General features: G+C 31.8%; 5 protein-coding genes, 1 long non-coding RNA gene and 1 pseudogene across 7 annotated transcripts; 3 read left to right on the forward strand and 4 right to left on the reverse strand.

The window, feature by feature from the left end:
• Positions 1-11,736: 11,736 nt before the first annotated feature.
• Positions 11,737-12,249, forward strand: LOC142320043 (uncharacterized; the record flags this gene model as incomplete). Its single annotated transcript, XM_075357722.1, has 1 exon — positions 11,737-12,249. A coding segment is annotated over one exon (513 nt), but the record flags the coding sequence as incomplete, so codon positions are not given.
• Positions 12,250-12,343: 94 nt separating this feature from the next.
• On the reverse strand, positions 12,344-12,958 carry LOC142320044 (uncharacterized; annotated as a pseudogene).
• A 14,478-nt stretch (positions 12,959-27,436) lies between these two features.
• PCID2 (PCI domain-containing protein 2) lies at positions 27,437-61,443 on the reverse strand. 2 transcript variants are annotated; one of them, XM_075358060.1, is made up of 8 exons: positions 61,379-61,443; positions 59,519-59,560; positions 49,031-49,152; positions 38,731-39,000; positions 34,596-34,813; positions 32,711-32,811; positions 29,600-29,799; positions 27,437-27,747 (listed from the first exon to the last, which is right to left on the reverse strand). In XM_075358060.1, exons 3-8 carry the CDS (start codon positions 49,075-49,077, stop codon positions 27,534-27,536), a joined length of 1,050 nt encoding a protein of 349 aa, XP_075214175.1. In that variant the 5' UTR covers positions 49,078-49,152; positions 59,519-59,560; positions 61,379-61,443; the 3' UTR covers positions 27,437-27,533. The 2 variants fall into 2 exon arrangements, with proteins under 2 accessions (XP_075214175.1, XP_075214174.1); XM_075358059.1 differs by lacking the exon at positions 61,379-61,443 and adding an exon at positions 61,168-61,371.
• A 9,472-nt stretch (positions 61,444-70,915) lies between these two features.
• On the reverse strand, positions 70,916-72,346 carry LOC142320045 (uncharacterized). The gene has a single exon (XM_075357723.1). It carries the CDS (start codon positions 72,344-72,346, stop codon positions 70,916-70,918), a length of 1,431 nt encoding a protein of 476 aa, XP_075213838.1.
• A 4,827-nt stretch (positions 72,347-77,173) lies between these two features.
• Positions 77,174-153,425, forward strand: GCS2alpha (glucosidase 2 subunit alpha). The gene is made up of 17 exons (XM_075357097.1): positions 77,174-77,293; positions 78,814-78,918; positions 80,722-80,961; positions 96,285-96,455; positions 99,874-100,080; positions 103,785-103,886; positions 108,398-108,647; positions 119,027-119,166; positions 120,795-120,982; positions 125,138-125,373; positions 127,992-128,264; positions 134,669-134,918; positions 138,161-138,312; positions 139,423-139,536; positions 143,303-143,415; positions 146,108-146,211; positions 148,428-153,425. The coding sequence occupies exons 1-17, from the start codon at positions 77,283-77,285 to the stop codon at positions 148,538-148,540; spliced, it is 2,769 nt and encodes a 922-aa protein (XP_075213212.1). The 5' UTR covers positions 77,174-77,282; the 3' UTR covers positions 148,541-153,425.
• A 92,971-nt stretch (positions 153,426-246,396) lies between these two features.
• LOC142320046 (kin of IRRE-like protein 3) lies at positions 246,397-968,765 on the reverse strand. Its single transcript, XM_075357724.1, has 8 exons — positions 968,687-968,765; positions 645,179-645,439; positions 603,652-603,963; positions 488,838-488,960; positions 369,146-369,292; positions 323,265-323,546; positions 263,261-263,436; positions 246,397-246,645 (listed from the first exon to the last, which is right to left on the reverse strand). The coding sequence occupies exons 1-8, from the start codon at positions 968,754-968,756 to the stop codon at positions 246,397-246,399; spliced, it is 1,620 nt and encodes a 539-aa protein (XP_075213839.1). The 5' UTR covers positions 968,757-968,765.
• LOC142320353 (uncharacterized) lies at positions 753,395-758,133 on the forward strand. Its single transcript, XR_012755353.1, has 3 exons — positions 753,395-753,464; positions 754,948-755,135; positions 758,104-758,133. It is a non-coding gene; the product is annotated as an uncharacterized LOC142320353 (long non-coding RNA).
• Positions 968,766-1,122,182: the final 153,417 nt, after the last annotated feature.

The raw sequence follows: 1,122,182 nt of genomic DNA on the forward strand, positions 1-1,122,182 counted from the left end.
GATAAATGGTTAAAGAAAAAGAAAATATGTCCATCATGTACAAACCAATTCAGTCAATTTTAAAAATTGACCTTAGTAGTAGAGATATGGATTCAGAGATTATCAATAATAAGATCCGAAGAGTAAAAGAGATAAATAAGAAATTTGAAGGTAAAAGAATTACGGGCAGAATGTAAATACAAATTTAAAAGTAAAAGGGATGTAAAAAAACAAAAAAAAAACAGAGATACTAGAGAATTTTTTGAGTGCTTTGGTAATAGAAATTTATAACTTGATTGTATTTTATTAGAAACTGTAGTATTAAAATCAATTCTGGTTCAAAATATTTCCTTATAAGTTTCTATTTAATTTATGTATTTATTCACAAATCTAGAATCATGTAAATTTATTTTTCTTTATTTTCTAAATTTTGTTGTCTAAAAACCGAATAAAATGTTGATGTTGAGTTTCGTGTTTTCTTTCATACACCAATAACTTATAAAAATGGGAAGTAACTACTCTACGAATTTATTAGTTAAAATACCGGAATTCATTAGTTCTTAATAATAGCTCTTTTTTATGAAAATTTATTTGATTTTAGTCCATTCATGAAAGTCACCTTTCATGAAGGTGCGTAAAAACACCCAAGCACGATCCAAATCGTCCGAAGACAAAGCCGATAATAAATAAACGACAATGCACATTCATCCTTCAATATTGCAGATTACACTTAAGATTCGTCGCAGGTTGAGATAAATATAATAACAAACCAATCACGGTAAAGTATTTTCCTAACAAATCAAAATTACTATAGGATTGCCCAATCAGAAACTCACTACTTACACCAATCGCTATTGTAAAAGAAACTGATCAATTATTAGGCAGTAAATTCCATGTTTTTTAAACAATCAGAAGGTGGGAATAAAACTTACCAATTAGAATTCTATAACAAATTTGGCCCATAAAATACGTACTGACCATGAATTCTATTAACACTACAACATACTCAATCACTAAACTTCACATTTTATCAGACACAAAGAATGAGAATCATCCAGACAAATAATTATGACCAAACACAAGAAAGACAATTTTCATCATCATTATTTTGTTCGATAAGGATAAAAAACATACGTGTTAATCAGTCTTAATCAGGGTATATTTCAATATTTATTTGTGCATAAACAGCACAATGTATATATACAATACGATTACAAATTATTATATGAAATGATGTACTTTTATAGATCTTGTATTCTTTGATGGAAGCAAACTGAATCTGTTAGTAGGCGATAAATTAAAATATAAGCAGTTTATGTTTGTGTACTATTAAAAACACAGCGATATCATTAGCAGTAGAGAGAATAGGAAATATGTTTACTCGTAATTTACAGTTAAATTTACAATTTATATTTCATTTCAAATATTTGTATTACGAGTCGAATAAAAGTAACGGCATAAAGCAGTGTTTAATTTGTTTTATTCACCGGAGTGGGAAGTTATCCTATACACGGAGTCATGTAAAAAAAGTAAATATTGCAGATTTTAGTCGATGATACAACGGAATATTGAAATTTTACTAAAGAATACTGGGAGTTAGGTACTGGACCTTGGAAATTTTGCATTCACGCAGTCTACGTGACCACTATTCTCTTGGGTTTATAAAACAGGACAATAAGGATTGACGTATGTACTCTTACTTGGTGATTGGACGGAAACAATTCAAATAAAATAACGAAACAGATTATCTTATTGCAAATCGTGTTTTATAACATTTTCAAAATGGTATCGGACTTTAGTTTTCCAAGTATTTGAAATTTTAATATATGAATTTAATTAGAAATATGTGTATACAGTATCGGTTTTAGGATATTAGTTAACGTTTCTCCAGTGACTACTAGGAACTTATAATGTATCTTTATTAGGTAAATTGTCGACATTCTAGTGAATAAATGATTAATGTTTACATTTTTTCACGGTAAAAGATTTATGTTAAATATCAATTTCTATAATTATCGAACTTAGTAAAATCAATATTTTTATTTGTAACCACACTTTTTTACTAAATCGAAATAATGGTTTAATATAAGTTTCATTCTCTGTTTATGTTTTACTGAATCCTAATTAGAGCAGATATCTAAATAATAATTTAATGGCTAAAGGCATCAGAAAAGTTTAATGTAATATTTCCAGGAAATAATTAATCACATCGCAGCAGATTTAAGCCTACATTTCTGTACGCACTTAAGACAAGCATACCCAAAAACGGGTATCTTATTTACATATTAGTACAGAAAATATTATTGTTTTATTATTTAACACACATGGACATCTTTGTAAATACACAAAAACCGGCTCATAGATTTCCATTTAAAAGTAATTAAATCATTTTTACAAATTAATGAAATTCCACAGTAAATTTCATCCTCTAAAAGTTTCGAACCAGATGTGGTTTTAACTGTTATATCATTTTAAATTTCAAATGCAAGTATATTTTAACAGGTAATCGTAAAAATACATGCGTATATAGTTAATTTTTTTATGAAATTTTATGATGGCAGAGGGTTATGAAAAAAATTTTTAATGATTAAGGAAGCCGGTCTCCGTGGCGCGAGTGGTAGCGTCTCGGCCTTTCACCCGGAGATCCCGGGTTCAAATCCCGGTCGGGCATGGCATTTTCACACACGCTACAAATCATTCATCTCATCCTCTGAAGTAATACCTAACCGTGGAGGTTAAAAAAAAAAAAAATGATTAAGGATACTAAAATTCTTTATTACTAGTCCTCCCTTCTTTACTATAATTAAAACTGAGAATTAAGGTAATAGAATTGAATATTTATAATAAAATAGAAACACTTTGGAAAATGAAAAAGTTGATTTGGAATTTAAAAAAAAAAATCTATGGAATAAAAGATATGGATCGAAATATCGTGAACATTGTACAGCAAAAACATTAGCTACAAATATTAGTTTCATCACATCAAAACGAAAAAGCATCAAGGAGTTGCGCAAACAGTGCCAATTGAATGTAAACTCATGAGTCGTAGGGCTCTTGCAAAGAAATGCAGTTTAACAGGAATTTCAAAATGTAATAGATTTGAATTGATTTCAAATATTAATCGTGTAGTTCAAGAACCGTTTGACAGAGTTAAACTTCAGAAAGTTAAAAAACATCAACTAAAGAAGTTTGGGCTGCTATTAATAAGATAAGCTAAGCTAATCTATCTACTTCCTCGTTGATATCTCTTTGTTGGGCAAGCACATAAATGTGACTGCCGGTAGCGAATTATGAGCAGCCGGAGGCCTGATTGTCCTCCTGTCACTCTTCGCATCTCTTAGTCGCTGCTGGATCGCTTTCGCAAGTACAAGCAATTACGAAAACACTGATTTCGGCCCCCGCTTTAAAAAGAGCACAAGCAGGCCTAGGGCGAACCCAAACTGGGCGTAACCTTGCTTGTTACAGTGTACTTACACTGGCAGTCGTTACCATTTCGTTGCCACGTGTCTTGTAGAATAAAAACTCTATCGCTTTACAAGGTCATATAAGGCAGATGCACATCTAAATCAGACACCACCCACCGAGTTGGATCTCGTCGAAAACGGGCAAATTATGAGCGCTCTAACGTATAATTTATTAAACAACTACGTAAAATTAGTTAAAAAGAGAATCTTTTTTTGTATATTTTTATGAACTCATATTTTCCACTATAAATTTATACTGATTGCTTATGCATAAAATAAAATATCTTTTACAATAAAAATTCTATAGTTATTTAAGAATCATTTAAAAAAGAAGAATGCATCTTTTTTTTAATTTAAAGGAATTTAAAAAACCACTGATACCGTTTTTATTTTAAAAACACTGTTAAAATTACTCGCTTTATAGTATTTCGTAAGTATTGCTTACTTAATTAATTAATGCTCAATTAATTCTTATTTTCTTTTCATGTTATTTCTTCTTTTTTAATTAATTAATTTATTCATTTTTTCAAATACGAACTTTTCCTCAGTGTTCAGTGACGATTCCTTAAAAGTCGAAACGGCCATCTAATTTTAGATTTTAAGAAAACTCTTCATAAATACGTTTTTCATTATCTTCAAATTTATTTCAAAAAAGGTTTTCTACAGTCTTCCTTATGACTGACATTCCAATGAACGATGTACGCTACAAGAGATAATACGATGTAATATGCTGTATAAAAGACAATAGTCAATGATTGTTTCTTTGACAGTAGTAGTAATATCTGTTTAAAAGTTTAATCTCTGTTTAAAGAAGTAAAGGTTTCACTTTTGTAGGACTCAAGTCCACCTGCTTTGAGTAAAATCGCCGTTCTATGTAAAAATGTATTCGGCTCAATGAAAAAGAAAAATGAGAAATCACTTCATTCCCAATTTTTCAAATTAAGTCTAATATGAGATATGATACTGTTAGGAATTATAATGTCATTTTTAGGAGTGAATTTATCTTAGGTCAGATCATCTACAACTAGTCCAAGCAAACTTAAACCGCGTCCATACGGCTATCTCACTATGGGTATGCTGTGGATACAGAACCATCTCGAGCGATGCCGCCGGGGTAATAGCCAGCCTTGAACCCGTGGACCTCCTCATTCGTAAGATGGAGGCGATATACCAGAGACATCTGTCCTTTGCAGTCGGTATGAGAAATGGGATTCAGTCGACCGAGGATAGATGGAGCCATAGACTGACCCCTGACCTCCAGAGATGGCTCTACCGTAATCGTGGGAAATTGGGTTGCGAGTTGACCCAGTTTCTCATCGGTTACCGTGACTTCAAAGCACACCTGTGCACGCGGGTATTGAGACCCTCCGCTAAACGTGGAATGGAGGACATCACAAAACCACACCGTATGTAATAGGTTTGTGTAGCATAGGAAAGCATGCCTGAGAGAATTCAGGATGCTAACATCTCATAACATCACAGGGACTATGTTGTAGAACAAACTAGCGTGGTTTTACGTTGTCGAGAATGATGGTCTCAATTATCCGAGCAAAGGTGGAGAAAAAGGTTCGAGGATGAGCATCTCCTTAATTTTCCTTTAGCCATGCATTCGTAATTAAAGCTGGTCCGATCTCAAGGAGAAGTAACAAAAAAAAGAAGAGGAAAAAAGTCACCTACAACTATTAAGATTATGGCAAAAACATGTATAATTAATTAAATAACTACACAAAATTTTCATATTTTCCACTATAAATTTACACTAAAATTAATATGGTTTGTGAATAAAATCTTTTTTACTGTAAAAAATCTGATTTTAAGAATCTCTTAAAAAAAGGATGCTCCTTTTTTAATTTAAAAATATTTAAAAAACCGCTCAAAAAATTTAATAACGAGGGTTATTTTTTCAAGGTCCGATCGGTCATGAAATTAAAACCAAAGTGAAAATAAAAAATTTTTTATTTGTAACAAGTGCTTACATAGTTACGCTATTTCTCTACATAGTCACCATTCCGATTTAGACATTTGACGTAGCGTGGTACCAACTTTCCAATATCCTCGTCATAGAACGGAGACGCCTGTGATTTCAGCCATGTTTCTACGCTGGTCTGCAGCTCGATGTCTGTGCCAAAATGTTGTCCTCCTAGCAGCGTTTCATGTGAGAAAAGAGGTGAAAATCGGATGGAGCCAAGTCCGGGCTGTATGGTGGATGATCAAACACTTCCCAACGAAAACGCTGCAGGAGCTTCTTTGTTACAGCTGCAGTGTGCGGCCGAGCATTGTCATGGAGAAAGACAATGCTTGATGACAACATTCCTCTTTGCTTATTCTGAATTGCCCTTCGTAGACGTTGAAGTCACGCAGTATGAGGCTGCAGTGATAGTCGTGCCAGGTTCCATGAATTCCACTAAGAGAACTCCATTCCGGACCCAGAACACAGTAGCCATACACACTTTCTGTTGGAGAAGGTTCGCTTGAACTCCTTTGGTTTACTGGGAGAATGAGAATGCATCCACTGTTTGGATTGTTCTTTAGTTTCTTCAGTTTCGAAATGGACCCATCTCGCGGCCCCTGTGACAATTATGTTCAAAAAATCTTCTCCTGCATTGTGGTAGCGCTGGAGAAACGTTAGAGAGGCGTCCATTCTCATTGTTTTGTGATGGTCGACAGCATCTTAGGAATCCATCTCGCACACAGTTTGCGGTACTGAAGTCTCTCACTCACAATGGTGTATAGAGCTGACCTTGAAATTTCAGGAAAGAATCACTCAATACAGAATTTGTGAACCGATGATTTTCTGGAATTGCCTCATCCAATCGCTCAACGAGATCATCGGCTGACACTCGCTTCCTTCCCTGACCGCCTGCATCATGAAAATCTGCACGTCCTGCTTTAAAGTTCCTGCACCATTGTCGGACTTTGCTGTCACTCATTGAAGTTTCACCGAACACATTACTTAATCGTCGGTGAATTTCAGCTGCATTACACCCCTCAGCCCAAAGAAATCGAATTACCGCACGCACTTCACACTTGGCAAGAGATGCTATTGTTGAACACATGTTTACGTGCTAGCTACGTGTTCAGAACTAAACGAAAAGACGCGGCGTGATTGAAGGCCATACTACAGACGCTGCGCAACACATATGCGCAAAGTTTCATCCGATTTTGGTCGGGTTTTTATTTCGCGACCGATAGGACCATGAAAAAAATAACCCTCGTAATAAATTCAATTTTCGTTTGGAAGAAAGGAACGAATTAATTTCTATAATATGAATATTTTCAAATTTCATCCGTCTTTTAACGAGTCGTCTTGGAGGAGGGCTATAAACTACTGACCACGTTTTTCATAACCATTGAAATCAATATAAACCGAAAAAAGAACATTATTGTAATTTACGCTTTTAGAATATTTATTTGATATTTGCACGTGTTGGAATGATAAAAACAATTTTGTTTCGTTTAACGTTAACACAGCTATCCCAAATATTAGGTTTTTCATTTGAACACGAGTAAAATATTGTACACTGTATGTAAAAATAATCAGAGAATTTGAAGGTACAAAGTTAACAATAAAGTAACAATAAAATTACAGTAAATTCTGTTTCATAGCAATTATTCAAAAATTACAATAAAAAATAAACATTCATATTCATTATAAAATTTTGAAAGTAGAAGACATGAATACGTAATTTGGAGAAATACTAGAAATAAACTGAAAGACATTATAAACACAATGAGTAACAGTGGATAGAGTTGTATACTTATTTTATATAGTAACATTTTATATTTTGGATACTGAATTCAAAATAGTAAGTTTGAAAATCTAGTTTTTATCTTCATAAATTTACAAAAAAAATTATCTTTTCTCTTTATATATATATATATATATATATATATATATATATATATACTAGCAGATGCGGCAATGTTTCACTATTGCTAGATTTTAGTATATATATTTTAATATGGAAGACAAATTTTTTTTTTAAATGGAATAATTTGCCAAATTTAAAAAAAAAATTAAAAGGGATGCCATGAAAATAATTATTAGGAGGAATGGTAAAATATTACAATGCTACTAAATAACTTTATTATTACTATTATATTTTCCAGGGTTATGATATCGACTGCTGTGGTCATTATCTCTTTTCTCAAACAATAAGGAAAAAAATACTTTTCCCTCCCTTTAAAATAACTACTGACCTAGACAGAATAGTAATTTTGTCAGACTGATCATTCAGAAATAAACTTAAACCCCAGAATAATACAAGATGACAAGACCCTTGCCACTTAAAAGCAATACGTTGCATTATTTAAGTTATGAGTGATTTTTTAAATTATTAAGAAAAATGTTATCAAATCTATCAAAATGGCTTAACGACTTCTTTTTTCTTTCTTTTCTTTTTCTCTTCCCAAAATTTCATCTGTTCTGATTTCACCTTTTCTATCACTGGGCATTTTCTGTTCCACAGTTATGTCAGATTGCACATGAACTTTCAAAATTCATCTCTGTTTAAAAAACTTTCCTGAGTTAGACTGAATTTCTGCATTTCTATTTTCATTTGTTTGATGTAACCCTGTTCATTTCTGTTTCAAAGTTTTATCAGATTTGTTTGTTCACCCTAGATTCATTCATCCTCATATGTACTAGAAATCTTAATCTTCTTTTTCTACAGGTGCTTCTAATGTGTGGATATGTTGATATATCTCTTTGTTTGATTTAAACTTATGAGTAATTTGGTCTTTTTTAGATTCGTATATTTTTCTGAGTATTCTATTTTTTTACTTTTAATTTTTTTTTCTATACTGGTAAAGCAAATTGTTTCATACCATAAAGAATGACAGATTTAATTATGTTGTAGTTATAGTTCCCTCTAAGCCGTGCTGGTGCACAGCCACGCAATGATTTTAGAATATTGCAGTAAACTGGACAGAGAAATTTATTTCTCGCATATTTACAATCAGCTGTTGTAAATATGTAAGGTATTAATGACGTGTTTAACTGTTTAAGGAGTAACATACACCATGACTTTGTTACGGGAGTTTATAACTACTGTTTACTATAAAAACATTCTATTCAGTTATCGATACATCATACAAAAAACTGTAATGTTTACACATGATGGAGTTGGTGTTATGCTTGAAAGGAAAAATGGAGTAAGCAATACTCAACAGAGAAACATCACATTTAACTGAACAATACTGTGTAGCACATAGGAAAGATTTAGGATTAGATGATGCATGGAAAAATGTATACGGTATATTATGCAGGATATAGAACATTTTATTAGAATGGTGTACACAGTGTTTCATCCATTATCAAAATGAAAAAAATTTGAAGAATTAGCTCAAGTGTTAGAGCATAATGTATCAGGGTAACTTTTATTTATTAATAATCATAGTTTTAATTTCAGTTATAGAATATTCTGTATTATTTTAATGTTTTTAATTTTTTTTCAGATGAAAAATATATAAATGACATTCAGTTAAAAAAGATATATTATTAAACATATTTTTTCAATTAATAATGGAATTACCAATTTTATTGCTAATATAAAGAATATTTAATATATGTATGGAAAAAAGAATATTGCCATTTTTTAACAGATTGTCTGTAGGAGTGGTAATGTATTAACCTGTAATGTATGTTTGTTCCCTTCTGTAGCTTCGCAGATCCAACCAATACAACCAAATTTGGTTAGTAACAGGTCTTTGGTTTAAAATAACAAAGGTTATTTATTTCCAAAAGTTTTTTATTGTCTTATAAAAGGAGGGGACATAATTTCAAAATTTTCTATTTTCAAATTGTTATGACGATATTCCATAAAATGACAAAAACTTTCTGCTTCTTGTGATTTTTTTAAAAAATTCATCGTTTTTTAGATATAAGAGAAAAGTATGCTCAGAAAAAGGAAGCAGGTTATTGTACACATCTACCTAGAATAATTTAAGAAATCGGACAAAAAAACAGTTAAATAAGTTTTTCATTCTTTTTTACAAGTGGTTTTTCAGGATACAGTAAGTGTGCAATTTAATATTACTTCTACATTTTATGTTGTGTTCAAAAAACTTGTTTAAGTATTTTTTGTTCGTTTTTCATAATTATTCTAGGTAGATACGTACAATTAGTAGTTATCAAGTTTTTTGTTTTTTACTAATCATTTTTTACTTGTAAGTTAGTTTCTTGCGGTGTAAAAACTAATTATATATTTTGGGGTAATGTTTTATATTTTTAAGGTTTGCTTTTAACATTTACATATTTCATTAAGTATAAAAGTTTTCTGATATTAACATTTTTTTTTTTTTTCAGGCTATAATTTTTTATTTTCATAATGTGTATGTTGCAGTCATATGCGATCATATACATTTGATATGTAAATGTATATGAGGTGCAGTCTTGCACAGATTCAGGCCCTCTATTCCTGAGACGACTGATTAATTGAACCCCAAGCACCAAAATACACAGTTATCACTGTCTACTATTCAAATTCTAATAAAACCGACTAACCTTTACCAAGATTTTTTTTTTTCTGTTAAGCCTCTGGAACCACTGTAATGTATAACTTCAGAAGATGAGTGAGGATGATATATATGAATGTAAATGAAGTGTAGTCTTGTACAGTCTCAGGTCAACCACTCCTGATATGTGTGGTTAATTAAAACCCAACCGCCAAAGAACACCGGTATCCACGCTCTAGGATTTCAGAAAGAAATCTTTACTAGGATATGAAACTCAGAACTTTCGCCTTCGAAAATGACAAACTTTAGTATAAACTGATAATGGAATACATTGCATTCATGTTTTAATGTGATTTATTTACAGCCGTCATCGCCGCCGTCACCATAGTCACCGTCGCTGCCGCCGTCAACGCCGTCTTCACCGCCGTCGCCGTCACCGTCGTAGCCGTCGCCGCCGTCGTCGTCACCGTCGTCGCCGTCGCCGTCGCCGTCGTCGTTGTCGCCGCCGTCGTAGTCGTCGTTGTCGTCGTCGTCGTCGTCGTTGTCGTTGCCGTCGTAGTCGTCGTTGTCGTCGCCGTCGTCGTCGTCGTTGTCGTCGCCGCCGTCGTCGTTGTTGTCGTCACCGCCGTCGTCGTTGTCGTCGCCGCCGTCGTCTTCGTCGTCGTTGTCGTCGCCGCCGTCGTCTTCGTCGTCGTCGTCGTCGCCGTCGCCGTCGTCGTTGTCGTCGCCGTCGTCGACGTTGTCGTCACCGCCGTCGTCGTCGTTGTCGCCGCCGTCGTCGTCGTTGTCGTCGCCGTCGTCGTCGTTGTCATCGTCGCCGCCGCCGCCGTTGTCGTCGTCGTCGCCGCCGCCGTTGTCGTCGTCGCCGCCGTCGTCGTCGCCGCCGTCGTCGTCGCCGCCGTTGTCGTCGTCGCCGCCGCCGTCGTCGCCGCCGCCGCCGTCGTCGTCGTCGTCGTCGTCGCCGCCGTCGTCGTTGTTGTCGTCACCGCCGTCGTCGTTGTCGTCGCCGCCGTCGTCTTCGTCGTCGTTGTCGTCGCCGCCGTCGTCTTCGTCGTCGTCGTCGTCGTCGTCGCCGTCGCCGTCGCCGTCGTCGTTGTCGTCGCCGTCGTCGACGTTGTCGTCACCGCCGTCGTCGTCGTTGTCGCCGCCGTCGTCGTCGTTGTCGTCGCCGTCGTCGTCGTTGTCATCGTCGCCGCCGCCGCCGTTGTCGTCGTCGTCGCCGCCGCCGTTGTCGTCGTCGCCGCCGTCGTCGTCGCCGCCGTTGTCGTCGTCGCCGCCGCCGTCGTCGTCGCCGCCGCCGCCGTCGCCGCCGTCGTCGTCGCCGCCGCCACCGTCGCCGCCGCCACCGTCGTCGTCGCCGCCGTCGTCGTCGCCGTCGTCGTCGCCGCCGTCGTCGTCGTCGTCGCCGTCGCCGTCGTCGTTGTCGCTGTCGTTGTCGTTGTCGTTGTCGTTGTCGTTGTCGTTGTCGTCGCCGTCGTCGTTGTCGTTGTCGTTGTCGTCGCCGTCGTCGTTGTCGTTGTCGTTGTCGTCGCCGTCGTCGTTGTCGTTGTCGTCGCCGTCGTCGTTGTCGTTGTCGTTGTCGTCGCCGTCGCCGTCGCCGTCGCCGTCGCCGTCGTCGTCATCGCCGCAGCCGCCGTCATCGTCGCTGTCGCCGTCGTCGTTGTCGTCGCCGTCCTCGTTGTCGTCGCCGTCCTCGTTGTCGTTGTCGTCGCCGTCCTCGTTGTCGTTGTCGTCGCCGTCGTCGTCGTCGCCGTCGCCGTCATCGCCGTCGTCGCCGCCGCCGTCGCCGTCGCCACCGTCGTCGTCGCCGCCGCCGTCGCCGTCGCCGCCATCGTCGTCGCCGTCGCCGTCATCGCCGTCGTCGCCGCCGCCGTCGCTGTCGCCGCCATCGTCGTCGCCGTCGCCGTCATCGCCGTCGTCGCCGCCGCCGTCGCCGTCGCCGCCATCGTCGTCGCCGTCGCCGTCATCGCCGTCGTCGCCGCCGCCGTCGCTGTCGCCGCCATCGTCGTCGCCGTCGCCGTCATCGCCGTCGTCGCCGCCGCCGTCGCCGTCGCCGCCGTCGTCGTCGCCGTCGCCATCATCGCCGTCGTCGCCGCCGCCGTCGCCGTCGCCGCCGTCGTCGTCGCCGTCGCCGTCATCGCCGTCGTCGCCGCCGCCGTCGCCGTCGCCGCCGGCGTCGTCGCCGTCGCCGTCATCGCCGTCGTCGCCGCCGCCGTCGCCGTCGCCGCCGTCGTCGTCGCCGTCGCCGTCATCGCCGTCGTCGCCGCCGCCGTCGCCGTCGCCACCGTCGTCGTCGCCGTCGCCGTCATCGCTGTCGTCGCCGCCGCCGTCGTCTCCGCCGCCGTCGTCGTCGCCGCCGCCGTCGTCGTCACCGTCCTCAGGGGCGGCGACGGCGGTGGCGGCGGCGACGGCGGCGGCGGCGCCGACGACGGCGGCGGCGACGACGGCGATGACGGCGACGGCGACGACGACGGCGGCGACGGCGACGGCGGCGTCGACGACGGCGATGACGGCGACGGCGACGACGACGGCGGCGACGGCGACAGCGGCGTCGACGACGGCGATGACGGCGACGGCGACGACGACGGCGGCGACGGCGACAGCGGCGTCGACGACGGCGATGACGGCGACGGCGACGACGACGGCGGCGACGGCGACGGCGGCGTCGACGACGGCGATGACGGCGACGGCGACGACGACGGCGGCGACGGCGACGGCGGCGTCGACGACGGCGATGACGGCGACGGCGACGACGACGGCGGCGACGGCGACGGCGGCGTCGACGACGGCGATGACGGCGACGGCGACGACGACGGCGGCGACGGCGACAGCGGCGTCGACGACGGCGATGACGGCGACGGCGACGACGACGGCGGCGACGGCGACAGCGGCGTCGACGACGGCGATGACGGCGACGGCGACGACGACGGCGGCGACGGCGACAGCGGCGTCGACGACGGCGACGACGGCGACGGCGACGACGACGGCGGCGACGGCGACGGCGACGACGACGGCGGCGACGGCGACAGCGGCGTCGACGACGGCGACGACGACGGCGGCGACGGCGACAGCGGCGTCGACGACGGCGACGACGGCGACGGCGACGACGACGGCGGCGGCGACGACGGCGACGACGGCGACGGCGACGACGACGGCGGCGACGACGACGGCGGCGGCGACGACGACGGCGACGGCGACGACGACGGCGGCGACGACGACGGCGGCGGCGACGGCGACGACGACGGCGGCGACGACGACGGCGGCGGCGACGACGACGACGACGACGACGGCGGCGGCGGCGGTCGTCGGTCGTCGGTCGTCGGTCGTCGGTCGTCGGTCGTCGGTCACCGGTCACCGGTCATCGGTCATCGGTCATCGGTCATCGGTCATCGGTCATCGGTCATCGGTCATCGTTCATCGTCATGGTCATCGTCGCCGCCACCGTCGCCGACCTCGTCCCCGCTGTCGTCGCCGCTGTCGTCGTAGTCGTCACCGTCGTCGCCGTCGCCGCCGTCGCCATCCCCGTCGTCGTAGTCGCCGTCGTCGTCGTCATCGTGGTCATCGGTCATGGTCGTCGTCGTTATCGTCATCGTGGTCATCGGTCATGGTCGTCGTCGTCATCGTCATCGTGGTCATCGGTCATCGTCATCTTCATCGTCATCGTCGCCGCCACCGTCGCCGACCTCGTCCCCGCTGCCGTCGCCGCTGTCGTCGTAGTCGTCACCGTCGTCACCGTCCTCGTCGTCATAGTCGCCGTCGTCGTCGTCGCCGTCGTCGTCGTCATAGTGGTCGTCATAGTGGTCGTCATCGTCGTCGTCATAGTGGTCGTCATCGTGGTCATCGTGGTCGTCATCGTGGTCATCGTGGTCATCGGTCATCGGTCATCGGTCATCGGTCATCGGTCATCGGTCATCGGTCATGGTCGTCGTCGTCATCGGTCATGGTCGTCGTCGTCATCGTCATCGTCATCGTCATCGTCGTCATCGTCATCTTCATCGTCGCCGCCGTCACCGCTGTCGTCGTAGTCGCCGTCCCCGTCACCGTCCTCGTCGTCGTAGTTGTCGTCGTCGTCGTCGTCGTCGTCGTCGCCGCCGCCGCCGTCGCCTGTTAGTATACTTTTTTTATTTATTTTAAAGTTTTCTCTTTCCATTTTTAGTTTTGCTGAAAATCTTACAAATATTTTTTGAAAATCTCTAGGGTATTCTTTGCCCGGGTCTTAGTATAACCCGACAACCACTAGGTGACCATACGTTATTTCTAATTTTTCTCTAAAATATTCTTGGCCCAGGTTTTAGCATTACTCGACAAATATTTATCTGAAAAAATTTCCAAAGTCCAAATCGAGTGAATATCCCGTTAGTATAGTTAGAAATGGAGAAAACTTTTCAGTATTTTTTTCCCCGCGTTGATTAAGTATTTCAGTACATATTATATAATACATATTAAAAATTACACCATTCGACACGATTGGATCACTTCATTCGAGCACTTTTCTCCAGTCAAAAATCAAAATAATTCTATGTTTAATCCGTATCAGACACCACAATAACCTAATTGTAACAAAAACTATAATCCAAAAAATCCAAATATTCAAATGTTTACAGAAATCCCAATTCCTTTATAATTACCCACAATTTAATTATTCATAACCAAATTTTTATCAACGTCCAGACTTTCAAAACCCTAACCAAAGACCTCAATTCAAAAGCACACAAGAAACGTCAATGAGCATTAAAAAAAAAAATTCAGTATAACCTCCAAATAAATACCTCAAATTATATCAGATATCAGGAAATAAAGCTAAAGACGAACATAGGAACAGTTTCTCAATTACGAATTTGTATACAGAAATAAAAACTGCATAATCTCCCTTAAGAAATAAAAAATTAGTATGTAATAAACCAATCCATCGGGTTGGTCTAGTGGTTAAACTTGTCATGCAAATCAGCTGATTTCGAAATCGAGAGTTCTAAGGTTCAATCCTAGTATGTTACTTTTATACGGATTTCAATGCTATTCAATACTAGATCGTGGATACCGGTGTTCTTTTGTGGTTGTTTCATTTATTTTGTGGTTGGGTTTCAATTAATCACGCATTTCAGGAGTGGTCGACCTGCGACTGTACAAGACTACACTTCATTTACATTCATACATATCATTCTCGCTCATCCTCTGAAGTAATACCTCTGGGTTGTTCCGGAGGTTAAACAGAAAAAGAGTAGAGTATGTACTAAACCAGTTTGCATAAACCCGAAAAATAATATTAACAATAAAAAATGTAATACATTGCCAAATAAAAATGATAATAACAAATAAATATAAGAAGAAATATAGAAATGAGAGGAGTTAATAATAAGAATAATATTAACAGAAATATGTTGTTAAATATAAGTGATAATTAAAGTCGGAAGAAAATTAATAACTATAATGAGAAGAAATATAGTAGTCGTAATAAGAAAAGTAATTGTGTTAATGGTAACACTATACTCCCGAATAAAAATTATGAAAATAAAAATAAGAAGAAAAATTGTAGTAATATTAATAATTATAAGAAAAATATTGACAGAAACAAGTTGCCGAATATAATGAAAAATAATGTTATGAAGATGGTAAACCCTGATACAGTAATAAACAAAACGCAAAAATATTAGCTAAATCGTTCAAAAAACGACTAAATTGTGAAGAACCCACAGAACTTTTCCAGATTGACACACACACTTATCAAATCAAACCAAAACTAAATAACCCACCTACACTAAAAGAACTAAACTAAGCATTAAAAGAAATGAAAAATCAAAAAAGCAAGCGGGGAAGGCCAGACAGTGGTAGAACTTTGGAAATACTCCTCCAAGGAGACCTAGAAAATCTTAAAAAAATCTGGAAAGAAAAATTACCTAAACACTGGACTACTGCACTCATACACCCACTAAGCAAGAAAGGGGACAAAACCAACCCCGAAAACTAGAATTTCACTATTAGATTGCACATATAAAATACTCTCAGACTTATAGACCATCAATGTTGAAAATAATAAGAAACCTAGGATTACACCAGAAATATCAGAACCATTCCTAATCAAAACAGGTTTAAGACAAGGAGATGGACTATCCCCACTGATCTTCAACTGCGCCCCAAAATATGTAATGAGAGAGTGGTACAAAAAGACTCACCACATGTAACAATTGAAGCAAGGAAACATGTAAACCATATCAAAGTAAACTGTCTAGGATTTGCAGATGACCTAACGTTTCTAACCAATAACATCGCAGAAGATAGAACCCAAGTAACTTAATTGGAAGAACTATCAGGAAAAATAGGCCTAAGAATATCATATGAAAAGAATAAAATAATGGTCATAAATCCCCTGGTATTGAACCACGTAATCATAAACGGACATAAAGTCGAGCTAGTTGAACGGTTTAAATACTTAAAAAAAAATCACATGACCTCAAAGAAAAAATAAAGATCACAAAAACACAATTACGCACAATACCACCAAAACAACATATAATAAAAGATGTAGCTCAATAAATACCAAACTCAGGCCTATAATATCATATGGACGCGAAACACTCTTCAAACTAAAACCAACATTTCCTACTCAGCAGAGATGCAAAGAATATAAAGAAGAATTCTAAGAACATGCATAAATAAAAGACGACTTACTGATGGGGGAGAATGAATATTCATACCAAATCAAGAGGTATATAAAGACGTAGAATCAGCTCTGTACTATTTTAGGCTCTTCAGGAAACTGGTCGAGAAATACTGGAAAATGTCCAAAACACCGACCTGAATAACTGAAATTAAACAAGATATGCAAGAACTAGAAATCACAATAGAAGATTTATGAAACAAAACTGACAATTTAAAAATGTTAAAAGAAGCAAACTACAGATTTAAAATTAAAGAAAAGAAAACAACTAGGGTTTGTTCAAAAGAAATCAAAAAAGCGAAATCTCTCAGAATGAAGTATTGGGAAGCAATCAAGAAAAAAAATAAAGACGAACCAGAATTGACTAAAGTGGTCCACTGTGACCTCAAAATCCTCAATTAAAAAAAATGTTGATGGTAACAATAAACTAATAGTAGTAAGAGGAATACTGGTGTTAGCAATAATTTTAATATAATTAAACGAAGAATTTACGAGTAAATTTATGAAATATTAGGACCAATCAAATGAACTGGGAGAAAAGGAAGAAATAATTAAATTAAAAATATCGGGTGCTAAAGAGTACAAAGGAAATAAAAATAATTTAATATTTACAAGTCAAAGAAAAACAAAATTATTCTAAATTCTAATTAATAATTATAGAATTTAATTGATGTTTAGATTTATTAACATATTATGAAAATATATTAAGAATTGACTAACGTTATAAAATAATTAAATAAATATCGAAGAATTTTTTATAAACAAGAAGAAAAAAATGAAGAAAAAGGAAATAATTTTGAAATAAAATAAGTAATGCATAGTAAATTATTAATAATAATGAAATAATAAAATAATCACAGTATTTAGTAAAACATAATATATTAGAGAATCATTTTAATACAGTCATAAATGAAGATATATACACAAGCTACTCATTCAATATTCTTTAAAAAATGTTTTCTATATTAGTTATTGCAGCAATTTTAAAGCAAAATATAAAATATATTATTACTGAAGGTGCATTGTATTTATTTAGAAGGATTCTCCGTATAATTTAATTTTAAGGTTAAGAAAAAATGTAGTTGAACCAAATTCAGACCATATTAAATGTTTTGAATTATTTTAAAATATTTTGCTAAATAATATTTTAATAACTGGATTTTAATAAAAATTGTAAATATTGTTTTAAGTCCCGAAGCACAGAAGTGAAATAAAAACAATAATTAATAAGAAATAAATTTTGGAAATAAAATTAGAAGAATGTGATTATAAAATTGTGTATAAAAAAAGGAAAGGAGAATCAAATTGCCATAACTTACTGGTTCATCAGTTATTGTCAGTTACGGTAAATTTTGGAAAGAATCAAATTATATTAAAATTAGTAAAAAATAATCCACGTAAAGATACAAAAATTATTTGAAAATAGTAAAACTAGAATGTGTAGAAATATCTGAAAATAATTTTGTTAATGATGTAATTATTTTATTAAATATAATATTTAGTTCCAAACATAAATTAGCTTATTTTTGAAAGTGACCTTTACGAAAGATTTACGACAGTAGTAGCACACTATTTTAAAATGTCAATTATAGTTGTAAAATGTGACGGTAAAGAATTAGATATTGTCAATAATAAAGAATTACAAGTAATAATTGATAATTATCATATAAGTAAAACAAATCACAGATACAAGAAACATATCTCAAATTAAAAATTAGACATACGCCAAAAAAAAAAACAAACGCAAAATTAAATTAATAAATGTGAAATATGTTTAGAAACAAAATATGAAAGAATTCCACTAAATTTAGAAATGAGTTAAATTAAACACCTACTAACCCACTACAAATAATATACGTAGTATTTCTTTAGAAAAACAGAAATTTTTGACAACTGCATAGATAGCTTTTTAAAATACCCACAGGTATATTTAATTGTAGGGCAACAGACAACTGAAATAGTTAAGTTATTAAATTATTTTACGCATCACAGAGTACCCGAAATAATTGTTTCAGATTAAAATTAAAATAGAAACTTCATAAAATTAAAATAGACTTTACAAGTACACAACACCCTCAGTCTAACGGAATTTGTGAAAAGTTTCATTCCACCTTAATAGAGCTTATAAGAATATTTAATAGATAAGAATTTAAAAATTAAAGTTTAGAAATTAAAATAAAATATGCAATTATCGCATACAGTAGAAGCATTCATTCGGTTACAAAATTAACCCCGTTTGAAATATTGTATGGACATGTTAATCCTAAGTCTTTATTAGAAGCTGATAAACGTGCAATAACTACAAGTAATAAACGACTATATTAATAATAAAAAAGAAAAAGTTAAAAAATTATAAAAATGTGTTAAGGAAATGAATGAAAAAATAAAACAACGAATACAGAAATAAATAAATAAAACAAATTCCATCAGAAGTATCTGTTAAAACGGCCCTAAAACAAAATAAAACTAAAATCAAATATAAAAGGATATTTAGTTTTGTAGGCCTACAAAATACGTAAGCGCAAATAGCGTACGTACGATTAGAAATAATTTTCGTAAATAACTACGCCACGTCAAAGAAAATCATCGTTTACTTAGTATTCTTATTTTTTATTTTTTTTATTGAGTCGCATCATTTTTAACTCTACGGTTGGCATATTCCACTGTACATTGTAAAATGTGGCCAATTCTCCCAAATGGACCACAGAAGCAAACCCACCCTACTTTGCCCATCTCATGACCTTGCTGGGATCGACGTACATGGCAGAGGCCACCATCCGGTCCCCCGCCCCCGAGTCAATTACAGTGGCGTAGCCTATACGCCCAAGATCTCGGATACGGATAGACGACTGTTCTACTAATACCTGTTCCGCCTTCAACTTGCCCGCACAGACCAAGTCCCGGATCCAAGGGCCTTCCGGAACATCTGCAGTTCATACGGATTATCAGTCCCGGCTCCGAAAGTACTTTTAAAATTGTTGGTAAGTGAAACTTTAATTTATACAATTATGTTAATACCAACGATGCCAAACGCTTAGTAAATTAAATATAAATAATTTTATTTGTAATATCAAATTACCAGAACATGTTTCGTTACTATAACAGTGTCGTCATAATTAGATACGGTACAAGTCATTGCAAATTAATTGATGTGAGTTTTGGAATACACTAATTTGATTGCTGGTGGGTGGAGAAGTGATGTTAAGAACAGCGGAGGGGATGCCATAGCGCACTACTGACCCACCTTCAGATATTACATACATTGTAGTCCATCTGCCGTTAACTTAGATTCACGCCATTCCTAATGCAGAATCGCCGCCAATTAAAGGTGAGCTTGGAGTGGCGACTATTACTATCCAACGTAAAAACATGTTCTTAGTAACACCCTTACCAAATAATTGTTCTATTTTTAACTAGTGATTGTAGAAATTTTGTAATGAAATACAGTCGGCCAATTCTGTACTGTACATTGTAAAATGTACTAACGGATCAAAAAATATTATCTATTACTAATTATACGTTAAATATTGCGATAGATGGTTATTATTGTAGCTTTAATTACTTACTGGAAAATGAACTGTTTATTTCCTCAGCTAGAACGCTCTCCTCGCTGTCGTCACTACCTTAAGTGTAATTGCCATTATTATCACTGTCATTACATAAAGGGACAATGAAAGATTCTGTCAGAGAATCTATTAACGATTCTTGGTCCAATATTCACCTTCAACTTTTTTAACCTTTTCACAGTAAGGTTAATTCGTTCATCGAATTTATTTTATTTTCTGCACTTCTGATATCTTAAACGTTGTAAGATAACGTTTAAGATATCTTAAACGTTAACATGTTGTCAACATGTTGTTTTACCTTTGACCATATCATCTCGATTGGATTTTTTTTCTTGATGTTATCACCACATAATAAAGACCATGCCTGACCGGGATTTGAACCCGGGACCTCCGGATAAAAGGACGAGACGCTGCCACTCGCACCACGGAGGCCGAATTTAAATCAAGATGGCAAGGCGGAAGTCGCAAAATTTGATGCCCACTTCTTTTCAACAATTATTCAAATTGGTATCATTTTCTCTTTTTGTTCTACCTAATTAGTTCATACAATTTTGGTTTAAGCATTTTTTGGTTTAAACAGTCATGTCTTGTTTCTTGCTTAATGATACTGGAAGCTGTTCAGAAAATATATTATGATATGGAGTATTGCATTATAACCTACTACAGATTCAGGAGAAAGGTTAAGAATTAATTTTTCTTCAGCCCATTTCAAATAATTTTTAGTATTCATGCTATCGTGGGAATCGCCATTTTTGATTTGGCTGTCCAAATTAACATTGCGTTTGGAATAAAGCTTATAAATTAGATATGCGTAATAGCAGTGGCGGCTAGTAGCTAAAATTAGTGATGGGGCGGCTGCAGAAATTTTTTCCTGGTCCTTTTCAAGGCCATGGTTTATCTGTAAGATAAATGAACCGAAAAAAAATGAATCGAATAGAATAGCTGAAAGCAGGATAATAATCTAATTTTAAAACGCAATGTGCTTAAAAACCGTATTCGGTTTAACCGAATAAATAATAAAATGTCAATACAGATAATAGTTTTTAGTTTTATTAGATAATAACTTAAAATGTTTGCGTAAAAACACTATAGTCCAATGGTGCTTAATTTAAATTTATATGTACACAGAAAAAAAAATAGTTTTTACTAATTGCCTTCTCTATCGCCCTTCCAGCGTGTTTTTGGACAGATTTGGCGATCAAAGAGACCTTGCTTTCCGCCATCTTCTGATCACTACTGAAAAAAACAACTAAACCACTTTCATATTCTCTCCACCGAGAAAAGGGAATGAACAAGGAACGTTTCCACACACACGCAGAGTAAAAAAAAAAACTACCTTCCACCAACACACGAGGGAGGGGGCACGTCTCTCTCCCTCGCAGCCTCCTATGTGCGCATGCGCAACAACAGTCAAACACCACACCGCTGGAACTGTGAAGCGCACAATTCCATACAAAGATTTTTGTAACTTTTTCATATACTGGGAGATGACTACTGACATTAAGTTAAAGTATATATTGTACTAGTATAAAGAAAGAATTAACAGAAAAAAGGACTCCTTGCATTAAATGTTATCGATAATATCAAGTGGAAATAGGAAGCTGCAGTTCCACAGTGCCTATACACTGCATATTAGTAAGAATAATAAATCAATAACGTATACTTTATATGTGTAAACAATTATGCGATTCAATGACTGAATGTTATCAGCATAAATTATCGCACAACTTGGATTATATATGGTAAGAAAATGATTTATTCTATCATTCGTAAATGTTTGATATGCTTTCGATATAATGCAAAATCCAAAACTGTCTGTAGTAGTGATAAAAATGTTGATATTTCACACAGTAAAAATAAATTTTACAATAGCAGTATAAAAAGGAATAAAAAGTCTTTCAGTGATATTGATTAAACTGGAAATAGTGATTATAGCAAAACAAATATGACACCGTTCAATCAGAAATTGAATTGCAACATTTTGATAATGTTGAAACAATTGATAATAAATCGTTAAACTTATAATAAAGTTAAACTCTAAAGAACAAGCTGTTGTACCTGGCACTGTTAACTGCTTTACAGAGTTCATCATTAGCTCTTTTGCACATAATACGTTTTTCTATGTTATTACATTCTAATGCCTTATATCCATGTCTAGAACATTTTCTCCACACAAAGTGTTTACATTTATTTGCGTTTTGGTTAAATCTCCAGCAATCGAAACATCGATGAATTTATACCGAAGTTGATAACTCTCTCGTTCATATAAGTCTTGAAAAGCTTTTACCGTCAATCTTATTACAATTCATTCTATTATACATTTATTTTTTCTCTTCTTAGCATAAAGTTTCATTTTAGCGTCTTCAAAATTCTAAAACATCATTCTGTATTTTTAAATTCTCGAATAACAACTGTTCAATTTCACTATAGTTTTCATATACACCCTAAATGTTTATTATCGGCTCCTTCATATCTATATCATTTACTTCATCACTATTATATCATTACTTATTCTTTCTTTTTCTCTTTATTATCCTTCGATTTACAACCTATGAGAATTCTACCTTTACCAGCATTTATCATATTCTGAACAGATATATCCGATGGATTAATTTTTTCCTTTATTGTTGATTTCATTTCTATATTCCTCTTCTTTTCTGCTTTAACTACAATTAGTTTCTGATTTCTTCCGTTTATCTCTTTCAGTTTAACGGCATATGAACTTTCTTATTTACATTTGTTACATTATGCATTTTATTACGCTGGTTTTGAATATCAATTTTATTCATCAGTCTGTCAAATTCTATTACAACAAATCTCTTCTTTGATTCAATCGGTTTCTCACAACGATTACAGTTATCATCTTACTTCGTTTACCGTTAACAGCGATTGCTACTAATAAACAACGCAAAAGTTAAATTTATAATTTATAAAATCTACGGTCAGTAACAAAGTATTTCCATCACCCCGCGCTGTTATCAACCACTTATCTTAGCTACTCTTAAAAGATAAGCCAATACTGCTTTAGCATTTTGCTTGACCGATAGCCTTATCTTACAAGATAAGCCGAGTAAAAAATTTTTAATTGGAAAATAAAATAGAATTATCACCGGGATAAGGTAGGAACAGAATATCTGTTTAGAACTAGTAACACCCCCAAGGTAACCAGTCCCCACCGTTAGGCAAAACAGTCACCTCAGGGTGTCGTGGCAGCAGTCTGTGCCCTCCCAACTTATCCCTTTTCAAGTGGCTTTCCCAACGGGGTCTCACCAGCCTCATAGGAACACGCCGACTTCCTCTTCTGGACAGCCGACACGCCCTCCGCAGGAGAGCTACCCTCCCAGGCCCTACGCTACAAGCTCCAAACGTGCGTTGCACACGTCCTTTGCTATCCCCGACCCTCTCACACCTCAAGAATCCTCTATATCATCATCGGGGAGCTCCAACCATCCCCCACTCCTGCGTCTGGGCGGGCCAAAAACATCCTAGTCATAGAGGCTATCTTCCTGGCCTTACACGTCGCCACGCTTTAATACCACTCTCTAAGAACACTCAATCTCAACTGGTGATGATAAACAAGAAAAATTAATACAATGTATGAATGAAAGGTGGATAGATAAATCCACCTTTAATACTAACCCACCGGGTTGGTCTAGTGGTGAACGTGTCATTCCAAATCAGCTGATTTGGAAGTCAAGAGTTCCAGCGTTCAAGTCCTAATAAAGCCATTTATTTTTACACGGATTTGAATACTAGATCGTGGATACCGTGTTCTTTGGTGGTTGGGTTTTAATTAACCACACATCTCAGGAATAGTCGAACTGAGAATGTACAAGACTACACTTCATTTACAGTCATACATATCATCCTCATTCATCCTCTGAAGAATTATCTAAACGGTAGTTACCGGAGGCTAAACAGGAAAAAGGAAGACCTTTAATACTGTTTAAAGGAGTATTAGATTATATATCTTAAAAATACTACACGAATTTTTAGTTCTTAACAATTTTGTTTTTGTGGAAAATGAATTTGACATTTTCTGCACATTGCATGCGCAGAATATAGTTTTATCCAAGGAACAAAAGGTTTTCACAATACTGACTACCATGTTGAATTTAGTAGAAACTTACTATTAAAACACAAGCAAAATGTTGTAAAAATTAATTTAATTTTTTGTTTGCAAATGGTATCCGTACAATTTAAACATAAAATTCATTTTTTATTTGTCCTCGAAAATCTTAAAATCTACTTAAATTTTGTTATAAAAATCATAATTTAGATAATAATACATTATGTTAAGAAAAAAACACTTCAATTTTTTAAGCATCATCTTTACTCTAAAATGTAATTAATTATTATGACAACATTGCGTGATCACCAGAGAAAGAGCGACATGAGAGGTGTATAAGTAAAAAGTAAACTCTTGCATGTTAATTTTAATTTTATTGGGTTATACTTCAGCACATGCCGGTTAAAAGTTAAAGGCAAATTTCTTGGTTCTATTTTTGCATGAAATATTGATTTGGTTGAAACTAAAAAAACTAATAACATTCATCCGATTCTTACTTATACTTTCAGCGCTTAGCGTGTTATTTTTCCAATTTTTTTTCAACAATTACATTAGTTTTTTTAATAACTTTATTAAAATTAAGTATTCGTAAGCTGCTAAGCTATACAGTAAATAAAAGTACTTTTTATATATTTTTTAATAGTTATTATGGATAACGACTTCGAAGATAATTAATTCTTTTGAAATTGATTAAAAATAAAATAAAATAACCAGTAGATGCTAATTTCATTGCAGTGATTCTGCATTTATTATTGCCTACTTCTTGTAATTAGTTAATAAATATTACAAGAAATTTAGTCATTCCTTTTGATAGGTGGTAATTCCAGTGATTCTGTATTTATTTCCTACAAGTATTTTCTTATCAAGTGTCAAAATAAATTATTTATTAATTTCTCCTAATGCTTCAAGCTGGAAGTATTCTTTTTTCCAATGTGGATCAGGGAGCCATAAAAGAAATTAATTTAATCATTTAGCGACAAAAAAAAAATCGTAGATATAAACATAAAGTTGTAATAAAATAAGATATTAATAGAGAGTTAGAACGGTATAAGATCACAAAACATATTTAAAAGTAACAAGGAATATTAATATCCTAAAAAAAATAATTGGTGATTCACTGAAAAACCTAGAATTACCTATTAATTTTCTTTCATGGCACAGAATATAAAATATTTATTATGTAAAAATGTGTTAAAATATAACACATTAAAACCAAGCTTTATCAGAACGTTTCAATTCCTTCTCGGTGTTGTCATCAATCCGTAGACCGTACATTTTCTGTCCTGTGCCTTCCTCTTGATCCGTTTGTGTCTCAGTAGATGTCTAATTAACAAATCTCTTTTTTTTAAATTCTTTCTAGGGATCTACAGAATGACCAGTTTAAAAGTACACCGTTATTAATAAAATTAATTTTATTCATGTGTTAGATTTAGGCTGACTTTTTACCAATTCATCTACAGTAAATGCTGAAAGTGGTTACCATTTTGTTCCAAACACTTATCCACACGTTTAACCATTGACCTAGATACGTTTCTTAACATCCCAGGTGTAATTGTTTGTATTGTTGCAGTAATGTTCGTCTTAAGTTCTTCTAGGGTATGAGGATTGTTTTGATAAACCTTTTCTTTTAGAAAACCCCATAGAAAGAAACCCAAACTGGAAAGGTCTGGGGATCGTGGTGGCCACAGACCTCTAGAAATCAGCCTATCCCCGAAAAACTCATGAAGAAACTCTGTTGTAGAGTGAGCAGTATGGCTGGCTGCATTATTCTGTTGTAACAAATAGTACCTTTCCTCCTCTTCTAACAGTGCGATAAACTGCATAACAATCTCTTGTTAGCGTTCAGAATTTATAGTTTGATCAAAAAATATTGGTCCAACTACTCTTTTTATTGACACAGCGCACTACACAACTAATTTTTGCACATGAAGAGATGACTACAAAAACATATGGATTATCTGCATGCCATACACAATAGTTTTCACTATTTATGTATCCATTAAGATGAAACCAACAGAAAAAAAATGTGTAAAATTGATATCTTACCATGGAAAAAGGTTTTGAACCGCTGACAATAATAATCCTATTTTGATAGTTAGCCTCATGGAGTTCACGGAAAACTTGAATATGATATGGATAAAACTTCAAAATTTTGTTGACTGTTGTATAAGCCGAACCGTACAAAGTATTCATTTCTTGTCTTAACGTACTAATAGATCTATGTGAGGATGCAACCATTTTCTCTTTAATTGTATTCATTATCTTTTCTGTTAAAATTATCCTCTTCCTGATTTGTGTTTTGTCTGTGACAAAAGAGAACCCGTATTATGTAATTATTTTTTATCAATTTCTCAATAGCTTTTTTTGTTGGTGCCACCTTGTTGAATTTTTCAGTAAATTCGATCATGCATTGAATATAAGAACGCGTGGCGAAATACGTTCGACAATGAACACTTTTTCTTCTGTTGATAAACGCGTATTGACACAACACTGTTCAAACAACTAACCATGTATCGATAGATGTAACCAGCTACTGAGTCAGTTAGGATCCAGTTTAACGGTCTTTCCCTCACATACAAACTTATACGCACTAAATTTCCCTCATTCAAATGAATTATTCCTGCTACGACAAATTCTGATGTAAACATTTACAAAAAAAGTAGGCGGTGTACATTTAAATGAATCATTCTGTATTTTCATTTGTTTATTTAAGAATCTCCTCAACGGTTACTTTATCTGTTCAAGTTATTTTTAACAATCGCCTGAAGTACCGCATTACAACTGATTCTAATTCTTTCTTTCAGGTATTCCAACTTTCACTCCCGTACAGTGAAACTCTCTAGACATAATAGGTTTAGAGTAACCACTTCCGTACTTCCATACTAACGGTATTAGAATTCAGTAGATCCTTATTTTTATTAAATGCAATTTTAGTCATATCTATTCGTCTTTTCATGTATCTTTTGCTTATTACACTGCCTAGGTATTGGACTCATCCAGGAAAATGCTGGGGCACCCTTTTTATTTAATGGTGTAGAATACTTATCTGATGCTGACAAAGATCTATTTAATGAATCATTATAGACTGATCAAAATAAATGATTTATATGTTATAAAGTTGTTACCATGAATGTGTAAAAGTATGAGGTACAAAGGACAGAAATCCGTAGAAGTTCACTGTATTCTAGATTAAAAAAAAAATCAACCTATAACTTTGTGTTGAACAGAGTAAAATTGATTGAAAGGATTAAAACATATCATTTTTTTATTTATTATCATGACAAGTATTACAAAATCTAGAAAAAAAATAAAAATAAATATGTACACACAAGTAAAAACACAACCTAAATTAGAGTGCTTAATTTCGGGAAAGCATCTGTTTTGCTCAGTACAACTTTTTGATGTCCAAAAGAAATGTATCCTTTCACTTTACCTTCATGTATAAGATTTGCTAAAATACAATGTGCCTCTTCTAATTCAGTGTCTGGATTATCCAGAAAACGAAGTGCTAGTAATAGATGATCCATTGGAATTACTGGATTTTTACTTAATAAGTAACTGAAACATCACATAAAGTAAGAATATAAATGTTTGAAAATAGTAACACTTATTTATTCAAAATTTACCTTAGTGGAATGTAACTCAACTGTACTGCTAAGGCATACTTAATAGTAGAAAATTTTATTTTCCAAGTCCAGTTTCTACTTCTAATCAATAAGATATAGAAAGAGAGTTTCATTTTCCCTAAATTATATGGGTGCCTTTATCCAGCAGAGGGTAGCCCAAAATACTAATCTTCTTATTTTAATATCTAATAAAAGTGTGATCACTCCGAAGTACTGGAAGATAGTCAAGTTTTTAAAAAAGAAAGCTGTAGGACCTATTCTTCACCAGAATGGAATGTTTAATTTCCAGTTCACATATAAATAATATCTATTATCTGAGTAAAAGGCGTATAATGATTTAAGTTAAAATATGTATTCTTATGTATTTTATATTGTTTTACTATCGACAGTTTGTTTGAAAATTAAATGATTAATAGAAATGTACTGCCACCAGACAAAAAGACTATTATGAAAAATAGATTTCTTGCAATTTTCTAATAATTTAGTGAAATAGATTTCCACATAAAAAAACTAACTGTAGAACATTAATAAAATGTGTAATAATGAAAAAAAAAACCAAATTAAGAAAGAAATGTAAGAGTAAAAAATAATTATTTTTTGATTATTTAAATTTGGAAGTCTATGACAGATTAAAAGTAATAACAAAGAACTTATTAACCCTTAATGTGTCACTGATTTCAAACGGCAACAATTAAAACCATCAAAAAGTATTATTTTTTTTTACCTTGAGGTGGCTATTTTTTAAATTAATTTAATTTTTTTTTTTTAATGTTTGTTTTATGTTTATTAGTCTTATTTTTATTTACAATGTGGACAGGCATAAAAAAACTGCCCCATAATAAAAAAATTGTTCACAAAAATCCAATTAGAAATGTACCTCAATAAAAATAATGCATTGATTTTTTTGGATCAAATTACTGCTTTCTGGAATGTAGCAAATGCATATTATTTTTGTATTCTATATTATTTGTCATTTCATGTGAAAATGCTTAATACCAAAACACCATGAGATAATACATCATTAAGCTATAAAACAAAATAACATTAAGCAATGATATTAAAAAAAAATCTGTATAAGTTATCTGGAACAATCTTTCAATGCAACCACAAAAGGAACATCCTCTATTAATTATATTACTGAAATTGGTGAAGAGCAAAACTTGAATATAAAAAACCATACAGGTCTGAATAAAGATCTTTTTCTATAATTTACTGAAACAACCATGTAACAAACTAGAATATATTTCAAATAATATTATCCCCTGTGTTTTTTTATCGTGAAACCTCTGAAAATGTTTTATTGTTTCCTGCCATTATATTAAGACTTAAGTTGATACTAACACATTTTAAGGATTCAAAGCGAACAATTTGAAAATTTAATTTAAAGGGACAATGAGGCAGACTAAAATAAAAACTAAAGGCAACAATTAAAGAAGTTTTTCTGAAGAAGATTATTCTTTTTAAAAATTGTTCTCTTGAATAAAAAGTAAAATATTACGACATATTTGATAAATTAAATATGCATTTACAAATTGGCAAAAAATCTTTTGTTGAAAAAATAAGATTTCAGTACTTATAATACATTACCTAAATATTTAAGATATTATTTTACATAGTTGTAAAGAAAGGAATGTGTACATGAGCTTCATTGTTTATTAATACTTGATTCTAATCTTTGGAAATTTTAAGATTTTTTCTGTCTTATATTATACACATTTATGTTAGTCATAAAATTTAAGTAACAGAAAGAGTGATTTAGGATATTACATCTGAGTTATACTTACACTTTTTTGAAAAGATTTCTATATGTTATAATTTTAAGTTTTTCAAGGATCAGATAAATTCCACATTTTATAAAAAATGTTTGATGTTTTTGCATAGCATCACTTAATTGGTAAACTTTTCCACATTTTACTGCTTCTACTACTTCCCATAACTGTAATAAATCATACTTTTCAAGAACTGCTTTTGTCGGCATATATCCCTGTCAAACAAAAAGAATAGCTCACCATTAATGGAACAGGTTAATTAAAGAATAATATTTAAAAATGTAATGAAAGTGTATTGTTTTTTAAGGTATACTAGCCGATCACCCTTCCCATGTATTTCAGGGGGTGGGGTGAAAATTTAAAGCAATCAGACGGTTGGTTCTTGCATGATGCTCTGATACCCTCCTCAATTACTTTGACAAATTTGATGCAGAGTGCTAATTGATGTCAGTAGGTAATTTTTGATTCTTTATTAAAATATTTGTTTTATTTGATTTTGTGTCAGTATTACGTACACACATACTAAACTTTTTTAATATAGATTTTGATACAGCTGAAGGATCAACTGGTTGAAAATGAAAATTTTACAAGTAAACTCCATAAAGGGTCTGGCCCTTAAAGCCTCACTGACCACACTCTGTAGAAGTCTATAATTACATAAATGATAAATAAACAATAATTTCATAACTTTATTTAATGTGAATAAGGAAACATTTAGTTACCAGTTATGACAAGTTAATTGGAATGAACATTAAGTTAATTTGGAAAAAGCATTGGTCTTGTAAACCAAAATTTGAATAAATTCATCAAAATAATAATCAGTAAAGAAAAAATTATCTTTACTATCCAAAACTACAATTTAATTTTTAAAATACTTTAATTTCAATTAAATAGATAATCTTAACAATATTATAATTTCAATACAACAATTACCAATAGAACAGAGATACAACAATACAACATAACATTATCAATACAACACTTTGAAACATAAACTCAAATTTTACTTAACAGTTAAAATTATTTACTTAATAAACAAAATAAAGATCAATTTTTAACAGACTGTAATATGATTAAGTTATAATTTCTTAACAGAAATCCATTAATTTGTTTTAATTAGATTTCTTGGTATAATAAATTTACAAGGGTCATTCAAATATAAACTGGAGTTTTACCATGTGGACTGAGGAAGAGCAGTGAATGTGGTGGAGCGCTGTGGGTAGTTAGTTGGACATGTGTGGAGGAGAGCAACCAGCCAGCCATGCTCCTATGTCAGTTGCAGAATGTCTGAGCAGGAGGTACATTGTCTGTTGCGCAATGAATTTTTATTTGATTTCTCACAAAGGTGTCAAATCCTCTAAAATTCTGACTTGACTCCAGGCACAGTTCAGAGATGCTAACCTGTCAAAAACACAAGTTTGATTGGACCAAAAAATTTAGAACTGGCCATGATGCACGAAAGCAACAAACATTGTTGGGGGACCAGCATCAATGATGACAACATTTAAGCTATTCATGACCTTGTAGAAGGTCATGAATTTAAACAATCATTGAAATTTTAACAGAGTGGCCATAAGTGCTGGAAGTGTGCATACAATGTTGTCACTCTTGTATACAACACAGAGGTGGGTTCCATATCTTCTCACTGAAAAATGTCTGGAAAAACATCTGTCAGTGGCTTACGAATCGCTTTGAGGAAGGAGAGGCATTTTTGGATCACATTGTGACCTGCGGCAAAACCCGGTTCTCACCACTACATTCTGGAAAGCAAGAGAACAAGTACGGTATAGAGGAAAAGTGGCGAGGGGACACCAAACAAGGCCAAGAAACCCTTGTCAGCTACAAAAATTATGGAAACTGTGTTTTAGGATTCAAAAGATGTGTGCTAATTTATTTCCTGTATGAACAAAGGGCAGTAAATGCCTTACTGGCATACTACTGCCAGTTGTTGGATGATGTCAGGGCTGCTTATCTCAACAAATGACGATGGCAACAAAGTTACAGCGTCCTCCTTTTCCACGACAATGTATGGCCGTTACAGCAGCTAAGCCTTGCAATGAACTCATTAAAATTCATTGAACACTTCTTGAACACCACCATACAGTCCGGATTTGTTACCATGTAATTTCCACATGTTTGCTTTGAAAAGAAGTTTTAGGAGGGGAACTATTCAAATATGATGCCACAGTTGAAAATTATGTGGCCAATTGGTTGTTGGAGTAGCCATCTTATTTTTTTGATTAGCAGATCAGGACCTATACGATGGAGAAAATGTATTTCTGTTGAAGTGTATTCTGTTGACACTATGTAGAAAAATAAGGTAATTTACTTGTAATTTTATCTAATATGAAAATAATTCCAGTTTATATTGGAATTAGCCTTGTAAATAAATAACAGCATAATCATAATGAATTTCAAAATTTCTGATAAAAATTCCAGTACTGTTTTATATGTCATTGGAAAAACCTCTCCAGTAAAAAATTTATTTTCTTGCAAAAAGGGTTATTAAATTATAATTAATCTTATGACAGACACTATTCTGAACGTTTAATCCAGTTGAAAGTGAATTTATTGCGTTCATAATAAACTCTTTCAATGCATGGTAATAAAATTCTGAAAAATTGTAATGGAACAAACATACACCAAACATTTTGTCTCAAGATCTTATTCTTCTGGACCTTAATATCATTATCGTCAATTCTAATCCAAACTTTGTCATGCTGGACCTACCTATACTGCCTTCTACCACTCTTGATATAAGAAAAAATTCCTCCACTGCTCTCATCACATAACCTATCCTGCAGTTCTCTTCTTGGTTACTCCCACAACAAAGTTTATTAATTTCAAGCTTCCTCACTTAAAAAACATTTTGGAAAACTCTCCTTTTTTCATTCTAATTATAGTCAGTAAAACAAGGTTTCAACAGAGGTTTGATCAACTAATCCAATCACAGACTATTCTTTCATTACATCATTCTTTACTCAATATCTTTTTATGTTTCCTAAAATATCTCCTTTAAACTTTATATCTACAGACTGCTCAATACTTTAAATTCTTTTTCCTCCTCCCAGAGTCTCTACACTGTAATTTATAATTAAAAAAAAAAATTGAATTATACAAACTTACCAGTAGCATCTTAACAGGAACCAAATAAATCAATATCAGTCTCTTATTTTTCTTTGATGATTTATGACATCTTTCAAATGCAAATGACAGATACTCATTAGCTGAAACACATTTATAATACTTTTATTTAATCAAAAGATTAAAAAATGTAGATTAATAAGAAACATTATTATCAGTTTTAATGAAAAATCAATTTTTTTAAAAATCTTTTCAACAATCCTTCTTCACTGACAATAATTTTTTTTATTTTCATAAATCATACTTCCTGAACTGAATAAGATATTATATAACTACATTAATATGCATCCTGACCCCCCAAATGAGAAGCCTTGTGATGATACCAGTCATCACCGCACCCACCGTTCCTAAGCCCTGATGGGCTTTACTGGAGTTTTTTTTTAGAGCCTCTAAACTTGATAACATTGTCATCAGTTCTCCACAACCACTACCATAACTTATAACCCTTAACTATCAAATTAACCAATTCACAGAAGCGCAATCCCCAGGACTTCCTCTACCACCGAAGTTTTCATATAAAAACTCCTCCTATATCTTAACTTCAATTAAACTATGCTCTCAGATCATTACTTGACTGATCTTTAAAAACCAAAAATACTATCCTCATACCAACAAAACATTTGTTGATTGCAACAAAGACAATTTTGTCCTGCAATTCAATTTACTCAAGTCCTCTTCATTTACTTAAAAATCAAGAAACAGATTCACAAATTTAATAAGCCTCTAATGAAAATATACTATATTTCTCTCTGCTCTAGTCCGCTTTTGGGAGCAAGGTCAATGACTACACCCTCTCACACCATAGCTCCATCACAAAGAACTCCACACATCCATTTTCATCTTAACAGCGAATATCTCAGCTAACCGGGGCTCAATGCTGAAATGCCTATCTTGGTGAAGTAAGCTTCCAAGTGGGCCCCTAGTCACCTGGGTTGCTATTCTCTCTATACATCTATAATGGCATCAGTACATTAAAATGCAGTACGAACTGCTTCATACACAAAAAACTATTTGGCTATTATCATATTTGATGCTTATAACTTTTTTCAACAATTGTGATAATTAGCCAAGACCAGAATTTTGACCAATCTAATAGGTAGTAAACTGAATTCAGCAAACCTAGCTACATGATTAATCTTACATAAGATGAGGCATGTAACTTTCTAAGAGTCCTGGTTCACGAAAGAAAAAAATTATTTTAGATATTCTAGACTTCCAGGATATTAATGTCAGATTATCAATCTCATAATAAAGAAAATTACATCACAACAAATATCCAAGCCTTCGCATAAACCAAGCTGTAACTTCTATTAGTTCTAAAAAAAACACATTACTTATAAAGCTAGATTATTATTTAAAATAAAAAAAGAAGATAGTGTCATTTTCATCACATACACTGTTTGTGCTTTTGGCAGCAATATTAACTGAAATACAGGAAGTCCTGGATTTAATTCCTTACTTATGCGTGTTTTTCAGCTTATTAAAATTATTGTGTGTTTATGTTTCTGAGTCTGTTAAAATAAAATTCTAAATTACTAACAAAAAGGCATTCTGTTTATGCCATGAACAGAATACTGCATAGAGTTATCTTTGAAACTATTTTAAGTCTGTAAATAAAATATAGTAAATAAACTAATAGACTACAGTAAATATAATATCAAAATACTTTAATATTTTTGATGATTGACTTTATTTTAAATCTGTTTCTATTTTATTTACATTAAAACATATTTCTAACTTTTAACATATTTATTTAGTTATATATAACCTGCTGTAACTACTGAACTTTCTCAACTTAAATTTTCTAAACATCAGTGTGTTGAAGTGATATTTCAATAGTGAAAAGCAGAATATAATATAAACATACCAGATTTATAATCGCTATCAAACATTGCTTTTCTGCCAACAAAATATTTATATGTTATCTGTTGACTTATTAGAAATCTATCCTTCAGTGGTGAAGATTCAATTGCTCTAATAAGAGGTTTCATTAAATGAAGTTTATTTATTCTAAAGTAAACTTTGAAAAGTTGATTTACTAAAGGCAACATTCCCCATTTTTTTGTGTGTTTATCAGATGAACGGCTGGAATTAAAAGAAAACATAATTAATAATAACTCTATATTTAATCTATCACTATCAATGTATCAGTAAATGATGTTAAGTTTATAACCAGGGGTATAACTAGTTTTTCTCTTGAAGGAATTCAATTTTTTTTCTGAAAGGACAGTATGTACAGAAAAACCAGATTTGGATCTTCTTGTTAAAGGAGATGAAGTTTAAGAACCTCTGGCTAATTAAACAGAAGTTATTTTTCTTATCTTAAGGTAAATTTTTTGTTAGTGAAACCTTACTGATGACAACAGCTTATTGCTATGGGTTAAGCCACAGACAGCAACATTATCACATTATTTTCACAGCTGTGAATCTTAAATCACAAAATTTTGTTAGCAAAAGATTTTGTAATCTACAACTTGAGTTGCTCATTTCCAAAATGTCTCTTATCCAAATAAGATTGTCAGCAACTGACAAAAAATATATATTAAGTCTTTAAAATTTAGTTTACTCACAGAATTTCCCCCCCCCCCCCCATAATAATTCCCAGGATAGAAGAGTATTCTGATCAAAAATCTTCTTCAGAAATTTAGCCACTTTTTAATAATTAATGAAATAAGTCTGGATAAGAGATGTTTTGGAAATAAAGTCTGGATTAAAGACAATTTGAAAATAAAAATATTGGATATGGGACACTGATTAAAAATAATGTAGCCCAGCATTAACAATTTACATTTTTATTCTGAAGGAGATACCAAAAATTATATTCTAATTAAAGTAGTTGGCTGAATACATAAATGAGTATAAAAAATGTAAAATCATTATAAAAGTAAATCAAATATCAAAAAATAAAACTAGCATATATAAAAAAAGACTGTCTGTACTTCCTACAAGAACAGATTCATTAACACTATCACTCGCATTAGAAGGCTACATCATTTTGCTATGCCATATTTAAAAAATATATAAAAAATATCAAATTTTAAATACTTTAAAAATTGGCTGACTTTAAACACAATTGACATCTCCCATTTGCCCACCCTCAATCTCATCTTCAGATTCATCAGCATCTGTCATTGCATGGCCAAAAAAAAATTATAGTAAAATGTGAGTTGAGGATCATTCTCCCACTGTTCACCAAAATGCTGAAAGAGCAGCTTCTTCAGATCATTTACTTTTGCCGTTTTCAGTGGAACACCACATTGCAACAATGGCAATTCAAATATTTCAAATTTGACAAATTTTTTCATGGCTGTTTTGTTTCTTCTTTCATGAATGCTTGACTGCCTAGAACTTTACTACGATTAATAATGAATCTCTTCACGGTAGAAAACTTGAAGTGAAAATATTGAAGTTTTTCATATAATTATGGGAAACTACTTTCAGTCAAAGATATTACAAACTTCAGACATCTTGATAACAGTTTCACAGTTGGGAAAAATTCCAAAGTATTGATCAGGGTAGATTATTGTATCCATCTTTGAAGTTTCCTTCTCAATTCTGCTGAAGACACGATCAGGTGGCATGAATGAATGCCACCTCTAGCCAGGTACTGGGAAAATCAAAATAATTGTCTTTATTTGGGATGTGGCTTCAGACCAACCAGTACTGCAACATGCAAATCATGACACTATTATGGTTTTGTCCACAACTATCTGCAAAAAGCTTTATTATAGAAATACCTTCAAAATTAGTGTTCTTCAAATGGTGGAAAACAGATGAGGTAAATTCATTTGTCTTTCTTAAATTCTGCTTTGTTCCAAGTGTATATGAATACCTGATTTTTTGGTTGTTTGTCTTTTGAAGCTCCTTGACAAACAGTAAAATTATTTAATAAAACTGCTGTAGTAGCAGGCCTGATCTGGTACTTTTGGTAGAACTTTGTTCTTCAGGCAGTCTAAAAACATCACCTTTTTCTTCTTCTTGTAATAAAGGGTGAAAAGTATCTGCCCTTTTCTTAAGAAGGAATTCGTTCTTAATTGAATTGTTGTTTGCTTCTAATTTCAGTTCAAATTGGATACATTTCAAGTATTAGTTTATAGCTGGTGAACCAAACCTGAGATTATAATCTTTTACAAAGGTGTTGTAAAAATATGAATATGGTAATTTGAATTTTTTCCCTACAGTACTTTTGTATGTTTCATGAAACTTGGCTATTGAGAGGTAACTTGGGAAATACTGCCTCATAATATTTGCTGACCTGCAGTAGTATTTTTTTAGGGTGCAATGGTGCTCAATGAATGACTTCACAGCAGACCTTTTACTTGCAAACAAGTATGACTTCTGGTCCCCTCCTCTGTTCTCTGAGGCAAGTTTACTTGATTTAAAATGCCATTTACAAATTTGTTGTGCCCTTTTTTTTGGTAATGCTTAATATGTTACAGAAAGTCTTTTTGCAAACTTGAACCAATGATGTCTTCCCAAATTGTTTGGGATGAAGAAGTGATTCCAGTTTTCAGTGGAATGTCTCCGTTCTGCTTTGTTCCTTTTTCTTACAGGAGATTCGCTCATTGTATATTTCAGTACATAATTGTTCTGCATTATTTTATCTTTTGTAGAATAAAAACATGCACAAAATTTATGAATGTCTTGCATAGATATAGATAAACAACTGCATTTAAAAACACTGTTGACATGCCTGCCTGTACTCTGTATGTTTACATAAAGTTTGTAAAGCATATAAATGTCTCTTTTTTGCAGTCTTTTTCCACTTTTCAACATCTCTTGGACCTTTTCTGTCCTTATTTTTAAGACAAGGAGTAATTTTCATACCTTGCATTAGCTGTTGATATTCCTGGGACTTAGGTTGAACCCCTTTCATAATAGGCTTACAGTGCACCACAATTTTCAGCACAAATTTCACTTCAAAAGGAATAGACCTACATACTAAAAACTAATTAATCAAATATAACTAGAAAACTGTAAAATAATGCATTTTTATAATGTACCTTATAAACAAAATGGGACTGAATCAACAAAAAAATATTAAATAGAATGTAATTTCAACTAACTTCTTTACATACAAAAATAACCATTAAATAATAATTAAATAACCATCATTACACAAAACTGTTTTATGTCAGCTGTTCTGAAGTGATGCCACAACACATTTCTGATTAATAACAAGAATAATGATAGTTTTTAAATATTGTTTTACTGTTTATTCTCTATGTTTAGATTGTAGATAAGACATTTTTGAAAAAAAAAATGGCTGCTCATTTAAACTTCCACTCTGGATAGAGGATTTTAAATTTCTGTCATTTGCAGTGCCTGCCATCTTTTGTAGATAAGAAACTTTGGAATCAGGCAGTCACTTGTGAACACTAACTTTTAATGGTATATAGGCAATTTTGAAACAAAAGGAGAGTATATTTAAATAGAGAAAAATATTAGGAATATCATACAACCAAAAACTCAATTTTAACAGTTTTTGGATAAAGGTTGTTTTGGAAAGGAACGACTCACTTATTTTTAAGCCGTTAGAACATATTATCCTTACAATATAAGTTAATATTATGAGAATTTTTAATGCATAAGCAAAGACAAATACAATATGTGTTTATATCATATATTTCTTGTTATTTATTTTAACATTAATATCTATAACCTTTTAACTAATTATTAACATTATAAAAAGTGCACAAATAAGTTTCCTATTATTTATTGTTTTAAATATTTCAATATTCTTATACTTTCTTTTCATTTCTTGAACCTCATAAGTTTTTCTTTGTCCAAGAGGTAAGCTTCAATTACGAGATGCGTTAAATAATTAAACAGACAATATACAATGGTGAAAAAAACTATTTAATAAAATAAACTGAAATCATCTGATGATTAGTTTTAAAATTTACTTAAATTTACGATTATCAATGCAGTAACTTACTTAAGTAACTTAACTTATTGCAGTTACTTACAAAGTAACTTAACAATGCAGTAACTTAACTTACTTATCAGCAGTACAAATTCTGAAACAAGCCATTAAAACTTCAGCAGCCTTTTCAAGAGCTTCTCGAGGTTTGCCAGCGCCTCCTCTTCCAGAACCAACACTATCAGCTTTAATAGCCAATAAACGAAGATCTAAACAAACTGTATTCATGACTGGTAATAACCAATTATCATCTTTTAATGATTGAAAACATTTTATTAGAACCTGGACAACCAATGTCTGGCATGTATATGCTTGATTGAATTTTTTTTCACCTACTGCCCAGATACATCTGTAAAAATGAAATAAAATACATAATATCAATCTAATAGATTATAGGTTGATTCAAAAACTGGTTGAAAGTAATGATAAATTAATCTAAGAATAATTTTTCAATTACTACCATTATTTTTTAATTCTTCTCCATGTTAAGCATTTATGCAAATAGCATAGTTAAAATCTTCACTTCAAAGCATCTTAAAAACATTTAAAATATACAGAGGTATGTGTACCACAGGCCACTGATATAAATTTATCCACGGATGCATATACTTAATAAGAATACTATACTTACTACACTAATACTACTATATACTATACCTATACTACTATAATATTACATACACTAACATACGAGGTAAGTAATGAGACTGACTTTTTACTTACTAAACATTGTTTATTTTTTTCAAACTATATTATCCCCTTTAAAGTAGTTCCCTTGGGCAGCTATACACTGGCAGAGTCGTTGTTCCCACTCCTGGTAGCAGCGCTGGAAGGCTTCAACTGGTAGGGCTTTTAACTGGTCGGTTACAGTCTTATGAATGTTCTCCAGAATTCCAAAATGACGTCCTTTTAGACATGTTTCAATTTCAGTAAAAGGAAAAAGTCATAAGGACTTAAATCAGGTGAATAAGGGAGTTGAACTGTAGGAATGCGTTTTGAGATCAAAAATTCCGTGATGGAAATAGCCGTGTGACACGAGGCATTGTCATGATGTCACTTGTCTGCAGTGTCTGGTCTCACGTGAATCACTCTTTTCCTGAGCCTTTTAAGGACACCTTTGTAAAACACTTGGTTGACAGTTTGTCCTGGAGGACAAATTCTTTATGCGAGATACCCCTCCTATCAAAAAAGCAAATCAGCATGGTTTTGATCTTTGATTTGCTCATTCTACATTTTTTCGATCGAGGAGATGACGGAGTGTGCCACTCTTTGCTTTGCTGCTTTGTTTCAGGATCGTACTCAAATATCCAGGATTCATCACCTGTGATCACACGATTGAAGAATTCTTGGTCATTGTCAATCCTCTCAAGAAGATCAACACACACGTTTCTTCGATTGCCCTTCTGTTCTGTTGTGTGGTTTTTCAGCACCAATTTCGCACAAACCTTACCTTTCGCATATCCAAATTGTCTGTCAAAATTTAATGTACGCTGAAAGTGTTTAAATTTAACTCTTCACACATCATCCTTATTGTTAAACGACGGTCTGATCTCATAAGAACCCTCACATGCTCAACGTTTTTGTCAGATTTTGAAGTTGAAGGTCTCCCTGAGCGAGATTGATCTTCATGTTCTCGGCCTTCCAAAAATGATTTGTGCCAGCGGAAAACTTGGTAAGCAATGTTTGCTCCTGATAAGCAATGTTCCCTATAGGACTGTTTCAACTTTTCAAAGGTCACACTCGCGGATTCCCCAAGTTTAACACAAAACTTGATTGCACAACGTTGCTCTATATTCTGATGCTCCATTTTCATAACACAACAAAAACATAGCTTCACTGATGGCGCTGTCAAAAATAATGTGTTGACTGAATGGAGTTGAAACATGTACTGAGCATGTGGAAGGGATGAACAAACTGGTCTAGCACAGACCGGTAGACACCAGTTGCCAGATCGCTCACAGTGTTACCAATCTCATTACTTTTCTCATACACCTCGTATACTTTTACAGAATACTTTGTTAAGTATCTATAGCAGATTTAAGAATTTTTTTTACTTGTATCATAATTTGAATAATTTTTAAAGTATTTCTGCTAAAATAAATAGGTAAATATTGTTGTTAGTTTTTATTTTTTTTAATAAATGTAGTAGTATCAGTTTTTAATAATACTCCAATTAATTCAGACTCTATTTATTTAATCTGGTTTAGGAGGTTTATGCACTTTATGTACTATGTAAAAAGTTTAGTACATTATATCATTAACAAGAATAGTATACAATATGAACAAATAACATAATATTTGTAATTAAAGAAAGAAGTTTGTTTTCAGGTTACATCTTATAAACTATGTGAAACAAAAAATTGGGTTTTATGCAACTTTAAACCGTGTACAGCTTTACATTTTTCTTGAGAGTTATCTGAAGAAACATTTTAGGAATTAAAGCTAAAAAAATAAACTGAAACTGAAGTAAATTAAATACTTAATATTTTGTGCAAACAAAATATAAACAAATATTAAATTTTAATTTATTAATGAAGGATGTAATAAATGTATAATAAAATAATTTTTGAAGAAATAAATATTATAAAACAAATCTAAATAATTAAAACATAAGTAATTTATTACTAAAAAGAAAAAGAGAAAAGTAATTCATAACAAGTGGTTGGGTGATAGAGTAATCTATCAATTCAGAGGGACATATTTTCCTCTCTCTCGCTCTCTCTCTCTTGCTACCTCTTCCTTTCAATCTTTCTCAGGTTATGTGAATTGACAGAACTCAAGCCCCTTTAATATAAATGGGCATTTACTATTTTTGCACAGTGTGAATGATCTAACATTTGGTTTTGTTACAAAATAAATATTTATTTGAATTACAATACAGAAAAATAAAATACAACGTGTTTACTATATATCTGGAAATTATGTTCTGCTTACCATGTGTTCAATATGACCACCATCATGTCTAGTAACTTCTTCCACATAACTCTTATATTGTTAATACTGTTAATAACTTATATTGTTAATAACTATTGTTAATAACATATATCCTTGGTTATCTTGTTGCATGCCTTAATGATCAGCTCTCGCAATTCCATCACTATACAAGGATGTTTAGGGAAAATTTTTTCCTTTAGAAATCCCCAAAGAAAATAATCACACAAATTTAAATCAGGATTGTTCGGGGGCCAGTTCTGTCCATGCGCAAAACGATTAGGAAATCGGTTTGAAATGACATTTCATTAAAAGTTTCATGCAGAAAGTCTAAAACAATATTAGCTGTGAACAGTCTGGCTCCATCCTGCATGAACCACTCGTTTTCTAATCGAAACCCTTTTGCAAGAAGCTAAGGAGCAAAATTATTACACAGCATGTTTAGATAACTTCACCGTTCACTGTCCAAAAAAGAATGGCCCTATTACACCATGACTTAAGATAGCAGCCGTACCGTAATTCTTGGAACATGATGCACCTTTTCATGAAGCATATGTGGATTTTCAGAAGCCCAAAAATGTACACTCTGTTTATTAACAACCTAGTCTAGGTGAAAATGTGCCTCATCTGAAAAACCAAACACTGTACAACAATATGTCTTGGTACACAGCCTGTTCAGCAAATGCCATTTTTTGATGTTTGCTGTCAACCGTTAATTTAGGCAAAACTGTTTTTTTTTACGGATACAACAAAAGCAAATCAGTTTTTAAAATTTGCTACACAGATCGCCTAGAAATCCCAAGTTGTGCTGCTGCTTTTCTTGTTGATTTGCCCAAGCGAGCTTGTCAGCAACGCTATTCTGAGAGCTTTGACATTCTGTGGAGAACAAACATCGGCGGCAGGCCATTCGCGCTTACTCTCAAATACTGAACCATCACTATTAAATTTTTCATAAAATCGACATATTGTTTTAAATGAGGGTGACCACCAAGTTTGAAAAGGGGAACGAAACTGTCTTTGAGTAAGCACCACTCTTTTCATTTCATTTAAAAGCAACACAATCTTTAACAGCATACTCAGACACAGAAGAAACTAATATTCATGAACTGCTATCACTTCCGCCAACATAATACATATTAATAATTATTAACCTAAATAATTATTGCCAAAACAAATGTTGGTCATTTCATGCGCCAGTCTGAATGAACTTTTGGCATTAAATGCTCTTTTAAACTTTGACCCCCTTTGGAGGACCCCCTGATGTTTCAATCAAAATTTCCTAAGACATCCTTTCTAATTTTTTATTAAGAAACCAAATCAGGTCTTAAAACCCAGGAGGCAAATAGTCTGGGTTTCACCTGAACTGAATTGGGAGATTGCTTGGCATTTACATAAGAGAATGAAACTGTAAATTCTTGAAATTCAATAAGTTACATGCACAAAATAATAAACAATGCATGTAAACAAACAAGATTCCATTAATTTATACTACATTATATTACAATAAATAGTCAAAATAAAAAATGAAGCCTTTTAACTAAGAATGTAAAAATGAAAATTCATAATAGAAGAAAGTCAGCAACTTTGTACAACTTTCCCAGATTTGTTAATGACAGATTTTTATTTCAAATACACCACAGAATTTTGAAATATGAATGACTTAATTTGCAGTATATAAAGTACAATTGTGAAAAAGATTAAAATGCTTATTAAAAAAAAGCTGGGTTCAATTTGACATCCTTGATCAAATGATATTTTTACCTTAAAAATTGTGCAGTATTAAAAGTATAACTGAGAAAAAATCAAAATTATAAAAAATTGTTGGGTATCTGTTACTGATCCCACTCGACTATAAATGATGGTTTTATTTTTTATCTTTAATACATTAAAAAAATTGTTTTTATTCTTAATTTGGATTTCATGAGAACCCTGTTTAAAGAGTTCCCACATCTACATTAAAATAGTAGATACAGTTGGATTTTAAATTTAAAAAAAAATTCATTTTTTAAGTAAAGATAACAATCAGTCCCATTGGTTTTTGGGGCTTAAAAGTTTATTTATTGGAAAAATTACCTATTTCAATATTGATATTTTAAGTAGGAATGTCATTCAGTCCCCTTGTGTTTTGGAGCTTAAAAGTTCATTTACTGGAGTAATTATTTATTTCAATAAGTTAACCCCATTTTGATGCAATATTATTCAAAAAGGCTAAATAATATTATAGTTTACTATAACAAAGATGGAGGCTAGTCCCCCGTTCGGATCTCCGGGTGTGGGCTATAAAGGAAGGGGTCACCAGAAAATTGAAAAATAACATTCTACGAGTCGGAGCATGGAATGTTAGAAGTTTTAAAAGATTGGTAGGTTAGAAAATTTAAAGAGGGAAATGGATAGGATAAATGTAGATATAGTAGGAATTAGCTAGGTTTGGTGGGAAGAGGAAAATGATTTTTGGTCACGTGATTTTAGAATAATTGACTCAGCTTTAAAGAATACACAGGCAGGAGTACATTTTGTAATGAACAAGAAGATAAGGAAGAGAGTAGAGTATTCAAAATGCATAGCAATAGAATTATTGTAATAAGAATAAAATCAAAATGAGTATTCAAAATGCATAGCAATAGAATTATTGTAATAAGAATAAAATCAAAATCTAAACCGACAAAGTTTGTTAACGTCTATATGCCTACAAGCGCCCATGATAATGATGAGGTAGTGTGTATATGAAGAAATTGACAAAGCAATTAAACACTTATAACAGGATGAAAATTTAATAACAGTTAGAGATTGGAATGTAAGCATTTGAAAAGGCAAGGAAGGAAATATAGTGGGTGAATACAGGCTGAGCAAAAGGAATGAAAAAGGGGACTGACTTATAGAGTTTTGCACGAACTATAATTTAGTAACTGCCAATACCCAGTTTAAATATCATGCACATTTAAAAGAATGTGTATAGAAGAATATACACATGGAAAAAGCCAGGTGATACTGCAAGGTATTAGATAACAAAGATGGAGGCGCTATCCTTGGTAAAGTATTCTGGAGGTAAACTAGTCCCTCGTTTGGATCTCCGGGTGTAGGCTACAAAGGAAGGGGGTCACCAGAAAATTGAAAAATAACATTCTACGAGTCGGAGCATGGAATGTTAGAAGTCTTAAAAAGGTTGTTAGGTTAGAAAATTTAAAGAGGGAAATGAACACTTTTCATTTAAAAGAATGTGTATAGAAGAATATACACATGGAAAAAGCCAGGTGATACTGCAAGGTATTAGATAGATTATATCACGGTTAAGCAAAGATTTAGAAATCAACATGTCGACTGCAAAGTTTACCCTGGAGCAGACATTGATAGCAACCATAATTTAGTAATAATGAAATGTAGATTGGGGTTTAAAATCCTGAAGAAAAGGTGTTGGTGGAATTTAGAGAAGTTTGAGAAAGAGAAGGTAAAGAAGATTTTTGAGGAGGAAATCGCAAGAAGTCTGAGTAAAAAAGATAAGGTACAAAATTAAGAAGAATGGGAGAATGTTAAAAAGGAAATTCTTAAATCAGCAGAAGCAAACTTAGGTGGAACAAAGAGAACTGGTAGAAAACCTTGGATTTCAAAGGATATATTGCAGCTGATGGATGAACGTAAAAAATAAAAGAATGCTAGCGATGAAGAAAGTAGAAGAAACTATTTACAATTAAGAAATACTGTAAACAGGAAGTGCAAACTAGTGAAAGAAGGGTGGATAAAAGAAAAGTGTTCAGAAGTGGAAAAGGAAATGAACATTGGTAAAATAGACAGAGCATACAGGAAAGTTAAGGAAAAGTTTGGGGTACATAAATTAAAATCCAGTAATGTGTTAAACAAAGATGGTACACCGATTTATAATACAAAAGGAAAAGTCGATAGGTGGGTGGAATATATTGAAGAGTTATACGGAGGAAATAAATTAGAAAATGGTGTTATAAAGGATGAAGAGGATGTCAAAGAGGGTGGAAAGGGAGATACAATACTGAGATCTGAATTTAAGAAAGCATTAAAAAATCTGAATGGCAGAAAGGCTCCTGGAATAGACAGGATACCTGCAGAATTATTGTGCAGTGCAGGTGAGGAAGCAATTGATAGATTATACAAACTGGTGTATAATATTTACGAAAAAGGCGAAGTTCCGTCAGACTTCAAAAAGTGTTATAATCATGATACCAAAGAAAGCAGGAGCAGATAAATGTGAAGAATACAGAACAATTAGCTTAACTAGTCATGCATCAAAAACCTTAACAAGAATTTTATGCAGAAGTATTGAGAGGAGAGTAGAAGAAGTGTTAGGAAAAGACCAATTTGGATTCAGGAAAAGTATAGTGACAAGGGAAGTAATTTTAGCACTCAGATTAATAGTATAAGGAAGATTAGAGAAAAACAAACCAACATACTACTTGGCATTTATTGACCTGGAAAAGGCATTCAATAACGTAGACTGGAATAAAATGTTCAGCATTTAAAAAAAAAAATTAGGGTTCAAATACAGAGATAAAAGAACAATCGCTAAAATTTACAAGAACCAAACAGCAACAGTAATAATTGAATAACATAAGAAAGAAGCCGTAATAAAAAAGGGAGTCCAACAAGGATGTTCCCTATCCCTGTTACTTTTTAATATTTACATAGAACTAGCAGTTAATGATGTTAAAGAACAGTTTAGATCTGGATTAACAGTACAAGGTGAAAAGATAAAGATGCTACGATTTGCTGATGATATAGTAATTCTGGCCAAGAGTAAAAAAGATTTAGAAGAAACAATGAATGGCATGGATGAAGTCCTATGCAAGAACTACTGCATGAAAATAAACAAGAACAAAACGAAAGTAATGAAATGTAGCAGAAATAACGAAGATGGACCACTGAATGTAAAAATATGAAGAGAAAATATTATGGAGGTGGAAGAATTTTGCTAGTTGGGAAGTAGAATTAATAAAGATGGACAAAGCAGAGCAATATAAAATGCCGAATAGCACAAGCAAAACGAGCTTTCAGTCAGAACTATAATTTGTTTACATCAAAAATTAATTTAAATGTCAGGAAAAGATTTTTGAAAGTATATGTTTGAAGCGCAGCTTTATATGGAAGTGAAACTTGGTCGATCAAAGTACCTAAGAAGAAAAGATTAGAAGCTTTTGATATACGGTGCTACAGGAGAATGTTAAAAATTAGATGGGTGAATAAAGTGACGAAGAGGTGTTGCAGAAAATCGATGATGAAAGAAACTATATTGGAAAAATATAGTTAAAAGAAGAGACAGACTTATAGGCCATATATTAAGGCAACCTGGAATAGTCACTTTAATATTGGAGGGACAGGTAGAAGGAAAAAATTGTGCAGCAGGCAATGCTTGGAATATGTAAAACAAATAGTTAGGGATGTAGGATGTAGAGGGTGTACTGAAATGAAATGATTAGCACTAGATAGGGAATTTTGGAGAGCTGCATCAAACCAGTCAAATGACAGAACACAATAAATAAAAGATAAAAAAATATGGGTTCTGTAATACCACCTTTTCAATACTGCCTTTGAACAATGACAGTACTGAACAAATTTAAATTTATATAAATATAAATTTAAACTCTTTAATCAAGTTTTCAACATACAAGACAAAAACTGTTTAGAAATAATGTTGGATACTCCGCCATCCCTAAATTCAATTGCCATAAAACTTTGGAATTTAAGTATAACTTAAGTACTTTCAGTATATTAAAGTTTAATTTTCTTCAACCACAATACAAAAAAATCAAAAATTAAATATTGCAAAACTAACCTTCTCTTTTTTTTAATTTTGTTCAAAATTGAATGCTATCAATGCAACATACACATAGACAAAGTGATTCATGAAGAATTTAACAAACTTTCACGTCATGTTCTACTAGTGAAAATGAAAAAGAAACTTCTGATAAACATAAGTTCAGAAACATTTTATTAGCAAGTCAGACTGTAAATTAAATTAAAAATTAAGCCAAATTAATTAAATTAATTAAAAATTAAGCCAGACTGTAATTCCTAAGACCCAAATTAAGGGGTAAATTTAAAAAATCTGACAGGAAAAATTGAAAAAAAGTAGTTTCCAAAACTGTATTTTTAGTAGTTTTCGAGAAATCTGTGAAAAAGAAAGAATTGGGGTCAAAAAATGCATAATTTTATGTTTGGTGTAAAATAACTTTGTTTAATAGGTAATAAACACACAAACATTTTAAAAATCTCTTGTAGAGAATTTGATTCTAAGCAAACATATTATGAATGAAGCCCACAGAAATTAAATAGAAATGTAAAATATCCAAATCAGCACATTTTAACTAGACATTAAACAAAATGGAATTTTCTGTATTACCAAACAAAAGAATTAAATGTTTTAGAAAAATATATCAAAATTAAATAAAAAAATTTATTACATATCTTCAAAGATAATTAAAAATGAATTTTATCTAAATTTGTTTGAAATAATTTATTTCATAAGTTGGCAATACTAACAGTTGATTCAAACAACTAAGTTTTGGTAATAGATTTGTACAGCAATAAATATTTAAATAAATAAATGGGATAGTGTGTAATGTCAATATCTAACAATGCCTAATAAATTTTCCAATGAAGAATACTTAGACATCACTTTTGCTTTTGTTTCTGTATTGTAAACACACAAGTTGTACAGCAAATATACCATCAAACATTTCCGAGTAGAAGGATTTCAGGCCAAAGAACCTTTCCTTCATTATTTCGGTGCTTACATACCATTGGATCACTGCTGGCTTCTTCACATACTGATAAACAGGAAGAAAAACATCTTGTCAAGGGTAGAGAAAGTGTAATTCAGCACACTGAATGTAGTGAAAAATTCAAAGAATATTAATTTATGATATTAAATAAACATTTGCCAATTTGCAACTTATGTCCATTTTTCTATAAACAATTTATTACCATCATAAGTTAAATTTTCTATCCACTCGTACAACGTACAAAAAAAACTCTTGTGCGATTATTTGTTTAGAAAATACAGCTATTTTCTCAACAAAAAAAACAACAATTTTATGTAAAATTTTAATACGAGTAAAAGTTTTTATATGTAGTTTTACCATCTGCAGAAGTTTCTCATGAAAATATTGAAAAAAAGTCACTTCTTCAATTTAAACACTTTGTATTATTACTTGCCATTTCAGGTTTACTGCTAATGCTGAATTCAATTTAAACTAGTATAAGCTATACAATAACAATCCATATTACAAAAAGTTAAGAAATTTACTTTAAATAATTGCCTTATCAAAATTATTCTTTGCAGTTTGTCAAACAAAAGATGCAGGAATACCAAAACTACTTTTTTTTTTCTTTGAAAATTTATATTTTAAATCCCTACTTTTACAAGCCCCTAAAACAAAGCAATTTTCTTACCAGCAGGCAGTAGTAAAGGAAAAACAAATCACCTTATATGTGCAGCTATGATTTCATCTACTGGTGGATCTAAATACATTTCTACTTCTGACTCTGGATTTGCAATCTGCAGCTGACTAGATTTAACATGGTGGTTCTGAAATGACACAAAATCCTGTAACAAAAACAAGTTTATGTAAAAAAACTGGTTTTTTCTTTTGCTGAGTTGAATTAGTATATACAGTACTTCAGTAGTTCCTGTTAAATATTTATAGGTGTAATTTGGAATTCAGGAAAGAAATGATCATGAACAAATGGTTTCTTTGATAGAGTGAATGTTGGGTAAAGTTAAAAAAACCAAAAAAACACACAGCTAGTATTTGCCAAAAGAAATTGGACTTTAATGAAAACCAATTAATATAAGTTAATTATTATAACCTTAAAAACTACTTAATACGTCAGCTGAAATCAGCGTCTGAACAATGATAGTTAAATGAAAAAATACATGAGTACACGCTTCTAAATACAGATTTTGACAATATACGTTTTTGACAAAGCCTGAAGGAGAACATGAAACACCTTAGTTTTAATTATAACTTTAGAAAAATATGACATCAATAAACATAGTATGTCTGAAAACTATTGCATTGCTGACAAATGTTGTAATATTGAAAAATTAGGAATGAACAAATGTCATTAACTTAGAAAAACAAATTACCGTAAATCTTAATTGGCATTGGCCTTTCCTGATTTATGAACCACAAACTTAACGTTAAATAATGTAAAAATGTAATTCTAGTTTGACGTAGAAAAAGACACAATAATATTACAGTACAAAACAGTTAATTACAATATAATCACACTGAACTTAATTGAGCACATGAAATAGGTTGCAGCTGAACAATGACAGCCTTCTGTAAGTGACCTGTCGTGACTGTACTAAAGTGAAATTGAAACTTGAACGGCATAGGTATGATGAACGGAATGTTCCACAAATTTGAATGATACCATAGTGGTTTAACGTAATAAGTAATGAAAAACTGAACTTGCCTGTAGCACACAAATATTATCCAGAGATGAACTCGCAACAGCAAGTACAGAAGAATACCTATGTAATCCTGGGCGTAGTCCGCACGGTGAATCAGGAAAACGGAGGTGTGATGTGGTTTGGTGGTAGCATGAGGCGTAGAATCTCAGATGTGTAGTGATGAGTTTGAGATTCCGCCTGAGTGAGGAATGTTACCACAAAGTTTGCAGGAGAGTATTGCCCTAGGCGACTGCAGTGGTGAGATGTTGGATTTACTCTGCCGAAAAGATGGCGAAAGAAAGCGGGGGTAACCAGATCCAGGTAGCGGACAGGAGAGTGTGTGTATGTATTAGAAAGGGGACGAAAAAATAACGGGTGTATGAAAAGGGTAGTCAGAAATAACTCGATAGAATAATGGGCGCGGTCGCTAAGGATGACAGTGGGAGGGTCGAACACAAGAACAATAATAGAAACAGGTGGACTTTACAGACCCAGCAATACGAAACCAAGTGGGATTTAAACATTCCTTGTAACAAAACAACGGTACCCACCCTAGCTTGGAATTTGTAGAAAATAACGGAAAACTTTATGCCAGAATGGCGTAAACAGTGAAGTCAAATTATAGTATATTAAGATTATCTGCACATTAACAAATCCCACATATTAAACATCTATAAATGAAAAAATCACATAATGATGGTCTGTATCAATAACAACAACCAGTTCATTCTGAAGAAGATGATTTGGTACATACAACAGTGGTTGTATATAATGGATGTCCCAAATGTAAATGTACACCTAAACAAAAGCATCTGCCTCAAGCCATAAAAAAACCTAAAAAACCACTAATATTTACAATAATAATTAACATAAATTCATAAAATAAAACATGAACTTGAAGTATGATTTAGCTAGGTTTTTGTGATTGTCAGCAGTGAAAAACTGGCTTTGTTCATAGCATGTTCCATTTTTTGACTATATTTTTATTTCCATAATCATTGAAGCTTTTGTTTCCAATGTGTGATTAGTTTTAATACTGAGGTTCACATTGTTTTGGTTAAAAATGTGATTCATTGTGGTAGTGATACACCAGACAAAATAAAGGAAATGTTTCATCAAGTTTCCAAATATTGATGTTCCACAAAACAATGCTGTGTGAAACTTGAACTATCAAACACAGGTCCGAATCTAAAAGACCACCTATCCCGACAGAGGAAAAGTAGAATGATATTTCTGATTGCATAACCAAACTCCAAAAAAATCTATCACAAAATTGGTACAACGAGCAGAAATCTCAAGAAGTATACACAGAGCATTGACTGACATTTAAAATGACACCTGTACAAAATAACTGCAGTGGAATGGTTACCATGATAGTAATTTTCACAAAAATGGTGAATATTGCTGGTGGTTTTTAAATTTTATAAATGAAAAAAGAGCAAATTCTTGATGTATTATTTTTTCAAGTTAAACATAGGTTCATTTATCAGGCTGTGTCAAATTTGACATGGTCTGTGAATAATCCTCACAAAATCTTGAAATGGCCATTATGTGACAAAAAAAATGGCAGTTTGGTGTGCTATATCACATAACCAGATATTCATTCAGTTTTTCCAGAGCATAGCAAACTTAGAACATCATTGCAATGAATCATTTATCCTTTTGTCTGTTGACAGATAAAATAAGAAGTTACTGGAGCATACTTCCAACTAATGGAGGAATGGTAAACACTGCCGATGTTTTGCTAATTTGCAGCATTAAATTTTTAAATAGAATTTTTTGAAAATGCAGGCTACCAATTCCTAAGATCTTATTTCTACAAATTTTTATTTATGGGAAACAGTAAAATGATATGTTACAAGAACAATCCTCATACCCTGAATGGACTGAAAATGAAATAACTGAATTTGTAAATGCGCTTTATAAAATTGCTCCTTTGGTGCTTCAGCATTTATTTTCAAATGTTGAAGTGTTCATTCATGCCTACAGATAAATGGTAGGTATATTGATAATCTCCTTTAAATAAAGATTTATTGCATTAAGTATTATTCCTGCTTCTAATATTGTTATCTGAATATAATAAATTAAATGTTTCTAAATACTGACACACAGTTTCATTTGGGAACCAACCACAAATTAAAAAGTACACATTTATTGAATAATAGCAATCCTCAATAAAAAACCGCTGGAGCTATATAATAGTCTATGTTCTTACCAGAACATACTTTCAATCGTAGCTCCACAGAAAATAAAATTACCAAAACTTTGTTTAAAATTATTTAAAATTTTATAGTTTGTCCCACTAAACACACAAAAACATGTGCACTATAATAGTGAGCAACATCTTATTTTTATCGTTTGTTATTCAACATCTTCCCAATCAGTAGATTAGCTGATGTGGACTACATGCATGGCCAGACATATATCTGATAAGAATACTTCCAATTTCTTTTACACACATATGAAATCTTTAGAATAAGCCCAAGTCAGAAAATATGAATTTTTATACAAAAAAAAAATCATGTTTACCACTGAAGAAATCAACACCAAGCTAAGAATGATGGAAGAAGCTGAAATGGACTCAGGTTGTTTGTAAACAATTTAAACAGTTTATGAAAAATAATTTTTTTTATATCAATTAATTTATGTAAGAGTAATGCAGTTTACTTGAACTTATTTTGATATAAATAGCAGTGTCTGATTTTGGTTCAACTTAGCATAATTCATTCAGCATAAAATTTTTATAATATTGTTTTAATTGAAAAAGCTGACTACAAAGTTGTTATAATAGTTGACAAGGCAAGGTACATTTTCTGAGAGTTAACGGATTACTGCTGGGTACAGTCATGTTCCATTGGTACTATTAAAATAATTGTGACTTCTGCCGTGAGATTAGATTGCTGTTTTAAACATTACTACCTGTGTGTATTTACGCAGATGCATATCATAATAGTGTTATATAACATTATACTATTTATATTAATGAATTAATTGATGTCATTTTAATTTCAATGTTTAATAATAAAACATCAGTTTTTCTTCTGCTTAATTATTGCTATTTTTGTAAAAATAATGAATTTTATCTTTTGCCGTATTATTTTGTAATAAGAGCAATTGTTTTCTTAGTCAATATACTTAAAAACACAAGAATGATGAAAATATATTGTACTAAAAAAAGTATGTACAAATAAATATCTTATAAATTTCTTACACCAATTGTTTTGGTTTAAGTAATGATAATAATACTCCTCATAATAAATATGAAATAGATTATTTCAATAGGTGTGGCACCAACAGGTGTGTTGACTTCAACAGGAGGATTTTTTAAATATTCTGAATTCTATAAGGAAATACCTACAAAGGAAAACTACACAATTTTTATTGCGAGGAACTGAATGTTACTAGTAGGAAATGTTGCTAGTAGGGAAACACTAAGGAAAATTATAAAATCTATGGGTTTTCAATTCAGGACGTGTAAAAAACAATAGACTAATTTTGTGTGAACAAGATGATGTAATCGCAAAATGTGCATCTTTCTTAGATATCTAAGAGAAAATGCAAATTCTGAGCAAAATAGACCAGTCACATAATTAGATCAAACTTGGGTGTACACAAATTATATGGTAAAAAGTGCTGGCAAAGTGACGATGAACCAGTTGTTTTTGTTAATAGTAGTGCTGTGGTGACCACTTAACTGTGGCTCACGGAATTCATAGATGGTGCTATCTTAATGTACGATTCCAAGAGCATAACAGAAGATTATCATAAAAAGATGAACAATGAAAATTTTTTGAAATATTGAAAAGCAAGTTATACCGGGGCTAGCAACAAATTGTATTTTAGTCATAGATAACGCATCTTACCATAGTAAACAAAAAAATAAACCTCTGTCATCCAATTCACTGGAAAGAGATATTCAAGAATGGTTCCAAAGAATAAAATTAACTACGACCCAGATCTAACAAAAAAAAAGAACTTTTAGAAATGGTCAAACTACACTGCAGAATATGAATTATACAAATAGACAAAATATGAATGAGACAAGATACTAAATAACACAATGTGTCATCAACAGAACTGAGCCGTTATATTAGATGCAATTTTGTTAATTACTAGAAAACATCATTGTCAAAAGTTCAGGAGATAATGGATTCTTACTGGAAAGCAGAAGCATTAATGGGAGATGCCACTGAAAGCATAATTATACTTATAGATACGGACGATGATGAGACATCATGTAGTGAAGATAAATTGGAAATTAATTCTGGTGGAAGTGAAACCAAGTCAAGTTGTTGGCCTACACAGAAGATAGTTTTACGGAAACTGCAGATGAAATTGGTAAGGACTGTATTGAGGAAGTATTGATCATTTAGTAAATTAATATTAATATTTCATTTTTTATTCTGCAGCTGTATCAAACTTGTTGCGATTCCGTATGCTTATTATGTCCAAATTATTACTATCAGCTTTGAAAATGATGCTGTGAACTACAGTACCATTTTAATGAAAACATTTACTAAATTAAATTATTGTAATTAATAGCACATTAAATTTATTTAATTTATGAATACAGTAATGTAAATTAATATTTTTAATTGTGTTATTACCATAATCAGACAGAAATTACAGGTGCCAAAAAATAGTTAACCTATTTTAAACAGGCAACATTTCTTGTTTACAATGAATTGACAAGTATATCACTTTCAGTAGGACTAAGTCCAGACTGTACTGTTGCTATATCTCCATCTTCGTCTACAGCCAAACAAAATAACATTGCTGCTGTCCACAAATATGAACTTTGCCTTGTCGACTTGTACTTTTCTGACATTGATTATTTATTTTTACATAGTGGAAAAATTATGATACATGGAAAAATTTTTTGAAGTTTTCGGTTAATTCAATTTAAAATATAAAAAAAAAAAATATTATTAATTTTGAATTGATAATTCAAAAAATTCAGTTAAAAAATATGCACTAAATAAACAAATAATGGTACTTTTCAAGAAGATGCCCGCAGAAGAAAGGCAATCTGTAGTTAGTTGTTAGATGTCGCCAATGAAAGGAGAAAATAAATTAAAATTATAATCTAACTTTATATAATAAATAAAAATAATTATAAATATAATCTAACCAAACTTAACCTACTCTCGCTAACCTTGACTGGCGAGGGAAGGGTAGCAAAGCGTAGGTTAAGTTTGGTTAGATTATATTTATGGTTTTAGATTTATGTATCACACATGCACGCTTGCACACACATTGCTCAGTTTCATGTCCTCCTTATTAATGGTAAATAAACTATGTAACTAAATAAACTAAATATAAATAAAATATATATTGATCACTCTAACAAGGATTTTATCTAAAGATATTAATGATCCAGCAGCATATGTTCTGAATAATGGAAGTTGCACTTAGGCACAGTTATTTGAACCATTTTTTTTTGTCCTCCAGGCAGAATTATTGAAGAAATATTACAGCTTGATATATATATATATTTAGTTAGTTATATAAACTTTATATAAAGTTAATTATAATTTTTATTTATTTATTTTCTCCTTTCATTGTTCCATCTAACTAACTGAATAACTACAGATCGCCTGCGGGCATCTTCTTGATTAGTACCTAGACAGCTATTTAGATTGTAGGGAAAACGAATTTTTTTTTAAATGGTAAGATAAGCATGCACTAAGCTTAATATAAAGTGAGGTTATGTTAGGAAAATTTTTGATAGATTGACCCCAAAGTCAATCTATCCAAACTATCTATCTCATCCTCTCACCCCCTGGAGATACTGACCCAAACCTTTACTAACAAACATGTTGTTTATCAGGCTTACAAGCCTGATAAACAACACGAGTCTCTGTGCCAAATTCATCAAAATTGGGTTATCCAGTCAAGATATTAAGCTTCAAAATACACCAATGCACAAACATTGCCCCCAAATTTTTGTTTTTGTTTTTGGGGTCCCTGGATCATGAAACATCAAGAAATTTAAAAAAAACCATATCCCATTTTTTGAGTGATTATCATAATTTCCTTCTTGCAGCATAGGAGTAGAGCTATGATGCCAGTAATATAAATGACATATCTCTTGTGACATTTTTAGAATTGAAATTTTTTCTTTTTTACACAAATTGGTTTAAAATTTAATACTAACAAGATTTTTGACAAAACATTTTTTATATTTGGGCAATTTTTTTAATGGGAAGATAACCTTTTGCTATTTTTTTGTTTCACATGGATTTTCCAAAAAATTATTCCAGACGTGGGGGAGAAAATTTTTTGAATGTTTTTCTGAACCTATGTTAATATGAACTATTTAAATTATTTTAATCGAGAGGAATACATTTTTTAACTGCAGCAGTATCTTCCTAAAACATTCTGTACAATGCTTTGTTTCACTGTAGAAAAAAGACCACAAAAACTGATTGCTTTACACTAACTGTCCCAACCTTTCTTATGGCTTAGATATAAAAAAAAAAGCAGCTAAGTATAAGAAATACCACACTCTGAGTTGCTTTTTTTTTAAGAATAATGATGCTCACTAATCAGCTACGCCTAATCCTATGGTGAGAAGAGTGTGGTATCATGAGTAATAATAATAATATATATATTTATGTTCAACTTTCAGTGGTGCCATCCAACAACTGACTAACTACAGTGAATAACTACACATTGCCTGCAGGAACAGGGAACCACTTTACTCCGCACTTTTCTTAGAAAGCCTGAAATGGGATTCATTAATCTTGAGGGTGTATATGTCATTTTTGGTGACTTGTGAAACAGCCAGGTTGCCTATAAAATTTGGTTTTACCACTCAACATAAGAGATGTGATAAAAAAATACAATTTATGTTTATATTTAAAAAAATTAAAATTAGTTTCCTCACTTCAAAAACACTTATCTCATTATTGTGGCCACTTTCTGATGCAATTCTGTAACTTCTTTTTGGTGAGTGACTTTAGTTTTTCTGAAGTGGCTGCCTAGATGTCCTGATGATTCAAGATGTTTTCATTTCACGATCATTTTGACTTTGTAACGACCCAAAAGTAGCACAGTACAGATACAGTGAATAAGATGGATTGTAATGTTAATAATGAACATTGTAATGTTTTTATTTGACAAACTACCATACCAGAAACAATGTGTCATTATGGAGGATGAAACCATTTTCCCATTTCTTAGGTCGTTTAATTTACACATTATTTTTAAATGATCTAATGGACCATTAAAATATTCAGAGTTCATCATAGGTACTCCTGGATACAAACTCATTTTGCACAATTCCATAGAAATCGAAAAACACAATCAGCATCAATTTCAATTGGATCTTAACTGACACATTTTTGGCATGAGAACCCAAGAAGTTTCCAGTGAGAATTCTGAGCCTTGGTCTTAGGAACAAACCATATGCTTAAGTTTCCCTTGAAGACATTCCTTAGAAAGTTAGAATTTAAAGCAGCACAATTGTGCCCAGACACCAATGGGTGTCCATACCCGAAGATTAATCTTTCTTTTACATTTTGACCCATCTTCCATTTTCCCAACCTATCCCTGTACACATCCACCATGGATACACAACCCCATTAATCTTAATTATGACCTCACCGTATATAATAAAAAATTAACAACTCCTTTTGTATTTCAGCAAACATTTCACCATTTTTATCAGACATTCCAGAAGGAGTAGTATAAACAGATGGTCAAAACAGAATGATACCGTTGGATATGCTTTTATTGTAAATGACACAACTTATGTGTTTGGTCTACCTGGTATTACAAGTGTCAACAGCATTGAACTAAACACCATCAAATGGCCTTGAATATCATTAAATCAAAATATTGTCACATCCTTATCAGTAATGATTCAAATAGTGCCCTTCAAGCTTCAGAGGTTTAGCAATTTCAGACAAACTATTGCCACTGAAATACATAATGCAATCGCTCAGTTAAATTGTCAAAACATACAGGTGAATTTCTACTGGATCCCTAGCCATATGGGAATCCTGGGTAATGAATGTGCGGATTCTGCTGCTAAAAATGCATATAGTCAACCATATTTCTCCACTCTAGTTACAACTATCAATATCATTATTTCCATTAAACAGGAAAATTCACAGAGAGGAAGTGGTCTGCCTTGCCTGTCGATTGCAATTAGGACATACTAGGGCTATTCATGAACATCTTATTTTAGCAGAGAGCGCACAACTGTGCATCTGATGTGACTGCTGCTTGACTGTGCACCACATCCTTGTGGACTGCATACGCTATGTGGTCTTACATCACAAATTTAAAATGCCAAGGGAAATACAGCGCATCCTTGGAAATGACAAGAATGTACTAGATCGGGTATTATTACTTTAAAAGGATTAATTTACTTAATAAGATCTAACCCATCAAAATATTGATATTACTTTGTTGTTCACATTTCATGTATTATTCTAATTGTTACGTTTCTTTTACTATTTCAATTTTATTCCTGTTATTATCTTAGTTGTCATCATAGTTATAACCCTGTTTTACTAATGTTTTATTGAGAAGAAGCCTCTTGTTATTATTTTTGCATGGATGATGATAATGTGAAAGGGTTTTTCGCTCCCAAAAATAAAGTACAATAGTGAAACTCCAATGAAATTTACTAACACTTTTGTTTTTTTTCACTGTCAAAACATAGAACAAATTTTGCACACACCTGATGTACAAATGCAGTTAAAATGTTATGAGTGAAACCATAAATTACATCGAGACCTTCAGAAATTTCCATAATAGTCAAGAGACATTCTGATGGAATAATTTTGCTTACTCTTTGGGTTTTTTAAATTGAAGAGTGTTCTGATCTCTCCTTGTTTTCAACAGATTCACAATCACTGTGGTATTTTTCAAACCATTCTTAAAGCATTTTCAAGTTCACTGCACACAAAGACATGAACTAATTGTAACATTTTTTGTTTCTTTAGCCCTTTTTGGCAGTAAGAAAGAAAATTCATGTTAATGGATTGTTTGCAATCCATGATTTATAACACATTTTAAAACACATCTTTCAACTGTGGCTCACAACCAACTGATTTTACTGTTTATGTAACAAGCAGAAAGTTATCGTACACTGTTACTAAAGTTCAACATGCCATACCAAGTTGCTTCCTGTATTGCCATACCATGGATGGTATTCACAGCAACATTCATCACATTTTTTATTATACCTCCCACAATATTTGTTTACTTCTTACATTAAGAGAATTGAAAGAGAAAAATAACTACTGAAGCAATTTCTTTAATTGTCAAACAGACAACAATACATGGCAGATTATAAATACTTTAATAAAATGGAAAGAGACAAGGCGAGAAAAGATATATGACGGCAAATATAAATATTTGACTAAATCATGAAATTTAAATTAGTAATAAATTGAATTCACATATATGTATGCATCAAAACAATATATGAATATACAAATACACAATACAACCAAAATTAAAAATAAATAACGATAAAACCTTTTAAAAATACACTTACTGATAGTTTTGGACCATCTTTCTCTCTCCAAGCATTTGAAACCTAAAACAACACATACATTTCAACATTAGGATAAATAAGTATCGAAATGTTTGCCAGTCTAAATGTCAAATAAAATTAAACTACAAAAATGGTAACAGCAACAGGATACTAGACCATGAACTCTTAATTATGAATGTGGCTGAATATGAACATAATCCATATGTTTGGATTTCTTTATATTTTGTTCATATTTTCTGTAAAGAAAATATTACATTATGCTCATAGTCTTTACGTTCAATACTTTTTTTTTTTGTCTTCAGTCGTTTGACTGGTTTGATGCAGCTCTCCAAGATTCCCTATCTAGTGCTAGTCGTTTCATTTCAGTATACCCTCTACATCCTACATCCCCAACAATTTGTTTTACATACTCCAAACGTGGTCTGCCTACACAATTTTTCCCTTCTACCTCCAATACTTATGTTCATAGATTTCAATATAAAAAATAAACATTTATTCACAATATCTTAAATCACCCAACCTCACACAAACTCAGTAGTCTAAACCATGTTTTATAAACTATACAATATAACCATGCTAATTATTCTTAGAACAATGTAATAATAAAATATGCAGAACTCTCATATATACAACCACAATTACTGACTAACTTCTACACAAAATAAACAGCAAGACACAACAGAAACAGATTCAGACATAAACCTTAATATGATAAATAGACAAAATCCTCAATATAACCAATTTGGACCTTACTGCACAGCTTTTAGAACAAAAACAAAATAAACTATGGTTATAATGATAGAATAATGAAATTTACATCCTTAGAAATATGGAAACCGACTTAAAACCATTTAGATTAATAATTGGATTTCCACAACTCAACTGGATCACAGTGTAAAATATCAATTCTATTACTGTCACTGTGGATTACCATAAAATTAATTAAAAAACATTTATTCAAAATTGGGGGAAGTCTGTCGAATTTATATTTGGTTGTATATCAGAAAAAATGAATAATTTTGAAATTGTAGTGCCGACAACATGGAGGAAAAATACTGTCAAACATGCATTACGAAGAAGATATGCTGTTTGCTTATCCTCCTAGTATTTAAATTAACAGTTTTTATCTAATCAATAGGTCTACAAAATACACAAACCCTTCTTAATTACGCTGGTATAACTGTTTATAATCATAACTTCAAAACACATTCACATCTCAGAATTATATCTTCTCAAAAGTAAAATTTCCAGGCAAGTAACATAATTCAGGCAATGATTGCACCAAATTTAACATGACGCCAGTTTTACTAAAAAATGTAAACAATAAAATTCATCACAAATTCTAAGGTAAAAGAAACTTTTCAAATTCTGATAAATAACTAAAAATAGAACGTACGTAACGATAAATTCAATTTACAAACTCAGATTGTGACAGATTTGCTAATGCATAAATAACAATCTCGGTAATCCTTCTCAAAAATACATACGTAAAATCGTATGTACTTAAATAAATAAAAACTGACAGTGAATTGAAAGTCGAAATAAAGTGTGAAAACTGTATTTCTGAAAGGAAGGACAGCAAATAACTTATATAGCCAATAAATTTCGATTGGTTAAAAGAATTTTTTAATAAAACTTCGTTAACGTACCTGCTGTAAATAAGAATTCAAACTTATAGACATGCTGTACTCTTTATCTTCTACAACTTTTACAGAAATTAAAACTCTAAAGTTAAGATTATTAAATGCTAATGACAAAATGCCTAACAAAACTGTAATTTAAGTAACATTTTGAGAAACAAGTTTGTATCTCACATACACAATTACAAATCTTCCTAAACATAAATTAGGTTATGTTTACCTACGTACACAGCGACAACAATTCTTAGTTCATAGAGAATTAGGCTGCGAAAATCACTAGCTTAATTCTGCGGTCAGGTAGAAACAAAAACATCAGTATTTTGCAACACCATCAGTGGTGAAAATAAGTGTGTCTATTTTAGTTAATAAATTAAGTTAAATTTATTAATATTTTAAGTTGTATATTATAATTTTAAAAAAATACTTTTTTGGGAAACATATTAATTTGAACTAAACGTAGTAGTGCAATAAAATATTATTTTCAAAAGACTGCGATCTAATTAAAAATGCCGAGGTACAAATGTTGAGGTATATATATATATTACACACACACAAAACATATTTCTAAAATGGTGGGCTGACTATACGTTTTCGGATTCTACTTGTAAAACCAAACAAAATATATCCTTACGAAAAATGGCAATTTCTCCTTCGTTCTCCCGCTGTCCGCCATTTTATAATTTTTTTATACAAATTTATAACTCAGGTTCAGATTGACGAATCACATTAATACGTCTGGGTAATAAAGTTTTAAAATTAGCAAAAAATAGGAATTAAATACCTTCTCAAATTACAATATGGCGGCCATGTTTATTTCTCAATCTGTTATATCTCCGTAAATATTAGTTTTATCAAAATGTATGTTATTTGCTAATATATTAACTTTTTTATTTTGAACAAAATGACATTTTATTTTATTTAAATCGGTTAACAAATAGTCGAGTTATTGGAGAAAATTGATGTAATTTTGTGCCTGTTTTCATGTTCTCCACTTTAAGTTCAATTCTACTAAATATTTATTGTAATTGTAGTACTGTAAATTAGTATCAGATTAAGTAATAATTTTTTCATATAAGATTTAATATTAAATAATAATAAAACAATTGATATTAATTTTTCACTTTTGAATAATTTTACACAGCGACTATTACTGTTGATCATCTTAACAATGTAAAAACGAAGCTTCTTTCAACAGGAATGGTGTTCCAAATTATCACAACCGGCGTGTCTGGAGCGACAAAAATCCTCATGGCACTTTCCAAAGTAGCAATCAACAAAGATTTTCCCTAAACATATGAACAGGTATTTTTAATGACTATCTTTTGAGTTCTGTCATTCTGCCAAATCGTTTAAATGGAAAAAACTATCTCAATCATTTAACCGAAAATCTTTCACATTTTATTAGAAGACTTACCTGTACAGTTAAGAGGAATATGTGGTTTCACCATGACAGAGCTCCAGCACATTTCAGTCATTTGGTATCAGATTTCCTGCAAGAAACTTTTCATGAAAAATGGTTAGGCCGCGGTGGGCCAGTACCCTGGCCTGCTCGAACAACTGACTTAACCTTCTTGAATTCTACCTGTGGGGCCCTTTGAAACATATTATTGTTTATTGAACTCAACATTGAGGAACTTCAACAAAGGATCCAAAATGAATTTCAAGAAATTAGGAATACTACCGGAATTTTTGAACGGTTAAGACAATCTCCCAAAAAAAGACTTAAATATTCACGCAGTAGATTTATACAGAATCATGGATAAATCTTTATGTGGATGTAAGCTAGCATTAGACGATAGTGAAGCATCAACAAATGCACAGACGAGCGTGGTTCTGAAAATAGAATCAAGAAAATATTCTCAAGAATACTTACATTTTAGGTTTACCATTACTGAAAGAAATGAAGAAGAAAGGCTCCTGAGTGTAATTTGATCAAAACTTTTGGCAGCAGACAGCATGAAACCTAATAAACATAAACGACATTTGGAAACGCTTCATAATGGGTACGTTAACAAACCCCGAGAATTCTTCGAATTAAAATTAAAATCATATGAAAAGCAATCATTTTTTAAAAAAATACTTTGTAAATGAAAAAGCTTTACTTGCCTCTGACAAAGTTTCATATAAAATAGCCAGATGTAGGAAGTCTCACATCATTGGTGAAGAGCTCATTTTTCCAGCTGCAATTGAGATTGTAGAAACAATGTTTGGAGATAGTTTTGTCAAACAATTGAAGTCCATAGACCTATCAGGTGATACTGTTGCCCGTCGAATTGGTGATATAGCTGAAGATGTACAGCATCAGCTTTTCGGAAAGTTGAGTGACAAATTGTTTTCAATGAGATTATATTTATAATTTCTCTACAAATACCTCCAAATACCCGCTGATTTGGAAGAAAAAAGTGGTGCTCGATTACCAAAAGAGGTCCCAAAGATTTTGTTACAAACACATACAATTTTAAAATAAACTTTTAGAGAATTTAATTCTGAACAAAATGGTGCAAGATAAGTTGAATACAACAAAGTTAGAAAAATTCTAATTTTATTTACACAGTACATTACTACATTTGTTACAAAAGTACTTATTTAATGTAAACAAAAACCAAATTCTTTTTTGTTGATGTGAAAAATTTGTAAAACGAGATTACTGTTAAAAATTTTTGTTAAAAAATATTTTTAAAAAACCGGAAATTACACAATAATTGTAAAATAAAAGTAAATAAATTTATAAAAATTACTTGGTAATAAATTTTTTTATTAATGATAGAAATACAATAAATTATTTAGAAAATTGTTTTTTCGAAGTTGGCTATATGGTACCAATAGCTGCTCAACAATGACCAATATTGTATTAGTGTTTAAATCACTGTGTAAATCGTAAAATTACCCCGTCTAAAATGAGGAGTACGCATGCGTTTTCACCAAGGACAAAAACTCAATCAGCTACAGAGACGGTACAATCATAATCAGAATTATTGAAAAGAGCTTCACCAGTTGCATGATTTTTTAGGAGGCATCTTTACTGTTTGATATAAACAGAATATATTTATGTTATAAAATATACAATATAAATACCCACTATATACACATAGCCCAGATATATAATGTTAGTGGGCATAGCCCACTATAACCTAACCTGGCCCGCTATACCTTTTCTCACCCTACCTTGTTGCAGCTATGCGCGCGCAAACTTGAACATGTTTGAACCTGTTGAAATCAGCTACACATACTCGCACATTAGCTGATTGTAATCCTCTGCTACGACGTCACAGGTGAGCGGGAGAATTAAATAATATTTCCATTACCGCACTCCTTTCACCGTAACCTATCCTAATCTCATCCGTGGGAGGTGATCTGGAAAGATTAAAGAATAAGTAGATTATTGAAACGATCTAAATGAACTGGAACTGTGAAATAAATGAAATGTGAGCAGGGTTTGAACTGTGAACTAAATGAATTGCAAGCTGGGCTTTAATTATATTAATCAATCGAATGAATAATAAATATCCTCTGGGACTCGTGTGAGCCTAGGTGCGAGCATCCGATGCAAGGCTAGATCATGAGATTTCTTTTTGGATCCGACTTAACCTATATCTCGGCAACTGATAGTTATAGTAAGGGGTATGCTTGTGTGTTTAAAAAACATTTATTTTATTCGTTTGCATTAAGCTTAATGTTACGATATAACAATCGGACCAGCTGGAACTAGCCTATCATCGTTCACGTACGCATTCGGTTAACCTTGATCATGTTTACCCCAACCCAATCTTCTAAAAAACGTAATCGGAAACTACTTACCTGGTATTGCACTAAATACAATGGTGTTCGACAAATTAATTTCAAAATCGTCAGTAAATGAACATTAAACGTAAATGAAATAAACATTCTGACCGCAAGTCCGTCATCATGAAAATTCCCTCGGGATTTTGCCATCAAAATTATTTTCTTAAATTTTAATGTATTACTTCAAAGGTTGATAGCACATCAGCCGTTGTAGCTGTCTACTTGTGCACAAAGTGGAAAGTCTAATTTAAATGTGTTAAACACTCTCCTCCCCATTGGTAACATAATTTGACATTGGACGGATCCAGTATCAGATTATATCACAGGTCCTGGAACCTTTTCTCCAGCAATGCAAGTAACTATTATTAAAAAAAAACAGTTGTACATTACTGTATGAAGGGGTTTAGTGTATGTATGTGGAAATTTGTGTTGTAGTCCTGAAAAGGACTATTTAAACCATTTTTTTACATCTTGTTGATCCTTCTCTCTCTCTCTCTCTCTCTCTCTCTCTTCTAAATTTTAATTAAAAATTCCTTTTAGATGAAATTGAAAAGGTTTCACGTTCGAAATAGTTCATGTACATTATAAGATAAAGAGATACGATCGGCCATCCCCTTTCATATTGATCAATTTCACAATAATTGATATTCGAGTTTTGATTTGTATCGTATGCTTCAAGTAGTGGTTCACATGTAACACAATCGGAAACGTAGTCAGTCTCATTGCAAGTTCTATATCCATCGGTCGCAACACGAGTGTTGGTGAATTTCCTTTCTTTTGCAGTATGTACGTCTACAGTGAGTACATTATTTTTTATACAATACGAAGTAAGTCTGTTTAAAGTCACCGTATTCAACGAGTCGATTAATTTAATGGCTTCACCTTTTGATCATCACCACCCTGGAAACGCGAAAATACTATTTTTCTTTCACCAATAAGTCCAATACTATTACCGCCAAATTTGAAATCACAATAGAATTTTTGATTGATTGTCGAATCAAAGGTCATTTTTATAATTAAATTATTGCCGTCTTTATCAAACGTATGTACGATGAGATCAACAATGTGCACGTAACTTTATTTCAACTTAAAACATAACGGTGACAAATATCGACTACCGACTTGAACATCAACTTGTTTAATTAGCTCCATAACAACGATGATGTCGACCACTATGATTGCGATGCAACGTTATCTCACAGAATGAACTCCTATATTCTGTTATATCACCTTTATTCCTCCCCCCCAACCGCCACCACCAAGCGCAACCGGTCGACTTTGAACATGTTTATTGTTCACTTATGAAAGAAATGAAATCGGAAACGAATCAATAGATATAAAATAAATTACGCTAAATACAACGGTATCATCAAATAAATTTATCTTATGATAGCTCTGATTTGTTGGTGGATGGAGGGGGAAAGAGTGTCGCTTAAAAGGATAAAAATAGAAGGGCGGTTACCTGGTGGGAGGTGGTACTGGTAAGGAATGAGGAGGAAAGGATGGTGTATGTGTGACGAAGAGAGGTGTATGGTGTATGTGTGAGAGTGAAAGGGGGATCGGGGTGACGTCATCATGGCGGACCGGAAGTGCGGCAGTACCGGAATTTACACACAACTAACAGGCAGAGGGGAAGGGAGGTTGTAGGGTTGTGTTGTCGTAGTACAAGGGAGAAGGGAAATTCCCACAGGGAAAACGTGAATTTTTCAAAGTGTATGAAGTAACTCGTTTACATGTTTTTGATCTTTTTATATCTATTTGTTTTTGTCTCATTGTTTAGCAATGGGCAAAAAAAACGTGTGTTTACTGTTAACCTGCAACAGGAATAAAAATGTTTGAAATTGTGTAATTACAGTAACAATGAATGTGTTTATTGCACATTATGTACTGGAGAATTTTCTGTTGCACATAAAGGAAAGGGTGATATTGAAGACCACATTAAAACAGCTAAATAGAGGAGTGCTATTAATGATACTGCTTTAGCAAACATAAGAGATTTTTTTTTAAAGCCAAAGATGAGAACAGTAACAGTGATCTGGAATGTGCTGCTAAAGAGCTACATTTTCACACCACTCTGCAAGACATGAACTCAGTTTCAAAACATCAGATTGTACATCTCAACTGGTTAAAAGGTTTATGACCCAAAATTTTCATCTGCTAGAACGAAAACTGAGGCAATTATTGTTAATTTTATTTCATTATTTATATTTGATAATGTGTTGCATTCTTTGGAAAACATTAATTATGTAACAGTATTGATGGATAGCTCAAACAGAAGTGAAGTAAAAATTGTTCCGATTGTAAAATACTTCAGTCTGGAGGAGGGAATTCAAGTTAAACTTATAAATCTTGATGAATTGTCAGATGACACTGCTCAAATTTTGACTCAGTATCTATGGCAGTGTGTAAAAAATACAAACTTGAAGAAAAGTTGGCTTGTTATACTGCTGATAACACTAACAGTAATTTTGGTGGTATGACGAGAAAGGGGAATGAAATATATTCAAAAAAGTTCAAAGTGATTTTTAGATAGACGTCTTTTAGGAATTGGTTGTTCAGCCCACATTTTACACAGTTCAGTATAAACAGTATGTGATTCTCCATTCCTGGACATAGAAGTTATTGTTATAAAAATTTATAAATATGTTCACATATTTACAGTAAGAGTAATAAAACTTAGAGTTTTTTGAATTTGTGGAAACAGATACAACAAAAGTATCTCATAAAATAAGTAATAGGAACAAAAAAGGATTATCTCATGGCAGCACAAGATTCCTTAGTTTGTTACCTCCAATTGAAAGAATCCTTTCTATTTTTGATGGCCTAAAATGATACTTACCTTGTGAAAAAAGCCCAAGATTATTGTTCAATTGTTTTGAAAATCTAGAAAGTAAACTGTTTTTGAAATTTTTATATGGTACTATTTGAACGATCTTAACTCAAATGTCTAAGTGGACTGTAAGGTGTGGTAAATGATCACTGGATGCGTGAACTAGTTATGTTTTATTTACAACAACAATACATTATTAATATGCATTAAACAGAAAACTAATTATAAATATGCATTACGACAATTTTGATGTGATCCGTGAAAGGAGCTGAGCCGACGTCCTTCTGATCCGTACCCTATGACCTCCTCTTGTCGAGTGTTTAACTTGCCAGCCGCTCGCAATAGAACGCGCTGAACCCAATGCCAGGCAGAACATCAACCATACCACCCGTCAAAATACATCGTATTTTTACAGAAAGCAAATAAAAAAGAAAAATTAATTGCTACACACTAAATATGAATTACAAAGACAAGTTAAAAGTATGAAAAACATAAATACAAAATCAACAAATATCATAAACAATTTTAAATTGAATAAAAATTGAAAACTTTCTAACTCTATCAAATTCTTATAAACAAAACATGTTAATTAGTTCTGACTAACCTTTAACCTTAATAATTCAAATTTGATAAACACAAACAAAATAACAACCAATATTTCTAAAAAAATACTACGGCATCAATGTTGCAAGATGCCCAAATGAATTTCACAAATAACGCAATAGAATACATGAATTCCAGAAGCTTTACCTTAATGCCACTATTATAACTTACTTAATTAATAAAAACAAAACAACAATGTTACTATTTTACTTAAAATAATATAATAGAGCAATCTTCACATCATCAATCCAACGTAAAAAAATTTCACTGCATCACAAAAGTCTGCTCCTTGACAATACTTTAATATATTGTAATAAAACTTCTAAACAGTTCGAAGCAAATATGACAAGAAAACAAAAAAGACCAGTAAAAGGGTAAGTAAAATACACAAAATGGTAATAACAACAATTTCAAAGGCACTAGTCATTTTGCTTCCTTACAAGAAGCGGACATATTATGACAATAGGTCGTTTAAACGTTGCACCTTGAGCCGTTCGAACTGAAACCATTCTTACATGGCCATCAGCACCTGGGTGAAGGTCTTCAATTACCGTTAATCTCCATTTTAAAGGTGGGAGTTGATCGTCTTTGAGAGAACGACTTCACCCTTTTGCAGATTTGGGTTGGATGATGAACATTTTCCTCGCTGCTGCAAAGATGTCAAGTATTCATTCGGTAGACCATTTTCGCCACAGTTGTCCAGTGAGTTGCTGGACCAGTTGCCATCTACTTAGTCTATTCACATGCATATCACTCAGGTCAGGGTCTGGGAAAATGGTGAGAGGTTCTCTAACCAGGAAACGGCCAGGAGTAAGGTAGGAATGATCTGTAGGATCGTCTGATAATTTGGACAATGGCCTAGAATTTAAACAAGCTTCTACTTGCGTAAGTAGTGTCATCATTTCTTCAAACGTTAGACAATTATTACCAGCAATGTGACGGAGATGGTATTTCATTGCCTTGACTGCACTTTCCCACATGCCGCCAAAATGGGGTGCGCTAGGAGGGTTAAAATGCCATTGACAACAATCCACTGATAGATTCTCCGAAATGGCTGTATTATTATTTTTTAGCATGGTATATATTTCATGAAGCTCGTTAGAGGCACCGACGAAATTTGAGCCTTGTCACTATAGATATTTGCACAGATTCCTCGGCGTGACATGAATCGACGAAGAGCTGCTAGGAAAGCATCAGAAGTTAAGTCACTTACGAGTTCTAAGTGAACGGCGTGGGTAACAAGGCAAGGCAAACAAATACTGAAACGTAACATTTAACGCGACCTTTGCTGCGACGTGTGCCAGATTTTATGAATAATGGGCCAGCAAATTCCACGCCCGTGTTAAGGAAGGGCCGTGCAGGAACAACTCGCTTGCTAGGTAGACTTCCCATGAGCTGGTTATGTGGTTTTGCTGATAACCGAAAACAACGTGTACATTTATGTAGAATGTTTCTTATAATCCTTCTCGCCGAAGGTATCCAATAGTTGGATCGAAGTGAGCTGATCAATAACTGTGGATCAGCATGCATAAGTCGTTTATGCTCTTGCTCAATTAGTAGTCGCGTAAGATGATGACGCGGTGATAAGATGATTTGATGTTGTGTTTGAAATGGAAGCTCGGAATTTTGTAGCCTTCCTCCAACTCTAAGAAGACCAGCGTTATCAATTAATGGTACAAGTCACGTATAATTGATTTAGTAGCTAATTCCCGTCGACTTTCCAAATTCGTGAGTTCTTGGGAATAACAGACGCGTTGAGCTAATTTTAAGCAAGTGTTTAAGGATGTTTTTAATTCCTTAGTAGTGAGTGGCCCAAGATTTCGTGAATTCTTTGAATCTTTACAATTTTTTATAAAACGAAGACAATATGCAATTTTTTGCTGGACTCGTGGAAGAGAAAATGATTCCTTCAAAATGTCGTCTGAGCAGGTGGATGCGACAAAACTTACGGTAGGACGCATTTCAGGAATATCACTAATTAAGGTTGCAGCAAATGTAAGTGACGGCCATTGTGATGGGGTTTCTGTCAACCAAGACAGACCATGCCACCATAACTCGTTATTTATGAGTTCTTGAGGAGTGACTCCGCGTGATACCATATCCGCAGGATTGGATGCTGATGAAACATGATGCCAGGTGCATTCCTTTGTTAAATCTTGCACTTCACTGACGCGATTTGCAACGAACGTCTTCCATGTAGATGGAGACCCTTTCAACCATGCAAGTAGAATGCTAGAGTCTGTCCGTAGATGTGTCATTTATATTTAAATCAATACTAGCCTTGACCTTAACAATCAAACGAGCCAACAAAACAGCACCTAAGAGCTCAAGACAAGGTAAGGAAACTTGCTTGAGTGTTGCCACTCTAGATTTCGCACAAAGTAAATTAACGACAACATTTCCATCAGAATTGCAGGATCTGAAGTAAACACAAGCACCGTAGGCTACCTCAGAGGCATCTGAGAAGCCGTGCAATTGTATGTGAACAGGATTCTTTATCATAACCAATCTATCAATATGAATTTCATTGAGCCGTTCAAGCTAATTATAAATGAGTTCCCAGTCTTGCTGTAAGTTCGAAGGGAGGATATCATCCCAATTAAGATTTTGTTTCCATAACCTTTGCATCAATATTTTGCAACGAATTACTGTAGGAGTCAATAGACCAAGTGGATCAAATATGGACGAAATGGTAGCAAGGACATTTCTTTTTGTAAAATTAGTTGGCCGAAATTGTTGATGTGATGAGGTAATTCTACTAACAAGTTGGAGGTGATCCTGTGCAGGTTGCCATCGAAGGCCCAACACCTTTACTGTAGCATTGCCATTGACTTCAATGCTGAACTGATTTTCTTGAAATTCACGAGGAATTGTTTCCAGAAGTTGAGCACTATTGGAAGCCCATTTACGAAGCTGAAAGCCACCACTGGTGAGGAGAGATTGTAGTTCAGAGACTAATTTGACAGCCGAATCTAAATCGCTTGATCCTGAGATGCAGTTATCAACATAAAAGTCATGTTTTAAAATACTTATTGCACCCTTGGAATAGTTAGATTGTTCATCATCCGCCAATTTCTGTAGACATCTGGTTGCAAGATATCGGGCTGACGAAGTACCATTAGTAACTGTGTTGACTTGGTACTCTTGTATTGGATCCGCTGGAGAATCGAGCCACAATATCCGCTGGCAATCATAATTGCTAAGATGTATTCTAACTTGTCGATACATTTTATTTATGTCTGCGATAAATGCTATCTCACAATTGCGGAAACGCAATACGATTGTACAAAGATCCTGTTGAACAACGAGACCGACTCTTAAAATATCATTTAATGAGATGTTATTAGATGTTTTACACGATGCATCAAATACTACTCTAGTTTTAGTAGTAGTACTGTCTTGTTTAAAGACTGCATGATGTGGCAGAAAATATGTGGGTTGACCAGTTGATGGAATGGGTTGCATGTGCCCTAGTTTACGGTATTCATCGAGAAAATGATGATATTCATCATGTAGTTGCTTGTCTGAAGAGAGACGACGATCAAGTCTTTGGAGGCGACGAAGAGCAGCTGATTCCATGAGAGTTGAAAGTTCCTGCTTTAGGGGTAATTTGACCACAAAATGCCCTTGGTTGTTTCTTGACATATTAGCAATGAAATGTTCTTCACATTCCCTTTCTTCAGTTGACCAAGCTGGAGTATTGATTTCCTCAAGTTCCCAAAACATTTGGAGCTGATCATTGATTGAGTTGCACTGTCGAGTGAAAAAACCGTGCTGTGGGAATGAAGTTGCCTTCTCATCTTGATTACAAAATTCACCACTGACAATCCAGCCGAGTTGTGTTTTTTGTAAAACAGGGTATAAACCCGGACGTGTTTGTTGTTCCATTAACAATATTTTCATAAAAACCTGTGCCCCAAGCAGCAAGTCGATACGCTGTGGTACATAAAATCCTGGGTCTGCAAGTTCCATGTCTGGATGTTCCAAGAATCGAATTTAATTTTACTGGGAGATCCGTGGTAACCTTTGCAAGTACATTGCAGTTTATCTTCATAGAAAAATGTGATTTTAAAGAACGGATTTGTACATTAACATTATATTTGGACTCATATGCCAAATTATTGAATGATTCTATTGGGACAGGATTCTTGAATCGTCAAAGTTGCAATTTCTGTACTATATCTTCAGTTACGAAGTTTACCTGTGACCCATTATCCAAAATAGCGCAACACGTAACGTAATTGCCCTTTTTATCTTGCACATTAATCAAGGCAGTTGCAAGCAACACTTGTGTTTGATTACAGGACTAGCATAACAACTTTTTTTTGACTGATCCGATTGATTAGGTGATTTATTTTCAGGGGTTTGTTTACTAGAGCCAGAAGCCTGATGTACCTTTGAGTTGTCAATCCTTTGCCAATGAAGGGATGTATGATGACCCTTGTTACATTTGAAACATAAGGTGGACAATGGACTCATCTTTAGACATATGACCTGTATTGAGACAATTCAAACATAAACGGAACCTTTTGACTTGATTCAGTCTCTCTGACCGGCTGAGTGAGGTATACTTATGGCATTTGTGTAATTTATGAAAACCCTTACATAAATTACAAAGGAATGAACTAGTAGCTGTCATTGAATTTGTCTTATTTGATTTGTTATAAGAGTTTTTTGAACTGAATTGGTTTACTGTAGAAGGAGATCCCTGTATGTTTCATTATGAAGTATCTGCTCTGTTTGGCATTTATGTTCTAAAAAGGTTATGAGAGAATTTAACGTAGCGATCTGCTCTATTTTAAGGGACGATTCGAATTTAGTACGCGTTGATATATCAGCCTTGCTTAATATTAATTGAACCAATAGTAATTCGTCTAAGCTTACCTCTAAATTAAGCGCCTTAATAGATCACAATTCGTTATAACTTCATTAATTAATTTACGCAATTGATTAGGATTACTCTTGTTAGCTGAAGGTAAATTCAATAGCGATTTAACGTGACTTGTGACTATAATTCTTTTGTTATTGTATCTGTCACAAATGACCCGATAGGCGTTTTTAAAATTTGCATCAGTAATAGGAATGTTTTTTATTAACCCATGCGCTTCCCCACGAAGTGCAGACAACAAATAGTGAAATTTTTGAATGTCAGATAATCCCTCACTTTTACTACTAATGATTCGAAGATGTCTCGAAAATGATACCAGTCCTTAAAGTCACCTTGGAATGATGGAATATTTATTGTAGGTAATTTTATCGGTTCGATTTTCCCATCTGAGCTGGATTTGGAACTACCGGAATTAAAAAGAGAAACCTTTTTTGATCAATCCAATCTAAAAGTTTCACAGATAATTGATTGACCTTGTTTTCAAAATCTTCACGGTAATCGAGCTCGCTTTCAATAGACTCTGAAAGTAATTCGATTTTATTTTGAATTTCACCAAATTCTTGGGAGATTGTAAGCAACCTAGTTTGTTTGAAAGTAACTCTACCTTTTGTGCGCCAGCCTTTAACGCATCTACACTTGCAGTAAGTTTGGTTAGCCTTGACTTTAAAATGCCCCTTTGACGAACGAGGGTTTTTAGTTCAAAGTTATCACTATCATCCTCACCGGCCATTGTAAGAATAGGTAACGACATCGTGCTAATACATGATATGACAAATAAGGAACAAGGTAACAACTAATAATGGATATGTAATTACAAAATAGGAAGTATGAAAAATATACAGGACAAAATAACAACATAGGACGACGTAAGTATAAAGAGATAATTATGGAAAACAATGTATAAATGACATGTGAATAATATGGAACAAAGAATAAAGAAAAATCTAGGCAAGTAAATAACGAAACTGAGCGATAGCAGCTAATAGACTAAATACCAAATTAAATTACTTTTTTACTACTTATCTTGCTACGTAGACGAATGATGTCATCGGTGATAACCATTCCCAGACGATGATGTCATGCTCGCCGAATAGGCCGCTCGCCGTTATCGATAATACTGTATTGAATTGTAACAAGACGACGGTACGTAATATGCGAAAGCACACATATATTGAACGAACGTAACTAAAAGAAAATATTATTTCATCAAAAAACTGTACTTAGAAACGTCTCACGCACATTGTATATTGTAAAAACACAACGAATATGCACGCGAAAAGGACCAATATGAACGATCACAACTCAAACGTCTAAGTGGACTGTACGGTGTGGTAAATGTTCACTGGATTTGTTAACTAGTTATATTTTATTTACAACAACAATACCCTATTATTATGCATTAAACAGAAAGCTAATGAAAACAGAAAACTAATTATAAATATGCATTACGACAATTTTGATGTGACCCGTGAAAGGAGCTGAGCCGACGTCCATCTGATGCGTACACTATATGATCCGTACCCTATGACCTCCTCTTGCCGAGTGTTTAACTTGTCAGCCGCTCGCAATAGAGGGTGCTGAACCTAGTGACAGGCAGAACATCAACCACTATTTAATAATTTAGTTCTAAAATTAAAAGTTAATTCTATCTCAGCAACAGAAGCATTTCACACATATTCTGATTTAATTTGTCAGCTTCAGGAAAGAAAACCCACAAATTTATACCATCTTCTGCCAAAGAATTGCTATGTACTCTAAAAGAAAATAATGATGTTCAGGAATGAAAATTCTTCTTGAGAATGGACAATTTTTATAATTCTAATATCCAATACTTGAGTTATAGAGAATCAGTTTTGATAAAGTTAGTAAGTTTCAGTAGATAAATTTACAAACTGAAATTGCCTGGTCTGATTTAGAAGAGAGTGTACAAGTTGTTAATGAAATTATAAAAGATTCCATAAATATTGATGACCTATTTGATGAACATACATTGTTGAACAAGGTAATTCAAAACCAAAGGGTAGGTTGTGGTTCAAGTTCTGAAAAAGTGCCAGATACTATTGAAGAGAAGTGGAAAGCAATTTTTAAGGTGTTTCAAAAAACTGATATTTCATGTTCCAATATTTCTAAAATGGTTGAGTTTGCGATGTCTTTGCTTGGGACATTTGCTCCAGTTGAGAGAGTATATTTAGTTGTGGGGAACATTTGGTCTACAGGAAGGGGTAGACTTTCAGTATCTACTGTTAAACATCTGCTAAATGTTAAAATTAATTCAGAACTTTTTTGTTATGAATTTTATAATGTAATTAAAACAAACCATTTCTGAAAAAAGTCATGTCTAGTGAAAAATACAACTGAATAAATAAAGTTTAATGTTTCAGTAAACTGTTAAGACTTTTAATTATTTTTAAAATATATCCTGGGTTGGACCCAAAAGAGTATGGTAAGCCTACCTGTAACAAATCTTTGAAAAGCTGTTTAGGCTGAATTTGAATCAGGGGTGGCCTATGAGTTTCATTAAAAATTAATAAGTTGTACAAGAGTGATCAATGAACCGTTGGATATGCAGCTAGATTTTCTTTTACAAAAATACCCCCTACACACAGACACACACACACACACACACACACATATATATATATATATATATATTGAGAGAGAGAGAGAGGAGAGAGAGAATGACATTTTATTTTATTAAAATTGTAAAAATAATGGTGTAGTTTTTGTTAATGCAGGTTTTATTTTCTCCTTTTTTATTAAAAGTAGGTACTTTAAATTTTGTTAAAGGAGGACTTTTAAATTTTAAAATAAAAATTCTCACTTTTTTACTCTTATTAATTGAATTGGCCTAATGCCCTATTTTTAGTCAGTTCCATCCTCCAAAGACTCAACTTGTGTTTGTTACAAATGTATAATTAATTGATATAATAATGATATATACATGAGTTACAAGTTCAAAATATAGTAAAAATAATTTATATTATAAATGAAATAAAGACTTTTATTTATTTGATTGAACCAGCGAATAATAAATATTTAGAATAATTAAACTTAACTGAGGTATTGAACCAAGATGGCATATTATTTGACAGTTTTAATTATCAGAAAGGTTGATTAGAGGTGAAGGAGAGATATATACCACAAAGATAAAACATACAAGTACAAATTTTCATTTGATATCTTTATTGCCTCACAGAAATGACTGCAGAAATAGATAAGCTTTTTACACATTCCTAATTATTTTTAATCATTTTAAATTGTATGTATAGTACATAGTAGTTTAAATGGTAACATTTCTAGTTGTCCAAGAGTAAGAAAGTATACTAACTAGTCCTCTGCTCAAGACAAAGAGAACCTAAATCTGGGATTGTAATTTCCAGAGTTCAGTAAAAATGAATAAGCTTGGGTAAAATTTTAATTTATCCACCAATATAATTATAATTATTATGTATTAATTGATGTGTCAGTCAAAAACATATTCTTTACATTTGATAAAGAAAATGTGTAAAGAACTTAAAGTAGAAGTATTATAGCTATTAATTAAAAGACATACTTAATTTAAAGATAAAATATTTACTGAAACATATTTCTACCAAGCATGTAGTCAGTCATTGATACAAGATGAACAAATGCTTGTTTTAATTGGTATGATGATATGAATAACAATAATTGTCTCTAATAGTTAATTATCACTGTATTTAAAATATATTATAAACAGTAATGAATTGTAACATCAAACAAACGTTTTCACTCCAGTACTTCATGGAGTGATATGATAAATGAATCTTTTTTTGGGTCGTTCGATGAAAGTCGCAGATTATGTGAACTGCAATTTTCTGTTTAAAAAACGCGGTTTGAAGACTATCGGCTGATTTGTAAATTAAAATAAGTTGTGTTCAATGATCATTCGTTCATGCACGCATGATCCCGGTCACAACTGGCAATAGTACCGTCTCTTATGTGTTAACGTTGTTCAGCGTTTGTATTTGGTAGTGTCGGTAGGTTATACGATTTATTTCGATGCATTTTAAGTAAGTATTCTTTCGTTGAAATAAATCATTTATTTAAACTTACATTTATAATTAACATATATGTATATATTAATTTCTGAATAATTTAGACTTTGGTTAGTGTTCGATGGAAATGGAGGTTATGATAATGAAACTAATTCTGTGTAACATTTACCTACCGGTAAAGAAACCTAGGTTAATCTTTTATATATTTTTTGTTCATTTTTGTTTAAAAAGCAGTCGCTCTTTCATAACGATTGAAATTTATTCGTATCCAACATGATCTGTAACTTTTAGCCATACTATTACTTTTAATTAATAATATTAATATTTTCATTAATTGGTAGCAGTTATTAACTTATTACCTACTGTAGTTAAAAAAGTGCTTATTTTTCTGTAAGCTACATTAAGTGCCCTTACTTTGTAAATTGCCCTGATATTGGGCAGTTTAATGGTAAATGATTTTGTTATCTTAGTTTGTTTATTTCATGATTTTTGTTACTTAGCACTGAACTGTTTTAGGTAATGTAGCTTCTTCTGTATTATTGTAGAATTTGTATTCCCTAAATGCTTGAAGTAAAACTATAAATTTTTATTTGAATTTCAAGGGATCAGATTTTGTTTCTGTTTTAGAATTTAGTAAACTGTTATTGATTTTGAAATTTAGTTGTTATTTATATATTTTTATTGTACAAACATTTCTGCATTTGCTTTTAAAACAACTTTTGATATGTCCCATCATTCAGAGCCTTTCTCTTTGTAAAGAAAAAAAAGAAGTTGTTCAAAATGTGTATTTCTTTTTAAATATCTGAACTTTTACAAAACTATAATTTGGTTTTAGGCATTTATTCTGTTATCAGTTTGTCACAGTTCTCATTTTTCACCTATCTAATTAGGAGGGGGGGGGGGGAGCAACACTGATTCTATTTGATTGTTGTCTTGTGAATAGAAGTGCCATTTTTGGCTGCAACTAAAATAGGTATTTAGCCACCAACGATTTGGTACTATGATCAGCATTCTTCCTTATTTAATGTTTGATTTTCATGAAAATATGAGAACTGACTTGTGTAATTTTAATTTCTCGTAGTATGGTGTTAGTAATTGTGTGAGGTTTAATTGCCACTTTTATGATCTTAATTACATCTGTACTTAAATGGGCTGAGCCTTTTATTTGTTATTTGGTGTAATTTGTTGGTTCATGCTTTTTTGTTTTGATGTAAAATCAGAACCATAAAATATGCTACTGATATTTTAGTAAATTTCATGTAATTGAAATTGTTTAAAAAAATGAAATGAAAGGTTTTGAGGAAAAAAAAACTTTAATTGTAAAGTTGTAATCATAACTTCCTTATTTTAAAACATAAGTTTCTATAAAAAAAAAGATACTTTAAAGATTAAAAACTTTCTTGTGTTCTGTTTAGAAAACAGGGGTTTGATTTCTTAAGTATTAATTGTGATGTATGCTTGTAAGTTTTTTCTGCTTTTAATTTTTTTGTTAATGTTGTTTTGATGTAAAACTGCTTTTTATTTGTTTTTTTTAGGTACAGGGTTTCCTTTTGTTTACTTTATTTATCTATACTCTTTTACAACATAGAGGGTGTTTCTCATGATACGTTTAAAACATGTGAACAGAGCAGCTTTTGTAGGTAAGTGTGTGTTTTCACTATGAATGTTAGTAAGTTACTTTTAAAACTTATACTTATCTAAATGAAACTATTTTTTGTATTGATAAACATTTTCCTTATTAGTAGTCAGATTGGCTTGTTTAGTATGTTGGTTATTTGTATTGTTGCATTGTTATAATTTTTCTTGTTTTCTATTTTTCAACATTAGTTTCTATTTGATAAAAATACTTGATGTGGCTCAATTACTAGTTTTTTTGGTATACTGGTTACTGATAAATTTAAACTTTCCTGTGTGGGATGAGTGATATATTCTTCTACTTGTTATGAATATATGATTAGTTTATTTATATAATGGGATATAACAACTACTATATTGATGATATTTAATTATGTAACCAAGCAGGAAGCTAACAACAAGAGTTTTAAGAGAATCCATCCATATTAGAGTGATTAAAGTCTTAGTCATAATAATTATTTTAATATATGTATAGCATGAAATAATGCTATACATAGAATACCAATCTAAAATGTAATTATAAAATAATTTTCACCTCAGATGGTATTAATAAAAATTACTTAAGCACATATTTATTTTTCTCACGTCTGAAGACTACCAGAGCAAAGGACTATTCAAAAGTATCTAATCTGTCTTCCGGCAGCATATATATAAAAGTAACAAAAGATACATAAAACAATATAAGAAGAAAATCAGAAACACTTATATTAGCCAACAAATAAGTAATAAAAATGCTCTCAAGTAAATAGTAAATACTTATTGGCTACCTAGTCTCACTACATTTCTCTAAGAATTCTTCTACAGAATAAAAACACTTTTCAATTAAGAATTTCTTCAATTTATATTTAAAGGTCACTTTTTAATACTTTCAGGTAACGCTGCCAGTAATTTGTTTTCCGTGTACTTGGGTTTTTTCTCAAATAGACTGAGCCTTTGTTATTCTGAAATAACGATTCCTATTTCTAGTATTATACTGGTGATTGATTTTTACATTAATTTACACATTTATGTACACATTAAATGGGGTGGAAAAAATTTGGGATTTAAAAACATTTTTTTATTAGTATTTCAAAGTTGATTGACTGAGCAATATTGTTAAAGTGAAAGAAAGTTTTTAGATTTAATTTAAATAAATTGTTGGTAAGCATAACAAGACCCTTCTTCTAAGCTGAAGTATTGTGTTGATTCTAGCAAAAAGTGTAAACTGTTAACTGTTGAGGATAAAATGGCATCAAACTTAGCTCGTTAATCATTATTTTAGGGTATAAAATTAAATTATTTGTTTGTTACATACCCCCAAGTTTTGGGAAAAAATGAAAAAAATATTGCTTGTTATATATGCAAATATATGTTTTATTGTTGTATGAATTACCTTGAGGGTTGTTCTCTAAATATTTTTTGCATACTTAGTATATTCTGATATTTCAAAATTATACATCATAATATACAAAAACAGATACTTTGTTTTTATTCTGTGCTGTGTAACAAAATATTTTATTACTTTAAGAGGCGATAAATAGATTGATGTTAAAAAAAAATTAAATGTTTTTTCCACTGTTTAAAAAATTTATTTTTAGAGATATTTAACATATTTCTAATGAACAGGAAAACAGTTCTTTGATTATTATGATTAAATTAATATTGTTCAGGTTTAACAAATAAAAGAATTTCCTAATCTGAAAGTTCAGATAAGTTGCTTTAACATTTTTTTATTTGTGTAACAGTTATATTCACTTACTTTTATAATTTTTAATATTTATTAATATTTATAATCTCATTTTAATTTATTGTTTATTGGTATATTGCAGACGATGTAGGCGTGTACAGCCTGGCCGGTCTAGCTATGAGTTACAGTTAGATACATTGTCACTTGTTGGTGACTCCAGTGTTACTGCAGAATTAATAAATGCTGATAATAATGTTCGTTTTCAAGTTTTATTGGTTGCACTTAAAGATAGCACTTTTCGTCTTCAAATAGATGAAGTAATGCCATTGAGACCACGATATAGAGATGTGTATTCATTGGAAAAAGAACCAGAAAAAGAAAGGTGTGTATTGCTAATTTTGATTAGAAATTAAAAGAAAAGCATGTCGTATAGGCTTCATTTTGTTTAAAGACTCATATTTTTAATTCATATTTTATCTTAAATTTTTTTATAAACTCTGCTAAAGGCTGGAGCTTTAGTTCCTAGTGAGAAATCATGATGAATAGTTTCTAGTTATTAGCATTTTTCCAATTTTGATTATGAAATATATTTTGCATGAAATATATTTTTATGTATTTATTATTTTTTATGTTACTTGTGAATATTTTTTTCTGAAAAAATAGGACAAAATTATTTTATTGATCGCATTAGATAAGGAAATATAAACGTTCTCTTTCAAGACATTTTTGCTAGAATTGCTGAGTTATGTTTTGATGTTACATATTGACTTGTGCCATAATGCTATCCTTAGTAAAAATGATAATCTCTTTCAAAAGATGGGAAAATTCTTTTCTTTTTTTAATCAAATTCATCATAAGGATTCGCCAGTCTTTTCATTTAGAACTTTAGGTTATTAAAGTACATTCATGGTCATATCTATCTAATACATACATAAGCTTCTTTTTATTTATAACTCCACCTTTAATATGAATACAGCTCCAAGGAGCATTAGGGGGAAAATTATTTTCACCCTTGCACTTCTTCAGCATTTCTATACAGATGTTTTTGACCAACAGCGTGTGCCACACCTGTTTGGTCTGCAGCATAGTTCCTGTGATGTTGTCTGGGGTAAGCACGCTGAATTTTCTCTGGCATGTTTTCCTCCTATGGAGCAGGAATTGATCGCATATGAACACTGTGTATACTGGTGGTATCCACCTCCTAACATTAGTCATATCCTCAGATGATCTCAACATGAAACTAAGGCCTTATCAATTCTGCCACCCATCTGGTCTAGTGGTTAACTCGTCATCGCATAATCAGCTGATTTAGAAGTCAAGAGTTCTAAAGTTCAAATGTTAGTAAAGGTAGTTAGTTACTTTTATATAGATTTGAATACTAGATTGTGGATACTAGTGTTCTTTGATGGTTGGTTTTCAATTAACCAGAAATCTCAGGAATGATTGGTCTGAGAGACTACAAGACTATATTTCATTTACATTCATACATATCTTTCTCATTCATCCTCTGAAGTAATACTTTACAGTGGTTCTGTGGGCTAAGCAGAAAAAGGGAGATGATTTCAACATCCTTACTCACAGGAATGCTTCAAAATACCTGTAATCAGTAAGGAGCTGAGTCAACATTTCCCTCTGAATGAAGAGAATGAGGGGTAAAAGTCCGGCCACTGTGCTGGTGACATTGCCCAAGATGGTCCTGCAGCATATCTGAAGGGAGACAGCCCTTCAATTCTCCAATTCTTCTTCTTTTTGTAATGGACCAGATCAGTCAATTACAATTTTTTTTGAGAGCACCCTTCTACATAAGTTATTCAAATTTTTAAAATAATCTAAATATAACTGCCTAATTAGAATAATAAAGCATAATTTCTGTTGGAAAGACTTCTTGTATGAGGCATCTGTGATCAAATGCAACAAAGTTTTTATATTTACTTATTTTTATGTTAGTTTATACTGCATTGATAATAATAATAATTAGAAGTCAGAATGATTTGTTGCTTTTTTAAAATAACGTTTCAAATGTAGATTGTTTAAGACTATCCAATGGTGTAGGTCTGGAAAGATGGACCTTTACCATTCTAAAAGTTTATTAGTATCACTTCACCAGCTGATGGTTGGCTCTTGAATTTTCTCATTACTAAAGAACTGAAGTTATTTCAAAATACACTTTACTCTTTGAATTCTAGCTTATAATGGTGAACGAGGGGTCATCACAAGTCACTGTTCTTTTCAATTATTCATATCCTTCTGTCATTGTTGTTTAAGTTTCCAACAAATATAATCTGGTTTCTTTATGATTGCTAGTTAGCTATGGGAACCTATTTTGTTCTTGTTTTATGATTTTTCAGTTTGTGTGACTAATTAAAAAAATTAAAATGAAATAAAATAATTAAAATTAAATTAATCTTAATTATTTAAAATTAATTTAATTATTTTATTTAAAATTAAATAATATAATTAAAATTAAATTAAAGTGCAATTGGACCAGTTGCTTATATAATAATTTTTGGCAATTCCTTTTACTTTAACTAACCTGTTCCTTTAGTAAGTTAAATGTAAAATTACAGAACTAGAATTGAAATATTAATTGGTCTCTCTCTTATGAATTTTTAGTAATACCTAGTTATTTGATCATTTTTAAATCTATTTGTAAAGAATCTGAATGACACATACGCATTTCTGATGGTTATATATCCTTTAAAACAGAAATTTTATCATTGAATGTTTTAGAAACATGTGCTTTGTAAGAAGTATCCTTGTAATTGTTGAGAGGTTAATGGTAAGAAATACCTTAATATTGTCAATTGGCTAGTTTTAAGTTGATCAGGATGTGAACTTATTACACCAAAAAATGTTGTTTTATAGATTTTTTTCAGCTACAGGTCTTTGTTTTTTTATTTATTAGGGGGCTCTTCGTAACAGTATTATGCTAGTTTGTTTGGTGCATAATCAGACATTTATGGGAACCAACTGATCTGAGACAATCATTCCTAAAAATGGCATAGGTATTCTTAAGAATAACAGGCAGCCCATACCCGGTTTCTAGCAAAACATTAGGACTGAAGTGGTTTCCTCACTGAGGCTTTCTTCACTGAGCCTAATATTCTGTTGAATATTAATATACTAAGCCCACCAAAATTGCAGATGATAATCAGCTAACTAAATAATCCCTTTTTTATTTATCTTGGAACTGGTTGTATAAAGAAAATCGTTACTTTAAGAGAAAGTAACTCTGACTAATGCAATTTTGTTTATTCTAACCGTTTTGTTTCGTAGAGGTGGTGAAGTGTTAGTTGGTACTTTTTCTTTTCTTTTTCCTGTTTAGCCTCCAGTAATTACCTTTCAGATAATACTTCAGAGGATGAATGAGAATGATATGTATGAGTGTAAATGAAGTGTAGTCCTATACGGTCTCAGTTCAACCATTCCTGAGATGTGTGGTTAATTGAAACTCAACCACCAAAGAACACCGGTATCCACAATCTAGTATTCAAATCCATTTGTTGGTACTTATCACAACGTATCTGTATGAGCAGTGTTTCCTGGGTTGGTGTTTTTAAAAAACTACTTGGATATTTTGGGAACAAGTAATTACAGAATTAGATATTGTGTCAAACCACACTTCAGACTTAACGCTATTTATTGACTCCAAATGTAGCAGTGTTAGCAAAATGGAAACATCATCCTAGTCATTAGTTATGTTATTTATCTGTATTCTTTCTTTTATATTTTTCATATTAAAATATAAAAAAAATTTAGGTAATTGTTGTCAAAATAATAATTGAAATCTTAATAGGGATTAGGAATTAGAAGATCAGTATAAATTTATGAGTTATTATAAAAAATGTAAGTGTAAGTTTTTAGTGGATCGCAGAAATTTTAAGTTTGAGAACGATTACTTTATACATGCTTCAGCATTCAGCAAGAAACAAGTATTGAAGAAAGAATTAAATATAATTATATAAATAAGTTTATCAGTAAATTTTATCATTTGAAATATTGTGTACAGAAATACCAATATTAGTTTAGCTGTTAGTATAGTCATATGTAAATAATAAATCTAGTAAAGTTAAATATTTTTTTATAGAACTCTTAAATTTTAAGTAAACAATAAAAAAAAGACTAATGGATTAGAGTGTGTGTGTATATATATATATATGTGTGTGTGTGTGTGTATATTCCATGTCAGGTGGTTCAGTTTTGAAAATTGTCCCCAGTTGACCCTCCAAATATCATCAAATTTTTGGTGGTGGATCCCCATGGTCTGAAATAACATTTTACATATTGCAGCTCTTTATCTGCTATACCTGATTTTTTGTGGCCTCTTGAAAAAGGGGTACTTACTTATAGTTTGTGGACACATGTAAAAATTGTTATATTTGACTAACAATTTTGTCGGCAATAATAAAGATACAGATTCAAATTTTGATACTGTTGGTTAACTTTTTATGCTATATCGGAATTTGTTAGTCACAAGTGTCTTTTTGCCACAATATTTTGAAAGTCAAAGTTTGAACTTATGTATTTACTTATCTTATTTTTTTCAGTTGAAAAAGGGAATAATTATATGTAGGATCCTACAGTTTCAAAGCAATTAGAATCTAATGTCAGGAGAAATCCATCACCAAATTTGGTCAACAATTTTTTATCATGATTTTTGGTTCATCTTTGAAGGCTTATGTCTCAGGTATGCCTTCCCAGATTTTGTTAGTTTTATAATAGGTGGGAAAAGGGCAGCTTTTAAACAACATAATCCATGCATTTTGTTTTATGACCCGTAAATTATATTAGGCAAGAAAGTTTTTCAAAGATAATTAATCTTTTGCATGTGACAGATTTTTAATCTGTGGACATTTGTAGTTAATTAAAACAGCTGTTAATGGAAAAACATTCAGTGTTTTAGAATATTATTAGATTTTTAAAAAATGTTTTAAAATTTACGATATCATGAAAAATATTTGGAGTGTTTCAGACAATTTTGGACTATTGTAGAAGTTTCTAGGCCGATCTGAAAAAATCAATTTTTTAAAATGTTCTGGAAAACTCCATTCTACAGAACATTCTAGAAATTTCTGGAAAATTCCATTCTTTCTAGAAATTTCTGGAAAATTCCATTCTTTCTAGAAATTTTTGTGAATTAGCATAATTGTTAGTGAATAACTTCTATAATCAGTTGTGACATTTATTAATTCCAACTGTGTTTTGAATTGTTTTAAAATGAGTGAAGTTCTTGGCCTCCCTGTCATTTTGGCAAGCCGGATGGCTCTGAGTGCCAAAATTCTTTAATGTTTAGTTATGAAAAACGTTTTTGTTGCTTGTGAAAGAACTGTTAGCAGTGGACAAGGAACTTTTACAGCGGCAATCTGGGAGCTTTAATGAAGATGCTGACATAGGTTCCTATCATAAAGCTGTTTTGTCGACGAAGTCTGAATTCTTACAGGACTGCTGTAATCCATTTGGAAAAGTCACACAAAGCCAGAAAAGGATTGTGGCCTCTTGATATTGATTCTGCTGACCGATTAAAAGCTTTCACAAATTATGACTTCAAGCCAAGTCAAAATTTATGCCCACGATGTACGCAAGAATTGGCTAAAAGCGCGTTCAGCCAAAGAATGATCAACCAGAATCAGAATGTAGTGATGTGGAAATGACAAGTCCAGATTTTGACATTGGCACCCAGTAGCTGGAGTATTGAGAAAACAGCTGATGAATTCCATGTTTCAATGTGAATGGTGAAGCAGGCCAGGAAGCTCAAATCTGATGTTGGCATTTTGGTGACACCAGAAAAAAAGCAGGAACCAATTGAAGGCTAATATTAGACAACAGGTCCTGAAGATGAATTTTCCCAAATCTGTCCAGGAAAGGAAGATTTCGTTTCAGCTAGGATCAATGTTAAAAAGCCCACATGCAGAAACATCTACTTCTGTGCAATTTAAAAGAGATGTTCATAGTTTACTTTGGCCATGAAGTTGGCTTCTAAAAATTTTGTCAACAGGTCAAAGTGGTGCATTACAGTTAGTGCTGCTGGCACACATTCAGTTTGTGTTTGTACCATTCACCAAAATGTTAAGCTCATGTGGTAGCTGCAATATCCTTTAAGGATGACTACAAGGTATTGATTGAGAAAACTGTCTGCAGCTTAGAATCTAAGGATTGCATGCTACAACGTTGTGAACAGTGTCCTGGAAAAACTGGATTGGAGTCCTATTTATTAGATGAGTTTAAAGATTAGAATATAAGCAGTGGATTCATACAGACAAGAGACACAATAGGCGACTATGGAAAATTTTATTGAAGAGCTATCCTTAAAGGTTTTTTGCCTGACTAGCCACCATTTTGTTTCAAAATATCAAAGTTCTTATTTAAAACAATTGAAGGAAAATTTAAATGATAATCATACCCATTATCTTGATGGATTTTGCTGAGAACTATTCATTTGTTGTGCAAGATGCTGTACAGGGATTCCATTGGAAAAACAGCCAAGCTACATTGCATCCATTCATAGTTTATTATAATAAAAATGAGCTTTAGAATCTTAGCATTTGTATGATCAGTGATTGCCTGTGCCATAATATCATCGCTCTTCATTTATTTTTGATTGAACTGATCAAATACTTGAAGACAGTGACTAAAATAATGCATATACACTAACTACTTAAGTGATGGTTCAGCTGCTCAATATAACGATTTCAAGAATTTTATCAATTTGTGCCATCATGAAAAAGACTTTGGGATAACAGCTAAATGGAACTTCTTTAATATTAGCCACGGAAAATCACCTTGTGACGGAATTGGAAGTACTACAAAATGATTAACAGCATGTGATCGTCTTCAGCGACCTATGGAAAACCAGATATTCACACCAAAAGACTTATTTAAATTTTGTAAAGAAAATATACCAGGAATCAGGTTCTTTTTCATTCATTCCAAGAGAAGAAGTTGAGAGAATCCGACCTGAACAGGAAAGCCGGTTTAATAGTGGTCATACAATTGATGGAACAAGAGAAAACCATCAGTTCAAGCCACTTAGCAAAGTTAAAAATCTAAGTTAGCAGAGTCTCAAATGATACTTCAGTATTTTAAGCTGATGTTTATGAAACTAATAAACCTACTCAAGGCATATCACTTACCAGCTTGCAACCAGGCCAACATGTGGCTTGCATTTATGATAATACTTGGTTGATTGGAAATATATGTGATATACCTTTTGAAGAACATGACGCCCTCATTAGTTTTATGCATCCTCATGGTGCAGCTTGTTCTTATCATTGCCCCCCCCCCCCCTAGAAAGGACACTTGCTGGATTACAGAACAGCACATTTTTCCTACTCTTTAAGCACCGTCAATGATATCATCAGGATGGCAATTATATACTAACATTAGATGGCAATTATAATACTAACATTAGAAGTGTTTTCTCTTCTATTAGATTCTCTAATTAGATTCTCTATTAGATATTGAGTACATGATTGAGAAACAATTTAAGCTGAAGTAGAATTAAAAGTATTGTGCTAAAACGTTTCTGATTACTTCAGATATTTTTATTTTATTTTGAAGCTACAGTGTTTTATAATATTGTAATACTTTATTGCACTCTGTTATTACTACTATGACAATATTTCATTTTGTTTATGATTTTAGTATTTTTGTGCATGTGTAATAAATATTTAAAAAACTGTGCTTGCCATAACAGATATAATTAGTTAAAACTGTCTCCTCTGCATTCAATTGGAGATAAGGTACAGCTAATACAATTAACAATTTTGTATTGTTTAAGATGGATTATCTTTCAACTGTTTTTTTTTTGCCACTTAATAACTACGGGTCAAAAAACAAACTGCATGGATTTTGTAGTTTAAAAGTTTCTCTTTTTAACTGTTATAAAACTAACAAAATCTAATACTGTATACCTGTGATATAAGCTTTCAAAGGTAAGTCAAAAATTGAGCTAAAAACTTTTTGACCAAATTTGATGATGTATATCTCTAGATATAAGCCTTCAGTTGCCTTGAAACTTTAGGATGTTACACACAATTATGCCCTTTTTTAGGTTACAAAGCCTCGTTTTGGTTAGGAACAAGACTACTGGATAAGGAATTATATAAGGTCAAACTTTGACTTACAAAATGTTGCAACAACATTTTAGCTGAATTTCAGCTGCTACATCTCAAAACCAGGTGCTAAAAGAAACCTGTGAATAATGTATTTGAATTCAGCATAAAATTGTAACCAAAAGTATTAAAACTCAAACTTGTAGCTTTATTGTTGCCTTCAAAATTATAAGTCAAAGTTAGAATTTTTTGCATGTATGTGCAAACTACCAGTTCTACAATTTGGTAAAATGGGATTTAAGACCACAGCTAATGTCCACGCAAAATTTGATGAGTTTGGAGATGGTCGACTGGGGACCTCTGGTCCAATTGATATAGAATGACCACCTATGTATAAATTTATATTTATATATTTTGTTGTGCATGTACATACACATACACGCACACACACACACACACTCTTGCTCTCTCTCTATATATATATATTTTTTTTTTAGTAACATGTAGTGCTAGACCTATTTGCTGAACAGAATGGTGAGTAACCTTGAAGAAAGTCAAACAAAAAATAAACAACCATAAATCTTAATTTTTAAAATTGTATTATCTAAAATAATTAAATGTCTGTTCTGTTACTAAAGTAATCAAATAGTATTTTTACTACCTTTAATACTAATTTTTGTACTAAGTAACAATAAATTTTGGGTGATAAAAAAATATATATTAGCTAATAAAAACTCCCAAGCACTGAAGTCTATTATATTACTTTCTGAAAATTCCCAACTTACTGGCATAATCTAAATAAAACTTAAACAAAACCACTGATTGTTTGTTTGAAATTTCAGTTTTGTAGTTCTGTAATATCAGATAAGATAATATAACAGTATTGGACTATTCATTTTGTGTAGTTTTCCATGTTTTGTAGTTCACTTGATCATATTGTTAAATTGATATTAGATAAAACTGGCAGCCTAAAAAGTGGTATCTACGAAATTTTTGACAAAAATATGTCTGTTTTTAAAGAAGTGGTTTTTTTCTTTGATAGTGCCCCAGGGATTTAAGGTTTTTAAATTTTTATATTTTTTTAAACAAATAATTTTTTATGAGATTGCATCGTGTATTTATTTATGTTAAATCTAAAAAGTGGCTGTGATGATGAAATTTTCTGGTATTGCTGAAGCCTTTTCTATAATTAATTTATTACCTAATATGTTATTCTGCTACTTTGTAGAATGGTATTATAGCGTATATAATGTATTGTTTCACAACATTAATGAATCAGTTTATACTGTTCTTCTTTACTGTTACTGCAGTGCACATAATGCATCTTAGATTGGTAGACACAATCAAAGCTAATTTGTCAGAAAATAATGATATTCACAATATGTGTTGAACATTCATTCTGTGTCGAACAAAATGTTCTCCCTTAAGGATAGAATATCATTTGTATTTTGTCAGATTTGGCATGCTGATTTGTATTCAGTACTTTTGGTCCAATAAGGAACTATTCTTCATTTTCCACAGTAAGCCGGGTGTGAGTTCTGGTTATTCTTCAGAATGGCTATGCTATTTTCAGGTGCAATTTGAAAGGTACAATAGTACCTTTCTGCAAAGGTATTTATCTACGTCCAAAGATACTTTTGTAGTTTAAAAATGAGAATGTCTTCATTAATTTTTCACTTTAATTGTCATGCTGTTTTTTCAACATTAGTGTCTTAGATTTGGGTTCCTATTTATTTGAGTATGACGACGAAGGATGAATATAAATCGATCTCTACAGAGATGCCATGATTAGTGAATATCTTTTTTACTGATATTTTTACTAGTAATTTATATTATAATAATTGCTTATGTTTCGAAGAACAGGTAAGATCGTGTCACTTTAAAATCGAGGTGTTTCTTACATATGCACATTGGTACTTTTTGTTTTTAAAACTACTTTTGCTTGGTTAGTTTATTGTTTTTAATAATAATTCGCCCTTTTAAAGTAAAGAAAACATAAATATTAAAACTGTATGTGGTTTCTTTTAAAATTTATTTATATTTCTCTGAGAATTAATATGTGTTTCTCCCAGAGAAAACTATAATTGTGAATTTTGAATCATGTAGCAGGCCTGTAGCATGTATTCATACAATCTTTGTCTTATGAAGCTTGTCTAAGTCCTGATACAGCTGAAATATGAACTAAATATTCAATTAAGCTAGTATTCTAATTTGCATAATTTTTTAATAGTATACAAGTTTTTATGAGACTTTAATATGCATATTTGCATAGTATTTGTCAAGAATAAATTTTAATTTTACTTTATTAAGTAGTTGAATAAAAAAAGTCAATTACTTTAAATATTTTATTAAAAGACCAAAAATAACTATTTATCCTAGTATTGATACAAATTTATGATAATCCCCACCCATCCACCCACTCACTCACTCACTCACCTCTCCATTACTAATATTATGGCCTATATTTATATTTTTATGTTTTTTCTTCTTTTTCAGATAAGATTACCTTTATTTAATTTGTTACCTATTTTTTGCTATAATTTTGTCAAGTGTTAGTAATTCCTTTTTTTATATTTTTATAAACTAAGTAAATCTTATTTATAATTTTTTATTATTTGGTTTTCCCTTCCTACAAAGGTTTCTTTGTGTGCAGCATAGTTATTTTTTGCTTGATCTGTGTATTTAAGAATTTTTTTTTTGGTGTCTATAAAGTTTTTATTCCTTTATTCAGCATCTGGTTTATGCTCTTTTAAATACTATTTAAAAAATCATTTGTACTTACAAACTGTTCTTTTTTTGTAGATTTAGTCTGCAGACTCTAGGTACAAATGTTATTATTAATTTCATTTTTTTTTATAATTAAATTTTATTTATTTTTTTTATCATTCATTTTCTTGGCCAAAAAAAGTATTCCACTTTTCTAATATTGGTTTTGTTTTTTTTTTCAGTAGTTCTGATATTTGTTGTTCCTTGTACTTTGTTTCTTTTTTTAACTGTCTTTAAAAAAAAGAATCCTTCTTACCTTCAGTCATCTATAAATTAGTGTTTTCTTCCTTTGATTAATATATTTCTGAAAATCTTTGAGTAGACTTTAACATTTATACTAGTCTGTTTTAATTTTTTCTTATTTGTGTTTTTTCTTCTCTTTATTTAATCAGTGAACTCTTTTTCATCTTCTTAATGTCTCTTGATAAATTTAGTTAATTTGTTAGATTTTCTTCACTTAAATAAGTTGCTATTAAATATCACACTTTTTATTCACTTGATAGAAATTAATATCTGGTATTTATTGTTAAGATTGAATGTCTTAAAATTCAAACCTGGAGTAAAATTTAGAATATATACTCCTACTGGAATTTCTGATCGAAGTAATTTAAAACTTTAATATTAGTTGCTAAATTACTGATTAGATATTCTTAAAAAAAAAGTTAAGTTTTACTTGTAGATTATATTATTTTATTTTAACTTAATCCTTCATTACGAGGATTGTTTAGTAGTCAAAGAGACAAGAAAAATTATTCTTTTTTTAAAAATTAGTGATAATGAAACCAAAGCCTCTTTTGAACACAATTCCCAACTACATGCCATTTGTCCCATCTTTTTGTGAGCTGTTTTTATTCCAGTAGTAAAGAATTGTTTACCTCAGTGTCTGAGCCATTCTTATGCTACATTTTTGATTTGATAAAGGTGTTGCCATATAAAAACTGAGGGGAGAAAAAATCTGATAGTGCGAGATTGAGACTATAAAGTAGATGTGGCAATACCTACTGACCGGTTTTGAATAACTTCTGCTGTCTTTTGAACTTTATGGGGGGAGGGGGAGAAGGTATTATCATGCAGAAGAATTATGCCTTTAAGAGAGAATTACATTGCCCCTGTTTTCAATTCTCCCTGTAAGTTGAGATTCTGTGAGCAAAAATAAAAAAAAAAAAATTTTACTAGCAATGTTGAAATTTTGTATCGATATACAGTATAGATTTACCAGAGTGTTAGTGTAAATCTTGTAAGAGAGTTGCTTGTCATTGCTCTCCTCTATCTTCATCTTTTTTCTTTTGCATTAAATTGCCAAAAAAATTCAATTAAAACCAAGAAAAAGGAGATCCAACTTCTAAATGAAGGTCCTCACCTAGAAACACCAACATTTTTTTGTGTGCACAATTTTGCAGTATTATATTTTTGTACATTCTGATATTATATTGGAAAATTTAATTTGCAGCTATCATGTGTTGGTTTAATAGCAGTAAAATTAATAGTATGAAAATTTAATTAATAACACATGTGTGTTGTCTGCAGGTAGTGACTGTGTACATAGTCACACTTTTATCATCGATGAGTATAAAACCATTTAAATTTATGTATACTATACTGTCCTTGTCATTATGAGATATTTATTTCGATGAACTTATAATCATTTGAAAGATTAGAAATTATTGTATGCAAACGAGAAAACAGTTTTAAAAAAAACTGATTTATGATTTAACTTGCTTATTTTTTAACCAATAAGTGTTAGTGGTAGAATATATGTTTTTTAATATCTTATAATTATTTAAAATTTATTATCTTCATATTTATTTTTTTTGTTATTTTATTTCTTAATTTTTATTTAAAAAAAAACATTTTTTTTCCAAACTTTTATGTCAGTTTATAAAATGTTAATATAAATGTAAATTAGCTGTACTGATGTATATTTTACTAATTTTTCTAGTTATGATAGGCGAACTGATAAAACAGATAGTTTTTAATAATTTATATATTAAATAAAGACTTTTAATATAATTTAAATTTATTAACACTACTTCATAAGGTGCTCATGTGTTACACATTCTTCAAGCTGAGTTTTTGTGTTTTCCATCACATGCTTCTCATAAATCTATGAATATTGTGAAACGTTTTTTTTCTTTTAGTTCTACATTTTGTAGAGGTAGAAAACACAATATGTTATTCTTCAAATACCTCACAAGAAAAAAATTATCTGTTGTGAGATTTGGCTACTGCATGGACCAAGGAATATTATTACTGTATGTGGAAATAATTTGGTCTGGAAATAATAATTTAACTGCATTCATTTTACCTATCTGTGCGACTGGTTGCCCCATTCTCTTGAAACCTTTGGATGGATTGATTTAAGTTTGTCTACTATTTTAGGAGACAAAAATTCATCAGTTGTTCAGATATATCATTTTTTTTGTTAGTAACAGCATTTCCATCATTATACTCAAAGAAATATGAACTGGTTATTCCAGAGAGTACTATTGTATACCACATAGTGACTGCACAATGGTTTATGATTCATCTTGGGTTGTTTTGTCATTTAATAGTGGAAGCTTTGTTTATTCATAACTCCATATTAGTGGAAATGTTCACCATTCGTTAGCATGTTGCAAATAATATTTTCATTGAAATTTATTAGGTTTAAAAGTTAGAGTTAAAAAGTCATATGATTAATTCAATCGGTCCCATCTAGTGTTAGCACTATTTGAATATTGTGTGGATGTACAGGTCATTCATGGGAACTGGATGTTTTTGAAGTGGGTTGTACTCGGGCGTTCGTGGTGGGAGGGGCACGTGGCTGGTGTCTGACGTTTCCTTTGTTCATAGCATTTACATTTTAGTTGTTGAGATGAAGCCGTGGATGCTAGACCAACGCCTGTACGCGTATGACAGTTTTGTGCGAAATGATGAATCCGTAACTGCTGTTCAGCGAGATTTCTGCCGTCAGTTTAATATCCATCGTAATGCAAGTGTCCCTTCTTATAACACAATATTGCGATGGGTAAACAACCTTTGAACAAGTGGTTCAATATTGAAGAAAAAACCACCGGGTCCCCGACAAACTGCTAGCACTCTGGAGAACATCGAACGGGTAAGGAAAGCCATTTTCAGAAGCCCACGCCACTCTATTCAGAGGCATTCAGCGGCATTCAGCAGCGCTTCAAATGAGCACAAGTACGGTAAGACGAATTCTGTATACAGACCTGCATTTTCAGTCTTACAAGATAGCTGTCATGCAGCAGTTAAACGAGCAAGATTTCACACAGCGATTACAACTTTGTCGACAAATGCTTACCACTTTTGAAGAAAATGAAAATTTGTTATAGTTAATGAGTGACGAAGCCCATTTTCATCTGAATGGCTTCGTCAACAAACAGAATTGCCGGTATTGGGCAGAAAGAAACCCACATCAGCTTCACGAGAGACCACTTCATAGCCCAAAGGTGACTGTCTGTGTGCAATAGGAAAGGTCGGTGTTATTGGACCATATTTTTTTGAAGAAAATGACGCTGCCGTAACTGTAACAGCTGATCGTTACATTGCGATGTTGAATACGTTTTTCATCCCTGAGTTACGAAACCGGGGAATCAGTTTTCAAAATGTGTTATTCCAGCAGGATGGAGCTACAGCGCACACAGCGAGGACAACAACGGCTGTTCTCCGTAACTTGTTTCCGGGATGGATCGTTTCCAGATTCGGCGACATTCCTTGGCCCCCTCGGTCCCCCGACTTGAGTAGTTGTGATTTTTTTCTGAAATCGCGTATGTACGGCAATAAACTGCGTACATTGAAGGACCTAAAGATCGCAATTCATCATCACGTCACCCAGATTGATGTAGACATGCTGCAAAGAATTGAGGCCAGTTACTGTGAAAGGCTACAACAATGTATTGCGCAAAATGGACATCACTTGCCGGACATAATTTTTCGTTCATGAGCAAGTAACAAATGCTTTGATTTAACACGTGTTTCAGTACCAATAAAACTTTTTTAAAGTAAATATTCAATTTTTTATGATTATTTTAAAAACATCCGGTTCCCGTGAATGACCCTGTATATGTAAATCCTTAAGGAAAATTCTTTTAACATTGGTGTTCGACAAGCAAAGCAAAAGTGAATGATGGCTAGCTAAACTGTTCAGGTATTTAGATACATTAGGTAGATACATTCCGTTGTTACTAGGTAGGGGGCTTTTTTAGTGTTAAACAAGTTTATTCCAAATTTTATACTTGTGCTTTAATGATATGGGGTTGATGGCATTGCGTCATTCTAATATTAAAAAGTAGCTTTGAAACAACAAGCTTTACACAGCTTTTAAGTTTTTTTTGCCATTTCTGAAGAATGCTTTAATTGCAAACTTATGCTTTTCACTCCAATCATTATGTTCCATCATAATTGAATGCTAAAGAAAGAAGAATTTACTATTACAGAATATAAGAACAAATATCTTATTGTTACAGAAATGAAATTGTGTTTATAATTTGTCATTCCAGTGATTCACCTGTTACGTAAATTGATTGTATTATTTTATATTCTTAATTTGTCCCATTGTGATGTAAAATTTAATTGAAGAAATTTGGTTTGGTTGTTTAAGTACACCATTGGAAGGTTTTATTTTATTTATGGCAGTGTAATTGTTAGTAATATTATTAATTTTTAATGGTTGAGCTTTGTATTTATATGAAAGACATTTTCTTATTGCATGTAAACTACTTTAGTTAATAATATAAATTTAATCAATATCATTATTATATTATATTACAGTTTTGTTTTTCAAACTATTAGGGATCTGACATGTATTATGTGATTGGTAAACAATTGAATGTATAAAATAAGTAATTATATGTAAATAAACAAATTTTTTCTTTGTTCCTGATTTTAGTATAAGAGTAGAAAGAGATGCTAATTTTGCCACCATTATATCTGGAAATAATAAAGCTGTAATACAAGGTGCTCCGTTTAAAATTGATTTCTATAATGGCAACTACTTAGTAATTTCTGCCAATCAGCGAGGCTTGTTACGATTTGAGCATCAACGAACAAAACCACAACCGTAAGTGCATTTAAGTAAAATTATTATTATTTGCACATTCTTTTTAAATTGATTTAGATGTAGTATTAAGGCAATTTTTCTCGTATTTAAGAAATATAGATTGAGTTTAGAAGCTAAATGTCAATTTTTTTAATAAATATACACTGTTTTAGATTAAGCAGAAAATTAAGTGTTTATACTTGTGCTTTAATGATATGGGGTTGATGGCATTGCGTCATTCTAATATTAAAAAGTAGCTTTGAAACAACAAGCTTTACACAGCTTTTAAGTTTTTTTGCCATTTCTGAAGAATGCTTTAATTGCAAACTTATGCTTTTCACTCCAATCATTATGTTCCATCATAATTGAATGCTAAAGAAAGAAGAATTTAGTTTTCTAAAACTTAGAAAATGTTTTTCATTGTTTTGTTTATTATATGAACAATTTATTTAAATTAACATAAGAATGTCAAAGGTTAGTCTTCTCTCTTTCCTAGTAACTAATTATTCAAAAGAAAAATGGTGGTATAATGTATTTATTTTAATGAGTTATTTTTTCATGCAGCCTTGGGAAGCTGCAAAAATTAAATTCAAATGAGAGAATTGTGTTTATTTTTTTATTATAATGACGTAATTAACGAAGGCAGTGTCTAGCAATTACAATTAAGGTAAATATTTATTGATAAAATTTAATGAAGAACTGTGTTTTCTTTTTTGTTTAGTATTATTCCTCCTTATACAAAACATGTTTTTCTGTTTTCACCTAATAAATTGTAATTTTATGATACTTCTACTCCATGTTTTGAAGAGATATTATTCTAGTATTGATTCTTAGAAGATAACAATTATTATGCTATTTTAGCTGTCTAGTTAGCAATAACCTGTATTTTTATCTTTAATGATTAAATATTCCTGGCCAGTTGAAATATGTGGGAATCTGTCTTTTTATGTGTATGTGACATTAGTTATCAGTATTTGTTGTGAAGGACAATTTTATCTAATGCTTTATAATCTTTACAAAAATTATTATTTGAAGTAGAGATAGTGTTTAATAATTTTATAAATTAAAGTATAAATTTATTTTGTAAATAAAGTACTCTAAAAACGTTTTTGTAGGTTTTTTTAATACCTTTACATTGCATGATTAATGTTCATTTTTAAACTTTTCTATAATAGATTTTACATTAACATTTTCTATCTTTATTCTTTTAATCTTTATTATTTTTATCATTAATTATGGATTAATGTGATAATACCATTGTCATTTATCGCTGCCTGGAATTGGATATTATATTTAATCTTTTTTCTTACAATAATATATAAATAGATAATTAAAATAAATAGTAAGTTACTCTTCTAATGTTGCTTAATTTTATTCATGTAAAAAAATGTTAAAGAAAATATAAAGATTATTTAATTTTGTCAAAATCTTTATTTTGTTTGTTACATTTGGTAGTAGTTAAATTGTGAAAATTTTTTTTGGTTATTCAAGGCTAATGTTTATAAAAAAAATAATTAGAATAAAAATATAAGAAACATTTTTTGTCATTAGTGATCTTTATATTCTTAAATACTTGAGATAGCTATTATTATTATCAAGTTGCTTCTTTAATTTCAATTTACTAAAGTTAAAACAATATGTGGAATTACAGAATTATCTTCTTTTTTTAAATATATTCTTGATGAATATAAACAATTAAATCAGTAAAAATTATTATGATGTATAATCAAATAATAATTATACAACTAAATATTAACAAAAATGTCAAGAATAATTTGTTAGTTTTGCTGGCTAAACTGATATTTGAATTGTTTTGTGTTAAATTTTTATAATTTATAGTACAATAAACATGTCTGTCCATTTTCCTGCTGATAACTTGGATCAGTTTATTCTGCCACTAACTCCTATGGGAAATATTTGTTAAATGTTAAATAAAAATAATTCCATTTAGTTAAATTTTGTAGATGTCCTATATATGACAGACATTTATTAAAAAATTAATGTTGTTTTAAACTGTTAATAAAGCATTGATATTGCAAATACACGGTATCCCTTGTAAAATGTAACTGATCAATCAAAATTTGAATTAATGTCTCTACTCTCTCACTTTTTATTGGAGTGGATTCATCTGATTATCGTACCAGATTTTCAATAGACAACTATAGTCTATTGCTCTGTGGTAGTCTTAACAAAGCAATTAAAATGCATTGTTACGGAGAAGATTATTTTTTTACAAGAGGAACATGTTTTTATTATTAAGTGATACTTTATTCCCCTATCAGTGACTGCAGCGTAGTGCAAGAATCTTTTTGCTATAAGTATCGAAGTCTACTAGTTCTTAATAAGACATCAGAATTGAGGTTAGCGACTAAAGTATATTTCAGAGAAACAGGTAGGTTCAGTTAATGACAAGGAATAAAAAAAGATTGAGGACAGTGTTGTATGCAGACACATTCATAAAAATAAATGACTCAGTCCCTTGCCACAAAAATCAATTAAATGATTGTCAGTTAAAATAAATTTGCTGAAATGAACTATTTATTGGGCAAGAAAACATTTGAACCTACGTTCATATCGTTTTCAAATGGTTTATCCTTGTGTTGTTCCTAATAAAGAAAACTAGCCATTGGTTTGTCAATTTTTGTGAGGTAATTCATGTTAAAGATATATTGATTTTAAGCATAATCCTGGGGACAGTTACATCATGCCATTCCTCATCTTAAATATTGGTGCAAGATAACACAAATCCATGTGATGGCTTTAGTGGCTTCTGTGCCAGATAATTTGGATTGATATGTTGGAATGATTTCACTTTTGATTTGAATGGTGAATTCAGGTATGTTGGGTTAGCTTTTGTAAAAGTAGAATATATAATGTATAATAATAATAATAAAACCAACATATTCTTATCTGTACAGAAATGTTCTAATTCCTTATGTATATAAGATGGAAAGTGATGTGGCTTATTGCACGAGTCTTAATGCATGACATAGTTGGTGGTTGTTTACTAAATTATCTTTAAACCTATTACTGTTAATGTTATATACAATATAAATCAATTAATTTGTTCTGATTTTAAATTAAAATACTTTCATAAAGCACAGTTTCTTATAGGAAGTGAATTCTGATGTAAACATGATATACAATATTTCAGTGAATGAATAATGCAAACCTGATTTTTATTTCAGTTTGGGACATCCCAGATTGAAGGTTGAGATGATGCTACTATGCCAATGTGGTTATCAGGAACTGTGTGGGCCAAATTTTTTGAATACATATATACAGTTGCTGCATTATGAGAATTAACACCGTACACTTTTATTGTAAACCTGTGGACACATTTCTCCATGATGTTATTTACAAAATTCATTTAATGTGTATTTTGTTCTGCTTTATAATTATTGTATTTGTTTATTCTCATTTCCTTTTTGGATTGCAGAGTAGAGCATGAAGAACATAATAACAATATTCCTAGAGATCAACAAATTGATGAAGATCCAGGTGCTTGGGAGGAAAACTTCAAGTCACATCATGATACAAAACCTTATGGTCCAAATGCTGTTGCTCTTGATTTTTCTTTCCCTGGTGCAGAACAAGTTTATGGCTTGCCAGAACATGCTGATTCTGTTGCTCTTAAATCTACTAAGTATGTAATTAACAGGAGAGATGTTTTTCTATTTTCTGTGTTATTATCAGAGAGTATATGTATGTTGTGCATGATATTTCTTGTTGAGATTGCCTGCTTAAATTTATCTTTTCGGTGAGGTAGTATGGTTTGCAGTAGGATTGTTGTTTTTATTTTAGTGTTGTGTGCAGCACTAAAATTTCATCCTCTGTAATATAGCTTATCATTTCATCTTCTTCCTCTTAACTTGTCAGAAATGTCAGAAAACTTGTAAGACATTTATTCTTGTACTCTTGTGAGCATCTGTGCTCACATATTTTTTGATTATTAAAATCATATGTGACATTTTTGTGCACTTATTACATTTCCATCATACACTTCACAAATGAAAACGTTTGTGAATTTTGAAAAAAAAAAATGAATCTGATCTGATATTGTACAAGTGCATAGCACACGCAGTAGTGCTTAAAAATATAAATTGACTAAAAATCTAAATTCTGTTGTGCACAGTAATTAAAATACTATTTTGAAATTTTTGTAGCGTAATCATATGTTCCTTGTGTGTAAGGAATAATAATAGTGGTGTTTTCGGAATAATAAAACACTGAATTGGAAAATCTACATGAAGAATGTTTTTCCTGGAGTGAACTGGAGTACATCTCTTGTTTCTCATACTGCATACAAATGATTTTGCCTTTGATTGTGACTAACTTTTCATGTTGTAGGGTGCCTATATCACTTTATGAATTATGGAAGATACATTATAACACTTATCTTCCATAATTCAGAGAAATGATTCAGGCATTCAAATTTTATGAGATGAGTATGATATGTAATACCTCTGATTATTGTGTTTAAGTAAGTTTGCTAGTGAACACCACTGGCATAAACACTACCATAACATAAACACTATGTGTAACACTGTTAGATCATTTCAATAGCAAAAGGTTATGTAAACTAAAGATGGGATATGGTTGAAATGGAATTATGTATAGAGATGTAAAAGTTATTAGTTGTAAATTTCTTAATTATCTCTTTAAATTTCTTATGCTTTCCCTCCAAAAACGTTTGCAACATTCCAAAACTTTGATAGTGCTAATGTATGTTTTATTTTTAATAAAATTCAAAATTCTTTTGTTTTTATTTAGTTTATGAACTTTATTTATATCATTTTACTAATAATCAAATGCTCTATAAGTTGTTGAAAACTGTTGTGTGTTTATATTACTTGTTAAACAAAGTTATTTTAAGCCAAACATAGAATAGTGTGTCTTTCGACCCCCAGCTGGTGTCTTTTATCTCAGATTACTTGAAAATTATAAAATACAGTTCTGGGATCTTTTTTTATCAATTTTTCAGGTCAGATTTAAAAAATTAGTGCTTTTATATGAAAGCACTACATTTACTACTTAATTTGGGTACCAAGAATTACAGTTTGGCTTAATTTTACCAAAGATGGGGAAATCAGGATGAAATTTTTCTCCAGCTGACTCTCTCTAATGAAGCATTCTGAACATATGTTTTGTATGAACTTTCTTCTCTATTTTCACCAGAAGGATTGTCCTTAAAGTTTGTTATATTCTTCATGAATTTCTCTCTCTCTCTCTCTCTCTCTCTCTCTCTCTCTCTATATATATATATATATATATATATATATATATAGAGAGAGAGAGAGAGAGAGAGAGAGGGGGGGAGTTAATAACAACAAAACAACCACCAAACACAGTAACAGAACCTAAAAAACTAATACCAAAGTCGATTTTCACGGGATCTCAGATCATCTGTCTGTAAAAAATTTGTAAATTATACCAAACAAAAATAAAAACTAAAAATTAGAAAACAAACTCCAATAACCACAGCACCCGAACAATATAACTCAATGCCAACTCATTTATACAGTATTATGTAGTACACTTACAGTGTACTAGTGTTATACAGTATATTATATTTTATATACTATATTTTGATAGTATATGTAGATCATAGTATTGAGTATGCACAAAGTGTTGTTATGGATGAGATATGTTGATTATATTTTGGTTATATATGATCCAATTATAAATAATGTAAATTTGATCATTTTGAATAAACTTAATAATTATAATGACAATTTAAAATTTATGTGTGATTTAGAAAAGAACAGAAAAATACATTTTTTAGATATTGAGATTGAAATAAATGTAATAGAAACATTAGTTTATAGAAACCCTATAGTGAAGGGCATTACAATACGTACAAATTCTTATCACCCATGCTGATAAAAAATTGGTACATATGAAAACCTGATTTTTAGAGCTTTACATTGGAACAGTGATAACAAACTTAAGAAGGAAACAGATATAATAAAACAAATAGCAGTATTTGATGGTTTTGATGTTGGGGTTATAGAAAAGATATACAGAAAGGATTAAGTACCATGATAATTTTACACAATTGCAACAAGAAAATAACAGAGATTATTAATAGTTTTTTCTACAAATAAAATAATAGAAAAAATTACTGATGTTTATGATAAAAATAAATATAAAAAAGCTTACAAACCAAATAACATATTTTATAAAATTAAATATAATGAATGGAATAAAATTTATGTGAAAACTAACAGATCTTTTAGTTTTTTAAAAAGTGATTTATGGACGATTACAAAGCTTAGAGAAGTGGAAAGAGAGGTGTGTCTAGGCCGATTGTTGTATAGCCATACTATTGCTGACAACACTTCACTAGTGATTTGTCATTACACCCATCAACTTAGCAACATTTTTGGATGTAAAGACAAATCACTAGTGAAGTGATTAAGATGCAAAAAGAAAAAACCCAGAACAAAGTATAAGATGACTAACTGTACCAGTGAAGGATTGTGGTAGATAAATATGCATTAATATGCTTGGGTTCAAGTTGGACTCCAGGCTTTTAAATGGGTAAAGAGAAATTGTAATTTTCTTGATCCTGAAGAAACTTGGAGGAAGAGTGTGATTAAGAGATTGATATTAATTTAATATAAAATTTTTGTAATTTTATCTTTCATTTTGATTGTTTGCTGTTAAATGCAACTCCTGACTCTTCTGCCACTTCCCTTTATGTTTTCTCACAATTTGTAATAGTATCATTATTTAGTTATTTAAATCTGTACTATTATTGTTATATTTCTTCTGAATTATTTTGTCATATTGCATTAAAATGTTGCATTTATTTAATAATTTCAAGGGTATTTACATATTAACGCCACCACAGCTACAGCTTTATTTAAAAACAAAGTAGTCAATCGGATTTCGGTGGAAAATGGGCCAATATATAGTTTAACATAAATAAATAAATATTTATTTTATAAATATAATTTAACCAAACATAACCTTCGCTCGCTAACCTTGACTAATTAACACTGTAATATTTTGAGTATTTATTTAATAAATTAAATAATCAAATTGCAATAATTACTGAATTTATTAAATAAATACTCAAAAAATTACGGTGTTAATTAGTCAAGGTTAGCGAGCGAAGCGAGCGTAGGTAAAGTTTGGTTAAATTATATTTATAAAATAAATAAATATAAATAACCATTTATATTCTGTTTTGAATCTGTTTCGGCCTATTTTCCACCGAAATCCGATTGACTTCTTTGTTTTTAAATAAAGCTGTAGCTGCAGTGGCGTTAATACGTAAGTACCATTTCAAGTAATTATTTAATGTATTAAGGAAATTTGATTATAGTTATATTTTTGTTTTAGGAAATCAGATCCTTATCGTTTGTACAATCTTGATGTATTTGAGTATGAATTAAATAGTCCTATGGCGTTATATGCTGCTATACCTTTCATGGTTGCACACAGGTAATTAATTCTTTCTTTTTTATTTTGTTCCGAATTATTATTTATCAGATACGTTAAGTCTGTGAGTAATTTGTTTTTTAAGCATATATGTCTTTTTTAAAACAATTCAAATATGGTATTTATTGCATATTTAATTGATTAATGTACCATCTAAATAGAGTAATGAAACTGACCGATTGATAGATGTTTTTAGTTTTTGGGATCTTCAATAGTTATTACAAATGCAGTCTCAATCTGGCCAATTCTGAGCACTGTTAATTAATTAAATCCCAAAGATAATCATTTTTATGAGTTATGGTATTAATTATTGTGTACATTAAAGAAAAATTGTAGTTAGAGTTTTCTCTTATACCTGTGAAAATGTGTAGTGTGGTAATATTTATAATTTATTTTAATAAGTTAATGAACATACAAATTTGTAATAAATTCTTACAGAAAAAATAATTTTGTCATTTATACTTCTGTTCACAATCAATCAATCATGTTGTTGTGCATATTTTGCTAAGGGGGAGAAATCAGTCTATAGCTCTTTATATTATGTATTGTACCTCTACTATTCATTATTAATTAATGATAATATTGGAACTGTTTGAAAGCAAATTATTTGAACTTGTAATACCCAGAATTGTTCAGTATTCATTTTTCAGTGAACTACAACTCCATTAAAAAATGACTTATAAAAATTATAACATCATTTGTTTGTTGGTTTATGTAAGGCACAGATGTAATACTTTTAAAAAAAATGTGAAAAAACATTCTGACATGTACTGTGCATCATAAAACTGAATTGTATTAAAGAAAGGTGCATATACTCAGTAATTATAATAAAGCTATTGTATTTCAAACTAAATAACATTAATCAAATATTTCTGTTACCCAGATAACACTTGTATAACAGTTTATTTTTTAAAATTATTTTTTTTCTTCAGTCATTTGACTGGTTTGATGCAGCTCTCCAATATTCCCTATCTAGTGCTAGTCGTTTCATTTCAGTATACCCTCTACATCCTACATCCCTAACAATTTGTTTTACATATTCCAAACGTGCCCTGCCTACACAATTTTTTCCTTCTACCTGTCCTTCCAATATCAAAGCGACTATTCCAGGATGCCTTAATATGTGGCCTATAAGTCTGTCTCTTCTTTTAACTATATTTTTCCAAATGCTTCTTTCTTCATCTATTTGCCGCAATACCTCTTCATTTGTCACTTTATCCACCCATCTGATTTTTAACATTCCCATAGCACCACATTTCAAAAGCTTCTAATCTTTTCTTCTCAGGTACTCCGATTGTCCAAGTTTCACTTCCATATAAAGCGACACTCCAAACATACACTTTCAAAATTCTTTTCCTGACATTTAAATTAATTTTTGATGTAAACAAATTATATTTCTTACTGAAGGCTCGTTTAGCATGTGCTATTCGGCATTTTATATCGCTCCTGCTTCGTCCATCTTTAGTAATTCTACTTCCCAAATAACAAAATTATTCTACCTCCATAATCTTTTCTCCTCCTATTTTCACATTCAGTGGTCCATCTTTGTTATTTCTACTACATTTCATTACTTTTGTTTTGTTCTTGTTTATTTTCATGCGATAGTTCTTGCGTAGGACTTCATCTATTCCGTTCATTGTTTCTTCTAAATCCTTTTTACTCTCGGCTAGAATTACTATATAGTTTATAGGGTATTATAATTTATTAGGAAAATTGAAGTTAATAATAAATTTAATAGAATTAACTAAATTCTAAGTAACTATACAGTAAAAACTGTTTAAAACTGATTGTAGCTGATTAACAAGAGGTAGAAGATGTTTGTCTTCCTTTTGATGGAATAGATTTTTGTATGAGGTATCAAAAAAAAAAGGTTTTGGGGTGGGGGTACATAATTTCTTATGTAGTGCATAACATCATTGCTAGATAACTGGATTGTACTAGCATCTGTTATCAATTGCTGGTGTGAAGCTTAGGCTGGTTAAAGCAAAGAGTTAAGCTTTCCCTTAACGAGCTTAGTTTTAATAAGAGAACTGATATTAAAACTCATTTGCTTGCTAATTGCACATGATGAGTAATGATTTTGAAGAAAGTTATACAAAAGAAAAGCGGTGGGTTTGCATAAAAGTTTTGTGTAGTTGTTTTAGAGGTAAGCATAGGTCTTGTAGTATCAAATTTGATTCATTATCAGTCCAACGTTGTTGATTATCATTACCCATAATTGTGTACGAGGTCTGCTGATAGTACTTCATATAAAACATGGTGAGACCATGAACTGCCCCATGGCAGTTCATGGTGAGAATTAACATGAATGATTAATAATGCACATGGGGTAGAAGTTGCTTTTAGAACATGGTAGAGTAGCATTCTGATTAAAAAATTAGGTAAACATTATATGACACCCAGATTTATTCCTAGTTTCCAGATATCAATTTTACATGTTTGAAGCATTGTTCTGAGATACGTTACCTGGCCTCAAAATATGCAAACTCTCTAATAGGGGTCATACAGATAATAAAAAAAGGTTTTTGTTAATGTCTATGAAACAGCAATTACCATTGATTAGGACTCTCACCAGGACAAGTACAAATGCGTGAAATATAATTAAGAGTAAGTTAAATATTTGTTTTTAATAGTTTTGGAAAATTTAAAAGAAAATTGTTGTATGTTGTGAAATTGTTGGTTTTGATTGTTGCCACATTTTGGAGATAAATGAGAGATTATCACTTTTAGAATTGTCTAAAGAAAAAAAATTTGCACATCTAATTTTTTGCTTGAAAATAATACAGATACATCTTTTTTCTTTTTCACTAAGTTTATCGTATGTGATTCTTAAAAAAAAGGATTAAGTTTAAACGAGAGTATTTTGTTATGCAGAGGTAATTTCAGGAGTACTGTTACTCTTAGAATCAGACTTCCTGAAAGAGTTTAGCAGTGGAGGAAATAATGACATTATATAATGCAAAGGAATAATTGAAGGGTGCTAGTGGCCAATAGGATTTACATTGAATTTTAAGTTTTATATATCAGCTGCCTAGGATATTTTGAGTACCTGCTTGTAGATGAAATTCTTATGGTTATTTTTAGATTGACTTTTGAATAAAATTCAAATCTTTAGAAATTATCATATGTTCGTGGTTTCACAAAGATATTGAGAATTATCACAAGTAGAAATTTCTTATAAATTTATAAACAGTTCATTTAATGCAAGAATTATTCATTTTTAGTATTTTTGAAAAGAACTACCTTACACTTTATAAATGATTGTCACTTTCACTTCTCTTCACAAAGAACTCACCCAACAGCTTCTTGTTTTTTACTACTGTCTAAAATTGAATACTAATGATGCACTCTTCACTTGTTTGTTGCTGCACACTCACTCCAAATGCTCTTGCATACTTGATCACATTTATTCCAAACTGTACTTGTGTTTATCAAACATTGTGTTGAACTTGTCACTCTGCTGATCCTTGGCAGTATTTATATCTCTGGGCCTAGGACCTGACCTGCAGTAGTACTACCCAACCTGTCCTTTTGTTTGGTCAACTGTAATAATTTCCATTGTCCGCACCTTCTACGCTTTCCTTTAAATCCTTTTCTAGAAAGAATTTCTTTGTTTCTTCTAAATTTTTCTTTCTTCATTTTTCTGGAAGCTTCTGTGTCTATACAATGTTAAATTATTCTCCATTGAACTGTTTGCAAGAAAATTTTATATTTGTTAGAAAAGTTTTATTGAATGTAAATTTTTGGCAGGAAATTACAGAGAAAGTATTATGAAAAATTATTTCCTGCATAATATTACACATTCATGCCCTCTTCTGTTACTATTTTTTCATCTGGTTTACTAAAACTTAGAAATGTACTGCAATATGAGCAGTAAACGAATTTGTTTGGAGTCTTAAAAAATTTAGTCAATAAAAATTCTTTAAAATATTTTTAGTAAAATACAAGTTTTACTATAAAAGAATAATTTTCTCATTGTTATGAATAACATTTGTATGGGTCTACAGAAAACTTTTAAGGTATTAGTCAATGATTTTGGTAAAAAGTGTGCACCTAACGGGATTAAAAAATACTCATACTGCTATGTGGAATTTAAAATCAGTTCCAAAATATTAGGTAATAATAGAGGTTTTTTAGGTTAATAAGGAATTTATTCCCTATTATTTTAAACTTATTTATAAAAAAAATAACTGTACTTTTTTTTTATTTAACCTTCGGATTCACCGTTAGGCATTCTTCAGAGGATGAAGATGAATGATTTGTAACGTGTGTGAAAATGCCATACCTGACTGGGATTTGAACCCGGGACCTCTGGATGAAAGGCCAAGATGCTACCTCTCGCGCCACAGAGGCCGGCCAACTATGTACATTTAAATTATAAAAACTCTACCATTTGAAATTCTTATGGGAATATTTGACTTCATTAATTATAAATAAAATATTATTTCTTAATAAAAATTTTATTATCGATTAATATTTAAGCTAATTATTTTGTTTATTATTTATGTTTGTAGTGTAAGCAAGACAGCTGGTATATTTTGGTTGAATCCTTCAGAGACATGGATTGATATTGCTGGCAATTCTGATGAAAATGTTGTTTCCTCAATTGTTAATTTTGTTTCTGGTGGAGCAAAACCAGCACAAGTAGATGCTCACTTCATGTCTGAAACTGGTATTATTGATGTTTTCTTTATGCTTGGTCCTAAACCAATGGATGTTTTTAAACAGTACACTAGACTTACTGGTACCGGACCTCTGCCACCGGTATGTACAATATAATGTTGTGCTTTGTTATAGTAATTATATGTGCTATTCTGTAGTTTAAATTCTCTCCAAGTGACTTCCATTCAGTAGTGCAGTTAATGGGCTGAATCTTATATGGGAAACATGCTGTTATTATACATTGTAATTGTTTGAAATGTGCTGTTGAATTTGAAAGATTGTTTGTAGTATTAAATGAATACTCTTTGTAAAGGTGATGAAGAAGTGGTATTTTAAAGTATATTATTTAATTTTACTTGTATTAATTGTAATTTAATTTTACTATTATTTAATAATTATTTGTCACTTAGAAAATTATTGAATTTTTATCTGTATGTAATTTTAGTAACAACTGTTTATTATTAAATTACTAGCCGGTTGGGTCAGCAAAGCGAGCCTTTCCAATCTAGCCAGATGGACCCCAATGTGTTCATTATCCTCATGCTTGTGAGAATAATACTGATAAATAACAGTAAAGCCTGTTCAATAAAAACAACCAGTGTATTGTAATTTCTTGAGAGCAGCAGTTTGGTCAGCACTGAACTTGAAACTTTGAAGTATGCAGGTTTCAAAATAGTTGGCCCCATCTTAAAAATAGTAGTTATAGCTTGTTACCTATCTTTCGTATGGATAAAAAAGTATTTTGCAGAGTTCTTAGCATTACTTGACAAATACCAGGAGGAGATGACTGTACTTGGTTTCTCATTTTTTTTAAATGTATTTTAGTCAAGTATATAGTTTTGCATCAGAAGCAGGTGCAGCCAGTCATGTTAAATACACAGTAATGGTGGCAGTGGCAGTGCAGGTTGATCCGTTATGTCGTATGCCATTGCACATTTAAAGCTACTTTTCTTGATAACCAAAAAGAGATATTTAAAAGACAGAGACCTTTTTTGAAGAAAATTTAATTTCACATATTGCAAGTGGTCTCCAAATTCGATATATATATATATATATATATATATGTATATATGATTATTAACATGACAGTATATTTTTATTTATTTATTTATTCATTCTTTTCCCCTTCTCTATTTTATATAACTTAATAGCTACATTATATTTTCATTAAAAAAATTTCTTATATCAACTTAATTGTTAATAGTTCTTAAAAACTAGTAGTATTATTAAAGATTGTAATATATCTAGTTCTGACACGTTTAGTGGTTACAGTTTCTTTTAAAGATGAAAAGAAATTAGGTACTCCCGCGAAAAAACCTGTATGAGAGTTACCCTCAGATTATTTTAATTGCATTAAATGAAAAAAAAAAAAAAAAAATGTAAAGGCACTGTGCTGCCTATGACAAAAGTAAATGAAATAATACTCATGCTTATTAATTACAATAAGAATTAACATCCAGCCTATGCCAATAAACCTTGATACCACCAGAATTGCATAACAATAGAAGTTTTAACATATTAGAGCACATATAGAGCATTTTAACATATCAAGATACCATCATAAATTTCATTTATTTTATTTGTTCAAGAGGTATTCCATTTAAATTCAACAAATGATCACTGCATCACTATTTTTTATTTTGGTATATGATAACTATCCATCTTGTAGTGGGCAAAAAATATTTTTTAAATATTTAAAAAAAGTGTTTTTCTTGAGTAATAGACTATTTTCCAAATCGCCAATGGGTAAAAACAGCTATTTTCATAACTTTTTCCATGATCTGTGTAGCATTCTTAATAATCATGCAGAGGACAAAAAGGGCTTTTTGGAAAGAGTACAGATGGAACTTCATCTTTAAAACCACGTGAAATTTATTTTGTTACTCAAAGGGGAAGTATTGAAGCCAATAAAATCACTAAAAACACCATTCCTTCTAACTGAAAACATTGTATCCAAAAGTACTGATGTTATGCATTTTTTTCACATTATAAAAATTACAACCAAATTCATTAGAATGAATAAATTGTTAATTAATAAATAGTTAATTACGGAATGATAAATAATACTTACAAAATGATAAACAATTCAAATACATTAACAAGTTATTAGATTCATGTTTATCTTATTTTACTCCTGCTGATGGAAGTTATGAATAAATCTTGCACTTTTTGATAACAAATTTAACTAACATAACTTAGTGCTCCTGCTATTTTTTTATTGAATAGAACTGATAAGTCCTCATTCATCTTTGGTGTAATGTTGTGTCTTCTTCCAGTAGTTGATAAAAAAAAACTCTGAAGGGGTGAGAATTATTAAAATATTTTTCAGTTGAACCCCTGTTTGATTATCTCTTAATGATTTCTTGAATGAAGTACCAGGACCCTGCGGATATAAACAGCATATTCGATATTTCTCTTCATTTTCATGTATTTTTACCTCAATGACTTCACCTAACCACCACTTGCTGTTGTATATGCAGCAGACATAATTTTTACATTTTGGCTTTGGTAAACCTATAAAGCAATCAGAAACACTAATGTCCTTGTGTACCGATACTAACATAAATGTTTCTGATTCAGAGGTCGCCTGGACTTTCAGAATACATATCTGACTTGTTGGAACATAACTGTGAAAGGTTCTTGTTTTTGGGACTATTGTGATTACCTGATAACGAGAACTGAGTTATTATTCAGTCACTTGAACATCTTTATTAGAGCAGAAAATAAATGTTATATTTTTAATATTATCTTTGCAATAATTGTACATTTCAGTAGGTGTAACAAATTGATTATTGATTGTCCTTTGAGGACTTGCTTTAGTCACAGTCCTTTTTACAGTTCCACCAATACCATCACAAGGTTCTTTTCCATGGTATGAGGCAAACAAATGCCATTCAGCTGCGATTTCAAAATCTTGATGGTAGCACAAATTTATGAACTTTTTTTTGTTTTTATACTGGATTATTATGGACCCATCAGAAAAATAAAAAAATTGTTTAACTTGTGGTAACAGTGTTTTTATTACTTTATTTATAACTTGCTTTTGGAAGCAGAAGAACGATGATGTAGTATTGTGCTTCAAGTACTCACTAATCATACAGAGTTTTTTTGGCTTGTAATTTTCCTTCTTTTTCAAAATATATGGGAAATGACTGTACTGTGGCATAAGTTTTTGACCAGTGATATGACTGAACTTCATCCTGTTTCAGAAAAGCAAAATTTTGAGAGAAGGTTCCCATTACTCTCCAACAAGTTTTCCTTTTTAATGTTGAGGAAATTTGTTTGTTTTTTTTGCAACCAAGTGATGCCCTTTTAGATTATTTAAATTTTCAGTAAGTTTAATTAAGAAGAAGAAGAGAAAGTTGAAGCGGATGAAAGGGGAGAAAAAATAATGAGATCTGAATTTAAGAGAGCATTAAAAAATTTGAATGGCAGAAAGGCTCCTGGAATAGACAGAATACCTGTAGAATTACTGCGCAAGCTGAGGAAGCGGTAGATACATTATACAAATTGATGTGTAATATTTATGAAAAAGGGAAAGTTCCGTCAGACTTCAAAAAGAGTGTTATAGTCATGATACCAAAGGAAGCAGAAGCAGATAACTGTGAAGAATACAGAACAATTAGCTTGCATCAAAAATCTTAACTAGAATTCTGTACAGAAGAATTAAGAGGAGAGTGGAAGAAGTGTTAGGAGAAGACCAATTTGGTTTCAGAAAAAGTACAGGGATAAGGGAAGCAATTTTAGGCCTCAGATTAATAGTAGAAGGAAGATTAAAGAAAAACAAACCAACATACTTGGCATTTATAGACCTAGAAAAGGCATTTGATAACGTAGACTGGTATAAAATGTTCAGAACTTTAAAAAAATTAGGTTTCAAATACAGAGATAAAAGAATGATTGCTAACGTTTACAGGAACCAAACAGCAACAGTAATAATTGAACATAAGAAATAAGCCGTAATAAGAAAGGGAGTCCAACAAGGATATTCCCTATCTCTGTTTCTTTTTAATCTTTTCATAGAATTAGCAGTTAATGAAGTTAAAGAACAATTTAGATCCGGAGTAACAGTACAAGGTGAAAAGATAAAGATGCTATGATTTGCTGATGATACAGTAATTCTAGCTGAGAGTAAAAAGGATTTAGAAGGAACAATGAACAGCATGGATGAACTCCTACACAAGAAGTACCGCATGAAAATAAACAAGGACAAAACGAAAGTAATGAAATGTAGTAGAAATAACGAAGATGGGCCACTGAATGTGAAAATAGGAGGAGAAATGATTATGGAGGTAGAAGAATTTTGTTATTTTGAAAGTAGAATTACTAAAGACGGACGAAGCAGGAGTGATATAAAATGTCGAATAGCACAGGCGAAACGAGGCTTCAGTCAGAAATATAATTTGTTTACATCAAAAATTAATTTAAGTGTCAGGAAAAGATTTTTGAAAGTATTTGTTTGGAGTGTCGCTTTATATCGAAGTAAAACTTGGACGACTGGAGTACCTGAGAAGAAAAGATTAGAAGTTTTTGAAATGTGGTGCTATAGGATAATGTTAAAAATCAGTTGGGTGGATAAAGTGACAAATGAAGAGGTGTTGCGGCAAATCGATGAAGAAAGAATCATTTGGAAAAATATAGTAAAAAGAAGAGATAGACTTATAGGCAACATATTAATGCATCCTGTTATAGTCGCTTTAATATTGGAGGGACAGGCAGAAGGAAAACATTGTGCAGGCAGGCAACATTTGGAATATGTAAAACAAATTGTTAGGGATGTAGGATGTACGGGGTATACCGAAATGAAATGACTAGCACTAGATAGGGAATCTTGGAGAGCCGTATCAAACCAGTCAAATAACTGAAGACAAAAAAATGTTAAGTATTCTTGAAATGGAAGAATTTGAGTTGTTAGTACACAACGGTCAACAGAAAACTACTGTTTAAAGATAATTTCAGAATCAAAATCATCCCAACTCTCTTGCAATAATCTGAGCACTTCATTAGTGCCTGGACATTTTTCTCACTGTTTCATGTTCTATATCACATACCATGGTTGAAAGGAGAATTTTATAATCAAATTTTGTTTTTAGACCAGATAACATGAGTTTTACATTTTGGTGGGTGACACACAAATAGAGTGAGTACCTGACCCACCAGCCCGAACCAAAATTTAGGTCTTAAATCAGAAAATTTTGAAAACAAAGTTTTAAATTATGTTTTTCTTTGAAGGATGTATACAATTCTTTTAAGTTATATAAGATATTTTTTTCTTATAATATTAATTTTATATAATATTAATTTTCTTCCTGTCAGCTTGTTTTACAAAGACACAAACCTTCTTGCTTGAAATCATTTGGGTGTGGCTCATCATTCTGGTAATAATCTTGGACACATTTAATAACATTTTCAATTAGATGACTGGGTTTCTTTTTGCCAAATTGTTGCAAAATTCTACTTGTTTTAAGTAATTGTTTGGATTGATGGTGTAAATACTGACTAACACTAAACTCGTTTTGAATTTTTTGAATGCTCCGGCTGCTTGGTAATAAACTTAAAATATTAATTTTTTCATGGGTTGATGTAACTGTTTTCATTTTATCCTTTATTTTAATGGTTAATTCTTCATATTTCCTACCTAAATCAGCATAATTTTGTGATACTAAACTGGTTTCTTCTGTACAAACATATAAATCAAAGGAATCATTTAATTTACTGGTAACTGACTTGGCTAATTTTGCAACTTTATTTTTAAAATTGGTTCCTTTGTGCTGCTCGATAATTTTTGAACCTTAATGGGGGAAATGCCAAGTACTGAACAAGCTTTATTCACCGACTTAACTATAATACATTGAGGCTCAAATATATCATGACATTTTGATTTCCTTTCTGTATCATCTTGTGGTTTTTTATTTTGTTTAAGCATTTTGTATACAGTGCTGTATGTGGAATTAATTTTAAATTTGGATTGCTTGTTGTGTCAAAGATATTGAAGAAATTTCTTAACCGCTTTAGTGACTGCTAAGTGGGTCAGAGCAAATTTTCCCATTAATATGAAAATATTTATTTAAATATTTGGTTTTATGAAAAGTACTGATATTTTTTATTTCAGTATATACATTTCTTAAAGACGTCAATATTATTCACTGTTTAGTTAACTCTAAAATATTTTACAGTACTGAAGATCTATTATAAGTTGATTTGTGACATACTGTTTCAGTATGAATGTCGGTTGAACACTCCAAATCTATTTTTATAAAATGCAAGGGTTCTTACAATAACAATACAGTTAGTATAAATTATAAAACTACAAATTGCACCCACTTTGTGTTACCCCAGTTTCTCTACAGCTAAAATAAAAATTTCTGTAATTAATAAAATAAAAAAGAAAAGATATCACATAAATGAGAAGTTCACTGCTAATAAAATTACTTTGTAAATAAGAGTACATTACCTAACCACAGTATTAACAAAATAGCAGTAGCAACAATACAACATACCACATTGAATTCAAAACGGTAACTGAGCCTTCTACAATGTTTATATTTAGGGTTATGTAAACATTCATGTCCATGCATGTCTATTCACTTTCGTGTTCAAACATGTGTTTGTGTGTATGAGTCATACTTTAAGTAACAAGCTATCTAGAATATAAGCTATCTCATTATAGATATATCAAAATATGTATAATAGGCCTATATTATTATCTGAAAAAATACATGCTGTGAATTTTTGGATACCATTTTTCAAAAAAAGTTAGAAGGAACAGTGTTTTTAGCTGTTTTGATGGCTTCCTTACTCGTCAACCCCTTTGAGTAACAAAATAAGTGTCATGTGGTTTTAAAGTACATAAAAATGACTTACTGCTCTAAACATTTCAGATTTTATGCCACTTGACCCACGTGTGGTTTTTGGGCCCCAAAAATGAGATATCCAAAATCTTATTATTTGACCACCATTTTTTTTTAATGAAGTAGACTCTGTATCAGTCCAATTTTTATTTTATAAGTATTACTAGTACCTAAGAGTTAAAAGGTAAAAAAACAGGCCTGTTACTCTAAGCCCTCTACTATTTATATTGGGCCCAAAATTTGAAAAAAAAATTTGTAAATATAATTTCGGTAAACATTACAAGATTTTTTTTTTTTTTTTTTTTTTTTTTATGTAACAAAATGAATTTTGAGTACACTAAGATGAAGTTCCATCTTTACTCTTGCCAAATTGCCCTTTTTGACCTCTGTACGATGTAAAATAAGAATGCTACAAGATCATGGAATAAGTGATGAAAATGGCTGTTTTTACCTGTTGGCGAATTGGAAAATAGAAAAACACTTTTCTTTAGAGCTTTATTTTTAATTAAAGCTTTCAGGAACTTTATTGGGATTTACAACACCAAAAATTAAGGGTAGGGGGTCAGTTTTCATCCAGTCAGCAGTTTAGGTAAAAAAAAAAAAAAATTATGATTTGTGTTGATATTGAAATAAGGCAGGTGAAAATGTAAAAGTATTAAAAATGATTGTAAAATTAAGAAAACAGTACAGTACAGTTGAAGACTAAACAAGTACAAAATAAAGACGAGTCATTTTTTTCTTGATAACCAAACTTTTTTTGTTAAAGAAATAAAGAAAAATGAGATAATACATAGAAGAAAGAGAGGTGGAGAGAGAATGATGAGAAAATATATGAAACAGATAAGCATATTAATGCACTGTATATAGAAAATTAAGTGTTTTTAGTATGTGTATGCATAAATAATTGATCTTTTTGGTTACTCTTCTTGGTTTTATGTTTTATTTTTCTCAAACAGGTCTGTTGGGCTTCTATGCAATTATGCAAAATTTTATTTTCATTGTTTATTCAACTACATTTTATTGTTGTAATTTATTCACTCTGTCGATTATATCATTTTCCAAGTTAAAGATTGACAAAGCTTTGCAATGAAAGCATATTGATAGAGATAGAAATCAGTAAATTTTTACATTGATTGTTTTCAGAACCAAGTATATTGGCACCTTCACAGTCATTAACTTCTATGCTTTCTGTTTTACCATGTTGTCAGATTCTCGTGAATGGTAATAACAGAGCTGTTACATTTACATCAACAGTTTCCCTGTTTTAAAATGTACAATTAAACAGCTTTGTAAAAGTCAGAAAAAATTATTATTTTTTATTAATTAGTAAGATGTCATTATCAATTAGAACCACAGTAAAATTTTGTGACTTAAATATATTTCATGTTATTTAATTTTTATATTAAATTCTTTTGAATATTATTTCAAGATTGCATTGTGTTATTTGATTTTGATATTATGGGAAGATGATTTTGATTGATGTTTTCTTTATTAAAAATTCAAAATGATTATTGTTTGAATGGAGTCTGAATGCCTTAAAAAAATAGTTTCAGAATTTAATTACAGAATTTTAAAGAAACTTATAAACAAAGGAAATAAAAATTAATTGTATTTGTTTAGAAAGTAAGGCATCAGTGGAAATGGCTGTATTAACTTTCCTTTTATTTTTTTAACTTGAAAATATATGTCTGTTTACTTCTTTTATTTTGGTAGCCTTTTCTAGTTGGATATCAGCTGAGTGAATGTCTAATTTTTATTTATACTTGTTGATGTCATGTAATATTATTTGCCTAATTTGCTTTGTGTTTTCTGGCAAAATTATTGCAACCAATTTTATCATTTTCTTTTGTTGGAAAGATGCTACAGTATAGTCTTTTTAAAAATTACGTATTTGTTCTAGTATAGTTGAAGAGTAGTATAACCTTAACTCTAAAAATGTGTCTGAGGTCTTTTTTACTTATAATTATTATTATATATAAAAATTATTATTTTAAGTGTAACTTACAGTAAAATTAAGTACAGGGTCTGGCATATAAATCTGACTATTTTATAGTAATTGTTATGTTGGCACCACTGTCAATGAGAAGGCGGGAGTGTTGTACATCGACAGGTTTATTCATGCTATTTCAGTAGCCAGTATGTCGTGGCCGGTGAACAACGAGCGTTTGTGATTGAAGCCTATTTTAAAAATAATGACTTGGTTATTGTAACACAGTGTTTATTTTGCAGACATTTCAATTTAAATCGACACGCGTCTGTTCCTAGTAGGAATACGATATTGTTGTGGGTAAAGACTTTTAGGAACACATCATCTGCTTTAAAAATGAAATCAACAGGACGAAAACGAACTGTAAGAACGCTTGAAAACATTAACGCTGTAAAGTTAGCTGTTATGCGGTCTCCACGACGTTCAGCAGCAAGACATGCTCCTGCGCTAGCCATTTCTGATCGAAGTGTATGACGAATTCTTCATGCTGACCTGAAATTCCATCCGTATAAGATGATGTTAGTGCAGCAACTTAATGCAAATGATTGGGCGTCTCGTAAAGCAGCTTGCGAGGTCATCCTCGAAAATGCCCACCAGGATGCCATTATTCTTTTAAGTGACGAGGCACATTTTCATCTGTCAGGATTTGTGAATAAACAAAATTATTATTAATTATTGGGCTTCGCATAATCCACGGCAAATTCTTGAAAAACCACTTCACAGTCAATATGTTACAGTGCGGTGTGCGGTTTTAAAGTTTGGCATAATTGGCCTATATTTTTTTGGGGAGTTAAATCGCAGAGTAACAGTAACATCTCATCGTTACATAAACATGTTGAATGAATTTCTGTGACCGAAACTGAATGACTTTGAAGGACATGAAATTTGATTTCAACAGGATGGTGCCACCGCCCATACAGCGAGAATTGCAATGGGTGCTCTGTGAGAAACCTTTTCTGGACGTTTGATTTCCCGATTTGATGACATTCCTTGGCCAGCGCATTCACCTGATCTGGCTGTTTGTGATTTTTTTCTATAGGGGTATCTCAAACATAAAGTCTTCAGTAATCGACCACAGTCAATTGCAGAACTCAAGGAGGCCATTCAACGAGAAATTGAAGCAGTTCCACAAGTGATGATTGAGTGAGCAATATCAAATTTTAGAATGAGGTTAAGTGAGTGTGTGAGGAGTAATGGAAAACATTTGGATGACTTAATATTCAAATAAAAAAAATCTATGTAAGTAATTCACTATAAATTGCAAAAATTGATCTTTAATTTGATATATTAAATGTTTTAATAGTACGAAACACAGTTTAATTATTATCCCTCAAAAATCGTCAGGTTTATATGCCAGACCCTGTATATCATTTGGATTAAAACTTTGTTTTTCCAGCACTCCTAATTAATTCTATAAATTCTATAATTTTATAAATTAAAAATTGTAAGAGCCATAATGTAATATTTTTGTAATTTTTTGTAAAATCATTATGGCATACTGATCGTTATTACTAGTGATTTTGCATGATTGACATTCTGTCTAACCATAAAATCAATCTTCATTTTTTTTAATATGAATTGTTCTAATTTGTGTAGTATATCTTTTTTTTGTAATTTTTTATTTTTATTTTTTACTGTTGCAGCTCTTTTCACTTGCTTACCACCAGTGTCGTTGGAATTATGTTAGTCAGGATGATGTACAGTCGGTGAATGATGGTTTTGATCATTATGATATACCTATGGATGTTATATGGTTGGATATTGAACATACTGATAACAAAAAGTAATATTTTATTATATACTACATTATTTTATTGTATTGATAATTTGTAGTGTTATAATATGGTTTACATGATGTAGAAGGTGAAATGTGTAATATAGTAAAATGTTTTATTATTAACTGTAAATAGTCGGATAATTTTTTTTAATGAGCTATTAAGCAAAATAAAAATTTGAGCTAAAATTTTGAAGTAAATATCTTCTTCAGTTTGCAGTATTTTGTTATTTGGATACATTTACTATATTTTTACTGCATTATCATGTATTTTACTAGGAGAATAAAATAATGATGAATAGTCAAGTAAAATAAATATCATATTCTGTTATTGTATGGAAGTTTGGCATGATTGCAAGGGCGTGTTGAACTAGGTATACTTTTATGCAGTGATAATTTTTCTGGAACAATGATTCCCCAGTGGTGCTGAATGGAAACTTTCTTTGTGGTAAATAATAGATTGTAAAAAATCTAGTATGTGTATTGATTTTAAGTCTACTGATTCACTCATTCTTAGGGGATGGGTAATTGGAAGAATGGCATAGACATTCTTAGGAATAATAAGCATTTCTTGGTTACAAAGGAAAGTAAGGATTGAAAAATGGTTTTCTACTTTTCACTTCTTATCTTCTTCAATGAGATTATGTTGCTGATGGCATTCTTAATTTTGAAAGAATTTCACTGCATGCTAAAATTGTGATTGTTATTCATAAAAACCATCATAACATTAGCCATCAAAGAAATTCACATTTTTGGGTTTGTAAAACATGTGTTCATGATTATTTTGCTAACTACTTAACGCTTGAATTTTTTTTTTTGTTTAAAGTGAACTTGAATAATACAAATGCATGGTTTTTTTTGATTATTTTGATAGAAGAAATCTGTTCTTTTATTACCAGGCATGAGATGAAAAAACAACGGTCTTGCTCTGTCTCTCTCACAAAGAATCTATCTACAGAAAACATCTTTTGATTTTTTGTTTTTCAGTCAGCATTTTTAGTACTATAATGCCTGTCAATTTATGATAGTTCAGTTATTTTAATCTTATTTACATTGATTTTTTTTATAGCATGTACTCTCTCAAATAACTAGAGACATAACAAAAACTGTGATCATGAAGTATTGGGTTTTTAAAACTAGACCTCCCATTCTTCTTGTTATTATTATCTTTTACAATTTTGTTTAAAATCACGATACCTCTTCTTTATCTTATTGTTTATCATTATTTCATGCGATTCGTGGTGAAATTCAGCATCATTAAGATCTTTTGCGTTAAAATTGAATTGGATACTAGTCATCACTACTTTCAAGGCTGTCATAGCATTCTTTACTTTTGTAATGGCCGAGAAAACAAGCAAGAAAAAACTGCTAACGAAACAGCTAATGATTAATTAATGAATCAATTTAATATTTATGCATGAGTGAACCGATTTATTGTTAATTGCTTTTTATTAGCAAAAGGCTCTTAATTCTGATATATGATTTGTAGATAATATTTTTTATTGTAATTTGTTTTAGTACTGCACTTAAACATGAAGTGAGATTATTTCTGGTAGTTTTATTTTTGAATGTGTTATAGAATTAGATCTATTAATTTTATTTCTCAGTTGGTATCTAGAAATGTGTAATTTTTTCAGGTATTTTACATGGGATAAAGACAAATTCTCAAAACCTGTAGAAATGGTTAACAACTTGACATATTTTGGTAGAAAATTGGTTACTATTGTTGATCCTCATATTAAACGTGATAGTGGATATTTTTTGCATAATGATGCAGAAGCAAATGGATATTATGTCAAAAATAAAGATGGAAGTGTTTATGAAGGTTTGTTGCATAGCCATTTTACTGTTTTAGTTTTTAATTTTCTTTTATTGAGATTGTGAAGTGATTTTTTTCTTAAGTAAAAAGTACCTTATTGAGACAGAGAAAATCTGTAAATTTCCCAAATTTGTTATGTTGACTATTATTATTTATCTTCAGAAGATCAACTCTTTTTAATTTGACTCTTTAGGATATCACACTTTTTTTTATAAAAAAATTGAAAATAGAACTTGCTAACATCATTCTTTTTATTCTTTTTTTTTTGTATAACCTCCGGGATCATTATTAGGTATTGCTTCAGAGGATGAGATGAATGATTTGTAGCATGTGTAAAAAGGCTCTGCCATGCTAACATCTTTGTAAAAGTACCTATATCACCAGTGTTATTAAATGTAGCTGTCTTTTCTAACTCATTATATTTGAGTTACATATTTTAATTAAGATTAGCTAGGTACTAGTTAAAATTATATGCATTTGTTTTTCATACAGTAATGTATATTGACTGACCAGTTACAGATTAAGTAATATCATAAATGCAATATTTTGTGTTATTTTTCTTAGAGCAATTTCAAATTTTAAGTTAGTAAAGATTTTAGAGATATTTGTTTATTAGTAATTTCTTAAAATTAATGAATAAAACCTCTCTTGTATTAATTTATGTGTATTTAGTTACACATGATTTATTAAAATTTATTTACACATTTTTGAAATGTGTTTGAAGTGGTCTTTGCTCTTGAGCCATCTTCTGAAGTTATTATATTAAATGTCAATGAATGTGATAACATCTGAACCCAATTGTTCAAGATTGAACAAAATGAAATAAAAAGTATATAAATAAAAGGAAATTATTTCAATTTCCTTAAAATCGTTGATATTCGTAAAATACAATGAAACCATTGTTTTAATAATTAAGCAAGGATTCATCAAAGTAAGAAAGCAGGTATATACTGTGACTGATACTAATCGTAGTCACCATTACCTTTTTTTTTTAATCTGTAATATGATGCACTTGACATTATCAAAGTAATAGATAGATTAAGAAGCAGAAATTTTTTTATTATTTAAGTATATGTATGACTTTCTCCTTAAATAAACCATTATTTTTTAATCCATAATAATTTATGATTGAAGTGCTATGTTAATGATTATTTCTTCTTGTTCTTTTTTTCCTGGGCGCAAAACAAAGTGTTGTCGTTAGTGCCTGAACATGATATTTATATAATAAAAAATTAGATATGAAAGATTAACCTAAAAATTACTGAAAAGTAATATATAAACACAGTATAGATGGAATGTATGCATGACATATGCTAAAAGCGAATTAAAACTGAAATTAAATACATAAATTAAAATTTAACTTAAATGAACAAAAATAGTATCTGGTATATGCCAAATGTTATAAACAGATGAAAAAGATTGTATGAGTAATCAAATTTTTGAATCCCAAAAGTATCTTAAGAAATCATAAGACATTCGATAAAACTATTTTTGGTGTTAGCCCCAAATTTAAATTTCTGATGCAATACCGCATAACAGATAGTCCACAAGTATGTGGTGTACCGTCTGTTGGCAGTTGCAGCGAATACAAACGGTGTATCAGTCTGAGTCATCAGATATCCGTGAGTGGGCCTAGTATGCCCTATTCACAAACTGCAAATAATAACCTCCTTATGACAGTTATTCCTACATGAAGAGCTCCAGAGTGACACAGTGTTCTTAGCTGGATGAAATTTATTGTTGATGGTAGGATTCCATTCACTCTGCCACTCATCATGAACCAAACTCTTCAGGAAACAGATTAGATCATTCGAAACAACATGATTAGTGAAAGAGGCAGCAAACAAGCCTCTTTTGCTGAACTATCAGTGCGCTCATTGCCTGAAATTGAAATATGGCTGTGGATCCAGCAAAAGCTCACAGTTGTATTACGTTGTCATTTCAGAGATGATATCTGTATATTACAGACAACAGGATGACTGGAATTCATATCACTAATGGCTTGCAAGGCATTCATTGAATCTGAACAGATAAGTAAATGTCGGCATGTTAGGCAAGGCCTTGTTAATCGCAAACATTACCACAATGAAAACACTGGTGATACTGGGAAGGCCAAACATGTATGTCCTATTGCCAACCACAAAAGCACAACCAGCAGAATTATTATGTCTAGAGCCATCTTTATAAGCCATAGCATCTGGATTCACACTATTTACAATATTAAAAAATTTGTTTTGTGAGGTAACCAGATACTTGTCCTTTTTTTGATATTGACCAAGACTAAAGCAATAATTCACAAGAGAAGGCTGCCATTGGGAGGGGGGTAATAATGTTGAGTAACAGGAGGTACTGGAGGTAACTGTATGTTTAGAGTCAAGAATATGTATGTTTAGTGGAGCAGTAGTTCTTGGCTGTTCCTTATGTCGATTTTGGTTGGAGAAACCACATCAAAGTTAGGATGATTTGGTTGCGCTTTAAAGCGAGCTACTTAGGAGCAGATCATTTGGTTTCATGTATTCCAAAGAGATGGGTCACCACTGTCCACTAGTAGACTTACCACAGGGCTTAAACAGAACGCACTTGTAGCCAGAGAGATATATGAATGGTGGACTGCATTGAGTGGTGGCCTGTGCTGATGAATAAGCCACGCAGCCGTGGTCTAAATGGGAATGGACCAGAGCTCACTAGAAGCACAACATGCATACATGATTAGCTCCCCAACAAAGCCTACCGGGCTGGTCTAGTGGTCAACTCATTGTGAATCAGCTAATTTCGAAGTCGAGAGTTCTAAGATTCAAATACTAGCAAAGGCAGTTACTTTTGTACGGATTTGAATGCTAGATCATGGGTACCAGTGTTATTTGGTGATTGGGTTTCAATTAATTAACCACACATCTCAGGAATGGTCGATCTGAGACTGAACAAGACTACACTTCATTTGGATTCATACATATCCTCATTCACTCTCTAAAGTAATACCTTATGGTGGTTCTGGAGGCTAAACAGAAAAAAGAAAATTCCCCAATGAGTATTTGCTATAACTCTCAGCATGTCAACCATTTTTAGACATTTTACCCTCAGCTCCTTTAGATGTATTACCCATATTAGTCGGTGGTCAAACCACAATCCAAGATATCTAACCCATACATGTTTTAACTGGTTCACCTTTTAGAAACAATTGAGGGTCAAAATGTTCCCTCAAGTGGGAAAAGCAAATATATTTTGTTTTCACAGGAGAAAGTGTGGATCCAATTGATTTACACCTCAATTCTAAATGGGTTATTGTGTTTTGGAGCAGTCTCAGTTCAGTGTCAGATATCATGAGATGTCATGAGTTCGATGTCTCATGAGTTCAATGTCATGTCATGAGTTCAAAGGGCAAAAGATCACACCCTTGCTGGAATTTAGTGTGTTATGTGGCTCCACTATTACTTCGTCCTTCCCTATGAATCTAAGGGCTAAGAACTTTTGACTCTGTTCGTCTTTTACTTTGATTAACAGGACACCACTCCTAAGTTTTTTAATAGACTTCGGAGAGCCACAAGCTGTTATGACTCACTTGTTTATTAGGAACAGAGAAACCTTCAACAAGGATTTACCATCTTGGTTACAGTTCACTCTAAGGAGACTATTAAATGACTTGGCAATCTCTGTTATATCTCATTTCCTTATCTCACAGTACGTCTTTGGCTGACATTGATCCACCCATCAATCAGCTCGATAGTTTCCACCTTGGTTACAGTTTTGTTTTGTAAGGTGTCACAACATCGCTTAGTGTAAGTATAAGAAGAGAGTGTAAAATGTTGTTCTGTTTCTGTATTAGTATATATGTTGTAATTTGAGTAGTGTTTGTGTTGTAGTGTGTATGAGTATAATGTAAACATTTAGCAGATCAGTGTCTACTAGGAAGTAAAGTTGTTGAGACTAGGACTGTGGGGACCTCAACCCCAAAATCTTAAAAGAATAAGACTCAATGTCGGGATTTTCTTGATCTGGAGCAATAAATAAGTTGCTGGGTTATTAGACTTATACTGTATCTGTTATTTGTAATAAATATTTTTTGTGAACAAAATGAGTTTTTTTTTTTTAAGATTGTAATATAATACTATAATATTATTTTTTAAATTGTTAATAAACTTTTATGAAATTGTGATATTACAGGTTGGTGTTGGCCAGGATCTTCTAGTTACCTGGATGTTTTTGATCCTACTGTCAGAGATTATTATGCTAATCTTTATAAATTCAGTTCCTATCCTTCGACAGAAGATCTTTTTATTTGGAACGATATGAATGAACCATCAGTATTTAATGGTCCTGAAATAACTATGCCAAAAGATTGTCTACATCATGGTGGCTGGGAACATCGGGATGTACATAATTTGTATGGGATGATGTTTGTAAGTAATTTATAGTTTATAGTGCATTTATTTGTTATGGGCTGATGACAAGGTGGAAGGTTAGGGGGAGCATCTTTAAAGAGTATGATTTTATGAATTACTGTTCTATTACAGAAATATTGATTTAATTTTAATTTCAAATAAGTTTGATTTATTTCCCTTACATTCATAGTTAAAAAGAAAAATTTTCACATTTTAATTTTTTTCATGCAAAGGAATGTTTTGACTTATTGAATGACCCAGATGAGTTTCTTTGTCGTGTAATTGTCAAAGCTGAAATTTGGTTGTGGCTGGGAAATCTAATCGCTCACAATAATAGAAGGAACTTGTGTTGAAGGCTAAGATGTGAGATCCCTGCGACCAACAAAAAGCTGTAAACATTTGAAACAGCTTCTAAGAATATGCTGTTTTAGAGAACTTATCTTTCAAAATTATGCTTTCTTCTAGATCCTAGATGACTTAGTATTTCTACAAAATGTTAGTAGTGTTGTCTTACAGAAAAGAGAGGTAGAGTTTGGTCTATCCATTGGTTCAAACCATAGAAGAAGGTGTTCTGGTGGTGGTGATGATGCCTTGAGTAATAGTTATTATTTCTTTATTTTTAAATTAGAACTATTACATAGTTAATTAATAATAAAAAACAGTAACTTTAAAGGATTACTTTTTATATTGATTTATGATTGATTGTGTGGTGATACTTTTTCTGATATTTTAATTTCTTTATAAGCTGGTTTTTAATGACCCTACATTGGGTCTTCCCACTTCTAATTTGTTAGCCTAGCCGCTTACATAGTAATTTCAATAACCCTGAGGTACTTCTGAAAAATTTGTGAAATTTATTTATTGAAAAATCTTTTAAGTACAGATAATTGATTTTATCACATTTTTATGCGTGAATGGTTTGTTTGTTTGCTTTATTTGATAATTTACTGGTGGACACAAATTATGCTGCAATGTAACGCACTCCAAAGTTAAATTCATAAAATTAACATAGAAGTCATAAATGATAAATCAAAAGCTTCATAAAATATATAAGCTTCATAAATATTGAAAATGTTTGTCAATAATCTTCATGAATTTTTAATTGACCTTTGACACGGTTTACGTCATAGGTGTCGATTGAAAAACACCCAGAATATTAGAATATTCATCATTTCTGACAGGTGTTTTTATGTTTTAGAGATACTTAAAGCATTCATAGGTTTAGGGTCTATTGCATAGCTTCATCAGCAGTAGCATCATTAATGCAGCATTAGTGGTAAAAATTACTGAGGTTCTTTAGCATCACACTAAAAAATCACACTAGTTTAATTTGGAAGAGGTACCTAGTGACACAGTTCTGTACTTAACTTCTGAATTGGACATTCAGTATTTGGAGTTATTTAAAGTTTAATAGAACTTTAGTGTATTAAGTATATTTAAAGCAGCCAATTTCTGATATTTTTGTATAGAAAAACATAATTTTTTATTGTACTTTATAAAATATTTATTTTTAAACAGCTATTTAGAAAATGGCAGCTATATTTTTTTATTTGCTAATATTAATAGAAATCTTCTTTCTAATTTTTATTATTATTTTTTAATTAGTCATGTGTAGACCATTAAAGCATAAATTCAATTAAATTGAATTATTCACTAAATTGCCATGCTCTCTTTATATTGATGTAAAACATTTGTAAATATTTTATAAACTATTTCACTCTGTTTAGATTTTGTCAGTTTTTATGTGATTTTTTGGGGGGGGGGGACAGAAGAGGAATTAGTTATTCTGTTTTCTCTTTTTAGATTTACATAATTGTAAAACTGTAATCTAATTTCTTAAAATTTTATATGTGAAAATTAGAGAAGAGGCATGCATGGAAAGTGAGTTAACATCAGCAGGGTTTCCTATTGATTTCTTTAAGTATGTAAATGTAAGATGTTACCAAAGGTTACAATTTGGTTGCAAAAGGTTTAACGGTTTTAAAATTTTGTTTACTCATTCGTTCTCTCTAGTTAATTTTTTTTCTTAGTTAATTATGTATAAATATTTAAAAAATTTTGAAAGATTTAAAACTGAATATTCTTTCCTCTGGTTATCATAAATAACATCTATTTTTTAATTGTATGTAATGTCTCAATTTTTTAGCCTTTAGTTAAAAAATAATTTTCAACATTACTTTCTTTTAATTAATTTATCATTATTTTTTATAAGTAAATATTTAAAAAATATGTCTATACTTATTATTCACGCTTTGTGCACAAATTCCCACGTTTACCTATGCTTAAAATATGTCACTTCTGTAATATAACCAGAATTTAGATCTTATAAGGGTTATCAAACATACTTATTAATCGAATTGTCATGTTAAGGTTTTTGATCAGTCATTTTTTATTTGGCAGCTGACAATGGGCAGATTCCATCCATCTAAATGATATTTTTTTGTTAACTACTTTATAATTTGGCAATTTTTATTTTGTAGAGATTATTTATTTATGTTATTAGTCATCATATTCTGCATCATCAGTAAAACAGTTTAATAAAAGGGGAAGGTCAATGTTAATTCTTTTCTATGTGATCAGATTTAACTTTATTCTGATATTTTTATTTACTTAACAATGTTAAAAAAATGTTTTAGGTGATGTCAACGTACAAAGGTTTGTTGGAAAGGTACGGGGAAATAGATAAAGCTACTGTTAAGAGGCCTTTTATATTAAGTCGATCTGGTTTTGCTGGCTCACAACGATTTTCAGCAATATGGACCGGCGATAATGCTGCAGAATGGTCACATTTAGCAATTTCCATCCCGATGTGCCTTTCACTTGCAATAAGCGGTGTCTCTTTTGTTGGTGCTGATGTTGGTGGTTTTTTTAAGAACCCTGATAGTGAACTTTTTACAAGGTGGTACCAAGTAAGTAATTAACTTTGTTCTATATGTTAATAAATTAAAATCTAAAATTAACTTTTTTCTAATTTCAAATGACATTTTTATGTTTTATTTATTTTTTGTATTATTTAAATTTTTTGTTACTAGAAAAAAAATTTCATTATTAGCATCTGAAGTAATTTGATTTACTAAATGCTATAAATAGTAAACCACAGATCAGATAACACTGGGGAACAAAAAAACATTTTTCTTTGTCTGGAAGAAAAATTATGTGATTCTGATAGTAATTTTTCACCTGAATTCAAATATGTTATCGGTTTTTCACCATCATGCAAGGTTTCCGAGAGACAGGCATTTTTAATTTCAAACATTTTAATACTTTCTGCATTCATAACTACACAATATTCAAACATTTGACTCACCTAGAAAATAAGAAATGATGATTTTCTGCTATATTTCACCTGTGGAGAATCCCTCTTGATGGTCTAACAATAATCAGCCAGCATACTAGGATTCCATTTGCCGTGATATCTCTTTTCCATAGCTGAAATCTTCTGATGAAAGTATTCCCCATGCTCATCGTTCACTGCTCCAAGATTTCTTGGAAGAAATCTAGGTGCGAGTGCAGGAAGTGTACTTTTAAGGACATATTACAACCCGAATTTTTGTAAGATGTTATAAGATCGTTGACAATATCATGGTAATTTTCCGCCTTTCGATTTCCCAAAAAACTCTGAGTAACATTTTTGAATGTTTGCCAAGCTGCTTGCTCCAGTCGATTCAATAGTTCCTCAAACTTTTCATCATGCATTAGTGATTGTATTTGTGGACCCACAAATATTCCTTCTTTAATTTTTGTATCACTAATTTTAGAAACTTCTGTTTTAAGTACACGAAACCAGGAGTGTACTCTTGGAGGAGTGTACCTTGACAAAATTCTTCATTAATCCTGGTCTGATGTGTAATGGAGGTAGATACACATTTTTAGGATTACACAATGGGTCATGTTTCACATTTTTCTGTTCAGGAATGAGTGATTTGCATTTAAGCCATTCTTTTCTAATGAAATGGTTTTTTCTGTCCCTATTCCATTCATAAAAAAAATAGCAGTACTTTGTGCAACCAAGCTGCAGACCAAGAATAAGTGCAATTACCTTCAAATTACCACAAATATTCCATTCGTACACTGCATATTGAAGCTTTTTCAATATAAATTTTTCATATGTTTCTTTCATACTAGTAGAGAGCCACAGGTGCTGATGGGGATTTATTGCCATTATGCAGAAGCACAGCTTTTAAACTAACTTTAGAGGAATCAGTGATCAAGTGCCATTCTGTTGGGTAATGTTCATTACAAAGTGTCTTTGCAAGAGAAGAAATGTCATTACAAAACACTAAGCCATTTCCTTCAGGAAAATAGTCTTTAAATTCAGAATGACGATTACGATAAGTACATATCTTTTGTATTCTTTTGAAGAAGATTCCATCCTTTTAGACAGGAAGCAAGCATTTCAGACTGTTTTTTGGATAACTTTAAATCTCATATGAGATCATTAAGATTTTCTTGAGTCAGTAAATGAGATTCAGATGAACTGGTTTGTTCAAAAGTTGTATGACCAGAATCTGTTTCTTTTTCTTCCTTACTTCCATCAGACTCTGAGCTCTCCATCAAATGTCACATGTTCTGAAACCTTTGGTATCGGCAATTCTTCGCAGTGTAGAACTCGTCTCACTGCAGATTGCAATTTGAGGTACACCACTGATTTTGACGACTGTTAAACGCTTTGTTAAGCCGACATTGTTTGTTAAGCAGAAATAACTGTCTTATGGGTTACCTCCAAATCATAGGTATAGCAAATGGCATGTGGCGTGTGCCATTTTTCCATGCAGTGAGAAGCCTAGAACAGCCCCTTGTTTGGTCCCTGACTTTACACCCAAAATAAAGTTCATAACTTTTTTTACTAATAGAGTAAGGTTTCGCCTTTGGAACTTGAGTGTTACTTCACCACATACATAAAAATTATTAGGATGATTTAAACAAACTCTAGGCATTTTGTAGCTAACGACTAATTAAAAGAAATAAAGTTGTAAATGTGTAATATACAATAATTGGGATACAAAGCACTCAATGTTTACTGGTTCACTACTGTTTCACAACTGACATCGTTCTGATGAATGTGTGCTACACTAGATCACATTTGTACATGTCTATACACATCTGGACCTGCACAACAGTAGCAATGCTATCCTTTGAGTTAGCTCATTTGGTTCCATTATATTTACAATGCTCTAGGAGCTTTTAGTTGACAGTGGACAAATGGATGAAAAAACTACATTAGTACACCTATTTGGTACACATGAGACAAAAATAATGTTGACCAGTGTAATTTGCAGTCTTTTACATTAGAAACTCTAATGTAATACTGTTTGTTAATATTATTTTTCACGCTCTACATTTTATTAGAATTTGTGTTAATAGCTGTTAATTATTAAATTGTTATTGTGTGTCAGTGCTATACATTTTTTATTGTTATTATGCCAGAAAGTTATCTAAATATTAGTTAAATCAGTAAAGTTATCTTTAACAGCACCTGATATTTGTTTTTCATTTATACAAATAATAGCTTCGCGTCACAGCTTCACCCGTGCTAATATGGTTACTTGCGTTTCATAGTGGTCAATCATTTAATTTTATGTTTTTTATTTAAGTAACCGGAGGCAGGTGCAGCCAGTCACACATACAGTAACGATGGCAGTGGCTGTGTTGGTTGAGCCACAACATTGCTATACCTTCGCACCCTTTAAAAAATTGGAATTTAAAAAACTTGAAAATGGTTTTTATTTAAATATTTATCTGAAGAGTATTTGCAAACCCAAAAATACTGAATATCTTGTTTAGTGTAATTGGGATTGGAAAGATTTACAATTGTTAACATTTTTTTTTACCTTTCGTCACAGATTCTTTCAAGGTCAAATTTAAAAAAAATTAGAAACTGGTTATTCTGTTCAAGCTTACATTTTTATTGGTACATATACACTTACATTGCAGCGATTTTAAGCCTGGCAAGCCGGTAGCAGTAATTGCATATGCCTATGCACACACACACACACGCGTGCGCGCGCGCGCACACACACACACAAAACCTTGTAGTGCTGGAAAACTGGTTGAAGAAAATAAATAACAAATATTGGGAAGCTTGAAATGTTGGGAAGTCTGTTTAGAAGTTCAAAAGTAAGATAAATTGTGTAGAAATTGTTGGTTTATTTCATCTTCTGAATAAATTTCAATATATATGTCTCTTTTTGTATTAATAATGTAATGTAATGTAAGTGAACTGTAACTTTTTTTTCTTTGTTTTATCTATGACTTTCTTTTTGGAAAAACAGTATTTAGCATTATTTAATTACAAAAAATTTTATTATCTTTTAATGTTTAAAAGTTGTTCTGAACATTTATTTAAAAAACATTTTTGTATTCTGTCTGGGAAAAATTTTATAGCATTTGTTTCTTTTGAAATTTTTTAGCTGTAATATAATAATGGTTTTGTAGAACTGTTGTAAAAATAACTATATCTGCATGTTATTTTTACACATACCTGGGAAATGAGGTCTCTGAAGAAATGAAGATGAAGTTTCAAAATAATTACAGTAAGAAAGTAACTCTTATTCTAAGCAATCAGACATTTTATATGGAACTAAAACTTGGCTACAAAGTATAGTGGAGTAGAAATCGTGCAATTTACAAACAGAATTGCATGATTTCTGTTTGCAATTTACAATTTGCGATCAGAAGAAATGAAATTCCTCAAAACAATGAAAGGAAAAACAAGAACTACTGTGTGAAAAATACATCGTACAGTAATGTGCAGATTAATCCAAACAGTGAATTTTTAGTTCATTACTATGTTGTGGTTACACTGTTTGACCACACCTATTCTTTGAGTTTGTGAAGTTATTGTTCTTTGCTTATTTAGCAATTTTCATGTTTAGTGTTTTGTGAAAGTTAATTTAATTTTTTATTACAATACCATATTTTCATCTTTTTAATTCTGTATTTCTTGTGTATATAATAATGGGCATAACTCCAAGAAAGCTTTTGAAAATTGTTTTTTTTGGAAGAGAAAATTTTCAAAAGCATTAGAAAATTATTTCCCTTTCACACAATGACAAATAGCTTCTGAATTTGCTGTTAGACTTGGGACAGGGAAAGCTGTTTTAAAAGTGTTGAAAAAACTGCTTCAAAAAGGAAAGGCAAAGTGGCTGTAAAAGAAAAAAACCACACAGGATCATTTATTAGTGAGGAAAAGTAAATTTGATGCAAAATTATCTGCTGTGGAGTTAAATCAAGAATTAGCACCCAGTGGAACAGCTTTACTTTACGCATGATAATTGATAGACGCTGACTTCTTGTAGCTGGACGAAATGCATGTTGGCCAACTAAAAAGCTTGTTGCACAAAAAAGCTCCTATGGAAAAAACCACATGCTAACTGAATCAAAGAAAACTGGAAAAATGTTATGTTTTCAAAGTCATATTTTTATGTTCAGAGACAAAGGGTTTCTGAAATTAGGAAAGCATCAGATGAAAATACATCACCGCCTAATTTCCAACATCCCCAGAGAAAAATGTTTTGGGTTGTTTCACATTTGAAGGCCCTTGTTTGTTACTTCCAGTAGGTGGTATGTTGAAAAGAGATGTATATATAAAAATTCTGAAAGAATGGGTTATAACAATTTCAAAACAAATTCCCACAAGGCAACTGAGTGTACCAACAAGATTTGGCACTATGCCATATTGTCAAAAAAGTGGAAAAATTCTTTGAGGAATGAAACATTAAACTGTTCCTGTGGTCAGACAACTCTCCAGATTTAAATTCAATTGAAAATCTTAGAAAAAATGATTCTGAAAAATAAATTTTACCACAGAAATTGACCTCATTAAAGCAGTAACATCAGTATGGTTTCACGATAAAGAAATAAAAAAAAAATGTGGTGAATTCATTTATTGAATCGAAGCCAAATCGTGTATATGAATTAATTAAGAATAAAGGAGGACATATTAATTACTAATATTTACAAATTATATAGGTACAATTTTTTTCTAAATAAAGTCACTTTCTATTAAATAACATTTGTGTAAATAATAATTTGCACACTTCTGTACATATGAGACACCCCAAGACTACCCCAAGAATATGCAGTGGACTTGAAAGGACTATAATGAAAGGACTTAGGTAGATAGATCAAGACCAGAGGATGCCTAAGGGGAAGTTTGAAATTCTTACTGCAAGTGTTAATAGAATTATCCACTGGGTTGGTCTAGTGGTGAATGCTCCTGTGCAAATCAGCCGATTTCGAAGTTGAGAGTTCCAGCGTTTAAGTCCTAGTAAAGGCAGTTACTTTTATATGGATTTGAATACTAGATCATGGATACCAGTGTTCTTTGGTGGTTGGGTTTCAGCTAACCACATGTCTCAGAAATGGTCGATCTGAGACTACAAGACTACACTTCACTTACACTCATACATATCATTCTCATTCATCCTCTGAAGTAATACCTGACAGTGATTCCCAGAGGCTAAGCAGGAAAAAGGAAGTGTTAATTGGATAGCTTGTGGAATGAGGATAGCTTATAGTGAAAATATAGAAGATAAAAAGGACTTGTATGAAGTATTTCCTAATATGGAAAGAATTGCAGTTAGGAAATCAACCATCCCCAATATTTTTTCATTTTTGTAATCTTTAAATATTGTAAGATTTAATTTTTTTTTGTAAAATAAGCTGTGTTTTTATAAGTTTTTTTCTACATAAAGTTGCTAATTAGCAGTTGATGTGGTTGATTCTCCTTATTTACTTTACATAAGACATTTTATGTTATAAAATAACATTATTTACCAAAGTGTTATTGTATTACTTTTGAACTTAACACTTTTATGTGTGATGTTAGTAAACTGAAAAAATTGCTAAAATTATGCTTCATATGATTTACATTAATATCCCTCATTTACAGAATGAATTTGTCAGCATACATGATTTTCTGAAAATTAATATATAGTTATTTTAAAAGAAAATTTCACTACTAGATTGCAAGGATTCATAGAAGTAGATTGGTAATATTTTGTAGGTTTAGTTTTTTGTTAATATATTTTGTTCCCTTTTAGAAATTAAAATTTGTCCATGGCACAATATTTATTTCTGATATGCATTAATGATCGATCATTGATTTGTTATTCTATATTGATTTTAAAAAAATTCTTTAATTTTATATTGTTTTTAAGATCAAAATTAATAAAAAAACAAATTAGCCATTTTCTTTCGGTCAGATAAGTGTTGTCAAAAGTAGAGGATTTAGTGTTAATTTCTTAATAAATTCATAATTTGTTGATTTCTTAATAAATTCATAATTTGTTGATTTGATCTGAATTTATAGGCTGGAGCTTTTCTTCCATTTTTTAGAGCGCATTCTCACATAGATACAAGGAGAAGAGAGCCGTGGGTATTTGGCCCAGAGACAACAAGATTAGTGCGTGAAGCTATTATAAAGCGTTACTCTTTACTACCATTTTGGTATACACAGTTTTATATCCATAATCAAACCGGTGAGCCCGTTATTAGACCATTATGGGTTGAGTTCACTTCAGAAAGGGCGACATTTAATATTGATAATGAATTTCTTATTGGTGAGTGTAATTGCTGTATATTCATGTTTTCTTTCTATTTTCTTTAGGTAGCTTTTGATATCAATTTTTGTCACATAGCATGTTGTGTTTGAGTGTCAAAGTACAGAATTTAGTTAAAGATTATGTTATTTATTTTTGCTATATTTTGCTAGGTCTTTTTACCTATTGTAGTGAAACATTAAAATGCAATACTAATTAGTATATACGTAAGTTAAATTATTCTAGTCATGAGGACATTGAGTAGTTATGAAAGTATCTCCTGGTGACACTGTTAAAAAAGGTAATGTAAATTGAAGCTCAATAAAATAAGAAGGTTGAACAAATTAATATTGTATATATACTTTATAGTATTGAAACTAAAAGAAAAAAGAAATTATGGAATATAAATTACTAACAGAAAAATAATCTTAATCCGTTTGATTTTTCTTCTGTAGTTATTGTATATATGTAATGCTTAATGGTTGTTAATTTTTTAATAGCTTTTTTGGGTGTCTAATTATTTTAATGTCATGACTGCCATGACTGGTCCAGGAGTAGTGTTACTCCTGTGTTTCAACTGTGCCTGGCATGATGTAGGTATGTCTTTTCTATTAACTACAGTTGGGTCTAGAATGTTTGGAAATTGGTTAATGTTGTCCAGAATGGTTTGTTAATTTAGTTTGAAATTCAGAAATGGTAAGTTTATCCTCATTATAGTTATTGTATACTTTTTGAGAAAAAATTGACAGTTTATTATATAGATTATATTATCTATTGTTTTATTAACATTTATACGTTCAGTATCCTTTTTTAATTGAATGTTCTGCAAAATTTTATTTTCCTGGTGAATATAGCTAGAATTAAAGGGGAAAGTATGTTGACCATGTCAAAAATGAAGTATTGAGTTTTTTGCAGATCTTTATGTTTTAGGGTCCAACTAGTTTATTTAGACTAAAAAAAATATGTATATTTGTATGTGCTTACATATGTTTGCTACACTGCTTTTGGCCTTTATCTCAGAATTAACTAAACCAATTTTCTTCAATTTGGCTCAAATATTTCTATATAAGGGACATTGATCATATTAATTCTTTGTAAAACTTCTTTAAGGGAGGGAGGGATATTGCGAAAAAACAAATTTCAGTTCTCTTCAGAGGCATTTTAGAGAAAATTTTATTACAGTAAATTTGTTACCTACTATGCATATATAAACAATCCCAAAAAGATTTTCAGAATATCAACCTCGCTTCTTAAAATTGAAATGTATGTTTTTGTTTGTTCTACTTTCCTTCAGTTCAAATATTTTTCAACAAATCTTTGAATGTTTATATATATATTTTACATACTATCAAGAAATGTCTACAATTTAAAAAAAATTATGGACCCAGATCTAAAATACAGAAAAGTTTTTTGAAAAATTACTTTTTCCTATTTTAGCCCTCTATTGGGGGTGAGATTAAGAGAAAACTTTATCGAAGAAAATTTGTTAACGTTAACCTATATATAAATATTTTTAGAATAAATTCTCTTGAAATTTATTCAGTATTAATGTAGTAGGTGATCTACCTCCGTAGTTATTTAGTTATTAGTTGGTACCATTGAAATAAGAAAATAAATATAAAAATGAATGAATGAATAAATGGAATTATTTTTATTTAATTAATACTGAAATTATAAATATAATCTAACCAAACTTGACCTGCGCCTGCTTCGCTCACTAGTCAAGGTTCGTGAGTGAAGCAAGGATAGGTTAAGTTTGGTTAGATTATATTTATAATTTCAGTAATAATTTAACAAAAATAATTTCATTTATTCTTAAATTAGTCCGTTATTTATTCTTAATTAGCCCATTTATTCATTCTCAATTAGCCGTAGGATGTTGAAATTTTGGATTTTGGACTGCTGTAACATCTAGTTGTGCCAGCCCTTTTGACTGCAATTGACTAAACCAAGTTATAGCCAAATAAAATTTTAATTAATGAGATATTTGGATCTTACAAGGGAAAAGCACATTGGTTCGAATCATACTTCATTTCCTTTGTTTTTAAATTTTTTTATTTAAATGTATTGATTTATTAATAATTATTAAATTCTGATTGTAACAATTTTTTATGATAAATAATTCAATAACAACAATAAAAAAAAATTCAGACGCTATTAATAAAATAAAATTGTATATACTTTTCATTAAAAAAAAAAAAGTGTATATGTAATTTAATAGGCTTACAATGAAGTTATGTGGTGTACACATCAGATTTTTTTGTATTATATATTTTAATATATTTTTTTCTTTATTTCTAGATTATGAATTTATGTATTTTATTTTATTTGATTTCATTGTAAATTTAAATAATTTTACATCTGGCGCGCTCTGTATCTTTTTTTTAAGTCTATTTTATTTAACTTAATTTTTTAATTTTTATGTATCATGTTACAAAAATCATATATTTTTGTTTAGTTAAATATTGTATTTTTAATTCTTTTATTAATTATACTGTTATTGTGATCTGAACTTGCAGCTAGCACTAAGTTTCTTTTGCTACCTATGTCAAGGATAAACATGTTGAATAAAATGTTATATGTTATTTCAGTTGACAGTAAATAGATAATTTATTTTCTTGATGTACATTTCAGTATAGCATTTCAATGGTACCATCTAAGAACTAACTACAGAGGTAGATCGCCTGCTACATAAATACCATTTATTTCCCTCGTCTAACAAATTTTGTTTTTTGGCTCTAGGTCTTTTAATTTTTAATATTAAAATTATCTTTTTTGTTTTTATCTTCATCACCTAAATGGCTATTCAAATTAATGTAGATTTGGCACCTATGTTGTATTCAGGAACAAAAATGAAGAACAAATTTTTTCATTACTTTCATAAAAGTTATACTTATTTTTTCAATATTTTTAAACAGTTATCTTTTAAATTAATCTTTTTATGTTAGGGGTCACTTACTTATAAATACATTTTTACCAAAATTTTTCTGCAAAATAAGGAAGCCCCTAAAAACATAAATTATTTTTATTCAAAATTTGTAAATGTTTTTTATTCAAAAAACTTTTGTCTGGTGTTTAGTAAAAATAAAATAAAAATATACATAATGTAGACAAAGTCTTTTGTTTGACATAGCTCAAATGTAACGCTGACTACTGTTTGCTGCTGATGTGAGATTAGCAGTCAAACCAGTTAAATAATACATTTTTTTTTGCTTTTAAGTGAAATGTGATCTCACTGAAACAGTTTTATTTTTTGGAAACAGGTAATTCGACATTGGTTCATCCTGTGACGGAACCTGGAGTGAGTGAGGTACCTGTCTATTTCCCTGGTCACTCAGAGATATGGTATGATTTTGATACTTACCAACCATTTACGATTAATGGAGTTCTGAATATACCTGTTAATCTTCAGAAGGTAATAATAATTAAAATATGTATTATTTTTATTAAGATATTTAAATTTCTAAAAAGTTGATTATTTACAAGCTCGTAATATTTGTAATTAATGTATGATTTATTTAGAAATAGTTTGAGACTTAACTTTGATTTTTACATAATTGATACAAGATTATTGAAACACTGATGATTCTGTTTTTATTACATTTTGTTGCTCAATTTTGAAGTGTAAGGTAAACTGAGAGATCAAGTAGTCATGTTTATGTTTTTATCTAGAGCAATTATTATTTAATTGAAAATTTTATCCAAACTTTGTTATTTTTTGAAAACTTTGTAAATGTTGTTTATGTTAAAACAGAAATATAAGCTCTTTTTGAAGGCTTACGACTATAACTTAGTTAAAATAATTTAAAATATCTTTGGTGAGTTAGTGTCGACTAAGTAAGGAAGTTTCACTTTAGAAAACTCTTACACGCTGTGTGTTTAGTAGTGTTTCTGTAATTTGATGAGATGCTGCTGAGGCACATTAATTTATGTAGCTGTATTTTTGGTATACATTTTACTTGTTGATTGATATGTTTCTCCATTAAGTTGTTATCTGTTAGGTTACATTATTCATCTGTTTTCTGCTTGTTTCTAAATTATTCATAAATTTCTTTGCTTGTTAACTTGCATTTTTTTGTTATTAATAATTTTGTTTGAATGTTATCTGAATTCGTCTCATTATTCAACAATTAAAGTAATGCAAATGTTACACTAAGAAAAAGGTAGACTTTATACATTAAGTGTGGATCACATCCTAACACAGCTGGATAAATTAAGTGGTAAAATGAAACAACCAGCTAATTTCTAGTACTCATTAGAAATTACAGTATTTATAATTCCCGGAATAGAGGAAATTGATTTTACAGATATTGTGAACACTAGTCTTAGCTTTATTTTGTTATTATTATTATTACTACCAAATTTTTTATTTTTATTTTTTGTAAGTTAAATATAATTGCTAAAAATGACGTTTTAGTTAAACCTTTAAATCATTAATCTGCGTTTTTATTACCCTTTTGTTAATAAACATTTTTATTTTTGTTTTAGCTATTATTCAGCTTTGTTTCTTCTTGATTGTTTGTAGATACCGTTCTATATAAGAGGTGGCTCAATTATTCCATTAAAAATGAGAATCCGAAGATCATCTGTATTAATGCATGATGATCCTTACACGTTATTAGTTGCATTACAACATAATGTAAGTTATCAAATTAATACACATATATACTTTTTTTTATTGTTTATTATTTATAAGGGTGATCTGTAGAAATAAAAACAGGCTAGTATCTCCATATAAAATATCAGCTGCTAACTTCAGTGTAATTGGATAAATAAAAATTATTTAATGTTTTTGTTTTGCGGTGGAAAAATGGTTTTAATGTTGAACATAGATGATGCAGGATTAGTTTATAACTCCTCTTAGGCTTGTTATAATCAATAATCTTACAAACATTGTAAATGATGGATAACTGCTTACATGTGACATTTGGTGTATTTATTGACTTGCTTTCTTGTTTTATTATCGTCTTCTTTTTTCTTTTCTTAATATTTTTTCTAATCTCTTAATCTTAAGCATCCTTATTCCCTTCCCTTTATTCTAGGGGAAGGGAAAGTTGCATTTTCTTTTCTCTTTATTCAACTCTCATCGCATATGGTCCTTAGAAGCTAGCTATCTTAACTTGTCTCTATCAGTCGCTAACTTTTTCAGGTCATTTTTCTCTGTCTTCTTTTGCTTTGTTTATCCACGTTTTTCAGTCTTCCTCTTGACCTTCTTACTTCTCCGGTTTTAATAATTTATTAGCGATTCTCATTCTTAGTTATTAGATGCCTAAACCGGATTATTAGATGTCTGAATACTTTGTTGAAAGTTTCAGTCTGGTTTCCCATTCTGCAGCTAATCTGACATTCTCTGTATTTTTCATTCTACCTTTCATCTTATCAATGATAATTGTACAGATTTCATTTCTGCAGAAAAACCTTTTTACTTGTAGTACTCCATATCCTTGCTTTATCAGTCAAGATCAACATTTAATATGACTTATTCAGAACCTTTATACATATTTTATGACATTGCTACTCCACAAAATATCCCTCAAACCAAAAAATACTTTAAAAAACAAACTAAATCTTAAAAAAAAAAAAAAAAATTGGGAAAATTCTTCTGCAGACTTCTAAATTTAGACCTCTGTTTTCTTGTATCTTACTGCCTAAATGTTTTAGCTGCAGCTCTTTACTACATCTGACTCGTGTTCCCATAATTTATGTTGTTTCTTATCTCAAATCAGAACTGTCAGGTTCTTTGTACTTATCCTTATTGTAGTCCTTGCATTCATATATTTATTTGTTTTTGCACTTCCTCCTTACTTTCAGAAGTATTGCAATATTGTTTTTCTGACTTTCAGCTTTTTTTTTTTACTCTTTTATTAACCTCATCAATATTGTAAGGTTCGGGAGAGATACAAAAATCAAGAGAAACAGAAGAAATCCCTGCTTCAAGTACTTGTCATATGCAACACTTCGCTAAACTAAGTATTGTCATTGCCTCTTAATTAATTCCTTTTGAATAACCTTTATTTTGAAGTACTCTCATTGTTTATTCATCCATAAGTTGTCATTTTTCATTCTTATTTATGTAATTGAAAATTTCAAAAATTGTTTTTCATAAACTTTTGCTTAAATTTTTTATTTTATTGTTTCATTATCCGAGTCGATCATTAATGTTTGGCTAGAAATAATCAAGGTTATATTTGTAAATATCGGGATCATTACTCGGTCTGTAAATGGCATCAAGAATCATTCAGTTTTAAAAAAAGGATTTAGACTCAAGTTCATTTTCAATGAATGTTTGAATTTTCTTTAATTGATTTATTGACTAAACTGTTTAGTGATAATAGAAGGAAAATACTTCATAATATGTTTCTATTGTCTGATTTTAAAAATCTTTCACTTGGATTAGTTTGACATAGTTTCATAGTTTTACATTACAATTTAAATATTTTTGTTGTAGTATAAACTGCTTTTAGAATTGGCCTGCAAAAAATCTATTCATCAATGCCTATTTTTAAGATCAGCAAGTTTGCACTGGTTGTTAAACAAAGTTGGAGTTTTCACTGTACTAATCATAATCGCTTCAAACTTACTATTTACTGAAAGCATTACAGCTCTTGTTACACATGGATTGTTTTTTGTTTTGAAATTCTAATGTTCTAATTTCTAAAAGTAGCCTGTTTCAAAATGAAACAGGCCGATGAACTATATTTAATGTTCATTTGCCAGGTCTTTCTGTTGATGAATTTTATTAATTCCATACATAATTTTTCTGGTTCCCACTGAATTTTCCTCCTTCGATGAAGATATCTTAATTTTTTTTCATTGCCTTTACTGTTTGTTGTAACTTCTTATTCTTTTTTTCTTTTATTGTTAGAGAAGTTTACATTCTCTGAAACTAGTATGATTCATTATTAAATGCTAATTTTATTGTTATGTTTTGTAATTAAGGTTTACTCTTAAAAAACTAAAATGAAAGTATGAGAGATTTGTTGAAAAATTTAATGAATTTATTTACGCTAATATTCAGTTAAATAAAGTTGAAATAATTAATTTATAAACTTTCCTTTTTGACCTCTTCAAACAAAACCCTGAGTCAGCTGAAATAAGTTGAGTACACGAACGATTGAAATTTACATGTAGGCTAAATCCCTATGTAGGGATTTACATGTAGGGAGTGTGTCTACACAAGATTGCATGTGCGCATGTGTGTGCATTTGTTAGGAATGTTTTTGTCTGATAGACAAAAACGGGTGTTTTAGACAAAAAGTGTTTCTAGCTTCAGAATTGAAGCTAGAAACACCTATCATTTTTATTATATATTATATATTATATATAATAATTACCTGATATTACCATATCAGGTAAGGCTGCGTAAGTTAATTGCACTGTTTGATTCTACATTAAATTCATTCTGTGTATTCACATTATTTTTGGCTGTTTAAAATTGCCTATTAGTTCATTTTGTTGAAGAAGATTTCTGTTAGTTTCTAGTGGATTAAATGTTTGTTGGATTTTATTAATAAAACAAAGTGGGAGCTATATAGTCATTCAAGTAAGAGTGTATTTTTTACATTTTGGGTGCATTTCTGGTATTAGTTTGTGTTATTCATATCTATTAAACTGTGTTCTATTAAAAATAAACAGGTTTATTTATTTTTGTTTTTTTTGGGGAAAAATGTTGTATTCAATATTGTCATTCACTAAAATGATTTATCATCTTTTTTTCTGTTACTATTGTCACAATTTCAATATTTTATTGGTAATTAAAATAAATATGTTAAATTAGTTTATTTGTACTTTTTTCAGGTAAGGTAATCTGAAAAAAGAAAAATTCAGTACAATTTTTAAAAACTTCCTTCAACAATCTTCAAACCTATTATTACATGAAGCTATGTTTCAAAGCAATACTGAGTCTTTAAAATACAGCTAGTATACTTTAGTTTTAAAAAATAACTCTAAAAAATAAATGCTCACCTTTTGTTGTTAACTTATGTGGGATTTACTGTTTGAATATTTTTTAGTGGACTAGCTTTGTAAAAATAATGTTAAAAATTTTTAAATATTCTTTAGTTAAACTAATGAATATTGAAAATAATAAAAACTAACTTTAATAAACTAAAGTTAAAAAAATATTTCAGTGGTAACTGTTAAGTGTCTTGGGATGAGAAATTGATTATAAAAAAAAAATATATAAAATTTATTTTATAAAATTGTTTAATTTGTTAAAAATGTTCTTTTTCATTAAAATCATTATTAGTAAGTTAAGCTTTTGGTCAGAATAATTGGTCATTTTTAATTTATAATTTGTATATAATTAAACATATTCTATAGCATTAATTTGGCAGCTTTCTTATTTAGTCGAGTGGATCATTTAAATATTTCATTTTATCATGTGTTTTTGTTTGTTGTTTTAGGGTACTGCTAGTGGTAATCTTTACATTGATGATGGCACAACTTTTCAGCATCTTTATAATAAAAAATCCATTTTCACGTATTTTGAATTTGCCAATAATCAGCTAACATCAAAGTGAGTATTCATATTTGGTTTTGTTTATTGAAATATTTCTGTTATTTTTATATCAGTGTTAATGTGGTGTATTTTTGTTTTATAGCAGTTAATGTTTTAGCCAATCTTTAATAAAGGAAATCTTGTATTTTAACACAATTTTCATCAATAATTTCATTTCATATAAACACAGGATATACAAATTATTTTGGGTTCATATAGTTTTATTTTGTCCATGTTTTTTAGGCTTTTAATAATTGGATTGTATTTGCTGCTGACAATTTTATAATAAAGAATAATATAATGTATTCTACTTGCTTGTTACTTTCAGTTTCACGCTTAAGCATATGCATTATTTATTTTCATTTAGACTGAAGCTACATGTTCATTTGATTGGTTATTGTAAATTATGGTTGGCTCCTAATTTAATTTTGATTTTTGTTAGATATATTGCATTTCTAAATAAAACAAGCAAATTTGGCTCATTGCGATGTTGTTTAATAATGAAACCCTTGTGGGAACAGTAGATAATGATTGAATCTCATTTACAAAGAGTTAATGATTGTATTTTCAATATAATTATTTGAAATAAAAATATTTTTAACTTGTATCCATTATTAAATTAATAAATAGTAATTACAATCTAAACTGTTCTTTAAAATTTTATTTTTTTGGGGAAAAATACACTTTTCTTTATCTAAACGCACATTAAAGATTAATTAAAAATCTTTCTTTAGTTTGAGTGAAATGGGCAGTAATATTAATTTGAACTGGTATGCTATTATTTGATATTTCTGAGAAGCAGTAATCTTGTTTAAAATATAGTGATTATTATTATTAATTGTGTTTTTTGCAGATTAAGTACTTGATCTAAAAGGAGGGATCAGTATATGTAAAATGTACTGATTTATTGCAAGTATTGCAGCAAGATAAATTTATGATAATTATTTTAAGTTGATTAGAATTGATTGATTGTTTAATAAAAGGACAATAATTAATGAGAAACTTATGCCATGTGCTAGCGAACCCAAGTTTATTATAAATTAAGTTTTTAAATGTAGTCTGGTTATAATTATTTTGAAAGAAAGAAAGAATCCTGAAACTGTAGCTGTTGCCATAAATAGATTTAAACATAGTAAGAACCATTTGTTAATAATACAAAAGTCTTTTATTAATCTGGACTGGTCCAGAAAGGTTACATTAAAATTTTAAACAATAATTTTAAGGATTATATGATAACAGAAATATAAAATAACCCCTTGAATGCTATATTCTCAAATCAGTTTCTTAAAACCAGTGTTTTTGTATGCTGTAACATAATATCAAGGAGTAAAAATGCACTCTGTAAAATGAGAAAAAAGTGTGTTTACTTCTAGGTAAACTTTTCACTATTGTATTGGAATCAAATTATTTAGAGTGAGATGATATAAATTAACCATTTTACTTAAACGTTTTTAAATTAGTTAATAAATAAATCAATCAGATTAAAAGTTAGAGTGTTCTTATTAAAACCAAAATCTAAATATTAAGTCTAATTTCTAATTGATTGGACTTTGGTCCTCGAAATCTTGTAATTGTGTCAGTTGTGGATTATTGTTTACAATTATATGGGTTATGATTTATAATTATGTGGATTATGATTATGTGATGATGGATGGATTATGATTATGTTTATAATTATGTGGATTATTGATTATAATTGTATTTTTTAACTGGCATAAAAAATAATAGTCAGATCACAGGTATAGAATTCTGTAAAAGTATTAGACCAGAAAGTTTTAATTCCAGTTATATAATTAAAGACAATTAACTCATTCAATGTAGATATAATTAGAAATACGCATCAGTGATGTATGAGAAGCATGTGAATGAGGTATTTTCTAACTGTTATGATATAAATCCTTCAGTTATACTCCATAATGGGTCTCATTGCATTCTGTTTAAAATTACGTATTTGTAAAATTTGTTTTACACAATAGCACAAACTAGGGAAAATAATTAATCGGACCTACAAGTGAGAAAACTATCGATTTAGTTCAGAAGTTACGATAAAGTAATGTAACATTACAATATTATTAACATTTTTAATAATTTATTTGATATATTTTCACTTTACTGCTTATAAACATATTTTTTGCAATATTTTTATCATAAATTTGCAAAAGTTTTTATCATTTTGCAAAATTTTTTATCATAAATATTTTATAAATTCTACTCCCATAACATTATTTTGTTCTAGTTTATTTTCGCATTTCTTAAAAAGCTCAATCATTATTTCATGCGATTCTGTATCTGATTGTAAATCACTCTTAGATTTTATTTCATTCTCAAAAACTTATGCGTATGTGCTTTATGAATTTTTGTCAGTATTTCTATTATAGACATAAAGGTTAGGTTAGATCTACCAAAACATATGGTAAATAAATGACTACCAGCATGTGAAGGCAAACCAGTAAAACATGACCTGTGGCTACAGATGTGTAAAATAAAGATCAGTATTTTTCTGTTGCATAGAAATTAAAGGTAAAATAGTCAATGAAAACAACTGATATCTGAGGAGAGTTATTAAAGTATAATGTTGTAAATAGGTGACATGTTATTATGTGTGTGATGTCTGTTTATCGATGTTGAGTTTGTATTTGATGTTGAGTTTATGCATGTCATCTTTCATGAACAGGTTAATGATAATGTCACTTATCATTTTTCATTTCAGGTTTTTAAATAATAATCATTATGACACTAAATCATGGCTTGAAAAAGTTATAATTATTGGAATTAAGCCTGGAATTAATAAAGCCAAAGCTATCAGGACCAAAAGTAAGTACTATGTTTATTTTAACACTTTTTATTTTTAATTCTTACTTGCTTTTCTCATCTAATGATTTTTTTTATTAGGTAAATAGTTTCTTTTTAATCTTTAATTTCAGTAAAAATTCATTGAAATATCATGTACTGAAGTAAATTGTCAATATTCATGATGAGTGATTAGTACTCTCTTAAAATGAAAGTTATTATGTTTTAACAATATTCAATGTATTTTATGCCAATAAACATCTTAAAGATAACTTCACTTACAAGTTAATTTGAACATCAAATTATTTTAATATAATATACCATACTTGTTCATTTAAAAGTTTTGGAATTTGTAATTAGCAACACAATTGCCAATATCTAGTTCTATTTAACTTAGTTGAACTTAATTCTAAGAATTGATCTAAATTCATATTTCACATTTATGTTTATGCTGCGTATATATTTCTGCTTGACCACAAGATCAGGTGCCTTAAATATGACCTGAAATAAATTTTGAAAACTATCAAGTTTGGTCAACTTCCTGTACAAAGATGTAAGGGATTTATTTTGAAGTCATAATTTTTTCAGTTACTAGTTTTTAATTACTTATTACTAATTTCTTGTTCCTAAAATCTGCATTATTTCTTCTTATTACATTATTCCATTTTTTAATTATTTGGAATATTCATTGCCAAACATTACGAGAATGGTTCTCTTTCATTAGTTCCTTATAACCTAAATTAAATCAGTTCGTTATTATTCAATAATTATATTAACATATTGTCAACTCAAATTCCGCACTTAACTAACTTAATATTTATATGTCTGTATATGTTTGTTTTAAATCTCCACTTATGAACATTACATTTGTAACAATTGGCATCCAAATCCTTAGATAGGTTTTTGAAGTAACTATAATTCAACTTCATCTAACATAAAAATTATGTTCTTACGTTTGATCTATCTAGGAGTGCATCTTTCTGTCTTATGCAGAATGACTACTTAAATATTTACTGGAAGCAAATATTAATTATTAACTCATTAATCCGTGTGTGTATGTATTGTATTGTATTTAACACACCATTAAAATTATGTTGCGTTACTGTTAAATTAACATTTCATTATATAACCAAGTAATTGTACTAGAGATGATAAAATATTAAATAACTGTAAATTAATATTTTATTATTTTATATGTATATTATAATGTGAGCGCGCGCGTGCACCCACACATAAATATATATATATATATATATATATATACTATGTTACTCTAATATCTTATTACAAAATTTACTGGTAGTAAATGCACTATTTAAAAAGAAAACTAAGATTAGAAATACACACTTAGATGCCGTTGTTAACAATTGTTAGATATTCATGCAGTCTATTAAAGCACTGATATTAAATTGAATATATTTCACTACACCTGGTATGTTTCCAGACTTCATTACAGTCATTAGATGTATAGTAAAAATATGGACATAAGAAATCTGTAATCGGCTTAATTGTAGGCTTTGATCTGAATGTAAGCTATCTTAACAGAGAGACAAAGTTAATGGAGAAATTTACTATATGATGTTACTAGAGTGATAAAGAAAATTTAAACAAAAAAAAAGATTGAAGCAGCACTTTTGAATTGAATTGTTTTTGTTTTATTGAAAAGTTTTTCCCTCCCAATCATCAGTAAGTGCAGTTGCTGGTTTAGAATTTGATTTAATTCAAGTTTTGGGTAGCCCTTGACTTGAGTATATAGTAGGGGATGAATTAAAAAAAAATAAATGCATAAATAAATAGTTTAAAATGTTTCCATTTCTATTTGTAAGAAAGAAAAGATAAACCATGTTAAATGGTAGAAGTCATTTAGAAGAACCTTACTGATTGTTTTGTCCTTTTTATTAGTTAATAAATAACTACTAACTAGTAGGGGTTTTAGAGAGTTTGCAACAATACAGAGGTAATAATTTACCAATAATGAAATAAATTTACTAGTTATATACATACATTAAAGAAAAAAAATAATAAAAGCTTTAAAAAATCATCTTTTTTAAATTATGCTTTAGGGTTGTAAACATAAATATAGTTAAGCGTTGGTCTATGTCCGATAACACTAGCATTTAAAATTATCTGTATTTGTAAATTAATTTCAAACACATTGAGATCAAATAACAGAATTAGTTTCAAAAACTGTGAATTCAACAATTGCTTGAACTTGCATAATTATGATTCCTTTTTTTTAGGTGGTGAATCATTTGACCTTGAAACATCGTATGATAGCAGTAAAGGTGCGCTTACTATAAGGAAACCAGAATTGAGCATGGCTGAAGAATGGAAAATATCATTGTTAACATAAAGTATGTTTATAACAATGCTCAATAATTACATTTATTAAAGATTGAAAACTAGTAGAATTTATTCATAAGTTAAGTATTAAATAAGCAGGTATTTTTAATTATGTTTATTTCTTTTTTAGCAGTTAAAACTGTTTAATTTTAATTAATTTATGATTCTGAATCCGGTTATATAATCTAAATCTTTTAAAGAAGAAAGGTTTCATTTTTTTTGTTGAAATTATTATTATTAGAGCTTGGTAAGTTAATTATAAACATGACATCAGTCTATACTCAACCTAATGTACTGGAGTAACCTTCACTGTAAGAAATAACGACTGTGTTGTTCAATATTTTTTAATCTTATTATTACTTAATTTCAATAATTTTATTTTACTTTTTATTTATCAGTTTTATAATAATACTTCTTACAAATGCTTTGTTAATTAAATCTGTGACAGGTGTATGATGAATTTGTAATTTTTAGGTGTACATTGAACAAAATCAGATATAAATTTGTGGAAAAAAGTGTGTTAAGTGTGCATGGTATTTAAATGGTTGTAACTAAAACAGATTTAGAATAATATATTTGTTTTTTGTCAATATGTTGTATGTGTAACTGTTTTATGACTGTTATTTTTATTTGTATTAAACATTTGGTATATGATATTTAAGGTTTGTATTACATCATGCTTGAGATTAACTAACTTCTTAAAGTTCCTGGAATGATATAATAAAAAAAAAATCTTAAATTCATTAATTATATAAAAATTTGTTATTTAATAAAAGACTTTGTAATTTTTATTATTGTAATTTTTTGTCTTTATTTCTTATTTTAGGTCTTACTTTCATTTATATTTTCATGAGATTAGATTTTTATTAATAATGGTAAACGTAAAATAAAAACTATTGTGTTTATAGACAGTAATAGTTTGACCTGACTATGAAGTTTTAAGACATTACTTTAAAGGGAGTTAACTTTGTTAGTCTTTTACTGTGTATTGTTTTACAATACACATTCCTGATGTTCCATAATTTTATAATATTTTGAAGAGTATGTAGATATTTGAAAATTACATTGATAAAATCCTGAACTATATTCAGCTTTTTTTTTTATTTTGCTTTAATAATGTAGCTGAAAATATTTTTTGTCATTTTTTTACAACAGATTTGTATATAAGATATAAAAAATTGTACTCATCAATAAATTTGATGAAATTTTAATTATCAGAACTATGTATTTTAATGATTTTCAAAATATTTTGTTTGGAAAAATGATTATTCAAGATCTTAAACAGGTTGACTGCCACACTGAAAAATGCAACATTTCCAAGGCTGCTATACTTATCTTGCTAAAAATATCCACCAGTGCTACCACTTTTTTTTTTTCAGTTTCAATAAAAGTTTTGTTGTCATATTACTAATCTTTCATACCAAAAATATACTTTTTGAAATATTCAAAAATAAAGTTGAGACATCAATTCGTGTCTCATAGCAACCATAGATAATGAGACACCAATTGATGTCTCAGAATGTTTCATATTTTAATTGAATTGTAATATCTTTTACTTATTAACAACTGATTGTATTTATTTTTAATGCTATAACTCCAGAATTGTTTGTATACTGTTTTTATTAATTGCTATACTTTTCTTTTAACATAAATTACTAAAAGTCACTCTCTTCTGTAATAAAAGCACATCTTAATGATAATTATATTTTGAATTGAGATTTTTAAAGTAAAATTTGATTTTTTAAAATCAAGAGTTCTTGATATTAAAATCTAACTAAACTTTGTCAGTAAACAATTAAAATTAATTCACATTTTATTACACTCTTCAATTATGTTTTCTTAGCTTTTATTTGGTGATTTAAAAAAAAACATTCTTTAATTTCAAATTAAAGAATTAATGTTTTTAAAAAAAACTGTGCTACCTACAACACAAAAATATACAGAACTATATCTTTAAAATAATGTGTAATTCGATACAAAAAAAATTTAAATAAACAATAATTGCGACATAAGTGTGACATTACAATAAGACATCATTTGATGTCTCTGAAAAGTATTGGATTATGAAACTGAGACATCAAATGATGTCTCATAGCAATAATGGATTACTGTCTGTGATATCATTTGATGTCTCATAACAGTTAACCTATTAAAAGTTTCGGTTTAAAGGGTTATAATCTCTTAAGCATGATTCATGAATTTTTATACATGCAAATAAAAATTAAAAAAACACCCTGATATTCTGAATAAATAATTTTTAACTTTCTATATAATTATTGCTATAAAATAATTATTATTTCTATAAAGTAATAATTTTCAACATTATAAATAATTTTCAACTTTGTCAATTATTCTATTTTCTAGTGCTTTACATAAAGTTTTGTAAAGAACTGGTAAAAGTGATATTCCTCTGTAGTTGTTTTGGTCTGTTTTACTTTATTTTTGTGAAGCTGGTATATTATTGAATTTTTCCATTACTCTGGGATTGTTTTCATTAGGCATATTTCTTCACAAACAGTTTTAATTTTGTTAGTTAACGTGGGGAAATTAATTTTTAAAATTTCTGATGTTATGTTATCTTCTCCAAAACCTTTATTATTTTTTAATTGTTATGTTAGCTCTTGGATTTCATTTTCATTTGGAGTAGGTTTTCTATTTTAATTTGATAAGGTTTTACAAAATAAATAATTCTTTGGATTCAGAGCAGTTGAATGGTTCTCAAAGCATTTTAAAGTGTTTTAACATTTTCTTGGTTGTATATTTGTATGTACCATTTTCATTTTTTTAAAAATTGTTGTACAATTCATTACCTTTAAATTTACTTTTAAATGTTCTCTAAAAATCTCTTGGTTTTTTTTTCAGGATGTCCACTTTCAATTGTTTTTACCTGTTCTTTTTCAAAATTTTACTTTTGTTTGTCTGAAGATTTTTGGGAGTTTTTAAAGTTTATTCAAGTTTCTTTATTTGGAATCGCTCCTAATTTTTTCCAAAGAGTATTTCTGTTTTCCAGAACTTTTTCACAACTTTCATTTCACCATGCATGTTTTTCCTTTATAATTTTGCCAATTACTTTAAAAGTTATCTCTTATTTTTGATGTTTCATTCCATTCTTTAGCTTCGAGTTTTTGAAATTCTTCCAGTTCCTTCTCTGTTTTGTTGAATTTTAACATCTGAATGTTGAATTTAAGGAGGGGTTTTATAGTTTTCTTTTAGAATTAGGGAAGAATTTTATTTAATTTCTGAAAGGTAGTGATCCGAGTCAAAGTATGTTTTTCTTATTTTAATGTTTTGAATTTTTGTTAACTGTTTCAAAGAGATTTCCACATGATGTATCTGAAATTTCCCTAGCATGTAATTTGATTGTTTCCAAGGTTATAGTTTTTTGGATGTTTTTAAATCTGGTTGTCGTTATTTTCAGGCCGTGTTTTTACAGAGTTGTATTAGTCTTTTTCTATTTTTATTAGTATTGTTATCTACTGAGAATCTTCCACCTGTTTCCCAGTTTTTTCTTCTTTGCCTATTTGAGAGTTAAAATCTCCCTCTATTATTTGAATGTATTTTTTATTTAGTCGTTTGGAATTGTGTTTTCTAATTCATTCCAAAACTTTTTCTTTATTGTTAATGTTGTCTTGGTTAATCAGGCCATGATAGGTGAAAATTAGGTCATAGTGTTCATTTTTAATCTTCAGTGTTAGAGTGGAGGATATATTGTTAGGGGAGGTAAAATCAATTATGTTATCTTGTATTTTTTATTTATTTTGTAGGTGATTCCTAAACCACCTTGGCTGGTTTTCCTTTTAGAATTTTAAAATTCCGATAGTCCAAAGGATTTCCATTCGTGAATCTTGTTTCTTGTAAAGAATAGTTGTCAGTTTTAAACTGATTTAAAATTTTTTCTTGTTCTTTAAATTTTCCCACTTTTAATATGAATTTACATTTAGTGTTGCTAAAAATTACTTTTTTTTTAATTTTAATGATTCCAAACCTCTCCAATTTGGCTTAAGAAATGTATCCTGCTCCTTGGAATCTATAGCAAGTTGTGAAGGTAATTTTTCTTTTGAGAGATTAAAACTCCCTGGGGTAATTTGGTTAGTTTACCATCTCAATCTTAGAAAGTTGAAATGTTTAGCATAGAATACCTTCTGAGGAATTTATTCCATCACAAATTAAATTAAATTTTTAGAGGTCTACACTTCAGTTCAGTTTAGACAGATTTTTTTTTTACAAAACTTACTATTGCAAAATACAATATTAAGATTTTTGGATATATTTTTATATTTTTTTGTAGATTATGTTGAAATTAACTGACTACTGTTAATGCCTACATGCTTTGTGTAGATTGTAGAATCTGTAAAATATTTCTCTATCCATTTTGTTTTTTACATTCATACATGATTTTCTCAGCTTAAACTAATAAAATGAAACTTTGTTTCATAGTTCTTAGTTTTATTACACATGTGTCTTTTTACACAACACAGAGATTTTAGTATCAGAGTGAAGTACTTGTAAGGAAATGAAATTCTATTGAAATGAATATTTGATTTTATTGATTCTGTATTTTTTATACCATTTTGTATATTATTATATTTATATGAAGGAACTTTTTGAAGTTATATTGTATGTGAAAACATGATTATGGTGATTACCAGCTTGTTAAATGTGCAATCACTTTTGTAGTCATTGCTTGTACTTTGTCATTATGATTGATGGGATAATACCGGTGTTTGCAATATGTATTTTAATATATTGGTGTCAAGGTATCTTTTATTTATTATTATTATTATTACTCTTAATATTTTAGCTGTTACTAATTTTTCTTGCTTATTACTGTAATTGTGACTTAATTTTTATTTTCTTACTGTGATTTTCAATTAAAGTGTAAGTTTTCATATCTATTGTATGATTAGTCAAGTTCTTTTTTCTCTAAAACTCATCATTTGTGATCTAAAGTTGCAATATTTAATTTAATTTGATATCAAGCAGTTGATTGTAAGAGTGAAATGGATCTGTTTAGGGATGAAATAATTAAAAATTTTTGGTTTTAGCATAAATTTTTACATCTAAAATTGTGAAATACCTAAATTTGAATGATAGTAGGTATTTGATTTCATCATTCATTATATTATGCTGCCAGTATCAGTCATTATATTTTTGACTGTTTCTTGTAGATTTATATGGTTAACAAATGTTTTTATATTTTACTATAGTCTATTTGAAAAGAATTAGTGGGTGAATTGATACTTCTTTACTGCCATTTCTCTCAACTGGTTTTAATACAACTAATTGCAATTTTCATCATATAGTAAGTATTTTTTTATAATAACAATTTATAAAAAAAATCTTATGACATTAAAATACAGTTTTACTTTATTATACAATTGATTCAGACTTTCTTTAAACTTATTTCCTATTTAAAGATGTTTAAAACCGTAAAAAATTTCAATATAAAAGAATTTTTACTAGTACGTTTCTGTTTTTAGTGATGATAATATAATAGTAAAAACCTTTTTTAAGTTAGAAGAGAAAAACTAGGTAACTATTAAAATAGATAATGTGTTATTTTAATAGCTAAAGTAAATGCAGAACATTTAATAAAGTAGCACTATAAACATTGGCAAAATAGTAAGTAAAAAATTTAACTTCTGTTAACCTGTATATAAAAAAAATAAATACACATTTTTAAGCAAAAACTTTTCTTAAAACTGTAATACAAAAAGTACAGAACAAGCTGGATTGATTTAAATTAGAAATTACAACACAGTCATTTTATTAACTAGTTAATAAAAGTAAGTAACTTACATATATTAATATCATTGTGGCATCATAATATATAGTGATAAATAATTTGATCAAACTGTGTGTATCTTACTACATGATAAATGATTAACAAGCAACTTAAAATGCTATAGCAAACCATCACCGTAGATTTATCTATTGCTTTATTATGTTTTTTTATGGTAAACATGTCTTTCAAATAGACTAGCGTTAAAAAAACACATTGCATTTTATCTGCTGTTAGCAAAATAACAAAGTTATGATATTGAATATGTTAAAAATTTCATATCTTTAAAATGCTCAGATTTTATTAACTACATGATTAACAATGTGGGATTTGGATTGATCACTTTTAACATCTGTTGTCAGAATTAGACATAATTTATTTGTATGTGAATGACTAAAATTTTGGAATATAAGGTTAAGTAATAAATCATAAGATAGACTGTCTGTAATGTTGAGCATAAGGAGAGGAATAACAAGGATTGGCAAAATGTTGAAGAAGGAGCCTTTAACGATGATTGATTTCAAAAGTACTGTAGTTTTTATATGAATACCAATTATTTACATTTATAGTACAGTAGGTGATTTCTTACTTAGTTGTGTCATTGTTTTATGTCATATCATAACTAATTTTTGATATTCCCAGCTATATTTATTACTTATTGATTATTAAGAAGATACAAAAAATGTTGCTATAATATGTATAATTTTGATATTTTTAAATATTTGTCTTTTTAATCTGGTACTATTTATATAGAATAGAAGGAAAAATGGTTGGAATTAAGTATTTTATTTTCATATCTGCATTTGTGCCATTAATAAATAGTTTTAAAAATATCAAAATATAGTATATTGCGATGAAAACTGGCTTTTGATTGCTGACATGAGGGTTGGTAAGTGTAGAGGTATGTAAATTAATTATTTATATTTGATTATCCTGTCCCCTTACCCATTTTAATTTTCGTACATTTCGTGATTTATTAACTTTGATTTCATTTAAAGCCTTCTCTAGACAGGAAAATCACTACGATTAGAGTTTTTATGCTGTAAAGTGGATACCATGTTAGAAGCTTAAAATTAAAATGCCTATATAATTTTATAGGAGAAAGTACATATTAACATTTTGGTATTACAGATTTACCCATTTACAAAATTCATAAGTAATTTTGTATTTATAAGGATTAAATTTTGTAGTAGTTTCAATATTAATATAAGTTTAAAGAGGTAAGGGTGTTGTAATATTTTAGGATATTAAAGCATTATAGGTAAATTATTAAGAAAAGATTTAAATTCTCTACAAAAGAGCAGTTGGGGCAAGCTTTCGTTATAGAGGGAACCGGGATGATGACTTCCTCACCACAAGTAGAATTGGAAGCAGCCAATTCCTTGTAATTTCAGTTTCATCAGTTGAAAATTGTTATTTTATAAAATGAAGTTTATCAGTGTGGGGGAGAAGAGCTTTTTTCTTTCAGTTAAGTATTATTTAACATTTCACTTTTATTTTACTAATCCTGTAAAGAAATACTCTTCTGTGATTGAAACAAATATGCCATAAAAGTACATTTTATTTGCTGCACAAACTTAAAATTTATTTTTCTAGATAGTTATCATTTACGGGTACACATTTTACCTAACAATAAATTGGTTTTCTCATTTGACAGAGAAAAATGCTGGTAGTCTTTCTTTGATTTATGATCTTATTGCATCCTTTAGTTCATTATATATGGTGAATGAGTATCCTTAATGTCTCTGTTTTATTGTGGAAAGAAGTGAAAATTGCAGGCCACCAAATCTTTTTAGTCTGGAGGGTGTGGAATAGGTTTAAATTTTCAACTTCATGTGAGCCCTGGTGGTTGTGTGTGATGCATGTGGCTGAGCATTATTGTGTTACAGAATTATCTATCAGCTTTGTATCGTTGAACATGACACGTCTCCTAAGTTGTTTTAATGTCTATATGTATAGCACACAATTTGAGTCATACCCAGCTTCCAGGTATTTAGTTATGCACATATGTTTCGAATCCCAGAACACTTTCAAGAGAATTTTTTTGCAGAGTGTTATGTTTTGAATTTAAGATTGTGGTGATCATAGCGCTGGTATTCCATGTTTTTCTTCTTGATGAGCCCAAATTTCTTCTTTCATCTTTCTTGTCATGATAATATTTCAAAATCTGTTGACAATATTGTCATTGCTGGCTGACTTGAGTCTGTATTAATCGGACTGACAGAAAATGAGAAGGTAGGTCGATGAGGTTGGTTTTGAAATATTAGGGGACTGAAACTACAAGGTGGCAGTACCTGTCGCTTTGTGCAACATTTTGTTCTCCCATTATGTTCCAGTATGCTTTACATTTCAGATGCCCCTCATACTAAGGATTTTAACATTTTCATCCTGTAGTATGAATAGAAATAGACATAAAGGATGATCAGCACGACGAAAATATTCAATATTCTTAAGGTTAATTAGAAATTAACAGTAAATTTATCAAGTATTGAAGTGCATTGGATTGTTGTTAGTTTTTATTGGTTTTAAAAATTAAACATTTGATCGATGGTAATCATGTTTCTAGTAATAAAATCTTATTACTGTTAAAATTTATGGCTTACATTTGTAGCATCAGTTCTTTCAACTTAAGACACTGACAGTTCATCAATATGCAAAGAATGCTGAGTATAATTATGAATTTTAAATTTAAATAATGCAGGTTTTAAAAACGTATATTTAGTAACAGACGCTGACTTATTTATTTACTGTAAATATATTTAAAAATTAATCCAGCAATCTAGAAATTCAGTTCTGGTCAGTAAATGCAAGAGACACAGGTAATAAGTATTAATGTTGTCAGTTAACAAATGAATTTGGAATAAGGATGAGCAATTAGTCAATACTGATCATTGAACTTGGTCACTACGAGCAGTTGAGTGTTAATATTTGAATATTTTTTTGGGTTTGTATGAAAAAATTTGGAGATTGATTTTTTTTACATGTAAAATATTTTCCCTAAATTTCTCTTATGATTTATATATATAAAATTGTATATTATTATTTATGATATGAAGTGAATGATTTTTGTTTAATACTGAATATAATAAATTAATTTTGTATGTTATTATGAGCCAGGTTTTATTCCCTGTTTCATTTTCTTTTGTGAATTACAAAATTTACCTTTATTTTTTAAGCAGGTAAGCGATTCTTGATTTATCAATAATCATAAATTATCTGTGATATGCTGTTTCAATTATTTCAGTTATTTTTATTTGAATTTATTGCAATCTTTATATAACTGTTAGTTGAAAGGCTAAATTTAGTAATTGTGTAATCAGAAAGTGTAATTCTTTGAGAGCATTTTAATTATGTGGTAGAAATAGAATTTTTAGATAAGTAGCAGAGTAGTGACTTCTCTCTCTTGTAGGAGCAGTTATCTGGGGAAGATTTTTATGTTTTTATTAGTTATGTAGTTTTGGGAATTTAAAGTATAAAAGAAAAATTGTACTGTTGAGAATGACAGAATACCAATACTCTTATGCATATATTTCTTTATCATGGTGCATATTATTAATTGTTTTTTGGTATTAAGTGCTGTTTATTAAACATGCTTGATAAAGATTTGCTGTATTTTTGGTTATAATTGTGGTTAAAGATAAAATTATACTTCTGCCAAGCCTATGCTTGGCATAGGTTTTCCTATGCTGATTGTGTCATACTTTCTATTGATGTGAGTTGCTTTTTATGCTCAGAAAGAGGAACAGTTGTCAAACCCTTTCTTGGAATTATGTCCATTATTATATATTAAAGTCACACAGAACAAAAAATATGTTTTTGTAATAAAATGAAATTAACTTTCACAAAACACTATTTTTAACATGAAAATCGTTATGTAACCAAAGAACAATAACCTCACATTACACAGACGACTTAAAGAATGGTGTGCTCAAGCAGTGTAACACAGAAATGAGCAAAAAATTTTATGTGTTCGGATTAATTTTATGTTACTGTATATGTATGTATATGCACATGGTGGAACTGTGATTATTTGTATTGACTTTTTTAAGGGCAAAAACTTATAATCAAAAATCCGGATAATTGGATATAATGGTTCATTATGTGTATTGGGGAATCAATCTAATGTTTAAGGGGTATCTTGCTTAGTAAAAATATGAAAATATAAAAAATAAATGAATTTCAGTAAAATTAAAAAGATACTCATGTATACAATATAATAAAAAAAAAAAATAAAAAAATATAGTAAGAGGTTAGGAAAAATCCAAAAAGTAGAAATTTTTTTATAAAAATTATCTGAAAGAAATTATTCTATAATCAAAAACATAATTCTAAAAATAGTATTTCTTTTTAAAGAAATCTGTAATCTGTACTTGCTTTAATATGATCTTTGAGTTGCAAGGGGACATAACAATTTTAAACAAAGAATCTGTGTTGTTGCATTCTTTTTTTTGGTTTCAATCAGTTCAAAATGATAGACAAACATTTATGAGCTTTGCTGTAGAGGGCTCTGGATGCTAGTCATTACATCTTCATGCTTGATCAATTAATGTATTTCTGTCTTTATTTTTTATCTTTAGTTAACTCTGCTTAAGTTTATGTATGTAGAAGAAATTAATTAAAAACCCAGTAAAAACAAAGATCAGTAAAAATACTTTTCCTTTTAAAGCAAAGCTTTATTTGAATAATATTTTAGTTTTTTTTTGTAATGTAATACTTTTTTAAAATTGCCTAGTATTGATGTAATTGGTCCAAGATAGTTTTACATCCAGTATATCAGTATTCACTGAATTCTGATTCACATCAGATAATCACTGTCCAATTGTATATTGTCACTGAATGGCTTTGATGGCATATGGCTCTTACTAACCTTATGGTAGCCCTGAGAAGGACTGTTGTAGAATGGCTTTGATGGCTTGTAATTCATAACCTTGTGGTGACCCTGAAAAGGGCCGTTTTTGCATTAGCTCTGAGAAGAGCTGTTGGGTCAAGAAGCTGGTCTCCAGTGAAGTTGGGGAAATTGTGGCTCATCCATTGAAGTCCGATTGGGCTTTCCCTCAGTGGCAGTTGAGTCCCTACTACAGCGTGGCAGTGGTGGCCCCCAGAGCCCTGCAGTGTCAGGTTGGCGTCGGTTGTCCCTTGCCAAGGTGGTTCTCCAGAGTGATCCTGTGCTGGGCTGACTCCTGCTGCTGAGTCCGCCGGCCAGGACAATTGAAGCCCAGTGCGTTAGCGCTGAAGCGGGAAGGTAGCCAGTCCTGCTGCTTCGGCAGGGATGTTGGCATCCGCCAGGAGGTCCCACGTTGAGCCTGCCAGGGAACTTCTTCTTTCTTCTTCTTCTTCTTCTTGGTGTTCTCCAGGTGGTGGTCAACGATGAATTGAAAATTCACTCTCAAGCATGCTCTTTTATTGGAGCCTGAGAGTTATGGGGTGCAGTGTCGCTATGGTGGGAGAACTGCACGGTGGGAATGATGCTTGTATCAGCGCCTCTGTATACTCTGCGTCAGCTCACATCATTGCTATAGTGTTCGCCCGTCATTATTAAATTAGGCATATATGTGGTAACAATATGTATCTTTTAATGAGTTTGTTTAGCAACAATTTATTTGATGATTTTTTGCTCATATTCACAATTTGATTGTTTTTGCTTGGGTTTTATTTTTTATTCATGTAGATAGATTTTTTGTAACTTTTGGTAAAATAATTTTTTAATAAACAGATTTTATATACTATTGGATTGAACTATTTTATTATGATTTTAGAAACTTAAACATTCATTTAGAGTATTATTGGGTTTAAATATCATAAAGTTATGATATCTATCTTTAGAAATAGTGAAATTTGTAATAATTAGCAGGTTGGTATTATATCGTATAAATATTAAGTTATAGAGTAAGAAAAAAATTTTCAGTTTTATTCAGTTCTTGTGAGATTTGTTTATTAAGAGTGGTGCAGATTATAATACTAGCCTTTCCAAGTATGAAATATTTCAGTGTCTCGCTAAACTCATTATATTTTAATAGTATTACAAAGTAATACTGTCCCTGGTCACTTTTCTTTTGTTGATTTTAATTAACAATGCATCCTGGCCTGGCAGTCTATGAATGCAGCTGAGTGTAACAAACTGTGGTGTATATTCATTAAATGAATAAAGGACACAGCTCACTACGTATTCTGAATCAAGAAAGCTGCTCAAGATATTTTGAGAGTTATAAAATTTATGGGATAATCAATCAGTTTGGGAAATTAAGTTGTTACTTGATCAGTTTTGATTGAAAAAGTTTCAGTTTTCAGGGAATTTGTATACTCCTGAAGAACAAAATTTTTCTGTAACATTTACACAAATTTCAGAATTAAAACATTGTCAAAATGTGTAAATAAAATAAGATTTGACTGCATAAGAAAAAACAATCAAGTTTTATTGTTTATAAATAATGAACAGGTCTTAGTTTACAGTATATATGTTATATTATAAATTTGTCACAGTTAAACTTGTCTTAACATTCTAAAATTCAGTCAATCGATACTTAAAAAAATGAAGTACACTAAACTCTGGTTTATCTGGCCTCATTTTATCCAGCACTGGGTTGTCAGCCAAGCAGAAACAATTAAAAAGTGACCACAAAAAGTCTTGTTGTACTTGTTTGGCATCTGCAATGTCTCAGTGGTAACCTCAGTACTTTCTTGTATGTGTGTAGTATCATAAAAATTATTACAGATGTTAGGTCATACAGTATTGTACAAGCCTATTGTAACTCATTCTCTTGGGGTCTACGAGCAGCACTAGCATACGATCTGCATTTCACGCACTTTCTTCTGTTTACGTCATTTCAGTTGTCATTGTGCTACTATGTTCTAACTGAGGTTATGTTTGTGTATTTAATGATTTAAGACCGAGTGTGTTAGTGTTGTTTATTGTGCAGGTTAAACATATTGCATTGAATTTTGTAAGTGAAGATGAAGAATGGTGACAAGAAAAAAATTCATGGTAACGATTGAACAGAAACTTAATGCTATTAACAGATTTGATGCGTACAGTTGGCCAAGAAAATAGCTTGAGAATTGGGAATATATAAGAGTCCTGCAGAGTTGGTTAGAACCCTGGAAGAAGAGTTATGATATATTATTAGAAAATGTAAATAGTAAATAAACTATTATGGTCCTGCACTTAATCATTCGACTCGCTAGGTCGCTAGGTGACAAACTGTTAAATTTCATGCTCCTTTTTTTGTGGCATGCTGCTTCTAAGATATTTTTCAATAGAGATCTTTTCAGTAGAGATCTTATTATTGGAGTTGAAGACAACATATCGTGAGTGATTCATAATTAACACCAAGCAAAAACTACTGAAGATAAATTGATGAAAATTTGTTTGTATACATGTTCTTCTTATGGTGTAAGTGCACACTAACAAAGGATTTTTTGAAATTCAGAGTTTAAAGGGGTAAAATGTAGTAACAATGAAATTTACTATTTTTTTAATTTCTCGGTAACAAATGAAGTTATCAACCAGATTTTTGGTGAGTATAATCTTTATAATCTTCATGTGAATAAACCAATTTGTAGTTTTTTTTTTAAATTCAACCTTGAAAGAGGGTGAAGAAGGTAAAAAAAAGTATTGAACAAGGATTGCAAATTTTCCTAATCTTGACTTACTAAACGAGATATTCAGTAGATTTGGACTTCCAAATACTCTTCAGATAAAATCTAAAAACCATTTTTTGATTTTTTGAATTCTGATGTTTTAAGGGTTGTAACAATGTATGGCGCTGTGGCTCAACCAACACAACCATTGCCACTGTCACTGTTACTGAATGTGTGAGGTGACTGGCTACACCTGCCCCCGGTTACTTGACTAAAAAACATTAAAAAAATGAAAAATAAAAAAAATTGATCACAACACGAAACACAAGTAACCATATAGCGCAGGCGAAGCTGTGATGGGGAGCTAGCTGTATATATTTAGAAACATGCATTCTTAGTCTTTTATTTAAATTAACATATACAGAAGATTATTTATAGATATTGTTTCATTATCCTCAGTTATATTATGAACTAAAGTGATAAAAGTAAACGTGACATTACAGTCCCTGATCATACAAATTATCTTAGTTATTAAAATATGAAATGTTAAAATCTTATGCTTTAATCATTTGTTATTAGTTAGGTATTTACTGTTATATTACTTATTTTTAAAATAGTTTTTATTTCTGTGTAGAATTCTTTCCTTTCTTTCATGAATTAAATTTGATAATGTACTTGAAATAATCAAATTTAAAAGAAATTATGTTACAGTTTGTTTTAATAGTAAATGCTCTTATGTAAATGAAAGTACTGAAGGTGAAACAATTTTTTTAATTCCCATCACTTAATTAAAAAAAAATAAAATTATTAGTTTACAAGAGATTATAGCTGCTAATAAAACACAAAAAAAACCATTAACAGTAGGAAAGTGTTGCAAATGTGGCAACAAAGACTTTGTTACATAAAACAGAAATAAATTCGATCGGTAAAATTTATATTCTACAGTTAGTATTATTTTTTTAAGTTTATATGTAATATGATTGAACCTTATATGTAATGTTACGTTGAGTCCTTGGAGGAAGACTGAATGAATGTAGTCTCTAATTTTTTTGCTTTCCTCTTAATACATTAGTTTATACCTTTAATGGTGCCTGCATCTGTATTCTGTTTTAGTTTAAACGTCACCCTAACGAATCCATGGAGTCCCCGGCCGCTCATTGGAACCGACACACCTAGGTATTAGGTATGCCGGCCCTCAATATGTGCTGAACCAAGTTATCAGTATTCAAACCAGACAAACCGTCTGTATTCCGAAGACCATTCCATGCAGCACACGCAAAAATAGTATGTTCCGTTGTGTCAATCACAGAGCGAAACATACATTGGGAAATGACACGTCTACCAAATCTGAATAAATACTCCTGAAAAGCGCCATGGCCAGTGAGCATCTGTGTGGTATAAAAACCCACCTCGCCGTGGCAACTTTAACACCCTAAATTGATTAAAATACTAATTCGTTAAAAAATTCTTTATTTTGATGAAATCAAATAAATAAGCACAAAGTACTCGGATCGACCCATAAAAATCTTTTATCTACATTCAAGCCATACTTTATCAGATCTACAAACTATAAATTTACCAAAAGACACAAACCTTAGGATATATGTAGCTTCTGGATGAAGATTTATTTTAAATGATGAAGTCAAAGCTTAGACGACGGTTCTTTTGTAGAGTCTGTCAAATCGCATTATACTGAAATTATTAAAAATTTTAAAATTTCTTGGTCGATATGTATTTAATTGCAAGGCAATTGTGTTGAAAAGGATCTAAAAAATTTGTGTTTTCTTTGTCAGGCCCAGAATTTTTCGAACAATTATTTTATAAAGAATTAGGACAGATGTAAAAAAAGATACGGATGGGGCGCGTCGGATTGAGAACCTGTTTTTTTTTTTTAATTTAATAATAAAATGAATTCGTTTAAAAATTAAATTTAATAATACTTAGCCGGTTAGCGGCCGCGTAGCCAGGTTTTCATTACGGAATATCCGTGGAACGTGGCAAAATTAAAGTCGTCGTAGGAATTATAACGATAAGTAACGATTATATAATATTATACCGAATTAACAAGGTTAAATTCTAAATTTTCAAATAGAAAATTAAACGTTTCACGTTTTTATGCTTAAAAAGATACCATTTACACACCACAAAATTCGATACATTTTCTCGATATACGATGCGCACTATTGTATAGAACAAAAAATAGAAATAACTATACTTTCTTTTTTAAAGAGGGTTGGAAATTACTAATACCTGCTAAAAGTATTGGAAATACCTTTTCTCTCCCTGTATCAAATTACTTTAACGTCGGATACGACGTTGGCGTTTCAGATTCTGGAATTCCTCTCGACAAAGTTTTGACTCTTTTTCGATCGAGAGAACCTAAATAAGTAGAATAGTTTCCGGCTGTTTTAATCGAGTAGCGAATTGCGTACATTATATTCTGATTTAAAATTTTAAACTGCACCTACAGAATAAAATCTACTCGTTAATGTCGTTTGTATTATGAGTTAATATGATCATCGATCATAATGTTATTAGGAATCGGAATTTTTATATTAAACTTTTTCAAAGAGAAAAGTTTAGTAAGATATCTCATTCATTTTGTTGGTTGCCCGGACAGCTCGTGGATACCGATCCTATGATTAACATAGCTGGGTTCAGGAACAGTGTGGTACAGTGACTTATATACGAGGTAGGTGAAAAAAAGTAATGGGACTGACTTTTTACTTACCAAAGTTTTAATTTTTTCAAACAATATTATCCCTTTTAAAGTAGTTCCCTTGGGCAGCTACACACCGGCGGAGTCGTTCCCACTCCTGGTAGCAGCGCTGGAAGGTTTCAACTGGTAGGGCTTTTAACTGGTCGGTCACAGTCTTTTGAATGTTCTCCAGAGTTCCAAAATGACTTCCTTTTAAACATGTTTCAATTTCGGGAAAAGAAAAAAGGTCATAAGGACTCAAATCAGGCGAATAGGGTGGGGGTGGGGGGGGTTGAGGAACCGTAGGAATGCGTTTTGAGGTCAAAAATTCCCTGATGGAAATGGCCGTGTGACACGGGGCAGTGTCATGATGAAGCATCCACTTGTCTGCAATGTCGGGTCTCACGCGAATCACTCTTTTCCTGAGCCTTTCAAGGACACCTTTGTAAAACACTTGGTTAACAGTTTTTCCTGGAGGAACAAATTCTTTATGCACGATACACCTACTGTCAAAAAAGCAAATCAGCATGGTTTTGATTTGCTTATTCGACATTTTTTCGGTCGAGGAAATGACGGAGTGTGCCACTCTTCGCTTTGTTTCAAGATCGTACTCAAATATCCAGGATTCATCACCTGTGATCATACGATTGAAGAATTCTTGGTCATTGTCAGTCCTGTCAAGAAGATCTACGTGCACGTTTCTTCGATTGTCCTTCTGTTCCGTTGTGAGGTTTTTCGGCACCAATTTCGCACAAACCTTTTGCATATCCAAATCGTCTGTCAAAATTTGATGTACGATGAAATTGTTTAAATTTAACTGTTCACTCATCATCCTTATTGTTAAATGACGGTCTGATCTCACAAGAATCCTCACATGCTCAACGTTTTCGTCAGATTTTGAAGTTGAAGTTCTCCCTGAGCGAGGTTGATCTTCAACGTGTTATCGGACTTCCAAAAATGATTTGTGTCTGCGGAAAACTTGTGCTTTTGATAAGCAATGCTCCTTGTAGGCCTGTTTCAACTTTTCAAAGGTCAAACGCGGATTCCCCAAGTTTAACACAAAACTTGATTGCTCAACGTCGCTCTAAATTCCGATTCTCCATTTTCGTGCACAACAAAAACACAACTTCACTGATGGCGCTGTCAAAAATAATGTGTTGGCTGAACGGAGTTGGAACTCGTACTGAGCATGTGGAAGGGATGAACAAACCGGTCTAGCACAGACCGGTAGACACAGCGTTGCCAGATCGCTTGCAGTGTTACCAATCTCATTACTTTTCTCACCCACCTCGTATGTTTGTATATAATAGCGAGTCAAATTTACTGTTATTATTGTCGCATTCTTTAATAAGCGATACCAGTACTATTTTTTCCCGATGCATTTTTTCTGTTTAATCTTTTTAAACTGTTTGGGGGGTTATGCAACAGAATGATTTTTAATGAGTAAAATATTCGCTAAAATTGATTTAAATAAATTAAAATCGAAATAAAAAAATATGATTTTTGTAAAATATTTGAAGCTCCCCCATCAGAGGAGGGGTATTAAAGTCATTTTAGTTACTTTATTATTTATAACAGAATGTGAAATTTATATTTCACATTTATAAAATGTGAAATTCTGATTTTTTTTCATTTTGTTTTCTATATTCAATGGGAAGCATTTGGGTAAAATTAATTTTTAAGAAATTAATCCGTAATGGTTAAATAAATTAAAAAATAACTTTTTAAAAAATACAAAGATACTAAATATAAAATACTATAATTATAAATAAAATTGTAATTATTTAGGCAGTGGATGAAAAGTTTTGGCTAATTTTTTTTTTCCAAGAAATATAATATCGAGGGCTATCAAAAGATTAACATTTTAAAATTTTTAAATGCAATCGGTAACTTACGAGATGGATTTAAATTTAAAATAAATTTAAAAAAAAATTTTTTAAATTAATTAAAAAATATTTTTTGTTAGTATATATGAGAAAAAAAGATTTGTAGAGGTTTGAAGGCCTATCGTTGTAGAAAATATAGATGCAAAAAACTCCCATTACCTCCTTTTCTGAAGTAAGATATAAGTAAAAAAGAATACTATATAAAGCCAGTTTTTGTGGAGGGAATGAATAGTAAATAAAACTCTTTGCTAATATGCGATTTTGATAAAAAATTTTCAACTTTAATAAGAGAATTTTCTTACTAAAGTGCGCCAGTAAGGATTTGAAGTTTTATTTCGGCCAAAACACAACTATTCCTTTTAAAATTTTTGCAAAAATTTAATATATTATTTTCCCGCGAAGTTAGTATCTGCCCACCAAGTTTGAAAAAAATCTTTCAAAATGGTCCAGATTTATAAGAATAAATACTTCCAGTATACTGTCGCATGTTCCGCGGCTCGATCAGGATATTGAGAGGTGGTTGACAATTTAGAATGTTTATTTAATTACAGTTTATTGGTTTAAAATGTTCAAATTACAACCAGGCAAATCAATGATAATAACAACGGTAATAAATACAATAATAGTAATAATAATAAGTGACAATAATAAAACAATTAATGAACGCAAATATTAATATAGTAATTACAACCACAATAATAGTAGTAAACGATAATTACACGACGTAAAACATGACTAAAAACAGAGAAAAATACATAACGTAATAAACAAAGAATACAATCAAAATATTACACGTCAGATAGTGATAGTAATGTCAGTATAAGTTATAAATACAGATTACACATACAAAGTTCAGAAAACTAGAATTCAGACCCATTAACAAAAGCAATCGCTAGTTTTACCCTTCTTTAACCACTAGTTTTATTTTAACAAACAATCTTATAAAATTCACTTGAATTATACGTCATACAAAGGTCAACGGTTCACAATCGCCAGCTCAAGTTAAGATATATATTTTGGTTTGTTTTTAATGCAATTTTACGAACATTTATGTTTTAGATTTATTTCATCAATCTTATGCATTTCATTTTATTATTGACGCGGTACACGTTTACGTTTTCAGTTGTCTACTGATTAACTAAATTAAATTACATATTTGACATCCGTGAAATTCATTAAGGAGGCGCGATTATGTAATATTATGTATTATTTTATAAAAAAAAAAAAAATCATAGTAATTGTATGTAACCGCAAAATTTCGGCTGTCTAGGAATCGGGTCATTTGTAGCTTTGTGACCGATGCATTGGAGTACGTAGTATTATTTAAAAAAGTACGATTGTAGAGTAGGAGAAAAAATTAATTTACAACAGATAGGGGCGGTTACAGGGTCAAATAGGTGCACGTTTAATTTTTTTTTGAAATAATGAGTAGTTTTAAATAATAATGTAGTTTTAAATAATGATTTAGCGGAAAACTTGCAAAAAAATTATTAAACATTTTTTTAGGGTTAAGGGAATTACCTCTGTCAAGGGTAGAAAGTTTTCCCACTCTAGTAACCCTCATTTAGAGAAACTAATTAAAAATTTGAGCCGTAGGATAAAACTAACGGTTTAATGTTAAACAATTTTATAAAATTAATTTTTCTTTTGGAGGCGGGGTGAGTTTGAAAATTTCCAAATGATATTAGCCGCGCCGGCTTCCGTGACTCGAGTAGTAGCGTCTAGGCCTTTCATCCGGAGGTCCCGGGTTCGAATCCCGGTCAGGCATGACATTTTCACACACGCTACAAATAATTCATCTCATCCTCTGAAGCAATATCTAACGATGGACCCGGAGGTTTAAAAAAAAGAAAGAAAGATATTAAACTAAGAACCTAGTACGAATAAAATTTTCAAATTAAACCCATTTCGAAATAGTAAGGTAGTCAATGTTACATCCCATAAACGTGTCGAGTTTTTTTTAAAAAAAGGTAATTGTATCAGTTTATCTTAGATATAAGTTATTGGAATAACTTATAACTTATTAAACTTATTAAAATAACTTGGACGAATGTCGTCGTTTGGTAGTAAGATATAAAATCAAGAGGTATAAAACCAGTAGAAACTGTCACAGCTACATATACGCAAGTACGCTTGCAAACGTGTATAAGTTTGTAACATATATTTTACAGTTTTAGATACACGACCTTTAAGAGTTGAATAATTCAGAGATCATAGGGGTAGACCATTTTTTAGTCGATATTTCCTTAGTTCTGAGAGGGGAACGTAAAAAGAGTTCTTGTAGAGTTAAAATTTAACAAATCTTTCGTATAAAATTTATACCGATGTGCAGTGGCGGCTCGTAGCTAAAATTAGTGGGGGTGCTGCTCCAGAAACTTTTTTCTGGGCCTTTTCAAGGCCACGGTTAAAGTTTTCTGTAAAATACAAGAACCGAAAAGAAAATGAATCAAATAGAACAACTGGAAGCAGGATAATAATTTAATTCTACACTTTATCACATTCAAGAATACGGTACACATATGGTTTTTAAGTACATTGTGCTTAAAAATCGTATTCGGTTTAACCTAATAAAAAATAAAATGCCAATAGAGATATTATTTTTTAGTTTTATTAGATAATAACTTAATAAAATGACCTTTTAAAAATACTATAGTCTACTGGTGCTTATACTAAATTTCTATGTACACAGAAACAAATACATAATTAGTTTTTACTAATTATCTTCTCTTTCGCCCATCCAGCTTGTTTTTGGACAGATTTGGCAATCAAAGAGCCCTTGCTTTGCGTCATCTTCTGATCTCTACTGAAAAAACAACTAAACCGCTTTCATATTCCTTCCGCCGCATGAGCACAACAGCCTAACACTACGCTGCTGGAACTGTGAAGCGCACAGTTCCGTACAATGATTTTTGTATCTTTTTCATAAAATGGGGGATGGCTATTGACATTAAGCTTAAGGATTTTATATTGTACAAGTATAAAGAAATAATTAAAGAAAAAAGGAATTCATTACATTAAATGTTGTCGATAATGTCAAGTGGAAATAGGGGTTGCTGCAGTTCCACAGTATAGGCGAGCCGGCACTGCCGATGTGCAAACTTTGAACTTGAGTAGATGTACGTTATTTTGTTCTAATGCCGGTTCCAGTACGATTCGTTTATTTTAAATGAATTTACTTCATATTTAATATATTTATGTTTATATTATATTTATATAATAATTCTTTTCAAGGGTTTCGTAAATTTAAAAAAATAATAATTTTTTATGTACGGCATGAGTTAAGAAGCGAATTTTTTAGTGCGATGTGGAGTACGTACGATTCAGATAAGTACATCATTGTGTGGTATAACAAAGTTTCGACCGTATATAACGTTGTGGATGAGGTGTCACAAAAAGGAGGGTGTCACGTGTGAGTGCTAACAAGTGGATTGTATTGTCCTGGTTGGAGTGCAGTCTTTCAGTTGTACACTCTTCTGGTAGAATTGAAAAGAAAGAAAGGTAAAAAGAGAAAGAATGATGAAAAAGTACGTGTATATGTGAGAGCGTGTGTAAAAGTGTTTTACAGCCGGGTACAGTACTTTTCCACTTGACCGACCGACTATACCTGTTTCCCCCGCTCACGGGTCATCATCTTTTCTTTTCCTTTCCACCTTAACTTTGGTTCATTTTTTCTTATTCATCCACATACTCGCTTGGTCGTGTCATTAGATATATTTCAATGAAAGAAAATGTTCAGGCTATTATTAAAGTCAACGTGAACATCAAGAAAACTTTTAAAATCTATGATTACTCACTAACACTCACTGGTAAATGACCGACAGAAATTACTACATTCGGTATGGAAATTAAATTACAAATATACATAAAAAGAGGGTAATTGTGAAACTGAACGCCCTCAACCTTAATCTTTTTCAAATTGAAATATGTTGAAAAATATGTTATATAATAATTAATAAAAATACAAGTTTCAAAAGTCGGAAGAATGAAATTACTTCCTCAGAATCTGTAATGGCAGTAGCGTTATCAGCTGTTTTGGGTAATTCCATCATATAGTCAGGGTACAGTGAAGCAAGACTGAACCATAAATTATGTACTCGGATCTTGTAGTCCCAGTATTTTCTTTTGAAAAAGAACTCTGCGAGATGCTCTTGCAAGTGGTACTTACAATTTCCTACCGAGAAACGTTTGAACGCACTTCTCGTCACGCACGCTCGATTGTCTGTGTATGAGCTCCCGTTCTGGATGTATGAAATTATATTTGTGGTTCATCGCTAAATGTTGGTAGACATTTATAATGTCTACAAACAGTTATCTGTCTTCCAATTATTGTACCGGAAAATATATACTTTTGTATGATAGGCAATAAGGTAGCGTGTGTGATAGCTGATGTAGCTAACTCTACAAGATATTATATTGTTAAATTTATTTCAGATAAATGATCTGAAACAGCAATTTGGATTTACAGGTGTACAAAAAAAGAATATCGGTACTTATCGGTTATACGGGACCCTACTGAAATCCAATTGTTTGCGTATATAAAAATAAAATCACCTAAACGTATAACTTATAATTTTTATTTTTAACGTTAATCAGACGAGGTTAGCGAGTGAAGCGAGCGAGGTTACGTTTGATTAGATTATGTTGATTCCGTGTAATGACATATCGCGCACTATATCAATATAACTTTTATTTTTCCTGTTTAGCTTCCGGTAATTACCTTTCAGATATTACTTAACAGGATGAAAGAGGATGATCTTTATGTGTGTAAATGAAGTGTAGTCTTGTACAGTCTCAGTTCGACCATTCCTAACATGTGTGATTAATTGAAACTCAACCACTAAAGAACACCGGTATCCACGATCTAGTATTCAAATCCGTGTAAAAATAACTGATTTTATTAGGACTTGAACGCTGGAACTCTAGACTTCTAGATCAGCTGATTTGGGAAGACGCGTTCACCACTAGACCAACCCGGTGGGTATATCAATATAACCTAACCAAACATAACCTACTCTCGCTAACTTCGTCTAATTAACTATATGATGCAGTTTTCCAACAGCGCTACTGCCATAATAGATTCTGAGGAAGAATACTAAGGTAATTTCATTCTTCCGACTTTTGAAACTTTTATTTTTATATAACATATTTTTCAACGTACTTGAAAAAGATTAAAGTTGAGAACGTTTTCAGTTACAATTATCAAAAGGAGTTCTAATATCGAATACGCGTGGTATGTATCGTTTCTTTCGATTTTATGAAGTGATCTTAAAGTAAAGTCGTGTCCTTTAAACGATGTTGCTCAGAAAGGGAGCTTTGGGGAAAAACTTAAAGCTTTGGGTTTAAAACTTTGTAATACGCATAATGTTTACGTTTTTTTAGTTTTAACAGAATCATTTGGATACTTTTTTACGTAACTGTAATTTACAGTTACATATTTTGGACTAACGTGTGCACCAAATTGTATTATCGCAAATAAAAATTGTTTTTCATTGATTATGATTACTGTATTCGTGTGCGATTACGTATCTAGTGCGATTAAAGAAAACAAGTCACGTAAATAGATTTAGAGATCTAAAGATTTGAACGAAATTTTAAACGTTTCAGAAGATAGTCTTTTTAATTTTTTTACATTTTTTTCTTAGGTTTTAACAAATTTAATTAATATAAGTATGAATAACTAAAATAATTACATAAAATTACTTATAAATAACTCTTACATACACATTTTCTTATTAATATTATACGATATGTGCTACTGCGTATTTTGAAGTTTTTCTACTAAAATACAAAAGTATACGCCATTACCGAAGAACCGAAAGCCTATTGTAACAAACTGCTGAAAACAGCAGATTAGGCCGGTTACCTAATCGACTTGTAATGCTATTGTATCGTCGGGTTATGTAATTTATTCAATCCCCGTTTAGGTTCTAAGATTCTGAAAGGAATATCCTCTCGCAGGCGCGTGCGCGTGTGTTTGTAAACGCGCGCGCGTAGAAGTGAGCGTTACGGGAGGGTTAATGACTGAACGTAAAACGTAGACTAGAGATTCAAGAAGCAAGGGGGTGAAACCTGCTTTGAAAGAAGGGGTGGTAGGCAGTATGAGGATAAAGTGACGGTCTCTAAAGGAGGGAGAGTTGTTACATGATACTGTTCCATTAGCAGAACACTGTCTGTAAGTAAACACATATTTCCAATTACTCTTTACAGTTCCTTCAACATAGATATGGTCTTCTTAAAAAAAAAAAAATAAAATAATAAAACACACAATTTTTATAAAATTTATTTTGCAAGAAGGTAAACAAAAATAATTAAGCGGTTTCATTGCGTTATGTCCTTACCGTAAAAAAAAAACGAAATAATAGTACGTTTTATTTCATAAGAATATGAAATGTTTACTAGTTTACCCACACATTTTAATTAATGGGGCGTTGAAAAAACCGGAATACCAGCTAGAATTACAGTAAACAAGTTACTATCTTTAGGTTGCTTTTTTCCATCACCTGAATTTTAATAAGTAGCTGTCTACAATCTGGACAAGTCAAATGGTGTTTTCTGAAATCCTTTTTTCAAAAGACCGCATGCCCTTGATGTGTTGAGTGCTAGCGCCCGTAGTAGGATCAAACGAATTTTCTAAACAATCAACTATTTCAAGAGTGTAATGCATACTAGAATTTTTGATCCGATTACATGAACGATATTCATCTGAAATAATTTTGTACCGGATGTAATTCTTTCAATAATTATTGATTTAAAAGTTTCAGCCGTTCTGTTATCGATCTCAAAAGGAAATTTTTTTCTATACTTGTAACAAATTCCATCTAACACCCGTTGTTGACGTCACGTCTTCCCGCATCGAATTTACGACGAGCGAAGAATTCATCGATTTAATTTTTATGTGTTAGATGTTTGGATATCGGTGGCCAGATGTGCTTTAAAATGAGCCCGTTCCATAAAATTTAAATTTGCAAATTTGGCTAATCATCGGCGGTGTGCACATTGCTCCGTCTTGTTGGAAGTACGCATCAGCAGTTTTTTCCTAATTTAATTTTTCCTACGAAAGGATAAATGATTTTATTGCATTGACGTTCTGGAACGATCTAATGAATTTCAGTTTTCATAATATGACACGTCGAACTCCAGCTTCTTCTTCATTTAATGGTCATTCTGAGTTCTCACGAGTATTATTCACAGATCACGGTCGAGAGTTCCGGCTGTTGACATGACTCGTTAATTAAACCCGCATTTCATATGAAAAAAATGGTAATTTGAGAATGTCTTCTCCTTTTTCATTTAAAAATCAAAAACTAATATTAAATACCGGACGAGGCCTACAGCGAAGGCAAAAGCTGAGTTTTGAAATCACCGATGTAAATGTCTACCGAAACATTTACATCTGTGGCATTCCAACTAGGCTTGGCTTATTACTGTGAGATGTAAAATGTTAGACGGCGAAAGACGACTCCTGTTAAAGATCATCAGTGCTAGGAACGGGGGAGGGGGGTGACCGGAAGTTTCACAAGGCGAGTGTCTTCCCCTACGCGGTTAGGATGGCAATATTAAATACATTTAGGAAAATTATTATCATGTAACTGATGTACTGCAGTTTATTTGTACGATGTAATTTTAAACTTTCAGTCAATGCTTTGTGTGTACTACCGCTTGAGATTTCCGATTGTTATGCCGATTTTTTGATAGATTTGTTTTTTGAACTTGGGCTCAGAAATAACACCCAAAGTTTCCTCTGTTACGGTAGATGGTATTCCGGATTCGGGTGTGTTTTTAAAAATTCTAATTTCTTAAAACTTATCGATCAAGTTTCGCACAGCATACATGTCTGGAAACGTTTGATTAAAACTCTTCTTCACGTATTATGTACACTCACAATCACAACGAAACATATTTTCATCCAAAAAAAAATGCGGGCTTCAACTGTTAAAATAATTGTCATTCACTAAAATTAAAAGTTATAGTGCTTTTTGAAATAAAAAAATTGTAAACAATAAAACTTGTAAATGAACTACAAAAAAAATTTCGAGATCCAAACGCTTTTATTTAAGTGCACAGTTATATTTGAGACATCAAGTAATACACAATTTGTTCATTTCAAGACAGATAACTAACGTTCATACAGATAACTTTCGTTTATACACACATAGAATGGCTCTGACAGCCATGAGTCCATGAGTTCACTCCAGGTTAACTCCATTGAGCCTCAGACGGGCATTTATTCAGTCCTGAAATGACACGGTGATAATACAAATTGTCACAAAAGAGGTTTGTGATATCGATTCCGGGACTTTCTAATTACAAAACTGACGATATCCGGTGCGCGCATAAAATGTGCCTCCTTATATTTTGTTATCCCCGAAAATTAATTTTCGAATGAATGTCGGGACTCACCCGACTAGGTCAGAAATATCCGACTAAATTTAAATGTATTTAAATTTCATCTAAAATTACTATGAAATTATTGCATTATTAAATATTTTTAATGTACTAAAAAAAGGTTCAATTGTACTTTTGAAAAGTGTGATTAATCAATTTAAAAACAAAATATTTGGTTTATTATACAGATTGTCCTTTAAAGGTGAGGCCAAATTCTAGGAAGTGATTCTACTTAACATCCTGAAGAAAAAATGTCCATTGAACATAGGTCCGAAAACGTATATTTTTCTGTCTGTTCCCCATTTTGTGTTTTTTAGGAAAAAAAAATTATTTTTCGAGAATGATTGGATATAACGGAATAAAATTTAGTACTTTATTTTAAATTAACCTTTTTTTAATAGGAAAAAAAAACTATACTATTCGTCGACAAACTTAAAAATGGTTGTTTCAATTTTTCAATCTTAAATATCTTAGGAATTATTAGATTTATAATTGTGTTGTATTATTTTATAATTTTTTTTTAGCCTTTGTAATCAAAGGCTAATTACAATCAGAGGTTAATTAATAAATTTATATATTTGAATTAAAAAAAAGTTGAAAAAAAAAGAAAAGGAGATGAAATCGGATTTGAACCGATGTGCCTTCCCCTAGACCCAAATACTTCATTAATTAGAATTTTATTTGGCTCTAACTCTGGAACCGATGAAAATAAGTACCACTTATGATATACCTTTGAAAACCTCTCAATGAGAGCTTATTACTGCAGTTAAGAAAAAGTCCAAAATCCAGTTTTTTTTTATTTTGGACTTTTTTGGACACTTTTGGTCCAATCGATTGCAATCAAAAAGGGAGGTGCGCAATTAGATGTTACAACAGTTGTAAATCCAAAATTTCAACATCCTACGGCTAATCGTTCTTAAGTTATGCGTGATACATACACCCATACAGACGTCACACCGAAACTAGTCAAAATAAATTCAGGGACGGTCAAAGTGGGTATTCCGTTGAAATCTGAAAACCGAAATTTTTCGCGATCACAATACTTCCTATACTTCCAGTTCATATCTTTAATAAAGTTCAAAATACTCTTAATCGTAATTGTATGTTACGATTAAGAGTATTTCTAAATTAATCAAAATCCTTTTTTTTTCTTTCTATATATCGTAGCTTTTCAAAGATATATCATGTGGTACTTATTTTCATTGGTTTCAGATTTAGAACCAAATAAAATTTTAATTAATGAAATGCTGGATCTTACAAGGGGAAGGCACATCGATTAAAATCCGACTTTTTTAGTCTCCTTTTTTTTAATTTATACTGATTTCTTATTAATTATTAACCTACTATTGTAAAAAAAATTACGATAAATAATAATTTTATAACAATAAAAATAAAAAAAAAATCATGTTAGTAATGAAATAAAATTTTATCTACCTTTCATTAAAAAAAATATGTATATATAATTTAATAGGCATACAAGGAGGTCATGTGGTGTCCACATCAAATGAGTTTCTTAAAATTTGTATGTTTCAGTGCCATTTAAAATTATGTGTTAAAATCCTATTCTTTTCAGTTAAATATGTTTGTTTTTACCACCATTTGTATGATGGTCTTATACAAATAAATAAATCGTTTTGGGGTAGGAATAATCTATACATTTTTTTATTAGGATTTCATCGATGAGCATTTATCTAATAAATACTGTAGACTATAAATACATTAAAAGGTTAACTTCAGGAAGAGCATTAGACCATATAAATCAAGTCTTTTCTGGTAAAAACAGCAAAAAAACTAGATAAAAAACGGTGTTCTAAAATCAGTATTTTACATAAAAACACACATTAACGTTATAAAGTAAATTCTGGATGTGAAAGCAACGAATTGTATATTCACGGGATCAGTTCTTTACAGTTTAAATTAGTTTTTGATAATGATTTAATTAAATTTAGTTACTTTTTGTGTAGATCAATCCTTAAATTCGACAGTGATATCGATCAATTATTTTTAAAGTCTTTTGTTTAGAAAATTTCGCAAAATAAAACACAGTACACGTATCAAATATAACGAAATTATAAATTGTACATTACGATTATTTCTAAGTTAATCTAAAATATTTTTTTTTACTTTCTATAAAATCAATTTACGAGTACAGTTAAAGATATAAATATCGACGACTATTACAAGGATAAAAACAATTTAAAATCGGCTGGTACCGTTTTTAACGGGATAAGTTAAAAGATCCCCAACGGAACACAGAAAGATGGAAGAAGGTTAGTAACATAACAGAGAGTATATGTACAGCAGCGCTGATGCTAAGGCCCAGTAAAGACAAACCCCGTTTATAAAGACCTCTAGGCGGGTCGGTAGAGTTTACGTTACGTCTTCCCATGGGAGATTTTCTCTCAAGATTGCGGAGACCGAGAATTCCTTGCGATATGACTCAAGGCACCGACCGAAACCGACCGAGCAACCAGTAATCGATCCTTAACTTAAACATTCCTTCCTTATATAGTCTCGGCTCAAACCCTCCTTCGCTTTGAACCGACCGATAATATTCAGCGTACAATAATGTTCTCCGTCGCGTCGTCCAGTGGTACGCAACTAATTTCGTTAATGAAAATCGTTTATGAAATCATATCAGAGATTACTGCTGCTATGACTGAAATTTACAATATAAGATGTAATCTAAGATGTCTTAGCATTAGACGATAAAAATATTATTAAGAATTTCTATATTCTATACAAAAACGCTGATTCATTTCAAATATGAAGAATATTTCATTCAAATGTGTTCAGTAAAGTATAAATTTATTTAAAATTCCGTTTTTAATTAAAATTTTATCACTTCAATAATTGAAATTTTAACTTCAAAATCAACGCAAAAATTACATATTTTAAACGATAGCTTTTCTACATACGACGTTACGGGGAAGACTGTTAATTATTATATCAAAAAAGTATACTAATTACTTTTATTTTAGTCATACCACATTCATCGATCTCCATGGCGGAGCGTTTCTGTTTTTCATCTGGAACTTCCGAGTTCGAGTCCCGGTCAGGCATTGGATTTTTCATAAGTTTCAAAAGTTTTTTATCATTCTCCAGTTATTGTTATTGGACACCGACCTGTTGTCTATAAAAATAAATAAATTTATTTTGCCGAGTAGTTCATCCAGTACATTATTACGTTTAGTGTCGTCAGTATACTACTCATATCTAAACAAATTTTAGGTTCTATTTCTGGTAAAGACATTTTCAATTGTCATTACAATTATTTTGATTGTCAGATTTTCAATTATCTTTGTTCAAATCATCCGTCTAAAAAGTAATTTCAGTTATTATTTGTCATTATATCCTTCAGAATAAATTATAAACAAATTAATACTTAATAATAATAATTAATAAACAAATTTAATATTTACTTAATTTTCATATTTAATACTTAACACTCGCTGAATGAAACGTTCACTCATCAGTAAAGATTACATTGTCTAAAAATATATCGTTGTCTCCAATTTTAACCATCGTTTCTATACAAAACTGCAGCCAAATGACTTTATCGTCATCTGTAATGTGTTGAACCACGGTTTTTGTACGGCTTCAAGTGCGATCGTTAATGAAATACGCGCCAAACAGTCGTTTGTGGATGTCAGTCTCATGTGACGCTCGTCGAGACGATTTCTTTGAACTAGTGAAAAGCTATCTCTGAGTTGTTCCACAGCAGCTTCAGAGACGCGTGGGCACATCCTGATGATTTTGTTTGTTTAACAGATCAATTTGTCTTGACAAAGGTTTGGTGCTGAGAGTAAACTACATGCCTACTAGGAGGCTCCTACCATATACTCTATGAAAAATTACGTTGAACTACAGTCGCTGACAGCAAATCGTGAAACCAAAACACACAGCGAACACGTTCCGCACCAGTAAATGTATCCATTTTTAACAACACTGGTGGCCAAATTCGGTACTAATGAACTACGTGAGTCAAAACTTGATTTGTTTTGTTATGAAATGAGACCTCAACCGAGTCTGTAAGTTATCTAAATAAATGATTTTATAGTTGTGAAGTCTTTTTGAATCGCCCTTACTCAACAAACATTTCAAACCGCTTGCTTGATCTTGGTAGGTAAATTTTAGAAGGTATATTATTTTTATAACGTGGGCACCCACTAAGTAAGACTCCGTCTGTAACAGTGTGAAAAGTGAGGCAAATATTTTAATGAAAATGTAGTGTCTCAGGAACTGAAGGGGTTATAATCGCGAAAATTGGTTTTAAGATATTCCTTTGAAAGCAAAATTGTACGTTTTTCACCATTTTCCAAAACCCATCTTGGGACTGGCAAAGGATGGGGGGCAAATTTGTTCATGAGCTATATAAAACCGAAGGTGAAGACCAAAATCTTCACCAAAATAAATAAGCTTATTTAACAATATTCCTAATAAAACATTAACACACACACACACACACACACACACACACACACACACACACACACACACACACACACACACACACACACACACACACACACACACACACACACACGTATATATAAATATATACATATATATCAGTTTCTTTAAGATGTATACTTTCTGTACTGACAAAGTGCTTTTTCGCTATTATCTTTTGTAACATTAACCTTTCTATGCCGATATCCGCGGGGGAGTGGTAGCATCTTTGTCTTTCATCCGGAGGTTCTAGGTTCGACTCCAGGTCAGCCATGGCATTTTTTCACACGCTACAAAAAAAGCCATTTATCATTGTCATCAACGGCAGCCGTTACAGGGTGATGGCCAAAATAAACAAAATGTAGAGGAGTTAATTGCTATTCGGATTTTTCCCTTTCAAGAGAAAGATTGTCATTTTGCATTTTCTGCACATGATGTTCAGAAATCGAATCTTCTTTTTACTTTCTGAATGTATCCAAGTATTATAAGTTTATATAAATCTTATATTCATTTTAAAGATACCTTTATTTCATTAAAACCTCTATAAATATAATAAAAAACTGTATGAATCGAATTTTTTTTTTGGTTCACGCTAATCAAAAAATCTAAAATGCCTAAATACAACATTAAAGTAACTTTTTAGTCTCATACGCTAAACCGTAAGTTATCGGATGAGGATGAAATTTAATTGTTCTGCCAGTAAGGGTATATTAATACCTGAGGGACTGTACACCCCCTTTTTTTTAAAGAGGTGAAGAAACCTCATTTACGGGCGCCTAAGCAGTATCGGGCTTGCTAACAAGTACGCCAGTTATAACCAAGCGCGTATGTATACCTGCGCACTACCGACTAAGCCTCCATCCCTGGCTTCCCCCTTTCTGGGATTGCTTATAAAAACATTTCATCAGAAGAAGGGGGAATCTCCCACACACACACACACACAGTCATAACAATCCAACAATGTCACACACCACAAAAAACAACAATACTGGAAGCAACACATACAGCACGTCAAATACATACACCGACAACAACACACAAGAACCTGCAGAAAACAGGACAAGCTACTAACATCCACAACACCCACACAGCCGTCAAGATAGAAATCTTAAATAGTCACACCACTTACCAGTAGCCACCATCAGACGCACGAGCAGAGTGCCCCCAGGCGACTCCCACACGCCGGGGACCCCCTAGGCACTCAGCCGAGGACCTGTCCGCCCCCGCGCCCTCCGGCGCCATTCTCCTCTGCGGGACTCCTCATATAATTGGAGCTTCCTCATGACCGTCCTGGCGAATCTTTCCACAGTCTTCCACTGTGCCTCACCCTGTAATAGGAATCGTAGGATATCTTTAGGGCGAAACATGCTCTCAGGTTGCCGAGCATCTCTCTACGCTCTATGGCGAATCGCGGACACAAAATGAAAACATTAGGGGGGTCTCTTCCACTTCGCACTTCGGACAATTTTCAGATTGATCGAGCCCGATCAATCGTTTGATCGATCAATGCTTTATTTATACAAATAAAATCTGATTCCTCCATGACCCGCCAGGAATTGCGTTAAACCCAAAACTCAGCGTGCCATGGGTACTCCGGAAAGGGACTCTACATCCCAGAATATCTTCTTTTTTTATATGGACAGCCGACTGGAAAAAATCTCAGGTGAAGAAATAATAAATATTTATTAGATCTTAATTTTGTAAATTACTGTTTCTACCTGGCAATAATTTATTTTAGGGATTTTTTCAAAACGGAATTTCTTAACACACACACACACACACATACATACACACACACACACACACACACACACACACACACAAATTGGGTAATTCAGAAATTCAGCTTCAATTTTTATAGAATAGTGGTTGGCCTTTAAAAAGTAGTAGGTTTCGAATTCATCCTAGCTTAAATTTCTAGCTTCAAGTTTAAATTCACAGGTTAAAGAAAAGAATGGATTAATTTATAATTTATTAATTTATTTACGATTTAAAAAGAAATGTGTTGCGTAAGTTTTCTACTACTTGTCTCATTTAAAAGCTACGATCAGTGTTGTCCATAAAATATTAAGTTTTTTTAAGTTATAAACTTTACGAATTTAATAAGAAATGAAAGCACGATTAAACATAAATATATTCAAAGAACTGTGTTGACTAGTCAAATTTTGTTATTTACTATAAACGATAAACATAATTTAGTGACGGATAACGATAACTGAATAAAAAAAATCTAGTCTGTCTCTTGGGTGACGCAATTGTAAAATGTGTTGACAAGTGCGTGACATAAAAATTAAATTTTTGTATGTTATGTCTATATCAGTACAATACTTGATTTAATGTACAAAAATCTAATTTTTGCTTGTTGCTTCATGCATAGGCCAACTTAGATTATTTCTACTGTAAACAACTTTTACAAACAGTACTTTTAAAGATCTATGGAAAAGAAAATGAGGAAAGAGGTTTCTATTTTCACCGTACTGAATTCACTGTTTGCAAATCAGAATACCAAACGACAACCGAAATGCGGTAAGTGCAGGTGATAGTCAACATTACTCTTAATATTGTACTACTATATTTATTGCATGGGTTTGTTGTATATCATTTATGTTGTTAGCATAATAGGATTATTGTTTGTGTGTCGGAAAAAGCAACTCCTCTTGAACCAAAGTCAGCTTACGCGTGACATGGTCATAATAAGGTCCGGAAAACAACGATGTAGTCCTTTCCTTTAGAATAATGAAACTAATATTTTTACATCCTTAAAATAAGAGAAGATAAAATAAACTTTTGTGTTACGATTATTATCTTAAAAATGTTTGATAATGATGTTCTAAGAGCTTTATAGAAATTTATTATGTTCAATGAATTTTACAAATTTATATAGATTGTGAGTGTGAGTTTGTGCGTAGTATTTCATTAATTTTACCCCGAAAAAGGAAAAAAATAGCAAATAGAATTAATTACAAAGAACCAGGAAATAGACAGAAAAAATTCAGAACACATCTTCAACCAAAGACGAAGGTATGGTTATAGTTTGGGCACAATTGTTACTATCCAGGAACTAGAAAATTAAATTCAGTAATGTATATTTATTTAATGATAATTTTTAAATATAATGTTTTGTATTTGTAATAAAAAAAATTAATAACGAATTGTTTGTTATAAATAAACCTACAAAGAATATCGTTACCAAAACTGTGTCGTTTAAAGACGATTTACGGAAAAATGTACCGATAGATTACGTCGGACCAAATCGAATTTTTTTTTTAATTACAATACAAAATAATGTTACTGATTTTTGTTGTAATCTCTGGGCTAAATAACAGAATGAGTGTTCTAATGTTTAAGACCAGAAAGAAGGGAGAGTGTAGAGTTAGGATTTTAACTAGTACGTAGCGGGGTTATAGTACACGAGACAAGAGTCGACCGAGTAGCGAGTGGACGGGCGGAAAGAGAGGGCATCAGCCTGTCCAAATTAGATTTCGGTCCGCGTAGGACCGAACGCTTCCAGCATACCGATCTGAATATTGACTGCGGCTGTCGAGGGGGGAGAAGAGTAAAAGAGAGGAGATGCTCTCGGTACAAGATTTTCAAAACTCATCTCGACTCGTGTCGTGTCGCGTTGTGTTTTATCTCCGCATTTTTGTCCGCAGTCAAACCCTTTTACTAAAGCCTTTCTCTGCTCCTTTCTCCTTCTATCTCTCTTACTTCATTCTTGTAACAATGAAAAGCTTTTGTCCACAATAATTGTTACTATTTCTAGGCACGTATTCGTCCCTTTTTCTTTTACTTTCTTCTTCTGCTTCTTTTATTGACATAATCGAATTTTAAGGAAATCCTGGAAAACAACTCTCTACACCTCAGTCGTATTAAAAAGGTATTTATCAGGTAGTCGATTCACTTCTAGGAAGCGAATGATAAATTTATATAAATCATATGTACGCTTCGCTAAAACTTACCGATTAGCCTCAAACACGAACCTAAGAAAATAATAGTGTTTTAGTATATAATTACCTATAATAGATATCATCTTTACTACGATTACTGAAGTCGCTTTCTTCTCCAAATAAATTAAAAGATAATTGTAAAGTACTGATACAAGAGTCTTGAAGATACTTTTTTCACGAATTACGACTTCGTAGTACATCCGTTGCCTGTTTTTTGATATACGAATGTTTACCTCCCTTTTCAGTTTTTACAGTCCATACAACCTATTATCATCAAATTACTATTTGATATTGTTGTAGATATAATCTTAATATTTACTTTGGATGTCTTATATGGTCCACCGACCTAGATCGTCTCTTTACAAAATTCTGCCACAAAATTATCTCCTTAATTCATTTTAAAATTTTCTCATACGATTTTCCAACAATCTGCATTTAATTTTCAACATCCGTCCATAAATTAAATTACAAAGGCCTTTATTCTTTTCATTTCTATTTTTTCTATGGTCAGTATTTCATTACCAAAGATATACATTCAAGATGAACATTGTCAAGAATTTTTTTTCCTAATTCTTGTTGGTAGATTTTTGAGCGAGTATGGACTATAGATGATGTTGATAATAATAAAAAAATAAAAACAACTCCTTGTTGACTTTGATGAGTTGTTGCGTTTAATTTCTCTTTATACATTATAATACTTGAAGATTATCAAGACTTGAACAACATATACTTGAATATTATCAAGAATATAACTAATCTAAGCGTCCATCCGGACTGAAACGAAACGTGACCGCTCTGGTCGTGATTCTAACTTCGAATGCTAGTACGGCTTAACTCTCAGGTGAGCGCTAGCACCTATTAGATCGCAGCACCGGACGGCTTGACGTGGAACGGAACACTTGTATATTTGATACGAATTTTGAATGAAAACTCTTCATGTTTGATGTGCCGTTCTGCTTTTACTTTTTGTCCGTTCTTTGTAATTTTACCACATAAATAATAAAATTTACAGTTTTTCTATATTACTTACACCTGTTCCTTCTATCAATCTTTCTGTCATATTTTCTTTATCTCTGTTTTAGTATTATTTTGATTTCAATATAAATTTATCTATTAACAATAAATAAATTTTGTTCCAAAATTAATAAATCTATTAAGTGTTCATTTTAATTCACCTTTGGGTTTTGTGAAAAGAATAATTTCATAACCAAATCTTCAAATATTTTTTTTCTGTTCTTGGATAGTTACTTCACCTAAATTTTATGAAATCTAATTACGTAATAGTAAGAAAAAACACTTTATTTGCAATAATACAGATCGTTCGAAAAGTTGCTGTGGACTGGAATTATGGAAGTGTAATGACGAAATTGCTTTAATTATTACTTTTTATTGTAACAAGACCGGTTATTACAATGCCTCGTTCGTTTTCTGAGGCATTTACAATCACGAACGGTGCTGTCAAACCTGGATTAGGCGCAGGTTCGCGCTTCCGCATTTTCGATCAGTTAGTTTGAGAGAATCATCATCGTAGAATCGTTTGAGATAATCGTAGGCCTCAAACGGACATCCGTTTGAGGCCTACGTAAAGGCGAAATTTGATATGTATTTACTGATGCAAATGTCTGCCGAGGCATTTACATCGGTGGCATTCCGGTCGAGGCCTGGCTGATAACTGTGAGATGTAATCAACTAGAGGGTTTAAAGACAACTTCCGGTAAAGCCCCTCAGGGCTCGGAACGGAGGTGGTGGTGTGGCGACCGGTAACGTCACAAGGTGGGTGTCTTCCTTCTACGGGGTTGGGATGAGTAACGGATTCCTATCAATTATTGTGAAATAAAGTATAATAATTACAAGAATCCAGAAAGGGACCCAAAGAACAACCCTTTTGTGAAGTATAGATCCATTTAACAATCGTCCTTTGTTATACTGCCCGCTAACACAAAATGAACACCTGTTATACGGCGAAAAGAGACCAGATTTCGAATTAATGGGAACAAAAGCCTCGGTCGACTGTTCTCATATTTCGACTTGAGTCCGGTCCGGCAGGTAAAAAGGGTAGAAATATAAATAGCTCCAGTGAGACCAACCAAAAGAGAGTTCTATTAGAACCAGTCTGCGATACGTTAGGCGTCGGTCCTGCAAGGGTACTTCTGCGGAGAGTTATATTATGGAATGGAATGGAATGCAAAGTTGGCGGGAGTTTATAGATTCTCCCTACGGATCGCAGAACCTGGACAGAGTCCCTTGCTGCTGGATAATTCTATCGAGCGTGTTTTTTTAAAGGTTTATTTAATATGACGGATCTAATTTTTCATATTTTGTCTTTTTTAATATTTAGTGTTTTTAAGGACGGATTTAATTGCATTCCAATCCGTTGTTAAACCAGCGTTATCAAACCCATTTTATGGGCCGACCGCGGAAGGCTAGGCTTATGAAACCTGTCCTCCCGACGTAATTCCCCTTCAGATCGTCCACTGAAGTCCTTTCGGTGCTAACGCTTCATAGGCTAGCAGGAATACGCCACAACGGGGCACTAACTATATGGAGGGAGCAATGCGCCCCCTTCTCCGGAGGAGTCGCAATTGCTGGTTTAAGTTAATTTAATTTACATGTAAGTTTTAAAAGGGGGATTAGGTAGAAGTTCTTCATCCACTTCTGTTATGGCTGCCTTTCAGAACGCATCTCTGCTGGGCTCTTTTCCGAACTCCTGTCCGTGATCTAGAGACGAGTAGAGGGTCTTCCTTCTTCTTCATCTTCTTCTTATTCCTCTTCTTCTTTCGATGAACTCTTCACAGAGTTATATTAAAATCAGTCTGTGAGGCATTACGGTGTCGGTCCCGTAAAGGCAGTTCTGCGAGGAATTCAGCAAGGAGAGGCTGCGAGTTGTGTGGAGTCGTGTGGTTTCGGCGGAGTTCCGCGAATCAGTCCAGCGAGACATACGACGACGGTCCAGCGAGGAGAGTCATAGGTGTGAATCTGCGAGACGTCAGTCCAGCCAGGAGTGCCTTGAATTCAGTTCGATACGAATAAGATAACGCTACGAGTAATTCCAATAAACCAGAAATACTATCGGTGAGTCACAGTAAAACTATTAAGTGTATAATTGCAAGAAATAATGCAAATAGACTGTTAAGGTAAATAATTCATAAACTGTTAAGGTAAATAGCAAAGGTATTTACAAATGAACACTATACGATTGTTTAGTAATACAAGACTAGTGGTTAAAAAGGGTTACGACTAGCGGTTTCTTTTGTTAATGGGTTTAGTTTTCTATTTGTCTACCTGGAATAAAATCCGAACGATTATTTTCTTTGGACTCTGTCTTGTGTGTAATCTGTATTTATTATTTATTAATGGCATTTATCACTATTTGACGTGTAATATTTTGTTGTTATTCTTTGTTGATTAAGTTCTGTTCTATGCAATACTTACTGTTTTGAGTACGTATATAACATGTACTTTGTTATGTATTTTTATGTTTGATGTGTTATTATTGACATGCAATATTAATATCGTTTATTATTAGTACTATTATTCTGATTATTGTTGTGGTTATAATTAGTATATTAATATTTGTGTTTATTAATTGTTTTATTACTGTCACTTATTGTAATTATAATTATCATTATTGTATTTATCACCATTATTATTAATATTGATTTATCTGTTTGTAGTTTTGAAGATTTTAAACCAATAAACTGTGATTATATAAACATTCTAAATTCAACCTCTCAACATCCTGATCGAGCCACATAACAGGTGACAGTATTTTTATTTAATTATTTTGTAGAAAAGGATATTACAATAACTGGAATAGTTTGTAAAAGGTGTTGAAAATTACCTCCTCCAACGTCAATACAATTTTGTACACATCAGCTGTTAAAATGTTTGAAAACACTTTAACAACTGATGTACTTGAATGTGTCGTATGTAAGCCGTTATTTCGATTTCTAGTTCGTCAGTCGTTTTTGGTCTGTTGCGATACACTGCTTGTTTCTCTGTCTCTCATAGAAAGTAATCTGAGGGAGTCGGATCGGGCGATCGTGCAGGCCACAGCTTGTCGAAATGATTCGTTCCCCAAAGAGATTACGTAAAAACGTCATTGACCTGTTAGCTGTGTGCGATGCTCGCCATCTTGTTGGAACCACCGTGATTAATTTCCACTCGTTAATTAACTGATGAAGTTTGTTAAAACAGCACAGTAAGATCACTGTTGACTAACTGTATTTAAAAAAAATGTTGGACCCACAATGCACGTTATACACACACCGATCCACACCCGCTTCGTGTAAAAATCGTTCGTGTAATCCACGGGTGTTAGTTGTCTACCACAGTCGTGTATTTTCTGAAATAATATACCCTCCTGGATGAAACCACGTTTCATTTCAAACTTAATGTCGAGGATGCCTACGGTATTTTGGTCAATAAAACGTTTTAAACCGTCGACAGTAATTTAGTATTTTGCCATAATCTGTATAGGTTCATTTCTTGAACTCGCATTACTTTGCAGAGAAAAGTTTCGGTTCTTTTCTTACAGCTTTACGTGCGGTAGCGAGTCCGATATCTTGCTATTGTGCTAACTTACGCATCGACTTTAATGGACTTTTGGCCATAGCATCCGAAATATCAAGCAGTTTCTGTTCGTTTGGTTTAGGCGATCTTCCACTTTTATCAGCATTTTCAACAGAGCCTGTTGCTTAAATTTTTTTGATAAGAATTCGAACCGAATTGCGATGAGGAACAGTAGTATTTTGAAACCTTTTAGAAATTTCAGAAAATTTGTGCTTCACTAACTCAGTATACTTGTCGTCCTCACGATAGACGTGAATTCGTTCCTCTCCTGAAAGAACCGGTATGTTTCTCGCAACTATTGATTCCGATAAATGAAAAAAACTCGAAACGAACAGAAGCGCATTCAGTCACAACTCAACAACTGACGTCTTGGTTTATTAATGATCAGTGCCCAACAGTGCCACAGGACGACCAAACTAACGCCGCACGGCAAACACTACGCCGAAAGAACAGATTGCGCCACATAATTCTAAAGCATACTGCACGGCGAATTTTTGATCTCGCTGTATAATTTTGAAATTTTATAGATATGGTAATTTTTAAAAATATAAATTGTGGGAAAGATTTTCTAAAACCTGACTTTGGAAGTCAAACTATCATTTGGAAAAAAAATGTTCAAAAACAGTTTACTTGCTCAAAAAAATCACAGTACTGTATAAACAAAAATCAGCGTAACTATTATGAAGAGTTTCACTTAAAAATTACTAAAATCTATCATATTTTTTTTATAGTGCCAAAGTACCTTGGAGTTATATTAGACAGATCACTTACGTATAGGGCTCACTGTCAAAGCACAATGTTGAAAGTAAATACGAGGAACAATCTCCTGAGGAAAATCCGAAGCAGTAACTGGGGTGCTAAGCCAACCGTCCTGTCGACGACAGCTAGAGCTTTGTGCTGTTCAACAGGCGAATATGCATGTCCTGTATGGAACAGATCAACACACACCAAAAAGGTTGATATAGCACTGAACGAGACCTGTCGTTTAATAACGGGATGTATGAAACCCACTCCTATTGAAAAGTTGCACCGAGCGGCGGGCATGGAGGAACCTGAAATACGTCGAGATGAAGCCGCGTACATTGAACGGTTCAGACAATCTTTCGATACGCGACATACAATGTACCAGATTGAGCGACCATCCCCTCCGAGACTGAAATCGAGAAAGGGATTTTTGAACTCTACATCTATCGAGCCTCCTCCATGGTTCCCAAAAAGAGCCCCAACACCTCCAGGACATGACCTGGACTGGCAAACGTGGGTGACTTTAAACCGGCTTCGAACTGAGGTTGCACCAACCCAGTTAACCGCGCTAGATGGCGTCAAATAGAGCCTAACGACCTGAACTGCGAGTGCGGTGAGATTCAAGACTCTGAACATCTCCTAAAGTGCACCCTCTGCCCGACTAATTGCACACCAGAAGATCTGTGGCAAGGAAATGCTTCTGGTGTTTCGGTGGCATAATACTGGTCGCAAAGGTTTTAATGTCCCATCACTCGGGCACGAAAAAGCAAGTAAAGTAAAGTAAGCTTATCATCAAAAGAATTGTATTCATAAAAAAGCAATTTAAAACCTCCGTACTTTTGTTTTCTAGAAAAAACTGCTTAATCGTTTCGAAAAACAAGAACTGGTTTTTATTAAAAATGTAAAGAGAAGGGATTGTTTTTAACGTGTAAGTTACGGATATACCGGAATATTATAGGATGAAAGTTGAAAGGTGAAAAATTTTAATGAAAAATATGATTCAATAAATAAAAATAATGACGTTTTATTAAGAAAATAAAAATTAATTTTTCATAGAACTCTATGATTAATAATAATTACAGTTATAAAATTGTGTTATAAATTCTTATTCTTTATTATAATTTGTTACAAAAAAAGCTTTTATTTTCATTATTTAAAAATACTAGGTTCATGAGGTAGACTTAGATTTACGGAGAAGGCTGATCGCAAATATTGAATTTTTTAAATTTATTAATTTCGAAATAAAAATGCATTAAAAATCGTATTTTTATTCTTAGTAAACATTTGAATAAGTGACAAAAAAAATGTCCGAATTAAAAAAAAAATTGGGGCCCATTATCAATTGAGCTTTTTTTAAATTGATTTTAATGATTATCAAAATAATAGTTAAGCATCTAAATTTCCGAATTTCAAATATAAAAATTTGAAATTCGGGGACAATTTAGTAAAATATTTTTTATAAAGAAATGACCCTTAACAAAAAAAAAAAACCTTATACTAAATAATATTTTTATTTATTTAATTTTATTAAAAAATATTGAAAAAATAAAGTATATCTTTTATGATAATGAAAAAGACTGGGTTTTTATTTTGCATCCGGAGTATATTATAGGGACCAAAACTACTTTGGTCCTTTAAAAGTGACAAAAAAATACAGTCTTTTTTTTAAATAAAGAATTAAAAGAATCTGAGCAAAAAAAAATATTTTTTTAGAAGTGAGGAACAAATTAAAAAAAAAAAATAGTTAAAAATGTTTATCTATAGAATGTAAAACAAATTTTTAGGGATGTAGGATGGATGTAGGGGTATACCGAAATGAAACGACTGGCACTAGAAATGGAATTTTGGAAAGCTGCATGAAACCAGTCAAGTGACTGAAGACAAAAAAAAATATGTAGGTTTAAGATTAAGATATTCGCTTATGTAACGGTTTCTGTAAATCTAACCAAGAAAGTGAAATATATATAGAAACGCGAAGATATGTCGAAATTTTCCGGAAGTCGAATCATGGTACCCATTACAATAGGTAACTTTCTTATGAAATCTACCTAAAAACATGTGTATGTACGTCGTGTAGCACTGCTTTTGACCTTATGTCTCAGGTTTGACCGAATCTATTCTCTTCAAATTTGGCTCATTGATGGCTATATGAGGCATTGATAGTCTTAATATTTTTTTTTAATTCGTTCAGGGGATGGGACATATCTTCGCGTTTATATATATATTTCACTTTCCTGTAGACACGGTAAGTGCCGTAATTTTGCACCAATCGCTTTCAAATTGTTCCAGAAAAATAACTCGTCCCAAAATCTCGGTCAAGTTCGCTAACGGCCAAAATCGAACCACGGGGTTGAAAATGGGGGGCTATTTCGAAAAAAAATAACACAACTTTCTTATTAAATAAAATATAGAATTCATTTAAAGTTCCTACTATTTTTTGGATAAGGGCCTTAAACTTATGTAAGTAAAGTTTTTTTGATATCAGCAACCATTGGCCCAGAGGGTTGAAAAAATGGGGTTTTGAAGACAAAAAATTCATAATTCCCTTAATAGGTAGAGTATCGAATCGGTTTAAAGAGGTCGTTAGTCCTCTAAACATTATCTAAAACTTCTGTGTGAAACAATTTTTTAAATGACCAACCCTCACGGCAAAGGATGACCAAAATATTGCTGGATTTGTAAGAAAATGGGGCTTGTACGTTAAAGATGTGAAATTTTTTTCACATGCAACTATTGTCAGATTAAGTAAATTTTAAGTATTTTTTAACTTTAGGGTGGAAATCTTTTTTATCCCGTACTTAGCAAAAAAAAAATTCACTTGAGTAAAAAATATTTTGTATGAAATTAAAATATTTTCTTTCTTTTAAATTATTTTAAATAAAATTGAACGTAAAAAAGTAAATATGCAGTACTGAGTATGTATTGTACATTAGTTAAATTTTTGTAGCTGAATTTCATTTTCACATTGTTTTTTCGGATAGCCTTTTAAGCGCTTTTCCTTATCTCTTAATCGAATATATAGTAATGTCGTAACCGATTTGGCTTCAAAATATCGTAATGTACGGTACTACTTTATTAGAACACAATACTACATTAATTCAACACATCTGAAGATAAGGGAAAAAATTAAGCCAAAATAAATTTTTGATATCGTTATTTATGTTTTGCCTACCTGTTTACGTGTAATTTCACGGAGCTAAATGTATTAGCATATTTATTTAATCAGTTGAAATTTTTAGTAAGTACATATATGAAGTTAAATTGATCGTAAAAACTTGCTAAAAAGTACACATTTTTTTATGTCCGATAACAGTTATTTTTTTGGTGAACATCCTTCTATCCGCGATATTTTTTTTTTGTTTTCCGTAAGGGGAGGGGAAAGCTCTACCAGCCGCCGTCAGGCCCTCTACCAACCGCCGTATGGCAGTGCGGGGCTCATACCCGCTAAAAAACCTTCCCTTTCTTCCTACAGGAACTGGACCTGGCCGCAACGCATGAACGCGGTTCCTATGTGACAGGTGCGGGATACACGTACTGTAAATTAATCATCAAAATAAAAAATCATGGCGTATATAGAAACAAGTTAAAATGGAAACATAATTACATCAAATTTTATCCAAAAAGAAAGGCTAAGGTAAGAAAGGTTGCGGGTGCGCGGGATACACGTATCCGCGGCTTCTGAACATCAGGATCTGACATTCACTGGGAGTCATCGGCATTCGATGACCCGGGTGGGTCCCCGCTGCCCACTTCCGGAAACTGGCCGTCATTCATTACCCATCCGCCAGTACCCTTGGTGATGTCTGTGATCATGCATTCTACCACAGTCCAGCTACTCCTGGATCTGAGCATGTAGCCCATAACGTTATCAGGATCTAGATGTCTCAGAATCAGATAACATTCTACCCGCGATTGCTCCCAGTGGTGGCAGTTGAAGACGGTATGTTCAACGGAGTCAAACTGAGACATAGGTCTGACTCCGTCCGTCTGAACCTCTTGAGGTACGAGTGAAAACACCCATGTCCCGTAAGGAACTGCGATAGCTCATACCCCACCCCACCCCGGTTCTCACCTCCAAAGGTTTAATCGTAGGGAGAAAGCGGCGTGTCCAAGCGCTGTTCCTAAATTCCTCATATCTTGCGTGCCACCTGTTCATCAGCAGTTCCTGTACGTGCTCCTTCTCCATGCCTCCACCTCTCTCTTCCCGCTGTCGAGCGAGAGGGTCAATCGGTAGGATAGCCGACATCACCAACACAACATCCGTGAGGACAGCCCGATATCCTTGACAAACTCTCAATGCAAGACGCCTCGTACAACATGGAGCGTGCACACCTCGCCGCCATTCCTCTTGTTCAAACAGGGACCGCATAGAGGATGACGGTGTGTACTACGTGCGCGTATAACCGCCTCTTCTCATAACTTGGCTCATGGACGTTAGCCATAATCCTGGAGACAGCTTTAACTACTCTCTTCGCATTCTGTGTCGTCCTCTGAATATGTACCTGAAACGATATTCTTGAATCCAGCCACACACCCAGATACTTGACTGCGACAGATGGGAGGATATCTTGGTCGTCAGGGAAAAGGAGATGCCTCCAACGCTCTTCCTACACGCCATCACCACCGCAGTCGTCTTTTCACCGCGATGCACAATCCCTTGTCCACATACACCTCTTGACGATGTTAAGCGAGGGGTTGCCGGCGTCCAACCTTCCGTCTTCCTGCAGTTGACTAGTGCCAGGTCATCTGCGAAAGCGATTGGGTGTACCCCCTCGAGGAACCGTTGTCCCAGGACCCCATCGTAAACAACGTTCCACAGGAGGGGAATGTTCAGATAACCGCGATATTTTGGACCGCGTTATACTTTATCTGGTTTACTTTTATTTTTTATATTACTATCTAATTTTATGTAGCACTTATACTTCTAACAGTCAGATGACCCAGGGTATTATCGTTAATATTTTCTATTTTATTCTAAACTGATGTTTATAAAGTACTTTTAAAAAAAAAACATGCGTTTTCAAACTATTACACTTAAACTGCTTTGATGTATTCTATAAATAATTTCTGAATAAAAATATTTAAGTATTACTACATACGTTAAAATATATTTACTCTCATCGAATCTTACTTGAGTCTTTCTTCTATATATATATTTTTTTGTAAATCAAATACATCAAAGAAGCATAATTATAGGAAAAAAATTTAAGATTGAAAACGGATACCAAAAAATATAAAGTATTATGCAATTGCATAATTTTCTTTTTTCACTAATTTTTCCGCTTCTTTTTCTGAGGTTTGGTGATTGAATCTTGGGGAATATTTTTCGAACAGTTGTCTTTTTTGATGCCACCCTATTAGAGAAATTGATATATATATATATATATATATATATATAAACTTTTAGTGTTGATAAATTCAATAACTGACTAGAATCCGAACCCGGAATCTTTCGATGAAAGACACTAACGCCCCGTTATTCCGGATGATTAATTATTCGGTTACTACTGAGCAAACCTTAATGCCATAAAACAGTACTCGTAGTCGAAGAAAATCAATCGTCCGTTGTTACAAATGCCCTAACGATGAAAGAATTATTTCACGATTTCTAAAAATATTGTTTTGTATCGTTTCGTAATACCATTAGAAAAATAATTAGTCTCCCTGTCCTCAGGTATTACATATAAACGGTCGTTTTAAACAGCAATAAACAGTTTTACAATAGAAATATAAAATTGTAGCAGTTTATAAATTTAAGCAGGTGGTTGAAGAGAACGAGAAAAAATAATGACAAAATAAATTCATTTAAAAACGTTTTATCAATTACCGATTGAATTACAGCATAGCGCCTTCTGTTAGGTATAGCCACTGCCCGATGATAAAAACATTGATAATTGTTTTTTAAACGTACGTTAGTCTTTCGTAAGAGGGTTTTATCGCAATGTTTTTCCGGACGCAATTTTTACTACAGTCTCTTTTACTTGCATATAAACAACCTGTTTTAAAAATCATAAAATTGTGATTTTAATTTTCTTTATAAATATGATTCCATTTTACAGATAACACAATTTTTAATTTTTTTCTAATTATTATTATTTCGTGAAAAAAATTGTTTCTACACTAAACTAGGTATATTGTACCTCTCCGACCGAAGAATAAAAATTCGTACATCACCTGCAAAATTGTTTTTGAAATCATTCTATAGAAATTATGAAGCGTAAAATCCCATGTACAAGTTTTTCTGCGTTTTATAAAAAAACACGTTTTTCATTATTTAGATACAAATTAGATTTTTCCTTTCCCGGTTGTTTAGTTATATTGTATATCTAAACAGTACATTGTGTAAGGAAAAGTATGATGATCGAATCAAATTTTGCATATCGGGGCTTTTGTAGATCTTGACGTTTCATGACCCCTTTATACAAATTAATTCTGAAAAATTTTGGATAAACGTATGTTCATGTACGTGATGTATGTTATGTATACTTGACGTATGTTCACGTATATTTTTTCCTGATTTTTGTTTGTTATCTCCATAGTGGTTTGGATGAAACTTGGGATTATTTTTGTTTATCGGAAATCAATGCAGTTTAATTTTGTTTATTTTTAAGGGGAGGATTACAGTTACGGGACAAGGAACCTTGTCTAAAACACTTCTACCTAAAGGCTAGGTAAATTTTTTCACATAATTCTAATAACACCTGAACGGTAATTCCTGAAGGCAAAACAGGAAAAAGAAAGAATAGGTACAATTAACTCCACATCTTGGTAATGGTCTGCCTGAATCTGTTCAAGACTATATATTATTGTAAAATCTAAAAAAGGTATTAAAAAAAAGGTAATATATCTAAAAGGTAATCTAAAAAAGGTGAAAGGTATTACAAAAAAAAGGTAATCTAAAAAGGTAATTAAATCTAAAAAAAGGTATTTTCAAAGTAACTTACAATACGTGAGCTGAAAGTTTGCCCCTCGCCAACTGCTTTGTCTAGTATATTATAGTAAACAACTCGTAGTATATTATAGGAACGACTCGTCACGATAGGGAAGAATCGTGACGAGTCGTTCCTTCGATTTGATTCTTTATACTCAACGAAAGAATCGAGAATCGGTTTGCGGGAGAAACCGATTCTGTTTATGATTATCAACAATGAATTGAATGGGCGATAGGAAACCAAATCTTTCTCAGTTACGATTCGATTCATAGCAATCTTTCTTAAGGAGTCGAATAAGAGTTGAAAAGAGAAGAATCGAAGATATTTAGTATGAAGATATTTAGTAGGTATGTATCAGTTGAATCGAACAGGTGTATGAAGAGAGATGAACCGCCAATCATGGGTAAAGAAGAGAAAGAGAGAATGCGCATTAGAGCTTATATTACTAGTAGTGGTGGCAAGGAAAAGAATCGTTGAATCGGACGAACGATTCTTTTTTACGAATCCTCTCTGAAAATCGAATCGAAAGAATAGTTTATCCCACTACTAGTGTACATTAGGCTGTTGTGTTTGCATTTTATACATAAATGTGTCGTGTTATTATTAGTAATTGGATGATGACATCTAACCAGATGTCATCATGTAACATCATAACAAGACATAACATAACATCATCATATCTAACCAGATGTTATCTAATCAGATAATATATAACAAAACCTGTTCGCCCGTCCCGTCAAAGCCAGACAGTTTTGTTAACAGAGACAAGGGCAAACGTTCAGCTCTCTTAGTGTAAGAAGTTCCTTTATCGGCTAAATCATTGATTCTCCAATTTTTTTTGCCAACCGCCCATATTGAGAATCAAAAATTTTCTAGCGCACCCCAAAATCTTTAAAATTAACATCTGTTAAAAATAATAATTGCACTTGCAGTTTTTAAGATGCGTTCTTAAAAACAGCAATTGAAATTATTGTTTTTAAACGTCGCATATCCTATTTCTTTGTTGATATACACATTTTAAACGACAGCAATTAAAATGCGTATTTAATCATATTTTCGAATATTTTAACCATAATTTTTCATATTTTTTTATTTATTTGTTTCTCTAAGCCTCTTGGTTGCAAAGTTAAAATAGTTTGATTACGATCATTTTTTATCGTAAAATATAGGTGTCCCTTTAATTTTTCGTACTAGTGTAGTAGGTATTTCATTTTAGTTTGAAATATCAGGAAAAGATCATTTTTGCCTATTTACTTCCTTGTACGAAATAAAGGAAGTATCAACGGAAATATCCACTTTGACCATCCCTGAATCCAGTTTGACTAGTTTCGGCGTGACGTCACTACGTACGTACGTATGTATCTCGTATAACTAAAAAAACGATTAGCCGTAGGATGTTGAAATTTTGGATTTTGGACTGTTGTAACATCTAGTTGTGCACCTCCCCTTTTGATTACAATCGACTCCACCAAAAGTGTCCAGAAAAGCCCAATATTCAAAATATTTGAACTTTTTCTTAACTGTAGTAATAAGCCCTTACTGAGAGCTTTTCAAGGATATATCATAAGTGGTACTTAGTTTCATCGGTTCCAATTATAGCCAAATAAAATTTTAATTAATGAAATACTGGATTTTACAAGGGGAAGGCATATCGGTTAAAAATCGACTTCATCTCCTTTTTTTTTAAATTTAAATATATTGATTTATTAATCATTATTAACATCTGATTGCAAAAAAAAAATACGATAAATAATTCAATAATAACAATAAAAACAAATTAGGAAAAAATATCAGAAGTTATTAACGACAAATTTTGTTTTATAAGTGAAGACACATACATCGGTTCGAATCAGACTTCATATCAGTTTTCTTAACTTTTTTTTTAATTTAGATATATTGATATGTACTTATATTTTATGTACTTTTCATTTTAAAAAAAATGTCTACATGTAATTTAATAGGCAAGGAAGTAATGTGGTGTCTACATCAGATTATTTTTTAATCGGTCATCGATTTCCTAGACCGCCTGAACGCCCCCAGTTTTCTGTGGGCCTTCTTCCGCCCCCCCCTGAGGGCCTCCAGCGCCCAAAAGGAGGTATTATCACCCACTTGGAAAACGAATGGGTTAGTAACCGTTTCAACTTTTTATTCGTATTTTAAAAAAAGTTATATTATTAGTGATAATAACAACAACAAATAATAATAATTTTTTCTTGGTTTGCTAATTTTAGTCTTATAAAAATTTGTAATAAAAAAAATTAAACTAGGCAGCAGCTTGTAACAATTCTTTCTTTATTTTTATGTACTTTTTTATTACTGTGTAAAAAATTATGTGAAGCTAGTACGAGATGCTATAAGGTAAAACCACACCCGGTAGTGTAACTCCTATGGAGAAAAACATTCATTTTTAATGTAGATTTATTTAAATTTCATTGTTTGCTTTTGCATTACATGTTAAATTTCTGCATGAATTAGAGAATTGTTCCATGCATCCTCGTTATTTTTATTTTTTCATAAACATATGTATCCAATACTCTTTGCATTTCGTTAATTGAGAAAAAAAATAACACAAAAAAATTTATATTATTGATCATAGTTTGCTGTTCAGTGCAAAATTTAAAGAAGTAATAAAATTCCGCTGTCCTAGTTTTAATCGTGTGCCTTGACTATTTAGAAGAACAGTTTATGTGTTTATTTACAGCTTGTAATATCAGATTTGATATTGTAATTGCTGACCACAGACGATCGTATACAATCATTCATCAGCGGCTGCGATTACTCACATGAATGCTATTCTATCATTCTGAAAATAAAATTAAATAGCGAGAGAAAAATACAGAGAATAATTCACAAAGAATGTAATAAAGTTTCATTACGTTTTAGTGGTGAAAATAAAGAAGAAAGTTCACATTCACTGGAAACTTGAAAGTTCAAATTCACATTGGTTCGGAAACGCTTCTTTAGCGAGTGTCGGCTGGCGAAAGATTTTCGCCTGATTTCTGCGCCTTCGAGGTAGAATTAAACAGGTTAAAGACAAAAAATTGAAATCGAAAAACAGACTATATTATGTTTGACGTAAAATAACTGATGAGTTATAAAAACGTAAACGTTTTAAACAAATCTTGTAAAAAATTTAATTATGAATAAAATGATACTATTAAAGTCTACAGAAACTAAACACAAACGTAAGAATTTCAGTGTATTAAAAAAAAAACATATCAAGATATGACAGGTATTAAAAAGAAATGTTGAATATTACAAAACAAAAAAAATAAATAAATAAATATTTAAGGAAAATAAATACAAATAAAAAAATTGAAATTTTTTTTTTTAGGAAGAAAATTGTGTTTTTAAAGTTATGTTTTGATTATTGATAGTGTTTTATTATTCTATTGAACGTTCTGTAATTTTTAGGAAATGATATTTTTGTAATGCTTAGTAACTTGTTTTAATATCTTGGTCGCGTTTTTTGCATATGTTTTCTTATACATTTTTAAAACGAGATTTTTTATACAACAGTAGGATAGTCAATTTTAATTTCTTTCAGATAATTTTATCAGAAAAGTTTTATTCATCGGGATATTTGTAACCTATTAATGTATCTGTTTTAGATAAATTTCATAAGAAAGCTACCTATTGTAATGGGTACCATAATTATACTTCCGGAAAATTTCGACATATCTTCGCATTCACATCCTCCAGACCCCAAAACCACCGTCAGTTCAAAAGTTTATATACGTATACATTTATACAGGAAGTTTCATAATGTTCTTAGGAGTTACAAAAATTCAGTACAAAAAAAGTATTTCATTTACCTAAATGAAAGTTGTACGAGGTGATGCAGGGACTCACAGTTTTTGTTAAAATCTATAAATGTTCAATATGTGCTCCTCTGGTGACACGGCACACATCAACACGAAAGTCTAGCTCTTGCCAAACTCGTTCTAACATGTCATTTTCGATAGAGTTGATTGCATTGATTATTTGATCCTTTAGCTCAGCGACATCGTGCGGCATTGGTGGGATAAACACCATATCTTTCACGTAACCCCAGAGAAAAAAATCACATGGCGTGAGGTCTGGGGATCTTTGTATATATTTCACTTTCTTGTGAACGCGATAACTGCCGTAATTTATTGCCAATCAGTTTCAAATTGATACATAAAATATAATGACCCAAACTCTCGGTCGAGTTCGTTAATGGGCAAAATCGGACCATGGAAGTGGAAATGGGGAAGGGCTTTTTGAAAAAACAAAATATCGCTACAACTTTCCTATTAAGCAAAATGTCGAATTCGTTTAAAGTTCCTACTAATCTTTGGATAAGGGCCTTAAAGTTATCTAAGTAATGTTTTTTGATATCACCAACCATTGGTCCAAGGGGTGAAAAAAATGGGGTTTCGAAGACAAAAAAAATCATACCTCCCTTATTAGGCACAGTATCGAATCGGTTTGAGTGGTTGTCAGTCCTCTAAACATTATCTAAAACTTTTGTGTGAAACAATTTTTGATATGACCAACCCTTAGGGTAAGGGACGGCCAAAAAGTTACTGGAATTGTAAGAAGATGGGACATGACGTATGCTAGATATGTGAAGCTTTTTTTCACATGCAACCATTGTCGTATTGAGTAAATTTGAAGTTTTTCTTAACTTTAAGTGGAGATCTTTTTTATCCCCTCCTTAGCACCGGTGAAATGTATCTCCGCTTTCCGGCGTGCCGAAAGAGATTTTTTTGTTAAGTTAAATAGTCTTTATTACTTAGTAGTCTTTATTAACTTTTGAATGTAGTTTGGTGGATAAGTTATGTCTTGTGGCCTTTTCTTTTAAATAAAAATATAATTCTGTAATATTAAAAAACCTGATAATGTATTCGAAATAAAAAATCTGCCAAACTCGAAAACAGGAAAGTTTTTCTTGCTAATTTTTAAAAAGATAATAGAAAATATATAAAAAATTAGTCTTCACTGTACAATTTATATTAATGTTTTTGTATATTTGTTATCTAAGAAAAAGAAATGAAATAGAAGATAAGTTCATACAAATGTATAATGTAAATTCATGTCGCTTGTCGTCTTTTTTTATAAAGAAAAATACAAATCGAGAGCTAGTGTAAGAAAAAAAAGTTGAAAAAAGGAATGAAAATATATGAGAAAAGAAGAGATGGGGGGCATGAAGCAAAAAAAAGTCTGAGCTGGCGAAGTATACTAGTACCAATTGACACTACGGTTGTCTACAAAATGAATTAGTGCCAAGAATAAGAAAAAAAAGTGATTTCTTTTGTTAAAGAAAAAGCTGGTGAGAGAGGTAGAACGGAGGTTATTCACTGTTTCAAGAAGACTGGGAAACAAAACTGCCCTATTTTTGACATTTAGAGGAACTGCTGGGTTAGACATTTTTTGTATTTTTTTCCTCTTATCTCATGATTGTCAGATGTGTCAGCAGATATATCTTTCATTTCACTTTTATTTAATTTACTATTATGACCGTTATTTTACTTTTTTATAATAATAGAAAACTCTGTTTTGAAATTTTAATTTCTATTATAGTTAAGTAAAACAGTGACAGGAATTTAAAAAAAAAGTTACCACCTCTGATAATTTGAAAGTTTTTATAAGATAATGAATGAATTGGAATTATCAAGAACACGCACATATACACACACACACACACACACACACACACACACACACACACACACACACACACACAAACACACACTTATCTTACTGAACAATAAATAGACGTGTTGAATGTTTTATATTTTTGATTGAGAAGATTTCTCAAATTTAATTTTTTAGTAGTATTTTAATTTTTAAATAAATCTGAAGGTTGAAGTAATTTCAGAATTCCATGTTTTACTGTTCCAGAAAGATTTATTGATTCTAAATTTTCATGATTTTTAAATTTCTTTCACATACGCGTATAATACTTTCTGATTTGTAGTAGTATTTACATCTCAGTATACATTTACAGCTCCGGATATATATTGGGGTATGAGTATAAGATGACTCGATGTATTTTTAATTAGAATCTCTACAACTATATAAAACAATTAAATCAACCTACCAGTTGAATTAAATTCCTAAGTTATTTGAACAATACCTTGGGCCACAGTTGGGTAAAAACGTATTTAATGACATTTTTTAATTGGTAACTTTTTAATGATAATTGTGATTTTTACTTTCCAGGCTATGACGATGTATGCTGCTATAGAATATAGCGTTATAGCTGCTGAAGCTATAATGGAAAAATATATACATCAATAAAAAAAAATCTAAAAACATTGGTCTCTTTTTAAATTTTGTGTCTTAAGGAGATTAAGGATATTTTTTAAGTAAAAAAAAAGATTTAAATAAATTGTAAATAATCTGAGAAAAAAGGTTTTTTGCAATGCTTTCAGATCAAAAAAATCTATTTTTGTCAGACGGGCCTTTGTTTGTACGTACGTAATACAGAGTGGTCTGTATTTGGTCTTATAACTCTGGACCCCGATTTTTTTCAACCTCAGTAGACAGGTACTACAATCTGGGGTAAAGAATATATTAAATTTTTGAAAAACATTGGGGAAATGAGTGGCGGGATGGTTTAACCTTTACATAAAATTGAGTGAAGTAAACTGGAAGTAACAGATTTAAATTTTAAATATATTTTTCAATTATACACTTTTTTCGGTTCATACATGCGAGAAGCAAATTCTGAAGTTGGAACCACATTCACATCTAGTTACCAATTTTATTTTTACTTCCTTGTACAAAATAAAGGAAGTATTGTGATCGCGAAACATTTCGGTTTTCATTTCAACAGAAATATCCTTTTTGACCATCCCTGAATCCATCTTGACTAGTTTCGGCGTGACGTCTGTACGTACGTAAGTATGTATCTCGTATAATTAAAAAACTATTAGCCGTAGGATGTAAAATTTTGAATTTAGCACTTTTGTAACATCTAGTTGTGCATCTCCCTTTTTATTGCAATCAAAATTAAAATAAAAATGTTAATTATTGAAATATTTGGATCTCAAAGGGAAGACATCGAATCGAAAGGTTCGAATCTCCTTTTGTTTTTTTATTTTTTATTTTTATTATTTTTTTAAATTTTCTTCTTTTTTACTTTAAATATATTGATTTAATAATCATAAATCCGTGGTTGTAAAAAAAGTTTTACAGTAAATAATTCAATGATAATAGAAAATGAAAAAAATTTAGTGATTTAATTTTATGTACTTTTAAAAATGTGTAAAATTTAGTAGACATTACAATACGGTGTATGTGTAATAAATTTGGTGAAACATCTGATTATTTAATATTAATTGAAAATTTAATTTAGAATCTATTATTTTTGGATTTTCTGAGCAAATGCTTATAAAAACTTTATATTTATTTTTAAAAAAAATCATTTTAATTATTTCACAGAAGAGCAAAATACATCTTTGAATTATATTCAATTTAAAGTGATTGTTAAACATTTTTTTTCACTGTGCGTAATATACACAAGATTTGTAGTGAGTATTTCAGATTTCTGGTGTGTCGTGTAAATAAAAGTTAATAATAATTAAACTATTCTATTTAGTCAACTCCTGTGTACTGGTTACAAATATTAATTTTGACCTTTCGGTGTAGAATAATCAGTTTTTATTATTGGATTATTTGGAAAACAATTTTTTATTTAAAGAGTAATCAAGGAGCTTTTACTCTAATTTAATATTTCAGGTAAGATTGTTGAATTAATAATTGTATAAATATTTGATGTTAATAAAAAATAATATTTTAGCAATTATGTAACCGTCCACCTTTATTAAAGAATTGGAGGATCGTATTTCACTTTCAAATGAAATAAGTTTAAATGAAGTACAGCAAAAATTTATATATATATGTAATTTAATAGATGTACAAGGAAGTCATATGATGTCTACATCGGTTTTTTTTATACTTATACAAATAAAATACTTTATGCTGAAATTAGTTTTCATTAAAGCGTTAAAACATAGTATAATTTCATTTATGTATATAGAATAATAGGATCTGCTCATATTTATATTATCTGTACGTATATATAAATACATATCTCTGTGTGTGTGTGTGTGTGTGTGTGTGTGATTTTTTAATAAAAAAGACTGTTATAACGTTTTTCCTCTCTGCTAAAAATTGGCTTACGAAAATCTGACAGAATAAATCGGCTTAGTTTCCTCCCCTTAGCGGAAAATACGCGTATCATTCCCCGTTTACCTGAATGATTATCATATTTCTGGCTAAAAAACGTGTAAAATAATTTATTTACATTTCTTGGATTTTGAAAATCTTATATATGCATTTCCAAATATTACACACACAAACATTTACGCAAATGGCCACATATGGACACAAATATATGTATAGGTAATTTTCTGGCGTCGTCCCAATTTATTTTTAAATAATATATAGAAAAGAAAACACGGTTATGAAATATATAAGGATAAAGATTATAAAACTTTTTTAAGAAAATACATTGTTTATCGTTTAATAAGATAATTATTGAGTTTTCAAGAGCGGTTATCGGGGTTGCGAATTTCTATTCGTATATTTCTCATATCTTATAATCTTTATAGCTAATAATTTTATTTGGTGTACGCACGTAAATAAGATATATGTAAAAAGATTACTAGCGTAAATAAATAAATAAATATATAAACATAAATAAATAAGTAAACGAACGAAAATTCTTTTTTTTTGTTTTTTGGGGAGCACAACGAAGGTTCGTTATTAGCGCTCGGAAAAAATTCTTCTACAAAAAAAAAATTAATTCTATAACAAAAAATGCTAAAAATTACTGATATGTAAACGAAATAACAGTAATATAAAAAATAAAATTGACAAACAAAACGCACAGTAAAGCAGAAAAAATAATAAAAAAATTAATACACAAAAATCTTAAAAAAAAATATTACAGTTATTATTAAATATTCTCATTCAGATGAACGGCCTTAAAACCAACGAGATATTCGATAACATCGTCATACTGTCTCCTGGAATGTCTCGGTTGTTAGTTGCTAATTTAAATTTCCGACACAATGACGCATAGCACACATGTAGTCCACAAGGATGTGATATATCGTTAGTCTGCAGTCGCAGCGAACACAAACGGGTGCGTCGGTATGATTCATTATTTGTTCACGAGTAATTTTAGTGTGCCCTATTCACAAATGGCAAACAATAATCTCCTCTTGAAGGTTATTCCTGCATAAGGAACTCCACGGTGATACAGTTTCCTTAACTGAACGAAGTTTATTATTGATGGTAGAATTCCATTCAATCTCCCACTCATCACAACCACCCTCTTCAGAAAACAGAAAAAATCGTTTGAAGCAAGGCGATTGGTGAAAGGGGACTGCAAACAAGCCTCTTTTGCCGGCGGACGAAGAACCAGCCAGCTGACAGACTAAAAAATAAATACATATGTTTTGTGTATGTGTGTGCGCGCGCGCGTATTATTACAGCAAAAATAGGAAAATCATCATATACTAGTCGTTTTTCGGTTATACTCAAAAACGAGGAAACCGTTTACAGTTATTTTCGCTCTACTTTTATGGAATACTGGAGCCACTTGTTTACTTCTAATCCGGTAGCTTTTTCGAAAAAATTTTTTATTGTTCGAATAAATGGGTAATTTACGGGCTACTGCATTATTTAAATTTAAAAATCACAGAAAATTTGCTTACTGACTCCTACATGGCTACTTTTGGAGCCAGCTGTCATTGCACCGAGTACCTTCTGGAACGATTCTCATCCCCTACAATGCGACATCAAATGAAATCGGTGAAGTAGGATTCCATGTAGTGCCTGGCAGTTATCTTGTGCTTTTTATTGGGCCATTTTAGCGATCCCCAAAAGCAGTCAATGGTTTGAGTATAATTACTGCTATGAAGATCAGCTAAATGGTACCGATGATTCACAGTATAGTGGCGGGACCCTTTCATTTCCATTGTATCGGTTTGATACGCATGCCAGGAATCCGAGTTCAATGTGGTTCTGTCATTAATCTTTTATTTGATAGCACTTAAAGTTTGAATCGATCTTTCACAACGAAACACTCGCCGTTTTCATGAAAAATACCGCCGAAAATTCATTGTTGTGGGTAGACGCAACTGGCATGATTTTTGTGTTTCGAGAATAGTGTTTCATCGATTTTGACGATCATATAGTTTCCTCTAATTTTACCTTGCCCGTGCTGTTCAATATAGTCCAAACACACTTGACATTTTTCCAAAATGGAATTATTCCAGTCAACTACTGTATTCGGACCCGTACTCAATTCACGGTGGCATCAAGCAACACAGGGTTTTTTTTAAACTAATTTGTTTGCTTGGCATTTCTCCCGCCACCACCCTATTCGGTCGCATATGACCGAATGTCTGTACGGTACCGAAGCGAGATATCGTACACCACTCGCTTGCATGTCCCACTGCCCACTTGTCATGTATCACTAAAATGGTTAGGCGCACCCCGTCAACTACTAAAACATACATGACTACCAATAATTACATTTAGCTAGTCAAAGACAGCAATTCTCTGCCACGCCTAGACCGCTGAATGTCAGCAAGTATTTGTCCACGATTAAAGCGCTTGGAGCTTAATCTGGCTGGTAGCCAGCCATATCTCTCGGTTAGCTTCCTACAGCAGCGCGGTAGGAGTCTTTTCCCTTAGGTAAACTATTGATGTCGGTTGAACAAAGCAACCGCATCAAGGAACTCCCACCTGGTCCTACAATGCGGCTCTCGCCACATTGACTCGCCGCTTGTGAGTGGCCAATTTTCCTCTTGACCTCTAAGTTCCAGGGTGGCCTGAGTTTTGGCCCCCTCAAGAACTGGGCAGTCGAACATCATGTGTTCGTTCTACTAGATCTCCCCGCAGATGCACAGCGCAGCTGCCAGGTGGAACCGAAAGAAATATTGGTTTAAATTTACATGGTTGGAGAGCACTCGGGTTCCCGTCGTCCTTTGAAACGAAGGAGAGGCATACCATCCCCCAGATCCTGTATAAATCTATACAAGGATCTTAAGCAACACTTGATAGTTTCAAACCCAACCATTTAGAAAACCTGTGAGGTTTTTACTGTTCGAATTTTTCAGCCACTTACCGACACGCATATTGACTTTTGACCAGCGAGTACGTTTATTGCAATGTTATAAAACACCGTTATTTTGGTAAAAATGTGTATCGTGTCCGTTGCAACATGTCTAAATTTCCGGTAGAATGCCATGCAGTTACAGGAACTCAATGGCATCATGTTCGTTAATCGTCAGATTCCAAACATTCATGTTAATCGTATGTAACGAAATTAAACTGCTTTTACCTCAAATGCACGAATAAACTTTAGGTAACCGGGTGAAAAACATTAGATACTCGAGTTAGAGATACTCGAGTTGAATTTATGGGATTTTAGTAATGAGATTTATTCTTATCTTCTCATTTCCGTTCGAGTTATTTAATAAAATAGCATTCCTGAATTGTTAAAAAGAAATAAATTGACTATTAAAACAAATAATTAGTGAACGCCGTTATTTAACAATGTACCATTTGCATTAACATCTAATTAACCTATATAATAACTTTTTCGTTTTTTTTTCTTTCTCCTGTTTAGCCTCCGGGAATTACCGTTCAGGTATTACTTCAGAGAATGAATGAGGATGGTATGTATGAGTGTAAATGAAGTGTAGTCTTGTACAGTTTCAGTTCGACCATTCCTGAGATGTGTGGTTAATTGAAACCCAACCACCAGAGAACACCGGTATCCGCGATCTAGTATTCAAATCCGTGTAAGAATAGCTGACTTTTCTAGGACTAGAACGCTGGAACTCTGGACTTCCAAATCAGCTGATTTGGGAAGACGCGTTCACTACTAGACCAACCCGGTAGGTTAAAGCCTCGAACAGTTTAGCGACCAGTATCCTAACATGGCTCCTACAGTTTACCTAACAGTGTGAGCGGACTAAGCGTGCTGCCATACACCATCGGCTTACGTATAGTAACCGGTCACTTGTCATAAATTTACTAAAATGGGTAGGCGCACCTCGTCAACTACTAAAAATATATGACTTTAATAAATAAATTTATTTCGTCAAGATATAGTGTGTATATATATATATATATTTTTTTTTTCTTTATTAAGCTTGTATACCTTTTGTTTAAAAGTAAAAATACAGAAACTATTCCTAATTTCAACAGCATATTGAAATCAGTGTCCAAATTACAGTGAGAAAAGTTGTATATCTTGTTAGATACAACTTCTAGTTGAAGTTTGTGTTTAGTGTTATGTAGATTTTGAAACTTTTAGTATTTGTATCAAAGTAGGAACGATTGTAAATCTGTTTTATGAAATTATTTATAATAAGTTTACATTAATTAAAAATTGCGATCATCCGATTCAAATTTTAGTAGTGTTTTATTATCTCGGTTATTGGAACTCCGGGTTAAAGTTCGTACCTAGTGATCATAGCATTATGGTTACCCACTTTAGCGGATTTAATAAACGGAACGTATGTTTTACTTGTTCAGTTCCCGCCTTCCTTGTTTTATTAATACAAAGAAAATATTTACAAGACACTCGTGTAAATGAAATATACCGTTACTTTCGAAGTACGAAGTTTCATGTTCAATTATTAATTTATGGGGATAGATACTAGATCTTTGATACCGGTGTTCTTTGGTGGTTGGGTTTCAATTAACCACACATCTCAGGAATGGTTGAACTGAGAATGTACAAGACTACACTTCATTTACACTCATACATATCATCCTCATTCATCCTCTGAAGAATTATCTAAACGGTAGTTACCGGAGGCTAAACAGGAAAATGAAAGGGGATAGATACTACTTTTCATTGTAGAATATTGAAATTTGAGAAAAATATTATATTTTTCTGTAAAACAAGTACTTGGTTAATTTTTTAATATTAGGAAATGTTTAAAATATCCTAAAAATATCATCTTTTCTTCCGATAGGTAATATTAAGTTGTTGCTACATTCTTAATATAGGCAGTTTAATAATTAAAAAAAAAAAAAAAAAAATGTTTTAGATTGTACTTGAGCGAATATTGGATTCATAAGGTGTAAGTAAAGTTTTTAGTGTTTCTGATGTGTGTTTGTGTATGCGCGTGTGTATTTGATTAAAAGTTCCTGATGCAACAAATAATGCTAATGTATTCGGAATTGTTCTTTACACGAGGATAGAGTTGACGAAAGAAAATTATTTGAATAGTTGGCAAACACGAGATTAAGTATTGTTATTTGGTTGGAAACTAGTTTAAGTATAGTATAACAAAGAGAAGCACTAGATTCATCCGTAAAAGGAAAAAGTAATTAGAAGTTTGTGAATTCTGAGTAGTTTGAAAGAAGTGAGGGAGAGAAACGGAAAGCTCTTTAGATGAAAGGACTAGCCAATATGAAATGTAGTAAATAAAATATATGTAGACTATTGGAAAGAATTGTCAAGAATAAATCTAAACTCGTGGAAAAAGGAGAAGGAGGGTGGAATGAAGAAATCCGTTAGGGTTTAAGCGTATTTGCAGTGTCGGTTCATTTGTTACAACATGCTTAGAATCGCTCACTTATTGTTAATTCAACGCTTAAAATTATTTCTTTAGATTCGTAGAAGTACGCCATAATTTCCTTGCTATCAAATTTATTAATCTAAATATCGATATATCAAATCGCACACTATCAACCAGTTTTTCTCTACGGGTTTTCTACCTTATCAATTAAATTGTACCTATTTATTTGTTTGATGAGTCTAAAAAATCTATTAGAAATTCTAAAAAAATGCCTTTCATAGTGGGTAAATCCTGACAGATTGTTTTAATCTAAGTTTTCAACACTACTTAATTGGCTACTCTCGTTTGTTTTTAAATTATATTTTTTTTATTTCCAGCATCAGACTTGAATATCGATCTTTTTTGATCAATCATCATCTTTAAACTTATTTCGATCCAAATCTAGGGTATCCAACATGCTTCCCCCATTTTATCTTTGGACTTCCGTGACTTCTACAACCTTCTGATCTTTCTTCAAAGACACGCTTTAATCTATTTTCACAATCTCTCCTTATTACATATCCAAATTATTCAAAGTGTACTCTTTTTCATTACCTCCACTAGTGGGGTCGATCTCACTTCCCTTTGATATTAACATTTGTAACTCGATTCTTTCTAGTTTTATCCACTATTCCTCTTCTGAACTTCGTTAACGCTATTATTCTGCTGACCTGTTCATCCTTTAAACTCCGTGTTTTAGCTTTTTACAATACAGCTGGAAGGGTACACTTTAATTTGGTATACCTTAATACGTTTCTCTTCAATATAAAAGTCTTTCTATTAGATTTGATTCTCTTTCCAAATATTTTGTGAATCTTCTCATCTGTTCTGCTAACTTCATTATAACTATTACCAAATATTCGTAACTTGAAATCTGTTCTAGTGTTATTCCTTTGCACTATATATTTAACTTGTAATTTTCACCTCCAGTCTTCATTACTTTACTTTTCCCAAGAATCATTTTCAATCCAACATACTAATCCACTCCAGTAATATCCCCTAAAGATCGTCTGGGTTGCCTGATTATCCATTTGTCCTGATTATTTGCCGTTTGAATCCCTAACCCCAAACATAAATATTTGTTGCACGAGTATTTAATTTTTGTATTATATTGGAATATCTCATTAATGCTATACCCCTTACGCAGTTTTGTAAAATTATTTCACAGCATTATTTTGTGTTGTTGAGTTTATTATTTTAATGAACCAAATTCTAATCCATACATATTTTTCTTCTATAATTTCTAAATAACTTAAGTTTTTCCACTGCCATTACCATAGAAAAATATTAAATCTAATGTTAAGGAAATATTAGGTTAGATTGTAAAATTACTATACATTATACAATGATTTTATTACTTATTTGTTTATTACGCATTCCAATTTCTCAGTGACCTGTGTAATTTTTCAATGACCTGTGTAGCACTGTTTTATGCATTAAATGTATTTTTAAGATAATTTTATGGACCTATAAAAAAACGTTATTTATTGAACACGAAATTAAGGGAATAACAGTAAAATTATTGAGCTTCAGTAGTCTAATTTTGAGGCATAATATCAGAAAATACCAAACATCAACTGGGAGAGAATTTTATCAGCGAAGGAATTTGTAAAAAAAGGAATGGTTTTAAGAAACACACATACGCCAACAAATACGTATATTTTCCTTAAAAAAAAGTATAAAAGATTAAATATTTAACATTATTAACACACACCACACACACACACACACACACACACACACACACACACACACACACACACACACATATATATATATATATTCTCATAATGTATATTGTATACTGACCCTTCCGAGCTGTGGGACATCAAGAATTCTTCTGGAATATCTACCGCTTGTCGTAAAAGGCGACTAAAGGGACAGCTGCCCGTTGACCATCCAACCGGTTAATCCTTCTATTCCTAATTTTGGCTATTATCCTTAGCACTCCTTTTTTTTTAAAGAGGTGGAGGAACCCCATTTACGGACGCCTAAGCAGTGTCGGGCTCGCTAACAGGTTCCGCCTGTTATAACCTAGGGTCTATGCATACCTGCGCACAACCGACTAAACCTCCACCCCTGGCTTCCTCCTTCCTGGGACTGCTTATAAAAACATTTCATCAGAAGAAGGGGGAATCGCCTACACACACAGACCATCACAACAGACCAAAAAATGTCACACACCACACAAACAACACCACTGGAAGCAACACAACAGCACATCAAAAACAAACACAGACAACATCACACAAGAATCCTGTAGAAAACAGGGCAAAGCTTCTAACATCCACAATATCCACGCGTTACACACCCACACAGCAGTCAAGATAAAAATCTTAAATAATCACACCACTTACCGGTAGCCACCATCAGACGGACGAGCAGAGTGTCCCCGGCCTTATCGCACCCAGGCGACTCCCACACGTACGGGGGTCCCCTAGGCACTCAGCCGAGGACCTGTCCGCCCCCGGCGCCATTCTCCTCTGCGGGACTCCTCATATAATTGGAGCTTCCTCATAAACGTTCTGACGAATCTTTCCACAGTTTCTTATACCCAAACCGTTTTGTGCAAGCATGGCGATTATGCTCAAACCTTCAGTTATTGTTAATCATGATGGATATTACTGAAGTAAAATGTTCCGGGTTAGACTCGCATTCGGATCTCCGAGTGAGTCTTACTGTAGTATTAGCCAACAGTAAAAGGAAAAGAAACAGGAAACTGTGGATCCGTACTTACAACTACCGCTCGTTAAGCAAGGGAAACGGCATTGAAGGAACTAGAATAAGAGTGGGAGAAATGTTAAATGGGACGTTGTTGGACTGAATGAAGTTCGACGGCGAGATGAAAATTACTTGCAATTATAGTCTTGTAATACGCTTTACCACATAGGAAATTCTAATGTAAACCGAAATGGTATTGTTTTTCTGATCAATATGAAGATTAAAAATAGAGTCAATATGATGAGTCAACATGATTATAAAGTAGTAGGCAAATTTTGTTTGGGATTAAGAAATGAAAGAGAAAGGATTAACAAATTTCTTCAGAACAACGCGATAAGCTCTTTCGTCTTAACTCGTAAACCTTACTTTAACCGGCTTATCTTCTTGCATACATTAACGTTATTCGAGATCACATCCAGTTGCTTAAGGCTAATTACTTTTATACTGTAGTCACGTTTACTATCCACCGTTTCTAACAATTCATAAAGCCGCATAGCATCGGTAAGGCCGTATACAACTATCGATTTGGGCCTAACGGTGTTCTTTTGAGAAGCGCACCGCTATCATCCTTCATCGGAAGATCTTGGTAACAATTTGATAAAGGTAATTCAGTAGCAATATCACCGGAAGATCGCGACTCTTTCAGCGTACGCGATTGGCACAGTCTGCTACGGTATAGGAGTCGTCTGTGAATCTGCGATTTCAGTATCAATCTCGCTTCCAGAGACTTCATCCAGATTGAATAAAATGTTGTCTCTAATTAGTTTACGACGAGGTGTTTCCTGGGACCTGTGTTCGGCGGCGCCAAGGGACTAAATTTTCTGGAAGACAGCAAGCAAGAGACATTCATTTCGATCTCAGTATTTGGAACAGCTGGTAACTTTTTTACTATTAGAAACAGCTACCTTTTTCATTTGAAAAATTATCATCCTTTAGATATTAATAGAACAAAATGATTTTAACCGGTTAACATTTTGAGATTTTGTATAAGTTACGTGTGAAGGGCTTAATTATTATTCGAAGATATATTCATGTAATTCCCTTCTGTAAAAAAAATGTAAAATTTTTCGTTGATTTCAAAGGATAATTTTAAGGGTTGAAGATTTGTTAATACATAACTAGAAGAAAATATTTTTGAAAAGGTTTTAAGATGATATTGACGCGTGTTCGCGGCTCGATCTCCTGATCGAGCCGCGAGATTGACAATTGAAAATGTTTATATAATTACAATTTATTAGTTTAAGAAAATAAATAAAATAAGACAAATCAATAATAACAGTGACAATAAGACTAATAACCGTCACAATAATAATCAGAATAATGATAATGACAACAAACAATAATAATAATAATAATATTTTTTTTGTCTTCAGTCATTTGACTGGTGTGATGCAGCTCTCAAAGATTCCCTGTCTAGTTTATCTCCGGAATATTTTACCAAGGAAGGCGCCTCCATCATTGCTATATGAAAATGCAGAGAGCTACATTTTCTTGGAAAAAAAGCAGCTGTAGTTTTCCATTGCTTTCAGCTGCGCAGTACTCAGAGAACTGAGTGATGTTGATATGGCCGTTTAAGTCGTCCTGACCTACGCCCTTAACAACTACTGAAAGAGCTGCTGCCGTCTTTTAGGAATCATTCCTTAGTCTGGGTCTCAACAGATACCTCTCCGTTACGGTTGCACCTTCGGTCCAGTTAGTCTGTATCACTGAGCACTCAAGGGCCCCTCACCAACTGAAGGTCTCATGATTCATAGAGGGATTAATAATAATAATAATAATCAGTGATTACGTACAAAACAGAATTTAAAGTAATCGTCAGGATTTATTTACAGGTAGTTAAATAGAATCCAGTCCCATTGACAAAAGACATTAGCATGACCAGACCGCTAGTCAAGACATTTAACCAATAGTCTTGTATTAACAACAATAATACAATAGATAAGACAGATATAAAGTCCTTTCACTGCAAATACCCATGCTGTTCACAAATAAGACTACCCTAACACTTTATGATTGAAACTTAGTACATCTCTTTCACTTATAGTCTAACAGTGACTCACCGAACCATTTCTTGTTTTCATGTACTGGAATTACTTGTGACGCCATTTAATCGTTTTCACAAGAAATTCACTCTTTCACTGATCTCATCGCAGAATAATCTAGCTTCAAACTCGCATAATAACTCCTCTATCGTAGCACTCTCTCGCAGACTCACAGCTCGCAGAATTGACATCATAGAGTCTCGCTTAGACTGATTTCAACTGGTCTTCCCCGGAATATTTATACTCCTATCCTCTTTACCTGCCGAAAAAGACCAAAGTTGAGCGTGAGAACGATCGAGCGAGCCCTTTCATTCCAATGCATTCTTTACCTCTTGAGTTCGGTAACTCTTCTCACGGAACAGCATCTGTTTAGTGTGTCTGCGGGCAGTATTACAAAGGACGTTTGTTAAACGGATCTGTTACCTTTATTAAAAGGGTTTCTTTGTATTGTATGTATTTATCCTCTTATTATATTTTCTATTACTTGCTTTTTAATTGGCAGGAATCCGTTTCTCAGGTCCATTATACCGCTCTTGTTACAATATAGTATTGCATAAAATATTTTACGTGACAGTATTAAATTGTCATCGGTTTTTAACGTTTCTTGTATTCCTGGCTATAAAAAGGGGAGGGGAAAAATACATATGCTTTTAATATATTGTAATTTACATTCATCTAATCTATTTAAATTTCAATTAATATTACTGAATTAACCACAAAATGTTCAACAACAGTAATTGCAAAATCGTGTGCATTTGAATTTAGTTTAGACTTACATAATTGCTCTTGCTTCACTAATGTTTAAACCATTCGAATTCAATTGTATAGATGAAATTTAACTACTTTACCGGTAAATTAATTTGTAAAATAATCGAGTGTCATTCATTTTGGTTTACGTATCGTAAAATATTTACCTGCTTTTATAATTGATAAATATCGAATGAGGTTACCAACTCTTATATTTTTTATTTTAAAATTAATTGAGGTTTTTTCTATAATACAGTGTAAAAAACGAACATTCAATTTTGAAGAATATTCGGTATTTAAACTAGAATTAATAAAATCAACTTTATCAGAGTACGTTATATATGATAATTTTTAGGGAGTTTATGAACGTTAATATTAAATCATTTGATTTTATTATTTTATCAGACGTTTGTTGGCGTATGTTCTTGGATATTTTATTTATTTTTTTTCATTGCTTTTATAAGATCTAAGTTTATTGATTTCTTCCTTTTTTAAATTAATTTCGTAATCTGTACATATATATATATATATATATATATATATATATGTACAGATTACGGATTATTATATATATATATATATATATAATTAAAATGATAACTAGGGTCGCCCCTGTGCGCGCATCACGCAAAAACTACTGGACAGATTTTAATAAAACTTTGTAGATTTATATCCTGGAGGATTGATCATTACCTCCTATTAGAATTATCACGATATTCCTAATCGGGTTAATATTTTAAAGATATTTATTAAAGGAAAAAAATGAATCCTTTTACTTCATTATATTTCTGTTACCATGGTAAAAAAAGATCTGCGAGTTCAAACTTATGTACTAATCGTATAACCTAATCTTAAAATATTTAATATCTTATTACTATTATTTTTTTAATTAATCTAAATTAGCACATTTAGCGAAATTTTATGGGTTTTGATTGAATTGTCAAAAGTTAAAAAAATATGTCTTCAAGAAAGAATGGTAACTTTTCTTATTATTCAAAATCTGCTAAAAGAACGAGAGTATCTCGGTCTTTTGGAATATCTGAAGTATCTCAATTAGCTGCTGACCGAGAATGCTACGCTCAGACTCGAGCTGCAATAAATTTGCACGTGAGTTCCAGTTAGGGTAAGCGTGACTACCTTAACCACGGGTTGGTCTAGTGGTAAACGCGTCTTCCCAAATCAGCTGATTTCGAAGTCAAGAGTTCCAACGTTCAAATCCTAGTAAAGACAGTTACTTTTATACGAATTTGAATACTAGATCGTTGATACCGGCGTTCTTTGGTTGATGGGTTTCAATTAACCACGCATCTCAGAAATGGTCGACCTCAGACTGTACAAGACTACACTTCACTTACACTCATACTCATCCTCATTCGTCCTCTGAAGTAATACCTGACGGTGATTCTCGGAGGCTAAACAGGATAAACAAAAGCGTGACTACCTTATGCCTGTAATGTTAAATTGGTAATACTTATGTTTCTTTTTCTCCTAAACGGTTAGACCGATTTCCCTGAAATTTTTACCACTGAATCTATATAGTTTTATATCAATTCCCTACCAAATTTAGTAAGTTTGGAGGAATATTTACAGATTTAATTTTTTTTTTAAAGTTCCACGAACATTTTAATTTTTTAAATGATAAATAATTTTTAATTTTTTTTTAATGAAGATATGTTTATGAATTTACTACTAGACAAGACAAGTTATATATATATATATATATATATATATAACTTTTGAAAAAATAAAAAAAGGGAGAGAGGTAGTATTCGCAATTTTGAATTAGTGACTTTCGTACTGTGGTCGTAGGAAATTGAACTAATATAATGAAATATTATTTTATTCAACATTTTAAAGTTTTGATTCGATTATTCAACATTGTTTCCTAAACAGTTTTTACCCCATATTTCTAAAACCCATTGACCAAAGAGGTTAAAATTTGGTAAAAATATTTGGCTATATATATTCCAGCTTCGGCCTGATTTTCGATCCCATTAGATAAGGGTAGATCATGGTTCCAATACTTTAATTTTTGTGTTGGAAAAACTTAATAAAAAATCATGTAGGTAAATATCTTATCTTGCTGCTTCTCAGCTTTCCGTAACTTTTTTTTTCAATAAAAATTTATATCTTAAGAACGAATTGAGATATTTTAATGAAATTTTGTGTATGTATATGTAACCAACAAAACAAAAATTCAAGCAAAATAAATGTTTGAAAATTTTACCGGTGGAAATAAAAAAATGGCGGCCATTAAAATTTTTAAATCAGTATTAAAAAATAATGGTACACAATGAATGGAAATAACAGTGGCGTGAGGGACCTGCCGCCGGGCAGAATATCAGATAATGTACTCACCAACATCTAGAAAATGGAGCGCTCCCATGAACAATAAACCTCAACCAATTAAGAACACTGTGTCACCCACGACTAAGAGAGTAGGTCCTTGCATAGATTTATACAGGACGTGAGGGCGGATAGTACGCCTCTAGTTCGTTTTTAAGAGCAACGGGAGCCCAAGTGCTCTCCAACCACGCGAATTTGAACCAATATTTGTTTCGGTTCTACCTGGCAGCTGATGAGCAGTGCGTCTGCGGGGAGGTCCAGTCGAACGAACACATGGTGTTCGACTGCCCAGCTCGAACATCGAGCTTGGGGGGGGGGGGGCAAGAACTCAGGCCACCCTGGAACTTAGAGGTCAAGGGTAAAATTGGCCATTCATAAGCGGCGAGTCAATGTGGCGTGAGCCGCATTGTCGGACCGTGCCGTTGCTTTGTTCAACCGGCATCAGTTGTTTAAGAGATGTAAGACTCCTACCGCTTGCTGTAGGAAGCTACCCTCGAGAAATGGCTGGCCACCGGTCAAATATAACTCCAAACGCTAAAATATGGTGGACAGGTACTTGCTGGCATTCAGCGACCTAGGTGTGATAGCAAATTGCTGTCCTTGACGGAATAAATTTTAATTTATTGAAAAGTTATATATTTTAGTATGTAGACGGGGTGCGCCTACCCATTTTAGTAATATATGACAAGTAAGCGGTGGGACACGCAAGCGAGTGGTGTAGGGCACCATACTTATTCCGCAGATAGGTAAGCTCTAGGAGCTGATTAGGATATTGGTCGCTAAACCGGTTTGAGGCACAGCAGCCGTTTGTGGTACGGACATTCGCTTTAGGGCGACCGAATGGTGGTGGTGCGAGAAATGCCTGAAAAACCAAACATTATGTCACTGTGGAGCCCTCATGCAGAAATAATCGTCGAGAGGCGGTTGCTGTCTGACGTTTACGAATAGGACATACTAGGCTCACTACTCATGGAAATCTGATGACGCAAACAGATGCACCCATTTGTGTTCGCTGCAAACTGCCAACTTACAGTGCACCACATCCTTGTGGATTGTATCTATTATGGGGCATTGCGCCGCAAATTTAACCTAGTGGCTGACATGCGAACTATTTTCGGGGATGATGAAATGTTATCTTCTGTATTACGATTTCGTAGGGCCGTCCGTCCGTTTATAATCAAGTACCTGAATTATTGGACTGTATTTCAGTTATTCATGCCATTTGCCGTAAAGCAGATGGTAATTTTATTATTTTAATTTACATATATAATGTGATGTATTACATCACATTTACAACAAATATATTTTATTACAGCAAATATATCGTATCTGGCGATGATAACGCGACAGAAAAACCAAAAAGAAAATAAAATTCTGGAAAATAGTTTCGTAAATATTTGTTTTATTGAATTATGTTTTTATTTTATTGTATTATTTTAAAATTACTATTAGATAAAACTTTAATCCTTTTAATGGGAACAAAATTACACCTCATTTATAAGTCGATAAACAGTAAGATATGAATGAAATAATTAAAGGGAATCGCGAAAATTACGTAGTTTGACAATTTTGTGTCCATTTTCACTTCCTATAGTAACTTAATTAGAATTAATTAATGATAATTATTTAATTAATAGCAATTATTTCTATTGTTAGCCAATAATACGAGTAGAAAAGCAAAAAAATTGTCACTTAACAATTTAAGCCGTGTCTCATTGTTAATCAACCCATTTGATTAAATTAAATTTAATTTTGTTCACAACATAAGAATTGATATTTTATTAATAAAATATAATTCGATAAAACTTATATTTACAAAGCAATTAATGATTAAGAAATTTAAGTGGCCACAACAGAGGTAAAACATTTTCAAACTTTATATTTTTATAAAAAAAAAAAAAAAATATCAACATAGAGGGGAAAATTTAGCGAGATAAATCATCTGTACACGTGAACGTTTTTGTTTATTTTGATGATTCGGCCATCATATCCCGGCACTGTTATATCTTTTTTTAAATTTATTTGTTTTATCTGTTAATATGAACTAGGAAAAAGGCGGGCCTAAGACCCGCTACGAAAATTTTACATGGTTTATGTTTCATTACACATGATTTTGTTCAATGTTTTTACCGATTGTAACTAAAAACATTCATGAATTTAGCGTTAACAAGAAAAACCTTTACAACGAAAAGCTTCAAAATTCTGAACATTTTTAACTGTTAAGAGTTGTGATTTTTTAATACAACTCTAACCCCAATGTTTTCCCTTTTTATCCCTAAAACACAAGTATAATTTTAGATAAATCGTTTGTATAAAGAAGTATAAATCATTCGAAGGAATGAATCTTTCGTGCACTGCGCGCAGATTCCCGGCGCACCGCGTGGTCCGCTCTACGCCAATAGCAGCTAAAATAAAAGTGTGAGCACATACATCAGACAAAAAAACCCACGTATGATCCTTTTTTATGGAAAAGATATTTCTTATCGGTGTTGTTCTCGATTTCTTGCAAAACCAAAACTCTGTTAGTGATCCTATTCTTCGGTTGTTATAGTATAGACTGCTTCTCGTATGCTATTTAAATCGGTGATGTAATTAGGCTTACAATTACTTTGTATTCGGTCGGCGGTTGATTCTTTAAAAGAAAATAGAATAAAGGAAAAAGGATTGTTAATATAAAATTATAATAATAAATATATATATATCCATCTTGTACAAATTTTTATTGACATATTTCATATATTTTTTATTTGTTTTGCGTAATTTCTACATCTATATAACAATCAATACATGAACAGCTACCAACATATTAATAAATAAACTAACAGTACTATTCACAGCCATTAATTTAACTTTATGCAAAATATTTTCTCCAACAGTTTTATTTTTTATTAAATTGACAACAATTTATAAGAATCAAAAAAAATCTTTTCACAATGAATTTATGTATTTTATGTGCGTATAAAACATTGTATATGAGTAAAAGAAAAAATCTAATTATCCGTAGATATTTTCCTAAAGAGAAAAAAAAAGAATAGCAATTAATTATATTGAATACTTTGAAATATAAATAACAATTTTTATTATTTATTTATTAAAAGGATTCAGATTAACTTGAATCGATGTATTAAGTGATATTACATTCTTTTGAAGTTATATTTTAATTTATTTTGTTTAATTAGTTAACAGTAATATTTCATGTTACTTAGTAAATGAAAGTTTTACCTGATTTAACTTACAAAGTTTTAGATTTAATTATAATCGGAAACGATTAAGATTAAAATTCTAGTTTATATTTATAATAAAACTTCCCGAGTTGTGCGATTTGAATTCATATTTATTCAAATTATCTGTAGCAAGCAAATATTTAAAACCAATTTTCAGCTATAGATATCTCTTTTCATACTATAAATTGAATGTATAATTTAAATTTCAAAGAATATATTACGGTATAATGTTTGTTTTCTTAATTTTCATTTTCATTTAATTAATTTTGTTTATAAAAAACTCTGTTTTTTCTAATCTTATTGATAGTTATGGAAATCTAATAGAAGAAGCTATCCAGGTTTTTCTTATTTATAAGTTACCGATAATCATTTATTAGTACTCGTAGTTAGTGTATAACACAATTCTATGGAATCATTATAGTAAAAAAAATTTTTTTTTATTCTTTCTCTTTTGTATATTGTTTTCATACTTTTTACTTTCCCGGCGAATGTAGCTGCAATAATAATAATTAAAGAGGAAAGTACGGTGACCACGTCAAAAGATTTTTACATTTTATTGTTCAACTGGATCATTTAGACCTAAACAACATATATATGTATATGTATGGCACTTTAGCCTTTATATCTCAGGATTTTTCAAACCGATTTTCTTAAAATTTGGCTGAAATATTTGTATGTAGGAACATTTTCATTTTACTTCCTGAACGAATTCCAGTCGAACCAGTCTGCTAGTTTGTGATGTTTATTATTTTTGTAAACAACTATATCATTTTAAGGAATTATATTATATTTGCGAAAAACATTCAGAAATGAGATGTTATGTTTTATTTAACAATTTTTTTTTAAAGCTACATTGCATTTAATTACAATTACTTAATTACAATTAATTATAAATCAATCGTAGTAATGAAGAGAATAGCGTCTCGGTCTTTCATCCGGAGGCCGCGGGTTCGAATCCCGGTCAGGCATGATATTTTTCACGCTACAAATTCATTATCATATGTCAGGAATTATAAGTGGGCGTAGGTCTGTTGTTGCCGAATAAATATTATATTAATCTCTTATTTAAAATAATTTAATTTTTTTTCTGAATTTAGATAAATTACGATCAGTTACTCGTATTAAAAAAAAATACGTAATTCATTTATGATTTTTATTTTTCACCTGTGCATTAGGGATAATAAATTATTTTTATTTATCTAATGATAAAAAAATTGTTTTATTTATTTAATTTTTAAAAAGACATATATCATTCATTTATTTTAACATGATCGGTTTGATGGTTTATAAAAGGGTAAAGCTTAGTGTGTCTTTTAAGAGTTTTATCTTAAAGATAAATTATAAAAAAGTATTTAGTTTTACGCAGTATTAAATTCCCCTACTGAATTGAAAACAGTGGATATATGTATGTATGTATGTATGTATATATATATATTTAAATCTTTATTTTTGATATAAAGTAGCTAATCCATCTGAAATACTAGAAGCATAGTCAAAGTTCCTTTTTCTCAAATTAATGATCTTAGTGATAACCGCCAATCCATGCGGTGAAGAAATCGAAACGGTAATTTTTAATGCTAAATATAATCTTCATTTTAGTAGATCTGGTGAGCTTATATGTGACAATACTTTCATTTCAGTGAAGAAGGAAACGGTCAACAATTCACTCCTCTCTTTTCTTGGTAAGCCTCCCGGTTTGTGATGTTTATTATTTTTGAAAATAATACTTTTTTAAGGAATTACTTTTCTTGTGTCAAGCCGACCGCAACCATTACGTTTGAGGCAGATTAAATTTTTTTTGGCGTTATAATTTATTTTAAAAAGACCTTTAAGTATTATGAAACGTTACGTATATTGGAGAACTCTTTTTTGTGTTGTTTTCACAGAATAATTTTAATTTTCTTCCTTAGAAGAATTCGACCGTAACTCGAATTCTTCTAATCTTACGTCGGCCTGCCACTACTACGAGTTGTGTTTTTTTGCGGAGCGAGTCGTAGTCTCCTTGTCGCCAGCCACATGTTTATTATCTGTCTTATGGCCCTATTTGCCTTTTCCTCCACTTCATCTTCTGTGGAGACATCAACGAGCATCGCCAAATCGTCGGTGTATGCAACTAGTGTCATCCCCTCCGGGAACTCCAATCTCAAGACCCCGTCAAAAACTAGGTTTTACAAGAGGGGGCTTTGCATAGATCCTTGGCCCCCCCCCCCCATACATCCGGATACTTATTTCTCCTCCTTCTGCTGGTGTCAGCAGCTCTCTCTACCCTGTATGTAATTACTTATTAAGGCTCTCAGGTATGAATTTATATTCCTTCTCCGCATTTGCTTCAAGAAGTGTCTCCACGGAATGCTATTAAAAGCATTGCGAACATCCAGGAGGATCATCAATGGTATCTTTCTGGATTTCCGGGTGCTCGCCCTACTTGCCTCTATTCATCTCACTATCTTGGTGTGGGCATCTACCGTGGATTTTTCTCTTGGTGAACCCAAATTGCAGTGGCGCCAATCCTCCAGATGCCTCTAACTCAGACTGAACTCGTCCCGCCAAAAGCCTCTCGTATAACTTGCCGATCGTCGGCAACAGACATATCGGTCTGTATATGTCTGGTTTGCTTTCACCTGTTTCAGGATCAAGAGCAATTTACCCACTTTCCATGTTGTAGGAAAACTCCCTGTAGTCAACGCCTTGTTGATTACCTCCAATAAAAGCCATGGTTGTGATTTTGCTAACGCCTTTAGTAAGGTGCCCGAGACCTCGTCTGGACCCGCGCTCTTCTTTGTGTATATTCTACCAACTGCTTGGTGTATTCTGCTATTGTGAATCTTCTCTCTTCCTATGTTGTGACAATCACGCGGGGCACTTCTGTGGTTTGAAATAATTCTGTAATCGCTTTTTTTGAGCTTGATCTCTGGATAGTGTGTACAACGGCAAAAGCAATTTAGAAAACAATGATTTTGTTTTTAATTTTCATACTGAAATCTCTTGTTAGGAAATGTTACAAAATACATAGATGGTAAATAAATCATCTTTTGAAAATATATAAATATATTTTTTTATTCTTAATTTTTTATATAGTTCCTTTAAGAATTTCTGGTATGTACAATTGGACTGTCGATAGAATAAACAGGCAAATAAATGGAGAACTCTTTGTAAGTAAATTTTCGTAATTTTTATGGGATTGTCTCAAATAAATAGTACCTAACAAAAGTAACGGGAAACTTTTTTTTTAGTAAGGTATAAAACTACTTTTCATGAAATTGTTCTAGTTTTCTAGAAGGTAATCTCTTTTTTCGTACCGAAGAATCAAATTTTTTTTAGATAAATCATTGAAATGAAGTAGACCATCAGTCAAAGGGAATAGAATTATTATTTACGAGTAGTAATATTTCCCGTTTGCTATTACATTTATTATTTACGATACTTTAGTTTTTTTTTGTTTAATATTTAACTGTTTAGCTACCGTATTTTAAGAATGAAATGCAGTTAAATGAACGAAATGAGAATAAATAATTTAATAGTAGTATTAATTCTTTATTAAAACATTTTAACATAAAATAATCTTACTAATCGCTCAGTTAATTATGAACGTAATTTAGAAAACTCATACTCCAATTTACCGTACTTTACCGACTGATTACCGTACTTTCCTTCTTATAGCATAACTCTAGAGCTATGTTTGATGCTATGAAATTAAAAAATTATATATATATTCATTTTATTACAAAAATGAATATATATATATATATATATATATATATATATATATATATATCGTAATTAGCAGTGTGATGTAACTTACTTAGATTAAAATTTTAAGTCTGAACCCTGGTGTTATAAAATTTAAATCTATTATCAGCCGGGCGGATAATATCTTAAAGTTTTATCGCATCCAAAAATACTTATTTTACCATAACTATTCTCAATTTTGTATAATAAAAATTAAACTACATTCCTTAAATTTATTTTTACTTTTTAAAATATGAATTTAAAGATTTTTTTCAAAATATTTGTTATAATTTTTATTTTTAAATTTAATATTGTACATAAATTATAAATTTCAGAGATTATTAATTCATTATTTTCTTGTAAATTTTTCTCGCAGTACTTGACAATTATTAATATAAATATTTATTTCTTATATGTTACAGCATAATATTTATACATTTACAATTTACCATTCACAACATTGTATTACAATATAATATATACTAATTAATTTTCATTTGGAGTTATAACTTAGGCCAATAAAACATATTCATTTTACCCTTTTATATTAATACATATATATATATTTATTATAACTTATACTAGATTTTGTTATATAGTTCTTCAACAAGAGAGAATCGTATTTAAATATTAGTCTGTTAAAAAGAAATTGTGTTCATTTTGTAGATTTCAATACGATAATATTATATTAAAATTCGATGTTAAATGTAACGAGATGAATTTTTAAACGAAATTATATACCTATAAAAAAAAACCTGTCCAAAATTATTTTTGTTGCAGAATTAACGCGAATTAGTTAAGGATTATGGTGATAAATAATCGCTGTTTTAAACGTTTTATGACTAAATATTTTATATGATTGTATAAATTATATGAAGATATAATTTTGCATAAGTTATATCAAATATTAATGTAAGAAAAAATTTAAAGATGCAGATTTATGATGATTAAAATTCTGAAAAAATATTTATAATTTTATTTTTTAAATGGATATTCTTTTTATTGTCGTAGGTAGTGCTAGGAAAGGATGATGCTGATGGATGGAATTTTCTACGCTAAGAGAAAGATAGACAGAAAAGAGTCTTTGTTGAAGTACGATGGCACTCTTCCTTGAGATCTATTGTACATGAAGAAATGCCTTTTGTAGATGAAATTGATAAATTTTACATTATCTCTTTTACAAAAATTGGTGTTGCTCATCGCACGGTTATTATTTGAAATACACGGCTAACATTAGATGTTTAAGGGATTTGTTTCGACGACCCCTGGAGTTACAGGTAGCCTTTCTTACTCCTAAATAGGGTGAGGGTTTTGATTAAAAAGTTATGTAATACTAGTTTCAATTTTAGAAAATGCGTCTTTCAGAAATTCCTTTCATAACAAAAAGGCAAAGTTTAATTTGCATTATAACAATCTTTTATTATATTCAGTGGGGGCTCGTAGCTAAAATTAGTGGGGTTGCTGCTTCAGAAAATCTTTTTCTGGACCTTCTCCAGGCCATGATTAAAGTTTTCTATAAAATAAAAAAAAAAAACAAATAAAAATGAATCAAATAGAAAAGCTGGAAGCAGGATAGTAACCTAATTCTACACTTTATCACATTTAAGAATATGGTACACGGTTCTTAAGCACATTCTGCTTAAAACCGTATTCAGTTTAACCCAATAAGTAATAAAATGTTATTATAGATAATATTTTTTAATATAATTAGATAACTTAATAAAATGTCCACTTAAAAACACTATAGTAGAATGGTGCTTAATTTCTATGCACACAGAAACAAATACATTAGTTTTTCTAATTACCATCTCTTTCGCCCTTCCAGCGTGTTTTTGGATAAATTTAACAATCAAAGAGCCCTTGCTTTCCGCCATCTTCTGATAGCTAATAAAAAACACCTAAACCGCATCCATATTCCTTTCACCGACTAAACTAGAAAAGGAAACGAACAAGAAACGTTCCATACACACGCGGAGTAAAAAAAAAACTACCTTCCAACAACACGCCAGGGTCGGCACTGCGGGAGCGACAATGCTCTCTCTGCCTCGCAGCTTGCGCATAACTGCCAAACACCACGCCGTTGGAACTGTGAAGAGCACAGTTCCATAAAATTTTTTGTATCTTTTTCATAAAGTGGGGGATGGCTACTGTCATTAAGCTTAAGGATTATATATTGTACAAGTATAAAGAAAGAATTAAAGAAAAAAGGACTCATTATATTAAATATTATTAATAATATCGAGTGGAAATAGGTCGTACTGCAGTTCCAGTTCTATAAGCGAGCCGCCACTGATTATATGTATTTACAGCATTCACTCTTTAAGAGAGGGAGGGCTACCTTAAAAAAGCGACTTTCGGCTTACTTCGGGCAAAATGGGTTTGCACACGGTTAGATGAATGAAATAAGCGCATGCTGCAGTCAGGATACTGACCGTCGAAGATTTTTAACCTCTTTAAAAAAGCAGAACACAATCCTATTGTTTACATTTCACGAATACCATTCATTTTATTAGAATCACTCGGCAGTAAAGGACGAAAGTCCTTATGCTCGATTCGTAGAAGGAGGGTTATTCACCTCCTACATTCTTGTATCTTATTCCGTTCCGACCTCAAATTATCAAAAGGAAAACGGAAAATGTCGAGACAAATTTAAGAAACGAGATTTTATTCACTATGTACCTACCTAAGTTCTCTTGAATTATAAATGTAAGATGAATTGTTAAAAAAAATAAAATTTAAAGTATTACGCAATAATTATAAACTTATTTTATAGACGGATTAAAGTAACATAATAATAATTAGAAAAAAATTGCATAGAGTGAAGGAAATTTATGATAAAATTTATAGATTTTGTAAATCACTAAGATTTTCGTTTATATTATGGTGGAAGTTGTAATTCCGTTACTACAATTTCATGTATTACTTTAAATAGTTTATTACTATAATTACTGATTAATATAGTATTACGTAACCCTCTTGCGCAGTTTTACTGAATCGGGAAATTTATCCCTTTTTCTTATAAATAATTAGTATATCTACAGCTTATTTGATATTCTTGGATCGTCAAAACTTTCATGTTATTAATTAGAACTTAATAACAAATTGTCGGACGGGTGTCATGCCATGATAGCAATAAAGAACACGTTTAACTAACTTAAATAACTAATCCGGTCTAATCTTGAATTGTTGCCATTCCGCATGGGAAGGCAAGCGCAGATCTTCTATTCCAACTCGAAACTCATCAATATTATTGGGATTTTGAAAATATAATTTTATTATTATTATTTTACGTAGTAAAATATATAATTACGTATACTTTACAGTAATTTATTTGATAATAATAAACAAAGTTGACTAAATGAGTAATTATACTTAAATAAATAATATAATTAACAAAATATGCCTGTAACAGAGGTTATATTATTGTTAAATGTATTATTATTGTTATCTTAAACAAGACCGAACAGACATAATTAGAAAACGTACAAGATACATATTAAATGTGTATATTAAGGATTAGTGAGTGGATAGCTGGGGTAGGACTAGAGTTGGCTCCTGAAAAGACGGAGATGATGGTGATCTCTGCCGCCAGGAGGAAGCCAACTTTACGTCTGATCCTTGATAGCAGAGAAATTGTGTCACAGGTGGCCATAAAATACTTGGGAATCTGGGTTGACTCCAGACTAAGATTTAGTACTCACGTACTCTGGGCTTGTGAGAAGGCGGAGAAAACGAGGAGGCTTATTGCTAGCCTATTCCCGAATACAAGAGGGCCCTCCCAACATAGGAGGTAATTGCTTACTGGTGTGGTCTATTCAGCCCTACTATGGCGCCGAGTTGTGGGCGGGCGTTGTTAGATTTGCCAAGTTGAGGGGTAAATTGGAATCCATCCATAGGAGGTGTTGGATCAGAGTAGCGGCCGCCTATAGGACGGTGTCCAGGGAGGCGGTTGAGGTGATTGCTGGATTCCCGCCTGTAGACTTGATTATAATGCGACGTAGCAGAATTAGTGAACTGAGAACACTCCCATTACAGGAAAGGAAGCGTTATATTGAAGAACTAGAAGAAGAGATCGCACAAACATGGAAGGAACGGTGGGATCGGGTCACAAAGGGTAGGTGGACCCACCGTCATATTGGCGACATCAGGGGGTGATACCGGAGGACCCGGTGGAACGCTGAGTTTTGAGTTAACACAATTCCTGGCAGGTCATGTGGAATTCAGGTCTTATTTGTATAGATTCGGGCTCGATCAATGTTAAAATTGTCCGGTGTGTGAGGTGGAAGAGACCCCCAACATGTTTGCTTTTTGTGTCCTCGATTCGCCGTATAGCATAGAGAGATGCTCGGCAACCTGAGACGTGAGCGCATGTTTTGCCCTGAAGATACTCTACGAGTCCTATTACAAGGTGAGGCACAGTGGAAGACTGTGGAAAGATTCGTGAGGACGGTCATGAGGAAGCTCCAATTATATGAGGAGTCCCGCAGAGGAGAATGGCACAGGAGGGCGCGGGGGCGGACAGGTCCTCGGCTGAGTGACTAGGGGGTCCCCCGTACGAGTGGGAGTCGCCTGGGTGCGATGAGACTGGGGAAACTCTGCTCGTGCAGAGACGGTGGCTACTGGTAAGTGGTGTGACTATTTAAGGTTCTGTCTTGACTGCTGTGTGGGTGTTGTGGATGTTAGTAGCGTGTCCTGTTTTCTGCAGGTTCTTGTGTGTTGTTGTTGTCGATGTATGTATTTGACGTGCTGTATGTGTTGCTTCCAGTACAGTTGTTTGTGTGGTGTGTGTGACATTGTTGGATTTTTATGACTGTATGTGTGGGTGATTCCCCCTTCTTCTGATGAAATGTTTTTATAAGCAGTCCCCGGAAAGTGCAAGACAGGAGTGGAGATTTAGTCGGTAGTGCGCAGGTATACATAAGCCCTTGGTTATACATGGCGGAACCTGTTAGTGAGCCCGACACTGCTTAGGTGCCCGTAAATGGGGTTTCTCCACCTCTTTAAAAAAAGAAAGATAAATATTAAATGGGTGGAACTGTATGAAATAGGAATCATAAAACCATAAATGTGAATATGAGTTTAAAAAAACATACATTTGAAAGTATGGAAATAGCTTCATATTTCAAACTGAGGGTTACTAGGATTAGAGACAAGTGCCGATCTACATAATTACTAAATTAATACTTTACGGTGTGTGTTAGAAATTTTAGTCAAACATAATGAATCAAATTTGTTTTGCTTTAAATAGGAAAGTAGAGATGTGATAATGATTTTAATGTCATATCTTAAAAAAGAAAGGATGAAGAAAATTGTTTCTCGATAAATTCCTTCATTTTCGAGTTAAAAGAAATCTAATTCGCAAAAGCGAAAAAATCGCTTTAGTAATAAAACGGGGTAAAACGCCCCGTATTAAATGTTTTATTTCTTAATACCTTCAGAATTATATTCGATAACAGATTTTAACAATTAATTTTGGAATTATTGTCCTAAACACTAACAATAACAGTCTTGATAATAATAAATAGAAAAGAAATTATAATAATTCACAATAAATAATAATTTGCTAAATGGTTAGGCCAACTAAATATTATTTACTTTATCATAATATTTAATTTTAAAATTCTGTAAAATGTTTTCGGTCCCAAAATACTTAATAAAATAAATTTTGAAAGCACACCATCCTATAAGAAACGTTCAAAATGGTTCTCTGTACATCTTGGCAGTGCGCTAACCTTAAGTAATTTCTATTTATAATTTGTTATATCATGTTTGGTGGTATACGTGCAGATTCGTCAAATATAAGCCTTTTCAAATCGTCGATGTTTGCAGGTGTTGTTTTATATACAATAGGTTTTAAGGAACCCAAAAAATAATAATTTAAAGGAGACAAATCTGTCGATCTGGCAGGCTATTCTATGACTCCTGTACGACCTATTCGATGATCTGAAAAGGTTTCATTTAAAATTTGCCCTGCCGTTAGATAACAACGAGGTGAGTCCCCGTCTTGTTGAAACCCTGTTATGTAACTGTCTCCAAAATTTGGAAAAATTATCGGCTAATAGGTTGCAGTAAGCCTCCTGGAAGATTAGGTAATACAAAATAAAAAGGTTACTACGGGGCGTTTTACCTCGTTTTAATACTACCGCGATTTTTAAATTTTTGTAACTTGATTACTTATTACGTGCAAACGAAGATATTTATCGAGATACGGTTTAGCCCATCGTTTCTATCGTAAAATGTTACATTAAATTCATATCACATGTCCACCGCTTTTCTATTTAAAAAAAGGTTAATTCAATAAGACGGATCCAAGATTTTGGAAACAGATTTCAAACGCATCATAAAGTAGTAATTTTATAGATCTGCACGTTTTCTACCTCCTTGTATCTCTCACTTTTGAAATATGAAGTCGTTTTCATACTTTAATATCGATCTTTATATGTATTATTAATAAATGTTTTGCGTTAATTAATTGATTAAAAAGTATTCATTCCGGTTCTTTTTCGGAATCCGACAGCCCTTTTTTTTCAAAGTTTTTAAAGTACGCCTACGTAATTTTCATTTTTTGGCAGAGAAATTATAAATATAATCTAACCAAACTTAACCTACGTTCACTAGTCACGGGTAACGAGCGAAGTGAGCGTAGGTTAAGTTTGGTTAGATTATATTTCATTCGGAGGTCCCGGGTTCGAATCCCGGTTATGCATGGCATTTTCACACGCTAAAAAATTCATTCATTTCATCCTCTGAAGTTATACCTAGCGGTGGTCTCAGAGGCTAAAAAAAAGTTATATTTATCATTATAAGCAATAATGCTTATAATTTATATCTCTTATAATTATTGTTATTTATGTTTACATAATGGAAATTTCTTGGTACATCGATCGGATCCTAACAAGTCTGAACAGTGAACAATTTTAGGCTGTTATAATAATTTTACTATCCCATCGCGAAATATCAAGATTCTCAGACAATATATTATTACAAAATTGTATCTTTAGTTGCACGTCGACACCCTTAAATTTATTTATCGTTTAAAAGTAAACAGTAGTAATTTTAAATTACGATTATTCTGTTTTCGAAGACGCTATATAATAAAAATTAACATTAATTGACGTCATCAACGTAGTAACAGACGTGCCGAAAATTACGCCGATGTATATTAGTAATGTAACATAAATATATTTATATACAAATACATTATACATGTAGACATAAATATAATGCAATAATCTTGGTATAATACAATTTTTTTCTTTCATTAATGTAAAGCTATGTTTATGTAAACTTTTTAAATATTGTATGCAAATTATTTACAAAAATTATTTCAGTTGCACATAATATTTTGAAAAATTAATTTCTTGTATTCTTAAAAAAAAAGTATTACAAATTTTACTGCTTTATATTATAGTGTATTATTATTAGAATAAACAAAATTCTGTTAGCACATGATTATTTAGAGGATCAAAAATTTACCTGTTTTTTTTTTACCCAGTTCTATATTTAATTTATGAAAAATTCAAAGGTAATTTGCATTTTATCCTTACGTAATCCATCTTTTATTATTAGAATTATATTTATGGTTTTTTTTTTATATGACAGAACCTGTAAGATATGTGTTTTAGGGGAGAATTTCAGTTCTTCAAGGGGTAAAAGTCAGTAAATACAATAAGGGTTTGTATGTACGTAGTAGTTAGCCTCAACCGTAGTGTTTGACGCATAAAAATTTTAAGGGTTGCTGCGCTTATAAGGTAAATACAGAATTAACTAGTCGGTCATTAATACTCCTTTTTATAACTTCTCCACCATTTGTAAAAAAAAAGACAAACATATTATCGAATTATTTACGTTGAAAATGACTGTAATGTGTTCTCTTTTTTTTCTTTTCCCAGCTGCAGCTCGATTGTTGCTGCTACAGTATACAGCGATCGGCCAAAATCTTCGGTGTAAGGTTTTGCAAACGTCAACTTTTCAATATTCCGTTAACCCAAAAAAACACAAAAGAAAATTTATAAAAATTTCCGACCTCTATTTTGTTTAATTGGCCTTTATTTTGATAAATATCTCAGGAATGGATTAAAATATTTTTCGGAAATGGCTCAAAATATATTTATATTTGGAACATTGATGGCACTAATTTTTGAACAAAATTAATTAAGGAAGAGAGGTAGTTTTGTCATTTTGAATTGTTAACCTTTTGTAGAGCGATCATAGAAAATTGAGTGCTAGTATATGATGTAAAATACTTATTAATTTATTTAAAATTCCAAAGTTTTAAGTCTATCGGTTTTACAGAGAGATGATGTATTCATCATTATTTCTAACCAGTTTTCATCACATATCTCGAAAACTGATCGTCCAAAAAGTAAAATTTTGACAGTATTATTTGGTTTATATATCTAAACTTTAACCTAATTTTGCCCTCATCGAAAGGGAACATCACGGTACCCGTTATTTTTTTAAAAATAAATTATAATTTTTTTGGACTTGTTGAATAACATCGGGCTACGAATTTTAGTAAACGATTACTCCAGGAAATAAACTTTTAACCACCCCCGCAAAAAAAAAAACAAGTAGGCTAAATAGGACCCATTCTTAAAATATCAACTTTCTTAACTTTACTTTTCAAGACTGAAAATTCATCTATATCTAGTATTAATGAAATAAACAACTTCTTTTAAAAAAGATCGGAAGGGCCTTAAGAATTTATAATTTTTTTATGATTTCTGAAACTTTATCTGTTTTTCAAGTTACGGCAAGTTGTGGTTATTAAAAATGTTATTTGGGACAACTCTCCAACAAGGCTGTCAACTGGGGTTCTACACTTTTTTACTAAATATTTTGATTTTTTTTAACAATTATATCCTAAATACAGTATGCAATTCGATCATAAAAATCTCATTTGGTCAAAATAATCAACAGGACCAAGTCTTTTACTAAGAATTTTTAATTTTTTCTCACTTACACTGGATAATTTTTAAAGTAAAAATGTCACTTGAACAAGCGGGTCAAATAGGACCCAGTTTTTTTTTTGCTGAACATTTTCATTTTTTTCTTAATTGTACTCTAAATTTATCCAAAAAGATAACAGGAATTTTAGCGGACAAAAACTTGAGATGGCCAAAGAGTGAAGGGGTATTGCTAATAATTTAGGATTAGATATGGTGTTTGGTACAAATTCTAGAGATAAATAAAAAGATCAATTTAGTATTATTTTAGAGAAATGGATAAGAAATGCAAAATACTTTAGAATGAGAGTGTTTCTCGGGCGCGGTAACACGATATACATATATACGAGGTCTGTAAATAACATAGTGACACTAGATTTTTGGCAGCCAAAGTGACAACACTTTAAGTTACTAGTAAATATATAATAACAGTTGATTTATATAAAGTATTAATATTTTTATTGTATTGTTGCCACGTAAGACGTAAACAAACTTTTCGTGAAACGATTTTTCGTTGTGCGTTACAAAAATGAGTGATACTAATTATTAGCAACGTTGTGCAATCAAATTTTATATTAAACTCGGTGAGAATGCTAATGAAACTTTTAAAAATTGAAAAGGGCGTATGGAAATGACGCTCTGTCACGAGTTCAAATTTTTAGGATGTTTAAAGTATTTTCTGATGGCCGGGAATCAGTTGCAGACGATTCACGCTCTGGACGACGGTTAACTTCGAAAAGTGACAAAAATGTTGAGCGAATTAGAAACTTGATACGGTACGACCGGCGATTAACTGTCAGAATGACTGCAGAACAATTGAATTTAAACCATACCACAGTTCATCAAATTTTGACGAACGAATTTTACATTAAAAACGTTTGTGCAAATGGTCCCAAAAAACCTCACTGTCGAACAGAAAAACAACAGGGTGGAAGTGTGCCACGATTTTCTAGGGTGAATTGAAACTGATTCTGATTTTTAAGAAATTTTATTGCTGGTCATGAATCTCGGATATTTGAGTACGATCCAGAAACAAAACGCCAGAGCAAGGAGTGGCACACTTCAAACTCACCACGTCCCAAAAAAGCAGAAATGAGCAAATCGAAAATCAAAACCATGATAATTTGTTTCTTCGATAGTAATGCCACTATCCATTAAGAGTTTTTGCCAACTGGACAGACTATAAATCAATATGTTTACCGAGAAATTCTTGAAAGACTGCAGAAAAGAGCTGCCCGCATGAAACCAGCCATCAAAGACAACTGGATGCTGCATCATGACGGTGCATCTTGTCACACTGCACTCTCAGTTATGCGTTTTTGGCAAAGAAAAACATTCATGTAGTTCCTCAACCACCTTATTCACCTGACTTGAGTTCCTGCGACTTTTTCCTGTTCCAAATTTAAACACCTCAAAGGACACCATTTTGGAACAGTAGAAAACATTTAAAAAATGTAAACGACCATCTGAAGATATTTCGGTTTCTGAGTTCCAACACCGCTATGAAGAGTGGGAAAACCGTTTGAAGCGTTGCGTGGCTTCCCAAGGGAACTATTTCAAAGGGGATGGAGTACATGTATAATTGGATTGTATACCAAACTTTTTTCTGAACCAGTCTCATTATTTTATTTACAGACCTCGTGTATATATATAATAACTTCAATTTAAATTGGGTGAAAGGATTACATAAATAATTTAAATAACAAAACTTTTCGTAGTAAGGTGTTCAGCGCAAGGTGGGCTACTACCTTGAACAGTGTGCCATATAGGGAGATCGAAAGACTCATTTGCTCTCAAAAGGTGAAAACCATTTTACATTTTCCAGTTTCATTTCGGATTCTCGGGAACATTAGGTTCTTCTGCTTCAGAAGAAATTAATTTGTATATTTAATAGAAAGGACTGGACTAAAGAGATTAATTATGTCCGAATAACATTAAAATTTAGAGGGCGGTAGTCAATGACTTTAATTTTAAATTAGGAAAAATCAGTACTTTTAGTCTATTGTTATTCTGCTTAACTAATATTGAACATTATTAAAAATGAACTGCTTTTCTTTTTTATTTGCATTTTTGAAGCCAGCTAACAGATGGCGGTCATGACAAAAATCTGGTTGTATTATTTGTGTCAATCTTTCTATCTTAATTTTGTTTTTTATTTATTTTTTAACGGTTTCATTTTGTTATAATTCTATTTTACGTCGATAAACACCATATGGATTATTATTGCATAATTAAGTCATTAACACTTTAATTTATATATAATATTTGAAACAAAAATCGGTCACGGGGAAAGCCGGGTTATAAAATTTTTCCTGGTTTTTTTTATAAAAAATTGTTATGATAACCATTTTAAATTTAAAAAAAAAACGAGAGATTTTCGTCAGACAATAAAATATAATCGGTTTAAGTTGGTATGAACAGAATGCTTGCGTGAAACTCCTGTGAATATCGGCAGTGAATAACCAATATCGATATTTACGAAGAGGTTGGTCAGAATTAGATATTTCAAATTAAAAACATGAATTTTTAACTGCGATTAAAATTAATTTTTTTCAATAATATTACATCGCAACTCTTATCGATTTGTTTTTTATTGACTGAAACGATCTTTTAATGTTTTACATCATTATAAACATTACTCTTTTTTTAATTATTGATTTAATTCATCAGTTGTTATCCCTGATAGACCGACCGATTAGTAGATTAGAATCGGAAACCTTTGTATTGTGTGTTATTATTCAACGTTTTAATAAAAATTTAAGTATCCGCATCTATCGTAGAACAATTTCATTACGACTGATCGACAATGATGCCGTTAACTGTGGACAATTAACCATTCGTTTGGCCAGTTTTGAAGCTAATATTTTATTGCTGTATCGCTATTACGTAATGTTAAAAAATTATTTATTTTTAAATCCTGTGTAAGCTAAGGATTCATAGATTGTTTTTTTCGCACAGAAAAACATTTGGAAACAAAGATATGCGATTCTATATATTTTTACCGGTAGACTGTCGAAAAATATCTTTTTCTAATCCATAATTGAAGTTTTTAGTTGCTACATTTAAGGGAACCGGTATAAACGGAACGGTATACCCATATTTCCTCTAGTTTGTTATCTCTTGCCTTTTGTTTGATTTGTAGGTTATCCACGTATTTTGACGTCGTTGATTAATTACTTAGCTTTGCACCGCTACTGTAGCTAACCCACCGATTTATAATCTCTCTACCTTGTAATGTTCTCGCTATCTTCTTTGGATTTAATCGATAAACTCCTGAACTAAGTTTGTACAATCGAGTCGCTTAAATTTTCGTTATTAGAATTTCTATAAGCGATTCTTTTCCCGTTAATTACATTTGGAATGTTTAACTTTGGAATAAGATAAATCTACGGTAACTATTGATATTTAATGTTAATAATTTAATTAAATAGTTCCGAGATTTTTCTGTATGTTTTGAATATATATTAAATCTTTGATAGTTAATATTTTTATTTAAGAACTAAAAAATGTTCTTTAATTACCGATCTGTATTATACGCTGAGATATTTTATAAAGAAATAAAGATATATGAATTGCGGTTTTATTTCTAGAGCAAAAATATTTCTTTTGCTTCACTTGACAGTAGCGGTGACGAAAATTCATTTTTCTCTTTTAAATTTCCTATATACTCTTTTTATTTCTCTGCAGAGAATGTCAATAATCTACAATGACTGATGACTTTTGAAACATTTACCGATTTTTTTAAATATTATCTATATAGATTTATTATATCTTGAACAATAGTACAAAAATTTTCAAAAATTAATAGAATTAGTTGAAAATTATGATTAATTTGCTGTAGGTATACGTCAGTCGTAATAAAATACCTTCGTCAGTTTACTTTTTAATGACTATGTTAATTACAAAAATAAGATCTAATCATCAAAATTGCCACATTAAAATTTTTTTTTTAATATTGAAAAAATAACGTATAATTTTTATGAAAGTAATGAAAGAAATTGCTTAACATTTTGACCCCGGAATATAATATAGGCCAAAGTTTCAATAAAATTTAGATTTCACTGCCCTTTAAATGATGAAGGAAAACGATTTTTGTAACAGTAAAAATTAACAGAGTTAAAACCCGAAAAAACCAAAAAAGACACAAAAAAACAGAATATTTATTTTTAGAGTTGGGGAATAAATTTTAAGAAAGATTTTTCTAAAAAATATTATTAATATATAGGTTAAGTTTAACAAATTTGCGTAAATAAAGTTTTCTCTAAATCTTCACAGTTTTCTCTAAACACTTCTGCAAAGGTTAAAATAAAGAAAGTAAAATTTTCAAAACAGTTTTCTACTTTTTAGGTTCGAGATCTGTCATTTAAAAAACTTGTAGACATTTCTTGATAACTCTATATATGAAGCGTAAACTTTCAAAAAATTTTTGAAAAATATTTAGAAAAAGAACAGAAATGTATATCTCAATTTTAAGAGGCGGGGTTGTTGTTTTGAAAAAAACCTTTTTTGGATTACTTACGTATGCATTATAAGTTGTAAATTTGCTTTAATAAAGTTTTCTCTAAAATATTTAAAATTAAAATCGGTTTTATCGCGATATCCCCCACCCCCTTAACTAATTTTGGAAAGAGATTAATATGATCAATGTCCCATATAAAGAAATATTTAAGAAACATTTGAAAACAATCGGTATGGTCATTGCTAGGATATAAGACCAAAAGCAGTGCGATCGCATTCGTACAAACGGGCACACATACATACATAGCTATATTTTTTGGTCTACATGAACTAGTTGGAACCTAAAATAGAATTTTTTAAAAAAACCCGATACTCCATTTATAACATCATCACCATAATTTCCCCTTCAATTATAGTTCTTCCAAATACATTCACCGGGAAAGTAAAAACCTCCAAAAAATTGTAACAATTTAAATATATTCGCTACCACTCCGCCGACCTCCATGAAGAAGTGGTAGCGTTTCGGTCGTTCATCCGGGGGTCCCGGGTTCGAAGTCACGTCAGGCATGTCATTTTTCATTCGCTACAAAATTCAGTTTCCTTATTTCGACGTGCAAGTTTCAAAAGCTTCTATGATAAATTAATTCATCAAGCAAAAAACCTTTCCGATCATTGTATTACATTAAATTTCATTTTACAGTGATTGCTGCAATCAAGTAATAGGTTTAATTAAACGCATATTATTAATTTAATATATTACTATTAATTGTAAAAACAATTTTTGTAATAAAATAACGAAAGTTATCAAATCGTAGTCGTGTTTCTGTGAAACGTATAGAAAAATTAACTTATATCGTTATTATAGTATAAACTCCGTAAATACTTACAATTAGGTTTGGTTGAGGGTTGAATTAAATAATTGATTATACGAAAGAAATTTTGATGAAAATGATAAAAAAAGATGAGAGCAGTTACAATGCGGGAATGAGGAGGGGTAGTTAGGAAAAAACTACACCCTAACCTACTGTAATTCCCGTTCTACGATACAACCTTAAACTTAGTCCTACGGGTGCAATAATTTATAACGTATAAACATTTAATTTTTCTTGCCATAATTATTGTATTTTAGAGGTATATGCTGCTATCGTGTAACTTATCCGATTAAGAAGCCATTCGTTATCAACTGTGAACTAAAAATAGTTATATCTGCATTATAAATTTAAAATATAAAAAAACTTAAAAAATGTAATACTTAGAAGAAAATTTAAGAACATTTAAATATGTTAGTATAGATGCAAAGAATTGTGAAAAAATTTTGTTCTACTCTGATTAATTTTTTGTGATAGGGTAATCGTATCACCTCACTCCTTTCACCAGTGTTACTAAAATTAAGCGGTATCAATGACCTACGTTCAGAAGTCGCAGCACAAAATTTCATAAAACTTGATTTACCCCGACTGAAGATATCATGAAAGATGATAAAATATAAAAAAATAACAAAGAAAAAAGGCTATTATCTCCCATCCCTAAATGGAATCGCCCAAATAAAAAACTAAAGTTACCTACTACTGATGTAGTGGTAGTGAAATCATTTAATTAGTACAAGACTATGATATCCCAACCTCGTAGGGGGAAGACACCCACCCACCTTGTGACGTTACCGGTCGCCACACCACCCCTTCCGCTCCGAGCCCTGAGCGGCTTTACCGGAAATCGTTTTTAGACCCTCTAACTGATTACATCTCACAGTTATCAGTCAAGCCTCGGCAGACATTTGAATCAGTAAATTGCAAATCAAATTCTGCCTTCACATAGGCCTCAAACGGACATCTTTACATCAAACCTAACATGATTCCCTCAAACTAACTGACCGAAACCGTGGAAGCGCAAACCACGCGCCTAGTCCAGATTTGACAGCACACTGTCACAGGACTGTAACAGTCTTGAAAGGGATCTATCTGTCCCCTTGACCAACTGTAGTCAAAATTAAATGACACTTTCCTTATATACTGAAATCATCGCGCCAGATTTCATCTTAATCGGTCCATCCAATCTTGAGATACCATAACAAATAACTGTTCAACATATATAATCGTACATACGTATGTACACACGTTTCTGGAATATTTTAATGCAAAAATTTTGTTTTTATTTTAGAAAGGGGTCATGAAACGTGATATCTGCAAAAACTGCGAAATCCAAAATTTGACCCGATTAATGTACTTTTCCCTAGTCATAGTATAATATATTATATTATACAATCTTTCGAAGTGTACTTCTTCAGATTTCTCGAAATTATTGAGTTGCGTTGGCATTCAATTTTTCAATGGTGTGTGGATTATTTTCGGTGTGTGGATTATTTTCGAATACACAACCTTTTAGATATCTTCAGAGAAAAAAAAACAATTTGCAGGAAAAAATAAGGTGTCCTAGCTGGCCATAAGCCAGTCGATATTACTCTTTCACCAAAGAAATTTCTTAAAAAGTCCATTGTTGCTCTTGCCGTGTAATATGTTGAAATCACGAATTTCTCTCATTAAGAGTGTTTTTAAAGAATATGTGGCCAATTATTCTTCGCCTGGAAATTGCACACCACACACCAATTTTCTGTGGGTGTAGAGATCGTGAACGGACGATGTGAGGATTTTTGGAGCTACAGTAGCGACCATTTCGACAGTTTACGTAACCGCTCTGAATCCAAACCTCATCTGTAAAAAATACATTATCCGATACTTTAATGCTCTACCGAAAAAACCGATTAAACCGTCGACAGTAGTGAAGCCTAACGACATATTCAGCCGGGTGTAATTCATTTGATATATGAATTCGTTATGGCTTTAAGCTAAGTAGCCGGATAGCTTTAAAGACATTTTACAGAGATATTCTTTCTTTACGTAAGTTTTCGTAATGATTTTTTAGGTGAAGTTTAAAAGTTTACTTTAACATCTTACAATGTTGCGTCATTAAGTACTGAACGTTTACCGGTATGTCTCTGATCGCAAACAGAACCAGCCCCTCTATATGTCTTTATCAAATGACGAATTGAAGATTTATTCGGTACACTCTTTGCCGGAACCTGCAAAAAGCTTCTTGGCACAAAACAAAAGATTTAGAAGTTAAATAATTTTCTAAAATAAAAATCCTTTCTTCCTCAAAACCGTTTCTTCTTAATAGAAAACACAGATAACCAAAGATAACTAACCGTTCACAAAAAAAGGGTAAAAATTATATAAGCAGATTATAAAAAAAAATAGGTAGTGTTGGCAACCTTTTAACCGAAATTGTATTGTATTAACTTTTCTAAAAAGTATTTTAAAAACACACCCGGTAGAATGATAGTTTGATTATGTTTCCTTGGCTCATTACTTCATCATCATCCACTAAAGGCTACGCCTTGTCGGTTTAGGCAGTCACTCTCATCTCCGCTTCTCTCTTCAAGTCATTATATGAACCAAGGCCTATCTTTTCTTTAACATTATTAATGGTTGCTTTCGGTCTACCTCTAGGTTTTTTACCCAAAACCTTGTCCTCAACTATATTCGTCATGAATGGTCATGTCGTAGTACATGTCCTATCAATTTCGCTCTTCTTCTTCTTCTTCTTATAACATTTAGCAAGGACCTCCTGTCACTCACTTCTGCTAACACTTGATCATTTCTTTTCCTATCCACTCAGCTTCTTCTTGTTGTTCTCCTCCAAATCCACATTTTCATTGCTTCCAGTCTTCTTCTTTCTGCTTTCCCAAGCGTCCATGTTTCACACCCGTAAGTTAGAACACTCCAGACATACCGTTTTAGCAAACTGTTTCCTTATTTGCATACTCATGTGGTTATCAGTCAGTAAATTCTTTTTATCCTGAAAAGCTCGTTTTGCCAGCGCTATTCTTCTTTTTACTTCTGAGGCACATTTATTATTGCTAGTGACGGTGTTTCCCAAATAACAAAAACTGTCAACCTTGTCTACAACAGTACCGTCTAATTTAATATCAATCTTTTACCTTCCAACAATCATAATCTTTGTCTTCTCCTTATTAATTTAGTACTTTAGATAACGTTTCTAACATAATCTCCAATCCCCTTGCTGATTCCGCCAGTAACACATCATCTGTAAAGCGGATACAATTTATGGATTTTCAATTAATTCTGATTCCTTTTGTTTTTTCTTTCATTTCTACGATAGCTTTTTCAATAAACAAATTAAACGGAAACGGTGACAGTGGGCAACCTTGCCTGACTCACCTTATTTTGGCCCATTACTAAGTTTCAAATTTTGTGGCGATATCTGTGGAAGGGTTTATTAATTGGAAAAGGATGACTTTTTAATGTACGATTCAAACGTAAATCAATGATTTTCGTGATTTAAATCGTAGGATTAGGTATTTGGTAATTTTTTGTTAAAGGAATATTTTTTATATACTCTTAATCCTTTATGTAATGTTTTTAATTTATATGTTTATCTGTGTACTTATGATCTACAATTGTTATAAAATGCATCTTTAATTTGTTTATGGTAGATTGCAATAATATTAACGTAGTTGTACGCATTAAGATTAGTAAATCCCTTTTTGCATGTTGTTTTAAACAAGTACGCAATAAGTAAAAGATGCAGCATTAGTTCTTACTGTTAATTCTATAAACTTCTGTATTTAATGAAACCTGGTTCTGGGATTAAAATTAAGTTACCGGGAGGAAATTTTAGCTATTCGTAAGCAATCATAGTTAAATCAAGTTACTATATACTGTAATAATAATTTAGTATATGTAATAACATCAGCTTTTATTTTTTAGCTCAAATTTTTTTGATAATGCTATCTTAAAAATTCTGAAACTTTTACGCATAATCATTATTATAGCATTTCTAGAATATCTGTTTCGTTGGGTACTGAATTTACGATTTTTTTAAACGTTTATCAAAGAAGAAATACCTTTACGATATCCTTTAACGCGTTAAAAATTATTTTAAATTTAAAAACTTAAAATTTTAGACATATTAAAAACTCATAATTATCGATAGAAAAATTTAACAAAATGTCGGTAAGAAAATAATATAAATAGCCTACTGCAATTTCATTGGAGGATTTCTGCAATAAAATGCGAATGTTCTTGTTATAGAACGGTTTGAATGTTTAAGCGTGTTGCGAAGTACTTTACGCAAGATTAACTTCATTAATTCCTATTTTGGCAAAACGTTTTCCTTAGATAATAAAATATTACCTAGTCTTAATTTCGTACAGGTAATTTAATTTCATAGGTGTTTGGGTATAATATTTACTGTAATACCAGCTAATACAATCACTGTCGTTGGATGTATAAAATATATTTATATAAATAAATGTTTATGAAATCACAGGTTTGATTCCAAAAGAAATTTTTTATTTTTTCCTTTTTTTTATTAGATACAGATGGATTACGGTGAATAGGAAAGCAGGTAATCTGCTGTGGATTGCCGATGAGGCAATTTCATTTTGGTTACGATTAAAAATTTTTCGCAAATGTTTCTACTGCTTGTACAGAATTTTTGTTTAATCCACTTTTATTTCGATATTTCTTTTTATTCTTTATCGATTTATTTTGGACTAATTTAAATGAATATAATCCATTAATTAATATTTTTATTAAATGTTGAAATTCATTAATACGACTTTATTTTAAATTCAAAACATTTTATAATGAATTCGTTTCTTATTATTTGATAACTTATTTTAATTACACAAAAATATGGCGATTTCCAAATTGGCAGCGGTGAAAACAAGGAACCGTACAAAATAATAACAATCTAAATACCTTCTAACAAATAATCTAAAATCTAATGAATAACAGTTATCGATAACAATCATTTCAATAAATTAATTAGTTTTCCGTCATATTTTATTAATAATTCTTCATTAGGTTTTTACAAAAAATAAATTTTGATAAAAAGCTTAATAAATAATATTTATGTATTGAAAATATTCTTTTACGAGCTGTTTAATATTTTTATAAAAAAACCGGTATTATTTCTTTATGAGCCTATAAATACACATATATTATATATTTTTATTTTAAATATAGGTTTCATGATTTAAAGAAATATTTCATATAGAATATGTTTTTACAGAAATTTCGATTAAAAAAAAAAAATACTATAAAAACGTTACTTAAAAAAATATAAGGTTACTTTATTCATTTTTTTAAAATAATTTTTCTCCCATTTTAGCGATTTAAAAAGATTAGTAAAGTAAGAAAAAGAATAGCTTGAGGTGCATAAAAGTTTTATTCAGGACGAAAATGAAATCACTGTTTGAAAATATTGGTAATATATTAAGTTATGGAAATTTGAGATGTCAGTTAAAAATAATAGATCGCTTACAGTAATCTTTCAGTAGTAATAAGGGAAAACTAAGATTTTAAGCGACATCGTATTAAGTAGCTTTTTAAAAAATGAGGAAAGGAAAATATTTCACATATATTTTTCAAATGTACCTTGTATAATACTTAAGATACCGGAACTGTTACCAGGTGGATGTGACATTTGAATCGGTTGGACTACTCCTGATTTATCTAAAACGTCTGGAATTATAAATTTAATTCATGTTACCAATAAAAAATTATCATCTTAAATACCGAGCTCAAGTAGTTAGAAGATAGATTTAATATAAAATTTAACGACACACTCACACACACACACACACACACACACACACACACACACACACACACACACACACACACACACAGAGAGAGAGAGAGAGAGAGAGAGAGAGAGAGAGAGACATGTTAACAAATAAATTTCTTAATCATAATAATCATTTTTCAAAGGGGAGATTAATTGATTTATAATAGAATGTAAAATTATGACTCCGGCATAAAGGAAAAACTTTGAAGATTTTATTATATTATAAACTCTATATAGACTATATACATGATGAGAAAAAAAACATAAGTTCGAGTTAAGGGAATTATTTGAAATGATGCTGACGTATTCGGTGTTATACGAGATCTGTAAATAAAGTAATGAGACTGGTTCAGAAAATCTTTTTACTTACAATTCAATTATACATGGACTCTCACCTTCGAAATAGTTCCCTTGGGAAGCTATTCAACGCTTCAAACTATTTTCCCACTCTTCATAACAGTGTTAGAACTCAGAAACCGGAATACCCTTCAGATGGTCGGTTACATTTTTTAAAAAATGTTTTCTACTGTTCCAAAATGATGTCCTTTCAGGTGGTTTTTTTTTTTAATCGGGAACAGGAAAAAGTGTCAGAGACTCAAGTCAGGTGAATAAGGTGGTTGAGGAACTACATTAATTGAGAGTACAGTGTGACAAGGTGCATTGTCTTGATGCAACATCCAGTTGTCTTTGATGGCTGGTCTCATGCGGGTAATTCCTTTCCACAGTCTTTCAAGAACTTCTTCTCCACAGTTCAATTTCAATTGTTCTGCTATCACACTGAAAGTTAGTCGCCGGTCCTACCGTATCAAGTCTCTGGTTCACTCAACATTGTCGTCACTTTTGACGTTAACGATCTTTTAGAGCATGGATCGTCCGCAACTGATACCCGGTCATCAGAAATTGCTTTAAACCACCTAACCACTTGACCTCCTGACAGAGCGTCATCTCCATTCGCCCTTTTCAATTTTTAAAAAGTTTTAGCATTCTCACAGAGTTTAATACAAAACCTAATTGCACAACATTGCTCATAATTAGTATTACTAATTTTTGTAACGCACAACAAAAACTGGTTTCACAAAAAGTTTGTTTACATCTCACGTGGCAACAATAGACTAAAAATATTAATACCTAATATAAATCAGCTTTTCATATAACCATTTATTTACCAGTAACTTTACAGTGTTTTCACTTTGGCTTCTAAAAAAATACTAGTCTCATTACTTTATTTACAGATCTCGTAAGGTAGAAGAAGGTGAGATACACGGGAAATATTGTTGACTTTAAAGACATTACGTTTTGCAATCGATTTATTAGGGCCGGACAGTACAGGATATGAACTACCGACACGCAATACGGAGAACGACATTCGATGCTGATAATTCAGTCGGCCGTAAAGAGAAATTACAGTATAAGCCTACCGAAAGTTCTCCTTACAGTACAGAAAATATGATTTATGACTTATCGGCTGCTTTACCGACAGATAAGGGCAATTATCAGTACAAAAGTTACTCTGCCTGGTTAGAAGCAAAACGAAAAAATATAGAAGCCATCAAGGAAATTTTATTCTGATACTCTTCCGTTCTGTATAGTAAAAAGTAAGTCAATTTTTTCATACGATTGTCGTAACTCAAAAGTAATCTGTCTCCCTGGTAGTTCTGCCAGCTGTACATTAGAGACTGAGTTTTTGTGGGTGGAATGTTTTAAATATAATTTTTTTTTCGTGTTAGTTTATTAAAATATTTTAAATAATTCAATGAATTTGCTATTTTTTTTTATTCGTAGAAAAACTACGAAATAGTTTTATAAAGTTAATTATTTTTCCTTAATCGTTAATAAATGTTTACAAAAGGTACGGTTCCTTTTGAAATGTGAAAATTCCACGATTTTCTTCGTACATAGTTTTGATAAATTTATTTATTTGAGAAGATCGATAAGCGTAAGTTAGTAAGTAGTAATGCGTACCTAGAAATTATTCGGTTGAAGAAAAAAAATAAGGAATGTGATACTGCATAAATTTTTTTTCAGATGTTAAGGCAAAACCTAGAAAATCTACTTCAGATTTTTGTATCAAAATTTTCGTCTCTTAATTTTTATATGTTTATATTGAATATCTGTTGTTTAGAATGTAACAATAATCTATATTTAAATAAATTTGGCGATGAGTTTTTAAAAAAATATATTTGCTTATCATGAAACCTATATTGTAATACGTTTATTTTAACGTATTAATAAATACACAACGTTATATATTAATAATATAAACTGTACAAAATACACTTTGTAAAAGACACTTTTTATTTACCGTTCGTTCATATTTTTATAAAAACATTCATTATAAATACTTTTATTATTGATTTTAAGCCGGTTAAAACCAAGTTGTTACTGATTTTACCGGTTACTGATGTTATCGAGTCAAAATGCTTATACAAACTTATCTTTGTTCTTAAATTTTTCGGTCAAAGATTATTAAGTAATAAAAGATGCATTATTATAACACTGTATACCGGTAACGATAAAAATAACAATGCCGAAGACGATGACGTCGTATCTAGAGGTGGGATGTAGTCCCCCGTCACTTCCAGCTGAAGTACTGACTCGGCTACTCCCTTAGGAGTACGAACGAGAAGAGCGATCTCTCCTTTGTCTTGCGGTCTTACCTCGGAAACTGATAACACAGCGAGTTGACACCATTTTGAATTTCCTTCCTAGAAAAAAAAAATTAAACGATTATTATAATAATGTTTACTAAGACGATCAAGATTTGAATGCCGTTACTTCTTAACGGAAATAAGTTAGACAGTTTATATTTAAATTAATAATTAAAATTTTAATGAAAATTCAAATATTAAAAATAATATTGTGTTAAGAAATAATATCAAATAGAACGTAGTTTCTTGTAAAATCTATATCTGTGTAAAATAAAGGCATCAGGTAAATCTAATATAAAACATGAAGCGTTTTTTTCCAGAATACGAATTTCTAATATCTGGTTTCCTCAGTTTTTGCAAATAATCACATCGGTAAGAAATAATCAATAAAACCATTTAAATAAAACGTTTTTTGTTATTAAATGTTTAATTTTTTGAACACTTCCTTTCATGAAAGGAAGTGTTCAAAAAATTGATGTCAGAACGAAATCTTTCTGTCTTCATGTACTCGTGACACCGTTTAACCATGAACTATACACTTTTTTAAATAATTATTTGTCCCGATTGATGAAAATTATGAACAATTTGCGACAGTTCAGGTAATTTGGATTTATGGGATTAGTCGACAGAGGGAAGACAGATCCACACGCTGATCCCGGATCTCTTAGAGATGGCTGGAGCGCACGCACGGGAAGTACAGTAGATCCAGTTTCTTACCGGTAAACCCACCAGGTTGGTCTAGTGGTGACCGCGTACAAATCAGATAATTTGGAACTCGAGAGTTCCATTGTTCCAGTCCTAGTAAAGTCAGTTATTTTTACACTGATTTGAATACTAGATCGTGGATACCGTGGGACTAGATACTAGATCCATCCACCGTGGGTGGTTGGATTTCAATTAACCACACATCTCAGGAATGGTCGAACTGAGAATGTACAAGACTACACTTCATTTACACTCATACATATCATCCTCATTCATCCTTTGAAGTATTGTTTGAACGGTAATTACCGGAGGATAAACAGGAAAAAGAAAAAAAAGAAAGTTCCTTACCGGTTACAGGTACTTCAAAGAATACATGTGCGCGCGGACGTTGAGATCCTCTGTGGAAAACGATTATTGCGGGGAAGAAGACACCGGAGAATACACACGGTGTTCGTATCGATCGGTTCCTAAAACATAAGGAAGTATGCCGAAGGGAATTTGGCGTGCTTTCTCCAGGTAACATCATGGGGTCTATGCTGTTGATCGAACGGACGTGGCACCACGATGACGGTGTCCGCGATTTTAGTATGAAGATGTCGGAAGAAGCGCACGGATGAATAATTTCCCCTGAATGTCCCAGCCTGCGGCCAGCAACGAGGGTATGAAGTGACACAAGATAGATGGAATGGTTTGATAAATTCGGGCCTACTCAACTCATGTTGTAGAAGGAGAGGGATTTTCGTGAGTCGGCTCGCAAGGGAAAGTTCCGCACTCCTTCGGGATTGCGCCTATAAAAGACTTCCCCTCTTCCAACGAAAAAAGGTAATCTGGATTTGAAGAAAATACCACGTTTTTTACGATTATCAATAGTAAAAAAATCATTTGGATGCTTCTTAGCGTCCTGTTTGTTAAGGAAAAGTTGTATTAACCTCTAACAAGAGGATTGAGAAGCTCCTCCATCTTGCTGCAAAATTTCAGAACTCTCAATTTCTAACACAGATGTGTTTAATGGGTCAGAAATAACATCAAAATATGAATCGCCCGTTATACTTCCATCGAAGAAAGACGTTCTCAACATTGATTTTTTATGTTTTCTCACATCAAACATGAACTACCGGTACATTAATTTCTCTCTCCATCATTAAGGGAAAATTTTCATCACACCATTAAACACAGGTTTACCATGGGACAAACAAGAATAAATAATTATAAATATCCTTGATATTACAAAAAAAGATAAATTATTAAAAAATTGTAATCAGCTTTTTACCTGAAAAAAACGAAAATATGAAATAAAAAACAATTTTTTTATATATGTTTACGTAATAGACTAATAAATACAGTAAAAAGTTTGTTAAAAATAATAACTATTTTGTTAATAAAAATAATATTAATAAAATAAGAATAATAAAAAACCATAAGAAATAATTAATTCTGTCACTTAGTTAACAATCTAAAAATTTCAGTACGACCTCATTTCATCCAAGTAACTGAAATCCGAGCGAAATCTTTCACTACCTGTAACTCGCAAACGAGCATTTAAGGACGTGATAAAGTGAAGGTAGTTGTCAAGACTGGGCGCCGAAGATTGTGTCCTCTTCGGTTCCGGGTAGGTGAAACGTTTGTGTACCCCAGCCCGGCGGCGAAGTATCTGGGGATTTGGATGGGAAAACACAGTTCTTTTTCCATACATGTTGAGGAAGCGTCAGAAAGGGGGGCGAGCAGGTTATCCAAGCTCTGACTAGGTTGATGAGCAATATGGGTGGCCCCAGGACAGCGAAGAGGAGGTTACTGTCCAGTGTATACTCTTCAGTAGTACTCTATGGGGCATCTGTTAGGGTTGGTGTTCTTGACAGGGCACGCAACAGAAGGAGGTTGTTGAGCCAACAACGACGGCTCAATCTGCAGGTTATCGCAGGGTACCGGACGATAGGTACAGAAGCGACACAGTCATAGCTGGTGTGCACCGATTGATCTGCAGGTCGGGATGAAACATTCCATTGCTTCGGGGAGTGGAAAGTGGCTGTCGATGAGATGTTCAGAGCTTGGAACGACAGGTGGAATGCGACGGTGGACATACCGGCTCATCAGTGACTGCGGTGTCAGCCATAATTAGAAACAAGTCAGCAGTGGAGAGGGGCAGGCAGACTGGAAGACTGCAGTTGACCAGAGGCGGAGAGACCGATGTCGGACGGCCAGTTTTAGGCGGAGGGCGGCGTGGGCTCCTTGGATTCGTCGTTCGCCGATGATCACTTGGGAACATCGCTCTGGTTATTCTAATTCGGTGACAAGAGCGCCCGTGTGATTGCGCAGGGGCTGTGCACATACGATGTGGATTAGGTCTGTCCCCTGCGTGACTAGAGGGGAAGGTTTTTTAGCGGGTGAGATCCGCGCTTGCCGTTAGGGCGGGCTGGCAGAGCTTTTTCCTCTTCCTATGGAAAACAAAAAAAAAAAAAAAAAAAAAAATATTTTCACGAGTAGAATAGTTTATGAAAGTCCCGGGAGAAATTCGTTATACACTCTGTAGATGTCTAAATTTTATTTTTCCGAAAATTCTCTGATATCCGTGTAGTTCTTCTCCTTTCTATTTTTACATCAATTAAAAAAAAAAACATCGGAAAACGATACTTATTGTTATTTCATTGATGGCTCTACTGTTGCAATGAAATTCTTTACGATACTATAACACGGTAAAGTTTTATTTCTAAGATTTTATCATAAACTTTTTTTTCTACAATTTATTTAAAAATATCTTATAAAAAATTAATTTAATACGTTACCTTGCAAAACACGTTTGAAAACTTTTATTATTTGTTGTCTCTGGCTTTATTTTATGTTTTACTTGTATGAAATTCTATACTTTACAGGATAGTTTTCATGAGCTGTCATTTTGTTTCTAAATCTATGTTTGAATCTAGCAAATTTATTTTTACGTGAGATCATTTCTGATTTGTATATATTTTTCTGTATTTTATTTTCTCGTTCATGTTATAACATTTTAATTCCGAATAATGAATTCTTCAAATTCTGATTTTTTAAACCGTGTTTAATATTCAAATAATTATTTTTTTATTTTCTCTCATTTTATTATTTTTGTTTTGTATTCATTTATTTTCGGGATCAATTTCTTCTTATTTTTTGTTTAGATATATAACTCAGATGTGTTCTGAAATTCCAATTTTCACTTAAAAGTGAGTCTCTGCCGTCCAGTATTTCTTTCGATAATTTTAGTTAAACGTAGAATAGCAATGTCAGCTATATTTAACATCTTCATTCTACTATCTCCCGGGATTGGTACTCCATTTTAAAATTTTTCCTTGAGTTCCTTTACTGTTACTTCTTTTTCCTTGTACCCGATGTTGAGAAACGAAGATAACCTACATCCTTGTCCCCTTACTCTTTTCTATATTAGAGTTTTTCTTTTTATGGTTTTATTCTTTATCATAGCTACATATCGTTTGTTCAGATAATAAATAATTCTTATTTCTCTATACTTTCTTTAAATCGATTTCCTTAAAACTTTAAACGATTTATTTCATCTTCTTATCATACAGTGTCTTCTCAAGGTCCAAAAGCATCACTTAGATAACTTTATTTTTCTTTAGTCTGGTTCTTATTATTAAGTCTTTTGGCTAAATTTACCTCCTTCTTCCGATGCCAATTCTGAAATCGATTCGCGTATCTACACATTCTACCCTACTAAGTATTATAACAAAGATTAATAGAAATATATTTAATTGTAATAAACTTTTGAACAGTTATTATCTAAAATATTTTTCTGTTTATTGAAATTTTTGTGGTGATATACAAGTATGTTACTAAGAATAGAAGCTTCATCTTTTGTGATATAACATCGACAATATCACAGTAATTTCATAAAATCTACAGAAAAAAGCGATAAAATATTTTTCTCCAAATAAAAAAGTAACCTATATAGTCTTGAATAAGATTTTTTTTATATAGTTTACCTTATTTAAAACGTATTTCATGTATTATTTAAACCATTTTAATTTTTTTTATTCCTGTTTAGCCTCCGGGAATCAACGCCAGGTTTTATTTCAGAGAATGATTGAGGATGATATGTATGAGTGTAAGTGAAGTGTAGTCTTGCATAGTCTCAGCTCGACCATTTCTGAAATGTGTGGTTAACTCAACCACCAAAGAACACCGACAACCACGATCTAGTATTCAAATCCATATAAAAGTAACTGCATTTAGTAGGATTTGAACGCTGGAATTCTCGACTTCGAAATTAGCTGATTTGCGAAGATGCGTTCACCACTAGACCAACCCGGTGGGTATCTTAACGTTTTGGTTTTAAAATACTATACAGGATCATCGAAGAACAATAATAATAAAAAAATCATGTCTCTCTATGTAATCTAGATAAAGTATTAATTGGAAGTAAAAAATAATCGGGATTTCATCAAGTTTTTTTAGAAGTGACCGGCCATGACTCTGAGCCGATGCATACAAAGGCACAAAGCCACAATGCTTTTGCGCCACTGTCAGTCAGTGGAATGGCAACATTCATCAGTAATCATAATTCATTTTGTAGTTAGCGGAGTAAAAATCAGTTTTAACTATCTAACGGACTTTCCGACGTATTTATAGTAATGATCCCCTCATGCAAATTGCGTTAGACGATGGTAAGAGTAGATTAAGAAATCTGGCAACGGAAAAATAAAAACGTCCCCCGAACGGCCTTAAACGCGTGACAAAGGAGTTAAATGTATACGCCAAAGTTGTTTAAGAATCTCTAAAAAATCAAAATGAACAAGAAAGTAAAGTTGCTGTATTGTTTCAACAAGATGGTGCGGCCCCCACAATTTAGCCTAGACGTTCGATACGCTTTCATTGAAAGATTCCTTAATCGTTGGATCGATAAGTGTTGGACCGGTCCTGTGTTTTGGCCTCCGAGAAGCCCAGAATTGACAACCCTAGACTTTTTTCTGTGGGGATACTTTAAAAACATTGTCTACATTGAAAAAAGTGAGGGATGTACAACATTTAAGACAACGGATTACCGCTATTATTCGTCTGCAATGATCCAACGGACCTAGGCAGAAGTCGATTATCGGCTGGATGTTTGCAGAACGGCTAGCAGAGATCATATTTAAACATTTGATATATAAAAAAACATTTTGAGTTGGTTAATTTGAAAAAAATAATATTCGTTTGATTATCTCTAGTAGTTTGCGAGACACGATATTTTTAAATTGCGGCAACCTTTTTCGATGACTTTATATTACCAATTATAAATTCAATATTATACATATGTTTCTAGTTACTTTTGGCAACACTTTCGCAGAGGTAAGAAGTTAGGGCTTAAATATAGTTCAAATTTTTCTTTTGTACTTGATGAATTCACACAGAAACTATGAAGCTTGTGAGTGAGAATATGGAAATGATTTTTTTTTGTAGCGTATGAAAATGCCACACTTGTTTGGATTCGAAACCGGGAATCCCGGATGAAAGGCCGAAACGTTACTACTCCGCCACCGAAATCAGCTTCTAGAATTGACGTTTTGTATCTTGTATAAACGTAATTTTCTTTAAGTCTGTATATTGATGTATTCTGGTTTAAAATTAAGTGGGATATCTGATTGTAAGATTTTGTTTATAAGTTATAATGTACTAAAAATTCTTTTTTTTTTTTTTTAACTGAATTTTTACGGGCATCGACTGCTAAGGTCATTAGCCCTCGTCACATTCTTTAAAAGAAATTATTATCTCCATCAGGATCGTCATATGTAAGGGTGTAAAGGGCCTTTACATTTTATTTAAAAACACAAACTTCACAATAAACATTAAAACATAAAAGACAAGGACAAGCACAAACACTTACAGTGTAAAGGGCCCCAATATTAAAATTTGAGATAGGTTCTCAAAAGACCATGAAATTAAAATTAAAATTAAACTTATCAATACCATATCTTTCTTTCTTTCTTCTACGAAGTCTCATTTATAGTTTGTTTAAGCACCCTCGAGGCGACCAGAACCGCCGTTGAGCAGTATATCAGTCGTGCCAGGGTGCCGTGGCAGTTGAATCCTTCTTATATCAGGCCATAGGCATGCACGGCGTACACCCATAGCCTCGCGCCCTCAATCCACCCTTGACGGTCCCCCATGCCATCATCGGACACACCCCGACTCACTGCTCTTGAATGCAGGTGAGCCAAAATGGCCTAGGCAAGAGGGCTACCTCCCGTCACTATACGTGCCACGCTTCGAGACTCCCTTATATGTATATATAAAACTACCGCTAGAGTATCTTTTACCACAGCTTTAAACTTCCATTTTATAGACTTTTAAGAAGTCCAGTGGCGTGTAAAAATGCAACTACATTTTCTTCATTTCCATTATCCAGATCAGCACTAATATTATTTGTAAGACGGAACCTCTTTCTGAGGTCCTCATATATGGTACACTCTTCTATTAGATGCTTGATTGTCAGTGTTTTATTACAAACACCGCACATTGGTCTCACTTCGCCGGTTAACAAATATAAATTTGTTAATCGCGTGTGACCGATTCTAAGTCTGGTCACCGCTACTTGTTCACGGCGAGTCAACTTAAAGTCGCTTTTCCATTTATAAGGAGAAGTTTTAACTGAGTTTAATTTTGTATTTAAACTCCTCCATTCAGCGTTCCACTTGTTTCTTACTATGTTTGTTAGACGGTTTTTAACATCTGCCACTCTTACAGGAAATGCATCCAAGTCATCGCAGACTGTTGCCTTTCTGGCAGCTTCGTCTGCGATTTCATTACCTGTAATACCAGCATGCCCTAGAGTCCATACAAATACGCATCGCTATCCTCGTTGTTTTAGTACGTATAAAATGGACAGGATGTTTGCAATTAGAACATCCTTAATGTTCTTGTTCCGAATTGCGACGAGTGCACTTAATGAATCGGAACATATTAGCACTCTCTCTTCGCAATAGTGTTCAGTGTAGCGAAGAGCTTGCTGAATTGCAGTGAGTTCTGCCGTGTAGACACTGGCCACATCTGGCAGTCTCCAAAAGTGGGCTTCTTCATTTACATATATCGAGCATCCAACACCATGTTCGGTTTTAGAACCGTCAGTATAAATTCTAATATGTTCTTCGTAACTACTGACGATTGCTAAAAATTCCTGCTGGATGATCACTGCTGGTTTCTTTTTTATTTCTCCTTGAGAGAGATCCAAACTTGTATTTACCGCTGGCAAGAGCCATGGCGGTATTTCTCTAGTAGAAATTGGTAGTGTCTCTGGTATAGCAATTTCATATTTTCTTCTTAATTCGTGGTACCTAATTCCGGTTGGTCTGGAATAGGTAGCACGATGTTCATATACTGCAGCCATAGGATGATTCGTAAATAATTTATTATTTATATGAGCAGGGAAAGCCCATACATTACTAAAAATTCTTTTGTGAAATAGTATTTGTCCAAGTTGTACCCAACTACTGCAGAGCCGAAAGGAAGGTAGTATATTTTGCGTGTCTTACGTATCTATATTGGTATTCAGTAATTCTATTTTAGAGCCCAAAACGACTGAACCGATTTTGACAAATGAGGTAAGTTTGGATCTGTGTTGACACTGCGTATGACATAGGATAAGTGACTTCATGAAATGAAAAATGTGGTGGACATAATGTCTAACTCAAATATTTTTTAACTCAAACTCCAACAATATGAGTTTCAAATGAAAGCTCTTTGCAAAAGGATTTTAATAATAATAATTTTTTTACAGGGTTCCTACTCTTCCCTACATCCTGTCGTTTCCTCCCACAAGTATGCCCGAACAACCAGGTTAGAACATATAATGAAAAATTAAATAAAAATACAGATTTAAAGATAAACGAATTTACTCACATCAGTCCTCTATATAGAACCCTTCTCTAGTTATACACTCGTTGCAGCGCCGGTAGTGCCCGTCAAATGCTCTGGAGAAATCTTTTTACGGGATTGTCTTCAACTGCTCGGTGGAAGCCCTTAGGATGGCCGGAATGTTATCGAAAAACCGGCCGTTAATCTTCAACTTGAGTTTCGGAAACAAAAAATAGTCTGCTGGAGCCAAGTTGGGTGAGTAGGACGGGTGGATAAGACGCTGATTTGATTTGCGATGTAATATCGTGTTATTGCCATTTATTCCAAGGCATTGTCGTGCAAGTGAGTCCAACTGTTCGGATCCCGGTTCTCGGACCGGATTCGATGAATGTGACGCATCAGGCGTTTCATTACTTCCAAATAGAATTTAGAATTTACGGTTTGACCAGTTGGGACAGTTTGACTAGTTGCGCACGGACTTTCGCAACGTTTTCGTCGTGAACAGCTGTTGACGGCCTTCCGCTTCGTTTGTCGTCATCCAACGATTCTTTACCGTCTTTAAACCTCTTCCACCATGTGTATGTTGTACGAGATGCGGCTTCATCGTCGAATGCTTGCTGTATCATAGAATAAGTTTCAACGAAAGATTTTTGAAGTCGAATACAAAATTTTATCTCTGTTCTATGTTCCGAGCACGCACAAGGTTACAAGAACACAACTTACGCGATCGAATGTAATTTGAGAATCGAGTGACGAAACGTGATGAAATTTTGTACATACACTCGTCAGACATCTTACTACATAGTTTCTTGGTTGTCCGAGAGATGATGAAACTTGTATCGATTACAGAAATTTAGTTCGGGAACTTTTCAGATATACTGTGTTTGTGTACAGTTTTTAATGTATGTTTTTGGCACTGTAATTCTAAAACTACGGCACCAATCTGTGTGATGCTTAAGAGTGACATTGGGTAAATTCAGATTTTAAAATAATTTTGGAACGTAGACAAGAAAGTTTTTCATCAGTTTTTTCTTTTTATTACCCACATCTTTTATAAGATTTCCAGATGGGTTTATAATTATAAAAAAAAACATAATATTTTATGAAGTTTTTCATTAGAATGAAAGAAATGTGACAGAAAAACAAGTTTTCTGCCGTAATTGATTAAATAACCATAACACGTGGGAAAATAAAAAGAAAAGTGATTAATTAATTTTTAATTTCCTTTTTTTATCAAATTAATTTTAAACTTTTGTTATATTTAGAAAAATTATTTACCGTAATAAGTGTATATAAATATTTAATAATAAACTAATTATACGATTCAATGAGTTTGAAAACATCGAACAACTAATTCGGTGATTCATCATTTGTTTAGTTTTATAAAACTTATAAGTTTAGTGTAACTTGAAGTTTCCTAAGCAAACGAATTGAAGAGGATCGAAGAAAAGTTCTTCTTTAGTCATTAATACAACTTTCAATTAAAGACGAATTAACATTTTGATCTCGGAGAAGCTTTCGTTCTATTTTAAATTACAAATGAAGAGATGGTAAAAAACAAGTCGAGGGGTTTAGTGGAACGAGCGGACGGGTGGAAAGAGGTCGTGAAAGAGAGTGAATGGGTGTTCTCGGCTGGACGAGGAAGAGGGAAGTAAGGAGGAGATCTGTCCGCTAGTCTTTAATAAAGACCTCCGATCAATCTTACTGTTAGGAACGGAAGAGTAGAAGGCTGAATAAATCCCTACTACCCCCTTCCCATCTATTTTACCCAAGGCAACCCATCTTAACATATATTTTTACTTATTTTTCAAAATGAGTACTGAAGTTTCGGCGAAAATAAAGAAGCAATTTATTACAATTTTTTTCCTTCCAGTTATTGTCGCTTCACATTTTTAAGAAAATTGCGAGATTATATATATCATTTTAAAAAAAAATAAAAATAATAAATAACATAAAATGCAATAAATTACCGACATTAGAATTCCCAGTATTTGTTCGAATTTTACATCAAAATATTGTTTATTCTATTAGTTTTTATGCTTGTTTTGAGTAAAATCCAGTAATTTAGGATAATGAAAGAAAGGTATATTAATAAAAAAAAAAGTATTGTGTAGATAATAAAAAATATTAAAAACATTTTAACTACCTTACCAGAAAAAATAAATATTTTCTCAAGATCTTTCGGGTTTTTAACCATCATCAGGAGATTAAAAATATATAAGTTTATAAGTAGAAAATTAAAATGCGTACACAGTCATGATTATTTGAATTTTAACAGTACGATTTCAGCGGAAATCATGTTTAAGGAATTTATTGTATAGATATTTTTCCAACTGTGATTATAATTGTACAGATTAGATAAATGATGTAAAAAAACTCCAAACTCAACATAAAACGCGTGGAAATAACATAATATACTAATATAGGTAAATATATGTAAAATTATAATTACGAGTCTGAAATTAATCGTGGAAATTTTACGAAAATTAAAGTATTTAAATGTGATTTTTAAATGAATGTCCAAGAAAATGTTTTTTTATATAGACTGATTCAAGAGGAATGGAGATAATTTGGGAACTGATTCTAGAGTTTGAAATATGGACAAACGCTCATACAAACATATGTTTCGAAAACGCTTTGTTATCGAGTTATGGTTAGCGAAAAAGTTCGCCCGGATTCAGTTCCCCCGATGAAATGAGGTCGTACTGATATTTTTAAGGCGTAATATTAAGAGTATACTTAATGGTTTTTTGTTTTTTGACCTAAAGAATCGAATAAAACAGATCCCAGAACTGTATCTCTCGTAGCTTTCATGATATCCAATGTAAAACATAAAATTTCGATTACGAAAAGCATTGTTTTAGGTTTGAAGTTCAATAACTTTGTTAAATGATTAATAAACGTGAACATTTTATTATCAAAACCAGTAGAGATTTAAATTCTGAGAAAATTTATGTAATAACTCGTACAAAAAACTAAAAAAAAAAACAAATTGCATTATTAGAAACAAAACAAAATGAAACTTAAGAGAGAAATGTTATGAATTTGTAAAAATGAAAAACAGTTGTTTTTGTACAATAAACGTACCTCTTTAAAAAATTAAAATACTTTTAATCTACTTTGAAAAAAAAGTACTCATGTGCCTTATACTACAATAAATAAATGTTAGAAAATTTCACCATTGATATCTATTTACTTTTCAACTCGTTTCCTTCCATTTTGCTGTTACCAACCTAATGATATCTTTGCGTTCCTTGATGAGGGCAGCAGCAACGAGAATGCGCACGATCAGTTAATCACATGTGTCTACTTTTTGCTTTATTACGTCGTATTTCGTCCATCCCCATAAACATTAATCTAAGAAAGTAAGGTCCGGTGATCTAGGTGGCCGATTTACCGGTCGGCCCAATCCTCTTATCTAAGAGTTGTCTTACTTCGTTCAAAAAATGTTTTGGTACTCTATCATGTTAATAAATACATTTCAATTCCTTTCGCCAGTGAGAAATTTTCAAGCGCTGTAAGAGATTCATTGTTTAAAAATTCCAGATAATTTCTCCCTGTGACACGTTGTTCTAGTATGAAAATGACTATTAATTACAGTTGTTTTTATTTTTTACCAATCCATAATATTTTTCTCTTAAGTTTTGTTGTGTTCTATTTCTAATAATAAAAGTTTCTTTTTTTTGTTTTTAATAGAATTTATTTTTTTTTTCACAGAATTTAATTCCCTAGAAGCTTTGATAATAAAATTTACGCATTTATCAGTCATTTAACAAAGTTATTGTACTTCAAACTTATAGAAACGTGTCTTTCGCCACCAAATTTGTCTGTTTTACATTGAATATCATAAAAATTACAGGAGAAACAGGTCTGAAACCTGTTTTATTCGATTCTTCAGGTCGAAAAACATAAAGCATCATATAATTTATCCTTATATAACGTCTTTAAAAGTTCAGTATGACCTCATTCTATTGGGTAACTGAAATCCATGTGAAATTTTTCGCTTGTCGTAACTCGATAACAAAGTGTTATCGGAAATATATTGGATTTTACCTTATTTAAAGCTCTAGAATGAGTTCTCAAATTATTTCCCTTTCCTCTTGAATCAGTTCGTAAAATAAAAAAAAAATATTAATAAAACTTCAATCTCAATTATCATTATTGCTTTCAACCTTCCGAACATAATTTTTAAACATGCTAATTAAAATATATATATTGTTTTATTTAATTAATTCAAACTTCTACTTATCATAAATAACTTATTTTACATCTTATACATAGGATACCAATTAACATTTTTATTGGAAATGTATTAATTGTTACTAAAAATCTTGTTCTTTCATCACAAAAGAGCGATGAATTTTGACAAAAAGATATACGTTCTTTTTAAACATTTTCAAAATTAATTTAATATAATCTATTGAAGATGCTTTTTTAAAAGATGAAACGAATCGTGTTTTATAATTGGATATTTAATTGTGTTTTATAAGTGCATATAAATAAATATTGTGGCAGTTGTCAATTTTTAGATATAGGTTATGTTTTTAGGTATTACCACCATTAGGTATCGCTTCAGAGGATGAGATGAAATGACAATTTTGTAGCGTATGTGAAAATGCCATGCCTGACCGGGATTCGAATTAAAGACCTCCGAACGAAAGGCCGAGTCGCACCACGGAGGCCGCCATTTTTTCAGAAATATACAAAATATTAAATATTATAAATAAATATATAAATATTAACATTAATAAATGTTAATATACTGTATGAATATATTAATATAAATATAATATTATATTTTATATAAATATTATAATTTTTTTACTTATATAATTTTAAAAGGTTTGTTACCTATTCATTACGGTTTTTTTGTTGTTGAAAAATTAGAATTGTAACAGCAAGCGTAATATTCGTAAATTTATTTATTATACATGAAGTAAAATCCAGATTTTAAGTATTATTTAACATTTTTTGACATATCTTATAAACTGCTCATGAGAAAGAGAAAATGTGCTGTCAGATACAAAGGTGTCCTCAGTTCTTTCGTAAAAAACTCTATTAAAAGATTAGAAAAACAGTTGTTACAATCTGATTTAAGAATACAGAAAAGTGTGAAACTTCTTCTTCAGTTAAATATTTAATTATTATTAGTGAAATTACTCTATTTGTATCCGTTTTCAATTATTAACCAATAAAAAAAGACTTAAATATATCTGTCCTCTGTCCCACTTCTCCACTAGCTGATGCTCAATAATTAGGTTATTATTTATAATGCGTAATAACATTATTATACTTTATAGTTTAGACCCTTCCGTCATGTCTAATCTCAACTTTGGACGATCAGGTGATTTTTAATACAAGTTTTCTTTTCCTAGTCTTTAGAGGACCAAATTCTAGCCGTCAGGCAGCAGTGTCACTTTTGGTCCAGTCCTGATACCCGTATATTTGGTGAGCATTCCCCAGTCGGCCACCTGAGGAGGCGACCGACGAAGTACTAGGAACACCATACGAGTAACATAGTTTAACCGAACTCATGATTTTCTAATGACATTTTTTTAACCATTGTAAGGAAGAAATTATAACAATTTTTAGGTTACAATTTGATTTTGTATGTTTGAATATGTTATATAATGAGGTATATAATATAGTGTTTGATAAATATTTAGAATTGACATGAGTATTCATATGTATTGCTATGTAATAACATATTATATGAAATATATTTGATATTGATACGCGTATTTGCTACTGATATGCGTATTATACGCCTATACTTACTATACCTATTTCGCCGGACCTCCCAGCCAGGCCTCGCTTCGCTCGGCGCTTTGGTTTTCAGGTTTCCAAAGTTCTTTTTTCAACTGGAAAAATTTTGACGTTATCAACTTTACTCCAAGTTAAGAGCTTAATATTTTTAGAAAAAATTTCATGAGATTTAGATACTTATCTGATAACAGAAAATCCAATTTTTTTAATTTACCGAAATGGGGGCTGAGCCCCCAAACCCCCCTCAAAAAATAGCTCCCATATAACAACTGTGAAAACATTTTCGGTAGATAATTCGGAAAAAACAACGTGATTTTTAATTTTTTTTTAACTGAGGGAGGAAACCCCATCAACCCCCACCTTCTAATGTTTGCATACAGTCTGGAAAAATAACTTCAAATTTTTTACACGAATCACTTTTAAATAAATACAATATTTTTCTTAGTTAGGGTTCATTTTTACTCAGCTATTCTTTGTAATAAAATTTCAGCCTAAATTTTGTAACTGAAAACTTTGGGACTCAATTTAAACGCTTTTATAGTTTTACATTTAATTTGAATAACCTAATTTGAAAAAATGATGGATTAGAGACTACGAATTCTAAATTTTTCAACGCTACACGGATACTTTTCATGGAGATTTATAAAAATTACAAAAAACATAATCAAGAATAACTTGGATTCCATAATAATACTTAAGGATTATAATTAAGAAAATTATTAATTAGGCAATTAAATATTGCTTAACTATTGTAGTACTTTCAAATACACAACATTTTTCGTTTTTCCTTCCGGCGCGTACACAAAAAGTTCCGTGGGGTTACCAACTCGCGAGCAAGCCATATACAGTTGCCCGTGTGAAAAGCATGGATTTTGCAAATGGGCACCACACACTTGAAGCGATTGCCCTTGAGATTTGTTAATTTTCATAGCAAAAGCAATCCGTGCACTAAATAATATAATTGAAACTTAGGAATAACTGTACGTTAAAACTTCAGCCCTTTTCAAAATTAATCAATTCAATGTTGAAAAAAAATGTTAGCTAAATCTTAAATTTTTCTTGAAACTCAAAGTCATTTTGAAAATTAAATAAGCTTTAAGGAAGAAATAAAGTGTTTTAAGTTTCTTTGTCAAAATTGGAACTCGAATCCGCATCGAATTGAAAAAACAAACTAAAATCACATGAAATTTAACTTTTAAAGCATGCGAACAAATGAATCCGATGTTGTTTAAATGGAAAAACGGAACTTTAACGCCGATAAGTCGTTATGTCGGAGCTCCAAAAAAATTAGCCTGTGTTCACCGCAGGGCTTCAAAGTGTAGGTGTGCAAAATTTTAGACAAATCTGTCCGGTAGATCTCGAGTTAAGTTGGAACAGACAGACAAACAAACAAACATTGATTTTTATATATATAGATGTATAAAATGTTTTACATAAATGCTTTTCTAATCTTTTAATAGAGTTTGTTATGAAAGAACTGAAGACACCGGAGAGCTTTGTATCTGGTGGTCAGCACATTTTCACTTTCTCATGAGCAGTTTACAAGATATGTCAAAAAAATCTTAAATAATACTTAAAATCTGGATTTTCTGTCGTGTAATAAATACATTTACGATTATATATATTAAGTATTATTGTATTAAAAATGTATTAATGTACTTGTAGTACGATGCGGCGTATGATTGTGTGTATGGGCGATCTCCACCTACCTGAAGGAATGTTTCATTAGCCAGAAGGGTGGATAGCCCCAGGGGTATAGGTTTAGTCGGTAGTGCGCAGGTACACATACGCTCTTAATAAATGTTAATATATTTATTTTTTATACATAAAACCTAGCGGGACCTGTTACCTACCACGACACTGCTTCGGCGTTTGTAAAATGGATTCCTCTACTCTACAAAAAAAAGTTACAAAATGATTAACATCAGTGTTAATTTACGAACACGTTATCGATGTGTCTATTAAGGGATTCATCTTAAATTAGTAAATAAAAAATTAAATTTTTACAATGACTTTATTTTCACTATTTGACTGACTACAACTAAATCTTAGATGCACTTTTCTACGTGTATATATATATATATATATATGTATTAGTGAATATTTTCTATTATCTGTGTGTGTGTGTGTGTGTGTGTGTGTGTGTGATAAGTTTTCATTGAGTAATTTTTTCCTAACAAGTAACGCAATCTGCTTGTTGTAAAAAAATAATATATTTAAATTTATGTTTATAATTTTTTCTTTTTTTTTTAGATGAGTCTGAGAAATGCCATTTACGCACCCCTCATTTATGGGGGAGTGTCGGACTTGCATAAGTTACAGTACATTACAGTAATAATTTATTTTCACATTTATGTTTAGCCAATATTATTTTATTTTAACTTACAGTTAGATGATGAGCAAGTATTCGACCCATAGAATGGCCAGGATGAAGAATACGTGATTCCGCTAACCAGAATACTTTGATAGGAGGTGGATTTGCGCATAGCTCAACTGTTAGCGTCGCTCTTTGACCGGCTTGAACTCTTATCGTTTTGTTACTCGGGTATACCATCGGCCTCCCTGAAAAGAAAAGGTAATGTGTAGAAGAAAATAAAATTAATTTAGTTTTTAAAATTTATAATTAATTAGTTTTGTTAATTTAACTTAGATAACGATGCGATATTTCCTTGAGATTTATCCGTATTGGAATTTCACGTGTATGTATGTACACGTGTTTGACGATTGACTTTTTGAATACCGGATCAATTTGAAAGAAGAAATTGTAGGATTTTATCATATATTTTGAGAGGATTTATTTCTAGGAAAATTGTGGTCAATAGCTGTTTCGCTATTAATCGTCGTCTAAATTCTTCAGGGATTAGTAATTTAACAAAAAGAACTTTTATCAAATATTCAACATCTATGATACAGTTAGAATTAAATATATACAAAAATACATCAAACATTGTTTAAACGTCAAATAACTTTATTAAAAAATAAAAAAAAAAACATATATTGTTTATCTCTTCCGAATCGTATGATCATGTAAAACGATGAATAAAAAAATACATGTATACATTTCCAGAAAATCATTTTTACAGGATGACTATCATGCTGATCCACTCATCCCTTTATTTATTTCTCCTCATATAAGGCGATATTATTCCACCGCTCCAGCAAATTGAAAAAAATATATGTATATCCGAAAGGTTTAGTAAGCAGACAACCCATAAATAACTTTTTAACCTTGTACATAAAAAAAAATTTACAGAATGATCTATAATTGGTATAAGACCGCTACTTGGAATGTAATATTGGTTACTTTTGAGATTAATTGCGACAAATATTAGGTGGCCATTAGTTAGAATTGCTATAGTTTATGTTTAGAGTAAAAACTCAACTCTATACTTCTCATTATGCAGTTTAATATAGAATGATGTTTCACAATCTAGTAATAGTAAAAAAAAACTAGTGGTAAAATATTTTAATATTTTCAGAGGGATTAATTGTAAGGTAGTCTAATACCGAAAAATATATCATTTTGAGAGGTGAACATTTTGTGAATTTTATCTCCTTCTGATTAACAATTGAAAAGTTATTTTAAATATTCTATTCTTTGTTAACTTTAAGATTATCTTTATTTATTTAGCTATTCTATTTTATTTATCTATTAATTTATTATTATATTATATATATTTTTTGTCTTCAGTGATTTGACTGGTTTGATGCAGCTCTCCAAGATTCCCTAACTAGTGTTAGTCGTTTCATTTCGGTATACCCCCTACACCCTACATCCCTAACAATTTCTTTTACATATTTCAAACGTGACCTACTTGCACAATTCTTTCCTTCTACCTGTCCCTCCAATATTAAAGCGACTATGCCAGGATGCCTTAATATGTGGCCTATAAGTCTGATTCTTCTTTTAACTATATTTTTCCAAATGCTTCTTTCTTCATCTATTTGCCGCAACACCTTTTCATTTGTTACTTTATCCACCCACTTGATTTTAACATTCTCCTATAGCATCACATTTCAAAAGCTTTTCTTCTCAGGTACTCCGATCGTCCAAGTTTCAGTTCCATATAAAGCTATGCTCGAAACATATACTTTCAGAAATCTTTTCCTGACGTTTAAATTAATTTTTGATGTAAACAAAATATATTTCTGACTGAAGGCTCGTTTCGCCTGTGCTATTCGGCATTTTATGTCGCTCCTGCTTCGTCCAACTTTAGTAATTCTACTTCCCAAATGACAAAATTCTTCTACCTCCATAATCTTTTCTCCTCCTATTTTCACAATCAGTGGTCCATCTTCCTTATTTTTACTACATTTCATTACTTTCTTTCGTTCTTGTTTATTTTCATGCGGTAGTTCTTGCGTAGGACCTCACCCATGCATTCATTGTTTCTTCTAAATCCTTTTTACTCTCGGCTAGAATTACAATATCATCACCAAATCATAGCATCTGTATCTTTTCACCTTGTACTGTTACTCCGGATCTAAATTGTTCTTTAACATCATTAACTGCTAGTTCTATGTAAATATTAAAAAGTAACGGGGATAGGGAACATCCTTGTCGGACTCCCTTTTTATTACGGCTTCTTTCTTATGTTCCTCAATTACAGTTTGTTTCCTGTAAATGTTAGCGACTGTTCTTCTATCTCTGTATTTGAACCCTAATTTTTAAAAAAATATATATATTATAATTATAATATATTATATACATATTATATTTTATTTATCTATTAGCTGTTTTATTATATAAGTCATAAGTCGGAGATCGATAAGAATAGTTTAAGACAATGAAGGAGAGGAGCAGTTTAGATTCAGGAAAGGGAAAGGAACTAGAGGTGGCAACGGACTAATAAGGATGGTTGAGGAAAGTTGTTTAGGGAATAGAAAATGATTGAGTTTCATAGATTTAGAAAAGCAGTTAAGTAGAGCCAGTAGGAAAAAAATATGTATACTCTTAAAGAAAAAAGTAAAATGGAAAGACAAAATTAAAGAACTATACGTGAAACAAACAAACAATGAAAGTAAATAAGAGTACGACTGCACGGGTCTAAGTCGAGGGGTTAGACAAGGATTCTTCCCCCTAACTGACACATTCAATATTTACATTAAAGATATAAAAATGAGTTTATTAAAAGAAAGAAAAGAAGGGATAGATGTAGGAGGAAGAAACGTTAGCCGCATCAGTTATGCTAATAATATGATAATTCTAGCCGATAACATATTCACTTTAAAGATTGTTAACAGCCCTGGAGGAAGGAATGAAAGCGTATGTAATTAAAATAATTACATAGAAAAACTTAACTAATGGAAGTAAACAACAAACAAAATTTAGCGGTAAGGACAAGTGAAGGAAGAAGAATAAAAAATTAAGAAGTTACAGATATTTAGTGACAATGATGACAGAGAAATGGAAGAGCGCAACGGAAAATAAAGAAAGGAGAACGATGGAAAAAGAAGCCTTCAGTAAGAAGAGGAAATTACTTTAGACTAAAAGTTTGTCAAGAAAAGAGTCAAGAAAAAAATGTGTTAGGCGTTCAAATGCTTTGTACAGAGTGTCTTTGTTGTGCGGAAGTGAAGCTTAGCTGTGAAAAAGGAAATGGGACTAGAGTGAGACTTTTGAGGGGAGACTCCATATTCTCCCCTCAAAATCTTTCCTTAAGCATGGAAAGATTAAAATGATGTGATAAAATAAAGCGAGGAAGTAATAAACAAAAAGAAAGAATACTTATGGGGAAAGTACATTAAAGAAAAAGAAACCGGTTAGGATACGTGATTAGAAGAGTTGGAATATTGACAATTGCACGGGAAAGGTAAGTAGAAGGAGAAAGGAAGAAGAAGGACGAAGTCTATAGTTGAGGTGAAGGCTGGAAATTACAAGGGAATAAAGGAAAAGGCTAGGTACAGAAATAAATGGAGACAACAACGGTGTAAGGGACCTGTTTCCAGGCAGAACACCAGATGATAACCCACCGGGTTGGTCTAGTCGTGAACGCGTCTTCTCAAATCAGCTGATTTGGAAGTCGAGAGTTCCAACGTTCAAGTCCTAGTAAAGTCAGTTACTTTTATACGGATTTGAATACTAGATCGTAGATATCGGTGTTCTTTGGTAGTTGGGTTTCAATTAACCACACATCTCAGGAACGGTCGAACTGAGACTGTACAAGATTACACTTCATTTACACTCATACATATCATCCTCATCCGTCCTCTGAAGTATTATCTGAAAGGTAATTACCGGAGGCTGAACAGGAAAAAGAAAGAACACCAGATGATGGTGATGGTGATACTTTATTAAATTTATACTTTTTAAAAGTATTAAAATTGTGGAATCTCTCTTTTTTAGCTTTTGAGGAAAGTATTGGGTCACATGTCAAGGATTGGTTTCTTCTTTAATTTTATATTGGTTTAGAAGAGGAAAACTTAATTCAGCTTTTTCAAGACAGCTGTTCGGTTTTCATTTTTGTATGATTGTTTTTTTTTTTTTTTAATATGTCAAACCTAAGTTCGTAGAGTTTAGAGAGACATATTATGTAGATGTGATTATTATATTTTTTTTTAATTTAAAATTTTCTAATTTGTTCGTAACGTAAGTTGAAACTAATAACATGAACGTGGGAAATAATTATTAAATAATAAATATTTATGTAGATCAATTCCGAAGATTAAACAGCAGTTTTATTGAATACTTATTATCCAAAAAAATACAATGAAATTGTATTTTTAAACCGTACGGCAAGAGTCTCGCAGATATCATTTCTTCAGCTCAAAAAACAAAAATTTCTGTAATACTAACAAAACTGGTTTTAACAAAACGATACTGATATCAAAAAAGGTAAGACACTACTACATTTCTATTATCAAAATCTGTTATTAATTTAGAATTAAAAAAAAAAAAATAGATGTTAAATATATGTAATAGACAATAGATATACAATAATAGATAATAAACAATGTTTAAGCGTTCCATATAATAAGCAAAAAAAGTAAAAATTTGTACAAAACTCTTACCGGCCCGATTTCATTTATTAAACAACGAATAATCATAAGAATTGATTATTTTTGTAAATGTGATATGTATTTCCTAATAGCATTTACTATTAAACACCTTTCTTTTCTATTTCCTGTTTAGCGTCCGGTAACTACCGTTAAGATAATTCTTCAGAAGATGAATGAGGATGATATGTATGAGCGTAAATGAAGTGTAGTCTTGTAGAGTCTCAGTTGGAACATTTCTGAGATGTGTGGTTAATTGAAACCCAACTACCAAAGAATACCGGTATCCACGAATTAGTATTCAAATCCGTATAAAAATTACTGACTTTACCAGGACTTGAACGCTGGAATTCTCAACTTTCCAAATCAGCTGATTTCGGAAGACGCGTTCACCATTAGACCAACCTGGTCGGTATTTACTATTAAACAAGCTGTAGTATATTTCTTTTAAATTTCATTATTTCAAGTACATTATTAAGTTTTTGTACGCTACCTAGTACTATCAAGTACTGCTGTCTAGCGGCGAGATTAGTAAAGGTACATTAAAAAAATGAATAAAATGACATATTAGACTCCCGCGGGAGTTCATCAAATGGGGAAAAAACCGTTGTCTTACAAAATTCGAGATATCTTTTGAAAATATTCTTTATTACTAACCCAATTGAGTTGAAATATTTTGTTTTCACGCTTATTTTTTCCCCCATTTTCATTTCAGTGTTTAGGTCATGTTTAGAATTGTAAACGAAATTCGTTGACTTCGTGCCTCTTACCGACGAAGTTCTGAAGAACTTCGTGATATATGTACAATGCAGTATGATACAGAATTTGTTTGAATAAATATTACTTTGTAAAATAAGTAAATTATATGTTTAAATACAACGTAAAATAACAATAGTCAATGTAATAATAATAATAATTATATTCTGATTAATTTTTTTTCTAAATCCGATTTTGTCAAAGTAAAGTGTTTAATGATTTGCGTATTTACTGTAATATATTTTATTTATTTTTATTAAACATGAGTAGTTTAGTTTAAATTATTTTATTTGATTATTTAAAAAAACATTTACAAACCATCTTCTACTGCAACATTATACGTTTTTCTGCGAAATATTAAACTGTTTTAAAATTATTAAGTGTATTTTTATTACAATTTATTACATATAAACGTTTAATTTATCTCTATTACTATAATATAAAAATATTATTTTTAATTCTCTTAGAGAAAATGTTTTAGAATATTTTACACATATACCCGCGCGCGCGCACACACACCCGCGAAATGTTGTTAACTTTATGATTTATTTTATAGTTTTTGATAAAAAAACAAACACAATTTTTAATAAAAAATTCCTAGTCTTTTGATTTAAAGTGAATTTAAAAAAAAAAGGTTGTTGATGCGAAATTTTATAGTTATACAGTTTTTATATTCTAATTTTTGCGATTAATTTCATTTATTTCCGAGTTAAAAAAAAAAAACATTTCTAAAAAAGCTCATTTCTATTGAGTTTATTTGAATATAGCCCCAGCAGTAGTCGGTTACAGATAGAAGGTGATTGTGTGGTGTGAACAAACAGTGCTATAGATCTTTTAGGTGGTTCTAGCCGGTATCAGAATAGAGGATACAGCCCCCAGCGCGAGCTGGCGAAGTTTTATTACGACAGACATTTCCCTTGTCACACACTCCTGCGCTGATTAACGCAACCAACCCGTCAAGGACACACAAACACAATAACATACAAATACGTTTATATATATATATATTTTTTTTTTCAACACAAAGATACATTTACGATAGCTTTGGTCCATTGAAATGCTTTTCGTTCGTTTAGATTTCGAATTACATAGCTATATTTTATTCGCTTTAAATCACTTCAGTTAGAGTTTTATTCTACTATTCTTAATGTTTTGTTGTTATATGCAATTATATATTTATTATCTTTCTATAATTTTTTTTTATCTGGTTTAATATTATAGTTTAATTTTATAATCCTTATACTAGCTATCGCCAAAATATTTTTTTTTTTTGCTGTTGGTTACATTTTGCATTTAAGAAAAACACGTTTATTTATCAGTTACAGCCATTTTTATTATAATTTTGTCAATATGAAATAAAATAAAATGAATAATTTGGTTAAATCTACAGATAACGAAATTGCTTACCTGAAAATAGTCTAACTTTATTGTTTTGAAGCACGTCATGCCTAATTAGGTATGGCTTTACAAAATTTAGATAGGAATTTCCTTAATTTTAATCAAATGTTAAAAAAACGAACATTTTCTGAAATGGAAAAAAAATTACTATTTCAGAAATAGTATCAGATAGTATTATACCATTTGTTTTAGAATGAATATCGCAGTTTGAAAGTTATGTAATATTTATTAAGTTTTATTTGCATTGATAAATTATACATGAAATGAAAGAGAAACTAAAACCGTTTTTCCTAAAAGTGCTAAATGTGATCACTATTTGTCACACGACACTCTCAGCCGATAGGAAAGTTCATCCCAAACTTTAATCAGCATATCTGGAGTAATTGATGCGACAGCTGCTTCAATCCCGTATCTCAAGTCCGGTAGGTCAGCCGGTAACGGCAGCACGTACACTTGATCCTTTATAAGCCCCCAAAGAAAAAAATCGCACGGGGTCAGATCGGGTGAACGTGGAGGCCACGGCAAACACAAGCCGTGTCACCTCTTCCCCGGCGACCGATCCAGCGGTCGGGGAAAATTTCATTCAACCGAACGCGTACAGTGTTATGCCAGTGAGGAAACGCACCAACTTGTTGCGAAATTCCGTGGTTTGTATTTCAGTTGAGGAAAGAGCCACAGTTGTAGCATATCGAGGTTGTTTATTCCAGACACACTTGCTTCCGCGAAAAAGAACGGCCTGTAAATTTGTCGTCGGGATTCGGTACAAAAAAACATTCAGTTTTGGGAAACTGGTAAGTCTCGTTCGCACTGCCATATTTTGTGAGGATTTTTTGATCCCCAGATACGCACATTATAACCGTTTACTTTTTCATTAACGTAAAATTTTGATTCGTAAATGAATACGAAACGCTAAAGAAAGTTTTCATTGTCACGGTTCATCATTTCATTGCCAAAGCTAGCAAGCAAACCCTATCTGTAGGCTTTACAGCTTGGATTAGCTGTGATTTGGACGCGGTTGTAAACGTTTCTTAAAACCCTCCACACAGACTTCACTGGAATCGCTAATTCGCGGCTAGCCTTCCTAACGGATTTCCTAAGACTGCGAACAAAAGACTCTGTTACACGTTCAACATTGTCTTCGGACACACTTGATCGTCCTGTACGCTTCCATTTACAAATAACGCTGGCGATATTCAAGTATAAACAATTTGAGTGTTATTATCACTCGGGGATCACAACCGAACTTCAAAAGGAATGTACCTTGAAAGGTAATTAAATAGTCACACTTTGCAAACTGCAAAACACAGAATGCTTTTTGTGATAATGAAAGCGCTAGCATCTTTGCTGCTAGCGCTATCAAGCGGAAGATAAAAAATAATAGTTTATGAGCTTGCGTACAGCTAAAACTGTTTGAGTTGCCCTTCCGTTTCACGTATAACGTGAAAATTGAGAAATAGTAGCTTTAAAACCCCGATATTGATTTTGAAACACTCCGTACTATATCGAATGGTTTTATTGCTTGTTTCAGATAATTTTGTATTTATACATTTGCAACCTTTTACGTAGAACTCTTATGAACGGTTCTTTTTGGATTTCGTAACTTGAAGATATGAAGAACGATGATTTTATTAGAGTTTCTGAATGCAGATCGTCTAATTTATTTAACACTTTTTTCTGTTGCTGGTGGCCTTACAGGTAATTTCTATTTAAGAAAAAAGATCTCGTTTTTTTGAACCGATTCAGAGTTGTAAATTATTTTCATGCGTTGGCTCCTTTTCATATGTACATCGAAATGCTTTCGGAACTAAAATTATTAAGTTCAGTTCGGAATGCCGCAAAAAACATCATGGTTTTTCTTGACAAGAAAACATAGTAAACAAAAAAAACACATTTTGGCAACGATATACACACCGATGCAATGGTTATAAGTACTTTCCAAATACTTGGTCACATCTACTAAAATTCCACTAGGTACTTTTTGATGACATATATATATATATATAAAACCTAAAATCATGACGTCCGTGTGATAAAAGTAAGCTTGAATTTATATTCTCGTAAAACTGAAGAATGAGTAGATCTATATAATTTCTTTAAAATTAAAAAAAAATTAATTTGAGGATGGTCTAAAGCATAAATTTATTATCTAAATAAATAAATGTTTTATTCTGATTGATAGATAATAATTTATTAAATAGGTAACGCCGAAAATGTCACAATTATTTATAAGATAAAAAATATGCGTTATTATAGTCCATATTAATTAGTTATAATATAACATATGAAATAATGTGGGTAAGGTATATACATTAAATACATGAAGATAATAAATATTTAAAAAAATAGTCACAAAATAATTCACAGTTCTAAGGTGTTATTGAGAATATACAGATATTATTTGAGGATATATTTATGTTCACGTTGAACGGGAATTTTTTTTAATGTTAAATTGGTATTATTTGAAAATTCATCAACAGAGTAATATTGAAGAGTATTATAACAGAGTAAAGAAAATCTTTAATTGTATTTTAAATAAATTGTTAGATATATAGTTTGGTGATTTATTAAAAATACAACGGATGCATAATAAGGCCTTTTCTCATAAGCCAAAGTACTGTGCCGTTATTCGTAAATAGTTCTGTTGTCTGATGTGATAAAGGTTCATACTGTTATTTTTTACTTCCTTGTACGAAGTAAGGGAAGTATTGTGATCGCGAAAAATTTCGGTTTTCAGATCTCAATGGAAATATGCATTTTGACCATCCCAGAATCCATTTTGACTAGTTTCGGTGTGACTTCTGTACGTATGAACATATCTCACATAACTCTATAACGATTAGCCGTAGGATGTCGAAATTTTGGATTTAGGATTCTTATAACATCTAGTTGTGCATCTACTCTTCTGTTTGCAATCGACTGGACTAAAAGTGTCCAAAAAAGCACAAAATCCAAAAATACTTGAATTTTGGACTTTTTCTTAACTGCACTAATAAGCTTTTCAACGGTATATCATAAGTGGTATTTATTTTCATTGGTTCTAGAGTTATAGCCAAATAGAATTTTAATTAATGAAATATTTGGATCTTACATGGGAAAGGCATATCGGTTCAAATCCGACTTCATATCCTTTTTTTTAATTTAAATATATAGATTTATTAATAAATCTTTATTAACCTCTGATAGTAAAAATTTTTTACGATAAATAATAATTCAATAACAATATAAAAAGTAAAAATATCAGAAGTTATGGTAATTATTTAGTTGAAGTGCCTCATCCTGAGATCACAAAATAAAAACATATAAACATCATTCAAAATTAATATTTATTCATTTAATGATGTATTTTGGGTATCGGAAAATAGAAAATTAGTAAAAATTTACATACATATAAACATGAAAATAAGTAATATAATCTAACCAAATTTAACCTACGTTCGCTTCGCTCGCTAACCATGATTAATCAACATTAACGTATTGATTATTTAAGAAATAAATAATTAATTAGGTTAGGTTCAGCTCTTGATGGTTGCGGTTGCGTTTTTCTTGCTCCTAGTGTTCGTGATTATTATTGCAGTTTTCGTTAATAGTTCCCTTACTTTATCGTTTTGTTGTTCGTTTTTAGTTGTCTAGTGATGGTTTTAGTAGTTCTTTTGCGTTTTTGTTGAGTTTTCGTTTTTTTTTACTTGTATCACTATGTAAATTTTTACTAATTTTCTATTTTCCGACACCCAAAATATATCATTAAATGAATAAATATTAATATTGAATGAATTCGAAATGTTTCTTTTTTTGTGATTTCGAGTTGAGACATCTCAACTATATAATTACCGAAATGATTAATGAAATAAAATTTTATGTATTTTTCATTTGAAAAAAAAAGTGTATATGTAATTTAATAGGCGTACAAGGAAGTCATGTGATGTCCAAATCAGATTTTTTTTATGCATTCTTGCAATTGTCGCTAACCTATGATTGTAACAGTATACGTAACGCCGAAACTAATCAAAATGGATTCAAGAATGATAAAAATGGATATTTCCGTTGAAATGTGAAAATCGAAATTTTTCACAATACTTCCTTGTAAAGAACAAGGAAGTAAAACGGCTTCCTTTGCCATTGCAATTCTCCTCTTTACTTCTCCAGAATTCTTACTATTGTCCCAAGATATCTGCGACTCTTTACCGGTTAAATTTTTCCTTTTGTTATTTCAACATCCGTATCTTCCCTCATTCATCTTCATAACTTTTATGAAGAGCCTCAAGTACAAAAAGGGCCTTAAAATCAATTTTGAATTAGTACCTTCAAAGATACTAATTCAAAATAGTCATATATGAAATTACAGGTAGAATAACGCATAAAAACTGGAGTACATTAAGCAAATTTCTTTGTTTATGTACCTTTTATGTGCAAAAATATGCATTTTTCTTCGAAACGCCCAAATATTTTTGTCTGCTTAACGTTGTTATAAATCTAAATCAAATGTTAAAAGTTACTTGTACATATTATATAAAACTAATATTTACGGGTGCTTAATGATTAAAATATTTTTTAAAATGTCATTGGAATTTGCAAAAGTAAAATTAACAATCTTACTTATTTTGGGTACATAAACACCAAATTTCATTAAAATATTTCAATACAGTCTCAAGACATAAATTTTTATTGAAAAAGAACAAATTAAAAAAAAAGGGAAAATGAAACAGGGTAGGATATTTTTCCAAACACACACACACACACACACACGTACGCACGCGCGCGCACGTACACAAGATTACAATAGTATATATAATAAATTCTAATCTATCTAAATTAAATCTATAATAAATTCGTCTAATGTTAAAACGGAAAAAAGTTTTCTGGAATAAATTGACAGTCTTCTGCAATGATGATCATAATGAGTCGATTCCATAATCTGATAATTAATCTCTGTCAAGATTTTTGTTAAGAATTAGACACATGGCTGAAGATAGAGTTAATACACATAAATCCTTTTAGCCCGCATTTTACAATTTATTTGTTTTCTTACTCTCCTAATTTAAAATCAATAAAATTATAACGGTGGTCCCGGAGGATAAAAAAAGTCTTGTCTTTTAACGTATTTTATATTAATGCGTCGTTTTATTGTTTTGGCCAATGTAGGCAATTTTCACAAAATTATTTAAAAAGTCTATTTTTTAATTTAAAGCATTTCTTATTATATTGATATCTAATTTATAATTACGAGTAAAAGGGTATTTATACTGATTCAATTATCGATTAGTGACAATTACAAGAATGCATAAAAAAATCTGATGTGGACACCACCTAACTTCCTAGTACGCTTATTAAAGTACATACACACAATTTTTTTAAATAAAAAGTACATAGAATTTTATTTCATAAATAACTTCTGATATTTTTTTCAAATTCTTTTTTTTTATTATTATTATCGTAAATTTATTTTACAAAAAAGTTAATTAATAAATCAATAGATTTAAATTTAAAAAAAAGTTCAAAAAAAAGATGAAGTCTGATTCGAACCGTCTTCCTCTTGTAAGAGTCAAATATTTCATTTCTTAGAATGTTATTTTGATATAACTTTGGAACCAATGAAAATAAGTACCACTTATGACGTCATTGGAAAGCTCCGAATGAGAGCTTATTAATGCAGTTAAGAAAAAGTCTAAAATCCAATTTTTTGGATTTTGGACTTTTTTAGTGCAGTCGATTACAATCAAAAGGGGAGATGTACAATTACATATTACATCTCAGGGGAGATGTTACATTTGGATTTACTAAATCCAAATTTTAACATCTTATGGTTAATCGTTTTTGAGTTGTGGGAGATACATACGTACGTAGAGACGTCACGCCGAAACTAATCAAAATGGATTCAGGGATGATCAAAATGGATATTTCCGCTGAAATCTGAAATTTTTCGCGATCACAATATTTCCTTTACTTCGTACACGAAAGTAAAAATAGTAAAACAATCTATGTAATTTTTTTTTTTTTTTGTAATGAAAGATCGGGCATCAACAGCTACAGTCATTAGCCCCATGAAAATCGGTAGCGTATGAAAAGATGCCAAGCCACCACTCCTCACTCACTTTTATGAGCGTTAACGCAGACAGATCCATCGACTTACCGTTTTGTACGCAAAAAAAAGTACCGAATTACCCGTGTATGTTCTAAATTTTTTTTTATAATTAAGTAATTCTAGTTTCATACTTATCTTTCGAGTGGAAAAAAGAAACACTTTCAAATTCGGCCAAGTTGTCGATCGTAACCCTTAAAATTTGGATTTAGTAAATCCAAATGTAACATCTCCCCTGAGATGTAATATGTAATTGTACATCTCCCCTTTTGATTGTAATCGACTGCACTAAAAAAGTCCAAAATCCAAAAAATTGGATTTTAGACTTTTTCTTAACTGCATTAATAAGCTCTCATTCGGAGCTTTCCAATGACGTCATAAGTGGTACTTATTTTCATTGGTTCCAAAGTTATATCAAAATAACATTCTAAGAAATGAAATATTTGACTCTTACAAGAGGAAGACGGTTCGAATCAGACTTCATCTTTTTTTTGAACTTTTTTTTAAATTTAAATCTATTGATTTATTAATTAACTTTTTTGTAAAATAAATTTACGATAATAATAATAAAAAAAAAGAATTTGAAAAAAATATCAGAAGTTATTTATGAAATAAAATTCTATGTACTTTTTATTTAAAAAAATTGTGTGTATGTACTTTAATAAGCGTACTAGGAAGTTAGGTGGTGTCCACATCAGATTTTTTTATGCATTCTTGTAATTGTCACTAATCGATAATTGAATCAGTATAAATACCCTTTTACTCGTAATTATAAATTAGATATCAATATAATAAGAAATGCTTTAAATTAAAAAATAGACTTTTTAAATAATTTTGTGAAAATTGCCTACATTGGCCAAAACAATAAAACGACGCATTAATATAAAATACGTTAAAAGACAAGACTTTTTTTATCCTCCGGGACCACCGTTAGGTATTGCTTGAGAGAATGAAATGAATGATTTGTAGCGCGTTTGAAAATGCCATACCTGACCGGGATTCGAACCCGGGACCTCCTGGTGAAAGGCCGAGACGCTACCACTCGCGCCAAGGAAGCCGGCACGTTAAAATACCTGTATTCTGTAAAAAAATTCAACACGTTAACTTTTTAAACGGTTTTTTGGATATTACGCTTTGAAATATAGAAAAACAGCGATCGTATCTGTCATAAATAAGCTTTTATCTAAGACTGCTTACGTTATGAAAATAAACCCGCGAAGTTTTAACAGAAAAGATTAAATGAAATAAACCAATTAATTTATTTTTTGTTCATTTCATTGTAGATTCTTAGATTTTTTTGTCAGATTTTTATTGCAGATTGTAAGAATTTTTTCATCAAGAAGAGTGTTGTAAGATTTTTTTTGTAATAGAGTAGTACTCTTTCTTTAGCGATTCGTTCACTTTTAGTCAAAGTCTTGTTTTGAAAAGATCGTGGTACCTCTAACCGCTATTAGGTTGTCTTCTCTTTTTTTTTATTTCAGCAATTTTCGCCTTGGCGTTCCTTTTCTCTGTTATCACACTCTCTTTTCTCTCTTAAGTCTTCTATCTTTCTCGATCGGTTTTCTTCGTTTTGTTTCTTTCCATTTTTTTTCTTCACTTTTCTTTTATTTTTCTGGTTTTAATACCATTCTTATCTGCTTTGGCGCATTCTTCGCTTTTTCCATTTACAAAAGATATGTAATTTATTTTGTTGTCATATATCGACACGTTTTGAAACGGTTAAGTATCATCGTTTACGGTGATAAATAGTTTTAATTTTATTTCGCTCTATCGTAAATTTCTTTTGATTATGAAAAAAGTTTTAAAATGTTTAAAATATTTCATAAATCACACTGTATTTTATTTGAATCACCGTTCGTTACCTAAACTAAAGAATTAATAATAAATAACTGGAGTGAAAGAATAGAATAAATTTATTAATTAAAAAGAATAAAAGTCTTGATTTGTGCATTACATGAACTATTGCCAATAAAAAAGTTTACTTTTTCATTCCACATACAAAATATAATATTTTAATATTTTTTTCTATTTTTAAATGTTCAAATAGCGTTAATACTAGATTCGTAGACACATTATAATTTATGATTCTTTCCAATTTTTTTTAATTCATAACATAAAATAATTTTATCGAAAGTAATAAAGTATTATAATTTTTAAATGCAAATTGATTTGCTGTTTAAATATGGTAATTTTTTTTAGTATTATTAAATTAATATAAGGGTCGTTTAAAAAGTAAAGAGACAAATGGCAACAGAGAAAAAACTATGTAATAGAACAGAATAAAACTGTCTTACGTTTGATTTAACACCGTTGACAGAAAACATCAGTTTGAAAAAATTTCCACCATTATAACATCTTTTGATTATTTCAAAATATCGGCTCCGCTTAGACTAGTATCATGGAAGAACAGGGCGGTTGGGATATAATTTTTATTTTCTGAATGTATAAAATCAGCCGAAATTCATTTGCGTTTGTTAAAACAGAGTGGCAAAAAGTGTATTTAAACGCAAAAATTTTTATGAGCGGATCGAACAATTTAAATCGAGTATGACAAATATCACAGATTTTCATCGTAGCGTAAGATATGTGAAAGTTTCGACTGACGCTTTGAAAAATCGTATTAATGATCTTATTCACAAGGTAGACGTATAAAAATTTGGGAAATTGATGAACTTTGTAGTGCGACTATCGGCGTTGTTCATTCCATTATCCATGTATGATAACCTGAATTACCAAAAAGTGAATTCAAGGTGAGATAGTCGAAAATCAGAAAGACATCCGAATTCACATATGGTAGCAATTTAAAGAAGAGGTTTTAGCGGAAGGTTTTTTTTAGACTGGATCGTAACTTGTGATGAAACTTCGGTTTATCATTTTGATCCGGAATCCAAAGGTCAGACTATGAAATGGAAACATCCGAGTTTGTCCGTCAAAAGAAATTTAAAATCTACGCATCAGTCGGTAAAACGATGCTAAGTGTGTTTTGAGATTATAAAGGCCCAATTTATGACGATTATTTTGAAGAACGATAAAAGGAAATCAATTCTTGTGACATGCTAGAAAAGTAAAACCTGCAGTGACGAAACATGCTGGTACTCTTTCAATAAGCATATTTGTTCTGCATGATTCGCCCTCCCCATTCAGTCAGAAGAAAAGAAAACGAGAAGCTATTCAAAAGTTTGATTGGGATATGTCCAACTAGCAGCTCAACGGCTGAACCGATTTAGATGTATGACCCCGCAATCGAATCCTTATGTTACCGGGAGTGTCAAGGGCTACACATAAATGTATGTTTTAAAAAATTAGAAAAAATTATACTATATTTAAAACTGTCACCCGCACGTTCTTTAATTAATTATCCTATATTAAACAACAGTGTTTACTTTGGCAGTCTTTTCTTTAATTTTTAATATTTATATCTTGTTGTAATTATTGAAATATTTCATATTTCAATACAAGAACTAATGTATATTTTTCCTATATTGTCAGTTAATCCTTCAGTTTTTAGACATTAGTACACTTGATTGAATTTTGCTAGGGGGTATTTACAATGTCCTAAATTTAAAAAATTGTCACGAGAGTAGGGTTGCTACTGAACATTCCTAATTGTTTATTAAATTTATTTCTATCGCTTCCGCGCAAAATTTATCACGAGTATAAATTTGTATATCCTTTTAATAAATTGAAATTTAATTCGTTTTATTTAGATTGGAAAAATTATTTTGATATTTTTATTCGCCTAATTTTTGAAATCAGTCAGCGCTTCCTTTTAAACAAAAGACAGATATCTTATGCATTAACATGTTTCCATTATAAATTTTACTACTTACTCTTATATTTTTTTATATGTAGTTTAAAATAAATGTAGCAAAATAGTTATGAAAACGTACTTAAGAGTAGTTTCACATTGTTTACAGGAATCATATTGTTTGCATTTATATTTCACATCCTACTGTCTCTGTAAACAAATAATCGGGTGGGGCTGTGTCGGGGCGCACGGCCGTTGGTTTAACGTGAAACGTTACAGACCTGGGATGAATTTCCTCCGAGCTACAGACCGACCAACTTATCTGTACAGTTAAATGGGAGAGCCATCATCTTAGTTTTTTGAACAGAACTGAAAGACTCCAATGGAAAATTCTAGTTCTTCATTTGGCCAACTCTACAGATAAATTGGTCGGTCTGTATGTCAGCGAGTCGCTTTTAGTGTATCGGATTGAAATAAAAACGAAACATTGACTGCGTACTAAATTTAATTTTCACATAAAACAGACGCTAAATGGTACTTGATATTTATTTCGACGTTAAGCGTTTGTCCGCTGCACGCCAATGGTCCTGCATCGTATCAGTTCACTTGATTTTAAGTACAGGTAATTTGTCATAAAAATAGGCTGTATTTGAAAATCCTTACCTACCGATTGATCTTTTGTCCATGCGTTAGGGGTGATGAGGGAAGCTTAACTCCAGATTTTTAACATCCCCCTCACATAGATTTTTGAAAAACTCGAAATACTCAAAAAGTTTTTGAAATGCGTTTTTCTTTGAATCTATACATTTTAAAGAAAAGTTTTTCAAACAAAAAATGTAGAGGACATTTTCCTATACAATCAATGTTTGTAAAGTTATGCCGTATAATTTGAAATTTAAATACTAGGTGGCGCTGAAGTTGTAAAAAATGTTGTAAACGACTAGACCGGTTTCGAACACGTGCCCAATTCACAACATTTTCACACTTTCACAAGCTACAGCTCCAAAACGGTAAGTCGTACAAGAAAATTGTTTAAATAAAAGTTGTCTGTTTTTTGAGATTAACAACTTTTTCAAATGCAATACAGATGAAAAACAATTTTTTCCGGTGAAAAAAACACGTTTTTTACAACTAGAATACACGAAGGGTAAAAAGAAAATAAATAAGAACGAAAAGATAGTCATCGAAGTCAATAAGTTTAGTTTGTACATGTTATAATACTATATATATATTATACAAACATATATATGTAATATAAATATATTTTTTATTATTTAAAGCATCATGCTACAAGGGATGAGAACTTCAGAGTGAAGCTGTGAGGGTGTTACCATAGCAACAGAACCAAGCTGCTGTAATGTTGTACCCCCTTTACCGCCGTCCCTGACACTGCCACAGCAGTATCACCATCCTTCTCTCTTTACTACACCATCGCTCATGATATTAGTGTCCGCCAACCGGTAGCCGTGGTGAACGGATGGTTACATTTCATTTCAAACTAATTAAAGTGGAATACAAGTATAACGCTGTTATGAATGAGTCGATATGTTAACAAGCGAATCTGTTTTTAATAAATTTTGTTATAGATATTACTTGTTATAAAACTGTTGACGAAATTTAAAAAAGATATTTAAAGATAGAAAGTAACCGGTTCTTTTTTATATAACAACTTTCTAAAAAAAATTATATATTATTACAGTTCGAAGTAGAAATTCTAAGACTTGGACTACGGCACAAGTTTTATATTTTATAAATATACAAATTTTCTATGTGATTTAGGCTCAAATCCAAGTGTCAAAATGTTAGTACATACAATTCCAATGGAGAATTTATCTATAGATTATGGTTAAAAAAATAATCGATAAAAAATTCTTCTTTTTCTTATAAAATCGATTAATTTCTGCAATGAAGAAAGCTTGTAATAGAAATTTATGAAGTCGGAGGTTTTCTAGGGTACTCGCAGTACAAAAATGTTATTATTTGTTAATTTGTTCATGAATAAATAATAAATTCTGTGCTCTAATGTAAAATTCATTAAATCTAGTTGCAATATAATTTTTAATTCTAATTAAATTAATATTAGCAATCATTCAAGTAAAGAAACTAGGTTCCTAATTTAAATCCTCTTGAATGTACGAAGTATAGGGAAAGAGAAGCATAAAACAGTACTCAATTCCCGCTCTTTTTTTTTTTTCAAAATTTCGTTATAAATAAAATATGTTATTACAGTTTCATAGAAATTAATCTGATCTCTACGTAAATCTGAATTGAAGTATAATGTAATTAATTAACCGAGTTCAAAAAGAACTATTTTCACCAAGTACACCGAATTGGATGAACGTTTCTTAAATATTACAGGATGATCTCTCGGTGATCTCCCCACCATTAGAGTGGTGTACTGTATCTTTAAAAAATTAACGGGGGACGAAAAACTCCGAGCTAGGAAATTATCTAGGAAGGTTTTTTTATTACTTAGACGTCGTTGTCATTTTACGTGTTGAAGTTCTTCAACACTCTATACAAGGTACGTTTGCAAATGTATTTATTGCTTTACTTAAGGCTTCTGCATTAAAAGAGTGACTTAGATTACTCAAAACTTGCGCATTCTCTGAATATGAGTATGACTTTCATCGGCATTTTCGTTTCGCAGTTTTTTATATCAATTCAAAAAAAAAATATTTCACAAATTTTATTGAAAGGGTACCGAAAAAATTATTTTTTTCCTTTTCAGTGCAATATTAAAAAAACAATTAATTTTAATTAACTACTTTTTGAAGCGGTTCAGTTTTTGTTTGTTTTACTTTTTGACTGTTCTAAGATTACTTAATATTCTAGCAGATTATTTTTTTTTATTCCGTCTTACAATTAAGTGAAATAAATGAAAAATCAAAAAACACAATATTTATTTACTTAGAATATCAAATATTTTACTTATATCCAATCGGCCGGACAGCTAAGAAAAATTCATATACTTAATTGTTGGAAAAATCACTCGTAAATTAAAAAGTTTAATCTCATAACCTAATATTATGTCACATATTACATAAACGTAAGTTGCAGGATCACAACTGAAGTTACAATACAGTTACCAAATGTAACATTTGCAAGATTTAATCGTTTACTAGTTGTTAATTAAACATTTAAGTTATATATTATCAAAACTTTCTTTTTTGAATAATTTAAACAAGTTAATTTATTTAAATTAAATAGATTAAATTAAACATTAATATTACCTGAATAATTAATAATAATTAAAATAAGCGAAGCTGCTAAGGTACATACTGTTATTAATTTAACCAATTAATAGTTTAGTTTAAGTACTTTTTTGCTGTAACTCTAAAAAATTAAGACCCGATTGACTTTTATTCAGAAAATAACGAATCTCGTATCAAACAGAGATTTAGAAACTTTATGGAGGGAGAAATTAATGAAATTTATTAACGAAGTGTGGTAAAAAATAAAACCAACACTAAAAAGGACATCGAGTGAATTAAAAATATTATATCAATTGATAAATTAGAAAATTGAATAAATTTTAAGAAATTTTACTGAAAAAAGTAATTGTAACGTGATTTAAATACAAGTTTGCAAATCATACAATAAGACAACAATATGTTTTTTATCAGTACAGTAAATGCGTAGAAGAAAATGAAATTTCACATGTAGGTATTGATATAAGATGTTATTTTGAAGAAAAAGAAAAGATGATTAGAAATACATTGTAAGAATGGAGGAGAAATTCATTCAACTTGAAGATTAATTAACGAAATAAAAAAAAAATACAAAAAAACAAAAAAAAAAAATTACAAATATATTTGATTACATAAAAATTTTTTTTTTAAAAAAGCTTTTATTTAACTGATATTAATATTAACATTAATAAATTAGAAAAACCCTCTAAAAAGTAAAAATAAGAATTAAATCAAATTGAAAATTTTAAACAAAAAAATATAATATATTAACAAATATAAAAATGCACTGAAAAGTAAAAAATAAATTATATAAATATAAATAAATGTAAAAAGTAAATAAATTATAAAAAGTAAATAAATGTAATAATTATTAAATTTTAAAATTAAAAGTAATGAAAATATTTGTTTTTTTGTATTTTTTTAAGACTAAAAAAAAGTAAAAATATTTATTTTTACACATCAAAGTTACATACGTGTACCAAATTTCAAACATTTTCATACGATAGTTCATGAGAAATGAAAATTTTCAACTAAATGGATGAAAGGCATCAGGTTCGTGTTTCGATGGTAGACCAGCGTATAAAATACGTTCAGGCTCAAAAGTACCTCCGGGTGTTTCTCGATGAGAAAATGCAATTCAAGAAACACTTTCAATATGTCGCAGAGAAGGCCTGTAATGCCTTCTTTGGTATTTCGCGTGTGGTCAAGCCTGACTGGCGTCTTGATTTTGAGTATTCTATATAAGGGCGTCTGCGAGGCAATTAGACTACATGTGTCGCCTGCTTGGGCGGATAGCCTAAATTTCAAAGCTATCGGGACATATTACCTTATACTTTTAACGGTAGCGGGTGGCTACCTACGATTTTAGGGTAGGCGACCTTGGTGATTGCGGGCGTGAAACCGATAGACTTGACTGCGTCAGAGCGGCAACAGCGTTATGTCGCCAACAAGTTAGGTTAATTAACTTCTGACAAAGTTCGCGAAATTGAACAACATAGTAATGCTTTGTGGCAGGCCAGCAGGGATGAGGCAAAGGGCGGACGTTATACTCATTGTTTCTTTGGGCCTCTTGGGTACACCTAATTAAGTACGTGACGCAATATATTTCTGAGCATGGCGCTTTCCGGGACAGGCTGCAAAGGTTCGGCCTGGTGTACTCAGGAATGTGTCCGTAATGCGGACAACTGGAGGATGTACATCATGTTCTGTACGTTTATTCAAAGTATGAGTTGATATAGACGGAGACTATCTGTCGGCTCAATATTATCGGGTCGGCGCTGGATCTCCGTGTCAATTGGAGAAACTAGGCCAAATGGATGACAGTTGACAATTTCATACACTATTTGGCAAAAGAAAGGGTTGCCGAAGGCATTTAGCGTGCCGCCTGGGCTTTCCTCCGTTCTTCTTTTGTTTTTTTTTTTGTAGTTGCTAAGTTTTTGTTATGGGTTTGTTTTATTCAAATTGCCTGTTGAACTCACTTCTTTTACTTTCGGGTAGGAAGTGGCTTTCAGTTCCTTTCCTTATTTTGTCTACTCAGTCTTGTTTGAGACTAACGTAAGATGTGTTTTGTTTTTAGTTTTGTTGTTTTTTTAAGGAGAGTAGTACAACGATGGGAATGTCACATATGACATTCGTATCGGTGGCATCCTGACCAAGGCAAGAACAAGGCTGTGAGATGCCCTTTGCCGAGGTTTTGAAGATAACCTCCAGCAAAGCCCGTAAGAGCTATGTACGGATAGGTGGCGTGGCGACCCCAACTGTCACATGGTGAGTATCTTCCCCTACGAGGTAAGGATATGTATGAATGTAAATGAAGTGAGTCTTGTACAGTCTCAAGTCGACTATTCCTGAGATGTGTGGTTAATTTAAACCCAACCATCAAAGAACACCGGTATCCATAATGTAGAATACGAATCCGTATGAAAGTAACTGCCTTTACTTGGATTTGAACCTTAGAACTCTCGACTTCGAAATCAATTGATTTGCGATGATGATTTCACCACTAGATCAACCCGGTGGGTTCGGTTAAGTGGTACTAAGTGGTACTACTATTCCTGTATATTTCTATATATATATATATAGATAGATAATTTCAACTAGCCAAAAAATGAAACAAGAATGGTCTATTTACGATTTTTTTTAACCTCTGTAACTACCGTTAGGTATTGCTTTATTATTGCTTCAAAGGATGAGGTATGAGATGAAATAACCATGCCTGACCGCGATTTGAACCCGGAACTTCCAGATGAAAAACTGAGACGCACTACTCCCGCCATGGAGGCCGGCACATAAGTCTTAGTCGATTAAAATTTTTAAACTGAATTCTAATTCGTGTTATTTTAAGGTTATCGTAATCTATTAAAAAAATAGTTTTTAAACTTTGTTGTAAAGTTATCAAACTGGTTTCATGAAATTGATATAGGTGATTTTTTTCTACATTCTTGGAAAATTATTTTGCTTACTGAATTTTTAATTCATCATGTTTTTAAAGCTACATAAATTATAACTTTCCTAAAAGATTAACTTTCCTTGACTTAAAATTATATTAAGTTCAGTCATTAAAAAATTCTTAATAGCAGTATAAAATTAGTTTACATAACAAAAAAAAAAAAACCTAGTTTTAATTAAACTAAATATCTATGATTGTCAATATTAAGGTAACAGCTGTAGATGCAACTGAAACGGGATATAGTGACTCATGAATACGGCGCAGCCAGTCCAAAGAATAAAAAGCTTCTATGCTAGAAAACTAAGAATTGTTAGGAACTGAATTATTTTTTCACTTGCTGAAAGACACGGTTGCATATAAACTGATCAAACTTTCCAAAATGCAGATGATATTCAGCCCAAAAAGACCTCCACTCACTTTCACCGCAGGGATTGGTTGCATAATAATTCTGTACTCTTGGAGAAAGCAGAAGAAAAACTGTGACTAATGACGCGTGTACTTTAGATGTCTTTCATGATTACAGTCATAAGAAAGACAGGGGAGGTAGTGTAAAGTTACAAATTGATGTAATTTTTCTACGGGAAATTGAGCATAGTATGGTGGGCCAAAAGTAATTTCTCAACTTTTTTTTTAATAAAACATTACAAAGTAACTTAAACTAATCTTTTTTATCTTTAAATTAAATTTCAGTCAGAAAATCATTTACTGAATTATATTTTGAAAATAATATCTTTTAAATGTTGACATCTGAAGCGTTCACATTTAGACTGTTTTTAACACATTTTATGTTGTTAAAAGCGATGATTTTTCCGGTAATATTGCCGCTTTTTCGTCTGGAATGTTGTTTTTTAGCTTTTCTAACTTTTTTGGTTTATTTTCATAAACCTTTTTTTTCAAACAGCCCCCAAAAAAAAATCAGGTGCCGTTAAATCCGGTGGTAGGCCAACTCCTAGGAGGCCAAATCCAAATCCTAGGAGGCCAACGAAAATTTAAATTTCTAAAATTATTCGATTTCAAAATTTTAATCTAAGGAACTCCATTGTAACTCTTCTGAAACCAGGCCTCTTTGACGCCATCTCCAAGATTCGGAATGAAAAATTCCTCAAGCATTCGCCGATTCAGTGTCACTGAAACACAATTTTCTTTAAAAAAATATGGCCTGATGATTCTTTGTTGAGAAACATCATACCACACTGTACCGTTTTGTTTCTGTAAAGGATGTATATAATATATATATATTTCTTTATACATATATATATATATATATATATATATATATGAAATTTTAATTATTTGCTTAAACATTTTTATTGTGTTTGAACTGTCATAACTGTAAGGGTTGTAGGATGCCTTAAATTAATTACAGGTTATTTCTAAAAGCAAGCCATTACGAAAAAAACGATCGCTTTTATTGTCATGTTTACGAATTAAAGTGAGGAATGGCGTAGATTCCCATTATTAGGTTTAATAATTTGAATATACTATTTTATATCAGCATGCCAAGCACATCGAAATAAAATTATATATATTGCCTTCATTGTGAGTGAATGGAAACTGTTTACTACAGGAACGGGCGATGTAATAAGCAACATTACTTTCACAGAAAGCAAGAAACTCTTGTGCATTGCAAACGTCTCATCCGTAATTAAACTGACACAAATAGTGTTAAATAACAAATCAGTCCACCCTTTTTTATCGAATCAATGCGTTACGCAGTGCTTCAACTAAGTAGTATATATACATATATATATATTTTTCTTTCTTGGGATCCAGGGACCCTAAAAACAAAAAAAAAAGAGCGGAATAATGTACGTACGTTCGCATGTACGTGTGTTGGCATTTTTGAAGCTTTAAAACTTTTGAACTTTGTGTTTGAAACTTTTGAATGGATAAACTGAGTATGATGAAATTTTGACACTGTTGTATATGGGACAATTTGTTGGTAAAATTTTGGGGTCAATATTCTCAAAATTTTGCAAACATAATCCCATCACTTTATATTAAGCTCAGTAAGTGCCTGCATGCTTATTTTTCCATTTTTAAAACAGTTTTGCCCCAAAATTCCCCCTTCCCAAAAAATCGAAAAATCTTTTTATTTATTGCGTATTTTCAACCGAAATTTTTTTATAGTCTTCCTAGGCAAAATAGTAGTGCAAGAACCCCTCAAAAAATACTTTCGAAACAATATTGTCTACATTTTATTTCACTAATAACTTCCGATTTTTTTCATATTTTTTTCTTTTTTATTGGATTATTATTTATTGTAAAACAATAAATATAAATATTATTTATAAATAAATAAATAATTATTATTTATTTATTAACAAAATCAATATATATAAATTAAAAAAAAATAGTTAAAAAAAGGAGGTGGATTCGAACCTATGAGCCCTTCCCCTTGTAAGATCCAAATATTTCATTAATTATAATTTTATTTGGCTATAACTCTGCAACCGATGAAAATAAGTACCACTTATGATATATCGTTGAAAAGCTCTCAAAGAGGGCTTATTACTGCAGTTAATAAAAACTCCAAAATCCAAATTGTTTTGGATTTTGGGCTCTTTATAGACACTTTTGGTCCAGTCGATTGAAATCAAAAGGGGAGGTGTACAACGAGATTTACAACAGTCCTAAATCCAAAATTTCAACAATCTACGGCTAATCATTTTTGAGTTATGCGAGATAAATACGTACGTACGTACAGACGTCACGCCGAACTAGTCAAAATGATTCAGGGATGGTCAAAATGGATATTTCCGTTGAAATCTGAAAACCGAAGTTTTTCGCGATCACAATACTTCCTTTACTTCGTCCAAGGACGTAAAAATACAAAAACTGTACCTTAAAAGTTGGAATTTCATAAAATTTAAAAATAAGGAACAAAGAAAATGAAAGTAAAGACACGATCGTTCTGCTTAAAATTGAAATTACGTTTACTGTCAAATCAACAGAACAATTTTATCTTTTAGTTTTCGATAAATCTTCCAAAATTTGTGTTCGTGTATTCCAATGAAACTTTTTAGTTCATATTACTGCGATATTTATAAAGATTAACAGTTATAATTGTCCACTTGTTGATTTAAATTGTATGGCCCTCAATTTGTAACTCATAATTTTTTATAGAGCTTCGTTGAAACTCTAACAACGTTATCTGTCTGATTTTCTATTCGATTATTAAAACTGCAGCCAAACCGTTTAACCTAGTTGGCGAATAGTTTACTATTTGGCATAAATACAAGAAGAATTTATTGAAAAACTATTAATAAAAAAAAACTCATGTAAAATATTGAAAATTAATAAAAATGAAAAAGAAAACAATAATTTTGTTTTAAAGATTTAAATAAAGATGCTTTTAAAAAAAAATATCTTAGTTTACTATTACACGCTATTTAACAAAATAGTAGAGTTATTTGACCTTTCGTGCCGTCAAACCCATTAAAGTCTAAAAAAAAACAAAAAACAAATCCCTGGTTTTGCTTGTTATTAATTAATATGAACTCATATCACCCATTAGCAAGGTGATAAGTTTAAATGCTTGGTTTTGTTATATTTTTTTCTTTAGATTCATCAATGAGACTCATTATTGTGTTATCTTTCTCGCTTTGGTAATTTTGGATGCGTTAAGGTTAGCTTTCTGCTTAATTTATTTTTCATAATTAATATATATCTTAATTGTAGGTTTTGTGTAGTTTATTTTTTTTTTATTATTTTATTTTATTCTTTTTTTTCTTTCGAAACGCCTGCATTATTACTTTTCCTCACCTTATCGATATCATCCCTACATCGAATTGCTGTAATGAAATCTTGGGTTTTCTTTTGGTTCAAAGTATTAAGAAAATAGAAGGAGGTAATACAGATAGGATTTCTTTCATCCGGAAGGATACAGATTTGAATCCTGTTCAGGCTTAACATTTTTTATACACGAAAAAAATTGTCATTAATAAACTGTTAACCGGGTGTCAGTTTATTGTCTTTTCTTTTTTTTTGATAAAGTAAATAAATAAATATGCAATACTGTTGTAATTTTTTTTTAATGATTAATTCTCCACTTATGTTCGAAGTTTGTGTCGTAGGATTATGAAACTGAATTTTATAGCGTATGAAAAATGCCACGCTTAACCGGATGAAAGTCCGAGACGCTACCCTTTTCGTCACGGAGATCGGCTTGTTTATATTTTACCCGAAGCAACTATTAATTGAATAAAAAAAATCAGATTTTACTTATAAAGTATAAATACTACAGAAAGTAATGTATACTCTTGAATTTTTAAGAAGATTTTTAGAAATTTTTTAGGTAATTGAGATGTACGGTTTTACATTCTAGTATACTTTAAAAGGCGCTTTGTATAATTTCTACTTAAAATATGTAATATTTGTTAAAAAATTATAGGAGATTTAAAAATATTTTTATCACTTATGTCGATTTAAAAATCAATAGAATTTGTGAATTTCTACGATAAAAATTAAATAAAACAATCTCTTTAAATAAGGATTACAGCTGAACGTGTAAGTTTCGTAAGTTCATTTGCGTACGTGTATTTTAAACCAAACGGATGGATCTCAAAATCAAGCGATTATATTGTTCGAAGTCGTGCAAAGTTGTGGGAATCGATTCTGAGAAAATCTCAATCGTACAAAACACGATAGGGATTACAAGTAGAAAATTTAAGCAAATTTACATAGATGGATACAGTCGAAAGATTTTATGTAAGTACAAGAAACAGAATAACAGAACGCTATTCTTGAATAAATTAAGATATAAGGGGATTTTCTCCGAACTCGGAATATATTAAAATATCAGCGGAAAATTTTGGAGTGTTACACGAACATATTAACTTACATAGGAAATATAATTATAATTTAATAGTTTGAAGTTAAATGCTAATACCTTGTAAGGATTAGTATCTGTGTAGGCAGCGGAAGAGAATGAATCAATGTTTTATGAAATTAATAACTGCATTGATTATTGGTAATATAGGTTAAATAATGTTGGAGAAAAGCTTATGTGATTATAATAAACGTAAATAAGGACATAGTTAAAAAAAGTGATAAATGACTAAAATATTATAATGTTTTTTTTTCTTATTTTAAAAGGGTTAGATAATTTATTGTAAATTTAAAATTAGGCTTATTGAAATGAGTTTCTAGAGAACACTACAATCATTTTTAAATTTTTTTCCTGTAACTCTATACAATACTTCGCTTTATAAGAAAAGGCCTTAGTTTGCTTTTTTGCCATTAAAAAATTCCAGACCTATTAAAAAGATTTACTCAACAATACATCTAAAATATAATTAATTGATTTTCTTTTACAGATATAATATTACTCTTTCGATGAATTTAAAAAAAATATTAATTAAATATTAAAAAAGTTGTAGGAATTTCCAGTCATGCGGCTAAAGCCGTGTTCCGGGAAAGCCCTACAACTGTGGGTTGTTTCTGTTGCAAGGTTGATGCAAGCATACACACACAACTTAATTTAAAATATTTATCATTTGTGTTAAATATAATATTTTTTCGTTTATTTAATTTAATGATTCTAACCAAAGCGCCGCGCATATCGTATTTAATTCGCGCTGGTGTGGCGGTACTAGCGGCGACCAGTGTCGGATGTACCTTGGACGAGGCCCCAAGCAAATCGATATTTTTGAGTTAACTAATTAATATTAACTAAAATAAATAACTAATATTTTAAATTGTAAAAAATAATTTGGTTGGCAACTCTGTGAAATTAAAAATTTCCCGGTCCATGAGGGCAAGGGAAAAGGGAATTTCCCACAGGGAAATACGGGAATTCCAATATGGCGGTATACGACACTAGCGCTCCTTGTGGTGACGGGGATACCATTGGCGCAGTATGCCCACTTAGCCACTGGTTTTTGAGCATTTTTTTGGATGGGGATGCGATTTTACAGAAAATTTTTTTTTTTTAATATTGGTTGTTAACAAATGTGCTTAAGAAAAATATGACCTTAATTAGGAGAAATCTCGATATACTGAGGGTGACCTTGCTCTACAGCCTTACCTCCTTGACCGTTTAAGTTACAATTAAAATACGTGAAGGAATATTTGTCCGTATGAAAGAAATAATTTATTCGTACAGTTTCACTGCTCGATGCGAAACGAGCAACGGCGTTTTAACTCAATCCTGTTGACCCGTATTGTGCTTATTTAATAATTTGCAACTACGAGTCATTTAACAAATATTTTGCAAACAATATATCACGAACTTGTATTGTATTTGCTAAAAACATAGAATCATAGGATAGAGACTGTTTTACGAAAAGAAACGAATTTATTTAGTTTCACGTCGTTATAAAATCTGAATTGATAAATCTTCCTTTATGAAAAAAAAATCCCCAAATAAAATTTGAAATAAGAGGCTTAACTCTTTCTACATGCAATAAATGTGAAATGAAATAAATCAGAAATTCCAAAAATAAAGAAAAAGGGATGAAAAATTATTATTAAAATAAAATTGCAAACAAGATTACGTTCAAAATCCAATAAAAATAGCTGATAACACAGTTGTAGGACTTTCCCGCGGCTTTTTTCTGAAACAGAGCTTACACAAACAGAAACACACAAGTTATTTAAATTATTTATCATTTTATTTAAATATAATATTTTTTGTTTATTTAATTCAATGATTCTACCTAAAGCGCGCGCACACATGTATTTCGTTCGCGCGGGTACTAGCGGCCACTTAAAATTTTTTTTTGCACCGGAAATATTATTCATATATTTAATTGTACCGCTCACCTGTGACGTCACAACATAACGTACGACTACAACAGCTGTACGTCAGTGCTACACTAGCGCTGCTTGTGGTGAGAGTGGGTACTGATGACGCAGTGTATCCACTTGGCCAAACTAGTTTATTTAGAATATTTTTTGGGGTGGAGGCGCAATTTTGAAAAAAAAATTGCAAATATTAATATTTTCTTATTGTTAACAAATGTGCTTAAGAAAAATATGACCTTACTTAAGGGAAATCTCAACATACTAAGGATTACCTTGCTTTACAGGCTCACCCTGTTGACCTTTAAGTTGAAAATTTAATGGCATTAATGCTCCATATATAGAAGTAATCTGACCAAGTTTTATCAATATCGGTCCAGCAGTTTTGGAGATATAAGGTTATTTAGAGGCAAACACCGAAGACGCAGACCCACATACGATTATTAACATCTGGAAAATTTTCATCCCGTTTTTTGGGTTCCTTAGGGGTCAAAACGTAAAGATCCGGTGTAAACCCCATATGCCAAAATTGGACCGATTACAATACTTTCCCTTTTACAGCTGTAGCCCCGCTATACGCTATCTAGACGGGAACGTAAATACGTTTTTGCAGTCGTTCAACATTTACATAAATATAGTTGAAATAATTTTTATTAATGCGTTCTGAATTTTGAATTATTTTTTGGTTATTTTTTATACTTAATATTTTCATGTATTTAACCTTAACATTTAAAAAATTAATATGAACTTAAATCGCATCAAATTTTTATCATGTAAATAAGAATACATATTGCTGACGTGATCTGTGTATTGAACGCGTATTTTTTATGTACCGATCAGAATAAAAGATTTATTTATTTACGTATGCAGTATAGTGGTAAAAAAAAACCTCTTGCATTAGGTAATAACAACTCTTATCTAAATTTTTCTTTATACCTGACTCAAATTTTGCTATGGTTCAACAATTTTTTTAAATTTAATTTTGATCTATATATTTTTGATCTATTAATTTATTAAATATTTTTTCTGCAAGTAAAAAAAAAGTAATGTATTAAAATTAATTATAATATTAATAAATTATATTAAAAAAACATATATTAATGGATTTCATCAAATGGCATTACCACACGATTTTAATTTAAAAAAAAATGTATATATGTATACACGAAAGTTTGTACATAAAGTAATGAGATTAGTTTTTTTTGGAAGCCAAAGTGGTAATACTGTAAAGTTACTAGTAAACATATGGTTGTATGAACAGCTGATTTATATTAGGTGTTAATATTTTTAGTCTACTGTTGCCAAGTGAGACGTAAACAAACTTTTTGTAAATCGAGTTTATGTTGTACTACAAAAATAAGTGATATTAATTAATTACGAGAAAAGTTTTACAATCAACTTTTATGTTAAACTCAATGAAAATGCTACTGAAACTTTTCCAGAATTGAAAAGGGCGTATGGAGATGATGCTCTGTCACGAGCCCAAGTTTTTAGGTTGTTTAAAGCACTTTCAGATGGCCGGGAATCAATTGCGGACGATCCACGCTCTGGAAGACCGTTAACGTCAAAAAGTGACGACAATGTTGAGCGAATCAGAGACTTGATACGGTATGACCGGCGATTAACTGTCAGAATGTTTGCAAAACAATTGAATTTGAACTGTACCACAGTCCATCAAATGTTGACAAATGAACTGGACATGGAAAAAATTTGTGCAAAATTAGTCCCAAGAAACTTCACTGTTGAACAGAAAAACAACAGGGTGGAAGTGTACCGTGATCTTCTAGGGCGAATTTTAACTGATCCTGATTTTTAAGAAATGTTATTGCTGGTGATGAATCTCGGATATTTGAATACCACCCAAAAACAAAACGCTAGAGCAAATAGTGGCACCACGTCCCAAAAAAGCAAAAATGAGCAAATAAAAATCGAAACCATGCTAGTTTGTTTCTTCGATAGTAATTGCATTGTCCATAAAGATTTTTTGCCTACAGGACAGACTGCAAATCAATATGTTTACCGGGAAATTCTTGAAAGACTGCGGAAAAAAATTGCCCGCGTGAGACCAGCCATCAAAGACAACTGGATGTTGTATTATCATGTTTATGCACCTTGTCACACTACGCAATCAATTAATGAGTTTTTGACAAAGAAACATATTCCTGTAGTTCCTTAACCACCTTATTCACCTGACTTCAGTCCCTGACATTTTTTCCTGTTCCCGTCTTTCAAAAAACACCTCAAAGGATACAATTTGGAATAGTAGAAAACATAAAAAAAACATATAACCGACTAGATGAAGGATATACCGGTTTCTGAGTTCCAACACTGCTATGAAGAGTGGGAACATTTTTGAAACGTTGCATGGCTTCCCAAGGGAACTATTTCGAAGGTGATAAGAGTCGATGGATAGAGTTCATTGAATTGTAAATAGAAGGTTTTTCTGAACCAATCTCATTACTTTATTTACAGACCTCGTATATATGTAGCTTTTATTCTGATTATTGTGGTTGAGATTTAACTATTTGTTAACTATTTAACATTTAACTATTTGTAGGTACGTGTTTGTGTGTGTGCGCGCGCGCGCTCGCATGACTATGTCTGTGATAGAAACAAAGAAGATATCGAAAAAATTTATTCCTGTGTACATGTGTATGTTCTAGTATGTGTGTTTGTATATATTTATATATATGAGGATTAAAATTTTAATAGATATTTTAATTTGTTTACTGAATACGTTTTATGAAGTAGAAGTATTAAAAAATTTCACCGAGGAGTGGATTCAGTTTAGACTTCAATGCAAACTCTCCGCTCCATCTGAGCCGGAATTTTCCGATATCGCTCTCAAAAAGTTCTCTCAGCCACCATCGGTGGTATTGATGATAGTTGAAGAAACCATCTCTGTGCCCTCAGAAGCCCTATCTTCAGAGGTGGAGGCCGTCGGGGGAATAGAAAAAACAAATAAAAAAGATTGACCCAAGGGAAAACTAGGCGATAAATGTAATACGTTTAATGTTAAGAGGAATGATTATTATTATTATTGATGTTTTGTTTGTTTAAGCTACTGAGGAATTTGTTTTAAGGATTTCTTTTTTAATATTGCGGTTCCTTTGCACCCATTTTGATAGTTTTGATATTATTTCTTTAGAAATGGATTGTATGTTTTTAAGCGGCAAGAATCCTATGCATTCTTGTCTTGTGTTATTTTGGAGTTTTACTGTTCTATGACGAGTATGATTTTAGGATAATCTGCTTGAAAAGAGAAGTCGTTTGACTTGTTTGCTATTTTTTGATGAGGGTGGGAAATTTTTTAGCTTCGGACAACTGCTAATGACCATAATAGTCGATGCCCGCTAACCACCCCCGAAAAAAAATCATGTTTATGAATGGTTGCTGTACAATTCTTCATTATTATTATTATTATTCTACATTACTCGGTATTGAAGAATTACAGTAAACTGTAAAATGGTTTTCTCGTTTAATAATTGTGTTTCTTTTAAGGTTACAATTTTTCATATTATTAATAATACTACTTGCCTCTTTCCTTCATTATAATTCACCGACAATCGACAGTTCTGTTAATGATAATACAACATTCAGAAATAAAGTTATATCTTTGAGAGCTTAACTATTAAATCTATTTTACTTTGATGTTAGCTCTTTTGAGTGGAAATTTCGAAATAATGAAGTAGACTCTCTTTACGTCACGTCTGTGATGTGGAAATAATGAATGCGTTTAACATAGATGTATTTTAATACAAACTATTTAGGAAACTATTATTTGTTGAAATAGATGAATATAAATGTGTAGTTACGTTAGATGTGAAAATATTCAAACGAATAGATTGATTTCAAATTACTCGATCAAAGGTTTTTAATTAGATTTAATAAATTTTTCTTTGTACGAAGTAAGGTAAGTATTGTGATCGCGAAAAATTTCTGTTTTCAGATTTGAACGGAAATTTTCACCATCCCTGAATTCATTTTGACTAGTTTCGGTATGACGTCTGTACGTACGTATATATCTCCATAACTCAAAAATTATTAGCCGTAGGATGTTGAAATTTTGGATTTAGGACAGTTGTAATATCTAGTTGTTCACCTCCCCTTTTGATTGCGGTACCTTTACTCTGTTCATAAAAGAGTCTGGCTAAACGTTGAATATTATTACTTACAATGAAAGCGACAATAAATTGCGCCATTGCACTTCAGATGATGTGCAGGCGTAAAATGCCGATGATGACAGGTATAAGAAAGATTTGGAGAGGTAGTTAAAAGGAAGAAATTATTAGTACCATCTCTATCGGAAACAGTGATTGTAGAACAATTTTTTTCCATTCTATAAATGAATTGAATTTAAAAAGGAATATAATTTTGTTTAAAATGTCGAGAAAATATATAGGTTAACAGAAGTTTAAGTAAATGTAGAAAACTTATTTCTTATGCCGATGCCACTTCAAAATTAAGTAAAATCATTATATCGGGGCTTTTCATCTGGTGGTTCTTGGTTCGAATCACGATTAGGCATAGCATTTTTCTACGCTATAAAATTTACATTTCATATACCCATGTACTAGCTTCCTCCTTCTATGCTAAATTAATCATCCAAAAAAGAGTTATTTATAACATATTTTAATATTATTAAATGCAAAATAATGTTAACTGTGAGTTATTAAGTTAAAATAGGCGAGGATAACATAATCTGAAAACTAAATATGAGAATCGGTGAGGTTATTTGAAAGGTTGATTAATAGAGAAAAATGATAGATACAGATTTGATATCAAATAATAACTACAAATTAAATTTTAAATGTGCGTCAAGTTTGAAAGAAACTGAAAATATCAAGAGTCGTTTGGAAAACGCTCGTCCTGAGACAGAGATGCTACAAGTATGGCAAAATCTATACAATTAAAGAGGAAGAGGGTTTTTGTTAGTTCGGGATAAACAAAACCCTACCCGATCAATCCCAACCAAATTTTTACCCATGTGTCTTAGCATATCTGAGAAGGCTTTTAGATATCTTTCATCTCAAAAAATCTCGAAAAAAAAAGTAGTAAAATGAAGCACAAATTTTAATAAATTGAATTAATTAATGAACTGTGAACTGTGAGTCTCTGTGTGTCACTGTATGAGATGGGTTTTAACTGAATGATTATAATATCTAAACAGTAATTTCTAGATTTTTGAAATTTCGAGTTTCAAGGGTTAAAATGAATCTTTTAATTTTTTTTGAAACCCTGCTATTTTTTTAATTTCTCGGTAATAAATGAAGAATTCATACTGATCTTTGGTGAGTGTAATCTTCATGTCGATAAACCAGTTTCTAGATTTTTGAAATTCGACCTTACTGGCGATGAAGAAAGGTAAAAAAAAAATTTGAACAATGATTGTAAATTTTTCCAATCCGAATATAATAAATGAGATACTCAGTAGATTTGAGGTTGCAAAAACTCTTCAGATACATATTTAAAAAAAACATTTTCGGTTTTTTTCTTTTAAATTCCGTTTTTTGAAGGGTTGTTAAGGTATACGGCGTATATAGCATGGGAGGAGTCACGAAACAATAGGCGGTGTTGGTGGTTGTGGGGGCAGACACGTTTGCGGATGAGCGACTAGGGGGTCCCTTGTGCATGCGAGGGTCGCCTTGACGTGAAGAGGCCGCAGATAATCCGCTCCCGTATCTGATGGCGTCCACAGGTAGTAAGTGTAAGGGATATGTATGTGTACCGGATTAGTTTACGATATAAATTTGCTGTGCTGATATTATAATGTAATGTTTTTTTACGTATATATTTGAGTATTTTGCTTTTGATGTATTTTGTATCTTTCTGATCTTGGGCTAATTCCTGCTTCTTGGGGCCTTATTGTAGTATGTAGTATTTCGTATTTACTGCATTCCGTGAGGATTAGATGTTTGGCTGCAGATTTTTACTGCTGTCCGATGTATGCATTTTTAGTGTTGTGTTGTTGCATTGAACGTGTAATATTAATGAATGTCTCTTTTCAGGCGTAATTTTATGTTCTTCCTGTATTGGTTTGGATGATTTCTTTTATGTGGTGTTTATATTGTTGTGAGACTTGTTGTTTTCTTGAGTTTTTCTTCTTTTATATTTGTATATATTGTGTGACTTATTTCTTTGTATGTAGTTTCATAATCTGTTTTCTGTATCTTGATTTATGGTGATGTATCTTGTTTGCTGTGACTGATGTGTTTTTGTTAATATTCCTATTATGATGCGATCTTACTATGACGTATGAGTGTGTGCGTAACCCTCCTTCCAGAAGGAATCCTTCGCTAGCGGTTCCAGGAAGGGTGGTAGCCAGGGGTGGCGGTTTAGTCGGTAGTGCGCAGGTTTAAATACGCATACTAATAATATCTTGCAGCACCTGTTAGCGTTATTATACTGCTTAGGCGCCCGTAAATGGGATTCCCCAACTCTTTGAAAAAAAAAAGTATACGGTGCTGTGGCCCAATCACCAGAGCCAACGTTACTGTATGTGCGACTGGCTGTACCTGCCTGCGGTTACACGACTAAAAAACATAAAATAAAAAGATTGACCGCTACGGGAAACACAAGTAACCATATAGCAGCCACCGGGTTGGTCTAGTGGTGAACGCGTCTTCCCAAATCAGCTGATTTAGAAGTCGAGTGTTCCGGCGTTCATGTCCTTGTAAAGTCAGTTATTTTTATACGGATTTGAACAGTAGATCGTGAATACCGATGTTCTATGGTGGTTGGGTTTCAATTAACCATACATCTGAGGAATGGTCGAACTGAGACTGTTCTAGACTACACTGCATTTACACTCATACATGTCATCCTCATTCATCCTCGGCAGTATTATCAGAACGGTAATTCCCGGAGTAAGTAATATAGCGTGGACAAAGCTGCGATGGGGAGCTAGTAATATGATATTTGTTAAGCATAATTCTTTAGATGAAGTTACAGTCGTTAGGATGCTTTTTTGTGTCGGTCGAGTACAGCAAACAGGTTTTGACATTAAAAAAAAAAAAAAAAATAGATAAAACTAAAGTTCCAACTCTTGTAAACTACTTTTTTTTACACAGACGGGTGTACAAAAAGAGTTGTATTCTACTTTAAGGATTCTTCCCCGTCGTTTTTGACGCTAAAAAATTAAGCCGGTGGATTTAAACACGATCGTTGATCCATTCAAAGTAATTAACTTTGGGAACCACCAAAAACCGCTTTTTGGTGGTTTATGGAGGTTTTTACCAAAGTCGTTACAAAACCTACAATGTCGTATTAAATGATCATCGACTGATCAGCGAGTTTACTGACATCAAAAATATCTCCAGAGACCGTGAGCTCTAAATTTTACATGAGGTTTAGGTATAAAAAGCTTTTTGCTCGATAGCTGCCGCGTTTTTTACCAGTCGACAAAAAAGGATTTGACTGAACATTTCTAAAGGTTGTTTAGACATGTTTAAATACAATTCTGCTGAGTTTTTTCGACGTTTTATAACTGTAGATGGACTCACCGTTACACGCCAGAAACCGAATAGTAGTCGTCCAAAAGGTGTATGGAAGCAGATGAAAATAGATCAAGAAACCTAAACAGTTCCATTTTCAAGAAAAATCACTGCGGCTACGGTCTCTTTTTTTAGATTTCAGTGGATTAGTGCTTACACACTACCTGGAAAAAGGCAGTTTCACCTCCGGAACGTATTACGCTTCACTACTGGATCGATTGAAGGACTTTTGTCAGGCTAAACGTTCACATCTAGCCAAAAAGAAAGTAGTCTTTCAGTTAATGCTCCTGGATATACATCCTGATGTTTTGCTGCAAAACTCTGAGCTGCTCTTTGAACTGTTTTCACGTGATCCAAATTCGATGAATTCGGCTACCAGCGATTACTTCTTTTCAATCATGAAGAAATAGCTCGATGGACAAAGATTCACTTCAAAGGATGAGATAAAAGCTGAGACGACTACTTATTTTGCATAGTTGGACAATCAGCATTGACTAAAAAAAAATCAGTTTAAAATTATAATATAGTTCGGTAGTAAATTATCAATAGTATCCAAGATATAAAAATAGTAATTATAACATTTGTAAAAATTTAATTCAGGTCGCCACCCCTCCCCCCGTTCCTAGCACTGATGGGCTTTAACGGGAGCACGGGAATTGCACAGTGAACATTTAGCCTCCGTTGGACAGTCTTTACGGAGATGCCCTTCAACCCCCCAATCAAAACAATGTCCCCTTTTGTCGGGGCCGCGCAGTACCCTGCTTGGTGCCCTATGCCCTACAACTGTATCTTAATATCAAAATATTATACTGCTGAAGGTCCATGTGGTAATAAATAATTAAATAAACATGCTTTATAGACATATATCAATGAAGAATGAAATCTAATATGCTAATTTTCCAATTTATTTTAGGTTAGATCAGTGACATTTTACATTTTCACACACACACACACACACACACACACACACACACACACACACACTAACCTACATACATATATATATATATATATATATATATATATATATATACATACACCCACATTAAAATTTAATTCACTAGTGTTTATAAGTATTAATAATTAATTTTGCTTAATCTAACTTAACCACTTCCACTTTTAAATAATTGATTTTATTGTACAGTATTACAGAATACCTACAATATTCTATATGTATTACAGAAAAAAAAACACATTTTAAGTTGGGATACTTTCAAACAAATAATTTCCTTTTCATTATATTTATTCTTAAGATTAATTCTACGAAAACAAAAAAATATTTTATTCAAAAAATAATTTCCTTTTATAAATAAAATAACACTGAGCATCTTAATTTATAGGAACAATAAACGAACAAAATGTAGGCAGATTATCAATAAGAGCGATCAGGATGTATTATTTCTCAAATCAGTACCAACTATAACTCATTATTATTGAGTGTATTTAATATGAATTTTACATACACACACACACGCGCGCGTAGATATTAGAAAATAATGTGTATATTTGACGTAGACGATTCGCTTTATTTACGTATCAAGATATAAGAACATAAAGTTACAAAAGTAAGTCGTATGCAGGTGAAGCATAGAAGCTCGCAATTTCGCTTTAAACAGAGCTAAGTCAGCATATATATATATGCACACACACACACGCGCGCGCGCACAAAAGCTTTCGTATATGTGTGTATTAACTAATTTAGTTTACTGTACTGGAGAGAACACCGTAACTGCAAAATTTAGTTCTAGGTGAGAACAGAAGGCGTATCATTGTCTTTGTTATAAAGCCTTTAGCCTTCTACCGCTGCAGTTCGCTCGCAAACTTCCTTTAAGATAAAGACTTCCTGCTTCTCTCAACGACTTCTTTTCTATTCTGAACTCTTCTTCTACTTCTGTTTTATTCTGTTTATCATCTTGTTTAAAATATTTGCAGTATGTTGTAGAAAAATAATTAAAAAAAGAAAAATTAAAATGGCCACTACGAAAATGTATGATACTTAAAAATTATTATGCAGAAATCTTTTTTAATTCTTTTAAAAAGATCTTAAAACTTAAATACTTAAATAAACATCCCGAATCAAATATATATGTAATTATTTTAATTGATTTGATATATATTAAATTTCATTTTATTTTACACATGAACTAATTTATATATATATATATATATATATATATATATATATATATATTTAAAAAAATAATATTAATGAATGTGTAAAAAATAAAATAATTTATATCAGTCAAATTAGACAAATTTACTATAAATACTAGTGGTAGATTTTAGAGCGAGTATGGATTGTAGATGATGATGAAATAAAACAAATCCTTGTTGCCTTTAAATTGTTAACATAACTATACTTAATTTTTTTTCCTGTTTAGCTTCCGGTAACTACCGTTCAGATAATACTTCAGAGGATGAATGAGGATGATATGTATGAATGTATATGAAGTGTAGTCTTGTAACATTCTCAGCGACCATTCCTGAGATGTGTGGTTAATTGAAACCCAACCACGAAAGAACACCGGTATCCACGATCTAGTACTCAAATGCGTGTAAAAATAACTGCCTTTACTAGGATTTGAACGCTGGAATTCTTGACTTCCAAATCAGCTGATTTGGGAAGAGGCGTTCACCACTACACCAACCTGGTGGGTTACATACCTAGACTTGAACATCATCAAGTATACTACTAGTAACTCATTGTCCATCCGAACGAAATGAAAAATACGACTCCTTCTCGCAGGATTCGGGCGTCGAATGAATACAAGTTTTTTATACGATCATGACCGCTCCTTGCGGTATCATGACGTAAGACATCGTATGATCAGAGCTTGCCGGGAAGCTCTAGCTCTCACTAGGTAGCAGCACCAGACCGCTAAAAGTGGAACGTAACAACTAGTTTCAAAAAAATATGTGAAAAAACTCATTTCACAATTCAACAATCATACAACAGATAAATACGAAATCAAAACGAAAAAAATTAACACATTATAACTGATCAAATTAAGCGTTTCCTTAATTAATTTATTTTGACATTGTATACTTGAATTCTTTCCTTGATGACTACCCAAAATTCCTACTCGTTTTATATTAAATTGTTATCAAATTGTTTCTGCCTAGACAAGAAAAAACTGACTAGATATATGGATACAATCATTAAAAATCAAACAAAAATATTCTGACGTATACAAATAAAAAAAATGACTGAATGATAAATGATAAATGAGTGAGCGAGTGCGTGAGTGAGTGAATGAAATTAATTAATATATAAAACAAGTTAAAATAGAATGTTAACAAATGTTACAACTCATATTCTCCCATGAAATAAATTAAAAATATATCTGTTTTAAAAACTTTTCATTTTTTAAAAGTAAACTCGTATACAACATAGAACTAGAAGAAATTTCATAAAAGTATATTAAACAAAACATACAAAGAAGGCGATAGTTTTATTGTAAATTTTCAAATTTTCACAAAAATACTGGCAACATTAAACTTTGAACATCATTTTATCTGACTTCCTTCTCGGCTTTACGGGATATATTAGTTTGTTTTACTGAGGTATAATTCTGAAAACCATTTTTTTTTTTTATTCCGGGCCAACCAAAGCGTGTGAAAGGCAAAATTAATGTTAAATAAAGATTTGGTATCTTATTTACAATAAATAATCTCAACCGATTTTTGGAGAACGTGTTAAACAAAAATTCGAAACATGTGACAGTAAAAATGTTTTAAATAAAATACATCAGAGAACAAAATTTTCAGAAATAAAAACAAATCAAAAGTTGTTCAAAACCTTGAAGTTAACGTATATTACTGGCACGAGTAATATTTATCTTCGGTATGAGTATTTTGGTTTCTTTCCGTCAGAGTGCAACGCGTAACTGGAGTTTGTCTGTTTGAAAATTAATGTAACGATTTTACGGTTTCAATTAAACTTTTATTCCGTTTAAGTAGCTTTATCTAGCAATCCATCTTTGCAGCGATAATTGTGGAAAATTAATAACACCCATCCTAGTAATTATGATGAAACTGAATTTATCGGCTTTGTTACGCCGCGTCTGTAAAATATGAATAAATAATGTAAGTGAGATACTTTATAATTATTTTAATTTATTATTTGTATTAGCGATTTTTGAATAATTGTACTTATTATACTCATTTAATGCCGTAATAGGGCTTACACATCCAAATTTGTAATATTATAAAATTAGCGGTCGGAGCTTCTGAATAATTTGATTGGTTTTACCTCAAGTGGTGTGAGGTACGCTTTCGACGACGAGTACAGAAATAATTATTTCTACATTCAGTAATACTCCGATCCCGCAAACCCATCATTATAATAAACTACGGTCTAATGCAACGAAATACTGCAACGTTGTTAAAAATATTTGTACATTTACATGTGCAGTCACTAAATACATGTTAACAAGCGCCCGCTTACCCCAATACACATATACAATCACACAGTTATGTGTATGAATACATATTTATGCATTTATGCTCATATATATTTTACTTATTGTTGAATTATAAGCTACGCGTTTATAAAAAAAAAAAAGCTACAACTCAGCTGTAGGCCTTTCCCACCACGCAGCTTTTTTCTAATGCACGGTTTACACACACATACTAACAAACTTAATTTGAAATATTTATCATTTTATTTAAATATAACATTTTTTAAAATTTAATTCAATGATTCTAACTGAAGCGCGCGCGCATACCGTATTTTATTCGCGCGGATATGGCGGTACTAGCGGCTTCTTTAAATACTTTTTTACACTTTAAACATGATTCATTTATTTAATTCTACCGTTCACCTATCACGTTACAACATAGCAGATCATCCTCATTTATCCTCTGAAGTAATACCTTATGGTGGTTCTGGAGGCTCAACAAAAAAAAGAAAGAAGGACGACTACAGCAACTGTTCATCAGTTCTACACAAGCGCTCCTTGTGGTGAGAGGGAGTACTAAAGACACAATATATCCAGTAAGCCACTAGTATATCTGGAACATTTTTTGTGGGTGGGGGTTTGATTTTACAAAAAACGTTTCGTGAAAATATTATTTTTTAATTATTAATAAATGCGCTTAAGAAAAATAAGACTTTAATAGACGGAATCTCGAGATAATGAGAATGATTTAGCTCTACAGCCTCACCCCCTTGATCTTTAAAGTTGAAAATCTAATGGAATCAATGCTCTATATATACACCTAGAAATAATCTGACCAAGTTTGGTTAAAATCAGTCGAGTAGTTCTGGAGCTATAAGGTGATTTAGAGTGCGAAATCAAACACACACACACGTACATACGAACATCCGGAAAATTTCCATTCGGTTTTTTGGGTTCCTTAGATGTCAAAATGTAAAGATTTGATGAAAACTGCATATGTATTGGACCGATTAGAATACTTTCCTTCTAAAACTATAGCTCTGTTACAGGGTAGGAAAGTAAAAGTTTTAAGAAATTTAAGAAAAAGTTTTAATTTATTTGTAACGTCACTAGTAGATATGCATGTCTTAAATTGAAAAAAAAAAAAATCAGTTTTCTATGCTGACTCTAACATCAGTTTAAAAAGTTTACAAATATTTGGTATAAAAAGTGTTCAAAAAGTGATGCAACCTTATGGGAAAAGTAGTAAGTTAAAATAGTTGCTGAAAGTGGTCTCCAATATGCGATTCACGTAATTAAATACGATGTTGCATGCTCTTAAACACATCTTGTAATGTTTGTTGAGGAATTACAGTGACACATCGTTCAATTTCGCTTTGAAATTCGGGAACGATTTGGTGATGAAATTTGTAAGCAGCATCCTTAAGGTATCCCCACAAGAAAAATTCAGGAGGGAATAAATCACGAGACCGAGGGGGCCACAATCCTTTCGAAATCACTTTTCCATGTATACTGATCCAAGAAAGTCATAGTGTTGTTGGTATGAGCCGCAGAATTGTCCTGCGGAAACCACGTCTACTCTAGCCGGTAAGCAAGTATAGTGTTTACAAGTTGTTACACCCTTTGTATGTAGCTCTCTCTGTTCACTGTGCCGTGCAAAACGTCATGAAGATTCGCCTACGTGAAATTGCACATCAAACACCCGCATTTTGTCTGTACAACGGAGACTCTACAGCTGATGTGGATTGTCCGTACACCAAATGCGTGAAATCTGTGCATTCACGTATCAATCAACATGGAACCGTGCCTCGTCAGACCGAAACTTATTTTTGAGTTCTTTTTCTTCTGGCATTACACATGACTTGAACTGCTGACAAAAGAACCACGGACACGTTTCCCAGAGTCTGCAGGTAACAACTCGTGAACAACACGAATTCTGTACGGATTCATCTTTAAACAGTTGCGCAATGCCGTGTGGCCACTACCAACAGACCCCAAACTGGCTAGATAGGCGTTGCACAGACTTCTTGGGACTAAAGTATATCCAGCTAGCACTTCGATCAACTCTTCTGGTGTTAGCACTTTTCGACCACTTTTGGCTGCATCTGCCGCATTCTCTATTTCTTGAAACTCGTCGTACAGTTGCTTCGTGGAGGACTTTGGTGTATCCACACCATACCTTTCTGTGAAGGCATTCTGGGGCTGGGCATAACTGAAATATCTAATTTATAGAGAGACAATGAATATTCTGTACTGCATTGTGCAACCCATTTTTCTCAATTAAACCGACAACAAAAGAAGGAAATATTCTTCCATAAAGTTTCGTCACTTTTTGAACACTGTATTACTGACTCATTTACTTGTATTATATTTAAAATTGATGGTATGATGGTAACGTTGAAAACGTTTTATTTTTAATTTAATAAAAGTAAAGTATTTTATTTAATTTAACATACCTATTTCTGCCAAAGATATCACAAAAAGGTAAAAACTTAAAACGTATATATATATATATATATATATGTTCAGACATTATTCTTAAATAATCTTTCTATAGTTAAATATAAAAAATAATGTTTAGCAAATTGTTCTAGAAACGATATTTATTTAGACATAGACCATTATCCCCCTAGCTATCCACGAAGTCCCCATGAAACTACTAAAACGGTTTGAGTAGAAAGGGAACAGTTACAATAAAATATTTGAAACAGCATTAAAAAAATTGACTTAAAACTATTTGGGCTACAAAAAGTCTAATAATAATTCCGGGCACTAAAGTTTTTTTTCACAGCTAGATCCAAAAACGGTCAACAGAACCTCTTAGTTACTGCTTCAGTGAAACATTGTGAAACACAAAAAAAAAAACAAAAAACAGCAAATGTATTATATCAAAACGATCTAATTTTCGATATAAGATACCAAACCCTCAAGCCCTTTATTATAGTAATAACTCAAAAAATCTAAATGGAAATACTAGGGTTGTGACACATCATTTTAAAGACAATTGAGAAAAAAACCACTGACGGGCTAAAACACCACAACAAAAATGGTTGCCTTTCAATATTTTTATGGTTAATTCCAAATGTTGTCTACAGTACATACCAATTAGTGGATTCATTTCCAAATATAAACCGCTCTAAGATTAAAACTTTTAAAATATTTTATTTTTTTACTGTTGAATAGTTAATTTAAGTGATACTGTAAACCATTTTTGAAAATATCTGTGAAAAATGTTAAACGCTGCCATTTCGGTTAGAGTTTTTAATTATTTTTTCGTTTTCAATGAACTTAATAATGATATTTGATGATTCTATCCTTTTCATTTAAAATTTATGAATTGTCCCCTCATAGGGAATTCGGGGTTTTTGGTCTCAAAAACGAAAAAAAAAAGATTATTTCAAGGTAGTAGCATCTGCTATATTTATTTCATATTTCGATTGTTTTGATTGTTTGAGATGTTAAATTATATTATTTAGGGGTTAAGATGCTACGATTTGCTGATGATATAGTCATTCTAGCTGAGAGTAAAAGAGATTTAGAAGAAACAATGAACGGCTTGGATGAAGTCCTACGCAAGAACTATCGCATGAAAATAAACAAGAACTAAACGAAAGTAATGAAATGTAGTAGAAATAACGAAGTTGAGCACGGAATGTATAAATAGGAAGAGAAAAGATTATGGAGGAAGAAGAATTTTGTTATTTGGGATGTAGAATTACTAAAGATGGAGGAAGCAGGAGAGATGTAAAATGCCGAATAGCACAGGCGAAACGAGCCTTCAGTCAGAAATATAATTTGTTTATATAAAAAATTAATTTAAACGGCAGGAAAACATTTTTGAAAGTATATGTGTGAAGCGTAGCTTTATAAGGAAGTGAAACCTGGACGATCGGAGTACCTGAGAAGAAAAGATTTGAAGCTTTTGAAATGTGGTAATTTTTTTAAAAATCAGGAGGTTGGATAGTAACAAATGAGGAGGTGTTGCGGCAAATCGAAGAAGAAAGAAGAATTTGGAAAAATATAGTTAAAAGAAGAGACAGACTTATAGGCCATATATTAAGGCATCCTGGAATAGTCGCTTTAATATTGGAGGGACAGGTAGATGAAAAAAATTGTGCAGGCACGTAACGTTTGGAATATTTAAAATAAATTGTTAGGATTGTAGGATGTAGGGGGTATACCGAAATGAAACGACTAGCACTAAATAGGAAATCTTGGAGAGCTGCATCAAACCAGTCAAATGACTGAAGACAAAAAAAAAAGAAAAAAGTAAAATAGGCGGGTACTGCATTATGACTAAGATTATTAAGTATTTAAATTCAAGGACAAATATATAGATCTACAATACGTGGAAGGATATTATGGCATAAAATCCCGAAAACAAGAAGTGTAAAGAAAAAAACAAGGAAAAACGGTCTAAAATATACTTAATAAACCGGTTTCCATCACTTATCACTAATTAAACACCAGATCTAGTTTCCCTGCGTAATGTAAACATTCAACAGCGGTCGATGGCCTTTAGTTAGTTTTGGAGAGCTGCATCAAACCAGTCAAATAACTGAAGACAAAAAAAAAAATTCTAGTAAGTAATAATGCCAATATACATGCTATTGACAATATTTTATATAAATTCTCTTATTTAGGAATAAAATTACGAAGAATGCAAGAAGTAATTATGACACAAAAACAGATTGGCCCGTGTAAATAGAATTTTCAAGCGGTAAATAAATTTGCTTATATTAAATATAGATCTAAAAATAAAAAGAATTTCTTGAAAATATTTTTACGGCATATAGCGATGTATTTTAATGAAGTATGGACGACAGGTAAAGAAAAAAGGAAAAGAGTAGGATGCCTTTGAAATGTATATATGTAAAAGGACGTTGAAAATAACGTGGGCCGATAAAATTCGAAATAAATATGATCTTATAACGATTATCTTATGAGAGATATTTACAAAAAAATTCTCGAAAAGAGACTAACTAGGTCAGAGGCGTTGTATTAAAATACATAAAAGAAAGTGTATGATATCCAGTAAAAAGCACTTAAACTTAAACTTTATAGACAATTTCTTTCAATGTCCGATAATCGCGAAAAACTACAGAACATATCATTACAAAATTTTAACTTTATTGTAAATTGTAACTGTTCTTATAAACCTCTCAATGTTTACCGCAGTTCAAGATTACCTCACCAAACTCACTAATAAATAAATCATTAAAAAAAATATACATTCATAACCTGGAACTTATTTTTCTAAATTTAATGTCGTAGTTTATATCGATTGTCATTGTCTAACTCGATCATTATCTATGTCACTGTCGAACTTATCAGACAGTTATGCGATTTACTAAATTTAATGTCATCTGACTACCTATAAAGCAACTTATTCCGAATGAGAAAGTATTTATTGAAATTCCTAGTTTAAGGGGTTAAAATGGAGTAATAATGAAATTTACTTTTATTTTATTTATCGGTAAAAGATTGATTTTTGGTGGATGTAATTTTCATGCAAATAACTAAAAACCAATTTCTATATTTTTTGAAATTCGATCTTGAAAAAGGGTGAAGAGAAGTAAAAAATGTTGAACAATGATTGCAAATTTCCCCCATTTCCTACTCTACTAAACGAGATATTCACTAGATTGGGGCTTGGCATTTGACATTTTTCCGCCATTACCTCATTCGGTCGCCCTAAAGCATATCGAATTTCTATGTCACAAACGGTAACTGAGTCTCGAACAGTTTAGCGACAGTTTCTAAATAGAGCTTACCTAACAGCGTGAGCAGACTAAGCGCGGTGCCATACACCATCGGCTTACGTTCCCTACCTCTCACTTTTCATATATTTGCTACAAAGGGTAGGCGCAATAGTGGCCTCGAAGCAGGTTGTTTTAAAAATACCAGTGCATATAATTAAGGATCTGCCCTGGGCACTCCCTACATTTTGAAAACGTGCTCTGTTCATATACAACCTATGCGTTCAAAGGGGTGCCGTGTAAGAGGTCATACTTTCAAAGACACCTCAGTACGTCATGTACATTTTACGGCTCGATACATTCTTTCCGACCAATCCTCCTAAGTTTGTGTATCACTGAGACGGTGTCCGCCGCCACTTGCTTAATGTGGTTACTAAACAGCAACTTATCATCAAACAAAATACAAAGGTACTTATGAACTCTCACTCGACTGATTACACAGCCTTTATACTTAATGTGGGGGTTCCGACTGTACGATAATTTTTCTGCACGTTGAGAAGCATTTACTTCGTCTTGGGAACAGAAATCTTTAAATTTTGCATGTCCATCCAACTCTCTGCGGTTGAAAAAGCCGCCTGCGCTCGATCTTCTAGCTGCCGTCGTGAGTTACCACGGACCAATAGGAGACAGTCATCGGCGAAAGCCTGGGCCTTGACCACTTCTGGGAATATCTGACTCAAAAATCCGTCAAGACCAGATTCCACAGCAAGGGACCGAGAACGGAACCCTGAGGGCTTCCCCTGGTCACGGATTTTTCCACAACAAGGTGCGCATCTTTAAACAGAGCCGTGCGGTTAGGCAAGTTGTTAGTACTACAGCCTGTATGGCTACAGGAACATTGTGGCGTTCCAACTAATAGAAGACAGAACTTCAACAGAAGGAAGGAAATACTGCCTCTATGTCAATAAAAATTGTCAAAAAATATTTACAATCGGCGCTTTCCACCTTGGCAAGAGCATTTAAGATGCCCAACCTCTTTCATGAAGCCATACTCGATTTAGAAAACAGTTCATATCGATGTTTTCCCAGAGCCGTTCCATAACTAACCTTTCCAGCAACTTACCGATATCCGGAAAGAGGCTGGTGGGTCGATAACTACCGACCTCACTAGGATCCTTTCCTGATTTTAAGAGCACTCTCACCAAAGCCACCTTCCAGCAAGCCGGTTACTTGACTAGAAAACGTAAAAACCAAAGTAATTAAAAAATTAAATAAAAAAGAGAAACGAAGTAGGGTCATCTAATGGTGTTTGTCAGGTAACGTTAAGAAATCGGGAAAAACTCTTGCCCGTACTTCGTACGGGTAACCAGTTAATATTTTTTAAGATGGAGTTTTAACTTTTTTAAGTAATAATGTATGGTGCAGAGAGGACTTAGTGAGGTAGGTTTCTATATCACGTAGCTCCTTTCTGGATATGGCGAGTTTAAAGCCTACCTGCATCGATTTGGCAGGAGAGCGTCTCCTCTATGCAGGTACTGCGATCTTGAAGATACCGTTAAGCTCACCATCTACCAATGCCAGCAGTGAGATGTGGTTAGACAAGATGTCGGGTTAAGTTGACTTTCTCCGAAAAAAACAGTTTCATACATGTTGATAGGAAGAGCGGAATGGGACAAGATAGTACACCTGGCAATAAGTATCCTGAAAACTAAAGCGAAAGAAGTTAGAGAATGGGATAGAGCCTGATTTAGAACCCAGATCAGTGAGAGGACTGAAGATCACCCGGCAAGGAATCAGAGTTGCGTATAAAAGACCTGAGACTCAGGCAAAAAAAGTGACCTGATAGTGAAGGGGTGAAGGACAGCCCTCTGTGGAGTCATCGAGCGTCTGAGCGGATGGGCGACGTTGATGAAGCACGGGGACTCTGGACCCATGCACCCTAAAAGCATCTCCTGGGGTCGCGCAATGCTTAACTGCAGGATCGGCCCCGGAGGGCGAGAAACGGTGAGATAGGAGTTTTGGTTGGTAGGGTGCGGTTACACATAGGCTCTTAATAACATCTAGCCGAACCCTTGCGGGTCCGACACGGCAAGGAATCAGAGTTGCGTATAAAAGACCTGAGACTCAGGCAAAAAAAGTGACCTGATAGTGAAGGGGTGAAGGACAGCCCCCTGTGGAGTCATCGAGTGTCTGAGCGGATGGGCGACGTTGATGAAGCACGGGGACTCTGGACCCATGCACCCTAAAAGCATCTCCTGGGGTCGCGCAATGCTTAACTGCAGGATCGGCCCCGGAGGGCGAGAAACGGTGAGATAGGAGTTTTGGTTGGTAGGGTGCGGTTACACATAGGCTCTTAATAACATCTAGCCGAACCCGTGCGGGTCCGACACTCCCCCCATTTATAGGGGGTACGTAAGTGGCATTTCTCAGACTCATCTATAAAATAAAAACTTTAATTTTCAAGGTTGAAAATCAAATGTTTCAAGTATTAATGTAGATAATATGGGAACGTTTTTAGAAAAAGAGGTTGCCTTGTTACCCTACTTAGGAACTAAAAATTAAAATGATGTTTTTGTAGTTTCTGACGATACTATTTCTTTTTATGTTGTGGTAGTTATTAAAAATGTTATACGAGGTAGTTGTCGAGCAAGGGATCAGATAGAACCCAAATTCTTTAGTAAAAATTTTAGATTTTTTCTAACAATTATGCTCTCAGTATAATTTTGTTGACAAAAACATTATTTGGTCAAGGGGCCTCACGAGGACCAAAAATATTTTTATTGAATATTTTCTTATTTTTCGTAATTGTAGACCAAATCTGTTTCTAAACAGACACCAATAAAAACACTTATTTTATTATTAATAATAATAATAATAATAAAATATATTTAATTAGTTACTAATCAACTTAATAACTTTATTTTCATTATTCTATTTAATAAAATTATTAAGTTCATGGCACTAAACATTGATTTATTTTTGAACTAGTAAAATATTAATTTAATTAAATTTTAATAATCAACTTAATTCTTTTGTATTATTTCTATTTTACAATTTTCTGTAACAAGAAATAGTACCAAGAAAATCTTGCAATCTATTGAAAATTATTTTCTTTATATTCTAACTTAAAATATTTCTGTAAAATTTAAAATATTTAAGAAGATATGTTTTTCATCGGTAGACTGTGAAGTTTAAATAAAAAACTGTATTGCAAATAGTTTTTGTACGATTAACTATGAAAAGAGATATGAAGACCGAGTCCTGTATTTATAAAAATTCCATTTTACGCTAGCATCAGGAATGCTGAATGATATTTTGCATATTATTATTCTGAATATTTTCCCAGTTCATCTCAACACTTGGCGATTTAGCTTCTCATATGTTAATTATTTATTGAGAAATTTTAATACTTCTAGATTTATGAACATGTGGAATTACTGTTATTTAATTTTAAGGTCAAAATTATTATTTTTTTCCGAATAGAAAATAAGATTAGAAATTATTTATATTCAATAACAGATATTTTTCTCTATGTAATTTATATTTAACTGTTATAAATAACGGATAAAACTATTTCATGCATTCTCATCTTTTATCGGATTTGCTTGTTTTTCATAAATCTTAGTATTAAAATATTTGAAAATAAAATGAAATGAAATATTTTGAAAGAGTTTTATAAAGAAAAAAAAAATTGATATGTATTATACATAAAAAAACCTATTATCTTTAGTTCTTAAGAATATTTTTTGTTATTTGACAGAAATTAACGATCACCGTTACAGATTGTTTACGTAGTTCTCAAGGAAAAATTTAGATTTTATCTTTATATCAAAACGTGAGATTATTTTTTTATTATCGGTGGTAAATTGAGGTTAACAGCATATTTATTGAGCTCTGTTACATTCAATACAGATTAATACAATCGGTGAAGAAATAAACGTTTTGTTTGTGTTACTGTAAATTTCTGTGTTGGTGTCCATTGCTAATAAATTACAGTTCATTTAATTTAATTATTTCTGTTTTTATTTATTTACTAAGACGATTGCAGCTCGTCTCAGTACATTATAAATTTCCTGATGAAATCCTGCAACTCGAAGACCGTTAATCGTAAGCAGCTGTAATTACGTATATTTAAATAAAATAACAGTTAAACGTGCCGGATTACAATAAACAATGATAAAAAGTCATCTTTTGTCTTCAAACAACAAACACAACGTTATAATCTAGACTACACATTTAATTAATTTAACTGCTAGTTGTTTTTAAAATCAAAAGAGATTTAAACACCATTTCCTATCCGATTCTTGAATGGTACTGAATATAAATAATTTTATAACAAACAATTTTTTAAACAGAATGATGTTTTTTTTTACGTGATTCTGATTTTATAAAATTTTTTTTTTGTAAAATAGATCATCTTAACCGAAATAATGAACTTAAACTAACACATTATCATCATAATCGGTGGCGTAAGAGGTAAATGGATCTTAACAATTTTTTACTTAAATTTTTTTTCTTTTTGTATCCAAATTGTAAAACTAAACGTAATTATAACTGTACATTATAAACAAGAGATAAGTAATATTAAAAATTAAAAAACACGACTGATAAGAAAACCATTGCTCTTTAATATAGGATAATTAAAGAGCGTGCGTACGGGTGACAATTTTGTATATAGTATTTTTATATAATATATATTTTTTCAAATTTTTAAAATTTATAGCCTATAACACTGCCGGTAACGTAAGGAGTCCAATACGGGGTCATACATCTAATTCGGTTCAGCAATTGAGCAGTTACGGTGGAACAAACATACATATATACACCCTAAATATATTACATTTTTTTTAGACAGTCGGGTAAAAATGAATATAAAATACAATTATTTTCTAAAAATTTTCTTACATACAACATAAAGAACTGTATCACAAAGCGCGGTACCATACACTTGCATGTCCCACCAACCCCCTTGTCATATATCAATAAAATGGGTAGGCACACCCCGTCAACTACTAAAACATAAATGACTATCAATAATTAATTTATCTCGTCAAAGACAGCAATTCGCTGCCACGCCTGTGCCGCTGAATGCCAGCAAGTATCTGTCAACCATTAAAGCGCTTGGAGCCTTAATTGGCTAGTAGCCAACCATATCTCTCGGTTACCTTCCTACAGCAGCGCGGTAGGACTCTTTTCCCTTAGGTATTCTACTGATATCGGTTGAACAAAGCAACCGCATCAAGCAACTCCCACATGGTCCGGCAATGCGGCTCTCACGTCATTGACTCGCCGCTTGTGAGTGGCCAATTTTCCCCTTGACATCTAAGTTCCAGGGTGGCCTGAGTTCTGGCCATCCCAAGAGCTGGGCAGTCGAACATCATGTGTTTGTTCGACTGGACCTCCCCGCAGACGCACAGCTCATCAGCTGCCAGGTGGAACCGAAACATGTATTGGTTTAAATTTACATTGCTGGAGAGCACTCGGGCTCCCGTTGCCCTTAAAAACGAAGGAGAGGCATACCATCACCCCAGATCCTGTATAAATCTATACAAGGATTTTCCTTAGTTCATAACGAAAGGTTAATAAAAATAAACTTTCTTTTTAATTCTAAAACAAAATTATTGATACCACTTATGTTCAAAGACAGAAGTCCAGCAAATGCATATTTTTACTTTACGAGTTGTAACTCTATTGATCCTGGAGTAGCGTAGCTATAAAGGGAAAGCTACGTAGCGATCGGCCAAGATTTTGGGTATTATGGTTTTTACAGAAGTAGACGTTTCAAGACCTCGTTAAAAAATACACAAAAAAAGTTATAGAAATTTTCGGAAGATAAATTTTACATAAATTTGTTGGCCTGTATTTTGATAGTTGAAAATTGAGCTTTAGTAGGAAGAAAGGACTTATTAAATTATCTAAAATTTCGAAATTTAAGCCGATCAGATTTGGAGGAGGGGGTATTTAACATTGTTTCTAAACAGTTTCTGCCAAAACAATTAAAAAATTTCCGTTAACCAAAAAGGTTGAGATTCGGCATAAATACTTGGCTTTGTATATACCAGCTTTAGCCGGATTTTCCCATCGATTTTTGACCCATTTGACAAGGGTGCATCACGTTACTATATATTTATTTTTTTAACAGACAATAATTTATTTTGTCTTCGTTGAATAGCCGACCTCCATGGCGCGAGTGGTAACGTATCGATCTTTCATCCGGAGGTCCCGGGTTCGAATCCCTGTCAGGCATGGTATTTTCACACACGCTACAAACTCATCTGTGAAGTATCTCATCCTGTGAATCAATACCTAACGATGATCCCAGAGGTTAAACAAAAAAAAAAAAGCTAAATTGAATTATTTAGCACCAAATCGGGCCAAATTATTGAAGAAAATAATTAAACGAGTAAATAAACGTTAAATCCCCAAAAATCAGCGTGTGGCTTAATGGGACCTATACTTAAAGTAGCAGTTTTTTTAAACTTTAATATCAGGATTCAGAATTCAACTGTATTTACTATTAAAGTAGATGAAATGGGAACTTTTTAAAAGGGAGGTCCTATGGAACAGTACAAAAATTTAAAAAAATTGTTGAATAATTTCTGATTTTTTATCTGTTTTTCATTTTATGGCTGTAATTAAAAATGTTATATGACATAGCTGTCGATGAAGGCGGTCAAATGAGACCAAAATATTTTTACTAAAAGTTTTGATTGTTTTTTTATCAATTATACTCTCTCTCTCTCTTTATGTTTAGCCTCCGGAACCAACGCAAGAGACCACCTTCAGAGGATGAGTGAGGATGATATGTATGAATGTGAAAGAAGCGTAGTCTTGTACAGTCTCAGGTCGACCACCGGTATCTACGATCTATTACTCAAATCCATATAAAAGTATAATTGATCCTTTTCTAGGATCAATTATACTCAAAATACAGTGTAATTTTGATGCTAAGTACGTTATTCCGTGAAGTCAACCGGTACCCAGAATGTTTTATTCAATATTTTGATCATTTTCATAATCGTAATCTAAACATTTTAGTGATTATTACTTAAAACCTTTATGACGCATTTGAAATAAAAATCTATTAAGAGTAGTGCTGGGAAAGTTATAACATCCTTTGCCCGTTGTGTTGTTTGTTTTTGCTTAGTTTAAAAAGAAAATTCCTTTCAGCACGCCGGAAGGTGGAGGTTGATTTCACCGGTGCTTAGTAGGGGATAAAAAATCCACCGGGTTGGTCTAGTGGTGAACGCGTCTTTCCAAATCAGCTGATTTAGAAGTCGAGAGTTCCAGCATTCAAGTCCTAGTAAAGTCAGTTATTTTTACACCGATTTGAATACTAGATCGTGGATACAGTTGTTCTTTGGTTGTTGGGTTTCAATTAACCACACGTCTCAGGAATCGTCGAACTGAGACTGTACAAGAGTACATTTCATTTACACTCATATATATCATCCTCTGAAGTATTATCTAAACGGTAATTACCGGAGGCTAAACAGGGGATAAAAAAATTTCCACCTTAAAGTTAAGAAAAACTTCAAAGTTACTCAGTACAACGGTTCCATGTGAAAAAGTGTTTCAGACGTTTAGCATACGACAAGCCCCATCTTCTTACAATTCCACATTAAAAAGTTGGTCACATTAAAAATTATTTCAGACGAAATTTTTAGGTAATGTTCAGAGAACTAACGACCACTTTAAACCGATTCGATACTGTGCCTATTAAGAGAGGAATGATTATTTTATATTCGAACCCCCATTTTTCTACCCCCTGGGTCAATGGTTGGTGATATCAAAAATCTTTATGTAGATAAGTTTTAGGTCCTTATCCAAAGAGTAGTAGGATCTTTAAAAAAAATTGGTATTTTACTTAATATGCAAGTTATAGCGATATTTTTTTGATAAAGCTCCCCGATTTCCATCCACATGGTCCGATTTTTCCCGTTAACGAACTCGACCGAGATTTTGGATTGTTATATTTTACGTAACAATTTTAAAGTGATTGGCGCAACATTACGGCAGTTAACGTGTCCACAAGAAAGTGAAATAAATAAATAAATATATATATATATTATAACTTTTGAACTGACGGTGGTTTTGGGGATCTGGGGGTTGTGAAACTCAAAGATATGCCGAAATTTTCTGGAAGTCGAATCATGGTACCCATTACAATGGGGGTAGCATTTTAGATCTACTTAATATAAGCCCAATAATATCATGAAAATACTGTATTACTGAACTAGAATAAATTTATTTAAGTTTCGTTATTCTACTGTTCCTGATAAAGACACTTACTACAATCATTTGATCACCACAGTTTAAATTTGTAAATTCTTACTGCCAACGCAAACATAATGAAATTATAAAATTGTGTTTAATTATAAAGCTACAAAAAATCTGATGTGAACAACACATGACCTCCTTGTACGCCTATTAAATTACATTTACACATTTTTTTAAAACGAAAAGTATATAAAATTTTATTTCATTAAAAACTTTTTTTTCATATTTTTTTGTTGTTATTACTGCATTTTTTTGCAATGCGAAGTTAATAATTATTAATAAATCAATATATTTATACTAAAAAAATAAGTTAAAAAAAGAGATGAAGTCTGTTCGAACCGATGTGCCTTTCCCTAAGATGCAAATATTTCATTATTAAAGATTTATTTAGCTACAGTATAATTGTGGAATCAATGAAAATAACTACCACTTATGATCTATCGTCGATAAGACGTCAATGAGGGCTTTTACTGCAATTAAGAAAAAATCAAAAATCTAAATTTTTGGGATTTTGGGCTTTTTTAAACACTTTTGATTAGTCGTTTGCAATCAAAAGGGGAGGTGCACAACTAGATGTTACAACAGTCCTACATCCAGAATTTCAACATCCTACGGCTAACCGTTTTTATATTATGCGAGATACATACGTACGTACTTATAGACATCACGCCGAAACTAGTCAAAATAAATTCAGGGATGGTTAAAATGGATATTTCCGTTGAAATCTGGAAACCGAAATTTTTCACGATCACAATACTTCCTTTACTTCGTACAAGGAAGTAAAAAAGCGTCATAATTACTCTTTTGGATATTTGAATCTAAAATAAAGCACGATTCAATTTTTTCTTGGTTAAACTTAATTACATTTCAATGAATTACGAATTTTAACGTAAATTATTATTTTTAGAAAAATTACTTTTACAAATACCAATTATAAAAGATTGTTTTACTTTTTTAGTTAAAAAGAAAGTTCATTTTTTAACGTTCCTTTTCTTTTCTTATACAGAGCGTAATAATCATAGTTCTCTCAAAGCTCAAAATTAATAGTTTTAATTTTGTTCTCATATTTATTTGGAATCAATTGTTTGACTATTATGATAATACGTTTAAATATTATAAAATAAAAATAAAAAGGTTTTTAGACAAATAAGCATTATTATGAAATGAAAAGGTGATAGTTTTTTTTTTTTCACTCATTACTTGTACATAAATCTAGTCACATTGTTACCCTGGGTGAAAAGTTTAAAAGAAAATTAATTTTTTCGTTTTTTTTTAATAATTCCAATAAACTTCACTTATGTGATTATAACTGAAAAGTAAAGAAAGAAAAAAAAATTAAGAATAATAAAAAAGAAAGGAAATAGAAGGATAAAACATAGTAAAGAGGAAAAATTTAGAAGAGAAAACGAAGAAAAAGTGTAAAAGTTTACAATAGTTTTAGGAAACAAAGCGTCAATATGATGACGTAACATAGAAACATAGTGTTTCACGGTAAAGAAATTTTTAAAGAGAAAAAACTGCTGACATCACAAACTGAAATCATTCAGAATCTGTCCAAACTTTATGTTCTCTTCTACAAAGAACGAAACGAAAAAGTTTGATAACCTTCGCAGAAAAAAGAGGATAATAAAGAGAAAAAATATCATAGCAAAAAGAATTTTATACGCTGCAGATAAATTGGATTTCACTGCCAAAGTTATTCGTATTTTCCAATGTTTTCAAATTTTATCTATCAATTATTTTTTGGTTAATTATACGGTTGCATTGATTTTGTTAAAATTTATCTATAATATATAAAAATAATGATAATTTATTTGCCTAGAAAAAAATCCTACTCATATTTTATAATTTATATTTTTACTCTGTAATATGTTCTTAATTAATTCCAATGTTGTAGTAATTCATAGAATTTGAAATAATGGCCTAGAATCACAAACAATTGATGGTTAAGGGAAAAAAAAATTTCACAAAATATTTTTTTCATTTCCACAATAAGCTAACGTCTATTCAGTCTTCAAAAGGATCATATTTTTATAACAATTTCTTCTATGAAAGATCTATCTTTTCCCATAAGAATTGAAATGTAAAACTTGTATTACAAAATACTTTCCATTGTGGAAATGCATATTTTCGAATTTTCTTTATTATACGGTATTTCAGGATTTCTAAAATAAATCTGTATCCCGATTTTCAGATTTATACGAATTCAATTTATTAGACACACTTCAATTCATTTAAATACAGAGTAATCTTATTTCAGCTATTAGATGTTTTCATTTGATTCTATACGACAAACATATTCAATCATCTATATTATAAGTAAACTGAGAAGTTAGTGATAAAAGCAACGCATACGCAGGCAAGGAGATAAGCACGTATAACGATTGCATAAATTTTTATGTACTCTACTTTCTTTCTATTTTTCTGTTTAGCCTCCGGGAATTACCGTTTAGGTATTACTTCAGTGTAAATGAAGTAAATGTAAGTACACTGAAGTAAATTACTTCAGTGTATGAGTGTAAATGAAGTGTAGTCTTCTACAGTCTCAGTTTGACCATTCCTGAGATGTGTGGTTAATTGAAACCCAACTACCAAAGAACACCGGTATCTACGATCTAGTATTCAAATCCGTATAAAAGTAACGGACTTTACTAGGACTTGAACGCTAGGACTTCCAAGTCAGCTGATTTGGGAAGACGCGTTCACCACTAGACCAACCCGGTTGATGATACACCCTACTAATTCTGTGTAAAGCACAATGCTACTATGCGTCGTAAATTATTCTCACTGTTGCTTTCAAAATATACATATTCTTAATTTATTAAGTTTTTAAATAAATATTTAATGATAAACGCAGATAAAAATTTACGTAGGATGTTTTGAGGTTAATTTTTCAAACAATTTTTATTTTATTTTGTATTCGTAATGTGTACGCTGCAGTTTATTCCAATTTGTGAACGATAAGCAACCCCCCAGGGCCCAATGAGATGAGATTGATACGCACAATACGTAAATAAGGTATAATCTTGTAAAGATTCACACCGATCATTCCTGAGACGTGTATTTAATGAAACCCCAACAACCAAATTGTTGCAGCATATTATTCAAATCCGTATAAAAGTAACTTATCTCTACTAGGATTTAAACCTCAGAATCTTCGAAATTGAAAATTATTTCTTAAACAGCTGATTTGCGACCATGATTTTACTACTAGACCGATTCGGTGGGCGGAAGCGATTAACCTTCAACTTTGCAAAAGTAATACTCTCATTTTAGAATAGATTACCCAAAACTAAATGGTTGCCTTCATATGTGGTCATGGTCGGAATAGGCTGTACGAAGGCGACAGTAGGTTGTATAAATACACTGATGGAAATGTCTGCCGAGGCTGTTTGCATCAGTGGTATCCTTAGAGAGGCCAAATTGATGACTGTGATGTGTCATCAAGTTTAGTGGGTCTAAAAGTTGACCATCGGTAAAATCCATCAGGGCTATGATCGGAGGGGGTGGTGTGGTGACCGGGATAGTCATAAGGCGGGTGTCTCCCCCTACGGGGTCAGGATATATGGAACTTTTATATCTCTTTATGATTAACATGTCTCATTGGTAATTAATTTTAGATCTATTATATTTTATTTTTATGTAACTTACAGATATCATATGGAATGAACAATAAGAAGTATCTATTTCTTCAACTGATTATTGAAAGATAGATAAAAGAGGAAAATGAAAGATTCATTGAAAATTTACCCTTAGTATCAATCTATTGTCCTGCAGAAGACTGATTTGATAACCAAAAGTGGCGAGAATAAATGAGAGGACATGGAAATTTACGATACTTATTATCGATATAAACTCTCGTGATAACAGAAAAATTAATTTATAACTGAATTCGTCTTGGAAATATTACTTCTGAAAGATGGATTCACTTAATTAAAACTTGAATAGTGTGTCAAATTAAATTTTTTAAAAGAATGATACATTGAAATTTTTCTATCAAATATTAAAAGAAAAGCGTGTTCAATTCGAAATTTATATGCAAAAATATTTATTAATAGAATTCAGATTTTTTTCTATCTGCCGACAAGAGTTTTAATAATAAATCATCTTTTATTAACTGGACGTTCGACTTGTTAAAATCTTTATATTTTTCTCTCATTAAACTGGTTGAAAGCTAATATTCTGTACGATATATTCGTACGTCTGTTCAAAATAAGCGATATTTTTTATGTAAAAAAAAACTTTCGTTTAATGGAATTGAAATTCCACAGTGAGCTTCCATAGGATATCGCATCCGACTGCGGAAGAATATTTTTAAAATACACCTTTCATGTTCATCAATTCCCAATCAAGTTTTTATTTAAGGTCACCGTATAAATAAGAAGCAGGAACAGTTTATTAGACCACTTAATCAGGGTTTAGGAAAAAATTTGGATTATTAAACTCTATGTTGCTTATCCTAATAAGTTTTCCTGATCACTCTTCATTCAGAAAGACGAGTGGTGGATGCGATCTTTGATAACGAAGCGATTATTTTGGTTTTTAGTTCGTTATAATTTTATTGAGTATTAAAAAACTAAAATACAAGTACAGTAGTTACGCATTAAAATATACATATTTAGAAGTTATTATATATAATAATAATAATAAAAAAAAAAATACCTGTGACTGAGACTTGTACGTTATGCGCTCTCCAGTGTTGTAACGCAGGACTTGGAGGTCCAGGATCCAAACATCGATATTGTCCGGCTTCTTGATATAATACGTGCTCCAAATGTAAAGACGGACCTGCTCCTAGAGGTTCCATTCGACCTCCAGATCCAACTCGACCCCAACATCCCGCTGCACCGGCTGGACATTGAAGTTGTACAGCTCCACCGAGCGCGACTTCGACTAAAGCACCTTGGCTCTCTGTTGTTTCTAACTCTACTTCTGGTATCTCTTCTGGAATTATGGAAAAAAAAATTAATTTTTACTTATTGATTAGACTATATTAAAATTCATCCGAGAAAATATACACATATATAAACCATGTTATCTAATAACTTTTGGAAATTAAGAGTAAGATAAATTCAACGTCAAGATATCAGTAGGAAAAATTGTGCCATCGGTAGGCTGTATTAAATGTATACAGTTTTTGTAATTTGTTTAAAACAACACAACATTTATTTTTACAACAATTAATCTTCATTTTCATTTTCAATAACGACGCGAGGAGGCGGAAAGGTCTGCTGGAACTTCCCCAGTTGAGACTGACTAGCTAGTAGTAAAAATCTGGGAAAATGCACCCACTCGCTTTCTTACGTACGTGTTCTCACATAATTGAAGTTCATCCTCGAATTCTGCTTGTAATCTAAGCCAAATTGTACGCACTCTTTCTGCTATAAGTTTCATTTTAATTAATTATGAATTTTTATTTAATGAATTCATAATTACGATTGCAATTATAATAATGATAATAATTAATAATTTTTCAGATTACCGTCAAAATGTAATAACTTTGTGCAAGATTTTTAAATTTAATTTTTATTTTTAATCTTATTAACCCTTAAAGGTCATCTCGGTGCAAATTTGACCATCAAAGAATTAAAACTTGAGTTATTTTATTACAGATAAATAAAGTATATACATATACTAAACAACCTCATTAAACAAAAAATATATTTTAATAACAGCAAATGCTTATATATACTTTTTCGAAAAGATTGTTATAAAAACTGTGCCACGCTTTTATTTAACTAAATATTTTCATTACTTTTAATTTTAAAATTTAATAATTATTATATTTATTTATTTTTTATTTATTAGATATTTATATAATTTATTTCTTACTTTTCAGTGCATTTTTATATTTGTTGTATTTTTGTATAATATTTTTTTGTTTAAATTTCTCAATTTGATTTAATTCTTATTTTCTACTTTTTAGAGAGTGTTTCTAATTTGTTTCCTTTTTTTGTAAATGTTAATATTAGTTAAATAAAAGCTTTTTCAAAAAATAATTTTTTATATGTAATCAAATATATTTTTTTAAATTTTTTGGTTTTTTTGTAATTTTTTTTTAATACTAAAAAAAAGTAAAAATATTTATTTTTACAAATCGAAGTTACATACGTGTACCAAATTTCAATTATTTTTACGCGATAGTTCATGGGAAATGAAAATTTTCAACTAAATGCATGAATTTAGCGTAGGGGTAGCGCATGGGGGCGTGGGGGTGGGTCATATCAAATTCCAAAACCGTAGTGCTGTATTGTCATCGAAGTTACATACGTGTACCAAATTTCATTGATTTTCATACGATAGATCAAAAAATATAGCGGTTGCAAGATTTGATTATTCCTAAAGCGAGTTAAATAAAAGCTTTAAAAAAAAAACATGTCTTACATGATTTTTTATTTATTACAAATTTTTTAATGTATTTTTATAAAAACATTTAGTTTACAAAGAATTGTTAAATTATACATTTACTTATATTACTGATCACAATATTTTTGAACATAAAAAAATTCGTGAGAAGAATAGTGTTGGCTGCGTGCTTGAAACAAGTGAACAGATACCGAATTCAGTTGAACTTAATTTAAGCGAAAATTTTGATTAAGGTTCAGTTTGTTATAAAAATCTATTTTTCCTGTCACCGTACTAGAAAATGCAGTTTCACAAGAATACGTGGTAGAAAATGGAATTAACAATAAGGATAATTATTTTAGTATGAAAAAAGTATGCTCATCCATACGTTAATTTATATTTTATGTCAACTAAATTAAATTAATTTAATCAAAGTACGAAAATAAGTATGTATATAAGAAAAACTTCCCTTTCAAGATACGTATGACAACACTAGCATTTCGATTTTATCAAATGAATAACTAATACAATAAAGATGTTTTCATATCAGATTATCACAGGATTTGTAAAACACCGGAAGCGACTGCATCCGTCTGTCTGAAAGATAATCACGACCGAGTCGCTTAACTGCTGGAGGAAAGAACGGATACTTTTATAGCGGTCATTAAGAAATTAGTTCGTACATGTGCGACGCGGTGCATGCGTGGACAAAGTCGCTACATGGGTCCGTGGCGTGTAAGAACCCGTCGGCGTTGCGCATAAGTGCTTGCAAGCCAAATAACTGATATTGTTAACGAATAGTTCCTTAAATTGAGGGAAAAGGATATGAATGATAAAATATTTGGTAATTGTAAGCCTGAACGTTCTCAACCTTAATCTTTTTTAAATTGAAGTATGTTGAAAAATATGTTATATAATAATTAATAAAAATACAAGTTTCAAAAGTCGGAAGAATGAAATTACTTCCTCAGAATCTGTAATGGCAGTAGCGTTGTTATCAATTCCATCATATAGTCAGGATACAGAGAAGCAAGACTGGACCATAAATTATGTGCTCGGGTCTTGTAGTCCTTATATCTTCTTTTGAAAAAAACTCCGCGAGATGCTCGTACAAGTGGTGCTAACAATTTCCTACCGAGGAACGTTTGAACGCACTTCACGCCACGCACGCTCGGTTGTCTGTGTATGAGCTCCCGTGTCCGGATGTATGAAATTATATTTGTGGTTCATCGCTAAATGTTGGTAGCCCTCGTGCTGCAAACAATTATATGTCTTCCAGCAATTAACAGTTATTATACCAGGAAGAATATACTTTTGTATGATAGGCGATAAGCTGGCATGTGCGATAGCTGTAACTAACTCTACAAGATATTATATTGTTAAAATTTATTTCGGAAAAAAGATCGGAAACAGTAATTTGGATTTACAGGGTGAACAAAAAAAAAAATCGGTACTATCGGTTATACGGGACCGCTACTGAAATCCAATTGTTTGCGTATATAAAAATAAAATCACCTATACTTATAACTTATTGTATATAATTTTTATTTTTAACGTTAATCAGACGAGGTTAGCAAGCGAAGCGAGCGTAGGTTATGTTTGATTAGATTATGTTGATTCTGCGTAATGACGTATCGCGTACTATATATCAATACAACATAACCTAAGCTCGCTTCGCTCGCTAACTTCGTCTAATTAACGTTAAATGTACATATTTTACCTATTTAGATGGCCAGTAAACAGCTTCATTGAATCCTGACTATATGATGGAGTTGTCAAACAACGCTACTGTCAATTACAGATTCTCAGGAAGAATAATGAGGTAATTTCACTCTTCCGACTTTTGGAACTTTTATTTTTATTAATTATGTAACATATTTTTCAACGTACTGCAATTTGAAAAAAAGATTAAGGTTGAGGAAGTTCAGGCTCACAATTACCAAATATTTTTGTATCATATCAGAAAGGTTTGTGAGCCGTTGATCCACTGTTTTATAATAAATAAATTCTAATAAAAATAAATTTCTGTTGTACTAAATGATTTTAATAATTATAGAACAAATGTTTTGTATTTTTTATATTATAATAGGTTTTTTATTGCTGTATCTGTTTGCGTACTACCAGCGATAAGCGTACTATAGTTTTGAGATCCGCTGTTTTATACTGTAAAATTCGTTTTAAAGGTAGTGTAAAAAAAGTATCATTTTTAAATAAAATAAATATATCTTTGTGCCCTAAATAAATGATCGGGAAATGTTAATAAAATCAAAAGAGCAGTTAGTCAAATATTCTTTATAATTTATTAAATTATTCTGTGTAATTAATATCTATCTAGTTGTGTAATGATCAAACAGTAAATGTAATTTATACTTTCAGTAATACTGATATTATTAAGTTTTATTTACACAAAACTTTTGTACTCGCTATAATGTTTATTATTGTAATATTAAATGTAACGGTCAGGCATTCAATTTGTAATAATTCTGCGCTTAATATTTACATGCGGTTTAGAAGTTGAATTTATATAAACGGTACGTGACGTGATGTATTTGTACTCTGTACCGCTTTGCTTTTCGGATTATTAGTTCTCCTAAGGTCCGTACAACGTTTGCGCTCATACATTGTGTTTTATCCATTTAGAGTTTATTAAATAATTTTGATACGTTCACACTAAATCTAGTGTCAATTTATATAACGAACTTAAGTAAATTTAAATCGGCTTTAAATATTTAACTTCTGTCTGGATGAAAATTAAAAATTTAGTTTATATTTGTTTTCACAAATATACAGAGAATTTATCTCAGAAATCACGAATGAGAATGTTTATGAACTGAATAAATTAAAGAATTAAGGGAGAAGTTCGCGAAATAATAATTTTCTACAAGATTGTCCAAAACCATAATAGATATATGAAAATTTGATAAAAAAAGTATTTTATTCATGAAAAATATCATAATGGTCCAGGAGATGTTCTAATTGTGAAAATAAAGCAGAAGTTTATATAAAAATAGATTCGCAAACGCTAGGTCAGCGAGTCTCAGCCGGCGAAAGATTTCGCCCTAATTTCTGCGCCAAGAAATAACTAGTGTTTAACTAGGTATTAAAGATTAATTTTTAATTAGCTTTAAGGATGTCTGATAAGTTGTTTGATTTATGTTTTATTTGATTTTTTATTTTTTTAAATTGTTTTTTCTTCTAAAATATTTAATTCTTTTGTGTTGTAATATTGAAAACGTTCTTTCGTTTAATAATCAATTAGTTAAAATCTGCCACGTTTTGATATACGTACTTTGATTTTAATAATCTTCAAAATTCTTACGTTCGTATTTAATTTCTATGGACTTTATTCATACCACTTTATTAAAAATCAAACTCTCTAAAAATTTTGCTTAAAAGTTACATTTGTTTATTACCTATTTAACAAAATTATTTTATGCCAAACATTAAATAGCGTATTTTTCGACCCCCAATTCTTCTCAGATTTCTTGAAACTTACTAGAAATAACGTCCTGGGCTTATTTTTCTTCAAATTTTTAGAAGAGATTTCATATAGAAACCAATAAAATTACCCTTTAATTTGGGTTCCAATAATTACAGTACGGCTTACTCTTACTGAAAAAGAGAGAGGACGAAATATTTCACCAGCCGATATTTTTTAACAAAGCGTTTCCAAACGTATGCTTATGTATTATTTTTCTTTTTTTCACCAATACAATATGTTCTGAAAATTTATTTCGTTCTTCGTAAATCATTCTGTAGAAAAAAAATTCATACACATACTTCACAACGACTATTTTACATAGTATTTCGAGCTTAAAACTAATTAAAATGTGGTTTTTTAATTCTAGCAATCTAGCTTATTATTGATACTTATATAGGCTAAACTATTAATAACAGAACAAACGTTTTGAATATTATACATTTTCGTTTTAATAAGTTTTTAAAATTTTTGGATCAGTGACCTGATCCAAAAGACGGCAAAAGGAAAACTTAACTGAAGTAATAATGTACGCCTAGGTGATAATAGCGATTCCACTAAAATGAATTCCATGATAACGATGAAATATAAATTACTAATTTCTAGTGATCCCATTGTAGGCACATTCAATCAGTCATGTAACATAAACAAAGTATAAAAAGTTGGTAAAAAACATTTGAAAAATGTTGGAAACTAAAATTTTGAATGAATATCATCCCCTAAGTTTATTATCAAATTAGAATAACGTTGAAAATAAAGTAGAGTTAGAATAAAGTTTTAGAGAATTAAATAGCGCTAGAATTTTCTTTATACGGAAACAATATAATATGAAATGAATTTTACACAAATATTTTAAACAAATTAGTTAAGAACACCGATTAAAAAACTGTTTTATAATACATGTTGAGAGATATAACTTATAAAAATCCGCTTCTAACGTTAATAAATTATGTTCTTTGTTTTTTACTTCCTTGTACGAAGTAAAGCAAGTATTGTGATAGCGAAAAACCTCGGTTTCTAGTATTCAACGGAAATATCCATTTTGACCACCCCTGAATACGTTTTGACTAGTTACGACGTGACGCCTGTACGTACGTACATATCTACCTCGCATAACTCGAAAACGATTAGCCGTAGGATGTTGAAATTCTGGATTTAGAACTGTTGTAACATCTAGTTGAGCACCTCCCCGTATTATTGCAATCGACTGGACCAAAACTGTCTAAAAAAGCCCAGAATCCAAATATTTGGATTTTGGACTTTTCTTTAACTGAAATAATAAGCCCTCATTGAGAGCTTTTCAAGGATATATGATTAGTGGTACTTATTTTCATTGGTTCCACAGTTATAGACAAATAAAATTTAATTAATGAAATATTTGAAATAGAAGGGGAAAAGCACATCGGTTCAACACCGGCTTCATTTCCTTTTTTTTTTTAACTTTTTCTTTTAATTTAAATATATTGATTTATTAATTGTAAAAAAATTACAATAAATAATAATTCAATAATAACAAAAAAATATCAGAAGTTATTAATGAAATAAAATTTTATGTACTTTTCATTTAAAAAAATGTATATATATATAATTTAATAGGTGTACAAGGAAGTCATGTAGTGTCCACATCAAATTATTTTATACAACTTGATGATAAAGCATTAATTAATGCTTTATTAATGATAAAGCATACAATATCTTGAAATGTTAGTACTGGAATCGAACACGCATCAGGTAGTTTGTACTTTACTCGTTAATAAATCGTACTTTTATTCACTGCAACATGATTTAAAAAAAAAAAAAAATTAAGAGCTCACTAACTTGATGTCAAGGTGACACTGCTTCCATTACTCGACACAGAAAATAATTATCAAAAGTTTACCCTGAATTTACTGTTTGTAAAATATAAGTATTTTAAAATTTTAATATAAATGTAATTGTAATTACATTTACATTTGATAAGTAATAAAAACATTTTGTAAAAATTACTTATCAACATAATTTACTATTATATATTTATTCAACTAAGTAATCTTTAGTTACCTTTAAAGATGTCTAATAAATTTTTTTATTTTATTTTTCATTTTTTAAAGTGAAAACTTCTTTAGGTGCACCGCCCACAGACATTGGTAGTCTGATCTTTCAGGCTGTACGTGAAACGCTCATTCGTCGGGCTAGCCGACTTTAGCGGAGAGTAGGGAACAGCTACAAAGGGTAGCCGTAGCTGCCCACGGTAGGGAATAAGTATGATTTGGAAGGCTTTGTTGCGATACGTTTATTCGGTTAAATTCGGTGGAGCCGAGTTTGTACGAACGAAAGAGTGTCTGTCTACTGTACGTGGCTTCTGTACGCAGCTGTGTTTCGTTTTACATTAAGTACAATTTATGTGGATTGTTGTTAGGTGTACGTGTTTTTATTATTTGTGCAACTACTATACTTAGCTTTCAGTATATACTTTTATCGCTTCATCATTCTAATACGGCAGATATTATTGAAAAGTAATCCAGTCATTGTGTATGTAAGTAAATTTGTTTATTTAATACATATATATATAAAATATACACATACATACAATTCGTGTAAGTAGTATACCTATTTTACAGTGTATACATTTATTACATCGTTCTAATAATGAAAAATATTATTGAAGAATAATCTAGTCATTGCTTATGTTCAGTAGAAAATTTTAACCTACTGCGTAGTAGCAGAAGCTATGGAAAACACGTTCTAGATTGTTCCATGTATGCTATATAATTTCGGGTATTATACTTAACCTTAAAAGTTTCTTAAGCATGTCCATTTTCTTTTTTAAGTCTTCTGTTTCCTCCAAGTAATGTATTTCATAATATTAAGATCATTAATATATACTCATATATTATTTTGAATTTGCTAGACAACAGCAAGGACGTTAAACTAAAATGGCTTCATATACTTGATCTTATTAATGGCCCGTTGTGATGAGTAGTTTGGCGGCTTGTTGCTTACGTTTATTGTTTCTTGGCACATTCAAAGTTACTGTTTTATTTATTGTTCTATTTAAAGTTAAGATTTATTTTGTTGTTTTAATGTTAGTGTGTTGATTGGACATTCAAGGGGAACTATCAAATATTAGTTACGTTATATTATTGTTTGTTTGTTTGTTATTTTATTGTTTTTATATTGCTTGAGGATTATCATTGTTGGGTAATCCTCTTTCATGTGACAGTCAGTCATACGCCTTACTTATAACTACATTGTAGAAGTGGATTGTAAGTAAATAAAGAAATTCAGGTAAAAAAAAATATATTACTTTGAAACAATTACGGTCGCCATAGACGATTTTATTTCGGCAATGCGGTTTTAAACATACAAATTTATTTAAACATTTTTATTTTTATTTTTCAAAAATATTTTTATAATTTTTTTTTTTTTAATATTAAATACTTTGTTTCATTTAAAACCTATTTAAAATGTGACATATTTTGATATTTTGATTTTAATAAATTTGAAATTTTTACGTTTGTATTTAGTTTCTGTGGACTTTATACATCAAATTTTACTCAAAATCAAATTCTCCAAAAGTTTTGTTTAAAACTTTTTTGTGTTTATTACAAATTTAACAAAATTATTTTACGACAAACATGAAATCATGTGTTTTCGACCCCAATCTTTTATCTTCTACCTCAGATTTCTTAAAAACTACTCAAAATATCGTTCTGGGGTTATTTTTTTCGATTTTTCAGATCAGATTTCAAATAAAAATCAATAAATTTACACTCTTATTTAGGTTTGAAGAATTACAGTGCGGCGTAATTTTATTGAAGGCTCAGAAATGCGGGCGAAATAATTCACTAGCCGATACTTATCAATAAAGCGTTTTCGAACGTCTGTTTATATGAACTTTCTTTTCTATTTTTCAGTATAATGTGTCCAGAAAGTTTGTTACGTTTTTCGCGAATTATGCTGAATAACTACAACTTTGGTTAAGCGCACAGCTAATTTATACTCGCACTTATAAATTGCCGAAACTGAATTGCTCGTTTATTTCATATATGAAAGGATATTTAAAAGTTTTGAACTGTAGTAAATGTGTTTTTGAATCGTTATTATATGTACAAAAAGTATTTGATACTTCACTAATTAGTCTTTAATAAAATAAAATAGCGTAAATGAAAAATTGGTAAATATTTTATTAGTTTTTTTTTTAATGTAGGGAATTTTTTGCTCTTTGTATTCTAAATTTTAAGATTTACTTTAATTTAAAGATCTCTATATTTATATTTTAACTCGTGATATTCTAAGCTATGCCACCTATCTTGAAATCCGTCAGTAGATAATCTGTTTACAAAATATTGTTGCAGAAATAAAATTATTTACTTAGTTCAGATACATGAGTACAATTGATTGTTTGAAGGTTTAAAAGAAAAAATTCTATTACATGTTAGATTTTCACAACTAAAATATTACAATATTACAAAATATTACAATTAATGTAAAATATTAATTGTAATATTTTCAGGCTAAACTGATATCAAATTATTGTAAATCTGATTTATTCAAAAAAATTATAACATAAATGTATTATTGTTATTTTTAACTTACATGTCATTATTCATTTGCAGTTTAATTTGAGAGCTTTAAAAGTTATTCAGGTTACTTCGCAATCATCACAAAGCAATAAACATGATACATTAGTTATATATGTTATTAACAATAATAGTGACTGACAGAGTGGCACACGAAGATAATTTATTCCATGTATTATCGTCCCTACACATTACGTGCTTTGTGTTAAACTCTGTGCAATAACTATTAGACATTAGTTCATCTTACGTTTAAAGATGTCATTGGTAAAATGCCGACAAAGAGTTACTTTGATTTTCCGGCTTTGATCTTTACAGAATTTTATTTCAAATACATAATAGGGTTTTTATATATTAAAGATTTAATTATTGAATATTTAGAATGAGTTTGTGGAATAGATTACCATGGTAAATAAAAAAAATTACGTCCAATTTAACCACTTTGATGTTATTTTAAAAATTATGTATGCAGTATTAAAAATATAATTGAGAGAAAATCATAATTCTTAGTAAAGACCTTTGGATTCCAGCTGATTCCCTTAACCAAAAACGGTTTTTAACACTTCGTTGTACAAAGTAAAGGAAGTATTGTGATCGTGAAAAATGTCGGTTTTCAGATTTCAACGGAAATATCCATTTTGACCATCCCCGAATCCATTTTGACTAGTTTCGGCGTGACGTCTGTACGTACATATGTATGTATGTATGTATCGCACATAACTCAAAAACGATTAGCCGTTGGATGTTGACATTTCGGATTTAGGACTGTTGTAACATCTAGTTTTGCATCTTTCTTTTTGATTACAATTAACTGGACCACATGTATCCAAAAAAGCCCAAAATCCCCCCAAAAAAGTGGTTTTTGGACTTTTTCATAACTGCAGTAATATGCCCTAATTGAGAGTTTTTCAACAATATATCATTGTTGATATATATATATTGTTGAATATATATATATATTAAATAAGTGGTACTTATTTTCATTGGTTCCAGAGTTACAGCCAAATAAAATTTTAACTAACGAAATATTTGGATCTTACAAGGGAAAGAGGCACATCGGTTCAAATCCGACTTCACTCCTTTTTTCTAACTTTTTTTTATTTTAAATATATTGATTTTTTAATAATTATTAACCTCTGATTGTAAAAAAAATGTTTCGATAAATAATAATTCAATAATAACAAAAGAATATCAGAAGTTATTAATGAAATAAAATTTTATGTACTTTTCATTTTAAAAAATCTGTTTATGTAATTTAATAGACGTACAAGGAAGTCATGTGGTATCCAAATCAGATTTTTTATCGACAAATTATTTTGTATTTACAGTATAAATACTGCAAAAGAATAAAAATTTTAGTAACCAAATTTAGGTTCCATTGCATCTTGCGTGACATCTATCTCATGTATATATTTTTTAATTTAATAACAGCCACAACTTGAAAAATAGGTAAAATACCAGAAATTATAAAAAAAAATAAATCCTTAATTCCAGGTAAGGTGGGAAGCGGGTTTTTTTAAAGTTATCATGTCGTGAATATTAATACTAGATGCAGTTGAATTTTCAGTCTTGAGAATTAAAGTTAAAAAAAAATTGAAATTTTTAAGTACGGGTCTCATTCAACCTCTTTTTTTGAGGGAGACTTAAAAGTTAAAGTTAAAGTTAATAAAATTTATTGGAGTAACTATTTACTTTAGTAATTTGGGACGATGTGGTGCGGTGTTATTCATCAGGCTTAAAAAAATTGTATGTTATTGAAAAAAAAACGATGCTTCCTTCAAATTAAAAGAACCATTTAAAATATTTCACTGAATAACACTATTTTATATTGTTACGATAAACATTTGATGGAAAAAGGAGGCAATTACAATATTTTAATCATTTCTTTTAATTTAATTTTATTATGATTTTATAATTACCACGAGAATATTTTTAGAAAAATAATTGATTTAATCATGAGGGACGAAAATAAATGCGATTCTATGTGAAACATGTGTTGATTTAGAAAATTAAATCGGTTGGATTAATGTAGAGCGATTAAGGATCGGATTTCGGTTAGCTAGTAAGAGAGAGGTAATTCTGAGTAATTATGTCCAGCGGGACTAAATTAACGTTTAGAACTTCTGGAAGTTTAGGTTATCGTTTACCTTTGGGTGTAAAATAACGATACCTGACCGATATTAATATTAAATTCAGGATATTAATTGTACACTTATGCGCAGATTCTACTACAACTTGTGTTAATAAAGACGAATATCATACATCTCCCGTACACGTACGTTCTAAATGAAATAAATTCACCTCTTTCTGATTTTTCTCGAAAGAATTAATTCTAATTAATAAAACAACTGTAAAATTATTTTTTCAATTATTTATTGCAGTAAAAATTTCCATTTTTTAAAGGGTCTACAGATGAATATTTTAAATGTAGACGAGGGTTTAAACTTAACTGTGTTCCCAAAATTATCTACATAAAGTACCTCATGTTCATTGTTTTAGATGTTAGCAATCATTAAAAAAAATTCCCTCTCGGTCACTCTTTGGGGGTGTTCCTTCAAGTAATAAGAAAATTATTTTCTTAAAAAAAAAATATATACAGACGGGTGAATCATGCAAAGGTCCTATTGTAATGGATACCATGATTAGACTTCCGGAAAATTTCGATAAATCTTGGAGTTTCACATCCCCCAGATCTCAAAACCACTGTCAGCTCAAACGTTTATATGTACATATTTGTATATATATATATATTTCGCTTTCTTGAGGACACAATAACTACCGTAATTTTGCTCCAGTCACTTTCAAATTGTTCCTTAAAAATAACTCGTCCCAAAATCTCGGTCGAGTTTGTTAACGGCCAAAATTGGATGATTTTGGTTGGGAATTGACTTTTTCGAAAAAATAAAATATTGCTTTAACTTTTTTATTAAGTAAAATATCGAATTCGTTTCAAGTTCCTACTATTTTTTTGGATAAGGGCCTAAAACTTAATAAGTAAAATTTTTTGATATCACCAACCATTGGCCTAGTGGGTGGAAAAAATGAGGTTTTAAGGATAAAAAATCATACCTCCCTTAATAGGCACAGTATCGAATCGGTTTAAAGTGTTGTTAGTCCTCTAAACATTACATGAAACTTTTGTCTGAAATAATTTTTTATATAACGAACCGTACGGCAAGGGATGACCAAAATATTGCTGGAATTGTAAGAAGATGGGACTTGTCGTATGCTAAAACTATGTGAAACTTTTTCACATGTAACCATTGTCGTATTGAGTAAATTTGAATTTTTTCTTAACTTTAAGGTGGAAATCTTTTTTATCTCCAACTTAGCACCGGTGAAATCTACCTTCGCCTTCCGGCGTGCCGAAAGGGATTTTGTAGCTCTTCTTTTCTAAGCGGTAGTCAATCCAAAACGAATTCTTTTCTTTCGCTTAATTATATTATTTTAGGTAATTAATAATTCATAAAGTTAAATTATTTTATATAAAAACAGATGAAAAAATTATTTATAACCTCTAAAATGATTCGCGGCTCTTTTAGAAAAGCGGTTATTATGAACATAGTTTATTCTATTTAACTCATTTGTATGAAACAAAAAAATTTGACCGATGACACGTAGATGGTTTTTCTATTTTTTAAGATTATTTCTGATAAAATCTAAATAAATAAAAAATTAAAAATAACTTGTGACTCCCATTTAATTTTTTTAGTTGTTTAAAGAATTTCAGTGTATCTCCTTGAGCGTTATAGAAAAATATTTTAAAGTTTACAGAAAAAATTCAAAACGATATTTTGAAAATGGAAGTAAAGTTATAATATTTCCTAAAACGTTTCGAAAAAGAAAGATAAATGGATATTCGTTCTCTTACTATGAAGATTTCTTTTATAATTACTCAACACCATATCATTCTCCCTCTTTCGGTTTCTTCTCATGATTTTACCCAAAAATTTTTATTTCGTTCTTGAAACAGTTGCATTTTTGAAACCAGTATACTTCCTTTTCTTCTTTAATTCTTTCATCTTTTTAAACGAATTTTCTCCTGTTTCATGCCATAAAAGATTTTTTCTGTTATTCTCCAAAAATTAAACTCGTTGGGGACTATTCCAGAATGCCTTAATATGTGGCCTATAATTCTGTCTCTTCTTTTAATTATATTTATCCACATGCTTCTTTGTTCATCAATTTGCCGCAACACCTCTTCATTTGTCACTTTATCCACCCATCTGATTTCTAACATTCTCCTATAGCACCACATTTCAAAAGCTTCTAATCTTTTCTTGTCAGGTACTCCGATCGTCGAAGTTTCACTTCCATATAAAGCTACGCTCCAAACTATATATATATATATATGTGTGTTTTTAAAAAATTTTTTTACTTTCTAATTTCTCAATTTACAAGCTTTCAGTGGGGTCTTTACTTTTTCAGAAAAAAGTTTTTTTAAAAAATTAGACTAATAAAAAAAATTTGAAAGTTTTTTTACTGTTTTTAACAATTCATAATGTTTTTAAAACATCTCTGTTAGTTCGAAATGGTTTTTAATTATACATACACTATCATAAAAATCTGCCCTGAAGAAATATAATTTTTTTACGAAAATGCTTAAGGAAGTTAATTAAAAAGGTGTAAATAAAAAAAAAATTTAATAAAATAATTCTCTTTTGATGTTAAGATACAATTTGCTAAGCTATTTCCGTTTTGTTATTTGTGTACGCTGTGAAAAATTATAGTCTCACTCGTTTTCTGTTTGGGATTTTATAAAACGCATCTTGATTGTTTCCTTTTGATTATATGTAACCGATTGATAAATCTGATTCATAATTTTTTATGCTTATTTCTTCATCAGTTTTTCAGAGAACCATTCGGTAGTTTTTATAATTTACAAGTACTTTAGGATTTTTTCTTGTGTTTTTTGGTCAATTATAACCTTCTTAGATGTTAAAGAAATAAGCTATAAGAATCTAAATATCAGGTGGTTAATTCTTAGGTAAAGAAAGGTAAAGAAGACATACGCTAATGCGTTTGGCAAAAAAAAGAAATAAAGCAAAAATCTTCTAAACTGTGACAGGTAAACTTTCTGGTCGGTTCCTTTTGCCGTCAATTTTACTTTCCTTTTTAAACACTTAAAAGCTGAAATTTCACAACCACCATTTTGAAATCATAAAATAACAACAGACAGTGGGAAATCTGATACGTTGAACCTTTTACGGAGATGTTCAGTTATTAACAAAGCAATAATAATAAAAAAAAAATTTAACTCTAAAGCAATTAATTCCAGGAAATGTAATAAGTGGAGATAATTCTGCCGTATAACATAATTCAGAATAGTTTTTTCTAGTTTTTATCTTTCACTATCAGATCTATCGAGCTACTTAATTTATAAGTCATATCGTATAGCTTATTTATCCTTTATTTTGTCTAGATATTTTCAACAATGTAATACAATTTATAAAAGATGAAAAAGCTGTTTTACTTTTTTTACGGTTGAAATAACCGAGTATAAAATTGATTTTGAAGGACATGGAGTTTTGAATCGCTACTTATTTTACGGATATGAACAAACTCAATCTCTTCATGTCGTAAAAAATGTTTTACTTTGCCTGTTCGAAGCGTAAGAAATTGGACGTAAAACTGTTTGCGAAAGAAGAAGGTAAAAACAAGAATAGAGTAGGGGTGAACAACGGGGTAGGGTTTCGGAAAAGGTGTTCCCATGGGAGCTGTTTCTTTCTTCTCGTCCCACTTTTTTCCCTTACACCCTCCGCGCTTCATAGATTGAATGCGACTAACTCTTAACGAAGACGTTGTATAAAAGAAACAAGTCAACACCTCTCACAAGCTCCCTAAACGTTCATTAAATTATATAAGAAATGCGATGTAACCTATAAATAACAGACTTTGATGCGTCTAATTTCATATCTGTTTTGACATCTATAAGGATAAATATATTGTAACAACATTTAATTCACGAAAAGGAAAATTTAAAATAAATGTATTCAAGTTTAATCCAATCATTGTATACTTTATCGTAGGCATCCCGAAAATTGGCTATTATTTTTGCAGTACACAGTATGCCTCTTTAATCCAAAGAGAAAATATCTCGTACAACTAGGTTGTTGTTTTTTGGTTAATAGCACTGTTTTAAGAAAACTAGTATCGTTGGAAAAGTTGTCTTTCTGACACAGAGATGCCTGAAGTATGATATTTGCCAACCATGATCGTTTAGATGGCGTGCTGCAAAGTTTTAGATGCATGCGTTCAGTTGCTTGCTTGTGGCGATCGAGTAAAGCAAACAAGTTTTGATATTTTTTGAAAAAAGTATAAAATTGAACTTCGAGCTGTTTTAAAAGATATAACCCCGGCCGAGATATAAAAAATGTTAGATTATATATTAATCTTCTTTGAATACCATACCTTCTATGAATGTCCTCAGAGGGATGGGGCCAAGTTAACTTGTAATCTCGAATGGGTGACACCTGAAACTGCTGTCCCGTACATGTTGAAAGGTTTGAAGGAATGACTAAACATGGAGAAGCTGATTGCAGACATCCTAAAGAAGAAGGAAAAGGATTACAGTGAATGGGGGGCAGACTGAAGCCCGGGTGAAAGCTCTGGGAGAGAAGGACAGACCCCTGCTGAGCTACCGTTGTTAACGAATCGAATCTGTGCTAGCGTTCTAATCTTATGTACAGATGTTAACGGCGATTTATTCTTTATCTAAATCCGATGTACTGATGCTGAAAATGTAGACCCATGAGAACAATGAATACATATTTCTACAGTTAAACTAAACCAATGGTTTTTAATTTTTTTTTTTTTTTTTGAGGATTTTGAGGTCACAGTGGACCACTTTATTCAACTCTGGTTCGTCTTTTCTTTTTCTTTTTTTCTTGATTGCTTCCCAATACTTCATTCTGTCAGATCTTGCTTTTTTGAGTTCTTCTGATCAAACCCTTGTTGTTTTTTTTTCTTTAATTTTAAATCTGGACTTTACTTCTTTTAGTATTTTTATATTGTCAGTTTTGTTTCGTAAATCTTCTATTGTGATTTCTTGCATATCTTGTTTAAAAAGTTTCGGTTATCCAGGTCGGTGTTTTGGACATTTTCCAGTATTTCCTTTAATTTATTTTATTATTACGGATTTACTCTTACGTAAGTCTAAGCACGTTTGTTTTTAAATGCGAAGAGTCGAGTTTTTACTTGTCGGATTGGCAAAGCGCGCTAGCAATTTTTATTCCCTTTCAGATTCTTTATGAGTACATATAAAAATTGATTAAACGAAAAATTCCTTACTCGAATCGGCAAAATTATATGATAAACCTAATATACGTTCGATTATTTCTTGTTAATATTTTGTCGTAATTATTGATGTAATGTAAAAACGTTGCGGTATTACTATTTTATTTTAATATCATTATTAAAAAAAAAAAAATAAGAAAAATATTTTAAATATTTTAAGCAAATACCAAAATGTATTGACCACAGTTGATTATTAATGATAATTGGTTGCAAATTAAACGTATCCTTTTTTTGGAATGTTGTTTTAATAAAAATATATTTTTGACATTTAACTTACCCTCTTACACGTATTTATATTTACGCTTAAGTCACGGTTTGTATTCACGATTATTTTGTTATTTTGAGACGTATTCCTTCAACTGGGCATAGAAGAAAGGAAGGAGCTTACATGCTAAAACTATTTTTCAATCAGTGTGTGCTTATATATACGGCTGTATAAATAAATATATTTTTAGAAATTATAATGCTTCATATCAGGAAATTAGCAGCTTATACTAACCGGTATCATATAATAGTCGTTTAAGCAGTATTTCTTGGGTTAATTTCAAATGAAATTTTAAACTTGATTTAATTTCAGATGAATATAAAGTTATTACCAAGTGAAATTTCAGGTATTTACAGTATTTAATTATTATTAAAAGTAACTGTACATTCATCTGAAATTAAATCAAATTCCTATAGAACAACTGTAGTGACAATGCTTGCTATATGTAACAGATTATCGGCAATGCTAATCGGTTTTTTATTAAAAAAAAAATACGGCAAACGAACTGTTCTGCTTATTTTAAATTTATGAAAATAAATGTTATCTCTTTTTAGAATTAAATAGCATAATTAAATTATTATGTTGTGAAGTATTATCAGCTAAATTCTGGAAATTTTGAGAATTTACTGATCGCAACAAATAGTGCAATTTTATAAATAGTTAAATATATAACATATAATTAAATATATAACATATAAATATATAACAATTTATAATATAACATTTTATAAATAGTTTGTATGGATAGTTTCATGAATTCTAGCATTGACTGCATTCATGTATTGTACTAGGCATTTTATGTTTCTAATTTAAAAAAAAAATATCTGATTTGGACGCTACATGACGCCTATAAAATTCTTTGACGCCTATAAAATTACATTTACACTTTTTTGCTGCACTTCATTTAAACTTATCTCATTTTAAGTGAGGTACAATCCTCCAATTCTTTAATAAAGTGGACAGTTATAGCGGACAGCGTATTGCTGTGCACATAGACTGACGGCTGGTTTACCGCACTACTAACTATCCTGAACAACTCTGACAATGCACTGTACACTATTTGGTTTATACGGCATTCTCCCACCACCCTCCCGTTCGGTCGCGCTAAAGCATAAGACAGAATATCCGTGCTACAAAAGGCTACTGTGCCTCAAAACGGTTTAGCGACCATTTTCCTAATTAGCTCCTAGAACTTACCTAACTGCGTGAGAGGAATAAGCGTGGCGCCCTACACCACTCGCTTGCGTGTTCCACCGCTCACTTTTCATATATTACTAAAATGGGTAGGCGCATAGCTACATATTAAAATATATGACTTGCCAATAAATTAAAATTTATTTCGTCAAGGACAACAATTTGCTGCCACGCCTAGGTTTCTGAATGCCAGCAAGTGCCTTTCCAACATATTATAGCGATTGGAGCTACTACATTTGACCGATGGCCAGCCATTTCTCGAGGGTAGCTTCCTACATTAAGCGGTAGGAGTTTTATATCCCTTAAACTACTGATGCCGGTTGAACAAAGCAGCGGCATCTAGGAACTCCAACGCGGTTCGACAATGCGGCTCACACCACATTGACTAGCCGCTTATGAATGGCCAATTTTCCCCTTGACTTCTAAGTTCCAGGGTGGCCTGAGCTTCCCAAGAGGTGGAGAGTGTGGACAATCATGTGTTCGTTCGACTGGATCTCCCCGCTCATCCGCTGCCAGGTGGAACCGAAACAAAAATTGGTTCAAATTCGCGTGGTTGGAGAGCACTTGGGCTCTCGTTGCCCTTAAAAATGAACTAGAGGCATACCATCCCCCCAACGCCTGTACTAATTTATAAAAGGACCTACCCTTAGTCGTGGCGTGCCATTCTTGCTGTTATGCTTCCATCGCGAGGCTGTAAAGCCTCCTCCACAGACGGCAGATGGGTAACTGTTGGAAATTTGGAACTGGTGCATTGCGATCACTGTTCCGCTCCGGAATAGGCCCGGCTTGAAACCGTATCCCAAATACCTCGGCCTCCCTACCTCTTCGCAATTCCTACATGACCACCCGAACTTTCACCACTAAATCGATTGGAAGAACTTTTCCCAATACGGTGGTAGCTTCGTAGGAGGTTGTTTTTAAATACACCAGTGCATACGATTAAGGATCTGCGCTTGGCACTCCTTAAATTTTAAATAAGTGCTCGATTTCTTTCCAACCTATGCGCCCAAACGGACGCAGCGTAAGAGGTTATACTTTCGAAGACAACTCGATACACCATGTACAAGTGACGGCCCGATAGCCCGTACAGCATACTATATAAGTATAAGGAGCTATACGACATATTTTCGTTCAGGAATGACTATTTAACTGTTCTATTCGTCCTATGATTCTATGTATCTCGCAAGCAATGAACGCCGCCTGCTATACACAATTGAATTGTGGTGGAGATGTAGCACAATGCATCATTAAAATCACATGAATCCATTTTTTTGTGGTGTCCGTATCAGCATTTTATATTAGTTCATTAATTTTGTTTCACGTCGCTCAAGTAGTTATGTAGAGTAGGTGAGAACTTGTCGGAATCGTAACCATGCACACATCGGTTCGAATCCGACTTCATATTCATATATTTTTCACTTTTTTTTAAATTTAAATATATTGGTCTTATCAAACATGGCCCGTTGGTATGATTATATAATTAATAATTAAAAAACCCACTTACCAACAATTCTGTTATATATGTATTCAAGCGATTTTAAAATAAAATTCCATCAGGAATTTAAAAAAATGTGTATTTTAATTTTAACAAAACTAAAACTTCTTCGATATGTAAATTTGTTTATATAACGTAATATAATATAACAGCGGTCGTCATATGTTTAAAATTATGTCGACTTAACGTCCTGAATTATGAATGTCTCTACCATTGTAAAGGCGGTAAAACATACATATATATAAACGTTTAACGTACATATAAAAGAATTGTTGGTAAGCGGGTTTTTTAATTATTAATTCAATGTATTGATTTATTAATAATTATTAACCTCTGTAAAAATTTTTGAATTAAAATGAAAAGTACATAAAATTTTATTTCACTAATAACGTTGATTTTTTTTTCATTCAGAGGTTAATAATTATTAAGAAATCAATATATTTAAATAACAAAAAGATGTTAAAAATAAGAAAGGAAATGAAGTCGCGTTCGAACCGACTAAATGAGGATTCATTGAGGACTTATTACTGCAGTTAATACCAGTTGATTGCAATCAAAAGGTGAGGTTAACAACTAAATGTTATAACGGTCCTAAATCCAAAATTTCAACATTCTCCGACTAATCATTTTCGAGTTATGTGAGATACGTACGTACGCCGAAACTAGTTAAATTGGATTCAGGGATTTTCAAAATGGATATTTCTGTTAAAATCTGAAAACCAAAATTATTCGCGATTACAATACTTCCTTGTACTTCGTTCAAGGAAGTAAAAATAAAAAAGTAACATTTATTGTTCCTTAGATGTGTGTGTACTAGTACGAGAGTGTAAAATTTTTTCGACATTTTCATCGGTTCGAAAAGATGCCCAAATTGCTGATTAGGACGCTAAAATCGCTGATTTTCCTCGTCTAAAGCGTGAAAACTATTTGTAAATATGTGTTTTACTCATCAGAGATTCTCTGTAGACTTTTTGGATCATTTCAAATGTTTCGGCTCGCATTTTTATGTAAAAGGAAATTAAACTTAACAGCTTTTGTTCGCGATTTTCAGCCATCACGTTTAATTAACTGCATGTGGCTAATCAAATATAATTTTATAATTAAACTTACAGTAATTAATTAGATGTAACTTTTTTGTCAATTATATTCCAAATCTCGACTTATTTAATTTAAAAATACAGTACATTTTTACTGTATTAACTATAAACAATGTAGTTCGTAGGTAAATACAGAATCAGAATTTGAATTCAGTTGTATAATTTGCTTTTAGAAACATATGAAAATGTCTGTAATACAAAGAAGAATAAATTAAAATTATTACCGAAACCATATGGAAAATAATTTTAAATAATTTCACTATATTTTTAATGTAACTATTATTATTGAACTGACTTTAAACCTAATTTCGATGGTTTACACAGATGAGTTTCGCGCGCATGTTTTTACAACTTGATTTTCTTTATGATGTCAACCTACTCGAGAGTGTTTCAATAGTAAAACATAAAAATAAAACTGACAACTGATGTATGGATTACACACAGACACCTTAATTGAAAGTATTTATCATTTTATTCAAATAAAATATTTTTCCGTTTGTTTAATTCAATTATTCTAACTATAGCGCGCGCGCGCACATATCATATTTAATTCGGGCGGGTGGGGTAATATTAGCGGCGACGCTCCGCACTAACTAAACTATAGTAATTTCACAACTTACATAAAACAAATTTAGCCTGTATGGTCAACCCGCCCGGTTGGTCTAGTGGTGAATACGTCTTCCCAAATCAGCTGATTTGGAAGTCAACAATTCCAGCGTTCAAGTCCTAGTAAAGGTTGTTATTTTTATACGGATTTGAATACTAGATCATGGATACCGGTGTTCTTTGGTGGTTGGGTTTCAATAAACCACACATTTCAGGAATGGTCGAACTGAGACTGTACAAGACTTCATTTACACTCATACATATATCATCCTCTGAAGTAATACCTGAACGGTAATCCCCGGAGACTAAACAGGAAAAAGAAAAAGCTAGTACGGTCGGCAGATTGGTGCAGCCGGGAGGCTTAACGCACCAGGTATCGAGTCAACTGGGGCAATTCGAGACCCGGCCTGACCGAGTTACTTTTTTACACTTTAAATATTATTCATTTATTTAATTCTACCGTTTACCTTTGACGTCACAAGAAAGCGGCCTTTTTTGGGGTGAGTGTGTGATTTTACAAATATTGTTATTTTTTAATTGTAAAGAAATGTGCCTAAGAGAAATATGACCTTAATTAGGCGAAATCTGGAGTTACTGAGAGTGACCTTACTCTATAAACTCATCCCCTTGACCTTTTAAATTGGAAATTTAATTGCGTTAGTGTCGTATATATAGTAGTAATCTGATCAAGTTTGGTCAAAATCGGTTTAGTAGTTATGGATATATATAATGTGATTTAGAGGCCAACATCGAATACACACAATTACATACAAACATTCTGGGAAATTTCCATTCAGTTTTTTGGTCTTTGGTTTCCTTAGGTATCAAAACGGTAAGATCCGGTGAAAACCGTATATGATCAAATTGGATCGATTACAATACTTTCCCTTGTATTTCTCTAGCTCTGCTATAGCGCTAGACGGAAAAGTAAAAATGATGTTTATGAAAGTCCAATTATTTTTCACAATCAGTGTCATTTGATTTGATCGTTTATTTTTAAAAATAGTGCTATTTAGTTAATGTTACTTACTTCTGGGTTATTCACTGTTGCTGAGTAACTAACTTGAATATTATAAATTCCTAATAACGAACAGAAAAAAAGTTTCTTGTCGGATATTTTTTGCTTAAGTACGAGTATAAACTTTCTTCGTGCGATGTTAACGAAGCGCTCAAACACTCGGGCGCTGGTAATAAGTTTTGCTTGTTTAAATTAATATGTTTTGCAGCTAATCAAAATTGTATGAAATGTTAATTCGTTTAGTTGACTTGATGCTGTGCGGTTTTGGGGATTTTTATATTTCATACCGAAGAAATAAAACATTAATTTTTCATTTAAAATTATATTTATCAGTCTTTCTTAATAGCTATGAAGCGTGTAAAACATCTAATATGAAGACTGAACTACATACTCTCATTTAGAGTAATGATGTTTATTGCACAGTCATTTCCTACATTGTACAGATCGGTATTCCTTATAAGGTTGAATATCACTTGCATTTCCGTACGTTGTAAGCTAAATTTTTAAAACTCTTTAAGTCTGGATTTCATGGGACTACCTTTTTTTTGAAGTTCTCGTTCGTCTACATTATTAGCTGTAATTAGATTTTCAATACTGAAAATTACATTTTAAAAAACTTATATTTTAAAAACAAATCCCTTTTAGCCCCTTTGTTTTTTGGGTCTTAAAAATTTATTTATTAAAGTAATTATTTACTCTTTGCAATTTTCTTCAACAAAGATAAAACAATTATATTTAAAAAAAAAAAAATGGAGTCCGATGGAGTCGAAAATCAAGCCAAAGCTGTGATACATATATTTATATATTGGGTGGTCCAACCTTTTTACAAATGAGATAACTGGATGCGGTTTTCTGCATTTTTCTTTGTACGAGGGGATTCTTCAATGAACATATATTTCACTTTTTGTGTTGGCACGGCGGTGGGGGGCAACTCAAAAACTTCAATTGGGAAAACTGGTAATTTGATATAACATTTTAAAGAGCTTGATCAGACGAGAAAAATGATACAATTAAAATTACATTCTGATCGCCCAATCCAAAATGGCGGCCAATAATTTGTTTCAAGATAGCTTGCACTACGATTACATGCTTCCTTTTAATTTTTTTTTTTATTTGAGGTATCCCTCCCTCTCTTTGGAAATTTTCTCCGATAAGAGAGGCAAATTAAATTTAGAGTATTCGGCTTTCTGTGATGAAGGAGGGATGGCAGGGGCTGCCCAAAAACGGGACTTATGGTCGTTTTTGATAAGTTGTTTTAAAGGTCTTTGCGAGACAAGAAAAAGGATGTCATAAATATTAAATTTTGATAATCTAAACCAAAATGGCGATCATAAATGTCATTACGTTAAATAATGGTATACCTTTCTTTTTCCTGTTTAGCCTCCAGATATTACCGTTCATATATTACTTCAGAGGATGAATGAGGATGATATGTTTGAATGTAAATGAAATGCAGTCTTGTACAGTCCCAGTTCGACCATTCCGGAGATGTGTGGTTAATTGAAACCCGACCACCGGTATCCACGATCTAGTACTCAAATCCGTATAAAAGTAACTGCCTTCACTAGGACTTGAACGCTGGAACTCTCGACTTCCAAATTAGTTGATTTGGGAAGACGCGTTCACTAGACCAACCTGGTGGGTCATGGATGGTATACCTGGATGGTTTGTATGTTTTTTAATAATTTTTGCGCTGATCATCTAGATAAATTATTACTTTGTACAATCATTCTTGCCGATTGGTGATTATTAACAGAAATTTCTGTTAATTACTTTTTTAATAACTTCTGCTGTACTTGGTCGGCCAAGCTTTTTATCAATTAAAACGCTACGAGGATTTGTGACTTCAATCCTAGAAATTGTACGATTAGGATTCCGCGGATTAAATGTATTAGCAGTTACTTTGTATATCTTTATTTCTCTAAATAAACATACTATTCCTATAGTCACCGCCAAGTATGCAAATGACGGTTTAATGTTATTTTCAGTGTTAGCCGATTGGTAACGTTGTAAAAAATTGTTTAGTTTTCATACAGTTTATAAACAAAGAGTAAAAATTAATTAAGTAAATATTACTTTTCTCATCTAACGCCATAGCTTTAGAAAGGAAAGTATTGTAATCGGTCCAATTTAGACATACACGGTTTTCACCGGATATTGACGTTTTGACACCTAAGGAACCCAAAAAACAAACAAAAAAAAATACCGGATTGAAATTTTCCGGAAGTTCGTATTTAAATGTGTGTTCGTTGTCGCACTCTAAATCTGCTTATATCTTCCAAACTATTTGACCGATTTAGACCAAACTTGGTTAGATTGCGTTTGTACATATGCAGCATTGATGCCATTAAATTTTCAACTTTAAAGGTCAAGGGGATGAGGCTGTAGAGCAAGTTCACCCTCAGTATCATGAGATCTCACCTAAGATCTTATTTTTCTTAGGCAGATTTGTTAATAATAAAAAAATAATATTTGCAAAAAGATATTTTTTAAAAATCGCGCCAAAACTGCTCTAAAAAAACTAAGAGGGTATACTGCGTCATTAGTACCCCCTTTCACCATAAGGAGCGCTAGTGTAGAACTGACGTACAGTTGTTGTAGTTATCTGCTACGTTGTGACGTCATACGTGAGCGGGTAAAATTAAAGAAATGAATATCTAATGTGTAAAAAAGTATTTAGTGGCCGCTATTATCGCCACACCCGCGCGAATAAAATACGGTATGCACGCGTCCTTTAGGTAGAATCATTGAATTAAAGGAAAAATATTATATTTAAATAAAATGATAAATATTTTAAATCGTGTTTGTAAGCCGTGCATCAGGAAAAGGCTGCGTGATTGTAAACCCTACTAGTGTGTTTATCTTTTTTTTTATTGAGATCTTTGAACGTAATCTTCTTTTCTGTTTTATTTTAGTAACCATTTCTCATTACTATTCCTTTGTTTGTAATTTCTCATTTAATTTCCCAGTTATTTTTGGTAGGAAGATTAAGTTTTTTATTTAAAATTTTATTTGGTGATATCTTAATGTAAAGAGCGATTCATCAATTTAAATTTTATAATGATGAGAAACTAAATTTATTTCTTTTCGTAAAACTGTAGTTTATCCTTCGATTCCATGTCCTTAACTAATACATTACGTATTCTCTTGATTTATTGTTTGCAAAATATTTGCTTCATTATTTATAATCCTAAAATTAAAAGTAGTTTCCAAATTAATAAACACAATACGGGTCAGCTGGCTTGTTAAAATCCTATTGTTAATTGGCATCGAGCAGTCTAGAAAGTATTATGAATAAATTATTTCTTCGATGCGGTCGAATATTCCTTCGCGTATTTTAATTACGTAATGCATCTAGTAATCCTACTGTAGAAATTATACGTATATTTTTATTCCGTAGATCTACTTTACTGCGTGAAATGTCTAGTGTGTGCATTGTACAAGAGGGGAGACTCGACTCTTGTAACCTCTTATTTCCCTAGTTGAAACTTATTTATGTTTCTTCATTCTCTTTCCGCTCATTCAACTTCGAGTACCGTCTTAACCTCTTCATCATTTCTATTAACATTCGTCTAACCGACGCGTTCCCCTCTCAACAGACATACCGTAATATTTCCTTTTGTTTTATACATATATTCATCAATAAGCCGTTCTTTTCTGAAAACTTCCTAAAAAATAATAAATGAAAAACGTTATGCGCGTTGTAACACGCATAACTTTTTAATTTAAAGTATACAGACAACTGAGTGTATTTCTTCTGTATGGATTTATGAATATATATAAAAAATTACTGTCTTGAAAATAAAGAAAACTGCTGTCTTCTTTTCTATACATTCAAAATATTTTCTATTAAAATATTACAGTACACAGTTCAACGTTATAAACAAAATCGGTAATGGAGAGGGATTCTTTCTTTTTCCTGTCTAGCCTTCGGGAATTATCGTTCAGGTATTACTTCAGAGGATGATATGTATTGAGTGTAAATAAAGTGTAGTCTTGTACAGTCTAAGTTCGATCATTCCTGAGATACGTGGTTAATTGAAACTCAACCACCAAAGAACACCAGTATCCACGATCTAGTATATAAATCCGTATAAAAGCAACTGCCTTTACTAGGACTTGAAGGATGGAACTCTCGACTTCCAAATCAGCTGTTTTGGGAAGACGCGTTCATCACTGGACCAACCCGGTTAACAACGGAGAGGGGTTACAATGAAGTTATTTTCATTATTATAAATTTATATACGTTTCCTCCTCTATCCTTGTTTAATTTTATTAAGTTTTCCCGATTTAAATTTTAATTCTGTACATTAAGAAAAAATTATTTTACATACGGTGCTACTCGATTCGCTCATCCATCAAAAAAATTGTGTGGGGCTGTGTCGGGGCGCACGGCTGTTGGTTTAAGTGAAACGTTACAGACCTTGGATGAAGTTCCCCGACCAGCTTATCTGTAAAGTTAAGTGAGGGAGATCCACCATCGTATTTTGTTTTGAACAAAACGGAAAGTCTCCAATGGAAAATTTTAGTTCTTTTAGTTGGCTAACTCTAACAGATAGATTGGTCGGTCTGTACGATGTCAGCAAGTCGCTTTTAGTGTATTGGATTGAATTAAAAACGAGACATTGACTAAATTTAATTTTAACATAAAAAATACTAAATAGTACATGATATTTATTTCGACAAATATTCGACGACAATTTTTTTCAACATCGGTCTGTGATATGAGAGACATAAGGCATATGCAGCGGTAGAGGTGTTCGCGCTGTCAGCGTCGTTTACTGAGCGCGCTGTGCCAGCTTTGCGAGGCTCCCGAAACAGTCTCGCTCGCTCGCTCGGCACCGGACACTGAGATATCTGTGCGTGGTCCATAACCTTCTCTTTTCAATGATATGCGTGGTTTATATTTCCGGCTGGCTTTTGCGTGATCTGAGGCTGACATAAATTGTCCACAGTAAAATACATAAATATTGCTATGGATATAAATATTGTCCAAAATGCACTTATATTTAAATCGATATATCACGAATCGTCGCGCTGTCATGTCTTTAAGTTGTGTGCTACACTGAATGGAAATGTGCGAGAGCACCAGTTATGGCCGATCTGCGCTATGCCCCCCCCCCCTAACAACTCTCAATTCACGTAAACTCAAAGTCGTATTGGCAATATAAATTATGAATGACACCGCATTTACGTCTCTGAGACTAATAGTTAGGGAGTTATTAAGGAAGGACGCTTTAGACCTTTTCGTTACGATATAAATTTCTGTTCTGGTACCCATATGTTTCGATGTGATTTTAAAGACGTTTCACGTCAAAATATTTTAATTTTATCTGTTTCACAATTGCTGCAATTATTATTTTTTTTGTATAAAAAATCTCATTTCAGGTAAAATATCTGATTTGAGTGAGGTATCGTAGTCGCTACAGACGCATAAATATGGAACATAAAGTATCCTCTCATCATTTAATAAAAAATAACGATCGATTAAATATACTTTACCTGAAGAAGGGATTGAAAAAGTTTGAATTGGATATCATCAGTAGTTAGAACACAAACCCGCGCGAGCGCGTGCATACATCTATATGTATATCACTTTACTACTAATTAATATTTGAATCGGTAAAAAAGATGCAAATAACTTTTTTTTTTATTATTTTTTTTTTTAAGCGAACTCTAGTATGATTTAAATGTTACTGAATACTTTATGAAGTGCTTATTTTCATTTAAAATCCAATTTAATTAGAGTCCAACATATAAGGGCACACAAATCCAATTACCTTTGTGACGGTTTGCATAGCTTGCAGACATGAATTTTAAGTGTCTTTTCATGCTGATATTTTTTATTAATAAATTGCTCAGTCAGATATTTCTGTAATCCTATTTATTTTTGTCGATAAATTAATAAGTTTATAGAATACTTGCTTGTTTCATTAATTCAGTATATTTTTGATACGTTCGTTTCATTCTATTTATTATATTTATTTTTTTGTAGATATAGATAAATTTTTTGTTGAATATGAATAAATTATGTTTGTTAAATTCTGTTGGAGTTAGTTTTTTAGATGTCTGCTTTTATAATCATTCAGATTAATTTTTGAATAAAATTCAAAATGATACAGTATCTTTATCAAAATCGTAATCCCAGACGAATGACGACTTCACAGGAGGCTGTCCATCATCCCTCACTACGTCGCCGTCCCTGCCTTTGTGCCGTAGTATCCTTGTTATATGTTCTGACACAGCCCTGAGGTCTGAGTAGGCAGACGCGATCCTTAGGATTATTCTTCTTTGAACTCCTTCTAGGATGCGCCTGTTCGAGTAGGCAGACGCGATCCTAAAGGCTATTCTCCTTTGGACCCCTTCCAGGATGCGCCTGTTCGAGTCTTTCTCCAGCGCAGTTTATTTTTAATATCTTAATCTTCAAGGGAGCTTGGGAGCTAGGGTCTCGGTCGATGACTTAAAATGTTTCCTGGATATTCTTGGGATAACACAAAAGTATCCGGCAAATTTTAAAGTAATCGGTCGGCCGGCTTTCGCGTGATGCCATAACAAATAGAAAAACTTGTGTGTGTGTGTACGTACGCGCGCGTGCGTATACACATTTCCGAACAGCTGTGATGTGTTAGATGGACAGTACACCTGATGCATGCAAAGGTTTGTCTTCAACCTACTAACAAATACCCCGTTTGAATTTAAAATCGGCCGATTTGTTTGCAGAGATATTATAAGAGGGTGCCCCAGGGGCACCCTCTTTGTTACCAGTTTATGGTGATGCTCGGTCTAGCCTTCCACGAGGTGCTCTCATATCTCTCCACTCTAGCCTCACACGCAGTCCCCACTGGAAACTCATTACTGTTAAATAGAAATTTTTTAAAATCTATTTAATATTATTTAATTTAATGTAAATGTAATTCTAATATCTTTTTTAATATTATTGATTCGAATCATTGAGTTTAAACCCATCTCGCACAGTGATATAGACTCACAGTTCACAGTTTATTAATTCAGTTCATTAAAGATTGTATTTCAACCGGCAAATCTTCACTAATACATATATATTTTTTCCCCAGATTTTTCGTGGTGAAATGTATCTAAAAGTGGTCTCAGTTATGCCAAGAAAGTTGGGTAAAAATTTGGTTGCGATTTTAGAGTTGTTTTTTTGTTTATCTCTATGAAATCTACTTTTTTATCTTATGTTATGTTTTTTATCTTTTTTTATGTTTTCATATTTATAATTTATCTTATAATGACGGGATTCTATACAAAATATTATTATATGCCGATTAATAAAAGATTTATTTATTTATGTTTTCACAATTTATCTTTCTTTTTCCTGTTTAGCACCCGGGAATTATCGTTCAGAGGATCAATGAGGATCTGTATGAGTGTAAATGAAATGTAGTCTTGTACAGTCTCAGTTCGACCGTTCCTGAGATGTGTGGTTAATTGAAACTCAACCACCAAAGAACACCGGTATCCACGATCTAGTATTCTTCCTAGTAATCCTTATAAAAGCCGTTACTAGAACTTGAACGCTGGAACTGTGAATTTCCAAATCAGCCGATTTGGAAAGACGCGTTCACCACTAGACCAATCTGAGGGGTTTTCACAATTCATCTATCTATTTATGTTGTTGCTTTTAATGTATGATAAATAATTAATCAGTGTTACTTGTTTTAAACGTTTTTTTAGTTTGTTTAAATTTGTTTTAGTCATGTTATAGAATTTAAAGTATGTCTAGTCTCAGATTTCTTCTATTCGAGTTGTGTTTGTCATGAATATTTTCTGAAATAACCGAAGATCTGTACACTGATGTACTCGTAATTCTACTCTTGAAAATATTTATAGAAGGTTTAGATTATATTTTTTGGATGGGATAATCTTTTGCATTTAGAAAACGATTTTTGATATACATATATTGTGTTGCAAAAAGACCGGTATAACGGACCTGAGTAACGAATTCCTACCAATTAAGAAGAAAGTAGTAGACAATTTAGTAAATGGAGAAATCCAGAAAGGTGCTAAAAGAAACCCTTTTAGTAAATCTAAGAGATCCGATTAACAATCGTCTTTTGTAATACTGTCCACTGACACAAATAAACAGATGTTCTGGTGTGAGTGTGCGAGATCAGTCTACGAGACGTGAGTTCTGCGAGAGTGTTACCATAGACGAGTGATTATGCGAGTTCGACGCGATTAAGGTGACGTCACAAGTAATTTCAGTACACAAAAACAAGAAACGGTTCGGTGAATTACTACGAGTTACGGTAAGTTTATACGTGAAAGAGATAAGGTACTAAATTTCATTCATAAATTGTTGGGGTATATTTATTTGTGAGCAGCAAAGGTGTTTTCAGTTAAACAACTTTGCACTTCTCTTATCTGTTGTACTATTGTTGTTAATACAAGACTAGCGGTTGAAAATGTTAAGGCTAACCGTCAATGCTAATCTCTTTTGTCACTGGGACTGAATTCTGCATTTCATTATTTATTTATCTGTGAATAAATCCTGACGATTACTTTAAATTCTGTTTTGTATATTATCACTGATTATTATTGTTATTATTGACATTTATAATTATTGTTGTGGTTGTAATTACTATGATTATTGACATTTACTATTTTTATTATTTGTTTTATTATTGTCGTTTACAGTCTTATTACTATTGTCATTATTATTATTGATTTGTCTTGTTTTACTTATGTTCTTAAACCAATAAATTGCAATTATATAAACATTTTCAATTGTCAGTTTCAAATATAATATATATACAAATATATTGTCGCGTTGTTCGCGACAATATATTTCTTTTTGAAGAAGAAAAATTGAAAATTTTACCGAAATAGAAGGAAACTAAAGTAACAGTTTTAAATTTTGTTCTTTATTAAATAAAGCAACAAATATTATTTAACAACTATTTCAGTATTACTTTTTTAGGCTTTTAGAAAAATGAAAGATGTTTCCTACTTTCTTTAACTTGTAGTTTTTGCTCTTCTTAATGTTTTCTGTTAAGTTTTTATTAAAAGAACTGCTTCCAAACTTTTCATGTTAGTGTTCACCATTTGGTGCGTGCCAAACAGTGTTGCCAATTTTAACCTTGCGTATCTTCCGATTACTTTAATAAAACTGTTCGGGATTGAATTATAAAATTAAAAATATTATAATTTTGTTAATTTATTATGAAATATCTTTTAGCAATCTTCGGTAGTATGTTTGTTATTATATGCATTAAAATTTCTTTATACTAATAAATTAAAAATGTTTTTTATGTAGCTTAGTAGAAAAATGGAGTTTAATTTTAAAAAAATCATTTTTAGATTGTTTATCGATCATTTCATTTTAAGGTTTCCAGTTGAGATTGTATTATTAGGAAGAAAATTAAAATAGTTTGCGTAAAACTAATGAAAAATTATTTTAGGATTTCCATACTTTACTAACACTGTATTATGAAATACCGTAAGATATTTGAATTAGAATCGAAGAAATTTTAAAGGATGAATGTTTTGTTTCAACTCATAACGTCTTACCCTTACCTACTTTCCTTCTTTTTCCTGTTTAGCCTCCGGTAACTACCGTTTAGATAATACATCAGAGGATGAATGAGGATGATATTGTATGAGTGTAAATTAAGTGTAGTCTTGTACATTCTCAGTTCGACTAATCCTGAGATGTGTGGTTAATTGAAACCCAACCACCAAAGAACACCGGTATCCACGATCTAGCATTCAAATCCATGTAAAAATAACTGGCTTTACTAGGACTTGAACGCTGGAACTCTCGGCTTCCAAATCAGCTGATTTGGGAAGACGCGTTCACCACTAGACCAACCCGGTGGGTTTACCCTTACCTACTGGACATTTAAAACATGTTTGGAGCGATATCTGGATAACCTTTAAGTCATTAACTTTACCGGAGTTCTAGTTTTTGTACCCAAAAACGATCTCAAAGTAAAATATAAAATTTTATAAGAACATTTATTATAATTTTCTGCAATGTACCAATTTTTTTTTTTGCTTTCTCTTTTTATTTATCTTGATATTTCTGCTGGCCTAATTGTATTATGATTGTCATTGCTGGATACTTACTATACAGTGGGTGAATGAAAAATTAACTCTACAAGTGTCATATTCTACCGGTTGACCGATTCATTTCGCCCGTTGCACTATTGAAATTAGATAAAAAAAATTGATTCCAGATATCGCCCCAAATATAATGTTTTCAATGTCCAATAGATGTGGAAGACATTATGAATTGAAACAAAAGATTCATCCTTTCAAATATTTTGAACTCTAATTCGGATGTGTTAAGGTAATTCGTAATATAGTGTTCGTGAAATGTGGGAATCCTAAAGTAACGTTTCAATTCGACAAATGCCTCTATCTTAAAAAGATCTATTTTTCAATATGCAATCACCACAAACCCCCAAGCGTCGCAATGCGAGATGTAATTAAAACATTTTCAATAGAAAGATTAGGGTTGTGGCACCATTTTAAAGAAAATTGAAGAAAAAAATGACGTAAGAAATTTTAGGCTAGGACAGTCCTAAGCAAATGGAAGGCATTAAAGGTTTTCACAGCTATTTTCTTAAGGGACCTGTAGTACACCTATACGTAGTGGTTTCTTACTGAAAAATAGATCATTTTTAAGGTAAGAGCATTTGTGAATTTTTTTTTTTTTAGATCGGTCGTCCTTTACGACCTAATAGTTGTAAGGAAACACTTTGTCCTTCTACTTTGACTAAATAATTCATCATTTTTTATTCATACGACTGCGATATTTTTCGAATTTTCACCTGTTATAATTTTCTTTTTCTTTTTTTAGGAAAATACTACGGTAGAGTAATTTTATTATCGATATCTTTTTCTTTTTATAAATTACTATATTTAAAAAAAAAAAAAAATAAATAAATAAATTTGTTAAAATTCATGAAAACGTTATGCTTCTAAAGTCATCTTCATCGTTCATCGGAATAGTATTTATCAGGTCTTTATGGAGATATCGGTGGTATAACGGATTGCATAAATTAAGTTACATCCTAGAGAAGCAGGGTATAACTGTTACAATATAATTATGAAAGAGATCTGTACGATTCAGTATGAAAATATAATATACCGGAAATCGGTGATAATTTTATAGGAATACGAAGTAAGCGGGTGGGGTTTAGCCGTTTATTACGCCGGTATATGTCTGCTATTACTTGGGATTAGCAAATTTGATTGGAAATCACGCAGCACGAATTGCTTTATGAAAATTAACAGAGCGTACATCTAGATGTTTAACTCAGAAATCTACACATTCGTCTAGTCAAGCACTGTTACCAGTCTGTAGTAATGTTCTATTTATTCATTTTGTCAGCGTTTCATCCTCTATACGTATTGATTATTATTACAGCATTACATGCGGTTTAATGTTGTGTGTATTGCATCACTTATAGGACGATTGTATACCGCGCGGTAGGTACGGTTGTGCGATTCACAAAACAATTCAGCGGACTAACTTCGTATATTACTTCGGCTACCGCGTTTTACCATTCGGTTTGAATTTATGCCCTGTTTGTTTTCTCTACTAATGTATTTTGTTTAGGTATTTTATAATACGCTGAATGCGATAAGCAATTATGCAACGTTTTACCTGGATTAATTTTTCACTATTACGTTGTTACAATTTAACCTCATTTATACCAAATCGGACAAATTATATATAATCGAAATTTGTGGCAACAAATGGACTGAATATTCATTGTTTATTTCTATTAAAAAAAGAAAATGAAATAAGAATCGATATAAAACGAATTTATTATTAAAAATGAACGATTCTGAAAATCCAGTTAGATTAAAAAAAAATTAAAAAAAGATTGACTTTTTGGATTTTTACTTTCGTAAACCCCCTTGATAATTTTTACATATAGTTGAAAAACTGTACAAATATATAGCTATACAGTTTTAAGGGAGTATTAATATTAACGGGATCAGACTTTTCATGTTGAGTATTTCTTTTCTTCAGATGTTGTAGATTGATGATCCCGGTAACAAAAAAACACAATTTTACAGCTGATTAAAGGGTAGGGGGTTTAGGATTTTAGAGTTGTGTATCTCAAAATTTTACTTAAAGGGTAGGTGAATTTTTTCACAATGTTGGTTTCCTAAGAAATTAATTAAAGTAATTCATTAGAATAATAGTCATATAGCAAAATAGTATATATTAAAAAGTAAATAAAAAAAATTCTTATCGATCTCCTATAAAACAAAATTATTTATTCGTTTATAAAAATCTGATAAACAATCTGTTCAACACAATTATTTATTAATGTATGTAAGCAGCAGTAGGGTAACACCCGACTAAGCTACTTAGAATTCATATGAGAAATTTTATAAATGTGAAGAATACAGAACAATTAGCTTAACAAATTGTTAGGGATCTAGGATGCAGGGGGTATAGCGAAATGAAACGACTGGCACTAGATTGGTAATCTTGGAGAGCTGCATCAAACCAGTCAAATGATTGAAAATAAAAATAAAAAAATTTATTACATATGAAAAAAATTAAATTTATAATACATATGAAAATATTATTAAATTAAAAATTAATAAATATTACTGTATTACTAAGTTAAATATTACTACTTATTTAATATTTATTACATGTGAAAAATGCCAAGTTTCGATAATCTAACCTTCTTGAATAAAGATAGATGTTTTGAGGTTTTTCCGGGCGGAGACGCTATCACTCACTCCATTACTGAGGTCGGATAATAATCATACTCGTAATACCTGGTAATAATTTTCCTTATTTCTATAATGCTAATTAATTAAATCCCATATTATAAGTAAATAAATATCCAAAATTTTATTTCAAATAATTAATAATTAAAGATTAGAATATATATGTTTTTTTAATTGTAATGCAAAAATTATAATATGAATTTCAAGTTAAGTTGGTAACTTAACTCCATCCAGACTTGAAATTGAACCCACCGGGTTGATATCGTGGTGAACGCTTCTTCCCAGATCAGTTGATTTAGAAGTCGAGAGTTCCAGCGTTCAAATCCTAACAGTCAGTTATTTTTATACGGATTTGAATACTAGATCGTGGATACCGGTGTTCTTTGGTGGTTGGGTTTCAATTAACCACACATCTCAGGTACGGTCGACCTGAGACTTTACACTTCATCTACATTCATACATATCATCCTCCGAAGTAATACCTTACGGTGGTTCCAGAGACTAAACAGAAAAAGCAAGAAAGAACTAGATTAAACAATTCTACCAGTTTTCTCTTCCTGTTTAGGACAAATATCCCACTCACTAACTCTGTAAGATTCTTCAACCTCTTACTTCTGATCTAGACTGAACTAAATCGAATAAGAATAACAGTTAGGATGGTACTTGCGCCTACAATACCTGTTCTTGTTAATGCATTAAAACCTATTATTATCGGGTTTTCTGGTAGCGAAAACTAGCTAAGGGTAGAAAAACTGCCCGGTGTGCGAGGAGGAGAAAACGCCATACCAGGTGTTCTTTCACTGTCCGAGATACAGAGGACCTAGGACAGAGCTACTTGATGTACTAGGCAGGGAAGTGATGTTCCAGCCTGAGGAGCTGATGGACATAATGATAGAAAAGAAAGAAAACTGGAAGGCGATCACTGGGTATGTGAAAATCATGATAAGAAATCTCTAGGCATGGGAGGAGTCACGAAACGATAGGCGGCGGTGCGGGGGCGGACAGGTTCGTGAGTGAACGACTAGGGGGTCCCCCGTGCATGCTGGGGTCGCCTTGACGTGAAGAGGCCGCGGATACTTCAATCCCGTATCTGATGGCGTCCGCAGGCATTAAGTATAAGGGGTATGTATATGTGCTTGGTTAGTTTATGATGTAAATTTGGCGTGCTGATATTATAATGTAATTTTTTTTTTTTTTACATATATATTTGAGTATTTTGCTTTTGATGTATTTTATTTCTTTATGATGTTGGGCTAATTACTGTTTCTTGGGGCCTTATTATAGTATGTAGTATTTTGTATTTACTGCATTCCGTAAGGATTAGCCGTTTGGCTGCAGATTTTTACTGCTGTCCGATGTATGCATTTTTAGTGTTGTGTTGTTGCATTGAACATGTAATATTAATGAATGTCTCCTTTCAGGCGTAATTATATGTTCTTCCTGTACTGGTTTGGATGATTTCTTTTATGTGGTGTTTATATTGTTGTGAGACTTGTTGTTTTCTTGAGTTTTTCTTCTTTTATATTTGTGTATATTGTGTGACTTTTCTCATTATATGTAGTTTCATAACCTGTTTTCTGTATCTTAAAGTATGGTGATGTATCTTGTTTGCTGTGACTGATGTGTTTTTGTTGATTGCTATTATGATGCGATTGCACTATGACGTATGAGTGTGTGAGTGGGCGTGTAACCCCCCTTCCAGAAGGAATGCTTCGCAAGCGGTTCCAGAAAGGGTGGTAGCCAGGGGTGGCGGTTTAGTCGGTAGTGCGCAGGTTTACATACGCATATTAACATCTTGCGGCACCTGTTAGCGAGCTGGACACTGCTTAGGCATCCGTAAATGGGGTGAGAATGATCATAAACGAAAAAATACGTGCTTATTACCACCCAAATACATATTAAAATGACACTATTGTAACGATATCATGTAATTAGTACAATAATGTAACTTTGAGTCTGAAGCGATAAAAAAATAAAAAGGATATTTTGTGCACCCCCTTTACGGATGATTTGGGTATGATAAAACACCATCAGAAAATATTTTAACTTGTACAGAATAAATTAATAAATAATTGTGTTGAACAGATTAATGCAGATTTTTATAAACTAATAAATTATTTAAAATGATTTCGTTCTATAGGAGGTCGGATAAGTAATTTTTTTGTTTATTTATTACTATATACTACTATTCTATATGATTGTTCTAAACAATTATTTTAATTAATTTTTTCTTGTGATTCGGTTACACTGGTCGGAGTACGTTTTTAGAAATCACACTTGTATTTTCTAAAAACGTAAAGATGAGTGTTTATGAATGTACACATATATACTTAAGTACGCATAAATCCTTTGTGCTGAAACAAAGTTCACTGAGAAAACAAACCTGGGTTAACAATATAAAAAATTCTACTCTGGAAAGGTATAGAATACGTCAACTGTAAAACGCCTTCGTTGCCTTAAGAAGCCTGTGTTTTACTTCTAAATTACATTATTTTTTTAAACTAAAAACTGCAAAAATATATGTAGTTATGGCTAATTTTTGAATCAAATTCTTTGTATTATTATAAACCTCTTTGCTTAAATTTAAAATGTAGTTTCTGTAGACTCCTCATATTATTTTAATTCTCTACATGTTTGTTAAAATATTTGTGTATTTACTGTTATTTAACAAAGCTATTTTCCGCCAAACATAATATATTGTTTTTCAATCCCGATATTTTATTTTTTTTTTACCCTTGAGTTCTCAAAAAAATTAAAAATATAGTTATAGTTAAACCTAAGGTGCAGAAATCAAGGTGAAATCATTCGCCAGTTGACACTGTGACGAAACGTTTCCAAACCTATATTTATTCGAAATTTAGAAGTGTCTTTATTTTCACCAATAGACGTTCTGAAAGTTTGTTACATTCTACGTGAATCACTCACACTCCCTCTCTCTCTCTCTCTATGGACTGTATTTTGAAATCATGGTTGAGATGATGAAATAAGCTAAAACATATTCTTCTTGAATCGTTAAAATTTTATTTATCACATTAGTCATTTTTTGAATATCGAAAATACAAGTCACATTAGACTGATGAATAAATGACACATTAGTCAAAATTATACAATTGAACATTATCAATAAACAATATAAGCTACATTAGACTTTAGACTACAAAATAAAACTATTGCATTGGAATGAAATGTTACATTAAACAAATCATGACCGCTCCAAGCGGGATCCGACTCTCGAATGGTCGTACGAAACTAACTCGCCGGCCAGCGGTAGTAGATGCTAGAGTGCAGCACCAACCGGCTTGACATATATATGTGTGTGTGTGTATATATATATAAAACAGAAATATAAAAATATTCTATACCGCAAAGGTATAGGATACGTCAATTATAAAAAGCCTTGGTATGGTATATATTGTCGTCGAATGGCTTCAACTGCACATGGCACTTAATAACCTTGCAGTAGCCCTGAGAAGGGCTGTTTTTTGTGTTAGCTCTGAGAAGAGCTGTTGGGTCCGGAAGCTGGTCTCCGGCGAAGTCGGAGAGTTGCGGCTCGTCTATTAAAATCAGACCGAGCTTTCCCTTAGTGACAGTTGAGTCCTCACTACAGCGTGGCAGTGGTGGCCCCCAGGGCCCCGCAGTGTCGGTCGTCTTTTGCCGGCACGGTCGAGGCGGTTCTTCCCAAATGATCTCACGCTGGGCCGGCTCCTGCTGCTGAGTCCGCCGACCAGAGCGGAAGGTAGCGTCCGCGTCCAGCTGGTCACTCGGTAGGCCGGCCAGGCCTGCTGCTCCGGCGGGGATGTGGCATCCGCTGGGAGGTCCCACGTTGAGGCGGCCAGGGAACTTCTTCTGTCTTCTTGGTCTTGGACCAGGTTGACCAGGTGATGAATTAAAAATTCACTCTCGTGCACGCTCTTTTATTGGAGCCTGAGGATGGTGGGGCCGCAGCAATGCTATGGTGGGAGAACTACGCGGTCATCTGCACGGCGGGAGTGACGCTTGTAGCAGGGCGTACGTATACGTGATTCAGGTAACTTCTGAGCTGCTTCCGTGTTCGTCCGCCGATATTAAATTAGGCATATATGTAATAATATATATATATATATATATATATATATATATATATATATATATATAATGAGTGATTCAGGAGGAAAGGGAGATAATTTGGGAACTGATTCTAGGTCTTGAAATAAGGAAAAAATTCATATAAACTTATATTCGAAACCTCTTTGCTAAAGAAAAATCTACGGCTAGCGAAAAATTTTGCCCGGATTTCAGTTCCCCCAATGACATGTGGTCTTAATGAAATTTTTAAGACGTTGTATAAGGAATAAAGTTTATTATTTATGTTTACTGACCTGAAAAATCGAATAAAAGTGATTACAGAACTGTACATTTCTTAGTTTTCATGATATAAAATATAAACGGAAAAGTTCAGTGACAAAAAACACATTTTTTTTAGGTTTGACGTACAATAACTTGTAGAGAATTTAACAAAACTTGTAGAGAATTATATACAAACAGTAAGCAGTAAAAACTACACGAAAGAGATGTAGTTTACAGATTTAGTTAGGATCTTTATTTGTATTTTTACTCTTATTTTTAATAAAAATTGCTTTTTTTATTGATAATCTTCCGGGTTTGTCTAACGGTAAAATTTTCATCACAATTCAGCTGTCTTACAGCCGATTTTTGAAGTCGAAGATTCGGAGATTAAAACCTAGTAGAGGTAATTTATTTTTATACCGATTTGAATATACTTTTTTTTGTGTTTAACCTGCGGGACCACCGTTGCTTCAGAGGATGAGATGAATGATTTGTTGCACGTGTGAAAATGCCATGACTGACCGGGATTCGAAGCCGGGAGCTCCGGATGAGAGGCCGAGACGCTACCACTTGCGCCACGGAGGCCGGCAGATTTGAATATACTATACAGTAGATACCGGTGTACTTTCTTGGTTGGGGTTCAAACACATCTCAGGAATGGTTGGCCTGAATTTATACAAGATTGGACCTCATTTGCACATCATGCATATCTTCTTCTCATTGAGCCAAGGGGGTTTCTTTATTGTTCATAAATTGAACAGATTGCAACGTACATTAGGAATAAAAATAAAAAAAATTATCGATATGTTAGTGTAATCAGATCTTTGATTATAAAATACTTAATAATTCGGTTTCCCATAATTTTGTCACATTTTATGAAATTAAGGTTCAGTAATTTAATAATTTCAAATATGAAAGTTAACGATTACAGTGACAGTAAATTGATAAAACATCAAAACATTTTTGATAATATAAGGTTAGAAAAAAACGTTTCCGATTTATGTTGAAATACTTTATTAAGTTGTAGTGTCTTCTATCAGTAAATTGTGTGTAAGGGAGCTAGTTATTTTACGTAGAATTGCACAGAAATTGTTACATTTTGTTGTAAGTTGACAGATAATATAGATAGGATTCGAGGACCATTGGGATACGCAGAGACAACTAACAAGTAACTAGAAAAATGGAATAAGGGGAAACAGACGGAATTGGAATAAGTAACTCGCCGTAAACGTCAAGGGACATACAAAACTAGAGGGTGTAATAATTGAGATAGGTTCAGGAGTGTCAAATCCAGTTAGTATGTGACAACGGGAACATAATACTATGTCTTATATTACTTTGCAACGTAAATCATTTCACGTAATATATTCAGGTTTTATTTAGATATAAATTTTATGTGAATATTTTATTTTTATGTGAACTCAAATGACCAATAGAAAAATCCTTGAGATATATCCTTTAAGTAAATAAAAATTATAAAGGAACGAGTAAAATAAATATACTCATCCAGTATAGGTAGAGTTTACGTAGGTAACTTTTTTATAAGTTAACATTTTCTTCCAACTTGAACTGCTCTCAGCGACCATGCTTTAATTGACAGTTTCTTTTTTATTTAAAAAAATGTCAACATTTTGTTATTGTAGTGTTTCACATTAGTGGTGTTTTTTTTTAAATGTATGTATTACTTAATTTTAGCAAACATTTTTTAGTTACATTCCAATATTTGTAATTGTTTTACTAATTTCTTTTTTTCTACTGACGGTAATTGTTCAACAATAAAAATGTTAACATCTGACAATATTTTTTTTTATAATAACAATTTCAGAGCGTTTCTCTGTGTTTTACTTTCCCGGCCAAATAGTTATACTGTTCAGCTATATAGTATACACTGTGCTGGGGTTAATTTTTGCATGTCGGGTTTTACAGGTCTTGATGTTTTACGATCCTCTACAACAAAAACACAATATTATCACTGAAGAATTAATTTGTGTGTATTTATATTTTTGGGTAGTTTTGTCTAATGTATCCAGACAGAATAGACTGGTTCAGATGAAATTCTTTATGATGATTTCTGTATTTGAGGTATTGATGCCATTCAACGTCGGTTGCAACAATATCAATCAAAAAGAAAAAAAAGAAATATTTTTCTGTTAGAGGTTGTTAAAATGCTAACTAATGTTTTCCTTCTGTAATATCTCTGTTTATTACTTCTTCTTCTTCTTCTTCTTCTTCTTTTTCCTGTTTAGCCTCCGGTAACTACCGTTTAGATAATTCTTCAGAGGATGAATGAGGATGATATGTATGAGTGTAAATGAAGTGTTAGTCTTGTACATTCTCAGTTCGACCATTCCTGAGATGTGTGGTTAATTGAAACCCAACCACCAAAGAACACCGGTATCCACGATCTAGTATTCAAAATCCATGTAAAAATATCTGGCTTTACTAGGACTTGAGAACGCTGTAACTTTCGACTTCCAAATCAGCTGATTTGGGAAGACGCGTTAACCACTAGACCAACCCGGTGGGTTGTGTTTATTACTTAAATCCGGTAATCCTAACTATGAAACGAGTAAAAATTAAAAAATGGATATTAAAAGAAAACTATCTTCGTTTCGCTATTGTCTACGTATGCAAGATAAAAAAATAACCCTTTTTATTTTATTTTATTTTAACCCTTTTTATTTTAAAGTTTATTCAATAAAAATAAACACCGCTGTTTTTGATGTTTGACTTTGTTAAATAGGTGATAAACTCAAAAAAATTTAAACAAAATTTGTAGATATTTTAATTCTGAACAAACTGTTTTAAGATAAGTTGAATAAAACAAAGAAAAGTTAGAAAAATTCGAATTTTATGTAAGTAGTTTTTTTCTAAATCTAACATCCCCTTCGATGGAGGATATAAAGAGAAAAGAGAGTTTTCAAAAAAGCTATCCTGTATTTTATGTCCATGGTCTATAATTAAAAAAAAAAAAATTATAGACATGTATTGATAGCTTTATATATGGAAAATAAATTTCAAAAAGATATTTTAAATATTGTTAAACCGAAGGGAGACAAGGGCAAAAGAAGTAAAAACGTGTACTTACTTCAATTTTAAGGATGATTGATTGTGAGGATTGATTTTTAGTCATTTTTTTTAGATTATTATTTTAAATAACAAATTTACTGTAATAAACGTTTTTCTAAATTGCCTTTGAAGAAAATCGAAATTTTTTTTCGCAATAATTTTAAGGAATTAATTTTTTTTTTTGCTCAGAATTAAATTATCTACAAATTTTTTTAAACATTTTTATGAGTTTATCACCCATTTAACAACGTCAAACATAAAAAACAGGGGTTTTTATCCAAATTTATTGGTTTTCAACCCATATTTTTTCAAAAACTACTACAGGTACGGTTCCGGGATCTAGTTTATTTGATTTTTTTCAGGTCAAAAACTGTAAGGAACCACTAATTCTGTCCTTTAATTAACATCCAAAAAATATTTACTAATGAAAATTATTAGGACACTAATGAATTGGACACTAATAGGCACTTTAGGACACTAATTGCGACCTCATTTCTCTGGGGTAGTTGAAATCCGAGCGAAATCTTTTATTAGTCGTAATTCGCAAAAAAAGCATTTTAGGATATTTATTTATATGAACTTTTTCCATTATTTTCGCGTATGGAATTAGTTATGAAAAACCCGGTAGAATTTCGTGATACTATATATATATTAATATTTTAAAAAGTTTATCTTAAAATTTATTCCCCGACGTCTAAAGTATATACGAGGTCTGTAAATAAAATAATGAGACTGGGTTCAGAAAAACCTTTCATGTACAATCCAATTACACATGGACTCTATCATCTTCAAAATAGTTCCCTTGGGAAGCCACGCAACGCTTCAAGCGGTTTTCCCACTCTTCATAGCAGTGCTGGACTCAGAAACCGGAATATCCTTCACATGGTCGGTTACATGTTTTTATGTTTTCTACTCTTCCAAAATGGTGTCCTTTGAGGTGTTTTATTAATGTGGGACACAGGAAAATGTCGCAGGGACTCAGATCAGTTGAATAAGATGTTTGAGGAACTACAGGAATGTTTTTCTTTGCCAAAAACTTAACTGAGAGTGCAGTGTGATAAGGGGTCATTGTCATGATGCAGCATCTAGTTATCTTTAATGGCTGGTCTCACGCGGGTAACTTTTTTCCGCAGTCTTTCAAGAATTTCTCGGTAAACATATGGATAAAATTAGGAAAAAATAGGAAAAAATATAGGAAAAAACATAGGAAAAAATTCCTTATGGACAATTCCATTACTATCGAAGAAACAAATTAGCATGGTTTCGATTTTTGATTTGCTCATTTTTGCTTTTTTGGGATGTGTTGAGGTTAAAGTGTGCCACTCCTTGCTCCGGCGTTTTGTTTTTGGGTCGTACTCAAATATCCAAGATTCATCATCAGTAATAACATTTTGTTAGAAAATCATGATCAATTTCAATTCGCCCTAGAAGATCGCGGCACACTTCCACCCTGTTGTTTTCTGTTCAACAGTGAGATTTTTTGGGACCAATTTTGTACAAACTTTTTTCATGTCTAATTCGTTTTTAAAAATTTGATGGACTGTGGTATGGTTCAGATTCAGATGTTCTGAAATCATTATTACAGTTATCGCCGATAGTACCGTATCAAGTCTCTGATTCGCTCAACATTACTTAACTTACTACTTACTTGACGTTAACGGTCTTCCAGACCGTTAATGTCACTTTGTGACGTTAACGGTCTTCCAGAACGTTGATCGTCCGCAACTAATTCCCAGCCATCTGAAAATATTTTAAGCCACCTAAAAACTTCGGTTCGTGACAGACCGTCATCTCTATACGCCCTTTTCAATTTTGAAAAAATTTCAGTATCATTCACACCGAATTTAACAGAAAACTTGGTTGGATAACGTTGCTCATAATCGGTATCACTCATTTTTGTAACGCACAACAAAAACTTCGTTTCACGAAAGGTTTGTTTACGTTTCACGTGGCAACAATAGACTAAAGTTAATACTTAATATAAATCAGCTGTTTATATAACCACATGAACAGCTGATAACTTTACAGCTATATAACAGCTAGTAACTTTACAGTGTTACCACTTTGGATGCCAAAAAATAAAAAATAAAATAGTCTCATTACTAAATTTTCAGACCTCTTGTTAGGATTTTTGTTTTTTTTTTTGTTCAAATTATTTTAATTTTTATTATTAAAAAAATTTTTTTTTTGTATTCTTTTCATCACTTAAAGAGGTATTAAAATTAAAGTAAATTTGGCCCCATATTATATTCCGGCCCAAAAATGACAACCATCATTTTTTATTACTTCTATAAAAGTTATACTTTATTTTATTCAATAAATTCTCTTTAAAATGATAATTTTTTTGTTAGGGTTTATTTTTCTATATATTAATTTTTTATAAATTTTCCCCACAGAGTAAGGAAACCCCTAAAATCAATAATTTTTTATTCGAAATTTGGGAATCTTGATGCTTAAATTTTACTTTAGTTATCATATATTGACCGGCGTAGCCGGGAAATTCACACAATACTTTACCAGTTTTTTTTTTTTTAATCAAGTGCAACGTAGAATATAATACATTTTTATAACAAACTGAATCACAATTAATTCTAAAAAAAAAATTTTTAAGGTTTAAGTACAGTACTCGTAATTAAAGAAATTATTTCTTTTAATAATTTTTTATAAATAATCGCATCAACAATTAAAGTCATTAGCGACTTATCGGTGTAATGTAGCTGTAACGGTTAATGTGTAGTCTTGAACAAACTCAGGCCGACCATTCCTGAGACCTGTGTTTAATTGAAACCCAACCAAAAGAACACCGGTAACCACGATCTAGTATTCAAATCCGAATAAAAGAAACTACCTTAATTAGGATTTGAACCGAGACCTTCGACTTCGAAATCAGTCGATTTTTTACAACGACTAGTTTATCATTAGTCCAACCGCTGGATTCAAAAATTATTCTTAATTATTCCATTCACAATTCACAATTAACATTTCTTTTGTAATAATAATATAATATTAATAATAATAATAATGTAGTAAGTTAAAATAATGAATTTAATATGGTTGTCATTTTCGTACCTCTTACACTAAGGTAGTATCCTATTGATGAGAATTCTCCCAGAAGATGTCGTGCTGTACATTTATACCACCCACTATGTTCTCTTCTGATAACTGAGAAATTAAGATAACCATCTTCCGATTGAGGCACTGGTGGCAAACCCTCATCTAAGAAATAACACAAAAAAAATCAAATTAAAGATTTAGTTACTATACCTTTATAGATTTTTTTGTGTAAATTAATAATAATGATAATGATAAAATATATCACATAGAAATAACACATAATAAAAATAATACAATATCACAAACAACAATAATAATAGTACAACATACAACATACTATAGTGTATATAATACAACATATAACAGTATATAATATAATAACAGTATAACATACAACAATAATAATCAGATAATAATAACACTGTCAGCAGCAACATTAACGATAGTATGCCTTTATTTAAACAGAAAATCTTCTTTGGCACTAAATCTTATGCTTAAAAAAATTCTAGGTATTTTTGTTTTGTTTAGCGTATTAGTGAATCCCGTCTCATTCGTTTCGTTATCAAAAACCCATTCTGTGTGGTTTATGTTTGAGATTCTGTATTTCATTCCCTATAGCAACTGCATGATATCAAGGACATTTGGCTGTTCTAATGACGCAAAAAATATTAATGAAAGACTATGTTTTTAAATTTAATATAAATTAATTTTACATAATAGTAAAATGTAACTTTTTTTCTTGTAACTTATGTTTTACTGATAAAAATTTAATAAATATCTTTTATTAAAAATATATTTTATCTTTTAATGAAAGTTTTAGATTTATTTGAATTTTTAGGTAGATAAAATGAATTCAATAACTGAATTTTAAATTTAAATAGAATACCTTTAATTTTACACTATCTTAATCTTTTAGTCTTCAGACTCACGATTTCACTTGTAATTTTTTACGAATCAAATTTGAGAAATAATTCACTTCATGAGAAAACTTATGGGTAAAATTAATTATTTACCTTTTAGTTTTGTAATATTCTCATCTAATTTTGTACTTAAATACTTAAATTATTAGCAATTTAAAATAAAGATTTTCTAATAAGGATTTAATATTTTTTTTATGAATTAACAAATTTCTCTGTAATAGTGTCACTTCTAAATAAAATTATTTTATTAAAACGAATTTTTATTTAAAAATATAAGTACTAATTAAATTTTTTATTTTAGTAATGACAAGATTTTTTTCTGATGAAATTATGTAAACCTTTTTTAAGACATCAAATTATATTTTAAAAACTCCCTTTCGGCATGCTGAAAGAGGTAGATTTCACCGGTGCTAAGTAGGAGACAAAAAAGATTTCCACATTAAAGTTAAGAAAAACTTCAAATTTACCCAATACGACAACGGTTGCATGTGAAAAACGTTTTTTACATGTTTAGCATACGACGCCCCCATCTTTTTACAATTCGAGCAATATTTTGGTTATCCCTTGCCGTAAGGATTGGTCATATCAAAAATATTCAGACAAATATTTTAGGCAATGTTTAGATGACTAATGACCACTTTAAACCGATTCGATACTGTGCCTATGGAGGTATGATTTTTTTGTCTTTGAAACCCTTTTTTTCACCCCTTGGGTCAATGGTTGGTGATATCAAAATCCTTTACTTTGATAGGTTTTAGTCCCTTATCCAAAGAATAGTAGGAAATTTAAACGAATTCGACATTTTACTTAATAGGAAATTTATTGCGATATTTTGTTTTTTCGAAAAGCCCCCATTTCCACCCTCCAAAGTCCGATTTTCCTTATTAACGAACTCGACCGAGATTTTCGATTGTTATATTTTATGTATCAATTTGAAAGTGATTGCGCAAAATTACGGCAGTTATCGTGTCCACAAGAAAGTCAAATATATATACATATATAATATATATTTATATATAAATGTAATATAAACTTTTGAACTGACGATGGTTTTGGGGGTCTGCGGGATGTAAAACGGGAAGATATGTTGAAATTTTCCAGAAGTTGAATCATTGTACCCATTACAATAGGTAGCTTTCTTATGAAATCTATCTAAAAAGTAAAATTAAGTAGAATCTTGTAAGATAAATTGGCTGTTTATAGGTTTTTTCAGAATTTAATTGAGACTTAAGTACGCATATCATTAATTTTTTTTTCTTAATGAATTTGGTATTACCTGTATAATTTTTACTTGTTATAAATTTAAAAAAATTAGATCTGGTAATATTTTTGTTATCGATGATTATAATTTTGTTATCCACTTACGTACAAAATTCTTTTATTTAACATTGTGTAATAATAATTTTCATTAATTTTTTAAATTCTAAAATACCAACGTCTTTCATGTAATTAGATACCGCAAATCTAAAACATAGCAATCATGGTTCTGTTTTTTCACTATAAATATGTTTTGTTGTGAAGGGAAAATGATGTTGAAGATATACTTTTGACGGTGAGATGTACAGTATCGAAAAGTATTTTGATAGAATGTAATGACCATTATAAAAATCAAATATACTGTCATTTTTATGTAATCATTTGTGTTACTAAATGATGATGAAAAATAGATTGCAAATGTAATTTAAGTTAACATGGTACGTATCAAGTTAAGTATAAAGGGTTTAAGAGCTATGTAAAAAGTAACTTTTATTTTTATTACAGTTATAGATTTATTCAGAAAGTTTGATTTTGTTGTAGTGTCAGTCAAATATATTTATTTATATAATTATATATTTTTATATAATAGAAACTACATATATCGTGTCTAAAACATGTATGTACACTCTTTAAATGGTTATAGCTAGAAAACGTTTAGAAAAAAAAAACGACAAAACCATATAAACTTATATTTCAAAATCTGTTTTTCATTGTTGTCACTCATTGGTAGATTCTATGTAATTTCTTTCGTGCGCATAGAACACGGCTAAAATTTAGTTTCTTTACATAGCAACTAAATTTTTCTTGTTGTTATTGGAAAACTGAAAATGTTAAAGAAGTTCAAAGACGTTAGGCAATGGAATTTATATCTCCACCGCCAACGAGAATATCAATTGAAAGAACTGGTGATAAGTTCGAGGCTAATGGAACAGTAGAAAATATAAACAAGAGGTGTTCAGGACAAAGAAAGATCTTTAGGGGGTAATGAAAATGCCGCTTTAGTGATGCAAACCGTTACACGATCCCGAAAGAAATCTCTGGGACAATGCTTTCATGAGACCGATAGTAAAAAAGACAGTATTCTTAGAATTTCAAAAGTAATAAGCGGAGATCATATGTATCAAAACTTCTGCATTTATTAAATGAAGATGATCTAGACAGGCGAGTAGTTTTGTGAATTTTATCGGGGCAAGTGTGAAACAAATGAAGGGTTGAAGCCACTTTAAACTTTCTGGAACAATTAATAGGCATAACAGTATTTATTGGAGTAATACAAATCCAAAAATAATCCCGTTAATTTACCAGATGCGGTTTATCTTCTGAAGGAACTGTTGGGCAATTCTAATTCGAGGGACACCTTGTTGATGAAAAGGTCTACTGCTTTAATCAAGATGGGACCCCACAGGTGATGCAATTTCTTGACGATACCTTTCCTGAGCGATGGATGGAGAGTAAGCTTCGGTGTTCCCTGATTCGATCTCCAGACTTAACACCCATGGATGTTTACCGTTCGGGTATTTTAAAAGACAATGTGTATGTTAAAAAACCCAGGACACTCCACAAGGAGGCAGCAAATTGAAAGTGGAGTTAACAATACTTTTAAGTACACAACAATCAGCATGTCTGTGTGTGGTAAACCGTTGTCGTAGATGTATTAATGTTAACGGTGATTAGTTCGAACTATATGCTGAATATTGAATTTGAATTTATATGCTGAATTTTTATTTATATATAATTTTATTTATCAAACGTAGTATTTGAAATATCATAGAATTTAAATATTTATGACATGAAAATATCATTAAACCGCCCAATTTGTCGAATAAAATATAAAGAGGTGCATTGATACCGGAACGCCGTTCCAGTACTGCTTTTTGGGGAAAATAAAAAAAATTGTCCTTTCATATAAAATTTCTTTTAAGTTGAAGCCGATAAAAATACAGCTTACATAATAAAAATCTGACCGCACGAAACAGACCTTGATTTTGGATATCCTTAAGCAAACGGCCACAAAATAAGTCAATAAAAATCTAATTCAAGAAAAAAAAATTTAAATACTGGATATGGAAAAAATAAGTTTTGCTTCTTATCAATGTAAATATCAAAATGAATGTGCATTTTTCATTATATTGTCATGTAGCCAGCCGCCTATAGCTGTGGACTACATTCTTCCGGCCTGCTATAATACAAATTCAAACGTTCCGATACTGTAAAATTTACGAGTACACCGCTGATAAATAATTAAAAAAACTATAATTGACACAATTATATTATATATATACGCGCGCACACACATATCTTTCAGTATATTTAGAAGTAGTACTATAATAATAGTCCAAAGTCAAGCAACCTGGAATTTCAAGGTGTTATATCTTTAAATTTGAAATTGTTTTAAAATCTAAATGTCATCTCTAACAATTGAAAAATTTACATAATAAAATAAATCCATAAAAATATAATTAATAAAGAAGTAAAATTTGAACATGATGATTGAATAAAAAAAACTAACAACACATTTGTAGGACTTTGCCGTCACGCGGCTGAAGCCGCGTTCCGGGAAAGGCCTACACTATGGAGTTGTTTCTGTTGCATGACTTACAAATACACACACAACTTAAAGTAAAATATTTATCATTTTATTTAAATATAATATTTTTTCGTTTATTTAATTAAATGAGTCTAACAAAAGCGCGCGCGCATACCGTATGTAATTCGCGTGGGTGTGGTGGTACTATCGGCGACGGTTGGCACTAACTAAACTAATGTAATTTCGCAACTTACATAGAACAAATTTCGCTTGTACGGTCGGCAGACCAGTGTAGCCGCGAGGCTTAACGTATCAAGTATCGAGTCAACCGGGTGATCGATACTTGATACCCAGCCAGATTGATTTTTCCTTTTTTACACTTTAAATATTTATTTAATTCTATGGCTCACCTGTGACATCACAACATAGCAGACAACAGCATTTTATATGGGGTGGGGGTGCAATTTTGAAAAACTTTTTTTTGCATATATTGTTATTTTTTAATCGTTAACAAATATGCATACAATAATGTGACCTTAATTAGGCGACATCACCTCAGATACTGAGGTGACCTAGCTCTACAGTCTCACTCCCTTGGCTTTATAAGATGAAAATTTAACGGATCAATGTCTCTTACGTATAAGCAATCCGACCAAGTTTGGTAAAAATCGGTCCAGTAGTTCTGGAGATATAAAGTGATTTAGAAGCCTACACTGAACACACGCACGTACATACGAACATTAACATCCGGAAAATTTCCATCCATTAGGGTTCCTTAGGTATCAAAACGTCAAGATCCGGTGAAAATCTCATATACCCAAATTGGACCTATTACAGCAATTTACCTTCTAGATGGGAAAGTAAAAAAAATTAATTTTAAATTATGCGAAGGTCGTTACATTTAAGAATCTATTTAAATATAGCACCAAAATAACAGCATCATTATTTGTCACTAAATAGTTGTAATAGCAGCAGAAGAACAATTAATTTTATTTCAGTGATTAAGGTAGAAATATCTGTTTGTACCATTTAGTGTTAAATAAAAATAAATAAAAAATTAAGTGTTAAATATGTGTGTTTTAATTAGTTTATTTACTGTACGAAATATTTCAGCAGAGATATTTGCGAAATTACGAAACGGAATCTGAAAAACAAAAAATAGAGTATATGAAACAATGTTTTAAATTAATTTTAACTTAATTATTATGCTCTAGAATGCATTTTCTAACTCGGCACATTATTTGAATTTATTTCATTTATTTCTTTGTTGTAAATACTTATGAATTGTAGAAAATATTTTTTACCTGAAACTATTTTTGCATTGTATTTATTTATTTTTAGTTTTTTATCATGACCATTACAATAAATTCTCTAAAATACTCTGCCGGTAGGTTTGAAATTCATTATTTTTTTGTTTTTTCTAGAGTAATAGTAACCTGTTTGGTTGTTAATGTTTAAAAAAAGAATTCTTCTGTTTTTCTGTTGTACAGTCAGCAAATTTAACAGTGCAGTACTGCTTTGTTGGACGTCTGATTGAAAAAAGTATTTGGGAGTTATTTTTGATTAGAGAAAATGTTCACAAAACCAGAATGTTAAAACATCAACTAATGGTAATACCACAAAAACCACAAATTTTATTTATATGTATGTGCGGTTTACAGTCCAACCGGTCTAAAATGCTGTAAAATAACACTCCGTGGCTTGATAATATGAAATTTAAATGCATAATCGACGTTTCCAAATAATTGATCGTTTCACCACTTTCGCACTTGCGTTATCCAAAATATACGTTTGATTTAATTTGATAATTTTAATTATTTTTTATTTGTAATCATTTATGTGTGCTTGCGTGTGCGTGCAAGTATATATATATATTTTCGAGGGTCATTCATAATAAAAAACACAAATTTCTCTGTAGTAAAAACGTATTATTTAATCAATGTTACACTTATTTCACTTTAATCTTCAGCGCCATTAAACTTGTCCCATTTTTAAATCAGCTTATTTATGATGCCTGCTGAAAAAAAATTTCGTCTTGACGTCGCGTCGGTCCCAATTTAGCAAATTTTCTTTGACTTCGTCAGTACCTTAATCTTATCATGTAGCGCCTCCTTGAGTGGACCAAACAACTGGAAATTGATGGGGCCATTTTAGACTGTATGGGGAAAGATTTAAAAAAGTCATTAGTTTAATTTCCCTATGCGATTTATCGATAGTTTACCTGAGCTGTTTGAAGCCGAGCGTTATCGTGAAGCATAATGACGCCTTTGCGCTGGGATGCGGGGAGGGTTTTTTCAACACTGCCGGCTTCACTTTGTTGATAAGCGTGACACAATAGTATTTGCTGATTTTTGTTCGCAGATTTTCTAGAACATCGAAATAATCGATTTTTCCTGCTGAAACTTTTTTTGACAAATGAACTCGTGCGCTTCCATTCCATGTTCCGTCCTTTTGATTTTGGAACATAATCCACATTTCATCACAGGTTAGAATACTGTTGCAATAAAGCATCACATTCCTGCTGATATCGTTGTTTCAGCTCCGTGCACGTGCGAAGTCTTTTCTCTTTATGGTGATCTGTCAGTTCTCTTAGAACCCATCTTGCGTGTGTTTTACGGTACTTAAGCTTGATGGTGATAATGCTATGGACACTTCTAGTTTTTCTGTTGTAATCTCGACTATAATCTATCGACCTTCTTGAATGAGGGAGTCTATGCGAATTTCAAGCGCTGGAGTTGAAACGGACATCCACAAATATGCTCGTCAGTCACTGAAGTTCGACCGTCTCTAGATTTTTCTACCCGTTAGTAAAAATGTCTGCGGTTCATACAACTTTGTCCTTATTGTTTGGTCACATAATAAATTTTTTTCATCTTCGGAAAACAAAGAACAGATCACTGCACACTGTTCAACCAATTAGCAAACTTCAAGAGCTCTCGCCATCGTAAAATGGGATTTTGAAGTTATAAACAAAACAATTTTACTCAAACAGCCGATCACAAATCATCACAAGTTACCAAATAACTGTTCTGAAAGCAGTGGCGGCTCGTAGCTAAATTTAGCGGGGTTGCTACTCCAGAAAAAAATTTCTTTTGGGCCTTTTCAAGGTTGTTTTCTGTAAAATAAAAGAACCGATAAAACTGAATCAAATAGAACAGCTGGAAGCAGTATAATAATCTAATTCTACAGTTTATCACATTCAAGAATATGGTGCACGGTCTTTAAGCACATTCTGCTTAAAACCCGTATTTGGTTTAACTGAATAAATAATAAAATGTCAATACTGATAATAGTTTTTGGTATTATTAGATAAAACTTAATAAAATGTCCGCTTAAAAACACTGTAGTCCAATGGTGCTTAATTAAATTTTTTTTTATACAGAAACAAATAAATAACTAGTTTTTACTAATCACCTTCTCTTTCGCCCGTCCAGCATGTTTTTGGACAGATTTGACAATCAAAAGAGCCCTTGCTTTCCGCAATCTTCTGTTCACAACTTAAAAAAAAACCGCTTTCATATTCCTTCCATCGATTAAACTAGAAAAGGGAACGAACAAGGAACGTTCCACACACACGTGGATTAAAAATAAAACTACCTTCCACCAGAACGCCAGGGTCGGCACTGCGGAAGCGATAGTGCCCTCTCTCTTCCGCAGCCTCAGATGTAGCTTCCTATGAGCTCATGCGCACAACAGCCAATCACCACGCCGCTAGAACTGTGAAACGAACAGTTCCGTACAAAGACTTTTGTATCTTTTTCATAAACTGGGAGATGGTTACTGACATTAAGATTAAGGATTATATATTGAACAAGTTTAAAGAAAGAAATAAAGAAAAAAGGTATCGTTATATTAAATTTGATTGATTATATCATATGAAAATAGGGGGTGTTTCAGTTCTACAGTGCCTATACATGAGCTGCCACTGCCTGAAAATATCATAACCTTTTTACTAACTGTTTGGCCTAAACAGCTCTTTGTGTTTTTAGTTATTGAATGATGTCCTCACTGGAGGATATTTACTGAGGAATGATATCCTGATTGTATATACTTTAACGTGATCAAATTCCTTTTTAAACTCTTAGCAGTCATTTTAAAATACTGCTTTTTATTTTTACTAATTATCATTTGACTATTAGCAGAATGCTAGCAGCTTATTACGTTGACAAATGAAAATTATAAACTCCTAGAATACTCGTACATCACTCAAAATTAAGAAAGTAAAATAATAGTTCAAAAAAACTAGTTTCAACATTTAAAATTATTCTGTTTAAGAAGTAGGTGAATTGGAGAACAAGTAGATCGGTTTAACTTCCATTTTCACTTCCGATGTTGAATGTTTTATAACGATTTATAAGAGGGTTCTTGGAATAAAGTGGAGTTCTCATTAATAATTTAAATTTCTTATTAAGAAGAGGATTCGGTAGAAACTGTGATAAGTGAATGATTCTCAAAAGATATATAAGCTATATATATATAGACTTATAGAGCCAATATAGCCTCTTTTCTTTCTCCCATTATATAATTGACCGATCCCTTAATATAGTGTCAATTATTTTTTGTAAGTTACTCATTCATTTATTTCTTTGAATTGAGTATAAGAAAGTTTAATTTCAATTTTTTGAACACCATTCTCACTCTTCCTTTAACCATCATTAAATCATAAATTCTCTTAAATAATCGTATTTCAAGCATCTTTAGTGAAATTAATGTCTATTTATTAATTTTTCTTTGATTTCATGAAATTATTTTAATTTCAAAAAACCTTTTACTTTTTGATAATTTTCGTTGTTAACTTTCAAAAATTAATATTTTGCTACCGTTCTATTTTTCTTATACTTTCTTTATTAAAATTTTATTAGTTTTATTATACATTATCTATACGTATAATTTTTATTCTAGCACATTATAATCTTTGTTCCAAAGAAATTAAAATTTTTTTCTAAATGTTTATTAATTTCATAGAAAAAACTATCGGGTAATCTTGGTTTTATTTCTTTCTTTCTTTCTTGAACTGTAACTGCGGTCTGAGATTTTCTTTATTGTTCCTTCCATGTTTCAGTTAAAAAGAAATGGGATTACACTTCCCGTACTACTTCCGTATCTCATTTCTTTTCATGCTGTAGCCGTTAAATGTCTTTTTATTCTACTCTTCTTGTAAATATGCTTGATTTTTGTGTTGATTGTATGTATTTTTTTTTATCTGTAGCAATATGATCTGTATTAAAAATAAAAATAAACTTATTAAAATATCATTTTTAGTAATTTATCATCAAATTATACATGTATTCTAGTTTGTTGAATATATTTTTTTTTGTGGTGGGGAGGGAGATGTGTTTACCATAAACAAAAACTGTTTGTTAAAAAAGTTTTTTTTTAATTTTATAAACAAAAAATATTATAAATAAAATTTATAAATATTAGTGTTTTAGACTTATGTTTAAATTAAAGGAATAAATGTTTTTAATTTTTTGATAATTTCCAATTGTAATATTTTGCTTTCTTTTACATTTTATTGAATTAATTAAAGCATTTTTAATTCAAATGAACTTTAATTAACAAGGTATAAATTAAAAAAATAACGCAACCGATCATCACCGGGTGTTGAGTTTGTAATTATTCGTTAAAAAAACCGTTTTATTTGTTTACTTTAACTATACAGAGTGAAACGAAATTACAATTACTTTTTTTAATTTTTTTATGGTATAATGATATATTATTAGTTATGTATGAAGTAATTTTTGTTTCGTTTTTCTTTTATTATAAAAAGATAAATAAGGTTAAAATTGCTTTGAAGTATTCTACTTTTTGATTACATAATAACATATGAAATATTTTAATCGGTAGGGATAAACTGTTTCATAATAAAGTACTTTATCGATCATATTTCAAGAAAAAACAGTGTTTATAATTATAATTGGTAAGCGGAATGTAATTAAAATACCATTACAAAAATACTGGTAGATTTTTATGAATTAAAAAAGTAAAAAAAGCTTTGAAATAAAAGCTTTACACCTTGTGTTAATTCATATTTTGTCCTTCACTTTAATTACCTTGATTTATTTTCAAATATCTGGTTGATTTCGTAGGGGTGTTTTTTATAAAGAATGATTTATGAAGAATGTAACAGACTTTCAGGACATGTTCGACTTGAGAGAATAAAGAAGAAAGTTTATATAAAATTAGATTCGAAAAATCTATTTTTGTTAAAAAATGTCGGCTGACGAAAGATTTTGTCCTTATTTCTGCGTTATCGGCAAGATTATTCAGACGGATGTCTTAATATGTGGGTCTCTTCTTTTAACTATATTTTTCCAAATGCTTCTTTCTTCATCGATTTTCTGTAACACCTCTTCATCTGTCACTTTATCCATCCATCTGATTTTTAACATTCTCCTATAGTACCATATTTCAAAAGCTTCTAATTTTTTCTTCTCAGGTATTCCGATCGTCCAAGTTTTACTTCCATATAAAGCTACGCTCCAAAGATATACTTTCAAAAATGTTTTCCTGATGTTTAAATTAATTATTGATCTAAGCAAATTGTATTTATGACTGAAAGATCGTTTCGCCTGTGCTATTCGGCATTTTATATCGCTCCTTCTTCGTCCATCTTTAGTAATTCTACTTTCCAAATAACAAAATTCTTCGACCTCCGTAGTCTTTTCTCTTCCTATTTTTATATTCAGCGGTCCATCTACTTTATTTCTACTAAATTTCATTACTTTTGTTACGTTCTTGTTTATTTTCTTGCGGTAGTTCTTGCGTAGGACATCATCCACTTCATGTTACAGTTTGGTTACTGTAATGTTAGCAATTGTTTATCTACCTCTATACTTGAACTCTACATTTTTTAACATGCTGAATATTTTATCAAATGCCTTTTCTAGATCTATAAATGCCATTATATTGGTTTGTTTTTCTTTAATCTTTTTTTTTCCCCTCTACTCCCCTGTGCCGGACCGACTTGATGGTATTACGCCACCCAGGGGAGTGTCCGTTACTCTAATTAGCCCTCTCCACCTACCGACAATATACCGGCATGGCAGGTCGGGCTAACCGGTGGCTCTTTTGAGGTTTCTTTCATTTTTGTCCTTTATGGCACCACACCATACCTCAATGCCGTGGTGTGGCCCATGGATCTTTTGATATTTTTTTATTCCTACCAAACACACCCAAGGAGTCCTCAGCAGATCATTGAAACCAGCACACCTCAGCATGCTGGCTCTCACTGTTGAGGCTGTCCACCCCACCTAACAAACTAGTACCCCATATTTCTTTCATCTATGTTCTTTTGCTTTAAAACTGTTCTTATGCAATCAGCAACCTTTTTCCATTTTACCTCACTAACAAGCATAGTCAACTGTTTCCTTCGGCGTTTTCCCTCTAATACCTGCATACTGCCTTAACTCTTGCCATTTGTGGAACCTCAAAATGGTATGCTCAATATCATCTTGTTCTACACAGTACATACACACAGGCTGATCTCTTTTGGCAATTTTATGAAGATATGCATTGAAACAACCATGCCCTGTTAAAAATTGTGTAACATAATAATCCATTTCCCCGTGACGCCTACTTGCCCATATTAATAATCTAGTCCAATTAGCTACCCCTGCATCCAGCCATCTTTGCTGCCATAAGTTATATATCTCTTCTTTTACTTCATTATCTGTTCTGCCTATGTATTTCTCGACTCTGTATTTAGCGATAAGATCTATAGGGAAAACTCCAGAAAGGACACAGAGGGCCTCATAAGAGACCGTTCTGTAGGCCGATACAACTCCTAAGAGTACCCCTCTGTGTATCTTCATTCTATCTCTATTCCTTCCAATATTGAATGCTGACCACCATGCCGGAACGGCATACAACATTGCAGAAGTCACTGTTGACGCAAGAAGTCTTCTCTTCTTTAATCTTACTATTACTATTAGTCTGTATTATTAATCTCTACTAATCAAAAAGTCATAAAGAATTTATGAGATAAAAATGGACTGTCAAATAATTACCTAGCATGCCTTGTGTATCGAAATCTAGAAAACTTTTTTAATTTACCAGTAATAAAAAAAATATGTTAATATAAGAAATATTAATTAATCTTAAGATTTCTAAATTTTAAAGATTTTAAGGATTTTTGAAATTGTCTATATAATAAAAAATCTTAATAAAAAATTATTAACATTAATTAACTCTTATGTTTGTATTTTAAAATGTAACACATCTTTACTAAAAAAAAGTAATATTTGTTATTAAAATGTATCAGTAATCCACCTCTACCAAACTAGGCAAGGGAACTATTTTCATATAATTCAATACTACATTTCGGATTACGAAAAATAACCTTATTATGCATCCATTGCCATTTTTAATAAATAACTGAAACGTTAGAAAAACTTCGCATCTATTTATTTAGAATAAAATTTTAAGATATTCTTTTCGGAAACAATATTACTCTGTCAATGACATTTTAAATAACACAGAACGTTCGAAAAGTCACTGTGCACTATGTTTTAGAATTACGTGGTGCATTCTGTTCTTTCGGCATTCGGTTGGGTTCATTGGATGTTGCTCAGTCATAAACCAAGACGTCAGTTATTGAGTTGTGATTGTACGTTCCGACAACAATTCGCTGACACGCCTAGGTCGCTGAAGTACCTGTCCACATATTAAAGCGCTTGGAGCCTTAATTGGCTGGTGGTCAAACATATACATCTAGGTTAGCTTATCACAGCAGTGCGGTAGAAGTCTTTCCCTTAAGTAAACTACTGATGTCGGTTGAACATAGCAACCGCGTCAAGGAACTCCCATACGTTCCGACCATGCGTCTCTCGCCCCAGTGACTCGCCGCTTGTGAGTGGCCAATTTTCCCCTTGACCACTAAGTTCGAGAGTGGCCCGGTCTCTGCCTTCCCCCCCAAGAGCAGGACAGTCAAACATCAGGTTTTTATTTGAGTGGACCTCAGACGCATAGCTCAACAGCTGCCAGGCGGAACCGAAACAGATACTGGTTTAAGTTAACGTGGTTTGTGAGCACCTGGGCACCCGTTGCCCTTAAAAACGAACTTGTGGCATAACATCCCCCAGATTTCGTATAAATTTGTACAGTGATCTTCCCTTAGTCGTGGTGTCCCATTCCAGCTACCATGCTCTCAGCACGAGGCTCTACAGTCTCTTCCGCATGCGGGAGATGGGCAACTGAACGAAATTTAGATTCGTGCATTATGATCACCGTTCCGGTACTGGCCCGGCCATCCGGGAGGATATTAGTTTTCTTGGCATTTCTCCTGCCACCATCCCATTTGCTCGCTCTAAAACATAAGACCGAATGTCTGTGCCGCAAACTGCTACTGAGCCACAAAACAGTTTAGCGACTAGTGTCCTAACTAGCTCCTAAAGCTAGCCTAAAACCGTGAGCGGAATAAGCGTGGTACCATGGCGTTTGCGTGTCCCACCGCCCACTTGTCATATATTACTAAAATGGGTAGGCGCACCCCGTCAAAAACATATATAAAACATATATGACTAGCAATAATTAATTTATCCCGTCAAAATCCGGGAGGAAATATTAATTCACAAAATACAGGACTGTGTTCCACCACTAACCCCCATGAATTACATGAACCGAAAATTGGGGGATGGTCGGAAAATTGGGGGATGGTGAGCAGAAAGCGCGTTATGGGTCCAATATTTTTTGAAAATACAGTCAATAGTGATCGTTATTGTGCTGTTTTAACAGGTTTCATTAATCATTTAACAGAAGTAGAAATCAATCATACTAGGTTCTAACAACATGCCACCAGAACGCACATTAAGAAGTCAACGACTTTTTTATGAAATATCTTTGGTGAACGAATTATTTCGAATGGTTTGTAGACTGCACGATCACCCGATATGACTTTCCCCGATTACTTCCTGTGGGGGTTAGCGAAACAAGGAGTGTATCGCTAACCCGGTTTTTAGTTCGTCAGTTCTGCGTAATGACGAACTGACGCAAAACTGACGAACTAAAAACCGCAATAACTGCATACGTACGAGGCATTCCGTTCCAGTACATCACACGGTTAAAAGTAATTGAAAACAAATTTAAACGTGTACAGTGTCGTTTTAATGTTGGAGGAGCTCATTTTCAACACCTTTTATAAATTATTTCGGTTATTTTAATATCCGTTTCTATAAAAAATGAAATAAAAATACAAAGTAATAATAATAATTAGTTTTGTCATTAAAATTCCTTAATTCCAGTGCACAGCAACTTTCCAAACGTATTGTATTAATTAAAATACCTGATTTTTATGAATCCCGTTCAACTTGTACATAAATATGTGCTAAAGATAATTTTTAATAGCGCCTTAAGCACTGTGATTTTTTTGTAGTAATTTTTTATTTTTAAAGTGTTTACTTTAACATCATTTAATTTTTTCTACTTATAATTTATATTATAGTAAGGTTTTTATATATGTACTATTATGTATCGATCAGATTAAAAAGTTTATTTATTTTGTTTATTATATTTTGAACAAAACAATAAATTGTAAATATGACGTAAGCCTTTATATTATTATATTATATTCAATGGAAAATGATTGCGTAATTTAGGTTATTCCATTTTTGGTTATAACGTGTGTCATATTTTCGTAGATTTTCAGATGGAAATTTTTACATAAAATACTTTCTTGATTTACCTACAAATTTTGATATCAGTATTTCAGAATCACAATAAACTAAGTTTATATCCGTATGACAGGTACAAGGATTTCATATACATACAGTGTGCGCGCGCGCGCCCACACACACACACACCACTCTCATAGATAATATCTCACAATATAGTTTACATATATATATATATATATATATATATATATATATACATATATCTAATTTAGTTTTATCTGCCTTGAGGCAGGTCTGTTATACCAGGTCCGTCAGTATTCTCCTTATATTTATCTAACTTTTGATTTCCTGTTAGCTACCATTTGCTTTAATCAATTCTTCTCCATCATGGTACGTCCCAGCCGGTTAGTTTTTCTACTTTGAATTTTCCTGATTCAACTTCTATTCCCTATTACAAGCCGCTTCCTTTAGTCTAACTGTATAATAAATATTTATTTTTATTAAATTCTTTTTGTACCACTTTATTCTATTTTTTTTTTTGTAATCTTTTGTTAATATGTTACGTATGTATCTGTACTATTTTATTTATCCAATTTTTCTTTTTTTTCTCAGCAGACATTCAGAGGCTTTTTCTTTCCTATTTTCATTAGTTTAGATTTTACAATGATTTTCTCGCAATAGTTTTAAGATCATTCATTGAATATCCTGTGTTTCATCTCTAAGAACTTTATTTAATTTTTTTTTCTTTCTTTCTACACTGATCTCTACATCTTTATCTAGTTTTTTATCGTATCTTCAACCTACACACTGAACAAGATTGATATGCAATACCCTTACTTCTCTTATTCATCTTGTCAGGTCAAACCATTCACTTTGAAGATCCTCTATTATTTTTATAATTGTTTTCTGTTTCATGTATAATTCTTTCATAATTAATCTTCTGCTACCTTTGCAATCTACTCTTATCTTTTTAATATTTCTATAATTTTATTCTTCATCGAATACTTTTTCTATGTTTAAAACATTTTACGTATATTAAAAAAAATTATTTCTCTGGTCATGACGCAAGCATCGAAAACACGTAACATTTTTATTAAATTAAAAAAAAATTAAAATTAAAAAAATATATGGTTTTACCAAATAAGTTATTAAATAAAGCTATTTCATTTCGTGTAGTTTAATAGGTGGATATATATATATATATATATATATATATATATATATATATATATATATATGAAAAAGTAATAATAGAAATTAATTAATTATGTAAATAACAAGTTTTAAATTGTTTAATAAGTATTTAAAAATAGTTCGAATGAATATTTACTTTTTATGGCTATTTTAGTATATTAATTAGCTTATTTTCAACTAATTTTCTTTTTAAACTAAAAAAATTATCGTTTGCTGTTTGTTTTTTATAAAGACTACTATATATTTCGAATGGCTTATATAAATTGTATAATGTAACATATTTATATAACCTATATAAGAGGCTTATGTAACAGATTTAAAAATATATTTTCTCACTCATTTATTTAGACGTAATAATTAAAATCATTCATTATTTAAATGAATTATGAAGAAAGTAATTAATTTAACAGAAAGTTTTGCATTATTTTATAAAACAAATATCTTCAAAGGATTGCATAAGATAGCCAGTTTTGTTCTTGACAGATTTAGGTAGATTTCATAAGAAAGCTACCTATTGTAATGGGTACCATGATTTGACTTCCGGAAAATTTCGACATAAATTCGCGTTTCACATCCTCCCACAGACCCAAAACCACCGTCAGCTCAAAAGTTTATATAGGTATATAAATTCCTATATATATATATATATATATACTAGCATCTCCGTCGCGGCATCGCTCGCTAAATATATTTGCTTGCCTTTCCCGTCGCAGTCAATTGTTTTTTTATTTTATGTTTTTTAGTTAAGTAACCCAGAGGTTGGTGCAGCCAGTCGTGTCACATATACAGTAATAATGGCAGGGGTTGTGTTGGTAGCGTCATTGTCACACTTCTTAAACGATTAAAACCCAGTAAACCCCGAAGACGGTTTTTAGACATTTTGTCGCAGACGTTCATCACGCTGTTCTCGAGATTCTTGTCTACGAATTTCTGCTGTTCTGATTCGTTGAGCTGCGTTTCTTGCTGCGATTTGTTCTTCCGATTCATGAGCTTTTTTAACATGCATGCGTCGTGCATCTTTGCTACACGCATTGTTAAGGTTAGATTTTTTCCGCAGCATTATACTGAAATTGAAAAAAATAATTGATAATATTTATTATTTAAATAAATAAATTAGATCAAAATGAATGAATGAATTAATTAACAATTAACAGATTAAAAAATCAGAATAAAATACAAAATAAATAAAATAAAAAACAAGCTAGAAATACTTACTCGTTTTTGAGGTGGTATGAAGATTAATAGACAAAAAGGTTATGTATAAAGTTTTATGTTATTATTATTTTTCTGTTAAAAATTATAATAATATCCAAACTATAAACTGCACAATTATAACACAATACACAGTATAATTATAAAAATCATTCACGAAAAATTAAAATAGTACGGTTATGTCATGAACATAAATAAATATGACGTAGAATAGAAAGTACAATCAAAAAATCGAAACAACACCATCTACCGGATGTCTACGCAACCTAGATGTCAAACGATGTTAGAGAGTTGTATCGATGAATTAACTTACACCGCCATCTATTAGGAATTCATAGAACTAACCAATAAATACACCCTATTGTCGTATAATAAACATTTAATTTGCAGTAACATATATTGAGGTCAATAATTGAGATAAAAAGTATCCTGTCTTTTAAGTTGGACCAAATTACAGATAGTTACGAAATTTGATCAGAATCGGTTCAGTAGTTTCGGAGTTTATCCCCAACATACATCGTGACACCAGATTTTTATATATATAAGATATACACATTTCACTTTCTTGTAGACACAACTGCCGTAATTTTGCGCTATCACTTTCAAACTGTTCCTTAAAAATAACTAGTCCCAAAATCTAGTCGAGTTTGTTAACGGGCAAAATCGGACCATGGGGAGCCTTTTTCGAAAAAAACAAAATATCGCTATAACTTTCTTATTAAGTAAAATATCAGTATACAAGTGTCAATATCAATATAAGTGTCAGTAACTGACTTTGTGACACGGATACTCCAGCACACAGCCAGGGAGGAATGATGGGTGAGGGTTTGAGGAACAGCCCCTGCGGAGCTACTGTTCGTCTGTGCTTGCACGGATGAGCGACAATGATGAGACACTGGGACTCTCTCATCCCTTTGCGAAAAAGACCGAGACCCGGTGTGGGTTCTCTGCACAGGGTGCTCTCACTAGAGGCATTGGCGTTAAGACCGAGTCACGGCTTCTGTGGTGGAGTCCAGGAACGACATAATCGGGCTTGGATGCTTCGCCCTAGGGGTTAGAGGCAGGCAATGAAAAGATCTAACCGGCGGGCTGACCTGTCGGACAACACGTATGGCCGGCGGACGGGGAGGTCTGTTCGAGTAGACAAACCCTTGGTCTATGCTTTGCTTTGTTGTGGATCCGGTCCGGTGGTAGGGTGAAATAAAAGATAAAGTATCGAATTCGTTTAAAGTTCCTACTATTCATTGAATAAGGGCCTAAAAGCTATGTAAGTAAAGTTTTTTGATTTCACCAACCATTTGCCCAGGGGGTGGAAAAAATTGGGTTTTTTATACAAACAAATCATACCTTCCTTAATAGGGACAGTATCGAATCGGTTTAAAGTGGTCGTTAGTACTCTAAACATTACCTAAAACATTTGTCTGAACAATTTTTTATATGATCAACCATTACGACAAGGGATGGCCAAAATTTTTCTGGAATTGTAAGAACATACGGCTTGTCGTATGCTAAACATGTGAATCTTTTTCACATGTAACCATTGTCGTATTGAGTAAATTTGAATTTTTTCTTAACTTAAGGTGGAAATCTCTTTTATCTCCTACTTAGCACCGGTGAAATCTACTTCTGCCTTCCGGCGTGCCGAAAAGGATTTTTTAGCTCTTCTTTTTTAAACGGTAGTTAATCCAAAACAAATTATTTTCTTTCGCTTAATTGTATTATTTTAAATAGTTAATTATTCATAAAGATAAATTATTTTATATAAAAACAGATGAAAAAATGGTTTATAACCTTTAAAAGATTCACGGCTCTTTTAGAAAAGCGGTTGTTTAAACACAGTTTAGTCTATTTAGCCCATTTCAATGTTATATGAAACAAAAAAATTTAACCTATGACATATAGATGTTTATTTTTGAAGTTTATTTCTAATGAACAAAAATAAAATCTAAATAAAAAAAAAAAAATAACTTGTGACCCCCATTTAATTCTTTTAGTTGATTAAAGAATCTCATGTGTATCTTCCTGAACGTAATAGAAAAATATTTTAAATTTTACAGAAAAAATCCAACAAGATATTTTGAATGGAAGTCAATTTATAGTATTTCCTAAAACTTTTCGAAAAAACTAAGTTTTTTTATGAAAGTTTTTTTATAATTACTCTACACCACATCATTCTCCCTCTTTATCTATTTTCTTTCGGTTTCTTCTCATGATTCTACCCGAAATTTTTATTTCGTTATTGAAACAGTTAAATTTTTGAAACATGTATACCAGTATACCGTGCCGAAAGGGATTTTTTTATTTTAAATATGCCACAAGATTTTTAAATAATAATGATTTAATTATTCCTTATTTAGAATACAATCGCGTGAAAGATCAAAATGTTCAATGAAAAAAAAAAATGGGTCTCATTTGACTACTTGACCAAATGACGTTTTATCATCAAAGTTTTACAGGAATCTTGAAGTTTTATTATTACAAATGCTAAAAGAAAAGAAAAATCCTAGTAAAAAATCTGTATTCCATTTGAACCCCTTACTCAACAGCTATCTCATAATATTTTTAATAACAGCCCCATCTTGAAAAATAGGTAGTATCAAAATAAAAAATAAAAAAAAAATGTTTAAATTCGCAATCGGGTCTTATAGAACCCTCCCATTTTTTTTTTTTTTTATAAAAAAATTTCCATGTCTATATGAATGTTATATATATATAGTTGGATATTCAACCTTGAAAATTAAATTTAAAAAAAATTGGTATTTTAAGTCTCATTTACTTCCCTTATTTTTTTGTACTTGAAAGTTTTTATATTGGAATAATTTAGTTCAATTCAGTGAACGATATTAAACGAATCTAAAAAATTACAGTTTACTAATATATATACATATATACACACACACACATACATATATATATATATATATATATATATATATATATAGAGGGCTTGGGCTTCATGATGCTTGCTCCGTTGTCCAGTGGAGTCAAAAAAATCAAACCAAAGTTATATGTATATATTTCGCTACTATTTAGACAGCAGCATCTTTTTTGTTTGTTCGCAAATCAACTGAACGAATAATTACTAAAATTTTAACTGTAGTATCCTTACGATTCCAGGAATGTTTAATACAGTTTAAACTTCACCGATCTCACTACTATGTAACTCGTAAAATAGAACAAATAAATAACTAGAACTTATTTTAATAAATTAAATATCATTGACTATATATATCGATATATATTATCTATGTTGATCATCGTCAATTTGAAATTGATCGACTTCTTCAGACAGTAATTGTGTGATTTACTAAATTCAATGACATTGGCTACCAAAAATCAATTTGTATAATTATCATAATATAGCTAAAAACAAATTAGTTTGATAAAAAAAATTAAAGATAATGTCTGTCATTTTACATTTTTAACAAGTGAAAAGTTATTATTCGTTTGATAATCTATTTTATCCGTTACGTTGTTTTATAGCGAAACCCCGTAGAGCAACTGCCCATATGTAATTACTAAAATTTTGAAGTTCTATACGAATATAGCGCGGGCGAAACCACAACGGAAGATGCTAGTAAAAATATAGCCAAATATTTCGGTCAAATTTGAGTTTTGGAGATGCAAGGTAAAAACTGTTTACAAAAAATGTTGAATATTACATTCCTAAATCCAATCAACTTATAGATTTGGAAATGAAAATTATCTATTAAGTAATTTCATCGTACCAAGGCTCAATTTTCTACGATCGCTATACAGAAACTAAAATAAAATTTTGAAAATTATCTCTTCTCTTTTTTATTTTTGCCCGAAATTTACTACCATCAATGTTAAGAAATTTTTTAGGCATTTTCGAATAATTTATGTTTAGCAAGTTCATTTGTTTGGAAAATTGAAAGAATTTTTGAGCGGTAAGCGATTTGCGGGTGACTATGAACTTAAAAATGATGTTAATCAGTGGATAAATGGACTGGCGGCAGAAGAATACGACAAGGGTATATTGAAACCGGTATATCGTTACGATAAATGTCTTAATTCCTGTGGCGACTATGTAGAGTAGTATAAGGTATGCACTTTAAAAAAAAAAAACATTGTAATAAAAACTGCGCCACGCTTTTATTTAACTAAATATTTTCATTACTTTTAATATTAAAATTTAATAATTATTACATTTATTTTTTATTTATTGATTATTTATTAGATATATATATATAAGTTATTTTTTACTTTTCAGTGCATTTTTATATTTAACATATATTTTTTTGTTTAAAATTCTCAATTTTATTTAATTCTTATTTTTTACTTTTTAGAGGGTTTTTATAATTTGTTTCCTTTTTTTATTAATGTTAATATTAATATTAGTTAAGTAAAAACATTTTTAAAAATATTTTTTTATATGTAATCAAATATATTTTTGTAATTTTTGTTGTTATTTTATATTTCTTTTTAAAACTAAAAAAAGTAAAAATATTTATTTTTACACATCAAAGTTATACATACGTGTACCAAATTTCATTGATTTTCATACGATACATCAAAAAATATAGCGCTTGCAAGATTTGATTATTCCTAAAGCGAGTTAAATAAAAGCTTAAAAAAATAAAAATAAAAATCTATAAAGTTTTCAGAACAAATCTTTTTACAGTGAAACGGTCTTTATAGATAAGCTCTCGTAATTTATATTTATTTTCATAGTATTTTGAATGATACAATATTAATTCTATTAACTTGTTCTAAACGAGAACTGTAACAAAACGCTAAATTGAAATTAATTTCAATTTCTGTTGAAATTTATGATCGATATCAAATTTCGTTATTTACCAAGAGAATTCATCCTAAAAGTGTAAACCTTAATAAGATTTGGTTTTAAATATAAATTATCGGATTTATTTTGTAATTAAAGGATTATAATAAGAAGCTATCCTCAGTCGTCCCTAACTGTGGTATATAATTCATTTAACTGTTTGTGTGATTAACTGTTATATAGAAACTTCCATATTAATTCTGTAATATTCTTAAAAAATAATTAAACCGATCATTATTATTTATTTTTAATTACTTTTAATGATGATAAATTTTTCGATAAAATTAGTAATTTGATTGAGGCCTCATAAATAAAATGCACACAGACTGATTAATGTGCGGACCACAAATTTAATCACGGGAAATTTATGTGTTAATTTATAGTGGTATGCGGTAAATAAAAGTGAGAAATATCCTGATACCATACTAGCAGGTAATTGTTTCTCGTTTTGATTTGGACTATAATTCTCAGAATTAATAGATATTGAAGTTAAAATGAAAATACATTTCTCATCATTTCCAGTTGATTTGAAATTTTATTGTATTCCCCTATAAAATAGGTTAAAGTCAGTTGTTTTGCTTGATTTTTTCAACTTTAATAATGATGATTTAAATACGTGACCTAGATGAATCTAAACGTATTAATATTAATTTATTCAACTTATTTTTAATTACATAAAATAATTAAGATAAAATTTAAAATACAAAATAATGGGAAAAATGGAATCATAAATAATCTACTCGCATAACATATCATTTCGTAGCTAAAAATCATTTAACTTGAGTAAAGAACTTTAATTATACACAAATAATAATAAATGTACAGGATGTACAATAAAGTATGTCAAGGTTTTAAAGCTGTTTAATATCTCTTAAATTTTACTTATAGTAATGAATTACAAATAAAATGAAAGATTAACTCTTACAGTTTTTCCCTAGACGTGTTCAATGTAAGTACCTTTCGTCACGCGGCACGTATCCAATTTATAGGAGACTTAGTCCTTAACCAGCATGACTGGAGTAATGGAAGTGATAGCAGCATCAATCCTGCACCTCAAATAAGGTAGATTTATAGGTAACGGAGGGATTTATAAAACTCCAAAGGAAAATATCAGATAGGGTCAGACCGGGTGATTTAGAGGCCACCGCAAACAAGCTCTGTCACTGGGTTCATACCGACCGTTTTAGCGATCGGGGAAAATGTCATTCAACCGATTCAGTAGAGTTATTCTAGAGAAAAATCGAACCACCTTATTGGCAAACAAAATTCTGTGGTACATAACATATCCAAATAAAAAAACCCTGCTTCAGCTTGTTACGCTTTTTTTCTATCTATCCCTTCCCCCTAGCCAAGATCTACAGTACAAGCATAACTCGGAACTAAGGATGCCTTGGCCTCTAACCTACCGGGTGACCATGCCGGATCCTGCTATGCAGTTCCCGACATGGAGTCCCATCCGTTCGGCCGGGACTCTGGGTCCTCACTTTTATTGTATGCCATTTATTGGAAGTGTCTTGTAGGTAACTTCCAAACGGGATCTTGTTAAGCTTGCTTCAGCAAAACAAAACGGCCCGTAAACCTATGATCGGGATTTATTTTACAGAAAAGATTCATTTTGGGGGAGTCCCTTTCGCATTGTACGAATTCTTGGGTATTTTATGATCCTCTGATACTGACATTAGGTTTATTAATTTTACCGTTGAGATGAAATTTTGACTCGTCACTCAATACAATACGATCAAGAAAATCCTTATCTTCATACCGCAAAAGTTCGATTGCGAAGCCGGCATGCGTAGTGTAGACGGTAGACTTGAAAGCTTGTAACAACTGTTAACGGTATGAACCTATGTGTAAGCAATTTCTTTAAACGTACCTTATATATATATATATATAATATTTTTCAAGGTATTTTTTTATGAATCGTCAGTTTTTATTATTCTATGGATCAGAAAAATTATTTCGATGGGTCAGATCTGACATTATAGGAATATTTTCCCTTTATTATATTTATACTAATGAGAAAAGTAAAATCTAAGAAACCCTATATCACCCCTACATCCGGAGATCCCGGGTTCGAATCCCGGTCAGGCATGGAATTTTCACACAAGCTACAACTCATTCATCTTATCCTCTGAAGCAGTACCTAACGGTGGTCCTGAAGGTTAAACAAGAATAAAATGAAACCCTATATATTTTAACTGATAGTTTATTTGTTATTAAATTAATTCTGAAAATTGATTCCGTGAAAAGTTAGTTACGTATTTTTATTATGAGATTACTATGTTTTAACTGTTAGTCTATATATATAAAGTTATAATTTTTGTATTCTTTTTTTCTGCTTGTTTTTTTTTTACTCAGCATAGTTGGTTTTCTTGTGATTTAATATTAATTAGTTCTTGGTGTGTTCTTGATTATTTTATTTTGTTTCTTCATTGTTGTTTTATTATTTTTTTAATTATGTTTGTTTTATTATTATTTTTTTTTTATTGTTTGTTTAAAATTTTGATTTGTGATATCAAAGATCTTAAACTTTTTATCCAGAGTGTGTCACGAAGTTCTTCCAAGACTTTAATACTGTATTCTGCTCGTAAAAATAATGGCAAATTTCAGCAAACCCGGTAAGATGAAATCGTACTGATATTTTTAGGAAGTAAATTAAGGAGCAGAATTAGTGATTTACTAAGGTCTTCGATCTGAAAAATCGAATAAAATAGGTCTGAGAACCGTATCTGCAGTAGTTTTTGAGAAATCTACCGGGTGAAAATCAATAAATTGGAATAAAAATCCGGTTTTTTTATGTTTGATGTACAATAACTTTATTAAACGAGTGATAAACACATAAAACATTTAAACAAAACTTGTAGAGAATTTAATACTGAAAAAATGGTGTAAGATAAGTTGAATAAAATAAAAGTTAGAAAAAATCCGAATTTTAATGCAAATACGGTTCTAGGACATGTTATATTCGATTTTTCAGGTCAAATATCATAAGGCATCACTAATTCTGCTCCTTAAGTAACGTCCTAAAAATTTCAGTACGACCTCATTTCACCGGTTTAGCTGAAATCCAAGCATAATCTTTCACTAGCTGAAATTCTCAGACGAAGCATTTTAGGGTAAATTATATGCACTCTTTATTATTTTCACAAGTAGAATAGGTTATAAAAATCCCTTAAGAACTTCGTGATACACCTGTATATGTGTTGATTTATAATCAAGAGATATATTTAATAAAAGTAGAATAAATTAATTACAATAAAATACAAAAAAAAAAACAATAAAAAATTAAAACAAAAAATAAGATAAGAGTCAAAATAATAAAATATACAAACAATAAAAATTCAAATTTAGAAATAAAATAGATTAAAAAAAAATATTGGTCTTGTATAGAAAAATTTTAATTAATTCAATAAAAAAAAAAAAAAAAATCCCCAAAGAATGTGAATTCGTAATCTTTCCATTTCTGTTTTTATATTTCATTATTTGATTCTTTATGTTATTTTTATTTTTTGTTTTAATTTTTTATTTTGAATTGTAGTTAATGTTTTCTATTTTTATTTTATATACTAACAATCCCGTCACGGTTTCGCCCGCGCTTCTTGGTTTCCCGATGCGGTTAATTTTTTTAATTTTGTTTTTTAGTCAAATAACCGGAGGCAGGTGCAGCTAGTCGCGTCGCACATACAGTAATAGTTGTGTCGAACATCGCGCACCACTTAATAAATAAAAAAAACCAGTGATGGTTTTCAGATATTTATCTAAGAGTATTTTCATGCAAAATCTATTGAATATGTAATTTAGCATAGTCGTAAATGGGAAAAATTTACAATCATTATTTAAAATTTTTTTACCTTTCCTCATAATTTTTCAAAGTCGAATTTAAAAAAAAAATAGAAAATGGTTTTTACATATTTAAACGAAGATTACACGTACCAAAGATTAAGTTGATATCTTCATTTGTTAGCGAGAAAATAAATGAATCGTAAATTTTACTCTATTTTAACCCTTTAAACTTGGAATTTCAAAACATTCTTAGCGTGCACTTACACCGCAAGAACTTTTACGCAAATTTCCATCAATTTATCTTGACTAGTTTTCTGAGCGTAGATAAATCGGTCAGGACAAGTTGTTATATACATTAAAAATATACGTATATATAAATTTTGTTGAAGTATAAATTAAGTCAACTTTCATCTTTATTCTACAGTATTAATCATAATAATAGAATCATATCCTTTTATAAGTGGTTATGAAAGTTACGCAGGAGGATTAGGTTTATGAAGCGTTGATATGGAATTATTTTTATGACTCAGAGTTTTACTTGTTTTTGGTATTCAGTCGTTTTCATTTTTATTGTTGTCAATGTGTGTGACCCTTGCACGAATAAATCTTTTAACATATACTTGAGTAAATCCAAGCACTCAAATAGCGTGCATAAATGCATTTATTTAGCTATTGTAATTTAGTATATTTATTTGGTTCGGTTCATTCTCGATAGTAGATACAGGGTAAAAATTAAATATATAGTATAGGGTCGAGAAAATTTATATACAGAGATAGAAATGATGATTTGGCAAAATTTGTTGACTGTATGGTCAATCATAACACAAGAGAGATCTGATTAGCTGTTGCTCCCCGTTCACATTCTGCCTGTCTCAAAATATCTTCTATTCCACCCTTTATACGAGTGTTCTATGCAGCTTACTAATCGGAAAGGGAAGGACTGAAAGGTTGTTGAAATAGAATTTATAGGGGAATTTCACTGCGGTAGGGTAGTATCCCTTCGAACTGTGTTCCCTTCTGCAAGACTCTGATGAAATACCTATTTCTCTTTTTGCCTGTTATTACTACTGATTTTATACTTCCTACCGGGTTTTATACACTATGTAATAAAATTCAAATAAAATTTATGGAGTGAAAGAAAGGATACATATACATTTTATTGTTGGGAGTTTTATAACTTTTGCTACTCATCTTTTTGTAAATGTTTTACTCGGCAGTCTTATTTAAAATAACGTAACTTTTAAAAAGTTTTTTTGTTCTTTTAATCTGATGATATACAAAGCGTTAGGCAGCTTATTATAACTCGGTGGCAAAAAGATAAGGTTGTTAAGAGTAACTTGTACTTCAATCAATATTTTTAGAAAAATTATACTCTTCACAATTTTTGTTTTCTAAATATCCTGCATGATAATCAGCATTTTTGACATATTTATTAGGGTTTCACCCAAATATGTTACTTCATGCTAAATAAATTTGATGTCATTCAAACTTAACAGAAATATAGTTAACGTAAATATCTTAACCGCAGTTTCTAAATATAAAATATCACGATATAAAAAAAAGAATAAATATGTGAGGGTAAAGATGTTAATGTCCAGAAATATTTCATAATAACCTTCACAGAGAACTAGTTCACGTTGAACTAGTTCAATTTCCAGAGTCAAACAGAGACTTTTTTTTTTAAAGAAATTACATTATATTTTTGAATAGAACTTTAATTAAAGGCATTTTTTGGCAGCATATATTAAGGTTGATAACGCCCTCAAATCATAATATGTGCTCCTATTTCGGACGAAAATTCAGTAATTACAATACAAAAAATAACCTAAAACAAAAGTTACTCAGATCGGAGGGGGACACTCATGGTGACCTTGAACTTGATCTTGACTGTTATTTCAAGGTTAACAAGATTTTTTTAAATGGAATGAGCTATTTTTGATCCCACCAATGAAAAGAGCGGAACATTTTATTTTGAAATATATATGTACGTTATGTTTGTACATTATTAAATAAAACTGATGTGTTGGAAACTAAACTGTAATTTAAATACCATGTAAATAATTAAAAAAAAAATCAATATTGAAAGTAAGAGAGAGAGAGAAAGAGAGAGAGAGAGAGAGAGCGTGTGTGAGGGGAAGTGCAAGAGAAGCCGTTCTATTCAAAATCATATAAGGTTTATTCACTAATAAAAAATGTAAACTTTTTAAACAAAGTAATAAAAAATACATCTAATAGTCGAACTCATTAACTAGTAGTCGTATAAGTACTTTAACGTAGCTCAAAAATAGTGCATTTGACGAGCGCAATTCCCTCCGTTTAATTAAAAAAGGTCCCCTTTTCTTATTTTGCAAAATATATACAGAGTGTTTCTAATATGGTGGACTGGCTATAATTTTTAGGATTCTCCTTGTAAAACTAAACAAAAAATATCGTTAGGAAAATGCCATTTCTCCTTCGTTCTTCCACTTCCGCCATTTTGTTATTTTTATATAAAAAATTTATCTCAAGTTCGGATAGACAAATAATATTAATATTTGGTAAGCGTCTTGGTAATAAAGTTTTAAAATTAGAAAAAAAATCAGGACTTAAATACCTTAGCAAATTACACAGTGGCGGCCATGTTTATTTTTCAATCCGTTATATCTACATAAATATTAGTTGTATCAAAATTTATGCTATTGATAAAATATTACGCCTTTTATTTTGAACAAAATGACATTTTATTTTTTTAATTTGGTTAACAAATAGTTAATGGAAGAAAATTAATGTAATTTTATGTCATAGTTATTAAGTATATTAATGTGAGAAAATTATTCCTTAATTTGATACTAATTTACAATATTATAATTAACAGTAAATAAAAAAAAAGTAATTTTTTATGGAATTGAATATAAATTGGAGGTCATGAAAACAGACACACAATTTTCAAAATCAATTTTCTGCCATAACTCGACTACTTGTTAACCAATTTAAAGAAATGAAATGTAATTTTGTTTAAAATAGAATGCTTAATATTTTAGCAAAAACATACATTTTGATAAAACTAATATTTATGAAGATATAACGGATTGTAAAATAAACACAGCCGCCATTTTGTAACTTGAGAAGATGCTTAAGTCAAACTTTATTACTAACACGCTTACCAAATATTAATGTGATTCCTCCTCTATCGGAACTTGAGATATAAATTTTTATATAAAAATAACAAAATGGCGGAAAGTGGAAGAACGAAGGAGAAGTTGGCATTATTCCTAAGGATATTTTTTGTTTAGTTTTACAAGTAGAATCCGAAAAAGTACAGCCAGCCCACTATTTTAGAAACGCTCTGTATAACACCTACTCAAACAGTGCAAAATACATTCCATCTATTTAAATTGTAGGAGCATTGTCTTGAGACTTCTTCTTTGTTTATAATATTACGTTACACAGCCTTTTTGGTTTAAATATTTTATTAATAAAACTACATTTATATTTGTTATTTCTCAACCACAGTTTTAAAAATTAGATTTAACAAATAGTAAAATAAAAACCATTATATTTAATGTACCTTACAACTACCAATATAAAGGATTCATTATTCAAGATAAATAATAAATGCTTCATAAAACGAACAAGAAACTTAATTTATTTTGGCGTAAAAAAAATATCGTATTCTTATTTATTCTTTCAATAATTTTTCAATGAAAAATTGAATTAGTGAATTTCTTAATTAAAAATTATATTATTAAAATATATGAACGCTTTTGATCCTTTTAATTTTGTACATTAAAATCGAGTGTTAGAACATTAGTACCTTATTTAATGAATGAAATAAAGTTAATTTCAAACGGGCACTACCTTAGCGTCATGTATACAGTAATCGTTGCTTATTTCTGAACCTTTATTCGTAATGGAGAGCTAATTACTGCACGTTAATTGTATCGCTCCACAGCTTTGTACTCGTTTTTAACTTGGTAATTGCGTAGTTTTGTTTAAGAACAGAAACGTAGTACTAAAAAAATATACGAATAAAAAAAATAACAGCAATAAAAACGGTTAAGAAGCCCGCAGAATATATTACAGTGCTTGACCTCTTCCTTGTAGTAACCTAATAGCAAACTTCTCTTTCTATCTGAGACCATCATTTCCCTCGTCTCTTTATAACGAGAATTTTGTTGTACCTTGTTTTTAAAATATATGAATTAATTTAATATGAAACCATGAAATGAATTCGGTTTTTTAACTTTCATTACCATTATTTTATTAATTTAATTTTTTTTAATTTTTACACTTTTTATCAATGATTTGCTTTTTAAGTTTTCTTTCTTTTCGAATAATCCTTAATGAGTAATAATAAACCAACTTTTCCTGTGTTTCCTTGTCTAAAATTTTCTTTTTGTCTACATTTCTTTCATCCTTCGGAAGGGTTATGTCCACTTTCTTCCAGCAGTTGATTTTTTTCAGGTTGATATTTTTCACTGAAAATCTGATTTTTGAGTCGCTTCTTTAAAAAATAACTGTCCCTTAGTATATCGGTGGCGATTCCGTAATTCAATACAAATTTAATTTTTTCATCCATCCGCACACGTTGCGTTTCTCTTTATATTCCTCCCCATTCTTTCAGATCTAATATTTTTATCATTTTATTCGAATAAATAAATTATTTAGTAGAGTAGTAGTAATAAGGCATTTATAATATTAGTTTAGTAGCATATGAGGAGCGTTCAGTATCAAATTCGTGTGATAAATCACGATTAAAGTTATTGTTATTTTGTTTAGATTTTTTTATTCACCCTACTCTCCGGGCTCGATCCACAACAAAGCAAAGCACAGGGGATTGTCTACTCAAACGAGCCTCCCCGTCTGCCAGCCATAAGTCTAGTTCGACAGGTCAGTCCGCCGGTTAGATCTTTTCATTACCAGCGTCTAACCCCTAGAGCGGGATATTCAAGCCAACTATGTCGTTCCCGGACTCCACCCCAGAAGCCGGGACTCGGTGTTGACGCCAATGCCTCTAGTGAGAGCACTCTGTGTAGGGAACTCACATCGGGTTTCGGTCTTTTTCGTGAAGGGATGAGAGAGTCCCAGCGCCTCATCACTGCAAGTACAGACAAACGGCAGCTCCGCAGGGGGCTGTCCCTCAATCCCTCGCTGCCTCATTCTTACTCGCTTTGTTCTGGAGTTTTTGTGTCACAAAGTCAGTTACCGGACGAAACCTTTAAAACATACAATCGGTCCCTGATAACATACAATCTATGATTGTGTCTACTGTAAGGAGCCCAGTCATCAACTCACAGGAGCGAAGTTCAAAATCCCACGTCTGGCAGTCGAACACGACCTGTACCGGTGTATCGAGCTCTCCGCAAGAAAGGCAAAACGGTTGTCAGCTCTCTTTTTGGCATGTAAGTACACCCGAAACACGCCGTGGAAAGATAAAAATTGGGTCAACCATGGAATGGAATAGAATGCAAAGTTGGCAGGAGTCTATTACTCCCTACTCCATCGCAGAACCTGGACAGAGTCCCTTGCTGCTGGATCATTCTAATCGGGCTTGTTTTTTTAAAGGGTTAATTTTAAATAGCGGGTCTAATTTTTACAAGTTTTGTTTATTATTATTTAGTGTTTTAAGGACGGATTTAATTGCATTCCAATTCCGTTGTTTAACCAGCGTTATCGAACCCATTTTACGGGCCGACCGCGGAAGGCTAGGCTTATAAAGCCTGTCCTCCCGACGTAATTCCCCTTCAGACCGTCCACTGAAGTCCTTTCGGTGCTAACTCTTTAATAGGCTAGCAGGAATACGCCACAACGGGGCACTACCTGTAAGGAGGGAGCAATGCGTCCCCTTTTCCGGAGGAGTCGCAATTGCTGGGTTATTTTATCTTATTGTAAGTTTTGAAAAGGAGAGGATGTTTAGAAGCTCTTCATCCGCTTCTGGTATGGCTGCCCTTCAGGACGCATCTCTGCTGGGCTCTGTTCCGGACTCCAGTCCGTGATGTTGAGACGAGTGGCTGGTCTTCCTTCTTCTTCATCTTCTCCCTCTTCTTCTTCCGAAGACCTCTTCGTTCTTCTTTGGCCTGCACTTTCCAAGAATTGGTAGTAACCGAAGTTACATACCATTAACCTTGTAATTCCCGAAGCCCCGAAGGGCTGAACGGGGGAAAGTGCAGGTTTCTTCGTTCTTCTGTGCTGTCAGTGGCTGCTGGGCAGGTGACTGCTGGGCAGGTGGCTGCTGGGCTTGTGACTGCTGGGCTGATGGCTGCTGGGCTCGTTCCCTCTTTCTTCTTTCTTGAAAGGAAAGGAGGGTCAACCAGTAGGTGACTTCACCAAAGCTGCGATTGACCCAAGGTTAAACCTGCCTGATCTGACGATGTGTCCATCGCCCCGTGAAGGACAGGTCCCAGCGGACCTGCCATTCTCTCAATCGCCTGTGCATATCACTCAGCTCCTCCAATAATCCCAATCCTCATCCCGGCTAGTTTTTTAAATGGAGGGATGCCCGCAATGACTAACACTGCCTCAGTCGCAACTGAAGAGTATACTGAAACGGTGCGGAGGACAATCCGCACACCTTCCAGTACCCGTGGATTTTAATCGCATCCTAGAGCTTTCGATAAAAAAATGTACAGCAGAACAGAATTGATCACATGGCCGTACAACTTCCTTTTGGATGAACAACCGGGGTCCGGCCACGTTGCCTAGGAGCCTACCAGTGCACGCACCATCTCTCCTGCACGATCTTTCGCATGTGTTCGTAAAACGTACGCCGTCGGTCCAGCCATACCCCCAAATACTTCATAAACTCCACCTAGGGTACTAAGGCTCCGTCTACCGTGATCCGGATCAGAGAAAAAGGATGCCTGCCAGCCAGACAGATGAATGCTGTTTTCTCAGGAGAAAAGGTTGTTTCGATTTCAAAGGGCTTATCGTCACTAAGCGATAAACGACTGTTATAACTAAAACAAAAAATCATCACTCTTGTCTTATAGTAATGCTTATTGTATCCACTCAAGAGTAAATGGAGAAGTTGGTACTTTGATCCCTATAAATCGGCGTGTTTGTACGATAATTCGGAGTTTAAATTATTAAAATTAGCTTCTATTAGAACTAGAAAATCAGCCAAAAATGTTACTACTAAAAGAAAAAAGATTTTTAATGGAATTTTCTAACATTTTTAGCTATTGAAAAAGTTATTTTGTAATAAGAAAGTTGTTATTAATATTTTGTTATGTTTAAACGGTAATCAATAAATTCTACAGACCGAATCTATGAGTTATCAAAATAAATTTTTATACGCTTTTAAATTTGTGCTTTTTGAATGTCCAGTTTTTCTATGTAGAGACTTGATCCTTTTATATGTTTAATATTATTGTAATTAAGATGTCGGATTAAATAATGCAGTGCGACGGAAACAAGTACTTAGGTATAACAACCATGTCTTTATTGAACGTTTAGCCTTAAGGATATACTATTATTTATAGAGAATTATATTCCTTCTATTTCAAATTTTTCAATAAGATGATAAATAACTATCCTATTTTTAAAAAATAATTCCCTTGTACGCCTATTAAATTGCATATACATATTTTTTTTAAATGTGCAGTGCATAGAATTTTATTTCATAATAACTTCTCATATTTTTTCATATATATATATATATATATATATTTTTTTATTGTTGAATTATTATTTATCTTAAAACTTTTTTTACAATCTGAGGTAAATAATTATTAATAAATCAATGTATTTAAATTTAAAAAAAGAAAGAAGAAAAAAGGAGATTCCGATTCGAACCAATGTACCCCCTGTAAGATCGAAATATTTTTGTTAATAAAAATTTTATTTGGCTATAACTCTGAAACCAATGAAAATAAGTACCACTTGTGATATATCGTTGAAAAGCTCTGAATGAGGGCTTATTACTGCAGATAAGAACAAGTCAAAAATCCAATTTTGTTTGGATTTTGGGTTTTATTGGATACTTTTGGTCTAGTCTATTGCAATCAAAAGGGGGGTGGTGCACAACTAGGTGTTACAACAGTTCTAAATCCAAAATTTCTGTATTCTACGGCTAATCGTTATTGAGTTATACAAGATAAGTACCTACGTACAGATGTCACGCCGAAACTAGTCAAAGTGGATATTTCCGTTAAAATCTGAAAACCAACAATTTTCCCGATCACAATACTTCCTCTATTTCGTACAAAGAAGTAAAAAAGAAGAACTGATCAAGTAAAACCGTGAATATATTTTGGAACAATTCTAACAGTGATTGCTGATATGAAAAAGAAACAAAAAACAGAATAAAAATCGAGAAGAAGTTAAGTAGACATTGTGGTGTAAAATAAATAAAGACAAATATTTTTTAAAGTACTTCGTCCACTAGTTTACTCTTGAAAATATATGGTACATGATTACAAAGAGAAAGGGACAAAGAGCGGTTGAAGTGCAGGCACAGAGAGGATTGCAAAAAAATTAAAAGGAATAAAATAAAAATGAAATATTAAGGAAAGCGAATGAGAATAAAGCTTAGTTTGAACGATTTAGATTAGGAAAGCTAATCGAATGAATGGAAAGAAAAGAGACGAGAAGCGAGTAAATATTGTTGATGATAAGACATAAAATCGGAGCTATCATGAACCCTCGTAGTAAAAATTTGATTGCAATTAGAAGAGAATGGAGACGGAAATTATACAAGGGATCTAACACCGTGCAGATAACTATATGATAATTTTAAAATCTACACGCTACATCATCTGTGAAACCATTTCTCTCGTTTTCTGCAATTTTTGAAATAAATATATTCTTCTCCAAATAATATTCTTCCTGTTCATAAATAAATTTGCTACTTCTATTTTATCATTAAAAAGCATTTTAATTGAAAATAAAAATTTATAATTTAATAAAAAATCAATTTTAATTAATTAAAATTAATAATAAAATTTATCTAATCGGGATCATCGATAGGATAAAAAATGTAATAATTATTAAAAAGCAAAATAAAATTTTAATTTATCTGATTACGGCATAGATATATTCAATAATTTTATAATGTTTATTTAAAAATATAAAGTTTTTTTTTGTTTTAAAAAAGAATAATTGTTTGAATTGGTGTTTCTGTCGGTTTCACATCTTCACAACGGATTGAGTATTTTAGTGAAGTTTGTTTTAAACGATAGCTGTGTAAGAAAGAAAGTTCTTAGAGGAACAGTCTGTGTATCCCCCACCAAATCGGATCCACAAAGTGAAATAAGGTAGTTAGGAAGAAGGATTGCCGGTCTAGTTCTAATTCAGTTTATTTTAAACGAATAGGCTGGCGCGGAAAAGTTTTCAAAATACAAAAAAATAAAATCTACATTTTCACTTGTAGTATATTGATGCGTTCAATTAATAGTACTTTCGTTGTATTCTTTTCGTTTCTTTTAATTATTATTATTACTGGTAATATTATTTATGATTATATATAATTTAAAAAAAAAAAACAATAAAAAATACATAGTGTTGTAATTATAATCAATCGTTCCTTAATAATTTTATTTTATGAAGAATACAATTTTTTAAATGTTTCATGGCTGATTCAATCGAATAAATGACGTCACCATGAGAAATAAAGTAAGTAAAAGTATATTGTACGTCTACACGTATATTTGTTTAGGTCCCTGTTCGACAGGTAAATGGAAGTACAATTACTTTTCTTCTATTTGTTTGATCAGTAAAAAGCATTGTTACATTGCCTCTTCAAACATTTTATATTAAAATTTAATGGTATATTTTGTAGCCGGTCTTGCTTACGTGAACGTTTTCACCGACTGAATTGTTTTATATTTGCTTTAAAAGATGAAAACTCAGCGATTCAATAGTTAAAATACATTATTTATTAAAAGGTTCTTTATGTTACGTGTTTTATTCGACAAAAATTAATTAATTTTTTTTGTGTAATTTTGCAAGAAGATATATAAGCTTAACGGTTGTACTTATACGATGTAAAATTGTAGTAAACGAATTACTTATGTAAAAATGTAAGCAAATATTTTCTTTGCCATTTTATAAAGATTGAGATATACGTCTTTATTTTATCCCTAGAAATATAATAAATATAAAATACTACTTTATAATAAGAAACACGACGCTAATATTTCAGGATAATATGCTTTAAAAACTAACGTTGGAAGATACGTTCTCTGTTACGAATAGGGTTTTGGAATTAACAGACTTTAAATTGTATTTATTTACGAATGTTCTGGTGCAAAATAATAACGGATAAAAACCATTGTCTATCCTTTAACCGTGTAAATAACAAAATATATCTGGTAATAATTTAATAATTTTAAATTTACGACAAACATTATGCATATTTTATAACATTATTTAATAAAACATTTTCTTGAAAAATAAAATAATTATTACCGTTTACGTTTTTATCTCTAATAAATTTTTATGTATATACAGAGTGTATCAAAAGTTCTTCCGGAACCTTTATAACCTATTCTACACGTGAAAATAATGGAAAAAGTTCTATAAACATATGTCCCAAAATGTTTCTTTTGCGAGTTACGACTAGCGAAAAATCTCGCTTGGATTTCAGCTACCCCGATGAAAAACGAGGTCAAACTGAAATTTTTAGGACGTTAATTAAGAAGCAGAATTAGTGAATTTTTTTTTTGCTTTTTCACCTGAAAAATCGAATCAAAAACCTCAAAAATCGAATCCCGGCAATGTAACAAATCGAATCAAAAAATCGAATTTTTGCTTTTTCACCGGAAAATCTGAAAAAAACAGTATCATATCTGCAGAAGTTTTTGAGAAATCTGGGGTGTAAACTAATAAAATAAGGTAATAACCCTATTTTTTTATGTTTGACGTACAATAACTTTGTTAAATGGGTAATAAGCATATAAAATATTTTAAAAAATACTTGCAGAATATCTGATTTTTAACAAAATTGTGTAAGATAAGTTAAATAGAACAAAGAAGTTAGAAAAATTTGGATTTTATTGCAGATACGGTTCTACGACCTGTTGAATTCGATTTTTCAGGTCAAATATCATAAGAAATCACTAATTCTACTCCTAAATTAACGTCCTAAAAATTTCAGTACGACTTCATTTCACCGGCTTAGTTGAAATCCAAGCATAATCTTTCACTACCCGCAACTCGCAAACGAAGGATTTTAGAACATATGCTTATATGAACTTTTTCCAGTATTTTCACGAGTAGAATAGGTCAGGAAAACCCGGGAGACTTCGAGATACATCCTTTGTACGTAAACATTTATAGGTAGAATGCTAATAAAGCATGGAAATTGTTAATAAATTTTTCTACTGTTAAAAACAGAAAAAATTGATTTAGAAAATGCATTTACCGTGAAACGAACTATTTAAAAAAAATGACACCACCACTAATACTCCTAAACTTCATTGGAGGGGGCGAGGCAAAAAAGTTTTACATGGAACTTAGAGTTGTGACACATAATTAAGAACGGTATTGAAAAAAAATTTGACTTAAAAAATTTTCCGCTATGATAACCCTAACCAAAATGGCGGTTAAGGTTTTTTCTAATGTTTTATTCACAGCTAGTTTTAAAAGTAACCTACATTACACATCTAGTAGTTAGTGGTGTCGTACCGAAAAATAGACTGTTTTGAGGTAGGAGCATTTCCTAAATTACATTTTTCTTCGTTTAACAGTTGAAAAGTTATTTAAAGGATCCATACTTTATTAAATACAATCTATATATACCACCTATTTATATACACCTATATAAATCTTAATTATACGATTTTTAAATATTAAAGAGTTGTGATTTATCAGCAGTGATCCTTTAAAATATTATATATGTTAATTAAATAAAAAACGCTATGATATCGTTAAAAACCATCATTTAATGTGAAATTGAACTAGTTATATAATTTTTTCATCTTGACACTTCACTTCAAGTTCATTTACAAATAATGTTAACATAAAGAATTAAAATGATTCTTTTGGTTTTGTTAATCGATGAAAAAGTGGTAAAAATTTTATTTCTCGTTTGAAGTCTAATCGACTCATTGTTTTATTAATTAATGTAGGATAAATATAAATAAATATAGCTAAATTTTCCAGAGCTTCTTTGTATGACTTTTAAAGTGGGTTCTTGAGTAAAAAAAAAAATTATCTTTTTTAATAATTTTATTAAACACCTCTAAATAATATATTTATATTTTTAATTTACAAGTTTTAGTAAACTTGTTTCTTTAGAATAAAAATAAATCTTAGAACTTTTGGAACAAAAAACCATTTCTTTGTAATCATTATTTAATTACGTGTTACTTTCTTTCATAATTTATTCTCTTTGTTACAAATAATTCTTTTCCTATTGACTGAACCGCATCGAATTAGATCTCTTTGAAAGAATCAATGTATAGCGCTTTTTAAGAACTTTTATTTCTGAACTCTGCTGCGATACGAAACTTTATTTATTTTACCTGCTATACAAGGAGTGAAATCTAACTCTTTTTATCTGTTTCTTACTTTAATATGCAATTTGATACTTTTAAAAATTAATTAATCACTATTTTTTAAATACGTATTATTATTATTGTTATTCAAATTACAAAGATAAAATAATTTAGTATTCTTTTACACTGAAATTTGTTTTTTTTTGTCTTCAGTCATTTGACTGGACACAATTTTTTCCTTCTACTTGTGCCTCCAATATTAAAGGGACTATTCCAGAATGCCTTAATATGTGGCCTGTAAGTCTGTCTCTTCTTTTAACTATATTTTTCCAAATGCTTCTTTCTTCATCTATTTGCCTCAATACCTCTTCATTTGTTACTTTATCCACCCATCTGATTTTTAAAATTCTCCTATAGCACCACATTTCAAATGCTTCTAATCTTTTCTTCTCAGATACTCCGATTGTCCAAGTTTCACTTGCATATAAAGCGACACTCCAAACATACACTTTCAAAAATCTTTTCCTGAAATTTAAATTAATTTTTGATGTAAACAAATAATATTTCTTACTGAAGGCTCGTTTAGCTTGTGCTATTCGGCATTTTATATCGCTCCTGCTTCGTCCATCTTTAGTAATTCTACCTCCCAAATAACAAAATTCTTCTACCTCCATAATCTTTTCTCCTCCTATTTTCACATTAAATCTTTGTTATTTCTACTACATTTCATTACTTTTGTTTTGTTCTTGTTTATTTTCATGCGATAGTTCTTGCGTAGGACTTCATCTATGCCGTTCATTGTTTCTTCTAAATCCTTTTTACTCTCGGCTAGAATTACTATATCATCAGCAAATCGTAGCATCGTTATCTTTTCATCTTGTACTGTTACTCCGAATCTAAATTGTTCTTTAACATCATTAAATGCTAGTTCCATGTAAAGATTAAAAAGTAACGGAGATAGGGAACATCCTTGTCGGACTCCCTTTCTTATTACGGCTTCTTTCTTATGTTCATCAATTGTTACTGTTGTTGTTTGGTTCCTGTACATGTTAGCAATTGTTCTTCCATCTCTGTATTTGAACCCTAATTTTTTTAAAATGCTGAACATTTTATTCCAGTCTACGTTATCGAATTCTAGGTCTATAAACGCCAAGTATGTTAATTGTTTTTCTTTATTCTTCCTTCTACTATTAATCTGAGGCCTAAAATTGCTTCCCTTGTCCCTATACTTTTCCTGAAACCAAATTGGTCTTCTCCTAACACTTCCTCCACTCTCCTCTCAATACTTCTGTATAGAATTCTAGTTAAGATTTTTGATGCATGACTAGTTAAACTAATTATTCTGTATTCTTCACATTTATCTGCCCCTGTTTTCTTTCGTATCATTACTATAACACTTTTTTTGAAGTCTGACGGAAATTCCCCTTTTTCATAAATATTACGCACCAGTTTGTATAATCCATCAATCGCTTCCTCACCTGCACTGCGCAGTAATTCTACAGGTATTCCGTTTATTCCAGGAGCTTTTCTGCCATTTAAATCTTTTAATGCTCTCTTAAATTCAGATCTCAGTATTGTTTCTCCCATTTCATCCTCCTCAACTTCCTCTTCTTCCTCTATAACACCATTTTCTAATTCATTTCCTCCGTATAACTCTTCAATATATTCCACCCATCTATCGACTTTACCTTTCGTATTATATATTGGTGTACCATCTTTGTTTAACACATTATTAGATTTTAATTTATGTACCCTAAAATTTTCCTTAACTTTCCTGTATGCTCCGTCTATTTTACCAATGTTCATTTCTCTTTCCACTTCTGAACACTTTTCTTTAATCCACTCTTCTTTCGCCAGTTTGCACTTCCTGTTTATAGCATTTCTTAATTGCCGATAGTTCCTTTTACTTTCTTCATCACTAGCATTCTTATATTTTCTACGTTCATCCATCAGCTGCAATTTATCGTCTGAAACCCAAGGTTTTCTACCAGTTTTCTTTATTCCGCCTAAGTTTGCTTCTGCTGATTTAAGAATTTCTTTTTTAACATTCTCCCATTCTTCTTCTACATTTTCTACCTTATCTTTTTTACTCAGACATCTTGCGATGTCCTCCTCAAAAATCTTCTTTACCTCCTCTTCCTCAAGCTTCTCTAAATTCCACCGATTCATCTGACACCTTTTCTTCAGGTTTTTAAACCCCAATCTACATTTCATTATCACCAAATTATGGTCGCTATCAATGTCTGCTCCAGGGTAAGTTTTGCAGTCAACGAGTTGATTTCTAAATCTTTGCTTAACCATGATATAATCTATCTGATACCTTGCAGTATCGCCTGGCTTTTTCCAAGTGTATATTCTTCTATTATGATTTTTAAATTGGGTGTTGGCAATTACTAAATTATACTTGCAAAACTCTATAAGTCGGTCCCCTCTTTCATTCCTTTTGCCCAGTCCGTATTCACCCACTATATTTCCTTCCTTGCCTTTTCCAGTGCTTGCATTCCAATCTCCAACTATTATTAAATTTTCATCTCCTTTTACGTGTTTAATTGCTGAAACTGAAATTTGTATAAATCTGAATTTTTTTTTTAACCTCCGGGACCACCGTTAGGTATTGCTTCAGAGGATGAGATTAATGATTTGCAGCCTGTGTGAAAATGCCATGTCTGACCGGGATAATCTGAATTAAAAATATTTATCTGTTTTAATTATTTTTCCCAATATTAAGATCAAATATATTTAATTAGTAATTTTAGCTAGTTAAATTGTATAAATGCATTAAAAATTTTTAACAAATTTTACTGTGAAATAGAATGAGAGATGTTATATCAATTGAAGATCAAATCATTAATCTCCAGTTTAATTTTAGTTTCCATAGTAGTAACCTCTTATCGGCTGCACAATCTTACCTACACGATATTTTGTTGATGTTGAAAAAAATCTTGATAGTATTAAGAAATCGGTTTGCTTGGCATTTCTACCGCCACCACCCCATTTTGTCGCCCTAAAGCATAAGACCGAATGTCTGTGCCGCAAACGGTACTGAGCCACGAAACAGTTTAGTGACCATTGTCCTAAATATCTCCTAGAGCTTAACTAACAGCGTGAGCGGACTAAGCGCGATGCTGTACACCACCGGTTTACGTGTCCCAACCGTTCACTTGTCATATATTTACTAAAATGGGTAGGCGCACCCCATCAACTCTTCTTTTTTCCTGTTTAGCCTCCAGTATTTACCGCTCAGATAATGCTTCAGAGGATGAATGAGGATGATATATATGAGTGTAAATGAAGTGTAGTCTTGTAAAGTCTCTGTTCGACCATTCCTGAGATGTGTAGTTAATTGAAACCCAACCACCAAAGAACACCGGTATCCACGATCTAGTATTCAAATCGGTGTAAAAATAACTGACTTTACTAGGACTTGAACGCTGGAACTCTCGACTTCCAAATTAGCTGATTTGGGAAGACGCGTTCAGCACTAGACCAACCCGGTTGGTATCCCATCAACTGCTAAAAATATGTTTGACATCCATAAATTAAAATTTACTTCATTTAGACAGCAATTCGCTGCCACGTCTAGTAATAGTATTACGAAAGAAAACTTTTTAATTAATTTCTCAAACATGGTATCGCTGATATATTAAATAAATAAATTAACAATTAATATAATCCACCTTACCGGCACGTTTATACGTTCTCTAGAACTTTCGGCTTACTTCGATGGCATCATCAGGATTTAAAACTAATGTATTAAAGTCAAAGTTTAAAAATCATAGTTAAAATTTAAAAACAGTCATGACTGTCCCGGTCTATAGTGAAGGAATATACGTTACTCTGGTGGATTAAAATGAAATTAAACGGAAATACATGATAATATCATGATATTAATATAACTTTTTAACATTGAAAAAAAAAATTAAAATTCATATAATAGAAAGATTTATTTACAATTTTTATTACTGTTACGTAAACGAGAAGAAAATGAACAACTTTCTCTAAGAAAACCGCAAAGATAAGAAGAAAACCACGAGATAAGGATTGAGTATTTGTCAATTGCGAGTTAATCGGTAAAATATTAAAGCTATAGAAAATGTAATATACTAAATTTAGAAATGAGCCCTGATTAACAGTCCGAAAATAAAAAATTAGAAAACTAAACTTCTCATATAATCTCATTTTAAGTAATAATACGATTGAGAAAAAGTACTGAACGTCATAAATAATTTTTTAAAGTAAACGTCCAATTTTAAAGTAAACAGGTGTTAAACAAGGAGTGTTAGATTTAAGAAGGTAAATTAAGAGAATGGAGATACTAAGTAAAAAATCACTTAATACCAGAAGCTAAAAAAATTATCCGCAAATTTTTAATTTTGTTATTGACAATACAAATAACGATAAAGTAAAGAATATCCGTTCATTAATTTCTCGTAATATGTAATTTCAAACATTTTTGATGTATATAAAATGTAAATTTTATAGACCATAAAAGCTTTCATCTACAGTACGTTCGGAAATTGCTGAGCACTGTAATTAAGGAAGTGTAATGACGAAACATTCTTCATTATTATTTTGTATTTTTATATCATTATTTTAGAGAAACGGATATTACAATAATTGGAATTTTTTATAAAAAGTGTTGAAGATGACCTCCTCCGACATCAATGCAAAACTGTATACGTAACAATTTAACTAGCTGATGAACTGCAATGTCTCGTACGTATGTCTTTTCTCCGGTTTTAATTCATTAGTCGTGTTATACACTGCTAGTTTCGCTGCCCCATATAGAAAGTAATCTGAGGGAATCAGATTGGGCGATTGTGCAGGCCACAAACCTCACGAAATGATTCGGTTACCAAAGATATTTCGAAAAAACAGGTCATTGAACTGCTAGCCGTTTGCGCTGTCACGACATCTTATTGAAACCGACCGTGATTAATTTCCATTGCTGTTAACTGACTAATGAAGTTTGTTAAAATAGCACGATAACGATCACTATTGACTGTATTTTCAAAAAAGATTAGATCCACAGTGCGCGTTCTGCTCGCACTGTCCCAGACTCCAATTTTCGCTTCGTGTAAAGATCATACGTGTAATTCATGGGGTTTAGTTGTAGACCACATTCGTGTACTTTGTGAATTAATATACCCTCCCTGATGAAACAATACTTCATCTGTAGAAAACGTAATGTCAAGGTTACCTCGACAATTTTGGTTAAAAAATATTTAAACCATTGACAATAATTTAGTCTTTTGGCATGATGAGAAGGTTTCAGTTTTTGAACACACATTAATTGGAAGAGGAAAAGATTCAGTTCTTTTCTTATAGCTTTATATGCATCCCAACCCCGTAGGGGGAAGACACCCACCTTATGATGTTACCGGTCGCCACACCACCCCCTCCGTTCTGAGCCGTGAGGGATTGTTTTTAGACCCTCTAACCGATTACATCTCACAGTCATCAGTCAGACCTCGGTCGGGATGCCACAGATGTAAATGACTGTACAGACATTTGCATCAGTAAAATACAAATCAAATTTTGCCTTCACGTAGGCCTCAAACGGACATATTCACATAAAACCTAACAGAATTCCCTCAAACTAACTGACCGAAACCGCGGAAGTGCGAACCCGCGCCTAGTCCAGATTTGACAGCACCATTCGTGACTGTGAATGCCTCAAAAAATGAACGAGTTGAAATGTAGATCAGTGCTACATTCATACCAATCAATATTATGTCTTACGCAACATAGAAATTCAGATCTACACCCAGATAAGTCGACCAATTTCGGTCACCTAACAAGGGGAACGTAACCTCATTCCGGTCCGCGCAGGAGCCTGGGACATACCCCGCACTCTTCACCTGGTCACATTATGGAGTTTCGCGCGGCATTACCAACCCAAAATCAAAACCGCCACCGGCGGAACGAAGCCACGCCACCGGTCACACGGGCACCGGGTTTACCCCGGCAACGCGGACACCCCCACCAGCGGGAGCCCCAATCGAATCACAAATAACAGCAATATAAGCTTTATGTGTAGCATCAAGTCCGATATCTTGCTTCTTTTTTAACTTCCGCGTCGACTCTGATGGACTTTCGGGCATAACATCCGAAATATCAAGCAGCATCTGTTCATTCCATTTAGGTGGTCTTCCGCTTCGATCAGCGTCTTCAATAGAGCCTGTTGCCGGCAATTTTGAGATAATGGTTCAAACTGCATGAGAATCAGGGACAGGAGTAATAATTTTTCAAAAAACTTGTGTTTAATAAATCGGTATACCTATCACCTTCGCAAAAGACGTGTTCAACAAGAAACATGCGTTCTTCTAACGAAAGAACCATTACGTTTCTCGCTAATACTGATTCCCATAAACAAAACGAAGCAGGTTCAATCACAACTCAACAACTGACGTCTTGGTTTATTACTGAGCAACGCCCAACGAACCCACAGGGCAACCAACCTAACGCCGAAAAAACAGAATGCATCACATAATTCTAAAGCAGCAGCACAGTGACTTTCCAAACGCGCTGTATAATCAATGAAATTTGCTGTTATAAACCATAAAATTTTGAATAAAAGAAAAAAAAAATTTAAAGCATTTTTAGGAAGCGTAAATACTTGTGGTGACAATGAAACGGAAAACCAGAAAATAAAGATATAAAACTTAATATATAACAAAAAAAAAATTTCTATAAATTTAGATAGATCTGACTTAAGATGTATAAATCTACATAACAGAATCTTGTAAGAAAAAGAAAATATTTCTTATAGGAGATATAGTGCTATAAAATCTTACATTATAATCTAACTATATAAAAAAAAAATTAAAAAAACCGTTAGTTACGTATGTAGGTAATGCGGTAATTATTGTGGCATGTTAAAATTAAATGATTAACACAAAAATTATAATAGAAATGTGGATTAAATCAAATTACTAAACAAAAACTTGATTTTTACTGACGTTGATCTTAGTTTTTACATGACAAATTTAGTAAATATATGCATACGGGTCTTCAATAATTAAAGAAAAAAATTACAACAGCGGAAAAACTATTTATTAGAATAAAGGGAAACCGCTTGACGTTCAAAACGGAAAAAGCAAATATCAGCCCTTTGAAAAAAAAAATTATTATTATAATCTCTTTTGTTTGTTTAATAATATCAGCCCTATTTGAAGTGTGTACCTTGGAGAAATAGCGTGATATGATAAGAATTTTATTTTCTGAAAATGTAAAATCGGCAGCAATACAATCGCAGATGTTAAAACGGAATGACAAAAGTGTATTAATCGTGGAAATTTTTGTAAGCGGATCGAAAAAACCAAATCAGGCAGAACAAGTGACATATATTTTCTCGTGGCGAAAGTCCGGTAAAAGTTCCGACTGACGCTTTGGAAAATCGTATTAATGATCTTATTTGCGAGGAAAAACGTTAAATATTTGGGAAATCCCTGAAATTTGTAGTGCGAGTATCGATACTGTTCATTCCATTTTCCACGATAAGCTGCATTACTGTAAAAGTGTATTCAAGGTGGGTTCGAAGATAATCGATTCAAAATCACAAAGACACACGAATTCACATTGGTACGGAACATAAATCTAGATTTTTATCAGAAGGCTTTGCTTTTTATATCTCATTGTAACTTGTGATAACACTTGATTCATAATTTTGAACCGGAATCAAAAAATCACAGTACGAATAGAAACATCGAGTTCGCCCGCCTGGAAAAAAAAATTCAACGCCTATAGGTCACCCGGTAAAATTATGCTAATGGAATTTTGGAAAAATATAAGGCCCATTTTAGTGAAATTACTGAACTAAGAACGACGTACAGTTAACAGCGAGTACTATGGTGACGTGCTAGAAAATAAAGTACACATTTGCAATCACAAGGAAACTTTGCGATTCACTCAAATAAGGCGTAGTATTTTTGCACTATAATTTCCTCCCCCACTCGCGTCGTTTGATCACGTACATTGAGCTGTGGGCCGGGAGGAAGTTTGGCGAACTGGGATTGTGGCTGATACAATTCCTGATCGGCCATGGAGTCTTTCGTTCATTCCTGTGTGGATGAAGAAGATCTGAAGATCCCTTCTGCCCCTAATGTCGGGAGTTAGACACACCGGAACACGTGATATTCAAGTGCCCGTGGTGGGACGAGGAACGCCGCGACTGTACTGCCGTAACTGGACATCTCGAGATGGGGACCATCGTTGGAACGATGTTACGAAGTTCGGTGGACTTCGACACTGTGGCGGGTTTTGTGTCGGGAATACTGCAAATGAAATATCGGGAAGCCAGGGGGTGAGGGACATACGGAGCTGCCGTTCTCCCGTGCTTGCACGGATGAGCGGTGGTGATGAAGTTCGGGGATTCTCGAGCCTCTGAGCTAAAAGACTGAGTCCCGGTGGGGCTGTCCCTTTGGGGGTGTCCCTGTTAGAGGCGAAGGACAAGGGACAGAGTCCCGGTTGCTGGGTGATGGAGGCCGATAATTTTTTTTTGGCAGAGCCGGGCCTGGCGTTTCCCTCATCTAGCGGCTAGATGCAATAGAACCTCCCGGAACCGTGTTCTTGCTTAATTGGGCTTCTGGTTCCGGGAGGCAGGGATAAAAAAAAACCTCCGACCCCATATCCCTCAAAAGATACGAGAAATTAAAAGTTTACAAGTTGGGCTTACAGGTTTTACTACATCCATCCACCTTAGGAATTTTTACAATTAGATCTTTTTTCTTGTTTAGTAATGTAAGTTCGACGACAATGAGCGGTCGATAATGCAGTACAAAATGCCTCAGACACCATCATAGTTGACAGTTTTTTAGTTTTTTACTATTGAAATAAAAAAGATCACAGAAAAATGGGACGACTGGCTAAATGTAGATTGAAGTTACGTTGAATAACCCAGCCGGTTGGTCGTGGTGAACATATCATCGAAAATCATTTCGAAGTCGAGAGTTCTAAGGTTCAGATCCTAGTAAAGGCAGTTACTTTTATACCGATTTGAATGCTAGATCGTGGATACCGGTGTTCAATTAACACCGGTAGTTGGGTTTCAAGAACGGTCGAGCTGAGACTGTACAAGACTATACATCTTTTATATTTATACACATCATACTCAGTCATTCTGTGAAGTAATGGTGGTTCGGGAAGCTAAACGGAAAAAGAGAGAGGTTCGTTGAAAAGTAGAGATAGTTTCATTTTCAATGAATAAATAATTTTGCTACGTTGGTTTCTTTTATTTATCGAAGGACCTTCTTGCATATATTTTGCAATATAACTTCAATTTGTTTTTTAATAATTTTAAAACATTATTGTTTACATTTTTCAATATTGTTTAAATATTTAAAAGTATTACATAATTATTTTTCTTTTTTTTCTTATATATATATATATATATATATATATATTATATTTGTGGTGGGTCGTTTATTTTTTGTGCCTTGATTATAACATAGGATATCTTGTTATACTTTTTAAATTCATTATACATAAAAAAAAGATAAACTGTGGAAATGGGAGAAAACGACTGAATTGCTCCAGGTTTTTCAGTTGTCCATGTTTCTTTGTGAGCATTCTTTCTCTTTTTCAAGTTATTTAATATTACCTTTATATTTCTCTTGTTTATATTAAAATAAAAATGTATTATATATTTAAAATTATACAGCTGAGGAAATTTTTTGTTTTTTTGTAACACTAGAGCTGTATTTGATAATTTAGGTTACGTAACGCGTAGCAATATTACGTTGTTCTTTTTTTCATTCACTTAATTAAGGGATTTTATTGTACGAGTACATTTTTCACTTACTTTTTCTCGTATTTTTTGTGCTTTTATAAAGATTATTAATTTTGGGTTTTTTCCTTTAGCTTCAATGAAATTTATCACGCTGTTTTAACAAAAAAAAGCTAGCAAAGCAATTCATCTACGCAAGAAATACTTCCTACTTACAACCACCTTTAATATTAATTACGAAACGTTGATCGGTTTATGTCCTTCTTTAAATATCACTAATTAGATTATTTAACAGTTTAAAATAAAATAATTATTTTATTATTTTAAAACTAAAGCTTAAACTTTGAAAACTCATTGTTTAGAAAATGATAAATGAGGAAGAAGGAAGACGAAAATAAAATACTCCAGGGATATTGTAAAAATGAGTTGTGAAAGTATCAATATTTAGATGTGTATACTTTTAAACAAAAATACTGACTGCAGAATAATTAATTGATGAACAATAATAAAAATTAGTTCTGCTTATAAAATTATATTATTTTTAGACTCTCCCTTTTCTGTTCCAATAAATTAACTTTGTAAAGTAGTATTAATGTGTAAAAGTGTACATAAAATTAGATCGGTAAAAAAAAAACATAGACATATTAAAAAAAATGTGTATATATTTTTCTTTAAAGTAATTATTCATTCCACAGTGGGACTGGTATCTCTAAAATATGTTTGACAGATAAAAAAATTCTTTGGTCAGAACCTTATGAGTTAAATCTAATCTGAAGTTTCTTTAATTTTATTAATGTGATATTAAATTTCATATTCGATTAGTCGTACGTAAAATTAGCGGTGTGGTGAAATAGTTTATACTAGTTTCATTACCTCAAACAGTATAAAAAAAAAATACTCGAACACAATCTTTAGTACTGTTTAAATTGATAAAAGCAGTTAAAACTGTTTTGTAGAAATCTCTACAGCATCTAAAATCATTGATTTTGTTTAAATTTAACTTTTAAATCGCAAGAAAGTCTTAAATCACAAAATATTTGATCCATTAACAACCTTAACACGAACTTAGGTCTGCTATTTCAATATATCGTGGATTTTAGGAAAATGATGGTACGGAATAATAAATGGTTTCAATATAATCTATCGTACAAATAAAACTTCATGTCGAAGTTTTTTTAAAATTTTTTCTATTATTTGATATGATACCTTGATTTAAATATGTAAAGGAGTTTATTTTTGATATGAGAATCTCGAAAATGGTAACGATATTTTTAAAATGCGTAAATATATTATTTTGAATTGTACATAATAATAGATTCTACATTTGATATTAGGACTGTTGCTGTGGTAAAAATTTGATAGTCAAAAATTTGGGATTAATCATAAAATAAGTAAATAAAAAAAAAGAAGCTAAATACGTGAAATAAATTTGTGACGAAACATAATATATAATAATTTGTAAAATTTTAATGAAAATTATTCACATATATTATTATTATTTAAAAACGTGTTACAGAGTAATATATTGTTTCTATAAAATCAGTTTTTGTAAACTTTATTTTAAATAAACAAATATAAGTGGGAAAATGTTTTAAAACGTGTCAGAAATTAAAGTGATAACGAGAACAGCAAAATAAGGCTCTTTCTTTTGGCTCTAAGTATCGCGTTTAGTTATTATTATTTATTGGAGGAAATAAGTGACTATAAAATGAATAAGAAAATAACAATTTTGTTTATTTAAAAAAAAAGATATTTAATTAATATTATGTGAAGAAATCCATGTTTAGTGGTATCTGTGAAACCCACCGGGTTGGTCTACTGGTAAACGCGTCTTCCCAAATCAGCTGATTTGGAAGTCGAGAGTTCCAGCGTTCAAGTCCTAGTAAAGGCAGTTATTTTTACACGGATTTGAATACTGTATATATCGTGGATACCGATGTTGTTTGGTGGTTGGATTTCAATTAACCACACATCTCAGGAATGATCGAACTGAGACTGTACAAGACTTACACTTCATTTACACTCATACATATCATCCTCATTCATCCTCTGAAGTATTATCTGAAAGAAAAATAGCAAAGGCAATTACCGGAGGCTAAACAGGAAAAAGAAAGAAAGTTACTATTTGTGAAGAGTGAAAAAACAATATCCCTGATTACAGGACTATCATTATGTTACGATAGTGAAAGGCAAAGAAAAAATTACCATAAGCTTATATATATAAAACTGTAAATTTTGTAGTTTGTAACGATTATAACATTTAAAAATATTTTTAACGTTCGGTAATTAGATATGAATTATCGTCAGTAACCAATTTTCGCACTGGTGGTTATCAAGTTTTGTTCAGCGATTTGACTGACCTTTTAGTAGGTTTGAGTTGTTTTATCAAGAAGGTCTACATGTTGTTTTTGTATTGAATAAATATAGTTTGTCTCTGAACTGTCAATTACCTTCATTAGTTTCAAGATGCATCACCTTTATTCAAGAAACGAATACTATGAAAGTAATTTTACAAAACTTGAAAGATAGTTAGACTCTTGTTTATTATGCGATAGCATACAACAAGATAAAATACAATCGACATATACAAAGCAATTAGAGAATAGTTTATCTATGAAAGTGCTTTAGGTTAAGGAAGCAGATAAGTTATGTAAAATAGACTTAAGGGAATTGTTAGGGAAGAAGTAACCGATTAACATAATTGTAACATATACTGCATGGTCTCCAGTATGAAATTTTGAATATTTACTTTTTCAAGACGAGTAAACAAAATGTCTACCCCAAGTTCAAATATAAATGATGCTCCCAAAAAATAATTCTGTTCTAAAATTAGAAGACAACGTAAATCATTACTTTTATAAAGCGGTAAATGGAAAGTACGCCAGGTTGGAACGGGCATCGGTGGACACTGGGAGATAATAAATATTATTATTTCGTGCCTGCATGAGATTGAGCTTCAGCTTTCGTCGGAGAAGACCCAAGCGGTCGTAGTCTCAGGCAGGCGTATTTATTAATTATTTAGCGTATGGCACCAAGACACAACACCAATTACAGTAAAAAATTACAAAAAAATTAATATAAGATACTGATATTGGAGTCGCCATCAGGAAATCTTCAGGAGTTCCTTCATAAGCTGTCCTATGGCAAACTTCTGTGATGTGTTTAACGATTTGATTTTCACCACACTCCCGAAGGGGCGTCGGTGTTTTACCCCATTTATACAGGAAATAGGCGCACCTACCATGCTGAGTTCGTATTGTGTTTAACGTTGACCATGTCTTACGTGGCAACTCAAAACCCGGCTGCTTTTGAGTAATACGTGGAATTTAGTTATTCTGCTATGTGGTCCATTCTTGATGCCAGGCGTCAGTCAGGTTGAATTCTTCCTCTGTGGCAGAAGTTGCTGTTTTGATAGGTGGCTTTCTAGATCGAAGGCGACCATGATTGGCGTCCTCAATGTTCTCATTTATTGGTAGGTTTCGATTGTCCATAATCTTCTTGTACTCTCTTTATAAGACCGCTCACACGGCGCAGATTTGGGGGTAGTATGTGGCTCAATACTGGGAGGCATTCCACAGGAGTAGACCTGATAACCCCGGCAATCATTCTTATTGTGTTATTAAGTTGAGTATCTATTCTATGAACATAAGGACTGTTAGCCACACTGGTGCATAATATTCCGCAACCGAGAAAACGAGGTTCAGAGTCGATATGCGCAAAATGGAAGCCGATGCTACCCATGTTGTTCCACAGAGCTTATGTATAATGTTGTTTCTGGTTCTTAATTTCTCTGCAGTTTTCATTAGGTGCTCCTTAAATGAAAGCGTGCTATCAAGTGTCACGCTTAGGTATTTCGGTGTCTTTTTGTGAAAAAGCCATGTGTTCTCGAATAGAATTTTAAGTTTCCTATCGGAAAACTTGTCACTTAGATGGAAACATGACACTTCTGTTTTACTAGCATTTGGTTGGAGGTGCCATCTTCGGAAGTTGTCTCCGATTTCGTTTTGTATTTGTACCGACTAGACGGAGGCAAAAATACCGCTTGTCCGCAGATGACAAAAGAAATGGGATCAGTCAACGAAGGACAGCCGGACCCGCAGATTGATCCGGACCTCCAGAGATGACTGGCCCGAAAATACGGGAAACTGGGATATGAGCAGACCCAGTTCCTTATCGGTTCGATATCAGTTCCTTATCTGTGCGATCGGTTCCGGTATGCCAGAGAAAATTTAGCGTGCTTACCCCAGAAAATAATATTATAATTATGCTACAGATCGAGCGTTCGTGTTACGCGGTGTCCACGATGTTTGTCGGGTAAGGTTATCAAGACAAAAATGGCGTCTAGAAGTGAGTTAATCTTCCTGAATCTCCCTTAGGCCTGTGTTGATATCAAGGCAGATCCGGTCCAAGGTGAAGAAACCAAAAAAAAAAAATGGAAAGTACGAAAAAACGGCATCTAGAAATATTACTAATACGAGTAGGATTTTAAAATATTTTATCTATAATAATTACACCACAAATAGAATAATTTATTTTAAGTTACTTAAATGACAAGTGTTTTACAAAATTGAGTATTCTAGAATCAAACATCACATGTTCCAAAAAATTCAAAAATTTAGATGGCAGTACTTTCCTTTAGTATTTATATCGTAGAATTCGATTTTGTTATTTATAAGAAACAAAACTTGCTATTTCGTAAGAAAAATAGAGCCTAAAATTGACTAGTGCCAAAACTAACATGTTCCTCCGGAGTCTTAAATCAAAATTCTTTGAACTCGTTTTCACTCGAGGTAGGAGCATTTACTAAATTTGTTTTTGTGTTTCACTGCTAAAACAATCTGAAATTAGTTACGAAAACACATTAATCTCAGTTTTGTTAAAGTCATAGTTAACAGGTATTTTACGTTAGATTTTTTCAATACTCTTTAAAATGACTTTTTTTCCTGTGTAGCTTCCGGGAATCACCGTCAGGTATTACTTTAGAGGATGAATGAGGATGATATGTATGAATGTAAGTGAAGTGTAAGTCTTGTACAGTCTCAGGTCTACCATTTCTGAGATGTGTGGTTAATTGAAACCCGACCACCAACGAACATCGGTGTCCGCGATCTAGTATTCAAATCCATATAAAAATAACTCTGCCTTTACTAGGATTTGAACGTTGGAATTCTCAACTTTGAAATCAGCTGATTTACGAAGATGCGTTCACCGCTAGACCAACCCGGTGAGTCTTTAAAATGACTTGTAAGAATCCTAACTTTTGTATTTAAAATGTTTTAGTTGCCCTCAAGGGGACTCCCAAGAAGCTTTATGTGGAGATCATCTCGTATCAAGGAAGCTTGTTTTGACATACGAGCATTTACTTATTCATTTTTTCACGTTTAACTGTTGAAACGTTATTTAAAATTTGCCATACTCTATTAACATTTTGTCTTTTAAAACACTCAATTGGCCATATTTGTTTCGATTTTTTTTATATTTGTGTTATTTTAACTTATAAAATGTGTGTTATTTAATACAAGTTCTCTATTACACATAATCTGTGGAAAAATCATTGTAAATTAACTCAATTTTATAGAAATAATTAATGAAATACATATTTTGAATTCACTTTGTTTATAAAAATTAATTATTTCAATCAATTTCTGCGGAATTTTATGGTGTAAGAGAGATACTTCTCTATTACCGTTTCACCGGAACTAGGTAATATTTACAGCATTCTCTTTAGTTGTTAAATAAATATTTCTTTTTTTTGTAAATCAAGGTACGATATTGAATTTTTTCAATTTTTGGGACATTTTTACCTTTTTTTTTGTTTCATAATATATTAAAGGTTTCAAAAAAAGGTCAAATAAATTTGATTTCTAGCGTGATTTGGTATTTTTTTCATAATTTCCAAATTACCTTATTATGTAGAACATTATGTAGAAAGCACAGGTATGTAGGAATCATTATTAAAACATACAGAGAGATATTTTTTTTTTACTTTTAAGGTTCTTTACAAATAACTGGAACAATTTGACGAATTTTATAGTATTTTTTTTTTTTAATAATAATATATTATATTGTTGTTATTAAATAATTTAAACAGCAAAAGACATTAAAAATACTGCTCTTTTACTTGGAATAAAAATATCATTAATTTTTTTTTTTGTTGAATCACTCGATTTATTTATTTTTGTAAAGTGTATAGAATTTATGATTTCGTTATAGTCTTAATACGTAGATTAGAAAATTCGACAAAAGCCAGTTTCTTACGAAGAACAATGGATAATGACAAACTTAGTGGAACGTTTCAAGGTTTATACGATCGATAGCTATCAATCAAGAGTGTAAGAATTATAATAAATAAATAACCACCTCATTTTTAAAAGAATTTATGTAAAATTGATTCATACGATGTTAAAATTAAACATTTTTAATATCCATATCGAATATTCATTTCTGTAAAATATTCAACCTGAAAGATTCATTGTACGGACGTTTTCAAACTGAGAAATTAAATTTTACTTTTATATTTGAATCTATTCTCTTCTATTTATAATTATTTTCAATTAAAATGTGTAAGAAAATTAATTACTGGTTCTTAATTAATTTCTTATATAAAATTTTTAAGCTTGAATAAATTACAATATTTTCTTAGGCGTATAAAGTATGATAACTCTAACGTTTATGAGCTACACAGAATCACAAGTTGCTAATTAAAACTAATTAGCCATTCTTAAGAGTAACTAGTATTTCATACACATCTTTTAACGAAAAGTAATATGTAAATTCGTTTCTCGTTGTCTTCTTCAATGATCCGATGTATTCTTGTTTATAAGTATACCCAGTTAGCTGAAATGCAGGTGATATTCAACATAAAATTAAAACCAAACTCCACACTGCAGGAATTGTCTGTTTAATGAACATTATTAATTTCAGAGAAAGCAATTCTGATTTATCAGTTTTTTCCATGACGGTCGGTGATGAAGGTTAAATATAATTCTTTGAAACAACAAACCAAATAAACCTTTTTAATTAAATTACTTTAAAAAGTTATTATTAGTTCTTGCAACTATTTTCAGTGATTGACTGTTTCTAAATTTTTTAACTGGTTTTTAAAAGGTTACTTACTGTAAACATTTTTTTTTCTTTAAACAGATACGTACTTTGAATATGGTTTTGTTCCATTCCTCTGCGCTTAGTTTATTTTTTTAATTTTTCCCTATGTATTGTGTAATGTTATTCTTAAGATGTGTTTCTTTTCAAAATATTAAGGTTTCCAACGTTGATTTCAGGTGAATATAGAAGCATTATTTACTGAAGATATTCGCAAAGTAAATTAAAAACGTTTTGATATAACTTAGTAAAAAATTTTATTATAAAATTTGGTTCCATTGTTGTTTCAAAAAAGCTCAATTTTAATTCGCTCTGATTATTGTTATTCTTGTAACAAGATGCTCTAAACGCATTATAACCACCGGAAAATTTATGTTCTGTACAAAATTTGGGTCTAGTATCTATTTATTTACTTTTTCTTTATTTTCTTCTTTGCTATAACCTATAATTCTCGTTAAATATTCGTATTTATCAATATATTATCGGTAACTTAATTTACTAAGCAAAATTAACTACGGAAAATATGAAATTAAGCAGTATACGAGTATATCTGGTGTTGTTTTATATTCCATTAGGATGGGAAAGTATTTTGGAGAGAACACGAGAATATATCGATACACAGTCTAGATAGATAGAAATAAAGTAAAGCTTCAGAATTTAAGGAAGGAAGGGTCAGCAGGCCAACAGTGAACGAGTGAGTCGGTGAGTGTGTAAGTAAGTGCGTGAGTGACTGAGCGAGTGTCCAAAAGAGATTTCTTTTTATTGATTTCCTATCCGGCCTGACCAAGTACTACCCACTGCCTATAGTATCTTCCGTTTTGTTCGCTTCTTTGAAAGCATTCTCCCACGCGCACTAGTATGCACGAGTACGCACAGGGGCAGATCTAAACACATGTATTCCATATGCTTTTTTTTATTTTTGACTTCTTAACTCATTTTATTATTGAACATGCATTTGAAAATTATTTTACTTTAATATGAGTTCATCAGAATTAGGATAAATTATACTACAATTGTTTCTTATGTATGTGCGAAAACTGCATTTGAGGTGGCCATATTTATTAAATGTACAGGGCACGTGAGCACTATATGTAGGTCGCAGTTAAATCCTACTCAAATGATAAAACTGATGGATTTCTCTGCCGTTCTGCGTGATATCACAGATTGTGGGTTTAATTTCAATTTTTTTTTTTTTTAATTAAAATAATAATTTTCTTTATTAAAATCGAAAGTTACACTGATTTTTTATTTAAAAAAATATTTTTTTAGCGTAAAAGTAAAAAAAAAAAAAAACTAGGTTTTTATTAATTACGTTTTGTGATCTGTTATACATATTTTAACATATTTAAAAAAAATGTGCTATTTTTGATAGATGTTTAATTTCCCATTCATCAGGCTATATATATATATATATATATATATATATATATATATATATATATATAGAGAGAGAGAGAGAGAGAGAGAGAGAAAGAGAGAGATATTGATGAGAAGAATTTCTTTGTATATCTTGTTTTCAATGTTCAATAATTCTTTGCCATAATGGTATCATTATCATCACTTGTAAAAGTGTGAAAATATCGTATGCACTATATGTATTAATAATTTAAATCTTCCTATGTAAAATAGAAAATCTTCTATAAAATTGTAAAAAATTCAATGTTTTAGAGTCTAGAAAAATGTAAAAGTTTAACTGAAGAATAAATAGTGGGTAAAGTGGATTAAATGATTGACGAATTTGGCTAGGGAAATGATAAAAAATACTTTATCCTATATAACTGCTGAGAAAGAGGGGAAAAAATCACCTACTTAAACTAAAATAAGGTATATTTCATAAACTTATACTTTATTTACCGAGTAGGCGGGAAGTTCCTTTACGTTAGTTATGAAATTATTAGGATAGCTGCTGAAGCTCTGTGTAGACCAATAAAAATACCAGTGCTTGGATAGCGTTTAAAGATACTAGCGAGGAATTTCTGGGCGTCCATAAATAAAAAAATTACCAAAATATTGAAGATAAACTGATAAAGTCATAAAGAGCTATGGGATGTAATACATCACTAAAATTCAATTTCCTGCATTCACATCAGAATTTCTTCTCAGCAAACATTGGGGCAGTAAATGATTAACACGGTGAACGTTGTCACAAAGATATTTCAGTATTGGAAAACTGTTTCAAAGGCAAATGGTGTGTTATATCCTAGTTGGTAACTAGAGACCGGATTACATGCACAAAAAAAAAAGAAATATTTATGCAAATATGCATGAAAAATGCTTAAAATATGCATTAGAAGTATCAAAATATGCAACTTAAAATAATAAAAAAATATAAATTTTTAGTTTTTTATTTCAAAATCAGCATACAATTAGTAAGTGGTTGAATAACATATCGATAAATTAAATAATTAACAATTATTTAATATTTTGGTACTTTTGTAAACTTAAGCAATCAGGTACTGTTCCAAATGTTCGGGAGTAAGATTGTGTCTTCGATCACTCAAAATATTTTTATAAGTGGTAAAGGATCGTTCCGCATCCACTGAGGTAACTGGGCAGTATTTGAATTTGGGTGCTATGTTAGCACTTATTGTTTCTGGAAAAAGTTCACTTATCCCATTAATAAAACTATCAATTTGATACAAAGGTTCAAAGGCTGGGTTATTGTTCAAATTTTTCTTTTCCAAGTCTACATGGGGATACATCAAGCAATGCGGAGTTCATTTGGCGGATTTTATTCATTAACTGAATAGATTCAGTCAACGCCAAACCTTTAGTTTCGAGCTTTTTAATTCTCACAGGTATATGGGAAAAATGAATGCTAATCACAGCTATGTTTTTGTTTTATACTAGAATCATTAAATGCTTCCTTGGACTGACAAACTGTCATAGGCTCTGCACTATCGAAGTCATTTACTACACCTTTGATACCCTCGAAATGTTTATTGTAAAAAATGATAACTTCAATCCACGTTCCCCATCGAGTTACCACTGGTTCGGGATGTAAAGGCACATTTAGTAGGTTTTCTTTATAGCCTTATTGCGAGCAGGTGTCTTAAGAAATAATTTCTTTGTTGATGAAATTAGTTTATTTACATTCCCAAACGTGGATCGTACGTCTTCAGCAATCCGATGTACTCCATGAGCAAAGCACGTCACATGAATCAAATTGGGATAAAATACTTGGAGGGCTTTGGCTACCTTGATCGTATAGGGAGCAGCATCTGAGAGAAATATAAACACTCTTTCATCTGCAGAAGATTCATGAAAAAATTTTAATACACTTGTTCACAAATGTGGCGGTCGTAGAATGATTTGTCTTTTCAAGGTCTTTAGGCCACCAAATAGAAATAAGAAGGCTCTAGTTCTAATTAACCGACAATTAAATTCTTAATGTAACGGCCACAACTGTCGGTAGTTTCGTCAGATAAAATCCAAATAATGCTATCCTTTAGTTCATTGCGTATTTCTTCCAGAACAGGTACTAGATTGTCGGTATGTAATTTTTACGCAATGTTGATTCATCTGGTATGTTTTGATACAAGCAATATTTTCACAGAAAATCGTTGAAAGTAGGATTTGTAAGTTTGTGAAGAGGAATATCACTTGTAACCAATACTTCACATAAATCCATGCTTGTGGTTTTTTGTTTACCTTTGGAAGTGAAATCACTGTTACTTGCCGCTGTTATAAGTTGTTGTTGTCCAATCCTGCGATATAAAACTTATCTTGACATGCTGGTCTATTTGAAACTTTTTTGTACACGAAATATTGTTCTCGCAAACGTGACAATATAAAATATTTCCGTCGTATGTAAATGTTCTAGGATAGTCATCCACGAAGAGACACGTTTTTTTCGGGAGGCATGGTACACATTAAACTTTGTACAAATAAATAAAAATAATAAACTGTTGCAATGAGCGCATCAAAAACAACATGCGTAATTTAATTGCTTAGTGGGAGAAGTGATGCAGTAGGCGTGCACGACGTGCCCTTGTCTCGCGTGAGTCTGTGTTTTATTTGGCCTCATAATAATATTATCTTACTAAAAGAATAGACATGCGGCTGCTAAGTGCGCTCTAAGAGCCGTGCGGCTAATAGGTTTGGCCGGTTACGTTGTAACCGGCCATATCATTTATTAATTAGATACCCTACCGAAAAATATTGTAAATTAGCGAAAATATGCATCATCACTAAATTTTAAGAAAAATGTGGAATAACTGGTGAGAATAGGCTTACTATGCAAATGCATGTAACCCGGTTTTTATTGATAAAACGGTTGGACTTTAATTCGAGACGTACCTGAGGTTGCTAAGAAGTTTTAAAATTATGACATCCCGTAACGTTAGTTATATTAAACTTTTATAGACTTTAATATGCCTTTTTTTTAAAACTGAGATTGAAAGAAAGATTCTGTTTATAGATATGTAATTTACGCAAAATTCAATGCAGTGAAAGGTGTCACACTAAGAGAAACATTAAAAAAAAAAATATTTTATATATCGGTGTAATTGGGAAAAAATGGGTTTTCTTAATTTTATTACTTGTAATTTTTAGAATTCTCAAAAAATATATATTATATTGATTCTACTGTAATTGTTGAGTACTTGGTGAATGTTTTATTATTTTTTTTACGTTACTACCAACAGCATTTGAGTTTTATTTGTTTAAAAAATATATATTAGATTACTTTAAAAATATTCGGTTTTTAATATTTTATTTTATAATAAAAAATTACGAAATAAAATTTTAACAAGGAGGAATTAAAAGGACGTAAAAAAAATCAATAAAAGGAAAAAAGAGGTATTTATATTTCATAAGAGCTGCAATAATACATTATCAAACGAAAAATATGTCCAATTAAAAACTGTTATAAATAAATTATTATTAAATAATCAAAACGACGTCAAATGCAATTTAAATTACTGATCTTTTTATTACCGAAGTCGAATTTGAACACTGATAAATGTTTCTTTCAAGACTGAGCGACACAGATATCAACAGTTGATGGATTTTCAATTATATAAGGTTTATCTTACCGGTTTGATTAAAATCCTTCTTACTGCTATCTGTACGAACAAATTAATGCCCTAAAGTAATTAAGATTTTAAAAACATATCAGATAGTGTGTTTATTCTACTTTACATTGTTAAGTTTGCCGGCCACCGTGGCGCGAAGGTCTCGGTCTTTCATCTGGAGGTCCCGGGTTCGAATCCCGACCAAGTATGGCATTTTCACACACGCTAAAAATCATTCGTCTCATCCTATGAAGCATACCTAACGGTAGTCCTGGAGGTTAAAAATAAAGAAAAAAAATTATTAAGTTTGATTCCCTGGCTAGAGAATCGGTCGACTATTTATTAAAAAAACGTTTTAATAACTTGCGGTAAATTTTTTTAAAATTTATGATAATTCTCCAACATTTACGAATGTCGATGTTGATCCATTTATTTTTTTACTTTTTAATGGTATTTAAACTTAGTTCCTCAGCAAAGGGTTGAATGTATGCTAACAATTAGAATTACTGGTTTAACAATTAATTGAAGAATTTGTTTAAAAAAACTATTTTTCTTTTATTTAAAGAATAAGTAAAAGTAGTAACCGGCTAATAAATTTGTAATTTATTACTTGCAAAAGGTATTAAATTTAAATTCTATGCCTGTACCAGGAATATCATTCATTATTAGGTAATTTATTTTTAATGAGGCACGTGGTTGTAATATAACCGGGTCATTACTCCAGTATAGAGTGATTTAAAATACAGTCGTCTTGTTGTTGTACTCTAATGCTTAATATTGTAATACAAGCAAGACGCAAAATATTCTAATATTTCTGTCAACTCATAAATATTGTACAGAATAACTATATATAAATATCCTGAATGATCAAAATATACAAAATAAATGATCATAAATTATGTTATAATGGAAATGTCTATGCTAAACATATTACACACACACGCCCAAGAGGGGGGGGGGGGGACCATCGTATTCACTTCAGAAACAATGGAGTAGCTAGCAATAGATAAATTAGTTTTGAATCAAAAGAGATGCATTAGATTTATTGATATTTAGTACTCAGTCTGATTTGCCTTCATAAAATTTTAATGTTACTGGTTTTTTATGATTGATTATTCTGAATATTGAGTATATTTCTTGTTTTATTATCAATTGAACTGTATTAAATAAATAAGAGAATTGAATTGACAAAGAGTAGTGATTTGTTATGTATGTTTTATAAGTAAAAGTTTATAAATATATTTTATATTTAAGAATTAACAACTATTTGTTATTGCAATGCGTATATTTTTTCCCCGTCGATTTCCCCGTCCCTTGGAGCCGGATTCGCGACTAAGCATAACCTCATCTCCAAGAGGTGCCATCGCTTCAAACTACCTTGGAAGGGCACAAGACTCAGCTCAAAGGGTTCGCCTCACCGGTACTCCGGCCTTAACGCCTCGCCTCAACGAGGAATCCCAAAGGGATCCCCCGCTGGGTCTACGGTCTTACTTTCTCCCCAACGGCACAGCAAGAGAGTCCCCACCCGATCGTCGAAGATGAGACGCCGGAGCCTCCCACCATTCTCGGATGAGGCTGTCCCTTGCAGATACTGTGTACATATTCATGTTGCTGGTGCAGGTGGGGCCAGATTACATCCTCGACCTTCGGGTGCATATCCGTGCGATCTACTTGATAGACAGCGAGGTTCTAGTGTGCAGTCCCTCCTCGCGTGGCCGGCCATACCGCAGGCAAAACAATGACCACTTCGGTCTGGACCATGAGAAGACTTGGCCCTATATACCACACCCCAACACCGAATGCAAAGGTAATAATTCAAATTGCTGATTTATAATATCTGTCCCAGTTTTTGTTATGACTGAAACACTTGTAAATCTTATGATATGCAAGAGGCACAAACCAGAGTTCCTTTCACTGAGAAAGAGTACGTTCAGTATACTGCCTGTCCTGGTTGTGTCCATCAGTAAGATGGTATCAATCGTAGGGTTGAATATCACTTTTATTTAAACAATGTATTCAATTTAGTAAAGAAGAAGAAACCACTTTAGCTGCAATCTTTCTGTAGTTAGCCTGGCACAGGATATTTTTTACTTTTGAAAGTATCTGTATTTTATTTGATAATTTTTTTAATATTAATTTTACGTTGTTCCTAAAAGACACGATTATAATATTTTATACAAATCAATTTTTTACTTTATGCTCACAATTTGAAATTTTTACATAAGAAATTATTTATTTTCTTATATATCTTTTTTGTATTTAAATCCAAATCAAATAGTTTTTATAATGAATCCTTTAAAAAATTTATAAAATCTGATGTGGACATTGCATGACTTTCTTGTACGCCTGCGCTTCATTTAAACTTATTTTATTTGAAAGCGAAATACGATTCTTCAATTCTTTAATGAAGTGGACACTTACACGATTGCTGAAATATTAGTTTTTATTAACATCAAATATTTATATAATTATTAATTCAACAATCTTACATGAAATATTAGGATAGAGTAAAAGTCTCTTTATTACTAGATTGCTATATTATTCGATTGCTGATTAACAAAAGTTTCAGATCTCTGGTGTGTCGTATAAATAAAAGTCAATAATTATCCGTCTAGTGAACTCCTGTATACTGGTTACAAATGTTAATTTCGGTCTAACGGTGAAAAATATTCAGTTTTTATTATTGGATTATTTGGTGAATAGTCAAAAATGAAAAAGAAACAATGATACAAGACAAAGAAATATAACATAAAAAAATATATCTCAAAAAAAACGACAAGAAGGTGAATATGAAGTGGAAGATAATGTTAAGAACAAGAACAAAGAAATTAAGAGAAAAGATGATAAATATGAAGAAGAAAATGTTAAAACAAAAAAATAATAATAAAAAGACTAAGAGAAGATGATGAATATAAAGAGAGAGAAAATTTGAAAACTAGAGAACGTGTCTACAAATGAGGATCAGAAGAATTACGTCAAACCAAACAGCGATTAAGTGATTGGCAACAAAAAACAAATACACGAAATGATGATTAACTCTGACTTGGGAGAATATTGTCCGAAGATATCAGAGAAGTTGTAAACTAAAAGATAAGAATTTTTTGCAATTTATTAAAGATCGGGAATGTATAATTCAGCGTATATGTTGTTGTTGAGAGGGTCTATTTTTCAGTCACTCTGTAGTCAACTTTAATGTAGATAAAATTAAACAGAAATTAAACTAGAAAATCAGAAATAATATGGTTCTAAATTATAATTTTCAATTAATATTAAATAACCAGATGTTTCACCAATTCTATTACGTATACATATGTAATAATGCCTATTAAATTACATATATACATTTTTAAAAGTACATAAAGTTTTATTTTACTAATAATTTATGATTTTTTTAAAAATGTTTCTTTTTATTGTTATTATTGAATTATTATTATTATTATAAAACTTTTTTTATCACGGGATTAATAATTATTAATAAATCAATACATTTAGATTAAATAAAAGAAAGTTAAAAAAGTCCGATTCGAACCTATGTACCTTTCCTTGTAAGATCCAAATATTTTATTAATTAAAATTTCATTTGGCTATAACTCTGGAATCAATGAAAATAAACACCACTTACTATATATCCATGAAGAGCTCTCATGAGGGCTTATTACCACAGTTAAGAAAAATCAAAATTTTTGGGGATTTTTGACTTTTTAGGACGCATTCGGTTCAGTTAATTGCAATCAAAAGGGAAGGTGCAAAACTAGACATTACAACAGTTTTAAATCCAAAATTTCAACATGTACGGCTAATCGTTTTTGAGTTACGTACATATATCACGCCGAAAATAGTTAAAATGGATTCAGGGATGAAAAAAAGGGATATTTCCGTTGAAATCCTAAAACCGAAGTTTTTCGCGATCACAATACTTTCTTTACTTCGTACAAGGAAGTAAAAACGTTTTTGAAACTGTTTACTTCTGTATGAATAATGTTTCACAAAAAAGTTATAGACCTACACATCGTAAAAGAAAAAACAAGTTTTAATTTTTCAAATATTTTAATCAGATAATTGTAAAGAACTGAAGTGTATTATGAAGTCACAAATAAAAAGAATATTTAAAATGTTTGTAGATAAATTATACATTTTAACCATAAACTGGGATACAATTCGCCGGCCTCCGTGGCGCGAGTGGTAGCGTCTCGGCCTTTCACCCGGAGGTCCTGGGTTCGAATCCCGGTAGGGATGGCATTTTTCATACGCTACATTTCCATATCCCACGCACAGGCTTCAAGCTTACTGTGGTGATGTCATCAAACAAAAAAAAAAAAAAAATTAACCGCACGTCTCAGGAGTGGTCGACCTGAGCGTGTTCCAGATTACTTGTTTACCGGTATATTTACATTTTCATTTGCAGCTACGTCAGGTCTAGTAAGCAGGTAGCGGTAATTGCATTTCCACACACACACACGCGCGCACGCACGCACCCAGAATCGGCAGTAGCTGGAAAACTGGTTGGAGAAAACAACAAACGATCATAAATAAATGTTTGTAGTCTCGGCCTTTCATCCGGGGGGTCCGGGTTCGAATTCCAGTCGGGCATGGCAATTTTTATACGTTATAAAATTCCATTTCCATATTCTCACTTACAAGCTTTTCTATAAAGTTTCTGTGGTGAATTAATTCATTAAAATAAAAAAAATAATTTTATTTTTTAAAACTATGTTATTTATTATTATTATTCATTTAAATTTATAAAGTGTAAAACTTGATTAATTAATGTTTTCTACGAAAAAACAATTATAATTTTAAATTCATTGTTCTTACTAAAAGGTTTGTTATGTGATTAGGTCTTAATAAGATTTCTGGAGTAGGAGTGCATTAATGACCCAGACTTAGAACTGTATATATGTTGTTGAATATATATATATATATACACCAGAATAAATGGCAAATAATTCTCATTTATCAGTGAATTGGTATAATGATAAAATACTATAAAACCATTTTATTCTAAAATAAGTTTCCTGAGATCAGATAGTAATTGATTACTGAGGTCTCAATTCCTTTCTTATGAATGCTTTTTAGGAGTCGTACAATCTGATGACGAATGAAAACTAGAAAAACCACGGGTCAGTCCATTAGTCAATCTAAGGAGCTCACTTTGCAATCTTAGATTGATATTACTTTTATTAAAAAAAATCCGATGAAAAAATAAGATTAATATTATATTTTCACAATACGTACAAAGAAAATTAATCGTAATATAAATTAAAAATCACTGTATGAATGCATGCGGTTATGTGGATATATATGTATTACATACATGCATATATCCTCAGCATCGTTCTAATCGCTAATTTTCATTTTACATTATATTTTCAAGGGTGCTGAATATGAACATGAAGTTTATTTTGATCTAGAATGGGGGGAACATTACCAAAATTGACATTTTAACTAAAAAATATTTTTTCATGATTGTGTTTAACTCACTGTATCACAGCCGGATATAAATATTTCTTAACGATATTTTATCGGTATAATATTCAAGCGATTCTTCGAAAAACAAGACCAGAGCGAATTTTCCGAAGGATTTTTCGACTGAGATATAATTTTTTTTTTGAATTTACCTGAATTTTCACAAGTTAACAAATTCAATTGCAAATGTTGCGCGGGCGGCGGACGCACGAGCGCGCGCGAGCTGCCTGTTGAACAAGAACATTCGGTTGAACAGATCAACGGTCAAGGGGATGTCCTTTTCAAGAACCTCAATTTATTGAAAACAGGAAATAGATAAATAAAATTAAAAAGTATGTATAACCATTATTAATAATAAATAAACAAGAAGACGAGATAAAGTATGACGTCAGATATAGGGAGGGGCGTTCACTAAACGCTATATAAAGATTAACAGACATTTAAAAGTACCAGTACAATAAGATTTGACAATAGTGTGGTCCTGAAATGCATCAACATTTAATTAAAAAATGAATCTAAGAAAGGTGAACCGTACTAAATATGAAAACTATAGTGATCGTAGCAGAAAAGATAACGGTAATTATTATTATTATCTTAATAATAATATATAATAGCCCAATTTATTACGACTATTTTAGAAGAACCATGTTGGATCAACAGTGAGTACTGTTGAAAATGCTAAAAAATAAAGTTGAAACTACGATAAGGAAGGAAGGGTTCTGGTTCTCTCCCAAAAAAGCGTGTTTTTTTAGTTCAACCCATGTCGTTCAAAGAACATTACATTCCCGATCCGTTTTATCGAATTTTTATTTTGTTAATTTTTTCAAATAGTTTTTATGTGCCACCGAGTTCGGCAACAATGACCAGGTAAAGAGAATGCGGTACAGAAGTGGCTCAGACACCGAGGTGAACAATGGAACAAGTACTTAATTGGAACGGGATATTATACGTATTAAAAGTGGTGTTAATTTCATTGTCATAGAGTAAATAATTTTTCTACAGGCCCAAGGAGAGTCGATCAAGTAGTATAGTGTTAACCTAGAATCCCCGTGTTTTTCTCACGGTCAGCTTTATTTGGCACGTTCCAGGCTCGGCTCACTAAAACATCGCTTTTTCCGAGCTCCAGTAGGAAAGCATTGGATTAGTGTTAAGTCGTTACAGATTTGTACTGTGTTGTGTGCAGTTTGAAAGCTGTGATTATTTGAATTTATATTTAAAAATTTCTATAGTCGCATTACTTGTTTGTATATTATACATTTGTTGTGTACATATGGGTTTCTTCGTATACAACTTATGGCTGTCTACAGCAGTTTCTCAACCGGTGGTTCGCCAAAAATTTTTGTAGTCCGTGAACTTCTTTATATTTATTACATAGTTTTATAACCTTTAAATCCATTATTACTCTTTTTTTTTATGCAATAATAATGCACACAACTGAGAAAACCGAATACTTGCTTACCATAAAACTGCGAGTTTACAGTACTGTCTGAACTTTTTAGGTAATTAGTCTGTAACCCACCGGGTTTGTCTAGTGGTGAACGCGTCTTCCCAAATCAGCTGATTTGGGTGATTTGAGAGTTCCAGCGTTCAAGTCCTAGTAAAGCCAGCTATTTTTACACGGACTTGAATACTAGATCGTGGATACCGGTGTTCTTTGGTGGTTGGGTTTCAATCAACCACACATCTCAGGTATGGTCGAACTGAGAATGTACAAGACTACACTTCATTGACATTCATACATATCATCCTCATTCATCCTCTGAAGTATTATCTAAACGGTAGTTACCGGAGGCTAAACAGGAAAAAGAATGGTATTTAGTCCGCGAATTACTAAAAATAAAATATGCACTTTCTTCAATTTGGTATGTAATTTGTTGTGTGGCCCGTAAAAACAAGCTTAACATTTTTATTGGGCCACAGTATTAGTTGTGCAGAGAAACACTGGTCTGTAGCATCTTTCTCGATGCCCAAGGCATCGAGTGCCCCGTGGCGCGAGTGGTAGCGTGTTTCGGCCTTTTATCCGAAGGTCGCGGGTTCGAATCCTGGTGAGATATGGCATTTTCATACGCTAAAAATTTTCATTTCCATATTCCAAGCACAAGCTTCATGCTCATTTGGCGATATTAAGCAAAAAAAAAAAAAAAAAAAAAAATGACTGATATGTATAGTTGCATAAGTTAGTTGCTAAGTTATTGTTTGTATAGTTGCTTAGTTGTTTTGCTGTATAAGGTTCGAAAATTTACGAGAGATTATTTCTAAAGTAAACCGTTTCACTGTAAACATGTTTATTCTGAAAACTTTATAAATATTTTATATTTTCGTTAAATTACATACCTTTTACACTTCTATGGGTAATCGCCACATGAATTAAGACATTTATATCAGACATTTATTTATTATTTATATTTCTTTTAAACTTCTTATTACTATTTCTTTTACTTCTATTAAACCTTATACTACTTTATATAATCGCTACATGAATAAAGACATTTATGGTAGCGATCAGCTTTAATATACCCTCGTCGTATTCTTCTGCCGTCAGCCCAATTAGACACAGGTTAACAGCATTTTTAGTTCATCGTCCCCACGAATTGCTTACCGATCAAACATTTTTCAAACAAATGGTAATCAGAAAGTGCTAAATCCAGAATATATGTTGGGTTATCCTAAATTTCCCATCTATATGTTCTCAGTAAATCACGTGTCGGATCCGCAATTTGTAGATGTGCATTATCGTACTGCAGGACGACGCCGTCGGTCAACCGCCCACGTCGCCGATTTTAAATGGCACGCCGTTACTTAAGTAGAGTTTTGCAGTAGGCTTCTGCATTTATCGTCGTTCCACGTCGCACGAAATCAATCAGCAGTATGCCAAACCGATCGGAAAAGATTGTGGCCATCAGTTTGCGTACAAATGGCTGTGACTTGACGTTTGTTGGACTGGTTGGTGATTGCGGATGACGCCATTCATTTGACTGCCGTTTCTCTTTGGTATGTAAAACGAAATCCATGTTTCATCGCCGGTGACAATTGAATTAAGGAACTCATAACCTTTTTCTGTGTAGCGAATCAAAAATTGCAAAGCAGATCCCATTCTTTTTTTTTTGTGACGTTCTATTAAGACGTGTGACATACAACTTGCACAAACTTTTCTGAAGCCAAAATGGTCATGAACAATGCGACCAATAACAGCTCTTGAAACATTAGGGAAAATAAGGACCAGGTCGGAAATCGTTGAGTGACGATATTTTCTGATTTCATCATTGACATGTTTCAACAAGTTCTCGGTTATTATCGAGGGCCTTCCTGAACGTTCTCATCATGCACATTATTTTTGTTATTTCTAATTCTTTCACACCATTTTAGGACGTTTACTACTGCAATTATTACATTATCACTGTACACAGTAACCAACTGCCTATAAATTGCAGCTGCCGTAACATTTTGGTGGTTTAAAAAACGTATTACTCCACGACTTTCACGTCGGCAGTAACATCGATTTTCCTATTGATTTTATAACATAATAACTAACTCGTAATCAAAGATACACCGACGCGACAACTTACAGACAAAATGCAGTGTGTATATTATTAGCGGGGCCATGAACGACACAGTTTCGCCAACGTTAAGGAGTGAAATTTCCCAGCGGTCTTTACTTTAGAATTATCCCTCGTAAAATACCTGTTTTTTTTACACCCCCTGCGTTTTCATTTAAATCGTACTATTGTAGGGTAATAATTAGGTTCGATTTGAAAGTTTAATTTCAACAAGAATGGATGCGAATGAAATTTATCTTTTTGTAGAAAGTTAGTGACAATTTTTGTAAAAAAAAAAAAAAATGCTGTATACGTCAGTTAGTATGCAGTATATAAATTAATGAAAGTTGAAATATTTTGTAAAATTGTTGTAAGTTTTTATGAATATAACTAAACGATTGAGTTTAATACATGCTAAATGTAAAAATCTATACTTACAACTCTTAATTTCAGTCACAATCTAGCTTGAAATAAATATTTATTATAAAATATAAGATCTAGGTTTATGTTATAAGTCTAGTAATAAAAAGAATTTTTATAATCATAATATATATGTAATACAATTTTTCCATGAATAAATTTTTTCTTGTAGTAATGTTACATAGAAAGAAAAACTCTTGTTTTTCACATTTATCGAGAAATCGGTGGATTTAAGATTTCTTTTTTAGTTGTCTCGACATTTTATGTATATATTGAAGTATCGTAATATTTGATTTATATTTTTTTTCAGAAAAATAATAAAAGCATTCTTTTTTGATCAAATATTTTATTCCCCCGTATAAAGATGAATGGTTGCATTTACAGCTTTAAATGAAATAAAATATTCTTGTCGTTATTATCTATTTTATTTTCTATATTTTAGAGTTTCTAACAGTGATTATTTAAGTGATAGAGGTCATAACGTTTTATCGATAAATACGAATAATTATAATTCCACTATCATAAGTATTATTTTATTATTATTTTCACTTGTAATTCCATTTATTTATTTTCTGTTTATCAGTATTACACGTGTATCTTATTCATATACACCGAGTATAGGTAAGAAGTCGACGTCATATTTATTGCAGTTAATTTTCTTTTGAACGGCATAGTACCGTATTTATAAGGAATTCCTTCCTAAGCTCTGGAGTAAAATTCGGGCGCTACTATTATTAATTATTACATTGGTGGCAAGCTAATATTCAGTATAGAAAATTAATTTTAACGAGTTTCATATTATTTACAGCTTGTGTATTCCTGGAATTAAAGCAAAGTTTTTTCTTTGAACGTGTTAAATTTTCAGAAAAATTTTGTTTTGAATTAAGTTCTGGAAAAGGAATCACAATACATTTTCTTGTAACAGTATTCATTTAATTTGATTTTAATAATAAAAAAGAGAGGTCCGTCTTGTTGCGCTGTTAAAGCTTTCGTCCTATTTATATAAAACACCTCTCTTTTCATCTAAACATAAAAAAGAAACAAAATATAAAAACTATAGATTTTGAAAAGCGATTTTTGTTGCGGCTTACAAATATTTTAACATATTATTAATACGGGTGATTCAAAAAGGACTTCACAAATTTAAAAGCATATAAAAATTTATTTAGATAACTTACAGATTCGGTTGAGGTCTCATTTCTTAGAAAAAAAAAAACAAGTTTGTCACCCGACATTCACTTTGGTTCGATATGGCTTCCATTTGTATTGCGATATATATCCAATTCCAGACTGTAGCCAGCAAGTCGAGCGTTATTTCAGCGGCTGCGGCGTTAATTCGAAGTCGGCAGGTAAAGGCTGTACATAAACCCGATCTTTTATGTAATTCCACAAGAAAAAATCTGGGGAGCTAGGTTCCACACGATTGGATCTTTATGACCGATCACCGACCTGGGAATGGAGAATCAAAAAAATCTCAGACTTCTATGAAGTAGTGAGGTGGTACCCCGTCTTGTTGATAGTAACAGTATCTATTTTTTTTGGTCGGCATCCTCTAACTGATGAATTAGAAAATTTTGAAGCATTTCAAGATAAACGGTACCGTTTACAGTTAGATGAAAGAACGAGCCGTATAGTAGATGAAGAACGGGCCGTAGTTTTGGTTTACTTAGTGCACAAAAACATTATTGACCTTAGGGCAACTATAAATGTGCTGCAAATTTTCATGAGGGTTTTCGCTACCACATATTCGGAAGGTATGGGTGTTCACCTTGCCGCTCGTATGTTACGTTGAATTATCACTAAAAATTACATCGTCTAAAAATAAATGTATCAATTCAATCCATCATTTCTACACAAAACTGCAGCCAAGCAACTTTCTCGTCTTTGGTTTGCTTGACATCTCTCAGCCACCACCCCATTCGGTCGCCCTAAAGCATACGACCAAATGTCTGTGCCACAAACGGCTACTGAGCCTCGAAACAGTTTAGCAACCAGTATCCTAAACAGTTCCTTGAACTTACCTAACAGCGTGAGCGGACTAAGCGCGGTGCGATACACATCCGGCTTACGTGTCCCAACCCCTCACTTGACATATGTTTATTAAAATGGGTAGGCGCATCCCGTCAACTACTACAAATATATATGACATCCATAAATTAAAATTTATTTTGTCTAGACAACCACGTCTAGGTCGCTGAATGCCAGGAAGTACCTGTCCACCATATTAAAACGCTTGGAGCCGTAATTGGCTGGTGGTCAGCCATATATATATATCTCTAGGTTAGCTTCCCACATCAGTGCGGTAGGAGTCTTTTCTCTCAGGTAAACTACTGATTTCGGTTGAACAAAGCAACTGCATCAAGGAACTCCCACACGGTCCGACAATGCGGCTCTCGCCACATTACTCGCCGCTTGTGAGTGGCCAATTTTCCCCTAAGTTCCAGGGTGGCTCGGTCTCTGGCTCCCCAAGAGCAGGACAGTCAAACATCAACTGTTCATTTGATTGGACCTCCCCATAGACGCACAGCTCATCAGTTGCTAAGCGGAACCAAAACAACTTTTCATCATGTTTAAAGCGTTGAACCACGGTTAATTTGTACGGCTTCAAATGCATTCGTTTACGCAATACGCTCCAAACAGTCGTTTGTGGAATGCCAGTCTCACGTGACGCACAACGAGTCGGTTTCTTCGGACTGCGTGCAAAGCTTTCTCCAAGTTGTTCCACAGCAGTTACAGAAACGCGTGGGCGTCCTGCGATTTTGCATGTTTAACAGAACTACCTGTTTCGACGAAGGTTTGGTGCCAATAATAAATTGTTCGCCTATTAGGAGGCTCCCTACCGTACTCTACGAAAATTACGTTGAACTGCAGTTGCCGACTGCAAATCGTTAAACCAAAACATACAACGAGCACGTTCCGCACGACTTAATTTATCCATTTTTTAAAAAAATCTGGTGACAGCGCGTTAGCTGAATTTGGTACTAATGATCTACGTGAGTAAAGTTTTGATGTGTTTTGCTATGAAATGAGACCTCAACTGAATCTGTACGTTATGTAGATAAATTTTTCTATGCTTTTAAAGTTGTATAGCACTTTCTGAATCATCCGTGTAATAAAATCGTTTGGTAAATTTCACAAAATTGGTTATTCCATTTTTATGACGGTAAACGAAGGCAAACAACTAATCTGAAGGTAATTTTTTATGAATAATAATATTTATTGTATCTTATTATTTGGATTTGTTTAATGTAAATTGTATAATAAAATTAGGCGATGCAGACTGCTCGTTCTGTGAGATGTTTCTTCGTAAGTATAGACTTCGGATTAATATTATCTACATTAATATTATTACTATCTAGTGCCTACATTATTCGTATGAATGCGTAGGATAATATTTGATAGGTTATAGAGAATTCTACGTTTTAACATATTATTTTATAAAAGAAAAGATGTTATATACATTCTATTGTAAAGAACAATACAGTGTCAGCATCTTCATTTATTTAAATAATATTATTTTTTATTTTAAATTAAAGACTTCATTTTCCTCCCAAGATAAGACATTTCACGTCTTATCTTATTAAATAATTACATTTAAATAAATAAGTAAATTACATTACATAATTCCTTTTTCCAATAAATAAAAATTTTTCTCTCAATAAGTTTTAAAAATAATTAATTTTACATAACCGAAATTAAAGAATAAATACCAATAATCAAGAATACTTATTAAAGTTGTTTACTTATTTTATTAATATTTAGATTCCAGAAGAATTGCATAATATAGCCATAAAAAATGGTGAATAAAACAAATCCAAAGAGAAAAGATTATTAAGATAATTAACGTCACTAGAGCGGCGTATTTTCATGAAAATATACGGCCCAGCTTAAAGGATGGCGCCTAGAATAGAGCATAGACGCCTTAACGTCATCTAATAACTCTTTAATTACTATATTCCGTCATTTATTTGGATAAAATTATCACTGCAGAGTATTTATTATTAATATCTTGTACAGTAATAATTTTATCAGATAGTAATTATGTTTAGATTTATATTTGCTTCCTAAATAGTCGATATAGAGTTAAGCATTTATAAAGAATAATGTTTACGAATTTATATTTTAATATAAATGTTTATTATTATATTTATTGATTTTTTTTCTCCTTGTTTTTAACAAAGGAAGAAAATAAAAACCAGTTTTAGGTCGTAGAATGGATCAATTTCTTCTCATACTTGATGAGCATTTGTAGAAATTTATTTTTTAGAAGACACATCAGTAATATTTCTTTTATTGACCAGAAAAAATTCTTTTCCTTCTGGTTTTTAATTAATAAAACCAATATTTAATGCTATCTCTTCCTGCATTATTGATTAATAAAACCATCTCAATGAAGAAACTCTTTCAGAAATCTTTTCTTGTTTATTGTTTATTGTTTTCTATTTTCTTTTTACACGATACTTCTTGTTTCTTTTACCTGTTAATTATTTTAATGTTCTTTTCATTAACGAGGGTTTTCATTCTTTTCTTTTAGTTTAAGATAAAAATCTACGTCTGTATTTTTTAGGTCCTAACTACAAATTACTTGAAATCTTTCACAATCTTCTATAATTGTTTTTTATTTTAAAAATCTTACTAATTTCTTATACTTTTTAATTACGTGTACATTAGTATTTCTCATTTTTTAAATGTTATCTTAGGAATCTTAATTTGAATGATATCATACTTCTTGGGAAGAACTGTGAAAGAAATAAATCTGGTTAAAATGATGTTCAAAATGTAACCTTTTAGAATTTATAATACAGTTGTCAGAACTGGCGATGACAAGATTGATATAGTCTACAAAAATTCAAATAACTGGTTTTATGTAAATATTTTCTAAACTAAATTTTTCATTTTTTCTTTAAACGCTTAAATAAGAACTTAAATAACGACTACATTTTATTATAAAAAAAATATTTACATAGTTTAATAAATATCTTTCATGTATCATTTATTTATAAAATAATATGCTGGAATGCGTTTTTTATAGCTTAGTAGATCTTAAAGAAAGGAAAATACTCTAATATGATTTTTTCATAATAATTAATTAATTCTTACAAAATAGACACGCCTTCACCCACCCAAATATAAATCCATACATTCGCACAGACTACAGGGTAATTATATGAAGTTGTATACTATCAAACCATTGTTTCCGTAAAATATGTTGAAAATATCATATAGCAACAATATACACGATTCAAAACTAAAGGTAATTAAATTTTCCTCAATTTATTATTGAATTGCCTTATTAAGGCTGTTTCTCGCGTGCTGCTGTTACAAACAGAAAAATTTATATGCAAATATGTGTGTGTGCGCGCGCGTGCAAACGTTAGATTATTTAATTTTTAAATAACCCCTAATTTTTAAATATTGTTGGTCTTAACAGTACGACCACTAATGAATTTACAGATTGTACACCTGTTATAGAAAAAGTGTACAAAGAATATTATTCAATATTTGGAATCCGGAGCTTATATACTTATGATTTTGAAAAAAGTAATGTGGACTATTTTATACTATATATGTATATATACATCCCAACTCCGTAGGGGGAAGACACCCACCTTGTGACGTTACCGGTCGCCATACTACACCCTCCGTTCCAAGCCCTGAGGGGCTTTATCGGAGGTCATCTTTAGACCCTCTGATTACATCTCACAGTCAGGCTTCGGTCGGGTTTCCACCGATGTAAATGCCTCGGCAGACATTTGCATCAGTAAAATACAAATCAAATTTTGCCTTCACATAGGCCTCAAAAGGACATCTTCACATAAAACCTAACACAATTCCCTCAAAGTAACTGACCGAAACCGCAGAAACGCGAACCCCGAGCCTAGTCCAGATTTGACAGCACCGTTCGTGACTGTGAATGCCTCAGAAAATGAACGAGTTGAAATGGAGATCAGTGCTACACTCATACCAATCAAAATTTTGTCACGCAACATAGAAATTTAGACCTACGCCCAAATAAGTCGACCAGTTTAGGTCACCTAATAAGGGGAACGTAACCTCATTCCGGTCCGCGCAGGAGCCGGGTACAAACCCCGCATCACCACACACTCCCATCATGGAGTCTCGCGTGACATTATTTGTGTTTATATGCACACAAACACACACACACACACACACACAAACAAACAGAGAGAATGTTTCTAAATTGGTGGGCTGGCTTTAGGTCTTGTCATTTTACCAAATTGTTTAAATGGAAAAAATTATCTTGCTCAATTAACCGAAAATCTTCAACATTTTTTGGAAGACCTACCTCATTTTATGACCTACATCATTTTAGTATAAAAAAAAATAATTACATAGTTTAATAAATATCTTTCATGTATCATTTATTTATAAAATAATATGCTGGAATGCGTTTTTTTGTAGCTTAGTAGATATTAAAGAAAGGAAAATTCTCTAATATGAATCTTTCATAATAATTAATTAATTCTTACAAAATAGAGGAAATACCTCCTCTACAATTAAGAGGAAATATGTGATTTCACCTCGATGGAGCTCCGGCACATTTCAGCCAGTTGGTTATCAGATTTCCTGCATGAAACTTTCCTTGAAAAATGCATAGGCCGCGAAGAGCCAGTGCCCTGGCTTGCCCGATCACCTGACAAGTCCTCTTGACTTCTACCTGTGGGGTCATTTGAAACATATTATTGTTTATTCAATTCAATATTGAGGATGTTCAACAATCTAAAATGAATTTCAGAAACTTAGGAATACTCCCGGAATTTTTGAACAGTTAAGACAGTTTCTCTCAGAAAAAGACTGAAAGACTTGTGCAACTTCTAATGGTGGACACTTAGAACATCTCTGATAACTTTTAACAATTGTTAACTGTTTAATTACACCTAACGTTCTAGCATAATTAATGTATGATTATCACAGACAGTTGTTTTATTTTTTTAATTATTAGGTCTATTATTGTGAAAAATTATTATTTAATTTGATACTAATTTACAACACTGGAATTAACAATAAATAAAAATAATTAATATTTAATCGAACTCAACGTAAAGTGGAGGACATGAAAACAGACATCAATTTTCTGGCATAACATATTAATCGATTTTAAAAAATAAAATGTCATTCTGTTCAAAATAAAAGGCTTAATATCTTATCAAACATACATTTTGATAGAACCAATAGTAGATATAGATGGTTCCTTCTAGCGCAGCAGCCAATCAGCGAGTAGCATTTTTACTATACATTAAAGAATGGCCAATCAGAGAGCAGCAGGCGACTTAGTCCAATTCTAGAGAAAAGTTACGTATTGTGCAGCCTTTTACAGACAAATTCACACATTTCGCACTCTTTTGCGAGCATCTTTTTTCAAGTTAATGATTCTTTATTGTGTATATTACTGAACATTTGCAAAAAACAATTTCATATTCGTGGAATGTAAAAAAAAAAAATATATTCAATGTTAAAATAAATAAACATTATATTCAGTATATGTAAATAAAGATTTTCAAACAGCTGGCTTGATGGTAAATGTATCTATTCATACGAATAGTCATTCATACGAATTGAATCACATAATATTAATATACTTTATTATAACATACTATAGCGTGTGCATGACATGGGGATTCCCCCAGCTGTAGCATTGACTGTAATGCAAATTACAGTTTTGTTCGTACATGCGCAATAGCATATTTCATAACATGAATACAATATTATACAATACTTTCCTCATTTAGTACATAGACGCCATGGATTGTAAACCTGTATGTTTAGACAATGATTGCGCAACCGCTAAAAATCGAATCAGATTAGTCATCTGTGACGCGAATTCTTTCATAATTTTAGAAAAGGCATTTAAAAAAAATTTAATCACATATAAAAATGAAGACGAAACATAAAAAGATATATATTTATTTTTCAAGAGTATAAGAAATAAGAAATTGCATTTCTAACATTTTAAAATCACACGTAACAACGGATGCCGTAAAATTTAATCTATTATTGGAATGTACATATGAAAAAAGTCGGGGTGACCAATTCGATAACCAGGACATTGCTTTTAAAATTAAAAATACTCCCATATATAATTGTAATGATTTAGATCAAGTTGTAGACGAAGCGTTTGAATAACTATTAGCTGAAGAATCCGAATTTCAAGGTAAAGACAGCGGTTGGTCTCTCGTCAGTATCGACGGCTTTTTGTTGCTTATAAATAAATTTAAACTCTACGCGGTTCTTCATACTTAGATTTACCCGATAAAATAAAACAAAGAAAGACTGTCATTAATTCTAAAAATGATGATGTTTTCTGTGTTAAAAGGGCCATTTTATCGAAACGTGCTTGTAAATGAGTGCGAAATATGTGAATTTGTGAGTTGCATAATATGCAACTTTCCTCTAGATCACCCCTAAATCACGTGCTGCTATCTGATTGGCCATTCTTTAATGCATAGTAAAAATGCTGCTCGCTGATTGCCTGCTGTGCTAGAAGGAACTATCTACATCTACTACCAATATCTACGGAGATATAACGAATTGAAAAATAAATATGGCCGCTATTTTGTAATTTGCGAAGGTATTTAATTCCTGATTTTTTGCTAATTTTAAAACCTTATTATCAAGACGCTTACCAAATATTAATGTGATTCGTCTATCCGAACTCGAGATATACATTTTTATATAAAAATAACAAAATGGCGGACAGGGTAAAAACGAAGGAGAAATCACCATTTTTCCTAAGGATATTTTTTGTTTAGTTTTACAAGTAGGATCCGAAAAAGTATTGCCAGCTCACCATTTTAGAAACACTCCATATATATATATATATATATATATATCTGTGTGCGTGTGTGTGTGTATGTGTATTTATAAAATTATTTCGTCTATTTCAACCCCAAGTATTTCAAACTGGCGTATAAGGTTACGATGCAGTCTGGGCTGATTAAATGAATAAACTGGGATAATCTTTATACCCTCGGCAACTTGAAGTAAACGCAACTGAAGTAAGGTATCTGTAAGTCTTCTGTCCCTAATCGGATGTAAATTTAATTTTTTTAATAACACCGTTTAATCCATCGGATAAATAAGAGTTTACACAATTACATATTTCAAATCCAAATAGGTGGGAAAAATTATTTGTATAGGAATAATTTTGAGGTTAAAGGTTACTTATCTACTGGATATATAAATCGAAGTGGTTTTAATCAAAGTGGTTGCTTTGAAGTTGCGACTACAGTCAACGTTGTAGCAAAGGAATGACAGACAGACAGTTTTTTTTTTAGAGTAATTGTAAAATGTTAGTGATTGATTGATTTTTAATATTATGTCACTTTATAAACCTTTTTAACCGGAGTAGAGAAGTTTATCGAGGTGAGAATAAAGTTTGATTGAATTTTATGACCTTTAAAGTATTTCTGTATTGAAATGCGGTTGATAGGTAAAAACAAAAGAAAGAAATCTGAAAGTTATACAATTGGAGGTAAATTTTCTTATAATAAATATGTCAAAATAGAAGAGTTGTAAGGTCGCAATAAACTTTGTCTTATAACGAAGAACTTTTTAAGGATGAACTATTTAAAACGTATTTAAATGTTTAAGTTTAAATTAATTTTAGTAATTTTAATTTATTTTGACTATTGAAAATTCTTTTAAAAGACTTGCTCGTGATTCGCTTGCGTGGTTTTTGGATTTCTCCCTAGAATAAATTTTCAAAAGAAACATTCAATTTTTGTTAAAATTCGTGTGCGTATGGCAAATTGGTCTAATTACGTTTAGATTATTTTAAATATTAATAGAACGAAAAAAGTAACAATATTTCCCCATCGAATTTGAACGATAAATCAACGAGAAAGTAAACCACAATTTCTCCTAAAATACATCATTATCCATTTTATAATGTGGAGATTTCGAAATTTTATACAAAATTTTAATTCTCTATCTTGCCGTCCCAAATTTAATTTTTGAAAAATTGTGAAACATGAGCATTTTTCTTTTTAAATCTGTAAAGAAAAATCTAATTACCAATTTTCATTACTGTATCGCATTCGGTTTCATATAGTTTTATAAATACTTTTTCCTCCCTCTTTGCGACCACAATATTGGAGTTTTGAAAAAGGTGAAATACGTGTCAATATTTTTCTTTAGAAGAAGAGTTTAAATATCAATTATCATGACTTTAACGTCCTTGATTTTTGAGAGTTAGTATTTTCACGAAATAATTTTTCCTCCTTTTTATTCACTTATAGAGCTTTTCGAAAACGCTTCTTTTGTAGGATGTGCCTCTGTTATAAACAAAACAATATACCCTGCAATGTATCTATCTAGATAAGCGGTTTGAGTTGTGCTTGATGAGCAAACACGACGGTTTGTTTTATGTACGAACTCGTAGATAAACAAAATCATCGTAATTATTTTAACTAAGTGTTATTAAAAAAACAAGACATTCTGTGGTAGGTAAGTGATATATATTAATCGATAAATTTTATAGTGAGTAATAAATGTTGCTATGAAATGACATTAATAAAAATATAAATGGCATCGAAGGGTTTTATTTGATATTTTAAAATTTAGTATATTTATTTACGTATCAAGAAGTTCTGTAGAAGAAAAGGGCGTTGCCTTAAGACTGAAAATTAATTAAACAGTAAATTTAATTTAGTTACCCTAATATCGATTCACGCTTATCCGTATTTTAATTACCTGAATGGGTTTCCGAAGCACTATTAGCGTAATAGAAGCGTGTTGTTATGTTTTCAGTAAAACTAGAATTCTTTCCGATAATTATAAAACTAATGATTACTACTAAACATTATATTTTAATATTTGATTCATAAAACCATATTAGTACGCTTTCTTTGACTACGATTAGAATTATACGTTGAGAATTAATAATATTAATTTAAAAATTTATGTGATTATTCATTAACTATCAGTTGGTAGTTTATATTTCTTAAAAGAATCGGCATTTTTGAATTTATTTTACACTGAATAAAATAAATAAAACAATAAATAAAATAAAAAAGAACGAGTAATATTAAAGAGGCAAAAAATAAAATTTGCGGATGACAACGTTTTTGTTGTTGACGTAGAAATTAGTGAAAAAAGGTGATGAATTATATATAATAACTACTTGTGAATAAATTCAGTTCGAAAATAAACAAGAGCAAAAAAAAGGAAATGAAAAGTGACAGAAAGAATTATAGTGAGGGGTTTTATTAGGCTGAACACAATATATTGGAAATTGTAGAATTTTTATTATTTAATTAAAATTATGAAAGAATGCCACATTTATATCATCTGATTTGATTTTGTCTACGTTTATCAAATTTGTAAGCCACTTTTTTTATTTACATCTTTTTTATAATTTTTTTTTGTTTTACTGAATTAATTTTTTCTTTGCTACCTGGTTACATTATTATCAACATGTCACTTAGTGAACAGGAAAAGGTTATACGCTTATTGATGAGGGGCTTTGTTGATAGAGTAGGTCGTATAATGAAGTTTGTGAATTGTTCAAGGTAAGTTTTTTAATCGTACCCGTATTTGAAAAGATACAGTGCCAAAAACAATCAAACGTGAAAAACAGGGAGCATTAATAATAGCGGCAAACCAAGGAGACCTAAATCTGCAACAAATAATAACAATTCGTTAGAGATTACGTAAGAATTTATTAAGAATTCTCATTCCTCGACTCGATCAGCAACACGAGAATATAACTTTAACCAAAGTTCAGTTATTCTAACATAAAAAAGGAAATATTTTAAACCTCTTCAAAATTCGTCTGGTGCAGAAAGTTAATGAAGATGACTACGATCAAGGTTTGAGTTCTGAGAAATTATGATGAACAATATTTGTGCGGATCTTAATTTATTAAACAACATTTTTTTAGTGATGAGGCCACATTTATCTTTAAATGTCAATGTATATCGCCATAATTGTCGATATTCGACTGATATTAATCCACAATGGTATTTTGAGGCACATACAAAGTATCCAGTCAAAATAAATGTACGGGCAGGTATTGTTTGTGAACGATTAATAGGACCAATATTTGTTGTTGGAAATTTTAACGCTGTGAAATATGAGGCTTTGCTTAGTGATCGTACTTTTCCAAACATTCAAAATATTGTTGGCTCCAACTTCCAAAATATTTGATTTTCAACAAGATGGTGCCAGCCTCATTTTGGTCACCAGAAACGTGAAGTTTTAAATACCTAAATTTACGTTTACATAAATTGGATTACTTTCTAAAGGGGCCATTTAAAAAGTGTTGTTTATCATAAGCCCCAAGATATTGATAACATATAAAATAGAATTCGAGAATCAGCGCGAAATATCATTAGGGAATCGTCGAATAATGCAGTATCATCCTTTTAAAATCGACTGGCACGCTGTCAAACAACAGAAGGAGGGACTTTCGAACATTTATTTGAATGAAATGTAAATAAATAAGCAAACGTTTGCTTAATAAATATATATATATATATTTTTAAATAAATTTATTCGATAATATTCATTTCATCAATTTTTTATAAATTTATTTATTTGCGACAACTATTCCTTAAATTATTATCAATATAATTTTTTCCAAAATCCTAATTTTATCTCGCCCTAATTTGAGTATAGACTCGTACCAACTTTTTATTTATACAATTATTCTTGGTTAAAGAGACCTTTAAAATGATGTATAACACAACGGGTGTTACTATTTAATATATTTGAGTTACAACTCCTTGGCCATCCCCCCCCCCACCACAGCAAGACGGGATTGAAATTATAATTAAACATCAATATTTTTTTTCGTAAATATTTTCTTAACAAAGTTTGGAAAGTTGAAATTGCACTATCGAGTAAACAGACGAAAATAGGACAATTTTATCCGTAATTTACTACAGTTCCTTTTTTTCACTTAAATATATTGGAAATCATAATATTGGAATAGTTTACTCGCAATAATGCGGTGTAAAGTCATCCTACCATTTTCCAACGGTTGGTTTGTGTAAAAAACAAACAAAGCGTATTTATCTTTTTCGAGGGGAATACCAAATTTGATTATTTAAGTTAAAGATTAGGTACAGCGATGTAATAATTTAATGTAAATGTATTTCCACTGACATTATTTAACAGGATGTTTTGTTATGTAATGTAACAGGAAATTTACATTAACAAATTTCCCACCGTTTTCTCTAACCCGTCATTCGGTCTTTGTAATTATTTAAGTGAAGAATTGTTTGTACGGTTAATTTAATTTTTTTTTTTAATTAATATTTAAGGGTTGAATTACAAAAAAAAGATAAGCTTGATAAGCTACTATTTTAATTAAAATAATATCACAATAACTGTAACTTTAGAAATGAAAACTTAACGCATAATTCCTATAAGGAATTCTGCGTTAATGAACTATATAGCTATAGGAATTATGTTAAAGAACGATAGCTTTATAATTCAGACATTTATCTTTATAAATTATTCACTGTGGGGAAATAAAAAACATGGAATCACAAAGGCTGTTCACCCTAATAATATTCTTAAAGGATATTGACGATATAATTCCGGAAAATTGTCTTTGATAGTAAACGGTTGTGAAACAAAATAAAGATAAATACGCGTAATAATAGTTCAATTTCTTTTATAATGCTTTTCATCCGGTTGTTTTTTGAATGGATCTCATTTTTTTTATTATTGATAATGCTATTTTGAAAATGAATTAAGAACGATCAATATCGGTTTTATCATTCTTTTTATTTAGGTTTAAAATAAAATATTTACTTCCTTTTCAGCTTATAAGACGCACGAAGATTAATTTTTTTATTTTAGATTAAAGCCTTTTTGTTTTCTCTTCGTAACGTACAGATTTTATTTAATTATTCAAATTTTTGTATTACTGAAATATAAGCGGGTTTTTTGGTTAATTCACCGGAGTGTACGCTTAAAAATTTTTTTGTATTGTTTATAAGTATTGATGTGAAATTTCATTCATGTTCATTATAAGAATTTGTATAGTAAGTATTTAAATAATTTTTTTAGAATATTTCTTCTGCAGCTTTATTAGAATGCCTGAATATAGATAAAAATAATCTTTTTCTCGGTATAATAATTTTGTTTTTAATTTATTTATTTTTAGGCAAATATTTCATCGACAAAATACATAATTTTGACCTAAACTAATTCAATTAGTAGAAAAGTATTTGACGGTAAATACATTCTATTATGTAAAATACATTTACATAATACAGTAATAATTCAGATTAAACGTGTTCGTTTCATATAATCGCATATATATATATACAACTCTATTAGGGATACATTAACGTTAGTAAGTGAATTAGTGGCAAAACAAAGTGGTTATCAAACTATGACTCACACTTGTACTATATTAGTCTGATAGCAGTCGGTAACCCTGCCGTCCTGTTTGGAAGCATCAGTGTGGGAGCAGCGGTATAGTCGGTTCTACTAAGCCTGATAAATATCCCGGATTAATCAAGTGTATAGCCTGCAATAAACACTAGGCTTACAAGTCTGCTTGATTCATAGTACTGTATAAAGGCCGTACTTGTGGGTTGTGTGTGGTGTACGCGTATGCGTGAGTGCGCGCGCAATAGTATGTGTACGAATGTAGTTTTGTGTTCGCTAGAATATCTATGAGACTAAATTTATCCTTTAAACATTTCATTGTTTCTTTCATTTTATCGTTTAAAAAAAGATGAACTTTTTTTTTCATATATACACTTAAAAGTTTACGGTACGATTGAGATAATGGAATGTGTAAATACCCTTTTTTGTATTTAATTTGATCAATAGGTTTTTCATGATGATGTAATGAAGTTACAGGGAGAAGAATAAATAAATTAAAATAATAGACAATGTTCGTCTTCTGGACAAAACACCACTCCAGGATGGAAAGATGAAGTTGGAAAACCATTAAAAACAGTCAGAAATTTGTACAACAAAAAAAAACCTTTCAAGAAAAGCCAAACTGAAGCACTACACTACAATCATCAGACCGATAATACTCTGTAGATCAGAAACACTCGCGCTAAATACAGAGCCAAAAAACCTTCAGGAAATAGAAAAGAAGATAAAATGAATAATCTGTGGGCTATTGAAAACAGAAGTATGCCCACACAAAAAATATACAAACACATACAAGACATTTACTCGACTATCATCAGAAAAAAACTCAGAAAAAGGATGGAAGACAGAGAATCTTTGCAAGCGAAAGAAGAAAACTCTAAGGAGCTTAGTGGTCGGATAAAAGAAAAAAAGGACTTCTCAGAACAGATGAAAGTCTACTGGCAAAAACCAGTAAAGAAAAATGAAAACCCAAAAATCGTCCAATTCATATTTGCGTAGTCCGTCTAGAAGGCTAGATCACGACAAAAAACATATTGATAAGAATTAAGTAGGTTTTTCTTGTTAACTTCAAAATGATGCATTAAAATAAATTTTCTTTGGGATTGAAAACGTTTCTCATTATTACAAAACTGCCAAAAAAGAAGGGTAATGATTTAGGGTGTATGTATTTTTCTTCTACTGTAGTAGCTCAACAGCTGAACCGATTTAGATGCATGACCCCGCGTTGGATTCGTTACGTTACCGGGAGTGTCATAGGCTCACACTCATTCTCTCTCTCTACATATATATATATATATATATATATATATATATATATCTACATATATATATATATATATATATATATATATATATATTTAAATAAATTTATAATATTTGAAAAAAATTATACTACGTATATACAAAATTGTCAACCCGTATACTATTTAATTATTCAATAATAGTAATTATCGTATATGAAAGAACAATGTTTGACAGCATGAATTTTTTTGGCAGTTGTGGTTTTTAATTTTTATATATTTCTCTCTTGTACTTAACTTGCAATATTACGGTTATACCAATTCAGTAAATAAGCTGAATACACATCATATATATGTGTAAACACATCATATATATATATATTTTTTTTTTTGTTTTCAGTCATTTGACTGGTTTGATGCAGCTCTCCAAGATTCCCTATCTAGTGCTAGTCGTTTCATTTCGGTATATCCCCAACATCCTACATCCCTAACAATTTGTTTTACATACTCCAAACTTTGCCTGCCTGCACAATTTTTTCCTTCTACCTGGCCCTCCAATATTAAAGCGACTATTCCAAGATGCCTTAATATGTGGGCTATAAAAGTCTGTCTCTTCTTTTAACTATATTTTTCCAAATGCTTCTTTCTTCATCTATTTGTCGCAACACCTCTTCATTTGTCACTTTATCCACCAATCTGATTTGTAACATTCTCCTGTAGCACCACATTTTAAAAGCTTCTAATCTTTTCTTCTCAAGTACTCCGATCGTCCAAGTTTCACTTCCATATAAAGCTACGCTCCAAATATATACTTTCAAAAATCTTTTCCTGAAGTTTAAATTCATTTTTGATGTAAAAAAATTATATTTCTGACCGAAGGCTCGTTTTATTTCAGTCTACGTTATCGAATGCCTTTTCTAGGTCTACAAATGGCAAGTATGTTGGTTTGTTTTTCTTTAATCTTCCTTCTACTATTAATCTGAGTGCTAAAATTGCTTCCCTTTTCACTATAAATCTCCTGAAACCAAATTGGTCTTCTCCTAACACTTCTTCCATTCTCCTCTCAATTCTTCTGTACAGAATTCTAGTTAAGATTTTTTATTCATGGCTGGTTAAGCTAATTGTTCTACATTCGTCTCATTTATCTGCTCCTGCTTTCTTTGGTATTATGACTATAACAGTCTTTTTGAAGTCTGACGGAACTTCCTCTTTTTCATTAATATTACACACCAGTTTGTATAATCTATCAATCGCTTCTTCACCTGCACTGCACAGTAATTCTACAGGTATTCCGTCTATTCCAGGAGCCTTTCTGCTATTCAAATCTTTTAATGCTCTCTTAAATTCAGATCTCAGTATTGTTTCTCCCCTTTCATCCTTTCGACTTCCTCTTCTTCCTCTATAACACCATTTTTTAAATCATTTCCTCAATATTTTTTTTTATAATTCTTCAATATATTCCACCCACCTATCGACTTTGCCTTTCGTATTATATATATATAATATAGGAGGGATATCTCTAAAGTAAAGACCGCTGGGAATTTCTCTCCTTAAGGTTTGCGAACCTGTGTCGTTCATGGCAACGCTGGTAATGTACACATTGCATTGTTGTCTGTATGTTGTCTCGTTGTAGTATCTTTGATTTAGTGTGAGTTATTACGTTATAAAATTAATAGGAAAATCGATGTTTCCGTCGATTGTGAAATACATGGTGTCATTAAAACCGTTAAACCATCAAAACGTTAAGCCGGCTGAAATACGTAGGCAGTTGGTTGCTGTGTGGTGATAATGTAAAGAATGAAGGAAACGTCCGAAAACGGTGTCATTCTCAATCACCAACCAGACTGACAAAAGTCAAGCCACAGCCATTTGAACGCAAACTGATGGCCGCAGTTTTTTGGGATCGGTTTGGCATACTGGTGATCGATTCCATGCCACATGGAACGACTATAAATGGAGAAGACTACTACGAAATTCTACTTCAGTTACGGAACGGAACGGAACACAAAAGTTGCGGGAGTATCACAATTCTCCCTTCGAATCGCAGAGCCTGGATATTGTCCCTTGCTACTGTATGATTCTATAATCGGGCGTGTTTCAGGGGTTTCCTTTTAGTGTCGGTTATAGGTTCTAATTTTTGTTATATTTATGGACGGATTTGTGTTTTGCGTTCGTATCCTTTTTGGACCAGCGTTCTCAACCCAATACTGGGTCCGACCGTCTCCCGCGGTCGGACCCTCAAAAAGTTTGGGAGACCTAGCTTTTTGAGCCTGGTGCTCCCAACGTGATTCCCCTTCAGACCGTCCGTTGACGGTCCTTTCGGTGCTAGCACTTTATGGGCTAGCAGAAATACGCCACAACGGGGCCCTAGTTGTTTGGAGGGAGCAATGCGCCCCCTATTCCAGAGGGAGTCGCAATTGCTGATTTAATTAATTGTAGGTAGTTTTAAGGTGGGGATAAAGGATTAAAGAATTAAAAATCGTCATCTTCTTCTTCGGTGGCTGCCCTTCACGTTGCGTCTGTGCTGGGCTCTTCTTCGGGACTCCGGTTCGTGACGGCGGGTCGCGTAGTGGGTCTTCTTTCTTCTTCCGATGACCTCTTCATTCTTCTTTGGCCTACACTTTCCGTGATTCGGCAGTAATCGAAATTGCATGCCAGTAACCTGGAATTCCCGTGGCCCTGAATGGCTGAACGGGGGGAAAGTAGTGCAGGTTTCTTCCTTTTTCGTTCTTCGATGTTCTACTGGTAGCTACTTGGCTGGTGACTGCTTGGCTCGTTCCCTCTTATTCTTTCTTAAAAGGAAAAGTGATAAGGAACATACAATGGGGTAAGATTTTCGCGATGGCGGTTTGGGAACGGCGATCGCCTGTTGTCGAATTTGCAAGAACGGATTACTCAAATACATAATAATTAATCTTCCAGACACACGTGTGTCCGGGAAGGGGTTGGGGGGACCGCGTAGCCACAGTGAAGAAACCAGTGTTGGCTTTAAGTTACGGCGCGCCATTTAAAATCGGCGACGTGAGCGGCTGACCGACGGCGTCTTCATATAAGGTATGTAGTTTAAGAGAAATAAAAAATATTTATAAATTATTTTACAATGAAACAGTCTTTACTTTAGAGATAATCTCTAGTATTATATATTGGGAATATTTTGATGTTTCCAGTCTAAATATCTGGTTTTAAAAAACTATCTTTTTTGACAGATTACTTCATATTAAAACAGTAAACAATATTAAGAGTTGCGTGTTTTATAGATTTTATGTTACAATTGAACGCTATTTGATTCTGTACAAAAACAAAAATTGTTTTAAAAAAAATCATCCATTCAATTTTGTTTTAACTACTTGAAATGACGATACTACTGTATAATATACTATTTTTAGATATAAGGTTACAAACTAGCCAGAAAAAATTCAAGCGGTTCAGCTTATATATTGGGAAAATATATTATATTGACGTGTTTTATAATTTTCTGCCTAAAAGTACGTTTTTGGAGTTGATTTTATACGTTCGAAATACTTTAAAGTTGTATTTCAAAATACAGGAACGCAAAGGATATAGAAAAAATTGATAAGCTCTTTTTGTTTGATAAATTTAATCATACATAAATATAAAAGTTTTTTGTCGTTAATTAATCTTCGGGTTGAACGAATTTCTCCATTCTTACAATGTATTTGTAATCATCTCTTCTTTTTCTCCAAAATAATATCTTGTTTCAATACATACATGTGAAATTTCATTTTCCTCTACGCATTTACTGTACTGATATAAAACCTATTGTTGTCTTAATGTATAATCTGCAAACTTATATTTATTTATTAAATCACGTTACAACTATTTTCTTTAGTAAAATTTCTTAAAATTTATTCAATTTTCTAATTTATCAACCGTTATAATATTTTTAATTCTCTCGACGTCATTTTTCGTTTTGTTTTTATTTACTACCATATTTTTTTTAATAAATATCATTAATTTTTTCCTCCTTAAAATGTTTTTAAATCTGTGTTTGTTACGCAATTTCATTATTTTTTGAATAAAAGTCTTCTTGACTTGTGCCAATTTTCTTTTAATGTTTTATTTTTACTTTTTCCATGCTTAAATTTTATTTTATAATTTAATCGATAAAAAACTTGTATTTTTGTATCAATATCTATTAAAGTCAGTACTTCTTACTCCCACTTTGTGATGAAAAAAAAAAGAAAGTATTCAGCTTCATTAACTTACTGCACCTTGAACTTTCTTGGATTTCTGCTCATATTATACTAGTTAAATTTAAAAAATAAAATAAAAATTTCTTTGTTTACTTCATACTCGTTACCTTGTAATCCAAAATAATCAATTCCATTTTTAAGTGTTTTAAAGATCTTTTTCAAAGCTGTATAACTCGCTTTTTTATTCTACATGCTTTTTAAAATTAATGATGGGAATTAAAATTGCTTTTTTATATGTTTACTTTCTCTTATCCAAATATACCTTTAACTCCCACTTCTTAATAAACAATAAATAAAACAAAGCAACGCTGTTCAGACATAAGTAAAGAATAAATAATTCAAAGTAAAATTTCTTTTCAAAAAAAAAAAAGAAAAAAAAGGGTAATAATACCTTTTTATTTTTATGTTCGTTACAGCAATTCTTTTTTTTAGAAGGAAACCACTTCTAAAATATTTTCCTTTGATGACATTTCAAAATTTGTGGTACCGAAATTAAATATATTATATTATTAAGTACGAGTTGAGACGCTATCATTCTTTCAAGTGGAAGCGTGTTTTTATCATTATTTGAAAGTTTCTGGGTTTGATCTTTTTATACACAGATAAATTGATATAATAACTCTAAACTTGCTATAATTTGGCTTGCAAATAAATTAATGTTGTACTTAAATTTTCAATAGCTTATTAAATTCTTTATTTTTATAAAAAAATAAAATATTGATCAGATTAGATTTCATTTGTACCTATATTTAATTATTTATTTTTATTATGTTGACATCTATACAGACAAAAATAAACAGAAAGACACAGCTACACAAAGATAAAAACACACACACCCACTCACATATTATGTGTTTTATATAGTTTTATATATTTCATTTCAACCCCTGTATCTGTTGTTTTAACAGCAATAATTGCGTGAGTGTTTGCAATATATCCTTGTTACAGACGTTTCCGTTAAGGCGAAAACAATGGTGAGCAACGAGAAGCAATTCTAACAGATTTATAGTATACGAAACTTTATATCTTACATTTACCAGCTACCTTGTATAATCTAAGTGTATCTGTAACGCGTGTAAATATATATTAAATAAGTTTGTTTATTTATATATAATGTAATAAAATAAGTACTTTCATGTTCAAAATATATACAGCATTTAAATATATATGTCATGAGTGTGAGAGTTCCGAGAAAATCTCATCATTCGACGATAAATTTCTATTATTCAACCAAATAAGGAAGAAGCAGCAAAAACTGTTTTGTTCTATTCTGGAAGAATTAATTTAGAATGTAGACTAAAGTTAGAGGACGGGAAAGAAGGATTGCTGTCGTAAACTTAGTTGTATTCAATAAACTCTGTCAACAATACATGAATTATTGTCACAAGTCTGTTTAATACATCTGTCTCTGATTATATGAACGACTTCATTTATCTTTTACGTGTGCGTTTGAAGGTATGACACAGTTTGTATTTATGAGTATTTTCGTCCTTTGTATTAATCTGTGAAATAAAATTGAGTTTTAAGAATTTTATTAATATTATATAATACTATATACATAATATATTGTATTTATATACTGTTCCATTTTAATTGTAATTTATCACTTGCGATAATTTTAAATTAATTATTTATTAATCTACTTAGTATTTTGACTGATTAGCTAAGATTATACGTTTATACGTTAAAAAATATAAGACCATTTACAGAAAGATTTTTGATAACCATGAACTTTAGAAATACTGTAAAAAAATACAATAATCTGGAAATACTATTAATATATGTATTAGTTTACATTCTTTTCTTTTCTTGATAATATCGTCGCAAAAGATTGAAGCTTGTGCGTGGGATATGAAAATGGAATTTTATAGCGTATGAGAAATGCCATGCCTGACGGAGATTCGAACCCAGGATCTCTGGATGAAAGGACAAAACACTATCATTCCGCTACGGAGAGCGGCAAAATCTTTTCATTAAATAGTAAAAATAATGAATTATTATAAAATAAACAACTGTATTCGTTTTTGTCATAGTTATGTAGAAAGTGAATCCATTGTTTTGCTTTCTATAAAAAATATTTTGAATGTCATATTTACTTTAATCTGGGAATATCTCTATTGTCGTTTAATATATAAACTAAACAGTAACCCAAAATTATCAAAAGTTTTATTTTTAGCATTTTAAAATGATCATTGATGTCATTTTTCTTTTAACTCTCTTACTCTCTCTTTCTTTATGTGTATGTTTTAACTTTTCCTGTATAATTTAAGTTGTAATCGTACTTTAAAAATACTGATTAATACATTTATAAAGTTTGGGTTGTAGGTTTTATTTAATTTTACATTCATTTCTTCTTTAATTGTTTGTTTGACTCGTAATAAATTTAGTAAATTTGGAACAATGTATATGAAATTGTTTCCAACAATACTTTTTATCCAGGATGGAAAAACAAAAGGGCTTCTAATAAATTTTCCATTTCGTTACCGCTTGAAAAATTGTCATTTACATAAAAAAATTATATCGACTTTAGAATAAAGAAAAGAAAAATTAGCTAATCTTTAGCTAAAAGAAAAATCAAAAGAGTATGTTTAAAAAAAAAATAAATCAAGTCCTTAAAATATATTGGCTTAATTAATTTAGCTAACAATTTAATTATTACTACTACTTAACCGTTAATTTTTAAAGCGCTATTTCTATAAACAAATGTTTTTTAGTGTTTCTTGTCTTGTTTTCATCTTCAAACCAAGTTTGAAGCTATCTAAACAAAAATAAACATAGAGCTTAGTTAATATGGTACTGGTCATAAAAGATTTTATTGAATTTCAAATCCATTTTATAAAAAATAAATTAGCTAAGTTATAGGAAAATGTTCTCTTAAAGTATAATATAATGATGATTCATCAACAAGTAAAACAGTATTAAAAATAAATCCGTGAGTCAAACTGAATTATATAAGCATTTCTATTTCATATGATACGTAATAAATTTGGAATTCCGTTTATGTAATGTAAAAATCACTATACAGTGCAAATATTTCGTATAAATTTAAAACTCCCTTTTTGAACTGCTACAGTAGTGTATTTATAAATCGAAATTTAACATTTTTGGTTTCTGTTAAATTTATTTCTTATTTTCGATATTTAATCATTTATTATTTAATGTAATAAAATAATACATAAAATAATAAGATGGAAAGAGGTTTAACGAAAAGTATTTGGAGAAAATCAAAATCTACATTACCTTTCCAAAAGATTCATCATCATTTGAATAGTAATTTCTTTTTTCAGCACAATCCCATACCGATCCATTAATTTATTCAAAATCGGGTAACCCTATACGACACACAATATAACTAGTAAAACATATTATTCAATGTAAAACGTTTTATCTATTATTAATAAGAGTTGAAATAGATTCATTTAAAGAAAGAAATTACTGTCGTTTTTGAAAAAAAAAATTAAATAATAGAAACAGTAAAACTTTACTTTCATATATAACTAAGCAAGAAATTTCTGTGTTCTCTACATAAAAGGAAAACTTGGTTTCACTTTAACTAATAAATATTCTAAAACTAGAGTTAGAGTTATTTTTACAAATTATCATTAAATTCATACGTGTATATACGAGGGTAAGTAAATTATTATCCGCAATGTAGTTATAAATTTTATTACAGTTCAAAAAGGAAACTTATATGTACATCATTTTTCAACATAGTCCCCTTGCATTTCAACCCATTTGGTCCATCGTTGCACAATCTTCCTGATGCCCTCATAAAAGAAGGTTTTCGGTTGAGCTGTGATCCAGGAATTCACCGCTTTTTTGACTGTTTCGTCCGAAGTAAATCGACGGCCCCTTAATGCAACTTTGAGTGGACCAAACAAGTAGTCAGAAGGGGCAAGATCAGGACTATACGGAGAATGAGCCAGTACTTTAGAGTTGAGTTTCTGGAGCGTTTCAGCAGTGTAGGCAGCAGTATGTGAACGGGCATTGTCGTGCAACAACACAACACCTTTCGGCAGCAGTCCTTGGTGCTTGCTTCGAATTGCAGGCTTTAGCTTGGCAGTAATCATCACACTGTAACTCGCACTGTTTATTGTCGTGCTCCTCTCCACATAATGTTTCAGTACTGGGTCTTGTGAGTCCCAAAAAACCGTAAGCATCAGTTTTCCTGCGGACGGTTAGGTCTTGAACTTTTTTTTGCAGGGCGAATATGGATATTTCTATTTCATAATCTGCCGTTTACTCTTCGGCTTATAATGATGGATCCATATTTCGTCACCAGTGATGATTCTGTCTAAGAAGATGTCCCGTTCGTTACCATAGCGTTAGGTATGTTTTTGGCAGATGTCCAAGCGCGTTTGTTTATGCAACTGTGTGAGTTGTTTTGGGACCCATCTTGCACAGACTTTATGAAACCCAAATCTATTGTGGATGATTTTGTAGGCAGAACCGTAACTAATTTGCAGACGATGTGCCACTTCATTAATAGTTGCTCGTCTGTCTAAGAAAGACATGTCACGTGCACGCTCAATGTTTTCCTCATTTGTGGCGGTAAACGGTCGTCTGGCTCTTTTTTCGTGCGCAACACTTGTGCGACCGTTTTTGAATTTTTCAATCCATTCGTAGACACTCCGTTTCGGCAACACACTGTTCCCGTACTGTACCGAAAATCTTCGATGAATTTCTGCCCCTGATACACCTTTCGACCACAAAAAACGGATCGCTGAACGTTGCTCTTCTTTGGTGCAAACAGAAAGCGGAGCAGCCATGGTTAACAGCAGGGCAGTGATAATGGAACTAACCTAGCAGCATCAAACCTGCACAGATATAACAACAATTAAACCACTCATGCGTCATCTACGCAACACGACAGTACTACCAACATAAACAAAAACATAACTAAATTCCGGATAATAACTGACTTATCCTCGTATATATATATATTCTATTTCAATTCAAAAGTATCAGTGCAGAAAAGAAGAAGCTCCAATCTGTTAATAAGATAAAAAATTTCATATATTGGTATGTAAAAATAATACTTCAAAACGGAAATGTTTTTTTCGTTATACGAACTACCACTATGCAATTAGAAATGAAATTGAGCGACTTAAAATTATTTATATTTACTAAAAATCTGACTTCATTTTTTAATTTTTTTAATTTTAATTTTAATTAACTTTATTAACTGAAGAGCCTTAAGTGCTAGATAAGGACGATTTTGTTTTAATAGGGGTTGAAGGATCAATATATGTTTTTTTTTGTAAATTCCTCAAAAACTATAAACATTTAGTAACTTACATTTTATTTCTGCAAACTAGATTAAGTTTATGATATAACCTTATCGGAGCGACCTTCTACGACCAAAATTAACCGAGTGTTCCTTGAATTATTACACCCCTTTTTAATCTTATGAAAAAATTCATGTTTTTCCAAATAAATTTTTAACAAAGTTTTGGTTAAAAATATCATTTAAAAAATTTCAAATAAAAGTTACAGTGGTTTTTTGCATTTTCGTTTTACTATGTTTGACCGAGAAATGAAGTGAAAATCGAAAAATGTTGACCTATTTTTCAAGATATCATTTTCTGAGTTTATCACTTTAATATGTTTTATAAAAGATATTTATTGAAACAAGCACGAGAATATATACATACAATTTCAGTTTTATGCATACATACGCGTACATACATATTTGAAAAACTCAATTTTTATAAAAAACCTTTTTTTATTAAAATGCTATTAGGGAAAATAAGCGCAAAAAATTCGACTTTTGAAGATAATACTTCAAAGAGCTATAACTGTGTTAATTTTGGTTGTAGAAAATCGCTTCAAAAAAGGTTTCATCGGATATTTGATCTAGGTTTTAGAAAAAAAGTACACATGGATTATATATGATTTATAGTTTTTGAGAAATTCACGAAATCCTTCAACTCTTAATAAATACAAACAGTCACTTTTTGGTATTCTGGTCTTATAAAATTTGTTAAACTCCATGCCAAGAAAAAAAATTTCCAAAGATTATTGTGTTCTAATTAGTTCCTTATTATACTTACTATGCTACTTTTACTGTTCTTTGATAAGTAATAAATCGAAAACATTTATCTAAAAGTTAGAACTGTTTGATAATTAAAAGTTGAGAAATTGTAATATTCCCAAGTACGGTAGTTTAAAAAAAAAAATTATTATATGTTTTTATTTTAAAATAATAAATAGGTATATTAAAGGGAAAAGTATAGAGAGCATGTCAAAAATGGGGTATCAAGTTTTTTTTTGCAAATCTTTGTGTTTTAGGGTCTCACTAGTTTATCTAGCCAAAATAAAACTTATTCAGGTACAACGAAAATCGAGGCGTACAACATTTTGTTAGAGCGATGGCAGGTCCGTTGGAGTGAAGCGTCCACCAGTGCGTGGACTAGACGCTTGATCAATGAGGTTAAGCAAATTGGTTCTGAGGGGATTTGGTGAGCTCGGTTACGAGCTCACACAGTTCTGAGGGGCCACGGCTGTATGCTCCAATATCTTCACAAGTTCAAGAGAGTGGATGATAACGCGTGTCCATATTGCGGAAATCTGGATGACGTGGAACGCTGTTTACGTTGAGAACTCTTGAGGGTGATTGCAGACATCAGGGTCCTCTCATACCAGAGAATATTATAGAGAAGATGCTTTACAACGTGGAAACAAGGGATCTTTCGTTTGGTCATACGTATTATTAGGAGTAAGGAGTCAGATGCCTGAGAAAGTCCTTAATATTCCAGCTGCTAGGTGAAGAATTATATCGGAAAGCGAGGGGGGGATGGACAGCTTCCTGCCGAGCCGTAGTTCGTTCGCGCTTGCGTGGATGATGTACGAGGACTCTCGAACCCCTGAGCTTGAAGGCACACCCCGGGGCTGAAAGTGCATCATTGTGGTCCGACCCCGGTGGAGTGAAGTGCTGAGATAGAAGTTTTAGTCCGTAGGGTGCAGATATACATACGCTGTTAACATCTAGCGGAAACTTTGCGAGTTCGACGCAACCTCATTTGTGGGGAGTGCGTAAATGGCATTTCTGCGACTCATCAATGACAAAAAAAAAAAAAAAATTAAAACAGCTATGTACGTAAATACGTATGTAATGCGTGTGTGTCGCACTGCTTTTGACCTTATAATTGTATCTCAAGATTAACCACACCGATTTGCTTCAAATTTGGCTCAAATATTTCTACCTTTGAGGCATTAATCAATTTTTTTTTTTTTTCATAATTCGTTAATTTGTTGAGGGAATACGCGATAAAAAGCAATTTCAATTTTATTCAGAAGCGTTTTAGGAAAAAAATTGTTACTTACAATGCGCATATAATTAAAAAAAATAAAAATAATTCCAAAATTCAACCCCCACCTTTTAAAATTAAAGTTGTATGTTTTCTGTTTGTTTTTTTGCCTCCTTTCGTTTTAAATACTTTTCAAAAATCTTTTGAAAATAAAATCTTTAGTTAATATAAAGAGCTATCGAAAAATTGACCAGAGTATTTTTAAATTATAGACCCTCGGATCTAAAATTATTTAAGAAGGTGTTAGATTTATAAAAAAAATTCCTTAAGCAAATGTGTTAAGCATAACCTATTATATTAATATTTTTAGAAAAGTGTTTCTTAAAATTTTTTATCCACCTCTAAAAAAATATATATTCCGTTTTCTTGTTTTGATTTTGGTTCTAACTTTTTTTAATTGTTATTATTAATTGAACCAGGAAATTCATGCAATCTTACTAGCTTTTTACTAATCTTTTTTCATTTTATTTTTAAGTTTTGAGCATTGACAGTTTTCAGAATCCATTTAATTATAGATTTTATTTTTGTAAACGTTTTTTGGACTTTTCTATCAGCTATTTAATTTATTTTTAACCTTCTTAATACCTGTTATTATTATTATTATTGTTATTTTTAACTTTTTTTGAGCTAATGGTGAAGATATTAGACGGAATGTTTTTTTTTGCTATAACTGAAGTTGTTCTTTAATATTAACCAACTTGAGAATTGTAATATCTCATAACATAAATTAAATATGCAATATTTCCTTATCATTTTATATTATCATCTCATACTATTTAAATTTAACAGGTCTCTTATTTATACTGTACTATATTATTTTATTTGTTCTCTTCTTTCCCATTAACATTTTTATTTTATTTGATATACGTGCAGTTTATTCAGTGTAAAACTTGCGTTAAGTTAAAAAGATAAATTACTATTATAACCAGTTTACTGCTTCAATTTGCTTTACGTTAAGTGCACTGTATGAACACTACATTGTCTAGGCCTGTATATACAGTATACCACACTCAGTATTATGTTACATGAGGGATTAATTAGTTGGATGTTAATTGGATGAAGCTGTTTCTCTTATGGTACACACACATTCAACCCGACACAATCAACCTATCTCTACAAACACACACACACACACACACAAATATATATATATATATATATATATATATATATATATATATATACATATATACACACACACAACTACTTTATAGAACAGCTTATACAACATGTTTTTCTTTACTAACTGTATGTTAGTTAAGTAAAATATTTTATTGTATGTAATTAAGAATGCGTTTCAATGAATTAAAATAAATAAATAAAAGAGATAAAAATAAATAAAAAACGTAGAAAAAAGAATGTTAAATCAACGGCCTGTACAACGACTCATCCACAAAACCAGTATTTGGGAATGAACGGTTGTCATTCATTAATATAAGTTTAATTTTCTATATAGTAAGCGGAAATCTAGAAGGTGACATAAAAACATTCCAATAAAGCTTAAATTCTTTGGAAATCAAAAATAAAACAAATAAGAAACTATATATATATATATGTGTGTGTATGTAAGTAGCAATACGTAATACATAAACGGTTAGCAGTATTGTCGTTATTAATACGTTAAACACATTTGTAATTTCGTGCATAAGATCTACTAAAAAATTTGACAATTATTTATAAAACCGGAGTGGAATAATAAAAAAACTACAGAAATTTTTAAATATATTTAAGGGGTTCATTTTTAGATCAATTATTTTCACTTAAAATAGATTTATATTGATTATTTTTTAGTTTTATAATAGGGGATCGCATAATTAATATATCAGAGGATTTAAATCTTATCAACATTCTCTTCTCTTCGATTTACACATTTATACATACATATATATATATATGTAGGTGAGATCAATAAAGATTTTTTTATTATATTCCAACACACTAATGTTAATTATACTATGTAATCTTTTAACATAGTACTAACCCTACGAAAAGAATATTTCAAAATTAAATTTCTAATAAAAAAAAAATTCCGTATTTTTCAAATTAAACAAAAATTGAACTCGGCAATATAAAATACGTTGGAGTATAAGTAATTTGAGTACCAATATGGTGCTACACATCAGTTGAGCCAATAACTATATTCGTAACATCTGTTTCTCTTTTCCACTTATTGGAAAATTATAGACATATTTCCACGTTCAATGTTTGTTATTAGATCTACTCGGTAACTGTAAATAAATAGGAAATGAAATGTGTATATATTTTGTTTAGTGGATTTAGAAAGTTTCCTGATGCAAAAATGATTTATGTGTTACGATTATTTTATGTGTATTATTATTATAATTTAATGTATTTTGATTTTATAGTAAATAAAGTAAAGAGGATTATTTTCCAATATATAATGAATATCCATTTTGGGTAGTAATATTGTAAATTAAATTTTACATTATAAAAGAACGTTTCTCTACTAATTGAAAATTTTTATAATAATTATTGTATACATTGCATTAACCCGTCATAATCTTATTTGAAAGCAATACTCATGAAACATTGTAGATTAGTTAGTTGTGTGACTTGAAAGTTTATGAATATATACTAAACATTTTTTTTTTAAATTACATATAAAGTTGTTTACACCAAAAAGAGTTTGAAATATCGTTCAGATTTTAATTGATAAAATTTGTTTTTTATTAAAAAAGAAAAAAGTATTGTTTTTTCTTTTCTAGTACACCTAGATAAACATCATAAATAGTAAATAACTTGCTTATTAAAAATTACACAAATATATATATATTTCTTGATGTGTATACAAAAAATAAAGACAAATTGTTTCTTAAAAAATATATATACTTTATTACTAGACACCGGATTATATGCAACATAAAAAGTTTGAAATATGCATGAAAAATGCTTAAAATAAACATGAAAAGTGTCAAAATAATAAATACAAAATTAAATAATAAAAAAATAGTAATTTTAGTTATTTTTTATTTCAAAATCAGCATAAAATTAGTAAGCAGTTGAATATGATAAATTCTATAATTAACAATTATTTAATATTTTGCTACTTTTGTAATTGTTTCGCGGTTGCTAAGTGCACTCTAAGAGCCGTGCAGCTAATAGGTTTGGTCGGCTACAACGTAAGATTTCATTTATTAACAAGGTACCCTACCGAAAATTATTGTAAATATAGCAAAAATATACATCATCACTAGATTTTAACGAAAATGTGCGATAACCGGTGAAAATGGGCTTAATATGCAAGTGCATATAATCCGGTCTCTATTCATTAGATACATATCTAAGTTCAAGATAAAAAATTTGTTTACAAAATGAAACATTTCAACTTTTCATTCAGTCTGAAATGTTTTTATTTATATTTAACCTCTATAGTATTGATAATTAGAACATTATGAACAATTGTAATGAAACATAATCAGTATCGTCATGTCATACGGTCTACTAGTATGCATGTATTTTAAATAACAATTAATTTTAAAACTGATAAATAATTATGATAATATTAAATAATACGGTAAACTTTATTATAAATAAAATGTTATATATCAGTTTTTAAAAAAGTCTGAGAAATATGTTACGAAATATAATTTAGTCAATTATTAACACTCTTGCTGCATTTACAATATTTACTTTTCGTAATAACATAATCAAATGCTTGACAACAGAGAAAGTTTTAAAGGGGTTTTCAGGTTTGTTTTCTCAAACCAGATTTACTGCCGGATCTGGGTGTGTATGGGTTTAAATGAGGTTGTAATAAATAACGTGAACTAATTAATTTCTTTCAATATTTATTATTATTATTATTATTATTATTATTATTATTATTATTATTATTATTATTATGTTATTAAATGGCTTATTGTATAATGGCTGGTTTATGGATGGTCAAAGTGAGTTGTATCGCTTCACTACTGTTAAAGTTTTATTTGATTATTTTTTTAATTGATTGATTGATGAACTGGTTTTTTTTTAATTTTTATATTGGGTAATAACTGATTTGCTGGATGATCATTGTATAATGTAGATCCCAGGTATTATTATAAGTTTAATTTTTTAAATTTATTGATTCTTTTATTCCTTATAGTTGTTTTTTATATGATATTAAATTCGTTCTAGGTTTAATAGGTTAAAACCTTATTTTTGCCGTAATGTTTGATTTGAAAGTGTATTTTATATTTTTTAAAATTGGCGGTATTATTTATAGATTTAATTTATGAATTAAAATCTGCTCCTACTCTCAATACAAGTATATCTTTTGAAAACAGGTTCGATTGTAATTTTTCAATTAATTTGTTTTTATGTGTAGTTCTGTTTAATTTTATGAATTATTCTTTGAAGTGAAAACTTCTTTAGGCGCACCACGCGCCAAATTTATCTTATTTACTTATTGTTCTATGAACAGAATGTAAAGTGGCTGTCATTATAAAAAAAAAAAAAAAAATTACTCCTACATAGGATCACTGATAATTTTTTCGCTATTACATGAATGTAGATCAAAATCTTTCTTCCCGTTTAATTCTGTTGAAAATTTAAATTATCTTTTTGGGGCAGTTATAGTTTCTACGTCAACACAAAACAAAAATATTTTTATTCTCTATTTTTCCAAAAAAAAAAAAATTATATATAAAAAGAAACTGATATATACAAGACAGTTCAAAAATATTATCCGGTTTAAAAAAAAAAAAAATATAAAGTATTTTTATTGGTTTCAAATATTAAAGACTGCTGTCAGATTGATGCTAGTAACAGTATTCAATATTCTTGATTATACAACCATGTATTTTATCCTCGTTCGTTACCTTATAATAAGCCTAACTTCAATACGGAGAGGGTCACAAGGAATAAGAGGAAAATCATTACGGTGACTAATGACCACTGTAGTATTGTAGTATGTAAATTAATTACAAGGCAACTCTATACTGATTCTGCTTAATTTTGCATAATTTATAGGTATTTGTGTACGACCAAATCTTTCCATATACGTATAAAAAAGAAATTTTTTAATATTATTACAATATCCACCGAAATTAAACGATTTTAGATTATAATTACGTATAATCCAAATCAGGATTATCAGTTTTGGTATGCTACAAAGTTTCATATCGTATTCTCTTGCTCGAGCATATAAGCCTTGGTGGCGGATTAATATTAAAAAAAAAATCTTGTGATATCCTTTTTATCTGTCTTCATAAATTTACTCTTTTCTTAAATAAATATTTTATTAACTGAGAATGTGATTAAAAAAACATGGAGTAAATTAAAAAAAATTTGCGTATCTGGTAATCTACATTTTAGACATATCTTACAAAATATTAAAATTATTTACGTATTTTTGAAATTGTATAAAATGCTTAATATTTTTCTACAAAAGTGAAAGTTGTGCGACCAAATGTTTTATTGATGTTAAATAAAATTGTTTTATTAAGGGAAACCGTAAGGTAGAAAGAAATATTTATTAAGATAGTCAGGTTTCTGTTGTCTTTGCATGTCCTTAGTACATTGAAGCCGTGGCAAAGTTTGTGTGCCGCGATCCAACAACACATCTAACAGCCGTCCACCTGATAAAGAAACAGTAAAACTGTATTATCTATGCAAATACTGCAAAAAGACTTTAAAAGATTATAAAAACCATTCGTAAATTAAAGAAACGTAACTTTTTTTTTAAAAAGATTTATTACAAAAAAAAGGAATCTAAAAATGCTGATAACGACGTAAAAAAAGAAAAATTTGTTATATGAAACAAAACTAATTATGTAGATAGGTTTTATCTATTTAACAATTTTACCTACAAATAATTAAATGATTTTCAAAGCTTTAAAATAGTATATAAGGAGCATTTATTTATTTAAATTAAAAAAAGAAAAAAGGCACCTTATAATTTATGTAACTTAATAATCATACTTTAATAATAATAGTAACAATAAAAAAAATCAGTAATTACTTTTAGGAAATTTCAAAAAAAATTTAAACAAATTTTTTCATATAGGGGTGGTTTTTATGGGCATTCCTTTATGTAAAATTTAAAAAATAATAAATCTAAAATAAATTTTAAAATCCAGCAAAGTGTTTCATAAGTTTCTCGATTTTGACCTGGACAGATATTTATTTCAAATACGCTAGGTTTTTAAATATTAATGAACTAATTATACAATATTTAGTGTACAATTGTGATACAGGTCAAAATGTCGAGTAAATGATTTGAGTTCATTTGATACCTGTTCTAAAACTGCCTCATATAATATTTTTAAGAACAGCTACATATTGAACAACAAAGTATTAGAAATTGTAAAAAAATTAAAAATCTTTAGAAGTTGGGCTCCTTTTTACTTCCTTGTACGAATTAAACGAAGCATTGTGATCGCGAAAAATTTCGGTTTCCAGATTTCAACGGAAATATCCATTTTGACTAGTTTTGGGGTAACATCTGCACTTACGTACGTGTGTATGTATGTATGTACGTACGTACGTACGTACGTAAGTATTTAAGTATGTACGATTAGCCGTAGGATGTTGAAATTTTGTATTTAGGATTGTTGTAACATCTAGTTGTGCACCTCTCCTTTTGATTGTAATCGACCGGACCAAAAGTGCCAAAAAAGCCCAAAATCCAAAAAATTGGATTTTCGACTTTTTCTTAACTGCAGTAATAAATAAGCTCTTATTGAGAGCTTTTCAACGATATATCATAATTTTATTTTCATTGGTTCCAGAGTTATAGCAAAATAACATTTTAAATATTTGGATCTCAGGGGAAGGCACTTCGGTTCGAATTAGACTTCATCCCCTTTTCTAATTTTTTTAAAATTAAAATATATCTATTTATTAATATTTTTTTAACCTCTGTAAAAAAACATTTACGATAATAAAAAAAAATTATGAAAAAATATCAGAAGTTTTTAATGAAATAAAATTTTATGTACCTTTCATTATAAAAAAAATTGTAAATATAATTTGATAGGCGTACAAGGAAGTTATGTGTTGTCCACATCAAATCTTTTAAAAAAGTTCTCACTTCGTGTACATTATGCTAAATACAGTTGGATTTTCAATCTTCAAAATTAAAAGTAAAGAAAACTGATATTTTAAGTTCAGCCTTCTTCTTTTTTTTTTACTGGAATAATTCTTTACTTAACGAATCTATACAGTTTAGTGCAATATTATTACCGGGATGGCTTCTTGCCGGATGGGGTAAAAAATCATGCCAAATTTGGGTTTTATTAATTTAAATATACATATATAATCAAAATTTATGATCGACATAAAACTTTGGAATTTTAAATTACTTAATTTAACTTACTTAATTTTTTAACTATAAGAGTCTACTTTAAAATTTCTTTGGTGAATTAATTTATCAAGCCATAAGAGACGAAAAAGTACTTTTTCATCGTTAAAAACTCTATGTTCTACGACTTCTATAACTGTATAGAATTCAAAATGGCTACAAACTTCTACTGCCCCTTTTCTAATTTTGCCCAAACTTTAATATAATCAATATGCCATTGTAGAAATTTTTTGAATCGTTTTCGAAGAATTTTTATTGATCTAGTCCAGAGATATTAACCAAGAAATAGGCCAAAATATGTGCGTACTTACATTTAATGAATTATCTATAATTTCTTTTGTGTTTTTCAACAACAACAACGTCTTAAAACGTGGACTATTGGAAAAACCCCGATATTCAAAATTTTTTCGATCTCTATACATTTTCCTTCAGCGCAATAGAACTGCAGCTACGAAACTAAAAATAAGTTAATAAAAAAAATTTGTTTTAAAATTCTCAATTTTAAAGTAACATTTAAAATGTTAATTTCAAAAAGTCATGGTAAAATTAAAAAAAAAAAGCATTACCAATTACTCACCCTTACGTTATTTTATTTTTTAATTCTGTTAATTATTTTTTCCTGAAATCTATTTTAATTTAGTGCACACACACACACACACACATATATATATATATATATATATAGAGAGAGAGAGAGAGCGAGAGAGAGATAAATATTGATGAAAGGCAGATGATATCCTAACATACAGATAATGATGAAGTTTTGAATTCTACTGATGGCGGGTTAAAATGTCTCTTGAAAGAAAGAAATTTTTAAAATTTTAATTGATAATTTTGAAAAGTAGAAATTTATAAATATTTATTATTAAATTCTACCAAGATGCTGTTTCGGAGATTTTTGATTATATAGAAAATAATTTAGTAATGATAATAAAAACAATAATAATGTTTTGTTAAATAACAATAATAATGGCCACTATTTTACATGTGGTAAGGCTGGCCATTTACGCAAGGACTGCCAGCAGGACCCTAGGTGCTTATCTTGTAAGTCACATGGTCATGCACCTGTGGGTAGGGAATAAGATAACTCCAACGGCAATTAGAACTGCTTCTTCGTAGAAACATCATGGTGTCTCTGAGGGCTAGTCCCATCCGGGAGGGGTTGGGAGGCCTCGGTCTCCCGCTTACGATAATCGGGTGGACTCCTTTTAGTACCGTTGGGGCGAAAGTAAGACCTAGTCCCGGTGGATCCTTTCGGGGGTTCCCCATTAAGGCTCGACATAAAGACCGAGTCCCGGTGGGGGGATTCTTTGGGGCCCCTCATTGGAGACATGGCGCCTAAACGACCGAGTCCCGGCTATCTGGCGGGAACTTTGTTCCCGACGGGATAGTTACAGGTTATGGGACCCTCGGAGAAGAGTTTATGTTTAGTTGCGGATCTAGTTCCGGAGGGGAGGCGGGAGAAACACGTAGTATATTCTATGTTAAGCTGAAATAAGATTATTGCTTTTCTAAACTGTTTTGGATTGGATTTTTATATTCACTATCGGAAATCGATTATCCTTGGCAAGATTTCATAATTAATATACGAAGATAAATTGTTTCTGAATTGATTCAAATGGTTTTAATATTAGCGTAAGCACAAGTTTCTGAGTTTAAAATTATACTACAGTAGAATTTTTATTCAATGAATCGATCAAAATTTACCATAAAGTGATAAAGTTGTAAAGCTCATTCACTCCAAACGTCGAAGAACCTCACAGATCCAATATGTGTCGCCGCTTAAGGCGCTTAATGTTCTCGTTATTATCCGCAATGTTAAGTCTGTTCAATCTCATTTTGTATTTAGTACGCTCGGCACTCTTAGATCTCAATTTAGCACCAATCATGTATCTCAGTAGTTTTTGCAAACCACGACGCTACTGTTATATTTCTCAATAATTAGTTCTGATATCACTGTTCGATGTCAATATTACTTCATGCTTGTTGTGCTCCACAGCTGGATTCCGTCGGTCCAAATCGATTTCAGGATCGTTGTGTTCAACTGCTTGTTGGATAACAACATTTACGACCCCCTGTCTAGCAACCAGTACACCTCCCTGAACTTTGTTAAGCTGTTTCCGTTTCTCTGTAGCACAGATGGCTCATACAGACGGCGATCCAGATTGCGGGCGCTGTATGCATACGGGATGAAAACGTCATTCACTTGAACTTGCGGACAGTCATCCCTCTTAAACGTAAACGTAACAAGGGTAGACTTTGGCGGATTAACCTTTGTCTTCAATTTAGATAGCCATTCGTTAATTACATCCAATACAGTTTGCAGGTTAATAGGTGCTACGATAGGGTCAGCATCCTGAGCCAGGATCCGCAAATCATGCAACTGTTATGGCCTCTGGCAACAGGTCTATCACGAATATTAAGATTAAAACAGGTCCTAGAACTGATTATTGAGGAACACCCGACTCAAAATCAAAGAATACCGGCAAATCCTGATCGTACCTCGCTTGGGAGAAATATCCGGCCATGAAACCGTGCACCATCAAGTAATACGGCTGAGGAGGTTCCTTTTCCGTAACTAGAATGTATAAATATACAAAATTGTATGAGGTATATTCTTAAACTTGATAAAATAATTGATGTATTTTTAACTCCTATAGAGATAAATTACTGTACATACATCTGGCTAAGAATAACTAGAACAAATATGTAACTGGTAAAATAAGACGATAAGGTACATCGATTTTCAAAAGAAAGGAGAAATACGTTTAAAAATACCGTAATCTTAAAATATAGCTTATATACGGTATGAAAACGCCTCTTTCGATACTTTCTTATAACATGATAGAATCTTCACTCTATTGAAGTGTTTCATGGCTAAATATCTGCTACATCTATAAAAATTAAATTTACTGCTTTTTGTCAGAATTAATTCTTTACTCCTAGTTCAGATATTAAATTATATAAATAAGGATAACTTATAAAAATGACAGAAAGTTTACCTCAATCGAATCATTCACTTTAAATGAAGTGGCGGACAGTTTGCTTAATAGAAGACTTTAAATATAATTTATTTTCTACAGCTGTCTGAGGTTTAATTACATTATCAAACCTACCCACCCGTCGTACGATTATGCCATAATCCACTACGCATTGGAATAAGACGTAATAAATTATATTTGAAGTTTTAGTACGTTTAAACGTTTAATAAGTAAGTTTAGTAAGTTTTAAACGTTTAATTTATAGAAAGTAAACAATTAGTATATAATCTTTTTTTCGCAGTTTATTACTTCATAAAATAAATCATGTGTATACAAAGATGCAAAGATACAAGATGCAAATTGTTCTATTTTCATATTATAAATTAACAACCAAAAGTTGTTAATTAAGTTGTTAATTATCATTAACAACCAAAAGTCATATAAACAATATTATCCATATTTAACGTGATTAGTCACCTACTATAGATTAATTCGCTCAGATAATCACACGTTAATTTTCGTACAAATGGCCGAGATCTTGCTAAACAAAGAACCACGATGTCATTTACGTATCTTGTAATAATATTTACCGTTAATAAGTTGAATTAACCGATTATATAATGAAATTTATGTATATATTATAATGCTGTAATCTCTTTTATTTTTGTATGAAATATTTTATAGAATATGATTAATATTTGAAGTTTATGTTACTATATAAAATTGAACATCTTTCAGAAGCATATATATATGCTTACACAAGACACATACAAGCTAACTTAAAAAATGAGATTCTTTTGAAAATAAGAAAAATAATTGATGATACATCATTAATTCATGAATCTTTTGAACATTAATCTTAATAGTAAAGAACAACCGATATGATAGCTTCTTTGGTGGCATTGATTTACTTTGTTTGAATTTCTCTTATTGGTCAATACAATTCCATTGCGTGATCAAAAGACCCATTCATTATTTACAGCTAACGTTAAGGGTAGCTTACTGACTAATGAACGGGTTTTCTTTTATAATGATGAATTTTTGAACAAATAAATCTATCCTTTAATCTTTTTTTTTTTCATTTTAATATTTTTTGTGTTCGTGTGATCGGTATAATATACCGATTGATTGATGTATATATATATGTAATATTACAGCCAATCAATAATTCAATATAAATAAGTTAAAAAAAAAAAAAATTCCCATCAATTTTAAAATACAGAGTATCTCACGAACAAACGTAAAGTATTTGAGAACATGTTCTACAAAAGAATAAATTTCATATAAACATGGCTCCGTAAACGCTTCTTGTAGTATTATAGCTTGCGAAAATTTTCGGCTTGATTTCTTCTTCTTAAGTGGCATCTTCTTTCAGGAGGTTTGCAATTATCATCGCTACTTTGACCTTTGAGTAGGCAGCTCGGAATAGTTCATTGAACATTGCGCTGAACTATTCCCTCAGACTGCACAACCATAAACTTCTACGCCTCCCAACGTTACGCTTGCCCACTATCTTATCCTGCGTGATCAACTGGAGCAACTCGAACTCCCCTCTACTCTTTTTGTGACCTAGATACTGTGATTTCCTTATTTGTACTGTAATCGTAATCTTAAGTTCTTTATTCATACTCTCTAGTACCTTGATGTTTGACACCTTAACCTTCCAAGATATCCTTATCATGCGTTTATAGCACCACATTTCAAAGGCCGTCAGCTTATTCACGTGTAGTTTTTTCAAATTCAATGCCTCCATTCCATATAGCAGCACAGGAAACACATAACATTTTTCCATTCTATCCCGCAGATATAATCTGACCTGCCTATCACTCAAGAAAGTACGCATTTTGAGAAATGCGCTTCTAGCCATTTCTATCCGGGTTTTAATTTCCAGTGTTTGGTCCATGTTGTTGGTTATCCAAGTAACATGTTGTATTTGTACTTAGTTGTACTTTCAATTACCGCATTGTTGATGTATAACTCTGGGCCCGCCTTTTGTAATTTAGTTATCACTATGTCATTCGTCTTCTTGAGGTTCATTCTAAGGCCGTACTGTATACTATCATCTATAATATTTGGAACTGCTCTCTGTAGATCACTCAAAGTCCCCGTTATGATTAGAGTGTCGTCCGCGTACCTCAAATTACTAATTGACCGACCATTGACTATAACTCCAGTCTCATCTTCATTTAGAGCCTCCTTGAATATCGCTTCGAAATACAGATTAAATACCGTGGGGGACAAAATGGATCCTTGCCTTACTCTCCTTTGTATTTGTATTTCCTCTGTAACGTCATTATCTACTTGAACGGTAGCTGTTTGATACAGTATAACGATTCGATAATCTGTATATCTCCTGAGTCGATATTCCGCTGTCTAAGTAAGCTTATTAGAGTATCGTGGTGAACTTTATTAAAAGCCTTCTCGTAATCTATGAAACAGACGTGTACATCCTGGTTCATATCTAGGGACCTCTGAGCTAATACATTAAAATTAAATAGTGCTTCTCTTGTACAGAAACCTTTCCTAAATCCAAACTAGATGTTACTAATATCTTCTTCCTGTTTATTGTATATTCTTTTGTGGATGATTTTCAAGAATGCTTTTAGTATAGTACTCATCAAGCTAATAGTTCGGTAATCGCTGCATTCTCTCGCATTTGGTTTCTTCGGTAACATTATAAAAGTCGATTTTATCCATTGCTTCGGTTTTATTCCAGTTCTGTACAACTCTTTAAAAAAGTCTACAACAACGTCGAGCTGCTCTTCATCTATTAGTTTTAGGAGTTCACATGGAATTTTGTCTGGCCCGATTGCTTTTCTGCGTTTCAATAAAGAACTTCTTCTTTCATGATTTCTTCTGCTAGAGTAGTAATATGAAGCCATTTTTTAATTTTTTTAACAACGAGTAAATTTTATGGTTTACCCTGAAATGATATTTAATGGTTCATGATTTTTAATGATATTCTTACATAGCATAAAAATCGGGTGGGGCTGTGTCAGGCGCAGGGCCGTTGGTTTAATGTGAAATGTTACAGACCTTGGATGAATCTCCTCCGAGCTTCAGACCGACCAACTAATCTGTCGAGTTAAATGGGAGAGCCACCATCGTATTTTTTTTAAACAAATCTGAAAGTCTCCAATGGAAAATTTTAGTTCCTACATTTGGCCAACTCTACGAATAAATTGGTTGGTCTGTATGTCAGCGAGTCGCTTTTACTGTATCGGATTGAAATAAAAACGAGACACTGACTGCATACTAAAATTAATATTAACATAAAGTAGATACTGAATGGTACATGATATTTATTTCGACTAATATTCGACGACAATTTTGTTCAAAATCGGTGTGCGATATGAGAAATAAGGTATAATAAGCAGCAGTAGAAGTGCTTGCGCCGTCGGCGTCGTTCACTGAGCGCGCCGTGGCATCTTTTTCACGCTCCCGAAAGTCTCGCTCGCTCGGCACCGGAAATTGAGGTACCTGTGCGTGGCCCATAACCTCCCCTTTCCAACGATAAGCGTAATTTATATTTCTGGCTGGCTTTTGCGCGAGCTGAGACTGACATATTGAAGAATTTTTGTACTTTTTTACATGTTTACTTTAATTTTTTACACGTAAATATTGTCCAAAATATATTTATTATTACTTAAATCAATCTATCTCGACAAACTCTAAACACAAACACACGAATCACCACGCTGTCATGACTAAGTCATGACATCAGCTACATAGTCCATTCAGCTACACTGAATGGAAATGAGCGAGAGCGCCAGTTTTAGCCCCTCCTCCCAGCCAGCTCCCATGACCAAATACAGACAAACACATACGTACATACGCACAAACAACCGTCTGACGAAAATAATTTTTTTTTTGGATTTAGGAGCATAGGAATAACATTTTTTTCATACATTATTTTCATTGTATTTACATCAATTTTTAGTGTTAAATTTTTTTTAAAATCTCTCTTTTCTTAAAAGGCACAAAACTTATAAAAGAGTAAATTTTTAACGATATACGTTACTTTCTATAGATACCGTGTAGAAGTCTACAGCACACAGCGATATATCGCTGTAGCCGGGAAAGTGAAAGTTTAACTAAAAAAATATGTGTGGATATCACATGATTTCCTTGTACGTCAATTAAATTACATATACACATGTGTTAATATGAAAAGTACATATAAAAATTTATTTCATTAATAACTTTTTTTTTTATTGTTATTATTGAATATTATTTATAATTGTTAATAAATCAATATACTTAAATTAAAATAAAAAGTTAAAAAAAAAAGGAGATGAAGTCTGAATTGAACCGATGTGTCTTCGCCTTGTAAGATCCAAAAATTTCATTAATTAAAATTTTATTTCGCTATAACTCTGGAACCAATGAAAATAAGTACAACTTATCATATATCGTTGGAAAGCTCTCAATCAGGGCTTATTAGTGTTAAGGAATAGCCCAAAATCCAAATTTTTAAATTTGGATTTTTTTGGACACATTTGGTCCAGTCAAATGCAATCAAAAGAAGAGGTGCACAACTAGATGTTACAAGAGTCTTAAATTCAAAATTTCAACATTCAATGGCTAATCGTTTTTGAGTTATGCGGGATACATTCGTACGTATAGAGGTCACGCCAAAAGTAGTCAAAATGAATTCAAGGATGATCAAAATGGATATTTCCGTTGAAATCTAAAACTGAAATTTTTTTCGATCGCAATACTTTCTTTACTTCGTACAAGGAAGTAAACTACATCTGATTACATTTTTATGCTATAAATAACTATCTTATAGTACGAATTATTCTTGTGAACACAAAGGTGTATAAATTTACAGAACTTTTTATATAAAACAATATCGGAAATTTTTGATGTAGATTGTCTTCTGCAGTTAGTGATACAAGATTTTTTTTTAATCTATTAATGAAAGTTTATATTAAAAGTAAAAAATTTAATAACTTTATACAAAAGAAATTCCCTCATTTCAAAAGATTCCAATCTAGAATTTTTAATATAAATTTTTAATCTTGAATTTTTAATATGAGAATGGTTTGAACTTTTTGTAAGAAATTTCTTTTGGAATCAGTTTTTTCCTTATTATTTTAAATACATATAAAGTTACGAAAAAATATATTCAGAATTTAACCGGTCCATATACGCTAATATAATACAGTTCCGAAAGAAGGTACTTTTAAATTATTATTTTTGCTGTTTTAGTCAATATGTAATCAATTTTACAATAATTGATTTACTTATGCTTTGAAAACTGCGTAATTTAATGAAAATTTGTTGTATTATTTTATCTAAAAGATGAAACTTTTTACATTTAAAATTTTAAATGCCAAACATATTTGCAGAATAAAATAAAATTACGTTTATTTGGCGAATATCTGCTTTTATTAATATTCTAAGGTTGTCGATAAAGAAGGAAATGGTTATTTAATTTCTTTCTAATGCAATTAAATATAATTGCCAGTGCCGTTTTAAGCGGTTAATAATTTCATTTTTCCTAATCCGATTTAAATAATGTCTTTATTATTTTTTTAGATGAGATGTTGCTATCTTAAAATTGTTCTGTAACTATATATATATATATTTATATATATATTTATTAAAATGAAGTACTACTCAGTTCATTATATGTTAAAGATATTATCTTTAGAAAACATAATAAATGGCTAAGAAAGTTATAAAAATGGAAGATGTGATTTTTTTTTACTTTAGAATTCATATTTGCTAATTTTGTTTCACATGAAATAATATTTATAAAATGAGTATACATTTTTACATTCCCGTCTACCGCTATAGCAAAGCTACAGATTTAGAAGTGAAAGAATTGTAATCGGTTCAATTTGGGCATATGCGGTTTTCACCGGATCTTGACGTTATGACAACTAAGAAACCCATAAAACCGGGTGGAAATTTTCCGGATGTTCGTATGTACGTGTGTGTGTGTGTGTTCGGTGTCGCACTTCCTATATGTCCTGAACTACTGAACCGAGTTTGACCAAACTTGGTCAGATTACTTCCGTTTATGGAGTATTGATGCCAATAAATTTTCAACTTAAAAGTTTAAGGGGTGAGGCTGTACAGCAAGGTTTTCTTAGCTACATTTTTTAACAATTCAAAAATAATAATATTTGCAAAATCGACCTCCACTCCAAAAAATGCTTTAAATAAACTAGTGGCTAAGTAGGTATACTGCTTCAAGTATCCCATCTCACCACAAGGAGCGGTAGTGTAGAACTGACGTAGGGTTTTGTAGACGTCTGCTATATTGTGTTGTCTGTCACATGTGAGCGGGAGAATTACGTAAATAAATGAATAATATTTAAAGAGTAAAAAAGTATTTATAGTAGCCGCTAGTACCACCACACACACGCGAATGAAATACGGTATGCGTGCGCGCTTTCATTGAATTAAACAAAAATATTATATTTAAATTAAAATGAAAAATATTTTAAATTAAAGTGTGTGTAAGCCGTGCATCAAAAAAAGCTTCGTGATGGAAAAATTCTACAACTGTGGTGTTAGATATTTTATTTTGGTATTGGTCTGATTTTTTATTTTTTCCAAGACACGTGGGTAAAACTGAATTCAGTTAGCATTGCTTTTTTGAGAGTAATGATGAATTAATCTTTTCAAATTGTTGAATTTACGTAGTGTTGAAATTGTTATTAATGCATAAAATAATAAGAAAGATTAGGTAAATTAATAAAATAAGAAATACCTAATTATAAATATTAATTAATAAACAATACTTTTTTTTTTACTTTTGAGACCGGAATGGACCACTTTAATCATCCATATTTCAGTTCTTGAATTTTTGTTTTAGTCCGGCCTTTCGATTTTCCCAGTATTTCTTCATTCTATCGGATCATTGCTTCCTGACTTCATCTGTGACCTCCACTTTGTATGCCTTTTTAATTTTTTAACGCTGAATCAATCGTTTTGAAGTGCGTAGTTAATTTTCATTTTATCACAGGCGTCCTCAACCCTCAAGCCAATTTCTTGAAGATCTCTTTGGGTTCTCCAACATATTTTCCACAGGTTTTTTATTAATATTCCTTGTGACAAGTTGTTTTAGAATTTGATTCTCAGACATTCTTAATACGTGGAAAAAATGAGAAATCCTTCGTTTTTTCATTGTACTGAGAATCGGGTAGACTGTCTCATTTGCGGTAATTCGCCAGACTCCATACTTTTGATAACTTTTAATTAAACAAGTTCTGATAATTCGCCTTTCTGTTTTAAGAAATTGGTCCGTTTTAGTTTCATTCTTAATCTGAAAGATAGTTTCACAAGCATAAAGCGCCACTGGAAGGTTTACTGTGTTATAATGGTGAATTTTGGATTTTATTGAGAGAAATCTTTTAATGTATATCTGCCAAGTTAGATTATTTACTCTTTTAATTTTAGTTATTCTGTTTTGCCATGCTTGTTTTTCCTTCAGTCTGCAGTGAATGATTTCACCTAAGTATTTAAATTGTTCAACTATTTTTATTTTTTTATCGTTAACTTTGATTTTGCTTATATAGAGGGAATCCATGGCCATTATTTCTGTCTTTTCATAAGAAAGTTTCAGGTCAATTGTTCGGGAAATTTTTTCCAGGCTTGTGATTTGTTTTGTTACCTGTTCCAAGTCCTAATAACTGGAACAAGTAGATTTTTTATATTTATAAAGTAAATTTGTTACTGGCCAAATCATCAGCAAATCCTAATATATTAGTGTTTATTGAATTTTTACTTGTTCCTATTTTTTTTTAACGGGATTTTCCTTTCGCAAAATCTTAATTATGTAGTTCAGTGTAAAACTGAATAACAATGGGGAAAATCCATCACCTTGTCTCCATCCGGTCTTTACCGGGAAAGGTTCAAACATCTTCCCTCTAAATTTAACCTTGAACTGTGTGTTTATTAATATTAATTCTATCATTTTTGTGCGTTGATGAGTCAGTCAGTCAGGACCCTGTGTAACACACACACACACACACACACACACACACACACACACACACACACACACACACACACACACACACACACACACACACACACACACACACACACACACACACACACATATATATATATATACATAATGGGTACCATGATTCGACTTCCGGAAAATTTCGACATGTCTTCGCGGTTCACATTATCCAGACCCCAAAACCACTGTCAGTTTAAAAGTTTATATATATATTTCACTTTCTTGTGTACACGATAACTGCCGTAATTTTCCACCAATCACTTTCAAATTGATACAAAAAATATAACAACCAAAAATCTCAGTTGAGTTTGTTAATGGGCAAAATCGGACCATGGGGATGGAAATGGGAGGGCTTTTTCGAAAAAAAAACAAAATATCGCTATAACTTTCAAATTAAGCAAAATATCGAATTCGTTTAAAGTTCCTACTATTCTTTGAATAAGGGCCTAAAACTTACGTAAGTAAAGTGTTTTGATATCACCAATTCTTGGCCCAGGGGGTGAAAAAAATGGGGTTTTTGAAGACAAAAAATAAATCATACTTCCCTTAATACAGACAGTATCGAATCGGTTTAAAGTGGTCATTAATCCTCTAAACATTACTTAAAACTTTTATCTGAAAAAGTTTTTGATACGGTCAACCCTTACGGCAAGGGATGACCAAACTTTTGCTGGAATTTTAAGAAGTTGGGGCTTGTCGTATGCTAAACATGTGAACCTTTTTTTCACATGCAACCATTGTATTTAGTAAATTTCAAATTTTTCTTAACTTTAAAATGGAAATCTTTTTTATCCTCTATTTAGCACTGGTGAATCTACCTCCGCCTTCTTGCGTGCCGAAAGGATTTTTTTTTTAATTTTGTATTTATTTACTTTTTAAATATTTCCTTTGTATCTACTAGTGATGATTAGTTAACAATCGAAATATTAAATATTTTAATTAATGTTTTTATGATCGGTTTGTTAACAGTTAACAGTTTTATGATCGGTTAAGTAAACAGTCTTATTGAAAAATCAGTAGTAAATGAAATGTCAATTACAGAATATCAAACCAGATTTATAGACAGCACTATTCCATAATGGGGCTCCTTTAGCTTATCTACAAAACTTGTTCTTCGGAAGTGACGAAGCGCTCTAAGGAAAACAAGATCCTTAATCAGTTTACGTAATCTATAAAGAGCTTTACTTGGGAAATCTGTAGATAAATATTATTAAATTTGATTTATCTTTAAGATAAATGAATAGGAGGAAGGTAACAATTTAATAAAATACGAAATAAGAGGACACCCTCGCTTGAAAAATTTGGAGGTTAAAATTTTTTACCCACATACGTCTAATCAATCGGCTTGAAAAATGTACTTTCTAATAAAAATAATATTGCGCTATGAATAGCTAATGAGACATAGGTTTCCGGATATTTATTATCTCTTAGAGAAGATAATTTATTATTCTCTTAGAGAATTAGAAACATTTCTAATTCTGTTCCTATTGATTTATTTTAGTAACTTTAATGTTTAAAATTGAATAAGTCATACAATGAAGGAAATTTCTCGTTTTAACATGATAGAATACAATAAGCCTATCGACATAAAATTAGCTATACACTAAGAATAATATTGTAGTCTTATATTTTCCGACAATATTATATTATCGTTTATTTGATCAATTAATGATTTATTCAATTTAACTGAATGAATTCAATCAGCTATTATTCTGAGGCAAAGACTTGTTAACCGAGAACTCTTATAATATTTATAAATTAAGTCAAATAAAATATTGTGTTGATTTAAGACCTTCAGTGAGTATTATATTACAGATACATTTTTTTTCTGTTTTTTTCCTCTTTTCTATTAAGACTTTTGTTAATACTTTAATCAGTATCAATTTGTGAAGTTAAACTATATAAGCTAATTTTTAACACGGTGTTATGGATCAGCTGCTAGCTGTTATTAGTAGCAAAAGGGATACGACGTATCAAAATACTGGTTTACAGACTAACAGAAATCGAAGACATCTTATGTCTTGTGCAGAAATTTCCGAAAAATGACACCTCCTAGACTAATTAGGGATGATATTGTCGACAATATAAGTGACGCCTCGAAGGGTGAGGCTGATGCTGATATCGCGGATTCGCAAACAGATAAACTATCGTGGCGACTACTCCGATACTTATACACCGAACGTGTCGCAAACTGCTTTTGGGAATTATTTACCATTATCTAATCAGTACAAACACCTACCGATTGAAGAGACTAGCTAGCAAATTAATCAGAAGGAAAGTAGGATATTAACCATCCGCTAATAGTTCTCTACGGTATTCGCTGACATAATAAAATTTTATTAAAATCAATTATGACTATATCCGACTTTATTGTACGAGTAATTAATAATCATCAGTTGCGAATAGTATCAAAGAATATCGACGCTTTCAAAATAGTTATTATCTAACGGAGTCCGGGGGAACAACCTTATAGAACACATTTTAATGAGAAAAGATGAGAAGATATTTCGGGTAATGCTGAAAAATTTGAATTAATTCCAATTGACATGATTAAGTACATTGAAAGTCAAGGGCACAAGGTTTGGAGTATAGTTATCGGGTAGCGAAGGAACCTTTACCAACTTTCTTTGTTACAATTAGAAGATTTTCAATTAGAAAAACGTTGCCGACTGCAGTTTTAACTTTAAAACACCTAGGAAATTTCCTGGGATAGTTTAATGTATGGGTTGCCAACAATATAGACACAGCAAAAACAACTGTATGCGCCATGTAGTTGCGTGAGATGCGCGGATAGCCATAGAACAGATGAGCTCTTTGCCCAGAAAATTATAGAAATACTCCGACTATTTCTGCGCTATGCCATATTAGAATATCCCTCAAACTATAAAGGGTGTAGGGCGTACAAAGAACCAGTAGAAAAATATGAAAAACAGAGGATGAATTATGCAAAAATTCCACAGCGAATGAGTACTACTTTTTTCTAAAGTGATTACTTTTTTCTAAAGAAATTACAAGAGCAAAAATTGGAATTACAAGAGCGAATTACAGGGTCTCGAGCTAGGAAGGACAGGTCTTTTGATTTAGGTAATAATAATTTTCCCTCTTTGAGTCGAAGAGCACCTGGGAATTTGAGTGTTCATTCCAAAAATCTTCTCCGGTCGTATGCTAAGGCTATGGAGCGTACAAATTATGATGATTCTATTACTGAAGAAGAAGAAGAACAACAACAACAACAATGATTCTAAATATTCCCAATTCCGACTATAGTAAACGATCAACGGGAGCTCAAGTGCTCTCCAACCACGTGAATTTAAACCAATATTTGTTTCGGTTCTGCCTGGCAGCTGATGAGCTGTGCGTCTACGGGGAGGTCCATTCGAACGAACGCATAATGTTCGACCGCTCAGCTCTTGGGGAGACTAGAATTCAGGCCACCCTGGAACTTAAAGGTGAAGGGGAAAATCGGCCACTCACAAGCGGCAAGAGCCGCACTATCGGACCGTGTGGGCCTTCCTTGTTGCCATTCCTTTGTTCAACCGGCATCAGTAGTTTATCTAAGGGAAAAACTCCTATCCCGATGCTGTGGGAAACTACCTGAGAATTATGGCTGGCCACCAGCCAACTAAAGCTCCAAGCGCTTTAAAATGGTGGATAGGTACTTACTGGCATTCAGCGATCTAATCATGGCAGCGAATTGCTGTCTTGACTATATAAATTTATTTATTAAAGTCATATATTTTTTGTAGTTGCGAGGTGCGCCTACCCATTTTAGTTATATGTGACAAGTGAGAGGTTGGGACACGTAAGCCGGTGGTGTATGGCGACGAGCTTAGTTACCTCATGCCGTTAGGAAAGCTCTAGGAGCTATTAAGACACTGGTCCCTAAACTGTTTGAAGGCAGAATAGTTTGAGGCACAGACATTCGTTCTTATGCTTTAGGGCGACCGAATGGGATGATGGCGATAGAAATTCCAAACAAACCAATGTAAAGTATAATAAATGAGATATTCAGTAGATTGGGGCTTAATAATATTCTTCAGATAAATATTTAAAACCATTTGCGGGTTTTTTTAAATTTCGATTTTTTAAGGTGTGCGAAGGTATACGGCGTTGTAGCTCAACCACCACAGCCATTGCTATCGTTACTTTACGTGTAACTAGCTGCACCTGCCTCCGGTTACTTGACTAATAAACATAAAATAAAAAGATTGACCAATACGGGAAACGCAAGTAACCATACAGCGCGGGCGAAGCTGCGTCTGGGAGGTAATATTTCATATGCATTTCACATAATAAGTTATAAAATTTCTTACCTTTTTTCCATATTGGTTTTGCTGGTGGATTTGCATCTACATCACATTTTAACGATACTGGAATTCCTTCTCTTAAAGGAGTACCGAATCCTGGTACTCTAGTAATACCAAACGATGGCGCATCTGAAAAAAAAGTATATATGAGTTGCTAAAATTTGGTGATTAAAAAACTATTATTAAAAAAAACGTTTTTTTGTTGTTCACATTTCCCAGTGGATTTCTTATTTAGGCTAATCCCGACATTTTTCCAAGTATTCATGCATCCCATTTTATACATTTCTGGGTATAGCTGTTGTATACTGCACTCCCGGATATATACCGCTATAGGCAACGGTAAAATATATAGAAAGTCAACAAAAAATTAAAAAAAATTGTCCTATTTTAAGTATTGGCTTTAAAGGGACATTAAAAAAAACTTTTTGCAAAAAAAAGAAAAAGTTAAACTGTAAATAATCTACGAAAAAACTTTCATTCCAACGCTCTCTGTCGGACGTTTATGTGCGTATGTGTGTTGGCGTGAATTTTATCGTATAACTTTGAACCCCTTTTACCGATTTTCTTCAAAGTTGGTAGACAGGTATTACGTTCGAGGGGAAAGAACGTATTAAATTTTTGCAAAAATTTGAAAAAGAAGAAGGATTTAAATATATATATATATATATATATATATATATATATATATGTATGCATGTATATTTATAATACGTTTATTATGAAAAAAAATTTCATCTACCGATATTAAACCTTAAATTTTTTCAAGGCAATTTTTATAAATATTCTAGTAGTAGGGGCCTGATTCTCATCATGACACGATATAAGTAATATATGTAATTAGAAGACGAGAGAATGATGTGTAAGTGAATGAATAAATATGCATTACTATAAATTAGTGTTTTTATATAATGTATGTTGTTCTACGAGTTTACTGAATTAAATTTAATAATAAACTTGACTTTTATATGAATGATAAACTTTTTTTTAATGAAAAAATGCTTTTAACATAGTAAATATCTTCTTTTTTTATGGAAAATTATTTTTTTAATCGAATTCATTATAAGGTGTGTGTGTGTTTCTGCGCGCGCGCGCGTACGCATGCATTGCAGATTTTTATAAGATAAAACTGCTTCTAGATAGATTTTACTACACCTGCACGAACTTGGCGTAACTAATATGTAGATTACGAGAAATTCTGAAATGTATTTTTTTACAGTAAAAGAGAATCGAGAATATTTTTTTAAAAAATAATTTTTTACGTACTTTAAGAGACATTTCTAAAAATAACAAATTTAATTACTTTATAAAAGTGTAGTAGCACTTAAAGTAATTTAAAAACTTGAATCAAACAAAATGAAATATAATTATACTGCATTTAATCTAGTTTTCAAAGTATGTTTTTATAAAACGAGTGTATATATAATAGTATATATATATATATATATATATATATATATATATATATATATATCTTGTTTTATGATGCCGTACATATATATATACATACAGAATAGATATGCAGTATACAATAAATATATTGTTAAATGTCGTGAATTATTTAGCAACGTTGTTCAGGATTCATCCTTGTATAATTATTCGATAAATCTTAGATGAAGTGCTATCAGCGTCTTATCTGAATTTAATTTTATTGTAAATTTACTTATATATAATGAACCTGAAAATAAACAAAACAGCATTTCTAATTTTATTCTATAGAAACACTATTTTAAATTAATTATAATTTACAAAAAAGCTATTTGATTATTGTATTTAGTAAATTACGGTTTAATCAGTTACTATAAAAACCACGAAAGTACTATGAAAACACATTCTAAAAAAATTTCTTTTCGCATTTCTAGATAGTATTTATTAGTTAGTTATTGGGTTTCATTATCTTAGAATTTTTTACCTATTTTTATATGTTTACTCATGTTTTTTTACCCACTTTTATACCTCTCTATTGATTAATTAATTAATAAAAATAACTTTATTTCTTTTCCTGTTTAGACTCGGGAATTACCGTTCAGGTATTACTTCAGAATATGAATTAGGGTAATATGTATGAGTGTAAATGAAGTGTAGTCTTGTACAGTGTCTCAGTTCGACCATTCCTAAGCTGTGTGGTTAATTGAAACCCGGTATGTGGTTGAAAGAACACCGGTATTCACGGTCGAGTATTCAAATCTGTATAAAAGTAACTGCCTTTACTAGGACTTGAACACAGGAACTCTCGACTTCCAAACAAGCTGATTTGGGAAGACGTGTTCACCGCTAGACCAACCCAGTGGGTTAATAAAATTGACCTTTTTTTTTAAAAACCGCACAGAGCCAATCGGTAACTGCTTAGAAGAAATTGCGTCTAGCCACCACCCTTCAGCATTTTCCGTCCATTGGACCTTCCCAACGGAGTCCCTCCTGGTTTATTGAAGCAACACGACCTCCGCTTCTGGAAGCCGTGAGGTCTCTCATCATGAGGGGGCTACCCTCCCTGTCCGTACTTCTAGTCGGGGTCCGACTATGCCTCCATGCATACCCTAACAAAATTAACTTACCATACTCTTACACTACTCATTTTATTCGATTTTACAAAAAAGGAGCAATAAGGTGCATAACTTTTTGCTACCTCAAAAAGGGCAAAATTGTCATCGCAGCTTTGCCCTTTTTATCTCAAAGACGTAAAAGGGTTTTTAAATATTAATTTATGCAATATTTAATATGGGAAAAAAATGAAACTTTTAAGTAGAAACATACAAGTCCGATTTGACCCAAATATTTTTTTTTGATCAATTGGTCAAATAGTTTTTGTTATACAAATTATGCAGTACTAAAAGTATAACTGAGAGGAAAAAATCAAAATTCTTAATAAACAAACATTGGATCTTGACTTCCTTGATCAAATGAAGTTTTTTTCATCATAATTACGAGTATGTTATAATTAGAGTAAAATTTCTAAAAAAAATTCAAAATTTTTAATAAAAATTTCTAGGTCCCCTCTGGTCCCTGTACTCCATAGCTATCTTATATAACATTTTTAATAATCGCCACAAATTGAAAAAGAAAAAACAGACAATGTATCAGAAATTATAAACATTTCAAAATTTTTTAAAATACTCAATTCGAGTCTCATGGAACCCTCTTCTTTTTATAAAAGATCTCATGTTGTGAATTGTCAATCTTAAAAATTAAAATTTTAAAAATTGATATTATTAAGTTCGAGTCCCATCGAACATTTGGTTCAATGTTTTTCAATAAGCCAAAAAAGAATTATAGTTTACTGAGAAAAAATACGGTTACATCTTGGAAATAATGGCTGTATCTTGGTATTATATATATATATATATATATATATTTTTTTTTTATGAGTTAATTCACTACAAAGAAGCTTGTACCTGGAAATGTGAAAATGAAAATTTTTAGCTTATGTAAATGCCATACCTGACCTTGATTCGAACCCGGGACGTACGGATGAAAGGCCAAGATGTTACCATTTCGCTACGGAGATTGACATTATTTTTAAACAATTTTAAAAACTTCGTTTTTAAATTTATTATCATCACATAGGAATTATTTTTTTCTTAAAAATGGATTTTACTTGAATGATTCCCCTTTAGTATGGGATACCAGAAAATGAAAAAAAAAATTAACAATTTCAAATTTTTAATACTCAAAAATTCATTTTGTTAAACAATAAAGTCATTAAAATGGCTTAATATCCTTTCCCGGACAGGAGAAATTTTCTTTGTAAAAGAAAAATTTTCCTTTTTCAAGAGAAATAAACATTTTTTAAAACTTTCTTTAAAATCAATTAATCATTAAAAAAAACCCCCTAATGTAGGAGCTCTCAAATTTTCAAAAAGTCGAAAATATATTTATTGAAAGTGTGACTCTAATGTATTAATATTAGAATATTAAACTTTTAATTGTTGCTTTATTTTGTTAAGCAAGGATGAAAAATAAAAATTAATAGATTTAAATATAATCAAAATAATAATTTTAAATTTAATTTAAAAAAAAAAATGTTTAAAATCAATAACACTAAAGTTTATTACGATACATGTTTCTTAATATGGTGAAGGGTTAAAAGAAATAAATAGAACTTAAAATTGAATTGACATTTTTTTGGCAGCCAAAAGGCTTTTTCAAAAATGAATTTCACAACTTTCCCGTCTACGCCGGTCAAATTATGCAATTTATTGCCGGATTTTTTTTAACTGATACCATCGATTTTTAAGTCATTTTATACAATAAGATTTTTATTATATATTTTTATAAGATATATAATAAGATTTTTAAGTCATTTTAGAAGAATTTATATTAAGTCAGTCCGGTGATATTAATAAAAATACAATTAAATACACGTACACACATACATACACCTTCTTTAAGTTTCTAAACGTTTTTTGTGTTTTTTTGTAAGGGGATCTTAAAATATCAATATTTGCGAAGACCCCCAATACCCATTACTTTGTATTTTCCCTTTATAGTTATGCTCTATAGAAGCAATAGAAATGTAGCCGTAAAATTAGAAGGGTTAAATTCGTAACTATGTCATGAAAAGTATTAAAACGAGCGCTTGGAAAGTCGCTGTCGATATGCTTTAGAATTATGTGGTACATTCGGTTCTTTCGACGTCTGGTTGATTGTCTTGTGGGTTTGTTTGGCTTGCTCAGTAATAAACCAAGAGTCAGTTGTTGAATTGAGATTGAACCAGCTTCGTTTCGTGTTGTTTCATTTATCGGAATCGATAGTTACGAGAAAGGTAACGCTTCTTTCGGTAGAGGAACGCACTTTTCTCGTTAAATATGTCTTCGTGAAGGTGAAAAATATACTGATTTAGTTCAGCACAAATTTTCTGAAAAGTTTCCAAATACTCTGTTCCTCACCGCAATGCAGTTCGAACTCTTATAGAAATATTTCCGGCAACAGGCTCTGTTGAAGACGCTTGTCGAAGTTAAAGACTACTGAAATAAACGAACAGAAGCTGCTTCATATTTCGGATGATATGGCCGAAAGTCAATCAAAGTCAATGTGTAAGTTAGCACAGCCGCAAGATATAGACTTGCTACTGCATATAAAGCTGTAAGAAAAGAATTCAAACTTTTCTTCAATAAAGTAATGTGTGATCAAAAACTGAAACCTAAAGATTGAATTATTATCAGTGATTTATACGTTTTATTGACCAAAATTTCGTAGGTAGTTTCGACATTACGTTTTTTTATACAGATGAAGCGTGGGTTCATCGCGGAGAGTATATTAATTTACAAAATGCACGACTGTGATCGACAAATAACCCCCATGACTTCGAAAATTGGTGTTTGGGTGTTAAGTAGAACACGCATTATGGGTCAAATCCTTTTTAAAAATACAGTTTATAGTGGTAGTCATTGTACTGTTTTAACAAACTGGATTAGTCGGTAAACAGTAGTGGAAATCAATCACGGTTGGTTCCGACAAGATGGCACCCGAGCCCACACTGCTTGAGATCAATGACTTTTCTACTAAATGTTTATGGTGAACGAACCATCTCGAGGAGTTTGTGACCTGTACGATCGCTCAACTGACTCCCCATGATTACGTTCTACTTGGGCAGCAAAACAAGCAATGTATCGCAACAAACCACGCGCGATTGACGAACTAAAAACTGAAATAATGGCATAGGTACGAGACATTACAGTACATTAGTTGGTTAAAGTGTTTGAAAATAAACTGAAATGTGTGGAGTGCTGTGTTGATGTTGGAGGAGGTCATTTTTAACACCTTTTGCAAAGTATCTTAGGGAACTTGTTTTACTAAGTTATTCACCAGAATAATAACGTCGATGCCGATGAGGTTTAAGTGCCGTTATTCGTCACATTATCGGCGGTGACATCTCAACGGTGGGTGTGTATCATGTAATGTCAGTTTCTAAAAAATAAAAAAATAAAAATACAACGTAATAATTAAGAAATTTTTGTCGTTTCACTTCCATAATTCCAGTTCACAGCAACTTTCCGAACGCTTTGTAAATTTAAAAATGTGGATTTGCGTTCATATCTCGTTTATTAAATCTTGGCGTAAAAGTGTTTAAAATGTTTAAGAAAAACTTGAAAAAACTGTAAAAATAAGTGAAAAAAGATTTTGCAGTCTAAGAATCTTTTGACAGAATACTTGCACTATTATTTGTGTTTGTCACTATTTTCAGAAATATCAATCCACTAGGCAAAGGGTTTTTTTGGTGGAGGAAAAAGGTGGAGGAACCCCATTTACGGGCGCCTAAGCAGTGTCAAACTCGCTAGCAGTTTTCTCCAGTTATAACCAAGAGCGTATGTATACCTGCGCACTACCGACTAAACCTCCACCCCTGGCTTCCCCCTTCATGGGACTGCTTATAAAAACATTTCATCAGGAGAAGGTGGAATCGCCTGCACACACAGCCATAACAAACCAACAAATGTCACACATCACACAAACACTACTGGAAGCAACACGTACAGCATGTCGAATTCAAACACCGACAACAACATCGCACGAGAATCCTACAGAAAACAGGACAAATCTTCTAACATCTACAACACCCATGCAATATACAACATCCATACACATCCACACAGCAGTCAAGACAGAAATCTCAAATAGTCACACCACTTACCAGTGGCCACCAGCAGACGCACGAACAGAGTATACCCGGCCTCATCGCACCCAGGCGACCCCCACACGTACGGGGGACCCCTACGCACTCAGCCGAGAACCTGTCCGTCCACACGCCCTACGGCGCCATTCTCCTCTGGGGGACTCCTCATATAAATGCAGCTTCCTTATGACTGTCCTGACGAATCTTTTCACAGTCTTTCACTGTGCCTCACCTTGTAATAGGATTTGTAGGGTATCTTCAGGGCGAAACATGTGTTCACATCTCAGGTTGTGGAGTATTTCTCTACGCTCTATGGTGAATCGCGGGCACAGACAGAATACATATTGAGAGGTCTCTTCCACCTCGCACTCCGGACAATTTTCAGATAGGTAGAGCCCGAATCTATACAAATAAGACCTGAATCCCCATGACCAGCCAGGAATTGTGTTAACTCAAAACTCAGTGTGCCATGGGTCCTCCGGCACCACCCACTGATAACTAGGCAATGGTTAGACCAGATCTGAAATAATGTGTTTTAGTATAGAATTACAAGTACGGACTTAATCTCTGGTCAAGTTTAAGCCACTCGAAGTCATCTTTAGTTATTGAAATATGAAAGGTTTTGTAGCTGCGTTATTATTTTTATTTTATTTCCATTTTTAAACATAACAAGGAGCGAACGGTAGCCGCCTGAAAAACGTTACCTCAGCCGCACCCGTGTGTCGTGGCATAGAAACACCTCCATATCTTTGGACTCTTCCTTGTCCACCCATCGGGTTTCCTCCTGGCTCATCAGAACATCCCGACCTTTCCGCGGCAGTCCAGGGCATCCCCGGACCGCCGCGATGCCCTTTCCCGGAAGGGCTACCCTTCCCTGTCCTATCCTACCCAGGGTCCGGGTATTCACCTCACGCATACACCCCGCAGCTGCGTTATCTAACTACGACTATACTAGTGCTATTTTTTTGGGTTTCATTTCTTTTAATCTTTAGCTGTCTATAAAGTATTATTATTTGTAATAATTTGTCATTGAAGTATTTAATTTTTTCACTAGGTGTCAAATATTAATTTAATAATTGTCTTAATTTAAGATAAGGGAAATTAATTATTTCAGTGGCTGGAGCAGTCTTCTTCTTTGAGGTTATTAGTGTGGTTTTGGAGGAAATGAAATCTTTTCTTCCTGATATTCTATTTTTAATGTTAATAATTATTAAGAAAACATATTATTCAGTAATAACAGTATTATGTCCAATTTTAATCTTTGCAGCTGGATTTTGACAATAATTTTTTATTTTAATTTTTACTTCCTTGTAAATTTTTAAATTTTAATTAATGAATATTTTGTATTTTACAAGGGGAAGGCACATCGCGGTATCGGTTCGAATTAGACTTCACCTCCTTTCTTTTTTTTTAACTTTTTTTTCTTAAATTTAAATATATTGATTTATTAATAATTATTAACCTTTGTAAACAATTTTTACGGTAAATAATAATTCAATTATAGCAATAAAAAAAAGTATGAAAAAATATCAGAAGTTATTAATGAAATAAAATTTTATATACTTTTCATTTAAAAAAAAAAGTGTAAATGTAATTTAATAGGTGAACAAGGAAGTCATGTGGTGTATACATTAGATTTTTTAATTTATATTTATTAACGGTGACAAATAGGATATCTTATATTTTGCAATACCAATGTAATTACCATGCAGTAAATTAATGTTAATTTAGCTGTTTCAGCATTTTTTTTTCACAATTTGGCCGTTCCAGTTTTCGAGAGGTATTCCTGCCTGATTTAAGGGGAGATATAATAACCATCAAACTGTTATTAATTCTTCAATGAAATTTCAACCAATTTATTTATTCCTTTATTTTCCAATTTAATCGTTACTACTATAGATTGAATTTTGAATTCACCGAGTATTATATTGTACACTGTATTCATCATTGTTGTAATTGAGTTAATGTTCGTATAAGAAACTTGAATGAGATTTTATTTTATTTTAATCTATTTACTAATTTATTATTATTAATTCACTTTTACGGCGTAACAGCACTAATTTCTTTAAATAAAGCTTGTTTTATTTTTTAATTAAAAAATAAATTATACTTTCCATCATTTTTGTTAATCAGTAAGTCACATTAGATTTTTCCATGGAGATCGCATAAGAAAGGTTTTAACGACACAGCGACTACAAATTGTTCATAGAACAATAAGTAAATAGGATGTATTTGAATTAATACTGAGTTGCCACAGACCCAGCGGCTTGTGACCGAATAATGGAATAGATGAGCACTCCGTACGGCCAGACCATAAAGTCACCTAATTGAAGAGATAAGGCAAACCAAGAATATTGTTTCTCAGCAATTATGAAAAATCACTGATCGTGCTATCTAACAAATTGACCACCAAATAATTCGGGTGCCGTTCCGAACGATTTTGATACCGTAGGCTGACCACAAAGATTTCCTGCCAAACGGATCGCAACTTAAGATCATTATATATAAGGCTATGTACCTGGGTATGTTGAGCATTTTCCGCAGTTTTTCTTTGGTAGCTTTCATGTCAATACTGCAGTTGGACGGTGTACCTCACAATTCAAGCCCGTAAGTCCAAACAGGCTTCAAAACGAATTTATAAGTCAATAATTTACTTTCTGCTAAAAGCTGAAATCTATGTTCTACCAGCCAGTACATGTGTTTAAACTTAAGATCCAACTGTTTCCGCTTAAAAGTGATACATTTCGCTCAAGTAAGTCGTCAATCAAGATGAAAGCCCAAATATTTACAGTCTTGAGTTCTGGGAATCGATCATTGAAGATAGAAACAGGAGGACAGTGTTCCTTACGAAGGGTGCACGTGACGTGCTTTGATTTTGTTTGGTTTATTTTTATTTTCCAACATGTAAGCCACGATTCGAGGAGAGTGATATAATCTTGAATAAAACGAGATGCAGTAGTCGGATTTTCGTGGACAGCAAGAATTACAGTATCATCAGCAAACGTTGTAACTGTAGTATCTGCCGTAATTGGCAAGTCAGCCGTAAAAAGAACATACAAGATGGGTCCGAGTACGCTTCTTTGAGGTACTCCTGATTGTATAAGGAACAAATCCGTCAAAACCTACCTTTTTCAGTTTATATAGCAGTTAGAAATTCAATTTGATAATAAAAACTATTAAGAAATAAGGCGTTAACGATTTTTTTGTTGAATTTATTATTAAAACAAAAAAAATATTTGTGCGTATATGTTATGTGCGCGCGCAAGTGTTTGTCTCGTTTTTTTGTAAAAGCAGTGTTTCTATCTTATACTCAAAGAAGGATAATAAACGCATTGGGTTTCTATCGGCATTCATATATTCGAAATTAGCTGTTCTTTGCTTATATATTTCTAAAATAAATGTGTAATTTAAACAAAATAATTAGATTTACTGTTGAACTTTTAACATACACTTATAGAAAAGTTCTTTTTTCACTTCATTAACGTTCGTAGTTCATTTTTATTTTTAATAAATCTCAATAATGATTTTAAAACTTAGAACATTAATAATATTACGAAAATTCTTTATGTTATAAAGTTTTGTAAAAAGTATTTTTTTTCTTTTGCAGCTCTACCTTTTAAAATGTTCTTATCGAGTCTTTATTTCTCGGTATTCTTTTTCACAAATTCTTTTCCTCTGTTTTTACTCCTATAGTCACTACATCACCTTTTCTGATTGCCTTTTATCCTATCTTCAATTTCAACTTCCTTTATTATCGAGTTACATACTTTCTTTTTCTTCACAACATGCCCGCACAACATGAAATTTTCTTTCATTTATTTAAAATTCTTCGGTTCCGTCACGTAAAATGATTTTAATTTTTTTTTTCAATCAAAGAATGATTATTAATTTTATATCCTACTCAAACAATGTATTGCCAAAATAGTTTTATAGTCGTTCATTACTTTGCTATAATTAAGAAAAATTCATGTTGCTTTTCCTTCAATTAAATGCTGAATTTAACATCCACATGTACATTGTATAACAAGCGATAAAAAAATAATAAATAATAATGTGTATTATAGAATACAAAATGTTATAAAATTATTATTTGCTCTATTAGCAATGTTTATGAATCGTTTTTAAGTGCAAAAATATGTCTTTTATTTACTTTTTTTTTATTTGATGTAATTAAATGCTGCCAGGAGGTTAATTAAAATCGTTTAACTCCAATAAATACTAACTACTTAAAAGTGGTGTATGCTTATGGTTCGTATAACAGAACGAACTTGTATTATTTTATTTCTAAAAATGTTTTGATTTAAAAAAATAAAAAAAACGAGTTCTCAAATATATATATTTATCAGTTCACTTTTTCTTTGAATTTTCTTATTAAAACTCTAAACTTTTCATCATTATTAAATATTTATTATGCTAATATAAATTCCGGTCAGAAATATATCATCTCTTCGGGTACCTCAAAAAGTCTGATTCTGTTAATATTTATGAATATGCAATCTTTGATAAAAATATTACATACTTATTTTTGAAAATATAACAATACCCCCACCCACTATCAAACCGGAATTCAGAATTATTTTCGATGTAAGATATTTTAAATATCACTGAAGGTATTTAACGTAATATCTTAATTCAGCTTACGAGAAAGGGCCATATTATGGATCTATTGCCTTTTTTTAAATAACGAATCATTTTTATATTTTTTAATTTTTTACACCTCCAAGGCAACCGGACCCCGCCGGGGTCTATTCGGTTGCCTCAGGGTGCCGTAGCAGCAGCCTGCCCCCTAGCTTGGCCCAACCCAGAGGCCACCCGCCGGGATTCCCCCTGGATTGCAAGGAACCTCTTCTCCCCGACTCCGGCTCCCTCTTCTGAGCAGCCAAGACGGCCCTCTTCAGGAGGACTACCCGTCCCCGTTCCTACCCTACTAGGATCCAGGCATGCATTACGCATGCCCTTCTCCTTACTCGCAGCTTCTCACATCGCAAGGGTCTCCCATGACATCATTAGAAGCACCTCGATTCCCGCTCTCTAGTAGGCAGGCGAGCCAGTATGTCCTAAGCATGGAGGCTGCCTACCTGGCCCTACACGTCGCCACGTTTCGGATGTTTCTTTTTTTTCTTTTCTGCAACCCTAGCAGCAGACGCCTCCCACAGGAGATCGTGAGCCAATCCGCTCCTTTTCGCAGTGAAGTAGAGCATCTTCATGAAGTAGCTGTGACCCCATCGCACACCAAGCTCCCAAATCTGTGTCCCTGTAGGTCAAACTTCACACATTTAGCCACTTCCTTACAGGTAGCCCGAAAGTGGCTCTCTCCCTCGCCTTTACAGATACCGGCCATATGGCTCTGCTCCTATTAGCAAAAACACCTAGATACCTCCTCTTTATGAGTACTTGGCAGGACTGCCATTCCACCAGGAGTCAATACCGAATCATTTAAAAAACCTTTCCGTCATCTTATTTAAATTACAGTTAAAACATTTTCTTTTTCAGAAAAATATTTTTATCTGTCAGTAATACTGTTTTAAAAAATAAAGAACCCTGAATTTTCTGTGTCTCCGTGCAAATTTTACGTAAATATAGTTTCAACTAGGTCTCATTAATGGTTGCTGAATTGCGAATTATTTTTTATTCATGTATATATCTGAATAATATTTAATTTCTTTAGATTTTAAATAACTTATATGGTTTTTTTAACGACGTATATTTTTAACTACATAATTTATTTTTAATGCTGCTCTGATCAAAGTTGTATCAGGGTTTACCTTGATCCAAACAACCCCTGTTTTTTTAATTCGTAAACTAGCATGTATTTTTTTCCTTATGTGATTTACATAATGAATTTTTAAGTATCGATCAGAATAAAAAAAAAATATTGTTCGATTTATTTTATGCAAAAAGGTCTGCTTAGGACTATGCAAATATCACTTCTTTTTAGCCTTTTTACTCTTCTGTCTTGTCTTATTTTTTCGGCTTTGTTTTTGTTCGTTTGTCTACTTTTTTCCTGCCTTTTTTTTTCTAAAAGAATTTCTACATTGTAAATTATTCTTCGGAAGTTATTTCTACCGCAAAAATTCTCTTCTTTCAAACATATCCTTCAGAGGTTCTCTTCGATCTGTTTCAGGTAATTCGATTTGTTTTTGATGATTCACAGCTTGCCGTATTTTAGGTCCATCCTGAGTGTATGTTCTAAGAAATTTAACCTTTTTTCCTTATCGTTGTTTCCAGGTCTTCTTGATTTTAGTAGATCTCCTTGTTAGATTTCAGTGTGTATCCTTTCTATTTTACCTTTGGACTATGGTTTTTTATTAATAAGCTTTATTCAATCTTGAGGAATTTTTCAAATCGCTTAGATCTAATGTTTCAGTGTCATATAAGATTATTCGTCTTACTATACTTATAAAATATCTTAATTTCGCGATCTTGGAAAGATTTTTCTTATTGTAGTAGATCCTTCTTAAAGATAAATATTATCAAGAACGCCAGCTAACCTCTACAAAACATTCCAACAATTATGTAAGTAGTGTCCGAGTAGAGCTTATTTATGTATTACGTTTGCGTATTAATTGGTGCGGTCATATTACCCTGTAAAGCATGCAGCTTAGATTAATGATTCCCAAACTTTCTGTAAATTGACACTTTCTCTTTAGGCCATGTATTTAATATAAGGTCCTGCCATAAACATAATCAGAAAACTTACACTTATTTATAAAATATAAACTTTTTTAATTTTTCTGTAAGTAATACCTTCTCTAGATTACAGGTCTGTAAATAAAATTGTTACATCGCCCTAAGTTACTAGAAGTGGCATAGTAAAGGTCTGTAACAGTTAATATAACTAATGACACGGGATGTTATATGCTTACATTAAAACTTGTTAGCAGATGTTGTCCTTTTGTGGGTAGCCTCAGTACAACAAGTCAACTACCATACTATCATTTCACACTCAATTTTCCTTTGAAACGGTTTTTGATCATCAAAATTCCTCGATGGAAACTAACACCGTGTTCATCGATTATTACTCCAGGGTTTAGCGAGAAGAAATACAGATGTGAATACAGGAAATACACTTTTAAAGACACATTACATCCGTAGCTCTGTATGAATTGATACATTTTTATACAATATCCTGGTAATTTTGTGATTAATAGCCACCCAGAAATGTTTTGTAAGTGACTTTAGACGCTATCAAAGTAGTGAGTTCTACATCGGTTCACACGGAATTTAAACATTTCATCTTTGACCGGTTCCCTTATTTGCCGGCCAACAAAAATTCCTTCTTTAATTTCTGCTTCGCTTACTTTTGATAATTTGTGCTTTACGTATTAAAATCCTTCGTCATAGATATTACAAACGTTTTTATTAATCCCCAGTTTGATGTGAAGGGCATTAAAAATATTTTTTCTGATTAAACGGTTATGAATTGTGTTTTTAACTAGGAGTTAAGCTGTCACATTACTTCCACTGTTTTATTACGTAATGTTGACCCAATTCACAAATAAACCAACAGTATCTTGTATTTACTAACTATGCGCCTAACAAAAGAGCTATTAATTTTAGATCTCCTTACATGTTCCGACAATGCTTTTTATAATTTACTTTTTCAATAACAGTTTTCGTAAAATCATAAGTTTCTTTTATATTAACTCTTTAACAGATCGGAACAAAAGGATATTTATTACTATTGTGAAGCAGAACTACTTTTAAGCTATACCTGGAGGAATCAATGAAAAGGCGACGTTCCTCAGGTTCAAGAACTCGCTCTAATTGTAACATAAGCTCATCAATATTTTTTCAGTAAACTAAATAATTTTCTTTTGTAACAGTGTTTGAGAAAAATCTTCTGTCGGCTTCAACAGCCCGATACTTAATATAAATTCCAACATTACAATTTTGAGCCTAAAAATTTAGCTTGATTTTTTTATAAGTTTAAATCTCTTACCAAAACACTTAGCTGACCTTGTGATATAAGATATAACTCACTATATTGTAAATCAAAATCGTGATTTCCTTTTTCTATGATGTCCGCTTCTTCATCGCTGTTTGCAAGAAACAAGTTTTCAGGAACTTCGGAAACCGAAATGGATATATTTTGAGGTACAAGTCTGAGTGCAGTTTGCAATGAAGAATAAAGTCCAAACTTCTTAAAAATTCCGGACGCATTAGTTAAACAGAAATAACAATCGGTTGAGACAAACGGTTCGGTTTAAGTCAAACGTAGACACTAAATGACAAGTTTTTCTTGTACCTTTTAGCCGTTTTCTTAAATCGACCGGTTACTACGTATTCTCATCTCATGTCTTATCCTAATCACCGATTTTATAGCCAAACTACAAAAAGTATTTTTAATTAAAAGTGTAGTGTTTTTCTTATGTGATTTTATAGTGAACTCACCATGTACGTAACAAAAACTGCCCGAATCGTTTACCAAGTTATGGGGTATCATGAAACTTCATTGTTCATTCACTTAGTACAGCTAATTAGATTGACTGAATAGATTATATTATTAAAAGCAGTAGGCCAACAAAGTCATCAGATCTGTCGTATTTTAAACTGCAGACGTGAAGAATCTCACTCATGTATGCTTCAATATAGAGGCAATAACATCATGATATATGATATTTGTGTTATGACTTAAGTTATTGTCTCATGATTAACGACTGATTAACGCAATAAATGTATAATGAACACGTAAATATAAAGTAATCATGTAATATAAAAATCGTAGTGTTTAATCGTGCATCATATAATATCAACGATTTTCAAAATTTAAATTTGGGAATTTTTCAAAAACATATGGCGATGGAAAAGTTCTGATTTCGGACTGGTATTCAGCATTAAAAAAAAGATTTGTTTCATCTATCACATATTAAGAAACAAAAATTGTGTTTATTAGTGTTATAAATTAAAATTTTATTATTTAACAAAGGTAATATAGTTGTTTGCCCAAAAAGTAAGGAGAGATAGATACATTATGATTTATGTTATATCTTTAAGTAATATATATATATATAATCATAATTATATTATTTATATATACCATTAAACTGTTTAAACAGAAAAAAAAATATATATATCTAATGCACGTAATAAATACGAACGTTAAAATAAACGCATGCTATTTAATGCACGTTATTTATATATATATATATATATTTTTTTTTTTTTTTTTTTTTTTATTTAAACAGCTTAACGGTAAGTAAGTGTTTGGAATGTACCAATTAAACATTTTTCTGAAAAACATACTTTGCTGAAGGGCTTTTTAAAAATCAAGTACTTATTAATTAAATTATTTTTTATCCGATTAATAGAATTATTCAAATATTAAATTAAAAATAATGAATTTTCTACATTCATTTTTGAAATATTAAAATGCATTATACGTTTATATTATATATTAAAGTAAAATTATGAATTACCACAGCTCTACTGCTTTATCCTTTCTGTTTCAATCAGAGTGGTTTCACCTGGTCATAACATCTATTTTCGGTATCACTGACGTACATTACGCCAATCATTATGTCTACAGTAAGTGACGGGCAACACATTTGAGTAAAAATTTACCTTTTGGAAATTAACCCTTCCGTCAGTTATTAATGGATGCATTTATTAAGGACAAAAGACATATTTTTCATACAAAAGCCCACAACCGAATTTGTAAAATCAATATTCTTTTAATCAAATCTATTTTAAGGTTTTGATTTTAAATTAAGTTGTATTTTCATTTGATATATACACGTAGTTTATTAAATATTCATGTACCGAAATTTATTATACGATCATTATATACAAAAAATGTAAGAAGGTTGAAATATTATGAGGGTAAAAGTGATTTTAGTGATTTTAAAATCATTTGATATTAGGTTTATTTTACTTTAAAAATTGTTCTGATTTTTAATGAAGATATAACGGGTGATCGTAAAGTCGCGCAACTCAAATGGACAAATTGTTTTTAGAAAGCCTTTTTATTAATTTACAAAATAATATTATCGTTTACAAAAGTATTATTTAAAAGTTTATAATAAGTCCTGGAAATGTCCACCATAATTTTTAATGCTTGCATCAACGCGTTTTCTTACATTGTATGCGACCTTTTCCAGTGTACCAGCAGTGATATTTGATGTACAGTCCTCAACATTTTGTTTAAGTTCATCAAGTATATGCGGGTCGTTTAATTACATATTATCTTTCAAAAAGCTCTAAAAATCAAAATCGGGAGGACTCAGGTCCGGTGAACGAGGAGACTGTAGTCAATAAGAAATTATCTTGTCATCGAAAAAATTGCATACTATTGTTCGCCGTGTGTGCAGTTGCTCCGTCTCGTTGTAGCCAGCAATCACGTTCATCAGCATGTAGCAAAGCTATAAACTGCATGATTATTTTTTGATACTGTTCATCTGTGTTGGTCTCCGAAAAAAGATAGGCCCGACAATTCTCCAACAAGTTACCCATATCACACCCAATTTTTTGCGAATGTAATGCTGTTCATGGAATACATGCGGGTTCTCTGAAGACCATATTCTGTAATTTTGACCGTTAACACATCCGCTAAGATGAAACCAAGCTTTATCTCTGAAAAAAACCTTGTCCAGAACAAATATATCATTTCGAGTGAAAATTCTAAACCACCGAAAATACTGCATTTGTTTCTCCTTATCTGGTTCTTGGAGCTGATGACTTACATTAATCCGGTACAGATGTAATTTTAGAACTTTAGTAGCCGTATAAACACTTCCGTAAGATAGCTCAGTCTGGTTAGAAAGTTTTCGAAGAGACCTTTTTGGAGAACGGAGTGTTTCATTTATCGTCTCCAGACTGTTATCAGTTAAAACACTTTACGGCCGTCCAAGTGGCGGCATGATCTAGCATTGCTACTATATACTATTCTGTAACACAAAAAATTCCCCTAATTAAAATATCTTTTACAAATTTACTTGTCATTTCTACAAAGCAGTAAAATTTGGGTTGCGCGACTTTACGATTACTCTTTACATAAAATTAACAAAATATTATGTTGAAAAAACAACAGAAACTGGAGGCGGTAAAAAAATCTTCGTAAACAACGGGAATGAGTAATAATATATATTGGAGTATACATTGCGATTCAGGAGGAAAGGAAATAATTTGAGAACTGATAAAATTCTTTTAAAATTCTGATTTTAAAAGTAATATAAAATCTATAAAACAATATTTTAGCTGTGTATATTCAATAATTTACATAGGTAAAACGTAATCATCACTTAAAAAACTAAATTGAAATGTATATTACTTTAGAAATATTTAAAAAAAATTACTGTGTTTATTGCTCAAACTATATAAGAAACCATCAACTTTACTCAGAATTTTTTAAATACGAATTACATGGGGAAAAAAAAATCGCTGTCTAGTAATCAAAATCTGTAACGTATCGCAAGACGCTAAGCATATGTATATATGAAAAAGAAAAAGGCATAGAGCGAGAATATATATATATATATATATATGCATATGTGAGTGTATAGTATAATGTAGTAGCAGAGGATGGGAGGTGGGAGAAAAAACTGCCGGTGATTCACAGTAATTCTCTATCTCTATTACTCCCTTTTTTTAATTACAGTTACCAACTATACTATAGTTTAATTATAGTACCACGTTGTTTCTTGGGTGTGCTTGTATCCTTATATATATATTTCTTGTGTGCGTATGTATGTCACTGAACTCCTCCTAAACGGCTGGACCGATTTTGATGAAATTTTTTGTGTGTGTTCAAAGGGATTCGAGAATGGTTTAGATTCACAATTTGATCCACTGGAAAATGTTTTTTTTAAATTAATTTATTTATTTGTTGTTGTTGACCTTAGGATGGTTACGATTCACAATTGGATCCGGTAAGCAGCGCTGCGATCGCGTTTTAGAAATTTTTTTTTAATTTTTGGCGTATTAGTCAGACCCGGTAGTTGGTGTTGCGATCAGGTTCTAGGAATTTTTTTTATTTTGGTGCTTTTTCGCATATCACTTGTGTCGTAGTTTAGTGTTGTATTACATTAAAATTCGCATTTTTAACGGACTACGGTGTTTAGAGAGCAGTTTGAATTAAATCCGATAGGTAGTGCTGTTCTGACAATTACATTTATTTACATTCTGACTTTTATAAAGTGAAAGGTTAAATTTTATGAAGTTCTGTAATGTTTTATAAGTTTCTTAATGTTCAGTATTAATTGTAATGATTTTGCAGCCACAACGTTTTTCGTTAAAAAAATTATATTTCACCGAATACTGTGAATTAAATCTGATAGGTAGTGCTGTTGTTTTGGCTTTTGGATTTATTTACATTCTGACTTTTATAAAGTGGAGGGTTAAATTTTATGAAGTTGCTAATGTTAATTTTTTTAAGGTTTTTATGAAACTTTCAATTGCGTTCATTTAATCTGTATGTATACTCAAATCTAGCAATAGCGAAGCATTGCCGAGTCTGCTAGAATTGCGCGCGTATTGAGAATATTATATTATATTATTATTTATTGAAATAACGTTTTAAAGTGTAATTAAAAAATATATATCGTGCAAATTTGTAAGGTGCAGTATTGAAGTGAGTATTTTACATAAATTTTAATGATGTATACACGTGGATTCAGTAACAGTCAACTTAACCTACAAATTTAACTTGTAGGTTCTACTAGTTGACTTATGAAATTGAACGGCTCTTTGAAAATAAAAATGTAAGTTTGTTAAATAAATTATAACATTTATAAAATTAAAATATAAGTTGCTTATAATAATTATAGTTTAAAGTATATTTAAAAAATTGAAGTTATAATTTTTGTAGCTGATTAATTTTATAAAAAAAATTTTCTACTTAGTTAAAAATTTTCTTTAATAGTTTTTAATTTACAATTATCTACAATTTGGTAAAATAGATGTTAAAATAAAGAATGAGAAAAATGATAAAAATTTTAACTACGTTGCTTTTTTTTAGTGCTTTAATTTTGTTTATTAATTGTTTATTTAAACCATGTTTATCACATGGTTATGAAACTTCAAAATTATTAAATAAAAATAAAAAAATGTAGGGGGTATTTTTTAGAATGATCTTAAGTGAAAATTAGCAGTAATGTGGATGAAAATTTATTAATTACATTAATTATTAATTTTACGACGTTTCGATTTTTTAATTCAATTTTCATCAGACATCTCAATATTTTGTGAAAATAAATATTAACCATACTACACATAATTAATCAATAAACCCATTACAATAATATAACAATCACAATCTGATAATAGTCATATTAATGAAATTTTGTCCACATTCCTGCTAATTTTAACTTAAATAAGTTACTTATATTTATGTATTGTGCATTTATTACAGAACAGTGCCACATCAGGACAATGTCGGTCGGGTCTGCTAGTATATACACTGAAATGTTTATTTTTTATATATGTTTAATTATATGAAATATTTCAATACGTACTCATATAATAATAATAATAAAAAAAAAAAATAGTTGTTTTAATTCAGTGTAAGTGTAACATATTATAATGTTTGTGAAGAATACTGGATAAAAAAGTAAGTACATCAAAAATGTATTTCATGTTTATATTCTATATTTTTTATTATAACGTGTACACGTGACACTTACATTCAAAAAGCATATACGGCATAATATTATGTATTATGCATGTATATGTATTATATATATATAATTATATAACAATGTCAAACGATAAAAATATAAGTACTACAAGATATGGCGCAACAATAGCCACAGTATTTACAAGATATTTGGATAATTTTCGAGAGTATTTATTTCATACTTCAGTTAACGCATTTTATTTATTCCCTAGTACTAAAATATAAATTAATGTTAATTGGATGCTCTACAAAAAATTATTTACTAAATATTAATTATTCAGGTGTATAATCTACATAGAAAGTATAAAATGTCAGTATAGCTTTTTCGAACTTACGTTGTAAATTAGTTACAAGCTTATTACGTAAGGATCAAATTGCACAATTAAAGACTTCATATGATATAATCACGTTAAAAATTTATTACGTATCATCGTTTACACGTGTATGATGGTAAATCTCTACATTGTCCCCCATACTGTGATTAAAATTGCATGCGATTCTTCTTCATTTAAGTAGTATCAAGGGGAGAGCGTTAAAGAAGAGCTGATAGTATCTCAAGATCCCTTTTAACAAAGTAATGAAAGACCAGTAAACGACCCTTACTTCAGTTTGATGCAATTACAAGCCGGTTTTCTTTGATTTTTCATAAGGGTAAATAAGCCGACTCATTGCAATCGCGTTTATAAAAGAGTGTAGGCTATATATATATATATATATATATATATATATATATTGAAACGAGGGATAGAAAGGATAGTGGCATCAGGACGGTAGACAAAGATACAGACGTTCCGAAGCGTAAACGTATCGGTTAAAAGGGCGTTCAGTTTCGATTAAAACCACGACCCAATTAGAAAATGTTAGGGGAGTGTTGTCGGAGTTTATCAGAAACTCGAATAGCGGTGGGTAAGGTTGGTCATGTGACGTCATCAATTTTCCAAAGCGGTTTGCAAATTAAGTTTAAGGTCAATTTGACTTTATAATGACCTGTTTGAGTCGGCTTTTACCGTTTGTTATGCCGGGGTTTATACTTTAAACTTACAAGTGTATTTTCACTATTATCGTAGACTACGTACACACTCGTCTGTGATCCTATCTTGTATATTTTTTCTGTTACCGATATTCATCTCTTAAAGTGTTCCGTACGCAATTTTATTCTCTTTTGTAAAATATTTCTCTCTTTTAACGTATGCAAATATTATCATCGTCATCCATAAAACATTATGTATTTTGCCTTTAGGGTTTTACAACTCAGGAAGTCTTTTTAGATTTAACGATGTACTCAAAAGTATTAAAATTGTATCTTAATTTGTTATATTAGAATAATTTTTTATTACTTCGGTTATATTTTATCGATAAAAAATCTTATAAATGATTAAACTAAGGTACGGTTTGAATAAATTTATTTCCTGAAGTTTAAGTGTTTTTAAAACAGTAACAGATGTCCTTATATAAAGGAAGATACGGATGAATTCAATAGAAATTAAGGACGATGTAAAAAGTTTAACAGTATTAGATTTTAATTGCATTCACTTTTCTTTTTTAATAAAATAAGCCACAAAAAGACATTTTTAACCATCGGGTCTACTTACAAAAGATACATGAATGTTTATTTTATATATTTAACTAATATTTACTTTTTTTTAAAAAACAATTCTTTTTTGAATAATTTAATTTATTTATACCGTATATTTAAATAAATAATGTTTAAGTAAGTCAATTTTTTAACAGAAATAACATATTGCATTCAGTTAATCTATAAAAATAACTTTTAGCTAATGAGATAAATGTTAGATTTTTCGAACAAAAACATCCTCGAAGTTTACTCTGAGATCACGTGTGTAATTTATTCATAACTCATTCAGAAACTCAGACGAGTTGAGTAAACAATTTATAATTATTTAGTATATATTTTTTTTGTAATTAAATTAAGATGATATTCATCTTTAGCTAATTCCTATAGAAGGCTGTAGCGGAGCTCATATATAAGCCGGTTACAACTTACAGTAATTTAAAAAAGCTATTACTACAGATACATCATTTTTTCCCAAACCATTTTTTGATAATTTTACGTATAGTTGGAAATGAACTCTTCCGAATAATCTGTGCTTGTTTTTATCACTGTGCGGACGTATACAAAAGGGAATTCTTTCACAGTATGATCACGTCAAGGGAGATAATTTCTACTTACAATTATAAATAAAAGTTATTTCTTTTTTAAAAACGAGATTTGAAGTGGTCTGTAACATAAATTAATACCCAAAAAATCCATTCTTCAGACAAAAAGAATTTAAAAAAATTATCTATCATTTTAATGAATTAATACAATCTCCTCTTACATTACTGAACTGGTAACCGATGTATTAATACTATTTATTTTCAAATATGGGATTATTATCGAAAGAAATTACATTTTATTTTATTTTTAAAATTAAAATAAATGAATAATGGTACATAGATTAAAAGATAGGCCAATATTCATGGCGATGTGGAAGCATCTCGGCCTTTCATCCAGGATTCCTGGGTTCTCACAAGGATTTTCAAAGGTTCCCCTGAACCTTGGAAAAGCCGTGACCAGGATATTCAAAGGTTCTGTAGTGAATTAATTCATCCAGCAAAAAAATGTTAAATGCCCATTAAGGTAGGCCACCCTCCTATTTTTCAAAAATATTTTCTACAAAAAAGTGTTTAGCAGAAATTTCTTCCCCTTTTATAAAATCTTGTGCCAAATAAAACAAAGCAACCTAATCTAGTGTCTTGTTAGGTTTAATGATTTTGGTAAGAATAATTTACGGTAACTAGGCTCATATAGAAATGGATGATTTACAGAGTATCTCGCATCAAAAAACGGTAAGGATTTCAGGAAATGTTCTCAAAGTGAAAATAAAGATAAAAGTTAATACAAGCACGGATTTAGAAACTCTTCGTTTTCGATTATAGTGGTAAAAAATGTTGCTTTAATTTCTGGTTTAAGGGTAATATAAAGCCATTGTGTAGTTATTGTAATTTAAATTAAGGTGTAAATTTGATAGTTTGAATTAAAAAATCGAATAAAACAGATCCCAGAACTGTGTCGCAAGTAATTTTTGAAAAAAATTACGGTAAAACACATAAAATTGGAAACTGAAAACACAATTTTTTACCTTTGACGCAGAATAACTTTGTTAAATTGCCAGTAAATAAATAATATTTTTCAAACAAATTTATAGAGAATTTAATCTTATGAAAATTTAATTTCAGTAACATCAATCAAACGTGAAGAGTTAAAGAAATTTTACTTCACCTCTAGAACATGTTTTATTTCATTTTTCTGGGCTGATCGTCAAATTTAAATTCAAAAAAATTTAATAAGTCTTTATTTCATTCTTGGAGCAGAAATCAGGGCAAAATTATTGTGACACAAAGTTATTGTAAACACAGTTTGAACTTTTTTCTTTATTGAACATCTGAAACTTTCTTTTGATTAGACATTCCGTTTAATTTTTGGTATAATCTTTCTTTACTTATCTGCACATTATAATCGACTAGTTGGAAATATTGACGGAAAAAATCGATTAATAAATCTATAATTATGGAGTTTAATTCATTATAGGTTATTTTAAAAATTATATACCGTATATAAAAATACTAATTTTTTGTAATGGTGAAATAAATAAATAAATAGAAAAATAAATTTGGCGAAACCAGAAATTATTTCATCGTTTTAGGGATATTATAAGAGGTTTCGTTACCCATATGTTTATTTTAGGTTTAAATGGTGCGAACTACTCGTATAACATTCATATAATTTAGCTAGATTAAAATACCATTTTTTAAAGGACACGGATTTTTTAAATTTGGATGCAGAATTTCTTCAGGATAGAATTTTCCGACTAAAATATTTTTTAATACAAATTTGGTGGAAGATATTTTCGGAAATATTTATTTCTAGGTTATGAAACATTTAGGTGAACCTAATAGTTATTTGTATCTAACAAGTATTTGTGTGTAAAAGTATGCGTCCTTTCTGCGTTTACTACGATGATTTACAAGATCTGGTTCTGAAATGATTCGCTCAGTAGTGTCAAAGTTAAAAAAGAATAAGTATAGTAAATTAAAATCGATAACTTTAAATTGGAGTGTAATGATTTTATAAATTTTATATTATTTTAATTTTTTTAATATTTATAAAAATTAAAAAAAATCTGATGTGAACTTCCTTCAAATTAAAAAATTTAATTACATATAAATATTATTAAATTACATATGCATATATTTTTTTTTTTAAATGAAAAGTATATAAAATTTTCATTTCATTAATAACTTCGATATTTTTTTTATTGTTATTATTGAATTATGATATATTGTACATTTTTTTTTTACATCAGTTAATATATTAAGTCAATATATTTAAATTAAAAAAAAGTTAAAAAAAAAGAGATGAAGTTGGATTCAAACCGATGTGCCTTCCCCTTGTAAGATCCAAATATTTCATTAATTTTTCATTAGTTCCAGAGTTATAGCCAAATAAAATTTTAATAAATGAAAGAAAAATTTTATTTGGCTGTAAATTAAAATTATAATTTTAATTATAAATTAAGTTTATTATTTATAATTAAAATTATAAATTAACATTTTATTTGGTTATAATAAATTGAACAATTTTATTTGGCTATAACTCTGGAACCACTGAAAATAAGTACCACTTATGATATGTTATTAAAAAGCTCTCAGTGAGGATTTATTGCTACAGTTAAGTAAAACCTAAAATCCAAATGTTTTAAATTTTGGGCTTTTTTTAGACACTTTTGGTCCAGTCGATTGCAATTAAAAGAGGATGGGTACAACTAGATGTTACAACAGTCCTAAATCCAAAATTTCAACATCCTACGGCTAATCTTTTTTTTATGCGAGATACATACGTAGTACGTACGTACAGTCGTCACGCCAAAACTAGTCAAAATGGACTCAGCGATGATAAAAATGGATATTTCCATTAAAATTTGAAAATCGAAATTTTTCGCGATCACAATACTTACTTTACTTCGTACAAGGAAGTAATAATACTCATTTCATAATATTATAAAATGTAGTCCAGCTTTTCAGAAAAACGTTTTTGTTAGCCACTTTCTTTTTATGTGTTCTGATAAAAAAATTGTAATTAGCAGCTTTAGCAAGAAAATTCTTAATGTGTATAAGAAGGATTCTCAAGATAAATTTCGTCAAGACTAAAAATGAAATAATTTGACTGAAAAATTCAGTAATTTCATAAATTTTCTTGTAATCATCGGACGACGTATTTTTAAACTAGGGGGTTTAAAAAAAATATCGTACATTTCCTCTGTGTTGAAATTCATTTTAGTACCAATATAGGTTTTGGGTACATTGTCTTTTTATTTACTACGCAGAAGTAATTTTCAAAATGACAACTTCTTTTATTCAACTAAAACGTTTAAATGAAAAGTTATTACATAAATTTTACTTCATTTACTTCTCTCGTCAATGTTAGAAAAAATGTATCAACTTATATATGAGTATAATTTAACAAATCCAATTTTTAATTTTTCATGTATTAAAAATATTTGAAGTAAAATTATAAAGCCAGAATTATTCAAAAATGATATATTACATAATATCTTTTACTAGCAAAATTACTTTATCAAAATATGTTTTCTCCTCAAAAGTATTATACGAATAGTATAAGGTTGCGTTTGTATGATATACGCGAGCGATAGCTCTCATCCGGAGGTCCCGGGTTCGAATCCGGGTCAGGCATGGCATTTTCACACACGCTACAAACCATTCATCTCATCCTCTGAAGCGAATACGTAACGGCGGTTCCGGAGGTTAAAAAAAAGAAAAAAAACTCCCAGAAGCTATGCTAATGTGTATTTTGGTTTGCATTTTGATTATAATTAGCAAAAATTACTTTTTTTTAAATTTTATTTAAAAATTATTTTGTACATCCGAATGTCATTTTAGATTAATATTTAAAATTTCAGCATTCTAGGTTTTTTATAATTTGTGAGTTTAGAATGTAAAAAATGATGCATTGTAGTAAGAATCCGCTCTTCTCATTACAGCAGTTTGTCATTTTTGATTCGTTTCACGGTTTAATTAAATTTTTTGAATTGTTCACAAGATTAATCATATTTCGTAATTAAATTTCGCTGTTATTTCTAAAAATAGAGGAAATATAAATTTATAATTTTAATTACGAACCTAACATTAATTGAATACTTAATGAACTTGAATAAAAAAAGATTATTGATTTAATAAAGATAACTAGGTCTACTAAATATTTAAAAATGGTTAATAGTAAAATTTCTCTTTTTTAAATAAATAAATTAATTAATTTAACTCCTTTAATGAAAAAGTTGTATTCCTATAAAAAGTTATCATTAAATTAAGAAAATATTATGTAAATTCTATCGCATTAATAAAATTCGGCTTGAGTTTTTTTTTTATTAGACGGCTAAACAAAGAAGGTAAATAAAAATTCTCGCTAAAAATGTTTATAAAAGCGGAAAGCGGATGATTAAAATATCTTCTATCAAGCGAAAAATATGACATATATTTTTTCATCAAATAAAAGATGTATGATATGAAAATTTGATTTAATTATATTTTAATGTATGCAAGAAATACATACATATAGAATATTTTTTTTATTTTCCTTAAGTGTACATTGCAATATCTGTTCAACTAGTGAACAATAAACAACCTATTGAGTTGAGGATAATATGTACGACATTTAAATAAGGTGTAATCTTGTATAGGCTCAGGCCGACCATTCCTGAGAAGTGTGTGGTTAATTAAACCGCAACCACCAAAGTATACCGGTTACCAGTCTCTAGTATTCAAATTCGCATAAATTCAACTAGCTTTAACTAGGATTCAAATCTAGAAACTTTGACTTCGAAAATCAGTTGTTAAACAACTAATTTCTGACGTCGAATTAATCACTAGACCAGCCCGGTATATATAAAATATGTAGACAAAAATCTCATATAATTATATATATATATATATATATATATATATATACACTTTATATTCTGAATAACAAAAATACATTTTTGACATAAACAAAATAAATTACTAACAATATAATTATAATATATAATTATAATTATATATAATTATAATATAATTATCGAAACTTGTATTATGTGTCATCCATCATGCATATCGTACGTACATATCACTGTAATATATATATGTGCACACGCGTGCACGTGTGTGTACACACATGTACATACACATATATATATATACGTATATAGGGATGATTCAGAGCTTTGGGATTAGTATGGACAGAGAAGGAACTGCTGTTAAAGACAAGGGGTGTACCTCGGGGAGGGGTTGAGAGGAAGAGTTTGAGGCTAAGTCAATCTGATTGCGTCTCCTCTCATCTGATCAATACGCCCAACGGCTCACATAAACACCCCCTAACCCCTTACTCTTTCTTATATCCTATTTCCTAAAACCCCCATCTAACACATCTGTCTCCTTGTTTCTAATATACCGATTGATTTGTAACAAGATGTAGTGTCGAGATAGCTCTACAATTATTTATATTAATCAAACCTTTTATAAAGGATAAAAATGCAGGAAGTTACTAGTAAAATTAAGACTAGGGATTTATATAATCATTTTTTTTTTATTTCTCTGCTTAAGTTTGGGAAAGAGAAATACTTTTGATGTACAGTAAAATCTTGATTATCCGACATATACGGAAAAACGTCGGATAAGCGAAAATGCCGGATAATAGGTAGATGTTAAGAAAAAGCCTATTAAACGTTAAATTATGTTATAATTTTACACATTACGAAACTTATTATTCATATTTTACAACAAAATAGGAAAAATTAACTAAAAAAATGAACTTTCAAAATCGTCTGAAGTTTAATACAATATACTTACAGTAGTTCGAAAGTTCAGAACTGTGATGATTGAAAGAAATTTTTGAGTGTAGTCTGCTTTCCTGACGAGTGCCGTTTCTTCGCTGCCAAGTCTTGGGCATCTTTGCAGCATCATTATGTCGATTCCTATGGCTTCTGCTTGTTGCTCAATGTATTTAATTGTAGTTTCTAGAGCTTAACTCCGTCGTTATGTGAAATTCTGCGAGGTACAACAGTCGGTGCTTGATCTTGATTTTCGATTTCGTTGTCATTGCGATTGACAAGAGCAACAATTTCTTCATAATTTATTTCATACTGATCACCATCCTTTATCCGACTATCGATTTCTTGCAAAGATGCATCCTACAACCAGGGATATGGTGCACTAAAGGTAGAATGATTTCTTTGTACTTTCATCATCGCCTAGCAGGTTCTTCCATGACTTGGCAATTATTGTAGCCCTTATGTCAGTCCAGGCCCATACAATCCAATAAGTAAAATCCTTTGCATTAATGCGTTTAAATTTTTCAATCTTGTCTTGTCCTTCTTCAGTTTCTTCTAACACTGTGAGAAACAGCTTTCTGCAAGAGTTCATTTTTACCGTTCCAAAACATCCTGATCTATAGAATGGCATACGGTGACATGGGGGGGGGGGGGACAGAAACATCGCCTTAATGTCACCACCTTGAAGCTTCTCTACATCAGGGTGCGTTGGAGCATTATGTAGGAAAAAACAGCTTTTTCGGGTAAATTATTTTCTTTCTAAAACTTCTATGTTGAAGGAATGATTTCCTTAAAGAACCCGTCTGAAAATTTCACTGCTCATCCATGCTCTTTTCTGACTATATTATTTTACAGGAAGAGCATCTTTTGAAACGTTTTTAAGGGTTCTAGGGTTTTGTTCCATCTAGACAATAACATTCTTTCTTTTCGTTGCCATTATTTCTGTGTTTGCGTAAATTTCAACTTTTAAACACAATGTCAAATTAGACGCACCACACAAGTAGTAAGGGTGGTTTTATTTTCTGACTTTGAATTAAAGTAATTCTTGCTTAACATTATCTTAAAATAATTTTGAATTTCTATTCTCTAAAAATTGTAATTTTTTTTTTAATAAGGAAGTTTTTAACGTCGAACAAAAAATTCTGCCGATAGTTATGATTTACTAGGCTGATGAATCAACATTACTATCTATAGCTCAGAAACTAAAAATTTCCAAATATATGTGAATTTTCTTTAAATTTCCTTACATTTTACTTAAGTATGTATATATATATATATATATATATATTAAATTTACTTTATTTTTGATAAAAATAAACATTTAAAAAAAATTAAATATATACGAATAGATATATTTATTTATTTAATTTTATAATATTAATAGCGAGATATCCCGCTAATAAAAAAGTTGTACTGTTACCGTAAAAAAATTATCATATACATAAGGCACTCCAGAAATTTTGTTTTTTCATTTACTATTATTTTCCTTTTCTTGAATACCCAATTGTGGACTCAATATTGACTCATGCACACTGAATCGTGTTTAAAAAGATTTATTACTATTTACGAGAGGTTATCTATAGTGAAGACCATTTCATTGTAAAAAATATTTATTCTGAAAACTTTATAAATATTCATTATTTCTCTCAAACTACATACCTTATACTTCTTATCTATATCATCGCCACATGAATTAAGAAATTTATCGTAGTGATACATCAGCTTTAATATACCCTCGTCGTATTCTTTTGCCGCCAGTCCATTTAGCCACTGATTAACAGCATTTTTAAGTTAGTCATTTCCCATGAATTGCTTACCATTCAAAAATTATTTCAATTTCCCAAACAAATGATAGTCAGAAGGAGCTAAGTTCGGACTGTATGGTGGGTGATTTTTCTATTCATTTTAACTCGTAATAACTCACACGTAATCAAAAAATACTATAACGCGAATACTTACAGACAACAATGCAGTGTGTACATTACTAGCGTGGCTACGAACGACACAGGTTCGCCAACCTTAAGGAGAGAAATTTCCCAGCGGTCTTTACTTTCAAAGATATCCCCGTAATATATGAAAAAATAAACTTAGAATATTCATCGAGTTTGTAATAAAGATTAGTAAATACATTAAATTTAATATCTCAAGTATCGATATCTTAAAAATTCTAAAATGCAATATGATTATACATGTCAATGAAAGTGACGAAGGATTAAAATCAGCCGATTTATTTAACTTCATATTTTCAACATTATGTTATATTAATTGCAAAGCAAATTTTTAATTGTCTGGTCTAAGTAAAGATTTGTTCAGCTTGAAAACGTTTCGATGAATTAAATACTACAATTTTGTAAAAGGAGTATTGGTTTTCAAAGATGGTTTCTGATAAAATTAAGCTAAAAAAATAAAATTTTAATTAAACTAGTTATCTATTAAAAACGTTTAGAAGATCCTACTATAGCGATGTATGTTTTAGAATCCTGCAAAGTAATCAAATTATAAACCGGTCTGATCTCAGAAGTAACAGTCCGACCACTACTAAAACGTTACACAGGCTAATATTTAAGAATTTTCGTAAAATTAAAATTTTAAATTCAGTTATTATTAAAACAACTACAAATTTATTTTAACGTAAAAGTTGGATTAAATGTAATACTGTTTTTGTTTTTCCAAAAACAGTATTACATTTAATCAAATAACATATAAAACGAACACTTGAAAATATAAAACAAATTACAGTTAAAAAGGGGAAAAAACACCGGATAGCCGGCTTTCCCTTACTAGACGATGAATTATGAAATAAAAACAGAGAATAAGAAGTAAATGAGAGTTACTAGCGTAATGTGTAGACGTTACGTAACTTTAATTACAAAAAAAAGATTTTCAATTTTCGTTTTAATAAATTAAAAAAAAAATGTATATATATATATATAATGGATCATCTCAGAAGCACAGACCTTAGTATGCACTACACCTACGATTTCTTTGTAAAATGATAAGTTTTTATTTAATTAAAGTTAATAAGTGAGAAATAAACTAAGATTAAAACAAATATTTAGATAAAGCTGTTCACTGTAGGACGTGTAGGTTTTGAAAAGAATGTAATCTCTTTTTATTAAATAAATCTTCGATGATACTTTGCATTTTAAGAAAATCTCTAAAAAAATAAGTTAAACTAAAAGGAAGATAATTTTTAAATTTAATTATAAAATAATTACCGGATAATTTAAGCGTTACAATTAGTCTTCCGTAATAAATGAATTTCATACAAGTACGTTATGATATCTCGTATTCTTCTTGTTATTTCTCTCTTTATCTTCGATTCTTATATCATCTCTTTGTCTAATCCCCTTTTGTATAATAACCTGCAGCGATAGTAGGGCACGTTTTTCTCTCCAGCGATTCGCCCCGTTTACGAAATCCTTCTCTAGTCGTTATAGAGAACGAGTGATCGGTAAGCGAGGTATAGAATATATTTTCTGATTCAATAACGAAACAAGTAACGTTAAATTTTACTATTATTTTACATTTTATTTTAAGTAATCGTAAAATAATAATTGTAAGCTTCAAATAATTTTATAGATACAACCTATAAGTATATAGAAACAAATAAAAGGCACATTTGGTAAAATATAATATACATAATCCTAATAATATTCATCGATCAACAATCATAAAAAGTTGACATTATTTTTAGGAAAAAAATGTTATCTTTCGTTTTCAAAACTACATACAAAACACACAAGATCAAATAAATAATATAATTTTATGTTAAAATTAACATATACTGATAAATACAGGGATTTAGAATTGTAAATTAAACTGCAATAATTAAAATAATTATATTACATAGGACAGACTGGTCGTTCATTAACGAACATATATAAAAAAATATATAGATATAACATGCCACAACACAATCAACTTTTACTAATCATTTCGTAGAAATAAATCATATAAAGATATCAACTGCAGCATAAAATCTTACTCGTAATACAATAAATGTAAGATCTTAACTCGACTAAATGATCTGAAAATTTCAAACTTACTAAAAAATTTCCTAAAAAGAATATTAAATGAACAAACACAACTAAACTTGAAAAATTTTCACGTAATCTGAAATTAAGGCCGTTTATGACTAAATAAAAAAAAAAATATTAAAAACATATATACTTACTAATAAAAGTGTAATCTAATAAAAGAGTATGAGGTTTTTACTCATCCGTTTTATTAATCTTCATACTATTTTCTTTGCCATTGTTTATCAAAAGTTAATTCAAATCACATGAAGTCACTTTAATTAAATTTTTCTAAAGAATTTTCGATCGAAGGTGAAAACATATTAAGGTGGCAGGATATGAAATTATCCTTAAGTTTTTTATCATTTAGATACTCATTTATTAAATAATTTGTTTGATTTTTAAATTAAATTATAACCCTAATAACCAGATGTTTGGAGGAGAAGAAGCACTGCTTAACAGCGTTTTACTACTTCAGCAACGGTTTTGGATATTAAGCAGCCTTTTGATAAGTTTTGGCTTCCTGGCCTGTTGTATAAGCTAAAACAGACCCTCCTTCGACTGTTTTACTTAGTCCTGAGGAATTACCTTGATGGGCGCTTTTTTCAAGTTAAGTTCAATCAGGAATTATGTGGGTTCTTCGATACGAAGTTGGGAGTTTCTCAGGGCTCTTTTGTGGGACCTTTTCGTTATTCGATTTTCACATCCTTCCATCTCCGGAATACGTTACTGCCCCATCGTTTGCAGTAAACACGGAAATCCTAGCTGATGATGAAGATCAGAATCGAGCCTCTGCTAAGCTACAATCAGACTTAGATGAGATCGGCACGTGGCTGACAAAATGGAAAATTAGGGTGAATCAGAATAAATCAAGTCTTGCGGCATTTAAGATGAAAAGGGGTGATTGTTCCTTGTTCCGAGTGACAACGACCTTGATCGATGTGTTTACGCATGTCAGTTATTTCTTGAACGCTTTTCAAGAGCAAACTATAAAAAGAACGTCATGTTCTCAGACGAGTGTGTGATTTATCGAATTTCGGTTACTGTCGCCTGGGTGATTACTTCTTGGGTGATTAGCTCGCGATTATAAACAGAGGTTACATAAACATGTAAATTATTTGGCAGTAAATTTATTGGACAATACCGATGAAATCAGGCGACTAAAACGTATTCATGTGCTGGATTTGGGAGATGTAACCAGAGGAGTGTCCGGGAGAAGGAACGTGGGAGTGGGAATGCAGGATGAGTCTGCCACTGTAGTGAACGTCACTTTGATAGTGTACAAGTTACAGCTATTTCTATTAAACGAACAAATATTCACTTTATGTAATGGTACTTCATATATAGGTATTGATAGCATATTTTTATTCTTTTCTATCTATGATTTATTTGTTGTACTATGTTAAGTATTGAACCACTTATAAAAATAATTTTCCTATATTTGAGGTCTTCAACCTCTGCATGCTTTAATGACGGATTTCGTTGAGGAGCTCTCCTTAAGTGATTATCATTAATCAAATTTACTTATGGTCCCCTATAAGGTACATATTGTAAATGCTAACAGACAGACAAAATAAAAGGAGAAATTTGTGCAATTTAAATCATCATTTTGATAAACTCAATTTCTACGTTCTGAAATAACTTTGTAACTAAAAATAAATAATAACAGGTCAACATAAATTTACTGAGAATGAGTGATATTTTTCAAAATTCTAAATTCAGAGTCAAATACATCTTTTAAAGGTCTTAATTTTTTTTAAAATAAAGTTCTTTTATTGATAATTTAATTTTCATTAAATATGAGAATTAATGAACCCATTTAAAATATTAATTTGGTCATACTAATCAATGGAGTATTTCAATTCATATTTATTTTGAATTTTAATTTTTTCGATTGACATTACAGTTGTGTCAGAAGATTTGATACAAATATTTAAGTGAAATTTCATATATTTTATTGTTCATATCGCTGAAGTATTTATGTACCTATACCACTCAAAATAATAATATAAGTATAAAACTTTGTTAATTTTAAAAAAAAATTATTTATATTTTTCCATTTTCAAACTGCGATGAAGATAAGTTAGGTAATTATCTTGAAAAATACGCATTTAAGGTTACATCTTCAGTAGAAGACTAGCTATAGAAAAGAAATGCTGTTAGTTTGACCGTTCATCTTTCGTATACTTAATTACTGAAGGTGAGTTTTTACTGAAATTCTAAGGAGTTATAAAAAGACTCTGATTTTATTTGATAAAATGTAGCTTCCTAAATGATAAGTGTATAAAACAAAATTAACTGTGTGAGATAAAAATCTCAGTAAGTAAAATTTAAACCACGGGTTGGTCTAGTGGTGAAGGCGTCTTCCCTAATCAGCTGATTTGAAAGTCGAGAGTTCCAGCGTTCAAGTCCTAGTAAAGTCAGTTATTTTTACACGGATTTGAATAGTAGGTCGTGGATACCGGTGTTCTTTGGTGGTTGGGTTTCAATTAACCACATTGTTTGAACTGAGACTGTAAAAGATTACACTTCATTTACACTCATACATATGATCCTCTGAAGTATTATCTGAACGGTAATTTCCGGAGGCTAAACAGGAAAAAGAAAGAAGTAAGTAAGATTTAAATGTGTGTAAGATGTCTTAATTTCAAGTAAGAATTTGTACAATACAAATTCTACGTGATATTAAAATCTGATTTGGCGCGTACGTCTAACCGGACATTTTCTACGAAATAAATACATTTTTAATATTAAAACTGTATTAGAATTAATTCTTTAATCATCAATATCCCGAAAACGTTTTTTGTTGTCGGTAAAATTATATTAACTGAATACTACTTTTTTTTGTCAAACTTATTAAAACTTGACATATAAAAACGAGTTAAGTCGAAAATAATTTTTACAGTTAGAATTTCAAAAATTTCGTAACGAAAAACAGCCTTTTTTTACTATTCAATAAATAAAAAATTTACTTTTCTTTATTCATAGTTTTAATATAAGAACAGTTTTTTTAAGTTACATTAATTTTTTCTTGTTAAATAATAAGCATTAAAAACTACAATAAATAATTGGAAAAGGGAAAAAAGGGAAATTTTTTTTGATTAATTTTGAAGTCAATAGAAATTTATCTTTTGATTATCACGCCTTCTAGTCAAGTCGGCGGTAGTTTGATAAACTGACGGCTTTTTCACTTATCATGACCTGAACTGTCAGTAAGCCAAGCGAAACGAAAAGTGACATAAATTAACGAGCCATCATACTACTACTGTTACTACTACACTACATCTATTACACACACAACGTCGCTTGTAACACCTCCCTACCGTAAATTCTTGCATATCCCGTCGCGCGTCAATATCTTTGATTCAGTATATTTCCTTCGCTAAGCCTATATTCTGCTACATCGATTTACTTTCATTTTCGTGTCATAAAACTTTTACGAAAGAAAATTGATAAGTAAGTTCTTATGCTATGCGGTTAAGTTAGTTTATTCAATAAACTCGTATATAAGTTACCTTATAACTAACGAGATAAGTTCTCGTTAGTGAATTACACTTTAGTTCAGAAAGAATAGAATTTAATTGCACATTAAAAATTCGTATTAAAAATTATACAAAGGTTGTTTATTTTTGTAACCGATCCAGTAAAAATTGTTCATTTTTATTTCCATTGTTTTTTTAGTTAATTTCATTTATAACAAATAAAATATTTTATTCTAAGGGGTACATGTTAATATATATTATATAGATCGCGTCTGGAATGCGTATATATGCTACTCCATAGATAAAAAATAAATTTCTCTAGTTTTAAATTTATCTGATGGATCTAAGGAAAACCTGGTAAAACTTTGTTTTCAAAATTAAGTTTGTTCGAGGGTTGTTCGAAAAGACCTGACAGAAAGAAAACAAATGATTTTTTTAGAAATTTTGCTTGTATTTTTCACTCTGCAAAATAAGAGGTTGTCACAGTTGTGATTTCGTCATTTGAATCTTCGTCCGGTGAACCATTTCTTCTTCCGGTCGGGATAGCTAAGTAATCGCAGGGAGTGAAAGCCAAATCCGGCGAACACGGTACATATGTAAGAACATCAATACGCAAGTCGTGGAGTTTTGGAGCCACAGCCCGAGACCACGACAATGCAACTGAGTTATTTTAACAACACTTTCTTTTCAGTTAGATGGGGACGTTTATTAATCAGAAGCCTGTAATTTCTGGTGTTATTTATATTTTTTTCAGGTGGTCCGCAATACGAGAATCTAAAATAAATCGTAGCCATGACTTTTCCTAAAAATGGAACCGTTTCCGCTTTCTCTGGCGCATTTTCACCTGATCCCACCGCCTGTTTGAACTGTTACTAATGTCCCCGATTGTAATGGAGAATGATTGAGATAACGTTCCCCAAGTTAGGTGGCCTAATTTGGCCGACTTATTTGGGTGTAGGTCTGAATTGTTGAGAAAAACATAATTTTGATTGGTATGAGTGTAGCACTGATCTCATTTCAACTCGTTTGCTTTCTGTGGCATTCACAGTCACTAACGGTGTTGTCAAATTTGGACTAGGCGCGGGGTCCGCGGTCTCGGTTAGTAGTTTGAGGGAATCTTGCTGGGTTGAATGTGAAAATGTCCGTTTGAGGCCTACGTGAAGATAAAATTACATTTTTGCGAATTTCTGCCGAGGCATTTACATCGGAGGCATCCCGATCGAGGCCTGGCTGATGACTGAGATATATTCAGTTAGAGGTCTAAAGACGACCTCTGGTAAAGCCCCGCAGGGATCGAAACGGGTGGTGTGGCGACCGGTAACGTCACAAGGTGGGTGTACGGGGTTGGGATATCCCTGATTGTAATGGAGAATCCATGTTTGATGTACCGTTATAAAACCTCGAATAAAATTAGGGATGTCGACTACTTCAAGACTACTTGAAGTAATCTAAATACCCTTGAGAACTGTTCAGTCGAATTCGTTTGGTCTATTGATAACGAATGCGGCACGCATGGAGCGAAAGCTCTTGTGTACTCAAAATACGGTGAAAAAATTAATGAACACTCTGTATTCAGATGGATACGTAGAGGAAAAAAGAGAAAACTATAGAAGTGGTTAATATCTATATTAATAATTAAATGTAATAATGATATAAAATATTAATAAAAAACATACATATTAAGATTCAAAATAAACGCAAAAATTAACAAATTAGAAGGCGTTAATGAAAATTATTTCAGCACGTAGATTTATTAATAGTTAATGAAGATGCAAAAAATTCAGGTTTGTTTGGTTAAGTATAATTAGAAAAAAAAAACCAACCATCAACAGAGAAATATTAGTCGTGTAAAATAAAGAGTTTTATTTTTAATAAATCTGTTTGAAGATCTTTTAAATGAGTCGGTAATCTATTAATGGCATGAGAAGCGTAAGTCTTTTTTGCGTCCTCAGATTCATATTGCATTTCTCTAAGAATTTCTACAAGTTTTATTCTAAAAAAACACAAAACACAATTATCAATGTTCTTTATGAGGCAGATGGGGATTTAATAATAATCATCTTTACTTCCAATCTTTACTTATATCCTTGATTACTTATAAAGTTGTATTAAAATAGAGAACGTAAGTACTATATCCATTCCCCCGTATATTATATTTTTAAAAGTTTGAAGGTTTCTGAGTTGGAAACTGTAAAAACCGTTGTACGCACAATTTTTCAAACAACTCTTTAATTTTGCATTCTAGTAACTTTTATGATACATCTACTAACTAATGTATTATCAAAATAGGAATATTCTTCCCAACTTTATCATAGACTTAAAATGAATTTAAAAGTTAAAAGATGTACATTTTTTTAATTATATTTCTACACGTTTTGAAATAATTTTATGATACTTTAATAGAAATTATCGTAATGTAAGACTGAATTTATGCAAATTTTTATACCTTTCACTGACTTCATAAATTAAGTAAAGACATTATATTTTTTTTTATGGAAGTGAAGTAGTAAGAGTAAAATTATTTTAATTTATAAACTAATATTAAAGACTTATTTGATATTAACGACTTACAGATATTAAAAACTCCTTAGAGAGCCCAGCGCCAGTTAGTTTATGTGGAAGTGAAACTTTGACGATATACATGAAAAGAAAAGATTAGAAGCTTTTGAAATGTGGCGCTATAGGAGATAGTTAAAAATCAGATGGGTGGATAAAGTGACAAATGAAGAGGTATTGCGGCAAACAGATGAAGAAAGAAGCATTTGGAAAAATATATTTAAAAGAAGAGATAGACTTATAAGCCACATATTACATCCTGGAATAATCGCTTTAATATTGGAGGGATAGGTAGAAGGGAAAAATTGTGCAGTATGGAATATGTAAAACAAATTGTTCGGGATGTAGGATGTAGGGGGTATACCGAAATGAAACGACTGGCACTAGATAGCTGCATCAAACCAGTCAAATGACTGAAGACAAAAAAAAAAGGTTCCTTGCCTATTATGATGCTAAGTATCTATAAATATCTCCCGTTTCAAAATACCGGTTTTATTTTTTTTTTAGATGTGATAAGATGAGCTGAAGAGGAAGTTTCTAATGTCAAGCCAACCACACGTCGCCTTCCTTTCACTCTTCGAAGGAACCTTTTCCGCACCGTCGTCGCATTTCCAGTCTACCTTTAAGGGCTACCGCATTAGGTATTTAATACTTTACTCTAAGCCTATTATTTTTCTCTGAGGTTGTTTCCTATTAATGTAAAACATGGTATTTTTTTTCAGTGGACTCTTTAATATTAAATCTTACTTTGATTTTTTAAAAATATGCTTTGTACTTATCTTTTTCCACCTTGAAAACCTATTTACAAAATATAATTTAAAAAAAGAAATAAATAAAATCTCTTTCCAATAATCTTCTCGTACTAGAGCATATTGCTAACAAGGTAGATTATTTGGCAATGATTTTATCTTCCTTATAAATTATGATGAAAAATTCTTTTTATGTGTTTTATTATTTTATTTTAATTTTTGGTTTATTAATTGAATTTTGTTGCAGAGAACAATTTTTATAAATTCAAAAGAATATGAGAAAATTCAACTAACTGTACGCAGCTTTAGTATTATGATAACAAATGTGTTTATTCTTTTTAAATTAAAATTAATCCACAGAAAAATTATTTTGAACAATTTTTATAAAATAATATTTTTTTAAAAAAGATGATGATGGTATACCCACAAATATATTTTAATGTGGTACAGTGGTTAGTTATATTCTTTTTTTTTTTTGTCTAGAAATTATTATCTCTGAATATTTTTACCCAAATATTTTGTTTTGAATTTAGAAAAAAAAATCCCGATTAAGTTCGGGAAAATCTTTTTTTTTTAGCAAATGCAAAAATTCGATTTGTTTCGATTTTAAAAAAAAATAATGTCAGACAATTTAAATCTATCTAAGTTGAACTTTGCTATTTTCGTGAAAAATGGAATTTTTTTTTCAAGCTTTTTTTGAACTCTTTTATAACAGTTTAAAAAATAAAAAAAAGGACTTAATGAATGTTACGATTTATTGAAAGTATTCTGCTGAATAAAAAAATAAAAAAGAGTTGAAACGGAATTCATTAGAGTCTACATTATATTACGGTACGTTCCACTAGAAAGTGTGGTTTTGGTATGCAGTGGAACCTTGGCAAAAGTATATTTATTTGGTTTAATTTTCAACTTTACAAAAAAAAGAACTAAATAAAAAACTACGGTAGTTTACTTTTTCTTGTTTCGGCTTTAATACGATGAATAAATCAGTCTTATAAATTCCAAATACTCATACGTGTTTATTGTACAAGTAGGATTACTTTCATGTTCTTAGTTTACTAGAATGATGTATTCAGTATTCATATTTACCCCACGAACGCACGCACGCACAACACACACACACACACACACACACACACACACACACACATGTATATATATACGTAATTTGTTACTTTAATTTCTCGTAAAATTAACCTAATTGGGAGTTGAACAAAACGGTGGCAAGAATTGAGCATGTTAGTTGATAGCCTGGAAATACAGAATGGAGGTTTACATCTAAGAGAACTTTGTTCCCCGTTCTTTCTCACTGTTTCTCTTTCATTGTGATTTATGGTTTCAACATCAAATATATTTTCGAGAGATAAAAAGTTAATACGAAGAACTTTTCTTAGCTTGCTTTCTTTGTTCAAATTATAATTATCTTATATGTCTTTAACTTTTAGCTATAAAAGTTACAAATAAACGTTTATAAAGTTGTTTCATCCGGTTGATAGTGAATCTTTTTTTAAATATATAATCATAAATAATTTTATAATCTCCTTAAATTCATTAACAGTTTTTCTATAAAATGCAGTATGTACTAATAAAAAGTATCGTATATCATAATGATTTATGCTAGATTAAACTTTAGATAAATTGTAACTTTTATTATTAGGTTAGTTCAATTATAAAAACTAAATTTTATTTAGCGGCTCAGAACATACTACAACCATAAACCGCTAAAAACGTCAAAACTAGTTTTTTTTTTTGACTGTAAGCTCTTTACTATAAAAATAATGCGTTCTGAAAATAATTTGCAGGATGGATGGAAAACTTGTAGGCTACACTGGGAATATTTTATGTTTTTTTGCTTATTGACAGCTTGTTACGATGTAAAAATATTTATATATCATCCGAGTTTTACATGAAGTTTGCTAGTCATCACTTTCTTCACTACTAGTCTCCTTCATATTATAAATAATATATATTTAAGTTAAATTTATATATTTAACTTAAATTTATCTTTAGTAGAATTACTAAAGATGGACGAAGCAGGAGCGATATAAAATGCCGAATAGCACAAGCGAAACGAGCCTTCAGTAAGAAATATAATTTGTTTACATCAAAAATTAATTTAAATGTCAGGAAAAGATTTTTGAAAGTGTATGTTTGGAGTGTCGCTTTATATGGAAGTGAAACTTGGACAATCGGAGTATCTGAGAAGAAAAGATTAGAAGCTTTTGAAATGCGGTGCTATAGGAGAATGTTAAAAATCAGATGGGTGGATAAAGTGACAAATGAAGAGGTATTGCGACAAATAGATGAAGAAAGAAGCATTTGGAAAAATATAGTTAAAAGAAGAGACAGACTTATAGGCCACCTACTAAGGCATCCTGGAATAGTCGCTGTAATATTGGAAGGACAGGTAGAAGAGAAAAATTGTGTAGGCAGGCCACGTTTGGAATATGTAAAACAAATTGTTAGGGATGTAGGATGTAGAGGGTATACTGAAATGAAACGACTAGCATTAGATAGGGAATCTTGGAGAGCTGCATCAAACCAGTCAAATGACTGAAGACAAAAAAAAATATATATATTTTATTGGATTCAGATTTGACCTAACTGTGATTCCCTTGTCATAAGAGATTAAATTATAAAAAAAGTCTGATTCACAGAAAACCTTCACTAACAGCAAAGTTCGCAGTACCTTTTTTTTCTTTTTCTGTTTCACCTTCGGAAGGACTGTCAGGTATTACTTCAAAGGATGAAAGAGGATGATATGTATGAGTGTAAATGAAATGTAGTCTTGTACAGTCTCAGTTCGAAATTTCTGAGATGTGTGGTTAATTGAAACTCAACCACACCGGTATTCACGATCTAGTATTCAAATCCGTATAAAAGTTAACTGCTTTTACTAGGATTTGAACGTTGGAACTCTCGACTTCGAAATTAGTTGATTTGCGAAGACGCGTTCACCACTAGACAAACCCGGTCGGTATAGTTCTCAGTACCACTGACATATTATACACAATGATTTACACAACTTTACAAGATGATTTAAATACTAATACAGTATATCACATTGCTGATCACCTGTTATTTTATGGCCGACTTTGAAATAATAATTTTCCAAATAATTATTATATTTCTATCAGTAATAAAAACGTTATGGTCCAAGTAATTTTTATTTTAGGATTGTTGAGTAATTTATTTTTTTTTAAATTTTCTAACAACAATTTTTAACAGAAAATCTTGTTTTTACAAATTTTTAACAAAACCAAGAAAATTTTTTTTTTTTTACATTAAATAACCACTTTTCTAAAAAATGTAGTCACGTACTGTTTCTAAATAAAATTCAAATTTTTCTAACTTTTCTTCGTTTAGACCATTTTGTTTAGAATTAAATTCTCTACAAATTTTGTTTAAAATTTTTATGTGTTTGTTACCCATTTAATATAGGACGTATAATAACGTTCAACATAAAGAACAAGGGATTTTATCCCAATTTATTGAGTTTCACCCCATATTTCTAAAAAAAACTACTGCAGATACGGTTCTGGATTCTATTTTTTTAGATTTTTCAAGTCAAAAACCATAAGGAATCACTAATTCTGCCCGTTAATTAGCATCCTAAAAATTTCAATACGACGTTTATTTCACCGGGGTAGCTAAAGCCGAGTGAAATCTTTCACTAGCCGTAACTCGTAAACCAAGAATTTTAGGACATAATTTTGTATGACTTTTTCATTATTTTCACGATATTTTAAGAGTCCAGGAAGAACTCCGTGATACACTCTGTATCACGGATAATCCAAATTATCTATCGATTGCTGAACAACCATCATCAGTAGACATATACTAAGTAATTAGTAGAAAAAAATCCAGCAATTATAGTGATAATTGATAAATATTTAAAATAACCATTTAAATGTTTGGTATTATTACTTGCTAAAGTGATAATGATAATTAATATCTAACTACATAATATTTAAAAAACGAAAAGATTATTCATACGCCTGTCATTAAAATTAAAAAATAATTTGTTAAAAACAGGAAGTTAAATAAAAAAAGGCCATTTCTCCGAGCGAACTGATTTGGGAGTCTTATTTTAGTTTTTATTATTTTAAGCGAATTTCCGCTTTCGACTTGGATTATCAAAAACTAGATTTATATTTCATATTCAAAGGTAGAATAGATTTTCCTGTAGTGCTTTTTAGTTATTAATTCCTTTAGTATCATTGTCAACGTTTTTTATTTCTATTTACATTTTAATTGTGTTTGTCTTTTCTTCTAATATTTTCTCAGTGTCTATTGACGACAAAGATATGAAAATTGAAGAATAGGAAATTATATTTAAATCTTTATTAATTTTAAATATATTATAAAGAAATAAAGCTATTTTTCAATATTATTTCTGAAGAAAGTTATGACACATGAAAACCTTTATTATTAAACGTATTAGGTTTACAAGAGCTGTTCTTTACACTACGATTTATTATCTGGATTATTGCCGATCTGGATGGAATTGTCCATAGAGTTGCATATAGATAAAATCATATTTGCTCCGAAATAATTTTTTTTCTTTTTTTATATCTTGTTAAACACCCCCAATATCGCTGGCCTCCGCTGTTAGGCTATGTACAGCGATGTCGGAGTGTCGTGGCGTATGTACTATCCCCCTCTCTTGCCCTGTCCCGTCGGGGTCCCTCCAGCTTCATTGAAGAATACTGACTTCCCTTCTGGATAGCAAACGGACCCCTCTGCTGGATAGATGCTATTTCCGTCCCTATTCTATCCAGCGCCAGGTGTGCGTTTCGCACATTCTGTGCTCTCCCCGCGTCCCTCCAAATTTTGAGGGTCCCTAATGCCATCATCGGGTAGTTCCGACCCTCCAACTTTTAAATGCAAGCAAGCTAGAGCGTCCTAGACATCATTGCTGCCTCCCTGATCCTACACCGCGACCACGATTCGCCCCTAGATGCCTTGTTTTTTGCATCACTTTTTTTTTTGTAATATTTTTTGTAAAAAAAAAAAATGATCACTGATTTTTAAAAGAAATTAGGAGGCAAATTTTTGTTTTGAAAAAACGTAATTATATGCGTGATTATAAGTATTTAATAAAAATATTAAACAAATCATGAAAAATACTTGCAAACTATTACATCATTTTCATTGCAATTTAGGTATGCATGTTAAAATTTGATGTAAATTGGTTGAGTCGTTTCTAATCGATAAGTATCGGCTGATATCGGTTGGACCGCCTTCTGAAGTCTGAATATTTTTAGAATAATTGCAGTCGAATTTTAATGTGCTCCAATAAAAAAAAAACAAGAACGCTAATCGATAAACTGATTTGCGCGTAAGATTATATTTCTATTCAGGATTCTTAAAATCAATCACTCATAAATACATCGTTATTATGTATTTAATAAATGAATTTTCAGGCATGGGAGGTGTTGAAAAACCTTATTTTAAAGATTATGGAGGTAGCGTAGCCGCTTCTCTTGTCATACTTTGCAGAGGGGGCGCTAGGGACGCCTCTGGATGAATCTTCAAAATAAATTTTTTAAGGCATACTATATCACGACTGAGTTATTTTTATTTATTTATTTTTTTGTTATTATTACTTTTTTATTATAATGACACAGCGACTTTACAATCTGTTCATAGAACAACAACTAAATAAGTTGTATTTGAATTAATATTGAGTTGCCAAGAACCCAGCGCCTTGTGAATTAATAATGGAATAGATGAGCACTCCGTACGGCCAGACCATAAAGTCACCTAATTGAAACGATAAGGCAAACCAAGAATATTGTTCCTCAGCAATCTTGAAAAATCACTGATCGTGTTGTCTAACAAACTGACCGCTAGATAATTCGGGTGCCGCTCCAAACGATTTTGATACTGTACGCTGATCAGAGAAATTTCCTGCCGAACGGTTCGCAACTTAAGGTCATTATATATAAGGTTATTACTTACGTACCAGGGTATGTTGAGCATTTTCCGCAGTGTTTTTCTTTGGAAGCGTTCAAGTATGTCAGCACTGCAGTTGCATGCTGTACCCCACAATTCAAGCCCGTAAGTTCAAACAGGCTTCAAAACAGAATTGCAAATCAATAATTTACTTTCTGCTAAAAGCCGAGATCTATGTCCTATCAGCCAGTACATGTGTTTAAACTTGAGATCCAAATGTGTCCGTTTAGAAGTGACGTGTTTTGCCCAAGTAAGTCGTCGACCAAGATGGAAAGCCCGAATATTTAAAGTCTTGAGTTCTCGAAATCAGAACATTGAAGATAGAAACAGGAGGACAATGTTCCTTACGAAGGGTGAACGTGACGTGCTTTCATTTTGTTTCGTTTATTTTTATTTTCCAACGTGTAAACCACGATTTGAGGACAGTGATATAATAATGAAGAAAAAGAAACGCAGTAGTCGGATTTTCGTGGACAGTAGGAATTGCAGTATCGTCAGCAAACGTTGCAACTGCGGTACCTTACGTAATTGGCAAGTCAGTCGTAAACCGAACATACAAGATGGGTCCGAGAACGCTTCCTTGAGGTACTGCTGATTGTATAAGGAATAAATCCGTCAAAACCTCTTCATGTTTTACTTGAAACCACCTGTATTCTAGATAAGATTTTAGTACCACATAGAAAACATGCGGTAAAACCTTTTTATTGTTATTTTAATAGGAAATTGCAATCTTAATTTACATTTTCTTTTTAACAGATTTTTATAAAGCGTAATTTTTTACTATAAATTTCGTTCTAACTGTATTATTTCCTTTGGTCACTGTAGCTGTATTTAAATATTAAAAGATAAAATGTCATATTTTAAATACGATTGCCGAATTGAAATTAAAAAATTCCTGTTATGCGATAGGAAATTTTAAACGTTTTTCCTATAAACGGTGACAAAAATTTCTGTGATATGTATTACATTATCCTTTTACTGAAATTGCAATTCAGCAAATTCATATTTATTTCCCTTTTAATACGGTTCACTGAACTGAAAACTATCGAATTTCATTAGTTACTGAAAAGAGAATTTAACTGGTTATTATAATAAGAATAACTGAAATGGTTTAACTCTCAAATACGTTGGAAAATTACAAGCATTTTCAACACTTCTTTTATTTACTTTTATATCAAAATAAAATAAAATTATTTTATATAGAAAGATAAAATTTTTATTTTTATCTTTTTTATATAAAACTGTGGAAAATAGTTCTTTACTTTTAGTAGTTTACATTTAGTAAAATTATTTAATAAAATTTATTGTTAATATAAATTTAATAAAAAATTATTAGTTGTACATTTGTGAAGGATAATTGTTTTATGAATTACACGTGAGAAAAATTAGTTATATGTGAAAGTTAACTGATTGATACTTTTCTTCTTTCTTAATAATTTTGTACTTCCCGAAAGTAACTTAAGAAAATCTCGTTTGATTGTCGGGAAGGAAGATTTAGAATTTGAAATTTGATGTAGGAAATGTAATTAGTTGAACGCAACTTTTTTCCTTGTTTCACTTCACAAAAGTTGTGAAGAACTTTAAATTTCTAGAAATTAATATTATTTGTGTCATTTTTTTTATTTCTCATATTATTTGCACAAGTATGTGTGTTTTTTTTAAAAATAATTTTCATTAAATTTTTTATTTATTGGCAACCCGGAGTATCTAATCTATTTTTTACTATCCCGGCTATAGCGATGTATGCTGCTGTAGAAGTTTTAGCTGTATTGCTTCTTTTTTTTTGTAAGTTTTGTGCAAGTTTTTGTAAGGAGACGTTTAAAAAAAATATGGATTTAAATACCGTTTTTCGATGTATAATTCGCACATTTTTACCTTAAAAATTCATCTTAAAAATGAGGTACATCTCATACAATGTAGGTAAAGACTGTTTTCTCTTTGCAAAGTTATACGAACATTTTATGTTCCAAGATCTTTGTAGCGGGTGAATGTCGCGACCGAGTTGATGGGTGACCTTCACGTGACTTCTAGCACGTCATTGGCTCAGAACAGGGAGTCCCAATTTAAGTTGCGTAATCTCTTACCCGAGTAATCAATTACAGACGTTTGAGTTGACTTGTTGCGATAGTTTGTGTTAGTTTGATAGTGATGGAAAAAAGTAGGCGACATTCAAGTTACAAGTTGCAGGTTGTAAAATATGCGGAAGAACAAGGAAATAGGGAAGCTGAAAGACATTTTGAACCTCCGCCTAAAAAACAAAATTATTAGAACTTGGCGTGGTCAGAAGGAGATGTTCAATTTGCATAAAGAAAAGCGCGCAGAACGTGGTAAAGTTGCGAAATGGCCAGAATTCGAGACCTAAGTTTTAAAATGGGTGCAAGAAAATCGGCAAAATGGCATTGCCATTCCAACAAAAATTTATAATATATAATTTTTTCTTGGATCTATTGAAATGAAAGAAGTTGTTTTTTGTGTTAAATTTAACTTATGAATTGTGTATTGTATGCCTTTTTTTCAAAGTAGAAAATATTTTATGATAATTAATTTTTATTCTTATCCAGTATAATATGATATTCTTTAACGGTTAAGATTTTTGTAAGCGCATGATATAGTTATGCCAGGTTTCAAGGCGGCTGTTGTTTTACATTCTAAAAGTACACGTGCTGTCAGAAAAACCAGTTAAATCAGATATAATTTTTTTGAGAATATCAAAATAAACTTCAAAATAATGAGGAGATAATTTTTTTTATCACCTGAATTTAGCCTTTTGGAAAAAATTATATAAAAACTACCAACAAATTACTAACCAATAATTTAGAGCCAATTAAACAAAAAAAAAAAAAAAAAAAAAAAAAAAATGAAAGAAGAATTTAGTTAAATAAAACGTCGTAGTTTAAACTTATTTTTATGTGTGGTTTTTTTACATCCTTGTACGAAGTAAAGGATTGCGCTCACAAAAAACTTCGGTTTTCAGATTTCAACGGAAATATCGATTTTGACCATCCCTAAATACATTTTGTCTAGTTTCGGCGTGACGTCTGTACGTACGTATGTATGTATGTGCGTATGTGCAATAACTCAAAAACGATTAGCCGTAGAATGTTGAAATTTTGGATTTAAGGGTTTTGTAACATCTAGTGTGCGCACTCCGTCCCCTTTAAATTGCAATGGACTGGACCAAAAGTGTCCAAAGAAGCTCAAAATAAAAATAAAATATATTTTGGAGTTTTTCTTAACTGCAGTAATAAGCTCTCATTGAGAGCTTTTCAACTATATATGATAACTGGTTTCGAAATTTATAGCCAAATAAAATTTTAATTAATAAAATATTTTGATCTTACAAGGGGGAAGGCATATCGATTCGAATCCGACTTATTTTTATTTTTTTTATTTCAATATATTGATTTATTAATAGTTATTAACTTGTGATTGTAAAAAAAATTACAATAAATAATTCAATAACAAAAAAAAATATGAAAAAAAAAATTCTTAAAAAAAATTGGAAGATCGTATCTCACTTTCAAATGAATTTGCAGCATAAATGAATTGCAGCAAAAAAATGTGTATATGTAATTTAATAGGTTTACAAGGAAGTCATGTGGTGTCCACATCAGATTTTTTAGATTTATAAAAATTTGATTAACAATTTAAAAATATAAAAAACCTGCCCGTCTGAAATAAATCGCTCGTAAGACAAGAAAAGGCAAGAAATCTCCATCTTTATAAAAGGTGAGACAAAGAAGGGAGAAAATTGACTTAATTGAATCGCTCAACAGGTTCAATTCAGGTCGTTCCCGATGCGAGTATATATTTTTTTTGCGAAAGTTTTACAATTTATCATCTTGAATTCGGGCGTGAATATACATTAGATATCAGATTGACATCGTAATATGCGAGGGTTGTTCATAAAATTCCTCGTCCTGACAAATAAAATTTTTATTTTTATAATTCAAGGTTGTCACCTTGCATTTCGACCGATTTAGACCGACTCTCCAACTTTTTAATACTCTCTATATAATGCGATTTTTCAAATTTTATAAACTACAGCATGGTAAGTATAGCATATACGGAAGACTTTGTAGCTTAGGTCTTGGTGTTTTGCAGCAAAAACCTGAGACGAATGTGCAGGCGGATTATGCTGATTATTTTCGGTCAGATGGGGACTATAGCCCAAATAGTACCTTTTATCGGTCCAGTTGTAAAGCGTAATACTCTCCGGTGTTGATCCCACCTTTTTACAGGTATTCTATCACGAAAGTCCCAAAAAATTCATGGCCATGACTTTTGCTGCTGATGAAATATTTTTACTTTTTTGGGGGAACTTTCACGTGCTCCCACCCATTCTTTAGTCTCTGAAACGTTGTAGAATCCTGTTTAATTTCCTGTCATAAAGCGTCTAAGAAACAGAGCAAGAATTTAAAAAATTCTTGAGAAGTGGTTTCTTTTTTTTTGTTTTGCACAAATGCGGTTTTGTTCGACTGTTAACAAACGTAGCGCCTAACGAGCGGAAAACTTTTTTCTGTCCAAAATATCGTGTAAAGTGCATTAGATACAATCTATCGAGATGTTTACCATGTCACCGAGCTCCCATACATTTAGTCGGCGATGATTTATACGGCATTGTGAATTTTTGTGACGATTTCTTCTGTCTTATCGGTTTTGGAAGTCCCAAGCGTTTATCATTTTGAATATACGTACGACCACCTTTAAATTCAGCTGCTCACTTTTTTTACCATCAAAAACGAAGGGGAAGAATCCTTTACAGCGGAATCTAAATGTTTTTCTATATCCGGATTATACCTTTTAAAAGAAAGTATAACAGCTTAAACTTCAATTTTATCCATTTTCAGGAAATGTTAAAACTTGCGTGATTTACTCGATCATCAGAAACAAGCGACTAACCGCAAACGTCTGAAACTTAAGAGCCATAATCTATAGGATCATATTTTACTAATATCGTAATTATTTGGTCATACTTCCACCATCTGTGTATCAGGTTAACAACTTTCTGAGCGGCCTTAATATATCAGTACGTATTTAAACTACCTAATTCATTAAGTATGATGATAAAAAAAAGAAAACTATTTCCAGATTTTTCTATGTAGACAATGTACAGAGTGACTTACGGGAAATGGACGGTTTTTAAATGAGCAGAACAAAGTTAATTAACAAAATAATATTATTTTATTGTAACAGGAAATAAATGTCCAAACACTCTATTTGATTAAAAATAGTCATTTTTTGAAAATTACGTCACTCATTTGGTGGCCATCCATTTGAATGCAGGTTTCCAGCCTGTTTAGAAAATCATCCTCAACTCGGGTCAACATGTCTTGTTCAATCAAATGCACCTCTTCTGTAATTGCATCTTTCAAGTCTATTAAATTACGGGGGTTTGTGAGAATAAACACGTTCTTTCAAATATTCCCTCAGGAAATAGTCACAGGAGGACAAATCCGGTGACCTTGGCGGCCACTGTACGTCACCAAAACGCGAAATCAGCTAGCCAGGAAACATGTTCTCACAAATGCCATCGAAGTGCTGGTAGTGTGCGCCCTGGTACCATCCTGTTGGAAATAAACGTTTCTTATGTTTAATCCTCGCCTCTGAAGTTCTGGTCTGAGAAATGCATTCAACATGTGAAGATAGCGTTGTAAGTTCACTGTCACCGTAACGCCATTTTCCACGAAAAAATATGGCCCGATTACCCCAAAATGTGCAACCACACGCCAAACAGTAACTTTTGGAGAGTGGAAAGTTTTTTCATCAACGTTACAGGGATTTTGAGGGGCCCAGTAACGAAATTTTTGTGTGTTTACTGAGCCGTTTAGGTGAAATTGAGCTTCGTCGCTCATTTACAGTATTGCATTAGGATAAACATTAAACAGCCCTTGAATACGCACTGCGAATTCTTTTCTTTGTTCATAGTCTCCATTGTGAGTTGCAGAACCACCTGCGTTTTATACGAATGAAATTTTAAATCAACTCGTAAAATCTTCCTCACACAATCACGGCTCATGTTTAGTTCTCGTGCATATATGCGTGCAGATCGACTCGGGCTCCTGATTAATGCCGCTCTCGCTCTGGCGATGTTTTTGGGCGTCCTTACGGTTCTTGCAGGCCCTGTTGGCTTTTTCTTTGTTATTGTTCCTGTTGTTCTGAACGCCTCAGCCGATCTCAACAACGTGTTTCGGCTTGGAACTATGCCATTCCGACCGATTTTGAAGTGGCGACGAAAGAGCCGCTGTGTTGTGACAATTGACTAATTTTTTTGAATAAAATTATAGTGCGCGAAAACACGATACTGTATTGTCCACTGCACCATTGTGACTAAAATGGTAGGCCGCACTCAAGTGAATTACCTAACCTCAATCTCCCCATCACCAGTAACAAAAGTCCGCTAACTGTTCAAAAAATATCTGTTTCCCGTAAGTCACTCTGTATTTTCCTTTAAAATAAATTTAACTGAAGCTATATAAAAACGTGTTTACGACAAACCACCGTAGAAAGGTTTTATACAAAATGAAAATATCATTTTGAATTTTTTTTTTAGTCAAGGGGAAAACGAAACTACATATTAAAAAAATGGTGCGAAATGGTAGCTTTGGAAGGTCCTGGGTTCGAATCCCGGTTAGGAATTAGCAGTTTTCGTACATGCGGATTTTTTTCATACCACCGCACATAAGCTTGTGTTGATGAATTAATTACCGATCCAAAATTAAAAGAAAATATTAGGATCTTTAGAAAATTTCTTTTAAAACGCCAGTTAAAGTGCTATTTCTTAACATCAAATCAGGTGTTCTATTTTTTACTTCATCGAATAAATTAAAATTCTTAAGGCTTTTTTTCTAGATTTAATTTTGTTTTATTTAGTATAGTTCTTAATTTTAAAAAATTATTACCTATTACGTATTACATTATTAAGTTATTACAGTGAAAATCAATTGTACTAAATTTTAGTCTTTTAAAATTGAAATTATCATTTTTATTGTTAATTTAGTTACATTTTCATAATTATTAGTACTTAAGAATAGGCGTAAGTCAATAGAAAGCTAGTGTTTGCTTAGAGGTTTATCACTTTTCTGTAATTTCAACTACTGGGAGAACGCAAACTCTCTCTCGTACGATGAGATCATTATTGTTCTAGCTTGGGAACGAATGAAGAGGGGAAACGAGACACTTAACGTCATGTTATCTCAAACTATACACAAGAGAATTTAAATAGGGGAGTTCAAAGTAATCCACACAATTCCATCTTCCTCTATATACAATGATCTTCTGTCACATATTCCATATTGCAGTTTTTATTGAAATAAGTTTAATTTCTTAATAAAAAGTAGATTAAAAATGTATAAAATTTGTAAGTTTTATTCTTTTAAATGTACGAATATATAGAATATTTAAATCAAATTTGGTATTTTGATTGAAGACTTCTTTAAGAAAATACTTTGACAAGTCAAATTACTTTTAGTTTGAAGGAAATATACAAATAAAATATTCAAGAAGTTTCTATTATGCTGTACAATCATATTCTCTAATCAAAATGATGAAAAAAGTTCATATAAACATAAGTGAGGAGATATTTTGTTTCGGGTAACTAAAACATTTACCAAGATTTCTGTTAACGGCTATACTAAAACACTACGGACAAAAATAATTGAGATAAATTACTATTTCTTTACGTAATATTATATTAAAATTGAAAAAATACGCCACAGAACTACAACTCTAGTAGTTTCTGAGTAAACAGTTGTAAAACTCGAAAAATTGTTTGAAAACCACGCCTTTTATTTTCTTGTACGAAGATACGGTTCTGGATTCTATTTTTTTAGATTTTTCAAGTCAAAAACCATAAGGAATCACTAATTCTGCCCGTTAATTAACATCCTAAAAATTTCAATACGATGTTTATTTCACCGGGGTAGCTAAAGCCGAGTGAAATCTTTCACTAGCCGTAACTCGTAAACCAAGAATTTTAGGACATAATTTTGTATGACTTTTTCATTATTTTCACGATATTTTAAGAGTCCAGGAAGAACTCCGTGATACACTCTGTATCACGGATAATCCAAATTATCTATCGATTGCTGAACAACCATCATCAGTAGACAGATACTAAGTAATTAGTAGAAAAAAATCCAGCAATTATAGTGATAATTGATAAATATTTAAAATAACCATTTAAATGTTTGGTATTATTACTTGCTAAAGTGATAATGATAATTAATATCTAACTACATAATATTTAAAAAAACGAAAAGATTATTCATACGCCTGTCATTAAAATTAAAAAATAATTTGTTAAAAACAGGAAGTTAAATTAAAAAAAGGCCATTTCTCCGAGCGAACTGATTTGGGAGTCTTATTTTAGTTTAAATTATTTTAAGCGAATTTCTTCCGCCTTCGACTTGGATTATCAAAAACTAGATTTATATTTCATATTCAAAGGTAGAATAGATTTTTCAGTAGTGCTTTTTAGTTATTAATTCCTATAGTATCATTGTCAACGTTTTTTATTTCTATTTACATTTTAATTGTGTTTGTCTTTTCTTCTAATATTTTCTCAGTGTCTATTGACGACAAAGATATGAAAATTGAAGAATAGGAAATTATATTTAAATCTTTATTAATTTTAAATATATTATAAAGAAATAAAGCTATTTTTCAATATTATTTCTGAAGAAAGTTATGACACATGAAAACCTTTATTATTAAAAGTATTAGGTTTACAAGAGCTGTTCTTTACACTACGATTTATTATCTGGATTATTGCCGATCTGGATGGAATTGTCCATAGAGTTGCATACAGATAAAGTCATATTTGCTCCGAAATATTTTTTTTTCTTTTTTTATATCTTGTTAAACACCCCCAATATCGCTGGCCTCCGCTGTTAGACTATGTACAGCGATGTCGGAGTGTCGTGGCGTATGTACTATCCCCCTCTCTTGCCCAGTCCCGTCGGGGTCCCTCCAGCTTCATTGAAGAATACTGACTTCCCTTCTGGATAGCAAACGGACCCCTCTGCTCTAAAACTCGAAAAATTGTTTGAAAACCACGCCTTTTATTTTCTTGTACGAAGTAAAGGAAGTATTGTAATCGCAAAAACTTTCGGTTTTCTGATTTCAACGGAAATATTCATTTTGACCATCTCTGAATTAATTTTGACTGTTTCGGCGTGACGTATGTATTCATCTCGCATAACTTAAAAACGATTAGTTGTAGGTAGTAAATTTTGGATTTAGGAAGCTGTAACATTTAGTTGTGCACCTCATTTTTTTTATTGTAATAGACTGAACCAAAAGTGTCCAAAAAAGCCCAAAATCCAATCAATTTGGATTTTGAACTTTTTCTTAATTGCATTTGTAAGTCCTCATTGGGAGCTTTTCAACGATGTGTCGTAAGTGGTACTTATTTTCAATGATTCCAGAGTTGTAGCCAAATAAGATTTTTTTCACTATTTTTATAATTTAAATATATTGATTAATTAATAGTTAGTAATATCTGATCCTAAAAAAAGTTTAATAATAAATACTAATAATTCAGTAATAACAATTTAAAAAAAAATATATGTAAAAAATCAGAAGTTTTTAATGAAATATAATTTTATGAACTTTCATTTAAAAAAAAATGTGTATATGTAATTTAATAGGCGTACAAGGAAGTCCACAACAGATGATTTAGGTTTGGTGGAAATTACCTTTGTTAAATGGCCAAAAACAAATGATATTTAAAAATAAAATTTGTAGACAATTTAATTCTGAGAAAATTGGTGTAATCTATATAGAGATGTAAATTTTGAGTAACTTTTTTTTGAGGTGGAGGAACCCCATTTACGGGCGCTAAAGCATTGTCGGACTCGCTTCCAGGTTCCGCAAGTTGTTACAAAAAATGCGTATTTATTCCTGCGTACTACCGACTAAACCCTTCCCCTGGTGACCCCACCACCTGGGAAATTGCTAATATAGCATTACTTCAGGAGGGGAGTAAGTGCCCTTACATCATTCTTACCAGACCATTACAGGCACACACTGCAAACCACTAATAAAATTTTGAGTAGCTAGTGTAACATTATCGCTGTAAGTTACGTAATGAAAATTTGGTTTTGTTATAAAATAATTTTGAGATAAGTAGGCCTATCTTTTAATTGATCAGTTTTAGTGCAAGATTTTAAAGACTTAATTTATTCTATTGGTTAAAATAATGAATCAAACATTTTTTTTTTTCAGTTTTTGTTGACTTTAATTACATGAATTTTGTAGGAAATTACTGCAGATACAGCTCTGAAAGCCAGTTATGAAAGATTGCATATAACGCCATTAATTTTGTTTGTCAATTTATGATCGTATAGTTTTAGTATATCATATTTTGACCTTAAGAGAAGGATTCTGCTCTAAATCTTTTGCTCGCCACAACTGCAAAACAAAGCGGTTCTACTAGAATAATATTTACATAGACATTTATCATTATTTTGATGACAGCAGTATGCTAATAATGTACGGCAAAATCTGCATGAAATACTGTGGTAAAATATTTGTAAAATATATGTATTTAAATGTATAAAAACTTATACTACAAAATAAAAATATTCGATATACGACAAAAATTAAAAAAAATATGAAAGAAAATAAATATTTAATAGGAATGAAAATAAATCATTTTAATTTTTCAAAGATATTTCGAAAAATAAATCGAACAGATTTTTATTTTAACGGTACTGTACATGAACATTTAGACTAAAGAATAGAAATATAATAATTTTTATTTTCCTAATGTGTACATTATAATCTGTTCAACTAGCAAACAGTAAGCGACCTCTCTACGGGCCAATGAAGTGAAAATGATATGAATGACATGTAAATGAGTTTTAGCCTTGTATAACAGGCCGACACAGGCCTTGTGACACAGGCCGACCGTTCCTAACACATGTGGTTAATTGAACCCCAACCACCAAAATACACCGATGTTCACTGTCTATTATTTAAATCCGTCTAAGAGAAATTACTAACTTTTACTGGGATTTGAATCTCAGAAATTTTGACTTCGAAAATCAGCTTTAAACAACTGATTAGCGACTAGTTACCACCACTAGCCCAGTCGATGGGCTATATATATATATATAATTAATTCATAAAAATTTATTTAAAAAAATGTTCAATGAACAGTTTTATCGCAAAAAAATAGCAGCTTTTAAATTAATACGAGTACAATTTAATTAAAATGATTTCAAGGAAAAATAAAATATGAATTAAATATTAATAAATCTTCCTAAGTAATTTTTGAAAACGGTTCATCTTTCAGGAGAATTCCATTCATAATTTCAATGTTATACATTTTCATATCGTATCTGAAAACCTTCATTAATACTTTTAACTAGTTACATATAGAAAATAAATAATTAATAATGAAAAATAATTAATAAAAAATTAATAATGTTATTTTTTTCATAATTTAATAATGTTCTTTTATTTTTTTGGTCTAACATACAGTATTTTAATTTTAAATTATAATATCTGGTCGATCCAATATCAAAAGCTACCCGTTTAAAATCTGAGTTATCCTGAAAGTTTTTATTTATAATTTTTAATACCGAATTATTTCTCTTTCGATTCCTCATTCGATTCATACGAATTATGAGGAGATTAACTGAAAATCACTCATTCAGTTGGTCTCATAGTCAAAAAGTGAAAGTTGCCTCCAACCGTTCCATAATTGTCTCCCCTACCACGTCTAAGTTGCAGATAGTAAAAGTTGTTTGTTGAACAAAATATCTGTTTTGTTTGGCACATAAGCACGCCTAAACGCCTACATCAGCACACCTATATATGTCTAAGGAGCTGAAAGAAGAATACAGAAAGTAGAGTATAGAAATAAACGTGATTAAGATTGGGGTCGGAGGACAAGGGAGGAACCTCTGCAAGTGGGAAAAGATATGAATCAATGTGTAAAAGAATTTAAATATCTGGAGGTTACTCTGACGTCACAGGAAGAAGTGAGATTGATATTCTAAATAAAACCAAGAAAGGAAAATTTGGCAACTGAATTCTTTTTCTGAAACTCTAGCATATGTAGAAAAACGAAAGTACAGACATTTGCTTCATTTATAGAAAATAGAGTAACGTACGGTGCACAGGTTTGGATATCGAATAAAAATCTGAAAAGACGAACCGCAGCGACGGATATGATGTTTTGAAGGAGATGTCAGACGACTCTAATAGATCATTTAAGTAATCGAAATACTGGAGAAGATATGGGAATAGAAATGGGTATTAGGAGAAATGGGAAATGGTAAGAATTAGAGAAGAAATGGGAATATTCATCGTCAGAACACATGATTGTAATAAAAACGATTTGAATGGTTCGAGTACATGCGTAGAATGTACGATGGTCGAGCGCTATTGAAGTTGAACCCCGCATTGCAGAAGGACAAGAGGAAAGCTAAGAAGGAAGTGGCAAGGGGAAGTGGATGAAGCGATACAGAGCAGATAGTAAAATTATAGGACTTTTTGATAAAGGAAAATGGAAATCAGGATGCGGTAAATGGCTGCACTATATATCACTTTTATCACTACTGGAAAATAAAGAATGAATGTGTGTTAAATTTATCGAGTTCGCTATTTTTTTTTATATTACGGTATTTTACACGCGATTTCATTCGGTCATTTTATTAATTGAAATAAAGGTATTTGTAAAGAACCCTAAATTTAAATATTTCTATTTTAACAAGACATCCAGTAGCTCTTACTGTAAATATCGTTAGATAGATACCTTAGCTCGATGAAATTCATTGACAAAAGTGATAAGAACAGAACCAAACGGATCTGATTCTTAACGGATTAAGGGCATCATCAATAGAACGTTTAATCTCTGTCTGTTTTAATTTCAAGAAAACAGTGAATCCATAATATTACAAAATTTATAATTACAACCAGTCCTCCATTGTATTTAGACGTTGAATAACTGTAGACCTAAAGCGATCTTAAATAGTTACCAAAATTCTGTAGTAAAACCATATTTCAGGCACCTATATTTTGTCTTTATTTCCAAAAGTATGATTTATCATCTTAAAAATTTTCATCCAAGCATTTTAATACATTTTTCAATAATTCGTAACTGTTATTAAAGGGTTTATATTTCTTACCTAAAAAAAAAATTGTAGAAACTCAGTTAAATATATATATTGTCGCCGAATGGCTTTGACGGCACGTGGCATTTACAAATCTTATGGTATGAAAAGGGTTTTCATACCGTTTTTATTGTCGATTGGTTTCGACAGCACGTTATAATTGCTAACCGTATGGTAACCCTGAGAAGGACTGTTGTCGTCGAATGGCTTCGACAGTTCGTATTTCATAACCTTGTGGTGGCCCTGAAAAGGACCGTATTTACCTTAGCTCTGAGAGCTGTTGGGTGCGGAAGCTGGTCTCCGGCGTAGTCAGGGAGTTGCGGCTCGTCCATTGAAGTCCGACCGGGCTTTCCCTCAGCGGCAGTTGGGTCTCCACTACAGCGTGGCAGTGGTGGCCCCCAGACCTTGAGTTCTTGCGTACGGTTTGCCGTGTGAGGTCGGGCATTGTCACGCAAAAGCAAAATTTTGGATGACAATTTTCCTCGGCTCTTATTTTGGACAGCTCTCCTAAGGTTTTGCAATGTTAGGCAGTACCGCTCAGAGTTTATTGTTGCACCACGCTCGAGAAAATCAATAAGAAGAACACCTTGCCTGTCCCAGAACACTGTTGCCATGATCTTCCTTGCCGACAAAGTTTGCAGACATTTCCTTGGTTTTTAGGGGAACTTGTGTGCCCCCACTCCATGGACTGTAATTTTGTTTCACAATTAACATGTTTCACCCAAGTTTCGTCTCCTGTTACGATTCGATCCAGTAGTGCATCTCCATGACTGTGGTAGGCCTCCAAAAACGTCAAAGCTGCCCCCATTCGTTGTTCTTTATGGTGATCTGTAAGCATTTTTGGCACCCATCTTGCACAAAATTTGTAGTAGCCTAGCTTCTGTGAAACAATTTCAAACAATAAAGCCCGTGAAACTTGTGGGAAACATAGAGAAAGCTCAGTTATTGTGAAACGGCGGTTTTCACGAATCTTTTCGTCAACTTTGGAGACCAGATCGTCAGTCACAATGCTCGGACGTCCATTCATCTCTTTATCGTGAACGTTTGTTCGGCCATTTTTAAACTAAATGCACTACTTCCTGACAGAACTTTCACTCATTACGTTGTTCCCGTTCACTTCACACAGTTCCCGATGAATTTCTATCGGTTTTAAGATTTTTGCCGAAAAAACGAATCACAGACCGCACCTCACAACTGGCTGGATTTTCGATTGCAGCACACATTTCAAATTTGTATATAAAAAAAAAACGGGCAGTGTGGAGATGTTCCCGTTGTCACGGCTGGACGCTGACTGAGGTGCCGAGCACGAGCACACCAATATATACGCAATTGGCGTGCGTTTGGCGGTGTCAGGTGGAAACGTTCCTTACTTTCTGAATAGCCCTCGTATATGTACTATTTTATTCAACATATTTATCCTTGACGCATGTAGCAAAAAAAACCTTGATTTGCGAGTTCATATCATTATAATAGGATGATTAATGAAAGAACTGATTAAAAACACATGATTTTTGTAGCATGATACATAAAAATAAAAAAAATGAAAAATTTAAACTGAAAAATTAAGTTAAAAAAAGTACATAGAAAACTAGATTGTAAAATTATTTAAGTTTACAGTTAAAAAAAATAAAATATAATAAATTCATAATCTAAAAAAAAGAGAAAAAAATAATTTCATTTTATATAAAATTTTGAACTGATGCTGGTTTTGGGGTCTGGGGTATGTGAAACGCGAAGATATGTCAAAATTTTCCGGAAGTCGAATCATGGTATCCGTTACAATAGGTAGCTTTCTTATGAAATATTCTTAAAAACTACCTGCGACGGGAAACGCAAGTAACCGTATAGATTGGGCAAAGCCCCGACGGGGATTCTATATATATATATATATATACATATACGCGCGCGCGCGCGCGCGCACACGCACACACACACACACACACACACACACACACACACACACATGACAGTATTTCTAATATTAATCTATATTTTATATATAAAATCAGTTTTGATAATATTTTGCAAGATGCAGTTACTCATTTATGAGGATAGTTTGAGAAAACATTTAGTTAATTAACTGGTTGCAAATGATTATGGATATCGGGAAAATAAAAAAAACTTTTTACCAACATTGTTGAATTTAGTGACGTTCAAATCTCCAGTTCCATTTTATTCGTTTTTTTTTTACATTTTTTTGCTTATGATCTTAGAGAAAATAAAATATAAGTTATTGCGGAAAAAATTTGTAATATATAAAAGAAGGCTGTTACGTTGTTAGAATAAGGCGTTTGAAACCTTTCTAAACAAGCTTACAGATGACAAGCGTAAAGAAGTGAGAATGTACGAAATGGTTTTCCATTACAGTGCCCTGTGAATAATTCACTAGGATTTGATTTCAAAACAAGGGCTTCCGGTAATAATGAGATGGTACATTCCCTCTAAACGGAGCGACGGCACGGGTCGAACGACAACACGATGCGGCGTGCTCTCTGACGCCTCGTTTGGTTTCTATAAAACCCTGTTAGTCCCTGTTCTATACCCCCGTGTCTCCATCCACTTACCGCCTGACACAAGGGGTGAAACTGAGTTAACATCCCTTGCGGGTAATAACAAAATGTGTTATGTTTACTGTTAAACATGTTACACGTGTGCGTGTTTGTTTCCCCAAAATCTTTAAATAATTCAACGAGATAAAATTAACAAAAAAATAAATAAAATTAAGTTTTGAAATTGAATCAAAGGATGGGAACGGGATAAATACAATTTTAAAAAGAAGGGTTGAATAATCGTTAAACTGTTTCAACTGATCAAGTTAAACGTTTTTATTATTTATTTCTTCTTTATGAGACAGATGTTATATGAATGGGAGTTTATTTACTCGTTTTTCTGTCGTAGGAATTGGAAGTAAATAATTTTTTTTTTCGAAGTAGTCGAAAATACTATATTGCGTTTGAGATATTTTTAGTTACTATATATTATACTTTAGAAAAGACTTAGGAAAAATATGTTGCAGATATAGAAATTTTATGTTTTACTTGTGTAAAATATCAATCAAGAAATATTTTAATAAAACATTATTCTATTAATAAAAAATATCTAAAAGATCTGATGTGGACCCCACATGACTTCCTTGTACGCTTTTAAATTACATGAACACATTTTTTTTTTAAATGAAAAGTACATAAAATTATATTTCACTAATAACTTTTGAGTTTTTTCATTTTTTTATTATTATTGAATTATTATTTATCGTAATTTTTTTTTACAATCGGAGGTTAATAATTATTAATAAATCAATATATGTAAATTAGAAAAAAAAAGTTTAGAAAACAAAATGAAGTCTGATTCGAATCGATGTGCCCTTGTAAAATCCAGATTTCATTAATTTAACTTTGGCTACAACTCTGGAACCAATGACAATAAGTACCACTTATAATATATCGTTGAAAAACTCTCATGATGACTTATTACTGTAGTTGAGAAAAAGTTCAAAATCCAAATTTTTTTGGACTTTGGACTTTCTTGGACACTACTGATTTAGTCAATTGCAATCAAAAGGGAAGGTGCACAACTAGATGTTATAACCGAAAATTTCAAAATCCTACGGCTAATCGTTTTTGAGTTATGCGAGATACATACGTCCGTACGTACGTAAGTACAGAAATCACGCCGAAACTAGTCAAAATGGTTTCAGGAATGATTAAAATAGATATTTCCGTTGAAATCTGAAAACCGAAATTTTTTTATCATGGTACTTCCTTTACTTCGTACAAGAAAGAAATAATTAAGAAAAAAAGAATCATAAAGATAAAATTTGTTTTTCGCTTATTTTTCTCACTGATAAAAGGGTTTATTTATTTATACCACCCTCTCTGTAAACAGAGGGAATTTTTTTAAAAATAGAAACGTAATTCATTTCATGGTAATTTAGCCAAATCCAACAAAAATGTTTTTTATAATGTTATATCGTATGAAATAAATCGTAATATAGATTAATTTTGAAATTATTTTGAAAGAATTAGAACTTTTAAAGGAATTAAGTAAATAACACTCTAGGGTATTCTGTGAATACCGCTTTATTCCGAAAAGTAAGTCTCTGAGCCAATAAGCCAAAAAGCGGTGAAATAAAAATACTGTACATATAAAAACTTTACCAAATGAGGTATTTTCAGGATAGCAGTAGTTAATACTGACCTAAAATACTCGGATTATTCTGTACAGATACCAGATAAGAACAGATATTCGGTTGTATACACAGACAAAACTATTATTATTACAAACCCCAAAAATATTAGGTTTATAAATCGGCGTCTGGCCAGAACTTACAAAAACGTCCTGGGAAGAAGGTATCAGAAAAATGTAAAGAGTTAAGCACTCTCAAAATGGTCACAAAAAGAAATAAAAATCCAACGAAATTAGATGGTTTACGAGCGAATAAAGGTCTACGGATCACTTAACGAGTGCCTACAAAAAACGTACTACCGTCAAGGGTAATTGCAGCGAAATATTACCAAAAGTTTTCATCCTATAATTAGAATTATTTTAAAAGTTTCATATATTTGAATGACATTTAACTAACAGCCGTCAAGTACTTCGTAACTTGTTTTATTGAGTATGTACGATTTTCTTTATCCTTTTTGGTTCACTGTCATTATTCAAATATAAACAATTTATTTCTTATCTAAAAAAAAGATTTTCGTTTGATAAGGTGTTCTAGAATGTTCTAGAATAATATTGCTCGAAATGGCCTGCAGAAAAATATATTAGAGGATGGATAAAATAAGCAAGGATATTCAAAATAAATGAATAATTAGAATATGTCAGTTAAATCCACGGGTTACATGAAATTTTGAACAAAATTTAACGCTGAAGGAATATTCAAAGAGTAGTAATGAAAAGTATTGGTGCTATTTTTACGGCTCTGGATTCATTACGTCCACATCAGATTTTTCTGATGTGGACACCACGTAACTAACTTCCTTGTATCCCTATTAAATTACGTATATTTTTTATTACATATTTTTTAATTTTTTATTCTTATTTCTTTTTGTTATTAATTTTTGTAAATATTTTTTTTATAATCAGAGGTTATATTTATTAATAAATCAATACATTTAAATTAAAAAAAAAAAGGTTAAAAAAAATATATATATGAAATGAAAACGAATTCGAACCGATGTGTCTTCCCTTGTAAGATCCAAATATTTCATTAATTAAAATTACATTTGGCTATGACTCTGGAACCAATGAAAATAAGTACCACTTGTGATATACCGTTGTAAAGCTTTCAATGACCGCTGATTACTGCATTTAAGAAAAAGTTAAAAATAAAATTTGTTTTTGACTTTTTGACTTTTTTGGACACTTCTGGTCGAGTCGAATGCAATGAGAAGGGGAGGTGCACAACTACATGTTACAACAGTTCTAAATTCAAAATTTCAACATCCTAATAGTTTTTGAGTTATGCGAGATATATACGTACGTACGTACGTACAAACGTCACGCCGAAACTAGTCAAAGTGGATTCAGGGATGATCAAAATGGATATTTTTTCCTTGAAATCTGAAAGCCGAAATTTTTCGCCATTATAGTATTTCCTTGTACTTAAAAATGTGAAAGATATGAAATTTTAACTTTTTTAACCGTACATAAACACACAATTGTAAAATGTAAAAGCTAAACTTAAGTGTAAAGTTAAATATTACAGTTTGTTTAAGTATAGTGTACGTTTCAGGAAGTCAAAGTTGAGTAATTTTGGTAGTGTTTAAAAGGGGTATCCGGTTTTACATATTTCGTTATTCCGTCAACTAGTCCTCTGGAGATTGAGGAACCGTTACCCAAAGCGTGGGAAAAAATTATAGATCGATGATTTTGTGTTGATCAGCTTTATATTATTTAAGAATAAATGGATTTTTATTTCAGTTGCTAGAATTATCTAACGCGCTCAGATTTTCTTAACGAAAAACTTCTAGCTAAATTATGAAAGTATCTAGCTAAACAATAAAAATATATTAACCGGTTTTCTGTTACAGGGAAGAGGAATAATAATTATCTAATTTCTTTTTATTTTTTAATTATTAACATAATTTGAACGTCTTGACCGTTTTATTTTCTTACATATACAACTAAAGTAAGAACGTTATCTTACCCACCTACACCGGCTGTAGTATAAATGCTTCGTACAACGAACGTCATAAATATCTCTTTCTGCTCTAATTATTCTTTATTATCATATTTTTAATTATTACATCATAATAATCGCTGAGATACTCTTTGCGACTAGGTTTTTTCATATGTAAATAATAATATTCGGCTATTATTTTTTAGTTTCTATATATAAAATTACCAGTCGTCATTTTTTCTTACATTGACCTAAAAAGGAGTCGTTTAAAAGTAATGTAAAGAAATGTCAGACTATTTTAAACATTCTTCTTGAGGAACAATTTCATATTTTCATCGTTCACATTTTCATTAGGTAATGAGGAGTATAAATAATTCTCTTCGAAAAAAAGCGATAGATTAAGATTTTATTTTATTATAAATTACTTATTTAATTAATTCTTGAAACCGTTGTAAAATCCCCTCACTCTTTCAAAAGGGTTAGTTTATTTATGAATAATTTATTTACGATTCAAAATATACAACTATAATATATACTATTCGTAATATACAACTGCTACCTCCCCCGTCTTATATGGTTATTTGCATTTCCAGTAGCGTTCAATCTATTTATTTTATGTTTTTTAGTCAATTAAGCGGAGACAGGAGCAACCAGTTACACATACAGTAGGGTAGCAGTGACTGTATTGGTTGAACAACAGCACCGTCTACCTTCGCACCCCCTAAAAAATCGGAATTTAAAACACCCGAAAATGGTTTTAAAATATTTATCTGAAGGGTATTTACATGCCCAGATCTACTAAAAATCTCGTTTATATTGTCGGGATTGGGAAAATTTACAATAACTGTTCAGATCTACTAAAAGTCTCGTTTATATTGTCGGGATTGGGAAAATTTACAATAACTGTTCAAATATTTTTACCTTTTTTCACCCCCTTTCAAGGTCGTATTTAGAAATCTGAAAATTTGGTTTATTCACATGAAGTTTACACTTACCAAAAATTAGATTGATTTCTTAACAAGAAATTTATAAAAAAGGGTCTCAAAAAAATAAAAAATTCATTTTAACCATTGAAACTCGGAATTTAAAAAATAGAGAAACTGTTTTTTTTTTTTGTTATTCATTTGAAGAATATACACACAAAAAAATCATGCTGCTAAATAACAAATTTTATTGTTACCCCATTCTACCCCTTTGAATTCGGAATTTCAAAAAATCATTACTTAGTGTGCAGTTACACCGTAAGATGTACACGTATACAAATTTTCATCAATTTATTTTCAGTAATTTTTGCTTGGCGTTGATTATGAATCATTCACAATAATGTCAATAAGACCTCTATTTAAAATATTTCTATTCAAAAATATCTCGGGTCTGGCTCACTGTAAGTAAGGACCATAAGAATTTAGCGGCTCGCCACCTAACTGTCCAAATGAGCAGTACAGCACAGTAACGGATTATTAATTATTTACACGTTTTAATAAATAGTTTTTCTTTTTTAGATAACATTTCCGAATCGTGATCTGTTAGATCGAAAGTGTACCTGATGCATGCAAAAGTTAGTCTTCAATCTACTAACAAATACCTCGGTTGAATTTTGAAAATCGACGATTGTTTGCATAGCTATTATAAGTGCACCTCCTAAAACAGCGCCCCAGGGTGACCCCGTTTGTTACCGGTTAATGGTGATGATTGGAAATCTTTCACTAGCCGTATATCGCTAACAAAGTGTTTTCGGGCATGTGTTTATATAAACTATTTTTCCTATTTTTAGATATAGAATCAGCTCTCAAGAGATAGCTGTCTAGTTTTGAATTACCTATATATATATACTAGCGGACCCGACAGACGTTGTCCTGACGCAGCATTATTCTGTAATAAATGCACAACACATAAATATAAGTAACTTATTTAAGTTAAAATTAGCAGGAATTGTTCGAAATTTCATTAAAATGACTATTAGTATGATATTATCAGTTTGTGATTGTTGTATTATTGTTATGGGTTTATTGATTAATTATGTGTAGTATGGTTAATATTTATTTTCACTAAACATTGAGATGTCCGATGAAAATTGAATTAAAAATTTTCATCCACATTACTACTAATTTTTAATTAACTTCATTCTACAAAGGAAGCTTCTACCTATTTTTTTTTTTTATTTAATAATTTTGATGTTTCATAACCATGTAACAGTTTAATTAATCAATTAATAAAAAAAAAAAACTAAACACCTTAAAAAAGCAACGTAGTTAAAATTTTAGTAGAAATTTTTATCATTTTTCTCATTCTTTATTTTAACATCTATTTTACCAAATTTTAGATAATTGTAAATAAAAATAATTTTAGAAAACTTTTTATAAAATTAATCAGCTAAAACATTATAAATTCAATTTTTTAAATATACTTTAAACTATAATTATTATAAGTAACTTATATTTTAATTTTATAAATGTTATAATTTATTTTACAAACTTAAATTTTTATTTTCAAAGTGCCGTTCAATACGTCATAAGTTGCATAGAATCAAATGAGAACTGACAATTTAAATTTGTAGGTTAAGTTGATTGTTATTGAATGCAAGTGTATACATCATTAAAATTCATGAAAAATCATGTAAAATACTCACTTCAATACTGCACCTTACAAATTTGCACAATGTACATTTTTAATTAAACTTTAAAACGTTATTTCAATAAATAATAATATAATATAATATTCTCAATAAGCGCGCAATTCTAGCAGACTCGGCAATGCTTCGCTATTGTTAGATTTGAGTATACATACAGATTAAATGAACACAATTGAAAGTTTCATAGTTTCATAAAATCTTAAAAACTGAACATTAGTAATTTAACAAAATTTAACCTTTCACTTTATAAAAGTCAGAATGTAAATAAATCCAAATGGTAAAACAACAGCACAACCTATCGGATTTAATTCACACCACTCTAATCACTGTATTCGGTGGAAAATAATTTTTTAACGAAAAGTGTTGTGGCTGCAAAATCATTGCAATTAATTCTAAACATTAACAAACTTACAAAACTTTACGGAACTTCATAAAATTTAACCTTTCACTATATAAAAGTCAGAATGTAAATGAATCCAAATGAGAAAACAACAGGACTACCTATCGGATTTAATTCAAACTATTCTCTAAACACAGTAGCCCATTAAAAGTACGAATTTTAATGTAAGAACAACACTAAGCTACGACGCAAGTAACTGATATGCGAAAAAGCAACAAAATAAAAAAAAATTCCTAGAATCCGATCGCAGCACCAACTACCGGGTTTGACTGATAAGCCAAAAATTAAAAAAAAAAAAAACTTCTAAAACGCGATCGCAGCGCTGCCTACCGGACCCAATTGTGAACCTTAACCATCCCAAGATCAACAACACAAAAATAAATTTAAAAAACATTTTCACTTCAATACTGCACCTTACAAATTTTACACAATGTATATTTTTTAATTACACTTTAAAAGTTATTTCAATAAATAATAATATAATATAATATTTCTCAATACGCGCACAATTCTAAACGCGATCGCAGTGCTGCCTACTGGATCCAATTGTGAACCTTACCATCTCAAGATCAACAACAACACATAAATAAATAAATTTAAAAGAAACATTTTTTATCGGTTCAAATTGTGAATCTAAACCATTCTGGAATCTCCTTGAACACACAAAAAATTTCATCAAAATCGAAGCAGCCGTTTAGGAGGAGTTCAGTTTCGTACACACGCACACAAGAAATATATATATATATATATATATATAAAGATATAGTCGCGTATTCGCGGCTCAATCAGGATATTGAAAGATTGACAATTGAAAATGTCTGTATAATTACAATTTATTAGTTTAAGAACATAACTAAAATAAGATAAATCAATAATAATAATAACAATAATGATAACAGTAAACAATAATATTAGTAATAAAATGTCAATAATAAACAATTAAATATTGAAAACCAGAATTCAGTCCCATCGACAAAAGACATTAGTATGATCGCTAATCTTAACACTTTTAACAATTACTCTTGCATTAACAATAGTACAATAGATAAGACAAGTTTTACAATTCTTTCACTCAGATACCTTTCTTTGCTGTGTACAAATAAAACTACTGAAACAAAAGTTATGAATGAAACTTAGTACCTTATCCATTTTTCACTATTTGTCTAACAGTAACACATTGAGCCATTTTTTGTTTTTATGTACTGTCCACACTGGAATTATTTGTGAGTCACCTTAATCGTGTCGAACTTGTACGAACTAGAAATTCTCTTCTTCTCTGACGCTGACCTCTTCACATGATACTTTCGCTACAAATTCACATAACTCTTCGGTTAGAATTCTCTCGCAGAACTGATTTCAACTCTTCTTTCCGGGAGTATTTATATTCCTGTTCTCTTGACCTGCAGAACCAGACCCCCAGATGTGCGTGAGAACGATCGACTGAGCCTTCTTTTTCCCATGCATTCCTACTCTGGGTTCGGTAACTCTTCTCACGGATCAACATTGTTTAGGCGTGTCAGCGCGCAGTATTACAAAGGACTATTGTTAAACGAACCTGTTAGCTTTACTAAAAGGGTTCCTTTAAGTCCCTTTCTGGATTCCTCCCATTATTATATTTTTTTAATTGGTAGGAATCTGTTACTCAGGTCCGTTATATCGGTCTTGTTACAATATATATATATATATATATATTTTTTTTTTTCGAGATGAAATATATATAAAAACCTTCTAGTTATTCCAATAAACATAGGTAAAAATTTGGTTGCGATTGATCAAGTAGTTTTTTTACTTATCTCGAACAAACAAAATTCCTTTCCTTTTTATATTGTAGTATAGATTACGATAATATATCTTTGTATTAGGATGCAACATTTGAAAAGGTTTAATTCCTGACCAGTTATAACTATTAAATGTTTACGATTTCATAATAATTTCTGTCGTTGATTGAATGTATAACTACCAGTAACTACTAAGTATTATTGTTTCACATTTTATTTTCTTAGCAAATCTATAAAACTTTATTTTCTATCAAAATCTATCTATTATATATGTAAAAATCTACTGGTTTCTGCGTGTCCGTTGTTTTTTTACGCAAGTACTACTCAACCGATTGAGTTGAAATTTTGCAAGAACATAATCTTTATACTTGGAAAGAACATAGGGCTGTTGCCGTACGAAATGTTTCGCCGTTTCAAGATCGTCGTAACAGTTAGGATCTGCGTAACAGTTTGGAATCTAACATCGTCAAGTCTAGTGGTGTATCTAATTTCTTTGTTATTACTTTTTATTTTTATTTTTTGTTATTGATGTTTTTTTTGTGGACTATGTGGTGCTGCAATTAATATTTTGTGATTTATGACTGAGCTTGAAATTTCATATTGGATTTTAAGTTTACTTGGAACTATTTATTTTGTATTACTTCTTTTGGGAGTTCCTTAAGGACCCCCTTATAAGGTGCTTTTTTCAGGAAACTTACGTTATGGCTCCACAGGAGAGCCGATTGAAATTATAATTGTTATTTAGCAAAAAAAAAACCTTTTTTTTGTGTAGACATTAAATTACATTATAAAATAATATAGAATATTTTTATATATTTTTAATGCTGATTTAATGCACTCTTTAGATGTTTTAAAAATTTATTGACCAAATTATTTTTGGTTTTCTAATAAATAAACAAAGATTTATTATATATCTTTTTTTTAAATACGATAGCTTCCCGTAAATTAAAATAGACAGTACAGTCAAAAATGTTTATTTTTATTTTAGATCAAGTGAAGCAGGATTTTATTTTTTATATACATAAGCGATTTAGTGATGTATGCTTTCATCCGTTCACACCTTTACAAGAGTACATTAAGAACTGACATTTATGTTAAAGTAAGGGTGAAAATAAGTGTTTGGTGCAGTGTAATATAGTGGAATTACAAAAGGAAATTACTTTGTTGAAGCTTAAAGAGAAATGTGTTTAGGGTGTAAAAGAACATCTCCGAATTTTGCAAGTAAAGGAAGTACGGTTGGAGTCCGAATAATGTGAATACATAAAAAGCTTCAGCGTGAATTTTGGATTTCTATGGATCTTAAACTCATAATTTAATAAAGCAGCTATGAAAATATCTGAATAAAAGTAATTAAATTGCGGTAATAATGATATTGTCATTATACATTTATCTTAATAAACAGTGATTATCTATGTTTCTTCTAAACATCATCTTTTATGTTAGTTGTAACAAAATGAGAGATTTTAATACGTGGAAGCAGTAAAACATTGAAACGTTGCGTATAAAGATAATGTACGCGGTAACTAATTATATACTGTCGTAACAGGCTTCATATCGTTGTAATAATGTCACAGCCTAAGTTACTTATAAAGATTATACGAGCTATAGAGATGGATTAGGTAAAAGATTACTATGGTAATAACAGAACAAAAATTAATGCCGAGTCAAGATGCTTTGTTTTACCAAGAGTGAGTGTAAAAACATCAACAAACCGACTTAAAAAGGAATTTAGTGAATTGGTTTTGTCGGGTAGAAGTTTGAACACGGGAGGGGGGGACGGGATGAAAGGTCATTTTGACAGGTAGACGGGGTACAAATAGATGTAGCCAGGATCCGAGATAGAGATTGAGTGTAGGGCAGTACTGGTGAAAGGATTAAGTGAACTGGGAATTGGCTTTACCGCTCCAGGCAGGAGGAAGAAGAGAAGAGATGCCTTCCCCTGACAATGCGACACTGCTGCTACTTTATTGCCACCCCTAATCGGCTTCCCTGCACTCAATCAGACTCCCTTGATCCTTTCCTTACCTGCATTTACATCCCGTTTATAATTTATAAGTGAAGCGACTAAAAGTCCCTTCAAAGCCCTTCAAGTAAGAAAGAGCTCCCCTAGCACCCCTTCGTTATAATTTAATCAAGTGAAATCATCGGGATTAAAACGAAAATGTAAACAATACGAAAATAAATTAAAATCCTTACGCTTAATATACACTAAATACTTGTATTTAATTACTGCTAGATTTAATTAAACGTTTCAAATCAATTATAGGATAGTTAAAATTATTTGTCAATTAAAAATTCTCCTTCAATGAGAGGTACATATGGTTACTAAGTTAATAATGATAATTTATCGAGCATTTAAATATATTTTATAAATATAAAAAAATAAAATAATATAATGACGAATGAGCTTATACAGATGATTCACGAAGAATGTAACAAACTATCAGGACATGTTGTCCTGTTGAAACTGATGTGAATACCACATGACTTCCTTGTACGCCTATTAAGTTACATATACCCATTTTTTTACAATCAGAGGTTAATAATTATTAATAAACCAATATATTTAAATTAAAAAAAAAAAAGTTAAAAAAGGAGATGAAATCCGATTTGAACTGATGTGCTATCCCCTAATATCCAAATATTTCATTAATTAAAATTTTATTTGGCTATAACTCTGGAACCAATGAAATTAAATTCCACTTTTTATATATCACTGAAAAGATCTCAATGAGGGCTTATTACTGTAGATAAAAAAAAAAAAAATCCGGATTTTTTTTTTTTTATTTTGGGCTTTTCTGGACACTTCTGTTTCAGTCGATTGCAGCCAAAAGGGGAGATACACAACTAGATGTTACAAAAGTCCTACATCAAAATTTCAACATCCTACGACTAAACGTTTTTGAGTTGTGCGAGTTACGTACGTACGTACAGACTTCACGCCGAAACTAGTCAAAATGGATTCTAGGATAATCAAACTGGATATTTCTGTTGAAATCTGAAAACCAAAATTTTCGCAATTACAGTACTTCATCGTACTTCGTACAAGGAAGTAATAAATAAATAAATATAAAAATAATTCTTTGCTTATCTTTCACACTTTTTACTTTATAATTTTAAATATTCATTGGTATACGTATTTGAATATAATTAAATACTGCTACATAAGTAAACTTCGTATTTTATATTTGCATTTTCTAGTACAAACATATCTTCATTTAACCGAAATCTTGTTAAACAATAAATAAAACAAAATTAATATGGTAATAGAGAAGTTAAAAATGTCATTAAAGATGAAATTTCATTAAAGAAAAAATATTAAAATAAAAAAAAAATATATATATATAATATATAAAACTGGTGTCCGAAAAAGAAATAAGAGAATTCAATAACGAATAAAGTTTTTATTTTGCACCACTCCTTAATGCTTTATGTGTAATCTCGAAGCGACAATAATTAAGTTTTAGTTTACACATTCTCCGTCAGACAGCAGATTCGGTAAATTGTTGCGCAGGCCAAGTTGTTATGACCTCGGGGTTCAGTATAATGGCGTCGACAAGAGAAAGCACAGTGCGTCTATTGGTTCGGAAAAATAGAATTAGTAATAGTACACAGAAATTATATACCAGTTTATCGTAGAAATTCTTAGGGTGACAGAAGTATACTTGAGTGATGTGAGCAGTTTTTGGAAATCGGAAGGGTTTCCACTTACCAGATAGGCCTGAAAGAAGTGCCGAAAACTCAGAAATAATTTAAGTTCTTTTCATTGATATCCTATTTTTTTTCCATGAATAGGGCACTTGTGTACTCGAACAAGTTACAGAACCTTTTTTTCCACACACTGAAAGTAATGGAGGGCTAAGTTTTTAAAGGATGGTACCCTTTTACACCATGCTGAAGTGGTGCGGCGCACAACATTTCCCCAGAAGGCTGGAGAGACAGAGAAGCTCCCTCCCATCGCTTGTTCACAGTGAAATCCGGTTTGGTGCCGATTGATTTTTACTTTTGGGGTTACTTAAAAGACATAATGCCTTTTACGTCTTTTACCGAAAAAAAAGTCCAGTCATTTTTTTGGTGTTTTGTTTCATGTTTTATTGTTCTTAGACGTTTAATTACTTATTGTTTTTCATTAATTACTGTTCAAAAGTTTATTAAACTTTAATCCTAGCCTACGGTTGCCAGGCGTTGTTTGTTTTGGTTACCGGCTGTTAAATTTAATCGGAGGGAAATTTTAAATAAAAAATTCCCTTCTGCAGGGGTAGCCTTTTCTACTGACTATCACAGTGTTTTCCGATTTTTTCTTGTCAGGCATGGTTTGTATAATCGTTTTACTCTACATTTAGCTGAGAATGTCCGGTTCCAGTGGTAAATCGGAGTCTTTAGCGGTGAATCGTAAGGGCTATGTTGTGCACGGAGAAGTTGTGAGACAAGCTTCTCGTGATACCTTGCAAAAATACGAGACGTGGAATGATGATTTCTGCCTGCCCCTATCCGTTTCTTCGAGTGAGAGTGTAGAAGGAGGAGAATATGGATCGAATTATCCGCTTAGACCAAGGAGGGATCTGTGCTGCAGGGAGCTGTCTTGCCCTCATTCGGAGTCAAGTCTGTGTCTGATTCTTCAACCAAGAAGACTAAATCTAGTGGAGAATGTCGACCGAGGTGGCAGCGGGCCAATGCAATTTTGAGGAGAGTGTCTTGTCTTGTGATCCTATTGGATCTGTTTGTTTGTTGGATGGTGAATTGTCTGACTCGATTTTGGGCCCTTGTCAAAATCCATAACAATTTGGATTTTGGACTGTTTCCTAACTGCAGTAATAAGTTCTCATTGAGAGCTTATAAACGATATATTGTAAGTGGTACGTATTTTCATTGGTACTACATTTTCATTGGTTCCACAGTTATAGGCAAATAAGTTTTCAATTAATGAAATATTTGGATCGTACAGGGGGAAGGCACATCGGTTCGAACCCAAACTTATTTCCTTTTTTTTATAATAATAATTATTAACCTCTGATTACAAAAACAAAAAAAAATACGATAAATAATAATTCAATAATAAATAAATAAAAATTTAAAAAAAATCAAGTCAGTGAAATAAAATTTTATGTATTTTTAATTTTAAAAAAACGTGTATAGGTAATTTAATAGGCTTACAAGGAAGTCATGTGGTGCCCACATCAGATTTTTTTTAATTATAATCAAAATAAAACGTTAACAAAATGTATTTTAATAATGTAAATGTAAAAAGAACAATTATAAAGTTAAATAGGTGATTAATTGTATAAAACTGATTTTTTAAATAAATTTCTTTTAGTTAAATAAGTAGATCTACTTTGTTCAGTATGAATTACTGTATTTGAAAAGGTCTTTTAAGTTAGATAAATAAAGAACAGAACAGACTATACTATTGAAAAGTGGACAGGAAATGTTGCAACGACAGTACATTATGTTACAAAGCAAAGTAAATGTTGCTAAAAGCACTTTTAATGGACAATGTAGTTTTGTTACTTAATCGGTTTTAAAAAAAAAAAAAAATATTAAACCTTACCTAAAAGAACTCAATTACACTGACTAAATACCTTTCCGTTAATGTCATTTTACAAGAAAATGAATGAAAAAACATTGTATTTTGTTGTAAAGAACATTTTTTTGGGGATTAACATTTTAATTTATTTTTATTTTTAAATACCTTCCTCCGTGCTTTTGAAGCGTATAATAAAATTCTCATTTAAAACTGAAGAATGAAGTCAGTGAATTATTCTATACATTTTTTTGTTTTTTTAATTTAGTTTCGTTTTAAATGAATTTGAATCTAACAGAGTGGTATATTTTCCTTTGTGAAAACTAAGTTTTTTTTATAACAAGCGGTTACATTTTAAAGTTTAAGCTATAGATATAAAATTTATATTTTACGTCGTCTAATATCTTTTGAAATGGTTCAACGTGTTTGAGAAATAACCTTTTTTTTATACCGAGGAACATAGTTATGATAAAAAAAAGATGTACGACTTTTATAGCCAATGGAAGGAAACAGAGTCAGTAAAGGGAACACAACGCGTGACAACAATCGAAAAACAAAGAATGTATAGAAAACATAATCAAAACCAAGTAAAATACAAATAACGGCGTATCAGAAAGTGAATAGTGGTACAAAACTTGACAAAAATCATACATCCCAAAGGAAGATGTTCTAGAACATATAAGGACCTGTCAAAGGAAATTAAAACGATTACTGACGGAAGTGTATATTAAATACACAAACACATATACAAAACACGAAGGCGCGCGCAAAAACTTAGTACCCTTCATTGTAGACAAATCCTTATTATTTCTCGATACATAGGATATTTGCTACTGCATATTTCTGTCTGTTTCTCTTATCTGTTAGCACTACAGAATTTCAGTTTATGGACTTTCTGCTTATTTCATTCCAACTATCGTCTCCCAGTTGTTTATTATTGTGAATTAATGGTTAAAACTTAAGTTACTTTAAATGTTATTTATTAAAATTAAAAATTTTGGATTAAAAGTTGTATTTAAATAACAAAATAGAAAACAATTAACTAGAAATTTTTTAAATTCATTTTTGTATCGATGCTATTCATACGCCGTTAGTTTTTTTTTTTTATTTAGCAATTTTAAATTTCTTTATGTAATAAATATTTTTTTACATCTGTTAAGTTTATTCTTTTATATTTTTATATAATTATTTGAAATATTTTATAAAGCTTTAATATTTTCTTATTCCACAGAGTACTTAAGTAATTAATTTGTGTTAATTTCAACGGTTAATATTTTCAAACTTTTTAATAATTATTACAGTAAACTGCTACTGACATTCGTTCAGTAATTTGAGACAAACGGCAACAGTGTAAAAACTATTTTACAGCATAAACTAAAACTGACTAAGATTCAAGTAGGTATCCCTGACAGAAAATATTAGCCGTTCGAAACGAATTTTTATTATTATAAACTCTTGTTTATTTCAAAACATCGGGTTCATTTAAAACATATATCGTAGAAGAACGGAATCTGTGATAAAATTTTTATTTTTTGACGCTGTAAAACTGGCCGAAATTCAATTTTGAATATTAAAATAGAATGGTAAAATGTGTATTAACCGTGGGAATTTTTTGAAGTGGGTCAAGCAATTTAAATCGGGCAGAAAAGGTGTTACCGATTTTCATTGTAGCGTACGACCAGCGAAGGTTTTGATGGATGCTTTGTAGAATCGCATTAATGATATTACTTGCAAGTAATATTTTTTTTTCGCAAGTATAACCACTGTCCACTCGATTATCCATGTTGAGCTTAATTGCTGAAAAACACCCCGACTCGTGTTCAAACAGAAATTAAATTTTGGTTTTAAGCGGAAAAATGCTACGGAAAAAGTGCTAAGCGGTTTTATGCTACTATTATTAGATTGCTTTTGATTAAACTTGGATTCATCATTTTTAGCCGTAATGAATGTCAAAGTAAAGAATAGAAAGCGTGCTTAAAAAAAATTAACTTGATAATTTAAACATATAATATGAAATGAATTTATTTAACTATTTTTTTTTTATTTTTAGAAATTTATCGGATTTTGTGCAGATTTTGAATAAGAATTTATTTTAAGATAGAAAACAGAAAAAATAATCTTAGCAGAAAAGATAATAGTAATTATTATCTTAATAAGATGGATAATAATAATAATAATGTTTTGTCACTATAAATTTCGCCAGGGAAGAAATTTAAAACCTACTCGACAGGCGGTAAGGAGATGCTAACAATTTCTATGTTGAGTATGGCGTACCTTTCTTAGCTTCATTCTTTTATTATATTTTGACGCGTTTCGGAAGCACTCCACTGTTAAAACTTGTTTTACTGGTACTTTTAAATTTCTGTTCAAGTCAACGCCCCTCTCTATATGTGACGTCATGCTTATCTAGCCTTCTTATTGGTTATTTGTTATATTTATATAATAATTTTATTTATCTTTTTCTTGTTTACAATAAATTGAGGCTCTTGAAAAGGATACTCGCTTGATTGTTGATCTGTTCAAACGGGGGAAACAGGAACAACATAGTCGGGCCTGGTAATCCTGCTGTGGGAATTATAGGCAGGCATTAGTAGATCAAACCCACTGGGTTGGTATAGTGGTGAACTCGTCTTCCCAAATAAGGTGATATGGAAGTGGAGAGTTTCAGCGTTCAAGTGCTAGTAAAGTCAGTTATTTTTACACGGATCTGAATACTAGATCGTGGATACCGGTGTTCTTTGGTGGTTGGGTTTCAATTAACTATAGATCTCAGGAATGGTCGAACTGAGAATGTACAAGACTACACTTCATTTACACTCATACATATCATCCTCATTCATCCTCTGAAGTAATACCTGAACGGTAATTCCCGAAGGCTAAAAAGGAAAAAGAAAGGCATTAGTAGAGAAGATCCAGCCGGCTTATAAAAGGATAGTCCCCCGGATTGTGTTCTGCTTCACTGTGGAATCCGGTTCGGGGGAGAGGGAAAAAATGGATTAACAGAAATTTAAAAGTATCAGTATAATCTGTTATGACAATGGTGTATTTCCGAAACGCGTTAATATTTAATAGGAAAATGAAGAAGAAAGGATTTTTTTTTGTTTTCAGTTATTTGACTGGTTTGATGCAGCTCTCCAAGATTCCCTATCTAGTGCCAATTGTTCCATTTCGGTATACCCCTTACATCCTACATCCCTAACAATTTGTTTTACATATACCATACGTTGCCTGCCTGCACCAGTTTTCCCTTATAACTGTCCCTCCAGTATTAAAGCGACTATTCCAGGGTGCCTTAATAATATGTGGTCTATAAGTCTGTCTCTTCTTTTAACTATATTTTTTCAAATGCTTCTTTCTTCATCGATTTGCGGCAACATCTCTTCATTTGTCACTTTATCCACCCATCTGATTTTTAACGTTCTTCTATAGCACCACATTTCAAAAGCTTTTCTTCTCAGGTACTCCGATCGTCCAAGTTTCACTTCCATATAAAGCTATGCTCGAAACATATACTTTCAGAAATCTTTTCCTGACGTTTAAATTAATTTTTTATGCAAGCAAATTATATTTCTGACTGAAAGCTCTTTCGCCTGTGCTATTCGACATTTTATATCGCTCCTGCTTCGTCCATCTTTAATAATGCTATTTCCCAAATAACAATATTTTCTACCTCAGTAATTTTTTCTCTTCCTATTTTTGTATTCAGTGGTATAACTACATTATTTTTACTACACTTCATTACTTTCGTTTTGTTCTTGTTTATTTTCATGCGGTAGTTCTTGCGTAGGACTTCATCTATGCCGTTCATTGTTCCTTCTAAATCCTTTTTTACTCTCGGCTAGAATTACTATATCATCAGCAAATCGTAGCATCTTTATCTTTTCACCTTGTACTGTTACTCCGAATCTAAATTGTTCTTTAACATCATTAACTGCTAGTTCCATGTAAAGATTAAAAAGTAACGGCGATAGGGAACATCCTTGTCGGACTCCCTTTCTTATTAGGGCTTCTTTCTTATGTTCTTCAATTGTTATTGTTGCTGTTTGGTTCCTGTACATGTTAGCAATTGTTCTTCTATCTCTGTATTTGAACCCTAATTTTTTTAAAATGCTGAACATTTTATTCCAGTCTACGTTATCGAAAGCCTTTTCTAGGTCTATAAACGCCAAGTATGTTGGTTTGTTTTTCTTTAATCTTCCTTCTACTATTAATCTGAGGCCTAAAATTGCTTCCCTTGTCCCTATACTTTTCCTGAAACCAAATTGGTCTTCTCCTAACACTTCTTCCACTCTCCTCTCAATTCTTCTGTATAAAATTCTAGTTAAGATTTTTGATGCATGACTAGTTAAACTAATTGTTCTGTATTCTTCACATTTATCTGCCCCTGCTTTCTTTGGTATCATAACTATAACACTTTTTTTGAAGTCTGATGGAAATTCCCCATTTTCATAAATATTACACACCAGTTTGTATAATCTATCAATCGCTTCCTCACCTGCACTGCGCAGTAATTCTACAGGTATTCCGTCTATTCCAGGAGCCTTTCTGCCATTTAAATCTTTTAATGCTCTCTTAAATTCAGATCTCAGTATTGTTTCTCCCATTTCATCCTCCTCAACTTCCTCTTCTTCCTCTATAACACCATTTTCTAATTCATTTCCTCCGTATTACTCTTCAATATATTCCACCCATCTATCGACTTTACCTTTCGTATTATATATTGGTATACCATCTTTGTTTAACACATTATTAGATTTTAATTTATGTACCCCAAAATTTTCCTTAATTTTCCTGTATGCTCCGTCTATTTTACCAATGTTCATTTCTCTTTCCACTTCTGAACACTTTTCTTTAATCCACTCTTCTTTCACCAGTTTGCACTTCCTGTTTATATCATTTCTTAATTTCCGATAGTTCCTTTTACTTTCTTCATCACTAGCATTCTTATATTTTCTACGTTCATCCATCAGCTGCAATATATCGTCTGAAACCCAAGGTTTTCTACCGGTTCTCTTTATTCCGCCTAAGTTTGCTTCTGCTGATTTAAGAATTTCCTTTTTAACATTCTCCCATTCTTCTTCTACATTTTCTACCTTATCTTTTTTACTCAGACCTCTTGCGATGTCCTCCTCAAAAATCTTCTTTACCTCCTCTTCGTCAACTTCTCTAAATTCCACCGATTCATCTGACACCTTTTCTTCAGGTTTTTAAAGCCCAATCTACATTTCATTATCACCAAATTATGGTCGCTATCAATGTCTGCTCCAGGGTAAGTTTTGCAGTCAACGAGTTGATTTCTAAATCTTTGCTTAACCATGATATAATCTATCTGATACCTTCCAGTATCGCCTGGCTTTTTCCAAGTGTATATTCTTCTATTATGATTTTTAAATTGGGTGTTGGCAATTACTAAATTATACTTCGTGCAAAATTCTATAAGTCGGTCCCCTCTTTCATTCCTTTTGCCCAGCCCGTATTCACCCACTATATTTCCTTCCTTGCCTTTTCCAATGCTTGCATTCCAATCTCCAACTATTATTAAATTTTCATCTCCTTTTACGTGTTTAATTGCTTCATCAATCTCTTCGTATACACACTCTACCTCATCATCATCATGGGCGCTTGTAGGCATATAGACGTTAACAATCGTTGTCGGTTTAGGTTTTGATTTTATCCTTATTACAATGATTCTATCGCTATGCGTTTTGAAATACTCCACTCTCCTCCCTATCTTCTTGTTCATCACGAAACCTACTCCTGCCTGCCCATTATTTGACGCTGAGTTAATTACTCTAAAATCACCTGACCAAAAGTCGCCTTCCTCTTCCCACCGAACCTCACTAATTCCTACTATATCCACATTTCTCCTACCCATTTCCCTTTTTAAATTTTCTAGCCTACCAACCTTTTTCAAGCTTCTAACATTCCACGCTCCGACTCGTAGAATGTTATTTTTTAATTTTCTGGTGACCCCTTCCTTAGTAGTCCCCACCCGGAGATCCGAACGGGGGACTATTTTACCTCCGGAATATTTTACCAAGGAAGGCGCCTCCATTATTGCTATGTGAAAATGCAGAGAGCCACATTTTCTTGGAAAAAAAGCAGCTGGAGTTTTCCATTGCTTTCAGCTGCGCAGTACTCAGAGGACTGAGTAATGTTGATACAGCCGTTTAAGTCGTCCTGACTCACGCCCCTAACAACTACTGAAAGAGCTGCTGCCCTCTTTCAGGAATCATTCCTTAGTGTGGCTCTCAACAGATACCTCTCCGATATGGTTGCACCTTCGGTCCAGCTACTCTGTATCCCTGAGCACTCAACCCCCCTCACCAACGGCAAGGTCTCATGATTCATAGAGGAGGGTAACATAACTATAAAGGGAAAAATATAGCGAATGACCAAAATCTTGGGTACCGCGGTTTGTAAGACTGAAAAACTTAATCCACTTTAAAAAACAAAAAAAATAATTATAGAAATTTCAGGAATATATATCCTACGTATGTAAAGTGTATGTATGTAAATGTGTTGGCTTGTATTTTGATTAATATCCGTGGAATATCTCGAGATATATTCATTTATAAACAGTTAAAAATTTGTGGGGAATTGATGGCATTAAATTTTGGAAAAAATTGAGAAAGTGAGAGAGGTTTTAGCCATTTTTAGTTTTTACTTCCTTGTTCGAAGTAAAGGAAGTATTGTAATCGCAAAAAATTTCTGTTTTCAGATTTTAACGGAAATATACATTTTGATTATCCCTGAGTCTATTTTGACTAGTTTCGGCGTGAAGCCTGTACATTCGTATGCATCTCGCATAACTCAAAAACGATTAGCCGTGGGATATTGAAATTTTGGATTTAGGACTGTTGTAACATCTAATTATGCAGCTCTCATTTTGATTGCAATCGACAGGACCAAAAGAGCTCAAAATCGAAAAAAACTGGATTTCATACTTTTTCTTAACTGCAGTAATAAGCCGTCATTGAGAGCTTTTCAACGATATGTCATAAGTGATACTTATTATCATTGGTTTCAGAGCTAAGCCAAATAAAATATTAATAAATGAAATATTTGAATCTTACAAGAAGGCATTTGTTTCGAATCCGACTTCATATTCATATATATATATATCAAAATTTAATTTACATATACTGATTTATTAATAATTATTGTAAAAAAAATACAATAAATAATAATTCAATAATAACAAAAGTTATGAATAAACTTTTATGTACTTTTCATTTTAATTCAAAAAGTTTTACAGAAAAAAATATTTTTACAGATAAATAGTATAATTTAAGCCATAAATTATCCTCTGTACAAAAATATATTGATTTTATTAATAAATCAGTATATTTAATTAAAGAAAATATATGTATAGGAAGTTGGATTCGAATCGATGTGTCCATGGTTACGGATTCAATACGTTCTCACTTACACCACATACTACTTGAGCGACGTGAAACAAAATTAATATATAAATTAATATAAAATGCTGATATGGATACTACCAAAAAATGTGATGAAATTTGGTGCCCACCGTAATGCAAATGTGTAACTCTCCACTTTATTAAAGAATTGGAGGATTGTGTCTCACTTTGAAATGAATTAGGTTTATAAGACCTCCAGAAAAAATATGTATATGTAGTTTAATAGACGTACAAGGAAGTTATGTGGTGTGCACATCAGATTTTTGTTTATTGTGTATTGGTCGTAGAAAATTGAGCTTCAATACGATGAAAGTTTTTATATGTTATTAAAATTCCAAAGTTTTATCAACGGATTAAATATACATTATTTTAAACAGTATTTCTCTGTCAATTTTTGATCCCATCAAACAAGGGGGAATTTACCGATTAAGAAAAGCAGGAAAATTATAACAAGAAACAGAAATTATTGAAAAAACAATGAGTAAAAGAAGGATAATTTCTATGGGCATCTATATAAAATGAAGAATAAGATAATAACAGATTGATAAAGATCATTTTTAATTCTATTAATGAAAAAAAAAGACAAAAACAGATTGTACAAACAGTGAGAATAAGATCTCGAAGAACTAAAGATTAATAAAAGTTTTATATATGACAGAGACGATTTAGAAAATTTGCTGATGAATTTAAGATTCAAGAAAAAATCTAAAAGAAATTTTAAGTAGAGCGAAGAAAGAAGAAAAGAAGAAGCAGATATAATGAGGATGTTTTGGTAAAAGAAAAAACTAAATTATGTAAATTAGTCCAAAGAGGGTCGGAACGAAAAAAAAAGTAATATAATTGACCCAATACTTTTACTATTAATTTTGATTTTTTCTCAATTGAGGTTTTAATACTGTCTAATTTTTAAGGTAAAAACATCATTTGATCAAGGGATCCCAAAAATTTTTATTGAAAAATTTGGTTTTTCCCCAATTGTACTTTTAAATATTCATGGTTTTACTTTTTAAGTTCTGTTTATTTCATACTTGCAAAAATCTACCTTTATTGTTTTTTAGATGTCGTTTAAAAAAATAATTGCCGATTAATTTTTTTTAAAAGTTTCTCTTCATTTAATTTGTATGTTTCGTTTTATGAACTTATAGTTATTTTTATAATCGGTTGCGCTGTGGAGTTCATAGTTAAGGTTGATATGTACAATAACTTTTGATATTTTGTTAATTTTAGTGATTCTATTGATTTTTTTGTGGGTTATTTTACTCAGTCAGTTCAGCGAGTCACTGTGAATAATTTGAGATTATGAACTGTGATATATTTGATAAATTATAGAAGTTTAATAGGAATAGTTTTTTTTTAAGGTTATGTAACTTTGTAAATTTTATTTATTTGTCCGATCTTACTATATGATTTATCCAATTTTTATTTGTTCTGCAAGCAGCATAAATGTTACGTTAAGCGTTGTGCCACTCCAATTTATCTGCTAAATCTTATCGGATGACTGGGTTATTTAGTTTATAAATTCTTTTCAGCTTTATTATTATAACTGTTATTGTTTTTATTACTTTTTACATCAACAACTTTGTGTAGTGTCTATTTCTGTTATTTTTTAAATTCTAACATCTACTTTTATATTAATAATTTCGAATAATTGTAATTTAATATTTTCAATCAGATTTATTATTATTATTTAAAAATCTATTCAGTAATTACAAAGAGTATGGATAAAACGACTAATTTGTCAGGACAACCTTTTCCTTTATTAAACAATCGATTGATGAAGCCGTTACCCGATGAAAATCAGTTATAATAAAAAAAATAACATGTTACTTCATTTTCACAAAATTTATTTAAAAAATCACATAGCTGTTTGGTATTCTGTTTGTAACATCTTTGGAAGGTACTGTATACCGAAACAGTTGTCGTGATTTTTTTATATACTATACTTACAATCAGTTTCCTGAGTAATGAAATTTTAAGTAAACAGTACAGTAAAAGGGAGGCATCCAGTGATACCTTCCGAGACATTATAAAGGTTTAAACAAAGTACAGTACAATAAAAACAAACATAAAAATAACAAATAAAAATTTAAGTAAATGTAAAAAAGTACACGCAATCCGACAATTAACTATAAAGAACAACAAAGTTAAATGGCAACGTAACATAGCATAACTATAGAGAACAATAGAGTTAAATGGTTACCAAAACGGAGCAAGCGATTGATTGTAACAAATTGCCACGAGTCATACATGAGAAACAAATAAGACATATAACAAATTAACACTGGTCTCATATAAGAAACAAAGTCAAAACCAGGAAAATTAAACAATTCATAAACAACAAAACAAAACACTTTATATTATTACTAAATTAAAGTAGTTCATAAATTTTATCAACAAAATTTCAGTAAGAAAACGATGATATTCAACGCAGATCTTCTTAATTCAATATATCTTTTTCGTGCGCGTTAATCTTAAGCGTATACTTTGAGCTTAACCGATGAATTTCCTCGCGAATAGATGGTATCCTTAGGTAATCACGGATCTCCTTGTTCTTTGCAAACCATGGCAACTCTTAATATGTTTCTCAACAATTTGGATGATGTCAATAGCCGTACCCCAAAGTTGTATCTCATAGGCCCATATAGACTTTAAAAACGCCTTATACAACAACAGTTTGTTATTTAACGATAACACAGACCTAGCAATAACCTAGAACCTAGGACCTAGGTTCCTAGTAACCTAGGCTTGATAGTCAATCACTTTCTCTTTTCTTTCACTGATTTTTCCGTGTTAGACGGCAATCCATATGAAGTCCTAAGTACGTTATCCAAATGAGAGGTATGAATTCAACTAAGCAGACTCGGGACCAGACTCCTCTTCTCATCGCAAACGTCACATGACTCGACTTTGGAGAACTAACTAAATGAATGTACCATTCATTTAGTTAGCCGTTCTCTGAACTGAGAAGGACTAACTCCGATTGCTGTTTCTCCGACGCTACTGTTGGGTTAACGTCAACTGCCATAATCGCCGTGTCATCGGTAAAAGACGAAAGAGTGTTATTATCCGTGCTAGGAAGATTACCAGAGTAGATTAAATACAAAACCGGGCTCAAGACTGAACCCTGCGAAAACCCCGATTTCGTATCAAAAATCCTGATAACAGTTGGCTATATTTAACCTGTGAAAACCATCCATCAAGGTAGTTTCGTATTTTTTTAAATTAAATTTTATGAAATTCAAGTAACATATCTTTTATATTTTCTTTTTGTTTTTCTTCTTTTATTGGAACAGCGAAAAAATTATCTTAAAATTGAACACCAACAAGTTATTATTTTGCAATTAAAATTTTTGTTTCTGTAATTGAAGATTAAAACCAAAAAATTGCTAACCTGGAAGCCGAAAATCGCAAACTTCCAGAATGGTTTAGCAGATTTAAGAAAAATTATGGATAGAAGTCAAAGGACGAAAAGGTTGGTTTTTTTGGTGTTACAGACGAAACTTTGGTGTTTTCTGGACGAGATTCCTGGGCGATTAAGTAATAAACGATTGAATTTATTTAACAAGAGCATATCAATAAAGTTAATACCATCTCATTTAAATTTTGTAAAAAGATTGGATTCTAAGTTTATTTGGAACTCGTTAGAGAAAAAAAAAATTAGTTTTTTTCAGAATGGAATTATGTTTAAAGGGATTGATATCTACTTAAACCTGGATTGATATTATGAAGCTGAGTTAAGTATGAAGATTTACTCGAGATGATGACATAACTAAATGGAGACGAGCACATTAAAAAAATACAAGATAATGGATTGTTGATTGATAATTTTATCCGTATGAAGAATTGATTTAAGAATATAAACCGGAAGTTGAAGTTATAAAGACAGATCAGGACTAAAGGAAAAAAAATAGAACTGTACAGGCACACATAAAGGGAAATATTCCCAATTTTTATCGTTCCCGGAGGGAGTCCCAGTTTTCCGTTAAATCATCCAAGATGTGAGCAGAATTTAAATTTGGACTACAACAAATACGATTATGTAAATATCGTAACGTATAATATTTGTGATATAAAATCTAAAATATGTAATTTTATTTTACTAGTTTTTTAAAAAAGATTTGAAATATGTATACTATCTTATACTTTTCTAGATAATGAATCCGGTTTCGTTGTTATAAAAGATAAGTTAGAAGATTACAATTTGCTGCGGACACCGGTAGTAAAGTGATCCAATTCTGGATGAGCTAGAGGAGGATTTGTTTTTGGATTAAAAAAGGTGAAAATTCATGGATATACATAAAAATTTTTTAAATTATCACAAATTGATTTTATACAGGATTGATTTTATTAATTCAAGACTATCGTATCTTTCCATTTTATTTGAATTGTCAATGTTGGAATTAGGACTTTAATTGTATAGTTTAACAATGAGTATTCGGTGAGAAATTTTATGGTAATCAGTGGTATGAATGCACGAATTGGTGGAAACCAAATTTTACCAGCGGATTCAATACTCAACGTCAATTTTCTCACTTACCTCAACATTTCAGAAACTCTAAAGATTTGATGTTAAATAAGAATGGAAAGGAGTAATCCATTGATTTTTTGGATTACGGACTTGAAGATTTAATTTATTTTGATGAACGGTCATACAAAGGATAATAATAATGACGAATACACTTTTATCAGCCAGCGTGGTTCTTTTGTAATTGATCTTTATGCTACATCAGAGCGGTTTTAACCTATCGTGGATGTGTTTGAGGTACTTCCTATCAATTCTTCTGTTTATCTTCCGGTAGTTAAGAGACTTTGAATTAATCATGATAATATGCGGTTAGATAAGATACTTCCGTTGCTTCCGAAGTTAAAAACGCAAAGGTTGTAGTAGTAATAGTATAAGCGAATTGTAAGAAAGCGAATGGAGGAATATACGTGGACTGATGACAGTATAATAAGTGTGAATTTGTTAAATGTAATTATAAAAAATAGTGTGCAAAATCAATGGAAAAAAAAAGATTTTTCTTATAAACAAGTACGGTTTGATTCAGAATGTTTGAAACTTCGAAAGCGTCTATTTACATTTAAAAAAGGGGAATAGAGAATTATGTTCCCAGAAATAGAAAAAAAGAATACTGGGAAAATATATCGTTTCATTCAAGGATGTAAAAGACTACAGACTTTAAAAGGCCAGGTCGTCGCCTCGAGTAGTAAAGCATCTTTCCCATGGGTGGATTCCGACTTCAGGATGTAACGGATTTTCAAAATTTGCATAATCCAGACATGACGACAAGTAAAATAAATTACGCCGAGACATAAGTGGTAAATGATTAATTTACCACTTAATGTATAAATTTATACAGGATTTGGGGGATGGTATGCCTGGAGCTCGTTTTTAAGGACAATGGGTGCCCAGATGCTCACCAACCATGTAATTTAAAACAATATCTGTTTCGGTTCCGCCTGGCAGCTTATGAACTGTGCGTCTGCGGGGAGGTCCAGTCAAATAAAAACCTGATGTTTGACTGCCCTGCTCTTGGGGGGGGGGGGGGGGGGAGCAGAGACAGAGGCACCCTGGAACTTAGAGGTCAAAGGGTAAATTGGCAACTCACAAGCGGCGGGTCAATGTTGCGAGAGTCGCATTGTCGGACCGTGTGGGAGTTCCTTGGTGCGGTTGCTTTGTTCAACCGACATCAGTAGTTTACGTAAGGAAAAATACTCTTACCGCGCTGCTGTAGGAAGCTATCCGAGAGATATGGCTGGCTACCAGCCAGATTAAGGCTCCAAGCGCTTTAATGGTGGACAGGTACTTGCTGGCATTCAGCGGCCTAGGCGTGGCAGCGAATTGCTCTTTAGACGAAATAAATTTTAATTTATAGATGTTATAGATATTTTTAGCAGTTGACGGGGTGCGCCTTCCCATTTTAGCAAATATATGACAAGTGAGCGGTTAGGACACGTAAACCGGTGGTGTACGGCACCGCGCTTATTCCGGTAACGCTGTTAGATAAGCTCTAGGAGTTATTTAGGATAGTGGTCGCTAAACTGTTCGAGGCTCAGTAGCTGTTTGTGGCAGAGACATTTGGAAGTATACTTTAGGGCGGCCGAATGGGGTGGTGGCGGAAGAAATGCCAAGTAAATCAAATGGTAAATGATGGTTTGATTGCACCTTTTCGTATCGAATAGTTAAAACTTATTTTGAAGAAGACTGATTTTAATAGAATTCCAGTAGATAAAGGCATAACCTAAAATTTCTTTAAAGGTGCGCGATTTAAATTTATTGATAAATTATTGCATATTTCTAACGGAATTTATCAATCGGGAATAGTTCCGGAAAGTTTTAAGCGGTGGGTTATTTTCCTGTTCCATAAAAAAGGAGATATCAGCAATGTATCAAATTATAGATGCATTTGTTTCGTCTAAATTTTATTGTTTTTTTTATTTTTCATATGTTATGGATTCGCTTGATATCTTATCCGATAAATATGAACAAAAAGGAAATATTTTTTTATTGAATTTGTTTTAATATATAGTTTAATGTCATATTCCAAACGTAGGCAGGCCACGTTTGGAATATGTAAAACAAATTGTTAGGGATGTAGGATGTAGAGGGTATACTGAAATGAAACCACTAGCACTAGATAGGGAATCTTGGAGAGCTGCATCAAACCAGTCAAATGACTGAAGACAAAAAAAAAAATAGTTTAATGACTTATAAACATACATCACTGATGCCATTCAATTTTGATTATAATTGGTCAAGTGGGTGGGGAGGTACGATTACCATATCACAAAATTTTAATCAGAGTAGAATTTTTTTACATATTTTATAACTTGCATATTTACATACTATAATGTTCCTTCTCAGCCGTAATGTTTTTTCCTCCTCGTTAACTAAAATTGCCGGGTCTCTTCCCACTTCATTTTAGAACAAAATTCACATATTTTGGTCTGATTTAATATACTCGTCAACATATGGATCAATTGCGGATTCATTTAATTTCTATCATTTCATTTTACAAGATACTTCCATCACACCTTTTCCATTCAAATTTGTCTTTTACCGGCCTTTGTGGTGCGAGTGGTAGCGTCTCGGCCTTTCATCCGAAGATCCCGGAATTCGAATCCCGGTCAGGCATGGCATTTTCACGCGCTAAAAAATTTCATCCTCAGAAACAATACCTAATGGTAGTCCCGCAGACTAAAAACAAAAAAAAAATTGTCTTTTACCTCTTCTTCTGATACTTATCGACCAACCTAGTTTTTAACGATCCATATTAACAGCGCACCTCAAAAAATTATTCTTTGGTTTTCTGACTTCTCTATTACATAAATTTTACTGTAATTAAGTTTTCCTGTGCTGCAACTGTAGATAAGGGGAAAAAGGAAGCGGCTGAACATTTTTTTCCTTATTGTTTACACCCCCTAAGGCAACGGGTTCCGGCCCTTTAGACATTACTCGATCGTCTCAGGGTGCCGTGGCAGCAGTCTCTGCCCTCCCTATCTTACCCTCGTCAGAGGGTTTTCCCAACAGGGCTCCCCCGAGCCTCATAGGAACACGTCGACCTCCTCTTCCGGACAGCCGCGATGTGCCGCTTCGCTGGAGGGCTGTCCTCCCCGGCCCTAAAGTACACACTCCAGACATGCCTTACAGATATCCTTCGCGATTCACACACCTTGAGGGTCTCCATGTCATCATCAGGGAACTCCGACCCACCCATTCTTGCATGTGAGCAAGCCAAAGCACCCTAGACATAGAGGCTGCCTCCCTGGCCCTGAATTTTCCCACGTTTCGTATCCCGTATCTTTTACTTTTTACACACAACCTATATAAAATACGGCGTCTTTTATCCCCTTGCTTTTCCCGTCATTTCGAGGCATGTCTCCACCAAACCCATACGTAATACAATTTTATGATACAATATTACGCTATTACAATATTACACGGTACATAAAAATTAGAACAGTGCCGTACAGGATAATACCAAGATACCATGTACCAATAGTACAAAACAATGCAACATTGTACATGCTAAGAAATACATGCCCTTACTGTAGCCCTCGGTAGTACTCTCGTTCCGAGTATGACAGTGGCCTTGCCCCCACCGACTCATACAAAATATATATCCATTTTGTAATATTACAAAATTACACAGCACATAATTATGAACAGGACAATATAGTACAACATGTTAACATAATTTACAAGAGCGGCTGAACATTAGGTGTAAATAAGGTTTAAATATCCAGCTTTGGAGAACGACAAGTAAAAGCGACGTTGGAATTATCCAGCGGTTTCATAATAAATTGTATAAGGAAGAGCGAGGTCAATGAATATTCGGAGTTGTATGTTCATGAAGAAATTCAACCATTTAATTCGAAATATTAATTACGGCTTAACAACCATGTAACTGTCTTTCTGTGAACTTGCTGGATAATAGTGAGAATATGACACTTGGAACGTCTCCATAACTTGGATCTAGGAGATATTGTGTGATGTGTAATGTAAGAGTTTTTTCCCTTAAGTATTGTTGCCTTTTGCTTCATCATATATTTTCAGAATTGTTGATCATGTTTTGTTTGTTTTGTGCTCTTTTATGTCCTTGTGTATTCTATTATTTGTTGTGTTCTTTTCGTAGAGTACTATTTTTTATTTTTTCTCAGTGTATGATATATTTTACGTACACATAATGTATATCTTTGGTTACATGGAAAAGTAATCAAAATTTATGTAAGTTTTTTTGAAAAGGTTTACTGGAAATTTTCTCATTCAAACCATTTCATTTACTCATAATTTTTGTAAATAAACTGATTGTAAATAAAATTTTCTACCAAAAAAAAGAATATATATATACGTAGGATATCTTTTACATCTTATTTATTTTTTGGTATAATTTAAAAATTATTTTAATCAGCTTATTAGTAAAATTAAATTGATTTTATATCAAATTTATTTTAAAATAAATTTTTATTAATGAAAAAACTATACATGCAAGCACGTTTTTCTTTACTTCTGATACGTTGTTAATAAATAACTGGAGTAAATGTTATTACATCCAGGAAATATCTATAAACGAATAAATGTTCGGCACCTCCACATGTCGTGTAATGTAATATAGTCTTTATAAAGCATTATTATAATACTGTAAGTAATGGAGAAAAATAACGTACATTTTCCAATTTACTTACAATAAAACACAATTTTATCATAACATAAAAGAGCAAAAAGTAAACATAAGTACTTTTATAAATGCGATATGAGTTTGAATAAAGGTTACCTTTATTGAAAATGGAAATATAAAAATAAAATATTACGAGAAAATAAGTATTATATTTTTATAAATATTTTACCACCTGATCTCTTTAACTGGAAAAATTAAGTCCTGACAATTATCAGGACTCAATATTCAGCAAGTCACTGAACCGTCTTTCGTAACTGTTTTATTTTTAATAACCGATTAATAAATAAAATAAAAAAATAAGTAACTACAAATTATTATTATTCTTAATTGCGCTGGTAATATAATAAATCATAAAAATTTTATTGTATAAATGAAAATATGTTAACTGTATTCTACAACCCACAATAAGATCATAAATTTACAGTAATATTAAAGTAATTGTGTCAGATATTCGTATGCATTAAGATAAGTTAAACTTAGTTAAACAAAATCTTCAAGAATATTACAAATTTATGAAGTCAAGTAATAAATTTTTAATCAGAAAGTTTTGTTAAAAGATTTAAGACTTAAGTTACAAATAAAGTTCTATGAATTCAGAATAGAAAGCTTACTAATAGATTATTTTTTAATGATAATTGGTATAATATCCTGAATGCGTCGTGCTAAAGAAAATAATATCTGTTGAGTGCGTTTTTTGTGTGGTTACATAAAAGTTTTTTTCTGCTTGAAGCTAAAACAGGACTTTTCGAGATCGTAGGTAACTATTTACGATTCTTATAAAGTATAGAACGAATTAATATATCATCTTTTATTTAGTAGATGCTAGGACTTAATTAAGTCTTAATAAAAACTAAATAAAATTTTTAATTAAATTTGAGTTAAGAATACAAAGAAAGTAATTAAATATTAACATATATTTAGAAATCTGCAATAAAAATTATTTTACCATTTAAAAATAAAAAAGTGTTTATTATATTATTAAAATTTGAATGTTGAGGATGGTATAACTGGAAACTCAAGCAGCATGGACACTTAGAACGAATTTTAAAACAAGTTTCAATTTAAAATCTTACAAATAATAATAGTAAGTATTAATAATATAATTCAGAAAAAATGATAAAAGATTATACATTTTTTGATATGTTTTAAAGCAATTAGGTCTGTCTGTAGCAAAATGTCTCATGCTAACTTTTTGCAAAACACAATCCTCTTGGCAACTGCGAGTCTAATAAATACTATTTTCATATATATTTTTTTTTTTAAATGTGTGCCAGTTGATTCCAAGTTGCACGGCAATCTCTCAGAAGATGATTCTGTAGCCAGAAATAAGAATAACGTTCAATATAAATATAGGTCAGAAAACTGTTTGTTAGCGAGTTTCGGCTCGCAAAACATAAGCACGACTCTCTTTGGTGAAAGTCAGTAAAATGATGAAAGAATTATTGGAGGAAACCAGAAAGTTCGACCTTTTGACGAACTTATCGAAAACAAAAATTATGCATTGTATAGTATAAAAGTTAGTGTGAAAGGAATAAGTAAAGTTTTACTTCTTGGCATCGATTCTTGTCTTCCCTTCAAACTTCTTTTCGAGTTTTGCCTAATTAGAGAAAGAGAATTGAGAGCGATGGACAAATATTAAAAAAAACGATAGAAGGAGTTTGATGGAATGAACAACATTTAGCAGTATAGGCGTATATTTAAAATAAATATAGGGATTACTTCTTCGATGAATTAATTCATCAGAAAAAAAAAAATTGAAATTGAAAAATTGAAAATTAAACAACATATTTCAGTAGATATAAGTATGAAACGAAAGGCAAAGTCGATAGGAGGGTGGATTATATTGAAGTGTTATACGGAGGAAATGAATTAGAAAATGGTGTTATAGAGGAAGAAGAGGAAGTCGAACAGGATAAAAGGGGAAACACAATACTGAGATCTGAATTTAAGAGAGCGTTAAAAGATTTGAACGGCAGAAAAGTTCCTAGAATAGACGGAATATCTGTAGAATTACTGTGCAATGCAGGTGAGGAAGCGATTGATAGATTATACAAACTAGTATGTAATATTTATGAAAAAGGGGAAGTTCCGTCAGACTTCAAAAAGAGTTCAATGATACCAAAGAAAGCAGGAGCAGATAAATGTGAAGAATACAGAACAATTAGCTTAACTAGCAGTGCATCAAAAATTTTAACTTGAATTCTGTACAGAAGAATTAAGAGGAGAGTGGAAGAAGTGTTAGGGGAAGACTAATTTGGTTTCAAGAAAAGTATAGGGACAATGGTAGCCATTTTAGCGCTAATATTAATAGTAGAAGTAAGATTAAAGAAAAAAAAACCATCATAGATAGCATTTATAGACTTAGAAAAGGCATTTGATAACGTAGTCTAGAATAAAATGTTCAGCATTTAAAAAAAATTAGGGTTCAAGTACAGAGATAGAAGCACAATCGCTAATATTTACAGGAACCAAACAGCAAAAGTAATAATTGAAGAACATAAGAAAGAAGCCGTAACAAGAAAGGGAGTCCGACAAGCATATTCCCTATCCTCGTTACTTTTTAATCTTTACATAGAACTAGAAGTTAATGATGTTAAAGAACAATTTAGATGCGGAGTAACAGTACAAGGTGAAAAGATAAAGATGCTACGATCTGCTGATGATATAGTAATTCTAGCTGAGAGTAAAAAGGATTTAGAAGAAACAATGAACGGCATGGATGAAGTCCTACGCAAGAACTACCACATGAAAATAAACAAGAACAAAACGAAAGTAATGAAAGGTAGTAGAAATAAAGAAGATGGACTACTGAATGTTAAAATAGGAAGAGAAAAGATTATGGAGGTAGAAGAATTTTGTTATTTGGGAAGTAGAATTACTAAAGATGGACTCCGCAGGAGAGATATAAAATGCCGAATAGCACAGGCGAAACGAGCTTTCAGTTAGAAACATAATTTGCTTACATCAAAAATTAATTTAAACGTCAGGAAAACATTTTTGAAAGTATATGTTTGGAGCGTAGCTTTATACGAATGTGAAACTTGGATGATGGGAGTACCTGAAAAGAAAAGATTAGAAGATTTTGAAATGTGGTGCTACAGGAGAATGTTAAAAATCAGATGGGTGGATAAAGTGACAAACGAAGAGCTGTAGTGGAAATCGATGAAGTAAGCATTTGGAAAAATATAGTTAAAAGAAGAGACAGACTTTAGGCCACATATTAAGGCATCCTGGAATAATCGCTTTAATATTGGAGGGACAAGTAGAAGGAAAAAATTGTGTAGGCAGGTAACTTTTGGAATATGTAAAACAAATTTTTAGGGATGTAGGAATTAGGGGGTATATTGAAATGAAACAACTTGCACTAGATAGGGAATCTTGGAGAGCTGCATCAAACCAGTCACATGACTGAAGAAAAAAAAAGTATGAGCTGCCAGTTATGATTTATGGTTTTATACCTTGAACGATGTCAACAGAAAATAATCCATAAATAATTAAGAAAACGTACGATCAATGAACAAAAGTATATCATAGAAGTTCATAGACGAGATAAAAAAATTAAGACATGAATTGCGGAAGAAACAAAATTGGAAGACAACTAAAGTAATACTCGAGGGAAAATGGAATCGGGCTGAATATACTCCTATAATAAAAGCCAAAGGTGATAGATGGATGCTAAATGTACTAAATTGGCGTCAGAGGTGGCTGAAAAGAAATACAGGAAGACCGTCATGTAGACGGGATGAAGAATTTCGGAGAGAATGCGGAAGGAGTGAATTGGCAGAGTTGTAAGAGAAAGGAGAGAATATGAAAGAAATAAAAGGAATGTATATCAGGAAACAGATGTGTCAGGATCGGAAGGTACAGATACAGTGTTAAAAATAAAAATTGGACAGAATAAAAATAATTTTGATTTATTAATTATTTTACTTTTTTAATTCGCATTATTACTCTTTAACCTCACAAGATTACAATTATGCTTTTAAAGAAGTTGCTGTGTAAAATTTCATTTATTAAGTTGTAAAACATTATACAATAATATAAAAAAATAAACTTGTTTATTTTTATTTAAACTTAGAGAGCAAAAAAGTGGGCGATAATGATGTCATAGATGTGGTGTATACAACTACACCCTACTAGTTTTTATTAAAATAAAAGGTACAGTATTAACCATAAATCTTAAAAAGGTTTTACAATTTAATTGATGTGGTTCTGCAAATTACAGACTTTCCTGGATGGCAACTGCGCTCCTGTTCCATTAGAGCTGTCAGTAACATTCAAATTTCAGTTGTGTTGTAGATATTATATAATTCAATTTATTAATTAATTTAGTTAAAAGTACTACTTTTTTTCATGGAAAAGCAATATAATTCTTGTTTTAAATATAGATAAACGAATTGTAATGATGTATTATAATTAAAATTACATTAAAAATATATTTATCGGTGCATAGAATGAGTAATCTACATGAATAAAAGACAAAATTCGTCTTGTGTGTGCCCTAAAAATCAAAAACTACTTAACCGATTTCACTGAAAATTTCACAATTTATTATTTCTCCCGGAAGTGTTTTCATGTTATTAGTTTCATAATATTTAATAATAAAATAACATAATATTTAATCACATAACTGTCTGAGGAAGTATATATTGACGTAGACAACGATCGATATAGACAATGAAAATCGATATAGACGATATATCTCGATATATACAATGACATTAAATTTAGCAAGGGTTTTTATACGTTTGGTGAATTTTGAACTACGGTAAAAATTTTGGCAATAGTGAAGCGTTGCTGGGTCCAGTAGTTATTAATAAAGTGAATATTTTATTTTATTTTTTGTCTTCAGTCATTTGACTGATTTGATCTAGCTCTTCAAGATTCCCTATCTAGTGCCAGTTGTTTCATTTCGGTATACCCCCTACATCCTACATCCCTAACAATTTGTGTTACATATTCCAAACGTTACCTGCCAGCACAATTTTTCTCTTTTACCTGTCCCTCCAATATTAAAGCGACTATTCCAGGATGCCTTAATATGTGGCCTATAAGTCTGTAGCTTCTTTTAACTATATTTTTCCACATGATACTTTCTTCATCAATTTGCCGCAACAATTCTTCATTTGTCACTTTATCCAACTATCTCATTTTTAACATTTTCATATAGCATCACATTTCAAAAGATTCTAATCTTTTCTTCTAAGGTACTCCGATCTTCAAAGTTTCACTTTCATATAAAGTTACGCTCCAAACATATACTTTCAAAAATGTTTTTTGACGTTTAAATTAATGTTTGGTCAAAGAAAATTATATTTCTAACTGAAAGCTCATTTCGCCTATGCTATTCGACATTTTATATCGCTCCTGTTTCGTTCATCTTTAATTTTCATTTCGAAATAACAAAATTCTTCTACCTCCAAAGTTTTTTCTCTTCCTATTTTTATATTCAGTGGTCCATCTACATTATTTCCACTACATTTCATTACTTTCGTTTTGTTTTTGTTTAATTTCATGCGGTAGTTCTTGCATAGGACTTCATCCATGCCGTTCATTGTTATCTCTAAATCTTTTTTAGAAAATTTCATCAGCAAATCGTAGCATCTTTATCTTTTCACCTTGCACTGTTACTCCGGATCTAAATTGTTCTTTAACATCATTAACTGCTAGTTCTATGTTAAGATTAAAAAGTAACGGTGATAAGGAACATCCTTTTCGTACTCCCTTTTTTATTCGGCTTCTTTCTTCTGTTTTTCGATCATTACTGTTTTATTACGACGGGATGAATGACTTTGCTTATTAAATTGATATATTTTATCCTTCCCCTTGCTTTGGTAAATACAAATCATGGTTAGTCACGTACGACAACAAACGAAGAACGTAACGCAATGTTATGGCAAAATTAAGAAAGTAATTTTCTTATCCTTCTCGTTAAGTTTTTGTAGAATGAGATGTTCCAGAGGACGAGTCGACTTTTCATAATGTATTAGCAAACATTTTTACAATTATTTATATTGAACTGAGTTATCGTAAAATTTATCTAGACGAATAACGTCGTACTTAATGTTAATAAATATTCGGTTTAAGATGTAAATTTTTTTGGAATGAATATTAACCTTTACGACATCTGCGATGACAAGAGTGTGCTAGCAAGATAAATTATTTCAAATAACAAGTAAACAAATTTATGAATATTGTAAGAAACTAGTTAGAGCTTTGGACAGTTTCAGGTACTGAAACTCTCCGATCCGATGCTTCAATTTCGTATTTTATAATTTATCAAAAACCATTTGTTTTATTGATATTTGATGAATCAATAATGCTGAAGGCTGATAATCGATCGTCCACTGGATAGAGGATGTATCGGTCACCTCAAACGATTAAGTGAAAAGAATCGAAATATTTATTTTATTTATAAAATTATTTATTTTGTAGAAGTACTTCTAACAGTTAAGAATCATTACGAAAAAGTCTTTATTATCAACCGGGTAATCATTCCAATTGATATTAGGGATGGAATTTATTATAGCAGGTTTTCGTAACGAAGGAAAAATTTTACTCAAGGAAAATTCCACCTCGTCGTCGTATTGAAAATATAAGAAACGCATGATATATTTATTATTTTAAAAACATTTTTCACTGATGCTATCAGTGATATTGAAAAAAAAATGTAATACGGGAATGAAATTTTAAAATATCAAAATTTCTTCTTAAATTAAAAAAAAAAATAATTACATAATGTAGGATTTTGGACAAGAAAAAAATTTTTCTTAAATTTTATCAGATATTATTTTTTAATCATGTTAAATCATTCGGTTATTTTAGTGAAATGTTTAATCTTAGACATTTCATACTTATTATTTATTAAAAAGAAAAACAATAACAATCAAGTTTTTTTTTTAAATCCGGGTTTTATTAAAGCATATTCTATAATCCTGTTTATATTCAAATGTTGTCAAATTGACTTAACTATTTTCTAATGAAAACCCTGGTCTTAAAAGTAAACCAGAGGCAGGCATCTTCTTTTTCTTCTAAAAGTAAAGTGTAAACCTGTCAAAAACTATCGTTTCATTAAACTGGTCCTTTCATCGTTTTCTCAGCCGTCTCAAACTCCTTATATTTATTGTGAATTATTCACAACCATACAGGGAATTCATACCGGATCCATACGTTGTGTACGGAATTATATACAACTTTTTCTTGTATTTCTGAATTCTACCGTCCACAGGTTGGGGCTTCATTTCACTTCTCAAATCTACATTAAATCACTGTGCAGTTGTTTATATTTTAAGATACTCTTTTTCTTATTACTTTAACAACTTATTGCTACATCAACACCCTTCTTTTTCATGATCTTGATAAATTCTTAATTCCTTTCCTCACCCGCTGATCTCACGTTCCATGTACAAATGTTTCATTTTTCCTAACTCACAATCAGTTTTCTTTTTAAGACATTTCTTATTTATATCCTTAACTCTTTTCCTTTTGGATAATAATTAAAAGGAAGGGACCTAAACGGCTTTTTATCGGGTTAAACTGTCTATACAAATTGGAGCATATTTTTTATAAAAATCAGTAAGCCTTTTATTAAACGATTTGTTTTTATTATTTGTAGACTTATATAAAAGATCCCAAGGAATATCTTGAAACATCATTAAAAGTTGTCTACTTTTAGAATAAAGTAAATTTTATTTAAAATAAAAATATTAAAAATCTTGATATTTTTTACTTCCTTGTATGAAGTAAAGGAAGTGTTTTTTTTCGCGAAAAATTTCGGTTTTCAGATTTCAACGGAAATATAAGTTTTGACTATCACTTAATCCATTTCAACTAGTTTCGGCGTGACGACTGTACGTACGTATGTATCTCTCATAACTCAAAAAAAATTAGCCGTAGGATGTTAAAATTTTGGATTTAAGAATTTTGTTACATCTAGTTGTGCACCTCCCCTTTTGATTGTAATCAACTGAACCAAAAGTATCCAAAAAAGCTCATAATGAAAGAAAAGGATGGATTTTGGATTTTTTCTTAACTGCAGTTACGTTCCACTTGTGCAGTCGGGTGCTACTACCTAGCACACGCCCGCACGCATACTAACACACACACACACACATACACACACACACACACACACACAAACACACACACACACACACACATACACACAACGTAATTACAATATTTATCATTTTATTTATATAAAATATTTTTTTCGTTTATTTAATTCAATCTAACTAAAGCGCGAGCGCATACCGTATTTAATTCAATTTTGGTCAAAATCGGTCCAGTAGTTCTGGAAATATGATTTAGAGGCCGACACTGTACACACACACACACACACATACATAAACAATAACATCCGGAAATTTCCATCCAGTTTTTTAGTTCGGCTCCTTAGGTGTCAAAACGTCAAGATCCGGTGAAAACCGCATATGCCCAAATTGTACAGATTAAAATACTTTCCCTTCTAAAGCTATGGCTCTGTTGTAGCGCTATCTAGACGGGAAAGTAAAATTTACATAATTTTTTAAATTGGGAAGCTTGAATTAACACCGATCTAGAAAATTTAAATTTAGAAATAGAAATAAAATTATTCCTTTATTCTTTTCTTTCATAATACATTTTTCTCTTTTGTAATTAATTTTAGTAAAGTTATGTAACTTTTTTTCTTTATTTAATTTAATTTCTTTAGTTTTCTAATTATTTAATTTAGTAAAATATGTTTATAGTTTTAGCTTAATTATTTTTTTCTTTTATTACAAATAAAATTTATGTTGAAAAGGTGGAACGTTTTATTTATAATTCATATTTTTTTTTATATTTATGATTAGAAGAATAAATTAAAAAAAGTTTTCATAAATGCCCTGACGCATACTTGTCTGATTCTGAAATCATTTTACGGTTCTTATATTAGTAAAACAAATAATAAAGGGTTTAATTTTGTACTGATTCAGAAAGGGAGAATCGGTTCTTATATAGGTACAAAAAGATAGCAAGAGAATTCTGCTGCTGTTGCAAAGTCGATACCGTTCTTTGAAGAGCTGGAAGAAAGATCATAAAAACTGGTGAAAACATTGAACTGGTAAATGAATGGAGTTGTTGGGCGTGTAAAAACGAGTCACAAAAGATAAATAGTCCAGTTTCAGTAAGAGCAGTCTGACTGCTGAAAGATAAACATCTCCCTGGTGTTGAAAACATCCAAATATATAGAAAAAATCCTGACATTCACACAACAATTTTTTTTTGTGAGTAACTTTTTCTTTTGACAATTTAAATTTCATAAAAATATTTTTTATGAAGTACCTTAACAAAAAAATGTAATTCAATAAAAATACTATAAATAATGAGAACATAAAGAAGGTGAATAAAATAAATATTTATAAAACAGCTATATAAATAAACACGACTTAAAAATTTCATTTTGAAAAAAAATTTCACCTTCAAATATTTTAAATAGAATATAAGTGGAATTTATAAAACATTTTTTATAAAATAATTTTTCAATACATTTCATTATAATGGTTTATTTTCTCGTATAAATATCATAAAAGAACTATTTCTCTGCCCTTTTAAAGTTTAATGTAGAGTTACTAATTATTTTTCGTATTTAATTAACTGTAAAAATTAAATTAATTTCTAAAAATGTTTCATTTTTCTCTTGTAATAATACAAACATAATTATAGGAAAACTATCCAGGTTAATTGATTTATTAAAAAAAAAGTTCTATTCAGTTCTATTTTTTTTTTTTTTTTTTTTTTTTTATTATATTACATTACTAGCCAGTCAGGGCCCGCTTCGCTCGCCCGGATAGGGCAAGCCAGGCGGCTCCGCCCTCTGGACACCCGACGCGTTCGTTATCCTCACGGTTATGAAAAACTTTCGCATTTATATATTCTTTCAACCTCTGGGCGCTGATCTCTTTCCTCTTTGAGTTCTTGTTCTCGTAAAATTCATCTACGCTTAACGGGTCTTGATGATTGTCCTCGATTCATCTTCTCTTTAAAAGGATAATGAAAAAGATTGAAAAAACTACAAGGAAGAAGGAAAATTAATAATGAAAGGGAGACGTTACGTACAAAAAAAAAAAGAAAAGAGAACAGAAACGACGAAGCACGAAGTACACAGACTTTCCAAATACTTGAAAAAAAGAAAAATTCCCAAAGACATAATGTATGTAACTACGGCAGAGTAAATATTAAATATTTTTCAGATATTCATTAAAGAAAAATTAATTTATCATTACTTTATTACATTTCTATTGCCATGATGGCAGAAATATAATGGAGTAACAGGATTAATTATTGTTTCTTTAATGAACATCTTTAATTCACAACTTCACCCCCAAGGAGGTTAGGGCCTCGATCTATAGCTTAAAATCTTTCCTGAGACAACACAAATATATCCTGAAAATTTTAAAGCAATCGGTCGGTTGGTTCTCGCGAGATGCTGTTACAAACAAACAAGTAAACTTTCGTATCTATATATAAAAACAAATAAATATTAATTGATGAATCGGATAATATAATTAATTTAGCGGAGACTCAAAAAGCACTTGTAACGTTGATATACACTGCAAGGTGTCTCACGTTAGTAATGAAATTTTTATAATGATAATTCATGCATATAATTATATTGTAAAGTGTATTCATGTATAGCGACGTTCGTCTGCTTGAAAATCATTATCTTATTTATCATTCATTAATTTCAGACAATAATTCATAATACTGCAGAGAATCTATGTATTATATCAGATCAATTTTTTTTTATCATAGCTTAGGCGTTCGTTGAATAATTATAGGGTGTATAAACAATAATGTCGCGTTTTAGTTTGTTATAATGTTTCTTGAAAGGTGTACAGTATTGATTTAAGGCTAGTCATACATTCTAGAAATTTAGCCTTTTAATTTTAGAATCAAAGAGCAAAAGGAGCAGTTTTAAATGCGCATATGGTCGTAGATTGATTCGGTATCTTTCCGCCTGTAAGCGCCACTAGCAAAGCTGGCGACTCCTGAATAAAAACGTTCTATGTTTTGCAATTCGATAGAAGAGAATCTATAGTTACAGTTCAATGTGCGTTTCGTAAAAAGTTTAAATGTGGTCCGTAAAGTGACAATAACATTCGTAGATGGCATAATAAGTTTGAAACGACCGGATTACTGTGTCAAGGGAAGAGTACAGGAAGACCAAGCGTGACTGAAGAAAGTGTTGAACGTGTCAGAAGGTCTTTCTTGCGTAGTCCTAATGAATCTGTTAAGAAGGCCAGCTGTGAATTAGAGGTAATGACTGCCTTACATATGCGTCCCTATTCCATTAATAGCTGCTGCAGGCTTTGAAGCCTACCGATTATGCTACGCATACCGATTTCGCGATCGAAATGTTGCGGCACAAAGATGACAAATTTCTTGACCGTATTACATTTAATGATGAGTCGACATTTTATCTTAGTTAAAAAGTTAACAGGCGCAGTGTCCGAGCGTGGCGGTCAAAAAATCATTATGAACACTTTCATTATGAAAGGGACTCCCCAAAATTAAATGTTTTCTGGGCAGTATCCGGACGGAAAGTTTACGGGCAATTATTTTTCGCGGAAGCAAGTGTAACAGGAGTTGCGTATTTGGATATGCACGTACATGACACTTTCCTTAACTGCAAGATGGACTACAGAATCCTTCTCATTCGCATAATTCTGTACGGGATCGGTCGTTTGACGTTTTGCTGTCCTCCAAGATCACCCGATATGATCTCAAATGATTTTTTCCTTTTGGATTATAAAGAATTTTGTGTATGTGCCTTCGCTACTTACTGATCTAGCCGATTTATTCCAGTCTTGCTGGAGTAAAGTATCCGCTACACCAATAATACTGAAGTAATCCAGCATGCTGTCGCTATCGCTTCCGTTATTTCAGTCATGCTGGTTAATGTATGGGACGAACTTTCCTATCGATTGGATGCGTGTCGCGTGACAATAAGTGCTACATCGAATTCTTGTAGGGATAAACTGTAAGAGTTATTCTTTCCTTTTTGTTTGTGATTCTTTATTGTAAGTCAAAGATAAGAGATATTAAATAGATTTAAAAACCCGATATTTTTTTGTACACTGTGTACATTTATTGTATAAATAGGATAGTTTTATGGCTCATAATTCTTGAACACAATAAATACGATTAAAGTGTTGTGTTTTTTTTTTTAAAGGTTCCGGTTTTTTTTTAATAAATAAGGAGCTTTTTGCCTATAAAATAGAAAATATATGTTTTAGAGTTTATCTAGTTTATTAATAACATTGTATTTTATATATATATATATATATATATATATATATATATATATATATATTATTAATGATCGATCACCTTCGTTAATAATATTTTATCATTCCATAATACTTTTATACGCGTATTATAGATATCCCCTTAAAAAAGGATTTAATCTTCCATCATATAATACATTAAATAAATATATTGTTTTTATATATGTTTTTAAACATTAAAACACTCAATATCTCCGTTTTTTTACTTATCTACTGAATTTTACAAAGAAGACTGTGTTTTCAGTCCCAACTTGTGACAGCCCTTATCGACATGTCATCACCGAAAAAATACTTTTATTTCTTTTTCTTTAATATTTACTATTCTTTATTCTTTTTATAACCCAAGAATCTTGGTTTTAGCCATTGATTAGTTTATTTCATACTTTCCTTTTATTCTGTTTATTTTTTAATGCACCGTAACAAAAACACTTTTAAACATTAAAATAATATTTTATACGAAATAAAATTATATTAATCTAAAGAAAATATAAAACTGTATATTATAAATCTATTTTTTTGCGGTATAGAGTAATTGTAGATCGATCGATTATTGCTTGATAACTGCTGAATGTGAAAAAGTATTGTTATATTAAAACTATAGCTAATCACCGTAGAAGAGTGATGGTATCTTCGCCTTTCATTCGGAGATTGTTGGTTCTTGTCTCGGACAGGAATGACATTTTTTCATACGCTACAGAAAATTAATTTCATTATCATCCATCGGCGGCTGTTTCACTGTGCCAGCTCGAATTAAAGAACTGTAGAGGAGTTAACTGCTTTTTGACGTTTTCTCCTTCAAGTCAATCATAGACATTTCACAACATATATTTATTGTTCCAAGGGAAAAAAAGGTTTAGATATTTTATTTGTCACAAAGAAAAATTATTGAAACTATAAAATATTTTGGTAATTTCTTGCAGGCTTTATTTAGGAAGGAATTAAGTATAACAGATAATTATTTTTTTTATTACTACTTTTTTATATTGCTTTGTAATTTTTTAGGTAAAAATGTATTTGTTAAATATGAATATTGTATATCACCTTTTTAAGCCTACGAATAAAAAAACTTAGCAACGTCACGGTTTTACAAGTCTAATCAATAAATATCCCCGCATTCAGCCTAAAATAGTCCCGCAAAGTATGAAAAAAAGATTAGGGGTTTTCTTTATCAATTCTCCTGAAGATACTTTATACAGATCACGTTTGATACTTTTTTTTGCTTGGAAAACAAAAAAAAACGTAATAAGTTTCTATAAATAAGGTATCATTTAATATTATAATAAGACCGTAATTTAATAAAAATATTATAGATATATTAATTTTAATACAAACTGCATATATTACAGTTAGTTGTAAAACACAATTGTAAACAAATATTTCTTCGCGAAGCTAATCTTCCCCTTTCGGTTAGATTATGGATAATTTTTCATATAATTTCGGCTCCATATATTTTCGGTGGGACACGCAAGCGAGTGGTACCACGCTTATTCCGCTCACGCTTTTAGGTTAGCTCTAGTAGCTAGTTATGATACTAGTCGCCAAACTGTTTCGAGGCTCAGTAGCGATTTGTGGGGCAAACATTCGGTCTTATGCTTTCGGGCGAACGAATGGGGTGGTGGCGGAAGAAATGCCAAGCAAACCAATTAAATTTCGGCTCAATTTCTTAAAAAACAATTCAAATTTCCCTCTTGAGGTTAGGAATTGCTTATGGTTTGTTCCATTAACACGAAATTTCATAGACTGCCAACGGAAAAAGTCGAATGGTATCAAATTACAAGACTTCGACCAATAATATCAGTTTTGATATTGTGGGAGATCAGGTGGGCAGGAAATTTCCTTGCAATAAATCAGTTGTTTCGTAGGCAGTATTACATCTTTCGTTTGCTTTCTGAAACTACATGTCTTTCAGATTCGTACCGTTCAGTAGGAGCTACAAAATTTCATTTCATATTATGGTAAATTTCATCACTAACGTTTACGTCTTTTCAGCCTGATTTTAGAAAAATGATTGGCCCGACGACATTCAGTCCAAAATGCACACCAAAGTGTGGCTCGTTGGAACAGCTTGTCATAAATCTCTCAGTTATTCTCTGTAAACTTAATCCGGCAATTTTAGTCGTTGACAGGTTCATTTGAAAATAAATTACATCTTCGAAGATTTTTTTTTCGAAAAATTGCCATTCGTATCTTTTTTTTAAATATCCAATCGACAGGTTTTCGGAATTTTGAATGGTCTGTTGGCTTGAGTTTTTCAGTGAATTGAATCATGTTAAGCGCTAAAATAGAAATATTTTTTTTAAATTTACTGCATGGTGCTTCTCAAGCGGCAAGTTACATCAGCGAATTGATTTTCCCGGATTCACATCAGAAGTTTTTCTTCAGAAAGCTATGTTTTCAAGTCTAGCACGAGGATGCCCAGCGATTTGATGTCTATAAACATTCAGTTTCTTTCAATTCCTAAGCGATTAGATGCATTTGTCTACCGAAAATTCTACCGGCGAAGAAATATAAATATATCTTCGCCGGCGAAGAGATTTTATATAATAAAACGGCGAAGAGATTTTTATAATTTTTTCTCTTTAACTGTTAGCTATTAGAGTTATCTTAGCAAAATATATAGTCTCTTCGTAGAAGGGGAACCAAAAATCTACAACTTTCTTTTAAATAAGTTTTAGTTAAATAAATCACTTTACTGGAAAACGAAATAGGTTATAAACCGTGTAAGATTGTCCTTAATAACAACGTAATCTATATTAAACAAAGCGTCAAATTTCGTTTTAAATGTTTGCTATATTCAAATATTACAACATTCAAGTTATTACAAACAGTTTAACTATTCGTTTTATTTATTTTTTAATTCAGTTTAATTTAATTGTGCCCTCTGTTTTTACGATCTACATTATATTTCAACTCTACAATACTAGAGCGGTTTTTTATGTTTTTAGCCCCTTTGCTCTCAATAGTATACCATCAGCTTTGTATCGATCGTCGCGGAGTGCGGAAACCAACAATTTATTATATCTAGGTTAATATTGCAACCTGTTTTCGCTATAAAAATATTTTATAAGATACAGATCGTCAATTGTAATCATGCGAAAAAACTACACGGTGTTTATTGTGTACATAATGTGCCTTCAAAGCAGTACTTAACAAGAAAGTTCGAGGAGCATTACACGGTAAAAGATTTGTCCAATCCTGACAGAGTTTGGACAGTTCGTAGGAAAACAAATAGTAATGATATAAGAAAACGTTCAGGCACCTCAGTAAGACGTTATGCTCAAAAGGTTAATATCTTTGCGACTTTTGAATGAAAGGTTTTATTTAAATATTTGGATTTCTTTCAGTAAAATATTCCTCGGAACTTCAAAAGAATGACCGATGCACAGATCGTAAAGCAGCACAATAGTAGTTTTGGGGATCGGAGAACCTGAAATCAATTCACGAACGTCCTTTATATATTTATAGGGTCAAACATGGGCAATTGTTTGCTGGCAGCGTCATCGAATAATTTTTTCGAAGATGTTTGTAAACCAATAATAATCTTGGGTGCCATAATCTTTACCGAGTGCCGATATCGTGCAGCGGCCGATATTGTAAGGTGTATCTAAAGTTTACAGTAAAAAGATTTCCAGTATGTGCGATTCCAACAGGAGGGTTTCACATGCTCTACAGGATGTAAAACGGTCGAAATTCTGAAGGATGCATTTCCCATTCGAAAAATGTCTATATCGGGTGATGTCAATTCAATCACCTTTTCCGCCTGATTTGAGCACGCTGACTCTTTTTATTTTGAGCCGCTAAAAAGATTTTCTTTGGTAAAAGTATGATAATTCATTAGTTATTCTTATTAATATATCGAAACAGATCGGTAAATTATTTATAAATTTTGCAGAAAGGGAATTTTTCTGAATTTATGATAGATATTACTATTATAATACTACACAATTCGCCGGATGACTACCGTAATAATATAAGGCACAGTTGGAGGCAGCATCGTTTTGATTAGTACATGCTCCAATATCAGTTAATTTTTTTTGTTGAAAAACCGATTCGAAATTGCAGTAGTTATTACCCAAAAAGACCGATAAATTATAAAATTTATTTTTATAAAAACGTTTAACTAAGATTGGTTCAACAACACCTGCATTCACATGTCAGTAGGGGCATTCGCCACTTACCCTATACCAAGTTTACTGGTAGAATCCGATGAACTCCCACTGCGTTACAGGAGGAAATATCAGACTATCAAACACGCAATCAACTGCTCACAGCAAATGACCAGACACGCTCGAACTTCGCTACTTGAAGCAAGGATGTCCTTACCGCAGTCTTTCAGCCTCAGACTGCTTCGCTGTCTCCAAGAACTAGATCTGCCTGCCCCGAAGATGCTTGAAAAGGGAATAGGATGCGGCGCCCTTGGTTAGCGCGTCTCCAGAGATCGTATACTTATAATCTGGAAGTCGTAAACTGGACCCAGGTTTCCAGTCTGCTAGAGACCAATTTAACAACATGGATAAGAAGTACAATGGGTACACTCTCATCTACACAGACGGCTCTGTCTCGCCCGATGGATATAACTGCTCTATTGTACTCCTTGACACAGAGAAATTATATAAATTTAATACCTGTTCTTCTGTGTTCTTTTGCGAGGCCTATGCAATTTACTCCGCCTTGAAGGTTACCGAAACCCGTACCGATGACAGCTTCCTAGTAATTACCGACTCTAGGAGTGTACTTGAGAGCTTCAGCTGCAGATATTCTGAATCCATCATCTAGATTATTCATGATATCCTTTCAAGAATAAGTAACACTGTGGTACTAGTATGGATTCCTGGCCATTATGGCATCGTCGGGAACGAACGGGCCTATGAGGCAGCCAAGAGAGCTGCAATAAATGGCAACCGTGTAAAATCGACATGTGAGAGAGACTTCATGAGATCAGTCCGTGTAAAATTGCTGGCTCAGTGGAACAGGTTCTGGCTGCTGAGTCCTCCAATGAGAATGTGCTGAGAAACCTCTTTTCCCGAGCAACAGAAGAGACTAAGTCATCTTAATTCAGCTAAGGATTGGACATACTAGGCTTACCCACGCTCATATATTTGGCTCTCAGAAGATCTGTGAGGTTTCCGAGGTCAAATGGTTCGTGCACCATCTGCTGTTTGATTGCCCAATCTTTGGAACCATCCGACAAAACTTAGACCTGGGTTCAGATATGAAATTTGTATTAAACCAGAAGGAAGTTATAAAACGTCTTTTGCGGTTCCTCCCCTACAGTGGAATGAAGAATACAATTTAGTGATTTTTGTCTGATTTATGTAGTTTAGTTTGTATTTGTTGTTGTTAGTACTTGTCTATGTTTATTCTTTATCGTTTATTTTTGTTTTATGATCATGTAGTGTTACTTTAGTCGCCAATGACTGTAATTGTTGATGCGATTGTAAATATAAGCATTAAAAAAAAAAAAATTGGTTGATAGACATAAAATTTAGGGGGCTTAAAATCTTAAAATTTAGGGGGAATTAAATTTTCTTTAAGAAATTTCTGTGCGTAGATTTACGGAAACTGGCTGGAACTGAGAATAAAATAAGTCTCCCCTTAATGCTTCATTATATTATGAAACGAGTTTTTACGTTACAAACTCATTGTGAAAGATATATGGTGAGTAGTATAAATCGATTAGTTTTATTTTATTAATATTATTAATAATAAACAAATAATAATAATATATTTATAAATGAACCGAAATTCTGTGTAGAGGTCTTTTTGTCGTTAATGTTATATAAAGTGTTAGCTATTACTTAAAACTTTATAGGACTGCACAATAAAAGTTATAACCGATCGCTTTACCCTCATATTTTCCTACATTCAAGCAATGATCTCATTTCTTCCCTTCCATTTTTATCCCTCATTCAGTCACTAATTCTTAAAGTGATGAATGATTTTAGTAATCTTGTTTGACCACCCATAAAAATCAAGAGAAGGCTGTACGCTCGATTATCTTCCTTTAACGTGAATTTGCAGTTTGCTTAATGTTCATATTCCCCTGTATATTCTATACATTCGGTATTCATGTACTCTGTCATAATGCGGTTCATTTATTTTCTATCGTTCATTTTTTTTTTATTTGATGATTTTTATATAACGTTTCAAACTTTTCAAAAATGATTTTTAATATTGCCACTCAGCAAAAATTAACTAACAACTCTCAAAAATAATGGTTTATTGTGTAATTTTTTATATTTAAAAAAAAAATATATAAAATTTTTACGAGCTATTTTGATATTTAAGATTGTGAACGTAGAACTGTAAGTTTAGAGTACATTAAGCTTAAAGTTAAATTTAAACTTCTTCACAAAATTTCAAGTTATTTGAAATAAGTTGAACTATGTTGAATTATATTTTCATAATAATTTCTAATAAATAGCTAATCGATGAATAATTTAAAAATACTATGCAATAGAATCTGAATTTATTAAATTAAATTTCATTCATAATCGTACTTTACATTTTTAATAATTAAAACTCTATTTTTTGTAATTTTATTGTAATTAATTTCTTTTCTGTAATGAATAATCAACATAAACGTAACCCATCGGGTTGGTCTAGTGGTGAACGCGTCTTCCCAAATCAGCTGAATTGGAAGTCAAGACTTCCAGCGTTCAAATCTTAGTAACGCCAGTTTCTTTTTTATAAGGATTTGAATACTAGATCGTGGATACCGGTGTTCTTTGGTGGTTGGGTTTCAATTAACCACACCTCTCAGAAATGGTTGAACTGAGACTGTACAAGACTACTTTATTTACAGTCATACATATCATCTTCATTCATCCTCTGAATTAATATCTGAACGGTAATTTCCAGAGGTTAAACAGAAAAAAAAGTAACCTATGTAAAATATAGGTTGTATACAGAGTGTCCTTAAAAGATGAGACCAAACTATAGAAAGTGATTCTACTTAACATACTAAAGAAAAAATGTCCAGTGAACATAGGTCCGAAAACGCATATTTTTCTATCTGTCCGTCATTTTGTGATTTTTAAGAAAAAAATTATTAATATATTTAATATTAAATTAAATAGAAAAAAAACGATACTTTTCGTTGACAAATTTCAAAATGGCGGTCGTTTCAATTTTTCAATCTTAAATATATTAGGAATTATGAGATTTATCAAATTGTTATTATAAAAATTATGAAGCATTTTTTGTGAACAAAACGACACCTTAGTCGTAAAAATCCGACGACAAACAACAGTTATTGCAAAAAGTAGACCTCAACCGACATAGCGGATATCGTGGATATCATTTTTTTTCCTGTTAAAAAATGTTAGTTTAAAATAAAGTACAAAATTTTATTGTATTATCTCCGACCGTTCTTGAAATATAATCTTTTTTTTAAATCACAAAATAGCGAACAGACAAAAACATGCGTTTTTGGACTTATGTTCACTAACATTTTTTTTTCAGTATGTTAAGTGGAATCACTTCCTAGAGTGTGGCCTCACCTTTAAAGGACACTATATATATAAATGAAAAAAAAACGTTCACGTAAATTTATCGTTTATTCATCTAACCATAATTTAAATAATTTATTCTGATTTTTTGAGCCTATGTAATCCATGAAGATAAAATAGCTAAACATATTTTTTAAAGTAGAATAATTAAAACCAGTGGAATTAATCAATTTTGTATATTCGTAAAATGAAATATTAACGAGGAAGAATAAAAAAATGCGTTACTTGTTATAGAATAAGAACAATGAAGTCATAATTAGATGGTTTAGTATTTTTGCTCTCTCCTTAACAGGGTGTGATCATCTTATCAAAAAATTAGCATTATTGCCTGCATTTGCGTTGTTATTATATAAATAAATATTTTTAATATTCTTAATAGAAGTTAAATTCCGGTTTTTCAAAATAAAATACACAGATTAATTTGGGAAACGGTACAACATTTTGGTGCACTCCCTTCTATGAGTTAAAGTTGAAAGCTTGATTAATAAAAATAAAAAGTTAATGCCACAAATATAATGATTTTTGAACAAAGTATCTTTTATATAAAAATACGGATTTAACTTATAAATAACTAGCTCTACCCGCCACGCTTCGCTGTGGCACATTGTGGTTGCATGGATGAGAAATGAGAAACAAAACAAAGCATACGTTTCATAAAAGTTTAATTTTGCAATACTTGTGGATATACAATATTTTTTGTTCTTCCATTGTCTGCGTAGATATAAAGGCTATCTGGTTTGCCGACTCGGGAACACGCAACATACAGTTGCCCATGTGAGAAGCAATCCGCATCTAAATCTAAACCACACAATTCTAAAGATTGACCTTGAGCTTTATTGATTGTGATTGCAAATGCCAATCGAATTGGGAATTGCAATCTTTTAAATTAAAATGGTGTATCGGTCGGGATTATGGGTATTCGAGGAATGAGGACATCTTTATCTTTGAAAGGCCCCGTTAAAATCGTTGCTTCCACTACGTTATTCATCAATTTCTTAACTGCAAGTGGCGTGCCGTTGCAGAGTTTTGGCTGATTAATATTCTGCAACAGGATAATTGTCATTTTTTGATCGAACCGTTGCTAGAATCAATCTAATGAGGAATGTTTTCCCAGTTCCTCCTGGCGCATCCAAGAAGAAGATCCCCCCAACTCCGTCATTTATCATTTGCATTATGCGTTCATAAATGCCTTTCTGTTCACGCGTTAATTTGGGAATGTTTGATTGGGCATATGACTGAAGATCACCAATGTTGTAACTCTGTTCACGGCGTAAATCCACATCGAATGAAGCAATCGCAGCTCGGGTAGGTGCTGGCATTCCCAATTGACTAAGAACTTTATTTGCAATAGCTAAGCACTTGTCTTCAATATTTATCAATGCTTCGTTGTAAATGCCTTCTGTAAATTCCATGGTCATATTGGTATTTTCTAGGCGTACTCTAAGCAAAATATCCTCAGCCATATGCGATCGATATCTTTCCCATAACTCTGTGGGAGATGAAGGGAAATAAGAGGTCAATATAATTGCGAATAATGCGCGAATTTGGTTTGGATGTGTAGTGTTGCATGCGTTATTAATACATATATCCCACTGTCGGTCGTTTTCTAATAAATTCAGAGCTTGGTGAAAGGCGCAGCTCAATCACGACACGATCACACAAAAGTACCTCGATTAAAGTGAATATTTAATTCAGTTTGTACAGTAATCTGAATCAGATGCAAGTGGATACGTTTTTTTTTTTTTTTTTGTTAATAAACAATGTAATTGGGAACAGGTATTGTTTCACATGTGACTGCGGTTGTCGTTAGCTAGTATGGCGAGTGTTCCCCTCGCTTCCGGCAGATGGCGCGGTCACTGGTACACAACTGACCGTTAAAAAAACTGTTTTCTCGCGGTCGCGGGTATGTGACTGATGCGAAAAATAGATAAAAATAATCTTTGATGCGGGTTATATATCTTGCTAAAATTTGAGCTCAATCGGTGCAGAACATTTTGAGTTTTTGAAGCGTACACAAACGAACTTAACATTTTTATATATAAAGATTTGTGGGCTGCGAAAAAAAGTCCTTTCGTGCGAAAAAACACATCATTTTAAATGCTTACAAAAGCAGAGTAAAGCTTACAAATTACAGAATAATCAAACGGCGTTGATTTCAGATGTTAATAAGCTGCTAACGTAAGTAGAAGTTGTGCTGCTTCAGTGTACAACGTGATTCTCGAGTATGAATCTACTAATGAATTACGGTCTCCAAAGAAAACAAAATCCCGCAGGTCAATTGAGAAAAAGGTGAGATTTTAATAAAAACGCGATTCGTAAAAAAAATTACACAAATTTGAATTATTTAGAAATAGTTTAGCGGTGTATTATGTCCTTTGGAAGCGAATTCGGTTATTGTCTTCGACAACGCTTCTTATCATAAACGAAAAGAATTCCAGCCTTGTTGTAGAAAAACAATGATATCAAAATGTGGCTTTGTACAAAAGGAATAATTTTTGAAGAGGTTTAAGTAATGTTCAATCATTGCAAAGGGTTTCGCGTATTAAAAGTAATTATAGTCCGTATAAAATTGGTTTAACACACAACGCCATATTGGTAAGTCGTGTTTTTATTCGGATCCTAACGAATATGTTTGCCGGCCTCCGTGGCGCGAGTGGTAACGTCTCGGACTTTAATCCGGTGGTTCCGAGTTGGAATCCCGATCAGGCATGGCATTTTCATACGATATGAATCATTCATATCATCACCAACTGCGGTTGTCCTTCTTTGTGGCTTTTCTTTTTGTTTTGGTGTTTTTTTGTTTTTTTTTAATAAAATACAGATGTTTTAGCTGTTAAATATAATTCAAAGAAATTTGGTCGTTGTGTTTGACAGCGGACATCTTGCATTGATCTGATTGGTTTTCCTTTGTTTACATTTCCAAATTAAAAATGTACAAATTAAAAATAAATAGATAGATTTATTAAAAATAGATGAAAACAATCTTTGATGCGGGTTATATATCGTGCTAAAATTTGAGCTCAATCGGTGCAGAACATTTTGAGTTTTTGAAGCCGTACACAAACGAACTTAACATTTTTATATATACAGATTAATAAAAGTTATTTATAGTAAACTTAACTTTTTACTTTCAAAATTACGCATAAAATGATATATTTAGTATTTTAATCAAATATAGAGTCTGATTGAAAATCTTCAACGTAAAGTTTTCAGACGGTTTTCATGGGAAAAATAGGCTTGTTTTAAATTTATTAATATTTACACTCTGATGATTACTCCCAACATTTTTTAATACGTTTTACAGTACAGATTTGGTGAACGATTTCTAGAATATTCAGAATGAATCACGATGATATATTCATATCCTGACTTTAAAAAAAACAATCTAATTTTTATTAAATTATGTATAATTCTTAAAATCCTTATTTTCCAATGAGATACTGGTTAAAAATGGTTATTGCATACACGCTTAATAGTTTAACTTTTGTTCGTTTAAAAAATCCGAGCCTGTTTTTGAGACTACAATTTCTGGAGAAAAAAATGTATTTACACATATTATATCGAACGAAATATCGGTTAAGAGTAATGTCCTGCTCCATTTCATACGGTCTTCCTTAATTTCCTTACCTATAGGAAAGGTGCCTAATGTCAGGGCGGAAAATTGTATTTACCTTCTGGGTGGGGTTATATTACTTGTGATGCGGTTCATCGCTAGATATTTCTTTATTACCGTTTCTTGCTTTCTCGACATGCTCTAAGTTTCTTCTTTCTCATTTCCGATTCTGCGAGTGAAGATTAGTACCCCCGTTTTATCAAGCTATATCTGATAAATCAGTGATATGATTTGAAAAGGGTAACTACCATCGGACTCTATCGTTGTCCGGCAGCAGCAGAGTAACCCCGACTATTTCCTCCTAAAATAAAAGTAAAAGTTTTGTTCTACTTACATTGCACATCAAGTCGTAGAGAAGTGTTTGCGGGTCCAGGAAGTGCAGGATGCAACAAAAGACAAACAAGTGTAGCGTTATGGTGTCCGCGTTGTAGATGAGGAATCGTCGCCCTAGACCGTGCCAAGCCGCTTCCTACCGCTTCCAATCCGTTACCTTTTAGCGCCCATCTTAACGTTGCCGCTCCTGCCGGTACACCTCCTTCTGCCACACATTCGACTTCCAACGCCGTTTTTTCTTTAACCGGAATAAATTCATTACCAGGATCTAATCGGCGACCTTCTACTACTAGGTAAAGCGCGCTTGGTGCTTCTGTAACAGATTTAAAAGGAAAAGTATAGGTTAATATTTTATTTTGTAAAATTGATAAAAAATCAAATATAAAATGAAGTATTTTATTTGTACACCTATATATTATAATTGATTTATATATTATAATCGAACAAAGTGAAAAAAGAAAAAAATATATTTGTATATGCAGTATATACTTACGAAAACTGATGCTACTTATGAGTCTATAACTTCTTTAATAATAATTATTTAGAATATATTATAAATATATTTATATATATACAGATAAATGTGAAGATTAGAGAAAAATTAACTTAACTAGTCATGCATAAAAAATCTTAACTAGAATTCTGTACAGAAGAATTGAGAGGAGTGTGGAAGAAGTGTTACGAGAAGACCAGTTTGGTTTCAGGAAAAGTATAGGGACAAGGGAAGCAATTTTAGCGCTCAGATTAATACTAGAAGTAAGATTAAAGAAAAAAAACCAACATCCTTGGCATTTATAGACTTAGAAAATAACTGTATAAACGTAAATTGGAGTAAAATGTTCAGCATTTTAAAAAATCACGATTCAAGTACATAGATAGAAGAACAATTGCTAACATTTACAGGAACCAAACAGCAACAGTATTAATCGAAGAACATAAGAAAGAAGCCGTAGTAAAAAAGTCCGTCAAGGATATTCCCTAGCCCCGTTACTTTTTAATTTTTACACAGAACTAGCAGTTAATGATGTTAAAGAACAATTTAAAAGATTCAAGGTGAAAAGATAAAAATGCTACTATGTGCTGATGATGTAATTCTAGCAGAGAGTAAAAAAGATTTAGAAGAAAATGAACGGACTACCAAGAACTGCCGCATGAAAATATACAAAAACAAAACGAAAGTAATGAAACGTAGTAGAAATAATGTAGATGAATCACTGAATACAAAAATAGGAAAAGAAAATATTATGAAGGTAGAAGAATTTTGTTATTTGGGAAGTAGAATTACTAATGCTGGACGAAGCAGAAGCGATATAAAATGCCGAATAGCACAGGCGAAACGAGCTTTCAGTTAGAAATATAATTTGCTTATATGAAAAATTAATTTAAACGTCAGGAGAAGATTTTTGAACGCATATGTTTTGAGCATAGCTTTATATGGAAGTAAAACTTGGACGATCGGAGTATCTGAGAAGGAAAGATTAAAATCTTTTGAAATGTGATGCTATAGAAAATGTTAAAAATGAGATGGGTGGATAAAGTGACAAACGAAGAGGTGTTGCGGCAAATTGATGAAGAAAGAAGCATTTGGAAAAATACAGTAAAAAGAAGAGGACAGACTTAGAAGCCACATATTAAGGCATCCTGGAATAGTCGCTTTAATATCATTGGGGCAGGTAGAAGGGAAAAATTGTGCAGGCAGGCAACATTTAGAATATATAAAACAAATTGTTAGGTAAGTTGGATGTAGGGAGTATACGGAAATGAAACGACTGGCACTAGTTAGGAAATCTTGGTGAGAAAAAATATATATATAGCTTATACATATTCGTACTCTTTTACAGGCCAGGTTTCTTGAGATTTCTTTTCTTTCAGGGTTCTATTGCAAATTCATATTGGTAGCTTATGAGCAACGCGATATATTGAAAGATTTTCTTCCAAGTGTACCGAATTTTTTGCACTTAAAAAAGTTATAAATCAGCTTATGTATGTATGTGTGTATATATATATATATACACATACATACATAAACGATAATCCAAGTGTTTTTAACATTTTTACAAAGGTTTTACTATAATTTTAATTATTAACAATAGAATATTAAAAGAAAGACGAAAAATTTACCTTTTTTACTTTTTAGGTAAAATAAGGCGATGAAAATTATTGTTTTATCACAGTCGTCAAATAAAAATGATGTAATTTTAAATGTATTTTGTAATTCATATTTGAAAACAAGAATTAGCCTCTGTACTATGACATGTTTTTTATCATAAAATAATATTATGTGTCCTGATGCAAAAAATTTATACTAAAATATTCTGGATGAATCAATACATAAATTAAAATACCGATATGAAAACCAAAAAGTTAGGTTACACTTATTCAGCATTTCTACTTTTAAGTAATATTAAATAATATTTTAGTGGTAATTGGCGACCAAATCGATAATAATTCATGCTCAGTGAGGTTCCTCTCTCATTCGTTACTATTTCTTCAGTTACTTGTTTTAAGTTTTCTTTATTGTGTTTCTATTCTTAGTTAATACTAACGAAACATGGCGTTAATCTCCTATCTTAGACCTACAGTTCATTTAAATTTTTTAAAAATGCGGAAAGGCCTTCTACCGCATTGAATGAAATTTATATTTTCATAAAATTAAAAAAAAAAAATAGGAGACATGTTAAAATTAAAATTATATATAAATTTAATACCTTTTTGAAAAAGTTAGTTGTAATATTTTAAAATGTATTTTTAATTTTTGTTCGATTAGGCCACTGTTGTACATTACAACTTTTATTTCGCCTTATTGTATTGTTTTCTGTTTTTCCAATTTGATACTTTATCTCTCTCTCTTTCTCTCCCTGCGAGAGCCTGCGAGGGTGCATGCGTGAGAGAGAGAGAGAGAGAGAGTGAGTGAGAGGAGATTAATTTCTTCATTACTTTATTGTGGTGTTTCTTTCTTTTTCTTCTTAATCTTATTTCAACATTTTCTTTTTGTTTAAAAAACTAATTTTTGAAAATTTTTCAAAAAAATTCTCTATTATGGATTTCCTTTTTAGAAATTCGTTTTTCCATCAAATCTTTTTTATTTATGAAAACCAAGTTTATCCTGTTAAAAAAATCTAATATTTTCTTTGCCGATTCATCTTTGTCGATATCTTGAAAGATATTTACAAGCCGACTGTTACGCCTAAGACAACAATACTTCAATAAATTGCTACGAAACCTTTTTTCCAATTTTTTTTTTGTTTTCTTTTCAATATATACATTTTTCTATTCGAAATTTCATTCTAACTTAAATTCTACATAATTATAATAAAGAAAAAAAAAGAGACATAAATTTCACCTCACAGCATTTAAATGAGTGAGACAAAAAACTTATGCCAAAAAATGAAAAATTCAGTGAATTAGACATAAATAAGAGGCTCACAATTACGGTAAACTGTATGGTTTAAAAGGATGAAATAAGGAAAAAACCCTTGCAATCGTCTGAAATAGAATTCCAAGAATGTAGGTTTGTGTGGTTGACATCGCACGTGGAATAACTTTCCATTCAACCTTTTACATAACTTTTTTATTTTATCTGTCAATTTATAACGTAATTCAAAAGGAACTTTTACGTGGAAAAAATAAAATATTTCTACTGAAAGGAACAATTTTTAAAAATATTTCAAGGAATTTGTACACTATTTACAAGGTTTTTTCTTACCCGTCTAAATAGCGCTTTAGCAGAGATATAGCACGATTACAATACTTTCCTTAAAAGGGATATCGTCTAATTTGGGCATATGCGGTTTTCACCGGATCTTTACGTTTTGGCACCTAAGGAACCCAAAAAACCGGATGGAAATTTCCCCGATGTTATGTTCGTATTTAGATGTGTGTGTTCGGTGTCGGCCTCTAAATCGCCTTATATTTCCAGAACTATTGGACCGATTTTGACCAAACTTGGTCAGACTACTTTTAAATATGCCATTAAATTTGCAACTTAAAAGATCATGGGGGAAGGCTGGTAGAGCAAGGTTATCCTTAGCATCTCGAGATTTCGCCTAATTAAGATAATATTTTTCAATTAAAAAATAACAATATTTGCAAAAAGATCTTTGCAAAATCACACCCCCACCCACAAAAATTCTATTTTAGTCGGCTATTATGTTGTAACGTCACAGAAGAGTGGTAGAATTAAATAAATTAATAATATTTAAGGTGTAAAAAGTAACTCGGTCTAGCTGGGTCGGATCGATCGCCTGGCTGATTCGGTAACTTCGTTAAGCCTTGCGACTACACCAGTCTGCCGACCGTACAAGTGAGGTTTTTTTCATGTAAGTTGTGAAATTACATTAGCTTAGTTAGTGCCGTCCGTCGCCGCTGTACCGCCATACCCGCGCGAATTAAATACCTTATACGCGCGCGCTTTACGTAGAATTATTGACGTAAATAAACGAAAAATTATTTAAATAAAATGATAAATATTTTAAATTAAGTTTAGTTTAGTCTATGTATGTGTATGTAAGTCGTACATCAGAAACAACCCACAGTTGAACTTTCCCGGAACGCGGCTTTAGAGAAGTGACTATAAAGTCCTACAACTGTATTGTCAGCTTTTTTAGTATAATGTTTTCAATGTATTTGTAGATTGTAGACGTACAAAAAAATAATCCAGTCTCATATGTCAAATAAATCTCCGACATTGGATCTTGAAAAAATGTATTAAAGTTTTGCAAAATTGGATAAATGGGTGGAATTGTTTTAGTCGAAATAAAATTTCAAGTTTTTACAGGAGCACTTTGGTAAAATAAATATTCTTACGATAGTTGAAGTTTTTTTTATCAAGATCACAAATTAATTATTCTTTTCCTTTTTTTTGGTTATATCTTCCTTCAGAAAAGGGACTAATGGAAGTTTTTTTTGATTTATATTTTCTATATCAATGGCCTTCAAACCATTATAAATGGTTAATACCATTTATTATAAATAGCCTATAAATAGGTTATTTATAATAAATTATTATTAGGCTATTTTATAACATAATAAATTTATTATAATATAGGCAAATTTATTATAAATTTGCCTATTATAAATAGGCAAATATTTACCTTTTGCCCAACTCATTCCAATGGCCTATAATAAAATTTATTTTTTATTTTTAGATAATTTAAAAAAAAATAATAAAACCATCTCGATCGTTACCCGTTGAATTTGAAATGTAAATATTTTAATTTTTCGTCAGCCCTTACTCTTTAATGTTTCTTGAAAAAAAAACATTAACCAAAAAAAATGAACCTTCTTTTTAGAAAATTAAAACTTTGTTTATTTAGAATAAAGGTGGAATTAAACTATTCTAAAAAGTTATTTTTTGAAATTATTGTTATTTTATCTTTATAACTATATTTATAAGTTAATTTTATCCAAATAGTGTTCCTCTTGAGTATGGAAGGCCCAAAATGAATAAAATATTTTTCGCAATTCAATTCAGATTTTTAATGCTCAAAACAGTTTTTGATACGTAATAAAGTCAGTAAAATAACTTTATGTCTCTGCTGTGATATGTCAGATTGAGTTGCCAATAAAAATAAAAAAAAAACAAATTGAAAGTTTTTTTTTATTTTAATTTATTTAAAATCAATTTTAGTAAATATTTTAAATATAAAAAAAGACCCTCTGATGCAGTAGGTACATCGCCTTATGCAGGGAGCAAATGAGCCCTCAAATTTTCAGTAAGTCGTAAATATATTTTTTTAAGTTCTAATATAATTGAAATTGAATTTCAAAATGTTTTTGGCGTAGCCCGGAAAATTCATCGTTGGTTTTTTTTGATGATTAAACAATTATTTCTAGATTATTTTTCATTTTCCAAATTAACAATAATTGATGCAAATTGGATCCGATTATATTTTACATCGACAATCAGAGATAATGAGTATATACAAACATCTCATCCGTGAATAAATTAAGAAAATCGAATACTACAAAAGTTATGTTATACAAACGCACCTCCTGTAATGAGAAAAATTAAATTAAATTATTATTACAAGATAGATTGTTTATTGAGCATCTGAATTGCGGTACGGTTAGTTGTTTGGTGTTTGGGATTGCGGTAAAGCACGGAGCTACCATTATTATAGCATTATGGTGTAGCAGATGAAGGGTGAGGTCGAAAGGGTGGATCGTGGGAGAGGTTATGGCAACGACAGGTAATGAACTATTCATAGAGTGCGGAGTCATTCAGCAACGACTAGCAAATCAACGAGGGACAAATCAGCATCAGCATTATCAGCATTAACCCCTCAATTCTACATGCCGCCGCTATTATTGCTGCTACTAGTATTACCGTTGTACATACACCATCCCTTTACTGCAGCAGGCACAACAAATATCTCTATCATCTCTTTTCAGCGCCACGATGATTAGACGATCGATGATAATTATTGTTTTATAATGTCGGTATTGTCAGCGGTAATGATCATTGATGATAGCACGAGTAAAGTACGATACGGTATAGATAACTGTCTATAAGGATGAAATAGCACGATCGCTTTACCAAATTGTTGTTGCGTTAACAGAAAGTTATTCCGAATATCTGAAAGGGAATTCCATTTAGGCGATTGTTCAATATCCTTTCATTTAGTTTTCATCGGTTAATTATTCGGCGATTAATTAAATTCTTAGCGATAATTGGATGGGCATATATGTTGTATGATGAATGAAAATTAATTAAGTAATTCTTGTAAATGACTTCAAATGAAGGTGGAGGTTCGCAGCTCGACTGACAAATAATATATATATATATATATATATATATATATATATATATATATATATATATATACACACACACACAAATAATTTTTTACTTTCTAATGTGGATTCTACTATATATATATTTTTTTCTACTCTATGTATATATTACTAGAACAGCTATATTAAAGAGAGATATATATGGTGATCATGTCAAAAATGGGGTATCGGGTTTTTTCGCAAATTTTTACATTTTAGGGTACAGTTAGTTAGTTTAGACCATAAAACATATGTATATATGTATTTGCGTTCATATGTGTGCAAATATTTACATTTGTATGAACGAATGTTTGTTTTCACGTAACCATTTTTCTTCAAGATTAGTTCAAACTAGAGAAAAGGCAAAAATGTTACATGGTTTATATTTCATTACACATGATTTTGTTAATTTTTTTTGCCAATTGTAACTAAATAACGTTCACGGATTTAGCGTACAAACAATAACAGAAACTTTTACAATGAAAGGTTCAAAATCCTGAACATGTTCAGCTGTTTCTTGAGTTGTGATTTTTTAACACAGCTCTAACCCCAATGTTTTCCAATTTTTGTCCCCCTAAACACTTATATAATTTCAAATAAATCATTCGTATTAAAAAGTATAATCGTTCGAATGAATGAATCGTCCGTACATTGCGCGCAGCCGCGCGGCGTACCACCATTGGTCCGTTTTTCGCCAATAGCAGCTAAAATAAAAATGTACCTCATACAACAAACGAACAAACCCACGAAATATCTTTTTTTATACAGAGAAATATTTCTGTATATGGTCCATTGATTATATATATATTTTTTTATTCTTAAGGGTGTGAAAGGATATCGGAGATAGCTTTAGATTTAATTTCATTATAGCAGATTTGTTATTTTTTTTTTTGTCTTCAGTCATTTGACTGGTTTGATGCAGCTCTCCAATGTTTCCTATCTAGTGCTAGTTGTTTCATTTCAGTATACCCTCTACATCCTACATCCCTAACAATTTGTTTTACATATTCCAAACGTGGCCTGCCTACACAATTTCTTCCTTCTACCTGTCCTTCCAATATTAAAGCGACTATTCCAGGATGCCTTAGTATGTGGCCTATAAGTCTGTCTCTTCTTTTAACTATATTTTTCCAAATGCTTCTTTCTTCATCTATTTGCCGCAATACCTCTTCATTTGTCACTTTATCCACCCGTCTGATTTTTAACATTCTCCTATAGCACCACATTTCAAAAGCTTCTAATCTTTTCTTCTCATATACTCCGATCGTCCAAGTTTCACTTCCATATAAAGCGACACTCCAAATATATACTTTCAGAAATCTTTTCCTGACATTTAAATTAATTTTTGATGTAAACAAATTATATTTCTGACTGAAGGCTCGTTTCGCTAGTGCTATTCGGCATTCTATATCGCTCCTGCTTCGTCATATATATATATAAGTAATATATATATATATATATATATATATATATAAGTAATCTAAAAACTTTTTTTAAGTTAACCCCCTCGCCTCATAAAATTGAAATATGTTTTTTTTTGTTTTAAATGTTTTTCAAAAATATTTAGAAAGATATTAACTTCATATATAAAGCTCTCAATAAATGCCTATTTTTTTTTAATTATAGGCTCGGTCATAAAATGTATAAAGGATTTTTAAAAATTTTATTTTGCTTATTTTAGCCTTTATTAAAAGGGGTGTTATATTTAGAGAAAATTTATTTCAAGCAAATTTATTAAGCTTAACCTGTATATGAATATTAATAGAAAAATTTTTCTTAAAATTTATTTCCCTTTTCTAAAAAATATATTTATCTTATTTATTTTTTTGGTTCTAGGTCTTTAATTTTTTATTATTAAAATAGAATTAGCCGTGAAAGTCGTCCAATAGTTGGCCAGCTTTTTTTTTATGTTCGTTCAACGCTCATTCTCCACAAATGAATCGAGGTTGACGATCATTTACTTTATTTTGTTCTTGAGTTAAACACGAATTATTAAACGAAAATTACATTATCATATTACACGATTTGAAAATAATTCTTATCATTTTTTTAATATTTATATTTATAATATGATATCATTTAGATGAAAATCCGAGAAAAAAAATTGAAAAATTTAAAGTAAAAATTATTGTGAATTTCGAAAAGCTCACGCTTGATAAAAGACTAAGACGTTTTTATGTATTTCTCTTTTTATTTTTATTAAGAAATAAATTTCTCGCTGTTGGTGCGTTTATTAAGAACTGCCTTTCTTTTATTCAACAGAATTCTTTATAGCACTATCCATATTTTTAATAAAAAATAATTTTTGAATTCGATACCAAATTAAAGATTAGTATTCTGTATATATTTCGTTAATTCTGTCTCTACTAAGACAAAATTAAATCAAGTCTGAATTTAGAAAATAATTGAAAAATTTGTTGTTTTTCTTGCTTTCTTTGATGCCGATTAATACTGTTTAATATTTCTGCAAATTAAAATTTTTGAAATTTTTTCACAAATAAACATGCAGTTTAGTCACTGTATATATGATTACAACTTTTGTAAGACTACAGCTTTAATAAATTATATGTATCTTTAATCTTTCTTTTTCCTGTTTAGCCTCCGGTAACTACCGTTCATCAGATAATACTTCAGAGGATGAATGAGAATGATATGTATGAGGGTAAATGAAGTGTAGTCTTGTACAGCTCAGTTCGACCATTCCTGAGATATGTGGTTAATAAAAACCCAACCACCAAAGAACACCGGTATTCACGATCTAGTATTCAAATCCGTATAAACGTAACTGCCTTTATTAGGACTCGAACGCTGGAATTGTCGACTTCCAAATCAGCTGATTTGGGAAGACGCTTTCATCGCTAGACCAACCCGGTGAGTTAATAAATTATATGTCTGGAGACAGTAAATAACACCATAGCTTAATATTAATTAAATGAAAAAAATAATATATATATATATTTTACTATATTTTGTGTTATAATAATAATATTTATAACAAGAGACGATAATCTGCTTTCTCTTAGTTACGATAATTATTACGTCTATTAATATTATTTTTATGACATACTTTGGCTCTTTATGCCGTAGCGTACTCTTATCCTGTTCTATGCCTCGTATTGAATTTGCCTTTCTTTTTCCTGTTAAGCCTCCGGGAATTACCGTTCAGGTTTTACTCAGGATGAATGAGGTTGATATGTATGAGTGTAAATGAAGTGTAGTCTTGTACAGTCTCAGTTTGATCATTTCTGAGATGTGTGTTTTGTGTGGTTAATTGAAACCCTTTTCAATTGGGTTTCAATTAAAATGTTGATTTGGTAAGACGCGTTCGCCACTAGATCAACCCGATGGATTATATTAGATTTGCCTACTTGGTTTTATATATACGTGTAAAGTTGCTTATTTAAATAGAAATATTATTTCTGTATCTAAAATTTAGTACATAAGCCGATTCGTTAAAAATTGAATAGTTTTTTTTATTTTATTTTTGTAATGCTTTTATTTATAGTCGCACCAACAATTAAAGTCATTAGCGACTATCAGTGTAAGTAACTGTACCGGTAAATTTGTAGTCTTGAGCAAACTTAAGTCGACTACTCCTGAGACGTGTGGTTAATTGAAATCCAACCACGAAAGAATACCAGTAACCACGATCTATTATTCAAATCCGAATAAAAGTAATTAACTACCTTTATTAGGATTTGAACCTGAGAACTTCGACTTCGAAATCCGCGGACTACGACGTCAGGTTTACCACTAGACCAATCCGATGGGTTCGATATTATTTCATTTGGCTTACAAATTGACTTAATTTTTTTTTTAATCTGTTTATTACAATATAATATTGTACGGTACCTAATGATTTAGATCGATTGAATTTAGGATTTTTTCAGTAGTAAAAGTTCTGCATTTTTTGAACTTATAAAAAACAATATTTTTGAGTATTGAAAATTTTATCCTACGTTTAATAATTGATGTTTTAATTTTAGCTAAACAGTGACAGAGTACTTCTTTTAATTAATTTAAGATCATAATTTTGATAAACTGGTTTGTCTCAATAACTTTGTAACATTGTGTTTTTTAATCAATTTTATTCAATATTATAATAATATTAATTCCTCAGCTTTTAAATAAAATAACTCTGTTAGTAGAAGACCAATTTGGTTTCAGGAAAATTATAGGGACAATGGAAGCAATTTTAGCGTTCATAATAATAGTAGAAGGAAGATTAGAGAAAAATAACCAACGGAATTTAGATACTGGAAAAGGCGTTCGATAACGTAGACTGGAATAAAATGTTCAGGATTTAAAAAAAAATATGGATAAATACAGAGATAGAAGAACAATTGCTAACATTTACAGGAACCAAACAGCAAAATTAATGATTGAAGAACAACACATGAAAGAAGCCGTAATAAGAAACGGAGTCCTACAAGGACGTTCCCTATCCCCGTGTTTGATAATAATGAATGTGTTTTTATAAATATAAACCGTCACTTTATTTTCAAGTTGAAGTAACCCCTATTATTTAGCAATGATATTAGTGATTAACAGACGAAGTTTTTTGTAAATAATGTCCAGCTTGATTGGGATTGTAACCAGAATTTTCCTAGAAGGATAAAAGGTTTAAGGATTATGTTAGATCCTTACCGTAAACTTTATCTTAAAGATTGTGTGCGTACTAAATTGCAAATTTCCCGAAAGTGCTTTTGTTGTCTCGGAGTATAGGACGTAGGATTAGAAAGATTTCCTTTAGAATATGGTCAATAATAACTTTTAAAATATATTTTTTATTAGAAATTTAATTTTTTTTGTTGAAAATAAACGATCATTCATCAAAATAAAGTAATCGTCTACTTTATATGATATTTCTCGTAGAAGTCATATATTTTGTAATTTGTATGAAAAGTATAATGCTGTGGAATAAATTTTATGGTCGGTTATATGTCAGTCATAAAGTTCACTGATTCTCCTGTAAAAAAAAATAACACTGTCAGTTTTTATTGTTGCATTAACGATGACTGTGCAGGCGGCAGGTTCATTGTAATCAGTAATAAGTAGACTTTATTTCGTATCATATAACGTCCTTCGATTTTTTATAACCCTCTTACTGTTGTATGTTGCTTTCTTATATCACCAGATATCTTATTTATTTGTAAAATGGCATATTTGACAATAGCGGTCAATCTTTTGGGGGAATTTTAGTACTTTCGTTACCCACTTAGACGATTTATCATAGGTCTCCACTATCTAGACCGATCGAAACGCAACATACAGAGGAAATAAATATCGTATATTCATATGCTAGGTGTTTTTTTTATAACTTATTTTTTAAACTCCAGTTTTCTCTCTTCTATTTATATATACTTCGGTTTGGATCTTCTGATTTAAAAAATGAGAGTAATTTAAAAATTTGTAATTAGAAATAATGTTTAATAAAATATTTTTCTTTTTGTTTAATTTTTTTTTTAGAGTAAAGGATCATAGTGTTATTCTTCAGTTAATTTTATGTTGTTGAAAAGAAAAAATCTTTTTTTTTGTTATAATTAATTATATAAAAATCTTAAAAATTGCTCAAAGAACGTGGAATAAGCCGATTAATTCTAATAAAAAACACAAATTAATTTTCATCTTTTATGAATGAAAAAACGTTAGCGGATTTCAGAAAAATTCATTTAAAAATAGGAAAATAATTGTATACAATATAAAAATAAAGAACTTACTTATTCTTTAGTTAAGTTTTTATGTCGTACAGCTTAATTTACTAATAATTACCAGTTAATAGTGGTAGAAAATTGAACGGTTCAGTTAATCCATTTAATTCGAATCCCATTCAAGACTCTTCAAAGCATCCGCCCTTAATAACGCAAGTGACATAAATTCTGTAAATTTTTTTCGGTTAGTTAATATTAAAAAAAAAAAAAATGTAGTAAATTAATTTTTTGATGAAATTCTTTCTTTTCTATTTAAAGTTATCAACATTATACAGTTTATTTTTTATTTAAGTGCGCTAAATTTTTACTCAGTAAAGTTCTTTACATGCAGAGACAAAATATTTGTAAAAATACGAATTCACCTTATTCATTTTTGCGCACTATGTTCGTAATAAATCGCACAAAACCCTATTAATTTTTTTTTAATGTTGTAAATTAAAATAAGTTTCATTCCGGAGGTAAAAATATGTTGTTTTATACTATGACATTCAGAAAAAAGGCTACACGTTTTACATCGCATTGTTATATAACATTTTTTAATCGTGTTTTTGTTTAGACTTGAATAATTTCTGTGCTCTTTTACGTCTCATTTTCTTTCATTATTACAATAAATTTGAAAATAAAAAGATTCTTGCGTTTTCATAATTTTGGAAAGTTTAATATTATGATAATAAGAACGAATATTCTTCTCAAGCACACTAACACACATACGTACGTATAGTGCGGTACACTCACACCACATCAGACGCAGCATATCGAAGTAGGGTAAACCCCATGCATATTCAAGCCGAGAGTGAATATTTCAGTATTCTTTCCATTTTATTGCTTCCATTTCATCAGTAGGATGCTTCCACACAAGTGCTCATTTAGTCAGAAAAGATATCCTGATGTTATGTTTACAGTTATGGTTTACTCAATAATTATTCTGCTTCTAGTTTTTTCCCTCTTTTTGTAGCCGTCTATCTCATTAATTTTTTTTTCATACTGTAATAAATACAATGAGGTTTTTATTACCGCCATGATATAATAAACTGGTTAAAATCACTTATAGTTTTTAGCAATATATAATCTTTATTTTTACTTTCCTGGATATATCTTTGTTGCCGCTGCTTATAAAGAGAAAGCACAGCGATCGGCCAAAAGTTTAGGTATCGGGATATCACGATATGGATAGGATCTATTTCCTGTTCAGATTCAAATAAAATTGCTAAAGGTTTTTCAAAATTTCTTGAATCGTTCAGAAATTATTATCACAAACATATAAATACACGTAGAATATGCTTTGTTTTCAAAAAGACAATATACTTAATCGACTACAAATTTTATATAAAATAAAAACAAATTAAAAAACTTTAATACATTTCTTTTATTATCTAAAACATTTTCTACATTAAAAAAAAACGTCAAGTAAGGGTTGCATAACTTTCACGGTTTTTTCCTTGACAAATTTATCATTCAAATATGCCGAAGCGGGCGATATAACCCCTTCGATAAAGTGATAATTTTAGCTTAAAAATTATGAAGTATATTTCAGAAGAAATCAAAATTTTTATAAAAAATGTTTGGGTCACACTTAACCCGTATGACGAAATTATCATCAAAATTACATTCTAACTATAATCTTTAAAAAGAAATCAAATTTTTTAGTAAAATGTTGGGTTTCATTTGCCACCTCATATAACATTTTATGTAACTGCTACACCTCGTAAAATATGTTAAGTATCAGAAATTAGAAAAAATTTTTTCATTCTTAAGTTTTTTTTACTTCCTTGTACGAAGTAAAGGAAGTATTGTGATCGCGAAAAATTTCGGTTTTCAGATTTCAACGGAAACATTCATTTTGAATATCCCTGAATCCATTTTTATTAGTTTTGGCGTGACGTCTGTACGTACGTACATTAAATGAATTTTTAAACATTAAACGCAAGGATGTATCCCCTGAAATAGATCCAGATACCTAAATTAAACATTTTGCTGAAGTATGTAAAATATATACGGAAAAGTTAATGAACGACAATGCTATTATCTTAGATCATAATAAATATTTTATTCGGCATTACCATCCTCTCACTTTTTGTTCCTAACTCAGACTGATGAAAATAAAATAATGGGAATAATCGAATTTCTCAAAAACAACTCGGCACTTGGTATCGATAGAATAAGTAACACCTTTCTCTTTCTTTTCTGCTTAACCTCCGGAACCACCATAAGGTATTACTTCGGAGGATGATATGTATGAATGTAAATGAAGCGTAGTCTTGTACAGGCTCAGGTCTACCATTCCTTGAGATCTATGGTTAGTTGAAACCAACCACCAAAGAACATCGGTATCCACGATCTAGTATTCAAATTCGTATAAATATAACTACCTCTATTAGGATTTGAGCGTTTGTCTCTTGACTTCGAAATAAGCTGTTTTGCGATGACGAGTAAATCACTAAACCAGCCCGAGGAACTGAATAAGTAATACCTGTAATAAAATATCTCACTCTTTATAGCATAATTATTTCATTAATAATTAATAAATGTTTTATTGAAGGTTATTTTCCAAGAGAATTTAAAATTGCCAAAATTATGCCTTATTTAAATTTGGTGGTTTGAAGATCGCTGCAAACTACCGCCCTATAAGATTATTAAAAATTTTTTTTAAATTCATGGAAAAAGTAATCAAACCCAGACTAATCTAAATAAACACAATGTAATTCACATAAATCAATATGGCTTTCGGGAAAATAAAAATGCACCCAAGATGCTATTAATCATTTAATAGATATCACAAAAAATTTCATTCATAAAATAAGAACTCTGGCAGTTTTCTTGGATGTGGCCAAGGCTTTTGATACCACCCCATATTCTAATTATCTAAGGAAGATAGATTCAATGGGTATTCTCAGCATTCCCTGTAATATACTGATTAGCTATTTAAAGAATAGATCACAATTTCTTACCCTGAACAGCAAAACCAGTACGGAAAAACATTTCTGAATATGGTCTGGGAACTGTCCTGTCTCCTATACTACTTTTAATATATATAAATGTTTTAATGAAATTAAACGTGATCCATTGCCAGATTATTTCCATCGAAACAGTATTTATTTTCACGGTCCATCGTGGAATGAAGTTAAAGAATTAACTTAACTGGGCCTTGGGACATTAAATATTGATTCACAGAGCATATATTTACACTTAATACTTAAGTATATTTATAACCTTTTCCATTACCATTCTTGATCAACCGACTAACGTTAATAATAAATCGTGATTCACTAACTCCATCATGTCAGTACCCTAAATTAAAGAAAATTCCATATGCAAAATATCTAGGTGTTACAACTGTTTCACACTTAAGATGGGATCATCATATAAATAATTTCTGTTGTAAACTTAAATACTTAATATTTAAATTCAATAAAATAAATTAAAAGACGTCAGAATTTGCAGGTTAATTTACTTTGCTTGTTCAGTTAGTATTACTATATGGCATAAGGGCATGAGGTGGTGCTGTAAATGTGAACTTTAGTAAACTCTTCATTATATATACATTATACATTAAAAAAAAACCTTGAGAAACCCCAGGCTTTACTATACTAAACAACTGTTTCAAGAATTCCGTGTTATAACAACCAGGCAGCTAATTTTATATGTTCATAAAAATAGATGACCATTTATCCGTCGTAATCCATATTACAGTTTACAACCATTAGCTAATAGATTTGTATACACTCATACTAACTTAAACGTAAGTTGATATACTTGATATTCAAGTATAACTTCGAAAAATTAATCAGTTATGTTCCAAATCAATTTATATTTCAGATTCTCTCTTAGAAGATCACAAAAATATGGAAGGATTTATTATGTCTACTAACGTTTTTAATTTTCTATTTAATAAAAAAAATTAGGTAGTCTTTGGTTCTGTACAATCAATTTTGATATAACTTAGTTATCAGGTACGCCCTCTGTACCTCATAACTAATGTAATATGTATTTATAATATATTTATTTGTATATAAGTATGTATCTTATATGTAAAATGATAATTTTGTTTATTTGTCAATACCAATGCTGTAGTTTTTTAGCTGAAAGGTTATTGTTAATGTTATTCTCTGTTTAATGTGTAATACACTGTCTATGTGTAATATGTTAAAATATTTTTAACAAATCTATAATATCATCTCTGTTCAAAATTTAATGGTTCATATCTGGGCACAGGAGTTTCTTCTGCGGGTATTAATATCCTGTACATATACTAGCTGCACAGGCGTGCCGTAAGTACGCCCTCCGGGCGGGTTGCCCTGGCGGGCGGTGTCACGGAATGGGATGGTGTCCTTAGGTGTCCAAAACTGAAACCTCTTGTGTAAACCTATTTTTTTTTTTTGAATGATTAAAATTGATATAAGGGAAGTTATACCGAGCCACTCTGGAACTTAGAAGAAAATTGTCAACTCACAAGCGGTGAGTCAATGTGGCGAGAGCCGCATTGTCGGACCGTGTGGGAGTTCCTTAGTGCGGTTGCTTTGTTCAACCGACAACAGTAGTTTACCTAAGGGAAAATACTCCTACCGCACTGCTGTGTGAAGCTAACCTAGAGATATGTATGGCTGACCACCAGCCAATTAAGGTTCCAAACGCTTTAATATGGTGGAGAGGCACTTTCTGGCATTCAGCGATCTAGGCGTGGCAGCGAATTGCTGTTTCGACGGAATAAATTTTAATTTATGGATGTGATGTATATTTTTAGTAGTTGACCGGGTGCGCCTACCCGTTTTAGCAAATATATAACAAGTGAGCGGTTGGGACACGTAAGCCGGTGGTGTTGGCACCGCGCTTAGTCCGTTCACGCTGTTAGGTAAGCTCTAGGAGTTATTTAGGATACTGATCGCTAAACTGTTCGAGACTCAGTAGTCGTTTGTGGCACAGACATTTGGTCGTATGTTTTAGGGCGACTGAATGGGGTGGTGGCGGCGTGAGAAATGCCAATCAAACCAGATAAGGGAAGTTAAATTAGAAATTTAACTATAGAAACTGATACTAACGAATCGGGATTTTTTGCTAGTGATCGGTACATTCCGTTGCCTACGTTTTTGGTTATAGTTCATTATTTTATGAAGAAAAACCATCACATAAATAAAAGAATATATTATTAAAATATATTTCGCATATATATCGTTATATATGCGATAAATCGTTATATAATAATAAGTATACACTTTTTTTTTTTTTTAACCTCCGGGACCACTTTAGATATTACTTCAGAAGATGAGATGAATGACAATTTTTGTAGCGTGTGAAAATGCCATGCCCGACCGGGATTCAAACCCGGAACCTCCGGATAAATGGCCGAGACACTATCACTCGTTCTATGGATGCCGGCGCGGCAAAAATTATACACCTGACCATCACGAGACATGAACTAACGAATCGGGTATTTCCGCTAGTGATCGGTACATTCCGGTGCTAAGATAAGGGACACACACACAGACTCACATACAAATGCCCTTTAGTAGAGCAGGATATATAAATATATTATCTTACACTATTGTAATTTATAAGAAGGAAATTACATTTTATTTATTCATTTAAAAATTAATATTTTAAGTACTGGTAACATTCACTTCCATTTTTTTCTCGGGCTTAAAAGTTTATTTACTGGAATAATTATTTCAATATGTTGGTCCAATTTGGTGCAATATTATTCAACTTAGAAAATATAGTTTATTGAAAAAATATACATTTATATAGATACCGTAGTGCTCTTTAGTCCGATAAAATAAAAAATCAGACAAACTGGGATACATATATGTATATAATAATTATTTGTGCCAAATTTCAACTTTTTTTCAAAGGATTTTCTAGATATAATATAAAAACCTTTTAGAAATAATTTTGAATATCGCCATCCTTAAATTCGATTTACATGAAACTTAAAATTTGAAATAACTTAATTTGAATTTTTATTGTGCTAAACCCCAAAATTATACCATCAATACCCCATTTTTAATTTTTTTTACCAATTCCCGATGAATTTATGTTGAACTAGTCAGGAGATATTAATGAGAATACAGGTCTAACACACGTACGGACGTAAGTCCGTACATAAATCACCCGGACATGTCTATGACTTTTTTTGTATTTTTTTTGGTTTAATAGCAACTTTCATTATAGAAAGTAGATTTTAGAATAAATTTAGAGAATGATCAAGTAGATACGTTTCAATTCTTTTTCACCGATCTTGGTTTTTCGTTATTATTCATTATTATTACCTCATTTCTCATCCACTAACTATAACAAAAATTCATTAGTGAAAAACAAAACAGCCAGGTTATTAAATTTCTGACAAAATTTTGCTCAAGCGTTCTTTTCGTATAATTTTACGTAATAATTTGTAATTTTTTTTTCTTTTGTAATTCTTTATCAACTTTTTTTTCTTGTTTTTATAACATGACTTGCAAATTAATAGTATCTAAACTGAATAAACAAACGATCAATTTAAAAGCAACTATTTAGTTTATCACGAAATTTAGTACCTTACCGTCATTTCGGTTAGTATTAATATTTGTTAGAAATTATTCATTAGCTATTTATTAGAGTAATACAGATAAAACTTAATAAGCCAATAATTTACCTTTTAGGTAAAAAAGATTGAGGTACGGCTTTTCAGTCGACCATCACGACTCTGAAAGTTAGGAAGTACTTTTTTCTTGTAATAATATATATTTTTAGTATATGTAATCCTATTCTACTCTCGCTATAGATTCTCCCTATAGATTCGCCATAATATTTAATTAAGAATTTAATTTTTTGTTTACTGATAATATTTCTTGTTATCTGTTTATTATTTTTCTGAGCGATAATTTACCTGGAGGTTTTTTCAACTTCTAATTCGTATATTTTCACTTAAATCTATTAAAAGAATCTTTTTTATTCTTAACGGGTGCTTTTTCTTTACTGAAAAATGATAGAAAGGAACGTAAAACATTATAATGAAAAATCAGAGTAACGGTGACAATGAATATAGAAGTAAGGAATGGATTTCATTCAAGAAATTTAGAAAAAAGTTGCTATGAACGTCACATCAAGTTTCTTCGTACGATATTTCTTTGTTCTGAAAAGAAAGAGAAGTTTAATGCTTCTTATTTTGTATTGCATTGTCACTGGCGCGATAATACTGTAATAAGATAAAATAAATCGGAAAAATAAAATTCAATAACATATTTTCAGTAATATTAGGGATTTTAACTTACGTGTATACTGAAACGCAAGCAATCGCATTGTTAAATATTTGAAAAATTTTTTGTATCTATAATACTGCTTATTTTATATCTTAGTAAGTTTTATAGATTTTTAAATGCTTTATTACTTTAGTGTAACCTACGTGAAATTTTGTTTTAAATCTGAAATAAAATGATGTTCGTTAAATATTATTTATTTTCTATTTCTTTTCACATCTTACTGCAATCGGACAAATGTGTATTTATTTCTTTAGACTTTCTTTATGAAAATAAGCGATGATAAATTTTCCTATTGTTTTAGGGATGTGGATGTATAAGTGGGTTATTTATTTTATTGTCTTAAATAAATTTTTTCAATCGATATTAGAAAAAATTACGGAAGAAGTTTCACGGTCTAAAAATAAGTTTGTAAAATAAAATAAAATAATTGCAGATTGCTTTTTTTGGTTTTATTGTTTCCAATTAAGGTTAAGGATGGTAAAATAATACGAGAAGAGAAAGATGGAAGGAATATACGGGTGACTTTGTATATGACAATATAGAAACCTGGGGAAATAAACATAGAAAAGGAAGAGGAAGTTACTGAAAATGCTAAAGGACCATTATCAGGATAAAACACTATCATAATACGTACAGCTACGTACTGCATAAGTACAGTATGCAGTGAAAAACCAGGATACATGTTGTTGTATTTTAAATTGTCTAAATTGTTTAAAAAGTTTAAATTGTTTAAACTGTATTTTAAACAGTCGTTTTGAATTATTTCGCCATATACAGAAAATATTTGCATCACTTCAGTTGATTTGTCCGCTGTATTTATATCAATACATGCTTCACACGCTGAAAAATCGTTGACTTTCTTGAATCAAGAAGTATTTCACATTATCACAACTAATTTTATTAGTTGTAATGATCGATAATAAAATTCTTTTTAGAACTTTTTTACAACAAAGATGGGTCCAATTTAGACTGCACCCATACATAATTAGTAGTAGTTATTATTAGCAGCTTTAGGTTCGCTGATGACATGGCAGTTTTGGGAGAGAGTGAGTACATGATGAATGAAATGTTGAGAAGAATAAATCAAACCTGCGAGGAGTATGGGATGAAGATAAATACAAAGACAAAAAGCATGATAATTAGCAAATCAGCCAAAAGGGCAACGATAAGATTGGGGGGAAATAAAGTTGAGCAAGTGGCATCCTTCAAGTACCTGAGGTGCATCATTAAGAAAGATATGAAGTGCGATGAGGAAGTTAAAGTACGAATTGCTAGAGTAAAGGAAGCATTCAGCAAAATGAGGAGAGTGCAGTGTAGCAAACTACATCGTATACGTACACGTAATAAGCGTATACGCCTATTACGTATACGTAATTAGCGTATAAATTAACTCCTAAAATTTAGTTTTATTTCTCTTGATTGGTGGTGTTACTTATGCTGCTTAATACCTTTACCTGTAGAAGCTAAATACCGTTATAAGTAGAAATATAACAACTCTTGTTATATATATATATATATATATTCCTTATTTTAAATCATGTAGAGATATTTCTGGTTTTGCTTGATAAATGGTGTTCTAAAATTTTTTCTTTAGTTTTTTGTGCGCGTAATCTTTTTTTATACTAAATAAAATTACTGTAAATATTTTTAGCAATTATTCGTTCTCTTTTTCATAACAGATTTTTCCATTCATTTGTAGGATAAAAGTCTCGAAATAAAAATTACACAGACTATTGTTTGTACGAGTTGCTGACCAATTTAACACCGTTGAACTGTTTTGTTTGCAGACGTGATAAATAGCTAATATGAACTTGCGAGGAAAAGTCTAAACAGGGACTACATTTCCATTTTATTCTATATTTTCTTCAACAACGAAATTAATTGATAAACCTGTGAATGTTTGTTTTTAATTTATTATATTTATTTTTACATTGCGTTTATTTATTTATTTATTTTTTATAACCGATGGAATGTGTAATATGCAAGCATAAAATCAAGAATAAGTAGGCCGTGTGTGAATCATCCGTGTAAAACATGCTATTCAATAAACAGATAAAACACAATATTATTTTATCACAAATTTTATGGCATTATTAATTTTCTATTTGTTATACTTGTGATATATATATATATATATATATAAAGAGAGAGAGAGCGCGAGCGAGAGAGAAAATCTGAACATATTCATTGATTACAGAAACATGGTAATGTGTTGAAGGTAGGTAGGCTCCTTTTAAAAGAAGATTGAAATCAAAACTACGATAAATGATGGTATTCTTTGTTCTTTAAAGCCTATTTTATCATTGAAATTTATTTTATATTATTATTTTAGCAAGTTGCATTAATGCCTGGAAACATACGATAGAAATATGTATTTTATATTTGTACAGTTGAAATGATACAATTAACGCATTTTAATTTTAATCTTGTTATTCTTTACAAATTTTTACATTTTGTCTTTCTTATTTAGGAATCTGAAGGATAAAAGATATTGTTTTACATGCCATCAATGTGAACGTCATCGTTCATGGCTGTAACCCCCATATCCTGAGTGTTTATTTTCTGCTTATAAACTTTCAATTGTCTTATTTTACATGCTATTCTATACAGATAGGCATGTTAAAATAAAAATTTCAATTTATTTTTTCACCACAACTTGTTTTAAACCGTGTAGAAATACTTCTGGTTTTACTGGATAAAAACTTTCAATCAGTTTTTAGATAATGTTAATTAAAAAACTAAATGTACTTGTATTTTCTATATCTTTGTTAAACATGTATATAAATATGTAAACAAATTGCTTTCATTTATACCTTCTGAATTGCGATTTATTATATGGTTACTCTCTTTTTTCCCTGTTTAGCCTCCGGTAACTACCGTTCATCAGATAATACTTCAGAGGATGAATGAGGATGATATGTATGAGTGTAAATGAAGTGTAGTCTTGTACAGTGTTGTTCAACCATTCCTGAGATGTGTGGTTAATTGAAACCCAACCACCAAAGAACACCGGTATCCACGATCTAGTACTCAAATCTGTATAAACATAACTGCCTTCACTAGGACTTGAACGCTGGAACTCTCGACTTTCCAAATTTTTTTTTTTTTTAGTTCTTTACATAACTAATTTACTGTGACTTCATGTATTTGTATTTAAAATTTTTAATGTGAATTTAAATAACCATTTACATTTTTTGCTTTATGTGTACATAAAATATGTTCATTTTAAATGAACATACATGAGGCTTGAAACGGTTTGACTTTTGAATAGCTAAAGGAGATAAAGAAAAAAAAATTGACCAACCATAAACCGCACAAAAATGGAGTATACATATCATTAGTATGTTCGAAGTGGGCGTTTAGTATAGGTACATAAAAAAAAAAACGCGGGGAAAGAAGAGCTCAAAGGCAAAACAGAAATAAATACAGCGAAAAGTGGACAATCTGTTAATTGATGGACCAAAAGCAGACATGAAAATTTATCTAAAAGGGTACTTCGAAGCTTCAGGTAATAGATGCGTGCACTGTTCACAGTTTCCGGAAGCAAAATATATACTAGTATTTATTCCAGACGGGAGCACTACATTACTAATTAATTATTTGCATTGGCAGTTTAAATGTAAGCAGAAACAAATTTATGTGAAGATATTCAGAGTTCATTAAGGAAAATATTTACCTATTCTCAAAATTGTATGGTGAGTGAAAATATATAGAGCAAAAAATTTTCGGCGCAAAAAGTAAAATTGCAATAAAACAAAAAGGATGTGAAATGTCAACCATTATTTATTAATTTTGAAGTTTATAACATTATATTATGTTTGAAAAACATTTTCATTTACATGGCTTCCACGGCTTTTCTTAACATAGTCAAGCCTATAAACAAAATTTTGCGTGACTCTTTCGCACAAATTGCCTTGAATTCCATTAATAACGCGACGAATATCTATCTACTTTCAAGTTTTCAATCGTTTGCGGCAAGTATAGATTTTTGCTTTAAAGTTAACTCAGAGAAAAATATGTTAAGAAAGTCAAATCACACGATGTTGGTGGTCAATTGATGTTCCCGGAAGGGGTCACGGCCCAGGCTTTTGCCGATGACTGTCTCCTGTTAATTCGTGGTAATTCACGACTGCAACTAGAAGACCGACCGCTGGCGGCTTTGTCGACCGCAGAGGGCTGGGTGGACATTCAAAATTTAAGGATTTCTGTACCTAAGACGAACTTTATGCTTCTAATTTGTACAGACAAATTATCATACAGTCGTAACCCGCGTATTAAATATAAAGGCTGTGCAATCAGTCGAGTTCGAGTTCATAAGTAGCTAGGTGTTTTGTTTGATGAGAAGTTGCTGTTTAGCAACCACATTAGGCAAATAGCGGCGGACGCCGTCTCTGTGATGCACAAGCTTAGGAGGATTGCTAAGGATTACGGACTATCGGGCCGTCATTTGTACATGGCATACCGAGGTGTCATCGAAAGTATGACCTCTTACGCGACGTCGGTTTGGGCGCATGGGTTGCAAAGAAATCGAGCAATTATTCAAAATTTAAGGAGTGCCCAGCGCAAGCCTTAATTGTATGCACTGGTGTTTTTAAAACAACCTTCTACGAGGCTACTACTAAATTAAGAAAGGCTCTCCAAATCGATTTAGTGGTGAAAGTTCGGGCGGCCATGTGGAAATTGTGAAGAAATAAGGAGGCCGTGGTATTTGAGATGCGGTTTCGGGCCGGGCCTGTATCGGAGCGGAACGGTGATCTCAATGAACCGGTTCTAAATTTCGAACAATTGCCCATCTCTTGCCTGAGAAAGGAGGCTTTACAGCCTCGCAATAGAAGCAAGAATGGCATTATTATTAACCTGTGATTGTAAAAAAAGTTTTACGATAAATAATAATTCAATTTTCAGATTCTTTGCACTCAATTTGAAAAACCCTTTACCAATGAAAAACTTGTTTTTATTTCTGAAAGGGTATTCTGTTCTTTTTAACCTTTTTTGTTAAAAGAAATTTAATGTTTCAATTTCATTGTTTCAATCACAGTGTGTGTGTGTGTGTGTGTTAGCACTTGCGCTAACACATACACACACACACACACACACACTCCGATAATTAAAGGAAACCCATTAAATTTGTTCATAATAATTTCTTTCAGAATCACAATACTAGGAACAAGGGTACACACTTATATTCTATACAGAAGAGTACTCTGAAGACTTTTTCAGCAGTGCTTTTGTGTAAGTTAAATCTGTTTCCGGCTCATATAAAAACGTGTATAAGCTTTTAAAAATAGAGCTGTACAAATTTTTAAACGAGATATCATATTATTCGTTATACGAGCATTCCTACTAATAATAATAATTAGGTTATTCTTGTAATTTTTGTTTTTGCCGATAAATAATTATACAAAAACTAAATTGACTTAAATTTATTTTTTAATTTAACGTGATTTTTGTTTTAAATTATATTTGAATTTTATGGTGCGGATATTTTAATGTAAAAAATTTGATATGGACACCATATGACTTCCTTGTACGCCTATTAAATTATATATACAATTTTTTTTTTTTTAAATGTAAAGATCAAAATTTTATTTCTTTAATAACTTCTGAAATTTTTTCATATTTTGTTTTTGCTTTATTGTTATTATTGAATTATTACTGTAAAACTTTTTACAGTCAGAAGTGAATAGTTATTAATAAATCAGTATATTTATATAAAAAAAAGTTAAAAAAAGGAAATGAAGTCTGATTCGAACCGATTTTTTTTTGTTTGTGGACGAAAAACGCCTGGGCGTTATCATCGCTTGGAATTTTATTAATAAAAGGGTAAAATAACTCCAAAATAATAAAGTTTATAAGGTGTAAATGTAATATTAATCATATAATAAAAATTTATTTAAACAAGTCAAGAAGGCAAAATAAAACTCACAGACGAAGTCGTTAAAATATAAAAGTAAAAATAATCGAATAAAAAAAACTATATAAAACTTGCCTAATTCCGATGGGTTGTGCAAAAGGTTCCCTCCCCGGTTAATAAAATTAAATACATAGAACCAAAAAAAAACAAAATTGAAAGTAAAGGTTAAAAATTATTAAAAAAAACTCTTCTAGCATAAAAATATATATGATAATATTACATTTTTTGCAGTAACCTGGTACTATGCAAAAAGAAAAACATCCGGTCCAAAATTTCGTTATTATTGTACAAGATATCACGGATGTTTCTAGGTAGATTATACTCACGACGCAACGCCGAACCAATGTGCTTTCCCCTTGTAAAATCCAGAAAATTCATTAATTAAAATTTTATTTGGCTATAACTCTGGAACCAATGAAAATAAAATAACGTTTCTTCATATTCTCTCGGTAGATGGCTTTAGGATCGCATAACCCTGCTAATGTTAATCAAATCTGTCAACACTTTTGCAGCATGCATTTATAATTTATATACCAGGGAGTATTTTTCGAAAGGTTATATTATGTCAATTGATTTAATTCAAATTATTGCATCTTCAAATTGTACAGGTAAAATTCTATACATTTTGAAACTTTACTACAAAAATCTAATGTGGACAGCACATGACTTCCTTGTGCGCCTATAAAATTACATACACGAATACACATTTTTTTCTGCACTTCATTCATTTAAACTTATTTCATTCGAAGTGTTACGATCCTCCAGTTCTTTAATAAAGTGGACAGTTTATTTTATTATTTTTTATTAACAACAAATATTTATACAATTATTAATTCAACAATTTTACGTGAAATATTAGGATAGAGTAAAAGTTCCTTTATAAGTCTTTAAATAAATGTATGTCCTACATCTATCTAATACTATATTTTTAAAATTATTATGGTGTAACCATCAACAAAATGAAAACAAAAATGAATAATCAGATGTTTCAACAAATCTGTTGTGAACACAACATGACTTATTTGTACGCCTATTTAATTACACATTTCTTTAAAATACGTACACATTTCTTAAAAATGCACATTTCTTTAAAATGAAAAGTACATAAAATTTTACTTCTTTAATAACTTCTGATATTTGTTTTTTTATTGTTATTAATGAATTATTATTTATTGTAAAAATGTTTTTACATTTAGAGGTTTTAAAATTTTACCACTAATTTTAAAATTGTTTTAAAATGGTAGGATAAACGCTTACGCGTGCACTGAATTTAATATAAGTGAGGTTTTGTATGTAAAATTTTGTGAAAATTTTATTAAATTTATTTAATAACCCCCAAAGAAAATTTCTATCACCCACGTAGATACCGAACCAAACCTTTACGAACAATTGCCCCATATACACCAATCTCTGTGCAAATTTCATCAAAATTGGTTAATCCAATCAAAATCTATTAAGCTTCAAACACACTAATACACATAGTACATACGTATCGTCCAAAGTACGGTAGGCTAATTGAAATTTTTCGACTCATTTAAAAATCCTCATTTTTATATAAAACATCAACTTTATTAGTTATGTCAGAAATTTTTAATAAAATATTGTAACAGAACATTTCAATATTATTTTGTATAGTTTTTATATATTGCTGTTTTTGTATTGAAAAGGATAAATGTATTGTAATTTATCACCTATTTTGTTTTTATGATAGTCAATTTAGACAATCCTGATAGATATTTATTTTGGACATAAACAATTTTTAACCTATTCTAAAATGTTGGCCGCCATCTTTTTTCCACCATATTGGATTCAAAATTATTTTTTTTAAGTAGCACCGTATGCGACATCAATTTCGAATAAAATTTAACGAAAAAATTAACAGTTGAAACATCGATGTTTCCATCCGATTTCAAGATATTAGCTACTAAAACACTTACCAACTAAGGGTTTGAATCATTATTTGAATTAATATAAACAATATTAAAAAACAATTAGAATCAGGAATATTTATTTACACGTTTTACATTTTTAATTTCCTAGATCTATACTGCAAAAAGGAAAGTATGGTAATCAAAAAATGAGGTATGGAGTTTTTGCATTTCTCGACGTTTCATGTCCCAGGGTCCTCAAAAAATAAAAAAAAGTGGGGTTAATATAACGTATGTATGTGTGTTGACGTTTTGAATCTTAATAGATTTTGATTCGATTAACCGATTTTGATGAAATTTGCACAAAGACATGATCATAATATTGTCTATTTCTTCGTAAAATTGAATCCGGCGCTGAAAATAATCTTTATTGAATTTAGCGATGAAGATGATTTCGTGTATCTAAATTTTGTAAAAACGGTGTATATGGGGCAACTTGTTGGTAAAAGTTTGGTTCGATATCTCCACGGGGTGGGGTTAGACATTTTCTTTGGAGTCAATTTCCCCAAAATTTTTCGAACATAACCCCACTTTATATTAAGTTCAGTGCACGCGTGCAAGCTTATCCTACCATTTTAAAACCAATTTTTTCTCCAAATTCTCCCCTTCCACAAAACTTAAAAAATTTTTTTTTATTAGTTGCATATTTATTAACCGATTTTTTTATATCTCTTCCTAAGCAAAGTTGTAATGCAAGTAGCCAAAAAAATAGTATGGGATAATATTGTGGGTGAGGGATCCGATCAGCGTTTAAAAATATATATTTTTTAAACGTTTTCAGGTATCATTTTTCCATTATATAAGAATAAATAACCAACGTTAGCAAAGTATAACAACTTGTGTGAGTTTTTTTTAGTTTTCCGTTAAAATACTTTAAACTGTTTGAACTAAATTAATTCACCATCATTCATTTATTCTTTACAGAAGCTTACAGCTCATACGTGGGAAGATGAAAGTTGAATTTTGTAGCGTAATACCTGCCTATAGTACAGTTTAAAAGGGTTTTCTTCAACACTTCTTTTCATTTTAGTACTTTATCTATCATAATATCGTCCATTTCTTCGTAAAATTGAATCCGGCGCTGAGAATCATCTCCAAAAACTTGCAAAGTTTTTCGAGAAAATCCACATTTCTTTTTAATAATAATAGCAGTTCTGCCCAAAGGCAGGTTTTCGCATGGCCGCCCTCCATTCTGTGCCACCCGTTTCATTTTATAGTAAATTTTTTCCCTTTTTATATTGTCTATCATTTTCATTCGTCTCCGATCTCTTGCTTTCGTCCCCCTTACAAATCCCTCCAATGCCGTCACCGACTGGCAGTCACGTCTCAGCCAGTGTCCCAAACAAATGCGTTTTCTTCTTTTTATTATTTCGATAATCGCCCTCTCTTCTCCCAATCTACGAAGCACCTTCTCATTTCATGTTTAAAAAATTTAAAAAAACAGGAGATCGGTCTGTTTTAATTGGTGAATATCGCAAGAATAGCTATATTAAAGGGAAAAGTTTGGTGATCATCTCAAAAATGGCGTATGGGTTACGTTTTAGGGTACAGGTAGTTCATCTAAACCAAAAACCATATCGGTACGTATTTACGTACAAATGTAAGGCTGTGTGTATGTGCGCGCGCGAGCGCGTGCGCGTGTGTATGTATGTATGCATGTATGTGTCGCATTGCTTTTAGACTTACCCCTCAGAATTGACCAAACTGTTTTTTTTTTCAAATTTGGCACAAATATTTTTATATAGAGGCATTTGATCATATCCATTTTTTCAAATTTCGTTACCGGGGTGAGGGATATTGCTAAAACATCAATGTTGATTTTCTTCAGAGGCATTTTAGAGAAGACGCTATTAAAGTAAATTTGTTACCAAAATTTGTACAGTGTTTAATACTCAAAAAATAATTTTTTCAAAAAGTCAACTTCCACTTTTTTAAACTGAATATATGTTACTTTATCCATCTCCCTTCGGTTTAAATAGTTTTCAAAAGATTTTTGAAAGTTTGTACGTCATACATAGAGCTATCAAGAAATGGCTACATTTTTTTTTAAATTATAAATTTTCATCTAAAATATTGAAAATGTTTTTGAAAAATTACTTTTTCTTATTTTAGGTTTTACAGGGGGTTTTAGGTTTAGAGAAAACTTTACTCAAGCAATTTTGTCAACCTTAACCTATATATAAATATTTTTAGAAATAATTCTTAAAATGTATTCCCCACCTCTAACGATTTTTTTTTTTTACTCTAGATCTTTTAACTTGTACTATTAAAATTATTTTTATTGTATTTTCCTTCATCAATTTAATGAGTAATCATATTAATGTAGCTTTGGCACCATGTTATATTCCGGAACCAAAATGAGAAATAATTTTTTTCATTACTTTCATAAAAATTAGTTTGTTTTAAAAATATTTTTAAATAATCATTTTTTAAACTATTTTTTGTTGTTAGGAATCACTTATTTATCAATCAAATTTTCCCCTCAGACTGAGGAAACCCCTTGAAATAGAAAAAAATTATTTGAAGTTTGGGAATTTTGGATGTTTAAATCTTATTCTGTAATCGTCATAGCCAATATAAAAACAAAGTACGTATGATTAGACCGGCATATCCGGGAAAGTTATGCAATACCTTAAAAGCTTTTTTTCATTTTTATTTGTCTATCATAATACATTGTTTAGGATTTTCCAAAAACTAACAAAGGATATAATTTATCTTTTATCATTATCTACAGGAGATCAGGCTGGTTTTCTTTTTCTTTTTTATTAATTCATGTAGTTATACTGGATTTATCTACTTACTTTCTAAGGTAGCTACTTAAAACAGGACGATCAGTAAAAAGATCGTTAAAGAGTCCTCCTATTTCGTGATATTTTCTATTACATGTTTCAAGAATAAATATAATTTAATTCGTATTTGTATTTTTCATCGTGATACAGATTACAGTAGGTAATCAGCATGTACTGATGAAGAAATGAGTAATCAGAGACAAAATTTGAAAAAGTACTAATGAAAACAACCTAATTTTAATTGTAACATATAGTTGTATAATTTTCTACATAAAAAAAGCAACAAAATTCTTCATTCAAACTGTCACATTTTCGTAAAATTACTGTATTCAAATTAATTCAAAATGATGTTTAAAATATCAAGTATAAAATGAATGCTTACGATTTAATTCAAATAGTTCAAAAGGAAAATCAATGAATGTAAAATAGAATAAATAAATCATCATGAATCAGTTGTTTTTGAATGTTGTTTTATTTTACGTTAGAAAATTTTCCAAAGAACTCCTCAGTCAGTAAGCTTTTTAAAGGCCAATATTTTGATAATTGATGGAGATATCGATACGCGGTTTTTACCATCGACTTCTTCGTTCAATTTTATACGGAAAGTATACGTCACATCAACCGTACTGCCAATTTAAAAAAAAAAGTTGAATCTAGTATGGCGACCGATAATTTAGAATATGTTAAAAAGAGTTTTGGACCTGGAATAGGTTTAAAATACATATGACATTTGTCAGGATTCTCTAAATTAATAACTATGGAAAAAAATAGAAGATTTTATATACAATCTGTAAAATAAAAAGTCTTGTTTTTGTTAGTAAATTCACTTCCTTGTACATTTATTACGTAATTTACTATGCCAAATAATAAATAGATGAATATTTCCTTAATGAAATGAACTTTATTAGTATCTTTTTTCATTCGGAATATTTTAAAATATATTAATAAATTAAAAATATACTTTAAAAAATACAGATTATGCCTATAAATCCGTATATGTTATCAAATGTTAGAAAATATTTGAATGTTTAATAACTGCAGATGTTTTATAAATTGAAAAAAAAAATCAATAGGACTATGAGTTATAATAATGAAAATAACTAGTCTTAGTAATAATCGTAATAATAATAATAACAGTAATTGTTGAAAGGGTAAATAAACTAACAGACTAAAGAAAGTAGTATTATTAGTTGTGACGGTTGTGATGGCTATGAAACTTCTACTTACGTTGAAATGCCAGTCATTGACCTCGCTATAGTTGTTATAAAAGGGTGTAATATTAAAGGATGTTTTGTGTTTTGTTGTTTTACGTATAAACAGGGCAAAGAGTGGCGGGCTGAAAACTAATCCAATTTTTAACAATATCACTCAAAAAAAAATTGTATTTGTAATATCAATATACATTTTTTTTTTATATACAGGAGATTATGTATACTCGTAGATTCATATTCAAATAATTATTTAATTTAGATATAATTGTTATATATTTAGATTCATGATGAATAAATTTTTTGTTGTTAAAATATGTTGGTGTGCGTAAAAACCAAACGGTCTAAATTTTAGAGGCAAAAGGGAACTCATAAATTATTAATATACTTGCACTTCTCAAAAACGTAAGAAAACAACTTGTAAGTATATAACATATTCCAAACGTGTTTATTTAGGAGACTTTTTAAAAAGTTTTTTTTTCAAGCGATATCTATACTGCTGTCGCTTAAAAAATATAATTTTAAAGAAAAAATGTTATAAAAAAATATTTATTTAGAATAATAACGACAAAAGACTCAATAATAATTAATACGATAAATGATAATTAATATTGTAGTGTGTCATAGACCGGGACTCGAACCCGGAACCTCCGGATGAAAAGTTGAAACGCTACCACTTTACCGCGGAAATCGGTATATAATAGTTGTAAAATAATGGAACTTTGAGCATCAAGATTATAACCGAAATTAAATAGCATCAATAGCCTATATTCAGAAGTCATAGTACAAAATTTTATAAAAATCGTTTAATCCAGCCCGAAGATATTAACCAAAACGTTAACTGACAAAAAAAGCTAACAGGTTAGTTTTCTTATCCCTAACCATACATAAAATTGCCCAATACGTAACCAAAATGAAATACTGATGTAACGGAATCGTCTACTTAGTAAAAGAGTATGAATTCTAGTTTTTAAATGAAAAAAGAAAAATTGCGTTTTTGTCACCAACCCTTTATGAGGATACGAGTAAAACCAAACGTTATAAGAATGTATCTTACTCCCTGCTGGGAAGAAGAAAACTTAATTCAGCACACTGAACTTAGCCAAAGCATCAGTACCCGAAGAATTTCTTACCTCACTGGTTTAACAAAAGTAATGTACGACGAATACTTCGACAAGATAAAATCAATCTTTAGGATACAAAAAGGTAGAAAATTTACTTCCTAGAGATCTTCTGTAAGTTTAAATTTTTGTCACTAAATTCTTCAAAATATAAATAACGTAGATTCTATTCGGTTTACCGATAAACCACATCTACTCAAAGTGGAATTTTTAATTAAAAAAAGCAGTCACGTAGGGAAAATCCACGGTAAAACCGATTACCATTACTTTCACGTACATGTTTTGTACGGTATTACAGGCAGTAGAATATTGGGACCATTTATTTTCAATGAGAATGTTTCGATACCGTAATACTTCAACTTTTACAAAATAACTTGCTAGATTTATTGGAAGGTGTTCTTCTGATAATTAGAAGGAATATGATTTTCCACCACGATGAGACAACTTCACTCTTTTCTCCAGCAGTTAGACAGCACTTAAATACGACTTTTTTAAACAAGTGAACTGTACGTGTCGGATCTGTCAACTGACATCAAAGGTCGTCTCACTTAACACCTCCGGTTTCTACTTTTGGGACCGCTTGAAATCATTAGTATTTGGTTTGATTGGCACTTCTCCCACCATAACCCTATTCGGTCGCCCAAAAGCATAAGACTGAATGTCTGTGCCACAAATGGGAACTAAGTCTCGAACAGTTTACCTACCAGTATTCTAACATAATTCCTAGAGCTTACCTAACAGCATGAGCGGACTAAGCATGGTGCCATACAACATCGGCTTACGTGTCCCAACCGCTCACTAGTCATATATTTGCTAAAATGGGTAGGCGCAACCCGTTAACTACTAAAAATATATATGACATCCATAATAAAATTTATTTCGTCTAAGCAGCCACGCCTGGTTCGCTGAATGCCAACAAGTACCTGTCCACCATTTCATAGCGCTTGGAGTCATAATAATTGGCTGGTGGTAAGTCATACTCAGGGTTTTTTCCCACAGCAATGCGGTAAAAATCTATCCTGTAAGCAAACTGCAGATGCCGGTGGAACAAAGCAGCCGAATCTAGGCATTCCCACACGGTCTGACAATGCGACTCTCGCCACATTGACTCGCCGCTTGTGAGTGGGCAATTTTGCCCATGACCTCTAAGTTCCAGGATGGCCCGGTCTCTGGCCTGCCCAAGAGCAGGGTAGCCAAACATCAGGTGTTCATTTAACTGAAATCATTAGTATATGAACTAAAGTGTAATATAAAAGTAAATTATTAGAATGAATTAACTCCAATTAATAATTCCACTACTTTAGTTGTACCGCATTATCAATTCAGTACAATTAATAAAAAAAAAACCTCGTTGAAATAGGGAAAGCTACTGAAAAGGTTGTCCGTCAGGCAGAGTGCTGTATCCACTCTCAGTTGGTTTTGTAATCGAACTTTTTTTTTTCTAAAACATCTAATTTCTTTGTTTTGAAATATTGAATACTTATGCTTCGTTTAATACCTATTTAGAATCTGTCCCACTTTGATACGTTTTGTTTTTGAATAAACTTCAAAATTCTTACGTTTATATTTAATTTCTGTGGATTCGTACTATTTTATGTACTATTACATATAATAGCAATTTTGTATTATTTTATGCACTATTTTATTTTACGTACTATTTTATGTCACTTAGAATCAAATTTTCTAGAAGTTTAGTTTATCACCCATTTAAAAAAGGTATTTTACAGTTGTTTAAAGTTTTTCGATCCCAAATTTTGTTTTTATCTCAGATTTTTCAAAAAAATACTAAACATATAGCTCTGGAATCTATTTTTTTCAGTTTTCCGGGTCAGATTTCTTATAAAACCACTAATTTACCCTTTAATTTGGGTCTTCAGAATTACAATCTGACTTAATTTTACCGAAGGCACAGAGATCAGAGAGAAATCTTTCGCCAGCCGACACCCGAACGAAGCGATTCAGAACTTACATTTATATGAACTTTCGTCTTTATTTTCACCAGTAGAACACGTTTTGAAAGTTTGTTACATTCTTCGTAATTCACTCTGTATAAAAATATAAACGATTGAAAATGTAGCTTGTAGTAAATCTGTTGAAGTTAAAAAATTACTGAGAAGTAGAAAGGAATGAAGAATGGTACTGTCGAATCCATCAACTAACTGACTGATGACTTAAAAGAAAAGTTTGAGAGGATAAAATTTAATATTCTATAAACATTACTGTCGTACCGGTTCGAAGATCGTAGTGTACAAAAATGTCAAAAATTGGCTTAAACCCAGCGCTGAGATGTAATACAATCAATCTGCCCTATCTGAGTCACTCTGCGACTCAGAAAAATCAAATCTATGACATATATCTATTATTTTAAAACTATCTAAAATGTGGATACAAAAAGAAATTGCAAATTTTTTTTATTGCGTAACATGTTTCGAAACTAATCCTTGTTTGTCAACTTTGATAATGCATTGAATATAGAAAAGCATTAATTTTATTTATAAGCTATATTAAAATTAACATAAAAAATGAATTATCGAAATAACAATCAAATATACTTTTTTAGATCAGTACATGTTTCATCTAACAAAGTATTTTAGATAAAATTCAGCTGCAAAAGCAATTGTACAAGTAATATCACAAAAATCAGATGGTATATCATCGGAACAATCGTAAATCTTTCCCATTTATATACGCTATTACTCCATCTGTGTCAATTTCTGTAATATTCCACACACAACATTATAAAAACCTTCAAAGTACTAAAATATTTTTCGGATTTTCTTTAAACTTTTTATTGATATAAAGGAGGTACTGTGTATCTAAAGAAAGAACATTTTTTTTACAACTGATGAAACTTACATTACATCATGTATAGACTTTTCCTACCTTACTAAAGGACATTTGTATCTGGGTCTTTCTCTTTCTACGCTTGAAGTGATTCTACAAGCTCTATATTCACTGGGTTTAGTTCCCAGTGATTTCTTCTTTTCCCCAAATCTGAAGAATTGTTTTTCTGGACGAATATTCAATTCAATCTGTAGGTCAATCTGACACAGCGGCTTATTTTGCAGAATTGGAGAAACCGCATTATATCGAGGGTTACAATTGCTAACATTTAAAGGAACTAAACTGTAACAGTAATAATCGAAGAACATAAAAAAGAAGCTGTAGCAAAAAAGGGGTCCGACAAGGTTGTTCCCTACCCCGTTACTTTTTATTCTATACATAAAAAAGGCAGTTAGTGATGTTAAAAGAACAACTTAGATCCGGAGTAACAGTGCAAGGTGAAAAGATAAAGATCCTACGATTTGCTGATAATATAGTAATTCTAACCGACAGTAAAAAAAATTTAGAAGAAACAATGAACGGCACGGATGAAGTTGTACGCAAGAACTGCCGCATGAAAATAAACAAGAACGAAACGAAAGTAATGAAATGTAGTAGAAATAATGAATGGACCACTGAATGTAAAACTAAGAAGAGAAAAGTTGACGGAAGTAGAAGAATTTTGTAATTTATAAAGTAGAATTATTGTATAGTTGGACGAAGTAGGAGCGATATAAAATGCCGTATAGCACAAGCGATACGAGCTTTCAGTCACAAATATAATTTGTTTACATCATAAATTAATTTAAACGTCAAGAAAAGATTTGTGAAAGTATTCGTTTGGAGCGTAGTTTTATATGGAAGTGAAACTTGGACGATCTGAGTACCTGAGAAGAAAAGATAAAAAGCTTTTTAAATGTTGTGCTATAGGATAATCTAAAAATCAGGTGGATGAATAAAGTGACAAATGAAGAGGTGTTGCGGCAAATCGATGAAGAAAGAAGCATTAGGAAAAATATAGTTAAAAGAAAAGACAGATTTATAGGCTACATATTAAGGCATTCTCGAATAGTCGCTTTGATATTGGAGGGACTGGTAGATGGGAGAAAATTGTGGGAATCTTGGAGAGTTGTATCAAACCAGCCAAATGACTGAAGACAAAAAAAAATATTCAGAGTATAAAAAATTGGAAAGTCATTGGTATAAATGTATCAAATTATATGAATCCGGTTAATTTCTTTAACTTGTAGATTTTAAAATGATATAAGATACATTATACAGACTATAACGCAAAAATGATGACTTGCCAATAATCTACGAATTCTATGTCATAATAAGTAAAACATTTTCAATTAAAATATGTTAATTTTTTCTTCATTTTCCTTCTGTACGCCATTTTGTGTCTTTAAATATAGATTTATATCTCGAGATCAGATTAAGAGGAAAAATTATGGTATTTGATACAGCATCAGTTTTCCAGATTGCTAAAACGAAAGAATGTTTTGTGAAAAGAAAATCCAATTGTAGTTTCATTAATCTCTTAAAACTATAAAAATTGGTAATATTTGTGTAATATATTATTTTTTAATCTGATGAACAACCACAACATTTAATTTTATTTTGGTAATAACTTTAAGTAATTTTTCTTTATGAATAGAGCATTTTGTGTATCTGTGAAAACGAAGTAAACTACTTTATGAATGAATTCATAAAACGATGTTGTATTTGAGTAAGCGAATAGGATTTTAAATTAAAATCTTTTATTCGCATACAATAAAAATAATTAAATACAAAAGAAGAAAAATTTCAGTCGATAGTGAAATACATTTTATAACATATTTTGAGGACCGAAGGCGCTTCGTATCTGACAGGCATTTAATTCGGTTTCCGTTCCTTCCGTCCAGCTGAGCTTCAGCTATCGAACAAGTGAAAAGTTTTATTCGGAAAAGTTTTAATCTCTTTCTGACTGAAGTACATCTGCTCCTGTCAGCAGTACTGAAATAAATTGCTTTATATTTTATCGATAGTAATTTCAAAGAAAATATAAATGAAGAAGAGGAAGAAGAAGAAAACATAAAAGGTAAAGAAGTAAAATTACAACTCCATTCTTTTGTTTTCTTTCAAAATTCATTTGGGAAAATAATTACTAATCCTGATTCTTACACTCGATCGGTTAAATCTTTATAAAAATTACGCTACAACAAAATCCAGGACGTATCAAAGATCGTAGAACGTGCGGGTCAATTTTAAACGCATCGCATTAGAAAGAAAGCTGTTTACTTTTTTAACTCGATCCTAATTGCTCTTTGTGCAAATTATTTGTTGTAATTAACCGTGGGCACTATCATAATTATGATTTAATTTTTATGACATCAGGTAGTTTATATTGGATGTAACCTTTCTTAGGTCCTAATTTTTTTTTGATAATTTGTTTTTAAAAAATTAATATAAATTTATCGTATTAAATAATGTATTTATTTATAAATACTTTTATAAATATTATTTATAAATAATTAAATAATGCAAATTATTTATAAAAAATTATTCTAAATTCATTTGTAATAAAACAATGTGAACGTGATTATTAATTACGGTGCGTCAAATGCAGATAAAAGTTAGAAAACCTAATGTAGTAGGAATCAATAGGCTTTACTGGATAAATAGCCCCATTATTTACTTATAAAATTAATTTTCTGACCTGTAGATTTATTAAATTATTTATTTAAAAAAATTTTTACGAAGCTAATTTGAAGGAAGCTAATTTTCAGTAAAATTAATAGATAAAAACCTTAACCAGCAACATAAAACCGAACCAATAACGTAACCGCTGCAGAATCGGTAGGTAATGTTGGAATGAAATATTATGAATGATACGGATAAATTAAATAAGAAATACATAAAACGTAATATAAATGTTGCCTTATGTACCTTACTGTTACAAAATATGTTCAAAATTACCAGCTTGGCATCGATATACTTTTATGCTTGACTGATCATATTGAAAGTCGTCTGACCCAAAACGTTGTTATTAATTGAGTTGATTTCTCGTTGAATGTTCACCTACAGTTCATTTTCTGCGAATTAACATGGCCGGATAAATGAAAACATGTCTCGTCTGATATGAAATACGACATCGAGTCTATCTGTCCACCAACAATGTTTTTGAGAAGTAATTTGCAATAATCAAGTCTTTCGGTTTGTCTGTCTCCTTCAGTTGTTACACAGTTGTAATGCGGTATGGTTTCAATTTTAATTCATAAAGAATTTTACGACAAGATGTGTATTTAACACCAGATTTTTGTGATAACTTGCGTAGTAATTTTTTTTGACTGGCTGTAATTCTCCTTTCAATATCGGCAATGGCCTGTGAAGTCCTAATGGAAGGTTGCCTATTTAGTTTTGCATTTGAAACCGAAATTGTTGTTTGCCTTTTTTTAACTAAATCCTGTATGCTACTCTTAACTGGGATTCAGGAATTAGGAAATTTTTCTACGAATACGTGACGTGATTCTTCAAACGCTCCAGAACGAATATAAGCCTCAACTATAGCTATCCTCCACTAGATTGAATAAGGCATTTTACACAAACTCAACTGTACACACAATACTGTACTGCAACAAAACGTATACTGCACTGACACGTAACCACCTGACAAACGGCAGCAACAATCAGTAGTAATATATACATCCACTAGTCGCGCTAGTTGTGCGAGTCTTTCATAAATAGTGTTGGGTAGCGGTTTCATTATGGGTTCGGTTTTATACTACCCATCCTGATAATAGGTGATCTGTTTTGAGTTACAAGTCGCTTTCTAAAACTGCATAGATATTTTCGAGAATAATAAAAGCTTATACCAGGCGAAAGCAACGAGTCAAGCGATTTCTTATTTCCTTCTTCACTGAATCAAATATACGGTTACATGTCTGCTTGCTAACCGCACAAAAGTGCAGGGATACCAAAATTCAGCACTAATAATAACACTTTCATTCTACTCACAGTGAATACTAGTTGTATATTATTCCATCATCGTTGAAACTGTACATCATTGTATTTAAAAGACAATGATTCTAGCTAAGCCCTTTTATAGTTCAGATATGTTTTACATCTGTAAGAAAAATTGGGGAAATGTATAAAAAAATAGCTTCCAATTTGAAGAAGAATCTTACTAATATTAAACAACAAATTAATTATTAATTATTTTTTAAATGTCTGAAAATATTTGTATATAAGATCATTGCAGAACTATAATTAAGCTTCTGTTACAAAGTTTTTGTGCAAGTCTTTGCTACTGTTTTTTTGTTTGAAGTTATAAATTTCTTGGTGTTTAAACATTCTGAATAAAATTTTTCTTACTAATTCAAAAAAAAGACACTAAATATGGAAAAAATAGTATAATAAATATATAAATATGAAGTAATGAAGTATGTTTACGTTGATAACGTACTTAACGGGGTCCAACCACTTGAGATACGTGCAATTAACCATTACCAGCTTCTACACAAGTACATTACAATTCTGAAATGAATTTTTGTAAGTATTGTATTATCTAAATCCAAGTATCTAGATTATGAACAGTATTAATTTATTTCTTTTTTTTTTATACTTATTTTGGCATCTTGCTTTTTCAATTTTAATAATACCATATAATTCAATATTTAACTTAGTAATATGAAAGTAAATAAGAGTAGACAATTTTTATTATTAATTAAAAAGTGTTTTGATTAATTGTTCCCTTGATGTTTACCGCTATGTGTGCTTTTAACTAAAAAATTTTTTTTAAATCCAATCATGTCATGTGAGACTCCGTTACATCGATTATTTGTGTTTATTCTGAATAAAAAAAAAAATCTGATGTGGACACCACATGACTTCCTTGTACTCCTATTAAATTACATATACACATTTAAAAAAAAATGAAAAGTACATAAAATTTTATTTCATTAATAACTTCAGATATTTTTTCATATTTTCTTTTTTTCGTTGTTATTATTGAATTATTATTTATCGTAAAACTATTTTTATAATCGGAGATTAACAATTATTAATAAATCAATATATTTAAATTTTAAAAAAATTTAAAAACATATGGAGATGAAGTCTGATTCGAACAGATGTGCCTTCCCCTTGTAAGATGCAAATATTTCATTTATTAAAATTTCATTTGGCTATAACTCTGGAACCAAATAAGTAACACTTATTATATTTTTTGTAAAAAGCTCTCAATGAGGGCTTATTACTGCAGTTAAGAAAAAGTCCAAAATCAAGATTTTTCACACTTTTGGTTCAGTTGATTGGAATGAAAGGGGAAATCCACAATTAGATGGTACAATAATCCTAAATCCAAAATTTCAACATCCTACGGCTAATCGTTTTTGAATTATGCGAGATATATACGTACACACGTCACGCCGAAAGTAGTCAAAATGTATACAGTGGTCGTCAAAATGGATATTTCCGTTGAAATCTGAAAACCGAACATTTTCGCGATCTCAAAACTTCCTTTATTTCGTATGAGGAAGTCAAAACAAAATATTTTTCAACAATCGTTTTTTCAACGATGGAATCTAATTACAGACATTTCTGGAAACCATTATGCGGGTAATATTTTTTTTGTTGATTAAATTACTAAGATGGAAAAGTTAAGGGAAATATTAAAATTTTTTCCCTCTTTTATAAAAATATCCATCATATGAGTTGGATATTTTCAGAAAAGTGGGGAAAAAGATTTCTCGTACTAGAGTTCCAAGGTTAATTTATTGTAGTTTTACTACAGCTGAGTTGATATAATAACGGTTTTATCATTGACATTACCACAACAAATTTACGCATTAAATTTGAGTTTCATGATGAAAGATAAAAATGACTGCTCTCAATATTTATAATTCCTTTTTAACGTCATGCTTCAAAATCCAGCAAACGTATTACCACCCACGAATATTTAAATGTTCCTTGTAAATGAATTACACAAAAAAAGGTATCGAATATTTATTTATTTTTTAAATCTTTGTTTTTGTGAATTTCTACTTACCCAGAACAACGAGTTTAATCGGTTGAGCTTTGCGACCAGACCTAGAATCTTCACACTGCCAAAGTCCAGCGTGATGTGCTCTAGTCGATTGTAAAAACAATCTACCGGTTGTCGAGTCCCATAATGCCGGTTCTGCTTCTAAACCGTTATGCCTCCATCTTACAGTTTCCGTATTTGTACCGGTTCCGAGCTCGCATTCTAATTTAGCCTCCTGTTGTAAACGAACCTGCACCTCCGTAGCATCTTCCTCCGATTCACCACCTGTAGAAAAAGAATCGTTGTATTATATTACAAAAATAAATTTTTATTAAAAAAAATATTATTATAAAAAAAAACTTGGATTTAAACTAGCAAATATTAAAACTATTTAAATATATATATATATATATATATATTTTTTTTTTTTTGAAAGGGAGGTTAAAGAGTCTTATAAATCGCAGAAAAAGTTAAAAATAAATTTTGTGTTTAAAAGGGGTAAATCGCTGGTAAGAAATTCGATGAACAATGGTTTTGAAAGGATTTTTTTTGGCTTGATGATTTTGCCATTTAAGCTTGAAGCTTGTCCGTGGGATATGGAGATGGAATTTTGTAGCGTATGAAAAGAATCCATGCCTGAACTCGGGACCTCCGGATGAAAGGTCGAGACGCTGCCACTCCACTATGGAGATCGGTGAAAAATTGTGCGAGCTTTAAGTTTTTCCTTGTTTTGTTTACGATAAAAAGAAAAAAAAAAAGGTAATAAAACAGAGAAAAATAGTGATATTTTTAAAAAAATGCTATGGAAAAAGTTGATTGGAAATTATTTGCGTTTTAATCTATATCGATATATCTTCATGACATTTTTTTATCTTCAGTAATTTGACTGGTTTCATGCAGCTCTCCAAGAATCCTTACCTAGTGTCAGTCGTTTCATCTCGGTATACCTCCTAGATCCTACATCCCGAACACCTTGTTTTACATATTCCAAACGTTGCCTGCCTGCACAATTTATCCCATCTACCTGTCCCTCCAGTATCAAAGTGACTATTCCAGGATGGTTTAAGGTGTGGCCTATAAGTCTATCTGTTCTTTTAGCTTTATTTTTCCAAATGCCTCTTCTTCATCAATTTTCCATAATATCTTTTCATTTGCTAATTCATTTGTCACCCAATTTTTAACATTTTCCTACTGTACCACATTTCAAATGCATGTAATCTTTTCTTTTCAGGTACTCCGATCGTCCAAGTTTCACTTCCACATAAAGCTACTCTCCAAACATATACTTTTAAAATGCTTTCCTGACGTTTAAATTAATTTTTGATGTAAGCAAATTATATATTTCTGGCTGATAGCTCGTTTCGCCTGTGTTATTCGTCATTTTATATCGCTCCTGCTTCGTCCATCTTCAGTAATTCTACTTCTCAAGTAACAAAATTTTTCTACCTACAAAGTCTTTTCTCGTCCTATTTTTTTTATATTCAGTAGTCCATCTAATTTATTTTTACTGCATATCATTATTTTGCATTTTGTTCTTGTTTATTTCCATGCGGTAGTTCTTGAGAAGGACTTCATCCGTGCCATCCATTGTTTCTTCTAAATATTTTTTACTGTTGGCTAGAATTACTATATTATCAGCAAATCGTAGCATATTTACCTTTTCACCTTGCAGTGTTACTCCGGATCTAAATTGATATTTAACATCATTAACTGCTAGTTGTATGTAAATATTAAAAAGTAATGGGGACAGGGAACGTCCTTGTCCGACTCCTTTTTTATTACGGCTTCTTTCTTATGCTCTTCGATTATTACTGTTGCAGTTTGGTTCCTGTAAATGTTAGCAATTGCTCTTCTATCTCTATACTTAACTCTAAAGTTTTTAAAATGCTGAATATTTTATTCCAGTCTACGTTATCAAATGCCTTTTCTAAATCTATAAATGCCATCTATGTTGTTTTTTTTCTTTAATCTTACTTCTACTATTAATCTGAGCGCTAAAATGGCTTCCTTTGTCCCTATACTCTTCCTGAAACCAAATTAGTATTCTAACACTTCTTCCACTCTCTTCTCAATTCTTCTGTATAGAATTCTAATTAAGATTTTTGATATATGATTAGTTAAGCTAATTGTTTTGTATTCTTCACATTTTTCTGCTCCTGCTTTCTCTGGTATCATGACAACAACATTCTTTTTCATGTCTGACGGAACTTCCCAGTTTGTATAATCTATCTAAACACATATACATATATATATATATATGCATCACTTTGTTCCTCGCCTGCATTTCACAGTAATTTTGCAGGTATCCCTTATATCCCAGGAGCCTTTCTGCCATTCAAATCCTTTAATGCTCTATTAAATTCAGATCTCAATATTTTATCTTCCTTTTCATCCTCTTCGACTTCCTTTTCTTCCGCTATCACAGCAGTTTCTAATTCATTTCCACCGTATAACTCTTCAATATATTCCACCAACCTATCAACCTTTTCTTTCGTATTATAAATCGGTTTACCATTTTTATTTAACACATTAGATTTTAACTTATGTACTAGAAAATTTATCTTAATTTTCCTGTATGCTCTGTTTATTTACCAATGATCATTTCTCTTTCCACTTCTTAACACTTTTCTTTAATCCACTTTTCTTTTGGTAATTTTCACTTCCTGATTATTGTATTTCTTAATTGTCAATAGTTCCTTTTACCTTCTTCTTCACGACCATTCTTATACTTTCTACGTTCATCCATCAGGTGCAATACATCCTCTGATATCCAAGGTTTTCTACCGGTTCTCTTTGTTCTGCCTAAGTTCGCTTCTGTTGATTTAAGAATTTCCTTTTTAACATTGTCCCATTCTTCTTCTATATTTTCTACTTTATCTTTTTACTCAGACCTCTTGCTATATCCTCCTCGAAAATCTTCTTTATCTCCTCTTCCTCAAGCTGCTCTAAATTCCAACGATTCATCTGACACCTTTTCGTTAGGTTTTTAAAGAAACCTTCATGTTAAGAGTAGGTAATAAATAAAGAAGGTAGAATTGTTTTTCTTTTTTTGTAAAAATAGACAATATAGTACTAGCTGAATTTTTCAGTGTTATATATCCTATTATTATTTTTAATACTGAATATTTCATTAAATTCGGATCAGCGGTTCTTCAGTTACATAGAACGAAATTATGAAAATGATGGAATGATTTCTAAGTAGGCAGCAAAGAAAAACCACCTTAACCTATCTAAAATTTTGACGTGCTTATTGACATTACATTCTTTTTGGTCTGGTTTTCGAGAAGGTTTATAATTTTCACATTTTTTGTTTGTGTTTTTCCAGTAAATTAAATATAATGTACTTTACTAACATATTTTTTTACGGATTCAGACTTCAGTAAACAAAAGTGAATGGATCCCTGTCTATAACATTAATTTAACGCTTTATTTATCTTCAACTTGTTAATTTAAACTAAATGTTAGTGTAACCAGTAGCTTTTTTTTTATCGTTATTTGACATAAAAAGGAGATTTTATTTTGCAATTGATTTTGTAAGGTTTATTTTTAATTAAATTTTTTTAAAGTAGTAATTTTAATAAAATAAGAAATTTTTAAAATGTTGGCCTTTTTGTAATCTTATTCAATAATATCGAATTCTAGTAAAATAATATCTACTCGTATCTTAGCTCATTCCCTAAGAAATATATACCTTTATACATAGGACTAGTGCAATCAAAGCTAATTTTAATTCATTCCTGAATATTTTTCTGCTTCTCAGTAACTTCGTTCTTATTTAACTAATTTACTTATTTCTGAAATATAATCCTTTGAAACTTGTACGTACAAAGGAAAGTTTCCATCCAATTTTCAAAATTAATCAAATAGTTTATAGTATCGTCTTTATCAAGGTAAATGGAATCTTAAAGGTAACTCATTAAATGAAAATAATTTGTTTATGAGAAACCGACTGACCTTATAAATAACTGATTTTTCAGTTAAAAGAATGTTCTTTTTTTACATTCTTTACTTTTTAACTGAAAAAATAATTACGGTTTATGTGGACAACAGTCTGTTTTGGTTGATAATTTTACGGAATGATTCCGAAGAAACTTTCAGGAAATGTTCTCCTGAAGAAAATTTATTTAAACATAGGTTCAGAAAGGGCTTCGTTAGCAAGTGTTGGCTGGCGAAATATTTTGCCCTAATTTCTGTACCTATGTGTTATGTTTTTAGAGCTAGTATGGACTGTATTCGGATGAAATGAAGTGAAACCATATTCTTCTAGGATAGTTAAATTTATTTTTGTCACATTAGACACATTTAAAACATTATACAACTCAAGCCGCATTAGGCTAATGAATGAATGACCGCACCAGACGGAATTATACATTAGAATGTTATTAATAAACAACATAATTCCCATTAGACTGTATAATAATAAATTGCACTAGTCACATTAGACTACGAATTATATGACCACCCCAGGTGAGATTCTCGACTAGAATGAATATATGAGCTTACTCACAAGCCAGTGCTAGTAGACACCAGAGCGCAGCAAAAGCCGGTTCAACTAAGAACAGAACACTACGGTAAAATTATGCTATACTGTAATTCTTGGGACTCAAATTAAGGGACAAATTTTGGAGTTTTGACCTGAAAAATTGAATAAAAGAACTTCCAGAATTGTATTTTTAGTCATTTTCGTGAAATCTGGGGTAAAAGATAAAAAGATTAGAGTCGAAAAACACACTAGCTTGTGTTTGGCGTAAAATTAATTTGTTAAATGGATAATAAACGCAAAAGTTTTAAACAAAACTTATAGAGAATTTTATGCTGAATAAAATGCTTTTAATAAAGTCTATATATAGTAAATACAAACGTAAAAATTACGACGGTTCTTAATTTGAGTCCCAAGAATTACAGTATAGCTTAATTTTACCTTAGAAATCAGAATGAGATCTTCTACCCGCTGACAATCGCTAACGAAACCTATGTTTATATGAACATTCGTATTTATTTTCATCAATAAAACTTGTCCTTAAAAGTATGTTATATTCATTAATCACTTTATATTCCTACATAATATGTATTATTATTTACGGTAGTTTGTATTATGATTTGCTATGATTAAAAGAAAATTGATAAAAAATTGTAGTTTCAAAAAAAAGAAAAATGTATTACACTAAAAAGAAAAAGAAAATAATTTTTCACAATGACTTTAATAATCTTTAATACAATCTTTGAAACTTATTTTTTAAAATAGTTGCCAAATTTCAAATAATTATGAGTACACGAGATACGAATTACGAAATTTATTTGAATTGTTTAATCTGTTATCTTTTAAATTTACCGCCGACTTCAAAAAAAAAATTCAATAATTGGATTGAAGGCGTAGGGGAGAAATAGTTTTTTTTTTTAGTACAATATTTTTTTATTGTAATTTTTTTATTTTTTGAGTCGGTTCAGTTTTTTTTTCAAAAAGTTTTATTTTTATTTTTTTAATTTTATAACTTCACAAGCGGAAATATGGCCAGGCCTACAAAAGAGTCGGCTCCTTAGAGAAGAGAAGAACATATATAAACTACTTTAAAAACGACTTAAAGATCCGAGGTGTAGTGTGCGTAGGATTTAATTCTGAGTCAAGAGTCTGATGTCGTTCATGAACAGAGGTTTTCTAAAATTGAAGAATACATGAAATATAAAATTATTATTGTTATTATTATCATTAATATTATTTCATTTCATAATTATTAATTGGCGAGAAAATCATTGTTAAAGTTATTTCTGAAATTCAATATGAAAAAAAATAGCATTTTATTGATTATACATGATAAAGTTCTTCGATGATCAATATCTGCATAATCAGTGTTTTTTCTCGCTTTACTAATTTAATGGTCTAGAACTAGATAATGATGTAGCCCCACTGTGGGATCATAACTTTATTGTTTCTAAAAACGTTTCATCCAAATCAGTTCATTTGGTGAAAAGATAAGCCCGGACCGAAATATAAATATGTAAATGTACGAATCGAATTGAGGACATCCTTCTTTTTGAAGGCGGCTAAAAATGTGTCAGATTAGTTTAAAGGTTCATTTTGATTACAAATAGACAAAAAAAATTGGTGTGATTTGTGTTTCTATTTTCCACTTTTAGGTAGATTTCATAAGAAAGCTACATATTGTAATGGGTACCACGATTCGACGTCCGGAAAATTTTGACATATCTTCGCGTTTCACATCCCCCAGACCCCAAAACTACAGTCAGTTCAAAAGTCTATCCATCATCTACATATATATATATATATATATATATATAACTTTCTTGTAGACACGGTAACTGCCTTAATTTTGCGCAAATCACTTTCAAATTTGTACATAAAATATAACATCCAAAAATCTCGGTCGATTTCGTTAATGGGTGAAATCGGATCATGGGGGATGATAATGGGGGTCTTTTTCGAAAAAAAAACAAAATATCGCTAAAACTTTCTTATTAAGTAAAATATCGAACTTGTTTAAAGTTCTTACTATTCTTTGGATAAGAGCATAAAACTTATACAAGGAAAGTTTTTTGATATCACCAACCATTGGCCAGGGTGTGGAAAAACTGGGTATTCGAAAAGAAAAAAAAATCGTACCTCCCTTAATAGGCACAGTATCAAATCAGTTTAAAGTGGTCATTAGTTCTCTAAAAGTTACCTAAAACATTTGTCTTAAACAATTTTTGATATGACCAACCCTTACGACAAGGGATGACCAAAATACTAATGGACTTGTAAGATGATGGGGCTTGTCGTATGCTAAACATATGAAATTTTTTTACATCCTATTGAGTAAATATGAAGTTTTTCTTAACTTAGATGACCTACTTATTTTCTTCTTTATTTACCCCACCCCGCAGAGCCGGACACGCACTTAAACAGAAACTCAGCTCTGGGGGAGCTATTGCCTCAAACCACCTGGGCAATAATCCTAGGCTCGGCTACGCCGTTCCCAAGGCCCCACCCAGGCAGCCGGGACTCGGTTTGTTCTTACGATGCCACAAATAAGGAGAACCTCCGACGGGGTATCCCCACCGGGACCACCGGGTCTTAATTTTTCCCCCGGTGACTCCGGAAGGAGTCCCCGCCCGATCATCGAAAGTGAGACGCCAGAGCATCCCACCTCTCCCAAACGGGGCTGTTCCAGACCGGAACCGCGTGGTATCCAGGTGGAGCAGGAGCCGATCCTCATTCCGCATGGGTAATTTTGCAACCCCGGCCTCCAGGGGCGTGTCCATGCACATAACATTCCAACCCCATAGAGGAAGACACCCGCCTTGTGACGATTCCGGTCGCCACACCACACCTCCCCGTTCCTAGCCCTGATGGGCATCAATGGGAGCCATGCACATTACAGTAAGAACATCTGGCCTCCCGGTAACAGTCTTTCCTGACGTGGTCAGCCTCCTCAGAACTAAAACAGTGGCCGGTACGGTCCCGGCCACCACATGTTTTTGCCCTTTGCTCTTGACGCCAGCAGCGGAAGCGGCGGTCCTCCAGGGATCGTCGCACTACTCTGCCGGCCACTATCCTATACGCACCCGACCATCTGCCAATAACTTATCGGCGAGGATGGGTGGCAACTTCGCCTTCCTGGTGTGCCGAAAGGAATTTTTTTATCGCAGTTTTCAATTTCAGAATAAATTTTAAAAATTCGTAAGATCTAAACTGCCATCTAATAGTGAAGGAGCATATTAATGTGATCAAAACCTTTTAGTTATATGTTGTTTCCTGATCCTCGTAGGGAATACATACGACTCCCTTCCCGAAGAGAGTACATTACACCACCAGAAAGTTGCGCCCTATCAGGCGCATTCCTGCTAGACCGAAAGACACTATCATCGAAGGCCTTTAGTGGACAGACTGAAGGGAAATTGCCTCGGAAGAAAGACAAAAGTATCTAGCTGGGAATATCCCGAGTAAAATAGTTTATATCACTAAAAAATATGTATATGACTGCCACTAAAAACTAAATATCTGTCTGAAAAATAAAAAGAACCAGCAGAAAGGGACTGATAACACGGATCTGCAATGAATAGATGGATAAAATATTCCCCGACATTCCGTTCCGTTCTAAATGCATTACGCCAAGAGGAGGATAATTGTTTAGATAGCATATGTGTTTTCCCTGTGTAAGCTGCATCAGTTATTATTTAATAAGAATTCCAAAAATATTTCTTTGGAACAATAAGAGAAATAATTTTTTTTTTAACAGAGAAAAAATTCTGCAAAAATTATCAAGTGGGCTATAGTAAAAAAAAAGTAGGTCTTATAACAAAGCACTCTATAACTCATGGTTTTAAAAATATCACGCTACGAAAATAATTGTAAAATTTAAATATTATTGTTTATTCTAAATAATATGGTAAAGGTTAAATAAAGGTTGAATAAAGGTTAAAGGTTAAAGCTCTTCTTCGTCCCCACAGGGTATTTCGTTCATACCTGTGCGAACGAAGAAGAGCTGAAGACCCCTTCTGCCCCTACTGTCGGGAGTTACACACGCCAGAATATGTATTATTCCAGTGCCCATGGTGGGACGAGGAACGCCGCGACTGTACTGCCGTAACTGGGCATCTCGGGGTGGGGACCATGGTTGGTACGATGTTACGCAGTTCGGTGGACTTCAACACTGTGACGGGGTTTGTGTCGGGAATACTGCAACTGAAATGGCGGGAAGCGAGGTGGAAGGGTCAGCTCCATACGGAACTGCCGTTCGCCCGTGCTTGACGGGTGAACGGTGGAGATGAAGTGCAGGGACTCTCGAGTCCCTGAGCTAAAAGACTGAGTCCCGACGGGGCTGTTCCTCCGGGGATATCCCTGTTAGAGGCGAAGCACAAAGGACCGAGTCCAGGTTGCTGGGTGATGTAGGCTGGGAACGGCGTAGCCGGGCTTGGCGTTTCCCTCGTCTGGCGACTAGACAAAGGAACCTCCCGGAACCGTGTTCATGCTTAATTGGGGGTCTGGTTCCGGGTGGCAGGGGAAAAAACAAAAAAAAGGTTAAAGATTAAATGGTATTCAGAATTTTTTTTAACAATTTTTAAATTATTTGTAATAATTTATTTATATGAAAACTATTTTCCTATTTTACACCCATTCCTCTTAATTTTTTTTTTCAAATTATGTGATGCTGTATGGTAAACATTTTTCGGTTAGATTCTCTTCTTGATGTAATTCTGGTAGAGTAAATGCGGTACTCAGAAGAATATTTTCATGTGTTTATAACTTGGAATGAGATATCTTTTTATGGTAATTTTATTTGTTATGTAACATAGGGAAATATATTAACATGTAAATGTTATATAAACAGGTTTATTCTTGAACTAAATTAGACGTCACAGGTAGTTAAGATTAAAAAAGAGTTTTTAAAAATATAATAAAACAATTTAAAAATCGGTTTTAAATTTTATATTAATGTAAACTTAAACTTAGAAGAAAATATTAAAAATTACTAATATTGTAATTTTTATATACGACCATTTTAACTATTTGTTATTGAGCCACGAAATCTTATTATGCGAGACGGGTGGAATGGTTTTGTGTATACGGTAGTATTATGCTCGCCTTAACGTTTTGTTAGAAGAAAATTGCTTTTTTAATGCCGTTATCAGCTTCCCTTAATAGTAGCACTTTAGTAAAGTACAAAATATACATGCTGCTTTTACGAAAGAATGAAGGAAGATTTTTTCTAAATATTTTAAATAGATTCATTTAATATTGTCTTTACTCATTCATTTATGTAACTAATCCTTTATTTTTGTTCAATTTATTTATAAAATATGATATTTTTACAGATATTTCAAAAAAAAATTTAAGACAAATTTTCAAATATTTCAAAAAAAAAGAAGTTAGTAATACAAGTAATAGAAGTTTTTGTTGCGCACGCACACACTCACTAGCGCGCGCACACAATTCTTTCTTTCTCTCACGTAATTTTATTTATTCACGTACATACCGATGTCATTGTTTTAATGTTTACATTATATTCTGTAGTTAATTTTTTTTTTTTTTTTGTTTCCGTAGGGGGAGGAAAAGCTTGCCGTCCGGCCCACACTGACGGCAGTGCGGGGCTCTCACCCGACAAAAAACCTCCCCTCTTATCATGCAGGAGCCGGATCTAAGCCATATGGTATGTACAGCCCCTGCGTGATCATCCGGGCACTCTACTCTCTGAACCCGGATGACCGGAAAGCGTCCCCACGAGGCGATCGACGAGCGACGAGCCCGAGGAGGCCCCGCCACCCAGCTCGAGAAGCTGGTCCCCTTTGATCACCCGTCATCGAACTCCATGTCTCTATCGATCCGCATCTGTTCAGCCTGTCGTCGCCTCTCTTCATTGGCCTTCTCTCTTATCACTGACGTGATCGTAGTCGAGATACATTCCCATTTGTCGCTATTAGTGAGCATCACCTCGATTATATTGTTGGCCCCCTCCACACCCTGATCATCAAGCACTACTCTTGTCGCGTCATCTAGGGCAAAAAACACCACATGCTCTGCTGTATCCAATCCGCCGCAATCGTAACAGCGACTTGTATGGGATCTGCCCATCCTGTACAGATAGTCCCGAAAACATCCATGTCCAGACAGGAATTGGGTGAATTCGTATATTTAAAACTTGGTGCTAGTTTATTCTGCCCGTCCAACGATTTATTTATTATTTTTTTTAAATATAAATTTTATGTTTGATTTGTATTTTAAGGTAAGGTGGAGTAAGGAATTACTCCAAAAGTAATGAGACTGTAATAAAATTTACACGCTTATTAAACAAATTAAAACTCCCTTTTTGTTATTTATCTTTGTTATAATTTATTTAATATTTTTATTTATTTAGTGTAAGTTAACACAAAAATTTTATTAAGTCAATTTTTTTCTTAATGTCCTTGTAAATTTTGTTTGGTTGATAAATTCTAATTGTTTAGTTCTTTTGTTGTTAAATTTAAAATATAATAAAAAAATATATTTTTTTTATTATACTGTGATCGGTTTTAAATTAAATTAAAGGTAGTTTTTGTTGCGCGCGCAAACACACACACACACACACACACACACACACACACACATTCTCTCTCACCCCTCTCCCCACGCTCCCTCTTACGCAGATTATTTATTCACGTAGATATCGATGTGACTGTTTTAATGTTTAGTTTAAATTCTGTATTTAAAAGTTGAGACTAAGTTTATTCTGCCAGTACAACAATTTATTTTATTTTATTTTTAAATATAAATTTTGTTTTATTTATATTGTAAGTATATTATTAATTCTTAGAGTAAAGTTTAGAGCATATTATCACAACTAACTATAAGCTATATATTTAGAATATAAGGAACTTAATCCACTAGTATATCACTTCTTTTTTCTGGGGTAGAATTTTATTTTAAAAGTGTATTTTTTATTTATAAAGAGAGAAATAAAGATATTAATTACAAAAAAGAGTGGAAAGTAATTTTAGTTGACTGACAAAAAAGTATACATTAATAATATAAAACGGGAATATATTTAAGGAATTTAAAAAATTTATACGTAGTCCTTTACTGATAAGAATGAAAAGTAATTTTATTCCGGAATATTTGAAGATTTGTTTAGTTTAAGGGTCTAAAGGTTGTGACGTTTGTGACCTATCTATCGTATACTCTCGTTGAGTACTGCTTTTCTACCCTACCGCCACTCGTTCTTATCCGGGCGGAGATATGGTGGGTTCTGTAGTGATAAAATACTGGTATTAGGATGAACTACAGTTCGTATTGGAGTTAGAGTCGGGAATTAACTGTAGATAAACTGGAGAATTGTATCCTGGAAGAGAGCCAATAATTGCTCAATGGCATCGCTCTTCCCATTCGATTCTCAACTTTACGGTCTGGTAATCCTCTATCCTACATCTGCCTCAATCTTATAGATAGAAGAAATTAAAAAAAAAAATAAATAAATTATTATTTAAATTTAACTTTATGTCACATCCGTACAGATTATATCATGCTCACAAAAAAAGAACAAATAAAAGTAAAATTAAAAGAAGAAAGTATTACTGTACTCTAATATATTAAAAAATGAAACAATAATACATAACTGAATACCTGTAGAACAGTCAATATTTAAAATTATTTATATATATATTTTTTTACTTTATTCCATTTATATGAGATGAAAAAGCTATACAAAAAATGGCAGATCCTTTTTTATTAATAGTTCAAATAGTTTTATTCAGTAATTTTAGAACATCTCCGCATAATGTATAAATAGTTGAAGAACAATTCGGTATTTCCATACATCAAATAATTGTGGGAAAAGGGAATGGTATTTATTCAAAGAAGTCACAGCTACTGCTGTTTTTTAGTATTTCGTGAGAAAAAGGCAATTTATTTTAACATTTAAGCAAGTCTGCACAAAATCGTCGATCAGATGTTTTTCCATTTTAGGTAGACGCTTCGATCTCCCCAGGGATAGCGGGTGCATCGGATTCTCTCTCCCTGGACCGAGACTTTTAAGGTTCTCCTTTGGGTAGAATTGTTTATCTTGTTTTGCACTCCCTCTGTGATGATAAATCTTTTATCATCGTGATCTAATCCTTTCTCTTATCTTTAATCCTTTCCTCTCCGGCGTTTTTTTTTAGTGTTTGTTGTATATAATCAGCATTAAGATTTTTTATTTTTTTAACCTCCAGGATCACCATTAGGTATTGCTTCAGAGGATTAGATGAATGACAATTTTTGTAGCGTGAGAAAATACCATGCCTGACCAGGATTCAAACCCGGGACCTCCGGCTGAAAAGCCGAAACGCTACCACTCTCGCCACGAAGGCTAGCGGTTAAGGATTTTTTTAATTCTTTATTTGCTCCGCCCCCAGAGCCGGTCACACACTCAAGAGTATCCCACCCTTCCGGATGGGGCTGTCCCAGACCGGAAGTGGTTAAGAATTTGGAATTTTTTTAAAATCACTCCTTCCTCAGTAACTGTATGGTTTGTTGGGGAGGAGGGACAGCGGCTCTGCCTATAGACTTATCTGTTTCTAACGAAATGGCTGTACATAAAGTCCAATCTAGGACGGGGTGCTTTTGGAGTAGCTTATCTTTTATAGTGCAGTATAATATTATACAAAAGAATAAACGATACAAAAGAATAAAACTTATTGTTTCATAAATAAATATTACGCTAAATAGTATTATTTAATAAAATTAGTATTATCTTTATATTAATCACAAGTTTCCCATTTTATCGAAAAGTACGCTGTTGATCCGTAAACTCGGAAGTGTTGGCTAATTCTAGCGATATACTTCAGTACTGTTCTATTCGGAACTTTCTAGATAATAAAAGATCATAAAATTTATTAGCTTTATTGAAACTATACAGATAGGTTATATATTTCCGTATAGAAGTTTACTAAATAATAAGATAGCGGTGCTAAAAATAACAAGGAGAGAGAGAAAATTATTTAAATCGATAAAAGACGGAAATGCAGTTGGTTGAACATCGTAATGAGAAAAAAACCATGTAAAGTAATAGTTGGAAAAGTTGTAGAAAAATAGGAAGAGACTATGTAATAAAAAGAAGTACCTGGAATATTTCTGCGGTTTACAACATGAATATTTATTATAAGATTCGATGGATTCAAAAATGTGGAAGGTGCGATAAGGTAATGAAATAATAGCAAATACGTATATATGCAAGTATTTTATTTTCACTCATTTTACTACTGCTTTTATGCCTTACCCATTACTGTCGTTTTAATCTAAAACCTACAGCTTTAACAACTTTAATTGCTTTCTTTATCTGTTCAATGTTTGTTTTTTTTAATATTTATACTTTATAGACTTTCTTTATTACAAAATTAACTAACTCTGAGTGTCTTAGTACCAGTATATGATACACTACCTACGTATTTCTACTGAGAATACTTTGTAATCATCTTTTATCTCTAATTTTTCTCGAGACTAGTTTATATTGAACCTTACCGACCGATATTTTCTAAAACTTGCTTATTTGTTTTACAGTTATCAGGGTTATGATACCGTTTAACGCTATGCTCTGCGCTTGTACGAAAAGATATTGCCAGAAATTTTTGTCTTCTTCTTTATTGGAACTAACTTTTCCAGATCAACTACTTTTATCAAAACTATTTGATTTTTATATAAATTATAAATAACACTTCTTAATTGTCGTAAGATTTAAACAGTTTATTCCAATACATAAACCTTTTTAAGATTAAGAATAGAAATTAAATGTGAGCAGATGCATTTTTAATTATTTTTTTATTTTTTTAAATACAGTTAAATTATTGGTTAGAGAAACGTTCTGAAGATGGAAAATTTAAAATAAAACTGATTTTCATAAAATTATTTTATATAAATATTTTAGTATAAAGGACTACGAATTATCTCGGAATATTGACCGAAGGAATATTAATTCTTTTGTTTAGTAATATTAAAATTTCGTTTTAAAAACGTAATTAAAATTTGCTACATTTTCAAATTTTCTGTTTTTTATAAGCTTCTAAATTCTTACGTTTCTGCTTAGTTTCTGTAGACTTTATTCTGATAATTTTATCCAGAATCAAATTCTTTACCAGTTTTATTTAAAACGTTTATTATCTATTTAACAAAGGCATTTTACACCGATCATAGAATATTGCGTAATACATTCCCTATATTTTGTCTTTTATCAGACCACGGTGTGTTTCGAATGTACTTACATGCCAGAAGGAGAGTTGACGACCCCTTTGCCTTTCTTGCGGAGAGCTCGATACACCGGAACACGTCGTGTTCAACTGCCGGACGTGGGCTACTGAACGTCGCTCCTGTGGGTTGGTGACTGGGCCCCTTGCAGTTGACACAATCATAGACTGCATGTAATCAGGGGCAGAGAGGTTTCGTGCGGTAACGGACTTTGTGACACGGGTACTCCAGCACAAAGCCAGGGAGGTTGAGGCGGTGAGGGGTTGAGGGACAGCCCCCTGCGGAGCTGCCGTTCGTTTGTGCTTGCACAGATGGGCGGCAGTGATGAGGCACTGGGACTCTCTCATCCCTTCGCGAAAAAGACTGGGACCCGATGTGAGTGCCCTGCACAGGGTGCTCTCACTAGAGGAATTGGCATCAAGACCGAGTCCCGGCTCGAGGAACAACATAGTCAGGCTTAGATGCCCCGCTCTAGGGATTAGAGGCTGGCAGAGAAAAAGATCTAACCGGCGGGCTGACCTGTGGGACTAGACTTTTGACCGGCGGACGGGGAGGCCCGTTTGAGAAAACAACCCCCTGGGCTGAGCTTTGCTTTGTTGTGAATCCGGCTCGGGGTATAGGGTGAAAAAAAAAATATATATTTTGTCTTTTACCCAGATATCTTCAGACTAAGGATATAATTCTGGGACTTATATTTACTTTTTTCAATTTTTTCAGATCAGATTTTATTTAAAACCGTTAAATTTACTCCTTAATTAGGGTTCCAAGAATTATAATGCGGCTTTATTTAACCGAAGGCACAGAAATCATGGCGAAATCTTTTGCCAGCAACATAAGTTAACGAAGCGTTTAAAACCAATAAGTTAACGAAGCGTTATGTAAACTTTCTTCTTTAATATTAACCGGTAGAAAACATCCTGAAAATCTCTTACATCCTTCTTGAATCGCTGTGTATAATTACTATAATTTCTTTAGATATAATTTACCTTCCAAATTTTTGTTTCTTATAATTTTTCAAGTTGTAAATGGTAGAAATGATACCGAGTATTCCGGATAATTCTTAAACTGTTTTAACTATTTACCCGTTTTCTATTTGTCAACAGTTTTTGTTTGTATGATATTTTTTTTTACCTGATGATTTCGCGACGTAAGCTTGAATCTTGTGCGTGGGTATGGAAATGATATTTGGAGGATATGAAAAATACCTTGCCTGATCGGGATTCGATCTATAGACTTCCGGTTGTAAGACAACTATTGTAAAACGCTACAACTTCGCCACGGAGATCAGCAATATGTATTTTATATACTCGTGTATTATGTTACGTAAAAATTTGTTTTTACTTTATATTTTTAATCGATTACATTTTCTACAGGTTTTAATTTTTTGTCTCTTTCCTTATTATTTTGATTAAAATAAAAAAAATAATTGTTCTACGATCAACTTGGATTAAGAAAAAAATTATCTACTGATTTATCTTTAATGACATCGTACCAACTGATTGTCGGGTTTTAGCTACAAAAACTAATTAAAAAATATATATATATATATATATATATATATATATCAATATCGGTCCAGACCGATTCGGTCCGCTTGGATAACTAGATACAAAATTACAAAAATGTATACGGAGAATCAATGTCATGAAGTCTGTGTATTCATTCACATATATAGCCAGGTTTATCTCTCTGTAACCTTCCAACGAAATGTTCCGGTTCACTAGAAATAAATTCTTTTAATTCCTTACATTAACAAAATGAATTTTTGGTTGGTTTTGTTATTCTGCTATAATTTTGTGAACTGTAAAAACTCTCCAAATTTAATTTTTAACAACATAACAATTATTTGAATTTTATAAAAATATTTTTTTTAATATAAGAAAATTTTTAGGGTATTAAAATATATCCTTCAATATTTAAGTTGATTAAATATCATGAATATTAGTCAAGCATAAAATATAAATATATTATTCAATCGGTTTAAGCTAAAATCTTTAAACTTTCTTTTTCTCAATTATACACTTTTTTTTGAAATCAGACGAGCTGTCTTGTATTTTTTTCTTTTCATTCTATTTCTGAATGAATTATGCTAGTTAGCGTTTATTTCAATCGCCGATTTAAAGATGAGGGCACCTTAATTTTCGTACGTATTTGCTCTATTTAAAACTGTTATTAACACAGGATAAATTACCAATTTCGTAATAAGTTTTTATACTGAAAATATTTTGTATAATAAAAATTATATTAGTAGAAAAATATTCAGTTTTTCACTATTTCGTCTATCCTTAATAAAATTTGATATCCTTTGGATTTACTCAAACTCCATTCTGAGTAAACTCATCTTCAGCACGTAACCAGATAGCTTTTCTTCTTTGCAATGCCGTCCTATAAAAACATATTTCTGAAACATATATTTTATAAGTGTGTATGTGTAACTGCATGTGCGTGAGCGTCTGTTTTATATAATTAAAAACCTGTTTGATAAACCACCCGTGCAAGTGATTATATATGTGTTTACGAAATATTCTAAGTTACCGAAGTGGGTCTAACGTGCTATAACATTTCACGGTTGAAACTTCGAAACTGTTTAGCTAATAGATTTTCCGGAGTAATATAGGCTTTTGTTTCGTGAGTTAATATGTTCAGTGAACGTTAACTTAGTGCTTTCCATGCAACAATATTGATTATGTTACTGAGCTTACGATGTAAACAAATTCCAGATAGAGGTTTATCACAAACAGTCCTTTGAATTTTTTCCCCTTAAACAAAAGGATTATTCGAAAAAGGGAGTAAGAATTATTTTTTTAAAGCTTACAATTGTGTGTGGAAGTACTTTTTGTCTCCCTCTCTCTCTCAGTCTCTCTCTCTCTCTCTCTCTATATATATATATATATATATTCTATCTATTTTCTTCGTGTAAAATAGATAGAAAATTACGTGTATATATTACATCAACTTTTAATCACAGTATACCAACCAGTATTAAGCAACAATTAAAGTTGCTAAAATAAAATCTCTCTCAAAGTAACGATTCGATAATTTTATCGTAATAAAAATTTCTTTCTATCAGTTATTGATTGTACCACATTAAAAAATTAATTTAAAATTTTTTTTTTATCAATAGACAGTAATTTAAAAAAATAATCTTACGGTTAAAGGTAATTTATTTCTTTTTCACTTATTATTTTAATAAATATTTGATGGAAAAATACATTTCTTGATATCCTGCGCTAATTTTTTTGATTTCCGTCTGTTTATTATATTGTATATCTTCAGTTATGTATTATGCATTACCAATATCTTTGTGGTTCCAGTTTTAAACCTTTACATTCCTTATGTTACTAGAATAACTTCAAATAATTAAACATTTTTTTGGTACAAAGATACTTTGATATATTTTGAAATAGTAACCAATATACATTTAATATAGTTTATTTTTTAATTAATTACTGATTCTTTTATATGTATTGTTCAATGATTATAAATTGGTAAAGAAAAAAAAAAGTTTTCCACTGTATTTAAATATCTGATTACTACAGCTACATTATAGTTCAGTGAAGTATTATGAAAGTTGATGCGAATCAGTTTCATAATTTTATATATGATATTAAATTTAATAAAGGGCAGCGCCCAATTTTGTAGGTTATATTAAGTCATGAATGCGATAGCGGTTTACTAGAAGTTGAGAGGTTCCAGAGAATTGGTAAACGCGGTCGAAACTAGTAAGGGATGACTTGGTAAAAGAGGGGGCTAGTGAAAGGAAGGAGTTGCCTTCCTACATAAAGAGCGACCGCAATGTTGAGGGCTGTTGAATGTTGAACGGTTGAAGTTGGACCGTTAGACATTATTGGGATGTGCGGCATGTACTGTCTGTCTACTATTAGTACTGTTCTATTGTACCGCTTTTCATAATACAACATCTGTAATTAGGTGGTGGCCTATTTATCAAGTAGCAACTATAAATTTGATTGAATTTCAAGTTGGAACGTGATCTAAGTTCAAAACTCCATCTGACACAACTAATATATATATTTCTATGTCATTGAATTTTCATTCGTTTTTGCCGACCTGAATAAGCAGTTAGATAGAAATGGAGGAATCACGCAGTGTGGAATGAAATTATAACAAAATTAATGATCTAACGTGTGCATTGTGGAAGAATAATAATATTCTTTAAACATTTAAATTTACTTTACCCGGTAACAGGCAAATGTGGCATAATCTATATTATAAATTAGGATTGTAGTATCTTTCCTTTGTTAGTCTGTTTGTTTCATTATTCTTGATGAAAACATATAGTGGACTGCATTAAAAAGAGACTTAGAAATCCATGCTTTGAATTTTGTTAATTTTTTCTATATTCATTATTGTTTTGTCATATTAGGATTACTATAAAAATTAAATTAAAGAATTATAGTTAACAAGAGATAAATATTAAAAATACTACAGCCGAATAAACATTGCTATTTTATATTGGTTTAATTACTAATATAGGATGATTAGCGAGCGTGCGAGTGACAATTTTATAGATATTACTTTTCTGTAGTGTTATTTTTTCAAATTTTTAAATTTATTTAAATGTATATATATATATATATATATATATATAGCGCAGAGCATTAATTGAATGCACTGGTGTTCTTAAAAACAACGTTCTACGAGGCTACCACCGTATTAGGAAAGGCTCTTCCAATCGATTTAGTGGTGAAATTTGGCAGCCATGTGGAGATTGTAAAGATGCAGGGAAGCCGAGGTATTTGTGATGCGGTTTCTGGCCGGGCCAGTACCGGAGCGGAACGGTGATCACAATGCACCGGATTTAAATTTCGTTCAGTTGCTCATCTCCCGCCTGTGGAAGAGGATGCAGAGCCTCGCGATGGAAGCATGGCAGCTGGAATGGGACACTACCACTAAGGGAAGACCCCTGTACAAGTTTACACGGGATCTGGGGGGATAGTAGTATATCTCGAGTTCGTTTTTAAGAGCAACGGGTGCCCAGGTGCTCACCAACCATGTTAATTTAAACTAGTATCTGTTTCGGTTACACCTGGCAGCTGATAAGCCGTGCGTCCGCGGAGAGGTCTAGTCAAATGAACACCTGATGTTTGACTGCCCTGCTCTTGGGGGGAGGGTCCAGAGAACCGGCCACCTTGGAACATAGAGGTCAAGGGGAAAATTGGCCACCATATTAATGCGTTTGGAGCTCTAATTGGCTGGTGGTTAGCCACATATCTCAAGGTTAGCTTCCCACAGCAGTGCGTTAGGAGTCTTCCCCTTAAGTAAACTAACTGATGTCGGTTGAACATAGCAACCGCATCAAGGAACTCCCACACGGTCCGACAATGAGGGTCTCGCCTTATTGACTCGCCGTTTATGAGTGACCAATTTTCCTCTTGACCTCTAAGATCCATGGTGGCCTGAGTTCCGCCCCCTCACCATGTTCGACTGCCCCCCCCCAAAGGCAGTCGAACATGTGTTCGTTCAACTGGACCGAACAATATTAAGGGAAGTTGGTTAACTGGCATTTCTACCGCCACCACCCCATTCGGTCGCCCTAGAGCATATGACCAAATGTCCGTGCCAAGAATGGCTACTGTGCCTCGAAAAACAATTTAGCGACCTGAAACCTAAATGCTTCTAATAAGCTAACTATAAGTGTGAGCGGACTAAGCAATGTGCTATACACCAACTGCTTACGTGTCCCAGCCGCTCACTTGTCAACAATAGAACTAAATCGGGGAGGCGTACCCCTTGTTATTATATTAAAAGATAGCAATTTATGTTTCACGCCTCGGTCGCTTAATGTCCACCATTTAAAGTGCTTGGAGCTTATATCTGGCTGGTGGCCAGCCATTATCTCAGGATAGGTTTCCTACTACTGCCTATCCTACTCAGGATAGGCATTTCTACTGAAGGAATCAATACATTTCACCCTTAAGTCTACCATTGACGGTTGAACATCGCAACCTCATCGAGGAACTCCCAGACGGTCCGACAGTGTGGCTATCGCCACACTGACTCTTCATTTTTGAGCGGCCAATTTTCCCCCTGATCTCTCAGTTCCAGGGTGGCTCGGTCTCTCCCCCCCCCCCAACATGAGCTGGGCAGTTGAACATCATATGCTCATTCGACTGAAGCTCTCCGCAGACGCAAAACTCATCAACTGCCAGGCGAAACCGAGAACAGATATTGGTTAAAATTAACATGGAGTTGCAATGCCTCCATCGCGAGGCTCCATAACCTCTTCCGTACACAGAAGATGGGCAACTGGACGAAATTTAGCTCCAGTGCATTGTGATCACCGTTCCGCTCCAGTTCTGGCCCGGCTCAAAACCGCACCCGAAATGCCTCGGCCTCCCGACATCTTCACAATTTCCTCATGGCTGCCCGAACTTTCACCAGTAAATCGATTGGGAGAGCCTTTTTCAATACGGTAGTAGCCTCGTAGGAGGTTGTTTTAAAAATGCCAGTGCATACTATCAAGGTTCTGCGCTGGGCACTACTTAAATTTTGATGTAGTGCTCGATTCCTTTCCAACCTATGCGCCCAGACTGGCGCCGCGTATGCGGTCATACTCTCAAAGACGCCTCGGTACACCATGTACATTTGACGGCCAGACAACCCGTAGTCTTTCCGAGCAATTCTTCTAGGGTTGTGCAACACTGAGACGGCATCCGCCGCTACTTGCCTAATGTGATTACTAAAAAGCAACTTTTCATCAAATAAAACACCTAGGTACTTATGAACCCTTACTCGGCTGATTACACAGCCTTTATATTTAATGTAGCGGTTACGACTGCATGATAATTTGTCTGCACCCTTTAGAAGCATAAACTTCGTTTTGGGCACAGAAATCTTTAAATTTTGCATGTCCATCCAGCCTACGGCGGTTGACAAGGCCGCCTGCGCTCTGCTTTCTAGCTGTGGTCGTGAATCTCCACGAACTAAAAGGAGACAGTCATCGGCGAAAGCCTGGTCCGTGACTCCTTCTGGGAAAGTCAATCCCAAAAATCCGTCAAACACCAGGTTCCACAGCAGGGGACTGAGAACGGAACCCTGCGAGCTTCCCCTGGTGACGGATTTTTCCACAACTAGGTGCGCATCTTTAAACAGAGCCGTACAGTTAGACAAACAGTCTCGTACCACGGCCTGTGTGGCTTCGGGAATATTGCGGCGTTCCAAAGCATAGAGGACAGTTCCAGCGTAGAGGACCTTCCAAGACAAGGAAGGAAATGCTGCCTCTATATCAATAAAAATAGCCAAAACGTATTTGCAGTCAGCGCTTTCCACCTCGGTAAGAGCATTTAAGATGCAATCCTCGGTGCCAACCCCTTTTATGAAGCCATACTGGCCTCGATTTAAAATACGGCTCATATCGATGCTTTCTTCGAGCCGTTTCACAACCAGCCTTTCAACCAACTTGCCGAGGACCGGCATGAGGCTGATGGGTCGATAACTGCCGGCCTCACCAGGATCCTTTCCAGGTTTCAGGAGTAACCTCACCAAAGCCACCTTCCAGCAACCCGGAAAGCAGCCCCAGCTTAGGCATCCCGTGAACAGCCTGCCGAGGGGCTCCCTTATGACAGGCAATAAATGGTGGAAAATATCCGGGTCAAGTTGGTCAATCCCCGGTGCCTTCTTTAATGCCAGTTTAATTCGAGAAACCACTCGGTCTATATCTTCGCGTTCCACGGTCCGAACGCCAGGGAATGGTGTTTCCCGCCCTAACGCCGATTTCCGCTTCACCCTCGGAGCATCTGGAAACAGAGTATCCAGGAACGCCCGGTAAGTCGCCACAGATGTTATTGTGTGGTCACGACCACCTAACCCGCATCGAACACTGGACACACGTGAAATTGCTTTGGCTTGTAACAAGTCTTTGCGAGCTGCCAGGGATCGCGCTGCAATTCGCGCATGGAGTCTTTCCAAAACTTGAGTTTGGCTTCCTTGATGGCGTGAACATATCTGTTACATATCTCACTCTTGCGCGCAGCACACTAAGGTCAGAGGACCACCATTTCTTGCCAGGCCTCCGTCTGCCTTCCACAGACGACCCCCCGAAAAATGGGGTCATGACGGCTCCAGGCACGCTCAGATCAGCGGACTGGCTGCTTGTGACGGGTCCGTCCATTGGCCTAGGCCGCCGTAGAACCTCGTCGCAACCAGTCTTGATGGCCCGGCCGATTAGCTCCGCCATCAATTCCACCTCCTCCCTCGACTCCATGCTCCACTGCAACCCCTGCAATGCAGCATCGCACACCCGCCTAAGCCTGTGTCGATCCAGGCCCCTTAGGTTGGAGCGACCTGGATTTGGTGCCCTTGGACCGCCTCCGTAAGCGATTTCATAGGTTATAAGCCTATGATCGCTCACACTGGCCTCGGGCCAGACAGTCCCACTACCTATCCTTCGAAGCAGACCACCCGTCACCAAGGTGACGTCTATATATCTTTCCCCCAGTTCGCTGGAGAAAGTTGGTGGCTGCTCCGCATCATTAATCAGGTAGAGGTTCCTGGCTTCTGCGAACTGTTCGAGACCAGCGCCTCTGGGGTCTGTGTGTGGTGAACCCCAGGCGGTAGACTTGGCGTTAGCATCCAGGGCAACCAGCACTCTGGTGCCCGGGAGACTGTCCAGAATCCCGCCCAACTTCGCCAACAAGTCATCGATACTCCATCCAAGCTGGAAGTATCCCGACACGAGTACAACATCGAGCGTACCCCTCGTGATCCGCACGACGGTGAATTGCTCATCTGACCACTGGGGCATCCAGAATACACCCAAATCGTCAGAGCCAACCACAATCGCAGAGAGCGGCCGTCCCCCACGAGAATGAATAACTTTCACCCCGTGGAAGCCGACCACCCTATCCGCGACTGCGTACGGTTCCTGGACCAAGAGGACCTCAAGGTTGTACTCCTCAAGGAGCCTCATGGCCTCGGACGTGGCTGCCCGGGAATGATGCAGATTAATCTGCCCCAGGCGTATGCGTTCAATGTGGAAGATGTCCCCAAAGGCTTCTGACCGTTCAAGCGTCGCCATAAGCTGTGTTGTTAACAGCTCGAGCCCGTGCTATGTCGTACGCCTTACACAGCCGACCCCCTACCCTGTCCGGCATTACTGCCTTTCACCTGGCAGCAGGCGGCGCACTTGGGTGGCGTCGACTTGGCAGGGCAGTTGGTTGCCCTGTGCCCCGGAGCGGCACAGTGGCCACACATCTCCTTTTGCGCACGGCAACGGAGAGCGGTGTGCCCAAATCCCTGACACTTAAAGCATCGGGCTACTTGAACATGGTCGACAACTCTACAGGCCGTCCACCCAAAAAACAATCTTCCACTGGCCACTAAAACCTGCCGGATCTTTGGCGAGGTCTCGAGTACCCAGTGACTCTTCAGGGATTCCTTTCTCCCCAGCTGTCGGATCACCTTAGTTTCCCTAAGGAAGTCCTCGACGGTCATATCCAACATTGGATTTTGACCGTGTATCGCTGTGAAGATTTCGGGCTCCTCTACCCGCGTTGCCCTTGGCATATCGTAAACCAATATCTGTGGCTTACGCTCGGCTAGCAGCTGAGCCTTCAGCCCGTTCTTTACAAGAACTTCTGCCTCCAGCAGTTGTTTTGCCTGTCGCTCGTTAGTGACCTCCAGAACAACACCATGATCCCTTGTTTTCGTGACCCGGGAAATCTGGAACTTTTCCTTCCTCGGGTCCAGGATCTTCTTCAGGGTTAGCTCCGTCATTGCAGACGAAGCCCCCTGACCAGGCTTAATTGGGACCACCTTTACAGTGGCCCGCTTAATTTTGGCCGGCGCCTGTGCTGGCGGCGGCGGACCTACTCGCTTAGGCGCAGGCGCGGCTGTTATCGAGGCGAAGGAGACAGGCTTCTTTACCTTCTCCTCCACTCTCTTAATTGATTTGTGGAGCTCGCCCAAAGCCTCACCCGTTACCGGCTTGAAACTTCGGACTCCTTCCACTACCTGGTCCACCTTGCCGGATAGTCGACTGACGACTGAATCCAGCGCAAGGTTTGCACCCTGGAGGCCTTCACATTTCAACGCCAGCCCGGTCACCATCAACATACACTCACTTAAATATGAGTCGACTAAGTGGCGTAATTCCACCGCGACTCTAGACTCCTTTTTTGAGGAGATCTTGGCCCACTCAGCCCTCATCTCCTCAATCCGCCCCACACTTCCAGCCCCCGAGGCCTCCCGCCTTTCGACAGGCTTAACCTCCGGTGCCTTGGGCGCGGGAACGGATGTAGCGTCTCCGCTTACCTCCTTCCCAGACTTCGTAGGGCGCCGCACTTCTGACTTGGCGCCCCCCTCTTTGCCTGGTCCTCGCTGGACGGGCCCGGCTTTCGCCTTCACCGGACAGCTCGGAACCGCGGTTTCGGGCAGGATTTGCTGCAATGCCGCAGCACTCGGATGCTCCACTGTCCGAGGGGCTTCCGTGACCTCCTTACCGGAGGACCGGGGCCTCGGCGGTGACCTGCCGAATGACCTCCTCGGCAAGAAGGGGTCACCGGAGACCAGGTCCTTGGCCAGACCGACCAAGTCATCCATGCAACCTCCCCCGGGTTGCTCCATGGCTATATCTGACACTACACCAACTGCGTTGCCAGACACTACAAACACAGTTTGCTAGAAACCTATCACCTGTCACAAGTCCTAGGTGAGCGTCTATACCTCTTATACCTCGACGGACCGTCTGTTCGGCAGCCCAATCGAGGAGTCGAAATATAAAGCACTCCTACCACCGGCTAGGTTGGAGCGGAAAACCGCTTCTCGAACCTGCCAGAGGATCTGAAAAATTTATCTGGCCTCACCAACTACGAAATGGGGACACGTTGTAAACAAAGGAAACGTCCTTATTTAGCCGACAGCAGCACTCCTGCAACACACTACGCCGCCGCTCGGTTAAACTCCTCACAGCAACGCAGGTTGACTAACCGCTGCTGATCGTTGTCAACCCCGACGACGAGAACGTAGAACGCTGTACTTGCAGAATCAAGTTGCAACCGGTTGCTAAGCACAAGTTTTACAGCACGGGGCCAGAGGCCGAGAAGCTATTAAGGGAAAGAAAAAACTTAGACTTTTTACTTATATATAATGAAACATGCAAATATAATCCTAATTGTAATAAAGTAAGTTTAATTTAAAACCGCAGAGGTCTTTTTTGGTCACCTATATATATGTATATTAATATAATTTTTTTAACAATACATATTTTTTAAGAAAAAAAAATCATGGGTATTATTTAGTTTAAAATTTACATTTTAATTAATTAATTATATTTGTTTTAATATTAAATAATTGGTCTAATAAGAAAAAAAAAAATATTATCATTTAATTACCTATTTCAATTCAAATTTTATTTGGTTTAGCTGGACTTCTTTTTATTTTTATAAGTTTATATTCTTTTGACTTTATCGTAATTGCTTTACATAATTTTAAATTTTTTATATTTGATTTTTTATTATATATATATATATATATATATGTTTGTTTTCAAAAATAAAAATAATAGATGTAATTTTTTTTATGCTACTTATTACTTGGCTTCTCAAGACGTGTGGAATGCCAAACTACTTATTAAAAATGAAAAATAAAGTTATTTTTATGTTTGGTAGTGCCGTGTTATATACAATCAGAATGAATTTTATATTTTTAATAAGCAAAACCGTGCTTCTAGAGAGTTGTATTTTTCATTTAATCAACAACTTATTTTTGGTTCTAATTTTTTCGATATACAAGTGCAAAGTTAGACACAGATATAAAAGCTTTCAGATAAGTTTTAAATATCAAGTTACAGTATAAGTTTTCCATATATTTAAAATATAGTTTTAAATTTAGATTGTTTCCGTTGAATTATTTTCAGTTATAATTTTATTATTTGTTTTAAAAGTAAAACCGTACTTTAATGTTTATTTTTAAAAAAAAGTAAAGTTGTTTAGAAACTGGAATATTTTATTTGTGTTCTACTTTTTAATAAATGATTCTTATAACTATGTCAATATATTGCAATATTTGAATAAAAATTATAAATAATTATAGTAATAAATAATAATTATACAATTTGTTGCTTATTACATAATTTTAATTGATATAATCGAATAATTTAAGTCCTGATTGGCTTATAAAATTTATTGAAGTGCTCTTTTCTTTGTAGTTTCATTGGAATTCTGTACAATAGTAAAAGCTCTCAAATTAATTCTTCTTCAAAATCTTTTATTAAAAATATACTCAAATGAAAATTAAAAAAAAAAAAATTAACAAGAAAAATTTAAAATACTCTAATTATATTTTTACCTGTTGTTAAAATTGTACATTCAAAAAAAAATTTATAAATCAATATATTAAATGTGTAAGTTTTTATAAGCTTTTATATTAGTTTTTTACGTTTTTATAAGCTATAGGTTAAGAATCACGGTAAGATTTTTTGACTATACAAAAAACACAATTAAGAATTTCTATGTACGGAATTGAAAATTTCTATGTTTCTATTATTATTTACATTAATTATTTCTTTATTGCTAATGTAAACATTTTTAATATTTTCTAGGTCTGTTCTCTTGTCCCAACTACCATTATTACTGCGCACTATATTACTGTAAAATCCAGAATGTTAACTCTTTCCTTGGTTCCATTGTTATGTGTTCTACATCCTTTGTAAATTACTTCTACATCCTTATTGCGACTGCACAGTAAGTTTTTTTTTTTTAATTTTCTTTAATACGAACAAAGGTGTAATTTGCTTGAGAGAAAGAGAGAGAGAGAGATAGAGAGAGAGAGATTGAGAGAGAGAGAGAGAGAGTGAGAGAGAGAGAGAGAGAGAGAGTGAGAGAGAGAGAGTGTGAGAGAGAGAGAGCGAAGAGTTGAACATAATGATGGCGAGAAAAATAAGTTTATCTTATGATTTTTTGTATTTCAAACAAATTAAGTTTTAAAGGAGTATGATAAATAAGAAATTAACTCAGTTTCTTTCATTGAGTTCCTGTTGGAAAACCGTAGAATCGAAATTATTTTAATCTTTTCAATGAGTCACGTTTTCTAATTTATATTATAATTTCTTGAAGATCATTATAGAAATAACTTTCGTAAAATTTCATTTTGTTAAAAAAATTATATATTTTTTTTAAAAATGAAATTGTGTATGTGTATATATATACACACAATTTTATATTATTTGTAAATATATTTTTGTAAATTATTTGTCTAAATATTATTTGTAAATAGGGAATTATATGAAATATTGTCATAAATAGTTAATAGTATATGTCTACACAAAAATGTCATATTTTTCAGTTACTTCGTTTATACTTGTACCAAGCTCATCTAAAATATAGCCTATTCTTGTAGGTAATTTCTGTTAATAAGGAAAAAGATTTAATAATCAAAAAATGTATTAAATATTTAAAAATTTTAATTTTACATCTAGAGATGATTAATTTTTGTAAGGTTAGCTTGTATTATCAAAATATATAGAAATGAACTTAATATTTTTTTTGATTTTGTTTTATATGCAGATGAAAAAGTAAGAAAGCTGCATGAGCGTTTTATAATTCATTTTAATTTTTTAATTAAATTAAAAATAAATTTAAATTAAGGTCTTTTATAAAACTAAGAGTTATAACGAATATTTATTCGTTTATACAAAATTAAATATGAAATCTTACATATTTAAGCATTATTTTTAATAATAATTATATTTAAGTTAAATATGATCTTGTGGGTTAATTACAAACAGAACTTTTGAGATTTTTTCTTTTTTTTAAGTTCTTGAAAGAATTTATAAAGTGTAAGAAGATAGATCTTATGAAACCTATATAATCCGTAGTACAGACTCTAACATAACACGCCATGAAAATGAAACTTTATACTCCAGTGTACTTTTACTTCAACTTATATAAAAGTTGTTCAGAGTTATTCAACTTACTTGCGGTTAGTTAGTGGTACGGTTAAAAACAAAGTTAATTTTCAAATATTAAATAATACAACTTTGTAAACAAGATAGAGTGAAATTTTTAGTATTATTTTTATTAATATTCTCATTGTTACTATTATTTTTGTATCGACATTCATATTTAACTATTATATAGTTTATTGTATGTTTACGCCGTGGAAATTGCTGAATTACCAGTAGAAATAATTAACTTTCTTAATAAAGAAGAAATACGAGTACAAACTATGTATTAAATGATGGAAATTAGCAGAGTGCAGGCAGACGTACATAAAACTATGATTCCAGTCTGTAAAAAAAACATAGTGCAATAAAGTGTTAAAATTAATTTATGATTAATCCTGAGCAAGTGGATAGAGAAGAACGGTATGGATTACAGAAAGGAATGGGGCCCAGGGATGCCTCCTTGTTAACAGGATTTATAGGTTTGTAGAAAGAGGTACTGGAATAAATTAAAATTTTATAGATATTAGGAAACCATTCGACTGTGTCATATTGAATAAACAATATCAAAATATTAAGTAGCCAAAGAGTAAATTGTAAAGATAGAAAAAAGTTAATGGATTTTATTTAAAAAAAAAGGATATGAAAATATAGGACCCTCAAACTGAATGGTTTGACCTTGAAACAGTAAGATCTGGTACTAATCAAATTTGATATAAAAGTATCCACAAGAAGATGAAGGAATTCCATTAGAAGGAAAGATCATTTTAAGGTTTGCAGATGATTATGATGTTATGGTAACTGAATAACAGGATGTTCAGTAGATTAATTCAAAATTAGTAAATGGTATGAATGTGAATACAGTAGAATTTATGTTAACCGAAATAAAGGGGGAAGGTGGTTTTTGATAATTAAAATTTTGGATAAAAACTAAGATTTCATTCTTTAAAGTTGAGGTAAAATAACTAAGGGCAATGTACAATATCGAAATATTTTAATAAGAATTAAATTTTAAAAACTTTATGAGTTTAATTTGCCAATTATCTATCTATATAAATAAAATTGTAATAGTTCGTTTGTTCAAAATCTTAAATCTCCGAAAGTTCTCCACCGATTGCTTTGAAATTTTGACACAACGTTGCATTCGAATACGCGCGTTTTTAAATACCTTTCTTTTTCTTTTCTTTTTCCTGTTTAGCCTCCGGTAACTACCGTTTAGATAATACTTCAGAGGATGAATGAGGATGATATGTATGAGTGTGAATGAAGTGTAGTCTTGTACATTCTCACTTCGACCATACCTGAGATGTGTGGTTAATTGAAACCCAACCACCAAAGAACACCGGTATTCACGATCTAGTATTCAAGTCCGTGTAAAAATAGCTGGTTTTACTAGGACTTGAACGCTGGAACTCTCGACTTCCAAATCAGCTGATTTGGGAAGACGCGTTCACTACTAGACCAACCCGATGGGTTGTTTTTAAATACCTACTATTTATATACCTCACCAGTGACAGGTAAAAACGTATTTTTTTTTTTTTTTTAAATAACGCTATCTGTTGAACGTGAAAGCAACACACGCTATACTAAATATTTTACGATTCCCCTTCAATATTTCCGATATGTGTCCGTTATAAACTAAAAAACTACTGCACCGATTTACGCACGGGGAAAAGGGAGAAAGGGAAAAATCGGAAAAGGGAAAATCGAAAAAGTTAAAAGGGAAGAAGGGGAAGATTGAAAAAAGAAAAAAAACGGGAAAACGGTGAAAAGGAATCGAACGGGGAAAGGAGAAAAAAGGAAAAAGGGGAAAGAGGGAGGGTAAAGGGAAATAAGGAAAGAAAAATGGTGGAAGGAAGGGAAAGGGGGAGGGAAATGTGAAATTGGGAAATGGAACGGGGGAAATGGAAGAAAATGAAAGATAATATGTTAAAAATTAAAATGGGAAAAGGGAAATGAGAAAAGTGAAATGGGAAAAGGGAAAAAGGAAAGGGGAGAAAGGAAATGGGGAAAAGAAAGGGGGAGAGGGATAAGGGAAAAAGTGAATGTTTAAATTTTGCAAAGTTCCGTAATGTTCATTTTACAATGTTTTATCTAACTTTCACTTGTGTTCATATATATATATATGAACACATATATATATATATATATATATGAACACATATATATATATATATATATATATATATATATATATATATACACATGAGTATATACACTCTAATCTAGATTATACTAGATCTAGTAATAGCAAAGCATTGCCGGGTCAGCTAATAACAAATAAATACACTTGTATAACATTTAACGAAAATTATTACGCTTCAACAATTAAAGCGATGAGGCGGGTACTGGTTTTGCAGGCCAGAAGATATAAATACTGCCAGGGAAACAGCGGAAAGAGTTTGTAGTTCTACAAGGCCGTGTTCGGTGCAGTCGTGATAACAAGTGATTACATAGTAGTTTCGCAAGCACGAGTTCGACGCGGTTGCGTTGACGGCGATATCAGTAAGCGCGGGGTAACAACGAGTGAAGAATACGTCACGAGCATTCCGTTGTTGACAGTGGTTAAATGCAGGAAGTTATTCGGCAAGTTATTGGTAAACAGTAGCAAAAGCGACAACCCAACGGGGGATGGTGAGTGGTGAACGCATCTTCCCAAATCATCTGATTTGGAAGTCGAGAGTTCCAGCGTTCAAGTCTAGTAAAGGTAGTTACTTTTATACGGATTTGAATATTACATTGTAGATACCGATGTTCTTTGGTGGTTGGGTATCAATTAACAACACATCTCAGGAATGGTCGAACTGAGACTGTACAAGATTAAACTTCATTTACACTCATACTTATCATCTTACCTGAAGGGTAATTACCGTAGGCTAAACAGTAAAAAGAAAAGTAGTAAAAGTGATAGTAATCTACTCATTCATAAAGTGTAGTGTAGTTCTATTGTAAAAGGAAAATTAATAATATTTCCAGAAAGTGAATTACATTAATTTTAGACTATTTATTTATTGTTAATGCAATATTAACTTTCTATCAGTCATTTTAACGTTTTTAGTAAATTGGACTATTCTTTTTTTTTTAACTGTCATTAAACAAATCTTGTCCTTTTTATTTGAATTATTATTTTTATTGTTATTGTAATTATTATTTTATTGTTTATATGTCTCCAGAGTAATAAATTGTATTTATAGGAAATGTATGGTTTGTTACTTACTTAATATTCTGTTCGAATCGCGAACACGCGACAATATATTTTATAAAAGTATATATATATTCTGCCCGGTAATATTAAATAGATATATGTAGAGTTTATACATGCAATTGATCGAAATTCAAACTCGGACAATGGGAAACAGTTAAGAATCATATTCATTTTTATATTTTCTCTTACATGGAATCTCATAAATTCAAACACCTCTATTAATCTCTGATCTCCCAGTAGGGAATAAAGAAAAAAAAGAGAAATCAGTGTAGAAAAGGCTATTTTGTGGGCTACCGCGTAGGCACGGAATAACAATTTATCTTTTCTAGCAATAATCGAGGTAAAAATTTTACTACTGATTTTACATAAATATGGTCATAAAAATTTGTCGAATAATTCATAAGAAATATTCAACTTTACTCGTATTATAATCTGCTACTGTATTTTATTACTGTTTAGATAGATTCAGATTATTATTAGTTTGATGTGTTTACCAGTAAAAATAAATTTTATATATTAATTTAACTAATATGAAATTTTCCGTATGTATTGTATATATATATATATATATATATATATATATATATATATATATATATAAATGTAAATGTTTATTCAAAATCTTAAATCTCTGAAAGTTCTTCACAGATTTCTTTGAAATTTTAAGGCAACGTAGCATTTGAATACGCGCGTGTTTTTATATACCTACTATTTATATAACTAAAATGTCACAGCTGTAACAGGTAAAAACATGCTTTTTTTTTAAAAACAGTGGTATCTATTGGACGTAAAAGCAATACACGATATACTAAATATTTACGATTCCATTTCAATGTTTGCGATATGTGTGTCCGTTATAGACTAAAAAACTACTGGACTGATTTAATCGCTGGGGAAAAGGGGGAAAGGATAAAATCGAAAAAGGGAAGAAGGGGAAAATGTAAACGTAAAATTGGGGGAATGGGAAAACTGGAAAAGGAAATGGAAAGGGGAATGGAGAAAAAAGAAACAGGTAAAGGCGGAAAGAGGAAGGGGAAGTGGAAATATGGAAAAGATAAACGGGGGAAGGAATTGAAAGGGGCAATGAGGGGAAGGGAATATGGTAAAAATGAAAATGAGAAAGGAAAATTGGGAAAAGGGGAAAATGAAAGTATGGAAAAGGAAAAGGATAAATTTTGTGAAGTTTCGTATTGTTCATTTTGTTAATGTGTTATCTAACTTTCAGTTGTGTTCATTTAATCTTCACACACACACACATATATATATATATATATGTGTATACATACATATATAGCATCCCCAGCGCGGGCAAAGCCGCACTGGGGATGCTAGTATATATTATATATAAAAATACGGTTAGTTTTATTTTTAAGGGCACATGGAAAGTAAAAACCTTTTTATTTTATTTTTTTTTTGTTTTTCGCGACATATGAAACCGTGATTTGCGAAAATATTCGTATATAATTTATGAGTATACGAAGATTATTTCTATAATAAAAAAAATTTAATAATTTACTAAGTTAGGACTTATTTTACACCTTATTTCTAGTCAAAATCAAATATGTTGATATTTTTCAACTTCTGTAAGATTGGGACAGTAAAGGCTATAATTCTGTTGTTGATGATAAACAATACAGCGAATTGAATTAAAACCTGGAATGCATAGGGTATGTGTAAAAGAATGGGTGCGCGTCTTCGTCACGATAAACAGAGAATGAAGGTGAAAATATTAGTGGGAGGAGGTAAAATGGAAGGTAGAAACATACTGCCTGACACCGTTATTGACCAGTTACAAAATTATTACGAACTAGCAATTACGGAAAATTGTAGTGATGTTGAAAAAATGGGTGGAGCTATTTGGTCTTTGTTCTTTCATCGTAAGTCCACCAACGAGAAGCCAATTCGTGGACTGTATCCAGTAGGAGAAATCTCATTGTGTAAACATCAAAAGGTAAAAGTCACAGGTCATAAATACATACATAAGCGTTTCATCCCTGAGGCTATTATAGAAGCTATTCAGCCAGTGTTTACTTACCACGTCTCGACCTGCTAAAAAATGTTCTCACGGAAAGACTCAGAATGGAAATGAGAGTCTAAATAATGTAATTTTGTCTCGAGTTCCCAAAAGGGTTTTTATTATGAAGGAAACACTAAAGTTTGGGGTCTATGATGAAGCAGTTGCATCCTATAATCAGGGAAACATTTCTAATTGTCTTATATTAAATCATCTTGGAATCCGGCCATGGTTTAATATGGTCGATGCTATGGCACGACTAGACAATAAGCGGTTACGAGGTGCAAATAACATATGTCGGTGTTTGATGGTCAGGCAAGAAAGAAAAACAATTTAAGGAGAAAGCTCCTGGAAAAGGCAGAAGATGAATCCGATTATGTACCAGGAATGTTTTAAGAACAGATAGGAAAATTTGGTTTTTACGTTGATTTTTGAAAAACGCTATTTTTTAAATATATTATGCACATTTTATCAAAAATTACTGAACCGATTCCCTTGAAATTTTGCAGGATTATTACACCTACTAGAGGTTTAACATGGATTGCTCAAAAAATTGTTAGGAAAATTTTACAAAAAAAATATAAATTTTTTTCTTTACGATAATTTTTTATTTTATCATATCTCTGTGTTAACGTATTGTAGACATATGTAAGAACACCTAATAAAAATTTCAAGAAGATTGGTTCAGTAGTTTTGAGAAAAGATGCATAACGTTAACATTGCAAGAGATAGACTCTCCGTGTGCCATTAATAAATTTTTTTCTTGATTTTTTTTTTATAGAAGGTGTTTTTTATTTTTCACAAAACTTACTAAAACCAATTAATATGTTTTAGATAAAACTCTAAACTTTAGGAATGCTTGCTGATCTGAGGGTCTTTGCGATACGCAAATTAACTGATCCAACACCATTAATAATAAAGGAACGGGAAACGTATTCTAAATTTTGTTAAAACAATTATTTTCCTGTTATAAAATTACATTGTTTTCAAGAGAAAGTAGAAATTGTTGACATCGTAAGCTGTTTTCTCTCAAGTAAACAGTATTAAGTTAATCCTGTAATTAACTGTGTTAGAAAAGGGTGATTTGTTTTACTGTTAGCATTAATTAAATATAATTGTTTTCTTCAGCGAGCGCAATCATGCAAAGTCGTATACTGCGAGTAATAGCTTGTTGTATTGTTTTTGGGTTTGTCTTATAGGAACATATTTTTGTTATATTTAATTAAAATTTTTCTGGTTTCTATAATATAAAACAGATGAAAAATAAAATTAAGATGTTCAAAAAACCTTGCAAAACTTTAATTTTTCGAGTTCTGAGCCGGATGATCCAAAGAATGTATTTTAAAAACTGTTTATAAAAACCGTTTCAGGAATTCAGGGGATCGCCCCCACACAAAAATAAAGAAAAATTTTTATTAACATATGCCCGGTAACGCTTAGTTTACCCGTTATCCGCCATTTTTTATTTTTTAACATAAAAATTCATTTCTCAGTATTGATTAATCGTAACGAGCTAACATTTCATATACTGCTAGGGTATTTAGAGATTTACTTGTATAAAAATAATTAACCTGATCTTACAATAAATTTCAAAATGGTGGCCGTTAAACTTTTTAATTGTTTATATATTTGCAACCGCTGGTTTATTTAAATGTTATTTTATTACAATGTTAAGCAAATTATGACAAGAATTCTTGAAGCGAGTCACTTCCTATTTCTTTTCCTTCTTCACTGAGCAATATATATTGCGCCATACCTGGATTTTGAGTCCATTTAAATGAAATCGATATTTATTCCTACAGGTAAATCACTCTGTTCACCAAAGGGACAAGATATTTAGCAAATATCATTACTACCAAAAAAAAAGCAAATTTGACTTATGTCAATTCTATTGCGAATACTGAAAAAAAAAAAAAAATGTTTATAGAAGGAACCCTCATTTGAAAAATTATTAGTAATTTTTATTAATATTTGTAACAGAAAATGATACATCAATCCAATTCTAAAATAAAACACTGAATTAGGAGAAAAAATAATCAACTCAACAAGTCTTGTCAACGGCTAAAAAGGAAATCATAGACGTAGGAAACAATGCTCCTAGTTATTGTTGAGATAATAAAATCAGATAATAGATAGGACGTATCTATTATAAAGTATCTAAGGAGTGATCGACCTTAATCTGTTCCAGACTACATGTTATCCTGTTATTTTAAACTAACACTACAGCTACGTCAGGCCTGGCAAGTCGGTGGCGGTAATTGAATTTTCCTATACATACTCACCCCCCCCACACACACGCACCCGGCAGTAGGTGGAAAATTGGTTGGAGAAAACAACAAACTGCAAATTACTACAAATTAGCGTGGGTGAAAAAGAAAAATAACTTTGAATTTTTTCTAAAACTTTTCCCTGAAATTGTTATAATTAAATACACTTTTTTTAAATGTATGAGAAAGTTAGGAGGTACTTTTAAAACTTTTACTCCATCTTGAAATATTCCAAACTTATCGACTTTTTTTTTATGCGATGTTATTAGGTTTTAAATAATTTTCAATCAATTTTACTGTTATGATGGGTAATTTCAAAATATCGGGTGGGCTGTGTCGGGGCACACGACCGTTGGTTTAACGTGAAAAGTTATAGATCTTGGATGAAGTTCCTCCGAGATACAGACAAACCAACTGTAAAGCTAAATAGGAGAACCACCATCATATTTTTTAAACAAAACTGAAAGTCTCCGATGGAAAATTCTAGTTCCTTCATTTAGTCAGCTTTATAGATAAATTGGTCGGTCTGTATATCAGCGAGTCACTTTTAGTATATCGGAATGAAATAAAAACGAGACATTGATTGGGTACTAAATTTAATTTTAACATAAAACAGAGACTAAATGGTACGTGATAATTATTTCGACGAAAATTCTGTTCACATCAGTTTGATGAGAAATAAGAGACGTAAGACATAATAAGCAGCGGTAGAAGTTCTCGCGCCGTCGGCGTCGTTCACTGAGCGCTCCGTGCCAGCTTTGTGACGCTCCCGAAACAGTCTCGCTCGCTCGGCACTGAACATTGAGGTACCTGTACGTGGCCCATAACCTCCCCTTTCAAACGATATGCGTAATTTATATTACCGGCTGGCTTTTGCGCGGGCTGAGGCTGTCATATTGAATTTTTATACCTTTCTACATGTTTACTTTAATTTTTTACACGTAAGTATTGTCGAAAATACAACTCTAAACAGAAAAACACGAATAACCGCGCTGTAACGTCTAAGTCGTGAGCTACATTGAATGGAAATGAGCTAGAGCGCCAGTTTTGGCCGGTCTGCGCTGTGTCCTTTCACCGCCAACTTGCTAACCAGTGACGCAAAATCAAAGTTGTATGCACGAGCTGATCAATGAAGTTGTAAATTGACAAGTCATTTACGTCTCTGAGACTAATAGTTAGAGAGTTATTAAGGCAGAAGGTTCTAGACCTTTTCATTAAGCTACAAATTTCTGTTCTGGTACCGGTATGTTTCGGTGTGATTTTAAAGACGTTTCAAGTCAAAGTATTTCTAACACCGAATTATATATGTTAAAATAGACCAACGTAATGTCATTTAAAGTTTTAAATCGTTTACATATAATTTTTTATTTATTTTCATTAGAGGTACTGAAAATACTTCCTTTGACTATTGTTTTTTCTTCTCATTGTCATATTTCAGCCGCCCTTTCGTAATTCCCTGTTTCTTATCTCCCTTTTTGAATTAGGTATAGACCAACTTTGTATGTTTAATACTTTTCCAAAATTTTTTACGCTCTACTGAAAGCAAGTAGTTTCATCTTTGAGCGTTTATATTTAGTTTTGTACTACGCGAGTCGTTACTTTATACTTTTTATAAATCTGTTTAGGCTAAATTTTACTGACGTATAGTTATTAAAGGTATCTTAAAACGAAATTAACTTATTATTCTTTAACCATTAGTTCTATTTATATTTAAGAAAGTTCTGCATGCTTCAGTATTTACGTATAAACGCGTACAAATTTAAGCGAATAAAGATAATACTATTGTTGCTTATTGTTCTGATTTACATAAGCAAGAACGTACGTGTGGGAATGAATATACGGCAATAAGTTATGGAGTAAGAGCATATCAATATTTAGTAAAAGTTAATATAATTTTAGAGGTTATTTATTGTTAATGTTTTTGAAATAAATTTTAGTATAATTTATTTAAAGATTTTTAAAAATAACGGCAATTGTAAATTATAACTTATTTTAAAATAAGTAAAATTAAGTTTGAATCGGTTTATAATTTAATGTTATAATGATAAAACTAATTGAATTAAAGGAAAGAAAACCTTTTGTTAATTACAAAACCCCTGCGGAATTGTTTTCTCTCTATCTACTTCATCACTTCCCACCCTATTCTAATAATTACTAGAAACTTGTAATTACTTATTACTTAGTGTATCTAGCATTCCGATAATAATTATTGGAGTTCATGACAAGCATCTGGAACACAAATTTGTCCTTCCTACACTGTTGTTAATTATAGTACAGAAAATAATTATTGTACGCACCATACATCATTACATTAATAGATTAATTATTTTGAGTTTTCTACATACGAAATCTCTTTCCGTTTATTTTAATAATAAATAATTTCTTAAAGATGTAAATTGAATCTGATGAATATTATTCCAAAACTACAAAATTATTTTTTAATTATTTTTTTAATTCATTATTGTTATATTATGAAAGTTTGTCTTAATTAATGTTTTTATTTAAAATTAATAAGTCGTTATATAAAATTACAATAATATTTAAATTTAAAAATTTTATTTATAATGCATCGGTATTAGTTTTTGTTTTTTATATTTTTATAAATAAGTTGAGAAACAAAAAAAAAATTTTTTATTATCTAGAATACATAGTTTTTGTCTAGTATAAACTATTATTATATTTAAACTATTAAACGATTTAACAAATCTTAAATTTATGAAAAAAAATTGTGAAAGTGGTCTTAAATTTTATTATAATAAAATTAAGTGTAGATAATCGTATAATGGGATCATTATCTACTATTATATCTACTAATATAAGCCAGAAGTATTAGCATATATAGTCCTATGTTAACGTAAGAAGGGATTCTGCATATTTGAAAATCAAGTCCATTGCGAGACACTGTTGTAACAATTATATACTTCTTGAATTTGCTTGAAATCGTCTCTAAAGGATTATGAAGTGGTTTAATAAATTTCACAATGAAGGCTTTCTGTATACCATTTCTCGGCTGGGACGTCAAGGGAGCGTGTTTGTAAAGCCTATTTGTGCAGGCTTGAAATTCATTGCACATCCTAGCTTAAATTCCCATTTTCATCACCAAATTTTAATTAGTTTGAAAATTAAACTTCTTCAAGTTTTAATCCATATATATCCTAAGTATTGATTAAAAAGAGACGCACCTAAATTTACGTATTAAAATTATGGTTTACGGTTTAGCAGAATCTCTTATCTTCAGTAACAAAACTGATTTTTATATGTTTCGGAATGTAAATCGCCAAAATGCGGTTAATATATGCAGAAATCAATGTGTTGTATCCTTTTTTAATAATCAAGACGTACGGAACATCTTCAGTTTGAAAGTCTACCTTCGTAGAATAACATTGTTGGACGTATAGGAAAACTGATCGACATTGCAGCTTAATGACCGCAGAAGATGATTACATCTATCAACAAGGAGACTGTCGTCCATATTATTACTACGCAGTACATCGGTGCGTGAAAAATAATTTGCTACAGCGGGTGAGACAGTCAGGTTTTGATGATGAATTATTAATCAGAGTAGTCACCCCAATCCGTGAATTTAACATCTAGCGATTTATTATTATTGGAATTTGTATGAAAAATGTTGATTTTTTATTTTCCAATTCCTGCTAGGTAAATTGTGATGTAGATCTTCCTTTAGTATCATCTGTTGTTTAGTGTTTTCTGATAATATAAGCGTTTGTTATAGAGTAAATTTGCAGTAACGAAGAAAAAAATTAACAGAACTTATTTGAGTAGCGATGGAAAGACTTTTTTTTTAAATTGGACATCATACCAGACTCGTAAAGAGAATCTAATGTGTCTGTCATCCGTTTTATAGTGACGTACGAGTAGACCAAACTAAATAGTTAATAAATTATGTGCGTCATTCTCAGGCTAAAACTTTAAGTAATAAAAAAGCCATCACAAAAAAAGAATACTGTTTTAAAATAAAATATTTATTTTATGTAGTATTTTCTAATATTAAAAAATCTGATGAGGACACCACATAACTTCCTTGTACGCCTATTAAATTACATATACACATTTTTTTTTTTAATGGAAAGTACATAAAATTTTATTTCACTAATAACTTCTGATATCTTTCATTTTTTAAATTGTTATTATTGAATTATTTTTCGTATAAAATCTTTACAATCAGGAGTTAATAATTATTAATAAATCAATATGTTTAAATTAAAAAAAGTTAAAAAAAAGAGGAGATGAATTCTGATTCGAATCGATGTGCCTTCCCCTTCTTAAGATCCAAATATTTCATTAATTAAATTTTATTAGCTATAACTCTGGAACCAATGACAATAAGTACCACTTATGATATATCATCGAAAAGCTCTCAGTGAGAGCTTATTACTGCAGTTAATAAAAAGTCCAAAATCCAAATTTGTTTAAATTTTGGGCTTTTTTTGACACTTTTGGTTCAGTCTATCAAAAGGGGAGGTGTGCAACTAGATGCTATAACAGTCGTAAATCCAAAATCTAAATATCCTACGTCTAATCGTTTTTGAGTTATGCAAGATATATACCTACATACAGATGACACGCCGAAACTAGTTAAAATGGATTTTTCCGTTGAAATCTGAAAACCGCCATTTTCCGCGATCACTATACTTTCTTTACTTCGTACAAGGAAGTAAAAGCATGCAGGCTCTAACCTAAAGTAATTCCAGTGCTTCTGTATCTTGACATATTACTCTTAGGTCTGTTATTATAATTATGTTATAATAGGATATACAATTAAGGAATTTGCTTTGATTTTGAGAGTAAATTATATTTTTCAAATAATTTCAGTAGTTAAAAAAGATTCTTATAGCATTATCCTTACTATAAATACAGAATGTTTTTAACATTGTAAAGCTTTTTGTAATTCTTTGTTTAATCAAAAATTAAAAACAAAATATACGTGACGTAAAGGAAAATAAAAAGGTTAGAAAGGGTCAAGGTTTCTGGGGTGACGAGAGACGAAACTTTCCAACTTGTGATTCGATTATTAATATAAAACTGAAACGTGAGAACTGTCAGGAAACCGTCAAGATACTTAATTAATATTTAATGATCAAGCAACATTTCTTTTAAGTGGTAAAGTATCATGTCACAATGTTCGAATATGGGAACTTGAGAATCCGCACGGAAGTGTATAGGAGAAGCGAAATTCATAAAAAATCAATTATATATGGTTTCATTTACAAAAGTTTGTGCTATTTCTTTTTTGAAAGAAACACATTAACAGGACATTCTTATCTTGAGATGCTGCAGAATTGGTAATTTGCACTATTCTCTTCGCCCCCGAAATCTTCAGACCTTCTTGTGAGGATATGTGAAATAACAAAGTGTTTATGTGGTGTTCGATTTGAATGAGCTGAAAATCAAGATCCCAGTAGCAGTAACCTCTGTAACAGAAGACTGTTTGCAACGAGATATGGAAGAATTCAGTTGTCGGCTTGATATTATTCGTGCAGCAGATGGAGGTTAAATAGATCATTTCAGAAATGAAATTGTTAACATTTCTGAATAGTGTGAAATTTATCTAATAATTGTAATAATTTTTATTATGAAATATATCTGTATTAAATCAGGTAATTATTTTTGATATATAAGATAATCTCCAAATTTATTAGAAACACTTTTGACAAGATTAATTTTTAATTTTAATTTTATCTTTTTTAAGGGATAAATATTATAAAAAATACTGAATTTATTAAAATTATTTAAAATTCTATTTAAACGAGAGGCCATGCTTATCTTTAAAAGCAGAATTTTAGTTTTTTATTATATTATTTTAACAAATAAAACCTAATAAATGAAGAAAATTTGTAAATTACTCGTATAAATACAGAAAAGAACTTGATGAAAACCAACCAATTGCTTTCTAAATTAGTATATATTTTTATATTATTTGAATTTTTATACTTTTTTTTAATGCTTTCTTAATTAAATAAAAAATATAATACAAGGGCAAATTAATTTTTCAGTTTTTGGAAAAAATACAACCTTCAAATACCGTAAAAACTAGATAATAAATTTTTCAAAGGTGATATTTTTCATATTATAGTTTATACTGATTAGATTTATTAATTTAATTAAATCTTCCACGGTGTTTGCTTACTATTGTACTGTTTATTATTATTATTACTCTTAACATATACAACCTGTTTTATATTTCAATTATTTCGTAGAAAATGAATTATTTATTTTTATTTCGAGTATTATTTTAAAATAAAGATTATATATATATATATATATATATATATATATATATATAAAATTATAATCAAATGTTTTTACATGGTTTAATTCTATGTTCAAGTTAAATCCATTTATTTTGTGGTAAATGTTGTTCGCTATTATTCATGCCAGTTTAATTAATATCTAATATTTAAACTTAATCTAAGTAATTGAATTTCCCGACTTGCATTTACCATACAGCTAGCCTGTAATACGATGTTTTTTTCATTATGTAATAATGATTTAAATTAATTATTAAAATTTTCATTGTTTTTTCTATTTATTGTTTATTCATTCAAAATGTAAAAAAAAATATTTTCTTACGAATAGTTTCTTTATTAATTAATGCCTGTAATTATAAAGAAACTATCCGGTTCGGGCTAGCCAAGAATGACCTAGATCCCTGGGCTCAGGCGAGCGAACCCAGGGGCTCTCCGGTGTCACGGGGGCCATCCCAGTCACAGAGCTCACTTCGATTGCCATTCCCATCGAGCCAGAAAGCTCCTCTCCGTCAACCCCCGTAGTATTCCAATACCTTCATGGTTATGATAAAAACACTGATAAAGTAAATAAGAATTAAAGTTTTTAGGCTTTAGAGAAACCTGAAAGAACTAATTACAAAAGACAGAATGTTAGTAACTACAGATGTCTTTGACAACAAAAAATTCATAATTTATTTCTGTTGCCATAGTGACAGAAATATAATAATGATGTAAAAGGATTAATCTTTTTTTAATGAATTTCTTTAACTCACAACTTCAAGGGGGCTGCGGCCTCGGTCTACGGCTTAAAACCTTCCCTTTTTTAACATAAATATATCCTGCAAAATTTGAAAGCAATCGATCGGTTGGTTCTTGCGTGATGCAAGAACACAGACAAACTTTCGGCTTTACATAAAAAGACAATAAATATCAATAACACTGAATAAGTTACATGTATAGAATAGATTCCAATAATTAATTCACTAATATCCGTTATTATGTTGTGCACGCCTTTATAATAAATTCAATAATAATTGTATTTTTGTTAAAATATCTAGAATGAATAAGGAAATTGTTAAGATTGTCGATATTTGTTAGTTAAATTAGGCTGTTATATTTCAATGTATTTCCTACCGGAAATAGGTCATGGTCTCATGTTGATTTCATGATTACTAATTGCAAAAAGGGATATTAATACATTACTTCTAAAATTTTTTAACAACTTTATATTACAAAATATGTTCGAAGTAGAGATAATTTGATATATATATATATTTTTTCTCTTCTACAATATTACACGCGAGTGAAATCTCCTTTTAGCGTGGGTATTGATAAAATTAGGCGTGACAGATAGAGAATTGGATTAAGCAATAAAAATAAATACAATTCTAAGCGTTTACTGACTACTGGCTTTTACAATTTCAGATAAGATTAATTTGTTCAGGTCATTCTGTACGTTTTGTTTTTATTGAAGGAAATTTTTATTAAAAAAAGTTGATATTCTAAAATTTTCCTTACTGTTTCTAATGTAGATTATTTTGTACTATTTTAATTATGACGAATGTAAAATTAGTTTTGTTTTCTGTGAACGGAAATTAAGAGTTAACTACGTCATCAGTGTGCTTTAGCTCATTCCTTGTTTCAATTTTAGATCTATTCTATACTCTTCATCATATAATTAATTAAATAAAAAAATATAATACAAGGGAAAATAGATTTTAATTAATTTTTTCAGTTTTTTTTTGAAAAAAATACAACCTTCAAATATCGTAAGAACTAGATAATAAATTTTTCAAAGGTGATACTTCTCATTATAGTCTATACTGATTAGATTTATGAATTAAATTAAATATTTTATGGTGCTTGCTGATTATTGTACTGTTTATTATTATTATTTAATTATTATTATTATTATTATTATTAATATTGTTACCACATATATGCCTAATTTAATATCGGCGGTCGATAACGGTAGCAACAATGTGAGCAGGGCGCACAGTATACGGATGCGCAGATACAGGCATCATTTCCACCGCGCAGATGACCGTGCGGTTTTCCCACCATAGCGACACTGCAGCCCCGCCAATCGCTGGCTCCAATAAAAGAGCGTATACGAGAGTAAATTGGTAATTCATCGTCGACCACCGCCTGAAGAAGAAACTGGAAGAAGAAGTTCCCTGGCCGGATAAACATGGGACCTCCCGGCGGATGCCAACATCCCCGGAGCAGCAGGCCTGGCCGACCCGCCAAAGGAGCCGCTGGACGCGGACCCTGCTTTCCCCCTCCAGCTCCAGCTCGCCGGGCGTGGGAACACTCGGTAGAACCACCTCGGCTGCGCCGGCGAAGGACGGCCGACGCCGACCTGACACTACGGGGCTCTGGGGGCCACCACTGCCACGCTGTAGTGGGGACCTAACTGCCGCTGAGGGAAAGCTCGGTCGGACTTCAGTGGACGAGCCGCAACTCCCCGACTTCCCCGGAGTCCATCTTCCGGACCCAACAGCTCAGAGCTAACGCTAAAAATCGGCCCTTTTCAGGGCGACCGCAAGGTTATGAATTACGTGCCGTCGAAGCCATTTGGCGACAATATATATATATATATATATATATAATTATAATCAAATGTTTTTACATGGTAAACTTCTCTGTTCAAGTTAAATTCATTTGTTTCATGGTAAATGTATGATAAATACATAATAATATTTGTATGGTAAATATATATGATTATATAAAGGCGATGATAAAATCAAACGTTAACGTACAAAGGAGATTTATTCTAAATAAATGAAATAAAAATTTTTAAGTGATTTAATGGAATTAATTTCTAATATTCGGCAAAGTACTGATTCGGGTTTTATGTGATGAATTAACTCTTTACAGTAGCATAAAGAGAAGCTTGTACTTGGGAATATGGATGTGGAATTTTTGTACCGTATGAAAGGACAGAATTCGAACCGGATCCCGGATGAAAGACCGAAACGCTACCACCCTGCCACGGAGTTCGGATTAAACATAAAATAATTTTGGATCTTTTTCTAACAAAAACAACAAAAGTCATTTTATTATATTTTTCGTTTTATAAAAAAAAAAGAATGGCAAAGTTGTACAGCTATTTTAAAGGGTTTTATAGGTATTTGAAAAATTTTCATTTCATATACGCCATAGAGTTTTTAAATATTTATTATTTAATTGTACAGTATTTAGAGCACAAATACGAAAAACATCAAAATATTCAGCAATAAAATTTGGGTCCGATTTGACCCCATTGATCGAAGAAAGTTTATTACCTTAAAAATTACGTACTATTAAAACTATAATTGAAAAAAAAAAATTAAACTTCTTATCCCAGTTGATCCTTTTCAACAAGTGGACGATTTTATTGTCAAAATTATGCCATTGTATTTTAAGTATAATTACTAAAACAAAAGTATTAGTTTTTATTTGACCTTTGTTCGATAACTACCTCATTTTTATTAACAGCCAAAACTTGAAAAACAGATATTCAGAAATTATAAAATATTTTTAAAAAATTTTTAATTCTAAAGTAGAGTTCCATAGGATTCCCGTTTTAAAGATTTCCTCATAGCCTGTACATTAATAATATATAAAAATTCAATTTTCAGTCTTGAAAAATCATGTTTAAAAAGACTGATATTTTATGTACGCATCCAACTTACTCCCATTGTTTTCTGGGGTTTAAAATATTTATTTATTGGCGTAATTATGTACTTCAATATGTTTGGCAGATTCGATGCAATGTCATTCAACAAGGCTAAAAAATTATAATTTATAAAACAAAAATGTGGGCAGTATGAGCATGTGAGTTGAAATTCAGAGCTAAGCTGGAAAATAAATATATATAGCCAAATATTTCTTCAAGATTTCAACTGTTGTAGTTTACTAATTTTTGAGATACTATGCAAAAGCTATTAAGAAATTACGTTACATATGCTTCGCCTATTTGATCGAACAATTTTTTTTAATTTTAAGTATGTACTTTCATCGAACTAAACTTAGATTTTCTTCGATCATTATACAAAAGGTAAAAAATTTAAAACTGCGATAATCTACATTACCCCTTTTGTAATTTTGTTCAAAATTTAATAAAATTAATGCCCCATTACAGAAACAATTTTTGAACCGTTTTCGGAGAATTTATTTTGAGTAGTCTGTAGATATTAACCAAAACATACGTATGTATTACATGTATACGCGTGCGTACGTACGTACATACGTACATTTTCTGGAAACTTCTTTAATTTTATTTTTTTTATAGAGTTGGAGTTCTTCAAACATCGGCATTTGCACCCCTTATCATTTTCACTTGCCCCCCCTTGACCATCGACCCGTTTGTACCATCATGTATGTTAGAATATCAAGTATTTTACAAATATTCATTAAAGAAAAGAAATATTAGTGCGTAGAGAATATTTTTCTGAACATTTTGGTGTTTTTATATTTAAAATAGGTTTAAGGAGTGAGTAGATATAGAATTTAATGTTTTGTAATAAAAATGGAATGTTTAACGCTAGCCATAATGTTAACAGGGAGTCGTCGCTTCTTCGTTTGGCCTTGTGCCTGTTCGTGTGAGATTGTGTTAGTTGCTGGGACAGCTGGGGCTACTTACGCGGCTACTATTAGTGCAGAGCGCGGAACACTTGTGCGCCGGCCGGATGCGCGCAAACAACTATCTCCCGCTAAATAAAGAATCATTTTTTTACTGCTAAATGTTAACTAATAATCCCTTTCTTTTATTAATAAATTTAAATAAATAAAATTAATAAGTAATAATAAATAAATTACAGTACAAATTTAAAATATAAATAAAAATAATTTACGCTAAGAAATTAAAGTATTTTTCCTATCGTTAGAAAACATATTATATTATTTTACTAACCGAGATTTAAAGTTAATAATTTGGCTAACAAACCAATGAATCCCCATGTACAAACTTTTAAAGTATCTTAGCACCAGTTATCGAATTTTAAAATTTTCTTAGAATATAGAAATAGTATAGGAATTAAAATCAAAAATTGTTGTTGCCAAAGATACGATCCATTAAATCTGAAATCGGTATAGACATTCCCAAGTTAACAAGCTTCCTGTGTCACAGTTAGTATGGAACGTGAGAAGTCGTTTCCCATTGTTTTTTTCACTTCGTCAAACATACCGTAGCACGTTGACATGCCACGCCCATCGAAATGTAGATGTTATGTTTTAAAAATGATACCATCATTCTGTTCACCACAGAAATTCCTATAAGATAAACACTTACTCTTCAGAAAAAAAAAACAATTACGTCTAGGACTCCTTATACTTGAGTTCTTTGCATACGTCAGAGGTATAAGAAGTACTGGAACAGACACGTAATGCAAAATTAAAAACGTACTTGTCATTAAATCTTTTTATTATTTATCATTTTTTTTATTTATGATTTAATTTTAAAAAATGCATACGGTTTGTTTTTAATTACAAAAATATAAAGTGCTTTATTATATTACTTTTGTTGTAATTTTTCTATTAACTAAAATGACATATTTATGGTAGTCAAACACAAAAATATAATCTCCAAAATATTCTTCAATTTGATTAATTCTGTTACACGTTACTCACTGATATGTTGTTTTTATTTACTAAAAAACGTGTGACTTTAAACCGCAATTCAAATAGGGGTTGATCGTATAACCATCGTTTAGCGCGACAGAACACTATGAGGTGAGTGAAGGAAGATTACATTAAATCTGTAAGCTTTATTTTTGCAGACGGCTCCGGTATGTAAATAGGGCGTAACAGGGATTTATGACCGTTGCGCTTATTTAATTTATTTTCTGTTAGGAGGAGGTGGTATCGAGGACGAATGAGAACGGGGAGAGAGCGACAGAAAGGTTGATAGTTCTAATGCGGGGGTAGAATGAGCGCTTCGGTGAGGTCGGTCCCCGCAGTAACCGGGACGACAAAAGAGTGGTTAAAAGTTAATGTTTTTACCCGGCCATCACAAAGTTCATTTATAATATTTCTGTACGGTACTGGACTGACTGTCACAGGATTTAATTTTAGAATCGTGGATCAACATAAGATATCCTGCTATATAAAAGTGTAATAACGGCAAAACATTTGAAAAATATTAGCGACAGTAATTGTCCAATCTAACAATGCAGTCGTACGTATTTTCCTTATCGGGTTAATTCTTTATATCCGTGATTGTTTTTATTGCATAATATTTATGAAAATGAAATCCTCATTCTATTAGTGCGTTTTATCTTCTCCTTCCCTATTATTTTATCCTTTTTTTAATGTTTAGCTGCATCCACGTATCTTAATTATCTAATAAATTTATGTATTTAAAATTACCTTAGGTACAATATTTATTTTTAATTTGGATTGGCTGAAAAAAAATTTAGGTTTTTATTTTACTTACAAGCCGTGCAAATTAAGTTATTAATCTACTTTTAGAGATAGTTATTTGATTTTACGTACAAATTTCGCAAATTTTTTTAATTTTCCTTAAATTCTATTTTTCATTGAAATCAGTCGTTCATTCACATCGGCTGCTGCGATAAATAGTGCTCAAAAGTAACTCATCTTGTATCCATTTAGAAAATATATTCTTATTTCTTATTTATAGTATATTTTTTTTATCTCATTCTATAATATTTCTATGCAGATAAAGAGTTGTAGGAATTATATAATTTTCAAAATCGATCCCTTAACTGTACTAATGAGAAAATAAAAAACTTTCGCAAAATAAAAGAAAAATTTAATATTTATGTTAGAAATATTTGATTACAAGCATGAATAATCATAAAAATATGAAAAATAACGAACAAAAAGCGATAACAAACAAAAATTCCCCACCACCAAAACATATTGACCCCCCAAACTGTTATCAAGAAACTGCTTCGTATAGACGAATCTCTGTAAAAAAAATTATCAATTCGAATTTCCAAATCAATGGTTATTAAGCTTCAAACACGCCAACGCATGTACGTACGTAATGTAATGTAAATTACATAAAATCTAACATTACATACGTTCGTACGGATGTAAAATTCGTACATCATATTTATGAACATAACCCCCACTTTTTTTTACTTTTTGGGGTTCCTAGATCATGAAACTTCGAAAAATGCAAAATACCCATACACCATTTTTTGACTGAATATCAGACATTCTTTCTTGCATTGTAGCTGTAGACCTATATTTACCCGGGAAAGTAAAAATAAAAACCACAGAATTTTAAATTAGATAGGAATTGTATTTTGAAAAGTATCTTTTGAAATTAGTTACGAGTGAACTTTTCAAGGGAGTTAATGCTAGTACTAAAATTAATGGCACGTTGCTAGAAACGTTTACGAATCCGTTTAGTATATCAAATTATGCTCGGTTTACGAAAATATTTTTTCATATTTTAATTCAAAAGTAAAACTAGATTTTTGTTTTATTTCATATGAAGTTTATTAAAATAAACATGTACCGTTTTGATCGACCACTCTTTGCCATTTATGAAATAAAATTATAAGACAGTCATTGTAGAATTTCTATGTTTTCTGGATGATAAACACAGATCTCTTTTGAAGTCAACTTTACATTAAGAAATTTTTGGAGGCCGAAACAAACGGTTGTATATCGCTAATGTAAAATTATCTAACCTGAGGTGCGAACTATACGGTGGATATATCAAAACTTCCCAACCAAGCACTGTCAATTTTAGACATTCATCAAAGATGTGTGAAATCTTTCTTCGTAGAGAAAGATTATATTTTTCCTATTAATCAATTCTGGTAGTTTTAACTCAGTTGCTTGGCGCAATATTTTCAAATGGTCATTCTCACAGTATCACGTTTTTAATAATTTCTTCGTGATTATATAATTTTTTTCAACATTTCTGTCTTGGCCTACCTGGGTGAGGTGCATCAAGAACATAAAAATTTCCAGATTGAAAACACTTGAACCAGCTTTGTGCTAAACATACTTATACTGATCATGTTCATAAACAATACAGCAGCCCGAGTAATATTGTTCCTTTTTTACTTCCTTATACAAAGTGAAAGAAGAATTGTGATCGCGAAAAATTTCGGTTTTCAGATTTCAATGGAAATATCGATTTTGACTAGTTTCGGCATGACGTATGTACGTATTTATCTCGCATAATTCAAAAACGATTAGCCGTAGGATTTTGAAATTTTGACTTTAGGACTGTTGTAACATTTAGTTGTGCACCTCCCATTTTGATTGCAATTGTACAAAAAATGTCAAAAAAGCCCAAAATCCAATTTTTTTGGATTTTTAACTTTACTTAACTGCAGTGATAAGCCCTCATTGAGAGCTTTTCAACAATATATCATAAATGCTACTTATTTTCATTGGTTCCAGAGTTATAGCCATATGAAATTTAATTAATAAAATATTTGGATTTTATAAGGGGAAGGTTCAAATCAGACTTCATCTCCTTTTTTTTTAATTTAAATGATTTGATTTATTAATAATTATTAAATTCTGATTGTAAAAACATTTTTACAATAAATAATAATTCATTAATAACAATAAAAAAAATATGAAAAAATAAAATTTTATGTACTTTTCATTTAAAAAAAAAAAAAAATGTGTATATGTAATTTAATAGGCGTACAAGTAAGTCATGTGATGTCCACAAAAAAAAATTTGGAGAGGCATCTGATTATTCATTTTTGTTTTCATTTTGTTGATGGCTACATCATAATAATTTTAAAAACATAGTATTAGATAGATATATGGCTTAAATTTATTTAAAGAGTAATAAAGGGACTTTTACTCTATCCAAATATTTCACGTAAGATTGTTGAATTAATAATTGTATAAATATTTGATGTTAATAAAAACTAATACTTCAGCAATTATTAACTGTCCACTTTATTAAAGAATTGGAGGATCGTATCTCACTTTCAAATGAAATAAATTTAAATGAAGTGCAGCAAAAAATGTGTACTCGTATATGAGATTTAATAAGCGTACAAGGAAGTGATGTGGTGTCCACATTAGTTGTTTTATAAATTTCAAAATGCAAAGAATTTCTCCTGTATTTTCATGCAATTTGAAGATGCAGTAATTTGAAGTAAATCAAGTGACATAATATAACCTTTCGAAATATACTCCCTGATATATAAATTCTAAATGCATGGAAAACTGTTGACAGATTTCATTAACATTACCAGAGTTACGCGATCCTAAAGCCATCTACCGGGAGAATATGAAGAAACGTTTTCTTCATATAAGGGAATATATGCGTAACCGCATATATTCCATCTAACTGTATTTGTCAGTTTGTTACCAATTTACCAAATTTATCCGTTTTTACAGTTCATACTGTTTAAGCGTTGAAATCTTGGATTATAATTTTTCATAGTTTTATACTTAAAAAACATACATATTATTATATATATATTTTACTCTTAGTTATTTTTATTAAAAAAAACCTGTTTTTTTTTTTTAATGTACAGTTTTTAATGATATACGCGTAATATACTGATGAATGAATTGCATTGTTCTGTCTGGATGCAGAAAAATATTCTATTGAAAATATCATAACAATAGATGTAGGTTGAGTGGTATGAAGCGATATCAGGTTGGTTAGGTCGAATGATGGAGAGAAGAGAGAAAGAACGGTTTGAATTTTAGGCCCGTATCTCGTTTTCCGCCCCAATTTCCGAAGTTCTTTGTTTGCCAGGAAGAGTCCAGGAATGTAAATAGCTGAATTATGTCTTTGTCCTCTCTATAAAATCCACTGCTATCCCCCTGAAGCGAATCAACGGGTAGGATATTGAGATCATTCTTGAACTTACTTTAGTTTTATATTTTCTAACAAATAATATTTCATTCTTGCTTCGTTGTAATTTATTTTGAATCCTCTAAATTTATTTATTATTTGGAATGTTTTTGTGTTTTTCCGTCGATATATATATATATATATATATTTTATTCGATTTTCTATTTTATTCTCATTAACGAATTTATTATAATTTATTTGATTGATATTAAAGAAGTTTGATTCGTTAAAATTTTATACTCAAGGAATCTACACACTCCTAACATACGATAACCTACTTTCATTTTACACTTCTTTAAAAATTCAAACAGGGAGTAAAACATCGTTTACATTTCATAAAAAAGGGAAAATACGGGTTTTCCTTATTTTACTTGACCTTTTATTTGAAATATTCAGTTTTCAAGCTCTAAAATATCTAAAAAAAAGTACATAAGATATACATAAATGTATATAAAAAAATCCCTCCTTGCGTTAGAGAATCGAACCCGGTACCGTAGACTAATTGAAATTTTACGAATCATTTAAAAATCATAATTTTTATAAAACATCAACTTTATTAGTTGTATTAGCAATTTGAACAAAAAATAAAAACATTATTTTATGTAGACTAAAATGTAAATTTTTTTTATAATTCTTAATTTAGATAATTCTCACCGCGCCATATCTATTTTGGATATAAATACTATTTCTTAACCTATTCTAAAATGTTGGCCGCTATCTTGTTTCTGCCATATTGAATTTAAATTATTCTTTTTTAAATACCACTGTGGGCATATATACGCCATTTTCATGTAAAATTTTATGAATAATCTATAGCTAAAACTACTCGTCGAATCTCTCTCGGTTTAAAATATTAGTCATTAAAACCCTAATGAAACTAACGATGCTGGTTTCTTAATCTAAAATATCTATATTTTTATTAACAGAAAATTTTTTTGTTATCATTAGGAGCAAGTTGCTCCACAAAATCTTCCAACCTCTATGCAGTAGTATTTTCAAAGTTGAAATGGCCACCTTACACTTGCAAACTTATCTAGAGTAAGGGACTAACACGCATCAATCAGTTATCCTTTTCTTCAAGTCTTCAATATCTGCTGTAGGGGCTTTGTAAGCAGTGGACTTTGTTCAAAATAGAGCACTTATTCAAAATTTCAGAAGTGTCTAGCGCAGAGCCTTAATTTTATGCACTGGTGTTTTTAAAACAACCTCCTACGAAGCTACAACCGTAATGGGCAAGGCTTTCCCAATCGGTTTAGTGGTGAAAGTTCGGGCAGCCATGTGGAGATTGAAAAGGGGCCGGGAAGCCGAGGTATTTGGTATGCGGTTTTGAGCCGGACCAGTACCGGAGCGGAGCGGTGATCAAAATGCACCGGATCTAAATATTTTCAGTTGCTCATCTCCCGCCTGTGGAAGAGGCTTCTTAGCCTCGCGATGGACGCATGCCAGCTGAAATGAAACATCATAAGAGAAGACGCTTGTTTAAGTTTATACAGGATCTGGGGGGATGGTATGCCTCGAGCTCGTTTTTAAGGGCAACGGGTGCCCAGGTGCTCAGCAACTATGTTAATTTGAACCAATATCTGTTTCGTTTCCGCCTTGGAGCTGATATACTGTGGGTCTGCGGGGAGGGCCAGTCAAATAAACACCTGATGTTTGACTGCCCTTCTTTTGGGGGGGGGGGGGAGCAGTGACCGGGTTACCCCGGAACTTAGAGATCAAGAGTTGGCCACTCACAAGCGGCGAGTTAATATGGCGAGAGCTGCATTTTCGTCGGACCGTATGGGAGTTCCTTGATGCGGTTGCTTTGTTCAGCCGACATCAGTACTTAAGGAAAAGGCTCCTATTACACTGCTTTGTGAAGCTAACCTAGTATATATATATATATATATGGCTGACCACCAGCCAGTTAAGGTTCCAAGCGGTTTAATATGGTAGACCGGTACTTGCTGGCATTCAGCGACCTAGGCATGACAGCGAATCGCTGTTTAGACGAAATAAATTTTAATTTATGGATGCCATATATATTTTTAGTAGTTGAAGAGGTGCGTCTAGCCATTTTAGCAAATAAATATAAGTGAGCGGTTGGAACACGTAAGCCGGTGTTGTATGGCACTGCGCTTAGTCCGCTCATACTGTTAGGTAAGCTTTAGGAGCTATTTAGGATACTGGTCGCTAAACTGTTCGAGGTTCAGTAGCCGTTTGTGGCACAGACATTCGGTGTTATGCAGTAGAGCGACCGATTGGGATGGTGGTGGGAGAAATACCAAGCAAAAAAAAAGCAGTGGATTTTAAATTACCCCATTCCATTAAAATAAAAACTCCATTGGCGTAAAGTATAGAACTCTTGTTACCATTCCACCGATCTTTGGCCTATCCATTTTTTCTGGAAATTCAACATTTAATAATGCTCTTACTTCCTTATTAAAACTGGGTTATGCGCATCCTGCTGGAAAACAGTTTCATATGATGATACATATTTTTCAGAATGATCGATTTTAATATTTCTATTATCTAGCACGATTTCAATTTTTTTTATATATTCAGATACACAGACCTGTAAGATTGCTATCATTGAATAACAGCAAAACTTTGATGAAGTTAATTTTTATTGTGTAGATGTTACAAGTCAGTGATAGAATGAAGTTATGTTTATTCAGTGCCAAAATACTTTATAATCTTAAGAAATGCTTTAAAGGGACTTCAAGATCATAAGCCAAAATAAAAAGACCTTTTTCGTAAAATATATATGCCGAACGGTATTAAAGTATTAAACTGTGTAAGGATGTATTAAAGAAATTAAACATCTCGTACAAAGCTAGATTCAAGATTGCTTAAGTTAATGTATAATATGAATACCGGCAATTTAATTCAAATGCGTTTTAAAGGATTTTAAGATAAAATCAATTAATGTAAAACGAACGAATAAATTTTCACGAATATTAAAAAAAAGTGCATCCTCAATTTGTATGTTATTTAGTGGCTAATATCGTTAAATCCGATACAGTTATCGATAATCAGTTTATTTCCATCGTTATTTCGTTAAATTTTACATTGAAGTGACGTTAAATTAAAAATGTGTTGTATGACCGAATTGTCATTTAAAAAGTAATATGTAATCCAGAATGGGAAACAAGATAGCGACCAAAATTGTAGAATATATCAAAAAATTAGTATCAAAAAAATAGTGTAACAGAACTAGTATAACGGATTTCTTCCATTTAAGAAAGAAATAGAAAATAATAATGAAAAGAAGCATCCAGAAGGAATTAAACGGGTAATCCTTTTTCAGAGTAACGGGTCCATTTAACAATTTGTTCTTTGTAATACAGCCAGTGGCATTAGCAAAAGCTATTTTGTGACTAGAAGGGTTACCGGATCACAATAAGAATTTATAGAAAAACATAAGAGCACGGACGATGAACATTATTACGCTTCAACTATTAAAGGGATGAGACGGATACTGGTTCTGCTGGCCAGGGGATAAAAATACTGCCAGGGACCAGCAGAGAGAGTCAGTAGATCTACGAGGCTGTGTTCTGTGCAGTCGTTATAACAAGCGATAACATAGTAGTTTCGCAAACCCGAGTTCGACGCCGTTGTGGTGACGGACATATCACTAAACGTGTAGTAACAACGAGCGAAATGTACGTCACGAGTATTCAATCGTGAACAGCGTATGAATGTAAGAAGTTGTTCGACGAATTATTGGTAAACAATAGTGAAAGTGATAATATTCTACTCGTTAATAATGTGTAGGGTAATTCTATTGTGAACAGTAAAGGTAAAATTGTATTACAATTTTACCTTTAAACACAATAATTGAATTCGATTCACAGTAAAGTGAATTGTATTAACTTCAGTCTGTTCTACTTATTAGACAACTTTTGTTGTTAATGCAATATTAGTTTCTAACAGTCATTTTAACATTTTTAGAAAATTGGACTGTATTTTCATTTTGTCCTTTTATTTGAATTAATATTTTGTATCTTATATATTATTATTATTATTATTGTAATTATTACTTTTATTATTTATATTGTTTACATGTTTTTACAGTAATAAATTGTATTTATAAGAAATTTCTAGTATGTTAGTCTCTCAATATCCTAGTCAAACCGCGAACACGCGAGTATAGATATGGTTTTCTTCTAATTCTCTAAATTAACTGTAGAAAAAATAAGAGAGTATAATTTATTTTTTAAACATTCTGTATAAATTACATATAAAATGTGGCTTGCTTTTGCCTTTATTCTGCCAAATATAATTTTTTATCATGACATTTTATATTTTTTATCACAATTTTGCATAATTTTTTTTCCTTTATAATTAAACAATTCAATCAAATATTACACTGAGTATTATTTCCATAATATGTCTTTTACTCTATTACATTGCGATTACTATATTTGTTTATTTACTACAAATAGACAGCAGACAATACTCGTATTATAAATTAACACGTATGTAACTTTGATTTATTTCAATATGGATAGTATATTCATATAGAAGATATTCGTTTACAACATCTCTTATTAGGAAATTGATTTCTATATTTATAATTTAAATTGATAAATGGAATTAACCATCAAATAAAGCAATTTAATAAATCTTTTATTAAATATTGTAGGTCTATAAAATTTTTATTTCATCTAAGCTTCTAAGGGATAATATTTTAAACACATAATTGTTAATATAAATAGTTAACAGCAGTAATTATTAGTTATATTTTCCTTTCTTATCGATAATAAAAGTAATTTATGTAATAAACACAAATGTCAAAAAAGGATGTAGATTACTATGTCTAAGAAATGATAGTTCTATTACCTATTACGTAAATTTATTTCAGTAAATAATTAAAATAATCTACAATAATTTAAATAATAAAAATAACAAAAAAAAAAAAAAACGGTAAATTTATTAGTAGGATTAGTTTTCGGTATTATAATATATACATAATTTCCAATCTGTGACATTTTAAACTATTTAATGAAATAATAACTAAATTATTGCATTTACAATTTCAACAGTTTCTTTAATTAACTTGGTTTTATATATTTTTTTCTTTATTACCTAAAATATTCAATTTTTTAATTTTGTAATATTGAAATTTTGTTTCGTTTAATATTTTGTTACCAAATATTGATGTTTTCTTTTTAATAAACTTCAAAATATTTATCATACTTTATATACAGAGTAGGCCAAATAAAACCAGCCCCAGTAAATAAAAATTTAAATATGAAAATCAAAAAGTAACATTAAATTACTTACATTTATTGATTCTCGATTTCAATTCTTTTGAAAAAAGAAATGATTACAATGTTGCAATGTAATTTTAAAGACTCTGTTCAAAATACTCATGACCAGCCGCTAAACAAAGTTCAACGCGGCGAATCATGTTCAGGAAAACTTGCAGCAATTTTCCAACTGGAATCCTGGCAATCTCTTGTCATGTGTATTCTTTCAACTCTCCCAACGTCCATGGGTTTTTCTTGTTGACTATCACTTTCAGAGGCCCAGACGTAAAAAACGCATGGCGATAAGTCTGGTGATCAGGGTGGCCACAAGTCCTTACCGATTGTTATATCCTTCGTGAAATCTTGAAGTTCACTGAGATTTCACGAATAAGAGACCGATCAGAAATATAGCAAGTCGCTCCATCTTGTTAGAACCGTCCATAAGAATGTTCTTCTGGAGTCAAGTTATGCGTTAATTCGTACAGTCGTAATCGGTATTAACAGTTTTCTCTAAGAATATCGGTTCGATGACCGGCTTCCAAAAACTGTACACCAATTTTTAAACCATGGAATTGGTTTTGGATGGGTTTCATTTGGGTTTCGCGTTGCTCAGTGCCGCGTTTCTGAGAATTACCGTAGCCTGATAAATGAAACCACACTTCATCTGTTCAAATTATGAGAAAAGGATCAAGGAATCCTACGCTAATATTCTGTAAGAGCCACTGGCAGTAATTTACTCTTTTACCCTTTGTTATATTGTTTTAATTTATTTACAGTATTCATACCATGAAGTATAAGCCGTCACGATGTTTGAGAAACTCCTATTTGGTGAGCTAGTCGTTGTGTTGACTTGTGTAGACTTCTTCCAACACAATTCGCTACATCAGTGACAACTTCCAGAGTTCGAACAGTTGGTTGTTTCACCTCTTCGCGTCGGTAACAGAGCCGGTTGTTCGCTACGTTTCCCTAAATATTGAATTGTTGATTTTGCAGAAACATTGCTTCTAGAATAAGTCCTATGAAATCTTTCAAGAACCAAATTTATTGAAGTTATGTGAACATATTCCTCCACAATGAAAACACGCTGCTCAATTGAATATACCGTGATGCACAAACATTGCAGACTTACTGAACGAGAGAAGAAGGCTTATGAGTGAGTCAATCACCTTTTATTAATACGCATGCGCGATAAACATACTATCTTATGACACAGTTGTGTCATAAGATAATGTGTCATACGGTTGAAACCGGTTTTATATGGCCCACCCAGTATTAAACCTATGTATTTAGTTTATGTAAATTTTACTCATTCCATTTTTCTCTATGTAAAAAGATTTCTTTAAAAACATTTATGTTTTTGTTACTCATTTAACAATGTTTTCCTTTTTACACCAGATATAAGATAACTTATTTATATATAAATAAATGAAATTCGACCAGTCAGTTGATTTTAACATTTTATAAGTTTACATTCAACATAATTTAATTTTCATGATCTGAAATTGAAGAATAACTTTTCCTGAGGATGGTCGAATGACCGAAAGCGCTAGAAAAGAGAACGCAGACGAATTGTTGGTAAGTTTGGATATCATTTATTTGTATGTAAATAATATTAGATACCAACTGTGCCATGTTTAAAAAGCATAGAATAATTTGTTTTTCGATTCCAATTTTGTATCTTTTACTTCAGATGTCTCTAAAATTACTAATAATACAGTTGTAAAACCGATTTAAAAAAAAATTCACGTCATATTTCATATAAAACCTCTAAATTTACCCATTAATTTGGGTTCTAAGAATTTCAGTTTGGCTTAATTTTTCCGAAAGTGCAGAAATCAGAACAAACTTTTCACCAGCTGACATTCGTTAACGAAGGGTTTCTGAACCAGTGTTTATATGAATTTTCTTCTTCATTTTTACCAGTAGAACATGTCCTGAAAGTTTGTTTCATTCTTCACGGATAACTATGTATATAAAGAATCTTTTAGAAACGGACTGCGGTAATTTGTAGGGGTATTTCTCTTAGCAAAATAATTAGATAAGTTCATATATACATACGTGCGGAAACTCTTTCTTTCTGAGGAATTGCTAGCGAAAGATTTAATCCAGATTTCTGCTCTATAAGTCAAATAATACTAAAGTTCTATAGATACAAATATCGAGCAAAGTAACTGGTTATGTTTACAATCTTACTTAAAAAAATAGAAAAAACACCAACATTGTATACCCAATAATTCCCCCCAAAAAAGTGTTGCAAAACTCCAAAAAATGAACTGTAACACATTCATTTTAGGTTTGACGAAAAATTTACTAAGTTAGATTGCTATATTAAACTTGAAAAGAAAATTCATAGAAAATTTAATTCCGAGAAAATGAATGTAAATCAATTTGAAGGTGATTTTGGAAAACTAATATATATTATCAGAGTATATTAAAATCATTTAAAAAACAATTTGAGTTTGTTGTAAAGTAATTTTGAGAGCAGTAGACCTATGTTTTAATTCATTAGGTGAGGAAAATTTTCAAAATATTTTGTTTGGTTCTCAATAAAAATGAATTTAAAAGTCCATTTATTCGGTTTTTATTGATTGTAGTGATATCTATTTTCTCAGAATTAAATTCTCAAAAGGTTTTTTTAATATTTTTTTTTATCGCCTGTTTATCAAAGTAAATTTACACCAAAAACTGCTTTTCATCATCAATTAATCGGGTTTTACAATTTTATCGAAAACTATTGGCGACACAGTTATGGGGGATTGCATTATTATGATCTGAGGTATATGCATATAAAATACGTCTGAATCTTCTTGAAATATTCTATGTAAAAGCAGAATGTCCCATGACTGTTGCTGGATCACTAACGGCGGCCGCCACTGGAAATGGAGTAGACTCACCAACTTTTATTGAAGGGTACTGGGGAAATAAAATACCTAAGGTGGACAAAAAACAGTCAATACGACCAACGGTTCTGAAGGCGGAAGAGGAAATCTTTCTAACGCCGGAAGAAACGGATGAGTATACGGAGACAACCCGAATAAAATCCACAGTAGAAGAGCTCTGTGAGCTGGAGAGGAAGCAGTCTGTGTAGGGGAATGGAATTCTTAAAATAAAATCCACTGGTCCTCCAGGTTGGGGGTTGGGCGTGGTGTTAGCAATTCCATCCTTGAAAAGAAAACTGCTAAGAAACCATACGATAGCTTCGGATCAAGTTAGAATTATGGATAACAAAAATAGGCATGTGAAAAACAAACAAGATTGGGCGATGGGGGCGAGAAGATGAAGAGTGGCGGGGAGTGATAGGGAAGATCGTAGGTGAATCGTAGAGGAGACCAAAGCTCAACCCGGGCCAGGATAAGAAGAAGAAGAATGCAAAATGTAAAACATAATAAACACTTATTTTAAACACTTCTGTCGCCGAAATAATTACAAGACATACGAAATTTGAATAAGGTAAAAATATCAATATTTTAACAAATGTTAACTGAACGTTCTGGAAGTTAATGAATTCGAAAATTGTGGATGTAACAAAGAATAGTAGAAAATAAGTTAACAATGGAGTTGCAATACTTTTCTGGGTAAATTGATATATACTTTTCTGGTATTGGTTATTTATTGTTATACAATGTAAAATAATTATACATGAAAAGTTATCTATGATTTATTTTCTGGAATGGTGGTATTTAATGATAAAGTTTTATTGTAAAATTATCATTATATATTTATTTATCAAAATAATTTTAAAAATCGATACAATTTTATTTTTCTGTGTTCCCCACCTCCAAAATCACCTTACAAGAAAGTTTTCTGATTTGTATATTTACTATGTTAAATGTGAGTGATTAAAAAATATTCCACTGAAAAATTTATAATCAGTAAAATATTACCGAAGATTTATTTTTTGAGAGTGGGGGAAGAATTATGATAAAATTTTATTATAATAATAATATTATTATTATTAAAAGTTTAAAAAACAGAAAATATTTTTAAAAAATGTAAAAAGTAGATTTTTTAAACGTTCATCGACTCTCCCACTTAAAATATTAACCCCCGTAAAATATGTCTTTTAGGTCACTTGCTGTACTACTAGGCCTAGGAAAACATTACAAAAATTCGACTAAAAAATATGCAATAAATAAAACGATAGCTTTTTTCGATTTTTGGGATGGGGGAATTTTAAAGTAAAATTTAAAAAAAAAATGGTAAGATAAGCATACGTGCATGTTTAAATCTTAATGCAAAGTGGAATTATGTTTACAAAGCTTTGACAAAATTAACCCCAACAAACTATCTAGCTCGTGGAGATATTGACCCCAAAAGATTACCAACAAATTCCCCCTCATACATGTGCTCTGACAAAATTTCATAAAAATCTGTTCATCCAGTGAAAAGTTATTAAGCTTTAAACACGCTAACCACACGTATATACGTGCATTTGTTCCTGCGATCATTACCCTCTCTATTTTTCTGTTTCTTGGGGTCCCTGGATCATGAAACGTCGAAAAATGTAAAAGAATTCATAGCGAATTTTTCGACTTTCCTTCTTGCAGTACAGTTCGAGAGCTATCATACTAAGAAAGAAAAAAGTTTTTCTACGTATTTCTTTAAATATAAAAAACGTAATCTTCCAGTTTAAAGTAATTCTTAATAATATAACGTAAAACGTAACAGATTTTAATTTAGTGTTTACTTTTTATCAAGAGATTATCTTTTTAATCTCTTGGTTATAAAATTATAACAGTCTAGACCCAGATGTTTTTTTTCTATCAGCCAGACTATAGATAAATTAAAAGTAAATAAAAAGATATTCTATACACAAGTTAAACATCAACAGGGTTCCTGTGTTTTTTGTTCTACTGTCCTATTGACTCCACCTTAGAAATAGTATTTATTTTTATCAGAAAATGTCTTTTGATTAAATATTTACTCTCTTTATTAAATTATTTCCCGTTTTTTATCAATAAATCGAGATTTATCATTTTTATTTAATTTTTCTTTTCAATCTATGTAATGATCTTTGTTTTAATAAATATAAAAGTTAGAGTAATATTTTTTATCTGAATTCTGAAATTATTGTTGAAATTCGTCTTCAGCCGATAAAAATTAGTTAACTTAATAAATAAGATTAAGTTCTATGTATGGTAGTAATAACAGTCCACTTTAATTTAGTGATGGTGAAAGTTATTAGTAGTAATAATAGCAATTGTACTCCCTGACACCGAGATAATATATAAACTTAATGCCTGTTCTTCTGTATTCTTTTGCGAGGCCTATGCGATTTACTCCGTCTTGAAAGTTATCGAAACCGGTAGCGATGACAGCTTCTTAGTAAGTACCGACTCTAGGAGTGTACTTGAGAGCTTCAGCTACAGACGTTCTGAATCCATTGTTCAGATTATTCACGATATCCTTTCAAGGATAAATAATACTGTAGTACTGGTATGGGTTTCTGACCATTGCGGCATCCTCGGGAACGAACGGGCCGATGAGGCTGCCAAGAGAGCTGCAATAAATGACATCCAAGAACAGTCGACATGTGAGAGAGACTTCATGAGATCAATTCGTGTCAAATTACGGGCTCAGTGGAGTAGGTTCTGGCTGCTGAGTCCTCCCACGGCATTACATAACATCCGGGAAAATGTGCTCCAGAAACCTCTTTCCCCGAGCAACAGAAGAGACCAAGTCATCTTAACTCGGCTAAGAATTGGACACACCAGGCTTACCCATGCTCATCTGTTTGGCTCTCCTTAGAAGATCTGTGAGACTTGCAAGGTCAAATGGTCCGTGCACCATCTGCTCTTTGATTACCCAATATTTGGAACCGACAAAACTTAGTCCTGGGTTCAGAAATGAAATTTCGATTAAACCAGAAACAAGGTATACCTCTGTTGCGGTTCCTACGATGGAGTAAAGAATACGATTTAGTGATTTTGTCTGATTTATGTATTTTAGTTTCTATTTGTTGTTGTTACTTGTCTATGTTTATTCTTTATTGTTCCTGTTTCTTTGTTTATGCTTTTTGTTGTTTTATGTAACACTACTTTGTTACTTTAATCGCTAATGACTATAATTGATGATGGGACTGTATATAAAAAAAACAAAAAAATAACAGCAATATAAGTGCATGTGTACCGTTGGCTATAAAATAAACGATATGATTATCTATAACGTTTTATCTAATCACCTGTATCATTCAATACTTCTTTGTCGTCTATAATTATTAAAAAATGTTGTGACTATTATTTATATTGTAATAATTAAGATGAAAAAAATAACTTTGTGTGTAGCGCATTCTAATAATAATTGTACTGATAACGTGGAAAAAAATTAATAATAAGTTAATAGAATTTTTTTTTTCTCTTTGCTTCTTTTTATAAAACATTTAAATATATAAGTGTAGAGGAACTTAATTTAAATAAATTATGTAAATGTGTAACTTGCTGTATGTTTTTTGTTGGTAAAACAACTTAAAACATTTTGGACTTATTTTTCAGTATAAGAGAAAGGATTTCATAAGGAAAAAAGCCATCCTACGTTATTTACAAAGTTAAAGTAAACCTAATTAGAATTTGTGCGAAATTTAACTTAATTAGTATTTTTAGAGGTCATTCCTACTTTCTTGTACTTTGTAATGTATTTAAAATCTTACCTTTCTTTTACTTTCATTATATAAGAAATAAACCTTTGAAATAAACTTTTGTTACAAATATGTTGAAAATTTAAAGAAACGTTAATTTTTATTACATAGATAATTTTTTTACACTTTGTTATACAAATATTAAAGGTGAATATATGTTTACCTCTAAAAATTAGAATTTTATATTTAGTTATCGAATTTTAGCATTAATGTTACAAAAAAACGTGTGAATATTTCAGTAGTATTAAAAATATAAAAATTATTTGCAAATGGGGAAAAATTGCGTAGTAAAAAAGAAATAACATAATCAGAAACTTATACTATTAGTATTTTCAAGCTAAAAAATCCCTTTTTTCTACGACTGTATTTTAACGTCTGAATTACATATCTGGACCTATATATAAAGATTGTCATTACGAAGTAAATTTTTATTACGATACAGGTGTTCAACCGATCAAAAGTCTACTCTTTTCAACACTAACCCATCAGAAGCGGGTAATTGTTTAATGTATTACCTGTTTTGTTACTTTGATTTTAATCCGACTTAGCAAGCAGAGGTTAATCTGAAAATACATCCATAAGTTACTCTTTTATATTACACTGTATTTTTTTATTAATTATGTCGGATTCTGAGGAAGAAATCTCTTTAACTATAATAGATTATATTAGAGAAAAGGCAGAACTTATGACTAATAACCCATTGACACAGAAATGTATTTTTTGAAAAATTAAAAAAAAATATTCCGTAAACAATATAATTTACCGTTTATTTGAATTATTGATCCCAATATTTTCTCAGCTGTAGAACAAATACGGTATGTAACTCTCTATAATGGCCATTGGTTGACTCTTAGAAAGTTTACGACACGAGCCTTATTAAGTGTCATAAGTTACTTCGCACTCGTGCATTAATGGCTATCATTATAGGATCGATGCATAATGTACTATTTTTAACTACTTCTACTGGTAATAAAAGTTAACAACATTATTTATTTCATCAGAAACGTAAAAGTATATGAAGGAAGGAAGCAGTCTCTCAAAGGATTTTTGGTTATTTTAGTCTAAAATAACTGGATATTTGTAAAATATACGATAGGGTTTTTGCTAAACTAAAAAGTTTATTAGTACAAAGTAATTAAAGTTTATTAAAGTAGTTAAAAAATATTAAAGTTTTAGTAATTTTATAAAATAATAATAATTATGGCACACAGGAAATAACTTTCCTGCAATTATAAGTCCAATTTCAACAGATTAACTGGTTTCGGCTAAACTTTTTATCCAAAAAATAAGAAATGAGATAAAACACGAAGTAACAGATTGGCATAAAAGTCTCTGTATGAGTTTGAACGAAAAAATTTATTTGAATTTTTCTTTTTATTACAATAGTGGAGAAAATTATTTAAAGAAATCACCGATTTGTTTCAGTTTTGCTACTACTACATGTGCGAATAAAACCGTATAATAGTAATAATAATAGGATGTATGAGCGTATAAAAACGTACACAGACACACAATTTTTTTTTAAGTTCGTTAATAGAATGTATTTTCATTATATTTCATATATTTTTCATTATATTTCATTTCATTATATTTTTTATATTAATTTTTTTAATAATGATTTTATTATTTTGGTTTATTTAGTTTTGTTTGCTTCTTTTACTAAAAGTGCTCAGTTTCCATTTTGTGTTTGGTTGCCTTCAGCTATAGCAGCTCCTACTCCTGTCTCTTCTTTAGTTCATTCTTCTACTTTAGTAACTTCTGGTGTTTATTTAATTATTCGGTTTAATTATTTTATTTTATTTTGTGATACTTATTTTTTAATAATTATTTCTTTGGTTACAATAGTTTTATCTGGATTTGCTGCTTGTTTAGAAAATGATTTAAAAAAGATTATTGCCTTTTCTACTCTTAGACAATTAGGATTTATATTTTTTACTCTTTCTTTAGGTTCTTTGACTCTTTGTTTTATTCATTTGTTGATTCATGCCTTATTTAAGTCGTTACTTTTTTTGTGTTCTGGTATTTTTATTCATTGTTTTTTAGGTAGTCAAGATATTCGATTTATAGGTGGGTTGGTAAGGCAATGTCCCTATGTGAGTTCAGCATTTTTTGTTTCTTTAATCTGTTTATGTGGATTTCCCTTTTTTTCTGGATTTTACTCTAAGGATTTTATTCTAGAGTTTTTTTTTAATTTGATTATAGAATTTTCTGTCGCATTTTAAATTATTGTGCATTGTTTTCATAATTATTGAATGTATAATATTTAGTCAATTACATCAACATTTCTTTCTTCGCTAATTTATTTATTAATTTACTAGCAGACCCGGCAATGCTTCGCTATTACTAGATTTGAGAATATATAAATGAACACAATTGAAAGTTTAAAAAAATTAAAAAACCGGACATTACGGAATTTCACAAAATTTAACCTTTCACTTTAAAAAAGTCAGAAAGTAAATAAATTAAATTGTCAAAACAGCACTACCTATCGGATTTTATTCAAATTACACTCTAAACACAGCAGTCGGTTCAAAATACCACTAACTTTCTTTCTACTGGTCAGATCGAGGATTTTAGTAGCTTTAAACATTCTCCGAAAAATGCAAACCATTTTGCAAAAACCCGCGCGTAAATCCGCCCAGTAGTTTTTTAGTCTATAGCGGATACACATACGAATATTGCCTTTTATATATGTAGAAGAAGAAAGTCTGTATATGCGTTTCTTGGTCTGGTAAATATCTTGACACCGGCGCCACCTAACGGGTATAGTTTTAAAAAAAAAAGTTTACAAAAATATTCTTTTCACGTAACTAATATATATTCTGAATATGATCCAAATCGGACCATGAATATAATTTTTTCGAAATATCTCGACCCCAGCGGATCCAATTTAATTCAGAAACCTTCGTGGGCGTGCGCACAACAACTCACCAAAGTTTCATCGCAATCGGATGAATGCATTGATCTCTATATAATTGGAAAGAGGATCCTTATGGCATAAAATAGAATTAAGTGTTTAATATTGAAACATATTCTAGCACCGCAGAATGAGTGACTGGGAACTAAATAAAATCATTGTACGCTTGCGCGACTATAATTGTGATGGTGGAATGTTTATTTTACTCAAGTCAGATAACCAAATAAACGGTAATTTTCGCAACGCAAGCAGAAATTTACGGATAGTTGTAGAAAATTTATATAGAGATCAGATATATAGTTATATAGAAATCAGTGTTCAAAATACGAAATCAGAACACTTCTACTGCATCGGTTTAAAACGTGGTTTTATTCCTACTCTTACTCTCTGCGCATGCGCCGTTACATTTTATTTTGTTCTAACCATTCATTTGGTGGCGCCAGATTTGACCAATTCGTGGTAAAAACGTGGGATCCTCTATCCAGTTACATAGAGATCAGGGGATGAATGATATAGGAACGCATACGGGACAAACAAACAAACATTCATTTTATATCTATATATATATATATATATATATATATATATATATATATATATATATAGAACATTGGTTATTATTATTGCTAAGAATTTTAATGATATTATTACAAATTGTTGGTTTGTTTTCACATCAATTTCACAAATGGACGTGTAACTTTATTTTCTATTTATTATATTTTTAATTATACATATATATTTTTTTCTAGTATGTACATTGCAATCTGTTCAACTAGTGAACAAAAAGCTACCCCGCCACGTCTAAATTAGAGGAGGATGTTATGTATGACATGTTATTGAAGGGTATAGTCTTGTACAGACTCAGGCCGACTATTCCTGAGACATGTGCTTAATTGAACCCCAACCACCAAAGTACACTTGTATCCACTATCTAGTATTCAAATCCGTATAAAAGCAAGTAATTTTTACTAGGATTTTAAACTCAGAACTTAGGACTTCGAATATCAGCTGTTAAATAACTGATTTGCGACAACGAGTTAACCGCTAGACAAGCCATGTGGGGGGGGGGGACAAATTTAATTATATATGAAAAATAATAATAAATTTTCAACAATTGGAGTTTATGCTTTTCATTTTGTTAATAATTTTCTTTAAGTAGCTAAAATAAATTGAACCGAGGTAAGACGAGGTAAGAAATCATTCATGTAAATTTTTTGTTTAAGGTAGATTTTTATTTTCATTTATAAACAATTTTGCAAAAACTGACATAAATTTTATGGTTCTGTTTCGCTGATTGAAAAGTTTCATTTGATTAATATTCTTAAAATATCGCAGCATAAAATAATATGTGTGCAATGCGCAATTAAGGCTAACACATATTTATTGTTCAAATGGTTAATAAGAAAGTTTTTATTAATTCATTTTTATTATTTTTGCTTGCTTTTACTTAAAACAATAATTATTTAAACAAAAAAAAGCTGACAACGCAGTTTTAGAACTATCCCAAAACGCGCATTTTTCTGTAGCACGGCCTACACACACACACACACACGCGCACACACACACACACACACACACAATTTAATTTCAGATATTTATAATTTTATTTAAATATAATAATTTGTTGATAATTTAATGCTATGATTCTAAGGCGCACGCGCATACCGTATTTAACGGCGTTACTAGCGTATAGCGTATAGTAACGCCGTATCGGCGTTACTAGCGGCTACGGTTTAGTTATTAACTTAACTAATGTAATTCCACAACTTATATAAAACAAATTTCACTTGTATGGTCGGCAGACTGTTGTAGCCAGTGTGAATGAAGTGTAGTCTTGTACATTCTCAGTTCGACCATACTTGAGATGTGTGGTTAATTGAAACCCAACCACTAAAGAACAGCGGTATCCACGATCTAGTATTCAAATCCGTGTAAAAATACCACCAATTATTACTGGTTACGGAGAAACAAACCCGCACACACTTCCGTTACAAAGTTTTTCCAATCAGCTACAGCGGTACTGTCCATACCAAATTCTTACCAAGAAAATATAAATCAAGATTATAACGAAAATATAACAGTTTCTGGTATATTTTTTTACTTCATGCGTAAAGGAAACAAACAAAAATTTCCATTTTCAGTTCTTTGATTGCATCCACGTACCACTCCTTAATCGAGCAGAACTGCGACAACTAGCTCTTGGATAACATCATTTACCTACCCTGTTTTGTTCAATACATTAAAAAAGACAATTCATGACCTTTTACGCAAAACGATAATAATGAACGCTAAGTTTATGACAATTGACAAGGTAATAATAACTGACAAGTTATTATTAATAATTATTGAGATTTATTTTAAATCTCTTTGTTTTGTTTAAAGAACAGCGCTTTGTTTATCTGCAACTTCACGGATTAAGTCAGTCAATCCCATATCGAATAAAAATAACTAATAGTTTTGTACAGCAAACACATGCGCGACACGATTGAATATAATATTGAACATAATTGACTGCACTTGCTAGTCCACAGCCAGCAGTATAAGTATAAGAGGTTGAAAATGTAATTGCTGCAACGATAGGTAAGATACACAATAGCGATTTAATATTGTGTAATAATAAATACCACTTACATTTCTTTCGTAACATCTGACGAAGATCGAAACAGTTGTCATGGATTTTTAAATAAATTTTGTGAAAAAAAAACTATTTTATTTACTTTCTTTTTGTATATTGTTATGACTTAATCCTTAAATAATTTACATAATGATATTATTAATTCAGAAAATGAAAATTAACGAATGTGTTCGCTTTCGAAGTAAGGTCCTTTTAACTTCGTTGTACTTGTACAAGGAAATATTATAATAACGAAAGATTTCTGTTTTCAGATTTCAAAGGAAATATCCATTTTTACCATCCTTGAATCCATTTTGACTAATTTCGGCGTGACGTCTGTACGTACGTACATATGTATCTCGCATAACTCAAAAACGATTAGCCGTAGATGTTGAAATTTTGGACTGTTGCAACATCTAATTGTGCACCTCCCCTTTTTGTTGCAGTCGACTAAACCAAAAATGTTCAAAAGAGCCCAAAATCCAAAAAAATTGGTTTTTGGACTTTTTCTTAACTGCAATATTAAGCTCTTATTGAGAGATTTTCAACGATATATCATAAATGGTACTAATTTTCATAGGTTCCACAGTTATAGCCCAATAAAATTTTAATTAATGAAATATTTGGATCTTATCAGACGAATGCACATCGGCGAGAATCCGACTTCATTTCTTCTATTTCGTAATTCTCCTCAGCTCCTAAAAAAAAACACTTAATCTTTTTACCAATCAGCCAAAAATAGATGTATTTTTAATATCCAGTAAGAATTAGGTAGGAATACGGGTTTTAAAATAAAAAAAAATAAAAATTTGTAGTTTTTCGTTATTTTAGCCCCAAAAGTCTTCAAGTTTCCCACCTGGAGTTAACAGAAAGTAGAAAGAAATATTAATATTTATAATAACCAGGTTGGAGAAATAATCCAATAACCAAATATAACCATTTATGTTTATTTATTTTATAAATATAATCTTTAAAATGGTCAGTTTAATGGTCAGTTTGACCATTCCTGAGATGTGTGGTTAATTGCGTCCCAACCAAAAAAAAAAAACCATGTACCCACGATTTATTATTCAAATCCGTGTAAAAATAACTGACTTTACTAGGACTTGAACGCTGGAATTCTTGACTTCCAAATCAGTTGATTTGGGAAGACGCGTACACCACTTGACCAACCCGGTAGGTTTTATAAATATAATCTAACAATATTTAACCTACGCTCTCTTCGCTCGCTAACCGTACTAATTAACAGTAATGTTTTGAATATTTAAATAATACATTCAGTAATTATTGCTGCAATTATTTTTGTCATGTTTTTTTTTTAAATGCCATGCTTGACCGGGATTCGAACCGGGGACCTCCGGATAAAAAGCCGAGACACTACCTCTTGCACCACAGAGACCTGCAATTATTTATTATTTAAATAATCAAAACATTACTGTTAATTAGTCGAGTTTAGCGATCGAAGCGAGCGTAGGTTAAGTATGGTTGATTATATTTATAATTAATATCTATAATTATAAGCAATAATGTATATATTTTAATATGTAAAATATGTTAATATTGTAAATGTTTAAAATGACTGCTATAAAAGAGCATGTTAGTGTGTTATTGGGTTATTTCTCCAACCGGGTTATTGTTAATAGCAATATTTCCTAATATTTTGAAACATGAATATTCCCTCCTAATTCTTATTGGATATTAAAAGTATATTGATTGTTGGCCCACTGGTTAAAGAAGTAACTGGTTTTTTTGGGGGTGGAAAGGAATTCCGAAAAGATCCCTTTTATTAACTATTTAAATATATTGATTTATTAATAGTTATTAATCTCTCATTGTAAAAAAGTTTTACAATAATTAATGATTCCATCACAAAACAAAAAATATATGTAATAAAATATATATGTAATTTAATTGGTGTGCAAGGATGTCATGTGGTATCCATATCAGATTTTTTTGTAATTCTTTCATTAAATCATGATGACATTGGCTACTGATAAAAAAAAAATAAATTATTTAAAGGTATTTTAAAGGTTATGAAACAACCAGTGCAATCAAGTCATCTGCTGTACAGTTACATGCACATCTTAGTTAGTAACACAGGTTATGAATTATAAATATGAGTAACACAAAGATATATGTAAACAGTATATTTTCTCGTATAATTTAATTAAACAAACAAGTTGTTTCTTTATTATATAATTTAATTTTATACTTCCTTTTAAAAGTCATACGATGAATATCAAATAAAAGTCTAATTACGATATTATATTAATTTTTGTTAAATGTTCGATTTTGTAATATACGCGTATCTAGGCACTTGATTTTTACAATAACCAAACGCTGTCGAGATCTGAGAGTCACGCACATTCTCGAAAAGTTTAACTTCGTATAACTTTTTGATTTATGTTTTATACTTCATTATAACATTAACCATTTTTCTTTCGTTCGTTTTTTTTTTATTTATCCGTCTAAGCTATGTTTTATGCTATCTAATTTTACTTTTATTTTTTACCGAATTGCTGTTACAATAGTCTGCAATCTACGATACCTGGTCGCATAATTTTTCCCATTACTACCGAAACTAAAATTTCATCGATAAATCATTTAAAATAAGAATTTTGCTTGCAAATTACTTTTAAAACTGTATTAAAAATTTATTAGTTTAAAAGTCATTAAGAAGACAAGTTATTTCTAACTTCTTTTTTACTAGCGTTCATTATTCTCTTAAGCTCATTAATTCATTCAATATTTATGACGTTTTTACTTTTTTCCTTACAGTTTTCGTCATATAATGTGTTTACAGGACATATTATTTCAGGAAATTCTTTTTTTGTGAGTTATCACGCTATTAAGTTTTACGTTACATATTTCTTTTTCTCTAGAATAAGCTTTAAACGTTTTTGTTGCAACAGGGTTAAATTTTATACTAAAGGTCTTAAGGTTTCTAAAAACCATATAAAACCGGCTAAGAAAAACGAGTTAATCATTTCCTAATTTTATTAACCAGTTTACTGTAAAATTTGACCACTGGAATATTGGTATTTATAAAAAAATTTAATAAGTTATTTATTATAATTTCAGTAAAAAATTTATCTTACTTTCCCGTCTAGATAGCGCCATAACAGAACTGCAGTTCTAGAAGGGAAAGTACTGTAATCGGTCCAATTTGGGTACATGCGGTTTTCACCGGATCTTGACGTTTTGACACCCAATGAACCCAAAAAACCGTATAAAACTTTTCCGGATGTTAATGTTCGTACGTACGTGTGTTAGGCGTTGGCCTCTAAATTTCCTTATATCTTTAGAACTACTGGACCGATTTTGACCAAACATCAAATTACCGCTATATATTTGGCATTGATGCTATTTAATTTTCAACTAAAACGGTCAAGGGAGTGAGGCTGAAGAGCAAGGTCACCCTCAGTATCTCATGATTTCGCCTAATTAAGGTCATATTTTTCTTAGGCACATTTTTTATCGATTAAAAAAAAAACAATATTTGCTAAAATAATTTTTGCAAAATCGCGCACCCCCACCCTAAAATGTGCTCTAAGCTACTACCATGTTGGGACGTCACAGGTGAGCGGTTAAATTAAAAAAATAAAATAATAATATTTAAAGTGTTGAAAAAGTAACTTCGGTCTGGCTGGGTCTCAAACTCGGCCGGCCTCCATGGCGCGAGTCTATATGAAAACTCGGCCAAACTCGGCTAAATGAATTGACTTGCCGCTTATGACTAACCAGTTTTCCCCATGACCCTCTAAGTTGCAGGATGGTCCGGTCTCTGGCCTTCCCCAAGAACAGGGCATTCAAACAGGTGTTCATTTGACTGGACCTCCCTGCAGATGCACAGCTCGTCAGCTGCCAGGCGGAACCGAAACAGATATTGGTTCAAATTAACTTGATTGGTGAGCACCCGTTGCTCTTAAAAACGAACTCGAGGCATCCATCCCGCAGATCCCATGTAAACTTGTAGAGGGGTCTTCTCTTAGTCGTGTTTTCCCATTCCAGCTGCTACGCTTCCATCGCGAGGCTCTGCAGCCTCTTCTGTAGGTGGGAAATAGGCAACTGAACGAAATTTAGATACGGTGCATTGTGATCACCGTTCCGTTCCGGTACTGGCCTGGCCCGAAACCGCATTGCAAATACCTCGGCCTCTCGGCCTCTTCGCAATCGCCACATAGCTGTCCGAACTTTCACCAGTAAATCGATTGGGAAGTGAAGTGAAGTGATGTGTAATTTTGTACAGTCTCAGGTCGACCATTCCTGAGATATGTGGTTAATGATTTAACCTAATTTAAAATTAGCATTCTGTTATTTATCTTCAATGAGAACTGCGTCATCAGCATATAAAATAAATTTACAAAACTTTCCTGCCAGAATTGTATGCCTGAGTCGATTCAAAATTCGCATAAGGTCGTCAATATAAATATTAAAAGGTTTCGGAGACAATGAACAACCCTGACGTAACCCCCTGTCACCATCAATGGTTTATATATGTCACCATTAGTTACCACCTTCATAAGTGTGCCTCCATACACTCGCCACAGCCTCTACAAGATGTTACATTTGTTTAAAACGCTGATTTGTTTATTATCCATTTAAAAAACTTATTCTACGTCAAACAAAACCTAGTTTGTTTTTATCGATCCCCTTTATATTTTGTCTGTTACCCCAGGGGTGATATGTCGTTGCTGTGATTTAGACTGAATTTGCTGTTTGATATGCTGTCGCGGCATACTTGTATTAGTCAGTACTGGGTACTAATAGTTTAGAGCTTTAAAGTAGTAATAGGCGCGGGGTCTTCGATCTTCCGCGTGTAGGCTTCTAGCTTAGTTCTTGAGGGCTACGTGGTAGTATTAGGTATATGATGTCTTCTTTGGAAAGCAAAATTTACTGGGGCGAAATTGCTGATGTAGATGACCCTTGGTGCATCTGCATCGGTGGCATCTCACGGGACCATACTGAGCACTGTGGAATGTGATCAGTTTGAGGACAAGAAGATGACCTCCGTTAAAGCAACAACTGTCAAGGAACGGAGGGGCTGGTGTAGCGACCAGACACGTTACGAGGCGAGATCTTCTCCACTTGTTGATGAGGGGGGGGGGAATCGAGATGTTACCCCACGGGTATCAAAATTTAATAAAAATGTAGGACTTATTTTTTTCAATTTATAAGTTTAGATTTCATATAAAATCATTAAATTTATTCCCTTAACTTGAGTCAGGTTTAACTTAACGAAATCGCAGAAATCAGGGCAAAATATTTCGCCTGTCGACACACTAACGAAGCGTTTCCGAACCTACCTTTATATGAACTCTCCTTTTTATTTTTTACGGTAAAATATGCCTGAAAGTTTGTTACATTCTTTGTGAATCACTCTATATTTAATGCTACTAATAATAAAAATACTAATTTGTTTATTAAAAATCATTACATTAAGTTAAAAATTAAAAATTACATTAAAAATCATTACGTCAAGAATATCATTACAGTTTAGAATATAGAAAAGTAAAAATTAGAATCTTCTGAAAAGTAGACATATTCTATTTAGAATATAAAAATTTATGCCTGCTCCGATTAAGTTTTATTATATCATTGTAATAAATCGGTGAAAGCTACGAAGAGTGAAAAAAATAAATGTTGCTACGAGGGAAAAAATTAAAATTAAAAAAAAGTTGAGAAAATAACTTTATTAGAAAAACTGATTAATATGAAAAATTATTAGTATACCTATGGGAAGAGCAGATTTAAAGAATAAATATTTTGTTTGTCAGACAGAGGCAAATAAGAAAAATATGTGGTGGTTTGAAAAAGAAAAAAAAATCGTATTTATTGATGTAAAAATATAAGATAATTATAAAAGAGAAAAAGGATGAAAACAAAACAACAGAAAAAGAAAATAATTTACTCAAGGCAAGTATTTGATGAAAATGGTAAATATAATTTTCTATATTCTGTTGCTTTTGAAGTAATGAGAAAGTTATGAAGTATAGATAATGCTTTTAATTTATATGATATTTCAATCGTGTTTATTTAGGTGAGAATACCGGATATCCGTATGAAATTAATACAGTTAGAGATTTTATTATTATTATTAATTTTAAAGAAAGAAAAGAGAAAAAAGGAAGGGGCTTAATTTATATTTCCTGTTGACTTATATAATTATATTTCCTTTTAAGGGGCTTACTATTATTTGGTAAAGGCTATCAAAGTTCTTTTTTTTTTAATTTTATAAAACGACGAAAAAGAAATAATCAGTACAAAGCTCATTAATTTCACTTTCATTTATTCGTTTCGTAAAACAGACGATTCTTTGTTTTCTGTTTATTTTTCATTAGCTCAAACCGAATTTTGTACATAACAAATGATTTTTAAGCTTTGTTTGATCTTCATAATGCCTGTAATGAAAAGGAATTTCTTTTTCTTGTTTTGTTTTGAAGTACCTCCGTTTTTATTCAGAGCGGAAATCTGCCGTGTGTGAATTCATGATTAACGTATTTTTAATAAATTAAAAAAAAAGAAAATCATTAATTACTTTTTATCTCATTAGAAAGATAATTAATTTTTTTAGATAAGCTATATCTAATCTATAAGAATGTATTTATTTTTATTTTAAAAGTACATTAATACTATATTTGATTAAATGTTACTACAGAAGTATATTAAATAAAATTATTTTAATCTATTCTAAAATATTTTATTAATAATGCTTTTGAAACCTAATTATCGATAAAAGTGATAACTGGATTAGAGTATACTATTTTCACTGATTTATTCACAAAGAATGTAAAAACTTTTAGGACATGTTCTAGTGGTAAAAATAAAGAGGTAAGTTCATATAAACATAGGTTCGGGAACGCTTTGTTAGCGAGTGTCAAGATTTCGCCCCGATTTCTGCGCCTTTGGTAAAATTAAGCCAGACTGTAATTCTTAGGACCCAAATAAAAGGGTAAATTTAGTGGTTTTACATGAAAATGATCTAAACAATTAAAAAAAAAAAAAAATAGGTCCATAAACTAATTGTTAGAAATTTTCGAAAAATCTGGTTGTTAGTTGTTTTATTGTTTGTATCTTTTATTTACCAAAAAAAAATAATTTTTTTTTTTGTTTTATAATATTAAAGATTTTAATTTAATACCTAGTTAAAATCTGGCACATAAGTTATTTTACGCCAAACATAAAACCGTGTGTTTTTAACCCTCCCCCCAATCTTTTGTCTCTTACCTCAATAGTTTCTTGAAAAGTAATAAAAATAAAGTTCTGAAACCTATTTGTCAGGTCAGATTATATATATTCTTGTATATTTGTTCAACCAGTTTTCCAGCTACTGCCGTTTCTGGATGTGTGTTTATAGTCAAATGCAATTACCGCTAACGCTACCGGTTTGCAAGGCCTGACATAGTTGCAGCGTAAGTGTAAATGTACATGACATGTAGTCAGGAATAGGCTCAGATTGATACATCTGAGAAGTGTGGTTAATTGAAACCCAACCACCAAAGAACACCGGTATCCACATCCAAATCCACAATAAGTGCAACTGCCTTTATAAGGACTCGAACCTTAGAAATCTCGACTTCAAAAATCAGCAAATTTTGGGATGACAAGTTTAGCCGCTACTCGAACCCAGCGGGCTAGATTTCATATAAAACCACTAAATTTGGGTTTCAAAAATTACAGTTTTTCTTAATTTTATCCAAGACGCAAAAAATCAAGGCGAAATTTTCGCTGACAAAGTAATTTCAAATATATGTTTATATGAATTCTCTTCTTTATTTTACCAGTGAACATATCCTGAAAGTTTGTTACATTTTTCGTTAATTATTCTGTATAAAACCTTTTATATATTAACGTGTTAATAATTGATAAATAAAAATTCTACGTGTATGAATAACAACAGATATTTAGATAGCTGAGAAAGTTCGAACAAAGATTGTCTTTGTCATACCCCTACTTTAAACTCAATGCATTGTTGGGATATCAATGTTTTATGTTGCGGAGATTTTATAAGTCTGAATGATATATTCTAGTACCCAAATATTTTTAATTAACTGATGATGAATCACTAGGGTTAGAAAGCGCTACTAACAAAATAGTTTATAAAGTACGATCGTATTACTTTATTAGTGTATAATAAAAATAGATCATACGTAGTTATTAACCTGTAAGACAATGCGTTTAAAATAACTGAAATTAAGGTGGCTTTTATAGAAAAGTAAAAGTAATTCGGAAACAGAAATGAATTGCCAATAATATAGATAATTTAATTATTTTATTATTAAAAACGATTTAGAGTATCACAAATGTGATACTCAAATATTTGAGCATCATATCAGAACGAGATGATATCGTTTGTGTTAAAAAGGTTCCAATTAACAGGAAAAAGATGAGTAGGTTGAAAAGAGATATTTATTGCTTGAAACGGATTAAAGAGTATTCGTCATCGCCGTTGCATTCGTCTTGTATAAAGTAATTTCAATTTTGGATAGTTGTGTTGTTTATTTTTATGTTTTGTTATTACTTTTGAAGTAGGTTACTGTAACGAAAGCTCCCTCTTGTAATATGAAACTTGTAAAAAAATATCCATTCATCTACTATTACAACAACCGGAACGGAACGCAAGGGTGTCGGGGATGTTTTATTCCACTATTCATTGCAAATCCTGTACATCAGTCCCTTGTTGCTAGAATTTTTATTTATCTACCGAGTTTTTAATTTTTATATTTGTTTTTAAGATGGACGGAGTTTGGAATCGCGTTCCAATCCTTTGTAGATTGTGTTTGTGAAAAATATTTTACTCGGGTTATTCCTCAGGTAATCGGCAAAATATTTAGGTCTTTCTCCCGACGTGATTTCCTTTCATTCCTCCACTTAAGGCTTTTCGGTGCTAGTGCCTTTCGTGCCAGCAGGAAAGCGCCTGATGGGGGTGTATTTTTATGGAGGGTTCAAAGCACTTCCTTCGTGTAGGAAGTCGCATAGGAGTCTGTAAGCGGCTGCCTGACTAGTTATTGCAAGACGAAGGAAGGACAGGGAATTTACGTTACGGAGATTCTTCTTCTAGTAGTCTGGGTTGAACTAAATTTGCTATCATGAGACGGACTTCTTGCTTCTTTTTTCGTTTTACCTGATGTCTGGGTTTGTTGGTTGTAAACACTTACAAGCGTAATTTTTAAAAAACCTGTAACCCTTAAGATGGATGTCACACTGAAGAGTGCAGGGCTTTCTTTCTCCTTGTCGTATGGTTGCTGGGTTTTTCTCTATTATTCTTTTGCTGCCTTTCGGCGGTTCTTTTTTTCCCATCATTACGACAAAGGGAAGTGTAGGGAAGATATACAATTAAATATTAGATTAATCTATTTGCGGTCGCAAGGGTGGTACAGATCGTATATTGGTAAATTTTCCCAGAAAATACAACAAAATTTCATCACTTTCTTCTTGACGCATGTGCAAATGACGGACTTGGAAGGATTACAGTAGCCAAGAACATAGAAAGAAAAACTTAATCAAAAAAACATGAAAAAAATATTGTTACAACAAATTTATATACATATACTATCTGTTGGGGCTCGCTTTGCTCGACCACCGTCTAGGGACACGCTCTATCTAGATCCTGGGGGCTCAGATCGACCCTGATTTCCCGGAGCCGCAGGGCCAATCTTGAGGATCCCAGAGGCCTCTAGGGGTCACTGGCCGAATCCAAAGCCGCAGATCTCTTTTTGCTCACCATTCCCGTATAGCTAGAGGCTCTGTCCCCTGACCTCCACTGTTCCTTATCCCTCATGGTTGTGAGAATAATACTGATAAATAACAATTAACGTATTCATGCTTTATAGAAGCCTACCAAAAGAAACTGAATTATAAAAGATAGAATAGTAGTAAGTATGGTAATCAAATCACACATATAGGCAAACTCCACAAGTATTTCAGTCATTATTGTGAGAGAAATAAAACAGTGAATTAAATGGATTTTTTTTCTGTAATGAATATCTTTAATTCACAACTTTACCTTTAAGGGCGGTAGGGTCACGAGTTTTGGTTTAAAAACTTCTCTGGGAAAACACAAATGTGTCCTGAAACTTTGAAAGTAATCGGTCGGACGGTGAATCGGTCGCGTGATAAGAGAAAAAAGAAACTTTCTGGTTTATGTATAAGATATTTTAATAGTATAAAAAAATAGAATATAAAACCCGACTACTAACAATCTTTTAATGCGTCCTAGCGCTTTCGAAATGAATCCATCTTCAGGAACTTAATTTTTTTTTATTAACAAAACTTTTGTCGTCATGAGTAGAATTGTTGTATAAAGTGTGTAAAATAAATAAAGGTGGTTGTCATATGTTAAAATTGGGTCACTAACGTCCTGTCATAATGAATGTATCTACCGTTGTCATAACGGAGAAGACATTAATTATGTCATTAAATTTTCTATTAAAAAATATAATAATTAAATAAGCAGTATATGAAAAATATATTTGTAAGTTTATAGGAAATGTTTTATTAGAAAACTATAATGATAGGATTACAATAATTTTTGATAAAGCAAACTTTTATCTAATTTATTTGATCAATATTCATTTCAGAAAAATTAACTATAATTTTTGTAAGAAAGGTTTTCTATAATTTCAAAATGTTTTAGAATCTCTACTTTCTTCTTGGTGTAATATTTTTTTTGTTGTAATTCACACGTGTGAATTATAAAAATTATTCTTCTTGAGAAGATTATTTAAAAAATATATCATTAGAGACAAAAATTAAAGTTCATAGATACGAAATAAATTTTTTAGGTAAAATCATTTAAAAAAACTTAATGGGTTCGTCAGCTGAATATAATAAAATTTATTTAAAAGTCATACTTACAATCTATTTTTCTTTCTATTTTCATGTTAATATTATTTTAGCATATTTTAACTGTGCAAAGAAGTGGTAACTGTTGGCTTAATAAAAAATAACCGGTTGAATCCAGTTCTAGCTGCTTGGTATATAATATTTAAATATAATGACAAATAATATTTCTAATACTTATAGACGACTAATTAAAATTATAATAAAAATATATATTACTCTAAAGTGAATTAATTCTTAGTTGTAATTAAGAAATTACGTAATTAGGGTAGAATAACTTCATATAAATCAATTAAATATAAAATAGATAATTTATTTTTTTTAAATTATAAAAAATAATTAGTATCATAATCTGTAGAAGGAAGAAATTAGAACAAATTTTCGCATCGCTGAATATTTTCGTAATGAAAAATAATCAAAGTTAGCTAAAGGCGTTCCTTCATTGTTTCTAGTCTGAACTGCTGCGCTCTAGTTGTACTATCTTGATGAAACTAAAATCTAACTTCTTATATCAGAAATGTTTATTTCTTACTCATTTCAACTGTTCATCCTTCTTATCTGTAGAGTTATTCCGTAATCAAAGATGCTGTAAATATAAAATATATATAAATGGTCTTATGTAATAAATTCTATTTTATTATTATTATTAATTTTTATTAATTAATTTTTAATTTTCATTGCAATACAATCGGGCAAAAAATTATTAAATAATTAATTTATTATTCAGCGAAATCATGTCGACGACGAAAATGATAGAATGAGCGTAATCCTGTGTAGATTTTTATTAATTTCAGATATTTCATTCCAATATTAAACGTAATATAATGCCCTTTCTGATCAACGCATATGTTTTTCATTCCTAGATCAAACGATGGCAAAAAATATTAAAAATGTGTTAATTAAAACTGAAATTAAAATATTAAATTAATTAGAAGTAGACATATTACTGTACTTCATACTTCATAATTTTGATATAAAATATTACATTCTTTTAACAAATTCAAGAATTTGAAAATATAACAATAAAAAATGGAAACTGCCTATTTGTTTTACTCATCTAACTTTTCATGCTATATCTTTGAAACTGTTAAGAATGTACCGAAAGTACTTATAACTATTTTAAAGTTTTTTTTTTTTTTTAAAGAGCAACTTCTTTGTTTTTAAGAGAAGCACTTTTAGAGATAAGTTTAACTTTACTTTCAAAGATAGGGTTCAGTTTTCCTTTAAATATAAATAAAAATAAATACGGTATGTCTAATTTATTATTATATTTTCCTTGACTTTAATATTTTTTCTTCACACAAAGAAAATTCTAGAATATTCTTTAAGTGAATTATTTAATGGAAAAATTGACACGTTACTGAGCTTTTTGTAATTAATGATAACAGAGTCGTAAATTTATCGTTGTATTTATAGATAATTATATTTACATTATTAGATACACTTCCCTGCTATTCACTTAACGCATAGAAACTATGATTAATAAAATTTTCAAATTTGTATAAAAATTTTAATTCAAGGATTAAACTAAAGTAAAATTTAAGGATTAATATTTTCCATTTTACTTTCCCGTCTAGATAGCGATATAGCAGAGCTTTAATATTTTTTCTTCACACAAAGAAAATTCTAGAATATTCTTTAAGTGAATTATTTAATGGAAAAATTGACACGTTACTGAGCTTTTTGTAATTAATGATAACAGAGTCGTAAATTTATCGTTGTATTTATAGATAATTATATTTACATTATTAGATACACTTCCCTGCTATTCACTTAACGCATAGAAACTATGATTAATAAAATTTTCAAATTTGTATAAAAATTTTAATTCAAGGATTAAACTAAAGTAAAATTTAAGGATTAATATTTTCCATTTTACTTTCCCGTCTAGATAGCGATATAGCAGAGCTATAGTTATAGAAAGGAAAGTTTTTGACGCATGCATTTTTTACCAGATTTTGACATTTTGATACCTAATGAACTCAAAAAACCGGATGGAAATTTTCCGGATGTTAATGTTCGTATGTACTTGTGCGTGTTCGGTGTCGACCTTCAAATTACCTCATATCTGCAGAACTATTGGGCCGATTTTGACCAAACTTAACGTATATGAGGCATTCATACCATTAAATTTTCAACTTAAAAGGTCAAAGGTGTGAGGCTAGAGCAAGGTCACCCTCAGTATCTAGAGATTTCGCCTAATTAAGGTAATTTTTTTTAAGAAAATTTATTAACAATTAAAAAATAACAATATTTGCAAAAAAAGATTTTTGTAAAATCGCACCCCTACTCCAAAGAATGCTCTAACTAGTGCTATTTTGTGACGTCACAAGTGAGCGATTGAATTAAATAAATTAATAATGTTTAAAGTGTAAAAAAGTAACTCGGTCTGAATGGGTCTTGAACTCGATCGCCCAATTTCTTCGGTATCTGGTTCGTTAAGCCTTGCGGCTACACCAATCTACCGACCGTACAAGCGAAATTTGTTCTATGTACTCGTAAGTTGTGAAATTACATTAGTTTAGTTAGTCACTTTACCTTCTACGGGTAGGTAGTTCAATTCCTTTGTTAGTTCAGTCTTGCTTAAGACTCTGTGAGCTGTGTGAGATTGTTTTGAGTTCATTAATTAGTAGTACACCGATGGGAATGTCACTCGTGGTATCCTGGCCGAGGCGGACCGGAATATGTCAAAAGCCGGGGTTTCGAAGATGACCTTCGGTAAAGCCCAGAAGAACTCGGAACGGAAGGTGCGGTGGAAGGTGTCTCCCCCTAAGGGGGGTCAGGTCGTTGTTAGTACCGCCACACCCATGCGAATTAAATACGGTATGCGCGCGCGCTTTAGTTAGAATAATTATATTAAATAAACGAAAAAATATTATATTTAAATAAAATTATAAATATTTTAAATTAAGTTTCGTTTGTGTAAGCCGTGAATCAGAAACAACTGTGATGTCATCTTTTTTCTTTCAAATTCATCCAAACATAGAATATTTTTAATACAACATTCTTAAAATTTCTGTTGCTTTATATCTTACAAAAAATCTTACAAATATATCTTACAAAAAATATCTATTAATTTATAAATATTATAAAAATAGCTATGACTATTTTCGAGAGTGACTTGTGACTCATGTCAGGATGCGTACAACCATTAATTTTATTACAATTAACATAGATATGAGTTACTCGTATATTAATTTACAAATGCGATTGTTCGATATTAAATATAACATTTATAGTAACAGTCAGATTAACAACTAAGGTAACAACAACCACAATATATCAGATACTCATGAAGGGAAATTAAAAAAGATTAAAAAAAATTTAACTCTATTGGTAATCTAGTAAAATGTAATTGGTCTTAATATTAAATTATAAAAGTTTGTTCATACCGACTACTTTATTTCATATTTTAAATACTTCTGAGACAAAGTTACAATAACTTTAATTTTAAGTTTATCTAACTTTCTTTATTGTAATTTTAATAATATTAAAATTAAAAAATAGTAATTTTAAAAGTATTAATGGTTTTAAACATACTAAAATAATTTTTTCACCTATGTTACACTATTTTTCTTAATATTTAAATAGTAATTTATTTTAAAATTACATTTTAAATTAATTCATAGCTTTATAAATAATTAATTCTTCTTGTTTTAATTCATAGCGTTAACACAGTAAAGTTGAAATTATATTATCTATAAATTCTACCTGTTCAGAGTAAAAGATGAGGAATCATTCAAAAAGAGGTTCATAAGCTGGGTAAAGAGAAGCGGCGAGGGATTTATTTAGAAAGATAAATTTTAACATTTTTTTTTTAAATGCTTTTAATTACAGTCGCATTAACAATTACAGTCATTAGTGACTAAAGTAACACCATAATGTATAGTGTTACATAAAACAACAAAAATAAACAGTAAAGAAACAGGAACAATAAAGAATAAGTATAGACTAGTAACTAAAACAAATACAAACTAAAATACATAAATCAGACAAAAACCGCTAAATTGTATTCTTCATTCCAATGTAGGAGAGGAACTGCAACAGATGTTTTATACTTTTATCCGGTTTAGTATAAATTTCATATCTGAGCAAACGTTTAAGTTTTGTCGGATGGTTCCAAAGATTGAGAAATCAAAGAGCAGATGGTGCACGTCCATTTTAACATTTTACTTTTAAGTAATTTTTTTTAAAACTTTTATCACCATGCCAATAAATGTTTGTCATTAGGTAGGCATTTTGGAATTCATCGTAAAATTCATACTTGATATCTTAATCACCCAATTGTATTAGAACACTTTTAATTTAATTCAAACACCTACATAATAGACTTTTCAAGAAAATAGAACTTATAAAATATTAAGTACAATTGGAATTAGAATTTCTACCTCACCCAAAACTCTTTTAGAATTTTCTCAAAACAGCAAGTATTGATTTCAAAATTTTGTTTCATGAGACTTACCCACTGATAATAATAAAAAAAGGCATAAATGGAGGTTTGAAATAAGTTTAATAAATGAAAATTTAGATCAATTTAATGTGACCCACAGGGATGGTCTATTGGTGAACTCGTCTTCCTTAATCAGCTGATTAGAAAGTCGAGTTCTAAGGTTCAAATCCTAGCAAAGTCAGTTATTTTTACACGGATTATAATGCTAGATTGTGGATATCAGTATTCTTTGGTGGTTGGGTTTCAATTAACCACACATCTCAGGAATGGTCGAACTGAGACTGTACAAGACTACACTTCATTTACAATCAAACATACACTCTCATTCATTCTCTGAAGTATTATCTGAATGGTAATTACCAGAGACTAAACAGGAAAAAAAAGATGAAAAAGAAAGAAAACGATCAATTTAATGTAAATGAACAGATTTCTATACCATACGTTTTACTATATATAAAGGTAAAGTATTCGAAATCAGTTCTAGATCAAATCTTGTTATTCAATTTTTCAAAAAAAGTTAAACCTTTTTTAATTTATTCTTTATCTGTTTAATTTTTCTTTCAACAAGATTTTTATAACAGGTTTACGGGTCCTCTCATGAAAATCCTGGATCTGTGTATACCTGTCGCACTGAAATACATAAAATAAATAGTCGAATAACATTTTGAAAACTTAAAAAATAACAAAAAATTAATTATATTTAAGATATAATTTTGAAATTTTTTAGCTCTTACAACCTCCCAATTTAAAAAAAAAAAGATTCTAAGTTAAAATGATTTGTCATTTATAGACTTAAGCATTACCGGTAAAATTTATTTTAACTCTAATGGTTTACCACAGTGTAAAGTCAAAGTTAAATGGTTATCTGGCATAAAAGTTCCCTTACCCTTTCAATAAAAAAAAAGTAGAACAGTTGGAATAATCGAATTACGATAAACAGCTCGACTATCGAAATTTTTCAAAATGCATCTTATTGAAAAATTAAAACGGCTAATGTCGCCTAAATGGGTGGGTGGGTACTTTACCGTCCAACGGTAGCTTTTTAGACCCTATCTTTATTTTCCTGTTTAGCCTCCTGGAATTACCGTTCAGATAATACTTCAGAGGATGAATGAGGATGATATGTATGAGTGTAAATGAAGTATAGTCTTGTACAGTCTCAGTTCGACCATTCCTGAGATTTATGGTTAATTAAAATCCAACCACCAAATATCACTGGTATCCACGATCTAGTATTCAAATCCTTATAAATGTCTATAAAATGCCTTTACTAGGACTTGAACGCTGAAACTCTCGACTTCTAAATCAGCTGATTTGGGAAGACGCATTCACCACTAGATCAGCTTCTTACATCCTAAAATTAAAAAAAAAAACACTTGAAATATTAAGTTATGTTATTTTTCAAGTCTTTTTCAATTTTTCATAAAAAAAGTGTGAGATTTCTCATACTTGGTTTTATGACTTTGGTTTTCTTTCTTGAAAACCAAAAATCTCTGCCCCCCCCCCCCCGTAGCGTTCACGAATAAAAAAAATTTAAATATTCCTTATACAAAACATTGTTAAAAGAATGCATTTTACTTGCATGAAAGAAAACAATGTTACCCGAATGATTCAGGTTTTACTGTTGCTAGAGGACGTCTAGTCTCTGTAATTAGGAATTTAAATACTGCGATATTTAACCTGTTCTTCTTTAGAAAGTTACGATATCTTGAAGATAGTAAACAGTTCATGGTATATAAGTGTAAATTTGTTGTCAACCCAGATATTCAACCCCACTTAGACCCATTTATTAAAAACGTTTTTTAATAGTCTAACCTTGTTTAAAAATGACATTTTTTTAGGAATGCATAAAAATCTCATTAATTTCAAAGGTCAGGAACTTCTTGCCACTCACTTCAACCTTTTTAAAAAAGGGTTATAAAATTATCTATTCTAGACTGTTAAGTGCCGTAAGTAAGCCAAGCCGGAATTTTCATTACAGGACACGACGATCTTATAAAAATTTCTTGATAAAAGAAAAATTATACGAGTAAATTGTTAAATTAAAATTAACTATTTCTTGTCTATTTAATAAAATTTTTTTCAGAAATATTTTTCTAAACTTCTATTTTTAAGTATGGGGAGAAAAACCTTGTGATGTAGATGTGATTGTGTGCTTCGTCCTTAATTCCTTAGGATTCTTTAATCATATAACATTGATGGAACACGTAGATAGCATAAAAATAATAATAAGAAAATTAATTATTTTTGAAATATACATATATAAACTGTCCTGTAAATATTCTTCACAATACGCTTTTTTTATGTTTCCATGTTTAAAAAAAAATGCAAACAAACCCATTTATATCCCGTTTTGAAATATTTTGATCAGTTAGATTTTTACTCATGACGTAACAACAGCGGTGTCAATTTTAATAAAACTTGCACGGAAAGTTTATCATGATTTATAATAGAATTTATTTCTATCGTAAATCATAATTATATATATTTTACCTTTTAATAAACATAAATATTTGTGGGAGAGCATTCCTTCATCTAAAAATTTTCAGATTCCCTCCTGTGTATAATATTAGTAAATACAAATTCTGTTTCATAATAAATTTTCTGTGGGAACAACGTTTACTGATTTTAAAAGGTAATGATAGTGTATGACAACCATTAGAATGAAATATGGTATTTTCCTTTAAATACGTAAGATTCTTTGTAATTTTAAATTTAACCGTTTTTTTAGCTTTTACTCATTTAATTGAGACTATGAATAATTTTTAATTATTATAATATAATAATTTGAATGAATTAATTTTCAATTTTATTTACAAAGTACAATAAAATTTAATTTAAACATAGGATAAATCAATAATCATATTATTTTATCAATGTTTAAAGTAATCTCTGGCTAAAAAAAGGTGGCAGAAATAAACTGCATAACTTGATCGGCAAGCAGGAAAATGTCAATTGCATAAATAAAATTCATTTTTATCATTGGTCAAAAATGAATTGCATAACTGAAATGAATCGATTTTAAAATTGAAGTATTAATTCAATCATTTTAAGTTCTACTTGTGAGTATGACAAATTAATCCATTTTTATTAAAACACAATAACCAGAATTTTGAATTTTTTTAAATAAATAAATACAAAAACAAACCAATCATTTTTATACTTGTGGAGGACTTAATGAAATTTGAACGATGGACTATTGTTTTGCGCTTTTGTTCTTATCCATATATATACAATAACTAAAAGTACAAGCTAATAAAGAATGATTTTTGTTCTTATGTCAATCAGTTGTGCCCTACTCTTGACACCTACTGCATAGATATCAACGTTTGTTGTAATTCATCAAGGATTTTTCCAGATTTGTCATCATTTTTTCAAAATTATTTATTCTCTCTTCATCGATGTGCAATTCAAGTTTTCCAATAGTATAAACTGTTACATATGGTTTAATTTGCTTGGCACATATCCCGCCACCACTCCATTCGGTCGCCCTAAAGCATAAGACCGTATGTCTGTGCCACAAACACAGTCATACTGAGCCTCGAAACAGTTTAGCGACCAGTGTCCTAACTAGCTCCTGGAGCTAACCTAAAAGCGTGAGCAGAGTAAGCGTGGTATACATCACTCGCTTGCGTGTCCCACCGTCCACTTGTCATATATCACTAAAATGGATCAAAGACATCAATTCGCTGCCACGCCCAGGCCGCTGAATACCAGCAAGTACTTGTCCACCATTAAAGCGCAGGTGCCTTTATCTGGCTGGTAGCCAGCCATGTCTCTCGGTTAGCTTCCTACAATAGCGCGATAAGAGTCTTTTTCCTTAGGAAAACTACTGATGTCGGTTGAACAAAGCAACCGCATCAAGGAATTCCCACACAGTCCGACGATGAGGCTCTCGCCACACTGACTCACCGCTTGTGAGTGGCCAGGTTTCCCCTTTACCTTTAAGTTCCAGAGTGGCCGGAGTTCTGGTCCTCCAAAGAGCTGGACAGTCGAACATCATGTGTTCGTTTGATTGGACCTCCCCGCTGACAAACAGCTCATCAGCTGCCAGGCTGATGAGCTGAAACAAATATTGGTTTAAATTTACATGGTTGGAGAGCCCTCGGGATCCCGTTGCCCTTAAAAACGAAGGAGAGACATACCATCCCCCCAGATCCTGTATAAACTTATACAAAGATCTTTCCTTAGTCGTGGCGTGCCATTCTTGCTGCAATGCTTCCATCGCGAGGCTGTAAAGCCTCCTCGGCAGGTGAGAGATGGGCAGCTGAACGAAATTTAGTTCCGGTGCATTGAGATCACCGTTCCGCTCCAGTTCGAAACTGCATTCCAAATACCTTGGCCTCCCTGCCTCTTCGCAATTTCCACATGGGAGCCCGAACTTTCACCACTAAATCGATTGGGAGAGCCTTTCTCAATAGAGTGGTAGCCTCGTAGGGGGTTGTTTTAAAAACACCAGTGCATACAATTAAGGCTCTGCGCTGAGCAAACCTTAAATTTTGAATAAGTGCTCGATTTCTTTCCAACCTATGCGCCCAAACGGACGCCGCGTAAGAGGTCATATTTTCGAAGACACCTCCCTACACCTTGTACAAAAGACGGGCCGACAGTCCGTAATCCTTTCGAGCAATCCTGCTAAGCTTGTCCTTCACTTGAATTTATATATATTTCTTATTATTCCGCTTTTTATGCAAGTAACAGTTTCCCCATTTGATATTATTTTAATTTCTTAGGATTGAGCTCGGTACTGTTCCGAAAGTGAAATATTTTCAGATCCAAATAATTTTAATACTTGTGTTTCTCTATATCTGAATTTAATTTTTAAAAACTTTTGAACTAATATTTTGAAAAATCATTTTTTATTATTTATTTTTCTTCTATGAGATTATTTATTTTTTAAACAATATTTGGTCTCTCTTTTCCTGTTTAACTTCCGGTTCCACCGTAAGGTATTACTTCAGAGGATGACATGAATAAATGTGAATGAAGTGTAGTATTGTCCAGTCTCAGGTCGACCATTCCTAAGACGTGTGGTTAATTGAAACCCAACTACCAAAGAACACCAGTATCCATGATCTAATATTCAAATCCGTCTAAAAGTAACTGCTTTTACTAGGATTTGAACCAGAACTCTTGATTTCAAAATCAATAGATTTGAGAATACGAGTTTGGTCTGTATTATCAAAAAAAAAATAAGTTCACATTTATCACTTTTTTGTGCATTTATTAAAACCAATCTTTTGTCACAAAGCCAATACTTTTTTCTATTTCAACGCATATGTTTATAAATATCCGATGAAATATAAAGTTGTCCCGTGTCATTAATTCCTAATTTCTTGATATCTTGTTTTTTATTATAAATACCAGCTTTCGATTTTTAAATAGTTTTGGTACTGTTGCAAATTTAAATAAGTCAAAGTATCTTTGTTCAACTATAGGATTCTTCTTCATTATATGAACAATAGAATTGTTGTCTATAAATGCATATAAATTTGCTATTGATTAGACTAAATTAGCATTTTTTAATCTAATAGAATATTGAAAAACTAAACCTTTTGGTGAAAATGTCGCCCTTTACGTAAAATTGTATTTATTTCATTTTTAAGAAAATAACCATAAGTAGTGATAATAAATAATTTTTTTTTTAAATATTAAGTTACAGCCATAATATTAAATAAACGAAATTGTAATTTTCTAGAAAGGGTGAAAATTTTTGTCTTTTTTTTTTTCCATGAAATACTAAAGATTAAGGCTATCAAAAAATTAGGATTTTTTTATATTTTAACGCAATGAATAACTTACGAGATGGATTTAAATTAATTAAAACTTTTTTTTTTTTTGTTTCCATAGACCATAGGGATGAGTAAAAAGCTTCATAGTTATTTGAAGACTTCCTGGTGTAAAAAATATAAATGCAAAAAAAAAATCCCGTTAATGTCTTTTCTGAAGGAAGATATAGCTAAAATAGGAAAAACATATTTTTTGGAGAGGGAGTGAATATTAAATAAAAATTTTTGTTGGTTTGTGATGATAAAAAAACCTCCAACTTTTGTAAAAAAGTTTTTTGCTAGAGTACCCCAGTAAAGATCTGAAAATTTATTTCGGGTAAAACAACCCCCTTTTCAAATTGCGAAAATGTAATACATTTTCTGTTCCCGAAGGTAGTACCTGCCTACCAAGTTTGAAGAAAACTTTTCGACGGGTTCTAGGGTTATAAGGCAAAATTCTGTGGCCAACATACGCACATTAGACTTGAGCCCTTGATTTAGAACCCAGATCAGTAAGAGGACCGAATTATCACCCAGCAAGGAATCAGAGTTGCATATAAAAGACCTGCGACTCAGGCGAAGAAAGTGACCTATGGGTGAAGGGGCGAAGGACAACCACCTGTGGAGCCGTCTTGCGTCTGCACTTGTGCGGATGAGCGACAGTGATGAAGCACGGGCACTCTGGACCCCTGGACCCTAAAGGCACCTCCTGGGGTCCTGGAGTGGCGTAATGCTTAACTGCAGGACCGGCCCCGGAGGGGAAGAAACAGTGAAATAGGAGTTTTAGGCACTATGGTGCGGGTACACATAGACTCTTAACAACATCTAGCTAAACCCGTGCGAGTCCGACACTCCCCTATTTATGGGGGGGGGTGCATATGTGGCATTTCTCAGACTCATCTATAACAACAACAAAAAAAATAATTAAATTTATTTTAATAAATTTATATATATATATTTTTTTTTTACCGATTTATATACTTTTCCGTTATAGTTGTTACATATATCATCACTGGGAAAAATAAATATTAATTTTACAAACAATTAAAATACGTTTTACATCAATGTGTGACTGAAAATGTTTATCGAGGTATGGCAACGTCTCGGCCTTTAATCCGGAGATCTTGTGTTCGAATCCCGGTGAGGCATGACATTTTTCGTACGCTACAAACTTTATTTCCATATTCCACGCACAAACTGCGAGCTTAAGTGGCGATATCATGAAGCTGTTTTTTTGTTTGTTTTTGGATTAGCTTTAAGGGATGAAAAGAATTTTATACATTTTTATTGCTGTAGAAGATTAAATTGTGCATAAAAACATTATATATTATAAATATTAAATACAGATGTGATACTCTCTTGTCATCCGTAGCCTGAATTACACGTTATTGTTTTCTCAATAAGGAAGTGTATGAAAGTAATCTTTAGTACGGAAATGTTTTATCACGGTAATTAAAATATGGCTGGAATAAAAAGTATAATGTACGATCCACATTTCCAATTTTTTTTCTTATTTACAATAATAATAAAAATTAAGAGGGTTTTTTAGTTACATTAGAAACCAGGTTGTAAAGAAGTACGTAAATTTAGACTTGAACATTAACGTTAAATTCTTTGAGAAAGTAGCCCCAGTGTTAATGGCGAAAAAGGATGAGTTGAGTAAAAGGTGTATGAAACTAAGAATGAAGTAAAGTAAAGCAGTCTTCAATGTTCAACGGCCCCACCTCCCGGTTTTGGTTCTTCTTTTCAGCCTTTAAGAGGGGTTGTCTTTAATGGAACACGTTCAAACTTCTTTCTCTCTTCCTACAGTGGCAATTAAAATTTCATTTTACAATTACAATCTCTTTGAAAAACCCTCATCCTTTTACCATACTACTTATTCTTCTTTTCCTTTTCTTCTTCGTTCTGTTTTCTCTACCGAACACTGGGACTTCTTATCGACTAATGAAGAAAACACATGAATATTTATAGGGCCAACTGTTTCTTAACTTGTTTTTGCCCGGTTCAATCTGTGCTTTACTTCATCTTTACACGAATTATCGTATATAATTATTTTGTGTTTATTTATTAAATGCAATTAACAAACTTTTTAACGGTAAATTATAGTTTTAAAAAGAAAAGACTAACAAAATAACTTTTAATCGATTTATTATTTTCTTAATTCTTCAGTAATTGAGATAAATTACCAAGTTAATTCATTAGATATCTATAATATTTTTTATCAGTTTACGATGTAGCAAATTTTTATGTTCATTAATTTTTTTGTTGAGTATTTAATTATTATTCATTTTCGGGGTTTTAAATAGGATAAAATTGGTTTTAAAATTTTTATCTATTTCACTTTACACCAATTTAAATAAAAAGATTTTTATCTAATTCTTAAAAATAACTGAAGAATGTTTAATTTTAATTCTAGTAAATGCTAAACTATTTCTAATTCTAAAGATATTTTACCAGCACTACAAATGTCTAGTTTAACTTTTAATCAAACGGTAGGGATATTTTTTAACAATTAGTACACAGTTTTTGTACTTCAAATTTATTAACTAATTTATAGTAAAATTGTACATTAATAGATAAAATAGTTTCAATAAAAAGTATGTAAAGATATGATCACTAAAATAATAAATAAATATAAAAACATTAACGTAAATAAAAATCGATGAAAAGTTAAAAGTAATTTTAATATTTTAGTACAAAACTTTTATCATTAAATTCTTTCAAATTAAACTACAATAAAACTTATACAGTAAAAAATAGAATGATTTTATTTAAAAGTAGTATACAGTACGCCAACGAGACTCTCTTCGGACCATACAAAATTCGAGAAGTAGAAAGGATCGAAAAAGATAGAAAGGAAGATAGTCAGAAAGCGCATAAACAAGAAAAACATAGTAGAAGATCAGTGGAGGATAATCCCAAATGAAGAAGTATATAGAATAATAACCCCCATTAACAGATTTTTTCAGAAAAAAAAAATGTCTTTCTTTGGGCACCTACTTAGAGCAAAAAGAGGAGAAGAAAGAGGAGCAGATAGTGGAAAAGAACAACAAAACCGAAATGGAAGTCCGAAAAGATATGAAAGCGTTGAGAATCTTCAAAGAAGATCTAATCACAAAATCTGAAAGATACGACAAACTAATTAAAATTAATATGATAACATTTTAACCTAAAATCAAAAAGAAATCCAACAGGGTGTATTCAGACGAGGACAGGCGCCAAAGATCAGAACGCCTAAAAAGATGTGGGCAAAAAGGAAAGAAACAAGATTAAAACAACTCACACGATTCTGGAATAAGAAGAACCGATTACAAAATGGACTGGCCCAGAAATTGAACTAAAGTGATCCTATGAGGTCGTAAAAGCAACAAAAAAAAAGAAAAAAGTAGTATAAGTAATCAATAACGATTCTAAACATAATTTCTTTTAGCATCAATACTAAAAGTTATTTTCTCTGATGTCGTCAATCCAGGTAAACCTTTGTTTAGTGTTACATGCTGGTGTTCTGATAAGTGATTTTTTGTATATTCTGAGTTCAATTTAAATTTTTCTTTCTCCTACCAGTGAAAAAAAAGATAGTACATATAATTTTATTTCCAGAATGTTGGTTATGAATTTCTTCAGGTGAATATGATTAAATTGAACTCAATAGGTTATCGCTTTAATTCGAAATATAAATATGTTCATCTTATCAAATGCAAAGTCTAACCCTTAATTGTATCATCAATTGTTTCATGTTCATAAAAAAAATCTTTTTTAGACTCTGAACACCATAACTATTACTGAATTTCATTAACAAAGATTAATTCAGTACATCTAAATTAAATATCTTCTTTATTTTCTTCGCAAATGTCAATTTGATCAAAATTATTGGGTTGGATTTTTGAATAAGAATATTGTAGTCTAAATATTATTAAAATTGTATATAAAAGAAAATGCAGGGGAACTAAATTATAAAATTAATCGAAAAAGGCTGGTAAAGTATTGTATGACTTTTCCGGGTACGTTGGTCAAGTCATGCAATAACTTACACAGCTTTTTCATCGCGAAACCTTTCCGAATTTGCGGGAAAGTCTTTGGAATTCAGTCGTTAAACATTTTATTTTATATTTATAATAAACGTTTAAGTAAGTAACAAAAAAAAAAGATTCCGAATTTTTTTAAATTTTGGGTCCCTCGAAAAAATGGGGCTTTTTTATTAATTAAAATGATACCAAAATGAGATTTAAGCATCAAGATTTCCATATATAAAATTAAAAAAATTAATTTTAGGGGCTCTCTTACTCTATGGGGATAATTTAATATAAAGTATTTCTTTACAAAAAAAAAAAACAAATTAAAAAAAGTTTAAAAATATTGAAACATGAAGTATAACTTTTATGTTAGTAATGAAACTAAATTTTTGTCTTATTTTGAGTCGGGGTATATTATAGGGGCCAAAATTATTTAAATTTAATTACCCTTAAAGTGAAAAAAAATTAATAATAAAAATTAGAACAAAAAACAGAATATTGTAGTTCATATATTTAAAAAAAAAAAAAAACATTTCTAAAAATATTCATATAATTGATTAAGCAACAGATATGCTTAAGTAAAGTTCCCATAAATATAACACTCCCATCCAATAAAGGCTAAAACACGAATAAAAATTTTCAAAAGATTTTCTGTGTTCAAGGTCCCAGAGTTTATAATTTTGAAAAATTCTAGAAATTCTTTTGATAGCTCTATATAAGATATAAAATTTCAAAAATAAAAAAAAGTAATTAAAATCAAAGTGAGCAGAAATAAAAAAACCTCTCAATTTTAAGAAGTGAGGGTTGATTTTTTGAAAAAAATAATTTGGGTTATATATATATATATATATATGCACAGTAGATAACATAATATAAAATTTAATATAAATTTAAATTTAATTTAAATTTAATTTAAATTTAATTTAAATTTAATTTAAATTTAATTTAAATTTAATTTAAATTTAATATAAAATAATTTGGGTTCATATATATATATATATGCACAGTAGATAACAAATTTGCTTTAATAAAGTGCTTTCTAAAATGATCTTGAAGATCGAATTATATAATCAGTACAAATATTTGTCAGTATATATGTTACAAATATTTGAGATAAATTTGAATAAAATCGATTTCTTCAACAGAAAAACGCAGAACAATAGCAATGCGATAGAGACAAATACGAAAATACATACTTATATATGTTTTTATTTGTTAATCAGCTTATTAACAGAAATATAAATGTAATAGATCTAGACAAGTCACTTCATTATTGGTATTGTAAGAAGCGTAGAGAATTAAGAATGTTTCTTTCTTTGGAAAAGAAGAGATTGATTGTGGCCTATTTACAAGAGTTGATGAATACTTGGCAAGAACGATTGGATGCGGGAGACAAAGGTTGATGGACTTACCGTCTCCGGTAGGAGTCGCGAATCAATTGATTACAGTCTTGCGCAATTCCTAGCCGGGCATGGTGGTTACAGGTCGTAACTTTTTAAGTTCGCTCTTGATCATTCAGACCGCTTCCGGCCTGCGATGTGGAGGAAACTCCGTATCATGTCTTCTTCTGTTGTATGAGGTTCCAGGATGCGCGGAGGTGCATGCTGGATGCTCTGGGTCGGGTGGATATGTTCAGACCTGAAGATTTTCAGCAGATAATATTTCAGGGTATGAAGCAGTGGACTATTATTGTAAATTATAATGGAAAAGTTTTAGAAGAACTTAGAAACACAGAAAAAAATCGTAGGAGACGGCGAGCATTGGCGCGGCCTGCAAGGTAATGAGGCGTCGGAGGGTGCCGGGTTGGACAGGTCTGCGGCTGAGTGCCTTGGAGGCCCTTTAGAGCATGAAGGAGGTAGCTTTGGTGCGATGGACCGTGGACACTCCGCTCCCGGTGCCTGAGGGCGTAGCTCACGTTTTTAATGATTATGGCTGACGGTCGTGTGGGTAACTAGTTGAGTTGTGTGTGTATGTTAGATGATGGGCTTGGGTACTGTGGGTGAGATTGTGGAAATTTAATTAACTCTTGAGTGTGCTTTGGTGGATAAGTTATGACTTGTGGACATGTTCATAATTTTTGTGCGCTTGTCTTGTGTTGGCTTGATGTATGAATGTATAAATGTGTGAGGTACACATCTCAGTACCTGTTAGGTGTGCTATGTTCCCGGATGTTTTCCTCCTTTAGGTATGTGTGCGTGCAGTGGTTTGGTATGGACGATGTTTGCTTGTAAAGACCGGATGTGTGTGTGGGCGCTTAACCCTCATGAAGTAATGCTTTATTAGCGGTTTCCCAGTAGGTGGGGTCGCCAGGGGTAGAGATTTAGTCAGTAGTGCGCAGGAATACATATGCATTTTCTTTAACAGCTTGTTGAATCTGTTAGCGAGTCCAACATTGCTTCAGCGCCCGTAAATGGGGTTCCTTCTTTTCTATAAAAAACGTATTAGTAATGTATGTTTCTAGTTACCTACATAAAAATATAATAATATGTAATCAGAAGTCTAGGTTTCATGTATCTAATAATTATTCAAACTGAAATTTTTAGGACGTTAATTAAGAGTTAAAATTAGTAATTTTTTATGGGTTTTGACCTGAAAAAGCGAATAAAATAGGTCCCAGAACCGTCTCTGGAGTAGTTTTTGAGAAATCTGGGGTGAAATCCAATAAATAGGAGTAAAACCCCTCCTTGTACGAAGTAAATGAACTATTTTACTCACAAAAAATTTCGGTTTTCAGATTTGAACGAAAATATCCATTTTGACCATTCCTGAATGAATTTTGACTAGTTTCAGCGTGACGTCACGTACGTACATATGTATCTCGCATAACTCAAAAACGATACCAGATCCCATCACACTTACACAACCTTTTGCAATCTTTGAGGAACAAGTTTACTACCTCGTATTCGTACTAGGTACGAACGATCTGTCCAACACAACGCTGTTTATTGATGCATTTCAGCGCAGTGCAGGTGTCAGTGCACGATGTCTTTCTTAGCGGATCGGAGTTTGGTTATTCAATGGTTTGATCATTGAATGGTCATTCAATGATCATTCGATGGTTTGGAAGAAACTTAAACAAAACAAGGTTTATCTTTATCATATCATAATCCACAAGACGGTTTGCTTCGCTTGGAAGTTTGCAACTTGCGGAATACAAATCGGAAACTCTACAAGTATTTTTTGTTTACCGACGAGGAAAATTTTACTCGAGATGGCATCAACAACTTACGAATCCCAACTCCGTAGGGGGAAGACACCCATCTTGTGACATTACCGGTCGCCACACCACCTTCTCCGTTCCAAGCCCTGAGGGGCTTTACCGGAGGTAGTCTTTAGACCCTCTAACTGATTACATCTCACAGTCTTACGCAGTGAGCATACATGGGCAAAAGTAAATCCGCAATGAAACGGTGCAAAGCAATTTTAAACACCGATTTAGCGTCAGTGTATGATGCGGCCTTCTTTCCAATCACCTATTTGGACCATTCATATCATCTGGCAGCTGAAATTCTGATGGTTACTTTCACTTTCTTCAAGAAAAATTACCGCAGCTGCTTGAGGTGTTCCTCTAGTGCTGAGACGCAAAATATACTTTCAGCACGATGGCGCGCCTCCCCATTTCTCTTGTGCCGTTTCTACTCACTTAAATCATTTCGCCAACCTTATTACCCCAACCTTAAATTCCATCGATTTAAAACTTTTGAAGTACTTAATAAGTACTTTCATCGATCACTAATCAAATTGGTGAAAACTAATTAAAAATGGTGAAAAACATTCTTTTATAACTTTATCCAATATTTAATGCCATACACTGAAACATTTTGAAACAATCTATGTGGAAATAGTCTGGAAATATTAATCAAAATACCAATCAATACATGTACACTCCGGAAATTTCTATAAATTTTTTGTCCTTTGGGCTAGAGGATGTTAAAGTATCGACATTTGCTAAAACCCCTATACCAAAAATTTTGCCCGATCATTCCCTTTATAGCTATGCTGCTATAACAGTAGTAGAACTTTACTTTTTTCCTGTTTAGTTTCTGGGAATTACCGTCTGGTATTACTTCATAACCCACCGTGTTGGTCTAGTGGTAAACGCGTCTTCCCAAATCAGCTAATTTGGAAGTCGAGAGTTCTAGCGTTCAAGTTCTAGTAAAGTCAGTCATTTTTATACGGGTTTGAATATTAGATCGTGAATACCGGTGTTCTTTGGTGGTTGGGTTTCAATTAACCACACATCTCAGAAATGGTCGAACTGAGACTGTAAAAAACTACACTTCATTTGCATTCATACATATCATCCTCTGAATTAATATCTGAACGGTAATTACCGGAGGCTTAACAGGAAAACATAATAGGTATTGCTTCAAAGGATTATATGCATGGGTGCAAATGAAGTGTAATCTTGTAATGTCTCAGTTCGACCATTTCTGAGATGAGTGGTTAATTGAAACCCAACCACCAAAGAACACATAAAAATGACTGAGTGCCTTTATTAGGACCTGAACGCTGAAATTCTCGACTTCCAAATCAGCTGATCTGCGAAGACGCGTTCACCACTTGATCAACCCGGTGGGTTAGCAGCAGTAGAGCTTAAGATATTATCATAATGTTCCACGAAACTGTGGAATTTACTATTAAATTTTATGCTCATGAATATTTTAAATTTTAATTGTAAGATAATAATTATTTGACTTAAAACACCTTTTGGCATTTCCAATAATTTTGAACATTAGCCCATTTTGCTAGTGCTAGCCATTTAAGAGGTTACTAATTAAAAAAAAAAAAAATACTTTTGGTTTGAAATATCCTTATATTATAATCTCCTTAATTAAAACAAAATTATTACTCCAAGTAAAATTCAAAATTTAGCACTTCGCATAATACATTTGCTTGTTGTATAAGTTGAAAAGAGAAAACCGTTAACTCCGGGATATATCATAAAAATAAATGACGTAATTTATAGGCCGTCATTTATTTTTATGATTTCCGTTTATTGTACTTTGAATAATTGTTTCTTTATTTATTTTTATTGGGGTATATACTGTAAAGACGGTAATATTAAAGTCTTTTCAACAACGTCAGTCATTCGTGTTAGTGGTCGGTCATTGTTCTCCCACCCGTTGCATAGTGTAGCTGGATGGAATTGTGTAGGGGATGGAATTGGGCGCGTTAATGGTATGGTAAAGGGGATAGGGTATAGTGATAATGTCGTGGGTGAGCGAGAGAGAATGAGGGCGTGCCCCGGTCGGTGTCAGTCAGGTGACATTAATCATTGTGGACATGTCGCCAGATGGACATGTAGTAGCGGGTAATGGAGAGCGCGTAGTACAGTGGTGTCGCCTGCTTCGCCACGTGACATTACCGCATCACTTAACCCCCTTAGTTACACAGCAAAACTTAAGACCCACACCACCAACATGATTGAACTTATTGTTACAAGAAATAAGACAAAGTCATGTTCCTTAGCTTGCACGTTAGGCTATAAGAATATAAAAACAAAAAAAAAAGTTTTGTAATAAAATGAACGTAAGAGGCATGAATTTTCAGATTTTACTATTTTTTTCTTAAAATAATTAATAATTTCTAATTTCTTATTAACATAATTAATATTGTCGTTATGTTTTTTTTTTTTTTCAATTCTTTAAGTGGTAATAGACGATGTTAATTATTATTATTTACAATTTTTCTTTTCCACTTATGTCACGGATATTTAATATTTTTTGATACATTAATTTAATTACCTTATAATTAATTACTTATAAATTTTTCTTAGTATTTTTTTTTTGTTTTCAGTCATTTGACTGGATTGATGCAGCTCTCCAAGATTCCCTATCTAGTATTAGTCGTTTCATTTCAGTATACCTCCTACATCCTAGATCCCTAACAATTTGTTTTACATATTCCAAACGTAGCCTCTCTGCACAGTTTTTCTTCTACCTATCCCTCCAATATTAAAGCGACTATTCCAGAATGCCTTAATATATGGCCTATAAGTCTGTCTCTTCTTTTAACTATATTTTTTCAAATGCTTCTTTCATCCTCGATTTTCCGCAACACCTCTTCATTTTCACTTTATCCACCCATCTGATTTTTAACATTCTCCTGTAGCAACACATTTCAAAAGCTTCTGATCTTTTCTTCTCAGGTACTCCGATCGTCTAAGTTTCACTTCCATATAAAGCTATGCTCCAAACATATACTTTCAAAAATCTCTTCCTGACGTTTAATTTAATTTTTGATTTAAACAAATTATATTGTTAACTGAAGGCTAATTTCGTCTGTGCTAGTCGGCATTTTACATCGCTCCTGCTTCGTCCATATTCAGTAATTCTACTTCCCAAATAATAAAATTCTCCATAATCTTTTCTCTTCCTATTTTTAAATTCAGTGGTCTATCTTCGTTATCTCTACTATATTTCATTACTTTTGTTTTGTTCTTGTTTATTTTCATGCGGTAGTTCTTGCGTAGGACTTCATCCATGTCGTTTATTGTTCCTTATAAATCGTTTTTACTCTCAGCTAGAATTACTATGTTATCAACAAATCCTAACATCTTTATCTATTCACCTTGTACTGTTACTCCGGATCGAAAATGTTCTTTAACATCATTAACTAACACCTCTATGTAAAGATTAAAAAGTAACGGGAATAGGGAACATCCTTGTCGAACTCCCTTTTTTATTACTGCTTCTTTCTTATGCACTTCGATTATTACTGTTGCAGTTTGGTCTATCTCTATACGAGAATCCTAAACTTTTTAAAATGCTGAACATTTTATTTCATTCTACGTTATCAAATGCCTTTTCTAAGTCTTTCAATTATATGTTGAGTTACTTTTCTTTAATCTTCCTTCTGTTATTAACACAGCGCTAAAATTGCTTCCTTTAAAAACATTCAGCTTTTAAATTTGTGAGTAAATTTTATTTTATGAGTAATCGATGAGATGGCAATTATTTCTTTTTGAAACGTCCCTATACGTTTCCTAAAACCAAATTAGTCTTCTCCTAACACATCTTTCACTCTCCTCTTAATTGTTCTGTACAGAATTCTAAATAAGATTTTTGATGCACGAGTAGTTAAGCTAATCGTTCTGTATTCTTCACATTTATTGTTTCTTCTAAATCTTTTTTTATTCTCGGCTAGAATTACTATATCATCAGTAAATCGTAGGATCTTTATCTTTTCATCTTGCACTGTTACTCCGGATCTAATTTGTTCTTTAACATCATTAACTGTAATTAAGGTAATTTTTCTGTATTCTTCACATTTTCTGCTCCTGATTTCTTTGGTATCATGACAATAACGCTTTTTTCGAAGTCTGACGGAACTTCCCATTTTTCGTAAATATTACCCACCAGTTTCTGTTATCTATCTATTCATCACTTCCTTACCTGCACAGCGCAGTAATTCTATAGGTATCCCGTCTATCCCAGGAGCCTTTCTGCCAATCAGATCGTTTAATGTTCTATTAAATTCAGATGTCAGTATTGCATCTCCCTTTTCATCCCCTTCGACTTCCTCTTCTTCACCAATTTTTAATTCATTTCCGCCGTATAACTCTTCAATATATTCCATCGACCCGTTGATCTTTTGTTTCGGATTATAAATCGGTAACATCTTTGTTGAACAGTTTATTAGATTTTAAATTATATACCACAAAATTCTCCTTAACTTTCGTCTATGCTCCGTCTATTTTACCAGTGATCATTCCTCTTTTCACTTCTGAACTCTTTTAATTAATCCACTTTTCTTTCGATAATTTACACTTCTTGTTTATAGTATTTCTTAATTGTCGATAGTTTCTTTTACCTTCTTCATCACTACCATTCTTATCCTTTCTAGGTTCATCCAACAGCTGCAATACTTCCTCTGATATCCAAGGTTTTCTATCAGTTCTCTTTGTTCCCACTAAGATTGTTCTGCTGATTTGAGAATTTACCTTATCTTTTTTACTCAGTCCACTTGCGATATCCTTCTCAAAATTCTTCTTTACCTCCTCTTCCTCAAACCTATTTGAGGAATGATAATTCTACCGACTCATCTGACACCTTTTCTTCAGGTTTTTAAACTCTAATCTACATTTCATTATCACTAAATTATGGTCGCTATCAATGTAAGCTCCAGGATATGCTTTGCAGTCGACGAGTTGATTTCTAAATCTTTGTTTAGCCATGATGTAATTTATCTGATATCTTGCAGTTTCACCTGGCTCTTTCCATGTGTATATTCTTCTATTATGATTTTTAAACTGGTGTTGGCAATTACTAAATTATACTTCATGCAATACTCAATAAGTCGGTCTCCTCTTTCATTCCTTTTGCCCAGCCCGTATTCACCCACCCGTATTTCCTTCCTTGCCTTTTCCGATGCTTGCATTCCAATCTTCAACTATTGTTAAATTTTCATCCACTTTTATGTGTTTAACTGCTACGTCAATTTCTTCGTATACACACTTTACCTCTTCATCATCATGGGCGCTTGTAGGCACATAGACGTTACCAATCGTTGTCGGCTTAGGTTTTGATTTTAACCTTATTACAATGATTCTACCGCTAAGCTTTTTGAAATACTTTACTCTCTTCCCTATCATCTTGTTCATTACGAAACCTACCCCTCTCTTTTTCCTGTTTAGCCTCTGGTAACTACCGTTTTAGATAATACTTCAGAGGATGAATGAGGATGATATGTATGAGTGTAAATGAATTGTAGTCTTGTACATTCCCAGTTCGACTATTCCTGAGATGTGTGATTAATTGTAACCCAACCACCAAAGAACACCGGTATCCATACCCCTGCCTGCCCTTTATTTGACGCCGAGTTAATTATTCTAAAATCATTTACCAAAAGTCGTTTTCCTCTTCCCACCGAACCTTTCTAATTTCTAATACATCTACATGTAACCTATACATTTCCCTCTTTAAATTTTCTCACCTAACAACCTTTTTTAGACTTCTAACATTCCACACTCCGACCGTAGAATGTTATTTTTAATTTTCTGGTGTCCCCTTCCTTAATAGTCCCAACCCGGAGATCCAAACGGAGGACTAGTTTACCGACGGAATATTTTTTCAAGGAAGGCGCGTCCATCTTTGTTACACGAAAATGCAGAGCTAAATTTTCTTCGAAAAAAATCTGTAGTTTTCCATTGCTTTCTGCTGTAGTGGTATTAATTATATTTATATCAATACTTGTATACATATCTTCTATGTCAAGTGTCATAAGTGCCACTTATGATATATCGTTGAAAAACTCTTAATGAGGGCTTATTACTGCAGTTAAGAAAAACTCCAAACCTCAAATGTTTTGGATTTTGGGCTTTTTTTGACACTTTTGGTCGATTGAAATCAAAAGGGGAGGTGTATATTTAGATCTTACAACAATTCTAAATCCAAAATTTCAACATTCTACGCCTAATCGTTTTTGAGTTATGCGAGATACATACGCACGTACGTACGTACAGATGTCACGCCGAAAATTATCAAAATGGATCCAGGGATGGTAAAATGGAAATTTCCGTTGAAATCAGAAAACCGAAATTTTTCGCGATCACAATACTTCCTTTACTTCGTACAAAATGTAGAAATCGAGATTTATTAATAACAGTTAATTATTTTAATTTGTCCCAAATTATTTTTATTGGTAATTTGTCCCTGCTTATTGAATTCACAGTTGTAACAATTCGATTTTGCAGATCTTGAAGAGCAGCAGGCTTAATTGGTAAACCCACGTTGGCCTAGTGGTTAACTCGTCTCAGCAAATCAGCTGATTTCGAAGTCGAGAGTTCTAAGGTTCAAATCTTAGTAAAGGCATGTTTTTACGGATTTGAATACTAGATAGTGGATACCAGTGTTCTTTGTTATTTGGGATTCAATTAACCACACATCTCAGGAATGGTCGATATGGGACTGTACAAGGCTACACTTCATTCACATACATACATATCGTTCTCATTCATCCTCTGAAGTAATACCTTACGGTAGTTCCGGAGGCTAAACAGAAAACAAGATAATAACCCTAAAGTAAAAGGTTTTATATATATATATATATATATATATATATATATTTATATATTTCTTGTTGTTTATCTTCCTATGTCGACATATTACAAGATAAAATTAAAATGAGTGTTTCGGTCTGAAGTAATAAAACGCATTATTACATTTACTATTTAAAAATTAAATTATCAGTTTAAAAATTAAAGAGATAAAACATTTCATTTAATAGAACGCAATAATATTAAAAACGTCGATCTTATAAAAATAAAATTTGTAAAAAAAATATTAATAATACACATGTAATGACACGCTTATAATATATTAAAATATGAACAGAAATTTTTAATTTAATATTATATTATATTATACAAATAGTAACAAAAATTATACAATAGTAACAAAATAAGCCAGCTTACACTTTAATATCAATGCATCACTTTATATTTAAATGACATTGATAAATAATAACTTGGTATTTAATAATTAAAGGCCCCATGTTTAATATAAACGATGTCATGGTTTTAAGTGGAATTTTATTTAACATCAGTAAAAGATCTTTAATAATTAAAAATAAATTATTGTCTTTATTTTTACGTAAATTATGTATTTTTCAAACCGAATGAATTATCCAATTTTAAGAGGTTATAAATGGGTAAAACACCCCAAATTACATACTTTATTTCATTACATTTTTGGACAATTTAATGTTTTAGGTAGATTTCATAAGAAAGCTACGTATTGTAATGGGTTCAATGATTCGATTTCCGGAAAATTTCAACATATCTGTTTTTCATAGCTCCCACACCCCAAAACCACTGTCAGTTGAAAAGTTTATATATACATTTACAAATATATATATATATTTCACTTTCTTGTGGACACATTAACTGCCGTCATTTTGCACCAACAACTTTCAAATTGTTTCATAAAATTAACGCGTCCAAAAATCTCGGTCGAGTCTCTTAACGGCTTATATGGGACCATGGGAATGAAAATTGGGGAGGGCTTTTTCGAAAAAAACAAAATATCGCTATAACTTTCATATTAAGTAAAATACCTAATTCGTTTAAAGTTTCTACTATTCTTTTGATAAGGGTTTAAAACTATGTAAGTAAAGTTTTTTTATATCACCAAACATTGGCCCACGGGGTGAAAAATTGGGGTTTCAAAGACGAAAAACATCATACCTCCCTTAATATGTACAGTATCGAGTCGGTTTGATGTGGTCGTTAGTTCTCTAAACATTACCTAAAACCTTTGTCTAAAAAAGTTTTGATATGACCAAAATGTTTTGATATGAAAAAATGTTGGTTATCCCTTGCCTAGGCAAGGGATAACCAACATTTTGCTGGAATTGTAAGAAGATGGGCTTGTCGTATGCTAAATATGCGAAACCTTTTTTTACATACAACCATATTCATATTGAGTTTTTCTTGATTTTAAGGTGGAAATATTTTTTATCCCTACTTAGCACCGGTGAAATCTACTTCCGCCTTCCGGCATGCAGAAAGGGTTTTTTTAATTTTTTTTTTTAATTCAAATATATTAATTTATTAATAATAGTCCCCCACACCTTAACATTAAAACTTATAATTTATTATATCAGCAACTGCGACTCCGTTCGGAGAAGGGGGAGCAACGCTCCCTCCAAACAACTAGGGCTCCGTTGTGGCGTATTCCTGCTAGTTTATGAAGTGCTAGCACCGAAAGGACTTCAGTGGACAGTCTGAAGGGGAATTACGTCGGGAACACCAGGCTTAAATAGCCTAGTCTCCCGCGGTCGGACCCAATAATGGGACGAGAACGCTTGTCCAAAAAGGATAGGAATGCAAATCACAAATCCGTCTATAAATTTAACAAAAATTAAAACTTATAACCGACACTAAAAAATAAACCCATGAAACACGCCCGATCATAGAATCATACAGCAGCAAGGGACAATGTCCAGGCTCTGCGATTCGAAGGGAGAATTTGTAAAACTCCCGCCACTTATGCATTCCATTCCATAATAATAGTTATTAACCTCTGTTTGTAAAAAAAATCTTTACGATAAATAATTATTCAATAAAACCAATAAAAAAAATATCAGAAGTTATTAATGAAATAAAATTTTATGTACTTTTCATTTTAAAAATATGTGTATATATAATTTAATAAGCGTAAAAGTAAGTCATGTGGTGTTCACATCAGATTTTTTTCAATCAATATTTAAGTTTTAGTAAAAAAATCTGTAATACCAACTTACATATTAATAAAACTGCTTAAATAAGTTGTTGCAGGAAAAAGGAGAAAAATGATCCGTTTTTTAAGACAAACGAGAATTACACAATCCGTTTTTGAATTCCTTAAATAACACAATTTCATGGAATATAAAATAATTTTATTTAAAAAATTTGATTTATATGAAAAGTAAGTATAACTTTGGTTAGTTTCCGATTTACATCTTAAATAATATTTTTATCAGATAAATTTAAATTTGCTAAAAGTAATTGGATTTCATTTCAGAAACGTTTTGTAGTGTTAAATTTTCTTAATTCAAGGAGGGAAATCCCTTCGATTCATTATCCAACAGCAGATCTTTGATGTTGCCTGTAAATAAGCTAATATTCATATTCTCTCATTTACGTATAAATTAGTGAAATACCGTGGGTGTTTTGATAACTTCTCAAGCAAGAAAATCGGCAGTGTTGTATACCGGATTGATATTTAATAATAGATACAGGGAGTAACCTGAAAACAAAAATAACCCATCTCTGTTGTTCTTTAATTTATCCATATATTATATTCTAATTAATAAATTAATTAAATAGAATATCTTGCTTTAATAACAATATTATTAGAAATTTTTCGATTAAAAAGTACAAGAGCGTAGATAATAAGTAAAAAAGGAAGAAATATTTGTTTCTAAGGTCTTTTATTTTATCGTTAGAAATGATTAAAATTACGTAATTAAGATGACAATCTTTAAAAGTGTCTTTAAAATTTATAGTAGTAATTAGCAAAGATGCTTTTATAAAAGTTACAAGACGTAATTCAGTTATATTACTTAAGAAGAATGAGAATACAGGTTGTAAAAATATTTTTAAAAAAATTTAATGAGAGAAAGGTAAGACCTGAAGATATTAAAAAATTTTTCACTTTTAAACTTTCTTATTTAAAAATCAGACAATACTCCCTACTAATTACTTTTTCGTCCTTATCTCTTACGAAGATCTAAATCGTATTCTTTTCACATAAGAAATAGAAATAAGCTTAACTTAGGTGACCATCCGAATTTTATCGTTGTGTTGTACGACTATAAAGACAATGATTTTTGCTTTTTTTTAAAATAATTTTTATTTTTACTTTGTTTTATTTTTAATCATAAACATCTTACTTTCTTCTAACAGAACGTCAACGTTTCTTACTTAATTGAATTATAAAGGTGAGAAAAATATATAAAACTCCTTTATGATGAACTTTCCACCAACACGCGTTACTGTATAACGAAACTTCACGCTACTCGCTTTATCCTTTCTTCAACTCCTTATCATCTGCGTCATTATTAGCTTCATTCTCTGTATAGTACGCCTGATGGAACTCAAACATCATCCTATCTGGTGATACTTTAGTAATATTTAAAATTATTAAAAAAATCAAACGATCTTTAATCATTCTAAATGGAGAACCTGCGTCTGATATCTTTACTCACGCATCGATCGAAGTGAATGAGGTAATACATTTAAAAATTTACTACTTTTTATTAATTATTTATGATTGAGAAAAAAATAAATTTGTACTTTCTATTTTTGAGGGTAAGTCAATTATTATCTACGATTTAGTTATATTTTTTTTATGTTGGTAGTAATATAGTGTTGCGTAGATGACCGCTTGCGTGGTTTAATTGTTGTTATGTCTATTCAGGTTTGATGCTGCTAGGTTAGTTCCATTACCGCTGCCCTGCCGTTAACCGTGGCTGCTCCGCTTTCTGTTTGACCAAAGAAGAGTAACGTTCAGCGAGACATCTTCTTAGACAGAATCATCACTGGTGACGAAACATGGATCCATCATTACGAGCCGGAGAGTAAACGGCAGAGTGTGGAATAGAAACGTCTAAATTCGCCCTGTAAAAAAAAGTTCAATACCCAACCGTCCGCAGGAAAACTGATGCTTACGGAGTTTTGGTACTCACAAGGCCCAGTTTTGGAACATTATGAGGAAAGGGGCACGACAATAAACAGTGCGCGTTACAGTGAGATGCTTACTGCCAAGCTGAAACCTGGAATTCGAACCAAACGCCGAGGACTGCTGTCGAAAGGTGTTGTGTTGTTGCACGACAATGCCCGTCCACATACTGCTGCCCACATTGCTGAAACGCTCCAGAAACTAACTTTGAAGTACTGGCACATCCTCCGTATAGTCCTGATCTTGCCCGTTCTGACTACCACTTGTTTGGTCCATTCAAAGAGGCATTAAGGGGCCGTGGATTTACCTCGGACGAAACAGTGAAAGAAGCGATGCATGCCTGGCTCGCAGCTCAACCGAAAACCTTCTTTTATGAGGGTATCAGAAAGTTTGTGCAACGATGGACCAAGTGCGTTGAAATGCAAGGGGACTATGTTGAAAAATAATGTACATGTAAGTTTCCTATTTGTATTGCAATATAATTTATAACTACATTGCGGATAATAATTGACTTACCCTGGTATATTACGTGTAAAATTAATGTTATTCAATGTAATTAATAAAGCAGTTATGTTAAAACTTTGTCGGATTTCGAATAAAATTATATAGGTTAAATTAAATAAAATAATATAAACAGGTTCTGGGTTCAAATCCCGGTTCGGCATGGTCTTTTTCATATGCTACAAATTTTCATACGGGCTAAATGATCACAGCAATCGATGTCCGCATATCTCATTAAATTAAAATAAAAGAAAAAAAGCATTTTAATGTATAATAATGGTTTAATTAACATTCAGTATAGCATTAATTTATTATTTTTATAAAAACATTTTGATGGGAATAAAATTCCCATCTCCAGGGAATATTTTTACTTTATTTTTACCAGGGAATATTGATGGGAATTTTATTCCCATCAATATTCCAGTGAAATGCTAACGTTTTAAAATATTTTACGTATTTAAAAATAATGAAGTGTTTCTTTGAAGAAAAAATGATTTGTTTATATACAATTTTATTTATTTTTTTTCCAGGCTTGTGTTAAGAAAATGCAAAAATATATATTTAAGAATTTTTGTCATGCACTCATGAGTCAAGAACTTACCGACCTAACTAAAATGTTTATCAACTTTATTGTGAATCACTTTTTTTACATTACATTGGAGGTTGTTTTTGGCAGCTTTCATCATCTAAGGAATTTTTTTCTATTTTAAAATTTGAGGTATTTAAAATAAAATTGCTATAAGCAGACTATAGAATTGAGTATATGCAGCGAAAAAACTTTAAATTCTAATTAATCATAATATTTTATTTCATTTAAAAAAATTATACGTAAATATACGATGAAATTAGCAAGAAATTAATTATGTATTCAAGATTCAAATATCTGCTAAAACCAGGCTTTAAAATGTATCCATTACCAATTTTATACATCCCAACCCCGTAGGGGAAGACACCCACTTAGTAACGTTCATGTCGCCACCCACCCCCGTTCCATGCCCAGTTGGGCTTTAACGGGAACCAATTTTGTACATCTCGATTCCCCCCCAAGGGGAGAAGATCCCGCCTCGTAGCGTGTCCGATCGCTACACCATCCCCTACGTTCCTAGCCAGTAGTGGCTTTAACGGAGGACATCTTCTCGCTCTCAAACGGCTCATATACCACAGCGTTCAGTTCAGGCCCCGCAGAGATGACACTGATTCAGATGCCCCGTGGGACATCTGCATCGGTAAATTCACCCCGAGATAGTTTTTAGGTTTATGCCTTCAGAAGAAGACAACGGACACCTGCAGCTACCACGTCGCCCTCAGGAACTAAGCTAAAAGCCTAACCGCGGATTGAAGACCCCGCGTCTTCAATGGTTCTAACCATTTAATGAGCCAATTTCATTGAATTTCTCGGATTCGAGGCAATAACTAAACCACTACAACAACTTTCCCACTAAAAGTGGGAAATTTGGTCCCAGTTCCCTTAAGGAATCCCGCTAACATTAAACTCAGCATGAGTGCAAAGCTAACGGACTCCGTTCCGGTCTACCGGGGACAGGAGAATTAACGCCTACTCCCACTCAACTCTATCGCGGAGTCCCGCGTGACATTCACCTTCTTCCATTAACCGTCGTCGAAACGCCACTGCATGCCACCTAAGCGGCACACAGCCACGTCCCGCCGACAGTGTCGTGTGCTCATAAAAACGCCTCCGTCGAAGCGCGACCGCACCCCCCGGGACAAGGAATACCATGTCCGTTGGGAGCGGCCGCAACTCCGCCGACGGCTTATCAAATCAAATTTGACACCTCTTAAACTAACCGTGGCCCGTTGCCGAAGCGCCTACTTTCGGTCAATACCAATTTTGTATAGCGAAAAATTGAGGCTGATCCAACTTAATACATACTAAATGAATGGAAAAAATTTTAAATGATCAGATTTTAACTAACGCGGGTTATTTCAAATTCAATGAAGTAACGTTTCATGATTAGTGTTATTAGCATCATCGCCTGAGTCTGTTTCTTAACAAAAAATCAAATGATTAGAAACTTACAAACATTAAGAACGGTTAATATAATCTTTCGGTTTTTAATCTAATGGGAGTCTTCAATTTAAAAATATTAATATTTTAAATTAAAAAATTAAAATTACGTCTAGAAAAACCTTTGATGATTATATTGATGATGCTGATATATTACGATGAAAAGCAGTCACTAGCTGATCTTAAAGCAATAAAAAATTATATATAAAATTATATTATTATATATATACGGGGGACATTCAATAATTAAAAGAAAAATTGATATAGAAATGAAACAGTTTGTAGGAGGAATTTTGTATTTTCATGAAATTAGGTTGCCATCACTGGGATTAGCTGACGGATAAAAGTTAAAGTTTCTACATTAGTCGAACAACGTTCAGTGATCCGTTTTTTGCTTTCTGAAGGTAAAAACCGGTTAAAATCTTTTCTGGAATTATTTTACAGTACGGTGAAAATTGTATGAACAGCGGAGATTTTTATAAGTTGGTAGAACAGTTCAAAAACTGTTGAACCTCAGTGACTAACGAGCAACGTCCTGGCCGACCAGTTGAAGTGTCAACTGTTTCGCTTGAAGCCCGCATTGACGACACTATTCGTGACGACGGACGTATTACAGTTGAACATATAGCAAAAACAGTTGCAGTAAGTGTTGGCACAGTTCATAACGTTATCAGTAACAAGTTCAAGGTGGATCCCGGAAGAGTTAACGCAACAACACAAGAAAACAATACTCAAAAGTGTGTACAGACTTGAAAGAACGCTATGAAAGGGAAGGTGACCCTTTTCTAAACAAGATTTTAACATGTGATGAAACTTGGGTGCACCATTTTGAACCAGAGTCCAAAATAAAAAGCATGGAATGGAAGCACACCAGCTTACCTGTCTAAAAGAAATTCAGAACGCAAGCATCAGCGTGAAAGGTCATGTTGACCTTTTGTGATGTGTGTCTTTTGTGATTTTTTATGAAAATCAGCGTACAATAAACAGTGCCTACTACTCAGACATGCTGATGAAAAAATTAAAACCAGCAGTGAGAGAAAAACGTTGCGGATCTCAAAGAAAAGATATTGCTACACGACAATGCTTACCCAAGAAACCATTAAAAAACGGGTTGGGAGATACTACCACATCCTTCCTAAAATCCAGATTTGGCTCCCTTGGATTTCATTTGTTTGGTCCACTCAATGAGGCATTACGTTGAAAAAGTTCAGCAACAACAAGGAGGTCAAAGAATTTGTAGGAAAGTGGCTCAACTAGAAGACAAAGATGCATTAGGTATAAAAAAATCAATTCATCTTTGGAAGAAGTGTATTAATATTGTTGGGGATTTTGTTGAGAAGTAGTAAAAGTCTCATTTTGTAAAAATACTTAGTTTTTCTACATCAATTTGTCTCTTTAATTATTGAATTTCCCTCGTATATTATTTTGTATGTTTATAAGAAACATGCGAAAATAGTGTTAAATAATTTTTTTAACTCATAAAAAATATACTTTACAATCTTAAAATAATTGTAATTTAATTAAATTGTTATGGAATATAAGTTACTGTATTCCATCAAAATTGAAATTTTATTTTTAAAATAGAAATATTTTTTTTACATCATATATAATAAATTGTAAATTAAAAATTAATGTAATAACCTTTTACTTTCCCCTTTAGATAACGGTATAGCAGAGCTATAGCTTCAACACACCGGTTTGGTCTAGTAGTGAACGCATCTTCCGAAATCAGCTGATTTGAAACTGGAGAGTTCCAGCGTTCAAGTCCTGTTAAAGCCAGTTATTTTTACATGATGGGTTTCAGTTAACCACACATCTCAGGAATGGTCGAACTGACAATGTACAAGTCTACACTTCATTCATACTGATACACATCATCCTCATTCATCCTCTAAAGTATTTTCTGAAAGGTAGGCTAAACATAAAAAGAAAGGAAAGAGCTATAGCTTCAGAAGGGAAATTATTGTAATCGATCCAATTTGGGCATATTCGGTTTTCACCGGATCTTGACGTTTTGACACCTAAGGAAGACAAAAAACAAAAAAAAAAACTGGATGAAAATTTTCCGGATGTTCGTATGTACGTCTGTGTGTTCGGTATTGCACTCTAAATCACTTTATATTTCCAGAGGTACTGAATCGATTTTAACCAAACTTGGTCATATTACTTCTGTATACGGGGCTATACGGAGCGCTACGGGATGCCATTAAATTTTCAATTTAAAAGGTTAAGAGGGTGAGGCTGTAGAGCAAGGTTACCATCAGTATCTCAAGATTTCGCGTAATTAAGTACTTATTTTTCTTGGGCACATTTGTTAATATTAAAAATAATATTTTCAAAAAAATCTGAAAAATCGCACCCCTACCTCAAAAAGTGATCTAAATAAACTAGCGGCTAAGTGGGTGTACTGCATCATTAGTAGCCCCTCTCATCACTAGGAGCGCTAGTGGAGCAAAGACGTACAGCTTCGTGTGGTGTTGATGAAAGTTAATTGTTAAGAACCTATTTCATCAAATATGCAAATGGTTGTTCAGGTGGTATATAAGGTTTAGCAAGAATAATCTAATTATTATTAGATTTTTCTGTTCGTTTTTTTATGACTGATTTTCATTTTTTTTATAATTTATTTTAATTACAAAAAAAAATTAATTGCCCTAATTAATTAAAAAATATTTTTACAGCAACTAATTGAAAAATAAACACATTTTTTATGTCTTTTTTATATTTGGTATCGGATTATGTTATATTAGTTATCACGAATTATTATTTTTTCTCAGTTAATTTTCCCGGAAAAAAGGCAGTTAAAACCTTTTTAAACCGTGTTTTTAGATCTAATTTTAATTAGAGCGTGGGCTAATAACATCCAATTTCATTGTTGTTTATTTTCGACCCATCAAATCTATTACGAAATATATATACGCGTGTATATGACGATATTTTAGTATAAACTTTTTAATACAACATAAAATATCATATGAGAGATATAAAATATTATGATGTTTTCCTGTCCACATTAAAAATAAGTCTGTTTTATTGATTAAAGAAGTAAAAATATTCCACCTTAGTTATCTTATATGCCTTACTCAGTGGTTTCTTATTTTTTAAACAATTTATTTTATTTACATTAAAATATAAAAATGAATTATTATTAAAATACTTTAGTTGTAATAAAATTGAAGTCTTTTATTTATTTGCCAGAGGAAGATAACAGTTTTGACAGTACGACAGTAATTCACGTATTTGTAAGATTAGCTTCATTATCAAAGTGCACGTTAATGGTATTAATTGTTAATTATTATTTAAATTAATTATACATCCATAACCATTCTATTAATTATTCATAAGTTATTTAATTAAATTAAATATTGTACGATATTTAAATACTAATATAATTAATTATTAATTTAATTATAATTTTATGAAATCATAATTATGGATACTTCATCCTGCTTCCTCTTTTTAAAAAATGCGACGTTTTTAAAATTAAATCATGTTTTTACATGAAATTTATTTTGAATACATTTTAATTTCATATTTAATTTTATTCATCATTTTATTGTACTATCTGCACAATATTCAAATTTTTTTTTGGTGTTTTATAATTTGATGTCAGATTACGTTTGCTGAAGGTTTTTACGTTTATAAAATTATCGATATAAACTAACTTTGAAAATTTTTTAACATCTTTAATTTCGATGCTGAGAGAGTGGACATGTTGCAGCGAGGTGCGGAGGCCCGGATCGTTCCAAGCTTTGCTTTAGGTGTAATGATGAAGGCCATAGGAGGAATGAGTATCCCCAACGTGAGAGATAACTGGTTGACAAGAAGAGGAGCGAGTGCCACCAACGGGTAGTGCAGAAAATGGTAGCGTCACCAACAGGTAGTACAGGAACGAGTGCAGGGGACGTTGCGGGAAATGAGACGCCACATGTCGATGACTACAGTGACATTTTCTAGGAAAATCCGCCTATGAGGCGTTCTTTGCAACTCAATGTGGATATGAGCAGAAGGGCGATGGATGGCTAGGGGGAGGTTCCCTTTCGGCTATCTGCCAACGTAATGATGAAAGTCTGTAGTTGACCTGAGGCGGAGCGACCGATGCGAGATGGCTGTGGACGACCAGCCTTAGCGGATGTGCGGTGGGGGCTCCTCGTAGTCGTCGTCCACCAATGATTCCCTGGGGATGACGCCCTGGTTATTCTAATTCGGTAACATGAATTCCCCGTAGATCACGCTGGGGCTGTGTGGATACCATGTGGTCTAGGTTCGGCCCCTGCGTGACTAGATGAGGAGGTTTTTTAGCGGGTGAGGGCTCCGCACTTGCCGTCAGAGCGAGCCTGGCGGCGGCTGGTAGAGCTTTTCCCTCAACTCACGGAAAAAAAAGAAAACACATCTTTAATAATTAATTAATGAATAATATTTTTTAATTGATTTCATTTTGCAGAATAAAAAATTTATTTTATATGAAAATTATTACTTTAATCTGTAAAAGTTAAATGATTAACGAGTATTTGATTACAGGAATTATCAAGATTGAAAAACAAATTCTATATTTGGGTATTAACAGTTACTAATACAAGCTCGTAAATTGATGAAGCAAAATTTATGCAGGTGAGTCATGGAGGCTTGATAATTTTTAAAATACAAAGAAAAATATAAAAAATAAAGTAAAAATTTAAAAAAAACACGATTACTAGAAAAAAACATTCCTGATAAATATTGCTTTTTAATATAGGTTAATTAATAATATAGGGTAGTTAAAGAAGATGCGAGTAACAATTTTATATATAGCATAATTTTTTTAAATTTTATATATATATATATATATATATATATATAAATTCGTATATAGCCTGTTAAACTCCCGGTAACGCAAGGATTCCAAACCTACGGAACCACCGTAATGTACTACTTCAGAGGGTGATATGTATGAGTGTAAATGAAGTGTATTCTTGTACAGTTTCAAGTCGACCACTCCTGAGACGTATGGTTAATTGAAAACCCAAGCACTAAAGAACACCGGTGTCCACCATCATTAGAACTAACTTCGAAATCAGCTGATTTCCGATGACGAGTATCACACAGCGGTATCTAGAATTAGATACCACTGAAAGGAAACCAAGCCTCATCTGTAACAAATACATTATCCAACACTTTAATGCTTTCCCGAACAAACAGATTAAAACATTGACATTAATGGAGCGTAGCAGCATAATCAAAAGGGTGTAATTCATGTGATACATGAATTCGGTAAGACTTTATGTTAAGTAGTCGGGTTGCTTTTAAGGTAATATAAAGAGAAATTTCTTTTTGTAGTACAAGTTTTCGTAATGATTTATAAGGTGAGTTTAAAAAACATCTTCCAGTACTTTGTCATTTAGTAATGAGCGTTTCCGGCTGTTTGTCCGACTGGAAACAGAACCAGTCCTATATTTCTTTATTAAACCATAAATTAACAATTTATTTGGTACATTGTTACATGGGAACTGCAATAGTTGGAAGAGTTTCTCGGCACAAAACAAAAGGTTTAGTTGTTAAACAATTTTGCACAATAAAAATCCTTTCTTACGTGATCAAAACTATTTCTTCTTAATAACAAAAAACAGAGATAACAAAAAATAACTAACTGTTCACAAAATAGAAAATTATATACGTTAATTATAAAACAATCAACAGTAGGTAGTGTTGCCAACCTCTTCATCCGAAATTATTGTATTAACCTTTTTAAAATTATTTTGCCGATTTTTTTTCCGGTCGGAGGAACCCATTTACGAGCAGAGTGTCGGGCTCGTAACAGGTTCCGCAAGATGTTACCAAGAGTGTGTATGTATGCCTGCACCTTACCGACTAAACCTCCTATCTTACCAGGCTCCCCTCCCGAGGCTGGAAAACGCATTTAAGCATTACTCAGGCCCGGGAGGTGCCTCGAGCTCAGGGATCCAGAGTCCCCGTGCATCATCACCGACGCACATCCACGCAAGCGTGGACACGCGACGGATCTTCAGGAGGCTCTTCTTCACCCCTTCGCTCACCCGTCCTTATCTTCTGTCTTCATTGGTTCACACGACGTATCTTTTTCTGGGGTTAAGTTTTTAAAAAAACCCTAAAATATTTTGTTACACCAAAAATAGCAGCACCGAATTTTACAGTCAAACCTTTTTATTCTATCTTGTAACTGGAGGAAGGTGTATTTAAATTGAGAATACAACCGAATGTATAAAAATAAAATAAATAATGAAAAGTTGGACGACGATTTCTGTACATCCAATTATCCGGACTGCTTACATCTGCAATAGACTATTTAAAATAAAAAGTAATAATAAACTGTTTCAAAAATCTTAAATACTATTCAAATAAAGCTTTACTCTCACAGGGAATGTATTTTTATTGATTTTTGTAGCACAAAACAAATGTAAATTTAGCCCTGTGTTAAACTAATTATACAATTTCTGAGAATATTGATGGAAACACCTTACGTAACAGTTTTATGTAACGATTTTTTTTTATTCTGCTATGCATATAGAGTAAGTCAAAATAAACCGAATTGTAATTTTTTTCGAATGTTTTTTTAATATTTTAAGAAAATCTTCAGTAAGTGCTTTTCTTATAAGTATTGTTTAATAAGTTTTTTAAATGGCATCTTATAAAACGGTAGAGTAGTAAATATTAATTAATTTCTTTCACATAATTTTTGTAAATTCTGATTCATTTATTAGCTTATTTCCACTCAATGGATTTTTACTTTTCCGTCTAGATAGCGCTGTAGCAGATCTATTAGTAGAAGGGGAAGTAATGAAATCGGTCCAATTTGGGCATATGCAGTTTTCACCATATGTTGGGCATATGATGTTAGTGTTCGTATGTACGTGTATTTGTTGAGTATTGGCCTCTAAACCACTCTATATTGTATCTCCAGAACTATTTATCTGATTTTGACCTAACTCGGTCAGATTACTTCTATAAATGGGGCATTGATGCCATTAAATTTTCAACTTAAAAAGTCAAGGGGATGAGGCTGTAGAGCAAGGTCACCCTCAATATCTAAAGATGTCTCCTAATTAAGGTTATATTTTTCTTAGGCAGCTTTCTTAAAAATTAAAAAATAACAATATTTGCAAAAAATGTTTTTACAAAGTCACACACCCACCCCAAAAAAATTGTGGCTAAGTGGGTATACTGCGTCAATAGTACCCCCGTCATCTCAAGGAGCGCAAGTCTCGCATTCCCCCCTCTTGGAATTTATCTTTTTCCCCTGTAGGAAATTTTCTTTTCCTTCATCCTTTTGGGCCGGGAAATTTGAAATTCCACAGGGTTGATAACCAAGTTATTTTTTACGTTTTAAAGATTAATTTTTTTATTTTATTTTATTCATACCCGCGCGAATTAAATACGGTATGCGCGTGCGCCTTAATTAGAATCATTGAAGGTGTTTCCATCAAAATTAACGAAAAAATATTATTTTTAAATAAAATAATAAATATTTTAAATTAAGTTGTGTGTGTAAGCCGTGCATCAGAAACAATCCACAGTTGTAGGACTTTACTTGATTGTAGGGTTGACTGTGTTGTCAGCTTTTTTCTAACTTTATTACTCCATCTGTTTTTTATTACATTGCACGTTTATTCTGAGTACCTTTTTAATTCTACTGAAATACATATATTTGTTTCCATCTTTGTTAGTAGCGTCAACGATAACAGTTATTAGCTACTTATATAAAACTACCTGAGCATAAAAATTAGAAAATAAACAACAAAAATTGGATAAATACTGGAACTGAATAACAAATATTGGAACATCACCACTACTACTCTGTTTTCACTCCGCACTCAGTACTCCGTCAGGGTTATTACGTCAACAAAACCGGTAAATTAAGCTCTTCATCTCACTGTCAGAGAGAAACCGCAACAGTATTTTGATGTACGTCTTCCGGTTGAATAAATCTTCACAACTAAACCCAGGTTTAATTGTCGTCAAATATATATCCAAATATCGGGCAATCTATGAATAAGTGGTTTACGGATCATTTTACATTGTACGCCACACAATTCTGATGAGGAGAGCTAAATAGATGGCCGTGGCTTAGCTTTGTGTATCCGATCCTCAGCCGAGTTAGGCTACTTCTGTTGTTTGGGATAAAACATCTGTTGTTTTTGTTTCTCGAAGACGTTCTTCCGGATATCATATAAGGCTACGGGAGGACTCAGCAGACAGAACTTATTCCACTGAATAAGTAGTTTGACACGGACTGTCTTCGTGAAGTCGCTTTTGTATGTTAATTCTAATCGGACACCGATTTTTATCGCAGCCTCATCAGCGCGTTCATTTCCGAGGATGCCGCAATAGCCCGTCCGAGTTCCATACGAATACGACTGTTTTGTTTACTCTTGAGGTGTCGTAGATAATTTGAATGATGGGTTCAGATCGTCTACAGCTTAAGCTCTTAAGTACACCTGTAGGGTCAGTTATTATCAGGAAAATGTCATCACTAGGGGTGTCATATCTCCAGTTCATATGATAAATCTTTTTTAATTTTTCCACCTATCCGGGCTTCTGATTATCTACATTCAGCCTTGGAAAGTTCAGCCCGGTTAACTAGCGTTCAACTGTATTTTTTTTTTTAATTTGTGAAACTATACCAAAATTTTCGATCAACAACTTTTTTATCAGAAATGTTATTGTTTTCTCGTTTTCTTATTTTCTAATAAATATTTAATTTATTCTTTTGTAGATCTACTAACATCGATAGCAATAGGTTTTTGTTGTCTTTTGTAATAACGTACTTTTCATCTGTTGTAACAAGTGATACGATAAGCATGGCATACTCGTCAATAAAATAAGAATAATAATAAAAATATATTATTTTTAACCGGCATAAAATGTTAACAAAAATACTGTATATATTTAAATTAGTTTTAAAAATGTTGTAGTAGTTTTGCATTATGTTAAAATTTAAAATTGTATGTAAAAATTATTTACTATTTGCAATAAACCCTATAGTTAATGAAATACAATACACACATTTTCCCTCATTCAAGGAATGAGGAAAATGTAATAAACAAAACATTGTTACAAACCCGTTCTCTTTATACATCATTTAAAAGTCAGTTTACAAATAATTATGTAAATTTTAGCTGTTGTAGTATAATTTAAAATGATGACAAAAACACTAACACACATTATAAAATAAACAGTTATTATTATTATTATTATTATTATTATACAATAGTCATATATTAGCTTTATTATTATTATTAAATTATTCAATTGCAATTATACGTATAAATTTTATTATTATTTAGTGAATAAGCTAATCATAAATCGTATTAAATAAATTATACTAAACTTATAAAATAAATAAAATTTTTTATTATCATAAAAGTTAAACGAAGCCATCTTTTTAACCGTAGAATTTATTTATTTTTTCTGGATTTCATGATTTTTAAAATTATAATTTTTTGTAAGATATCTTTGATTACAGTTTATTACGTATTCTTCTTCTTATTTATTTTATTTCAGAAAGTTTTAAACCTCCAATACATTATATTTATTGAATCAGTACGTATAACTGTTTTTTGACTAGATAACTAAAGGTAATTTAAAATTTAAAACGCGTAGCAGTACCTCATAAAAGTGTTCTTGGTCCCTTACTATTTTTTTTATTAATGACCTGCTTCAAAATCTTGAGCCATTCTTTGTAACCCTTTCTGCCGAGAATAATTATTTAAAAGGGATTCAAAATTTTACGACATCGGTTCAAAAAATTAAGCCGCTTCCCAAACTTTATTTAATATACAAATACATGTATGTATATTTATATATATTGCCGCCGAATGGCTTCGACGGCACGTGACATTTTATACAATAGCTCTCAGAAGGGCTGTTGTCGTCATCGATGGGCTTCGACGGCTGGTTGTAATTAATAACCTTGTCGTAGTTTTTAAAAGGTTGGTTTTTGTTGTTAGCTATGAGAAGAGCTGTTGAGTTCGGAAGTTGCTCTCTGACGAAGTCGACTTGGCTGTAGTTGGGGAGTTGCCGCTCGTTCATTGAAATCAGATCGGGCTTCCCCTCAGCGGCAATTAGAGTCCTCACAACAGCGTGGCAATGGTGGCCCCCAGAGCCTTGCAGTGTCGGATCGGCGTCGGTAGTCTTTCGCCGGCGCGGCCGAGGCGGTTCTACCTGAGCGATCCCACGCTGGACTGGCTCCTGCTGCTGAGTCCGCCGGCCAGGAATATTGAATCCCGGGAAGCTGGAGCGGGAGGTAGCGTCCGCGTCCAGCGCCTCCCTCGGCGGACCGGCTAGGCCTGCTGCTACGGCGGGGATGATGGCATCGGCCGGGAGGTCCCACGTTGAGGAGGCCAGGAAACTTCTTCTGTCTTCTTTCATCTTCTTCTTCTTGGTCTTCTCCATGTGGTGTTCGACGATCAATTAAAAATTCATTCTCGAGCACGTTCTTTTGTTGGAGCATGAAAGTGGATTGAAACCGAGAGTTTTATTTGAGCGCCGCCACGGTGGGAGAACTGCGCGGCGGAAGTGACGCTTGTACCAGCGCGTACGTGTACTGTGCTCCTGCTGACATCTGAGCTACTACCGTTGCCATCTACCGATATTAAGTTCAGCATATATGTGGTAACAATATATATATATATATAATTATGTATTCTTATGTCCCGATCAGAATAAAGGTTTGTTTATTTATTTAATTTAAACAATCCCATATTTCAAATTTAAATGGCAAATCATCTGTAAATATAAAAACATTTAAAATTGGTAAATAAACTGTAAAATTTAGTTATTGAAAATGTTGTCAATATGAACGTATTTGATCGCAATTTTGAGATTGTGGTAGATAAACAGGTGTCCTACATAAAGAATAACTGTAGAATTAAAGGAAAACAAACATCGTAACTTGTTATAAATTAAACAATATTTGTTTAACAAAGATATGAAAGTTTTATTTCAAGTTTATATAAACAGAAGTTTATTATTTTAATTATATGACTACATAGTGATAAATAACTTGTGTTATAACAGGTAACATTATTTGTTTTGGATATAAATAATTATACAAAATGTGTTAAACTTCTAAAGAATGAGTGGAATGTAATAATATAATATAAACATAACGCTATAATTCAACCATATAAGGAATTTAGCCCTTACTGTTATTATTAAATGTTATTTACAGTAAAAATAAATAACCTATGGACTATACAAATAACTTAAATTTTAGTATAACATAGGTTTAATTTTAACTTCATCTAAAAGGAGAATGTAGCAAGAGTTAGTATTTTTAATAGCAATTCTGGTAAACATATTTTCTGTTCTTGCAATCAAAATTAATAGTTTAGTCAGATTAAATTACCTTGTTTGCATGTGATGTTACTTTATTTACAAAATAAAATAAAATTTAATTTTTATATACATTGTGTAAAAAACTAATATCCCACCTCGGCTTCGGCTATTATATTTGGTTACGTGCGTTTTCGTCACGGTGAATTTTTTTTATTTTGTGTATTTAAGTAAAGTAACTGGGGCAACTTGATCCATAACAGTGAGTAGCAGATAACAGTGACAGTGATTGTTAGTTGAGCTGCCGCGCCAAACACCGTCGTACACTAAACAAATTGAAATTAAAAAAAAAAACGAAAATGGTTTTTAGATATTTATGTGAAGAGTATTTGCATTATTAAATCTGGTGAATATAACGTTAAGTATAGTCGAAAATGGAGAAAATTTGCAATCAGTTTTAAAAACTTTTAACTTTCTTCATCCATTTAAAGGTCGAATCTTGAAAAATCTAAAAAGGTTTTTTTTTTTAAATATTCATATAAAGATTACACGCACCCAAAATCAATATGATATCTACATAGGTTAAAGAGAAATTAAAAAAAAAATAGTAAATTTCATTATTACTCCAGTTTAATTCTTTTAAATCAAATCGAAATTTAAAAAAATTCTTTCTTGATGTGCACTTAAATCGTAAGAAGAAAACGTGTACTACAAATTTTCATTAATTTTCTTCAATAGCTTTCGCTGCTGGTTTTTTTTTTTACTTCAAGAAGAAGAATTTTTGTATACTTCAAATAATATGGGAATATGAAGTAAATTGTGAACTACACTTAAAACTCTGTTTGCCGACATGTACGTCTGATGGTCTGATGAATGGTGGTGTAAGAGATCTATTCTCCAACGGGTACCGGTTTAAGGCAGATGCGCATATTGTCACTGATTTTATTCACCTTAAGTTTTTTAAACGATTTGCAAGAACAAATAGAGAGCGGTGTTTCGATTCGCGACCTAAACGTTTGATTTCTCTTTCACGGGGATGTTATTGTCCTCCTTGCATCGGATTCAGAAAGGCTGCAAATTATGACTAACAAATTTTGGGAATATTGTATCAGATGGAAACTAGAAATTAATTTAGAGAATTCAAAAATGTTGGTATTTAGACGAGAAGAAGCCCTGAAAACGAGTGAAAACTAGTGGTATAGAAATAATTTAATTGAAATAGTGAATAACGGCTACAAGCATCTGGGAATCCGACTCTCGTCTTGCCATCAAGTAGCTGTCATTTTTTGCTTTTTCTATTCTTCCTTCTACTATTAAATTTTCTTTGTTGTTTTGTTCCATTACTTTAGTTTTTTTATATTTAGTATTTATACACTTTCATTCTTTCCTTTAGGGCTGTTACCAATCTTTGAAGCGTGAATGCGCCATTAGCTAGAATTACCATACCATCAGAAAACCTTATGCATCTTATTTTACGTCTTCTTATAATAATTATTCCTTTCTTCTAATATATTCTCTTTTATTATTCTCTATTTTTCTCTAATTTTTCTCCTGTAATATATTCCTTTCTTCTAATATACTTTTTATCATATCTTCATTGCAAATGTTGAACAATGACGTTGAGAGGAAGCATCCTTCCCTAACACTTCGACCTAAATGCACCCAGCAGTCATATTCACACTTGCTTGAATTTCTGCTATTTGTCTCATTTGTAATTCTTTAATTAACTTATATATTTTCATTCTAGTTTTTATCTTTAAGAATATTCATCATTTTCTCCTATTTTATTCTATTAAATGTTTTCCCTAAATCTGTGAAAGCTGACTCGTTCCTCTTCCAATCTCTAAACATCTCTCTTCAACCATCCTTAGTAGCTCAATGACATCTCTGTTTCCTTTCTCTTTCATAAATCCAAATTGTTCCTCTCCCGTATTTTCTTCCATTAAATTTACCAATCTCCGTTTTAGAGGTTTAGCCTCCGGTAATTACCTTTCAGATAATACGTTAGAGGATGAATGAGGATGATATGTATGAATGTAAATGAAGTGTAGCCTTGTACAGTCATAGTTCCACCATTCATGAGATGTGTGGTTAATTGAAACCCAACCACCAAAGAATCCACGATTTAGTATTCAAATTCGTGTAAAGATAACTGACTTTACTAGGACTTGAACGCTGGAACTCTCGACATCCAAACCAGCTGATTTGGGAAGACGCGTTCACCACTAGACCAACCTGGTGGGTTAGGAGATATATATCTTAACAATATATTACTTCGTGTAGTCTTAACATATATCCATTTTATTTGTCTTCATTCCCCTCTTTTTAATTTTATATATATATATACATATAGTAAATAGGTGACAGATCATAGGTATTTGCCACGAGCGTCTAGATATCAGTAGATTCCAGGAGATCATTACGCTTAGGAATGTATTCCAGCTGAAGGCTTTGTCTTTTGTAATTAGCTATTTTTTTAGTCTCTGTCAGTAACTCATTTCGGTAGCATGTATAATTAATGTTACACTGTACAGTAATCGTTCGATTTATACCGTACTGTTTAAGTTTCAATGTTCAGAGTTGCGTATAAAAGACCTAAGACTTAGGCGAAGAAAGTGACTTATGGGTGAAGAGCGAATGACAGCCCCCTGTGGAGCCGTCGTGCGTCTGCTTTTGTGCGAATGGGCGACGGTGATGATGCACGAGAACTATAGACCTCTGGACCCTAAAGGCATCTCCTGGAGTCCTGGGGCCGCGCAATGCTTAACTGCAGGACCGGCCCCGGAGGGGGAGAAACGGTGTGATAGGGTTTTAGTCAGTAGAGTGCGGGTACACATAGGCTTTTAAAAACGTCTAGCCGAACCCGTAAGAGTCCAACACTCCCCCATTTATGGGAGGTGCGTAAATGGCATTTCTCAGATTCATCTATAACAAAAAAAAAGTTAGAATGTACGCAGAGCTTAGATTAATTATTACAATGTATATGTAATAATAATTAGTATTTGCGTGCATATCAAATAATACGGTGTAATATTTACTATTATTAAAAATAAAAAAAATTTAAAAACAAGGTCGTTAAATCTGGAAATTCATCATACATACATACATACATATATAATAGGCAAATATAATAGGTAAAATAATCATTTTATGTACAAGAATTTTACTATATTGTACTGTTATATTCTGTAAAGAATATATTGTGGCACAAAATAATTAGGTGAAATTAAATTCTTAAAAAAGTATCAAATTTTAAATAATTAAATAAAAGATTCTTAAGCTTTCATAAGTTGATGATTTAAACCATTTTGATATATCTGTCCTAAAATGAACTCTACAAATGGTAATTTCATGTGTGACACAATTTTCTTGTTAGAAATACCGTAATCAATCTTTTATGTTGCCATATCGGTACGCTATCACACAATGTAATATGAAATACCTTACATTAATCAAACGATAATGATAAAGTTTTTATTTTAGAACATCTGTACGGTTGTAGTCAATTGATTTAATTAGAACCTATAACTATTAGTATTTAAATAGAAAAAATAAACCGATCAAGAGTTGATGAATTTACCTATGCGACTTCATGCAAATTTGATGTGACTACCGATCAACTTCAAACCCAAATTTAAGACTAGTAATTTTCAACTGATAATTGAGGTTCTATACATGAGTAGTTAATCCAATCTGAGTGTACGAGAAAAACTATAAATGACGAAAAACGTAAAAAATCAACTTTATTCTCCATCCCAAAATGAAATTTTCCAAATAAATAATCAAAATCACGTAGTAATGGAATGGAAACATCCAAGTAGTACAAGAATGTGACTGAGTTCAGAAATTACTAAAAAGAAAAAAGGATTTTACCATCGCCCTTTTATGAAAGTTTAAATAAGAAAAAACATCACCAGAAACAAGCTTATCTGCCTTAAGAGCCATTTATGTGAAAAGCTTTACTTACCCTTTAAGTAAAATTTTGAGAAATGAGAACTATGACGTCTGTATCTCCCATCCCCTGACCAGCTGCGATCAAAATTAAATAATACCAATTTTCCATACATGGATATCATCGAGCCAAATTTCATCCGAATTGGTACATCACGTCTGGAAATATCAAGCAAAGATGAGGACAAAATACATTTTAGGTGTGTGAGAAAAGTAACGAGACTGACTTTTTACTTACCAAAGTTTTTATTTTTTTCAAACAACAATATTATCCCCTTCAAAGTAGTTCCCTTGGGCAGCTATACACCGGCGGAGTCGTTGTTTCTATTACTGATAGCAGCGCTGGAACGCTTCAACTGGTAGGGCTTTTAACCGGTCGGTCACAGTCTTTTGAATGTTATCCAGAGTTCCAAAATGACTATCATTTTAAGACATGTTTCAATTTCGGGAAAAGGGAAAAGTCACAAGGACTCAAATCAGGTTAATAGGGAGGTTGAGGAACCGTAGGAATGCGTTTTGAGGTCAAAAATTCCTGATGGATATGGCCGTGTGACACGGGGCATTCTCATGATGAAGCCTCTACTTGTCTGCAATGTCTGGTCTCACACGAATCACTTTTACCTGGGCATTTCAAGGACACCTTTGTAAAACACTTGGTTGACAGTTTGCCCTGTAGGAACAAATTCTTTATGCACGATATCCCTACTGTCAAAAATACAAATCAGCACGGTTTTGATCTTTGATTTGCTCATACGACATTTTTTTGGTCGAGGAGATGACGGACTGTGCCACTCTTCGCTTTGCCCTTTGTTTCAGGATCGTACTCAAATATCCAGGATTCATCACCTGTGATTACACGATTGATGAATTCTTGGTCATTGCCAATCCTCTCAAGAAGATCAAAGCACACGTTTCTTCGATTGTCCTTCTGTTCCGTTGTGAGGTTTTTCGGCACCAATTTCGCACAAAAATAACGTGTTGACTGAACGGAGGGGAAACTTGTATGTACTAAGCATGTGGAAGGGATGAACAAACTGGTCTAGCACAGACCGGTAGACCCAGCGTTGCCAGATCGCTCACAGTGTTACGAATCTCATTACTTTTCTCACACACCTCGTACATAAGTACGTACTGTTTGGTTATTGCCGCTGTCAGTAGGCGCGCGGCAATTTTATTTATAAAATAAATTATTAATTTTGTTCTATACTTATTACGTTTAAATGTAAATCCCTAAATTAAAATATATAAATGATTGCTTTATGTTATAGAATCAGAAATAATTATTATTAATAACTCAACTTGTTCTTATTATTTGGCAGTAAAAAATAATTAAAAAAATCAGCAAAATACAATAAAAATATCACCGACTAATGATCACATACACAAATATATTTATGCAGTCATGTGTGATTTTAAGTAAAGGTCATTTTACGCTGGTGAGTTTTATCAGACAAAGTTTTATGAGATAACATTTAGCCCCGTAATGGTTAGCCGAGGAACCGCTTACTCTGTTTTTATGATAGTTAAATTGTTACGTGACAGGCACATGAACAGTTCTGCTTCTAAAAAACATGCTTATTACCTAACCTAGTAGTAGAAATCAAATAGAGACTATTTTATGTCGCGAAAGAAAGATTGTAGTTAATATTTCAAAATGTAGCGTGAATTTTATCAAATTTCATAAAATCTTATACAGCACATTTGAAAATAGAATTAATTTTATTTTCAGTCAGGGAATGGAGGAATGTATTTGTTTTTTTTGGTAGATAACTTTCTGTTAATTTTATTTAAAATTGTTTGAAAAATTATTAATTAGATAATCATAATTCCTTTAAAGTAAAAACCAAAAGAGGCTACAATAGTTCGATAACAACTGCCACTTAATATAGGCGAGCAACTTAAAATCAAACCGAGCCGCCTCGAATTGCAATTATTTGAGTGTGTCCCCGTTTTCCTTTTTACCTTTCGGGTAGGTAGAGTTCAGTTCCTTCGTTCTTATAAAGTCATTCAGTCTTGTTTGAGACTTGGTTAGATGTGTTTTGTTTGGAGTTAATGTTAGTTAGTAGTAAACCGATGGGAATGTCGTTTGTGGCATTCGCACCGATGGCATCCGGCTTTGACTTGACTGAAAGATGTCATTGCCGAGGTACTGAAGATGACCTCCGGTAGGACTAGGTAGAGGGTGGCGTGGGGACTGAAACAGTCACATGTAGGGTGTCTTCCCCTATGGGGCCAGCTGAGGATGTCACCTTTTCCTACCACTCAACCACGGAGGCCGGCATAGAAATGTCATTCCTGACATTTGCATTGGTGGCATCATAACGGAGGCTAAGCAGTTAACTGAGAGACGTTATTCAGTCTGTGGGTCAGAAGATGATCTCTGGTGAAGCTCATCAGGGCTAGTTACGTAGGGGGTGGCCTGGCAACCGGAATCGTCACTTACCCTTCGGGATCAGGATGATCCTTTTCTTGATTTGAGAAGTATGCAGGTAGTTGGTTGATTTGCCCGATCGGCATATTAACAGTCTCTTTCTGGACATGGTGCTTTTCAAGACAGATTGGCCAGATTTGGTTTAATTCAGGCTTGTGTCCGGAGTGTAGGGCCATCGAGGATGTGCGCCGTCTTATATGTTTGCCCCAGGTTCGAAGCTGAACGTACAAAATTGGCTAGAAACCTTGCGAAGATCAATTCTGGTTTTGATCTACAAGAAAATTGGAAAACCGAAAGAGAATGAAACATAGTTGCTGGTTTCCTTAGATTCTTAGCCCTGTGGAGAATGGCTACTTATACTGTTATAGATATATAGATAGAATAGCAACTCGGGTATTTTTTGGCCCTCCTGGGTGCTTACTTCGCCAAGATAGGCGATTTGGTATAGAGTTCCGGTTAACTGAGATATTCGCTGTTAGGATGGGATGGATATGGAGAACTCTGTATTGGGGCTACGGTGTGGAAGGGTGTAGACATTGACCTCGCTTCCGAAAGCGGACCACAGCAGAGAAAGGTAGGGGTTTTGTAACTTGTGAATCTGCTTCTTGGTTTTTAAATAAATCAAGAGTACTTTGAAAAGCATTGTCTGGTGACAGACAGACACGATTCTATTTCATGGTCAAGCAAGATATTATTTCATTTATCTGAGCATATTAATTTGTACTACATCATGTACCGGATGACTGAAAATCCTCACTGGATGTTTGAACGACCACGATGAAATAACAGGTGTACAGTGTGTTATTTCTGGTAATCGTATAGTGGAGCCAATATTTTGTCACCGGGCTGTCAATATAAATGTGTATCGTAAAAATTTCAAAGAAATCTACACTTAGTTAACATGTTCTAAAAATGAGTACGGTTTCTTCCAACAAGAAACAGTGTGTCACATATTAAATGATTTACTTAGCACGCTTTCATACGGCATTTATAGAGCGACTGTCAGTAGAGAACGGTTATGTTTGCGTTCCCCACATTTACATGGTTGCGGTTTTTTTTCCTTTTGTGACTATTTGAAGGATAAAATTATGAATCAGATCCCACACATCGATGAAGTAAAGGCGACTTTTCAACCGTAAATTAACGGCATTGACAACGTTTTGCCAAGACTCTCAATATGATTGGTGACAACATTTCATTAAAGAAAAAAGTGCATCGCGACACAGGGTACTCACTTTCAATATCTTTTGTAAAAATAAGGTAAACTTGTAAACTTCAATTTAAAATTTTATTTAATTTATATTTTAATTTTTTCATTCAACTCAAAAATGCTAAACGTTGAAAATGCGTTTAGTCTGCAACGGTTCGATTTTAAATTGCCCCGACTGATAAATCACATCAATTTTGGCTAATCATAGAGAATAAAAATAAATGTAACAATAATTATTTGGTTTAGATTTAATTTCTAAGTATTTGGCACCGTTGTTATTAATATATTTGTCTAAAATAATATTTCCCCTTACCAACAATTTTTAATATAAGTATCAGAGCGGTTTCGGAGTCACTTCTCCATCATCAGAGATTACTTGAAGTTATTAATTTATTATTCATGTATATAATTTTTTTTGTGTATTACTAGCAGGCCCGGCAATGTTTCGCTATTGCTAGATTTCAGTATATATGTAGATTAAATGAACACAATTGAAAGTTTGATAATCATTAAAAAAATGAACATTACGGAACTTCACAGAATTTAACCTTTACTTTTACCCTTTCTCCCTTATCCCCTTTCCCTTTTCCCGTTTCCCATTTTCCCATTTTCATTTTTATGATAATCCCTTTTCCTCTGCCCCCTTCCCGTATTCCGCTCATTTTCCTTTCCTTCCCCCATTTCGCTTGCTTTATTTCCATTCCCTTTTCTATTTTATCCTTTCCCATTTCCTTTTCCCCGTTTTCCCCTTTTTATATTTTTCACATTTTCCCCTTCTTCCATTTTCTCCTTCTTACCTTTTACCTTTTTCGATTTTTCCCTTTTCTGATTTTCCCTTCCTCCCTTTTTTCACGCGTAAATCGGTTCAGTAGTTTTCAGTCTATAGCGGACACACATATCGGAAACATTGAAATGGAATCGTAAAATATTTAGTGTACCGTATGTTGCTTTTACAATCAACAGATAGGTAAAAATTTTTTTTTTTGAAAAACAGCGCTATCTGTTGATTGCTATCACAGGTGTGACAATTTAGGTATATAAATAGTAGGTATATAAAAACACGCGCGTATTCGGATGCAACGTTGTGTAAAAATTTCAAAGCAATATGTGAAGAACTTTCAGAGATTTACAATTTTGAATAAACGAACATTTACATTTTTATTTATATAAATAATTAAATTGAAGGTAAAATTGTTACGTTCACAATAGTCGATTGTCAATTAATAAAATAAGTTATACGTTAATAAAAATGCAACGTCATGACCATAAGATGTTTGCGATTATTATCTATAACAAGCCGTGACTTCAAATAAGCCCTTATGATGGAGAAGTAACTCCGAAAGCGCTCGCATACTTATATTAAAAATTGTTGGTAAGTGGAAATATTATTTTATACAAACTATAATTATAGGCTTGTGTAAATAGTTTTTTATATAGTTCGTTTTTTTAAAAATTGTTTCTTGGAATGCTGAATTTTTTTTTTCAATTATTATTATTAAAAAGAAAGAAAAACTAAATCTTTTACGAATTAATAAACTTTGTTTATATAAGTTATATCTATATACAGAATATGCCTGTTTTATACAAATTCAATATACGAGTAATATCCTGTGTTGATCCTCGAGTGTTTGAATAATACACACGCACCCACACACCCACCCGACAGCACTCCCACCCACCGAAACATATACAGAGCTCACAATGCGTAGCATATTTTGAAGGATGCCATTTATACAAAGCATGTACAAAGAAGCGTTTGGAATAAAGTAAAATCATAAATAGATGAAAGGGTTTTCATTTTCCGCGACATAATCGATGTTAGCGGAATGATAAAAGGGATCAACGGAAATATTACAATCGAGATGATATTCATGTATCTTTATAATATGAAAATTTTCTCTATTGTTCATTTCTTTAAGGAGTATAATATTAGATTTTAATCGTACGCTTTATTTTAACATGTTATTTGTTTTCAATTTTGCAAATACAAATAATTGAAATTCTAAGAAATTATATATGCGTTTAATAATGATATTTGATGTTACTTGATTTAATAATATTAAGAAAAGAATCTTGTTTCAATAAAAATATTTTTACTTCCCCTGAGATTGGAATACTTTTCTATTTTTTATTATTTTTTTTATTTTGTTAGATATAAATATACTATAATAAATACGTTTGTAAATTTTATTCTCCTATCCAGTTTTGGTTTGGTTTGCTTGGCATTTCTCCCTTCACCACCCCATTCAATCGTCCTAAAGCAGAAGACCTAATGTGTGTGCCACAGACGACTACTGAGCCTCGAATCAGTTTAACGACCAGTATCATAAATAGCTCCTAGAGCTAACTTAAAAGCGTAAGCAGAATAAGGGTGGTACCATACACCACTCGGTTGACTGTCCAACCGCCCATTTGTCATATATCACTAAAATGGGTAGGCGCACCCGATCAACTACTAAAACATATATGACTAACAATAATTAAATATATATCTTTAAAAACAGCAATTCGCTGTCACGACTAGGCCGCTGAATGCCAGCAAGTACTTGTCCACCATATTAAAGCGCTTGGAGCCTTAATTGGCTGGTGGTCAGCCATATATATCTCTAGGTTAGCTTCCCACAGCAGTGAGGTTGGAGTCTTTTCCCTTAGGTAAACTACTGATGTCGGTTGAACAAAGCAATCGTATCAAGGAAATCCCACACGGTCCGACAATGCGGTTCTCGCCACATTGACTCGCCTCTTGCGAGTGGCCAACTTTCCCCTTGACCTCTAAGTTCCAGGGTGACCTGAGTTCTGGATCCCCAAGATCTGGGCAGTCGAACATCATGTGTTCGACTGCACCTCCTCGCATACGCACAGATGATCAGCCGCCAGACGGAACCGAAACAAATATTGGTTTAAATTTACATGGTTCGAGAGCACTGGTACTCCCGTTGCCCTTAAAACGGAGAGGCATACCGTTCCCCAAAATCCTGTATAAACTTATACATATATCTTCCCTTGGTCGTTGCGTGCCATTCTTGCTTCCATCGCGAGGCTGTAAAGCCTCCTTCGCAGGCGGGAGATGGACAACTGTTCGAAATTTAGAGGCGGTGCATTGAGATCACCGTTCCGCTTCGGTACAGGCCCGGCACGAAACACCATCCCACACCTCGGCCTCCCTGCCTCTTCACAATTTCCACATGGCCGCCCAAACTTTCACCACTTAATCGACTGGGATAGCCTTTCCCAATACAGTGGTAGCCTCGTAGGAGGGGTTTTTATAAACACCAGTGCATACAATTAAGGCCCTGCGCTGGACTCCTTAAATTTTGAACAAGTGCCTCGATTTCTTTCCAACCTTTAAGCCCAAACGTACGCTGCGTAAGAGGGCATACTTTCGAAGACACCTCGGTACACCATGTTCAACTGACGGCCCGACAGCCCGTAATTGTTTCAAGCAATCCTCTTAAGCTTGTGCATCGCAGAGACGGTGTTCGCCACCACTTGCCTAATGCGGTTGCTAAACAGCAACTTCTTATCAAACAAAACACATAGGTACTTATGAATTCTAACTCGGCAGATTACACAGCCTTTATACTTAATATCCAGGTTTATAAAAAGGGTTGGGCAGATTTATGATTAGATTCTCTATACATGCCAGTTTATTGCTAAGTGCCAAGGGCAAGTAATGCATTACTTGAATTATGAATTATGAATTAATGATTGCCTGTCTGATCATTAATTTATGAATATAATCTAGTTCTGTGTGTGCGTATAAATCATAATCTTAATCTGTGGCGCAACATAATCTTAGTGCAGTATGTTTATACACATGGGGCTGGCTAACAATAACAATAATATTCTTTAATGCTATTGACGTATGTATAATGTAAAAAGGGGTAAACTATTTTCAAAAGATATTCAAATTCTGAATTGGTACAATAAAACAAATTTAAAAAGTTATGTAAATCGATTACAGTATAATCTATTTTTAAACATATTTTACGATGTATCACTTACGTCATAAAATAAAGAATGCTGTAGTCTATATTAATACATTGCACGTCATGGAAATTTTGGAATTTGTAAAATTAAAATTGTCAAAATTGGAATTTGTAAAATTAATAGTATTAAAGATCTAAACTTCATTTATTATTTCTCAAGGAATCTATCTGAAATCTTTAAAGCTATTCTTAAAAAAAAATCACAAACCTCAAAGTGCATTTAAAAATGTTCTAACACTTTTTTTTTGTTATAAACTCATAAAAGTAATTTTTTAAACAAACTGTTAAAAATCTTATTTGTTAAAGTAGAAAGATTACGAAGACGTTATTATAGGAATTATTGAATGTCACTAGCCTGGTACTAATAATTAATTAAAAATAATGGGGTCAATGTGGCTGCGCGAACACGAAAATCGCGGAAAATCCATAATATATTTCTATAACCATTATAGACGGATTATTGAGGTTATCGATTAAAAATTTATTCTTCACAGTAAAAGAGACAGATTAATATGTTCAACTACAAAAAAAAAAATTAAAAATAAAGAATAATATTACTACTATAGTTTTATAATGTTAAAATTTAATATACGAGTATATATATATATATATATACATACACTGAAACTATATTTACGTCGTCTTCTTAGTGATGAGGTAGACTCTCTGCCTTTCATTCCGAAGGTTTTGGGTTCGAACACGGATCTGGCTTAGGACTTACGTACATGCTTAAAAAGAAAGTCATTTCTTATCATTAAAAAGAAAGGGATAATTGGCGTAAACCGGTAGTTACTGAAGAAAGAATAAAAAGTAATCAAATTAACATTAAATTTAGGTTGCGTGAACCTTGAATCCGAAATTGCTGTAGGCAGATTGAGAGATGCTTAGATATCAACAGTCACTCCCAAAAATTGCACATTTACCTTGGCAATTCGTACCAAGGTAACGATATAAATTGTGTAGTGAAGTAATTTCTGTTGATTTTCTAACTGAGCCAGGTATCCGTAAATGCCAAACGGTATAGACCTCATCTCGTTATATAAATAATAATATAAATAATCGTATGAATAGTTACACGATGAATATCATTACTTCTAAGAAGAAGCTATCTCAAATAGTACCATATGTGGCTTCTCTTTACATATTTCACAATCGATAAACGTATAAAATGATCGGAAAAGGCAGTGAAAAGCAACAAGATTGATTAATCCTTTTTGAGTAAAATAATACATCAAAACTTTTAACATTATATTCGTTGTTTATAACCAGTAAAGAAAAAATAAGAGCCTGTTATTTTAAAATAAAAACTATCCCTTATATAATTCCAATGCAGGTTTATTTTAAACGCTAAATTAAATTTTTGAGATAGAATTAAATACTTCGTTTTTCACATACATTCAAAATTTACCCACCAGATTGTTTGTCTGTTTGAAACGAACGAAACTTGGCTAAAATTCTACAAACCTGTCAATTGTCTGTATTTAGATATTTTTTATTTAACTGTACATCCAAAAGAATTGTTTATATTTAAATAAAAATTACTATAATCTTTTCTGGTAAGATCACTGTAGTTTTCATGTTGAGTATATTCACCTTTCTTAGCTTCATTCTTACATCACTTGTGATAAATGAATGAGAATGAACATTTTACAAAAATCTGGATTTTCTTAACCCGTTAATTATGCTGATGATCAATATTTCGTAACTTCGTCGATTATTTTGTTAATTGACAGCCGATTGTCCTCTTGAACTTTAACTGCATGTATTTCACTTTATATTCATGATACCAGTAGAAAAGCTTTAATATAATTACATAACTTATAAAGAAAACCATATATACATTAAATAAATTGCTCTTCTTACCTCTAAAAATTTATCTTTTCTTTTCTTTTTCCTGTTTAGCCTCCCTCCGGTAATAAACCGTTCATATAATACTTCAAAGGATGAATGAGGATGATATGTATGAGTGTAAATGAAGTGTAGTCTTGTACAGTGTCAGTTCGACCATTCCTGAGATGTGTGGTTAATTGAAACCCAACCACCAAAGAACACCGGTATCCACGATCTAGTATTCAAATCCGTGTAAAAACACGGATTACTAGAACTTGAATGCTGGAACTCTCGAGTTCCAAATCAGCTGATTTGGGAAGACGCGTTCACCACTAGATTTAGCCGGTGATGTTCCAAAAATTTATCTAATACTGTTAAAATTTACTAATGGTCCAATATCACATATAATTACTCAGTATTACTAGAATGATTTTCTTTACCCTCCCAAAAAAAATTATTATCATTGATAACATGAATTTCATTTTCAGATCCTAAATTTGTAAGTATATCATCAGATTCATCCTCACTAATTGTATCAAACTGAATAAATTCTAAATTTTCAACATCAGATAGTTCACAAATAAAAGATGCTAGGTCATCCAACAATTATTCTATTTCAGCGTTGCTTAAATGTTAGCTTATACTTGTACGTGAAATTGTTTAAATTATCTTGTAATTTTTTTTAATAATAAAATTCCTGTAACAAATAACTAAAATAAGAGAACAATTCACAAATTACGCAACCACCTGCGTGAAAACGGAAAGAAAAATAAGCATTATTACTACATTTTTCTTCAGAAAAACTAAACTAAAATAAAAATACACAACACAAACTTCGCAAATCAGCAGAAAATCACTAATATGTTCATATATGAAAATATAACCAGCAAACTACAAACCAAATGCTTATGAAAGTCAAACTACGGAACAGCTGATCGGGTAAAACACGGAAAGAATAAGAAACGTTTGTTCCTTTCAGACTTGATTAATATTCATTAGATAATAGTCATTATAAAGAAAACACTTTTTAAACCGTACTATATTTAGTCTAAGACCTTTTAGTAAAAATCGCAGTTGCTAGAGTCTAGAATCTGACGGCATCACAGAATGCGTAATATTACGGTAAAACGCATTGGAATGCAATGCTTGACTACGTAATATTGCTACAAAACGCGTTAAAGGGTTTAAATTAAAAAAATTACAATAAAACGATCAAACATGAACAGGTCAAGGATCAAGTGGATGTCCTTTTCAAAAACCTCAATTTATTGAAAACAGGAAATAAATAAATAAAACTAAAAGATAAGTATAACCATTAATAACAAGCATAAAAGTAAAACTCCAGATAAGCGGTGACGTCAAATATAGGGAGGGGCGTTGACTAAACACTATGTAAAGATTAACAGAAATTTAAAAGTACCAGTAAAATGAGTTTTGACAATAGAGTGGTTCGGATCGGAACGCAATAATGGAGAGAATTTAATTATTTCTCCCTACAAATCGCAGAGCCTGGACAATGTCCCCTTCTGCTGTATCTTTCTATCATTGGGCTGGTTATTGGGTATTATTTAGTTGCTCATGTTTGTGAAACACTCCGATTGTGAAGTCTCCAACATAAAATGATTTTCAGCCCAGAGAAAACCACAATTATGTTGGTTAAGGGCCGATTGGCTGCTTCCCGACGAATCCAGGTTCGGATGGCTGGTCTCCCCATTTGGTACGTTACGGCTCAAAAATACCTGGGTGTTATCCTTGATGAGAATTTTCGGTTCAAGGAACATCTATAGTATGTAGCAAAAGAGGCCGCTGATGCTTTTTATGGAATCCATCATTCATCCCGATTGGGGGTTGAATTACCGTACCATGTGTATCCTTTACAAGAGTGTCAGCAAAGCTGTTATTCTGTATGCTGCGCCTGTCTGGGCTCACCACATGGCTTTTAGGTATTGCACGGTCATTTTGCTGCAGCCCAGCGACTCCTCTTGTTGGCCGTTATAGGTGGGTACAGAACAGTCTCGTGGGAGGCAGTTATAGCCGGAGTCAAACCAATAGATATCTTGGCTAATGAGCGTAAGGAACGCCATATTTCTAAGGTAAATAACCTATTGACGTCAGAACGAAAGCAGGAGATGGAAGACCGGGGCCTTGCGTCTTGGCAGGTGAGGTGGGACGAATTCTTCACAGGTCGCTCGCTACACGGGTGGTATATTTCTTATAGTGCCTGATTTAGGTCGTTTGGATGGGTATCCCCTAATCGGTATATCACACAGTTTCTCTCCGGGCATGGTGCCTTTCGGGCGAGTTTGGCTAGGTTTCGTTTGGTGGATTCGAGTCAATGCTCGGATTGCGGGACTGATGATACAGTGGACCACGTCCTCTATGTCCGTCCCCGATAGGAGGTCGAACGTTCACGAGCTGTTAGGGAACTTGAGAGAATACAATCCTTTCTGGATCTCCGTACAACTGGATGATCTGCGAAGAATGGTCCACAGTGGCTGGTTTTCTTCGCGCCCTTACGGTGTGTAAATCTGCAGAGGAAGTTTAATCGAGGTATTCGATCGTGGTAGGATCCCGGGTGGCTAGGGTTCCGGCTTAGGCATTGGATTGGTTGGAGGTAGGCGCATTGGCATCGTGCCACGGTTATATTGGTATTGATTATGATTCGATTTGGGGCTTCCGTTGGTGGGGGGGGCTGTGTCGCCGGGATATGTTAACCCGTGCGACCGGGGACGTGGTTTCCCTCCGCCGGTGGCGGTCCTGATCATGACTTGGTAATGTCACGCGAGATACCATGATGTGACCGGGTGGGGGGTGCGGGATTTGTCCCCTGCTCCTGTGCGAACCGGAAGGAAGTTGCGTTCCCCTTGTTAGGTGACCTAAATTGGTCGACGTATTTGGGTGTTGGTCTGAATTTCTATGTTGTGTAATAAATAATTTTGATTGGTATGAATGTAGCACTGATTTAACTTTAAACTCCTTCGTTTTCTGAGACATTCACAGTCACATAGACGACATTCGGTCATCTAAAGACGACCTCCGGTAGAGCCCCTCACAGCTTGAAACGAAGGGGGTGGTGTGGCGACCGGTATATGTAAAAAGTATTGTTAGGGATGTAGGATGTAAGGGGTATACCAAGATGACGACTAGCACTAGATAGGGGATCTTGGAGAGCTGCATGAAACCAGTCAAATGACTGAAGACAAAAAACCTTTCATCAACCTATACTTGACTGATGTAATCGGGAAAGTCATGTAACACTTTGCAACTTTGTTTTCAAGTTATTATTTTTTTCACCCGTCAGTCATTTGATTTGTTTGAAGCTACTCTCTTATTACCTTCTGTTCCGTGTAAATATTGTTTTTTTTAATTTACATATTTAATACAATTTTTATCCTTAGTTATTTTTTTAAAATATATTCTTCAAATCTTTTTCCTTCTCTAAAGTTTTATATTATCCACATTTTCCGCAGCCCTTTATTATCGTATTTTACCTGAATATTATAATGTCTGATCAAAATATTTATTTTGTCTTTTTACAAGATTCCAATACAAATATTATTTGCTATAAGTACGGGCTTTATAAAAAATTGAAGTATCTTTTCATGGAAGACACTTCCATGAAATGTGGCGCTACAGAAGAATGTTAAAAATCAGATGGGTGGATAAAGTGACAAATGAAAAGTTGTGGCAAATCGATGAAGAAAGAAGCATTTGGAAAAATATAGTTAAAAGAAAAGACATATTTATAAGCTACATATTAAGGCATCCTGGAATAGTCGTTTCCGAACAAGTTTATCTAACTACTTGTATAACAATTTAATTTTTATAAATTTATTCCTAATGACAATTATTACTCCTTTTTAATCGTAGATGGTACCGATATAATGTACAGTTTCTTTGCGTGAAGTTTGCTCTATGTTTCCGGTTATATAAAACAATTAATATTGCTTCTAAAGACTGAAATGTAATCTAGGTAAAATATACTTGCAGCAACAGACTTTTGGAAGTATCTTTCAAGAAAGCAAGGTTTTTTTATCTATACTTTTTTTGGACAGTACTGTAGAAATCCTTTCGTAAATAATCGGATAAATATATCAACCGGGTATAATTCCGGTATTTGAACCTTTAAAATTTTTTTGTTAAAGTAATTGGTACACATTTCAGTCAATTGATTGTGAATCATTCATCAACTTTTGTTAGCCCACAAACAAGCAGACAAATATAACCGGTTAAATTTTTATGTGCAGATATGTGGTAATCGTAAAAGAAAGAAATCCGGTATCAAAAGAAACACATACTCTCCTATATTAGTAACGCAAAAGTAACTAAAACGATATAATTTTATGAAGAGAATTTTAAAAAAATATCAAACATCTCTGGCCATTAAATTCAATAGCCTTCCTTCTTTCTTTTTCCTGTTTAGCCTCCGGTAACTACCGTTTAGATAATTCTTCAGAGTGAAGATGATATGTATGAGTGTAAATGAAGTGTAGTCTTGTACATTCTCAGTTCGACCATACCTGAGATGTGTGGTTAATTGAAACCCAACCACCAAAGAACACCGCTATCCACGATCTAATATTCAAATTCAATAGCCTAGGTTTATATAAGTTTTTTCATGGGTGTGTAATTGTAACGCAAAAGTACACGACCACGCCCTTATTTTGAGAAAAATATAGAAAAAACAAATTTACTTTACCCAAATCAATCAAAGAGAGTTTCAAAAGTATACAACGGAGAAAGAAAGTATATTATATTTCATATAAAACACTGTTGAATCAGTCAAAATAAAATATTTTATTATAATCGATATTTTGTAAAAATCGATTAACACACCGTTTCCTGTTATAAATGTCATTTATTTTAGGCATAATGATTTTACAATTAATGAATTTTAACTTAAGAGAATCGATTTAACTTTCCATTTTTTAAAGAATTATTTGTAGATATTTTAGATGTCTAATGTTTATTATTTTTTTTAACTTACAGTATTTTTAAAAGAGCAACAGTAGCGGGTTTGAGAGAAGTGGATTTTGTATGTTTACATTAAGTTCAATAAGTTAAACTAATTTAAGAAAGTTTATCGAGTATATTATATACCTTTGCTTTATCCTTAACTAGAAGAGCTGTTTTAAGTCCGCCTCGAACGCACCTGACACATTTTGCAGTTCAGGACTACGTTCGTTTCAAACGTTATAGTCGTGACAGAGAGGACTGTTAATTAGATTCGGTGCGGAGTTATGTGAAAATTTTCAATTAAGCTAATCCAGTTAGCGGGAGACCGGATATGAGTCTGACCGTACTGCTCCCTCTGTCCCTTATATTCTCCAGACCCTCAGCATGTATACAGAGGTCTCGTCGGTCTCCCGTCTTACGATCCCACCCACCCCCTGCTCGTTATTCGCCTGCTCAGACTCAAAACATCCTCTCTTTCTACCCTTTCTGTATCTCTTTCTCTCGGTAAACCCCTCTTACTCACTTATTGCATAAATGCGATATTCGTTCTTTGCATCGACTTCTTTTTGCTACAAAGTATATATATATATATATATATATATATATATATATATATATATATTTTACTCTGTATTAGTAAAGCCGATTCGCTTAGACATTTAATACGTGCATTCATTCCTTTTACTTATCCTGATGAGTTTCTCTAAAGGGCTTTAAAGTTTCTAAATGAGATTACTCCTAACTGACATCTTGGAAACCGGTCTGATTTATCCAGATTTAAGGTTATGCTTATTCGAATAAGAAAGAAGTCGTAGTGAGAAAACTACAGTGAAATGTATGTAGGTCTTCGATCCGTAAAAGGAAGGTAATCTAAACAAGAAATCTTTCGATATCTTACGTTACTAGTACTTCTATTACAGTTGTGACTATTACAGCTCTGGAAAACGCTTGCCGAGTTACTTTATTTACTTCTTTCTTTTTAACGCATATCATATATTGAAATCTTTTAAATATTTTATCCTAGTTGAATTTCAATTTATGGTATATCGATACTCTTTTCAGTCGATGTAACAGCAATATCGCACAAAGACAAATTATGCGCATAATATAAAACATATTTATCAGGGTATATAAATTCAAATACAAATAACCTAATTATAAAATTAAAATAAATAAAAAACCAAAACTATAATCCATTGCAATTTATAAGTAACATTGGCTAACGAAAAGTATCGAGGAAATAAGAAAGTAAATTATAATACGGGTCAAATTAACATTAATTATTTATTTACTTGTATCGTGTGTCTCAAATGAACAGTTATCATTTAAATGTTTACAAACATTTAGTTTATTTATTGTCTGTTTACAATAAAAAGGTTTATACAGTAGAATTAGATCATTGCACAAATTTTCTAGCGCCCCCCAACACTTTTAAACTTACCATCTCTATTAAAAATAATAATTATAATTGCTGTATTTAATATTCGCTCTTAAAAATAGCATCCCAACCCCCGTTGGGGAAGACGTCCACCTTGTGACGATTCTGGTCGATTACATTCCCCTCCCCGTTCCTTGCCCTGATGGGCTTTAACGTGATATTAAAAATCTTAAAAAAGCAGCTGAAATTATTGTTTTTATTTTTTTTTGTATTAGTGTAGTTTGTATTTAATTTTAGTTTTAAATATCAGGTCTTTTTTTTTTAATCAGCCATCCCCTTCCTAGACTGCCTGAATGCTCCCAGTTTACTGTGGGCCTTCTACCGCCCCCTGAAGGCTTCCAGTGCCCACAAGGGGGCGTTATTACACACATTGAAAACGATAAATTGGATGAACAAAATTAAAATGATTTCCATCATAAAGCATAAATTAAACTAATTATACATTCGTAAACAAATTTCAACTACAATTACATAATAATTACACTCAGTATACATACTCGTATTACAACTTAGCGGTAGGTAAAATATTCATTAGATCGATGACAAAGCAGATACGAGACTTACCTGAAACAGAATAAAAAGAATCACATTTACTCCAAATAAGTTGATAAAATATTTATACTTAGAAATACAGTAATTAGATTTACAAAATTAAAGTGTGGTCTTAGTACTCTATGTAGAAATTTGTATAAATTTCTAATTTTATCATGATTATTTCATATTAAATCTACAAAATGACTTCCTCTATCCAGAATAAATGTAAAATTTCCATTTCTATCTACCATATTTGTTCATTTAAAACAGAAAACCCACATTTTCCAATATACCTGATGACAACTGCCCTTTTCACTATCTTCGATTCAATCTTGTGAGTTTCTTATAGACCTCAAGAATGTATTTTCATAAATCTCATCGGAGTCATGATTTAATGTTCTATTTTACAATTAAAGTCACAGATCATTATAGTAATTATATTTAATAAATATAATATAAAAATGGCTATAAATACAAATAATACACTAAAAAAGATTTTTAATAGTAACGTAGAAAAAATATATATATACAACAGTAATGGTATATACAAAATAAAATGTAAATGCAATGCAATATACATTGGACAAACGGTAAGAAAATTAAAATTAAGATATAACGAACACATGAGATCTTTTCAAAATTAAAAACAAGACTCTAATTATGCAACACATTTAATAAAAGAAGAACATAACCCGATGGAAATGGAAGAATCAATGAAATTAATTTAGAAATGCTTTAAAGAAAGAAGAACGAATATTTTAGAAAATGGAGAAATCGTTAAATTAAAAAGTAACAATAAAACGATAAAAAATAAAAAGGTCAACAATTAAGTGGATGTCCTTCTCAAGAACCTCAATTTATTGAAAACAGGAAATAGATAAATAAAATTAAAAGAAGTATAAGCAATAATAAAAAGTAAACAAGAAGAAGGCAAGATAAGGCAAGACATCAAATAAAGGGAGGGGTGTTGACTAAATGTTATATAAAGACTAACATAAATTTAGAAGTACCAGTTCAATAAATTTTGGCAATGGAGTGGAAACGCGTCAACATATAATAAAAGAATGAATCTGAAAAATGTAAACAGCATTCAGTATAGAAATCATACTGGTTGTTAGTAGGAAATATAATAATAATTTTCTTAATAAAAACAATTAGTGTCATCCCGTATTATATACAAAAGTTTAGAAACCGGATCAAAATATCCTCTACAACCACTTCTAAAGTGATAAAAGTTTCTATAAGCGAGGTTCGGTTAAATGTAAACATTGACTAATATCGTAATTTTTTTTTCTGTTTAGCCATCGGGAATTACCGTTCAGGTATTTCTTCAGAGGATGAATAAGGATGAATAAAGAACACCAGTATCCACGATCTAGTATTCAAATCTGTATAAAAGTAACTGCCTTTACTAGGACTAGAATGCTGGAACTCTTGACTTCCAAATCAGGTGATTTGCAAAGACGCGTTCAGCAGTAGACCAACTTGGTGGGTTATAGTGAAAACTAATATCAAACTTATATTATTAATAGCTAACCTAATAATCCAGCTAATATGTACACTAATTATTTTGTAAGCGATTCCATTTTCAATAAAAATAATTATCCCACCACTCGAACGACCCATTGTCTCTTTTTTTGGCAGCGTTATTCACAACCTTACACTATTTAAACAGAGATACTCTACTGAGGGGTAAATTACAACCAAGTCCGGTTAAGGCAAATAATACTAAATGAATTAATTACTTTTTTTATCATTATCCATCAAAAGGTGTATTAAAACTCTCTTTTATATTCCAATATAATACAGTAAACCTTTGGAGTGAATAACCTTAATAGAGGAGTGAATAATGAGTCTGTATGTGTTGTCACTAAGAATGGTTGTGCAATACCGGATTTGTCACCAAAAAACGTTGACAACTAAGTCGTTATACTTTCCTGAGATTGGAGATTTATTCCCACATATTTTACCCACCCCGAAATCAACTCCCAGAAATCAGGAAAATGTTTTGATTTGTCAAAAAAAATTAAAAAAACACTGAAAAATGTACAACCAACAAAATGTTACCAAAGATTTATTTTTTGGTGGTGGGGTGAATTATGATGATATGCATTTGTATATTAAGTTTAAAACTTTTATAGATATATAAATATTATTGTTAATCTATTTAATTACATTACTATCATTTATTTACATAAATATCTGATGACCTACATTTATTTCTTTTAATAAAGTAAAAATGTAGTCAAAGTACTTTTTATTCAGCCAAGCAAATAATTACTTCCTACCCACAAGTAAAATTTATCTCTTTAACTTAATACACTCATTTTTTCATTAAAAATTAAGAAATAATTCAAAGTAAATTTGAATAATTTAAAAGAAATCATACCATTACAACGACAATTAAATACTGTATTAGATAGTACCTAATTAAAACGATATTTTTATTAAATAAGGTAATAAACCGATGTAAATCTCTTGAAAAAAAAAATATATATAAAGCAACTTTAACTGATATTAGCTGCTTAAACACACGGATAAAACTCTTTTAATTTATTGTATTATATTTAAATAACAATGGTAAAAGAGAGTGTGTTTAATAATTGATAATAAATAAAAAAGACAAATGGCAGTAGAAAAACTACTTAATAGAATAAAATGAAAGTGTCCGAGGTTCAGGTTGACACATCTGACACAAAATATCAACTGTTCCAGAAGAATTTATATTGTTATAACATTTTTTGTTTATTTCAAAATTTCGGCTCTGCTTAAAATTTGTACCGTGGAAGAACAGCGCTGTGTTATGATAAAATATTTATTTTATGAACGTGTAAAACCTTCACTCACAGATTTTAATTTAGTACTGTAAAAATATATTACCTCTACAAATTTTTATAAGCGGGTGGAACAATTTAAATCGGGTATGGTTTGCTTAAAATTTCTCCCGCCACCACCCATTCGGTCACCCTAAAGCATAAGACCGAATGTCACAAACGGCAACTGAACAGTTTAGGGACCAGTATCCTAACATAGCTCTTGAGCTTACCTAACAGCGTGAGCGGACTAAGCGTGATGCCATACAACATCGGCTTACGTGTCCCAACTGCTCACATATATATTTGCTAAAATGGTAGGTGCACCCCCTAAACTACTAAACATATATATGATATCCATAATAAAATTTATTTCGTCTAGGCAGCCACTCGCTGCCACGCGTAGGTCGTTGCAAGTACAAGGGTCGCTGTAGACGCCTAGGTCTACAGCAAGTACCTGTCCACCATTTTATAGCGCTTGGAGCCATAATAATTGGCTGATGGTCAGTCATACTCAGGGATAGCTTCCCATGGCAATGCGGTAAGAGTGTTTCCCTTACTTAAACAACGGATGCCGGTTGAACAAAGCAACCGCATGTAGAAACTCTCACACGGTCCGACAATGCGGCTTTCACCACAATGACTCGCCGCTTGTGAGAGGCCAATTTTCCCCTTGACCTCTAAGTTCCAGGGTGGCTTGGTCTCTGGTCCCTCCAAAAGTAGATAGCGTGCCGGAAGAGGTGGAAATTTATAAAGGGATCCTTAATAGAAAGAGCGAAGGAAGTATGCGGGAAAAGAGGGCGAGGAGCAGGAACACATTGTTCTCTAACAACTACCACAGTGAGCTGACTGACATGAAAAGACTAAAGCAAAGAATGCTGTAGAGTAAAAGGGCAGAGGATAGAGTTGCATACAAAAAAGTAAACAGTGGCACAAAGAAATTATTAAGGAAAACCAAAAGAGAATATATTGAAAACACACTAAAGAAAGGAGAGCAAGATAGAACAATGAATAATGCTCGCGATGTAGGTAAGATTAGTTGTAAGTTTTTTCAAAAAGTTTTCCAAAATTGTAAAGTAGATATAAAGACCATAAGAATTGAAAATAAAACAATTTAAATTGACTATAAGATCTATAAGAATTGAAAAGTAGCAATCAGAAGGTTCTAAATACGTGGAAGAAGTATTTTGAGAAGTTGTTGAATTGTGAATGGACAGAGACACTAGATGGGGAGTGAAATAATTACAGTATACGGCCATTGGTAGTCCCACCAACGCTCTCTTAAGTGAAGAACGATATTAAAAAATGAAAGGTTGTAAAGCGCCGGGGATGATGGAGTAACCATGGAATCTATCAAAGAGGGAAGAGAGTGGATTTAAATACAAATCAACGTGTTGATATGTATGATATGGAAAAGTTAAAAGCTACCGAATGAATAGTCAAAGCGGCATTAGTACTTAAAGAAGCAGCATTAAGTCCCACCAAGCGGGATTTATAAAAGGAATTTGGAACAGATATTTATACTAAAAGGAGCTGAATCTAAATATTGGGTGAATAACAGAGGATTCTACAGAGGCATTACTATCGACTTCCAAGAAGCCTATAGTAGTACAAATAGAAAGAAAGTAACAGGGCAGATGATAAAATTTGGACTACCTGTAAAACTGGTGAATGCGCAGTAACAATCATCGAAGGCTCAAAAGCAAGGTCAGAGTGAAAGGAAATTTTTCGAGAACTTTCCATATCAACATTGGAGTCAGGCAAGGGGATGTCCTTTCACCCGTACTATTCAACATAGCACTAGAGGAAGCCCTCTGGAAGGCTAGAGAGTGAGAAAAGGGAATAAGAATAGAAATCCAAAAATAATTAACATCCTAGCTTTTGCAGATGACGTGTTGTGGTAACGGTTAAGAGCTTAGAAGAGCTAGAAAAAGAATCTGCGCACGCTTCATTAACGAATCACCCTAAATAGGATTAATGGTAAACGAGAACAAGACAAAAGCAATTCACTTCAGCAAAAGAAGCGGGTACTGACACAAGAGCAGAAGTCCAAATTGGGAAATACCACTTTGGAATGATAGATGATTATAAATACCACGGTGCTATTGTGAATAACAGGAACGATGAAGACAGAGAAATCCAGAGTAGACTGATAAATGCCTGCAACAAGCTAATTCCTTCTAGAATGCTCTCGTACAAAAGTACGTATATACAGGACCATTATACACCCATGCCTGTTTTATGCTTCTGAAACATGGGTTATATCCAAGAAGTACGAAGCAAGTTTGATAATATTCTAGAATAAAATCTTAAGAAAAATACTCGAATCAGTGAAAGATGAGATAAGTCCCACCCACTTACAAACCTGTTCTTTCTTCTCAGAGGAAGAAAGAACAGGGAAATCCGGGAATTGTACCGTGAGCCAAATATAACTACAATAATAAAAAGGTGAAGGCATGTCATTCGCAGGAATGAGTATTAGAGAATTGCGGAAGTTTGCAGAGTGAAACCACCGGATACAAGGCCACTAGGTCGTTCAAAACCTTTTTCCCTTAAGCAACCAGGTGAGAAGGTAAGGAGCAATCAGGTGGAAAAAACCTGCAGCGATTGAATGCCAATAAAGATCTGGTAAGAAGAAAGAGTGAAGGAAACTGATTGAATATGCCAAAGACCGACTTCTGTTTGTATGGCAGTGCAGTAATTAAGTACGGTAGAAATCATAAAACAATTTGTTTAAAGAACTGATTATTTTACAAACTTGTACCATATTTAAATAGAGGTCATTAATTTTATAAATGGCACCACTACTGTTAAATTTATCTCATGATGTAGCTATATTGTTATTTTAATAAAAAATAAAATATTTATTTATTAATGTAATAAAAACATAATAAAGTTTAAAAATGTATTATGTTTTATAATTCTTTGTTCTTATTTATTATAGATTGAACTATTTTCAAGTAATTGTTAGTAGAGTTTATTATTTCTTGGATATAATTGTTATTATTGTAAGAATTATTTTATATACGAATACGTCTATCAATAATTATAGATGTTTTTTTTTTTGCTCAATTAATTAATAATGACTTTTTCATTTTTTTTTTCATATGCACTATGACATAAATATGTTGCTGTTACATTTACATTTTATTGCATAGTGAAATATTCCGTTTAATATCAATTTATTATGAATAGATGTTTTTTTACCTTACGTTCTTTTTTTTAGTGAAATTTATTTTTACAAATTATATTACGTAATCTCAATTTTATTTCTTATTTAATGGAACTAATTTTTTTAATATATTTATTTTATTATCAGCAGCTATTAAATTATCCTTTAAATAATAATAAACACATTTTATTTGTGTATTGTAAAATTTGTTTATAGTTCTTAAAACTCTGTAACTCTCTTTTAAGTTAGAAAATAAATTTTTAATTACATTTTTATAAAAATCTTCTTTCTTTTAATACAGTAGTATTTTAACAGAATATATTAATCGCTAATAATGTGTTTAGCCTACCCTATCGGGCTAGTCTAGCTAGATTTTTAACAGCTAATTTTTAAAATCGAAGTTACTGAGATTAAAATCCTACTAAAGGTTAATTGCTATACGGATTTGAATACTACATCGAGGATACCGGTCTACTTTGGTAGTTGAGTTTCAATTAACCACACGTATCAGGAATGGTTGGCCTGAGTCTGTACAAGACTATACCTCATTTACAAATCATGCATAACATCATCTCATTGGTCCAAGGATGGATGGGGGGTTGCTTACTGTTCACTAGCTGAGCAGATTGCAATGTTGTAGGAAAAAATAAATAAAAAATAATAATAATGTGCTTTAATAAAACAATATGTTATTAAAAGATATTCGGTCGCAATAAATATATCATTTTTAATAACCTTTCATATTATTGCATGTAAAAAGATTTTTATCGGTCTAATGCGTGCAAAAGTTTACACGTGTTTTATTTTACAAAACCAGGAAACGTCTACCAAAGAGACCTGTAACCTTTTTATCCTATCAACATATTACGAGTGACACTGGGTTCCCCGTATAAAATATTGCGTGTGTAAAAAAGTTTCTGATTAAAATTACTATAAAATTTCTAAGAATAATTAATTTAATTCATCTTATTTTGCATTAAAAAGTGCTATTTTCTTGTTTTTACTGAATAATTGAAGAAACTGTTGAATACTATGTTATGCGTGATAAGTTTTACATAACGATTTGCACGATCGATTAATTTTTCATATCGATTTATATTATAGCACATATAACTAGAAAGTTTTTATAAAATGATATATTATTATATCATGATATTAATATTAATATATGTATGATTAATATATATAATATACATATGATTATTATATATTAATATATAATGATATATTATTAATTATATATTATTATTTTACACAATTAAAAACCAATAAGTTTAAATAAAATGAGATACCAGACCGCACAGTTTCATAAAAAACGTTAAAACTTACATTACTTGGAAACACCTTAACTTTAAAACCGTTCTAGATAGAATACTGTAACTTTCAGGATAAGGTTTACTTTCGGTTATTAACTTTATCTTTTAACGAGAAATAGAATTTCAGCTCCTTCTTGGAGGGTGGCCTAGGGATTGTACTACCATAAATATTTTATATGGTAATACCCTTTGTGTGATAGATATTTTTAAGGTCTCTATAATGCAAGAAAAATTATGTAAATAAAAAGTTGGTAGATGTCTGTACCCAATATGGCGGTGGAATAAATTTTGACTTTGAAAAAAATTATATGGAAAATTTAAGGAACTCTTATAGCAAAAAAATAAATTTATAAAAATTTGATTAAATGGATATTATCGAATAAATTTATTTATAAATAAGTTATTTATTAAGCATTTTTGGTTTCCTTGGCATTTCTCCCGTCACCACCCGATGCGGTCGTCGAAAAGGATACGTCTGTGCCATAAACAGCTACTGAGCCTTGAACAGTTTAGCGACCAGTATCTTAAATAGATCTTAGAGCTTAACAGCGTGAGCGGACTAAGCGCGGTGCCATACACCATCGACTTACGTGTCCCAACAGCTCACTTGTCATATGTTTGCTAAAATGGGTAGGCACACCCCTTCAGCTACTAAAAATATATATGATATCCATAAATTAAAATTTATTTCGTCTTTTTTTCTTTTTTCTGTTTAGCCTCCGGGAATTATCGTTCAGGTATTTCTTCAGAGGATGAAAGAGGATGATATGTATGAGTGTAAACCGAAGCGTAAGTCTTGTACACTCTCAGTTTGACAATTCCTGAGATGTGTGGTGAATTGAAACACAACCACCAGATATAACAGCGGTATCCACGATTTAGTATTCCAATCTATGTAAAAATAACTGCCTTTACTAGGACTTGAACTCTGGAACTCTCGACTTTCAAATCAGTTGATTTGGGAAGATGCGTACACCACTAGACCAATCCGGTGGGTTGGTCTTTATTTCGCCTAGACGTCAATTCGCTGCCACGCCTATTTGTTAGATATAACGTTTACTTATCTATTGCCGAGCAGTTATAGTAAGGCATTTGCGGAGGGGAATAGATATACGATTGTAAGTATAGAAAAAGCGCCTTGGTAGAACGGTTCTGCCATATTTACATATCATTTTAATAAATATTCAAAATCCTTTAGTTGTTTGACAGCCAGTTAGTCGGTTGTAAAAAGATGATACTGCATTATTCAATAATTCCCTAGTGATATTTTGTGCTGATTCTCGAATTCTATTTTGTAAATCATCGGTATATTGGGGCTTATTATGTTAAACAATACTTTTTAATTGGCCCCATAGAATGTAATCCGATGTTAACAAGTCGGGTGATCTCGCTAGCCATTCTACTTGACCCCTTCAGTCAATCAATCTTCAACGGAAAAATTAAAATTAAATATTTCATGTACCTGGAGAACAAAATGAGGCAGAACACCATCTTGGGGAAAACAAAATTTTTGGAAGTTGAGATCAACTTCCACGGTTTTTTTTAATGTTTGGAAAGGTACGATCGAGAAACGTAATTAATTAATTTATTTCATCATATTTTACATTAATAAGTGCTATTTTGTTTTTTACTGAATAATTGAAGAAACTGTTGAATATTATATTGTTGTGATAAGTTTTACGTAACGATTTTCATCATCAGTTAATCTTTCATATTGTAACAAGACCGGTATAGCGGGCCTGTGTAACAGATTCTTACCAATTATTATAAAAGTAGTAGCAAATGTAATTAATTGGGAGAATCCAGAAAGGAACAAAAGAGGTGAAACCTTTTTGTAAAGAATAGGACCGTTTTGCAATTGTCTTTTGTTATACTATCTCTTAACACACAATGAACACCTGTTGTACGGTGAGAAGAGACCAGGCTTGGAATTTATGGGAACAAAGCCTCGGTCGACTCTTCTCACATTTCGACTTGGATCCGATCCTACAGGTAAAGAGGCTAACAGTATAAATAGCCCAGCAAGACTAGCTAAAAATCAGTTCGTCAGAGAGTTCTGCGAACCAGTCTACGAGACGTTATGGCATCGATCCCGCAAGGGCAGTTCAGCTAGGAGAGACTGCGAGTTGTGAGTTCGGCAGGAAGTTCTGCGCACCAGTCTGCTAGGCGTACGACGACGGTCCAGCGTGGAGAGTCACAGGTGTGAGTCTGCGAGACGTCAGTGCAGAGAGGAGAGAATCCAGTCACGATTAAGGTGACGCCACAAGTAATTCAGTAACAAAGAAAGTATTATCGGTGAGTAACAGTAAAATTGTAAGTGGATATGTGAAATAAATAATGCAATAGACGTCATTCATAAACTGTTAAGATAGACGACAAAAGGGATTTGCGAGTGAATTTTATGATTGTTTTTTAATGTAATACACTAGTGGTTAAAAAGTTTTAAAACTAGCGTTTCTTTTGTTAATGGGTCTGAATATTAATTTTCTGTTGTATACCTGGAATAAATTCCGAACGATTATTTATTTTAAACTCTCTTATGTGTAATTTATATTTACTTATTTACTACTGACATTTATCACTATTTGATGTGTAATATTTTTTATTGTTATTTATGTTATGTTTTTATGACAACTGTTTTGATTATGTAATGTTTTATGTCATGTAATTATCGTTTACTACAATTATCCTGACTATTATTGCGGTTGTAATTATTATATTAATATTTGTGTTCATTAATTGTTTTATTATTATTATTATTTTCATTATTATATTTATCACCACTGTTATTATTATTAATTTTCGTGGTTGTAATTTGAAAATTTTAAACTAATAACAAAATAACGTATTTAAACCTCATAAATTGTCACAACCTCTCAATATCCTGATCAAGTTGCGCGGAACCACCGCAGCACGCGACAATATCGATCTACATATATATTGAAACACGTATAGCAGACTATTTTTGTAGAATCATGTATTAAATAACAATTAAAGCGTCATATTTCACTGCGTTAAAATTTCCATCAATAAATATAGGTCTATATTAATCGTCCATCAACAATACCTGCCCGTAAATTTACTTTGACTGGATACTGTGTACGTGCTTCACGATATCAGTGTGGATTAATATCAGTCGAGTATCGACGATTATGGCGATTTACATTACCATTTTTTAAAAAAATCACTGAACTTTGGCTGATGTTATGTTTTCGTGCTGCTGTTTGAGTCGAGGAATGATGATTCTCAATTAATTATTGCATAATCTCTAATGATTTGTTTTTATTTGTTGTAGATTTAGGCCTTTCGGGTTTTTCCTTATTGTTAATACTCCCTGTTTCTTTAAATCGATTGATGGTTTTTTGACACTGTACTTTTTGAAACGGTTACGATTATCAAATATTGCATTGAACAATTCACATACATTATACGACCTAATTCTGTCAATAAAGCCCCTCATCATTAAATGTGTGACCCTCTCTGTTCAGTAAATAACATGCTAATAGTTCGGTGTTAGCAGGTAGCAAAGAAAAAATTAATTCAGTACAAAATAATTACAGAGAAGGTAGAAAAGATGTAAATGAGAAAAGTGGCTGACAAATGCGATAAAAGTGACAAAAACAATTAGCCAACCGACTGCAATAAATTCTCATAGAAACAGTGTGGTAATAAATTACTCTAAATGAAATATTAGAAAACAATGACGTAAGCTTCATTTTTGCAACAATTATAGAGACCATCAACGATCAACTGACGAGCATGATTAGGTGATAATTTGTTATTTTTTATTTACTCATTAAATTGGAACATACAATTATTTGTGTTGAAAAATAAAATTTTAAAAATTTTTTTAAATTTAAATTTAACTTTTAAAATAAATTTTTAATTTAATTCAGTTCAATTTCTTTTATTTAATTTTATTATTCGGACCTAGTAAATTCAGTAACAATATTTCATTAACATAAAAAGTTGTACATTGACATTAACAATCTTATTAACGTATCTACGTTCTTTTTCCTATACAGATTTCCAAAATCGTTACTTTTAAGTCGTAAATTTATTAAATTCTATAAAAATCCATAAAAAATAATCAGTTAATATCAGTAGAACTGCAAAAGCAGTAAAGCTTACCGATAATTTTTTGTAACGATATTTAGTTAGTTAATATGTATAATCATAATATTACGCTCTGCCGATCTCCGTGGCGGAGTGGTAGCGGCCGTGCATCCGGAGGTCCCGGGTTTGAATCCCGGTCAGACATGACATTTTTCATAGGTTTCAAAATTCCATCTCCATTTTCCTACGTATAAGCTTATCATTGTAAGTTTCTACGGTGAATTAATACATGAACAAAAAAAAAGTATACTAAAAGCGAACGGTAATTGGTTGTACTAAAGCCTATTCAACCTCCAAGCAGCTATTAACTACGTTCCCGTCGAGCTTTATTTCACGGTTTCGCGCAATAATATCTTGGGTTATGTCAGATGCTGAATATTAATGGTATATTATTTTTTGTGATAAGATTTTAAATGACAAATATAAAGTATAATTTAAGAATAAAATATAATTTTTTTCCGGTTAAAAATTTTAATAACTCCAACTGTAAATATTTGTTTGCGTTCATCCGATACTAAATAAAATTACCGATGTTCATGACGGAGTAGTTTCTCTGCATTTCATCTGGAGGTTCTGGGTTCAACTCCCGATCGGTATAAAAAGATTAATTTCATTTCATGCATCGGCAGCTGTTACAGGGAATCAACCAGAATAAAAGGAATGCAGAAGAGTTAAATATTGTTGGGCTTTCTCTCTATCAAGTCGGTTATAAATATTCAACACATTTATTTATTATTCCGAAGGACCAGATTGTAGATATTCATTTGTGCGAAATAAGAGAAAAGATTATTCTCAATAATGAATGATATTTTTGACATTTGTAATAATTTCAAATGTATGAGCGGAATACAAAAAATCAAGACAGAATTTCTCTCATTTTTACGGAGAACCTCACATACAACAACTAGGAAAAAATGTTTTGTATTTTATGGTAAAACGTGGTCGTGATACTATACCGGAAATTAATATTATTTGAATATGGAAAGCTATTTTTCTAAAATATTACGCCTTCTGTCCAATCGAAATAATTTTATTGAGCTATCTAATGGTTTAATAAAAACGTATAAATTATATTACGTAAGACTGGGGTTGGAGATATATATATATATATATTTTGTACTATTTCTTTTATATCTATACAAATTAAATGATTTACTCTAACGTTGAACAAGAGTATAAGTAGAAAAGTGCCAGTTATGTCTTTCATTGACTGAACAAAGCTAAATTCCGATTTTTATTATATTTCTCAATAAAATTCCTTACTACTAACGACTTCTTTGTAATAATTTTTCATTAAAAAAATCCGTTTAGGAGTGGCTTTCTTAGACATGACTATTTGGTGAGGTGCAATTAAAAGATGTTTTCGTCACTAAACTAGACTGAGTATGTAATCTACCCACTATCCCAGTTTCACACAGCATTTCCCATTGGTTTCTTAACAGGATACGTGTTAAATACTTTATTATTCACTTTTTACTCTATATTTGAACTTAAAATATCTCTTAAACCTTTCTGCTTCTACTATTCACCAGTTTGATTTTTTATTATTAACTAAAACTGATGAGAAAGTTGTATAGAGTATAACCACAAAATAACAAAATAGAGGCAACGGTTTGGTGTAAGATGGAGGAAAACAAAAAGTGACATTTAACGCGTAGTTGGTAAGACACAGATGAGAAGTAATATGTGATTTCAAGAGTAGGTTGTATTACGTGTGCAGAGTTTTTTCTAAAAAAAGTTAGTTTAAAAAAAAAAAAAATAGAAACCCATATACCATTTTGAAAAGAAAATTTGATGTAAAAAAAAAGTTTCACATGAGAAAGAAACTTAAATGAAAATTTCATAAAAATTAGTAAACGACTTACAAACATGCAAACAAACGAAATCCAAAAAATCCAGTTAAAACACGACTTGGACTAGAATTGGTCTAAAATATTAAAGAAACCAATTTTTCGGTATTATTTATTCAGGTTAAGTTAAAAGTATAAATTAACGAAGATTATATAAGTCTTGGTTGGCTTGGCAATTCTCCCGCCACCACCCCATTCGGTCGCCCTAAATAATAAGACCGAATGTCTGTGCCACAAACGGCTACTCAGCCTCGAAACAGTTTAGCGACCAGTGTCCTAAATAGTTCCTAGACCTTACCTAACAGCGTGAGCGGACTAAGCGAGTTGCCATACACCACCGGCTTACGTGTCCCAACCGCTCACTTGTCATATATTTAGTAAAATGGATAGGCGCATCCGTCAACTACTAAAAATATATATGACATCCATAAATTGAAAGTTACTTTGTCTAGAGAGCAATTCGCTGCCACGCCTTGGTTGCTGAATGCCAGCAAGTACTTGTCCACCATATTAAAGTGCTTGGAGCCTTAGTTGGCTGGTGGTTAACCATATATCTCTCTAGGTTAGCTTCTCATAGCAGTGAGGTAGGAGTCTTACCCTTAACTAAACTACTGATGTCGGTTGAACAAACCAATCGCATCAAGGAACTCCCACACGGTTCGACAATGCAGCTCTCACCACATTGACTTGCCGCTTGTGAGTGGCCAATTTTCCCCTTGACATCTAAGTTCCAGGGTGGCCCGGTCTCTGCCCCCCCCCCCCACAAAGAACAGGTCAGTCAAACATCAGGTGTTCATTTGACTGGAACTTTCCGCAGACGCACAGATCATCAGCTGCCAGGCGGAACAGAAACAGATATTGGTTAAGTTAGCGGGATTGGTAACCTGGGCACCCGTTGCCCTTAAAAATGAACTCGAGGCATACCATCCCCTCAGATTCCGTATAAACTTGTACAGGGATCTTCCCTTAGTTGTGGTGTTCCATTCCAGCTGCCATGCTTTCATTGCGATGCTCTGCAGTCTCTTCCGCAGGTGGGAGATGAGCAACTGAACGTAATTTAAATCCCGTGCATTGTGATCACCTTTCCGTTCCGGTACTGGCTCGGCCCGAAACCGCATCCCAAATACCTCGGCCTCCCGGCCTCTTCGCAATCTCCATATGGCTGCCCGAATTTTAACCACTAAATCGATTGGGAGTGCCTTTCCCAAAACGGTGGTAGCCACGTAGGAGGTTGTTTTAAAAATACCAGTGCATACAATTAAGGATCTTCCCTGGGCACTCCTTAAATTTTGAAAAAGTGAATTTGAAGTAGTTATTCATATCCAAACCTATGCGCCTAAACGGGCGCCGCGTAAGAGATCATGCTTTAGAAGACACCTAGGAACACCAAGTAAATTTGACGGTCAGACAACCCATAGTCCTTCTGAGCAATCCTCCTTAAGTTTTTGCATCACTGAGACGGCGTACGTTCGCTACTTGTCTAATGTGGTTGTTAAACAACAACTTCTCATCAACCAAAACACCTAGGTGCTTATGAACTCTCATTCAGCTGATTACACAGCCTTTATACTTAATGTGGGGGTTTCGACTGTACGATAATTTGTCTGCACCCTTGAGAAGTTTAAACTTCGTCTTGGGCACAGAAATCTTTAAATTTTGAATTTATATAAGTCTTATTAGTAAATGATAAAATCTTTTGGTAAATGGTAAATGATAGAAAGTTTTTTGTAAAAGATAAGAAGAATCCACTTAAATATTTCAAGAAACGTTGAAGGAAATTATCTTTGGCATTTTGTTATCTCACCGCCCCTTTTTTTATGCAACTTCTTCAGATTTCTGAGAAAATTATTAATAACGTTTATTTAATGTGAAAAAAATACATTTTTAAAGAAAAATTACAAAAACACCAATAAACAATATACACGTCATAAATAAGTTATTAAGTTGTAACTTTAATTAGACGAGGATAGTGAGCGAAACGAGCGTAGATTATGTTGATATATATGTACGATTCGTCAATATTCGGAGTCAAAATAATCTAAAGAAACATAACATAATCTACGCTCACTTCGCTCGCTAACAAACATAATTTTTGTTTAATACATTGTAATAATACGTTGTTTTGACAAAGAAGTTGCATAAAAAAATGTGAAAAAAGTACCAAATAAACTTCCTTCAGCATTTCTTGAAATATTTAAGAGGGTTCTTTTTACCTTCCACAAAAAAGGTTCTATTTAACATTTTTTTACCACTTTACCACTTACAAAAAGTTTTTATCATTTACTAAAACGCATCATTGATGATGCTTTAAGTAAAAATATGAAAGATGTAAAATTAAAAGGAAAAAAATAAAAAATTTTTATATAATTATATATTTCTGTAACGGAAAACCACGTCATATAGCACGCCTAGTATGGGATATTTTTTGTTTTAACATAGCGTTCGGAATCAAAAAATATGACGCGACAAAAAAAAAATGTCATGTCAAATCTAACATGAAACATAAGTCAACTACAATTGTTGGTTTGCTATGATATAATTTTATTATTAAGATATTATCTATTATATATATATATATATATATATATATATATAAGTTAGTAATTTCGTACACCTTTCATTGAAGAGATAATAAGATAATATAATATTACGATATCAGTGTAGCATGAGGCTGTTATGCTTTAATTAATGTCTCTTTTAATTTTATGATAGGCTTTTAATATAATACTTTATTGTTGCTTAATATTTGAACCGAGCGGAAAAGGAAATAAAGGGTATTTTACTTTATTTTGCGGTGTTTACAATTCTCCATTAATAATATGATTAAGTAACGAAGGAAATTAATTAAATCCGCTTTGTTTTTATAACGAAATCGCAAAGTTACGTTATTATCGACAGTAAACAAAGGTTTGTTTGTTTTGTGTACCCTTATCTTTCTCTCTCTTTATACGTACCCATCATACCATTCACAATTTGCACTTTAAATCTTGTATTCTGTATTTCAAAAGCTGCTGTATACCTCTCTCATACCCTTTGTACGTGTATCTTTTTGTTTCTCTCAGTCCGATGAATTGTATTGCATCGGTAGGTTATCATTCTGACTTCCAAATGTGTTAGTATCATATAAACGTACCTTTCAAATCCTATTGGATAACAATGTGTCGTTTATTCATGAATTACGTCGATCATTTTATATCCATTATTTCATAGCGGTGTTATTTCATAAAATTTTATAAATTCTTTTATTTATAACTAGCTTTAATCATTCACTAATTGTATTGAATACAAAACGTCATGACCACAGACGATATCAATATCGCTTCATTATTAACGGTGTTAATACGCTTATTAATAATAATTTTAAATTTACATGGTGTGAGAAAGCATAAAAGTAAGTAAATAAATCAAGTTAATATTTTATAAATTATAATTTTAAGTTATATGAAATATTTTACGGATAAATATAAATTTAAGCTGAAGGCAGAATGTCACTATTATATAAGAGAGGAGAAATGAAATCAACAATTTTGCTCGCTTGGTAAACCATTTTAATTAAGATCTTTAGTTTTACGGTTGGCATAATCAGGTTTATTTTAAGCTTCATTCATAATACTCAACCGCTATAAAAGGGTGTGATTCTGTTATTTATATTTTGTTAGTCATATTAGTTGTTTACTTTCCAGAGAATAACGCCTAGAAAAATTAACGACTTTTCAACAAAAAAAAAGTACTTTAGGTATCCAAATTTTCTACGTTTATTTTACAGAAATATTTATAGTTTTGATTGAATAAAGAATTTTATAATAATGAAAAGATTAAGGGAACAAAAATTGTTTTGATGTAGTTACAGCCAAATGCTTTTCCTGAAATTTTTAATAAAGTTCATATTATTAAGCGAAGTGATAATAAACCAAACAAATTTTTATAAAATTTTACTCTTCAGAATGGTGGCTTCTATCTTTATTAGACAGCAGTAATGGAGAGATATGGTAAAGAAGAAGTCTCAATGGAGACTTTCTCCTTTATCGTTCTAGCTGTAATGCATTAATAGATTTTAAGAAATAATTCCCCCTCTTCTCCTGAAGTCACACACCATTTTCTATCTACCTCTCAGCAGTTATGCTTATGATACTTCACTTTTTTATGTTTTATACCCATTTTCTATAACATAGTGCCTTTCTCGGATTATTAAATACCTCACCTTACATTAATTACTGATTAACTTAATTATTATTTTTTCCTATTTGGGTGTATTATTAAAAAAAAAATATATATATATATATGTAGGTGATTGTAACAAAAGAGCAACACAATTGTTGATGTCCAATCTTCCTTTAAATGACTCTTACATATTGTTAATACAGCAGGGTTATTTTTAAAATTGTCTAAACCTCTAAAATCAGTTATAAAAAAAAAACCATTTAGCACTTCAATTTAATCTTCAATATGTTAACTCAATTTCTTTGCGGAACTCATCTTGTTATATTTAGTAAAAAATTTGCACATTTACTTTTGACAGAAAATCTTACTTGGTCAGGAATTTTAAAAATATTAAAAATTCACACAAAATTCTTAACGTATGGTGCTATTTTTTATTGAAGCCTAGTAATCAGGTTGAAAACCAAACCTGTTGCACATCCTTTATTAATATATTACTACCATTCTTCAGATCTGGATTTCAGATTCATAAAAAAAAATATTGTTTGGATTGAAATGTGGTACCATATGCGGTGGCGGATAGATGTAAATTTAGAAGGAAGGATGAAAGAAAACAAAAACTATTTAAGCTAAAATCGTGGTGGTAATTCAATGATATTAAAAGAGAAAAGTTAGAAATAACAGAATAATTGGCGATGGAAATGTCGATGCTTAAGATAATTACTGATTAAAGAAGCAAAATAAAGAATAAAAAGAAAACAGAAAACAAGATCAAACAGAGCAGGACAATGAGTTCAAAGGAAATTCTGTAGATTGTCTGGAAGAATTAAGATAAAACAAACAAGAGGCTGTTGTAAGTTTCAGACAATTGATAACATTAAAGTAGAAGGAAAGTTAGAAAGAAGAAAGGATCATCCTTACTGTAAGTGAATTATTGGAATGTGTATCTTTGTGTAAAATTTAATCGTTACTGATTTCAGCACTTGTATCTTTTCTTTATTATATTTTGTAAACATTATAGGTATTGACAACCGTATGAGCATTATCATTGTTTGAAATGTACACCATTAAAATTAATATTGTTATAATGGGTTTTAGCACGTATCTTTGATTAGTAATGCTTTATCACTGCACACTATTTACATTTTCACAAGTGAATCGTTTCTTGTAATCACTTAAACGATTTTCTCTACATTTCATTCTTCATTTACCTGTTACTTCTTACTCACCATTTTTTGTTTACATGTTTTTAAATTTATCATATTTATAAATCTCTTCTAGTCAGTTGTTACATTAGTTGTACTAATGTAACAACTGTAATATCAAATATTACGCTGTTACTGTGAAAATCCCATTTAATTTTTAAATGTAATGCATGTTCTGGTCTGATGAGAAAATAAAATTTGATGATGGGAACAGTTAAGATTAATATAGTCTGCTGTCAAGTGTGATAAAGTTAGTGTTAAGTGTCCCTTGTTATCATAAAATCATAAATTTCTACTCCTTTCCTCTTGTGTAGTTTCTAACACTTACTTAACTTTCAATAAGTTTGGGTATGACTAATATGTACATATGTGTATAGTAAATAAGGATATTTAATATACCGTTTCATCCACTTTCTTACCTAGATGAAAAATTATTTTCTAATCATTTTCTCATGCAACATAAGTTTATGTTTTAACAGTTGAATATTCTTTTAGTTTAAATGCATACAACTTTTCAAAAAATTACAGTAAGAGATTTTTATTTTTCATCTAAAACATATATTTTTATTTATTTGTAATTTATTATATTATTTAAAAACAAGGTGTTCTATCAGTCCTTTGAATATGTGATAATAACTTTTGTATTATTATAAGTTTTTTAAAAACCAATAGAACATTTTCAATTTTATTACGTTGTTTAAATCAACTTTTCTTAAAACTTATTTTGAAGACAATGTTTTGAAAATAAAAAGAAATTTTTCTTATGATTGATGAGTAACCGAAAACGAGAATAAAAGGCAGTAATGCAACATCTTTCACCCTTGTTTGTAAGCCCACATTCTCATTTCCTGATTATTTCCACAAGAAATAACCAATTCTTGTGACAGACAGCTCTATGAGGGAGCAGTAACTCACATCCCATCCCCTGTCTTTTATTCAGCATCCCTTCCACACATCACCCCGACACTACACTAACTGTCATGCCCCTTAGTCAAAATAGGGACATCTTTTGCAATTGACATTGTCATAACCCCTAAAAACTGTTCGGTGTGTCAGTTATGTGAAGGGGGAGGGCTGAAGAGGAAAAGGAAGAAACAAGCTCTTTTTTTACCTATTCATAAATAGATTTTATATTAATGATTTTGTTTTATTATCTTATACAGTTTAACTGTTTTATGTAATTAATTTTAATAGTTGGTTATTGTACAATGAAATATTCCTATTAGTTATTTAGCAAAAATTAAACACTCTTTTAATCTCTGGAAATTCATGGTATGATTAATATTAATAATTTTCAGATATTAATATTTTATAATTTAATAATAACATAGAAAAGATTCTGTTTTCCATATCTATTATTCTTATGTTACGAAGAAAATTTTCTAAGTTTTAAATCCAGACATTATTTTCAAAGTTTTGTGTTTTAAGTTCACAAATTATATATATTATTTTAAATATGGTTGACTACAATTTAAAGAAAAACGTTTGTGTTCTTTTATTAGTATGACAGTGTGAGATAAACAGATCTGGTGACCACCAAAGCTCTAGTATGTATTAAAATATACAGATGAGAGAGCTGGTGTAATTCTCATTGATAGTTTACTAAGTTGTACCAAGTGAAAAAAAAGAAAATTAACAAAGTAAAAAAGGGGATACAGTTTTGTTTAATTTAAGTTTAGTTTATTAAATGTAGTGTTAGAGACAGTGTTGTATGTCGCACAACAGAAACATCTGTAATATTTCAAAAAGCTTTGATTGCTGTAACCAACAGATTTTTAAAAGTTAAATCGTAGTAACTATTTCTTTACATTTGTCATCATATAAATATTATATAATATAAAATTCTGTAACTACCTCTAGCAAGTATTACATATGTAAATGACACAGATGGTGTGGGTTCTATAGGTGGGTAGCCGACTACATTGTTGTTAAGTACTGTAATGTGCTTAGGCATGCGAATTAAGCACCAGCATATAGTTCTGGCATTTCATCCGCCTTCATCCCTCTAACTTACCTAACAGCATAGATTCGTAGTCTAAGTACTCTTATTAATTAGCAAACACTTTTAATTAAAAATAATATAAATCTTAAACTTCTTATATGAGTGCTCCATTATAATATAAAATAAGGTAGGGAATGGATTTGAAATTCTAAACCATATTCAAGTGTGTGTCCAACACCCTGACGTCAATCTTGTTACTAAAATGTTACTTAATAGTATTAAAAAAAATAAATTAAAATTTAAAAAAAGCTATGGTTTGAAATTACCGAGTAATCTTTTAAATCAATGACTGCTTATAGTCGTTGGTGTCCGTTATATCATTCCTAACATCTGAATATATATGTAGGTGATGACTGGATCTTCATCTAGAGAGGAGCCAAGGCTTTTCAGCTCTATCGTTAATAGTTAAGTGAAGTAACTTCATTGAGGAACACCCACACCATCCTACAGTATAACTGGAGACTTAAAGCCATTAATAAAAAGCCTTTCATTGAAATTCCAGGTTGCTGTTTTCTAGCCGGTCCAAAAAAAACTACAAACATCACGTGTTTATTCAACTGGAACATTCTCAGCATCAGCTGCTGCACTAAAAGTCTTTTAAATACTGAAAGAAAAACTTCCATAATAGGAGAGAACAACAGTAGTTATTGTACAGATTTCTGAAACATACCATTTTCCCAACTTTCAAATCCTGCCCCTTTCACAATTTCCACATATTAGCTCGCATAAACACTATAAAAACTTCATTGACAAAACCATGGTAAGTACAAAACAACATGTCTTAAGTTCATCAATTGTAAATAATTACTTCTTTGTACTGGACAATCTGAAAATTTTGAGTAAGGCTTCTATTTTGATTCATTCTGTAGTCACAGACCGTGGCTGCATTGGACACCATACTTTATAGAACTCCTTTAAAAAATATTTTTAGGATTTCTGAAGACTAACCTTACTTTTTTGAGCTACTTTCTTTAATTTGTGAATTATCATGGCAGCATTCGCACAATAATTTAGTTACAATTTGTCATCGAGCAGTGCCTAGGTACTTATGTAGTTTATACAAATTATGTAGTTTAATTAATACAAATTAATTATGACCTCTTTACACTTAATGTGGGTGTTATGACTTAATATTTATTTTTTCATACGTTTCAAAAGCATATGTTTGCTCGGGTCTTTAAGCTAACTTATCACACTAAAAATAAGCAGTCATTCTCAATGGTTACTGGTTACCCTTTTTGAGAGCAGGAAACCTAAAAAGTAATCGTACCATACAATGTCCTGATTTGGATCGAAGAGCTCGGTACAGCTGTAAATTTTCCCTTATAGTCATTACTTTACACATTTAGGTGGCATTAAATATAGTTATTCAGTTAGGTAATCACAGGCTTAGAGTGTCCTGAACAATGTGGCTTGAAAACATTTAGACAGTCGAGCTCCAACAATGAAGGAACCACTGCTTTGATACCATTAAAAATTGTCAATTCATATTGACAGTCAATGGTTTCCATCTTGAACTAGAGAATAATAAAATAGTTCCAGGAGTTCATCCCCGTTATCAAGCTGTATGCCTCAATTTGAAAAAATATCAACATTAATGTGTTCCTTATGTCTTTCCTTAATTGATCACTCGAGCGACTTGCTGAAGTTTGGCAAAGCTGATCAATTGATAACTATAATCCTTATCTGAATAATTTCCGTATTTTACAAAAATTCCTAACTAAGAAGGTGAATGCTCTTTGTGAAAAGTAGTATTACAGCAATCTGAATAATTACACCAATCTGGATAGCAGCCAACAGACTTCTTGAACACTTTACTTAGTAATTACTTTATAAGCAGCAAGTACAAACACTTTGTTAGGGGGAAGTTGGTCTGTACATGCTACTGTCCTTAGTATCTCCTGGGAAACCACATTGTTCAGTTCACTGAGCTCTACTTATGTAAAGAAAAAATGGTTTGGTGGTAGATCAGCAGAGCTTTGTCTACCATGGAGTAGGGAAACACAATAGATTGCTCTGATCATTTTCTATTTATTCTATACCATAATTCCAAGGGATAAGTGTAAAAGCGGCCACTTGCTCCCAACAGTTTTTATAAACAGTGTACCCTCGAACACACCATTTTAATATATTGGACAGTTTATGACAAATATAAATATAAAAAATGAATTTTCATTTCTATTAAAGTATTTATCTAATTACATTCATCTAATTTAAAATATTTTGTAAATTTGAATTTATGGGTAAATAATTGGATTTAAGTAATAGGTATTTCATTACATTAAGAAAAAAAAAAAAAGAAATGTCCTTTGTAATTTACAAATAGTTACGTTAATAATAATAGAATTAATTTACTTTTATCAACATAATTATTTGCCTTTTCTTACCAGAAAACAATTTTTTAATAGAACTTCAAACATCTTAGGTTATCTTCCTGTGGGTTCGTGTACTTTATTCTGGAAACCATTGATACAATTAGTTTGTCATTTAGTCAGATTATTTTGCAAAAATAGTAGAAAGAAAATAAAAAAAAAAACAAGAATTTAATAAAATAAAATATTTTGAAAATCATTTTCTAATTGATCAGTCGATGTTTTATTTCTTTTAAATAAAGATATTATGTAAGCTGATTTGTAAACAATGTATTTTACTATCCTAAATGAGTAAAGTATGATTTATTCAATTTTAAATAAAAAATAATCGAATGAGCGAGAGAAGGAATATACTACGAAGAAAAGTGTGAATAATATGTTATCAACCTTTGTACGTCTTTGTTTAAGTAGATCAAAAGAGATAAGAAAACTATGTTTTGTTGCGTACAAATGTCTTTACAAGAGAAAAATAGAAAAAGAAAAATCGTTTGAAAAAAGAGAGACGTACAGTAAAGATGTGTGGAAAGGGTGAAAGAATTTAATGGGAGGAAGTGAAATTGATAGTAAGACAGACTAACAGACAGGAAGACAGACTGGCAGACAGACAAACACACAGAATTCCATTTCAGCGTCTCTTGTAAAAGACCTGCTGTTGTTCCGTTTTAACGTTGTTCTTGTAAGACAGTTGTACAGAATTTAAATTCCTTTGAACAAATAAAAAGAAAACTATTTTTGTTTTCTTAAAGCATTTTGGTTCATTTCTTTATCTTTACAATACAATGGTAAGTGCCAGGTTCCAATGACTAAATAATTCTCGATATTATATATATATATATATATATATGTAAAATTTTAACAGTATAATTTTTTTAATTAATTTATATATATGTATATTCATATTTATGTAGCCTATGACATCCTGGTAATGTAAGGATTCCAACGCGGGGTCATACATGAAATCGGTTCAGCCATTGATTTTCTCCGACGAAAACATACATTATATATATATATATATATACATAAATAAACAAATTCCATGTATAATTTAAACACCAATCAATTGAAAGAAATAAAAAATTAACATCTTATTTAATTTTCAAAATATAATAAAAAAAAATAGTAAAGGCGTACATATAATATATTGGTGTAATTTTATATTTTATACATTACAACAAAGAGGTTACAAATTAAAAAAGAAAGCCTGTACCCTTTTTAAAATTGAATTATTGTTATTTTATCTTTCCCTTGAGAAAGATTATTTATTTGATTATAGTAGCTTATTTAAAATTAACTGCCTTAGAACCTAAGTATCTTATCAGTGAGAAACTAAATTTATGACTTAAATAAAAAGGATTTTATTTTCAAAATTAACTGACTAGCAATACCAATATTAGATAACTTTAGCTGTAAATATAGAACAAAATTTATCCAATTTTTACAATATATTTCATGTACGTTGACTTTGAGATTTCATCGTAACTATCGATTATGAAAAAATTAGATAACGTTACTCGATTACAGATGATATTTGTTTTCTCAATTGGAAACCACTACCTCCTAAATCTCAAATATACTCTACAAAATTTTAATTAAAATCTTTATTAAGTTTACTTCTTCATATTCAGCTTATATTATGCTGAGATTTTTTTTAAGCTCTGGGACCACTGTTAGGTATTGCTGCAGAGGATGAGATGAATGATTTTGTAGCGTGCGAAAATGCCATGCCTGATCGGGATTCGAACCCGGGACCTTCGGATGAAAGGCCGAGAAGCTACCACTCGCGCCACGGAGGCCGGAACATATTATGCCGAGTTGATTTTGTTTATAGTAACTTGTTAAACATATTTAATAATAACGGTGATGAAATATTTGCTCTAAATTTGCAAGGGAAAGAAGAAACTTTGTAGAGAGAAGATAATAAAATCAGTCCTGTATTATTGTATTCTAAATTTAACAGATTTTTTTAAAAATTATTTAATTGTTTTATTACAATAAGAAAAAAAAATGTTAACTCGGAGGCTACTACATGAAGCGGTGTTGGTATATACATATATATTTATATTAAGTAATATATGAGCGGTGTTCAGTTATAATGGAATCCATATTTATCGGTTATAAAAAAAGATGATAAATATTAAAATTAAAAAACACTACTACCAAAAAACATTTCTCTTTAATATAGAATAATTAAAGGTCGGTGGGTGACAATTTTGTATACAGTATAATTTTTTTAAATTTATTTAAATGTATATATTAAATATATACATATTTATATTGCCTATGACATCCCGGTAATGTAAGGATTCCAATGCGGGTTCATACATCTAAATCGGTTCAGCCGTTGAGTTGCTACGATGAAAATATACATTATACATATATATATGTATATATACAAATGCATTACACTCCTTTTTGGACGGTCGTGTAATAAAAACACACGAATTGGTTTATTTGGTGAAAAGAAAGCTATCTATACTATTATTTAATGAGGAAAAGGGTTTTATTTGAGAACGGGTTAATAAAAAAACTACTCTATCAAACGCAGCCAAAATTTTACCCATGTTTCTTGGCATAACTGAGAAGGTTTTAGATATATTTCATCTCGAAAATATGTATACTCGTTTATATATATATATATATATATATAATGTAGTAGTGGAGATTTGCCGGTTGAAGCACGACTTTAATGACTTGTGAACTGTGTGAGCTGGGTTTGAACTGAATGATTCGAATCAATCGAATGAATAATATTACAGAAATAATAGGATTAAATTTACGTAAAAATTTTTAAATATTATTTTAAAATAATATTAAAAAAAATTATGTTTTACAATAATGGGCTTCCCATGGGGACTGCATTTGAGGCTAGAGTTGTGAGGCTGAGTAAACATCTCGTGGGAGGCTAGATTGATCATCACCATCAGCTGGTAACAAATGGGATGCCCATGGGGCGCTGTTTTGGGAGGTGCAATGGGGTGCACTTGTAATAACTCTGTGAACAATCGTCCAATTTTCAAAATTGAAAAGGGGTATTTGTTAGTAGGTTGAAGGATAACTTTTGCATGCATCAGGTACACTCATGAACTAACAGATCCACGGTTATTCGGAAATGTAAATATCCAAATATATATATATATATATATATATATATATGTAAAGTTTGGATGTTTGTTTGTTATCGTATCACTCGAGAACCAACCGACCGATTACTTTCAAATTTGCAGGATACATTCATGTTATCCCAGTACCCTAGCTCCCAGCGTGTGCCCTAACTCCCTTGAAGGTTAAGATATTAAAAACAATCATTATTTCTTCGCCCCCAAGAAGAGTGAAGATGTGAATATAGATATGAGATAGATATTCATTAAGGAAAAAAATTGTTTAATCCTCTTACTTCATTATGATATTACTGCCGCCACGGCAAAGGAATAAGTTGTGAATTTTTCGTCGTCAAAGGTGCGTATACTTTAGTTACCATACATACTATTCTATTCCACCAGGTTGGTCTAGTGGTGAACGCGTCTTCCCAAATCAGCTGATTTGGAAGTCGAGAGTTCCAGCGTTCAAGTCCTAGTAAAGCCAGTTATTTTTACATGGATTTGAATACTAGATCGTGGATACCGGTGTTCTTTGGTGGTTGTTGGGTTTCATAACAAAAAAGAGAAAAAACAAAACCGATTTTTTGTACACATTTAATATTTCTATCTGTTTGTCAATGAATTCATTAATTATTTAGAGTTAACCGACTGCTATTATTTAAAAAGAAAATGGTCGATAATAGTATTCCATTGTTTGGTAAACACCAAAATTGGGAAGGACAATAAGAAAGAATTCTGAATATTAGGCAGTAAAGTATATTTTTAGGTAATAAATAAAAAAAAGATTGAGTTAATCTGAAAAATATTGCAAAAATGGTAATTATTATTTAATTTTCCTTCTTCACTTATATATTTTTTAAAGAAAAATTTCGAATAATGAAAGAAATTTTCAGAGTTGAATAAAAATTAGAAAGAGGGTTCTTTGTTATTGTTATTTTTAAGTGGTATAATAATGCTGTTGCGAAAATTTTATTAATTTATAATTTTAAGGTAATGTAAACAAAAAGTAGGAAAAATTACGAGAATAAAATAACATTCTTAAATTCTAAAGATATTTCTTCATTTTTAAAGGAATATTTCTGACCGTGAATAAAACTGTTCAGAAAGTAACAATTTACATAAAACTTCAAGTATGTTAGTTTTAGAATTCAAATAACCACGTTAAATATGTTTACTTTGAATTAAATTCGGTACTTAAAGTGGTTTCTATGTCTCTTTTCCAATTTCCCTGAGGGTGAACCGAACGAAGATGCTGATGCACAGGGACTAACTTAAAGGAACAGACTCAGGTAATCACTTTAACAGAGAGGTTCGGTTGAACGGACTGTTCCACCATGCTTTACTTTAACATCAAAGCGACTGGTGTATTAGCATTGTAGATACAGGAACTATGCTATATAGATACGCCCGCACACGCAAATACACATACACATACACACTCACACAAAAGCGTACAGATACAATACTAGTACGTAAGTATCCTGCGGTGTATTATGTTGTACTCCGTTCACAGAGTCTTCATTGGCTTTGTCAACCTTACAAGTTCAACTATTCTGTCTCCTTTACTTAACTATAGTTGACTTTGAGCTAACGTCTTGCGAGAAACATTACATTTGACAGGAGAACCCGACCCAAAACTAAGTTATCCCTTAACTTAACTATTCGTAGAAACATACACATACAGTTCATATAAGGTCATATAACTAAGGAGAAAGTATATCATGTTATAACTAGGCAGATAAATGCTTTGCAATACAGATTATGACTCAGTGCGTTATTAATATCTTTAAAAGGTTAATAGATAGTATAAACGATGGATATCGTGAAACGATAATAGTTTTTTTTAATCGTAAATTCGAATAGTTTTTTATGTTACAACTTTTGTGGGGTTTTATAAGTAATTTTTTCAATTGATGCATACTGTGAGATAAAAATAGACAAATAAATTAGAAATAATGAAAAATAAAATAAAATCTTGTTTTATTTTATAAAAAAAACCTACAAAAAATAATCGAAAAATTAAAAAAAATATTTTCTACAATAAAATTCATAAATAATAATATGTACGTATTTTATCAGTAACATTAATGTACTTAATTTTGATAGATATTGTTATTTACGCACCAAAATCATCGTTAGTTAAGCAAATTATATAAAATTGAAAAATAAATTTTGTTTTTCAACAGGTAACCTCTCCCTACTAAAATCTGAAATAGGTAATATAAATTGACTTTTTCATAATCAATATATATTAAGGTCTATTTTTTCTATAACAACTTATTTAACATATTTAAGAACAACGATAATTTAATTTATGCACTTATTCTCTAATTAACTTTGGGGAGGATAATAAAATCAGCTTTGTATTATTGTATTATAGATTTATCAAAATCTTTATTTTTTAAATTATCATATAATCGTCTAAAAATAAAAATAGCATTATTCATACATTATTGCACAGTACTATATCGTCGGAGAATCTACTAGAATTTCAAAAGTTTACGTACGAATAGAGGTGAATAGAGATGGACATGATGCAAGGGACCTGCCTAAAAGCAGATTACCAAATTTTGGGATAATATTTCCTTTAAAAATATTTTATCTTAAAATAACATTTAAAAAAAAAATCATATTATTTTCCTCTGTTTTACTTCCCTGTAGGAAGTAAAGGAAGTAGTCGTGAAAAATTACGGTTTTCAGATATCAAAGGAAATATCCATTTTGATTATCCCTGAATCCAATTTGAATAGTTTCGGCGTGACGTCTGTACGTACGTATGTATCTAGCATATCTCAAAAACGATTAACGGTAGAATGTTGAAATTTTAGATTTATGACTGTTGTAACATCTAATTGTGCACCTCCACTTTCGATTGCAATGGACTGGATCAAACGTGGCCAAAAAAGGCCAAAATCAAAAAATTTGAATTTTTGAACTTTCTCTTAACTGCAGTAATAAGTTTTCATTGAGAGCTTTTCAACGATATATCATAAGTGGTAGTTATTTTCATTGGTTCCAGAGTTATAGTCCAATAAAATTTTAATTAATGAATTATTTGGATCTTACACGTGGAAGACACGTAGGTTCGAATGGGACTTCATTTTTTTTTTACTTTTTTTTTAATTTAAATATATTGATTTATTAATAATTATTAACCTCTGATTGTAAAAAAATTAAAATAAATAGTAATTCAATAATAATAATAATAATAGGTAAAAAAAAGAATTTGAAAAATTCAATAAAAAATATAAATATATGTAATTTAATAGGCGTACAAAGAAGTCATGTGATGTTCACGTCAGATTCTTTAAAACTGTGAAACGCCAATCGGATGAGTATTCAATAGAATTGGTATAGCGAGTCACGTTTTTACGTCTTTAGTGAAAGATTATATGTCATGATTATATAATCATATAATCTTTAGTGAAATATGTCTTTTAGTGAAAGATTAAGCACATAAAGTTACTGTTGTTATGATAAAGAAAATTTTGTAAATATGACTTCAGTAACAAGTGATTGAAACACGATAAGGTTTTCTTTTGTACAGTCACTTACAGGTGAAATGACTTTAATAACAGTCCATTCCGTAAAATAATATTATTTTCTTTCAAAAGAATAACAAGAACCTCATTCCAAGGCTACATTTCATTACATTATATACGAATAAATGATGCATATCAGTATTCAAAACCAAGAAAAACCCTGGTGATATCCAACACTATAACTAAATATTGAAAGTCATTTTCGTATGCTTTTGAATTTTTCAACTGGTATTATTTTCTTAAAGTACTTAAAAATACTGGATTTAATAAACTGAAAAATAAATTCCTGGAAAATAATTAATTAATTTTGATGAGACGAATAGAATTAAAAAAATTATAATCAATGTTTATAAATTTCATCTTATTTTTATTATTTTTTTATATAAATAAAATTATAGAAACATTATATAATTTTTAATATATAAATCGATTTATTTATACTTTTTGGAAGATAAATAAATCCTAAAACCATTACTCTTTCTGTAAAAAAAAGACAATCACTTTTAGTTGAAATACGACTAGCAAATATATTTTAATTTATTTGCTTTATTTAATATTTAAAGTACAAATTGAGAAAAAGATGAAAATATTTAGTAAAACAAAATTTTGGGTTTCATTTGATCCCTTGTTCAACAGCTACCCTCGAATTATATTTTTTAATTTTGGTTTCAACATCTTCCTTTAAAAAAAAAAAAAAAACAACTTTCCCTTGTCATTTACATTAATATTAGATATTGTTGGTTTCAATCTTGAAAATTAAAACTTAAAAAATGTATATATTAAATACGAGTTCCATTCAAAAACTTTTTTTTGGGGGCTTAAATTTGTATTAATTGTAGTAATTATTTTCTTCAATGGTGCAATGTTCAACATGCAACAAATCTAAAAAAAAAAAACTGAAATCTACCAAAAACAAATATGGGTACCATAATTACACCCTTATCAGATGAACTCGAAAATCAAGCCAAAAAAGCAAATCTGGTATAAATGTATATATATATATATGTATACAATGACAATCAACTTAAAAAAGGGTTCATCACACAGTTTAGTATATAAATAATATTTTATTGGCAAACACAGTAATTTACAAAAGGTGTTATAAATAACGTCCATCCTCCATCCACTATGCATTTGCCAACATGTTTGACTATGTGCTCTTGTCTATTTCCACCTTGTCTATTTCCTGGATTACATTTTTAATGTTTGACTTCAATTCCTGCAGGGTGTGTGGATTGGTCCTATAAACAATTTTTTTAAAGTAATTTCATGGAAAGAAGTCTGGACTAGTTAGACCAGAGGATATTGGTGGCCACAATCCTTTAGAGATTATTCTTACACCGAAAAAATCTTGTAGCATCTGCATAGTAGAGAGAAATGTGCGGCAAGTGGCGCTGTTCTTTTTTAACCATCAGTCATACTCATCTTCTTACAGTAAGGCTATAAACTGATGGATAATTTCTTGGTAGACGACAGTATTTACAGTTTTTTTTTAAAAAAAAAGGGTCCTGTTACTCGTCGTCTTGAAACCGCAAACCATACCCCGTATTTTTTTATGGATGCAGGGGGGATTTAAAGAAAATTTGAGGGTTTTAGTAGGTCCGGTCTAGGTCTGGTAGTTCTTTATTTTTTTTTAACCACAGTTGAAAATCTTTTTGAGTTAATTTACTTTGAATTGTAGTAAATCATTTATAAAGTGTGAATTTAAAAAAAAAATTAGATTGAAGGTTATAAACGGCTTTTTTTCGGTAGTAATCATATTGAATTAGATAAAGTAGATATGATCTTGATGTAGACATTTGTCTACTAAAAATGATATTAAAGCTGCATATATTAGCATATGAGAGGCTGAGACATGAGGAACTGTAAACAAATTTGAAATAAGGCTGTTGTAACGGATGTAAACAAAATTACTTTAATAATTAAAGTAATTTTAATTAAGATATAATATTTTTAATCATATCTTTTAAAACTTAAATTGGAATTTATGTTTCTCGATTCTTTTTTTGGTTTTCCGTTTGTTTTTTTAATTTATGTTTTTTGTTTTTATATTCAATCAGTTTTTAAAGCGTAAATGGATTTTTTCATAACAATCTTTCCCGTAAAAAAGGTTGATGCGTGGGTCTGTTTATTTGTTTGTTGTATGTGCTCACATTTCTATTTTAGCTGCTATTGGCGCAGAACGGACCAATGGTGGTGCGCCGGGCGGCTGCGCGCAGCGCACGAATGATTTATATTTCTTGATAAAAAAGATTTATCTGAAATTATATTTGTGTTTCGGTGATAAAAATGGAAAATATTGGGGTTAGAGCCGTTGTTAAAAAATTCAATTCAAAAAACAGCTAAAAATGTTCAGGACATTGAAAATTTTCGTTGTAAAATTTTTTGTTGTTAATACGGTAAATTCATGAAGGTTATTTGTAATATAAAAATAATATTATCAACATAAGTATGTCGATATTAGAATGGTATTTTTAAAGATCTGAATTATTTCCCTATTTTTATGAACAAAATTGAAGATAATTGAAGATTATGAAGTAATTAATTAAGATATAATTATATAAATCTAGTAATAAACGTTATTATAAATAATTTATTTTTCATATATCAGTCTGTAACACGACTTAAGTAGATGCACGTACATTTATTAATAATTTTCAACGCAAGTATGGAAGCAGGTCCTTCATTCTTTCAACAGAGTTACTTTATTTTATTAAGCATTAATTTATGTGATTTTTCTGAGCACAAGGGAATCGAAAATGAAACGTCGGGAGGGTACCTACAGGGCTATGCAATATCGTTTTACGATGGTTTTAGACCTATATAATGATAAGAAGGCGGTCACCATGGTGATTCGATGATTTGATGATGGTTCTACACCGATATCCTTATCCTCTCCTGCTCATTCCCTCTTTATTTTCCATCTTTACGTTGTAGTCAAGGCACTCTTTCGGTTGTATACATAAATCAGTTAGATGATTTTTCTTTAGCGGTTAGTCCATCGGTCGACTAGAATCGGTCGGTACTTTTCACCAAGCTGCGGTCACCCCTCACTACCAACCCATCCGATAAATTACACATCAGATTTACTCTTCTTCTTTTTTACGACCGTCTACTTTCCCGAGATTCCCCTCTGCTCATAAATGTTACGTTACTGCTTCCTTATTTTTTAACATCTATTCTATTTTACGCCACAAAATCATCGGCCATATTTTTTTTACTTGTGTACTAAATGAGTCTTCAAAGAAACGAGGCGTCATAATTTTAACAGAGTTTCGTTATTTAATTTATCTAACTTTATAGTATAATAATATTCTTGCTTCCTTTCTTACGCTTTTCTTTATAAGGGATTTTTTCGTTTTTAAATTATCGCATATATTTTCATTAAACACGGATATTAAAATATTACAATGACATGAGTTGCAAATGAATGTATGTGCACCCGCACGAGCGAGTTTATGTACACGCGTAAGCACATCATCGTTCTATGAGATATCAAGGCTAGGAAGCTTTATAAGTTTCCGTAAAATTATTTTAGAATTTATTTAGTTGAACATTTTTTTAAAGTAAATAATTGTTATGAATTAAATAACTTGTAAAACTATGAATTATACGTTACTAAAAATTAATTTATAACGTGAAAAGAAAAAATGGATTGAACTCTCATAAAAGTACATCAGATGCAACGTAAAGTAATCAAAATAATTACATTAAAAGTATTATGTTAAAATAAATATTTTATTCTGTTTAAAGGGCATCATTAAAATACGAAATTGTATGAATAGAAAATAGAAAGATTATTGTGTAAACTTAAGTAGATCGGTAAACGATAAAGCTAATATACACTACAAATACAAAGTAAAATATGACCTAAATAAAATATACTTTTAAAATTTATTCAGTTTGTACTTTATTCAGATATAATATATTTTTGATCAATATCGCTAAGAACAAAACAAAAACAATCTCAACAATATTATATTAAGGTCATTAACTCGATTGCTTGTATGCAGTATTCTGCTAGATTTTTATTAATATAGAAAGGAATTTCGATAAAAAAAGTGATTTATTAAAATTGTGTTTGAACAGTTGTTAAGCTAAGAACATAAAATAAAGTGTACTGTGTATGCATTCTTGCATAGACGATTTTAAAATAAAATCTGAAAAAAAACTCCATTATTAAAATTTAGTTATACATTTTTTTATTAACTCGATAATTGGCCAAATGAATTTATTTTGAAAATACTCGAGAAATCGAAATACTTGGCCTTTAAGCTTGTAAAATAGCAGTAATTACATGAAAAATTTTAAATTATTATTTATTTAACCCGTTATTATAACTCTCTAATAGATGAATAAACAACTGCACAAATCCCCGACGGGAGTCTTATTCTTTAAGACTTTGGGGGTTGGCGTCCCCACGGGCCTAGCCTCTGCAGCTTTTCTTCCCACTATACAATGAGCTGCAGAACACTTTACATTATACATATATACTACACCAAGAACACTACATAAATTGCAACATACACACTTACACAATTACACAACAACCTACACTGATATTTCTTACATTTACACTCGGTGGTGTTGCGACATCTTACGAAACGCAACCGTAACCCAAGGTGGGAACAAATCGTGCCGATGGGTGAATGGCTCTACGTAGTGAGTCTCGAACGATGTCTTCTGAGCACCAGGGCGAACCCAGTTGTATTTAGCTCTAGCTCCAGTACGCGTGCGCTCTGCTGGAGTGGGCCATTTTTCGCCGGTACTCGTGGGACCAAAATTTCAGTTCCAATAATAAACACAATGATGGTTGGTGGTCCATCTGAAAAAACCACCAAATCCAGTCTTGTGAAGAGACTTCGGTCAGCTTTGTCTGACGAGGATAAAAGTTCTACTGAAGAGAACCATTACTTATTAGAATCGAATTCTAAAAATATTAGATTCGTTGTTCTCAAAAATAGTCAGGAAGGTGGCTCCCTTCAATAGGTTTCACCTTTCTTACTAAACAAAACCGTAACAGGTGCAAGTGGCTCCCCGAAGAATATCAGGAAATTACGTGACGGATCGATTCTGATCGAAACATTCAACGATGAACAGAGTCGATCTATCTTACGTCTCCGTGATATGTGTGGTATAAATATAAGTGCAGAAAGCCACAAAACGTTAAATACGAGCGGGGTTGTAATATTTTGTTGAGACCTCTTAGATATAGATATCTCTGAAATAGTTGATGAGCTTTGCCCCCAAGATGTTGTTGAAGTGAAACGTATAATGAAACAGCAGAACGGAACAGAAGAACCGACACCGTCTCTTATACTAACATTCAATCTCCCTGTTCCAGCAGAGAAGATTAAAGTGGGTTACCTCTCGGTTCGGGTACGACCATTCATACCCAACCCACGGCGATGTTTCAGATGCCAAGGTTTTGGTCACACTACAACATCTTGCATGAAAACTGAGATCTGTGCCCGATGTGGTAAAGAAGGTCACAACGACACTAACTGCGAAGAAAGTGAAAAATGTGCAAACTGCAGTGGTCCACATACAGCCCGCTCCCGAGATTGCCCAACTTTTAAAGAACAAAAGGCAATTCTCAAAATCTGTATGGAGCAAAAACTATCTTTCCCGGCTGCACGTAGAGAATATAAAAAGATAAACAATTCACGGAACCTGCTTAAACCAGATGTATCTTTTGCCACCGCTACATCTAAACAAATTCCTACAAATGTTAATAATCAGCAGTGCGGATCCTGCAATGAGCTTAAAAAAACTTGTTCAGATGCTTTCTGATCAAGTAGCTTCACTTACAGCCACTATCTCAGAGTTGACAAAAATGAATAAAAAGTCCTCCGTCGCAGTTAGTGAATCTAACAGTGTGATACATACGAAAGTTCCTGTTCCCAAAGTCGTACCGACACGAGTAGCGATCACAGCTGGCAGTAAGCCACCTAATATGCTCCCCGTAAAAGGAACCCATATAACTATCTTCTCTGGGATGTCAACTGCAGCATCCCATTCAAATAAATCTCCTCCACCATCACCTCATATACTTGAGGATATGGTTGAAGAACCACCCGACCCTAGGGTATCAGAGTTCCTTAAAATAAAAAATACAAAAAATAAAAACCGAATCACGTACAGCTAATTTTTATATAATTTCTGAAATTTAATTATTTAACTTTTTTATTTATTTTTTTTACACTTATGAACATTATTCAGTGGAATGTTCGAGGTATTCGGTCCCGCATTGAAGACATTAGAATACTGGCGCACGCACATGATCCACTAATCATGTGTTTCTAAGAAACTCACCTTCTACAACATGACCCAATTACACTCAGAGGATACTTCTGTGAGAGATACGACTGCCTAGTAGACAGTAGGGAGAGTGGTGGAGTGGCGAATTTCATGAAGAATGGGGTGTCAGCTACAAGAATTCAACTAACCACTGTCATTCCTGCTATTGCAGTAAAGGTCTCTATCCCCTTCAAATTGCATATCTGCAACTTGTATCTCTCACCGAACACTGAGTTCAGTGCTCTAGATGTCTCAAATCTCCTCACGCAAATACCATCTCCGTCGTTAATAGTAGGAGACTTCAATGCCCATCATATTTCCTGGGGCTCAATCTTTTGCTCCACTCGAGAAAATATGATAAACAGAGTGAGACAAGACTTGGACCTTTGTCTACTGAATCATGGATCACACACATTCATGTCATCATCTGGTACTGTATCTAACATTGATCTCTTCATATGCTCGCCGAATTTACTCCCTCATTTTAATTGGTCTGTTTGTGATGACTTTCACGGCAGTGATCATAGACCAATTATTATTGGTTTCGGTGTAGACTGCGAGATTAAAAGAAGGCCACGGAGATGGATTGTTGAAAAGGAAGATTGGAGTGGATACCATAAAGCATTCCAATCGCAGTATGACGATGGAGCGAACATTCTCGACCAATATTCCTCTTTTACGTCCATGATACTTGAGAATTCCAACAGATATATCCCACAAACATCGGGTAATCTTAGACGTCCTTTCGTTCCATGGTGGAACGATGATTGCAAAAATGCTATTAGGAATCGACGGCAGGCACTACGCAAATTTAATCGTAGGCCTACAGCAGAACATCTAATATCGCAGGGCTAGAGCGGTGTGCCGTCGGGTATTCTTGAACGCTAAGAGGAATTCATGGACGAAATACGTGAGCACTATTTCACGCACTACTCCCACGTCTACTGTATGGAAGAAAATTCGTGCAATTTTCGGATCACCGAAACAACCTATTCTCGGTCTTATTGATGAAGGAGAACTCCTTTCATCACCTTCGGCAGTGGCAAATAGTCTGCAAAATCTTTCCGCTCGGTGTCTCTCATCTCATCATATAATAAGGATTTTCAAAGGTACAAGATACAAATAGAAGTATTATCGTTAAACATTGGTGATTCGGTTGGTGAATTAAACACTCCATTCGTATTTAAGGAATTGTTACATGCACTTAAAAACTCACGGGACACTTCCCCTGGACCGGACAACATTCGCCTTTCCATGCTTTCACACCTTCCTAATTCGGCACTACAACAACTTTTGAATATTTTCAACGGTTTATTCTCCGAACAAGTCTTCCCACCCGGCTGGTCAGAAGCATTTATTATACCAGTACTAAAACCTGGTAAAGACAAAACCAACCCCTCAAGCTACCGCCCTATTTCATTAACAAGCGTTTTGTGTAAAATAATGGAGAGAATGGTAAACCGCAGGCTTACATGGTACTTGGAGAAACATGGCTTTCTATCGCCAGAACAGTGTGGTTTCCGACAAGGACGATCTTCCATTGACCATCTAGTGTCACTAGAAACAGCCATACAAAACGCTTTCCTCAATCGCCAGCACCTCGTCGCTATCTTCTTCGATATAAAAAAGGCGTATGACATGCCTGGCGACATGGTATTCTTAACACTCTCAAAGAATGGGGAATCAAGGACAATATGCTTGCTTTTATCCGGGGATTCTTAAATCACCGAACGGCTCGTGTTCGTATGGATGATTCGCTCTCAGATAGTGTCATCTTGGAGAATGGAGTGCCTCAAGGTAGTGTGTTAAGTGCCACCTTATTTTCTGTAGCCATAAACAGTATTACCAAATGTGTGCAGGCTCCTTTCTCATGTTCTCTATTTGCTGACGATTTTGCTATTTACATTGCACGCCGTTCAACACCCACAGCAGAGAGACTACTGCAGAACACTATATCTCACCTTGAAGCTTGGTCCAGTATTACTGGTTTCACATTTTCAGCCGAAAAAACAAATTGTGTAGTTTTTTCTCGGCAACGAAACCCTTCTATTCCGCAAGTTTTTTTATGAACGGAGAGATTATTACTATCTCTACTTACGTCAAGTTTTTAGGTTTATTTTTTCATAGCCGCCTTACTTGGGTCAAACATTTAAAAGAATTGAAAACAAAATGTTCCAAACTTCTAGATATGATGCGAGTCCTTACTAACACCAACTGGGGAGCCGATAGGTCATGTATGATACGTTTCTACTATTCCTTTGTTCGCTCCCGTTTAGATTATGGTTGTGTCGCCTACTCTTCAGCTCGTCAAACCGTGCTTAAAATGCTGGATAGTGTACATCATGCTTTCCTTCGGCTTGCGCGTTTAGATCAAGTCCTGTCGCAAGCTTACTTGTAGACTGTGGTGAACCATCACTTTGGGATAGACGAGACCAGCTTTTATTATGTTATTTTGCTCGTCTCAGCGGACAGCCAAATCACTCGGCTCTTGACTCAGTCTTTAGAAATCCTAATCTAGGAAAGTATGAGGACCATCCACGTCGTACTGCACCTGTAGGTGTCCGTATCCGGCGCCTGCTGCAGCATATAAATTTTGACACACCGTCATTCTTTCCTACGTATCCTTGTTCATATCCTCCGTGGAGAATAAACCTTATAAATTTTACTTTTGACCTTACGACATACAATAAACAATCAACATTACCTATTGTCTTCCAGCAAATGTTTCAGTGTGTTCTCTCCAAGATGAAACCAGACGCGGTTGTATACACACTGATGGATCGAAACAAAACGATACAGTTGGCTGTGCATTTGTTGTCAATGAAAGAACTTATATGTTTGGTCTACCCGTTATTACGAGTGTGTTTACCGCTGAACTATACCCTATAAATAAGGCTCTAAACATCATTAACCCTAAATATAGAAAAATTCTTATTTCCAGTGACTCGTGTAGTGCTCTCCAAGCCTTAAAAAACTTTTATTCCAAACATCCTATCGTCATTGAAATTTATAACGCAATCGCTGAGTTGAATAATCGCAACACAGAAGTTTAATTTTTGCTGGGTCCCTAGCCACGTAGGGATTCCAGGTAATGAACATGCAGATTCCACTGCCAAAGAAGCATGTAACCAGCCTCCTTTCACCACCCGAGTTGCTACTTCTGATTTTATTAACTATGTAAAACAATCATTAAGAGCAAGGTGGCAAGGTGACTGGACGGCTACCGTTGATAATAAACTCCGTCAGATTAAAGATTCTGTGTTACCATGGGACTCCTCATACAGAAAACCCCGGCGTGAGGAAGTAGTTCTCTGTAGATTGCGGATAGGACACACGAGGGTCACACACGAGTACCTGTTGACAAGAGGACAAGCACCTCTATGCGCACGATGCAACAGCCGCGTGACTGTGCACCACATACTCGTGGACTGCATATGTATGCGGCATTGCGTCATAAATTTAAACTACCCAGAAACTTTCGTGGTATCTTGTGTAATGATAAAGAGGTTTTAAACCGGATGTTTCTGTTTTTGCGTAGTATAGGGTTAATACAAAAAATTTAACATAACATAAAAATTTAATTACTTTAGTCCTATGTATTGTTTTTGTTATCCGAGTATCGAGCCTTTTACACTCCCTATCGGAATTTTATGTTTTACAAATTCGTCTGTGATATTAGTTGTAAGATTTTTGTGATATTAGTTGTAAGACTTTAAACGTAATAGTTTTAAATTTTATCTCCTTTTTTAGTTTTAAGTTTTATTTAATTTTAATATGTTAGTTTTTAACGTAATTTTAAGTTACATGTTAGTGTTTTTGTTATCCGAGAATGGGCCTTTTACACCCACTCCGGATTTTGTTTCCTGTGATAGTAGTTTTAATTTTTAATAAGTTTTAATTTTATCTAACAGCTTTAATTACTTTTTATATATTTATTTTTAAAAAAATAAATAAAATAAAAATTAAAATGAAAATCCGGGCGATGATAACGTTCACCCATTTTTCGCCCTAATAAAAAAAAAAAACAAAAAAAAACTGCACAAATATTTCTATAAAGAATTTAAATGAAGCAGTAAATTCATTAAGTCTCTTTTCTTTTATATTTGGTAAAAAGTAATATTTTTATTTTATACGTATTTTATATATTTTTTCTTTCTGATATTCTGAGATGATACAATCAATAATAACGAAAGTAATAACCAGTAATTTTGGTGGTTATAAATATTAAAATTATTGAAGTTGATTTTAACAAATCACATTACATTTATTAGTTAAATATAAAAATCTAAACTAATTCATGTTATAAGTAATGCAATAAAATTTCCAAATAAATCCGATCCTCATTTTTCTGTTACCAGTAGAAATTATCTGAATTTGATATAGTCCTAAAAATGGAAGCCACCGTCCTCCTGCAAATATAAATTCAGATGTAAACCCTGGCTACTTTATAGAATGATATCCTATACTACTGTACAAATCAATGTTTCTTATAATTGCATGAGCAAGAAAGAAAAAGAAGAAAACTCTGAGTGAGAAAATTCAGTAGGTGGGAAATATGTACCTCTGCACAGATTCCACCTACGTGCAGACCCTGGGTGTGTCTACTGCGGGGAAGTAGATACCCCAGAGTACACCTTCTTCGACTATGTAAAATGGGTACCGCTACGGAGAGACCTCGGGTTCCTCCAACTGACACCGGACAATATGCTGGAGTATATGCTCAGGGAAGATAGAGAGTGGCGTGCAATAGCAGAACTAGCCACAAAGATTCTGCGAGAGAAGGAGCAGGGTGGTTACCTGGACAGATAGTGAGAAGAAACGGGATGCAACCATGTCTAGGATGCCTTGGCTGACTCAGCTCAAATGAGGAGCCGAGGCTCCCCGATAATAACATGCGGACCGTCCAACAGAACACAGAAGACCAACGAAAACTTCAAGAAGTGAGGTGAAGGATACCGAACTGGAGAGCGAAGAGAGGACAGATAGCCCTCTGCAGAGCTGGCGTTCGTTTGTGCTTGAATGGATGGGGGACTGTGATGATGCACGAGGACTCTGAACACACTGAGCTCGAAGGTACCTCCTGGGGCTGACTAATGCTTAAATGCGGTTTCCGGCCTCAGGAGGGGGACTAGTGAGATGGAGGTTAATCGGTAGAACGCAGGCTACATACGCCGTAACATCTGCGGAACATGTTAGCGAGGCCGACACTTTGTCCGTCAATGGGATTACTCCCTTAATCAGAGGAAAATAAAGGTGGGAAACATTATCTAAGCCTTCCTAAAAAAACATTAGACTCACTCGCTACATACCATCGCAGCTAAAAAGAACACGTCCCTGGTTCGCATGCGCCTGCTGGCGAACACACTTACTCGGGCTGAACTATTTATTTCTTTTACTCCCAGATACTTAACCGTATTACTTATATAGTTTGGCATGAACAATTCATGTTTGTATTAAGGTTTAATTTGTGATATTCTATGCTGTATAACATTCCAAAGACATTTTAAATGAATAATCATATAATTTTTCTTCATTACATTTAAACTTAAGCCGTTTTTGTTAAAACTACTAATTCTTATTAGGTCATCTTCAATATTTTTCCTTGATTTCGTATACACTTTCAGCTTCATATATAATGTTGTTAATCTGCAAATATTGTCATTCTACCGTTAAATTTCCCACTACATACATCATTTACTTATATAATAAATAAAATACTTCCAAGAATAGAAATCCGTGGGATACCGTACTTAAAATTTCCTTGAGAACTCATTTCTTCCCCTAATTTGAGTTGTTGAGATCTTCAACTCAAATTAGAAAACACAACTGTGTTGTTTTTATTAAGCACTGGATTTAGGAATTAATGAATTAATTTTGTTCATTCTTATTGCTGTCTTAAGTGTGTTTACAGTGCAGTGTCATAATTCCTCGAAATTGTGTAAATGATGTGGATGCCTTTTGTTGTGTATGTGGTAAGTTTACCGTAAAATCAAATAGAAAAAATGTTACACCTTTAATTAAAAAAGCATATCATTTGTACTTTCAGTGTAAAATCGGTGATCAGGATAAGACGTGGACTCCTCATATAGTATCTAATAATTGTTTTGTATATTTAAGAGGATGGCTGAAAGGTACTCATAAGGCTTTGCCATTTGGTATACCTATGGTTTGGCGTGAACCAAAGGATTAAGTGACCGATTGTTAGTTTTGTTAAACAAGTGTGTCTGGAATTTCTAAAAAATCTAAACATACTGCAAAATATCCTTCATTGCAATCTGCAATCACACCTGTACCACGCAGTGAAATTATTCCAGTTCCTGAGCCACCTGTGAATGTATGTTTCGAAAGCAGCGATGAAGAATCAGGCGGTACTGAAAAAGACAAGAATGATTTTGATTTTGAATTACCTTCCCATAAGCCACGTCTTATATCATAAGGTGAATTAAATGACGGTTAGGGATTTAAATTTATCAAAAAATCAAGCTGAACTGTTAGGATCAAGACTGAAAGATTGGAATTTACTTTAAAAAAATACAAAATTTTCGGGCTTTCGAAGCCGACAAAAAGAACTTTCTCAGTACTATATTGATGAAAATAATTTGGTTTATTGAACAAATATTGATGAGCTTATGTTGCACTTAGGACAAGCTCATAAATCTGAGGATTGACGGCTTTTCTTAGATTCGTTCAAGTATAGATTAAAAGTGGTTCTACTACACAACGGTAACAAATATCCTTCGATACCAATCGCTTATGGTATTAATTTGAAAGATATATACGATGTGAAAGACGTTCTTGAAAAAATAAATTATAAAAAACATAGCTGGATCATATGTGGTGATTTGAAAGTTATAGCTATTTTGTTAGGCAAACAGTTAGGCTGTACTAACTACATGTGCTTTCATGCGAATGGGACAGACGAGCTAGGGGTAACCATTATGTTACCAAAGAGTGGAAGAAACTAGACAATTTAACTCCAAATGGGAAAAATATTATTCAGTTGAACCCAAAAAAATATTTTTACCCCTTCACAATATCAATTTTTTTAGGCAATTTTTTTAGGCATGCGGTTAGGCTATACTAAGTACATGTGTTTTCATGCGAATGGGACTGCCTAGCTTGGGATAAACATTACGTTACTAAAGAGTGGAAGAAACAGGACAACTTAACTCCAAATGGAAAAAAATATTTTTCATGAGCCCTTAGTTGAACCCAACAAAAAAATATTTTACCCCTTCTTCATATCAAGCTAGGACTAATGAAAGATTTTGTAAAAGCAATGAAGAAGGATAGTCCCGGATTTTTGTACATCAGGCAGAAATTTCCGAATATAAGTGAAGCAAAAATTAAAGAAGGAAACTTGTTGGTCTTCAAATAAGAGTATTAGTCAAAGTTGATGTATTTAACTCGATGTTAAATAATGTAGAAAGTGCAGCTTGGGCTTCATTTAAAGACGTTTGCAAAAGTTTCCTCGGTAAACAAAAATCCGACAATTACCATGATATTGTTAATCAACTTTTACACAGAGCTATGGGATGTAATATGTCTTTGAAAATACATTTCCTCCTCTCAAATCTGGATTTTTTTCCGGGCAACCTCGAAGACGTAAATGACGAGCAAGATGAACGTTTTCACGAATACATTTCGGTGATGGAAGGCCACTCACTATAAAGGAAAATGGAATACTAACATGCTAGCCGATTATTGTTGGACATCAATTCGGGTTGCGCCTGAGACTATTTATAAAAGAAAAGCATCAGCGAAATCATTCTAACACAGGTATGGCCATGTAAAATTAGAAATTTTACAGATTTTAAATATATTTTCCCTTACTTTTTTTGAAGCGTCATTTATTTAAAACTAAGGGTGATAGAAAAATTTGTTTTTGCAGTTCTGCAATGTACTCAAAAAAGCAATTCAAGAAATGATATCACACTTTCAGAAACATTAAAAAAACGTTTTTTGTCTATCAGTGTTATTATTACTGAAGGAACTTTCAAAGGGATGAGCGAATCCAATTTTTAACGATAAAAATTAATTTATGAGTTAATTCTCTTTTTGTATTTTATGCTACAGAAAATATTTTTTTTGTTAAAAATTTATTACTTGAAGCATTTCTCGAGAAGTAAGCATTTGATTATAAAAATCATAAATATTCGTTTTAATTACTTTGTTTTTTATTATAACACAAGTTATAGTAAAAATAGAAATAATGTTGCAAGAAATCATGTTTCGTTTTAAATTTATAGCCCATAATCATTTACTTATCTGCTAGTACATGAATTAAATATTAATAATGTCTTAAAAATAATACTTCCACACGATTTACTTTTATATAAATATTTTATTTTATTAATAACTCATTTTATTCCAAAGATTTAATAATTATAAACATACAACTAAGTTTTATAAAATGTTTGATGACAAATACATAAACTAAATTTCAACATAACATCAAGACATAATACATTATTAACATTAATACTAAATCCTTTTTTATAGCCAATTAATTTTGATAATGAATACTGAATTTTATACAATAAATAATCTATAATAACAGAACATTAATGTGCCTTTTGTTTTCTCGATTTATAAAAAAAAACACTTAAAAATGTAATCTGTATAAATATATAATGTATTAAAGATGATATTTTTTTTTTTCAACTTTTGGGCAGAGAGAATGGTTGATCGATCCTTTACGCAGCGTTTAGTATGAATGAACTGTATTTACTTAATATTTTTAAATATAACTGGTCGGTCATCCGTTTTGTTTTGTTAAAATTATTAATTTTTTAATATTAGCAGATTCCATTGTAAAACCGCGTAGATTTATTACTAGAAACCGGATTATATGCAACATAAAAAGCTTGAAATATTCATGCATATATGCATGAAAAATGCTTAAAATATGCATGAAAAGTGTCGAAATATTCAACTTTAAATAATAAAAAAATAGTAATTTTTAGTTTTTTTTATTTCAAAATTAGCATATAATTAGTAAGTAGTTGAATAACACATCGCTAATATCGATAATTAACAATTATTTAACATTTTGTTACATTTGTAAACATAAACAGTCAGAGGTACTGTTCCGCGGCTGCTAAGTGCGCTCTAAGAGCCGTGCAGCTATTAAGTTTGGCCGGCTACAACGTAATATTTCATTTATTAACAAGGTACCCACCGAAAAATATCGTAAATATGCATCATCACTAGATTTTAAGGAAAATATGCAATAACAGGTGAGAATGGGCTTAATATGCAAACGCATATAATCCGGTCTCCGTTTATTACATTATAATATAATTTTGTTTTGTTTGATAGTTTTTTATTTTAAAGTTAATAAATAGTGATAATATTAGTTTTCATGATAGATTGTGTCTACCTCCAAATTACGTTTACGATACAACAAATTAAGCGTTTAATACCCAAAGCATTAGTGTCAAGAGATGAAGTTTAAGAGAGGTTTGATTGCTCGTGTGATAGTGGTGTAAGAAATGTCTCCTGCTTTTCGCGCGATTTGTCTGCAGTCCCCTTCTGAAATAGTTTTTGTTTGCGGTAACATATTATAAACCTTCATCTTTCTAACCTAACCTAATGCATAATTCTAAATTTATGAAAAAATACGATTATTCCTTATGTTAATATTTTTTCAGTGTTTATTTATGTAGATCCAATCTGTAATGCTTCTCACAGCTTTTAGTTAATTTTTTGTTGGGTTAATAAATGAAAAGATTTATTGAACACCTAGAGGGGCATCACATAATTTTAATTTTATAATTTCTTCTGCTTTTTTCAAGATTTACTAATTTATTATTACAAAATAATCGTATAAAATTAATAACCAATCAATCATTTTTTAGTATTTTTAAGACCACCATTGGGTAAGTGGGTTCGTGGTAGAACCATTGTCCGGGATAGAAGTCATTTGCTTGCGAATAATAATATTTTAAGGTAAATCCATTGTATCAAATGGGTTGTAATAAAGACAGAAGAATAATATTCATATAAAAATATATTAATAAATATTTTAAAAATTGCAAGAACTTGAAAAATCAAACAATATTAAGAAAAAGAAATGAAAAAAAATTATGATATTATTTCAGCAGTGAATTGCTAAAATGCTAATCACTCAGTTTGAAAATCATTAAAACAAGTATTTCTCATCCTAATATACTGTTCAACTACTCAAAACATGGCATTTTTATTCTAAATGAACTGGTTTTATTTACAATATATATATATATTTTTTTGTTGATATAATTGGCGTATTTTGCCTCGGATTCAAATTCTTTGGCTGGTTTAACCAAAAATTCTAAATTTTTGTAAAAATGTTGTTTTTGTTTATCCTGTGAGAGGATAGGTCTAGGTGACAGGAGATAGGGGTACATAATGTTAGTTTTATTTTGCACTAACCTTGGTGTAAAGAGATTCTAATTTTACATCTGAAGTTTTTGTTTGTACACAGTTTCATATAAAATTCTTTACGAATGATGAAAGCTAACAAATAATACTTTCACAAATCAAAAAGACTTTATGATTCAATAGATTATGTAGTTTACTTCCTTATCTAGTTCTTTTTTTTATAGGATTTGTACTTTTTATGTACAGTAATTACTAAGTGGAACTCCAGGACGAATCGTGACAAACATGTCACGATTCACCGGGTCGCAGTTGATATTTGACATTTAAGTTCATCAATGTTTGTGGGTAGCGTTAGACGAAAAATAAAATCTTTAACATATCACCACAAGAAAAAATCACATACGGTTAAATCTAGAGACGTCGCAGGCTCAAAAAGCAAGGCACCTTTTCGACCGACCCATCATCGGTGCACTTTTTTACTCAGAAAAGCTCGTACCATCAGGCGCCAATGAGGCGGTGCTCTCTTTGAATGAACTAATCTAGATTTCCTTTCAGTAACAGGAAGAGCCAGTTTTGGAGTATGTCGAGAAAGGTTGTCCTGTAACAGTGTTTCCCTCGAAGAAAAAGGGACCTTTTTATAACACACTGCACAGAACATATTCACGTTACGAGAATCTCTTTTTCATGCTTGAATGTTGCGTGTGGTGTTCCAATCCCCAAATGCGAAGATTATCACGATTGACTGTGCCATTTAACTGAAATTTCGCTTCATTAGTGAAAATAAAACGTGAAATGAAGGTTTCATCTTTCATTTTCTCCAGTATCGATTGTTAAAATTCCAGTAGTTTCCTATTGTTATAGGAAAGCGCTTGAACGAGCTGCACTTTGTGTGGTTCATTTGTAGACGTCTTCTTAGCACGCGCCAGATAGTCAAATGAGGAACGGCTAGCTCGATTCGTGAACTTACATGGGCTATGCTGAAACACATCACGAATTCTATCCACTTGTTCCTTCAAAACCCGTGGTCTTCCTGGACGTTTTCCTTTACAGAGACACCCGATTTCCTCAAACCGTCGAAATGAGCGTTGAATGTTCTTCAGACAGGGCGGATTAATGTTGAATCGCCTTCGGAAAGCACGATACACCGTGACTACCGAATTTGTTTTCGCAGAATCGAGAACAAAGAACGCCTTTTATTGTTGACTCGTCATTTTGAGGTCACTATAACTAAAGCACTCATGCGGTAGTTATTCAAAACCTAGAAATCTACTGTTTCAAAAAAGCTATGATTCATTCTATAACGGTTTTACTGAACATAAACATTGCGACAAGAAATCATATATATATAACAAGACATATTTTACTTAAAAATATTATCTTTATTAATCTCTTGGGTTATCCAATCAAGAGGAAAATAGACTTAAATAAATTACATTTAATATATATATAGATATATATATATATATATGTGTGTGTGTGTGTGTGTGTGTGTGTGTGTACGCGAGCGCGCGCGTAAGTTAAAAAGTAGTATAATTCTACACTTTATAGATAAAAGCAACGAATGATTACGTTGTTATAACTAATTATAACTATTAAATATAAAAAGGTCTAGAATAAAAAAATCAACAAGATCGCAATTGGTTAATAGTTTCTATAAATTTCTTTAATGTTTAACTCTAATTTTGTAAGTTTATATAAAGTAAACGATTACAAATAACTAAATTATAGTTAAATTATATAACTCCTTATCACTTTTTTTATCCAATTCAGTCAACGTATCTTTAACTACTACAGCTTATGTACGTTTCTTTATAGAAAGCAAAGATTTGAAATGGTTCATGATACATATTATTATATTATTATTATTTTTATTATTATTATATAATCATATTTATTATTTTTAAATTATAAATATACTCTTTGAAATATTTGTTCCGTAAATCTAAAATAATTAGTGATGAATAGAGATTATTAGTAGAAAATATTTAGATGCTTAAACTTATGAATTAACATTATTAAAAAATGTATTTCATAGAATGCTAAATATCAGTACTACATAGCCTATATAACTCTCTCTCTCTCTCTCTCTCTCTCTCTCTCTCTCTCTCTCTCTATATATATATATATATATATATATATATATATATATATATATATATAGATGGAAGGCGTGCACTCCATCTACACTATGATTTTTGTAATTATAAAATTTCATATCATGCATTAATAAATGGTTTTTATATGTACTCATGAAATACTCGAGTGTGTGAGTGCTTTTATATATATATATATATATAAAATATAAATTTTTTTATAACCATATCTCGTAACCTGCATAGCGTAAAAAAGCCTAGCTTGCTAGGCTAGCTAACAAGAGCAAGCTCTTTGTGAAAAAAAGTTGGTTATAACATGGCAATGTGCCATATCCTTTTACCTCACATTTGTGGGGAACAATATAATGAAAAAAGCAGTTTTTTAAGTTTTATTTTTATATAAATAGTCCTACATTTAAGAACAGCATTGCTCTTTTAGAGGTTTGTTTAATTTAAATTTTTTTTCGTCTTTATTTTTTTTATATGTTGATATAAAATCAATAGCATACAAAAATATAATCTTTGTAATAAATTAATTAAAATTAGAGCAATGAGAAAAGTAAATTATAATAATCAAATCTAGTTTAAAAAATAGTGAAGAGATTACCTGACTAAATAAAATAGAGAACAGAGTTTTCCCCTAATCATTAAAACACCAAGACATTATTTATTTTGTGTTATTTTTCGACCGGTTATAAAAATGTTAATAAAACAATTTTGGAAATGTAACAAAAATAGTTTTCATAGCTAATAAAAGTCATAATATTTTTATTTTATAACTAATTGCCATGGTCTTGTAAAAAAATTTGCTCACGTTCAACTAAATGTATAAGGAAACTAAATGTGTATAAAGATGTAAAGAAACTGTAATTAAGTTATGGCAGTTGTTGATTTGCACTGAGTGCGAATTATGATTTGACAGCTACTGATTTACATTATAATACTCTTTCTTTTTCTTTCCTGTTTAGCCTCCGGAACCACCGGAGGCTATATGTATGAATGTATTCATACATTCATACATTCATACATATCAACCTCTGAAATATTACTTCAGAGGATATGTATGAATTTAAATGAAGTGTAGTCTTGTACAGTCTCAGGCCGACCATTCCTGAGATGTATGGTTAATTATAATACTATCAGGTTTGTATTTTTAATATTATACAGATAATTTCATTGATCGTGTATGACTTTGCCTGTATACGTGTTGTTTGTCGGTTATTAAATTTAAAGAAATTATTTTAAATGCATGAAATACTCAATAATGTTTTAAATTATGTGATTTTTTTCAGTTTGTACGCCTATATATAATATTTTAAATAATACCATTAAACACCAGTTTTTAGGCAAAATATTTGATATGTTTAAAATATGATATAAAATAGTATCTTTTATAAAATAAAATTGTTTTACAATTATCATGGCAAAAGCACTTCAGTGAGAGTCAGGCGCATTCAGCAGTAGGATTTTCAGTAACAATTATAGATATAAATGAGAATACTCTACATATGATATTTTATTTTCATAATTTAAATATAACGGATCAAACATTACTGTAAGAATACCCTAAAATAATTAGGAAAACATAGCATCTCAAAACAGTACTTATATCATTCCTCAGTAAAATGAAATCGTAAATGTTTAATTATAATTTCTAGAAAAACATGTTTGATGTTTTCTATATAATAAAATACTTAAAAAATTTATCTTCATAAGTTAGTTATCTAACATTACTTAGCTTATTAATAACTGATTTATATGAACCACAACCGAATTTAATTTGTAGAAATTTATTCAAAGAATTATAAAATGTTACATGTTAAATTACTTTAAGGGAAGGAGTACATATATTACTTTATGACATAATAAGTTATTACAAAATGTTTAATATAATTTTTACTTGAGTTTTTATAATTTACCTAATTGGTAATATCCTAAATCTTAAAAAAAAAATAGTATGTAGTGTTATTATTTAACAAATGGAAGTGATAAATTTAAAAAATTAAAAAACAACTGCAAAAATAAAATCATTGCTAACATTACTCTTTAATATAGGAAATTAAAGAGGATGTGGGTGACAATCGGTACAGTCGTTGCACTCCTTTTTGAGCAGTCGTGTAAAAACAACTTCACACGTATGTGATACGAAGTTTCCGAATCGTTTAAAATGAAGCTTTGATATACGAGTTGTTAAAAAACGATTGATTCATCTGATAAATTTTTCAATTTTTTTAAATTTATTTATATATGTAATTATATATAGCCTATGACATTCCCAATAATGTAAGGATTCCAACACGGGGTCATACATCTAAATCGGTTCAGCCGTTCAGCTGCTACAGTGAAAAAATATACACTGGGAAAGATACTCTAAATAAATTTTTGGGCAGTCGTGTAAGAAGTATAGGAAAATTTCAAAAGAATAGAAAATTACATTAATTCACCCGCAAATAAAGGAAGTAAGAGAGATCCAAAAATTATTTTTTTTTATTTTTTCATTATTTCCCCTCTCCTCTTTTTTAGATAATTTCATAATTACATTATATTTTCATAAAAAAAAAATATGTATATATATATATATATATTATTAACGAATCTCCCTTTTACATGTAGTGCATAAAATGTTATTTAAGACTTAACAAACACAGCTGAGAAAGATCTAAGTGATAACTTAGTAGGAAAATATTTAGGTGGTTTGACCTAAAAATTGACCATGTTCCGGACAACTTTTTAATTTAAAAACAATGATTAGACACATACCTTTATAGACTTCAAAAATACATATGATTATAGATATGATAACCTTGTTTAATATTTTAAAGAGTTTTGAATAGATCAGATAACAAGAAAAATAATTAAAGAGACTACTTTACTTTACTTTACTTTAGACTGTTTTCTAACGATAACAGTCTAAAGTAAAAATCATCGGAAAAATTTCAGAACTTTTCTTGATGGTCTCTCACCGATTTAATTCAATTGGGTATTGGAAAAAATAAGAGGTAATAAAAAAGATACCAAAAACCTCAAAATTAATAAAATCCGCTTTTGGTACAGAATAAAAAATTTAGAAATAGAATCCTTAGCTTTAGTTGATCTAGCAAAAATCTAAAATCAACCCAAATACAAAGAAAATTCTTAAATAAATTTGCTATCAGAATTAATTTAAAGCCAAAAAACAAAATTATTGATTAACTTTAAAATCGCATCAAAATTTTTAAAAACAGAAATAGGAGAGGTAGAAAACGACAATCGCTTTGGTGAAATAGTAGAACAAAATTCTCTAGGAAAAACCCCCAGAAGAAATAATAATAAAATTAAATAAAGCCTACAGTGTACGGTAACTAAAAGCTTTTGTACTAAAAAATCCTTATCCAGTAGCTAAAACACTATTATACTGCATTAAAACCAGAAGTTTTACGTTATTCTAAACGCACCTTTCTATATTAAAAGTGTAGTAAAAACAAACAAAAAGAAAATTACGAAATGGAATCTTCGGAAAATCTTTCTCATTGCACAAACCGGAAAAGACTGGAAATAAATCCAATGAAAAACTGTATGAACAAATTGAAAATTTTGTAATACAATTAAAAGGAGAAAGACATAAATTTTATTACCATCTTTTTAGAATAAATAATAATAGATTAAGAAAAAAATATTCGACAATATTGCAAATAAAAAAAAACTAAAATAGTTTATCGTAACCTCTAAAGATTTTAAAGAAAAACAAATACCTGAAGAAGAAATTAAAAATAAAGAACGATTTAAAAAATTATAAAGAACATGAAAGAATTCCGGAACAAGAAAGAAGAGGAAAACATTCAGAAAGGATATAAAAAATGTAGAAAAACATTGAGAGAAAAAACAAAGCTAAATGAAACTTAGTACGCGGTTCTTTAACTGGCCAAAAATTAACAGAAAATGTAATTAAAAGATTTTCATTTAAATAAAAGTGTTTTTTTATATAAAGATTATTTGATATTCATTTAAAAAAAAATAATACCAAAATTAAAAAAAGAGCTGATAACACAATTGTAGGAGTTTCCCGTCACACAACTTCACACAACTTATGATTTTATTTAAATATATTATTTATTGTTTTTTAATTCAATGATTCTAACTAAAGTACGCGCGCATAACGTATTTTATTCGCGCGGGTGTGGCGGTACTAGCCCGCCACTTTAAATATTCAATTATTTAATTCTACCGCATACTTGTGACGTTACAACAATGCGGATGACTACAGCTGTCCACCGGGCTGGTCTAGTGATTAACTGGTCATCGCAATTTAGCTAATTTCGAAGTTGAGAGTTCTAAGGTTCAAATCCTGTAAAGGCAGTTAATTTTTATACAGATTTGAATACTAGATCGTAGATACCGGTGCTCTTTAATCAATCAACCACACATCTCAGGAATGGTCAATCTGAGACTGTACAAGACTACACTTCATTCATACATATCCTCGTTCATCCTCTGAAGTAATACCTTACCGTGGTTCCTGAGGCCACACAAAAAAAGAAAAAGAGAGACGACTATACCAGCTGTACGTCAGTGCTGCACTAGCGCTCCTTGTGGTGAGAGGGGGTTACTAATGACGCACTATATACATTTAGCAACTAGTTTATTTAGAGCATAATTTGGGGTGGGCGGGTTCGATTTTGCAAAAAATAGTATTTTTTTGAAATATTATTACTTTTTAATTTTAATCAATTTTGCGTAGGAAAAATATGACCTTAATTAGGCGAAATCTCGAGATACTGAGGATGACCTTGCTGTATAGCCTCACCCCCTTGACCTTTTAAGTTTAAAATTTAATGGCATCAATGCCCCATTTATAGAAGTAATCTGATCAAAATCAGTCCATTAGTTCTTGGAGATATAAGATGATTTAGAGGCTAACACCGAACACATACACACAAACACACGTGCGCGCACACACATACACGTACACGTACATGATCATCCGGAAAATTTCAATCCGGTTTTTGGATGTTTTTTGTTCCTTAGGTGTCAAAACGTAAAGATCAGGTGAAAACTGCATATGCCCAAATTGGGCCGATTGCCATACTTTCCCTTTTAATGCTATAGCACATGTCGTGATAATAATAATATAATATATATATATAATAGAATTGTAAAGTCCATCAGCGGCCCCTACTGGATCAATATTGATTCTTTGTTATAAATGTAGGTGTTTAATCAATACTGTGCTATATTTTTAATTTTTATTTTGTAGAGAAATATACCTGTACACTTTGTTATACAAATTTTATTCTAAACGTTATATGTTTTGCAACACCACCTTTATTCTATGATGATCCCTATTTTTAATTTAAAATCATTTTTTTCTATGGATGATAAAAAGAATAAATTTATAACAGTATCTTAATTAAACCACCGATGTATATTTTGTTTATATGATTCATATATCTTTTAAATTTGTTGTTTTAAAATATGTGTTTTATTAGACGTAAAAAGAAGTCTTGTGGTGTCCAATCAGATTTTTTTTTATTACTCCTTTACTTGTGTGATGCAAGTTTCTGAGATTTATTCAGTTTTATATTTGTTTACTTTTATTAATGTCGTTAATTTTTCTTACCTTAAAATAAATACATCAAGTAAATTAAATGTGTCAAGTAAATTAAATGTATCGATATTTACAGTTGCAGACTGTAAATATCGATCTCATTGTTGGATCATTCCAAAAAGAAATTGATACACCAGGGTCTAAAAGTTTTCGGCTTGATAAGAGATGGTGCAAGTACGACCAAATTATTATTACATTTGTTAAGTATTATCCTTTAGATGACGTGTTGGAAACTTTCAGACATCTTGAGTTTAGGTGGTTGTTGGTGGTGACCGAATAAATTAAACAAGTTTTAACATCTGAAAAATGGGAAAAAATTGAATCTTAAGCTGTTATAAAGTGTTTTGTTTTAAAAAGATTCACCTCGAAACGACATATATAAAGAGTTAAGATTCTATTTTAAACGATTCTTCCCTTTGTTTTCAACGGCAATTGCTTGGGCCGCCCAGAAACTGCAATAACCGACGGAATTGTCAAAAAAATCCATAGTACCGCCAAAAAGGTACACGAAGTTATCTAACATCGCAAACATCTCGATAGACCGTGTCCATTACATTTCACACCATGTTTTGGGTATGAATTCCGCTCGATGGGTGCCGCTTTTTTTAAAAGTTGACCAAATACCCTTCTTAAGGGGTTTTAAATTTATTTAAGCGCGTTTCCGCTGAGTTTATTTGAAGTAATATAACAATAGATGAAACATAAATTCACCATTACACGCCAGAAATCAAACAGTGGGTAAAAATATACCAATAAAAGGTACACTTTCTTTAGTACCATTCAACAACAGGAAAATCACGGCTATGGATTTTTGAGATTCTCGTGTAGTGTTAACAGACTACCTGGAAACAGGCAGGACTATCACCAGGGGTATTACGCTTCAATAATGGATCGATTGAAGCGCGCTGTTCTGGCTAATTGTCCACATCAAGACAAAAGAAAGTACTCTTTCACCACGATAATGAAGCTATAATTATATCTCGGTTTGTTGCTCCTAAACTCCATCATCTACACTTTAAATTGCTTCCAAATTTATTCGCCGGATTTGGTTCCCAATCCCTGTTATTACTCCCTCTTCCTAGACCTAAAGAAATGGTTTCGGTAGTCAATGATACACTTCAAATGATGAGACCAAGACTGAGACAACCTCATATTTTTGAGAGTTGATCAATCGCATCATACTAATTGTATTAAAATGCTGGAAATTAGTCGGTTTAAATGTTAGTCGAATTAAGGTGATTGTGTTGAAATAAATGAAAAATTTCTTAAGAAAGAAAAGAATCTCCTTCTTTGGACACATAACAAGAACAGAACCGAAGAGGGTCGTCAGGAAACTGGTCGAGAAATTCTGGAAAATGTCCAAAACACCGACCTGGATCACCAAAATTAAAGAAGGTATGCAAGAAATAGAAATTGCAGTATAAGATTTACGAAACAAAACTGACAATATAAAAATACTAAAAGAAGCAAACTCCAGGTTTAAAATTAAAGAAAAGAAAACAACATCGAGGGTTTGTTCAGAAGAACTTAAAAAAGCAAGATCTGACAGAATGAAGAAATATTGAGAAGCAATCAAGAAGAAAAATAAAAAGAAAAGACCAACCAGAGTTGACTAAAATGGTCCACTGTGACCTCAAAATCCTTAAAAACTAAAAAGTTTCTGAAAAATTTTGTGTTTTCTTTGTCAGGCTTAAAACTTTCCGAACGGTCCGTCACTATGAATGTGTGGTTGTGGTATTTATTTGTAATAAAAAAGTAAATATATATATATATATATATATATATATATATAAATATTTAACTTATATTTAAAAAATCATTGAAATAACTAAGTAATGTAGAAGAAAACATAAAATTGTATACTAAAGTTCAATATAAAGATAATGTTAACCAAAATAATAAAAAAAGAGATATAAGAAATCTTTCTAGTTTTTCATAAATATTACACTATTAAATTTTTTTGTAATCATGAAGTTTTTTTATTAATTAAGAGTATTTTTAGTATTTAAAACCTTTTATTAGCTCTAAACAACCTATTAAACAATACAATCACAACTAGTCCGCTACAAAGTAGATTTTTTTTTGCTTCATAAATGACTTTTTATGTTTTTATTTTATCTATGGTGATGTTAAAATTTTATTAGGATAATTAATCATGTTCAACAATGTACAATTACACCCACGAGAAATATTTAAAAAAAAAATCTGATGTGGACATTACATAACTTCCTTGTACGCCTATTAAATTACATACGAGTATATACATTTTTTGTAAATGAAGAGTACATAAAACTTGATTTCATTAATAACTTGTGATATTTTTCATTTTTTTTTTTTAATTGTAATTATTGAATTATTTACTGTAAAAATGTTTTTACAGTCAGAAGTTAATAATTATTAATAAATCAATATATTTAAATTTTTAAAAAAAGGAGAAGAAGTCTGATTCAAACCGATGTGTCTTCCTCTTATAAGATCCAAATATTTCATTAATTAAAATTTCATTTGGCTATAACTCTGCAACCGATGAAATAAGTACTACTTATGTTATACCGTTGAAAGCTCCCAATGAGGGCTTATTACTCCACTTAAGAAAAAGTCCAAAATTCAAAAGAATATGGATTTTGGGCACTTTTGATTCATTCGATTACAATCAAAAGGGGAGGTGCACAACTAGATGATACACCAGTTCTAAATCCAAAATCTCAATATACTACGGCTAATCGTTTTTGAGTTACGCGTGATAGATACTTACGTAAAGACATCACCCCAAAACTAGTTAAAATGGATCCAGGGATGGTAAAAATATGTATTTCCGTTGAAATCTGAAAACCGAAATTTTTGACAATATGACAATATTTCCTTTACTTCGTACAAGAAAGTAAAAATTAATAGATCTTGTAATCAATAGTTCAAATTTTGTTAGTCTATTGTCAAAGGATATTTCTACGCGAGAAAATAAAATATTAACAAACAATTTAATTTTAAAGAATATCATTAATCATGAAATAGTATAATATTGAGTATTAATTTTTATCGTTTATATACCTATGTAAAATATTCTCGTTTCCTTGGCGTAATTTAGGTTACTACTATTACCTTTGACTATACTGATTATCTATGATCTATTTTAGTTGAAGGTCAGCTGGATTAAGACAACTGATTTAAAAACAAATTATGTGTATTATAAAAAGTTTAAAAGAAAAACTATGAAACAGTAAGAGATGAAATTCTTTACCTGTTTCTTTTTTTATTCATATAAAATTTTCTGTTAATAATCATCCCCTTTTTTTTGCTTTCATTAATTTGTAACTTGCAGATACAGTTGTGTGGAAAAATCATTAAAAAACGAACAAGTTTATTATTAATATTTAGTTTGTTTTTTATTTATTTTTTTCGAAATTATAATTATATAAATTAAATAAAAAATTATATATTTGTCAATTACACACATTTTGACTAATTTAAAATGAGATCGTATATACTGCGATTAAATTGTATATTACAAAAATAATAGTTATAATATATGGCTGCCCTATCTGTTGCAGACTCATTACTCATTTTGTTTGTATGTTCATAACTTAAATGAGTGCATCATCATTATGTTATTTAAAATGACCTAATTCACTTTAGTACCCTTATTGTTAACTATATAAATAATAAAACCCAATAATTTCAACAAACTAATGCATTTTTTAATTTTAAAACAGATAATTTTACACATAATTAACAAGTGTTTTTAAATTAATTAGTTAATTCTTTACATATAGTTTTAGATTTTTAAATAACAAATATGTAAAAGAAAAAAACAATTTTCCGAACTGGGGCTTCTCTCATTTGTCCTTTTTAGCCTCTGGGAATTACCGTTCAGGTATTACTTCGGAGGATAAATATGCCGGCCTCCGTGGCGCGAGTGGTAGCGTCTTGGCCTTTCATTCGGAGGTCTCGGATTCGAATCCCGGTCAGGCATGGCATTTTCACACACGCTACAAAACATTCATCTTTATCCTCTAAAAAATGCCTAACGGTGGATCCGGAGGTTTAAAAAAAAAAAAAAAAAGGATAAATATGGATTATATGTATGAGTGTAAATGAAGTACAGTCTCAGTTCGACTATTTGTGAGATGACTGATTAATTGAAGCCCAACCACTAAAGAACACCGGTATCTACGATCTAGTATTCAATTCCGTATAAAAATAACTGCCTTTACTAGGAGTTGAACGCTGGAACTGTCGACTTCCAAATCAGATGATTTGGGAAGACGCGTTCCCGCCTGTGATTCCTAAGGTATCGCATCCAAAACATCCTCAGAAAAGTTCAACATACGAGCAATGTCATCCAGTTTGTAAGATCACTCTTTTATTTACACCTTGGTATTTATGTGTTAATTAACCAAAGTGCTCAACTTCTTAACGTCAGGCCAGAGAAGCATCAGATTATGTTGAAAGCATTTCTTCCGTGATAAAAACCTTCTTGCAGGTACTACAGCATCCATTTCCCCTTCTGGTACATTCTCATTCATGTGAGAGGTGTCCGTAAAGCGATTTACAGCTTTCTAAGTCAAAGGAGTCATCCGACAAATAAATATCACTCCACCCACCAGCCTTAGATTTTTTCATCTCTTCACCAGTAGACGGGGAGTCACGTAGCCGTCGCTTCCCCGAAGTTTGCAAGGAACGTCGCCGTTCACCCATACTGTCATCGGATTTAGTCGGGAGAGACGGAAAGCCTTCCCGAAGGTCTCCACTGGTCGAGACTACCGAATTGACAGTCTTCCGCCGCCGTCTAGTCAACTTATTCCCTTTCTTCTTCTCAGAACATCTGGACTTAATCTATCTCCACCCATAACATTATTATTCTACCATTTCTATTTCTCTTTCTTTTTAATTTACTTAAATTAGCTTATCATCTAATTAATTAGTTTGTAAATACATTTTTTTTGTTTCAGTTATTCTTGATACGTTTAGTTTTTTGATTTTTCCTTCGATTTAATTTCTTCATGATATTATTTGAAGTAAACGTCTCTTTTTCTTTTTTTCTTATCCAAGAACGTTATCTTATGCGTTATCTCTTTACATTGTGTTTATTTTTGAACACTTAAAGCTTTCCGTACTTATCTTTTTTTAACAGGATACCTTTGGTAAAGTAGATTTATTTTACGTACTCAAACGAAAGTTCCAATATAAAATGAAAAAATTGATTTTAAAATATCAAACAGAAGCTTTGTTACTGATTGTAAAATAATTTTTTTTTTTTTTCATTAAATTTTATACTTAATTCTTGAACGGTAAACAGCAGTACTTAACACTTGTAAATAATAATGATTAATACCCATAATACAAATCCTTTTTTATTATTTATAATAACTAGCAGCATATTAACAAGAAACAGCCGGTGAGTAGTTAAAGCAACCATCAATTGCTGTCTCATGCCTTCAGCTTTATCACAAAGTATGTTTTTTTGTTAAATAAAACTGAAATACAGTCATATATCGGGGTCATTTCTGATTGAAATACTGATATACAGGAATATAAAGGCAACAACATGACCTTTGCTATAGAATAGGATTTTCACACTATTTTTATCGATATGTTAAAAAAAGAATTTAAAAAAGATATACCTTAAAAAGGAAAAAAAAATCCCCATTGCGCTTTTAATACGAACTTTTGAACTTATTTTTTTATGCTAGAGTCAAATTTTAGAATTAGGCTGAAACCTTAATTCAAATAAATTTCGTAATCTCTTATCTCCTGTACTTGTAATAACAATTCATTGAAAAAAAACACAGCTTTCAAAGATTGAATTGAGGACGTAATAGAAAAATTAATTTTCTTTTTTAGTGAAATATTGAAAGAGTGTGTTACTCAAGTATAGCAAAACTTTAAATAGATTAGAAAAAAAATTGGTAAATGCTCCTACCAAAAAATTATTTATTTATCAGTATGAGACCACCGCACCACCATAGAATGAACAAAAAAAATCTAAATGGAAAAAATAGAGTTATGATAAATATTTTGAGGTACATTAAAAAACAAATATTTTTATCCCCAAAAAAAGCTGACGACACAGTTATAGGACTTTTCCGTCACGCGGCTTTTTCTGATGCGCGGCTTACATACACACAAAATTTAATTAAAAATATTTATCACTTTATTTAAATATAATATTTTTTATTTATTTAATTCAATGATTATAATTAAAGCGCGCTAGCATACCGTATTTCATTCGCGCGGGTGTGGCGGTACCAGCGGCCACTTTAAAAACTTATTTACACTTTATATATTATTCATTTATTTAATTCTACCGCTCATCTGTGGCGTCACAACACAGCATTCGACTGTACGTCAGTGCTACACTAGCGCTCCTTGTGGTGAGAGCTGGTTCTATCACGCAGTATACCCACTTAGTCACTAGTCTATTTAGAGCATCTTTTGGGGTGAGGGTGCGATTTTGCAAAAAATATTTTTTTGGAAATATCATTATCCTTTAATTGTTAACAAATGTGGCTAAAAAAATAGGTAAGACCTTAATTAGACGAAATTTCGAATGACCTTAATGTATAGCCTCATCCCCTTGACCTTTCAAATTGAAAATTTAATGATATTAATGCCCCATATATATAGAAGTAATCTGACCAAGTTTGGTCAAAATCGGTCGAGTAGTTCTGGAGATATAAGACGATTTAGGGGGCGACACCGTACATACAAACAGCTGGAAATTTCCATCCGGTTTTTTGGTTTTTGAAGTATCTTAATTTTCAAAACGTCATGATCCAGTGAATACCGCATATGCCCAAATTAGACCGATTACAATACTTTCCCTTCTAAAGCTATAGCGCTAGACGGGAAAGTAAAAACTATGGACAACAAGAACCCTTAACGAAATGATAGCCAATCAGCATGTTTTTACAGCTAATTTGAAAAGTGGCCTACAATACTCCCCAGTTACTGTCCTTCTACCAAAAACTGGATCGTGCTGAGATAGGAGTATGTGATAAATTTCATTTTAGTATTTTTTACGGTTGAAAACTAATTAAAGGACTGCCATATTTGAAAAACACTGTAAATATACATACGTTTAAGATAGTAGACATAACTAATAAATCTTCTAAGACAATTCCCTTCATAAATTAAAAAGAAAAATTAAAGAATATATTAAAATTTCAATAAAAATATATTTGGATTGAATTTAGTATTATTATTATTATATATTTTTTTCAACTTTTTGTCTAGCCAGTATTCATTTAATTTTATCAATTTTCTGAATAAAAAACATTTCATTATTTTTAATTTATTTAGTTTTCTAACAAATATCTTGTTTCCTCTTGTACCATTCCATCTTTCTGTTTTGCTATAAATCATGATCACTTCCCCTTTGTATGGATTTATGCCTTTAATCATATCTCTTCCAGTTTTGATTTATAAACTGGCATTTATATTTTTCTTTCTCTTGTTTATTTTTAAAAAAAAATAAATAATAATATCGTCTGATTATTGCTCTTTCTGCGCTTCTTTGTATAAACTAAATGTATTTTCATCTCAATTTTAATATTATTTACGTTTTTAGAGTTCCTCTTTTTGATTCAAAGCGATACGCAATAAATTACTTTTCTGTACAAAACATTCGGCAATGGCAACGCAACTTCATAAAGTATAGGAATCTTCCTTACCTTAGCTGTGTTTACAATAAATGTAAACAGATATTACAAGATACGTTAAATGTATTTTGGTTATACTAGTATTTTCACTAATGACTTTAAGCCAATTTTCATTTAAATGGTTATATAAAATTGAGATAAATCCGTTTTATACAAAAAATATAATCCAAAAATTAAAATTATTTATTTTTGAATGCAACGGAACTTTACATACATTCTTGTAAGCCGTCTACAGTGGTCATAAAATAAATTGTGTATATGAATTTCACATTTTAAAAGTTTAATCTACTTCTGACGAGTAAACTGATCAAATTTAGATTCAACTAAAAATGGGGTCCAGTACAGAATAGTTGTTATAGAATACCCGAATTTTTATCAGATTTCTGTCCATTTATAATATGTAACATACGGGTTTACCTGTAAATAATAATAATAATAATAATAACAAATTAGGGATAGAAAAAAATTCGGCACACAATTTATATAAAATTTGAAATTGCTTTAAAAATTTACCTATAAAAGAGATACAAATATTTACATCTTACCATTCTAATAATTCACGCGGGAGTATACGTAAAATATAGGTTACAAAATGTAACATTTCTAGTAATTTATTTTTTAAGGTAATATCTTAACTAAAAATCGGGTGGGGCTGTATAGGGACGCACGGCCGTTGGTTTAACGTGAAACGTTACTGACCTTGGGTGAAGTTCCTCCGAGCTACAGACCGACCAACTTAGCTGTAAAGTTAAATGGGAAAGCCACTATCGTATTTTTTTTTAACAAAACAAAGTCTTGAAACTGAAATTTTCCAGTAAAAGATTTTAGTTCCTTCATTTGGCCAACTCTACAGATAAATTGGTAGGTCTGTATGTCAGCGAGTCACTTTTAGTGTATTACATTGAAATAAAAACGAGACATTAATTGCGTACTAAATTTAATTGTAAAACATAAAACAGACACTAAATGGTACGTGATATTTATTTCAACTAATATTCTACGACAGTTTTGTTCAACATCGGTCTATAATATGAGAAGTAAGACATAAGGTATAATAAGCAGCGGTGGAGGTGGTCGCGCCGTCGGCGTCGTTCACTGAGCGCGCCGTGCCAGGTTTGCGACGCTCCCGAAACAGTCTCGCTCTCTCGGCACCGGACATCGGGGTACCTGTGCGTGGTCCATAACTTTCCCTTTTCAACGATATGTGTAATTTATATTTCTGGCTGGCTTTTGCGCGGGCTGAGGCTGAAATATTGAATTTTGATACTTTTTTACATATTTACTTAATTTTTTACACGTAAATATTATCCAAAATACACTTATTATTACTTAAATCGATCTATCTCAATACACACTCTAAACACAAAAAGCACGAATCATTGGGTTATCACGTCTAAGTCGTGAGCTACACTGAATGGAAATGAGCGAGAGCGCCAGTTTTGATCGATCTGCGCTGTGCCCCTTCCCCGCCAACCCGGTCACCAGTGACGCAAACTCAAAGTCGTATCGGTGAGTTGACCATGTAATTTATAAAATGACACCATATTTACTTTTTTTAAACTAATATTTAGGGAGTTATTAAGGCAGAACGATATAGACCTTTTCGTTACGCTACAAATTTCTGTTCTGTTACACGTACGTTTCGGTATGATTTTAAAGACGTTTCACGCCAAAACCGTCGGTAATAAATTGATTTTGAAATTCAAATTCAATTCAGTCATTTTAACCTGTATATGTATCTTTATGAAAAAATAATTTCTTTTAATTGAAAAACAAAAACTAGAATTACGTATTCATTTTATGAATTTGAATTCAGATGTTGAATTAATTTAACGAATTCATAATTCATTTTGAATTTAAAGTTTTTCTTTGATTTTTAGAGGTTCTATACTTAAGGGGAAGCATTCGGGTAAAATTAATTTTGAAAAAAATTATTTCTAAGTGGTGACAATAAATTAAAATCAAACTTTCTAAATTGTTTAAAAAAATACAAAGCCTATAAATAAGTTTAATTTTCTCGGATGGGGGTGAAAATTTTAGCTAACTTTTTTTCAAGAAATAGTAGAGTAAGGGCTGAAAAAAAGAAAAATTAAAGCTTGTACATTTTAATGCAACGGTTAACTTGCAAGATGTATTTAAATTTGAAATAAATAAAAAAATTAATTAAAAAAATAATTTTTGTTTCTACAGACCAATGATGGGGTGGGATGGGAATGAAATTTTATAGTGGTTTGAAGTCAAATGATGTAAAAAATATAAATTTAAAAAACTCCCATTAACTCTGTTTCTGAATCATGGTTTAACTAAAAGAAAAAAAAAATTATATATATATATATATATATATATATATAAATCAATTTCTTGGGAAGGGGGTGAATATTAAGTAAATATTTTTGCCAATTTGTGATCAAATCAATCTTACTTTTGTAAGAAAACGTTTTTGCTTATGTGACTCTGTAAAGATTTGAAATGGTATTTCAGCCAAAAAACTCTTACCCGTTTTTCCAACTTTGCAAAAATATAATACATTCATTCGTTCTGAAGATAGTACCTGTCTTCAAAGTTTGAAGAAAATCGGTGAACAGGGTCCAGAGTTATAAGACCAAATACAGACCAACATATGTACGTACATATGGACAAAACCTCCGCCTAATAAAAATTGAGTTTTGTTATTTAGGGCATTTGAATAAAAAATTTTTTTGCCAGAGTATTTGGAATTTATTTAAATTTATTTTTTTGTTAGTTTCCTTTTTATTTAATGTTGTTTCCTAAATAAAAGAACAATTTTTTTATATTTTTTACTTACCTATCTACATACTTTCCCGTTATAGCTATGACTTTTATAACAGCATATATCGTTATAATCTGGAATGTACGATTTGTAATGGCATAATTTTTGTCTCAGTCCGAGATTTTAATGGAAGGATTCAATAAATCCGTCTGAGGCAAGAATTAAGTCCTTAAATTAGAACTTTTTTATTGTTATATTTTAATATATATATTTTTGTTTAGTACTTTTAATTTTGTTATATACCTTTCCTTTAAATATCAAAATAAGGTAAACCTGTCAGAATATAATCAAGAAATCACAGGTATTTTTATTTCAAAACAATATTTCAGTTATTTTCACACATAATAATCAATAAAACACTAAGAATTTTTTTTTGTTTTTTTTTTTTTAATTTCATCGAATTGAATCTATCATTAAAACAAAAAAATAAGTTAATTTTTCTGTTAATTTTGGGTTTATCTTTTGAATTCTTTTTTGCTTTTGCAGTAGCTCTGACAGATGTTACCTTTTGTCTTTTATAGCTTTTATTTTACCTTAGGGTAGATTATGATTATATTATTGAATGATTAAGCCTTTGTAATTATGTGAACAGATAATATAGTAGTAACTTGTAAATATTACATCCACTGCCAGCGAATGGAAATGAAACACAACGTGTGTATTAATATTTAGACATACGTATCTCATCACTAATATGCGTATAAACGGACAACGTCTTTTTCGTTTGTTCCCGTAACACTTTTGCTTAGCAAAAACTACTCAACCTATGATTAAGAAATTTTAACTATAGATTACTTATAACCCCGGAATGTTTATCGTTGCTGTACAAAGTAATCGTAAAAAACGTATCAATAAATAACCTACAATTTCTTTTGTTAAATTTAATATCGATGTCTATATCGATAGTTGTTTTTCTCGACCCGAAAGAAATCATCCTCACGCGAGCAAAGTAGTACTCCGTAGTACGATTTTTATATCCTGAACTAATGAGTTCTATCAGGGTAATCTAAACCCAGAATTGTGATAGATTTAATTTTAAATTTGATATTATTTTCATAAAGAATAGGTCGACAAGATCACAGAGAGGAAGAACTTCCACGGCTATTAGAATCTACGCCAGAACGTTCTCAAAGACTTGGAAAAGTAGCGTACATCCTCCACTCAAAATCGGGTTCAACTTTCGACAAATCAGCTTTCGATTATCACCCATAAAATTGACTATCCGAATTTAAAAGATATTCAAATAGATAATATGATTAAACTATATAACTCTCGCAACGCCAAAAAAATGGAATTACGAAACTTTGCTGAACTGTGATCAAAGTAATTCTTGAACGACTTTAATATCCTCTTCTTTTCATTAAAATTTTGATTTTAGGAACAAATTCTTTCTCTAAACATTTTATTTTATCCGGTAAGTTGTAAGTGGCAATAACTCTAAGGAACAACAGCACAAAATAACTACAAAAATCAAATTTTTGAAGTTCTACACGCATATACCGCGGGCGAAGACAAGGTTTTGTCAACTGGGATGAAAATCCTGGCTGGAAAATGTAGAGAATTAATAGTAACGCCCTTATAAAGTGAAAATGGGTTTGGATTTTGGAACGGTGGTTTAAGGGTTTTTGAATCGAAATCTTTCCAAGAGTACCACGATGTAATGAGAAGTGATAATATACAAAAAATTTTCAAAATTGTTGTTGAAGTAACCGTCATAATAATTGATAATCCGCGGAACCATTGCCTGAAAACGGAGAAAATTCCAAGCGCTTCGACCGGAAAATCGGAAATTGTCGAATGGTTAAAATCGAAGAAAACCGCAAGATATTTTTAAAGTAGACATTTTAAAAATAATAAAATTAATTAAACAAAAATATATTCTTTATCAAGTAGATGAAATCGCAAAATGAAAAAAATTGTATCGTGTTGCCTCTTCTTCCATACCATTGCAATTTAAACCCGATAGAACTTATATGGGCACAAATCAAAGGCTACATTGGTAGTAATAACACAAAATTTAAGTTAAGTGATGTAAAAATGTCATCAACAACATCTGCGTGATAGGTTATGTTATCCTACCCTACTAAAGACCACTTGTATGTGTGTGTGTGTGTGTGTGTCTGACTGTCCGTTCCCCTTAGCCCAGCACCGGAATGAACCGATAATTAGCGGAAAATCCCGATTCGTTAGTACGTGACTCTTGGTGGTCAGGTGTATACTTGTTATATTATTATATATTTATTACTAGTACTTGTTATTATTTATACTTAATATATATATATATTTATTTAATCATATACATACGAAATAAATATTAATATATCTTTTTATTTATGCGATTGTTCTTCTTCATAAAATAATGAACTGTAACCGAAAATTAATTATTCAAATTAACTATGATACAGCTGGAAAACTGATTCTTCTGACCATCTTTCATTATCCCTTTCTGATTTCATTTAATTTTCATATTCATTATTCATCGAATATTCATTTTAATTTAAAAAGGAACTGCTAACACCTTATTTGTTGTTAATATTGATATTTTAATTCACCTTATAAATTCATGTTTTCTGTTATTACTTAATATTGAATATTTATTAATTTTAAATATATTTTTATAGTTCTATTTAAGTTCATTACAGAGTACTCTGACTGAATTACGTGTGGCTTTTCTTTTAAGGGAATTTTTATTCCAATATCATTAAATATCATCTTTTCTTTAAGAAGTAATAATGGTTTTTTTATTACAAAATTTTTTTTTACTAAGTGTATGAAATCAGATTTACTAATTATTATTATCTCCAAAATTAACCAGAAGAAGTAATAGCTTTAAAAATGATCAATAACCGAAAATCGATGATACAAACTGTCCAAACTGGGCAATCAGAACGTGTAAAGTGTATTTAAGTTCTTGGGATGAAGAGGTAATCAGTTTTGACGCCTAATAATCCCATATCGAGACGTCGCTCGCTAGGGAAACCCGCCCATAGGACGTGCCGTAACCACGCCGGGAGAAGCTAGTACTCATTATAAATTGCTAAATCTGAATCCAGGGGGAAATAGTTATCTTAAGCATGTAAATAAATTATCGTCTGTAAATCGATTATGAATTAATGGTATGGGGTAATCGATGGCTAATAGATCTTAATTGGCCGGCCTCTGTGGCGCGAGTGGTAGCATCTCGGCCTTTCATCCGGAGATCCCGGATTCGAATCCCGGTCAGGCATGGCATTTTCACACACGCTACAAATCATTCATCTCATCCTCTGAAGAATGCCTAACGGTGGATCCGGAGGTATAAAAATAAAAAAAAAAATTGTGAGCCATAAGTCAGGAATATAAATGTACGCTATTTCTTATATAATACACAATAGCAAGACGATATTTTTCATTTTCTTGCTAGATTCAGTGTCCTCGCAATGAAGGAATCGCTGGATAGGGTCAATCGAGCTGTCACGTGATCTAATAATGTGATTTTTAAACGGAAAGGACCGGGATAAACCATTGCAGAGTTGCGTGGCATTACTGATGGGAACTAGGTCGGGAGTTCAATTATTAACTGTTTATGGCTTCAACTGAAAATTATTATAATGCTATGTGTGTTGGTGAAGCATTATTTAGTATTTTTAAGATTCAATATCGATGTCGATGTTTTACATTACTTTCTGCCTGAGTTTCGGTTGTTTTAAGTTGAGTTGGATGGACTTGAATCTATTGAAGGTATTATCGTTGAATGATTAAAAAAAATGTAATTTGTAAATTGTAAATAAAAAATAAATGTAATCCCTTAATTTTTTTTTTTTCAGTAATTGGGCTGGTTTGATGCAGCTCTCCAAGATTCCCTATCTAGTACTAGTCGTTTCATTCCGGATACCCCCTACATCCAACATCCCTAACAATTTGTTTTACATATTCCAAACGTTGCCTGCCTGCACAATTTTTTTTCTTCTACCTGTCCCTCTAATATTATTTAAAGCGACTATTCCAGGATGCCTTAATATGTGGCCTGAAGCTGTCTCTTCTTTTAGCTATATACTTCCAAATGCTTCTTTCTTCATCTATTTGCCGCAATACCTCTTCATTTGTCACTTTATTCACTCATCTGATTTTTAACATTCTTCTATAGCACCACATTTCAAAAGCTTCTAATCTTTTCTTCTCAGGTACTGCGATCGTCCAAGTTTCACTTCCATATAAAGCGACGTTCCAAACATATACTTTCAAAAATCTTTCCTTGACGTTTAAATTAATTTTTGATTTAAACAAATTATATTTCTTACTGAAGGCTCGTTTGGCCTGCGCTATTCGGCATTTTATATCTCTCCTACTTCGTCCAACTTTAGTAATTCTACATCCAAAACAACAAAATTCTTCTACCTCCATAATCTTTTCTCCTCCTATTTTCACATTCAATCGTCCATCTTCGTTATTTCTACTACATTTCATTACTTTTGTTTTGTTCTTGTTTATTTTCATGCGATAGTTCTTGCGTAGGACTTCATCTATGCCGTTCATTGTTTCTTCTAAATCGTTTTTACTCTCGGCTAGAATTACTATATCATCAGCAAATCGTAGCATCTTTATCTTTTCATCTTGTACTATTACTGCAGATCTAAATTGTTCTTTAACATCATTAACTGCTGGTTCTATTTAAAGATTAAAAAGTAACGGAGATAGGGAACATCCTTGTTGGACTACCTTTCTTATTACGGCTTCTTTGTTATATTCTTCAATTATTACTGTTGCTGTTTGGTTCCTGTAAATGTTAGCAATCGTTCTTCTATCTCTGTTTTTGAACCATAATTTTTTTTAAAAATGCTGAATATTTTATTCCAGTCTACGTTAACGAATGCCTTTCTAGGTCTATAAATGCCAAGTATGTTGGTTTGTTTTTATTTAATCTTCCTTCTACTATTAATCTGACCCCTAAAATTGCTTCCCTTGTATACTTTTCCTGAAACTAAATTGTTCTTCTCCTAACACTTTTTCCACTCTCCTCTCAATTCTTCTGTACAAAATTCTAGTTAAGATTTTTGATGCATAACTAGTTAAGCTAATTGTTCTGCATTCTTCACATTTATCTGCTTCTGCTTTCTTTGGTATAATGACTATAACACTTTTTTTGAAGTCTGATGAAACGTCCCATTTTTCATAAATATTACACAACAGTTTGTATAATCTATCAATCGCTTCCTCACCTGCACTGTGCAGTAATTCTACAGGTATTCCGTCTATTCTAGGAGTCTTTCTGCCATTCAAATCTTTTAATGCACTCTTAAATTCAGATATCGGTATTATTTCTCCCATTTCATCCTCTTCAACTTCCTTTTCTTCCTCTATAACACCATTTTCTAATTCATTTCCTCCGTATAACTCTTCAATATATTCCACTCACTTATCGACTTTGCCTTTCGTATTATAAAACAGTATACCGTCTTTGTTTAACACATTATTAAATTTTAATTTAAGTACCCCAAAATTTTCCTTAACTTTCCTGTATGCTCCGTCTATTTTAACAATGTTCATTTCTCTTTCCACTTCTGAACACTTTTCTTTAATCCACTCTTCTTTCGCTAGTTTGCACTTCCTGTTTATAGTATTTCTTAATTGTCGATAGTCCCTTTTACTTTCATCATCACTAGTTTAATTTTTTATATACTTAGTTTAAAGTTAAATTATGTTATATAAAATAAATTATGTTTTAATTATGCATTCTTGTTAAGTAAATTTACGTTTATAACACATCATGGTATTTTTTGAAATTTATTCCAATTTTGTCTGATGTTTTTTTTATTTTGAAATTGTATTACATTATTTATAATAAATTTGATCTTTTTATATCAATAGAATTGTTTTTCATACGAAAATAGTTATAGCGTGGTAGTATTAGCAGAAATAATGACATAATCTTCTTTTTTTTAGTAATATTTTATCTCTGTGTTTATTATTCTTTATTAAGATTATTACATAGTGATCTTTTAGTGACAGTATTATTTTACTCGCGTCTTGTCTTGCTACTATGTGCATATTATGTGTTGTAAATAACACATAAAAAAACGAAAATAAAGCATCATCATTATTATTATATTACTAATAAATATTTTACTTTTTACATTATCTAACGGAGCCTTCTATAACTCTTTCCCATATAAAGCATCACAAATGCAATTTTTATTTGGTAGAAATGTTTTCTTTGAGAGTAATGATGTTGTTCATTGCGCACCCATTCCCTTTGGAGAGCAATGCTAATACATCAGCTGAAGAATAAAAATTCATCACCAATTTGGCCGACTTGGCGTGCTGATATATAGGACAATATATTATTTGTCAGTTATTTACTTTCTTTGCTTTTTTCTGACCGATGAATTTTAATTTCAAAAATGATTATAGATAAAAGTCAGATAACTCCGTATGGAAATGATTGCTTCTCGTCCTTTTGGAGTGGAAATCCCGGGTTTTGAACCCGGGACACAAAATTTCCATTTCATATATCCACATGCAAATTTCGAGCTTATGTGGAGAATTAATTATTTATAATCATTTTTTAAGAAATTAGATCTTCGTTAAATACAACAAATAAATTTAATAAAGATAAACCTTCAGCGATCTGAAAAGAAATGATATCAAATAGAATTTTTTTATTTACAGATTACTTGTTTTGTCAAATCAGTATTAAAAAAAAGTAATAATAAAAATTAAATAATAAAATCAGATTTACGTTTTTATACATATGCAAAAAGAAGTACAGAAATTTTTTTCGGAACTCTTATGCATTTCATTCATCAATGGTGTTGCAGAGGTAAATAAATAAATATTCTATTTTATCCCATACATCATAATAATACATTACATTACATTATATTAGGAATGGGTTGATCCATGGGTAAAAAAAGAAGCTCAAGTATTTGCCTGGACAGATCATATTATATCGATTTTTTATTGATGGGAAACCGTGGTAAAAATTGTCATCAGAGAAGAATTACTAAATACCCAAATAATTACAAAATAAATAGTCTAATATTTATTAAAAAAAAAAAAAAAAAAAAAAAAACGAAATGAAATTGAGATGTATGACATGAACATATTAAATATAAAAAAATAAATCACATTTTATAAGGCATTAATGAAAATTGTTTAATTACATATTTATTTACGTGTTTAATGAAAACGAAAGAAATTCAGGAAAATTTTTAAATTGTTTCATTATTATTATTTAAAAATTTAACTGCAGAGTACTATTATTTCTGTAAAAGAAAATCTTTTAATTGGATTTAAAAAAAGCTGAAAACACAGTTATAGGACTTTCCCGTCACGCGGTTGATGCCGGATTCCGGGGACTTAATTTAACATACTTAATTTAAATATTTATCATTTTATTTAAATATAATATTTTCCGTTTATTTAGTCAATAATTCTAACTAAAGCGCGCGCGCGTACCGTATTTAATTCACGCGGGTGTGGCGGTACTAGCGGCGACGGTCGGCACTAACTAAACTAATGTAATTTCACAACTTACATAGTTAACTGGTGTATAAAGGTGTTTAACTTGATGCATTAAGCCGCGAGCTTAACGCATCAAATACCGAGAAACCGGGAGATCGAATTCTAGACCCAGCCAGAACCGAATTACTTTTTTACACTTTAAATGTTATTCATTTATTTAATTCTACCGCTCACCTGTGACGTCACAATGTAGCAGAATACTACAATAACGTTTTTTGAGATGGGATGCGATTTTGCGAAAAACCTTTTTTTGCTAATATTGTTATGTTTTAATCGTTAACAAATGTATCTAAAAAATTATGACCTTAATTAGCCGAAATCTCGAGATAATGAGGGTAACCTTGTTCTACATTATTCCCCTTGACCTTTAAGTTGAAAATTTAATGACATCAATGTCCCATATATAGAAATAAGCTGATTAAGTTTGGTCAAAATCAGTCCAGTAGTTCTAGAAATATAAGGTGATATAAAAGCCGACAGAGAACACACACGTACATACGAATATTAACATCCGGATAATTTCCATCCGTTTTTGGGGTTTTGGATTCCTTAGGTGTAAAAACGTAAAGATTCGGAGAAAACCGGATATTCCCAAATTGGAGCAATGACAATATTTTCCCGTCTAAAACTATAGCTCTGCTACAGCGCTATTTTGAAGAGAACATAATAAATTGGTTGGAAAATACTTAAGTGGTTTGATAATCTATTAAAGATGGCAACGAAAGCATGTCAGGAACAGGAAAAAGTCTCATTAATTGAGAGTGCAGTGTGACAATTTGCACTGTCATGTTGCAGCATCCAGTTGGCTTTGACGGCTGGTCTCATGCGGGCAACTTTTTCCGCAGTCTTTCAAAAATTTCTCGGTAAACATATTCATTTACAGTCTGTCCTGTAGGCAAAATTTCCTTATGGATAATGCTATTACTATCGAAGAAACAAATTAGCAAGGTTTTGATTCGATTCATGATGCTGCATCATGACAATGTACCTTATCTCACACTGCACTCTCAGTTAATGAGCTTTTGGCAAAGAAAAATATTCCTGTAATTCCTCAACCACCTTATTCACCTGATTTGAGTCCCTGCGACCTTTTTCTCTTCCCGACTTTAAAAAAACACCTCAAAGGACACCATTTTGGAAAAGTACAAAAGATTTAAAAAATTTAACCGACTATCTGAAGGATATTCCGGTTTCTGAGTTCCAACACTGCTTTGAAGAGTAGGAAAACCGTTTGAATCGTTGCGTGGTTTTCCAAGGGAACTATTTCGAAGATGATAGAGTCCATGTATAATTGGATTGTAAATAATAAGTTTTTCTGAACCAGCCTTTTTACTTTATTTACGTACCTTGTAAGGTTCTTTCTCATAAGCCAAATTAATTTGTTGATTTATACGAAAACAATTTTGTTATTTGATTTGATAGAGGCTGATATCGTAATTTTTTTAAGAATATTCCTTTTTCTAAAGATTATGCATTCATAAAATTTCTTTTTTTTAAATTTCGTAATCTTATTTTGCTGAGCCAAGTCGGTTCGAATTGAGATTGCTACTGGGACTATGCAATTAAGTGCACTCCACAACCGAAGTATAAAATGAGTTAATACAGTTTTTTAAAAGTTAATTCAGGACATGAATCCAACGGGTTTACTAGAAAGTTATTTTTTAACGCAAAATTTTTTTATTTAACGATAAACTAGTACCTATTATACGGGAATAGATTACATTACAATTTTAATCATATGTGGAAATATAAAGGAGATTATAACAGCAGAGTAAAAAAGTGCATTAAAAATATGTATTCTAATAATAATTACATTTCGGGATTTTTTCCCTAGTATCATGTATCAAAGGAGCGAGAGATATATTTTTCCATCTAAATGCAAATGGATGGTATCGTGGTAGCAGTGTGTAGTACGGCGGTGAAAACGGGTAAGAGGTACGAGTGTGTGTCTGTGGCACGGTGCAGGTGTTCATGGGGAATCAAAGAGCGGTACAGATGGAGATCACGTTCACCACCTCACCCTAACCATACATACTGATAACTCTTTGAATAACATCAAGCAAGTCTGTACCGAACAACCGACTGAACCGAAACCCCGCCACTCTTCTTTATCTCTTTCCATTCCTTTCTTGTTATGCTCGCTACTCCTCAAATCCTAACCCTCCTGATTGTCAAAGCCTCTTGTAGTCCTTCATGCTACGAGCTACATACATAAACAACCACTAACAATTTAGTGTATGATATGTGTTCAGTATTCGCGTGTATGTGTATGTAAGCTCACGCTCACTTACGTACGCGTGCAGTATGGTTATGGTAGTGGATAACGAATATTTTTTACATTAACCATACCTTAGGGGATCTGATTGGCATTGCAAAAATAGAAACACAGCTCTTTTCCTCATAAATAATAATAAAGCTAATATAACTACTTTTATTCACAGGAAATGAATTCTGTGATTTCACATTTCAAAGATTTGCGATTATTTAATATTAATTTTTTATTAATGATGTTTTTACGTTTATTAGCTTTCACACTTGGCTTTGAAAGGCCACTTCTCATTCTAGAATTTACAAAAAAAAAATAAATAAATAAACAGATAATTTCTAACGCTCCGATTAAAATCATTTAAATTATAAAAAATTTATTTTTAAGACACTTAATTTAAAAATTTAAATAATAAGTAAAATTAGAACAAAAAAATTCATCTTAAGTGTAAGAAACATTACTTATTTATTATAACATAGTAAAAATATCTTAAAATATTAGCGGTTAAAATTATAAATAAACTAGCTTAACGATGACATTATAGAAAAACGGGTTTCACCATTGTTTTTCATGTAAAATTTTAAATCGATATCAGTGTCATACATCCACTTTCGAATTTAAAAAAATTACGTTTGATTCGATATGGCGGATCCGAGATGGCGGACAAAAATTAAAAGCCTACTTTAATGCAAATATTTTTAACTACATAGAACCCCTATTTCTTTCTGCTTCCAAATACCTCTCAGATATGAAGTATAAAGCTGTCTCCTTGTTTAAATATCACCCGGTATATAAATAAATAAATTTATATATATATATAAATATTTAATATAATATATATATTAATAATAATAAAAATAACATAAAAGACATTAAATAAATGTTGAGGTAATGGGTACTTAATTTTATGAGAAATACTTTAAGCAGCAGAGTAAATCAGTAAGGAAAAAACGTTTCTGTTAAGGTGCATATTCAGTTATCAACATGTGTCAGTTAACGTTTTGCGTATTTTCAATAAATACATAGACTTAAGTAATACGTTGTAGATTTTTAGTTTATTACCAACATAACACGTAACATATATGTTACGTGGATATATAATGTAATAAATATATTTCTTAAACTACAATTAAAAAATAAATGGCGATAGTATGTGTAGAATATATATATATATATAAATGATTATAAAAATGAAAAAATTCCTTTTTCTTAATGTTTACTTAAGAGAAACTTGAATCAAAACGAACAATTATCATATATCTACAATAATTTTGTAGTTTTGTTTCATAATTATAATTTAAATTACCTTATTGTATACATTCTACCAACATACTTAACAAATTGACTTCTACCAAATTTTTTTTTTCTACCAAAAACTTGTCATTCAGAATCCACTGAACAGTACGAACTTTTTTTGGAAAATTCAAAATGTATTAGAATATTTATTTGGAAAATTTATAATAAATGAGTATTTATGATACTTGTGTGTATTAGAATATTTTTTTTTCGTAAAAAGAAGCTGTATAAAATTATTTCCGACTCCACGATAATAAATGTTTGTAAACAAACACTATGGTTTACGATAAAGTTATGCGAACATTTTTCGTTTTTCTCGACATAATATTAGTCTTTTTTTTCAATTACTATGGAGGTCTATATATTTAAGTTAATTTAATATCTTATAATTCATTTGAGTTTTTTTTATTTAAAAGACTGAATATATTAGGAAATATTTTAGGGGTTTTTTTTAATATCAATAAAAACAGAACTGTAGCTTGTTGGCAGACTTGCCAGATAAAGAGTAAGATTTATTCTAGAGATCGGTGTGTTCTCTGAATACGATGCCGGATAGTGACCCCCCATCCTCTTTCATCCGGACTTTTAGTTCCTCCTTCTATATTCTTACCCGTTCTACATAAGCGACTTACGCAATTCTCCTACGTCTATAGACTTTCCCTTTAAATTAAATGTTATATATATATTTAAAAAAACGATGTACACAAAAACACATGTATGTTTATCGTCCTATATATAAAACTTATGTATAAACACAAACATTAAATGTTCTTCATTCAATCTTCTAAATTCCTTGGCTTGTAGGATATTTAATTAAGTCGGTATATTCAACAACTTCGACTTAATTTCTTGCATTTTATGTAGTTCCAGAATTTTCTTTTTGAAACTTTTTAATAATCATTTTCATAAAAAATTTCGTTCGAAAAAATGAATATACCAGTATTTAACTTAAAGAGTATATAATTAATATACAAGTACCGTTATTTAATTCTTACAAAGGATCTGTAAGAATACTTTTTTGAGTCGGTCGCTTTGTTTAAGGATTAAATAGTAATAATATTAGTTTAACAATTTTGTATTTTCCTTTTTATGTTTGAAATAGTCTTACCGTGTTATATAAATTACAGTTTTTATTCACCTATACATCACTACAGAATAATTAATTAATGGTAGTGTAAAGGACTGCGTTCAGTTAGAGTAGAATCTCAAAGTACAGTTTTTGAAATAAATAATTTTTTTGTTTCATGTATTTGTATTTACAATAATTAATTTGGACTTCAGTAGATCATATATTTTATTTTACAATTAATTATGTATTTTTTTAACGTTGTTCTAAACTAATTTTTTTTTACAGTACCTCTTGATTCATCTAGGTAACTGTATTGCTAGTTCCGTTTTTATCCATGGAGTAGTGTGATTATCCATTTATGACGTTATCTGTATAATATACGAGAATTTATTATTAGTAATTAGAATAAATTATTTATTTTTTAATGTATAAGAGAAACGTGTTTAGTAAGTCTAGTGAAAATTTATCTTTGTGAAATAATTTATTGTGCAGAGTTTTACTCGGGTACGATATTGTAGACTATATTATTTGGTGTATTATTTCAAAACTCACAAACGGCGAGTCAACGTGGCGAGAGCCTCATTGTCGGACCGTGTGTGAGTTCCTAGATGCGGTTGCTTTGTTCAACCGGCATCCGTAGTTTGCTTAAGGGAAAGACTCTTACCGCATTGCCGTGGGAAGCTAACCCTAAGTACGGGTGACCACCCGTACTAATTAGCCATAATAATTGGTTAATTATTATGGCTCAAAGCGCTGTAAAATGGTGGACAGGTACTTGCTGGCATTCAACGACCTAAGTGTGGCAGTGAATTGTTGCCTAGACGAAATAAATTTTATTATGGATGTCATATATATTTTTAGTAGTCGACGGGGTGCGCCTACCCATTTTAGCAAATATATGACAAGTGAGCGGTTGGGACACGTAAGCCGATGGTGTATGGCACCACGCTTACTCCGCTCACGCTGTTAGGTAAGCTCTAGGAGCTATGTTAGGATACTGGTCGCTAAACTGTTCGAGGCTCAGTAGCCGTTTGTGGCCCAGTCATTCGGTCTTATGCTTTAGGGCGACCGAATGGGGTGTTGGCGGGAGAAATGCCAAGCAAACCAATGGTCTTGAATAAGCGTCGTAACCTTTCTTGGCGCGTTGTTATAAACCAGCGACAAGCTGTTCTATCTAACAACGACGAATAATCGCATGTAAAATTTAACCTGTCGTCACACGTAAACACTAAACTACAAGGTAATAGAAAACTTGGGCCTCTAAAATGATCTAACAGTAAGTCTTGTAAATCGGTAGCGTAAGTTAATTAGAGACGGCATTATCGATTCAGGAAGATGATATGTGTCTCAAACGGGTTATACTAGGTTAATTATGTTGATTATATATGTACGATATCATTGTCGAGATACTGAAGATGACCTGGGAAAAGCTCATAAGGGCAAGGTACGGAGGGGGTGGCGTGGCAATCGAAACTGTCATATGGAAGGTGTCTTACCCTCCTAATTCTGCTAAACTCTCCTTACCCTCGTAACTGTCATACGGGGTCAGGATGGATGTGCGTCTTACTATACTTCTGATTATATGTTATTTAATTCTAAACTCTCTCTCTTTTTCTATTTAGCCTCCGAAACTACCGTAAGCTATTACTTCAGAGGATGAATGAGGGTGGTACGTATGAATGTAAATGAAGTGTATTCTAGGACAATCTCAGGTCAACCATTCCTGAGATGCGTTAATTGAAATACAACCACCAAAAAACACCGGTGTCTACAATTTAGTGTATCCAGATCCGTTTAAAAGTAACTGGTTTTACTACGATTTGAACCTTAGAACTCTCGACTTTGAAATCAACTGGTTTGCGATGACGTATTCACCACTAGACCAACCCATTGGGTAATTCTAGACTCTACGATTAATTATGTGTTGATTATTATTTCTTTGTTATATAATTTTTTCTAATTGTGTGTTGTTTACTTCTGGGCTTTACAATTACTCGTATTTTGTTTTTCAAGCCTAATTATTTACATATTGTTTACTACATTTTTTTTTTTTTTTGACAAGTATCACTGGATGCCCCTCTTTCACGAGTATTTGACAAAATATTTACTTATAAGGCAAACCGATTGTAAATAAGGAATTAAAATATATATATATATATACATATATATATATTTATAGCGACTTGTTTATTCTATTTTAAATTCTTCATCTGGTATTAAACTAAAAATGTGTCCAATTTTTAACGTTTCTATTTATATAAATTGTTTTTTATTTTAGACGAATTTATTGTCATTTTTATAACCATTTACTTAGTTTTATGTACGAATCAGTTTATTTTATTTTATATATTAGATGACCGAAATTATACTGTATGAGTTTTACAATTTATTTTACGTATCTTTTATATTATTATTATTATTTTTAACCGAAGACGACCTTTTTAATAGACTTTCTTTTCATTCTCGTTGATATTGTAAACCGTATATATGAAACTTACAGTTTAGGCTACTGAGAAATCTAGGGTGGGGTAATAAACTTCTAAGCAAGTAAAACTTTTGCTTTTAAAGTCTACTACTCATTTCACGTTTACATTTAACGCACCGGTATTTTATTTAAGAGAAATTAATAGCATCGTTTACAGATTATCCTGTTTTCATTTTTTTCAAATACTGTTGAATTTTAAATTTAAATATTTCACGTTAAGAAAATATTATATACATGTGGAAATATTAAAACAGGAGACATGCGATAAAAGACCGCACTAAAGGAAAACTTAATTATTTAATCGAGAAGTTTATGTGAAAGCACGGGTCGTTACTTCTTGCGGAAAATATTATTAAAACCACACTGTACTCTAAACTGTGTGTTTTAGCGTCGAGGAAAGTCGACGACTGCTTTCGCTACTGTTGCTAGAATTTGTTTAGCGATTAAAAGAGAGATGGAACCGTAGAGGTACGGAGAGAGGGTGTCTAATTTTGAGGGGTGGCCACTGTCGGGGACACGTCGCAGATTCGAGATGTAGAGGTAAGGGATGAGGGTCGGTCGAGAAAGTAAGGGAGTTAGGGTTAAAAAGAAGGGATAGACGGGAAAAGTAGGGAAAATGTAGCCGGATTAATATTTTCACGTGTGAAGGAAGGGTGGAAATGAATTCTCTCTTTCTCTTTGTATCTTTTTCTCACTCGTTCGCTCCTCGCACAGGCAGATGGAAATTTCTCTTGATAAGAGTTGCTGCGACGAATTCCGCTCGCTTCTGTACTGGATATACGGCAGCTATGGTGAAAGGGGAGTGGTAAACGGAACAGTGAACAACGCCGAACAAGCTTCAGCAAGTAACAACAGTAGAAGCAGAAGCAACAACGGCAGGGAATTGAACTGAAAACTTTAACAAACCTTCTCCGTCGAACATACTACTACTATTACTAGCAGCAGTATTAATACCGCCCATCTAATTCTCTTCTTACTCCATAGCTTCCATCCATCCATTTTCTCGATAATTACTGCACTCGGTAAAGTAACAGCCCACCAGCCGTCTAAGTCGGTTGAGAAATTTTTAACTTTAAATAGGAGTTTTAACATACAAACATTTGTTATTTATAATCCGTGTATGATCATTAAAAAAAAAAATGGGCTAAATTAATTTATAAAAATGATTTACGAATAACTTTATTTATTTATTTTTTATTAACAGTGTAGAAAAAGTTTACAGTTATCGAAACTGCACAAATTAATGTGTAGTATTATTAAATTTAAATCGAATTATTTTACTTGGAAAAGATTATTTAAATGTAAGTAGTATTATTTGATGCATTTATTAATCTGAGTTGGTAAGATGCTGATATTGATTCTTGATATGATATTGAATTGTATTGACTGACGTAAAAGTAATACAAAATTTGTGTGGTTCTATCATACATTAGTTTACCAATAACAGAAACAAAAAAATAAATAAATAACAAAATAAAACATATTTTTGGAAAACTTTCTAGAGATTAGTGCTTATAAATCGTTTAAAATGATTGCGTTTATTTCTTCTTTATTAATTAAATAAAATGAAAGCATTTGATTGTTTTTTATTCTACATTCTACGAGTATAAATACAGAATGATTCAAAAAGGACTTCACAATATTAAAAGCATATAAGAATATATTTAGATAACTTACAGATTCAGTTGAGGTCTCATTTTGTAGCAAAATACATCAAGTTTTGACACGCGCAGTTCATTAGAACTGAATTCAGTCACCAACGATGTCAACAGTGTTGTTAAAAATGGATACATTTGCTGGTGCGGAACGTTCTCGCAGTGTATTTTGGTTTCACAATTTGCAATCAGCAACTGTAGTTAAATGTAATTATGTCAGAGAGTATGGTAGGAAGCCTCCTATTAGGCATACAGTTTACTCTTGGCACCAAACCTTCTTTGAGACCGGTTGATCTTCTTCCAGGCAGAACCGCCTGTTTTTGTTCCAGCAGGCAACGATGGAATCGTTTATCTGGACGTGTTTCAAAATTTTATAATTCCTCAGTTAGAGGATGATGATGACCAATATGGTTGCCATGTGGTTGTTGTGTCATCGCTTATGCTGACGACGCTCTGCTACTGATTAAAGGGGATTCGCGTGACAAGGTAGAATACCGAGCTGCTCGTGCTTGTAAGACACTCCGACTGTGGAATCAAAAGCATAAGATGATTTTCAGTCCAGAGCAAATCACAACGATGTTGCTTAAGGGCCGATGAATCCGGGTTCGGATGGCTGGTCTCCCCATTCGGTACGTTACGGTTCAAAAATACCAGGGTGTTATCCTTGATGAGAATTTTCGGTTTAAGGAACATCTACAGTATGTAGCAAAAAATGACCGCTGATGGTTTTTATGGAATCTGTAGAGTCATTCATCCCGATTGGGGGTTTAATTATCGTACCATGCGTATCCTTTACAAACGTGTCACCGAAGCTATTTTGTTGTATGCTGCGCCTGTCTGGGCTCACCGCATGGCTTTTAGGTATTGCGCGGACATTTTGCTGCGGGCCCAGCGACTCCTCTCGCTGGCTGTTATAGGCGGTTACAGAACAGTCTCGCGAGAGGCAGTTTGTGTTACTGCCTGAGTCAAACCAATAGTTGGCTAATGAGCGTAAGGAACGCTAAATTTCCAAGGTAAATAACAAATTGACGTCAGAACGAAAGCAGGAGATTGAAGACCGGGGCCTTGCGTCCTGGCAGGTCAGGTGGGACGAATCCCCCACAGGTCGCTACACGCATGGTATATTTCCTATAGTGTCTAATTTAGATACGATTAGATGGGTCTCCCCCAATCAGTATATCACACAGTTTCTCACCGGGCACGGTGCCTTTCGGGCAGGTTTGGCTAGGTTTCGTTTAGTGGATTCTAGTCAATAACCGGATTGCGGGACTGATGATACAGTGGACCACGTCCTTTACGTCTGTCCCCGATAGGTCGAACGTTCACGAGCTGTTAGGGAACTTGAAAGAATACATTCCTTTCTGGATCTCCGTACCAACTGGATGATCCGCGAGGAATGGTCCATAGTGGCTGCTTTTCTTCGCGCCCTTGCAATGTGTAGGTCTGCAGAGGGAGTTTGATCGAGGTACTCGATCGTGGGAGGATCCCGGGTGACTAGGGTTCCGGCTTAGGCATTGGATTGGTTGGAGGTAGGCGCTTTGGCATCGTGCCACGGTTATACTGGTATTGTTTGTGATTCGATTTGGGACTACCGCTGGTGGGGGTAGCTGCACTGCCGGGGTATGGTAGCCCGTGCGACCGGGAGCGTGGCTTCCTTCCGCCGGTGGCGGTCCTGATCGTGACTTGCTAATGCCACGCGAGACACTATGATGGGACCGTGTAGGGGTATGGGGTTTGTCCCCGGCTCCTGTGTGGACCGGAATGATGTTACATTCTCCTCCTTAGATTGCTTAAACTGGTCGACTTATTTGGGTGTAGGTCTGAATTTCTATGTTGCGTAATCAAAACACAATTTTGATTGATATGAGTGTAGCACTGATTTAACATTAAACTCGTTCGTTTTCTGAGGCATTCACAATCTAGAACGGTGCAAATGTCTGTCGAGCCATTTACATCGGTGGCATCTCGACCGAAGCTTGGCTAATGACTGTGAGGTGTAATCAGTTAGAGGGTCTAAAGACGATCTCTGGTAAAGCCCATCAGGGCTCGGAACGGAGGGGGTGGTGTGGCCACCGGTAACATCACAAGGTGGGTGTCTTTCACCTACGGGTTTGGGATGACCAATATGGTCTTACTATCAGTTATACGGGACACCACCGCACTACCGCCTAAAAGGCCGAGATTTTCTTGATACTTCTTTTCCAGGTCGGTGAATTGGTCGTGAAAGTCCAATCGCATGGCCACTTTGCTCCCCAGATTTGACCTCGCTACATTAAATATCGGGTTAATCTCTTGATCTTGCTGAGCTAAAACTCCATATTAATGGTGCATCTGCAGACGTAACGCTCGATTTGCCGGCTACATTCTGGTGAAATCGAATTCAAGTGGGATGTACGAGTATGTCACAGTATAAATGAAAGCCATATCGAACCAAAGTGAATGTCGAGAGACAATCATGATGTGTTTTTTTATGAAATGAGACTTCAACCAAATCTGTAACTTATCTAAATACGTTTTGATATGCTTTTAAATTTGCGAAGTCCATTTGAATCATCAGGTACAGTAAGGCTGCTCGATTTTAGTTTGTTCCTGTAATATGCATAATATAAAAAAATCATTATTTCATATTCAAGTCGTAGCATAATTTACTAAACTTAGACATATAGATACGATTTTAATCATTGTTTTTTTAATTTTTTTTTTTTTCATCTTGTTAGTTTTAATCTATATAAATAAAAATGTAAATGTTCGTTTGTTCAAAATCTTAAATATCCGAAAGTTTTCACCGATTGCTTTGAAAGTTTGACACAACGTTGCATTCCAATACGCGCGTGTTTTTATATACCTTCTATTTATATACCTAAGATGTCACACCTATGACAGATAAAAACATGTTTTTTTTTTAAAACAGTGCTATCTGTCGGACGCAAAATCAACATACACTATACTAAATATTTTATGATTCTATTTCAATGTTTCTGATATGTGTGTCCGGTATAGACTAAAAAAACTAAAACTAAAACTAAAACTAAAAAACTAGTATAAACTAAATAGATAATATCATCTTGATTTAATCTATATATATATATATATATATATATATATATACTTAAATCTAGCAATAACGAAGCATTGCCGGGTCTACTAGTATTCAAATATAATTATGAATGTCAAAATTCATTTACATTTTCATTTTTTCTAAAAAAATTCACAGGAATTGAAGATAACTCTTGTTCTGATCTGTTTTTGATGTCTATTCTGAATAAGCCATGGATTAAAAGTGTCTGTGACACTTTTAATGTCAGTGTGACTGTGTGTATCAGTGTGACTGTAGATAAATTATTTCTACAAACGTTGCCGAAAAAATGACGAGATTTAATTTTTTAATTATATAGAGAAACTTCTATAGCATTTGAGTTTGATTAGGTTTTTTTTCTGTGCAATTAACAAACGAAGTATGTAGAACCATACAGATTCTGTATCATTTTTATATAGTCAATTAAGTTTGTTAGAAAATTATATCATTCATAATTATATTTGAACATATTATGCTTCCTCATATTTTTTTTGATTGGTAATAATTAAGTATAAGAACTTATGAAGCAAGAAATGTTCGAAGTCTTTTAGACGGAAATGCTATTACTGAATTAGGTTCAGTCCCAGAATTAATGCTTCGTTACGATTCCATTAAATTAATGTAAACATAATCGTTGTATTGTATGCTATTTCTGTTAATCGTTCTTTGAGTCCAATATTTTTTAATAAATCACAGCGTAGTAGAGTGTTTAAGAGACGAATAATTCTATTCATAGTTGACGATAAAAGAAAACGGGTACTGTTTTGCTACTTGTAGTCGCTGGCAGAAGTTCATCGGAATTATACAGTGGAACGCGAAACGTTATTTAGAACACGTTGTGGTTTTTATTTTTGGAATTTATTAAAAGGTATAGTTTACAACATAAACCCTGTTTCCTTCGGATAAATCAACTAAAAATCAGCCTTAATATCTTTAAAAATATGCGTTGCGTATATCTCAATATGACTGAACGTGTACAAAGATGCGTAAAGAACTCGCTTAGAACATCTGTTCTAGAAGTTAAAGAAGTCATTTGTATTACATTTTTCTTATAGAATTCTCTTTTGAGTAAAAAAGATTGATTCTAATACGATATATTTTTTCTTCTTTTTGCTTTATTAACGCTTGTAAAATTAAATGGAATCTGGCTCCTTAAAATGAATCGATAACTTACTGCTTATCTTTTCATCTTCCTGCTGTAAAGGAATTCACGCATACTCGTATAACTTAAAATTAATTTTAAGAATTCACTTTCGATTAATTTTTTTGTATCTGTAAGATAATATTTATTACGTAATTATTTATATTTATATAGATATTTAATTATAATTATAATGTATTTATTTTATATGATCAAAGCAAATAAATTATAGTATATTTATTATACAAAATAGGATGTTTTCTAGATTAGAATTTATTTACAAAACGAAAACTTAAGAAACAAGTAGTTCGTAAAATTTGACGCTCATATTAGTAAAACATATTTATAAATTTTCTTCGGAAGCTATATTTCCTTCTTAATGACAATTGCTTTCAGTAATTTCTTTTTATTTTGTTTGGTTAATGTTAACCAACGATAATAACATTATTGAAGGTTGATTTAAAATTAAATTTTTCCCTATAAAGTTTTTCTTTCATTAAAGGAAAATTTATCAGTATTTTAGAGACATAAATAATAATACATCGAATTGTATATAAATAATTTCAAGGTAAAACTGGAGGTAATATTTATCGTGTATTTTTATTATATAATAATTAACGGGTGACAGTGATAATCAAGAAAAATTATTTTAATTTTTCTAGAAAATTTTTAAAACGTTACATCAAAATAACAAGGAAACTTTTAGCGATATTTTTAATTATTTTAGGAAGGAAAAATATGAAAATTTTAAATCAAACATTTAACAATATCATTTAATATAAATCTTACTACCATATAAAGAAATATATTTTCGTTTGTTCCCGATAACCGCAAAAACTATTGTACCAATCATTACGAAATGTTAACTGTAACTTTCTTCTACCTCCCGGAATCTTTTCCACAGTTCTAACCCCACCAATTTCACTGCTATGCAAATCACAGTAGAAAAACAATCCTACATAGTAGTAAAATCATCATAAAAAATACCAATAAATAAGTAAATTGGAACTTCTTTTACTAAATTTAACGTCGTTGTCTACATCCATTGTCATTGTCCAAATCGATCTTGTCTACATCCATATCGACTTCTTCAGACAGTTATGTGATTTAATAAATTTAATGTCATATATAAAAGATCGATTAGTATTATTATCGTAATGTACGTAAAACAAATTTATTTGATGATAAAATTAAAGAGAATGTATAACAGTTAAAACGGTAAATGTTTAATAGTTTCGATAGTTGGAGGATTACTGAATTTTGGTATGAATATCGACTTTTCCGAAGTTATTACGTGTTTTAATAAAATGGAATATTATTGCCTAATCTGGCGGCGACCGGCGAGGACTCACCCTCACGCGAAGATAGTAGCATTCTGTAGATTTTTATATTCTAAACTAAGAAGTTCCATCAGGATAAGCCCTGTACACACAGTAGGTATATATTCTACTTTCAATTTCTACTTCTTTGTACGAAGTAAAGGAAGTATTATGATCGCGAAAAATTTCGGTTTTCAGATTTCAACGGAAATATCCATCTTGACCATCCCTGAATCCATCTTGACTAGTTTCGGCGTGACGCCTTACGTACGTATGTATCATGCATAACTCAAAAACGATTAGCCGTAGAATTTTAAAATCTTGGATTTAGGATTGTTGTAATATCTTCCCTTTTGATTGCAATCGACCGAGACAAAGTGCCCAAAAAAGTCAAAAATCCAAAAAAATTGAATTTTGGACTTTTTCTCAACTGCAGTAATAAGCTATCAGTGAGAGCTTTTCGACGATATATCATAAGTGGTACTTATTTTCATTAGTTCCAGAGTTACAACGAAATGAAATTTTAATTAATGAAATATTTGGATCCTACAAGGGGGAGGCACATCGGTTGGAATGTCTTCCTTTTTTTTAACTTTTTTAATTTAAATATATTGATTTATTAATAATTATTAACCTCTGATTGTAAAAAAATTTACGATAAATAATAATTCAATAATAACAATAAAAAAATAAATGAAAAATGACGTTATCAATGAAATAAATATTATGTACTTTTCATTTTAAAAAAATGTGTGTATGTAATTTAATAGACGTACAAGGAAGTCATGCGTTGTCCACATCAGATTTTTTATTAATATTTTCGTAAAGCCGCGATCGGAGAGGTTACAGATACGAAGAAGAACGTTACAGATACGAAGAATTTATGATCTTAGATAACGTAAATCTATGCTAGAACGTTCTCAAAGACTTGAAGAGCAACGTATACGCTCAGCTCAAAATCTAGTTGAACTTCGAAAAATATGTTTGCCCTTAAATTACTTATTTCTTATCACTCTGAAATTGATTACCTGAATTTAAAAGATATTCAGTTAGGTAGCATGATCAAAATAATCATTGAAATGCCAAAAAAAAATTTTTTAAATGGGATGATGAAATTCCTGGACTTTGTTGTGCCACGGGAAAAGTAGTCTTTAAATAACTTCAATATCTTCCTGATTTCATAAAAAATTTAATTTTGGGTTTACATATTATATCTAAACATTTTATTTTATTCGGTAAGTTGTGAAAAATGATAACTCTAAGAGCTATAGCCCAAAATATTTATTACAAGATTATTTTCAATATCTGAAGTTGTATATTCATATAGCACGGACGAAACCGCAACGGTGGATACTAGTCATTAAGTAAGTGACTTAAAGTGTTGTAAAAACTTATTAGTTCTTTTATTTTATTAAAATGTTTTGATTATTTTAAATTTTTTTGTACAACCAGAGTAAAGAATATTATAGAATACAATACAATATTGTATTGTAGAATACAATATTATAGAAGCCTGAATCCAGCATATATGAAAATTTGAATAAAGAAGAAAAGTGGTTTCACTTGTTAGTAAGTCATTTATTTTATAGGTAATCTATTTTGTTTTTTAAACACAAGATACCATATAAAATGAAAGAAAAGAATAATTGTAAATAAAATAAAGGTTGTACAAAAATTTGTAGCGTAATTAAAAAGTTTTTTCCCGTAACGATATTTAAACTAGACAAATTTTGTTAATAAATAATAATGATAATCTTTATTCCACAAAATAAACAGATTACAAATGAAAATAAAATTATTTTAAGTTATAAATTCTTAATAGATAAGCTTAGTAGACATACAGCCAATCAATATAAAATAATTAAAGTAAACAATAATAATAAAAAGGAAGCAACTGACGGTCTCTACATGGCTTGGCGTGACAGATGACGTGATTCGGACAAAGAAAGGTGGACGGACCTATAGGCACAGGGCTCATAAGCGACGTCAGGAACTGGGTGGAGCGAAAGCATGGTAACACAGGCTACGAATTCACCCAGTTTCTGTCTGGACATGGATATTTCCGAGACTATATGTACAGGACGAGCAGATGCCATACAAGCCGCTGCCATGATTGCGGCGGACTGGATACAGCAGAGCATGTGGTGTTTCTATTCCCTAGATGGCGCGACTTAAGAGTAGCGCTCGAGGATAGGGTGTAGAGGGGTCAACAATATAATCGAGGTGATGCTCAGTAATAGCGACAAATGGGAATGTATCTCGAGAACGATCACATCAATGATAGGAGAGAAGGCTGATGAAGAGAGGCGACGACAGGCTGAGCAGATGCGGATCGATAAAGCTATGGAGTTTGATGACGGGTGATCAAGAAGGCCAGCTTCTGAGGGTGGTCGGTGGCGGCTCCTCGGAGTCGTCGCTCGACGATCGCCCCCTGGGGACGCCTTCCGGTCATTCGGATTCTGATAGTAAAGTACCTTGGTGATCATGCAGGAGCTGTACATACCATATGACTTAGATCCGGCTTCTACATGATAAGAGGGGAGGTCTATTAGCGGGTGAGAGCCACGCACTGAGGGCCTAACGGCGCCTAACAGTGAGGGCCTAACGGCGCTGGCAAAAAAAAAGAAAAAGAAAAAAGTCAATATTTTTTTATTAAAAAATAATTATTTAATAAATTAGTTTTATTTAATAAATATTATTAAATAATAATTTAATAAATTTGAATTGAGAGGAGAGTGGAGGAAGTGTTAGGAGAAGACCAATTTGGTTTCAGGAAAAGTGTAGGGACAAGGGAAGCAATTTTAGGCCTCAGATTAATAGTAGAAGGAAGATTAAAGAAAAACAAACCAACATACTTGGCGTTTATAGACCTAGAAAGGCATTCGATAACGTAGACTGGAATAAAATGTTCAGCATTTTAAAAAAATTAGGGTTCAAATACAGAGATAGAAGAACAATTGCTAACATGTACAGGAACCAAACAGCGACAGTAGCAATTGAAGAACATAAGAAAGAAGCCATAATAAGAAAGGGAGTCCGAAAAGGATGTTCTCTATCTCCATTACTTTTTAATCTTTACATGGAACTAGCAGTTAATGATGTTAAAGAACAATTTAGATTCGGAGTAACAGTACAAGGTGAAAAGATAAAGATGCTACGATTTGCTGATGATATAGTAATTCTAGCCGAGAGTAAAAAGGATTTAGAAGAAACAATGAACGGCATAGATGAAGTCCTACGCAAGAACTATCGCATGAAAATAAACAAGAACAAAACAAAAGTAATGAAATGTAGTAGAAATAACAAAGATGGACCACTGAATGTGAAAATAGGAGGAGAAAAGATTATGGAGGTAGAAGAATTTTGTTATTTGGGAAGTAGAATTACTAAAGATGGACGAAGCACGAGCGATATAAAATGCCGAATAGCACAAGCTAAACGAGCCTTCAGTAAGAAATATAAGTTGTTTACATCAAAAATTAATTTAAATGTCAGGAAAAGATTTTTGAAAGTGTATGTTTGGAGTGTCGCTTTATATGGAAGTGAAACTTGGACAATCGGAGTATCTGAGAAGAAAAGGTTAGAAGCTTTTGAAATGTGGTGCTATAGGAGAATGTTAAAAATCAGATGGGTGAATAAAGTGACAAATGAGGAGGTATTGCGGCAAATAGATGAAGAAAGAAGCATATGGAAAAATATAGTTAAAAGAAGAGACAGACTTATAGGCCACATACTAAGGCACCCTGGAATAGTCGCTTTAATTTTGGAAGGACAGGTAGAAGGGAAAAATTGTGTAGGCAGGCCACGTTTGGAATATGTAAAACAAATTGTTAGGGATGTAGGATGTAGAGGGTATACTGAAATGAAACGACTAGCACTAAATAGGGAATCTTGGAGAGCTGCATCAAACCAGTCAAATGACTGAAGACAAAAAACAAAAAAACAAATTTGTCCATTTATTTAAAATATTATCCTATCATCCCTGAATGGTTTGATTAATATGATTATAAGATTAGGTTTTTTTTAATGAATTGTGTAAAATAAATATCACTGATGAAATTTGATAAAAAGTTATGTATATTAACTTTACTTTAAAAACTATATATTCGGACTATTTCACAGCAAAAAAATTTAGAAAGTAAATTAGTTTTTTTTTTTTAAATAACGAGAAATAAGATAATGTGTTCAAAAAAATACGAGAACATACTATGAAGAATCCTAAGGTATGAATATTATATAGTAAAGTTAGAAATTGGTGAAAACGCAATAATTCCTACCTCTCTCTTGCTATGTTCTAAAGTAATTCAAAATGATGTTCCATTACAGCTACATAAATTTACATATTTATTAAACTGTCGACCATTTCGAAATGTACCGTAAAATATAACAATCCTATTACTTTTACCTACCGAAACTTTTACGTAAGGAAAAAACATTATTACAGTCTTATAATATGTAGTAGAATGTAACTGAAATTGAAAGTCGGTTGAATTTGATTAAATTAGGTAAACTCGTGTATATATATATATATATATTATTTATCAAGTTTTGTTATTTATGTAATAATGGGTAGAAATTAATATAACAATAGAAAGTAATTTCCGCTAGCATTGTTCTGAATAGTAAATTTAGTAATACGTGACTTATAATTGCATTTATTCAAGTATAATAACCCAATATCGTTTTCAGATAGAAAGGTACTAAATTGTATAGGTTCTAATGAAAGCTTTTATCAGACCGAGAACGATGGTGATGAATAAGAAGGTGAGAGAAATATTCTTAAATAACTAATTCATTCGTTGCGAACTAAATCATTTACAGAAATGATGAATACAATAGACACTCGATCACATTTCATTAACATGAGTATTCTCTGTTTGTATCCGCCAACCGCCGCTTCTCTTTATCTTACCTATTTGTCAGACGGTCTCTGTCTGTTGCTTTTCATTGCAATACCGGAATTTAATCTATTTCGCCAGTTTCTGGTAAGCGTATCTCTTTTATATAATTGTGTATTTCTCTTGATTTTCGTATTATCAGCAGTCTACCTACATTTCAATCGTTGCTTTAAGAACTTCCCGATTTCAATGAAATTCTCATTTTCGTTTTAATTTTAAAAACTAATCCCTTCGTATTTACTAACTTTTTTTTTTAATCTGTTACTCTTCTTTGTTATATAGACGCTGATCTCTACGACGAAGTGGTAGCGTCTCGGCCTTTCATCCGGTGTTCCCGGGTTCATATCCCGCTCAGACATATAATTTTTCATACGCTACAAAATTCCATTTCCATATTCCACACACAAGCATCAACCTTACGTGACGATATCATTAAGCCAAAAAAATGTATAGGTGTAACTTTAAGAAAAAATAATAATTTTTTTAGTTACTTTTGAACTAAAAAAAGTTGTTTTTTTTGTAATATATATTTAATTTTTTAATTTTCTATTATATTTTCCTAATATGTACGTTGAAATCTGTTCAATTAATGAACAATAAGCGACCATTCCACAGCCCAATAAGATGAGCAGGATACATATGACATGTAAATAAAGGATCCATTCCTGAGTTGTGTGGTTAATTGAACCCCAACCACCAAAGTACACCGTTATCCACTGTCTACTATTCAAATTTGTATAAAAGCAACTAATTTTTACTAGCATTCAAACTTCAGAACTTTCGACTTCGAAAATCAGCTGTTAAAGAACTGATTTGCAACGACGAGTTGACCACTAGACCATCCCAGTGGATTTTGTAATATGATTGTTCTTTTTATGTATCTTAGAAATGGAAAACTCAATTTTAGCTTACATTGATTTGAATCTTTTCTTAGTTATAAATATATATATATATATATATTTTTTTTTTTTTTGTAAATTTATTATTAATAAATTATCTTAATCTATCAAACCAAACAACAGTATTTTCTTTTATTTTGTGCAACAACAAAATATTTCAGCTATCTGTGAGGGTTCTTTAGTAATTAAACAGACAATTGGAAATAGCCAATTTATTCATTTAGCAATGACACCAAGACACAACACCAATTACAGTCAAAACTTACAAACAAACATCTAACAAATAAATATAAGCTACTGATTCTGGAGTCGCCATCAGGAAATCTTCAGGAGTCCCTTCATAAGCTGTCCTAAGCCAAACTTCTGTGATTTGTTTAACGGTATGATTTTCACCATAAAAAAGCATAATAAAAAAATTAATTAATGGAATAAAGTAACTCTGTCGTTCAAGTTGGCATCCCTGAAATAGAAAATATCAGCTGTTCGAGTAGAATTTCAGTTATTATAACCTCTTTATCTTTTTCAAAATCTCGGCTCCATTAGAAACGTGTACCGTGGAAGGACAGGGCAGTGTGCAGTAACAATATTTTTAATTTTTAAAAGTCAAAACCGGACAAAATCTACTTACGAGTGTTAAAACAGTGTGATAAAAGGTACATTACCGGTATAAAGTTTTGCAATAAGTAGATTTAACAGTTTAAATTGGGCAGAAAAAGCGTTTTTCGATTTTCGATTTAACGATTTGCAAAATCCTATTTATGATCTTATTTCCAAGCACAGACTGATAAAAATTTAGAAAATTGCTGCAATTTAAAGTGCGAGCATGGAAACTAACCATTCAGTTATTCAAGCATGATAAGCTGAATTACCGCGAAAGGTATTCAAGTTGGGTTAGACTCATAGTTAATATAATAAATTTATTATGTACGATCAGAATAACATATTTGTTTTATATAAAATAATACGAGAATATTACTCCATTATATGCAAAACCGTACTTGTAATTTTTTAATACAGTTTCATTAATAAGAACGCAATTAGTAACATTTTAAAAATGGGATGCAGGTTAGTTCACACAAGTGTTTTGCTAGAAAGAATTCCACTACTTTGAAATTGTTTAAATTAATAACAGAATTTTTTTTAAGTAACGTGTTTTATTATGCTTTTCAATTGAAACGTACAATAATAAAAATTCTGCTATTATTAATTTCAAGTTGAGTTTTTAATATTATTATTTTTTTTTTAATGCTTTTATTTACAGTCGTATAAACAATTACAGTCATTAGCGACTAAAGTAACACTACATGATCATAAACAACAAAAATAAGCAATAAAGAAACAGGAACAATAAAGAATATACAAAGAAAAGTAACAACAACAAATACAAATAAAATACATAAATCAGACAAAAACCACTAAATTGCATTCATTCCACTGTACGAGAGGAACCGCAACAGACATTTTATACTTTCTTTCAGGTTTAATAGAAATTTCATATCTGAACCCAGGTATAAGTTTTGTCGGATGGTTCCAAAGATTGGGCAATCAAAAAGCAGGTGTTGGACGGACAATTTAACCTTGCAAGCCTCACAGATCTTCTGAGGAGAGCCAAGTAGATGAGCGTAGATAAGTGTGGGTATCCTTGGCCGAGTTAAGATGACTTGGTCTCTTCTGTTGCTCGGGGAAAGAGGTTTCTCGAGCACATTCTCCCGAATGTTATGTGATGCCGTGGAAGGACTCTGCAGCCAGAACTTATTCCACTGAGCCCGTAATTTTATTCGGACTGATCTCATGAAGTCTCTCTCACATGTCGGTTGAACTCGGATGCCGTTTATTGGAGCTCTCTTGGCAGCCTTATCGGCCCGTTTGTTCCCGAGAATGCCACAATGGCCAGGGACCCATACCAGTAACACAGTCTTATTTATCCTTGAAAGGATATCGTGAATAATCTGGACGATGGATTCAGAACGTTTGCAGCTCAAGCTCTCAAGTACACTTCTAGAGTCGGTAATTACTAGGAAGCTGTCATCGCTGCGGGTTTCGGTAACTTTCAAGGCGAAGTAAATTGCATAAGCCTTGAAAAATAACACAGAAGAACAGGAATTAAGCTTATATAATATCTCGTGTCAGGGAGTACAATAGAACAGTCACATTCGTCGGCCGAGATAGAGCCGTCTGTCTAGATGAGAGTGTACCCATTGTACTTCTTAGCCATGTTGTTAAATTGGTCTCTAGTTGACTGGAAACCTAGGTTCCGTTTACGACTTCTATATTTTAAGTGTATGATATAAATTTTTTTTTTTCTTTATTAAGTAAAAATTAGGTAACTAGATTTTTTTTTTCTTTAAGAACAAATAAATGGTTTCTGTAACTGAATCTCTAGATATTAAATAAATGTAAATAAATTCACTCTTGTAAAGTTTTTTTTATTCAGTAAAGTGGAAAATTTATCCAATACCGTCTATGGTTTTATTCATTTGAAGTAAATATTTAAAAAGTTCATATAAATTTTTCTGGTTATTCTGATAATATATTGCATGAAATTGTTAGAAAGATTTTAAAATTTAATAAAGTTAATATTATTCAGTCTCACTTCTTTAATAAATGTAAGTAAATAATTTATGGTCTCAGGATATACTGAGATGAGATGTAACAAATATTTCTGATTACAAAATAAATTACACGAAAATGGATGTAGTAAGGACTATCCTTTATTTTATATATATATATTTATTAGTAAATTTGATGCTGTAAAATTATCGAAATTGACCAATGTGAATTTTAAAAAGTAAGTAAACTGTCCCAGGTAGTACACCTAGCAACAAGTATCCTGAAAACTAAAGCGAGAGAAACTAAAGAATGGGATAGAGCCTGATTTAGAACCTTGATCAATCTTGAAGATCAAGATCACCCAGCAAGGAATCAGATTTGCGTATAAAAGACCTGAGACTCAAGCGAAAAAAGTGATCTGTGGTGAAGGGGCGAAGTACAGCCTCCTGTGGAACCGTTATGCGTTTACACTTGTGCGGATAGGCGACGGTGATGAAACACGGGGGCTCTGGTCCCCTGGACCCTAAAGGCACCTACTGGGCCGCGCAATGCTTAACAGCAGTACCGGCCCTGGAGGGGGAGAAACGGTGAGATAAGGGTTTTAGTCGGTAGGGTTCGGGTACACATAGGCTCTTAATAATATCTAGCCGAACACGTACGTGTCCAACACTCCCCCATTTATGGGGGGTGCGTAAATAGCATTTCTCAGACTTATCTATAACAAAAAAAAAGAAAGTAAATTGTCCCCATTGTTTTTTAGTTTGTATGTAGTACAAATAATACAATTAAAAGACATGAGAGTCGAATAGTCATCCAAATCTAAATTATAAAATGTTAAGGTTTACTAATAATATTGTTTTTTTTAAACAAGAAAAAATGAGTTTAAATAAATACTTAAGGCAATAGTTTTATCGGTAGCGAAAAAATTTGATTGAAAATAATTAAGGCTGTAACGAAGATAATAATACGTGAGGAAAAGGAACATTATAAGAAATTAGATATTGAAATTGTTTGAAAAATATAACATAAGTAGAAGAGGTTCGTTATTTTATATATTATTTAGGTAGTAAAATTACAAGAGATAGACGAAATAATGCAGACATCAAAGTCAGACTGACTTAAAATGTGTAAAATTAAAAAGCGTTTTAATACAATACGCCTGGAAGTCTGTTTGTATCAGAATATATATATAAATAAAAGTTATATTAGTGAGAATAGATGATGCACTGCATAAGCCACGTGTGTTGCCTATCTCTAGTTTCCAGGAACAGCCACCGTGAGGAAGAATGTAATGCAGCTGCAACCTATGTTTCTTTATTTTTAATGTAACATTAATTATTTTATCTCAACCAGAAACTCATCAAGTTAATATGCATTCTTAACTCTTTCCCTTGTATTAGCAGACTCGTTCGATATTACATCGTCCGATTAAATTTTTACATAAACAATTACATGTATAATAACTGTATAAAGTTCATGTTTTAAAAGCAAAACTCGATGAGTTTTAAACTTAACTTATATATATATATATATATATATGTATATATATATAAATATCTAAAAAAATTTCTATATAGTGATTTTTGGTGATGAAATAAGAACGATAGGAAAAACAAGGAGAAGAGTAGAGATGTTTGTAAAGATGTTGAAGATTAGCTGGGTCAATAAAAATTCCAAATGGAGACCTAAGCGAAATAAAAGAAGAAATAAATTTATGTTAGAATCTAGTAAAGGGATGATCTAGGTTGATGGACATCAGTTAGATATCCCGGTTTATCTAAATTAAGGTACTAAAAAGATAATGAGTAGATAATACAGATTATAGAGGAAAACAAAGATTGGAATATACAAATCAGATAACTGAGGATGTAGGGGTAAAACTCAAAAGAAAAATAATAAAATATAAATAAAAATTTATTTCCAAAAATAAATTTCTTTTGTTTTCTTTCTTTTGTTTTAAAATAAATTGGTAAAAGATTTTTGCTTAAAACTGTTATCAAGAATATTACTTCAAAATCAAAGCTGGAATATATATATATACTGCCACTATATTAAGAGACGATGTCTTTATCGTTCGTTTTCGACACCTGCGAAAACTACTGAAGCAATCATTATGAAATTAAATAGGAGAACCAGTCAGTTGACTCATGTGGTTTTCTTAAATGAAAAAGATGACAGTTTAGTGAACAGTTGATGTTTTTATTGGTGTAACGTAAAAGGTTATGTAGGTTTGTTTCACCTTGCTGTTGTTGGTTAATATTGTTTGATACAGACGTTATTTAATTTTTATTTCAAAGTTAATTAATTATGACTTCAAATGATAATAATGATGAAACTACCGTAATTGAAAAAAGGAAAATACAAAAAGGAGTTCATAATGTAACTGAATATAAATCTAATGTAATAAGAAGAGCTCGTGTTAAAGGTGAAGCTTATATGAACTGGAAAGAAAGACACAAACCTGATGAACTGCCTGGATCTGATTGCAAGTAAGTTTAAATTGAGTTCATTTAATTTAAATCTAATTCTACTTAAATTGTCTTTGAAATTGTTAATTTTTTTTAGCCTTCATTAATCTTTTCTAAATACAAACATTTTGTTTCGCCAACTATACAAAGATACGGGGTACCAAATTTCTTTCAGCGCTTGTACACTTTAGATGGTAAAAGTGTTTTATCTAAAATTAATCGATTCTAGACCTACTTTTCATTCTAATTACGAATATGTTATTCTTTTGGTCAGCAGATCGATATTTTTTTATATCGGCTGATATTAATTAACAGTAATCCAAAATTTTTCTGCTTATAATTATAGATATAAATTAACCAAACTTAACCTACGTTCGCTTCGCTCGCTAACCTCGACTAATTATTTTGATTATTTAAATGAATAACTAGTTCCTGTTGTTGCAGGCTCCAACAGTATAAATCAGTGGGACCAGCTGTATAAATAATAAGTTAAAAATAAAGCTGACACTATATTTATGAAATCATGTTAACCTTATAACCTATCAGCTTAACAAACTGAAATTTAAAAGAATAATTCTACAAAATTCAATAAAATCACAAATATCTCAAAAAAATATTGATCTTCCGATCAAAAGAATAACATATTCGTAATCAGCACGTAAAATAGGTTTCGAATCAATCATTTTTAGAGAAATGTTTTTCAAACTGCGGTACCACCAAAGTGCGCAAATTTTTTCTACTTAAATAATTATTTTCTTCTGTAAATAAGCATTTGGGTCTACTCTTTCTGTTTCATTGTTTTATCAAACAATTTTTTTCACCAAATTTATTTATTTTGGTTAAATAAAATTTTATTCAATAATATTTTTTGTTTGCAATTAATTATTATACACCTGTCTACTTTGTCTTTGACATGACACATTGGCGTAATGCTTGCTTGTTTAATGTCTTCTGTGGAGGTGTAAGAGGAAGTGTTATGACACTGTAAGTACAGAAGAACAAGGAATATCCAAAAAATTTAAGTTTTGAAACAAAGAATGAAAACGTTACTCATTTACAAGGAATGATATCAATAAGTGAAGTTAAAAATTGACGGAATAAAGATGTAAATGAATCGTCTAAACCGGACAGAGTAGCAATGTATGTACATGAAATATCATCAATAATTGGAAAATATCAGGTATGCAAAATTATATTTATAATACCCATGGAATACAAAGTGAACGCGTTTCGGCGACTGACTTCATTATTTGTATTATGAAAATCCCCAGTTGACATGAGGGGTAAAAATACTCCAGGAAATGCAAAGCCTGGATTGACTATAGATTTAATTAGGGAACATATCCCGACCAATATATAAACTTCATTATATTATTAAAGAATATCATTACTTTAGTGAAAAATTAAGTGTCGTTCTAATGCGTGATTTATTCAAAAAGAGATATTCTGAAGTATTATTTACAAATTTTATCTTAAAATAATCAAAGAACTCTATTCATTAATATTTTGCCATTCACAAGTTGATATATGCTGTACTTGCGAAGAATTGAAATGAAAATCAAAAACAAATACCTTGGTAATACTGCAGAAAGGGGGTATGCAGCTGAAAACTGGTTCATATACGGAAATCAAAAAACTCCCAGTACAATAAGGAAGATTACAGAACTGACAAAAATAAATCAAACCACTGGTGCTATTTGCATTGATTTTATGAAAAATTTACAGTTGCTACATATTCCTGTGCAGGAAACATTTTACTTGCGCCAGTTAACAATTAGTGTTCATACATAACTTGAAAGATTCCAGTGTAGAACTATTTTTGTACCATGAAGGTCCTACAAATTTTTTAGGACAATAAATAAGGAGCAGAATTAGTGATTTCATATGGTTTATAAGCTGAAAAATCTAATAAAATAGGTTCCAGTACTGCATCTGCGATAGTTATTGAGAAATATGGGGTGAAATTTAATAACTTGAAGTAAAAATCCTGTTTTTAATGTTTGATGTGCAAACATCTTCGTTAAATGAATACGGTTCTGGAACCTATTTTATTCGATTTTTCAGGTCAAAAATTATAATAAATCATTAATTCTGTCCCTTAATTAAAATCATAAACATTTCACTTCGACTTCATTTCACCAGGACAGCTGAAATTTATCACTGGCCGTAAATCGCAAAAGAATCATTTTAAGGCATTGTTTATATGAAATTTTTTCCATTATTTTTACGAGTAAAATAGATTATGAAAGCCCCGAGCAAACATCGTGATATATAATTTTTTTTTAGTCATCTGACTTGATATAAATCTCCAAGATTCCCTATATAGTGCCAGTCGTTTCATTTCGGTATACCCCCTACATCCTACATCCCTAACAATTTGTTTTATATATTCCAAACGTTGCCTGCATGCACCAACGTTTCCCATCTACCTGTCCCTCCAATATCAAAGAAAGTATTCCAGGATGCCTTAAGATCTGACCTATAAGTCTGTCTCTTGTTTTAGCTATAATTTTCCAAATGCTTCTTTCTTCATCGATTTGCCGCTACACCTCTTCATTTGTCACTTTATTCACCCATCTGGTTTTTAACATTCTTCTGTAGCACCACTTTTCAAAAGCTTCTGATCTTTTCTTCTCAGGCTCTCCAATCGTCCAAGTTTCACTTCCATGTAAAGCTACGCTCTAAACATATACTTTCAAAAATGCTTTCCTGACATTTAAATTAATTTTTCATGTAAGCAAATTATAATTCTGACTAAAGGTTCGTTTCACCTGCGCTATTCTGCATTTTATATCGTTCCTGCTTTTTCCACCTTTAGTAATTCCGAATAACAGAATTGTTCTCGTCTATAATCTTTTCTCTCTCTATTTTTATGTTCAGTGGTCCATCTACATTATTTCTACTACATTTCAGTATTTTCGTTTTGTTCTTGTTTATTTTCATGCGGTAGTTCTTGGGTAGGACTTCATCCATGCCATTCATTGTTTCTTCTAAATCTTTTTTTATTCTCGGCTAGAATTACTATATCATCAGTAAATCGTAGGAACTTTATTTTTTCACCTTACACTGTTACTCCGGATCTAAATTGTTCTTTAACATCATTAACTGTAATTAAGGTAATTTTTCTGTATTCTTCACATTTTCTGCTCCTACTTTCTTTGGTACCATTACAATAAAACTCTTTTTGAAGGCTGACAGAACTTCCCCTTTTTAGTAAATATTACACACCATTTTGTATGAATCTGTCTATCGCGCTTCGTTTCCTCACCTGCACTGTGCAGTAATTCTGCAGGTATCCCATCTATGCCAGGAGCCTTTCTGCCATTCAAACCTTTTAATGCTCTAATAAATTCAGATGTTAATATTGTATCTCCCTTTTTTATTCACTTTGAATTCCTCTTCTTACTCTATAACACCATTTTGTAATGCATTTCCTCCGTATAGCTCTTCAATATATTCCACCCACCTATCAACCTTTCTCTTTCGTATTATAAAGCGGTTACCATTTTTATTTAACACATTAGATTTTAATTTATTCCACAAAATTCTCCTTAATTTCCCTGTATGGTACGTCTATTTTCCCAATCATCATTTCTCTTTCCACTTCTGAACACTTTTCTTCAATCCACATTTCTTTCGCTAATTTGCACTTCCTGTTTATAATATTTCTTAATTGTCGATAGTTCCTTTTACCATCTTCATCACTATCGTTCTTATACTTTCTACGTTCATACATCAGCTGCAACATATTCTCTGATATCCAAGGTTTTCTATCAGTTCTCTTTTTTCCCTCAGTTCGGATTTGCTGATTTAAGAATTTCCTGTTTAACTTTCTCCCAATTCTTCTCCTATATTTTCTATCTTACCTTTTCTACTCAGACCTCTTTAAGGTTAAAAAACCTTTTTACCTCCTCTTCCACAAGCTTCTCCAAATTCCACCAATTCATCTGACATCTTTTCTTCAGATTTTTAAACTCCAATCTATATTTCATTATCACTAAATTATGGTCGCTATCAATATCTGCTTTTGCATATGCTTTGCAGTCGACGAGTTGAAATCTAAATCTAAATCTCTGCATGACCATGATATAATCTACCTCATACCTTACAGTATCGCCCGGCTTATTCCAAGTGTATATTCTTCTTTTATGATTTTTAAACTTGGTTTTGTCAATTACTAAATTACACTTCGTGCAAGACTCAATAAGTCAGTCCCCTTTTTCATTCCTTTAGCCCAGCCCGTATTCGCCCACAGTATTTCCTTCCTTACCTTTTTCCAATGCTTGTATTCCAATCTCCAACTATTATTAAATTTTCATCCCCTTTTATATGTTTAATTTCTTCGTCAATTTCTTCGCATACACACTCTATCTCATCATCGTGGGCACTTGTAGACGTTAACAATCGGTGTCGGCTTTGACTATGATTTTATCTTCATTACAATGATTCTATCGCTAAGCTTTTTGAAATACTCTACTCTCTTTCCTATCTTCTTGGTCATTGCAAAACCTACTCCTTCTTTCTTTCTTTTTTCTTTTTTTTTTCCTGTTTAGCCTCCGGTAACTACCGTTTTTAGATAATACTTTAGAGGATGAGTGAGGATGATATGTATGAGTGTAAATGAAGTGTGGTCTTGTACATTCTCAGTTCGACCAATCCTGAGATGTGTGGTTAATTGAAACCCAACCACCAAAGAACACCGGTATCCACGATCTAGCATTCAAATCCATGTAAAAATAACTGGCTTTACAAGGGCAAAACCTACTCCTGCCTGTCCCTTATTTGACGCTGAATTAATTATTCTAAAATCACCTGAACAAAAGTCATTTTCCTCTTCTCACCGAACCTCGCTAATCCCTCCAATATCTACGTTTAACCTACCCATTTCCCTCTTTAAATTTCCTAACCTACCAACCTTTTTTAGATTTCTAAAATTCCACGCTTCCGTGTTTGAGGAAAATTGAATCTTGACATGAACATCGATTTCTTCAGAAGATATTACTTGTTTTACCAAATTTAATATCATTGTCTAATCTGGAAGCGACCCTCGAGAACTCATCCTCACGCGAACAAAGTAGTTTTCTGTAGATTTTAATTCCTGAACTATGAACATCTATCAGGATAAGCCATACAAATAATTTAATTGGCGTAAATTTGATTTTCACTTTTGTATTAATATTTTCAAACGCTTAAGTCGGCGAGGTAACAAATAGGAAGAAGAACTTCTAAGGCTACTAGAATTTATGATCGTTGACAATATGAATGTACAGCAGAACGTTTTCAAAGACCTGAAAAGCAACGTATATGCCCGGCTCGAAATCAAATTTAACTTTTGAGAAATATGTTAGCTCTCAACCGAGCGCATAAACTGTGTGACGTTATTAACAGTTTTAACATTATACAGTTTTAACGTTTTAACAGTGTGACGTTATCAGCGCCCCAACATAATTTTAATATAGGGAACAGTTAAGTATTAAGCTAGAGTAATATAAAATAATAGAATAGATGCAAAACGTCTACGCCGTATGCTAAAGGCTAAACAAAACCAAAATAAAATATAATGTTAATAATCTAACTTAAAACAACAAAATTGACATAAATAGTAATTTTGACATAAATAGAGACAATGGTATAAATTTTCTTTCAATTATCGTTCTGAAATCGACCATCTGAATTTGAAAGATATCAAAGAGGTAACATGATTAAAATATGTAACCAGTGTAATGCCAAAAATTGGAATGATGAGACTTCTGAATTTTGCTGTTCTGGGGACAAAATAGTTCTTGAACAAGTTCAATATCCTACTGATATCATTAAAAATTTGATTTTGTGAACGAATCTTTTATCTAAACATTTTATTTTATCCGGTAAATTGTGAGTAGTGATGACTCAGAAAGCAACAGACACACATAATTATTTAAAAAAATAATTTCAATTTTTGAAGTTCTTACCCATAAAATGCAGATGAAACTGCGACATGGAATGTTGGTATAATCAATAAAAAGAGGTAATGAAAATGAATAAAACATCAATTAACAAATAAAAGAATTTATGAAACAATATACAATAGGCATTTTAATGAGAGTATTTGAAATGAGAGTATAAAGAAAAACTACAAACAACTTTTGCAGTTTTAGACAATAGGTCCAGTTAATTTTTAAGTTTTCTATGATATAATAATTAAAATTTGAAAATTGTTTAGATATTAAGAAAACCCGTTTTTTAAATTTTTGGTTGAGCGTAATTCTCTGAACTTATTTTTTATTTTAATTAATTTTTTCTTGCTTGATTAGTTGTTCATCACGGAGAAGCTTGTAGACGGAGATATGAAAATGTAATTTTGAAGATATGGAAAATTTCATGCCTGACTGGGGGATTCGAACACGGGACTTCCGGATTAAAGGCGAGGACGCTACTCCTCCACCATGGAGATTTACGTAATTTCAGTAACTATTTAAAATAACTTTTATTTGTGTTTTTAAACTGTTTTAATCCTATTTCATAATATTGATTAACGAATTTTGATAAAATGTTTTATATTTTGTAGAATATTTATAAAAAATATTATTTACCTTAACTAATTAACAGTGTTTTATTAAACAATGGAAGCATATGTGATATGAAGACAGCAGTTTTTTTTTTATTATTAACTATAAAAAAAAAACATTCTATCAGAATCTTCGGCTCAAATTTTACCCAAAATAATTTGGCATACAATTAACCAAAATAATTTACCAAACAGTAATGATAATGTTAAAGAAATAATGGCAGAGTTGAGAATAAAAAAATAGTATATAAAAATCGATAAGAAAGGTTTTGTTGCAGATCAATACAGTTAAAAAAATATAATATGTTTAAAAAAAAAATTAATTAATTAATTAATTAAACTAACATACCAATGGTAAATATCAATAAAATGTATAAAAATAAAAATAATAATAGAACGATATTGAAAATTTTTATGAATGATTCAATAGATCCATTTTTATACATATTTGCAATAATTTTTAAATTTAATAAATGCTTGAATTGCTAAAAATTAAACGATAAGATGCTCATATGTATTTATTTATTTAGAAAAGTTAATGTATATTTTATAATTTCCTTAGGTAATTTGTAATTTATTCTTAAAATTGGCTCAGACTCGGGTAAATTCTCTCGCTTTTAATATTGTAGTCCATAAAATTTATAGTTGCATATGTATAGTTCTTACAAAACGAAATCACAGGATTGCTAACGCGGTTGGTTGGCCATAAAGAATACAAGTTCCTTTTTACGCCAAAGCTGTTCTTAGAAAGTTACGAGTTTTTTTAAGCAAATTTTCTTCAACTTGTTTTTTAATCCAGAAATAAAATTCTTGTTTTTTTCTATATTAATACTGATTTATTAAAGAGTTAAAATGAATAGACTTACAGGATAAACCTACAACAAGGTACAAACATCCTTAAAGATTTAAAAGCTTAATATTTTATATTTCTTTAAAAGATTTCATTTCTTAAAATCTTTTTTAATAGAATTTTATACTTATGTAGAAACATAAGTATAAAAAAAAATAGCATAAGTATAAAATATATACAGTATATATACATATATTGCTGTAAAACAGCTATATATCTTATATAGCTATAAAGATTTAATTATGGGAAAATTGAAATTATTTACTGTGCCCCACGAAGAAACGGAGAAACTTTCGGTACATATTATATTATATTCAATTTGATTTAATTCTTATTTTTTAATTTTTAGAGGGTTTTTCTAATTTGTTTCCTTTTTTTATTAATGTCAATACTAATATTAGTTAAATAAAAGCTTTTTTAAAAAATAATTTTTTATTTGTAATCAAATATATTTTTGTAATTTTTTTTTGTTTTTTTTTTGTTTTACTATATTAAGAATGTTTATTATATACAGATTATTAAGATTTTCTTTATATTTTTCGTCTGTTTTACTTCAATAAAAGACAGATTTTTAAAAGTTTTTATTTACCTTTTATTGGTACATTAACATTATCATTCTCAGAATTAAATTCTCTACAAGTTTTGTTACTAAATCTTCTGCATTTATTAGTAATTTAATAAAGCTATTGTAGTACAAACCTAAAAAAAGGTTTGTACTACAAACCTTTTTTGACTTTGAATTTTGTATTTTACGTCAGATATCATAATAGCTAACGGAGTCACAGTTCTAGGACCTATTTTATCCTATTTCCCACCACAAATTATATACGTAACTATCAACTTTACTCCTTAATTTGGGTTCTAAAAATGACAATACGTCTTCTTTTTATTAGAAGAGTTGAGAAATCTAGGCGAAATCTTTTACTAGCCTTAAGAAGAAAACAGCGTTTCCAACCTATGTTTATATGATGTTTTTTTCATTATTTTCATCAGTAGTACATGTTCTCAAAATTTTTTCCGTTCATTTGTGGGACACTCTGTATATGTATGTTCATTACATTAAAAATATATTTCTATTTAGTTTTTTGTTTTATCTTTAAAAATATTCCACACTTTAAATTTAATTACATTTTCAAACTTAAAATTAAATCCTGATCTAGGTAATATTAATGCTTGAGATTTTTGATAAATAATTCAGTAACACGATGTTAAGTTTTCATCTTTAAGAAATTTTATTAAAGTCGGTTAATTAGTAATCAGTTTTTCCTCTAAACAAACTTAAAAAAAAAAAAAAATTGAATGGATATAGCATTATTAATAATCTCTACTCTATGCAATGTGTTAATAATGCAGTTATTAAAAAAGTTAAGTATAAATTGTGTGTATCTAGTTCTTTAAACACATTAAAAACGTACAAACTTTCAAAATAAAAAGGATAATAATGATAATAACAATAAAAATAATAATAATAATGTTGTTTTTTTTTTTGGGTGGGAGAGAGGTGGTGAGAGAGAAGTGCATTTACGCACGGAGTGAAGGACTATCCAAGTCGTTCTTCTTGGCCCTGAGAATCCTCCCGACGAATCGGACCACACTCTCCCAGCTGGTCAGGTCACGTAGCATCATCGCAACTACGTTGTGGGGGCTCGGTCCGCTTCAAGTGTTCCTCGATCTGCCGTCCACCGAACACATTTGAAAAAGGTGTGCTCGGCGTCGTCCCGTACACCAGCAATATAGACAGTCGGAAGGGGACCCACCTCTCCATACCGCCGCTAAGTCAAAGGTCTGACTAAAGGGATAAAGCTTGCGGTCCATCGTCCTCTGATCTCGTGGTACCATGTCTCTTGCCTGGTGAGGAACGTGCGAGTCCGTTCCTCCTCAGCGACGGTTTCCCGGGAGACTAATAATAATTTATATAAATAAAAATGTAAATATTCGTTTGTTCAAAATCTTAAATCTCCGAAAGTTCTTCACCGATTTCTTTGAAATTTTGACACAACGTTGCATTCGAATACGCGCGTGTTTTTATATACCTACTATTTATATACCTAAAATGTACACCTGTGTTAGGTAAAAACATGCTTTTTGAAAAACAACGCCATCTGTTGGACATAAAAGCAACATACGCTATACTAAATATTTTACGATTCCATTTCAGTGTTTCCGATATGTGTGTCCGCTATAGACTGAAAAACTACTGGTCCGATTTACGCGCGGGGAAAAAGGGAAAAAAGGTAAAAATCGAAAAAGTTAACAAAAGAAGGAGCAAATGGAAAAAGAAAAAGGCGAAAATGGGGAAAAGTAAAAACGGTAAACGAAAATGGAAAGGGGGAAGGAGAATAAAAAGAAAGGAGGAAGGGTATAGGGAAATAAGGGAAATATAAATGAGAAAGGAAAGGGAAACAGTGAAAGGGAAAACGGGAAAAGGAGGGGTAATGGGGAAATGGAGGAGGAAATATGGTAAATTTAAAATGGGGAATGAAAGGGGGAAATGGGTAAAAGGGTAAATGGGAGAAAGGGTAAAAGGGAAAATATTTTATCAAACTATCTATTGTGTTCATTTAATCTATATATATACTCAAATCTAGCAACAGAGAAATATTGCCGGGTCTGCTAGTAATTATTATTATTATTATTAAAAATTATATTAATTAATAAAATAATAAAAATATACATTTTTACGGCGAAGGATCGAATAATTCTTCTTCCAGGTCTCAGGTACCTTTGAATTCGACCTTGAGGCCTTTGGAGAAACATAAAAGGATGGTCTAGGCGATAGAATTTAGAAGAGATTGGTTTTTTGTACTTTTGATGAATTTTAATGAAAGGATGTGCATTTTAACTTTTACGTGACATTCGAGATGGTTTGATAACTTTTGATAGAAGTGGTTGTGTGTTGTTTAAATGGCAAGGGCTCTTTACACCCTTGCCATCTTGTATTTAACATCTTTTTAATGTAAGTGTTTCTTAATTTTTGTATAACGGTGTAGTGTTTTTGATAATTTGACAACGTTTCGTTAGAAACGGTTTAGTTTTTAAGTAGCAAGAGCCGTTGTTATTTTGTGTTTCTTTTGGGGTTTTAATAACCTTCTGACAAGTCTGTTTTTAGATGATCTGTTTTTTACAAAATCAGTCTGCTGACTTTATTGCTAGTGAATTAACAGGGGAGGGAAAGAAATATTTCCCATTTTCCTTTTTTTTATGTGGAAAGGAGCTAATGACCACAGTAATCAATGTCCCTAATACCTCAAAAAAAAAAGAAAAAGAAAAAAACATTGAATAATTTTTAGTGTTAAAATATTGTAAAATTTTTGAGAAATATATAGTACGTATTTGAATTATTTTCATCACAACATTTTATTGATATTAAAAGTGAAAAAACTTGTAAATTATATTTTAATTTTTCGCAGTTGTTCTCCATTTTAGTTTAAGTGAAGGCAATGTTGCGTGTTCGTATTATAGGGTCTGTTATAAATGAATATGTCTATTTTCTATTCAGATCATTGAATTATTATTATTATTTATATTCTTTTATAATGATGTTTCTATTACTGAAACAGCTGCTAAGGGTCATATTTAATAAATAAAAAAATAGCACACTAATACATATTTTTAATAAAAGAATTTGAACGCTTATTTTATATTGAGCTTATATACCCGGCGTTCCTCAGGGTCATAATTTTTTCATAAGCCCCATTTATTTCTATTTTGCAAAAATTATAACTAACTTTCTGCAACGCCTGAGTCATTGCTGTCATTTTTTCATCTCCATGCAAAAGCTTTAATTTCATTGCTTTCGGTTGAATTTGACTTATGAACTTACCTCTTTTAGGCATCGTCAAATCACTTCACTAAAGTTAGTACACTTCTCAATGATAATAATGCCCGAAATTTCACTAAACACTGTGATCTGAATTCACTCACTACCAAGAAACTAACCTCGCTCTTCGATCGTAATTTATGAACTTTTAAGTTCAAATTGAAGCAACTGACATCTCACACTTCCTTTTATATTGTTAAACAACTTTCGAGATTTTCTCTATTGAAAGAATTCTCCAGAATATTCTACAAACATTTCGAAAATTCCAGGTCGGTCTTGAAGTTGCAGTTTAAAAATGTTCTATAATGTTGCAGAACGATCTAGAACGCTTTAAAATGTATAAACGTTCAAGAAGTTCTAAAATTTTCAAAATGTAATAGTCGGAAGCTAACCTAGATATATATGGCTGTCCACCAGCCAATTAAAGCTCCAAGCGCTTTAATATTGGTGGACAGTTACTTGCTGGCATTCAGCGACTTAGGCGTGGCAGCGAATTGCTGTCTAGACAAAGTAAATTTTATTTTATGGATGTCATATATATTTTTAGTAGTTGACGGAGTGCGCCTACCCATTTTAGTAAACATGTGACAAGTGAGTAGTTGGGACACGTAAGCCGTTGGTGTATGGTACCGCGCTTAGTCCGCTCACGCTGATAGGTAAGCTCTAGGAGCTATTTAGGACACTGGTCGATAAACTGTATCGAAGCTCAGTAGCCGTTGTATGGCACAGACATTCGGTTTCACACTTTAGGGCGACCGAATGGGGTGGTGGTGGGAGAAATGCCAAGCAAACCAAAATTCTGGGCGATAATAAAGAATTTTTAGACCAGGTGTTTTTATTTTATATATATTTTTATAGCTAATATTTTACATATTTTTAATACTGTTTTTCAATTCTTTTTTGGGGTAGTTGTATGTTTTTGTGTTTTCACATTAGTTTAAATTTATTATTTTGTCTTTATTTTAATATTTTAGTTTGTTTTTAAATTTCTACTAAGTTTTGATTTTGCTTTAATTTTTTTATTCTATTGATTTTGTATTTGTTTCAGTTTTTGTTTTCTGGGCGTTTTATTTTTTTTTAATTTTTAATTGTGAATTTTTTTGACTTAGTTTTTAAAACACATAGATTGTGTTTGTGTGATGATAATGCCCGTCGAAGCGTTTTTCACTCAAAAAGAGAAGTTGATTTTATATTTCATCAGGTTTTAGATAAAGATTGGCATCTAGATCTCTCCTATATAAGATGAAATTTTCTGGTTTATATTGATTATAAAATTTTAATTTTCCATTCGTATTTTTCTGAATTAAATTTACCAGTGAATTTTAGAATCTTGTTCAACATAAATTCTATTGTTCTTATGGTCAAATTCTCGCAACATGTCGTTAATAATTTAACTATTTACATCCATATTAATGCAATACTAACAACAGAATTGAACCTCTAAAATTCAGCAAATTTACCTTAATAATATAAAAGCATGGTGCTAAAAATGAAATGTTCATTTCAATTACGATAGTATTCTTTCACCTGTAATTTTTATTTAGGTGATTATATAGGTGTTCCGGTTGGTGTTGGGCGGAACGTAAGGGTTTAATTCAGGACATCAAAATAAAAGTCTATGTGGACAAGTGCCTTATCTCGCTTCACTTTCTCTATTATTTTGTATTTTTTCAGTAAATATTTATATCTAAGAACAGACCGATATATTTCAATGAAATTTTCTGTACTGGTATCCAAAAACATCTACAAAATAAATAATTTAAAAAATTCAAATTTGGGCCATTAATAGTTTTTAATTATTAGCTCTGTAAATATTACTTTAATCTAATTACGTTGTTACTAAATAAAATATTAAATCTTTAATTATGAACAAAATTACTATTCACGTTTAAATTGGTTGAAAAATAGTTGAGATATGGCTGAAATTGTTTAAGTGGATCTCAAAAATTATACAGTCTGACAACTTTGTGCCTGTTTTCACTTTTTTCAGTATAGAACAGGCACAAAATTATCTGCATATATGATTTTTGCGGTTCTTTAACAATTTCAGTGATATATCAGCTGTTTACTGATGGATTTGAACAAACGGAGGTATCATTTTTTTTAAATAAACGGCTTAATATTTTATTTAATAACAACATAATTCGATTAAACCAATATTTACGAAGCTGTTAATGATAAAAAAATTCTAATTTTGGATTTTTTTTTAAATAGTAAAATTCTCAAACTTATTATTTTTTTTGTAGAAGATATTTTTGGATAAAAATACACCACATTTCATTAAAATATTTCATTCCATTCTTAAGATACAAATTTTTATTGAAAAACAGAAAATGACGAACAGAGAGAAAATGAAGAGGGATAGGGTATTTGTATATATTAGCTGTTATGTTTACTTTTATGTCTTGACTCAGTTTCTTAAGTTGCCAAACGCCTCCCTGAATATTCTGTAGTCCAAATTTACTGCTAAATAGAAAAAATATTTTTCCAGGTACAGACAATGAAGTACTTCGTAAACATTATATTCAGATCTTTTCTTCTTTCATATGACTGAAAATGTATGTATGGAGTGAAATTACGTCATTTGTTAAGGCTAGATGGAAATAAATAGTTTCCTAAAACCCCAATCCATACCATAACAATTTATATAAAATTTTAAACATATCATCCATTTAATTAACTATAGACGTAACGAATTAAAAAATAATTAATCAGGCCCATCTTGGCTCTCCTCAGTAGAATTTTAAGGCGCGCAATGAAAATGATTTGTACACTTACTTGCTCTTAGATTGCTGTTCGTATCTTTCTTTTTGTTGTATAGCTTCCGGTAATTACCTTTCAGATAATACTTCAGATAATACTTAAGGATGAATGAGGGATGATATGTATGAGTACAAATAAAGTGTAGTATTGTACAGTCTCAGTTGACCATTCCTGAGATGTGTGGTTAATTTAAACCCAACCACCACCAAAGAACACCGGTATCCACGACTAGCATTCAAACCTGTGTAAAAATAACTGACTTTTCTACGACTTGAACGCTGGAACTCTCGACTTCCAAATCAGCTGATTTAGGAATACGCGTTCACCACTAGACCAAGTCGGTGGGTTTGCTGCTCAGATCTATTCGACAAAAATTAGATCTGGTTCACGTGTGAAGTGTTTACTAAATAGGAAAAAATGCATATAAAGACAGTTGTGGTTTCTCTCTATTAGTGGGATGAAGATCGTAATTTAGCGGTTTTGCTTATTATTTAGTTTGTGTTTATTCTTTCTTGTTTTTGGTGTTTATTATTTATTATTTACGATCATATAGTGACATTTAAGTCGCTAATGATTATAATTGTTGAGGCAACTATAAATAAAAGTATTAAAAAAAAAATTAAATTAATAGTTATGAAACACGTAATGAGAATTACATTTAACAAAAATCAGGTATTTATCATCTTTGTTTATAGTTTTTTCTTTTTTACAAATAAATCGATTTAAAAATTATTTTTTCTATTAATAAAAGTTCCGTTTGTAGGAAAAAGTAGAATTTTTAAAGTTATCATAAACTTAATTATGAAAAAATTCCGATTTAGAAGCCCATTTATCACAATAAATTATTTCAATACACATAAAAAAAAATAAAAAATATTATGTTTTAAGAAAGAAGGAAATCACATGATATCTGATTTCCATTCTAGAAGTGACTATTGGGGGGTTCACTAACATATAAATCATATTTTTAGTTTTATTATTTTTTGAAATCGTTACGTCAGTCACAGGACTGAGACGAAGAATTTGATATGTTTATGAAAATTGGTACAGAAATATCAGAGTTTAAATGTCACTAACAGACAATACATACGCCTACAAGATTGTCAGAAATATTATTTTCATTTCTCAGTCAAATGAAAAATGGTAGTACATTACTCCCAATAGAGAGGTCTTCGACATTTATAAAATATAAGCTGAGATCTGTTATGGAAAAGTTATTTAATATTAAAAAACAAATTATTTTAAATATACAGGGTTCTATAATGAAAATATTATATATATATATATATATATAGTTCCAAAAGTTGTTCATGCAGAAATTATACTGCAATACGTAATATGCATCACACTATTTGGTAACTTAATAATTATAACACTGATAAACATAATTTTTGTTTCCTAACATGCGGTACATGATTTTAATCTGTTTTTTGTTGCTGAAAACGAATATGAATTCAGAATCTTTCTATCACCCGCCATTTTTGAAAATTTTTAAAATTAATTACGGATTTTTTTTGTTCATTTTTTAACGTATAGTTAGAATTTTAAGCTCCAATACTGTATTTTGTTAGTTCATTTCTTATTGTTTATATCACAAAGTGAATTAAATGACTTGGTAAGGGATTTCAATTTATTAAAAAATCAAGCTCAACTGTTAGGATTAAGACTGCAAGGTTGGAATTTACTTAAAAAATATAAAAAATTTTCGTGCTATCAAAACCGACAAAAAGAACTTTCTCAGTACTTTATTCATGAAAATAATTTAGTTTATTGCACAAATACTGATGACCTTTTGTTTCATGTAAGACAAGTTCATAAACTTGAGGCTGGCGCCTTTTCTTAGATTCGTCCAAATATAGTTTAAATGTGGTTCTACTACACAACGGTAACAAATATCCTTCGATACCAATCGCTTATGGTATTAATTTGAGAGACATACGATGTGATGAAAGACATTCTTGAAAAAATAAATTATAGAAAACATAGCTGGAACATATGTGGTGATTTGAAAGTTTTGGCTATTTTGTTAGGCAAACAGTTAGGCTGTACTAACTACATGTGTTTTCATGCGAGTGGGACAGACGAGCTAGGGGTAACCATTATGTTACCAAAGAGTGGAAGAAACTAGACAATTTAACTCCAAATGGGAAAAATATTATTCAGTTGAACCCAAAAAAATATTTTTACCCCTTCACCATATCAAGCTAGGACTAATGAAACATTTTTTAAAAGCAATGAAGAAGGATAGTCCCCGATTTTTGTACATCAGGCAGAAATTTTTGAATGTAAGTGAAGGAAAAATTAAAAAAGGAATATTTGTTGGTCCTCCGATAACAGAATTGGTCAAAGGCGAAGTATTTAATTCGATGTTAAATAATGTAGAAAGTGCAGCTTGGGCTTTATTTAAAGACGTTTGCAAATATTTTCTCGACAAACAAAAATCCGACAATTACCATGATATTGTTAATCAACTTCTTACTTCATACAGAGCTATGTGATGTAATATGTCTTTGAAAATACATTTCCTCCAGTCACATTTTCTGGATTTTTTCCCGTACAACCTCGGAGACGTAAGTGACGAGCAGTTTTCTTTACGTTTGTAGTTTTCTTCTCCATATTTCTATCATATTTACAGACGTATTAAATAGTATAGATTGTAGTTTTTTTCTGTTAAACAAATGTCTTTCTCTGTCATCTGCACTAGAACGCTCTGTAATAGTTACATAATAACATTAAAATTCGGCAGAAAAAACTGTCAACGGAAATATTGAAATTTTCTCATACTGAAACCAAAATCACGTTTTAAAGGGCAGTCAGCTCCCCACTTCAGCGTGGCGGTAGTGACCCGTAGAGCCCCGCAGTGTCCGGTCGTCGTCGGTCGTCCTTCGCCGGCGCGGCCGAGACGGTTCTCCCCGAGCGATCCCACGCTGGGCGGCTACTGCTGCCGAGTCCACCGGCCAGAGCGATTGAGGCCCGGCGAGCTGAGTTGGAGCGGGAAGGTAGCGTCCGCGTCCAGCGACTCCCTCGATGGGCTGGCCAGGCCTGCTGCTCCGGCGGGGATGTTGGCATCCGCCGGAAGGTCTCACGTTGAGCCGGCCAGGGAATTTCTTCAGGTGGTGGTCGACGATGAATTGCCAATTCATTCTCGTGCACTCTCTTTTATTGGAGCCTGATAGTGGTGGAGCTGCAGAGCCGCTTTGGTGGAAGAACTGCGCGATGGATGTGATGATTGTATCAGCGCGTCCGTATACTGTGCGTATATATTATATATATAATATATATATATATATATATATATATATATATATATATATATATATATATATATATATATTTATGTATATATAAAGTTATTAATAATCTAGAAAGAAAAATATGATCTAACAAATCCAAGATTATTTAATATTATGTTGGATTCATTTAGATTGGCTGAAATGTTTTTTATACAAAATTTTACTCCAAAAATTTTAATAACATACTTTTAAAAAGTAGTAAAGATTTAGACATGAAAGTGTAAGCACAGAGAGATGAAAGAGGAGGAGCGTACTAAATTGAACCCGTATGTTTTTTTGTTTTTTTTTTGTCTGTATGATCAAGTGCAACGATTTAAAATTTTCCTTTTATTTTATTTTTAAGATAAAGTTCTTATAGGGATTCATAATTATTTTCCTTGAGATAAATTAAGTTTTTTTTTTTTAAAAATTACGTGAAAACTGAAGACTTTTTAGAAGAGATATGTAAAACTGAAGATTCCCCAAGGTTGGAAAAATGCACTAATACATCCACTGCACAAAAAAGGAGATAAAACAAATGTAAATAACTGAAGAGGAATTTCTTTCTTAAGTAAAACATAATAAAATCTTCTCAAAATAGAATCGAACCAAAGAACTGGAAGAACACCAAGGAGAATTCAGACAATAAGATCATGTGCAGAACATATCTGGAACCTTAAAAGCTGTTAAGGGATCAAATTTAATGAAAAGGCTTAATAACTATGTAATCAGCTTTGTAGATTTCAAAAAGGTATAAACGATTTAATGAATAGAACTTCCTTATTTAACGTCCTAGAAGAACTCTGTATGAATCCCTAAACAATTAAAATAATCAAACAGGAACTTACAAACACAGTTTGAGTTTATGGGAGAACTTTCAAACAGTTCGAAATTAAAACAGGAGTAACACAAGGGGATGATTTTTCGCCAATTTTTTTGTGTTGTATAAAAAGTAATAAAAAAATTGAAAGTATGTGAAATAAATTGGAACATCCCAAATAAAATTTGTTTTAAATTAAAAGGAATTAACTGCCTAGCCTTTGTGACATGTCAATTTTCTCGGAGAATCTCAAAACTGTATCAAAAGAAGTAAACAACCTAAAAGAAATTGTAGAGAAAGTATGATTAAAAATTTAATTTAGAAAAACAAAATTCATGATCATCATAAAAAATTCCCCGAGAAGCTAATCCAAGAAAAACGAAAAAAAATTGAATTAACCTCTCAACTACAAAAAAAATCATTAAAAAAAACATTAAAAATCTCAATAAAAACCAGAATCAGGCATTACAATACAAGGTAATCAAAGCAGAAGCCCTGCACGAATCAGAATACATCTTAGGTTTGAAATCAGGTGAAATACATGAAATAGAAAAAAAAAATTTGAGAAAAATCTTTGGATCAGTAGAAGGAGATGAAATCGAATTCAGAAATAATAAAGATATTTTAATATATACAATGAAACAGAAAAAACAGATTCCATAAAAAATAAATAACCACCAAATTCTTCGGCCACCTTATGACGATGATTGATAATAGGTTCACAAAAGAAATCTTCAATCACATTTACAACAAAAAGAAACAAAATTATTGGTCATCAGTGGGTTTAAAAGGACTTAAAAGGAACCAAAAATCTGAAGAAATATTAAAAAAATAAAAGAAGAAACGATAGAATAACATTAAAAAACCTGGTACAAGATTTCAACTGGTTTCAAAAGAAGTAGAAAAAACCAGCAATATCCAATCAGAAAAGAATGAAGGCAAAATGAAAGCGAAAGAGTGAAGAGCTGTTGAAAGATCAGTCAATGAAGAAAACGCCCAGAAGAAAAAGGAATAGTTGAAGAATATTGGTCCTTATGTGGTCCTTAGTTATTGGCTTCATGTGGTCCTTATTCGGCCAGACTAAAAAAAAACTGATGTGGATACTACATGACTTTCTTGTAGGCCTATTAAATTACTTAAATTTTTTATTACTTTTTCATTTTTTTTTCTTGTTATTATTGAATTATTTTTATTGTAATTTTTTTTTTTACAATGTGAAGTTAATAATTATTAATAAATCAATATATTCAAATTAAAAAAAAGTTAAAAAAAAGGAATGAAGTCGCATTCGAACCGATGTGCCTTCTTCTTGTAAGATCCAAATATTTCATTAATTAAACTTTTATTTGGCTATTACTCTAGAACCAATGAAAATAAGTATTAATTATGATATATCGTTGAAAAGCTCTCAACGAGGGCTTATTACTGCAGTTAAGAAAAAGTCCAAAAACAATTTTTTTTTTTATTTTGGGCTTTTTTAGACCAGTCGATTGTAATCAAAAGGGAAGGTGCAGAACTAGATCTTACAACAATCCTAAATCAAAAATTCAACATTCTATGGCTAATCGTTTTTGGGTTATGCGAAAACAATGCGTCCATTGTTTTATGTCTGTACGTCCTACGTACAAACGTCACGCCTAAACTAGTCAAAATGGATTCAGGGACGGTCAAAATGGATATTTCGGTTGAAATCAGAAAACCGAAATTTTTTGCGATTATAGTACGTCCTTGTATTTTGTACAAGGGGTAATTTTTTTTTTTTTTTAAATTAGTCATCATTATTACTTACTACTCCTGAATTTCTAAGAATATCTTTTCAGTATATTATTCTTTTGTATTTTTAAAGAAAAGTAAATTTGGTTACGTGCGTTTCTTGCAAACAGTTTTTCTTTATACCGGCAATGGATTATTTTGTATGAATATCCTCTTTTATTAATTAGACACAACATAAAAATTCTAAATAAATTCAGAAACTAAGTATTTTACTTACAAAAGAAAAATATATTCCTAAAAACACACTTGAAAATAAAAAGTAATATCGTGTAAAATTATTCTTAAATGTTGAACATAAGAGAATTTAACACCGACAATAAAAAGTCGACTTTTTTTTAAAATGTTTATTTACAAACGATAACATATTTTTGTTAAAACGTTTAGTAAATTTTATCATATAACTTCACATTAAAAAGGTATCCCCGTTGAAATCCTTCAAAGATTACATTCAAGTATAATAGAAATAACAACAAGAAGGATCACATAAATGCCAGATTGATGAAACACTTAAAATATAAAAAATAAACAAAAAATAAAAAAGTTAAAATTTAATGTGAAAACAGAAACAGAGAGTAAGGGAGATTGATTATATTATAAAGTTACTTAGGCCCAGAACATGTAACCGCTTAAGTCTTCTAGCATCCTCACTGTTATCCAGAAGGTTTACGGTTAAATGGTTAACTAGTAATTTAGCCGAAGTTCATATTTTAATCTAAAAGGCTATATTTCTTCCTTGACGTATCGTAAACCGAAATATTCTTGGATTTCACTGGTTTTAGCAAACCACTTCAGCTATAATCGCAAATTTCTTCTGAAACCGTTTATGATTTCAACATTTCTCTTGCTTGCTGTGCTCCATAGTTGGACGTCATAGATTCATGTTGGTTTATTCCCGAGTATATAAGACATGCTTATTAGTCAAAGATAACTCAGACCAGCAATCAATAAATTTCCTTGAAGTTCATATAAAGTTGCTTTCTCTTCTCCCTCACATGAACCTTCCGCGTCAAACGACAATCCAGGTGAAAATCCAGGTATGTTACCCTTTCAGTAAGCGAGATTAAAATGCCATCAAGGTGGACTCGTGGGCATTCTCCTCTCCTCACTGTGAATCATACGGCTCGCTTTGCTTGATTACACAGTAAACTTTATCTTTCATGTACCCAGCCACCTGCTAATTAGATTTCATTCGGATTGCAGATTAGTTGACGCCTCTGTTGAGTTGTCATCAACAAACAGAATAGTCGTATCATCGGTAAAAGAAGCGACAGTAACTCCATTCTCAACCGAATGGTAGCCGGTTTAATGAACATTGAATATATATTTTAATTTTTAATGCATTTTTAGAAGCCGGTTTTATTTTCAGTCGGCTAAATTACAAAAGAAATTTAATTACGTAATAAAATTATACCTCATTGATTTTCATCTAGAAGGGGTAGCGTCTCGTCTTTCAGCCGGATTAGTCTTGGTGAGTTCCGGGTTCCAGTCCTGATCAGTCATCGCATTTTACACATGTCACATAATTCATTATAATCTCATTATAACAACTATTGGTTATCAGTTTATTGTTTTTGTATAAATAATTTTAAACAGTTAATATGTTTGGAACAAAGAGAAAAAAATTTTAAACTAGAGAGGTTAATTTCTTATGAAAAAAAAACACGCCTGGATCTTTATGAACTATTATTTATTATACATTGACCGTATATACTATTGTCTATGAAATTATGATAAAGATAACCATGCACTGTGTAAAAATATAATGTGTTACGGGCAGACAGCCAAACGTTTATTTCCCCTAATGAAAAGATACCATTGAGTATATACTTCATTATCAACAATGTAAAATATGGTTTCTTTCGTTTAATTGGGCTTTATATTATATTTTTTTAATTTAAAAAAGTTTGTTGAAAAAGTTTCTATGGAAAAAAGATAAAATTATGTTATCCAAATAAAAGTTTTTTTTCAATAATTTTTAATATTTTAAAACTTTATATATCTGAATATCCCGGTTTCCATTACATGGTTTTCAATAAGAGACAGAGCTACCTTTGAGGTTATTCCTATTTGTTAAATGTACATTTTTGACAGTAATTGATAATTTTAATATTATTTCAACTAAACACATTTAATAGATCTAACATAGAAGAATGAAAAATCTAGCGAAGCAGAAAGAACTTGTAATGCTTTATTAAAATCAATACGGGTAATGCATATTTCTATTTTAATCTTTCAAATATTTATTTTATGACGATTGATTTATTAATGTATTTCAGGAAAAGCTCCATTTGCAGTATTAAAAGCTTAGTAATATTGATTGTCGAACGATTCATCTCATGTTTTACTCGTCTTGTTATTAATTTTTAATGCAAAAAATTATTTTTCTCTTTAATAATTTCAACTTTTTATATATATGACCTTGATTTAATACTAATAACCCCTATTGAATTTTTCCTTTATTTATGGAATTCCTGTCTTACAGCATATTATACGAACAATAAAAGAATATATATATATATATATATATATATATATATATATATATATATATATATATATATATATATATATATATATATATATATTTCTTTTAAATTGTAAGTTAACAAGTTAATTGAAAAATGTATAAAAACGAAATTTAGTTTTGATGACATGAGATTTATTTTTAAATATGGAGAAAGAAAAACGCAAATAAAATCTAATAATATTGTGGTTGGATAAAAGTTGCTTCTTATTCTCCCGATAGATGGCTTTTTATGATCGCATAATTGATCATTTTAATTAAATCTGTCAAAACTTAAGTGATTTTGGAAGATGACATATCCTTCAGTATTTTTAAAAAGGTTGTTTTAATTAATTTATTTAAAATCTATTACTTCTTGAAAATAAGGAAAAAATTTAATACCTTTTGATATTTTATCACAGAAAAAAGATTTTTAGAAAGGTTGTATGATTATACAATTTTATTTAAAACTTACTACTTAAAAGAGTTTAAAGAGACGATTATTCTTTGTCGAAGGCCACAAAGAAATTTCAGCGGTCTATTTCTTAGTTCCCTCTACTAAAAAAGTCAGATGGGTCTAGGCTGATAATGCGAAGGCCGACCTTTTTGCTAGTCGTAGCGATCGGTCTTTCAGCCACTTAACATCTACAGCGCTGGTGAAAAGAAAATTCTGGACTTCTAAGAGATCCCGATTCTATGAGTTTTCCGATTAAATCTTTCTCATCTAGGGAATTACTGAAAGTGATTGAAAAGGAACGAGACTCAGAGAAAGCCCCTGGCTTTGACTTGGTTACCAACAAAATGCTCGTTATACTCCCATTTAAAGGCGCAATTTATATGACTAATCTATCCTTAGAACGAAATGTTATCCGCCGGAGTGGAAGGAATCTCAAGTAGTAATGGTATCTAAGTCAGGCAAGTCAATGCATGACCTGTCCTCGTACACGTTAATAAGCCTCCTAACTATTACTTCTAACGTATTCGAAAGACTATTCCTTATGAGATAGTGGCCGGTATTATAGGATGGATAAGTTACCCCTGGCCACCACTTCGGTTTCCGCGGTGGTCTGCAATACAAACAAATACAAAATTTACATCAAATTTTTATTTAATATTGCGTAGTAACCTGGACGGCGCTTCTCCCAGGTTAGAGACTAGAAGGAATTCTTTGATAATTCCTCGGGTGTTCCTCTGGGCTCAGTGTTGGGGCTAATCCTCTATTCCATTTTAATTATGGACCTTCCAGTCGTAGACAATTCCACTATTGAGCCGTTTGCCGGCGACTTGGCAATCGTAGCTTTCAACGGTACTCCTACTCAATCCTTGACTAAGTTGCAGTCTGGGTTAAACCTTCTGGCCGAGTAGTTAAAAAAAATGGAAATTTGGTCATTGACGCGAAATCTACTCAAATGACATTCGCGTTGAGAAGAGGCCACTGCCCAGAAATCAATTTAAATGGATGTTACATCTCGCAAGCTGAAAGTGTACGGTATTTAGATGTTAGACTAAATTGTTGTGTAACATGGAAGGTTCACATTGATAAAAAATGGAAAAATATATCAAATTTAAGGAGCTTTACTGGTTATTAGGCAGGAAATGGCAGCTTATCCTTAATTAACAAGCTAATTCTGTACAAAGTGATTCTAAAACCGGTTTAGACATGAGGTCCAACTCTGGCGTAGTACGAGTATCAGAAATATAGAAATTACTTAGCTTATGCAGAATAAATATTTTCACTACACAGGCGCCATGGTTCGTACGGATAAACGAAATTAAGAGTACTTAGAGTTACTGTATGTTCGAGAGAAAGTCGATTGATTTGAAACTAAGTACAAAATAAGAGTTAACGATTTCGTTAACCTTAAAAGCTGTTAACCTCTTAAACAGTGGAGAATATGTAAGGCAATTAAAGCGAATACCTAAAAACCTAATAACCTAAGAATCTTATACTGATATTCAGTACGAGGCCTCTCTTCTTAAGTTGTGCTTCATCAAAGGATATATATATATGTTTATGATCATTTATTTTCTAATGTACCTGCGTTATCTACTATTTATTTAGTAGGTATATTTTATTTTCCTACGTTATCAGGGAATTCTATCCTGGCGATTAACAGTGTTAAGTAAACTTGAGAAGTAACGGTTTTATTCATATTAACAATTATTATCGATCATTTTACTGCTATGTGACTAATTTTCCATTTTGGTAAAAAAAATACTAATAGGATCCCTAGGGAAGAAAGGATAGGCTACTAGTTAGTTAAACATAGGTAATATCTAAATTTAAACATTTTTGATCATTGCTGTAAAATTAGGTATGACCGAATTTTCATAAAAATTCTATTAGCCTGCCTTATGTTAGTAATCCAAATAGCCCAGGAAATTATAAAAATATATTTTACTAACAAAAAATATTCTGTAACGCAGATATTTATGTAATACTGTATTCTAATATTTTTACTTAAAAATCCTTTATCAAAAGGTTGTTAGAATGAGTAGTATATTCTATCAAAGGATTCATCAACATACAGCAATTTAACAAAGAGTATTTTCAACCAATATTAATCATTTTTATTTACTTTTTATAAAAATAAAAAAAAAATGAAATAGTAAACTAAGAAAAGTACATTTGTTCAATTTACTGAGAGAAATAGTTCTTTTTAAATTTCCCCAAAAAAATATAAGTTTTCATTAGCCTACTTTACAAAACTTAAGGACTAAAATAAGATAATATAAAATAATATTAGATTAAAAAATTTTTCAATTTTTCTTTAATTCGATATTTTTTATATTGAATTACACATATACACATATTATTTACAATATTTTTTTAAAAAAGAAACTATCTCCATTAAATTTTAATAAATTTATTTAACATTTTCTCATAAAAACAATTGATCTTACATACCAAACTACAGATTAATCTTACATAACAAACGTTTTAGAAAATTCAATTTAAAAATTTTATATACGAGTATACTAGTCGATGAGGACTCGTTTTGCTCACCCGACCGTCTAGTCAGGGAGATCCGCCCCTTGGACCCTCGACGATTTCGTATCCTCATGTTTGTGAGAATATTAAGTATCTTGCAGATATTCATTAAAGTAAAAAAAATTAGTAATTTTACTTAATTATATTACCGTTGCCATGGTGACAGATATAATGAAGTAAAAGGAATACATTTACATATTATATATATATGTATACAACGTTCGTATCGATAACATAACTAACAAGTTAATCAAGTTAACATGGTCCTTCTATACATATTTATTTTTATAAATTTTCAAAAAACTTATGTTTACTACAGCTTCTTTTTCACAAAATGTAAGGAAAGTAATAAGTATAAAAAATTTTAATGTAAAAAAACGTACTGTTTAAAATACACAATACAATGCAGTTGTTAGTTCAATTTTTTCCGCTAGGTGGTATCGCTTCATTCAAAATAAAAATGTGAGCACTACAACAAATAAGCCAATGCACCATGCTTTTTTATTGGGTACTAGCAGACCCGGTAATGCTTCGCTATTGATAAATTTCAGTATATATATATATATAGATTAAATAAACACAATTGAAAGTTTGATAAAACATTAACAAAATGAAGATTACAGAACTTCACAAAATTTAAATTTTACCTTTTCACCCTTTTCGCTTTCTCCCTTTCCTTTTCCCCTTTTCCCCATTTTCATTTTTCATATTCCTTTCACTTCCCCCAATTCTCCCCTTCCATTTCCGAATTTCACCTTTTCCTTCTCCTTCCTTTTCCTTCCCAATTTCTCTTTCCCTTTCCTCTTGTTTCGTTTTATTTTTTCTCCTTTCCCCTTTCCATTTCCTTTCCCCGTTTTCCCCTTTTTCAATTTTTCCCTTCTTCCCTTTTACCTTGTTCGATTTTTCCTTTTTCTGATTTCTCCCGTTCTCCCTTTTCCCCGCGCTGCGTAAATCAGTCCAGTAGTTTTTTAATCTATAGCGGACACACATATCGGAAACGTTGAAATGGAATCGTAAAATTTTTCGTGTAGCGTGTACTGCTTTTATGTACAACAGATAGCGCTGTTTTTTTTTTTTAAAACATGCTTTTACCTGTTTCAGGTGTGACATCTTAGGCATATAAATAGTAGATATTAAAAACACGCGCGTATTCGAATGCAACGTTGTGTCAAAATTTCAAAGAAATTGATGAAGAACTTTCAGAGATTTAAGACTTTGAACAAACGAATATTTAAATCTTTATTTATGTAGATTTATATATAAATTTACAAATTTGTAAATTATATGTAAAAATTTTTTTTAAAGATTAATTTCTTTTTGGTCGGAGTTTTCTTTCATTAAGATATTTGTTATTTTTCTTTTAATTATTTGGCAACTTATATATTATTCATATTTTTAATATAGTAACACATGAGTATACTACTTTGTTATCACCTCAGACTTCTCAAAAACTACTTCAAATACGATTCAGGGACCAGAAAAATCCGAATTGGATCTAAAATTCGAGCGAAATCTTTAACTAGTCGTAACTCGCAAACAAAGCATTTTAGAACATATGTTTATATAAATACTTTTTCCTTTGTTTTCATGAGTAAAATAGGTTATGAAAGTCCCGGAAGAATTTTGTGATACATTCTGTATATTAATAAAAAAATTAAAATATATAGATCTCTTTTGACATTACAATTACATAATTTATAAATATTCTAATACGAATGAGTTGCCAGAGAATAAAAAGGAAAAAATACAATAATAAAAGAAAACTCTCGCCAAAAAAAAAGTAATTTTTTAATATTATTAAATATTTAATTCGTTACGAGAAAATAATATGCCTATAAAATAAAACAAACTGTGTTGATATTAAAGTAACACAAATGAGAATACTATTTTTAATATATTTTGTGTGTATATTATATTTCTAGCATATTAATTAGAGTTGTAAAAGTAAAATTAATGAAATTTTCTTCTGGTGTTAAGTTATGGAAGTTATTTGTTCTTAAAGAAGTTTCTCTGCGACTTATTTAAATTGTGATTAGATTAAATTTGTATACGTGTTATCAATATAATTATTGATGTACCCAAATTCACAAATCTTTTATTCGTTTTGTAAACGAATTATTTTTAAACTTGAAAAAGGTGCCAGAATAAATTGCCGTAGTATGTAAAATTATTCGAAATGTTGTAGGAATTAATTTTGTAGAACCATATTTTAACTTGATTCGTTTAGTATAACGGTTACAAACGGAGAAGAGTGATTCGGTATAATTTTATTAAATTATGGAGGATGGTTATATCTAAGCAGTTTCATTGTTGTAATTTTAGTAACAGAACTGATTGCACCAAGTTTTGATTGATTAATATGGACAAAGGGGGTAAGGGGTAGTTACTGAGGGGGCTATAATGCTCTCCAGTAGAACAGCATCGTTTAGTCACCGGCATAGTAAAATGGTGAGAGGTGTCAGGGAAGTAGAGAAACGGTTAGGTACATTAGCAATGTAGATGCCGTCCAGGATAATTGCACTATGTCCTAACTGCGCGAGCAGACAGTAAGAGCAACGCTTCTTCTCTCTATCACATCCCTTACTTTTCCTTCAGTGTATCCCGGGAGAGAGGGAAATTTGTACTCACCCTTTAATATATACTCGAAACAGAAACATCCCCTACAGCTACTTTTGATTTGCGTTAGCGAATACACACACACACACACACACACACACACACACATACATTTTTCTAAACACACGTGCTCTCTTCAATTCTAGTTGTCATTGTCAATGCTTTGTTGATTTTTAATTGTGCAGGGTATTCATAACATTATATCTAGCTCTTCATATAATATCAGTTTATAACTTATTACGTTTTTTATTTGCATAGGCTAAATAAATCAAATCTCATGATAAAAAAAATTAAAAAATACTTCTGTCTATCGATATATCATTAAATAAAACGGTTTGTTTTTATTTATTGGCATATTATTTTCTTGTAACGAATTATGTATTTAATAATACTAAATGTTAAGAGAACTCCCATTAAAAATATTTAATGGAAGTTCTCTTTAAATATGATATTTGTTTCTTCTTATTCTTTAGCAACTCATCTATATCATAAAATTTATAAATTATGGAATTGTATTTTAAAAAGAGATCTAGTATTATAATATTTTTATTCATATGAACAATCACCACGAATCAAACGGTCTGATAAATTACGACATCAAACTTTAATAAATCCTTCGAGCGCTGAGAGTTTGTCCAAGATTAATCTAATTAGATTTTTATTATGTTAATTTCTAATATGTTAAACTTGGTTTATTAGAAAACTACTGAACTGCAATACTGCTAAAATTTACAACTATTTCGGTATCCCATTGTGAAATATTTGGGAGTTTAAATTAGCATCAGTTTATTTTATTAGAAATTCTACTATAGCCATTAGTAAGTTATTACACGTACTATGTTCTAGTAAATGTAAAGATGAGAAACCAGCAATACTCTAATCAGTAGTTCGATGGCACCGACTTACTGAACAGAGATGTTCAATGTTGGTCCTTTATTGTTTTTTATGAACCATTGAGAAGGAATAGTCTACGGTTCAGAGATGTAGACCGTGAAGTATTTAGATAGTATAGAAATAAATCCAAATTAAATTTTATAAAATTGTCTATAGTTTGATGTAAAGTGTATCTAATTATATATAGGGAGGATGAAACCTTGACGGTATTCGGTGACGAAAGTGTTTAAAAACGCTTTACAAAAAAAAAAATTAAGTTGGTTTTTTTCTCTTCGTATCAAATGATTTGATTACCCAAAATACGTAATATTTTTGAATGCATTGACCTTTATATGATATTTTAATCAAAATCTATTATTTTTTAGTTTGGGATACATCAGTTGTGGTGCACTGCTAATTTCAATTATTATTTTAGTTCAAAATATATATATATAAAAATAATTATTTTTTTGAGACAATGATAAAATTTTTTATACTGTGTGATACTCAATTTATAATTATTTTTTATAATTATTCTAGTTAAATAATTTAATTATAACTAATTTGCACTGTAAATATTTTATAAAAACTTTGCTGATGGATCACAATCGAAAATGAAAAATGTTTTTGATTATTTTTTAAATTTTATTTTCTTTTTTTCCCTCTCCCCCGAATCGGATTCCATAGTGAAGCATAACAAAATCCGGGAGAGTGTCCCTTTACTCTAATAAGCCGTTTGGATCTTAACTATTAATGCCTGCCTCTAACTCCCAGAGTAGGGTTACCAGTACCGAACGTGTCTTTCCTGTTTCCCCATCCTAGGAGCCGGGACTCGGTCTTTATACCTTGTATGCCTCAAACGAGAACATCCAAAAGAGCATTCTCACCGGGACTACGGTCTTTTCTTCAAGCTACAAGAGGATAAAAGAGACTCCGTGCCTCATTACTGCTACCCGTCTGTGCATGCACAAACGAATAGCAGCTCAGCAGGGAGCCGTCCCTCATCCCCTCGTTGCCCTAGCAGCCCTATCCTTCTGTTGAAGGACCCGTGTGACAAACAGATATAGCACGGAATTGTACCTCATTCGCCAATATTTTATTTCATTTATTTATATATATCATAACTTCTCGGTTGGATGTTTAAATAATAAGAACATGTTTGGGTCTGAATATTCTGTGTTCCTATTTTGCATATATACAAAAATTTTTTTGTTAAACTGAAGTAAAGTCTTATTTTAATAATACATCTTCGACGTTGAAACTACAATAATTATACTATATTCTCAACAAAAATAATAAAGATATAAATGAATGAATAATTTCAACATTAAAAATTGTAATGCTAATATTGGGATTAATTCATGAATGAAAAACAGGAATACTAGAATGAAGAAAATAAAACAATTAAAAGTTAAATTAATAAACAAAGGCCAAATAACATTTATTTTACAAATAAAAAGTATTGCAATACGTTAATAAGATATATTATTAAAGGTTATTATTATTATTAGCCTCAACCTAAAACCAATAAAAATACAGCAATAACCTGAAAAACAAAAAATCAATAACAAAACCCAAAATTTAAAAATAAAACAAAAAATGGATACAAAAATATAAAAATTAGACGGAAAATTAAAATAATAAAATGTATGAGCAGAAATTAAAATAACAATACAAATCCAAATTCTTAAACAAGTGATGAAATTAAAAATTTAAAAAACCGACGATGTCGTTTTGAAGCAACATATCTACTGCAGAGCTCCCTGGTGGCTTATAACCGTAAAACTAATCTAATAACCTGTATCTATATGATACCTACTATGTAATGCAATGATTTGATAAATATGTAGAGAAAAAACAGCAGCGCCTCTGGTGGCCTATAATAGTAAAACATGTCTAAGAACATGCTCTGCAGTGTTACCTATGTAATGAAAAAAACCGCATCCGAATCGGTCCAGTAGCTTTTGAGGAAAATGGTAACAAATATATACACAAACACACAGACAACCTCTTACCCCAAACGCATATACCGTCTCCGTTCCGTCGTGGATGAAAAATAAAACACAGCCTATCAATTATAAAAAATAAGAAATAAACTTTAAAAAATCATAATAAACCAACAAATAAAATAAACCAATTGATAAACAAACCATAAAATAAAAACTAGGCACAAAGATAAAAGAAAACACTGCCGATCATTTTCAACAAATAGGTATCCCAGTAATAGTATAAAAAATAAACTAATAAAAAGCAATACAAAGAAGGATTTAAGTTTAAAAAACTGTAACCTTCAAAGCTAAAATTGCTAATAATTAAGTAAGCCTTAGCAAATTTAATGCACCATCATATTTCCAATATACGAGGGCAGTTCGGAAAGTAACCTCCGTTTGCTCACTACGCAAGAAGGAATGGGGGTAGCACTACCGTTTTTGTACAGACGTGCGCGGGAGGACAGTCGGTATCCAGCCGTGGAAGTAGCAAGGTCGTGCGATCGCTCGTAATAGAAAACCTCGCGAAGTGTGAAGTACGCACTGTTATTAAGATTTCTCACGGCAAAACAATATTCATCGGGAACTTTGCGCTGTGTATGGACCAAAGATTATGAGCAAAGGAGTTGTACGCGATTGGGTTCATTCATTCAAAAGTGGACGAAGAAAGGAGTGGCCGTCATCTGTGGTCAATCATGAACTGGTTCAAAAGATGCCAAAGAGCATGAAAATCGACGTTTTACCATCTCAGAACTTTCCAATCAATCCCCGCAAATTTCCAGGACTCTTTTGTTCGAGGTAGTGACGGAAAGTTAGGCTACCGTAAGGCTACGTAAGTAAGGAACAGGCGGGAAATTTTTTTTGTAGCCAGAATTTATAAGTTAGTGATAAGGTACGATAAGTGCCTAAATTTAAATGGTAATTACGCGGTGTGTGAGAAAAGTAATGAGATTGGTAACACTGCAAGCGATCTGGCAATGCTGTATCCACCGGTCTGTGCTAGACCGGTTTGTTCATTCCTTCCAAATGCTCAGTACGAGTTTCAACTCCATTCAGCTAACACATTATTTTTGACAGCGCCATCAGTGAAGTTGTGTTTTTGTTGTGTGTTACGAAAATGGATCATCGGAATTTAGAGTAACGTTGTGCAATTAAGTTTTATATTAAACTTGGAAAAATCCGCGAGTGTAACCTTTGAAAAGTTGAAACAGGCCTATGGGGAACATTGCTTATCAAGAACACAAGTTTTCCGCTGGCTAAAATTATTTTTGGAAGGGGTGAACACGTTGAAGATCAACCTCGCTCAGGATGACCTTCAACATCAAAATCTGACGAAAATGTTGAGCGTGTGAGGGTTCTTGTGAGATCAGACCATCGTTTAACAATAAGAATGATGAGTGAAGAGTTAAATTTAAACACTTTCACCGTACATCAAATTTTGACTGACGATTTGGACATGCGAAAGGTTTGTGTGAAATTGGTGCCGAAAAAACATCACAAATGAACAGAAGTACAATCGAAGAAACGTCCGCGTTGATCTTCTTGAGAGGATTGATAACGACCAAGAATTCTTCAATCGTATGATCAAAGGTGATAAATCCCGGATATTTTAGTACGATCCTGAAACAAAGCGGCAAAGCGAAGAGTGGCACACTCCGTCATCACTTCGACCGAAAAAATGTCGTATGAGCAAATCAAAGGTTAAAACATGCTGATTTGCTTTTTTGACAGTTGGGGTATCGTGCATAAAGAATTTGTTCCTCCAGGACAAACTGTCAACCAAGTGTTTTACAAAGGTGTCCTTCAAAGTGTCAAGAAAAGAGTGATTTTCGTGAGACCAGACATTGTAGACAAGTGGATGCTTCATCGTGACACTGCCCCGTGGCCCACGGCCATTTCCATCGGGGAATTTTTGACCTCAAAACGCATTCCTACGGTTCCTCAACCCCCCCTATTAACCTGATTTCAGTCCTTGTGACCTTTTTCTTTTCCCAAAATTGAAACACGTCTTAAAAGGACGTCATTTTGGAACTCTGGAGAACATTATAAAGCCTGTGACTGACCAGTTAAAAGCCTAACCAGTAGAAGCCTTCCAGCGCTGCTACCAGGAGTGGACAACGACTCCGCTGGTATAGCTGCCCAAGGGAATAATACTCTGAAGGGGATAAGTAAAAGGTCAGTCTCATTTTCTCACACACCTCGTATGTGTTTTGTCCATTCTGCACATATTATTATATATTAGGATTCATACGAGTATTTATTATCTTTAATAAAACATTATTAAATAATAATATTATTTCATAATATTATTATCATATTATTAATCAGAAAAAATCGTATTTTCTTGGAAAGCTAATTGGTTCCTTTGGCAAGATGCTTAGAAAAAATTAATGTTTATCTTCCTGATTCTGTGAATTTTGTTGCAAAGGGTATTTCATTAAAAAGAAAAAATTCTTTCGTTGCACCCGATTTGAGGATGCAAGGAGGGAAATATTGGACACTATAGATAAAAAGGAAATTTTTCTCCCAGAGGAATTGGAGCACATTATGTTAGAAAGCGCAGAAAATTGGATAGTTGTAGCAAGGTTTGATAGGAAGAACATGGAGGAGCTGTACGTCTGGGAGGAGTCTCGTAGAGGTATAAGAAAGAGGTCGTTGGGGAGTGCGGGGGCGGACAGGCACGCGGCTGAGAGCCTAGCGGGTTCCCCGTATGTGTGGGGATCGCCTGGGTGTGATGAGGTCGTGGGTACTCCGCCCCGCGTCCGATGGTGACCAGTGAGGTACGTATACCAGTGTTCGATTGTCTGTGAGGTGTTTGTTTATGTGATCGGATATGGCTGGCTTTGATGTAATGTGTGGAGTATGCGGCGTGAGGTATATTTTCTGACTGATGATTGGATGTTGCGGAGTGTGTGGTGAGATTTAGTCTGTTTGGTATCTTGTGAGTGTGAGGTCCGTGTCTGTTGACTGTGGTGTGTGAATGTGTGTGATGAGAAGGGCGGGTATTCCCCCCTTCCAGAAGTAATCTCAGAATTGGTCGACCTGAGACTGTACAAGACTATACTTTACTTACAGTCATAAATTGCTGATTCTGTGTACTGACGAACCGAACGTATAATAATATAACCTTCTTTCTTCTTCTTCCTCTATAGCCTCCGGTAATTACCTTTCAGAATACTTCAGAGGATGAATGAGGATGACATGTATGAATGTAAATGAAGTGTAGTCTTGTACAGTCTCATTTCGACCATTTCTGAGATGTGTGGTTAATTGAAACCCAACCACCAAAGAACACCGATATCCACGATCTAGTATTCAAATCCGTGTAAAAATAACTGACTTTACTAGGACTTGAACGCTGGAACTCTTGACTTCCGAATCAGCTGATTTGGGAAGACGCGTTCACTACTAGACCAATCCGGTTGGTTTTAACAATATAACCTAATCAAACACAACCTACGCTTGCTTAGCTCGCTAACCTCTTCTAATTAACGTTAAATATACAAATATATATGTTATTCTTCAACATTGGAAGGATTAATCAAATTCACCGGTAATTATGCATAATCACCGGATTAATCAAATTTACCATATAATTAAATTTAAAAGATATATGTAATTTCTGTAAGTTATTTGCATTCACGTTTATCTATACACGTTCAATATGTCTCTGTATAATTGTTTTACGTTTGATATTTCTCACTTGTGGGAGGAGATAGCAGGGTGTAGGGGTTGTGTGGGAACCCTGCTCTAAAAAACATTATTATTATTATAGTTAAAACAAAAAATAATTATTCATCCAACTGATGAATAAAAAGAAAAGGTAATTTCGTTTAAAGGATCTAACATAAAAAAGGAATACTTTTTTTTTTTTTTTTTTGTCTTCAGTCATTTGACTGGTTTGATGCAGCTCTCCAAGATTCCCTATCTAGTGCTAGTCGTTTCATTTCAGTATACCCTCTACATTCTACATCCCCAACAATTTGTTTTACATACTCCAAACGTGGCCTGCCTACACAATTTTTCCCTTCTACCTGTCCTTCCAATATTAAAGCGACTATTCCAGGATGCCTTAGTATGTGGCCTGTAAGTCTGTCTCTTCTTTTAACTATATTCTTCCAAATGCTTCTTTCTTCATCCATCTGCCGCAATACCTCTTCATTTGTCACTTTATCCACCCATCTGATTTTTAACATTCTCCTATAGCACCACATTTCAAAAGCTTCTAATCTTTTCTTCTCAGATACTCCGATTGTCCAAGTTTCACTTCCATATAAAGCGACACTCCAAACATACACTTTCAAAAATCTTTTCCTGACATTTAAATTCATTTTTGATGTAAACAAATTATATTTCTTACTGAAGGCTCGTTTAGCTTGTGCTATTCGGCATTTTATATCGCTCCTGCTTCGTCCATCTTTAGTAATTTTACTTCCCAAATAACAAAATTCTTCTACCTCCATAATCTTTTCTCCTCCTATTTTCACATTCAGGGGTCCATCTTTGTTATTTCTACTACATTTCATTACTTTTGTTTTGTTCTTGTTTATTTTCATGCGATAGTTCTTGCGTAGGACTTCATCTATGCCATTCATTGTTTCTTCTAAATCCTTTTTACTCTCGGCTAGAATTACTATATCATCAGCAAATCGTAGCATCTTTATCTTTTCACCTTGTACTGTTACTCCGAATCTAAATTGTTCTTTAATATCATTAACTGCTAGTTCCATGTAAAGATTAAAAAGTAACGGAGATAGGGAACATCCTTGTCGGACTCCCTTTCTTATTAGGGCTTCTTTCTTATGTTCTTCAATTGTTATTGTTGCTGTTTGGTTCCTGTACATGTTAGCAATTGTTCTTCTATCTCTGTATTTGAACCCTAATTTTTTTAAAATGCTGAACATTTTATTCCAATCTACGTTATCGAAAGCCTTTTCTAGGTCTATAAACGCCAAGTATGTTGGTTTGTTTTTCTTTAATCTTCCTTCTACTATTAATCTGAGGCCTAAAATTGCTTCCCTTGTCCCTATACTTTTCCTGAAACCAAATTGGTCTTCTCCTAACACTTCTTCCACTCTCCTCTCAATTCTTCTGTATAAAATTCTAGTTAAGATTTTTGATGCATGACTAGTTAAACTAATTGTTCTGTATTCTTCACATTTATCTGCCCCTGCTTTCTTTGGTATCATAACTATAACACTTTTTTTGAAGTCTGACGGAAATTCCCCTTTTTCATAAATATTACACACCAGTTTGTATAATCTATCAATCGCTTCCTCACCTGCACTGCGCAGTAATTCTACAGGTATTCCGTCTATTCCAGGAGCCTTTCTGCCATTTAAATCTTTTAATGCTCTCTTAAATTCAGATCTCAGTATTGTTTCTCCCATTTCATCCTCCTCAACTTCCTCTTCTTCCTCTATAACACCATTTTCTAATTCATTTCCTCCGTATAACTCTTCAATATATTCCACCCATCTATCGACTTTACCTTTCGTATTATATATTGGTGTACCATCTTTGTTTAACACATTATTAGATTTTAATTTATGTACCCCAAAATTTTCCTTAACTTTCCTGTATGCTCCGTCAATTTTACCAATGTTCATTTCTCTTTCCACTTCTGAACACTTTTCTTTAATCCACTCTTCTTTCGCCAGTTTGCATTTCCTATTTATAGCATTTCTTAATTGCCGATAGTTCCTTTTACTTTCTTCATCATTAGCATTCTTATATTTTCTACGTTCATCCATCAGCTGCAATATATCGTCTGAAACCCAAGGTTTTCTACCAGTTCTCTTTATTCCGCCTAAGTTTGCTTCAGCTGATTTAAGAATTTCCTTTTTAACATTCTCCCATTCTTCTTCTACATTTTCTACCATATCTTTTTTACTCAGACCTCTTGCGATGTCCTCCTCAAAAATCTTCTTTACCTCCTCTTCCTCAAGCTTCTCTAAATTCCACCGATTCATCTGACAACTTTTCTTCAGGTTTTTAAACCCCAATCTACATTTCATTATCACCAAATTATGGTCGCTATCAATGTCTGCTCCAGGGTAAGTTTTGCAGTCAACGAGTTGATTTCTAAATCTTTGCTTAACCATGATATAATCTATCTGATACCTTCCAGTATCGCCTGGCTTTTTCCAAGTGTATATTCTTCTATTATGATTTTTAAATTGGGTGTTGGCAATTACTAAATTATACTTCGTGCAAAATTCTATAAGTCGGTCCCCTCTTTCATTCCTTTTGCCCAGCCCATATTCACCCACTATATTTCCTTCCTTGCCTTTTCCAATGCTTGCATTCCAATCTCCAACTATTATTAAATTTTCATCTCCCTTTACGTGTTTAATTGCTTCATCAATCTCTTCGTATACACACTCTACCTCATCATCATCATGGGCGCTTGTAGGCATATAAACGTTAACAATCGTTGTCGGTTTAGGTTTTGATTTTATCCTTATTACAATGATTCTATCGCTATGCGTTTTGAAATACTCCACTCTCCTCCCTATCTTCTTGTTCATCACGAAACCTACTCCTGCCTGCCCATTATTTGACGCTGAGTTAATTACTCTAAAATCACCTGACCAAAAGTCGCCTTCTTCTTCCCACCGAACCTCACTAATTCCTACTATATCCACATTCACCCTATCCATTTCCCTTTTTAAATTTTCTAGCCTACCAACCTTTTTTAAGCTTCTAACATTCCACGCTCCGACTCGTAGAATGTTATTTTTTAATTTTCTGGTGACCCCTTCCTTAGTAGTCCCCACCCGGAGATCCGAACGGGGGACTATTTTACCTCCGGAATATTTTACCAAGGAAGGCGCCTCCATTGTTGCTATGTGAAAATGCAGAGAGCCACATTTTCTTGGAAAAAAAGCAGCTGTAGTTTTCCATTGCTTTCAGCTGCGCAGTACTCAGAGGACTGAGTGATGTTGATACGGCCGTTTAAGTCATTGTGACTCACGCCCCTAACAACTACTGAAAGAGCTGCTGCCCTCTTTCAGGAATCATTCCTTAGTCTGGCTCTCAACAGATACCTCTCCGATATGGTTGCACCTTCGGTCCAGCTACTCTGTATCCCTGAGCACTCAAGCCCCCTCACCAACGGCAAGGTCTCATGATTCATAGAGGAGGAAAAAAAGGAAAAAAGGAATACAATAAAATTAAATTATACTCATTATATTTATATATCAGACTGCAATAGAAGAATACTCTATACTGGTATAATTAGTGTAATCGACCATTTTATGCATTCATGCACGCGATATTTTATCGTTGTTGTCCAATGGTATTATTTTATCTTAGAGATAATAGAAATACCCGATTCTATTTTTTGTTTTTAATATTATTTATTAGTGACCATAATTTACCTTGTTCTGCAAATTTCCAACAATTCAGTTCAATGACATAATAAATAATGATAAAATGTCGTTGGACAAAACAAAAAGAAATTGTTTGAATAAGTCTGGTGTTGTGAGTAGTATATCACCCAAGTATAGTAAATAAACAACAATACCGATATAAATGAATTTCTCTATTTTTTCTAAAAAAAATTTCTCTTTGGTGATTTATTTTGGTTGGTGACAAACCAAATAAATAAATATATATGCATATAAATATATATGCATATATTGTATACTGATTGTCCTAAACTATAAATATTTTGTATGACAGACCTTGTAAAATTTGTTTTAAATTAACTGTATCAAGCTTTCACTGAATCACTTTCAAATGATTTATTATTGATTGTTCTATAACCTGTATTGTTCAGAAATAAAGAAAAACAAAAGAAAATTAAATGCTATTTAGTTCTTGCACTGTTAACTTTCAACATATACAAAATAGACATACATAGAAAAAATAACAAAAAAAAAAATTAAAAATTGCGTTAGATTTCAATAAAAAAGACAAAGTCTATAAAAAAAATTAAAATTGAAAATAATACAACTTGAAAAAAAAATTAAATTAAAAAAAAAAATGAGTTGCGAATATAATGAACAAGCAACTCAAGCAAATCTATAAAAGAAAATGGATTTAGAAAATTAGACATGACCTTTAAATTCATTAGTCATATTTATAACCATTTTTTATTTTTAAAAAAAAACAAATGTTTTAAAAAGTTCAAAACTGATTCTGAAAACTGAAAAAAAAATTGCTGTAGATGTAATTTATTATTTTTTCTGTTTAGCCTCCGTAACTACCGTAAAGTATTACTTCAGTCTCAAGGTCGATCACTCCTGAGAAGTATCGTTAATTGAAACCCAACCACTAAAGAACACCGGTATCCACGATCTAGTTAGTATTCAATTTCGTATAAAAGTTAAACTACCTTTACTAGTATTTGAACCTTAGAACTCTCGAGTTCGAAATCGGCTGGTTTGCGATGACGACTTCATTACTAGACCAGCCCGGTGGGCTTGTTATAAATATAATTAAGTTTGATTAGAAGAAGTTTGACTAAGTTTAGTTAAGTTTGAATAGAATAAAGTTTGATTATTTTTACGCGTTATAAAAGAGAAGTTACTTTTATCTAATAATGGCGCCACCGCTTGTTCCCTTGATATCGGGCTTCTTTGAACAAATTTCTTTGTTAATTAACATTCTGCTGCGTTTTATCAACTTAATGATCATGAAAAATTTACTTACATGACTACTCTCTGTGGCTACATGTCCCTTATTGCATCGAGTATTTTCTGGGATGGGTTATCATCCCCCAAGTTACGGCACATAAATTCGGCGAAGTAGGATTCCATGTCTACCTGGTAGTTCCCGCTGTATTTTTTATTCTGCCATTTTAGCGATCCCCACAAGCGTTCAATGCTGTACAACATCTGAATGACATTTGGGGTTGAAACATCTATTGTAACGCTATGCAACACTGTCACGTTTCGTAAACACATATAGGTTTCATTGCGACATCTTGATTCCCACAGTTGCAGAAACTCTACGGGATCGTATTCGGTAATCGGCAAATAACAAGTTCACCAGCAAACTTAATCGGCCAAATATTCATGCAAAACGTGGGTAGCGAGGTTAAATTTGGTTGCCTGATAAACGCACAGAACCAAAAATCCAGATCGATACCGGCTGCAATATATTCGATAAAAATACCGAATTTAATTTACGTCATTATGGTAAAGAAGCTACTCTACCTTATCCTTTCCATTCGAGGTATTTAATCAAATAGCATTCCTATATTCTTAATAAGAAATAAATTGGGTACTTAAGCAAATATTCCGTGACGTCGGTATTAGATAAAGTACCAAAAAACCTTTGAATATTCAAGAATAATATATTGAACATTTTGTTGTATTCAGTGAGATATATATATATATAAAATAGTGCATTTTAGTTAAAAAAAATTGTTAACTTTTAGAGAAATACATAGTTTTCGTTTTTTATCTAGATTTATTAACGCTCCTCATGACAGAAATCTTTTTTTTTGTAGTTTACAACAGATGTTAAGTACAGCTTCAGTTGATTTTTTTTATTTAATTTTGTAAATATTAACTGTATTATAAATTTTTTGTAGCTGGAATTTCTTTTTGTTAATTTTAATAATTTATGTTTGTCAAAATTGTATGAAACAGTTTTTGTTTTAAATCTATCTTAAAAATATTTTATAAACAAAGGTATTGACTACATTCTGAAATTAATGTATGGTTTGTACTTTACTTTAGCTAAGTCTGGATCAGTGGGAGAGATATGAAATAGTTTTTACAACTGATTACCGTTACAAAATATCTATTCATGAAAGATTATCTACATTATCTATATAATAAAAGTATTATGTACTATTATAATATTATTTATTATAATAATCTAATATTATGTACAGTTATAATTGACTATTAAGTTACACAAGCTATCTTTGATTCAATGTTTATATAAAAAGAACCTTAATGTAACAAAGCAGTGTAAGTTAAGATAGACTACATTATAAATACAAGTAAATAAAATTATACGTAATGTTTGATGAAAATCAGTTTTTTTATTTAGAAATTCGCCTTTAGAATGTTTAAATGATTCGGCTTTTATCATTCAATCTTGTTATTCAGTAAGATTTTATCATTATGTCTCATAAATAAATATATTTGACTATCATGTATTACGGAAAAGCTTCAAACTCAAAGGTTTAACGTTGTCATCATACCTAACTAAATTTACCTAATTTTACTTTCTTTGTAAGATATTATTTTCATCATTTTTTGATAATTAAAAAATATCTTTAGAAAAGTATAAAAAATACATAATATAATCAGTATTTAGTGTGTGTATATGAGAGAGAGAGAGAGAAAGAAGGAGATTTTGTGAATGTGTGTGTGTGTGTGTGTGTGTGTGTGTGTGTGTGTGTGTGTGTGTGTTGTGTACATGACCACATATCTATTTCACCCCAAATGTTGTTTTGTTCTCCTAATTTTAATCCTGTACAGTAACAGTAAATCTTCCCCTCAAAAGATGAGAACAGCATCTGTCGTACATGATTAAAACAATTCTAAACGTATGATTAAACAGTCATATTTATTATAATCATATATTATTGTTTTATGATTAAAACAATCATGAACATATATAAAGATGCAATATTATGCAAAGTACAATATAAAAAATAAAGTATAAATGGTTGATTTCTTTCCAAAATAGAAAAAAGCAGCCTGTAGTTTTTTTAATTTTTTTTTGAGAGAACCATGATCATTCTTTGATCGTGAAGAAATAATTATTTTTTATGCGTGTGTGGGTGGTAGATTATGTGCATGTGAAAGAACTTTGTGTGTGTGGAAGAAAGATTATTTTTGCAGGAATTATTTATTTTTTATGACAGAGATAATTTTTCAAAAATAATATATATTTTCTTGTATTTAAATTGGTTTTGTATGCATGGCGAGTACCATATTTACCACTTTGTAGTGCGTAGTGATATTCAAAATTAAATTATTTACAAGGAACACAGTAATAATAAAAAAACTTATGTTATCGAACGAATATCAAGATGAAAGTACTAGTGAATAAGGTTATTATAGAGATTGTGGAAGTTAATATTTAGGATTTTTTTCAAATGAGAGGATGCACATTGTTCTTTAATTAAGAAACAATTTTACAAATTTTATTATCAACGAATGTTCCATTGATTAGAATAAAAAAAATTATCAATCCATTAATTAATTTGAAAATACTTATCGTAAGCCATTTATTATAAGGCGTTCATCAAAAGAAATCAATCAAAAGTTAAAATTTACCGTTAGAAAATTAAATTAACAAAAAAAAAAAAGTTATACGTAATATTTTGGTCAGTTTTTTAACATGATTTACTGAATTAAAGTTGATTAGAATACATGTTAGATTTTTTTACACTTAATAATTTTTACCTTTTTAAATCTGAGTAAAAATTAGTACCACAATGTTTTACAGTAGAAATATTGTTGAAAACTTGTACTTCGTACGTGAAGTAAATAATGTGCAATACAGTAGCGAACAAACATGTGGTTTAATTCTTTTCTTCTTTGGATGGTAATTTTCCAACTTTTCTTGTTGTGAAATTAAATTTATTCTCTACCGGTATTATCACTAATATGGTACTGTTGAATTTTGTTTAAAAAATATATTTCTATTTAAAAAAAAAAAAAAACGTAAATATAATAATAGTATTTTAATTATACATTAACTCGTTTACCAAATGTGACGTTTACGAATGTGCTTTATAATAAATAAGAAAAATCGAATTTTTTTCCCGATCATTTTTATTAATCAGTAAAAATTTATATTATCTTTTTAATTTTAATAAAGTAGAGGTATATTTCAAGGGGGACGTCCTAAGCCCGCTCTGGTTCTGTATGGCTATCAACCCGCTCTCAATCATGTTAAAGGAGTCAAAGTACAGTTATAATAAAAAATCGCGAGCAGGAGATGAGAAACTGGCACACCTATTCTATATGGACGATTTAAAGATTTATGGAGGGACTGAACATCAGCTCCAGCAACTGCTCAAATTTGTCGAAATGTTCAGCGAAGATATTAAAATGAAGCTAGAAATAAATAAATGCAAGATAAACGCCATTGCGAAGGAAAAGTTCCACCAAACGCAAAATTACGACCTGTAGATCCATGGTAGCATAGAAACAATGAAAGAAGAGGAAAAGTACAAGTACCTAGGATGCGATCAAACAATAAAATTGGAGCACAAAGACATTAAGGAAAAACTTAAGAAAACGTATGAAAAGAGGTTAAAATTAATTTTAAAATCGGAACTTAATGGGGGAAATAAAGTGAAGGCGTTGAACACATATGCAGTATTCACTTATGTATAATAAAGTATAGTGAAATAGAGTTAGACGAGTTGAATGACTCACTAGAAAAATATTCTACCAAGAAAAGTCCCACCACATCCACTCGTCAAAAGAAAGATTCACGCTCCCGAGAAAGGAAGGTGGAAGAGAAGTATTCGATATTAAAAAATCTATACTACGGCCAGAACAGAAACTTAAGAGATTACTTTCATAGCAAGCAACACCCCTTCTAGCATGCCATCGTAGCGGCAGACTAAAACTATACTCCATTAAACCTAGCCAACAGGACTAACAACTTAGAACACAAGAAAGAGAGCAATACAGATAAAATTCTAGATTGGGGAAGAAAAGAGCTGCATGGGAGATATAGGCACCGTCTAAACCAGAAAGGAGTCGACAAGTCATCTTCAAATAATTGGCTTGTGCAAGGAAAGTTACACTCCGTGACGGAAGAGGTTTATATGTAGCATACAGGATCAAGCAGTAGCAACAAGAAATTTATTCTTAAAGAAAATATCAACAACAAATGTAGGCTATGTATGCAACACAATGAAACAGTAGACCATATAATCACTGGCTGTCCGATTCTAGCTCCGACGGAGTACACCAGGAGGCACAACAACGTGGCAAACATTATGCACATAGAACTTTAAAACAGATACAAGTTAGAGGTTCAGAAAGGTCCCTACTATACTTATGAGCCAGCCTCCTTTTTGGAGAACAACAACGCAAAGATTTTCTGGAACCAAGGAATTGTAACAGCAAAACCCATCAGCTGTAATAAGCCAGATATAGTAATAGTAGGCAAAATGGAAAAAGTAACTTACCTAATAGACATAGCCATCCCATCAAATAACGACATCAGCACTAAGCACAATGAGAAGCTGGAGAAACATACAGATGTTTCTTTTGAAATTAAAGATATGTGGAATCAAAAAGAAGTTTATTTAATCCCAATAATTATATCCGCGGAGGGAATAATACCATCTACTGTGCACGACAGTCTTAAAAAACTCAATATCCAGTGGAAGACCCACGCCCTAATGCAAAGGAGCGTGATAATTGACACCTGCCATGTTGCCCGGAAGGCACTTAGTCAACAATAGCAAGCCTAATCTCGTTGGTATGGATTACTCCGAGTTTACGGAATATAACCGGCAAAAGAAAAAGCTGTGAAAGTGTGGAATAATAATAATATGGAAATTTTAAAAAGTAACAGAAATTTATTAAAAAATTTGAAAGCAGCCAACCAAAAAAATTTGTTTGATTTTTTGTCACACCTTTAGACTAAGTAATAATGAAACACTGAAAAAATTAATATATTTTTTCTGGAAGAAAAAAAAGAATTAATTGGATTGAATCAATTAAACAGGATTCCACTAAGTCTAAGTTAATATGTGTTCAGGAATCTCTTTAAAAAGTCAATTTATAATCATGAATTTCAAGAATAGAAAAAGAAGCCATTCGTAGAATTAACTGCACCGAACAAGGAAGAAAGAAAATTGACACATTATAAGACAAAATATGATAAAAAAAAACTCTAGAAGAAATTACCGTAAGTGGTCTATATAGATGACATTATCGAACAAAATGAACTACAGAAAATTATTTCTTCAAACTTAAATCTTACTTTTTTATATACTGAGCAAATATTAAAAAAAATTGCTATAATTACTGCTTTAATTTTAACATGATATAATGAATTAATTCATAAAAAAAAATTCCATCGGTCGAAACTTCTTATGAAAGTTGTATTCCTCGTACACTCAAGTCACTCATACCGGCCTAAAATTCATATTTAATCACATTTTTATTAATAAATACTTCTTCCATTTGTCACGTAATGATGGTTTTTTTACACATAATTTTTTATGCAATATATTTTCTTCATTAATATAAACAAACAATGACTACTTTAATCTATACTGATTGAAATTATTATTAAAATAACGGCTAGTAATTGGAAAACCGTAAGTAATTGGACGATAAAATGAAGGAAATAAAAAGAAATAATAGGCATAATTTTTCTCTCCGATTTTGGAGTTACGTTAAACCGTGATAAAAAAATGGTTATTTCTTTAGGTTGTTTTTTTTTTTTAAGTAAAAATAAAATTCCACAGATTAGCAGACTCGATGCAAGGGACAAAGATCACTCTTCATTTTTTATTTTACCGACTTTTCGAAGAAAAATACGGTATTATTTTCGGTTGCAATGGGGGGAGGGGTTTGAAAATGAATTTTCTTTACGTTTTGAGATATGAGGAGTACAAAAATACCATTCATTTAAATTGGGGTTTCCTTATATATTTATATATCTATATTACATGATCCCATTGCTGCTTCGCCCGCGCTGTATAGTTACTTGCGTTTCCCGTTGCGGTCTGGGAATATTTAGCCGGCTTTCTCTTCCCGTCTTTCTCTTCTGTGTTCATTAAACTTTTGCTTGTGAGAATAATAATGACAAATAAAAATTGAAATCTGTTCAATTTATAAAAAATATTGTCATTTCTTCAGAGTAACAGTTTTCAATACAGGACCCGAGACTTTGATTGATCTAAAAATCAGGATTTGAATATAGTCGGCCTCTATCGTAGAAATATTAGGTATAAAACTGTTTATCCTAATATAAAAATATACTTTGCCTGGTTCTTAGTGTTACCTGACAAACAATACTAGGAGGTGACCGTACTTTATTTCTCATATTTAAAAAGTTTTTTTTTTAGTCAAGTAACCGGAGGCAAGTGCAATCAATCGTGTCGCACATACAGTAAGAGTGGCTGTGTTGGTTGATTCGTCACGTAGCGGATCAATCAACATATCACATCCTTTTAAAGATCGAAATTAAAAAAACCCGAAAATGGTTTTTAAATATTTATGTGAAAAGTATTTGCAAGCCTCAGTCTGGTGAATTTCTCTTCAGTCGGAAATGAGCAAAACTTTCCAACATTGTCCAACTTTAGTTTTTTTTTTGTTCAACTTTTTACGTTTCTTCACCCATTTTAAGGTCGAATTTCAAAAACCTAAAATTGGTTTTTAGTTATTTACATGAAAAATACACACAACAAAAATCAAGTTGATATGTTCATTTGTTACCGACACGACTAAAAAGATAGCGGGATTTCAAAAAAAATTAAAAATTCATTCATTCACCTTTTAAACTTAAAATTAAAAATATCTAGAAATTGGTTTTTAGATTTTTCATGAAAATTACGCACACCAAAAATCAAACTGACTTCTTCATTTTTAGCAAGACATTCGAAAAATAATAAATTTCATTGTTACTCCAGTTAACCCGGAATTTTCATAAATTTATCTTCAGTAGTTTTTGCTGGGCGTTGATGAATCAGTCAGTCATGGCAAGTTGCTTTATAGGTACAGATATAGACTTATGTACAAAATTGTGTGGTTCGAAAATCTCCTATACTGCCAGATTAATTACACTGAAATTTAGACATGCTGTAACAAGTAGTTTACCTAAAGTTGTGCATATGGAAATTTGATGAAGATTGTTTGAGTCATTTTTGAGTTAGATTAAGTTTAATGTCGAACAAATTTGAGCGGGGTTTCTTATGAAGATGCAAGTTTCAACGTTGACTTTTATTTTTATAAATATTTTAAGTATTTACTAACAGGTAGCACACACAATCTTGTTAATCTACTAAATAAAATTTAAAATATAAATATTTTAATAAATAATTTTAAACATCGTATATATTTGATATAAGAAAATATTTATTTTTAAAGTAAGGTTATAATATTATAATATTTTTCTTATAAACTAAAAATATATTTTAATATTAAAAAAAATTGTACCGCTTTTATTTTTCTCTTTTTTTTGTAAAATTTTAGATCAGAATCACTTGATTGATACCTTTTCAGAAAAATAAAAAATAATAAAATAACGAATAGTCGGCCATAAAAACCGAATTTTTTTTAATTACTAAGAAGTGAATTATTAAAAATTCAGACCGTAAGAAATTATGTGTTGTTATATTATATATATATATATTTATATTTTATATTTTATCTGTTTTATATTTATATATTAATATTAACTTAAATGTAATTTATTTAAGTTTATTTTCCTCTCGATTGGATAGAATTAAAATAGTGAATACAGAAATAGAGTTGTTAGAATAAAATATTATCTAGGATGGCTAGAGCAGTTAATTTCTTAGTATGTAAGAGAATTTTGTATGAATGTATACAATGAATGCAATGTACATTGTGTGTATACAATGTATGAATGTATAATGTCACCTGAGGAACCTTAGAGAATTCTAAGTGAAACGTAGTTTATTTAATTTATAAGTTTGTATAGTTGATTGGTTACCCAAGAGATTAATAAATACAATATTTTCAAGTTAAATATGTCTTGTTTTATATATATGTATACAGTATAAGTATATATAAACATAAATACCACACATCTTACTACTACATAAAGCGACAACGTATTTTTCATTTATCCCGAGTAACACGTACACTGTTGAACAAATTACGAAATTTTAAGTGCAACTACTTCACCAATTATGTAAATAATAAATTAAAACAAATAAATAACCAAGAAATTCCTTTAGAAAATTCAATATCTTGTATATATCGACTGTCATTGTTTATGTCAATATTGAGTTCTTCAAAAAGTTATTAGTGATTAATGAAATTTACTATCGTTGTCTGTAAAAGACCAATTTATATTATTGTAATGCATGTAAAAAACGATTTTATTGATGATACAATTATAAAAAAAAGATCACCATTTTACATATTTAACAAATGAAAAGTTTTTATTCATCTGAAGTAATCTATTTTATCCAGTAAGTTATGAATTAAGCTAACTCTGAGATCAATAGCCTATACATAATTACTAAAAATCTAATGCGGACACCAAATAAAATCCTTGTACGCCTATGAAATTGCATATAACATTTTTAAAAGTACATGAAATTTTATTTCACTAATAACTTCTAATTTTTTCATTTTTTTATTTTTATTGTTATTATAGAATTATTATTTATTGTTAAAATTGTTTTACAATCACAGGTTAATAATTATTAATCAATAAATATATTTGAAATAAAAAAAAGGAAAGAAGTCGAATTCCAACCGATGTATCTTCCCCTTGTAAGATCAAGATATTTCATTAATTAAAACTTTGTTTGACTATAACCTTGTAACAATGAAAATAAGTACGTACCCCTTATGATATATCATTGAGAAGCTCTCAATGAGAGCTTATTACTTCTGTTAAGAAAAAGTCCAAAATCCATACTCTTTGGATTTTAGATTTTTTTGGACATTTTTGGTCAAGTCGATTGCAATAAAAAGGGAAGGTACAAAACTAGATCTTATAACAATCCTAAGTCCAAAATTTCAATATCTTACGACTATTCGTTTTTAAGTTATGCGTGATACATACATATGTACGTACAAACGTCACGCCAAAAATAGTCAAAACGAATATAGGAATGGTCAAAATAGATACTTCTATTGGAATCTGAGAACCGAAATTTTTCGCGATCACAATTCTTCCTTTACTTCGTACAAGGAAGTAAAAATTATTTCAAATTTTGAAATAAAATACGCATATAGCGTGGGCGAATCCTCGATCAGTGAAGTTAATACACACACACACACACACACACACACACACACACACACACACATATATATATATATATATATATATTTATCTTTTAAAATGTAGTAGAATACAAGGATGTTAATTTGTCGGTGGTTATATACGATTTCTGGGTTACAATATTTCATATTACTACGTAAATATATATAGATGGGATGAATTCGATTTTAAAGTATTATATATTTATACATATAAAATATATTGTTTGTTTAATGCAATATATTATTTAAGTCAATACGTTTATAGAAAAAAAAAGCACGTACGTCTCATTTTTTTCAGTTTATTATGTTAAATTTTCTACAGTTACATTTTATAAAGTAATAATTTCACATTGCAGTCAAGCGTATGTAAATTTGTTTCTACTTTGCAGATTTCATAACGGTTATAAAGAAAAAGAATAACATAATTTTATAAAAGTGTTTTTTAGTGATATGAAAAGAGGTAAAAAAGAAACACCTCTTTGGCTTCCTATTTGAAAACATCCGACCTATTCTGAAAACGCCACATGTCTTTTAGTAAAGTTAGCATCAGCAGAAAAATAAATGGTTAACACGGTGAGCGCATTGTTATTAGGGGGTGTGTCGTACGAAGGGATACGTTATAGAGAATAGACAGAGAGAAAGTTAGAGAGAAAAAGCATTAAATATGGAGGGGCGGTTATCAAGGGCGGTAGATAAGGGTGGCGGTGATAGTATCGCGAGATTTACCGCCCCCCTTATTCTCACAAAATCCGCGTCACCGCCGCCCAACAAGGGTCTCTTCTAATAAACATACTACCCTATTGTACTTATCCCTCTATCCTCTATACATTCTGTAGGGTAGCGGCAAAGCTTTACTTCTTGCCCTCGTTTTGCTCAATTTTTATAAACGTTGCGAATGTTAACATGGAACATTGTTCCTTGTATTTTAACTCAACCCTTTCCTTGTTCTAAACGTAGTACAAGGTATATATACATTTGAAAATAAAACTATAAATATACTCATTGTCATACGCGTAAATGGATGATCGCATATAAAAGTAAAGTCGCTCAGACGTTTACAAATATTTCATATTGTGTAATAAATTACTCTTATTTTATAGTCCTTGCCACAATAGAAGCTACTGAAAAAAAAAAAAAATATATATATATATATATATATACTGTTAGGCTTTTTATAAACGTTTTCTCAAAATAAATAAAAAATAGTCGTACATCAAGGGTAACTAATATTTTTTGGCAGGTAAGTGTTGGTGTATGAAAAAAGATTAATGAGAAATTTCCTTGAATAAAAATTTTCTTGAAAGTCTCAGATTTACCTAAAATGGGTTTATCCAAAACTTGAAGAATAAGTAAAAAGATATTAAGGAAAATTAGTTTAGTTTACATCATAGTAAGTGTTTAACTCGCAAATGAAATTTCCATTAAAATATATATTATCATTTCTGCGCGTTAATTTTTCTTTTTTATCTTTTTTTATGGTCTATCCAGTATTAGGTCATTTGTTTCAGCTTCACCAATCCATATTTGGTCTTCAAATACTTCTGCTTCCTAACGACTGGTACTCCATTGCTCTTCAAAGAATCCGTTTCGGAGGCGTGCATGGCACGAAATCGCTTCACCTAGTAGAACTAGAAGCGGGGTTCGTGCTTCCGCGAGCTCGGTTAGCTAGTTCAGAGGGCAACGATGTAGGACATTCAAGATGTCGGGTTTAAAAATCACGGATGTAAATGTCTACCGAGGCATTTACATCGGTGACATCCCAACGAGGCCTGAATTATTACTATGAGATGTAAAAATTAAAGGGCGAAAGACGACTCCCGTTAAAGCCCATCAGGGTTATGACGGGGGAGGGTGTGGCGACCGGAAGCGTCACAAGGCGGGTGTCTTCCCCTACGGGGTTGGGATGACCAAGTAAGGTGTTACTTTAAAATCCGGTTGGGTACGTTCATTTTTAAATCCATCTTCCTCTTTAATAAAGTGAGAAATCTCATTTCTGCCGTTTTTGTAAAACTGAATTCACCTCTCCCTTGTAGGCGCCTAATAACCTTTCTTTTTATAACCGCTAAATTTTTAATAATTAAGATTTTACGACTTTTTTTTTTTAAAAATGAATAAATGAAATTAAATTTTTTTCGTTATTAATTTTATATTTTTACGCTAGTCTTATTATTAGTTTGTCGAAAAACTTTCCTTAATCCTTCCAGATAGTTCATTATTTACCAGAAACGTGACACAATCCATTCTTAATATGATGTCGAATTACATAACCGGGTAAGGAGCCCGCTCGAACTGCAGTTGTTTGAGATCATGTTTAACACTGCTGTTACTACCGCCACTACTTGTGTATTGTTGAGACTACAACAGTCGTCTGCTGACGACAGTTGTAAAATGTTCATGTCACAGTATATTATAGTTTCATTCTTTGCAGCTGTATTTTTCTAAACCGCTTTGCTCGATCTACAAAAGGATTGCTACAGTGGAAAATTACGTGAGATCTGGATCCTTTTAAAGAAACACGTGAAATATTCGGTGAAAAATTTCTAATTGCTAGTATTCCAGCAAAGAATAGCATGTACGGTTTGGTTAAAAAAAAAAATGGCGTACAATGGGGTAAATTTCAAACTCAAAAATTAATAGGCGATTTTCCGCGCCATCAGATAATTCGCTCGACACCAGATATATGTGATTACTCGAAAATTCTCATCAGATGTTTGAGCTCTTATTATACCATGAGAAATTGGTGTGTGGTGTGCGGTTTCTGGTAATCGCATAGTGAAACCAGTATTTTTTAAAGGACAGTCAGTACAAGAGTGTACCGTACAATTTTCGAAAAATTATACGCTCAGTTAACAGATCGTAAAAAAGTGTTAGGCTCTTTTTTAAACAAGATGGAACAACCATTCACTAGCAATGTGTCACATATCAAACGATTCACACGCCTTTTTTACAAAACATTATAAGGTGAAGTCCTTCGAGTTCCCTAGATTTGTGGAGTTCTAATTTTTTCTTTGGGGCTGTTTGAAGGATGCAGTTCATAAATCAAATCCAAACTATGTCGATAAACTGAAGGTGACCATCCAAGAGTAAATCTACGGCATTGACAACAACGTTTAGCGTGACTTAACTCTCAATACGACCACCCGAGCACAAAAGTACATCGCTGGTTGTGCACAGCGCTCACTTCGAAAATGTTATAAAAATATAGTAAATATGTAAACTTTTGTAAACAAAGATTTAATTCAGTTTGATTCTATAGCCTTTTTTATAAAATGTAACATGTCACAACATTACGTATTTCAACTGTGTATAGTATGTATTGGTTCGATTGCCGGTGTAATTATATCTGATGTGATTAACATGATAGTTACTCTTTTCATATACAGTGCGTCTATAAACAATAGTGGGGTTTTAAATGGCTATGCCTTCGAGACAAAGCATTGTAGAGAAATGAACTGTACGATAAATAAAAGAGAAACACTCCAAGCTTATGCATGTTGTATTTCCAGTACACGAAAGCAGCACGTGCGCATTAGTCATCATGTTTGCGGTAAGGAGAAATGTTCAACCTGTGTTGTGGCTTGCAATGTTTGAGTCGGTTACACCTGTTAGGGTGAATACCGACGTGTGTACAATGATGACCCTCCTCGCATGAAAATAACTTTCAGCGATGGAATAAACGACTCAGGCAGCCTACTGAAACAAACACGTCCTGGACGGTCATCAGTGTCTGACGAAACGATCGAAGCAGTGCGAACAAGTTTTTTGCGTAGCCCGAAGAAATACTTGCCGAAGTGTTCTAGACTGTAGGGCACTCACTCCTAAAACAACTCTTCATAGTATGTTAAAAATACGGTTACGTTTCACAGCGTACAAAATTCAGATGTTACAACAACTTTATCCGACCCAAAATGAAACGATTTGATTTTGCTGTAAACATTCTGGATAGGTTTGAGCAGGATGATGATTTTTTAAACAAGTTCATTTACAGTGATGAAGTAACGTTTCATGTTTCTGGACGAGTACATCGGCATATTCGTTATTGAACATCAGAGTGGCAATGAAAAAATGAATGTGGGGTACGTTATCGGATGAGACAGAGATATTGGCCCTCTTTTTTGCTCAAAAAACAATAACGGGGAACATCTTTCTGGATTTGTTAAAAGGATGCAATGCCCCAAATACCACAGAACTCCATTCCCCAGTTAGACGGAGCTCCTCCATATCTTGCTTTAATCGTGCAGAATTTTCTTAACGAAACATTTCCTCTGCGATGGATCGGACGAGAAGGGTGAATTGCCTGACCTCCACGGTCTCCAGATCTTATCCCCGTAGATATCTATTTTTGGAATTATGTAAAAACACAAGTGTTTTCCGTTCACGTTTCAAATCTGGACCATTTAAAAGAAAGGATCACTGAAGCTGTTTCTTCGGTCACTTCGGATGTTCTCTGCCATATATGGCAAAAGACTGAATATCGTATTAACATCTACATGACAGCTAAGGGAGCACATATCGAAATATATTGAACAGATAAGAAACTTGGAAGTGTTTCTTTGTTTCGAAGCTATAACTATTTAAAACCCCACTATTATTTTACGGACGTGCTGATATATATATATATATATATATATATATATATATATATGATCAATTAACTTAGTTCGTCACTACAAGAGTCTGCCAACATTTTCTCTCCTCCCCTTTTCATATTAATACCGTTTCATATATATATACTAGCATACCCCTTCGCGACTTCGCCCACAATATAGATGTAGCTTCACTCACAATGCTTTAATAATAGTAAACTTATTTTTTTATAAATAAAAAATATTTAATCAACAATATTATATTTAGATCCTCATTAAATCCTGATAAAACGGTAAAAAAAATTTTTATAGAAAATACTGAAGGAATATACGATAAACAATGAATTGTTGCCCAAAACTTAAATAAAGGAAAATAAGAAAATTGAACAATATTTGTTAGACCAATCCATTTTATGAATGAATTAAAATAGTTCAATATAAAAGTCCAATAAAGATAAATAAAGATTTATTACAATCCCAAATCTAGCATCCCCATCACGGCTTCGCCCGTGCTCTATGATTACATGCGCTTGCAGTCACGATCAGAGGGTCATGGCTCGCTTCGCTCTCCCTTCCCGTTTTCTACCGTTTCTCTTTCACTTACTTCCCTTTTTCCTTCCTCTTCACCCATTTCCCTTTCCCCCTTCCTCTTTTTTTTCTCTTTTCCTTTTCCATTTCCTTCTCCCGTTTTCCGCCGTTTTCCCCTTTTTATTTTTTTTCATTTTTCCCTTCTTCCCTTTTACCTTTTCCAATTTTTTCCTATTTCCCTTTTCCGATCACCTTTCTTCCCTGGTTTTTGATTCCAGTTGGTTTTCGATGAATTTCGGTATAGGTTCATTTTGCCGCTAAGCAGAAATCACGATAAAATTCTTTGTTATTCCTAATTTAAAAACAACGTTTTTTCGGACAGACAGTTATTTTAAACAGAGAAATACAGCTGTAAAATTTAACGGCATTCTTCTGGAGCACTCACACACTCATTCTGTCGCTTTGCGCGCGCACACGATGTATTAATATTACTTATTTGACAAATGTAATGAATTACTTCACTTCCATGCTTTACCTACGCTTTTAATCTCAACCAATTTTTTGCATCTGACATCTTCAATTATTTGCTTTACAATATCTAATTTTTTAGTTCCATTTTAATTTAATTTTTTTTTTTTTAATTTAATTTAATATTATTTTATTTAATTTTAATTAAATTTATTTAATGCCCTTCCTCTTCCCCCATTTTCCTTTCCCACTTCCTCTTTCCTCTTTTCTTTTTTCTTTTTTCTCATTTCCTTTTCCTGTTTTTTCCTTGCCCCGTTTCCCCAGTTTTATTTTTCCCAATTTCCCCTTTTATATTTTTCCCTTTCTCCCTTCTTCCCCGCACGTAAGTCGGTCCAGTAGTTTTTTAGTCTATAGCGGACATACATATCGGAAGCATTAAAACAGAATCGTAAAATATTTAGTATAGCGTATGTTGCTTTTACGTCCAACAGATAGCGCTGTTAACAAGAAATTTAGCTTTTTATCGGTTTGAACCCCTTAAAATTAAAATTTTGCAAAATCTTCTTAGTGCACGCCTACTTAAAGATACGAAGGTACCCTGAAAATTTTGAAGTCTCTACCTATAATAGTTTTGGCTGCACGTTGATTATGATTCAGTCAATCAGACATTCTCTTTTATATATTTATATATATTATAATTATTAAGAATCATATTCTTTTATTATGTAAAATTTTTATTTATAATTGAAGGACATTACAATATTTTTTTTTAGCACATTGACAACATTTATTTACGCTTTTGTTTTTGCTCTAGTTCATGGTCATATTACCTACATATATAAGTATATATTGCAATGCAATTATTTATTTAACATAGTAGGTCATTCCAGAAATAAATTTCGTAGAAGTAGATATTAGCCTATAATACTCCTCTCTTGAAATCGATTGTATTAAAATAATATGCTATTTTTATAATCCTACGAAAAAAATAGATACTATAAAAATTATATTATCTTTATTAGCGATAGTAACTCACCTTATAGTAGTACATTCCATAAGTTTTGTTATTCTTGAACTTATCAAGGTCAATTTAGATTTATTACTGTCTAGAAAATATTGTAATCACTTACTATGTTTACAATGAAAGGATTTCAAACAAATCTAACTTGAAAACAAAAAGTGCATAATACTAAGTAATTGATTAATTAACTGGCTCTTCAGACGAACTACGGTAATAACAAAAACCATATAATTATTTTCCTTATAATTAGATCTGAAAATGAAGTAGTTGCATGCAGCAATTCTTTTTAAAGATTAAAAAAAAATTTCCGGAAGAGGAAACTTATGAATTAAAAATACAACATTTATATAAATTATTAACGCAAAATAAATTCTATTCATCTATTAATTATTGAGCTTTGTAATATCAAAAACGATGAAAAATGTGAACATCAATAGCCTAAAAAAAGAAAAAATAACGCGTATGAATGTGTTACAAAATATTAATCAAAATTGTTTAATTAGCAAGTTTCACTGACATATTAAAAAAAAAGTATTGTAATAAATTTTTATGTTATTGATTAAAACTTTTTTTATTAAAAATAATATTACTTGTTTTATTTATTTATTAAATATTTTAATTTAAGTTTTAAAACAAGATTCTCAACAAAATAAAGCATAACCAATAATTTTAATATTAGTATATAGCACCGAAATTCCAAAAAATATGTTTTCGACTTTTTGTAATTTTGAGGACTCATGCACCAGATTTTTTTAAATGATTAATATATTCGCTAAAATTGACTTTAAAGAAATTAAAATTAAAATTTAAAAAAAGCTTTATTGATTTTTTTTTCAATTTTGGAGCTATCCCATCCGGGGAGGGTATTAAGTTATTTTAGTGATTTATTGTTTAAAAAGATACGCTTTGAGCAACAAAAGTTTGAAATTGCGAAAACCTTTATTTTCATTTTGGTTTTCCATATTTAAGAGAAAAATTCGAGTAAAAGTAAGTTTTAAGAAAATAATTTCCCTTAATAGTGATAATAAAAATTAAAAACATCTTTCTAAATTCTTTAAAAAATACAGACACAGCCATAATTCTAAATAAACAAAATGTAATTTTCTAGGAAGAGATGAACATTTTTGACTAGTTTTTTTCCAAGAAATACTAAAAGAGTAACGGCTATAAAATAATTAAGATTTTACATTTTCAGTGCAATCGGTAACTTATGAGGTAGATTAAAATTTTTTAATAATTAAAAAAAAAGTATTTTTTTACCTCAAACCATTGAATCGATATTAGTAAAAACATTTTATAATGCTTATAAGTACCGAATTGGTTGATGTACCAAATACATATGAAAAAACTCCCATTATTTCCTTTTCAGAAGAACGACATAGCTAAAAAATGAAAATATTATATCATTTTTTGGGAAGGGGTGAATATTAAAATAAAAATTTTTGTTAATTTATGATTATTATAAAGAAAATTTCAACTTTTGTAAGAAAAATCTTTTGCTAAAGCTCCCCAGAAAAAATTTGAAATTTTACTTCGGCCAAAACTCCCTTACCCCATTTCCAATTTTTTCAAAAGAAGGTATTAACTTCTTTTCCCCCGGAAGCTGTGTGAAGCTAACCCAGAGATATATGGCTGACCACCAGCCAATTAAGAATCCATGTGCTTTAATATGGTGGACAGGTAGTTGATGGCATTCAGCGACCTAGGCATGGCAGCAAATTGCTGTCTAGACAAAGTAAATTTTAATTTATGGATGTCATATATATTTTTAGTAGTTGACAGGGCGCGCCTACTTATTTTAGTAAATATAAGATAAGTGAGCGATTGGAACACGTAAGCCGGTGGTGTATGGCACCGCGCTTAGTCCGCTCACGCTGTTAGGTAAGCTCTAAGAAATATTTAGGACACTGATCGCTAGACTGTTTCGAGGCTCAGTAGCAGTTTGTGGCACAGCCATTCGGTCATGCTTCAGGGTGACCGAATGGGGTGGTGGCGGGAGAAATGCCAAGCAAACCTGTAACCCCCGGAGGCTGTACCTGTCTAGAAAGTCTGAGGAAAATCCGTTAACGTCGTCCAGAGTTATAAGGCCAAAAACAGGCTGACATACTCGTACATACACAGAAACGTCTGTTTGACAAAAATAGATTTTTTAGACTGGGGAGCATTGGAGTAATCTTTTTCAGATTATTTACAATTCGTTTAAATTTATTCTTTTTTTGTTAAATTGTTTTTTTAAACCTCTCTCCTTTATGCATAAAAGTTAAAAGAAAAAACACCAATTAAACTAATTTTTTTTTTTTGACTGATATATGTTTTCCATTATAACTACTTACGTAGCACATTTATCTATACCTGGGAAAGTAAAAATCCCAAGGTTTTATCTGAAAAAATCATGGAATTTATTTCATATTGAATTTATATTTTGCCTATAGGCTACTCTTTTGTGTAAATGTAAATTTAAATAAAATTCTTCCACTTACTAATTCTGGTTACTTTCTTTTTTTATTATGGTAACAGAAAAAAAATATTTAGTGAAAAAATAGTACATATAATTTTTATAAACTGTTACAACACACAAATAAAATATTAGTTATGCTTGAAAGTTGATGAATATTTTATAGTCTACTTTAATCTGTAGATTCTTAGATCTTCAATATCTTAAAACATAAAAAAACTTGTTCCAAACCTATTTAATTTAGTTAAGGGTACTCTGAGACATTGTGAACCTAAAAAAATTGTTTTTTGTTATTAATATTGCACCATATGATGCAAGAAAAACCTAGCAATTAATAATTTATTTGTTTAATCTTTGAATTAATATTACAGCCAGGTATATAAGATATATTTAACTTAGGAAGCACGATAAGGTGAGAGAAATTACAGAACAAAAGATGACGCAGCGTTATGGATCCTTTAATAACAATAATCTTCTTCTTATTTTTCCTGTTTAGCCTCCGGGAATTACCGTTCAGGTAATTCCCGGAGAATGTAAATGAAGTGTAGTCTTGTTCAGTATCAGTTCGACCACTCCTGAAGTATGTGGTTAATTGAAACCCAGCCACCATAGAACACCGATATCCACGATCTAGTATTCAAATCCGTATAAAAATTTGCCTTTACTAGGACTTGAACGCTGGAACTCTCGACTTCCAAATCAGCTGATTCGGGAAGACGCATTCACCACTAGACCAACCCGGTGGGTTGATTAATAATAATCTATAAGATAATATGCTAACCAATACGGTAACGGCGTTAGATGAATCCACAGTAACTGCCGAGGTAGTTTGAGTCAATGGAACCCCCCCCCCCCCCCCTTAAAGGCTGAGTTTAAACTTAGTTAAGGATCAGGCTCCGGAGGACGGGGCAAATAAAGATAAAAAAAGTGGTGTCTTTTAATGTTTTAAAATGGTACATTTTCGTAATTTCAATGTAAAATTATACTGTTTCATAAAGTTTAATGAAAAACTATTAGACAGTAAGAAACGAAATTGTGAAACAATGTAGACCATTTTAACATTAAAGCTGTTACATGACATGTTTGAATCGTATAGTGTTTTCCATTATTTGCTTTCTGTAGAAGTTAAAATACTGTATTACATTGTTCTGATCTGTTGACTATACTCATCTGTTTATTTAAATTTCTGTTTTTTAATCATTTTTTTATACATTTAAAGCAATTTTAAAAACTTTTGTTCATGAAAGTTGAACTGTTATTTTTGATAAAATATATATATATATATGTATAGTTCAGTTTTTTATGAATATTTTTTATATATATAGAATATTATATATATTCAATGTAAAATGAAACGACTAGCACTAGATAGGGAATCTTGGAGAGCTGCATCAAACCAGTCAAATGACTGAAGACAAAAAAAAAAAATAGAATATTTTTATTTTTTACTGTTTTGTTATATTGTTAATCAGAATAATAATAATTATTTTTACATCTAGATAGCGCTATAGATCTAGAAGGGAAAGTATTCTAATCCGCCTATTTTGGGTATATGCGGTTTTCACCGGATCTTGACGTTTTGATACGAGGAACCCAAAAAAACGGATGGAAATTTTCCGGATTTCCGGATGTTCGTAGGTACGTGTGTATGTTCTTTGTAAATTACCTTATATCTCCAGAACTACTGGACCAATTTTGACCAAACTTGGTCAAATTACTTCTAAATATGGAGCATTATTGCTATTAATTTTTCAACTTAAAAAGTCAAGGGGATGTGACTCTAAAGCAAGGTCACCCTCTACATCTTGGCATTTCGCCTAATTAAGCTATATTTTAGGTAGAATTCATGAGAAAGCTACCTATTAATGGTATTCGACTTCCGGAAAATTTCGATATATCTTCGCGTTTCACATCTCCCAGACCCCAAAACCATCGTCAGCTCAACAGTCTATATATATATATATATATATTTCACTTTCTTGTGAACACGATAACTGCCGTAATTGTGTGCCAATCACTTCAAAATTGTTCCTTAAAAATAGCTCGTCCCAAAATCTCGGTCGAGTTCGTTAACGGACAAATCGGCCGATAGCGGTAGAAATGAGGGGGGCTTTTACGAAAAAACAAAATACCGCTATAACTTTCTTATTAAGTAAAATATCGAATTCGTTTAAGATTTCTACTATTTTTTGGATAAGGGCCTGAAACATATATAAGTAAAATTTTTTGATATCACCAACCATTGGCCCAGGGTGTTGAAAAAATCGAGTTTCGAAGATAAAAAGGAATCATACCTCCTTTAATAGACACAGTATCGAAACGGTTTAAAGTGGTAGTTAGTTCTCTAAACATTACCTAAAACGTTTATCTGAAACAATTTTTTATATAACCAATCCTTACGGAAAGGGATGACCAAAATTTTGCTGGAAATGTAAGAAGATGTTGTCGTACGCTAAACATGTGAAGCTTTTTTTCACATGCAACCATTCTCTTATTGAGTAAATTTGAAGTTTTTCTTTACTTTGTGGTGGAAATCTATTTTATTCCCTACTTAGCACCGGCGACAACTACCTCCGCCTTCCGGCGTGCCGAAAGCGATTTTTTTCTTAAGCACTATTTTTAACGATTAAAAAAAATTTCAAAAAATACATTTTTACAAAATCGCCCCCTCATCCCAAAAATAATGCTCTAAATGATAAGCTAAGTCGGCATACTGCCTCAATAGTACCACTTGTCACCACAAGGAACGCTAATGTGGCAGTGACGTACAGCTGCTGTAGTTGCCTGCTAAGTTGTGACGTCATAGGTGAGCAGTAGAATTAAAGAAATGAATAATATTTAAAGGGTAAAAATGTAACTCGGTTGGCTGGGTATCGAACTCGATCTCCCGGTTGACTCGGGACTCGGTACTACGAGTCAACCGGGAGTAGCCTTGTGGCTACACCTATCTGCCGATCGCACAAGCGAAATTTGTTCTAAGTTGTAAAATTACATTAGTTTAGTTCGTGCCGACCGTTGCCGCTATTACCGCCACACCCGTTCAAACTAAATACGATATGCGCGCGCACTTTAGTTAGAATTATTGAATTAAATAAACGAAAATATATTATATTTATATAAAATGATAAATATTTTTAATCGAGTGTGTATGTTTGTGTAAGCCGTACATCAGAAACAACCCTCAGTTTTACTACTTTCCCGGATAGCGGCTTTAGCCGCGTGACGGAAGAGTCCTACAACTGTGTTTTCGACTTTTTCTATCCGTTTATTTATTATTTGAGTTTTTTCTTGTTATAAGACAGTAGGCAATGGAGCTCATTTAATTTATTGAGGGACTCTTTCGCTTTTTTTTTCAGGTAAAGTATATTGTAATGGTAACTGTGGTTACATAATCTGTTCATGCACACATTTGTACGGTTAAAAGAAATCATAGAATTCTAGCATTAATTTTAAATTGAAAGTAAATCCCTAAGTTTACGTCATTTTTTAAATAAATTGGATTAATAAATTTCATAGATACAATAATACACGAATTTTCACAGAGCTAAGGCAGACACGTAGTTTCTATAGGAAAAATTTTGGAAATTGTAATATACACGGATAATTTAATATTTTCTCTATATTTTTTTAATAGTAATTTTTCAAATAAAAACCTTTAAATTTTTTTGAAATCATTTTATTTAGTAATAACCAGTATTAAATTCATTTGAAAGTGTAATTATTATTTAGGCTAAACATTATACTACAAAATATGTTATTGGTTTATGTTAACTGTTAGGCTTTATATATGAGCTATATGTATACTTTAAGCTGAATTCAGATAAAACCAACTGCTGAATTCTAATTTCACGACTTCATTATTCTTAAATAGTTAATCCGTGAAAAATCTAGTAAAAAATAATCTTAAAGTAAATTCAATATTAATTTTTAAACGTTCGATCAAAACTTTTATTCAGAATGAAATTTATGGTTTTGACAGGATAAATAATTAACTTCATTAGCTCATTTATTCACTTTATTTATTATTTTAATTAAAAGATTTCATATCTTAAGAAAATTATAATGAATTTCTAGTCGATAGAATTTAATAGCGAGTAAAAATTTACCTGCAATATTTAACGATTATTTCTGTTTTTCATGTGATAGTGACTTGAATAATGTAGAAACAAGAACTGCCTGGACATTTTAATCGATAACTAGTAAAATGTGATAGGCTAGTAGCGATGCTTTCATGTTATTATAGAATATTGTCTTTCTTATGTCTAGATATAACCAGTAATCAAATTAACGTATTCGATTACATAAAATATTATATCGAATAACAGTTTTCATTTTCTTTTTCTTTACTTAAATTCTATTACGCGATCGACTTTTTTATATCATTATTTTTTTCCATAATATCTAAATACATAGGTTTATGAAATGATGAAGTTAACTAGTATTGAATGCACGTTTTTGTTGCGTGAAATTTATTGAAGATCCTTTAAATTATTATTTATCGGTTGTTGTAGTAAAACACCATGATACGGGAAAACTACTAAAACCCACTGGACATTTTTTGTAACATTACTTCAACCTCTGAACTGGAAGTTTTATTTTACCGTACGAGGGACGTCTAGAAAATAACTAAATCTGCTCTTATCTATCGCCCATTTATCGATGTTAAGGTGAGATCTTCATAGTTAAAACCCAAAAATGAAGTAGGTATACAATTTTTTTTTGTAAATGTTTGAATATTGTGTCTAAAACAATAGATCAGCTTATTACATGTGAAATATGATCTTTTATTTAGAGGTCAAGGGGAAAATTGGCCACTCATAAGTGGCGAGTCAATATGGTGAGAGCCGCCTTATCGGTCGTGTGAGAGTATCTTGATGACATTGTTTTTTTCAACTGGTATCAGTAGTTTAAGAGATATAAGACTGCTTCCGCTTGCTGTAGGAAGCTACCCTCAAGAAATGGCTGGCCATCGGTCAAATATTGCTCCAAGCGCTATAATTTGGTGGACAGGTACTTGCTGGCATTCAGCGATCTAGACGTGGCAGCAAATTGCTGTCCTTGACGAAACAAATTTTAATTTATTGACAAGTCATATATTTTAATATGTAGCTATGCGCCTACCCATTTTAGTAATATATGACGAGTGAGCGGTGGAACATGCAAGCGAGTGGTGTAAGGCACCACGTTTATTCCGCTCACGCAGTTAGGTAAGCTCTAGGAGCTAATTAGGATGTTGGTCGCTGAACCGTTTTGAGACACAGTAGCCGTTTGTGGCACGGACATTTGGTCTTATGTTTTAGGATGACCGAATGGGGTGGTGGTGGGAGAAACGCCAGACAAACCAATACTAAAACGCTAGAGATATATATGGCTGACCACCAGCCAATTAAGTCTCCAAGCGCTTTAATATGGTGGACAGCTACTTGCCAGCGACCTAGGCGTGGCAGCGATTTGCTGTCTAGACAAAATAAATTTTAATTTATGGATGTCATATATATTTTTAGTAGTTGACAGGGCGCGCCTACTCATTTTAGTAAATATATGACCAGTGAGCAATTGGGACACGTAAGCCGGTGGTGTATGGCAGCGCGCTTAGTCCGCTAAAGCTGTTAGGTAAGCTCTAGGATACTGGTTGCTAAACTGTTTCGAGGCTCAATAGCCGTTTGTGGCACAGACATTTGGTCGTATGCTTTAGGGCGAACGAATGGGGTGGTGGCGGGAGAAATGCCAAGCAAACCAAACTAGTAAAACGCTATTTGTTTCTTATAAACGCTCTGTAGTAAAATTTTGGTTAGATTTTTACAAGTATATAATTGAAAATTTTGATTTAGATCTCCAGGATAATTAAATTTACAGATATCACATTATATTTGATATAGTAACTTGTGCTTTAAAAAAATTAATTCAATTAAGTTTTTGAGATTAAGAAATTTTTTCAATTATCTTTCAATTAAGCGATGAGAGCTGTTGTATTGCAAATGGTTTCAAATTCCAAAATAATTTTATTCGTACGTAGTTTTAATTTACAAAATTATTATACCACCAGAAATATTACTGAACCATTTCTAAAGATAAAAATGGATTTTATGTTTTTTATAAAGTAATTTACGTAGAATGTAACAAACAGGACATTTTTTTATAAAGGATAAGGTAAAAATTAGGAAGAAAGTTCATATAAACCTAAGTTCGGAGTTGCTTCGTTTTTGAATGTCGACTGGCAAAAAATTTCGCCCTGATTACTGTGTCTCCGGTAAAATAAAGCCAGACGGTAATTCTAAGGATCCAAATTAAGATAAAAATTTAATGGTGTTATACGAAATTTAGCTGAAAAATTGAAAAAATAGGTCCCAGATTGTATTTTTAGTAGTTTTAAATAAATCTAGGGTAAAAGACAAAGACCCACCGGCTTGGTCTAGTGGTGAACGCGTCTTACCAAATCAGCTGATTTGGAAGCCGAGAGTTCCAGCGTTCAAGTCCTAGTAAAGCCAGTTATTTTTACACGGATTTTAATACTAGATCGTGGATACCGGTGTTCTTTGGTGGTTGGGTTTCAATTAACCACACATCTCAGGAATAGTCGAACTGAGAATACAAGATTACACTTCATTTACACTCATACATATCATCCTCATTCATCCTCTGAAGTATTATCTGAACGGTAGTTACCAGAGGCTAAACAGGAAAAAGAGAGAGAGAGAGGGTAAAAGACAAAAGACTATGATCGAAAAGCTATTTTACGTTTGACGTAAAATAACTTTGTTAATAAACACGTAAAAGTTTTAAACAATACTTATAGAGAATTTTATTCTAAGTAAAATAATATGAATACAGTCCACAGAACTAAACACAAACGTAAGAAATTTGAAGTTTATTAAAAATAAAAAAAATAAAAAAATAGAAATTTGGAACATTTTTACTAGGTATTAAACGAAACATAATATTGCAAAAGTATGAAATATTTTTGAAAAATAACAAATAGAAACGAAAACAAAACACCAACTTACAAACAATTAAATAAATTACTGAAAACGTCGTTCGCCACAGTACATAAACCATTCTGCTCGACGAACAATGTTTTTTATGGCTTTTCGTAGAGTTGTTTTGTATTAGTCATACCGTACTGAGAATTACAATAACTCTTCCCCTTTATTTCACTTTTGTTGATATACAAATAAATGATTTCAAGCTTCCCCACAGATAGTAGAAGTCTAGAGGTGTAGTCGATTAATTTGGAGACCAGATTAGAGGACCGCCACGTCTAATCCACTTGTTTGAAAAAGTCGTATTTAAGTGTTGTCTAAACCTTGAAAAAAGTATAGAGTTCTTCGATCAAGCTGGAAAATTATTTGCCTTCTTGTTATCAGAGAAGATCTTTCAATAGATCTGGCAAATTATTCTCCAAAAAATTTAAATATGAGGCACCCGAAACGTTCTCTTATTATTCCGAAAACAAATCGTCCCACTTATGTTTATATGAACATTATTTTTTTATTTTCACCAGTAGAACGTGTCGTAGATATTTTGTTACATTTTTTGTGAATCACACTGTACACAATTACAATTTAAATTTTTTACAGTTTTAACCTATCAACATGATATATTTTTCTGTAAAAGAGGCATTTATTGGGTAGAAACAATTTTTAAATCTTATCACAGCGGTATAGAGAAATGTTACCTTCATTCCTAAATGTAGAACCTGCACAAAACTTTCAATCCTTTCTTTTAATTATACCTATCTATTTTACATTTCATTCATTCTTTTTAGTCTAAATGATGGAGAGTTATAAAAATGCAAATAGTTTTAATTATTTTTCTTCAGAGGTAGGGGCAAATTTTATTTTTCAAACTGCTAACATATGATCAATATCGTTCTTAACTATCCATTATGGTAGCTTAATTTAGGTAATGATTCATTTTGTGCATCAATAATTTTACTTTTTTTAGTTTTTTAAATCTAAATGACTGTTTCTTAATTGAAATAAAATTCAAATTTTTGAATTATAATTCCTTTTATTTTATGTATTTACAGGTGGTGCACGAAATGATCCAAAATTTGTTTTAGCAATAACTGTTTAGGTTAATAATTATTAATGTGTTTTATGCAGGAAGAAGAGACAGCAGTTTATGAATTTTAGTTTCTTCTCTTTCCAAGTGCGCTGTTTATGTATCGTTCTAAGATGGCCGACAAAGGACGAATGACTGTTGAACAGCGCGTAAAGACTGTATAATTTTTTAACACAGAGACGGTTTCGTGCACATTTTCAATCTTGGTGGTCGTCCTCATTTAAAACAATACGTGGATTTTACGAAATATTTAATAGTGATGGTTGAGTACTTGAAAGTAAGCTAGAACGGCCTGCCGATGTTCGTTCTCCACAGAACGTCGAAGCTGTCAAAGAAGCGTTGCCGAGATGCCGGGTAAATCAACAAGAAAAACAGCAGCAAAACTTGGGATTTCTAGGCGATCTGTGCAGCGAATTTTAAAAATTGATCTACATTTGTATTTGTACAAAATAACAGTGTTGCCTAAATTAACGGTTAACAATTAACATCAAAGAGTGGCATTCGCTGAACGGGCTGTGAATATTGTTGAACAATGTTTGCTTTTCAGATGAGGGACACTTTCACCTAAACGGGTTTGTTAATAAACAAACTGTGCGTTTTTGAGCTACCAAAAATCCACACGTGCTTCATGAAAAGTTGTACCACGCTCCAAGAATTACGGTACGAGCTGCTATCTCAATTCTTGGGGTAATATGACCATTCATTTTTGAACAAATAGTGAAGAGTAAAAATATCTAAACATACAGCATAATAATTTTATTCCTCAGTTTCTTGCAAAGGGTTTCGATTAGAAATGGAGTGGTTTATGCAGGATGGAGCCGGACCGCACACAGGTAATTTTGTTTTAGACTTTCTGCATGCAAATTTTAACTCAAATGCCATTTCAAACAGATTTCCTAATCGTTTTGCTTGTGGACAGAACTGGTCCCCGAACAGTCTTCATTTGAATCCGTGTGATTATTTTCTTTGGTGTTTTCTAAAGAAAAAGATTTTTCCTAAACATTCTCGCACAATGATGGAACTTCGAGTGATTATCACAAGGCGTGCAACAAGGTAACCGAGGGTAAGTATGGTCGAGATATTAACAATATAGGAGTTCGTGTTGATGAAGTTGCAAGACGTAATGGTGGTCGAATTGAACATGTGATAAGCAGAACATAATTTTCAGGTATATAGTAACCACGTTGTGTTTTAGTTTTCTGTACTGGAATTCAAATAAATATTTTTTAACAAAATCAAATGTTGAATCAGTTTGTGCGCCACCCTGTAATTCAAATAAATAATTAATCGATAATTTAAACTTTCCAAATTCGAAAAATTTTCAAAAGTAATTTAAAGGAAAACACTAAAATAATCTTTAACATATGTTTTCTTGAATTAATAAGTCGGATAATACTCGTAAAAATATATATCCGAATCATAAATAAATCATTATTGATATAAATTGAATCATTTTAATGCTATTTGAATTGTGGTAAGACTACTGTTATATTTTTTTATAGTACAGCAGAACAAATCACAGTTTTTGTTAATATTTATCAGATAAGGGGATTATATACTTAGAAATCTGGCTCACTGAACGTAAGTCGGAAAATTGTTTTCTTATATTATTTTCTCCACACAGGAGAATAAAAATTTTTACCCCAGGAAGTATGATTTTTTTTTTCTTTAAAATGGTCCACTATGAATGACATCTCACATTACCATAATTTGGGTTTATGGGTTTAAAAGTTTGGTATTTCCTCAGACGCACTAGATTTAATAGGCAACTTCACCTTTTTTGAATCACTAGGGTCTTTGTTTCAGTATTTCACTACTTAACAAGAAATTTAAATCCGCATTACAATTTTTTCGCGAATAATGAATAAAACATTTTAATTCCTCGTCCAGATTTTAATTCCTCGTCGCGCATTTTCCTGTCCTTTTAGTAATCACTCTTAACTTTCCACAGATGTGGGTATTGCTGTAAAAATTAGATAAAATTTGTGAGGAATGATAGATTCATGTAAGTTAAATTGACCGATATTGCGAAATATACTGTCCAAGACGGTAGCCGTGACTAACTCGCAATATACTCTATATTCAAAATGTGTAACATCATATACCTTTGTAGAGCTTCATATACAGAGTGAACGACTCGAAGTAACCGACAAAAATTATCGGCGAATAGAAAAAAAATGAATCCATCGAGTTGAAGATCAAGTTCATCGGTTCAAACAAACAAAGTTCGACGAACCAGGTTCCTATGTGTGAAATCCTCTTTGTGGTCTGAATTTCTACGTTCCGTAAAACATAATTTCGATTGGTATGAGTATAGCACTGATTTAACGTTCAACTCGTTCGTTTTCTGAGGCATTCACAGTCTCGAACGGTGTTGTTAAATCTGGACTAGGCGTGGGGTTTGCGCTTCCGCGGTTTCGGTCAGTTAGTTTGAGGAACTCATGTTAGGTTGGATGTAAAGATGTTCGTTTGAGGCCTATGTGAAGGGAAAATTTGATTTCTATTTTACTGAGGCAAATGTGTGCCGAGTCATTTACATCGGTGACATCCCGACCGAGGCCTGGCTGATGAATGTGAGTTGTCATTAGTTAGAGGATCTAAAGACGACCTCTTTAGATCCATACCGGTGTGGCGACCGGTAACGTCACAAGGTGGGTGTCTTCTCCTACGGGGTTGGCATGTATAAATCGCTTCAGACTTCCTGAATTTTTTTGTTTGGAAGGATTTTAAAGTAGAATGATGGAAATTTAATAAAAAATTTAAAATTTGAAACTTCCTTAAAACAAATATGTATGCTGTGTAAGTCATTTGCTCCTGAATGCACTTTAAACAAATCATTATGCATGGAAAGAAGGTATAATCATGAAGGCTATTCAGAGTTATCATTGTGATCAGTAAATAATAGTCATAAAATAAAATAGGGTTTACTTGATTAATTTATTGATCTTTTAAATATAAATATTACAATTATAAAAAAAATTTGAAAGGAAAAGAAGACTGAAAAAAGTACAAACTTTTTGTATCCGGCACCCTAACTATTACGCAGTCAGAAACGTACTGATTTTAATAGTACAACGCATTACATTCGTTTGATTAACGAGTAGACCCGACATACAAGCATTAAGTTTAAACCCGCTCACTATTGTGACTCACTCCATAAGCGCGTATGAATAAAACACTACAACGCAGTTTGTTATCGAAATTAAATTGAGCGCAACTGAAGAACGATTCAACCAATCTTCATCATTTTTGAATGCACAACTTCAGATACACTACTAAAGAATATCTAAATTTCAAAGAAATTGATCTAGTAGTTTTGGAAATTTTCGAGTCACAGATTTGATACATAGGCCTATATATATGTACGAGGGTAAGTCAATTATTACCCGCAATGTAGTTATAAATTTTATTGCAATACAAATAGGAAACTTACATGTACATCATTTTCAAAATAGTTCCCTTGAATTTCAACGCACTTGGTCCATCGTTGCACAAGCTTCCTGATGTCATAAAAGAAGGTTTACGGTTGAGCTCCCGAGCCAGGAATGCACTGCTTCTTTCACTGTTTCGTCCGAGGTAAATCGACGGCCCCTTAATGACTCTTTGAGTAGACCAAACAAGTGGTAGTCAGAAAAGTCAAGATAAGGACTATACGGAGGATGAGCCGGTACTTCAAAGTGAGTTTCTGGAGCGTTTCAGCAGTGTGGGCAGCAGTATGTGGAGGGGATTGTCATGCAACAACACAACACCTTTCGACAGCAGTCCTCGGCGTTTGCTTCGGATTGCAGGCTTCAGCTTGCAGTAAGCATCTCACTGTAACGCGTACTGTTTATTGTCGTGCCCCTTTCCTCATAATGTTCCAGTACTGGGTCTTGTGAGTCCCAAAAAAACCGTAAGCTTCAGTTTTCCTGCGGACGGTTGGGTTTGAACTTTTTTTTACAGGGCGAATTTGGATATTTCCATTTTGTACTCTGCCGTTTACTCTCCGGCTCGTAATGATGGATCCATGTTTCGTCACCAGTGATGATTCTGTCTAAGAATATGCCGTTCGTTACTATAGCGATCCAAATGTTTTTGGCAGATGTCCAAGCGCGTTTGTTTATGCAACCGTGTGAGTTGTTTTGGGACCCATCTTGCATAGACTTTATGAAACCCAAGTCTGTCGTGGATGATTTCGTAGGCAGAACCGTGACTAATTTGCAGACGATGTGCCATTTCATAAATAATTAGTCGTTTGTTTAAGAAAACCATGTCACCTGCGCGCACAATGTTTTCCTCTTTTGTGGCGGTAAACGGTCGTCCGGCTCCTTCGTCGTGCGTTACACTTGTGCGACCATTTCTGAAATTTTTCAATCCATTCGTAGACACTCCGTTGCGGCAACGCACTGTTCCCGTACTGTACCGAAAGTCTTCGATGAATTTCGGCCCCTGATACACCTTCCGACCACAAAAAACGAATTTCTGAACTTTGCTCTTCTTTGGTGCAAACAGAACGCGGAGAAGCCATGGTTAACGGCAGGGCAGCGATAATGGAACTAACATAGCAGCATCAAACCTGAACAGACATAATAACAATTAAACTACGCTTGCGGCGTCATCTACGCAATACGACAGTACTACCAACATAAACAAAAATATAAATAAATTGCGGATAATAATTGACTTACTTTCCTATATATTTGCATCCCCATGGTGGCTTCGGCCGCGCTATATGGATACTTGCCTTTCTCGTCGCGATCAGGGGATGTTTAGCCTATCAGTACTTGCTTTCTTAGGCCTTTCCGTCTATGGCTCATGTGTTCATTAAACTTATGCTTGTGAGAATAAAATGATAAATAAAAATTAAATCCTGTACCATTTATAAAAACTATCAGTTTACTGTAATTTCTTCAGAACATCAATTTGGTCAGTACATGACCCATTAATTGCCTTTTAGATTTTCCGTCGAGGATTCGTACGCGAAATACCTAATCAAAATTATAAACGTGAATTGCCAGCACAGTGCAGTAGATTTTGCTGGACGTTTCACATGAACCACTGTTACATATGACATTCACATATTCTTTGTATATATATATATGTATATACAATTTTATACACACATATTTGTGTATATATATATAAGGAAATAAATTTTAAGCAAATGGTACTTTTGTATTTCTTGTATCTCAAAACGTAAAGTAAATTCAATTTCACCCCCCAATCCCACCATGTTACCGAGAGTAATTTACTTTTCTTCGAAAAGTCAGTAAAAAAAAGTGAAATAGTGTAATTAATGTTATTGTACAAGGTAATAACTTATATATTATATTAACACAGTTGAATTTAAGTAGACTAATTTAAGTGGACTGATCAATACTAGTTGGATGAAATTGTCTAATTTTACTATGACAGGAACATAAAATCTCAATTAGCAAATAGCTTTAGATATCCATCGTGAAAAGTGATAGATGTAATACTCAAATATTGTTATTTTATCATTAAATATAAGTACAAATATAATTTATTCATTAAAAGATACATATTACAAATATAAAGAAAATAATAATATTTTCAAGTTTCTTTGTCCTGTTAAGTGTTTGGTTACATAAAATATTTTGAACCATACGAAATGTTTACTCTTATCTCTAAAAAACCTAGAAGTGTACGAAATGTTAGTTGTAAGAAGTATATTATAATGGTAAGTAAATAATTCTTATCGACCAAACTTAAACAGTAATAAAACAAATCGATGTATTATATTATAGAACTGTTTTGTATGAATCGGTGTCTTCTATATATAAATGTACGTTTGGGAATGATAAACACTATGCCGGGTGTAGGATTTATTCTATATACTTTTAGGTTTGATTATGAGAGTTTTACGCATATTTCAAAAAATTATAAGTAATCCGTTTTCGTGTGGTATGATTTATGTTTTAATGAGTTTATAGATTTGTTGTGAAAGTAAGTAAAAAAAAAATACATAAATAAATTATAATATTTTTCATGGATATTTTTTAGTAACAAACAGCTCACTCTCTCTCTCTCTCTCTCTCTCTCTCTCTCTCTCTCTCTCTCTCTCTCTCTCTCTCTCTCTCTCTCTCTCTCTCTCTCTCTCTCTCTCTCTCTCTCTCTCACTCACTTTCTCTCTATCTCTTTTCCCTGTTTAGCCTCCGGAATTACCGTTCAAGTAATACTTCAGAGAATGAATGAGGGTGATATGTATGAGTGTAAATGAAGTATACTCTTGTACAGTCGACATTCCTGAGATGTGTGGTTAATTGAAACCCAACCACCAAAGAACATCGGTATCCACGATCATAAATCCGTATAAAATTACTGCCTTTACTACGATTTGAACGCTGGAACTCTCGACTTTCAAATCAGTTAATTTGGGAAGACGCGTTCACCACTACACCAACCCGGTGGGTTAGTTACAAACATCTACAATTTCTCAATAATAATACTTATAAACAAACCATTAAAAACGTGTTCAAATAAATATATTTCAAATATTAGTACTTAAAAAATATTATATAACAACAAGATGTATTCGTTTTTCGAATTAATTAAAAAATTCACTGTGTTGTGGTTGTATTACAATAAAAAGGCTTGTTTTAAAATTTGATACCCAATTATCCTTAAAATTTTAGACTTTGTTAAAGTTGAGTATACCGTGTCTCCGAGGAAGAGGTAATACGCTTTGAGTTAGTATCATTTGTTCATTCCACCACCGATTCTGTTGAAACTAAACAGACTATTTAACGAAGGTTTGTTAAAAATTGTGTGTGAAAATTTCAACCTTCTAGGATTTATACAAACAAAATGGCGGCTCTCAAATAAAGACATAAATTTCAGATAAAGCACATTTTTTATTTATTAAAAATAGCTGGTAAAAATGGTTAAAAACAGCTGATAATTAGAACTAGAATAATCAAAAACAGTTAGATAATCGATCATGGTTATGACTAATTCCACGCATCTCAGGAATGGTCGAACTAAGATGTACACTTCATTTACACTCATACATATCATCCACATTTATCTTTCGAAGTAATATCTGAACGATAATTCCCGGAGGCTAAACAGGAAAAATAAAGGTTATGTATGAGTAATTTGAACAGCTGTTTAATACTACATAAACTGTTTTTAAACATTTTTGCCAGCTAATTTTAATGAATAAAAATGTGATTTATCTGAAATTGTTATTTTTATTTGAAAACCCCCATTTTAATTCTATAAATCCTAGAAGGTTGAAATTTTCACAGAGCATTTTTAGAACCTTCGTTAAAAAATCTGTAAAATTTCAGTAGAAACGGTGGTGGAATAGGGACGAGTGATACTAAATCAGAAGCGTATACCACCTATTCATGGACTTTATTTGCCTCTTCAGACTTTATTTTTACTTATGTGAGAAGGAAAGTCCATTACAGTGTTTTTTATACGATAGGAGAGCCCCCACTCATTTTCTCTTCATGCACGTTACTGCGTCCCTCATTAAACTACCGAACTCACTTTCTAATCATTCCATTACTCACAACACAGCTTTCTATATAAACTTCACTGATTTGGCAATCTTTATCGAAATTATATTGTTTTTTTTTTTTTTTACCGCTTGAGAGCCACCGAAAACCACCTAGAAGACTTTACTTTGGTCGAAGTGACGTGGCTGAAGAGTAGCCCCTCCTTTGTGCAGCTTGAAGCTGATCTCCCGACGGGGTCCCTCTTGAATCATTAAGACATCCCTCTGGGTTGCCATGGTCACTCTCCCCAAGAGGACTACCCTTCCCTTCCCTATCACTTAGTCTGGGTCCGGGCATGCCCCCCACGCATACCCCCTTCCCTGAATCGCGCGCCCACCTCACAAACTTCGATGGTCCTCAATGCGTCATCAGAATGTCTTGATCCAGCCATCTGCTGGACCCGAGTGACCTCAGCAAAGAGGCTGTGTCCCTGGCCCTGCACGTGTCCTCGATTCGACCCCCTGGCGACAGAATCTTTTTCGCCAGTTTACCCCGAATTTTTTTTTTTTTAAATCTACATAAGCGGAGTTTGACATCCACACAGTATACTTTCATTAGCTCCAGTCAGTCGAAGATATATGTCATTGTCCTTCAGTGAGATGAGGTATAGCACCTCACTTATATGTGTAGCAAGATTTATTTACCGACACAATTCAGTATACATAAAACCAAGTCACTTAACTTTACAAAAGGGATGAAATACAATTATTAAATACATTAAATTTCAGCTAGTGTGAATTTTTCGCGTTTGCAAATCGGATAACTGCCCTAATTTCACAATCGCTGGGATTATCGATTGACTTGAACGTTTTAAACGATGTTTCATCACATTTAAACAAATATCGCTGTACCTGTGATGGTAACTACTGAAAACCAACAAATAAGATAATGTGGTGCGCATGCTCAGAGAAACAACTGCAGTAATGTGGTGGTGATAGACGTATTCAATAAAATATTTCATAAAGTACAAGGTGATGCTTAATTCAAAGGCAAATATCCTTCAAGAATTTCTTTCTAGATGCTGTTTAATACTATATGCATTACTAATATTCTAATTCTATTTACATACTTTTAATTTTTAATATAATTTGCCGTTTACCGTTATTTTCCAGTACTATTAGAATAACTTTTAAAACAAGCCTCAGTTTCAAATATGAAAATATTTACATACAATGTAATAAGCACTTCGAGTTTGCTTTTAGCTTACGTCAATCAATAACTCTATTATCCGTATTTGGCCAATAATTCAGGTTCGTGTTAAATCTTAATCTCATTTTTCACGGCATTTTCATAGAAAAAAATTTACTATGAGTTCTAAAAAACCTGAAATGCCATTTAAAAAAAAATAATAATAAAGGCAAATGAAAGTAAGAGATATTGAGCAAAATTAATTGCTATGATAAAACTCAGCAAAAAAATGTATGTTCAGGGTGTAATGTATATCTGCAACGGTGATAGATATATCAAGGATTATGGTTTCAACCGTTTTTACGGTTGATGTTAATAAAATTTATCCTCCTCACCTATATTTAAAACGAAATATAATTAATCCGAAAGTTAATTTGCGCATTATTATTTATTGAGAAGCACAAATTTATTTATTGAGAATTAATTTCATTTTGGTTAGAAAGATTTCAATTTTTGCTTTATCTATTCGTATTTATGAAATTGATATCGTAGTAATAATTTTAATTTCCAAAATGCTACAGTGTTATAATAAATTATAATAAAAAATATATATAAAATTAAATAAAATTTTTAAAACAAAATTAACAAATAAAAGTGATTTTATTCAAATCGTTATTAAATAATAAATTTATATGATATTTTAATGAAAATAACAATTTCTATTTTATGAAACTTGAAAATTCTGTTTGCTCGTTACAATTTTTACAGTAAGAAATTATTTTTAAAAATTAAAACTTAATTAATAAAACCGTAAATTATTTTATAAAATTCAAAAAAATGTAATTAATATTAAATTTTAGAAGATAGTAATGAAAATTAATTCTAGGAAGAACGTTCGGTTTTTGGTTAGTTGTGATTTTTTTTCTCGCTTATAAAGCATACTTACAATCAGGAAAGGGTTTTTGCAGTTGAATAACAAGGAAGACTGTCGGCCAGGCGCGGTCGAGTTCGTTCTTCGATGAGCCCGGTAGACTGCCACGGCTAGGGTTATTAAATTTAACAAGGCTACGTCGAGGAAAAAAAACGAAGAATATAGGAGGCAGTGCAGGGTGAAGGTCTGATAAAATTCCAATTATTCTCTTCGCAACCAAGGTAGAAAAGAATGAACGGTTCTTGCTCGAGCACTGTAGATTCACTGTTATTGGATTACCATAAATTAATTTCTATAACGGGTGAAGAAGAAAAATTTAATCCAATCTCAGATAGGACTGTGCAGAGCCGAAGGAGAAATTGAAAAGCTATTTATGCCGGAACGAATTTCATTTAAGAATAGAGAAATATCGAATCTTTGAGTTCCATAATACACTAAGCTTTACTGCTTAAATCTTTTTTTATAATCCATCAATATTTATTCAACATCAACCGATAACTCATCATAAATTACTTCAGATCGTTTCATTATTTGCAGGCGTATAATACATATTTTGTATTTCACTTGTTTTTTTTATATATAAATTATCCTTTACTTCAGTGCAGAATTTAGTATTCCGTACACCTTTTTAATATTAAATATATTCATTTATAATTTAATTTCATCTCCAGGTCTACTTCAGAAAAAATTAACTTTTTTTTAATTTGCCATTAGATTGTAATTTAATTAGAAAATTTATGCTCCATTTTTATTTCATAAGATAGCTGGAGGTATATTATTTATTGTACCACTAAAGTGTACAAAGGGACTCGGTCATTGCTGATTACGTGTTAAAAAATCAACCCAAAAAATAAAATTTAAAACGATGAGGAAAGGTTTAAAACCTCGATTCTGATATTTTATATATAACTTTACAAATATCTTTAAACCCATTAAAATTGAATGTTTTTAAATACTAAGATTTCTGAAGTAATTTAAATTTCTAAATTGATTTATTTTAATACCAACAATCTATATATTTATTTCTTCTGTCCGTTTGTATGTGACTGAACACCTCCTAAACGGCTGAACTGATTTTGATGAAATTTTGTGTGTGTGATAAAGTTGATTCGAGAATGGTTTAGATTCATAATTTGATCCGATAGAAAATATTTTTTTAATTTATTTATTTGTGTGCTGTTGTTGATCTTGGGATTGTTAAGGTTCACAACTGGATCCGGTAGGCAGCACTGCGATCGGGTTTTAGAAATTTTTTTTAATTTTTGGCATATCAGTCAGACCCGGTAGTTGGTGCTACGATCGGATTCTAGGAAGTTTTTTATTTTGTTTCTTTTTCGCATATCAATTACTTGTGTCGTAGCTTAGTGTTGTTATTACATTAAAATCGTATTTATAACGTGTTTAGAGAGTAGTTTGAATTAAATCCGATAGATAGTGCTGTTCTGACAATTGGATTTATTTTCATTCTGACTTTTATAAAGTGATAAGTTAAATTTTATGAAGTTCCGTAATGTTCAGTATTAATTGTAATGACTTTGCATCCACAACCCTTTTCGTTAAAAAATTATTTTCTACCGAATGCTGTGATTAGAGAATGGTATGAATTAAATCCGATAGATAGTGCTGTTGTTTTGCCATTTGAATTTATTTATATTCTGACTTCTATAAAGTGAAAGGTTAAATTTTGTGAAGTTCTTAATGTTCAGTTTTTTAAGGTTTTATGAAACTTTCAGTTTGTTCATTTAATGTGTACGTATACTCAAATCTAGCAATAGCGAAGTATTGCCGAGTCTACTAGAATTGAGCGCTTATTAAGAATATTATATTATTATTTATTGAAATAACGTTTTAAAGTGTAATTAAAAAATATACATCGTGCAAATTTGTAAGGTGCAGTATTGAAATGGGTATTTTACTTGATATTTCATGAATTTCAATGTTGTATAAGTTACATAGCTATACTTTAAAAATAAAAATTGAAATTCATTTACGATGAACGGAACTATTTTGTAAAGACAAGTAGTGAATCCCGTATATAAATTAAACTGTCCTTACCATTATGGTAATGACATATTATGGTACAGGTGATCCGACGTAAGTCCTGATTAAAACACAATTCGTTCTAAAAAAAAAACAACAATAAAAACTAGCATCCCAAGCCAGGTTTAATAGAGAATGGGAGAAATGTTGTTTTTTTATTCTCTTCTCTCCTGAACCGAGTGCATATTACATATTAGCATAAAAATCCCCAAAAAATGTAGATGATCATTTATTTATTTAGCGTATGGCACTAAGACGCAACACCAATTATAGTCAAAAATTACAAAAAAATTAATATAAGCTACTGATACTGAAGTCGCCATCAGGAAATCTTCAGGAGTCCCTTCATAAGCTGTCCTAGGGCAAACTTCTGTGATGTGTTTAATAGTTTGATTTTCACCACACTCGCAAAGGGGCGTCGGTGTTTTACCCCATTTATACAGGAAACAGGCGCACCTATCATGCTGATTTCTTATTGTGTTTAGCGTTGACCATGTCTTACGTGACAAGCCAAAAAACGGCAGCTTTTGAGTAATACATGGGATTTGATTATTCTGCTTTGTTGTCCATTCTTGACGCCAGGCGTCAGTTAGGTTAAATCCTTCCTCTGTGGCAGCAATTGCTGTTTTGATAGGTGGCTTTCTAGATCGACGGCGACCACGATTGGCATCCTCAATGTCCTCATTTATTGGTAGGTTTTGATTGTCCATAATCTTCTTGTACTCTCTTATAAGAGCGCTCATACGGCGCAGGTTTGGGGATGGTATGTGGCTAAATACTGGGAGCCATTCCAGAGAAGTAGACCTGATACCCCGGCAATCATTTTCATATTGTTATTAAGTTGAGCATCAATTCTATGAACATAAGGGCTGTTAAGCCATACTGGTGCATAATATTCTGGATGATATTTAATCCTAAAAGTAAGATCTTCATTTGCTTCATTACAAGGACTGGCAGGATATTGAATATCATTTTTGTAGAGAACCTACCTTTGTCTAATGCTTCATGTGACTCGTAGGCTTTATATAAATCACAGGGATAAAAGTTACTGGAATAAATAGTGTAAAGCAACACATTACCTTCTTTCTGTTTTAAAATAATAAATTATTTATACTCGTAAATATTCTGTCTCAAGTCATCAGATAAAATGTTAAAACTTATATTTGAAGACTCCCTGTTTGGGAATCGTGTGAATCTTCGCTAAAAACTGTGAAAAAAACGAGTGTAAACTCTGTATCAGGATATCGCACCCAAAGCATTTAATTTTAGGAAGTCTCTTTCGCATTAAGAATTCAAGGGATTTTCTGACCCCCCTCTACGGTACGGATATTATATGTGTTAACTTTTCTACTAAGATGAGATGTTGACTCATCACCAAATACAACACGATCATTCAAGAGAGTCATCATCTCCATGCGCAACATTCCGATCGCCAAGTGGGCACGAATAGCGTAGCCGATAGACTTCAAAACCTGTAACAGCTGTTCACGGTATGGACTGCGTAGGAAAGACTCGCTGATACGTTTAATATTTTATCTAGACTCCCTCTATCGTTTCCTTTGCACAGATATTCGATCGTTTCAAACTGTTTATGACATCAACGAATGTTATTATCATTTGGAATATCGCAATTAAAATTTATATGAAATTTATGTTGAAAAGTAATTACAGATTCTTATTTAGCAAACTGTGAAACATTGAAGGCTTTCTGTTTTGGAATCACCACCTTTGGTAATATCGCTTTTAAGCGATGATAGAGAATAAATGTACGACCAGAGTGAAAATAAAACTGTCCGTTTCTGCTCTTAAATTAACATTGTACATCTTATCCAAGACATCCTCAGTATTATTATACAAGTCCTTATCCAAGTCCTCAGTATTATATTCCGGTATATTTGAATTAAAGATATAATAACAGTAAGTTATTAGAGCTTTAAAATATGTTTATATTCCTGACAATGTAATTAAAAAATCAGATGTGGACACCACATGACTTCGTTGTATGCCTATTAAATTACATAGACACATTTTTTTAAAATGAAACGTATATAAAATTTTATTTCAAAATAACTTCTGGTATTTTTTTCATATTTTTTTTATTGTTATTATTAATCATTATTTATTGTCTTTTGTTAATAAAATTATTAACAAATCAATATATTTAAATAAAAAAAAAAGATGAAAGAAATGAGATGAATTCGAATTGAACCGATGTGCCTTCCCCTTCTACGATCCAAATATTCCATTAACTACAATTTCATTTGGCTATAACTCTGGAATCAAGAAAAATAAATAACACTATGATATATCGCTGAAAATCTCTCAATGAGGGCTTATTACAGCAATTAAGAAAAAGTCCAAAATAAAAAAAATTGGCTTTTTGACTTTTTTGGATACTTTTGGTTAGTTGATTGCAACCAAAAGTGGAAGTGCACAACTAGATGTTACAAGAGTCCTAAATCCAAAATTTCAACATCCGACGGCTAATCGTTTTTGAGTTATGCGAGATAAATTCGTACGTACAGACGTCACGCCGAAACTACTCAAAATGGATTCAGGGACTATCAAAATGGATATTTTCGTCGAAATCTGAAAACCCAAATTTCTCGGAATCACAATACTTGCTTAACTTCACACAAGGAAGTAAAAACGTATTTCTAAATAATTTTTCGTTAATGTAAGTTATTTTCAATTTCGGTCAATAAATAAATAAAAAAACAACCATGTATGATTAGCTCATATATCAATGCTTATTTGTAATTTTAATTTGTATTTCTTTTTTAAAAATGTTGTATTACAAGAACAGAGATCATATATAATAAATTTAATCAAAATGAAAGTTCAATATGGCATGAAAAAGAATGTGATATCTCAAATCAAACTCCTGCCTTTTTTGTTTTGTTTTTTTATTTTGCTTTGTTGTATTTTACAGATTGTCTCTTTGGTGACAACTGGTTTCGTTGTTGTGACACTATCCTGGCATTTATCTTAACGAAAGAGTGGAAACAAAAGAGAAATGTATTTTATCGTAACCGACCGACGAGCCAACCAGCTGTTTCTCAATACTGGAATTTTAGATAACGTTGAATTTTTTCTAGTAATAATTTATTTCGTATCCTGTACTTTTATTTATCTATTTATTTTCTGAAAATTAAATATGTACAACAAATAATGATTTCAGAATATTTTTAATGTTTTCATTCACTAATATTTACTGTAAGTAGTTTTCTATAAATACTAATTTAAATGCAATATAATTAATTCATAAAAAGATATCGCATCTAATATTACTTTTAAATTGTTTATTAAATTTTTTTCGCATTACATCTGGACTCAGTTGAGGTGTTTCTAAAATATATGTTAGTTTTTAAACATGAAACAAATTTATAAAAAAAAAAAATGTATTTTTATTTTAAAAGATTTGATTAAATTAAAAGGAAATTTAAATACATGTGTAGAATTAATTAAGGGTTTAAAATGCCAATTTTAAATCCAATTTAAAATATTATGGACTTTGATTAAAGAAGAAATTTTTAGATTAATACCGTCTGGACCGTGACCTATCCATCCGTTCGTATATTATAATGGACCTAATTTCTTTTAAATCGAACAAAATGTTTAAATCATTACTATTTATTTCGTCTGCTTTCTATTAAGTTTATTATACACAAGAATATAATTTTGGTAAAAATCATTCCATAAAACAATCTTTTTTTCTGGGTGAAAAATGCTTTCATGGTAACATACCCGAACACGATATATTTTTTGTAAAAAATAAATGTTAAAAATGGACAATTAGAAATTAGTTATTAACTAAAACCTCAGAAACGCCAAAACTCTTCTATATAACAAGCTTATAACGCACGCTAAAAGCGAAATAAAAACCCAAAGATATGTCACGTTACATATACCCCAAAATAATAAAATTACCAGTTTATATAGTTTAGTTTTTATTTAGTTAGTTTTTACTTTTATTTTTATATAATTATTTTATTATAAAATTATATATCTGAATACAAACCGATGGCTCTAAGAAATCATAAAACATAAGATAACAACATTTCATTATTCCCTGGAATAGTTTGCATTTTTTAAATATATTGGTTTGCTTGGCATTTCTCCCGCCATCACCCATTCGGTCGCCCTAAAGCAAAGACCGAATATCTGTGCCACAATCTACACCTCATTTATATGTCGTATACAAGTACATCATCCTCATCTCAATGGGCCGTCTGTAGGGGGTTGTATATTTTTCATTAATTGAACAGATTACAATGTACAAATTTGAAATAAAATAAAAACAATAATTTTTTTCTTAGAAAGGTTCTAATTCACCCTCTTGGTAATTTTATTTCCTCCTGACCTACGATAGGTCTAATAGGGTAGGTGTAATTATTTGTTTTTTAGTTTCATGTAATAAAATTTATCTCATCTTTCCTATATAACTACAAAATTCGATAATTTTATTTTTAATTTGATCCTTTTTATTTTGTAGGATAATTTCGTACGATAAATCTTGTTTGTTTTTTTCTTCTTTTTAGGTATAAAATTTGATTCAGAAGTGTTTCAGTAGAATTTTTTTATTATTTTAAAACATAAAATTTTGTACAACTTTATTACAAAAAAAAAATTTTTATTAAAAGGTTGTAAAATAATATAATAAAAACCTTCTTTTTTTTTTTGTCTTCAGTCATTTGACTGGTTTGATGCAGCTCACCAAGATTCCCTATCTAGTGCTAGTCGTTTCATTTCAGTATACCCTCTACATCCTACATCCCTAACAATTTGTTTTACATATTCCAAACGTGGCCTGCCTACACAATTTTTCCCTTCTACCTGTCCTTCCAATATTAAAGCGACTATTCCAGGATGCCTTAGTATGTGGCCTATAAGTCTGTCTCTTCTTTTAACTATATTTTTCCAAATGCTTCTTTCTTCATCTATTTGCCGCAATACCTCTTCATTTCTCACTTTATCCACCCATCTGATTTTTAACATTCTCCTATAGCATCACATTTCAAAAGCTTCTAAAGTTTTCTTCTCAGATACTCCGATCGTCAAAGTTTCACTTCCATATAAAGCGACACTCCAAACATACACTTTCAAAAATCTTTTCCTGACATTTAAATTAATTTTTGATGTAAACAAATTATATTTCTTACTGAAGGCTCGTTTAGCTTGTGCTATTCGGCATTTTATATCGCTCCTGCTTCGTCCATCTTTAGTAATTCTACTTCCCAAATAACAAAATTCTTCTACCTCCATAACCTTTTCTCCTCCTATTTTCACATTCAGTGGTCCATCTTTGTTATTTCTACTACATTTCATTACTTTTGTTTTCTTCTTGTTTATTTTCATGCGATAGTTCTTGCGTAGGACTTCATCTATGCCGTTCATTGTTTCTTCTAAATCGTTTTCACTCTCGGCTAGAATTACTATATCATCAGCAAATCGTAGCATCTTTATCTTTTCACCTTGTACTGTTACTCCGAATCTAAATTGTTCTTTAACATCATTAACTGCTAGTTCCATGTAAAGATTAAAAAGTAACGGAGATAGGGAACATCCTTGTCGGACTCCCTTTCTTATTACGGCTTCTTTCTTATGTTCTTCAATTGTTACTGTTGCTGTTTGGTTCCTGTACATGTTAGCAATTGTTCTTCTATCTCTGTATTAGAACCCTAATTTTTTTTAAATGCTGAACATTTTATTCCAGTCTACGTTATCGAATGCCTTTTCTAGGTCTATAAACGCCAAGTATGTTGGTTTGTTTTTCTTTAATCTTCCTTCTACTATTAATCTGAGGCCTAAAATTGCTTCCCTTGTCCCTATACTTTTCCTGAAACCAAATTGGTCTTCTCCTAACACTTCTTCCACTCTCCTCTTAATTCTTCTGTATAGAATTCTAGTTAACTTTTTTGATGCATGACTAGTTAAACTAATTGTTCTGTATTCTTCACAATTATCTGCCCCTGCTTTCTTTGGTATCATGACTATAACACTCTTTTTGAAGTCTGACGGAAATTCCCCTTTTTCATAAATATTACACCTATTTCATAAATAAAAACCTAGTAAAGAAAATTTTTATTTTACTTACCAGTTCCGTTGACTAGTGAATAGATTACAAATATGAAGAAAGTTAAAAAAGTTGTTGAATTCAATTCCATGACGTCATATTACTGATAGCATTCACAATTACAACAGCGCTATCTGCTGTCCGTAACATTTGCAGTCCATCTGTAACAAAAAAATATATATATTTACTTATATTTGGTTAATAAAATAAAATTAATTAGTCCACATTAATAAATAACCTAGTGGGTATACTGTAGGAAATATTTATTTGACTGCAATATTCCCTCCGAACTACTCTACAATAACTAATCTTGTAATATTTACATGTGATATACCTTATCATTTCGATTGTGGGTCTCGTTTGGATGCAATTTACCTCGACTATAAAAAGGGATTTGACAGTGTTGACCACTCAATATTATTTTTTTAAATGTATTATTTTGGATTCCACATTAATTTTATAAAATGTTTTGGTCGTAGTTTGACGTAGTATTATATGGAGGCTGTAGGTCAGATATGTTTTGTAATAATTCGGGAGTTCCCCAAGGAAGTAACCTAGGTCCTCTTTTTTATAATTATTAAATAATGATCTCCTTAGGTGCCTCAGATATTTAAGTTGTTTGATTATGCGAATTATATTAAAATTTACCGCTTTATCCTTCTAATTAACATTCTAATTACATTCTGCTGTAGTATGATATTGATATGATTTTAAGGTGGACTCATAAAAATGGTCTTGAATTAATTATCAAGAAATGTTAATACATAGTATTCACTAGGAAATTAAATTATCAAATCTATAATTATTCTATAAATGATATAAATTTGGTAAAATTATATCTGATGAAAGGCCTTGGAACATTATTGGACTCTACCTTGACCTACTTACAACAGATTGACTCTCTAATCAATAATGCCAATAAATTACTTGGTTTTATAATTAGAAATACAGAACTATTTTCGGATACATCTCAATAATAAAATTATTTTACGCTTTTGTTCGGAGTAGATTGGAATATGATCTGTTGTCTGGAATCCTTTCCAACAGACGTATGTGAATTTAACTAGACTGTGTGCAATAGATATATACAATTCTTATATTATAAAAAATTCAATAACTTTTATCCTTCGGGATATCACACTCAGAATATGAGAAAAATAGTTAACATCGAATCCTTAAAATTAAGGCGGGAAATCATCTCACTAGCTCTTTTTCTTATAAATTTATGAATCACTTGATGTAGCTTTCGACGCTTCGAACTAAAGAGATTAACTCACAATAGAAGAGAATGGAGATGCGCATGGTGCCAGGGATCTGCCACAGAGGAGGATATTATAATATATATATATATATATATATATATATATATATATATACAGAAAAATTATATTTGGCGACTGCTATTATCTTGAAACGAAGACCAACACATCCCAAAGTATCTAGGGAGACTTATGGGAGAGCAACTAACAAATTTTAAATGGAGTAGGGTTGCAAATCATTATTTTAAAAAGCATTAAGTTAAAATAGGACGTAAGATTCGGATTTTGACAACCCCAATTAAAATAGCTGGAATTTAATTTTTTTCACAGCTAATTTCATAAGTGGCCTACAGTAAATCCCAATTAGTGATCGTCTACCTAAAAATAAATAGTTTTCTGTTAGGACCATTTGCTAAATGAATTCTTTTTTGTATTTTAATGTTAAGCTGTTATTTAAGAGGTAGTGTACCATACATTACCCTTGAAACTAGATGTGCAAAACAATAAATACCAGCCATTTTAGTTTCGATTATCGTAGCCCAAAGTTTTTTATGTAAATTTATTTTGAAAGCCTTTAAAAACGATTTGTCAACCTACTGTTTTCACATAAAATTCTTGAGTTGCCCTCTCCATTGGAAGTTGAATGGTGTTCTATTTAAATTTCACTGATGGAAATGTCTGATCGGTGGCATCCTGTCAGAGCCCAAACTGATGACAGTGTTGTTATCAAGTTTAGTGGATCTAAAAGACGACCTCCGGTAAAGCCCATTTGGGATAGGAATGGAGGAACTGGTGTGGCGAGGGGGATCGTGACAAGGCGGATGTCTTCCCTACGAGGATCAGGATGTCACCCGCCATTGGGAGTTGAGGGGTGTTCTCGAACCGAAATAAATCGAGGTAGGAACATTTGTTAAATTCCATTTTTCTATGAGTAATGATTGAAAATTTATTAAAGGTTTTCATATTTTATTAACACCTTTGTATAAATCTTGACGTCGATTGTAGAGTGGTTGCGTCTCTGCCTGTAATCGGGAAGGTCTTGGAACTGGAAATACCAGTCAGGCTTGGAATTTTCCATAAGTTACAAAATTCATATCTTATCGTAGTAAAAGAGCGGATAGATAACTATATTTGATAATAAGCCTGTTTTTTTAGTGAAATAATACTTCTTTACAAGGATTGGACAACTTAACTCCTTTATGATTCGTTAGTAAACATGTTTACCATTAGAATAACCGATTTAATAGTAATAATAATACACTCTTTCTACATACAGTACACTTTATATATATATAAAATATATATATATATATATAATAATAACCTTCACAATAATAATTAACACTAACAAAAATAATTTATTTTGGCGGGGAGGGAAGTAGAAATGCAATTTATGCGCTGTTGCCGGGCTCCTGCTGACGGGTCTTACCAAACTGCCTTCAGTAGACTACCAGCTAAAATCACTCCCTTTCTACCAGGACTTGGTGCAGAACCATTATTACTTCAGGCCGAGTCCTCCCATCCTAGCCTGAGAAAGCTGCCATCTAATTTGCACCTGCTTCAAAACGATCCACGCTGCCTTTCTTGGCCCCGACGATTCGGACCACACTCTTCCAGCTGCTCACATCCGGAGCATCACCGTTACCACATTGGGAGGGCTCAATGCTCCGAAATCCGCCTCTAGTGTCCCTCAATTTTCCGCCCACCTAGCACATGCGAAAAACGTTTGCTCGGCGTTGTCAACAGAAGACATCGGGACAATATAAGCCGTCGGAGAACGGCGCTTTTTCTATCACATGGCGATAAGAATGGAAGTATCCAAGACCCTTAAAACTGGGTCACATAGTACTCCACTTCTCCATGTCGCCGCCCTGCCAACTCTATGACCGGAGGGATGAGACTCGCGGTCCAAATATTTCCTGTTCTTGGTGTCCCAGGTTTATAACCAGGTAAGGAACGTGCTAGTCTATTACTCTCCGGCGACGATCTCCCAATCTTCTCCTGCCCACCGCCTCCGATAGGCAGCCTCGCGCTCCCATGCCTAAAGAGAAAATTGGTATGACACCGGCGATCACCAGAACAGCAAGCTCGGAAACCGTCCGATACCCGCAAGCGATTAGTAAGGCAGCGGTGCGTTGCAGCTGCGCGAGCCGCCCCCGGTTCTTCTTAAATCTTAGCGCCTGGGCTCACACTTCTGTCAGCCGCCGCCTGCTGGCCTTCGGTCCGCCGACTTTCGCCATGTGCCTTCTGAGGGCCGTTATAGCCCTCTAGGCTTTGTCAGTGGCTCTACGTAGCTGTTCAGCAAAGCAGAGTTTCGGTCAATCATCATAATGAGGTACTCCACGGCCAGCTTGGTCTAGACAACCTCAACCTCGACCCGTCATAATTATAATATAATAATAATGATTCACTAAATAATAATTTGGAACACTACTATAAATTAAACGGCTAGGTCAACTGATACTATTTAGTTTAATTAAAAAATTTAATTAAGTGTTTTGTGTCCTAAATTACTTAATATAATAAATTTTTAAAACAATTATACAATTTACAAAATGTATTGTAGACTGTTACTTTACATCAATGCAAGTTATTAATTTCTCATTTTGGCTTCTTACTTAAACTTCAAAGTACAACATTTGGTTATCTCCAAATTAATTACGTATTGGATAATTAAGTTGTAGTGGTTCAAATCATTGTTCTGCAGTGCTAAATTTCCGTATCACTCAGTTTTATAATATAAAGCTGTTTCCATATCACCTTGAATAAAGGAGTTTTAAAAATGGGAATTTTTGATTCGACTACACCCATATATTTTTTTCTTTGATGATTGAATATTTTAAAAACAAATCATAAAAAATTTAAAAGTCCTAAGAGGAGAAAACTCTGTAAAATTTCATTTTCCAGGATTTCTCGTTCGGGTAATACTGTAATAAATGAGTGAATGGTATTTCGTTTTATAGAAATGATATTGCGCTTTATATATGCTTATTATTAAAAAATAAAGTATTAGTAATAAAATACGATGCCATTTTCAGAAAAATACAGGCAGTATTTGTTAAAAATAAATGAATTAAACAAGAACTGGAATGTATTTAAGGGACTTGTAAGTCAAGTCTGAAATAAAAATTAAATTAAGAGTCTAATAAGAATTATTTAAGTACTTTGAATATATTTTTAACAAATAATTTTTTGAAAAAAAAATTAATTAGTTAATTCGAATAGAAATTTTATTTTTATATTTTTTATTTAAGTCCTTTAAATCGTGAATTCGAATAGAAATTTTATTTTTATATTTTTTATTTAAGTCCTTTAAATCGTGAATTCGAATAGAAATTTTATTTTTATATTTTTTATTTAAGTCCTTTAAATCGTGAATTCGAATAGAAATTTTATTTTTATATTTTTTATTTAAGTCCTTTAAATCGTGGAGATAATTTTCCGATGATCTCCTGTTTTTTCTTCTGTACTATTATAAAACAATGCATTTTGTGTTTAAATGTATTGAAATAAATATCGTTTATCTTTCTGTTATATGTTTAAAACAAAATTTGATAAAATATTTTACGCGCGCGCGCGCACACACACACACACACACACACATTAACTATTTTATTAACATTTTTTTATCGTATGTTATATATAAAATATAAAATAATAATATAAAATGATCACAAAGGATGTTACCATTTAATATATTTCAGTTACAACCCCTGGATCACCCCCATAGAAGGGGTTAAAATTCTCTTTCTTGTAAAAAAGTAAAGTAGTTAACTGATACTTTATCCTGAAAGTTAAAGTATTTTATCTGGAACAATTTTAAAGTTGTTGAGGTATCTCCATACTTTTGACTCATCTGTATATATTTATTTCTCAAGTTATTCTATATTTTTTTTTAAAAAATGATTGGGTAAACTAGTGATGAAAAAAAATATTTATCCTCAAATATATTCAAACGATGTGTATATTATTTTTAAAAGTGTTTTAAATAGACAATAGTTTAATATTATTGATCGGGTGGTGGTAGTTTTTGCACATTTCACCCAGACGTTTCTAGGTTCAAATCCTAGTCAGGAGTAATATTTTTCATTTGCTAGAAAATTTATATATCTTAAATTATAAGTGGGCGAGTAAGCCTGTTATTGCTTTGATAATAATGAAACATCTCCAGCTAAGTTAAAAAAGAAATTAAAATGATTCCTAAATCGTTTTAAAATGTAAATTAATTTTTTAAATCTTAACTGCAATTATTTATTTAATTACTCACGATTAAATTACGCATATTGATTTTCATGCTGCAATTATTTAATTAGTATTTTATACTTTATTTTATCTGTTACCTTTTTTCTAAGATTTTTTTTTGTATAATGAAATTAAGCTGTCGCAAAATAAATAATTACAAATTCTTTATCGCCTTGCATCATATGAAATTGGAGAACGAAGTGTGGTAAATTACGAATTTTTCCAGAGAAAAAGAAAGAAATCCTAATTACGTAAAACTATTCACAATTTTTATAATAGGATACAAAATTTATAACTCAAAATTATTGTAACTTTGTTGTATAAAAGTAGGAAAAGTACACGTGTCACGTGTTCTTTTACTTTTTGTTTTAACTTAGAAAAAGTAATTTCATGTTTTCTTGGAATCAGAAGACTTCAGGATATTTTGTTAAGTAGAAAATTCCAATAAGCCTAGTTAATTAAGTCTTCTGGGAATAAAGAGATCTAAAAAAAAAAAACAAAAAACAACGTTTCCTTACTTGATTGAGGTTATCAGCTGTTAAGTTTTATAATTTAAGTAGATTATTCTATAAAAAAAAAACAGTCACTTTTAGTTTTAAAAAATCAATATTTTGTCGTTTTTAATGTAAATTTGATTAATTATGAAAAAAATTTAAGTAATAATGATTTTTAATTTAATTCTTAATACATTAATTACATTAAATCAATAGTGCTCATAATTTTTCATTTTTGAAGTATGTATTGCCAAGTTATTAAACTACTTTAAACTGTTTTTTTTAACTTAAAGTATTAAAGAAATAATTAACAATTAAATAGTTAAAATCAATATTTTTAGTTTTAACCTAATTCTAATTTATCTAGTTCCTGTTTTTATTTTTATATTATCTCCATCCATACTGAAAGCTTATTTTTACGTTTCGTGTTGTTATGGGCATTACATAAAGTCAAAAATAAATCATATTTTATTTTTTTTTTTTTTGCCGCAGTGTTTTAATCGGTTCCAACTTACAGAACCATAAGTAAATTTTAATATTAAGAAAAAAGAAATGACATACGGATATAACATAATGACAAAAAAAATAAGTATATACTCGTACAAAGATGAGTCCAAAGAACATGATCAAACTCCAAATTTCAAAATATAAAAAACTAAAAATAAAAGCACCAAAAATAGTCTTATCAATCGCACAAAGAATACCTAATGAAACAAAGAAACAGTGAAACAACTCGAAGAACCAACAAAAGTGGCGAAACGAAATGAAGAATTTTGACGATGTACAACGCTAAAATTCGGAGAACTAAAAGGGAATTACGTCGGGAGGACAGGTTTCAAAAGCCTAGCCTCCCGCAGTCCATAAAATGGGTTCGATAACGCTGGTAAACAACAGATTGGAATGCTATTAAATCCGTCCTTAAAATGTAAAATATAAAATAACAGAAAACTTAAAATTTAGAATCGTCATTAAAAAATAAACCCCTAAAACACGCGATTCTAGAATCATCCAGCCGCAAGGGACACTATCCAGGTTCTGCGATTTGTAGGTAGAAGAAACTCCCGTCAACTTTGCATTCCATTCCATTCCAATTACAATAATAATTATTATTGTAACAGGGACACTGATATCTTTGAAGCGAGTTTTGTTAAGAAGGTCAAAGATCAGCTATATGTAATTGAATCTGTTTAAAATTGGGCATTAATAGTATATATAATAAATTTAATCTGTATCATTCATGTTTATTGTGTTTCACACATCTCATATTCATGTATTTAGTCTTTATTCATTTTATTATACAAAATAAAATAAATAAATGATTATTACAATAATTAATTACATCGTAATTAACACCTTAAAGACTTAATTTAATTTTTGTTAGAAAATCTTTTCAATTAAAGACATTTTTAACATATTTTTATTTTAATATCAATGTTTACGGTTTACCAAAGGCATCAGCCACAGGACCCTATAGTCTGGATTTCTAAAATCTTAAATTATGTACTTTATTATTAATATTATCATTATACTGTATCGTAGTGCAAAGTCGGCATATTAAATAATCCAAAAGAAAAAATTGTCTCTAAGTTTATTAAATTTATTTTCATCTTATATTTATGCAATACAAATCTTAATTCAAATATTTTAGTTCCATTTTTAATATTTCCATCAATCTGCTAGTTCCTGAGCCTTTGTCCAGTCAGTTGGATAGCAGCTGTCGTCATGTAATTAAATCTGTCAAATACGTGCAAATATGCCGTGAGGTGGCGAGCTGAGTTCCAACAACGATGGCGGTACGACGGTCAAGTTCAACAACAAATCTGCACCAACCATAAAGGATTTCCATTGTTCGAAGTACAATAACCGGAAAATTATTATTTATATATATAATTATTCTTTCAGAGTTTATTCCTGTTTTTTGTTTTTTGAAAATGTGTTGATTTTTACTTCCTTGTACGAAGTAAAGGAAGTATTGTGATCATGAATAATTTCAGTTTTCAGATTTCAACGGAAATATCCATTTTGATTATCTCTGAATCCATTTTGACTAATTCTGGCGTGACGTCTGAACGTACGTATGTATCTTGCATAACTCAAAAATGATTAGCCGTAGGATGTTGAAATTTTGGATTTAGGAATGTTATAACATCTAGTTGTGCACTTCACCTTATAATTGCCTTTTAATCGACTGGACCAAAAGTGTTCAAAAAAGCCGAAAATCCAAATAAAATATTGGATTTGGACTTTGCAGTAATCAGACCTCATTTAAAGCTTTTCAACGATATGTCATAAGTGGTACTTATTTTCATTAGTTCCAAAGTTATAGCAAAGTAAAATTTTAATTAATGAAATATTTTGACCGTACAAGGGGAAGGCATATCAGTTCAATCCGACTTTATATTATTTTTTTAACCTTTTTTTAATCTAAATATATTGATTTATCAATAATTATTCTTGTAAAAGAATTTCTTTAACTAATTTTTTCTTTTAACTTCATTTTTTAATTTCAATATATTGATTTATTAATTATTATTAGCATTTGATTGTAAAAATATGTGTATATGTAATTTAATAGGTGTACAAGGAAGTTATGTGGTGTCCACATTAGATTTTTTTATTTCTGGGCGAAAAACGCTTTCCCGTTATCATCGCTCGGACACGATATATTGGTTCTAATTAAATTTAATAAATTACAATTAAAAATTAATTAAAAAATAAAACCCAGCAACATATCAGTACATCTTAAAAGAAAACAGCCTATATCCCAATTAAAATAGTAAAATTACTATCTCTTTTAGAACAAATGGCATAAATATCTGAAACCGTGTTGAAAGATCGGAGCTAAGTACAGGCTAAGATATCTATTTTATTACTTTATACTCGTATATGTTACTCAAATCAAAATTTTTTTCCAAATGGTATTTTTTTATAATGAAAAATATATATTTTTTTAAGTGTAATTATAAACAATAAAAAATCAAGGTTATTTATTTTTAAAAAAATTAATATAAATTACATGTATTTACGTAAAAATAAATTGCAGCACTTCGTCTCACATCAAACTGGAATTTTAAAGGACGAAATCTTTGTCCTTTAAAATTAATATAATCATGGTTTCTAATTAATAATTACTATTTTTTTAAATATTTACATATTTAATTTTTTTTTTTTTACTGAAACAAAGCAGACGTTAACAAAATTACACGTTCAAAAATGATTAACCTGAGAAGTAAGTGAACAAAAAAAAGTATTAGGTTATGTTTTGAAAACTTTGCATAAAAGGTGAATAGTCAAATATACAAACAAGTTACAGTTAAAAGTAATGATATTGCATAAGGTACATTAATTGCTTTCTAGTATTTTAAAACTAGTTTTTTGCATATCTTTTAGATCCAGAACAGTGGTGAAAAGTAAACGTTATTCCGATGGTATCTTCCTGATTCTCGCTATTTATCTATTTATTTTTACTGAGGAAAACTATTCTCTCCGGATATCTCTAATTATTCGGATAAGAAGTGTTCAATCATTTAAATTTTTGAAGTTTCCCGTGCTTGACACTGTAAGACTAATCGATTTAAACTAAAATTTATGGACGGATAAATTTGAAGTAGTGAATAACGGAACCAATTCAAATTAACCTATCAATTTCACTTTAATGTCTAATCGCTTTTACGGGGTTTAGATGTCACTTTTATACGTAAACCAGTAATCTAGATGTAATCGGATGAAATAAAGTAAATAATTATTTTATTCATTTCAATAATAGTTGTATAATTATAACTTACTCGTATCCTGTTTTGTGACTTCGACCGCGCTTATGCGTATAGAACTTCAAAATATGTAAATAGTTTTGAAGTAATTATGTATTAGCTGTTGTTCTTAGAGTCATGCTATTCACAGCTTACCGAATAAAATAGATTCATTCGAATGAATAAAAACTTTTCAGTCGTTAAATATGTAAAACAGTCTTCATTCTTTCTTTAATTTTATTATAAACTAATTTGTTTTTACGTGTATTTTAATAAAAGTATAAATTTATAGACAATGACATTAAAAAACGTACCAAAATATGTTCTGGGTTATTTATTTACAGTTTTTGACTTCCTTTTACGATGTAAAGGAAGTGTTGTGATCATGAAAAATTTCGGTCTTCAGATTTGAACGGAAATATACATTTTGACCACTCAATCCATTTTGACTAGTTTCAGCTTCACGTCTGTACGTACATCTCGGATAAGTCAAAAACGATTAGTCGTAGGATGTTGAAATTTTGGATTCAGGACTGTTCTAACATCTAGTTGTGCATCTCTCTTTTTGATTGCAATCGAAATTAAAATTAAATTTTTTATCAATGAAATATTTTGATCTAAAAGGGAAGGCAAATCGGTTTGAATTCATTACTTTTTTTTTTTTTTTTTTTATTTTTTTTTTTTTAACTTTTATTTTTTTAATTAAATATATTGATTTAATAATTATTAACCGTGATTTTAAAATAAAATTTACAATAAATAATAATAAAAAAAAATTATTAGTGAAATAATTTTTTTTTTACTTTTAAAAATGAGTAAGTGTAATTTAATAGGCATTAATACATATATATAGATGTAATAAATTTGGTGAAACGTCTGATTATTTAATATTAATTGAAGATTATAATTTAGAATTGTATTATTTTTGGATTTTCTACTTTAATTTTTTTTAATTATTCTGGAATTTCTATTTAATTTTATCTACATTAAAGTTAACTACAGAGTGACAGAAAAATAGACCCTCACGAGAACAAAATATGTGCTGAGGCATACATGCTCGATCTTTAATAAATTGCAAAAAATTCTTATCTTTTAGTTCATTACTCCTTTGGTATTGTCGGACAGTAATCTCTCTAAATCAGAGTTGATCATCATTTCATTTATTTGTTTTTTGTTGCCCATCTTTCAATCGCTCTTTGATTTGAAATAATTCTTCTGATCTTAATTTGTGTACACGTTCTCTAGTTTTCAAATTTTCTCTCTCTTTATATTCATCATCCTCTCTTAATTTTTTTTATTCTTTCCTTGGTATTAATGTTTTCTTCCTCTTTATATTTATCATCTTCTCTTAATCTTTTTATTCTTTCTTTGGTTTAACATTTCATTCATCTTCTTGTCATTTTTTGAGATATATTTCTTCATGTTATCTTTCTTTTTGCTGTATCATTGTTTCTTTTTCATTTTTGGTTATTCAAAAAATAATACAATAATAAAAACTGAAGAGTGTACACCGTTAGGTCGAAATTAACATTGTGTAACCAGTGTACAGGAGTTCACTAAACGGAATAGTTTAATTATTACTAACTTTTGTTTATACGACACACAGAAATCTAAAACTTTTGTTAATCAACAAATCACGAAGATACGTATAATAATAATTTAGTAAGACGAGTAATAAAGTGACTTTTAATCTGTCCTAATGTTTCATGTAAGATTGTTGAATTAATAATTGTATAAATATTTGATGTTAATAAAAAACAACATTTCAGAAATTGTGTAACTGTCTACTTTATTGAAGAATTGGAGGCTTGTATCACACTTTCAAATGAAATAAATTTAAATGAAGTGCAACAAAAAATATGTATATGTAATTAAATAGGCGTACAAGAAAGTCATGTGGTGTCCACATCAGAATCTTTATTTATTATTGAGCGAGTGGGATAGACAATGAGGTGGTAAACGGGTGAGAAGGAGACAGCAGATGAAATGGTGACACACTCATAACGGGGTAATGAACAAAACAGTTGTGAACCAAATTTCAACTTTGTTAATAACTTTAGAACTAAGAAAGCAATCAGAGGTCAGAAAATTACATTTTGTAGCAAGTGTTTTGGGGTTTCAGAAAATCACCTCTACTTTGGTCGATTTCCTCACTTTTTTTGAGATATTCGTAAAAAATGTCAAAGCTGCGCGTTTTAAAAATGCTTGAGGAGGTGGAAAAGAGGGGATAGATTTTTCAAAAATGAAATGTAGATAACAATCTTCGTCTTGTTTTGAACTTTTAGTACGCAAAATTTTATCACGATCGGAATAAAGCTGTATATTTTTATAAAAGACAAACGGATACATATTTTTTTTTTTTTCATTTTTATAGGAGATAAATAAAAATGTAAAAAATGGTTGGGTATATTAATTAATGTACAGATAAAAATGAGGTATTCGACTAGCAGGATAAAAGTTTATGTCATGATCTACGTGTCATAGTGAAATGTATATAGAGATCCACCTGACAGTCTTGAAAGTAGTACTTTCATTAAATTTAAACATAAAGGAAAATTATTACGTTATTAATATTAATACGTAAAAACAATAAACATCAAAGAAATTAATGCCTCAAATTTTTGGAGATAAAAACTAAATAAATAAATAAATCTGTAAAAAATATAATAGTAATTAGGTTAGAAAAAATTAAAATTGCTTGAATCGTGTTAAATAAGAATGCAGAAAATTTGCTTTTACTTAATTATTATCATTTAACAACTAATTCACGAAATATTAATTTTCTAAAACAAAAAAAAAAACTTCAGATATAATTTCGGTATATTGTTTTAAATCTTATCAATCTCGTTTCTCAATCCTTACTTATTTTAAATGTAATTGTATTAATTAATTACATTTTAATCTTAAATTATTATGCTAAATCATATGAAATACCTCACTTTTTCATGGGTACTTCTTAATTTCATTAAAAATAATTTAATGGATTGTCGATTTGTTTTAAAAAACATTTTCTTGTCTCAAATAAGATTCATATAAAAACAATAATACAAGTGTTTTTTTTGTCTTCAGTCATTTGACTGGTTTGATGCAGCTCTCCAAGATTCCCTATCTAGTGCTAGCCGTTTCACTTCAGTATACCCTCTACATCCTACATCCCTAACAATTTGTTTTACATATTCCAAATATGGCCCGCCTACACAATTTTTCCCTTCTACCTGTCCTTCCAATATTAAAGCGACTATTCCAGGATGCCTTAGTATGTGGCCTATAAGTCTGTCTCTTCTTTTAACTATATTTTTCCAAATGCTTCTTTCTTCATCTATTTGCCGCAATACCTCTTCATTTGTCACTTATCTTTGTTTAACACATTATTAGATTTTAATTTATGTACCCCAAAATTTTCCTTAACTTTCCTGTATGCTCCGTCTATTTTACCAATGTTCATTTCTCTTTCCACTTCTGAACACTTTTCTTTAATCCACTCTTCTTTCGCCAGTTTGCACTTCCTGTTTATACCATTTCTTAATTGCCGATAGTTCCTTTTACTTTCTTCAACACTAGCATATTCTTATATTTTCTACGTTCATCCATCAGTTGCAATATATCGTCTGAAACCCAAGGTTTTCTACCAGTTCTCTTTATTCCGCCTAAGTTTGCTTCTGCTGATTTAAGAATTTCCTTTTTAACATTCTTCTTCTACATTTTCTACCTTATCTTTTTTACTCAGACCTCTTGCGATGTCCTCAAGCTTCTCTAAATTCCACCGATTCATCTGACACCTTTTCTTCAGGTTTTTAAACCCCAATCTACATTTCATTATCACCAAATTATGGTCGCTATCAATGTCTGCTCCAGGGTAAGTTTTGCAGTCAACGAGTTGATTTCTAAATCTTTGCTTAACCATGATATAATCTATCTGATACCTTGCAGTATCGCCTGGCTTTTTCCAAGTGTATATTCTTCTATTATGATTTTTAAATTGGGTGTTGGCAATTACTAAATTATACTTCGTGCAAAACTCTATAAGTCGGTCCCCTCTTTCATTCCTTTTGCCCAGCCCGTATTCACCCACTATATTTCCTTCCTTGCCTTTTCCAATGCTTGCATTCCAATCTCCAACTATTATTAAATTTTCATCTCCTTTTACGTGTTTAATTGCTTCATCAATCTCTTTGTATACACATTCTACCTCATCATCATCATGGGCGCTTGTAGGCATATAGACGTTCACAATCGTTGTCGGTTTAGGTTTTGATTTTATCCTTATTACAATGACTCTATCCTAATGCGTCTAGAAATACTCCATTCTCCTCTCTATCTTCTTGTTCATCACGAAACCTACTCCTGCCTGCCCATTATTTGACGCTGAGTTAATTACTCTAAAGTCACCCGACAAGTGTATAGTTAAGGAATATATTGTTAATCTGCGTCTTTAAATAAATAATTACAGTTTTTAAATAATTATAATGTGTCTTCTTTTTCTTCTTCTCCTTATCCTTCTTCTCTTCCTTCTTCTTCTCCTTCTCCAACTCCTCCTCATCCTTCTCATTCTCCTCCTCCACCTTCTTCTTCTTCTTCTTCCACCTCCTCCTCCAACCTGTATAGTATGACTGTATTGTGCATGAACTTACATCGGGATTGCTGGTATGGTAAATATTTCTAATAGTGTATATTTAAAAAAGTTAGTCAAATATTATCCGTTCCTGCAGTTAAAATTTCACAATGAATTTCAAACGAATAATCCAATATTTATATATTCAAATTGATAAAATTGAGCCGGTATTTGAAGAATAAGATGCTGAAATGTTAGAAGATCTTGATAAAAGTACTGTCAAAATTAAATTCAAAGATACCATCAATTAAAGAAACAATTAATTCTTGCGAAGAAATAATAAATTTTATGAAGCTTAACCAAATGAAAATTTTGGAATTTATGAACTTGAGCGTCACTTAAATAACTTAGTTTAGTTTGTTCTAAAAGAAAAAAAAAAACAATTTCTTTAAAAAGTAACATTATTGGTAGTAAGTATAGAACCGATATATTGAAAAAAATTTTAATTTTTGAAAGTACGACATTTTTTTAAATTTTATACTAAATTAATCTTTTATTTGCTTCCATTCTTTTTTCCAAAACACAAAAATAAAACAATTAAAATTAAAGATACAAACACGAACAATGATTTTAATTTTTGTTTATTTTTTTATAAGGCTTATCAAAATTTGTGTATATATATATTCATTATTGTTTCAAAGCTTATTTACAATCGTTATACTACATAAACCTTTAGTAAATTGGATCACATCGCAAATCAAAATATAAGGAGTCCTCAGCGAAACTCCCAAAAAATTACACACTCCTATAAAATACTTTTATGCTAAGCAAATAAAATTAGCATTATAAACGTCACTTAACACCACTAGAACAATAAAAAGCAAAATAAGATATGATAATAAGTTGAAATAAAAAAAAAAAATGACGAACCAAAGAAAGAAAGAAAAGTATACGTAACAAATATGAAATTAAAAGTCAAATAGATAACGCACAATACTCACATCCGAGTACTATAGACACGTTTAGACAATGTAAGAAACTTAAGTGTAGAAAGTACACTCGATTCAACCTTCTAATATCATCCTCATTGTCTACTGCCAAGTGATTTGTGTGATAGTTAAGCAATTGTCCGTATTTTTAACTTAAACGTTGCATCTCCTTCCGCACGGACCGTAATCCTAAATAATCCTGGATTTCATTGTTCCTTGTAAACCTAACAGCTCTGTTATACACCTTGCTACCTTATTCTAAAACCGCTGTAAAATGTCGACGTTGCATCTGCTTGTGGTGCCATATAGTTCGGTTCAGATAGGTTTTAGAATTGTTGAGTGTACCAGCAGCTTATTAGACAAAGACAAATGAGAACGTTTGCCCAACAACCAGGATATTTCCTTGAACTTTATCTCAAGTTGTTTCTCTTCTCTCTTATGTGAACTTTCCATGTTATTCGTTGGTAGAGGTGTAGACCTAGGTACCTCACGCTCTCAGTTTGCGTAATTACAACTTTATCAAGATGAACCCGCAGGCCTCTCTTCATCGTGAATGTCATATGATTCGATTTTGCCTTGTTAACGCGTATTCTAGATATAATCAACCACCTGTTTAATAAATCCAACTCAGATTATAGGCTGCCTGTTCGATGCTATAGGTGGAGATGGACTGGCATCAACAGCGAGAACAGCTGTGTCATCCGAAAAGGAAACAACCTCGTCTGTAGTCGGAAGGTCTGCAAGTAAAGATGTAAGACAAAGCGCTGAGGAACTTCCTACTTCACTTCGAAGAAGGTGGGCAACTCCTGATTATATTTCCCTTGAGATAAACGTCCTTCTAGATAGCCTCGTAGACCTCCTGGGGCTGACTAATGCTTAAATGCGGTTTCCGGCTTCGGAAGGGGGGACTGGTTACGTGGAGGTTTAGTCGGTAGGGCGCAGGCTACATACGCTGTAACATCTGCGGAACTTGTTAGCGAGCCCGACACTTTGTTCGTAAATGGGATTACTCCCCTAACCAGATGAAAAAAAAGAAAGCCTCATAGAATAAGGTAATAAGGTTGTGGAAGGTTCATCTTCAATTCGTACAAAAGACCAAGGTACCAGACCTTGTCAAAAATCTGTTGGATGTCTAAGAAGGCTGCCAAACAGTATTTTTTTTCTTCAAGGCTTCTGCTAATTACATTTACGAGCCTGTGTGTTTCTAAATAATGGAATGCTTACAACGGAAATCGAACCGATGGTCAGGAATTACACGGCCTTGCTCATTCTCCGAAAGAAGAACCTTTCGAACATCTATGATAAAATAGATAACAGGCTTAATGGTCTGTATCAAGCCACATCGAGTATCGGTTTCACAGTTTCGGGACCATGACTATTTTGAAGCTTTCCACACCGTTGGGAAGTATATTGTTGGGAGAATGCCATTAAATAAGAGTGTTATTTACACGATGGCTTTGGTAGGTCATGAAATGCATTTTGTTTATGATTAAATCAAAGCCAGGGCTCTTCTGTGAGATTTTCCCTTCTTTATCACATGAATAACTTCAGCTGTATATATATATATATATATATATATATAAAATTATATTATATTAATTATAAAAAACAAACAATATTGGACAAATTTTTGCAATTTACATTATATTAAAAATAACCAATTGGTCTAAACAATATATTTTAAATATGATAAATAATCTAAAATTAAGTTCACTGCTGTTGGAATACGTGAAAACTTACGTTAATGATTCTGTTCATTTTTAATTCTCAATACTTTGATACTTAGGTTGTGTAACCAACCTATAACCCACAGTAACCGGTGTTTTGCAGGCCTGTACGAACTTCCGGTTGTAGAAATATTTAGTTTAGTAGAATAATTTTCGACGTATGATTATTGTTAAATTAGACTAGCATTACGCAATTTATAGAACAATCAAGGTCTCTGTTTGCTTTACGTTAGTGTAAGATTCATAATATTCAACTTTTGTCTTTCCTGGCTACTATGGAGTATATGATGGAAGATGTGTTTTTACATTTCTAGACTTTCATCTCTTCTGAATTAAAAAAAATAAAACATTATATAGATATGCAAGTTTAAGTGCATCTACAAGAGCGTGTGTATTTGTGTTTGTTTGTATACAGGTGTGGGTATATGGGAGAGTTATAAAGGTACGTTTTATAAGTGTGAGTTATATCGCATTAACTGCTTAACCCACAGTGATGAAATTTTATGAGGATAGGGGAATTATTCATTAACATTTTTACAAAAATTATGTGAGGTATGGAAATTGAAGAGGGGTTATGTTAAAATGGTTGTTTACTTTAAAAAATTTTACACGCTTTTAGTTTTAAGCTGGTGAGATTATAATACAGGCTGAACAACTTAAAACCGAACCGCTACAGACAAAACACGGTTGCGGCATGTAACATTTTATGAATGAAATGAAAAGCTGGGAACCTTAATTAAATTAAATTCTGTATTTACATTAGCAAAAGTTTATACATTTACCATATATTAGCCAGAGATGTTCGAAGTGAGTACACTTCGCAGCTACGAATTTTTTTGTTCATGTGATCATGCTGAGTGTCCTGTGACGCAAAACGTTTTGTTCCGTATGCCATCGATTTCTTGTTGAATGTTCGTCTTCAGTTCATCTATAGTTTAGAGAGACATAATTTATAAGCTTTATTCTTCATAAATATCCCCGAAAGAAAAAATCTAATTACACAGATTTAGAAAACACGGAAGCTACAGCTCTCTGCTGATTCATTCTTCTATAAGTATCATGAACGCGTGCTAGTAAATCTTTAAATGTGCGACACGCTGGAAAAAGAAATGCTCTAATACTGTTAACTGAATGAAGAATTCTAAGGTACACTTCTGAGTTGACAGCCCATCAAAATGTATTGGTCCCTTAATATGAAACAACACACTGTACATCGATTTTCTCATCGTGAAATGGGAGCTAAAACATCTGGTGAGATGATGCTAAAACATCATTTTCAGTAATCGAATATCTGATGTTGTACAAATTAATACGCCCAGATAAATAAAACAAAGTCTCCGTAGACGTGAGATACAGCATCGGGTTCATCTGTCCATCGACAATGTTATTGAGAAGCAGGTCCCAATAATTAAGATGTTTTGGTTTATCAGTTCTTTTAATTTGCTTCACAGCTGTTATACGATACGGTTTCAAATTTAAATCATAGAGAATCTTACTGCAAGCTGTGTATTTATACCACTTACTTATGATAATTTACATATTAATTTTTTCGGACCGGCAGAATTTTTTCTTCTAATTTCGGCTACGGCCTCTGGAGTCGTAACTGACTGTTGCTTATTGTTTTACGTTTAAAACCGATCCCGTTGTACGCCATACGCGCGGACCGTAATGAGGCTACGTTCCTTAATGACCTAATTAGGTCATTGTTAGGTCACCTAATTTGGTCGACTTATTTGGGTGTAGGTCTGAATTTCTACGTTGTATAAAACATAATTTTGATTGGCGTGAGTGTACCACTGATTGAACTTACAACTCGTTCGTTATCTGAGGCATTCACAGTCACGAACGGTGTTGTCAAATTTAGACTAGGCGGGGGGTCCGCGCTTCCGCGGTCTCGGTTACTTAGTTTGAGAAAATCATGTTAGGTTGGATGTGAAGATGCCCATTTGAGGCCTACGTGAAGGCAAAATTTGATTTGTATTTTAGTGATGAAACTGCCTGTCGAGGCATTTACATCGGTGCCAGCCCGACCAAGACCGGCTGATGACTGAAATGTAATCAGTTAGAGGGTCTAAAGACGACCTCCGATAAAGCCCTTCAGGGCTCGGAACGGAGGGTGTAATATGGCGACCGGTAACCTCAGAAGGTATCTTCCCCTTACGGGGTTGGGATGTACGCGATATTTTAACCGAATCGCATAAGCTACTCTTTGCTAAGATACGTGATATATGGACATTTTTCGGCGAATATTTGACGATTTTCTTGAAATAATTGACAACGCACATACGCTTCCACAACATACTTTTCTTGATCGAACAAAGTATTTTAGAAAAATACAACTCCAAAGAATGAAACTATGTTGCGATGAAGCATGAACAGTTTACAATTGGAAACATACATAACCAATAAGTGTCACTAGTCGTAGCAATGACACCCACCGGGTTGGTCTAGTGGTGAACGCGTCTTCCCAAATCAGCTGATTTAGAATTCGAGAATTCCAGCGTTCAAGTCCTATTAAACTCAGTTATTTTTATACGGATTTGAATACTAGACCGTGGATACTGGTGTTCTTTCGTGTTTGGGTTTAGTTTTGGTCAAACTGAGACTGTACAAGACTACACATCATTTACATTCTTACATCTCATCCTCATTCATCCTCTGAAGTAATAACTGAGCGATAATTCCCGGAGGCTAAACAGGAAAAAGAAAAAAAAGTTGTAGCAATGACGGTAGCGGCGTCATTGGTGACACTCAACTGCAATTCGATTCGGTTCGGTTTTACGTTTTTTACACTGTATAATTTAAAATATCACTTCCAACATCATAATTTGTGACAGCTTCTACCCCTTAAAACTAAACTTTTATAATTCTTTTTAATTTTTCAATGATTTAACATGTCTTGTGTTGTTTCAATTACCTTTCTTTAAGTCACCAAGTAGGAACAATATGTTTTTATCTTTATCAGAGGGTTGAGCATTCCTATCTTAAAAACTTAGAATTCAAAAATATAAAAATTCTATCTTATCTTAAACAGTTCAAAAATGTTTTCAACATTTACTATTCCAACAAATTGATTTGATTCGTTTTTTAAATTCTTATAGTTTTTACTTTTTATTTATTTTTTTTTTAATCAGGTTTTGAATAGTTCTGAAACCTTATAAGAAGTTTATGATTTATAATAAATCTCCTTCACTCTTAAAGATAGGAAGCAGTTTAAATAAACCTTTTCAACATTTTGTTTTTCACATCTAATTGAAACTTTTTATTAACAACTTTTTTTATGAGATGTTATCAGGGTGAAAATAATATAAAACTTAAATTTTAAAATATAAATAATGTAAGGAAAAAAATTAATTTCTTGTTCATTTAAGTTAGTAATTATCATATTATGACTTAGCCATGTTGCTTAATTTTAGTAAGAAGTGTTATTACTTGATGAGTTTTTAATTAGCTTTCATAATAGCTTGAAATAGAATAATTAGAAACATGTTTGAATTTTTTCGAATTTTATATCTTTATATTTTGTTTACAAATTTTTTTATAGAATTTTTTCCTTTTATAATATAAATAAATAAAGTAGTAAAAGTAGTAATGACTTTATTAACCCCTATCGATGAGAGAATGGTTAGATTTTGTTTACTTGGAACATCACATTTATTCCTTTTTATTATGTTATGTTATATTTTAAGTAAATAGTTATGTTCTAAGCAATTTTATTTTATAAGTTGATTTTTACGAAGCTAATTTTTACTAAAAAATTCTTTTTGTAAAAAATACTCTATTTTCTTTTTTTAATTTCTATACAATGTATTTGTTGTATTCCTTTAATATACAATTTACTTCTTTTTTTTTCTATATATAAATTATTTTTTCATGTAGTTTTTGTACATTTATTACTAAATTTTCATAAATTTATTACAGTGTTTGAATGAAACTGTATTTTTTGTGCAGTCCCTACACAGCTAATTTCAATAAAATTAAAAATAGATTCGCATTTAAAATAATAATAATATTTATTTATTTATTAACTAACAATCAAACCCAGAATGCTTCGCTATCGCTATATTTGAATATATATATATATATATATAGATTAAATGAACACAATTGAAAGTTTGATAAAACATTAAAAAAACTGAACATTACAGAACTTCACAAAATTTAACCTTTCACTTTACAAAAGTCAGAATGTAAATAATTCTAATTGTCAAAACAGCACTACCTATCGGATTTAATTCAAATTACTCTCTAAACTCAATAGTCAGTTCAAAATACCACTAACTTTCTTTCTCCTGGTTAGATCGAGAATTTCAACAACTTTAAACCTTCTCCGGACAACGAGGACCATTTTGCAAAAACCCGCGCGTAAATCGGTCCAGTAGTTTTTTAGTCTATATCGAACACACATAGGAACATTACCTTTTATTATACAGGTAGAAGAAGAAATTCTGCTTGTATATTTGTTTGTTTGTTTCGTAAATATCTCGACCCCAGCGCTACCTAACGGGTACAGTCTTTGCACAAACCTTTTCTTTTTACGTAACTACTATATATTCAGAATATGAACCAAATCGGACCACAAATACATTTTTTCAAAATATCTCGACCCCAGCCCCACCTAGCGGGTTCAAACTAATTTAGAAACATTCGCGGGCGTGCGCACAACTCACCAAAGTTTTATCCCAATCGGATAAATGGTATAGGAATGCTACGGAACAAACATTCGTTTTTATAAATATATATATATATATAGAAGATTAATATTAATTAGTTAAAATAGTAAATTAATTAATTTATTCATTTAAATAGGTAACAATAGCCTTACACCCTCTTACCATTACTAAATGATAAAATAATTTTATAGCGTGTGAAAAATGGCCACGCCTGACCGGGATTCGAATCTGGGATCTCCGGATGAAAGACCGAAATGGAGTATATCCGCCATCCCGCTACGGAGCGGCGGATATAATATAATTATTATAATGCAATATTATAATTATATAATAATAATTCAATTTAGTAATATTTCTTTATGCAATATGTATTTAGTAATATATCCTTAATTTAAGATTTTTGTAGCCCCGTTGTCTAGGGTGCTTTGGTCTGCTCACATGCAAGAGTGAGAGAACGGAGCTCAACGATGATGGCAACGGGGACCCTCAAGGTTTGTTGGGCTGGGACGCGGTCTTCGTTGTGTGAGGTTCGCGAAACACGGGCCTTGCACACGTAGTGTAGGGACGGGTGTAGCTCCTTAGCGGAGAAGTACGTTGGTCATCCAGAAGAGGCGGCTGACGTGCTTTGATGAGGCTATCGAGACCCCGATGGAATTCCACGGATGGTGGCTAACTTAGGGGGGGGGGGGTTAGATGACCGCCATTGCACTCCGAAGTAACGGTGTTAAGCTTAAACGGCGAGGACCAGTTACTTTGGGGGTGTAAAAAAAAAGATGCTTTTAGTGTTAAATTTTTTTATTATCGAATCTTTACAACATTGATAGTAACTCTTCTTCATTTAATATATTAACCTTTATTAATAATAATAAAAGCTGTTTTTTTTATAAATAATGAACCTAAAATGCAAAATTTGATTTATTTTTATAATGACATGTTTTATTTTAAAATACTGATAAAATTTTTTTTTTAATCTTTACATGGAACTAGCAGTTAATGATGTGAAAGAACAATTTAGATTCGGAGTAACAGCACAAGGTGAAAAGATAAAGATGCTACGATTTGCTGATGATATAGTAATTCTAGCCGAGAGTAAAAAGGATTTAGAAGAAACAATGAACGGCATAGATGAAGTCCTACGCAAGAACTATCGCATGAAAATAAACAAGAACAAAACAAAAGTAATGAAATGTAGTAGAAATAACAAAGATGGACCACTGAATGTGGAATTAGGAGGAGAAAAGATTATGGAGGTAGAAGAATTTTGTTATTTGGGAAGTAGAATTACTAAAGATGGACGAAGCAGGAGCGATATAAAATGCCGAATAGCACAAGCTAAACGAGCCTTCAGTAAGAAATATAATTTGTTTACATCAAAAATTAATTTAAATCTCAGGAAAAGATTTTTGAAAGTGTATGTTTGGAGTGTCGCTTTATATGGAAGTGAAACTTGGACAATCGGAGCATCTGAGAAGAAAAGATTAGAAGCTTTTGAAATGCGGTGCTATAGGAGAATGTTAAAAATCAGATGGGTGGATAAAGTGACAAATGAAGAGGTATTGCGGCAAATAGATGAAGAAAGAATTTGGAAAAATATAGTTAAAAGAAGAGACAGACTTATAGGCCACATACTAAGGCATCCTGGAATAGTCGCTTTAATATTGGAAGGACAGGTAGAAGGGAAAAATTGTGTAGGCAGGCCACGTTTGGAGTATGTAAAACAAATTGTTGGGGATGTAGGATGTAGAGGGTATACTGAAATGAAACGACTAGCACTAGATAGGGAATCTTGGAGAGCTGCATCAAACCAGTCAAATGACTGAAGACAAAAAAAAAAAAAAAGATAAAAATTTAGTTATTAAACAAAATTTTAACAGTTCAACATAGAAAAAGGAAAATTAAAATTCCTTTATCTTAAAATGATTCCTTTTTCAGTATATCAGTTCATACCCAAGACCTTAGTGAACCCCCATGAACGTCAACTCAAAATGTTAAATGTAAAGGGTAAGATTGTGGCAAATTATTTTAAAGGGAATTGAGAAACAAAAAAAATACAAAAATTTTCGGGTTACAACAATCCTAAACAAAATGGCGCCTATTTATTATTTTTCACCGGTATGTTCAAAAGTAATCTAAGTTCACCTCTAGTAGTGATCTCATATCGGACAATAAATCCTTTTGAAGTATGAGCTTCTGCTAAACTTTGTTAATTTAATTATTCACGGTGTTAACCATTTACTTAAGAGAATGTGTAGATCACTTTTGAAACTTGCTGTGATAACTATTGTATGGTTCTATTTTATGGTTTTATGATTCTTGTATTTTAAGATATTTTACGTCAACTTTTTTAATTTTAATTTTTTTTTATAATGGCTTGCCACAATCATACTATTTAAAGCACTTGAAATGCCCTCCCCTTCGAGGTTTGGTGTATGTTTTGGTCTAATATCGAATAATACATTGTTTCGAGGACGGTTTCCATTATTAAATAAATATAAGTAAATATATCATCATCATCATTCACTCAAGGCTACCCCTTTTCGATTTAGCCACGTCAATCTCATTGCCGCTTCTCTCTTCAAATCATTATATGAACCAAGGTCCATCTCTTCTTTAACACTATTGATGATGGTTGCTCTCGGTCTACCTCTAAGTTTTTACGCAAAACCTTGGCCTCAAATATTCGTCAAGAACTGGTCATGTCATACCTATTTCGCTCTTCTTCTTCGTATAATATTTAGCAAGGACCTCCTCTCACTCACTTCTGCTAACACTTGATCATTTCTTTTTCTATTCACCCAGCTTGTTCTTGTTATTCTCCTCCAAATCCACATTTCCACTGCTTCCAGTCTTTTTCTTTCCGCTTTCCCAAGCGTCCATGTTTCACACCCATAAGTTAGAACACTCCAGACATAAGTTTTAGCGAACTGTTTCCTTATTTGCCTACTCATATGATTATCAGTCAGTATATTCTTTTTATCCTGCAAAACTCGTTTTGCCAGCGCTATTCTTCTTTTTACTTCTGAGGCACATTTATTATTGCTAGTGACGGTGTTTCCCAAAATAACAAAAACTGTCAACCTTGTCTACAACAGTACCGTCTAATTTAATATCAATCTTTTACCTTCCAACAATCATAATCTTTGTCTTCTCCTTATTAATTTAGTACTTTTGATAGTGTTTCTAACATAATCTCCATTCCTCTTCCTGATTCCTGAAGAGGAATTACTTCCATACTTTATTATATAAATACGAAGCAAATATAAAGAAGTAATAATCAATTGTAAAATATCCGGAATAGATATCGTTATGTAAATTATTAATGTACAGCGTTTATACATTATTTTTAAAATTTAAACAGTAACAACAAACCTATGCTAATTTTTAATAAATGAATTCTATTTATATTGGTAAGTTTTTTTAACAGTATATATTTGTCTAATATTCCTACTTGTAACCACGAAATATATTTTTACTTTCCCGTTTTGCGTTACAGCAGAGCTATAGCTTTGGAGGGGAAAGTACGTAATCGGTCCAATTTAAACATATGCGATTTTCACCGGATGTTGACGTTTTGACCCGTAAGGAATCCAAAAAAACCAGATGGAAATTTTCCGGATGTTCGTATGTACGCGTATGTTCGTACACGTATGTACGTGTGTATTCGATCTTTCACTCCTTATATCTCCAGAACCACTTGACCGATTTTGATCAAACTTGGTCAGATTACTTCTATATATGGGGTACTGATGCCATTAAATTTACAGCTTAAAAGGTCAAGGGGATGAGGCTGTAGAGCAAGGTCACCCTCAGTATTTCGAGATTTCCCCTAATTAGGGTTTTATTTTTCTTAGGCACATTTGTTAACAATTAAAAAGTAATAATATTTCAACAAAAGATTTTTTCAAAATCACAACTCTACCCCAAAAAATTATCTAAATAAAGTAGCGGCTAAGTGGATGTACTGCCTCAATAGTACTTCCTCTCACCATAAGATAATGGTGGTGGGAGTATCTTTGAAAATAACATTTTTAGTAGTGGGGGTTTTGGTTTTTATTAGATTTGGTGGTGGGGGGTTTATAAGTGTTTGCTGGTGTTGTTTTTTGTCATTTGTGGTTTGCCTTGTTAAAGTCTACATCTTGGACGAAACGTCGAGGTTTTCTGTTTTTGTTTGTTTGGTTGTTGACCTAATGAATTGCATTAGAAAATGTTCTATTAATTTTGATAATTGTATAACTTATTTAGTTTTTTTATATTTGTCTAACCAAAGAATAGAGTTTAGTTATTATTTTAGATAGATCTATATATATATATATATATATAGATAAAAAAAAATGTGTATATATATATGTATATACACATTTTTTTTTAATTTTTGTTTATAGAATGAATTTTCTATCTAAATTTGTATTTGCAACTTAACATCATAATTTTGTGGGAATATACCATAATGCAACAGAATTAATTTTCTAGAAGATAAACAACCATACAACATTCTAAGAAAGTACAGGATCGATCTAATTATGTCATAAATAGTAACAAAATATTGTAATAATTTTTTATTTTCAAATTACACATTTCAATTACAAATGAATACGAAACCAGAAAGTAAAAGTTCTTGGATTAGATTTTAAATTAAGGATGTAGAAATCTAAAAATAAAAAAATCTTGTTTGGTATAATTTTTAACATTTGCTATAAAAATGGAGGTTAATTCTTTCCTCTTTTGTCTGAAACTTTGCCATATGAAATATTATATCATAATTGAAATTACAACATTTTTGTTATAGAGATCATTTTTTTATATAAATGTTTTTTTTGTAGATAATAAAACGATATATTAAACAACTAAAGTGTATAAAACACATTCTTTTATTACAGAAATATATACATATTAATCTGTTTTGCTGTTCACGAAATCTTTTTCTTTCATACCGTTATGATACATTCAAAACACTTGAACTACAAAAGGAACCAATGTTATTTTCTCTAAGAGTAATGATGTTCACTATATGGTTAATTCTTACGATGAACAGAATGAAAGTGTCATTTGTATGGCTGAATATCGGTTATTTTTCACTGAGTTTCACATGCTAATAATGTAATCGTATATGTGGTCTCAGTAGAGAAATCAGCAAGAAACAATTTTATATCGTATTTTCCTAATTAGCCTAGCTTATTACAGAAAATTTCTTGTTACTTTATTGGCTTGTATATAATAAGCCTGTATATATAAATATGGCTTATTTTATATAATAAATAATATTATTACTTGCTTTATGTAATAAAATAAGCCAAGCTTATTACAAGAACGATAAGTTTGTTATTCTAACAAATAACTGTGGTCATATTTAACTCATTTCATGTAGCCTAAAATCGTAAAATTGTAAAAGTCTAAAATTACCTAATTTTTATTGTAAATTGTAACTTTAACTGTAAAAGCCTAAAATTTTAGTAGTAATTATAGTATTATATGAATATTATTATTATTATATTACAATTATAAACACAATAATAGCAATCTTTATTATAATTGATAGTTTTCTAGAATTTTTAAGAAGACTTTAGATTTTTATTTATTTTGTTTTATTCCAGTTGTATTAATTGGGTAGCCAGGTAATTTGAAAGAATGACTAACGTTTTCCAGCCTAAGGATCAAACTGTATAGGCTATCTTCTGTTATTTGGTATCATAGATGCTTAAGAAAAAAATTATTTTATATTATTAATATTATTGAAATAAAAAATTTAAAGATAGAAATACTATTTAGACAATAGTTTTTTCCCTAAAATAATCTAAAGATTTTCCCTTTTTTCATACCTTTTCGGGTTTTTTTTATGAAAATAATCCAGGAGTTGAAATTATTCTTCATTTTCAGTTTTTACCGGTTTTTTTTTAAGCAATCAATATTGAAGTCGTTCCTTAATTTCATCCTGCTGAGGTGAGATAGTGAATCCTCTTAGAGATCCTTTAACAGATAGCTTACTTTTGAAAGTGTCTTTCTAGTCATTTATTTCTTAACTCTCATTCAATACAATTTTTCAATTTTCAAAACTTTTCTATACAGTCTTCCAGAGATAACTGTTTGGATAAATGTTCTCATTTTTCAAAAGTATTTCCCGCTTCATTTAAGTGCTTCATTAAATTAAAAAGAACAGAAAATTAATATTATTCATAAAATTAATTTATTTCAATAAAGCATATTAATAATTGTTTTAATACAAAAATTTTAAATAAATGATAAATATTTCATTGTTTTGTTTGCTTTTTTTTTATTTACATGTTTATAAAAGTAAGAATGGTTTAGACTTGAGAGAATGATATAAATTTAAAAAAAAAATATATATATATATACAAAGCAACTTTTCCTGACTGATTCATCAACACCCAGCAAAATTACTAAAGATAAATTGATAAAAATTTGTACACATATGATTCTTAGGGTGAAAGTGCGCACTAAGAAAGTATTTTTTTGAAATTCCGAGTTTAAAGAATTAAAACAGAGTAACAATGAAATTTCCTTTTATTTAATTTATCGGTAACAAATGAAGGTATCAACTCGATTTTTGGTGTGTGTAATTTTCATGTAAATACTTAAAAATATATTTCTAGATTTTTCAAAATTTGACCTTGAAAGTGGTGAAGGAAGGTAATAAAATTCTGAACAATGATTGCAAATGTTTCCCAATTTCCTAGTATACTAAACGTAAAAAAATGTGGCCTCATGACTAAAAACTATGTTTTTTAATAAATTAGAATCTGCATAGGTACTGTTCATCATAATTTCGTAGAACACAAGTCTTTGATCGTCAAAATCTTCAGTCTTCGTTCTTGATTAAGTTTTGGACAGACGAATTTTGAAGGGTTTGAAATTTTAACTTTTAATGCTCGAATAACTGAACTTTGACTAATGTTATGTTCTCGTGCTGCTGTTCAATTCGAGAAATGAGCATTCTCAATAAATTGTAGCATAATCTCTAACGATTTATTATTATTTCTTGTAGATTTAGGCTTCCCTGGTTTTCCCCTATTATTAATTCTCCCTGTTTCTTCATATCGTTTGATGGTTTTTGACACTTTACCTTTGAAAATAGGGTTACTATTATTAAATGTTCATTTAACAATTCACAAACTTATTATACGCCTAACTCTATCACCAAAGCCCCTTATCATTAAAAGTGTGACCCTCTCCTCTTCACTAAATGACATGAGAGCAATATTAGCAGGTAGTGCAGAAAAAATTAATTCAGTAAAAAGAATCAAAAAAAAGGTAAAAGAAAAGTAAATAACAAAGGTGGTTTACAAATTCGGGTAGACAAAATCAATTAGCCAACCGATCACAACAAATTCTCATAAGAAACTAGTGTAGTAATGAAAAACTCTAAATAGAATATTACACGACAGTGAAGTAAGCTTCATTTTTGAATAGAAAATCAATGATCAGCTGATCACCGCGATTAAGTGACAGTATTTTTATTTATTTAGTCATTAAATTAGAACAAAAACAATTATTGTTGTTTAAAAATATTTTTTTTTTATTTTAAAAATTTAAATTTAACTTTAAAACTAAATTTTAATTAAATCAGATTAATATTTAATTTAATTCAGTCCAATTCCTTTTTATTTAATTTTATTATTTAAACTTACTAGATTTAATAAATTTCAAATCCAAACCTTTCCCGTCGCCATTTTGGGTACAGGCTTTGACCAACTTTTTTTATTTATACTGTTTTTCTTGTCTAAACGAGTCCTTTAAAATTATGTATCACATAAAGGAAATATTTGAGTTACAATCTCTGGGCCACCCCCACCCCCAAGAAGGGGTTTATATTCGATTTTGTCGTCAAAAGACAAAATAGTTGACCGATACCTTATCCTGAACGTTACAGTATTCTATCTGGAACGGTTTTAAAGTTATTGAGGGATTTCCGTACTTAAATATAAAATATAGGATTAACATGTATAAAATATGTTAAAGTAAGACAATCTTTGAATAATTATGTTACAGTTAAACATAGAAATATTTAATTTAGCAGTGTTCTTACCTCGAAACTATCTATTTTTTGTAGCAGACTTAAACACCTTAAACACCTAGGAGGGGAGGTGCTAGATGATGAAAATCAAAAGTTTTAAATGGGAAGAGTTTGGATGTGACACCTAATTTTAAAATCCAAACATTTTAAAGTAAAATATTTAGGCTAGGACAATCCTAACCAACTTAGCCAACATTTAATATTTTTACAGTAATTATCAAAGTGGTCTATAATACATTTTAAATAACTGCTAATCAGTGAACACTTAAAAAGAAAATAGATATAAATAATTTATTTTGCTAAGGTTCTTGCCTCCAACAATTTTTTTTTGTTAAATCCACGTGGATTTAAACCTGCAACAGTAATGAACATAAGGATCACTGTCCGAAGGAAGAATCAGGAAGATAGGTACGGATAATCTTTACCAATATCGCAGACACCCCCTTTTGCCTTTCTTGCGGAGAGCTCGATACACCGGAACACGTCGTGTTCGACTGCCGGACGTAGACTACTGACCGTCGCTCCTGTGAGTTGGTGACTGGGCCTGTTATAATTGACACAATCATAGACTATATGTTGTCAGTCAGGGGCAGAGAGGTTTCGTGCGGTAACTGACTTTGTGACACGGATACTCCAACACAAAGCCAGGGATGATGGTACGGCGAGGGGTTAAGTGACAGCCCCCTGCGGAGCTGCCGTTTGTCTGTGCTTGCACGGATGGGCGGCAGTGATGAGACACTGGGAATCTCTCATCCCTTTACGAAAAAGATCGAGACCCGGTGTGAGTGTCCTACTCAGGCATTGGCATCAAGACCGACTTCTGGGGTGAAGTCCAGGAACGACATAGGCTTGGATACCCCGCTCTAGAGGTTAGAGGCTGGTAATGAAAAGATCTAACCGGCGGACTGACCTGTCGGACTAGACTTATGACCGACTGATGGGAAGGCCCGTTTGAGTAGACAACCCCGTGGGCTGTGCTTTGCTTTCTTGTAGATCCGGCCCGGGGGGTAGGTGAAAAAAAAAAATCGCGGACACCGTGTGACAATCCGTTCGGTTTGTAGTTTAGTCCCCGTGATGTTATCTGGGGTAATACACTAAATTCTCTCCAGAGTGCTCGCCTGTGCTTTAACACGAACATCATGTGTTTAGTTCCTCACAATAGTCGCATTCTGCAGAGGATCTTAACGTCCGCGCTCACAGGTATGCTTTGAAGCACCCGTGACCGATCCGAAACCGATCGACTCGTGCCTATATTTCCCGTGCTTGCAATCCAACCATTTCTGAAGATCCGGTATCAACCCGTGGGTCCATCTGCCCTTCATACGGATCCCACCTCTCCTCCCACCTGCGGAAAAGCGATGCCTTCACATCCGCCTCAGTCGCTTCCCTGTACATCTCCTCCCTCTTTTGAACGATGAGATCCAGATATGTAAGTGCAATCGCTACGCTGGCGGCATCACCCGATTCGGTCCTGTATCCGCAGCGTACCCGATTCTTCGAATAATCTACTTTTCATTAAAATATCCCCGTACCCTCGCATTCCGACGAGGAAAGGATATTAAAGATTTTAAATGTGAAAGGTAGGGTTGAAAAAATAATTTTAAAGTACAATGAAAACTAACAATTTTGATGTAAAAACTGTCGGGTTAAATCAGTCTTAACGAAAAAAGGCAAACACGTAAATGATTTTTACAGCTAGTTTCAAAAGTGGGATACAATATAAGGAATAGTCACTTACGGAAAAATAGATCGTCTAGAGGTAAAATCATTTGCTACGTTACATTTTCTCTGTTTAAATGTTGGAAATTTATTTAAGGACTCCCATAATTTTTTAACACTTTGTATTAACATTTTAACAATTAACATTTTGTATTAATTTTTGTTATTCTCTTAATCTTTTATTTTATAAAATCGATGAATATGTATTTTTAAGTTTGTTATTGTATTATTTTATGTTTTCTTGTGTGTTCTTTTATTCAGGCTTATTCGTTTTTATGGAAAAATATTATTTAATGTATTTGAGTAAAACTCAGTGATGATTATTAATAAGTAATAGTACTTTTTTTATATTTTTTAATAAAAATATTTTGACTGTCTTAGTTAATTCACTAGTATTATATCTAGGAATTACCAACTGAATTAATTATATTTTTGTATCGTAATATTGTATTTATATAATTATTTTATAAAAAAAGAATCCTGTGTTTCACATTATTCAAAGTATTTTCCTCTAGAAGATATTTAATAAACAATAAATGACGAAAATGAAGTAAAGGATAGAGTATTAATTTAACAATAATATCATATTCTATTAATGAGTATGTTAAAGAGTATTATTAATTATTAAAATACAGTTTAAATATTTGAATGGTACTTTTAATAAAGTCCTTTTATTTGATCGATATTTTATTCGGTGAAACATTAATCAAATTAATAAATTTTCAAAGGCTTACCGAAATGATTTTACTGAAGCCTATATTGAAATTCAATAAAACATTAATCCTTCACTTACATTAGGTCAGCTCACCTTCATTATTAACATGCGTTATCATATGTATTTTAAGTTAATTAGGTATTAATTAACTTTAAGCTATGTTTTAATTTTGTTATACAAAATTAATTACCGGCTACATAGGTTTACATTGTTTAATCCAAATAAAGGAACTGCATTTTCAGTAATTTAAGGTATTTGCTTTTTATTATAATTACATGAAACAATTTTTACCAAAAAAGAAAAAAAAAATTAATTTTAGGATTATTAAAATACTTTTCCGTTACTAATTTATTGATTGGGTTTTTTACACCTAAGTAAGCTTATTTATTCATAATTTATAAAATGAGAAATATCTTTTAATTATATTTCTATTGGTACCTTATTTTATTTTACTATGAATGTGTAAATCTATCTTTTTAAAAAATAAATAAATTGAAAAGTAAAGAAAAAAAAATATTTTGCTTAAGATCCTAATTTTTTTTAACCACCGTATTGTTTCAGAGGATGAGATGAATAATTTGTAGCGTGCATGAAAATACTATGCTTGACCGGGATTCGAACCCTGGACCTCCGGATCAAAGGCCGAGACGCTACCACTCGCACCACGGAGGCCGGCCTTGATTAAGAACTTTACTTTTTATCCCTCTTTAGCCTCCGGGAATCACCGTCAGGTATTACTTCAGAGGATAAATGAGATGAATATGTATGAGTGTAAATGAAATGTATTCTTGTACAGTCTCAGGTCGACCTTTTCTGAGATGTGTGATTAATTGAAACCCAACCACCAAAGAACACCGGTATCCACGATGTGGCGTATTCCTTCTAGCCTATGAAGCGTTAGCACCGAAAGGACTTCAGTGGACGGTCTGAAGGGGAATTACGTCGGGAGCACGGGTTTTTAAAAGCCTAGTCTCGGACCCAGAAATGGGTCCGAACCCATTTGGTTCGGACCCATTTCTGGGTCCGAGACCCAGAAATGGGTTTGAGAACGTTGGTCTAAACGGATATGGAACGCTATTCACAAATCCGTCCATAAAATTAAAACAAAACTTTAAACTTAAACCCGACATTAAAATAAACACTTGAAACACGCCCGATTAACAGAATCATACAGCAGCAAGGGACACTGTCTAGGCTCTGCGATTCGAAGGGAGAAATTTGTGAAAATCCCGCCACTTTTTCGTTCCGTTCCGTTCCGTATCCACGATCTAATAGCTTTCAAACCCGTATTTTTCTTATAGTTTTTATATAAATATTTATTTTTTCTTTTTGTATTTTTCTTGTTTATTTGTGGGTTCTTTATATATATATTAGATTTCCACGTCCTTTAATTTAAAATGGAATCCAAGGAGTGTTATTTTTGGTTTAATATTCGTTCCTGTTAAATTAATGCTATTGTATTATGGATTACCACTAAATTATGATGCATAGTTTCAAACACAAATTTAGATTGAATACTCATTATATCAACAACAAAAAAATTGTCAGTCATTTATAGATTAAATAACTGTGATGAATATGTATTTTTATTTTGTTTTGTACACAATATTTTTCATCCATTTCCAGACGAAAAAATCTAAAGATGTTAGATCAGGCGATTTTGGTGGCCAGGAATATAGGCTTCCACGATCGATCCATTCTTAAGGATATAAGTAAGCGGAGACGGCACAAGATAAATAGGGAGACGAGCCATCGTGCTGGAATTATAATTTGCGTCTTACCGCTAGAGGAGGTACATCTTCAAGCAGCTGTGACAATTCTTCTTGAATAAAATGCAAGTAGACCTCAGATTTTAAGCGGCCAGATAATATGAACGGTCCAAACAGGTGACTCTGAAGAAGACCGCATCAAACATTGACGCTAAATTGGTGTTGAAAATCGTTTTCCACCATTTCATGAGGATTTACTTCTACCCTTGTATGCTCATTGCGTAAGTTCTTGAAACATCTCGAGTGAAATTTGCCTCGTCGGTAAACAAAACATGCTTTTGAGTTGTCGATTCGTATTCCAGTTGCAGAACGCCAAGCAAAGCGGATCGTCTCATGGGTATAGATGTTGAACTAGCTGTTTATGATAATGTTGAAAATTATTTTTTTTAAGTGTCCTCTAAACCATCGAAAACGAAACTCCGATTCGCTTAGAAAGACATCGTGCACTGACGTCTAGACTGCGATGAACTGCATCGATAATAATTTCATCAACTACAGAGTCCTGTTGACAGATCTTTCGCAGCTGGTGTGAATACTAGGTAGTGAACCTGTTTCCTGAAGATTGTGAAAAGTTGCGCTAATTTTTTGGGGATCTGGAATCCTGCGATTCGGAAAAACGTATTTCTTATTCTACTGAAGTATTACTATTATACACACCCAAAATGAATTCCATATCAGCAAATTACTCTGTTGTAAATAAGTACGACATTACTTCATGGCAAACCGATCAAGTTTAAATCAAAATTCTCAGAAACCTTCGCTAATAATGACATCATAGCTCACAGTATCCGATATACTTAATTTACTTTGCAGGATTTATAAACTAATACAGTATTGCGCATTGTTGATCAGCTGTTATTATTTTATAGCTAACTTTGAAAAATAATTTTTCAAATACTTTATTATATTTCTGTCATTAATAAAAAAATTATTATTTAAATAATCTTTTTTTTTATTTTTATTTTACAATTTTTGTGTAATTTCCAGTTTTTTAAAATATTTTTAACAGTAAATTCTATTTTTACAAATCTTTCATATAACCAAAAACAATATTTTTTTTGTTTACATTAAATAAATACTTTTCTGACAAATGTACTGTTTATTAATAAAATTCGAATTTTTCTAACTTTTTTTTTTATTTCAGAGTGCTGTATTGAAAAGGTTTGTATTTTTTTATAATTTTACTTGTTTTTAAATTTTCCTGGCGAATATAATTAGAAAAACTACAGAGAAAATATAAAAAATATTACTGAACTTTAAAAAACCAAAATCACTTGCCAATCGTGTTTTGTTTTATTTTTTCTTGAAATTGATTTAAACTATCGACTAAAAATTTTTATTATTCTTATCTAATCAAGAATGGGAACAGATTCGAAACTTTATAAAACTTGAAACCAATAAACTGCCCTATTTAAAAAAATAAAATTTCTATCATTTATTTTTTAATCACTCATTGAAAACGTTTTGTGGATCTTTAATTTCCAGACTATATCTCTATTACTGCTGCAACAGCATAACTAAGAGAAACACATAAGAACAGCATAAGAAGAGAAAGTACAGATATCGGCCGACATTTTGAGTTTCAGAATTTTTCAAATGTTGATGTTTCAAGACTCACTTAGACCAAAAACAAGGAGAACGAATGAGATTCGTACTTCAAATATCAATTTTTACTTTAACATTCATTTTCAAGATTCAAAAACTGTATCTGATATTAATGTAGATAATATGGGAACTTTTAAAGAAATGAGGTCCCATGTGGCTTGACTTAAGTAATTAAACATTTTTTTTTTTTTTTATAATTTCTGATAATTTATCTGTTTTTCTAGTTTATTAAAAATATTTCTATGAAGAAGCTGTCTGGCAAAGGATCAAACGAAACAAATTTTTTTTAATAGAAATTTTGATTTTTGTATCTTTTAGCAATTATACCACACTATAAAACAGTATAATTTTGGTGATAAAAAAGTTATTAGTTGTCGAGCTGCCAACAATCAGATTGATTCCCAAACACGCAAGAGTGACGGGGTCAGGACGCGCTGATGATGCATTAAGGACTCTCAAAGTGTGAGAGGTAAGCGCTTGACGGTGGTTTATGCGTGGGGTGCATAACCGGACCCTGAGTAGAATACGACCGGGAAAGGTAGCCCTTCTGAGGAGGAGCATCTCGGCAATCCAGAAGAATGGTCGGGATGTTCTGATAAGCCAGAAGGGACCCAGATGGGTGGACAAGGTAGAGTCCAATGACAGGGGGGTTGTTTCTACGCCACGACACACGGGTGCGGCTGAGGTAATGTCTTTCAGGCGGCTACCGGTCGCCCCTTGTTGTGTTTAGAAAAGTATAAAAAAAAGATAGATCCCCAAATATCCCTAGATCAATTGGGATCCAAAGTTGGGACCCAAAATATTTTATTAAAAATTTTGAATTTTTTCCGTTATACTTTTAGTAATGTGTAATTTTTAAAGTAAAGCATTCATTTGATTAAGGAAGTCAAATCCAACACAAACGTTTTACGAATTTTTAACCTTGTTCACAACTGTGGGTTAAATCTTTGTTTTTTGTTCCTGGCCAGCGAAACTAATAACAATAATATTTTCAATAGTCTTCTTCTTTTGATTAGACCTGTTTAGATCTCGTTGCATTTCCTTTCTTCTTTTTACCTAATTTCCGTTGTTTTCAGTACTTTTTCATTCTTTATGAGAGTGTTTGTTTCTGCTCTTTGGTAAATTTTCTGGAGCTGTTGTTTAGTTTTTCCTTTTCATCTTGTATGAAATCCTCGATTGTTTTTCGAAACTATTGTATCTGTTATTATATTTTTCCAATATTTATTTAGATTTTGTAGGTATTGGTTTATTCTCCAATGCCACCCTATTTTTTTGCTATCTTTGTAAAAGTTAAATAATTGTTTTGTGAGTCTATTGTCACTCATTCTATAAGTATGGCCAAAAACCTCATTCCTCTTTTTCCTATTTCCGTTTCTAATTCTTTTATTTTTTTGTTAGATTTTTTCCTATAGTTATCTTCTGTCCTTTTGGGTCCAAAAATCTTCCTTAAGATTCTTCATCTCCATTTAAAATATTTCTTATATTAGACCTTCTTATATTAGACCTATGTAAGGTTTCTGGGCAAATTACTGCTTTATAGTTTCGTAGTTTAGCTTTTATACTTGGCATTTATAGACCTAGAAAAGGCATTCGATAACGTAGACTGGAATAAAATGTTAAGCATTTAAAAAAAATTAGGGTTCCAATACAGAGATAGAAGAACAATTGCTAACATTTACAGGAACCAAACAGCAACGGTAATAATTGAAGAACATAAGAAAGAAGCCGTAGTAAGAAAGGGAGTCCGACAAAGATGATCCCCATCCCCGTTACTTTTTAAATATTACATAGAACTAGCAGTTAATGATGTTAAAGAACAATTTAGATCCGGAGTAAGAGTACAAGGTGAAAAGATAAAGATGCTACGATTTGCTGATGATATAGTAATTCTAGCTGAGAGTAAAATGGATTTAGAAGGAACAATGCACGGCATGGATGAAGTCCTAGCCAAGAACTACCGCATGAAAATAATCAAGAACAAAACGAAAGTAATGAAATTTGTAGAAATAACGAAGATTGACCACTGAATATAAAAATAGGAAGAGAAAAGATTACGGAGGTAGAAAAATTTTGTTATTTGGGAAGTAGAATTACTAAAGATGGACGAAGCAGAAGTGATATAAAATATCGAATAGCACAAGCTAAACGAGCCTCCAGTCAGAAATATAATTTGTTTATATCTAAAATTAATTTAAACGTCAGGAAAAGTTTTTTGAAAGTATTTGTTTGGAGCGTCGCTTTATATGGAAGTGAAACTTGGATGATCGGAGTACGATGAGAAGCTTTTGAAATGTGGTGCTATAGGAGAATGTTAAAAATTAGATGTGTGGATAAAGTGACAAATGAAGAGGTATTGCGGCAAATCGATGAAGAACTTGGAAAAATATAGTTAAAAGAAGATACAGACTTATAGGCCACATATTAAGGTATCCTGGAATAGTCGCTTTAATATTGGAGGGACAGGTAGAACGAAAAAATTGTGCAGGCAGTCAACGTTTGGAATATGTAAAACAAATTGTTAGGTAGGATGTAGGGGGTATACCGAATTGAAACGACTAAAACTAGATAGGGAATCTTGGAGAACTGCATCAAATATAGTTAAAAGAAGATACAGACTTATAGGCCACATATTAAGGTATCCTGGAATAGTCGCTTTAATATTGGAGGGACAGGTAGAACGAAAAAATTGTGCAGGCAGTCAACGTTTGGAATATGTAAAACAAATTTTTATGTAGGATGTAGGGGGTATACCGAATTGAAACGACTAAAACTAGATAGGGAATCTTGGAGAACTGCATCAAATCAGTCAAATTAATGAAGGCAAAAAAAAAGTTTAGCTTGACAGCTTAAGAATTTCTTACATCCGCTGGATAAACCTATAAGCTGTATAGGTGCAGTCTATAAGCTGTTTCCTTTTACGATTTTTTTTCAGTGGATGTTATTATATTTGTCTTTTTTGTATCTTTTCAAAGATTATTTCTACTGTGCAGTTCTTTTCATAGGTTATACAGTTTGTTTTTTCATAGGACATTTTTAAACCTATTTTTTGGCCGTTTTCTGCCAGTAGATGTACTTTTAATTCTGCTTCTTCTTTATTTGTATTTAGGATAACTACGTCAGCTGCAAAGGCTAAATGATTTATGGATAATTTCTTTTTTCACGTTTCCAAATATACTAATTCTGAGGTTCGTTGTTCACTAGTAATTTATTCCATTCTCTGATTACTTTTTCTAATGTAGTATTGAATAGAATTGGGGAGATTCCATCACCCTACCTTACGCCTGTTTTATCTCAAATGCATCTACATTTTTTTATTTTAATTTTAGATTTGATGTGTATTGGTGTTTGTTTAATTATTTTTATACTTTTCAGATTTACTTCTACTTCTTCTAATAACGATTCGCGGTGTATGGAATTGTAGGCCTTTTTAAAAATCTACAAAAAACTCCAACGTATTCTTTACTTTTTTCGTTAATATAACTTATGATAGTTTTTAAACTTAGAATTTGTTCAATGCAGAATTTTTCTAGGCGAAGATCTTTCAATATTATTAATTATAATGTATATTATAGCTATGGCATAAAATATTGTTTGATTTTTGCTTGGGTAAAAGCTGAATAATAATATTTAAAAATAGATAGATTTTACCGAACAACTTAAATTTATTATATTGCTTCCATTTTAAAATTTTGTTGAACATAAGGAACTGCGCTTGGGATATTTTGCAATCTTTTTCCGATTTTTTTCATTCTTCATGTAGAAGAATGTAGGTAGATTTTAAAGTGTTTTAAAATTTATGTAGTGTTCCAACAACCCAAATATAATTTCAGGTATATTTATTTATTATTCTGTAGTGGCAAAACAGAGCAACTTAGCACAGGATTTAATTGTGATAATTTAAAGAAAAAAATCTATTTAAGAAATCATTATAAAATTTGGTAAAATTATTTTCTTCGACTAGGAAAAATAAAAAATAAAAACAAATCAAAACAAGGGTAGTAGTTATTTTTAGAACAGATAAGGAAAGTTTTTGTTAATTTTAAATTCTATGGAAAGCCTGGTAAAATTTAACTAGTTTTTACAACATAATTCTTAATTGCAACTTGTCAAAGCTGAAAAAGAGAATTGGATGAATTTATTCGTTTGGAGATAATTTAGCTGTTTCATAAATAAATTTTTGATCTCGTTAAACTCACATTTTTAAAAATCATAATTGTTTATTGCTTTTATTAACGTTAGAGGAAATTAGCAATACTAATTAGTACAACAATTAATGATAATTATTTTTAATTTATTTACAGAATATTTTGACGTATTACATATATATTTTTTCTTTTCAACAACTCATTTTTATTTTTATATCTTGTAGAAATCTGGAAAATTTAAAGAAGATTTAATATTTAGTAAAATACTTAAAAAAAAAAAAAATAATAATCATTCACTTGCATGTTCATTCACTCTCTCTCTCTCTCTCTCTCTATATATATATATATATATATATATATATATATAAATTAATATGTTTAAATTATATTAAATTCAAGATTAGTACTGAAATAGGTTATATTTACAATAATTTTGTTTTGTAAGTTTAGCTAATTGAACTTTACAATAATAATATTTCAAGTCGAGTGAGAGAAAAGTTAAATTTGAAAATACAGCGTGTCCGTAAAATAATAGTGGAGTTTTAAATTGTTATAGCCTCGAAACAAAACATTGTAGAGAGATGAACTGTACGTTAAATGAAAGAGAATCACTCTAAGTTTATGGGTGCGGAAGCTAGCGAATGTATACGCGTTATGTTTCCAGTGCACTCAAACAGCACGTGCGCGTTAGTCATCATGTTTGCGGTGCAGATGAAGAAAGGTTCAATGCGTGTTGCGGCTTGCTATGTTTGAGTCGGTTACACGTGTTAGGCGTGAATACTGTCGGTTGTAAAATGGAAACCCCTCCCCGCATGAAAATAACTTTCAGCGATGGAATAAACGATTCAAAGAAACAGGCAGCCTACTGAAGCAAATACATCTAGGGCGACCATCACTGTCTGATGAAACTATCGAAGCAGTGCGAACAAATTTCTTGCGTAGCCCGAAGAAATCCGTGCGGAAGTGTTCTAGACAGTTGAACAATCCTAAAACAACTGTTGATAGTGTGTTAAAAAGACTGTTCGTTTCATTTCTTAAAAAATTCAGGGGTTATAACTACTTTATCCACAGGATAAAGTGAAACGATTTGGTTTTACTGTAAACATTCTGGGTAGGTTTGAACAGGATGAAAATGTTTTAAATAAGTTTATTTTTAGTAATGAAACAACGTTTCATATTTTTGGACGAATGTATCGGCATAATCTATGTATTAGTATTTAATTATGATATTGGGGTTAACGAATAGCAAAAACCGATGGTTTTTAAGTAATTAATCAAAATAATTTAATAATTTTGATATTATATTTTTAGATATATAATCTAATAAAATAGCAATAGTGTACATGTTCTGATCACTTTTTGTAATATTATGTGATATTGCCTATAGGTAATAGTAGGTACGGGGAAAGATCGCTAAAACAGCAGATATCTAACTACACAATTATATCGAACTTCATATTACGATCTGGTAAATTAATAAACAAATTAAATTATGCTAAAAGTAATAGTTAAGATCAGTAAAAGTTTTTATTGTTATACCGGTTGTTACAGAAAATTTCTACCGTACTTTATAAGCGTGCCCTTTCATTAGAATGAATAACCTTCAAAAAAACATAATTATATGGAAATCTTTTGCTTTTTGATTACCACTAGCGAAAGATTTCTGTTCTAAATCTTAAACAGTGCTACGCTAAAACTCTACGGCAAAAACAAATTATTATAAAATAAATATGTAAATATGGTTTTATGTATAATAAAATACACTCGTAAAATATTGAAAAAATGGATCCCAAAATTATATCCCTAAAAGTTTCGGAGACAGTTATGTAAAACCGCAAAAAATTAATAGTTGAAAACATATTTTTTTTTATCTGAGTATATTAACTTTGTTAAAATCACCAATAATCAAATAAAACTTCAAGTAAGAATTTAATTGTAGAAGAATTCACGTATAGAATTTAATTATGAGAAATTGGTGTAATTAAAGCTAAACTTAATTTTTAAATTAAATTTTTGTTTTTGTTGAAAACTAAGTAGAAAAGATTCTGAATATCTCGCAACAAAAAAAAAATAAATAAAAGATTCTTCTATTGCGTGTGTGGAGTATATGCAATGATCTGTATTTCGCTTAATTTCAGAAGTGGTTGACGTAAAGATCTAAATTTTGAATGATAATTTCTGTGTATCAGGCATTTCAGTAAATTTGTATTTACTCATTGTAAATATTAATTTAATAATGATTAATTCTAATTAACCCTAATAGTTAGAGAGTTCTTTACCACTTCCACTCCCTTTTTTCTAATCCTAGATCCCTTTTCTCACATTATGGGTGCTGACCTTGTTAAGTTCTCCAAGTTCAGGATGTTAGGATCATAACAGTATCCTTACCATTATGGTTGGTGGGCTACCAGTGAACCGATGCAGCAATTTTATTTAATATCCGGTAGCTGCAAAATATTCCTAATATCAGAAGTACCTGTTGAATTAAGATAGGCGTACTTATACTGAAATTAAACAAAAAAAATAAAACCTAATTTATAAAGAAAACCAAAAAATTTTTAAATAATTCCTATCCTTAAGAATTAAATGTTACTTTTAATAAAAAAAAAAAAAGGTATTTAACCCTTTTTTTGATTTATCACCGGTCGGGTTCTACAGAATACCTCGAGGCATGCGATACGTTTGGTTGCTTTGATTTTCAATGTTATTAACATGCTCCTGTGAAGAAGGCAAACAGGATTTCAAACGTTATAAATCATGCTCTAGACGAGAAAGAGTATTGTTTAGCGGGTTTCCTCGATGTCAGTCAGGCTTTTGAAAAGGTTTGGCATGTTGCTTTATAAACTGAAAAAGGTTTTTCGCATGATTTCTATGTGGCACTAAACTCTTACCTAGAATACAGGTGCTTTCAAGTTAAACTTGGAGAGGTTTTGACGGATTTGTTCCTTATACAATCAGGGGTACCCCAAGGAAGCGTTCTCGGACCCATCTTGTATGTTCTGTTTACGGCTGACTTGTCGATTACGGCAGATACTACAGTTGCAACATTTGCTGACGACATTGCAGTTCTTACTGTCCACGAAAAACCGACTACTGAGTCTCGTTTTATTCAAGATTATACCACTCTCTTCAAATCGTGGCTTACATGTTGGAAAATAAAAATAAATGAAACAAAATCAAAGCACGTCACGTTCACCCTTCGTAAGGAACACTGTCCTCCTGTTTCTATCTTCAATATTCCAATTCCGAGATCTCATTACTTTAAGTATTTGGGTTTTCATCTTGATCGACGACTTACTTGGGCAAATATATCACTTTTAAACGGAAACAATTGGATCTCGAGTTTAAAAAAGTATACTGGCTGGTAGAACATAGATCTCGGCTTTCAGCAGAAAGTTGATCTACAAAACCGTTTTAAAGCCTATTTGGACTTCCGGGCTTGAACTGTGGGATACAGCGTGCAATTCCAGTATTGTTATACTTGAATGCTACCAAACAAAAACACTGCGGAAAATGCTCAACATACCTTGAGTACATAAGTAATAGCCTTATACATAATGACCTTAAGTTGCGAACCGTTCGGCAGGAAATCTTTCTGGTCAGCCTACGGTATCAAAATCGTTTGGATCGACACCCGAATTATTTGGCGGTCAATTTATTAGATAACACAATCAGTGATTTTTCAAGATTGCTGAGGAACAATATTCTTGGTTTGCCTTATCGTTTCAATTAGATGACTTTATGGTCTGCCCGTAAGGAGTGCTCATCTATTCCATTATTATGTCGCAAGCCGCTGATTCAAATACATCCTATTTACTTATTCTTTTATGAACACATTCTAAAGTCGCTGTGTCGTTATAATAAAAAATAAATAAATAACTAAAAAAAAACTTTTTTTTGTGATAAAAATTATTTTTATACGTTCATTTTTTTTATTAAATTCTGTGATAATTCTACGATTTTATATATATTATTATTTTTTTAATTAAAATATAAAATTATTTAAATATAACACGTAACAATTACATTATGAATAAACTCCAGTTGATGATTTGCAAAGTTAAACCTTTATTATTTCAGAGGATGAAAGTGAAAATATAATAAAATAACAGACAGATAAAATAATTTAATTTTTTAATTATTTTTCAGTTCACATTTTATCTATTAATCTTCCTTTATTCAAAGTATTTTTACGATTAATTTAATTAATTGCAGTTATAGGAGAAATTATTATCAGACGTGTGAACTGCGATAATTGGTATCTTAATCTGTGTATGTTCTCAAAGAGGTTGTTCATAATCAGGCCGATCCAATCTTGATATAAACTGAATCCTTTAATACCGATTTATATTATCGATAACGTTGAACATTAAATTTTAATTAAAGTTGCGATAAATTTACTTCCATTTACACCTGTACCCGTAGATTAGCTGTTAAACAGCTGATAAACTATTATTTTAAGTACTTAATCAAACAGATTAACAAAATTGACTACTTCCAGTTATTCTCAATTTATTTTCATATAATATAAAATATTATTATTATTATTTTATTATTATTATTATTATTATTGTTATTATTTTTATTGTTTATTATTATTTATTCCACTATTTTAATCTCGGTAATCATTTAGTGTACAAAAATGATTATATATACTTTTATAAATTATAAGTTTCAGATCAACTGGTTAGTTAGTATAGATATTAACATGCTGATTTTTAAATTATTTGATTACAGTTTCTTTTTTTGGGGAGGGGTAAAGATGTGAAATATTTTCAGCTATCATTTTATTCATCTCGTACGAATTATTTAACATGTTTATTATCTTAATATATGTTTAAAATTTTATACTATGAAAAATATTCTAACATAAAAAAATACTAGAATAAATACTTATGATTATTATTTGATTTATTATTGATGTTTTATTATTAATAAAAAATACTTATGATTTATTTTTTTTTATTTCGTTTGTTTACTACCTCCGTTACTGAATTATAATTATCTTATGCGTTTTTTTATATATTTTAAATGTAAGTTTACGCTAATTTAGGAAATATACATCAAAACTAGTTTTTAAATTTTGTATGACAGATGTTTATTTTAAATGTAATGTTACAGCAAAGGTAACCTAACTTATTTCGTTTGACCACGTGCACACAGCACTTCATACTATTCATACTATTTGTTGTAGCAAATACTATTCGTTTTATGCTGATATTGTCGAAATTATTTTATAATTAACTAATTTGGTTTCTTTTGAATAAAATAGAAAATTATAATCATATTTTTTTATAAATTTTATGAATTTTCATTTGAAAAATTACATAATGCGTATAGTTTATTAAATAACAGTATTAAAAAAAAATGCAACTGTTTTTAAAAAAATATAAAACTTTGTGATTTTTTTTATAAATCAACTACGTTAAGCTGTATTTTAATCCTGTAACAGAGAAAAAAGTTTTTCCAGGAAATACTGTACTGTTTAAAAAGAGAATATGAACTGTAAATTTTTTATTAGAAATCTATTTTATAAAATCTTACTCGACGAATATAATCTTTATTATCAATTAAATAACGCAGATACATTCTGAACTTTGCGGTAATAATATAATTTCATTTGAATTTTAGCATACTCTAATGATGGAAAAGTTCTTAATCACTTACCGTTAAAGGTTTCACTCGCTTACTAATCGGTGAAAAAATAAATTTCTAGCATTAAATATAATAATACTTATAAATAAAATAAAAATCCGGAAATGTGACTACCGACGTAAGTTAAGTTATTTTAACGTCAGTTACATGCAAACACAGAAGTAATGTACCATCATAACACGATCGCGCGACGATCTCTACTAACGGAAGCAGTCTTTCGTCCGCGGACGATGCACGTTGGTGGCGCGCCGTCGCTCAGGCTTCCATACTTCCCTCCACAACGCAAAATTTACCCCCTTATAACCCCTACTGCTCATAAAACTTGTCTGTATAATCATAAACCTAATACCACAAGGAGATTGTACTTTAACGTTCCACCATCTACTTACAAGAGACCGTGTACCCCTGTATAAAACAGTAGGTGTTATAACCGACCACACGTCAGTCCGCCCTATAGCTGGAACTCGTCCCTTTTTTAACACATTGTAAATCTTGTATATTCGACAAATGTGTCTAAAACACCTGCATCTAACGATATTCCGATTCGTTCACCCTTCCCTTGTGCCGGCCGTTGTTGGTTCGACTTTAGTGTGGAACCCCATTCCAATAAAAAAAAAAACAAATATATATATATATATATATATATGTTTTAAATTTCCTTCTGTAACCGATATTTATACAAAACATTCAAACTTTTTTTAAATTTAATTTAAAAGTTAGGATTATTTTAGAATTTTTCTCTTAAAAAAGGAAAAAAACTATTAACTGTTAACAGATTCTGTTAATTATGAAATAGAATATTAAATATTTCAATAATATTTATAAAGTTTTAAATGAGCTTTATAATATCATTTGTTATATAAATTAAAAAAAGTATCCTTTTACGTAGATTTCATAAGAAAGTTCCCTATTGTAATGGTTACCATGATTCGACTTCCGGAAAATTTCGACATATCTTTGCGTTTCACATCCCCCAGACCCCAAAACCACCGTCACTTCAAAAGTGTATATATATATATATATATACAGTTTCTTGTGGACACGATAACTACCGTAATTATGAATAAATTACTTTCAAATTAATACATAAAATATAACGACCCAAAATCTCAGTAGAGTTCGTTAATGGGCAAAATCGGACCATGGGGGTTGAAATGGGGGGCTTTTTCGGAAAAGAAAATTGCTATAACTTTCTCATTAAGTAACATATCGAATTTTTTTTAAAGTTTCTACTATTCTCTGGATAAGGGCCTAAAACTTATCTAAATTTTTTTGATATCACCAACCATTGGCCCAGGGGGTGGAAGAAATGGAGTTTTTAAGACAAAAAACGTTCGTATCTCCTTTAATAGGCAAAGTATCGAATCGGTTTAAAGTGGTTGTTAATCCTTTAAACATTACCCAAACTTTTGTCCGAAACAATTTTTGGTATGACTAACTGTTACGGTAAGGGATGATAAAAATATTGCTGGAATTGTAAAAAAGATGGGGCTTGTCGTATGCTAAACGTGAAACGTTTTTAACACGTAACCATTGTCCTATTGAGTAAATTTGAAGTTTTTCTTAACTTTAAGGTGGAAATCTTTTTTATCCTCTACTTAGCACCGCTAAAATCTACCTCTGCCTTCCGGCATGCCGAAAGGGATTTTTTGTTATAGAATAATTAACTGAATTTCAATTAAAAAAGAATTTCTTCTCCAGAAGTAATAAAATTTTTATAACAGAAAATCTTTTTGAATAACGGAACTATGTGATTAGAAATTAGAAACTATTTTTATGGTGTTAATATTTGTTTAAATATTTCTTTTTTAATTGAAAGTTTATGTAATAAACATAATAATAGTGACATAGATATTATTTAATCTGTGGTTAATTTTTGAAGCTATGTGATTTTAAACACAAAATGAACGTAAGACAGTAAGTGCTCGTTCACCCTGCTTATATTGTAAAAAAAAAAATTAATTTTATCCTTACAATAGGACTTTTATTTGATAAAGATACTTCGTACATAATTTTAAAAGTTAATTTTAACTTAAAAGGTAGAATAGTGATAATGGTTTTTTTGACTCGCTTAATTAATTTCATAATTTTTGAGGAATTTTTATCAAGGTATTTATTTGGTTAGATCGCAAATTCGCCTATCAGAAAATATATTTATACCGCAAAAATCAGTTATGACGCATATCTTGGGAAATTCTTTTGAAAATTTATGCTAGGCCAGAATTAATACTAGATAAACAAAGATTATTAATTCATTTAGGCTATTGGCTAATCAACATTTTAATTTTACTTCTTAATTTAGGTTATAGAATACATATAAAGGTAAACAGAGAGAAACTATACGCTAGCGCGCGCTTGCACACGAATATAAACGGGATGTAAATTGAAAAAAAAAATGTATTCTAGTATAATGTCGAAGGTGGAATCCTGAAATTCAGTAACTCTATTTTAGTCTGTATGTTATATATTTAAAAATAGAAATTACTGTGAAATTTTAGGGATCGAAGCTCAATAATCGTGATTCACAGTTATATCCCGGCCACTGATGAAGCCGTTGAATAGGAAAGGATTCTCCTTATTAATATCCTATTTCATTATATAACAGAGGGTAAAATGTAATCACCATTTAAAACGTCTCAATGTGCTAAACAGTATTCAGTAACTTAATAATAATGAAAATTTCCTTCGTTAATGGATAAATATTTAAATATGAGTATATATATTCAAATTCACGTTTAACGAGAATGAATAAAATTCGTGTCTACTATTTCCTATCATTTAAAAATTCAAACGAAAAATTAATGTTTTTTTAGTACAAGAAAGTATTGCAATTGCGAAAAATTTCTGTTTTCAGATTTCAACGGAAATATCATCCCTGAATCCATCCCTGAATCCATTTTAATTAGTTTCAGCATGACGTTTGTATGTATGTATCTCGCATAACTCATAAACGATTAGCCACAAAATGTTGAAATTTTGGATTTGGGAGTGTTGTAACATGTAGTTGTGCTCCCCTTTTGATTTCAATCGACTGGATCAAAAGTGTCCAAAAAAAGCCCAAAATCCAAATTAATTTGGATTTTGTACTTTTCCTTCACTGCAGTAATAAGCTCTCATTGACAGATTTTCAAAGATATATTATAAGTTGTACTTATTTTCATTGGTTCCAGAGTTATAGCCAAATAAAATTTTAATTAATGAAATATTTGGTTCTTACAAGGGGAAGGAACATCGCGGCATTGGTTGAAATCCGTCTTCATTTCTTTTCTTTTATTTTTTTTTATGTAAATATACTGATTTATTAATAATTAATAACCTCTGACTGAAAAAAAGAAAAAAAAAACAAGTTATTAGCGAAATAGAATTTTTATGTACTTTTCATTTTAATTAAAATTGTTTACAGAGGTTAATAATTATTAATAAATCAATATATTTAAATTTAAAAAAAAATAAAATAATATATGTATATGAAGCTGGATTCGAACCGAAGTGTGTATGGTTACGGATACGACACGTGCTCACTTACACCACATATTTACTTGAACGATGTGAAACAAAATTAATATATAAACTAACATAAAATTTTGATACGAGCACTAAGAAAAAAAAATGTGATACAGTGTGGTATTCACCACAATGCAATTGTGTAACTGTCGACTTCATTAAAGAATTGGAAGATCGAATCTCACTTTCAAATAAAATAAGTTTAAATGAGATGCAGAAAAACTTTGTATATGTAATTTAATAGGCGTACAAGATTCCAGGAAATCCAGGAGTCCAGGGGATTTGTTACGAGGTTAAAATGAAAAGACCAGAGTCCCGTGTGGAAGTCCCTCTAAAGGGACTTCCGCTTAAAGGCAAGGCATTAGAAAAGACTCAGTCCCGGCCGACTGGGTGGTGCCCCGTGCTGGGAACGGCATAGCCGGATCTAGCATGTTAACTCGGGAAACCTCCCGAGTGAACATGCACCGAGTGAGGCAAAGGCACCCTTCGGATTGAGTCGTGCTTCTCCGGCCTGGGACCGGTCCCAAGGGGAAGGGATGAGAAAAAAAAAGAAAAAAGGCAGACAAGGAAGTCATATGGGGCCCACATCAGATTTTTTTAATTAAGGCATTTTTCTAACCGATTTACAAACAGGATGAGGTTGTAAATTCAGTTATATATATACTTTTTTTTTTCTTATATTCAAGCTTTACTTCTGAGTAAATATAACGTCTTCAAATATTGCTGTTATTTTCCAGAGGATCTTCTTTTGGAAGACTTTCAGATAACATCGGTAGAATGTTTAATCGAAAAATTAAATTGTGACAGAAGACGGTATGAAGTATTTTTTTTGTTTCTATGTTTCGTACTGATTACCTTTCTTAGCTTCATTCTTTTATCACTTGTTGACTCGTTTCGAAACAACTTCATTATCAAAACTTACAGTACAATAACCTTTTGACAATGAAGTGGTTCCGAAACGTGTCAACAAGTGATAAAAAATGAAGCTAAGTAAAGTAAGCTTATACAGTATAATAATCGTAGCAGAAAAGATGATAGTAATTATTGCCTTAACGGCATATTTTTTTTATTTTTCATAATTCATTCAATATTAAGTATAAGTTATAAGTTTAATTACATGCAGGTTTAAGTTTTTACATTCAAAAACATTTGTTGGAAAACATGTACATAAAAAAAAAATAATAGTACATTAGAGTATTCTCGCATTTCAGTCAGCATTAGCTAATCCTCCATAAGGGTGATTTAAAAGCTATTTTCCTACATTAATTTTCTTCAAGACGCTTTTTCAAAATTTTTTTAACGGCTTTAATCAGTGTGGATATCGTATTTATGTACACAATATGTAAACAATCATCTTACGTATGAAGGAAATGACATTCATTGGATGATTCAAAAAGAATGTAACAAACCTTCAGGACATGTTCTACGGGTGTAAATAAAGAAAAATATTTATACAATATAAACACATTCCGAATTTTGTTTAATTTTTATTTTAATTATTTATTTTTGTAAAATATTCATTTATTTTGTTTTGTAATATTGAAAATTTTGTTTGGTTTAATAACTAATTAAAACCTGCAACATTTTTATATATATATATATATATATATATATATTTCTTTTAATAAACTTTGACATTCATACGTTTGGATTTACTTTCTGTGTACTTTATTCATACTTATTTACTCAGAATTAAATTCTCTACAAATTTTACTTAAATCAGCTTAATTTATCAAATATTTAACAATTATTTTGTCAATTATAAAATAAAGTGTTCATCGAACCCAATATTTTGACTTTTACTCCAGATTTCTCGAAAGCCACTAAAAAAATACAGTTCTATTTTTTTTTTTTTTTTTTTTTAATTTTTCAGGTCTGATTTCATATAAAAATATACCTATTAATTTAGTTCTCAAGAATTACAGTCTCTGGCTTAATTTTACCGTAGGCGTAAAAGTCAGGGCGAAATCTTTCACCAACCGATTAAACACGCTAACGAACCATTTCCGAATTTATCTTTACATGAACTTTCTTCTTCGTTTTCACAAGCTGAACTTGTCCTGAATGCTTGAATCATTTTTTTCTGAATTACTATACATTTATAAAGAAAAAAGCACAAAAACCAAAAAAGCCGAATGCAAAAATAAAAATGAATTTTAGTAGATTCTTAAATTTTGATTTTTAGAAGGTTGCATCTGATTACAAATTATGCTAACTTGGTTGTAATTTTCTATAGATTTCAAAATTTTTGTTTAAATAGAATATAGTTTTCGAAGAATTTTAGTTCAAAATAATATTATTCTTTACTTACAAATTAAAGTTTTGTAATAAATTTTACTTTAGCAGATTTATTTTTAAATTTAAATAATATATTTTTGTTTTTATACAAAAAAAAAGTAGCAGCGTTTTTTTTTTGTTGGCTGACGTATTTTGTTAGGTAACATAAAAATAATTATTCAGCCATAAAGATTGATTTTTTTTTAATAGCATATACGAAGGTGAGGAAGCGATTGATAGATTATACAAACTGGTGTGTAATATTTATGAAAAAGGGAAATTTCCGTCAGACTTCAAAAAAAGTGTTATAGTCATGATACCAAAGAAAACAGGGGTAGATAAATGTGAAGAATACAGAACAATTAGTTTAACTAGTCATGCATCAAAAATCTTAACTAGAATTCTATACAGAAGAATTGAGAGGAGAGTGGAAGAAATGTTAGGAGAAGACCAATTTGGTTTCAGGAAAAGTATAGGGACAAGGAAAGCAATTTTAGGCCTCAGATTAATAGTAGAAGGAAGATTAAAGAAAAACAAACCAACATACTTGGCGTTTATAGACCTAGAAAAGGCATTCGATAACGTAGACTCGAATAAAAAGTTCAGCATTTTAAAAAAATTAGTGTTCAAATACAGAGATAGAAGAACAATTGCTAACATGTACAGGAACCAAACAGCAACAGTAACAATTGAAGAACATAAGAAAGAAGCCGTAATAAGAAAGGGAGTCCGACAAGGACGTTCCCTATCTCCGTTACTTTTTAATCTTTACATGGAACTAGCAGTTAATGATGTTAAAGAACAATTTAGATTCGGAGTAACAGTACAAGGTGAAAAGATAAAGATGCTACGATTTGCTGATGATATAGTAATTCTAGCCGAGAGTAAAAAGGATTTAAAAGAAACAATGAACGGCATAGATGAAGTCCTACGCAAGAACTATCGCATGAAAATAAACAAGAACAAAACAAAAGTAATGAAATGTAGTAGAAATAACAAATATGGACCACTGAATGTGAAAATAGGAGGAGAAAAGATTATGGAGGTAGAAGAATTTTGTTATTTCGGAAGTAGAATTACTAAAGATGGACGAAGCAGGAGCGATATAAAATGCCGAATAGCACAAGCTAAACGAGCCTTCAGTAAGAAATATAATTTTTTTAAATCAAAAATTAATTTAAATGTCAGGAAAAGATTTTTGAAAGTATATGTTTGGAGTGTCGCTTTATATGGAAGTGAAACTTGGACGATCGGAGTATCTGAGAAGAAAAGATTAGAAGCTTTTGAAATGCGGTGCTATAGGAGAATGTTAAAAATCAGATGGGTGGATAAAGTGACAAATGAAGAGGTATTGCGGCAAATAGATGAAGAAAGAAGCATTTGGAAAAATATAGTTAAATGAAGAGACAGACTTATAGGCCACATACTAAGGCATCCTGGAATAGTCGCTTTAATATTGGAAGGACAGGTAGAAGGGAAAAATTGTATAGGTGGGCCACGTTTGGAATATGTAAAACAAATTGTTAGGGATGTAGGATATAGAGGGTATACTGAAATGAAACAACTAGCACTAGATAGGGAGTCTTGGAGAGCTGCATCAAACCAGTCAAATGACTGAAGACAAAAAAGAAAAAAATACGAAATTCATCAGTGGAAACAAATGACTATATTAAATTTCTCATGAACAAAATCTTGAGTGTGAGCGCGTGCGCACTTATATAAAAGTTGACAACACAGTTGTTTCTGATGTGTGGCTTACACCGTCCATCAAAAATGCTGTTTTGAAAAAACATATTGAAAAATCCCACGCTATTTTAACAAGGTAATAACAATACTGGCTTCAGGTTAAAACCATAAAATTTCAAATCTGGTATTACTGAAAAAAAAATTTCAACAATTTGAAATACTAAAATCGTTTTCAGCGCCCTTGAAAAGGTATAAATTGATACCTCACCAGTTTGTAACTTTTTGCATGAACCCAAACTGGGAGTCAAACTTCAATTTTACAACAAATATTTTTTTAAAGCAATCTTAATTACAATAAAAATAAAGGGAAAAGAAGAAAAACATTTAAAATTGCATGACTTTTGGTTGGGTCCGGCCGCTTGGTGAGGTTTAGGGTCCCAGTTAAGTCAATATTAATTTATATACGAAATCAAACGATAATAGAAGAAACCACAATGAAAGACAACCATCATACTGATCACAATAAATTTTCAAAATTTAGAGCAAATTTTCGGGTGGGAGTGCGATTTTGAAAAACTTTTTTTTCAGATATTGTTGTTTCTTAATTGCTAAATATACCTTAATTAGGCGAAATCTCGAGATACTGAGGGTGACCTTGCTCTACAGCCTCACCATTTTGTGCCTTTTAAGTTGAAAATTTAATGATATCAATCCCCCATATGTAGAAGTAATCTGACCAAGTTTGGTCACAATCAGTTCAGTAGTTCTGGACATATAAAGGCGATTTAGAGGCCAACACCGAGAAAATACACGTACTTACGAACATTAACATCCGGAATATTTCCATTCGGTTTTTTGACACCTAGGTTTTGACACCTAGATGCATTTTAAATTTCTCAAAAAAGTAAATAAGGAATAATGTTTATTTCCAGATGAATTAAAACCCATTCTGCTTATATATTTACTATAAACTTATAATAGACATAGTGAAACCAATATTTCATTAACCTCTGCTGAAACAAAACCCTCTAATTTGTCAAAAATATATTTACAACTGAACCATATTAAATTATTTTAAAAAATCCATTATGATCAAAAAAATATTAACAACTTTATTTCTATAAATTTAGGATTTTCTACTATGAATTAAGCAAATTAATAAAGTTATTTTTTTATTGGTCATCCACTTACTAATGCATCATCCTCATTTCCCACGGAATTCATTTTTTTACTGATGGTTGCCATGGATAATATAAAGTACGATTATAGTTATTATGTTATGCTTCTGACTTTTATAAGAATTTCCTACACACATTAGATTAGTTAGTTCCATTTTTCCAACGGTCGGAATTTTTGTTATGCCTTCAGATCAGAATTTTGCTGTAATATAAAGGAACGATTAGAAAAGAATAACTGCTTTTCCCAGGGATTCGATTCTTTAAAGTTTCCTGTTTATGGTTTAAAAATAAATCTCAGAACTGTTATTAAAAAATACTTCATGGTATTATAGATAAAAACCTTACGAAGCATTTTTTTTTTTTTATTCTTATAAGCGACAAAGTTAATTCAATTCCTTTTCGATAATTACATGACTGATATAAAGTAAAAGGTAGACGGTAAAAACAGATAATTTAATTTATTTTCATGAATATCCACGAAGAATACTCAAGGAAAATTCTTGAAAATTAAAAAATTAAAGGGTATACAAAACTCCTTCTGGATAAAAATTAGAAAGAAAATTCCGTTTTTATTATTGTTCAGAAACGTAATAGATGTAAGTACCAGTTAAAATAATTATACTGAAAATATTAACTCTGACTAAGATAAATAAGATGAAAAATTCACCGATCAGTTGATCTAAACAGTTTGAAGTTAACTTTTTTCAATCATTATAATTGTTGTAGATCCGGCCCAGAGGACCAAAAAACGTGTTGCGACGTCGACGGGACGCCCGTGTTCAACAGCGTTGCGGTAGATTTTAGAACGAGGGTGGACTGTATGTGTTCATCGGTGATGAATGAAGACAACACCTTGTTGATTACTGAAGGATTGTTTAATTATACGCCATCTTGGCGGTTTAAAAGAATTTTGTAACATAACACTTGTAACTTATAACTTAACTTTAAAGATAGCAAACATAAACTAAATAAAACTTAAAATAATGTTCATCCGAACAAGAGTTGAGAGAGTCCATCCGGGCACGACCGCCTTCGGTCCGGTATGAGTGTAGACTGGTTCAGAATACGCTACTTACAGTGCTCGAGGGAGCAGCTTGTGACCTAGAATGGCGTGATGGTCTGGTAACCATAGTTTGTGTGGGCATCCTAGTCACCGCTAGGTTTCAGCACCCGATGGCAAGAGGGGGTGAAAATGTAACAATAATTAATTAACATTTTTATAATTTTAGATAACATAATTTTTGTATTATATTACATGTAAAAGATTATGTAAGTAAAACGATTTTTTTTCATAACCCTCCTAATGTAAAAGTTAGTTAAGTTCCAAAACTTCATCCGTTCAATAGTTAAGAGTACTGATTTACAACCTGAAGGTTGCGACTCCTACAGGGGTTGCGGTGATATGAAACGGGGTCGCGAAATTAACCTTCAACTTTACACATAAACAATAATGAAAACATTTATTATAATTCTACTTACATTTATAAGTACACGTGTAAAGAAAGTAAATTAATCATTGCGTTTGTTTTTCATTTAAAAATTTCTCCATACGTGGATCTACGTTATAAAAACACAGAGCAAATTGTTTTCAAGTGATAAAAGACGATTCCTATATTTAGTTTTTAGCGTAACCATAGACGGAAACCCCTATTCACAGAGGTAAGACGTCGCGAAAAGGATTAATATTTTCCATGATTCTGTGACTAAATATCCATATTCACTTTGACGAGCAAGCCAAAACGTACCTAAATATTAAGATGAAAATTGTCATTGTAACGTTTCACCGACAGACATTTCGATGAGCTGGTCGTAAATTTCAACTTATAACAAAGACACTGTCTTGTTGCGTGGTGACGAAATATTGATTTGCAAAACAAAATGTTTTCTTTGATTCATATCTCACAATAGAATAGAGTAGAATGAGAAATATTTGCCATTCATGTTAATTCATCAGATAGAATACTAAAAAGTTCACTTGAACTCAATCGCTGAATTATCTGCCTACGAACATCGCCAGACATGTTCATCGATTCGTCTTGATACTGTGTCGTTAGAAAGCGAATTTTGTTTTCAATTTTTTCTTATTCTTATTAAAACCAGCGAATTAAAACACTGACCATATCAATTGCAGCAAGCAATATGAGTTTTTATGCGATTGTATGGGGTTTGTACATCTAAGCTACTCTTAATGCTTGCTACGAGATAAGATGTTTCAAGTGTATTTTTACCAGTATGGCTTGAATTAAAAGTAGAAGCTTGTTGATTTCTCAAAGTGATTTTTTTTAAAAACTCCAAGGGTTTGCTTTTTTTGTGATCCGGATGTTTAGTTTCCAAGTGCCGAATTAATTTTAATGGCTTCATGCTTCCATCAGAGAGGACTTAAAAGCAAACAACCCACTCTGGCTTTCAATCCAATCAGGTAGAACTATAATTTATATAACTGTCATTGTACATCCGGCAACTCTCCCCCCTCCTCCAATGGTGTGTGTGGCCGTGCCACCGGGGTATGGTAGCCCGTGTGACCGGGGAGTGGCTTCGTTCCGCCGGTGGCACTCCTGATCGTGACTTGCTAATGCCACGCGAGACTCCATGATGTGACCAGATACTCCATGATGTGACCAGATGGGGGTGCGGTGTTTGTTCCCGGTTCCTGTGCGGACCGGAATGAAGTTACGTTCCCCTTGTTAGGTGACCTAAATTGGTCGACTTATTTGGGTGTAGGTCTGAATTTCTATGTTGCGTAAGATATAATTTTGATTGGTATGATTGTAGCACTGATTTACTTTTCAACTCGTTCGTTTTCTGAGGCATTCATAGTCACGAACGATGCTATCATGTTAAGTTGGATGTGAAGATGTCCGTTTGAGGCCTATGTGAAAGCAAAATTTGATTTGTATTTTACTGATGCAAATGTCTGCCGAACCATTTGCATCGGTGGTATCCCGACCGAGATCTGGCTGATGACAGTGAGATGTAATCGGTTAGACGGTCTAAAGACGACCTCCGGTGAAGCCCCTCAGAGCTCAGAACGGAGGGGGTGATGTGGCGACCGGTAATTTCACAAGGTGGGTGTCTACCCCCTACGGGGTTGGGATGTCATTGTACAATATTGTCTTTTTTTCAGTCAATTCGTTGGATGTAGAAGGCTCACATCGTTTTTTCACAAATTTATCCATTTTTCATAAGAATCTAAGAGAAAAAAAGCACGGTCAAACCGTTTGACCGCATGTTAAAACACCAAAACCTCAATTATTATTTTTCAATGAAACTACGCTTTTAAAAACTTAAATAAAGACACCAGACGGACGCTTCACATTCAACACTAAACTGAGGTTCTGCAGTCTCTTACGCCTCTTTTATACTGCTGGAAGCACGACATGTTCAAATGTATTTGAACGTGACGCTCTCACAGTGAATACTATGCAAGTAGACCAAATTATAAGGAGAACGTACACATCAAGTTGGAACCTATAAATTGCTCATGTTTGTACGCATGATACTAGCATGTTCATATACGTTCCTATCAACCTAGTTAAATAGTTTTAATTAGGTTTCATTGGCTTGCGGTTAGGGGGTCGCGAAATATTCATTATATTTTTTTCTTTTTTATTCTTCAGGCTGAAAAGGTTGAGAATCACTGTTTTAGTCCATTTTTGAAAATAAAAGAATGAACATATAGAATTATGTAAGTGACTGTAAAGTTGTACCAGAATTGATTTCTCTAAGAGTAACGATGTTTATTCTACAAATAATCCTACGTTTAATAGTGTTTTGATGTTTTATTAATTAGGGAGGGTATTAGATATTGAGTACAATGAATAATGCAACAATAGACCGATTTATTCCACATATTTGAGGTGTTTATTATTTTCAAAATTTCTGAATATTCAAGAAAGACTATTATCAACATTACGTACAACTTTAGATTAAAATGTCACACGTTACTAAACAGGTATTTAAAATTAACTTATTATAACTGTTATCATTAAAGCAATGTGGATGTCCTTGAAATCAGAGGAAAATATTTTTAGTTTTTGATAGTTAACAATGCTAATATTAAACTTAATTTTGTGATTTTTTTTATGTTTTAAATTATTTTTTTGGGGAAGATTTTATGTTTAGCAGAATAGTTTTACCTAATGTTATATTATATGAAGCAGTAAGTCAGAACTTACATGACAAATTTCTATCTTAGAACTTATAAATTATTCATCATAAATCGCTCTACGTACAATATTTTTACTATTTCATATTTGGAAGACACGTTAAAAAAATAAAATAAAGTTCAGTAGCGCTCTAGTTTGAATAGTGCTAGCGAAATCAACATCATCTGGTTAGTCTAAGATATATTCAGATTTATCAGTTTTTGTATGGAACCGAATACATGAAGGAAATACGTAAATGAAGAATGCCTTTTCGGTGCATACAAAGGAGTGCGCAGTGCAATGGTTTGTAAAGGGACATTAGGGTCGTCCGAACGACGACTATGCCGTTACTGTTGGTTGTTGATGTCTGCTTTTACTCTTTTACCCCTAGTTTGTGTCGCGACGCTCGATAGGCGGCGTCGTTGCCATGGACGCATGTACAGGCTGCCGCCTTCTTAACAAACGAAATTTCCTCCCGGCAAAACAAAAAAGGAAATGTTCAACAAACGTCCTGTAACTCTCTCTATTCACTTCCATGAATAAAAAAAAAAAATTCCTCATTGTAATATTCCATCGTTTGTCATTCTTTTCTTTCACAAAGCGAATATATAAATATGATAAATAATATTATAATGCAATATATCCGTTTTCGACTGTAACTAAAGCGCAAAAGTACATAGGTTCTATTTCCATTTTTCATTTAATACCGTCAAAAAGTTTTCATTTTTTTACTAATAGGAAATAAGAATGCTAAAAAGTATTATATTTTTGTTTGCTTACAGATTTTAACACTTTTTTGACTGAATAATGAAAAAGTTATACTTTTATGAAATATTAATATATAAGTTTGTTGTAACTTTTTAGTTTTTCGATATTCATTGATATCACTTATTTGGATACTTTTTTTTTCTATTTTTTTTTTTTTTCTATAAAACAATCTTTGTATCACAACATATTTCTGTTTACAATAAAATATTTAACTGATTTCAACTTATCGATCGGTTTTTATTTTATTTTATACTAAGCTATTAGTATTTTCGATTAATTGCTATGATAGATTTCCTGTGGTGGTGGTAGTGGTGGTGCATAGATAAGATTCCTTTCAATTAAAATCACTTATACAACTATCGATATTATGTCGATTTAATCGACTGTTTTAAGTATACTTTAGAAGTTAATTTATAGCACTGTTAACGGGATGATCGGTCACCCAGATGTAAGAAAAGATCAACTAATAAAATTTATTTGAATTTCCTTCCCATTATAAAATAGTACTTCACATAAATATTTGCTAAATATTACAACCTCAATTATTATTATATATATTATTATAATTTAAAAGGTTTTAATATTTATAGTCCTATATTCACCTTTATATTACATTTACTGGATAATTTCTGTTGACGACTGGAAGGAGAGTAAAATGAATTATTCTCAATCACAAGTTAACCTTTAAAATTTTTATGAATATTAATTAAATTTTCTAAATAGTAAGTAAATTTAAATAAATTACATATATTTATAAAACAGACAGTAATTAATCAATAAATGAAAAAATGAAATTCGATTACAAATGATGGCTTATAATAATCATTAGAAAACGAAGTCCATTTTTAAAACATGGTTTTAATTTTTTTTCAACCTTTATATGAAAATGCTTAGTTTTATGATTTAATTCAGCTATTCTGAACCTTTTTAGCTCCACGACCCCCAAAAAGTAAAAAAAAAAAAAAAACATATAATGAATATTTCGCCACCCCTCCCAACACCATTCATTGAAACCTAGTTACAATTATTTAGTTACAGCTGTTTGCTCAACTATCTCATGAATTCGATGAAAAGGAAAAAAATCTCTTCTTTTCCAAACAGAATCCAGGTGGCAATTGGGGGGGGGGGGGGAGTGTTAACCCGGTTATTGGAATTGCGAGATGAATTAATAATATTTTTCCAGGAAAACATACGCAATTCCCAGCGTTTTTACAGAATAATGAGTATATGTTACTGCTGGCTTACTTAGCTGACGTATTTTTGCATTTAAACGACTTGAATGTGAATTTCCAAGGACATGGTAAAAAAATTTTATTAGTGACTGACATAGTTCATATTTTTATTAAGAATCTCGATATCTGGTTTGTTCGCCTTCAAAGCAAAAATTTTGATATGATTCCATTCTCTTTCCGAAATGAAAAACAAACGCAACAATCTCATTAATCTATTTTCTTTACATGTAAGTAAATGTTATGAACATGTTTCTTTACATGTTCATAGCTGTAAGTAGAATGTTTATAAGAAATGGTTTTTTTCTCATAGATTGATTTTATTATTGTTTACGTGTAAATTTCTAGGCTAATTTCATGATCCCCTTTTGATATCACCGTGACCCCCCATGGGGGTCTCGACCCCTAGTTTGAGAAACGCTGATTTATATGATATGTATATTATTCTTAAATCATCATTATTAATATATAAACTGGATTCGTTAAGTAACAGTGAAAAAATAAAATTTAGTAGTCAAAAGGAGATCTGAAAAAAATTGAGGACTGTGAGAAACTTGAGAAAGCAAAAGGAAACTAAAGACCATTTTGGTTTGCTTGGTATTTCTCCCGCCACCACCCCATTTGGTCGCCTTAAAGCATAAGACCGAATGTCTGTGCCACAAACGCCTACTGTGCCTCGAAACAGTTTAACGACTAGTATCGTAAATAGCTCCTAGAGCTTATCTAACAGCGTGATCGGACTAAGCGCGGTGTCATACACCACCGGCTTACGTGTCCCTACCACTCACTTGTCATATATTTACTAAAATGGGTAGGCGGACCTCGTCAAGTACTAAAAATATATATGACATCCATAAATTAAAATTTACTTTATCTAGACAGCAATTCGCTGCCACGCCTAGGTCACTGAATGCCAGCAAGTACCTGTCCACCAAATTAAAGCGCTGGAGCTTTAACTGGCTGTTGGTCAGCCATATACATCTCTAGGTTAGCTTCACACAGCAGTGCGATAGGAGTCTTTTCCCTTAGATAAACTACTGATATCGGTTGAATATAGCAACCGCATCAAGGAACTCCCACACGGTTTGACAATGCGGCTTTCGCCACATTGACTCGCCGCTTGTGAGTGGCCAATTTTCCCCTTGTTCTCTAAGTTCCAGGGTGGCCGGTCTCTGGCCTCCCCAAGAGCGGGGCAGTCAAACATCAGGTGTTTATTTAACTGGACCTCCTCGCAGACGCACAGCTTATCAGCTTCCAGGCGGAACCGAAACAGATATTGATTTAAATTAACATGGTGGTGAGCACCCGGGCACCCGGTGAAACTAAAGGACGATGTTGGTCTTTAGGACACTAAATTTTGTGGAACCTAAATTTTTCGTATAACTATTCAGTCACTAAGCCAGAGGTATAAAAAGATGCGCATTCTCCGATATTAATGTCGGGCTCACATCAACATTATTACTGATTTGGAAGACTGGTCATATCTACTCAATCTTCTTTCATTTAGTTTTTTTTTTGTCCAATAAACAACACGATTGTATGACAAAATTATCCTAGGTAGTTTAACAAACAAGTTTTGCAATGATTTGTTATTACTTCTGGAATATAATTGCGACTCCATTTGACTTTCAATTCCCCTCTGTCCATATCTGATAAAATTTTATTACTTAATTAAATTATTTGTTTAATAATCTAAAATGTTATTATTTTTTAAAGAAATTTCAGGTTTTTTGAAAGTTATAATAAGAAGGAACCATTTAAAAAAAAAAAAACAAAAAAAAAACAGTGAATCAAATGAGTTTCTCCTTAGTGAAACTTTTGGAAAATTTTGGCTTATTAAGTGCTCTTTATATATTTTGATCTTCTGAGAACATTTTGAGATTACCAGCTTAATAACAAAGCTACCAGAATTATATAATTTGTTTTTTCACTTGAATTTAAGGGTTTTATTTCACGGTATCCGCTTTAAACTTACCAGCAGCGTTTAAATTTTTTTACACTCTTATCGAGAAAAAGCGTTTCATTGTACTTTTCGGATGTTTCATTTATGTTATTTACATGATCCCGATGTAACAATCTTGCAGCTAATCAGTGACGTCCACTGTATTTTTTTTTTTTTTTTTAATTACAAACAACAATTTTAATATAGTAATTTAATGTGATTTTCATATTGCGATTGCCGTATAAAAAGTGTGATTTCGTAAAGAAGTAAATTAAAATTACATCAAATTTTAATTATTACTTTATACAGTACTAATAAGAATACAGTGCAAGCTAGTTTTCATCATCAAAAACGTTTTTAAAACATCTGATATGAACACCGTCTATCTTCCTTGAATGGCTATTAAATTACATATATTTTTTATTAATTTTTTTGTTGTTATTATTGAATTATTATTTATTGTAAATTTTTTTTATAATCAGAGGTTAATGTTATTATTAATAAATCAATATATTTAAGTTAAAAAAAGTTGGAAATGAAGTCGGATTCGAACCGATGTGCCTTACCCTTGTAGATCCAAATATTTTATTAATTAAAATATCATTTGGCTATAACTCTGGAACCAATGAAAATAAGTACCACGTGTAATATTTCGATGAAAAGCTCTCAATGAGGATTTTGTTGAACACTTTTGGTCCAGTCGATTGCAATTAAAAGGGGAAGTGCACAACTAGATGTTACAATATTCTTAAATCCAAAATTTTAACATTCTACAGCTAATCGTTTTTGAGTTATGCGAGAAACATACGTACGTACGTACAGATGTCACCACGAAACTACTCAAAATGGATTCAGGGATGGTCAAAATGGATATTTCCGTAGAAATCTGAAAACCGAAATTTTTCAGGATTACAATCCTTCCTGTACTTCGTACAAGGAAATAAAAAGTAATTTAGGGTAAGTTTGTTTTAAAGAATAAATTTTAAAAAATTATATAAATATGATGGAAATGAAAGCAGAACGTGAAAATAAATTTGTCTATGTTAAAATTAATTTTAATTAGAAATTTATGATATGAACAGGATAATTAATTTTATTTCATAATCTATCTGTAATATATCTAAATCAATCAAAATTTTTTTTTTTAATTTTATAGAATGAAAATTAATTTTAATGAACTTTCATGTTATCTGAGTACCTTTCGTGTAATCGTTATTCTGAACTCAAAATTAAGCTCCAGTAAAGTGTACATGTTAGTGCAATTTACAAAGAGTGTGGAAAAAGTTTCTACTTCAAACAGAATTATCTCATACTCATACTGCTTATAAAAATCTCATCATAAATTACAATTTTTTTTAAAGAAATACATATATAGGATAACAAATAAAAGAGATTACAATGTTAAAAAGAAAATTTAATTTCTTTAAATTTGTTTTACCCAACATTTTTACAACTTCGTGGTTAACTCCTTAAATACTCATTAAGATAATAGTGATTAATAATGAATGATCTATTTTTTGGGGAATTTTTTTATTTACTGAGATTTTTTTATTTAGTGTATTACACCAAATTTGGTCCACGCTTTTTGGTTCGTGGTTCCTTTCTCATGGATCATTTCTATTATTTCAATGGAAGTAGACAAGCAAATTTTCTTATGAACTTTTCATAATTTTATAATAAATTATATCTGAAAAAAAACCGTAGATAAATGGTTACAAAATCATTATTTATTACCTTATTTAATTTTCTCCCTTTACTTATATTATTTAAAATTCGAAGTCCGGGTAAAGCACGTTAATGAAGAGAAATTTGCATGAATATGACTTTCATAAGCTCAAAACGTAACGTAACGTACATCAAAGTAAAATAATAAACATCTTATAAAATAATAGACTTTTTTTCATTTATTACGCTTTGTATTTAAAATGTCAATTAAGTTAATTATCATAAATCAAATCTTGCTGACTGATATTCTAGCCAGAAAATTTAAGTTTGAAAAAACTGATTAAAACTTTTTTTCTTACTTTAATTTATTAATAAGTAGTTTTAATAATTTAATTAGGGTGAAAAAATGTTTGGGTATTCAAATATTAAAAATTTAATTATTAATTTTACTATCTTCACAAATAAAAATATAAATATTCGTTTGTTCAAAATTTTAAATCCGAAAATTCTTCACAGATTGCTTTGAAATTTTGACAAAACGTTGCATTCTAATACGCGCGTGTTTTTATCTACATTTATATACTTAAGATGTCACCTTGATAAAAACATATTTTTTTCTTTTAAACAACGCTATCTGTTGGACGTAAAAGCAACAAACGCTATACTAAATATTTAACGATTCCATTTCAATGTTTCCGATATGTGTGTCCGCTATAGACTAAAAAACTACTGGACCGATTTACGCGCGAGGAAAAAAAGAGAAAGGGAAAAATCGGAAAAGGAAAAATCGAAAAAGATAAAAGGGAAGAAGAGGAAAATGGAAAAAAGAAGAAAGGGAAATCGGGGAAAAGGAGAAAACGGGAAAAGGAAATGAAAAGGGGAAAACAGAAAAATAAAAGGGGAAAGAGGAAAGGAGACTAAGGAAGAAGACTAAGACTAAGGAAGAATAAGGAAAAGAGACATGAGGAAGGAAAGGGGAAGGAGAAGGAAAAGGGGAAATGGCAATAGGGAAATAGTGTAAAGGTGAAATGGGAAAAGGGAATTTGGTAAAAAAGAAAATGGAGAAAGGGGAAAAGGAATGAGGGAAAGGGTAAAAGGGAGAAAGGATAAAAGTGAGAAAGAGAAAGGTTAAAATTTGTGAAGTTCCGTAATGTTCATTTTGTTAATGTTTTATCAGATTTTGTGTTCAAAATCTATAGATTTGACTATATATATATATAGTCAAATCTAGCAATAGCGAAGCATTGGCGAGTCTGCTAGTATAACATATAATTAATTACTTTTATAGTTTACCTACAGTAATAATTTATTTTCTTTTTACAAGCAACTATAGGCGAACCCATCGATTACAGCCACTGAATGAGAAATTAACTTTTGCAGCTTATGAAAAAGAACAAGCCTGACTGAGATTCAAGCCCAGAATTTATCGAATGAAAGGCAAAGGTGTTACCACTTTGCCACAGAGATCGGAAATATAAATTTAATAATGTAGTAAATGTTAAATAACATTTTGTTCAGGAGAATGTTATTCCCAAATTCTTTGGATTTTACAATCGTATATAATTTAGCATCCAGTAGAAATAACAGGAGATTCTGTATTTTTTTGGCCTGTGATCATATTCTTCCTTACAAACAATTTTATGAGCAGAGCTTAGTTTTTATTTAATCGTGTAGACAGTAGATTGAGAGGAAAACCTAATAAATTAAAGCAGAATAATTTCATAAAATTAAAGTATATGTATTTTGTAGAACATGAAGAAACAGTACCAAATTACAGCTAATCTGTAGGGAGTTAAAAATGAATAATAAAAACGGGATGGTAACCGAACCTCGTTCGAAGATTAAAAAATGAAAAAGGCTGTAAAACTCCATTATTCATAATTCATAGTAATTTACACGAAACATAAATCATCGATCAAAATGATGAATCGGGTAAAGATACATTGGCCACCACTAATGACATTTTTTTAAGACGAACAGCCAAAACTGATTATTAACAACCAAGACAGGAAATCACAAGAAAATATCTAATATATAAATTAAAGCGTACGTAAAATAAATAAAATTAAATTAAAAAATCGAAAAATCATTACAGTTGATTTTTAATGCAAGACAACAACATATCTATCAAAAAGGGGTTAATAAATTTTGTGAATTATTAAGAATTTTTCTGGAAAATCACCAAATAGGCTTCAAAATATTAAATTTTATTTATTTTTTTCTAGATTGAACGTATTCAGTTTCACTCGCATTGTATTGCATAAATAACAGAAGTCGTTTTATAATTTAAACCTATTTATTAAAATAAAGCGATTAAGATGAGTAAAATGGTTTATTTTATGAAAATAGATCAATGGACTTGAAAAATCAATCTGGATAAATAAGGACACAAAAGAACGAAAACATAACTGGAACACATTACCTTCTTTCTGGACTAATAAGGTACAAAGAAAATTATTTCTAAGGATTTGTGAGCTATACATACTTACAAAACCGATGTAAAACTATTGTCCTTGTGAGCCTAACCGCTGTAAAAAAATTATATAAAAGTGTATTAAAGGCTAATCATGACTAGAACTCAGATACAGTCGGATTTACATGATTGCTGTGATAATACAATAAAAAAAATTAATTAACAATACTATTTTTTTTTAAATATGGTTACAATATGTATATTCTCTTTGATGTATATTCTCTTTTTTACTTTGTGAGGATAGACCATCAAATGATCATATAAATATGATTATTTGAACATATTTGTATGATGATATTTGAAACGTTTTTAATCTTTTTTTCCCCAGAATCTTTTCATCTGTTCTGATTTGATGTTTGTTATCTTCTTCAGCAAATGCTCTGCAACTGGACTTTATCGTTCCACAGGTACGTTCAAATTATCCAAGAACTTTTCAGAATTATCTCTTTTTGAAAACATTTTCTGAGTTAGATTGAATTTTTGGATTTCTGTTTTCCTTTGTTTGATGTAATGTTAATGGTTTTTGAGTTTCTAAATTTTATTAACGATTTGTTTGTTTATTCCATATTCTTTCTTCTTCAAGAAATCGTAAGCTTTTGCTATAATCTGCTTCTAGTGTATTGATATTTTGATAAATTTCTTTATTTGTTCTTAATTTATAAGTATTTTGGTCCTATTTAGGTTCATATATTTTTTTGAGGACTCTTTCTAAAATTTAAAAGTAAACTGTTTCCGTATCGTTAGGAATAACAAATTTAACCGATCGGGTTGGTCTAGTAGTGAACGCGTCTTCCCAAATCAGCTGATTTGGAAGTCGAGAGTTCCAGCGTTCAAGTTCTAGTAAATCAGTTATTTTTACCTGGATTTGAATACTAGACCGTGGATACCGTTTTTCTTTGTTGTTTGAGTTTCAATTAACCACATATCTCAAGAATAGTCAATCTGAGACTGCACAAGACTACACTTCATTTACACTCATATAAGTCATCTTCATTCATCCTCTGAAGTAATACCTGAACCCGTAGACTAAACAGGAAAAGAAAAAGGTGTCTAGATCTGTGAAATTTTCCGTTTGTGTCTTGTACAAAACACTAGATAATTATCAGTTCCGTAAAAATTATTTGACATTTTCCTAGGCTGGTTGGTTGCTACTTGGCAAACGCGGGTACGGATGAAAGGCGTTCCCATTACGTATACCTCTATTCAGCAATATTTGGGTGTGATCGTTGAAAAGAAAGCGTAAAATGGTTTCTACGGCATACGTACGTTAATTCATCTGGTGTGCCGGTTGAACTTCAGAACAATGGGTACTCTATATAAAGTTGTTTCCAACACCATAATGTTAAATTTTGCGTCCGTTTTTGATCATCGAATGCAGAATAAGATGTATTTATGAACTTTGTTAATGAACCCAGTTTCTCCTTTTGTTGTTCATAAAAAGCACGCAAAAATATGTTTCATGAAAAACAGTGTGCGTTATTTCAGGAATGAAACCCGTTAATGTTCGTGCCTCCTAACGTAGGTTGTGTTATATTTCCAAAAACAAAATTCTGCTTACCCAAGAGTGCAAATCTGAACAGAGGACCGATGAACCACGGACCAGGGACTTTATTTAGAGACCTTATGAAGGAAGCCATCTTCCTGATTATTCCGTAGAACTACAAATCCGACATTTTCATATTTAAATATATTTAAATTTAATATCACTTATATTTAAATATAATATTTACATTTTAATTTTGGATATGTGCATTTAAATTATTATTTACTTCGGGACAATTATCGTCATCAGATAAATCTGATCGGGGTCTTTTCACGAACTAATATTGGTGGATTTTTTAAATGGACCACCAACCATCAAGAGGTTCATCTATGGAATACTAATTTTGGTCTCACGAGTACCGAGAAAATATAGGACCATCTCTGCAGAGCCCACGCGCACAGAGGCTACAGCTAAATACAACTCGGTTCGCCCAGGTGTCCAGAGGACATCGTTCAAGACTCACTACTTACAGACATTCACCCATCGGCACGATAGTTTCCACATTTGGTTTTGCTTGTACTTCGTAAGATGTCGCATCACCACCAAGTGTAAATGTAATAAGAAACAGTTTGGGATGTTGTTTTGTAGCTATTTAAGGATGTATATTGTAATTGGTGTAGTGTATGTGTGTGTGTGTGTGTGTGTACAGTGAAAAGTGTTCTGCAGCTCTGTATGTAGTACGAAGAAATTTGCAGAGACTAAGCCCAAAATTGGCATGATGACGATGATTGCGTTGTTTTCCACTCCAATCGGCTGCAAAGATTGTCCTGGTCCATACATGACGCGAAACTTTCTGCATACAACAGATAATGGTGTTGTCCGAGATATTGTACCTACAGGCACGATTTCCTTTTAGAACACTGAAACGTACAATGGCATACAGCTCTCGTATTCCGGAAGGCACAGAGCAATTCTGTCGTAGGCCTTCGATTGAAATTATATAAAGCCCTGCAACGATCCTTTAGTGCGCTTCGGCTAACTTTTCCCATCAAAGAACAGCAGGCCGCCTTCGCTTTCCAAATATTAGAGGCATAGATTCATCTGCGCTATCGAGTATTAGGTGTGTAAACTTGGCAAGTTGGTGGATCACGCTATCACTCTTGTCATATTGGCCAAAGGAATCTTTGTATCTACTCCAGTCGACTTTTCCAACCACGCACCTCCATCATTGATTCTGAGACAAATCACTATTATCGACTGAGATAACAACCGGTTTGTGATCGATTCCAAAACGTTTTTGGAAACGCTCCAAATAATACTTGGAAGTAGGGATACTAAACATAAGAAGAGATCGATGCAAGAAAGTGTACCTGATGCAGTTGACATAAACATGTACGACCCATCGTTCAACAAGCAAAGATCCATGTTCTACATCAAGTGATCAACTATAGAGCCTCAGAAAGAACATGATTATGAGCCCTACGAATAGTGATAGGCGTTCAAATTGCCAATTATAAGGCAGAGTAAAAGAATCTGTGAGAACAGACGGGACAGATTATCCTCACTGATATTGGAATTTGGGGCAAGATATAAGTTGAAAATATTAATTTAAACGGTTCCAATATCTTCAGTGGACTGCCGAGATGTTTTTTTTTTTTTTTGGTAGCGGAATATGAATTTCTTCAAGAAAATATGATTTTTTCAGGAAAACAGCTACATTTTCACGTCCTCTGCCATCAGCAGTTTATGCAGGGGAAAAACCTCCTTCCGTGCTGTTTTGGGCAGCTACCCGAGAGTGATGGCTGGGCACCAGCCAATTAAAGCTCGAAGCGCTTTAATATTGGTGGACAGGTACTTTTTGGCATTCAGCAACCTAGGCGTGGCAGCAAATTGCTGTCTTGACGAAGTAAATTTAATTTATTGAGTGTCATATACATTTTTATTAGTTGACAGTGTGCGCCTACCCATTTTTAATCCATGACAAGTGAGCGGTGGAACACAAAGCGAGTGGTGTGTGGCACCACGCTTAGTTCGCTCGCGCAATTTGGTTAGCTCTAGAAGCTAATTAGGACTGGTCGCTTAACTGATTCAAGGCTCAGTAGCCGTTTGTGGCACAGACATTCGGTCTTATGTTTTAGGGCGACCGTATGGGAAAATACATTTTTGAAAATATAAAATTTTTCGTGCAGATTATTTATCAAATATTATCCAGGATTTCTTTTTTGTGTTTATAATTTTTAGCAAGGGCTTTGCTTCGGACACTTCATCGGTCTCCATATTCTCAAACAGATCTTTCTTCTTTCAGATTCTTTCTTTAAACAGATTTCTCTTACAGAGAAACTCTACAATATCCTCTGTAACTTATTAAGTTTGAGACTATAGTGTATCCAAATTCACTCAGACTCACTACGTTGAGCCATCCACCCATCGACACAATAGTGTCCATCTTGAAAATGCTGAGAGTCTACCTGTAGCTATAAAAATTTTAATCTGTAAGAGCTACTTTTGGCTATTTTTTTTTATCAGAATATTTCATATATGTTGAAATAGCATCTTCATTATAGTAATTAGCTGAAAGGCTAATTAGCTTGAAGTGTGTGTGTGTGTGTGTGTGTGTGTGTGTGTGTATGTGTGTAACAGCTGATGAATCGTATTGTACATCAAAAGCTACGTGTAATATTCTCGGGGTGCCGAGATTTAAGAAAACAGTTTCACGATAAGTGACTATAAACTCACGATTTTGCGATTCGTTTACAGTTGCTCTTTTTTCTGAAAATTAAATTAAATGAAAAAATAATTATAATGATAAAAACAAGAATGAAGCAGTTATAAATAGTTATTATTGAAACGATGATATTTACTGTCTTTCATACGGGTCGGCTACCACGCGTTCAGAAGCGCTGTATTCCTGTGAGTAACGAACATACTAAATTGGAATTTTTTCAGACAGGCTGAAGAATCGGCGGGAACAGGCTTCTTGTTCTGGTTTTTTGTCGGAATTTTTTTTTTAAAGATCAATCCCCTACCTGACGTTGAACGCGGTCGAAGAGACACTCGGGAATGATTTTGCCACGAACGGCCACTGAGCCTAACATTCCCGTATGCCCAATAAAAATATTTTATTCTTTCTATACTATTTTGCTATCATTGAGTTTTGGACCGGTAAACATCGAGCGTTTGCAGTTAAAGCATTCTTTAAAAAACGGGTGTCATTTTACTACTGAAAACGGTTGCTTCCATACCGCTTCAGCATTCTTCAAAACGATGCGATGGCATCAAGCAGCCGTGAAGAATTTTGAAGAAACTGTTCCAGCTTTAATTAAAAGCCAAAACAAGAAAATGTAGAATCTTTTATCTCTTTGTGTTATTAATTTATATGTAAAAACAGATCCTGTAAGAAGTAGATCGATATGAATCCTCAAACGGTATCAATGCCCTTCATCATTCAGTTTGACTTTTCTTGTTGTACCGGTTTTGAAGGATTTTTCATGTACACACATCCATATAAAATTCACATAGCGCAGGCATTAAATGACACCGATAAAATTAATGATTCCGCCAACTTTTGAATCTAATTTTTTTAAATTTATGATACCGCCAACTATTTTTAATTTATACGGTAAAGAGTGACAAGTCCATTTACACTTCGGTAACGTTCAACTTAAATGAAACGCATTGAAACCGATATTTAAAATACATTAAACGGTTGCAGTAGTATAATGTAGATGATTATCTGAATTTTTTTGAGGCAGATGAAATGCTGGTACCTAAGCCGGAGATAATTCCAAATGATTGAATTATTTTTCAAGTAAGGAGAAATCTGAAATCTATCTACTCAGCTGCGGTTTCAATTTCAATTAAGATCGGCCGGCCATATGGTTAACCTATACATGTGATGTAGTTAAATGATCGATTCAAGACCACAATTTTTACAGACACTGAGGTTTCTTTTCTCTTGCGAGTTGTCAGATCTGACAGCACATAATTTTTAATTATGAATCTATTTGAAGATTGAAATAGTCATAAAAATATATATATACACAACCTCTCGTCATAGAAACGGAAACAGCTGTTTAAAAATATTTAATAATAAAGACGTTACACCGGATACAAATATAAAAGAAAAAGAAATATCGCATATAGTCGTTGTATACAGCTATTTAATTAATTCTTAACGATCAACAAACAATAGATAACTTATAGAATTAACTTGTTATGAATTCATTAACAAACAGTTTTATTAGCTATATCGTATTCTGATTTCAGTCCGTATGAATATTGATAATTTAAAACCGATAAGGATATTGTACATTTTAATAATTACATTTTTCGCTTTAGAAGTTACAGTCTACGGATGGCAAGACAGTAATAAACTATGTTATCAGTGCAAATCAAAAAGTAATGAACGTAGACCTTTGTGTAGCCGAAAGTATTTTCATAACCTTACGGAAAAAGAATTGAAACAAATAACTTATCACTGCACTAGAAGAGTATCAGACTTTTGTTTTTATCTGGAGGATATGAGCTTATTTAGTAATATTTTCATGTTATATTTTTTTGGTAGCATTTTATTACTTTTATTTTAACTGTTATGTTTAATTTTTTTTCTTTTGGAAAAAATTGTGTAACGATTTCTTTAAAAAAACTCGTAAATAAGTGCTTAGAAATTATTTTGAGTGTTTTTTGATTCTCTTGTAAGTAGTGGTATAGACGACTTTATTATTTAACCATATCTTTTAACTACTCAGAAAATATTTTTATTATTTTTTTATAGTAAGCAGAAGTGTTTGATATATACGATCCGTGTTTACTTAATACATTTATTTGTGTTAATGTTAAACTTTATATCAGGTATACAAATTTCACTGATATATTTTCAGGCTATAAATTGTGTATGAATTGTATGGCTTAGAATGATTCTGGTTTTGTGTGAAATGTTTGTATGTATTCATTTATGCCATCAGTCTAGTTACTGTAATATTTCTAGCAATTATAAAAGTTTAATCTGTAAGGGGTACTTTTGGCTAATTTTTTTGATCAGAATGTTTGATATAATGTTGAAATAGCTTTTTTTTGTAGGAATTAGCTAAAAGGTTGTGTATAATAAATGATGAATCATTTTGTACAGCCAAAGCTACGTGTAATATTCTCGGGATGATTTGCTAATCATGGTGTTTGATATAAATACCATGATTGTGTTATCATGAAAGAGAATCTATTTTGAAAGAGTGCTTTTGATCTACTTAATAGATTAAATAATCGTTTACTTTTGGTTTACTTAAAAATTAGTCGTTTACTTAATTTTAGTCGTTACGTTATAAAGGTGTATAAAAATTCTTTGACATATGGCTTTATGGATATTTCTTAAATACATATTAGTTATGGTGAATTTGTCAGTTTTAAAAACTTACTTTTGTGTATTTTGTAAATGATGAATTGAAAAAAATTGAGTAATTTATTGTTCTATATTTTTAGTAAATTTCGAGTTATTCGTGTAATATAAGAATCCAGCTCAAATCGTTTCATCTTTAAGATGAAACGTAAATTTGTGTGCAGACAGACAATATTTAAATGAAATATTGTCTCATAAAAAATTAACTGCCAACCTACGACTGAGATGAAGTTAACGGTGAAGTTGGCGGCACTAATTTTTTCTTTTAATAAATAACTAGTGGCCATCTGCGGTATTTTATGCTTGCTTGACGTGTAGTTTGAGCCCTTCGAAGCTCATTTGTTTGATCTTTAGCTTCGACAGCTCTGGATGTTGCTTGAAATTCAGCTTGCGGGTCTTAATAAATAGCCTGTGTATTTCTATGCAAAAAAAAAAAATAATGAAAACATTAATCGAAATCAGTGCAGTAATACTTCCTCAATAAAGTTTAGCCTACCAGGTTGGTCTAGTGGTGAACGCGTCTTTCCAGATCAACAGATTTGTAAATCCAAAGAGTTCCATCGTTCATGTCCTAGTAAAGTCAGTTAATTTTTGAATTAACGGATTTGAATACTAGTTTATGGATACCGGTGTTCTTTGGTAGTTGGGTTTCAATTAACCACACATCTCACGAATGGTCGAACTCAGACTGTACAAGACTTACGCTTCATTTACAGTCATATCATCCTCATTCATCCTCTGAAGTATTATCTGAACGGTAATTACCGGAGGTTAAACAGGAAAAAGAAATAATGAAGTTTACATGGTACTATCAAGAAGACGCCCGCCACCGATAAGGGATCGTGTACTTAGTCAATTAGTCGCTGTAGTTTGTTATTTAGCTGTTAGATGGCGCCACTGAAAGGCTATCGCTATCGCTTAGCTAGTAAAGATTAACTTCATATCTCAATACCAAAATAGGACGTAAAATTAAAAATATAATCTAACAAAACTTAACCTACGCTCGCTTAGTTCACTAACTTTCACTAGCGAGTGAAGGGAGCGTAGATTAAGTTTGGTTAGATTATATTTATAATTTTATATAAATATAGCCTTTCAGTGGTGCCATCTAACAACCAACTGGCTAACTACAGCGACTAATTGACTAACTACAGATCGCCTTATCGGTGGCAGGCATCTTCTTGAAAAGTACCTTTTAAATTTTTCAAAAACAGATAATTTTTTCTAAATCGTATAATTTCTTAATTTTTTGAAAAATTAATATACGTTCTTTATGAAAAAAAGAAAGATATCTTTTTATTTTATCTTTTCAATTATCTTTATATATCTTTTTTATATCGGAGGAGAATCATTTTTTTGGAAGGCAAATTTTTACCATTTATTTTATTTTAGTGGTTACAAAAATAGACGGAAATAATTTATTTTTAACATCCTTTTTATAAGAAACAATTTTATTTTGTAGCTGGAATTGTTACGACGACTCGCGGTTGCAGTGGACCTACTGACCCTGAAGATAATGAAATTGAAGAAGGGTGTGCAAAACTGCGTACTGGAAAAGTAATTTGTTTTTGTGAGGAACCTTTATGTAATAAATCAGCAAGAATTCAATCGATAAAAATTAAATTAAACGTCATGATTTTATCTGTGTGTTCATTAATGAGTAATCATTTTTCAATGTAATATGTTATGAAGAAATCTTTTATGTGGTTGAATGTTAATTTCTTTAATGATGAACAGACGTAAAAATAAATAAAAATACATTTTTTTGTAAAAACTAACAGTGTTGTTATAGATGGTGTGATTGGATGTAAATTAACAATAATAAAAACTAAAGAAATTAAACCCAGAAAAAAGCTTTTTTAAGGAGGAAGAGTAGGCATGTAAATAGTGGAAGGTAAACGTAGGAGATCTATCGAACGAATTTTTTATTTTCTTCAGTCCCAGTTAAGTTCACTGTTCTGTCGATAATTCGTACATAAAAAAAAATTTATAACTGTATGAAAAGGAAAGCGGCAGTGTAAGGTCCTACGTCAGATCTCCTACTAAATTAACATTCTCTAACCGCTTATAACACGTGTTATTTGCTAATGTTTGGATGAACTACCCTGACGTTTAGAATAAAGTAAGTTACCGAAGTGCATTACAGATTACCATAGGGTGCTGTTCTTAGACCTGTACTTCTTATAACTATATTATTTTTTATAACTGATAAGGTAAAGTGTTTTAACTTCATGAATGATAAATACCCTGTATTGTTAGTGACAACTGAGAAAAGCTGATTTGAATGCACTTAAGTGATTTTTCTACTAAGGGTTTAATTTTGACCTCTAAAACACCACCCTACTAAATTTCAGTTGAGTAGTGCATCACTTTTTAAATTAAAACAAATATAAGTGAATTGTGTGTATTATTATTAACCATTCAGTGTTGTTAAACTCCCTGAAAGTGAATGATATAAATACTTATGCCCAATACTGGAATGTAATCAATCTTGGAAGAATCATACTTCAACGTTAAATTCTAAGGTTAACTTCCAAGCTTAATTTGTAAAGAATTACATATTTAAAAATTATTTATCCTAGTAATAATACGTTGCAATAGTTCGTAATAGAATAGAGTATGGTATTACACATTGTGCTTATAATCTTGTATCCAAAAAAATTACAATGAAATTGTAAACCGTGCGGTAAGAATTTCGCTGATATCACTTCTAACGCTCAAAAAAAGAAAAATTTCTGTAATATAGATAAAATGTTTTTAACAAAACCATACTGATATCAAAAAAGATACACTAAATTTCTATTATCAAAAACTGTTATTAATTTAGAATTTTCTTTAAAAAAATACATGTTAAATATATGCAACAGACAACAGATATACAATAATAGATAAAAAATAAATATTTAAGCGTTCCACAAAATAAGAAAAAAAATAGAAAAATTTGTTACCGGCCCAATTTCATTTATTAAACAACGAATAATACATATCTCATTTACAGAAATATTACAATTCGTATCATTATTAAATTTTGTTTTTTTAGCGGAAGAAATGATAGCGTTCTTTTTCCTGTTTATCCTCCGGGAATTACCGTTCAGGTATTAAGAGTATGAAATGTATGAGTATAAATGAAGTGTAGTCTTGTACAGTCTCAGTTTGACTATTCCTGAGATGTGTGGTTAATTGAAACCTAACCACCAAAGAACACCGGTATCCACGATCTAGTACTCAAATCGGATTTGAATACTTATACTCGTACTTTTACTTACTCGTACTTATACTCGTACTAATTTTTTTTACGAATTACTGTCATCAGATGTATTTATTATTAAAATTTATTGCCTTAGAATAAACAAATTTAATTTCACGGCCAATTTTTTTTTTTTGTTGATAGTCATATCATTTGCTTCATACCATAATTTTCCTTTTTTAACAAAACTAGTATAATGACCTTTACGAATCGAATCAAAAATCTTTGATGTAATATTCCATTTATTTGTAAGTGTAACCCTTGATTTTTATCGTTAAATTCGATTTTACCAATCGAATTTATTTCTGTTTTACTTATTCCTTTTTTTAATAAAACTAATATAATCAATTATAAACTAATACTTTAATTAATTTTTTTTTAAAGAAGTGATAGGAATTACAAAAATTTTTCATCTTCAGTACTGTCATTTACATAACAGCATTTACTATTAAACAAGCTGTAGTATATTTTCTTTGAAATTTCATATTTCTAAGTACATCAAGTTTTTGTACGTTACCTAGTACCTATCACGTACTTTCATCTAGCGCGCGATTAAAAAAATGAATAAAATGACATATTCGAGTGCTGCAGTTCATCAAATGGAAAAAAAAAACGTTGTCTAACAAAATTCAAGGTTATTTTGAAAGTATTCTTTATTACTAATCTAATTAAACTGCAATATAATGTTACGGTTATTTTTTACCCATTTTCATTTTACTGTTAGGTTAGGTCATGTGTAGAACTGTAAGCATGTAGAGTTTATAATAGACAAACGACATTAAAAATTTAACCAAAAAAAAAAAAAATTAACATTTGTTAGAGAATGGCTCTTTAAAAATGGAAGTTGTTGAAATAACTTTTATTTTGGTATATAATTTAGTTGATAAAATCAATACTTCAGAAATAAGTATATTTTCATGTATGAAATCTTATTTTCACATTAATACATTTTTTTGCAAAATGTTGTGATAAATTTTCAGATATGTTTCTTTGTCATTACTTAGTAAAGTTACACATTTGTGATAACTTCTATGGTTACAATAATAATGATTTAAATGTACATAACATTCACTATGTATCCATCAGCCACAGTATGAACGGTGTGATATTAGTTACCTTACATCAAATATATTCATATCTTCAAACGAACTTAGTTTTCTTTTGATATTGTAGACTTCCTTTGAATTGGAAGTCTCTCCACTATTATACCAGCATGAGATATTTATCTTTTTACTATTTATAAATTCAAAATAGTCTAAAGTATTAAGTCTGTATGACTTTATAAATTAGATTTGAAAGTTTATTGTCAATCTCATGATAATATGTCTGTTTTGGTTTATTGTAATTATCCATCTTAAATTATAATAACACTTTATGATTATAGAAACTAATATAAGCTTGGTATGATCTGTTTTTATTATTTCTATGAAGAAGTGAAATTTTTTATTACTTTATTACTTAGAATTTATGAATTGTATATAAATTGTTCTTATTTGTAAATTTATGATTTGTATAATTTTTGGACATAAATTAATACCACAGCATGCACAAATTGTTTTCTAAACATAGAGATTGAAGTGTTTTTTTCTTCAAATAAAATCTATAAAAGAGATGGTCAGGGAATAATGAGACAACATGGTAATACATAATAAAATTTTAATAGCTTATCATTTGCGCAGATGATCAGAGTTCAATAAAAATCTGTGTTACCTATTCATTATAACAATGTTATGTCATAAACTGCTACATACAAATATTCATGTTTAAAGTCTTATCGTTTAGTCTATGATCTACTCCTTCTGAATTTTAGTTTTAAAAAGTGTCTGTAAATGTTCTGAATGTTTGACTGCAGAATAAGGAAAAAAATATATCCAATATAAACCTACTTAAAGTAAATTGTTCATAATGGTAATATTAAAGAAGCATTTGCATAACATTATAGTTAAAGCAGCTGCATGTTCATTATCAGTTCAAATGGTACAGAGGATTTGTTGTGAAGCCAATCAAAGTGCTGCATCTAATGATGAAGTGGCGTAGTCATTGTTTTAAATAATAAGAAACTTTCACACAATTGAAATCTAAAAAAATTTGATGTGAACACCCCATGACATCCTTATACGCCTATTAAATTACATAAACACATTTTTTTTAAATAAAAGTACATAATTTTTTTTTTAATGCTTTCATTTACAGTCTCATCAACAATTACAGTCATTAGCTAATAAAGTAACACTGTCATGTAGTGTTACATAAAACAACAAAAATAAATAATAAAGAAACAGGAACAATAAAAATTAAACATAGACAAGTAATAACAACAATACAAACTAAAATACATAAATCAGACAAAAATCACTAAATTATATTCTTCATTCCACTGTAGGAGAGGAACCACAACAGACATTTTATACCTTCTTTCTGGTTTAATAGAAATTTCATATCTGAACCCAGGTCTAAGTTTTGCCTGATGGTTCCAAAGATTGGGCAATCAAAAAGCAGATGGTGCACAGACCATTTGACCTCACAAGCCTCACAGATCTTCTGAGGAAAGCCAAATAGATGAGCGTGGATAAGCCTGGTGTGTCCAATTCTTAGCAGAGATAAGATGACTTGGTCTCTTGCTGCTCGCAGAAAGAGGTTTCTCGAGCACATTCTCCTGGATGTTATGTAATGCTGTGAGAGGACTCAACATCTCGATTCCCCCCCCGAGGGGAAAAGAACCCACCTCGTAGCGTGTCCGGTCGCTACACCACCCCCTCCGTTCCTAGCCAGCAGTGGCTTTAACGGAGGACTTCTTCTCGCCCTCAAACTGATGCACACCACAGCTTACAGTTTAGGCCCCGCAGAGATGCCACCGATGCAGATGCCCCAAGGGACATCTACATCGGTAAAAGTTCACCCCGAGATAGATTTACAAGTTTATGCCTTCAGAATGAAGACAACGGACACCTGCAGCTACCACGTCGCCCTCAAGAACTAAGCTAGAAACCTAACCGCGGAAAGAAGACCCCGCGCCTAGATCCTACTATAATGAGCCACTTTCTGAATGTCTCAGATCCGCACTATCAACCTCAACAATAAACTTCCCACTAAAGTTTAACATCGAAATTTAGACCTAGTTCCCTTAAGAACCCCGCTTAATACTCTAATGAGTTCTATCTGACTCCGTTCCGGTCTGCCCGGGAGAGGAGAATAAACGCCTACTCCCGTACAGCGCCATCGCGGAGTCCCGCGTGACATTCACCATCTTTCGCAATTGACGCCGAGACTCCCCTACGTACCACCGGAGCAGCACCCAGAGAAGCCCCGCCGACAGTAACTTTAGCTCAAAATGCCCTCGTCGGAGCGCGACCGCACCCGCCGGGCAAGAGTAATCCCGCCCACCGACAACGGCCGCAACCCCGCCGACAACCTGATTCAATGCATACCACCAATACATCTAACCGAGGCACGCTGCCTAAGCGCCTACCTTCAGCCAGTCAACTGCCCAGGCGGTCTCTAGCCACCCAGGTTCCTAACACCTACTAAATTCCTTCGGCGGTCCTGCTCAGGGCGAGGAAGCGAAGGAAGCCAGCAACTATTTTCCACTCACTACGAGTCCTCCAGTTGACTCGTAGATCCAAAACAGAGTTTACTCTCTCGAGTTCCCTAATAATTCTGGTACGTTCAGCTTCGTACCGGGGACATATGTGGAGGACATGGTCCACAGTTTCATCGACCCTACAGTCCGGACAGAAGCCGGAATCAACCAACCTAAACTTAGCCAATTTGTCCCTAAATGCACCATGTCCTGCAAGGAACTGAGTGGTATGCCGATTGGGGGATACCCAGTTAATCGCTCGCAACTCTCTAACATCGGGGAATATACCATGCGTATAACGACCTGTCAAAGAAGTGTTCCACTTATCTTGCCAAGAGTCAAAACCTTGGTCTTCGATCTCACGCATACGCCCAGTAGTAAGAAGGCCAGCCTTCCTAGCAACATACCGCTGGCTACGTTCCGTAGCCGAAATATCCGCAGGTTTGATGCCTGCAATCACAGTTACTGCCTCTCGCGAGACAGTCCTGTAACCGCCGACAACCGCTAACAGAAGAAGACGCTGGGCTCGTAAAATAATGTCCCTATAACTTTGGTGTTGCAAACGATGAGCCCAGACGGGCGCAGCGTACAACATAATGGCCTCACAGACGCCTTTATAAAGAATCCGCATGGTACGGAAATTCAACCCCCAATCGGGATGGACCACTCTACGGACGCCGAAGAAAGCATCAATTGCCTTCTTCGCCACATACTGAAGGTGCTCCTTGAAGAGAAGCCTCCCACACCCAGATATTTCTGAAAAGTGACATACCTAATAGACCGACCGTCCATCACAACCCGCGGATGGCGAGTTGCAGCTAAACAGCCCTTCAAAAACATCATAGTGGTTTTCTCCGCACTGAAAACCATCTTAAGACTACACAACCGCAAAACCTTACATGCCTGTGCCGCTCTAAGCTCGATCTCAGCACGCGAATTACCCTCAACCAGCAGCAGCCCATCGTCGGCATAAGCCACGACGCGACAGCCGCCAGGCAAGCGCAACCGCATGAGAGAGTCAAACTCGATGGTCCAGACGAGTGGACCTAATACACTGCCCTGCGGACATCCTTTAGACAGGGTCTTTCCTACTTCCGAACTGCCGTCACAAAGGACGACAGTTCTGTCGCTGAAATAACTCGAGAGAGTTCTAATTTCTTCCTGCGTGCAACCACGCTTCTGCAATTGGAACAAGGCAGAGGGCCACCACAAGTTATTAAATGCCCCGGATATATCCAAAAAGACACCGAGTACATACTTGCACTCGCTGCCCGAAGCCAGATTCAGGACCCTAATAATCGCATCCTCTGTGCTCTTACCGGGTCTAAAGCCATACTGGTCGTCCATCAGCATGTGATTTAAAGTGAGCCTGCTATTAATGCGGAGGTAAAGAACCTTCTCGAAAATTTTTCCAACAACTGGTAAGAGCGTCAGAGGACGGTAAGAAGAACTAACGGTGGGATCCTTGTCGCCACCCTTAAACAACAGCTTCAGAATTCCTCGCTTCCAACAAACCGGGAAACACCCGGCAAACAAACACCTATTGAATACCCTAGTCAACGGGCCAAGAATTACGGGCAGGGTGCGAACAAGGAGCTCCACCGTGATACCATCATATCCGGGGGCTTTGTTCCTAGCAAGGCTACAGATTACCTGGCGGACTTCCGCCTCAGTAATCTCCAAAGACACAGAGTCCGTAGTGAAACTAACAACCGCCGCTCGAACTCTCCTGTGGTACGAGGTCTCACCAACCTCGGTATCATCGGGGAGCAGATCGTCCATCAGAAGAGATAGAACCCGATCTTTCTCAACAACAACGCCGTCCTGGGTCGAGAGAGCCGACAGAAGATTGTCCTTTCTACGTTTATGACCAAGAACACGATAAACAACACCCCAAGGGTCTCTATTCCCTTGCTCTTGGACAAAAGAGCGCCAGGAATCTCGTTTAGAAGTCCTAATTCTATGAAAATACTCGTTCCTTTTCTGACGGTACTCCGCAAACAAGGCCTCGCGCCGGTCAGGATCACGCGCACGCTGTGCGGCTCTCCTGAGTCGGCCCACGGCCTGTTTTACCGCAGTCAAGTCCCGAGACCACTAACCAGCTATTCTCTCTCGACCCGTACTCCGGGGGATTGAGAGTTCTGCAGCTTCGACCACCGCAGAAGAGAAATCCTCTGCCAGGTTATCTAATGGGACCTCGTCCAGGGTACGAGTGAACACCCGCATCCTGGCCGCAAGAATGTTCGAAAACTTGGGCCAATCCGCCCGCCTGTACAGGAAGCGTCCCTGCTGAACAGGGACGTCCACCCTAAAGACATCGCGCAGCCCACCTATCCACTCAAAGACAATGAGCCGATGGTCGCTTTCGCAATCATCGACTACAGACCAGTTCTGAATCCTACCTGGGATATCCTTGCCTATGGTAACATCAATGTTGGTACCAAGGAAGGTCCTCCGCAATCCCACAGCGCCGGCGAACGTTGCCGACTCGCCGGCGATGTTAAACACTTCTAATCGATGCTGCGCGATGAAGCCTTCTAGCAATTCTCCGCCGTCGTCTGTGATCCCACTGTGCCAAAGAAGCGATTTGGCATTCGCATCAACACCTATAAGAATAGACCCGCTACCAGCCTGATAATTCTATCCCATCTTTCCAAATGTAATTCAGTGGGATCTCTGTACTGAAAGTACGAACTAACCACAACTAGGTCGAAACCATCCACAGCAAGCTTAACAACGACATGATGCGTGTCAGAGGCCTGCCGTATAAAAACACTATCAATAGACTTCCTGCACAGAACGGCGGATTTACTATCACCTACGTGGAACTTATTCCAGCCTGAAAAACCTGGCAGATCACCCTTGACAACATACGGGTTCTGAAGAAGCAAGACATCGAGGCTCCGGTTTTCAACAACGTTACCTAACTCGACTTGGACCGCATAGGCACCCTGGGCATTGAGTTGACCGAACCTAACCATCGAGCGAGTTGAAGTAGACCTCAACCGCTCTCAAATAGCTACCACACTCCCTACTGATGATGGAGTGCCTATGATTTCTGCGTAACCGCTTGCAGTTAACGCAGACCGGAGCCTCCTTCTTTTGCGGACAGTCCTCATGCTTGTGGCCCTCTCCACCACAATGCGCGCAGACCGACGCATATTTACAGAACTTGGCCCTGTGGCCAAACCTACAACACTTGAAGCACCTCTGCACATCAAGGTATTCCTTGACGCGGCAAGAGGCAAAATCAACGAAGACCCTACCCTCGGACAAAAACTTCTGGTGGAGACCAGCACCTAATTCAAACACTTCGTGATACCGAGAGGCATCACGCTTTCCGGTCTTGAAGACCAACCTACACTGCTCTTTGAATGTGGCCGCATCCAAATCAGTGTTCTGCTCTCGGATGAGTGACAGAACCTCCTCATCGGAGAGACTCCGCTCGATGTCATAAATTATGACTCGGGGCTTCCTCAATCGCTTGGGGTCAACCTTAACCTCAGGCTTCTGCACCGCAGGAGAGTCCTTGATGACCTGGACTGTCTCCTTATTGTCAGCAACGACGACTAAACCCTTGCTGGTCTCCCTAATGTCACGAATCCTAAGCCGATTCCAGTCACCACGAAGGGCTTCGCGGAAATCGCGCCTTAACTCCTGGCTTGTGGTTTTAGATCCCTCTGCCTTATTCACGAAGATCACCTCGGGCTTCTTGACTGCCTTGCTGGCCTCACGTTTGGTCTTCAGAACCTCGGCGTAGCGCCTGGGCTGCACCGGGGCCTGAACGACCACCTTGGGAGCCTTGACCTCTTTGGGCTTGGAGGCCAAGGCCTCGAAACCCTCACTAACCGCCACAAAAGCTTCCCTCAGCTTACCCAGCCGAGGGAGAATTGTCTTCCTCACTCCTGAGCTGAACCCGCCCGGAAGCGAAAGAAAATCTACTAAGTAGTCCAGGTCCTCCTAGACTACTTTCAACAGCGGGGCAGAACTGCCAGGTCTGCCCTTAGAACTTCTGAATGCATCGACTGCAGGGGAGGACCGCACCTGGGTGGGTGCCCTTGTGTCCATCGCCTCGCTTACCTCGTCCTCGGAGGAGCTTGTTGATGGCACCGGCGCAGGTTTCCTCTTCCGCCTGGACTTCTTAACTTCTTGGAAATCGGACATGGCCGAAGTTTCCCTAACTGAACTAGATCCGAAAATCTCGCTCTCTACTATAACTAATTTGGGCAAGCCCACAATGTGACGACTGCCCGCAGCGAGTACGGGCAGCTGGAGACCCTTACGTTCCCCCATTCACGCTACGTACCTCTTCGCCGCTACTGGAACGATTGATTGCAGTACTAGACGTACAACAATGAACCACAGATTATGGCCCCCGCTCTGACAAGAGCGCAGAAGGACTAAGAGGCAAACCCTCTTTTCTGTCACAGGGACTGATGACCAGCAGTCGTTGCCACCCCTTCGCCGCGTTGAGGCGAGTACGCGTCGTACGAATCTATGCCAATCACACCGTAGCAGAGCTACAGATGCTGAGTCTAAATTAAAATGCGCTTTAATATGATACAGCCTTAAAACCAGAAAACCTCGATACTGTTAGAAGGTACACACACGACCAACAGCCAAAAAGACACTGATGATAAGTTATACCACAACAACACTCTGAGACGCACCAGGGATCAGAGAGTTGAGAGGACTCAACATCTCGATTCCCCCCCGAGGGGAGAAGATCCCACCTCGTAGCGTGTCCAGTAGCTACACCACCCCCTCCGTTCCTAGCCAGTAGTGGCTTTAACGGAGGACATCTTCTCGCCCTCAAACTGATTGTGCCACACAGCTTTCAGTCTAGGCCCCGCTGAGATGCCACCGATGCAGATGCCCCGAGGGACATCTACATCAGTAAAAGTTCACCCCGAGATAGATTTACGTGTTTATGCCTTCAGAATGAAGACAACGGACACCTGCAGCTACCACGTCGCCCTCAAGAACTAAGCTAGGAAACCTAAGCTAGGAAACCTAACCGCGGAAAGAAGACCCCGCGCCTAGATCCTACTATAAAGAGCCTCAACAACTAGAACCTATTCCACTGAGCCTGCAATTTTACACCCACATGTTGATTGTTCTCGGATGCCATTTATTACAGCTCTCTTGGCAGCCTCATTGGCCTGTTTGTTCCTGAGGGTGTCACAGTGGCCAGGAACCCATACCAGTACCACAGTCTTGTTTATCCTTGAAAGGATATCATGAATAATCTGGACGATGGATTCAGAACGTCTGCAGCTCAAGCTCTCAAGTGCACTCCCATAGTCAGTAATTACTAGGAAGCTGTCATCGCTTCCTAGTAATAACTTTCCTAGTTCCTATTGATAACTTTCAAGGCAGAGTAAATTGCAAAGGCCTTGCAAAAGAACGCAAAAGAACACAGAAGAACAGGCATTAAATTTACATAATATCTCGGTGTCAGAGAGTACAATATAACAGCCACATCCATCAGCTGAGACAGAGCCATCTGTGTAGATGAAAGTATACCCATCGTACTTCTTAGTCATGTTGTTAAATTGGTCTCTAACACATTGGAAACCTGGGTCCTGTTTACGACTTCGAGATTGTAAGTATACAATCGCTATTCCCTTTTCAAGGATCTTTAAGATTTTGTTTTTACTTAAATTTGTTTTTTATTAATTTTGTTACTTTTGTAACAAAGGGGCCATTCCACACCACTTCTGTTGTGTATTACTGCTTTCACAATAAAAGTATTGCCAATACATAAAACAGAATAAAGTGAACAATATAAATGTACAATTATAATCTATTTATAATAAATGTAACAAGGTATAGAATAAAATTACACATTAATATTTCATGAAAAAATATTTCTCATGTATTATATTAATATTAATTTTTTGAATTATTGAAGTGTATAAAATAGAATATTGAACTAGTTTCCCCATGAACATCTGTAGTCAAAATTAAAGATAATTTATTTTGTGGTGGAACCAATTTTCTGGAGTATGAAGATTAAAGTAAAAAACTTCATAATACAGAGTTGTTTATAATGAAGAATAAGTAGCAAAATAAGGGAATAACAAACAGGATCGATGTCGTTGATAAGTTTGAAGTGACTTTCAATTTCAATCACAAATTAATTAACAAAATATTGTAATGTGGTATAAATACAAAAAAACTGTCTTAAAAAGTAAATGATAAAGAAAAATGAAGTTGTAACTGCACCCATGTCCCAGTCAATGACTAGTTTAACATTATTTTAGGTTAACTTTATTTAATATGACCCACTGATATATATATATATATATATATACATATATATATATATATATATATATATATATATATATATACACATTATATAAAAAATATTAAATATAAATTATACAAATTTAATAACAATAATAATAATAACAATAACAAAATAATTAATAATAATAACAATAATAATAATACTTGCAACTACCACAATGACAAGACAAATTACATATGACTTGAGTTTAACAATTGACGGTCAGTTGTTTTATACAGATTTTTTTTTTATTTAACTCATTTAATATATGAAGTATAATTAGTTATTTGTTTCTGAAGATGGAAACAATTTTCCGAAAGTCATAGGATGTAAATTTATACAAATATTTTTTGGTAAGCAGGTTTATAATATATATTTATAATTTTTTATATAACATTATTTTATCATAACATTACAAGTATAACAGTAGTTTATATTGTATCTGCTTCTTGTCATGCACTTATGTATACTCTTGAGTCACAGCTAACACTGAATAAAATTTAGTTATAAAATTTAGTCTGTTTAATAAAAAAAAAAAACATGTAAGGAAACTTATTAACTCATCTACTTTTTTATATTTATGAATGTGTAACATCTTTGCTAAAATATATAGTCATTTATTTTTACAAACCAACAATATCCACCTCTAACATACCAGACTACAGAACTGTTTTCATTAAGTCAACACAATAATTCAGCTTACATGAATGAACTTTATTATGCTTCCCTTGTCATCTTTAATAAATTGCAGAATTATTAAAAAAACTAAATTTATTTAAATCAAAATTAAAAATAGTTTCTTTTAAAGGAACAATTTTAATTCCATGCATGAATTTTTAATTAAAAAATTAAAAATAAGAAATGGCAATGTTTTGCATTCTCCATTTAATATGTAAATAAATGAGCACTTAAATAATTTTTATTAGTGTCGTATGAATTGATTTGTAGTTATTTTTTATATTTAGTACTTTCAGTATTAATATGAATATTATTTCATTTTTATAATTAATATAATATTTTATGATGTAATTCTGATTAAGGTTTAACCATGTTTTCACTTGGTCCATCTGCAAAAATGGACAGACTTACTTTTTTATCCTTGGAGTAGCATACCTACTGATTAATGATGCGATCTATAAAACGTTTTACTATGAAGCAACCAGACTACAGGTTTATTTTATTGAGTCCTCAATATATGTTTTATCTCAGAAAAAGAAAAACCTTATAGTTCTAAATTTTTCCTTTGCAATGTTATAGAAGAAGAAAGTGGATTATAGCTCAGAATAGCTCTTCTGGAATCATATTTCTATAATCTTAGAAGAAGAGCAGATTAAAACAGTAAAAAAAAAAAAAAAAAGAACCATAGATTTTTAATTCACATTCAAATAGTTATTATTTGTTCATTACTTTCTTTTGTTTTCTTCCTAATTTTATTAATTATTTCTGAGGGATGTAGCTTTCTGTTCCCTACCATTCGATTTTTCCTATTTAGTTATAATCTCACTGTACTCTTATGTTTCTATAATTTTGTCCATTTTGGTTGAATAACTGTGGTTAATTTTACTGTTTTTTATTATGCTGATAATAAGGAGATAAGTTTATTGTGTTAAATATATGTTTATTGAATAAATAATAATAATAATAGTAGTAGTAGTACTAATAAAAACATAAAATAATTTTTCTCAATTTGTCCATTTTCGAGATTTTCATTATGTAAATCTTCTAGATTACACAATGTTGTATTACAATAGCAATAAATAAACAATTTAGATTCATCAATAAATGATGAGAAACAATGTTGAAATTCATAGTTTGTATGATTAATACAACCACGGTGGAGTATCATTTCTCCTGTAAAAATAAATAAAAAATTAAATTAAAATAGTAATCAACCTTATTTCAGATAATAAAGACAAACACGTTCTGTTTTAAATAGATTAAATATTCTGTTTAATAGTAAATATTTTTCTACAAAAAAAATTGTGATCAAATATAATTATTGGCTTTAGTTAGATGATACACGTTATTCTTTGAAATACATAAATAATAAATAACAAACAGTAATAAGTGTTTATAAAAATTTGTAATAAAGTTTCTTCATAGAAAGTTTCAATTTATTCTTTAACAGCTGTTTTACTTAACTCAAAACTGTAAATAAATTAAAATTGTGTGAATTAAAATAACAATAATATAGAATGTAAACACAAATTAGAATAAAATAATAATACTGTTACAACATTCTACTCCAGTCATTGTAGAGTAATGTGAAAGAGATACGAGAAACAATAAATTAAAAAAAAAAATAACATACAGAATAAACCAAGTAAAGTAAATCTCACATTAAAACCAATCTCTTTTACTACAAAGGTAGTCAGGTCAAACAGTTAATAACTTCATTAATTCCTTCAACATGCTGTTCAATTTGAAGATAGTTGAAATTGTTTCACTGTGACTTGTTTCTGTTCTCAGATGATTTTTTTAACATTTACAGGCAAAGCAATTTTTTTTTTTAATATTTATTTAAGCTGATGAACACAAAATAGGTTGTGAAGTCTCTTGTCTACATCATATAATGACGTAACTTATTATTGCTAATCTGCATTATATTTCTGTTAGTGTAAACAATATTATTTGTTTTTAAGCTTTTTCTGCTGTAATTGTAGATCAAATAAAGCATCAAAAGGCATATTTTATGTATAAATTTATTTAATTAGATATAAGGACATGCGATTAGGCTTGTTAGTACTAAAATATTTTTCTAGGCTTAGTGATGGTGATTCATTATTTAGTCGGGTTTAGAGTAGAAGTGGTTAAAAAATATTAAATCCTTTAATAAGTTTATCTTTTAAATTAAGTTTTTATTAAGAAATGCTTATTTACTGATTTATAATGTACTTCAAGTTAATAGTTTAATTCTCTAGGATTAATAAAACTAGACTAGATTGGGTAGTTGCATGTTTAGATTATCTGTCTATAAATTTACATTAACATCACATCAGATTTTTTTTTTCATCATCTGCGTAGAGTATTGCTTGTCTGTTATTAGTTTTTGAATATTCAAATAATTCAGAAACATTTTTGGCCACTATACTTATAAAATTTAATATTATTGTAAGATATAAACCACCAAAACAGTAATTAGATATGTTAAACTTACCTTATTAATTTCCAATAACAAATTTTTCCAGTATTCTGTAGTATCTTCTCTTTTAATATTAAATTACATTATTATGTTTCATTTATTTAATTATTTTTATTTTATCTCTGTAGTATCAGAGTTAATATAAATATTGTTAATAATTTATAGTATTATATTATAACTATATAGTAGTATACAGATTTTATTTCTGAGTATTAATATTGTTTTTTGTGCTTTATCCCTGGTTAATGTGATGACTTTATAGGAAATCTATTTCTTTTTGAATTTTTGATTATATGTTTACATATTAATGATTACTTTTCTACCTTTGTTCATTTGAAAATATTTTTCCATTTGGGATGTAGTTACAGCAGCATGCTTATCTTGTATTTTATTCCTTTTTATCTCTTTTCTTTTCTTTTTTTTGTAAATCTTTGTGGACTTTTCTTTTTTTAAATAATTTAACAAATTGATGATGAAATTTCTCATGAGTGTTATGACACTATCGAGGTTAATGATATTGTTAACTTTCAGCCAAAGCTTTATACTAAAATTATCTGTAAAAATTTTCATTTTTTACAGATGAATAATTGCTCCCTAAACAAACATTTTTATGAATTTGCATACATTATTCAAAACTTTAAAACCCAGTTTCATAAAATAATTACAGTGTTTACAAATTTTGAAAAATGTAAAAATAGTATCCTGAAATTCAAATACATAGTAATATCTATATCACAAATTAATATTTCAGTATAATATTCTCACATACCTTCAAATCACGTATTAATAAGCCTACAGAATTTGAAATAATTACAATATCAATATTGAATACAATATTCAATACCAATATTCTTTTAATACCAATATTGAATACAATAGGAATTTAGATTCAGTAATCAAGACCAGTGTTACAGATCATTTCATTATTGTGTATGTCTTCGCCTGGTTTTCAGTGAGATAAAACAAAGATTAATTCATACTAAGCTCACAGAAAAAATAAAGTTTACTGATCTAATAGCAAATCTTAAAAACTAAAGTTGGAATGAAATGTCTGGTGCTAACAAAATTATAGATGATTTAGTTGATTCTTTTGGAAATAAACTATCCCACCACATAAAAACTGCAACTGTTAAAAATTTAATAGCTCATGAAATCTAAGCCTTTAAAAGTTGGTTAACTATGTTAATTAAATCTATAAGAAAGTGTGACCTAATATACAACTTGCTAAACAACTTTTTAACGCCGTTTTAAAAACTGAATATAAAAAATTTAGAACCTTCTAAAACAATGTAAATATGAATAATATAATAAAAAAATTTCACAGTCAAAAGGTAGCAGTAAAAAAAACATGGGAATGTATAAATGGACATTAAACTCAATGATGTATCCCATGAAACAGGCCAGATACCTTAAATAAACATTTTGCTGAAGTAGGTAAAATATAGCAGAAAAGTTAATGAATAAAACTGCTAATATTTTAGATCATGATAAATATTTTCAATTGGCACTATCATCCTCTCACTCGTTTTTCCTACCTCAGACTGATGAAAATGAAATTATGAGTATAATAAAATTTCTCAAAAACACAACTCAGCACCTGGTATTGACTAAATAAGTAACTATTAAAAAAATCTCACCCTACATAACAAAACCTAATTTAATAATAATAATTAATAAATCTTTTATAGAAGATTATTTTCCAAGAGAATTTAAAGTTGACAAAATTGTGCCATTACTTAAATCTCATGATCCAAAAATCCTCACAAACTACCGCACTATAAGCTTATTAAACAACTTTTCTAAAATCATAGGAAAAGTAATCAATTCTAGACTAATTAACTATTTAAATAAATAAAATGTAATTCACACAAATCGATGTGGCTTTCGAAGAAATAAAAGCATCCAAAATGTTATTATTCATGAAACAGATAGCATCACAAAAAATGTCAATCATAAAATAAAGACTCTGGCAGATTTCCTGGATTTGGCTAAGGCCTTTGATACCATCCCTCATTCTAGACTTCTAAGAAAGATGGATTCATTGGGTATTCGCAGCATTCCTGTTAAACAATTTACTAGCTACTTAAAAAATAGATACAATTTCTTATCCTGAACAGCAATATCAGTATGGAAAGCATTTCTGGATATGGTCTGCTCCAGGGAACTGTTCTGTCTCCTATACTATTTTTAATATACATTAATGATTTATTGAAATTAAACGTAAACAGTTATGAAATTATTTCCTTCACTGATGATACAGCATTCATTTTCACTAGTCCGTCCAAGGATGACGATAAAAGATTAACTAAACTCTTCTTTGGCATCATTAAGTCTTGGTTCACAGAGCATATATTGACACTTAATACCAAGAAAATTATATTTCCACTACCAGCCGCAGTCAACCAACTAACCTTAATAATTTAACTGTGCACTTATCAAATTGTGATTCACTAACAACTCCATTGTTTCTGTGCCTGAAATTAGAGAAAGCCCCACATATAGACACCTAGGTGTTACAATTGGACTCACACTTAAGGTGGTAGCATCATATAAATTATCTTGCTTCCAAACTTAAATACTTAATATTTAAATTCAATAAAATAAACAAATTAAAAGATGCTAGAATATGTAGATTAATTTACTTTGCATATGCTCAGTCAGTATTACTATATGGCATAGGGACATGAGGTGATTCTGTAAATGTGCACTTTAATAAAGTTCATAATACAAAAGCATACATAAAAGCAGCTTTGGGGAAACCTAGGCTTTACTCTACTAAACAATTGTTTCAAGAATTTTGTGTTCTAACAATCAGGCAGCTATGTATTAAGAATCTACTTTTAAATAAAAATAGATGTTCATTTGTTCGTCATGATCCATTTTACAGTCTACAACCATTATCTAATAAGTTTGTAAATACTTTTACTAATTAAATGTATGTAGAAGACAATTTAAGTATATCTTGGAAAAATTAAATCAGTTATGTTCGACATCATTTTATGCATGGGAATTTCACCAAGAAAGTCACAAAAAATATGGATGGATAGGTTATGTCTACTGACATTTTTAATTTTCTATTTATTTAATTAAAAAATTTTGGTTGTCTTTGGTTCTGTACAATTTACTTTGATGTAACTTAATTATTTGATATGCTCTCTGTAATTTGTAACGTACAACATGTATAAATATGTATGTATGATATATATAGTAAAATTATATTTTTTTTCTTTTGTCGGTACTAATATATTGTAGTTTTTTGACTAAGAGGATATTTTTAATGTTATTTTCTACTACCTGTATTTAATATGTTATAATATTTTTAAGATATCTAGGATTTCATCTCTGCTCAAAGTATAATGTCTCATTCCAGCACACAGGATTTTCCTTTGCAGGTTTGTATATATATATATATATATATATTCTCCGTATATATATTTTCTAATTTCTATATATATATTTTTCTGAAGTCAATTCCTTTGGGAATCATATTCCCCTGTACTATATAAATTGTATTTATCTGGTCAACCTAAGTACAGAATTAATAAATAAAATAAAGTAGGATGACATTAACCTTATTCCATTATGCATCCAAGAGCGCTTTCACAAATTACTCGCATCATCAGTTGCTCCACGTAACCTTTTATAAATATTCATTCAAATTAGATATTAAAATAACAAAATTGAAATTAAAAATCATATTATACTTCCAAGATTTAAAATTTAAAAATTCTTAAAATGTCTTCTTCCAAATTTAAATTAAAATCAAAAATAAAACATAATCTTTAAAAAATTTTAAATTAAAATTAAAATTTACATATATAGAAATATGAAGTCATTTATTAAAATTAAATTAAAAATAAAATAAAATATTTAACAAAATAGAAATCGATGTGGACTACAGCTAGTCAAAGTTATGTGACTGTGACAGTCACAGTCATGAAAACGTAATGCACAATGGAATAAGGTAAGTGTCATCCTACTTTAATTTATTTATTAATTCTGAAATAAATTTAAATTAAACTTTTAGTAGCTCATATCTCCTTTGTACATAAATTTTATCTAATCATATATTATAATGAATTTTTCAGCCACTCCATAAAGTACAGAATTAAAAAAACATGTTTATCTTTACTGTTTATTTCTCATTATAGCGCTTTCAGGCATAAGCCCATCTTCAGTAGTGTTTTCTTTAAATTTTCTTCTTAGTTCTTTATATTTACACATTAAAATCTATAGAACAAATATTTTTTTCAGTCAATAAAAATTATAAACATTATTAATATTTAAAATTTTTCTTATAACACGTTATCTGTATGTGAATACATATAGTGTGAATTTATGTTATAATTTTTTATTATTATTTACGTGTTCAATATTTACTTTTTCAATTATTTCTAAATTATTTTCCAACTAGTTATATTATGGGTTATTAATTAATAAAAATGGTCTGCTACATTTGAGAAATCTATTTTTTTATTTTTAAATTATTTTAAATGTTCACTAAATCTCTTTAACGAACCTATTTGTTCTTCCATCATATATTTTTTCCCAATTATTGCATTTTATTTTACAAATACCAGAAGAATCTTATTTATTTTTTACTGATTTATTATTATTATATTTTATATGTTTTATTACATGGTTACCGGGTTTGTAAGCAAGTTTTTATTTATTGTCATTATATGCATTAATTCATTTTTATATAATTTTATTTGCGTATGAGTAATTTATATAAATATTTACGTTGTTTTCATTTTTTAAAACTATATTCTTTAATTATTTTGTTAAACAATTCTTGTTTATTGCTTGTGTTAAAATATAAATTCAGCCTCATGAATCTGCAGACAGAATCTGAGTGGGACATTCTTATAAATTTTATTTCAGTTGGTAATAGATTGATAAGAATTTAAAAAAATTAAATAATCACTACATTACTTACTGTATTCACATACAGATAACATGTTATAAGAAAAACTTTAAATATTAATAAAGTTTTAAATTGTTTTAAACTGTTATTGACTGAACAAATAATGTTCTATAGATTTTAATGTATTAGATTTTATTTTAATATGTAAATGTAAAGAAAGAAGGAAAACATTTAAAGTAAACATTACTGAAGATGGGCTTATGGCTGAAAGCACTATAATGAGAAAAAACAGTAAAGATAATAATGTTCTTTAATTCTGTACTTTGTGGAGGTGGCTGAAAAAATATTATATTATATGATTAGCTAAGATTTACATACGGAGGAGATATGGACTTCAAAAAGTTTAATTTAAATAAATTAATAATAAATCCCAACCAGGCAAAATTGTCCAATCAATTTTATAATTTACCAAAAAACTTTGTAGGATTATAAATTCAATAAATTTTAATAAAAAATGTTTAAAATTAAAACTAGTTTCAAAGTATATGAAAATAAAACATATGCAGAGAATTTTAGGATAAAACAAGAGATAAAATTTGCTTACCATAAAAAAAACTACATAAACATTGAATTATACAATATGCATTTGAATTTATTAAAAGTTTTGTGTAACAACATGTTCAATTATATCAATGATTATATAAAAATTAACATTAATATACACAAAAAGAAAATAATAATAAATTACAAAAAAAAATTAATAATTTGATAAAAATAAAAAACAGTAATAACAGTGCAATATATAATAATGATAACATTTATGATATAAATCAAACGATAAATAACCAAATAAATAAAGGGAATGAAACTTGTCAGATCTTGATAATATACAGAATAATTTAGATAAATATAAATAAATGATAATTTAGTCAATTTAACAAAAGTTGTTTTCCAAGATGAAGAAAAATTAATAATTGCAAATTCGTTTAAATTTAACTTACTAAATAATAATTCTTTTTTTGTCTTCAGTCATTAGACTGATTTGATGCAGCTCTCCAAGATTCCCTATCTAGTGCTAGTCATTTCATTTTGGTATATCCCTTACATCCTACATCCCTAACAATCTGTTTTACATATTCCAAATGTTGCCTGCCTGCTCAATTTTTCCCTTCTACCTGTCCCTCCAATATTAAAGCGACTATTCCAGGATGTCTTAATATGTTGCCTATAAGTCTGTTTCTTATTTTAACTATATTTTTCCAAATGCTTCTTTTTTCATTGATTTTCCGCAACACCTCTTCATTTATCACTTTATCCACATCTGACTTTTAAACATTCTCCTGTAGCACCCATTTCAAAAGCTTCTCATCTTTTCTTCTCAGGACCAAGTTTCACTTCCATATAAAGCTGTGCTCGAAACATATACTTTCAAAAATCTTTTCCTGATCTTTAAATTAATTTTTCATGTAAACAAATTATATTTCTGACTAAAGGTTCGTTTCGCCTGTGCTATTCGGCATTTTATACTGCCCCTTCTTCATCCATCTTTAGTAATTCTACTTCCCAAATAACAAAATTTTTCTACCTCCGTAATCTTTTCTCTTCCTATTTTTACATTGAGTGGTCCATCTTCGTTATTTCTACTACATTTCATTACTTTCGTTTTATTCTTGTTTATTTTCATGCAGTAGTTCTTGCGTAGGGCTTCATCCATGCCGTTCATTGTTCCTTCTAAATCGTTTTTACTCTCAACTAGAATTACTATATCATCAGCAACAAATAATAATATAAATTTATTAAAAGTGCGATAATAGATTCAGAATATAATATCAGTAAAATTGTACTAATGAAGAAAAAGATAAAATAAAAAATGAAGTAATAAAATTAATAAATTTTAACAAAATTGATAAAAAAAAGTTAATTCATAATGAAAACTTAATAATGAATAACAATAAGTATAATAATAAAATCTGATAAGACAGGAACTCCCATTATTATTTCTATTGATAAATATATAGATTCAATAAATAAATATAGAAATGAAAACGGTTTAAAAAAAAATCAATTACTAGGCTTACCATACGTCTGGGATTAGCCCGGACAGTCCTGGTGTTTTAGTGCTATCTGGGGTTGCAAAAAATGTCCGGAGTTTGAGAATTTTATGACTGGCGAGGATATTTTTCATTTTAGACCTTTATGTTCGACAAATAAGTCTAGGAATGTTTTTAAACATTCTCTTACAGCTGTGGATCTCTCAGCTGACCTTGGAGCAAGCACTGACGTCGATCTTGATAGAGCTGTGGCTACCGGTCTCACCATAACTTTTTACTTAGTCATTTGGCAACAAAATACGAGCAGTATGTTTATGTTGTTTTCATGAGTGAAGTAACTGTCTACACGTTTTTGATCATTTTATTTTTGTTCGTTTCTTGCCTCATCGTTTAGCAATGAGCAAAAGAAAATGTGTTAAATGTTAACCTGCAACAGGAATACAATTTTTTTAAATTGTGTAATGACAGTAACAATGAATATGTTTATTGCACACTATGCACTGGAGAATTTTCTGTTGCACATAAAGTAAATGATGATATTGAAGACAAGATGAGAACAGTTAAACATAGGAGTGCTATTAATGCTACTGCTTCAGCAAACATAAGAGATTTTTTTTAAAGCCAAAGATGGAATAACAATAACAGTGATCTGGAATGTGCTGCTGAAGAAGCTACATTTTCATAACACTGCTAGACATGAACTCAGTTTCAAAACATCAGACTACACATCTAAACTGATTAAAAAGCTATATGAGCCAAAATTTTCATCTGCTAGAACCAAAACAAAGGCAGGCAATTATTTTTAATATTATTTCACCATTTATATTTGATAATGGGTTACGTTGTTTGGAAAACATCAATTATCTAACAGTAACGATGGATAGCTCAAACAGAAGTGAAGTAAAATTTGTTTCAATTATTTTAAGATATTTCAGTCCGGAGGAGGGAATTCAAGATAAACTTTTAAATTTTTATGAAGTGTCAGGTGAAACTGCTCAAATTTTGACTCTGTATCTTTTGCAGTGTGTGAAAAAATACAAACTTGAAGAAAAGTTGGTTTGTTATACTGCTGATAATACTAACAGTGATTTTGGTGGTGTGAAGAGAAAGGGTAATGAAAATGTGTTCAGAAAAGTTCAAAGTGATTTAGATAAACCTATTTTAGGAACTGTTTGTTCAGTCCACATTGTACACAATTCAGTACAAACAGCATGTGATTCTCTACCCCTGGACATAGAAGTTATTGTTATAAAAATTTATAAATATTTTCACATATATACAGTATGAATAACAATACTTAGTTCTGTGAATTTGTGGAAACAGATTACAAAAAAGTATTATCTCATAGCAGCATAAGGTTCCTTAGTTTGTTATCTACAACCGAAAGAATTATTTCCATTCTTGAAGGCCTAAAATCATACTTCTTATTTTGTAACAAATGCCCAAAATTAATATTTGATTTTTTGAAAATTAGAAAGTGAACTGTTTTTGAAATTTTTGTATGGTACTCTACACACACAGTTACTTAATAATGTAGTTCTGAAATTGGAAGCTAATTCTATCACAGCAACAGAAGCATTTCAGATATATTCTGAATTAATTTGTCAACTTCAGGAAAGAAAAAACCCACAAAATTTATACCATCTTCTGCCAAAGAATTGCTATGCACTCTGCAAAAGAAAATGATGATGTTCAAGAACAGAAATTCTTCTCAAGCATTCAAAACTTCTTCTTTTTATTATTCTAGTATCCGATACTTAGAGTTCTGGAGAACCAGTATTGATAAAGTTAGTCAGTTTTAGTGGATAAATTTACCAAATAAATCAGACCAAGCAAGGGTCTAAATCAGACCCTTGCCTAGTCTGATTCAGAAGAGAATGCACAAGTAGTTAATGAAATTATTAAAGATTCCACAAATATTGATGACCTATTTGATGAATGTACATTGTTGAATTGGTAATTCAAAACCAAAGGGGAAGGTTGTGGTTCAAGTTCTGAAAAAGTACCAGATACTATTGTAGAGAAGTGGAAAGCAATTTTTAAGGTGTTTCAAAAGACTGATATTTCATGTTGCAATATTTCTAAAATGGTTGAGTTTGCGATATATCTTTGCCAGGAACATCTGCTCCAGTTGAGAGAGCAAATTACGGGGAACATTTGGTCTGCAGAAAGGGGTAGACCTTTCACTATCTACTGTTAAACATCTGCTAAATTTTAAAATTAATTCAGAATTTTCTTGTTATGAATTTTATAATGTAATTAAAACAAACCACTTCTGAAAATAAATCATGTTTAGTGAAAAATACAACTGAATAATAAAGTTTAATGTTTCAGTAAACTTTTAAGACTTTCAATTAATTTCAAAAATATGTCCTGGCTTGGATCCAAAAAAATATGGTAAGCCATATTATCATATCAATGACCCAACTAAAAAATTTCTAAGAATTACAAAAGAATTCATAGTTAAATACAAAGAAATATTTAATTATAATAATAAATTAAAATACCATAGTAGATTATACCATATAAACCTTATACCCCAAAACTTACAGGTCTTAAGGTCTTAAGGTATCCCTATGAGATCGTTAATCAATTTCAAACCTACTCCACTTATATAAGTACTAAAATTATTGATAAAATAATAAGATCAAAAATTAATTTAGAATACAAATATAATATAAAAAACAGGTATGAGTTGACAAATTAAATATCAATAATAAAATATAAATGATAAGTTTTGGTATAACTAATATGTACTCCAGTATTCCTATTCATTATACAATTTCATTAATAAAAAACATTAATATGCAGGTGAAGACCAAAAATTTATAAATAATATTATAATAATTAGAAATATTTGTAAACAGAATTATCTTGAATTTAATGGCACCTGTTATATACAAGAAAAAACTTTATCTATGGGTTTACCTTTATATGCAGTAATGTCAGAAATTTATCTACAAGAATTTGAAAGTAAAATAGTATGTGGCATAAATCTTGTGCATACAATTTTTTTATGGGTTAGATATGTAGATGATCTTTTAGTTAGAAGGTATACGCGCATACCGCAGAAGGTATACATGCATTCTTATCATGAAACATTAAAATTTACATTTGAAATATTACACAACAGGAAAATAAAATATTTAGACGTAAATATTAAAATAAAAGAAAACAATCAAATAACTGGAGTATTCAAAAAACTTACCTCAAACCAAATTATTATAAATAAAAATTCTAACCATCCTTGGTCTTTTTTTTTTTTTTTTTCCCTACTCCCTCGGGCCGGTTATCCAATTAAGTATACGCAACCCGAGGAAGTGTCCTTTTACTCAAAGGAGGCCTCCCCACCCACCGACTGTATGTCCGGCACGGTCAGCCCCCCCGGTCGGATCTTTTCTTTTTGTTTTCTTTACATTGCCTGCCTCAAATCCCCAGGGCAGGAACCGAGTCTGACTATGCCGTCCCCAGCCCCAGACCCAGCCCCGGGAACCGGGTCTCGGTCTTTTGGTGTTGCCTGCCTCTAACCCCGCAGAAGGTAGGCCAGGCCCGACTATGTCGTTCCCAACCACCAACTACGAAGCCGGGTCTCGGTCTTTACATTCCCAGTCCGATCTCGTAACGCCTACTCGCAGTCGTAGGTTTCATAAAGAGACAATACTCATGAATATCCTAGTTCTACAATTACTTCAGTCTTTATTACTACCCAATACGTCTTTCAGTATCATTTTTCTCTTTTAAAACTAAAAAGGAGAATTTTTCAAAATTATTCCAATTTTGTCTAGAACATGAAGCTGATTTTGAATATGAAGCTGATTAGTTCCTCGGGTGTGAGATTCTGTATTCCCGTGCGAAACCTAAGTGTTGTCCATTTATCGCATTCAAATATTGTATGCTCAGCTGTGTCATCGCGTTCACAGTACCGATAACGTGGAGAGCTTCTTTTGCCAAAGCGGAATAAATATTGCTCGAAGCTTCCATGTCCAGAGAACATCTGAGAGACATAGTAGCTGCCTCGCCATGCTTTCGTTTGACCCATTGGCTAATGTCTGAAATCACCCTTTTTGTCCACATAGCCCCCTCATGTTGACTCCATCTACGCTGCCATGCCTGTATAACCACTTCAGAAGCATCACCCCTTTCCATGCCCTGAAAGCGAAGCCAGCGTTCCAAGACCTGGAGTTCTATGGGTTTTGTGGACGCCAGAACGCACGCCGTCTCATAAGATATTGTGCGGTATCCGAACATCACCCCAACTAGAGCCTGTCTATGTAGACTCCTCAATCGTTTAGCATTCCTTTGCTTGAATATGGCTCTATACCAAACAGGTGCAGCATACAATAAAGCCGAGGTGCATGCGGAGACTAAAACCCTACGTTTAGATGATCTTGGGGCATCTCGGCCAGCTAATAGCCTTATGAGGCCTTGTAGTAATCCTTCGACTTTCTCGCATCTATATACTATATGAGCACTAAAGCTCAAGGTTTTATCAATTATCACTCCCAGATATTTAGCCTGATTGACACGTTCAAGCCTATGTTCCCCTATCTTAAGTTCAAGATCTCGCAGCCGTCTCCTTCCCGCCAACATAATATATTGACTTTTATCTACTGAAAGTGTTAATCCTTTGTCGGTTTGCCAGTTATTTACGATCTCTAGAGTATCATTGCTCCTTTGTTCGAGGACATCTTCTGATCTCGCAGAGGTGAGTATCGCTAAATCATCAGCATAGGCCACTATTTCCGTCTCTTCAGGTAGCTGTAGTCGTAATACATCATCAATGACCAGTAACCAAAGTAATGGTCCCAGTACTGACTCCTGGGGGACACCACCATGAACTTGGTATCGTATGTCACCATCAAGCGTGCTAACCGTAGTCCATCTTTCAGACAGGTATTCGGAGATCTGTCTCCTAATGTAAGGGCTTATTCGCCTTCTGACCATGATGGAGTCCCACTGGACGGTCCCAAAACCATTTCTAATGTCGAGCATAACCAGTAAAGGAATCTTCCTGGTGCGCCATGTTCCAGCCTTGACTGTTATAGCCCAGCTAGTTATCTTTTCAGTCGCCTGAAGCGTTGATCTGCCACGCCTGAACCCATACTGGTTGTTATGGATACCCCCGCCTGTCTCTAACTCAAGCAGTAACCTTTTTGCGATCAATCTCTCAGCCACTTTCCCCATATTGTTTATGAGGCTCAACGGGCGGTAACCAACCACTTCTGCATTAGCAGTCTTCTTGGGCAAGAACACAGTGCGCGACTCCCTCCAACAATTAGGGAAGGTCCTGTTCTGCAAGCAATAACTTGCCACATCTGTCATTTCCCAAGGGGCTTTCATCATAAGTCCCTTGAGGATCGCAGCAGGAATACAGTCTGGACCCGGACTCTTTTTGTTCCTGAGTCTAGATACCGCCAAGGTGACTTCATGTTGTGTGAATCGACCTGCATCGCATTCAACCAGCTCCGATAGACCCGATTCAGCCGGAAAAAGTGTTCTCAATTGTATACCAGCAGACTCAGCTGTAAGAACAGGCAAACGTCTACCCAGTCTTCCCATGACGATCTGAAAAGGACGTCCCCACGGGTCCGAGTCCAGCTCCAAACATAACTCCTTCCAACGTGCTCTCTTGCTAGATTTTATAAGGTAATTTAGTAACCGCCTGGCATCAGCAAACATACTTACAGCATGCTCATACACAGCACCGCCTCTTCTACGGAGTCTAAATTTTCTCCTTCGCCAGTACTGCTGTTCCGTCTTTGGTCCGCAATCTCCGCAGTCCACCAGTAAGCGGGTTGATATCCGCTGATATTTTGGGGAATCCTCGCCATCTCCGTGACTATTAATTCCTGCAGAACAAAAGGTGTAACCTCTCTGCCATCCATAAGCTTACGAGCAACTTTGTCAACCACTACTTCTACGTGTCTTTTAGACAATCTCAGCGGCTTTGATGTTCTCCCGATCACCGGTCGTATACCGTCAAAAGAAAATAACGTGGCAAAGTGATCACTACCAGTTTTTGACCTCAAAACTCTCCATTGATAGGGCGAAGGATCCCAACTATTGTCAACCATGTCAGGTCTAATACAGATCTATGACCTCTGGCTTCAAATGTATAAGAGTCGTCATTTAGACACATCATATCAGTCGCCATCATCATTTCTGTAAAGATGACTCTATACTAACTATACTAACTCTTCTGTTAGTATAACTGCTACCAGCAATCGTGGCCTTGCAGTTAAAATCACCCATAACCACGGCTCTTTTCGGTGACTGTAAGATGATCCGTTGTATTACGTCAATGTAAAGTTCATACTCAGCAATTCCAATATTAGGAACTCACGTATCCAGCCACAAGGACAAAATTCGGGAAAATAATCGCTAAAATCCCCTCTCCTCTATGATGCAACTGCCATCCGATCCTATTACTGATGTTTGTTATAGCGACATCACCAACAGCATCAGCCAGCCAGTCATGACGAGCAGCAGTACCCAAGTTCGGCTCAGTAGTAATCACGATGTCAACATTCAGTTCCCTGGCGGTCTCTCCCACCAAATCATTGGACAGAATACTCCTGTTGGCATTGGACAATATTATACTAATCATTTCTGGCTTTGCCGCACTTTGCGCCTCCGGTGCGATGGTCAGTCCCATTACAATCGAGGCATTTGGACGCCGCTTAACAATCACGTATAAAGTGGCCTGTACCCCTACAGTTGTAGCACAAAGCCGACCTATCAGGACCTCTGCACTCAAAACTGGTGTGTCCCAGTGCCCAACATTTATGACATTTGACAGGATCCGTTCTGATGTATGAGCGGCAGTGCACCCAGCCAACTCTAAGTCTATTCGAAATCAATTTTAGTGCTGCCCTGATTTGTGATGACTGTAGCATTACGTGTATTACCGTAGGCGTTTCTTATAGAGGTGATCCGGAATGTTTCAGCGGCACCAATAACTGCAACTACCGCCTCACTAATATCACGCTCTGACGTGTCTTCTTCTAAGTCCTTTATATGCACAACCGCTCTTCTATCACCCCTAGTTCTTACGTCCTTAAGCACCGTAGTAAATTGAGCTGCTTGCTCGGCATTCTTGATCCTGACCTCTAATTCGTTGATTCTTCCTTTTCTTAGAGAAAGAACTTCTCCAGCTTCTTCCTTGTTTATTTTTCCCTTCATGGTACGGAGCAAATCCGCATAGAACTTGCCCTGTCCCTTGATAACAACTATCTTGCTCCCCTCAACCGGAGGCGTCGAGCGACGAGCCGAAGCAGACCTAGATCGCCCACGGCTTGAGTCTGATTTCCTGGGTACCACCAATGTTGCAGGATCCTCGTTGGTTCTATGCAAATAAGTATTTTTCTCAAAATATTGCCGTATTCACCAGTTGGTAGAATATAGGTCACTTTGTGTACACTGACTAGTACCTTTCTTAATGCATTTATAATGCATCTGGCCGCAAGCTTTTTCCCTTTTTCGGAATCGAAGAAAATAGTAAATTTATTTTTCTTAGTAGCCTCCATTTGGAAACTCTCCATCATTGTGGAGGAGTCTAATGCGATCATGCCTGCTTGGATCTTCTCTGTGGCCGCTCTCTTCGATTTACTGATGTCAACAAATTGACATGTATCCCCGTCTGTCGGAAGAGTAACGACTTTCGCCTTGTTCATTGCCCACGCAGACCACCTGCGCGGGGGTAACTCAATTAATTCATCATCAGACAAATCAAGATTTAAGATTTCTGTCTGGTCTGTGTCAGAAGCAGGATCAGTCTGAGTGGACTGCGTGTTAACCTCTACGGGAAGGGACACATCAGACAGATCAGTTAAGCCCTCATGTATTCTCCTCAGCTCCTGCTCGTGGACTGCTATATATCTAGTCAAACCTGACCCCGTATGTTTTTTCAGGGCATCAATCGCTTGTCCAAGCTGTTGAACCAGACTGCCAAATGAGTAGGGCGACCCATCCTCTTCTTCAGAGGAGCCCTGACGGGCTCTCTTTTTCCCTTTGATGTCCATTTTCTTGGCTACAGACGATTTTGTCGTGCCACCACTTTGGGAGAATGTACCTTCCAAAGGAAGTGACCCACGCCTTCTCATGGTGTGGCACTGGACTCAGAAGACAATTCCGAGTCCAGCGAGTGGTCGAGGGGGGTAAAATGTATCCTTCCAAAAATTTAATAAAAATTTTTGGTGGGAAGGGGGAGGGGTCAAAAGTTGAGGTTTTTTGTGATCGGGATTTATATCAAGAAAGTTTTTGGATAGGGTAACTATTGCAGGAGTTATAAAGGAAAAGGAATTCCCCCTACTAAATTCGCTTCGTAGCACTCAGTAAAATTTCCTATACACAGTAGGAAGTATTAGAGAATTTTCTAAGTCCTTGACCGATGTAATCAGTTATCGTAAATAACATTTATATTAATTATATTACTACTTACTGATATGTTATCTGTTATTAGCTGGAGATAACCGAATAATCAAGTATAGCGAAGAGACGCTCCACTATAATCCTTATTGCCTGTGACAATAAGGTTGAAACGACAAAAAGCACATCCAGTAAACACTCACCTAACAATACCTATTGTCCGTCTCCAAGAAAAGCCGGAAAAACCAGTCCAAAAATATTATAATTGCGAAGCAGCACAACAACACGTCCGTACGGTACGAGTACACTTACTCAACTAACCATCCTTGGTCTTAAAAAACGAATACTTTTAAAAACACGATAAATAGAACAATAAAAAACAAAAAATCAAGAATTGTATAATAAAATAAATAATATAAAGAATATAGCTATAAACATGGATATGATATCTCATTGATTGATAAAATACATAAAAAATATAATTCCACATACTTTAATAAAATAAACATTACTACATTAAAATACATAGATGAAAATTAAAACAATGTAAATATTTATATAAATTATTCCTAAGCAAATAAAATTATAGAAAAATGAATTAATGCATACAATGAATAAATATAAACCTGTTTATAAACCTGATAACCATTTTATTTTTATTTTCATGCGATAGTTCTTGCATAAGACTTCATCTATGCCATTCATTGTTTCTTCTAAATCCTTTTTACTCTTGGCTAGAATTACTATATCATCAGCAAATCATAGCATCTTTATCTTTTCACCTTGTACTGTTACTCCGGATCTAAATTGTTCTTTAACATCATTAACTGCTAGTTCCATGTAAAGATTAAAAAGTAACAGGGATAGGGAACATCCTTGTTGGACTCCCTTTCTTATTATGGCTTCTTTCTTACTGTTCTTCAATTATTACTGTTGCTGTTTGGTTCCTGTACATGTTAGCAATTTCTCTTCTATCTCTGTATTTGAACCCTAATTTTTTTTAAATGTTGAACGTTTTATTCCAGTCTACGTTATTGAATGCCTTTTCTAGGTCTATAAACGCCAAGTATGTTGGTTTGTTTTTCTTTAATCTTCCTTCTACTATTAATCTGAGGCCTAAAATTGCTTCCCTTGTCCCTATACTTTTCCTGAAACCAAATTGGTCTAATATATAAAAATATGAATGTAAATTCAGCCTCATGAATCTGCAGACAGAATTTGATGGGGACATTCTTATAATAGATTGATAAGAATTTTAATAAATCAATCAGTACATTACTGTATTAACATACAGATAACATGTGAGAAAGATTTCAAATATTAATAATGTTTATAATTTTTATTGACTGAAAAAAAAAATTGTTCTACAGATTTTAATGTATTAGCTTTTATTTTAATGTGTAAATGTAAAATTTGCTAATATATATATATATATATATATATATATATATATATATATATATATATATATATATGTTTGTTTGTGTGTGTGTTATCTTCTCTATTGTAATTTGTAAGGAAATAAATCTTATTTATTTATTTATTGTACGTACATATACCTATCTGCTATCTAACACTGGAACATTCCATACTGTACAGCACAAGTACATATTAATATCTTTTTAATTTTTTCAATAGAAAATATTATAATTTACAAAAAAAAAATTAAAAAGATCATTAAAAAGATACAAGATTTAATGTAATAGAAATAGAATTTAATATACCAACTGAAGATGCAGGATACCGCAAAAACCAGTTATTGGAAATTAATTAGCTAAGTTTAATTTAGCTTATTTATTGTGTTTTGGTGGTTTATATTTCATACAATTATTACTTTACTGAAATCAATCTTTTTAAGATTCATATTATTACTCTGTTAAATTATACTTAAATTTATTAATTAAACAGGAAAGTTATATCTCATCTTAATATTCTGTACTGCGTGGTTTATTTTATATATATTTATACCACGGGGTTTTAAATGTTACGTATTTGTAACATTTTTAATGTTTTAAAAGTACATATTTGTATTTATATGAACTCAGTTCACAGTTTTGATAAATTGGTATTGATTACTATTCCTTTCTTTTGATATGTCTCTACACAATTTTTAATACCATAAGATATGATCTAAAGGCAGTGTCAATTTTATCAGTAATGCTGATTTTTTTCTAATTCAAAATTTACTTAATTAAAATAATATAAAGTAACATATTTTTTACTGCTCATAAATTCAATTTTTTTCTTCTGTACAAATTTAAGAGGCTATACCAATACTTTAATGGTCTGTATTACTTTTTTTTCTTTTTTTTTGTCTTCAGTCACTGGTTTGATGCAGCTCTCCAAGATTCCCTATCTAGTGCTAGTCGTTTCATTCCGGTATACTCCCTATATCCTACGTCCCTTACAATTTGTTTTACATATTCCAAACGTGGCCTGCCTACACAATTTTTTCCTTCTACCTGTCCCTCTAATATTAAAGCAACTATTCCAGGATGCCTTAATATGTGGCCTATAAGTCTGTCTCTTCATTCAACTATATTTTTCCAACTGCTTCTTTCTTCATCTATTTGCCACAACACCTCATCATTTGTCACTTTATCCACCCATCTGATTTTTAACAGTCCTATAGCACCACATTTCAAAAGCTTCTAATCTTTTCTTCTCAGATTCTCCAGTTGTCCAAGTTTCACATCCATATAAAGTGACGCTCCAAACATATACTTTCAAAAATCTTTTCCTGACATTTAAATTAATTTTTTATGTAAACAAATTATATTACTGACTGAAGGCTCGTTTTGCCTGTGCTATTCAGCATTTTATATCACTCCTGCTTCGTCCATCTTTAGTAATTCTACTTCCCAAATAACAAAATTCTTCTACCTCCATAATGTTTTCTCTTCCTATTTTCACATTCAGTGGTACATCTTTGTTATTTGTAGTACATTTCATTACTTTCGTTTTATAAATTTCATTACTTACCTTTTTTAAATATGCTACTGATGAACTTTTACAGATTTTCTTTTTTGATCCATACTTTTCTACATTTATTATGTAATTTAGATAGAGTTAAATTGCTTCTGAACACAAATTTTTTAATCGAGAAAGTGGTTCAAAATGTATACAAATCTTTTGCTTCTATAAATGTGTTTTAAATCATGATGAAAATATAAACTATTATTTTCTGTGTAGTATTCTTTGAATGCAGAGGATTTGTTCCATGTCATGAAAAATGTTATTCAGAAAGAAATCTTCCAATTTCTTTGACATCTGAATGATTTAATCCATTCATTGCATAAAATGACTGACTGATTAAATGGAGGAAAGTCAGATTATAATTATTTGAATTTTTGAACAACTCTGATTATGTTACAGCAAGCATAGCATCAGAAACTGATTCTGTATGGAGTGTACAAAATTATGTTTATGAAAGCAAACTAACAAGTTTATAAATTTTCTGATCACCTTTTCTAATTTTATTTATATAAAGATTTAATTTCTGCAGTTAGTTGTTCAAGGACAACAAGCTTCAAGTACAGAGTTAATTAAACTACTATTGCATTTCCTTATTTTTTCCTTATACTGTTAACGAAAAAATAGCCTGCATGACAAGATGACAAGACCCTATAGACAAGATTCATTATTTTTAGGGACAAATATTCAGAATTCTTCTTCCTTTAAAGTATAAAGTTTTTTACTTCCTTGTATCTTGCCTAACTCAAAAATGATCAGCAACAGAATGCTAAAATTTTGGATTTAGGACAGTTGTAACATCTAGTTGTGCACATTTCCTTTTGATTACAATAGATTGAACCAAAACTTTATAAAAAAGCCCAAAATCCAAAAAAGAATGAATTTTGGACTTTTTCTTAACAGCAGTAATAAGCCCTCATTGAAAGCTTTTTAATGATATACCATAAGTGGTACTTATTTTCATTGGTTCCAGAGTTACAGCCAAATGAAATTTTAATTAATGAAATATTTGGATCTTATAAGGGTACATTGGTTTGAATCTGACTCTTCATAGACATTCATATTATTATTTTTTTAAATTTAAATATATTGATTTATTAATTAACCTCAGACTGTAAAAAAAAAAAATTACAATAAATAATAATTCAATAATAACAATAAAAAACATATGAAAAAAATCATTAGTTATTAGTAAAATAAAATTTTATGTACTTTTCAATTTAATTCAAATATTTTTACACAGGTTAATAATTATTAATAAATCAGTATATTTAAATTACAAAAACAATTAAAAGAACATATATGTATAAAATGAAACAAAATTAATATATAAACTAATATAAAATGCTGATATGAACACCACAAAAAAAGTGATGCAATGTGGTGTCCATCACAATGCAGTTAGTTGTTAACTGTCCACTTTATTAATCCATTGGAGGATCATATTTTACTTTCAAATGAAATAAGTTTTAATGAAGTGGAGCCAAAAATGTGTATATGTAATTTAATAGGCGAACAAGGATGTCACGTAGTGTCCACATCAGATTTTTTAAAATCATTAGAATTACATGAAGACTATCTTCAAGAAATTTGAAATCTTTTTTATATGACCGCTTATATTTTTATAACTTAAAAGATTTATGATTGTTGCTATTAATAAAAAGTATATTTTAAATTAGTAGCTAATTTCTTTATCATCTGATGAATATTTTGATTACTAGCCCACAACACGTTTGACAGGGCGTTACTTTTAAAAGGATTTGAATACTATCATGGATATCGGTGTTCTTCGGTGGTTGGGTTTCAATAAACCACACATCTCAGGAACAGTCAACCTGAGACTGTACAAGACTACACTTCATTTGCATTCATACCTATAATCCTACTTCATCTTCTGAAGTAATATCTTAGTAGTTCCAGAGGCTAAACAGAAAAAGGGAATCTTATCTACCAGACTAACAATAAATATTTCATTCCATTTTATTATTTTCCATACTGTTGATTAATAATAATTAAGGTTTGTTGGCGTTAAAAGATTTTTAACCTTTGCTTTTTTGTACCTCTTTTATAAACACTTCCTTAAATTTTTATTGTTTTGCTTTATTGTACCTTGGTTAATTTTGAATAGTTTTTTATCTATCCACCAAATTTTTTTCCTCAACCATTTTTTTAAACCTCACCCAATGGACTGTCAGTCTAGCTGCAGGCAACAGAATGTATACATAGTTTTTGAATAGGTGAAAGACCATTAATAATAACAATAAGAGATCTAAATAAATATTTGCAGACAGTCAGAGGGAGTGAATTGTGGTGGTGTAGTACTATCTATGCAACAGTATTCACTCAAAAGAGTCGCAAGCTGATATTGTGCACAGATAATTCTGACTGTATAAGCTGATGTACTCCTCCCACAGATGTCTTAATAGCTGTAAGAACCATTTAGCCATACTGTAAGTTATACAATTCAGATATCTGTGGAGAGGCCAAATAGAGAAAGAATTTCTGAGATGGAGAAAAGCAGTCAACTGTTCAGTGTGTCAATAAATTGATGATTGATATGACCTGACAACAAATTTGAAATCTATGTAGTATTTTAGGCTTTAAGCCTACAGTGCAGAGTTGAAAAAAAATGAAAAACACAAAATCCCAAAATGATTATCTGGCTATTTTTATTTTAATTATTACAAAATATTGTAGACGTAAATTAGTCAAATTTTCTGCTGGGAATTCTTGAATGAAGTTCATCAGACATTATAAAACTTAGCCATTCTTTTAAGTCAAATGTGGAAAATTAACTAAGAGTGATAGGTTAGATAAGAATAGCTATAAGAATAGATAGATTAGAAAAGAATAGATAGAATAGCTAGATTAGTGCTAGATACAATCAAAATTAGAGAGGTAAGATGAAAATGAACAAGCTTGTTTGTTCAGAAATTATGGAGTAATGTAAAATAAAAAAGTGTAATTAGTGTAATTAGAGGACCATGAAAATAATAATAATAATAAATATTAATAACAATAATGAGAAGAAGAGAGTCAAAGAGAATAAGCAACAGATTCAAAATCCATGTTTATTAAATTAGTTTAAATTATATGTCAATGACTTCAGCAGTAGATAATTGATATAAGGATTTTTGAAGGAATAGATGATCCAATCAGTTATGTAGAAGAAGATAAGAGTTAAACAGTAATGAGTAACTGCCCTACAAAAGTAGGGGAAAAATGAGAACAAATGTAGTACAAGAAGAGAGAATGGATCTGGTTAAAGAAATTAAAGAGTATTAGGCTATAGAATATTCGACTAAGGGAAGGTCCTTGTAAAGATTTATACAGGATCTGGGGGGAATGGTATGACTCCTTCGTTTTTAAGGGCAATGGGAGCCTGAGTGCTCTCCAATCATGCAAATTTAAACCAATATTTATTTCAATTCCACCTGTCAGCTGACGAGCTGTGCATCTGTGGTCAAATGAACACATGATGTTTGACTGCCCAGCTCTTGGGGGGGGGGGGGGGGGCTGGACAGAAATCAGGCCAACCTGGAACTTAAAGGTCAAGGGGAAAATTGGCCACTTACAAGCAGTGAGAGCCGCATTGTCGGACTGTGTGTTTAAGGCTCTAAATGCTTTAATGGTGGACAGGCACTTGCTGGCATTCAACGGCCTAGGCGTGGCAGCGAATTGCTGTCTTTGATGAGATAAATTTAATTATTGATAGTCATATATGTTTTAGTAGTTGACGGGGTGCGCCTACCCATTTTAGTGATATATGACAAGTGGACGGTGGGACACGCAAGTGAGTGGTATATGTTACCACGCTTATTCCACTCAGGCTTTTAGGTTAGCTCTAGGAGCTAGTTAGGACACTGGTTGCTAAACTGTTTTGAGGCTCAATAGCTGTTTGTGACACAGATATTCGGTCTTGTGCTTTAGAGTGGCCGAATGGGGTGGTGGTGGGAAAAATGCCAAGCAAACCAACCGACCAAGTTATAGAATATTCAGAAATTTTAAATATAAATTATTTATTGCTCACCCAAAATTATTAAAAAATCATATACATTACATTATATTAAATGAGAATAAACAAGTCTGCTATTATCAAATACACCTAACAATTAGAAAAAAATCTTTTCAAATGTTTATATAGAATATCAGCCTTTATTTTTAATAAAACATAAAAACTGGAAGAAAAGTAATGTTGCAGAGAGATGTTGAAAATTTCGCGAGTTGAAAATGTATGAAAATAGTGAATAGAAGCAAAGAGAAATTTGGTATAGAATCTTATAAGAGAGACAAACTAGGTTGGCAGTATGTATATTGAGATATCCCCATTTAATTAAATTTGGAATTGGATGTATAAACAGGAAGAGGAATAAAGAGGGATATATGTTCTCATAATAATTACAATGAAGCTAAAAATATAAATTAAAAAAATTACATTTGTATTCAATAAATCTTTGTATATTCTTTAACTTCTTATGAACATCTGATTTAACATTAATTTTTATTCATCCTTTAAAATTACCTTATTAACCTCCTTTTTAATTCTGTTAAAAATGACTATACTGTTATGGTGTAGTTACAGCTTTGTAATATTTAATAAGGTGTCGGTCTCTGTGCCACAAGTGATAGCATCTTGGCCTTTCATCCGGAGGCCCCGGGTTTGAATCCCGGTCAGGCATGGCATTTTCACATGCTACAAATCATTCACCTCATCCTTTGAAGCAATACCTAACGATGATCCCGGAAGGTAAAAAAAATATATATAATATGCTATTATACATAAATACACAGTGGCTGGGCTAAAAATATCCAAAAGTAAATGGACTATTTAGAAAACCAGTTGTTGTAATCTCTTACATGTGGGCTCAATCGACAAGAAATATCTCAAAGATTTGTTCTGTTTACTTTCAAGGTCAGTCAAATATGCATGTGCAGGCAAGCCGACTCACAATGCATTTGTAGTCAGTAATAATCAGTCGAGATGTGGAGCACAGATTAGAAGATTCAATGTGTGCTTTGGTAAGCGGATTTTTGCTTGGTGCCACAAACTGGAAATAACCCAAATGTTTCATTTAGTGATGAGACTGTGGATCATGTATGTGATGCATTCATTATCAGTCATGTAAAATCAATTAGGCAGGCTAGTTACAAACTGCAAATTCCTCATTCCTTTGTTCAATACATTGTTCATAAGTAGTCCAATTTGCGAACATAGAAGTTACAACTCCCATCAGATTAAAACAAATGATTGATTAAAACATTATCAGTTCACTACAGAGGTAATGACAGTGTCAAAAACAATTCTAATTATTTTTATATGTTATTTAGTGATGATACAACCTTTCATAAGTGCGAGAAAATTAAAAAACACTATTGTCAAATTTGGGGTACTGAAAACCTGCATACAGAAATCGAAAATGAAAGGAACACTTCAGAAGTCAACATCTGGTTACCAGCCAGATTAAGGCTCCATGTACTTTAATGATGGGCAGGTACTTGCTAGCATTCGGCGCCCTAGGCGTGGCAGCGAATTGCTGTCATGGAAGCCACTGTGTCAGGATACACGTACCTCTATGTGCATTACTACTTTGTTGTTCCTCAGATTCCTGCAAGCTTCAGTTTCCAACAAGACGGTGCTCCACCACACTTTCATAGAAATGTTGCCGTGTTCTTGAACAATAGTTTGCTCAGATGTTGGATCAAATGAGGAGATTCAACTGCATGGTCAACTAGATGTACAGATATCACTCCTTTGGATTTTTTTTTCAATGTATAAAAATTCAGTTTATTTATTATTTTCTATTTCAAATAAAAAATAATTTTGACATTTGTTATTTTTATCAATTTATTTTATTACAATGGTAAGGCCCACCAAATTTTTATTAATCAAATGATATGTCAACCAAGAAAGGCCTAACTGCTTCCTGACGATGGGGTTTTTTATTTGTTCTGAAAGTAGAACACTTCTTAGAAAATAATGATTAACCTGAGATGTCTAAAGATCCTGGGTTAGTAGTGACCTTTTCTAAAGGATACCTGAATGTTTTCTGTACATTGAGTTATTCTGTGCTTTTTCTTTGTAGTAAGGATAAGAATTAATTTTTTTTTAAAGAAGAGGTCTGGAGGACTAGCAAGCAGATTATTTGATCTACAAGCAGATTGTGTTAAATTTGAAATATATATAATTAATTCAGTATCTACTTGGAAATATTCAGGCTCTTATTTATATTGACCTAATTGTCCACAGCCAAATCTGTTAATATTTTTGTACAGTACACTGGGTTTCTCAATTCAGTTCAACTCATCAAATATTTTAACTTTTCAGAGAATTTATTTACAGCAAACTGCAATTTAACTGTAGCAATACTAAATTATTTTTTAAACTATTTGCATTGATTGCTCATCTCACAAGCTAATCTAAATTATAATTAAACAGCTGTTTATTAGATTAGGATATGCTTAAAATGTGTACATAGTTTAATTTAGACTGCTGTTGGTTGAGACTTAGATTATTTTGTCCAAAGACAAAGCCATTATCATAACTGAATCAAAATGACTAAAATAATATAACCATCTTAAATCATATATATGAGAAAAAAGGTGTGTTTAACTTTTAGAATTTGTATTCACGAAACAATTTTATTAATTACAATGCAGTACAAGATTTATTGCATTTTGATCTAGATTGGTCTATATACATTACCTGTACTTAGATCGGATATAAGCCCCAAGAAGCACATTTCAGTACTTGAAACACAATCTATTTCCTGTATCCTTAACCATATTGTACCTTCTTTATAGTCAAACCGATCATGTTTTTTGTCACTTTCATAGCTACTATAACACCTTAGACTGCTGGAGAACTTGATTATTGTTCCGAACAGTACTAAAACCATAAATAAGAGAAACTGTAGTCTATATGAATACATAAGCAGAATTTCACATCCAGTCAAGTATTTCAATTTTATTTAATAATTTATGTATTACCAAACACATATTCAATTTTACCATTTTAAATATTTTTTTTACATTAGGAATTTTTCATAATTTATAAATTTCCAAACATATAATCTCAATGTACCAAAATTTCTACCTTTTAAATTTGAAACAACATATGAAAGATATCAAATTATCAAACAGCTGTCAATTTCAATGTCTATTTTCATTTATTTTTATTATGATAATAATTTATTTATTTAACCATTTTATAAAACTGAAATTTTCCACTTTCATTGTTTTTCTTTATTAACAGAAAATACACACACTCAAAAATATATTTTAAAACACTCATAATAATTCTTTGTTTGTTTTATTATACAATTTTAGAGCTTAAGAATAAGGCTAAAATTCACATTTATTAACTTTATTTAGTAAACTGCAATCCAATCAAAAGGAAATAATTTTGCAATGATTTGTTTTTTTTATATTGAAGTCACAAAATTAATGTTTAAAGGTAATGGAATTTTTACACACGCTACAAATCATTCATCTCATCCTTTGAAGCGAATACGTGGTCCCGAAGTTAAACAAAAAAAAAACAAGATATGGCAGATCAGCTGTGAATACGTTCACCGTGTTTTTCCCGCGCTCCGTAATTTGAAGTTTTCACTAAGGTTTTGTGTTGTAATTTAGCTGTTTTTCGTTTTTCCGTTGTTACTGTTATTTTTTTACTGTTTTTTATTGTTGTTTTTTTTCTCAGTACGTTTTGTTTTTACTGGTGTTTATCTACCGTAACCAAGTACTGTTTTTGCTTGGATTTCATCAAACACAGTTTAGATCTCTCTTTACCTTCGGCTTATATGGTCTGTTAGTCGAATTTTATGAGAATAATTTTACTTAAATTGTTTTTTATAACGTGTATAAAATACTTGATATTTTAATAGCTACAACGAGCAGTGGAAATATAAGAACTGTAATGCGAACGGTGAAGCTCTGGTGAGATGGGCTGAGGATAAGGATCTTAGTCTTGTCTTTGATGCTAAAGACCGATTTACTTTTAAATCAGCGGCTTGGAAGCGAGAGTATAACCCGGATCTATGTTTCACCTCAACTGACAGCAAAAGTCGTCCGCTGCTATTCACCAGAAAATCTCTGCGACTTTCCCCACAGCCAGCATCGTCCAGTTATTACAGAGGCAGGTAGCCAAATTTCACTCGTGACTTTGTACCCCACCCTAGATGGAACTTCAAAAAGGCTAATTGGGAAAAATTTTCTAGGGATCTGGATAAATGCCTAGGCTGGATACCACTAATCAGCAAAACCTATAGCATATTTATTGTAGTAGTAACAAGTACCGCTAAGAAATGTATCCCTAGAGGGTTTCGCAGAGAATATATCCCAGGGTGGTCCCAAAACAATGAAGTTCTCTACCGAAGCTTCCTTGAGACGGGTGATCAAGAGGTGGTAGACGAGCTTCTCCATAGCCTCGATGCTGCAAGACAACAGAAATGGTCAGAAACTGTGGGAAGCCTAAATTTTCAGACCTCCAGTCGTCATGCATGGACTCTGCTAAGACAATTAGGAAGCGGAGTCCTATTCAGAGACAAAAAGCAAATGTCTCCCCAAACACCGTAGCGTCCCACTTAGTGACAACTGTCCAGAGCACCAAGAAACAGGGCGCACACAACTGAGATAAAACGCGAACTAAGAAACTTGAAGAGAGAGGCAGGGAAGACTGAGTACGCTCACCCTTTTACAGTTGAAGAGATTGAGACAACGCTCAAAGATGTCGCTCCAGGAAAAGCACCAGGATTCGATAGCATCAAACCGGAATTCCTATTAGACTGCGGAAAATACGCAAAACTTTGGCTGGCCAGATTCTTCACTGACATAATGCAGACCGGTAGCGTACCCAGAGAGTTCAAGCAATCGAAGGTAGTAGCCATCTTAAAACCAGGGAAACCGGCAAACTTACCTAAGAGCTATAGGCCTACAGCATTGCTATCAGTGATATATAAATTACTAGAAAGGCTTATCTACAACAGAATCTGAATTGAACAAGCAGGCTTTAGGCCAAAACGAATTTGCGCCGACCAAGTTCTCTCGCTCACAATGTACATTGAATCGGGGTTCCAAAGAAATCTTAAAAACTCAGCTGCATTTATTGACTTATCAGCCGCTTACGATACTGTCTGGAGAGAGGGCATGATTTTTAAGGACCTCCATGTATAATCCATGCAAATTAACAGCTCGCCTCCTTAATATCAGTTGAACGACAGAATGTTCCAAGTTATCATGGGATCCGATATAAGGTCATCAAGGAAACTCAAGAATGGCCTGCCACAAGAGTTGGTATTTGCGCCTCTCCCTTTCAGCCTCTATGTTACAGACATGCCAGAGATAAGATCTAAAAAGCACGGTTACGCCGATGACTGGTTCTAACAACAAAATGTAGATCATTTGAAGAGTCGGAGGTGGTCCTGATGGCCGACCTGGAGAAACTGGGAAGGTACTTCCGAAGATGGAGTCTCCAACCAAATGCTAGTAAAACAGAGGTGTCATGCTTCCATCTGAGTAACAAGTTCGCTAATAGGGATCTTAAAATTCTATTCCAGAATACATGGCTCTTTCACAATAAGATACCAAAATACCTAGGCGTGACACTTGATAGAACGCTTTCATTTAAGGAGCACCTAATGAAAACTGCAGAGAAATTGAAAGCGAGAAACATTATACATAAGCTCTGTGGAACAACGTGGGGAGCATCGGCTTCACTTTGTGCACATTGGCTCTGAACGTCGTCTTCTCGGCTGCAGAATATTGTGCGCCAGCGTAGCTTAACGGCCCTTATATTCATGGAATTGATGCTCTACTTAATAACACTATGAGAATGATTGCCGGGATTATCAGGTCTACTCCTGTGGAGTGGCTCAATGGCTCCCAGTATTGAGCCACATACAACCCGCAAATCTGCACCGTATGAACGCTCTTATAAGAGAGTACAAGAAAATTATGAACAATCGAAACCTACCAATACATGAGGACATTGAGGATGCCAATCATGGTCGCCTTCAATCTAGAAAACCACCTATCAAAACAGCAATCGCTGCCACAGAGAAAGAATTTACCTAACTGACGCCTGGCTTCAAGAATGGACCACAAAGCAGAATAACCAAATCCCATGTATTACTCAAAAGACGCCGGGTTTTGACTTGCCACGTAAGACATGGTTAACGTTAAACAGAATGTGAACTCAGCATGGCAGATGTGCCTATTTCCTGAATAAATGGGGTAAAACACCGACCGACGCCCCTTTGCGAGTGTGGTGAAAATCAAACCGTTAAACATATCACAGAAGTTTGCCCTAGGACAGCTAGGTGTTGTGTCTTGGTGCCATACGCTAAATAAGTAAATAAATTGCTTGATATATATTTGGTTTATAATTAATTGATATGGCGGGGCGTCACTTCAGGGTGACGTCCCGATCGATGAGGAAGGAGTTTTTCTTTTGTTACGGGTCGGAGATCCTGCGGACGAGGAGGGTTTGGGGGTCACTCGGCAGAACGATCTGTCTGACAGCAGTGGTGGTGAAAGTGTTGAAGAGGTGGTTATAGCGGAGATAGGCGTGCCGATCGCTTGCTTTCAAGAAGTAAGTCGAAAAAGACTGGATAGGCTCCGGTTCGTCGCCAGAAGAGGGTTGTTGGCTCGTCTGGTTCGTCCGCTAGGGACTACGAAATAGATTTTCCGTCTCTTCCGATAGGGTCGGATGATGACCAGGATGAGGACAGGGATCGATTAAGCATGGAGGGAAGCGTCGACTACATGGTTCTCCTCCGGCTTCTGAGGGGAATAAGAAGTCTCGGGCCGGTTGAAGTTCCCTATATTCCGCGGAGGAGGCCTCTGACTTGGAGATACGAGTCGTCGATGGACGTTTCCGGTGTGGAGGAAGAAGGATCTGCAAAACAACATGTAGTAAGTACAGAGTCGGCTCTTGTGAAACAGAAGAAGTCTTTTGCCCACAATTTCAGACTTCTCTTTCGTAGTGTGAGGGAGCTGAATGTGTTGGTCCGACAATACTCGACAACTAAGATCGAGTTGCTAAGGAGTTGTTAAGGAGTGCTCCTGGGACATGGACCGCAGCGTTCGTATGTTGGGGTCTTTTGAGGACGTTTTAGGCCGGTTAGAAGAGGGACATCAGGGGCGACAACATTTTCGATCAAGTGTGAAGGCTGAAGACACACAGACTTACCAAATTGTCTCTGATGAGGCAAATCAAACTCCAGATGGGGGATTGGGACGAGCTATGACTTGGTAGCTTGAGGAGCTACAGCGACCAATATGGGGTCCCTGATGCCGATCTTGAACGGCTAGTCCTTAGGGGCTGGCTCGAGGATATCTTCCGGTCCTCCATCCTTGTTGAGGGTATTGACAGTTTGGACGAAGGAGCTGGCTTGTTGGATTGTTGACATGGCGGTTGGAATTGAGCATTTTCAGCACATGATGGTGCTTCGGAAGGTTCGTGGCTTAGGGACTTGGACAATGCTGACAGGTTGAAGCCTGGCCAGGTCTTCCTTTGGAAGTCAACTACTCGGGACCTCTTCGAAGAGGATAGCAGCTGTGAGGTAACACTTAGAAGGACCGATTACGCTCTGGTTATCGATCTGCGGCGTGGGATCGTGGGGTGGCCTCTGCTATTTGCATATCCATCCCATGGGTGTTAGAGAATGGACAAGATCGGCGGGTGTGCTTCTGTAGTCCACAAGGGTGGGTCGGACAAGTCTTACGGCGGTCCGTGGAGTACTCAGGGAGAAGGATGGGGAAATATCTTCTCGTTCATCTAACATGGGTATCCCCATCATCGATGCTGGCAAGTAAGAAGCGAGCCGCGGGTCCGTCGACTACTACAGTTGTGGTCGAGGCGGAGGGGGGGACTTTTGCAGATCTCCGTTCAGTGAAAGGGCAGTTTTACCAGGGGAAATCGGAGTCCTCTTCGTCCAGCAGGGCCAAGGAAGACCTCTACCTACGGGTTCGGGCGGAAAGTAGCAAAGCGGACCAACTCAGCAAGGATATTGCCGAAAATATGGAGGGTGCTACTACGATCCTGGCTGATAGAGGCGACAGAAGAACCCACGTCCTGGTTAAGGACGTGGAGGCCCTAACGTCACAGGACGAGTTTCTTCGGGAGCATCGCAAGAATATAGGTGAGTCGGTCACTATTGACGTGCTGTCAATGCTTACGTCTCCACTCAGGTGGTTACACTGACAGTGCCGCCAGTCCTGGCGGACAAAGTACTGTCCGATGGGCGAGTTTGGATTGGGTGGGCGGCCCCTCGAGTGGCGTGGCATACATCCGACGACCTTTGCTTCAGATATTGGAATCCAGGCCACAGGACCAAGTTCTGTTTTGGCGCAGACGGAAGCGGCCACTGTTTTACATGTGGTAAGTCTGGCCATTTACGCAAGGACTGCCAGCAGTACCCTAGGTGTTTATCCTGCAAGTCACATGGTCATACACCTGGGGGTTGGGGATGTAAGATGGCTCCATCGGCATCTGGAACTGCTTCTTCGTAAGAACATCATGGTGTCTCTGAGGGACAGCCTCATGCAGGAGAGGATGGGAGACCTCGATCTCCCCCTTACAATGATCGGGTGGGGAGGACTCCCTTACAGTACCGTTGGGGGGGAAAGTAAGACCTAGTCCCGGTTGGAGTCACCTCATTTGAGGCATGGCGCCTGAAAGACCGAGATCCGGCTATCTGGCGGGAACTTTGTTTGGCAGGAACGTTTTTCCGACGAAGTAATTAGAGACTATGGCACCCCTCGGAGTCGAGTTTATGTTTATTTACGGATCCGGCTCCCGGTGGGAGGGGGGGAGGAAAGAGAGAAAAAATTAAACAAGATTAACCTATGGTTGCTTTGCTCGTTGACCTCGCCTATTTAACATTAAATATATAAAATTAATAAAATTCACCAGTAATTATACATAATCACCAGATTAATAGAAAAATGGTATTGTATGAAATGATACTAAAAGAAATTTTTTTTAGTTTAAAAAAGTTTTTAATTTTTTTTAAATTACTTTAAATTATTTAAATTACTTTTAAGACTAGTTAGATAAGTAAAAAATACTAATAAGAAATTTTAAATAAATATAATTTGTTAGCTTGTACGCTATAAAGTTATATTAAACAATTAATATAAAACAATTTAGCAAATATCAATAGTAAAGATTAATTGTAGAATAAATAAATGTTTGTTTTTCAAAAGGTAACATTCTTTGAGTTTGAAACTTAACTTTTATATACAAATTTTATTTCTCTTTAATCCTTAACTGGTTGCATCGGTTCTATATGACCCAAGACACTATTTTGTATTTAAATTTACTCAATGGTATTAGGTTGGCAGGCCTGCTAATCTCCTATCCTAATCTGTTCTATCAGTCAGTATCTAGCTTCCCTTAGTTTGCGTAATATAAGTAACAAAAATAAGCTATTTGATTCGACACAACCAGTTGTGTTACACTATTTTGAGAGATTTTCTTAAAAATTTAGGCCATATTTTAGTAAAAAATTTACTTGTAAAGAGGTATCTCCCTCCAGCAAACCCAAAAAACTTGAAGAACAAAATAAAAATATATTTTGAAGAACACGACATTACTATAGTTGATGTTCAACAAACAGAGGAGTGAGATGTGAAAGTTAGAAGGAAACGTAAGTGGTGTCACCTCTGTCCAAGCACCAAGGACAATAAATATGATATTGTTAGTATGAAGTGAGGGCACCATATTTGTAAAAATCACACTTCTTTAATTTTTAAAGATTGTGATTAATGTTAGTGTTGGAAATAAAGAATTTCTAACTCTGAAATAATAAATTTAAGAAAAAATGTATCCAAATGTACTGTTCAGGACACCAGTTTGAAACCCAGGCAAATTGTGCATTCTTTACTTGTAGATGTTTGGCTCAGTTCAAATATTTCTATTTGAAAATATATTTACAGATGTTACAGAAGTGTTTTAAGTTTGTCTTCAATAATCAATCAGGAATAATTATATTCTTATGCCAGCAAAGTTCAACTAAAATGAAGATCTTTATTTTTTATAAGGTTTTGTAATTTCTGTTTTTCTTTGATTATTTTGTTTTAAACAGAGAGATATTTATTTTTATTTAAATAAAAAAATAGTTTCTTTTCTGAATATAAGTGTTCATTTCATTTTAATTTGAATAATGAATTATTAATTTAGTTTACAAATGTTCGGGTCATAGTGACCCAATACAACTAGTAATGTTATAAAAAGAGCGTAACCAGTTAAGGGTTAAATTTCTATTTCTCTTCAAATTTTATTTTTCTGATTATTTATGTTATGTTTCAAGCAAAATTAAATAAAAAGATATATGTTAAATATTTTGTTGGTTTAGTTTTCAGAAGTAATTTTGTGAAATAATATGATAAATGCAGTTCAGAGATGCATATTCATCTCAACATTTCTTCAGTGGTAAATTTTAGAATTAGGAAATTTAAGAATTAAAGAATGTATTTAAATAATTCATAATGGTAGTAAAAAAAAATGTATAATTAATTTTATTAACAACGTTTAGTTTTATATTTTTTTGTCCTCACCATTTTTGTTAACTAAATATAAACTTAAACTTAAACTAAATTTTAATGAATACTGCAATACAGCCAGTATTTATATATTGTATTGAGATTATACAATATATTATCTACTATATATATTATCTACTTTATACTGAGATTATGAAAGATAATATATTACTGTAAATCAATTTTTATTAATCATGAGTAAACTTAAGATAATTTACATTTACTTTCAGACTTTTAAAATAATTTTAAAAGTAATTAATTTTCAGATTATGTAGAATTCGGTTGTGGATCCCAGATTTATTTATTTATTTTAATTACAACTCTTAATATTCAAATTTATAGATATGTTACCATAAACAAAAACAAAATATTGCTATAATTTAATTAACTTAAAACACTAATAATAAAATACAAACAAAAACAAGAAAAGCTGCAATGCCAATCTAAGTGAAAACATGTGTGTGTGGGCTATTTTCAGTATATAAATTAGAAAAAAAAACAAATTGTCATTTTAATTAAAAATGTTAGAAAACAGTAAAAGTGAATATAGTTAAACCATATGACAAACAATTGTATACAAGGTATATATATACAAGGCATACAAGATATATAAATCATATAATATATAAAGTATGCATTAAAAAAAATGTAAAAGTAATGTGATGTATAAAAAATGTGTATTATAAAGTATATAATATATTTAAGTAATAAAGTAATTTAAGATTGCAAATCAACTTAAGTAAACTAATAAATTTAAGATAATATTTAAGAAACCAAGCAAAAGAAACGGAGATAAAACGTTAGGAAGTAATCAGTTAACTTCCCAAATATTTTTGTTTATGAGTTGAGAATAAAAATATCTCATGTTCTCATCTCAATTTCAAACAAATTATCTTTTTGAGTATGGTGGAATTCCTATTGTGTAACAAGTGATTTGTTGTAAATGTATACATGGTACAGTAGTTACAAAAGCCATAAATATGTGGTAGATTTGTATGTTTGAGCTGTTTTATGTTTCTATACTAGAGTTGATTATGTCAAAATTTCTGAACATCCATTTTATTAAAATGTACCAAGATAATGGATAATGGTTTTGCACTGAAATAAAGTAAAAATTGGCACATTGTTGGTAATATTTTAAGTAATCTGTTTTTATGTCACAGGTTACAAAGTTTTGTATAGAACATGTTTCTATGGATGAATGTGTCCAAATTTTCTAGTATAATATTTACTGTGATGATTTTAATTTCATTTTTCATTGTATAATTAATACTTAATTGTGCTTTTAACGTAAAGCTTAGGCATTGTATCAAACCCATTTAATATCAATTTCTGTCAAATTATCCTTCAGCAGGCAGGCGTGAAATTTTAATACTTGACAGAGATAATGGCAAATGCACAAACCTGCATATCACTATCAGGAGTAATAAACAACCAAAACATAAAACTTCACAGAGTTAATTCTTTACCATGGCAAAACAGGAACATTATAACCATTTGCTGGTGTTGGAAGAACAATAGTAAGGGGCTCAAACACCTTCATCTAGAGGAAAATATCTTAGAATATGTCAATCAAGATCCTAGAATGTGTATAAAATCCCATTGTGTGTGTAATGGTTCAAGTAGCATCAATTGTCTTAAGTTGAAAGATAATACATGGGGTGGAATTGTGGGTAATTGTTTCATATAACATCTTGCTATACCCATTTGACTTAATGATGATGTTTACAGCTATTTCCTATCAAAAATTTTTCTTCTAAAACTTAGTCTCAGTACATCTGAAAATAATTATGATTTACCCAGTATAGAGCTCCTTTACCCTTTGCTTACATGTAAAGAAGCAGCTGAACAACACATAGATGGGTACTGAGAGGGGGTAGTATTACAGCTCCTAATCTTAACCTCTATAATTTTTATTTGTGAGATTTATGTGAAAAAAGTTCATTTAAGACATGTCTCATAGTTAACAAATGCTGTATCACCTAGAAAATTTACACTCAGAGTTGAATTCTAAGCAGTCACACATTTGCAAACATTGTTATTAAATAATTGTCTTAATTTAGTAACATTATTTACAAAAATAAATGAAACTTGGAATTTTCTTCTCAAACAAGTTTCTCTTGCTTGATGTAGTAATTTTTTTCTTGATGGAGAAAATTAAATGGAGTCCATAGTTAGACTGATTCATTTCAATGACTTCTGCCATAATTACCTTGCTTTTAATAGCATTTAAGCAAATTTGGAGTTATTTTATTGATAAAAAAATGCTTAAAAGTTTAAGAATAAACAAAATTCATAAAAAACATACAGGTACAAAGGTATTAATTCTTAAAAACTAGTATGGTCATCACTGAAATTTGCTCAGAACAATTTTTTTTATTGAAAATATTGATTTAAACAGGTATACAAAATTTTATTAAAATCTCAATCTGTTCTAGAGATATAGTACCCAACAGTCAGAAAACTAGAGTTTCTGGATATACAGTGTTCAACTTAAATGAGGCCCCATCACTTAGTTTAGTCTATAAATAATAGTTTATTGACAAACATCATATTCTTTTCCCAGTTTAGTCTTCATAAAGATTTACGAGATCTTGTCGGGCACGTTTCTGGTCTAACACCGAACCTGTTTCACAAAATTTTTTAACTAACTTCTGAATAATACTTTTTACTTGGCTTCCTTTTTAAATTTCACCCTGAACTTTTGCCAACACGCAACATGAGATTTCTTCTGTAAAGTTTCCATCACGATTACATGTCCTTTTACAGTTAACCATATTTCAACAAACAACGACGCACAATTACAGAGCCTTGTTCAAAAGCCAATGTTCTACATGGACTGGCAATATTCATACGTGCAAGCAATCAACAGTCCTCCCCACTCCAGCTCCAGTCATCTTCCACATTATTTTACCCACCTTACATTAATATATACATTTTAATAAAAATATGCATTTAGTATAAACTACTAAGTGATGGGACCTCATTTAAGTCGAACACTTCATATAATTGTAACAACTGTTTCTTACTTTCCTGGCATTTTAATAGTTGTAAAGCTATGCTGCAACAAGGAAAGTGTGTGGTAATCAGTAGAAACTGGAGTATGGGTTTTTTGCATTTCTTGATGTTAACCCAGGAACCCCAAAAAACATAAAAACATAATCCCACTTGATATTTCAATTCAGACATGCTTGCATGCTTATCTTACTATTTCCCCCAAAATTTCCTTTCCCCAGGAGTTGAAAAAAGTTATTTTATATTTATTGGATATTATTAAAAAAAGTGTTTTTTTGTTTTCCTAGCCATAGTAGTAGTGCAAGTGACCCCCAAAAAAATACATCGGTGGTGAGAAAGCCGATCAAAGTTTAAAAATATTGATTTTTTTAATTTTTTAAAACATTTTTTATTTACTTTCTTGCATTATTATTTTTCCATTATATCAGAATTAATAACCAAATCCAGGAAAGTATTACAACTTTGTTGTCAGCTATTCTTCATATTTTTATGCGAGTGTCTACATCCAAAGTTTCTTCTCATATTTCAGGGTGAATCTCTGAAACTAAATTGTTTCATAATATTATGTAAAAAAAAAAAAATAAATAAATAAATTCAAATTTATATAATTTTGAATGAGTTTAAAAAATTAAAAGTGCTTATATTAAATCTTCACTTTTTAGTATTATTTTTGTCTTTTTTTATTAGATAATTTTTTATTTTATAAACATATAGTTATTATGAACAAAATTTTTGTTATATAAATATGTTTAGGCACGGGGTGCCTTACCTGGGGCTTCTTTCCGACTTGCTGGAAAGTGGCTTTGGTGAGGGTGCTCTTAAAACCAGGAAAGGGTCGTAGTGAGGTCGGCATTTATCGACCCATCAGCCTCTTGCTGGTAATCGACAAGTTACTTGAAAGGCTGGTTGTAGAAGGCTCTGGGAAAGCCTTGAGGTGAACTGTTTTCTAAATCGAGGCCAGTATGCCTTCACGAAAGGGGTTGGCACCGAGAATTGCATCTTAAATGCTCTTGCCGAGATGGTAAATGGCGTCTGTAAATATGTTTTCGCAATTTTTAAAGACATAAAGGCAGCATTACCTTCCTTGTGTCGGAGTTCTATCCTCTATGAGTTGTAACTCCGCAGTGTTCCCGTAGCCCTGCAGGCCGTAGTACGTGACTATTTGTCTAATCGTACGGCTCTGTTTAAAGATGCGCACTTAGCTGTGGAAAAATCCGTCACCAGGGGAAGCCCACTGGGTTCCGTTCTCAGTCCCCTTCTGTGGAACCTGGTATTTGACGGGTTTCTGGGATTGACATTCCCAGAAGAGGTCACAGCTCAGCCTTTCGCCGATGACTGTCTCCTTTTAGTTCGTGGTAATTCACGATCAAGCAGCTGGAAGATCGAGCGCAAGCGGCCTTGTCGACCGCAGAGGGCTGGAAGGATATTCAAAATTTAAAGATTTCTGTGCCCAAGACGAAGTTTACGCTTTTCAAGGGTGCAGACAAATTATCGTACAGTCGAAACCCCCACATTAAGTATAAAGGCTGTGTAATCAGTCGAGTGAGAGTTCATAAGTACAGAGGTGTTTTGCTTGATGTTGCTGTTTAGTTGCTGTTAAGCAGCCACATTAGGCAAGTAGCGGCAGAAGCCGTCTCAATGATGCACAAACTTAGGAGGATTGTTCGGAAGGACTATTAGTTGCCTGGCCGTCAAATGTACATTGTGTACCGAGGTGTCTTCGAAAGCATAACCTCTTACGCGGGGCCCGTTTGGGCGCATAGGTTAGATATGAATAGAGCACTTCTTCAAAATTTAAGGAGTGCCCAGCACAGAGCCTTAATTGTAAGCACTGGTGTTTTTAAAACAATCTCATAGAGGCTACCACTGTATTGCGAAAGGGTCTCCCAATCGATTTAGTGGTGAAAGTTCGGGCAGCCATGTGTAGATTGCGAAGAGGCCGGGAGGCCGAGGTATTTGGGATGCGGTTTCGGGCCGGGCCAGTACCGAAACGGAATGGTAATCACAATGCACCGGATCTAAATTTCGTTCAGCCTATTCCGCCTGCGGAATAGGCTGCAGAGCCTCGCGATGGAAGCATGGAAGCTGGATTGCGACACACGATTAAGGGAAGATCCTAGTAAAAAAGTTTATACGGGATCTAGGGGGATGGAATACCTTGAGCTCGTTTTTAAGGGCAATGGGTGCCCAGGTGTACACCAACCATGTTAATTTTAACCAATATCTGTTTCGGTTTCGCCTGGCAGCTGATGAGCTGTGCGTCTGCGGGGAGGTACAGTCAAATGAACACCTGATATTTGACTACCCTGCTCTTGGGGGGGGGGGGCAGAGACCGGGCCACCCTGAAACTTAGAGGTCAAGGGGAAAATTGGCCACTCACAATCAGCGAGTCAAAGTGGCGATTATCGCTTCCGGTCGCCACACCCACAACCCCGTTCCTAGCCATGATGGGTTGCTATGTTCAACCGACATCAGTAATTTACTTAAGGAAAAGACACCTAACGCACTGCTGTAGGAAGCTAACCTTGAGATATATGGCTGACCACCAGCCAATTAAGGCTCCAAGAGCTTTAATATCTGGACAGGTACTTGCTGGCATTCAGCGACCTAGGCGTGGCAGCTGTCTAGGCGAAGTAAATTCACGAGAGTGAATTTTTAATTCATCATCGACCATCATCTCGAGAAGACCAAGAAGAAGAAGAAAATGGAAGAAAACAGAAGAAGTTCCCTGGCCGCCTCAACGTGGGACCTCCCGGCGGAGCAGCACGCCTAGCCGACCCTTCGAGGAAGCCGCTGGACGCGGACGCTACCTTCCCGCTCCATCTCGCCGGGCTTCAATCGCAGCAGGATTGAAGCCCTGCCGGCGGACTCAGCAGCAGGAGCCGGCCCAGCGTGGGATCGCTCGGGGAGAGCCGCCTCGGGGCCACGCCGGAGAAGGACGACCGACGCCGACCCAACACTGCAGGGCTCTGGAAGCCACCACTGCCACGCTGTAGTGGGGAGCCAACTGCCGCTGAGGGGAAGCCCAGTCTGATTTCAATGGGAGCCGCAAATCCCCGACTATAGCCAAGTCGACTTCGCCGAAGATCGGCTTCCGGACCCAACAGCACTTCTCAGAGCTAACGATAAAAACGGCTCTTTTCAGGGTTATCAAAAGGTTACAAAATTACAACAAACAGTCGAAGCCAATCGAAAACAACAACCCTATTCAGGGCTACTCCAAGGTTGTTAAGTGCCACGTGCCGTCGAAGCCATTCAGCGACAATATATATATATATATATATATATACACGCAAACAATGCACGCATACACACACAAAACATCCCCTGGCGAATCAATACTAAGAATAGCATTAACCAAAAGTTAAATAAAGGGACAAATTTATTCAAAGCGTAATGCTTGATATTTATAAAAACATTACGAAAAAAGAATAAAAGAGATTTTGAACAGCTGTTTATTAATTTATTGTTATCAAACAAATTGCACTTAAAACGTTTAAAACTTATTAATCGATATTTTTATCAATAATATTCAAGTTTTACTTCATTCAACATGAATACTAAAAATTCAAGATTAATTATAAAAGGTTACATTGTAATGACTGTTTTAATGACTTCTGAAGTTACAGTTTATGGGTGGCAAGAAAATAATAAACTATGTTATCAATGCTCATCAGAAAGCACAGAAAAGCACGGTTTGTGTGATAAAATAAAATTTAAATTTCTAACAGAAGAGGAATTGAAATCTTTAACATATCACTGCACAAGAAGACTGTCAGACTTTTGTTTCTTACTGGAGGAAACAAACCTTTTAAGTATTTTTTTTTTTCTTATTTTGCAAGTAGAATCCTCTTATTTATATTTTAACAGCTGTAATATATATATATATATATAATTTAATTAATTTACTTTCTTTTCAAAAAGAAAAAAATCTGAGATCCAGAAGATGTTTTTTTTTTAGCGATTACGTATGTCGAATTGTTAATCTCCTTTAGTGTTTGGTCAAGTATATATGTTTGGTGTATTCGATCTGCCAAATTTAATAAGTAAAATTCATATTCATTAATAATCTTCCTTATTCATTCTTTGAATATCAAATATATTAAGTCTACTGTTTTATTTTGGCAGTTATATATAACCTAAAAGGTGAATTACGTAGATTGATTATTTTTTTTTGTAATGCTTAGAAATATTTCTTATAATCATTACCATCTGATTTGTTTAATTATCGTATATCGTTGACTTTTCCTAGTTATTGTGATTTTATCTTAATTTTCTATAAAATATTTTTTGTGAATTCTAGTTTTGAATAAATATTCTATTTTGAACGGTACCTTTACAAAGCAGATTTAATTTTATGTAATCGTTGGTCGACACGTATCAGTATTACATCATTTCTGTTACTAATTATAATTTATTACAGTGCTTTGATTTCATTATATGTATTTTATTAAACATTTAACTACCTTTAAGGGATTTTTTGCATATTAGTCTTTGGTTTCACGAAATCTTTATTTTAGATATCTGGTAAGGGAAGGGATGTGCACGTCGAATGTATGATGAATAAAAAGGAAAGCCAAGTTTTCTTATTTTATAGGATGATTTGAGGTTTTCCTAAAGAACGGCATGCATGATGAGGTTTTCTGATTTAAAAATGTTATTTTTGTCTCTTACTCGTGATGAAACCGATTGACTACGTCGATATTTTTTAAAGATGTTTAAGGTTTCGAGCCATCTATGAAAAGCATCCAGCTTTATATTCTTCTAACCCACAACTGTATTAATTAGACTGGTCAACATGATTTTTGTCTCACGAGTACTAATAGGTGGGTGTACGTAATGCGTAACGAGGTAGAGTTCCGAGCTGCTCATGCTTGTGAGACACTCCGACTATGGAGTCTCCAACATAAGATGATTTTCAGCCCAGAGAAAAACCACAATGATGTTGCTTAAGGGCCGATTAGCAGCTTTCCGACGAATCCGGATTCGGATGGCTGGTCTCCCCATTCGGTACGTTAGGGTTCAAAAATACCAGGGTGTTATCCTTGATAAAAATTTTCGGTTCTAGGAACATTTACAGTATGTAGCAAAAAAGGCCGCTGATGCTTTTTATGGAATCCATAGTCATTCATCCCGATTGGGGGTTGAATTACCGTACCATGAGTATCCTTTACAAAGATGTCAGCGCACCTATTATGGTGTATGCTGCGCCTGCCTGGGCTCACCGCATGGCTTTTAGGTATTGCGCGGACATTTTGCAGCAGGCCCAGCGACTTCTCTTGCTGGCCGTTATAGGCGGTTATAGAACAGTCTCGTGGGAGGCAGTGTGTGTTATAGCCGGAGTCAAACCAATGGATATCTTGGCTAATGAGCGTAAGGAACGCCATATTTCTAAGGTAAATAACCTATTGACGTCAGAACGAAAGCAGGAGATGGAAGACCGGGGCCTTGCGTCTTGGCAGGTCAGGTGGGACGAATTCCCCACAGGTCGCTCGCTACACGGGTGGTATATTTCTTATAGTGCCTGATTTAGGTGCGATTAAATGGATCTCCCCCAATCTGTATATCACACAGATTCTCTCCGGCCATGGTGCCTTTCGGGCGAGTTTGGCTAGGTTTCGTTTGGTGGATTCGAAACAATGTCCGGATTGTGGGACTGATGATACAGTGGACCACGTCCTCTACGTCTGTCCCCGATACGAGGTCAAACGTTGACGAGCTGTTAGGGAACTTGAAAAAATACATTCCTTTCTGGATGATCTCCGTATTGACTGGATGATCCGCGAGGAGTGGTCTATAGTGGTTGGTTTTCTTCGCGCCCTTGCGGTGTGTAGGTCTGCAGAGGGAGTTTAATCGAGGTAATCGATCGTGGTAGGATCCCGGGTGGTTAGGTTTCCGGCTTAGACACTGGATTGATTGGAAATAGGCGTATTGGCATCGTGACACGGTTATATTGGTATTGTTTGTGACCCACCAGCGGGTTTGGGGCTCCCGCTGGTGGGGGTGACCACGCCGCCGGGGTATGTTAACCCGTGCAACCGGGAGCGTGGCTTCCCTCCGCCGGTGGCGGTCCTGATTGTGACTTGGTAATGCCACGCGAGACACCATGATGACTAATTAAAAGAAATAAAGTTGTAAATGTGTAACACACAATAATTCAGATACACAAAGCACTCATAACGACGTGTTTACTGGTTCATTACCCTTTACTTTTTTTAAGTATAGATTAACAATTTGGAGTCAGTATTAGTTCACTACTAACTCAAAACTGGCATTGTTCTGATGAATGTGTGCTACACTAGATCACGTGTGTACATGTCTATACACGACTGAAACCTACACAACAGTAGCAACGTTATCCTTTTAGTTAGCTCATTTGGTTCCATCATATTTACAATGCTCTAGGAGCTTTTACTTGACAATGGACAAATGGACGAAAAAAGTTTTAAAATATTAAAAAAAATTAAAATAACAAAAAAACTGTGGGTGATGGAGCAATTCGGAATACGTATTTGAAAATAGAATAAAAAACTGCATTAAGTATATCCCAACCCCGTAGGGGGAAGAACTTGTGACGTTACCGGTCGCCACACCACCCCCTCCGTTTCGAGCCCTGAGGGGCTTTACCGGAGGTCATCTTTAGACCCTCTTAACTGATTACATTTCACAGTCATCAGCGAAGCCTCGGTCGGGATGCCACCGATGTAAATGCCTCGGCAGACATTTGCATCAGTAAATACATATCAAATTTTGCCTTCACGTAGGCTTCAAACGGACATCTTCACATCCAACCTAACATGATTCCCTCAAACTAACTCACTGAGACCGCGAACTCTGTGCCTAGTAAAGATTTGACAACACTGTTCGTGACTGTGAATGCCTCAGAGTACGAACGAGTTTAAAATTATATCAGTGCTACACTCATACCAGTCAAAATTATGTCTTACGGAACATAGAAATTACACCCAAATAAGTCGACCAATTTAGGTCACCTAACAAGGGGAATGCAACCTCATTCCGGTCCACGCAGGAGCCGGGGAAAAAAGAACCCGCACCCCCACCAGGTCCCATCATGGTGTTTGGCGTGGCATTACCAAGTCACGATCAGGACCGCCACCGGTGGAGGGAAGTCCCGGCGGTGGTGGGAGTGGCCGGCGGCACGGCCACCCCCACCAGCGACAGCGACCTTCCCGCTCCAGCTCACCGGACTTCAATCGTTCTGGCTGGTGGACTCAGCAGCAAGTGAGTCCACCACTCACTTGCCGGCTCAGCGTGGGATCGCTCGGGGAAAACCGCCTCGGCCGCGCGGGTTAAGGACGACCGATGCCGACCCGACACTGCGAGTCTGCCGTCCACCACTGCCAAGCTGTAGTGGGGACCCAACTGCCGCTGAGGGGAAGCCCAGTCTGATTTTAATGGACGAGCCGCAACTACCCGACTTGGCCAGAGACAAGCTTCCGGACCCAACAGCTCTTCTCAGAGATAACGCAAAAAACGGTTCTTTTCAGGGCCACCACAAGGTTATGAATTACGAGCCGTCGAAGCCAATCGACGATAAAAACGGCTCTTTTCAGGGCTACCGTGTGGTTATTAATTACCACGTGCTGTCGAAGTCATTCGGCGTCAAATTATTGTGGACCAAGCTTCCACGTCGTCCTGTGCGTGTTATCGGGTACACCTCCTATTGACCCAATCGCAAAAAAGAGGGCACAAGGCAAGCCAGAACAAGAGGTCAGGAAGCCGATTATAATATCTGGCAGGAAAGATGGTCGCAGGAAGCTGTGGGTAGATGGACGAGAACCCTCATCCCCAACATCAAGCCATGGTTGTCGAGAAGATTTGGTGAGGTTGATCATCACCTATCGCAGTTTTTTTACAGGACATGGTTCCTTCAATAACTACCTGCACAAAATAGGCAAGAGATAAGAGCCAATTTGCAACTACTGCAACGAGGTAGATGATGCTGAGCACACCTTTTTTTGAGTGCAATAGGTGGGACACACTTAGACATAGTAAGGCACTCACAGGTATAACTCCAGAGACAACAATAGAATACATGCTAAGAAGCGAGTCAAACTGGAATAATTTTGCTAGTTTTGTTAGACAAGTCGTTCTACAGAAATACTCCGATGACAGAAGACGGCTGAGAAGACGGAGAGATGAGAGAAGAAGGCTAGAATAGGACTGGGTGGACAGCCTTGCTGGTGAGGTCCAGCATGTTGAGGTGTGTTGGCACCGATGAGCCACCAAGGACTCCACGGGTAACAATCAGGTAACAGCACACTGAATACTGAAGGGACCCGGCGCCGCGTCGCGGCGAACTGGGTCTGGCGTGGTGTCCAAAAGGGCAATATTAATAAAGAACTCTCAAAAAGAGCTAACCGGTAGGCCGACCTGCCATGCCGGTATATAGCCGGTAGGTGGGGAGGCCTATTTGAGTTTAAAGACACTCCCCTGGGTGGCGTAATACAAACAAGTCGGTCCGGCCCAGGGGAGCTGAAAGAAAAAAAAAAGAAAAAAAAAGCTTCCAGGTCGTGTAACCTCTCCTTTTGGAAATCAAAACTGGCCAGCAAGGTCGAGCCAATATATCTATGTAATACGTATTTCATCATAGATATCTAATATCTATGTAAATACATATTTATTTATTTTTGTGTTCAAGATCTAATCTTTACTAAATGCATTTAAATTTTTATAAAAAGATATTCATAATTGCAAAATACCGAATGAAAAACTCCTTTTGTTTTTAATAGTTTTTTATTTTTTTTTTTGTAGCTGGAGTTGTTACTACGACTCGCGGTTGCAGTGGACCTACTGATTCTGGTGACAATGTACTTGATGAAGGGTGTATTAAACTACGTACGGGAAAAACTATTTGTTATTGTAGAGAACCTTTGTGTAATAAATCGGCAAAAGTTCAACCGATAAAAATAGAATTTAAAGTTATGATTTTATTTGTGTATTCAATGTTCATGTGACAGTATTGTTTAAGTTTTGATAAAATAATATTATTTGAAGAGTGTATACGTTTTTCTTTAGCAATAAAACATGTAAATAATAAATAAAGTTCTGTATTTATCTAAAAATTATTACGTTAAGGATATTGGGAAGCAGACTCTCTATTACTGTAATTTTATGTAAATCGATATTGGTATAATAGTTGCAAAACATCTTTGATGAGGAAAATATAAAGCTTAAGATAATATACTAATATTGAATGGTTTTTTTTCTGTTTAGCCTCCGGGAATCACCGTCAGGTACCACTTCAGAGGATTCGAAACCCATTATAAGTTACATGAAAAGACGAGTGAAGGTCAAACACCAATACTCTATCCAAATTAACTTTCCAAGATCGCTTGTAACGCGATGAACTCCAGTTTGATTTTTTTTAATACCTCGTGTACAAAAAATAATATCGGGGTTTTAATTTGATATAATATATTTTGGATGAGGTGTAGAAAGTTGATTTAAGGCAAGGAAGAATTAAAGAAAAAAAAAACAGATTTAGTCGAGCGCATGGTCATAAATTAATTCCTTTTGGCATGGCGACTCGTGAACGAAAAGCTTTCTATCTTTTGCAGTTTTCTAAATGTGACTGTAGTTAACAGCTCGTGTGTTCTTTAGAAATTTAAACGTGATCTTCATGTTATCGGAAAACTTAATAAACATAATGTTCATTTATGGTGTTCAGTAAATTCCCAAGAACTTTTACGATTCGAAAGGGACTCCAAAATAAATGTTTTATGCGTACGATATGCCAGCTGAAAGTTTACAGACCTTTCTTTTTCGCCGAAGCAAGAGTAGCAGGAGTAGCTTATTTAAATATGCTGTGTAGTGGCCCTTAACCCAAATGTAAGATGGATTAGAGAATTTTATCTGCCAAGATCAAGTAACTCCACCTCGTCGACATAACTATCGTACTGAACTCGTCCTCTGTACACTGAATCGGTCGGCATGGACTCGATGACAAGGCTTGTTTTCGATAACCTCTTAAAGTCACCGGATTTGACCCCGTGTGGTTTTAGGTAAATTTCATATCCAATTTCATGTCCAAAATGTTGCTAGAATTCTAAGACGGGGCTAAACATATTAAACTTTTTTCACGTGCAACCATTGTCGTATTGAGTAAATTTGAAGTTTTTCTTAACTTTAAGGTGGAAATCTTTTTTATCCCCTACTTAGCACCGATGAAATCTAACTCCGTCTTTCGGCATATCGAAAGAGACTATTTTCTTTGAGGTTTTATAAACGACCTTGGGTATATGCCTCCGCTACCCAATAATCTACCCGATTGAAGCAGCTGTCACTTCCATTACTTCAGATATGCTAGTTTACAGTTCGATACGAACTCTCCTATTGGTTGGATGTGTGCCGCGCGATGAAAGGTGCTCGCATTAAACATTTGTAGGGGAAAAATTTCCCTACAAAGAGTTAGGTTTTATTTTATTTGCGATTCATTGGTGTAAGTCAAAGTTAAAAATTAAACAGATTAAACAACCCAATAAACAGATAAACAGATTTCAATAACCCAATATTCCTTTTTTCTACACCCTTTATAATACTTTAAACGAACCGGTCATAATTTAAAATACCTTATGCTGATTTAACTTTTTATAGAAAAAGGTTATTGTAGTTATTTTCTTTCAGATTTAGAAATAATTTGCTTACGAAAAAAGATTTGTTTTTAAACGTTAACCATGATCTTAGTATATTAGAACAATTTTATTTGCAAAGCCTAACTTCTTTTACCTTTTACACATTCTCAAAAACGATTAACCGCAGAATATTGAAATTCTATATTTACGACTGTTGTAACATCTAGTTTTGCACCTCCCTTAATACATTTTTTTTTCATTTATGCATTTGCTTCAGTCTACTTGATAATAAATATCGCTATAAAATTTAGTAACCTTCTTCTCTTTTGTTTTCATTTTCTTGATGATTACATAATAATAACTTAAAAAACATAATATTAAATAGATATAAGACTTACATATATTTAAAGAGTAATAAAGGGACTTTACTCTATCCTAATATTTCTTGTAAGATTGTTGAATTAATAATTACATAAATATTTGATGTTAATAAAAACTAATATTCCAGCAACTGTTTAACTGTCCACTTTATTAAAGAAATGGTGGATTGTATCTCACTTTCAAATGAAATAAGTTTAAATGAAGTGCAGCGAAAGATGTGTATATGTAATTTAATAGGCGTACAAGGAAGTCACATGGTGTCAACATCAGATTTTTGAATATACAAATAAGTTACCATCTCATCCCCACCTGGGATTTTCAATATTTTATATTGTTCATTTACGTGAATAAATTGGTTTACGAAAAACCTTGTTTCTTTTTGCTCATAACAAAAGATACGAAGGAAGGTTTTTTTGTAATAAAACATTCTTTCAATTTCTTTGAGTAATGAGACCGAGTACAACCTTATTTCATTCCTTTTGTAGTGTTTTACTCTCATCTCAGCTACATGATTATTGTATATATTTTAAATGAACTCTTTTTGTTCTATATTTATACCAGATTTTTCTTAAAATTCTAAACAATTTATTCCTTTTAATATTATCATAATTTACTTTTTACTTCTTAAGTGTGCCTAATAATTTTAAACTGATGAAAAAATGATATCCCTTGTAAATGTGTTTTTTTTTAAACCGAACTGGTTTTTATTTAATTCATCTTTCATAATGTATTCAATTTAGCTGTAAACCATCCAGTGAATATTTTTCAATTCGATTCGATATTAAAATAATGTTGTAGTAAACAAGTTTTTTTTTTTATTTAATCAAAATACTGTTACTCAGTTTCAAGAATCATTATTTTGTTTGGTCTCTTGACAAATATACGTTACGGTAGAATCTATTGAATTGTTATTTGATTGTCAAAAGCATAAAAATCCTTACCAACAAGATCTGCTGATTCCTAGACAAGGAATACTGGAGTAGTTTTATTATATATAGAAATTTTTTATTTTGTTACCATATATATGCCTAATTTAATATCGGCGGACGAACACGGTAGCAACTCAGATATAGACTATCGCACAGTATACGTACGCACTCGTACAAACATCACTTCTGCCGCGTAGTTCTTCCACTACTCTAAGGTTCCAATAAAAAAGCGTGCATGAGAGTGAATTTTCAATTCATCATCGACCACCACCTGGAGAAGAGCAAGAAGAAGAAGAAGAAGAAGATGGAAGAAGACAGAAGTTCCCTGGCCGCCTCAACGTGGGACCTCTCGGTGGATGCCAACATCCCCGCCGGAGCAGCAGGCCTGGCCGGCCCGCCGAGGGAGCCGCTGAACGCGGACGCTACCTTCCCGCTCCAGCTCGCCCTGGCCGGCGGAATCAACAACAGGAGCTGGCCCAGCGTGGGATCACTCGGGGAGAACCGCCTCGGCAAAGGACGAACGACGCCGACCCAACACTGCGGAGCTCTGGGGGCCACTACTGCCACGCTATAGTGGGGACCCAACTGCCGCTGAGGGGAAGCCCGGTCTGACTTCAATGGTCGAGCCGCAACTCCCCGACTTCGCCAGAGACCAGCTTCCGGATCCAACAACTCTTCTCAGAGCCAACGCAAAAAACGGCCATTTTCGGAGCCACCGCAAGGTTATGAATTACTAGCCGTCGAAGCCATTCGACGACAACAGCCTTTCTCAGGGCTACCATAAGTTTGTTAAGTGCCACGTGTCGTCGAAGCCATTCGGCGACAATTTAAAGCGACTCCTTAATCCGCTTACTGAATCAAGGAGGTTTTATTTGCAGCAGAAACTGTTAAATTGATGGGCTGTTTATAGATGTGGACTTTTATTAAAAGTGGCCTAAATGTAAACTTTTCAACCTTAATTAAAACATCTTTCTTATGGGAAATAACAGGATTAAAAGCTGTTTAATAAAAACATCTTGGTTGATCGAAATACTTTTCTGCCAATATTTCTTAATAATAGGTTTAATATTCAAATATTTTTGATATCGAAGTCTTAGATTCACCGATATCCTCCATTCTTCACTGGTTTTCAACTCTTTTACGGCTAACACTGGATTTCTGCACCAAGTACCAGTATTTCAGATACAACCTTTCCAGAATAGATCGATTTGAGCTTTCTTAACAACTAAGAGGATCAGTTGTTTACATGAGATAATTCAGTAATATTCTGCCCTGTATTTTTAGAAATAAATTTTTCTCAATAACTTAATAACTCTAAACATCAATTAGTTTCATATTTTCCTCTTGAATGAATAACCGATAAGTTCTACAGAAATCTTTATTCACTTATTCTTCCTATAATACTTTAAATCCTAAATTTCTTTATTTTGGTGTTAATTTCTTAAACTTTTTCATACACAAAGTTGTTTGCCTACTCTTCCTTTTAATAAACCGTAAATGTATGGATCATAGATGTTTGTTTAAAAATAACTTTTGAAGAAAATATAACAAAAGATGATAGTTTTCACTGTAAATATTTAAAAAATTAGCGAAGAAACTTGGAAAAAAAAAATCACATTTATTAACTTCCTATATATTTATTTATTTTTTTACAAATGGAGCACCGAGGGCACAATATAGGTATCACAATTATTGTTTAAATATTTTTATATACATTTATTAACAAGCTCTTTTTATTATTTCTAGGTATTTTATAAGATATACTATTAACAGGTAAAATTAACAATATTTTATTTACTTATATATAATATTAATTGTACGGTAAAAAAAAAAATAATACTAAGTATTTCAGTTTTACTAGAATACACAATATTACTTTACTTAAATTTTTGAGTATTAATTAAACATATGTGCAATATTTGTTATGTTTATGCTACAATATACATGTTAATAATTATCTTTAATTTTCATTTAATCTACTTTCATGGCAAAAGATAAAAATAGAAGTAAATGTGAATAAAATACAGATAAATTAACCGGTAGAGTTTTATAACAAAACACAATTGATAAGTGAACATCCTTTTCATTAATTCCTACCACAATTTTTTTTAAGTATATTTTTGTAAAACATTTGATAACAAATGATTTAATGTTCAATATTTCATTCATTATTATTAGAATTAAAAAAAAATAATAGCTTAGAATTAAAAAAAAATAATAAAATTATAGTGCAATGTATAAATTATAGAAGGGATAAAATTAATTATAATTTTTCTACAAAAATATTACTGTGATTGAGAATCCAATGAATGTAGCATAAAACTTTTTCAAATAAACTGAAAAAGGAAAAAGATTATAGCTTCAAATTCAGACACTGGAAACATCTCTTATTGATGAATGGATCATTAAAATCGATTCATCATGATCTGATTTTCTTAAAAAGTATTAGGTTGTATCTATCAGCATTTTTTTTACACATACACAAACTGGTATTGAACCTTATTTAATAATATTGCTCTGAAGAACAGATTTTTTGAAAATTTTCTTAACCTCATTAAAAAAAAAATATATATATATATATATATATACTCAAACTTGTTGCCTATATAATTTTTATTTTTAAAAATTTCCAATGAATTTGGAAATTGCTACTGCGCCTGGTCATGTTTTTATATATATATATATATATATATATATATATATATATACTGTATATATGTATATGTACGAGATCTTTTTGTCCACTTTACTGGGTGCAAATTTTAACCACTGTTGATGAATCTTGGTGTGGTCATGTAAACCTATTTATTTTCAAGGAAATTGGTTCAGAGGAATCGGAGTTAGAGCCAAAAAATGGGGTTTTTGGGTACATTTTCATTTTTTTTTTGTTCTATTGGGTGCAATTCTTTTTACATTAACTTTTATTTTCTTAAGAATAAACTATTTTAAGAGATAAGACTGGTTTGATTCTTATGAGCTATTCTAAATAAAGCCTCTGTAGCACTACTGAAGCATATAATACTTTTATTTCTACTGTAATAGGTAATATTTAAATATGAGTAAATGATAATATATACTACAAGGGGCACTCAAAAAGTTATATCTACCTACCTTAGGAAGAGTGGTGATAGAGAGGTAATATTATTTTTATTTTTCAATATAGGCCCTTTGCACTTCCACATACTTGCTGCATTTAGCCTGCACAGAAGGTAAGCCAGAGTAACAATATTTTTATCTTGCTCCTCAAAATATTCTGAAACAGCTGCATTCAATTCATTGTCGTCGTGAAAATGTCTATCCCGAAGGTTTTCCTTGAGGTTTCTGAACAGGAAAAAATCACTGATGGTCAGGTTCAAACTATAGAGAGGGTGAGAAAGTTCTTGAAATCCACATTTCCTCAAAGTTTCCTTTGCAACGTGTGATGAGTATTGTCATGCAAAAGCAAGCCACCTTTCGTTAGCTTCTCTCACCGTTTTTCTTTGCTGTCCATAGCTTCTGAAGATACTCTGTGTAGACATTATCAGTGGTAGTCTGCTTGTGCTCCATACATTTAATCAACAAAATTCTCTCACTATCTCAAAAACTTGTGACCATGATCTTCCCAACTGATGGCTGGGTCTTGCATTTTTTAGTATTGGGGATCCTTTGTGTTTCCACTGCGTGGACTCTTCTTTGGTCTCAGGATCCCAGTAATGAACCCATGTTTCATCACCAGTCACCAACCTGCTGAAAAAATCCCTAAGATCCCTTTCATACAGTTGCAAGTTCTCTGCACTCAACCGCACATGACATTACTTCGGATGTGGTATGAGGTTTCATGGGACCCATTAGGAACTGTTTTTTGTCATATGTAAATGGTATAACAGTTATTACCAATACAATATTATAACAGTATTGTTATAATGGTTCCTTCGGACACCCCATATTCTGTAGCAAGTATTACAACTCTATGCTTGCCTTCATAACCAATGTGTCCACTTTTTGGCAGATGTCACGTGTGGTTGCTTTCACAGGTTTTCCATTGCGAGATCATCCTTGACGGATTCCATCAAAGGGTTCCTCACTTAAATAATTTGGACCAGAATTTCACTTGGTACTGTGAATGCACATTATCACCATCCTACTATGAATGTCCTTTGGGCATTTTCCTTATTCGGTGAGAAACTTTATGACTGATCAATGCCCCAATTTCTACAAATCCATTGCCATAGCCGGGTTACTAACTTTGGAGGAGTACTGCATCAATATGTGTAAAAGAAATTTAATCACAATTAGGTCATAGCACATACATATTATAAACTACATTTAGATATCAAACACATCTCAATATATAACTCGCAACACTCCTAGATACATAACATTTTAAGTGCCTCTTGTAAATTAAATGTAAAATTATGTGTCACTAGAAATATGTTTTTTGTTAAGTTTTGATATCCAAACTGAGAAACCTTAAATACTTAATACAATAGACTTTTTTTTTAGAAAATTTCCTAACAATTTCTAGAAATCGCCACTGTGCTTGCTCAGATTTTGTTTAAGGGGTTATCATGAAGAGGAAAGACCAATTTTTCTTTATGTTTTGGAGCTTCCTGAACGTGATTCTGCGATGTTTATATACATATATATGTATGTATGTATAAGATTTTTTCATCCATAACACAAGACACAAATCTTAACTGATTTTGACGGACTTAGTGGGGTGATGTAAATGTGTTAAGAATAGATCCATATTGATTTTTAAACAAATCAGTTTACAGGAATTGAAGTTAGAGACAAAAATTTGGGTTTTTGGGTACTTTTTTAAGTTCAACTAAAATTGGATGTGTTCTTTTGACACACTTACTGTGGTAGATTTTTTTCAATTTTAAATACTTTTAAATAAATATGAAATTTTGATGACAATTTTCATGAATTTTTTTATGAATAGAAATTTTAATAATATGAAATGGAGATATCATTTAAATTGAAAAATGGATAAAAAAGTTTATATTTAGTGTAAGATCAGTTATTTTAAATTCTATGCAAGATTGATTCATATTCATGTTAAAAATTCTTTTTACAGAACTTTCAAAACAGGTTGACCAACAATATCCCATATTCAGTCAATGAATTCAATTAAACTAAATTATGAAATATTTAATTAGACTTAAGTGTTTTCATTTATATATGATGCATTATATTTTATTATTTAGTATAAATAAATAAATTTAAAAAAAATTTTTTAGTTATTTTACAAGTTATATATTAATAAAACTTAGATTGTAATTTATATTTTGTTAATGTTTGATATGTTTTATTTTTGATAATCAATAACAAAAATTGTTTAAGGCTATACTTTTAAAATGACAAATCAATCTAGATTTTATAATAAATTGTTTTTAATTAACTTAAAAACATTTTCAGTACCTCACAAAGAATGGTCTCAAGGGTAGTTGAAAACATTTGCAGTAAGTAAATAAAGATGTTTTATAAAATTGATCATTTCAAATCTTTTAGTTTTAAGATAAATTTTGTAATTATATTACAAGGTTATTTTATTTAAAAGAAAAATAGTAGTACAAATATTTTTTGTTGTTTAATGTCATCTGTCAAACAGTATTAGATTATGAATTATACTTTCAGAAGACACTTTTGGGGTTATAAAATAGTGGTCCTGCATCGGTTGAGGAGGTGATGGTAACTGTTTTAATTTCATTAAGTTAAAGTAGTTAGAAAATCTCCACATGAAGGTTCTTTAACAGTTTTAAGAGAGGCAGTGTTATTAACTTATTGTTGCACCAGCAAATCCACTGATGAAGAATCTGTACAGTAAATTCAAAAAGGTCATCATGAAAGTATAATTTAATTTATTTTGAGTGTAAGTTTTTCTTAAAAAATATATAACCACATTTTGTCATGCTAATCACTGCATACAAAATATTATTTTTTTGAAATATCACAAACTATCCTTTTTCATATGTTGCTAAATAATATCATAAACATTCTTTATTTTTTAAATGATTGTAAAACAGTGTATTGTTTTGAAAATATGTAGCTCAAAAAATAATAGTTTCATAATAAACGTAAAAAGTCAAGTTTATGAAGATTTAAATTTTGATTACTGTCAACCTAATTTAAATTTATGTTTTTACTGTTCCTCATTTTTAAAACATCTGTTAAAAGTTAAAACTAAATTATTATAATCTTGGAGAAATTATATAAGGAGGATTTGTTTCACTAAAGTTAATGTTTATCTTATAGCAGGAGATTAAAACAGAAAAATGCTGAGTTAAATTTCATTGAAAAAGGAATTAAGTAGGGGCTGGAATATATAATAAGATTTTTGGCCAGGAATTAAAGCTGGTAATTTACACAAGCTCAGCAAATAAAAATGCAGGATTGGTGAAACAAACCCACCCAACGGGTTGATCTAGTGATGAACTCATCATTGCAAGTCAGCTGATTTCAAAGTTGAGACTTCTAAAATTCAAATTCTAGTAAATGTTACTTGCTTACTTTTATACGGATTTGAATACTAGATCATGGATCTTGGTGTTCTTTGGTGGTTGGGTTTCATTTAACCACACATCTCAGAAATGGTCGACCTAAGACTATACAAGACTACAATTTATTTACATTCACACATATCATCCTCTTTCATCCTCAGAAGAAATACCTTAAGGTGGTTCAGAGGCTAAACAGAAAAAAGAGAGAGAACTGGTAAAACTAATTTACAGGGCGATCATCACATTTTGTATTATTTGATAACAATGTAAAAGAAATCTTTAAATAAACAATAAATAAGCTCCTACTTAACTTCCATATTTAAAGATTACTCATAAATGATTATCAAAACCATAAGAATATATATATATATATATATATATCAATACTCTCTAATAAATAAAAATTTTTTATTAACATCTTTGTATACTGAAATTTTAAGAGAGCATTTATTTTTTTGCATTTTTGTATCCCTATCATAGTATTTCTTTTAATATTGGACTCGAATATAAATTTATCTTTGTACCAAGTTCTGTCTTTTTATCTACAAAAGTAGAAAAAATTCTGCTAAGGCATATTAATCCAAATACTAAACAATACACCAAATGAAATCGTTTGCCATCAAAGTAATTTTATGAAACTATTTATTTTTACTACAGAATTTTTCATTTCTACAATTATTATAAGTTTTATTTATGCCTAGCTGTAACATTAATAAAGTATACTTTTAAAAAAGTGATATAACTTGAATAAAATATTAATAATTTTATGTGTAAATTTTATACACATCATACGAAGAAAACACACACACATACATACACGCACGCATGCAACTTGTATTTATAAATGAATTTGAGTGCACACAACCAAGATAAACGTAGATCAATGATTGTGAATTAACATTGGTCATTAAAATTCAATCTCAAAAGATTATCAACCCTAATTTCCTTACTTATACCTCTAATAATAACACTAATCTACAATAAACTGCATCATAATTTCTTGTACAATGTTTAAAATTTACAAATATTAAGAAAATAATGTATATTCAATAATAATATTGTAATTAATTACAGTTTATACTTTCCTAAATGTAAACGCTGCATTAACTTGAATCTAACAACATTCAGAAGCATACAGATTGTTTAACCTAATATAGCAAAAAACCTTATAATTTTTATACTAAAAAGAAAATTTATGTAACTTAATTAATTATATTATTTAATCATAGATTACTAAAATTCCTTTTTTAATTTTTTTTTCTACTTAATCTTTTGTTTAATATTTCATGTAGGTATGCAAAAATAATGAGAATTCTTAAAAACACATATTATAAAATAGAAAATTTAATTTGTCAATACTGTTCAGTTATTAACAACATTAGTTTCAAATCAATATAATATATATATATATAATGTAACGGTATCTTTAAAAATTTACCCTATATTTGCATTAGTTATATTATATTTGTACACAAGTAACTTTTACTGCAAAATCAGTTGAATGTTGATTTGTTTTATAGCTTTTTAATAATATTGTTTATTATTAAAAATTATGAATGATGCATTTTTAAATTTAAAAATTGTTCTTCCAACCAACCTTTTTCAGATAATTACATATCTACATCTTCAGTAGAGGTTTCAGGTGTACTGTTATTAGTGTTTAAAAAGATTACAACCCCTATAAATGCAATCAAATAGCCCACTAAGGTAGTCTAGTGATTAACTTGTCATCGCAACTCAATAGTTCAACAGTTGATTTTCAAAGTCGAAAGTTCTGAAGTTCAAATCCTAGCAAAAGTTAGTAGCTTTTACATGGATTTGATTACTAGATAGTGGATACCTGTGTATTTTGGTGGTAAGAGTTTAATTAACCACAAGTCTGAAGAATGGTCAGCCTAGTCTTACAAGACTACACCTCATTTACATGTCATAATTATCATCCTAATCTCAGTGGGCTGTGGGTGGGTTGTTTACTGATCAATAGTTGAACAGATTGCAATGTACATATTAAATAAAAAAAAGGTTATATTCATTAGTTAGGCAATCAGATACAATTAAACAAGTAATATTTGACTATATACAAAAGAAATCTTTGAAATTTTTTATAATGGGCATCACTAATAACATTGTTTTTTAGTAACCAAAGTGAAGAACTAAAGGTTCCTCTAATGAACATTAAAGGAACTAACAGGTAATCTTTATTCATTTCAAAATGGGTATTTAGATCAAATTTGTTTTCTGTAATTCAGTAAATATTATGATTTAAAAATCTTTAATACTCTTTTTTAATTCATAAATGCAGTGTAATACAATGTATATGTATGTGTTTTTTATCTGTGCAATGTCTTATTTGAATTGTCCAAAAAATACACTCCTACAAAAATTAGTAGATATTATTTCTGAAGGGCAATTCTCTAAGAATTATGGTCACTTCCTTTCTTATCTTATAAAAAATTTGTTTGTTTGTTCCCATCTGTAGCTTCATAAATCCAACTAATTACAACCAAATTTTGAGTAGTAGTTAGCCTTCTGGAAGTAACACAGGCTATCTTAAATTGTCTTATCAAGACAGGGGGGACGCTACACTGGGGGACGTAGTTTTAAAATTATGTCATATTTTAATGATGGTATTCCATAAAACAATAAAAAATAAACATCTTTGGCCTATTGTGAGTTTTTAAAAAAATTCATGGTGCTCAAAGTATAAATGAAAAATATGCTCAGCAAACAAAAGCAAAAATGCATCGAGCCTAGCACCCACCTGCATGCTGTATGTTGCCGATATATATTGCATTTAATCATTGTTAATGATGAGTTTGACTGGTCAGAACCTATGTATGATATCTCTACCTAATATCATTATACAACATGTTAGAATCTGTGGGATATCTCTTACCCTTGTCGTATATTAAATTTAATTATAATAATTTAGCATGTACTTCCAATTTAGATTGCTATTTTTATTGCATTCTATATCTAATTTATTTCACTGCAAGACTATTTATGTAACTGTTATGTTTGCCATAAAAACTACAAGATTAATGATATAAACTATAATGTTATACGGTTACTGATGTAAAATAAAATGTAATTGAAGCAAGCAGTGATGTCAGTAATGTTAATTGTGAGTTTACTGATGCAAACATTAACACTACCATTGTAAATTGTAAATTTACTGATGTAAAATATAACGTAAGTGAAGCAATTTGTAATTTGCTGATATAATCAACCTCATCCCTGCCCATCAGACCTGCTCACTCTCTCTTCCTACGTTTAGCCTCCAGAACCACCACAAGGTACTACTTCATAGGATGAATGAGGATGATATGTAAGAATGTGAATGAAATGCAGTCTTGTACAGTTTCAAGTTGACCACTCCTGAGAAGTGTGGTTAATTGAAACCCAACCACCAAAGAACACTGGTATCCATGACCTAGTATCCAAAATCTGTATAAAAGTAACTAATACCAAAACTAAACCTTTACAGATTTGAACCTTAGAACTTTCAACTTCAAAATCAGCTGATTTTCGATGATGAGTTGAATTACTATTAATCTTGGTAGATGTGTACAATTAGCAGTAGTCGGCATTTGTTTTTTAAAGATTATTTTAATTTTAGTTATATATCTATTTTCACTCGAGTCTCTAAAAGGATGGTGTATATATATATATATATATATATATATATACATACACATCTGTCTTGTTTTTCTGATATAACTTAAATAAAATGTAAACAATGCCACTGTAAAGCATTTGACATATATTTATTAACCATGAGAATTTCTTCTTTTGAATCATTATTTCCAATAACATTTTGAATGCTGGGTTAGTTTTGTCTGAAACTAATTTTTTAGTTTAATGAAGACCAGAATTTTTAATTTAATTCTTATCCTGGTATTTAGATTCTGGAGAATAAAATAGCTCCTTCAGTTTATTCAAATATACTGGAGAAATATATTTCTCCATAACTAAATATAACCTAATGTAAATAATAAGATCTGTTAAACTAACAAAACATAATCATGATTATGAAGAAAAATTGTTCTTGTTAAAAATTTCAGCTGTTTAAAAAGCGAGTGAGTGTAAGTTAAAATGCTATTGTCAGACTATAAGAAATATTATAATGCAAAATTCTTAGTTAACAAAACATGATTTATGTGTTAGAGTAACAGATTAAAATTTTAAATGACTTCCATTAATCTCTCCCTCAGATGGAGGATCAAGTAGTATAGAAATAAGAGTGTGGGAACACATTTTCCTCTAAATGATATCAATAATCAGATGAAGTATACCTATAATGTCAGTTTTCTGTGCAAAATACTCAAAATTTAAACTAGACATGTGTAACTCGAAAATACCTTCTAAATTTTGTGAGATAAATAAATGATACTGATGAATAGGATAAACATTTGTTGCAGACCTTATAAAGATTTATTTGGTAATCTTATGTTAACACATCCAGGTTAAATTTATTTGGTGAGGAACATGTAGAAGGTAACAATTGTAGAAAAAGAGGTTGAAAGCTAAAGTAAATATTTTGAGGTTATAAGATTAGCACAGAACAAAAGGTAATAGAGGAATAGCATGAATAAAAAAGAGAAGAATAATAAAAGAGGATAAGGCTGAATTAAATGTATATATGACGACTATATTAAAGAGATAATCAGAAAATATAGTTGTAGCTTTAGTTAGACTTTTATAACAGCAAAAACTGATTCACTCGCAAACACAAACAGTTAAGATCACGCAGATGTAATATAGTTTAATTAAAATATGTATTCAATATGTTTGATTCGTAATCTTTAATTATCTGTTATGTTGTAAGTGTGAGGTAGTGAGATTAAGATTTTCAGTAAAATATTATATTATTTTAAAAAATAATTATTGTTTTATAAAGAATAAAACTATGAGTAGAATCTGCAGATATACAAGATAATGTAAAAGTTTTAAAAATGGTAATTTTGTCTCAAGCTGCTTGAGACAAATGCTTTTGTCTCAAATTCTTGAGAATTTGTTTAAATACACTTTACAGCTTACTGCCATCACCAGTTATGGCAGATCATGGTTTTTATACTGGGTCAATCCAAATTTTGTTTATTGCAGTTGATTTAATGAAAATTTGTAATCTTTCTTCCAATAATTAAATTTTGTGATTTCATATATTAAGTCTTAAGACTGATTGTAATAGCAGTTTTAATAATAATAAATTGATTATTCATTACACTCAAAAATATAATCTCAGTGAAATTTTAGATTTATAATAATATAAATATCTTTTAAAAAAACATTAGATTTTCACCAAGTTTTGTTTAAAGTCCTTTGTAGTTAAGATTTATTAGCATTAATGAACATGTTTGACAGTTGTACGAGATTTGTCAAAAAAGTTTATTTGTCTATTGTTATTAATATCCTTTCCCCATTAAAGTGCTTTTATCAGTTATGTTTAAAGAATCACTTGGTAGGCATATTAAAATGATATGCCATTTAGCCAGATTAATTTATGTACCAAATTAATGGTAATTAATGAGCCTACGATATTGAATTAATGGTTAATTATAAGATTAAAGCTGAGTATGTTGTCAATCTTATTAGGATTTAAGAACTTCCTATACTGAAGTACACACTGAGCATCCATTAATTTGAATGCTTGTATTTAATGATACCGGGCATAATTTATTAAAAGGGACGGTTAAATTGAATATAAACAAATCATTCTTTTCAGTGGAATGTTAGAATATACATTTTTAGTTTTTTTATCTATAAATGGGTTGTTAAAATTACATAACCATATAATTAAAAAAAAAGATTAAGTGCATTAATCAATATAACCACTAAGTATGTTTTAATACTAGAGATCAATTACACTAAACATAAACAGTCACTCACTCTAGTTATGGCAGATTTTCTGATAGTGCAGAATGGTCCAATTGAATAAATCCACCTTCTTTGCAATTATAATTGACTGTAATTCAATGAATAAATAACAATTTCATTTGTTTAATATTACTTACAATTTCTAATCTTTTACTCTAAATTAAAAGTAATCTTTTACTTTTAATTAATTTTAATTCTTTTTTATTAATTTTTTATTATTTATTTATTTTTGCAAAAAAATAAAATTTTATTCGTTTATGATTATAGCATTTTATTCATTGAAACAGAATTTGTCCACTAATATACATTTGTAGAACAAAAGTTAATTATACAAGAAAAAAATCAGTTATAATTTTTTTATACAAAAATATTATGTTATTGTGCAATATTTCATAAAATATAGTGGGATCTTATTATTTGAATTGATCTATAGAAATAGTATACTGGTTATAATAACCTTATTTCTCATTTATTTTTTATTATATAGCTAAGCTGTTGGATAGACAAAAGAAATAAAAATTAAATCTTTGTACACGTTTCTTTACTAAATGTAAAGAAAAATGTTTTTACAAAATATCTTTCTTACATAAATTGTTGGGTCTTTTCACAAATTCTGAATTTAAAATTTATTTTTATAATTTTTAATGATAAATTACATTTAATTTTCTGTTTGATATAATAATATATAAATGCATAACAAAATGATCCAACATTAATTTACATTTCATCATATCAATAACACTTCCTTAATAATTTAGATGAAGTTTTACAATTACAATGGATTAATCTTTTCTGTACTTTTTCTCTAGATTTTAGCATATTTCCTCCTAAATAAAACTTTTCATTTTTCTAAATTATCCTAAACTTGCAGCCTTGTATTAAAAAAGTCGCCAAATATAAAACAACTTATAAAAATAAATCTTGTTAAACTGATTATAAGTGTTAGGTTAGAGCAATCAGCCAACACTATCAGCCTTGCCTCGATTATCATTATACATATGCATAAATCCTAGTATTCATAAAGTTTGAAAATGATGAACTGGGAACAAAGATTAATCAGAACAAAGATTATGATGAACCAAGGATCACATGCAAATAAAATATTGAATGCTGATCTAGTCTGTATAGAAACCTTACTTTTTCAAAATTATTTTATTTATATCTTGCATAATTTTATATATATGTATATATAAAACTTTCTGAAAATTCATCAATATATTTATGACCACTGTGCCAATTAAACTCAAAAAACAACTTTACCATCAAAACAGTACCAGAAAAACCTAAGAAAACTAATAGTTGACTTTCGCATGATCTTCCCATCATCAGTTTTTACATAATTCTACAATTACATCAACTCATAACAGAAACAAACATATTTCCAGTATGAAATACATTATTCAAATAAATTATTCCAGTGACATTATTCCAGTATGGCAGTGAAGTTGTGTCACAAATTTTGTGGAGGTTAGGGTTAGGACTTGTTTTCTAAATTTCTAAGTTTTTATTTAATTTTTGGTTTTGTTATTTCTTGATGTAATTGTAGAATTATGTACCAACTGATGATGTGGGATCCTGTGAAAGTTGACTATTGTATTATTATTATTTTTTTTTAGGTATTAGTAGTGTCCTCTACCATTAAAACACATTCCCACAGTTTTTATCATACAATCTAGCAGGAAGGGTTTCCATACCCGTTTCGTAAAAGCTGGTTCCTTACAGAAGTTTCTTTAATTTCTTCGATCATTTGGAAACAATGCTTTGTTATGTAGTTTTCATTTTCAGAAACAGAAGAACTTTGCAAGTATGATATCTACTGAGAGAAGATGCTAATACACAATTGTATTATGCTTTGCCAAAAGCTCTCAAAAAGCACTGAATAAATCGGAACATTGTAATAGTGCAGCAACTATGTTTTTTTTGCTAAAGCATCTAACCTGTTCTTCCTTAACTTCCTCCATGAAATCTTGGCTGAATTAATTCTATATACAACTCTTTATTGATATTATGTACCCAATACCCTTTTTTATAAGCTTCTTTACTATAAACATTTTTCTCAGTTTCAAACAAAATTCCCCACAAATAAATAGCTTTTGATAAATTTTCATTTTCTTTACGTCAGAAAATTATTGTAAGCATAAAACACAACCTCATATACACAATAGTAGACTGGAAATGGAACTGTATAGAATGATGTGGAAGATGAAGATGAAATATTATTTCCATAGAGGCTCCATTAGATAGTGTCACCAGTGTAGTGACACAGTATTTCAAAATTTGATTTTTTTCTGGTAAATCTTGTATGTACATATACATTTTAATTTTCTAATAGTTATAACTAATAATGAGTAATAAATAATAATATATATACAAACCTATAATTTTATTAGTAATGTAAACATTTTCAGTAATATTAACAATCATATCTTTTGTAACAGTTGTGTCTTAAAAACCAAAGAATTCTTAACAGAATGAATGAACAAATTAATTAAATCAGGCAAATTTACTTGGGCAGGACAACACTTCACTGGAAAATGTGACTTACAGATTATCAGAATATACTGATTTTTTTAAAATTTTGTTTTGACTATCTTACCATGCCAAAATAATTTGCAGAATATCAGTACAAATCCAAGAAAATCTACAGTAAATGCAATAACATCCTGCATAGTAGTCTAATTTTTTAAAAAAATAATCTGTTATAAAACAGTCTACAGTTTATTAATTGACAAGTAAGTCAACCAGGAATTTATTTTGCCAAAATTTCATTGCCTTACATTTAATATATTAAGGACCAATAGAGATTTTATTTGAAATGTAATATACAAATGTAATAATAGATAATTATAATATACAAAACGTAAGTAGTTATGAATAATTTAAAACATTTTTATATATTCATTGTTCTTTTGATTAGTCTCACATAAATTTTGTAATTATTTTTAGATAGACAATCTGAATATTATGATACTCAGAACGGCACATTCTTTCAGTCATAACTGATGTGCATTCTAAAACAGAAAAAAAATTTATTTTCACATAGTCAATCAGATTATGACTAAATAGATAAGTTAGTGTAAGAATTTTAAACAATGTTGAAAACAGGTTTAATAAGTAACAAAGAAACTACAGTTAACAAGGCATAAAAAGTTGCATCTATCAAACTTAAAACTAAATAAAATGTTTGATAATAAATAATAATGTTATTCAATTTAATTCTTCTTTTACAAGCAATAATATTTAAAAATTAACTGCATCGTTATCAATAAAAATAAACTATAATTATCACATCTTTTTTTTACAAATTACTGCACTTAAAAATAATTTATCTTCTAAACTAAATTAAGTAATATACTATCCTAAAAATAAAACATTTATTATGTAAAATTTCCTTACGTAGAACACATTTATTTCATTATAATACAATAATTATCACCAACATTTTAATATGATAAGTACAAATTTCTTTCAAAAACAAAAAATAAAAAAACTGCATTTTACATAATATTATTTAAATATATAATGAAGTTTTAAAATCTAACTAATAATTACATGTTATAATAAATACGACTGCCTACATTAGTTTATTATTATAATTATTAAATTTATAAATATTTACTAATATAGATTGATTTTATATGAAATAATTCAACCTCAATTGTTCTTTCAAACCTTGAGAATCCTCTTCTAAAAAAATAATAAATTCATAACATGCACTAAATATAAAATTTAAAATAGCACACAGATATTTGAAATTGAATTGTATCACGTTAGATTAATCAATTTGATTAAAAACTAATTCAGAAGCACATGCACCTGTTCTGATATATAAGGAATTATTTATTCTGCTGGTCCAGAATATGACATATCAAATAAATACTTTTAACCACTTGACTGAGCATTTTATTCTAATATCAGTTTACATAAAATTTAGGTACTGATCTTAATGTTAAAATTATTACTTATGCAGATTATTCTAATTGTTTAGCATGGTAAACAACTTACAAAATGCCGAGGGCTTGTTCATTATATGGAAACTGTACTTAGCAAAATAGCAGTCTGATAATAAAAGTCAAACTTCAGTACTGCTAAATTATATTTATTT

The sequence above is a fragment of the Lycorma delicatula genome, chromosome 2 (genome assembly GCF_047948215.1).
Source record: "Lycorma delicatula isolate Av1 chromosome 2, ASM4794821v1, whole genome shotgun sequence".
Taxonomy (NCBI): domain Eukaryota; kingdom Metazoa; phylum Arthropoda; class Insecta; order Hemiptera; family Fulgoridae; genus Lycorma; species Lycorma delicatula.

What these genes read in the sequence shown, in the direction of transcription:
- PCID2 (XM_075358059.1), bottom strand. Translation starts at nt 61,200, where the DNA reads ATGTCTATAAGTTTGAATTCTTATTTACAGCAG. An exon ending in ATCATAGCTGCACATATAAG is followed by an intron (nt 39,001 to 49,030) that starts GTGATTTGTTTT and finishes TCATTTTTACAG; the next exon opens with ATGTATCTGGGCAGTAGGTG. An exon ending in TGATAGCGATTATAAATCTG is followed by an intron (nt 32,812 to 34,595) that starts GTATGTTTATAT and finishes AATGTGTTTCAG; the next exon opens with CTAATGAGTATCTGTCATTT.
- LOC142320045 (XM_075357723.1), bottom strand. Translation starts at nt 72,346, where the DNA reads ATGGAACTTGCAGACCCAGGATTTTATGTACCACAGCGTATCGACTTG.
- LOC142320046 (XM_075357724.1), bottom strand. Translation starts at nt 968,756, where the DNA reads ATGGAATTGAATTCAACAACTTTTTTAACTTTCTTCATATTTGTAATC. An exon ending in TCTACGACTTGATGTGCAAT is followed by an intron (nt 488,961 to 603,651) that starts GTAAGTAGAACA and finishes CTTTTTTTTCAG; the next exon opens with ATGCGCCATCGTTTGGTATT. An exon ending in TACTTGCTCATCATCTAACT is followed by an intron (nt 246,646 to 263,260) that starts GTAAGTTAAAAT and finishes TTTTTTTTCTAG; the next exon opens with GAAGGAAATTCAAAATGGTG.
- GCS2alpha (XM_075357097.1), top strand. An exon ending in GAACATACTGATAACAAAAA is followed by an intron (nt 119,167 to 120,794) that starts GTAATATTTTAT and finishes TAATTTTTTCAG; the next exon opens with GTATTTTACATGGGATAAAG. An exon ending in CAAAGCTATCAGGACCAAAA is followed by an intron (nt 146,212 to 148,427) that starts GTAAGTACTATG and finishes CCTTTTTTTTAG; the next exon opens with GTGGTGAATCATTTGACCTT.